Here is a 1,153,433-nt window from a genome sequence, read left to right on the forward strand (position 1 = left end):
AAGGAAAACGAGAGGCAGAGGTTGCTGAGACAGGTAGGGAGGATGACACTGTATCGATATTACAACAAAAGAAAGAAGTAACATCATTAAAGGAAAGGGGGGACATGGAAGAAGGATCAGATGAGGGAAGAGCAAGAAGTTTAAAGTAGAATGCAGGAGTAACTGTGAGGAACTCTGAGTCTGAATCACTTACTTTAAATAATAAGGATAAAGGTTATAGTTGAAATTAATACAATGTCTAAATGCTATCATAGATAATGTTTTCTGATCCCACCCATAGCTTATTCATCTTGGGCACACTCAGATCTATACTTTAATCCAATATGCATGTTATTTAGTGTACATATGTTCTGCAAGTAAAATATAGCAGAACTCTAAATTGCAGACAGTTGGCCTCTGGGGTTGATTGACTCCTTTATAATTGCTGTTCCCCTTTAGCACTGTGACCCAGGGAATATGGCAGAGTCCCCCAAAAAGCTAAGTACAGCTATCACATCTCCAAAGTGAGACATGAACACATTGACTACTAATCAGAGCATGCATTGATTTCAGAATCCTCTCCATTACTCATTGCTCTGTCTATAAGTCTGCCCCCTTCCATAATCCCTCTCTGGCACCCCACTCAGCCTCATCCCACTCAACCACCCTTCCTCACCTCACTATAGCTCACTGTCTCTCCAAACCCCACTGCACCTCTCCCCACACTATTGAACCCACTCAGCCATTCTACCTCACACACACACTATACCTCATTCTACTATTCCTCACCTCTCTAGTTCACACCAGTCTACCTAATAACACTCTACCTCCCCAATCTACCTCACCTCACCCCACTCATCCATTATATCCCCCAATATAATGCATTCCACTCTACATAACTGCACTCACCCACTCTGCCTCACCCCACTGACCCACCCACACATTAACTCCACTTCAACCCACTCTACCTCACTACACTCTGTTTTACTCCATCCCTACCTACCCACGCTACCTCCCTATACCTCACATCACTTACTCACTATACCTCACCCTACTGCACCTATCAGATTTCACCTCATTCCATTCTCCCTCATGCCACTTACCCACTCTATCTCACCCACTCTAACTCACCTCTGTCTATATGGGCCCTACTCTGACTCTCCTCACTCTAACTCTCTCTCGCCATCCACTCATCCACTCTACTTCACCCACTCTAATTCACCTCACTCTACCTGACCCCACTCTACCTCTCCCCACTCATCCACTCTAACACACTCAAGCCAAGACAGTATTAATTAATTTGATTAAACACGTCTTGTGTATGCTTTGCATGCTATGAAAATTGACAGCAATACGTCAATAAGACAAAGCAAGTGCCCTAATTGAAGGTATGGATGGAGACGATGGAAGACTTTGCAGATGCTATGTTCACAGACAAGACTACCATAACCCTTGAAAGTTTCAGTAGGATGGCATTCAGGAGGAGAGAACACTATTCATGCAAGCAAGCTTGTACCAAAGAATCCAATTTATTTCGAGTGCAAAATGGTTGCAGGGGATGTTGTGTAGGACAATGAACCCAAGCACTCCTCTGCACATGCCATACTCAAGAAATACTTTTCCCTGAAACTGTCGGTCTAAATCTGATTTAGTTTTTCTAGGTACAACTTAATGGGTAGCTCGAGCTTGTGCAAACTCCCACCAAGAATTAAAGCTGGTTGTCACCCCAGACCTGTGCAAAGATGATAAACTGCATTAAGAAGGTACTCCCTGTGGTTGTGGAGTGCAATAGGGCTGTGACCAATATGGAAATGCACTGTATGCAGCACTCTGAATGCTTGCACCATTAGGTTATATTACTCAGCTACTCATCTTTCATACTGCCTCCATGACCCAATAAATACAGTAAAATAAGCAAGTACACTTCTAGAACTGTGGTCAAAGGTTCAATTGCGGGAGTAACTAAACAAGTGCAGCACAGTATGATAAAGTGTTCCGTATTTTATTTTTAGTGCTCATAGCACAGTGGAGCGCTTTACAACAGGATTGTTCCAGAATTGGGCTTTATTTAATACAGTAACGCAGTACTGTTGGTGGAGGGACAGATGGGTTTTTATTAATGCGACAGGTATTGTTGAAAGAGCCACGTTTTAGTGTTTTTCAGAACTGGAGCATGGTAGGGGCATTTTGCGCCTGCACCGGGATTGTGTTCCAGATGGTCGAGGAGCGTCTCCTTGCAAGTCTTTGTGGCCTAGCTTTCACTTCAACTTTTTGATAGTTTTGCAACGTGAGGTGGTGCAAGAGCCTTCAGAGATGTGGAGTAAAAGCAAAGAGTAGCCTACTCAGTGCAATTAAAAGAGGAGAAGGGAAAGGAACATTCACAGTCATCAGGAGAGGAGGGATGATGGCTGTCGCTAGTGCCAGGGGGTAAGGGAAGAATCAGTGGGTGGGTAGGGGGCGGCAGACTGATGGATGCCAGTAAATTTATTCTTTTACTTTATTTTATTGTTTGATTCTTAAAGAGCCTTTACAAATAAAATAAAAAAATGAATTTTACAACTCATACAACTTTTACAACTTTTAGCTGCAGTTTAAACCAATCAAACTCATATTAAAATATGACAATACTATTTGTACTCTAAAATATACAGGGACATACAGTCGACTACTTTCCTATACATACTTAAAACCAATCACAAATTCATTATAACATCAGTTGCAATTCCATGGTAACATGATTTCTTTCTTTCATCCTTAAAACCATGGAGATCACAATCCTGTTAAAACCATTATCTGTGCACTATTGAATACACTATAATCATCCTTATGTAAAAGTTAAACGTAAATTACTTAAAATATATGACTATCAATTATTGCAATTAAAGAGGCATGCTAATGGTCGGTCCATTTGGCAATAACAATGGCTACACAGGCAATACTGGTATAAGATTTATTTCACTTATCAGATTATTTTAATTACAAGGTACACCTAATTGCTTTAAAGTTTACACAAACTGCAGCTAGACCCAATATAAGTCTATATGCAACTGTTCTGAGTCCCCTGTCAGGCAATATGATGAAAATGACTCACTCCTAATTGTATCATAGTCATGTACATGTTTATCCAGTAAGATCATGTAGGTTGGGCCCAAGGCTTTACATTCCGTTAGAACATGTCTTGGTATCTCAATTTTCCCAGTTAGCCCACAAACCTGGCATGTCCTTTGTTCCAGGGGAATGTTAGTATTTGCCCCTATAAAAACCATCACAGCAAGCTGGTTTGAGCGTAACCTAAATCTAAGACTGCACCCAGATGGATTGGGGCACTGTCATATTGCATGGGCAGTGCCTACAAGTGTTAATATTAATTCATGATGTTCATTGGATAATCAGGAAACCGGGAACAAACACTCTACTTTCCTGGAGATACAGGGGCAAGGCAGGTAGCACAGGGCATGTCAGGCATTAAATGGGAAAGGAGGATGGAAGTTTGTTGTGCCAAATGAGGCTGTGAAACTGGTATGGGTGAGAAGGTGGGGGTTAATGGGTGGGGGCAGGTGGGGAAAAGGTGAAACCCAAGTGTGTTGGCTGTTGAGAAGAAGATGGGGCACAGGCCACAGGTGAGTAGAAGGCAGGGGATAAAAGGGTGGTGGCAAGTAAGGAGAAGGCAGGGATTCAAGGGTGGTGTCAGATAACATGGGGGTAAAATGGTGGTAGTTAAGTAGCAGGCAGAGAAACAAAGGGTTTTCTGCTTGAGGAGAGGGCAGGGGTACTAGGGTGGTGGAAGGTGAGTGGCTGTCAGAGGGGTTAAAATTGTTGGGCGGTGAGGCGGTTTCAACATGACCCTCCTGGCTTTCCTTCATCACAATTTCTATTGTTGAGGGTGGGAAGAGACACCTTCAACATTAGCTCCACAAACATGCATGCATTGTGCATGCTATGAACAAGATGGTGCAAAAGTCTCCTGTGAATTTCTAGCTCAGAAAACATCTGCTGCATTCTGCTGCTGTATTTCAGGACCAAGGGTGGGAAGGTCTCTGCTTTGGTATACTCACCAGTTTGGGTATGTAGAATATCCAATTCCTCTTTTTCCACCACTTTTACAAATTACAGAGCTTCTTGGGGGGTTTAGATTATGGTAGAATATTTCGGCATATCAGCAGATACTTTATTAGAACACATTGCGAGAACAGAAGCATTAGCCATGTTCACTCTCTGAAAAAGGGCTCTCACATGTTTTTAAGGGTAATCCAGATGTGGACCCCTGCTCTCTGTACAAGGAAATCCACTCTCACCCACTTGACCCTAAAACGTGATCCAGACATGAAGAACACTAGCTATTCATCATGAGCCAAACACAGATAAGACGCCTGCAGAACTCCCTCAATACAAACACAGACACCAGACGGCACCAAAGGCCACCTCATGATGACCAGGAGCATTTTTTAATTGGAATGATGGCAGATTTCTGAATTCTCTTCCCCCACTTCTGTCACACTCATATCTTGACACCTCGTCAGAGTGCCTATAGTTATTTTGTGTAACTAGAATCTAGAATGTGATGGGTCAAGGCAGAGCCATCAGATAGGAATAGACCAGTGAAGTAAGAAAGAGGAAGTTGTGAAAATAAAGGAATTTAAGCGGTGCTAGATGCTGTCCATCTGTGTGCTGAACTGAGCACTTGGACATTGCAGCCAATGTCAGTACAGGGAGGAGGGGCTGTTACAGCAGGCAGTGGCTGTCACAGACCTGAATGAGGGAGAAGCAGCCAGTGTTATTGAAGACTTCCTGTGCAAGCTGAGTTTCCTTGCTGAATTAGGTGAGAATTTCCTGTCAAAGCAATTACAATGAACAAAGCAATTGATTACAATATTTCATTTTCAATATGTTTTCTCTTCCATGCAAAGTGGCAGATATAGCAGAAAAGGTAATGTCGGCTAAGTTTTCTGCTAAGGTTATAAATATTATCCTGCTAAAATTCTGAAGTGTAAGGAAAATTACTTAGCAAAAAATGTACTTTATCGCAGGGAGAGAGTTGGCTTTGAGGCATTTTTGCATTGCTATCTTGGTCTGAAACATAGAGAATGTGTTCACTCCAATGTGAAATGTGAGATTACAACTTGTGTTTTGTATTTTTGGTATATCACATCCAGTTTGTTACATTGCATTTAATATTTTCATCCTGAACATTGTGTATTAACATGAGATTTTCAAACTGCATATAAAAAATCCATGATAACACAAGTACGTGTGCTGGTCCATTGTTCATGTGGTGTAGTAGATCTACTCTGTCTGTTTATTAGGCAACCCAATATTCAACCTGTGGTCAAAATATTGTGCACCACCTGCACTAAGTCTAATATTTGTATGCAAAGAGGACCCGAATAAAAGAGCAAGATTGCAAGCTAATTCCCCACTTTTTTTTTACAGTTGTATCCCACAAGACTTGTCCAGCAGCAGCAGATAGGAGAATTCAAAGTATAATGTTAACAATATTTTAAATATAAACCAATAAATGATGAATAAATAACAATACATAAAAAGTACTTTATCATCCTGTAAAGGTGCACCTAAGAAAACACAATTTGTCAAAATAAGACTCAATGATGTAAGACTCAGATGCACATCAAACTCAGCTTTATTCAAACAATTAATCTTATCTGGGACAACATAAAAATCATGTCATTCTCATAGCGCTAACATTTTCAACGATTGCAAACAAGTTGTGAACCAAAATAACAGCAGTGATGATGACCCACTACACTATTGGTTTACAAAACCTATTTCTGGTTGGTTAGGGGCTCAAACTACATATCTGATACATAGGGATAATTTACTTCATTGGTCTATGGGCCTCATTCTGAGGTGGGCGCAAAGGGATACCGGGCACGGTTAAGGACATTGGTGCCGGTAATCCCTTTGCGCTCTATTCCGTGGTCCCTTAGCGGGTCCCGCAATGGATGCCTGGTTTTACCAGGTGCCCTTAGCGGGAGCCGCTAAGGGACCAGAGAGCTAATAACGGTACAGCAAATTGTGGTACCGTTATTAGCCACTTCCCCATTCCCATTGAGCCCTATGAGGGCTCAAATGGGAATGGCGAATTCATTTTTCAATGGGGACTTACCGGTCCCTCTAGGGTCGGAATGGACCGGTAAGTCCCCATTGAACTTGGTCAGACCCGGACCCGGTATGGGAGGTAGTCATGGCCCAAATAGCGCCATGACTACCTCCATACTCGAAATGAGGCCCTATGTCTCCGCCTAGACCCATCCCACTCTAGATACTAGTTACAATAAATCCTTATAGGGGTGGTTGATTGGTTGGCATTATCCATCATAGCCGGTGTGGCAAGGGAAATTTCCATTGTTTGGCACCTAGTTTACCAACCTTGGGCACTCTGACGAGGTGTCAAGATATGAGCGTGATATAAGTGGGGGAAGAAAATTCTGCAGTTTGCCATAATTCCAATAAAGAAATACTCCTGGTCATCATGAGGTGATGAGGCCTTCCCTTTCCTTTGCTTTGCACATGGGCGTCTGGTGCCTGTGTGTGTATTGAGGGGGTTCTGCAGGGGTTTTATCTGTGTTTGGCTCATGATGAATAGCTTGTGTTCTTCATGTCTGGGTCTCTTGTTAAGGTACCGTGGTTGAGAGTGGATTTCCTTTTACAGAGAGCAGGGGTTCACATCTAGATTGCCCTGGATAGAACCTTGGGGACTCAGCACAAGGCCCCCGGGAGGACGAAAAATATATAGCGTTCCAAAAAGAAAAGAAGTATCCAAGTGCAACCAACCTCCTGCCCAAGTTGATGGCAATCAAGAAAAAGTGAGAAAATGTCAATCGGGATAGATTCAAGAAGTTGGAAGGGGATAGTTTTCTGAAATCTGAGAACCGAAAGGAAATCCCAGCAGATGAATATTGTTGTCTATGGTTAATACTAATGTTGTTATTTCACTATAGTGTGTATCCTTAATTACTATGTTTTTATTAATCTTGATTATTACTCTTTATGAGAAGCACACATTTTATATGTTGTTACTCTTTTATTGTTCATGAATTACTATCATTTTGTATTTTTGATCAATATCAGTGTTTTATTTTTTACAATTGTATTGTTCATGAACTACTATTATTTTGTTACTGCGATTATTAGTATTTTTGATCAACATGTTTTGATTAATATTATTTCTGTAAAACGTCAATTTTATTTTTTGACACCTCCTTCCTTTTCAAACCCGCTAGAGCGCCTCGAGGCCATGAATATGGCAACAGTGCATGGCATAAATCACAATATAATAACATAACAATAACATAGTATGATATTTTTCGTTTAGCATTTCTCTTTTAAATCCATGGGTACAATGTGGAATGAGTGATTTTTAGTAAAAGGAATCACACTGGAGGATGGCAGAGGAAAATGACAAAAGATGATGCTATAGTTTCTGCAACAAAATAGGGAAATATGGAAAAATGTGGAGTTAAAAAATGGGTGTTAGCCAGCACATGAACACATGCAGCAGAAAAAATCTATGTAGGATGAGGTGGAGGTAGTATGGTTATGGTTGTAGGGATGCATTTTTCTTAACTATGATTGGGTATAGGTTTCCATTTTTGTTAAATTTAAAGTAGTCCACATTGGAAGTAGCCCACATGGAGGTAAATGGGAGTAAAAATTGGCAGATTCTCCAGAAGTCATCTGACATATTAAAGGTGGCATTGAATGCATGTGAAAATAGCACACTTTGATCTTTCAAGTGAGCCACTGAAATATATTAATCTTTTACTATCTTATTCCTTCTCGCCTTCAACCCTTGACAATCACAATCTCCCCGCTAATCACCCTTCAGCTCTTGAAGACACCCCTGTGCCCCATGATAACACTGGTAGACTCCTCCCCTACACTGCCTTTCTCTGCCCTAGACAGGCCATCACAAAACCATCCTACACACCATCTCTGTCCCACATTAAGGCTATGCAAATAAAAATAAAATGTCTATATTGACATCCTTAACAACATGCTTCTTAATAAACATGCAGACTATTTCCACAACTAGAGTGAATAGCTTGACATCTACATCTGTTCTCTCATGGAGGAGATGTTCTTTCAGAATCACCTTATCTTAATTGACAGCCTTCTTGCACCTAATTTGAAGATACAGGTTAGCAACAGGCTGAACAAGCACAGGTGAGGGTTGGCACTGATCTACCCATCAGTTATCTCCATCATCAGGGTCCACTACACCAACTCACATCCTTTCAAAGTATTGAATGCAAATCCCTTCTGAGAAAGCTTGTTTATAGACCGACGAGTGAAGAACAGCCTCACTGTATTGCGAAACTTCAAACAATCTCGAACTGAATTATATCTTTCGAAAATGTTAGCTTTTGGCCTGAGTCTCCTGCAAAACAATCAGATTTGCTGTTCTAAAATTCCTGTGTGTGCCTCTATGAAAAAAAAACACCACGCCATCCGGTGCCACCCATTTTGGAAGAAAGTCAAGATACCATCTTATCCTCTACTCAACTTTAATTTGCTTTGTCACAAGGAACTCCTCTTATGTGGTCAGATCACATTATTCATAACAAAATTAGCCAAATCAGAGAATCCTCAAAATCAACTCCATTCACCAAACCTGATGCCAGTTAAGCCCATGAAGTGGCTCACTCCTGAACCTTTTGAATATAACTTGCCCAACAGACAGACTTCCCTGAAACTGTGCTAACAATTTTCCTTGAAGAACTTACCAGAATGCTAGAGATCTCCCTTGCCACCAAGAAACCCAAACCTGATGTTAAAATGAACCACTAGTTTGACAATGAACTGGTACTTTTCAAGAGAATAAGCTATGTGTTAGAGAAATGCTGGTGTAAATCTATAGACCTGGATGACAACAAATCATGTCGTACACACCTGAAAGTGTACTATGCTACTACCACTAGTAAAAAGAAAATATTTTAGCATGAATGCAATGCACATGCCAACAACTATTCTGCTGAACTCTTTAGGATATACCATGAAACGAAATGCTCTACTGAGTGTTCTTCTTCCCCAGTTACATCCAATCTCTGACAGAATCCCTATCTTCATTCTTCTCCAAATTATATTTATTTATTTTATTTATTTACAGTGAGCATGGACAAAACCCAGAGGCATTATAGCGCAGACAGACAAATGACACAAAACGGAAACAGGGGAGGGGGAGGGCACTTAAATATCAGTCAGGGGCATCAGGTGAAAGATATCAGCTGCAGAGGGCACAATCTATGGTTCCACTAAAACTTCAGACACCCAACCTGTAACATGTGAGGCATGGGGTAGGCACTTGTCAAGCACAGCAATAGTGGTATTAACTGACAATTCATGGTAGCAGGTTCAACACCTTTTCTTCAGCACAGCTTTCCCGGAATGCACAAGTCGGCCTGCCTTCCTTAAAGGCACCCTATTTAAGGCACAAGCCTGTCTGTGCCTGTCCATGCCGCCGGGCCAAGGCACCATGGAACGCTGCCCACAATCCCTCATTCAACCATCAGCCGAACTCCCTCGACAGTTACAAACTTGTGCTACCTTTCGGTAAGAAAGTCCACTTCATGTAACATTATCACCTTCATATGACCGCCATATTTGTGTCATTTACATTCCATAAACTGTTCCATTGCATATGTGTTCTCCCCCACTTTATGACCTAATGATCCACAGATCAACAACTTTTAGAACCTGGATCTTCCCCTGTTTTGCATTTCACTAGTCGTACCCTATGGTTCAATATAATTATCATCGTTAACAACTTGACTGCACATGATCAGGAATGTCCTAACACCATTATTGTCTATGTTTTAGATGCCAATTGCTGCCTCGGTAAGCCCATCTCCTTGTTGTTACCTGCGATCGTACCTGTAGCGTTTAAAATGCATCGTCTCTAACCTGCTTATACTGACCGGATAGCAATACTGTTACATCGCCAGTCACATGGTATTGCATTGCCTAATCTAAACCAACCAGCCTACTATTTGGTCTGCATTGCCTCAAATCCTGCTTCCATAAGCCACTTGTACTAGAATGCTTCAGACTTTTATCTTACATTGTCCTACTTAGTCTACTGCTAAACCTGCCCTCTGGTTACTGCATTGTTGATCTATCTTGAGTATTAGACGGTACCACCAGGCCTTATTTCCGCCAACTCTAGAAGCACATGTATCATGCTTTTATGGTTAGTAATTGGTGCCAAAAATGGGATCAGCTGAGGTAGCCTTACTACTATATTAATGCAGTACATACATGTATGCCTCCTGTCACCAGACCTCTATTGTTAACCTAGTCTACCGATAAAGTAGGCCATGCCAATGCATTACTATTGATTCATCTTATGTATCAGACCGTACTGACAGGCCTTCATATTCCACTACGGTTGAGTCAGTACTTGTATCTTGATATATGCTATTTGACCTACTTCTGCATTGTGGACTAGCCTCTGTACTTAACTACCAGGCCACGCTATACTAGTTAGGACCAGTCTTGCCACCCATCACTGACTAGTACCCAAACTCACCAGTCCTAGTATCCCACTGACTATACTGGTTACCTGTCCACCTCATAGTACATTATGTACTGTGCATCTCAAACCTGTGGACCACTCCCAGTACTGTGCTTTACCACTATATACATATGCTGCATACTAGGCACAAAACTTGACTGTCCTTGCACCCCCTCTTGCCTACCCTCACTTGCAACAAACCCTGCCATCATGGATCCACAATTAATATGGCCGGAACTAATCAATACTTGAACAACCCAGCCTTATGGATCAAACACTTTACAATCAAACCAACACCAAACCAACCCTGCTCCATTAATTATAGGAACCTAGGATTAGGCTCTATACTCACCCCTAGACCATCACACATATCCTCGCCGTCCACTTTTAAAACTTGCCACTCTTCAAGTGGACTTCTTCCCACTGTCACTCATGAAAAAAACCTGCGACTCACAACAACACTTTGCACCAGGCAAAAGACATCTTGATCAAATACATCCTTGTCAATGCTAGATCTATCCCAGCTCACGCGCTAGACATCGCTGACTTTATTGAAACTGAAGACCTGGATTTCCTAGCCGTTACAGAAACGTGACTACATGCAGCATCTGGCCCAATGCTATCCTTAGCAGTACTGGAGAATTACGCCATCATTAGATGTGACAGAGACTCCCCCTTTCTAAAGGCGGAGGCGTAGCTTTATCTTCAAATGATCTCTCAATCTTAGACAAATCCCAAACATGCAAATTGACTCTGCTGAATTACTAACAGTCACACTGCAGTTATCACCTAATCAAACAGCTACAATGCACCTTATCTACAGGCCACCGGGCCCCATTACCAACTTGAGGATATATCAGCCCTCCTTACAGCCAATACCAAGCCTAACTCCCAAATCATTTTACTCAGTGACCTCAATCTAGCTTATCAAGATCCCAATGACCTGGCAGCTCTAGACTTAGCCAACTCACTAGTAGATTCCGGATGTACCCAACATATCCACGACCTTACACACAGCAAAGGAAGAATCTTGGGTTGGCTCATCGATCTGAACTGTTCCATTAATCTTGGATCTGTCACAAAATCCTGCACCCACTATCCACACCAGAAATAAGAAGGACATTTCCAAGGAGAAACTTCTCCCCTTAATCCTTCCCCTTCTTAAAAATGCCTCCTTGACCTACTCTGACCCTATAGTCTGTAGGATATGTTGTCTAGATTTGGGGTCTGGCAGTATTTTCTTACCGCCAAAGAAGAGTGGTAATTTGGTGATGACTTATCCTTACATTCAGATTGGGTTTGGCCTTATCTCCTTTCAGTGACCATGTCTTGTTACACTATATGGATTAATTTAGCAATATACACTAATGGTGGTAATTTATGGTGGTAACTTACTTAGTGGTAAATTACTTAGAGGTGAGCATAACTTTCCTGTTCTATTTATGCCCCATCATACACAAAACCTTCCTTATTCTTATAATATTCTTGTGATTTATAGAGAGCCTTGGACCTACATTCAGAAACACCACAATTTCACTTAGAGCGTCATCAATAGCATGTGGCGTTGTCACTGATTTATTTACATCAGTGAGCTATGCTTCCATAGGCCTCATTACTGATTCATTACTGGTTCATAGACCGCCAGTAATCTATATTTTGCATTAGATTTCACCCAGGCACCATGCACTGGGTGAACACACGCATACATCTATTTATCACCGCTAATTCTATTATTCCATCTGCATGGGAAACATGACAAATGTACTACCTAAAACAAAATCTTCTGCGTGTCATGAAATGTTATTCTAAAGACACCAAAAAAGAGAAAAACAAAAACTCTCTACACGTTCTGCTTTTATATTGTGTGTATTAGAAACAATTGCAATTCAAAATAACATCTTACCAATTACATTGTGTTGTTCTCTGTAATAAAAACAAGAAAAGAAACAATACAAAAACAGAGCAACATTCACTTTGCAACATTATCATATGACAAATTAAATGCATGGGATTTCTTTTGACCTCACTTCGAACTTGGCTGCTTACCAAAAGATCTGTGCTTTTCTCTGCCAGGCGATTTCCTTCAGAAGAGCGGCCCAGTCACCAGGGGTTGCCTTCGTAATCTCAGTGTCTAAAGTGTGTGTGGCGAGAACATAGGGTTCTCAAGCCAATGTTAAGACACCAAGATCATCCGTCTCTGGAGCCCAGCAAAAGCGATCTGAACTTTTTCTGTCAGACTTTCCCCAGCAGAACTCTGCACCGTCCCATTCTGCTTCCATGGCATAACTGCAGATACACTTCCTTTCAATCATATTAGCAGAAAATGTATTCTGTTAACACCCCCATGTCCCAAAAAATGGTAGTTTCAAATTATAATAACTGTATCTGTTTCGATTTCCTGCTGCCTTCCTGCCTTCTGCATTCAGCACAGCAAGAGAAAGGAAGAGAGAAAAATGCACGTTTAAAATCGAATTTCAAAACATGTATTTTCACCTCACTTTGAACATGGGACTACATTTTAGGGGGTAATTCATAGAATTCAGCGCACAAGTGGTGCACGCGGCTGGCGCACAGTGTGCGCGTGCGAATCCCTGCGCCAGCCGCGTGCGCCAAAACCCATTTCCGCGCACAGCGTATTCATGGATTCCAGCCACCAAAACCAGCCGTGGCACACAGTGGCGCAGCGACCTTGCAGCAGCGCCAGTTACGCCCCCAAGAACGCCTTCCGCGCAGGGAAAAGCCATCGAAATCCCCAATCCAGCGCAAAGGGCTGCGCTAACCCTGTACCAGCACGGCAAGCGGGCTACATGTATTTCAGGGGTTCACGTGAAGTTTCTCACGCGATCGGGCCTGGGGGAGCGGGCTACGTGTATTACAGGGGTTCGCGTGAAGTTTCTCACGCGATCGGGCCTGGGGGAGCGGGCTACGTGTATTTCAGGGGTTCGCGTGAAGTTTCTCACGCGATCGGGCCTGGGGGAGCGGGCTACGTGTATTTCAGGGGTTCGCGTGAAGTGTCTCACGCGATCGGGCCTGGGGGAGCGTGCTACGTGTATTTCAGGGGTTCGCGTGAACTTTTTCACGCGATCGGGCCTGGGGGAGCGTGCTACGTGTATTTCAGGGGTTCGCGTGAACTTTTTCACGCGATCGGGCCTGGGGGAGCGGGCTACGTGTATTTCAGGGGTTCGCGTGAAGTTTCTCACGCGATCGGGCCTGGGGGAGCGGGCTACCTGTATTTCAGGGGTTCGCGTGAAGTTTCTCACGCGATCGGGCCTGGGGGAGAGGGCTACGTGTATTTCAGGGGTTCGCGTGAACTTTTTCACGCGATCGGGCCTGGGGGAGCGTGGTACGTGTATTTCAGGGGTTCGCTTGAACTTTTTCACGCGATCGGGCCTGGGGGAGCGGGCTACGTGTATTTCAGGGGTTCGCGTGAAGTTTCTCACGCGATCGGGCCTGGGGGAGCGGGCTATGTGTATTTCAGGGGTGCGTGAGAAGTTCCACACGCGATTGGCCTGGGCGCGTGTATTTCAGGGGTGCGCGGGAAGTTCCACACGCGATTGGCCTGGGCACGTGTATTACAGGGGTGCGTGGGAAGTTCCACACGCGATTGGCCTGGGCGCGGGTATTACAGGGGTGCACGCACATTTTCACACGCGATTGGGCTGCGTGCGGGTATTAAAGGGGTGCACGCGAAGTTTTACACACGAATGGGCTGCGTGCGGGTATTACAGGGGTGCGCACGAAGTTTCACACGCGATTTCAGCATGGTACGTGTATTTCAGGGGTGCCGGGGAGTCCTACATGTGATTTGCCAGTGTGGGTCCTCACAGGTGTTCCCTGTACACCCTCCACAGCCCCTGCAGGCAGCCCACACCACAGGGGACTACCCTGCATCCCTGGTCATGTCCCGCAGGCAGCCCACCCAACATGGGCATGCCCCCCAGCAAAGGCTAATGTCTCCTTGCACCAATGATCAACAACTCATGTCCCCTTGCACCCCCACCCCCAGCATTGCGGGGCACCTGCCAGCAGGCCCCCACCCATGTCTCCCAGCACCCCCACCCCCCCCAGTCACCAGGGGCAGCCTCCACCAGGCCCCCACCCATGTCTCCCACCACCCCCACCCCCCCAGTCACCAGGGGCAGCCTCCACCAGGCCCCCACCCATGTCTCCCACCACCCCCATCCCCCCAGTCACCAGGGGCAGCCTCCACCAGGCCCCCACCCATGTCTCCCACCACCCCCACCACCCCAGTCACCAGGGGCAGCCTCCACCAGGCCCCCACCCATGTCTCCCACCACCCCCACCCCCCCAGTCACCAGGGGCAGCCTCCACCAGGCCCCCACCCATGTCTCCCACCACCCCCACCCCCCCAGTCACCAGGGGCAGCCTCCACCAGGCCCCCACCCATGTCTCCCACCACCCCCACCCCCCCAGTCACCAGGGGCAGCCTCCACCAGGCCCCCACCCATGTCTCCCACCACCCCCACCCCCCAGCAGTGCAGGGGAACCCACCACCAGGCCCCCACCCATGTCTCCCAGCACCCCCACCCCCCCAGTCACCAGGGGCAGCCTCCACCAGGCCCCCACCCATGTCTCCCACCACCCCCACCCCCCAGCAGTGCAGGGGCACCCACCACCAGGCCCCCACCCATGTCTCCCACCACCCCCACCCCCCCAGTCACCAGGGGCAGCCTCCACCAGGCCCCCACCCATGTCTCCCACCACCCCCACCCCCCAGCAGTGCAGGGGCACCCACCACCAGGCCCCCACCCATGTCTCCCACCACCCCCACCCCCCCAGTCACCAGGGGCAGCCTCCACCAGGTCCCCACCCATGTCTCCAACCACCCCCACCCCCCCAGTCACCAGGGGCAGCCTCCACCAGGCCCCCACCCATGTCTCCCACCACCCCCACCCCCCCAGTCACCAGGGGCAGCCTCCACCAGGCCCCCACCCATGTCTCCCACCACCCCCACCCCCCCAGTCACCAGGGGCAGCCTCCACCAGGCCCCTAACCCATGTCTCCCACCACCCCCACCCCCCAGCAGTGCAGGGGCACCCACCACCAGGCCCCCAACCATGTCTCCCAGCACCCCCACCCCCCCAGTCACCAGGGGCAGCCTCCACCAGGCCCCCACCCATGTCTCCCACCACCCCCACCCCCAGCAGTGCAGGGGCACCCACCACCAGGCCCCCACCCATGTCTCCCACCACCCCCACCCCCCCAGTCACCAGGGGCAGCCTCCACCAGGCCCCCACCCATGTCTCCCACCACCCCCACCCCCCAGCAGTGCAGGGGCACCCACCACCAGGCCCCCACCCATGTCTCCCACCACCCCCACCCCCCGTCACCAGGGGCAGCCTCCACCAGGCCCCCACCCATGTCTCCCACCACCCCCACCCCCCGAGGCACCAGGGGCAGCCTCCACCAGGCCCCCACCCATGTCTCCCAGCACCCCCACCCCCCAGCAGTGCAGGGGCACCCACCACCAGGCCCCCACCCATGTCTCCCACCACCCCCACCCCCCCAGTCACCAGGGGCAGCCTCCACCAGGCCCCCACCCATGTCTCCCACCACCCCCACCCCCCCAGTCACCAGGGGCAGCCTCCACCAGGCCCCCACCCATGTCTCCCACCACCCCCACCCCCCAGCAGTGCAGGGGCACCCACCACCAGGCCCCCACCCATGTCTCCCACCACCCCCACCCCCCAGCACTGTGGGGCACCTGCCAGCAGGCCCCCACTCATGTCCCACTCATGTCCCCTTGCACCCCCACCACCCAGCACTGTGGGGCACCTGCCAGCAGGCCCCCACTCATGTCCCACTCATGTCCCCTTGCACCCCCACCCCCCAGCACTGTGGGGCACCTGCCAGCAGGCCCCCAACCATGTCCCCCTGCCCCCAGGTCCTGACGATACACAATCATGGCAGTAATGGGCAGCATACCCAGCACAAACACCCAGCCAAGGATTGCATCCACCCACATAGCAAATGCAATTACATGATACAACCCCAATGGCAAGTATGTAAATGAACACATGTCCGTCACACACACATACACAATGGGTGCAAGTAAATGTCAAAACCCATATCATGACATGCATGAAACCAATGAGAAAATACCACAAAAGAAAGTTATAAAAACATGTATTCTCGAAGAAAATGAAGTAAACTAATCAAACATACAACAATGGGGATAACAAAATAAATTGTCCATGTCCGATAAGTAATGTAAAAATCCAAAAAACAAAGGAATCCAAAAACTAATGTTGTCCAAAGCAAAATCATGGTGAAACAAAATAAGGAAAAACCATTGCCTCATGGTGAACACAAAAATGAATCAAAAAAATGTATTTTAAAAAATCCAACTATACACAAGAATATTCCAGGGTCCATGAGCCCAACACTATAAATGAAACCTACTACTACCTAATAAAAAAATTATATACAGAAAAGTGGCCATTGTCCGAGCGGTCCAAAAAAATCTCAAAAAATAAAGGAAACCTAACACTAACTAACTAAAGAACTATATACAATGGCAGCGGGCAAGTCCTGCGGCTCACTCTGTGATGTTGCCGGCCAGGGCATCATCGAACTCCATGTCGATGTCCTGGAGGCGGGACTCTGTCCTGGCCCCGAGGTCTCGCAGGGATAACCCCATGTTCACCTCAAACTCCCTGCGAGCTTCCTCGAGGCACTCAGCCGGCCCCAACGCCCGACGCATGGAGAACTTCGCCCTGACCATGGTGAGCCGCTCCTCTTCCGCCCGCTGCCGCTCCGCACCTATCCGCTGGACCAACTGCTCCCACACGGAAGACACTACCATCCCAGGGTTCTCCTGCCCTCCGGCCGATGCCTGCCCCTCTGATCTTGATGGCCCCGAGCCATGATGCCTCCCACGTCGAGCCTGCTGCTGCCTCCGACGCCACTGCCTCTGCCAGCACGACGGCATCCAGGATGATGGAAACCACCGACGCCGTCGTGCACGTGCCCTGCCCGATGATGCCGTCACATCCTCCATCTGCTGGGGTCCAGTTGCTGTGTTGTCCACCCCTGCTGGACCTCTGACTCCCGACTGTGGCAGGGATGGGATCCCCACCGAGCTGGCTGCATTGGTCTGGGCCGGAAGACGGCAAGGAGAACGACTGGCGTATAGTCTCCACAGAGGAGGAGAGGGCCGCCAGATTGGCCGACACATGCAGGAAACCCCCGAACATGGCCGATCCCAATTGGGCCACGTCGGCACGGTGCTCTTCGTGATGACGTGCGTGCTCCTCCTGGGAAGCACGCACGGCATCACGAATCACAGCCGTGCGCATCGTGACCCCAATCAGGACCTTCTCCACACGGCCAGGGGTCCCCTCGTCCGCAGGTGGAGGGGAGTCAGATGACATGGACATCCCCTCTACCTGCGGACGGGCCTGGGATGGGGCATCCCTGCTGGTGCAAGGTGGTGCACCCACAGGTTCAGGGACAGCGACATGCACAGGCCCCTCCACGGTGACCTGTGCTGCCTCCTGCCCCTGCCCCTGGACTGCACCACTTCCACCAATGCCCCCACCAGGCCCCATGTGCGCCTCAGTGGCGGCCTCCTCCTCCTCTGTGGAAACCACCAACCTGGTTGGCTCCTCGCCGTCTACCGGCGTAACAGGCCCCTGTGGGGGCTCACCCACCCCTTCCGCTGCAGCCGTGGGGGCATCCCCGCCGCCTTGCTCCACAGCGCCGTCTCCGCCCTCTCCTTCACTAGCCGCTGCGTAGAGGGAGACATAGAACACAAGCATCAGGGTACTGTACAATGGTCCCCTAGACAGGAAGCAATAGCAGATGAGTGCCACTGTCAAAGTACACTTCCATCATGTCACACCACAACACATGTGTCAGTCCAGGCAAAACACACACAGTGACAGTCATGGTGCGTGCCATGGACATTTCAATGCATGTCCAATGGACTCTCGAATAATACAATGTAATGGGACTCACATGCATCATGGGTCATGCCTATCACATGCACACACTTCACCTCAGTCACATCCATCTGGCCCCGTACACCCCAATCACAGTGCATACAAGGATGACTAGGCTGCATCAGTGAATCTGTACATTGTCACAGACATGTGTCATGCATCCATGGCACTCACAAGTCACAGACACGCAGGTCAGGCACACAGACATGGATACCACATATGTATCTGGCATCAGCACCCATCCCTCGCCCCCACCCATGTCCAGGAACAGAGACTGCCATGCTCTCATGTGTGCAATCTGCACAGGGCTCCCCATGTTGCATTCAAACACATGCAACAACCGTGCGGTTCACACATTACAGGTCGCACATGCATTCCCATGATGTCCCTGCACACATACATGCGTACATGGCCTATGTCACACATACAGGCAAGTATCAGACAACCAGCACACTGCAACATGCCCTGTCTCACACAGCAATGCTTGGCCACTTACCGCTCAACTCCAGACGGGTCTCCCTCTCAAGGACCTGGGTGTGGAGCGCTGGGTGTGCGCGTTCCAGGACCCTCAACTGGATGGAACTCATGCGGCCCCGGCCCCCCTCCACGAGGCGCCGGGCCTTCATGAGGGTCCTGGACCTCAAGTCCTCCCAGCGCTTCTTGACCTTCTGGATGGTGTGGGTTGCCACCCCCTCCGCGTTGATGGCAACCACACAGTCCGCCCAGATCCTCTCCCGTCCTTCCCTGTTGGCGCGGGACGATCCGAAGAGGGCATCATACTGCCCCAGGACTTGCTCCACCAGGACACCAACTTCGGTGGCAGTGAAGCTGGTGCCCCTCTGCCCCTCTGGCCGGGGGTTGCCACTGGTGCCAGATGTTGATGTGCCCGACATGGCAACCCCAAGGGCAGGAGTGGGTGGGCAACTGGGTCCTGGGGCTGGGCTGTGGAGCGATGTTATCCGAGTCGGGAGTCTTCTGTTCCAGCAGGGGTGGACACAGCAACTGGACACCTGCAGATGGCTGATGTGCAGGCACCAAATGGCAGGGCATGGTGGCAGCAGGCAGGCAGGCAGGCAGGCAGGCAGCAGCAGATGGCACGTGGGAGGCTGCTCGGGGCACTGGGGGGCAGTAATTCGGCCTTCTGGGCAGGAGCGTGGTCTTCCGTGTGTTTTCGCGTGGCCAGCTTGATACGGAGTGATTTGGCACGTGAAAAATCTGCACGTCAGCGTGTATTTCGAGGAAAGGCCCTTAGCGCGTAAGCGCGTCTGCACGCATACGCATTTTCATTGGACAGTAGGCCCCTCAAGCGCAAGCGCCCCTGTGACGTGACGCGTACAGACGTGCATGCGCATTTCAGCGCGCGTGAAAATCTGCACGTCCGCGTGTAATACGAGGAAAGGGCCTATGCCGTAAGTGACCTGACGCGCGCAGGTGTTTCCCTCATTGCACGTGATAACAGAACACACGTGGATTTCCACCAATCGCGTGTGAAAGTTCCCGGCACCCCGGAACACACGTACCCAGGCTAATCGCGTGTGGAACTTCCCGGGCACCCCGAAACACACGTACCCAGGCCACTTGCGTGTACGCACACTCCCCTCCGATCACACGCGATGACACTCGGACCGTATCCGAACACGGGAAACACGCGCACGGCAAAAGACGTGCACAGGCGTCAACGCGTCTGCCACACGAAGGCAGGCGGAAGCGTCCCCGCGCACAGCATAAAAGTGCGCGCAAACAACAAACGCGTATATACAGCTACGATGAATGCCCCATTTGTCGCTGCACTGATCGTGGGACACCGCAGGAGGAGGAGAATAGCCAGGGCACGCATTTTCGCAACACGGACAAGCCTTTTTGGGATGCCTGACGACCAGGTCTATGGCAGGTATAGGTTTCCACCCCATATCATCCTAGACCTGGTCAGGGAGTGGGAAGATGACCTCACATCCCCCACCCTTTGCTCCCAAGCATTGAGCCCCTTGGAGAAGGTGCTCAATGTCCTGCATTTTTTGGCCACTGGGTCATTTCAGCGGACCACTGCCATAGTGGGGGGGGTCTCACAGGCCACGCAGTCACGCTGCCTACACCAGGTACTGGCAATCATGACAGCGCGCCCCTCAGTCCGCAGGCACATATACATGCCCAGAACACCCGCAGAAAGGCAGGCCGTTGTCCTGGATTTTTTCAGGGTGGCACACTTCCCCAAAGTGCTCGGTGCCATAGATTGCACCCATGTGGCCCTACGTCCACCTAGGGCCATTGAGCACATCTACCGAAACCGCAAGCACTGGCATTCCATCAATGTACAGGTGGTATGTGATGCAAAGGGAATCATCACCTCTGTCTATGCAAACTACCCTGGCTCCACCCATGACAGTTTCATATACAGAATGTCCGCCCTGAGCCGGGCCCTGGAAGCTGGGCAGAATGGCGACACATGGCTCCTAGGTCAGTACAAATGCCCTCGCACATGCATGCAAGTCACACACAGACAAATATCCAAACCCTAATTATCTCAACTATTATCATCTCCCCAGAGGACAGTGCCTACCCTCTGAGCAAACACATGATGACGCCAATCCGGAACCCCACCACACCACCCCAGGTAAGATACAACGCCGCCCATATTGCAATCAGGGGCATAGTGGAGCGCACATTCGGAGTGCTCAAGTCACGTTTCCGCTCCCTTGACCGCTCTGGTGGGCAACTACTCTATGCACCACCAGTAGTGTGCAGGATCATTGTGGCAGCATGTGTCCTGCACAATGTTGCAACACGGCAGGGCGTCCCGGTGGACATGGTGGTGCCCCCACATCCCCAACCACAGGCGCTGCCCATGGGAGGGGACAGGGCACGTGGCGAGGAAGCCCGGACCCAGCTTGTGGCCACATTTTTCACCTAAACTCCCACCCCTGCGGAGTGCACACAGGCCTGGCACATACCAGGTGACAATCGATGACAAAGAGACAGTCAACTGTCACAACCTAACCACCCTGAGATAGTTGCCATGGAAATGCCACATCGTCTGCATCCCTAGCTACTTAAACACAAGCTATCCTGTGTGACCAAAACGCACACATATGACATATGACATGATATGGGCCATACACAAGTATTCCAAGGCGCAATGAGGCAGGGAGGGGGGAACAAGGGAACACAGAGAACGGTACTACTAGGCCAGGTGTCATTGGGATCGTGCAAGTGCAGGGGTAGGGGGAATGGGAAAAGTGCAAGGGGAAGGGTGGGGGGGAGTCCAGTACAGGGGAAGTAGCCCAAAAAAATAATACATAGGTCGCCTGGTGGCAACTACAAAGGTGAGTGCAGACAAGTGCTGGGAAGGGAGGGCTGTAGGGATAGAGAGACAGTACAGCAGTGCAGGGGTTGCCAGGGAGGCAGTGCAAGTGGAGAGTGGCTGGGCCAGGGACCAAGGTCGGTGAGAGTGGCCCAGTTGCAGCTCCTGTGCAGTTCCAGTGGAGAATTCTGCAAGGGAGAGGCAGACAGTAAGCAGAAGCAAAGAGGAAGGACTTGAGGTGCTTCCAGAACTGGAGATGATTCCCCTCAAGTTCAAGTCAGGCCGGAAGTCTGTTCCAGAGGGAGGGCCCTGCTGCGGAGAGAAATCTATCCCCAGCTAGTTGCTCTGAGAAGCGGATGACACGGACATGCAAGGTGTGCATCACACACACCTGCAAACCAGGCCATGGCCATCACTGTCATGTCACACAAACCCTCCCAAACATCAACATGTCATGGCACGCAATACCCATACACCAATGCAGTAATGATAAGGTACACATTGCCATGTCCTAAATGCACAGTGGCATCGGACACTGCTGCCTGACCCGGAATCAGATGAAATGACAGACCAACAACCTCCCACCCAAAATAAGTCATTTCAAAATGCATTACAACAGTCGTAGACGTAACATCACAATGAATGCCTGTCTACATGCACATCATGCATTGCAAAATCAACACTGCAGCTCATGTGTGCAGTGTCCTACTCCTGCATCACACTGCTCAGCGCACAGCACAGTGAACAGCCATTGTGTGTGATGCACACCCTGAGCATCACATCTAAGTGACAGACCACATCAAACATCAAATCAGGCATGTACTGGATCCATGATCGGTCACAGAACATGTGCTGCCGGGGCACAGTGGGCACCAGAAGGCAAACAGTGTACACGTGTATATGCAAGGGTGGGAGTACATGTAGTGCATCAGGGTGCAAGTGTGTGGTTCTGCAAGGACATGCACTCCACATATGCATGTGCACTCAAGTGACCATCAGTGTTCCCTACACATCACATGTGAACATCCACCATGTGTACACCCCAGCATGTCAAACCACAACTATCCCCTCGCACCTGAAAGGAAAACACAACACATGAACAGGCATTGATCAGCAGAACACAACATGTACATGGGATACCACCATTCCTATGTCAGAGTTCCCATCACACTGCAAGGCAAGGCAACAATCAACAACAACCCCCCCCCTCCCTCACAAATGACCATGACCCACTGAACAACTGCACCTGGGTCATGGAGCCCCCAAACCTCAATTCCACCTGGCCACAGGATCACCTTTACCCTTCGTCACCATCTCCCACCTTGTGTGTAAAAAGATGCCTGAACCCTCAGAATACACACTCATTTCCGAAACACAAAATCCAAGGCATAAAAACGAACCCAAACACCCTCCAGTAGATGACTTGACGTAGCAGTACCTCACAAAGGCCAAGTACTACCACAATGATGCAACAACCAAGGTAGCACAGCAAAACAATGTCACGACAGGATGTGAGACATGTGTGGTACATGACATAGGATGATGCACCATGAATGGATGTGTACTGTCAGAGGTCCCCTGTACAGGCGCGGGAGTGCCACGAAACAACCACCCCCACCATGTCCCGGGTGCCTGCAAGGTCAAACTCACACAGGCCCCTGAGACCCTGGTGGGGAAGGAGGTTCAGGGATATGCAGTCGGGACAGGTGTTGACACACTGGATGACTGGAATGAGCGGCAGGAGAGGGGAGGTGGAATGACACATGAAACTAGGGAATGCACAAAAATGTACAACCTGCATGAACACATACACAATCCAAACAGACTTGGACATCATCGTCATGGCCTTCTGTAGTCCAGGCTCAGGAGTGGTACGAACCAACCACCCCCTCTAGGGTTTTGGCGCCTGCAAGTTCGGGGCTTACACAGGCATACGCAACCCCAGTGGGGAAAGAGGGTCAGGGAACGTTGCTTGGATAGGCACAGGAAGCAGGAACACCGGGTAGAGGGTACAGGTTTCAAAATTGCATAGGATCACGGGTGATTAGGGAGAAAATAACATACCAAATTGAACCACACATACATCCATGCATCAGTACACTCCCCAGCAAGCCTATGCAGAGCAGTTAGTAAGAAAAACAACAAGACACTTAGCTCTGGTTTTGAGTGCTGGTCTCCTGCCTGCGCACTCTCAGGTCCGGTTACAGGAGCACTGCAATGCTGCAAAGAGAGACACAGTCAACAACCTGTACGTGCCAATTGCACAAAAACACAACACCAAACATGCCCCATAGCAACAGAGTACTCTACAAACAGACAATCTGTGGTTGATGCTTCGTACCCATATATAACATCACCCCTGTGACGGGTCATACACAGTCAATGCAGTAAGGCAGCCGCTGCTGGGTGCGTGGCAAATGGAACACCAATGTGTCACAATTCACACAACATGCAATGTTCCCTGGGTAAGCAGACAGACCCGTATTGCAAGCCATGACTACAGAGCAAGTTGCGTACCACCATGACCGAAACAAAGTTGGCAGTGCATTTATCATGAAGTACGTGGAAAAGACATGCACTGCACCCGAGTATGTCCCTTGCTGCATGTCCCTGTGAGCTGCCCCTTTCCATGTCTCGGAAGGCTACATGGTTGATACAAGTGGCTCAATGGACCTTGGTGTACCGGAGGGTATGTGCCACTGCCCCTGCATGTGTCCCAGACAACCCTACTATCAGCAGCCATCAGTCCACAAACACATCTGAGCTGCATTGTGTGCTTCAACACCAATATTCGTCTAAGCTCACCCTCAGTGCTGTGACTAAGCCTGCATGTGCAACTCGCCTGGTGCAAGCTTTGCTGTGTCGTGGCCCCCCTGTGATGCTCACCTTGCCTGGAGTTCCTTGAAACATGTCAGCAGTTCTAGGATGTGGGTCTGCAATCACTGTGCCTCTGCTTCTGCACACATGTGCATGTGGGCACCAACAAACGGGTCCAGAATTCCGTCATCCAATGGGACATGTCTGCTGGCAAAGGTGCTCTGGAGGCTCATCCCCCTGCAGAAAGGGCATGGAACACATGATTAATGCTTCAAAGTCATCTGTGTGTGTCTCATCAGGCATCTCATTACTTGACCATGTCAGAGAGTCACATCACAAATCACACCATCAGTCCGTCTTTCACCTACAAAGTGTGGAACACTATCTACAGCATGAATTGCAACAAGCACATGTACAGGAAAGAAATGAAACATACTACACAATGCATAGCAATCAATGTCCACATTAATCATGATACACCCCATCTAGCAAAAGCTGAACAGTGGACAATGACACCTAAATCATCCCCACTAGGGGTGTCAACACAAGTCACACAGCACCAGAAATGCCAGAGATATGACAGTCCAATGCCCTTGTGTAAAATGCTGTAACACCGAACCATCCTTGCGAGCCCATGGATAAGGGAGGCAGGAGTGGCATATGTGAGTCAAGGAACCCAAGCAGCAAACACATACACAAGACAACCATGAAGGGCCCAGCTGGAACAGACAGTGGATGCCTTCAAAAGCCACAAAACACCGCACCGTCACATGAAAGCACAATAGACTAGCAATTTTAAACTAAATCAACTATTAACTAATTACACTAACTATGGAAAACCTACATTACCTATTTAAACTAACTATCAAACAGAAACTTAACTAACTAAACTAAAAGAAAAATCAAAAATGGCCACATACGACCCGGGGGGGAGGGGAGGCACCCAGGAGGGGGGAGGTACAGGGTGCTGCTCAACATCCACATGCGATGATGCTGAGCCAAAAAAAAAACCTCCATGGGCTCAACGCCTGCACAGCACGACCTATGTGGGAGATAGATGGTCGTCCGAGTCTGGCTCATCCTGGAAAGGAGGACGTGGCACAGTAGCCTGGCCACGCCTAGCCGCAGCTTGCCCCTCGTCGGCAGCAAGTCTGCCGGACGGGTGAGCCTGGTTCTGTGTGGCGATGTGACGTAGGTCTGCATGCAGAACCTCCCGTGATACACGTGCTTCCTCTTGCAAGGTAGCACGTGTAACACGGAGTTCCTCCTGCAAGGCCTGGCTGGACAACCGCTGCACCTCCCGGCAAGCCTGTAGCTCAGCCGAGATGGTACACTCAAGCTGTGCAAACCTCTCCTCTGCCCTCTGCCTCTGGGACATCATAAGGACACCCAGAGTGGATCTGAGGGAAGCATACTCCTCCCTCAAGGCATCCATGTGCGCCTCTGCGTGAGCAGCAATTGCTTGACGCAGAGACGACATTTCAGCCTGGCGTGCCCTGCCTGAGGCTGCCATGCCCAGCCTGAGCGAGCGGGCCATGGACCGTGCCGCCTGCTGCTGGAGAAGCACCTGCCTAGCAGTGGGGAGCACAGATCGGGCCACACGCTCCATGCTCTCCGCGATGTTCTCCATTGCTGCCCCCTGCCGTTCGGAATTGGCAGTCATGTCTTGCTCCCACTCAGTATACAGCGGTTGCGCGTGGCGACCGCGTTGCCGGGCTTGACCCCTGCGGGACCCAAGGACCGGGGGTCCTCGCTGTGTTGGCACCGCCTGCGGCTGCACGACTACATGCCCCCGTCGACGTGATGTCCCAGGCACATCAGTGACTGGTGTGGAGGGTGACCCTGCATCCCGATCCACCACGGGCGGAGGAACCAAGACTGTCTGATCCCTCAGTGCAGGTGTCGCAGACAGAGGAGTGTCCACATCAGAATCACTCACCCCTGACACATGGACTTGATGTTCATCCAACTCAACATGGACGTCAGAGTCGTCATCAAGGCTGGACTCATAGGCAGCCAGAGACAAGATGGACTGCAGCACTTGGGGGTTTTCGTGGCCTACCACCCCATGACCCACACTAGTGCCGGGTTGATGTGGCGTTACCAACCCTGTGTCTGGCATGACAACACCATCCTCTGCCTCCATTGCGTCATCACCTGAAAAATAGAGAGGAAAAGGTCAATACACATGTCAGAAGCACACGACACACACACACACCGACAGCAAAGGCATCAGGCAGACATGTGACACACAACATATGACCTGGCATGCATGCTGGGTCTACTTTGAATAGCTTCTGTGATCAGACCTTTTGAAAGGTGGCAGTTTCCATGGAAGTGGGTCTATGCAGTGCAGAAAATGTGTACGCCACTCACTACCTACATGTACAAGCACTACATGGTGTGTGCCAGGAAATGTGAAGGCAGTGCAATGTCAAAATCAGACATCACGTGCATTGTGCATTCAATGTGTACCATGTCCAGAAGCCAAGCACCCCTCCACCCCAGTACCAAAGCAGGGATGCCTATCATGGTATCAAAAGGCTGACCATACACCTGTGTATTGACAGGCAGTGTTGACTGGCATCAACAGCTTCATGTGATTCAAATTACAACACTGCAAATGATGCTGGGACAGTGGGCAGGACACATGATGGAAACTCCGGAGGCCGCCCACGTGTGAAGAAGACACAATAAGAGTTGGACAGAGTCATTGGCCATTGAACAGGCTGAGGCCTGTGAGCCACACAGATTGTCAGAGCCTAAACATGTGTGCAACGCAGGACTGAGGCACAGTTGACATGGGAAGGCTGATGAGATGGCAGGCAATGTATGTAACCAAGGACTGATATTACAGTGATCATCCAGTCAAGGACACATAGGGGCATGCGTGCAATGCACATGGAGCATGAATGGGCACTCATGTCCCTGCGGGACATCTGACCCATGCACAGTACAAGTGAGATACCCTGCATCGAGTACTAAGGCTGTACGACATGGCATATGTCTGGCAGATTCTACGCTGGAAGTTAGCATCTACACAGGACACATGGACAAGAAACTACACATTGGCAAGATTGGAGCAGACCAGTGCAAAGGTGGAACTGGGGTGCAGAGTGGCGGAGGAGGGGCAAGGGAGCATGCCTACATGGAGTCCCGCATGCAGGCAGACGAGACATGCATGACGGTAGCATTGCATTACTAACACATCAGAACCATGTACACGTCACATGTAGCAGCAATCATGCACAACACATCCCACAAGTGAAACACACGTCCTCAACAAACACGCATCAACACTCACTGGACTGGGCATCAAAGTCCAGCTTCTCTCCCACTCCTTCGACCAATTCAGGTGGTATGAACTCCGCAACGAGAGCCTCATGCGGAGTGAGTTCTTCCTCCTCTGGTGCAGGCCCACCGCCAGTCACCAGAGTCAAGTTGTAATTTGAGGCACGCTTGGCCTTAGTGCTGCGCTTGATGTCATTCCAACGCTTTTTGCACTCCTGTGCCGTGCGCACCTCATGGCCGAATGAACTGACATGTTCCGCAACATGCTTCCAGTGGGTGTCACGTTGGGCAGCCATGGTCTGACTATTGGCACCCACTAGCATGTCACGGCTGTGGCCCCGCACGTAGTCCACGAGGAAGTCCAGTTCCTGCTTACAGAAAGGCTTCTTCCTCGACGTGCAGGAGGTCGTGGCTGTGTGTGGGGTCCCAGCCTGTGCTGCAGGTGCAACCTTCCTCCTCTTGGACTGTGGCGCAGACCCTGGCTGGCTAATGCCGCCCTGACCAGCATGCCCAGTGGGTTCGGTGGTTTGAGCCAAGGGAGTGGCAGGTGGAGGGATGACCAGAGGCCTGACTTGTGTCAGTGGCAGCTGGGTGCCCACTAATGGACCCTGCGCAGCAACATCAGCTGTGGCAGGGTGGTTGGCCGCAACGGTCCTGGTTGGCAGACTCAAAACCGGGGTGCTGTTGGGTGCATCTGCCCCTGCACTTGCCAACACCCGGCTGTTCGGGGCAGCAGATGACATGACTGCCCCAGGGACACGTGTCTTGGTCTGAGCAGCCCGGCGTGCCCCTATGGTTTCCCCCCTGGCCTGTTGGAGATCTACCAAGGGCTCTTCAAGTGCCAACGCAGCCTGCGCTGGCAGACCCTGAGCCTGGGTGGCGGTGTCCACAGCTGCACCTGCAGCTACCACCACCCTTGGGCCCGTGGCAGTCGATGGAACTAACTGCCGGGTCATATGGGTGCCAGTGCCAGATGCAGGAGCTGCATCCCCCGGAACCACAGGGGGTGGTGGCATGGCTGCACCGACACATGGCACAACATTGTGCTCAAGTGGCGCACCCCTGCCTCTTCCCCCTCTGTGGCTGCCCTGGACACCCTGGAGTCCCCCTACTCCCTGTTCACCACGGCCACGTCCCCGACCACGCCCGCCATGAGGAGTACGCCCAGCTGAGGCGCCCCTCACCTTTGGTGGCCTCCCAACCATGGCACAGATGTAGTAGTGCTGGCACAGATGGAGTGGTGCCAATGGGAGGTGTACACCACAATTGACCTGGGCAATTGGGGTGAAGGGGGTGTGAAGCAAGATGTTAACAGCCACCCTGCACCTGCAAGGCTGTATGTGACCCCGGTGATGTGGTGACGGGTCACGCAACGCTCAGGCACCCCAAAACTGCAGTAAAACCGTGCACGCAACCCTGCAGCCTACGTGCGTGGATTGAACCTCCCGCAGTACGCGGTGGCACCCAGTAACACGAATAACGCGTACGCGTGGGACACGCAGGCTACTATGACATTGAAAATGGGTGCGATACACAGGGGCACCCGCAGTGGGAAAAAGAGCGTGTGTGACTCACCGTCTGACTAGCGCGATGCAGAAAAACACACGTAGCCAATACCCCCGCCAAAAGAAGAGATACGTCCTTGATAGCTGTGAAGTTGTGATGGAGCGCGAAACAACAGGAAGCAGCAACACACGTCGGTCTCCACGAAAGGCACGTACAGCGAACTGCTGGGCCCGCTCACCTTTAACCCGTGCTGAGGGAAACGCACGCGCGCGTCACGTCACTTACGCGCATAGGCCCTTTCCTCGTATTACACGCGGACGTGCAGTTTCCACGCGCGCTTACGCGCATGGCCCTTTCCTCGTATTACACACGGACGTGCAGTTTCCACGCGCGCTTACGCGCATGGCCCTTTCCTCGTATTACACGCGGACGTGCAGTTTCCACGCGCGCTTACGCGCATGGCCCTTTCCTCGTATTACACGCGGACGTGCAGTTTCCACGCGCGCTTACGCGCATGGCCCTTTCCTCGTATTACACGCTGACGTGCCGATTTTTCACGTGCCAAATCACTCCGTATCAAGCTGGCCACACGCTCCTGCCCAGAAGGCCGAACTACTGCCCCCCAGGGCCCCGAGCACGCTCCCACCTGCCATCTGCTGCTGCCTGACTGCCTGCTGCCCACGTGCACTGCCATTTGCTGCCTGCACATCAGCCAGGGGTGCTGTTGCTGTGACCACCCCTGCTGGAACCGAAGACTCCCGACTGGGATTCCATCACTCCACAGCCCAGCCCCAGGACCCAGTTGCCCACCCACTCCTGCCTCTGGGGTTGTCATGTCGGGGCAAACACCATCTGTGACCACTGACAACCCCCGGCCAGAGAGGCAGAGGGGCACCAGCTTCAATGCCACCGAAGTTGGTGTCCTGGTGGAGCAAGTCCTGGGGCAGTATGATGCCCTCTTCGGAAGTTCCCGGGCCGACAAGGAAGGACGGACTCGGATCTGGACTGACATCGTGACTGCCATCAACGCGGAGGGGGTGGCAGTCCGCGACTTACAACATGTCAGGAAGCGCTGGGAGGACTTCAGGTCCAGGACCCTGAACAAGGGCCGGCGCCTCTTGAAGGCAGCGGATGCCAAGGGGCGCCGGGGCCACTTGTCGGAAGAACAGATGAGGGTCCTGGAACGCATATCCCCAGCGCTCCACGTCCAGGTCCTAGAGAAGCAGACCCATCTGGAGTCGAGCTGTGAGTGTACATGCATCCTGATTGTGAGCAGTGCATGTGGTGATTATTCGGTAGTGTGCAGGTTGCACATCTGTTTGTATGGGGTCGAGTATGGGTGGGGGTGTAAAGGGCCGTGGGGCTGACACATGCGAGGGCTGTGATGTGTGAGACATGGATGGTGCTTGTGTGTGTAGGCTTGCATGCCAAATGCAGTTGTGTGGGCACACATGTTTGGATGAATGTGTATGTGAGTAGACATGTCCGTGATGTCACGCATGTATGTTGTTTTCGGCTGCATGTATCAGCACTGTGTACATGTGCATGTGTGTGTATTTGACAAGGGTGCAACAGTGATGCCACATGGATGCATGTGACAGCGGTATGTGGAAGCCTGATTGGCAGATGTGACATGGATGGCCGTCTGAACAGTGCGACACTTGGCAGGGGTGTACACATGCATGCAAGTGTGGTGGTGTGTGTACATGTGTGGTGCACTTCCTGTGTTGCATGTGATGTCTGGCTCACCTTTGGCTGCTCATGCTGTTGTATGTGTATGGATGGTGGTGGCAGTTGCGATATGGCTGTGGTATGGCTCATGTGTGCGAGTTGTAATGACATGTGTGTGTTGGGGATTGTGAGGACCTGGTGGAGGACCTGCCCATGGTGGCTGGGGGTGGGGGTGATAGGGGACATGAGTGGGGGCCTGGTGGGGGCTGGCCATGGTGGCTGGGGGGTGGGGGTGGTGGGAGACATGGGTGGGGGCCTGGTGGAGGCTGCCCCTGCACTGCTGGGGGGTGGGGGTGGTGGGTGACATGGGTGGGGGCCTGGTGGTGGGTGCCCCTGCACTGCTGGGGGGTGGGGGTGGTGTGAGGCAATGGTGTGGGCCTGGTGGATGCTGCCCCTGGTGGCTGGGGGGTGGGGGTGGTGGGAGACATGGGTGGGGCCTGCTGGCAGGTGCCCCACAGTGCTGGGGGGTGGTGGTGGTGGGGAACATGAGTTGGACATGGGTGGGGGCCTGCTGGCAGGTGCCCCACAGTGCTGGGGGGTGGGGAACATGAGTTGGACATGGGTGGGGGCCTGCTGGCAGGTGCCCCTGGTGACTGGGGGGTGGGGGTGGTGTGAGACATGGGTGGGGGCCTGGTGGAGGCTGCCCCTAGTGGCTGGGGGTGCAGGGGGACATGCGTTGGGGGGGAGTAGTGCAAGTTGACATGTGGGTTGGCTGGTGGGCATGGGCATGGTGGGTGGGGTGCCTGCATGACATGTGCTGGGTAGGCCCCTGTGGTGTGAGCCACCTGCAGGGGCCGTGGAGGGTGTAGAGGGAACACCTGGGAGGACCCACACGTGCAATTCAAGTGTGTTGCTCCCCGCGCACCCCTGTAATACACGTACCCTGTTGATATCGCGCACACCTGTAATACACGTACCCTGATGGAATTGCGTGTGTAACTTCCCGCGCACCCCCGAAATACACGTACCCCGCTCCCCCAGGCCCGATCGCGTGAGAAAGTTCACGCGAACCCCTGAAATACACGTAGCCTGCTCCCCCAGGCCCGATCGCGTGAAAAAGTTCACGCGAACCCCTGAAATACTCGTAGCCCGCTCTCCCAGGCCCGATCGCGTGAGAAAGTTCACGCGAACCCCTGAAATACACGTAGCCCGCTCCCCCAGGCCCGATCGCGTGAGTAAGTTCACGCGAACCCCCAAAATACACGTGCCCCGCTCGCACAATTGCTGTATGTTGCCACTTTTGTAATGCGCAGGGACGCTACCGCCTGCCTTGGTGTGGCGGACGTGTATCGGCTTGTGCGTGTCTTTCGCTGTGCGTGGCTTTGCCCTATTCGGTTCCATGAATACGTGTGGTTCGGGTGCGTGTGGGCGTTCCGTCTGCTTCCCTGCAGTACATCCCCAGTTACGCCCTTGTTTTCGCGAGTTGTTCCCCATTCCGCGCGTTACGCCCCGTGTTCCGCCCACTTTCTGGTGTATGCGCCGAGGTTGTGCGCTTTCACAGTGCGCGTCGCGCACGTCTTTTGGGATGTTGCAGTGACGTGTGCGCCATGCACGGGTTTGGCGCACATCCCGTGGTAAAAACGCGCAGGGACTTCCATGAATCGCATGCGTGCGCGTGCGCCTGTTTTTTTCCGCTTGCGCCTGCTTGCGCCTGCTTGCGCCTGCTTGCGCGTAGATTTTTGGCGCACGTTTGTTCCATGAATCGGCCCCATAATGTTAATGAGTTAGCTTTAGTGATTAGTACTTGTTAATTAAATCAGTCAGTTATATAAATAATATTCAATAATGTAGTCCTTTATGCATGAGGGAATCCATAGGGAAAAAAATGATGCACTTTTTCTTTCTGTAGAAGAAAAAAATGATGCACATTTACGCTCTGTAGTTTTATATTGGGCTTTGGCTGCATTATGAATTCCATACCTTGCATGCCCCCAGCCACATATTCACCTGTTATACTGGCAACATAGAACTGGCTATATGTGTGTGCCACATTATTGCTGGTAACAAAATGCCATCAGATTCAGTGAGTTGCTATAAACTTCAAGGTGCTATATATTATACTACATTATCCCTCCTTTTCTGATTTCTGACAATTTGGCAGTGGTCCAAGCCACAATTGGAGGAAACCCAACTTGCGCTCCTCATTTTTTAAAATGTATGTGTATTGGGATATCTTTCATTCCCTGTTGTTGCTAATATCATGAACAACATCTTCACCTTTATGGATAAAATGATTAACCATCTTGGCATCATCAGCACCACAACAGCTAAAGCCACCATAGTGTGTTCCACCCAGGTTCCCTCTAATGCACGGATGGTAGTGTGAGACACACTTGCCATGCCCAGTAGGTGCTCTATGATCACTTTCCCGGCCTGCAATGCACCATATATATGTAGGAAATGTTGTGTAGATTTGGGGTCTGGCGGTATTTTCTTACCGTCAAAGAAGAGTGGTAATTTGGTGATGACTTATCCTTACATTTAGATTGGGTTTGGCCTTACCTCCTTTCAGTGACCAATGTCTTGTTACACTATATGGAATAATTTAGTAATATACACTAATGGTGGTAATTTCTGGTGGTAACTTACTTAGTGGTAAATTACTTAGTGGTGAGAATAACTTTCCTGTTCTATATATGGCCCCATCATACACAAAACCTTCCTTATTCTTATAATATTCTTGTGATCTATAGAGAGCCTTGGACCTACATTCAGAAACACCACAATTTCACATAGAGCATCATCAATAACCTGTGGCGTTATCACAGATTTATCTGCATCAGTGAGTTATGCTTTCATAGGCCTCATTACTGATTCATTACTGGTTCATAGACCGCCAGTAATCTATATTTTGCATTAGATTTCACCCAGGCACCATGCACCGGGTGAACACACGCATACACCTATTTATCACCGCTAATTCTATTATTCCATCTGCATGGGAAACATGACAAATGTACTACCTAAAATAAATCTTCCCTGTGTCATAAAATGTTATTCTAAAGGCACCAAGAAAAGAGAAAATCAAAAACTCTCTACAAGTCTTAGTAGACACCTACAACCAAACCATACTGAAGGCATTAAATTATATAGCCCCACTCAAATTGAGGAAATCTAAACCTCACACTCACCTTAACTTTTGGTTTACCCCTCAACTAAGAGATTTACGCAAATCCAAGAGAAACGCAGAGGCACACTGGAAAGGCCACCCAACAGAGACTAACAAAAACACCTTAAATATGGCATAAACTGCATACAAAAATGCTCTATTCCTAGCTAAAAAAGATATATACCATAAACAGATCTCTCAGGCTGAATCCAACACCAAAGAGCTCTTCAAGATCCTCAAAGAGCTTGAATCTCCGATAGCTCCGATCGACAATTGCATTGCTTATACCACATGGTGTTCCAACATCTAAAAAGCGCTACTTGAGAAAATATCCACCTTGCAAACTAAAATCAACACCAAAAAATGCAGCCTTCCGCCAGACCACCCTTCTAAGCCCCTCACCTACAATCTCACCGCTCATGCACACATGATCAAACCTTTCAATTTCTCCCCAATTTCTACCTGGGAAATGGAAAATATAATCAGAAAGATTAAACCCTCCAACTGTCAAGGCAATGCGTGCCCGCCACCAATCATTAAAGAGGCCGCCCAAGAACTAGCATCCTTTATACCTCATTTATTAATGCCTCCTTCAAATCAAGGTCAGTCCCTGGCAACCTTAAGTATGCCTGGGTCCTCCCTCTAATTAAAAAACCTACCCTTGACCCCAAAAACCCTGCTAATTACAGACCCATCACCACTGCGCCCTTTGTATTGAAAATTCTGGACCACGCAGCATATCTTCAAATACAGGCCTACTTAGAAGCCAACAATCTCTTGGGTCTCCGCCAATCGGGCTTCTGACCTAGACACGGAACAGAAACTGACCTTATTGATTTAAAAACACAAATCAAGGATTTAATAGATAAGGGCAAACTGGCCCTTCTACTCTTGCTCGATTTATCAGCAGCTTTTGACTTGGTGGACCAACAAATCCTTTGCCACCACCTCAAAACTGCTGCCCATTTTTCAAAGGAAGCCACTTCCTGAATGAAATCCTTCCTGGCAAACAGAACCATGAGGGTTTTCTCACCCACTGCTTCGGAAGAACCATTACCAGTACTGTGTGGGGTTCCGCAAGGGTCTTGCATTTCCCCCACCCTCTACAACGTATTTACTAAGCCACTCTTTGATATACTTGACTATCTGGGTGTCACCTACACTAATTATGCGGATGACACCCAGATACTCATCCATATCACTGGTGACCATGTATCTGACTCAAACACGCTCAACAAGGTCTATGCGATTATCCAGGCTTGGATGGCCCACCATGGGCTTTGAACGATGAAAAAACCAAGCTACTTATTCTAGGCTCTTGCCTGAGACTGAACAAATTGGACCTTGCCTTTAAGGCATTCAGCATCAATGAGAATACCATTAACGTGTCCAATGACACTAAAACCCTTGCTATCTATCTTGAGTCTTCCTTATCTCTTAAAAGACAAACCATTGCTGTGGCCTCAGCAGTAGCTTACACATGTAAACTTATAACAGCGTGCAGACCTTTCCTCTCTATTACTAATTGTATCACTCTCGCCAGAACCCTCATAATGTCAAAAATAGACTAATGCAATGCTCTTTACCTTGGTACTAGCCTCAGGAATATCAATAAGCTATAGGTAGCTCAAAACAACGCCATTGGGCTGCCCTCAACATTCCCAGGAAATCACACATATCTGACACTATACAGAACCTTCTTTGGCTCCCTGTCGACCAAAGAATAGCTTTGAAAACACTCACTCTGACTCATAAGTGCCAAGCGAACTGCACACCCTAATACTTATCGAACCACTTCCTGGTTCACACATCTACCCAAGTCCATTCTCTGCGCATAGCAAGATTTAAGCTGTAAAAAGCAGGGGGGCAGCTTCTCAGTCCTGGCAGCCAAATTATGGAACACCCTCCCTACTACACTGAGAGTTGAGCCTTCCTTCCACGCTTTCAAGCATAAAGTCAAGAAATGGCTCTATGAGCAGGACTTAGCTGCCGCTCACCCATAATTTCCCCACTGTATGTCATATTTCATTAACACATGTATGCCACCACTGTAAACTATGCAACTGTACTACTGTATAACACTAATTGTATATTGCACTCCTGTAAATGGTAACAATATAACTGTATATAACTATGTGTAAATTGCAGTCCTTCTGTATGTTTGTACCACCAAGAACTGCTCATTTGTTTGTAATGTATGTAACCAATACAATTACATTATGCGCCAGATGCCTGTACACATAAACAAATACAAATACAAATACAAACATGGTGGAAGTACCTGGGTATCTAATATCAGTGCCTGGCAAATGCCTAATACTTATACACAAGCCACAACTGTTGGCTTTGACAATGCACGTTTTTAACAGGACTTCACTGAAAGACACCCACTTGTAAATCGAGTGGCTAAAGCCATATTTGGTAAGACATTTTTTATTAAACCAGTAGCGGGTTTACAACTCCAATTAAGTCATTAACTCTCAGAAAACTGCTTTGGAAAAACACTGGCAGGCACTTTGAGTGAACATTTTAATGATAAGGCTTGATTAAAGAGAACTGAAGAGTTACCATGAGGAAGTGTTTTTGGTGGGGAGGGACAGGAACCTTAAGGGAAAGGCAATTGGGATTAGCCTGGCCATGGGCAGTCGATGAGTGTGCAAATAACCAACAAACAACACCTACAGGCTGTGTCTCCCTCCTCATATGCCATTGCTCCCTATCTGTACTCTAATGGAATAGTTTTGGCCTATTGGTGTTGCAAGGGACATCTCATAGCCCAAACTAAAAACAATCCTTTCTCTGAGCAGGTCGCACCATGCCCAGCAACAACCTCTCTTGATATAGGAATATTTCCTATTTCCCACATAAAAACTCCCATCACTCTCATTCTCAATAAAATAATGGATTACCCTAACATTACATTTAACAAATAGCTCCTCTTGAAGGACCCCTTATTAGCAAACTTTATGGAAAAAGCAACTTGACAACTTTAGACTTACAGTGAATCCCACCTGCTCCTGCATGACCACCAGTTGGCTCGAAGCCAGCAAGAGGGATAGAAATGGATCTCCTCTGCATGAGGGATGAGCTCTTGAATTCGTCCGGCAAGCCATCCTCATCCTCCCGGAGCTCTCTGCCGGTTTTGATATGGTCAAGTGCCCCACCCTGCAAGATCCCCCCCACATCCCTTTTTGCTGTGAACACACAGCTTTTAAAAGTATTTCATCCTTTCTTAATGACAGTGATCTTTTGCTGAGGTCAGGCTCTCTCCTTGGCCCTTCCACTTTCCTCACCGGTGCAGTTCTGCAAGCTTTGCTTCTTCCGCCCGCGGCTGTTCAACATGTACCCCACACCTTTGGCAGATCTCATCACTCCCTTCTCTGCTATTGTTCAACCTTATGCATATAACATGCAAATCACCTGCAGTCTCAGCCGCCTCACCTTGGATCAGCATCATGTCCCCTCTTGCCTCCTGTGGGCACCTGACCATATGATTGGCAGCTGACTGTCTCAATGCTTCAAAAACAGAAAACATCCTTTCTTTGCTTTCCATTCCACCTCATTTTGCTTTCTTATGGCTTCCTTCCTTTGGAGTTCCACCTGGTTTGACCCACTCTGCAAATGATTTGGAAGTCATCTTTGATATCAGGCTGAACTTCTCTCCTCGGATCTGTCATGCCATGGGGTTGGGCCGGGGATACACGCGTGGCGCAGCACAAAACACATAGGGCCTCATTACACGGACGGCGGTAAGGGTTAACGGTCACCGTTAATGGCAACGGTGACCGTTAACCCTTACCGCCGTACTACGAGGTCCCTTAGCGGGTTGGTGCTCCAACGCCTGCTTCTTGCAGGCGTTAAAAACCAACCCGCTAAGGGACCTCGGAGCTAATTACGGCACCCCAAAATTGCGGTGCCGTAATTAGCGCCTTCCCCATTCCCATATAGCCCTATGGGGCAGAAATGGGAATGGGGAAGGGCAATGGCGGAAGGGGGATTTACCGCCCCACCGACCTTGGGATGGGGCGGTAAATCCCCTTACCGCCAAGACGGTGCCGGTAATTTACCGGCATGGTCCAGGGTGCTAATAGCACCCTGGATCACCGCCTTCCGTGTAATGAGGCCCATAGTCTTCTTTATTCCTCGTAACATGAACTCTGCCCCTCATCCCACCTCCCTCCACCCGTCACGTCCTGTTCCTGCGATGTCCTTCCCTTTTCCTGAACACCCGCCCCCGCATAGTCAACATGATAGGATCCAGGTCATTACCAGTAGATGGTCTCATGTCCAACCACATTTCCTTAATGTGTCTTCCCCTTCCGGAATCTTCACAAACAGTGCACGAGAAAACAGCCATGGTGTCATCGAGGCTGGTGGTGTGTGCGCTTGTTTGTTCCCGCAGGAGTGTGCTTTTTGCACTTGTGTGTAAATTCTTGCAAGTTGTTTACAGGCGTATGTGTTCTATGTGCCTTTGATTGTGCCATACAAGTCTAGGTGTGCAACTGCGTGCAGAAAGGAATATGAAGGTGTCTCTGTGTGTGTTTGGACCTGCTCTGGAGATGGGCCAATGCCTGCGGCCCTTTCTACTAATATTGCCTGAGAGAACATATTTGTTCACTGGGGCAATGTGAAACTTGGAGGTAGCCATGGCGCTATTGGCACCATGGCTGCCTCCAAAACTGTGTCCGGGTTCCCTGAATGGGGAAATACCGGGCCATTCCGACTATGGAGGGCCCGGTATTTCCCCATTCAGGGAACCCGAACCCAGACTTTCCCCATTCCCATTGAGCCCCCACAGTGCTCAATGGGAATGGGGAGGGAGCTAACAACGGGCCCATTACAAGAGGGCCTGTTGTTAGCTCCCTGGTTCCCTAGCGGGACCCGCTATGGACGTCTGGATAAACCAGATGTCCACATCGGGTCCCGCGATGGAACCTCGTAATAGTGCGGAATGCGTTTAACGGTGCCGGCATCATTACCGGCGCCGTTAAACGCATCCCGCACAACTCGTAATGAGGCATGTCTACTTTCTTAGGGCAAGTGGGGACATTAGTTTTACTGCAGGTAATTTAAAACAGCTGGCCTTTTAATCTGCTCATTACTATGGAAATGTACAGACTGCACTGTTAACATGTTTTCTTTTTCTTGTAATGTGGGCACTGGCTGTATGGCAACCCTTTGGACAGTATTGCAAGCTTTGCAGGAAGCATGATCCTGTAGGTGCTGTGGTCTGTGAGATATGTGTAACCTGTGCCAGCCCTAAATCATGTTTGAGCAGCAAGCCTAGCCTACTTCACACCATTGGCATAGTTTAGCAACGTCCTCTGCTCTGTGTTGTATTTGAGCAGCTCCTTTGTGTATTGGAGCAGTGTCATGGAACCGTGCAAAGTGTATTTTTGCAGTCCGGGCAAAGTCAGCGCATAGTCATTTTTGCAGTACAAAATGACTTTGCCCGGACTTTGCACGGCAAAAATAGACTTTGCACGGTTGCATGAATCCGGGTTTGTGTCGGCAGTGAAAAGTCACTTATAGCAGTGCAGATTAACTTTGAACCAGGCAAATACTCCATGAATCCGTCCCTTAATTGGGTAAAGGCCGTCTCTATAAACAGATGGCTGTCTTCATTTCAGCACCACGGACAGAGCAAACGCTTCCTTGAATTCATGACTAGTGTTTTACTACAAGTGCGAATTGCAGCCCACCTGCACTCATATGAAGTTCAAATTAACTAACCCATTGGCTAGCTTGATAGTTACTGCACAAATATTACAATGCATTCAAAGTGAACACATAACACCCGATTCATGTAGTGCATAAAAATAACTCGGGCGCAAATCACCACCTATTGTGTTTGCACAAACATCAATACCAGCCATTTAGGGCTGTGCAGTTGTGTACCAAAATGCTGTGTTAATTTTGTCAATAGGTTAAGATGTTGGTGCCACCAACTTCAAGTATTTCTGTTTAGTGTACTGTGTTAGGCAAGGATGGTTTTCTTATAGTAGGCCACCATCTCCCGCACTCACACAGCCTTCAAGAAGAGGAATGTCAGCTTTGGGATACCTCATAGATTTTAACGGAGCAATGTATATTTACTCAAAGAGACACTAGCAGTGCCGGCCATCAGGATACAGCATTCAACCAAAAATGCTTTATTCAAACATGTTATTGTCAAATTAAAATAAAATAAACTCTTTCCATCACCTGTACATTGAAACAGGCATTTTACGAACTGACTGTCTATACATCATCCACTTAACTGAACCATGACATGTCATTGGATATATCTCTGGCAGACACAGTGGTACATGTTTAGAAAGTTGTCAGTAACCCGGGTGATGGTGCTCATAGTATGGCAAACCGACCTGCATGAAGCATGTAAGCATGCATGATACCTGCGGTATCAGAATACTGCTCTTTTATGGCGGCCTGCGCCAAAATAAAGAGTGATTGATTGAGAATATTGCTCTCAGGAAATGGAGATACATCAAGACATGAGGCCTCATTACAAGTCCGGCGGGAACCCAGCCGGTGCTGCCAGCCAGTTGCCGCTGGACTTGCAATATTTTCCGGTGCCTGGCTTGCTGGAAACACAGAGTATTACGACCCTGGTGTTCTGGAAGTCAGGCGCTGGAAAATCGTTAATCACATTCCCATTTGTATCCCATAGGACCCAATGAGAATGGAGATGACGGAACGGTGCCGGTGCTTCTTTGAAAATCTGCGGGCGGCTGCCGTCCCGCCTGCCAGGTCAGACCTGGCGAGTGGGACAGCAGCTGCCCGCAGACTCGTAGTGTGCCAGTCCGGTAACAACGGTGCCGGTAGGCTTAACGGCACTGTTGTTACCAGACTGGCACGCACCTAATGAGGCCCATAGATTCAAAACCCTATACTGTGGCCTGGGAGGGATGGCGGCTTTGACACGTACCACCCTTTGCAATTGCTCTTCCAGAAAATCAAGACAAAAGTACAGTGCGAATTGAAAATAGACTAAATGAAAAATAAATCAGATTCTACAACTCACATGATGGTATCATGTCTGCTTTTCATAACTAAGCATCATGCATTGCAATTCGGAAACATCAGCAAGGTTATGTCACATTGGGCTTCATTACAAGAATGGAGGTAGCCATGCCGCTATTTGCGACATGGCTGCCCCCATTCCGGGTGCCAGGTCCAGGTTCCCTGAATGGGGAAATACCAGGCCATTCTGACCGGGTTCCCTGAATGGGGAAATACCAGGCCATTCTGACCTTGGAGGGCCCGGTATTTCCCCATTCAGGGAACCCGGACCCGGTACATCCCCATTCTCATTTAAGCCCCCATAGGGCTCAAAAAGAATGGGGAGCATGCTAACAATGGGCCCGTTAATGGCGGGCCCATTGTTAGCATGCTGGGCCGCTCGCGGGACCCGCTAAGAATGCCTGGTTTTACCAGGCATCATTATCAGGTCCCTCGAGCGGACCTCGAAATGAGGCGGTAGGGGTTTAACAGGGCCGGCAGCTCTACCGGCCCCGTTGAACCCCTACCGCCAGGGTCATAATGAGGCCCATTATGTGTTTGTACTTTCCGGGTTCAAATAATCTATTATTCAAATTGGGTACCATAATATAAAGACGGGTCCATGTGCCATTAACAAACATTAACCATTCAAGCCTCAACATCTAAGGAGGTGTGCAAGAGCTGACTGTGTGAACATCACCCACTTAAGAGAACCATGACATATCAACGTATATAACTCTGGGAGACATAGGGGTAGATATATAAAGCTTTGAAAGTGGTCATAACTTGCCTCTCTTCCAGAACCATGCACCTCAAAGCCACCAAAACGTTGTGCTATGTAAGAGCACTTTATTTTACATTTCATATGGTTTATGATTCTTTCATGCTCTGATTTTAGTCACAGTGCTCAATTAGATGAGTTGATGGAAATCAATACTTTTGTGGGAACAGTGTAATACAGAAAAACTGTTGTCTCAATAAGTTGGCCACAATTTAAAGAGATAGTGATCTTGATATCTCAAATGCCAAGTATGGCATCGAATGTCAGTCTCCAGTTCCCAAGTAGAGGAATTGTAGCAGTCATTACAGCCCACATACTACGAACTGATTCTCAGTATTTGACTAAACTCTATTCGATATCTGAGATAGGACACTGAAACCAAATGCAATTACTCAGACTAGAAAATATCTCAACGTTTTGTGTATGAAATGAAATGTTAATTCACCAGTGATATCAGTAAATTGCAAAGTTTGTTAAGAAAAACCCTTATGTGCAGTGGCTATTTGAGGAATGTGGTAATAAAGTGGATTGGGTTGAAATCTTTACTTATATATTTGGTATTTTCACTAGATGTATTGTACAATACTGTTCAATACAAACTGAGGGACAGCATTTCACTTTATTATAGGCTATGCAATGATTCATACAGGTTATTCAAATGTAACAATATAATTGATCACTTTCATAGATTCTAATCCTAAATGATTATCAATGTTCATTGTGTAATGCAACATAGCTTCCCAATTATCCATCTATCCTTGACCATAACAGGAAATAGCTAAAGTACACGGATATGATGGGTTATTATCTCACACTCCTGATTTTAGTGTCTCACAAATGCATATCAGTCTTCCCCTATTTTATGTCCATTTAGGGTTTCATATTTTGGTTAATGTTGTACCTTGATTCCATCTTCCAGTTTTCTGGTTCTGTTCCCAACTGTATGGGCGCTGGGGGGAATGATCAATAACACAGAGATCAGGGGAAATTATATACACAATATAAATCACCACCTGGCGGTTTGCCAACACGCTTGGACATAGGATTGTTTGATATATAATTCATGATCCCAAGTGCTGGTGAATACCAGTCCTAAGTCGACTGTTGTGCTGCCAATATGCCATAAATTCCCTGAGCATGCCAATGCATGCATCACAATCTTTCAATAACATGTTATATTGTGCCTGAGCTGAATTTGTTTTTTGTTTATTTTGTGGTTGGTCCCTTTCAGTACTATAGAGCATATACAGAGCAAAGCTGTTATTTTACGGTTTTAAAACAGCTAAAAAGAACACCATCCTTTGAAGGCAGTTTACAACATGGCCTGGGCACATTGAAGCGTATGTCTACTTGCATGTAATCATTGAGTTGAAATAAATTGCAAAGTTTGTTAAGAAAAACTCTTATGCACAGTGCATATTTGAGGAATGTGGTTAGAAAGTGGATTGGGTTGAAATCTTTATTTATATATTTGGTATTTTTTACTAGATGTATTTTACAATACTGTTCAATACAAACTGAGGGACAGTATTTCACTTTAGTATTGGCTATGCAATGATTCATACAGGTTATTCAAATTTAACAATATACTTGATCACTTTCATAGATTCCAATATACAAGACTACTGTGGAGAAATGTGTGAGTTAGAAAGGCCACAATCTGAGGGATCCATTTCCAGAGTTAGTACTGGTCTTATTTTGTAGATGGTGGTCTCAGGGGGACTTTCCCTATAACACACATCAACATTTAAATACACTATTTAATTATTGGGGATTTCGGTGAATTTGAATTTCACTCTTTTCTACTTAGTTCAACAATTAATTCATTAAATAAATCTATCCCTTCATCCCAATTAAGAACACACATTTAAATTATGTGGAACCATAACAGGGCATTTTCTGTGCAATGCTGGTCTGTATTTATAGCCATCATTCTTGATGCCATCAACCCAAAATAATGTTGCCATAGTGAGGAACAAAGCAATTGGCAATTGCAATGTCCATGTTTAGAAGATACATTTTGCAGTCAAATAAAAACATCATTTTTTAAAACAGTAGGTAACAATGTGCATCTGGGAGTTGCCTGATATTGTTTAAAGATGGTATCCAAAGTTAGTAGTTACCCGATAACTCTGTGTTTATGTTCAATACATGCGCACACATATTCCTTATCTACAGTATCCCACAAATACCTAGCATACCCTTGGAGAAGTTCTATTCTTAAGAGGAATTCAGGTGTTTCATGATTAAGCGATGGCAATTCAGCTACAAATGGAAGAGGACTTTGTAAATAAACAAATGTCTTCCTAAGAAACGCCCCATTGAAAACTACAATGGGTCTGTCTGCAGGTGAATTCATGCTGACTTTGGATAAGAAATAGATGTTGGCACTGTTAGAAAGCTCTTCTCCCCATGCTCTAGTAGACATACTATTAGCCGTGTTTCTTCTTTTTCATCACATAATACATTCATCTCACCATTCAGTTTGGACTGAAGGATTCCGATACTAAACTTTGATTAAATACTTGACAATTGATGTGTCCAATGACCACTATTTTCTAACATTAGTGCCAACTTGTTGAGACGGAATGCATACAATCAGTAGCAGTATAGCCCACATCAGATGTTTTGTAGACCTCATTTGTTGAGTTTCTCATAATACATCATACATGTAGTATTGGAGAGGATCACACATAGATCACTTTTACATGTTATACCACATTCCTGCATGTAGTAGTCTTACATCAACTTGTGAACTTTCAAATATGTGCTATTTTCTCGAGTGCATGAATAACATTCCAGTTACAAGTTCTACCAGTTTGTGCCCTTGCAGAATCGTGTGCATACTTCTTTCAGAGATGTAAGGTGCGCATGTCTCCTCTGCAATGTTTATTGATGTGGTTTGCTACATGGTATGTTTTAATTATCTAGAACAGCTGTATTTTGTGAAGAAAGTCTCTTGGTTTGGGCTGAGTTGTGGGGATGAGGTAATCATGGGGCTGGCTGCCATCACTCACTCTATGAGGGATATGTACAGAGGATTCCCCAGGCTCCCTGGTACCTCAACAACCTCGGTGCCAACTTCCACAGCATGAGTTCCAGATTCAGAAACTGAAATCCAGATAAAGTCCTCTCCTTCCCACATTACAATTATAAGGAGAAGGAGAGACACCAAAGAATGGACGGCATGGTTCCCTACAATTATGTGTCCTTTGAAAGCATCCCAGGCTCCCTGGGAGTGTAACTGGACAGACCAGAAATCCCCTATCATGTGTCAGCAACCACAACGTGATTTAAGGCTATCATTCCTTGTAGGGTCCCATAATAACAATTTAAAAAAAACAAGACAACAAGGAATAAACCACAGGTCCTCTTTGTTTCTGACTATACATGGTCAGAATTTCATCGGTCTTAGTAGTTCTGGAAAAGAGCAATATATAGATGTGATAATGTGAAACTCCTAAAGTAACACAAGAGACTAGCCACTGTACACAGACAAAGGGATACTCCTTCAAGAAAGTCTCTAGCAAAATGTAGAGAAATCAATGTGAAAAAGTCTTCCCTGAAAAAGAACATGTAGTTTGGGAACAATGTCATCATAGTCTGAACACAACAGCATCTGTGAGCGAGAACCTGCACATATTAGGAACTAGTTAGATCAGATCAGATATTTAGTATGTGTACACTACTCCCAGCCCTGGCAGTTTGAGGGCTGGAGCAGTAGGTGTTGCAGAGCTAACTCCCACACAGCCATTAGAGCTCAGCATTAGCAAAGTGAAGAGAGGGCCTGGGAGCAGTAGCACTGCACTGCAGCAGCAGTTAATTGAAGCAAATATGGTGGCAGGACATGGTTTGCTGCATTAACCCACACCTCAACATGGAACAAAATACAACACACCTGCCAAAAGCAAAATTCAAACATGGTAGACCCAGTTGGAATCTTTTGCTGCCCCAAAAACCCCTCTGCAGACAATAACACATTTGAGGAAAATGGAGGTTGGAACTGTTTCTTATAAACATAATCCATTGCTTTTGGCAGAGGTGAAAGTTAGGAGCTGGATTGTGCCAGACAGCAATAGTTTGTTACGGGGTACTGAGGAGGACAGAGGTATGAGGAAGGAATGGAGGAGCAATGCGTGTTGGAACGACAAGGAGGAAAAGAGGAGAGGAGGAGAAACAAGTAGAAACGAGGTACAGAAATGAAGTGTGGTGATAGGGAAAATATCTAGATGAAGGAAGGACTTGCAAATAGAAGGAGATGAGCAAATACCAGAAATGAAGAAAGGAAATTGTAAAGGGAGGAAAGGCACAGAAAGCGGGGAAACCAGATAAAGAACACTAGCAGAGAAAGAACACTGAAGATGAGGATGAAATAAATGTGGAGAAATAATGTGAAGTGCAGTAAAGGAAACAAGGAGAGAGCTTGGAGAACACTGAGGTGTCAGGAGATCATGTGCAAGGTAGGGAGCTTACACAATGAAACAATATGAGAAAGAGGAGTGATGAGTAAAACAACACCATAACAAGAGACCGGAGAGAGCGAAGAGATGGCAAAGACCACAAGAAAAGTAGTAAAGATACCCATAAGAAAAAGGAGTTGAAAATTGAAAAACAAGGATAGGTTAAATAGAAATCCATCACAGAGGGGGGAAATAGAAACAGAGAACACCTCTGTTGCACAAAGAACTAATGAGATGGAGAAAGAGAAGAAAAAGAAGAAGAAGAAGAAGAAGAAGAAGAAGAAGAAGAAGAAGAAGAAGAAGAAGAAGAAGAAGGAGAAGAAGAAGAAGAAGAAGAAGAAGAAGAAGAAGAAGAAGAAGAAGAAGAAGAAGGAGAAGAAGGAGAAGAGGAAGAAGAAGAAGAAGAAGAAGAAGAAGAAGAAAAAGAAGAAGAAGAAGAAGAAGAAGAGGAAGAAGAAGAAGAAGAAGAGGAAGAAGAAGCAATAACAATGTACAAAGCCAGTACAAAATAATCTCAAGCCACCGCACAGTGTTTAGAAGGCAAGAGAGCCTGTATTAAAGGAGGGAAAAGCACAGCAGAACTATGGCAACTGTGCCAGCAGACCTTCCTGGAGAGTATAGACCTGGAAGCCAGAGTAAGAGTGCCTGGTCGGTCCAAAGAGGGGGTGAAACAGACATCTCCCATCCACCAAGGTGGTAGGTATCAAGATGCCCACCAAACAGGATGAGTAGCATAGATTTAACATCCAGGAACATAATAAAACTTAAAGCATTCTGACTAGAGGAACACAACACCCAGTAAGGAAGTGTGGCACTTAAAACCTCAAGAACTGTAAGCGACAAGTTTGACCATCACAAAGGGAAGTTGAATAATGTGGGAGCAAGTGACTGAAGGACAGCAGTCAGATAAGGAATTTAAGGTATTTTCTATGTGGAACCAATCTCATGTTATCCAGCCTTCCATAGACTATGATTGAGATGAAATTAAGAACATCAGAACATACAAGACTCATATCCGATATGGTGAACACATTCATAGACTATGCATTTGCCACACATTAAAGAGCACTGATGAATGTTTATTAATGTTGCATGGACAAAGGTTAATGAAAAAGCACCTTGTTTGAATGATGCAACGGTTGTATTAAGGTAATGCCAAGTCTGAATATGATGTCATTTTGCAGTTGGTTATACATTTCAATGAATTATAGGTAATGAAAAACTCACATTATGTTGACATATGAGTTGTACCATGTGACTTTGTTCTTATGCCCTGATTATCCAGAGGAAGAATGAGGAGGGTGAAACCTGTCAATTGAGGCATCCTCCCCATGTCACAATAAAAAATTGTGAAGCTAGAATACTGATGTTTTCCAAAGGGGGTGCGATGTGCTGATGCCTTTAAATTAGCATCTTTATCTATAAGTAGGTATGCATGTATATATGTGTGTGTGTGTGTATTTACAACACAGATACATACATATTTCTCCCTATCTCAAGTTCCCCCCTCCCCCGCCCTACCATCCAAACCCTATGCTACCCTTACTTGAAACCCCCTGGGTGTACCCCCTATCTGCAGCCCTCTGTTTCTTCCAAACCAGGTTTGCCCTTCACAAATCCCATAGATAGATACAGACATAGATACCCATGTATAATTTATATATAATACATAGATATAGCTATAAATACGGATTACAATGAAAAGACCAAAAAGAATACCTAATGAGAAATTACTGAGTAGTTTTGGGTGAATTTGTTTTTAATAATGTGGGAGTTCCCCCTACCTTCACCTATACCCCTACTATTATAAAAATGTTAAAAAAAATACCAAACCAATTCGACCAAATACATTCGGTCATCTTTTATTAGGTTTTTATGGATTTCATTATTTCTGCAGATACCATAAATACAGGTATATATATATATACATATATATATATATATATATATGTATATATATATATATATATATATATATATATATATATATATATATATATATATATATATATATATATATATATATATATATATATATATATATATATATATATATACAGAGAGAGAGAGAGAGAGAGAGAGAGAGAGAGCTTGATATGGTAATAGATACAGATATGATGTATCCACATTCTTAGGCTTTCGGTAGTCAGACATGTATTTCTTGTTTATATTAAATAACTAACCATTACAGCCTGTAAATGAGATGCTGCCAATTAGAGTTGCAACACTTATACAGAATACTATAAAACATCATCATTGTGGGTTGTCAAGTGATATCACTGATGAATATTGGCTTTCCTTAATGCCTGATACTGCCATTGGTATTCATTTTAGATGTTTTTATATTCTCAAATGTTGGGAAATGGACTGTTTGCATCCAAGTTCTATATATTAACTGTTGCCTCATCAAGGCACACAGTGCAAGCGTGTGGTTTCCCAAACAGCATAAACCGGAGAATCAGGAATTGATTGTGTTATAACCAAAAGCGCGTAATGTTTGCGCTGAAGTTTGTATGTCTTCCTACACGGATTTGGCTGTGAAATGTGATCCCGGTCAATTACTTTGTTGCATGATTTGTTGCCTCAATTAGACACAAATCAAGTGAAAGGAAAGGGCACACAATCGTGTTAGTGGACGCTGCAGCCGGATGCTTCCCTTTTAATCTTCACTTTTAGCTTCTTGAGCTCACTATTGTGTTCATCAATGACCAGACCATAATTGGTGATTTTCCAGGCTTCTTCATAATGGCGCTGGTCAAAATTAGTGAGTGCTACCTGGTAGAAGATTTGAGCCATCCTCGTCCTCCCAGGTCGATGGGAGATGTCGGCTATAGCCACAGACTGTTGAAGTTGCAGAGCTTGGATGTACTGTTTCACTGACTCTTCCTCCTCTGAGAGGAGAAGGAGCACATAGCCTTTGGAGCAATAGTCTTCCACTTGAGTCTTGAGGTCATTGGAGCCATGCCTCTGAATAGTCCTGTCCAAATCCTTGAGAGCACCACTGTACTCCTTCAGGTGGGATAGGCACAAGGCCCTCAGCCGCAGGTACCGAGGATTGTTGTGGCTTGCGATGACTGCCAGGGAGCAGTGGTTCAAAGCTTGCTCATAAAGATTCTCCTTGATCAATGCTGTCCCCTCTTGAGCTGCCATCTGTAGAAAAGCAAGAAAACACCAGATGTTAGTGCATTATTTCTATGCATGGCTGCTGTGACACGGGGACATTCCAAAGATAATAGAGTATAACGGGTCAAATAGCAGGTGTTGTAGCAGGAAATATCCAAAGAAAGCTGTTACCTTGACCATGCTACCTACAATGGGAAGAGTCATTTTATGCAAGTTGGTAGGAAGCTAAGCAAAGTAAGACATACATTGAACTGGTCATTGCTCTTAATTCATAAGGTATACAAAGAAAATAATTCCCACATATACGGCTCGACTCTTCACAGCAGTTCATTCAAGGTATATGTAATAACCTACAGGGTCTGTCTCAGTATTGTATTTTAGAGATACATTGTAAATCTTTGTTCCGATTCATAAACAATTGTTATTGCATGAACTGCATGTTTAGTATCACACTTAAATCGCACTTCGTGAGTTTCACACACAGTGTTGTAGATTTCAATTGCCAACATGGGTTTTGCAGTCTCAATTTTATAAACACATACTTGCTTTAACAGCCACTGAAAACACGGCAAGAGACATAGAGTCATTATTATTGTCATTGGCACACTGGCCGCAGGTGAGAACATTTTTTACTGAATGGTACAGCACTACAGGGGTTATTTTTTCCCTGGTGAAACACTTATACATGAAACACGTGTTGCGGATCCAACTATACAACATTGTGGATGACATTCCTGAGAGACACTTTAAATGCATGATGCTGTATAACATGCAGCCTATGCAAGGAAAACTCTTTTATAAGTGCAAACCAAGGTGTACAACATAAACCTGGACACATTCTTAAAACATTTTTGGGCACTAGCGCATCACATCACTTATTTATTTATTGGATATTGTAGGGGAGGACTGGCCGCTAGGCCCTCCTCACCTGCAGCCTTCTCCCCAGGTGAGGACCATGACTCGGTGGGCGTCCCCTCATGCCACCCGGGCCCAGGTGGAGGAGGGTTCACCCGCCGACGACATTGCCCACACGTATCCGTTCCCTGCATATACCAAAATTCAGTTAGGCCTAGAAGCCATCTTGTCTAGCAAAGATGGCGTGAGTTCAGCGCACTGTAGCGCGGCCCCCACCTTTGGAGGGCCTTTCATGCATCTCTGCCGCCGCAGCACCATGGCAGCTCCGCTGCGAGCGCGTTCCCATGAGAAAGTTGGGTACGAGCTAACACCAGATATTAACACTGTAACAGTCTGTTATCCACAATGTAATACTGCACCCCGTGTGACCTGGTCCGCGAGGCCAGGGCGACGCAGAAATGAATTCAAGTAGTGATATTAGTGAACTACTCTTCTTAAACAGAATCTGCAAACTATGAATTAGCCATAAAAGTGAAATGTTTATATGACTTCACATTGTGACTGTACTAATGCTGCTAGATCACAGAGAAAGTGTCTTTAAGTCATATGTAGACACATGAACCCCTATATGTCTTCTTAAGTCACCCATAGTGGCAACCGTCAATCTCTGTGGTCCATAATATAGTTCTACCTCATGTGCCGTCGAATGTATATAAATACTTAAACACTGTAGTAGATATAATACCATGTAATGAAAAGGTACTCGGACCGAATGTATTAAAGAAATGTGTAACGAAATTGAAATATAGATGTGTGTTTAAATAAGATCAAAATAAGGCAAAACATTATAAAAGTTCTGCATTCAAAAGTCAGCAACGCACGAGGAAAAAACCTTTGTGAATATATGCAAGGCCATTCTCCCTCCCACCCTACGAAGCCTGCCAGATGAAGAAGCTAAGGCATGTGCCGCGCTCCCTCTCCTCCCCCAACCAAGCTGGAGCCGCTTCAGAGAGTCAGAGGCCCCGGTACCGCACCCAAGGCCACAGCCCGCCACCTGTGTTATTTACAGCACGGTAATAAACCCACGTTTGAATCCACAGATCTACCAGCACCCTCTCGTAAATCCCACAACCCCCCTAGACCACCCCAAGAATCATGACCCCGTGCAAAGACGACCCCCAACGCTGGGACAAGACACAGAGACCCATTTATATAATAACTTCTAACGCAGCAGACAGACATGTATCATTCGGCTCAGGCCCCAGAGCCCAGCCCCTCGACCTAAAATACCGGTCAATAGGACACAGGTAAATCTCACCCCAACCGACAACCACCAGACCTCTCACGAGGTGCATTCCTCATGTGTTGCATTTATTTTATAAGATAAACTGCTGAGCGATTTATTGATGAACTTAAATGTCGTTTCTTGAATAACTGCAGTGTGCATGGCCTAGGGCAAACGAGTCAGGAAAGGTATTCATCTTTGTCACAGGCTGCCCCAGCATACCAACACCGCTCGGATGACCTCAAGCTGGCCTGCCAGGCCCAACCCAACCCACGAGGCTGACCAAGTGACGTCCTCACGCCAAGACCAACCACGCTGCAGCAACACCTATAGTTAGTCGACGCCACCCAATCCCAATTAACTTGTGCCCCCTATAGTGTGTAGGTTCTGATGACGTTTTTTGTATTAGAAATACGCCTGTCTTTGCTATTGTCAGACAGAGCGCTCTCGGAGGTTGCAGAGTTCTTTGCATGCCCTATTCTTTGGATAAACTCCCACTTACGCTCACCCGCACTCTGTCTTGGCCTTATTCCCATTACGGGAGAGTCCCTTATTGTCTCTCATTGCGGGGAGGATCGTGCTGAAATTGGGGGCGTTTCCTTTCAGTGGTGACCCCGATAGCGTGATATCTCCAAATTATTTTTCCTAACTCCGTTTAACGACCCCCTTTTGGCACGAGAATCTCCGGTCAAAAAGGGAAACGCACGGTGAGCCGGCTCCGGGAAGCTACCCGCCAACGGCGACCGGTACGCTTAGAAGTGCGCACTCAAACTAGAGGGGGTACGGGAACCCGGTTGAAAAATCCCCTTTGAGTACCGCTCGCCGGAGCCGGGGCTGACTGTTGAGCAGAAAGGCCACACCGCCTGGACGGACCCAGTTTCGGAGACTATCGGTTCAAGACGGGCACGTGAGTACCGAGTGCGAGCGATCGTAAAGGGGAAGGGAGGGGAAATTGTGAACAGAAGAACGGGGACAGGTAGAGGAGAAGAATAACGGGGGTCTACTAAAGACGGGTCTTGAAAATTTCTTTATCTTTTTCTTTGCATATGGCCATTAGGAGTAAGAAGTAAATGAAGAAGTAGAAGTGACGGAAACCTAGCTCCGAGAGGGGGTGGAAGGCGGCGCCGCATAGTGCTATCTAAACTAGTACTGGGAATATATAAAGAAGTGAAAAATAAGTTATTAGTGTCTGGCAAGGGAAGACACAGAGTATATTTTAGTATTTGCTATTTCTTTCTATTCTTTTGCTCAGAGGGTAAGGGTCTGGACTAAAAGTGAGCCTGGGGTGAACTGATTAACATAAAATACCAAGACAGGGGGGAAAACAGCAGAAATAGGGATCAAAAATACTGGCACATGCAGACGGGTATCTAGTTACCCGAGTAGAACAACAGGGACAGCTGGACAGGAAGGAAAGGGAGGAAAAAAGCGAGGTGTGAGTGGGAAAGCATTGTGAGGGGTGCGCGCACCGTGTGAATAGTGAAGAAGAACGACTGACCGCGAGGGGGTGCCAGAGAGTGTGGACCATAACTAGCAGGTGGTTGATTGTGAATGAAAATTGCGCGGGATTGAACAGGGATGCGAAGACAATGAGGAATGGCGAGTAAGAAAGAATGTTAGTAGTGAATTTAACTTGCGTGATATCATTGAGAAGTCCGCTCTTGTCTGGGCCATAAAAATCTACTTAGACATATCTATACGTAATCAAAAGTAAAGGAGGTGAACACGGTCAGTGCTATTGATTTAGAATATGGGGGCAGAAACTCCCTTGTCACATATTTGTACGAGCTTACCGGGATACGCTGAACGAATCAAGAAATACCACGATCAATGGGTAACAGAATTAAAAGGGGAAGGATTGCCCCAGATTTGGCCTGAGGGGGGGTCTTTTGAAAAAAGCGTTCTAGATATGGTACGAACGTGCATTCACCTCAAGTATAAGGGCAAACAGTGGCAAAACAGGAAGGAGATATTAGATCTCTGGAGACTATTTGAGGAAATACCCCCACCCAAAGCTCCGGCACCAAATATTGATCTACCTTCCACCACAGATAACCCACTGATGATTCCAAGAGAGGAAAAGGAACAGCTAAATACAGAACAACCTGCGGAGGTGATTAGTTTGTACCCGATATTACATAAACCAGCCCCCGCAGCAGGGTATAGTGATCCTACTTATGTGCCTCCCCCTACAACTACTACACCCCTAAGACCAACAGCCCCCCCACCATACGAAAGCACTAGAGAGCGTGCCCAGACAAGCACGCAGAGAGGGGACATAGAAAAGCTAACGAGCGATTTAGAATCGAGGCTCTCGATAGCAAAGGATGAACTCTCAAGAATAAAAGACATATGTGAGCGTACAGCATGCACTCCCACTCGATCAGGACGTGTATCCAGAACATCAAGTGAAAGTAGACAAATTGAGGAAGGATGGAAAAAGGGTGAAATATTGTTCAGAATTGAGGAAGAACCGACAAGAATAATACAGGTGGAAACACCAGAGGGGAGCATCGGTGATGTATCACGGCAGACAGGGATCAGAGAGGACCTGCTATGTGATGTCCGAGGCGAAATAGATGAGAGTGATAGGTTGAGTATGGCAGTAGGAGGGGAAAGCGAGGAGCTGGACGGTGCATGCTCGCTAGGAACAATAGATGACGAGTGGATGGGACGACTAAGGAATAGAGTGGGGAGGATGGCGTCATTGGGGTCAGCGACGACCAAAGTGGGTGAGGGCGCAACGTTAAAAGGAAAATTACAACTCCCACTAATACACAGAGGGGGAGGAAGACCAAACTATATACCCTGGGCCCAGATGGATAAAGCTAATTTGATGAAGTTATTGCCCCCGTTGTCCGGAGGGGCGAGCAAGTGGATATATGCATTCGAGAAACATACTGCCGGCATACCGCTGGCAGTAGGCGATGTGAAAAGCCTACTAGTATCAGCAGTAGGAGATCAAGCAGACAGAGTATGGGTTAAGGCTGGTTTCCCGGCCGTGACATTAGATTGTGACCGTCATGATGGAGCGTCTTTTAATACAGTGCGGGCACGGGTTTGGGATGCGCTGCGGGAGACGTTCCCAGATACTCCAGATTTACAGTCAGTAATGCAGTGTACAATGAATGACGGGGAGGATGCTATGGATTACATTCTCCGGGTGCAGGAGATGTGGAGAGCGGAAACGGGCACACTCTGGCACCAATCCACATCTCTATTTTATTTTATCATTAAGAGAGGGCTCCCAAAAGAGGTGCAGAAGGCACTCGATAAAATAGCGGGCGTTGAGGCAAAGGGGTGGCCAGAGATCCAAAGTATAATAGTGCACCATTGCAAAAGGATAAAAGAGAGAGAGAGGGAAGTAGCACAGAAAAGGTTGGCAGACGAGGCAAAGTTGGTACAATCAAAACTGGTGAAGGTTGCAGCAGCGGTAGCAGGGCTCCCACTCATGAGGGAGGGAGACGAAGGAGAGGAGGGGCAAATAGCAATACAAGGAAGAATAGCAGCAAATTGGGCAGGACAAGGACAACGACAGTGGACTGAGCAGGAGCAGAACGGAGGTCCAATGTGGCAAGAGTGGGCCCCACGAGGGGGTAGAGGTGGGTACAGGGGCCGAAGAGGGGGACAAGGGTATGGTGGAGTGGGAGGAAATGGATGGCAGGGTCCCAGAGGTCCACAGGGGAGCTGCTGGAACTGTGGGAGGTGGGGACATTACTCGAGGGAGTGCAGAAGCAGACAAACAACGGGTTCCAGGAGGCAGAACAGTACGGTCACCCACACCCAGGGAGCCCATACGGCCTCCCCATGGGACAGCACCAACAACAAGGAAATGCAGGGCAAAGAGGTAACGCACAACTACACGGACATCAGTACAGAACACAAAATCACCCACAGAATAATGACACTATACAATACATGCCAGGTAACACTTTCGCTACAGTAGCGAATGGAGCCCCCGCACCCGCGCCCTACAGCGGAGTATCAGTAGTTTCTGGGAACATTTTTGATCAGGGAGGGGCAATGAGACACCCCGCATAGGACAGCCCACAGAGAACACTTGCGTGTCCAGTTCTATCTACGACCCACAATGCATCAGAGGAACCATTGATAGGGGCGCAGATAGGAGACAAGCAATTCATATTCATGGTGGATTCCGGAGCGGAGAAATCATGCATTAAAGAGGGCCGGTTCCCGCTATCTAGTAGGACGTTAGAGACGCAGGGGTTCTCTGGGGCTGTAATTGAAGTTCCTTACACAGAAGAATTGGATGTAACGGTGGGGGGGAAAACAGTGAAGGCACCCTTACTGTACTATGAACGCTCTCCAATTAATTTGCTGGGGAGGGATCTCTTGAGCAAACTAAACATGACCATATCATTTACAGAAAGTGGTATAGTATGTTCAACACCGGGCATATGTCCTCTACGCATAATGGCAGTAATGCAGGGCCACGCAATCATCACAGAAATTAGAGGATTACCAAAAAACGAGGAGGTGTTTATTGAGGGCATGCGAACATTGGCCCTCATAGTACCAGAACTAAAAAGAATGGATTGGAGGATCCCAGCTGAGTTCCTCTTTCGCCCCATAGTGTGCCCCGACACAGCCACTGGGGCAGTGCTATCATTGGATTTGCACGCAGTACACGTGTCAGCAAAAAGGATATGTGTAATAGGGATTGACATGGAAGGATGCGAATGGCGTACAGTACTGTGTACAAATGCAAATATCCCACTGCGAGAGCTGTCAGATGAAGAGCTCTTTTCAGACGCCGAGACAGACGGCGAAATAGTAATGGAACTAGCAATACCATGTGACATCGTGATTACGGCCAGAGAAACTCCAATTGAATTAATGGCAGTAGTTGGAGCACCACATACATTTTTTGATGATGACATGAGGTTAATACCAACTAACATATGGACGAACGGCCCCCATGATGTAGGGTTATTGCATGGAGTTCAACCTGTGGTGATAAAACTGAAAGAAGGGGCAATTTTACCCCGGGTGAGACAATATCCATTGTCTCGCGAGGCAGAAGAGGGAATAAAGGAGACAATAGAGGCACTGTTAGCACAAGGAATAATAGTGCCCTCAAATTCCCCATGCAACACATGCATTTACCCGATCAAAAAGGTGAAGGGAGGTTCCTGGAGGATGATACAAGATTTACGCCCACTCAATGATGTGATTCAGAAAGAGTTCCCTCTAGTGCCGAACCCGGCCACAATACTATGCAACATCCCAAAAACAGCATCTCATTTCACAGTTATTGACTTAAAAAATGCGTTCTTTTCGATCCCCTTAGCAGAAGAGAGCAGGTACTTAACAGCATTTACACTAGGGGGGAGGAGATTTGAACACTGCAGATTACCACAAGGATATTGCGAAAGCCCAAGCATATTCAACAGGATATTACATGAGGATCTAGGGAACCTATCTGTAGAAAGTACGGTGATTCAGTACGTTGACGATTTATTGGTTTGTGCACAGAGCGAGGAAGAGTGTAGAAAGGATTCAATAACACTCCTGACATTACTGGCCAACAAGGGGTACAAGGTGGATAAGGGTAAGTTACAATACTGCCTAACAGAGGTCCTATACTTGGGACAGCTAATATCAAAGGATGGAAAACGGATCATACCAGACAGAGCAGAGGCAATTAGAGCCGTTGGAGAGCCCAAAACAGTAAAAGAGATGCAAAAATTCCTGGGCATGTGCAACTACTGCCGAGCTTGGATATTAGACTACGCAGCATATACAAGGCCCTTGTTACAGGCACTTAAAGAAGCACAACAGGAAAACAGACACATAGAATGGACAGGAGAAATGAACACATCATTTAACTCACTGAAGGAGCTAATATCAAGCGCTCCAGTTCTGGCAAACCCAGATTATGGATGCGAATTCTTCTTATTTTCACACTGCAAGGGAACACTGATGACCGCAGTGCTGACACAAAAGACATCGTTGGGTCACAAGCCACTGGCTTACTATAGCGGCACTCTGGACGCAGTAATGCAAGGACATTTCGCGTGCGAGCAATCTCTCGCTGCTGCCGCGTTCGCCATTGAAAAAAGTGCCACAATAGTAATGGGCTGTCCAGTAACACTGTTTGTGGAACACTCACTATTTGCAATATTAGAGCGATCAAAAAGCACATTAACAACACAACGCGCCACAGCATATGAGATAATATTGTCCAGTGCAAACATCCATATAGTAAGATGTAAAACTGTAAACCCAGCCACATTCATCACGGAGGCGTGCACAATAGAAGACATGCAGAACCACAACTGTGCAACATACACCGGTGACGAGGGTCAGGATCAGGTGGTTTTTGAGAATGCCCTGAACGAGGGAGAGGTGTACTTCGTGGACGGGTCGGCCTCAATTGACATGGAGACAGGAGAGAAACATGTGGGTATGGCAGTGGTATGATTAGAGGAAGGTGAATATGAGACACTAGTGCAATACCGCCTCCCATCACACTATTCAGCCCAAGCAGCAGAACTAATAGCACTAATAGAAGCATTGCATGCAGCTAAGGGGTGCGCAGTAACAATATACACAGACTCAGCATACATGACAACCACAGTACACGGAGGGCTGGCACGGTGGGGGCGGAGAGGGTTTCGACGAGCAGATGGAACACCTGTCCAACACGCAGAATTGTTAAAAGAATTGATTGAGGCACTGCAAGACCCCACGGCAGTGGCAATTGTGAAATGCCAAGCCCATACTACAAACACAGATCTTGTATCTTTGGGAAACGCGGCAGCAGACGCCGCCGCCAAAGAAGCTTCATACTTTCAGAAAGGTGAGGTAGGGGAGTACATGTTGCACCACACAGTAAGCCAAGAGGTCCCCACAGGATATAACATGATGCTCACACAAGAAATACTAGAGCTGCAAGAGGGAGCTAGTGCAGAAGAAAAATTGCTATGGACTAAGAGAGGATGCAGCAAATCACCAACAGACTTATTGTGGCGACAAGAGAGTTCAGGAAAAGCAGTGATGCCAGTTACGTTGTTAGAAATAGCCTTTCAACAACTACACTTCCCTGCACATAATGCTGAGCAACACATAGTGGCAGAGATACAAGAGGATTGGTTTGCACCTTGCCTCCAGGAACACATCACTAGGCTGGCATTGGAATGCACGACATGTCAAATTTACAACTCAGGAATGACATTACGCACACTGAGAGGTACAATACCAAAACCCAATGGCCCATTTAGAGAGCTCCACATCGATTATGTAGATATGGGAGAAAGGTGCAATGGGGCTCGTTACATGATTGTGGTCGTATGTCCCTTCTCAAGGTGGGTGGAAGCGGGCCCCTGTGCACGTCCTGACGCGAAAAGCGCCGCAAAGTTCTTAGTGAGGGAAGTATTCCCGCGCTGGGGAATTTGCGACGTGATTCGCTCAGACAACGGCACTCATTTCGTTAATGAACTGTTCAAGGAAGTGACTACATTATTGGGAATAAAACACAAATTATGTTCAATTTATCATCCTCAAAGTAATGGCGTAGTGGAAAAGATGAACGGCCTGCTGAAAAGCAGGTTGTCAAAACTATGTTTTTCCCTAAAAAAGACCTGGATGTACTGCCTACCTCTGGCCCTGTTCGAATTGCGCAATCAGCCAAGCAAAGACCATCATTTATCCCCACACGAGATCGTCACGGGAAGGAGAATGCACACAACACATTCGCCTCTCCGTGAACGTTCTGACGCACACAGAAGCGCTGCGGTATTAGGTGAGGAGTTTACCGACTACTTGAAAAAATTAGCACAAGCAGCGCGCGTAATTGCAAAACAACTTGCCCCGCCCTTCACAAGAGAGGAAGGAAATGCAACAGAAGCAGTAACACAGCCGGACAAACAGTCACAGCTGATGCCAGGCGACTACATATATGTCAGAAGTTTTGTGAGAAGGTGGAATGCACCACGTTTCCATGGCCCTTATGAGGTAGTGTTTTGCACGCCCACGGCGGTAAAGGTGAAGGGCCTGAGATATTGGGTGCATTTGACAGATGTACGCAGGGCGTATAGCGCCGTGGAAGGTGAGGTACAGGACGAGGCACAGGCAACAGCGGACAATGGAGTTGTGCAGAATGAATGATGGGAATTTTGTGTGCATTAAGTGATGAACATTGAACGCGACTGGCGCATGGCAAGTGTACTAAAATAAATATATATATATATATATACTTTTTACAACTTTTGAAGGTTTTTGTGGGTTTTTTGGTTTTGGAGAAGTTTTTTTTCACTTTCCTTTTTATATATGAAATAATGTACGGATAGTAATGATTGTAAAATTACCTTGTCTGTGGACACACCCCCTCCCCCACCCACTCCCATACTTTGTCGAAACAACGTCACAACGTTAGAAATGTTTACATGCTTGTACTTAATGCACTTTTGTGTTTCAAACAGGATTTACCATGGCATCCAATGGGCAGCCTGCAACTAATAGATTTGTTAGATTTAGAGAAATGTTAGTAGATAGATTTACATATTCATACGAATGTGGTTTATCAATGTGTGTTATTGTGTTCTTCATATCGATATTTTGCCTGGTGACATATTGGTTCATAGCGTTCATCTCTATCGAGATGAACGAGGGGGGAGGGGGGAGTAACATCACCCTGGCCCCTGGGACGAATTCAACTACAAGTATGAATATTAAAGAAGGTGATTTTTTGGTCTGGGATGGATCACACTTTGTATGGGGTTACTATACTGCAACACCCACTGCTGCCCTGTCACAATCAAGAAATTTCCAAAAAGAAATGGAAAATGACACAATGTCCCTACCTGAAATATATAACAGCCCCACTACCCCTCCCGCCCCGATACAAAACAGTGATTTGTTGTTTATTGAGGAAAATGGAAAAGTAATTACGATGACAGAACACAAGTTCCTATATGAGGAACTGCAAAAGGGGGGTGGGAAGGAGGAAGGGGGGCCTATTTTTTCACCTATCAAAACTAAAAGGTATAGGAGGAGGGAGAAAAGTAGGCGAAGAAGAGAGACAAGTAGGAGGGGGTATGATGAGTATTATGGGTTAGGCTTAGACAAGATGGAAGACCCACGACACCCCCACCAAGCAAATAAATGGTATGCAGATATGAGTGCAACAGCTAAACAGACAACCAATGAAAGCTGTTATGTCTGTTCGCTCATCCCCCATGCATCAGGCACACCCAAAGTGTTGTTGCCAAGAGAATTGCCCATTGTGGATGCCCAATGTCTCCTTCATCTCACACTGTGTAGAATAAAGAACACCTTCCAAGCACACAATGTCTCTTTCAAAATGATACAGAACGACAAAACGTGCTATCCAAAAGCGTCTGGAGTGGTCTGTCTTAAAGAACCCTTTTTTGCAATACAAGGGACACTGTTTTCCGAAAACAGATGGAAAGATGAAGAAGTACTGTGCAAAGCGGAAGTACTGAGAGGTGTCCAACCAGACAAGCTGCGGTGGATGGAAAAAACGTGCACACCAATATGGAAAGAACACATCTCTAAACTAACATGGGTAACAGCGATGGAGAAACCCTTCAAGCTACAAAGTGAAATAAAAAACGAACTATGTTTCAAGGGAGAAGGAAAAGTGGCAATGGGAACGAATAAAAACTGTAACAAAACTCTCACCATCCCAGACATGAAAAAAGGAACAGCAGCGCTAATGGACACATACTGGGTATGCGGGAATCAGGCTTACTTGCACCTTCCCCAGGCATGGAGTGGCAGCTGCTCAATGGCCACTTTGCACTCGGCCCTAATGGTGATTCCAGAAAGTCACGTCGACGAAAATAAAAGGACGCAAGGAAACGTGAACCAAGGTGCAACTTCTCCCACTGCAAAAGCGCACCTCTATGTCCTGTCCTCCGGAGGGAAGGAAGAGGAGCTATCACGGAACAAGCGAGCATCGAACTACATATCACAAGCATCATCCGATTTATTGGCACAGATCCCAGACAGGTATCGCCTGTTCAGCTCCGTGGAAACATTTTTTGCCTCACTAGTTTCAAGTGTCCAAGCAAGAGCAAATGCAAAATGGCTCCAGATCACACGGTGGGAACTGATTCAGCTGGCCAATGACACTGAAGAAGGGTTCAACATAATAAAGGTGGAACTACGAGCTCTGCGACTGATGACCATGCAGAACAGGTATGTTCTGGACCTGTTAACAGCGATGGACGGAGGTGTTTGCCGAAAAATAGGAAGTGCCTGCTGCACGTTCGTACCTTCTGAAGACGCAGAAAATGGATCCCTGTCCCACGTCATTGAAGCAGTACATAACCTGGGAGAGAAGATGAAGATGGAAGGTGGGGCTAAAGACAGCTCATGGTTCGACAATATCTTCTCCTGGGTTCCCTCATGGCTTGGAATGGCAATGAAGTTCTTGATACCAGTTGTGGTGTTCCTCCTCGTGGTGTTCTGCCTGTGCCAGGTGGGCCTCCGATGTTGTGCTAACGCAGTCCCTAACGGTGCAATGATGATGGTGACAATGGGCAACTCTGGTGGTACAATTAGGGCGACACAAGAAGTACATGTACAGACAGGAACAGATAACACTCCCAGGTACCAGTTAGTGCCTATGTACCGTGATAAGTACATAGTAGACAAACTATGGCACACCACTATCAAAGAACCCCGAGATGTGGAACTGGAATGGTATGAGGAGGTCTGGGTAGACTTGGAAAAAACTGGTGACTGTATATATTTAACATGTACACCAGACGAGTATGCTAGAAGAGGTGAGAGCTTGAGGGGGGTATGTAGGGCATGGATGCCTAGAAAAGGAACACCTGCATGGGATGACGCAGTGATAGAGGAACAAGAATGTAGAAGATTGGAAGAGCTAAAGAATTCGTTACTTTAGTAACGAAAGGGGGGAAATGTAGGGGAGGACTGGCCACGAGGCCCTCCTCACCTGCAGCCTTCTCCCCAGGTGAGGACCATGACTCGGTGGGCGTCCCCTCATGCCACCCGGGCCCAGGTGGAGGAGGGTTCACCCGCCGACGACATTGCCCACACGTATCCGTTCCCTGCATATACCAAAATTCAGTTAGGCCTAGAAGCCATCTTGTCTAGCAAAGATGGCGTGAGTTCAGCGCACTGTAGCGCGGCCCCCACCTTTGGAGGGCCTTTCATGCATCTCTGCCGCCGCAGCACCATGGCAGCTCCGCTGCGAGCGCGTTCCCATGAGAAAGTTGGGTACGAGCTAACACCAGATATTAACACTGTAACAGTCTGTTATCCACAATGTAATACTGCACCCCGTGTGACCTGGTCCGCGAGGCCAGGGCGACGCAGAAATTAATTCAAGTAGTGATATTAGTGAACTACTCTTCTTAAACAGAATCTGCAAACTATGAATTAGCCATAAAAGTGAAATGTTTATATGACTTCACATTGTGACTGTACTAATGCTGCTAGATCACAGAGAAAGTGTCTTTAAGTCATATGTAGACACATGAACCCCTATATGTCTTCTTAAGTCACCCATAGTGGCAACCGTCAATCTCTGTGCTCCATAATATAGTTCTACCTCATGTGCCGTCGAATGTATATAAATACTTAAACACTGTAGTAGATATAATACCATGTAATGAAAAGGTACTCGGACCGAATGTATTAAAGAAATGTGTAACGAAATTGAAATATAGATGTGTGTTTAAATAAGATCAAAATAAGGCAAAACATTATAAAAGTTCTGCATTCAAAAGTCAGCAACGCACGAGGAAAAAACCTTTGTGAATATATGCAAGGCCATTCTCCCTCCCACCCTACGAAGCCTGCCAGATGAAGAAGCTAAGGCATGTGCCGCGCTCCCTCTCCTCCCCCAACCAAGCTGGAGCCGCTTCAGAGAGTCAGAGGCCCCGGTACCGCACCCAAGGCCACAGCCCGCCACCTGTGTTATTTACAGCACGGTAATAAACCCACGTTTGAATCCACAGATCTACCAGCACCCTCTCGTAAATCCCACAACCCCCCTAGACCACCCCAAGAATCATGACCCCGTGCAAAGACGACCCCCAACGCTGGGACAAGACACAGAGACCCATTTATATAATAACTTCTAACGCAGCAGACAGACATGTATCATTCGGCTCAGGCCCCAGAGCCCAGCCCCTCGACCTAAAATACCGGTCAATAGGACACAGGTAAATCTCACCCCAACCGACAACCACCAGACCTCTCACGAGGTGCATTCCTCATGTGTTGCATTTATTTTATAAGATAAACTGCTGAGCGATTTATTGATGAACTTAAATGTCATTTCTTGAATAACTGCAGTGTGCATGGCCTAGGGCAAACGAGTCAGGAAAGGTATTCATCTTTGTCACAGGCTGCCCCAGCATACCAACACCGCTCGGATGACCTCAAGCTGGCCTGCCAGGCCCAACCCAACCCACGAGGCTGACCAAGTGACGTCCTCACGCCAAGACCAACCACGCTGCAGCAACACCTATAGTTAGTCGACGCCACCCAATCCCAATTAACTTGTGCCCCCTATAGTGTGTAGGTTCTGATGACGTTTTTTGTATTAGAAATACGCCTGTCTTTGCTATTGTCAGACAGAGCGCTCTCGGAGGTTGCAGAGTTCTTTGCATGCCCTATTCTTTGGATAAACTCCCACTTACGCTCACCCGCACTCTGTCTTGGCCTTATTCCCATTACGGGAGAGTCCCTTATTGTCTCTCATTGCGGGGAGGATCGTGCTGAAATTGGGGGCGCTTCCTTTCAATATTTTTAAAGCACCTATACAACAAATGGTTTTTCAAGGTGCACAAGACATAAAAGGGGCGTGGGGACAAAGGATAAATATACAACATTGGTACTACTAGGCCTTGTGACATTTGGCTCATGCAAGTGTAGAGGGGGGGGGGGAGTGCTGGTCTACGCAAAAAACGTAGTGCTAAGGTGGGAAGGGCAAAGGTTGAAGAGGCAAGGAGCAAGTGCTAAGAGGAGGTGCCTGGAAAACCCTTTTTATGTATAGACGCCTTATACGTATTCAATAAACAAATAAACATAAAGAGCAGGGCAATGCAGGTAAGCGCAGGGTAAGGGGTTGGACTGGGAGGCTGGGCGGGCAGCACTGGAGTACTCAGACGGAGCAGGGCAGTCAGTCACTGAGGCAGAAGAAGGTGTTAGTAGGGGAGGGGGAGAGTGTAGGAGGAGGAGAAAGAGGGAGTGTCTTGAGGAGCTTGTGAAACTTAAGGTGATCTGGCTCAAGCATAAGAGGGGCAGGCAGTAGATTGGAGGAGAGAGATCTAAACCCCACTCTTTGCTTAGAGAAGCGTCTTACTTGCAGAGAGTTGAAGGTAGCAGCCCGAAGGAGTCTAGCAGGGAGGTATATGGGGAGAGAGAGTTGGCTGTAGCGGGTTCCCGGGCCCCAGCCTTCCTTGTGGATGATGCACAGGGTCTTGAATGTTATCCTAACAGCAACCAAGAGCCAGTGGAGATAGATTAGGGCTGGAGAGATGTGGTCCCTGGGCTTGAGGTCAAGGCTAAGTCTTGCAGTCCTATTCTGGATTAGTTGAAGGGGACACAGGGAGGATGAGGGAAGATTGAGGAAGAGGCTGTTACAGTAGTCATGCCTAGAGATGACCAAAGCTCTGGAGACATTGAGTTTCTGGAGGATGGTGAGGAAAGGGAGAATGCTTCCGAGGAGGTGCAGCTGATAGTGGGGCAACAAAAGGAGCAGCCAAATTGGCCAATTCACAAAGAGCATCTAAATGATTGCATGATTCCCCTTTCCCTCCCATTGCACATTTGCCTGAATAAAGGGGTGTTTTGGGTCATTTAAATACACATCCTGAATGCACAAGCAGGATGTCCTTTTAAATGACCAGGCAGAGGGGGAGTCACAAATCATGCCAGGGTAATTTCTGACCCGTTTATGATTTTTGTTAAGTGAGACACCGGGAGTTTAAACTATGACAGTCACATAGGATTACAATACTGTGTCTGGTAAATGTATCTCATCTCACTATTTACCACATTTTGGAGTTTGAAATTTACACTTCATCTTGGCCTTGCCTCAGGATTCTTTAAACAATATAGTCAATTTTTCAGTGTTTATAGTGTATTCTTCCACCCCTATAGGAACCAGGAATACTAGTATCTCGCTTTCTCCTTTTATCTCAAAAATAATCATGTTACTCTCTCTCTCGCTTTCTCTATAACCATGCAATGTCATCTTTGATGTCCTGGGTGTTAGTCTTAGCAGTGCACAGTGGTGGCGCAAGTTATGGTTGTGTACCGTACCATAACTTGCAAATTTCTGGGTTTTTTACGTTTTACCTGTAACCATAATGTCCCTGTAGCAATGTTTTTCCATTGAATTTCATAAGTTGTTTAGTAGTGAAACTTAACCATAACGTCCTTTAACAACTTTTTTTGTTAGTGAATTTCATAGGTTTTTATTAGGGCACTGTAAACATAACATTGATTTACCACAGTGTGTTTAGAAAATATGCCATGTTTGTAGTACCCCACCTTCACCATAACTTCCCTTTAGAAATATTTTTTATGATTGATTATCATATGCTGCTCCTTTCAGAGTCTCACAATGTAAGTGGCAGTGAAGGGAGGCAGTGCGATGCGTATCGTATACCATCTACACAATTGTATGCTAAATAGAAGGAACCATGGTAGTGTGGAAAACACTGCAGTGGAAAGAGGTATAAATTTGTGGCTCTTGAAAGAGATGGTTGTGCATGTTGCAGTGTGTTTTCAAGAGCGCAAGTGCGCCACAGCAAGCACAAACATTATTCTTATACTTCCAAAAAGGGCAGCAAGGCAATGTGTGTATAGCGTACATAATTTGGAAATGCAGTAATATCACCCGACAACACTATTTAGGGGGAAAACTGTTTGTGCTGTGAAACGATAGATTCCCATTTGTACAGTACAACTATGGCAGAAGTTGCAGACAGACACAAATACACTTCTTCACAATATACCGCGCTTTCTCCATTTCCGTACCAAATAAAAAAAACGTGCCTACAGGAGATCGGAAACCGAAGCATTACCTGGCCTACTGCCTCCTTTAGCACAAACGGCACTGAAAATCGTGTTACATGGTGTGCATATGACCCTCCAAAATCAACACCAATAATATCGTCATGATTGAGTGTCACCAAAGTCTCACACAGACACACCAAAACCAGTCACTTCATTGTAGGTGCTCCATACGTGTACAAACCCACATCATACACTCCACACATAATGCTGTAGCTCGTATAAGACACAGCCATAAGCTCACCCTCTACATTTAGGTGGACAAATATACTGTATAACACAGTCTGTGCGTGCACTGCACATCCAGAAATATTATTGTCCAATCCAGTGTTCTCCACAGTCCCAATTATAAGGTGGCCATGTCCAAAAGGGGAGTATGTCACACGTACAACCCTGCAAAAGTCGCAATGTCCACAGACTTTTCCAGGTGTGCACGTGCAGGAGAAGGGGAATAAATGTTAACCAGGGTAGGAGATGTCCTTTTTAGTGGTGGCTCTTAAAAAAGCTGTTTTTATTTTATTTTTTAAAACAACTTCCACAGTAACAGTTCTTTTATCGGGCTTTTATAATTGTTTTTATTTGTTGCACTGCAATGCACATTCTTACAATAGCGTCTTCACCGCAGCCTGTAGATTGGAAAACCAAATGTCATTGCCACTGGGCGACAATGACATGCTATTTCCATTGAGAAGGTGAATATATCGATAACCAATGTTGTCATTCTCACAGGAGAACATCGCAGCACCACGCACAAAGTTACAAATGCTTCTGTTGATAAGATGCCTTCCCACCTCTGGCTACCGACAACATTCATTGGAATAGTTATATACTGGACTTGGTGTTATACATGAGAAAAGCACCTTCAAAGTGGCAAAAATGCACTGTGCTTCTATCATCATCTTTTTCAGTTGACAGTACACAATTGCACAAGCTATGGAACCCAATAGCAATGCTCCATAGTGCACTACCACAACATCTACAGTAAAGTGGCCACTCTTCGACATTCTGCAAGCAAATGGTCGAAAGTACAGAATGCAACAATGCACCACAAAGCCTCCACTTCATCCAAATTCAAATTGCCATTAAGGCATCTTTCCAGGGCATACTTTAGCAGATCTAGCACAAAGCGATCAACCACTATGAAAAGTGTGCCTCTCATCATCTGTTCCAGCCTCACTACAGGAAGTAATGAAACAAAATGCGGCTGCCCTTTCCTGCGACGCACACTCTAACCACCAGATTGGACAATTGCAAGAGTCGCATTTCCATTGGCCAGCATGGTTAAAAGCGCAGAATGTAGCACATGTGCCTCACAAAATATTGCGAGGGCCGCACACCAGTAAATCATGACCAGTCCTTCTTCACTTTCCACTATCCTCTTCCGACCACGCCCTTATTAGGTTTTCCTAAGTACTAACACACATCCACCAATGCCCTTCAAAACTTCAGCATCTTACAATGTCAGTTCTCCACAAGACTTCATATGTACCATTACAAATTCAGCCTGCACGTGTGCTGTTACTGGAAAGCACGTCCAGTGGAAAGTTCACTGAAACATTGCAGGAGTTATACATGCACATTCATCCACAGAAGCACCCATCACCACAAAAGAAAGGTATTAACATTTTTCTGCCAGTATGTTCACAACTCTGTTATAAGTGCCTTTGCGCACAATATCTGCATCTAAGCATCCACTACGTGTTTAAAAATCATACTGCTGTTCCTTCCATCTCTTACCATAAAGTGGTAATTCTTTGGTATGTGCTTGCAACATTTTCATTTAGCCATATCATACACTATATTAGTGAAACAGGAATGTGTTCTTTCCTTCTGACAATGCTACCAAAATTGTTCCCCACTAACCCAACTACTACATAACTCGTAAAAAAGGCAATGAAGCCACCACTGAATGAATCTTACAAACCTTTAGTCACTTTCCAAAAGGTCAGTGTTTGTACAGTTGTGGTGCTTTGTAGGCTGCACTGTTGCCATAGGCTCTTTTTAAATATGCCAGCTTCCACTCTGCACCCTCACCAACTCATCCATAAGAGGAGTGCACACCTTGTCCTTGGCCTCAACAGTAAGTTTCGTATCTCTACTGGACTAAAATGTCTACAATACCTCGCAGTGGCTGTGACCAATAAAATAAAAGCCCTGTGCATTATGCAGAAGGCCTTATAGTCTATGGAACCTCAATACCCTGCACTCTCACTTCCTAAATATCTGCTTGCTCCAGCTCTTCCCTCATCTGCCTCCTACTCCCTCAATGTGAGTTGCTTCTACACTCAACCAGATGGTGGTAGATGTATTTATTCTGCTCGGGCCTCCCTGTGGAATACACTCTCTGTCTCCCTGGACCTTGAAGAGAAGCATCATAGTGCCTGAAAGCACCTGAAAACCTGTTCCATGTGCTTCTTCTTTTTTCCCTCCTCTCCCCTGATCACTTCCTGGCTAACAGGTATTGTACACTGGGTTCCTACCCACCTTATAATCTGTGCCCCAGACCACCCCCCTCCCTACAGTTCCACCTCTGCACTGCCTTTCTGCCAACCCCTGCACTTGGGGACTGTTTTCTATAACCCTAACAGTCCAGCCACCACTTGACTTGATGTGTACACTTATCCTTGCACTTGCCAGCACCAGTCATAATTGCATGTATTTCTATTTTTTATTGTTCCCATTTACTGCACTTTGCCCTCCCCCGTCCCATTCACTTGTGCACTCTCAATGTCAGCTGGCCTAGAGGAATTAATGTCTCTGTGTGGCGTCCATTCTGCTTCCCTTTCCTCAGAGCGCCTTCACACAATTGTATGTAGGTGCTATACACATGGCACAAAATACCATAGCACATCATATCATATGATGCACACACTGCATGCATAACAACATGATGCCTGCCACGTACTTTGTACATTTCACAATATAGTCTTCCCACTGTAATGCATGTACTACAAATGTTGGAAATGTTATCCCTCAAAAGCAGCTGGGAATGTATATTAGCAACGTTAAGCAAGTGCGTACAGTGCATGTATACAAATAGGATGCATGCCCCTTACCTAGCACACTTTCACCACAGCCTCCTACATTTATCTGTACAAACTGATGTTCTGTGACAGTGCATGTGTACACACCACAACCTGCAACCACATTGCCCAATGGCTGAGCCTCCACAGTGCCAATGCCATGTCTGCCATCCTAAAAAGAGCTGGATGTGCCATGTCTAATCCTCAAAGTACAGAAGAACCCACGGCATTACCATGCTCGGAAACAGAGGGGGAGGTGACTGAAGGGGTGTTGGGGGGGTGTAAATGTAAAACAGGGGTAGGGATGGTGTCTTTAGGATTGTTTCTAAAAACACATATATTTTTTTTCATTGTGTCATGTTTTTCTTATGTATGTGCATTCATACATTTTTTTCTTGTTTTTCTCTCTTCTGCTCTCTGTCTGTTTGCTTCTCCTCCTGAATATTTTTCTCAATTGAAGATCAACACTTAACTTACATTTCTACAGGATTCTATGCAATGCTTCGGGCAGAGTGGCAAACACAACAGCATTGCCAATGGGGGTCAACAAAAATGCCATTTCCTTGGAACCACTGGAAATCTGGCAGGATATGAATGCTTTCATAGTTGGTGCAGAACATCGCAGCACTGCACATAAAGTCACACATTCTCCTGTTTATCCAACATCTCCCGACCTCTGGCTGTGGACAAATTACACCACCATGCTCCCATTGTCCTCTGGGTGTCATCAATGAGAAAATCACCTTTGTAGTAGGAAATATCTGCATCACAGCAGTCATCAACTTCTTGCCCCAAATGTAGTCCTCCAAAATGCACAACCATCACATCTACAGTACCAACAGAGGCCCCACATTTGCAAAGGAGATCCATGCACCTGAAACCCCACTCATAAACGGTGCCCCAAAAAGCCTGCACTCCTTCCAGCTGAAAGTCAGTATCGAAGCCTCTTTCCATGGCATACCTGTGCAGATCGTGCACAAAGTTATCACTGACTATACGCACTCGCCGTCTGTCCATCTCTGCCAACCTCACTGCATCGAAGTTTGGGTAAATATGTCACCACCTGTACTGGTGAACCACAGCCAAGAATCCTCATTGCAGAATCCCCACAGTTCCATTTGCGAACGCTCCATGCTCAGAAGGCCATGATGTGGCACGTGCTCTTTCCCAGCTACAGCTAGTGCCACACCCCTGTAAAGCAGACACAATACTTCTTCCCTTTGCACTCGAATTTTCCAACACTCCCTTAGTGGGGCCTATTGGTGACTATGACATTTTCAAAAGCGCCTGTACCAATCACATACTGAACCTCGTCATTGCACACTATCATTTCTGTACACAACTCCATATTTCCCATTAAACACTCTGAGAGCACGTTCCCTTTGCTTCCAAAGCTCCTTCGCCAGAAACTTTTCCTACAGGATGCCCTAGTTCAGCATCCACAAAGATCCTGCGGCGCACCCAGCACTCCTTTCGCCATGCACACAACAGTCCACCCTTGCTCACACCCAGCATAACACTATGAATCTATGCATGCCACCATGTGGGCAGCTATGATTGTGCACAAACGTAACATACATAGCAGCACTTCAACCAAACTCCCTCACACCATAAAACACCCGTTCACAAAAACAGGTCGCAATTAGCAGCATCCACAAACATATTACAGCCTCCATCATCCCTACCCAATGACTGTCACGCTCACCTGATTCCCACGGAGGCGCAGGTCTGGCTTCGAGTGCTGATGCTTCTTCAGTGGTGAAGCGCAGGACTCTGAAGATGGACTGGAAGGGCCCCTCTACTGTGGTCTTTTCTGGCTGGCAGGAATATTCCCCTGTGCGTGAAAAGGGAGTATTACCTACTGATGGAATAATGCTCAAGCCTCCCACTCCCTTCCAGCCCTCCACAATACCCTTCCACGATTCCCCGTGAAGTCTCACCTTAGGGTCTGGAAGGATGAGTTCTCCATCCTGCTTCTGATGCAGAGGAGCGTTGAAACCCAGTTACTTCACTGGATTGAGGTTTGATGGGAGTTCAAAATAAGCTTGACTATTCAGGTGAGGCGCTGTAAGAGTTCTGTTGCAAGTTCAAAAGTTCAAGCTTAATAATAATGTTCATTGTCTTATTGCAGCAAGCGCTAATGCTTATGTCTTTTTTCCCCTTAGGGGCCGGGGTTCGGAATGCCAGAGATATGGCGCCGACCCGAAGTGAAACGTGCAGTTCCAGTAAATGACAGGTAAGTTCTGGATGAGCGTTCAGGTAATGTCTTTGCATTCGCTCATTCAGTGTCCTTGTCTTTTTTTCCCATAGGGGCCGGGGTCCGGAATGCCAGGAAGCGGCAGGACCCGAAATGAAATGGGAATAACCCAACAGGTAAGTCTTAGAAGGAAACTGACCCTTTCCTATTCCCGTCCTTCTCTCACCTTGTTTTCTTGTTTTTTTCTCTCTAGGTTCTGAGAAGTGGGTGCGGATCCGGATGATCGCTGCTGAAGATGGAGGCACCCAAGGAAGGGTGAGTGAAATGCAGCGATGCAGCGATTGAAGCGAAATGCTTTTAAAATGATGTCTTCCCTTTCAGGATCGTCGGTGTGATGTCTCTGTGATGCAGCTTTAGCTGGTAAGGTCTTCTTTCTCTCCAATTCTCTCTTATCTCCCTTTGCAGGCGACCCAGGATGCTGACAGGCGTGGCTGAAGTCCAGATGCAGGAGCTGACACGGTGAGCGTCCAGCTGCGAGGAGCAGAACAACGCGAAGCTTGAGTTGCTGATCGGGCGTGGATTAAATAGCTTTGGAAGAAGTTCCAGGTATGTATCCTTCCACCGATCAGGTATGTATCCTTCCCCAACCACACCCAGGTGGAAAGTAGTCCCACAGGTAAAGTAGTTCCATTCAGGCCTCAAGAGGGCATGGATGTAGCAGTATGGTCTGCATCAGGTAAGTGCACATTAAAACACGTGAACACATGTCTAGCTTTATGAGCCTGGCGCCCAAGGCGCCAGGACAGGGATCTAACATGAGCCTGGCGCCTAAGGCGCCAGGACTGTGTCCAAAGGGCCCCAGCTTGGGCCCGCTGGCACTTCCGTGGGGGAATGATGCTTGCCTCTGGGGTTGCTGGGTCGGACCTGGCTCCTTGGAGGTAGGCATCATGACAATGACATTCACAAAGTATTCTGTCACTACCAACCTAACCACAACATTTTCAGAACATTGGCCCTACTTTTACAAATCTGCACACAGCATAGTTAAAAACCCATACAAGCTGCACTTCAACCATACCCTCTGCCATACTGCAAGTACGCACACACTACACCCAGTGCCCACACTGCATGACTTTACATTGCACCATCTCCAATCACAAATCCAAAACTCTACCATGTTCTACCAGCGACCTCACCTGCCGAGCCAAACATACACACCTGCCAGCTCACTTCTGCTGATCTATGACATCTAAAATGTACTCCACAACCATTCTTTACAAGTCACCACACTCTACCAGATGCACAGTCAAAATTCCATTAGTGGCATGGGTTTCCTCAAGTCCTAAACTCTTCAATGCATGGCCTACGGTTTACGGCCTTCGGCCATGCACCCAATACGCTAGTACACAGGTACCGCAACATAATGGCACCATGCATGTGACCACATCACCAACTACCCCAATCCAGACACATGCCACTGCCACCAGCCCTGCTACCCAACGTGCACACACATCCACCAACCACATAATGAAAGTCTGCATTGCGCACATTCAAGAAAACAGGTCGCTATCAGCAGAATCCTCAAACACAGCAGAGCCTCCACCACCCCTACCCACACCCATTCACAAAGTATTGTGTCAATACCAAACTAGACAGACTCAAAGAATATGGCTAAATACTACTTTATTATCAGCTCAAATAATGTAGGGCAATCTGGCGATCAGCGATTCATAGTCCACACACTTGTGATAATAATTTGGTTATATAAAGGCTTCATACCTCAAAATGAGTCAGCTATGACATCATCCTATGTGGCAAACTTCAAAAACCTATTAACGGGAGGGATTGGATAAGGGAACATATGTACCTATATATTGTTTAGGTGTTAGTCACATTATTGGATGCCCCTTATCTGGTATGCATGCCTTGAAACAGATCTGAATAAGTATAATACAGATGATAGCAGAATAACAGCAACACATTGACTTCTGCAACAATGTATAACACACTGCTACATAGACCGTTATGATTGGTTGGCATTCTCTCCAAATCTTGGACTTTCGGCTCGTTCAGCAGCATGTAAGCAAAACGAAACTCAGGTGCAGAGAACAACATCAGACTACTACCCACCTGCCCAATTAGTCCATCATCTCTCATCGGTCAGGACTTCAGCCAAGACCTCTTCTTTGTAGATGACCTTGTGGATGGTTCTCTTCTCTGGGACTTTAATGGAGTGCAGGTACACCAATAACTTCATTTGCAGCATAATGAACAGGCCTTGTTCTTCAGTTTTGAATCATGTGTGAGGAGACCACGATCTTGTACATTTCAACCTTTTATTTAGTGCTATTTAATTTTATCAGGCTAGGTGTCATTTCTTCTATTGACCTCTCGAGACTTGGTTGCTCTACTTTCGGCTTTCTGCATCCTTGATTGTCCAACACTTGGCACATGCATATGTTTTCTTCTTTGCTTTATCTAACAGAAATATGTTTTATGTACATGGCTTATGCTCTCAACTGCCTTTCTGCCTTCCAATTATTCCTTGATATGGCAACCTTGAGCCCAGGCCAAGGGATATTCGTTGTTCTTGAGGAAGTTGGGGGGTGGGAGGCACTACTAGAGATTCGCAATATATATTCAATGGAAATTTGTGCTGGTAAAGCAAATATGTAGCTAGTTAGTCTAGAGAAGTAAAAAGAAAACTTCAGGTGCACCTGGGCAGATTTCGAGGCCACTCGGGATCCAAGATACAAGGAACAGAAAAACACACTCTGGACGTTGCCGACCAGAAACCCAGTGTTGCACTCCTAACAGGAAAAATCCCATGTAAAGTTTTACACCTCAGAGGGGTAGACCCTAGAACCATGACAAGTCAGTCATCCCTAGAGGTTGCGGCGATAATATTGTGGTTTAGTAGCGAGCACTCAACAAAGGCTCATGAGTAATTTATAACTCTGTATAATGTATAACTCTGTAACTATATATTAATATTTCTGTCCACCTACTGGAGTATAGAGAGGAAAAAACAACCACACTAACTCTCGACAGGTTGAACATGTAAAAACAAAAGTATTTATATAACAAAGTTATTTGAGATCACACTGTTAGCAGCACAGTGTGTTGTATAACACGTAGAAAATATCATAAAACAATGATTCAATACAACAGTGGTACAATTTTTGAGCTGAAAAGCTGCTCAGAAAAACACAAAAAGCATAATTTGTAGAGTTATATCACAAATACACCATTGTAAATAACTTTTAAAGTTTTAACATCAGTAAGCACTCCTAGGTCTTGTCTGGTGCCAATGCGTTTCGGATTAAACTAATCCATCTTCAGGGCTGGATGTGCTCATCTTTTATACTGTATTCAAGTACAGACTTTCTTGGTGAGTCCTAAATTGTCCAAAGCGTAGGACTCGTGAATGTGGACTGTCAAGCGGCCAGACCGCAGAGAAATGGTGGCGGGATTAGGTCTTCCTTGCAGGCATCTTAAATTTCTTTTTTGCGTGTAAGGAGCCGTGTCAACTTCAAACTTGCACAGTTGATCTTAGATTTCTTTTTCAACGTACTCTTATTAGTAGTTGGGGGTTTCAGGAGTAAACAGTGCATCCAGACCCAGCACAGCGCCAAAACTGCAAACAGCCGAACAGCAGAGTTCTGTGAATCGCCCTTCACACGCTCGGGCTTAATTGCCAGCGTTGTTTTACAACAACTAGCAATAGGTCTGGTAGTCTCACTGTGTCAGTAACTAGATTCTCTAGCGAAAAACAGCAGCCGCCCTTAACGCCACAGTTTTGGCGCTCTGCTGTTTACTCCTGAAACTAAGGTTAAAGAAACGTGAGGCCAATTTGGATTTTATATCTCCCCCTTCTTGGGCAGAGGTAACAATTGGTAGATTTTCTGCAGAAAGTCAACCTAAAATATTGTTGTCGGTATTAGCATTGAATGCCATTGGTGGTATTTGTTCAAACCCTGAATTGGGGGGATGGTACAATTGGCAGTATTTGTCAAACACTGCAGATCCTAATAATCTTATCTTCATGTATCCATCACTTTATTGCAGGAGTATATCACTCACTCTGGAAATACAGTCAACATGTTCCACTTGCCATCTACAGAATCAGATGAAAATTAGAGCATGGTTAATTTCTTTTTAAAGCACATTCGCATTGTGTGTCTTATTTCAAGGCACAGCAATTGTCTTATTTATGCTATAACATGTTCTGTTGATTGGCATTTGTAAATCACACATCTGTCATGGGTAGTGCATCCCACATTGGCACTGGCATACCAGAACATACCCCCCCCCCTCAAATTAATCACTGGCCACACCTGCAATGTGCCCTTCCATGCCTTAATACCTGTAACTAGTGCCAGACTGAGCAGCAGGAGTCTCTATGAATAATAACTAGCTTGACATGAGCTACAGAGGGAACTGAAGGATGACGAAAGGGATTCAGCAAATTAACAGGGCCAATGCGTTGTTTAACTACTGTTCTGTGATTGCCCACAATCAAAGCCATCCATAGGCAGACACTGAAGGGGCTTCAAATGAGAGGAATACAAGTAATCCATGCCTTACACCCTCCCCTTCAACTTTCTAGCGATGTAAGTGCTGGGTTGAATTTGCTGATTCCGTTTACACAGGGGCAGTTGAACTTTCAATTGACAGTGTTCCACTGAAATCAATGCACGGTTAAACTCTTACGTCTCAGGAGAAATCAATGTCTAAGAACCACAAAATCTACCTTTGAATCTTTTTATCCATTGTTTCCAAATGAGTTCTCCCATTGAGACGGTTGCAAGTTTATTAACGTCTCTGGGGTGGACGCATTTCTTTCACGAAGTAGAAAGAGGACTCAGCGAAGCTTAAAAGAGACTGGAGTGCTTATATTAAGAATTTCTTTCTCAGTCTTGGTCTCTCTCTACCCCTCCACCCTCTCTCTCTCTCTTTCTCTCTCTCTCTCTCTCTGTTCTCTGAATACTTCCTTCTCACCCCTTGTGCTTTGATGATATGGGCTAGTAGAAGATAATAACACGGTTCTATGTCCTTTCATTGTCAATCATTTCAAAGCCTGCAATTTAAACGTGTATGAAATTTTTGTTTTGTTTTTGGGGGGTCCCCCCCAGCCCCCTTCTCCTGCACGTATTTTTCACTATACCCGACCCCACCAACCTCTTATCTGCCCTTTCCCACCCACCCCAAAAAAAAATGATGAACTTTCACGTTATTTTGTACATGTTTAAATTGCAAGCTTTGAAATGCCTGGCAATGAAAGGACGTTGCACCAATAACACGCATCTCCCTATTTACTCCTGAACCTGTATGATGTCAATTTCTGTAGGATCTGAAGGTTACGCATCTGCGCACAATACAAGCCGTCCCATGCATTACTCATCCCTTACCCTTGCACATCTGTGCTGCTGGAAGCAGTTCACTGCCGGCTATATGCTACTACCACCTCTATGTGCCATTTAAGATGTCCATACATTTCACTAATCTCAGACAAGCTATGTGCATGTCCAGAGTTCGTTAAAACAAAGTATGCAACTGTGAGCAATAAAAAAAGATGGCAGTGCTTTCATGGCTGACAGAAGGTCGCCAGACTCTAAATAAGCTTTTTCCTGGCCTTCCCCCGCTCCCTCCCCTCCGACCGTCATTGGTCGGGCTGCACCAGAGCTCCTGCTCAAGTGACTACATTGCGTAATTTCTTGCCCTATAGTGTCGTGCACCCAAGGTGACCTCGGCCTGGCGCCCTCTTTAAAAGGGGGTCCTTTTAAGGGTATTTTCTTTCCCTGTTTGCTCCAGTTTGTGATTGTTGCACACTAATAGCTTACCCTTGAGCCTTAATACCCTATAATATTAATGTTTCTTTCTGTTTACATCTTTGTTCTTTGTTTTTGCCTGTCTTTACATCTACTGGGGTGGCTTTCTGATTCCTAAATCTTTTGTGCCTAGTTACACACCTTCCACCATCACTCCTCCTTTCGCGGTACACACCTCTATTTTCTTCACTACTGACTTTCTCAATTCCGGTGCATCTGACAGCCAGGACTCTGACTCTTTCTCCCTCCCTACCTTGTGCTTGTATTTTATCCAATCTCTCCTATGCCCCTCTTTCTCCAGCTACTCCCCCCCTGCTGATCTCTGTCGGGTTTTGTAACACCCGATCAGTCTGTAACAAATCTCATTCCATTCTTGACATGTTTTTCTCACCCAAACTTCAATTCCTCTATCTCATTGAGACTTGGATCACTTCATGCAATATTACTATCCCTGCTCTCCTCTCTATCCCTTTCTCCAACTTCTCACACATCCTCTGCTTCCCGCGTTGTACTCAGAAAGGAGGTGGAGTTGGCATGTTTTCCATTCTTCATGGTCTCTCTCCCCTCCCTCTAATAATTCTCCTGTTTTTTCTGCCTTTGAATACCACTTCTCTTCCTTTACCCCACCTTTCTGCCTAAAATTTCGCACTGTCTGTTGCCCTCCTGACCACTCCATTCCTTCTGTGAAGACCTTGACGCTTTCCTCTCAACTCCTCTCCCTCTCCCTCCCTGCTTGTATTTTATCCAATCTCTCTTATGCCCCTCTTTCTCCAGCTACTCCCCCCCTGCTGATCTCTGTCGGGTTTTTTAACACCCGATCAGTCTGTAACAAATCTCATTCCATTCTTGACATGTTTTTCTCACCCAAACTTCAATTCCTCTATCTCATTGAGACTTGGATCACTTCATGCAATATTACTATCCCTGCTCTCCTCTCTATCCCTTTCTCCAACTTCTCACACATCCTCCTCTTCCCGCGTTGTACTCAGAAAGGAGGTAGAGTTGGCATGTTTTCCATTCTTCATGGTCTCTCCCTCCCTCTCATAATTCTCCTCTTTTTCTGCCTTTGAATACCACTTCTCTTCCTTTACCCCACCTTTCTGCCTAACATTTCGCACTGTCTGTTGCCCTCCTGGACCACTCCATTCCTTCTGTGAAGACCTTGACTCTTTCCTCTCAACTCCTCTCCCTCTCAATGTTCCCTTTTTTCGTCTTGGTCACTTCATTCTTTATCTTCAATCTACTCACTTTCCTGTCCACTGTCTTTCTCTTCTTGACTCTTATGGTCTTTCTCAACTCTCCTCCATCACATGCATATAGTGCTTTTTTCTACTTTTGCTTCTGACATTACTGTTTCCGCTGCTCTCATATATTCGTGTGGTCACGTCCTCCCTTCTTTTCCTTTCTTTCTTCCACCCCATCCCACTACCCTAATCGTCTTCAGTCTGTCTGTGAAATTGTGAATGTTCCTTTGCCCCTTGTTCCTATGTTGGTTCTCTTCTTAAGTTACTTCCCACCTTTAACATCGTTTTCCTTCAGTTGGCTGACTAGCTGCTGCTACTTTTCACTCTGCTCATCTTTCCACACTTGATTGCATGTTTCATTCTCGTTTGTTTATTCCTCCTTAAACATCACCTCAATCCTAATTCTCCAAGTGGAAAGATGATAAAAGAAATCTCAAGAATCCTTAATCATGGCTTACTTTTCTCTCTTCACTCTTCTTGCAACTCTTCTTTGCCTCAACCAAAAAAACATTATTTCCCCTCTCCTCTATTCTCTTTTTTCTCTCCCTAAGCACCTTTTTCAGCATCGAACCACATTCTCTTCCTCCTGCTCCTGACCCCTCTATTTCCTCTACTTTCACCTCTTCATATTTTGCTGAATACTTCACTTTTAAAGTACTTTCCTTACGCTCCTCTCCTAAATTCATCTCATCTCTCACTTCCTCCTTTCATCCCATTCCCTCTGCTCTATCTCCTCGTTGTCTCTCCTCTCTAACTGTGATAATCTTTCATTATCAAAACGTGCACATCCTATAGTCTACCCATCTGACTCTATTACCTCCTTTCTCAGCTCTCAAGTACACTTATTACTTATTCCATATCTTACTGCTGTTTTCAATGTCTCTGTAGCCACTTCATCTGTTCCCGCTGTCCTTGGAGATCTCTATTCTTGTTGCTGTTTCACTTTACAGTCTGAGTTCTGACTCATTGTCAACCCCTGTTTCATTTCAGTTGCTTTTTCAGTCTTGCAGAGTTTTTAAGCCAGCCTGTCCTCAATGTAGCAGTAGGTGCAGCCCGTTATAGGACCAGAGGAGCCAGTCCGCAGTAACTAAGGGCTCTGTTGGCAGCACTCCGCCCCTGTGTTCACTCATGTACTGTTCTGAATTGAGTCACAGAAGCATGGACATAGATGGAAATTGACTGGTGCACCAGCGGCCTTGCGCACCTTTTATTGACACTGTGACACGTGTCCCATCTATCACTGTACACGTGACTTTCGCACGAGTCCCGCAGGACTTAAGTCACAGCAACACACAATACATTATACCTTTGCATGGCTGTGGACAACAACATTCGCTTTGGCTGCAGCCAATTTAAGCCCATTAGATGGGCGGGCCCACAGCTGTGGGATGTATTGACCCACTCTGCTATACTATGCAGCATCACTCTGCTATCTATGTTGCGAGAAACAGCCAAATGGTGGCAAAACCCTTGTGCGCACCCAAAACCTCCAAAACCGCATTTTTCAACACACAAAAAGATGGCTGACAACCTCCCACCCCTGGTGCATGTGTGCTGGAACAGAGCACACAATGCTGAAAAAGTGCCAGTGGGGTCCATGACAAGTAAACATAGATTGCAGAGGGAGCAGCATCGCTTTGTAAGTGAAACTCCAAAATGTGCCTGTAAATGACATTTACTTTGCTGCTGAAACTTCAAAAGACTGCTACATAACACTTTCCAACACTCAAAATCTTGCTTGGCGCTAAAATCCATTTAATCTAATGAAGCACTGTGAATTTACAAGGTCCTGAAATGTTAAGAGCAAGACACTTTCTCAGCAAAACCAGAATGCCGGTGAATGACAATTCCTGTCACAAATCTATGTGCAGCCACACTGGGCTACCTGTGAGTAACAGCCTCTGTCAAATGGGCTTTCCTGATTAAGCTTTAAAGTTGTTTAAAACTGAAGATCTTCCGGATTAGCAAATATAAAAGGACTGTTACTGAAAGGAACAGGGATCTCAGTTGTTTTGATGCCACAGGTTTAAATCTAAGAATGTAATTTGTCTATGTCATCTGATGCAACAAGTTTGTTTTATGCTGGATTTCAAGTCAAGAAATTAAGAATTAACTTAGGCTGGCTGGGCCTGCAAGAGGTTGAAAAACTGGTTTCCACCCAAGGGTAGGGCATTCCTCTCGGCAGATGCTCACTGACACATGATAATTGTGGGGTAGGCCAGACTTGTGTCTGTTACCAAGGACTGAACAATGGCAGATTCTCCAGGCCAGGAAATGGACGTGTGAAGGTCGTAAACTAGGTCTGCAGAAGGAAATCCCAAAGGTGGGGACTGCTCCTTGCCTCCAGAGACAGACAAAAGGCTGACCATTTGCTGCTAAGGAATTTGTAATGAACACTTTTTAGAGACTTATAACTCGTTATCAGAAGTAGTGAAAAATATAAAAAGAGCAGATATGTTAATCTAATTTTTGGCCCTACATTTCAAAGCATGGTGGAAATGTGTAGCATATTCTGAACAGGAATGGCAATGTATATGGTTTTATGGGAACTATATTTATGCTAGAATTGCTAAACTTTGCACACACATTCCTATGGTAAATACGCATATTTGCGTAAATTTGGATAACGTTTGGAAAATGTATTCATGGAGAAATGGACAAAATTCTGCAAAAAGGTGAAACAAGGTCTCACAGCTGTGGGAATTCGATGAACAGAATCTCCATAAAATATGTAATCCTTGTATCTGATTTTCGAAGAGGTTACAAATGTATAAATATGTATTTAAGACAAAATTTGATTGTGATACTAGTGGCTAGGGGAGTATTGTAAAAACCAAACCATAAACTTGACATCATCTGTCCTTGATCCAATCACTCGGATGCAAGGCGGAGATGAGGTTCTTATCCAATCAAAGTTCACTGGGGCAAGTTTAGTTAAGCCAGCCCATACACCCATTTTTGGGATGTCATTTTGACATGATAAATAGGGACATCTGACACACAGACACACTATCTCTTCTGATTCCAGTGAAGCTTTCTGATCCAGCATTCAACATCCAGCCTTTAACATCCTTCCAGATCCATATGCCAATCACAAGGCCAAGCAGTAGCTGAACCATTTTCAGCTAGGCCTCAATCAGCAATTAATCCTCAACTAATCCTTACAACCCAGTGAAGCGCTGTGGTGTGGGGAAGCATCCTGAAACTATCTGGCTTGCTACCATAATGCTTGCCTGATGAACTCGCCATCCTGCTGATATGAAATATCCAGAAACAAGAAGATAGATAGACCCGAACCATTGAGCAGAATCTTGATGTGCCAAAATCTTAAATCCCAGTGGATTGTGAGTATTAACAGGATGCGAGAGAGCTATTGTATACCTTGCATTATAATGTTCCGCCCTAATCTCTGAACTATCCCTACTTCATAACCAGTAACAGTGTCAAAATCTCTAGTGCTATCCTACTCTGTCTATTTGCTAAAGCGTCATTTTTATTGTCATTTTTATTTGTGTAATTCTTATGTTTAAATCCCAGTTTGAGTGTTTGGACTGGTTTTGCCGGGGAAGGCGCTGGGGATCTGTTGCTAAAGTCATGAATCAATCTCAGAGCTTACTTCGACCCAACCTGGTTTTCTAGTCTGCATGCTCTAGTCTTGAGTAAACGCATAACCCATATTTTCTGGTTTTGACCCGTTTTTATCAAAAATCGCATGGTAAAAGTTTGCCGCAAATTTACATTTTGCTAAAGTTTTACATGTGTGAATTGTCCTTAAATTATTTCCCACTTTGACTTTGAGATTCCAATTGTTTTATTTTGATTAAATCATTGCTTGTGATTGCTTGCATCTGTTCAGAGCAGCTCCCGTAGAGATTTATAATAATTTAAGCATTTTTTAACTCATTTAGTGTTTTTGCTCAGCCAGTTTCAAAGCCACCCTGACAGTTGAAAAGACAAATCCGTTTTTCTCTTTTGGTTAAAGGGGGAAGGTGGGAGTGATATTCTGTCTGTTCTGTATTATTCCTGAGTACCTGCTCTCTCCTCACATCTATTTAAAGTGCCTATTGGTGGGTTGAGGTGTGTTGTAGGGGGAACCTCTAACCATAGTGCTATCTGTTCCAAACCAACCCAAAAGTATTCTTTTTGTGTTCATTACATGATTCCCAGTGCATTAAAGATATTATTCATTGTCCTTGTCAACCCGTTCGTGATTGTTGTTACCTATTAAAAATATATTGTGATTTAAATTCTAAATACATAAACAAATATTTACTTTTACAAATTATCCTGATTCCTGGTTCAGTGTGACCGGGGGGTATTTTGAGAAGGGTGTGATATGAGTGGTATATCATTCAGAATATTAAACTTATAGATAAAAATAAATAAGGGTTTCATTTGCGCACTACATGCTAGGCAAGACTTGGGTGCGTGCCTGATTGTAATCCCTTACACAGCACCAAGGCCTACTGGGGGACATAGATTGGTATTGGCACTGAAATTCACTTTTACTGAGTCCATTTTGAACCTGCTAGACAGGGGTCGGGGGGTGGTGCTGCATCAAGACACATCCTTGTCCATTGGGGAATCGGGAGACACAGATGAAAGGATTACACTTTATTAGTCTTTGCACAAACAACTCATAGCCCACATGCAGGCAAAGCCGCACCTGTGTTACTGGGTGCCACATCTGCTCTGAGGACTTAGTCCTTGGACAGCGGTAGTTCCGGAAGACCCACAGTGGCAGCACGATGATGGGGCTGGCTGTTGGGGCTGGTGGTTGGCAGCACATGGGCCATGCCAGTATTGTGGCAGTAACCCACTCTTACCTCCATGCAGGTGACCAGACTTCTTTCAGGAACACATAGTGAGCAGAACCTGCTCCTGGCCCACGGGGCTGCAAAAATGGACATGGCCAAAGAAATTATATTAAAGATGCAGACCCGCTCCTGGCCCCTGCTGCTCAGTGGGGCCAAAACTATTGGCAGGTCTGTGGTGAGGAATGCTCCAGGATCTGCAACCGCATTGGCCCACCTTCAGGTAGGACCTCGTTGGCACGTTCAATGGTCGTCAGGCATGACCTGTCCGTTTCACAGCTTGGATGAGCATCTTGTAGCGGCTTTTCATACCACGCGCCGCTTCTCACCCAAGCAGGAGTTCACTACCCATTATTGTGATGGCGGTCCTTGCTGACCCTCCCTCCCCCAGGCAGGAGTGCAATGGAGCCGTGATGTGGCATTAGTGTTCCCTACGCCACTCCTCTCTCTCCCCCAGGCGGCAGCACGTTCATAATCTTTTTTTCTGAGCCAGGGACTCCGGCAGCGTGAGCGCGCTCCCGGTTGCAACTTTTTTAATCTTCCTCCTTTTAAGCACACACCGTGGACTCCGGGGCGAGTGCCTGTCCGAAGTGGGTCCTCCTCAGCAGGCCAGAGGATCGTTGGGCAGGGCTCAATCAGCCAATGCACACCAGGGGGCGGGTGCCTACAGCGGCGTGCTATGGCAGGCCGGTTCACATATCTTGTAGCCAGTTGATATAGGGCTGGGGGAGCCGGCCTGTAGTAATGAAATGCTCTGGTGGCAGCCCTTTGCCCCTGTGTTTGAATGGCATTGAGACACAGAAGCAGGGTCATAGATAGTAAATGACTGGTACACAGGCAGTCATGCACACCTATTATTATAATTTCCCACGTGTCACAGTACACGTGACTTTCGCACAAGCCCAGGGCTTAAGTCACAAAACACAGCCCTAGAAACAAGACTCAGTAGATCTAGTATTGCAGAACTTCATTTTGAAAATGAGAATGTATTAGGAACAACAATAAAAGCATGCGTTCAATTTGCGCTCCTTTCTCAAAATGGCCTCTTCGCTCATTTTGCATTCCTACCGCTCCACCCCCCATGTTGACGTTCGTCAGCATGGGGGGTGGAGTCCGTTTTCTGCAGGTACGCACACAATCCATGTGGGTTGCATCATCACGTGAAGGTCTTCTTTAACGTCACGTGTCAATCCTGAGATCATTGTAATTTATTTAGCAGTCTATACAGCATATACAAAAGCACGAGGTCCACATGCAATGCACACAGGACGACGCTCCATCCACACCACTCTTGTAGCAGGAGGGGCACTTCCAACAGCAGCCAGGAATGAACCTCCTTTGCTTCCTGTCACATGAACACTTTCCCTTCATGTCTAAAGCTTCTGAACTGATTGTTCTGTCAATCGTGACGCTAATAAATGGAAAGAGTTTCGTACTTCAAATGACTTTAATTCTTTGACAAATTAACCATTTCACGAGGAAGGTCATTCCCTGTACCAAGCTCTTTTTAGAGGTCGGTGTTTAGGTCTGGAAAGCACAGCCCACGTTTCTTGGACAAGTCATTTTATCAGGCTGTTCAGGCTCATTACCCCATGTTCTGTACATAGCAGTAAGAATAATATGCCCGAATCATGAAGCAGAAATAGGAACAACTCATTTCCTTTCTCTTAAAGTATGCATTAGTGAAGGGGATAGTTTATTCCCTGGCTCCCCTTTATTAGACTTTCTGAAAATGTTGTTTTGTAAACTCTAACTCCCTGGCTCCTTTTCAAGTACAAAGAGCTACAACTTCCTCTTATCCTTGGTTTTCCGCTTTGCCTAAACAACTTAAAGCTTCAATCTGTAAGAATGGAGCAAAGCAGCATCCATTGCGACCCTGGCTGCATATAAAAGTAATCTCGGAACCTATACAATAGCCATTTCTGAAGTTTAAAAAAAGTATTTCTTCGTACTGATATAAAGACAGCCAAGAACAAGCCAGAGGAATAAAATAGTGGTTCAATCCTTCAACTCAGTCTAGGGAACCTTGTGAAGCATTACATGTGTGTTTTACCACACAAATCACCTGATTCCAAGACTATGGGCCTGATTCATGGAAGTGTTTTATAATGGCGCACTGCCATAGGAAAACAATCTGTGAATCAGGCCCTCTCTACACATAAAAAGTGCTTGCCCCACCTAGTTGTTTGCACCACCCTCCATTCTCTTCAGGTTTTAGGTTCTATCCGGTCACCTCTATAAATGTCATTACCTTGTTCAAGGTTTTACACCATACCTGTTGACTGCAGGGTGCCTTACTTTGGCCACTGCTCTGAGTTCGGGGTTAGACCTACGGTTGACCCTATAAAAAATTCCTTTCAAGGAGGGGTGTCATTCCTAACATCCTTATGGAATCTCCTGTTCCACATTTCCTCAAGAAATCCATTCTTGATGCCACTGTTCTCAGCAATTAACGCATGGCTGTCTTACATCCTGGTGAAAGTTGCAGCCTCCCAATTCCAGCAGTTCATCGAAAAGTCTTGGACGTCTGCCAGCCACGTTTTTTATTCTAATCATGACACAGAGATAAACTTAAAGTCAATCTAAGTTCATTTCCTTTTGGAAGCTCCACTTCTTCCCCACCATTTGTTAAGGTTTACATCCATTCCTTTTTGTCTATTTTCTGTAAATCGGATTCAGTGCATTCATGGCTTAGCTCCTGGATCCTAAGAAAGGTAGATTACAAGATGCAGAATTTCCAGAGAACTTAGGTCAGGGCATCTTCTTCTCCTGGATATCCCAAATTAGAGATGCAAAGCCAGGGGGAACTGTAGATTCTCTTGCAACACATATCTGACATAATTCATCTATGACAAGTCACTTGATACAATCTTATCTTCCTTTTCTGCAGAACCTTCCAAATGAACCTGTTTTGCTGAACCTCACTTGCGTGTCTATTCCTATTCTTTTTTTCTCCCGGGCTCATATCCGTGCCCAGATGCAGTTTACTGTGCCCTTTTAGCGTGTAAATCCAACCAGAAAGCAAATTGAAGATTTCAGAATAAGGAAGTGAGTCTCACAGGGTGCATGTGAGAAGGTTGCACACCTGCCAGGGGTTTACTCTGGAACTGACACAGTTGCACTTTGTAAGAGAAGATATTGTTGGGGTTACCCTGTCATTGTCTGACTTTCATACCTCTACTCCGTAAGTAAACAGTCTGGCACATTTATCTCTGGTGCAATATTGCACATTTTAACTGCTGCTCCTTAATTTGTCCTCCGACTCTCGACAGGCAGACACTTTCACCTCAAAGCAGGGGTCAAGAAAAGATGCCAAAAGATATTCGATGTTTTGTTTCCTGTGTTTTATGTGTGGATCATCATGAAAGATTGACATCAGCTTTCTCACAAGCTGCACAATGCCGTGCGTGCCTCTACTTTCATGCTCCAGTGCCTTCTTGAACATTTTCTTTTCCAGCAAGTATATTAATGGATGTGACACAAAGCAATCGCTCACACAATTTGTGACATTCTGAAAAGGCTGTAGCACAGAGCCGAGAGTGTTTATGAGCTTCTGCTGTGTAAATAAGGCTCTGCCCATTGCTGTAATCTGACTGTAGCTACAGCCCACTGCTTTGCTCACAAAAGACGGCTAAGCATATGTACTATTGCATTCCAGTGTAATGGCACAGGCATTTTCAGCAGGTGGTGTGAGGAATTGTGTTGCAGCTGCAAAACTAGCCAAACATTTCTGGAGCGGAATGCCTTGTGGAAATGAGAGCAGATTGTGTGTGCCAGTGCAAGATTATGCCAGACAGGGGAGGAACTGCTAACAAATTGTGAGATCATAAGGTGTCAAACAAGTGTACATCATGACCCATGCATTGTGTTCCCCTGCTGCAGGTAAAAATGAATATTGGAGCCATAGTCCACTAGCACAAAGCCACTCTGCCACCACCTGTTTCACTTTATCCCAGATGTCTACGGCTGTGTGGTTTGTTGGTGTGCAACATGCTTCTGGTGTGATAACCCCTCTTACCCATCAGTCTCACCGGTAGAGAGAAAAGTAACCATATGGGCCTCATTATAAGTGTGCCGGTCCGGTAACAACGGTACCGGTAAGCTTGCCGGTACCGTTGTTAACGGACCGGCAAACTACGAGTTTTGCTCGCGGGTGCCTTCCCGCCCGCGAGTTCTGACCTGGCGGGGGTACCGGCACCCACGAGCAGAGCATGTCCGATGCACCGGCACCATTCTGAATGGTGCCGGTGCATCCGACCTCCCCATTCCCATTGAACCCTGCGGGGCTCAAATGGAAATGGGGAGCATTTTTTTCCGGTGCCCGCGAATGGGCAATTTACCGGGTCCGGCGGGGCAGCAATGACCCGGTAATTGCCCATTCTCGGGTGCCAGAATAAAAATGATACCGGTGGCAGCCATGCCATGCCGGTATGTACTGGCACGGCTACCACCAGGGTCATAATGACCCCCAATGTCCTGTAAGAGGATTCAATTCAACACTACAGCTAAGTCAATGCCTAGTCTGGGATACTGAATGGAAACCCTTATTGATATATCGTTATGTCCAGTTCATGAGTTCTGGATGACTACCCCTATACAACACCCCTCTCTTAGAATCCCCCTGACTGCACTGAGCCAAGAAGTAGTTCAGTTTTGCAAGTTTAAAAGGTTTATTTGAGAAATGAAACAAAATATAGATACCACGCTTTTATAATAAATTAATAATCGATATCGCCCTTATAAATATAATGTTAATCAACAATGGGTAATCTGACACTAGCACACTTCTTTATAATCAATGAGGAGTGGGTGTAGGATGGATAAAGTAGCAAAAATACTTTTATGATTTCAAGGGAAAAGCAATGGGGAATAAAATGCAGTACAGAAATACTTGATATGATTTTAGCAAAAGATAAGATAATCACTTTTTCTCTGGCAATTCACTCCCCTCCCCTATGCAATGTAAGAAATGGAAGGAGATGGAAAGAGGAGCACACAGTTCTCAGGAATGCAACCAAATACAATACGAAATTCAGTCCCCCCCCCCCAGCAAGCTTAGAGGAAACAGGTAGAAGTTTGAAACACAGGCCCAAAATGCTTTGAATGTGATGACAATGAAGTGAGAAATGTACTAAAAACGCTTTTAATTCCCTTTAGGAGGTTCAGGGTGAGTGAGAGATACTTGGGATGAGCTCAGGCTCACTTTAGCAATGATTCAGGGATGGTTATTAAGAGACAAACACATTTTTAGCAAAGGAAAGCAAAAAGCTGCTATCTTTTTACAGGTAAAGAAATCAGGCCAAATCGCAAATCGTGGCAAAATTCACGAGTGCATGATTCGCGATTACGGCAAAAGTATAAGGAGTAGCAAGTCGGTTATAGGTTCGTTGCAAAGCTTCGATTCTAAGCTTTCAGATGAAAGTTAAACTTCGTTCCCAGCCTAAACGGTTCCAGAGATACAGACGATTAAATAAAGGTAGATTTTCGGATTTAAAGTAAAACTCAAAATGACAGGAGACAGCTTGCAGCTGCAGAATTGACAGGTGACAGTTGTGCAGCTTTAAAAATGACAGATGATACGATTTCTAGGAGGCAGTTCTACTTAGGTTAAAATAGTTTGGAGATTGGTTCTGCACAGTTCTGCTAGGTACTCACAATATAAATTTGAAATAGGCCTCGCCACGGATCTGGTCAGGTTTTGGACTGGACTCTGGTTCTGGTCTCGGCACTTCACAGTGATCTGGGTCAGCTCACTGGTTCTGCTCACAGCGGTCTGGGTCACTCTGGATCTCTGGTCTGGTCTCTGGCAATTGTTCTTGGCAAAAGAATTCAAACAGCTCGCCCGGCTGTGGAATAGTTTTCAAATGATTTTAAGGTTGCTGAGGCCTGCTGAGAAGAGTTCTCAGTTTGTGGGTTTAGGCCCTTGCTTTAAGTTCTGAAGTAAAGTTCTGGTCTTTGGAGATTGATGGATTTGAAGTCTGGATCTCTGGATGTGAAGTCGTCGGTCAGCATGCTCCACAGCAAATGGAATTGAATGTCTCTACTTGTCCCAGCAGTCTCTTTTTATGTGTTTTGGAAAGTGGGTGTGTGCGTTGGTCATAACTAAACCTGCCCCTCTCACTTGTCATTGGCCCAATTCTCCCCTCTCCCATGATTGGGGGAAGGAAATGTGAGTCAGAGTGATGCTGTAGGTTTTATGGTCAGAGGAACCTCCCCTTGTCAGATTGCACACAAATCTATTTCTGACCCAAATACATATTTATGTATGCACCATTTTTCTAATATTATAGGTCCAGTTAACATATTTTCTGTAGCACCAAACCCTCCGATCCCTGTCTCTGTACGATGTCGTGTCCACTGATGACAGAATTCTCCCCTTTTCATCCAGATAACAACCTCTAAACCTTTCCAGATTTTACACACATGTGCACCAGGGATATGGGATACAGATGAAAAAGTGTCAGATTTTTAACATGCATACATTTGGAGTGAGACCCTATTTTCCACTAGCAACCCCCCAGAATACACCACAGGGTCCGAACGCCTCTTAAAATGTTCACAGAAAAATCACAAAAATAATGATATTACTTATATAATTCTGACAAGTCCGCACTATGAGTTATCTATCTTTTTAAAATTATGCTCTGGTCAAAAAAAGGGTGTGGCTTCCCACATCACAGGGTGGAATAACTGGTTTATCCACTTCCCCCAAGCTCAGCTGCTAGCAGAGGAACTGCCCCTCCCAGTTTCCCCTAAGAGGAAGCCAATTTTACGACGCCCCCAATATAACATTTGCCAGAGTCCAGGACAGGCCTTTGTTCAACTCCCTGCAGTCCCCAGCTGCTCCACCCCTAATCTAATCAGAGAGGTGACAACTCCTTTTGGCAAGGGGAAGAGTGGCTGAGCAGGTTTCAAATCCTGCCTGGGGTAGTTGTCAGGCAGAATCCGGTTTCATTAAGCCAGGTTTCAGCTAAATGTCACTTTTTGTTCCCAGTTTAAATCACTTACAATTTTTACATGTACATTAAATAATGATTTCCTTCAAGTCATTTCAGAATATAGTTTTACATTGTATCCACCTCTTAGCAAGTCTTTCCTTGGTCTGGTTTTGTTTCATTTGTTCAGTTTTACACAAAAGTCCGGTGGTTTTAAAACGCCGGCTTTCTGATAGTGGTGAGTACTGGTAATGCAACCATTTCTGGGATTAAGAAAATCAATTCCCCACAGTTCTGAGTTGCTTTTTTTGCGATCAGCATTCCATTCCCAATGGTTTCAGGCTACTGTGTGTGTAGCCCAATGGTGGTTTTAGGCAGTGCCCTCCTGTGCTCACAACATAGGCAAAAATGGGTGGCAGCCTATTCTTCATGTTTTCCCTGTGCACTCTCTGGGGAGTTCTGGCCATCATGATGTTTTCCATGCCAGTACTGCACAGTTTTATTGTAGGGCTTGGATGCATGGGTAAAAACATCCCACAGTCGTGTTACAGTCTTGTTGTGCCATCTGCAAGTGGGTCAGGGGTCTGGGCTTTCAGGGAAAGGGCTTTGCAGATCAGTCGATAGGCACTATCTTTGATGCCATACACCTTTCTACCTTGAAAGCCTATAAGCAGCATTGGGGAGATTTTCGTAAGTGGTGTGAGGCAGCAAATACTTCTCTTCTTAGTGGTGTTCCCTGTGTGCTCCAGTTCCTTCAGGAGGGATTTGACAGAGAGCTGGCTGTGCCCAAGCTTTGCACCTAGTGGGCAGCACTTAAGACGCTCAAAGGGACTAAGGAGGGGACAATGGAAAGTGAACATGTTGTGGGGACATTTCTAAAATGTCTTGCTTCCTCTCGATCCCTTCCTATAAGTGTTCACCTCCTTGGGGTTTGCCTTTTGTATTAACATTACTTGATGGTCCACGCGTTCAGCCATTGGTAACATTGATATAAAACACCTAACTTTCAAAACAGCATTTTTAGTAGCTATTACTTCAACCCATGGATTAAGGGAGTTCAGAGCAATGTTATGTCATCCTCCCTTTCTGCGAGTTCTCCCAGAGGCAGTAATCCTACACTGAGACCCAACATGTCTTCCTAATGTTTTGTCAAAGTTACCAACGTCTCAAGACCCGGTTCTTCCTGCTTTTTTCCAGGGCCTCAAACACCCGGTGTAGAAGCATGGCACTCTCTTGATGTCGGAAGAACCGTGCTAGAATAGCTGTCTAGAACAGAATATTTTAGACAAACTGTCAGTCTTTTGATGACTTTTCACCCTGAAGGGACAGGCAGGAAGGCCTATGTAGTGCCCATCAGCCCCTTGATCTGGAAAGTTATTTCCATATCCTATGTGGCGGCATCACTGCCCATTCCAGAACATGTGCACAGTTGTGTCCTAGAAGAATTGCGGCTTTGTGGGCTGATGCTCAAGGGGTACCCTTCTGGAGGTATATAGGGCAGCCACTTCTGCAGTTCAGAACTTGTTTATTCAACATTATAGAGTAAACATGGATAACGCCAGGGATGGTTTCTTTGTAGTTTGTGTTCTTTCTGATGCCAAGGGTTGACTGACTTGGCGTGGAAATCAAATGGTGATGGGATGCATCAGCAAGTGTGTTGTTTTAGTGTATTTCAAGGAGACCTTCCCACATACTTGTGCTTTTGTATGCCTCAAAGGTAAGTACTGGGACGAGGAAGAGGGACGTGGAGGTAATGACATGATTACTTACCAGTAATGTTTATTAGTTCGAGTCCAACCCTTCCTCATCACACTACCGACGACCCTCCTCTCCCTTCCTTGGTGTGGAAGTTCCTATGATCCGGCTTGGCAAATTGGTAACTAAGGGATTTTGGGTAAGTAGGAAGTATATAGCCTCGAAGAAAACAAGTGGGTTCCTGTAATGGGGGTGGGCCTAAAAGGTAAGTACTGTGACGAGGAAGAGGATGACTAGGGGTAATGGCGATTACCTGTAAGTAATCCGGGCATTCTTCAATGTACTTCAGAAAAAAAACTGACCATAAAGAATGGCCCAATTGCAGGTCAGGCTCGCATAATTGAACTGTACTTGTTTTGATACATCCTCACTAATTCAGTAATACAGCACACACATCTGCTTTCTTGAAGTTGAAATGGCGAAAGCAAACATGAAAGTTAGGTAGGCACAACATCAAGTTGTGCCCCAGCAGCACATTTACTTAACATTAGCGGTCTAAACAAATTCAATTTGTTTGCACATGGCAGCATAGTTTGCCTGCGGTCTAGCTTGTTTTTCTTGAAGAATGCCTAACTCAAAATGAAAAGCTCATTACTTGCCATTAGAGCTCAACCTAAGCTCTTTTATAGCTAGCAATGATTTTAACAGCCCACTTTTAAAGAGGGGCGGTATAATAATGGCAAGGTTAAGATAGGGCTGCGGTAGAAGAAGCTAGAGGGAAAAAAAGCAGCGAAGCTCGCGGCGCGGTGAGGGCTCGCTAGAAAAGGGCGGCCATTATCTGGGGACGGTAAATGGTGCTTATGCCTGCGAAGCTCCCGTTGCGGCCCAGGGAGCACGCCTCCCTCGAGGCAGAGAAGCGCGTGCCTTTTAACCAGCTCAATGAGGTCGACGCAGAGGCCTCCATTAGTGCCCTCGTTCTAATGGATGCCTCATCGCCTCTGTTCGTGATGAATAAGCAGGCCGTGGCTTTCAGCGGCTGCGCCTGGGACGAATGTTCAGTTTACAGACAAGGTCAGGTGTGCGGTGAAGTTACAGAAACGCTCAACGATGGAAGACCCCATTGCTTAGTTCGGGTAAGACACGCATTCTGTGAACACCTCATCGGGGGTTGTTTAAATATCTGTGGGGAGTACACATATTTTAATTTAGAAAAGCGGGCTAGTGAAGTAATTCGAAATTCTTCCGCAATGCTCCCAGAAAATGGGCATCGTGTTGACATAACATGCAGGAAAAGACAAGGGGGCATGTTTAATAAAACCTAGGGCCGGGAGGGAGGGCACCTCATGAAAAAAGTTCCTTCTGTGCAATTGTACTAATTTATACAACATATTGATGCTAAAAAAAGGTGTTAAAACAGGTTAAAATCGGTGTTGGAAAATGTGTAAATGCCTCCTACACTTTGCGATTGGAGGAGTCATTTACAGTGGTTTCCTATGGAAACAATATATTTTTACTGGGTGTAAAAGACAGGCACATTGTATAGGCAATCAATGGGTGGAATCCAGCATGCAAACATAGGCTGGTATTAAACAATGGGCCTCATTACGAGGTTGGAGGTAGCTTTGTAAAACCGGCAAAGGCCACCTCCAAACTCGCAACCGGGTCCAGCACCCGCAAACGGGCAATTACCGGAGTATTCCGGCCCCGCTGGACCCAGTAATTGCCCTTTCGCAGGTGCCGGTACATTCCCATTCCCATTGAGCCCAATAGCGCTCAATGAGAATGGAAACGTCGGACACACCGGCACCGTTGTAACGGTGCCGGTGCATCCGACTTGCTGTGCTTGCTGGTGAATTTTTGCCCGCCAAGGCAGACCTGGCAGGCTGATAGGCACCCGCGAGTACAGCTCGTAGTATGGCGTACGGAAGCAACGGTGCCGGAAGCGGTACTGGCGTCGTTGTTTACTTACCGCCATACTTATAATGAGGCCCAATTTATTATTTTGAGGTGGAGCTGAAATGCATGATGGAAATTATTTGTCTGTTCAGCATCCCCACTCTGCCTCAAAACAAAAAGAAAATACATTTGATCAAAATAAACTAAATCCTGTCTTTACACCACTTTTCCGAGTGGCAGTCTTGCAAAACAAAACCCTTTGTATTTTGTACACCATCACCTCCAGTCTGAGGTTCAGCACATTAATAGTCTCGAACAGTTACCTTTGAAATTAACCCAAGATTGTTAATTTGCTCACAGGTGTGACCATAGTTAACCTACTGAATAAATTTGCCAAAGTTTGATAAGCATTTGAACATCATTTTTCTGTGTGTGTTCCTGCCATGTCTCTCCACTCCAGTCGTGTGCACTGCTTGCTTGTGTATCCTTGTTAGGACAGTTTTTCAGAAGTCCAACTAAGGGCTTCACCAAAAGCATACAACTGAGACAGTACAAAACCTCACTCTTAGTATAAGGCTGTACCACCTGAGTATATGGTAGCTTAGACAGAGCAGCCATGCGTATCTGGTACGATGTCCTTTCATCGCCTGGCATTTTAACGTGCATACTGCAATGAATATGCTCATCGAAATTTTTAGAGGGAGTGGGAAAGGGCAGATAAGTGTTTGGCGGGTAGGCAATAGCCAAAAATAAGTGCGGGATAGGGATTGGGGGAACCCCCCCAAAAACAATGAGCATTTTCATCGGAATGTACATGTTAAAATGACAGGGGATGAAATGGCAGGCGATGAAATGACATGGAACCACATATCTTAGGTGGGAGAGAGGGCTCTAGGAAGGTGCAACAAACCTGTAGTATACAACATAAACACACCTAGAGGTATTATAAAAAAATAAAGGTTTATTATAAATACAAATAGGCTAAGGTAAATATTGGTAGGTAAGTACTTTGGCATAGAATCATAAACACATCATAAAAACACAACACAATGCTTAATGTACACAGTCTAAGGCATAGACCTTGTTCAGATTAACTAACAGCATTTCCAGGCAAGTCAAATCCAATCATATACATTTCGAATAGAGCACACCTGTTCAGGGAGAGTAAAATCACAAGTTACTTTTAGATTACTTTTAGAACCCGTTAGTCATGCGGTGATACTCAGTTAAGGAATCACTTAGTAAACCAACCCTTTTACCAGGATACTTTTCTGAATATTGGAACACAAATTCATGGAACAGAATAAACCTATAACTACATCCGGCATAACATCAGCTTGTGGGATGTTCTGACCCACTAGGCTCTGCCCTGCAACATCACAGTGTGCTGCTTTCATCAAAAGCAACAGAATGCCGCCGAAAAGCCCTATGCGCACTAAAAATCTCTGAGAAGTGTGCAGGGAAACCGGAAACATAGGCTGCCAAATCTACTTTGCCTGTGTCAGTGGTAGAACAGGAGAACACACTGCCAAAACCTGTCATTGGGCTGCCCACAGAGTGAAATGTATGCTCAAAATCTCCTTAGGCAACAAGAGCATAGTCCATAATTGTTGGGTCGCGCGAGACGTGACTGCTGCCTTTTACTTAGGCAGTGACATTCTCAATCGCTTTGCCATTAGTTTGGACCTAATAAACTTCAAAGCTTGGTCCAGATTAGCGGATAATCCCATGGGCTTTGATGACCCAGAGAAAGCATTTAGGTCAGCTCAATTGCTGCCTTATGCAGTTGAAATTCAGATTGGAGAGGAAGTCACCATCCCAGAAAGTACTCGACAATTCTCCCTGGAAGTGAAAGTTAAAAGAAGACAGAAATTGAAAAACCCTGATGCCTATATTCATCTAAATGCTTACTTCCAACAGCAAGGGTTTGGGGTAAACCCAACACCACTAGTCAATATAGAACATGACACCATTCCAATAGAGGTGAATAACAGCGACTTAAAGAGTACCACTCTAGCCGCAGGCACCATTATTGGAATGGCGGTTGATGACTGACATTTTTCCATAGAATTAGGCAATGAACTGTTAGGACCAATCCCCAAGGATTGGATAGCATTCACAACCCTAGTGCACGGCAATCGCACCGCGGCTTTACGAACTCTGAGAATGACATTTTCATTTTACTCAAAGTGACATCTTTTGAACACCCAACAAGACCAGCGTTGTTAGTGAACAGCCCGAACTTTACACATATATCTCCCAACCAGGAACGGGTTTGTGTAAGAGGAGCCCAGAACCCAGAGAACAGGATATTACCACCACCTGGCCACGAAGCGGGCCCCGAGTATGGAGTAGAGTGTGGAGTCTGCAGGAGTCCGTGGGAACAGCAGAGCTGCGGAGTGCAGACACCCCCAAGACACCCACAAAGGTAAGGAAACCTTCCTCGCTGGCTAAACTGTTAAACTGCTAAACCCCCTTTACCTCCACTTGGTCTTGGCATAAGACTAAAACTCCTGCAATTGACTGACATCTGGCGGAACAGGTGTAACTGACTAATATTTGATACCTAACCATCAGCAACCATTAGCAAATTGAAAATAGCAAACAGCCAGAGTGATACTCTAGTGTGGGAGGACTGTGGGACTAGTCCTTTGACCACCATGCAAAAACCGAAAATCGTATAACAAGAAAAGCAAACCAAACAGAAAAGCATAGCGTGGAGGGACTGCGGGACATGTCCTTTGACCCCCGCGCTGAATGTGAGACTCTTTCCACGGTTATACCGTAAGAGAATAAAACATCCATTTAATGCCGGATGTAAACATTGGGAAACAATAAATATTGTGACAACCCAATGCTTAATGATAGTGTGCGCCTCTTAACTAGTCAGACATATATAGAGAAATTAAAAACTTTTATCTGACTTCAGCCCCCTGCGCCCCCCTCCTTAACCCATACCCCGTGTTACCTGTGGGCATCTGGAGTCCGGGGCTGGTGCTTGGGGTTCCGCCGGAGAGTGAGCAGCCTCCTCGCAGAGGGCTAGCACCTGCCTGGACTCAGTGCGGACGCCGGTAAGGCAGTGTTTCGAGTCGGAAGAACCAGAGGCATGACCAGCTGCACTTTTGCTTTCGTTGCAAGACGCGTGGATGGAAGAAGAATCACACGAAGAAGAGTTGAATATGGAGGATCTGCCAGTACACCACACGAGGCTCAGGAAAAAAAAATGTCAGAGAAGCTGCCCAATGCCTCAAAGGAAAACAACAAGAGAGCAGCAGAACACAAACGCCTGGCCATGGGAAAAGAATCATAAGACTTCCCTCTTAAAGTGACAGTACCCATTTTTAACGTCCAAGGAAGCATCAATGAAATTAAACAACCACTGACACAGAATATAAGTGTAGCTGAAAGAAATGTTGAAAAAAACACCAAAACACAAAATCTTACAAGTGGTACCACAGCCAACAGATTACTGCAAGTTCAGAATAAAGAGGAAAATGCCAGAAATATCGAGGTAGGATCTGAAAAAATGCCACAAGTACAAGGGAGAAAAGACGTACAGAGCAAGAGTGAACACATTCAAACCAGTGATAGAGAACCAGAAGTAAAAAAAAACATAAAGGAAATGACCAGGCTGCCCACCCAGGGCAACGAGAATGGTGCAGCGGGTGGAGAACCACTCTCCCAGAAGGAGAAAGCAATTCAAGCAAAGGAAAAATGGAAACAATATTATCAGAGAGCAACAGAATCTGAACACCAGTGGAAAGAGACAACCCCACTAAGCCCTTGCCGCTTGGAACGACTCTCATTGGACCTATCAGAAATTGAAGCCCTAATGCAATTACAACAAACAAATAAAAAAAATAAAAGACTCGCCAATGATCTGGGACAGAGAACAGAAAACAGTGCTAGGGACTTTAGGAACCCACTTACCAGTGACCCCGTGGTCATAACAGCAAAAAAGAACTTAATGTCAAATGAAGGTATCCACGATAAGAGAAAGACAGTCAAGATGGAAGAGTACACCTGTTCCTGTACTATAAACCCAAGCCAACAGCGCGAATCAGTAGCCACCACAATGGTAGACCTGCAAAATATGTTAATTGCAGTAACCACACAAACAATGACACCATATGTAAGACTACAGGAAGTAAACATAGAAACAACAAAAGAACATGCAAAGATCCTAAACTCCATATACGATGGAAGAACTTATATACAAGATACAAGAAATGCTGAGTGTAGAAGCCGAAAACAGTTGCATCTGGCAACAACGCCTGGCAGAAATAGCAAGGCAAGACCGAATGGATAAAGCTGAACTCACAGAAGCCCTAATCACGATTACTAAGACTTCGCTAACATGTAATAACCACAGAGAACAGACCCAAAAGAAGAATGAATTATATCAGGAATTTATGAAAGGACAGAAAGCAAAAATAAGAGACTCTAATAACCAGGGCAAGGAAAACAAATTCCAACAAGAAGATACGAGCCCTGAAGCGAATATACTTTTGATTGATTTAACATCAGATACAATAAGAAATAAACCAAACGAAAAATATCCAAACCAGAAAGGAGAGTCAACAGAAACAAAGAGAGATCAGAACAAGAAACAAAGTAAAGGGGACCAGAACTATAGCATATTCGAACAACAAATACAGAATACTCCAGATAAAGTAAAAATGGAAAGCAAGAAAAAACAAATAAAAAAACAACAGAGAGGCTCGAGAGCTTTCCTCCGACACTTGGTACAAAGTGATAAGGACATTTCCAGAAAACTAAAATAGACAGAAATAAAGATGCCAATAAGATCGAAAGCTATTGGAAACATGACCGAAAAAAGTTGTTGAAGAATCTACACAAGGACAAGGAAAAAAGGCAGAAAAGGCGACAATTCAGAACTCAGAAACAGAAGAAATAGAACAGAGAAACATCAAATTGTTGATGAACATATATGTACTTACTCGACACAAGACATTGAAAATAATGAGAATGAAAACTCAATGAGAACGACGCTATCTGAACAACAAACAGACATGACTTCAATGATAATAGTAGACTGTTACGAAGAAACAAACACAAATATCCATAGAGTTATCCTGTGAGGAAATATCGGACGATGAACTGCCCTCTGGAAACAACAATCCCTTGTTAACAAGTAGAGAGAGAGCAGACCACGGAAACCAATCAACAGAGACCAGTTATATTAGCTGCGAGGAAATATCGGATGATGAACTGCCCTCTGGAAACTACAATCTCTCGTCAACAAGTAGAGGGATAGCAGACCACGAGAACCAATCAGCAGAGGCCAGTCCCATTAGCTCAGAAGGATCTGAGCGAAATGAGAAAAACAACGCCAAGGTGGAAAGCATGCAACTGGAACAACCGAAATTTATAGACCCCCAATGGAAACCTAAAACCATCCGTCTGAGACTAGAAGGGAAATCTGATAAAGAGTCCAAAATTATCATGAATAGAACAAACACACTACGCCTCCTACAAGCAATACCGAAACTGAGGAAACTGAACTCTAAAGATCTCAAATTAATTTAATTCACTGACGAGAAAAGACTGGACAAAATATGGATATATTGTTACACAACAGAGTTGATGAGACAAATAACAGCTTGCGCTAAAGAGATTAAGTCATTGGGGTTTACTATTACAGAGGAGGACTGCCAAGATAACAGAATCACTGATACCAACTATATACCATGGCAAAACAATAACAGAAAGCTTTCAAACATCAGCCACGGTACAGATATGACGTACACAGAGCATGAAGAAAGGATGACATATCGAGAAGAAAAGATAGAAACTGCCCAGTACATAAATACAAACTATCACCATCAGTCAGTGAAAGAAACAGCAGGATGGAACCAGGAGCCCTCACCCTTTTGGAGAGACATCAGCACTGAAACCGAACAGAGAGGACTATATAGACAGGAGATCCCATAACAACAAATACCAAACAAGAAAAAAAACAGTTATAATATGCTCATGGAACACAAGAGGCCATCAACAGTTATTTCAAAGGATCAACCAGAATTGAATGAAGCAACGATCAAATGCCTACAAGAGACATGGCTGATTGATCCCCCAATATGTGAAGGCTATCTCACTTACACAAATCCGGCTATTGCTAACAGAACGGGCCGACCATCAGCTGGACTCATCACGCTAATTAAACAAGATTTGAATGCAGAAGTCATTGAATACCATAACATAAGTGGCTGGGGCCAAAATATGATATTGAAAATTGAAACAATGAATCAGCTAATGTGTACCCCAATTCCACCGAGCACCACAGATATGTATCTAAGCATCACAAACGTCTATTGGAACCCCAGAAAAACTAAAGAGGAGACAGTGATAGATTCAATAATGTCACTGATAGCACGGCCCAGAAATATGAAGGCGTAGAATTTGTCATATGTGGTGACCTTAACCTCCATTTATTCGATGACGAAAGGGAAATAATGGAAGAACATGCTCTCGAACAACGAGCACGTAGATGGGCAACAGAACTACAAAATAGGAATTTTGAACGCTGGGATGCAGTTCATAAAGAAACAAACATACCAGATCCTACATGGTCGCGAGGGGAAACCAAATCAATTATTGACTACATCTTCACCACTAAAGGAATACCCCAATCTCGAACTAAAGCGGTGAATATATATAGTAAACATAGCGACCACTACTTCCTCAAGTGCATGTGGGAAATGAACACCACTGAGCGCCCAAGAATAAACATCCCCCAACTCACAGTGACGACTAGAATGAACAGACTAAAGATTCCAATGAATAAACTAACAACGCTCACCGAAAAGTTCGAGACCTCGTCGCTAGAAGAAGCCGATAGAGTCAATTATGGATGGATATTCAAACAATTTCAATTAACAGAGAAACAGAAAGACCAGCCTCAACTCACACCCAAATACACATACAATAAAGCTATAGCCGAAAAAAAACACGAAAAGAAAACTGCAATAAAGAGAGCCAAAACAGAATCTCCCTGTACGAAAAGGCGAATGATAAGCACAGCCAAACAGAGATTCAAAAATTGGCTAAAGAATGCAAAAATGATGCAAGATCAAGGAAATGTGGATCAAATGATGAAGACCCTCAAAAACAACAACACGAGACACCTATGGGAGCTACTAAAACCAAATAAAAACAGCAAAGATTTAATGATAGTAGACATCCCTGAAGCCTCTTGGGTAACATATTTTACTGAGTTCTACCAAGAAAGAACACCAGAAACCAACAAGAACTACTTACCATGCGAAAAGAGCTGGAAAGTTGACTATAATATTGAAGAAATCACCAACAGAATTAAGAAGCTAAATGCATCAAGAGCACCTGGACCCGATGGCCCGATTCCTGAAAAAAGAAAAACTTATCCAGGTTACCACATACAAATACTTAGGAATCTGGATCAACCAATCAATAACGGAAAGACCATGGACGCAACATCTGAAATCAAAAACCAAAACCTTAGCAAGACAGGGCCTCATGATACATAGGAAATATGGAAAATGTTCCCTTAGAACAGTACTGCCATTCTATAAACAAAAGGTGACAGCGATTTTAACCTATGGAGCAGAAACAATGATTAACCTGGACCAAACCATATGGACAAAACTAGAGGCGATATTCTGGCAGAAAACATTAGGGCTGCCGATAGCAACGCCAATGATTCGGATACGCTACGAATTGGGACTTCAATCTCTGCAATCGATAGTGGAATGGAAAACATTAGATTTGTTCAGGAAAGTAAACAGTGAAGAAAAGATTCCTGCCCTGGACATCATGAGAAGATCAAAATATGAAGTCAATGACCTAGTATTAAACATATGGAAAGAAGCAACCGGGAGGATATGCATGAAAATAGATATTACATTAGAGACATTGACACAAATGCCCCAGATCACAAAAAAAAGATAGCGCGTCTAGATTGGATTGAGACACAAGAGCTCAAAGATTGATACAAAATGAACTTAAAATGCGAAGGTGAATCAAGAGCGGTTAACCAACTCCCACACTACCTCAACCTGTACCCGGACAGAAGAATCCGAGATAAGTTTGTAAGACTGAGATTGAATCTCCTCCCTACAGTACTGGGAAACTGGAGCCAAAACAAAGCGGATAACAAAGATTGCAGATTTTGTCGAACTGCCGGGAAGAGCGAAACGATATATCACATCCTAATGGAATGTGAGGCGCTTAACGAAAAACGTCTGATATATGGTGGCAAATACCAAAGCGCCACAGTAGAACTGACCACAAAGGAAAGATGGAACCAAATCCTAATGGGAAACAATAGGAAAATGGTTGCTACCATCATCCATTTTTGGGAAGACATCACAACCGGGAAAGAAACCCAACAGGAATGATGGAAAAAAAGAAAAATTATGAACTACTTGACGAAACATAAATGTATTTTAGTAGAACGGAAATGTAAGGTTTAAGATACAAACCAAACACATTTTAATAAAAAAAATCCCCAAGGACTGTTTTGACAGTGATAGTAATGACAACACCACACCAGACAGGATCTTTACCCGGCATGGGGGCAACTTCCTGGTGTACACTTCCTGCCCTTATGGTATGGAAGATGTGACCTGTAACTTCAGGAGGGATGAGGTGATTTTCCAAGTCCGCGAGGACTGTCTTCCCCACCTGAATCCACCAGTCCAAATCAGCACTTTGACCAGGGACTTCTCCACCCAGCTGGAGGAGGCCGCTGAGATAGCAAAACCGGAAGTCTTTCCAGGCTTCATGCAGATGGTTGAAGAGGGAGTCAACCTAGCTGATGGCTATGAGACTCTGGAGCAAGAGCAAAAATTGAAACAAGTTTTCTTGGATTTTCAAGATCTCTTTGCGGTGGACTCATATGACTGTGGTCGCACCAACATCCACACAACAATTACCATGGACCCTGGCATGACTCCAGTGTTTGTGATGCAATATTGCTTGCTCTCGCACCATCCTTTCTGAAATAATTAAGAACCTTGAGTCCTGTGGGATAATCCCTCCAGTCCACAGCACCTTCATCAATCCAGTGCTGGGGATTTTGAAGCCAAACAGCCAGTGGAGACTCTGCGCGGACCTTAGGGACGTCAACAAATGGATCCATACTTCCCAATGGCCTCTTCCCTACATTGACCAACGGCTGGGCCAGATCCAGGGGTCATAGGTATTCACTGCAATAGACCTGACCAATGGGTACTGGACTGTACCTGTCAGTAGGGAGGACCAATACAAGCTGGCCTTCACCTTCGGGGGCAGCAGTACACATGGACCCAGGCTCCCTTCGGATACAATAACTCCGGCAATGAATTCAACATTTTTCTACATAAGGCCATGCTAGACCTTGGTGACAGGGAAAACCTGGCCTATGTAGATGATGTTCTCATCAAAAGCTCAACTGTGGAGGAACACATAGCAGAGATCCGTTTAGTTCTGACACAGAGGGCTGCCGGAGCAAAACTCTCCTTTAAAAAGGCACAGTTTTGTAGAAGCTGTGTCAATTTCTTGGGGCATGAGATTACTTCTCAGGGTCTCTATCCCCAGGAAAAGAAAGTGGAAGCACCCCAGAAATTGAAAGACTCCACAACTCTGCGGGAACTAAGGTGCCTCCGTGGACTAACTAATTATAGCAGAAAGTTCATTGAGGACTACGCAGAGATCACAAGACCCCTGATCCATCTTTTGAAGGGGCGGTCAAGTGGAAGTGGGGTCTAGAACATGCCGAGGCACTAAGACAACTCAAAAGAAGCCTCTCACAAGCGCCTTGCCTAGCTTACCCTGTCAAAAACAAGTTCTTCTTGGAGACAGGGTTCTCTAATACATGCTTGACTGCAGTATTATACCAAAAGCATGACAAGGTCAATAAAGTAATCTCGTATGCGAGTAAACCTTTATCCTCTGTGGAGGAAAAATTCAACGATTGTGAGAAGGCACTCCTGGCAACGGTGTGGGCATTGAAGAATTAACGCCCGTTCATCCAGGGGGAACACATCATAGTGGAGACTCCACACCAGCCTCTGCAATATCTCCAAAGTGACAGAATACAGGTCGGAAATGTAAGTAATTCCCAAATTACTTCCTGGATTCTGTCAATGCAAGGCTTTCCTGTGGAGGTCAGATATGGCCAAAACAAGTAGAGTCCCCTCGCGTAAGGTCTGGCTTACTTGCATGATTGTGCCAGAGAAAACTGTCTCGAGGACGAAAGTCTTAAAATCAAGGACAACATGGAGGCATACCTCAATTCCCCACACAAAGTCTTTGAAGAAGGCAAGTGTGAGGGAATGCCCACTGTCTATGTGGATGGTTGTTCCTACCATGTTGACAACAACAGGGAAAAAGAACTTGTGGCCGGCGTAGGGAATGCATGGGTGAATGAGACCCCAGAACCCTCAGCTGGGTACAAGATTGGTCCCCAAAGTAGTCAAGTGGCGGAGTTGATGGCTGTGCATCAAGCCATCCTCAATGCTGTCCAAGATCAACTCCAAAAACTGGTCATAATAACTGATTTGGATTATGTACGGAACGGGTTCGTGGAGCACCTGGTTAACTGGCAAACCAGAGACATGCTATGTGCTAATAATAAACCCTTGAAACATGGGAAATTAATTCAAAACATTGATGATCTGGTCACCTCAAATGGAATCACCATCTACTGGAAACAGATCAAGGGTCATTCCAAGGTAGAGGGACCAGACAAAACTGGAAATGACTGGAGCCATCCAAGGGGATCTACTTGAGAGTGAGTCCCTGTTGGGGGAAATCCAGGTCACTGCTATCACTAGGTCCCAGACAAATGCTCACAATGAACTCTCAACTGCACAATGGAGTAAGGAGACCCCAGATGCTGATTTGATTACGGCTCAAAAAGAGGATCCAATAATTGGTAGGTGTTATCAACACATTGAGGACCCTGAGAACTTTCCCCTGAAGGATAACGATTACATTGGGAAAGAGGACCTCAGAGTGTTGATGAAATGTCCAAAAATGTTCCGAATCCAAGACGGTTTATTGGTAAGGAGATCCTTAGCTGGCCATGATCAGTGGGTGGTTCCTACCTCATCCCGAAGCCGGATGTTAAGTCACGCCCATGATGCGGCCACAGCCGGTCATAGGGGGTTTCATACAACACTTGAAATCTTAACAGAGGTTGCATACTGGCCACACATGGGGCAGGACCTCGACCAATACTTGAAGGGGTGTCTTGTGTGTGCACAATTTCAGCCAACATCCCTCACACACCGTGAGCCTCTCCAAAAGAGGGGGGTGACACTGCCTTGGTCAGATTTACAAGTCGATTATATCGGGCCGTGATTCGCTCCTCAAGGGGAAATAAGTGCATGTTGACCGTGACATGCTTGTTTACTAAGTGGGTGGAATGTGTCCCGGCCCCAATTTGCAAGGCAGAAACAGCAGCTGCCCTGATGATCAACCACATCTTCTCACGTTTTGTACTACCCCAAAGGATCGAGTCAGACCGAGGTAGCCACTTTACTAGCAAACTAATGACAAAGATGTGGGAGATACTTGGGGTCAAAAGAAAATTACACATTGCCTACCGGCTAGCCTCTAGTGGTGCAACAGAGATACAACAAGACAATTGTGATCATATTAAAAAATGTTTGTAGCAGATTCTGGGCCAAGTTGGGATATTCGATTACCTCTTGTCCTGATGGCCTTCAGATCTACCCCTTCATCTGCAACTAAAATGTCACAGTTTGAGCTGATGACTGGACGGAGGATGGTTCTTCCCCAGCATCTGCTCGACAGAACCCAAGAGCAGACATTGATCAATGCCTCCACAACACATGAGTATGTAGAAAACACCTTCAACATGCTTTTGCCTACGTTCAGCGAAATTTAGAAAGATCTGCCGACAGCATGAAGACCCACTATGACTTATAGACTACCTGAAAAGAATACAATGTAGGAGACCGGGTCTACTTATACAATTTCCAAAACAACCTGGCCAAACAGCACACATTTTTGCATAGCTGGAAGGGACCTTTTGAAATTGTAGACAAAATCTCACCCATCGTCTACAAAATCTGCATCCGCAAAGGCAGTTTGGCAGAGGGGGAAGATAAGTGGGTCCATATTAACCAACTAAAGTGTTGCCATCCTAGGCACACTCTGCAGCAACTGGAGGAGTCTTCTGGAACCCCAGAGGGGGTCACTCCAGCTCACTAGAATTCCCACTATAAAATATTCCATATATAGTCAATAAATTGCCAATAGAAAAATGTGTCCTGATATGCCAAATGTATGTGTTCGCCCCACTATATAAATAGTGGTGCGGAAATGTCTACAAATATGCTTTTGCTTTGTCATCCTAGAATTGGAACCCATGAAGACTAAAACCAAGGAGGACCACCCAGGGACCGGAAGGAAAGATCCAAGGGGCTCGGGGTATCACTCCATACTCACATCAGGACTGGGCGAGGAGAACTGGTCGATCCACCCCTGATGGAGAAGCTGAAGAAGTTTTCCATTTGAACCAAAAGAAAAGATGAATTTTGCCATTTGAACCAAAAGAAAAGATGAAGAGGTTTGCCATTTGAACCAAAAGAAAAGAAACAGATCATCCCAATCTCGCAACTTCCCATTGACAGGATCAATGCCAAATCACGAAGGGGGGGCTTGTGGGATGTTCTGACCCACTAGGCTCTTCCCTGCAACATCACTGTGTTCTGCTTTCATCAAAAATAACAGAATGGCTGCCGAAAAGCCCTATGCGCACTAAAAATCTATGAGAAGTGCGCAGGGAAATTGGAAAAATAGGTTGCCAAATCTACTTTTCCTGTGTAAGTGGTAGAACAGTAGACCACACTGCCAAAACCTTTCATTGGGCTGCCCACAGAGTGAAATGGAACTACATGAAAAGGCAGTGCTGTATTGCCAGGAAAACCCAGAAGTGCTCTAAAATCCGTTTTTCCTTGGCTGTTGAAATTGCAAAATAATGGTTCCCAAACATCAGAAAAGATCCAACATCCTTGTTGGGTGTTAACCATCACTTTATTTAAAGAATCCCCAGAAGCACAATGTCAGAAGAAGCACAATTCATCACAAAAATGACCACATTCAAAAAGGTGCTTGCCTGGGAAAATATGTCAGAATATGGGCACAGTACCGCCGCTCGCCTGTGTCATAGTTGTCCTTTACTTATACTGTTAGTAAAACTTGTGTTCTTAGAATCAAATTGTGGAAGACACTTGCCATCAAAAGCAATATAGGTTTCTACTATTCAATCTCTGTGTTAAAAAGGCTGGAAAAAGAGATCTGTGTGTATATTTGTTGAACATGCAAAATTTATTTAGAAAAGACAATTTTAAACAAAGTGTTTTAAAGTGAACTGATGCCGGCCACAGGACTTCAAAAGCAAATTCCACAGTTTGCCCCAAACAAAGGTGCTCTCTGGCCAGGAACTATCATTTAGATGCTAATGAAAGAAGGAGGGGCTTTTGCTTTGCTTTTCTTGGGAGAGACAATAGGCTTCCTGGACTGAAAGGGAATGCAAATTTGAGTGTCAACAGAAACTAACTGCCAGCAGGAAGAGGCCAGGAGTGCTCTGGGCTCAGCCAAACCTTGGGGGCGGGACCAGACAGATTTGTGTATCTTAAACATCAAGTTTTATTCTATTTGAAAAAGACTCATAGAGAACTGTGAAAAATTTGTAAAAATGTGTAAATTATAGGTTAACAGGAAAATTCTGTCCCCAGTTTGAAACTACTCTGAACCCTGTGCTATGTTCAGAGACAGGACTACTGAAATGTTGACTTTGTAACAATTGTGATGATGCTAGAAATATGAAACTTCACAGGATTATGCCCAGATGTCATGTGCATATATGTAGAAACATGTGTACAGATCTGACACTGGGTACCCAACCAAAAACAACAAAAAACTGTCCAATTTGAACCAAAGCTCTCACTGAGCTGGGACTCGGACGGATACTTGCTCTACTAAATCTGTGATGTAAATATGTATTGTTAGCATGTTGGTTATATTGTAAATATGATTTATGTGAAAAATAGATTTACTGTACAGAAACAAAGGGAAGGTACTCCCTGGATTGTAAAACACTGCATCATCATGAAACCATGTGTTCCTTCTCAAATCAGGAGAGAGGAGAGACCCTAACCAATAGGATTCCTAGAGGGTGTGCTTAGTATAATTTAGCCTACCCACCTCTTAGGGAAATACATAAATAGAGACTGCTTAGAACCTAGAGACATACAGATTCGCCCATCAACTGATTTACTGGCAAAGCGCTCTGCAGGAGAAACCCAGATCCAAGACTCCAGAACCTTGAAAGCAAAGAGGCCCAATTCCAAAGCTGAACCCTTCTCAGCTGGCCTTTTAAAATCTTGAAACCTAATTTTAACCCCAGACTTCCAAAGGGCACACCAAAAATTGAACAGCCTGGCTGTGCTATTTCTGCTTCTTGCCAAGAACACTTGCTAGAACCCAGAGATCCAGACCAGTAGAGCAGAGCTGTAACCTGATAGCTGCAACCCAGAACAAACCCGTCAGATCCAGTCTAGAGGCCGTGCAGTGTCCAGAGTGCTGTGCTGAGTGCACAACCAAGTGCCTGAATCCTGTCCGGTGGGCTAGCAGAATTCCAGTCCAAAACCTTTGACCACATCTTTGACGGGCCTATTCCAAACCATAGTTGTGAGTATCTATAGCATAGAATTGTTCATAGCCAGTAGCTTATCCTTAAATAATTCTATCCAAACTGTTCTATCACAGACAGAACTGCATTGTAGAATCTCTTTTGTTTTTCCTGAATCTTTCCCTCACCCATATAGTCCTTTGATAATTATAGTGATAATATCATCTTTGCGCTAATATATTTGCTGCAGAAAGACAAGTGTCTCGGCGGGCAAAAGTCAGAACAGACGCGCCGCTGATCTGGTGGCTGTCCCGTTGGGTATCTTGTATCTTCATAGCCTCCTTAGTGTAAAGAAAATCCTTGTTTGTCATTCAAAAGCACATCCTTAATTTGAAAATCTTGACTCTTTCTAAGAAAAATCAACATCTACTAAAACCTTCATAACTTCCATACTGTGCATGCTATAAACGAAATTTAACTGTCAAATCGAACACTCACATCCTCAGCTTTCCATTCCACCTCCTTATAGTTTTCCTGCAATTGCGTTTCTCGCACGGAGAAAAGTTTGCCGCAAATCTTGCTTTTGGCAAAATTTCATCACGTGTAAAACAGCTATTCTTTGCATCCGACTTCAGAATTCAGTTTTCAATCTGCTAGTTATTCAATCATCATTGCTAGTGTTTATCTGGAACTATATAAAGCAGCTCCCACTAGTTTTGACTCTAATTTAGTAAATTAAATCAATTTTTCAGTGTTTTTCCCATTCATTCAAGCCACATTCAAAAGCATTTGACCTGTTTGTTTTGAAATCATTCCTGTTTCTCTCTATGCTTGCTGAGGGGAATTGGGATTGAAACTGTATTGGTTGAGTGTTTATTCCTGAAGCCTGTGTTTTCTCCTTCCATCTCTTTGTATTGCATATTGGGGGGTTTTGAGTAGTGTGCAGGGGGAAAAAGTGTCATTGCATTTGATTGAACCCATATCAAGTATTGTTCTATGCTGCATTTGTTTTCTTATCCATACTCCTTCTGATTAAAGAGATTGTTGATTGTTGTGACATCACCCCAAATGGTGATCATTGTATAAATATGAATAGTGTGATATATATATATTGTTAAAATTCATAAAATAAATCTTTTAACTTTGCAAAACAGCCTGCTTCCTGGTACAGTGAGACCGGGGGTTGGGGGATTCAAAGCAAGGGGCGTGATATAAAGGTACATCATTCAGAAATAGAAGAACTTATAGACACAAATATAAAATTAAGGGTTCCAGCTGTGCATCACACGCTAGGCATTGACTTAGGTGGAGTGCCGGGTTGAAATCACTTACAAGTTATACTAGGTGAGTAATTACATATGTTGTAATAAACTATTATAGTCGCTTTTCAGATCAGCGCAACACAAACTAAGCTAACTCTACCATATTTCAGGATGGCACAAGGAAGACCGAGGTTAGTAAAACCTGCAATACACTTATAATGAATTGCACATAGCTTTTCAAGATAAGTAAAACCAAAGGCAGGTTTATTTTATATAGGTTATACAGCAGGTCAGGGGACGCAGCACCCAGTTGGTAAACTTATGCACTTATATTCTGAAATAGTTAGGTGAAGCCAACAACATTACTTTTGGGAAGTGGGGGAACCAATTCAAAGATGAGTAAAATACCATTACATATACTTTTCAGAATGGCAAAACACATTCAAAGGATAGTAAGAACTTGTGTAACTGTTCATGTCAGAGGGAAAGTGACCAAACCAACTCTATTACAGGTAAGTACCTTTTAAACACTTGTTGCCTTTAATAGGCAAAGACCCAAACCTTATAGGTATTTCCCTATTCTTGGAACATGAGTATTCTCATTCATTGGCATGACGGGGGTCTGTAGGTCTCTTGTGGACAATAGACAGGTGAAGATAGGCACAGAGGTAGGAAAAGTCAGAGTTCCTGAGGCAAGATGTTCAAACAAGTAAGTATTTTTCTTTAGTGTGGGAAGAAGGTTTCAGGGACTTCAGAGAAGACACCCTAGAGGAATTCCAGCAATGGGCTTGGGCAAACTGGATGAGATGACTCCCAATCACATGAATCACCCCGAAAGCTTCACAGGAATCACAAAAGGCTTGAGGGAAGTAATACCCCAGCCAACACAGTACCTCAGCACAGAAGAAGAGTTTGCAGCAGGACAGCTTCAGGTTCTGCAGCCAAACACCTGGTTGATGAACTTTTTGTTGTGAAGACTGAAGACAGGGCACTGGAAGGGAATTTGCAGCAGGGATCAATGGGGAAGACTACAGGGAAGGGTTTGTTAATGGCTGGATGCAGTTTGATTTCTTTTGGTGCGCCTTTTAGGAGCCAGGAGAAAACAGAATATCGCGTGTTGCATTTTCATGGCTAATATGGTCCAGCACTCTGGTGAGGGGACTTCAAGGACTCAAATCATGTCGCTGGAGAGCCTGGAGGAGGCGACCAAAGCTTCGGATGAATTTGGACTTTGAACGACCATGCACTCCGCAATGGCTGAAGGTTTCAGGGTATTGGGGTATTGCAGCCCAGCAAGTTCGCAGTCTGCCATGGGATGGCTCAAACTGCAGGCCTTCTTGGGGCTAGAGGATCTCATCAGCCCCTAGGTAGGAGTTATCACATTCGGGACCCCGAGGTTGATTGGAAAGAAGTGTTACAGCATGCTCTGGTTACACAGCAGGCTCTCTGGTTGCTGGAAATTGCTGCAGTCGTCCTTTCTTCATCTTTCTTGTGAGTTTCAGCTCCAGTGGTCAGCAGTTTTCAGTTTCAGAGCATTTATCAGGAACTACAGCACACCTTCTGCATTCTCTCACTGCATTTTACAGCAAAGGGTGTTCTGGTTGTCCAATCAAGATGGCCAGCCCCATCTAGGAGTGGGCTCCTTTCAGGAAAGTTGAAAGACAAAGGGCTGCAGAGGTTTGGGCTCCTCCCCCGCTTCCTGCCTTCTCAGACACTCTGGAGCCTGGGCAGGAAATCCAAAGGATTCCTGGCAAAGACAAAACTTCCACTGAGATTTTTCCCAATTAGAATGACAGGAAAGACCCCAGAAACAGAACACATACAGGAAATGGCAATGTAAAGACTGGTGGGGGTTACCTGTACTTCTGCCCTCTATATGGCAGAGTAGAAGCACAGAGCACCCCAGCCAAGATTCTCTAAGCGGTAACAACGAACGAGTAATTAAGGCTTAAGCTCTCAGGAGGTGAGGCAGGCTAGTTCTTAAATACAGTGTAGTCCCCAAGCCCCCACAAAGGAATATACACACACTATGTTAGTGATAACACAGTTCTTTATATAAATACAGTTCAGATTATATACACATACAATAACACACTTAGTGCTCAGGCAATACTATAATGATAACTATGTCCTATATTTATGTGGTACCACAGTTAACTCTTGATTCCATTAAAATGCACCAACTGCTGACAGTTTCAAAGGCATACAAATCAAATATTAGCATGAATCAACAATAGACATAAGAGGGAAGCCAAGTTGGGCTAAACAATTGGCAGAATACTGGGTCCCTACCCAATACACACTTCTGTGTGAGGATCCCCCGATCTGGGGAACCTGTAAATAAGATTTTTACAAGACCAGTCCATATATTGTTTAGCAGAGTCTTATTCACTTCTGCAAATGTTCTACTACCCCAATGTGCCTGATTTAGCAGAGTTCGACGACGGGTCGTCGGCAGATCCTTCTTTAGTGAACTGCCTCTAAGGCAGGAGCCACGGATCGTCGAGATTCCTCAAAGAAAAGGGTCAACAATGTTGTTGAGGCAGCAGCTTCGGTCCTTGCGGTACACGATCGGTCGTGGACGTCCTGCGAAGATGAGGTGTGCGGTGCGCCTTGATGATGATAGTTCATTGTCACAAAGTGTCAAAGAAGAACGTAGGCCCAGCAAGGGCGTCAAGTCATCGGCAGTTGGTGTCGGCAATTGGGACTCAACCACAGCTGGGTTTCGGATCCTTGTCAGTGTCTTTGAGCGTCTTTGAGGACTTTGGATGGTGGGAACCACACTGGCGGATTCGCCTCAGTTCGGCAGCAACCGTGACTTTCTCCGGCAGGACAAAGCGGTCGACGGTGATGAGAAAGGGAGTCCTTGATTCAAATGTCTTATGCAATGGAGCATTGAGGCTCCAGTCGATGATGATGGTGGTCGGCCGCGATGGACTTTCATATCCGGGCGCTTCACTTCAGACTTCTCAGCGTCCCCGTCTCCGGTCAGCAGCCTTTCGATGACTGACTTCCAGGGATCTTTGGTGAAGGTTAGCTGGTGCACGTTCCCTCATAGCTCAGAAAGAGATCTCCTAGCCAGGTCCTCTCTTGCATCAGTTCTTGGAGACACAACAGCTTTCGGATTGCGTTGAAGGAAAGCAGCAGCTAAGCCTTCTTCTTCCAGCTGGGCTTCAAGGTAAGCATCAAGTTTCGCCTTCAGATTCTGAAAAATTCCAGTAAGTGAAAGGTCCCCAGTTATACTATTCTGTCTCTCATTCACATTGCTGAGCCAGGCTCAGGCAGCCAATCATTCAGAAGGGCATTCAGCATGCAGGCAACCAATCAGGGTCACAGTGCATTCAGGTCATTCTTCTCCATCCAGAAACTCGCAACAAGGAATGTGGATTCGGACAAGCACCCAGCCATTCTGCACTCCACACTGCATTCATACCAGTTTCGGGAAGGGCTGTCTCAGTCATTGTGTTACACACCAGAAACCAGACACCCATAACATGAAATGTATATTGGGTACACACTCCATTCACCCTGGTCTGACCCCAAGGGCGTAGCCACAACATACAGACACTGTGAAGGCTCCAGCCAGTATGGCCTGGGCTTCCCCACAATACCATATATGGAACTTCCACCCAACAGCTAGTCAGGGGAAGGGACAGAGTCAGCGATTCGCAGGGCTTTGGGAAAACAAGGTAACAGAAAATAGAAAGCAAGAGGGCACAGGGGCCATCGTGTTTTCTATCAGAAATCAACTGTTTGCAATGGCAGGACCTGGGTAGGCCAAAATGGAGGATACTCAGAGCACCTGTCAATTTCAGCTTGGAGCTGCCACCAGCCCATACCCTGCCCTGTGGGCCACACAGAGGTGCCCGAAAACATACACTAGGGGTACAGGGTTGTACCCCCACCCATTGGTGTCATAAGGGTATCCCAATGGTCTATTCACCAAGACCAAAAAGAGAATGAGCTGCACTGCCAGGAGTCCCACATGGACTCCAGGGCAGAAAATAACACAGAACACACATGATAAAAGAAGTACAGGACAAGGACATGGAGGCCCTCTCCCTCCGATCCATTTCTAGCATCACAGATGAAAAAAGAACGATCCCACCATTTTAGAAAAAAATGTGGACCTCCTGTGCATGAAAGAGGCTGAATAAACAGCCTGTGAGTAAAAATGACTAAAAGTCATAAAGGTAAAACCACTACCACCAGCCATTCAAGTAAATGTGCAATTGTAACAAAAATGTTATCCGGTAAGTAAGAAAGAGGATACAATGGGCCTCATTACGGGTTTTCAGGCAGCCATGGAGCTTTAAGCTCCATGGATGCCTCAAAACCGGGCTCCTTTACAGGTTCCTGCAATGAGGAATAACCGGGTCATTCCGACATAGGAGGACCCGGTAATTCCTCCTTGCTGGAACCATTCCCCATTCCCATTGGAACCCCCATAGGGCTTGATGGGAATGGGGATAGAGGTTATAACGGGCAGATTACATCTGGCCCGTTATTACCTCCCTCTTCCACTTGTGCGACCCGGAAAGGATGCCTGGTTTTACCAGGCATCTGATCTGGGTCCCGCAAAGGGAAGCTCGTAATTGGTGCTCCCGTAATGAAGGGGGCCGGTCCCGTACTGGCCCCCTTCATTACAGGAGCGCCACCCTTATAATGAGCCTCAATGTATCCCCCAAGCACTCCAAATAAGGTGGGGTGTGCTGGCTCACTTATATAAAAAGTAAAGCGGGCGAAAAGCTTTCTTTACTACTTGGGAACTTTAGTTCACCCAAGTGCATGAAAGAAAAATGAACAGGGGAGCCGAAAAGAGCAACCCAGCATAAACCCAAAAGTTATAAGAAACTATAACTCCAATCCTACACTATGGAGAGACATAAAATGGCCACCCATGTAAAGAGTAAAAGACTAGGTGAGAGGGGAAAAGGATTTCCACTCACCTACGGACAAGGTAAAATAGTTACCAAGTCCAGGCAAAATGTTCTGAGGTTGACACAGATCAGGAAGATTTATCACTAATATGAAAATGTTACCTAACACTCGTCCCTCCCAGACTAAGAAACAGGAGGATCTAATCCTCTCCTGGATGGGTCTCTTATTGCAGTTGGTTAAATCTACTGTGGAGTCCATCAGAATTTTATTTGTAACTCATTTTGAGATTAGGTGAATAGTCTTTCACCGTTAACAAACTATAGGACCTGCACTCATTGCTAGGCAATGCGCTATTTTTAACAAAAGGGGCCTGAGTTAACAGTCCCTCGGGGGTTGTTACAACTTCTGAACCTGCACTAGGCTTTTAATAGGGTTCTTATAAAAGAAATCCCATAGACCTAGAGGGGTCTCCATGATTCCTCACCACCTCTCCCTCTGGAGCAGTTTAGGTCTCTGGTATCGGAGTAGTTGTGGCATGCTTCCACGTTCTCTGAGATCTAGGTTTAGCTTTGTTAGAGGTCTATCCCCCAACACTAGGATTTAATATGGGATCTCCAGGAGAAGATTCAACAGTCTCAATGTGTTTAGCCTAAGACTTATGTTTTCTGGTTTTCCACCAGCTTTGAGAACTAGCAGTCCTCAAAAGACTAGAGAGGTTTCCAATTTCCCTTTCCACCTCTTCTTCATAAGCAGTGTGGGTCAAAGGTTTTAAATTTGGAACCGAAATGGTAGAGCATGGTTTAGGCTCCCATTTCCTTATGATTCTAGCTTTTGATTTGCCTTTGTTAGAGGTTGCCCTACTAATATGAGGCCTTACAGCGGGGTCCTCTTTAGAGGATCCCACAGATTTAGAGTTGTCTCTTGGAAGAGAGACTCTAGCCCTTTCAGAACACCTATCAACCTCTCCTGTATGAGAAGTTGAGTCAGAGGCTTTTTTTTATAGAAGACCTAGTAGGAAAGCTATGTTTAGGTTTCTTATAACTAGTTTTGGTTTTCCGTTTTTCAGGCTCAGAGGTTTCCTTCTGGGCACTCTGGACTAAAGGAGAACATGCAATTCTGACTTTGGGGTCAAGGATACTCCTTGCCCTCTTAGGTTTGTTAAAACACCTACATTCTCGACATCCATCTGGATCACCTCCACTGTATGTGGGTTTTCAGGAGAAACCAGATTTTGGACTTTATGAACCACCTCCACTGCATGTGGACTCTCAGGAGGTTGATCCACTACAGATTTAACTGAAGGTGCCTTTATTCTAACAGACACATACCCCACAGGGTGTGTGACAGAAACACTAAGGTTCTTGTTGCCCTAGGAATTGCTGTCACAGCATGTGGTAGAGGGTACAGGTTTAGATATTCAATGTCTACCTCCACTGTTTGTGAGGTTTCCGAGGGGCTTGCTATGATAGCCTCAGCTGAGGTTAGGGTCCCATCAGTGACTGGAACAGTGGCATTATACTATGTTACTGGTTTGATATCAACAAGTATGTTATATCAAGATCATGAACCATCTCCCTAGGATGTGGGTTTTCAAAGGGTTCCATCACCTTAGTGCTAACTAAAGGTGGGGCCAACTCAGTGACCTTAACCATGGTGTTGCACCAGGTCAGTTGTAGGACAGAAGCACTTAAGTTTCAGGCAACAAGTTGAACCACTGTGGTTTTTCAAGAAGTTCAGTCACCCTGGCAGCAGCTAAAGGTGGGGTCACAAATGTGGCTGAGGTGCTCGCAATCTATGGCAGTCCACGGCCGCTCCGCGGTCCATCTGGCCCTGAGATGCAAGCCTGTGAAACAGGCAGTGATGGGCACTGGCTGCGGAGCCAGCGTACCCGAAGCGAGGACAGCGGCCTGGAGCGGCAGAGCCCTCTGAAGCCGCTGAACCGTGTTAGAAAACTGCCCCCCTTGAAGGCGTCCTCAGCCCAGCAAATACTTAAATCATTCAAAGGCCAGGCGTTACTGGACTCCATCAAACACAAAGAAGACTATTCAAAAGCCTTATCCAGTTCGGAAAACGTTCATGCAGTCCCAGTGCCAGCGGAACTGCTTCCCTATGAGGAGGGGAGTGACCTACCTGCATCGACAGCGCTGGCGGGGGCAATCTCCAACCATGCCCCGCCGGTGGATAACAAGATCCTACCCCCCCGCTCTCCGGAAAACAGTCTATCGGGACTTACCAGCACTCAAGACCTGCTTGAGGAAGACCCTGCAGTTCACCCTGCCACCAGCGTTGTCGCTGAGAATAAAGCTGCTGAAGACGACCTTGTGGATGGGGCACACTGCTCCGTTCCCCGGGACCCACGAGCCATGTCTGACTGTGGTCCCCCTCCTCTCGAGCTGGACGCCCCTGCCGGCCGGGAGCTCGTCGCAAAGGCGACGAGCCTCGCTGCCGATGAGCCGCGAACAGTGCAGAGCGAGCTGTAAAACACGGGACGGATCGGCGACGCGGCACAGGCGTCCCCGCTGAACATGCAGCCCTTACTGCACTCGGACAAACAGAAGCTAGCAGAGGATCAGTCGGCCTCAATGCAAGGCCGTGAGGGTCTTTGGAGCTCGACTCCGTTAGGGAACCTAGAACCGGGTTTTCCTCCTGCAGAAAATCGGAGGACCTGAAAATAAAGGAGACATCTGAATTGGGGGTTCATCAATCAACCGTCACCCCCCTAAAAGCACAAAGCCTACCCAAGCCACTGGTAATCACCACCTCATCAGCTAAACTAGCTGACCCCCAGAATAAAGAAGTAACTAAAGTGGAAATCCACCAACCACTTAAACATGAGGACTGTCCTAGTCCAGTTAAAAACAGAGTGGCTGGCAAAAGTACTGAAGACTGCTCATACTCTACAATTGAGTACTCTGAAGACGACCAGTCTTTTGAGGACTGCTAGTCCTCAAAGCTGGTGGAAAACCATCAGGGGATGAAATCAAACCCACAACTATTCCCCAAAGACTCAATTTCTCTGATCCACATTCCACGGCGACAGAAGCAGCACTTTCAAGTAGCCCCAAGCCCATGGTTGCAAGCTACATTAAGCGCCAGTCTCAATTACGTACAACGACTTCTTCTAAGCTTACCACGCAGCAGTCGTGTAAAATGTGACTGACGAAAGATAAAACACCATCACGGCTTTCTAAGGCTCAAAAAACATCAGCGATGGGATCCATAGCCGACTTCTTTGCGACAAAAAGCAAACCTCAGCATGATGAAGACAGAGCTGAGATATCGGACGCTGAACTACTGGAAGGAACATACCAGGACCCAAATCATGAAAACGACGAGGACTCCCTGCCCAAACTTGCTTTCCTAAAAAGATGGCACCTAAAAGTGGAGAGACCCTGTCTTGTAACCACTTTGAACGTGTCGGAACCCAACTTGACACAAAAGACCATCTCAACTCTCACTGACCAACTGCAAAACACCCTCGACCCTGCCATAAGCAAGTCGGTCGAGGTCCTGGTGCCAAGAGGCCCTGCAACTCCTATGAAGAGCAAATGCCAGATGGAACTCCTGGGCAAAGACCTAACAAACTCAACTGAACAGGAAGCGAAGAAAAGAGCCCCACTTCCTGGCAGACCCACCCAAGTGAACCCTGCAAGTGAGAGTCTCGCCAACTCACAGCAACCATCACCGAAAAGACGAGCCTCAAACCCAACGCCCGATACTAGAGCTGTGTCGGGCTCTCCCTCTTCATCACCAAAAAGAAAAACAGACCTCTTGGCCCTCATGTCGTCCTTGACCATAGCTCTCGCACCCTTCACCAAGCTATATGAAGCGTTCAATGATTCTGTAAAAGACCAAGTAACTCTACTGGCCCATATGCAAATGCGACTTTCCTTCATTGAAGGATACATCACAGCAAAGGAACTTAACAATCCACCCATGGGAGAAGTTCTACCGCAATCTGGCCACCTCGTCATTTGCACAAAGTGCTCGAGGTCCACCCAAACTGATGAGCCAGTGATCAAAACCTTCCAATTTACAGGTAACTCGGCCAAAGAAGCCCTGACAGTCACCACCAACCAAGTAAAAAGTGTGCCACCTGGTCGGAACGCAGTAATAACAACAGAAGTCCTTCCAGCCAGATCGACCACACAGAAACCAAAAGAAAAAACAAAATCTTTAAGTACTAAGTCCTCGCGGTCACCCCCAATTAACTTGGGAAAAATCAACCTGAAAACTGTGACCAAACCTCAACTGAAGAAAGGATGTGCAACCTGGTCCCTTGACCAATCCATCCAACAAGACGATGTCACACTGAGAGGGCCCTTGAAGGCGAAGACTCGCAGACCTCCTACCAGACTTAAAATCAACGAGCATAGTCTGACTTCCTCATTAAACCAATCCTGCCTACCTTTTGAGTTTAAATCCAGTGACCCTACTCTTCCTTTTCAAACAAAGCCTTCACGCACTATCACCAAAGAAAAGAAGGACATCGACGATACAATCTGCTCGATCACGGAACGTGAGCTGATGGAGGCCGCTTTGAACACGACAGAAACCTGGGAGGATTGGGACGAGATCGACAAACAAAAACATTAAAAAAAAGTGCCCTCTCAGGAGCAAACAAGTCCAATCTTATTGACACTGGAAGAGAAGAAACGAAACCTCTTGGCTAAAAACAAAGACAGAAAATTGTTCCAGTAGCCACCGGCTAAGAAAACGGAAAAGCCCCTGGAGCAGGCCAAGTCATGGTCCCACCCTTCTAACAGGACACAACCAACGAGAGGTAATTCTCAAAAACCAAAACAGGAATGACCAACAGAAACTTCAACTCACTGGCGCTCTAGAGTTCACAGAAGTTGCCACAGGGAGGAGCGAGCAACTTCTAGAAACCGGAGCACAAAAAGGCATCAAAAATCAGATCAGACAACTAGACCCTCGTTCACATCAAGATACCAATGGATGTCAAACTCCAGAGGGCCCCGAAAGTCAAAGCACGCAACCACACCTAGTGACAAAAGCAAAGACCGCCAAGCTAAAAGAGAACTCATAAGACGCTCTGCCAGGTATACTAAGACCCGTACTTTCATTTTGAAAAGCATCTCGAAAGAAGACGCCTCTTTCATCCTCAACAGAAAAACCATCCTAAAAATCTAGCATCTGGTTCCAGCACTAAAAACTGTATCCACAGAAGATCTTACAATTGTGGAATTTCAGGACAAAAAGAGAGTTGACAGTGTTTATTTACACATACAGTCCGAAATCATAAAAAACGCCTTAACAAAGGCTAAAAACAAACTGAGAGCTCTAGGATACAATCTCACAGATTACATAAGCAATGAAGGCCGCAAACTCAAAGAACACTCATTAGATCGCTTGGAGAGACGCTCTCGAGCTAAAAAGAGGAAAGTCCATGGCACCAACGGTTCCACATACTTGAACGATCGGGCCTCGTCTTCCTCAAACAGGCGCTATCCAAGATCCACCTCGCGGAAACAGAATGAGGGCCACTGTCCAAGCTCCTTAGAATTGGAAAGAGTCCTGCCTGGCCCCAAGAAAAACTGGAACATCACCATCGAACAGGAAATCCCAACTAAAGGAAAAGAGAAGTCAACCGATGACCAGAAGCAACCTAGCTCCAAGGAAGACCCAAACCGTTGGGCCTGGTTGCCCAAAGCCCTGTCAATAAAACAAAGATCCTAGCAATCAAACATAAGGCAATTTAACAAGGATGCCTCTGGTCAGTCACCAAATACGGAACCGACTACCATCCTAACCTTGGGTTCCTGGAACACCCGAGGTTTTACCCACCTGACGTACTCTTCTAATGTAAACCTCGGATCATCCGACATCTGGTGTTTTCAAGAAACATTGATCCAAAACAAACCAACGATAGAGGGCTATGCAATCATTTCTTCCTCAGCCCTGAGAGGAGCCTCAGGCAGACCAAGGGCGGGACTACTGTTCACTCTGCGCATTGGATCCAACTTTCAGTTCCTCAAAGTAATAAAGGAGGAGCCGCACATCTTGGCAGCATTGATCCAACGAGGCTACAATCAACAAGACTCAAGTAAACAAAAGAAAACTACTTACTTACTAGTAAACCTGTACTAGAACCCCAAAGAATGTTCAACAGAGCACTTTCTATTGAAAATCGAAAATATTCTGAAGGACGCTCTATCAAACGACCAAATTGATAGCACAATCATTTGCAGTGATTTAAACGTCAAGATCATGGACAAGGAATCCGAAAACTCCTAATCAAAACCAAACATCTTACAAGTGCCAGAAAACTCCCTAGAAAGAGGAAAGAAATGGCTGAAGCTGATGGACTCCTTTGACCTTCATAACGCCCTCTTCTTGGGCAAAGTTCCTCACCCGGTCCTACCCACTTGGGAGTTAGCAGGAAGGCACGCTACCCTAGACAACGTCTATCTTTCTAGAAACCTCTTGCCACAGGTCACAGGTTTCAAGATCATTAGAACACACAACAGTGACCATAATCTCCTGAAAAAGACGTGGACAGCTCCCAGCCTCAACGTCCTTGAAAGTTCGAGCGCCCTGAGAACGACCAACATTGAGACCTACGCCAACTCCACACGTTTAAGGCTGAAAGTTTCACTCATTACAACACTAATTACAAATTACCGTCAAGAAAAAGCTCTGGACAACGCAAAAGAGGCAGGCAGCCGCACAGACTACTGCTTGCTACTACAACCATACCAGATTTGAAAAACGGGTAACCGAAATAAAGTGAAGACTCACCACCACAACAACTTGACACTTAGAGAAAAAAGGCTGGAGATGAGACAAGCCACAAGAAAGGCCAGACGTTTTCCTTCATCCACTAATAGAGAAACAGCTCGGACCGTCACAAACGCTTACAAAAACTGGCTAAAAGGCTTTAAACTCCAGCTATATCAAGATGACTCTGAGCAAATGCTGCGAGTACTGGCTGGCAAGCAAACAAAGGCTTTTTGGTCATTGATTAACACAAAAAATGCATCAAGTGAGGAAGCTTTATCATCCAGCGTTGCAGAAGAAGCCTGGATCGCTCACTTTTCCGCGCTCTTCGGCCCACCCGACAAGGGGATGGAACCTGGCAAACAACAAAGTACCCATTGGGACATGACTTTGATCCTGACCCAGCTTTCATCGAATCCAAAATCAAGAAATTAAAATCATCACAAGCACCCAGCCCTGATGGCCTGTCAAACATGGACTTAAAATCAAATCTGGCAAGCTGGTCTATCTTGATAGCTGAAATCTTTGAATCGTGCACGGCAACTAGATCCATTCCGATGTCGTGGTAGACAGCAAACATCGTGCCAATTTACAAGTCAGGTGACAGATGTGATCCGAACAACTATCGCCCGATGGCACTACTTCACTGCATTGGAAAACTTTTTGGATCCTTCCTACTCGACAGCTTCAAAACCTGGGTGTCATCTTCAGAAGGGTGGGACAATTTCCAAACTGGCTTCAGAAAATCCTCAGTACCATGGCAAACATATTCACCATCAACATCCTAAAGGCCAGAGTCCAGGAAGGGGCACCCCCCTGTGCCTGGCTTTTATCGACTTGTCCAAAGCATTCGATAAAGTAAACAGAGAGAAGCTATGGAAAAACTTACTAACTGGAACTGTCCCCCCTCCTTGCAGGATCCTATTCAAGAACTTTACTCTGAAACATCTATGAGAGTGCGACTTAATGGCACAGGGCTACTCTCCTTTTCAATTGGTACAGCCTGTGGAGTAAAGCAGGGATGCCCTCTGGCACCGGCACTTTACAATGCCTACACTGGTGACTACCAACACGCCGAAAGGAATGTAAAAGCTTTCCCCCCTTCTTTAGGGTCTGAAAAAGTCAGCAGGCTGCTTTATGCAGACAATATAATCTTAATCAACCAAACGAAGATAGGGCTCCAGCGAAAACTGGACAATTTGATGGAATACCTGCAAACCAACGCCCTGGAAAGCAACGCCTCGAAAACTAAAGTGATGCGACTGACAAAAACGGCCAAACGAAAAGCTCCAGAGGCATGGTTCTTCAATAACATCCGCCTCGAAGAGGTGGAATCTTTTAGATACCTGGGCACCATGTTTAGCAAATAATGAATGAGCAACCAATGCTAGACCTCTTGATCAACAAAAAACAAAACCTTGACAAATCAACTGATCATTATGGACAAAAAATGTGGTCGCTTTTCAGTTAAGGCGGCAACCAACTTTTACAGGATGAAAGCGGTTCCAGCGCTTACTTATGGCGTGGCGGCTATGTTTGGCATTTCAGATTCTATTTGTCCGAAATTGGAGGGTTCCCTTTGGAAAAAAGTCCTCCGACTACCAACCTCTACCCCAATAACTATGATAAAACGTGAACTCGGTCTCACCTCACTCGAAGGCACAGTATCCCTTAACAGCTTGATGTTCTACAGAGAAGTGAGATCATCTGTGGAGAAAATCTGCACTCTGATTCAAGAAGAAATCGAGAAAGGTTCAAACAAAATGCTCAAAATCTGGATAGATAAAAACCAAACTCTCCTAAAATCAATAGGTAGTTCAGAGAACAAGCTGCTGGGTAATCCGGTAAAAACGGATAAAGAATTGAAAGAAGCAGACTGGTGCGAGACCCAACAGAAAGCTCTGAATTACAAATCTGTGGCCCATCTTCCACCTTTTGCCCAAAAAATAAACGAGCCCATCAGCTATCTATTGAAATTTCCGAATAAGACCTTTCGTTAGACTTTCTTGAGTGCAAGACTGAACATCCTAAAAACTAATGAGGTCTTGAAAACCTGAGGCAAATCCGCGTCTGACTCCTGCTGTTTCTGCCTGAACCAAGAATCAAAGGAGAGCCTAAAACACCTGACTCTCCATTGCCCAGGAACCACTGGCAACAGAGAAACCCATCTAGGTCACCTCTATTCAAAATTCTCAAGACTGGATGATGACTACTGGTGGTCATACTTGATGAAAGGGCTAAGTCAAAGACCAGTAATCGCTGTGGTAAACTTTTTGCACAGTTTGAACTTGGACGTTATTTGTCAATGATCAGAAAGACCTGGAAAGGACTTAGCCCTTCGATAAGCAACTGGAAATCTAACTTGGAAAAAAAGGATTTTCTTCTTCTTTTTGTAAAAACTGTGTATTCAGTTAACACAATAAAAAAATGTTTTTAAAAAAAAATTGACATCTACCTTTGTGGGCCTATGGGTTTGGACCCTATTTGCAGTTACAGGTTTGACAACCAAGTGCACTTCAGAATGGCAGTAAATGCCTTATATCTCTGAGGAGGTGTCTCTTAAGGGTTTCATGTGTTAATAGCCCTGCAAAAATATCTTGCCATACAAGAATGTTTTTCGGCGATATGAACCCATGGAACCTGTGGGGGACGCCCCTGCAATCCCCATATTTTTTTAAAGGGAGCGGGGGACACCCCCGCAAACTGCTCCCATTTTCCCCATAAATTATCTCCACCAATTACATCACCTATGCTGTTTCCCGACGACCATATACATGGCGATATTATTGGTGGAAATAGTATTACCTGATACCCTCCTCAGACAACCTCTCTGGCTTCAGGTTTGAGAGCCTAAACCTTTTTACAAGATGGTTCAGAAGAGTCTAAGACACCAGCTTTTCTAACACACTCACAGGTAACAGGCCCTACAGGATACACAGAGATGGGACTTTCAGACCTATCTTTTTTCTCATGTTCCCTTAAGTGGTCTAGATGATGAAAAGGTTTCTTCTCCATGAGAGTTTGTCTCACCCTACAATAGTTACTCTTTCAGCCTCATTCATAACCAAAATCACATGATAGCCATTCTTGGGAAGCCTAAAAAGAACCCAGGGTATCTAATCACTCTCACACAAACCAAACTTTTTAAAAGTAAGGTCAAAGGTTTTCATCCATACAACAATGTCATCCTTCCTGTCATACAGATTCACCAACACTAACTCCAAACCCTGAAAAATAAGAACAGTCCACACAATTCTCCTCCAAAGAGGTATTAGATTATCTTTCTATTTTTCTGATCTTTAAGTTATAGTCCATCAGAATCCTTCTTTGGTTAAGCTCCATAAAGACATCATCAGTTATGGTATACAGTAAGGTAGAGACAGGAGAAGGAGAGGGAGGGGGGTGAACTAACATCCTTCTCATCAGATCCTTCATACTCAGTGGTGGCTGGTGACTTTGAAAGGTGGTGGGGCGTAAATTCAGCAGGGCGAATTTGCGAGCGTGCGCAGCGAGCTCTCCAGATCCACATCAAGTGGGTGCAGGGTTTCCCTTCCTGTGAACATTTTGAAAAATGGCTGCCAAAATGTGCAATTTCCTGTCCAATCCCACACAAACATTACCTAAAAAGCATCAGGTTTTAAGTACTATTGATGATACATTATTCTTACATGTGCAAGTCTGATGGTGTATGGTGTATCTTGTAGCAGCTTGTCTTGAGAACAGCTGGTACAGGTGGAAGGAAGAATAATAATAATAAAGTGAGTTGCAAGGGAGAGTGTTCACCCTGCATTCCTGTGGTGGCAAATGCCTTCACAAGAACCAAGTGAAGGTGACCATAAAACACTGAAGCCATAATTGTTTAGTTCTGAAGCCATGCCAATACGCATAAAGTGGTAATTTGTTCAAAGTTATGGCGACGGCATAAACATGATGTGTTGCAAAGCCATGTTACATATTTCAATACATTTTAGTGCATTCCATGAAACCGAAGGCTGGTCTTGCAGAATACATTTTAAAAAAAAATATAAATTCCTTGATTTTCAGGTTGCACACGTATACCACACCACACAAACCGGACAGACTGCTCAATTACTCCGTCTGTACAGCAACTTTCCATTTTAAATGGTGTCAAAATCCGGCAGGGTGATGCCCAGGATTAAGGGCAAGGTTAGCTGCTGTTTTAAAAAGAATTTGTGTACCCAGTGCCATCATGCAAACGTGTCAAGCTATTCTCAAACTTCAATTCAGAACTGAGATCCACAGAGCGGCTGCTACGTTTCTGTTAACAAGTAGATTTCTGGCACTGATAAATGAATCGGCCTGGCGCAGAACAATAATAAAATGGCGAAGCAAATCAGCTCCAGGGGGTGACAGCAACAATCAGTAATGTTATAACATACCTCTTTAGCGGGTTGAGCAGTTTTTACTTTAAGTGGACACCCGACCTCTGCATATCAAACACGGAGAAAGGGAAAAATGACCTGAAGTCAAATGGCAACAGCACTGAAGTGTTTAAAGTTGAGGCTATGTGTCAAACTGGAACCGCTATTGTTATCTGATAACAACATAGCTTCACACTCTGCAGAAAACAAAGCCAATGCCTGTGAGGAGCGGATGGAACACATCAGTGGCAACTGCACGACTAGTGGGATTTATCATATGAGACTTACGCAGAGTTATAAAAGTAGCAACAAGTATCGGTCGTGTTGTTGTTGAAAAAAATGCAATGGAAGCGTTCAACCAGAAGGATGGGGAGTAGTCAGTCAGTTCAGTTCATTCCTTGCTGACTGGATTGGACAAACTAAATCAGTCACAATACACACACACTACCGGCTGGACATGCTGCCTAGGCCACAGCACTTGAGAAAGCATCATCAATATCAATTTTTACTAATGGCACGGGTCCCTGCTGCTAGCTCATTAACAGCTCACAATTAAAACAGTGCGGGAGAGAGGGCCCTTATAACTGGTTTTAAAATCTCAGTTCAGAGTTGGATAAACCTATACTGCCAAATCTGTTTGTGTATGAACGCTGGCTGCCAAGTCACTTAGGTAGCAAATTTAGACAAAATGCACATTTGTTGACCTCTCTGCTGAGACTATGACACATACTAGTCCCGTAACATTCAACATATAGCAGCTTTTCTCAGACATGCCATTTCCACCCTGTGTCTGCTTTATCAAGGGAATGGAAGGCCGGACCGTGCTGCCTGGACTACTGGTGGTCCATGGTACACACGTCATGTCCACAGACATTATTGAGATGAACATATCACAACCTGTTATGCTCGTCCAAACACCCTGCTGTGTTCCGATCCAATATGTATATATTGCCTCCTATGCATTAGATGCCATGAGTAACCCATGTGTACATTCTCCAACGAGCAAGTTGTAACCAAAGAGGTCTAGCGTGTCCCCTATACCTCTAAACAAAACCCAACTTGGAGAGAGACTTTCAGACCATTAAAAACGTGTGGGAAAAAATGTAAAATCCAACTCAGCTGTCACCTTCATGACAGGCATGTCAAGACATGCTGCACGCATTATCTGTCCTCAGCCACCCACCCTCACAAGAACTTCAGAGGTTGCCCTGACTTTTAAAGAGGAGCATGTGTCAAGAGAAAATCCTGAAGACTGTAACACGAGCTTCCCCGCTCCCCGGCCTGCCAGCATGCAGCTGAAATGCTGTAGCAGCGACAGGCAGGGCTGAGGGAATGCCCTCGAGCACCCAGAATTCCAGCCAACCCTGGCCATTGCATCGAAGGGAGCGCTAGGGGCTTAGATGGCAGATTGCCCTGCAGACCACACTTCAGACCCGCATGAAAGCGCCCCCATCCGTCCCGCACTCACACACGCATCTTACCGTGATAGCCAAGAGTTTCTGTGCCTTTGACACTGGCATCAGGGAGAGAGCCAGCAGCAGCAAAAGGGACATCTTCGCCAGGGGAGACATCCTACTACTGAACCGGCGGTCACCTGTCCCACACAAAGTGAACCAGGAGCGTCCACGGGTTTAGCAGTGTCTCAGTGTCTTCCGGGGGTCCTTTCTCTGTACTCTGCCTTCCCAAATTCGAGACACAGTCCTGCGCTCAGGTTGTGAGTGCCTTGCACACCTCTTGGGTACAAATGGTTCACCTATTAAGTCAAGCTAAGCCTGCCGCATGTCCGGGCTCTTTTACCAGTTCACGTCCACTGAGTAATGCCAATAGCCTCAGGCCAGCGGTTCCCCATGGAGGATCCTCAGATGTTGTTTCTCTGCTCTGTGCACCGTTCTGAAAAGTCCCTGGCTTTGTGGCTGCAGCACTGCAATGGGACACCTCAGAGTCCTCTCAGATGGACACCCACATGCCTCTTGGAACAAGTTGGTGGAGCCGCACATTATATAACTATAAAGTAATCTTACTTACCGTTCAGATTTGGGGTCCACATTAGCAAGGCTGCACCGCTCACATGGCTGAGAATCTGCTCTACTGTGTGGAAAGAAGCTAGGCCTACCTTGCCCTGGCTGAGGGCTCTGCAACAAGTGAGAAAGTGGCGCATGTACGCCCATCACCCCACCCCCACTCATCACAACGGGATTGTCAATGGCTGGCAAACAGCCAATGATTAGTCCATAAATTGTGTTACTATGCGAGAAGATCATACACTATGCTGTTTGCGCACCAACTATACTGGCGGGACCACAGTTCTAGCACCCCGTGAGCCTGTGACAGTGCCCTGCATGTAATTGATTACGTAAAGTGTGCAGAGCCTACGAGCTCTGTCCATTAATGCTATGAAAAACTGCGTAAAATGGGATGTGCCCCTGTGTGTGTGTGATTAGGCCCAGCCGCGATGCAAGATGATTTATTTTTTCTTTTATTTTGTTAACATTGCTGCCACCCTGCGCATAAAAGGAATAATAAAATCATAAAAAGGGAACACTGTTTTCTCTGTACTCTCTGGGCCTAAATAAGTAGCCGCCACTGTTCATACTCATCTCCATAGGAGTTTAGACAGCTATCTGAACCCTTGTCAACCTCACTCTTATCAGTATTGTCAGGAGGGGACTTAGGTGAAGGGCTTAACATTTTATTGTCCCACACCCTTTGTAGTAAGTTAAATCTTACTTCCTTTATCATTGAGGTCACATATCTTACACAGTACAATATATTCTTGGAATGAGACCAGTAAGTAGCCCTCAGACCTAAAGCAGGCCATAGTGTTGTTTTTTTGTTTAATCTAGGTACACTCCCTTGGTTAAACCAAACTTATTGGATGCTGTTGGGAAGGAGAATCGATTGTCCCTGGCCCCCCAGCGCTTTCGCATGAAACAGAGGCCTGCCAATGTACAGAAGGGCTAGTGGAGGTTACAGGGCGAGGGGGATGTCACTAGAGGCCATAGTGTGGGGAGGGCGGTGCATGTTTCTGCCCTAGTACATGGAGAACCAAATGCCATCTTAGATAGTAGCAGCCATATTAGAATCGAGGCATAGTTTTGCACTGAAGCCAGGGCCGTAGGCCCTAGTCACACACACAGAAATAAAGTGTATGTAGGCAGTAATCTATTGTAGATTGGGCACCGATGAGCAAGGCCAGAGTCGCAGAGATCCATAGACCCTTCATTGTCTCATGTTTGCAACATGTCGTATCGCAGAAGGAATGTGCCCTGCAAGGCCACGAGGGAGTTGAGAGCTCGCTGTGAAGGAGTGTTCAAGCTTCCGACCCTTCCTCTCCCAGCTCCCAAAATAGCACCCGAAAGCCTGAGTCCCAAGACCTCCAGCAGTGCAAGGTACCCATCAGTCCCAGCCCACCAACCATAAACGTGTTACACCCCCAATCGATCAGCACATTTCTGAAAACAGGGATCAGCTGCCTTCACCCAAGGTCACGTGATTTATGCTGCGAGGTGCCGGGAGGGATAAAACATAGCTAAAATGAGGGTGGGAAACTTTGGTCAGGCGCCAACATATCTGGAATTAAGCTATAATTTGTTTGAAGTGATGGCCTCGAAGTATCCCATGTCTGCAGTATCAACTGCACATTGAATTAGAGATAGAGCCTGTATTGTTTTTCTTTACGCGAAAGGAGGAACCCACGAGGACGTGGATGGACAGAAGGGGCTGGGACCAATGGCCTGACATCCCTTATGGAGAAGGTATCTTCCGTACAGGGTCTCAACCAACAAACCACGCAGGTTTACACATTACATAATTTACGTCACTGATGACATGGTATGCCTTCATAAAGTGATGTTCGTACTGACTTCACCAGAACATTCCATGGCAGCAGACTTCTTTGCAGGTGCACTTCTATTTTTGTGGGAATATTTTTTTTTCTTCTTGCAAGAGGTTTTCTGGGCCTTTTTCCCTAGTGGGCTGTACTTTTTCTGATGTGAGCATTGACAGGTTTCTCAACATTTTTGGTGACCCCAACGTGATCCCAGTGACCCCCCATGAAGATGGAGGCTTCCAGGACGCATCTCCAGAGGGGCAGTGGCCACCTACAGGGACCAGTCCCAAGTGCACAACCCACAGTGGTGTACAGGATCTGTTTTTGCAGAATTCCTTGTCTACTTTTTGAAGCGGGGCACATCTCCTAGGAGAGTGCAGGCCATTGGTGAGATCTCTTGACAGAGGAGCTCGGGTGAACATGCAAATGTAAGTACACCTCTTGCGAACAACAACAAAAGGGGTAAGAGGGAGCAGGGAAGTGAAGTTTGTGTGTGGGTGTTGGGAAAATTGGAAAGGCCACATGGCAGGTTTTTTATTTTTGTATTATTATTATTAAGGAGATTATAAGGTGGAAAAAAGGAGTGTGGAATCCTCTCTGAGTAAGGGGAGAATTTGGTGCCATTTGTTATTGTGATAAGGGGGATAGAAGGGTAGGAGCTCCATATAATTGGAGGGCTTGGCTTCCTGTGCACAATATATTCTGGGTGGGGGAAAGAAGAAATGTAGTGGCTGTTGTTTTAGCTTATTATTTTAGTTTATTGTTTTAGTGTATTGCATTGTTATTGTGAACACGGCGGGGGCCAAGAGAGGGCCAGTGGAAACAGTGTGAGTGTGGTGTGCGAGAGGCGGGAGTGAGTGAAGGATGGGTAAGGGGGGCATGAACAGAGGGCGACTCGGAGGTGGGAACAGAGGACTGGTAGAGATGGTTACAATAATACTCTGTGTGACATATTACTAAAAGTTCTTTCTGAATATACCATTGTTAAAATGGGGAAAATGACTCAGCTGGAGTATATGTATAGTGCGTTGCCATTATTCAATAATAAAATAGAGAAGTACCATAAGCAGCAGCTGGTACAGACTCAGGAGGTAATGCCCCACCCCTGACCAGAGCAGGGTTCCAACAGTAGAGAGATATTAGTGCACATGAGCATGTTTTTAACAGTTAAATATAAGGATAAACAATTGCAAAAGTGGAAAGAGATTTTAGACCTGTGGAAAATGGTGGAGGATATAGAGGATACCACCAGGAGTATGCCCTGATGAGAAGGTAGTGCCCCTCCAAATGTAGTAAACACAATAGCTCCAGAGGGTGCACCACAGCTCCGGCCTAGAGAGGGGTTCTCTCCACTCACTGCCTGCCCTGCCACAGGATACACCAATCCAACACATGTGCCCCTGCCAGCAACCGCCCCACCCCCATATCGATCAACCTCAAATAACATTACACAGTGAGAGGCCATAACACACAAGGAGTTAGAGGAGGCATTAGAGACAACACAAGCAGAGTTGATCCAGTTGAGGGCAGTAAAAGAGGGGGAGAGTAAACAATGGTTTGGTTTGGATGAGTTGAGGGCTGGGGACATTTTACTTAGATTGGACAACACCGCCATTAAGGATGTGTTTGTTGAGAAGCACGGGAGTAAAGATCAAGGGGTGGAAAGTTCAAGTTATGGGACAGTGAGGTTGGACAGGGAGGTGCATGGGATGGGACAAGAAGGAGATTGGGACAGTGTAGAAGAGTTCAAGAATGAGGGAGGTGAGGCGCAAGGGGCTCCAGAAATTACACAGAGAGTGGAAAGTTTGTGGGGTGAGCAATTGAGGAGGAGGTTTGGGGGGTAGCAGTGGCAAGGGAAAAGGGAAGTGGCGAGTGGAGAGTGGGGCGAAGAAAAGGCAAGCAAATACTCCTAATATACAAGGGATCGGGGAGGGCAAATTATGTGCCATGGGTGCAAATGGATAAAAATAATTTGATCAAGGCCCTTCCGGCCCTTACTGCTGGGACTGGAAAGTGGATAAACACCTTTGAGAAACAGACAGCAGGGGTTCATTTGGCAGTAGGAGACCTGAAAAGCATACTTGTTGCAACAGTGGGCGATCAGGCTGGGGACATGGGAGTCAAAACAGGATACCCTGAAGTAAAACTAGATGATAATGTGCACGATGGGGCACCTTTTAATAATACAAGGGCACAAGGGTGGGACCACTGCGCTGGGTGTACCCTGACTCCTTTTGATTTACAGTTCATAAAGCAGTATACAATGGGAGATAATGAAGATGCTGCTCAATAAATTGTAAAAGTGCAGGGGATGTGGCGAGCGGATACAAGTGAACAGTGGGACTGATCAGTTCCTCTTTTCTATTTTCTTATTAAAAGGGGATTGCCAAAGGAAGTACAGAGGGTACTTGACAAGATAGTGGGCAAAGGGATGAAGGGGTGGGCCAAGATTCAGACTATAATAATCCACCACTGCAAAAGGATTAAAGATTAAGAAAAGGAAATGGCTCAGAGGTTGCAGGTGGAGAAAGCAAAACTGGTACAGAAAAAGGTTCCTAAAATAGCAGTGGAAGGGGCTGTGATGATAAACACTGAGACAAATTCAGCGGAGCAGGCTGCAGCTCACGCTAACACAGGATAACAGCATTTTGGTCAGGTGGAGGACAGGGGCAGTGGCGAGGCGGACCCCTGCATCAGTATTCTGATTGTCACCCAGGAGGTCAGCAGTGGGAAAGAGGAGGGTTGCAAGGGAACAAAGGGATGCAAGGGCGGGGTTCAGTGGGATGGCACATAGAGCTGGCATGGGGCCATCTCATTGTTGGAGCTGTGGGAATTGGGGACATTATGCAAGAGAATGTAAAAGTAGGGAGGGGGCGGGGTATAATGCATACAATCAACCTGCCTCAAGACTACCACACCCACCCAGGATCACCTCAATACCTTAAATATTACATCAAGCCTACACCTAGCTGCCTCAAACCCCCCATACATGCAGGCCCAAGCACCACCTAGTATGCACCCGCAAGTGACCCAGCAGAACACTGTGTATGGAGGTTGGATGCTCACACTCAATGCAGTGCCGAACAGAACAGAAGCACCTTACCAAGGGGTCAGTGTAATGCGAGGAAACACCTTCCCTTGCCTGGGTACCAACACATATCGTGATTAGGACAGCCCACTAAGAGCTCTTGCATGTCTCCTGTCCATGACTACCCACCCTGAGGAGGATTCCTAGCTGGATGCTGAGATAGGTAATACGCAATTCATCCTCATGGTTGATACAGGTGCCTCTAAATCATGCATCAGTGAAGGATACTTCATGCATCAGGTGAAACTCTCAACACACAAGGATTCTCTAGGGCTGTCACCATGATTCCATACACATAGGGATAGCTATCAAAATAGGAGGGAAAGTGGTGCAGGCACCCTTACTTTACTCAGAGGCCTCCCCATAGATCCATTGGGACAGGACTTTTTGAGCAAGCTGATCATGACCATTTCCTTTACGGACAGCAGGGTGGTATGCACATCCCCGGGTAAGTGTGCCTTGAGGGCAGTGGTCATCATTCAGGCCCAAGGGGAGAGGTGGTGGTCCGCGCCATCCGTGTAGCCCCCAACTTGATTGTTTATGGAATAACAGTATTACTTGATGCAGTGCCCCAGATTGGCAAGGCGTGTTGGCGGGCACCATCAGATTTAATTTTTGGCATGTGGTGACCCCAGACCTTGTGGCAGGCACAATATTGCCCCTAGATTTCCTGGGCCTGGTTGTGTCAGCCAAAAGGATCATTGTGGTTGGAACCGATACTCATGGATTCGAGTGGTGGGCAGTGCTATGCATTGACACAACTGTACCCTTCAAAGAGGCGACAGATGCAGAGTTGTTTGAGGACAGGGATGATGATGGAGAAATCATGCTGGCAATTGGTATCCCTTGTGACATTATGGTACAATACCTCTTGTCACCCCGCTGCCATTCACCAAGAGTGATTTAAAACAAGTACCAGAAAGGTTATGGACAACCAGCGCTCATGATGTAGGGCTCTTGCAGGGGGTCACACTGGTTACAATAACACTGAAGCCAGGTACAGTGTTGCCCGGAGTTAATCAGTACCCACTGCCCAAATAAGCAGAGGAGGGTATACGGGATACTATTGTGGTGCTCCTTAATCAGGGGGTAATAGTACAATCTACCTCCCCATGCAACACAGCAATCTACCCAATAAAAAAGCAAAAGGGAGGATTTGGAGGATGATCCAGGACCTTCATCCTCTAAACGACATTCTGCGGCAGAATTTCCTGTGGTCCCGAACCCTGCCATGATACTATGCAGCACCCCTAAGAAGGCAACCCACTTCACTGTGCTAGATCTTAAAAATTCCTTTTTCTCTATACCCCTGTTCCATGATTTGCAGTACCCCACCACATTTACACATGTGGGACTGCGTTTTGACCACACAAGATTGCCTCAGGGGTATTGAGAGTCCACCACCATCTTCAACATGATCCTACATGCTGACTTAGGGAATATCCAAGTGCCCAGTACCATCATACAGCATGTTGATGATTGACAGGTTTGTAGTGACAGTGAACAGCAGTTCAGGAAGGATTCCACCACCATCCTGCAACAATTGGAGTATAAGGGGTACAAGGTGATAAGGCAAACTTGCAATATTGTCTCCAAGAAGTGCTCTATTTGGGCCAGTTAATATCTGGACACAGGAAGAGAATCATACCTGATTGTGCCGCTTCAGTTCGAAATACTCCACAACCCAAAATTGTCAAAGAGATGCAAACATTTTTAAGGTTGTGTAATTACTGTAGGGTATGGATCTTAGAATATGCCGTGTACACCAGGCATCTGCTGCTGGGCCTTATTAATTGCCCATGGCCATGCCCCCAAGAATCTGTCCACTTGCCATAACCAACACAATAGAATTAAACCATATAACAAGTATGTACCAAAAAACACCTTCAATTAACAAAACTCACCCTGAACCCCCTGCAATCCAAATGATGTTTGCAGACACAAAAAGAGACCTGGGACTCTTCAATACCTGCATACCTTATTTCACCTGTAAATACAGTTTCATTTCAATTATATTCCACTCCACCACCCTTTCTGGGCCCTCTTTTGACCACCAAATAACCCCAAATGTGTTTTCCAGACTTTTCTCCCACTGCGCTATCCGCAGACACCGGCAACTGCCGCAGATCCAACATAGTGACGTTTAAAAAAATATGACGCACCTCATGCTTTTGAGCATCCAATCAGCGGGTGCATACGATGTCCATGGACATCACACTGCTCCCTGATTGACCCACATGTGTATGTGCACCCCAAATAGGGAAGTGAGTCCGCAGACTGAACCCAGATATCACACATTTTTATTTACCTACTTTTTGCCCAGTTGTAAAAAAAAAACTACTGGATGGATTTACACCAAATTTACAAAGGCATGCTTTTGGGACCAAGCCACTGTTCCTGGCACACATTTGGTGAATATCCATCCAGCGGTTTGGGCTGTAGCCGCAAGAAACATTTCTTTTCCATTGCGTCTATAAGGATTTTCACACATTTTGGGAGCCTCCGATCACTTTCCCCCCCTGGACAAAACCACACCAATCTTCACAGATTTGTTCCAAGTGGGCTATATACTTATTTTGGCAAAGTTTTGTGAGGATTTGTCCAGGGGGGGTGGGGTGGGAGTTATAAGCTGCCCAGAAACTGCTCTTTCTATGAGTTGAGCAACGTAACCATAACTACAGGGCCACTACCGCAGGCCCTGTTTTATATATATATATATATATATATATATATATATATATATATATATATATATATATATATATATATATATATATATATATATATATCAAAAACCCACAATCCCCTACACAGTTGTAACACTACAAAAAAAACACATATTAGGCAAGTACAAAAAGATTCCAGCACACAAAACCTTGCTACTTTAAAATAACATCTTTAATATAACGTATCACAGCACATCATTAAAAACAAAGGTGAAAGCATTCACCCCTGTGACAGCCATAAGGTTGCAGAAAAGTCACTCACCCCTAGGGTGGAAAAACGTCACGCGTTCCGCCTGAATGCTCAGGCTTCCTCAGACTGTTGAAATCCAATTGTGCTGGTAACACCATAGAGTTTAAAAGGGGTAAAGACAGTAAAATGTTTCAATTCCTGTTGCATCACATGTCTAACAGTCATGTGACCGCATCTATAGGAGTCTCTAACATACCCGTTACCAAGACCTCCATATTGGAATGGTTAGTTTCCTATTGATATAGTACTACAAACATTGGTGAGACTCAAAGAGAAAATCTCTAACTGCAACAGATAAGTATCTGTTGTTTATGTGCGGTGAAACAGGGATGTTGTCACGCTTACTACTGTCTTTGTTAAAAATTCATACATTTGAAAAAATCGGTGTCCATTTTGATGCACTAATGTGCTTGTTTGTTCTTATATGGCTGAAAGCAGCTTGAATGGCCGCAATCAGACATAAGCTCCCCCTAGGGGCAAGCACTTACAAGCCTTGGAGCACACAACAGGGATCATCAACGATCATATTTAAAGGGCTAGTGCCTAAAAAATTCACGAATAAAGCACATGCCTTTCGTATTGACACCTAAATAGGTAAAAATGTCTGATTTGTTGTCTTAACATCAATTATAGGTCAGCAGCCACAGTTATTGCTAAGTTTAAAGCCTTTTCCTAAGGGATGCAATCTAATGTTTCAATTTAAGCCAACAATTCAATTGTACAGTAAATGATTCAATCAGGTCCCATAGTAGAGACAGATAAAGTGCAAGTTGCAATTCCTATGGCATAAATACATTTCTCTTAACTAGCAGCATCACAAGTGTGCAAAATGGCAATACAGTATCCTAAATCAGTTGTGTCGTGCAAAAATCGCAAAGTGAGAATGAAAGGGATCTCATTCATCCATGTCCCAGAATAGGGACAGGTAATGTGCAAAATGCAATTCCCATGACTAAGGAAAAGTCCTCTAAACTGGCAACGCCAGAATGTGCAAAGTAACACATCTGTTATGTTAAAAAACATTTCTGCTTAAAGATGGTAAAATGAAGCATAACATATATGGCAATTTATTTGTGATCCACTCAACCTTATTCAATGGCGCTCCCATGTATCAATGTTAAAAAAATGTTAAAATATGGCAGATACAATAACTTTTCATCCATGGGCTAATATGCCTGCATAATATTCATGTTTGAAGGAACACATACATTTCAGCATCTATGTTAAGGCCTTTCAGTCTCAGAGTGTCAAATTTACAAATCATAGTTGCTTCTAGTTGACTCAATTTAAGTTGACGATTGCGTAGTCTCTTGTTGTGCGGTATGTGTGCCAGCCCCAAGAAGGATAAGTGTCTCACATCTCTATTATGTTTCTCTTGAAAATGGCTGGTAAGTGGATATGTTAAACCACCATTCTTAATGGCTCTATAATGCTGTAAAATTCATATTTTTAGAGGTCCTATGGTTGAGCCTATGTAGTGTAAACCACAAGTACACCTTATCACATATACTACAAATTTAGTGGTACAGGAAATTCTATGCTTGTATTTTCAGCTTAAACGATTCGCACTGATGAAAGAAGTTTTCGACATATGGTTGCACATTTTACAATTAGCACATTTGTAAAAGCCATTCTTGCTTAAATTGGTCATTTTTGTATTGTCAGCTGCTTTAGTTATTACCATACTAGGAGACAACATAGTTTTAAGGGTAGGAGCCTTACGATATGTAATATTGGGGACATCATCTAAAACTGATTTAAGATGTTGGTCGGTAAGCAGAACCATCCAATGTTTATGATCTTTTTGACTTCTTTTGACTGATGGTTAAACCCTGTGATGAGCCTAACTTTGTTGTCCTTGCTTTTCTTTTGCCTGGCAGAAAGAGATTCTCTAGTAGATGCCTCTGCTTTAATATAGCAATTAGAGATGGTGTTTTTTGAATAGCCACGTCTGACAAATCTCTGACTTATGTTTTTGGCTTCATTTTTGTAATCTAAGTCATTACTGCATGCTCTTTTGGCTCTTAAGAATTCCCCATAGGGAATAGAGTCTATTAGGGCTCTAGGGTGATGACTTCTGGCATGGAGAGTTGAATTGGCGCTCGTTGGTTTCCCAAATAATTTGGATGTCAATTTGTTAACTTCTATTTGAAATTGAACATCTAGGAATATTAAATTTTGTTTACTGATTACCGTAGTGAGTTCTAGGTTAAGTGTGTTATCATACAGTATATTCACATATTCTGTGAATTCCAATTCGGTCCCATCCCAAATTATAAACAAGTCATCTATGAATCGATACCATATTTTTATATGTTTGGTCCACTGCTCCAATTCTTCTGTCCATGCCTTCTGTATCTCCCACCATCCCATGTACAGGTAGGCCTAGGTTGGGGCCATACAAGACCCCATTGCCGTACCTCAAGTTTGTTTGTACAGTTGATTGTCATGGAGAAAATTATTATGTTCGAGGCAGAACTGCAATATTTGTAACAGCATCATATTATGTTGCCGATAGTTTATAGATCTGCCCTCGAGAAAGGACTGACATGCCTGTATACCTGCTGGATGCTGTATAGAGGTATACAGCAAGACTACATCCAAAGACACTAGGAAATATTCTGGTTCCCAATTGATGTTTTCTAATTTGGCCAAAAATCAGCAGTGTCTCATATATACAAGCTTAAACTAGAAACAAAAGGTTGGAAAAAATAATCTAAGTATTTGGATGTGTTTTCCAGCAGACTACCCATTGAGGATACAATGGGTCGACCTGGGGGAGCTATAAGATTCTTATGAATTTTAGGCTTAAATTAAATGAGAGGAGTATCAGGGTGCGGATTCTTGAGAATGAAATATTCATCACACTATTCTTTTAACTTCGTGTGATAAAGGATCTTTGTTTCCAACAATTTCTCTTTTTCTATAGGTATATCGTTAAGGATCTCACTCAGTTGTCTCTTGGCTTCTTTTTCGTATTTTTCACTGCCATGACAACAATACCTCCGCCTTTGTCAGACGGTCGCATGACTATAATGTGGTAATTTTTCAAAGTTTCTAATGCCTGAAATTGCGAATAGTTTACATTTCTGTGTGCTGGCACAATGTTGGTGGGTAACTGTCACGCCCCCATCCACATCCACAAGCCCTCCTGTTCCACCCCGCAATTCCATCAGTACACGGCAGAGACATTGATCACAGCAAGTCCCCACACGCACCATCGCACATCCTCACCCTCAGGTTTGCCGACAAGGGGTTGGCCGAACTCAGCGGCGCTGGTTTATGCCTCGCTCTCCATTTCTGCATTGGCGGTTGCCCTGGAGACGCGCCACGGGCATTCCGCGTCTCCGCTGCCGGCACTTGGACGCTCTTCCTCCACGCGTCCAATCGCGTGTGTGCCAATCGCATGTGTGAGCCACGTGATCGCGGGAGCATCCGATCACGATCACGTGCATGGGTCACATGGTCACTGGAGCGAGCGTTCAAAAGCGACGCGCAAACTCCCATCCGCGCTTCATAGCTGATCTTGGTTGGACTACTGACTACAGACGTGATGCTGCTTTTCTTGATCTCGGATTTTGCCCTTGGATTCCGACCCACTTTCCCTTTTGTACCTCGCCCGGACCTGCTTTTTTCTGGCTTTGACCTCGGCTCCTCCCACGGACTGCTTCTTGGATTTCCCTTGTTTGGTACCTTGTTTTGAACCGCACCCCCTGGACACGACCTCGGCTTTCCTCCTGGACTGCAAGTGGATTGCCCCTTGGTTTAGACTTTGCTCTCTGGATCACGTGCCATATTGTTTGGCTCACAGTACCAAGTTCCGTATCAGGTGGTGATTCCATCCTTCAAGTGCATTGCCAGGCTGCTACCTTGTCGTCAACCCTGCCGGCTCCCTCAGACAAACACCCCACATCAACACTGGTTTCCAAACAACCACTCAGGGTAAGCTCCCTTGTAGATAACATTGAGGATTGTGTACGGGGTATATTTTTGTTATCTAACCCGCGTGTTTGCCTTACAGTGGTCGGGGGGGACACCTTCCGGCATTCCTGGTTCCGGCTGACGACATTCACCACCTGTGGCCTCAAGGGCTGCTCAAGCAGTATATTGATTGTTTGCTTGAGTGGGACTTGGGGACGGAGGTATCATCTCCTACACGACCATCAAGTCTTGACAGACTGTGAAGCCTTTTCTGGTCGTTCAGGCGATGGAACCCGCTGCCGGGGATCCCGTGGCCGCTCTAATGCAAGCTGTTGCATCCCTTAGAACGGAAGTGGCGGGTGCCACAACCGCAATTCATCATCGCTTAGACAACATCCAGAGCACCCGCAACTCTTTACCGCCAGATGCCGAATTTGGGGATCCGGCACCACCAACCCCGGGCCCCTCTGCACCCCTCACGCCACCTCCTCCCGTGGTATTGCCCACCCAGTTTCCTTTGGCATCCCCTGAGAAGTTCCAGGGAGACCCCAGAAAATACTGCACCTTTATTAATCAGTATAAGCTTCATTTCCTTTGTCGGCTCTTAGTCTTTCATGATTCCACCACAAAGGCCGCTTTCCTGCTTTCCCATCTCTCCGGGGTTGCCGCTACTTGGGCTAATCCTTTCCTTGAAAACGATCACCCGGTTCTTTATGATTTCGATCTCCTGATGAGTGAGTTGGCCAAAATATTTGACACCAGGTATAACGCCCAGTCCCGGGACCTGGAGCTGCTAGAGCTATCCCAGGGCAGACAGTCCTTGATAGAATACATCACACACTTCAACCAGTTGTCGGCTGAAACCTCATGGCCAGAAAACAAGAAAGCCGTGGTGTTCCACAATGGTTTGTGTAACACTATGAAGGACACCCTTTCTGTTGTTCCTTCCCTTCCTGACACCTATTCTGATCTGGTAGACCTAGCCCTCCAGGTAGACGCTCGGAAGTCTGAACGCCGGAGGAGTCAAGCCTTTCCGTAAAACCCTTGCCCTCTTCCCCAGATGGTGCTGGTGAACCCATGCAAATAGGAGGTCTACGAAGCCCTATTACCCAAACCGAAAGAGAGCGTCGGAGAACCGACAATGCATGCTTCTATTGTGGCCTCAGTGGACATTTTGTCAAGGAGTGCCCTCGACGCCCGAAGAAGAAGGCTTCGGGTTTTCAGAAAGCTCGCCATTGAGTACAGGGGACAAGGTGAGCTCAGTTTATAACCCCAGGGTTCCTTCATTCGGCCCAGTGAGACCAGTAGTTGTTCAAGCGGTTCTTCACCCGGCCAGGGAGTGTTCACATGAAGTCCACATCGTCATTGATTCAGGAGCTACAGGTTGCTTCATCGACATATCATTGGCCAAGTCACTGAACCTTCCACTGGTGACCAAGATACATCCCGAACCAGTCCAGACAGTGGACGGGTCTTCCCTCGTATCCGGTCCGATCAAGCAACAGACCGCCCAGATGGACGTGACCATCCAGGGCAACCATAAGGAACAACTGTCCTTTGATCTAATATCAACACCCCAGTTCGGGATAATCCTGGGCCTTCCCTGGTTGAAAAGGCATAACCCTCTCATCGATTGGGGTACTGGTCAGGTCTCATTTCAATCGGAGGTCTGCCAGCATTTTTGCCTACTGGAAGAGGATGTCCTCATCAGTCCCGCAAGGGCACTCGAGGGGCTACGCATAGTGGACGAGAGTCCTCCTGAAGGGGCACATACAGTGGGAGCCACTGTGTCAGGGGTACCCCCGGAATACCACGATTTCCATTTGTTTTTGATAAGGCCTCTGCCGAAGTACTACCACCCCACAGACCGTATGATTGTCCCATTGATCTGATCGATGGGGCAACGCTTCCCAAAGGGCGCATATATTCGCTATCACCATCAGAAGAAATGGCCCTGAAGGAATACATACATCATGCCCTCCACTTAGGTCACATCAGGCCTTCTTCTTCCCCTGTGGCTAGTCCCATTTTCTTTGTTCCGAAGAAGGAGGGTCACCTCCGTCCCTGTGTAGATTACAGACGCCTGAATGCGGTCACCATAAAAAACCGCTACCCTCTCCCACTCATCTCGACTCTGATAGACAAGCTGACCAATGGTTCCGTATATACCAAGTTGGATCTCCGGGGAGCATACAATCTGCTCCGTATGCGCTCTGGTGACAAGTGGAAAACGGCCTTCTGCTCCCGTCAGGGGTTGTATGAATATATGGTGATGCCTTTTGGCCTTTGCAGTGCCCCAGCCACTTTCCAACGGTTCGTAAACGACATATTCAGTGATATTCTGGACATATATGTCGTAGTATATCTGGACGACATACTGGTCTTTTCTCAAACTATGGCCAAGCTTGTCCTTCATGTTAGAGAAGTACTCACAAGACTCAGAAAACATTTGTTATATGCCAAACCCGAGAAATGCCTGTTTCACACAGCCAAAGTCGAATTCCTGGGTTTTTGCATCTCTCCTGGGGGGCTGACTATGAACCAGTCCAAGGTCCAAGCCATCATAGATTCCCCGATCCCTGTCACTATGAAACAACTGCAATCTTTCTTGGGGTTCGCTAACTTTTATCGGAGATTCATCGCAAATTTCTCTTCCATTGTGGCACCCCTAACCGCATTGACCAGTCCCGCAGTGTTGTTTGACTGGACCGCTACACATCAAGTGGCCTTTGATATCCTCAAAACCTCGTTCACCACGGCTCCTGTCTTGCAACATCCGGACCCAGAACTCCCATATGTCGTGGAAGCAGATGCCTCTTCATTCGCTTTGGGGGCCATCCTGTCCCAACCGTGTCCCTCCACCGGAGCACTACACCCGGTGGCCTACCATTCCAGGAAATTCACACCGACCGAGACACACTATACGGTCACCGAAAAAGAGCTCCTAGCAATCAGAGATGCGTTTCTGGTCTGGAGACATCATCTCCTGGGGGCGAAACACCAGACCACAGTCTACACAGACCACAAAAACCTACAGGACCTAGCGTCATTGAAGTGTGTCAACAGTAGACAGGTTCGTTGGCATCTCTTCTTTTCTGCCTATGATTTCCTTGTCAAGCATAGACCTGGGGCGATCCATGGAAAAGCTGACGCCTTGTCCCGTTCACCAGGGGGGGTACCCCTTCCTTTGTATCCCGAAATGCTTCTAGGCGAAGGCCATGTAGTTTGTGCTTGCACTCCACCCCCACCTATGTTGACTGCTATTCGACAATGGGTTGCACAACATCCCCAGGTACTAGCTGACTGGGATCCCGTCATACAAGACGGCTTGCCTTTTGTTCAAGGGAAATTATTCCTACCCACCAGTGATACTCGTAACTAGGCTTTGGAATGGTCCCATAATGCTCTCATCAATGGCCACCCAGGTCAGCGACGAACCCTGGAATTATTGAAACGCTGGTGCTGGTGGCCATCGATGCGACGAGATGTGGAGACTTATGTCAACACATGCTCTACATGCGCACAGTGCAAAACACAGAGAGGCCGTCCATTGGGATTACTACAGCCCTTACCCATACCCCCGAGACCTTGGCATACGGTGTCCATGGATTTGATAACAGAATTACCATCTATTCAGGGCTATGACACGGTATGGGTAGTAGTGGACTCGTATACAAAAATGGCCCGCTTTGTACCGTGTAAAGGCATCCCCACCGCTCCTTCCTTGGCCCGGATGTTTTTCAGGTCTGTTTTCTGTCTGTTCGGTCTGCCATGTGTCATTGTGTCAGACCGTGGAACACAGTTCACGTCACGTTTCTGGGTGGCCCTTACCAAACTACTGGGTATTGACGCACGCTTCTCGTCGGCCTACCATCCCGAAAGCGATGGCCAGACCGAAAGAGTAAATCAGGCCTTGGAACAGTACCTGCGTTGTTTGGCCTTGCAATTCCAATACACCTGGCTTGATTCACTACATTACGCAGAATTTGCTTACAACAACAACCTGCATTCATCCACTGGGTTCTCCCCTTTCTACTCACTCTACGGCCAACATCCAGGTACTCTCCCTTTTTCCGATTCCGACTTTGCCAATACCCCCTCACTACGGATCAGGACTCCTGCAGCAAATGACTGTGCCCGGGATCTCGCATCCATACACGCCCAAACCCTTGTCCATCTCCGGGAGGCACCGGAGTTGATGCGGACAGCCGCTAACAAAAGGAGAAAGGTAGCCCCATCATACTCACCGGGCGATCGGGTGTGGTTGTCTACGCGTCACCTACGCATACCGGGTTCATGTAAACTACTACTCCGTTTCGTCGGCCCATATAGGGTCTCCAAAGTCCTGAACACGGTAGCTTACCGGCTCGCTGTCCCCGCTTCATGGAGACTGCACCCTGTTTTTCACACGTCCCTCCTCAAACCCTGCCTCAATGCCACTCGCATGACGCCCGCTCCCGGTCCTGTTCCGCTGGTCTCCCAGGAGGATTATGAGGTTAGCGCTGTTTTGGGGTCCCGGATTGTTAGAGGGCAGTTGCAGTACCTGGTAGACTGGTTGGGCTATGGTCCTGAGGAACGGTCCTGGGTCCCGTCTCCTGACGTCCATGCTCCGTTGTTGGTGGCTCGGTTCCACAGGGAGTGCCCTTCAAGCCCACGGTGTCGTAGGCCTTTGAGGGGGGGCTCTGTCACGCCCCCATCCACGTCCACAAGCCCTCCTGTTCCACCCCGTAATTCCATCAGTACACAGCAGAGACATAGAGCACAGCAATTCCCCACACGCACCATCGCATATCCTCACCCTCAGGTTTGCCGACAAGGGGTTGGCCGAACTCAGCGGCGCTGGTTTATGCCTCGCTCTCCATTTCTGCATTGGCGGTTGCCGTGGAGATGCGCCACGGGCATTCCGCCTCTCCGCTGCCGGCACTTGGACGCTCTTCCTCCATGCGCCCAATCGCGTGTGTGCCAATGGCGTGTGTGAGCCACGTGATCGCGGGAGCGTCCGATCACGATCACGTGCGTGGGTCACATGGTCACTGGAGCGAGCGTTCAAAAGCAAGGCGCGAACTCCTATCCACGCTTCACAGCTGATCTTGGTTGGACTACGGACGTGACGCTGCTTTTCTTGATCTCAGATTTTGCCCTTGGATTCCGACCCGCTTTCTCTTTTGTACCTCGCCCGGACCTGCTTTTTTCTGGCTTTGACCTCGGCTCCTCCCACGCTCTGCTTCTTGGATTTCCCTTGTTTGGTACCTTGTTTTGAACCGCTCCCCCTGGACACGACCTCGGCTTTCCTCCTGGACTGCAATTGGATTGCCCCTTGGTTTAGACTCTGCTCTCTGGATCACATGCCATATTGTTTGGCTCACAGTACCAAGTTCTGTATCAGGTGGTGATTCCATCCTTCAAGTGCATTGCCAGGCTGCTACCTTGTCGTCAACTCAGCTGGCTCCCTCAGACAAACACCCCACATCAACACTGGTTTCCAAACAACCACTCAGGGTAAGCTCCCTTGTAGATAACATTGAGGATTGTGTACGGGGTATATTTTTGTTATCTAACCCGCGTGTTTGCCTTACAGTGGTCGGGGGGGGACATCTTCCGGCATTCCTGGTTCCGGCTGACGACATTCACCACCTGTGGCCTCAAGGGTTGCTCGAGCAGTATATTGATTGTTTGCTCGAGTGGGACTTGGGGACGGAGGTATCATCGCCTACACGACCATCAAGTCTTGACAGTAACTTTTAAAGATCTCTCATCTCAAGCAAGGACAACAAAGTTAGGCTCATCACAGGGTTTAACCATCAGTCAAAAGAAGTCAAAAAGATCATAAATAAACATTTGAAGGTTCTACTTACCGACCCACATCTTAAATCAGTTTTAGATGATGTCCCCAATATTACATATCGTAAGGCTCCTACCCTTAAAACTATGTTGTCTCCTAGTATGGTAATAACTAAAGCAGCTGACAGTACGAAAATGACCAATTTAAGTAAGAATGGCTTTTACAAATGTGCTAATTGTAAAATGTGCATTCATATGTCGAAAACTCCTTTCATCAGTGCGAATGGTTTAAGATGGAAATATAAACATAGAATTTCCTGTACAACTAAATTTGTAGTATATGTAATAACGTGTACTTGTGGTTTACACTACATAGGCTCAACCATAGGACCTCTAAAAATGCGAAATTTACAGCATTATAGAGCCATTAAGAATGGCGATTTAACCTATCCACTTACCAGCCATTTTCAAGAGAAACATAATGGAGATGTGAGACACTTATCCTTCTTGGGGCTGGCACACATACCGCACAAAAAGAGACTAGGCAATCGTCAACTTAAATTGAGGCAACTAGAAGCAACTATGATTTGTAAATTTGACACTCTGAGACCGAAAGGCCTCAACATAGATGCTGAAATGTATGTGTTCCTTCAAACATGAATATTACGCAGGCATATTAGCCCCTGGATGAAAAGTTATTGTATCTGCCATTGTTTAACATTGATACATGGGAGCGCCATTGAATAAGGTTGAGTGGATCACAAAGTAATTGCCATATATGTTATGCTTCATTTTACCATCTTTAAGCAGAAATATTTTTTTAACATAATAGATGTGTTACTTTGCACATTCTGGCATTGCCGGTTTAGAGGACTTTTTCTTAGTCGTAGGAATTGCATTTTGCACATTACCTGTCCCTATTCTGGGACATGGATGAATGAGATCCCTCTCACTTTGTGATTTTTGCAAGACACAACTGATTTAGGATACTGTATTGTCATTTTGCTCACTTGTGCTGCTGCTAGTTAAGAGTACTGTATTTATGCCATAGGAATTGCAACTTGCACTTAATCTGTCTCTACTATTGGACCTGGTTGAATCATTTACTGTACAATTGAATTGTTGACTTAAATTGAAACCTTGGATTGCATCCCTTAGGAAAAGACTTTAAACTTAGCAATAACTGTGGCTGCTGACCAATAATTGATGTTTAGACAACTAATCAGAAATGTTTACCTATTTAGGTGTCAATGCGAAAGGCATGTGCTTTATTCGTGAATTTTAGGCACTAGCCCTCTTTATATGATGGTTGATGTTCGCTGTTGAATACTCCAAAGCTTGTAAGTGCTTGCCCCTAGGGGGAGCTTATGTCTGATTGTGGCCATTCAAGCTGCTTTCAGCCATATAAGAACAAACAAGCACATTAGTGCATCAAAATGGACACCAATTTTTTCAAATGTATGAATTTTTAACAAAGACAGTAGTAAGCGTGACAACATCCCTGTTTCACCGCACATAAACAACAGATACTTATCTGTTGCAGTTAGAGATTTTCTCTTTGAGTCTCAGCAATGTTTGTAGTACTATATCAATAGGAAACTAACCATTCCAATATGGAGGTCTTGGTAACGGGTATGTTAGAGACTCCTATAGATGCGGTCACATGACTGTTAGACACGTGATTTATCAGGAATTGAAACGTTTTACTGTCTTTACCCCTTTTAAACTCTATGGTGTTACCAGCACAATTGGATTTCAACAGTCTGAGGAAGCCTGAGCATTCAGGCGGAACGCGTGACGTTTTTCCACCCTAGGGGTGAGTGACTTTTCTGCAACCTTATGGCTGTCACAGGGGTGAATGCTTTCACCTTTGTTTTTAATGATGTGCTGTGATATGTTATATGAAAGATGTTATTTTGAAGTAGCAAGGTTTTGTGTGCTGGGATCTTTTTGTACTTGCCTAATATGTGGTTTTTTGTAGTGTTACAACCGCGTAGGGGCTTGTGTGTTTTTGATAATTAACGGATTTGGCTAAATTCGTTTTCCTAGCACCAGTCACTTTTAGAGGCAGACCACCATACTTTAGCTAAATTTGTGTTCTGATATATATATATATATATATATTTTACATTGCCACAGTAGTGGCCATGTAGTCATGGTTAAGTTGCTGTTTCCATAGGAAGAGCACTTCTTGGGCGGCTTATAACTTACTCCCCCTGGATGAATCCTCACCAAACTTTGCAAAAAAAGTATATTGCCCACTCCAATTTTTTTTGCAAAGTTTGGTGAGGTTTCGTCCAGGGGCGGAAAACTTATAGGGGGGGTCCCAAAATTTCTTTTTTTCCCATAGACTGAAAGGGAAATTTTTTTTGCTCGTGCCTACAGCCCAAACCGCTGGACGGATTTTCACAAAATTTGGACCAGGAGCAGCGGCTTGGTCCCGAAAGCGTGCTTTTGCAAATTTGGTGAAAATCCATCCAGTAGTTTTTTAAAAAATGACCAAAAAGTAGGTCAAAAAAATGTTGTGATATCTGTGTTCGCTTCGCAGACACACTTCCCTGTTCGCTCCGCGGACAGGACAGGGATTGGGCAAGCGGGTTGCGTCGTGTCTGCGGACATGTTACGTGCTTTCCCATTGGCTGCACTGCAGCGTGCAGTGCGTCGTATTTTCAAGACGCCCGCCATCTTTGTTTGTGGTTTGCTGTGAGAGCCCGGCTAGTAAGTGTCTTCATTCCGTTCCCCCCACCCCCGCTCATGCCCATGTCTTCCTCCCGTTCCCCCCACCCCCGCTCATGTCCGTGTCTCCTTCCTGTACCCCACCCCCGTGTCTCCCCTGTTCCTCCAGCCCCCGCTCACGCCATGGGCAAACGGTGGCCTGCGGAGGGCCGAGGAGCAGGATCTGCCGCCTGCACAGTTAGCTCAGGCCCCGTGTCTTCCTCCCGTTCCCCCCTCCCCCCGCTCATCCCCCGTGTCTCCTCTATTTCCCCCACCCTCTGCACATGCCCCCTGTGTCTCTCCCCTTTCCCCCCACCCCCCGCTCATGCCCCATGCGTCTCTCCCCTTCCCCCCACCCCCCGCTCATGCCCCGTGTGTCTCTCCCCTTCCCCCTCACCCCCGCTCATGCCCCGTGTGTCTCCCCTTCCCCCCACCCCCGCTCATGCCCCGTGTGCCTCTCCCCTACCCCCCTCACCCCAGCTCATGCCCTGTGTGTCTCTCCCCTTCCCCCCACCCCCTGCTCATGCCCTGTGTGTCTCCCCTTCCCTCCCACCCCCCGCTCATGTCCTGTGTGTCTCTCCCCTCCCCCCCACCCCCTGCTCATGACCTGTCTCCCCTGTTACCCCCCACCCCCCGCTCATGCCCTGTGTGTCTCTTCCCTTCCCCTCACTCCCCGCTCATGCCACGTGTCTGCCCTGTTCCCCCACCCCCTGCTCATGCCCCGTGTCTGCCCTGTTCCCCCACCCCTGCTCATGCCCCGTGTCTCCCCTGTTCCCCCCCACCCCTGCTCATGCCCCGTGTCTCCCCTGTTCCCCCCCACCCCCTGCTCATGCCCCGTGTGTCTCCCCTTCCCCCACCCCCTGCTCATGCCCTGTGTGTCTCCCCTTCCCTCCCACCCCCCGCTCATGCCCTGTCTGTCTCTCCCCTTCCCCCCAACCCCCACTCATGCCTCGTGTGTCTCTCCCCTCCCCCCACCCCCCGCTCATTCCCCGTGTCTCTCCCCTCCCCCCCACCCCCTGCTCATGCCCGTGTGTCTTTCCCCTTCACCCCTACCCCCGCTCATGCCCATGTCTCCCTACTGTTCCCACATCCCCCGCTCATGCCCCATCTGTCTCTCCCCTAACCCCCACCCCCCGCTCATGCCCTGATTGTCTCCCCTTCCCCCCACCCCCGCTCATGCCCTGTGTGTCTCCCCTTCCCTCCCACCCCCGCTCATGCCCCGTGTGTCTCTCCCCTTCCCCCCAACCCCAACCCCAGCTCTTGCCCGTGTCTCCCTCCTGTACCCCCCACCCCCTGCTCATGCCCCGTGTCTTCCTTCTTGCCCCCCGCTCAAGCACCGTGTCTCCCTTCTTCCCCCCACCCCCCGCTCATGCCCTGTGTCTCCCTTCTCCCCCCACCCGCCTCTCATGCCCGTGTCACCCTTCTTTCCACCCCCACCCCCTGCTCATGCCCCGTGTCTTCCTTCTCCCCCTCCACCACCCGCTCATGCCCTGTGTCTCCCTTCTTAACCCCACCCCCCCGCTCATGCCCCATGTCTCCCTTCTTTCCCCTCATCCCCCGCTCATGCCCCGTGTCTGCCCTGTTCCCCCACCCCTGCTCATGCCCCGTGTCTCCCCTGTTTCCCCCCCACCCCCCGCTCATGCCCCGTGTGTCTCCCCTTCCCCCCCACCCCCTGCTCATGCCCTGTGTGTCTCCTCTTCCCTCCCACCCCCGCTCATGCCCTGTGTGTCTCTCCCCTTCCCCCCAACCCCCACTCATGCCCCGTGTGTCTCTCCCCTCCCCCCACCCCCCGCTCATTCCCCGTGTGTCTCTCCCCTCCCCCCACCCCTGCTCATGCCCGTGTGTCTTTCCCCTTCCCCCCTACCCCCGCTCATGCCCGTGTCTCCCTACTGTTCCCCCCATCCCCCGCTCATGCCCCATCTGTCTCTCCCCTAACCCCTACCCCCGCTCATGATCTGTCTCCCCTTCCCCCCCACCCCTCGCTCATGCCCTGTGTGTCTCTCCTTCCCTCCCACCCCCCGCTCATGCCCCGTGTGTCTCTCCCCTTCCCCCCAACCCCAACCCCCGCTCATGCCCCGTGTGTCTCTCCCCTCCCCCAAACCCCCGCTCATGCCCTGTGTGTCTCTCCCCTCCCCCCACCCCCCACTAATAACCCTGTGTGTCTTTCCCCTTCCCCCCACCCCCCACTCATGCCCCATGGCTCCCTACTGTTCCCCCCACCCCCCGCTCATGCCCCGTCTGTCTCTCCCCTTCCCCCCAACCTCCGCTCATGCCCCGTGTGTCTCTCTCCTCCCCCCCACCCCCCGCTCATGCCCCGTGTGTCTCTCCCCTCCCCCCACCCCCGCTCAGGCCCTTGTGTCTCTCCCCTCCCCTGACCCCCTGTTCATGCCCAGTGTGTCTCTCCCCTTCCCCCCACCCCCGTTCATGCCCCATGTGTCTCTCTCCTCCCCCCCACCCCCCGCTCATGCCCCGTGTGTCTCTACCCTCCCCCACCCCCCGCTCATGCCCCGTGTGTCTCTCCCCTTCCCCTCTACCCCCAGCTCATGCCCCGTGTGTCTCTCCCCTCCTACCCACCCCCGCTCATGACCTGTCTCCTCTGTTACCCCTCACCCCCGCTCATTCCCTGTGTCTCTCCCCTTCCCCCCACCCTCCGCTCATGCCCCGTGTCTCTCTCCTCTCCCCCACCCCCCGCTCATGCCCCGTGTGTCTCTACCCTCCCCCACCCCCTGCTCATGCCCCGTTTGTCTCTCCCCCGCCCCCACCCCGCACTCATGCCCCGTGTGTCTCTCCCCTTCCCCCAACCCCCGCTCATGCCCTGTGTCTGCCCTGATCCCCCCACCCCTGCTCATGCCCCGTGTCTCCCTCCTGTAACCCCCCCACCCCCTGCTCTTGCCCCGTGTCTCCCTCCTGTACCCCCCACCCCCTGCTCATGCCCTGTGTCTCCCTTCCCCCCCACTCCCTCGCTCATGCCCCGGTCTTTCTTCTTGCCCCCCGCTCATGCACCGTGTCTCCCTTCTCCCCCCCACCCCCCGCTCATGCCCTGTGTCTCCCTTCTCCCCCCACCCGCCTCTCATGCCCCGTGTCTCCCTTCTTTCCACCCCCACCCCCTGCTCATGCCCTGTGTCTTCCTTCTCCCCCTCCACCCCCCGCTCATGCCCTGTGTCTCCCTTCTGTCCCCCACCCCCCCGCTCATGCCCCATGTCTCCCTTCTTTCCCCCACGCCCCGCTCATGCCCCGTGTCGCCCTTCTTTTCCCCCCACCCCCGCTCATGCCCCGTGTCTCCCTTCTTTCCCCCTCACCCCCCACTCATGCACCGTGTCTCCCTTCTCCCCCCAACCCCCGCTCATGCCACGTGTCTCCCTTTTCCCCCTCACCCCCCGCTCATGCCCTGTGTCTCCCTTCTTTCCACCCCCCAACCCCTGCACATGCCTGTGTCTTCCTTCTCCCCCCACCCCCCGCTCATGCCCTGTGTCTCCCTTCTTCCCCCCAACCCCCGCTCATGCCCTGTGTCTCCCTTCTTCTCCCCCTACCCCCTGCTCATGCCCCGTGTCTCCCTTCTTACCCCCACCCCCTGCTCATGCCCCGTGTCTCCCTTCTTCCTCCCCCATCCCCCGCTCATGCCCTGTGTCTGCCCTGTTCCCCCACCCTCCGCTCATGCCCCGTGTCTCCCTCCTGTACCCCCCACCCCCGCTCATGCCCCGTGTCTCCCTCCTGTACCCCCCAACCCCCGCTCATGCCCCGTGTCTCCCTTCTTCCCCCCACCGCGGCTCATGCCCTGTGTCTCCCTTCTTCCCCCCCACCCCCGCTCATGCCCCGTGTCTTCCTTCTTTCCCCCGCCCACCCCCCGCTCATGCCCCGTGTCTCTCTTCTTACCCCCCCACCCCCTGCTCATGCCCCGTGTCTCCCTTCTTTCCACCCCCACCCCCTGCTCATGCCCCGTGTCTTCCTTCTTCCCCCCACCCCCCGCTCATGCCCCGTGTCTCCCTTCTTCCCCCCACCCCCGCTCATGCCCCGTGTCTCCCTTCTCCCCCCCCACCCCCGCTCATGCCCCGTGTCTCCCTTCTTCCCCCCACCCCCGCTCATGCCCCGTGTCTTCCTTCTTTCCCACCACCCCCCGCTCATGCCCCGTGTCTCCCTTCTTACCCCCCCACCCCCCGCTCATGCCCCGTGTCTCCCTTCTCCCCCCACCCCCACTCATGCCCCGTGTCTCCCTTCTTTCCCCCCACCGCCCGCTCATGCCCCGTGTCTCCCTTCTTCCCACCCCGCTCATGCCCCGTGTCTCCCTTCTTCCCACCCCACCCCCCGCTCATGCCCTGTGTCTCCCTTCTTTCCCCCGCTCATGCCCCGTATCTCCCTTCTACTCCTCACCCCCGCTCATGCCCCGTGTCTCCCTTCCTTCCCCCCCACCCCTCGCTCATGCCCCGTGTCTCCCTTCTTTCCCCCCACCCCCCGCTCATGCCCCGTGTCTCCCTTCTTACCCCCACCCCTCGCTTATGCCCCGTGTCTCCCTTGTTCCCCCCACCCCCGCTCATGCCCCGTGTCTCCCTTCTTTCCCCCCATCCCTTGCTCATGCCCCGTGTCTCCCTTCTTTCCCCCCCAACCTCCCGCTCATGCCCCGTGTCTTCCTTTCCCTCCCCCACCCCCTGCTCATGCCCCGTTTCTCCCTTCTCCCCCCCACCCTCTCTCATGCCCCGTGTCTCCCTTCTCCCCCTCACTCCCTGCTCATGCCCTGTGTCTCCCTTCTTTCCACCCCCCAACCCCCGCTCATGCCCCATGTCTTCCTTCTCCCTCCCACCCCCCGCTCATGCCCTGTGTCTCCCTTCTTCCCCCCACCCCCACTCATGCCCTGTGTCTCCCTTCTTCTCCCCCCACCCCCCGCTCATTCCCCATGTCTCCCTTCTTCCCTCCCACCCCCCGCTCATGCCCGTGTCTCCCTTCTTCCTCCCCCATCCCCTGCTCATGCCCCGTGTCTGCCCTGTTCCCCCCACCCCCCGCTCATGCCCCGTGTCTCCCTCCTGTGCCCCCCACCCCCCCTCATGCCTGTGTCTTCCTCCTGTACCCCTCACCCCCGCTCATGCACCGTGTCTCCCTTCTCCCCCCCACCCCCTGCTCATGCCCTGTGTCTCCCTTCTCCCCCCACCCGCCTCTCATGCCCTGTGTCTCCCTTCTTTCCACCCCCACCCCCTGCTCATGCCCCGTGTCTTCCTTCTCCCCCTCCACCCCCCGCTCATGCCCTGTGTCTCCCTTCTCCCCCTCCACCCCCCCATGTCTCCCTTCTTTCCCCTCACCCCCCGCTCATGCCACGTGTCTGCCCTGTTCCCCCACCCCCTGCTCATGCCCCGTGTCTGCCCTGTTCCCTCACCCCTGCTCATGCCCCGTGTCTCCCCTGTTCCCCCCCACCCCGCTCATGCCCCGTGTCTCTCCCCTCCCCCCCACCCCCCACTCATGCCCCGTGTGTCTCTCCCCTCCCCCCACCCCCCACTAATGCCCCGTGTGTCTTTCCCCTTCCCCCCAACCCCCGCTCATGCCCCGTATGTCTCTCCCCTCCCCCCCACCCCCTGCTCATGCCCCGTATGTCTCTCCCCTCCCCCCACCCCCGCTCACGCCCCGTGTGTCTCTCCCCTCCCCCACCCCCTGTTCATGCCCAGTGTGTCTCTCCCCTTCCCCCCACCCCGTTCATGCCCCGTGTGTCTTTCTCCTCCGTCCCCACCCCCCGCTCATGCCCCATGTGTCTCTACCCTCCCCCCACCCCCCGCTCACGCCCCGTGTGTCTCTCCCCTTCCCCTCTACCCCCAGCTCATGCCCCGTGTGTCTCTCTCCCCTCCTACCCACCCCCGCTCATGACCTGTCTCCCCTGTTACCCCTCACCCCCACTCATTCCCCGTGTGTCTCTCCCCTCCCCCCCACCCCCCACTCATGCCCCGTGTGTCTCTCCCCTCCCCCCACCCCCCACTAATGCCCCGTGTGTCTTTCCCCTTCCCCCCAACCCCCGCTCATGCCCCGTATGTCTCTCCCCTCCCCCCCACCCCCTGCTCATGCCCCGTGTGTCTCTCCCCTCCCCCCACCCCCGCTCACGCCCCGTGTGTCTCTCCCCTCCCCCACCCCCTGTTCATGCCCAGTGTGTCTCTCCCCTTCCCCCCACCCCCGTTCATGCCCCGTGTGTCTTTCTCCTCCGCCCCCACCCCCCGCTCATGCCCCATGTGTCTCTACCCTCCCCCCACCCCCCGCTCACGCCCCGTGTGTCTCTCCCCTTCCCCTCTACCCCCAGCTCATGCCCCGTGTGTCTCTCCCCTCCTACCCACCCCCGCTCATGACCTGTCTCCCCTGTTACCCCTCACCCCCGCTCATTCCCCGTGTGTCTCTCCCCTTCCCCCCACCCCCCGCTCATGCCCCGTGTCTCTCTCCACTTCCCCCTCACCCCCCGCTCATGCCCCGTGTGTCTCTCTCCTCCCCCCCACCCCCCGCTCCTGCCCCATGTGTCTCTCCCCCCCACCACCCCCCACTCATGCCCCATTTGTCTCTCCCCGTCCCCCCACCCCCCACTCATGCCCCGTATGTCTCTCCCCTTCCCCCCCACCCCCGCTCATGCCCCGTGTCTGCCCTGATCCCCCCACCCCCGCTCATGCCCCGTGTCTCCCTCCTGTAACCCCCCCACACCCTGCGCTTGCCCCATGTCTCCCTCCTGTACCCCCCACCCCCTGCTCATGCCCCGTGTATCCCTTCCCCCCACTCCTTCGCTCATGCCCCGTGTTTTCCTTCTTGCCCCCCGCTCATGCACCGTGTCTCCCTTCTCCCCCCACCCCCCACTCATACCCTGTGTCTCCCTTCTCCCCCCACCCGCCTCTCATGCCCCGTGTCTCCCTTCTTTCCACCCCCACCCCCTGCTCATGCCCCGTGGCTTCCTTCTCCCCCTCCACCCCCCGCTCATGCCCTGTGTCTCCCTTCTCCCCCCCACCCCCCGCTCATGCCCCATGTCTCCCTTCTTTCCCCCCACACCCCGCTCATGCCCCGTGTCACCCTTCTTTTCCCCCCACCCCCGCTCATGTCCCGTGTCTCCCTTCTTTCCCCCCACCCCCCGCTCATGCACCGTGTCTCCCTTCTTCCTCCCCACCCCCCACTCATGCCACATGTCTCCCTTCTCCCCCTCACCCCCCGCTCATGCCCTGTGTCTCCCTTCTTTCCACCCCCCAACCCCCGCACATGCCCCGTGTCTTCCTTACTCCCCACCACCCCCCGATCATGCCCTGTGTCTCCCTTCTGCTCCCCCACCCCCGCTCATGCCCTGTGTCTCCCTTCTTCTCCCCCCACCCCCCGCTCATGCCCCGTGTCTCCCTTCTTCCCCCCACCCCCCGCTCATGCCCCGTGTCTCCCTTCTTCCTCCCCCATCCCCCGCTCATGCCCTGTGTCTGCCCTGTTCCCCCAACCCCCGCTCATGCCCCGTTTCTCCCTCCAGTACCCCCCACCCCCGCTCATGCCCCATGTCTCCCTCCTGTAACCCCCACCCCCCGCTCATGCCCCGTGTCTCCCTTCTTCCCCCCACCCCCGGCTCATGCCCCATGTCTCCCTTCTTCCCCCCCACCCCCGCTCATGCCCCGTGTCTTCCTTCTTTCCCCCGCCCACCCCCCGCTCATGCCCCATGTCTCTCTTCTTACCCCCACCCCCTGCTCATGCCCCGTGTCTTCCTTCTTGCCCCCGCTCATGCACCGTGTCTCCCTTCTCCCCTCACCCCCCGCTCATGCCCTGTGTCTCCCTTCTCCCCCCACCCGCCTCTCATGCCCCGTGTCTCCCTTCTTTCCACCCCCACCCCTTGCTCATGCCCCGTGTGTTCCTTCTCCCCCTCCACCCCCCGCTCATGCCCTGTGTCTCCCTTCTCCCCCCCACCCCCCCGCTCATGCCCCATGTCTCCCTTCTTTCCCCCCACGCCCTGCTCATGACCCGTGTCGCCCTTCTTCCCCCCTGCCCCTGCTCATGCCCTGTGTCTCCCTTCTTCTCCCCCCACCCCCCGCTCATGCCCCGTCTACCTTCTTCCCCCTACCCCCCGCTCATGCCCCGTGTCTCCTTCTTCCTCCCCCATTTCCGCTCATGCCCTGTGTCTGCCCTGTTCCCCCACCCCCCGCTCATGCCCCGTGTCTCCCTCCTGTACCCCCTACCCCCGCTCAATCCCCGTGTCTCCCTCCTGTACCCCCCACCCCCTGCTCATGCCCCATGTCTCCCTTCTTCGCCCCACCCCGGCTCATGCCCCGTGTCTCCCTTCGTCCCCCCACCCCCGCTCATGCCCCGTGTCTTCCTTCTTTCCCCCGCCCACCCCCCGCTCATGCCCCATGTCTCTCTTCTTACCCCCCACCCCCTGCTCATGCCCCGTGCCTTCCTTCTTCCCCCCCACCCCCCGCTCATGCCCCGTGTCTCCCTTCTTCCCCCCAACCCCCGCGTCTCCCTTCTTCCCCCTCACCCCCCGCTCATGCCCCGTGTCTCCCTTCTTCCCCCCCACTCCCGCTCATGCCCCGTGTCTCCCTTCTTCCCCCCCCACCCCCCGCTCATGCCCCATGTCTTCCTTCTTTCCCACCACCCCCTGCTCATGCCCCGTGTCTCCCTTCTTACCCTCCCCACCCCCCGCTCATGCCCCGTGTCTCCCTTATACCCCCCACCCCCGCTCATGCCCCGTGTCTCCTTTCTTTCCCCCACCCGCCGCTCATGCCCCGTGTCTCCCTTCTTCCCACCCCACTCCCCGCTCATGCCCCGTGTCTCCCTTCTTCCCACCCCACCCCCCGCTCATGCCCCGTGTCTCCCTTCTTTCCCCCCGCTCATGCCCCGTATCTCCCTTCTACCCCTCACCCCCGCTCATCCCCCGTGTCTCCCTTCTTTCCCCCCACCCCTCGCTCTTGCCCCGTGTCTCCCTTCTTTCCCCCACCCCCCGCTCGTGCCCCGTGTCTCCCTTCTTACCCCGCACCCCTCGCTTATGCCCCGTGTCTCCCTTGTCCCCCCACCCCCGCTCATGCCGCGTGTCTCCCTTCTTTCCCCCCACCCCTTGCTCATGCCCCGTGTCTCCCTTCTTTCCCCCCCACCTCCCGCTCATGCCCCGTGTCTTCCTTTCCCTCCCCCACCCCCTGCTCATGCCCCATGTCTCCCTTCTCCCCCCCACCCCCTGCTCATGCCCCGTGTCTGCCCTGTTCCCCCACCCCTGCTCATGCCCCGTGTCTCCCTGTTCCCCCCCACCCCCTGCTCATGCCCCGTGTGTCTCCCCTTCCCCCCACCCCCTGCTCATGCCCTGTGTGTCTCCCTTCCCTCCCATCCCCGCTCATGCCCTGTGTGTCTCTCCCCTTCCCCCCAACCCCCACTCATGCCTCGTGTGTCTCTCCCCTCCCTCCCAACCCCCGGTCATGCCCCGTGTGTCTCTCCCCTCCCCCCACCCCCCGCTCATTCCCCGTGTTTCTCTCTCCTCCCCCCAGCCCCTGCTCATGCCTGTGTGTCTTTCCCCTTCCCCCCTACCCCCGCTCATGCCCGTGTCTCCCTACTGTTCCCCCCATCCCCCGCTCATGCCCCATCTGTCTCTCCCCTAACCCCCACCCCCCGCTCATGACCTGTCTCCCCTGTTACCCCCCACCCCTGCTCATGCCCTGATTGTCTCCCCTTCCCCCCCACCCCCCGCTCATGCCCTGCATGTCTCCCCTTCTCTCCCACCCCTCGCTCATGCCCCGTGTGTCTCTCCCCTTCCCCCCAACCCCCAACCCCTGCTCATGCCCCGTGTGTCTCTCCCCTTCCCCCCAACCCCAACCCCTGCTCATGCCCCGTGTGTCTTTCCCCTTCCCCCAACCCCTGCTCATGCCCCGTGTGTCTCTCCCCTCCCCCCCACCCCCTGCTCACGCCCCGTGTGTCTCTCCCCTCCCCCCACCCCCTGTTAATGCCCAGTGTGTCTCTCCCCTTCCCCCCAACCCCGTTCATGCCCCGTGTGTCTCTCTCCTCCGCCCCACCCCCGCTCATGCCCCATGTGTCTCTACCCTCCCCCCACCCCCCGCTCATGCCCCGTGTGTCTCTCCCCTTCCCCTCTACCCCCAGCTCATGCCCCGTGTGTCTCTCCCCTCCTACCCACCCCCGCTCATGCCCCGTGTGTCTCTCCCCCACCACCCCCCACTCATGCCCCGTTTGTCTCTCCCTGTTCCCCCCACCCCCCACTCATGCCCCGTGTGTCTCTCCCCTTCCCCCCCACGCCCGCTCATGCCCCGTGTCTGCCCTGATCCCCCCACCCCCGCTCATGCCCTGTGTCTCCCTCCTGTAACCCCCCACCCCCTGCTCTTGCCCCGTGTCTCCCTCCTGTACCCCCCACCCCCTGCTCATGCCCTGTGTCTCCCTTCCCCCACTCCCTCGCTCATGCCACGTGTCTTCCTTCTTGCCCCCCGCTCATGCACCGTGTCTCCCTTCTCCCCCCCACCCCCCGCTCATGCCCTGTGTCTCCCTTCTCCCCCCACCCGCCTCTCATGCCCCGTGTCTCCCTTCTTTCCACCCCCACACCCTGCTCATGCCCCGTGTCTTCCTTCTCCCCCTCCACCCCCGCTCATGCCCTGTGTCTCCCTTCTAACCCTCCACCCCCCCGCTCATGCCCCATGTCTCCCTTCTTCCCCCCCCACCCCCCGCTCATGCCCTGTGTCTCCCTTCTTTCCACCCCCCAACCCCCGCACATGCCCCGTGTCTTCCTTCTCCCCTCACCCCCGCTCATGCCCTGTGTCTCCCTTCTTCCCCCCCGCCCCCGCTCATGCCCTGTGTCTCCCATCTTCTACCCCCACCCCCCGCTCATGCCCCGTGTCTCCCTTCTTCCCCCCACCCCCCGCTCATGCCCCGTGTCTCCCTTCTTCCTCCCCCATCCCCCGCTCATGCCCTGTGTCTGCCCTGTTCCCCCACCCCCCGCTCATGCCCCATGTCTCCCTCCAGTACCCCCCACCCCCGCTCATGCCCCGTGTCTCCCTCCTGTACCCCCCACCCCCAGCTCATGCCCCGTGTCTCCCTTCTTCCCCCCACCCCCGGCTCATGCCCCGTGTCTCCCTTCTTCCCCCAACCCCCGCTCATGCTCCGTGTCTTCCTTCCTTCCCCCGCCCACCCCCGCTCATGCCCCATGTCTCTCTTCTTAACCCCAATCCCCTGCTCATGCCCCGTGTCTTCCTTCTTGCCCCCGCTCATGCACCGTGTCTCCCTTCTCCCCCCCACCCCACGCTCATGCCTCGTGTCTCCCTTCTTTCCACCCCCACCCCCTGCTCATGCCCCGTGTGTTCCTTCTCCCCCTCCACCCCCCGTTCATGCCCTGCGTCTCCCTTCTCCCCCCAACCCCCGCTCATGCCCCATGTCTCCCTTCTTTCCCCACACGCCCCGCTCATGCCCCGTGTCGCCCTTCTTCCCCCCCACCCTCGCTCATGCCCTGTGCCTTCCTTCTTCTCCCCCCACCCCCCGCTCATGCCCCGTGTCTCCCTTCTTCCTCCCACCCCCCGCTCATGCCCGTGTCTCCTTCTTACTCCCCCATCCCCCGCTCATGCCCTGTGTCTGCCCTGTTCCCCCACCCCCCGCTCATGCCCCGTGTTTCCCTCCTGTACCCCCCACCCCTGCTCATGCCCCGTGTCTCCCTCCTGTACCCCCCACCCCCCACTCATGCCCCGTGTCTCCCTTCTTCCCCCCACCCCCACTCATGCCCCGTGTCTCCCTTCTTCCCCCCCACCCCCGCACATGCCCTGTGTCTCCCTTCTTCCCCCCACCCCCCGCTCATGCCCCGTGTCTTCCTTCTTTCCCACCACCCCCAGCTCATGCCCCGTGTCTCCCTTCTTACCCCCCACCCCCCGCTCATGCCCCGTGTCTCCCTTCTCCCCCCACCCCCGCTCATGCCCCGTGTCTCCCTTCTTTCCCCCAACCTCCGCTCATGCCCCGTGTCTCCCTTCTTCCCACCCCACTCCCCGCTCATGCCCCGTGTCTCCCTTCTTCCCACCCCACCCCCGCTCATGCCCCGTGTCTCCTTTCTTTCCCCCCGCTCATGCCCCGTATCTCCCTTCTCCCCCTCACCCCCGCTCATGCCCCGTGTCTCCCTTCTTCCCCCCCCACCCCTCGCTCATGCCCCGTGTCTCCCTTGTTCCCCCCACCCCGCTCATGCCCCGTGTCTCCCTTCTTTCTCCCCACCCCTTGCTCATGCCCCGTGTCTCCCTTCTTTCCCCCATCTCCCGCTCATGCCCCGTGTCTTCCTTTCCCTCCCCCACCCCCTGCTCATGCCCCGTGTCTCCCTTCTCCCCCCCCACCATCTCTCATGCCCCGTGTCTGCTCTGTTGGAACCTTGCCCTACCCTCGCTCATGCCCCGTGTCTCTCCTGTTCACCCCCACCCCCCGCTCATGCCACGTGTCTCCCTTCTCCCCCTCACTCCCCGCTCATGCCCTGTGTCTCCCTTCTTTCCACCCCCAAACCCCCACTCATGCCCCGTGTCTTCCTTCTCCCTCCCACCCGCCGCTCATGCCCTGTGTCTCCCTTCTTCCCCCCACCCCCGCTCATGCCCTGTGTCTCCCTTCTTCTCTCCCCACCCCCCGCTCATGCCCCATGTCTCTCTTCTTCCCTCCCACCCCCCGCTCATGCCCCGTGTCTCCCTTCTTCCTCTCCCATCCCCCGCTCATGCCCCGTGTCTCCCTCCTGTACCCCCCACCCCCACTCATGCCCTGTGTCTCCCTCCTGTACCCCTCACCCCCGCTCATGCCCCGTGTCTCCCTTATTCCCCCCCACCCCCACTCATGCCCCATGTCTTCCTTCTTTCCCCCGCCCACCCCCCGCTCATGCCCCGTGTCTCTCTTCTTACCCCCCACCCCTGCTCATGCCCTGTGTCTCCCTTCTTTCCACCCCCACCCCCTGCTCATGCCCCGTGTCTTCCTTCTTCACCCCCACCCCCACCCCCCGCTCATGCCCTGTGTCTCCATTCTTCCCCCCACCCCCGCTCATGCCCCGTGTCTCCCTTCTTCCCCCCCACCCCTGCTCATGCCCCGTGTCTCCCTTCTTCCCCCCCACCCCCGTTCATGCCCCGTGTCTCCCTTCTTCCCCCCACCCCCCGCTCATGCCCCGTGTCTCCCTTCTTATCCCCCCACCCCGCCGCTCATGCCCCGTGTCTCCCTTCACCCCCCACACCCCAGCTCATGCCCCGTGACTCCCTTCTTTCCCCCCACCCCCCGCTCATGCCCCGTGTCTCCCTTCTTCCCACCCCACTCCCTGCTCATGCCCCGTGTCTCCCTTCTTCCCACCCCACCCCCCGCTCATGCCCCTTGTCTCCCTTCTTTCCCCCCACTCATGCCCCGTATCTCCCTTCTCCCCTTCACCCCCGCTCATGCCCCGTGTCTCCCTTCTTTCCCCCACCCCTCGCTCATGCCCCGTGTCTCCCTTCTTTCCCCCCAACCCCCGCTCATGCCCCGTATCTCCCTTCTTACCCCCCCACCCCTCGCTTATGCCCCGTGTCTCCCTTGTTCCCCCCACCCCCCGCTCATGCCCGTGTCTCCCTTCTTTCCCCTCCACCCCTTGCTCATGCCCCATGTCTCCCTTCTTTCCCCCCCACCTCCAGCTCATGCCCCGTGTCTTCCTTTCCCTCCCCCACCCCCTGCCCATGCCCTGTGTCTCCCTTCACCCCCCCCACCCTCTCTCATGCCCCATGTCTGCCCTGTTGGAACAGGGAAGACACGGGGCATGAGCGGGGTGGGGGCCCACCTTGCCCTACCCTCGCTCATGCCCCGTGTCTCTCCTGTTCACCCCAACCCCCGCTCATGCTCCATGTCTGTCTCCCTCCTTTTCCCCCCGCTCATGGCCCGTGTCTCCCCTGTTCACCCCCGCTCATGCCCCGTGTCTCCATCCCCCCCACCCCCCGCTCATGCCCCGTGTCTCCCTTCTTTCCTGCTCATGCCCCCTGTCTCCCTTCTTTCCACCCCCCGTTCATGCCCTGTGTCTCCCTTCTTTCCCCCACCCCCTGCTCATGCCCTGTGTCTCCCTTCTTTCCACCCCCGCTCATGCCCCATGTCTCCCTTCTTCCACCCCACCCCCGCTCATGCCCGTGTCTCCCTTCTCCCCCCACCCCACGCTGATGCCCCGTGTCTCCCTTCTTCCCCCCCACCCCAGCTCATGCCCCATGTCTCCCTTCTTTCCACCCCCTGCTCATGCCCCGTGTCTCCCTTCTTTCCCCCCCACCCCCCGCTCATGCCCCGTATCTCCCTTCTACCCCTCACCCCCGCTCATGCCCCGTGTCTCCCTTCTTTCCCCCCACCCCTCGCTCTTGCCCCATGTCTCCCTTCTTTCCCCCCACTCCCCGCTCGTGCCCCGTGTCTCCCTTCTTACCCCGCACCCCTCGCTTATGCCCCGTGTCTCCCTTGTCCCCCCACCCCCGCTCATGCCGCGTGTCTCCCTTCTTTCCCCCCACCCCTTGCTCATGCCCCGTGTCTCCCTTCTTTCCCCCCCACCTCCCGCTCATGCCCCGTGTCTTCCTTTCCCTCCCCCACCCCCTGCTCATGCCCCGTGTCTCCCTTCTCCCCCCCACCCCCTGCTCATGCCCCGTGTCTGCCCTGTTCCCCCACCCCTGCTCATGCCCCGTGTCTCCCTGTTCCCCCCACCCCCTGCTCATGCCCCGTGTGTCTCCCCTTCCCCCCACCCCCTGCTCATGCCCTGTGTGTCTCCCCTTCCCTCCCACCCCCCGCTCATGCCCTGTGTGTCTCTCCCCTTCCCCCCAACCCCCACTCATGCCTCGTGTGTCTCTCCCCTCCCTCCCAACCCCCGGTCATGCCCCGTGTGTCTCTCCCCTCCCCCCACCCCCGCTCATTCCCCGTGTTTCTCTCCCCTCCCCCCAGCCCCTGCTCATGCCTGTATGTCTTTCCCCTTCCCCCCTACCCCCGCTCATGCCCGTGTCTCCCTACTGTTCCCCCCATCCCCCGCTCATGCCCCATCTGTCTCTCCCCTAACCCCCACCCCCCGCTCATGACCTGTCTCCCCTGTTACCCCCCACCCCCCGCTCATGCCCTGCATGTCTCCCCTTCTCTCCCACCCCCCGCTCATGCCCCGTGTGTCTCTCCCCTTCCCCCCAACCCCAACCCCTGCTCATGCCCCGTGTGTCTCTCCCCTTCCCCCCAACCCCAACCCCTGCTCATGCCCCGTGTGTCTTTCCCCTTCCCCCAACCCCTGCTCATGCCCCGTGTGTCTCTCCCCTCCCCCCCACCCCCTGCTCACGCCCCGTGTGTCTCTCCCCTCCCCCCACCCCCTGTTAATGCCCAGTGTGTCTCTCCCCTTCCCCCCAACCCCGTTCATGCCCCGTGTGTCTCTCTCCTCCGCCCCACCCCCGCTCATGCCCCATGTGTCTCTATCCTCCCCCCACCCCCTGCTCATGCCCCGTGTGTCTCTCCCCTTCCCCTCTACCCCCAGCTCATGCCCCGTGTGTCTCTCCCCTCCTACCCACCCCCGCTCATGCCCCGTGTGTCTCTCCCCCACCACCCCCCACTCATGCCCCGTTTGTCTCTCCCTGTTCCCCCCACCCCCCACTCATGCCCCGTGTGTCTCTCCCCTTCCCCCCCACGCCCGCTCATGCCCCGTGTCTGCCCTGATCCCCCCACCCCCGCTCATGCCCTGTGTCTCACTCCTGTAACCCCCCACCCCCTGCTCTTGCCCCGTGTCTCCCTCCTGTACCCCCCACCCCCTGCTCATGCCCTGTGTCTCCCTTCCCCCCACTCCCTCGCTCATGCCACGTGTCTTCCTTCTTGCCCCCCGCTCATGCACCGTGTCTCCCTTCTCCCCCCCACCCCCCGCTCATGCCCTGTGTCTCCCTTCTCCCCCCACCCGCCTCTCATGCCCCGTGTCTCCCTTCTTTCACCCCCACACCCTGCTCATGCCCCGTGTCTTCCTTCTCCCCCTCCACCCCCCGCTCATGCCCTGTGTCTCCCTTCTAACCCTCCACCCCCCCGCTCATGCCCCATGTCTCCCTTCTTCCCCCCCACCCCCCGCTCATGCCCTGTGTCTCCCTTCTTTCCACCCCCCAACCCCCGCACATGCCCCGTGTCTTCCTTCTCCCCTCACCCCCGCTCATGCCCTGTGTCTCCCTTCTTCCCCCCCGCCCCCGCTCATGCCCTGTGTCTCCCATCTTCTACCCCCACCCCCCGCTCATGCCCCGTGTCTCCCTTCTTCCCCCCACCCCCCGCTCATGCCCCGTGTCTCCCTTCTTCCTCCCCCATCCCCCGCTCATGCCCTGTGTCTGCCCTGTTCCCCCACCCCCCGCTCATGCCCCATGTCTCCCTCCAGTACCCCCCACCCCCGCTCATGCCCCGTGTCTCCCTCCTGTACCCCCCACCCCCAGCTCATGCCCCGTGTCTCCCTTCTTCCCCCCACCCCCGGCTCATGCCCCGTGTCTCCCTTCTTCCCCCAACCCCCGCTCATGCTCCGTGTCTTCCTTCCTTCCCCCGCCCACCCCCGCTCATGCCCCATGTCTCTCTTCTTAACCCCAATCCCCTGCTCATGCCCCGTGTCTTCCTTCTTGCCCCCCGCTCATGCACCGTGTCTCCCTTCTCCCCCCCACCCCCCGCTCATGCCTCGTGTCTCCCTTCTTTCCACCCCCACCCCCTGCTCATGCCCCGTGTGTTCCTTCTCCCCCTCCACCCCCCGTTCATGCCCTGTGTCTCCCTTCTCCCCCCAACCCCCGCTCATGCCCCATGTCTCCCTTCTTCCCCCCCACCCCCGCTCATGCCCTGTGCCTTCCTTCTTCTCCCCCCACCCCCCGCTCATGCCCCGTGTCTCCCTTCTTCCTCCCACCCCCGCTCATGCCCTGTGCCTTCCTTCTTCTCCCCCCACCCCCCGCTCATGCCCCGTGTCTCCCTTCTTCCTCCCACCCCCGCTCATGCCCGTGTCTCCTTCTTACTCCCCCATCCCCCGCTCATGCCCTGTGTCTGCCCTGTTCCCCCACCCCCCGCTCATGCCCCGTGTCTCCCTCCTGTACCCCCCACCCCTGCTCATGCCCCGTGTCTCCCTCCTGTACCCCCCACCCCCCACTCATGCCCCGTGTCTCCCTTCTTCCCCCCACCACCACTCATGCCCCGTGTCTCCCTTCTTCCCCCCCACCCCCGCACATGCCCTGTGTCTCCCTTCTTCCCCCCACCCCCCGCTCATGCCCCGTGTCTTCCTTCTTTCCCACCACCCCCTGCTCATGCCCCGTGTCTCCCTTCTTACCCCCCACCCCCCGCTCATGCCCCGTGTCTCCCTTCTCCCCCCACCCCCGCTCATGCCCCGTGTCTCCCTTCTTTCCCCCAACCTCCGCTCATGCCCCGTGTCTCCCTACTTCCCACCCCACTCCCCGCTCATGCCCCGTGTCTCCCTTCTTCCCACCCCACCCCCGCTCATGCCCCGTGTCTCCTTTCTTTCCCCCCGCTCATGCCCCGTATCTCCCTTCTCCCCCTCACCCCCGCTCATGCCCCGTGTCTCCCTTCTTCCCCCCCCACCCCTCGCTCATGCCCCGTGTCTCCCTTGTTCCCCCCACCCCGCTCATGCCCCGTGTCTCCCTTCTTTCTCCCCACCCCTTGCTCATGCCCCGTGTCTCCCTTCTTTCCCCCCATCTCCCGCTCATGCCCCGTGTCTTCCTTTCCCTCCCCCACCCCCTGCTCATGCCCCGTGTCTCCCTTCTCCCCCCCCCACCATCTCTCATGCCCCGTGTCTGCTCTGTTGGAACCTTGCCCTACCCTCGCTCATGCCCCGTGTCTCTCCTGTTCACCCCCACCCCCCGCTCATGCCACGTGTCTCCCTTCTCCCCCTCACTCCCCGCTCATGCCCTGTGTCTCCCTTCTTTCCACCCCCAAACCCCCACTCATGCCCCGTGTCTTCCTTCTCCCTCCCACCCGCCGCACATGCCCTGTGTCTCCCGTCTTCCCCCCACCCCCGCTCATGCCCTGTGTCTCCCTTCTTCTCTCCCCACCCCCCGCTCATGCCCCATGTCTCTCTTCTTCCCTCCCACCCCCCGCTCATGCCCCGTGTCTCCCTTCTTCCTCTCCCATCCCCCGCTCATGCCCCGTGTCTCCCTCCTGTACCCCCCACCCCCACTCATGCCCTGTGTCTCCCTCCTGTACCCCTCACCCCCGCTCATGCCCCGTGTCTCCCTTATTCCCCCCCACCCCCACTCATGCCCCATGTCTTCCTTCTTTCCCCCGCCCACCCCCCGCTCATGCCCCGTGTCTCTCTTCTTACCCCCCACCCCTGCTCATGCCCCGTGTCCCCCTTCTTTCCACCCCCACCCCCTGCTCATGCCCCGTGTCTTCCTTCTTCACCCCCACCCCCACCCCCCGCTCATGCCCTGTGTCTCCATTTTCCCCCCCACCCCCGCTCATGCCCCGTGTCTCCCTTCTTCCCCCCCACCCCCGCTCATGCCCCGTGTCTCCCTTCTTCCCCCCCACCCCCGTTCATGCCCCGTGTCTCCCTTCTTCCCCCCACCCCCCGCTCATGCCCGGTGTCTCCCTTCTTATCCCCCCACCCCGCCGCTCATGCCCCGTGCCGTGACTCCCTTCTTTCCCCCCACCCCCCGCTCATGCCCCGTGTCTCCCTTCTTCCCACCCCACTCCCTGCTCATGCCCCGTGTCTCCCTTCTTCCCACCCCACCCCCCGCTCATGCCCGTGTCTCCCTTCTTTCCCCCCACTCATGCCCCGTATCTCCCTTCTCCCCTTCACCCCCGCTCATGCCCCGTGTCTCCCTTCTTTCCCCCCACCCCTCGCTCATGCCCCGTGTCTCCCTTCTTTCCCCCCACCCCCCGCTCATGCCCCGTATCTCCCTTCTTACCCCCCCACCCCTCGCTTATGCCCCGTGTCTCCCTTGTTCCCCCCACCCCCCGCTCATGCCCGTGTCTCCCTTCTTTCCCCTCCACCCCTTGCTCATGCCCCATGTCTCCCTTCTTTCCCCCCCACCTCCAGCTCATGCCCCGTGTCTTCCTTTCCCTCCCCCACCCCCTGCCCATGCCCCGTGTCTCCCTTCACTCCCCCCACCCTCTCTCATGCCCCATGTCTGCCCTGTTGGAACAGGGCAGACACGGGGCATGAGCGGGGTGGGGGCCCACCTTGCCCTACCCTCGCTCATGCCCCGTGTCTCTCCTGTTCACCCCAACCCCCGCTCATGCTCCATGTCTGTCTCCCTCCTTTTCCCCCCGCTCATGGCCCGTGTCTCCCCTGTTCACCCCCGCTCATGCCCCGTGTCTCCATCCCCCCCACCCCCCGCTCATGCCCCGTGTCTCCCTTCTTTCCTGCTCATGCCCCCTGTCTCCCTTCTTTCCACCCCCCGTTCATGCCCTGTGTCTCCCTTCTTTCCCCCCACCCCCTGCTCATGCCCTGTGTCTCCCTTCTTTCCACCCCCGCTCATGCCCCATGTCTCCCTTCTTCCACCCCACCCCCGCTCATGCCCGTGTCTCCCTTCTCCCCCCCACCCCACGCTGATGCCCCGTGTCTCCCTTCTTCCCCCCCACCCCAGCTCATGCCCCATGTCTCCCTTCTTTCCACCCCCTGCTCATGCCCCGTGTCTCCCTTCTTTCCCCCCCACCCCCCGCTCATGCCCCGTGTCTTCCTTTTCCCCACCCCCGCTCATGCCCCGTGTATTCCTTCTTCCCCCCCACTCCCCGCTGATGCCCTGTGTCTCCTTCTTCCCCACACCTCCCGCTGATGCCCTGTGTCTCCTTCTTCCCCACACCCCCCGCTCATGCCCCGTGTCTCCCTTCTTTCCCCCCCACCCCTCGCTCATGCCCCGTGTCTCCCTTCTTTCCCCCCACCCCCCGCTCATGCCCCGTATCTCCCTTCTTACCCCCCCACCCCTCGCTTATGCCCCGTGTCTCCCTTGTTCCCCCCAACCCCCGCTCTTGCCCCGTGTCTCCCTTCTTTCCCCCCCACCCCTTGCTCATGCCCCATGTCTCCCTTCTTTCCCCCCACCTCCCGCTCCTCCTGCCCCGTGTCTTCCTTTCCCTCCCCCACCCCCTGCCCATGCCCCGTGTTTCCCTTCTCCCCCCCCTCTCTCATGCCCCATGTCTGCCCTGTTGGAACAGGGCAGACACGGGGCATGAGCAGGGGTGGGGGCCCACCTTGCCTACCCTCGCTCATGCCCCGTGTCTCTCCTGTTCACCCCCACCCCCGCTCATGCTCCATGTCTGTCTCCCTCTTTTTCCCCCCGCTCATGGCCCGTGTCTCCCCTGGTCTGTTCATCCCCGCTCATGCCCCGTGTCTCCATCCCCCCCACCCCCCGCTCATGCCCCGTGTCTCCCTTCTTTCCTGCTCATGCCCCGTGTCTCCCTTCTTTCCACCCCCCGCTCATGCCCTGTGTCTCCCTTCTTTCCCCCCACCCCCTGCTCATGCCCCGTGTCTCCCTTCTTTCCACCCCCGCTCATGCCCCGTGTCTCCCTTCTTCCACCCCACCCCCGCTCATGCCCGTGTCTCCCTTTTCCCCCCCACCCCACGCTGATGCCCCGTGTCTCCCTTCTTCCCCCCACCCCCGCTCATGCCCCGTGTCTCCCTTCTTTCCACCCCCTGCTCATGCCCCGTATCTCCCTTCTTTCCCCCCCACCCCCCGCTCATGCCCCGTGTCTTCCTTTTCCCCACCCCCGCTCATGCCCCGTGTATTCCTTCTTCCCCCCACCCCCGCTGATGCCCTGTGTCTCCTTCTTCCCCACACCCCCGCTGATGCCCTGTGTCTCCTTCTTCCCCACACCCCCCGCTCATGCCCTGTGTCTCCCTTCTTTCCATCCCCACCCCCGCTCATGCCCTGTGTCTCCCTCCTGTACGCCCCACCCCCGCTCATGCCCTGTGTCTCCCTTCTTTCCCCCCACCCCCTGCTCATGCCCAGTGGCTCCCTTCTTCCCCCCCCACCCCTCGCTCATGCCCCGTGTCTCCCTTGTTCCCCCCACCCCCGCTCATTCCCCGTGTCTCCCTTCTTCCTCCCCCACCCGCCGCTCATGCCCCGTGTCTGCCCTGTTCCCTCCACCCCCCACTCATGCCCCGTGTCTCCCTCCTGTACCCCCCACCCCCCACTCATGCCCCGTGTCTCCCTCCTGTACCCCCCACCGCCCGCTCATGCCCCGTGTCTCCCTTCTTCCCCCTCCACCCCCCGCTCATGCCCCGTGTCTCCCTTCTCCCCCCTGCTCATGCCCCATGTCTCCCTTCTCCCCCCCGCTCATGCCCCGTGTCTCTCTCGTGTTACCCCCCACTCATGCCCCCTGTCTCTCTCCTGGTCTTCCCGACCCCCCGCCGATTCCCTGTTGTGTTCTCTTTATATACGCCGCCTTCCCTTTCCCTGGTGTCCACCTTGGTAAAGGATTTTCCTTCCTACACCGGGACGCCTGCCTGTGGCGTTCCGGTTTGGGAAGAAAAATCTTTTTTTTACCACCCCGGGTTCCCACTTTGAGAACCTAGGATGCTAGTGGTCTTCCTCTATTGAAAAGGACGTTATGGTTACGTTGCACTAATAAAAAACTATGAAATTCAGTAAAAAAAATGTCTTAAAGTGACTATATGGTTAAGTTGCACTAATAAAAACCTATGAAATTCAGTAAAAAAACTTTGTTAAAGGGACGTTATGGTTAAGTTGCGCTACTAAAAACCTATGAAATTCAGTGAAAAAACTTTGTTAAAGGGACGTTATGGTTAAGTTGCGCTATTAAAAACCTATGAAATTCAGTGAAAAAACGTTGTTAAAGGGACGTTATGGTTAAATTGCGCTACTAAAAACCTATGAAATTCAGTGAAAAAACTTTGTTAAAGGGACGTTATGGTTAAGTTGCGCTACTAAAAACCTATGAAATCCAGTAAAAAAACTTTGTTAAAGGGACATTATGGTTAAGTTGCGCTACTAAAAACCTATGAAATTCAGTAAAAACACTTTGTTAAAGGGACATTATGGTTAAGTTGCGCTACTAAAAACCTATGAAATTCAGTGAAAAAACTTTGTTAAAGGGACGTTATGGTTCCAAGTAAAACCGAAAACCCTTGAAACTCGCCAGTTATGGTAAACTATGCAACCATAACTCGCGCCACCACCGTGCACTGCTAAGCCTAACACCCAGGACATCAAAGATGACATCACAAATGTCATTGATGACATCACTGATGACATCACATGTCTGACTCCCCCTTTTTTCCTTTCCTGACATATCTAGGCCACATGATTTTCTTCAGTAACAGTCAGGAACTAAAAATTGTAAATGTACTATATTCGTAGACTTATCCTTCAAGTATGTTCTTACAATAATTCCCTTAGGGTCCAGTCATATCATATATAACATATACATAGGGGAAGACAGAACCTTGAAAGACAGCAATCCTTTTTGTGCATTAAAATTATCAGTAGATTTATCAGCACTTTCTGATACTTTTGATGTTTTTTTATTACTGTACTTTCCCTGTATATGCTCATATTTTTATATCTCGTACTCACCCTATTTTCCTTAGGGTCCAGACACATCATGTGATATATATAGATAGGGTAAGTAACAGCTTTGAAACAGAGCAATCATTTCTCTGCATAAAGGTAATCAGTTAGGTTATGAACACTTTCTGCTACTATTGCTGTTTTTTTTTCTTACTTCAATTCCCTTGTATATATTCATATTTGTATGTGGTTTTGTCTCTTTGTGATTTGTCTATATTAATGCAATTATATAGTAAGTGGGTTTTATTACCTACTTATCACAAGTTTCACTGTACGCAAAACTCTAATATGAAAACAGTTATCATTTCACTATTCAACATGGCAAGCTTATGAATATTGCACCTCCATCATTTATGCTGCACACAATGCCTATGTTTCTACATGAGTACCATAGTATACTGGATTGAAGTTAATAATAGAATGCTATTTATATCAATGCATAGCTTAATGCACTGATTAGCACTTGACATTTAGTCCAATAATCTTTGACACTTTTTTTATTAACATTACACTAAGAATCCCTTGTACAGACTTTTCATGAAAGGTAAATGCACATGTGATGTCATCAGTGATGTCATCAATGACATTTGTGATGTCATCTTTGATGTCCTGGGTGTTCGATTTAGCAATGCACGGTGGTGGCGCGAGTTATGGTTGCTTAGCTTACCATAACTGGTGAATTTCAAGGGTTTTTCTGTTTTACTTGGAACCATAACGTCCCTTTAACAAAGTTTTTTCACTTAATTTCATAGGTTTATAGTAGCGCAACTTAACCATAACGTCCCTTTAGCAAAGTTGCAAAGTTTTTTTACTGAATATATATATATATATATATTACATTTATGTATTTTCCAATAAAAGTATGTCTATTTTTCTTAGTAAATGTGTATTTGTATGAATTGTTGCATCATTTTTTGAAGATAACAGCAAAGGAAACTATTTCGTTTCTCTACGTTTTGGTCACAAACATTAACAAGTATACAGATTGTTAAAATGAAACATATATTTGGGTGATATTTTAATTTTCAATTTGAAATGTTTATTTTCAATAGTCAAAAATGAGAAAAGCAACATCGGTGCCAAGGCCAGTACTGATAAATTTGCAGCATTAGAGTGACACAGGTGACAGAAGTGACTTTAAATTGTTATTTGTTTTTTCACAATGCATGTATACAGAACCCCACAAGATGCTTTTTCCTCCTTGAAATATACATACATATAAATAAAAATGTTAAACCACATAAACAAGGGAGAACTTACAATGTTTGGCCTGGGGGGCTAGTACAAAACTCTGGAAGATGGTACAGTGGTACAAGACGGAAAATGCAGCCTCCCCACCTGCATAACAACTAAACTCAATAACAAACTACACCACGCTCACATTATGAAGTATATATGATCAATATTATTCACATTACTTTCTTTTTATACAACTATTCTCTAATGAGTGTTCTTTTCTAGAGACCATGGCCACAGGGAACCTAGACCACCAAGAAAAAATAATACAAATATTTCAACAGGACATTACATTAGTTAAACATTTGAAAGCTGATACAGGGTGGTTTATCATGTCCCATTTTACTATTTCACAACTGGCTGCTGCTCTTCCCATCTATCTCGATATCATTACATCTTTGCTTATAGAGCAATGGGAAGAGTAGGAACTGCTAGATCATTGTTCGATAGAGACTAATCAGGTGGTTCTGGATTTGATCATAGAGTCAAACAGGTGCAGGAACATCTAAACATATGTTATACCTTCTTCCTGCCTCCAAAAAACACATGCCAACACCCATACCTTGCAACCTGGCAAGCTGCCAACACAACTCACCCAGAACATAAGAAACTCATTGGCCATCTTCTATCTCCGCTATCACGCATTGCTTAAATGTTTAATATTTATTTGGTCATCCACACTATAAGTTATAAACACATTGCCCTGGCTCAGATTCAAAAGGTAGACACACTTTCTTTTGATAGTGAGCATCAGCCAGGCACAAAAAGATGCATTTGCTTTGGTGTTACTAGTAATTGTGGGTCTGGGTCTGCACTTGAACAAAGCACAACAAAGAGGTTTAGCTTTTCTCAAGCAACAAAAAGCTCTCGATTGTAAAGGATGCTGCAGATTGCAGTTCATGGAAGCAGAGCTAACTTCGAGTGGAGTAGACAAAGGACCGGTTTAATCTAGAGGGATTAAACACAATCTACCATATATATTTATATTTTTAAGGAAGGTACAGAGTGTGTGCGCACGCGCGTGTGTGTGTGTGTGTGTGTGTGTGTGTGTGTGTGTGTATTTTAGTTTTGTCTGCCTGGGGATGTGTTTGAGTGTAATTGTAAATGGACAAAGTAGATGTGTCTGTTCATGGGATTATGTATTTTATTATTTTTCTTCATGATGATGAGAATATGTGTCTTTTCTTTGTCACATAAGACTGTTGTTCTGAATGAGACATTAAATAGAATGCTTGGATAGTTACTCAGAGTTTGGTGGTAATGTTGAAATGATTTGAATTTGGAAAATGCCTGAGTTTTTTCTGTTTGACAAATTTTGCGTTTGATCAGATACCACTGACTGCTCTACATGGAAATACTTTGGACTGCTCTACATGGAAATAGGCTGACCTTTTGCTTTGAATCCGGCGCTTATTTTTCACTACATCTAAGAAGAGGAGGAATACAAATCTAAATTGCCCAGAATTTGTTTTGCTGGAACGAAACATGAATGTATTAAAAGCAGTTTTCTCTGAACACCATAAAGTAACATGGATGGGTCATACTGACAATTATAGTAGATAAATTGTATTATTAAGACGTTTAAAACACTGAAAACATGAATGAAGCTATCTTAAAGAATGAAAAAGAGAACAAACTAAAAGATATATTGACTGCAACTCCATTGGTAGGTCAGAGTTGTTACAAAATCATGAGGATTGAAAGAGACCAATAGTATTTGTGACACAGTGATGCAATATCACCAAGAAGCATTCACACTGGGTGCAATAACAGTACATCTGGGGCATAGCCTTTTCTTCATCCTAATCAGTCAATTTGTGTGCCCATATGTGGTGGCCGACCAGGTAACCTGGCAAAGTTGCTGAATTGCTGAAATTGAGATGAGTCTATCACTCCACTAGCAAGGGATTGAAGCACTATAGAGCGATATTTCCTCCTCTCTTCTTCAGTACCTCTATAACAACATCTTCATTGTGTCTGTGTATAATAATTTCCCACTATATGTATCCATCTCTCTATATCAATCTATCTTTTCTGTCCATTTCTATATATCTCAATAATTCACTGTATCCATCTCTCTATGTCTGTACATGCTGACCTGTCTTTGCATCTCTCTATATGAATAGTTTCATCTAGCTACATCCTTCTCTCGGTCTCCATCTATAGCAATCTTTCTGTATGTATATGAATCTCTCCATCTACCTCTATCCATCTCTTGCTGTGCATCTCTATGTATCCATATGTCTCCCTCTATCAATCTCTATCTACATTCATCTCTGTATGTCAACAGGCATATTTATATTCATCTATCTTTTTGCTTCTCACTATATCTGTCCATCTACTTATCCATATGTCTATATCTCCCTATCCATATCTGTATATTTATGTCTATAAAGACCCATCTATGTGTTTATTTATCTATCTCTATCCAGATCTCTCTTTATATACTACTCCATGTATCTCTTTATCTATGTATATATTCTCTGTCTATGAATATAAGCTTTTAAATCTTAAAGTATTCCCCATGGCTCTCTAGCCATCTCTCCTTACAAATGTAACAGTATGCATCTATTTTTGTATATATCAATCTATTAATTCATTGCTCCCTGCATACATCTCTCAGTATCCCTCTATCCATTTCTCTGTATACATCTATCACTATGCATATGTCTCTATGCATCTGTCTATATTTCTATCCATCTCTCTATGGATATATGCAAATGTATTCAGAACTCTGTGTTACTCGATTTACCTCTCTCTCCCTAGACCTATCACCCCACCCTCTGTCTGGACGTCTGCCTTTCTCTCTGTATCTCAGAAGTATTGTGTCTGATTGTATCTTCTGAGTTTGTAAATCTGTACCTTGTACTCTCAAAAAGGCTGTTGTACAAACCGACTTCATAGCACAACTAGTGATATATGACTCTAGCATTTGTGCTCTGTATCAATCAGGTTCAGTTTATGAAGATACATAGTTGCCCAGTTAGTAACTTTACATTCCTTCCACGTCCCCTCCGCCACCATATATGTAACTCGACTCATCCAATCATTGTCTATGTCACAATGTAAGAGAGTACTTGGTGTTTGCAAATGTAGACCAAGATGGCTCTATTTTGTGAAATGTTACTATTTTAATCAAATAACAGTACACATTGTATTGAATTCTCATTGTTAGTAAAGGACACTGTTTTGCTTGGGTCAAAAACAAGTTATTCATGTTACCAAAATACATTTTACCAGGAAACCCTGTGCTAATCTGTTTGCAATGTAAAAGTGTCAGACAGAAATAACACAAGAACACTCTCCCAAGTGTGCATGTAGTCTTGTTTGCTTAATTAATAATAATGTAACATGGTTTTATTAAGAATGTGTATATTAATAGTAATGTTTGAACATAATGTTATGATGAAGAGAACAAATATTGTCTTATTTTTGATCTCAATGTCTAAATAGATATAGGAACATCATATTTTTTATTTGCACGGTAAAGGTGAAACCGAACACCAAAGGGGCCTTGGAATTTTGAACACTGAAAGAAGAGGCCCTGAATTCACCATAGTAAAATTTTGTATTATGCAGAAAAAAAGATAACATGATGTTGAAAGAAACACAACAGACGAAATTGAAGTTTCTATTCGGAGTAGCTCTCAAAATGGAATAACCTGCATTTTACATTGTGAGAATGGAAACACAGCAATTCATGTAGGTTATTCTTTTGGTGTTATTTTAATATTTATGTAAATGTGTGCTTGACACGAACAATGTTTTACATTTATCTTCAACTTGACGCTAAAACAGCACACTTTTTAAATGAAAATATAACATATACATAAAATGTTATGTGTTATTTAAATTGAGTGTGAGGAATCTGTAAATTTCGTCCCTTCTCTCCAGAGGGGAGCCACCCCCTTTGAGGCTAGCGAGGTGAGCCAGCTAAGCAAGACCCTTGGTAGGGGTCTGGGCAAGTGGGACCTCAATGGGAGTGGCTCCCCTTCTTGCAGACAAGGACTCCCATTCCAATCAGGAACGACCAGTCCAAAAGACAATTTCTGAATATATAGGTATTGGAAAGAACAAGAACCCTTATTTCACTGATTTGGCTTAAGGTAATGCTGAGCGTCATCTGAATACCATAATCAAAGAAAACTGACACATTTATGTTGTTTCCGATGACATAAAAGCCGAGCGGACTGTGAACCAGGGTAAGACTAACAGAGGGAGTAGGGAAATCCCTATGCAGCGGCAAGCTTCTGGAGGGACGTTGTCCTGGAGCGGTGGATCACATCAGGCCACAGAACCAGCACTGGTGTGGAGGAGGAAAGGACGCTAACTGGAGGCTGAAGGGTGGTCATCCTGACTGAGCAAGAGGGTCCGGTTGGGAGAACGAGGGAGATGGAACCAAAAAGATCTTAGCTGGTGGTGCAGCCATGGGACAGAAGTGGTGGGCCTGCTGCCCGATAACTGACGACAAGGCCAGCATGACAAAGGGAGCCTGGTCCCGAGCTCCACACGTCAGGAGCATTTGTTGACAAAACAAAACCGCACCAGGGAAGCAAACGATCCTGAAATGAAATCGCCACTGAGCGCTATGAACATTGTTTTTCAAGATCGGCATCCCTGACGAGGTCACAGAGACCAAAGAAACATGAACGGGGATAGGGAGAACCATGGCTGCAAAAGCCGACTAAAGTATGAGAGCGTGAGAGATTAGAACATACTTGTGCCCTATGCAAAACACACCAAAAGAGATACAAACGCTTTATACCAAGGCTGGAAAGCCAAGAAAAGTACAAGATCCTGAGAGAGTTGAATACTTTATATCAGGCTTAAATAGCCAACATAGATGTGACAGCTTGAGAGAATGGAACGGGTGGATGTGTAACAAATCATGTTTTCTCCCAAACGGAACGCCATTTGCTTTGAGGGACAAAAAGATTATGCAACTGAATTGAATTCTACTGTACTCCACGGAACATTCACTAGCACAATTCAAGTACTGGGATTAAAAACATTGAAGAATGAAATCTGACCGATTGCATGTAATTTAACTGTCAACCTAAACATGATGGCTGGGAGTAAACAATCTGTCCTTCCATTGATTATGTGCAACAAAGGTTGTAATGGCTCTATTGGATGTATTCAACTGTTTCTGTTGCATTAAGAAATATAACAACTTAGTAAATTCCTGATTGTGAGGAATTATTGAAAAGTGTAACTTATCTTCTTTTGGAAAATGGCAATGTGTGCTTATGGGCGGTGTGTTATGGTGTACTGCCATCTGGGCACATGAACTGAGGGCGATTGATCAATGGATAAGATTATCACAAGATGGCGGTTTCCGACCCATGCTGGTTTGCATGTCTAAACGTCAGAAAATCGAAGGTAACATGCATTACAAAAAAAAGGTGTGATTGATCAATATATGCTGAAAAATACATGACCTATCCACTGGTCCATAACATTCCTGAGCAAACTTCTACTTTATCCAATATTAGGTGCCAGAATTGCAATGTAAAGTTATATTAGAGCCATATATTTAAAAACAATGTGCCAATTATTGTGGGCAATTTCATGTTGCTGCTTAAAAATGTAAAGGTTAAACCTGCTACCCATTCCACAGGCAGGATGAGGGGAAGTAGAAAGTGGATAATCGCTTACTCAATTTGTTTTTTGTGTGCACCACCACTGCTAAACACATCACTCAGTGCGGCCAGTGATCCTGTGCAGTGGCCAGTTCCTTGGCATGTGGAAAAGAGGAGGGCATTTCTGAGACATTATACTGCTTCATATTGTTCATGGCCGGTCTTAATGAGAGTATACATTCCCAGTGGTGATCAAAGGGGGAACAGTACTGCTCAGGGACGTCACTACTCACAGGACATTATTGTGTGCCAATTAACTTGGAGGAAGAGGACGTTTTGAGGTCCATCAAATATGATGTTGTATCTAACCACAACTGGGGTTAAATACAGCTATTTTACCCAAATGTATCCACACCATATATATATATCTGCGTGTGTCTGTACCTGTCTTATAAATATTCAAGTTAGGGAAATACATATTGGAACCTCCCATTTTGTATTTTTATGTTCACTAATCGAGGGAATTACTCCTTAAGTAGGTGCTGTGGTCTGATGGAATATCTAGTTTGAAAAAGTCGTGCCAAGCCCTTCCACTTGAATGTCATTAATCAGAAACAGAGATCAGAAAATATCTTGTTTTCAAAGAGGTCCAGTATCCGCATGAAAAAAACATTGACATTACGTAGTATATAGGAGACCTAAACGTCGTTGAGTGTGGTAATGTCATTATTGCAAATAAACCACATTTTCTTAAAGAGTTTTAATTGCCCCCTTGCAGCTCCATACCACCTATCGTTATGGTGCACAGGGGAACAGTACACACAGGCTCGACAAGAGAAATCAGATAAACCCAATAGACTGTCCTATTTACACTATTTGCAGTTACTACACATACTTAACCATTGCATACTCAATCATTTCATGTGGCATAGCTTCCTATAATAAGACAAGTCGTAAAGTGCTAAGGATACAGTAAGCCTTTAGATAGAGAAGGTTGAGGGGTACACCACGATATATTAATTATTCACAGTCCAATTGATATCTATTGTTAAACCATTGCTCCTTATTGACAGTGCACATTTAATGAACCGATACACGGAAATTGTGTATATTTCTTTGGAAAACACGGATAGGGTAAAGCAAATACACACCTCTCAGAGCAGGTTGTGTGAGCTATCTTTTTGAGGTGCTACTGATGTAACCCCTGAGACAGTGGGGGTCATTCTGAGGTGGGCGGTAAGGGATTACCGGCACCGGTAAGGAGACCGGTGCCTGTAATCCCCGACTGCCCAATTCCGAGGTCCCTTAGTGGGAACTGTAAGGGACGTGTGGTCGGACCACACGTCCTTTACGGGTCCTGCTAAGGGACCAGGGCGCAGATAACGGGATTGCCATTCGCGAGCCCGTTATTTGCGCCCTCCCCATTCCCATTGAGCCCTATAGGGGCTCAATGGGAATGGGGATTGGTTTGTTCAATGGGGATTTACCGGTCCCTCCAAGGTCGGAATGGACCGGTAAGTCCCCATTGAACAACATCGGTGCCGGACCTGGTATTGAAGGCAGCCATGGTGCAAATAGCGCCATGGCTACCTCCAATCTCGTAATGACCCCCTGGGTATCCAAATGGGAAGCCACGGGCCTACTGTTGCCCTTTGCAAAACACAATTCATGTCCCTGACTCTTCCTCATGTATACCAGTGCACCCAGAAAGACCCAAAGCCCACATCTACTCTACCTCCCATTTCCGCATTCTCCTCCTTTAAATGCACAACAGTAAACCCCTCATTTTGAGAGCCTGATGATAAGATGTCTTTCGCTTCCCCTTTCCCAAAGAAAGGCTCGACATTGATTAAACAGTGACTTCTGCAATTACAGCCTCACTGCACATAGCAGGGAATGTTTTAAAATATGTCAACAAGGAATTATTTGGAATTAAGCATCTCTGACAATTAAACAATACAGTTCACATGTGTGCCTTGAATACCGGATCCGACATGATAGTTATCTGTTTGATTACTTCTGTGTTTTAAGCCTTGGACGGACCATCAACATGAAAGATTCCAGACAATTATGAATCCTGTGTGTAAAGAACAGAAATGGTTTGGGATGTTTATTTTGGCCCTTGTTTTCCAGAATGTAGTCCCCTTGTGGCTGTCATGCAGAGGAGATTAATGATAGATGATTAAAACTGTTACTGGAGCCTGGATGGAGCCCAGAGAGCATACACTTACACTTTTTTTTTAAACTGGAGCATGTGCTGAGTGGTTTCTTTTTTCGCCAATGCATTGGTGACCAGCGACCTGAATGCTGGTGGAGTAACTGAGAGTGATGTTTTTATCAGCCCAATTGCTACCTTACATACATATTCCAATACGATTTGGGTTCCATTTCTTTTTTTGTTTCACAGTGTACACAGAGAGCCTCTATAGCGGCTGTGTATATGTCATCAGGAGCTAGCCACTCACTGTAGCACTGGTGGCTGTGGGGTTAAAAGCCTACCTGTTTCACCCCAGCCACATTAGGGAAAAGGGGGTAAACCTGTTGAGAACCTCATCAACTGAGCACATGACTCATGAAATGGGTGACCGCTAAACCAATTGTGTCCCAATATTCGATCTGCTCCAACATTTGTATTGTTAATGGGTTCGGAAAATAATACATTTTACACATGAGGTATTGATTTAATATTTGCTTTGTTTTTATTTATACCTTGCTCTTATTTGTTTACTATTTTTTTTTAATTTAACCCGTTTAATTCCAGATGTCTTAGGTACATATTGCTATTAAAGTGCTCATTATTGAGTTATTGATTTAATGTTTGTTTTGTTTTCCTGTATCCCCTGCTTTTATCTGTTTATTGATTATTGTTTTAATCAACTCCTTTAACCCCTGATGTTTAGGTATATACTGCTATTAATGTGCTCATTATTGCATGATCTTTGAAGATGCTGTTCTGGTTCTACTAATGCAACGATATCTACATGTGCAAAGAATAGGTACAATGGGTGAGTAGCACAGAACAAGGCAGCTTCTTAGACGGGCACTGAATATTTACCGCAGGTTACGTAGAATGTAAGGTTCCACCACGTACACAAGGCAGGCACAACACAGGCCTTAGTATTTCTGAATTCCCTCACTCATGACCAGATGTTGTACAGAAGGGTTGCCAGTTGTGGTAGCTTCATTCTTACAGAGAACAGACTAGTTACAGTATGTTTAGGAGCGACAGTGAACACTTGACGTGCCGAGTGTAGCTGGGCGTGGACGGAGCATGATTCCAGCACATGGAGATAACAAGTATAGTTCAGCGAAGGGAAAGCAGAATGGCAGCAGCCCCACCAGAACCATGGATTTGGACACTAAACCGCAGACACCACAATGCACCGCTAAATGGAGAAGCGGGGTATTAAAGCAGTAGAATCAAACGCAACCACAGACCACAGAAACGTTCAGAGAACAATAATGGTTATATATATGTAAGTACTTAAACAGCCGAACACAGTATCTAAGCAACTTAAAATCCTAGGCACTTTGAACAATAATAAATAGATATTCGCATTCTGATTTATAAAAGAAGGGACAGAGCGTCCCCAAAGAATTATCGCTCCGTTGCTTTGATGGACTGCTTGAGTAAAATATTTGCTGCAGTGGTATTAAGAAACGTTAACAGATGGGCAAAAAAGCAGGAAGGCCAAATAAACATCAAACTGGTTTTAGGACGAATATGGAAACATTACTTAATGGACTCTGCTACCTTTATTTCAACAACAGGTATTCACGGGGGATTATGCATCTAGCTATATATATAAAAGTGAAAATGTGTGGATTTGTGGCTTTGCGGAAGTTCCCTATATAATTCTACATGTTACACCAATCTGCACCAGTGTTGCACATTCACCTGTTAGGACCCTCCGGACATTACTGGCTAAATGACCTCTGGAAACCCCGCCTCTTTCCCCAGATTGCAGCAAAATTTCAAATTTGGGTGTGGGTTTGTGGTTTTGCATATGTTCCCTATACAGTTCCACACCGTTTCACAAAACTGCATCACATTTTGCACAGTCACCTGTTAGGACACTCCAGGCATTACTGACTACATGACATCTGGACACACCACCCCTTTCTCTAGATTTCAGAAAAAGTCTCTGGGTTTGTGGGTTTTTGGCTTGGCAAAGCATTGTTCCCTATACAGTTCCACTCCATTCCACCAATCTACACCAAATTGTGCATAGTTATCTGTTAGGAACCACTGGATATTACTACCTATATGGCATTTGGACATCCTACCCATTTCCCCGGATTTCATCAAAAGTAAACACTCATTTGTGGGTTTGTGAGTTTGTGGCTTTGCAACACGTTGTTCCTTACACAATTCCACACACCGTTTCACCAATCTGCACCAAATTTTGCAGAGTTGCCTGAACCTATGAGGGAATGAAAGCCTGGGCAACGCCGGGTATATCAGCTAGTATTGAAATATGTTTTGCCTATATTGATTTGACAAGTGCGTTTGACTATGTCAAAAGACATTTGTTATGAAATAAATGATGGAATTGGGAAATACAACTGACGATCTTAACATTACTGAATGGGGTACTAATTTTGAGGTTAGGCTAAACCATGAAGGTCTGCTATCTGGAAGCATAGATTTTATTCTGGGCAAGTGCCAGGACTGGTTCCTGCCCCCGACTCTGTTTTACCTCTGCATAGCAGACTTAGGGCAGTACCTAACGTCCTCCCAAACCTTTGCACCAAAGATCAGAAATCTGCACACACATTACCCATCCTATTTGGATGACATGATTAGATTTGATGTTACCCCAATAGGGTTGCAAAGATTCTTGAATACACTATCAACTTATTTGGATAACCCTGATTTTGTAGTCAATACGCAAAAATCATGTATAATGTCTTTCACTTGAAACATAACTCATACATTTACATGGTATATGAACGGTGTCCACCTGGATACTTTGACACATATAGTGTACTTAAGGTATTCGATCGAAAAAAGACCCATTTTCACAGCAATAGAGGATCCATTAAGACAAAGAATTATGTTTATAGTTGCTCAACTGAGAGAGATAGACAATACATATTGTAGATTCACTATATAGGCAAATCCTTGTTCCAAGCTTTGTGTATGTCTGTTCATTCTCCAAACTACAGACTGCTCCTTCTTAACATAATGGGAGGCCTAATCTGAAGACATGTATTACATTTGCCACCTGGAGTTCCGACACCAATAATTTGTTATGAATTATGTCTAACTTCTTTGACAGCATTTTTCAAATGGCAAATGTTATTACTATATGCAAAAATAGTATGTCCTCAAAAAATATTTTATGAGACTTTATTAATTATATATCAAATCATAAATTGTCAAAAATGGTAATACATTTGTGAGTAACTGCAAAATTATACTAGAAAAATTAGAGGTGGAGGATACTCTTTTACTGGAGAATTTGGATAAAATAACAACTGTGTTATTTGTACTTGATTGGTTAAATACACGGAATTAAATAATAAAAAAATACACTGTATCGACAATCGCTAGGACCAAGAAAAAAGTGTGAGCTACCTAAATATTTGTTAACATTTCCAGAAAATAGGTATAGATCAACATTCCTGAAAATTAGATTCAACACTTGCCCAATGCTGGAAGGCATTTGTGTGAGAAATGGTTGGATCAAGAAAAAACTTGAATGCAGATAATGTCAAGATGTAAATAATGTAGAAACATTGGAACACTTATTATTATCATCTGCAGGCCTAATTGAGAAGCGACTGTACTATATTATACATTTTGTACACTTGCCAGCTGCAGTTACTATAGACTCTTTGTGGCACAGAATACTGGCTGTAAAAATCAAACTTATTTGGCATTAGCTGCGTTAAGGTTTGTTTACTAATTTTTTTCTAATTGACAGGGCAAATCATTTTAATAAGGGAAAACTCATATAGATATAAAACTTATGAATTTATCAATATGATTGAAAGTATAGGAAATGTGATTTAATTAGTCTTAAGAAATGATTGATGATTATGTATAGGTATGTCGTGTATGCATTTGTATGTAATGTATTGTAATGAATCACTGTATTATACATTAATAAATGTTAATATTTACCCAAAGCACAAATAAAATAAAAAATAAGAAATAGAACTATCATCCTAAACATGAAACTGCAGTATTAGTTCTGTGTGTGCAGTGAGTTGTCTATCATCACTTCATTGTTTGCCACAGACTATAAAATGATAAACATACAGCCACAGTTTAACTTCCCACCACCAGAACATCTGAAATGATTCCACAATGATGATATAGGAAGTTGCCATACTTTTTAACATCCAGTTATTTGGCAACTTTACAAATAATTTAGTCCAGCCCTCAGCGTGAAATGTGCATTGGACTGAGTTTGTTTTAAGCTAGTACAGTATCACTGACACTTTTGAAATTGTTAAAGCTAGTGTTTGGTCCGCACTGACGAAGGGAGTTTTATGTTATGCTAAAGGTTCTTATACTATGCACTGTCACCACCTGTATGGTCCCTTTGTGGTCTGGTGGATATGTAAAGCAAGAGAGTTTTAGTAGGACTGAGCACTAGAAAAGGGCAAGAGAGCTGTGATGTGCTGTTGGCAGCCTCAATTCGGTTTACACCGTTCGCTGAGAGTAGATGTGATTTTTGGTTGGTAGCCGTCATGTACTGTTTTACAAGTCTATATGTGGTTTGTTTCATTGTTGTGGTGTTGTGAAGGGTGTGCAGTTTGTTGTGCTGTAGAGGTATGGTTGTGTTTAGTTCGGAGTTTGAGAGGTGTATGCAGAAGGGTGAGTTTTATTTTTAGTAGGGTTGGTCAGTTGTGGTACCCTAGCTTACCCTCACTGTTTTGATTGACTGTGGCCCCTGTGCCCTCCCCTGTCATATATTCTGGTGTGCTGCACTTACCTTTCCTATGTTGTGTGCAGAAGAGTTGGTCCTCAATGGGCTATTCAGTGGTGGTACGTTTCTACCCACAATGTGCTGACCAAGTGCTGCCCTTATCCCTTCCCCCTTAGCACACCCTAGTGTGCAGCAGCCACCACCCCCACTGGCTTCTCTGGGCATGTGGGGGATGCACTCTCTGTGCCCCACGTCCATCAGTTCCGATATCGTGATGCCTCTCTCTCCCCATCTTCCCCTAAGGCACTCTGTCAGTGGTCCAATTAAGTCAGACCCATTTTTCTCGCCAATTTCTTGTTTTACCCTCTATAGAGAAGGATAAAACAAAGTCTCCATCCCATTCGAATAGCTCTCTTTCTCTCAGCACTCCACTCCGGTCTGGCTTACTCCCCAGCCCTTCTCATTGGGACCCTACAGCAAGCACACTAACACCTAGACCCGAATCACAGCAGTCCATGATAAAACGCTCAAACCTGGGGTACTTGGACAAATAGAGAAATGCCCAAATCTGGGATGCAACAGCAAATGCAGTGACACCCAGTCCCTAAACACAGCAGTCCAGGATAAAACACTCAAATTTGGGGTACGTGGATAAATGGAGAAACACCCACATTTGGGACTCAACAGCAAATGCAGTGACACCCAGGTTTGAAACACAGCAGTCAATGATAAAACATTCACATTTGCAGTACATGGATAACTGATAAACACCTAAATCTGGGACTCAAAAGTACATGCATTGACCCCTATATTTGAAAAAAGCAGTCCATGATAAAAACACTCACATTTGGGATACTCTTGATCATGTTGAAAGACTTGTGAGCCCTTTGAACCTCCCTGGTGTATTTGGGGAAGAAAGAGATTTTGGTGCAATTGTATGTTGTGGGCCCCTTCATTCGAGCCTTCTCTAGCAGGGCATCTCAATCCCAATAGTTAAGGACCCTGGCTATCACAGTGCAAGGAGTCGGTGCGCCCTTTTAGTGGAAAAGAACTTAGAGAGGGTCTTAGATTTCATGGAGTCCAGAAGACAAGATTCCAGGAAAAGTTCCATTCTGGGACCCTCAGATTTCTCAGGCAGGCCCACTATACAAAGATTGTTTCTGTGTGAGCGCCCCTCACAATCTTCAACTCTATCTTCAAGGGCCTTCACTTTTTGGGTGACCGTGGACAAACGGCACTCCATTTCACAAAGCATGTCCTCAGAGTCTGAAATCCGCCGTTCCACTCCACCTTTCTGGATGCAAGTTTATGTAAATCATGAGGAAGGAGCGAAATGTCCAAAATCAGCCTATCAATCTTTCCCTCCATGAAATTCCTGGAGTATGCAATGGCGCTCATGACATCTGCCAAAGAGGGGGTAGCAAGAGGAGGAAAAGCACCTTCGTCCAACAACCCGGCATCTGAGGGGGCGAATTTAGAGGCCACAGGGGCAGTCACTGTGTATTGGTCTATTTTGTTCTGTGTACCTTTGTTCCAGATCTTGTCTTTGACCAGGATGTATGCCCAAGATAGCAAGCGGTCCCCTAGACCAGCAAGGACCTGCACAGGTCAGAGGCTACCCCGGTGCATGTAACACCAGAAGCATATTGGAGGGTTAACCCTTGTAATGGACCGCAAGGTCAGCAAATAATGTGGGATCCAACACACACTGTTCAGGAGACCACCAGGCCCAATCGCTGGAGAAGTCTATTGTCTCAGATCAAAGGAGCAGGGCAGAGGGGAGCCACCCCCCACAAAGGGTATCTTAAGGGCACAACTGGTAATGTCCATGCAGGCTGTCGCAGGCAGGGAGGTCAGAAATGGCACAGCGAGTGCAACACCACCACCACAGTGACAAGCAGCCCTCACCAGGACTTATCCATGCTGGAGGACCAAGGGAGGAGGTAAACCCCTGAAGCACACCACGTTAGGCCAGACACAAACATGTAGTCAATCGCAGGCACCTCTACGCAGATACTGCTGATCAGCTGATCACCGCTGTCCAGTGTCTATATCTGAGTTGCTGGGCAGGATGCAGTGCCCTCTGCGCGGGCACAGTGAGGATAAAGCATGGAGGCTAGGATAGAGAGAGGAGGGGGTTACTTCCTGCGGGTCCGCCGCCACCAACAAGCAGGGCCCATGGGCACTCTGGGTGCACCCCCTGTAAAGGAGTATGGCAGCGCTCCCCTCTCCCCTACGGCCACCGCAGGGGTGCACAGTGCGCAATATGGGCCCATCGAGAATTCTCAAGAATGTGCTAATTTCCCTTACCTTTTGAGACCCCCAGCAACTTTGCTGGATTTCTAGGACTTTAATTTTTACCTGGAAAGAGTGTGAGCCTTTTTTCCCAATCTTTCATGTATTTTGATGTGTGTTTTACTTTTGTGTTCTGTGGACATGGAGTTTTTAGACAAACTCCATAGGCATCATATTTTTCTTGTGTGTCACACAGCACCTTCAGTGCAGTTGCACAGGAATGTCTTTCAGACTTCCCAAGGTTTAAATACCTTCTCTGGGACTGACTACCGTCTCCCAGTGCATGTAAAGTTAAATTGACTTTGCTAGTCTTTTTAAATTCATAGACCCCACACAAACTATCTTCCTATAGAGTGCTGGAGGGGTTGCCTAGCACCCACTATGTCTAAACACTCATGTAACAGTCAAATGTTACCCTTTCCTCTTGAAATGGCCAGTGGCAGTGGTTTTAGAACAAACCACCATGATTTTTCCTGACCGCGAACACCGTTAGCTAAAAATTGGGTCAGCCATGTTTTTCAATATGGCGCCTACGACCCCTCTGTAAAATAAAACTTTGGTCATCTTTTTTGCTGTTTCTTTTAGGAAAGGTACTTCTTGTGTTTAACTCTGTGTGCCAAACCAGGTTTGGTCCCTTTGTTCTATGCCCTTTGGCGGGCTTCTGGGATGAAGCCCTCCTCTGGCGCCTGAGTGTCTGGGGTGGACAGGATGTGAGGGAGGTGCCCGAAACTCCCTGTGCTTAGTCTCCTAGGAGACCTGAATGCACTCTGGCGTGATTGGCTGGCTGACTGTCTGGCAAGGACAGCCACCCCGCGGGTGAGTGACAGCTAGGCTGGAATGAATGGGAAAAAACTATCTCTGGGACTTGGAAGGCAGAGTCGACCACTGGAACGAAAGAACCGAAGACAAGCTGTAGGAAGACAACTGCTGCAACTCCTGGACCGTTGGTTTGCCTGGTGAAGCCCTCCTGCAGGTCCGAATTGCCTGAAACTCCCTCGACAGAGAAGCAACTTCAAGGATGACTTCTTCGCTTTAGCTGGTGGGAAGAACCAACTCACAAGCCACCTGGACACCGTCTCCATACTGGTCGAATGTTCTTCAGAGTGCTGTTAAAAAGGGGGTAGCCAGTGAGAAGGATACCAGTTTGGGGACTTTAAGACACTCATAGCTTAAAACCAATGCTTAGCCAAGCTTGTGGCTTCTTCCCTGGGCAGTGCAGGAACCTCCCGACGTCCTCCTTGTTCTCCCCATGACTGAAGCTCAGGAACAGCGATATCTGCAGGAACAACTGTCTCAGCTACAGCTTTTCTTCATCCATAAGGCACTGTGCAAACGCGGTGTGGAAATCTTTCTGCTGCAGTGAAAGTTTGTGAAACTTTCCCAACTCCTAAACCGACATATAATTCTTTTTCTGGCAAACTACTTCTAAGAACATTGGCAAAGACTTAACTGTTTACTACAAGAACTGTGCTATCTTATCTAAGACACTGAACCATTGACTTTGGCCCAGGCCTATTGAATGGAATTGCTTCTTGTAGTGAACTGCAACTATTTGCCCTGCCTCTGAAAGTAATTGTGTTTTGATTCTTATAACCTTTGTCTTTCTACCCCTTTTGAAATTTACTTAAGTTCCATTTTGCTACCACTTTAGGGGAGCCTAACTTGTTCAGAAACGTATTGGTTGTGTACTGTAGTGTATTATAGTGTGATATTGAGCTGCTCCTTCCAAGTGGAATGTTTTCTAACTAAATGTGTAAAAAATGTAGATTATTTTACCAAGAAACCTTGAGTAAGTGTTTGCTTGAACTACTGTGTTTGCACGACCTTTGTGTAACATCTTGTACTGCTCACATCCCTCTTGAGGTAAGTCTGGCTGCTCAGCCACTGCTACCACATAACTGTGTAGTACGGGCTTGTACCAAAGGTGAGATTGTGCTTACACCTGTAGTCTTAATTGTGTGTAGCAAAGGGTACTGCATGTAATTCTGCCTAACAGACCGCTACTGCCATGCGACCCCCATACCCAGTGGTCTGGTTGATACGTCTCGGGAGTGGGATCCACACAGCTCACCTCCTTAAATACAGCAAATCAGCCCACAGCAGTCATCGCCGGAAGTGTTCCCCCATGTAGTGACTACGGTACTCCAGGCATAGTGCCGTTTGGGCACCCCTCCGATGTCACGCCGGCCCCCCTCCAGGGACCAGGATGGCGGGTCTCGGTGCTGTCCAGCGCTGGGGCGGCAGCACGGAAACTAAAGTTATCCAGCACAAAATTCGGACTGAAATTGCAGTGGGGGTGTTCTCGAGTCGTCACATCCAACCCCCAAGTTAGCAGAGTGTTAGGATCTACTGGCCCAAGTGGATCTATATTGAAGGATTAGTTAGGCCATGATGGAACTCAGCAGCACACTTCTACATCGCACGCTGGCTCAACAGCCCCCCCACCCCTCCACCCTGTAGGACATTCTTGAGGGAAGCCCTTATTGTGCACACATTTAAGTTTTGGGTGCCCTAATCCTACAAAACCCACTAGATCTATTATTGGCCAAATATATGTATTATGGCCACTAAAACATAGATACATCTTATCTGATAAATTCATATAACCTATTATAAGACTTGAGTGTTTTGCCCAGCTGCAAATAGGGAGGCTTCTCATTGGCTTTTTCTCCAAAGATGCATTGTTGACATTTTATTTTGATCGGGTTTAAGTATTAACAAGGTTCTATGAGTGTGTGAATGGTGTTCAATGAAAAATAGTATTTGTTATGAAAGCAGGAGAAAAGGTTATACGTTTTATTGTGACTATGCTCTGTGCTAGGGCTTTGCATCCCTGGAAAACACACACACACACACACACAAACACGCACGCACGCAAACACACACACACACACACCGCCACACGCATTAACATTCAATTCCTATCCAGGCATTGCTCCTACAGACAACTTTCTGTTTCCTATCCTTATTGTAATCTGTGCAACTATTGTAAATACTCTGGCCACTGGACGTGAGAATGCCCAAAGCAGCCAACTCAACATGCTGCCCAGCCTTTCCCTGTACCTCGAACCCCAGTTTCCAAACGGATGGCCAGCGTACCAGCAGCATCATTGCTTGGCTACCTGTGCTTGATTTGTCTTCTCCTTATGTGCAGTGTTCTGACAGTGCTAAACATGTGCCATGTGTAATGGATATAGCAGCTTCTCATTTAACTTTAAAGGCTTCAGATTTTCTGCGTGTTCCATTTTCATACGAAGTGATACATGTTGTTTTGAAGATCAGCCTATACCTCACCCAGTTTCTTGAACTCTGACTCTTGTATTAAGTGCTACCTCTGCAAATAATCCTTCTACACATTTAAAGCTCCCGAGGTTTGATCTACCTTGTAAAGTGGGCTGCACTCGTTATTCCTTTCAAGGTGGTATTTGTTTGGAGGCACAAGTACAGGCACATATGGAATTGCAGTTTTGGGCTTTGTAGCAGGACCTATCTGCTCTGAGGGCGAACCATGGAACAGCCCTCTCTGTTTGCAAGAGGAACTGCTGGACCATGTTCTTCTAAAATTATTAGGACACATGCTGAATGTAGAGCCTGCGCACATTACTCCAAACCCAACCAAGCTCTTATCATTCACCCACCATATGCCACTTTGAATGAAGAAGGTATAACATCTGTTTTTCAATTTCTGCTTCAGCAAGGGATTATTGTACCACCCGAAGCCCTTGCAATACCAAGAGTCTGCCCAAAAAGGAACCTGTAAATAAGACTTATCATTTAGTGTAAGAACTCCATACTGTGAAAACAAGTGTTCTGCTCACATTTACTGTTTTCTAAAATCCTGCGATCAGTTTGTCTTGCATAACTGAACTGCAGAAGCAACCCATTTCAAAGTGGTAAATCTGTTCTCTGCATTTTTCTCCTCTGCACCTGTACAGCCCGATAGTCGATATTTGTTTGCCTTTACCTATACATCTTTACAGTACACATTCACACATCTTCCTTGAGGATTTGTAGGTCTTAAAAGGAGATCTAGACACTTTTGTGTTCAGATGATGGTGTATTTTGGTTCAGTTTCATCGATTTCAGGTACAAATTGATTCCATCATCTGAGTCCTGTGGTAAGCCAGAAAAAGAACCCAGACCAGAGGAAATAGGTTTCAATTCTGTTTTATTTAACTTAATGAAAATGTCTTGCTTACCCTATTGCTAGAGGGAGATTCCCTGCCTAACAAACTAAATTAAGGTGCTTGTCGTTAGTTCAAATGAAAAAGTCCTCTTTCTTAACCTATCGGCTAACTGGCCCTACCACTTATAAAAACACAACAAAAATAGTTGAAGTACCATGCAGTCTATGGCTGCTTGAAAAAGACTCTCTGGGTATTCCTGTGACCTTTCCCTGGATCATTTTCAAGTGTTCTAATCGTCAAACAGGTCTTGCTTAAAACACAGTTCTTGTCAATCACTCCATGGTTTCCAAAGTACACAACACAAAAAGTCTTACGCTGCAGAGAAAACAAAATGTCTGAGAGTTTTTAGGTGGTGGGATATTTCCCTGATCGCTCTTCTACATGTAACTGGGCTTTTTATCAAATTCAGAAACTGGGTGCCTCTATGTTTCCCATTTATCTACTTCTTATTTTCTTCCTGAGCATGTATCGGTTTGTTGGCTTTGTGATTTGAATATGCTTCCTTTTCTCCCCACTTGCTCTCTACACTTTCCATGTCTCTAGGGCCTGGGCAACCTGTGTAGCTTGTATCTTGATGGGTCTGCCACGGGTAATGTGGGATTCTTTAGAGATGTTCCCTACTGCTTTTTGCTCGCCTTCTATGGAGCAGCAATGAAGAAGTCGATTTGTTTGGTTCTGTGGTTCAGCACGGTATTCTCATTTGCTGCATGAGCGAAAGAGGCACTCCACTCTCTTCCCCTGGTCTCAGCTGCCCTTTATGGGCTCCATGCTCACCGCATTCATGTTGCGGTAGCACCTCCAGGTAGGTGTCGGTGTGATTTGCCATTCCTTCTCCAATATGGTCCCACTCTGGGTATGTTTGGAGGATTCAACCAATACTCATTTCCTTTTGCACCACAGCTGGCTCTGAAGTTCAGTGTGGCTCTGCCACTTGTTGGCATTGCTACATTGGAGCCATGCCTCTACGTGTGTTCTCTCCTCCTCCACTTCACTGTCACTAGCTCTTTATTCTCATAGCTGAAACAAGAGGCGGTGGATCGTTCATCATGGGATACTAAACACATGGAAAGTTCCACATTCAATGAAGTAAACGACGTAGTAGTTTCATCCACATCAGCTACTGCCATGTTAGCACACACTATCCTTTCTGTAGGGAGTGACGCATGGGAATGAGAGTCCTTGTGCCCTAGGGTGGGAGGTTTTTCCTTAGCGGCTCACCTCCCTAGCCTCAAAGGGGTGGGTCCCTCTAGAGAAGACGGGACGAAGTCTCCAGATTCGTCACAGTCCCCATACCTGTGACCAGCAAACAAGTGAGTGGGTTCCTGGTTATTTGGGAGAATGATACTCGCGTACACCCCTATTGTGAACCCCTTACAAGCACTTATCCTAGATTCAGCACCTGAACCTCTCATCTGGTCTGGGAATCAGAGAAAGCATTTGCTAAAATCAAACAAGAGTTCTCTAGAGCTGGCTCTTGATCTTCCCAATTACCACAAATCCTTTAAACTGTACTGTAATGAACTTGATGGTACTATGGTAAGCGTTCTGACCCAATTGCAAAGTGGCAAGTGCCACCAAATTGCCTACGAAAGCTCCATTCTGGATCCTGCGTGGTAGGACTGCGCCCCTGTCGCTGATCAATAGCCACTACTGCCTTGTTGGAAGAAAGGGCAGCTACCCTTGTCTTTAGGCACCCAGTGACATTTGCAAGAACTTATGCTGTTATAACTTTACTTCAGAAAGGAAAAACCAAACACGTTTCTAATTCCTGTTTGACTAATGTTGTTAACTTTCTGCTGCTAATGTGATTGTATATTTTGGTACTACTCAGAACTCAGCTTCTCTGCTCCCTAAACCCTCTGATGGTAAACCACGTGATTGCCTAGTGGCCACAGAACACATTCTGGCTCACAGACTTTCTCTGAAACAAAACCATGAGTGCATTCTTTATGCAAATGCTTCATATCTTAGTGGTGATCAGGGACAACTTACGCATGGATACACCATTTGTACACAGTATGAAGTGTTATACGCTCTTTGTTTGCCTAACATACTATACCGTCATTTGGAGGTTGCCTGGGGCAGTAGTTGCTACCCATGGCTCGCCCTGTGCTACCCCTACACCTGTCCTTGTGACCCCTGGGCCACTGGACAAGGAGATGACAGTGGACAGTGGTTATGCAGGCCATGACGTCCCACATCCACAGAATTGAAGGGTTTTATTGCGTTAAATCTGTGCAACATAACTACACCAACTAAGGTTTTGTCAGTGAAAATATATATATTGTCCTAGCTTTGTAGCTCGCTTTCTCTCACACTCTCATTCTTCTCTGATCATCTCTGTCTGAATCTCTTCTATTCTCTCCAGGTAATCTCCCACCTCCTTGATGCTCTCCTCCATCAACCCAAACTCTTTGGTGATCTATGAACTGCTGCCTCCTACTTCACCTTCAGCTGCCTATGCATCTCCACCTCCTCTTGCACCCTCAGCTCTCTTTGCCTTTCCACCTGCTCCATAGCCTCTCACTGCATCCCCAACTCCTCCTTACATTGAGCTTTCTTTGCACCTCCACCACCTCCTGCATCTCAATGTGTTCTGCACCTCCATCTCCTCCTGCACCGGAGGGTTTCTTTGCACCTTCACCTCCTCCTGCACCTTCTGCTCTCTCTGTACCTGACTCACCTACAAAAACGTTAACAGTCATAAACCTCCACCTGAATCTTAAGGTCTCTCTGCACCTCTGCTTAGTGATGCAGCTTCAACCCTCTCCACAATCCACCCTCTCCAATCCTCACTGCTCCATTACTCCAAACACCCTCCCCTTCCGTATCTTTGCCTGGGATTCTATAGGGCCATGTTCCTGCCTTCTTGTTTGGGCTCACCGCTCCATGGACCGAAGTTGGATTTTTCACTGCCAGGCATAGGCAGAGAAAACCCATACATCTGGCTATTAAAAACGGTCAATCCCTAACATTATTCTGTTACCTCACTTCTTTCTACTCCATCTCTTTTTTCTTAAACCCAAACAGCTCCACCAAACAAACAACCCTCCTGAGGAACCAATATTAAAGTGTTGGAGAAACACGTGTTGAAGGAATATGTGCATGAGAGAACTATGTACACCAAGCAGCTCATCATGAAATACTAACAAAGGCTTTCAAGGATCCACACATTAAATAAGGACTCCACTTGTAGAAATCACTGAACCTTTATATCAAGGATCTTTAGGATTAACAAGAAAGTACAATTCCTCACTGTGAAAATAACAGTAAGGCAAACCAATCACCAAGGAAATCATCATCCTAAAAAAGTGGCACAAATTCACCACAAGATTACAACAAGGATCTCAAGCACCTAAATAATGCCCACACTGTGCAAATAACATTAAGTGCAACCAAACCTTGAAACTTCACTGTGATCCTCTCCTAATTTCTCCCTTCTGTGAAATTCAACAGTAGGGATTATGATAAAATCTTACTTTCCATTATGATTAAATTTTATTTTCAACTGGAATTCTAATAAACACTGCAACTGACGAACTTTCATGCTTCTGTTTGTCATTTATACTCCTTTGATCAATCTAAGTCTGATGACGCAACTAAGGTAATATAATTCCTTTTCCTTTCCATACGTGGAGTTTGTAAAGGGGAGGAGATGGTATCCTCAACTGCTCTGTGCCCTTCTGGTGGGCTGCTGTGCGCATGGGATAGAGGACATGCTGGAGACTCAAGGTGGCAAAACGAGACTTGTAAGTATACGATTTCTGCATGTCCACAAAGACACAGGGTACAGCGATTTACTATACCTCCTGTATTAAATTATTTAATGGCACAGTAGCAGAAGTGGATTCAGTTAGAAGGTCCCTTCTGCAAGCCACCATTGGTGTGAGGGGAAGTGGGGAGTACATCCCATAAGGTTGAGTTCACACATCAACTAGCAGGTGGTTAGGCTCAACCCTTGTCACCTCCATACTCACCCAAAGGGACATATAGGGGACACTGTCAGTTGCCTACACCTATGATATATTATATGTTTTGAAAGTACTATGTAAAGAATTAAGCAATCTAGTTCTCAACTAAGCCGAGATAACTGAACTTCACAAGAGGAGAACTACAGATTCACGCATACTAAGTCAGGAACAGAATATACCTTACTAGGTAAGGTACATTCCAACCTAAATAGGTGGAACCAGAACTAAATACTTGCAACATTACCTTGGACGATGCAAACTAAATGAGAAACAGTTAAAATAAGTGTACCAGTCAATAACAATATAAAATGTTGGTATATACTTAAAAATTAAAAGTTCAGAATATAACACAAATCAATCAAGTGTGTGTGTGTGTGTGTGTGTGTGTGTGTGTGGAGAAGGGGGGGGTGGTGAAGCTGCTTACACTCATGCACCATGTACACGTTGCCAGGTGCCTACTGTAGGGAAGTAGCCAGGATTTCAGAGAACACAAGGACAGAGGCAAGAGTAAGAAGGGTAAGTAGTTTAGAGAAGGTGGATTTTACTGCTGAAGTGAGAGTTCCACAGGGAAGCTTTGCACCGAGGTTAACAGGTCGGGTTTCTTGCTCATGCTAAGATTAGTTAAGAGGGAAACCAGCAGCCAGGAAGAAGAGTCCAGTTGAGTGTAAAAGTGTGGTGATCAGGAGTGTTGCTAGGTATGGAAAAGATCTGGGGCTATGCTAATGTCAGGACTGTCAGGACCCGGGCCTAGCTCGCCTTTTGGTTGCATCCCCTGAGCTTCTAATCGGGGCTACAACCAAAAGACCCAGGTCTATAGCCCCCTATGTCCCCCCTAGCAACGCTTCTGGTGGTGATAAAAGTGGTACTCCATGGTTACCATCACCTTTTAGGCTCTGCGTGTGTTTGCTTCAATTGGCAGGCGGAGTTAGTGAGTGTAGAGGATTTAAAATATCTGACTCCTCTTCCAGCGTAGTTTTCTGGTGAAAAAACTATTGATTGCTATAAAATCAGACATTTTACACCTGGCAAAAGCAGGGGGATTCCAAACGAACCCGTAACTAACGCCTCCCACAATCGTTTCATTTTGGCAGTCATTTACACTTTTTTTTAATCACTTAGGGAATACGTAAGATGAAGAAGCAATTCCCCCTGTGTTTTACTAATTTCTTTTCTAGTACCTGCTGGAAAGGTTTTTTTAAATTCCACAGGGGGTGGGGGACCTTCTGCACTGAAGTGCAAATAGAGCGGGTCCTCTCCTTGCGAATTTGGGGAAAAAGGCTCCCAGTGGCATTCGACTTAGAAAGCGTCCACCTATGCAGCATTTAGACTTCAGTGGACAGAGAATAAGAGCTGGGCTTTTAAAAGTGTCTGTGGAGATACCGCCAGTATGTAGCTCGGACCAGTTCTCATTAAAGCAGTATTTTGCTGCACACCGTCGCTGATTTGCTCACAAACACGTGCTTGTTAAGAACACTTAAAAGCCATGTGTCTGTGAATTTGATCTCTGCCGTCACTCACCAGGATGGCCTGTCACATTGAACAACTTAAGAAAATAACTCGTCTTTTCTGTGCTGTTTCTTAATGCTTAATTTGTCCTCCGTGGTTTCCTGCACTTTGGTTACAGCTAATCTGTGACTTCCCGTACTAAAACCTGCCTTGACGACATGAACCTTCTGCACACCATGGGAACAAAAGAGCCCTTTATTGAATTCTGCACAGTCGGTTGACCATAGAGAATTACTTTACTTCACCCATATTACAGAGCGGCCACACCCTGCCCAAACCAGTCAAAATGAATTTGAGAGTTTTGAGCGCCCTGTAACCAGCCTCTAATCCTGAAAACTGCTTTCCTTATCACAGGCAAATATAATGTCCATATCGGTGCTGCCTTCAGTGTTTGATATGTGTACACTTTATATTCTTCTTACCCAGGCCTACTCCTCCTTTGAATGCCTAGTCTACAGGCTCTCTATCTCTCCTGGCCTCTCTCTGACTGTGGCCACCATCTACAGACTACCCTCTGGTCCGACACAATCTGCTGGACACACCTTGGATGTTCTCATTTCCTCAGACATCCCCCTCTCTAACCCTCTCACCACTCCTCTCTCTTGGACTGACCCCTTTCTGCTCTCCTCCCACCGGAAACTTCTTGTCCACCAGGCAAAGCCTACCCCAGCACTGCCACCTTGCTTCTCGGTCATCCAGCCCATGAAGCGAATGTCAGTGGATGTCTTTGCCTCTACTTTCTCTGCTCCTCCTACTGAGGTGACTGTCTCACACTCTGACACAGCGCTCTTTAACCTGCATCTTTCCATCTCCAACACTTTGGACATCCTTGCCACTGTCATGAGAATCCATCTGAACCACACCTCCAAGTGCAACTCTTGGTATGAGTCCCACTTCGCTGCCCTGAAACGCAAGTGCAGTGTGGCTCAAAGGAAGTGGAGGGCTTCGGGCGCATCCTCTGACAAACAGGTCGGCTACCTGCTCCAAAAGCAAGACAGACTCTCTGTCCTCTCCAAGAAGAGGGTCCATATTCAACCCAGCATCACTGCGGCCTCTAACAACTCGGCCAAACTATTTAAAATCTGCAAGGAGCTGGCCAATCCTACTACAGTCTCCATCACTCCTGTTCCCTCCCAGGCCCTCTGTACAGCTCTGGCTTCTCATTTCACCACTAAAACTCAGGTCATCTTGTCCCCGCTTTCTTCTTCCTCTCCCTCTACCTCTCTCAGGCCCCCTTTGGCTGCCTGTACCTCTCTTTTTCCTTTTTCCTCCTTTTCCCTGGCAACACCTGGCAATATTTCTAGGCAAGTCTGATCTATTAAAGTGTCATCCAAACAGGTGTTCCCCTGCTCTGCCAGTACCATCAAGAACAACATTGCCACCCTCGCTCCAGCATTGGCCGATTTCTGCCATTTCTGTAATAACTCTTTTGCCACTGGATCTTCCCCCCCCCCTCTCCTCAATCACTCCATTGTGCACCTCCTCCTAAAAAGCCTTGTGCTTATCCTACCTTTCTGGCAAACTATTGGAAAAGCTGGCCATCTCCCAGCTTACTCTCTACACTGAATCTGTTGGTTGCCTCCATGAACATCAGTCTGGTTTAAGAGCATCCAGATGCACAGAAACTGCTTTCCTCAACACTGTGAAGATCTGCTCACTAATCATGAATCAAGCCTTCCTTCTGTTCTCATCCTTCTTGGCATTTCCTCTGCTTTTGACACGATCAACCACACCATCCTGATCAACCGACTCTGTGAGAACCTGGGCATCACGGATCAGGCTGTGGAGTGTTTTACCTCCTTCCTCCTGGACCAACTCTCCCAGCTCCAACTTGGGTCCTTTCTCTCCACCACCTCTCGCTCTTCATGTGGTGTTGCCCAGGTCTCTAACCTCTCACCCTGGCTTTTCAATGTCTACTTGACCCCTCTGACCCACCTGAGCTCTACCTTCTCCACTAACCTTCAGTGTTATGCGGATGACACGCAGCTCTCTTTCAGGCTTCGCTCAGCCTCCTCTCCTCCCTCGCTCATTCCTGACTGTCTATCTGCGATTCAGGATTGGTGTGCCTCCAATGATCTCTGCCTTAATGCTAGTAAGACGGAGATCATTCTCATTGGGACCCCTACTCTACTTTCCCTTGCTCACTCTGGCCACCCTCCTTGTGCCCTCTACCTTCGCCTTCCTGTGAGGCCAAAAACCTTGGTGTCATCTTCGACTCCACTCTCTCCTTCTCTCCTCACAACACAGTCCTTGCCAAGAAGGCCCACTTACAACTTCACCTCCCCAGAGGTATTCTACCTTTTCTCACTTTCCCCCAGAAGCTCACTGTCTCCAGAGCCCTGGTTCTCTCCTGGAAGGACTACTGCTACGGCCTCTTTCTCAATCTGCCTGACTCTACTCTTCGCACTCTCTGAAAGTAATCCAGAATGGCACTGTGAGACTTATCTTTGGCCTCAAGCTCAGCAACTGTATATCTCCAGCCCTGAAATCTCTCCACTGGCTCCAGGTGGCTGCAAGGATCAAGTTTAAGACCCTCTGAGTTGTCCAAAAAAAGGTGTCTGGGGCTGGGGACCTCACTACATCCAACTCTCTCTGCTGAAATACCTTCCTTCTAGAGCCATTTTCTCAGCTACCTCCAACTCTCTGAGGGTGAGATGTTTATCCAAGCAGAGAGTGGGGGGTAGATCTGTTTCCTATGCATGTGCCTCCCTCTGGAACGTCCTCCCTACCCCTCTCAAACTTGAGCCGGACCACCTGAAGTTCCAGAAGCGGCTCAAGACCTTCCTTTGCTCCGCTGCCTTCTCTCTGTCGCTTCCTTGCTAACTTACCTGTCTGCTGCACCGACTGGTTGCTTAGTACACTCAGAGTCGCACCGGGTATCAGGCTCCGCCATGACCAGTCCTCTTTGCACTGCCTCCTGGCCTACTGCACACTTAGTGGCTGTAACTGTAACCCCACAGCCCCCTGCCTCCTTGCACCTACCCAGAGCCACACTGCCCTGTCTGCACTTACTCAGAGCCATGCTGCCCCAATCACACTTTCCCCTTTCGCTCTCCTTTTCAGTTCTCCCTCTCCCTACCCCCTGCACTTCTCATTGTCGCACTTGCATAATCCGAAGAACACAAGGCTTCGTAAGATTGTTTGCCTTGTCTTTCCTCTGTGTTCCCTCCCTTGTCTGGGTGCGCCTAGAAACACTTGTGTACAAGCGCATTATTAATGCCATATTATATCCTATCATATATATATTAAAAATGCCAGTACATGATAGCACAGCTTGATAGTCAAGTAGGAACCCCAGTTTTCCTGGATCTATGTGATCACTGCGTCACCCATAACTGCAACGGCCGAAATGCCAACGCCAGTTACGGTGCGGCGCAGTAATCATATAGATCACTGTGCCCGCTCCCTGGCCTGATTTTTCCCTTCCTTCCCCCCAACCCCCAACTTACCATTCACGGCGGCACACAAAGCAAACTTCTGTGTGTGCCGTCTGCACCCTGTTATCCCTGCGGCATCAGCTCCTCCCACTAACGTGGGTTAGAGCTGACGCCGCAGGGTACTTTTTCTTTTTTTTTCCTTTAGTGTCCCCGGCTTACCAAAATGGTAAGCGGGGGACACCCCCGCAATCCCCGACCCCCGTTACGGCACCCAAGCAGAGCGGGGGACACCCCTGCAACCCTCTAAATGTTGCCCTCATTTTGTGCGCCCCCAAAGTCGCAGTAACTGCGGTGGCGCACAAATGAGGGCGACATTTTTGTACGATTCCTTTTTCCTTTACTTATTACAGATGCAGCAATGTCCACGTCCTCAAAATTAAAAATGGCTGTCTGCCACACCTTATGGCAGTCGTCTCCAACAGGTAGCTACCAACCTAACAGTAGCTCACTTGCGGGGCATGGCTGCATTGTTCAGTTTTGCTCTTATGACTTTGGAGGAGCAAGTTAATAAGTGAATTTGGGAAACCAATGAAACCTTGCGTAGGTGTTGGGAATGTGTGCACCTGGGCACATGCACACAAACACACACACACACAGGGCAGTTTTTAGCCATCTTGTTGCCCAGTGCGAAACACTAGAATGTGCCCACCCGCGGACTTGCACACATCACTCCCAAACTCTGTTTCCCATGACAAAACTGCAACTCAGTATCAATAAATCATTGCTATATCAATGAAGCTGGTTTCATTACATTTTAATTCAAGTACATTACAGAAGAAATCTAATGTGAAAACTTAACTGTTGCTACGCACGTTAACCATTTTTCTGTCACCTGCTCTTAGGGAAGGCAGCCTGAATGCAGTTTCAAACTGTCTGTTCTGGCACATTGCGGTGTGATAAGCCTGTCGGTGTCTGAGGGCCCACTGACCACTGGCCCTGTGTTGCAGGCGTTCTTTTCATAACAACTCACTTGTATTTTGCAACGGGCAATACTAGACTAACCATAAAAATTATTTTCTGATATAAGTTTATCTTTCCAATTGTACAATCTGTGAGAAACCTGACTGTGTCTCATTTGGTAATCCCAGGGGATCTGTCGTCCAGGTGGCCAGGACATGGCCATTGCTATTGGATTCAGTTCCTGTGGTGGACTAGTGTGGGAGGATCACCTAGTTGATGGGTCTTGGGTAGTGGAAGTGGGACACTGATGGGTGAGACACGGTACCCCCTTTCTTACAACACCTTTTCCCCATCATACGTCATAGGATACTCAGAAGTTCTACCCCCTGCCCTTTTCCAACGCAAACCCTTTCCTACATCTAGACAGACAACAGACCAACGCTAGGGCCATTTACCTGACATGTCCCAACACAAGGGTCAGGCAGAGTCAGGGAATTAACAATAACTATTCACACCTGACACCCTTCCCCTTCCCCTAAGGATTAAAGGCAGAGCATGAAGCACACTTCGAGCAAGGCCGAATGCACAAGGAAGCAGTTATTCCACACTGGCAGTTCAAGCAGAGGAGAAAGGCATAGAGACCTGTAGGGACGATGAAGAATGAATTGCCCTTGCCTTGCCTTTTGCAACTCAGATCTGTGAAGCCTCCGAAAGGGAAAGCATAAGACCAGGAAGTCCAGCTGGCATGTGGTGTGACAGGTGTCAGCTGCACATGGGGCCTTTCAGCACAGATTTCCAAAGCATGTAGAAGTGCTTGCTGCTGTGTTGCCGTCCTTGACTCCCAAGACAAGAAACACCAACAATTCAGCACACCCAGTGAGACGCAGAAGACACATAGTAAAACCAAACTGTGCTGGGCCCAAGGTTGCAGGCAGCAACCATGTTGAACAATGAACTTGTGTAATTGAACTTTAAAAAAAACCTAGAAAAGGTTCAGAGGCAGAGTGGTCAGGTGTCGCAGGGTGCTCATTCGAAAGATTCTGACTGAAGCCCTTTTAGGTTACGTTGTGTTGGTGGAAACTGCAAAAACCAAGAGGCCTCAGGAGAGACTGGTGCGAAGTGTCAAAGTGGTCCTATGAGGGTCGAGCAAAACCCATCATAGACTCAAAAATCTTTGACAAATAGAGGAAAAGTGTATGAAGCCTGGTTGGAGGCTTTTAGAAAAGCCTCGCTGGGAGGCTTTAAGGAAATCCTGACTTGGGGCAAAGACCCGAACTTAGATAAAGGGAAGAACCTAAATGGTCTCGTAATCAGTGCTGAATGAAAGCAGGAGAAGGGAATCCCTGCTTTTTCTGTTGAAATGATTGAATCATGAACTGTGTTAGAATGGCTATATGAACCTGACGGACACATGCCAATGGAAAAGCTAAGAGAAGTAAATCCTGCATTGTGATAAAACTGTATGAAATGTGAAATTGGCAAATGTGAACCTGATGGAGTGGGACGCCTACAAATTAGGCATATGCAGTAATACACCCGTGAACATTGTGGTGACAAGTGTGAACCCGGCTGAGGGATGCCCGTGTGCAGGAGGGACCTCAGCTGGCCCATAGGACTGGGGTTTTCCCTAACAGCACTTTAAGATGGAACAGCAGCACCCGTGAGATGGATGGGGATGCAGATTCTTACTCAAGAATCAAATCAATAATGACAACTCAATGGTTTGGCAAAGGGGGTCAGTTTAATGACAAATACAAAAAAAGGGGAGTTATGAATATTAGCAGTGGTGCGATCTTCCTTCTCGCTTTAACTCCAATGAACTTTACAGAAACATCATCCTTTATACTAAAAACTCATCATCACTGACGTGAAAAACGCTGAAAATGTTTCATGCAATTCTATTGGTTATAAGAAAGGTAACTTTACTATAGATACTATATCTGTATACATAACGGGGAGAGGGGATTGGATAACTAGCATCAGGTGGGGCATCTAAGCCCTTCCTTCAGAATGACTACTGTAAACGTCACAAAAAGTATGACGTCTCATTGGTTCTCTGGGCTATAGGATCCTAGATTACTTGGTGCATTGTGAATGGGTTGATACCATGTCACCTTGTACTTTTCCACTTTGCTTAGCAGCATGCAGATTGGCCAGCCAGGTGCAGGGTGCCCGTCAGCTCCCATAGCCTCCCACCAACCAGTAACACCATCCATCATTGACCCACTAGCCATGTATGAATGAGATTCTAATTTGTAGGCCTCGATGCTACCTCTCAGTCTGGGAGAACTCAGATATCTGTGCATGGCTCAAGGCTGCGTGTAGGTGTGAAGGCCCCAACTTTTCTTGCTTGGCAGGTCACGTCTCTTAGGCCCCGTAAAATTGTCTCCGTCTCCATGTGATTCTTGTATTTGAGTTTTAGCTTTCTGTCCACCAAATGCCTTCTGCTGCTCATCTTGATTCCTTTGAACAGGATACTCCGCTCTTGTTGTCATGAATTGTATTAGCCTGTGTCAGCTTGAGATGACCTTGGTTTCTTTGCACGGGCCTCATGCCTCCGAGTTTTGTTTCTGTCCTTGGCTTTCGATTCCCGTGTTTGAGGGCTTTCACTCTTGGGGCCTCTGGTAACTTGCAGTTGGTTCTGCCCTTTTACAAAGTGGAGATGTATGTTATATAAAGTGCTCCTTTTGAGGTAGATATGTATATTTGGTGCTTGCCACATCTAATTTCCTACTAAGCATAGCAAGCCATACGATTTCCTCAGCCTTCATGCGTTTCCAAGCATATGTACACGTGTAAACTGTTTGCATATCTGCATCACTCTTATGGCATAAGCTTCTTATACTTGACATCTTCCTTTTACCTCAACTCAGGATGTCGCTTATCCATGGTGTTTCGTCTCTTTTGTTATTCGCAGGTCGTTGTTTTCTTTATCTGCGAGTCAGTCCGAGTTCTTGTGATGTCACCATTCGTCTTCTTTTAGGACTTTCTTGGCCTCTTCAGGGACTGTACTCGGACGATCTTCATTCCGTTTTATTTGTTGATATGGTTTTCTCAATGGGTACCTTACTGTCCATGTTTTCTTTGGTGTTGGTACTTCAAAGGGTGCTGTTATTCTGATAGGTACTGGACTAAGCCCTACTGCGGTTCTCTGCTGGTTTATTTACTCATCATATGTCACATATTTCAGCGTGAATGTTCCTGGTACTTCAAAATGGGCACTTTGAGTGTGGGTCATGCTTGGGACCTCCTCTACACCCACAATGAATAGTTGTTGGAAAAGACAGTGAGACTGAGTGCTATGTTTTGAGTGAAAGGCCATAGTGAACCTGATTGAGAGAGGCTAACGTGGCAAGAAGCATACGAGCCCGGATGCGGGGGATCCAATGGTCGTAGAACAATCACCCAGCATGAAAGATTACCAAAGGTATTTTTCTTTTGTTTAATGTTTATGGTTCAGCAGGCATTCTAAGCCAAGAGACTTTGGGGGTCATTACGAGGTAGGAGGTAGCCATGCGCAATTAGCGGCATGGCTACCCCCTTACCAGGTACCGGGTCCGAGTTCGTTGAATGAATTACCAGGCCATTCCGACCTTGGAAGGCCTGGTAATTCCTCATTCAAGGAACCCATCCCCATTCCCATTCGAGCCCCCATATGGCTCAATGGTAATGGGGAGGGTGCTAACAAAGGGACCCTGGTCTGCTCGTGGGACCCTTAGCGGGTTCCCGTGAGCAGACTCGTAATGAGGCCATAAGGGGTTGATGGCTCAAGGCACCTTTACCGGCGCCGTTAAACCCTTAGCGCCTCACTTGTAATGACCCCCTTTGAAGGAAAGAGATTGGCCCCAGAAGATCCTGGTATCGTTGAAAGGAACTGTAACCTCGGGCTGGCGAGGCCCAGGAGTGTGCTGTGCTCAAAGGTCCTGCCTTGTCCCATGCTAAAAATGTGGGGAAGGGACAACTCCTGCAATAACATCCTGACTTATCATTTGTGAACTCTTCTTTCTTTTCTTGTGAACATTATCCCACACTATTTTTGAAATTAGCATAAGCACTAGCAATAGGTGTTTTAGTGTAGGCCCTTTTATTTGACAAGACACCACTAGGACTGCCTTATTATTATTTGATGGTCATAGCTTGCTCCCATCTTAGATTTAGGTTTAGATTAGGCAGTTTTCCAACCTATTTAGACAATTTAATAAACACCCTTGAAATGTGATCACTTTTGTCTGTCTTTACGCTTGCCGCCATGAGTTCTTTACAACTCCTATTATAGAAGGTTATCTTTCCAATAGTACACTACTATTGTACTCTTTCAAAATACGCCCTGAGGTGGAAAGGGCTGAGGATTCAGAGCTGTTTAGCTGTGGCGAGTGAAAAGGAGTGAGAGCTGAGACTTTCCAACCATCTTTAGAAGACTTTCTTTTCAACTTTACAAAGCCCATAGCAGTGGGTAGAGGTGCGTGTGCCTTTAAATCATCCTGTCGGTCAGCTGACCACCCAGCTGACTACATAAGGCCGCCTCTGTGACCCTTGTGGCGTGAAGCCCTGAGGTGGAAAGGGCTGAGGATTCAGAGCTGTTTAGCTGTGGCGAGTGAAAAGGAGTGAGAGCTGAGACTTTCCAACCATCTTTAGAAGACTTTCTTTTCAACTTTACAAAGCCCATAGCAGTGGGTAGAGGTGCGTGTGCCTTTAAATCATCCTGTCGGTCAGCTGACCACCCAGCTGACTACATAAGGCCGCCTCTGTGACCCTTGTGGCGTGAAGCCCTGAGGTGGAAAGGGCTGAGGATTCAGAGCTGTTTAGCTGTGGCGAGTGAAAAGGAGTGAGAGCTGAGACTTTCCAACCATCTTTAGAAGACTTTCTTTTCAACTTTACAAAGCCCATAGCAGTGGGTAGAGGTGCGTGTGCCTTTAAATCATCCTGTCGGTCAGCTGACCACCCAGCTGACTACATAAGGCCGCCTCTGTGACCCTTGTGGCGTGAAGCCCTGAGGTGGAAAGGGCTGAGGATTCAGAGCTGTTTAGCTGTGGCGAGTGAAAAGGAGTGAGAGCTGAGACTTTCCAACCATCTTTAGAAGACTTTCTTTTCAACTTTACAAAGCCCATAGCAGTGGGTAGAGGTGCGTGTGCCTTTAAATCATCCTGTCGGTCAGCTGACCACCCAGCTGACTACATAAGGCCGCCTCTGTGACCCTTGTGGCGTGAAGCCCTGAGGTGGAAAGGGCTGAGGATTCAGAGCTGTTTAGCTGTGGCGAGTGAAAAGGAGTGAGAGCTGAGACTTTCCAACCATCTTTAGAAGACTTTCTTTTCAACTTTACAAAGCCCATAGCAGTGGGTAGAGGTGCGTGTGCCTTTAAATCATCCTGTCGGTCAGCTGACCACCCAGCTGACTACATAAGGCCGCCTCTGTGACCCTTGTGGCGTGAAGCCCTGAGGTGGAAAGGGCTGAGGATTCAGAGCTGTTTAGCTGTGGCGAGTGAAAAGGAGTGAGAGCTGAGACTTTCCAACCATCTTTAGAAGACTTTCTTTTCAACTTTACAAAGCCCATAGCAGTGGGTAGAGGTGCGTGTGCCTTTAAATCATCCTGTCGGTCAGCTGACCACCCAGCTGACTACATAAGGCCGCCTCTGTGACCCTTGTGGCGTGAAGCCCTGAGGTGGAAAGGGCTGAGGATTCAGAGCTGTTTAGCTGTTTGGCGAGTGGCGGGCAGTGGAAATGGCATCTGCCCTGTCTCCAGTAGCGAGGACACGGGCACAGAGGCGTCGGGATGGTGCGACCTTACCAGTTGATTCTAATGTGCTACGGCCAGTTTGCACCCAGAAAGTAAGTCGCTATCACACGTGTTCATCAGAGATAGCTGACGATAACGCCATTGTACTTCATGAACATGCTACTGAAACCCCTTGGGGGAATACCACACACACCCATACTCTCTGCGATACTGTATTTGAACCTATGAGCGATATGCATGAAGCCGTGTCTGTGCAAGAAGTGCATAATTATACTCACTCAATGGAGAGTGCCGCGGGAGGCGGCGCTGTGTCTGACGGCCGTGGTCCCTTGCGTTTGTTTGCTGTGGCCGCCGGGACCGGTGCCTCGCCGGAGTTGCAGTGTCCCTGCGCTGGGAGTGTTGGCGTTGACGGGGCCCCGCCGAGCAGAGGCGGAACTCATGTCTCGGCTGCGGACGCCGTTGAGAGACGTCCGCCCAGAGCTTCCGACGCGATCGACTCGGAGGGGGCGGGAGGAGGAGTGAGTCCGTGCCCGAATCGGCGCCGCCAGAGCGTCATTGAACGCGAGGCGGCCTCCGTTTGCCGGAAAGAGAGTGGAGCTCCCCCTGGTGGCGACCATTCTCTAGGACACGAACCGGCTTTGCCTAATGAGTCGAACTCTGTTGGGCTCATAAATGCAGCAGTATGCTTAAACAAGTGTTCTTTTTCAAGCCTCCCATGTGAGGATGCAGCACTCATGGGTAATGACTCAGATGCAGTGTTCTCTGCAAGCTCCCCAACGAGTGTGACAAGTAACTTGGAATTCATACCAATCTCGCATGACCTAAGTTTCCAACGAATTATTCTAAAGTCAGGCATGCAGGGGGATGACTGTTGCTTGAATAATGGCAACCCGAGTGAGTCGGAGTTGAATCCTAGTAACTCTAGCAATATCACAAGAAGAGATTCTTTGGGGATGGTGAACAAAGTGCTGCAAAATTTAGTGCTCTTGAATAAAGTGTGCGCATCTAAGATAGCCAAAGATCCGAGGTCGCCTTCTGACAAAAAAGCCAAATCAGCGGCAAAACGAAATAACAGTCAGTTGTCAGGGGCATCGTGTGACATATGGCCTGAAGTTTGCTATAAACGTCAAAAGTCTTTTGACTATCCGCCAAATGGGGTCTCGAGGCTCGAGATATCTGACATTCACCTGACCTCTCAAAAAAGACATGTCAATCTTATTAGGAAAGAGAATGGGGTCATTGAAGAGCCAGAGTGTAACGAGCATTCTTTTCATAACGCCTCTATGGATTCCTCATTAATGGAACGACCTTTTCCGAAAATACGTCGCGATAATGAGCCCCACTCCGACAATTTATTGGAGTTCCAGGATAAAACAACAATGGCAGATATACCAGTAGCGTCATCTTCGACTGATCTGCAAGCCCTTTTTATGGCTTCCTCGTCAATCTCATTGGCGCCTTTCATGAAACTTTATGAAAATATACATGAGGCCACGAAGGACCTAACCACCGTTGTGGCAATGATGAACTCCAAACTAATTCAAATAGAAAAAACCTGCGATCGCTCCTATGTAGAACAACGTGAGAGCCTAAAAAGACTGGATGCAGCCTTCAATCTATTGAGCGAGAGCAGAAAAAGCGACTCTTCAGACAAAAGGTTGTTTGCTGAAGTCGCCCGGGAGACACTTGCCCTATTTAAACATGATTCAATCAACACAACGCGACAAAGGTACGCTGAGCGTGCCCTCGCTGACGAAAAGCAATCGAGTGTTCAAGTTGAGCAAGAACTTGATAGGTCTAACAAACAGCGTCATCCTTTTTCTGAGGCTGCAACCATTCACGATTCTCAATGTACCCAGGCTTTAAAGCAAACGCAGATTACTCTACCCGTGAGGGAGCCAGTATTGGCGACCTCAAAGGAATCTGTAGCTCCCATCGATGCAGGAAACATAGCCGTTGAGCTTTCGTCAATGATTGGTCCTTGCTCTTCCGTAATTTCTTTTGTACCGAATGAGGGTGATTTGTCCTTCAACTCTGCATTTGAACAGGCAAGATGCGCTGCTAATAAAATTTGTAATGATCCTCAAACCGCTTCATCTTCAGGTATTGGCAATCAAATGGAATTGGCTTCAGAAGCTCAACCAACATCTGCCACTGTGGGGTTACCAAATGTTTTCCCTATTTTTACAGGCGGTTCCAACGTTACGGGGAAACCGGAGTCTTTACCACCAAAATTAAAACTTGCTGTATTCAGCAAGAAAACAAAGAATCAAAAGGCAAAAAAAAACAATAAAGTTGCAACTGGAGCACGGAAATTCCTGCGAAACATCAAAATGGGCCAGGCGTTCATTACTGACTTGGTAAAGTCTACAACTGCTCCAGTGTCAATTACAAATCAAGTAAATACTCAACAAAAAAGTGTTCAATCAAGTCCGGTCACCGAGCCACAATCAACGACTTCTACGTCATCTGCGGTTGACGTGGCAGAATTATTGGATCTATCTACTTATGACGATCCTGAATATGTAGAGCTGGAAGCTGAAATACCTACAAACGCTGACTTGCCTCATAAGGTAGGATCTCTACAAAATGTGCAATCCAGCCAATGTAAGGAGACACCTGCACAACAGAGGGCCACTGTTGATCCGGATAACTCTGCAAAAGCACTGCCAGATATCGGAGAAGTTGTTTGCAGAAATCCCACCAAAAAAAACGGGCCGCATGAAAGATCCTGCGAATTGATAGAGGTATGTGTTAACAATACCTTACCACCTCTGCTGTCATTAAGCCCACGGTTTTTGACAATGGACGAGAAGAGAAAATTATGCTTAGCTAAAACTCAAGTTGTTCAATCAGGGAGGCCATTGTCTATCGCAGGGCCACGCAATAACCTCACCAATGAACTCGATCCCCTTAGGCCGTCAAATGGAAATTCCATGGAAGAGGCACGGGAACGCAACCAAAGAAAGGAGAAAGAATGGGGGTCTGGCCGAAGTATTCAAACCGCAAAGGAAGGCGTTTCTAAGCCAATGCCGACCAATGGCCTAAATTACAAATTGACAATTGAGAGTCTAGAACCAACTGAAAACTTGATTCTGAATCGAGGAACTGTCCTCAGGTTACTTCACCTTGTTCCAAGCTTACGTGCGATATCTTCAAACGATATCAAAATTGTGGAGTTTCCGGTTGAAGGTACGAACGACAAGGTGGTGCTCCATCTATCCTCGAATTTCCTAATTACATCAATCTTGGAGGAAAACGTCGCTTTGTTTTCACTGGGTTTTGACGTCTACAAAACCATTGAGCTTGACGTGTCTCGATCAATCCCCAATGGAACCACTGGCTACTCAGAGGAAGCACCTACGATTGCACCTTTGACATCTATACCATTAAAAGAGACAGCGATTATGACCTTCCAAGGGCCGTCTCCTTTGACGCACCCCGATGATCAAAAACACATCCATTCACGGGGCCCGTTAAGGATAACTCATACGTCATCAAGTGATGCTAGAGCACAACCTGCTGATCATCAGGAGAAAATAAGAATCACAATTAAAAGAAAAGAGACCTCTGACGAGTTGATTCAAGTGACTCATCAACCTATAACATCTGAAACTGAAAACCACCAATGGCATTGGTTGGCAGGGGCCCTAAACACAAAAAATATCCAATAATGCCAGGATTCGGCAACCCCAATGGCCTGCTGCGTAGCATCCTGGAACACACGAGGGTTTACACATTTGTTCAATACAATTTGGAGTGACAATATACAAATCGTGTGTTTACAGGAAACATGGCTAAGTGAGTTGCCAGTTACTTCAGGCTTTGAGAGCGTAATAAATCCTGCCATCAAAGCTATGCATGGCCGCCCTATGTCAGGGCTATTAACGATGGTGAGAAGGGACTCAGGTTGGCGCATAAAAAACTCCATCAATCATTCCCCCTATATTCAGGAGACTATAATTGTGAGATCTGGTGAACAAGAGCGTTTGCAAGAGAGGATCACAATTTTGAACTTGTATTGGCATCATTCACGGTCAGGAAAAATGGACTTCATTGACCAGATAACTGATCTAATTGATTTCCTTATGGAATCATCAGATTCATCCAAGATCCTTATTTGTGGAGACTTAAATATTGACCTATTTAAAGAATTAAACTCAGTGCAAGGCCCTGTGGCTCAAGCGTGGCTGACCGAAATGGGTCTACGTAACTTTCAAATGTTGAACGGGAGCACCTGTGGGGATATACCAGCTCGCCCCACATGGCATCGTAGGGAGTCTTCATCTACCATAGATTACATGTTTGTGTCCGAAGCCTTGCATCCAAGGATTCAATCACTAAGGATCTGTGTCAAAGCAAACAGTGATCACGACATGTTAATTATGAAATTGGCATTAGACGGTCCTGCCCAAAGACCTAAATGGGCTCATAAACTCCGAGTCGAGTCAAATAGAGTTCGCCTACGACTGGAAGAGAGAGAAGTCAAGGGCGTGTTGACCCAGTACTGCCACCTAAGTCCAGATCTAGAATACGACCATTTATTGACACAATTTAAAAGTGTAAAGGTTGGCTTAAAAAATTCTAACATGGTGCGAGCCCATCACTTCGATCTCGAAATCTTAATTCAAAAACGAAGGATGCGTGCTGCCCTTAGGAGAGCTAAGTCTCTCAATATCGTCTCTCGTAAATTGGAAATCAAGACGGTGAAGCAAAAATACAAGAACTGGCTAAAAATGCACAAAAACATTCTAGTGCAAAACGACGCCGAGCAGATGCTTGCCATATTAAAGAACAAAAATTCGAGTGACTTTTGGAGACTTATTAATAACTTTCAAGCACCCCAAATGGCACTACAGGCATGTATGGTCTCGGAAGTAATGTGGATTGATCACTTTGAAACCCTCTATAAAGCTGAAGACCATGGTATCACTTCATTTGTGTCAACTGCGAAACCGTGGTCTTTAACGTTCGAAAGAGAAGAGATTGTGTCCATAATTCATAAGGCAAAAAACTCTCGTGCCCCTGGTCCGGATGGCCTTTCTAACTACACTATTAAACATCATCCCGAGCTTTGGGCTTCCATATGCGCAACTTTATTTGACAGAATATGCAAGAATCAAATGTCTCCTAAATCTTGGAAAACCGCTGTCATTGTCCCAATATTTAAGAAGGGGGACAGATCTTGCCCAAAAAATTATCGGCCAGTGGCTTTACTGGATACTTTGGGGAAAATTTATGCCACAATGTTGCAACAAAAACTTGTGGCTTGGGCGATTGCATCTAATCACGTTGACAAACGACAGGCTGGTTTTGTAAAGCATGTGGGCTGTTCACTGAACTTGTTACTTTTGAATCTGATGAAGATGGAGGCGATAAAATCGAAGTCAAAGGTCTATTTGGCATTTATCGACTTCTCATGTGCATTCGATACCATCGACAGGCCTCTCTTGTGGTTAAAACTACAAAGTTGGGGGTGTCCAGCTGACTTAATAGCAGCTATCCGAGAATTGCATTCCGATACCTCCATAAAAATCCGGTTGGATCAGTCTGGAAATCTAACAGCCCCAATCAAAACATATAAAGGGGTGAAACAAGGCTGTCCTCTAGCTGCTGCGATATTTAGCCTATTCATCTCTGATATAGGGATAGCAATTGATTCGGTAAGATCCTTTCCACCAAAGGTTGCTAAGTCCCACTTAAGCTGGCTACTATACGCCGACGATCTCGTTCTTATGGACCTAACTCCTGTTGGTCTCCAGAGGAAATTAAATGCGGTGGCCCACTATGTTGAATCTAATCACTTGGTGATAAACACAAAAAAATGTGAAATTCTGGTGTTACAAAACCTTAAGAATGAAAACCAAAAGAAATCAAGGAAACCAAGTTGGTACATAGGGCAGGAGGCCATTCAGACAGCCCAGAGCGTAAAATATTTAGGCATGTTAATAAACTCATCTATAAACGATGGACCATGGATTACTGAAAAGAAAAGAAAATGCAAACAACTGGCCAGTCAAGCTTCCATCATTCAGACAAAATTTGGGAAATTCTCCCTAAAACCAGTGTTAGCATTTTATCAGCAAAAGGTAGTCCCAGTTCTATTATATGGTGCTGAAAACGCTCTGGGTTGTAGTCACGACGTATGGTCTTCCCTGGAGCATTGTTTCTGGTCTAAGGTCCTGTCTCTCCCAAGGGGAATTTCGACATCCTGTGTGAGATATGAATTGTCTCTAATCTCGTTACACGCTAGGGTCTGTTGGGCTCTGGTGAGCTTGTATCGGAAATCTCGCCTACGCGAACATATACCACAATTTGACATCTTTCACGATACAACGCCAGCCAACAATAGTATGGTGTCATTATGGTCTTCAAGATGTGAAGAGATACTGAGTGATCATGGAATTAGTTTGGACTTGTTACATAATGACCCGAAGACTGCCAAATTGAAAATCTGGCGTGCGGATTGGGATCAAACTTGCTCACAACGCGTCACAGCGTCAATGATGAAGGATGTACCACTGGAAATATGGCCAGTTAACGCTCCCCAACGCTATACTGTGTTGTTTCCGGATCCACAGGCTCGAAGAGTGTTTATGATGTTGCGTCTTAACGCATTCAAAACTAAAGAGCGGTTGGCGTTATGGAAAGCTAATAATATTTCAAACTTAAGATGTAGGCTATGTATAAAAGCCAAGGAAACCCTCAAACATTTGGTGTTATTCTGCACGGCTCTGCGTTCTGAAAGGACAATTCATTTGGGGCCATGGGGCCTGAATTACCCCTCCCGTTGTGCTGACGATTGGTGGGCTCATATGTTCCAAGGATGGGACATGAAACTGATACTACCACTGATTCGCCTTCTAATGATAATTGAAACTCGCCTGAATGCATTGTCGACTGATGAGGATGGAGGACAGTGCTCTGCCTGATTGATAGTGATCTTGAGAGGGGTTTCTTGAAGGGAGGATGTCGGGATACTGTTTGGTTTATGTTTGTTTGTCTATTTTAAAGGTTTGTAATAAACCGAAAAAAAAAAAAAAAAAAAAAAAAAAAAAATACCTCTATGAGGGTGGGAAAGGGGACACATAGAACACATGAGGTTTCCTGTCTGCTTGGCATTAAATCTCAGAGCATTTCAGGAATGTAACAGTGATCAGAGATTTCTATATTAGATAACCAAGGCTGTGATAAAAGGATTGTATGTGTGAATCTCTGAATACATAACAGATGCATAGCTTGGTGCTCAAATCACAGTTCATAACAGTCACACTAACATTAAAATGTTTGAAACCATACATACTGAATCAGACAGCTTATGTTTTTGGATGCCAGTATAAAATGACCATAACATCAGCCACTTAAATGGGATATAAGGGCTATTTTGCTTCTTGTTTCTGGAGAATTTTAGATGAGGAGGGGCTGGGTCTCAGTGTGAGCATGCTCAACTACCAATACAGAAACATCTTTGGGCAATTATATCTATAGACAGGAAAGAGTACCCTACATGAGACACCTGATAAAAAATGCACACACAGTATACACAGAAAGGATTGTATGTCTTACAAACTTTAGCCTCACAGGTAATAAGCGGATGAAGTGTTTTAAACAAACCCATCTTCTAATGCATGGTAAAGGGTCCACAGTTTCTCAACCACTACCTCCTCATCATTATGCAGACCTCCGGAGCTATTTCTGCAAAAATGAGCAGGCCCATTCTTTATCTGACAGAGCTAGCGTTGAATCTCTTTTTAGTGCTCTCCTGCTGCAGCTAGTGCACATCGTGGTTTGGCAGTACATAAAGGGTGTTTCGCTAGTGGTTGTACAATTTGAGGCAACTTCTTTGAATAATGTATGTGTTTTCAGTGTGAGCACAGTATGGCATACTATTCAGAACCACATACACACAACGTTCCAGTGTGCTATTGGATGGACATGGGACCCATCAAACATAAACAAACATAAGTGCTGATAAATAGAGGAACAACACATAGATGCCATTAACAGTGTGGTGACTTGTGGAGTGCACACACCATCACTGCACACATATTACTGCATTGGTTTGCCATGGACTACTGTCTGCACGTTGGCACACAATAAACCCTGCTTTCCTAATCAAGGTACCAAGTCATATTGAAGTGCCAGCCAAGCATCGCATAAAAGCACCCCGCCGGCACAGCAGGCTCCTTAACCTTTCCTCTGGCAAGCTCGGAGACAGTTTTCTTGGTAGCCCCCTTCCTGCACCTCCCACCCCAAGCTATTTAGCTCTGCTTCCAAGGCAGTCACCTGCTTCACCCATTCGGAAACGGGTCTGCGCGCACACACACACGCACAAACACACATTTGCGCTGGGCGTCTCATGACATTGGCAGAACAAATTAAAAAAATGTAATGTAGACAAACAAGGAAAGCACATAATTTAGGAATTTAGACATGGGTGTATAGCGTCTTCTTTCTTTGCCTTTTCAAAGTGATGCATTACAATGCTAGTATAGTGCCCTCTCTTTATGTTCCCATTGGACAAACTCTGCCAAAGGGAAAAAGGGAGTGGAGAGTCGTTGCAGGGATCATGATTGTAAGATACAGAATCAAAGCACTCAATATCTGACACAAGAGTAGGGAAAAGGATAAGGTAAGACAAGGTTGAAAAAAAACCAGAGCTGGGGCAGGCTAGTATAAATGCCCTAGTTGCAATGTGACCGCATTATGTGTGCATTTAAAAATGAAAAAAATGACCAACTTAAAGGTATGGGGGAGAGCTTTAAAAAATGAAGACTAAGGAAGAAAGCATTATATTAACAAAATATATGATCATAGACAACATTGTAACATATGTTTTGTTTTCCTGAAAAACGTAGAACGCTGGCCTTTGATAACATATTATTATGAAACCTAGGAAGCATTTAATGTCAATTACTTTTTTTTTGTTTATAATAAAACATGTTTGAGACTGGAAAATTGAGGACGATTCCAAAGTTTTTTACATTTTTTTTCACTAAAGGTTAATAGGAAATATTTGTCCTAATTTCTTCTGAAAAAAGGTCACCTCCACATAAATCGTTTCAGGTTCTTAGATATGACAGATAAGCAGAGCCAGGGGTAATCAAGCAGCCATCTACGATCCCTACCAGGAAGTTAATACTAGAAGTAGCTCTCTTCTCAGAAAAGGTTGGAGGCCGATGTGTTAGGCCATCATGACATTTACACAAGGTGTATGAAATTAATTTAAAAACAAGGGGGGTCTTAGTAGTCCCTCTGCCGGACATTATTTCCGGTTATGAGAGCCTTACCCAGATTCTTTAACTCACTATCTTTCACAGAGGAAAAATATCCACAACATATAAGTCTTTGTCCTGCCCTGGGGCAGTCCAGCACCAAAATGCTATGCAATTCTCCTCTGAACAAGGGTACCAACAGCAACCCCAGACACGTGTTTCGGTCTGGTCGGACCTCATCAGTAGGGTCGAGCTCTGCCTCTCTAAGAATAGTGAGCAAGGGGTCCATGTCTGGATTCCCAAAAGCCCTTACCACATGGTCACATGTTCACCACAGCATCTAACTAAAAGAAGAAGCATTGTGTAGTTCTCTTCCTTTCTTTCCAAATTGAAGAAGTCATCTTGAGCTCAGTTGATATTTTTCCAGGATTATCACATGTTGTAACTACCACAAGTGGTAAACTTGGGAATCTGTATCATTGTAATAACACCACTCATAGAGCAATAAAAAGCAATAATGGATGGAGATTACGGAAATATTGCAAGTGGTGTTTTGGAAAATGTGCATATACTATTTGGAACTTCTTTTAAGTCTGCGTGCAACCCTGTTTTGAGGATGGAAATGCAATGGGAACTTTAATGGATGATAACACTACTGTACATAGTAAAATCAATATTGACCTATCTGTCCATTGCATTGCAAATAGTTGGCACAGCATACCTGAAGTTATCTTAGTTGTTATGTTATGTTATGCTATGCTACGTGGTATGCAGTGATTACATCGACTCCAAAACAACTCATTCTGAAAAAAAACTAAAAATGGGGTTGTGAGAGGGAATTGTGGTTTTGGCAGTGAGGGGTGAGGAAGTATTATTATTTTTTAAAAGAGTGGGCTTTAGAGGGAACCCTCCCAAAAACAACAAACACTGAGTTAGATATTTTGGAATTAGTTATTTTGTATTCGTAATTTTTTCATTCGTTATTTTTTCATTAGTTATAATTACATGTAACCATGTTACGTTGGTTGTTTGTATAGTGAACACACCACACTGGAACTGCTCTATATCCTTGTTTGTTATGTTAGCTTGAGGGGGCTACAGTGCTGTTATCCTCTGTGGATTAAAATTGCTTCAAGAGAGGGGGTGTGGCAGATGTCGCAGTAATGGACACACATTTTCAAACCGCAGGAGAAACTATCTATCGCTGCAGTAACTAAACAATGTAGATACCATCCCATTCCTATATTTAACAACATGTAATGTTCCTCCTGCTTTGAAAAACAAGCATTGGCAAAGCCAACAGTGTGGGCAATTGGGCCGGCATCTGATAGGTAATTGCCAGGCACATCAATAAGGATACTAGAAACCCATGAGGCTGCAACAGTTGGAAAATGGTGGGAGTCGATGAGCATAAGGTAGCAGTGCTTGACTGATGCCTATAATCAAGTTCAAAAGTCTGGCTTTGCCAATGCTTATTGTAAACAGGGCTTCCGATGATTGGTTTAACTAGGACTTCAGAGGCGGAGACACACATCCTGCTTATAAATCCCGAGATCAAAGGCACACCTGGTTGAGACATTTTGATTACACTAGAAGCGCATTTGAAACCATTAACTGACAGAAGACTGTTTTGAAGTAACTCTCACAACCGCTTCTACCTGAATGAACCATTTCACCTAAAAAAGTCATACATTCTTATAACCAGATAGAACACTGGTCTGATAGAACAGCTCTTTGACATCTGTGCAGAGCCTGCTGATGCAGGTTCGAATCCCGGCAGTGCCAAGCTCAGCCTTTCATCTTTCCGAGGTCGATAAATGAGCACCACACACTGTGGGTAATACTAAGCAGCGCTCAGATACCTGAGGGTTCGTAGCGCTATATAAATGATAAATTATTATTAACTCTTCACTGGAAGCCACACAGTTATGCACTATGGGTATACACATTTGCTGGAAAGATTGCTTTTTGTTTCATATGGGTAAATTGTGATTGTCCTATAGGACAATGCCTTTTTACACATAGTTTTGTCAACCCAAGACGCACAGCTTCAAGTTTACAACAACCATAACATAACACATGAAGGCCCTTCACCAAACAAAGTCCGATACTACTCCTTGATAAAGCTGGCTCAAAGGCCTCCCAGTGGTGCGTGTGTTGGATGGGGAGGGTGTCAGTGGTGGAAATGGAAAAATAAATGGTGGGGGATTCCACCAGGGTAGGGGCGCAGTTTGGGGCGGGGGGCGATGCCCGAGGATGCAGAGTCAAGGTGGCGGAGCTGGCAGTTGACCTCCGATCAAAGGAATTGTCTTAAATAATAGTTTAAAACTGCACTATTTCTTTCAAGTTGCTTCTTTTCCAAACTATATATCAATTCCACTTTAAACCACTACCATGGAACTGGTGATGAGATACTTCACTATGTGGATAATAGTTTTGACCAGTGTTGCTGAGTAAATATTCTTTAAAATGCACCATTTGCATTCCATTTTATTTTTAAAAAACGACCCCTTGGGTACTATTCAAACACAGTGATTTCTGTAAGCAAGGTTTTCCTTTACTTGAACCACACCCGGCACAGCTCCTGCAGCTCCCCTCTGAAAGCAGTTGGGTGGCTGCATTGCGTGTTTGTGGTAATAGGGGTATGTATTTATGCAATGTTTGTCGGAGACATGTATATTTATTTATGGAATGTTTGTCGGATACTGGTGTCCGACAAACATTGTATAAATAAATACATTATCAGGTTCCATGTATCCGACAAACATTGCATAAATAAATAAATAAACCAGATCATGGCCGAGGACCGGGTCGTGGCTGAGGACTGTAACTTCCTCTTGTGACCTCTTGCATGGGGTCACCAGAGGAATTTACAGTTTCTTGCAGGCATTTTTTTTTCTTCTTCTCCCCAGCGTGGAGGAGGGGTTTGGGCAGCTGACTCTGGCCAGATCCTGAGATCTGGCTACACATCTGCTGCCGGATCTCGGATTCGGCAAGAGCCGGCCCAATGACCAGCGCTGAAGGGTGTAGAAAAGGGTGGGCATGGCCATTATGACTAGCATGGCCAGCGAAGTTCATTGGATGGGTAAATAACCAAACAGAACCCACAGCGTGTCAGTCCATCCTAACATTGCATCGCTCTCTTATCCTCACTTCACATGGCAATAGTTTTCAGATTCTGTGCCACCATATCGCCAAAATAAAATAAAAAAAATAGAAAAAGTGTGGATTTCTACTCCCATTCAGCCGCTTGAGAATAGATATCACAGAGTCCAAAAAGTGAATTGGAAAAAACACACCAGATGCTTGCAAAAAAAGTCACTTCTGATACCAATAGAAGATAGCCATATAGGATCCCATTAAGGGATTGCACACTGCAAAGCCAAAGGCAAGCACCTGTAGAAAGACATGGATTAATGAGAATAATCAAATGAATGTGCTTTAAAACGCTGATATGGAGACACACGAAAGACAATGTGAAACAATGTACATTTTTTTGAAAAGAGACCTCAGGTCATACGACTAATAGAACATGAACGATATGTTTATTTAATTAAAAATGGACCCATTTGAAGCAGTAAAAAGACCACTTGGTTGAAAAACGTGGAAGATCTGAAGTTATCAAAAGTAGAAACGTGCTTCATGTTTCAGTGAACAATGAGTATCACACCGGATATAATTGTCTCGGGCGAATAGCTCAGGGGCAACGTGTTCGCCTAGAAAGCAAGACAGCACAGGAACCACACAGGTTCGAACCACGGGTCAGCTCTTAGAAACATCATTTGTGTATTTTATATTTTATGACATTATATAATCTATTAAAATAGTATTAATGTATGTAATTGTGTATTTTAAGTGTTTTAGCAACGTTACGATTTCACTGTGCATACTCGTTAGTGCTCTTAGTAACAGTGCAGCTTGTCTTTTAGGTTAGATGCTCTATCTGGCGAGAAGTCGCGTCCCCTGCGCACGGAATACACATTGGAGCAGACAAGTGCTCAATATTGGCTAATGTACTACAATTTCTGGGGGAATCTGCAAAAGCAATAATGAAAAAGAAGACACCTGTAGTTAAATACAAGTAGACCCAAAAGCTTCGATGGATTCATTCTTTGTGAGTACAAATGCCATGCACTTTTGTGAAATTGCTCTTCCTTGTCTTCTCAGAAATGGCTCCCTTCATTACAAGAAGCAGAAATCAGAGGTCAGAACATGTTAAGTGTAGAGATGTGGCCTTGGTAGATCATGTGGGGAGGAAAGACACGAGTTTGCCACATCATAGTATTTGCCAAAGAGGTTCGGCTGTCCAAGTTGGGACACAATGGCTGCCGGATTTTGAGGATACTTGCAACCCTCATGGAAGGCTTTCACCCTCCCTTATTGAAACAATCCGACTGCCTGATCTTTGGAAAGTAAGTGTGCCCGTCTGCTTTTCTGAATTTAAGTAGTCGACTGTTAGCGTCTTTTACCAATACACGGCATCTTCCCTTGATGCACCCTCACATTTTAAAGCAAATGATGTTCATAAACACTGTCTTCATGATTTAGAGGCCATGTGATGTCATCTCCAATAGCCCCATGATTCTGGGGAATTGATGCCAAAAGGAGGAGGGCAGCGACGTTGGTGCGGGCACCTATGTCCGAACCTGGCATCACACTTGGCTGACAAAGCACACCCTGATGCCACAGCGGTCTGCATCCTTCTATGTTGTGAGTAGCAGTTCTGATACTTGCGCTGTAGCAAGGCGCACTGAAACGGCGATAAATCGGCATGTTGGCACTGTTCATAGTCAAGTATATAATCAAGCACCCGCATGTGCTGAAGTGGGGCTTACAAGTACACACCTGATGAGATTACCTCTAGCCCTATATCCGACAGGTGACTTCACAATCATCTTTTAATATGCTGTGGATGTCACACGGTTTTAAAGCACACACATATCTCGGCCTTAAAACAGTTCGGTTCCCTGCTAATAATAACAGAGGGACGGAGGAGGGCTTTTATTTTCGAATCCCTGGGAATAAACTGGTGATAAAATAAATATCTGAACTCTGAAATAGCAGGGTCACCGCGGGACAAACTCCAGGACCCTGAACTTACTTCCAAGAGCCTCATAAATCTTTGAAACCGAGGAGCATTGGAGCTATTTTAAAATTCACAGTGGGGTGCCTCAGATGACATTCAGCTCCAGGCCCGGCGACAACTGCAGCATTTAACAAATGACTGCAAACCCAAAGGGAAGTCAGAACTCAGAGAGTCTGCAGTGAAAGGGAGCTATTGCAAAGCAATGAATGCATGGATCTGTGGCACCTGGCGCAGGGTGGCTTATCAACCCTAGAGCCACCAGTATGGAGCTGGCATTTGGGACTGGCAATCGGTAATGCTTGTTTCCCTTGATTTGTGCGTTGGCAAGCCAGGACACTAGCACGCTGCTGTTTGGAGTTCTGACCATTATTCGAATCCACGTATCTTGACACTGTTCAATTGGTGTATGGTGCCATTACATAATCGCCTGTGTCCAAAAGGCATGTTTTTAACATGTAGAAAGTAAACAATCATCAGTACTGCACCTTTCCCTTCCCCCTCCCCTGCACCTTTCCCTTCCCCCATCCCATGCACTTGCACGATCTGAATGACGCCTGGCCTAGTAGGGTCATTGTCCGTCTGCCCTCCCCCTTCCTTGCCTCGTCGCGCCTTGAAACACTTGTGTATAGGCGCGTTATAAATGCCATAGCATATCAAAATAGATGAAAAAGCGACCAGTAACTCCACCAGTCGTGATCTCTACCATAAAATCATAAAATACCAGTTGGATAAGTATTGGTGGAAACAGCCCTAACAAAAGAGAGAATTAGAGTGACCCTTAACACAGTCCAAACTGAATCCTCCCACACAACTAGAAACTCGACAATGCAAATTATATTCTTAAAACACACTCATAATGTCAACCACTAAGACATCTAGAAAATTAATACATAGGGCCTTATTACAAACTTTGCGGAATGGGTTAACGGATACCGCTAATGGAGACGGACCCGTTAAACCCATTCCGCAAGATTACAAGGTTCCCTTGCGGGGTCCGGTAAGGACGCCTGATAAAACCAGGCGTCCTTACCGGGTCCCGCGAGGGGACCAGGGAGCTAACAACGGGGCGGTCGTAATCGCCCCGTTGTTAGCTCCCTGCATCCATTCCCATTGAGCCCTATTGGGGCTCAAATGGGAATGGGGAAGGTCTGGGCCCGGGTTCCCTGAAGGAGGAATTACCGGGCCCTCCAAACTCGGAATGGCCCGGTAATTCCCCATTCAGGGAACCCGGACCCAGACCCGGTTTTGGTGGCAGCCATGGCCACATTACAACTTTGGCGGTAGCCATGCCCGAATTATTTTGAATATAAATCATGTGAATTATGTGTATATTGATTATGGCTTTGGTCCATGGGCCAGACTTAGTTTCACATAATGATTTCTTCTGAGAATTATTAAAAATAAAATGATCCATGAAACATACACATTGGGCCTCATTACGAGGTAGGAGGTAGCCATGGTGCTATTAGCACCATGGCTACCCCCTTACCGCATTCCGGGTCTGGGTTCTCGAAATAGGGACTTACCGGGTCATTCCAACCTTGGAGGACCCGGTAAGTCCCCATTCCGAGAACCATTCTCCATTCCCATTCGAGCCCCCATAGGGCTCAATGGGAATGGGGATGGGGCTAATAATGGGCCCGCAAATAGCAGGCCCGTAAATAGCAGGCCCGTTATTAGCTCCCTGGTCCCTTAGCGGGTCCCGCTAAGGGCGAATGGTAAAACAAGGCGCCCATAGCGGGACCCGCTTACAGACCCGGAATAGGGCGGTAAGGGTTTACGAGCACCGGTCTCCTTACCGGTGCCCGTTAACCCTTACCGCCCACCTCGTAATGAGGCCGTGAAAAATTGACTTGATTAGTCCAATACACATTCCCAATCGGAGTAAATAACGCCCTCTCAGAAACACACCTTTTAAGATGTCACATCCATATGGCTACCCAAAACATCCAGGTAAATGAAAATGGGGAAGAAGGTGGTCATGAAAAGATACCTGCTCTGAACATGGCCTTTCTTGTCCCTGTCACATGGCATATTCTTATCCCTTTGCTTTCCTGCCGCTGACAGCCTTGCCACAGAAAACAATCTTATACTTCTGATTAAAGCAACAGTTGCAAACTTGAGCGCAGGTGGCTTCGTTTTTATAAGTCCTGTCATTTGAAATGATAAATAATAGAGAGGGATCAGGGAAAACTGCCAAATGTGAGACCATTAAACCTGCCAAAGTCTTCTTGATGTTAGGATTAATTTAACTTTAAGTGGACTTTGGACACAGTGGGCCTCATTACGAGTATGGAGGTCGCCATGGTGCTATTAGCGCCATCGCCGCCTCCATAGCGGGCTCCAATACCGGGGTCTGTGAATGAAGAATTACCAGGTCATTCCGACCTTGGAGGACCAGGTTATTCCTCATGCACGGAACCATTCCCCATTCCCTTTTGAGCCTCCATAGGGCTCAATGGGAATGGGGATGGAGCTAATAAATGGGCCGTTAATAATGGGCCCGTTATTTGCTCCTTGGTCCCCTCGCGGAACCCGGAAAGGACGTCTGGTTTTACCAGACGTCTGTTTCGGGTCCCGCTAGGGGACCTCGTAATCAGGCAGCCTGTAATGAACGGCACCGGCACCGTTCATTACGGGACCGCCAGCCTCATAATGAGGCCTAGTGTCCATGAAGGAAGTAAGCCATTTTCAAGTGCTCGAACAGACCGATCTAATAAGAGCTGATTATTTAGAATTACATGTTGTACAAGTGGAAGATAAGCCAAGATTACGTGTGTGTGGCAGGTCCAATATTTGAGGAGATTACATCTTTTTTTAGCAATGAATGAGAAATTAAAGGTGGTGAGGGCTTAGTTGAACGGTGTACCACTGAGGATTTACAGCACTTGTTAGGTTTTGCAATGAGTCCATATCAGGTCATTAGTAATTCAGAGATCCACTCCCCTCACACAGGTTCTGGTCCTTCTCAGCCACTCATCTTTACACCCCATGCCTAGCCAGGTACTTAAAGATTGACCCAGAGGGTGTGCCTACCAACCAGGCCATGTAGTTGGGCTTCACGGAAGCTCTGCCATGAACCTAGTTGATCCTGTAGTTAGTGCAGATCCTGCAAAGATGAGTGATTATTCTAAGTGATAAAATGCAGCATAAGCATCTCTGCAACTGTAGGTGCTCCTAATGTGTTCAACACTCTTGGAATGTTCTGCAAAATCGAGCTGGTCTGCTTAACACAAAATGGCAGACATGAGCCCTGCAGGCCCTGGAGCTGTTGGTGAACTGCAGCAAACCTCAGCGGTCTACGATGGGATTGAAGCCTGTGAGGGCCCATGGGGGTACCGTGGGAGACCCCTGATTCCTTGGACCATTCCGAGCTGAGGGACTCGCTTGGGCTTGAGTTTTTGAATACCTGCTGGCAGCAGAAAATCTGCGTCAGTGCTCATCCACTGCTGGTGTAATGCTGTTAGTGAATCAATTAGCATTTTTAAAAAAATGTTTTAAAAAAACTCAGCACTGCGCCAAATTATTAGTTGCAGCAAATCAATCTGAAACAGGCATGCGAAGTGGAGCACGTGCTTGCTCAAAGGTTTTCTTTCCCCTTAGATTTTTGTCGCGTGAGGCGACTGGAGAGATATATGTTCTAATGCTGGGAAATGTTAAATGCAGAGTAACTCAACTGACCAATGGCTCCATTGAATCAGATTTATGCTGGGACCCATTTCTCCCGGACACCGACCAGTGCAGGCTAACATGAGTGCCTGTGCATGTCATGGTTAATGCTTAAGAGCATCAGTGGCTGTGGTGATTGGTAGATCCTGCACACCACCTGCTAGTGTAGCCAAGAAACAGGAAATCTGCCCTCAATACTAAGCAGTGGTGTTGCTAGGGGGCGGCCTGGGCCCCTCCCCCACCAGTGGAACCCTGTGCCCCCCCACCTAAGACGAGCAGTGACCATGTTCTCCCCATACTTTTGTCTGTGCCCTCCTACTTTTGTCTTTGGCCTCCTCTGTGCCCCTCCTAAATTTGATTCCTGGCGACACCACTGATAGTAAGCAATCCAGAACGAGAGCATACACTGAACCCGAAGAGTCCAGGAAGACTGTTGACTTCCCCCATCCCTGAGGCACCATTCCAGGAAATGGTGACATCAATAAAAGAAGCGTTTTAGGTCGTGGAAGAATGCATTGAAGAACTTAGCATTGATGTGTCGCTCATTCGGCATGATTGACAGAAGTTTGTGGAAAGAGTGACACATACTACATTTAATGTGGCAGTGCTGGAGGGAGCCGTCAAGCAGCTGTAATACAATGGGCCTCATTAGGACTCCGGCGCTACACCATGGTCCATGCCGGAGTCCGCCAAGGCGGAATGGGGAATTACCACCCCATTCCAAGGTTGGTGGGGCGGTAATTCCCCATGCCGCCATGGCCCTTCCCCATTCCCATTTTTGCCCCATAGGGCTCAATGGGAATGGGGAAGGCGCTATTTACGGCACCGTAAATTACGGTGCCGTAATTAACTCCTAGTTCCCTTTGCGGGTTGGTTGGCTAAAAGCAGGCGTTAAAGTGCAACCCGCAAAGGGACCTCGTAATCAGGCGTTAAGGGTTTAATGGCGCCGACCCCTTAACGCCTGCGTTGTAATGAGGCCCAATGTTCGATGTTGTCTGGAAGATCAAAAGAATTAGCGGGAAGTGCTGAAGATGGAATAAAGTGTCCCTGCAAGTGCAGCATCAGAGTGCTGGGCCCGCCTGGAGGTGAGGACTAATACGACGCTGTAGATTTTCTATTGAAACTCGTCTTGAAAGACGTGGTTCCCTCTAACCTGTACCTATTTCTTAGGTTGAGCGTGTACACATGGCTCAGGTGAGCCACTTTCACCCACTTGGAGCACCCCCATGAATGTTGACTGTCAATATTCTGAACTACATAGATAAAGAGATCATTTTACAGCACCCAGGCAACAATGCAGCTAGAAAATGCGCGTCCATCAATATTTCTGGATTACACAAAGACGGTCCGCGGAAAGGGACGCCACTTGAAGAGAATACAGAAGGTGAATTCAGACAATCGCTCAGCCACAGCCCCAGCACACTACAGGGACATGATAGACAGCACATGGCACCAGATTATAAAATGGACACAAAAATTGATGAGACACATCCTTTGGAAACAACAGCAGCTGGTATTGCTCCTGTTATACCGAACTGAACAGTACAGAAGAAGCTTTGACGGGGATCAAAAAACTTTGTATCTCGCCCTGTGCTTGCAAAGGGCGCCGCCTTCTCTTCCCTGCTACTGAGTGCATTATTTTTATCTTAAAGGTCCACAAGGGGATCTTTTATGCTTTTTTCTTGATAGGAGGCTGGTGAAGGTGGACCCATTAGGTATTGTAGAGGGGCATATAGGAGAGCCCTCAGATAATATATTAACTGAGATGTGGATGTATAGATGTAGTTGCATGGCTTCGTCAAAGGTCACATTATGAATTATAAATAATCTCCCCTTTAGAGTGGGCAAAACCCTCTTCACAGCCCCTAGTTGGGGTGCATAGGTATAAGAGGGTAATGTCATGCTGCAGTGAAATCCAAATCACGAATGTATTGTATTAATCCTAATTCTCTTGAAGGTTGACATTGGGAGCAGGTTTACATTTAGAAATTGGGTACTCTAAAAGATGTAGCTGAAGCATCATTGAGTGGATCTCTTAATAGGCCAAAATCAGCGGTGTAGGCAGCCTCTTGTTAGGTTCTTTGACCAGGGATTATGTGATCGATCAGGGTGGGTGGTATGCTGTGCAAACTGGCTACTTTACAGGTGCATGTACCTGCTTAAATTTATGGAGGACATGTTGTGTTCTGATACTCTCTGCCTTTATTCTGTGCCAAATCAAAACAGCCGTAGTTCCTTAATCATAGTAGAGCCTGTTCTCTGTTCATGATGTATTGTGCCACTGCCCTAGGAACACTATGCCTGTCTTCTGGAGGGAGCATGAATAAAAGGGAAGCATGCCAGAATGGATCGTGGAAGGAGAAGAGGGGTATTTGGGGCAATCAGTCAAAGGGAGTTGTTCTGCGTGAGGATGGATGTGTGTTAGTCTATCTGATATGAATTGCCCTACGGAAAAAGTTAGCATAAGAAGCAAAAGTAATTGGGTTCCAAGGCAGTTTCGGAGAACTCCAAATGAAAGATCGAGTAATGATGTGTGTGTGAATGGCCCGAGAAGGTGCTTGGGAAATCTAGGCAGAGGTTAAAATGGCAGAGGTGTGCAGTCTCGCAGCTTGTGCTCCACTTTCCTTGCTGGAACCAGTCTTTCTGCACTTTCCACAGTTTTTTGGGTGGATTACTCAAAAACTGAACTGGGCCGCAGAGTGGCAGCAGAGCTGCTGCAGAGGTGTGCAGTCTCGCAGTCTGGCTGCGATGGCTGCAATGGCTGCGACGGCGGAATGCCGCCCACCGGACAAAAAAGGAAAGCACCTCTGGAGCGGCAGATACATAGGAGAAGACTGCCCGGAACAATTTCAGCAAATAAATCCGAGAGTCAAACCCTCACTCCAGCAACTCATACAGCGAAACAGGTTGATGAGTACTCTGGCAACCGACCGCAAATCAAGAGGTAAGAGGGAGCCTCTTAAACTCAATCATTCTCCTCCTACTCCCTGCTGCAGTCACCAAACACGCCATTTACTGTAGATAGTGCCTGTTCCTCCTTCGCGCACCCGGTGACTCCCACCGCAAGTGGAGGGCAGGGGCCTGCGAAACTCAACCGGCAGTCACGCCGATGGGAGTTGAGAGCGAGGATGAGGCGGGGGGACGAGTGAGTGCGAATTTCATGGGCCAGCCTAAGAAGGAGGTTGGCCCGCAACAGTGGAGGCTGTCGTGTGGGGTCATGGAAAAGGGCCCTCCCCGCAACATTGCGGAAGGGGAAGGTGCAACATTAGTGGTAACAACAAAACGTCTTACACCAAGAGCCATCGACCAATAAAAACTCGAGAGAGATCAAATAACCTCTCTGCCCAAGGTGGAAGAAAATCTTGCTAATAGCCCAACGCAGTCAATTACAGACTCAAACAAACAGAAGCTGAGTCCGCTTCTCAGCATACAAATAGAGGTCCACCCGGTCACAGCAAGTGAAGACTTGCCAAGCCCCCAGTTTGATTCAGATGACTCGAATTACAACTACACAAACGACTCAACAAAGGGCAGCTCATTAGACATGGATTTGGATGCACACTGTAAGTGATTTCAATCCAGCACTCCAACTAAGTCAATGCCTAGTATTGGATGCCCAATGGAAACCCTTATTTATATATTTTTATGTCAAAAGTTCTTTTAATTCTGGATGATGTACCCTTATATAACGCCCCTCTCTTTGAATCCCCGCAGTCTCACTGAACCAAGAAATAGGTTTGTTTTGCAAATTAAAAGATTTATTTGAAGAAATGAACAATATATATATCACACCTTTATAAATATGGATAATATCTGAATATCACACTTATGGATATGAACAATGATCGGCAATGGGTAATATGACAATATCAACAATCTCTTTATTCAATTAGGAGTAGGAATAGGAAGAATAATGTAGCAGAGAATAACTTTGTGTGGTTCAAGGAAATGCAATGATAGGAAAGAATGCATCACAGAAAGAAACTTGATATGAATTCAACCAAATACAATATAATCACTCTTTCCCCCTGTTGTTACTCCCCCCCCAATTTGCAATATGAAGAGATGAATGAGGGCACACAGGTATCAGGAATAACAATCAACAATTGCAGTTTCAATCCCGATTCCCCCCAGCAAGCTTAGAGAGAACAGTAATGATTTTAAAACAGGTCAATTGCTTTTAGATGTGGTTTGAATTGGATAGGAACAATGCTAAAATGATTTTAATCCGCTAAATGAGATTCAGAACTAGTGAGAGTTGCTTTGGATTGGTTCAGGTCAGCACTAGCAATGATTGTAGAATGATTAGCAGATGGAAACGAAACGAAATTCAGAAGTTGGAAGCAAGAAAGAGCTGTTTTTATATGTAGTGAAATTGAGCCAAATGCCAATTCGCGGCAACATTTCTGCGTGTGAGAAACACAATTACTGAAAAACTATAAGAAGGAATATCATTTTGGGTTCCTTTGAAAGCTGAGGATGTTAGCTTCAAAATGACATTTAAATTTCGTTCCTAGCACACGGTTAAAAAGTTACAGAGGTTTTAGCAGAGGTCGATTTTTCTCACAAGGAGTCAAGATTTGTAACGAAATTGCACTTTGAATGGCAAACAGGTTGCACTTTGAATTGCAAACAGGTTGGCTTACACTAACAATCATCACAGGATTAGATGGATGAGAAAGGATTCAGAATGGACAAAAGAGATTCTACAATGCAGTCTGGATATGTGGAATGGGTTGGATGGATTACTTTAAACTAAGAGATGACTATGGACAGTTCTACGCTAAATACTCACAACTCTGGTTTAAAATGGACCCGTCAAAGATCTGGTCAAAGGTTTGGACTGGACTTCGCTCGCCACCGGACAGGTCTCAGGCTCTTGGTTCTGCTCTCAGCACTCTGGTCTCTGCGTGGCCTCTTGGACTGGATCTGATGGGTTCTGGGTTACAGCTCTGCTAGAGTGATCTGGATCTTGGGTTCTAGCATGGGTTTTGGCCAGAAGCAGCAATACAGCTCAGCCAGGCTGTTGAATGAGTTAGGTTAGGCCCCGTGGAAGTTTAGGGGTTAAATCAGGTTGCAAGATTTTAAAGGCCAGCTGAGAAGGGTTCAGCTTTTTGGATTGGCCTTCCTGCTTCAGAGTTCTGGAGTCTGGATCTTGGTTCTAGAGTCTGGATCTAGGTTCTGGATTCTGAATCTTCCTGCAGGGTGCTTCGCCAGTGGATCAGTTGATGAGTGAAAGTGTGTGTGTTGCCTGTCCTCAGCAGTCCCTATTTATCCATTTTCCAAAGTGGGTGGGGAGGCTGATTGTCTATGCCCAACCCTCTAAGGATCTGATAGGTCATAAAATTCCCTGTCCCCTGATTTGAGAAAGGAACAGTGTGTCATGATGTGTCATGATGTGTCAGAGTGATGCTGCCATTTACAACCTAGGGAAGAACCTCCCCTTTGCTTTTACCCAGAAAATCTATTTTTCCCAAAAAACATATTTTCAATATGCACAACTTGTTAATAATACATAATTACATGACAGATTGACTAAGTTAAGTTTCTGTCCAAATCTTCCTACGAGTTTTGGTTCATAAATGACAATTTTTCGCACTTTTGGTTGGTTACACATTTTCGGATCTGTACAATTTTTTATACATACATGCACATACCCTCTGGGCATATTCCTGTAATTTTTCATGTTCCTAGCATAATCACAATAGCTACAATATTAAAAATTGCGTGGTTCAGTCTCTGAATGTCGCACAGCTTCCAGATTCGTTTTAAACTGTGAGTGCATTTTTTCATTTTAATAATCTCCAAGTTTCATATTTTTTTCAGTTCGGCACAATATTTTATAAGTCTCTTCCCAAAACATACAATTACTTTAATTTCCAATCCACATTTTCAGTCTGGCCCGCCTCCAAGCTTGGCTGAGTCAGAGAGTCACATGGTCTTCTTCCTGCCAGGGCAGTTGATGTCAGTCACACCCGAATTAGCATTTTCTATTCAGTTCAAGGAACCTATTGTCTCTTTCCCAGATCAGCAGAGCAACAGGCTTAAGTGCCCCTCCTCCCCTTATTAGCATTCAAATGCAATTTCCTGTCCTTTTGGTGGGAAGCAAAAGGGTGGTATGTTCTCAGGGGAAGAAAGCCTCTTTGAACTTTTAGCTGAATCAGATTACCTTATGGTCAATTTGACATTGTCCCTTGTGAAAAATTACAGTTTCAAATTATGAATCAGCAAACATAACTTTAATTCCAGTCTTTTTCAACATGAAAATCAATTTGTGGCACCCTATATTGCATTTGATGGAAATCCCTTCTTTGGCATATTTTGTTTTCTAGACACAAGTTTCTCCTGTCAGATTTAGATATCGCCAGAGTCCGACAGAGGCGAGTAACGGTATTTCACCCATTTTTGACAGATTTCTTTCCAGCAAGCGATCTTCAATGTAGATTTTCTTCTGATAAGTGTACTTCTGTGGAAATTGTATTTATGTGGACCCTTGAAGTAGAATGATGTTTAACATCCAACAAGGAGGTTGGATCTTTTTGGGTGGTTTGTGAGCCATGATTTTTGCAAATTTGACAACCAAGAAAAATGGATTTTCACACAGCTCTGTGTTTCTTTTGCAATCTGCCTTGCTTTGTAGGCAGCCAAATAATGGGTTTTGGCAGTGTTCTCCTGTGTTAACACTGAGATAGGCAAATTTTTACTGCGCACTTTTGGGTGATTTTTAGCGAGCAGCATGCTTTCCAGCAGCCATTCTGATGTTCCTGATGCAAGCAATGCACAGTAATGTTGCAGGGCCTGGACTAGTGGGGGAAAACCTCGCACAACCCCACGTGCTGAACACCAGGGGGGTCACAGGGAGAACCCGCCAACTGCTCAGGATCTAGCAGACCAGGACATACAAAAGGCTCCCTCAGATAAACCTAGTGAAAACTTCACCATCTCACAAGACCAAACCAGTGCCACTACGAACATTGAGGATAAACAAGAAAAACATACTGATCAGAACTTGGAAGGTCAAAATGAGAAGGATACCTGCTCAACATTAGCACCATTAGCCCAAGACATACTAACAAAGAAAAAATTAAACAAAAAAATAACAGTGCCACTAAGGACAGTGAAAGTTCAGAAAAACCTTCTCTGCAAAGCACTTCAATAGCAACTCCATTGGAAAATTCTTTAACAAATTAGGAAAAGACTCATTCACTGAATCATGTGAGCTGTCCAATGCTGAAATTCTGGAAGGGATTGAATCTAAAACTCTTGCCATTTAGGAGAAATAGAAACTACCAGCAGAGCCACACCTCAACTCCAGTTAGATGGCATTTTGGCCTACCAAAGATGCCGGGAGCCCTTACTCCAAACAAAGCCTTGCTGCACATTCTCCTAGCGGGGTCGAAAATGTATCCGATACAGGCTACTCTGGGCAAGGTTCCCCAACCAATCCTCAACTACATCGAATTAAAGACCTCAATAGAAAATGAATCTGCAGAAATGCAACCACACAATTCTGCAAAGCAGAACAAAGATGCTGTTGGTTTTATAATATATACCTCAGAGGCAAACAAAACAAAGAGCAACCAAGGAAAACCAATTGAAAATCTGCCGGATCAAAAACGTCACCCAAAATCGAACTCTTCACAATCTGGAGTGGCCACAATTGCAAATGCTGCCACTAGCCCTCCACAACACCTTCAACCATGAACTCCACCACGAAATCAATGAAAAAGTGATATTCCACAGACGACAGAAAAAAATTCACCAAATGAAAAACTAGACATCTTTGCAATAATGTCAGCAGATACGATCGCCTTTGCTCCTTCTGGAAAACTTTATGAGTCCCTGAATGAGACTCTCGTAGATCACACATGACAGCCCTCATGCATACAAAATTGAAGCACTTAGAAGGAAAGATTATGGCGACAGAGGCCTGGAAGGCCAACACAAGACATCAGGGGACAATGGCACTCCATCTTTAGGACTTAACCATAACCATAGGAACTCAAACAAAAGACAACGAAAAAAGAAAAAAAGAAAAGAGGATGCTACATTGGAGAACGAAAGTCTAATACCAATAAACCCATGGGTGAAAGATCAACCTGGGATAACAATTTCACCCCACAAGATTAAAGATCAACTCACCTCAAAGCTATGCAGGCAAAAGTGGACATATGCCCGCGCAGCACATGGAAAGAACATTCAATCAACAGATGCGGCTAACACTGACCGACAAAACTTCTACAATCACGCAATGCTGAACAGCACAGCAGAGCATTCTAAGCTTCTGCAGGAAATACATAAAACATCACGACCATTAGACCTTAGAAAAGTGAAACTTCCAACTTCCAACCAACCAATGGAAAATACAACAAAAGAAAAAGCCAGTCGGTAATGAAAAATGGTTAGCATCGATATTTGACCAAAGGAGAATTGCCAAGGGGACAAGTAGGCTGCTCGTAGTCAAAGACTTACAACCCAATGTGAAGGCCCAATCAACATCAGAGCAGATGGAGGAACAGGATAACATAATGGACCTCATGGACATTAGCCAATACACCATTGAAAACTCGGAAACTGAATTACTGGCTCCACCGGATCGAAAAAGGAAAGTATCCGTTATTGATGGGTCACCCTAACCATCAGAATTAAGGCAAAAGTCAGCCTTAATGGAAGAAGACTCACCAACTTTCCTAACGTTGTAGGATAAACTTGAGATTACTGCAGGACCTGGAACACACTGAAAATTAGCGAGTCCACCGACACCCGAAAGCAAAAAGACACACTGGATAATATTTGAGGGATGACTCACAGAAACAAAATAAACCACGAGCATTCAGAACCCGACACAGATCAAAAGACAACCTAAACAGTGGCGAAACAGGCTATTCTGACCACTATTACAAAAAAAAAGAGAAAACACTGTGACAGCACCAGACAGTACAACTCACCGTTTTCAAAATCATCATCACAACCAACATTCCACCACACAAGAGATTCAGTATTGTTCACGCACAAAAGACGATCTACTCAGACTTTAAAACTGGAAAGAATATTGGACAAAGGTGACAGTTTAATTAAAACAGGAGAACAACAATGAGCCTATTCAAACATATTTTGAATGCAGGCCTGATCCTTACTGAATCAACAATGGGGGCTGTTCTGACGTATAACGTTTTCTGGGGACTACTGTTTGACTTGAGTAGGCCTAGGTCGTTTCTATTATGTCAAGATAGATACAGAAACACTTTGAATGTGAAAATGCATCAAAACAAGTTTCGGACACAAATAGATTTTAATCAATCAGCTTTTTAAAATTATTTTTGCTGCTGGATGCATTTAATAATCATGCATCCAGCAGCAAAAATAAATTTAAAAAGCTGATTGATTAAAATCTATTTGTGTCTGAAACTTGTTTTGATGCATTTTCACATTCAAAGTGTTTCTGTATCTATCTTGACATAATAGAAACGACCTAGGCCTACTCAAGTCAAACAGTAGTCCCCAGAAAATGTTATACGTCAGAACAGCCCCCATTGTTGATCTAGTATTTCCAGCCCAATGTTCTGCCGTAATCAGGCCATCCCTCCAGTTACCACTGATCCTTACTGAGGACATAAAAATCATCAAATTCGGCCAAAGAAGCTACACACACAGCATATTTTTTGCATATAGCTGCCCCAATGATCAAACGTACCATACTTAACATCACTGAGAAACTACAAAGGCTAGGATATGACGTACGAGAAACCACCACACCTGAGAGTGGAATGCAGCCTCGTAGGAGAAAAATCATCCATCAACCCATCAGAGTCAACACACCAGCAAATTAACTAGGGTAGTCTTAACCATGACAGCCCAAGATCCACACTCTAAGCATCAAAATCAATCATCAATACACCGACAAAGCAAAACCTTGGGAGAAGTAAACAGCTGTTCTCCAGGAGCAGACGAGAACACGAACCACCACAGTAAAAAGTAGCCCTTTAAAATTACATCAGTTGAAGTAGAGACCATGGAAGATGGTAGAGATTGTGACTGACTACCCAAATGCCCCTTACCGACACTCAAACTTAGGGTCAACCAGGAAAAGCCGAAAGAGGGTCACATTCCCAAAATCAGTGCACACCTGAAAAGCACAGCGGACAAGGAACTTAAAAGATGGGCGTGGATTCCGGCAGCATGAATGCGGCATTCCCGCAAATAGCAACCACTTAACACCTGTCATCATCACATATCAGAGGACTGACCCGGAAATGACTCAATGCAAAAATTAAGCTTGGGGTAATGGAACACAAGAGGCCATAGCCTCTTAACACTGGCTCGAGATATCAACCTCAGCTCTTTCGACTTACTATGCCTAGAAGAAACTTGGTTAATGACACCTCCAAGTTTAGACGGATACAAGATCAGTCTATCACCAGCAGCCAAGGGTCCTAAAGGCCGACCTACTTCATGTCTCCTAACAGAGGTATGCTCAGGCTGTTCCCTACGCATAGAACAAGGCCTGGTTTCGTCCATCTTTATCCAAGCGATCCTGGTATCTTAGAATCATCTTAAAACAACAGCATTGACTGGTGACGTCGAATTACTTCTGGTGATGAACATCTACTGGAACCCCACAGCTCAATCATCAAAGGCCTTTTTAAGTACTGTGGACTCAACCATCACAGAAGTTACTGCATCACATGCTATAAACCACATAATCATATGTGGGGATCTTAATGCTAGCTGCCCCGACACAGGACCAGACTTGGACAAGCCGCAAAGAGTACCAACCAACATTAGGAATCAGCATAACCTAGAATCACTCAAGAGGGCCACTGCTTCGTCTGAATTAATGGAATCACAGGAACTTCACAACTTGCACCTAACAACGAACAACAACAGATTGCCAGCACTGACCTGGGAAGGAGAAGTTCTGGGCAGCACCATAGACCACATATATGTCTCAAAAGAACTCTTCTCAATCATCAACTTATTTGAGGTGGTCAAAACACTACATAGTGATCATAACATCTTAATAGCTTCGTGGCCTGCTATAAAAGCAGAGTAGTGTGGGGCTGAGTGAGTGAGAGATTTAAAATGACTACTCAAGCCTGTACTCCTGCAGAGCAGTGGTCATTTTGTCACCTTTGATGGTTCAATTAGAAAGTTTGACAGCAAGGTGCGATAAGTGACTCCTGAAATATGGTTGATAAGATTAACTACATGGGCCAAAAAGGATATTACTTCCACTTGCCTTTTGGCTGAGCACACAACAGCACCCAGGTAGATGCACCTTGTCCCCACAGAGTATAGGAAGAGTTGTAGAAAATGAACGTTTGAGTCACAATAAAACATAAAATACTTCAACAGCCTGAAAAGGATCAATACATGTTTGGTAGCTCAATGGAATGGGGACACTGTAGAATAGCCTACAATTCCGTCCTGATACTTAACCCCCATGAACCTTACCTTGCACTGCATGTAACACTGCATGAAACACTTGTGTATACGTGCGTTATAAATGCCATATCATATCATATCATGTGACAACACAGGATATCAGTGAACTTAACAGTTGATACTTTGCTGGATGTTATGTTCAATGACATGCATTATTCCACTTTCACTGATTAATTAATGTCATTTGCATGGGATTGAATGATGCCCACAAAAGCGGTAGTTATAACATGTTCTGTTATATTCCTAACCTATGTGAAGAGGTAAGATGCTTTAATTGCATATCCCATATCTATGTACCACCTACTAGTATAATTCCATTATTTATCCTTTTGTTTTACACACTACAAATACATATTTATATGACAATATGGTTTGATTAAAATAAACATGAAAAGGATCAGCCCATTATAACAGCTGTACCTATAATAGCATTTGTAAATGCAATAGTTGGTCAAGAAAGGTCCTGCAAACCACAGCAAGAATTTCCCAGGATCACTGAATGAGTGACTTACAAGACCCAGGCAATGTCTAGGCATGATAGATTTAAGATAAATATGCATAGTACATAGACCTGGGCTATACCTCACTGATGAGTCCCAGTGGGGATGAAAGCTGTCTAAGTTTGCTTGTCGTTTCGATGGAACAGATGTGAACTAGGCGAGCAGGCTGGAATGCGCATTTAAGGCTGGGACTATGTCTACTTTGCACATGCTATTTTCTGTAATGCCAATAAAAACTGAAAAATAATGGTATGGAGGGTCATCTAGAGCTTTGCCAGTGGTGTTCGATTAATTAAAATACTCCCTGCCAGCGTTCTTCAATGTTGCATTAGTCACACCGAGTAGAAAGAATATTCCCAGACACAGCTCATGAACATGCCCTGCCTAGTGACACAATAAGTATCTCACTGATGAGACCGAAACATGTGTGAAAGGAGAACAGATTATTTTTAGTTATTAGGCCTTTTCTGTGCTCGGGTGCTTTTATTCTGCATTACATGCATTGTTATGCCCTTTTCATAGATTGCTGTTCCATGTTATGTTTTGTGACATGTGGCTTTAAGATTGACTGCACCTCTGACCAATCTTTCTTTTAAGACCTCCACTGACTGCTTTCCATAACAAAATGTACTCCACCCAACAGATATCAAACATCAGAGCAGTTCTCCTCTACAAGTAATGTACTTAATACAGCCCTGGCCATGATATCTTAGCACTGCAGGCAAACAATGCCCCCTCTGGTCCTAGATACCTCTGTGCTCTCCTCAAAGAACCCTTAGAAACTGACCCACGGACTGAGCTATCTGTTCTCCATGTATCAATGCAACAGCAAAGCTATCTTGCATTTTCCCTATATTCCTAAAACCCAACATTCCCCCCTCTCGTTCAGATCCACCAGGGCCGCTGAAGACCATGTAAATGGCAGCAGTATGTGGTATGAATCCTAGTAACACCTTATTTTCAGGAAAGAACTGTAACCATGTCAGATCCCATCCACATTCTAAATACTATCCCATTTCCCTCTCTCCAACCTCCACGTCTTGCTCAACACAATAGCGTCAAGATACCTTAGAGTGAGTGCTGTGCTTTACAAGTCAATAAAATATATAGTATATAAATAACAAATATAACTGCATCTCTGTTACACCCGTATTTCGGCATACCACTCTCTGGCATCGTTGGCGGCTACAGCCGCGGATGCGAGTTCATACCACCAACATGGAGCCTCAAGCACAGAGGAGCAGTCTAGTGGCTCCTGAGAAGGACGAGAGCGAGACTCCTCCCCCCACTCCGGAAGTACGATATGAACAAGAGTTGCCAGGAGTACTACGCGTTGCTACGATTCATTACAGCTCCGCTCCGTGAGTTATTGAAACTGCGATACGCGCCTCTCATTGATTTAAAATCAGTGTAGCCTTTCTTACTTTACTTTACTCTGCTTACATTTCCCTGCAGGACTTTCCACCTTTTCACCCCTGTTCTGTCCGACCCAGCAATTCCACTCTACTCAGCTTTATGGACGAAACCTTCGGCAGACTTATGTAAGCTGTCCCCTTTTTCCTCTGAATCAGGATCCTAGTTTTCTTTGTAGTCTAGTATTCACGAGTTCTTTCCCTTTTGGCAGCAGTTCACTTTGGTCGATCTCGTCTCGACAGTACACTCAATCTCCCACGATTCAACACGCCATCTCCGCATTCTGGCATATCCAACAGGTAGGGATCTAAGCATTCAGGCTTCTGTGACCTTTCACTTCTCTTTTAACAAAACGTTATTCAGAACACTTCCATTCTGTTTCCTTTAACCTATATCAGATCGGACAACATCCCCAGCCAACAGAGACTCTCCATAACACTCTTAGGGATCCTCCCACAGGTACTTCCCACTCATTCAACTTTGGGTAACCATAAGACAAAGGGTGCAACAGATAGATAATTCTATCCATTCTATTCCCACAGAAGAGTCTCACCGATTAAACCCCAAGTCAATTCAACGCGACTCCATCTTGTTAGACTTCCTACTCCAGTCGTGAGGGATCGACGAGAACCACCTACAGAACAACATCCACAACCAGGTTTTTTCCCTCTAAGAGGGTTTCCTGGAGAACCCCTTTTTGGCACCTGTGTTAGAAGGTGGGGGAAGAGGCCTCTGGTAAACTTTCACTCCCTCAGAGATACCGAAGACAAGGTAGGACTTTTCCATTGTTACCTGCAAAGTGCTTCTGTATTGTATTGGCAGTCGTTACAGATAGCAACGCCCAAAGAAAAAAGAGGTTACGTGTTCAAATTTACTTGAACAGGCATTTCAGCTGGTAACAATGGAACAACAGATACAGCAATTAGTCGCAGCAATGCAGAATATGTCTGCTGAGGTGCAACTATTGAAACAGGAGAACGCCACTCTTAAACAACAGGTAGGGCGTTCCGCTCAGAGTTCGGAGGTACCCCGGGGGCCTTTACCAGGAGGGCGCTTTGACGGCAATCCACATGCTGTGAAAGAGTTCTTGGAATCTTGTACGGTCCAATTTGCATTCAAGGCGGCATTCTTCCCCACCGATAGGGACAAGGTAGGGCACATGATTGCCCAAATGACAGGGGCCGCTCTGGCGTGGGCCACCTCATTAGTCACCAACAACAATCCAATCCTCGATTCATACCCTGCTTTTTGTAATAGTGTCCGAAGCATGTTTAGCCGACAGGAAGTAGTAGTGGCCTCTAAAGAGAAACTTTTAAATTTAAAACACGGTAGTCAGTATATACTTACTTATAAGGGCGTTCAAAAAAATGGCTGCAGACACCTCTTGGGTCGATGACGCCCTAATGACTCTGTTTAGATGTGGTCTGTCAGAAGACTTAAAGGACGAAGTGTCCCGCGTTCCCAGACCTACAAACCTCACAGAATACATTGCCTTGGTTATGCAATTGGATTATCGTCTTCAAGAGAGGAACAGAGAAAGACGAAAGGCAAAAGGGCTTCGGGCTCATGTAGAGGTATTTACCTCCCCTAAGTCAGGCCCTTCAGACAAACCCATGCAATTGGGTACAGCTAGAGGTCCATTAACCCCAGAAGAACGAGCCCGAAGAAGAACACTCGGCTTGTGCATGTACTGTGGGTCTAATAGCCACACTATTAGGGAATGTACTCTGATTCCTCCCAGGAAACCGGGGCAGGGAAACGCTAGTACCCGACCATAAAAGGGACGACGGCATCGGGTCCTTCCACTACACATAGTCCCTCTTCTAACGTATCCGGTGGGTTCTCCGCCCATTCGTCAGGTAGCATCATGATCAGTTTGAATATCTCTTTATCCTGGGACAGCACTTCCTTACTTAATGTTCCTTCCCTCATTGATAGTGGGGCCACAGGAAATTTCATAGACGATACCTGGGCACGCTCTCATAACATTCCTCGTACCTCCAAAGAGATGGCCATACCTGTGGAGAGCGTGGACGGGAGTCCTCTCACATCAGGACCCATTAAGGATCAAACCTTACCCTTGTTAATGGTGGTTGCTTCACATCAAGAGAATTTAGAGTTTGACATAATCAGGACAGCCCACTACCCAATCATTTTAGGGTTGCCCTGGTTAAGACACCATAATCCCTATATTAACTGGGCAGCAGGCACACTTTTTTTGGGGTCCGGGGTCCGAACGATGCGTACAACATCACCGAATGGTAAACTCCCCCAAGTTAGAGCAGATTCCAGATACCGGGATTTCTACTACTGTAGTCAACGGGATCTCTTCCTTGCCTCCAGAATACGAATGGTTTCGTCCCGTATTTTCTCACCCAGAATTTTCAGAACTCCCGCCTCACAGAAGGGATGATTGTGCCATAGACTTGGACCCAGACACACCCCTTCCTTTTGGCAGAATGTATATTCTGTCGGCAAGAGAGAAGGAAGTCTTGAAGGAGTACCTACACACCCACCTTAAGAATGGATTAATCACAGAATCCACATCCCTGGCAGCCGCCTCTCTTTTTTTCATTCCGAAAAAAGACACATCGGAACTTCGCCCTTGCATAGACTTCAGGGGGTTGAACAAGATAACCATCCCAGACAAATATCCGATGCCCCTTATCCCAGACATACTGGAAGCGGTGCAAGGGGCCAAATTCTACACCAAATTGGACCTAAGGGGGGCGTATCATCTGATTCGCATCAAAGCTGGCGACGAGTGGAAAACGGCGTTCCGAACACCATTCGGCCATTTCCAGTGTAAAGTCATGCCCTTTGGAATTATGAACGCCCCGGCGGTTTTCCAAAGGTTTATGGACCACCTCTTTTCAGATATTAGTCTTCATTATGTTATTGTTTATTTAGATGACATTTTAGTTTTTTCTTCCTCTTTGAAAGAACATCAGTCCCAAGTGAAGGAGGTCCTAAACAGGTTGCAAGAAAACCATCTGTATTGCAAACTGGAAAAATGTGCGTTCCATAAGACCACCATAGCATTTGTGGGATATATTCTCTCCCAAGAAGGGATAGCTATGGATCCTGCTAAAGTGTCCGCTATCACGGAATGGCCTCCTCCTCGTTCTATCAAGGAGATACAAAGATTCCTGGGTTTTGCCAATTTTTATAGGCATTTCATTCCACACTTCTCATCTTTTACCAAACCTATCACTCAATTGCTAAAAAAAGGCACCCCATACCTTTGGAACTCCGAGACGCAGGAAGCGTTTGACCACCTGAAGACTCTGTTTACCCAGGCTCTGATACTTAAAGTCCCAGATCAACAACGTCCTTTTATTGTAGAATCTGATGCCTCAAAATATGCCTTGGGAGCGGTCTTACTTCAACCGGACAGTTATAACATCGAAAGACCCGTAGCCTTCCTATCCAAAACCCTTTCGCCCGCAGAAATCGATGATACCGTCTTGGAAAAAGAACTTCTAGCCATCAAGCAGGCTTTTGAGGAATGGCGGCATCTCCTTTTGGGAGCACGATACCCTATTGAAGTTAGAACTGATCACCACAACCTTCGTTCTCTTCAGTATGTGCAAACCTGCAACAGCCGACAAGCACGATGGGCACATTTTTTCTCACCCTATTAAATCACATTCTCCTTCATCCCGGGAAATACAAATCTCCGAGCCAACGCTTTATCCCGAAAGGACCCTACGGGGAAGATCCCCTTCCAAGCAGAACCTATGTTTCCAAAGGCTGTTTTTGTTCCAGTAGTCCATCACTTTTTGCAGACACTGGAGGACAAGACTAAGGATCTGCTAAAGGCAGAACCAGAACATGGTCTCATTAGGGGATTGACAAGAAGTGGAGGACTCCTATTCAAAGGGGAACAAGTGTACGTCCCGAATATAACTCTCCAAAAAGAAGTATTGAGACTTTGTCACGATTCGCAAGCAGCTGGTCACCGAGGAATCGTCAACACTCTCGAATTGGTTCAAAGGCATTTTTGGTGGCCTTTGGTCCGTACTGATGTATGGGATTATATTGCATCATGCACGGTATGCCATCAGACTAAATCTCCCTGGATACCACCCTTGGGAGAATTGGTTGCGACTCCGATTCCGGAGAGACCATGGCAAATCATTTCAACAGATTTCATTGTGGATTTACCGAGATCAGAAGATTGTACCGCTATCATGGTGACTATTGATACATTGACTAAAATGGCTCATTTTATACCCTTGCCTGCAGTTCCTCCAGCGGCCCAGATGGCTCACATATTTTTGGAACGCATTTTTTCTCTACATGGCCTTCCGGATACTATCATTTTAGACAGGGTTCCACAGTATACTTCCAGATATTGGAAACAACTTTGCTCCCTTCTAGGGATATCCCGAGCTTTTAGCTCTGGGTTCCACCCGCAGACCAATGGTCAGACGGAGTGCCTCAACCAGACGCTGGAAGGATATCTTAGGTGTTATGTCTCCTCTGCACAGGACAATTGGAAGCGTCAACTGCCTTTGGCCGAATTTGCTTATAATAATGCAGCACATTCGGCCATCAAAGCAAGTCCTTTCTTCTGCACCTATGGCTTTCATCCTACGGTTTTTCTGGTTGCTATATCACCAGACGCACAATTCCCTGTTCTAGAAAGATTGGTAGACGCCATCCAACAAGGACATCGAACTGCTCACCTGGCTCTTCAAGAAGCCCAAACTCACAGTAAAACTCAAGCAGATAAACATCGCTCCCCAGCTCCTCAATTCCAGATTGGTGGACAGGTCTGGTTGGCGAGCAAATTTCTACCTAGAAGGCTTGTCCCATCCAAACTGTCTCCCAAATATTTTGAACCATTCTCCATAGTGGCTAAACGGGTCCTGTGACCTATACCTTGCAGTTGCCCAGATCCTAGAGCCGTATTCATCCGACTTTTCAAGTCTCCCAATTGAAGCCGGACATACAGAACCGCTTTCATAGAACAGCGGTATCCGCCCCTCCACCGGTGATGACTGATGCGGGTCCCGAATACGAGATCTCGGGTATCTGTGACTCTCGGTATCATCGTGGTGTCCTACAATACCTGGTGGACTGGAAGGGTTATTCTCCTTCTGAAAGGTCATAGGAGCCGGCTTCGGCCGTTCATGCTTCCCGATTGGTTCACTCCTTTCATCTTTTTCATCCTGGCAAACCTGGTTTCGCTTCTCTGGGGAGGGGGTATACTGTTACACCCGCATTTCGGCATACCACTCTCTGGCATCGTTGGCGGCTACAGCCGCGGATGCGAGTTCATACCACCAACATGGAGGCTCAAGCACAGAGGAGCGGTCTAGTGGCTCGTGAGAAGGAGAGCGAGACTCCTCCCCCCACTCCGGAAGTTTGATATGAACGAGAGTTGCCAGGAGTACTATGCGTTGCTACGATTCATTACAGCTCCGCTCCGTGAGTTATTGAAACTGCGATACGCACCTCTCATTGATTTAAAATCAGTGTAGCCTTTCTTACTTTACTTTACTCTGCTTACATTTCCCTCCAGGACTTTCCACCTTTTCACCCCTGTTCTGTCCGACCCGGCAATTCCACTCTACTCAGCTTTACGGACGAAACCTTCGGCAGACTTATGTAAGCTGTCTACTTTTTCCTCTGAATCAGGATCCTAGTTTTCTTTGTAGTCTAGTATTCACAAGTTCTTTCCCTTTTGGCAGCAGTTCACTTTGGTCGATCTCGTCTCAACAGTAGACTCAATCTCCCACGATTCAACACGCGATCTCCGCATTCTGGCATATCCAACAGGTAGGGATCTAAGCATTCAGGCTTCTGTTCCCTTTCACTTCTCTTTTAACAAAACCTTATTCAAAACACTTCCATTCTGTTTCCCTTAACCTATATCAGATCGGACAACATCCCCACCCAACAGAGACTCTCCATAACACTTTTTGGGATCCTCCCACAGGTACTTCCCACTCATTCAACTTTGGGTAACCATAAGACAAAGGGTGCAACAGATAGATAATTCTATCCATTCTATTCCCACAGAAGAGTCTCACCGATTAAACCCCAAGTCAATTCAACGCGACTCGACCTTGTTAGACTTCCTACTCCAGTCGTGAGGGTCGACAAGAACCACCTACAGAACAACATCCACAACCAGGTTTTTTCCCTCTAAGAGGTATTCCCAGAGAACCCCTTTTTGGCACCTGTGTTAAAAGGTGGGGGAAGGGGCCTCTGGTAAACATTCCCTCCCTCAGAGATACCGAAGACAAGGTAGGACTTCTCCATTGTTACCTGCAAAGTGCTTCTGTATTGTATTGGCAGTCGTTAAAATCTCTGGTTTGCTGAGCTGAGAGAAGAAGCAAATACATTTGATGAGTGTTTCTGAGATCTTGTCAAAACCCATATACACCAAATCCCTTTAGAACAGATAATCCTGCGAGTATGGTAAAAAAGACACAACTTTTTATGTTCTTGGAAAATTGACTTCTCTCCAGTATTAAAATATTGAAAGGATGGTGGCTAATTATTCCTGCTTATTCTTTAGAGTTTCTGAAAACTGACAGTAGTTGAAGCTTTTTTTTTTAATATTGCAATTATACAAATTACATGTAGACATACACATTGTTTTTACTGGCAACCATTTGTCTTAATAAAAACCCTGTTGGAATTCAATGTTTTATTGTATTTACTTGGTGGATAGGATGGGATGTTTGCAAGAAATGTTTTACATTGGATACAGAACAGATAGCGGAGGCAATCCCTTTGCTGGGTGCTTTTACAAGTGACAATGATAATGTGGTTCAGGTAAAGCTGTTTGGTGATGTGCTAAAACATAGGCACATAGGCATAGGAAATAAGGTACCGTACAGACAGAGGCGTTGCTAGGGGGGCTAAGGGGTCTATAGCCCCTGGTCTTTTGGTTGTAGCCCCGGATAGAATCTCAGGAGCTACAACCAAAAGGCTAGCTAGCCCCGAGTCCAAACAGTCCTGACATTAGCATAGGCCCGGGTCTTTTCCAGACCTAGCAACACACCTGCATACAGACATACATATTTTAGACATTCAGGCCATGGGCCAGCATATAGACGGGTGCAATTTTCATAAAATATATGTACATGTACAGCATTTCTGGGAAGGACAGTTTGGACCCCCATATAAGGACGAGACCAGTGGGGTGGAACACACACTCCTGCTAAGTTTTGTGGGCTTATCAGGGGTACACATAGGCACTGTTTGCAATAATGTAAGAATTAATTCCTTGAATGGTCTCCTAGTATGAGAAGTTCACAGCTGTTACAATTTAGTTGGATTGATACATTAAATCTATGTGCAAAACTGGGAACATTCAGTTGAAACCTCACAGGGATTTGCCTCAAGCTACCTTCTACATCTTTACGGATTCCACACTAGCCTGAACGTCCTTTTTCAAATGACTAATATGGTCATGAATCACTCTCTCTACATGTTCCTACTTCTTGTCTTCAAAGCTATAAACAATCTTTTTCCTCACTACATTGGAATACTGAATATTTCTTTAATTTCACTGTTTAGCTCAGTGATCTTCCTCTTCCAAAACCTTTTCTTCCCCCACTTGCTCTGTGCCACACCTACTTCCACTCTTCCATACCTGCTCCCACCTAGTAGGTTCTCTCCTCATGGCCAGCAAAGTCTCAACGCATGCCTCACTTCATAGCCAGTCAAGGGAAGTCTGCTCCTCCTGTGATCCCTCCCAAACTGATGCTCTGCCTGCCTCTCCCTTTGATATGACTCAGGAGTGTACATGTGTACATTGTTCTCATGTACATGTTGGCACTATGTGTTTTATGCATATATTATCCATATCTGTTCCCTAGTCACTCGCCCCGGTCCATGTCTAATTATACTTTCCATCCATCACATGCCAGTCCAATTGCATTGCACAGTCTAAAAGAATCCCCCCGGGGATTGCTTCTGGCATCTGTAAATGCATCATATGTACGTCTTATCTGTTCACCATACAATTGTTCAATAAATGCATTCAGAATATTTGAATTCAACTGCAGATCAGAGATGTTTCACCTTCAGGTTTGTGATGCAACCTACATTGGTAGAGTAACTATATGCTTTTAAAGGGACTATATGAATTTAATTCTATGGTATATATTGCATTTTTCACAGTGAATGTTGAATTAACCACCATGTCAACCTATATTCCCCAATTCCAAACCTTTATTATTAGAACACCTATTGGAATGCCCCAATCCACCAAACTTATTGGGAAGTAGGATTCCAAGCAAATGTCAGACTCTAATACCATGTAGTCCCCCTTCCTGTGTTCCTTGGCCAATCAGAACACTATTTGTTGCTGTGTCAGACATCTAGCCCTGTGGCACAATGCTCAGCTGGCTCACTCATGTTCCACTGAGCCCTATTCTGGTGTCTGCCTTCTTTATTCCCAGCTCACCTCCGTGTGCCCTGACGACTTCCCCTCTTTCCACCACAGTGCTCCTCCTAATTCTCCCCCCAGAGTCTGCAAGTCAGGCTAGCGTGCTGCCATACCACCCCCCTTTACCAGTAATACACTGTCTCACATTCCCTCTTCATCATTGTGCCAGCTCCAGGTATGGCTTTGCATCCCCATCCTGCGTTGTGCACGGTTCTGAAACTCCGTGATAATGCAGCACAAATCATCAATCCCTCCACACACAAATGCCTCAGCCTCGCCTTCGCATCATTGTAGATTTGGATTCACTCTCATTGGCTGCCCTAATCCCTACGTCATGGAGGATGAAGACCTTACAGACAATAACTGTGAATATAGCCATTGCTCCTGCTGTGATCTCAGATACTTCGTGGCCAAGCCTCTTCCTCCCCACACTTACTTCATCATTGGTGTGGTTTTGAGTTGCAGCCTCTGGCCACCTCTCCTCTCCAGCTACAATGCCCATTTTAGGGCGTACTCTCTGGTCCCTTGGAAAACATTGCATCCCGTTTCTGCTCTGTGCACGGTATCGATTCTCCATGACAATGCGACACCAAGCACCAATGCCTCAGCCGGACCTTCTCTCAGCTTCGAACTCTTGTAGGGTTCGATTCATGCTCATTAGGTGCCCTAAGCCTTACTTGATGGAGAATCAAGACTTTACAGACAATAATTGTCAATATGACCAATGTTCCTGCTGGCTACTAGGAATTCCTTCACCTTCTACGCCTTCGAAAAGGCAGACTGCAGTGGCATAGCTGAGGGCATCAGTGGCTCAGCGGCCATGCTGGAATGTTTTAACTTCTTTCTTATTTACCAAACAAGAGCTCAGCATAGCCCCCAGCCCAGTCGTTTGCTACTATTATGATCATTGCCTGTTCCTGCTGGGACAACACGGAAAGCTATGGGATCTGAGCCTTCCTTCTTCACTCTCAGCCAATAATGTGTGCTTCTGAGCAAATAACTGCCTGTATAGTCTGAAGGAATGGGAAGGAGGGTAGTACACTCAGATATGCCATGTTAAGAATTCTTGGTGTATTGTGTCATTTATGTGATTGGAAGCCACTATAACCTCACTGAATGAAGCAAACTCTTTTCACTCTTGACTGAATAACAGGAATTGAAGACAAGTGTGAGACTCTCTACCGTGAAGTGAAGTAGTTGTGACAGTCACTTCTTACAAAACTATACACCTCTGACTGTATCTTATTTATGTATTTATTTATATTCATAAAGCATTTTCACCAACATGATGTACAATAAGAGCAGTAAACGGTGACGAAATTACAAAATTAAACATGAAAACAAGAAGGCACATTTCATGAGGCTACATTTAACCTGAATGAATAGACAACTGGTGAGATTTCATTAACGAAATGTCAGTCTTTGAGGTATTGAAGCAAAGACAATGAACACCCAACCACCAGCGCTCTTACAAAATACAAGACAAAGCGTAATCATTTTATAAATATACAACAAAAACACTCGTAATATTACTGAATATTGAATATTACAATGAGCAAAATATCATGAAAAATGTATGTAGCTACAAACATCTAGTTAATATGTGGGGCTAAATACCAGCCTATCTTACTAGCGCTTAGACTAAAAAACGAAATATAAAAATAGGAAGCGGACTATGGAGGGAAATAGGAAGAACTTAATCAAGGATTCCTGGGACTTTCCAGCACATGCGCACAAGCATTCCAATGATTCCTGATGCTTCCATGTTCCTACTGTGCACCTACGTTTGAGCAGAAACATCCAAACCAATAACTAGATCCTCTCCGCTTACGAAGGCGCCATACCAGTCAAGTATTGCTCAGATCCTCAAGATGTCTTCATATCGAAAGTACTGCCTTGTCTTCAAACACCCAAATCATAATCAATTCTCGTATGTCCCACAAATGGCTCGTAGTTCACGTATTCAATCATGTATTCATATGGGGATGGCAGGGCATGAACAATGAACTCCATGTTCTAATGTAAGTAGATTTTAATACACAGAAGCTTCCTGGTTAGACCACACGGCAGGGAAAAACCACGGAGAGGGCTGATTCTTTACTAATGGGATGAAGCCATTAGCTTCTGAAATGATAAAGCAGTAGAGGAGGAGCCTAATGGGGCACATGTGAGTGACTCTAAAAAGGAACTCCAGAGTTATCTGCAAAATACAAACCTCATCACCGACATGGCCCTGTAGATTTGAAAAGAAGTTCTCCTGCAACAAACTCTCAGACTTACATTGGACACACAACGTATCTACCAATGACCCAACCTAGCAGCTTTCCTGAGACATATAGAGCTATGGATGACAAGAAACCACCTCCTTCTGAACCCTGGAAAAACAGAAATCATGGTGTTCGGCAACGTAGCTCTACTCCCGTAACCACCCCGTGGCCCCACTCCCTTTGCACTCCCCCGCCGATCTCCAACAAAGTAAAAAACCTTGGCTGCACAATGGATTCGGACCTAACCCTATCCCACCAGATCAATAATGTATCCCAATCCTTTCACTACCACCTCAGACACCTGAGACGCATCTTATCTCCTTAACCATGGAGGATATCCCTTATGTCTCATACCCCAAATTATTAGCTGCTATTATTTCCATTGTCATTTCCAGACTAGACTATGCAAGCTCCATTTATCTGGGTGCACCAGCCTACCAACTTAACAAACTCCAAAGAGCACAAAACGCTGCTGCCAGACTCCTTCTTGCACTTGGATAAAGGGAACACATCTCATCTGCTCTCTGCACCCTTCACTGGCTCCCTATTGGTCGAAGGACCACTTTCAAAACCCTACGCATCACCCTCCGAGCAGTACAGAAGACTGGTCCGGCATACCTACAAGAAAAGATTATGCCCAACCTCCCAAAACGCATCCTAAGATCCAGCACGGCCCTCCTACTAGTACCTCAAAATAACAATCTGCCGGACTCAGAAGCTGGACAATAATGACCACATTACGGAAATAGGATCAGTCATGACTCGAAAGTCAACCGTAGCGACCGACAGGCTCTAGGACATGCAGCTGCTGACTCTGAGCATCCTTGCCCGACTACATAGGCCACTATTATTCGTATACTTCGCCCTGACATGCTCATCTCATCCAGACCTGACATACCCAAGCTCTAAGACCATAAAATGATTGTCTGTATATATCATCCTGGGGGCCATACCTCCGCAGCACCATAACTAAGCCTAATCACTATCTTTGCATAAAGAAGCACAGCACCCGCACCCCCCCCAGGAGATAAAATCCTTCATCTTTCTGCAGTCTCCACATTGCCGCACTCCAAAGCTCAATCTGCACCCAAATCCGACGGGATCTGCTCTTACCAAATTTCCCACCGCTGATACTAATCCGCAAACCACCATCACATACCGGAAGCACACCCACAGAGCCTCTACTGAAGAACCTAAACCCTATGGTTCAAACATAGCCTTATCATGTCACCCTCACCTAGTATACAACCGCAGTACATGCTCAAGTCAGGCAAGCAATAAGGCTACGAACCACCCGCCTGAGGCTGAATACCAAATATGCAGTGCTGCCTCTGCCCAATCTGCTCTCTGGCACCCCTGCCTCGATGAGACCACATTGCTGCTATATGACTTCACATCTATATCCTGAATCATGCCAACAAGTCAACACAGCCACCCGCCATAAACCATGACAAGGGACCCAGAATATGGGCCCTCTGACACCTAAAACAGAGTTACAGATTTCAAGGACCCACCAACTGAGCGAAAATACCGCTCGAACCAGAGAATCTGACTCAAAGATCCTCCACCACAAATGTCCAGCACAGACACAGCGTGCCCATTGGGCTTCGAAAGTAATCAGGATCAGAGGCCTCCTATCAATAAGTATCACTCATCACTCATACCAATATGCTCAGTCTCCACTTTACACCAACAAACAATAGAACACAGCTAACACCTCAATCATTTTCGGCCTACCTGCACACATACCTACACTACTACTCCATGAACACCTCAACAGCCTGATAGAACGCAGCTGTACCCCACAAAAAAATCGGCCTATCTGCACAAATAAATCTCTTACAGATGCCATTAGCCGACAGAATGCAGGATGTATACGATCTGCCTGCAAAGGTTTTGTTCGCGGGCAGAGTGCCCGCAGTAAAACTGCTCGGGCCCCCGTTTTGACCGTCCATTAAAAACAGGGGGCTGAGAAATGTTTGTTCCCCACCTCCATGGTTAAGGGATGCGAGGGGCACCCCTGCAATCCCGGAGGCCGCAGATACTTGAGCATGAGGAGCGGGGGATACCCCCATAACCCTCAATCCTCATGTTCAAGCAACATGGTCAAAAATAAAATCGGTCAAAAGAAAGACCTATAATTAGACCATCTTCCTTGCTGCTCACATTCGACTGATGGCTCACAACCACTGAACCGTACCTTGTGTTAGAATGAGGGTACCGACGCGCCATCCACCCAGGCTGCACACATAAAGAGTGCACCCAAGCATTATAGACTACACCAACTCTCTCCACTGATCTGAACTACGGTCCCCAAGGGTGTTCAACCCACAAGCACTTTGAGATCATACAAATGGTACATAAGGCGCTATACAAATGCACAATAACAATATCAATATCAAGAAGTGTCCCTTGTATTCCATACAGGTTAATGATGGACTACTCGGGTGGGTGACTTCTTTAAGTTACTTCGGTGTAACAATCACAAAGGGCCTAAATTGGTCTGCAGGTGTTGCACACCAAGATACAAGAATGACTAGGCTGAATGGTGCCATTGTTAACTATGTGAGAACAATTGATGGAATTCCTGTGAATTGTGCAATTAGGATTTACAAGGCAAAATCAGTTGCAACTAGAACCTCTGGGGCACCTGTTTGGGGTCACTGTGACCCTGTTCTGTTACAAATTAAGGAAACTGAGTTGCTTCGCACAATAATGAGCTTACCCCAGAGCTTCCCGGCCTTACCACTTCACATAAAATGAATCCTTAGATATATTTCAGAATTGACAGCTCTTAGTCCACTCTTACACTCGGCCCGATTATAGGAGAGCAAGAATCTAAAATGGACTCAACAGTTTCTTCGAGACATGGTATCCTCAGACATCTGCTCAAGCTCTTTCTCGCTGGTCTACAACAAAAAGGAATTGTTCAAATTTGATTTCCCTTCACTTGATACATTTTTAGAGGCAGGTGTCAAAGTAAAACATGGAGAGACACGGTATCAATTTCTAACGGCCAGGGGCGGTGAGGAATGTTATCTTTCTTATTCAGGACACCTGCCACGTAATTAATATTTCGAAGGCCGGCTAAGCTAAATCATAGAGCACTTTTCATGAAATTAAAAACAAACACATTCCCTTTAGTCAAGTACAATAGGAGGTGGAACACCAGACCTGGGAGAAACTGTAAATGCTGCTGCAATGTTTCGAATGATGATTTTTTTTATTCTGTCCACTTTAGAAGGATGTATTTATTTCTGCTTGATAGAAACACAGGAATTAAACGGGTAGAGTTGGCCTTGAGTTTCATGTTAGCACCAGCAGACCCACACTCAGCAAATTAAATCTATCACTACATCTAACACATACTTTATTTAAGGGACAAACTCCTAACAACTGTCAGATGCTGCCCCAGAATAGGAGGGGTCACTATGCCCTGCATGTTGTATGCTGACGATCTTGTGTTACTCAATCATACATATAGTTGTGTGAAGCAGATGTTTGAGAACTGGGTGAAATATGCAGTCTTAAACAAACTGGTCATTAATATGGACAAAACAAAGGCCATGGCAATAACTCAAGAAATGTCAACCAGCCGATGTTCTCTTCAAGTCTGGGCAATTTGGCCTATGTGGACAAATATCCTTACCTAGGGCTTCTGATGAGTGCAAGGCAAGACTATGCACACACAATTGAAGCCAAACAAAATAAGGCATTCCGCCAAATACATCTAATAGCCAAATTTGCGAACCAGTTGGCTGGATGCACTATTGAGGGTATTCCCATGCTTTATACGCAAAGTTATTGCCCTGCTATGGCCTGGGCGCCATAGCTTGGAGAGACATATGCTGGCTAGACAAGTTGGAGGCACAATTTTGGTGAAAGGTTTTAAGGGGCTCTTCATCGACCCCTGTAGAATATTTTAGACTTGAGCTGGAGTTATTATCATTGAAAGCTCTGCTATGGAAACGACAGGGTGTCTTGCATTTAAAGGCAAACTCTAACCCAAAATGTACACTACTGAAGATTGGTGCTGGAGATGGGTGTCGAAACATTGATTATAGTAGTATGAGATTCCATCAGGAGTTAGACAAACTATAAAAACAACATAAATTAGCACCAGGATTTTGCGAGGGGCACACTCTTGGTCATCCTAAAATCCTTATCCATCAAAAAAACTGAACACTGGGATTGGGCCAATGATTACAATCGGTTATCAGAAATGAGAACATATGAATATATTGCAAAAGTGTCACATAGGTTTATGGATACTCAGGTTTATTTAAAACAGTGCCCCAACCCGGCCGTGCGCAGCCTAAGATTTAGGCTGCGGACAAACCAGATGGTCTTCAAGGGGGCATATACCAAAATCCCCCTGGAACAAAGCATATGCCGGGTTTGTGGGCTACCAGGGAAAATTGAGATGCCTAGACCTGTCCTAACGGAATGTAAATTATTGGGTCCAAACTACATGTCCCAGCTGCCATTTTGGATATACTGCCTGAACAGTGAATCTGAACAGCTGCATTTAGACTTCTATTGGGTCTGTTGTCAGTTTGTGAAAACCTTAAAGCGATTAGAAACCCCCTGTGATTAATATAATCAGATACATGACACCAACTATTCCAGCATTGCCTTGTAGCCTTTGTTAGTGACAAATAGATTCAACATCAGTATGCCTCCTTCACTTGTAATAATCGAGAGTCAATGTTTATGAGTTACGTATGCCAAAGATCAACTTTTAGATTGCAGTGTTTTAATGCGTTGATAATGATTTCAGTAGGGCTGTTTCTATGATCCAAAATACAGAATTTAAAACAAAAATGGTATATTGACACCTTGTAACTGTGATTGTTGTTATAAAGAAATTGTGATTGTTTTTAAATTTTTATAAGATAGTTGACTTTATTTCCCAGCATTTTAGGGTTTCTTGGAGTATTTATTGAATTGTTAGATTGTGCCTTATTGGTTCAAGCTGCAGCCTAAAGCTGTAAAAGTGGTGAAAGGTGGAAATTCTAACATTTTTATTTTAAAATTCATAAATCATAAATTTGTAAAATTGTAAATTTAAAATGTGTAAACACTGCAAAAAAAAATGTGTAAAGCGTCTTTAAGAATCAAACAATAAAATCAAATAAAATTAATTAAGGGACAACATATCAACCACTACCATTTTAAAAATACACAGTATGTACCTGCTTTTAGGCAGAAAATATAGTTTATTTTTAATTCATGCACATTCATGTATTAATTCTTGGAAACATTTTACTGTGCACGTGATGATTTTAATGTATGTATATTTGTGCTTTGTGCTTTTTATGGAATTCGATTCACTTTCTGAAATAAAGATACAGTAACAGTATATGGGCCTCATTACGACCCTGGCGCTAAGGGTTTAACGGCGCCGTAAAAGGCTGTGGCACCGTTAACCCCTTAGCGCCTAATTACGAGGTCCCTTTGCGGCTCCCGACCTTAACGGCTGGTCTGGACCAGCTGTTAAAGTAGGGACCCGCAAACGGACCTTGAAGGTAATTACGGCACTGCAATTTGCGGCACCATAATTACCGCCTTCCCATTCCCATTGAGCCCTATGGGGCAAAAAGGGGAATGGGGAAGGGCCAATGGTGCATGGGGAATTACTGCCCCGCCAACCTTGGTATGGGGTGGTAATTCCCCATTGCACCATGGTGGACTCGTTACAATACCGGCAGCAACCATGGTGCTAATAGAGCCATTGGTTACCCCCGGTGTTGTAATGAGGGCCGATGTATTTTTATGGGCAACTCCATTTTCCGCAATGGCATAGTTTCACTGCTCTTATTTTCTTTGCAAGCCGGGTGCGTTTGGCAGTGAGAGTGGTTATAATAATTTCTTTATGCTCCTTTGGAGCCCCTTGCTGAAACAACAAGCAGTTCAACAAGTTATTTATTACCTGAGACAAACTTTGCCGCTGCTTTGTGTCCAAAAGCTTCACTAGAAATTCAACCTCTTTCGGGTCTTTCCTGGTAAGGGCGCACAAGTCTTGAGCCGCGACAGCCACGTTGCGTCGTTTCATGTGAAGCACACCATAGCGGGCTGTCACTGCTTCACTGGTGACGCTGCGGTCTACGGACTGCTGCAGATGTGTGAGGGCTTCATCACACCTATCTACACAGAAAGGCAACAGCAATGAGTGGAATGTCACTACACAACAAGTTACTCACAACAGCAAAGATCAGAGCATCACTGTGAACATGGATTTTCTTCTAAAATCTAATGGGTTTCTTGCTATTATATGATCAAATATGTGTCTAAAAATGAACATACTCTTAACACGTTATCGTACTTATATATGATTAATTAACAGACAGCAAATAGGAAGTTCTGAAAACAATCCTTTGTTTGGCTGATGCATTATTTTTTAAAGATTTCAGTAGAACACGTCTCATTTGTTCTGGCAGTTCTAACACAACGGATGCAGAGTGTTCCTCTATAAGAACGTCATGTAAACAATGTGGCTACGTTGCATTTATCAAACTGTCAAAAAAGAACTATGGCCGTAACATGCAACGTTAATGTGCACTGGGTGAAAGGTCTTCCTTAGTGTTGGCTACTGGTTGGTGCTTTAGCACCACCTACAAGCTGAAACTGTTGTATTGGAGTACAGGAAGGAGGGAAAAGGGGGCTCGAGGAAGCTAACACAGCTGTAGTGTTGTTTAGTAATTTATCCAGCCATTGATTGCCCATGGCCATGCTAATCACTATTGGCATTCCTACCAACTCCCTGCCCCTTTCCTTATAACACACACAGTCCTGGAATCTCTTTGAACTAACTCTATCATGCCATAACTCACACTGTGTGCTGTAAAGAGCCTGTCAGTCTGATTTCTGAGACGGGTCCTGAGGGTAATGGCTGCATTGCAGCAGTAAATGACCTTCCAAACAGGTCTTAACCTGGTGTAACTTGAGCCACTTGATTCATAAGTAAAATGTGTGTCCATGCATATGTTCCTTGCATTGAAGTCCTGTTAAAAGCAAGCTTTAGCAAAACCAACTGTTTTGGCTTTTGCATATGTGCATAGGTATTAGACAGGGATTCGCCAAGCACTGTCATCATGTGCCTGGGGAACTCATACCATTTTCCGGCTATTGCTGTCTCATGAGGAAGAAGTACCATTCTGGCAAATGCCGATACCGTGCATCTACAAAGGGCAAAACTGTTGGCTTTGCCAATAACATTTTTTGTGGGGATTGCCTCAATGACAAGGAGAGAGAAATGCACATTGCTTAATATGCACTTATTTGTATTTATAACGAAATGGTGTTGTTTATTTTAAACAACTACCAAGAAAGGATAGCATACTTTTGTTCTGACAGGCAAGGGGAAAGTGATGTTTCACCATGTCATGTCAGTAAACCTGTTTATGAAGCACACATATCACCCTTAAATGGGTGTCTTGCCACTGGCTTGAAAGTGACAGAGACATAAGGTTTGTTTTGCTCACAAAGCACTACTGGACCCATTTAGTGATTTGGAGTGGTTAAACAACACAGGTGCAATTTCCAGAGAATTAGGGAGGCAAGTGACCTACCAGTGAGTGTCTGCCTCTTGAAGTGAGTGGACTAGACATGTGCCATCAGGTGACAATTGGGAAGAGAATGCCTGCAATCCATGGGGGTAGTTTGAAAGGGAGGCAAGCTTGCCTGACCATGCTGGAAGGGAGCAACAGAGATTCACAAAGGTGAGTGAACCACCAGTCAATGTCTGCAGCTTAAAGTGATTGGATAAGACAAATATCATTGCATGATACCTGGAGGAAGGAGCAGGACGATTTGGAAATCCTTACTTGCAGCTTGTGAGAGAGGCACACTCAACTGATTTTGCTCAGAGGGAGGAGTAGTGACTCAAGGAGGTGCGTAACACATCAGTCAACATCGGTCTCTTGAAGTCTGTGGACACGACAAATGCCTTTGGGTGACATCTGGTTGGAGGACCAAGAGGAGGCAGGAATTCCAAAGAACAGCTTTTGGGAGAAGATGGCTTACCTGATCTTGATTGGATAGAGCAGCAGATATTAGGGGAGGTTGGTGAGCCAGTGTCTGTCACTTGAAGTGAATGGATGAGACACGTGCAAGCAGGTGACATGTAGGAGGAGGACTAGAAGGAACATGGAGACCCAGAGGGCAGGTTTTGGGGGAGGCAGAGGTGTCTTCCTAATCTGAAAGAGAGCAGAAGGCATTCGGGGATGGGGTGCCACACACCAATTAGTGTCTGTCTCTTGAAGTGAGTGAACAAAACATGTGCCATTGGTTGACACCAGGGAGGAGAAGTAGGATGAGCTGAGAAACCTTGAAAGAAGCTAGTGCAGTGGGCAAACACATCTGATTTTGCTGGGAGGGAGCAGCAGATATTTGTGGAGGCAGGTAACCCACCACTAAGTGTCCTTCTCTTGACATGAGTGGATGAGACACTTGCAATGGGGTGACATCCCAGAGATGGCTCAAAGTTTGGAGACCCTCAGGTCAGCTTGCGGGAGAGGCATGCTCCCTCGGTTTTGCTAGGAGGGAGAAGCATATATTTGGGGACACCAGTCAATGTCCATCTCTTGAAGTGAATGGACAAGACATATGCCATCATTTGTCACATGAGAGGAGGACCATGAAGAGCCAGGAATACCAGAGGACAGCAAAGGGGTGAGGCACATTCAGCTGATTTTGCTCACAGAGATCTGCAGAGATTCATGGAGGCAGGCAACATCATTAAAACTTCTATAGAGGGTCATGAGATTACCTATAGTGAAATATGTGCTAACAAGAACCTCAGTCACAAATATAACCTCCTGAAGTAATGATGTAAGGCACAAGATAAAAAAAAAATAAAAAACATACCTGAATCCCCAGCGAGGGATGATGGCAGCCTCTCAGCTGTGTGAGGCTCGGAGCAGGGATAGCCCCGCCTCGAGCCTCCTCATTGGCTGAGGAGCTGCCATGCCCCCCGCTGGGAACAATGCCCTGGAATCCCGGCTGAGGGATTCCCGGCTGGGTAACGACCCAGCGAGAGCCATTCAGAATGTTTATTACATTCTGGTTGACTTTCGTCAGGTACTAATCCAACTTAACAACCTCTTTAGCACTGCCTATAATGTTATCATGGTTTTGCATATCGAATATGATAAAGAATTTTCCGCAGATGCAAACACCATGGCAGCACGCAATTCAGGAATTGCGTGCCGCCAATGATATCTGCCTTAATGCCAGTAAAACTGAGATCCTCCTCAATGGGACACCTGCTCCCTCTTTTCCTCTCTCTCTTTGCCCGCATACTCTTGGACCTGTTCCTGCTCCTTCCTGTGAGGCTAAGAACCTTGGTGTCATCTTCGACTCCATCCTCTCCTTCTCTCCTCACATCTCTGAGGTCTCTAAGAAGTCAAACTATCAGCTGCACCTCATCAGAAGTATTCTTCCTTTTCTCACTTTCCGCCTGAAGCTCACTGTCTCCAGAGCTCTGTTCCTCACTAGGCTGGACTATTGCAACATCCTCTTTCTAAATGTTCCTGCCTCTACTCTTCAACCTTTACAACATAGTCAGAACAGGACTCTGAGACTTGTCCTTGGCCTCAAGCCCAAGGATAGTATCTCACCAGCTCTGAAATCTCTTCACATGGCTGCAAGGATCAACCTCAAGACCCTCTGCATGTCCACAAGGCTTTCTGGGGCCTGGGACCACTCTACCTCCAACTTTTTCTTCCAAAAGATCTTCCTTCTCAAGCTCTCTGCTCATCCACCTCCAACTCTCTGAGGGTCAGACACTTCTCCAAGCAGAGTGTTGGGGGCAGATCTATCTCCTCGGCTGGGGCCTCCGTCTAGAACAGCCTCCCTGCCTTTCTCAAACTGCAGCAGAACCACCTCTGGTTCCGGAAGCAACTCAGGAACTTCCTTATTGCTTCCATGTTCTCTGCTGATGCACCTGAATACTCTGCACACTGGTCACCTTGTCACCCTCTGAACTCAGGCCCAGGCTTCTGCATGTCCAGTTGCCCTCACACTGCCTCTGTGCTCCCCAGCACTTAAGGGTCTGTATCTGCAACCCTACTGTCCCTTCTCTCTGCACTTATGAGCCACCCGCTGGCTGCACTGGTGAGTTAACTGCACTTCCCCCTTCCGCTTCCCCCGTTATTTTGTCCTCCCTTTGTTTCACCCTCCTTGTCGTGTCTAGAAACACTTATGTACAGGCATGCTATAAATTCCACAATATATCATATCAAATAGGGAGCTCAGATATTCAATTCGGATTTAAAAAGATCACCAGGGATCTTGTCGGGCCCTAGGGCTTTGTTCACTTTTTGAGCCTCTATTTCCTCGATTATCTCCTTGAGTGTGAATACCAGGGGATTGGAAGTTAATGATTCAAGAAACTGGGCATTAATATCCAGGGGTGGAAATACTCTTGTCTCATTCTAGAGCTCACTAAAGTAACTATGACAAATGTGTTCAGGAATATTCCCCTGGATGCTTCTATCTGCATCTTGGTTATGTGCCACCATCAATTTCCAAAATTTGATCAAACCTGTATTATGGAGGCCTTCAATTATATGATCCCAGATTAATTCAGCATATTCCCTTTTCTTCTCGATTAAAATATTTTTATATGTGAGCCTTACTTGGCTCAGTTAACTTTTTCCTATATTGTGCACATTTTCTGCCCAGCTTATCAGCAGTTTTTTGGCCTCCCTACATTCATTATTGAACCACAGGGTATTTATGGTTAAATCCCTAACCAGCATGAGGAGTTTGGTGACCAATGCTCTTATCTTATTACCAATCACCTGCAAATATTCCAAAATATGTAGTGACATGTGATTTTGGGCCATTTCTTACATAAAAGAAACATTATTGATGAAAAGAAAAAGCAAAGACATTTTCAAAATGGAATAATACTATCAAGGAATAACTAATACAAAATGTAGAATAAAAGCTATAAAATTGTGCAAATGTTGAGCAGTTTGTGCTTAGAGGTTACCATGGTCCCTGCGTACTGGAAGTACCATCCGGTTTACTGTTTCTTTAGCTCAGATATTCAATTTGGATTTAAAAAGATCACAAGGGATCTTGTCGGGCGCTTGGGCTTTGTTGAATTTTGGAGCTAGTTTAGCCTCCATGATCTCCTTGAGTGTGAATTCCAGGGGATTGGAAGTTAAAGATTGAAGACATCGGGCATTAATATCCGGGGCGTGAAAAACTCTTGTCTCATAGTAGAGCTCATTAAAGTAACTATGCCAAATGTTCTCAGAAAGATTACCCTGGATGGTTCTTTACGATGGATGGCTCCAAGCATATTATCCCAGATTTGTTCAGCATGCTCCCTTTTCTTCTTGTTTAAAACATTTTTATATGTGAGCCTTACTTGCCTCAGTTCACCTCTTCCTATTTTGTTCCCTTTATTCTGCACAGCTTATCAGCAGTTTTTTGGCCTGCCTACATTCATTATCTAACCAGATTTTATGGTTAAATCCACCAATGCTCTAATCGTATTACTAATCAACTGAAAAGATTCCACAATATTGGAATCCAGTGGATTTATATTGCCTAGTATGATCTGAAGGGGTTTCTTCAGCTCCCTATACTATTTCGGCAATATGATATCGACCTCTACGTTTTCCCATTTCAGGGATCCTCTTGCATGCCCCTCTATGATGATGCCAGTAATGGGTAAATTAGTATCAGGTGCGGACTGCAATAAAACCCCCATTTTTAATGTTGCTGAAAGAGGGCGAAGATCACTTTCCTCAAAATCCTTGAGGATGGTCCATGCTTGGAGATTAAACATGATATATTCAATATGACTAGATCTTTTACCTGCTACAAAGGTACCCTAATGTTTATAATGAGCCACAAGTGTGTAACAAGCATGTAACATCTAGGGCAGAACTATGCTGCCTTTTTGGGTATGATTCAAAATCTGGGTTATCCCACACAAGATCCTCATCCTCTGATAGTTAGGTGCAGGGGTTCAAATTGCAGGTTAAGGTCACCTGCAGCAATTATAGTAAGGCTGATACCATGGTTCATGATCCAGTTGTTAATATGTTTTTCTATAAGTAGGATGATTTTAATCGCCTCACCTTCGTCTGCCTATTATACACGTTAAATAATAGTAGTGGGGTTCCACCCTCCAGTTCAATATAGAACACTTGTAGATTATTGCTCCCACTATCTACCATTGTGGTTTTATCAAATATTGGGTCAATATTTCTGATCAGCAGTGGCTGTGTACACTGGGGATGCCAAAATTGTACATGGTCAATTGAAGACATCATGCAAATCATGATCCACATCCGAGTCAGAAGTCACTTTGGGGTACATGTGCCAGTGCAAAAGAAATGCACTTGTATCACACCACAACAATATACATACACCAAGATGGACAGGGTCAGAAGGGGAAGTGTCTATCTAGGATCAGGTAAGAACTTCAGATGGAGTACTGGAACATCAGCAAGCAATTAAACATTGCAGCTCTCTATCTACGGATGCCCAATCCAAAGATTGTCAAACAGTAATAATGATGATGTGATGGATGATAATAAAGACAAAGTTCATGTTTGATCAAATTCCACACAGGAGTGAACATTGTATTTGGAAAGCAGTGATGCTGAGGAGGAAGAGATGAATTACACCACAGATGCGGAGGCAGTCATATAAACAGATGCTCACCCCCCCCCCTCCTGCACAGTCCCTGTGTGAAACAGCATTCCTGTTGCAGGTCAGAAAGCACATCACATCATTATGTGGTATTGAGAACAGCACCACTGCCAACACCATCACACTGACCTGAACACAGCTTTGGTGCCAGGCCACTATGAAAGTCAAACTTTTGGCAATCCTTCAACTAGACAAAAACAGCAACCAAATCTGCCCCTGCTGGAAAATGGTGTGTGGAGGGATGCCATAGAAGACCTTGGGTACCAGATTGTGTACTATTCTGACACTGTCTCATGCTCCACTGTTTTTCTGGCATTACTTTGCATTGTCTGCATTCTTCTTCTAGGTTCCTGTTGCATTATGTGCCTTTATTGACATTGTGTTTGCTCTCTAAGGTTCTTGATATTGAGTTGCTATCCACGGTTTGTGGCATCATATTCCAATTGCCTGAATTTCTTCACTTCTAGTCGCCTGCTGACCGTATTGTTTTGCTTTTGGTGCTGTTCTTCATCTGCATTCTCTACTTCTATGTTCCCTGTTCTGCTATGTTCATTGCTGATGGTTCTGTACTGCATCTGATTAGTAGGTATTCTCGTTGTTTTTCGTGCCCACCTCCTTTTGTGTCCACTTCTGTATGTCCCTCCTGTCTACCCCCCCTGCATGACATCCCCCCTCCCCTGCCTGGGCTAGCCTATCACTACCACCCACTTTCCTCCCTGCACCCCTATGGTGCTCTCTGTCTCACCTATCTTTTCTAACTGCTTTACTATTGACTATCTTATCCCTCTCAATAAGTCTGGCAGGATGAAGCTCAAAAGGGACATTCTGGTCTCCAACCCCGGCCTCCCTATCGCTGAGCTTCCTCCAGACATACCCTTACCAACATACTCTTTGTCGTTCCCTCACCAGGCCTATGGATCCCTCATTTGGTCTCTGTTCTTCCTCCATTTACCTCTTCTCCCATTAATGGTGGCATCCAGTGGGAGGCCCTCCTGGCCCCCTTACACTCCTCTAAGACCATCATTAATGTCTACATAAATGACACCGTCTTGGTCCAGGACCCTCAGGGAAATCTCCTCCTCTTTGATAGATGCTTCCCACACCTTATCAACTTCATTTCCTCTCCTGCTATCCCTTCTTACCCCTCTCTAGCTCCTCTGCCACATCCTTCTTCAGCCACCTTTTCAGCACCCCTTGCTGCTTCTCTGGCCACCCTGTTGCATCCCTCCTTGGCCACCCCACTGGCACACTCTTCTCCCTGTCTGGCTACACTGCCTTCTCTTTCTTCCTCCTCTGCCCTTCCTGGGGCACCTCCAACAATTCTGCAGGGTGTACCTCTAGCCTGTACCTATCCATGGAAGTCCTTCAAATGTGGCAACCTGATCCACATCACTACTCTAAACTCTAGTTGAGCTGTCAAACACTCCTCTGACATCTGCTGTCTCCTGGAAGAGCTAGACGTGGAAGTACTCGTTCTCACCAAGACTTGGTTCATGGCCAGCTCTGTCACAAGTTGTGACACTCTCCTTCCTGATGGCTACAAGATCCTCTCTGAACCCAGAACCAACTGCCCCGGTGGGGGTGTAGCCTTGAATTTCCCTCAAAAGAATCCCTGCTTCTATCATTCCTGTGCAGGATGACTCCTCCTTTTAATGTGTGTTCTGCAGGCTCTCTGTCTCTACTGGCCTCTCTCTCACTGTGGCCACTATCTACAAGCCGACTGGCCAGATTGCCCTCTTCCTCTGAGAGTGGGCTGACCTCTCCTCCTCGCTCCTTGCCTCTACCTCTCAACTTCCCCTCCTCGGAGACTTGAACATCCACCTAGATGCTACCAGCCCTTCTTCAGGGTTGTTTCGATTCTCTCTCTCTCTCTCTCTCTCTCTCTCTCTCTCTCTCTCTCTCTCTCTCTCTCTCTCTCTCTCTCTCTCTCTCTCTCTCTCTCTCTCTCTCTCTCTCTCTCTCTCTCTCTCTCTCTCTCTCTCTCTTTCTCTCTCTCTCAATCTCTCTCTCTCTGTTCTTCCCTCTGGCCGGACTCACTCTGCAATGCATGCCCTGGATGTCTGATCTCCTCAGACCTCCCATTCTCTAACCTTCTCACCATTCCTCTCTTTTGGAGTGATCACTTTCTCCTTTCTTTCTCTATCTCTCTCTTTCTTCCCCGTAGGTCAAGCCAACTCCAGCACTGCTACATACCTTCTCGGTCATCCGAACCATGAAACGTGTGTCAGTAGAGGTTTCGCCGTTACTTTCTCTTCACTTCCTGCACCTTTGGCTGACTCACACCCTGACACAGCCCTCTCTAACCTTCATCCCTCTATCTCTAACACTCTGCATGTCCTTGCCCCGGTCATGAGGATCCGCTGGAAGCCCAAATCCAAGTGCAACTCTTGGTAACGATTCCAACCTCACTTCCCTTAAACGCAAGCGTAGGGCAGCGGCGAGGAGGTAGAGGGCATCAGGTGCACCCCCTGACAAAATGGCCTACCGCCTGCTCCAAAGGCAGTACAGACTCTCTGTCCTCTCTAAGAAGAAAGCCTACATATAAGCTTGCATCTCTGTGGTATCTAACAACTCAGCCAAACTTTTCAAAATCTGCAAGGAGCTGGCCAATCCTACTGCAATCTCTACCTCTCATGTTCCCTCCCAGGCCCTCTGCACAGCCTTGCCCTCTCATTTCACCACTAAAACTCAGGACATTCTGTCCACCCTCCTTTCCATTACCTCCTCTTCCTCCTCCTCTACCAGTCCTGGCCCGTCTGAGGCCATCTCTCCTCCTCCTTTCTCCTCCTTTCCCCTGTTCACACCTGATAAAGTTTCTAGACAAGTCCGATCTATAAAAGTCTCATCAAAGCAGGTTCACCCCAGCTCATCCAGAACCATTAAGGACCACATCAACACCCTTGCTCCAGCCTTGGCCGATTTCTGCAATCACTCATTTGGCACTGGAACTTTCACCTCCCCCTTCAGCACTCCCTTAGGCACCCCCTCCTAAAGAAGCCCTCAGCCGATCCTTCCTCTCCGGCTAACTATCAGTCGATCACCATGACTCCTTTCCTGGGCAAACTCTTGTAAAAGTTGCCTATCTCCCAGCTTAATATACACACTGAATCTGTTGGTTGCCTCCATGACCACCAGTCTGGCTTCGGAGCTGCCAGAAGCACAGTAACTGCTCTCCTGAACACCTGTGAAGACTTGCTCTTCAATCTTGACTCTAATCTCCCCTCTTTCCACATTCTCCTTGATCTATACTCTGCTTTTGACACAGTCAACCATGCCATCCTGCTCAATTGCCTCCGTGACAACCTCAGTATTACTGATCGGGCCTGGTTGACTTCCTTTCTCACCGATCGACCCTCTCAGATCCAACTGGGATATTTCCTCTCTTCTATTTCTCTCTCTACGTGTGGTGTTCCCAAAGGGTCTAACTTCTCTACCTGGCTCTTCAACCACTACCTGGCACCTCTTGCCCACTGCATTGCTATTTTCTGCTCCAATTTTCAATGTTATACGGATGACACTCAGCTCTCTTTCAGGATCCCCTTGGCCACCTATGGTTCTTCTCTCATACCAGACTGTCTAGTCACAATTCAGGAAAGGTGTGCCTCTATGATCTATACCTTCATGCCAGTAACACTGAGTTCCTCTTCATTGGGACACCCGCTACCTCCTTTCCTTTCTCTCTCTGGCTGCCAACACTGGGCGCTCTTCCTGCTCCTTCCTGTGAGCCAAAGAACCCTTTCATTCTGTCCTCACATCTCTGACATCTCTAAGAAGTCAAGCTATCAGCTCACTATCTCCAGAGCTCGGATCCTCTCTAGGATGGACTATTTCAACAGCCTCTACTGTTCGACCTTTACAACTTATCCAGAACAGGACTGCAAGACTTGTCCTTGGCCTCAAGCTCAGGGATCGTATCTCTCCACCTCTGAAATCTCTTCACTGGTTCCATGTGGCTGCAAGGAACAAGTTCAAGACCCTCTGCATCTTCCACAAGGCTTTCTGGGGCCTGGTGCCACTCTACCTCCAACTTTCTCTTCCAAGACATTTTCCTTCTTAAGCTCTTTGCTCATCCACCTTCAACTCTCTGAGGGTCAGACGCTTCTCCAAGAAGAGATGTGGGTGCAAATCTATCTCCTCGGCTGGGGCCTCCATCTGCAACAGCCTGCCTGCCTCTGTCAAACTTGAGCAGAACCACCTCCGGTTCCGGAAGCAACTCAAGACCTTCCTTTTCGTTTCTGCTTTCTCTCTTCCTCTCCCCTGCTGATGCACCTGACTGCTCTGTGCACTGGTCACCCTCTGAACCTGGGCCCAGGCTCCTGCATGTCCAGTTGCCCTCACACTGTCTCCGGGCTCCACTTAAGGGTCTGTTTCTGCAACCCAACAGTCCCTTTTCGCTGCACTTATGAGCCACCCGCTGACTGCACTTGTGAGTTAACTGCACTTCCCACTTCCCTACCCCTGGCACTTCTCCCACGTGTACGATCTGAATGACACAAGACCTAGTAAGATTGTTATTTTGTCCTCCCTTTGTTACCCTCTCCATGTCTTGTCACACCTCGAAACACTTTTACAGGTGTGTTATAAATGCCTCGTCATATCATATCATAAAGGCCAAAAAGCTGCAACAGCATCCACAGACATGGAAAGAAGTCAAAACTCCAAGATGAATTCCTCCCCATAAACCAGACAAGTAACATATTTCTGCCACTACACACAATTACACCTTAAAATATAGCTCTGTCAGTACATGGGAAGGTACCAGGTATTACTCCCTTTACTCCAGGGGGGTATAGCAGTGACCAACCATTGCACCAAGGTAGTGTTAAGGAAGCGCTTTAGCATGGGCAAAAAAAATCATGCGTCTTCTGACAGACAGTGCATGGGCCAGGCTCACCCAGTTTTAACCTTCCAAATATATTTCGCTGGCACCTTTGCCAAAAGTCAAACTTTTATTGTTCCCAAAGTGGTGTCAGAATTGTATAGTGAAGATATTGCTACTGAAGACTGAATGGAAGGTACTACAGAGGTGTGTGGGTCAAAATGTGCACTTCACAAAGACACGTGGACCCGTGGACAGAGCGTAGACTACATGGACAACAGAGCACAATGCATGTTCTCTTCTTCTGACAGCTAAGAGGGGACACAGTTTATGCAGAGAGAGCAGCAGGTATATGCTGATTAGCACTGGTCAACTTACTGGATGTACAGATTTCAGGCAGAAGCCACAGGGCAAATGCACAAGGTGAAGGCAAAGCTGCTAAAGCTTCATAGTTTGTATTTGTGCTATGTTGCATAAGACAATGGATCAATGCGATCAGAGAAGAGAGAGCTTTAAGACTGATGACTCTTCAGAACAGATACGTCCTGGATATGATTACAGCAATGGATGGAGGTGTTTGTGCAAAAATCAGAGAATCATGTTGCACATTTACACCTTCTCATGATGACGAGAATGGAACCTTGACAGAGGCCATAGACATGCTGAGGAAACTCCATGGCCAGATGATAGATGAAGTAGAAGACATTGCTGATGACAGCTGGTTTGGATCAATCTTCTCTTGGGTTCCACAATGGATGGCAGACATTTGCAAGTTCCTTGGAGCCCTGATAGTGATGATATTGCTTGGATTCTGTGTGATCAAGATAATAATCTCTCAATGCAAGAAGACAGCAAAGAAAGCCATAGGGATGAAGATTATGATCAATGTTGGAAGAGAGAGCTTTAAGACTGACGACTCTTCAGAACAGATACGTCCTGGATATGATTACAGCAATGGATGGAGGTGTTTGTGCAAAAATCAGAGAATCATGTTGCACATTTACACCTTCTCATGATGAGGAGAATGGAACCTTGACAGAGGCCATAGACATGCTGAGGAAACTCCATGGCCAGATGATAGATGAAGTAGAAGACATTGCTGATGACAGCTGGTTTGGATCAATCTTCTCTTGGGTTCCACAATGGATGGCAGACATTTGCAAGTTCCTTGGAGCCCTGATAGTGATGATATTGCTTGGATTCTGTGTGATCAAGATAATAATCTCTCAATGCAAGAAGACAGCAAAGAAAGCCATAGGGATGAAGATTATGATCGATGTTGAATCGGGATGGAAGCCCAAAGACTTGACCGATGAAGAAATCAGGAACTTTGTGAAGGCTAGCATACATTCACCTGAGGGGACGAAGTTCCTGCATCCAAAGAATCACAAGAAGTATGTGGGAAGATGGATCTTGTTAAGCGGCTTCACTTCAACACTACAGCTAAGTCAATGCCTAGTCTGGGATGCTGAGGGAAACCCTTATTGATATATTTTTAGGTCCAGTTCATGTACTCTGGATGACAACCCTTATATAACACCCCCCTCTTAGAATCCCCCTGACCCCACTGAGCCAAGAAGTAGGTCTGTTTTGCAAATTTAAAAGGTTTATTTGAGAAATATAACAAGATATATCTATCACAATTTTATAATAAATTAATATTGGATAGCACACTTAAAATATGACAGTGATCAACAATGGATAATGTTCTACTGGTAAACTGATTTGGTTACTTAGAAGTAGTATAGAGGATGAGGTAGCTGAAATGCTTTATGGTTTCAAGGAAATGCAAGGTGGAATAAATGCAGTACAGAAAATAAACTGATATGGTTTCACAAGAGATAATATGTTCACTTTTCCCCTGGTGGCAATTCACCCCCCCCATATGCAATGCCAGGATATGGAAGTAATACACACAGTCTTCAGGAATACAATCAAATACAATACGGAATTCAGTTCCCCCCCAGCAAGCTTAGACAACAGGTATGCTTTTTAAAACACGGGCAAGAGTGCTTTGTAATGTGGTGGCAAGGAAGTGAAAAATTCTAAAATTGCTTTTAATTCCCTATAGGAGGTTCAGGGTGAGTGGTAGACACTTTAAATCAGTTCAAGTCAGCCCTAAAAATGGTTCAGGGATGGTTATTAGGTTGCAAACGAATTTTAGCAGTTCAGGCAAAAGCGGCTATCTTTTTACAGATGACGAAATCAGGCCAAATCGCAAATCGCAAATCGCGGTAAATTTTGCGAGTATGTAAATCGCGATTGCGGTAACAGTATAAGGCTTGTTGGAAAGCTTAGATTCTAAGCTTTCAGAGGAAATTTAAATCTTGTTCCTAGGACACACGGTTCCAGAGATACGGACAATTTAATAAAGGTAGATTTTCGGATTTAAAGTAAATCTCAAATGACAGGTGACAGCTTGCAGCTTTAGAATGACAGTTGACAGTTCTCAGTTTTAAAGATGACAGAATTACACGATTCTATGAGGCTGTTCTAATTAGGTTAAAATAGTTTGGATTAGATTATTTTAACTAAGAGATTGGGTTCTGCACAGTTCTGGCGGATACTCACTCCTAATTTTGAAATGAATATGGGCCTCGTCACGGATCTGGACAACACGTCCAGCGGCGGTTCTCTCTGCTCGGTGGGTCAATCAGGCACCAGTTCTGCTCACAGCGATCTGGATCTCTGCTTCTGCTCACAGCGATCTGGGTCTGGTCTCCGGTTCCGGCAAAAGGTCTTGGCAAAGAATTCAAACAGCTCGCCCGGCTGTTGAATAGTTTGGTTAGGTTTGCTGGATTCTGAAGGCCTGCTGAGAATACTTTTGCTTGCAGTGGGCCTTCTAGGTTCAAAGTTCTGTAGTCTATGGGTCCCTGGTTCTGGTCTCTGTCTGGATGTTGATGGATTTGAAGTCTGGAGTCTCCTGGCAAAGCGTCCCGCAAGAAAGTGGAAAGTGAATCTCCCTACCTGTCCCAGCAGTCTCTTTTTATGTGTTTTGGAAGTGGGTGTGTGCGTGGCATAACTGAGCCTGCCCCTCTCTACTTGTCATTGGCCCAATTCTCCCCTCTCCCATGGTTGGGGGAACTGAGTTGTGGGTCAGAGTGATGAGGTAAGTTTATGGTCAGAGGATCCACCCTTGGTCAATTTGCCCACAAATCTATATTTGATTCAAATACATATTTCCCAGATACACAATTTGTTGAAATTACATGTACACATTATATATTCCTTATGGTGCATGCTTGTCCGCCTCTGATCTTCCTGGGGGCTTGTATTTAAAAATGACAACATTTTGCGCCTTTTGGTTGGTTTACCAATATCGGACATTTACCAAAAATTACACAAATGTGCGCAAGGAGTATGGAAATTAATTGATGAAGTGTCAGATTTTTAACATGCAGACATTTGGAGTAAGACCCTATTTTCCGCTAGCAACCCCCCAGAATACACCACAGGGTCCTAACACCTCTTAAAACGTGCACAGACAAATCACAAGAATAATGATATTACTTATATAATTTTGACAAGTCCGTACTATGAGTTATCTATCTTTTTAAAATTATGCCCTGGTCAAAAAGGGGTGTGGCTTCCCACATCACATGGTGGAATAACTGGTTTATCCACTTCCCCCAAGCTCAGCTTGCTAGCAGAGGCACTGCCCCTCCCAGTTTCCCCCTAGAGGAAGTCATTTTACAACTCCCAATATAACATTTGCCTGAGCCCAAGACAGGGCTTTGTTCAACCTCCTGCAGGTGCCCCTCCCCTAATTTAATCATAGAGGTGTCATCTTCTTTTGGTGGGGAAGCAGGAGGCAGCCAGGCCTGGGAATGCAGATTGATCAAGTTTCAACTCCTGTCGGGGTAGTTGTCAGGCAGAATTCAGCTAAATGTCACTTTAGTTCCCAGTTTAAATCAAACTTACAATTTTTACATATACATTAAATAATTACTTCCTTCAAGTCATTTCAGAATATAGTTTTACATTGTATCCACCTCTTAGCAAGTCTTTCATTGGCCTGGTTTCGGTTCATTTGTTCAGTTTTACACAAAAGTCTGGTGGTTTTAAAACGCCGGCTTTCGGATAGTGGTGAGCACCGGTACTGCATCCATTTTTGACATTAAGAAAATGAATTCCCCACAGTTCTGGGTTGCTTTTGGCAATCAGCATTGCCATTCCCAATGGTTTCAGGCTACTGTGTGTGTAGCCCAATGGTGGTTGTAGGCAGTGCCCTCCTGTGCTCACAACATAGGCAAAAATGGGTGGCAGCCTATTCTTCATGTTTTCCCTGTGCACTCTCTGGGGAGTTCAGGCCATCATGATGTTTTCCATGCCAGTATAGCACAGTTGTATGGTAGGGCTTTGATGCATGGGTAAAAACATCCCACAATCTACTGTAGACCAAGTGTACAATGTAGTCTTATGACATGTAACAAAGATGAACATGTGAAAACAGCAGGATGTCTGAAGGGAGTCATAAAGATATGGGTCCCAAAGAAGCTTTTCTTCAGGCAAAGTTGTCTGGATGAATCGCCCAGAGGGGGGGAGTCTAGAGGAGGAGCAAAGTACCCCCACCTCAACTGCCCCGCCCCTTTTACCTGTGTGCTGGAAACCAGAGTATGTGACATATACAGAACAGTTGAATCGACAAAGAGCAGAGTATGGAGTCCAGTACCAGTGAAAGGGCCAGTACCTAAGAGAATCTGGGAGCCAAGCTACCCAATGAGAAAACCATATCTGTATAAAAAGAAATATGATGGCCATTTGAATAAAATCCCTGAAGTAGCAGAGCCAATAAGCGGCAAGTATGAATGGTAGTGTCACTAACCATTACAAGTATATGTTACATGAAGCTGGAGATGACGTACATAAAACAGATGCAGTGACCAGAGAATGCAGATATTCTTTAAGGCATCAAGAAAGTAAAAAGGATAAGTGACATATTTGGCTCAAGGTGAAGAAGTTTATGCCATGGAACCAGATGAAGATTGCAAGTTATTTTACACATGTACAGATGCAAAAGAAATGCAAGCAGCAAAGTAATAGTGAAGCTAGCCTTAAGTTTATAGTGAATAGATTGTGGCAAGCGCCAACATGTGTGTATATATATATATATATATAAATATATATGAATAAGAGAACTATGGATGTTTCCACTAAACGTAGTATAGCAGGTTGGACAGTAGCAAAAAGTCCTAATTTCAGTATGTTGCAGTTAAAAAGCAAGTTGAATTACAAGTTTATTTCAGATGGCGAGGCTGGACGAGCAAAGAAACCAAGGTCTTATCAAGCTGGAGTGAACTAACATTGGCTACAAAGTCGTGCGAAAGAAAAAGACTCCTGTTCTGAAGGCATGAAGACATCAGAGGCTTATTAAAAAATAATATTAAATGCACAAAAAGGCTCGATTCGATGGTCTCCAGTCACATGGAAACATGAAGTTGGAGGAACAAGATGGTCACACATATACACAAAGGCAGACTGTGCTTCTAACTCCTTAATTCAGAGCTAAAAACACTCTCAAGGATGAGCTTTAAAAGTCTAATTGACAGTAGACCACTGAGGTGATGATAGATTGATATGCTAATTGGTGGGAAGCTAAAGTTAAGGCAACCTCACCAGCACCTGTATGGCCAGCCTGCAGGCTGCTAACGTAGATGGAAAAGTACTGAAGGAGGATAGAATGCCAACCAATTGTAGCAAACCTGCGTATGTAGGGGTCCTATAGTGTGTAAACCAATGGGACGTTGTGTATTTAGTGATTTTCATAATGGTCATTTTTAGGGGAGGGCTTAGTTGTCCCACCTGATGTTGAGTAACCAATCACCTAGGTACACTTTTTAGACTAGTATGGATCATATACTTAGATGTGCACTCAGAGCCAATCACCCATGTTTGTACGTTTTTGTAGTTTGCCACGGAAGGATGACGTTAGTACACACTTAGGTTAACGTCATTGATGACGAATATTGCCTATAGTGTTCAGTTCTTTCTTCAATGCATCAAGTAAGAGGATCGAGCGATTGTATGGATGTTCATTATGTTTTCTGTTTTAGAAAGTTGATAATAAAACAGACTTCCTTTTGTCAACTTCCTGAGTCGGCTCTATTATTGATGTATGAGTAAATTCTGCATCCCCGCCCATCTCCAGGGTAATTGCTACTCATCAAAGGGGCTGGACTATCCAGTTCAGGTACATATCATAGACTGAAAAGTGGAGCAAGGTTGTTTCATGATGCAGGTGGTTGAGAAACATATAGCTGTATCAGTGACTGAGAGACCCTGATGAGTTGCCTTTGTAAATATACTATTTGACTGTAGTGTGAGTAATGTTTTCAAATGCTTACATTGCTTCATGATTACACCACTTGTCAAAGTTCTCATGTTCTCCAGCAGTCTGCAGCCACCCACAACAGTTCTCAGGTTCTCGTGCAGCCATCCAGTAAGGTTCTCAGGCTCTTTCACAAGCCATAACAACCACTAAGGTTGTTGGGCTCTTTCATAATATGCAGCCACCCACTAAGGTTCTCAGGCTTTTTTGCAGGGCGTAGCTATCTGCAAAGATGCACAAGTTCCTTTACATGCCACAACCACTAATGCTCTCAGGTTCTCTCAGAAGGGACAACTACCCACTAAAGTTCTCAGACACTTTCATATGTGCAGCTACCCGATAATGCTCTTGGGATCTCTCACAGAGCACAACCACCAGCCAAAGTTATTAAGCACACCCAAGTATATTTTCCTAAAGTTCTTTTGCTCCCCTACAGACCGCTTCCACACTCATAACTGAGTCTACCAGCAATGCCAGTTCATCTCCTATTTCTGCCTCATCCCTTCCCTTCTGCACAACAACCTACAGGCAGGAAGGGTGCTTGAGCTCCACATACCTTCTCTGGTTGTATAGCTACTTGGTTAAGCTCCCTAAGCAATTGGACTGCCTGTAATAAAGGCAGTATCTCTCCATGCTTCGTTATGTAGTCAGTCAGTCAGTCATGTATGCTAGTGGGTCCTGCTCAAAGATGGATGCTGCCAGTGACACACAGTTTCAACCACTATTTTGTTCACTGCCAATAACAGGGGGCTGCCGCTGGCTCCTGTTGGCAGTGCCACTGGTAGTTATTGGCACATGGGAGGGTGCAGGGGTTTGGGTATGGTGTGTAGGTTGTTCCTGTTGTATTGCACCCTGGTCCTGCGACATGCTAGGATTCTCTCCCTCCTCAGAACAATGGTAGCATGCCTGCTAGCGGCATCTGTGTATATCGAGGACGTGTGTGCCTGGTATAACTTCCTATGCCACCAACATATGTGGTTCCTCATGGCTGTCCATGGGTACAGTCCTTGCCCCTTCCCTTCTGCCTCCTTTTGACCCTCTTCTCACAGTCCTCCACCATGCAGAAGACCTCAAACACCTCTTGCTTGATTGTCTTCCCTAATGGCGGGGGAAAAATAGTTCTACACCCAGGACCGTGTGGGCTGTGCAGGGGGGGGGTTCAAGGTGCCCACTCACTCGTTCTGCTCTTGCGCATGGCTTTCCCCCTTCACCATTGCAGGAACAGGAAGAGATTCCTCCTCCACCACCTCATCCTCTGACTGCTCTTCCTTCTTGGTAGGTTAATTTCCATCTGCAGCACTTCAAATGAATGGTCCAACCTGTGAGCTTCCACCTGATAGACCTCTCCTTCAACCTCAGCATTTCCCTTACTAATGGGTGGAGAGTACTTCATTGCCCACCAACCAGACAGTAGCCCTTCTAAACTTATCCTCCAGGGCACCTGTTGTCATTGCTCCCACATCACACATGAGGAACATGTCTTCTACTGCTCCAATGCCCCCATTGCATCTGTGTCGACGTGGGACCTTGCCTCCCTGGGCCTCTGTGGGAGTGTACACACAAGACCCTGCTTCCCCTGTCACTGTCAAGGTGTTTGATAGATGCCATGTCTCCCCTGCCCCTGTGAGGATGTTCAATTGAGGTCATGCCTCCCTCTCCCACTCTTAAGGCCTTCCGCAGGACCTGAGCCTCCCCATTCAATGTGGAGGGTTGTCAATACTATGTATCCCAGGCCATGAACAAGCAATGACCAAGTGCACAACTTTCTCCCCTACTCATCCATCATGGGTTGTTCTTCCCCTCCTGCAAGGAGAAATGCACATCTTCCTCTTCACCACCAGCCTTTATACCCTTGCCCTTCAAAACCATAACACATGTCATGAATGGCCACTTTGAGAGACAGGTGCATACAGTGAGTACCCAAAAGTATGAATGCAAAGAAGACTGAGAGAACCAGGGAACACTCCCAAGTAAACAATCCTACTACAAAAGTACTACTAAAACTAACACACTCCGAATTACTATACTAACGCAATACTACTGCAATACTCTATAATATGCAAACCATATTACCCAACGAAACCACAAGGGTAACCGGGAAAGTGTAAACTATTTCTGTGTTTTTCTTTTTTTTAGGTGATAGATTTAAGTGTCTGAAACATGTTTTAATTGCATAAGGAGACACAAAAGGAGAAAGGCATTACGGAAAAAAGATGCCTTTTTTGCCTATTTAATAAATCAAATGTTAGGAAAGATTTCTCTAAGTGCAATTTTCCCCTCCATATTATTGACACCCAAACATTTTGCTTTTGCTTGGCTGAGCCAACCAGACTTTTTCCAGTGGAACACAGCCTTCAGCTATGCTCCCTTGGGCATTTGCTCATTTGTTATGGGGAAACGGACACGTCCTTAAGACTGTCAGTAATGGGAAACTTTGTTTCCCTTCGTCTTTAACTTTGTTGCCATTTCTTGGTAACTTTTTATGTGTGCCAGGTACCTTACTGTATAGTGCACAGGGTTTTTTTGTTTTATTTGCCCTAGACACACCATAAGGAATTTTTGGTGGTGAGACAAGTGTGCCCAGGAAGAACTGGTGGCAGCAGTTTACTTTACTTGTATTTTTACTTCTTTTTATCATACCATACCACATTTATCGTGTTTGGTCCATGACGGTGGCCAGGGCCAAAAACAAAGTCTTTTTTTCTGTCCTTTTGCCATCTTGTCCCTTAACCCTCCTGCAGATTGGGCTGGCCCAGGACTTCCTTATCTGGGCATAGAGCCTCCCATGAAAACCGCATCTTTCGCGGGCTCCTGCATGCCATGTGTGCTACTATCGAGGAATAGGGTTGTGACTGTCTGGTCCCAAGCCACACTACTGGTGACAGGATGTCTGGTGTACCTGAATGACTGAGATCACTGTGTGCCATAGTTGGTTCACATTTGGCGTGCATGCAAGAGAGCAGATCTTCCATTGGCTGTCCAAATCCGAGCACGGCTTGAACTTTGGATAAGAGAAGGGGCTCTGCATCCATTCCAGGTCGATCTACCGTGGTTCACACAGAACTACGAAAGGAGCCAAGTATCCTGTAAGTTGAATCAGAGCGGAGGATCCGCCAGAGACGCGCTGGAAGGTTTGGCACCCTGACCCGACTGCTGTCCCGTTGGACCCCTGCTTTGTCATCAATCTTAGAAGGCCTGCAAGGGTGCTTGGACCGATTGGAGTAATGGGAACAGCTACTCTCGGCATCACCTGATTTCCTGCCACAAGAGCCTTCTCAGAAGTGTTCCTGGACTGTCCAGTGAACTGACCAGTTGTACCCCAGGATAACGTATAGGAGTGCCACTGTTCCGAGTTGCAACTCTAAACTTGGGCAATCACTAGCATGTGGTACTTGGTAATATCCTGTCAAATTTCAAAGGCCTAACTCCTCTGGATTGCAAATTAGGAGGGCACATCATGCTGCAAGACTGTGCAGTCCCTGTGTCACTACGCTGTGGTGACGATCACTGTGGGTGTCTTACCTGCCTGCTCCCCTGAGCCCCGAGTCCTGCTTCACCAGAATTATTTTTGTCCTCCCTTCATGAGCGGAGTAAAGACTACTGTCCCATCATGGACAGAAAGACGGGCAACAGCAGGATTTGAAACTACTAGCAACCTTGAAGGAACTGGGGAAGTTTGGTCTGGAGAGTGCCAAGCGGTGGTGAGTACTTGGTTAACTTACCGGTGGCCCCTGGCATCCATTGTACACACACAAGGATTCCTTTAAGATCCTCACTTTGGCTGGGATAGCCTGCACTCCCTAGCTATTCCTGAACCTAGAAAGTCACTCTGCCAGTAAGGGCAGACCCTCCTAGAATATTAGGACTTCATTCTTCATCACCTCAAGCCCCTTCCTGAACTGCTAAAGCCCCTTGAAGAGGTAATACATTTCGCCATTTACGCATGGCCGCGCGTTGTAAATGCACTCCTGTACTTTTCAGAACAAGACTCTCCACTTCATAGGGCTGGACATCTTAAGTTAGTGTTTTTGATCCTGAAGTCTTCCCAATGCAATAAATGTGTTAACCCCCCTTAAGTTACAGGCTGTGGACGTGTTTTCCCCCTTACCGCAGTAGGCTAAAAGTGATTGTACATATGTTAAATAGTGATACGCTTATGTGGTAACTTTTTCTCTATTACTGTGGTTATTTGTTTTTTATTATAAGGCTTATGATAAATGTATATGTATTTTTTATATACACCTATCTAAGAGTATTCTGTGGCTCATTACTGTGTGTGCTCATTGTGGGCTTCCGATCACTCTCACCCATCTTGCGTCCTAGTTCTTGATGGATCTGGCTTGTCCAGAAGGTTCCCCTATTACACTAAACTAGGGTGGGCTACGATACTTCTGCCCACCAGATCAGAGTTTAGAAATACATCTGAACAGCCAATTAACACATCACACTATCACACACTAAACACACACTTAGACAAAGAGGCACAATAATTGGTAACAGACACTCACTAATCACCAAGAACCTACACAAAACACCAACACCAAACAGATACAACTATGCAAAACACTGCACCATGCCTCCAAAATCCCTCCAAACGCCCTCAAAGTGTGAAACTATCCAGTGCGCTCATTCTCTCACATCCTAGCAAAATCCATACAGAAGCTGGAATTTTGTTGGCCCTTATCAAGGGGGTTGAAATACCTTATTCAGTTGGGATTGGTTGGATGAGCTAGATGAATAAACCCATAATTCTACCTGTGATACATAGCTTATGATTGGACATTGAATCCTGCTGCAAGTTCATTGGAGGTCCATCAGCACCAAAAACCTGTCCCAATCCAGCAAAAAGAAGAATGATATTCCCAAAAAGATGTGTGGGGCCTGCCAGGCCAGTTATTTGAAAGTTCGTTCAGGCCTAGGCAATACCGAACCCCAAGAAGTGCATAGATAACCACAGACATCCTTTTCAGGCTTTATATAAACACAGACTATGGTTCAGATCAAATCTTACCTCACATTGACTTTACAGTACTCCATCCTTTTTACCAAAAGAATCAAGTGTAGTGGCAGTTATTCACAGTACTTTTTCGCTACAATTCAGCAGGTGAGCCTAGTCAATGAATAGTCCATAGGATTCCCTGTGTTTTATCCCTGATTGTATCATGCCCTTGTTTAATTTTTGAATGTTCACAATGGTTTTAATAAAAGCAGCAACAGAAATAACCAACACCCCATTAAGCCCAACCCCACCCCTACATCATATTTTCCCTTTCCCAAAACGTACTATCTGTGCCTTTTTTAATTATGTATTGTAGGTGAATTTCTTGGCAATGAAAATTCTGCAGTGAAAAATGGGTGCAGTAAATATTGTAGGTAGGTCCAAAGGTAGGTGGAAGAACTTGTGGTTCAGTCTGCTTCTGCTAGTTTACACTGCACCTATGAACACAGTTCAAAGGGTAGCAGCATGTGGTATTGTTGAATGCCGGGCATTACAAACCCGCAGGTTTTCTTTGAGAATCATGGCGCTGCAATTCGACAGATGGGCTGGTATTTCTTGTAATGGCCTAAAACTTCACTTTGAAAACTCCCAGTCAATATTTCCTGAGAACTCCAGGACATGTTCTGGTGTTCTTATCACCATGGAGCAAACTGACGAACAAAGTCTTTCAACTATTATCTCACAGTCCAAGTGGCCAGAGGTGTCACCTCCAGAGTCTCTGAGTCATGTATAATGATGCCGCACATCACAAAGATGCATCAGATGCTGAAATATGCATTCATCATTGCAGAGATGATCTTGGATGTCCCAGAGATGTCATGGCCACAGGTCACAGATGCTGTTGGTTGTCATATCCCTCAAAGATCAGGATGTGCAAGGGGTGAAAGCCAGGTACAATGTGGAGAGTGTGGCAAAGGAGACTGGGATACCTAGCTTTTGCAGTCAAGTAAGTCTAAAACCCAAAGGCTGCAGGTGACAGTAGGTTGTGGGTATTTTGCCTAGTACACCACAAATACAAAGATATGTATATAGAAAAGTACAATCACACTGCGCACGAGGTCTGTGTGTTCAGTGCGTAATTGCATGTGATTTATTGAACTGACCGTCGGCCTAACATGTGTTTCGAGCTGTGCTCTTCCTCTGAGGCTTAGGGGCTCATCTGTACTGTTACTGCTCAATTGGCTATTTGACTCAGATCTATATGTTGTTGGCAATTCTATATATTTACTGCAGTTGCAACTCAATGAATATCTCCTAGCCTTTCGGCTTGCTTGCTGCTTTGTCAAGCCAGGTACCTCATGAAAGAGGTTTTGGAGAGCTTGTGAAGATACTCATCTGATGCTTGTTTAAATGCTGGAAGAATGCTTGTGCGGCACACTCTAGCGAAGATCTGCTCTAGAAAGGGTGTGAGTTCTGGAAGTTCCGAAATTAAGCAGAGACTCCTTACCATTGGTTTTGGATTGGATGCTTCTTCTTTTTAGGACTCATCCATAAGCAGAACCTTTGGGAGCTGAGCACCAATTTAGCTCCTAATCAATGTTTGGTATTAATTCAAACTACTGCTGTTCATTCAAACACTAAGTGCAAGCGAAGTCACCTTTCCTTGGCACTTTTCAATTGCACCATCCATAAGGGAATTGCAGCAAAGCATCCTGACATAATTTGGTCATCTGTCCCGATTTGGTCATGGGCCTGCAGCTCTCTCTCTCTTTTGAGGGAGCAGGTGCTGTTACTGAGACAAATTAACTTCCAAACAGATTGGAAACACAAGCAAATTATAAACCTCCTTGTTCAATTTTGGTAACGTGGACAGAATGGCAGGTTTATCTCTGCAAGGCTGTGGATCACTGGATATTTGCAACACAGCAAAAATACAATGATTACCTAATGATAAAAGGGACTGTCCAGTCAAGGTTGTTTAACAATATATAATGTATTAATACCGCAACAGACAATTCTAACACACTACAAAATACAACCTACCCTTTAAAGGAATGCAGGGGACAGACAGTTTCAAAAAGGAAAAGGGATGCACTCTGGATCCTGACAGGAGAGTAGTCAGTAAAGTAATTAATCGCAATAGTTCAAGAATACTTGGTTTCAAAACAAAGGGAGCAACAGGCAGTAAAATGTCACTAGGGGCCTTGGCAGAAGGACCACAGGGACAGAACCACAATGTGCCTTGTGCTTGCAGAAGTTCTCAGTGCTCAACAGTGTAGAGTTGGTTTCAGGGCACTTTGCAGCTTCTGCGACAGAGTTCAAGACTGGAGACAGCTGCGGATTTCAGGCAGCAGGCAGTTCGGCGAGCGAGGCTGGATGGATAGCGGAAGGCTGGCCTACATGGCGGCTTGGGGTCAGGAATCGCCTCATTGCTGGTTGGTGGGTCGGAAGCACTGGTCGAGGCATCTCAGACTATGTTAGCGACTGTGACATGACAACCATCAGCGGTGCAGTCGGTGCAGCTCGATGGGCTCCACTTGCTAGAAAACTTCCTTTAAGGCAGATGCTGGTTGATGCTTGTCGATGTACTCCTAGCTTCTTTACTGGGCTGGTGACGTCCTCTAAGGCAGACGACCCAAAGCAGAGGAGAGTGTTGCAGGCACCTGCCTTGTCCTGGGCTTGGTTCAGAGTCTCTCTGACAGTTCCACCCTAGGAAGCTCACTTGCAGAGCCTAGCAGGGCATGCTGTGTGGTGGATGGTTACCGGCTCTGGACCTGCTGGAGGGTCCTCTGGAATCAGTATCTCCTCTATTCCCTGGGGGATTTTTGGGAGGGATCTTGTTTCACTGTTTGGGAATCCTGGCCTTCCTTCACTGGCGGAAGCTGTAAAGCAAACTGTACATTCAGCCAGGGCCCAAACAAGTTTTTCTTGTTACTCCATGTAAAGTCTTCAGGTGATCTGCCCAAAAGAGGGGGTAGGCCCTCTTTCAAATCCAAATGGGTCACAGTGATTGATTAAGGCTAAGCCTATCTTAATGACCCAATCCTGGTTCTCCATTCCTGTATGACTGAGGTCATAACCAGAGTGCTTTGCAACAGAAAAGGTAAAGGGATCAAAACATGTAATACTAAGTTCCACCCATCTTCCTGTCTATTGTGGATCAAAGGGTCTCTCTAGTTATAGGAGCTCTCGGTGGTTCCTGATTAAAGATGCAGGTCTCCCTTGAAGCTGTGGCAGGACCAGACTTTCTGTCACATACTCCTACCTTCTGAATGGGGTTTCCCTGCTGAGATGACTACTGTAATCCATGCATTCCCAGACATAACATTTCACTGTCCATTGATGTTAAGGGCGGGAGCTGTTTTCAGGTTGACATAGTGCATATCAAAGTTTGTTGGGGTTTCCTGTCTCCTATGTTCACCTCTGCAGCTAGGCTTGGTCTGTTGAAGTATACTCCATTTGCATTTCAATTATTTTAATTGCTGCCACCATTCTGCAGTGCTTACACAAAAGGATAGGGTGGATCCATGGAGCCTTTGATAGTTAATTAGGCTGGCCATAGCAGGAGGAACGTTGTGCACTCCCCCTTCTGAGAGACAAGGTGTAATCCTGACTGTCATATCCCAACTAAATATGACAAGGAGGATGGTGCCTGTAGTCTTTGTCCACACAGAGTACAAAGGCCTATGTGTATTTCGTGCAGTGAGCATTGGAAACTATGTGCGGATTAGCCCCACACATTTTCCACAGGCTGATCTACCAAATAAGCAATTCAATGTAAAATTTCTAAAAAGCCAGGCGAGCGCACACCCACTCTGCGGATGGTCGAATTCCTCACAATGTCCATATATGGCAATATTCACATGCCACTCACCCTTACAGGTATATGTTCTGCCTTTTGAACTCACACTAGATTTTACAGAGGTTTTACCAGCATATATTTCCCACGGTTACAGCAGGCTGTACCCCTCTAGAATTGTATACGATAGTCTGCTCTAATACGTGGAGCCAGCACAACCCAACGTGAGAGGAGACTCACACGGGAGACAGAGTACCTTTGGGACACCCTTACTTTTAGAGGCCAACGGGAGCTCAGGCACACATACCCCTCAAACGTATACTGTGAGAAAAACACAGAAATTCAACTGTCGCTTTCATTTTCAGTAATTTAACAAGCAATATTTGATTTATTGGTGTTTTTGAAATTGTAGCTGCTATGTGATTGCTTATAAACAAAAGGGCCTTTGTGCACACTTGCCTTTGATGTTTCTGCCTCAGGTACAAGATTGTACTTAGTTTATTGACCCTCCTAAACAAACTTTTGTTAAATGCATGGTTCTATTTAAAAAATGTGCTTGTCACACCATTTTAGAAATAGAGGGTGTTTCATCTTTACTCCTCTCTATAATGGCTACAATGGAAACGTTCAGATTTGTATACCGCGTTTAACGTTGACATTCATTATGTTTCTAAACATTCCTAATTTTGGACTGACGACAGACCTGTAGAACAGAGAGAATATTATATCTGTCCCGGGTCACACATTGTATTCAATGGAACGAAGCTGTGATTCTAACTCTGCTCCCCAACTCTGACATTCAGCAACGTAACCACTAAACCACATCTCCTCTATTTTATTGTTACCATTGTGCCCAAAGGTTTGGGCACAGAAACAACATAGTGCCTAGATGGTGGCAATGGCATGTAATGTATGTATATATGCGTGTATAGGTAGGGATGTGGGTAAGCAGGCAGCGTCAACATTATCGAAGGAGTCTTTGTATTTTTTTTTGCTTGACTATCCATTTCTAGCACCGAACATACTCAAATGTATATCTGACGCTATAACCATCTCCCAGAAAAATGATTTCAGACCCGAAATGGGATGGAAGAGATTATTGAAATGAATAGAGTGATTTAACTGTCCTTAATTCCATGCCTAGGTCACATTCAGCGATGCCTGTCTCAGCTGTCTCCCGGTTGTACGCACTTCTTTTCAGATGTTTTAAGCGTGCAGATTTCGCGTTAAATTGTTCAATGTTTTCACGTCTTATTTTCAATTAAATAAAAAGCTGTTTGAGTTTTGAGCCAGCTACGCTAACAGTGTTGACTTGCACTACGATATTTTTGTAATCATCCAACTGGACATAGGGGGTAATTGGATGGCTATTGAAGTAATGCTACTTGCCAGGGATCAGAAGGTGGGAGAGGTTTACTGATTATGTTTTGCTCTGCAAAAGTATTTCACAAAGCGCGTAAGCAGCATTCGATGCCCAATTCAATAGTACATTCCCGCATCACTATTCTTGTCGAAAAGCACATGCCAAATGTATGTGTTGACCCATTTAGCGTAAGGATGCATGTTATATTTCTGATTCTACTGCTAATTCTCAAGCCCTGGGATCCCTTCATTGGCTCCCCGTGGATACAACGATTACATTTAAAACCATCTGCATTGTCCACAAGGCTTTCTGGGGCCTGGGTCCAAAATACCTTCAACTATCCCTCCATAAATACCTCCCCTCTCGAGCCCTTCGCTCCTCTACTTCTAACTCTCTCGGGGTCAGTCGTTTTGCAAAGAAACGAGCTGGAGGTAGATCTCTGTCTTCAGCTGGTGCCTCCCTTTGGAACAGCCTCCTGGCCACCCTGAAACTTGAGGAAAAACGTCTTTGGTTCCGGAAGCATCTCAAGACCTTCCTCTTTGCCTCTGCCTTTACCCCCTGTCTACCCTGCTGATTGGTTTCTTCTCTAGGCATCGTGCACCTGGCCACCTTCTGTCATTCGGGCCCAGGTATGTGCTCACCCTGCCACCTCCCTGCACTGCCTCCAGGCCACCATCTGCACTAGGGTTCTGATCTGTACCCATAGAGTCCCCCTCCCATGTTTCTTCTGCACTTATCAGATATACCTTTCTGACTAACCTTCACCTGCCACTTGCTGGCTGCACTACCATGGTTTATCGCCCTTATTTATTATTTATTTTATTTAATATTTATTTATGTTTTCTCTCCTCTGCTCCACACTTTCCACCCCCCCCCATCCATGCACTTTCACCCTGTTTCCCTTTTCCATGCACTTGCGCTTTCTTAAATGTTGCTGGGCCTATTAAGATCGCTGTTTTCTTTTTTTTGTTCTCCCTTGTTCCCCTCCCTTTTTGCCTGGTCGTGTTCTGAAACACTTGTGTACGAGCGCGATATAAATAAAATACCATTTCATTTCAATAAGCAATTTTTTTTATTTTTATTTAAGACACGTGGCCTATATTGTATAAGAGGGAGAGCACTGGTGGGCAGAGATTACCCAAATAGGGATCAGTATCTGTGTGCCAGTCTGGAGCGCTTAACTTTGTGCCATTATTCCCAAGGGCCCGTTGTAAAACAGAGGGACTGATTTACAAATGCGGTTTTCAGTAAATCAGGCCCTGGGATACGATTGCGTGCTAATATCCTATTCTGTGATGACAGTACGCTTTGTTTTTAAGACGTTGGGAGTCAAGGGGCTCACAAGGAAGAGTGCAGTTTTTTCACAGACCACAGCGTTGTGGGGCACCTCAGAATACCCTGCAAAGTCCAGAGTACTTTAAAAAGCGTCCGTACTGTTAAAACTGCCTGACATTCTGGCAGCCTATTCCACACATGCCAAAATCATCCATTCCATTCCGCAGACACTGGTGTAGAGCTGGTGTTAACTTCACATTCTGGGATTTGCAGTCCTGGGTTTATAATGGGAGACTCCAAGACTACAAGTTCCAGAATGCAAAGTTAAAACCAGGATTGGACTAGTGTCTCTTGAATGGAAACAGTTGGTATGAATGGCCCAGTCGGATATTGTCAAAGAGCATTTTATGTCTGCGTTTAGAAGAGTTCTGAACGCCCTGTGCAGATGGGTGCAGTCTCTGATTTCCCCCTCGTAGTTGTGGGTCCCAGAGGGTGCAGGCTAATCAACAGGACCCTCCTAAAAAGAAAAGCTGGGTTCTTCATATATGGGGGAGATCTTTCTCTGAGCCACAATATGTGAACACAATTGCCAATGTATCTAGAGAGTGAGAGAACGAGAGACAGGGAAAGAGAGAGAGAGTGAAGGATTGATGGAGGTAAAGTGAACCGTAAAATTGGCAGATGTCTGCAGAGGCCAGTGGGGAGGTGGTCATGTTAGGCCCTGTTATGCCTTTTCCTGCCTTGCTATTTTACTATGCCTTTTTTGTCCTGTCAAACCTCCCTATGCTATGTTATGCCTTGTTATAAAATGTTAGGACTTTTTAGTTTATATTGGTAAGCTAAGACGCTGGGCCTCATTACAAGCCAGGCGGTAAGGGGTTAACGGCGCCGGTAAAGGTGCCGGCGCCGTCAACCCCATACCGCCTGATTACGAGGTCCCCTCGCGGGACCCGGTCTGCCTGTCTGGTTTCACCGGACGTGCAGAGCGGGTCCCACGAGGGGAAGAAGAGCAAACAACGGGCCGCTCGTAATCGTCCCGTTGTTTGCTACCTCTCCCATTCCCATTCAACCCCATATGGGCTGAAATGGGAATGGGGAACGCCCGGGTCCGGGTTCCCAGAGGGAGGAATTACCAGGCCCCCCGAACTCGGAATGGCCCGGTAATTCCTCATTCTGGGAACTCAGACCTGATTTTGGCGGCAGCCATGCCGCCAATAGTGGCATGGCTACCGCCAAAATCGTAATGAGGCCCTCTGTCTTTTTATACCAAATCATACGATTCAAGGGAGCAAACTCAGGGCCAGCAAATTATAGTTGATTGGCCGTGGCCTCTCGTCTGACTGCGCACTGTCAACTCACAGATATTATAACTGCAAGATCACTCAGAACTTGTGGAGTAAGGACACAGAAGACAGAGTGAATGTAAGGTTTCAGACAGTTTTAACTTGAAAGCAGAGGCTTGATGCATTCATTTCTGCTAGGTTGCTGGAGGAATCATGTGAACAATGAAACAAACCAGCATAGTCTGTGGATCGGGCACCAATACAATCCTGCCACAAACACTGATTGGGAACACATTCAGGACAGACTGTGCGACTCACCCTACTATAGTCTTACACTCCTATTGTTCTCCTACCTTAGCAAGCATTTTGGGAGTTACAAATGTTGCAGTGAAGATGTTTCATTACAGAAACCCTTCTATTGATCTCCAATGGGTTTTCGACCATTGCTTCAAGTGGTGGAGATGCATAGGGGCACAGATGGAAGCAGGAAGCTGCAGCACATCTCCGACTGGGAGAGAAGGCAAGCTCTCACATGGCCCGGACCATTTTGGAATCAAAGATTTCAGCAGGCCTTGATATAACCGCAGGCCAGGACCCAAACCTCCTTCTTATACGTTAACCATAGCCCCGATTCAGTTTCTTTCTGCATACAGAGGAATGGCACCTGGTCAATGGGAGATTTTAAAGGTTGTGCCAACGTTGCAAATTTGACTGGGGAAGACAAACCTTTGTATGTAGGCGAACCTGTCTATTTTGTTTGCCGTAATGTAGCATTTCCATGGTTGCCCAGGGATTGGCAGGGAACTTGTTATCTAGGAATCCTGTTACCTGGGGTGTTTATAGCAAGTACTGTAGAGGTTTCGAAGGCTCGTCCACGGCGGGACGAGACTGGTGACACTCCAGCACAGGTTTTAGGAGATGTAGCGAAATCATTCCTTCCATTCTTTGGGCAGATAGCGAATTCCGAGGATATCAGGAAACTAGCGAGAGTACTGGAGAGAACCATCAACCGGACCACAGATATACTCTATAATATGACTTTAGAGCAGAAAGCGATCAGATTGGTAGCGCTTCAGAACCGGATGGCATTAGATGTCATTCTGGCTGAACGTGGTGGAGTATGTAAACTAGTGGGGTCCGCTTGCTGTGTTTTCGTACCGGATTCCTCCCCAACTATTTTTAAGGCAATACAGAATCTGCACATTCTTAGTTCAGAAGTGCATGTTCCCGAGGGAAATTGGGATCTTAGCGCTTGGTTCTGGGACTTCTTGCGGTCTTGGGGTAGAAAAGTGCTTTCAGTCTTGCTGATTATTTTGGGAATTCTGCTATTTGTTTGTTGTTGTATCCAATGTCTACCAAGTATATGTTCAATGCTAGCGGGATGTTGCGCTCAGGCGATGGGTACAATAGGACATAAAGTGTATGCCCCGGATAAAACCTCTAAGGAGTATGTACTGAAAGAGATCTTAGTAAAAGATCTAATGTTGATAGATATTTCTGACAGCTATTCAGGTATGGACGATGACACATGGAGTTATTTGCAGGGAGATCAGAAGTAGTTTAGCACTTGGCATAGGCCAAAAGGAGGGTTTGTCAAACTAGAAATTATATCGTGCCTCCTATTGCTAAGAATATATGTAAATTGGCCTACGCCAAGCTGCTAACAAGCTGCTTATAAACTACATGTGAATAAACTCGCATTGCAAGGTCCTGATCTTAGAAACCATGTAAACTGTCATTTTGGGTCAAGCCGCCATTTTAGGTTTTCTTGCTCTATAAAGTCACCACGTGAGCTAAAATGGTAGCCTATGTTATTCAGAACAGACCTTGATTGTCATGACCTCTGTACAGCCAATGTATAACTTGCCTGCAGGCCACTTGTTAGGGTCATGAGCTGAGACCTTGTCCTTCTGCTGACCTGTGTGCAATGGATTACCTGTATCACCGAAACTGATCTATAATTGAATGAGAACACCTGCTTAAAGACATTGTATAAACTAAGTCCTGCATTGTAATGGTAGGCCTAGAGCATACATTATTATCATTTCTTCTTGTTAATGTATAAACCTAAAATGAACTAGATTTGACCTGGCAAGGGACCCTAGAGCAGTAACTTATTTATGGAATTGTTAACCTGCAGAAAGGCTGAACAGCAGGCTTGAAATGTATAAAAGCCTGACTGTTTCAATGAATATTTGCACTCACTGAGCACAACGAACCACGCCGGAGTTCGCTGTGTTGTACTGAGGGTCGATAGCTATCTGAATTTTGTTCTGTTCTTTTGTAACTGGATTCAGTATAAAATAAAGTACTTTGTATGTTCCTTTGTAACCTGTGTTTGGTGTGTTTCCTTTTTGGTTACCCTGCCTCATATTATTTCCTTGTTTTCACAGTAGGAGGAGGATTTAGTCAACGTAAGCCTGAAGAGAAGGAGGGTGGGGACCAAGATACCCCACACTCCTCGTGAGTGTAAAGGTTCTGAGTACGACTGAGTTCAGGAGAGACACTAGAGGCGGGTGGAGGAATGAGTTGGTGCAGCTCTCCCGAAGCCATGGAGTGTGTGTTAGGCCTCCCAGGAGTGGCATATCCAGGAGACCAAGACACTATGGCAAACTCCTGGGAGAGTACACCAGGAATGGGAGAATGTTTCCCACTGATTGCACTGCCCAAAAAGGAAACCAGGTCCTCTTCCAACCCAGACAGCCAGGCTTGAGAAACCCAACAGTCTCAACCAGGGTGAGGGCACTGGAGGAAACACAGATATATTTATGGATGTCGGGAGTGCCAGCAAACGTAACTTTGAGTCCCCCTTAGTGTCTTACATGATAATACTTATGATGTCATTGCTGATCATATGTGTTATCTCATCTCTGTCCTCATGGGCTGCGCAACAGGAGTCCTCCAACACCAACTGAATTCCACAGACTTTGTTGTATTGATGTGGTTCACCTGAACTGTGTATGAACTAAAGTTTTTCACTAAATTACAAGGGTTTGGTTATGGTATATCGTGCCACACCTATATAAGTAAATAACCACTTTGGGTATTTCAGCCATGCCCAAAGCCATGTTACACTGTTGCCCACTGTCTACATTCTTTGATTGTAGCCATTGTCACTTTTAGTAGTCGATAACCCTCTTCCACTTGCCATGGCCTTTGGCCAGTGACCACAGTTTTTGGCTATGACGACTGACACTTTGCACCCATTAGGATAGAAGTCAAGTTCCTACTGGCCACACCTTTCAACTGTAGCCAGTTCCACATTCCACCCATGAGGCCACTTTGGCTGTGGCTGCTTGCACTTTTCCACCATTTATATTAAAAGACAGTGGCCTTTTAGGTAAGAGACTTGGCAGTGGTTTTTGTTGTTGTTTCTTTTGTTTTATCCCCATGAGATTTTGCAATGGGAATTTCCCACAGAATTATGCTCTTGTGGTCGAATACCATGGAAATGTTTCTCACAGGAATGCAAAGTGCTGTGATTTCGAAGTCAGAAGAAAATATGTTCAACATTAAACTTCATTTTAAGCCATGATGTAACTCTAAATATGCACCCTCTTTCGCCTTTGAGTCTCCCCACATCCCCACAGACACATATCTGCCTTGCCACTCTCCTAATATCATTTTCCTTAGTTTTGTCCCATTATAGCATCTTGCTCTTTACCCGCAGGAATTCTGCATGATTTCCATAGTAAGATGAAACAATATGAATGAAAAAAAGCCATTGTAGCCCTCCCCAAAGTGTCAAACTCAGCATTCAGTCTTCTTTTACCATCCAAACTGATGCTCTGATGTGAAACCTCCCCCTTTTCCTACTCCAATTTTGAGTGGTTTCCTTGTTTCTTTTTTTAAATTTTATTTACTTGTATATAATCATTTAGATTTTTACAAGGAAGTTTTCAATGAAGAAATATAACAAATTAAAGACAGCAATCAGTCTTCAGATCAACCGAGTTTTCAAGTGGGAATTATGTTGAAGGCAATGCTATGTTTGATTTTTTCCATTGCGATGTTCAAAAGCTTTGCTGTCGCTGTGGACCATCTGGTCTTGTCGCATGTGATGAGACGGTTCCACCATATTGCTTCATTGCTGTTAAAATAATTTACGAGCAAGGAACTGAAGAAAGCTTTCCGTTCTTGATGAAGAGCAGGGCAGATCATCAACAGGTGTCTGATTGATTCTGTATTTTCGGAGTTTTTGCAGAGTCTACATGCTTTTTCCTTATTTCCTGTTCTGATTGCTAGGATTTCCTGGGTGGGTAGTAAGTTGAGACTTGCTTTCAGTAGGGTTCTCATTAGTGGTTTACCTGCATATTTTTTACAGTACATCGTGGGTTCTTTCAGTTTGTTTGGAGTCATTGGAAGGTGGGCTAGTAGTTTGTTTGAGGCTGCTTTCAAGTTTGTGGTTATCCAATCTAGACATTCCATTTTTAATTTGATCCTTAATGGGTTGTTCGTTAATTATTCCTCTGTACAAACAATCTCCCATAGCTTGTGTTTTTGGGCCTTTACCCAGTCGTTCAGGAAACAGTTATTTCCTTTGGCAATTTCTTCTGCTATCATACGATAGATTTGGAGACTCTCAGAGTGTTGCATTTTCCTAAATAGCTGTATGGTACTGTGATCCACCACTGCTTTCAAAGAGAGTAGTCCAAGTTCGCGTCTTATCGCAGCTGGGGATGTTGAATTGGGAAGTCCTAGTACCGATCTCCAGATGAAACCTTCGAGTTTTTGCCACAGCGAAGGGGGGATTGTCAGTGTAGCATCCATCCCATAAATCAGTGACAGAATGATCTTAGCCTTGTAGAAATTGATGTCAGGTTGAAGTGAAAATTTGCCGTACATTCTATCGACTGCTCGTAATTGGGCGGCTAGGTTCTTAGCCTTTGTCCAGAGTATATGTTGCATATTCAAGGCTTTCTTGGTGCTATCCATTTGAACTCTGAGGTACTTGAATGTTGGGACAGTTTCGATTTTGGTCTCATATAGGTACCACTGTAGGGTCTCTTTCTTTTTGTTCCCTGGTTTTTGGAAGATCAATATTTTAGTTTTTGTTTTAGTTTTTGATTTGTTGATCTCGAGATTATTTTCTTTAGTATATTGTGTCAAGTTGTCAAGCTGTCGTTGAAGACCAATCTGGGTGAGGTCCAGTAGTATCAGGTCGTCAGCGTATAAGAGTCTTGACACTTCTTGTTTCCTATTTTGGGAGTAAATGACCTGATCTTGTTTTGACTGTCTTTGAAATCACTGAAGAAGGATACGAAAAGGTCCAGTGCCAGTGGGCAGCCTTGCTTCAGTCCGCGGTATGAAGGTATTGGATCGGAAAGTAGGCCTTGGTGATTTAGGAGGACAATAACATTGGTATTCGAGTGAAGGGCGATTATGGGGTCCAAATTTTCTTCTGGCCAATTCCAGGTCTTTAGTTAGGACCATAGTTTTTGTCTGTCCATGCTGTCGAATGCTTGGGACAAGTCGACAAACGCTAGAAAGACTCACAGGGCGCCTGACAGGACTCTTTCCTTGAGTATGTTCACGAGCATTATGTTTGCACTTGTGCTAGCGTTCTTCTGAAATCCTGTTTGCAGTGGATCAGCACTCGACAAAATGTGTGCCCATTTACGAAAATGGGTCAAAAGTATTGTAGCGAAGACTTTCCCGATAATATCGAGAAGGGCTATTGGCCGGTAGTTCTGGGGATCTTATGTTTCCTATCTTGGGAGTAAACAACCTGATCTTGTTTTGACTGTCTTTGAAATCACTGAGGAAGGATACAAAAAGATCCAGTGCCAGAGGGCAGTGTTGCTTCACTCCGCGGTACGAAGGTATTGGATCGGAAAGTAGGCCTTGGTGATTTAGGAGGACAATAACGTTGGTATTCGAGTGAAGGGCGATTATGGGGTCCAAAATTTCTTCTGGGCAATTCCAGGTCTTTAGTTTGGACCATAGTTTTTGTCTGTCCACGCTGTCGAATGCTTGGGACAAGTCGACAAACGCTAGAAAGACTCACGGGGCGCCTGACAGGACTCTTTCCTTGAGTATGTTCACGAGCATTATGTTTGCACTTGTGCTAGCATTCTTCTGAAATCCTGTTTTCAGTGGATCAGCACTCGATGAAATGTGTTCCCATTTACGAAAATGGGTCAAAAGTATTGTAGCGAAGACTTTCCCGATAATATCGAGAAGGGCTATTGGCCGGTAGTTCTGGGGATCTTCTCTAGAGCCCTTTTTGAAAATCGGGACAATCACAGCTTTGGTCCATGAGTCAGGGATTGTTTTTCTTTCTCTGCAGTCCTTGAAAATTGAACTGATTAGAATTGACCAGTCATCCGGATGTTGTTCAGGTCACAGTTAGCGTGGCCGTCAGGGCCTGGGGCTCTCGACGTCTTCAGTTTTAGGATGATTTTTTTAATCTCATCTTTGTCTGACAGTTCCACCCAGTCTACATCAGTTGGTCACTCAGTTACCTGATGTTTCTCTTTTGGAGGTTCGAACAGTTTCGAGAAGTGGTTGGTCTATTTTTCTGAGACTGGGTTAATCATATGGGTGTTTAAGTGGTTATTTGGTTTGTTGATGAGCAACCAAAACTCACAAGGTTTTTTGTTGATTAGTGCCTTCATCATAGCCTCGGCGTCAGACTGGTATAGGGCAGATCTGGTGTTTCTGAGCCACTGCTTATATTTTCTTGTTTCTGAATGGAGAGTTTCCCAAAGTGTGGTTAAATTCATGGTAGCTGTCTCTCTTTTTAGCTTCCTCAAGAGTCTTCGTTTGGTAACCAGAGTCGTGTTGTTGTACTCATGGTTGTGGTGAGGGGTGAGGTTATTATTGCTCTTCTTAGGCTTTTTGAAAGCGAGAAGCAGGGGGATATAGCTGTACCTGAAAGTGGCCTCTTGGAGTACGGTGTCAGTCATTATACTTTTGTATTGTTCAGAAAGCTTGCGGACATCTGAAGAGATCATGTGGAGACGAGTTTTTTGCGAATTGGTCTCAATAGACGCATCGTAAGTTTGTGAGTGATGAACGTTGGTACTGCAGATAAGATTCAGCAGGTTGTGGTCGCTGTCCTGAGTTCTGATTACTTTGAAGGACGTTATGCAGAGGTACACAGATTCTGACGCGAAAATGCAGTCAGGTGTGGCTGATGACCTGTCGCGCTCCCATGTTGGTATTAGGGTATATGCATTGCTAACAGTTGCTGTATTGCGAAGGTTCCTAGATTTCATAAGGGTTGTCCATGCAAGTCCCCTGATCGTTGTTGATGTATTGGTGAGATGTTTCGTCTTAGTGAGGTTGGAGTTGGTTCAATTCGCATTGAGGTCCCCGCAGATGAGGATGTTGGAAGATTGGTATTTGACTGCAATTTCATCAATGATGTTGGCCACTGTGTTGCAGAAATTCCCTGTTGATGTTTTTTGGGGGTTCCAGTACACGTTTATAATAGCTAAGAAATCAGAGGGAAAGGTCTTTTCAGCTTGCATTCAGTAGTCAGTACGGCCAAAAGTTCTTAGCTTTGGGCTATTGTCTTTATGATGGATATGCCGGAACCTGTGCAGGTGCTATCAATAGACCAGATGAAGGGCGTCCCAGCGGTCCTTTAGATGCCAGTGATATTTCTATGGAATAACCATCGAGAGCTGGTTTTTCCAGCAACCAGGATTCCTGGAGGCAAAGTACATCGTAGGCTCCTAAATCGTGGCTGCCAGGCTTAGTTAGGTGGAGGTGACCTCTGGTGTTCCAAGACGCTATACTCAGGGTTGCCTTTGAGTGTTGTTTGTAGTTTGGTCGGGGTGGCTGTGGAGGTAGAGCAGCACCCCTTGGTGGTTGCTATTTTTTTAAGCCTGGTGTTAGAGCGTCGCGGATCCATGTCCATTTGTCTTTCTTGAATGCTTTATCAGGACACGCTGTGGTCGATTCTGAGGTTTTAGTTGTGATTTGATCATTTTGCGGGGAGGCTCTATGGACTTGGTGCCGAGTGCCAGATGAAGTTGGGCAAGGTTGCTTTCTTTCGCGGTCATACTTTTTTCTAGCTTCTCCTCTTGGTTCTGCTCTTTCATTGTTGATTAAGGTGTGCCTCGATTGATTTGTTGTAGCCCGTCTTTCTAGTGTTGAACTGTTGTACCTCTGGCCAGTTTTGCTTGGCGGTAGTGGACTTCTTCCCCTTCTAATAGGTCTATATAGATCTTCTGTTTGCGATTTATATCTATAATTTTTACTGGGGGATTTTCTGTAATTATCTGTTGGTTTGTCAATCGTACTCATTTTTGGGATCTGATGAAGGGTGAAACCAAGTTGGGCAAGTTCCGTGTACACTTCTTCCAAGATTTCTTGAAGTGCTTGTTTTTTAATTTGGAGGTAGGCCTTAGCTTGTTTGTTTCTGTGATAAGGTTCAATCAGGGTAAAGTCATCTGACTTTAAAGTCTGAAGGATTTTCATTTTTTTAAATATTCTGAGAACTGTATTTCTGTTTAGGATCATGTAATGGTCGTTTGATATTTTTTGTTCTATTTTGAAGAGGCGGGTCGGTCGTGTTGACGAACTCCTTGGCTTTCTTTGATCTTCCTTTAAGCATCTCGGAGGACTATTCCTCTGGTTTGTTTCATTGGTAGAGGCCGGGCTGGTGGAGGAAATTAGCTTGTTTTTTTGGGTATGTTGGGAGCTTTCCAGAATGCCCAATGTCGGTTTAGTGCCTTTGTGATCTGCTTGGTTGGTTGGGGTCAGTAAACTACTTTCCCCAGCAGAAGAACAATTTAGCGTGCTCGTTTCTTGTGTGACCAATTTGTTTAAGATTTCAGGTTGTGGTTCCCGGGTCTCAGTTGTGTCCCAATATTGGGTTAGGTCCATCAGTGAACTTTGGGTCATAAATTCTTCTGCTACTCTTAGGAGAAGTGGAGATGTAAACCACTGAGTTGTTGAGGCTTTGTTTTCGTTGTAAAGGTGGAGACTTCTCTTTCGTTACTTCTTTAGGTGTTTTTCTTTAGGGCATCAGAGGGACGAAGGCCAACACTGTTTGTGGAATACAAGTGTCTGGTTGGGTGGTAGTTGCCACTTTCAACAAAGGTTGGTTTTTGGTACCCTTCAGTATTTTTTGCTGATTACCAACTACTCTCATATGTTTGACGGATGTTGTTGCCGGATGAAGATGCTTGTCCGCTTCCTTATAAATACAGGGGCCAATTCTAGTGGCGGAGATTGTAATTTTGTCTGGGTTTCCTTTTCATAGGTGTCCGGCATGGCGGGTTTCAGGGAGTTTAGTTTGTCTTCTAGATTGGTCAGCTTCGATTCCCATAGGTCTCTGTGCTCCTTATTTCTTTTATCTAGTGCTGTGATAAAGCCTTCCACAAAGATCAATTTGGTGTGCATCATCGCAGTGATAGTAGTGCGAGTCATTGATGGCTTCATACAACTTCCCGAATGGTGCTCAGGCTATTGTTTTTTCCGACATGATTGTTGTGAGGTCTGTTTTTTTGTAGGTGATTCCTTGTTTCCTGGGGAGGCTATTTCGCTTAATCTTCTGTTTTTAAGAGGAGATCGGGTTTGTGGCTTAGTTGGGAGCGGTGGTTGGGGCACACCAGAGTGTTCTTCTATTTGAGTCTGTCCATCATAAAGATTCAGCTGGAGTGGAGAGCAACCTAATACAAGTTGAGTCAATGGTCTGATACCTTGAGGTTCGGAATGAGACACGGGTATTGAAAGTGTTTGTTTATGCTGTATGGTCGCAGTTCCTTTAGAATTTGGCCAGGTTATTGAATACAGGGGGACTCCCACCAGTTTTCAATTTCGTTTGCGACTTGGTTGTGTTGGAGTCATCCAGATTGGTTACCACTTCTAGGGGCTCTAGACCAGCGTTGGGTGTGTCTTCAAGGGGCACCTTGGTGTTAAGTTCCGCTGAGGTGTTCCGGGTAACTGCAGCTCGAACAGGCAGTATAGATGCAGTGTTTGTTTCAGTTTGCAGATTTTGAATTGATGGTCGTGTCAGAGTCTGTTTCAAGGTTATAGGTGTTAGTTTTCTTGCTTTACTAGCTGGAGGAAGGTCCTGAATGGCTTCCAGGATTTCGGCATCAGAGAGTTCTTGTGGTTGGTCCAGCTTTCTTTTGTATTGCTTATTAAAAAAATCTTTGAGAGCGCTGGAGAGAATTGGTGCTGGAGTTATTTTCCCTACTTTTTTTTATCTGAGTTGTGAAGTTTGAGTTTTACGAGGAACAAGACTTTATGTAGGGGTCATTTGAACCCTTTTTCTTAGTACGTCTGTTTATTTGTTTTTAGTGTTGTTTTTTTTGTTTTGTTAGTTTTAGGCAGATCCTGGCTTTGTTGTTTAGTATGCTATTCCGCAATCAGCTGTTCAGGGGTTCTGCACTGGTAAGTTTCTGATTTACCAGTAGTGCACGTGCGTTGCTTTTGAGAGCATGAAGGGGGGCCATTGTCAATGGAGAGAAAGAATCTTTGGCGTTCATAACTTGAGGGTCCCTTGCAGTGTGAATTTGTGCCAACACCAGGACTGTCATTGGGGTTACGGCCATCGAAGTAACTTTGTGGTGCCCCCCATCTCCATAGACACCAAGTCAGTGTGCCGCGATGGGTGGGGGGTGGGGTCCAGCACCAGAACGGTGCAAGAGGCACGCATTGCTTCAGGAGTCAGAGGCGAAATGGATCGCTGTTCGATGTCCATTCCCGAATCATCACCGGGTTAGGAGGCGGCACACTCTGGGCCGTACTGGCCGTCGTGCTTCCACCCAGCACTGTCAGCACAGAGGTTGAGGTTGGCTGTCCTCCGACGCCCGAAACCAGGGCATCCCTTGCCACAACAGCGTGGGGGGGAGGCCGAACAGGCTGGATGAGAGACGGGCCGCAAGGCGAAGAAGAGCGGACCGCGGACGAGGAAGGCGCCCCGACAACAAAGACACCAGTGGCCGCACAAAGGCCTCCGAACCCTCTGAACCCTCGGTCCGCGGCACAGGCGAAACAGGTAAGGCGGGAAGTAGGGCCATCACGGTCTCCGTCCTAGCCAAACCGTTTTGTTGAATGTCTAAAGATAGATTGGGTGGAACGGTGGACAACAGCCGCTGGATCTCGATAGTGGGGCTTTCCAGATTGCACGACCCTTTTTTGACTTTTGGACTCAGAGAGGAGGCAATGTTAATGTTAGAGTCTGATCTTACCTCCTTCAGTTTTTTAAGAGTCAGTGCTGGTACCAATTTCTGTATTTTCGGTTCGAGTATTTTACAGGTGCTCCGTAGCCTACGGGCTCCTGATGAAGAAGATTCTGGAGGTGAGTTAGCAGACTGCGCTGGCTGAGCCACGGCGGTTGTGGCAGGCTACATGCCTTGCCCCTGCCGTGGACTGCTGTCGACTGCTCACCCTCTGCTCATGCTCCGCGGTGTATCCCGGTGTATGTAGGTCCGCACAGAAAGAAGCAGAGTAGAAAGACTGCAGACTGCTGTCGACTGTTCACACTCTGCTCACGCTCTGTTTACTTGTTTCTGTTTCTGCAGGATTACCATGGGAAAACAGTAACACAATGCACTATAGAAGATAACGTTCTGGACTAGGGTCACACCCTTTTCCATCAGACTTTTAGGAAACTATTGGACGGATTTACAACAAGCCACAAAAAGGAACATCTGAACCAATTGGGTCCAACTTGTTACTTATTTGGCACACATCCATTCATCTGATTTGGCTGTGCTCCTGTTCAAAGGAAGATGCATTTCTTGCTTAATAGCTTTTGATTTGTTTGATAAACTTGCCCCAAATGTTCCCGTTTGGGGGGTCCTTAGCAGGTGATTTATTAAAAAAATTATAGCTATATTGGTCTAGCGAGTCAAACGTTATGAGCAGCAGAATATTCGCAAAAGTCAATAGTTCATAGGTTTCATTATAGGGAGGTGACTGTTGCCTTATTCCACTCCCTTCATTACATCCCTCCCCTGCCAATAAACCACCATGACCCCACTTAAATAAGCCACCACACTGCTGTACAGTGCTGGAGGTTCCTACCGGAACCCTAGCCTCATATTTGGCTACAACACTTATATGCATACAAATCATGTCATCCAACCTAGAGTCATGACAGGGAGGGTGTTAGGTCTCTGACAACCCTGCCAGGAGCACTCCCTCACAAATCCATACTGGAAAATGATCAAGTTGGCCGTTAGGTTCCAGACTCCCTGCCAGAACTGTCTTGCTTCCTATCCTCATCTACACACCATGACTGGGCCACCACCATTGGAGTAATGTGTTGCACAAATCCTAAACGGCATAATATAACATGTTCTTTAAGTCGTGATCGTTTGGCCCTACACACATTTTTTTAATCACAATTAAATTCAATCGAAATCGTATCTGACCATGGTAGTGTCTATTAACAGAATAGGAATTAAGCCCACATGCAGGGAAAAGTTAACAGCAAGGAACTACCACTCCCCCTTAACGTTTTCTGAACATCCTATTTACTAGAAGGCTGGTCTGAGTAAACAAGAAAGTCACCTACCATTTGCAATTAGGAGATCTGTGTATAAGATGTGCCAACTCAACTTTTTATTATCGATTTTAATAAGTGACTCTGCAATCACCAAGAGGTCTTTGTATGCCTCTTCTTTCAGAGGATCCTTATTGGCTGTGAGAAGGTCAGACAGATCCATCCTGCAGTGCTCATGTAGCCACCGGGTCATCACCTCTTGAGTTTCCTGTTTCAGTGGACAGATTTCCTGAATCACCAATGTGGCATCCAGTTTGAAGGCTAGCAACAGGTCTTGCACTGCTTCCTAAATTAAAATAAATAGAAGCTTTGTTAGTATCATTGACAACATGTATATGTATAAGGTCCTGTAGAAATTAGGGAAAACTTGCACTCGAAACATGCATTACATTCATTCTCACAATCAATAGGGTCAAACTCTGCAACCAGAAATAAGTAAAACGGCGTGTGTGATGCTAATGTACACTATCACAGGGGTGACTGACTCAAAGTGCTCAGTCTAGGTTAGGCAAGCCAAAACCAGTCCAGGCAAGCACTTTAATAGCAACCCACAATGCACAAATCAAGCAAGTCTAACAAGCAAACATGCACCTCTCCAGAGGGTTGTGATTTTTTTCCCAGGATGCTATTTGTTTAAACATGTGGCAGTTTGGTGCATATTGAAGTACACATTAGATAATGAGTACTCAGGCAATGGGAATCAGTCAACGAAATGTGGGTGCTATCTGCTGATAATAGCCCATACTCAGAGACTTCAGATTGGCTCTGTGCCTCACGAGCCCCTGTCTTATGCTCCCCTGCCCTAGCACATCCAAGCAACTCTTCACCTGCCTACTCACCTTCTAGGTTCACTTATCTCTCTGGTGGTGTTCACGCTCATCTCACCCATACCTCTCCTCCCAATCGACCTCCATGCAAATAGAGATGGGGCTCAGTGTAAGTCCTTGCATCATTTCCATGGTAGGCATATTTTTGGTATTTTATTATAGTGCAGCGATAGCCGCCCTATTGTTAAGGTGAGTCATAGACACATAGGAACTCTCAAAGTTCAATTGTTAATAACTTTTGATTCAAGAAACGGATTTGACCAACATTTATTTAAAGTCTGCGGCCTCCACTAGACTGCAAAGTTTCATAAGGATTTGTTAAAAAAAGAAAGTTATTAAGTGTCCAAAAATGTTTTTGCCAAAAGTGTGGCAACTTCCCATTCATTTTCCGGTAGACAAAAAAGTTAAAATTATAGACAAAGCACACTGCCCAAACCACAGGATGAATTTGGACCAGGTCTGAAACAACTTGGGCACAATGGGTTAAAAAGAGTGCTTTGCTTGGTTTGGGGTTATTCTGTACAATAGGTATTTAAATATTTGACAGAGAAGAGGGTGCCCGCTTCCCCCCAAAAAATTGAGATATCTCCCATGGTGAATTGCAGGATCATAATTTTCAGAAATGAAACGACTGCCATCTTGAATTTCTGTCAATGCAAGATATATTTGTGGTTATAGCCAAGGTTATAGGAAAATGAAACCCAATAAAAAGCTATTTGTGGGTCAAAAAACATAAAAATGCCATCCGGGTAGGGATGGGGGGATGACTAGAGGGCACAGAAGGAAATTTGGGAGTTGGAGTGGTTCCAGGGACCGTGTTTGCAACACAAAGCTTTCCATAGCATTGACTTTTGCAGTGAATAGCCAACATCTGACTGCAAACTGCGTCACATTAACAGCGTGTGATCTGGGGGAAAGGGAGAGGTCAGAGGAGGTTAGGAGGCCATCTGGTGAATGGGGGAGCTGGCAAAAATGAGGGAGTCACTTGCTGAGGTGCTGTGGGTGCAGGAAAGCATATTTTTTTCATCCATTTTGCTGATATTCGCGTTTATATCCGAGCCTACAAAAGACTGCAGATAGCCGCCAGTACAAGTAGTTCTGTTCAAGCGGCTATATATTTTGGGTTGTCAGCGTTTAATTTCTTTTTTAAAGTTATTTATATAGGTATAGTGACATCGGGGATGAAGAATCACTGGCCATGGCCAAAGGCTATTCTCAGTTACATGGTAGGTATTTGGCACTCTTTTTTATTTTGGCTCTGTGTTTTCAGGCTTTTCAGGCTTTCTATATGTGAGACTTTGGAGAAAAACAGAAGAAATGAGTTTAACAAAATTAATATAAAAAGGATCAATCATATTCTATTTTTAGATGCCCTGTACCATACATCGTAGGGTGTGTGTTCTTACTTATGGTTTTATGTTGTGTGGCTCTGGAATGTTTGTTTACCCAGTTTACTGTTATGTATTATTTGCTGCTTGTTTTATTTTCAGCTTCTTTATATAAGTGCATGAGTAGTGTTGTACTGTATTGATATTTTTAGTTGAATTGTAGTATAAAGCCTAAAGTGAGGCCCTCTTTTTATCCAATTTATGTAACCACTGTTATGATGAAAGTCAAAGAAATGTAACCGCGGGTATAACAAAAACCTTGTTTTTGTCTATTTTGTTGTGTAGAGGAGGAGCCAAGTACTCCCACCTCAACCATTCTACCCCTTTTACCTGTTTGTTGGAAACCAGAGTACGTGACATACACATAATTGTTGAACCAACAAAGAGCAGAGTATGGACTCTGTGCGGTACCAGTGAAAATATCGACAGCAAAGAGACTCCTGGAGGCAAGGTTCCCATTGAGAAAACCATACCTGCATACAAGAAAATATGATGGCCATTTGAATGAAACCCCGAAAGATCCAGAGCCAATAAACGGCAAGGAAGAACGGTAACGTCACCAACCATCACCAGTATACATCACACAGAACTAAGAGGACGTACCTAGAAGATATGCAGAGACCAGAGAATGCAGATATTCTATAAGGCATCAAGAAAGTATCAAGGATAAGTGATATCTTGTGATCAAGGTGAAGAAGCCTATGCCACAGAAACAGATTAAGACATTGAGTCATTTTACACGTGTACAGATTCAAAAGAAATGCAAGCAGGCAAAGCAATCTTGGAAGCTAGCCATAAACTTATAGTGAATAGATTGCAGCAAGTGCCGACATATACATATATACCTATGGACAAGTAAAGAATGGCTGTTTCCACTATGCATTATAGCAGTGCTGGACATTAGCAAGAAGGCATAATTCCTCATGTGTTGCAGTTAAAAAGCAAATTGAATTACAAAGTGAATCTCATCAGACAAGGCTGGGTGAACCAAAGAAACCAAGGTCTTATCAAACTGGAGTGGACTAACATTGAATACAAATCATGTGAAAGAACAGAATTCCTGTTCAGAAGGCATGAACATAACAAGGAAGACGTCAGAGGTCTTTTAAAAGATAATATTAAATGCACCAAAAGGCTCGATTCCATGGTCTCTAGTCACATGGAAGCATGAAGTTGGACGAACAAAATGGTCACACCGGTTGTAGGTCATATGGTCGAAAACAAAAGGATCGAATGCCTTTTGATCCACACTAAAATGATCGAAAAAATTGGTCGATTTTGTTTTATTTTTTTTTATGGGGGGTTCCCCCCCAACCCCCCATTTTCTTTATACATTTTTTTTTCTACCAACCCGAAGTAAAATATATATATAAATAAATAAATAAAAAAATTCAACCTTTTTTTTTCGACCATTTGAATGTCGATCAAATGGTCATTCGATCCTTTATTTTCGACCATTTGACTGGACACCGGTCACACCTACGCACGAGTGCAGAACGTGCCCTAACTCCCTAAATTTCTCAGAGCTAAGAAGCAAACTCAAGGCCGAGCTTCAAAGCCTAATTGACAGTAGACCACTGAGGTGATGATGGATTGATATGCTAATTGGTTGGAAGCAATGGTTAAGGCGAGCTCACCAGCACCTGGATGGCCAGCCTGCATGCTGCTAGATGTAGATGGAAAAGTACTGAGGAGGTCAGAGTGCCAACCAATTGTAGAGCACTGTGTAATTAGCGGTCCCATAGTTTGTGTAACCAATGGGACGTTGTTATTTAGTGATGTTCATGTTGGTATTTTTTAGGGGAGGGCTTAGTTGCCCCACCTGATGTTAAGTAACCAATCACATATCCACACTTTTTTAGACTAGTATGGATGCTATACTTAGATGTTCACTCAGAGCCAATCACCCACGCTCATAGGTTTTTGTAATTTGCCACGTAGGATGACGCTGGTTTACACGTAGATAATGAGTTTTTACTAAGAATGTTTGAGTAAGAGGATCGAGCAAGTTCATTGATGTTCGTTATGCTCCCTGTTTTAGATAATTGATATGAAAACAGTCTTCCTTCTGCCAACTACCTCAGTTGTTTTGATTATTAATGTATGAATAGAAATCTGCATCACCATCCATCTCCAGGGTAATTGCTACTCATCTTAAAGGGCTGGGCTATCCAGTTCACTTGATAGCAGAGAGGATGGTTCAGAGCCATCGACATGAGGAAACTTTAGGGTCCCGGAAATATCAGACGACTTTGCCATTCGACTGATTAAGGTGTGAAGCTCCCCGTAGATAGTTGTTAGTGTAATTTGAAAACAGCTTGCAAGCTGGGTGTGACGGGTCCCCTGATCTCAGACAGAATCCCCTCCCACGTCTACGAGAAGTTGATCGGACAGAAGTTTGAAGAGGCAGTAAAAAAGGCATACATCCCGAGAGTCGGAAGACAAAAATGAGAGTGGTGAGTAAAACTGAGCGAGTTGGCAAAAATATGGGTGATGAGTGAAGAAACAAGCGAATAACGGAGGGTGGCGGTTTAAAACAGAACATAAGAATGCCAACTACCTGAACCGTTTTGATTATTGATGTATGAATACAAATCTGCATCCACATTCATCTCCAGGGTAATTGCTACTCATCTTAAAGGGCTGGGCTATCCAGTTCAATTGTATAGGTGTGTTTGTGTATTTACAATGCATTTTCTTAATCAGTTAGGTTTTCCAAATTATGTTTATAAAAATTGGCCATGTAGAACTGTGTTGCCATTTGCGGGTAAATGTGGTACCCTGGATTGGTCAGACCAAGGTTTGGTCAATATAGACTCTTGAAGAAAGACACATAATGAACTGTGCACAAGTCTAATTGTATCAACATTTGGCTTGCTTCAAAGGTTTGTTTTTATTATTGTTTCACTTTTCACTGTTGTTTTCAAAAATGCATTTCACGCATGTCTTCTATGACGCATTGACATTTTATGTTGTTTTACCTATTGTACCTTGTACGAAAAAATACCAAAATGATCAACTTTAGAGATGCACAGAAAAATAAATTAACCTATGAGAAAACAAGAAAAAGAAAAAAGAAATAAAATTGCTTGAGAAAGATCACATGACGGATCGCACAGTGTTGCGTACTTCCTTAAATTGAAACTTCTAAGGAAGGGCATTGGAATTGAAGTTCCATATAAATATGCAAAATTCAGAAACATGCACAAATTATGCATTTTTTTTCAAATCTAGTACAGGATGTTCTTCGTTACATTTTTATAGTGGTAACCTGTGCAGCCACGGCTATTTTAGGGCAAATTGAAAGTCATGTGTTTGTGAATGTGTGGTAGCCGCGATTATGCAACATTTTGGGCAGAGTATCATCATGGATGCATTCAGTGTTTTGAGGAAATGCGAGAGATCAAGGGAGTGGAGAAGGATCATGGGGAGTAGAGGGGGATGGTATGTGGGCTAGAGACACATGTTTGCAGTTTGTGGGAGTAGAAATACATTTTTTAATCAGTCATTTTTGTGAATCGCCACAGGTAGCTGTAATTGTCCATGCATGGGTCTATATAACAGCATGTAAAAAACGCATGTGTGTGGTCGCATCAACGCTTTTCATCTTTTCATTGGTTGTCTCTGTAGGCGTGGTTATATTTATAACTGCATATATAAATATGCATTTTCTGTGCAATAATCATATTGTTATGTGGATAATATAGCACAGAATGTTATCTGTGTGTGTGTGTTATAGTGTGTGTTTAGGTGTTATCTTGTTTTATTGAAAGTTTTGAAGGTTGGCTTACTCTGGTTTTTAGTTTGTAGAAAATGTATGTGTACCCGTGGCTAAAAGTAAGCTTTGTAGCCACGTTGAATATCCGCGGCTACTTTTGATGCAGGGCAGGGCTTTGTATGTGTTTTGGTGTTTCTAATTGGCTGCTGTTAATGTTTTAAATGTGTACTTCATTATGATAGGTTGCAGTGAATGTGTAGGTCATTTGATTCATTTTCTTACAATACAGTCCTCTTTTTCTGGTTTTGATTTTGGAAAGTATGAAACTCCCCATTTTGTCTACTTTTCTCATTTTGACGGCAGAACTCACATTGTGCAGTTCATGTTACCTGTGATAAAATATGATTGGCATTAATCAGTTGTTTGTCATTTGTATTTATTTTTGTTTTTACTGTGTTTGTTAACAACAAAGTGGCCCTGCTGTGTATACATAGAAATGGGTGGGAATAATTATTGGAAGTTGTTTATTAGGAAAGAAATTATATTTTAGTGAGGTGCATGATATAAAATCATGAAGTATACTTGTTGCATTCAAAATAAAAGAATGATCACAGAGCAGTAGAAATGTGATTTTATGTACAATACTTTTTTATTCACTTATGGTGTGTGTTATAGTGATTTTTGGGGTGATATAAAAATGTGTTTGTTTTAAAAATATATATATATGTGTGTTTGCTGGTGTGGTGTGATTTGAAAATGTGTGTTTTGAAAAAAGGATTTGGTTTGCTGAAGTGTGTTACTGTGTGGTTATGTATGACAGAATGTTTTTATTTGTTTGTTGTTTTGTGAAACCTAGTGTTAATTCCATGAACAATGTTTGAATGGTTTTATTTTCAAATATATACTCATAAAGAATATAAGAATGGTATTAGTTGTGCAAACTGCTATTATGTAAAACAGAAATGGAATGGATGTTTTGGTGCACATTGCCTGAATAAATGCAGGCACAATAGGTGTTCAACAATGCTATTTTAGAACATAAATTAAAGGTTGTAAAATGTTTGGATGGTTTATTGGAAGTTTAGATGTGTGACAGTTTAAAATAGGAAACACACTGATTTTTTTGTAATGTTCTTGTTATTGTACTGCTAATTGATATAAAATGCTGTTAGTTGTCAATGGCAGTTTACTTGGCAGACTGGTTCTTACATGGAGTAAAGGTGAATATTTAGCGTGCCCATACTTACAGGTTCTGACTAATGTGAGCACTTTAATAAAGACATTGGGGCGATTTCTGATGCAGGCAAACTCCTATTATGTAAAAAAGAAATGGAATATTTATTTGGTGTAAATTGCTCCAATAAATGCAGACAAAGTATGTGTTCAACAATGCTATTTAAGTACACAAACTAGAGGTTGTAAAATGTTGGGATGGTTTGTTCGAGGTTTACATGTCCAACAGTTTAAAATAGGAAACAGTGTTTTTGTTTTAATGTTCTTGTTGGTGTACTGTTATTTGATACAGAAGTATTGGCAGCTGACACTGGTTCGTCTATGGAGTGTAGGCAAATATTTAGCATGTCCATAGTTACAGGTCTGACCAATGTGAGGGCTTTAATAAAGCCCCTGAGGCACTAGCTGATGCAGGAATGCCCCCCTGTCTGTGGGAATATTGCTATTAGGATTATGTTCCTTGAGACTGAAGTAGTAATAGTGTCTTTATTTGCTTGGAAGACAGGCCAGAATTTTGCAATTGAGAACGATGTTTGCCATGGAATGGGATACAAAGTCTGTTCGCCCTTTTGATGGTTGCCCATTAATACAGGAGGATTATGTCTCAAATTAGCATGTAATGCCTTTTGAATGGTATGGCCCCTACTGGGCTGCAGCTTTTGTAGGCTTACATTTGGTTTTACCTGTTAATTGTAGGTGTGAGTGGTGGTTGTGTAGAATCAAATTCCACCCATTTAAGGTGCTACCAGCAACAGCCAGTGTGTTGAAACACCTGTAGAACTGGAACACTGCATTTAAATATTCATTCAAAATACTAGAGAGATTTAGAGAGGAGACTTCACTTTTTTGTGGCATTGTCTTTTTCGTGTTGTTATTTTTATTATTTTACATATTCCCTCTCGGTTGGACATTACAACATGTCTGTCCATGAGAGGAGCAGTAGTGTTAATCACGCTATAATTTGGGTTCTGAATCCATTGCCACTGATGAAGAAGGCAACTGGGGAGAAACAATTGCTAACAGTTGGTGCTTCTTCCAAGTCAAACAACGTTGTTGTAGAAAAGAGGCAGAGGATGCACTTTGTACAAGTGATAGGTCACCAACACTAAATGAACTGTCAATTTTGGCAGCTGAGCCAACTTCATATGTTATAGTGTTACCAGCTCTTAATGTGTAAGTTAGGAGAGTTATATGTGATCTATGCCACCAGAGTGAATTTGTTTTGTTATTTAGAGCTTGCTTTATTAAAAACAATTGTTTACCTTACCACAGATTTGTATTGCAGATTCACAGACATCTGTATTTTTTTTTTGTATTCATATACATTTTCATTAAAAAAAGAAAAATATGTAAAGAAATAAATGGGATGCCAAGTCTTTTCACCCTTTCAATGGTTGTTTTTAATACAGGAGGAGGTCATGTTCATACTTTTAGAACTTAGAGAATATTCTTAGTCTATATTTTTGATCTTATCCATGCTTTGGGAGAATTGTAACTAATTATGTATGAGGGATTGATGCTGTGAACTATGTGTTATAGTAGTATGTAAACTCTTCTGGATGGTGTGGCCCATACCTGGCTGTACATTCTGCAAGAAATCACTAATATGTGGTCCTTTAATTTTCCATCACAAATATTGGGAATATGCAACAGTTTAAAATAGGAAATACACTGATTTTTTTTGTAATGCTCTTGCAACTGTATTTCTACTTGATACAGAAATACTGTCAGGTCTTAATAGCAGTTTACTGGGCACACTGGTTGTTGCATGGAGTTAAGGTGAATACTTAGTGTGCCCATAGTTACAAGTCTGACTAACATGAGGGCTTGAATAAAAAAAACCTTGGGCACTATCTGATGCAGGAATGCCCCACTGGCAGTGGGTTTATTGCCATTAGTATTATGTTCCATTAGATTGAAGCATTAATATGATATGATATGATATGATAGAATATGGCATTTATAACGTGACTGTACACAAGTGTTTCAAGGCATGACGAGGCAAAGGAGGGGGAGCGAGGGAGGACAGAGATAACGGTCTTACTAGGCCAAGTGACATTGAGATTGCACAAGTTCAGGGGATAGTGGGTGGGAAAAGTGCAAAGGGAAAGGGGAAGTGCTGAACATGAGATCAATAGTAACAAGAAGTGCGGTCCACAGGTGTCAGGTGCAAGGGTAAGTACAGACAGCAGGCGTCCAAAGTGCAGGTAGGGTGACTGCAGGGATACAGATACAGACCCAAGTACAAGGGATGCTGGAAGGCAGTGTGGATGTGCAACTGGGCAGGTGTAGACATGGGCCTGAGATCAGAGGGTAGCCAGGTGACCAGTGCAGTAACAGACAGGAAATCTGCAGAGGAGAGGTAGAGAGAAGGCATAATCAAAGAGGAAGGTCTTGAGGTGCTTCCGGAACTGGAGATGGTTCGCCTCAAGTTTTAGAGAGGCAGGGAGGCTGGTCCAGAGGGAGGCCCCAGCCAAAAAAAGAGATCTACCCCCAACTTGTTGCTTGGAGAAGCGACTAACCCCGAGGGAGGTGGAGAAGCGAAGAACTCAAATAGGAAGGTATTTAGGAAGAGAGAGTTGGAGGTATTTAGACCCCAGGCCCCAGAAGGTTTTGTGGACAATGCAGAGGGTCTTGAACTTAATCCTCACAGCCACTGGGAGCCAATGCAGATATTGCAATGCTGCAGAGATACGATCCCTGGGCTTGAGGCCAAGGACAAGTCACGCAGTCCAGTTCTGGATGAGTTGCAGAGGGCGGAGAGTAGAAGCAGGCAGATTTAGAACAGCAGCTCTGGAGACAGTAAGCTTGTGGGGGAAGGAGAGGAAAGGAACAATACCTCTGAGGAGGTGTAGTTGGTAGTTTGACTTCTTAGAGGCATCAGAGATGTGAGGAGAAAAGGAGAGTGTGGAGTCGATGATGACCCTGAGGTTCTTAGCCTCGCAGGTGGGAGCAGGAAGAGGCCAGGGGAGGCCGGCCAGAGGGACAGGAAAGGAGGGTGCAGCTGTGCCGATGAGGAAAATCTCCATCTTACTGACATTCAGGCAGAGATTGTTGGTGGAACACCACCCCTGGATAGCACACAGACAGTCAGAGATGAGAGAAGGAAAAGAGGTGGCAGAGGGGATCCTGAAAATGAGCTGAGTGTCATCCGCATAGATGAAATGAGAAGCAATGGCAGTGTAGAGGACCTGGGAAGGGACAGGAGAGGTAGAGACTGCAGAGTTCGGCTGAGTTGTTAGATGCTGCAGAGACACGGGCTTGGGTGTGGGCTCTTTTCTTGTTGTGGACAGAGAGCCGGTATTGCCTTTGGAGCAGGCCGCATGCCAGTTTGTCAGAGGATGCACAAGAAGCTAGCTATTTTCTCTCAGCCACCCTGCACTTGCGATTAAGGCTGACGAGGTCAGAGTCGTACCAGGAGTTGCACTTGGCTTTGGGCTTCAATCGGATCCTCATGACAGGGGCAAGAACATCAAGAGTATCAGAAATAGAACAGTGGAGCATGGCAAAGGCTGTGAGTCAGCCAGAGCAGGAGGAGGGGGAGAGAAAGTGGTGTCACAAGCCTCAACTGAAACAGGCTTCATGGGTCGGATGACCAAGAAGGTAGGTGGCAGTGCTGGTGTTGGCTTGGTCGGAGGGGAAGAGAGGGGGAGATGGGAGGAAAGAAGAAATTGATCACTCAAGGAGAGAGAAGTGGTGATAGGGATAGAGAGGGTGAGTTCTGAGGAGATCAGAACATCCAGAGTGTGCCCTGAAGAGTTATTTGGGCCAGAGGGGAGAATAGGAAGAGAGAGAGAGTCACAGAGTTTGTAAAAATGTCCAGAGAATGGACAGGAAGCATCCTGGTGGATGCTAAAGTCTCCAAGAAGGAGCTAAGACAGACCAGAATTATTTTGCAACTGAGATAGATTTCTGCCATAGAATGGGATAGAAAGTCTGTTTACTCTTTCAATGGTTGCTATTTAATACACGAGATTTCTGTCTCAAACTAGCACTTAATGCCACTTAATGCCTGTTTGTTTATGATGTGAATGGTTGCTATGGAAACAGTGGGCATTTTTGTTTGCTTTTTTTTCTATTTGAGAAATGGTTGCTGTGCCATTTGTCAAAAAGTCTACATTTCAGAAAAAAACACTAATATGTGACCCTTCTAATGTTCAGTTTTAAAGCTTGGGAATATCAATCATGATAAATTATCTGGTGCAAGTTTCCTGGGATGATGTGAATGAAGCATATTGGAAATTGCAAGAGCACCACAAAATACAAATGTTTGGGGCTCATGTGTTATGTTTATGGAAATTGGCAGCGCGTCGAGTAGGTGATTCCACCAGTGCGAAGCCACCAATAGTTAATGAACCTTTGACCTTGATAGTAATATCAACTCCACATGTTCCAGTTTAAACGTGTGCCAATGTCTAAGTGTTCTGAACAATACAAATCAGCTCTTTCTAGAAACGGCTGCATGTTTGAAATATCTAACAAGAATACATGTGCCCTAAAAATAGCACAATCTCCTAAAACTACATCTCACTCTCATGTTAGAAATATGTACTATGTTGTAAAAGTCTTAATAGAATAATATAATATAATACAGTTTGTTGGCATATATAAATGTTACTAAAAAAAATAAATTCTGATAGGTTCAATAATTCAACAGCATCTGACTTACTTGACATGCTATTGGAAACTAACCATGACATTGACAATGACATTGACAATGAACAATGAATCAGAAAGTTAATATAAATATTCAATTATCTGTTCCCATGTACTGTTTTTCTATTTCTAATTTCAATATTTGAAGTGACAAGTGGTATATCTATTTACCACACTGAAGCAGAAAACAACATGCAATGGCTGGAGGACAATTATCCTACAGAAGAAATAAATACAAAAGAAGTTGTTGAACAAAAAGAAGCAAACTAAATACACCACATGCAGCATTTTGTAAGTCCATTCTTTATGAATATGTAAAATGAGACTAACAATATTCTTTATGTATATGTAAAATGAGACTAACAATAATATTTTTTAAGGAACAATTGTTAGTCACCAAACACATATACTTTGTCTGCCTACCAAACATTGTTTATATAACCAGCACAATTATAGTGTATTGTATGTTCCATTGTTTGCAAATATTTGTTAGTATGACAAAGATTCAAACAAGACGCCCAACAACACCTACTCACAACACGAATCCTGTATTAATTAAAATAATTAAAATTACTATTATTTAATGTTTGAAATGAAGTACAATCAATCAAAAAGGATTTTGAAAATTTAAATGAAATTATGGCCAGAAAAAATCACATTGTGTAAGAAAACACAAAAGTGTTTTTTTTTTTTTTATGTTCCGTCACAAAAATTACAAACATGAATTATCAGGTACAAGTCTCCTGAGATGATGTGGATGATGTGTATTGGAAACTGGACGAGATGATCTGGCCCATAGTGGGCTGCAGTTTTTTTTGGCTTCAGTGTGGTATTATATTTGTATTGTAGTTCTAAGCAGTGGCTGTGCATAATTGTGCTCACTGCTTAAAGGTGATGCTAGCAACAGCTAGAGTCTTGAAATAGTGGCAGCACTGGCCCACTTTGTTGAAAGAGTCATTGGAAATGCTAGAGAGGTTCAGAGAGGAGGCTTCATTTTTTGTGGCATTGTGTTTTTAGAGTTGTCATTTGTGATATTTTATATTTTCATCACAAGTTGGATATTTTAATATGTCTAACATTGCAACAAATATTTTAAAACACTAACAGGCTACCAACCATAGATTGTGGCCTTTACCAGTGGATACAGCTTTCAACTGGGTTCACTGTATATTATGTACAGTGATCAGGTACTAGCCATGGACTTTAGCGCAATACTGGCCAGTTGCCACAATCCTTGGTGGCTGTGCCCACTATATATGCTGACATATAAATGGGCAACTAGCATGGCCCTTGACCTTAAGCAGTTTGTAAATGTTTTTGCCTGATCCACTGATCGTTTTAACATGATAATAAAATGCTATAAGTGATGGCCTTCGACCATGTCCACTGTATAATATGTACACAAACAGCCACTAGCCCTGGTTTTGAACACAAAACAGTGTCTAGGGTCTTTGGCTCTGCTGACCGTATATTGTAACATATTAATGGGTCCTAGTTATGACATTTAGCTATGGACACTGACTACAGCTTTCAACATTGCCCATTGTATATTTTAAAACAGTAATGGCTACTAGGCATGGCTTCTAATAATGAACATTGGTATTTTTTAAAACAAACACAGCCTATAGCTATGGCATTTGGTGCTGGGCAGTGACCCCAGCCTTTGTCATGGCCAGGTCCATGGCCTACATTTTTATTAAGGTAATTCAAAATGTTTAGGACCTAACAATGAAGTTGTCTTGCTGTATATGTAGAAAATGGGTGGTAATAATTGTTGGAAGTCGTTTATTAGGAAAGAAACATTCTAGGAGTGAAGTGTGACATTGCAGATTTTTTGTTCATTTTTGTAAATGGTGTTGCCAAAAAAGATAAGAACATTTGGCAACAGCTTAAAGATATTGGAAATGTGAAAAACGTATTTGTGTTTCTATTGGAGAACAATTATTTATACAATGGCAGTGTGACTGTACCAGACTTTTGTATATGTTTGATGTTGAGTTAACAAACTAAGCTCTTTTTGTTGGTGGCTTCCATTCTGATGAACAGGGATACATGAGAGTGTCTGGGTTCATTTTCCTTCTGATAGTATCTTTTGTAATTGGTCCCAACACATGTGGTAGCAATGTACGTGCACTGTTTCTAGACTGACAAGCTAAGAGTTTGCTAGTAGGGCTTCAGAACTCTTGGCAAGCCTGATCTGCTGGGAGTTTAGGCTCCTACCGGCAGTGTGTTTACTAAAGCACCAGCACCGTTAGCTACAGTGCTGGTGTTTCAGTGAATCCATTCCCATGGAGTCTTATGGAATTCCACAGGAATGGGGATGTAGCATTTCCACCGCCTACCATAATATCTTGGTGGCACCAGGAAGTGAGGAGGTGGACATGGTGTTATGGGGTTATATCTTCAGTGTAGCTGTGAGTTGTGGTTGTGTACAATCAACCTCCACCTATTACAGGTGCTGCTAGCAACGGCTAGAGTCTTCAAACATCAGCAGCATAGGAACACCCTATTAGAAGAGTTATTAGAAATGCTAGAGAAGTTTAGAGAGTTGGCTACATTTTTTGTGTCATTCGGCCTCATTACAAGTCACCCGGTATGGAAATAATGGTGGCGGTAAACCCGCTCCCACCGTTGTTTCCATACTGGGTGATCTCGAGTCCTGCAGGCGGAGGTGTCATTCCCGCCAGTTCTGACCTGGCGGGTTTAACACCACCCGCCTGCAGGCGGACGTGTAAACACCGGCACCATCACGAGATGGTGCCGGTGTTTCCATGGTCCCCATTGAGTCCGAAAGGACTCAATGGGAATGGGGATTTACCGAATTCCACCTCTCTAATTCCCGAGTTACCAGGCGTTGTAATGCCCCGGTAATTCCAGGAGTCACGGAGGCGGAATGGTAATACGAGTACGGCGGTAACCAAGCCGGAAAAACCTGCAGTTTTACTGCTGGATTCGTAATGAGGCCCATTGTCTTTTTAAAGTTGTTATTTTGTTTATTTTGTATTTTCGTCACCAGTTGCACATTTGAATATGTCTAACATTGTGCAAGAAAACACTAAGATGTGTCCCTTTTAATGCTCCGTCAGAATGCTCGGGTACATCAAGTATGATTAATCATCGCCTGCAAGTCACCTGGGATGATGTGGATAATGCATATTGGAATTTGCGTGAGATGGTCTGGCCTATACTGGGCTGTAGCTTTTTTTGGCTGATATGTGGTCTTGAAGTGATTGCATTGCAAACTGTTCATCCTTTTGGGGCATTGGGCCTCATTATGGGTCTGGCAGTAACCATGGCACTAAAACCGGAAGGTTGCCGCAGGACCCGTAATGAATTACCGGTGCCTGACGTCCCGGTAACACTGGATATTCCGCCCCGGCGGCTGGGAAGTGAGGCACCAGTAATTTTGTAAGTCCCCATTCCCATGGAGTCCCATAGGACTCTATGGGAATGGGAACCATGGAAGCACTGGCTCCGTTAACAACGTTCCGCCCACCAGGTGACGGCACCCACCTGCAGAGTCGTACTGTGCCGTTCCGGAAACACTGGTGCCGGTAGACTTACATGTGGATTCCAGTACGTCTCAATGTATCCGGGCTCGCAGGCCAGTTTTACTGCAAAATTGCATCATTATTCCATCATCACTTGGGGCTTTCTCCAAAAACATAACGTTGTCATGGATTGGCTACTGAGAGTCCCAACTACCTATATGGCTACCTATAGAAGTTATTCTGCTGTTCCTCGCATTTCAGGTGGCTGGCCTTCCCATCACTGAGAGCTAACTATTACATTGTTGCAGAGTAGTGGGCTTACCATTGGTTCATGCCACTTGTCACCCACCCCTGGAATACTAAACTGTCATTGGTTAGAGCTGCTGCCCCCAAGCCTGGGACTCGGACGAGTTCTTAGCTCGCTGTGTACATTTTCAAGGTGATGTCAATGATTATGTGTCTGTATTGTAACTTGTGTACACCACCTTTGCCTATGAGAATGTGCTCTGTACTTTGCAACAAGTGTCGCAGCCTGTGTCTGCTTCTGCTGGGATCGGCTCCCCTTTCCCACCACAGAAGACTGTCCATTGTTTCATTCGGGTGTACCACTTGTTTAGAGACCAGACAACCCAGCTCTGCAGCCCCTAATTATGAGGATTTATTCAATTTCTCTGAAGCTGGTCCCTTTGTCGTCTGGGGATAGGAATGTGCCTTCAAATCTGTGACCTTGGCTGTGGGCCGGTCTCACACGTCTTGCTCCCTGTGAAGCCTGAAAACAGCTTTGTTCATCTTCTGCTCAGTGACTTGAGGCCTGCTGTGATTTCCCTAAACCTTATAATGTGTTTCTACATTGTCCATAGCATGTTATGTTCTCTATATGTTAGTCACACTTGGTTCTGTCAGGCTCCAAATATATTCCTGCAGTCCCATCGGGTTATTCGCGTTAAACATCTGCAAGGTTGCTCAGGATCTCTTGTGCTTTGTGGTTCTGCGTTTGGCTAATGGCAAAATAATAAAAGCCTTGACAGTATGTATATGTATCTGTCCTCTGGCTGTAGAACGCTGCTTTGTCGTGGTGTAACTGGTGACGTCAATACCGTGGCTTCTGGGTGCTCAGTCGAGGTTGTCTATATAGGCGTGGCTCTTCTCCCACAAATGGATAGATTTGTACCGCATTTGGTCTGTATGGCTGACTGAGAGGGTATGTCTCTGTTTACTTTTCAATCATTGGTGCATTTGGGATTCATCCGAAATAAGATGGGTAACTGCGAGCATTTCTGGCCTTTCGTCTTGTCATGAACTTGATGGGGCAGATGGCAATCTTTGGACCCCGACTCCCTCTTCAGGATGTATCTGGCCAAGGCCTTGATAGGAATTCTGTGTCTTTGCCTCGCACCACTCGCCAGTAGAGACACTTCTTGGAATACGGGTACAGGTCCTTCAGCTTCTATGCTGACCTTTAAAAGCAGATTTTACTCACAGTCATTCACCATCCAAACCATGATGCCTCAGGAAGTCCCATGAATAAAAACATTAAGAAAACATCTGGACAGCCTGTATGCAGTTAGTTCTAACACCTCTCTTTTTATCCTGTTCCCTTATACTTTTCTCTACTTTATGTGCAGTTTTTCTCACCACATGACTCTTATAACTGCCTCCATTGCTCTCCCATATGACCCTGTCTGCATTTTCCTCTTGTGCCTGTTCACCACTATTCTCTGGCAAATGCAACGTTAACCAACTTATCAGCTCTGTACATGGAAAGCCCACATGTATGTGCTTTAAACATCCTTCCCTAGACACATACTCCATTGTGTACTTCATCACCACTATGTCTCCTTCAAGTTTTAACCCTGCAGTGCACAGTGGAATGGAACATCTAAAAGCTAGTTACATGTCATTATAACAACATATTTTATAACAAATGCACATATAACAAAAATGTGGGCCCAAACACCTGTTTTCCACTCCTAAAACCCGACCCAACCGTTTCCCCCACATGATTTAACCCTTTACCCCACCCCCACATACATTTTCGTTATGTTTTGTCATTGTAACATTTTCGGTATGAGTGCATGTCTAGATAACTTTTTTGTTATAAATACTGGATACCGAAAAAGCCACTGAAGGGTCAACAGCAGGCATCAGCAAATAATGCACTTGATTTGACTTTGAGTGACCCATGGGTAGGGAGACCACCTTGTGAACGATCATCTGGGTTCGGGTTCTGAGCGGTGTGATCAGATGTACGCTTCCAGTAGCTCTCCGAAGCGGTGCGCTTTAGTGGTGTTGGCAATCATTAGTCTGTTGTATGCCGCCTGTTCCAGTCTACACATTTTGGTGAGGGCCTTAGACTAATCGGCGTATGTCGGTGGTTGTCTCGAGTTCCACATCAGTATCAGGAGTTTCCTTGCCGAGAACAGGATGAGAGAGATCATCCTGCTGGTCAGCGGGTCTTGGTGCCAGTCAGTGGCATCTTCTCCGAGTACTAGTGCCAATGGTGAGAAGGGGACCTTGGCTCCATTGATGTTGCTCACTGTCTGTTGTACCTGTCTCCAGTAAGCGCTTATGTCGGGCAGGACCAGAGTGTGTGGCCCAGAGTCCCGATTTCGTGGCAGTTTCTCCAGCATTCTTCCCATTTTGTGCATCTTGTCGGGTGTGTAGTATAGGCGTTGTATGATTCTAAATTGGACGTCTCTGTTTCTGAGATTGAGGGAGACCGATGGTATGGCTGCAAAGCTTCTTTGAATGTCAGGTGCCGCCACCTGCGTGCCCAGGTCTTACGTCCAGGCTGCTGCTAGGGCGTCCAGTCTGGGCACTCAAGGGCAACGAGAACCCCTCAAAAACTCTGAGACAGAAGCAACAATGGGGGAAAGGCTAAAAGGCAAAGGCCTCCACACCGGTGAACTCAAGAAACTAATCAATATACTAGATAACAGAAGCAACGGACCGAAATAAGGACTCCGGGGTGAATGGGACAGGGGGGGCACGAGGAGCAGACAAGGCGATCACACAAGGCCTAGAAATTAAATGGACTTAGATCATGGCCCGCTCCCATCAGGGGCGAATCTGAAACCAGGCGGCAAGAACTACATCGGCCAAGAAACAGGGGGATTGCTTGATTTGTTTGAGTTGAATTGTTTTAACGGTATTACCCAAATTGTTCGTTTACAATTGTTTGAATGAACAATTGACTGAATTTAAAGGGTCACAATTGACCTTTTCATAATTGACCGCATATATATTTATATATAAGGGGTTTTGGCGGGTTTGGGTTGGGTGGGGAGTTGCGGAGGGTTTCCCCCTGCATATATGTTACAATTGACCTTCAATATTAGGTCAATTGTGAAAAGGTTTTAACTACCTTAATTGTTTAAATTGTTTTGGTCGCTATGATATATGTAAACCACCATAACCTTGACGGCTCTGTACCTTTGCTAATACATATGTTTTGTACTGAAAAATGAATAAACAAAGTTTGACAAAAAAAAACACTTGATTTGTCTTCACCTTTGAGTGTCCTATAATTTACAAGCACTCAGAAGCACTTTAAGAATGAGCTGCATTGTTAGTATGTCCAATGTGATCTGTTCACATCCTAATTCTCATGCACAACCCCACTCACACATAACACAAATCGGATTATGGTTTTGGGTTTAGTGTTAAGGCACCTGCTGCTGAGAAACACATGTTAGCACTCTAACCAGTACCTGTCCAACACACCACAGCCGTATCACTGTATTTGGTAAATGGCCATTTTGCCCCATTCTTTTGCAGCATTTGAAGAGATTGAGGGTTAAGTGTATAGCTTTAAAATGTTTTTACGATAGTGGGGATTGGGGTAGGCATGATGGAAAAGGAGTGTGTGGGGGCATGCCTACATAACCATTGCAGCAAAGAAGTGTGGTGAAACAACCACCGCAGTGTGTTGTACCAGATCACTCTCACAATCATGCACAAACCCATTCATGCAAGATCCACTTTGGGTTATAGGTTTCTGTTCAGGGTTAAGTCACATGTGACAGAAAACTAATTTTTCATATGCATCATCACAACTTTATTTCGGCTACAAGCCATAAAAGTTTACACAACAACATCACATACACATTTCATAAACAATCCAATTTGCAGACAGTAGTAGAGAAGAACAACCTGAGGTGATGGCATCTTAACATCCAGTATCGGTACATGGCAATATAGGGGCTTCTCAAACTGAATCGGGAGTTGACAGGAGTCAGTGCCCATAACCAGGTGGGTGGCCGAGTGATCTTTCCCCTAGCAGGACAGCGTTCCCTCCAGACAAAACAGAGTCCTGCATCACTGGGTCATCGGGATAGCACGGAAAGTAATTTCTGCTTTCACCTGATGATTATATGTCATGTTAACGTTCAGTAAATCCCTAACCAGTCCAGGGTCGCAGAGTTTAAGCTCGACAATGTCATCATTGGATACAACATCCTTTGATTTAGTGATCCTGGCACAATCAACGATGTGTCCCGTGGTTACAAATTGAAAACCTCTCACATGATTCAACCATTGTAGGCACTTGTTGAGGAGTGCTCCCTTTGTTTCCAATCTTTTTGTGAGTGGTTTGGGAACTTGATGCATATAAATTGCCCGGGATACCAAAAACCTGTTAGAGGTGTGAGGGAGGTTTGAATGGCCATGAGATGGCCCTTTGCTATTTGTGTCGTCGGCAGTAGCAGGTCTTGTCTTATTGGGGCCCTGGTTGAGCTGTGGGAGATTAGGGCAAAGTTCTTGGGTGGGAAGTCCACCAAGTCTCAAGTTTGTATCTTCAGCAATGGCAGGTATTATCACATTTGGTGCCTGGTGGAGCTGTGGGAGGTTGGGGCAAAACTCTTGGGTGGAGGATCCACCCATCCTCAAATGATTTATCTTGGTGGAGCCCCTGTTGTCTCTCATGTAATTGGTTAGAGGTCTCCCCACTTCCTCTCTCTAACAACTTCAAGTAGGGAAGTTAGCATGTTTTTAATCAGCATGAGTTCCAGCAAGTCATTACCACAACAACAATGGCACTACCTTGGCCCCTGGCCACCCTCCCCTTTTTGTCCACAGGTGGCAGAGATTATTTCCCCAGCATCAATTGCTGGATTGGGTGGATTTGCCACTGGGGCAGTGACAGTTACCCTTATGTACATGCCAGATTCTCACTGGGCTCAGTTCCCTCCTTTGAATGGGCAGCGGGTTGGTTAATAGGCATATCGGTGGTGGTTGTGTTAATGGGCAGTTGTTTCCCCCCTCATTTATTCTCAGAGTATTAGATCTGGGAACATCACAATGGCCATCTAGCGAATCCGGCCTAGATTGGGGGGGAGGGGACTTCAAGGATTCTGGTTTGCATAAGATCATGAGGTCCTGGGACAAAAGTTGAGGGTGAAGCTGCAGGGGCGTGAGACACTTAAAGGCCCCTCCAGATGTTGATGTGGTGACTGGTGGTCTACCGGCGCTGGCCGGCTCCCCCCTCCCCCATCTCTCCTCTGATTCTTCAAACCCTGAACAGCTGCAGTAGGGAAGGGTAAAATGTTGAGCGTAGTAGTGTCAGTGTTAATGGGAGTGAAATTTGCCCCCTTTCCATGTATAGAATTAATAGCGGTAACGGGTGCCCCCAGAAACTGCTGGATCTCGCCAAGTAGAAGTGGACTTCACCAAAGGTGTTGACAGAGTTGACTGTGCTGCGGTGTGCTGAGTCATCAGCGCTTGTAGCGGCCTGTATGGCTGGGATCAGACTTAAGTTTGGTTTAGACCTTTTTGATGGTCAATATTTTCCGTTTTGATCCAGGTGCAGGCCTGAGACCCAAATTGAACCAAGTGTCATATAAAAGGGCTAACACAGGTGTCTCATATGTTTCCGGAGTGGATTCCTGGGTGAGTGTGACTGGCATAATTAATGGCCAAGTTCGAGCTAGGATTCACCCTTCTACTCAAGAGGTTTAGGCAGCACCCCAATAAATAAATAAATAAAATCGATGAAGTCAGTGAGCGGTACGAGGGGTTGCCCACTAGCCTCTCAACTTTAAAGTCATAAGAATAGAAATTAAATTCAGTCAGTTGGGGCAAACCATATGATGAAAGGGTCCAGTAGTTACAATTAGTTACCTGATTATTCTGGCTTACTTAGTCTTTGCTGATCCCATGATGGCAGCATGGCGAAGCAGTGCAGGACAAAAGAACAGGAGCCCAGGAGAAGCCGCCGTCCCTCATTTTCAGTACAGAAGGTAAACGTTGGGCGAGGCTAATAACCCCCCCCCCCACGGGCTCGCAAACCCCCCATGCGGGATGCCAACACTCTGCGCCCTTGACCTCCCTTGGGCTTCACTCTGGTGGGGAAGCCGGGGAGGATTTAAACTGGGTCCAGAAAGTAGGAGGGGCCGTCAGGACCGACACCAGAAGCGGTGAGCAGGGACTCCATCATTCGGCACCCTTGACCTCCCATGAGCTTCACACTCGTGGGGAAGCCTGGGAGGGTTTAAACTGTGTCCAGGAAGTAGGTGGGGCCAGCAGGGCCGACGGCAGCAGCGGTGAGCAGGTACGCCAGCACCCCACGCCCTTGACATCCCATGGGCTTCTTTTTCACTTGCTATTTTCCATCACAGCCTAGGGTTCTCACTATAGGGCCTCTCTCTACCCAGAACCTTTACTTGGTTCCCAGGCCACTATCACCCTTTAAGGTAATATGCTGTCTAAAATATATCAGATTTAGAACCTGCTTTGAAATGGAACCTTGCGACTTAAATCAGTACTTTATGCTCTGATACAGGAAGATGAAGCAGTTTCCCTGGAGCCCAAATATTGACACGTGTTTCCATTAATAAGATGTATTCTGCATAAAAAAAACATGAATGCAAAGTCTGCCACGGCAGGAATAGCCTCTGATAAAGTGTGCCCCAGAAGAGATGTTGTCTATTACACACCATGTGCCAGGAGACATTGGATCAGTTCTATATACTGTGGAAATATATCAAACGTTCAACACAAGTCATATTCCATGTAATATCCCCATCAGAATGCATGTCTGCAAGGAAATAACATTTCTGCAGAGGTGCAACGATAATAAACCAGAGTTCGTACATCAACGGGCAGGGTGTTGACCGAATATGCCGGATAGTTGGTCAACTATGCAACCAGATTGTTTGCTGCGTATTTGCTGTTGCTCAATTGTTACTGTGGTGTTGCTTAATTGTGCATATGGTGAAACTGTGCGATACAGCTGTTTTCTTTTTACTTCCATGGGACTGATCAACTTTGCTCCTAGTGCATCTCAATGAAATTCATGATGTACTCAATTAAGTCCTATGATGCAGTTGAACATCCCTGTCACGATTCAGTTACACAACTTGGTGCTGATCAAATGACATTGGTACAGCTTCATTGTTCCACGTGAGGTTGAAAAATGACATCTCGTGGTGTACATCAATCATGCTCTGCTTTGAAGGGCAAGTATGCCCCTGATGTTGTTCATTCCTGCCTTGTGATACTGGGCGGTTATTTATTTATTTTATTGTTTTTTATTTATAACGCGCTCAGTACCTCAGTTGTGTTTCTAAGGGCAGATCTGGGATTCGAACCTCTGTTGTTCTGCCTGGTCTTGTTTTCAAGACCAGTATGTTGCCCCTGTGCTATTCTCCGCTCACCATGGTTATGCCATGGGTGCTGCCCAATCATGTTGATGTGGCTGCTCCCATGTGTCCTCTGGTGCACCTCGCTTCAGCCCATGCTTAAATCATTGGGTAAACTCTGCCAATTCAATATTTAATTAGGCTCTGTGATCCCCATCATGTCTTCCCTTTGTACTGGTCAGCTCTGCTGCTGGTATAGGTCAGTGATGCCCCTGGGACAGCTGGATCATCATCTAGTGCTGCTGGATTATTACACAGGGTGTAAGCTAATTTGTGCTAATGACACAACTCAATTAGTTGTGTGGTGTAGGTCAGTTATGTCCTCATTTATGGACATGTCCATTCCATCAATTCCCATGTTTCAAGTCAATGTGGCCATGAATGGCATCTAGAACAGGGTGGAATGCTCTGAGTGATTCATCCACAAAAGGTTGCAGATGTAGCCCCCGGAGCCGGGCACAATACTCTGAGTGCTCCAGAAAAGGACATTCCAGTCTGTATGGTACTTCACACACTGGGCAAAAAACAAACCTCAGATGTGGCCTCCTGAATGAAGCAGCTAATTTGCATGAAGGGATTCATTAACAAAGTCTCACATGCCCAGACAACTGAGAGGTTAGACGTTTTCCAGCAGGGGGTTATACAATGAATAGTGAGGTACACATTTTTGGAAAGTCTAAAATAGGAGATTTCACTCCTTAAATCCATTGTGAGTGAGTTCTAAAGTCAGACAACCTAGTTGGAGAATAATATACCACCAATGTTTTTCCCATTCAATTAGCGAAGAGCAAGAGCTTTTGTCGGGTAATGTAATGTCTCACCAGAATGGTAAAGGTTAACTAGACCATATAGTGAATCTAGTGGAATCTAGCAAAGTGCCCATTGAAGGATGCACTGAACTCTTGATTTAGCGTGATGTGGATACATGCCTCTCCATTTTATTCCACAGACCACAGTTACTGCAGCATTATTTACTTATTGCAGAAGATCAAGACACTTTTTTGGAATACCTCCATGTATCAGTGAAAGGATGCACAACTCAAGATGTGGCCCCCAGAAGAGATTGGAAGACTAATAGTGGGGTCATTAGAAGTGGCAAAAGTGGACAAGGCGAGCTCAGAATCTCTAAGGAATGCCACACTATTTCTGGTGCTGCTGCATATTCAAGCACAATATTGCACATTTGCCGTCCAGAGTAGAGCTGGAGAAAGCCATGCATCTTATCTAATACATCTAATACATCCAATCTGGTCTCCAGGACTGGCCATGATACTGCAGCATGTGGTCTCAGTAACTGTGCACACTGCTCCAGTTCTAGCCCTCGCAATTGTGCACAGTTCTCGAGTTGAGGTCTCCGGAAATGAAAACAATACTTCAAAGTAGCCCCAACAACTGCCCACAAAACTGAGGATGAGCTGTGCACAACACTAAAGATGTGACCTTTACATGCGTGCACAATACTCCAGTGGAGTCCTAAAAACATAGAAGAAATACTCCAGAATTGCTGACTGTACAAATGATGTCAGACGAAGCCCTGTACCACCCCTCACCCTACTTCTTCTCTGCGATATGTGAACTCAGAGCCTGCCAGATCAACAATCAACCAACATGTGGCGAAAACAACTTGGACTGCATTGCAGGTTACATTCATGCCAACGCATAAACTACGAGACTAGAGGCCACGCTGATATGGCCTTTTTACAAGTAACCATCCCAGACTAGGACTGAAGCTGCTTGCCTATCCCTTAGTGGTCTTCAGTACATAAATAATTATATTGCACACCGGCATTAATAGATAGACATGGCAAAATGTAATTGAATAGTGTTTTCTGATCCAGGGTTGGTGCCCTCCAAGAAGTCTAGCACAATGAACCATCAGCGAGGGCTTAGAGGAATCTACCTCATAAACTCATTAAGACAAACCTAGGGAGCTAAAGTGCATGCCTCTTAGCAGGGGTCAAGTCCTAAAAATTAAAGTGGGGGACTCATCAACAAGCGCATGGGAATTTTGAATTTTTAAGTATTTATAGGGCGCACACAACAAACCAAATGGTATCCTGGCGCAGATGGTAACTTTGCATAATAAGGAGGCAAAATCATACAGAGAACAGCTGACACAGAAATTAGAACACAGCTAGATAGATAGTCATCAGACTTACTTAAATAGGTAAGTCTTTAGGCCTACTCTAAATTTCAGCAGGGAGGTTGCCTGTCTCTGGCTCAGAGGAAGGCTGTTCCATAATCGGGGTCCAGCCACTGAGAAACATCGGTCACCTCTTTATCTGTAATGTGTCCTCGGAATTACAAGACAGAATTGATCTTTAGATCTAAGGGCTCTGATTGGTTGGTATTGCTTCATTTTATTGATCAAATAGGCCGATACCAGCCTGTTCAAGCATTTATAAACCAAGCACCCTATTTTGAATTTGATCCGATCATCCTCCGCTAACCAATGCAGTGATCGGCGGAGACCAGAAGTGTGGGTGTTTTTGGTTGCACAGGATGTGACATTGCCAGAAATTAGCATATCAAGTGAAATATGCACTTTTCATTAAATAGGCTTTGCATAAACACCCAAATTGCACAGGATGAATGGTGTTTGCCTTTCATAAAATCAACACACACACACAAAACCAAGAGATGATATTTTCTTCTAATTGTGTTTTTCAAAACGTTAAACGGTCTGCATGTTCTTTTAACCAATACAAATGTTTTCCGTGGAACTTGCAGTACTGACAAATTTCACCTTTAGTTGTTTGATATTTTTCATCAGGCTATATAGTGCAATGGTGAAGTGTCCGGACTGCGGTTCGATCCCCGAGGCTGTCTTTAATTCATACATTTAAAGTAGACAATGTTTCTCATTTCAGCTGGGGGACTGGGTCCACCCTCTGAAAAAAGTGGGTGGTCTCCGTCCACCCCCTGCTTCAGCCCTGCCTCTTAGGCTGTGAAGGTTAAGATGGTAAAGATGTTTAAATAATACCATTATCTTTATAATGCTGAGGAAAGTTGGGTCACGATTATTAGTAAAAGCATATTTATGGGGCAAAGGATATTGAATGGTTGTTTGGGGGCAGGGTCACTGCTAAATTTACCATTCTGGCCATCAGATCCATGGATTTCCAGGTTGCTAGTAAACTTGGCCTCACTGAGATAGCGAGGGAGACAAGGACGCACAATTGACCCTGATTCCCTTACGTAGTTAATCATGTACATGCTCAAAACGAGCGTGCACGTGAAAGACATTGCGGAATTTCCCTGATGGGAAAGCTACATTTCTGCAGGAAGGGAGCATCTGCAGCGTGGACGCATATCTCATCAGATGCAGACACATACTGGAGATCATTCCTGAGTTCCAAAGCAATTCGCTCTGGGATGCACCTCGATGCGGTAAATAACCTGTGCCTCGTTTCCACTTGCGTAGGCCAGGCACGGGGAACGCGCTATGAATACTGGGCTCTGTTCAGATGCCTACATGCGTTGCTCTTCCCGGATGGAATCTCTCCAACAAAGCATTGGCAGTGATGTGCTTTTTAAGGTTTATCACTGCCAAAGTCAGTAACCTTCCGGCGAGCGGGCAGGAGCCCCCACCTCTGCACCCTCGGAGCGGGCAGGAGCCCCCACCTCTACACCATCGGAGCGGGCAGGAGCCCCCACCTCTGCACCTTTGGAGCGGGCAGGAGCCCCCACCTCTGCACCGTCGGAACGGGCAGGAGCCCCCGCCTCTGCACCGTCGGAGCGGGCAGGAGCCCCCACCTCTGCACCGTCGGAGCGGGCAGGAGCCCCTAGCACACACCGAGGCACAGCCAGGACTCCAGGTGTGCCATCCAGTGGAATCCCCTGCTCCCACCCCTCCTGGGCACTTCCTGCCACTACTGCAGTGCCTCACTTGCATGTTTACCCACCTTTTGGCCCACAACCCGCACGCGCCGACATTACAAAAAAACAAAATGTCGGGCGTGATGCGGGATGAAAGCGAGGCTCGACCTCGACTTCGTTGCTAGGCAACGCGTCTTTGCTTTACATAAACAGGAACTTCCACCGGCAGGCGGATAAGCCGGCGGCCACCCCAAGGCCACTATAAGGCCAAGCTGCCCTGTTTGCCCAAATCAGTAACCTTCCGGCGAGCGGGCAGGAGCCCCCACCTCTGCACCCTCGGAGCGGGCAGGAGCCCCCACCTCTGCACCGTCGGAGCGGGCAGGAGCCCCCACCTCTGCACCGTCGGAGCGGGCAGGAGCCCCTAGCACACACCGAGGCACAGCCAGGACTCCAGGTGTGCCATCCAGTGGAATCCCCTGCTCCCACCCCTCCTGGGCACTTCCTGCCACTACTGCAGTGCCTCACTTGCATGTTTACCCACCTTTTGGCCCACAACCCGCACGCGCCGACATTACAAAAAAACAAAATGTCGGGCGCGATGCGGGATGAAAGCGAGGCTCGACCTCGACTTCGTTGCTAGGCAACGCGTCTTTGCTTTACATAAACAGGAACTTCCACCGGCAGGCGGAATAGCCGGCGGCCACCCCAAGGCCACTATAAGGCCAAGCTGCCCTTTTTGCGCACATCAGTAACCTTCCGGCGAGCGGGCAGGAGCCCCCACCTCTGCACCCTCGGAGCGGGCAGGAGCCCCCACCTCTACACCTTCGGAGCGGGCAGGAGCCCCCACCTCTGCACCTTCGGAGCGGGCAGGAGCCCCCACCTCTGCACCGTCGGAGTGGGCAGGAGCCCCTAGCACACACCGAGGCACAGTCAGGACTCCAGGTGTGCCATCCAGTGGAATCCCCTGCTCGCACCCCTCCTGGGCACTTCCTGCCACTACTGCAGTGCCTCACTTGCATGTTTACCCACCTTTTGGCCCACAACCCGCACGCGCCGACATTACAAAAAAACAAAATGTCGGGCGCGATGCGGGATGAAAGCGAGGCTCGGCCTCGACTTCGTTGCTAGGCAACGCGTCTTTGCTTTACATAAACAGGAACTTCCGCCGGCAGGCGGAATAGTCGGCGGCCACCCCAAGGCCACTATAAGGCCAAGCTGCCCTGTTTGCCCCTGTTCGCCGCTGGCAGGCGCGAGGCGCTCGCCCCTATCGAACCTTGCTATTTGGACTTGTTTCCATCACAGGCATCCACCTGTCTCGGAACCACAAAGTGCCGAGTGCCAGGTCTCCTGCTCCTCCTGGAACCCACCTACAACATCCTGATTATGCATGCACCTATTCAGGGTAAGAAGCTCACCACCAGCATACTACCCAAACCGTTACTGTAACCTTGTTGCACTGTTTGTTCACACTGCTACTAGTAATTGACTTCAAGTCACTCAGAACATTGACACTGGAACCCTTGTACATTGCTGCTTGGTCTCACAACACCCGTACTACATCTTTGTCACATACACATACCTGTGTATGGCTGTGTGGCCTGAGTACACTCGCCACTTTCAACTGTGTTGTGCCTTATGGTCGCTTTCAGACCACTTTAAATTGTGTTGTGCCTTATGGTCGCTTTCAGACCACTTTAAATTGTGTTGTGCCTTATGGTCGCTTTCAGACCACTTTAAATTGTGTTGTGCCTTATGGTCGCCTCAGACCACTTTAAACTGTGTCATGCAATATGGTCGCTTTCAGACCACTTTAAACAGTGTCATGCATTATGGTCGCTTTCAGACCACTTTAAATTGTGTTGTGCCTTATGGTCGCCTCAGACCACTTTAAACGGTGTCATGCATTATGGTCGCTTTCAGACCACTTTAAACGGTGTCATGCATTATGGTCGCTCTCACTTTATACCGCTTTCAGACCACTTTATATTGTGTTGTGCCTTATGGTCGCTTTCAGACCACTTTAAATTGTGTTGTGCCTTATGGTCGCCCCAGACCACTTTAAATTGTGTTGTGCCTTATGGTCGCTTTCAGACCACTTCAAATTGTGTTGTGCCTTGTGGTCGCTTTCAGACCACTTCAAATTGTGTTGTACCTTATGGTCGCTTTCAGACCACTTCAAATTGTGCTGTACCTTATGCCTTGGTCAATCTCTAGGTGCCATGCCCCAGTATATATGCATTATTAGCCATGATTAGGACTCTCAATCCTAGGTGCCATGTTGTAATATGTTTGCATATGAGCCACGATTAGGACTACCCAAGTCTGAACCCTTGCTGTAGCATATCCACCTTACAGATACTAACAGGATCTTCCAACCTAGATTGATAGTACATCTGCACCCCAGTCCCTACCGGACTTGCCAAATACAGGCACTATCTTGCCACTCCCACAATATGTACGCTACTACCTGCTTCTCACACACACGCGGTACCATAGCCTGGACTCTTCTAACCATCACCATAACAATGGCCCTTACCAACTCTACACCCTGCAACTTGCAAGAGAGAAACCTGCGACTTAGAGCTAGGCTCCCACGACTTTATGACATCAAAAATAAAAGAACCAATCCACCAGTACCCACACGCACCTCCACTGCCATTAATCCTAACCTCCCAGACCCTGCAACGATAAATCGTCCTGAACCACTTGATTACCTATACTACAAAGAGAGGAGACCTAACCACCCTCCCAGACCCTGCGACGATAAATCGTCCTGAACCACTTGATTAACTATACTACAAACAGAGGAGACCAAACCACCCTAATCCCAGATCTGCCAAAGATAACACGATAAGTCCAACACTATCAGGAGCCCTTATTAATGCTAGGTCCCTTATAGCACACAATACCGAAATAGCTGATATACTGTCTATGGACAATTTAGATATCCTTGCTGTCACTGAAACCTGGCTCCATGATGCAGCTGGTCCTGCCCTCTCGACTACCATACCAGATAATTTCAATATCCTAAGAGTCGACCGACCTAACACCAGAGGAGACGGCCTGGCCATCATAACCAAAACACATCTAGCTGCCAGACTCGCCCCACACCCAGCTTTCACATCGTGTGAACTTCTCTCAGCTAAAATACCTATCTCAAATAACAGCACACTAACAATACTTCTTGTGTACAGACCACCAGGTCCACTAGGCAACTTTGAGGAAGACCTATCCAGCCTCCTCACTGACAGCATTAAAGACTCCACTCAGCTCCTTCTACTAGGCGACTTTAACCTAGGCTTTAATGACGCTGAAGACAAACAAGCCCAAGCAATCCAATCCATTCTAGTCAATCACGACATTACCCAAAATGTCCTAGTTCCTACACATACAAAAGGACGTACGCTAGACTGGATAGCCAACCACAACTGCAACATCACCATCTCTAGTATCCTACCTCAAATATGGACTGACCATTATCTTATATGCTTTACAGCCAACATCGAACCTCCCAAACCTAATAAGAATAAAATAGCACCCCCCATGCCAACAAGAAGTAAAAAAGAAATCACAGCTGAAAAACTACTTCCACTTCTCCTACCAACTCTCACAGCTAGTTCTAATGAATCCAACCTTAGTGAGTTAGTTGAATCATTTAACAACTCCATGACCAAAACTCTAGACTTGATTGCCCCTACCAAACTCCATAAAAGTAAACGTGAAACTCACCTTAACTCTTGGTTCACCCCCCATCTCAAAGAAATGTGTATCCAAAAACGCAAACTCCAAGCTATTTGGAGATATACTCCTTCTGCTGACAATAAAACCACACTTGCTAACTTTGCCAAAAAATACAAAAAGGAAATTATTCAAACGAAAAAAGATTCATTCAATGATAGAATCAGTAAAGCCAACTCTAACTCCAAAGAGCTCTTCACCATTCTCCGTGAATTGGAAAATCCTATTGCCCCTACAGACAATGTCCCCAAGGACAAATCCTGGTGCACTAGTATCCAAAATGCTCTAGCAAATAAAATCACAACCCTTCAATCTAAAAGTGCTAAGAAAAAAGCCTCTTTGAGCCCTTGTGGAACTCACACCACTCCATTGAAGGAGTTACCCAGCACACCCACCCAAAATAACGGTAAACCCTTCAGGTTTACCAATATCTCTATATTGGAAACTGAAAAGGTCATTCTGTCCCTTAAACCGTCGAATTGCCAAGGTGACAGTTGCCCTGCGCAAATCATCAAGGATGCAGCCAGAGATCTAGCACCCTTCATCTCGAAACTTATCAATGCCTCCTTCAACACGAGCACTGTACCCACCAACCTCAAAGAATCCTGGGTTCTCCCCCTTCTCAAAAAACAGACACTTGACCCAGCTATCCCCACTAACTACAGGCTTATTACTACAGTCCCATTTCTCCTTAAAATCATTGACAGAGTAGCCTACCTCCAAATCCAAAACTATTTGGAGACGCACCAACTATTAGGTTCACGGCAATCTGGCTTCAGACCACTGCACGGTACTGAAACGGCCCTCATTGACCTCAAGACACAAATCGACGAGCTGAAGGATAAAGGTAATACAGCTATGCTCCTCCTCCTTGACCTATCAGCGGCCTTTGACCTAGTGGATCATGCAGTATTATGCAACCATCTAGCGTCTGCCGCTCACTTCCCAAGTGAAGCAATAGCATGGGTACAATCCTTCCTAGCCAACCGTACGATGAGAGTGTTCTCCCCTGTAGCGGCAGCGGACCCAATCCAAATCACTTGTGGTGTCCCACAAGGCTCATGTGTCTCCCCGACAATATACAATATCTTTACTAAGCCTCTCTTCGACAAACTTGACAAATTAGGGGTAACCTATACGAATTATGCGGACGATACGCAGATTCTCATACCTCTATCAGGCAACTTTGTCGAAGACACAGCTCTAGTAAACAAAATCTACCTCCTCATTCAGGCATGGATGGCCTCCCACGGCCTCTGCCTAAATGACGACAAAACTGAGATATTAATACTGGGGTCCGACTCCAACCTAAAAAAACTGAGTCCCAACTATCGCAATTTCAACATAGATGGTAACACAATCAAGGTGGCCACCGAGGTAAAAACTCTAGGCTTTTACCTCGATTCCACTTTATCTCTTAAAAAACAAGTTAACACCCTGGCATCCTCTACAGCGTACACCTGTAAATTAATCAGGACCTGTAGACCTTACCTCTCTAAAACTAACTGCATCATGCTAGCCAATGCATTAGTTATGTCCAAACTGGACTATTGCAATGCCCTCTATGCAGGTGCCAACAAATCCATTATAAATAAAATGCAAATCCTCCAAAATAACGCTCTTAGAGCAGCCCTTGACATACCCCGTAAAGCACATATTTCAAACGTTAGGAAAGACCACCACTGGCTCAAAATTAGCGACAGAGTCCTGCTCAAGACACTATCGCTTACCCACAAAGGGCTCAACAACACTGCTCCCCCCTACATCTCGGCCAGATTGACTAGAAAATCATCCAGTCACCACACTAGGGCTACTAACCACTACCTGCTCGAAACCCCCAGATTCAGACGATCCAAAGCGGGCGGAGCAAGCTTCGCTGTCAGAGCTGCCCAGGCCTGGAACGCATTGCCCATTGCACTGAGAGCTAACCTACCTACTCTAATTTCAGATGCAAGGTAAAAAACTGGCTCTGGACTAACGACAATTCTCGTGGCACCCAACGACCACGGTACCCTTGTCTAAAATGATTCTGCTCTCACACCTTTACCTGTACACTCTCTCAAAACTGTAATATGTTAGTTTTTTCTTCCACACAGCGTGTATTGACATGTACTTACCGCATTATTATGTTTTTTTATACTCTGTATGTAACCTAAGCCTAAGTAACCTTGTACCTGCTGCGCCCGGCTACCCTTGGGTTTTGTGCGCATTATCAAATAAACAAATCAAATCAAATCAAATCAAATCAAATCAATGAGCGGCAAGCACAATAATAGGTGGAAGGCTGATACCAGCAGGTGCTTGGGGAAATTGTATATTGAGTTTCTGGTTGGTACCTGGAATTTACATATCTGTAGAGTGGGTGGGTCTGTACCCTGAATTCACATATGCATAGAGTGAGTAGGTACGCACCCTAAATGTACATATGCATAGAGGGGGTGGGTGCAGCAAGCCTATTACGAACTCAGTTTATCCATCTAACTAAACACAGGGGCCCTTCTTGTATCAGGGGCTTGGGTGCAAATAAGAATTAAAGGCCCATGTTGCTACTCGTACTCGCCACCTGTCACCTTTTGTGAATATATATATATGTGAAAGTGTGTTTGCATGTTCGGGGTTGGCTCGGCCCCATAACAGTTGGTTGGTTGAAACTTTGGCCCAAGGTCAGCCTACCAGACTGGGGTGTACTGGCGCTAGTGAAATGCTACCCCACCCATTTCTCTTGCACAGGGCCAGGTCCGGCCTTGTGCTGTCAGTATAGGCAATTTTGGACGATTGACGATTTTGCGATTGTTGGCTCCAGCTCCACAACAGTTGGTCAGCTGACATTTTGGCCCGAGGCTGGCATACCCGTCTGAGATGTACTGCTGATAGTGAAATCTGACCAGCCCCACTCATTTTCCCCACACAGCGCAGGGTTCAGCCCTTTGGAATCAGTATAGGCGATTTGGGGAGATTGATGATTGTGTGACTTTTCCAATGATAGGAAGTTAGGACACAAGGTCAGCATACCAGTCTGGGGTGTACTGGCGATAGTGACATTTTAACCAACCCCTCCCATTTGCACTGCACGGTGGTAGAATGCTGTCCGGCCCTGTGTTATCAGTATAGGTCAATTTCAGGAGATTAACGATTAGCGGTTTTCAACAATAGGCAGTTATAACACAATAAAACATACACAAGGCCATAGCAGACCCCCACGTGCATGTCAGCTACAGACCCGTGCAACGCCAGGTGGTAAAGCTAGTAGCCTATAGACCCAATGAAGGGTCATTCACCTTTGCCATAAATTGGCGAAGGGTTATTATCCCAGGCGACCAAATGACCTCTCCTGTGGTCTATTAAGCACATGATGGTAGTATCAAAACATGTTTTGGAGTTTATGTGGTGAAGTAAAAACATTATCTAAACAGTGAGTAAAATAAATGGATAAACTTAGTTACTAAATTAAATATTGTTTACGTTGTTGTATTTCAATAATGGTGTCTTAATAAGTTAAGCATTAAATGGAAATCTTGGTTATAGTAGAGCGGGTGTACCAGGAGCATACAGTAGGAGTCCTGTAAAAGTTTAAAATTTTAGTATGAGAAAGTGAAAGCATTTTCCAATGTTTTAGCGTTGTCTTTGCTTTGTTAAATAGGATGTTGCAACACAAAAGGCTGCTCACAGAAAGGTAAGTGTCTTGTTGATAAAACTGTTGCCTGCAAATTGCATTGGTGTTTCCCTGTTTGCTTTTGATGAAAGCATATTCTGAATGTAGTGAATACCAATAGTCATTGACTGCACTCTGATCATTCTGATTGGCCGAGAGGAGGTCAATAACCATCTCCATGGTTGTTATTGCTTTCAGAAAGACAGTGAGGAGGCAGAGACAAGACATGCTATAAATTCCAAGTTGAAGCAAATGTTGAAGATTCTGCTAACTTCATGGAGAGGAATGATTATTCCTAGCTTTGCATGAAAGATTGAATTTAGATAAGCACAGACATTTCTGAATTACTAAAGACTTGCAGTTTGAAGGAATTTACAAATTATCAGACATTTTATTTCGAAAGTATATTTCGAAAATGGGACCTATCTGGGATCTGAAGTAAACAAGGGCTTGAAGATCAGAGCAGTTTTCTGCTTACTGCACTTTCTAGGTAATACTGTGTCAACTTCAGGACTTGAGAAATGTATCTAATTAGTTTCCCCTAGGCGAATCTGCTCTACAAAAGAGGCTCCCGAAAAAAGCACAACTTTATTTTCTGATACAAAATGAGGATTTAAAGAAAGCTCCATTGTTTAATTATCTGCTGGTGAGTGAAGTCTGTATAAGCATGTTGAAAGTTTGATTCCTAGAAGTGCAATTAAATTGTCTGATGGTGCTTTTAAAAGTAAGTGTTAATATTCTCTAACTCAATGTTATTTATTTAATTTGCTTCAGAAGGCGAAACGGCTGTGTACTCAGCTTCAATATGAGCCTGTGCCTTTTCAGCCTGAATCGTTAAAGCAGGTGCATTGACCCACTGACCTATTTTATCAACAGTCAGTCGCAGGCAAAATATATTCAGCATGGGATGGACTGTTTGAGCAAAACTCTGGGGGTTCGACCCTGTCAAACATTGAAGGGTTTTCCCCCGGTCCGAGATATGAGGTTCAACCTTATGCCTACATAAAGATAGGTGAGTAGAAACTTGGGTCAGGCGCGACTCAGGCTTGCTACAGAAGGCATTTATAGGATATTTAGTTTACAATAGACTTAAATCAATAATGGGGCCTATGTGTAGGGAATTGGGTTCACATTCTTGAAGAGGTTGGGAATATCTGATTTGTGGATCAGGTGTAAACTGTGGGTGGATGGGCAGTACAACCCTAGTGCACAATATTTACCCTTGGACTACTCTCTTAGTCATCTCAATGAGAATATGGTGGTCCAGGAGCAAGTGCGTATCCATTGTATGAGCACAAGCTTGTCATTCAAGTAACATCAAATGACAAAGATCAGACAAAGCATGCGGTATGTGCCTGCAGCCCTCTTTGTTCTGTCTCAACTGTTCTGCCAACATGGCACCACATCCCAGATTCAACCACCAAAAACAGGAATCTTTGCTGATATTAATGACTAAGAGCCTCTGCTAGTTGTTGGTGTCCCTACGCTCCTCAATCCCATTATTTTGTTCAAAGCTTGCAGTGTTTGCACATTAAGGAGGTGCTCAATGCTCTATTACTTGGGTTATCTATGTGAGATATCCTTGGGCAGAGGTTGCATATTGCAGTGCCTCCCTCCACATGACAGTAACACTGGGCAGTCATGTCATGTGTGGGGAAGTATTCTGATCTTTCAGAAAAGCGTCCTCGTTACCTTGCAGGACAAGTATTCTGACACTTATTTATGAAAAGATCTCAGGCGTTTCTGCTTGTGGTTGTGAAACGCCTGAGATCCTTTCATAAATAAGTTTAAGGTTGTGGGGTAGCCCAGATCTTCAACTTCTCCCCCACCATTCCCTCCAAATAAAAGTACATGTTTCCTAAGGTATCAATGTGCAAAACACAAAAGTGCCTAATGTGCATAAGGCGTCTGTCAATCTGCAAAAGACAAAAAAGAGACAAAGACAAACAAAGGGATTCTCATGAGACTCACATGATGGCAAAGGATTCTGGAAACATACAAACAAGTAAGGTGACTGAGCAGAGCACTTGAAACACAAAAATCCTTCTCTACAAACACAGTGAGGAGACATGTTAGGGCACTTTTTTCATATGTATGAATGTTTTGGGTAGCACAAAGGGAACAGAGAAAAGTACAAGAAGAGTATGGTTGTTTTTTTAAAGGGTAAAAGGTAAAAAGGGAAGGTTAGAGAGGAAGCATAAACACACACAGGCACCAGGGGACAACACAGGTATCAGGAAACACCAAAAGCAACACACTCCTGCAAAACACTCAAAATGGTAAAATCTCCAAAACCACAAATCTGTGACCCTGTGCTGTCCACTCCTACTTCGACAGCAAAACAAAACACAATAAGGGAGAAGGAAATAAGCTGGGCTTTTTAAACATCCCAAACGTGTTTTAGAATAGCTCACAGCTTGATTGGCTAGTCAACATCGAGTGGTGCAATTGGACGGCTGGACTCGGACCCTGTCATGAGACTCTCAGCTGAGTTCTATCCTCAGCAAATTTCACTAGTTTAACGAGGGTCAGGCTGAACCCACCCAGGGTAGCGTTACTTTCCCCTCAGGCACATTTCTGAAAGCTCGAGCACTCTGAGAAGATATCAGTCATATGGACCAAGTGTATAGCGCTCATTGCACACTGTATTTCCTCTTGGTGCTTTATTTAAAGGCACAGTGGTACTCACTATATTTCCTTTAGAAAAATGAAAGGGTCAGTACAAATAGTGAGTGGCCCCCAACAGGATAGTTCCACAGAGACTGAACACAAATACTAGCAGTCCCCCTTAAAAACACAGTAAACCGTACCTGAAATTAAATATATAACTCAAGGTCTACATTTTTAAATAGCATGCAGCCATTTAGCTGACTGGCAGCTAGGAGGATGGCCATACTGTTTGTTTTCAGTTCATTCTAGCAGTTTATGGTTTTTTCGTTTCCCTTTCCATCACATTCTTGCTATATTGCTTGATCACTGTTTATAAGTCAAAGTTCCGACGAGTTTTCTCCCCATTACCTCTCCCTGTTGATTTTCCATTTTCACCCTAACTGAGCACTCGCCAAGGAAACGTGAGATGTGAACACATTAATCTCCATGTTCAGAGGGACATTTAATCAATCACAGGTAAAAAAAAAAGCACTGAGACAGAAAGTAGCAGCTGTTCTTTTACCATGGCTGATTGTACAAGACCTCACATCACATTAAATGCAATATTGGCAAAATCATCAGCAAAGGAGAAAGCAGAGGGAACATTATGGTAGAAATATCAGGGGAGAAACAGAAAAAAAGAGAGAAAGAGAACAGGACGGAGGTGCCTAATGAGTGTTAAGAGATAGAATGCCAAGAGAAAAGGGGCGTTTTCCTGGGCATAGAGAGTTAAAAAGCAGGAGAGAATGAAATGGGGAAGGCAGAAGTGGAATATAAAGAAAGATTGGAAAGGGGCTTGACAAAAGAAAGGGAAGCTGAAGCAAAGAGGGAAACAATGACCCATGCATGATGCATGGGTAAAGGAAAATGAAAATTAAGTGACTAGATTGGAAAAAAGGAAGTACAAAGCAAAAGAGGTTGAGAAAGAAGGAAGGAAGGAAGGAAGGAAGGAAGGAAGGAAGGAAGGAAGGAAGGAAGGAAGGAAGGAAGGAAGGAAGGAAGGAAGGAAGGAAGGAAGGAAGGAAGGAAGGAAGGAAGGAAGGAAGGAAGGGAGGGAGGGAGGGAGGGAGGGAGGGAGGGAGGGAGGGAGGGAGGGAGGGAGGGGAAGGAAGGAAGGAAGGTTAGGATTAACAAGGGAGAGGGATACCAGCTTGTGCGCTTTAATCTACAGCTACTGGAACTGAAGTGACTCCATCTTGTTTGCTTTTTTTCTGATGATCCCGTGTAGTGCAAGAGTCCCCCGACATCCACCCTCTTGTCCCCATGACTGAGGCTCAGGAACAGTGAGATCTGCAGGACCTGCCAGGAAACGTCTTCAGCTGCATTCTGTTCTTCATACTAAGGTACTGTGTCAACCCAATTAAGAGAACAACACTCTTGTGGTGAAAGTTTGTGAAACTTTCTCAACTTGTAGGCTTAATCAGTTTGTGACCAGACATATCATAATATTTCGCCTAAACTACTTCTAAGAACTTTCACAAAGACTTTACCCTTTGATACCAGAACTGCTCTTTCCTTTCCAGAACACTAGCCCATTGACTTTGGCCTGGCCAAATGACTTCAGTTTAACTCTTCTGGTTAACTGAAACTATTTGCACTGTCTAAGAAAGTATGTATGATCTATTTTATTTACCTCGTGCCTTTTGCTCCTTTCTAAGTAATTGAACTGCCATTTGGCTCCTATTTCAGGGGAGCTCAAACTGTCTCAAAACCTTAGCATTTTGTATTAAAGTGTATTGGTTAATAATATTAAGTTACCTCTTCTAGTGAAATGATTTCTAAACGATTGTGTAATACATTAGTAAGTGTTTTTACCAAGAAACCTTGAGTATAAGTGTTTACTTGAACCACTGTTATTGAAAGTCCTCTGTGTAACCACTTGTACTGCTCAGATTCACTCTTGAGATAAGCCTGGTTGCTCAGCTTGCTACCAAGAACTGTGTGATACAGACTGATACCAAAGGTTGGTTTGGCTAACACCTGTAGTCCTAATTGTGTGTAGTGGTCCCAGTGGGTACTGCCTGCAATTCTGCCTAACAACCATACATTCCACTTATACAGCCACACATTTTCTAATCACTGGTTAGTATGTTGATGGCTCACAACAGGAAATAGCCACAGTCAAGGGTGAAATCAGCCCCTTCCAGATAAATATCACTTAAGAGATATTATTTTCTGTTTACTCAGAAAGAAAGCACATATGTCCCTAAGAATAAGTGCTAGACCAATTAGTGTGTGTATTAACTGAACTGCCTCAATTGTGGGTAGTTGAGGGTTTAGCAAACTTTTTGAATTTGTCTAGAGTTTCACCATGGAAAACGTTTGCGATCGGCCAGGGTTAAACAATTCAGACCTTGAGAGGGAGGGGAAGCTGCTACCATAGCCCACTCGCCCAATAAGAGGCATCACTGCCCAACTGGTCCCAGTCTGAGATTTGCAAGTTAGTGACGCATGTTAACTTTTTCTATGTTCAGTGTTCGTGCCCAGGAATAGAAAAACATGGAAAATATTACTGGGGTGTTGGGAAGAGGGGGGCCGTGGGGAGCAATAGGAGGGTTGATGAGCGGCAATGGGATGCTTCTTCATCAATGCAGCTCGTTCGCATACCCAAACGTGACCTATTCATTTTTTTCAGGTCAGCAAACTCTTGGAAAACCGACCATATTTATTTATTTATTACTTTTTCATGTAAATAATGCGGGCAAGTCCTTAGGCATCAGGGAGCAGGAGAAACCAGTTACTTGAGGCCCGTAGTTGAAGACAGAAACATACATTTTTGTTAAATTCAGCACTTAGGATACATAATCAGGTGGGTAACACATTTTGAATTGAGTGAATTAGTCAAACAGCCGAGTTTTAAGGGCTCTGCGGACGGTGCAGTACAATTTCTCCGCTCTTAGTGCACGTAGGAGCGCATTCCATCGCTCGGCGGCAATGACTGGGAAGCTGGAGCCGCCTGCTTTTGCACGTTCGAATTTAGGGTAAACCAGTCTGCGGGTTTAGGGGGTTCTGGTTGGTCTGGTTGTGTGAGTCTTGGTAATCTCTGGTGACTCTTAAGGAGGATCGCCCCGATTTTACTCAGACCCCAGTCACATTGATTTTCTCCTCCCGCAGAAGAAATGCTGTTAGCCAGTCACTGTTGTTTTTTCTTCCCTCATGAAACATCAGGATCACGTGAGCCATTTGCAATAACAAGGGATTATTTCCAGCTCTCTTGGGCAAGCGTAAAATATATTTCAGCCTGTTGAAATGATGTGATAATTTGAGCTCGCTCATTATTGAAAATAAAACAGCACCGTACTCCAGTGCATAGAGAACTCCCGGAAGTTCCAAAAAGGTAATTAGATTGATCATCACTGGACCTACCTCAAGGACATCAAACTTCATAACAGCTAGTATTCATCTGTGGCAAATGAAGCATTTGCAAACTAAACACTATCTCATCCTTGATCAGCATTTCCTTGCAGAAGCATTTCAGATCTAGTTTAGGTTTGAACACGTTTGCGTAGTAGTAGAGAGCAGGAGGGAATATTTACGTTGTGGGATGAGAAGTGGCTTTGGCTCATCTGGCCTATCCCAGGGCCCGGGTGCACAGTGTGAAGATTCGTGTGGTGGTTTGGCTCCCACCATCTGACCCCTTGCATTAGCATGGCCCGATAAGCAGGAGTGTTTTCTAAATAGACCCCACACAGTCAGATGAGTATCTGGCAGCATCTCTTGCCAACTGGCAGAGGATGGGCTTTTTTTTTATATACTGGCTGGGATTCGGAGAAATGTGTAGGTCACAGTATCCACACACGTGGCCTGCACATTTCTCTGTGGCTGTGCACCAGCGCAAAAGCAATGTCCAGCCGTCTTCAGTGCATTGGCGTTAAGCATGCAACCATCAGGGCTGGACTGGGAACTAAAAAAGGCCCTGGAAATAAGTACTGGGGACCAAAAGAGGCCCTGGAAATAAAGTTCAAAGTGGCCCCATATGACACATTTTCAGCAAGCCCAATGCTTTTCCTATGAGAAAATTTGAAAATACCACAGAAATTATGCCCAGGGTGCAGAGGCCCACCGAGAAATCTCCAGAGTTCCCTATAGGCCAGTCCACCCCTGGCAACCATCACTGAAATATGGCAGGCTAGCAGCACCCAAGTGGGTGTGGGAGCACATTTTGCAGCGATGAGACCTTAAGATGCCTTTCACTGTCATTTCAAGGTAGAAATGCAAGTGGGACAGCAGCAATTCAGACAACTGCTTTCCTGCTTTGAGGACATGCAGAGAGGGGTCAAAATGTACCCATCATTCATTGTGCATTCCAGGCGCCTATTGATTTAATTTTTCAACCGCGGAGAATTGAGATGCCTTCAAAATACCAGAAGATCACTTCTTACCTCCAGTTTTGCCCAATTGCTCATTTAGAGCGGTCAAGCATCTGGAGGCAGCATCTGCCATGCACATCTCCAGTGGGGGACTGGCCACAGGGCACTCTGAAGATTTGCTGGTGGGGCTCTGCGCCACGGGCCTCTTTTGAGTGGGATGAAGTAAAGAATGTGTTACATAGCTTCCAGTATATGTTAATGTGGGGTCACTTTGAAAAACATTTCCAGGGTCACTTTTGTTTCCAGTCCAGCCATGCACATCGTTGGGCCCTAAGTGAATGCCATGTATTTACCACCTAAAGGGGATACTTTAGGTTTATGATTCGAGGCCAGGGATTATTTTTTTTTATCAAGAACTCAGAATCAAAACACGTAACCTGCACCTGTTTTTATGACCCTAAGAATTCAAAGTAGAAACAAAGGAAAGACAAGCATTGGCAATGACAACAGTTTGGGCTTTTGGGTAGGCATGAGAGAAGGGGATGGCCAGGCACTGCCGTAGGGGTATTAACTAGGCGTTGATGGCAGCAGGTGCAAAAAGGTGTGAGTACTAGGAGTCTGCTAGCATTGCCTGGCAAATGCCTAATATGTATACACAAGCCAACAACTGTTGGCTTTGCCAATGCTTGATTTAACAGGGCTTTAGTGAAGGGCAGGAACATTGGTTATAAATCGAGTGGCTGAAGGCAGACTTGGTTAAGACATATTTATTGACCCAGTATTGTGTTTACAGCTCCAATTAAGAAATTCACTTTTAGAAGACCGTTTTGAAAAAAAAACTTTCAGGCACTTTGAGTGCAACGTTTGATAGTACGGCTTGATCAAAGCAAGCTCAAAACGTTGACATGAGGAGTTGTTTTGGGTGGGGAGGGGTAGGGACTGGGTGGACATGGTCATAGGGATTAGCATGGCCATGCACAGTCAAAGGGTGGGCAAATACCAAACAACATCTACAAGCTGTGTGTTCTTCCTCGCATGCCATGTCTCCCTGTCTGTAGTGTAATGCAATTAAAAGATGCCTGTCTTAATATTGTTCAATAAGCGCAAGAGAGAAATGGCCTATCTGAGTTTTGCACCATGCAATTTAACTGCCTATACTTACAGGGATGTTATGTGTTACAACAGAGTATGTTCATTTTACAGGACAAATCCATCCCCTATAGCAGGATCTTAATGGGTTAAGTCTGCTGAGTCTTTTTTCATTAGGAAGTGTGAACAAAACAAAAACATGTATGCAGTATTGAGAATGAGTTTCCGTGGAGCGTTTCTTTACTCATATATCTAAATGTTGATATTTGCACACTTATTACTAAAATAAAAACTGAGCACAGGCTACTTAACCCATTGAGCTTCTACTTTCATTTCTTGAACACAAGAGCAAGGGTAAAAGAGCCATTTCTTATTATAGAAAAACTAGCAGCATAACCCCTGAACTTACACAAGAGGTTTAGCACAGGGAATGTAATTGCCTGTGCATGGGTATCATACAAAACAGGTATGGATTGCTTGAAATAATCAAAGTAAACAGCATAAAGCGGTACAGGATGGGTTCTTCCATAAAGAGCATGATGGGGAAACACCAACAAAACAGAAATCATTGGGCCTCAGTAGGAGGCTGGCGGTAGCCGTGCCTGTAGTACAGGCACGGCTGCCGCCAGTATTTTTTTCTTTCGGCGCCCAGGAATGGGCAATAACCGGGTCGTTACGGCCTTGCCGGACCCAGTATTTGCCCATTCCTGGGCACCGGGAAATATTCTTCCCCATTCCCATTTGAGCCCTATAGGTCTCAAAGGGAATGGGAAAGCCGGATGCACCGGCACCGCTATGAACGGTGCCGGTGCATCCGACATTCTGTGCTTGTGGGGGCCACTCTGCCCACCAGGTCAGACCTGTCAGGCAGAAAGGCACCCACAAGCACAACTCGTAGTTTGACTGTCCGGGAACGGTACCAGCAAGCTTACTGGTACCGTAATTCCCAGACCTGCAAATTTATAATGAGGCCGAAACTCTCTAGCTAAAATTGGAATTACCACTATATCTTTCCTTAATTAAACATGAAACCATTAACCTGTGCTTGTCTAAAAGAGAGTTTCAGGAAAATGCAAAATAATACAACAAAAGTGAGGTACAAGTGTTAATATTCTTTTGAATCCTCTTGTTAGTCTCCTTCTCTCAAGGCTTGCAATTAGCTCTTAAGTAGCCAAATGGTGGCATGATGGTGCTATACAAAACACAGAATATAAATACATTCATATTTACTTCCATTCCATCCCATTTGCAGCTGAAGTCCCATCTTTACTATCGGCCGGCCCAATGCACACCTTTAGAAACCGGTGGGGTTTTGCCCCCTTGGTTTAAAGCAAAAACCAGACTTGAAGTCCCACCGACATTTTTTGAAGCATCGCCCCTTGACACACCCATTTTATACATTCGAAAACGGTAGTACAATAGCAGATGGAGATAAAATAAAATCATGCTTGAAGTTGTTACTGTTTCTAAAGTACCTATATTCGTTTTTTGTTTAAAAGAAATCTGCATTATTAAAAAAATGATACATATATGTATATATATCACTATCACAAAAAACATTGTTAAAGGGACGTTATGCTTCAGTTGCCCTAAGAAAAACCTATCAAATTCACTTTAAAAACTTTTTTGAAGGGACATTACAGTTACTTCACACTAATAAGAACCTATCCATAATATAGTTACAAATAAAACCAAAAAAAACCCCAGAAATTTGCCAGTTATGGGAAGCATAAGCAACCATAACTCGCGCCACCACTGTGCACTGCGAGGACAAGCACACATGACTTCAAAGATGACATCACAAATGCCATTGATGACATCACATGTGCCTTGTTTTTGTTTTCTTGTGCTCACATTGTTACATTAAACTCTTCAACGCAGCCCGTAGATGGGCAGACAAAACAGCATTATCAATGGGCGACAACGAAATGCCATTTGCATGGAAAAACAGCATTTTCACAACTAATGAGGTCATGGTTGCAGAAGAACATTCCACCAGCGGACAAAACATTAGACATGCTTCTGTTGATGAGACAACTTCCAACCTCTGGCTGGGAACAACATACATTAGCATTGTCCCATACTCTTCTTGGTGTTAAGGATGAGAAAAGCACCTGGGCAGTGGGAAAAAGCCTCTTCACTACATTCAGCAACCTCTTCAGTCGACAGAACAAACCTAAACAAGCCATGTAACCCAAATGCATGCAGCTGTAGTGCACGACAATGACATCAACAGTACCAGAAGTGGCAAGGCCTCTGCATAGAGCATGCACATCAGCAAAACTGCGGTTATGGACAGCATACCACAATGCGTACACTCCTACACTCCTTCCTAACCAAAATTGCCATTAAAGTGTCTTTCCTGGGCATAGTTGTGCAGATCGATCACAAAGGCACCACCCAAAGTAAACACAATGTTTTTCTCCATGTCAGCCAGTCTTACTACGCAGAGTAATGTAAAACAATATGACCAGCCTTTGGTGTGAACCACACCCTCAGTAACTGATTGGATAATCCCCACAGTCCCATTTCCATTGGCCAGCATGGTGAGAAGTGCAGAATGTGGCACGTGCACTTCCCAAAGTACTGCGAGGGCCGCACCCCAGTATAAAGCAGGAGCAGTCCTTCTTCACTTTCCACTATTTTTTGTCCACCACTACCTCATTGGGTACTGTTAAATAGTCACACACGGATCCACCAATGCCATCCAAGACGTTAGCATCTAACACTATCAGTTATGTACAACACTTCATATATACCGTTACACATTCAGCCTGCAAGTATTGTGTGATTAGAAAGCACGTCCAGTAGAAAGTTCAGCAAAAGAATACAAGATTTGTGCATCCACATTCATCCACATGAGCACCCATCACCACAAAATAGAGGTCTGAATAGGTTTTCTGCAGTATGTTTACTAGTCTTTTGTAAGTGCCTCTGCACACTGTATCTGCCACTAAGCGTCAATTATGTTCTTAAAAAGCATACTGTTTTTTCTCCCATACCCTATCATCAAGTGACACTTCAATGGTATATGCGTGCAACATTTTCATTTACCCATAGCATCCATTGTAATATCGAAACAGGAACTATCTTTTTTCCTTCCGACAGTGCTACACATTTTTTTCCACACTAACCCATCTCCTACATAAATCGTACAAATGTGGCACCAATACAAGCACAGCATGTATCTTACCAACCTAAAGCAAGTTCCCAAAAGGTCACTGTCTCCACAGTTGTGGTTCTTTCTAGGTTAGACTATTGTAACAACCTCTTTTTAAATCTCCCTGCTTCTACTCTCCGCCCTCTGCAAATCATCCAGAAGAGGACTGTACGACTTGTCCTTGGCCTCAAGCCCAGGGATAGTATCTCTCCTGGATTGAAATGTCTGCACTACTACCTGTGGCTGTGAAGAATAAGGTATAACCTGCTCTGCATTATGCACAAGGCCTTCTGGGCCCTGGGACCTCCATACCTTCAACTCCCACTTCCTAAATATCTCCCTGCTCCAGCTCTTCCCTCATCTGCTTCCAACTCCCTCAGGGTCAGTCACTTCTGCAAGCAACCAGTTGGTGCTAGATCTCTTTTTTTGGCTGGGGTCTCCCTCTGTAACAGCCTCCTTGCCTCCCTGAAACTTGAGGAGAGCCATCGCCGGTTCTGGAAGCAACTGTCACGACCCTCACCCAAAACCCCCTCGCGCAAACACATTGGCCAGGTGGAGTCAGGACTCGGGTCTCTAGGGTCTGGCATCCTCTTCAAAAGTGCTCATGGGGCCAGTCCTGGCCTATGGCACCAGGCTCATACACCATGACAAACAATGTGCTTGGGAACTACTTTATTGTATTGTCAGCCAACATGGAGGCATCCACATAGCTTGGTTCGTAAGAACCAAGCTATGCGGTCTAGTGTTTTGGGTGTGGTAGCCTAGGGACTACTTTACCTGGACTATTTTGTTGGGGCTATTTAAACTACACCCCAGCAAGACAACATGCTTTGCGTTAGTTTGCAGCTTGCAACGTGACGCTCACCGTGTCCAGCTATTCCGTCGAACCTCGGAGAAGCAGAACCTGCAAGGAGACAAAAGGAACATCATTAGCAGCAGCATTTTACCTGCAGTCTTCATCTTTAAACACTCGCAGCTATGAGAACAGCTTCCTCGAATCTGCATGCCTCCCGGACAGAACGACCTGAGAGAGGAAGATAGAGGCAACATTAAAGAAAGCAGTAGAGACATTTACAAATTACGAACTGCTCAAAAGGCTTACCTGGCTGGTCGCCTCTCGGCGGGCACCAGTCCGGACATTCCACTCGCGAAGAAGAACACCGAGACCTACAAGGAAGGAAAACACAGGTTAGCAAAGGCAAGACTTCACAGCACTGCGCATATCGCTTACTTACCGCATCATAGCGCTCTTATCATTTACCAGTAGGGGCTTAACCAAGCCAGTTCGCCACGCTGAAGCTCTGCATACCTTAGGGAGAAAAAAGAGACATTTTAAACAAAGAAAGGCATGCAGGATAGCAACAAAACTAAAGAACAGCAATAAGACCTACCCTAACAATATCAAACGGGCCGGCGTCAGTGAAGTAACTGGATCGCACGCTTAATTCTACCACAATGTGAGGAGAGGGCACCAGAGGGACTGAAATCATACTGGGGTGGAGAGAGGATACTTACCCCAGTCGGTCAGTCTTGAACACAGTCCTCCTGTATTTTCAGGCAGAACCTTCCCCGCAGACCACATCAGGGCAAAGCTGAGAAGCATACCAGCGAGTAACCTGGCTGGGTGGCGTTCCTGTGGATACCAGGTGAGCGTAACAGAACATGAGCCTACCATAACAAATCCACCTGGACGCCATGGAGACATCAGAAATGGACCAATTGGCCAAATTACTAGGAGAGCTTCATGCTGAGGTTCATACTGCCCGACAAGAGACTAATGCCCTCCAGAGAGACCTAATAGTGACCAAAGAACAAACTGAAGATATTAGCATGCAATAATTGCAATCACAGGTAGGACAGACGCCTCTACCTGGAAGCAATCCAACGATGCAAAACCCTGCCATACCACCCACTTCGGTACAGATCACTTTACCTGGAACAGTGCCCCTGGCACCACCATAAAGGTTCTCATGCGACCCACGGAAGTATGCGGCATTCATCAATCAGTGCCGCCTTCATTTTCTTTGTAGGCCTGGAGCATTTCCAAACGACCAAGCACGGGTAGCTGAATGGTAGTGCAGCAGATTGCTCGGTGCTGTTGGTAACCCATGACGATCCTCTATAACATGACTTTGGGGGTTTCCAGAGAGACATGGAAAAACGTTTTGCTCGCCATATCCAGGAACAAGCAGTAGACAATGAACTCTTGTCCCTTCGACATGGGAATCAGGACTTGTTAACATACATTGCTACCTTCAACAGACTGGTTGCCGAAGCTAGGTGGCCAGAAAACAAAAGAACCACGTTATTCCATCGAGGCTTACGAGGTGAATTAAAGGACGTCTTAGCCCAGGTGGTTGATCCACCCAGAGACTGTTCAGAATTCGTAAATCTGGTCGCGCAGCTAGACCACCGGTTGCAGGACCGAAAGGCAGACCGGTCTAAGACGGACCCTCGGACCATGTATGTTCGACCAAGGGAAAACACACCCCGTGTACCTGAAAATGCTGTAGAACCCATGCAGATTGGAGGGATACACCCTCCATTAACAAGACAAGAGCGGGACAAAAGAAGACAACAACAGCTTTTTTTTTTATTGTGGGAAATTTCCTGAAGGACTGTCTAGTAAAACCCCCAAGAAGAACAGTCGGGGCCACAGAGAAGACTGAAGCTAAGTAATCGGAAAACTACCAAGCTCGACAAACGTAGAGGTCAGTTTGTCGAGTGAGAAGAAAGAGTTGCTGACCTCGCACTTTGCAATACCAGTGATCTTAATTAACCACCAACAGTCATCAAGAATGCATGCCGTTGAAGCATACATTGATAGCGGAGCAATTGGAAATTATATTGATCAAGAACTGGCAGCAGAGATGGGGCTTCCTTTGTGTTCTAAGCCAACTATGGACAAGGTAATCACTGTGGATGGGACAGAAATTGCTTCCGGACCAGTAATCCAGTGCACAGCCAGGGTAACCTTGCGGTGCCAGGACAGACATCTGGAGTCTATTTCATTCGATCTCATCAAGGCACCTCAGTTGAGGCTAATACTAGGGATGCCATGGTTGGCTGCTCACAACCCTTTGATAGACTGGCGGGCACGAAAATTAACCTTCCCCAGTGACTGCTCCCCTGCCTGCTATTACCAAGAGGAGAAACCCGACGTCTGTATCCCCATGACTCCCGTTGCGACAGTATCAACCCTGGGAGCAACTAACACCTTGCCAAGTGAATACCATGATTTCCAGGATGTTTTCCGAAAGGACCAAGCCAATACATTGCCGCCGCACAGGCCCTATGACTTTCAGATCGACCTTGTTCCTGTTGCACAAATCCCTTGCAGCAGCATCTACGCTCTCACAGAACCAGAAACCTTCATTTGAAATCCGATTTAGACCAGTGCCTTGCAAACCGATTTATCCATCCTTTGAAGTCCCCCGCAGCCAGTCCTTTGTTCTTCATACCGAAAAAGGAAGGAGACTTGAGAACCTTCATAGACTACCACGCATTGAACCAGATCACTGTGAAGAACTGCTACCCCTTGCCACTTATCCCTGAGATGGTAGACCAAGTTAAAGATGCCCAGATTTATACCAAATTGGACCTTCGAGGAGCGTACCACCTGGTCTGAGTCAGAAAAGGAGATGAATGGAAAACCGCATTCCGTACTAAGTACGGCTTGTTTGAATATCAAGTCATGCCTTTCGGGTTATGCAATGCTCCTGCGGCATTCCAATATTTCATGAATGACTTCTTAAGGGAATTAATTGATGTGTGCGCCTTGGTTTACATAGACGACATCCTAGTATACTCAGCCTCGGAACAAGATCATGTCAGGCACGTTCGTTCAGTCCTCACCAAGCTTCGTCAACATTGCTTGTTTGCAAAGCTTGAAAAATGCTTTTTTTGCGTCACCGAAGTAGAAGTTCTTGGTTTTATCCTTACTCCAGGAGGCATCAGAATGGACGTGCACAAGGTAGATGCCATTCTGAAATGGCCTTCACCGACGTCTCTGAAAGGGGTACAAAGCATGCTGGGCTTTGCGAACTTCTACCACCGGTTTATCCCAGACTTCTCTCAGGTTGTGCACCCAATCACAGTACTATTACGAAAAAACAATAAGAAGTTTGCTTGGACCGAAGAAGCAGAAGAAGCCTTTCAGGAACTTAAACAAAGGTTTAACTCTGCTCCAATCCTGCGACATCCTCGTCCAGACCTCCTTTATGTCATTGAAACTGATGCGTCCAGTCTCGCAATGGGGGCTGTCCTTTCAGAGAGAGACCTGGAAACCAGCCAGCTACATCCTGTGGCCTTCTGGTCGAAAAAAGTTCTCACCTCCAGAGATTAATTATGCCATCACAGACAAGAACCTCCTGGCTATCAAATCCGCCTTTAAATCCTGAAGGCACTAACTTCTGGGGGCCAGACACACCATTACAGTCATCACAGACCACCAAAACCTGCAATATATCAAAACAGCCAAGGCTCAGTCCTCACGCCAATTACGGTGGGCCCTTTTGTTCGCAGAATATGATTATGTAATCACATTTCGACCAGGAGTCAGAAACGGAAAGGCGGAAGCCTTATCTCGCATGGGCATAGATGAAATAGTATGTACAACTCCAGACCCAGTACCTATTATACCTGAAGACAAACTCTTGGGTATCACAACAGCCTCAACACAAGCATAACTACGAAAAGAAATCCAACGGACAATGAATCCTGAAGCCTACCTCGCATAGCAAACTCAAGGAGAACAATATACCATCAAGGACCATCTACCTTTTTTTAGGGATTGCCTATATGTACCCAAGAAGGAATTACAACAGCATATTATTTCAAACTATCACAATTCAATGATCGAAGGGCATCCTGGGATCGCCAAAACCCTAGCTAAGGTGAAAGAGAACTTTTGGTGGCCTACCTGGCGTAAGGACATCATTCAGTATATTCAGTCCTGCGGTGTCTGCGCACAAAATAAATCACAGAAACAAAAAACATCTGGTCTCCTACAACCATTGGACATTCCTCCAGTTCCATGGCACACTCTTTCCCTTGACTTCATCACTGATCTACCTCCAAGCCAAGGGTTCAACAACATCCTTGTAGTTGTGAACTTATTCTCAAAGATGGCCCATTTTATTCCTCTCAAAGGCCTCCCAGACGCAGCCACTTTAGCAAAAGTGTTCCTGTAGGGGGTGGTTAAGCTACATGGCTTCCCTTCGGTTCTGGTCTCTGATCGAGGCAGCCAGTTTGTTTCAAACTTCTGGAAAAAATGTTGTGCAATGGCGCAGATCGACATTCGGCTATCTACCAGTCACCATCCCCAAACGGACGGCCAAACTGAGAGAACCAATCAGACACTCGAGCAATATTTACAGTGCATGCTGCACCACGAACAAAGGAATTGGAAAGACCTACTATGGATAGCCGAACATGCATATACCAATTCTTTGCATTCAAGCACGGGACAAACGCCCTTCTATACCCTTTATGGCAGACATCCACGTACCTCTGAACTAGACCTTCCAGCTAGCTTTGAAATGCCAGCGGTAAAGACTCTACACACAACCATTACTCAGGCTTTCAAAAGGGCAAAGGAACACCTTATTCATGCCAAAGAAAAACAAAAGAGATTTGCCGACCAACACTGGAAAAAGGCCCCTGCTTATCAAGTAGGAGACAAAGTTTGGTTAGCCGCTAAATTCTTACCCATCAAGGGAACCCGGACCTTTCATCCCACATTCTTAGGACCCCATACCATTAAAGCAATTATCAACCCAGAAGCCGTGAAACTGGATTTACCACCTAATCTACACATCCACCCGGTATTCATTGTGTCCCTCCTGAAACCAATGCAACCCGGCACACGGATTGGGACACCACCTAAGCCCATACTTGTTGACGGAGAACCAGAATTCAAAGTCAAAGATATCTTGGATTCTAAATACCCTAGGACCAAGCTATATTATCTCGTCGATTGGAAAGGATTTGGACCACAAGATAGATCCTGGGAGCCCAGTGAGAATATCCATGCACCACGTCTAATCAGGAAATTCCATCAGAACTTCCCAACCAAACCTGGGCCAGACAGAAGGAACACCATGGGAGGGGCCTTAGGGGGGACTGCTGTCACGACCCTCGCCCAAAACCCTCTCTGGCAAACCTATTGGCCAGGTGGAGTCAGGACTCGGGCCTCTAGAGCCTGGCATCCTCTTCAAAAGCCCTCATGGGGCCAGTCCTAGCGCCTATGGCGCCAGGCTCATACACCATGAAAATCAATGTGCTTCGGAACTACTTTATTGTATTGTCAGCCAACATGGAGGCATCCACATAGCTTGGTCCTAAGAACCAAGCTATGAGGTGTAGTGTTTTGGGTGTGGTAGCCTAGGGACTCCTTTACCTGGACTATTTTGTTGGGGCTATTTAAACCACACCCGAGCAAGACAACACGCTTTGCGTTACTTTGCAGCTTGCAACATGATGCTCACTGTGTCCAGCTATTCCCTCGAACCTCGGAGAAGTAGAACCTGCAAGGAGACAAAAGGAACATCATTAGCAGCAGCATCTTACCTGCAGTCTTCATCTTTAAACACTCACAGCTACTGCGAACAGCTTCCTCGAATCTGCACGCCTCCAGGACAGAACGACCTGAGAGAGGAAGATCGAGGCAACATTAAAGAAAGCAGCAGAGACATTTACAAATTACGAACTGCTCAAAAGGCTTACCTGGCTGGTCGCCTCTTGGCTGGCACCACTCCAAACATTCCATTCATGCTGAAGAACACTGCAATCTACAAGGAAGGAAAACACAGGTTAGCAAAGGCAAGACTTTGCAGCGCTGCGCATAGCGCTTACTTACCACATCATAGCACTCTTAATGCGCCATCATTTACCAGCAGGGCTCAACCAAGCCAGTTCGCCGCGCTGAAGCTCTGCATACCTAAGGGAGAAAAAAAAGACATTTTAAACAAAGAAAGACATGCAGGATAACAACAAAACTAAAGAACAGCAATAAGACCTACTTGAACAATATCAAACGGGCCGGCGTCAGTGAAGTAACTGGACCACACTCGCCCATGAAAGACAACGCGCCCCTGCAAAGAATGCAGGACGCAGAGCATGGCTAATTCTACCACAAGGTGAGGAGAGGGTGCCAGAGGGACTGAAATCATACGGGGGTGGAGGGAGGACACTTACCCCAGTCGGTCAGTCTTGAACACAGTCCTCCTGTATTTCCAGGCAGAACCTTCCCTGAAGACCATATCAGGGCAAAGCTGAGAAGCATACCAGTGAGTAACCCGGCTGGGTGGCGTCCCTGTGGATACCAGGTGAGCGTAACAGCAACTCAACACCTTTCTCTTTGTTTCTGCTTTTTCTCCTCCTCTCCCCTGCTGACTTACTGGCTGAAACTGATTCTTCACTGGTTATCTGGCCACTCTTTGATGTCGGGTCCAGGCCACCTCGTCTGCCAGTCACACCGCTACACTGCCTTTCTGGCAAACCCTGCACTGGGGGACTGTTTTCTGTATCCCTAACAGTTCCACCGCCAACAGATGTCTGCACGTATCCTTGCACTTGCCACCATCGGCCTGTATTGTTACTTATTGTCATTTGTTCTTCTTCCCATGTACTGCACTTTCCCCTCCCCGGACCCATGCACTTGGGCAATCTGAGTGACACCTGGCCAAGTAGGTTTGTTGTCGTTGTCTCCCCTCTGCTCCCCCTCCCTTGCCTCGTCACGCCTTGAAGAACTTGTGTATAGGCGCATTATAAATGCCATATCATACAATTTCACATTGTATCATATCATACACACATTGCATTCATGACAACAAGATTCCTGCCACTTACCATGTACACTTCACTGATTGATTTTTCCCAGAGTACCTCACTTACTACGCATTTTTCAAAAATGGTCGCACAAAATCATCACTGAATGCATGTTAGCAACTTCAAACAAGTATATACAGTGCATGCATACAATCATGATGCCTGCCCCTTACCTTGCACACTTCCACCATAGCATTCTGCACTTCTCTGTACAAAGAGACCTTCTGCCACAGTTTTTGCATACACACCACAACCGGAAACCTTACTGAGCCTCCACAGTCCCACTTCCATGACTGCCATCCTGAAAATAGCCAGATGTGGAACCTGATATCCTGAAACTACTGCTGAATCTGCAGAGTTTTCATGCTAGGAAGGGGGCGGGGGAGTATGAAACAGGTAAGGGAATTGGATCTTTATGGCCCCTCTGAAAAGATTGTTTTTTTTCATGTTTTTTATATGCTTGCAAACAACCTTTTTTGTTTTTTTCTCTTTGAATGAGTTCTGTTTACTTCGCCTCCTTCAATTCTTACCAAATTATGGTCAATTCTTCTTGCACAGTGTAAAAGAAAATCGTATTGCCAATGGCGTTCAAAGAAATGCCAGTTGCATGGAAGCAGTGTATATTTTGCAACTTCATGCTCTCATAGTGGGTGGAGAACATCCCAGCAGTGCACATAAATGCAGACATGCTTCTGTTTATAAGACACATTCCAAGCTCTGGCTGGGGACAAATTACACCAGCACGGTCCCATACTCCTCTTGGTGGAATGGTTGAGAAAACGACCTTGCCGTGGGAAAAATCTGCATCACTGCATTCATTGACTTCTTCAGGTGACAGACCAAATGTCCACATGACATGTAACCCAAATGTAGACCTCCATAATGCACCACAACAACTTCAACAGTAGCCACAGAGGCCACATATCTGCAAAGGCATACGATCCTGATGAAAGTGCATGCATAGAGACTGGCCCACAAAGTGTCCACTCTTTCCAACCCGAAATTAGCAGCAACACCTCTTTGCATGGCATACCTGTGCAGATCTTGTACATAGGTGTCACCCACGATAAGCACTGTGTGTCTCTCCATCTCTACCAACCTCATTACACAGAGAGTGTTGGGAAAAAGTAGTAACGCCCCTTTCTGTGAACCCCACCCTTGACACCTGATTCCATAATCCCCACAGTTCCATTTGCATACCCACCATGCTCAGAATTGCGGCATGTGCACTTTCCTAGCTACAGCGATGGCTACACCCCAGTAAAGCAGGGACAGTCCTTCCCACCTCTCCACTGTTCTTTTTCCAGCACTCCCTCATTGAGTACTGTGAAATAATCACGCACACGTGCAGCAATCACATCCAAGACTTCTGCATCCAACACTATAATTTCTTTACAGCACTCTATATTTACCATTGAACACTCTGAGTACAAGTAGTGTGTGCTTCCAATGCACCTCCAGTACAAAGGTCTGGAAAAGAGTCCACGATTTCAGCATCCAAAATCATCAGAGCAGCACCCATCACACCTTTCACCATGCACACAACCGTCTACTGCTTTTCCACACCCAGCACAACATAATGGAGCCATGCATGTGTACATTTGGGCAGAAACCAAAATCCACAAACGTAACATAGCTGGAGGCACTTCCACCCAACCCCAGCACCATAACACAGCGATGCATGGAAACATATAGCAGATTCCACAAACATACCACTGCCTCCACCACCCCTTTCCACTTTCACAAATGGCATTACATTTTATAGTTGTGAGTTACCTCAGCGAGATGCATGTTCCTGACAACATTGTGCAGGGCACAGGTTTTATTCCCATTAGTGGAGCAAGTTTTACAGCTTGTTCCATCCAAGGTAGCTATGCACACCACATATCCTGCACGTCTCCCTCTCTCTCTCCCGGAGACCCAGAAAAAGTTTTGAAAACACTGAGTCTCTGGGAAAATCCAGGAGGATAGGCAGTCTGTTCTCAGTTTTCCCTATTTTAACAAGATGTGCATTAACCCACTTGCCTAACTTGCCAGATTAATAGATAATTTGATTATTTAATTTCTGAAAATCAAGTTAGTGAAAGGCAGCTGTATCTTAACATTCCTAAAAACTTTATTTTAAACTTTGAAAGCCAGTGAATCCTTGGAATAGTTTAGTTGGTAAAGAATATGCAGCAGACATCTAAGCTGTAGGTTTCAAATAAGTAATTGCAGAGGGTACATTAACCCACCAAGCCACATTTCAAAAGAAAGTCACAGGGGAAAAAAGTCAGAGCGATCTTTAAAGATTTTATAATGCACATACCAATGACAGAATGGCCTGTTTCAATTTTCAAGAAACGTTGCCAACATTGCCCAACCAATATAATTTTATAGGAGCAATACATTTTAAAAGCTAGTTTATGCACATCTGACATTAAGCTGGCTCATCCCAATCCCTACCAAACATTTAGCTGCATAGTGCAGTAATAAAATCCTGCCAGGTGATATTTTCCACCAGAACAATAAACATTTTATCAGATGTGATAAGAGGTAATAAGAGGCTGAGCTGGGCACAGTAGTGCACCACTGACATATCCCTGTTCCTCCTAGCTACTCATAGAAATGGGCCTTATTTTGTTCTTCTTTCACATTTACATTTCAACATAGTGACAACTTGAGGAATCTACTAGTTTACAAACAGGTTCCCAAAAATGGTTGAACAGTCTCAATGATGTAGGGGTGCTTTCCCTTACTTACAGAGTGTCATTGAAACAATGTCATTAAGGGTGATGTTGTGTTTTATCCTAGAACAGGTGACAAAATTGTTCTCAGAGTCGATGCTGCATGTACCACATGTTGTATTATTTATTCTATCAAATGTCCACACGGTATATACGTGAAACAATCAAAACAAGCAGCTAAGACTCGTTGGAATGAACACGGATCAAACATCAGCACTGACAATCCCAACAGGCAGTAGCAAAACATTTCTGCGAGCAACGTCTCCAAATCTAACAAATCCGGTTCCAGATACTTGAGGTATAAAGTAGGATACATTGAATTGCAGAGAAGCTTTTTGGATGAATCATCCAGATTCTGTGGCCCCAGGAAGGCATGAATGAAGACTGTAATCGTGCATGTTTCCCTTACCATCTGTGGTTTTGTACACTATTCTGAAACTACTTAGGTGGGACGCCTGACTCTGCTTTTGTATGTTGCTCGGCCTCTTTTTTATTTACTTGTCCGTATTGCCCTAAGTGCTGTCAGCATTTTCTTTCAGTTTCCTTTGATATGTCCTCCTAATTTGACACCTGCCTATTACATTCTTTTAGGGTCGTTCTGTTTACCTACCTGTCATTGTCATTACGTCATCGTTACCGTTTCTTCATTCACGTGATAATATCTTTTTGTATTTCTTTTATATTGCATGACATGTTTTTTTTCTGTAGTTTAATCCAAGGCTATCACTTTGGTTTTTGATGTTCAATTTATTTTCAGGTTTTTTGATTATTGACAGTGAGGTGGCCTGGCCAGGCCTTGTGACATCATCACACCCATATAGGATGATGTCACCTTGCCGTTCCTTTTTCACTGCCTTTCTATCTTTGCTCATTGTGGCATTCCTGTGCTTCTCACTGTATCGCCCGGTTCCTCTTTTGAGCATACTTTCCACTCTGTGTGAATTGGTTAGTTACTCCCCATATATAAGGAGAATTTATCTCATTAATCCATATTCTAGTCTCTTCATCTTTACTTTTTTCTTTTTTAGTACTGACTGCAGTTTATTTGTTATCACTCCGATTATGAGGTACTGTTGGTGTTTATTTATGTTTGCATTGTTGTGTGCATTTTTGGTGAACTCTTTTCTTTAGGACTGAGTATTGATGATATGTATCTTTTGCATTTAGACACTCACGATCCAAGCTTTTGCACAGTGACAGGTGCAACATTTCAGTTAGAACGAAGGTTACATATATTTCCGTGTTTGGTACCTATTTTTATTATCTATGGGATCACAATCTGTTATTTGTTTGCCTTTATTATAGATTTTCACTGATGAAGGCTTTGGCCGAAATACATTGGCTACTGTTATCTGGCTGCTTCAAATACAAGCACTCTTTCTGGACATTATCTAATTACTAAAGGATTTTTAGATTTGTATCTTAAAATCTGTGACTCTTTTATGATTTTTGGATTGCCTAATCATCATGGTTGTCATATAACCAATACTGAGAGCACACAACATCCAAGCAAGCTCCTCTTGTATTTCTGTGATTGATTCTAGCAATTGTGCCTTTTATGAATCTTATACCACAATTAGCCTTGTCTACCTGTTCTTACCATTGGGTGTGCCCTCTCCCCTAGTCCTTCACTGCTACTAAATGTTCCCATTTTATCTTTATTGTTACACTTGTAAAGCAATATGATAAATATCTTGCTCCCTTACACAAAAATGAAAGTTCATTTTCCCCAATGGAAATGCAGATCAATAAGTAGCAGGCTGTAAAGTTGATGTGGCCTGGAGGCCCTGAATTCCGAAGCTATCGCTTAAAATTGCCTAGCTAGGTATATCTAGAGACAGGGGACTACATGCCAACAAGGCTTTAAGTATTAAGAAGTGGTCCATTGCATCTGACACCACTCATCCAGCCCTTACTATTCATTCAACAGCGGGTTACATTGTGGGACTCTTAGTTTGTGTGTACCGAAAATCATATGCAAATTGACACTAGCTAAAGAGACAACACTGAACTTCTTTCCCGTCATTTACTTTATAAGGTATTTGTGAAGCAGGGATGTATATATCTCATCCGCTGTGTCGCTCAGGTGTGAGCAGTGCATCATGTGCTGAGTATTTCTTTGCATTATGTTATTCATAGTTTTGCATTTCATTCATAATTACAGAGCTGTAACAATTCAAAAAAGCAGGCAGTCCTGGATGCCCAATGCACAAGTGACACCACAACACTGAGGTGTCTGAAGTCTGGCCTGGGTTGTTTTTATTCTGAATAAACGTTATAGAAAACAGTCATGCAGAATATTGGTTTGCAAAGGTGTGAATAAAATGTGTATTTTTTGCTTTTAAACACAGACACAGTTTTGTACATTTCTATAATATAGAGTGTCCTTTTTTCACAAGTAAACCAGTTAGCTTGTGAGTCCTGTTGTCTGGGCTTGGCTTAAACCTGCATATGTTCCATCAAAATGAAAAGACCCAACATAGCACTTTGCATGAACAGTTGGAATTTTGCACATGAAAGGGTCACTTTAGGTGAACTTACCTCCATGTCCCATTTTCCATTAATTGCTGCATTTTGGACAGCCCTTATCTGACAATAGAGCTGTAAATCACAGCTACAAGGAACACTGCAGGAATCCCATTCAGCTCTGACTGACACACACCTTAAAGCCCCACAGGCCAATTGCCCCTGGCTTCTGAGTATTCAAACTCTGACTGCCAACCTAGGAGACAGATACTCGTATTTGTTGTTTGTCAAAATCCGGTCAGTCAGGACTTAATTCAAGGGGGTGGCAAACTCTAGAAGCTGGCCTCAGCAGAGCATGTGTTATGTGTGGAAAGCAAATGCAAATGTGGGTAGTTGGTGTGAGGTGTGTGTGTGGAACAATCGCTCCCTGAACTGTGATCGATGGCAGGGACATTTATTAGTATGGTGAAATATTGGCGAATTAGTATGGCGAATATATTAGTATGGTGACATGTAAGTCATTGTTAAGTGACATATAATAAAGTGCTTTTGGTGGCAACTACAATATTCTGTTTGGGTCCTAATGTCTTTAATTCAATGGGAGCAGGCACTTTTTATCTGAACCTTATGCGCACTATGCACAGGCTTCAAAATGACTATCTGTCTGGGGCAGAACACTCACGAATCAGAACGAACCCCAATCTCCTGTAGCATTAGGTGGAACTTTAGCTCCGTACTGTACCTAGCCTCAGTACCCTGAAAGATGGGCTGCATACGCATATCTCTTCAGAGGTAAGCAGCGGTCACTTTACACTTAATCTGCTTTGCAATATTCCACCCTTGCTAGGCATGAACAGACAAATCTATTTGGTCCAGGCACCAGAATAATGAAATTGGACTATTGCAACAGCTAAACAAAGAGGTGATGGCTGGAAGGTTTAGAATAAATCTTAACCTCTGTCATTGCTCTGAGCATCCCTCCAGACCATTGTTCTTCGCCTGCCAAGCCATTACAAAAGGGGAAAGACCATATGCAAATCAGGCTTGGTCCCAACCCAAAGGGCGTAGTCCAGCCCGAACTGCTAGGTCACATCCCTTCTGCACGAGACCACAAGCATCCCCAGACATGTTTCAATCCCAGAACCCCCTTGTTTTTGCATATTAAGTAGCTTTGGGTTTTCACCCGAAATTACTAGGGTAATCCAGACCTGGAACCCTTGCTCACTGTTCTTAGAAAGGCACAGCTCCACCTCACTGACGAGGCCCAACCAAGCCAAAACACGTGTCTGGGGTTGCTGTTGGTACTCTTGTTCAGAAGAGAATTGCCAGGCATTTCGGTTCTGGACTGCCCTTGGGCAGGACAAGGACTGATATGTAATGGAAATGTCTCTTCTGTGAAAGGATGGTGAGCCAAAGACTCTGGTTCAGACTCTAACCCGGGATATAGGCCGGTAGTAGAGAAACTCCCAGAACACCCCTTGTTTTTGCATATTAAGTAGCTTTGGGTTTTCACCCTAAGTTACTAGGGTAATCCAGACGTGGAACCCTTGATCACTGTTCTTAATAAGGCACAGTTCCACCTCACTGACGAGGCCCAACCAGGCCGAAAATGTGTCTGGGCTTATTGTTGGTACTCTTGTTCAGAAGAGAATTGTCAGGCATTTCAGTGCTGGACTGCCCTTGAGCAGGACAACGACTGATATGTAGTGAAAATGTCTCTTCTTTGAAAGGATGGTGAGCCAAAGACTCTGGTTCAGACTCTAACCCGGGATATAGGCCAGTAGTAGAGAAACTCCCAGAGCCCTCCTTGTTTTTGCTATTGCAACAGCTTCCTCATTGATCCCCCCAAGAAAGAGATTACTCATCCCATACCATACAAAATAGAGCAGCACACCTGGTTTTGGTTTCAGGAAACAGAAGCACGTCTCTGGATCTCTAAAAACCTACATTGGTAACCAATGAACTGGCTAGTGATGAAAAAATTCAAGTTGACTTTAAGATCCTCTGCCTCATCTGAAGAGCAGCTTATAACACCGGCCCAAATTACATTGCACGCGGTTTTACCAAGCAAATACACAGGCAAACGATGATAGCTAGCACTCTGAACAGACTTTCTCCTGTATTCTTTATCCTGTAATGATTTGGGTTACAAAATCTGTCAGTCTATGCACCCAATTCCCTACTCATCCCTCTCCCCATCTCTTCTCTCTTTGTCCTCCGAAGTATCCTGTAAACATGTATCACTTTATAAAGCACAGAATCAGTAGAATAAAAACACAATTGGGCCTCATTAGGAGTTTGGTCGTAATAAGGCAGTAAATCTGGCAAATTGCCAACAAATTCAATGACCATTACCGCCACTTGGTCTATGGGGTTACCCTGGGATTACAAGTGGGTTAATTACCCATTTTTCGAGTCCCTAGGATTCCATGGGGATTTTTTGGTGGATTTACTACTAACAGAATAATCACATGGTAAATCCACCAATTCTTGGTGGTAAAGGATGAAGGCAAATCTTTCACCAAATTCATAGTACAAAGTATGGTAATGTGTGGCAAAAGTGGTAGCAATTGAATTACCACCACTTTGCAGCTGTTTTGAACCGCACTGCCGTAAGTGTAATGGAGACCATTGGCTCAATACCAAAGTGAAGAGCACTGTTGAAAGATGGAAGTTTTGACTGGTGTCCTGAGGTATGGGAAATGAGGGCAAGCACACACAGAATATCTGTGACACATGTTCCCATGAAGTAGACACACCTTTGGTGTGTCATTCAGTATGCCATGATGGGCCTCAGTTTCATTGGCAATGGTATCAATCTGTGTGCTATGCTGGTTTTGGACCTGAGTTATGAGTTAATGGGATGACCATTATCTAGTATGGGGAAGGGGGCTAGGGAAACATGCACTGCAATGTGCTATTTGCTTTGTAGAAACAGCCACTGGCATGATCAACAGGCAAGATTGATACTGGGATACAGGAAAAAGCATGTGCCTTTGGTGCCAACTGTTGCTGAATCCTTGCCTCATGCCAATATAGTTGCACTTGGGGAAATCTTTTTTTTTTTTTTCGCCTCCTCCCTAACTCTGTTCAGTTTTTGCTGACTGGTTGCCTGGTTCACCTCCAGAGCCTACAGGCTGAAGGCTCCCCCGCCAGTCTTTTGCACTTGCCTGCGGGGCACTGCACTTTGTTCAACATTACTGCACTTTCAGTTAAGCTCCTTGAGCGGGGCAACCTCTCTGGACTTAACACAGGACTCGGCTGGACCAGACTCTTTGTGCCACCCCCCGTCTCTGCACCTCTGTCAGTACCTAGGCATGACCTAAATGTACAAGGACCAGTTAGTTTGTCTGCCCACCCCAAACTGTTTACCGCCTTCCCCCACCCCCGAGCTTGGTCTCAACTTTATGCACTTGCACTAGCAGAAATGTCATCAGGCCTAGTATGCTAGTTTTTTTTTTTTTAGATCATTTGGAATCTTGAAGGCCTAAGAATGATTACTGTATTCCCTTGTTACCTTCCCGCCTTGAAGTGCTTTGAAGCACTTCTCCTGTGTATAAGCGCTACATAAATAATCAATCAATCAAGGCAGAAAGAGTTTATGCACCATAACGAGGATCATGTTGTTGTGGATTACATGGAGAGTAAACTGATGTGGGGGACGGTGTAATGGTTTAAATTGGACTGAGCCTGGGCAAAACCGCCTTCTACACCATTGTTCTCTGAAACCAAAATAACAAGTAATTACATCATTGTTAAATTAGTCCTTAAACCTCAAAGACAAATGACTTCTATTTTCATCCACCTTTAACTGTGACTACCTTTGTGTGCGTATTATGATACCCCGGCTATCTCAAGAAGCAGACAAGCAGGCAATCAATGCACAATTATGAAAGTTTCCACTGGGGCCTCTCCAGCAGAATATTTGCATTTAATAGCTAATTAATAAAAACATTTTCCAAAGGCAGACTGTTTAATATTCATGAAGAGATTTTCTTTGCTGCTTCAGTCTGCCAGCTTCAAAGGAATCTGCTGGATGCGAGAAGGAAGTTGTTTATTTCTCAACTCGAATGCAGTTAAGGTGTTCTGATGTTTCCTTCGATTTGCTGTTACATGCAAAGCTTCTTAAATGTGCAATACGTATGATGATCTAGAAATATCAGCAAGGACATTGATGGAGTTCATAGGATTGTTTCCTAATTTCCTAGCAACGTGTGTCAGCCTTTTCAGAAAGGTGATTCTTGTGGTACCATGAAGATGGCAAAGAAACCTACGACCTTTCAGGTCTTGGAATTTGTATGTGGTCGGCCATCTTGAGAGCCAATTGGCAGGGCGAATTTTCGCAGTGAAAAGGATGATTACCTTCCGGCAGCGAGGCCTAAACAAATGAATAGGCCATCAAAGAGCTGTCAATTTTTCAAGTACTTTTAGTTCTTGTCAGTGCACACCTAATCTACAATGACAGCCAGGAAGGAGTCATAGATTTACGGATCATCAAACAACAAATACAGAATAAATACAGCAGCATAAGATCATCAGATGTCACTTGCATCAGCCACGCACACACACATGCACACACGCAGCTAATGTAAAAAAAAAAGCTACTCTACAACTTTGAATTCTGTAAGTAGAACACGGCCAGCACCCATTCTTCATTTCTCTCTAGAGGGGCAGAGGCTGACGAACAGGTATGAGTTACCTGTAGAGTTACAGGCCTGGGACAGGGTCAGACTGGGACATAAAATAGTTTCGGCACCAATGAAAAAGAGGCCCGCAGTTGCAAATGTCAATGAATTCCTTTTCCGACAGACTGTTTCCCAAGGGGTTCGTTTTTTGATAAAATGTAAGGCAAATTGTGCAATTTAAAGAATATTTATTTAGCCACAATTGTCAAAACTACCATCCGCACAGTGAAGTAACTCATCAAACTGGCCCACATTGGCCAAAAAAGTGTCCCACTTTGACCCCAAAAAAGTGGACTACACTAGCTTTTGGTTGTGTTGTTCGGGCATTGCCCTATTGGCCAGTCCGAGCCTGGTCATGCAATATTTCATTCTTCAGATCAGCCTTCACAATCATCACAGGTCATCAATAATCGCCATTTATTTTTAGCAAAAATCCATGCAACCTCGATTCAAAGGCAAAACACGCACACGTGCACATACACGTCGAATAATTATTTTAACAAGAAATTGGAAGTATTATTCATGTGCATTAAAAAAAGAGCCATTCAGTGGTTTCTTTGTTTGGTCCTGATTGCCTGTCTAAGTAAATGACATATTAGGGGTCATTACGAGTGAGGCGGTAAGGGGTTAACGGCACCAGTAAAGGTGCCAGAGCCGTCAACCCCTTACCTCCTCATTACGAGTCTTCTCGCGGGAACCCGCTAAGGACACCTGGTTTTACCAGGGTTGGACCCTGGACCCTGGATCCTCCTGGTCCGAATGGGGATGGGTTCCTTGAATGAGGAATTACCGGGCCCTCCAAGGTCAGAATGGCTACCCCCTACCTCGTAATGACCCCATTGTGTCAACCTAGCTGTGAAGCATTGGAACACTAGACGACACAGAAATACAGAAATAGGCTACAATAATATAGATACAATTGATAGGATAGAATATTAAGGGCACCCTCAGAAGAACATAGAGACAGGGGATACAGCGGTTACATGTAGGGGATACATAGTAGGCAGGGTAAGCCGGACACAGTCTTAATTCATTTGTATCCCCGCTGTGCTTTTGATGCAGCTATATTCTTGTGAGTTCACACAATGTGACCTACCTAACCGTACTGTTGAGTTCTTATATCTGTATCAGTAATTTCCTCCCTTGGCTGCTTCTGTTATGGGAGAGAAAACAAGCGTGCTCTTTTTTAACCCCAAATGCAGCAAGTCAATACTTAGCCTGTCACACAGTTTTCCCACCTTTTTCTTCTAGTCCCTACAGAAGAGCCCAAAGGTAGCAAGTCATAAGCAACTCATCCAACATTTTTCTGGTAAGTTCTTTCAATGATTACCATCTTTGAATGTAATGTGTCTGCATTTGTCTGCATGCCCTTATGACTGCTGTCACTTATTCCTATTTCCAATTCATTTTATTCAGATACAATCAAGTGAGACTATAGAACTAAGAAACAAGCAGTGGTAAAGCCAAAAGTACTACATTGCCTTTAGCGCGAAGGAGTAAGGAAGAAAGATTGCTCGGAGGGGGTTAAAGAATGACAGCATTAGGGAGATGGGATCTTTTCAATAGATGACTGCCAGGTTAGCAACAGTACAGATACAAAGGAGAGATAAGGCAAATGGGGGATGGGGAAGGAATGGTAGCCCAGGTTCGGAACTAAAAGCATTTTAAATGGATCGTATGCCATTTTCATGATGCCTGTTGCCCACTATAAATGCCCGCACTGCCACTTTAAAGTTCAAGGTAATGACAGATCTTTCTCGGGGGGGCGTGGCCAACAAGCACACGATGCAGACGTGATCCATCGGTGCTCCTGAGGCCGCCAGCAATATCCTGCCTAAATCCTGTAAAACGAACTACTAAATTGTTCAAAATAGCACACATGTGCAGCTGAACCTCCTCTGAACAATTCGCTGAAATGTGGAACTGAACCGGTATCCAGATACAGAGATCTATGCAGCAGAAGTGCAACATCCATAGAAGATGAGGACTGCCCAAGATGGACGACGCAACCACGAGGCGATGCGGAACGGCATGCAAGGTCAGAGACCGTGCTGAGACAATCGCCCAGTGACCTCACCTCTTGAAACAGCGCTGCTGGGGATGCTGTAAAGACGTACTGTGATGTGATGCGGGGGGGGCGACCCGCGGACAGAGTGAGCCTCCAAACACCAACTGACCCATATGCCCCGAGCACAGATACGCAGTGACCCAGCTGGCGAGACAGACCCCAGCAGAGGCAAACCTCGGCAGAGACGCTGGACAACGGGCAGCTGCGGAGCAATCTGCCGGAGCCGTTATGCCTGCGGTTAAGGACCCGGCAGAATAAGGATCCTACATGCACCCTCTGCGCCTGTTACAGCCTGCTCCCCCTAGACCACCGCCTGCCCCGGAACACACCAACACTATGGCCCGAAACGCTGCGTGGACCAGCAGTCACACGCGAGCGCCGCGTAGCAGAGATTTACTGGAGAAACTGGTGGCTCTCTTTCTCCGCTCCCCCCGCTGCCACCCGGAGAAGAAACGGGGGACGACAGAGAAAAAACGGACCACAGTCGCAACATCCAAGTGCCTCAGGAGAGAGAGGAGGGGGCCCAAGCAACATTAACGCTTGGCAGAGACGAGATCCGACGACAACACAGCTGACAAATAAGATGAACGTTTTCTAAATTAGCAGCAGCTTCAGTGGTATCATCTAGAAACACACAGAAGCTGTCACAGAGGAGACAAGGCCCCTCACACACCTAAAGCAACAAAGGTACACAACACTTACTACCCTTCTGACAGCACCGGCCCCGCTCACAGGCCTATACCGGAGCAAATAAAATACATGCCTCTCCCTCAAAATAAGTGACATTGAAACCAAAGTCTTGACCCTGCAAAATACCAAACCACCACTGAAATAGTGAAAAGAATGCATGCTAGATCTTTCAGAGGATACGGCCAGTGATAGACACCCTGCAGGCAATAACCACACGACGAACTAATGCACAGTGGCAAGTGCTGCCTACCTGGGCTCCCAATAAAGAGACACTAACAGAAATAAGCGGACACTGAGTGACACTGTGAAGACCTTCCAGCCTAGAAGTAAACGAAAGACACACGGGTACCCAAACATAGTCACATAATCAGAGCACTTGGCTGGATCGCCATTCAACTCGCTAAAGTGACACCACTGACACTGCTGTGCTGGGAGCAAAGACATGAACGCATAATATTTTGTGCATCACCTGCACCAAATACAAACCCTTGCTGAAGCATGGGAGAGGAGTGCTGACCCCGATTACTACAGCAGCCGGCTTCCACTGGGGATTGGCATATGGTGGATACGACGCTCGGGCACTGCTACGGTGCCCAACTGAATCCGGACACACACGGCTCCATAACAAGCAGAATGGCTGCTGAGTGAGTCACAGAAGCCGGTACTATACCAACCACTACTAAAAGGGAGAGGGGACACACGCCGCATTGAAGCTGAAGCGCCAATCACAGAATGCACTAGATGCAATATAGCGGCACAAACAACAACAAATAAAGCCAAGACAATATCCTGCGCAAACACCGATAGTCGATATGACACACGGCACTCCAGGTTGCCTACTCAACAAGGAAAACCCCATCGAACCCTAAAAAGGCCTTGCACAATGAAAGAGCATTACACTAAGGCAATATCAGCCACGTGACCATGGGAAAATAAAGGGCAAAGAAAACGAGCACACAGAGCAAAATGGAGCAGTACACAACCCCCGCCCAGACTTCCACACAGGAACAAAGCAACCCTGGCGAGGTAATGGGAAATGCTGAAAACCAACTGTCCCTAAAGGATGTCATGAAAGCCATAGCCAATTCAAGAACCTCGATGGAAAAAAAGATGGATGGCATAGGCACAGAGGTATCACTTCTGTGCCATGACCTACAGAAGCTTACAGCCCGCACGGTCGAAACTGAGGACCGCATATCTGAAACAGAAGACAGCCTGAGAACTGTGCGTCAGCAAATGAGAGGGGCACTAAATCATCTCAAAACATTGGAGGAACGAGTGGAAGAGGGATAGAGGAGAGCAAGGAGCAAGACAGAACAACATCCGAATTCTCGGACTACCTGAAAAGTGAGAGGGCCCGAGCATGGAGTTATTTCTTGAGCAATGGCTTGCTGATCTATTCGCTCCCAAGACCCTATCAAAATTTTTTTCAATAGAACGCGCCCACCACATCCCAGCGGGAGGAGAAGTCCCGGGAGCTCCCCCGCACACCGTGATAACAAACCTTCTCAATTTCAGGGATCGAGATGCTATACTCCAAATGGCCAGAACCAAGGGCACCGTGACATACAATGGATCCAAAATTGCCTTCTTCCCTGACTTCACCATGGAGGTGCACAAGGTGAGACAATCCTTCGATCCACTTAAGAGGAAGCTGCAGGCCCTTAATGTAAACTACAGGCTCTTGTTCCCAGCACACTTGAAAATTTACCACAATGGAACAACCGTACACTTTGCTGACCCCAGGGAAGCATGGGACTAGGCAGACAATCATCTAGAGGGTGATTGGAGGCCGAACTGACAGCAAGAGAATGGTAGAAACAGACTAAGGCCGGAGAGGGCATCTCCTGAGCACCCACAACGAGAACCAGAAGCAATCGCGAACAAAGATGATGACTGACACAACACAACGCAGGTGCGGCAATAGGAACAGCAATAAGATGTGACACAGAGACAAGACCACGTAACAACCAGTTAGTTAATGCTGATGAAGAACCTATCGCCAACAGCAGTGGCTTAAACCGCAAGGACCCCTGCTGCTAATGTTATGCAAAGAAATAAGCATTGAAGCGGACTGACCTCTGCATCATAACATCCGAATATTGAAGAGTTCGAACTGCACCTGACTTCAGAATAGCTGGCGGCCCCAGACCGCATGAACCCCCATTAGAAGTTACCTTGCCACTGAGATAGGTTACACTGTTTAATTGACTGTTGTATACCTGATTTGCAGGTTTGATGATGTTGAATGTATGGAGTTGATTGGTTGATTTATGTTTAACATGTTAGGGTGACAGATGCTTCAGTTTGGGATGGAGTATGGGGACGGGGGAATTAGGGACGTTTTTAGTAAAGCATGCAACTGTTCACACCAAACACAAAATGTATTGGGGTACCTCAGATCAAAAGAACGAAGAACACCTCCTACGAAGGCTGTGGCAGGCTAAATCCAGAGGTTCACAAAGCACACAATGATCCTAACTGGGCCTAACACCAAAAAGCTTTGCCTCTTAATGTGGAATGTGAACGGCCTGGGCAATAGTATAAAAAGAAGGTTGGTGGTACAGTTTCTAAACTGACATAATCCAGACATAGTACTCCTCACAGAGACCCAGGCACAGCATGCCAACTCTTCAATAGAACCAAATAACATACAGCAGTACATGCAGGATTCTCCATGGGTTCCAGAGGGGTATTGGTACTTATTAACAAAACGACTCCCATTGAGATCTCCAACATAATCCAAGACACAGGGGGAAGGTTTGTATTCATACATGGTACACTGTGGAATCAGACTTTTGCCATATTAGCGGTCTATTCACCCCCAGTGCTCATGTCTGCCTTATTGGAAGATATCACACCCATAATAGCTAACAATGTAGCAGACACCCTGATAATAGGGGGGACTTCAATGAAGTAATGAACGTCAAGGAAGATTTCACACACATAAGAGGAAGAAACCCAGCAATACCAACCAAACTGGCTACCTTCGCAGCAGCACTGGGGCTGAGAGACGTGTGGCGAGATTTACAGCTGACAGAACGTCAATACTCGTTCCATTCTGGTGCACATGCGTCACTATCCAGGCTGGACTATTTCTTTATCCCTGCTGAAAATGTACATAAGGTAACAGAGGCAACCCTGCTTCCCCGAGGGATATCAGACCATTCTCCATTAATGATACTACTTGAAACAGAAAAACCCCAGCCCCCACCAACCTGGCGACTAAACAGCTATTATCTGGGCTTCCCAGACTAAGTGAAGAAAATACAAAAGGCCACCTCCTCATACTTCGAGTTAAATCAGGCCTCAACAGATGACATTGTGATATTATGGGAGGCATATAAGGCAACTCTGAGGGGTGAAATCCTGGGCTGGACAGCAGCGCACAAAAAAGCGCATAGGAAAGATGTGGAGGATGCTGGAACCGAGGTGCAGAGAGCTGAGGCACACTATACATACACAGGAGCAGCTGAGGATAATAGAGCCCTAGTCCTAGTGCAAAAAAAAACTGCAAAATGTAACGCTGAATTGCGCAAAACAAGAGCACAGAACAATGCGAGCGAGGCTATATGAGACTGGGGACAAAGCCAGTAAGATGTTAGAATGGTTGGAAAAAAGGGATGAAGGGCATCACCAAGTTAGAAATATAACCATCGAAAATGCAGAGTGGGCTTCAACAGACCCGGACATTGCAGAGTGCTTTGCAACCTATTATGAGGCACTGTATGCGACCCCAACAGACCCGATAGATCCTGCCGTACTAGACGAAGTTATCCTTCCATCCCTAAAAGATGCAAAAAGAAGGAACCTAGAAGGAGAGATCAAAGAAAAAGAGCTGATAACAGCCCTATCCCAACTCCAAAATGGGAAAAGCCCAGGCCCTAATGGGTTCCCAGTGGAAACTTGGAAGACGATAGGGAGTAGTGAAGTGGCACCACACATGCTTAACATGTTTCGGCACTCCAAAGAAAAGGGAATTCTCCCCCCAGACCTCCGGAAGGCCAGCATAGTGGTGATACATAAGGAAGGCAAGCCACCAGACATATGCAGCTCCTACCGGCCGATCACGCTCATAAACACAGAGGCCAAAGTCCTAGCGAAGATCCTTGCTAATAGATTACAAAAGGTAATAACTTCTCTCATTCACTCCGATCAGTGTGGCTTTATGCTCCAGAGATTGACACGAATGAACATCCACAGGCTCCACATCGCCATTGAGAAGGCACCAGGACTACAGGAATCACTTGCACTCCTCACCATTGACTTTGAGAAGGCATTTGACTCTATTGGGAGGCCCTGTGGATGATTATGAGTAGAATGGGATTTGGCGACCAATGTATGGGCTGGGTTAAGCTCCTATATAACGCCCCGACAGCCGAGGTTTGAGTTAATGGATGGTCCTCACGCAGCATTAGATTGGGCAAGGGAACAAGACAAGGATGCCCCCTGTCTGAAATGCTATTCGCACTGATGATTGAACCCGTCGCAATACTACTGAGGGACACGTAATCGTGGAGGGGATTTCACTGGGCTCATGACTGGGAAGATAGAGTTTCCCTGTACTCTGACGATTTGCTGCTTTACCTAAGGAACCTGTCGGAATCCTGTCCCGTTGTCACACAAATATTGAAGCGGTATGGGTTATTTAGTGGGTTGAGAGTGGGTTGAGAGTGAATTGGAACAATCGATCCTATTCCCGATCAAAGGGATAAATAACATGACCCCCAATATCTGCCCGTATCGAGTAGAATCCAAACAATTTTGCTACCTCTGCGTAAAGGTCACGACCAACCTCATGGAATATATGCCCAGAAATCTATATCCAATCATTGATAGATTTGCGAATTATGTGAGACACTGAATGGCTCTCCCTCTTACTCTACTGGGGAGAGCATCAATGTTCAAGATGCTGGCCCTCCCGCAGTTCCTATACATTCTCCGGAATGCACCATTACATATACCCAACTCAGAGTTCCGCAAAATAGACAGGATACTCAGGAAATTGTTATGGGGAGGCAGACATCCGCGGATTGCCCTAAGCACCTTGCAAGGTTCCACCTGGGAAGGAGGTATTGGACTCCCCCACCTGCAAACATACTACTGGGCCTCCCAGATGGCAGTTGTAAACAATATCTTACACAACAATCATGAACTCCCACACATCTGGGTGGATACATAGGTAGGACACGGGTTCTCCCCACTGGAGAGTCTTTATCAGATCATAACATGTCCAACTCCTAGCAAAACAACTGCTCATAGAGCAGAGATATGGAGGGACGCACATAAACTCCTTATCTGGGAGGGGAAGATTACACCGGGCAAGCCCCTGTGGAGGAATATGCATCTACCAGAGCTCAACAAGCTTCCAGAGTGGGCAAGTTGGGAAGCAGCTGGGGTAACCAGGATCGGGGATTTGACAAAGGATGGTAAAATAGTGTCCTTTCAGACCCTAAGGAATAGATTTGGCCTACCTTTAACTGAGCACTTCCACTATAGGCAAATGCTGCATGCATTTACAACACACGTGACAGACCTATCCGATATGCATGAATGCACAGCAATTGAGAGAAATATTGCTCTAGACCGAATAGATGTTAAAATAACCTCCACAATGTACAACGCAATCTCCTCATTTGCAACACCAGAGCTCTGTAGCCTAAAAACCAAATGGGAAAAAGACATGGGACCATTGCAACCAGAGGACTGGACCACAGCCCTAATGAGAGAAACAGCCATCTCTGCTAGAATCAGACTGATTCAACTTAAAATACTGCACAGGATATGCTACCCAAGAGAGACGCTATATCAATGGGGGAAAGTAACAGACCCCAACTGTCTGAGATGTCGCTAAGAGAGGGGAACCTTCTTCCACATCCTATGGGATTGTCCACAAATTCAACTCTTTTGGCAGAAATGCTGCGACAGACTCTCAACGGTCATTGGCCGAGTGGTACCCACGGACCCCAAATTGTTGATACTGAGAGTGGATGTGGACATTGAGATGTCCCGCTTCGAAAAGCATTCATTCTCAGCGGCCACAGGACTTGCTAAAAGGAACTTGACACAACTGTGGGGCTCAAATTCCGCTCCACAATATGAGCAAAGGGTGGCAGATGTGGATGCATGTATTGCAATGGAGATCAGGGTACACACCACCAGAGGTTGCCCCGGAAAGGCGCAGAAGATTTGACAAAGATGGGAGTAAAATTAGAGACACTAATCTGTAACGCACAAGGCTTGATAAACATGTGAGACCACCTGAACTGTATGTATAACACAAGGCTACAGGCCGAAATACGTAGAAGTACCCATACAATGCTTAAACGTATGAACCGTGCATTAAGTATGTCTGTATGCTTAGAATGTATTGACTAAGTGTTGTTCTTTAAAGAAAAATTTATAAAATGTGTTCTTAAAAAAAAAGATGGATCTTTTTCACGTCATTAAATGCAAAGCATGTGCTTAGTGAGGAGAGGCGCAGAACTTAAGTGTGCGAGGAAAGGGGTGTGAACAGGTGGAGGCAGCGAAGGGGCTACGACTGTTCTCATGAAGGTTGTGCACATTTAAATGGATAATTAAAACAGGTATGGTGCTGGCTTGCCATAATGACAGCAGGGTTACATCTTTGCGCTAAAATGGGCGAGGGCCCTTTCAGTGTTTTAGAAGTCAAAATTCACATTTAGGATCTAGGAATTAACCCTTTGAATAGTCCGACCAAATGAATGTAAGCCTCGCACCTTGACTTGGAAAAATGTATTGCCATCAAGTTGGAGACGTATATGCTTAAGTTCTCCCACAGCAAAACCAGATTCCTAAAAAATGCCATAGAAACCCCCCATTTCGTTCTTACACGGTAATGACACAACAAACATTGTGTAGGGAGTCCACAAATGCAATTAGATGTCCGGTGGCCAATCGATGAGCTAGTCAGAAAAGTATGTACGCTGACCAAATTATATTTTTGGCTCTGTTAAAGACAAAAAAAAATATGTGAAAATTATAACGGGCCCACAGTCACTCGGAATGACACTGCTTTCAATACCCTACCATACAAAATAACAAAAGGTCTTTATGGTATGCATATTGTTTGTAGGAAATGAGACTAATCATGACGTTAGTTTCTAGAGAGTTGGAGGCAGCTTATATCAACAGTTTTGTAGGAGGCAAGTGGTTTGTCTAGTTGGGCCAACTTGCTCCTATATAGAGTTAATATCCGAGTGTATGACCAAGTTTGCTAGAGCAAAGCTGGGGACTCTGTTGCATACGTGGAAAGAGAATGATTCATGGCCCAGTTGCAGAGCAATTACAGTTTGTGTAATGAACAGGGGCAGGCCGAGTATGGCGAATCTAGCCTGCCGTCACTATGCCTATGGGATTAATAAATGTAGAGTAAAGTTGGAGACTACATAGAGTTAAAGGTTCAATTGGTTGTTACCAACAGAATGCACCTTAATGTAAGTGTTCAGCCTAGTTTGAAGCCCACAATACTCTTAATTGGTATCAATTCAACCACAGATTGCTACCTCACTCCTGGCAAGTTCTGAATGTTCAGAAATATGCACAAATGCCATTTTCAATGCCTCACTTCAATGCTATCCTCATGCACTCACCCGAATACTACTACCCTATGAAGATGGCCCTCCAGCAGCAAGAGGAACGAACATGGAGAAACCAATCATGGATTTCATCACATTGAGAACTCGCAGACTCATGGAGATTTGTCGGGACATCTGCCGGCTATTCCAAAGTCGCCGAATTGCAAATATATACACATTCAATGCAAGCAACAAGCTCTACCAAGCTGCCGCTGTTCACAAGAAAAGGTAATTGTGCGCCTCCCCTTGTGGCTTTTTACCGATGTGCATAGTTAATCTAACAAGGGTGATCTGCCACAGTGATTTCTCTCCGAGGAAGCTTGGGGTGTCTGTTTCTTTGCATGCTCCCCTGACTGCTCTATAGACGCGAGGGTCTAAACACCTGGAAGTCTGATTGTGCCGTGTGGTGGAGTCTTGCCCTATACAGATTGACATGGTAATGATCTTGCTGTAAAGGGCCTGCTGCGCAGGCAGTGATCAATGCATAGAGCGCAGGCTAGCAGCTAGCTGCCCACACTGAATGCAGATGTTGTACAGCCCGGTCTCCATTGTTTAAAAAAAGGTAATGAAGCACTGGCCTAAACATCATGTTGCGGCGCGCAGGTACATGCTAATGCCTTACCTGCAGAGGAGGATCGAAATACCTTCAAAGGACATGTCGCCAACACTTACCAGAAACAAAATTGCTTACCTGTCGCACAAACACACACTGCACATCCAATCACATAACTAGCTGCACAGCCAATTAGGTGCTTGTTACATCAAAAACGCTGACCAGTCCTCCACAAGTGACTATATGTACATTCCAAGCCAATGTACACCAAAAGGTAACTCTTACACTAGATTGCTTAATTTTAATGAAAAACACTGTAACATGTGTAACATAACTTAAAAGCTGCCGTAAAAATATTTTAACCCATCAATCAAATCAAGTAAAATAACTTTTAAATAACATTAACAGATGGTGACCGCCATTTTGAAAGTAACAATGGGTGAAAAATTCACCACATAGTAGAAATTCAGCCAAAGAGTGCAAAAAGAGATGTGGTTGGAGGCAAAATGTGTGGGAACGCGAGGAAAAACCTATAGATTTCACTTAACGATGGGTGTTAAATGGGTGCAACACATAGCCAAACTACATAAATCCATCCTGATATGTCAACCTGCATTGAACAGCATCACAAACCTACATTCAAATCCCCTATTTCAAGAACTCATGTTAAAGCTCCTATTTTAACTACAATAGTTGTGGCGTTATAGGTAGCGCTTTTAGCACCACCTAATAGACAAAACTAACAAGAATCGCTGCCTCCATTATGGGATCTACTACATAAATGAATAGTTCCTCAGTTGCAACGCTGCAATGGTAAGTGCAAACCTCACATCAGAGTTGTGTTTCTAATGTATTAAGTACAACTGCAAGCACAGGAATTAATGCCCACTCCAGATAGCTCTCATAAGTTGAGGGCATACGCCCTACATCAGGTCTGGCCACATCACCAACACAAGTCTCAAGGCTGTGTTGTAATCCAGAAAATATAGCAGAACACACTTTAAAACACACATGGAGATGCTGACTTCAGACAGGCCTCACTACATGAGGAAAGACTCCAAGGTTAACAGCATTCACAATAACATCAGCACCAGCATCTAGGATTTAAAAGTGGGATTGACTAACAGGCGAAGCACCGACACGACAGCAGCAGTGCATAGAGAAGGTTCACCCTTGAAAGATAATTGGAAGACAGCTTGTTAATCCCCACATACAGACTCAACACTCCCAGTCCTTGTAGGGAAAATGTCCTGCCTCGACACAAGAAAACGAATAGCCATAACTAAACTGGAAATGCTTTTGTATGAAGTAAATAGAGTGGAAGTTGCTTTAAAACAAAATGAGTTTGCTCCATAACTGACTACCAGGTCCATCCAAAGGCACATGGATGACAGATTACATGGACGAAAGTTATGTGTTGGTCACAGAAAAAAATGGCAAACATCATAACAAGTCAGAGGTACACCAAGACATCACAAGCATTATAAAACATTGCAAACATTGTATACCTTTGAAAACAGCCCATGACATGATACAATACATAATACTATCCTGTCTATCTCCCTCCCTTCCTCTTCTTTCCCCCCTCTTCCTCGCTCACTCAATCGGTTCACCCATCTCATGTAACCAACATAGTGAAAAGGGATTGTGGACTTACAAGTGAACGGTGGGTGGCTGCCTAAAAAGGGCCCTCATTTCTCCACATGCCTTGTTAGGAGTTCTGAGGACATGAGTTTTAGGATGAGTTTGACTTTAGGCTTACAAAAAGGCCGCTCAGAGATACTAAAACTACAAGCAATTGTTAGTTTGGGTTATTAGGTGCTTGCAACACCTATAATCCAAAAGTATTGCTTTAGAATACAGATAGGCAAAAATGGCATATGAGGAGGGAGACACAGCTTGTAAGTGTTGTTTGGTTATTTGCCCACCCATTGAGTGCCCATGCTAGTCCCTATGGCCATTCCCACCCAGTTCCTGCCAATGGACTCTTAGAAAATGGGGATTTACTCCACCTCTACCAATTAGAGTCTGTCGGTAATTCCGACGGACCAAGTAGCAGTAACGGAAATACAGTTTGCTGGTATCCTGGCAGAACCGCCAGCATACCAGCAAACTTGCAATCACTCAATTATTTAATTACAGTTGTAAACCTGCTACTGGTGTAAACAAAAAAATGTCATCCAGGTCTGCCTGCAGCCACTCGTTTTAAAAGGTCTAACCCTGTCCTTCACTAAAATCCAGCTAAAAACAAGTACTGGCAAAGCCAAACGTTTTCGCTTGGAATACATATTGGGCATTGGCTAGGCACTGCTTTTAGATGACCAAGTAATCATACCATTTTGCACCTGCTACCACCAATGGCCAGTTAAAACCACTACGGCTCTGCCTGGCATGTGCCTTTCCTTAGCCTACACGAAAGCTGAAACTGTCGGCGTTGCCAACGCTTGTTGGTTCCTTTTGCAGTGTGCAAAAGGCAGAAGAGACTAATCTGATGCCTCAAACTGCCTTGCAAATGTGCTGCCCAAGCACTACATGTGCTGGCATCAGAGCTGTCACCATGTACACGAGTGCTAATTGCGGGTAGCATGTGATCACATTGTTTACTTAGAGGAATTAGTTTCCACTCCATAGGTAAATTTATACCTACAATATAAACATTAGAATGTACAAGCAAATATGCTAAAACCTACGTAGGCCAAGTGCAAAACAAAGATATTCGTAGAATTGCTTGCGGCTCTCTAAGCACCTGAGATCAAGAGAGATGGCATACAACATACAAGAGCTGCACTCGAAAGTGACTGATCTACCAAAGAAGGATGTACTAACCTGAGTATTCTCTCCATAAGCTTATCTCCACCAACATGTTTAGGTACACATTATATGTTATTTAGGTAAGAAAACATGTTGGTCCAGGGAGTGAAGGGATCCACTACCTGTTCCCAGAACTCTCAGCCATAAAAGATGCAGTGGATTTGCAGGGGAGAAGCACATTGTGAAAAACAGTACATTAACATTTCGTTATTGTTGTCTCACAGGGACCGCAGGGGCATGAGCTTCTCCAGTCAAAGATGCTTTTAGATTCCTTAAATAGTGAAGGAAATATTGTTTTAGTAAATTACATGAGGTATTTTTTTAAAATATCCCATCATATACTTCTGAAATACAAACCTTTCACATACTTTACTCTCCTAGGGATGATACAACCATAATATCCAGAGACGGCTAAGAAAGCAGTATGCAGTAACAGTATTGCATATGGACATTCTGCAAGGGATCCTGCATTCCGCATAACTACTGCCTAGGTGAAAGCAAGGGTCTCCGAAGACTAAGAAAAATACCTGTCTAGCTCTTTGGTGAATCATCTCGTTTTGCAAGTAGAAGAAGCAATAGCACCCCACATCCTCAGTCTAAAGTAGTTGCTCAAATACTAAGATGATTTTCTCATTTCTAACATAACGTGTGCTGCTTTCCTTCAAAATCCTATTCAAGAAAGTACTTTTGTCTATAATTTAAATCAGCTTAATAGTGGAGCAGGTGCTTTCTCTGACAACTTCCTTCTCCTATCCTAACAATGACTGCTTTTCATATATGTTGCTACGTCACAGGGATTTATACTGCGCAACACTTTTAAGCTGACTGTGATGTAATGTCTTTAGGCACTCTGGTACATCTGAAAGAGAGGTGAGGTCATAGGTTAGTGGGAAGAGAGGGAAAATGCAAGATAGCTCTTTTCTCTCTGTCTAGGTTAGTGCAGTCCAGTACCAACACTCCCTCTATCATAAGGGCTGTTTTTCTCTTCTCCTAACCTATTTTCTCTTTTAGTCTCTCTCTCGCTCTCTCTCTCTCTCTCTGTCTCTTGTTCTCTCCACCTCTCTCTGTCTCCTTCTTTGTGTGTCCCTCTCACTGCGTCTCTATCTCTTCCTCTTTATGTGTCTTTCTCCCCCCTCTCTCTTTCCCACTGCCTCCCTCTTTCTCCCTATCTCCCCTGCTCTCTCCCTCTGAGTGTTTCTCAATTAAACATTGCCTTGGTGCTCTCATAAGAAACAAGTCATTGGTTTTCATCTGAGTGTGACCCTTTCCTAATAGGAAGACTAATTTCAGAGGTAAAATGTTGTACTTTCTTGGCAAGAAATATTGTAAACTGTCTTTAAAAAAATATATATATATATTACTAAAGGAATCAGAATCACTTCAAGTATAGATTTTATTCATAATACAGACATTTATTTTACTGAGCAAAGTACCAGATCAATAAGTAGAACACATATTAAACAGCATTTCTTATCATAATCTTCCAAATACCCATATGAGAATGAAAGGGGACATATAGCACATGGTTGACTTGGATAAAAGGAAATAGAATTTTGGGAACAAAAACATGACCTCAGATCTTCTTATCTGACAGAAAGGTGCACATTTGCACAGTGGTGGTGGTTGGGCTCAACCTTGTTGTAACGGTTTTATGACGCGGCACACTCCAGCCAGGGACTTCTTCCACTGACAATGAAGGTGGTGCACAATAAAAACACTTTTTTATTTTTATTTGAACCCTGGGTTCTTGGTTTAAGAAGGCCCCAACCCGTCTCACACCCACCTTGACAAATACCATGTGTCGCAATGAACCATGAAACAGGCTGCTGTGTAACAATGAAATATTTATTTATTTTTAGAATTCAATGAAAAATCTGAGCAAAATCAAATAATAGGGCAGCAGCCACCACTGTTGTGGCAATACAAAGACACACTCCTATAACACAGTTAATTCAACTTCCTAACATAATCTACATAAACCTTCGATGGAAAGCAGAAGCAAAATCATTCTTCAGAATGACAAATGACAATTAAGTTATGCACTCACCCAGCAACACTTCCCCCAACCACCTGCTAACAACATTCTTTGTGGATGGAAAGCAGTGGCAAGGAGTCAGAAAGAAAAGGGAAAAATCAGATTTTAAATTCAGCCCTCCACCCCAAGATGGAAGGCCAGAAACACAATTGAAAACCTTCAAACAGAGAAAAATGGCATACTCGGATTTTACTTGTATCTCAGTTTACAATTGCAGTGGAAGAGCTGTGACAGACATTCGTGTGGCTGCACTTAGAAGATAAGGAATCTTAAAGACTACTGAATAGGGCACCAAGGCAATGTGAACACAACTGAGAAAATCGATTTTGGGAAGAAAACAATGCAGAATAAAACACTTGCGGCAGAATTGCAATTGGTTTTTCACACAGGTTTTAAAATGACAAGCAACTAAGAAAAGGGGATTAGCTGTCAAAATTGGAAATCGGTTTTTAGGATCAGAAACACAGGTACATAACAGATAGAATTCTGAGGGAAAGGAATTAATCTTATTGGATTATGTTTTGGGCTTTTTATGGGTAGAATGCAACTCGGAATTGATAGAAAAGTGCAATACACAGGAATTTCGGTTTTATTAGCACAATGACTAGTTCTACCGAGACTATATTTTAAGGACTATAATTATTAAAGACAGGCACTTGACATGAGGTGGTTGATTTCGAATAGCAACCAGTTCACTGTGAATCTCTTTATAGGGGAATTAATTGATTTAATAGCAAAATGATACTAAGGATTTAACAGGCTATGGATAACTGAAGAAATTATAAAAGGAATATGCTAACAGACATAGGCTAAAACAGATTCTGCTAGGGAAAAGGTAAACAGATGGCACTGGCACTTTGGGAGTTTGGATGGGATTTTAATAGGATGCAAGCGTCAAAAGATTGGGATATGCAGTTTTGGGGACTGGGTGATGTGATACTTAAAAGGTAAGCTTGAGTTAGGTAGGTTGGACAGCCAGCGAGGTCTCTGGACAATGGGGCACAGGACTCTGGTCACTGGGACAGTGGGCCAAGCGATCTGGTTACTGGGACAGCTGGGCTCTCCTGAATGGTGTCAGCTGGGCAAGGTCTGGTCACTGGGCTCTCCTAGATGGGCTGAGCTGCCTTTACTCCTTTCTCCCTGGATTATTGGTTATGCCTGGATCTGGATGTGTGGTTCTGCCTGGATAGAGGGATGGTTCTGCTTTCCTGGATCTTGAATGGATTTCAGAGGCTTCTTGTAGATGAAATGGCAGTCTCTGGATCTGGTTTTGGGTCTGGGTTTCAGTGATTGTTCCTTGTGTCTTTCTGTCTCCCGCTTATATAGGCAAAGTGACATCCTAGAATTTTACAATCTGGGGGTAGTACTCTGGAGTTACCCCTCTGCTGGGATAGGGCAGTCTCCCTGGGTTCCCTCCTCCCCCTGGGCTGATTGGTTCAGGGGAAATGACATCATTTTATGTGGGTGCATTTATGACTTCCTTTGTCTCACAAAGCCTATTTCTTGACCAAAATGAGTTATGGAACAAAACCTCAAATCTGTACTAGTCACCATCATAAAAGGCAGATATGCAGATTCCATATGTGACAATGAATTGGACAGTCCTTTTGCCAACTCTGTGTGATGTTGCATCGCCCTTTGGCACAATTTCGTAATTTTCAAAAAAGTATAATATTTCAAATTCTGCAAATAGCTACACACATGCCCACTAGTATTTGGCATATTTTCACTGAGTTCCATGTCTGTGCCATTTATAATTCACACTGAAATGCATTTTTCCTGCCATTCCAGTTCACCAAGTGCCAGAAACATGCACTATGTCTCTTTATGACTGTCCAAAAATCCCATGAAATACTGGCATAATATCAAATGATTGCTTATTTAGGGTGCTGGGAAAAATGTCTTAATGTCCAAAAGTTTTTTAAATCAATGGGCTAGATGGGTCACTGTGCGGGTGGTCCTGCCAACCCCCACAGCTGAATTGTCTCTCCCAGGCTTGGTTTGCAACAAAGAGCTTCCTGGGAGAGGGGTGCTGAAGGAAATCAAACATCCGGGTCATCCCTGGCCTTCACTCTCTTCCTTTGTCCTTTTCCGCAGTCCTGACTGCTAGTCTAGCAGAACCCACAATTATTACACTGAGTGAGGCAGCTGAGTGAGAGTTTCTGCAGTTTGTGGCAGAAGTCTTTTTCCCACGTTCACTGCTAAGGAGGAGGAGCTACTTGTGTTCAAAGAGTCTTTAAAAACTCAGCATATCCACGGAGCGGGCTGCATAGTGAGGCAGCTGAGTGAGAGTTGCTGCAGTCTGTGGCAGTTCATGGTAGAGAGTGGCCTCGGCTCTCGACTATGCCTCGGGGCCACGTTGAAGGCATATGTTGAACGCTGAAACCAAAAGAAGGTAAGCGGATGTGATAAGCGTTTGTAAATAAAGAAAAGGTGAAAACTCCAAGTCCGGACCCCGCGTGTCGTATTTTGACCATTCTACCATATGACACTGGGATAATGGCTACTTTGTGAAACCTGCCCTGATTTTTGGGGGTCACTGTCATTTAACTCTAACTAAGGAAAACATGCTGTTTTCAGCTAGCGCTTGGGCGGGGTAAGAAATCCTACATCAGTCTCATTTGACTGTTAAACTCACCGGGCGGGTGGCCTCTGAGCCCTCGGCTGTGCTCAGAAAGTTTCGGAGAGCTTCGGCAGGCATCGTGGGGACTGCAGGCTTTACGCCTTTGACCTGCACTTACCCGTATGGCTTTTTCTCGGTTGGTTCACGGATTTAAAATCGTCTATTAACTTTAAAATCTCAAAGAAAGTGAAAGAAGAAGGTCACTAATGAACTGTATTTAAACAAAATAAAAATACCAAAATATCTGAACGTCATAAGAAAAGCCTATAACCTACGGAATACCTGTGAGAATGGACTTTGGAGGACCAGAAATGGAAGAACCTAATGGTTGAAATAAAAACCCGGCATGGGTAAATAAATTGATTTTTACAACGCCTCCTGGGGGGGCTTTTTTCGATAAACTAAGTATCTTCCCCAAAGATGATAAGCAACCCTGTGGTTCGCGTTTGGTTACAACCACTATCACTACGTATGGAGAGCTCGGTGAGCCCACTCTAAGGGTCTGTCTCAGAAGCACTGTTCCTCTATGAACCAAGACTATACTTTGATGTCGACTTCAATTAAGAACACAATTCTGAACTATTTTCCCTGAGAACTTAATTCAGTAAAGAACATTCAAACAGATTTAGACACACAGGCAATACAGATACCACCTATGTTGTGTCCACAGGGCCGTTTGGTGGAGGCTCCCATGATTGATCTGAGGGATGAAGACTTGGTAAATACGGATCATCCCTTAAATTTAGACTCTACCTTTGAACTCAATGTGATCTCCGCTCTAATGGAGGTCTCTAAAATAGCTAAAGATTTGTGTGAAAAATCAGACATGAACGACCTGTAAATCTTGGTAGGAGCGCAGAAGGGGGATAGTCCATCCCAGGAGCAACCGAAAACCTCATTGATGGCCGCACTTAATTTCGTTTTGAGTTCATTTGTTAAGGTATATGAGAACATTAAATCAGAAGTCCAACAACATTCAGGCTTCTTATTGGAAATTACTAAAGATCTAGAAATCAGTGACAGCTCTCTGGTGGCTCTAAAACCAGCAGTGAATGAGTCACTTAGGGAGACTATTACTGAATTCCGCCAACAGTTTACAGACCAATCACAAAAAATAGATCTTTTGGCGGCCAATTGGGAAGATGCAAAGGAGGTTTTATCTATGCTAAATGTAAGATGTCATCAAGACTTAGGCAAAAATCCACAAACTATGTGCCCAAGCTGCCTCCAACATCAACCTTTAACTAATTCAATCTACCACAAATTGATGATACTCCCTTGTCTACCTCAACACTAAATGAATTTATGAGGTTAGCTCAACTGGTGGACTCTGAGGAGGCTGCTCATATTTCAATGCAGGAGCAGGGGAATGAAATCAGCCCTTGCTTAAATGATTGGCTGAATCAATCTTTGCAAAAAATGAAAAAGAAGTCAAAGGGGAAGACAAAGAAAGAAAACGGAAAAGATTACAACAGCACCTAGAAGTGATTTCAGAGTCGGAAGAGACTCAGGAGCTTCAGGTTAAGGAAGTTCAAGGAGGAAAAAATCAGAAGAAAAATCAAACAAGTGCAACATCTCACTTTATCCATCAGCTAAAAGACCCCCAGTGGGAAATCCAAGGGAAAAGGCAAGCAAAAAAGAAAAACTTAAGGATGGAAGAAAGTAAGGATCAAAATAATTCATTAAGAAAGGCTCAGGGATCCTCACCTTGGATAGATGCCTCCACAATTGAAATAGAACCCCAGAAGTACACTGTGGGGAGTCAAACTGAGACAGTGAAACCTGCTTTGAAGATTGCTCCAATTTTTCTAAAGCCAGCCCAAGTTAAGCCGCCAATGAAGCTGGAACCAATTTTCTTAAAATTGAATGCAAAAATGGCAATTACTAAAGAAAAACTGTCTGAGATAAGGGAAGTCAGGAATGACTTATTACCAACGGAAGAAGGATTACCCAGCACTGACAGGTAGGGGGCCTCTCAAATTATTAAAAAGCGGCCCACTTTTCAGAAGCCGGGGCCTCTGGATACTCCATCAACAAAGGATATGACTAGAGGAAAGCGACATGATGGGCTTCTAAGTAACAATTCAAAGGGGGTTCAGGAGGATGTGAATATCAAGAAGGCACGGCAAGATAAGATGTTATTCTTGTCCCACATCAGTCCTAAACCCTTAGGGAATTTTCCACTGAAACGCTCGCCCATTTTTGCAGAGATCAAAGCCATTCCCGCTTACAACAACTGATATTAATCGCGATGGTGTTCCTTATCCCCCTAACACTAACATTATCACAGTGTCAGTCGCAGCACATGTCCTCGCAGCAGCAGTTCACTTGTAGCTGCGAATGTGGGTGGCAAGCCTTCCTGCCATACTGGTTTGACTGGAATTACTGGCCCTAGGCCAGGCTGATTTAAGTCTTTTGGGGGGAAAGAGCATAATATACATAGCTTTGCAGCCCCTCCACCCACATATACAATCAGGTTTCTGTGCATGCACAGGGTGTAATTTAATATTTAGTTTTCAAACAGCATTTTCCTGATCTGCACAAAAGCAGATCTGCACGTGTATTTATTTCCTTTTCATGCCAAGTTCACAAATACATTTTCTGCCGCACACAGTTCCTTATAATTAACCTCCTGATGGGCTTTTATAGATACGGTCAATTTCTGGACAAAGAGAGATGCTGCCAAGAATGTATTTGATCTTGACAAGGCAAAACAAAACTCCATGTCATTTCTTTTGCTTCATGCAATTGGAGCGCGATGGTTCACCGCAAAAGAAAACAAAAAGCTGGGTTGAATGTAAACACAGAATTCTTTGATCTTCAGGTATTTTATCAGTAACATAACGCTGCTCTGGAGATGTATTGCCTTACTTCTAGGCACTCAAATGAAATATATGAGGAGGGCTATGTTTCAATGGAGCGCATCATTTTGGAGTGTTTAAAATGAAAGAAATAGCTCATTGTAATGCCGTCTTGACTGCTGGGCGCAGCTTTTAGTCTTCACTTGGCAGAACAGCAATTGTAGCCATTCTGAATGCAGGTCAATTTTCTTATGGTTTAAATGAAATAAAACAAATGCAGCCATTCTTTGGGTGGCAGGGTTTGAATCTCATCAGACATGTGCCAAGCGGACAAAAAGCACAGCCGTTGTTGTGGCCTTGTTTGATACGGTTTTTGGTGAAGACAATTTCTGTTAGGCCTTAAAATGTACCCCACATTGTTTACACATGTTGAGCTGTTATGTGGTCATTGACCCTTGAATCTGTGAATGTATTGAGGGGGCTGGGGCATTGGGAGGATCAGGTTATTCCTGCCATCCAGGAATGGTGTGCCGCCAATGACCTCTGCCTTAATGCCAGTAAGACTGAGATTCTACTCATCGGCACACTCACTCCCTCCTTCCCTGCAGCTCTCTGGCCGGCCTCTCTTGGCTCTCCTCCCACTCCCACCTGCAAGGCTAAAAACCTTGGGGTCATCTTCGACTCTGCACTCTCCTTCCCTCACATCTCTGGCGTCGCTAAGAAGTCACACTACCAGCTGCACCTCCTTAGAGGTATTCTTCCTTTCCTCTCCTTCCCCCCAAAGCTCACTGTCTCCAGAGCCCTGGTCCTCTCCAAGCTGGACTACTGTAACAGCCTCTATCTAAATCTTCCTGCCTCCACTCTCCGCCCTCTGTAACTTATCCAGAACAGGACTGCGAGACTTGTCCTTGGCCTCAAGCCCAGGGATCGTATCTCTCCCGGACTGAAATCGCTGCACTGGCTCCCAGTGGATGCGAGGATTAAATTCAAAACCCTCTGCATTGTACACAAGGCCTTCTGGGGCATGGGGCCGCAATACCTGCAACTCTCTCTTCCTAAATATCTTCCTTCCCGAGCTCTTGGCTCATCTGCCTCCAACTCCCTCAGGATCAGTCGCTTCTCCAAGCAACGAGTTGGTGGCAGATCTCTCTCTTCGGCAGGGGCCTCTCTCTGGAACAGCCTTCCTGCCTCCCTGAAACTCGAGGAGAACCATCTCCGGTTCCGGAAACACCTCAAAACCTTCCTCTTTGCTTCTGCTTTCTCTCCTCCCCTCCCTTGCTGAATTCCTGACTTAAATTGCACTGGTTACCTGGCCACCCTTTTCTGATCTCTGGCACAGGCCCTGTTCACTGCCCGCCTGCACTGCCTCCCTGGCAACCCCTGCACTTGGGGACCGTTTTTTCTGTATCCCTTCAGTCCCCCTCCAGCACTTATGTCTGCACTTCCTTGCACTTGCCACCAGCTGGCTATTTTATGTGTTTTATTTATCTTATTTATTCCACTTCCCATGTACTGCACTTTCCCCTCTCCCTTACCCCGCGCACTATTCCTTTCCCCCCTTCCCATGCACTTGGGCAATCTGAATGACACCTGGCCTAGTAGGATCGTTGTCTGTCTTCCCTTTGTTCCCCTCCCTTGCCTCGTCGCGCCTGAAACACTTGTGTATAGGCGTGTTATAAATACCATATCATATCATATCATATCATATTGCTGCTAAGATGGCTCAATGGGTTAACCACTTATTACTGTGATCTGTGTTTGATCTGCACGTTCCAATCCTGGCCAGGCCAACTCAGTCTTTCATCCTTCGGAGGTCCATAAATTAGTACAAATTTTGATTGGGTAATAATAGTAATGTATGGAAATATGTCCTATGTAAAGCACTTTATATTAAAGAAGTATATACAAACAAATTATTATTTTTGCCACTTCTCGATTTGTGTAGAAGACTGTGAGCTGGGCTGCCTTGGTGTAAGGGATGATGGTGCAGCATTTTGGCCAAACCCATTGTGGCATAGCTGGCAGGCTGAAGGTGTTTCAGGTGGGTATTGGGTGTTGGCCATTCTCCCCACTAAAAACCGTGGGATATTGGCTCAGTGGTGCAGACCTTGTGTTGTTGCTGGGGTCTTGGGAGGCATGGGGTGTGGGGTTCAGGATTCTGGTAGTTGGAGGAACAGAGTGGGTTTGCAATGGCAGCTGGATCGTGTTTTGGAGGGAATGTGGTGGGCCCTGGCCATTGGCCTCCCCGTGGTCCGGGTATGGTGGCCTTCCAGCTGATATTTTCAGAGAATGGTGGCTCTATCGGAGAAATTATAATTTAACAATTGCCCCATTGTATTTTGTTACTTAGCACTGTATGAATTGTTTGCTCTAGTTAAATTTTATGATCTAGTTTAATTAAGCCCCACTGTAGTTTGTTTCTTGGCACCCTGCATGGTTTGCTGACAATATGAGTTGTGTACCCCAACACTAACACTCTCTTCTTTATGCTCAAATGCACTATACACAGAAGAAGCGATGCCACACACACCTATGTAAAAACCCTCCCTATACACATCAAACAACAGAAATCTACACTGCTAAACCAAACATAAATATCACTTGCTCAGCAACTGCAACCTAACCCCAGGGGCACATGCATCTCCCATATGGACACAAATGCCCCTACGCCCCCAGCACAGAACACATAGAAGCAACAACCAGTATGCGGGTACTTCCACAATAACATGCATCAATAAGTACATAATGCACATTCAGCTTGGTGATCAATTCATTTTTCACAACACTCATGCTAACATAAAAGCATTTATAACATTGAATCATGTAAACTCATTCAGACAGCCTGAAGATTTGGATGTGTGGGTAAAGTGGCTGAGACATCCTTTCCCAAGAGGATGTTTCCCCATCCCCCATGCTGAATTTTAGAAAAGGGTGGGCTGAGAAGGACAGACAGGCCTTTACAGACATCCTTAGATAATTGTGTGTTCATTAAATGGGTGATATTTTGCTAGGACAGTGGCTCAGAAAGGCTAAAACACTGTCTTGGCACTGTTGGCTTAAAACATGGGCCTTCCTGTTGAAAACTGTCAAAGATGATTTCTAGGTCAGTTGTCCATCACATTGAAGAACTGCTGATTACTGAAAGGAAACGTCATATGCTGATGCACTAACATACACAAAAACATTCATGAATGACAGATTTGGACAATAGATCTAAAACCAAATGATTACAAGTAGTTGATGCACAACTCCAAAAAGCCATTAAAAAAGACCACTTATCCTTCTACACCCAATTCTTCTTGGGAGGATAGCTCATGGACAACATGCTCTCCTTGGAAGCAAGATGACACAAAGCAACACAGGTTTGATTCCCCGGTCTGTGCTGAGAAACCTCTGGGTATTAAGCGTGTTATAAACAACCAATTCTATGACAAGACAGGAGGCTCATATGATGCATTACAATCTTTACTCTGAAACCACAGCAGCAAAGAAAAAAACGTTTACAAACAAAAATGTTTGAAAACAGAACTAAATATAGTTCAATGTCAATGCAGGGGGGGACTCCCCAATCCATCGTGGAGGACAGGTCATGCCCTGCAGGAGACCAATGAGCAGGGACCCTTCCTTATATAAGTCCATTACTCTAAACCCAACTCCTCTTTCTTTGCTGCTGACACCAAAGCTAAGTAACTCCTTTTAGTTGTGCTTTGCATGCTGGTGAATAATTATCAAACTGTTAATTTAATATGTTTATATGGTGTAGTTTATTGGTCTACATTATATAAACTTGCTGGGTTTCACTTTCTAAACATTAAGTTTATATTGTCTCTTTGATGTTTTACCCAACGCGCGCAGGCCTGTCAGGAGCTTTAGCTTCAGGCCGACGCGCGTGGGTCTCCGGCAAAGTAGCGAGGGTTTGGAGGGCGGCGCCGAGCGGCCCTCTTGCTCCATTCCCTCTGAGCGGCTTAGTGTTCCAGTCTGCGTGTGCGGCTGGGTTTTGTTTTATATTTGGGGCCAAGCAGCCCTTCTGCTCCAAGCCGCGCAGGTGGCTTTGTGTTGGCGGTTGGCCCGCCCTCTCTTTCCCCACGCTCCTGTCATGTAAATACAGAGTGTAATTACAGCACGCTCCCCATTTCATTTAATTTCATTTCTTTATTTTCTTTGATGTTTTACCAAATCAATGTCTGTGGCGCAGCCAATACGCATTGTGACTTGTACCTGAAAGGTTGGTGGTTTGAGCCAATCCTCATACATAAACATTTTGGGAAGTGTTATTAAATTAAATTATAATTTTAATGGAGGTGCACGGCCCTCTTTTTGTTGGTATGACTCTTTCAGTGAACATATTACAGCGTGCACCTGTAACCTTCTTTATGTTGAAAAGGCTCTATGTTTTTCTTTATTTATATATGTATATAGGTATATTGTTTCTGCTTTAACTTGGCCCTTAATTGTGGGCAAGTATAAGGAAGGCTTCTGTTTCTGCACAAAAGCAAGATGGCTAAAGGAGGCTGCAGGTTTACCATGCAGAGGGACCTGGGTTCGCTTCCTGCCATTGGCAGAGTGCACATATGGATGTGTATGCGGATACGTATCTTCTTCTTGTGAGCGACATCATTTTAACTGTTTAGTGATCAGTTCTTTCCCCCCTCTTTTTAACCAGTTGGTTTTGGTGGCCTGTAAGGAACGCTGGAATTGGCACATCTTCCAGTTGTTTTTTCTTGCAGTGGATTTGGCCATGCCTTATAAGACTGTTATTCGGGCAGCCTTGTCTTGGGCAATTCTCTTCTGATCAGCTGATTGATCTAATGAAAGTATTTAAAACATTTTCTTCTCCTATTATTTTATTGTATTGTCTCTATTGTATTGATCATGTTGTACTAATGAGATGCAAGGGCTTCGAACTTGCATAATATGAGCCTCCTGTCTTGTCATAGAATGGCTAATCCCCCACACTAACGTGAGATGGGGGTTTAGATTCTATTAAAGACAAGAAGGCGATTATTATCCCACCCTTGATATGTTATGATATGACAGTTATGACACGCATGTACACAGGTGTTTCAAGAAAGAACATTCTTTGGTTTGTTGTTCTACCCATCCACCCACCCTTCTTGCTTGTTGTTCTTACAGCTACGAGTTGAGGTTCTGATCAGGAGTGTGGCTCACAGTTACAAGTTGTGGAGTGCGTGGTACGAGAGCTTCGCTGGATTTGCCTTCATTGTTTATCATCTGATCTGTGCAGTGCACGCCTGGTTCAAGACAGCTACAGAAAGGGGAGTTGGGTTTAGAGTAATAGACTTATATAAGGAAGGGTCCCTGCTCATTGGTCTCCTGCAGGGCATGACCTGTCCTCCATGATGGATTGGGGAGTCCCCCCTTGCATTGACATTGAACTCTATTTAGTTCTGTTTTCAAACTTGTTTGTTTGTAAAAGTTTTTTTCTTTGCTGCTGTGGTTTCAGAGTAAAGATTGAAATGCATAATAATTGCCTGCTTGTCTTTAATAGAATCTAAAGTCCCATCTCACGTTAGTGTGGGGGATTAGCCATCATATTACAAAGAAAAAACAGATTAACCATATTGTGGATGTTTGAGGGTTCTCAAGTGTACCCTTACCTCTCCTTGTGTGTGAAGGCCACCCAGTCCCGATTTTTCATGGAATTCAGGGGAAAACATTCTCAGGCATTTAAAATAGTAGGCCACAGAATTCAAAGGCAAATGGGCAGGGCTGGCTGGCGTTCTCACGCATGGCATCGGGAAACTTGAGCGCACTGGGTTTTTTGGGGGAGGGGCAGTGGGTAGGGGGTAGGTGAACTACTAAAGTTCAATTTAAGAGTGCTGAAGTGGTCCTCACTGGGGGTCAGAACATCTATGCCTGCCCCAATGAGAACCCCAGATAGATAAACGAGCCGGATTGGAAGGAACACCCAGAGCGACTGAAGATCTGGCAGCCTCCTAGACACGTATCAGAGAACCTCTGCTTTCCAGATCAAAGCCCCAGATCCAGCGCACAGCTATTACTTCTGGCTTTGACAGATAATTTTGCAGTCTGAGAATGGCAGGCTTTTAGCCGATGCAAGGCCGACCCACCTAATTGGCTACTTCTCCATGTGCAGTGCATCCACCCTAATTGCACACAGACCTTGGAGGGGGAAACAAACAGGCAATCAAACCGAGGGAAGGCTGCGTCCAATCCAACAACTTTATATTAACGGTCCTTATCTCCAAACACACGCTGGATCGAGTCCCCGCTTTCATCCGCAGAGCATCAGATTATGAAACAAGCTACAATTATTTTCCCCTCTTGATATTTTTTCTGTAAATTGGTAAACACTTAGCGCTTGCCAAGGAAAACGAGACAGAGCAAAGGGAAGTCGCATTATCATTGCAGCACAATCATTTTTGCTTCATTAAGTAGAGCACTTTTCCTTCAGGCTTGATTTGTTTTTCTATTTTATTTTTTTTTCTTTGGGGTCATCTGACCTCCGATTCTTAAGTTATTTACCTACCGAATCGGGAAAAAGGGGTGTTGTTTACTTTTCTAGATATGTTCCTCCGTATGGCTGTGCACAGTGGGAAGTCAAACATGTCAACATGACACATTCCAATGCGCAGTTGGTAGGCCAGTCCAGATTTAGTTTTTCTTTACATTCCGGGACTTGTAGTCCTGGTTTTCTTTTGTGAAAAACAAGAACTACAAGTCCCACAACGTAAAGAAAAACATTTTCCAAATTGAATGGGGCATGTTCGCAGAGGTCATGAAGTCCCCAATGTCTCTGTTGTTCAAAATCACTGGTTAATGTGATGCACCTCAACTGGAGATGGGGGCACTCTGTCATCAGAAACTCAGCCCGTCAGCACTTTTCTTTCACACGTTTTTGGTGAACATGTTTTGTTTTTGTTTTCTTCTGAGATTGAATGGAAATCAAACTACAAGTCACTCTCCAGCCACAGGAACTCTTGGGCCTGATTTACAAACATGTTTTAACTTGGGAAAGTACCATTTAAAACATCATGATGAATAGGAAGTTCGTACAGCAGAAAGCAAACAAAAAATAAAAAAAATAAACATTTCGTAGAACATATAAAGTGTTTAGCTGCACTTCATTTTTTTCAAAGAATTTAGAGTAGAACAGTCACGACACATTATGGGACTTTCAGGTGATAGGTTAAAATACCAAACCGGAATCTGAAACAGGGTTCACATTCCACATGAAATAAGGAATGTGACATCATTGCCTACGCCACATCCACAACTTGTCCAACAAGTCCAACTCATTATGGAGCATATTATAGCCCAACAGTAACAAATAAGACAGAAGCAAGATAGCAATTACCAACAGCAAATATGCATTTGAGAAGACATCATTCCCAGAATCTAAGAAAAAGCCCGTAGAGATTTCGGAATGTACTGCACTCCCCAATTATTCTTCTTCCCTGTCATCTTTTCGAAGAGGGGTTTCGTTATAGGATGGGTGCTACCAGTGCAAACATGCATTATTTTCAATCTCATGTAAAATGGGTGCTAACAGCACCAGTACAAGCATGCATTCATTTAAAATCCCATGTAAGATGGGTGCTAACAGCACCAGCACAACCATGCATTCATTTTCAATCACATGTAAAATGGGTGCTAACAGCACCAGTACAAACATGCATTCATTTTCAATAAGATGCAAGATGGGTGCTACCAGCACCAGTAAAAACGCCCATTCATTTTCAATCACATGTAAGATGGGTGCTACCAGCACCAGTGCAAACATGCATTCATTTCCCATCCCATGTAAAATGGGTGCTACCAGCACCAGTAAAAACATGCATTCGTTTTCAATCCCATCTAAGATGGTGCTACCAGCACCAGTGCAAACATGCATTCATTTTCAATCACATGGAAGATGGATGCTACCATCACCATTACAAGCATGCATTCATGTTCAATCACATGGAAGATGAGTGCTACCAGCACCAGTAAAAACGCCCATTCATTTTCAATCACATGTAAGATGGGTGCTACCAGCACCAGTGCAAACATGCATTCATTTCCCATCCCATGTAAAATGGGTGCTACCAGCACCAGTAAAAACATGCATTCGTTTTCAATCCCATCTAAGATGGTGCTACCAGCACCAGTGCAAACATGCATTCATTTTCAATCACATGGAAGATGGATGCTACCATCACCATTACAAGCATGCATTCATGTTCAATCACATGGAAGATGAGTGCTACCAGCACCAGTACAAACATGCATTCATGTTCAATCACATGGAAGATGAGTGCTACCAGCACCAGTACAAACATGCATTCATTTTCAATCCCATGGAAGATGAGTGCTACCAGCACCAGTACAAACATGCATTCATTTTCAATCCCATGGAAGATGGGTGCTACCAGCACCAGTGCAAACATGCATTCATTTTCATTCCCATGTTTTTGCTATTACTTGGATTCATGGGTTGCAACCACATGCAGTGTTTAGGGTAAATGCAGTAGCAATGCTTTAGCGAAATCCCTCCTACATCCTTAGATCTGCACTCTCATAGAAACGGTACCGCTACCGCTACCATTATTATTGTCTCCAAACCATGGTGCTAGGTCCAGAAATATGTTTTAAGTCATGCACCATCAAACCACCTTTATATGAGTGGAAAATCGATGCACCCTGTGCACAAAAGGCTTCCGAATGTGTGTGCTTCAGAGATGCACACATTGCTGTGATGCCATATTTCCACCATTTTGCTCTCGGGAGGATAGCTCAAGAGCAACGCTCTCGCCTTGGAAACAAAATGACGTGGAGCAACAGAGGTTTGATCCCCGGGTCCGTGCTTGGAAACCTCTGGGTATTAAGTGCGGTATAAATAACCAATTTCAATTACAAGTGTGCAACTGGGCAAATCCAGGCATGGGAGGGTGCATGTCCAATCATTATTAATGTGCATCTTATATGTATATATATATATATATATATATATATATATATATATATATATATATATATATATATATATATATATATAACAATCTGTTTGAGCCAAGTATACATGCCACACCACCATCTAGTAACCATCACTGGAAGTTCACCGCCAGTTCAGAGTCACATCAGCAAGGCATTGTACATATCCAAATTAGGCCAACTGCCAGCCTTTTGCACCAGAAACATGACTATGTACTATTGGGCTTATTAGCAGCTTGTGGGTGGTTTATCACTTGAATCTCCATTTCCACTCTCCCAGCGGGGCTTTCACAGGACCGTTTTGAAATGGCTAAACGTTCTCCACTAATGTTCCGCAGGGGTCCACACTCTCGCCCCTGTTTCGCAACCTATGCGTTTCACCTCTGGCTGATCTGGTTCAGTCTTTTGGATTTCAAATGTATACCTATGACATGCAGGCCGTTGTACGCCTGTAGAACAGTAATAACTTAACAGCCCGCCTTTTTAACTCTTTGCTTCTGGCAATCGATCAATGCATGTGTCCTCACAACCTCAAACTAAATGGCAGCCAAACCCGACGCCTGTTAATCAATAGTTCTCTCAATCAATGACCTGGCGTTACTTTTGATCACTTTGCCTGGGTCCACGTTCTGACCCAGTGGGGGTTATGAATAATATTGGGATCCTCATTGATTTTTCTCGGCCTCTGTCAACACAAATCTCACTTGTGACACAGGCCTTTTGTATTCCGGTTAAGATTGCTGTGATGCATTTTCAAGTATTTCTCCAGCAATGCACAGATTATCATGGTCAATTGCTTGGCATCTTCCAGGCGTGACTATTGCACGTCAGTCTACTCGGTCTTCCTGATTATGCACTCTGCACAGCTAATCCTTTTTTAGTTATATGTGAGATGGCTGCTAATATTTCAATGAGTACTAATGAATGGAGCAGATTCAAGTTCAATAGTCGTTCAATCAATCTGTTTGCATCAGCCATCTAGTTGCAATCAACAAAGTGATGTTTATAATGTTGTATGCATAATCATGAGCAAACGTGAACTAGGGTCTACATATATTTCCATAGACACTGACCAAGTCAGGGGCATTGTGTTGAAAAGCACATTTCCGCAGAGAGAGCACTATTCCAAAGAATATTTTTAAAAAATGCACGAGCCTTACATGCTACGTGGTGGACGGCTTAAAAGCTCACACTGCATTTGAATCCCTCACAGATTTGCCCAGCATTTTTGAACAGAAAATGGGAAACAGCATGCTGTCTTTCGTACGTTGTTTACAAAACAAAAGACATCTCTACAAAAAATAGAGCACAGCATGCTGTCTTTCGTACGTTGTTTACAAAACAAAGCACAACTCTACAAAAATGGAACACGGCATGCTGTTTTTCGTAGATTTTTTACAAAACAAAGCACATCTCTACGAAAAATAGAGCACAGCATGCTGTCTTTCGTACGTTGTTTACAAAACAAAGCACATCTCTACAAAACATGGAACACAGCATGCTGTTTTTCATACATTGTTTACAAAACAAAGCACATCTCTACAAAAAATGGAACTCAGCATGCTCTCTTTCGTAGGTTGCTTTAAAAACAAAGCACATCCCTACAAAAAATGGTATACAGCATGGCGTCTTTCATACGTTGTTTACCAAACAAAGCACATCTCTACAAAAAATGCAAAACAGCATGCTGTCTTTCGTAAGTTGTTTACAAAATAAAGCACATCTCTTCTTTAAAGATGTAACATGGAGCCGAAATAACCAGGAAAACGCTGGAGGTGTTTCCTTCATATCAACACCAAAGCCAGAATTTGGCAGTGTGGTACAAATGTTGATGATCACAGTACCTCTCATTTTAACTTCACCACCAAATTCATAATGAGGCCCAAAAGCATAACATGGCTCGGAAGACCATGGGTCTAGAACCACGCATGCTTCAATTTTATTTGACCAAAGTGGCACTCAAAATAGTGATACTTTAGACAGGCAAGTGCATTAGGCCGGATTGGGTCATGAGTGAAAACAGAGTAAGGTGAAGAGGCCTTCAAAACAAAAAATAGGTGTTGCAGAGATGTTCTCAGAGAGGGAAAAGGCAGGGATAATAGGTTGTCCCCATGAACGGGTGAACCCAAATAGGTAGGGGAAAAAATGAGCTCCCAATGTGAGCAGAATAATGGACAAGACCCTTGTGTGATGTGACAGCAGGACCATGGACACTTGGAACAAGGCAAATACCCCTGAAGGGGTAAAAGAAGAGACAGCGAAAGGCAGCAATCAGTGGGGCGCGTCTGATGCTACGGATAGAGCAGAAGTGGAGCTGGGAGAGGGACGAAGAAGCAGAGAGCGAGCAGGACACATGAGCGTGAAGTCATGTTCTGTGGGAGCATGACACGCAGAATAGTGACCATTCTATCATGGCGTTGATCTTACTTATGACAATTCTTTGACACTGGAAGAGGGTGATCAATGTTTTGTATTCGGGACCGTAAACTATGCATTGGAAGTACTGATGAAACTCTCTGTTATACTCTCCTCTCCTTCTTTCCTTCTCTCTTTCTTTCTCTCTTTCTCTTCCCTCTCTCTTTTTCTTTCTTTCTTCCCTTTGTTGTTATGGTGAGCAATTCAAAAATGTGCAAAGTTATTGAAATATATGACTTTGTGGTTGTTTATAAACTGATTTTAAAAAGTGGAATGCTTTTTTTTTAAAATGAAAAGCATAGGAAGGACATAGGGAAGTTAGAAATACATGTTATGTTGGTCTAATGAAAGGATCATTGAAAGTTGTTGTTTGTTTGCTTTAGAAAAACTGCATTAAATAAATCTAGCAACTGCACTGAAAATATTGACATTTTGCATCTGCATTTCACCCACCTTCTCTTGATTAAAGACCAGGTACATGAAGGCCCGTCCGATAAGTGCTTGCACATTTCCGGGCTCCTCTTTCAGAATGGCATTAAAATCAAAAATAGCAGTTTTCTTCTGCCCAAGGTGCCCATAGCATCGGGCGCGGGCTAGCAGAGACTCCCCGGCCTGTCCACCTGTGGAGTAAGAAAGCGCTGCATTAGTCAAGGCCGGGTTTCTACGTGGCTTCTAAGGTACAGTGAGCATTGATTATTCTGGACAAGTTTGTTTGCAACGGGTTTAGTTTAGTGCAGACCTAGCTGAGAAGCAACAGAGCACAGCAATACACGGGAAACTAGTGACAGGGTGCAATCATGAAGATACTAGTAGAACCATGGAATATTAAGCCTGCACATGGAAGGATGTGGAGAGAGGGGATGCCACAGCTTAGAGGTGGGGGATAAAGGGGGCTTAGTAAGAGAAAGATGTGCCACTCCCGATGAAGGTGCTTGTGGATCTGCAGCTGTTCTCCTGTTGAAGCACTATTGCTGTGAGCTGTCCATAATCCGACCTTCCTAACTGCTCCGTAGAGTCTCTGGGCCTGATTCATGGAAGTTTTTGCATGGTGCAAATTGACTTTGCACTGCTGAAAAGTGACTTTGCACTGCCGACACAAAACCTGATTCATGGAACTGTGCAAAGTGTCTTTTTGATGAGTAAAGTCACTTTGCACGGAAAAAATACACTTTGCACAGCTCCAACCTGATTCATGGAGCAGTGCAAAGTGTATTTTTGGAGTTAAGAGTGACTTTGCACGGCAAAAAGACACTTTGCACTGTTCCATGAATCAGGGTGTTTGTTGGCAGTGCAAAGTCACTTTGCACCAGTGAAAAGCCAATTTGCACCGTGCAAAATAATCCATGAATTAGGCCCAGTGTCTGCATCAGTGAGTCCCTCCCTCACCTGCATCTGCTATGAAACAGAGAGCAAAGTGCCTGTCCCTGTAACATCATCAAAAGACACCCAATAAGTCCAAGTCAATAAATGACTCCTCAGGCATTGTTCAGGCCTTTTTGTTCACCCGCCACAATCACACCCTTGAATGACCACTATTTGTCTTTTGGGGGGTGATGAAACTCTCAGTGATGATTGGGTCTCCGTTCCTCTCATCTAATGATCTCCAAAGAGAGTCTCTATTAGTCTGTCTTGCAGCCCTTTCATACCACTCCTCGACTAACAATTTGTGTTCTTAGTCTTCCACATCATTTAAGGCAGAGCGTTTGGTATGTTTGGGACAATAACGCTAAGGTGTGATTCCAGCAAAGCCAATGGGATGCACAAAGTGAGTTTCATTTATTTTATTTTATATTAATATAGTTCCAACTGATGGTTGTGTATATATAACATCAAACAGTGTAACACAAATCACATTAAAAACAAATAACCAATATATCATTGGGTAATCAACAAAAAAGATAACATCTATTAAAGTTAGTTTTCAAACACCATAGATTCATTACACAAGTCAACCAGAATTGCTCTTAATTTTCTTTTATGGTCTTATTTACATGTTGCTTAATTTGTTTCAAATTTGGGAGAATATCAACTGTGGTGCATTTTAGTCCTTCATTCTGTGCAGATACATGAAGTGTCACGCTTTTGAAAATATGTTGTCTAGCACTGGGTGAGGTGCTCAATCTGCAGCCACAGTGGAAATGCAATTGTAAAACACCTCCCATTTTATGTGCAATGTATTCACAACACAATAATGGCACTGCAGCCCCTTTTAATAAGTGCCAATGACGAGTATACTCGTCCTTTTTGCATAGAGTTACATAATAGCCTGGAACTTAAGGGGTTAAGGCGAGTGGCCATGGTGTCGTTGACATCACACCCAAGGGCAGTAGCAGTTATTTTTTTTTTTGTAAAATAGCCAGTATCTTTATGACCACTCTGTGAAAATCGTCCAGAGGTCCCTATGCTTAGAAGCCATTTTATGTGAATAGGAGTGACTGGTACCTGATATGCTGGCGTGGTGAATGGCCCATCATTTAAGGATGAGAACTGCACTGATCCAACTTCAAAGCACTAACAGACATTCGAGGCTCGTATCAAAGCCATCCATATCAATGAACTAATCTTACACATTTCCTATGATGCATTATTTGTTAGCAATATGCATGTGTTCTATCTTCAAGCATGATACGGGTACATGAGCGTTTTTATTTAATGCATTCAGCACATTATGTAATGCACGACAGAGGGTGTGAGAGCAAGCAGGGAATCCCACATGTACACGCAAAGATGCATCTTTTGTTGTTAATTTCTGAACATAAATGTAACTCATTCTCCAGTTTCTACTTGCTGTGATATGCAGGGCGGACAATTGCTGCTTCTACTTGTTGTGATATGCAGTGAGGACATTGCGCTTCTACTTGCTGTGATATGCAGTGAGGACAATTGCCGTTCGTATTCAGAAGATATGGCCGTGCACCTCGATACATCACCAGAGTGCGCGATTTACCAACTGACCAAGTGCCAAGGAAGAGTGACCCCAGAACTTCTGGCAATATTTTAGTCTGGAAACAAACCTGTTGAGGTTGATAACTCCAATGCCAAGGGTCATTCCCTTTGGAAGTCTTTCAGCTCCACTTGCACCAATCCATTTTGAGTTTCAAGCGCATGGAAGGCTCATTTTTTCCACTCTACATTGATACACTAGTCCTGAGGCACCACCCTTCTAAACTCACACGCTTCGCTGACATCTCCTCCCTACCATCTCCCTAATCTGATCTGAACACAAAAGAAACATAATCAATGATATGGCACACACATACACGAGAAGTTGCCACTTGTTCTTTCAAAGTAGGTCTCATTTGTACCCATCTCAGCAATACTCGTATTAGCTCGCTTGAGTTGTGGACTGTGTCAACTGTGCGAAGTGCTATGTGTGACCTGCAAATTATACATCTCAGCATCTCAGCTTTATGAGCACAAGTCTTTGAGATATATGATTGGTGTCCAGCCAGGTTGACAACACAGGTCTGGGTATTGTATTGCAACCAGGAACTGTAAAAGAGGTAAGCTGGTGAACTGTCAGTAGGAAACCCACAAACGTACTGGGCCTCAATACGGGTTTGGTGGAGCAGAAAAGAAGTGTGGTCTTTGGAGGGTGGTCGCTAGATCGATTATGGAGTTATGGGTTGAGGCCCTTCTTCTGCAATCTAAGCTGGAGGGAATTTAGTTTGAAGTGGTGGAAGACCTGAAGATCTATGAACACGTTTGGGGTCATTCAATGAGCCATACAGCTGATCTGCTAACCGTACACTTTAGTTGGAGATGGTAGGAATGCACCACTGTGGTTAGCTTGACTGCGTCTTCTCCTGTGCAGTGTGAGTTCTGTCCTACTGTGTGATCTCGGTGTCTGTTCTTGTTCTTATGTGTTTCCTTATGCTTTTGAAAGTGGTGGGTGTTTTTCTTTGCAGTTTCGTGCCTCACTTGTGAAGTTTCCGTATGACCCTTGTACTGGGTGTGCTTTCTGTTTGTAGTTCGCCTTTCTTCAATAAATAGCTAAAGTGATGGTAAAGCGGCAGCAATGGATTAACTGCCACATTAGCGACACTTTCCCGCATGCCCAAATTCCAAGTTTTCCGGTAAAGTCAAAGACAACCTCAACTTTACCACCAAAAAGTAGAGTAGAGGGATTATTGCAGGCATAACTGCCATCCCCGATAATTCCTCAAAATCACTCAGGGAGTCTAATGGAGTCCAAAATTGTGGTATAGGGCCAAATCCACCAGAGCATGAGGAAGTACGCCTAAACATGTTTAGCAGCTTTTTCACCAGAAATACCACTAAACCCATCATAAGACCCATGCCTGGAAACAGTGTTATAGACTCACCATAGAAATGTTGGTTGATACTGGCATAATTTGGGGATAGCCAGTCCTTGATATGGCTATCCCTATAATGTTACTCGCAACCCACTGTGGATTGCTTTCACACATCATGTGGGCTAACGAATCTCACTGCGGCTTATGATCCCATTGGTCGGAAGTTGCGTACGCCCAGCCTTACCCTGTTTACTAGCATGCTGCAGCCATGACATTTCAGTATATATTGCTTACCCATCCAGTGGTCGATTATAAGCGTTCAAAGGTTTGAATTCTATCTTCATGATGCCAAAGAGCATTCAAGTGTAGAATTTGATTTGATTTTCTGATTTATAGCACGTAAGCCTTGGGGTCGTTCCCCTCTTTAGTGGCCCGCACTCGCATTTTATATGGGTGAACTAAGAAATCAAAGAGGCAGATTGCAACTGTTATGCATCCCACTCTACAAAGTGTTGAGAGCATATCTTCTAGGTGTTTCATAAGGAGATGCTTATTTCTATGTGCAAAAGGACTCATTAAAATTTCGGGGGAGTGCTAAAAAAAGTGGCAGCGATTTCATTACCTCCAATTTAGTTGTGGTTATGGGAATACTGTTATTTTTACTACACTTCCGGATTTGAATTTGACTGTAAAGTGAAAGATTTGGTTGTATACTAATTGACCTTTTCACAATTGACCTCAGGAGAATTGACCTAATTTAGAAGGTCAATAAGGACATATATGCAGGGGGAAACCCCCTGCAACCCCCACCCAATCCAAAAAAAAACTGCAACCCCCCCACCCAATCCCCTTATATCATTTATAATTCAAAACCAACCCAATACATATATAAAAGAACGAAAATAATATAAAGGTCAATTGTGCAGACGATCAATTAGGGCCACTATAATTAGGTCAATTAGGACAAAAGGTCAATTGTAAAAAATCAATGTGGGAAATACCAAAGATTTAACTCCAGCATCAGGATGGAGGTAAATCCTCCACATTAAGGCCAAACATTGGGAGAATTGCTGTGGAAGATTTATCGCTCTTGCTAATCCCACCAAAATCCTATGGAAAACATGGGGATTAACATCTTCTTGCCACCCATCGTAATTGTGTGGTAAATCCACAGGACCGAGTGGCGGTAACGATAATCAGTATTGACAGTGATTAAGCAGATGTACTGCCAAATTACCATCCAACTTGAAATGACGCCCTTTAAAGTGTTCTTATCCTACCTCTACCTAATGCTTTCATGCTTAAGAGGTACACATCACACCCATCACTGTACCTCTCAACTACATCTAAATGGTCCAATCTCTTCTCTAGCCATTGTAGAGGGGGTCTGATTTCTAACACCATTGACAAAAAAGTTCTCTAAACGCTGGGTGGCCCCTGGGGCCAGAGGACACAGGCTGCTCGCAGATTCCTCGCCAGGGGGCAGGAGTTCTCACAGGTAGGGTTGGGCACATGTTTGACATTTGTACATTCTGGCCAGGAGTCCACCTGCTTTCCCCAGTCCTGATGTGACAATCTAAGAAGGCATGTAAAGATAGGCCCTGTGTCATCCGACAGGCAGCCCTGAGGAGAAGCCTTTGCCATATCTGGCATCCTGAGATGAAGTTCCCCTCCCTGAGTGGTTGGCATGACAGGGCAGCAGCAGGGTTTGAGAGATAAGAATATTTATTTTTCAGGGAATGACCAGATGGTACATGAGGTGTATGATTGGGGAAAGTTAAATAATTCTAACTGTTATACAGAAGGCACACAGAAAATAGTATTTAAAACAAACTAGCAAAACAATGGAAACTGGAAAATGGCCAATTGGGGCCCATCAGGCTTCAATGGGAGAGTTGAGTGTCAGTAGGCTATGCCCAGAAGCACATGCCGGCCGGGCACTACATCCAGGCAGAGGTAAACACGCAGGAAAAAGTCTATTGACTACGCAAAGGAGCATGGAAAATACTCTGCATTTACAGTAAAACGTGCTGTGTTGTTGATGTTTACTTAGACACCCCCAACCCCAAAAGCCCGAACCTTTCACAGTAAATGTTGGAATGTGAGCATTTAATTATGTGTCACTAGCCACAAAGGGCCTAACAAAGAGGATTAAGTAAAAAGATTTCCCAATGCTGCATTCGCTACTTCTTGTTTTTTGTTGCATGTATTTCTCGATAAACACAGTTTTATTGCAGCCTCCATCAGAATTAAGCTCCCTCGTGCAGGTGGTTTAAAAAGAAACATCAATTTTGCAGCTGGTATAATTAAGCTCGTGGCAGGGGGGCAGCAGAGGAGGAGGTGATAAACCTCCCAAAGCCTCGTGAAGCATCACAGGTTTATTGTGAAGCGTTTGAGAGTTTGCAGTTTGCACAGACCAGCTGGGCGTCTCTTAATCTGAGCGGATACAACTTCGCATCTCAGTGGTGCTCAGATAAGTCACGACACAGCCATTTACATACACATTACACGGCTCCAATTGTGCATAATGCTCGGCAGGCAAATGGAAGGCCTACGAAGAAATCGTGAGGTGCTTTTTTTCCCGTACATTCAGAGACTTTTCCAAGTGCTCGGTGAGGAGGCTGTAATGGAGCGCTTTCGACTCGCTCGTAAATTGCTATATTCATGCTGGCCTATATTTTGTTATTTTGAGCTGGAAAAACATTTGAAGCGCTCTGCACATAGAGTGTTCCCCTCCTGCGGGAGCAGACTGAAGTACTGTGTCCACTCACACCTCCAGGTGTCAAGGAACACTGACATTCTCAAGTTGAATGAAAAGTGCAAAGAAAAAAAAAATATATATAATATATATATATAAAAATACATATATATATATATATATAATATATATATTAAAGAAAACAGAGGAGAGGGGACGGACCGCACTCTCCGTGGACCCAGTGAAATCCTACAATCCCAAAAGGGAAGAGAACCAAAATATACAGCTCACACGGTAGAATAGGAGGTTATTTTAATAATAAAAAACTGCACATAATGTGCAGAGCAAAAGGCTGGGGAAACAGCAAAACAAACAGGGGCAGGACGCCTAGGGCACGGCCCGCCTACAACGCGTTTCACGCTCGACTGGTAGTGGCCGTGTAGTTATGGTTAAGTTGCTGTTTCCATAGGAAGAGCACTTTTTAGGCGGCTTATAACTTGGCTCCCCCTGGACGAATTCTCACCAAACTTTGCAAAAAAAAGTATATGGCCCACTCTGAAATTTTTTGGAAAGTTTGGTGAGGTTTGCTCCAGGGGGGGCAAAGTTATAGGGGGCGTCCCAAATTTTTTTTTTTTCCCATAGACTGAATGGGGGAAAATTTTGCGCACGGCTACAGATCAAACTGCTGGATGCATGTTTACCAAATTTGCGGCAGGAGCAGCGGTTTGGTCCCGAAAGTGTGCTTTTGCAAATTTGGTGAAAATCCGTTCAGTTTTTTTTTTTTTTAAATGATCAAAAAGTAGGTCTAAAAAAATGAGTGATATCTATGTCCGCTCCGCGGTCACACTTCCCTGTTCGCTCCGCGGACAAGATAACGATTGGCTAATTGGGCGTGTCATGTCCGTTGATATGTGACGCATTCGTTCATTGGATGGTGAAGAGCGTGAAGTGCGTCAGATTGCTCCGATGCGCCCGCCATCTTTAATCCGTGTTTTGATGTGCACGGACATCGCCGCAAAAGCATATAAATAAATACAACATTGCACTTGTTAAACTTATTAAATACTGTCTTGGAAGGTGAGGGTTGATGAGGCTGGGATGGGATGTGGCAGCAAGAAGTAAAAAAGTAGTGTTTTTTTTGTCACAAAAGTTATACCGTACATTTGGAGGTGTTCCTCAATATAATGTGCGTAAAGTACAGGCGAAGAACTAATGTGTCTGTGTTACAATGTATTTAAAATGATATTGGAGTCAGACTGGCGCCCCCTAGAGTTTGGCATCTGAGGCAGCCACCTGCAGTGTTTGATGGAAACAGCGGCTCTGCACGTGTATGCGAGTACCAGTTCTCATGAATGCGTTGAGCCATGTTGTTGCAAAGTGAGAATGTATTTGGATTCTTAGTGAAGGTCACCAGCTTTGATTTATTGGTTGCGAGCTAAGGAAGCCCACGCATGGGACAGAAACTATAAGGGTCAATAGTTTTTTGACCTTGAGGGAAAGGGAATATTCAGTAAGAATGCAGTGTGAGGAGGTTTGGAATAAGGAACATTTTATAAGGTTATGCATTCCAAAGGTTTGTAAGGAACATGTAAAATCAATTCAGGAAGATTCTTTGGTGCAAGAGCATTGAGCATTGCAGTCTAAGTTACACGAAGAGAATAGAGAAGGTGAAGATCATGTAAGTTTGCTTTTGACGACTGTACACCGGAACAAGCTTTAATTTATTATTATCTGAACATTAATTTTGGCAATGTAACTGAAGTACTATCTTTCTGTGTGGTTGTCATTTTTTTGTGGTTATGGGGAGTGCAGAATCTAGATGTATGTAGAATATCAGTAGATTCACCCAGGTTCAACGCTAATATTTCTTTAAAATGTCATGTATGACCATATCGATTTGTGTATCAGTTTCCACATTCTTTTTGTCTTTTTTGAGATTGTTTGCTGTGCGTGCTAATCGTTAGTTTAAACTGTATGCTGAATTAAGAAATCAATAGATGTATTGTAATAAAGGATGGGTATTGATACATATTTTCTGTTATGTTTTCCAAATAGCTACATGCTGCCTTACTGCGATTGCCATGGATTACAGATGCCTACTGATGGATTCTTTATACGCCAGGTGCACATAGTCGTCAACGGCTGGATCACCGTGACTGTTTTGTGGGACGATCGCCCAGGGCCCATGTGCCCGTACGCTGCACTAGCGATTAGGAGTAACATAACATCTTTTATGGTGGTCTAGGCCCAAGTTCATGCCGACATCCTGGAATTCACTGTGCGACCCAAGCGGTTCCTTTATCGAAAACAAACACTTTGTGTATGGGAAAAGAACAACATGTCCCCTCACGATTAACATTTTCGATCACGACCGAAGAAACAAATTTGCAATTTGATTGAATATGGGAATAGTCGGATGTTCACAGAGAGTTTATTGTGAAATAAAAGTACTTTACAAATCGTACAGTGTTATTGTTTAATATTTCAAATTGTGCCATGCTAAGTTGTTAGTCGATGTGTGTTGATTTTCGGGCTCTGCGTCACGGCAGGGAGGTGATTATGGGCACTTTTGGCTATGCTGAAGAGGAACGTCACTGAGAAAGGTGTTGAATATCACTTGGGTTGGTTATGTGAGGGTCACGGGCGGAGCATATGATTTAGTGACGTCAGGGCAGTTCACCTTAGGCAGATGTAGCAATGGATAAGAATAGCACAAGATGGACACGCCCTGCTGTCAGATTTCGCATGTTTGTAAAATAGGAAAAGGTAAGGTGCATTGGAAATGTTTGCGACAGATGAACTTATGTACAAAAATACATGGTCGAACCCTCGGGACAATAATATTTTCTGAGCGTTGCACTTGTGAAACTTCTGAAATAATGTTTGGGGAGGTGAGGGGTAATGCCAATGGGTGGAATATTTCTGACGTGATTTCGAATGGTTTTACAAAGTTTGTTGGGATTTTGTGCACACCTTATATGACGAATCATTTGTGTATTTTTTTGACAGTTTTGAAAAAATAAAACGTGGGTGGATATCCAGCAAATTTGCGTAATGCTCATTGGCAATGATCGAAAACCATGGTTTTGCAAATGTGGCAGTGTTTTCTTATTTGACAATGTAGTTAACAAAAATAGCGGTATAGCTTTAGTGACTGAGGGGTAGGGTGTAGCCATGGGCAGTGGCCAGAATGTCGGGGTCATGGTATAAGGTCATAAGCTAAGCAACCATAACTCGCACCACCACCGTGCACTGCTAAGACTAACACCCAGGACATCAAAGATGACATCACAAATGTCATTGATGACATCACTGATGACATCGCATATCTGGGCCACTTGTTTTTGTTCCTTGACATATATAGGGCAGGTGGTTTTGTTCACTGGCAGTCAGAATAATAAAATGTAAAAAGGTGCTATATATCTAGATGTTAACCTTGTCATATGTTCTTTAAGTACTTTCCTTAGGGTTTGGTCTCAGCTCATGGTGCACATACATGGGGAAATGAGCAGGCCTCAAACACACAATTCATTTGTATACATGAAGATAAACTTTAATGTCATTAACATTTTCTGATGATGCAGTTTCTTTCTTCCTTACTTTAGTTTCCCTGTATGTGCCTCTGATTTGTATGCATTGTGGTGCTTCATATGTATTGTTTGTACCAGCACAAGTGCTGTAAGTCTTAAATTGTTAGCTAGTTATTACATGTTTAACATTACTCAAAACTCTGATAAGGGAGCATTCATTATTGTACTATCCAGAATAACAATATTATAAATAGTGTATTTCTATGGCGCAGGCTGCAGTCATTGCCTATGTTTATATATGATTAAATGTCTGTATTAACAACAACACTCCAATACAATGATATTAGATGAGTACATTCTTTAATAGATTAAGTAGTTCATGATAGGTCTCCCGCTCACTCCTGACATCTTTTTATCAACAATATAAACACAACTCCTTGTAGAGACTTTTCATCAAAATGTATTTCATGTGTGATGTCATCAGTGATGTCATCAATGACCTGGGTGTTAGTCTTAGCACTGCATGATGGTGGCATGAGTTATGGTTGCTTAGCTTACCATAACTGGCAAATTTCAGGGGGTTTTCGGTTTTACTTGGAACCATAACGTCCGTTTAACAAAGTTTTTTCTTTGAATATATATATATTATTATTTTTTTTTTGAGAAAGAAAACAATTCTACAATGGAGTTAAGGTTAAACCAAGAAAATCTTAAAGTCTACCAACATTAGAAATTCTAACGTTAAGATAACAACAAAAACATGTGATCAATTACTTAAAAAATATATTAAAATAAAATATCATGGTAACCTTAACTCACCCTTATTTTGGTTTGCAATGGTTTGCTTTTGCTAGTGAATTTTTATACTGAAATTATTGTAATACATTTTGATGTCATTTAATGTGCAAGGGTTATATGTACTTTGAAAATTGACGTTTTAATATAATGTATGATATTGAAATGTTTATGTATATTTTGTCATTGTAAATTAATGGGTAATTTACTTTTATTATTAAAACTTATTTTGTGTATTTCATTTTGCTAATTGCACTTTTTGAAAGAATCCTGCTTGTGTATTTTATAATTTCAGTTTTATATAGTATAGTAATCTTGTATTACAAAAACATTTGATACTTTAATGTGCTTAGAGACTAGTCCCCAGTGTTAAGCGCGTTATAAAAGTTTAATGAATAATTTAAATAATTATTATAGGTGACATTTAATTGACATTTTAATAGTTTTGCATTTCATACAATAACTTCTTTATAGGCATATCATTATTATTTGGATAATATTAAGTGTTTGTAAGTTTGTGGGTGAAGGTTATCAAGACATTTGATTTTTAATCTATTACATTTTTAATTACTTGATCAAGATTATTATGTTGTTACCTTAACATTATCATTTCCAAGGTTGGCAGAGTTTAAGTTTGTGTTGGTTTAACCTTAACACTTAAAAAAGAATCAAATTATTTCTACTTTTTTTTTGCATTTACACAATAGTTTTTAATTTGTAATGTTCATATTCCTCAAGTTAGTGTGCATTGTGTGTAAATGCTGTACATATATTGTGAGAGTGCGTAATGTACATATTGTGTGTGTGTATTTACATTTTGTATACAAGCTGTACATTTATTCTTTGTAATGTACATACTACAAATGGCTGTGCATATTTTGTATAGAAGCTTTACACACATTGCAAAAGTGTATAATATATATACTTTACATGTTTGTGTGCATTTTGTGTACAAGATGTGTGTGGTAAGAGGATTTCTTGTAGGAGCACATGTAGTTGGAAAGTGTGTCATAGGAGAACATGTCACAGGTGCATTTTTTGTAAAAGCGTGTGTGGTAGGAGAATGTGTTATAGTAGCATTTCTACTAAATTGTGCATTGTAGGAGGGCTTTTTGTAGGAGTGCTTGCTGTAGTAGTGTGTTGTAACAGTGTGTGTTGTAGGACCATGCGTTGTGGGAGCATGTGATTTATAAGCATATGTGATAGGAGCGTTTGTTGTAAAAGTGGGTTTCAAAGTGCTATGTGTCATCACCCCTGTGCCATAGGATTGTGTGGTAAGAGGGTGTCATAGGAGCACTTGTCGTAGGAACACTTGTAGGTGAACATGTCATAGGAGCATGTGCTGTAGGGCCATGTGTAGTAGGAGCATATGCCATAGAGGTGCATCTTGTAACATTGTGTGTTGTAAGACCATGTGTTGTAGAAGGGTGTGATGTAGTAATTTGTTGTAGGACAGAGTGTTGTAGGAGCATGTTATAGGAGTGCATGTCGTATGAGTGTTTGTCGTTAGTGCACATGTCATAGTTCCACTTGGTGTAGGAGCATCTATTTTAGAAGCGTGTGTTGTAGGAGTGCTTGTGATAGGAGCTCTTGTCATAGGAGCATTTTTTGTAGGAGCACCTGAAGGAGCGTGTCTCGTAGGAGTGTGTCTTGTAGGTGCGTTTGCGGTAGGAGTGCTTCTCCTAGGAGCGTGCATAGTAAGAGTGCTATTAGTGTAGATATTTAAAATGTTTATCTCACACACATAGATGGAGGGTTTTAATATTACTTTTACAGTTCATACTTTAATGTTTATGAACTGTACAGAGAGGTGTATGAATTGTACTGTGTGCATTACGCAATTTAAAACTCATGTACGTTTTCATGAGAACTGTAAAATTCGTATGCCTCTGTGCACAGTTCATGTAAATTAATTAAATCTCAAAACAACTAACATTAAAGCCAATCTTAACTTTGATGTCAGTTTCAGAAGATGCAAAAAACACGGGGGTCCTGGCAGTCCCTCTGCCGGACATTAGTCCCAGTTACGAGAGACTTACCCAGAGAATTTAGTTCAGTATCTTTCCCAGAGGAGAAATATCTAAAACAAATTAGTCTTTGTCCTTCCCTAGGGCAGTCTGGCACCAAAATGCTAAGCAATTCTCCTCTGAACAAGAGTACCAACAGCAACCCCAGACATGTATTTCGGTCTGGTTGGACCTCATCAGTAGGGTTGAGAAGGAAGAACAGAGAGGAAAAATCCAAGTGGAGAAAGGGAGAGAGGGAGGAAGCAGGGGGGGCTGTGCATCTACGTTGGCCGTTTCATTTTAGGCACATCCGTGCTCCATGAGTTTGTGTGGAGCGCACACGTTATATTAGTATGGTTATTCATTTTCTGAGTCGTTGAGGGCTGGTTTGCTTCATAGTTGTTACTTTTTCAGTCCATTCCATCCTGCTGTATCGGCTCTTGCTCTGGTGGCTGCAGGGCCAGCGGTTCGCTCTCTGACGGCATACAAGGGTTCCTATTTCTGTTTCTGGTGTTTCTCACTGCTCTCCAGACACCTTCAATATGTTTCTCAGCCCAGCTACACGCCTCCTTAGGATCAGTGAAGTGCACCATTGTTCCTGCATGATATATCTTAAATTTGGTCAGGAATATTAGGCCATACTTCACGTTTAGGGTCTGAAGCTGTTTTTTCAGTTGGTCAAACAATTGCCTGGCTTTTTGCACTTCCCTTGTGTAGTCTGGGAAGAACACAATTTTGGACCCATTATATGTCAGTGTGGCCTTGGCATGTGCCGTCTGGAGTAGCGCGTCTCTGTCCCTGCAATTTAACAGTTTTGCTATTATAGTGCGTGGGGGTGCTCCAGATATCGGTTTTCCAGTGGGCATCCAATGCGCACGTTCGCTCGAAAAGAATTTTGAGAATGTTTTGGGTTCGAACATATCAGTAAGCCATTGTTCAAGGAACAGTTCCATGGAGGGGCCTTTGGTTCTTTCTGGCAAGCCCAGGATACAAACGTTATTTCACCGTGATCTTCCGTCACTTTCCTCTACTCTCTACTCATTGTTTTCAGGCATGTTGTGAACCTGGCTAGCCTCAGTTCTAGATTGCGTAGTCCATCTTCAGTCCCAGAAATTTGCTGTTCCACTTCTCCTGTACAGAATGTCAATTTCTGTAGGTTGTGGCGGAGGAGTGAAACATCCATGCTGATGCCATCCATTTTCTGTTCCATGGAGGCCCTGGAGTCTGCAATTGCAGCCATGATATCTTTCAAGGATACAGTGTTTTCTATTCCTGCCATGCGTGTGGTTGATCGTGTTCCAGTTGGGAGCTTGACGTGGACGTGGTAAATTGGTCGATTTTGCTTTGATTGGTTAGCTTTTTCATCTTGTCCTTCCCCATCACAGATGCAGGTGTTGGCCAGTCGTGTTTGACAGGTTCTGTTACGATGGTTAGCGGGCAGCAAGCAGGAATTTGCACCAATTAGTCAGAGTTGGATTGTGGGGGGTGTTGTTAGTCCAGAACGTGTAACAACCACAATTATGGTGATTTCTGCTTCCCTGTACAGTTTCACTCCAAATCCTTGGATATGTTTTTATTGGTACACGAGTCTGTGTACCACACACTGTCTGGGGATGTATGGAGGGGAAAGCTGTTGACCTTTGTTATTACTCCTGTCACCCAGAGGCTTGTATTAGCTGTACTGGTTTTCAAGTAGGTCAGTGTTCACACTATCCCTCTGGTTCCGGTGTTTGGAGTAAGCTAATGTCAGGAGGTTGCTTTTATTTTGTTCTTTCCCCTTCTCCTGTGCGGCACTGGTCGGCAGTCGTGACAAATTGCCTTGTGTGGGGAGGTGTAGTGCGTGGCAGGTCTATTGTCTGTTTCCCTGCCATCCGCTATTGGTCCCCTAAGACAGGGGCCGATTTGGATCAACCTCCCTTCCACACAATCAATATCCGTTTAAGGGGCGGGGTCTGAATGCACTGGGGGCTCTATGTCACTCAAAGGGGATCCTCAATAACTCAGTGTAGTGCTCTTCAGAGGCGGGTAAGCCGCCTGGTGCTCTGCACAGTAAGGGACCTCGCTGGATTTGTGCAGGTTTTAGTGTGTTACTATTGCCCCCCACGCTGGTCTCTGGTCTCTTGGTAGTATATTATGGGGGGGCCCAAGGACAATGCAGGCGGCGTGCCTGTGTAGCTCTGCGTTTTGATCCCCCAGTGCTCCTTCTTCAGCACGATCTCTTGTGCCTTGCTCAACCCCTTGGGAATTTTCCCGCTGTTTTACAGCCTTGCGTGGTGTGCGTATTCTGTCTGGGTATTGGTTTCGGGTGTAGCCCCGGGGCTCAATGCACCTCTGCAGTGTGTTAACTGCTGGTTGGATTGGGGGCCGCGTGATTTGCTTGGTGGTGTGTACTCACGTTTTGGCCTTTGCTTGTCCCCCTCGTGCTTTTCTGTCCTCTCTACGCTGTCTCCGCTGCCTCTATCATGCATGGGGCTCCTCCTCTGGAATCTCCCAAGGATCCAGTGGCTGAATGTTGCGCCTCAGCTCGGGGCTCAGCGGACTCTGCAGGCGCGTCCCAGACACCGGTTGATGCGGTCTTGCCCAGGTTCCACCGGAGGCTGTTCTCAGCGGCGGGTCAGAGTGTTCTTCACATGGGGCGGCAGACAGTGCCCTGCGTGCCGGTGGGGGAGCCCCCCTTCTCGTCCCGCCAACACCTCCTGTCGGGCGGGCCGGTCGTCGGTCACGGCGCAGTAAGCTTGTGGATTCCCGGAGTGTCACGGCTGGTGTGCTGCGGCAGGCTTTGTGGCAGGGACGCTCACACGTATCTCCTCGGTTGCATTACGTAGCCGGTGGCCATCTTGGCTGTCTGTTCCGTGTACCGATTTTCGGACAGTCAGATTACTGTCTGTGGGTCGCTTCCAGCCCACATATTAGCAAAGTCTGTGCTCCAGCGTTTACGCCACCAGTGCTGCTGATTATAGCCTGTAACGGCACGGATGTCAGGCTCTTTTAACAGGATATTTGCAACAGCAGCAGGAGCCCCGGGGGACTCACGTCTGCATTGCTCTGTAGCTGGCCACGCCCTACATACATGGCATTTCTGATGAGATCAATAATTACTGTGCATATGACATTACTGATTATCTAAGAATATTTGTGTTGAACTCTTTTGAAACATTTTTTGTTTTGTTACACCTAACAATAGAAACAACATGACATTGAACAATACACGGATGCAGGAGTATGAATGATTACATGCAGAGCATTCATTTGTAGTACTTATCAACTTCTAACATTTTAAATAAAATTATGAAACTGGTTTGGATTTCATTTATTAGTTAGCAATTACAATGCTTCATTGCATGGAAAGTACCTGAATCAGGTAAATCTATTTCATGTATTTCAAACATAATATATGTATATGAAGTAGTAGAAAAATAAGAATATATAGAATAGAAACATGTTTAATAGTAAGTGGTGTGAAAATAGTCAATGTTCACATTTAAATTTACAATTCGCCTTACTGTAATAACAAACATGCCTACATTATTTTCTAAATGACAGGTTTTATAAACATCTAATCACATGTAAAATAAAGTATGTGCCCGTGTGCATTGTAATAGCATAGAATGTAAGAATTCAAAGATTGTTTGATATACAAAAATATTATTTTACTTATACTACATGAATGTGTACCATACTCTGCATTTCAAGAAACAAGAGCATGATACAGTGCACTGTGAAAGTATGAAATATGTCCATATATGATATGTAACAAAAAAGAATGTTCAAATTTTAAAATGTAATTAATGGAACCTGTGATGTCAGAGATGCCATGCACGTTATCAGTGATGTCATCAGTGATGTTATGTATGCTGTAATTAGTGATGCCACTAGTGATGTAATCATTGTGGTTAAATACTGCGCAACAGGGGCGCATAGTTCAAATGGACTTGTGGCAATGCAAGTGTTGAATTTCAGGGCTTTTGTTGCATTAAATCTGATCACCTTAGCTCTCTCTTAACCAAGGTTTTTCACTGATATATATATACACACACACACATACAGTACGAGGGTTGAGTATGTTCATGTTCATTACTGTTTCTAAAAACTTTAGGTGCCCTTTGGGACATTAAAACCCATCATGTTGTCTGGTGTCATTTATATAAGGTAAGGATAACATCAGAGCATATATAAATTGGAGGTACTCATTCTCCGGTTTGTGTGTAACATTGTTTTTTTCCCCCGGGTTGTCTAATTCCCCTTTCTTTTTACTGGACTGTGGACAAGGTGAGTATAGTGCCCCTCTGTCCTAGTGGTGATGTCCACGCCAGTAGACACATACCCAGAGTACAGGTTATTTGGCTGTGTTTGTTCTCGGTAGTGGGGCTCAAACACCTTTTTTTAAATCATGTAGTCAAACTAGAAGAAGAAACCTGTTTTCACAAATATAGGGCATTACTAATGTAGCTAATTTAGGAAAAAACTATACCTATGCCTTGGTCAGAGTCAATGATGAGGTGGCCGATGGAGAGTGCTGTCGTGTGCTGGCCATGTTAAATCAACCTTATATATGCTCTATATGAATCTAGGTGATTGGATCATGAGTCACTCCCAAACCTCACTGGTAGCCTAATTCACAGCCACCAAACAAAAGCAACAAAAAGCAGATTTGTATGTAATCCAATGCACAATTACCACAAACATTAACACTCCAGTCCCTCCGTAACTTTGAATAACCAGAGCATCTGCATTTAATAAACACTATTTAAATAAGAAAAATGTTATGGATGGAACATCACGCTTATTAGTATGCCCCTTGCCTATGTCTACTGTAGTCTGCTCTCCAACATCCCACAGCATTCATCGGGCATGTTAATAGATCATAATGACAAAACCACCAACAATAGTTAATAATTTATCTCAAGATAATAATTATTCACAACTACTTTATTAATCCTGAGCCAAGCATATTTCGGAAAAAGGAGACAACGTAATATATTTGTTTGCACCGTACAAAAATGGTTTATAGTGATATAATCGAAAACAAAAAGGTCGAAAGTCAAAATGTCGAAAAAAAAGTCGAATTTTTTTTATGACTTTTTTTTCGAAATGGGTGGGTTTCCCCCCCAGACCCCTCTTTTTTTAATTTTAATTTTGTTTTACCCATTTTTTTTATTCCTGGACCCCAAAATAAATATATAATTTAAAAAAGAGGAATTCGACTTTTTTTTTCCAACATTTATTTTCGTCATTTTTGTCTTTCAACCTTTTTTTCGATATTTTGACTGCACACCTACAAAAACATCTCCATTGCACATTTACACAAATGAGATAGTGAATGAAAAGGACTCCCTGGGAAATTTTGCACTGCACGATTGAATAGGTTGTTTTAGTGGATGGACTGTGTGAGGGTTTAGTTGTGCCCCCCTGTTTTTCCACACAGCGTCTGCTGTAAAAGGATTACAAGGAGGTGTTGCAGTGGGAACAGATTTCTGGGAAGCAATGTTTTTATGCTACATAGTTCAAAGGACTGAGTTAGGGATCGCCTTTTTGCATGTGTCTTCTACTGAAAACAGTTGTGATGTGCTTAATGTTTGCATGTGTGGGCAGCCAGCATATGTGTCACAGAGCAGGGTTTATGAAATCAGTTGCTTGCAGATGCAGTCGGGACTTTGTGAATGATGCATTTGGTGCAGGCATAGCATCCTGCCAAGGCTGTCTGCCATCTTGGGTAAGGTTTATTCTTTAATCTTATTTTTATTTCCATGTGTGCACAACGAACACTTGATTGAGACACCATGGTATGAGTGTGTGTGCCTGATCTTTCATTATAGTTTCTGCTTATTTCACGACCTATATATACATACTAAAATGTGATTAAATGTCAAATTGAAAGGGGATGTGGCTTGTTGCCATACGGGATGGTGGGCCAATTCTTAGCTCCTCACTCTGCACCCTTCAAAACATCCTTTAAACACTCAGAAGTCATCCAACTCACCTAAAATAAATGTGGAACACCTCTGTAAATCGAAATGATGTGTCGCAGTGCCTGAAACAGTTTGCCTTTTTTACAGCCCGAAGTGTGGAAGAAGCGGAGAGGCAAGGCCTATGAGACAGCGCGTCATAGTTAATGCAAAGCAGAATTTCCTGTCAGCTGGCCCGGCTGTCGTATAACGTGAATGCTGCTAAGTCTATGGAAGCTTGTTTCCACACAACACGGCTCCCTTAAAGGTAACGCGCTGCCGTGTATATAGACTTCAACGAACACAAGGGCTCCAGATACTCGTTCATGATATTATAGAACACAACATTCCTATCTTTTTAATCATATTTTTGTGATTATTAAGGAGCTAAAATGTTCTGTAAGAACGTTTTGAATTAATTACTATCACGTATTCAGACTAAGTTTCCAAGAGATAATTACACCAAGTTGCATGACAAGTGTATTTTCTCCAGAAGTCTGCTGAACTTTTTGTCAGTAAAAGTGCTCACTCGGGCCCATTGAACACATGATAACTCAATAACCTCTAGACCTCTCCACTATATATTTTGGCCACAATTGAGAAAAATCTTAGTAAAGACTCTACCACTTAAAATAGGCCAAAAAGTGATTTGCCAACCCCTGGAGAAGCTATGGACCCTACCATGCTCGCTATATTAAACAAAATCAGAAAGTTAAAATCATTTATGGAAGCAACCAACAATAAACTGCAAATCTTAGATGAAAAAAATGGTCGGCTTTTGACTCAAGGATATCTGAAGATGAGCATAGAGTCAGCGATGTTGAAGACATCACTAAGAAAATTGGAATCCTGGAAAACAGAGTTAAAGGTTTTCAGAAACACTGAACATTTGGAAAACCGGATCAGGAGAAACAACCTACGTATTGTTGGCCTTCTTGAAGGAATTGAAGGAGAAGACACCAGCCTATTCCTTGTCACCATGCTCACCAAGTTATTGGATCTATCCTCTTCACTACCAATCAGTATCCAGCCTGCACACAGATTTGGACCTCTTCGCTCTCAAGCCAGCACCAGAAACTCTCCTACAAATCTGATTTTTGCTCTCTTGGATTTCAAACACGTCCAGCGTATAATGCAAAAAGTGAAGCTCATCAAACACCTAACCTGCAATGGACACAACATCTTCATATCCCAAGACATTGCAAATGCAACGGCTACTAGGAGAAAATGACTTATACTGTTAAGGCCTGCATTAAAACAAATCAATGCCAGATAAGGAATGCAACCCTAAAGCTAACTTTTAATGGCTATACTACTTCTTTTTACAATACAGAAGAAGAACTGAAGCATTTTATTCAATCACAAAGGTCAGAAGTTATGGACACTGCAGGTCATTCCTCCTCTAACAATATGCCATAAAGGTTATTCTAAATACATTTCTTTGACTTCTCAAACACGATGTATGCGAGAGTGGAGCCCTGAGGCCTAGTCTCGTTTGGGCACCCTGCCCTCATAATTGTTTCCTTTTTTCAACATGAAATACAATGGCTGTATCCTGTTAGCCATTTTGTTTTGGCATATTAAATGTCATTGTCAATGTTCACTCTTTTTCATGTTGTTGTTTGTCACCCCTGTCTCTGTGGGTATCCCTTCCTCCCCTTGTTCTCTCCCCACGGGTAATGTATTGTACATAATAATTACAATGAGTATCATATTTGAATGGAAATGTATTCAGGCATACTCCCCAAAGTTTCAACTAATGTTTTATTTTAGGTCTATATTTTGCACCTCTACTTTAGTATGTCTATAAACATATAATCCTGAAACGTTAAAGGTCTCCGACAATCCTATGAAAAGGCAAAAGGTACTCACTTATCTAAATAGATTCAAACCCTCTAACGCATGTATACAAGAGTCCCATCTTTCATGTGAAGAAGTGGAAAAACTTAAGAAGCTTTTGGTAGCCAAAGTATTTGCCAGTGCAGCAATTGGCAAGAAAAATGGCATCATTATATTAGTGAATAAACAGTTTGAGTGTAAGATCATACATTCAGAATCTGATGATAACTCAGGCAGATGGATCCTCTTGAATATCTTCTTTAACTCCACATATTATTCAATTCCAAATGTATATGGATCTAATGCACCAGATCCTGACTTCTGCAAGACACCTAAAGAAAATCTTCTCTGCTCAAATATAAAAAAAATTGATTGTATGTGGAGACTGCAACAAAATAGTGGATTAATTTCTTGACAGAAAATCTAAGGTTCCTTTTAAAAATTTAAAATTCCACAACCAATTTCTAAACGTTATCTCCGAAATTCTGTCGACTACATCATCCATCAGACATGGAATACTCCTTTCATTCCTGTTCCATGATTCTTTCTCCACAATAGATTATATTTTCCTAGCAAAATCTATATCTGCTACACTAATTGTGTCTAATTGAGTCTAATATTGACTGTATATCCCTGTCAATTCAGAGATTCCAACCTTGCTTTTAAGTCAAACAAATGGAGATTTAATTTGACCCTACTAAAAGATGAAAAATTTCAAACAAAAATCCACAAAATCTATTTTGAGATCAACAAAGGAGAAGACTCATCTATCCCCAATATTTGGGACTGGTATGAAACAGTAATCAGAGGAGAAATGATCTCCTTTGTAGCAACAACAAAAAAAGATTTGAAGCACAAATCTCAAGAAATCTTAGGTAAACTAAAGAGGCTTGAAAAACAATATTTCACCAATCCCTCTTAGGAAATCCATTCTAGCATATTACGGTTAGGAATTATATACAATAAACTTACATCTGACTATTCTTGCGCTAAAATGCTCAAATACAATTCAAACATATATCAATTCTCTAATAAGATAAGCAAATCCCTATCGTCTATCTCAAAATTAAAAAAGAAAGAAGCAGAGCCACAGTGATAAAAGATTTGAATGGAACCAGAAAATGTATTGTCAAATAAATCATCAATATGTTCAGCAATTGTCTTCATCAACTATACTCTTCTGAATCTATCCTCAACAATCCAAATATTGCTGCATTCCTTCAAAACATTACACGTTCAAAGTATCCAACTATTAATGTTGATTCGCTCAATTCCCCTTAACACAAAATGAAATTATCAAAGGTATTCAGGAGCTTAATAAAGGTAAAGTACCATGGGCTGATGGATTTTCAATAGATTTTTATGCAGACTTCAAATCGAAACTTACTCCCAAATTATTAGAACTTTTTGCTCCTAGCTTTCTCAAAACCTAGTAAAGACCCAGAATTGCCACACAGTTATAGACCAATTTCCTGAATGAATACTGATTGAATACTGATTGTAAAAATGTTGCAGAAATTCTAGCAAACAGACTCCTTCCCTTTATGGCCAAACTAATTAAACAAGAACAGGTCGGATATGTTAAAGAAAGAGTATCAGTATCCAATATTAGAATTTTTTTTAATGCATTGTACATCACTGTCCACTCAACTGACCATTATGCAGCTGTCGCGTTAGATTGAAAAAGGCATTTGATAGGGTTGAGTGGGATTAACTATTTAACGCACTGCACTTGCAAGGGTTGAATGACACTTTTATATCCATGATTAAAATGATCTACTCCAACACCCAAACTTCTGTTTTTATTAATGTTCAGATGTCTTCCTTCTTTCCTTTGGGGTGAGGCACCTTCGCCCTTGAACCTTTTATAGAAACTATTAGAATGCATCCTGGTGTTCACGGAACAACATTTGGAGATCTAAATGTCAAATAAGATGCATATGTGGATGACATTCTTCTATTCCTTAAGAACCCTGAGATACGTTTGCAAAATGTACTCAATATTGTATCACGTTTTTCTTTAGCCTTAGGATACAAATTAAATACGGACAAATCTGAAATTCTACCCTTAAATATTTACTACAAAGAACATCTACTCCAAGAGTACTGTATGAGATGGTGCCCTTAAGAAATCGAATATTTAGGAGTAGAAATGTCTTCATCAATCAAAGATATCATTAAAGATAACAACAATAGTATCTTGCTCAAAATCAAAAGTCTTTTAAAGTCATGGTCCCCGTTATTACTTTCCTGGTGGCATCGTCTTCACTCCTTTAAAATGATGATCTCCCTGATTATGTTGTATGTTTTATTCATGCTCCAATTGCTATTCCCAGTAAATTCTTTAAAGATGTTGAGTCATGCCTTACTAATTTTCTATGGGGAAAGAAAAAGCATAGGATGCCTCAGTAAGTTAAAGATACATGTTACCTCTGGAGGAGTAGGGTTTCCAGATTATGCCAATTATCATTCCACCTTTATATTAAAACAAGCACAATGTTGGTTTTGGCAAAGTGAACAATTTTCAGTCCCTACATGAGTTAGTGCGGAAGGCAATATGGTTAGGCCTTTCTCTTTTACTGACTGTTATGCATTTGATTCAAACAACAGATTTACCAAATACTATAATGCGCAATCCACTGCCAAACAGATCAGAAGGTATTTTATCTCTCCAAATTCATCCAAGTTCATAGCACAATCTATATGGTTTATCAAGCTAATAAGAATTAATGGCAAAACCACCTTCTGAAAACATTGGGTTCAGGTTTTCAAGCAAGGTAGCTAACCTTTCATAAATTCAGAGCAGAATTCTTCATTCCTCAGTCATTTTATTGCCAATACGCATTATTAATTAATGGTATAACAGATAATTTACAGCTCATGTTACAACCCTCTGGACAAAGTTCTGACCTTAGATATAAGAATTTGTATAAACATCAGTTTTCTGCCTCCCACTTCCATAAAGAACTTATCAATGACAGCATTCAAAACCCTCAATGAAAAACACAGCATGAATGGCAACAAGATTGCTCGACCACTTTGGAAGGTCACAGCTAGCCGGCTCTTTGTAAAAAGACTTCTACCATAACTGTTGCTGCAAATTTGACCCAAACTCTCTTCTTTTTCTGTCATAGACTTTTTATTACTCCTGCTATACTTTTTAAGTGTAAGATAACCTTAGACAAGACATGTTGGAACTGTCAAGATGGTGAAGGATCTTTTAAAACACATGCTTTATGAATGTAAATTCATTAAAGCTTTTTTCGGAGATGGTGAAGGATCTTTTAAAAAACATGTTTGATGAATGTAAATTCATTAAAGCTTTTTGACAATGTATGGCGTATTGTTAAATGTATTTTTGAGGTAAATGAACACTTTCATTTTATGATTCTATTCTTGGTTAGCGTCCTCTTTCAACATTAAAATTCCCATTAATCTAATTTATTTGATCTCTTCCTTCTAATTGCAGTCAGGTAATCACTTCCCATTGGAAGAAATCTGAATTCATTAACCATACAATATGGTGGAACTCCATATGTAATATAATAGGATTCAAGGCTGCAATGCTTCAAACCCAAAACTGTATCGCAAATATTAATTGAAATGGAGAATTTGCATTGATTTTTTGCCTCAGATAGTCATACAGTTTTAAGATAATCTCAAGATAATTGATTAATCATTACCCTCCCCACATCCCTCCCTTGCCTCTTGTTATCCCCTTCTCCTTCACTTCTTGTCTATTTTTGTATGTTTTTATGTCTTCCCCCCTTCCTTCCCCTAATAATTAAATTGTATTCCCAGTATATGTATAGCATCAATACAATGCAATATTCTATTTCGTTTCAATAACTCAAATGATCCAATTCTGACTTACATACAAATTGTTACAATGTTATTTCATATCACACTATGTACTAGACATGCATTGTATGTGTATCCTTAACAAAACATTTTTTAACAACAAAGAAAATGTCAAACTGAAACTGGTCACGTTCAGGAGTTGCACACTGCAAGCATGTCATCCTGAGCCATCTGCCATCGTTAGTGAGCGTGGGAGATAACTATTAGCCCTGTTTGTTTATGAGCACAGAGGAGCTCACATTTAACAATCCTGGATTCACCCAAATGATATGATAATGATATGATATGGTAGGTTATTTATAACGCGCTTAATACCCAGAGGTTTCTAAGCGCGGACCCGGAGATCGAACCTGTGTTGCTCCGTGTCGTCTTGCTTCCAAGGCGAGCACGTTACTGCTGAGCTTTCCTCACGAGAAATACACCTTTAATCCCAAAGGGCCAAAACCGCATACAGACATTTGTATTTGATGCTGTTGAGGATCACAGATTATTAATCCCATAGTAGCCCATTCAGTAGGATCACATTATTCAGACAAGGGGCTGGGATCCATAGTGCACAGTTTTTTGGCAGTGGCCAAGGTCCCATAATGGATAGGATATCTGCATGGAGGATTAGCCTCCTTCTGTATGGTCTAAACTTGTGAGGAGATCCCTTTTAGGGATTATTTCACCAGAGAGGAGCAGGTGATTGGTACATCAACCTTTCTCTTTATCATGACATCAGTAACACACTTAGGCCTTTACAAACGTGTGGGACATCCCACAGCCATGCAATGTCACTCAATGCCTTTCTTAAACCATTGTTCTTCTTTCAAAAGGAGGTATGCATGTCAACACACCACATCAATTGTGTGTGGTGTTCCACAGAGGTCATCCTTGCCCCCTTTACTTTTCAATTTATATATGCATCCTTTGGCAGATCTCATTGCGTCCCCCGGAGTATGCTTTTATAAATACGCTGATGATATGCAATTAAGTTTTAAACTGAATGCCCCAGTATCTGATCCCTTTCTCAAATTAAAATCTTGTCTGGCCGATATTGGTCGATAGATGTCTCAAAATTGGCAAGAGGCTCAAAGGGGATGAAACAGAGATTATGGTTGCTGGTCACCCTAATATTCATATTTTTGGCATTCTGACTTCTGGTCTGATTTTATGGAGCCTTGTCCTGCCCCTAGTCCTTCTGTAAAAAGCTTCCGGGCCAAGCTCCTTCCCTCTGGGTCTAGAAAAGGTCAGATTGCTGCTGTGGGTAATACAGGTTTCTTCAAACTTAGACTCCCAATGTGCTTAATAAATGTATTTAGATTACATTACATTACACCCACTGACATCTTAATCTGGTGAACAACTGTCCAATTAAGATCACCATATCCATACCTGCTCTCAAATAGCAGTCTTCATTTTTCTATAGGGTTCTGGATGCAGGTCAAGTGTTTTATGATCCATGTGGTCTGCCTGTGAGGCACCTGACCCTTCAAGGACCTGTGATTAAATGAGACACATTTGCAGACTTTGTTTGTAAGTTTTTCTAACCCCAAGTCAGCCTCCTGTGATTCCTTTGCCATTAGGCAGAATGCACAGCCCCCACACAGTGCATTTACTGAATATAAGTCACCGCCCCAGAGTGTTGCCTGCCTGGTTACTGGGGTAGGTTTCTTCTTTGAGTTCACAAACTGGTGTTTGATATGTCTGGCCTCTATAAAGGTAAAACACGGTGTGAGCAATGGACTTCCCACTCATTAAAAAATACCAGTTGATTCAAATGAATTTCTTAATTTTGTTTCCAAGTGCTGCGTGAGAGGCAGCACAAGTCAGTATGTTACCTACACTTATTCTAGCACAGGTCTCGAAGGAAGTATCTCCTTGCATATTACTGGTATCAGTGCAAGGTTTCTTTAATGTAGGCCCTGGTTATGGATTTGAAAAATCGGATTGGATAGGTCAGTATCCTTAGGTAGATGTTGAACAGCAATCAAGGGGCAGAGCTGTGAGGACCCCTGTATGTCAGGATATAGGGGCAGTTAGGAAACCTATCTTGTTTGCGGTTGCTACTAAATGTTTGGTATCACACCAGGAGATTGTTCTTTACATGCAGAGTCGCAGGGCATAGAGGCACATGAGGTTGATTTTGACCTCATAGTACTGAATATTTTTTCTAGCCTCACACACAAGTTGAAGTCTAAATTATTGTTGGCCCCTCACATTGTGAGGGCCATTGCCAACAAATGTTTGCCTAAAAGGGAAAGGATATGGAGATTCCCACAAAGAATGTGATGGTATGAGTATCGCCATATTCTCGCTGCCTTGATATGCCCCTAAAGACTCTTCTGTGTAGTGTCTTCATGGGTGTGAACCACAACTGTCGCATGTGCATTTCCATCCACCAAACAGGGATGGAAATGCATTTTTACAATTGCATGAGGTACCTCAAAAATACTGCATTCACTATTTCCCAAAATACCACATGCTTTGGGTGACATTACCTCTTTACTGGTGATAGGATCATAATCCTGGTGGTCCAATCTGGTAAGGGTAATTACTGCAAGCAGCATTCTGAAGCGTATTACAGCCAAACTCTACAGAGGCAAGGATCAAGAAAGAGTCAAGGCTTTTCCAGATGAACGCATGGACTAGCAACAGATCAGGAGAACTGGTCTGTGGATCCAATTAGGCTGACAGTATTCACAGTGTAGGGTTGAAATCTACTACTAAGAAATGTAGAACTGAAGCCATAAAAGGCATGATGGACACAAGCAAGGTCCTTTAAATGTAATAATATATCTAAAGAGGATACAGAAATGTGGCCAGAATGGCTAGAGCATTTAACAAGCCATGCAGCCACTTTCTAAATCAATTAATGTTGGTTCAGTCAGTCAAGTGAGCAGGATTGTAGACCATTCCCATAATCAAGGAGGGACGATCTCAGGACAACAAACGTGCAAATGCAACACGAACAATGCGTATTGTGGAGAAATGATGCCTCAATTGTTTGTTTGTTTGTTTATTTATTTGTATAGCGCACCAGAACCGGGCGTATTCGGGCGCGAAAGCAAAAAGAGGGTTGTTCAACTTAGGTTCAACTTAATTGAAAAAAGAAAACCGGTGAGTGCCATCATTTGATAGTTTGGAGACAAATGATAGTCTAGTTTAAAACTAACATTATTGATTTTGGTCAAGGAAAAATGCAAGGCGCCCATTCACATAAGGGTCTCGCAGTTGGAGATGCTATTCTCTAGAGCCTGATCCATCTGGAGTAGCTGCTTTGTTTCATCTTCTCAGAACGAGAGGCAGAAGACAAAAGAGTGGTCTAGGGGAGAAAGAGGCTGTAGGTTAAACAAGATAACTAAGTCACCTAGGAATATACAGACTAGTGGCGAGGTTTTCTTTGAAAGGGTCAAGGAAACATTGTGGAAGCAAGCAAATAGAAACAAGCAATGTTGGGTCTATGATGAGATGCAGAGTCAGTCAGTCACCATGCACCCTCATAATTTATACTGTACAACTCTGGTGAATGCCATTTTTAGGCCCAATAGAATCAGTGCAGTAGAACTGCCAACATCAGCATCAAGGCAGTAATCATCAAGAGCCATCAATTGCATGGCAACATTCACTCTACTATAGGTGAAGGAAAGTCAGAAACCTCAATGGAATGTTATAATATCGCAGTGAGTACAAACTCAAGGGGTTTGACAAAAGCTAGAATGAGATTGGACGAAACGTTCTGCAGACCAATGATCAAGGGAGAGCTTCTTCAGTAAAAAGGGCCAACATTACATGTAGCATTGCTCTTAGACGACTGCTAGAAAGCAGGAAATTTGGCAGAAAGAAAAGAAATCCAATGGTGGATTGCTTGGGGCACCATGCTACTTGTCATGGATTTTCAACAATACTTTCGGGAGTCACAGTTTGCTTCCCTAAGTCAAACCATTTCAAAGTCATTACGACTGCCCCGGTCTGGAAAAAATTGTGTTAATTCTGGCACCAGCATTTTTTTTAAACCAGGTTAATACAAGTTTGCCAGAGGGGGCAGTGATCTACTGGCAGGCCTTACCTGCCACTAGTTCAGGCCCGTACCACCAAATAATTGCTGCAATCAACAGGACCGGTACTACCGGTAACGGTGATTCCGGAAACCCCATCCAATGGAGTCCTATGGGCCTCCATGAAATGGGAGCTTACTGCTGTCTTTTCCCCCCGTAATATCCCAGTCATACAGGATATCAGGCAGTAGAGGCAGTATGGACATTTTCCAGGTATCCCGCCGAAATTACTGAGGGCATGTAATAGTTTATTGAAGGAAATGTCAGGACTAAAAAAATTTACCTTCCAGTGGCATTGAGTGGTCTATTCGCCCGAAACATAAGACAATGGTACAGCATTTTCCCTCTTAGCAGTATTTTAAATTGGTTTATTATATCATTGGTTATGTACATGGCACTAAATGCAACAAGCCATCTAGGAGGGGAGAAGAAACTCGCATCAGACTCAGGCACGGAAATATCCTGATCAGTTAAGTCTGAGGGATGGTTTGGCAGAAATGCAAAAGCATGTGTTATAAGTGAGAGATCGCATTACGATGGTAAGCAATGGTCCTCAACGGAAACCAAACTCATGTGGAAGGAGAACTCATGAGTGGAGTATGAAAGCATACATGATAAGTGCAGGTATCATGACAACAGTCAGTGTAGGCCCTCAAAGTATCCAGACTCGCGCGGCAGGAGAGGTCCCCAGGAGAGGTCGAATATGAGTGAAACGACAGTGGGCTCGGCCGAGACAGCAAAAGAGCTAAAAGTTCACCAAAGACCACATACACCACATGAGGGCCACCAAAGATATTGGTATTCAGTGTAGTTTCACTATCGCTCTAGCAAAGTTGCAAAAAGCATTCCTGGAATGGGAACTGTGCTACTTCAATTCAACACTGCTATCTCTATAAGTAATAGAAAAAGGAGAGAAGAGAGCAGGTCACCCCTGCCTTCAACGCCCAGAGGGGGTGTTTAACACAAAAACCTACTACTGCTGTATATTTCTTAATTAAACTTTGTTGTATCTGTATGTCCCGCGACTGCAATTGGGATCTTATACAGCTAGCTCAAACAAGCACTAGCTTTTAGTAGGTTTTTATGTTAAACAGCCCCTCTGGGCGATGAAGGGAGGGATAGTCTGCTCTCTTCTCTCCTTTTTCATTTACATATTTGCCCTCTAGAGCCAGCCCCCCCTCAACAAAAAGAGGACTAGTGCCCCACTTAATATTTTTTCTATAAGTAATAGTCCATCAGCCCAGAATATAGGACTGCGTGCCAATTTGTTTTTCCATATTGCAGCTGCTTGCAAAGATGTGTCTGCTATTTCAGGAGTAAAACGCCTTTCCAATGTCTCCTTAATTGGGAGATAAAGATTATTAATAACGTGACCCGCCGCCAGGGAATGGAGAGCATCCTAAAATAGAAAGTCAATTATGCCCCTCCCCCCTCCCCTTGAGGTGCTGCTTCTGCAGGTGGGGAGCTGATCAACCAGTCATCTGCTTAGCCTGTGACACGCTGTTTTGCTTCCCATTCTAAACGCCTTTCCAATGTCTCCTTAATTGGGAGATAAAGATTATTAATAACGTGACCCGCCGCCAGGGAATGGAGAGCATCCTAAAATAGAAAGTCAATTATGCCCCTCCCGCCTCCCCTTGAGGTGCTGCTTCTGCAGGTGGGGAGCTGATCAACCAGTCATCTGCTTAGCCTGTGACACGCTGTTTTGCTTCCCACTCTTGCCTTTAGAGAACCGAGGTTGGCTTCTCCCCATGAGCCGCTGTCAAAACATTTGGTTTTACAAAGAGAAGCTGTGACGATCAAAGAATTTGAGATTCAAAGGAAACGCGAGAAAGCATTAGGTCACAGCCGGCGGTAAAGTGAACTCATGCTGCGGGCCAGGCCACGATACGTTGCGTTCTGGACCACCCCAGGAGCTTTAAGACCTCTATGGTGCTGATTAGGGCAGTACAAAAACCTATTACCATAACATAAAGAAATAAACAACATTAAAAAGTATAATGGTCGTGAATAGCACTTTTATGAACACTGTCCCCGAAAATATGTCAAGTTAGTAAAGGTTATATCCAAAGCATTCTAGTGATACCAAACAGCACATTCTTGAAATGTTATTTCACGTTTACCAATAACAGATCACAGTTAAGAAACACGCTTGCCAACTACCACAACCACAATCCCTCCTCCTCATCTGTAGAACGTTTCCCCACTAAATTGCTTGTCTTTTGTCTAAGCCCTATTTCCTATCATCGCCCCCACATTTGTGTTCAAAGGTCTGTCGACACACTGGCACGGTCACAATGCGGCACTTCGCGGACAGGGGCAGGTGCCGTAAGACCACCACGGTGGTGATGGGCACAGTATAAATATAAATGAACATGACATAACATATTTGATTTATACAAGAATTATCACAAAGGTAAATTGGTCCCTGTAACAAACCACACTTGGAGGTGTGGAATAAGAGGGTGACTAGAGAATAAATCTTCTGTAGCTGAGCTCCTACATCATCCTGTCCAGTGGTTTGGTGACAGACCAAGTCTTGGCTCACATGAGGTGTGCAGTCTGAACAAAAAGGCTTAAACACTGCCAGAAGTGCTGTGGTGTAAATAAAACCCATTTTTGGAGGCAAATTTCATATTTCAAGGACATGATTCAAACTAAGATTACCACCAAATTTGAATTAATCTATTAGCTACAAATTAATTTGTATACATTTGAACACAATGGATTAAAGTGTATGTAAACCAAGGGCATCACAATAATGCTTGAAGAGATGCAAAAGTCAAAAGTTGTTTCTCTCAGAACAGGAAATAATTTAAAACGCATAGGATTGGTCACAGAAGGTCTCAACTCACTATGCAACTGACAGACGGGGAATGAGCGTGCTCACATTCTCACATACTGAGTGGTTCAATGAGTCAGTTAATTTAGTAATGTTTTTTGTTTCCACCCACCTCTCAAACGTTTATGGAGATTCGTCCAGGAAAGTTCAAGATCCCCAAAGGTTAACATGTATGGACATGGTGCCATCCCCCAAAGAGCCCTGTGACATGACCCACTACAGTACTTGCTCTTTGCCGTCCCCTGCATGGCAGTAGGGAATGTGAACGTTTAAACATGTTTTTTTTTGTTTTTAAAGTGATGGATTAGCAGTGCTGGGGCACAGGACGAGCAGGAGGATGTGCGCGACGAAGTCCCCTGCCCAACTCTGGGACGTGAATGGAGCCATGGGAGCCTGGTGCCTATTCCCACTAAGCAATGTTAGGCCCAGGTAGGTGTAGTGGGGAATGCCCTGCCTCAACACACCCTAAACTGGTCATGTGACAGGAGCTTGGTACTTCGGTGTTAACTCATTGTGCTGTCCTTTTAGTAAGCTATGGTCTTGTTCACTTCTATGGTTCACCAGGAGCCTCTACCAAACTTCCTCTGTTATGATATGATATAATATTTTATTTGTATCGCGCTCGTACACAAGTGTTTCAGTGCGCAACCAGGCAAAGGGAGGGGAACAAGGGAGAAACCAAAAAACAACGATCTTACTAGGCACAGTGACGCGCAAGTTCATGGAAAAGGGAAATAGGGGGAAAGTGCCTGGAAGGGGTGGAGAAAAGGAAAGTGCGGAACAGAGGAGAGAACAGAATAAATAATAAGTAAAATAAATACATAAATAAAGGCGATGAACAGTGGAAGTGCAGCCTGCAAGTGGCAAGTGCTAGATTAGTCAGGGTATATCTGATAAGTGCAGAGAAAGAGTGTGATGGGGACTGTATGGGCACAGATACAGGCCCCAGTGCAAGGGTGGTCCAGAGGCAGAGGGGGGCCAGGTGCACAGTGCCAAGAGAGGAAACAGATCAGCAAGGGAGAAGAGGGGCAAAGGCAGAAGCAAAGAGGAAGGTCTTGAGGAGCTTCCGGAACCGGAGATGGTTCTCCTCAAGTTTCAAGGTGGTTGGGAGGCTGTTCCAAAGGGAGGACTTAACCGAAGACAGAGATCTACCCCAAGCTCATTTCATCGAAAAATGACGGACCCTGAGGGAGTTAGAGGTAGAGGAGCGAAGGGCTCGAGAGGGAATGTATTTACGTAGGGATAGTTGAAGGTATTTTGGCCCTAGCACCCAGAAAGCCTTGTGGACAATGCAGAAGGTTTTCCAATTAATCCTTGCAACCACTGGGAGCCAATGGAGGGATTTCACAGCTGGAGGCCAAGGACAAGTCTTGCAGTCCTGTTCTAGATTAATTGTAAAGGGCGGAGAATGGAGGCAGGTAGATTTAGAAAGAGGCTGTTACAGTAGCCCAACCTGGAGAGAACCAGAGCTTGGGAGACAGCGAGCTTCGGAGGGAAGGAGAGGAAAGGAGGATTACCTCTAAGAAGGTGCAGTAAGAGGTTTGACTTTTTAGAGACATCAGGGATGTGTGCAGAGAAAGAAAGTGTGGAGTCATAGATGACCCTGAGGTTCTTAGCTTCGCAGGTAGGGATAGGAGGAGGGCCAAGGGAGGCGGGCCAGAGCGTGAGGGGAAAGGATGGAGAAGGAGTACCAACAAGGAGGATCTAAGTCTTATTGGCATTTAGACAAAGATCATTGGCAGCACACCCATTTTGAAAAGTGGTTAGGCAATCACAGATGAGGGAAGGAGAGGAGGTGGCTGAAGGAAGCCAAAAAATGAGTTGGGTGTCAACAGCATAGCACTGGAAGGGTATCCCTACATATTATCCCCATCAAAAATATCACCATACATATGGTTGTTTGTCTCGCCATAGGCAATATTTTTTGGGGGGGATAATTTGTGGGAGCAGGGTTTGTGGGGGTGACCCCTGCACATTTAAAAATAATGCAGGGGTTGCGGGGGTGTCCCGCTCAGGGTCCATGGCTCAATATCACCGCAAAAATATGATGATATTTTTGTATCGCAATATTTTTGCGGGGATATTACCACACATAGAACCACTGGAAGTAAGAGCAGAAAATGGAAATGCAGTAGGCAAGAGTTGCCAGGTATTGTTTGAAAAGCCAGGGCGAGAGGTTAGACCCCTGGGGAACACCACAGGTGGAGAGGGAGGTAGAAGATAGGAAGGACCCAAGTTGTACCTGGCAGGGTCGATCAGACAGGTAACAATTCAGCCAGGCCAAAGCCTGATCGGTGATACCCAGGTTGTCACAGAGGCGATTGAGTAGGGTACTGTGGTTGACTGTGTCGAAGGCAGAGGAGAGGTCAAGTAGGATGAGGACAGAAGGAATATTAGAGTCAAGATTGGAGAGCAGGTCTTATGGATGTTCAGGAGAGCATTTACCATGTTTCTGGCAGCCCTGAAACCGGATTGGTGGTCATGGAGAGACCCAACAGAATCGGAATGAAGGTTGAGCTGAGAGATGGCCAGCTTTTACAGGAGCTTATCCAAGAAGGGAGTAATGGAAATTGGGCGATAGTTAGCCGGACAAGAGGGGTCAGCTGGGAATTTCTTGAGGAGAGGATGCACAAGGGAGTGCTTCAGAGGGGAGGGGAAATGTCCAGAGGGAAAGGAGAGGTTGCATAAATCGGTGAGGGCAGGAGCGAGGGTTTCAATGTGGTCCTTAATGGTTTTAGAGGAACAGGGATGGACCTGTTTTGATGAGGCTTTCATAGATCAGACTGTCTAGTGACCTCATCTGGGGAGAAAAGAGGAAAGGAAGAGAAAGAGGGGGGTTTCATTTGCTTCCGATATTTAAGTGTTCAAGAAGCATGTGACGCATTATTGTAATCATTTTAAATGATGCCATGATGAAATACTCCAATCCAAACCTCTAGTAGTACCCTATTTACATCCTGACAAATATCAAACCCCCACAGACTGTCTTGTCGTACCTGATGCAATGATGGCGAATGACAGGTATGCAATGGCCTCCTTGACGTAGGTATCCCCCTGCTTGTTCTGTAGGATGGCCATTGCCCTAGAGTGGCAGTGGCTTTGCATCAGCTTCCGATCTTCCGCCTTGAAGACGTCCATGATGGGCAGGAGACAGGAAGTGTCACCAATCTGAATGACTTTCTTAATGAGCTGAAAGAGCAAAAGAAAACATGATGAAATGCTGAGCAAGTGCTTCAGAGTCTTACTGGCATGAAGTGCACAGCCATAGGGTCAAAGTCAAATGGCACACCCTCATGAAGCACACCATTCCATCTTTCCAGCCACTTTCAAGTTCCAAAAGACCCCCGCACTTCCCAACCAACTCCCTTTCTCTGGTCACCCATCAATCACCGACCATGTTGATTTGATACTGTATCGTCTGAATGACAAAATAAGCGCAGGCCACCGTTAGTCAAACCCGTCATGACCTTGCCAAAAAGCGATAAAAGCATTATTGGGACACGATTATCGCAACTCACGTACAAGGACACTGGGTATAACAACAACGAGACATTTGCCACATTTCGACCATACGTAAATAACAATGAAAGACCTTGGGGAAAAAGAGGCCAACTTGCCCAAAAGGCCAAGTGAATTCATGTCCTAAGGGATCGCAAGCGAAGCACTAATGCAGCCTGTGTTTGACGTATGAAGCAATCTATTCAGACAGATATAGCAGCATGCTAAGTGCAGTCATGCTGTCATTTAGGTTTCTGATAGGGCCACATTTTGGAAATGTGTGTTACAGACACAGAAAGCATTACATTGAATGTTTCGGAAAGTTCATGCACCACAACCCATTCATGTCCACATCAACAGTGCATGCTCCTGCCACAAGTTTATAAAGAAGCACAAGTCATGTAAATGGGGAGGTGGGTTGGAGCACGTCTTCTCCAGCTAAGAGACAGTATGGAAGCTTCTGCTAGTTAGCAAAGTGTTTACCCCACAATAATGCATCTAGCACGCCCAGGGCTCTTTTGAACCTAGTTACCAGCTCGCTACCATCCCTCATGCTACAAACCAATCAGATACATGTTCTACCCATGTATTTGACAACCTGCCGCCCCATGGGAAAATACAAATGGACAAATTCTCAATACTATTTTGGTGCAAATTATGGGTTTATTATTATTATCATCATCATCATTATTATTATTATTATTATTGTTATTATCATCATCATCATCATTATTACTGTTATTATTATTGTTATTATTATGTTTGCTATTATCATTATGGTATTTATTGTGCACAGACCTAGCTTCAGGAAGCAATAGAGCACTTTACAATCACAAGAAAAAGAACATGGTGAAGGAAGCAAAAAAACGAGGGAATAGGGAACTAACAACAAGGGAGGGGGCAGCAAGAAATTTGCCAGGAATGGATCTGGAAGCAACCAGGGGAGGAAACTAGGGATCAGCTTATCTAGTCTCACGTAGGGTGGAGAGTGGAGAGTGTGTGGACCTGGTTGTTAGGTAGAAGCCATTCCTTGAAGAGGAGGGTCTTGAGCTCCTTCCTGAACTGAAATGGGATGAGTTAGCACACCTTATCATTTGCCCTAAAACAAAAATGCAGCCTGTTTTGAAAGAGCATGTGCAGGCACACTTTCAAATGGTCTTTTTTTTCCCCTCCATGTATGTGTTTTCACAAATCGGAGGAGATTTGGAATACATTGGAGGGTGTTACTGCACATTGCAAATCCAAAAAAGGGATACACCTTAAAATGTGCAAAGAACAAAGACATTCCCCTGTGCATGTCTGGTACACGTGCAAGGGGATATTCATTGCATGACAGTGTCAATCTTGACCCTCTGAAAAATGACTTTGGAAGTGGAAAGTGGTATGAACTATTGCAGTCTCACTCACACTTCTATCCATCCACCAGGGACATGAATGCATTTTTCTTTCTTACATGTGTCTGTTAAAGGGCCTGTCACTGTGAAATGTGCTCCCCGCGCCAACGTGGTTGCTGGGATCCTGAAATAAATTAGGTTCGAGTGTGCAAGGGGGCTGGCCAGCATCCCTGTCCAGCCCCCTGAAATATTCAGATCACCTTTATGAATAAGATAACCTGAGCATTTCTAAAATAAATACAAACTAAAAGAGTGCATCTTCCACACTTTCCTCATTTGCATTCCATTTTGAAGATCTGCCCCACTATCCCTAACCACTTATCACACTAAAGTTGTAGAAAGACATTGCATCTTGTTCCCGCAGCATCCCCTTGTGGAATGTAAATGCTTGATTTCCCACCTAACATTCCCCATCTCACCCCTTACCTACCTTCCTTCCTGAAGATGGAGGCTTGTGTTCTAAAATGAGATTGAGGTTCCAAAATGGTCCAGGAGGTCCTGCTCAGCTTGTTTCTCTAGTATCAATTATGGATTTTGCCCAAAAATAGGGGAGTGTAGTTGGATCAGTTCATGAAATACTACTCACAATTGTAAGGGTGCGATGTTCACTATATTTAATGTCGCATAGAGTGTGGTCCTGATGCACAAATAATACCGAAATTTAGCAGGGCATAGGCCGTGCATTTTTTTGACTTCCGTGATTCTCTAAAATGTGAAGGTCAGTCATTGTATGCACAAAGATACCCTGATGGCAGGCTCGGACTGGCCTAAAAGGCTTAAAGACAATGCCCGAACCAAAAACACAAACTGCTAGTGTGGGCCAGTTTTCTTGGTCAAAGTGGGACACCTTTTGGCCCATGTGGGTCAGTTTGATAAGTTACTTCATCATGCAGCTAGTAGTTCTGATCACTGTTACTGAATAAATATTCTTTAAAATGCACAATTTGCATCGCTTTTTATCAAAAAACCTCCCCCTTTGGTACTACTCAAACAATCTGTCACAAAAGGAAGTGTGCAACTGTGGGCCCGAGACATTTTTATGCCCCAGTACGACCCTGCCTTGTGGACCTCCTTGAATGGATTAGTGTTAAAAGTCCATGCACAACCCTAATGTGATATAGGCGTCCTGCAGCAGGGTGGATGCAAGGAGACCACTTAACTGTTACACGCCTTTAAGGGGCTCTATCACCCAAAATTGCAAAAAAAAGACACACGCATTTCTTTCCATGCTAGAGAGTTTGAAATGCAACTGAAACACCAACCATTGATGCTGCCGTTGGTCGCTTAAAAAAATAAGTCCAAACGTGTCCGAAATTACTAATGTGTGCATTGTTGCCCACTATGCACCTGTTCCAAACAGTTGCAAGAGAATGGTGAACATTTGATTGCATTTCAAAGCACATCCGGTGAGCTTGTGAAAGGCATGGGAATGTCTCTGCCCACCCAATAATCCTGCCAGCTGACTGCATCCATTTCAACAACAAAATATTGTAATGCATGCCTTTACATCGAAAACTCCTCTCACTGGGAGGCCATTGGAATGAAAAGGCACTCAATGAGTTGTATATAAAAGTCACCAAAAGTCACCAAGGGTTTGAAACAATTATAATATAAATGAAACATCTTCAAGATTAAAATAACATGTACATATTACTAATCAGTTAGAAGAAAAAAGGCAGAACAAGATAACAAGAGGAGAACAAGAAGGAAGAGAACAAACAATTATTGGAGATGGGTGAGGTAAGAAGGGGAATTATGTGAGCAAGATCAAAAAGACTGGAGGGTAAACACCTGACACTCAGAATGTATCGGATTTAAATACACATATGGTGCTCTATTATGGAATAGAGGAATCTATTTAAGAAAAATTCAAGGTGCAGGGGAGAAAAAATATCAACCCTGGCATATGGGTTGTACAATTACACAAAGACCAAAAAAGAACCCTAATAGGGAACTCCCGTCCCCTGCACTCTATTAATCGCTTAAACAAGCTGAATGAAGGTATATTCCCAAGAGGGGAATAGGAGTACATAGAGTAAATCAATTGAAAGTTAAATGTAACAACATAGTAATTCAAAATAAGATACAATTGAGCAACAAAGTAGTTCACAGTATCCGTTTAACGTCAAAGTCTATTAATCAGTTCAAAAGAGAGTTGGTTGTCCAATCAGGATTTATTTTTAAAGAGCAAATGCCCAACGCGTTTCGAGAAAAAATGTTCTCTTCATCAGGGGCTGTTGTTGTTCGTTGTGTCAATCACAGTAACTCTAGAGAAATATATACAAAATAATAATAATTTCAGTTTACATGATAATAACATAGACTAATTGTACAGAGACAGTAAATTATCCAATCATCATATGCATTTTTAAAGCAGGAAGTGGCTCACCCACTATAAGAGTCCACAATCTAGTTATAAAGCAACAAGGAGCTAGAGTTCGTATCATTTTAGCAGTGTCATCATTCTATCAGACAATTGTAATTTATAAAAAGAACAGTTACAAATACCCCTAGGTGTATCAAGTGTAAAAGGTGTAAAAGACATACCGTATGTTACATTAAAGGATGAACTGGGTCAAGTTGTTGCATAAGTGTGTCATCCCAACAAGGTGTAGCTGTCTGAATCCCCTATAGTGTAACAAAAAGAGGCAAAGATTGCTAATGGAGCATTGTGGTTTGGAGTGGGTAGGGGTAGGAGAAAAATCTGTGGACTTACTTAGTTAAACCGAAATCGCTAGCATCTGAAGCTCAGAAAGGTTCAGGTGTCATATTGATGTCAATGGAAGGCAGTAATATCAATCTGTGCGCGGTTCCTACAAAATGAAGACGCCACTCGTTACAAATAGAACGATTAAGTCAGTCAAAAGTTTCAGGAATATACGTCAGAGTTGAGTGAAAGTAGCGAAGCCCTGTTCTAGAGTAACTTACTGTGGTCATAGTAGGGCAGGTAAGCCAGGTAAGTGCAGCGGAAACCAGTAGTCGCAATAAACCACCGTTAAAAAATGGCGGCTAATATATACGTCATTGTTGTGACGTCATTACGCTGCAGCACACCGTAGAACGCATGACGTCGCCAATGTCAACACTTTATACACGTCTGTTAAATAGAGCGACTGATACAATTACATAAGTATATATCAGGGTTAAATTGAAGTAGTGAGGCCCTGTCCTAGAAAAACTTATTGTGATCTTAGTAAGGCAGGAAAAACAGGTAAGAGAAAACGAGCAGTCGCTTCAAACACCGTCAAAGATGGCGGCTAATATATGCGTCATTGTAGTGACGTCATTATGTACAAGTAAACACTGTATGCACGTCTGTTGAGAGTGACTGATTCGGTCAGGGAACACGGGAAAGCACGTTCGAGGGGGGTCTACCCAGAGATGTAATGCAAAAACTATTGTCATGGAACTTTCAAAGGAGAATGGCCCAAATATTTGTTTGAAATGATCAGAGAAGCTGTATGAATGGGAGTGTACTTAAAGAACTAGTGTCAATGAACCTTTCAAGATCCATAGCCCGAATATTTGTATGACATAATCATAGGAAGATGTAAATGCATTAGTAGTCAGGTATGTCATGTTATACATAGAAAACCTATACATTGAAAAATGTAAACACGGGGGAAAAAAAACATCCATAAAAATACAATGAATAAGTAATATCAATCTGATCAACAAGGCACGTTGTACTCTGCCTCATGTCTAATGAGTGCACAATCTGTTGAGAAATGGATATGATTAGCCCAGATGTGAACCCTAAGCTAACTAATAGTAACTATAGGGGGAAGTGATAACCTAAGTTTAAGCTCAAAAGCTAGCAGTACGTAAAGCTTAGAAGGAAGGAGATTCAAAGGAAGGGCCCTAGATAAAAATCTTCATTCAGACCCTTAGGGTTAACCGAGTCCAGTTTGTGGATCCAGTACAGTTCTCATTGTGCTAACTTCTTAGCAAAGTCTCCTCCTCTTGACAGGGAATGTACAGTTTCTAAAATAACCCATCTGAGTTGTGCGATGTTATGGCCATTCTCCTTGAAGTGTCTAAAGACTGGTGACTTGTCATTCTGTGTTCTGATATTAGACTTATGTTCTGTCCAGCGTTCTTTCGCTTTCCTGATGGTTTTGCCTACATAATATTTCCCACAGGGACATCTTAAGGCATAGATGATATTTTTGCTGTCACAAGTAGCATGATCTGATAGGAATATTTTTTTACCATTGCTGGGGTGTCGGATGTATTCACCTTTAATTATATTAGGGCAATGCTGGCAGTGTAGACATGGGTAAGTTCCAGGTTTTTGTTTTCTCAAAGTCGTAGCAAGATCAAAAAGAACAGGACAGTAAACCTGGATTCCACACTTCATTTTTACATCAAAGAAGGGACGAAAATTACAGAAAAACACACTTATAATGGCTTTACAATGGAATGAAAACTGTTTTAGTATAATCCGAATAGCAAAGAGGTTTTGTTCGAGTCTTCCACATTTGAAAAGCGGTGGAACACACTGCACCTCATTTTTGAGTCTGCCGTAATTTGGTGACAGGGACCCGTTACATGTGCACCTGCACGCACATGAGTCGCTGTCTCCAGGTTTTCGTCATTTGCAGATGGAGAGGAAAAGGGGAGGGCAAAAGGAGGCGTACAAGCATGCACAGCACCTTTTATCCTCCCCTTTGCACACCGCCACGCAATTGAGTGAACACTGAATGTCATGTACGCATGGATGCCTATGGAGACCACCTGTTTGCTCCGAACATACAGCAGACTCCAGAGGAATCCCCAGCATTTGTGCCAGAATGTACATCAATGCCGACGCAAATGGAGTATTTGGATGATGGAGATGAATTGAGCTGCTGAAACGTAATTTATGTGCAGCCCTCTTCCCCGCCATACTGTCAAGGGTTTTGACCCATGTTGAATCAATAGACTGGGTAGATGTGGGGATGAGCTGTGGCCGCCCATTATTCTATCCCAGAACAAACTAAATCAATAGACTGGGTGGATGTGGGGATGAGCTATCGCCGCCCACATTCACGCCAGAATCCAGGAGAACTGCGCAGTTGGCACAAGACCACTCCAAAGATACAACCTTCTTGTGGGGGTTCCACATCACCACTCTACTGTAAGGATGCAATCAAAACAATGTTAAGCAAGGGTCCTATACTATCAAGCAAAAGACCACTCTATTGAAATGCAGTAATTCAAGACAGATCCCAAAAATGGATGCAATACCGGTACTCACCACTATCAGAAAGCCAGCGTTTTAAAACCACCAGACTTTTGTGTAAAACTGAACAAATGAACCGAAACCAGGCCAAGGAAAGACTTGCTAAGAGGTGGATACAATGTAAAACTATATTCTGAAATGACTTGAAGGAAGTAATTATTAATGTATATATAAAAAATAGCTGCATGTAAGTTGGATTTGAATGTGGAAAACTGGGAACTAAAGTGACATTTAGCTGAATTCTGCCTGACAACTACCCCCGACAGGAGAAACCTGCTCAGTCACTCTTCCCAGGCCTGGCTGCATCCTGCTGCCCCCACCAAAAGGAGATGACACTTCTCTGATTAGATTACGGGAGGGGCACCTGCAGAGGGCAGAGACACAGAACAATGCACTGTCCTGGGCTCAGGCAAATGTTATATTGGGGGGGTCGTAAAATAGCTTCCTCTTGGGGGAAGTGGATAAACAAGTTATTCCACCATGTGATGTGGGAAGCCACACCCCTTTTTCACCAGTGCATAATTTTAAAAAGATAGATAACTCATAGTGCGGACTGGACAAAATTATATAAATAATATCATTATTCTTGGGATTTTTCCGTGCACATTTTAAAAGGTGTTAGGACCCTGTGGGATGTTCTTGGGGATAGTAGTGGAAAAAAGGTTGTTACTCCAAATGTATGCATGTTAAAAATCTGACACTTTATCATCTGAAACCCATATCCCTGGTTCACATTTGTGTAAAATCTGGAAAGGGTTAGAGCTCGTTATCTGGTTGAAAAGGTGAGAATTCTGTCATCAGTGGACACGACATCGTACAAAGACAGCGATCGGATGGTTTGTTGCTACAGAAACTATGTTAACTGGACCTATAATATGAGAAAAATGGTACATAGATAAATATGTATTTGGATCAGAAATAGATTTGTGTGCAATTTGACAAGGGGAGGTTCCTCTGACCATAAAACCTACAGCATCACTCTGACTCACATTACCTTCCCCCAATCATGGGAGAGGGGAGAATTGGGCCAATGACAAGTAGAGAGGGACAGGCTCAGTTATGCCACGCACACACCCACTTCCAAAACACATAAAAAGAGACTGCTGGGACAGGTAGAGGGATTCATTTTCCATTCCTGCGGAGCATTTTGACGGCCGACATCCCATCCAGACAGAGACCAGAACCAGGGACCCATAGACTACAGAGAACTTTGAACCTAGAAGGGCCACTGCAAGCAAAAGCATTCTCAGCAGGCCTTCAGAATCCAGCAAACCTAACCAAACTATTCAACAGCCGGGCGAGCTGTTTGAATTCTTTGCCAAGAACTTTCGCCGGAACCGCAGACCAGACCCAGACTGCTGTGAGCAGAACCAGAGATCCGGATCGCTGTGAGCAGAACCGGTGCCTGATTGACCCGCCGAGCAGAGAGAACCGCCGCTGGACGTGTTGACCAGATCCGTGACGAGGCCTATTTCAAATTTATATTGTGAGTACCTAACAGAACTGTGCAGAACCAATCTCTTAGATAAATAATCTAATTCAAGCTATTTTAACCTATTTAGAACGACCTCATAGGAATCGTGTGTGTCATTCTGTCCTTTTTAAAGCTGAAAACTGTCACCTGTCATTTTGAACTTTTAAATTTCACATCCGAAAAACTACCTTCACGAAATCGGCCGTATCTCCGGAACCGCTTGTGCTAGGAGCAAATTTTTTTTATCTTAAAGCTAAGATTATAGGCTTTCCAATGAACCTAGAACCAACTTCCTACTCCTTATAGTGCCTCCGTAATTGCGCTCAACGCACGTGACTAAATTTGCAGCGATTTGACATTTTGCACAATTTCAGCCACGTGTAAAAATCAGCAGCTCCTTGCTTTCCTTTGCTAAAATTAGTTTCAACCTGCTAGTTACTCATAGGGCATTGCTAAAGTGAGCCTGAACTAATATAAACTAGATCTCACCCACCCTGAACCTCTAGAGGGAATTAAAAGCATTTTTAGCACATTTCTCACTTCATTGTCATCACATTCAAAGCATTTTGGGCCGGTGTTTCAAACTTCTACCTGTTTTCCTCTAAGCCTGCTGGGGGGGGGAACTGAATTTCGTATTGTATTTGATTGCATTCCTGAGAACTGTGTGCTCCTCTTTCCATCTCCTTATATTGCAAAAAGGGGGGGGTAAATTGCCAGAGAAAAAGTGATTATCTTATCTTTTGCTAAAATCATATCAAGTTATTTCTGTACTGCATTTTATTCCTCATTGCTTTTCCCTTGAAACCATAAAAGTATTTTTGCTACCTTATCCATCCTATACTAACTCCTCATTGATTGTAAAGAAGTGTGCTAGTGCCAGATTACCCATTGTTGATCAACATTATATCCATAAGTGTGATATCAATTATTAATTTATTATAAAAGTGTGATATACATCTTGTTAATTTTTCAAATAAACCTTTTAATTTGCAAAACAAACCTACTTCTTGGCTCAGTGGGGTCAGGGGGATTCTAGGAGGGGGGTGTTATACAAGGGTTGTCATCCAGAGTACTGAACTGGACATAAAAATACATCAATAAGGGTTTTCCTCAGCATCCCAGACTAGGCATTGACTTAGCTGTAGTGTTGATTGAATATCGCTTACAATACACATCAAGGAAAATGAGCCATACCAGAAATAATATGCATGAGAACCCTTATGGAGGGCTCTTACACAAGGCTTTTACACATATAATTTCCAGTACAACAAGCTCAAAATGACCTCCTGTGTCCTTTATTAAGCAAACAGTATTTGTCAGACTCAAATGGGAATGCCTACTAAAAGCATGCAAGGAAGCGGACAGTGTTCTTTCTGGAACCAAGTCTCAGACAGAAGTGAATGGGCCTGAGGCCCTTCAATGTAACATCACATTCAAGTACCTGGAAGGATCACTTCTTAACCCTTTATGAGGACAAGCAGGCTGCAGTGCCTGCTAGAGCACTTAGGATTCCTTGTGGCTCCATGGGACAGTCCAGGAAGAGTGGTTTTAATATAGGACTGGAAGAAATATATAAAGCCTTAGTCATAAAAAAGGGAGAAGCTTCTGCCCTAATAGGGTACTCATTAGGAATGACCTTTTCATGTGTAACACTTTCCCTCAGATCCTAGCAAAACCCACAATTGAAAAGGAAGTAAGCTGGGCATTTTATAGAGCCTCAAGATTCCTTAAGGAGATTTGAGGGATCGGATTGGCTAAACAACCCAAGATAAAGCCAGAGATTCAACCCAAGAACTAAGGCTCCTCATTGGACCAGGAATCATCGTGGGAGACCCAGTCATATACTGTATGCTTGATCAGTGATTCAAGTCCTCCAAAAACCAGTGATGAACTTGCAGGAATCATTTAGTAACAATTAATTGTTACCTGAATTCCCCTGCCTTACGACTGGAACAGTTTACAGCCAAACCCACCCCCAATCAACCCTGCTCTGTGCCTCTCAGGAACACCAGACCAGGTTCCAACTCTACTTTGAAATCCACAAGCACCACAGGCACCAACTCACACAGCCTTAAGGACCCAGGCCTCACTAACACCTCTCCCATAGGCACCCCCAACAAAACATCGTTTAAAACCCCCATCTATATAGAGACCCTGATTAAAGGCGCCCTTGTCAATGCCAGGTCCATCCCTGCACATGCACTGGATATTGCTGATTTTATCACATTGCATGATCTAAACTTCATTGCTAACACAGAGACCTGTATACACGCAGCATCAGGTCCCTTACTTTCCCTTGCCTTACCCAGTGGTTATGCCATCGTTAGATGTGACCGCAACACCAACCAATCTAAAGGCGGTGGTGTTGCCATCATTCATAAAACCTCCCTCGATCTGAGAGTCATCCCTAATCAACAAATTGCCTCAGCTGATTTACTGACGGTTATGTTACCTATCTCACCTAACCAAACCACCACCTTGCATCTTATCTACAGGCCCCCAGGTCCTATCACTACCTTTGCAGATGATATTACATCAATCCTTGTAGATAACACCAAGACTAACTCGCAAATTATTTTACTAGGTGACTTTAATCTTGGTCTCCACGACCCCAACAACCTCAAAGCACTAGACATCGCCAATACCCTAACAGACATGGGCTTCTCCAATCACATCCTCAAACCTACCCACAACAAAGGGAGAACCCTTCATTGGGTGCTCGACATGAACTGCACCATTAGCTTAGTGGCTAACTCACTGTGCGTTTGGTCTGACCACCACATAATCTCCTTCAATATCAAAGCCAACGACCAATGTTTTAGTCAGGACATTGCACCCGCAATATGCACTAGAAATAAAAGGGACATAACGAGAGAGAAACTCCTCCCTCTCATCCGACCCATATTAAACAATGTTTCACTGTCATGTACAGATCCCACAGTCTTAATCGATACATACAACCACATCATCCTCAAAGCCATGAACTCTATTGCCCCAATCAAACTGAGAAAACCTAAACGGTGTGCACAACTCAATTTTTGGGTCACGCCACAACTGAGAGTGTTACGCAAAGAAAAGAGAAACATGGAAGCCCGCTGGAAAAGTCATCCTTCTGATGCCAACAAAGACAGTCTCCTTTTAGTCTCCCTTAACTATAAAGAGGCTATCTTTCAAGCCAAAAAAGAGAACTATAACAAGTGTATCATGCAAGCTGAATCCAATACGAAAGAGCTCTTTGAGATAATTAAGGAACTTGAATCACCATCCACCTCTCCAGACACCTGTAGCAAAGACAGTTTATGGTGCTCTAATATAAAAAAAACACTCCTTGACAAAATCGCTACACTTCAATCCAAAATTAACACAAAAAAACAGCCTACAGACTGACCTGCAGATTAAGTCCCCTCCCCCAACCCTGGAATACTGCCCTATATCTCACACCCTCAAACCATTCAGCATTTCACCCCTAACCATCTCTGAGGTTGAAAACATTATCAGCAAACTCAAACCCTCCAACTGCCTGGGTGATTCATGTCCTGCTCCCACAAACAAACTAGCCCCATGTATTACTGCCTTTATAAATTCCTCATTTATCTCAGGTATAATCCCTGATAACCTCAAGGACGCATGGGTCATCCCTCTACTCAAAAAGCCCTCCTTAGACCCTAGCATCCCCACCAATTATAGACCCATCACCACCGTCCCCTTTCTCCTAAAAATTCTGGACCGAGTTTCCTAGCTGCAGATCCAGTACTACTTAGAAACCAACAAACTACTCTGTCTCAGACAATTCGGCTTCTGTCCAAGGCACGGAACTGAAACCGCCCTCACTGATTAAAAACCCAAATTGAGGATTTAAAAGGCAAATGCAAACAGGCCCTCTTGCTATTACTTAATTTATCGACTGCATTTGACCAGGTCAACCACCAAATACTCTGATGACATCTAAAATTAGCAGCCCATTTCTCAGACAAAGCTACCATGTGGATTAGCTCCTTCTTGGCCAATAGATCCATGAGGGTCTTCTCCCCGGCTGCTTCAGCCGAACCCTCTCCAGTCCCTTGTGGGGTCCCTCAGGGATCCTGCATTTCACCCACACTCTACAATGTGTTCACAAAACCACTCTTCGATATTCTTGACTATCTGGGTATCACCTGCACTAACTTTGCAGATGACACCCAGATACTCATCCCTATCACAGGAATTCACATGCTGGACACTAAAGCCTTAAATGATGTACAACTGGTCATTCAGGCTTGGATGGCTCAACACGAGCTCTGTCTTAACAACAATAAGACAGAGCTCCTCATATTGGGTTCCCATCACCGACTTAGTAGACTTGATCCCATTTTCAAATCCTTCATCATCGATGGCAACACCATACAATGGTCCAACAATACTAAAACCTTAGGCATCTTTCTCGATTCTACCTTATCACTGTCCCGATAAACCAATGCTGTAATCTCACCATCCACCTCCACGTGCAAACTCATCACAGCCTCTCGTCCCTTACTCACCACACCGAACTTCATAACCCTTGCTAGAACCCTTATTATGTCAAAACTCGACTACTGTAATGTACTCTACTTAGGGACTAGCCAATAAAATCTTAGCAAGCTTCAGGTCACTCAAAATAACTCTATCAGAGCAGGACTGAACATTCCTAGGAATCAGCACATATGAGACACCAGACGTAGCCTACACTGGCTTTCAGTAGCCCAAAGAGTCTGCCTCAAATCACTTGCGCTTACTCATAAGTGTCTTGCCAACCAGGCTCCCAACTATCTGGTGGACCAGTTCACACCTCACACCTCTTGCCGATCTCAGAGAGCGGCCCAAGCTAATTGCCTATCCCTACCCAGATTCAAGCTTCAGAAAGCTGGTGGGACCAATTTCCCGGTCCTTACCTCCAAATTATGGAATTCACTTCCCAACCACCTTAGATCAGAATCTTCCTTCCACTCCTTCAGAAGCAAATCTAAATTATGGCTCATTGAACAAGACACGCAAACTACCGGTTTCATTGGCCATAATCCCACCACCTTATGACCTCCTAAGACGCCTCCAGCATCTTCCATGTATGTATTAATGTCAATTCACTGTAATCATCCTGTAAGTATTTTTGTATGTAACTAGCTTTAGTATTATGTATGCCTATTCTGTATTGATGTTTGACGTTTATTTTGGTGTATACTATGTCATTGTAACATTATGTAACCTAATTTGCGCCCAGACGCCTTTGAGAGGCCTCCATGTCACATAAAACAAAATCTGTCCAGGCTTATGCATAAGAGTGACTTGCGGAATTGTTCAGATTCACCTAATCTTTCTCCTTAAGAATGAGATCTTCTATGGTATGCCTCCTGTAAAGGGTGGTGCCTGCCACTAGTTATTTGGAGGCTGCTAAAATGAATGCTTAAAAATGGTGTCCAGAGTGATCATACAATGCATTGTAGGTGGGTCCACAAACCTCAGTTTATCATTTTCATTAAATACTCTCTTAATAATATCCCACATTTATATGCTCCATCATATATTCTGGAGAAATAAATATGCCCATGTGCAGCTACACGACTGTAGTATTCATGTGAAACAGCATAACATACATTCTGAGTGTAAAATGCAAAAGCCTACAAATCCTAACAATACCAACATATCACTGTCCAATGTCCTCACCTAACGTCACTAGAGAGAAGCAGTAGTGCAGAAACAGCTCGTATGAATTTCACACGTTGCATTATGTCGTCATGTATTCTTTAAGCGTGTCATTTTGCTTTCTTATACAATCCTTGTAGTTTGTTCTATTTTAAATATAGAGCACCAATGGTGAGAATATAATATCTAGGGAGCCTAAAAGCCAGGACTGGCTGATTATTTTACACCTGTTATGGGCAGCTTGAGATTACTGAAAATTGCCATGTGATTTAGTATAATTTTAAGAATAGACACAGCCCAGTGCAGTGTGTGGGATAAGGTCACCTGATTCTAGCCATTGTTTGACACAAGCTTGCATTGTGTTGCTATGCATGATGTGGACAGCATTTACAGTGATGCATGGAGTCCCCTGGCAGGGGATCAGTCATTACGGCTGATCTCTTGGAATACTAGAGGGGTTTCACACCTGCTTAATGATGGTGGGATCAACTTAAGTGATATTGAAATATTTGCACTTCAGGAAACCTGGCTGGTCCAGAAACCAATCTTGGATGGATTCCATGCCTCTTTCGTAATGCAGCCATCAAGAGAACGTTGGGTAGGCCTTTATAAAGTTTACTTGTGGGTATCAAAAATGGTATTGGTTTGGGAGGAGATGAGTGGGACTCTCCCATCCCCTGTATTCAAGTGTTAGAGCTAATCTGAAATTCAACAAAAATAGAATATAAATCTTGAGCAAAGCCTATTGATTAACATCTATTGGAACCCAGCAGGTATTAAACAAGATCGCCTATTGGATTGTATTGAGGAGATTCTGGAGACGTAGAGGGGTCTAGGTAAGGACAATGTCATGATTTGTGGAGATCTGAACATAACTGATGTTGCCCTTGAGTGTGAGCCAGTTCTCTTGAGTTTAAATGGTAAAACTTTTTATAGGCCATGCTTATGCACCTACGGAGGTACTATAAATTAAATGGCAATGTTGTGGGTGACATTCTTGGAATACCTGGAAAAGAGGAGATTCCAATTTTGTTTTGGACTATATCTTTGCATCATCACCAGATTGGTTCCACTCTTGTAAGCATCTCATTATAAAAGAAACCCCCAAATAGTGATCACTCTGTTTGATACTTTAGTGGTCTGTTAATAGACGGGTATTGTGAGTTTTTCTCAATGGTATTGTCTGTTAATCCTTCAAAGAATCGTCTGAATTGGAACCATAAAACTATAAATAGATTCAATGGAGCTTTAGAATCTGTACTAGGCTTTCAGGATTTACTTGATTTGTTTAACAAGCCCTGCAGTGTCTAGACTTAAAGGGTCCAGTGAAGACTTTCTATATGGAGTCCTGTGTTTGACAAGTGCGTTCAGACTAAAAAGATAGCCTTAAGAGCCCAGTACTGAGGTTTAAAAATGGGTCAATTGAAAAAAGCCCATGTGGAGACTACACAATTTAAACAGACTTATAGAAACTGACTATGTGGCTAGAGGAGTGTTTTGTTGCTGAGCGACTCTGAGAAGATGCTCACACCACTGGTGAATTAGAATGTGATGGAATTCTGGATAATGATTAACCATAACCCTGACTCGCAAATTGGATATTTATCCAAACCCTATCGAGGAAAGCATTTGGATAAATCATGTTCTGGCTCCTTGTTGAATGAATTGGATGGCGTGGGGAATTGAGCCGAACTCTGGAGGGTACCAGTTTGTCAGGAATTGAATCTTGAGTTTATTCTAAAGTGAAAAGACTTGCGAGCTCTGGGACCAGATGGGCTCTCTAATGCCACTATGAAGGGTAATCCTGTTTTATGGTCTTATATTCAAACTGCCCTCTTTAAACTGGTTCTGGCATCTCAAGTGATCCCCAGTTCTTGAAAATCTTCTGTGATTGTGCCAAACCACAGAAACGGGGACAGACAGAATCCTGATAATTTTAGGCCTGTTGCCTGCTCGATATGTCGAGCAAAATATTTGCCACTTGGTCATCATTTGCAGATTTTGGCAACTGCAGCAGGACTTTTTGACAGTTTTTAAACTCGGTTTGTGAAAGGAATAGGAACTATGGTGAATGGATTCCAGGTCAATGCTGAAAGCAAAATCTATTAGTTATCATATTCCGACTTACAACTGGAGCATTCCAGAATATATCGTCAGCATAATTAAAGACTTGCATTCAGATACAGAAATTCAAATCTTATTGAATAATGAGGGGTTATTGTCAGTGCCATTAAATACTGAGAGCAGCTTAAAAGCAGGCTGTGTGCTGACCCTGACTCTTTTCAACATATTTATTTCAGACTTGGGTGTGGCATTTGTTAATTTCTGGTATTTTCCTCTTCGTTTGGGTCTGATGACCCTTAATTTGTTAGTTTTTGCTGACGACTTAATTCTTTTTGGCCAGACCCCAATTGGCCTTGAAAGGCAATTCGAGACTTAGCTTCATTACACTAATAATAACTCTTTGACCTTGAATACTAAGAAAACCAACATTATGATTCCATGCCCTTTGATGAAGAAAAGCAGTGTGATGTCGAAATGGGGTTGTGAACATTGTGGAATTGGAGGTTGTTAAGTCTTCTATATATTTGGGTTTTAATTTAACGGGACTGTCAAATTCAGAAAACTTGGCAAATGTAATGAAGTATAAGCTAGCAAGGTTAGCAGGCCAGGCTAAGTACATTAATGATAAATACGACCAATTTTCGAGTGTCACCCCTTTGAGGTTTTATAGATCTAAGTTAATTCCAATAATCACCCATGGTGTGGATACCTTGCTGGAAATTGACTCTTCCCTGGTTTAGCCTTGAAGGGTCTTTTTGAAAAAGAGTGTTTTCTCTACCAACAGCGATCTTACGCTTCGAATTGGGACTTTTGTCTGTCAGGGCAACTGTAAAATGCAAACAGCTGGCCCTTTTTAGGATAATATGTGATGCTTGCAGTAATTCTCTGCTGGGCCTATTAGAATAAACATTGACGATTAGGAAAGAACCGGCCTTGAATAAATGGATGTCTTTTTATGAAACATCATTAGTCTCTCTGAATGCCCCCTTTGAAATGCTATTGCAAAATTCAAATTCTGTTTAAATAAAGCTGTGGAGGGAGGACAGGATCCATACTATAAGTGAGGCTAAAAGATCCAACATTATGTTGGATGGGATAACATATAACACTCTCCCTACTTGATGAAATTCCTGGATGTCCTATATTTTAAGGATCAGGTTAAAGCTCCTGCCAACAAATGAAATATTAGAAGCTGGAAAGACGGTGGATAAGCAGTTAAACTGTTGTTCTGTAAGATGCAGGAGATAATGGAAACTGTGTATCATTTGGTAACTGATTGCACAAAATTAACTGAACTGGGTCGTTTCATATGGTGCAAACTCTTAGATGGCTCTCCTGTCTAATGGCAATTAGCTTTAGTTAGATTTGTGAAAACGTTGTTCCCTTTTAAAGGTATGTAACTTACTGCCACAGGCATTTTAAGAGATTTTGGGGTGTGTCAATATGTTCTATGGCTTTACTTTGGTATTTGAATGCTTAGTGATGAAATATTGATGTTTACAAAGGCATGTCATGTTCTGACACAGGCACTTTAAGAGCGTGCAGGGTGTGGCAACTTGTTTGATGATTTTACTTTAGTATTGTAATAGTGATATGATGATTGTATTGCTCTGTTATCTTGTATTGTGAAAAGCTATAACACAAATAAAAACATTTAAAAAAAATGTTTTTTGGAATAATGACATTTGAAAATATAATAGTTTAATCTAAGCATTTTGTAGTTTGAAAAATAAATGTTTACTTTATAATTACGTTTACTTTGTAGGCAGTAGCCTCAAAACTCAACGTGGGGCTGTGAAACACACACAACACCATCACAGTGGTAACTGCCATTAATTAACACGAGCATTTGCAGCTGCGACTGGTCAGGTAATAGGGTCTCTCACGCCTTCATTCAACACTGATGGACATAGTTAGCTGCAATGGTCGAAGTGAGCGGTTGGGAGCGGTGTTCCTCTACTAATTCAGCTTTACTGTTCCTATTCTATTATTTTAAAAACAAACCGTTCCAGAATGGTTTCGTTTTCAAATGAAAGTGTAGGAAAAAGTTCAAATTAAACGTGCCCACAAACAACAGGTGCATGTGTTTGAGTGTTTGTATTGTGTGTGGGAGGGGGTGTGGTGATGAGGTTTGTGGGGAGTGGGTGTAGGCCATCAGGAAACATAGTTCCACTGCTTCTTTACGTACACTTGGACCACTGATTAGCTGTAGTTCCATATTTCAAAGGAACTGTATAGGACAGTCTGTGTGAAAGACACAGTAATTGTTTAAACTGTGATGCCTGCTGCTGGTGTGTGCTTGGGGGCAAGGCTAGTGTAACATACATTGGTCAACCTTCCGAGACTGCTTTAGCAGGGGCATAGACGTTTTGTTTTCCCAGCAGCAGGTGGAAGCAGGGGTTGGAGGTTTTGGGCCAAATAAACGAAAAGTCCCATTGTAATGTATGGGGACTTTCACGCAATTGGCCTTTCCGGGGGACCCAGGAGAACCCACATACTCAGCGCCCTAGGCCCCAGAGCACCCGCATACTCGACACCCCCAGCATAGCCTCAGCCCTCCCATTGCCATGCCCGTGGCAGGCACCCCCCCCCCCCCCGCATGCAGTGAACCACAGCAATGTGAGATCAATCTTGGTCTCTGTTGAAATTACTGAGCAAGATTATATCCTACTTCGGGAATAGGACACTGGGCGCCAATCAGAACCATGGGAGATTGTGAAATGTATCATTAAAATTCAGACCATGGAAAGAATGCAGCTTTCTCCGGGATAACATTTGCTAGCCAACGGGCCCTGCGAGACAACGTAACAATAAATAAGTTCTTGTTTTGCTCTGAAAGATTACTTTGTCTTCATAAACACTGCAGGAAGAGGCCCTGGAGATTCGGAGTTTGTGGGCTTCCAACATTGCGAAGCCAAACAGAGAGTAGTGCATCAGCCCTATACCACAACTGAGCGTTACCGCCTCCGTCCGTGCGAAGAAAGCTAGCAAGAAGCCAAAACAAGACCGGGCACACACGAATCAATTAGTAACCACAATGCCATCATTGATCACGGATAACAACATGGTCAGCAACTTGACCCCTTGCCTGGCATTCCGACAATTGTTTCAATCAAATTTTAGTGCACAAGCTAGCATGTTGGCACACAAGTGATGCTATTTTATGATTGCTGCTTGTGTAAGTAGTTGTGATGTCTCTTCAAAGTGCTGAGAGGGAACAAAAGACCGAGAAAGAGATACGGGAAATTGAAGGAGGAAGACACTGCATGAGGGAATGAGAGATGGGAAACAAGGAGAATGGAAAGGTAACCAGTCAATCAAAAATAATCAGTATTGCCTTGGCAGATAAGGTAGTAAACAGAGGCAAAATTGAATGGCAGCTAAGGACAGAGCACACTCCATGTCTTCTTATATCTGGCCCAGTTCTTGGCCTCTGGAATTTCCATGACGGGGCATCACCGATTCACAACAGCAACATACATGAAGGTTGATGGTCTGGTCGGCGTGCTCTATGGACCAGCATCAGTATGTCAGGTGCATCCCTGATACCCGGGTACACATTGGAATAATGGATCCATGTGGTGTGCAGGGCTAGGGACAGTCACCACATTTGCCATGGGGGATTTAAATTGCGTGTCACTGGAAATGCTAGTTCTCCAACAAGGGAGATTTGTTGTAATCCTGAACATAGAATACCTCGTTACATGAGTGGGATGCCGAAAAACACGTAATGCATATTATGTACAACAAGCCAAATTCAAAGCATATTTCATCCTTCATTTTTTTTATTATTAAAAAGTAGAATATCTCTTAAAAATAAGTCTGCTCTGCATCAGATGATATGATATGATATGATATGGCATTTGTAACGCGCCTATACACAAGTGTTTCAAGGCGCGACGAGGCAGGGAGGGGGGAACAAGGGGAAGACAGACAACGATCCTACTAGGCCAGGTGTCATTCAGACCGCGCAAGTGCAGGGGTAGGGGGAAGGGAAAAAGTGCAAGGGGAAGGGGGAGGGGGGGAGTGCAGTACAAATAAGTAGAATAGAAATAAAATAATAAATAAATAGGGCCAGCTGGTGGCAAGTGCAAGGTAAGTGCAGACAAGTGCTGGGGGGGGGGGGGCTGTTGGGATACAGAGACAGTCCCGCAGTGCAGGGGTTGCCAGGGAGGCAGTGCAAGTGAAGAGGGACTGGGCCCAGGACCGAGGTCGGTGAGAGTGGCCCAGTTGCAGAATCAGTGCAGTTTAGGTGAAGAATTTAGTAGGGGAGAGGGAGAGAGAAAGCAGAAGTGAAGAGGAAGGTTTTGAGGTGCTTCCGGAGCAGAAGTGAAGCTACAGGAAAAAAACAGAATAAAAAGGAATGGCCAGCATATGCATAGAAAATAACTAATGTATGCTTCATCCTGTTTAAGAATCAGTTCCATTTGTGAGCACATAATACACTGCACTGCCAGTTAGCACTCAATTGATGTTTTTCCGATCTACACAGCAAAATCCCTAAACACCAGTGGCTTATAGATTTTTTTCTGTAGAATCACAACTATTTTTGCCCTAATTTCAACACCACTCATCATCTTGTGACATAGTCTGAATTTTGTGACTGAAAGTCGAGTATATTTCAGATTGTTTGGAGATGTTCTTCTTCTTCCTTGCCTCCCAGCAGTACCTGTGTTATGAAAAGATCCCAGAATTCGAATTCAGCAGAAACATGGCAGAGCAGGATGGGTAAGAGGTGTGCACTTACTGCTTGCACAGAAATTACTGAACGGAAGAGTTGCAGGTATAGCAGATCATTCCACAGAGGAGGGTTTACAAAAGATAGGCCAAGAGATTGGAGGCAAGGCCTCTGGCTCTTTTCATGCTGATGAGCAGCAACAGGTGAGGACACGCTAATTTCTGGCCAATACAGATCAGAGAATTATCAGCAAATCTGTTGTTCTGCAATAAAGTTTTATTTTAAGTGCAGTTGGTGTAGTAATACATTGCTATTTTCAAAAACATAGGACATTCAACATTGAGGACGTACAGAGTGTAGTACCTGAGTTGGAACAATCAAGTAGTTAATATTTGAAACAATCTAATTCTTATGTTTGTTCATTCTCTATAGGTTCCTTGGGAAGGAAGCTAGAGAATGTAGTGGAATCATAAACAGGTAGGTAGCACATTGGGTGTGGGCACAATCAAGACTTGAACAACAACATATATAACATGTCAACACAACAGTGTTTCGGCCATTCTGAGTGGAGCTAGGTGAGCTCTAGTGGTGTAGGCCTTCATCAGGACTGGAGTGTCTTTAGGAGTGGAATATCATATGTAGTCTGTTGGAATGAAACAGACAAAGGACGTGTCAGGATGTAGATCAGCTCGACATTGACATTCTCATCTTCAAAGCATTCATCAAAGAACTTCTTTCTTGTCCACCCACATGATTATGCCAGCTGTCACTGTTTCACTGATAGCAATGATGTTAAAGCTGTCTGTACTACACAATGAGACGCTGCACATGCATCTCATACCTCAGGGTAGAAATGGGTGACCCAGCTCAGACACTTTCTCCTTTGAAGTTCCATATTTGCCTTAGTACCCTCTGATGATGTTGCCTTCAGTCAGTCTAGTCAGTCTTCTTCAAAACACGGTGTTAAGGTGAGAATCACGGGAATGTTGCGTACCTGAATTCCTGGTCGATCTCGACGGGGCAGCCAGGCTGACAAGAAGATTGGGTGACGCAAGCAACCAGCCCCTCCTCCACCCTGAATGGATACTGGGTAGAAGATGGACCGATTCCCAAAGCCACAAGCTGGATTCAGTGACGACGGAACTGTGCAAGCACAGGCAGGTGAAGTAGAAGGAGATAATCCTTGAAGAGGCGAAGCTCCAGAGTTCAAAGATGAGAGAGTTGTTCTCCAGAAACTAGCACGGGATGTCTTGAGAAGTTGAGAGTCCCAAGTAGTGGGAGCGTACTCCCGTAGCTGGCAATGGGTGTTGTGGTGACGAGAGTCCGAAGGTGTGGGAGCCTACTCCCGTAACAGTCACTGGAGGCTGAGGTAATGAGAGTCCAAAGGTGTGGAAGCTGTACTCCCGTAGCTGGTACTGGAGGCTGTGAAGATGAGAGACCAAAGGTGTGGATTCCGTACTTCCGTAGCTGGTACTGGGGACTGAGATGATGAGAGTCCAAAAAATGGGGAAAGTCCCAAGAGAAGCACTGGAGGGAACCACAGAGAAATGGCCTGGCCAGGAGGATAGGAGGGAGTAGGCAGGCAGGAAAACCAGGGCTGGCAAGGGAGAGGAACCAGGAAGAGAAGGGAAGCAGACTGGAACCAGGGGGGAGAGACCTGGGAACAACTTGCCCAAGGGGAGACCAAAAGGCAACAGGCAAAAGGAGAAGGGGAGCAGGTCAGGAAACTGGGGAAAAGGCTAAGCTGAGCTAAGCAAGGGTGAGCGAGGACACGATCCGGAACAGAACACGTTGAGACGCGATCTGCTCCCGACCGCGTCTCTCCCTTTATGGGCCTGCCGGCGCCTGCGAGGCCCGGAGCGCAAGCCTGATGGTTGCCAGGCGCCGGCGGACCCAGAATGAGGCTTGAGCAGCAAGCTGCTCCAATCCTGGGTGACCGCCCCACGGCGCATGCGCGGGACCGTGACCGTGGTCCCTGACGCACGCGCCGAGGAGCCGCAGCCCATGTCCCCGGAGCTCTCCCCCCGGCGCCTCCCCAAGCGCGAAAGCGCGAATAGAGGCGCCAGGGAGGAAGAGCGCGAGCAATGAACCCCGGTCTCCCGGTAAGCGTGACACTATACCCCCTCCCAGGAAGGCCCGGAGCCCAGGTTTCCAAGGAAACCGGTGATAGAACTCACGCACAAGACGCGGAGCGTGCACATGCCGAGAGGGTTCCCAAGTGCGATCACAGGCCGGGTACCCCTTCCAATCCACCAGGAAATGGAGCACCCCCCTGCGATAGCGGGCATCACAGATCTCCTGAACCTCGAATTCTGGAACTCCCTGTACCAGAACAGGGGCCGGACAAGCACCGGTACGACCATAGGGATCTACCACATAGGGCTTCAGGAGGGAAACATGGAAAACAGGATGAACATGCCACGAACGGGGCAGCTGGAGACAAAAAGCTACAGAGGACAGGCGTTTAACAATCCTAAATGGGCCAAAGTACCGAGGAGCCAATTTAACAGGTAGGTTGCGAAGAGGCAGATTCTTAGAGGACAGCCAAACCCTATCCCCAACCTGGAAATCAGGTTCCACCCGCCTCCTACGGTCAGCCTGAACCTTCATATGGTCACGAGCAGCCTTCAAAGAGTTACGTGAGAATTCATGCTGCCGTTGGATAGTTGAAACAAAGGCATCAGCGGAAGGAACCGTACTGGTCGGTGCAGGGTGGAAAGGAAACAACTTTGGATGTTGTCCCATAGAGCAATGAAAGGGGCTGGTCCCAATGGAAGAATGAAAAGAATTATTGTAGGACACCTCAGCTAAATCTAGATAGGTACTCCAATTGGTTTGCGTGGCATTTGCAAAACTACGGAGGTAGGTTTCCAGTGTCTGGTTCGTTCTCTCCGTGAGACCATTGGACTGCGGATGATAACTCGAGCTTAAGGCTCTATGGATACCAAGATGACCACAAACTTTACTCCAAAAGGAAGAGAGAAACTGAGCCCCTCGGTCAGAGATGATTTTCTCAGGAAGACCATGTAAACGATAGATTTCGTGTAGAAAAGCTGTGGCCATCTGGACCGCGGTAGGTATCTTCACGAAAGGGATGAAATGGGCATATTTCGTAAAACAGTCCACAACGACCATAATACAAGTGTGCCCTGCAGAGGGAGGAAGATCGACAATAAAGTCGGTAGCAATTGAATGCCAAGGGTATGGCAGTAATTCAGTAGGAGAAAGCAACCCCAAAGGATGTTGTCTGGGAACTTTGGATTGAGCACAGATCGGACAGGCCTGTACATATCTCCGAACCTCTCCAGCCCAGCCAAGCCACCAAAATTGTCGTGATAGTAATTCTTGTGTTGCACGAATCCCTCGATGACCTCCAATGGGGGAATCATGAACACTGTGCAAAATGCCATCACGTATCTCTCCTTCAGGGACGTACAGTCTTTTCCGAAAGAATAAGAGGCCATGATTTTCAGATATTGAGGGCCGTCGAAGCAAAACTGACCTCCAAGAATCAGACCGGGTGGCGTCCGTTATTGACTGTAAGAGTGTTGATAAGGTCGATAGAAAATGATGAGAAGAGATCAGTGGTTGAATCTGACTGGAGTTGACTCCAAGGACCGAGACAAGGCATCTGCTCTTAAATTCGAGGACCTGGGGATGTAAGTAATATGAAACACAAACGGAGAAAAGAAGAAGGCCCACCAAGCTTGCCTGGGTGTCCGACATTGCAAGGAGCGCAAATACTGCAGGTTTCGGTGATCAGTACGGACCTCAACCGAGAAGCGGGCTCCCAATAGGTGGTGTCTCCATTCCTCAAACGCTATCTTGATAGCCAACAGTTCCTTCTCAATAACTGCATAATTCCTTTCGCTAGGATTCTACTTGCGAGAAAAGTAAGCCACGGGATGTTCAACCGATGTAGCGGGATCCTTCTGTAGAAGTACTGCCCCAACAGCAAAGTCCGAAGCGTCTGCTTTAACAATGAAGGGCAAGTCATCCTGTGGGTGGCGTAGGATCGGAGCGGCCATAAAGGCTGACTTCAAGGCGTCAAAAGCTTGTGTGGCAGAAGAGTCCCACAGGAAAGCAATCTTGCTGCTCGTCAGTCTAGTGAGAGGTGCAGAGATCTCAGAGAAGCGTGGAATGAATTGCCTGTAAAAGTTGGCGAATCCCAAAAAGCGTTGCAAGGACCTTACATCATGAGGCTGTTGCCACTCTTGAATTGCTTGGACTTTCTTGAAATCCATCTCAATACCAGATTGACTTATTACGAAACCTAGGAATTCTATCCTGGATTGATGAAAGGAACACTTCTCCGCCTTAACAAACAGATGATTGTGGAAAAGTCGATTAAGGACCTCTCGTACATGACTTATGTGTTCCTCCTTTGATCTGGAAAAGATTAAAATGTCATCCAGATAAATCCAGACTGAGATTCCAATTATGTCTCCAAAGATGTGATCCATGAGCCGTTGGAAAACCGCAGGGGCATTGCACAGACCAAAAGGCATCACCCTGTATTCGAATTGCCCAAATGGTGTCTTAAATGCTGTCTTCCATTCATCTCCACTCTTGATGCGGACCAGATGATAGGCCCCTCGAAGATCAAGCTTAGTAAAAATCCGAGCCTGATGTAGGGTCTCAAGGATACTACGAATCAACGGTAGTGGGTACCGGTCTTTGATGGTAATATCATTTAATTGCCGGTAATCTACACAGGGTCTTAAAGTGCCTTCCTTTTTCTTTACAAAAAACAAAGGAAATCCAGCGGGAGATTTGGATGGTATGATGTACCCCTTACTCAAACAGTCCGATAAGTAATCCTGCAACACTCGTCTCTCCTCCCGAGACAAAGCGTACAGTTTGCCATGGGGAATCTCAACACCAGGAGACAGTTCTATGGCACAATCGAACGACCGATGAGGTGGCAGGGGTATGTTACTTGGTTCAGCAAAGACTTGTTCGAAGTCGGCATACTCAGGAGGAATCAGTAATGCAGAACAAAGGCTGGTCCCCTTGTCGCGAAGTTCCAAATTAGTTGAAGAAACCAGAGTCTGGACTGGCAAGCTGCATTTCGAGGTACAAGAGGTGGAGGAGAAGGTCAAGGTGTGCGTCCTCCAATCAATAACCGGATTGTGATGCTGGAGCCAAGGTAACCCTAAGACCAACTTATAGGTAGGTGACCTGATAACGTCCAAAGCAAGCCTCTCCACGTGATCGGCGATCCGAAGACTTAATCCTACAGTGTGCAGACGAACCGGTCCAGAAGACAAAGGAGTGCCGTCAATAACCTCCACAGGAAGGGCTGTGTGTCTGGGCAAAAGAGGAATCTTGTGGCTGCTAGCAAAATCCTCATCGATGTAATTGCCAGACGCTCCACTATCCAACAGCCCAAAAACTTCAAGCGTCCGACCGGGCAGTTGAATCTGAACCCTCAATGTTTGTAGAACAGCAGGTTGCATGGGAAGAAGAATCGAGCAAAAGGTGGAAAGGTCTGAAAAAGGGGTGAGACCTGTTGTTGCCTTTCCTCCACACGACAGGTCCTCTAGTTTCCCGACTTCTTCTTCTGTGGCCGTAAAGGACACATTCCCAAGTAGTGTCCGGCAGCACCACAGTACAGACATAGGCGTAAAGTTCTTCTTCGTCTTCTCTCCTCGTCCGATAACGGCCCTCTCACTGCTCCCAACTGCATAGGTTCTGGTCCAGATTCTGTTGAACCAAAAGCCCCAGCGGGAAGACTGGCTGTTCTGGGATCGACTTTCTCCAGCCGACGTCTCTCAGCCTTTCGTTCGGCTAGTCTCTGGTCAATGCGAAGCACCTGATTAATTAAGAGTTGGAGACTCTCAGGTTCGGGGATGTGAAGTAGTTCGTCCTTGTATTCCTCCCTCAACCCCCGGCGAAACAGGGTCTTTTGCGTGACTTCTGGCCATTGTGAATCTGTAGCCAGCAGGCGGAAGCGACTGATGTATGTTATTATGTCGGAACTGCCCTGCTTGATGTCCATTAGCTGATTCTGTGCAGCGGCAGCCAGATTGGGTGTCTGAAAAACCTCCAAGAATGCCTTCTCAAAAGCAGCAAAATCATTCAAAATGGGGCTATTAGTAGCCACAAAAGGTGTAGCCCAGGCTAGGGCATTCCCAGTTAAATTTCCCAAGATATATCCGATCTTGGCCTTATCATTATTGAAATAGGTAGACCTGAAAAGGAAGTGGATACGACAGTGGTTGCAGAATTCCGCCACTCGACGTGGGTCTCCATCGAACCTGATTGGGGCAGTATGGGCCAAAGAACTTTCAGCCTGCGGAGCACCTCCTGTCCCCTGAGTTACCATCTGACCTAAGACTTGATTTTCTTGGTGTAAGGCAGTCATTTCTGCTCTGAGGCTTGCAACTCGTTCCGCAGGTCCTGTGTGTCTTCCATTTCCAGATCGGAAGGTAGGCGTCTCAATCTGTTAAGGTGAGAATCACGGGAATGTTGCGTACCTGAATTCCTGGTCGATCTCGACGGGGCAGCCAGGCTGACAAGAAGATTGGGTGACGCAAGCAACCAGCCCCTCCTCCACCCTGAATGGATACTGGGTAGAAGATGGACCGATTCCCAACGCCACAAGCTGGATTCAGTGACGACGGAACTGTGCAAGCACAGGCAGGTGAAGTAGAAGGAGATAATCCTTGAAGAGGCGAAGCTCCGGAGTTCAAAGATGAGAGAGTTGTTCTCCAGAAACTAGCACGGGATGTCTTGAGAAGTTGAGAGTCCCAAGTAGTGGGAGCGTACTCCCGTAGCTGGCAATGGGTGTTGTGGTGACGAGAGTCCGAAGGTGTAGGAGCCTACTCCCGTAACAGTCACTGGAGGCTGAGGTAATGAGAGTCCAAAGGTGTGGAAGCTGTACTCCCGTAGCTGGTACTGGAGGCTGTGAAGATGAGAGACCAAACGTGTGGATTCCGTACTTCCGTAGCTGGTACTGGGGACTGAGATGATGAGAGTCCAAAAAATGGGGAAAGTCCCAAGAGAAGCACTGGAGGGAACCACATAGAAATGGCCTGGCCAGGAGGATAGGAGGGAGTAGGCAGGCAGGAAAACCAGGGCTGGCAAGGGAGAGGAACCAGGAAGAGAAGGGAAGCAGACTGGAACCAGGGGGGAGAGACCTGGGAACAACTTGCCCAAGGGGAGACCAAAAGGCAACAGGCAAAAGGAGAAGGGGAGCAGGTCAGGAAACTGGGGAAAAGGCTAAGCTGAGCTAAGCAAGGGTGAGCGAGGACACGATCCGGAACAGAACACGTTGAGACGCGATCTGCTCCCGACCGCGTCTCTCCCTTTATGGGCCGCCGGCGCCTGCGAGGCCCGGAGCGCAAGCCTGATGGTTGCCAGGCGCCGGCGGACCCAGAATGAGGCTTGAGCAGCAAGCTGCTCCAATCCTGGGTGACCGCCCCACGGCGCATGCGCGGGACCGTGACCGTGGTCCCTGACGCACGCGCCGAGGAGCCGCAGCCCATGTCCCCGGAGCTCTCCCCCCGGCACCTCCCCAAGCGCGAAAGCGCGAATAGAGGCGCCAGGGAGAAAGAGCGCGAGCAATGAACCCCGGTCTCCCGGTAAGCGTGACACACGGTATGCCAACCAAGAAACAGCCCAGAGTTGAACATTTTCCAGAAAGCCTTGTAGGTTCTCAACTCTCATGCAATTGAACTGTTCATGGTTTTATCATACCCTACTCAAAATCCAGCACTTCTTCTCCAGAGGACTTGATCATATTCCTTGACGTTTTCATCTGAGTGGAAAACAAGCCCAGCATACCCAATTCAGTAACAGTTAAGGAGATAATAGTAATATTTGAGGTCTTGCATCAACCAGTTATTTCAAAGCCAGTGGTTCCACTGGTTCCTATTATTATGGGAGTGGTGGATTCTGGTTTTCCGCTGCGCGTACGCTAATATCAGCAATGGCTACTCAACTTCGGCAAGAAGACTAAAACCCCAGAGAAATCAAACAGCAGAGATCAGTTATCATATACCATTCCCCAGTGGATTCTCCGATTGTGGTAGCTGCAAATAAAAGGTCCTCATCAGGTTCATCAGCTACACCATCTTCACATCATCCAAACAAAGACACCACAGAGATAGATGCTGTGGAAAAGACGTTCTGCCTAAACAAACATAACCCCCTGGAAAGCCTCCAGCAGCACCACCGTCTTGGGAAAATATAATAGAGCCCTCTGGGACTTAGTAGAGCAGCAGTAGATTCCAACGGATAAACAGTGAGATTTGTTAGCGGTCATCCAAGAGATGAAAGTGATCTTCAACCAGGTGACCAGAGCGTCAGTGGATCTAGCAGATCTTTCTTTGAGGGAATACTCTCACGGACTAAACCACAGATGTCACTCCTAAGAAGTTTTACTCTGAAAAGAGAAACACAATTGAAGATTCTGGATGAACCACAAAGCATTGCTTTGTTTGACGATACCTGCCTAGCACCAACGATGCCTCTGAATTCAAGCAGCTCTTGTGCCCAAACATAATGTCTCAGGCAAGAGAAAACAATCGGATTTGGGTTGTAAGACCGGAGCTGAAACACATTTTGAGGGAGAAAAGACCTAAAGTTATTTTTCTGAAAAAAGACTTCTCTCCCCTGAACATTTCAGACTTTGCCCTTCCCCTCACCATCCTACTTGCCATCTCCAATATCCCTCTGCAACGCTGATTCCCTTCACTTACGTGCATGGGAACCGGCGCTTTAGGGTCCTATTTCTTTTTTCCTTTTTTTTTAATACTTTATTAAGTCTTGGTTGCAGAGAACACCCTGCTACCCCTGCTCACATTACAGTGAAGAAGGGTGTGAGGCACACTCGCACAGTCCCCGCTGCTCTTCTTCACTGGAATGTTTCATATGGCATATTTGTTCGAATTTTTAGGTTATACAAGATTTTCATATAGCCAAAATTCAGACAAATATGCCATATTTTTTTTTCCCAGGTCTTTTTAGGTGATTCCAAACATTCCACTTGCAAAACATGCCATAGAACCAGTGCCTGTAAACCACAGTAATGTACTCAAGATTCTTCCTCATACAGCAGATGTAAATGCAGAAATACTCCAGACTCATATTGGGCCTCAGCTTAGCCAACGAGTGGGTGAAATAGGAATTAGTCAGTATACTGGCAATACACAATATAGTACCTCAGTTAAGAAAGAGAGACTTGCTACTTAAATATAATCGTCAGCAGAAACCACAAACAATTCCTGGGTTGCAGAGTGGAAAATAAGCTTTTTCAGCACAGTGTGTTGCCGTTTGGTCTAAATTAAGATCCTGGAGCCTTGCTTAAATGTATGGCAGTTGTGTTGGCATTTCTAGCGAGGAAACATATGTTTACCCCTATTTCGGCTGATCAAAACATGAACAGAAGCCTCTTTAAATTAATCCTGAAAGCACACAGGGCCTCATTACGACCCAGGCGGTAAGTTACCGCCTGGGTCGTACCTTTACCACCATGGCGTAAACTATGTTTACGCCATGGTGGTTGGCGGACTTACCGCCCCATTCCGAGGTTGGCGGGGCGGTAAGTCCCCAATCCCCATTTACCCTTCCCCATTCCCATTTTTGCCCCATAGGGCATAATGGGAGTGGGGAAGACGTTAATTACGCCACCGTAAATTACGGTGGCGTAATTAACAACAAGGTCCCTTAGCGCCATGGATTTTAACACCTGCTAAAAGCAGGTGTTAAATCCTCCATGGCGCTAAGGGACCTCGGAATCAGGCGGTAAGGGTCGGCGCTGTTTACGCCGCCGTAAACCCCTTACCGCCTGGGTCGTAATGAGGCCCACAGTCTAGTTGATGGGACAACTGTGACTTTGTGTAAATGAAAACACTTTAACATTGGCTCTGTTTTAATTTAGGAACAACAATATATCCAGAAGAAAGAAATGTTGTTTATTTATAGGAGAGGTTTGAATCCATTGAGAGGATGATTCTGTTTCTACAAAGGCCTCTGACACCAAAAGCAAGACAGCAGCTTCCATGGTGGGCAAGATGGCATCAGTTGTATAGCTAGCTCCTCATACGAGACGTCGCATGAGGGGATGCCTGGAGAATCAATGCAACAGATGACCAGTTGTTGGGGGACAGTATTACCATACCCCAGAAAGCCAACCAGTAACTTTCTTCATGGAAGAAAGCCTCCAATCAGATGGTTGGAACTCCATGGAGTGATGCTGTCACCAGTAGCTGATTAACTGCAAATGAACTCCAAATAAATACCCCTACCTAAACTAAAAGCAGAATAATTAGCTTACTCATTCTCAGTACTGGTCAAACCAAGATCAGTTCTGCCCACTTACCTAAGGAAATCCCCTGAACCAAAGGTTAGGGTGGCCTTTTTAAGATTTATATTGAATTTAATTTTGACACTTGAAATTCTGCATATTAGAGACATGAAAGCGTACCCATCTGATATTTGTCAAAAATGTGAGATGAATGAAAGACAGACATTCAAACACTTGTTGTATGCCTGTATGGGAATTAAGGAACTAAGAATACGTACCTTGCAAAGGTTTGTGCGAAATGTTGAATTTCTAGATTCTGGGGTTTTCTGGGTAAGATTGGCTTTAGGCAATGAAGTGTTTCTGACTGTTGAAATAGTGAGGATCTTAAAAATGTTAAATCTAGCTGATATTGGTAATCAATTAGGATGGTAAGGAGGGGTGTATGGTCTTATTTTTCTTTCTTCTTATAATACATATTGGCCCTCATTACAACCTTGGCGGAGAACCATGGTGCTATTTGCACCATGGTCCATGGCGCTAAGCTGCCAACTCCGCCATGGTGGTTGGCGGACTTACCGCCCCATTCCGAGCTTGGCGGGGCGGTAAGTCCCCAATCCCCATTTACCCTTCCCCATTCCCATTTTTGCCCCATAGGGTATAATGGGAGTGGGGAAGGCGTTAATTACGCCACCGTAAATTACGGTGGCGTAATTAACAACAAGGTCCCTTAGCGCCATGGATTTTAACGCCTGCTAAAAAAGCAGTAAAACATTTTTTTTAAAAAGAATGTCTAAACGATGGAATAATAAAGGAAGGTAAAGAACACATTGACCAACCAAATATATAGAAAATAAAGATTCACTTTATTATTGAATAGCTACATACTTTGAAGCAAAACCCAAATAGAATGTGTGTCTGCAGCCACCCCTTAAGAATTTTGCACCATCTCGAAAGGGAAAGAGCGTTTATTCTGAGCACAAGAAAATACACAAACGAGCCCCATAAAACATCACTGTTGCCTGGAACCTATGGATAAAAGGAGTCTACACCTGATTTGTGTTCAATATCCGAATCCGTGATGAATCTAGAATCATTATGAACCTTCCAGATCATGTTCTTTCACGAGTCTGGCACAGCATGGCAGGTGTATTATCATTTGTACCCTTATTTCAAAAATCCTATTCAAAAAGGTTACCTTGCAGGCAAAACTTACATTGTAAACATACATCAGAAAAGGTAGTTGAAGTTGCAGTCAGGGACGTCATTTCACCAAAATGCCAGGGGTAGTGGAAGTGACATCACATGACCCTTGACCTTGATGACCTCACAGGAAGTGAATTCATTTGACCCCCACCCCAAAGTGATATCACAGGAAGCGATGGAACACAACCTTTCACCTCTTGACAAAACAGAAAGTGGCATCACATAGCATTGTTTCTAAGTACACTATGAACAATATGATTACGATATCACTATCATGTGATATACGTTTCATACAAGAATGGATCACTATATGTATCATTAAGATGAGTGTGTATAGGCCCATATTACCAAATTACTCTAAATGCAAGCAGAAGTCCATGGCCAAATGATATTGATGTGTTATTATATAGCATTTACGCTTAAGCGCTTTATATAGAACAAATATGCATACAATATCACCCAACCTGTGTTGGTACTCATTTATCGACCTCAGAAGGGTGAAAGACTGAGTTGAGGTGTTTAAGAACAGAATAAATCAGTGACTCACCCCCTGAAGTTTGCCTGAAATAAACCTTAATCGGTCTAGTAATTATTGTATAGTATTCCAGAAAGACCAATTATTATTATTTGGTATTTCTATTCTTTTTTATTTAGGGTCACTGCTGAAAGTGTTAGACTTGTGGCACCACTCTTATTTTAATTTTTTTTTATTTTTTTAGAGGACTGAACAAAAAAGCCAACCACTCCAGAAGGAAAGAGCCACATGGCGCTGGCCACAGCCCAGGACATTGCATTCAAAATAAAAAATATAAATAAATATATATACATATATATATATATATATATATAATTTTTTTAGAGGTAGCATGCAGACCACAGGGGTAGCAATGGAGACCTCAGGGGTCGCAGTTATGACCCCTGACGGCCCCTAAATGACGTCCCTGACACACACACAGGCCCCCGGATTTCCTTAACATGATCAAATATGTTGAAAAGATGGCCAAAGCAAGCAGTTCAGCTCTCGTGTTATGCATTTTGTGTGACAAAAGGCAAAATAATTGTGTGTGATATCCTAGTTATTTTCGCTGGTTGCTGTAACCCATTTGTACTCTATGGTACTACTGCCATTATGGGCCTTCGCTCACCAGGGATGCTTGGACGGGACAGATTGGGGCTGTCTTAAATCGCCATATCCTTCATAGGATGCTTCCCGCCGACCACACAACACCCTCCGAGCAGGTCACGGAAGAGGATGTGATCATTGTGGTAAAGGCAGGCAGAAGGGGTGCCAGGTTTAATGTAGTATGTGTGCTGCTGAGGTGGCCTCTTCCCTAAAGTGTGGGGGATGAGGAGACGGTGCCACCCGATGCAGGACTGAGGTGAGTCCAGGGCGGCGCCCTTTGACGTGATGTGCGAGACGTCATGTAGTGGGGTCCCTGTACTACCACTACATGCTGCACATGCCTTCCACAAGGCCTACTTTCTAGCTAGCCAGCTTTTTAATGGCCTTCCTTTCATTTTAATTATGAAACCACCTGGGCTTTACCATGCTATTAAAGACATGCCTCTTGTCAACCTAAGAATGTTTCCACTCAACCAGTGTCATACCATACGTGCTCAATATCTGTGCCAAGTACCCTGGCTGTCAATCTGCTCTATAATCGGGCAATTCATATAACCTACTACTAGTGGCAAGCCAAGCGGTGTACAAAACTTAAGCCGGTTTTGAGTTTAAAACAAATGTGCTAGAGCTTGCTCCAGCAAGGTAATGCTGGCTGAAGGACATACCAAAGGGCAGAGACTTTCACCTTGGGGCAGCAGCAGTGGGCGACGAGGGAAGCCGGAGAGAAAACCTTTGCCAGAGAGGAAGGAAGAGGCCAACTCTGTTGTCCTGTCTGTGCCTAATCGCAGTTATTGTGTCAAGCATGGACTGCAGTGTTCAATAACAAAGTGAGCAACTGCAGCTGTGCATGCACACTTCTGCATGGAAAAACAGAGTTCCAAGCAACTCTAAAAAACCTGGGAAAGCAGCAGACAAAACAACTCAGGCAGGTCACATAAAAGTATCGGATAAGTGACAGGCTACCAACTGCAAGATTGTGCAGTCAAAGTCCCTGAAATAGTGTGGCTATAACAGAACATTGTCTCAGTCTTCCAAGTAAGTTGATTGTGTACTGACACTTGAGTGCTCATACATATGCACAAGCACAACAAATTCATAATCATATCCAAGCAGATACGTCTGGGCATTCCTTGCCTGCAATCCCTCCCTTGAGAGCCAATTCACCGCTACTGCCTGGCCCACAAGAAGACAACCAATATTCGTTACCCTGATGCCACACTGGCTAGTGTTAAAGGCTAAGCCATACACAGAGGCGGTTTACCTGGTATGAAACTCAGGGTTGTGTGTGTGCAGCGGGACTCAGATTGCAGAGAAATGCCAGGCTTATCGAGGCAGACATAGACCCGTCTATGGAAGGCGAAACAGCCTAACAAACTAAGATGCAGATATTTTAAACACTTTAATATGTTTTGATGGAATAATTACTACTGCCATTATCACCAGTCCAGTAGTAGTGACTGTATCACGCCCAGCTTCAGTGGTGATAAGGCACAAATGCATGTGTTTACTATGCATTCATTGGTTCTGTGGGATGCACAATTTTCTGAGGGTACAAGCATTTGCTGTGATTTAATGCTCCTGTGCACAGTGTTCACCTAGTCATTGTTTTAATCATGTGCATTTTTTATACAATTTCTCCTGAAATGTATGTTATAAAATGTTCCATTCTGATCTAATATTTAAAAAAATAAAGTCCCCATCTGAACCCTCCTGAGTGATTTCAGGGTGGCTCACTTCCCTTGCTCGCTTGCACTCATTGCTTGCTCTAGAAACCCACCTCGTAGTGCTTTGTGTTACTATGCTTTTCATTTTTATTGAATCAATGGCGGAGCCCCCGAGAGGCCCTTTAGAATCTGAACTGTCCCCCTTTCTGAGGGATTCACCCCTGGTTGAAGAGAATGGGCTCTGGCTTTGAACCTTTGGATACAGCAGATTTATCACATCTTACTTGTAAAGTAGCCTTTCTGGTGACAATTATCTCGGCTTGGTATTTTAGAGGGATAAGGTAGTCATCAGAATGCACTGTTCCTTCCCAAAGTGATTCCAGGTGTCCATGTAAATTATACTATATTCTCACCTTCTTTCTTTCCAGATTCTCCTCCTGCTGTGCAACCATTTGACACGTTGGACATTGAGAAAACATTGAAATTCTATCTGGATAGTAGGAGGGCACATCAATGCAGGAATCCCAGCGTCCAATTAACAGATGTCAGGGTGGATTGTTTGCTACATCATCTATTGCATGCAGAAGACAGGTAGGCCTCTTTCAGGTAGGCCTAATGGACACGCCATTAAAAGTAAAAGAATGAAAGTGACCTTCATGAGAAGTGTTACCATTGTGGGCCGAGAGGCTAGCTCAGGGGCGATGTGTTTGTGTTGGAAACTGAGCTGTTGCTAGCGGGGTGGGGCGGAGGGCTGAAGAGGCTGTAGCCCTGGAACCTTTTGGTGTAGCCCTGGATAAAATCTCAGGGGCTATAATCAAAAGGCTAGCTTGCCCGAGTCCCGACATTCCCGACATTAACGTAGCCCCATATCTTTTCAGACCTAGCAACACCCCTGGTCGGAAGCAAGACCAGTCAGAGCAACACAGGTTCTAATCCTGTATTCACGCTTGAAAACAATCTCGGGATTAAGTGCGTTATAAACAACCTGCAATTGCATGGTCCAAATGTACATGGCCTAATATTATCACCACACCCCTGCCTTGTTGCGCCTTGAGACACACGTGTATAGGTGCATAATAAATTACCAATAAAATAAAAATAAAATACATCCTGGTCCCATGCTTAAAGAACTGGTCCCTGGTACTATGCGTGTTATTAAAAGATCAATTAATTAATTAAGGAATTTGCGAGAGAGCTACGTGAAAGTCTCTTTACCCTTTTACCAAAAACTATACGGTCTTGACGATGTTGGGGCAGACACTCCTGTGGAACAGGCTTCAATGAGAAACTCCTTTGTTTAAATTAGTGATATTAGGACAGCGCTGCCTCAGATATATGTTCTTTTGGGTTGCAAGAGAACACCATTATCTATCACGCCACACTCCCTTGACGAGGCTGAAGCTTGCTACCTTAATCTACCTTTATTCTTGACAAGGAAGATTTCATGATGGAAATCGGGGAGTTACGCAATTGTGATTCTCCAGATTCTCATTTTTACTTTAGTTGCATGATTTTGCAGGTGTAACATATTATTTTTTTCAAAAAATGAAGTCAACCTTTCTCCCTTAAACAAAAAAAAGGACGGATGGAAGAAACAACACTTTCACTTTCTCTTATTGTATATTGGCTTAAGTGTATCCAGAGAGGCTGCTCATGCGCAGAGATATTCTGGGATCGACTTATGGAATTGGTTGAGAAGGATCCTGCGCGAGCCGTGGTGCAGAAAAAATATTGGGCGCCATGCGTATTCATGGATTTGAAGACGCATTACTGGCCGTCGCGCAAGAAAAAACAAGCTGTGCGAATAACGCCCACAACACGCTCTCAAGCACACCAAAAAGCAAGCAAAGGATAAACATGGTGCAAGCCAAGGCTGCACCCCAGCAAAATTGCATGTATCACCTCGCAAGCCCAGGCTGCACCCCAGCGAAATCACGCATCTCATCTCGCAAGCCCAGGCTGCACCCCAGCAAAAACGTGTGCCTCACCTCACAAGCCGAGCCCGCACCTCGCAAGCTGAGCCCGCACCCTATTTTTCACACCTGCGGTACAATTGAGCCTTGCTGGATCACATAACTACGTCTTCCATCACATGAACTGCTCCATCACTGAAATTGCCCAGGACAATTACTTGGTATGCCTTCCATTTTTCTGTTACACCTACAACAGGAGTGGAAAGGCCACAAAAGGGAAAGGGGCAGATGAGGGCAGGTTCAGGGATGTGTTTTGAAAGCAGTTCTTCCACAACAGGGGTTCCCGGACGTGCTGTGGAAGCAGTTGTCCCAGTCCGAAAGCTAAGGGATGTGCTGTGGAAGCAGCTGTCCCAGCCCAAAAGGGCAAGCAGTTGCTGTGGAAGAAGCTTTCCCAGGCCCAGGGGTTAATGCCATGCCCCAGCTCACTTGTGGTCTGGCATCTGGACCCCAGGGTTGTCCCAGCCATACAGGGGTGGCACCAACACCTCAAGGCAAGAAGGCAAAGCCTGTGCAGCAGGAACAGGCTCAACCCCATGACACAGCACAGGACACTGGCACGTTGAGGAAGAAGAACTTCCATGATGAAGAACTCAAGATGCTCATGGACTACATTACCATTCCCCACCATGAAATGCGCCAGCATCAGGGGAGCACACATACACCAGCTTAGCGTATGGTGCGTTGGAAGCATGTCACGGATGAGATCAACGCCTTAGGGTTTGAGTAACGCACTGCTGCACCGGTAGTGAAGCACTGGAATGATCTCACATGTATCACCAAGTCCAAGCTGGGTGCCAAACTCGCCTCTCCTCTGGCAACTTGGGGGGGGGGTGTTACCAGAGGAGGAGGAGCTGAGCGAGCATGAAGAGGCTATGAGCAAATTAATTCTACTGGAGCAGGGGCAAGGTGTGGGAGGCCTAGAAAATTACAAGGACATGCCCGGCCCAACATTGTACATCCTAAGTACATGAACTAAAGCATAACCAAATTGTATAATTGTGATGCAGATCTGGATGCATTGTAATAACTTCCCTGGGTGAAACATGTCATGTGGTGTACTGACTTCTGTCCAGTGTACACAAGAGTGGATACAAACCATGTGTTGTACATCAGTTGAACATGTCTGTGTGACAGTACTCATCCCCCATTAGTATACCCCCCAACATCTGCAACATGATATCAGACATGCACAGTTGTTTGCTGCATCCTTGATGTCAGTGACTCTGCTCTGCTAGACATGTGAATACATGTGAATGTGTCCGAAATAGGATTTACACTTCATGCCCTGCAGGGTATGGAATCTCTATTCAAACATGTACGTATGTGCTTCCATGCTACATAGAACATCCACGATGAAAACCAACGTGCCTTATTGTGTGCCCTGAGTGAGTGTGCATATGTCTAGACTGTGCCCATCCCTGCTGCCGCAATGGCAATGACTCCTGAGGCTAATTGTTGTGAGGCCTTCTCCCTGTTACCCTCCCACACTCAGCCCACACTCCATGGGTCCATGCCTATCTCCTTCTTGTGGGTCCCTGTACCTTGTTCCTATCTACAACTCCATTGACTTACTCTCTCCACTTCATGGACCGTGCCTAGGTGGTACTCTTGGACTGTTTCCTTTGTCACAGACTTACGGCATGTTCCCATTGTGTACAGTCCATGTACCAAGCCAACACTGGTGTGGCATGTGATGGATGCAGACTTGGATGTGGATATGTGCGTCTGCCTGTTGCCATAAGATGTGGCACCTCACAGAGCCACATGTCCATGCCCATTTCACTGGTATTAGCCAACAGTTTGTGGTGCCATGGGACATTATGTGCTTCTTAAAGACCCTGTTGGTTGGTAATGTGTCCACTGGCAGCATGGCCCTGAGCAGGGAATTCTGTTGCCAGTATGCATATACCATGCTCAGATAGCTTGTTGTCCATAGTGTGTGGATGCTGTATTTCTTATGGCGACAGGCGCTGCATTTAGTTGCATGACAGCAATGTGATATGCATGTTTACTGTAGACACGTTGCACATGATTCCACATGTCTTTTTCTGTGCATGTGCAGGTGAGGAGGCACCAGATGCAGAGAACGAAGAGGAGAATGCAGAAGATTCTGTGGTACTTCACACCACCAGTGGAGGACGTGCGGTGGCAGGCCGTGAAAACTCACTGGTGCTACAGACCACCCTGAGCCGTGCTGCAGACTCTTCTGACTCTTTGCACTCAACTGGCTCTGATACTGAACCAGATGTGCAGTCCTCAATACTGGCCGAGCTGAGTGCACCAATGGGTGGAGCAGTTGGGTGCTGTGCATCTGTAGGGGGTCAGGTGCCTTCACAAGGTCAGTCATTGGTGGCACACCTGTCTGTGGTGGTTACGGCTGTAAGGCCATACTCCCATGTATTGGTTTCTGGTCCTGGGACAGAAGTCCAAGGGAGTGTTGCAATCCTGCAGCCAGGGTCAGGGGCATCACAGCAAGGGTCATGCTCTCTTGGATCAGGCAGGCATGGGCCCTACACATGTGGGGGATGTGTGCAGGCTGTGCAGAAAGAGTGGGAGCAGCAGATGTTGCATTCCACATACCGACAGGGTGCTGCCTATGAGAGTTGGGCTGAGGGCATGGATGTAGTGACCACTTCCATGATACCCTCAGAAACACAGGTGGAGCAACAGCTGCAGGTCATGCGGTCCACATGCCTCTCCCACAGGCTGCGCATGGGGGGCAACATCAGGGGCAATGGGTAGATCTGCAGTGTCTGCAGGCATCCCTGTTTGCAGAGGGTCAGGCACACTGCGAAGCCCTGAGGCGTGAGTTGTTGGACCACAGAGCTGCAATCCATGAGGAAGAGGCAGCCAGCAGAAGACTGTTCCGCCAGGAGATGTTATCAATGAGGCAGACAATCTTGGAGGAACTCTGTGTAACCAGTGAGGTTGTGCATAGTGACCTCCAAGCCCACAGTCTGCTGGTGCATTCATAAGTGGCTCGCATGGCGGCTGCCACTGAGGACCAGGCCACGGCAATCCGTGGTGAGCCCCCAGCACCACTTCCACCTTCAGATTCAATGCAGGATGGGCTGCCAGCACAGACATGCCTCCCAGTCCACAGCCGTAGCCGTGCGGTCTGTGAGTTGCCCTCTCAAGGCCATGATGTTTGCAGTGGTGGACATGCAGGCATGCATAGTGAGGTCAACTTGCATTTTTGCATGATGGTGAGCAGGATGGCATGTGCAGGTAACTATTGCTTCAGTGTATCCTTGCACATGTGTGCTGTGTGAATGTTACTTCACTATGCCTGTTTTTAATGTCTTCTCCCATGTTGTTTCAGTAATCTGTGATGTGGCAGTGACTGCTGTCCCGGGGAGACACCCTGCACCCTTTGACATCCATGCTCCCCATACCCTCCACCAGGCACTGGCCCTCCTGTCACTCATTCAGAGACACAGTTCCTGGTGAAGGTGATGCAGGATTCACACCATGCCGGCACAGTAAGTGGGTAAGCATGAGCACTGTCTTGCATGTTGAGCATGCGTCATTGTTCCCCATGTTTACGTCATGTGTAACTTTACTTATATGTGCTTTGCATGCTACCATGCTAGGATGTTTTTTTTAAGTGGTACTCATGTCACTGTGTTACCTCCCTCGGTCAACTCATCTATGCCTGCACCTACTGTGATGTAGTGCATGTTATTGCCATCTACAATCCAGGAAGTGTACTCCTTGATGTGTGTTTAACTTGGCCTTCCCTCTCACTGTCCCTCTCCCCCCCTCTCTCTGTTGAGCTATGCTGCACTCATGGGCAGATCACACTATATGTCCTGTCACCCTCTTGCACCCTGTGGTGCTTCTGCAGTGGGTGCTCTCTGCATATTTTCCAGATCCATTCATGTGTTGTCATGGATGTGCATGTTCGTTCTGTTATTATTATGCATGTCATTGCATTTAGTGGATGCGTCTCCCGATGTGTTGCATTGTATGCAAGGAAGGTGGGTACCCTGTGCAGGTAAGTGAAGGGCATTTGCAGATGCTTGTGTGGTGTTTGGCTGGGAGTCTTGCACTGCGTGTGATCTCTTTGGATTAACTTGTCTTGTGGGGCAACAGTTCTACTTCACGAGTGCATATTTCACAGGGTGTGGTTCTGGTGATAGGTCTGGGCAGGTGTCCAGTCATAATGTCGAATCAATAATGTCGAATTACAAAAATGTCGAATCCAAAAAGTCGAAAACAAAAATGTCGAATTTTTATTTTTTTTATTTATATATTTTTTTTGGGCTCCGGGGGTAAAAAAAAAAGGGGTAAAACTAAAAAAAAATTAAAAAAGGGGGGTTGGGGAGGGGGGGACCCCCCCATTTCGAAAAAAAAGCAACCAAAAAAAAAAATTCGACATTTTTGTTTTCGACTTTTTGTTTTCCACTTTTTGACTTTCGACATTATTGGATTCGACTTTTTGACTATAAACCGTCTGGGCATGGTGTTTCTATGGATTAGTGTTTCTATGATTATTCAAAATTGAGGGATTTCCAACTGTGTGGGACTTTCTTGAGTGGATGGGAGTAGGTGACAGGGCCGGCTGTTTGTGGCCTGTGACAGGTGTTGATGGCTGTGCTGGTGTATGTCTCATTGCACTTTGACCATGTGTACTGAGTGACACTTCAGATCCCTTGCAATGTTTGTGGGGTAATGGTTCTACAGCACATTTGTCCTCTCTTCCTTATGGTTCCAATTATGGTGTGCAACCCCAGTTACGAGCCACAACCATGGAACTATTGATGCACACTTTGAGATGCTATGTTGTGAACCACCACATTACGTTGTGCTGTGTTGGTGATTTCACATGCATGTCCCATGCATGCTGCACCATGGTGTTTGCAGCTTCAAGTTGACAGCAGATGAGTGCATGGTACTGCTGCATTCATTTGAATGCACAATTGTACCAATTGTATGCTGTCACAAGGAAGTCTGCATTGACCTTGCACTTTTACTTTGCATACTGTGTTTAGCATATATTTATCCTTGCTTGCAATTGCTTTGGTGGACAGGCTTCCAGCCTGACATCGGCCTATGTGAATTGCTGCGTCAAGCATGATCCTGCCTGGAGTGCAAGAAGTGAGTATTTGTATACTTGCCTTCTTGTGCTTTGCATCATGGGCTCCCATGACTGTATTCACTGTCCCAATACTATGCAGGTGTTGGCATGTCTTGTCATGACATTGATTTTTTTGGCTTTTTGGGGGGCTGAATTATCTGCATATGTGATGTTTTCTCATTTTCATGCAGCATGTTGACTGATGCATGCATTGTGTATGTCCCATCGCCTAGTGAATGAGGATATGTGACATGCAAATTTGCTGCATGTCATTCAGGGGGACAGGCAGTGTGGGGGTTGTTGTTTGTCAGTATGTGTGTTTTGTGTGTTTGATTTGCATGCAGTATGCAGGTGTTGCTGCCTTTGTGCTGGGACACATGTTGACCGTTGTCTTGTGAGTTGTTGCTTGCATGTGTTGTATGTCACTGAGAAGGACCCGTGGGTATTGAGGTTTTGGGTTCATGGATGTGTTAGCTGCACTCTGTTTCATTGTGTTCATTGTCTGCAGATCCTTCCTTCAGGGAATGATAGTTATTTCATGGGATGAAATTTGACTGTTGACTGCATGCCAAGGGGAGAGGTAAGATGTCCATTTATCTTGATTGTTATGAAATGGCTAAATTAGTTGCTGCATGTCTGTATGTGGCCATTCATGTGTGTCGCCCTCTTTGTCACAATTGTCATTTACTGCTGGTTAATTGGTGTTTTTGGAATGGGGTTTATTGTGGTCATGTTGCCAGATTGTGTCACATGTGGATCGATACTGCACTGCTTTTATACACCCCACAATAGGGACATGTTTGAGCAAATCAAGCACATTCAAGGACATGTTTGCATCAATATGCCATTGTGCTTGTTTATTTTGTGTTCTTGTTAATTTTTGAAGCCATGTATGTCTTGCAGCTCAGGCATGTTTCAGGATGTATCGTTGCTTACACATTTGACAGGTATGTTAGTTAGTCATATGAGATGTTTTTGGTGCCAAATTGGTGATTTCATTGAATGGTTGGCATGGTGGTAGTGGTGTCCTCCCTCTTCAATGTGTTTCTTTGGGAAACACAAAATGAAATGTCTTTTTAGTTCTAAGTGATGCACACAAATTTGCACTTCCAAGGGCTCTTTCTCAGAGTGGTTTTGTGGCACATTGGATTTTCCCATTGTCATCATTGAATGGCACCTGGGATTTGGCGGGATCGTATGCACTCCACAGGGGAAGGATTTTAGGTGAAAAAAGATTGCACAAGCTGGGTACATGCAGCCTCTCCACGTGCCCTCTGTCCAGCCATACGCAAACAGTGTGCATGTGGATGGTGTGCACCACCATGTCCATCGGAACGCCATGCTGTGTTGCAACATTGTGCAGGACACATGCTGCCACAATGATCCTGCAGACTACTGTTGGTACATATATCAACACACCACCAAAGTGGCCAAGGGAGGGGAAACAAGACTTGAGCACTCCGAATGTGTGCTTCATTATGCCCTGAGTTGCAATATGGGCAGTGTTGTACCTTACCTCGGCAGGTCTGTTGGGGTTGCGTATGGGCATCATCGTGTATGTGCTCAGATGGTGGCACTGTCCCCGTAGAGGTGAGAATGGTTGTCATTGTCATTTGTTGACAGTGTCTATTGGTCTATGTGCAACATGCATGAATGTGAATGGCCATTCATACTCACCAAAGAGCCATGTGTTGCCATGCTTCCCAGCATCCAGTGCCCGGTGTAGCGGGGACATCCTGAAGAAGTAACTATCATGTGTGCTACCAGGATATTTAGCATAGACTCCAGTAATGATGCCCTTTGCATCATATACAACCTGAACATTGATGGAGTGCCAATGTTTTTGGTTGCAGTAGATGTGCACTGTTGCTCTAGGTGGACGTAGAGTGACATGGGTGCAATCAATGGCACCTAGCACTTTTGGGAAGTGCGCCACCCCATAAAAGTCCCGGACCACTGCTTGCCTTTCTGCTGGTGTTCTGGGCATATAGATATGCCGCCAGATAGAAGGAGATGCAGTTTTGATTGCCAACACCTGGTGTAAGCAGCGTGACTGCATGGCCTGGGAGATGCCACCTACTATGGTGGTTGTCCACTGGAATGAGCCAGTGGCCAAAAAATGAAGAGAAGTGAATACCTTTTGCGAGGGGCTCAGAGCTTGGGAGCACATGGTGGGTGATGTGAGGCCATCTTTCCACTCCGCGACCAGGTATAGGATGATATGGGGGGCCTATACCTGCCATATACCTGGTCATTAGGCATCCCAAAAAGGCAGGTCCTTGGGTGGAAGTTCTGGGCCCTGACCATCCTCCTCCTGCGGTGTCCCTGGATGATTGCTGCAACAAATTGTGCATTCATCATGACAGTACCTGTGTATTTGTTCAGCATGCATGCTGTTTATGCATTTGTTAGTGTGCACATTGATGTTTACACCTGCTATCGCGTGGAGTAGGTGTTTCTGGATTTGTGCTTGCTTTTTTGCAAGCCGGAATTCTCTGTTCGATTCCATGAATACGTTTATTTTGCGCGCATGTAGGCGGTGCGATTGATGGTGGAACGTCCCTCGTAACGGCCAGATTTTCGCTTGTTCTTTCTCATTCCACATGTTCCGCCCCTTTTTTAGGTGGCTGCGCAGGCCCGGCCGGCCCTTCTCTTGGAGCCTCGCTCAAGCCGTTCGTCGGGTCACCGAGACGTGGTGGACCGGCGAGGATTCCTCGCAAGTCCACGGAAAGCCCTGTGTATTGTGTTCCATGAACGACAAACGGGGACTTGCGCGTGATCACGCGCACGTACCCTATTTTCAGTGTAGATTATTCCATGAATCGGGCCCTCTATGTTTAAGATTTGAATTAAGATACCTATGATGGTGAACTAGGATTACAAGTAAGTAACCTTCCATTTCACATTTCCATCAATGTGCTGAGATGGAAAGCTGAAAAAAACAGAAACTCTCCTGCTAAGCTTGAGAGTAGAGTTTGTTGCCAGGAAAGGTTGCAAGGGGTCTGTGTACCCTTCTGCAAACATCACAGTGTTCCCTGTGACTCGCTTTAGGAAAGGGGGAACAGCTGTAGGGACTGACTCCTATCAATGGGCACCCTTTTTAAATACAAATGTGCATTGACGTGCAGTAGCACCTTCCTTCACTGGCACCCTTACTGCAATTTGCAGGTGGGTTGATTTACAAAAGTGAATCTGGCAATGCAAAGCTACCAGGGCACAGAATGCGTGGTCTTGGTTCCCTTGCTTGTGGAAGTGGCACAAACAAGGGAATCGGCGTCACTTCGAAATTGTCTTGGGAAACGGTCCTTTTCACATACAGCTTGCAGAATCGTCTCACTGTATTACTAACCTACTTTATGCTGGACCTAAAAGCTTATCTTGCTGAAAGGCTATGCCAGCTGTAAATACTTCAGTGCAATGTCCCTACTACAGATGGATGCGTTACCTCTCTCTTTCATTTGGCTGCAATCGACTAAATCGTGCAGCTAATTAGATCTGCGCTAAAGCAAAGAGAACACCTTTCAAAACAAATCAATATACAAACCACATAATAGAATGGGAATAGGTGGCGACAAAGGGCTATGACTTTGCAAGGTGTGAAAATAGCGTTAGAAATATTTATTTAGGAAAGGTATAATTCATTGATGCAGGCAATGAAAGTTAGCAGATGGATGTGTCATAAAGTCTGCGGTGTGGATAGGAAGGTTATCAATGGAGGCAAGAGCGGAGGGAGAGAGAATACAGCCAATAGACAAACATTCCAAATGTTTATCAAGATGATTTTTATTGTATTCTTTGAAGCGCAGACCTAGCTCGAGAGCAGCACATTGTTGTACAGAGTGTGGGTAGACAGCATTTGGGCTGGCATCTTTTAACACTAGCGCTATACTGTGAGGTCTGTGCATTGGTATGTGCGCCCATTGGGATTAGACCTTGGTCAGGAGTTGTTGAAAAAGCCATGTTTTGAGATCATGAATCACTGTATCTGGAATCTATGTCATCACTGCGCCGCCTGTAACTGGGCCAACAAAAATGTTGATCCAATTACGGCACGGCGCAGTGATCAGATAGATCACTTTTACCCCGCAATACTCCAACCCCCACCTCACGTATCTTTATAATGGCGAACGTCTGTGTGCGTCGCCGACTCCCTTGTACGCCGGCAGCGTGAGTTAATCCCTCTTACGTGGGGCGGTGCTTACGCCGTGGGGTCCTTTTAAAAAAATATATGTTTTTTCTTTTTCCTGTCCCTCGCTTAACGTAATAGTAAGCGGGGGACACCCCTGCAACCTCTGACTCCCAGTACTGCGACCAAGGAGAGCGGGAGACACCCCTGCAACCTCTGCTCCAATTGGTTACAGTAATGGGAGTAGGCATTCTCTAAAATGCCGACAGCACAGTAAAAGCACAGTCAGCATTTTAATGTTGCAGTTATATTACGATTCCCTGTATCTGTGTGCGGGAAATGAAGGTTGGGCAGGATGGCTAGCCATGCACATTTATTATGTACAAGGTGCATTCCTTTATTCTCCTGCACCAACTCAATACATACAATATGCATGGCAAAGAGAAGAGAAAGGATACGTGTCCATTGGAAAATAAAGTTGAATATAACTACAAATATCCACGACCTTTCATGTATGATCAGGTATAAGCAGATGCAAATAATTGTTGCAGGGGCAAAGGATTTGATTGTGTTGTAACATGAAGGTGTGGCTTAATGAATAAGAGGTTTTTGTTCCTTTTGGAAAGACATCAGAGAAGCTGCGAGAGGGAAGAATTATACAAATTTGATGACACCTTACCAAAAAGTATTGAAATACAGACTGTTGTTTACTGAAGTTCTGTGTTTCTAATCTAAGTTATTCCGTGCTTGTCCAGGGTCTGTAAGCTCACTGAGGTGATATACTTGTCTATGAGGCATTTCAGCTTATTGTGGTGATCCGTTTTATAAGTAACACGAGTGTTATGAAGATAGAGCGTGCTTCCAAGACCCAGTGTTATGTACTGGCCAGGAAAACACTGACAACAATTTTACTTTGAATATTGTAATTATTTGTGTAATCTCACAGTCAAACATGATGTCTAACTAGACTCTTTCTTCATCATCTGCCTTCTCCCTTTCCACAATATATCACTCTTACAGCCAATGACTGTGACAGTACATCACTAGAACATGAGAGGCTCTCAGAACTTACAGGAATCCAACCTTTTGAAATGTAAAGAATTACAGCTGAAAGCATTGCCTCTTTCCTCAGATGTGATCACCGATCATTTTACACCAGGCACAATTAAAGGTTGGGAGTCCAGGCAGAGGAGTAACGCAAGATGGTTCAGGGCTCACCAATCTACTCATGTTGTCAGGTGTCTGACACACTTTCAGTATATTGTCTATAAACAAAAAGGTGTGAGTCAATGGATTTCATTGTGAACTGGATCTTGCATAAGGTTGCTGTAGGGTGCCTTTGTGCGCCCTTTTAGGGGACGTTGGTGAGGGTGAGCAGCTTTATCCTTGGAGGTTCATGGACGTTAGCGTGTGGGTGTACTGTTAATTTGTAGCTTTCGATCATTTATATCTAGGTTGGTTGTATTTATTACGGCAAACGTCCTCCTTATCGACTCCTTTTGTTGAATGGCTGCTTTCTTATTGAGTCTAGAAGCCACCTATCTAACCGCGGAACTGCGTTGTATAAAACCAAAATGGTTACATGCATCATGATTCAAAACGGTGTTCTTAAGATCCAAGGTGCGACAGGCTACGTTTTTCCTCGTACATAAGCTGAAGTGGGGGGAGGCGCGACGGCTATGTCTGTTTGATTTACACCAATATGTAAAAACGTAGCTTGCGTGGTCGTAGGGTTCTCTAAAATGGGAGTCGTCGTACTACTCGAGGCCAGTTGCTAAAGCGGCTTCAGCACCCCGATGAGAGGAACGAGCCGCCAAGCATGCTTTCTAGTTCCAAGAAGAGAAGTGCGCCCCTTCTAAAGACCCTGATCACCATATACAGGCCAATGGACTATGGTGCGGGTGAGGCGCATATTGGCTACAATAGTCCACCCACTGACAATTATTAAATGTGTGTGTGTGTGTGTGTGTGTGTGCCTGAACACGAGACCCGGATTCTTCCCAAGTATTAACGCAGTTTTGGTTTGGCCGGGATTATTACATTTGGAGGTGGAGTGCTCACGTTTTGTATAAACTGTTTTGTGAGGAGGTTAAAGGCTGGCACTCGTGCCGGGCTCCCTCTAGGGTGTCCTGTGGATGCAGACGCCCCGGGACCAATATGGGCCCAGGCTCATGCGGGATGCAGCCATTTCCTGCTCGGTGCAGTGAAGCCTGCCGGGTAGACCACGGCCTGAAATGGCTGAAGAAGGGCAGGGAAAGATTTCCATTGCCGGCTGTGTAGAGTGGGCGATGTTACATTTTGGAAAGGGCACTAGACATTCGGTGGCTTATTATTTTTTTCTCCTGGGGAAACACTACTTATTGTTGCGACGGAATTTTCTGTTTCAGTTTAGGGTGGGGGGAGTAGGGCTAGGCGTTGAGCGGCGTAGAACTCTGCGTAGGCAGTGACGCCCCCCCTCTGTGATTTGGAGGCGGGGGTCCAGTGTTTGGTTTGAGCCTTTACGAAATGTATTTGGGGCGGATCATGGAGTCGCCTTTTGCCCTCGTATGTCCACACCGCTGACCCAGAAAGGGTAAACTGGTAACCAAGTTTGAAATATGGGCAAACGGGTACCCAAGTAACAATTAAAATTAAGCCTTGGTGGGTTGGTGGTGTATGTACCCCCAACCCCTTATACGGGCATCGGACGGATTTGAAATGTTCAAGGGATTTCATGGAGGGAGTGGCTCTCGTGCCCACAGACGTTTTATGATCTTGGATATGGTAGGACAGGCTAAATAGTTACTACCAAAGTAGTTGTGCTACAGGTTTTGGCAGAGGGGGCGGGGTTAAGCGTTCACTGGAGGGCTGTTTGGGGTGGAATATCAAATTGTAGGCTTCACTTTTTTAAATCTTTTTGGGGCGGAATATGTGGGTTTGTGTAATAGTTTAGTGGGGCCCTACGGACAGTAGTAGAAAGTGCATTTCGGGAATACAAAAAGTACCCATAAAAAACAGCAATTCATAACATAATTGCACAATAAAAGAATAAACAACATTCCACCCTCCTAAAACAATGCAATATTTTTTTAATTAACCAATTGAGACCCTTTCCACTAAGTTTCCTCAGCGCATTCTTTAAACCCCAACCCACACAGATTGAGCCCACCCATAATGGGTAGCAACAGTGCAGGTTGATTCTGAAGGAATCCCTGGCCATGCAAGAGTGGTTTTAAGCGTGTGACCGCGTAAGCGGAAAGCTGGACAAAATAGTAAAAAATTGGCCTAGTCTTCTTTGGGCGTGTGATTTTCATTGCCATTGGACCAGGCCACCACCACTGCTCTTGGATTCAACAACATGCTCAGGTGGGTTCTGTACCCATTGCAAATATTTCTGCAGACCTGGGTTTGATGTGATCGCATATTTCCTATAAGCGGGCCTATGGACCTCGGATGACTCCCTATTATCCATATTATGCTGGAACACCCTTACTTCTATAGCTCTCAAAACGTTCGCGGCACAACATCTCTCGTAAGGAAATGTTGAGCCATATCTTTCTGGCAACATTGCATTTACATACTTAAGCCAGGGGATCCTCAGGTAGGGGTCCCTAGGAACCAAGTGTTTGAAACTCCTGAGTTAAACCAGCCTTGCTGTCCCTGCAGCCTAACCCAATGATTTACGGGCTGAGCTTCGATGGGGTCACTTATGAACCTGTATCCCAATTCCTGTTGAACTGCAAAATTAGGGGCCAAGCGTGGAAGCCCCTATATTAGTTTTAAAAAAGTGTTCTCTACCACCTGTATGGGCTCAACATTGCTGCATTCCCACAGCTCCATGCCATACATGGGCACAGAAATAGCTTTCCCATTATAAACGTTTCGCACCAGCTCAACCGATTTAGACTTAAACATGCCCGTTTGAACCTTGCAGTCTGCTTGGTAAAATGGGATACAGCACTAAAGTTTGCTGGGAATCTAACTCCCCAGATAATCAAAACTAAAGACTCTGGGGATGAAGACCCCCTTACTGAATATGGTCTGACATTTTGGAGGATACTTCCCCTTAGTACAGAGGATGACTGCTGGTTTTTGGGCATTAACCTTCAGATCCAGGGAATACTTGAAAGAAGCATAATCATTCAAGTGCTGCAAGGGTCTGGGAGTGCGGCCCAGCAGAACCGTATCATCTGCATAACCCAATAATGGCACACGCTGGCTAACCAGCCTGGGGACATCCGAGTGGAATTAAGTAAATGGCCATAAATACCAATACTCACTACTGCACTCAGAGCTGAAACTTCTCTCTATGCCTTCCGGAAAAACCTTAGAAACTGCCCTCTTCAACTAACTGCTTATACTTTCCCACCCCTGCAGCTTCCCTATCCTCATGCTTTGCTAACTGCTTATACATATTGTACTTAGTGTGCTTGTCTGTAGTTGTATGTAACTAAGCTATGATCACCCACTGTAACAAGCGCCACGATGCCTGCAGGCTTTTGTTCGCTCAACAAATGTGAATAAATAAATACTGCCTTCGTGTCAAGTCACACCTCCAGGAACAAACCGAAGCCGCTTCTGACACGTAGAATAAGGCAACATTATATCTGCCAAGCGGAAGAGCTACATGCAAATCAACACGGACAAGGTATGCACTATAATCCTTTTTTTCATCCGTTATAGCCCAGCGCTGCTCCGACCACATGCTGCACTGACTTTCTTGCTCCAGCCAACTCCTTTTGCAGACTGCTCTTATCTTCGCTACCCTAATGTCCTGAAAATGACTGTTGCCAAATGCTGGGGGAGCTGTTGAAAAACACTGCACTGAGCACTGGTGGCAGTTTGTGGATTTTCCTAAAATGCCACCTTCTTGCCAGCTATGACTGCAGCAAAAGCCTCACCACCCAACACTTGAACACCAACACACCCACTACAGAGTGATCCACTCCACTTACTAGTTGACCCTGGCTAGTATAGTGGCTGGGTTCACTGCTTCTCAAACGCGTAGCACTGTCTCGGCAATTGCAGCGCCCCAGCCCCTGCACAATCAATAACCAATAACCGTGGCACCCATGAGTACAGAGGAATCCCCCAGGCAGACGGCAATGGGGCCCAAAGCCAAACTCGGCAGCTTGCTTGCTCTCCTTCCCTCGCTTCGCTGTCCAGGCTCAAGGAAGCTAGAGGAACAGACTCTAATGTGCTGTGCATGTCAAGCTGCACTGAGAACGCACTGAGAAAACGCCAGTACAATTGCTGAGCCGCTTGAGACACTGTCGCCATTGGTGTTCTTGGAGTTCAATGCTGTGAAGAAGAGAAGAAACTCCTACCGTTGTAGCATGCGGTGATCTGTTGGGAAGCAGGGAATGCATAATGCTATGGGGTGGTTGTAGATGGCCGGGTTTACTAACTTGTAAGGGTGCTCAGATAAAATCGGAGAGCACCCAACCGGGCCCAGAATAAATATTCTGCACCTACTGCATTTGCTGACCGACCCATTTATCGCCCTGCCCCAGTCCTGCATTTTGGGGTTACACACATCGATTCTGCCCTCCCATTTACCTAGGTTGCCTTGTTTACAACTCCCCTCCTACGCCTGAAGTCGTCTGAGCCGACTTGCCTAGGCTTGTATCTTGGGCTGACTCTGCTTGTTGTCCACTGCTTACAACTGTCGTTTTCAGACTTTCCCCCAACTCCTTCCCCTCATTATCAATGTCTGCAGTTTTAATTAGATGGTATTGCCACTGTCCAAGCCCGCAGAAGGCAAAGTTCCTGGGCTGGGGCTGGAAGTGTTTTTGTTTGGTATTGCCCTCCTGTATGATTTGACCAAACCATATCCATGCGCCAAAGGTGTGCTTAATGGCAAGTTGTGAACTGGCTTTTAATGTCTGAGGCATAATCCCCACTAGATGCTTGTAATTTCATGCTCCTCCCCCTGTGTTGTCTGCCTGTAGTGTGGGGTGACATGCCTGCATCTGCCTCTCAGGCTTCCTAGGTCTCATCCGTGGGGTGATGTTTCTCTCATATTGCCCAATCCTCCAGTCTAGACTCGCGTCCCCTTATTTTGTCCAGCCCATTGCCCAATCCTCCAGTCTGGTCCTACTCTTGTTCCTGCTTAAAACTTAGACCGGTAGTCTGGGCTCATTTTTTCGCCTTCCGTCCCTCCCATTTAGACCGGTAGTCTGGGCTCATTTTTTCGCCTTCCGTCCCTCCCATTTAGACCGGTAGTCTGGGCTCATTTTTTCGCCTTCCGTCCCTCCCATTTAGACCGGTAGTCTGGGCTCATTTTTTTGCCTTCCATCCCTCCCATTTAGACCGGTAGTCTGGGCTCATTTTTTCACCTTCCATCCCGCCCATTTAGACCGGTAGTCTGGGCTCGTTTTTTTGCCTTCTGTCCCTCCCATTTAGACCGGTAGTCTGGGCTCATTTTTTTGCCTTCCGTCCCTCCCATTGCACATGCATTTGGAAGAGGCTTGATGCTCTTCTACCCAGGTGTACACAATTCTGGTGCTGGCCTCTCTTCTTACCAGACTCGTGTCTGGCACATCTTGCTTGCATATCTTGCTTCCTAGACCGCCATCTAAACCAACTTTCACTACCTACTCTTTTGTCATATTGCCCATGCCTCCAGTCAGCAGTGACTTGCCCTTCCTCCCATAGAGTAGACCCACGAGCTCAGCTGACTCTGCCTCCCCATTGCCCAGGGATGTCTCTGAGCTGACTCATTATCCCTCTAATTGCTAGGTCTGTAGAATAGGTCTTAAGTCCCTGTACGATGGTTGAAATGGATGTAGTCTAGAGTTTCCCGCTCTTGGTCAGACCTGCACTGCGGTCCGGGCCGATTCTTCTTCAATCCACAGGCCTTGCAAATACTTACAATCCAACTCGACCAGACCTAAGTCATTTTACATTGCCTACCCAATTTAGGAGATATCTCATTGACCCGTGGTGATAGGTTATGACACTTTCCCAGTACGTTTTGTAAACTGGTGCATGTCACCATACATACGCCCACTTAATATTTGGCCCATTGTCATCCAGGGGCCATCTACACACAGTGAAACTCTTATTTGCCATTTACAGCAAACCAAATAAATGTGAAATAAGTTTCAAACATCCCACTTAATTCTCCACGACTATGCAAGTGTATTTTGCGAGCCCTACTACAGTTGCCTGGTCAGCACCCTGGGCTGACTCGTCTGCTCTCCTATTTGCCTATGCCTGCAGTCTGCTGAGCCCCACTCTTTTGCCTAGGGTCTAATATTGCAATTTAATTTTTAAGTATTTCTATGTGCTTCCAACAGAATGACCTGCATCCAAGCGCAGATATTACTAGTTTATTAGACACACTGGTATCACTAAAACTAATCAGCTAGAAGAGAACTGAAGGGCAGTGCGGTTAGGTATACAAATGCGTCTTTAATGCCTTCCTGAATATATCTAAATGGCGTGATGCTCCGAATATCCAAAGGCAGTAAGTTCCATAAAATGCGCCCATATATCGAAAAATGTTTGCCACCCCTATAGACGCATCTAGATGGTGGAATCACTTCAGTGCTTGTCAAGGGTTCGTAAATGGCGCTTAGGCTTATAATAAACCTTCCTGCAAGACATGTAGCTTGGAGCTAGGTTATTAAGGCATTTAAATACCTAGCATAGGATTTTGTGGACATCCTCTGCTTGACTGGAAGCCAGTAGAGTGATCTGCGCATTGCAGATTTAGTTGCATTTTTGATTGCTTTAAATATCAATCAAATGTTATCATGTTGCGTCCTATGAAGGCAATTAATTTATCAGGCATACCCGCACGTGTACTGTTCACGTAGTCAGCCTTACATTGACTAGCGATCTGACTGCAACCTCATGGTCTTTTTGGGGTATAAATGGGGGTTGTGTGTCTAGGGCGACCTAACTTACCCTCTCCCCAGAACCACAGTCCAGACTGCCTTCCCCAAGCCTGAGGAAAAACACTCCAGTTCCTGGACTGGGGATCAAATGGATGGTCTGGTGTTGGCATGCCATCTACGAGACCCTCTACCTGGGCTGACCTTCTAATGTACGTCCCTAAGGCATGCAGTTTAGTCTTCCATGACTTTTCTCCTGTTGCCAATGCCTATACTGGGTTGGTCACCTGCCATTTCCCAGTAATCAAGAAAATCCCAGAGCCGCTTGCAGTGGGGCTGGAAGGGAAAGTATTCTTGTGTTGGCTTCCTGCTTTTCTAGTTCTCCGTTCTGTTCTGATTTAACCGTGTATCTGGTGCCATTGGTGTGCTCAGTGATAGTTGGGAACTGACATTCATGCATGGGGCTGGGGCTAAGTGATATTGGCTTTGCTAGTAGATTGCAATTGGACATTTCACTCTGCATTTGTCTGTCTGGGATGGCTCTCCTTCTCGTTTCAACAGCATGTGCTCTATCACTCTACACCAGTCCTTTCCGCTACCTAGACCTGCAGTCTCCAGTTTGCCAAGGACCTCAGTCTTGGCTGTCTCATTCTTCTTCACATTTTCCAGGCCTGCAGAAAAGAGCTGAGGGACAGGGAATACAATGGAAATTCTGACAGTGGCAGTACTTTTAAAAGACCTTCTGCATGGGCTGACCTGTCACATGAACCATCACATGAGACTTGCAGTCAAGACTGACACCCTCCATGTATTTCTGCCGCCTTAAATCCTGAGAGAATTATTCACTTCCTTGCATGTTTCACCCTACCCCCTGTACAGTCCCGCCCTTTCCTTAGTTCTTGCTAGATTTACTGCGGTTGATTTGAGCATAATCATACTAATTTGTGAGACTACCAGGTCACAAAATGCAGCATGCAAATTCATCCTGGTGCCATTTGGAGAACGCTTTTCCCCGTCCTAATATTCCTTCATTCGCTCTATGAGGGACAGAGAATTGTCTTCAAGGCTGTGCGTCACCTTCACAGCTATCCAAGGGCTGAAATGCAATGCCTTGCAGGAACTCCTTTTACACCTTCTTCATAGCCATCTTAGGTACCCATCCCATTGTTCGCAGAACAACCAACTCCTAGTAAGAAAATAACAGATTAAGCCATCCCTCCAGAAAAGGTGCTTATTGGGCCTTTTACGCACAGAAGAACACGTTACTTAATAACTGTAACATTCTTTTGATTGGATGTTCCTCCCGCATATTCTTCATTTTAGATATCTTGTCTCCCAGCTTTGCTGCTTCCGAAAAAGTTTTTCACCAGAGGGAGCTGTATTCAAGACCGCGGAGTCGTAGTCCCTCGAGGGCTGCAGTCGAGCGTCAACGTCATCTGCTGTATAAAGGGCTCAAGCAGCGACCGTTACCTCAGTTCTGTTTTTACGGTGTTCACGGTCGCATCAGCTGATCAGGCTTTAAAGTCCTCAGGCTCTTAAGGAAGTTCGAGTGCAACTGGCGCAAACTGTATGGAGGGGTATGCTGGGAGGGTCGATGAGGAATACGTGGGAGGAACATTCAATCGAAAGAATGTTGCAGTTGGTAACTAACTTGTTCTTAGAATGGATTGTGTCCTCCCACATATTCCTTATCTTAGATAGGCTCCCAAAGCAGTAAGAATTTGGAGGAGGGAATACCAGAAAATTCAATTATGGACTGAATGAAGGACCGCTTTAGCAAAGAGTCCTCCTTGATATGAAGTAGAGTCCAAGCAGTAATGCTTCACAAAGGTGTGCATTGATGGCTGCAGCACAAATATCCTGCACCGGGACACCCCTCTGAAGAGCCGTGGAAGTTGCCATGCCCCTGGTTTAATGAGCCCTTAATCCATCTGGAGGCTCTTTTTCAGCCAATTTTATAGCACTCTGAAATTGCTAGAATTATCCATCTGGATAGGGTTTGTTTAGACACTCCAAGGCCCAATTTGTGTCCAGTATACCCAACAAATAGTTGGTCACATTGTCTAAGATTTGCCAATCTGGAAATGTAGAAACTGAGAGTCCTTTTTGGGTCCAGTCTATCTAACTTTTCCTCTTCTTTACTAGCGTGAGGAGGAGGATAAAAAGATGGTAAGGGTAATTTTCTGTCAAAGATGGAAATCAGAGATTATTTTAGGCAAGAAAGATGGTTTGACTTTTAGAATAACTTGTCTCTATGGAAAATGATGTGAGGAGGCTTACAAGAAAGTGCCTGCAACACACTTACCCTGCGTGCTGATGTTATAGCCACCAACACAATTGTTTTAAGAGTGAGTAGTCTTAATGGGCAAGAATGTAAAGGTTCAAAAGGGGCACACATGAGAAATTTTAACACTAAATTCAAATCCCAGATGGGCACCTGAAAAGGTGTCGGAGGGTACACATTTGTTAGCGCTTTCAAGAATTGAATGACTAAGGGCATTTTAAAATAGGACACCTCTTCCAAGGAACTCTTAAAGATAGATAGCGCTGCCAGATATCCTTTTATAGTGCCAACTTGGAGCCCCAAATTGGCCAAGTGTAAGAGGAAAAAGTACTGTTGGAGTATTACATAAAAATGAATCCACATTCTTATTCCTGCACCAGGTACTAAACTTGTTCCAAAAACACTGGTCCCAATCCTTATCTCAGCCTCTCAGAAACCATGCATGAACACTGAGTATCTTGACTCTGGATGGAGAACCCGACCTTTCTCTTGCAAGAGAAGATCCACTCTTTGTGTAAGATGTATTGGAGGGCAGATGGACATGTCCAGAAGTTCCGGGTACCACGTCCTCCTGGCCCAATCCAGGACAATTGGGATCATGGTTTTTCTAAACTTTCTCAACTTCCTGATTACCTGAGGAATCAGGGAGACTGGTGGAAACGCGTAGAGGATTGGAAATACCGAGTCCACCATGAACAGATCTCCTAGAGCTCCTCTTGGAGGAAATTCCCTTGAGCAGTATAGTTTGCACTTCCGGTTGGCACCAGTCACGAACAGATCCACTTGAGGGGTTCCCCAAAGGGTGAAGATCCCTTGAAGGACTTCTGAGTTAGCTCCCATTCATGGGAGACTGTGCTCTGCCTGCTCAGAGCGTCTGCCACTGTGTTCAGCTCTCCGGCTGGGTGAACTGCCGATAGAGAGATTCCTTCTTGCATTGCCCAGAACCAAAGCTGCATTGCCTCTCTGCACAGTGGGAGTGATCCTACGCCTCCTCTTTTGTTGAGGTAGTACATGGCCACTGTGTTGTCCGTCATTAGCATGACATTCTTTCCCTGTACAGAGGGAAGAAAGGCCTTCAGCGCTAGTCTGATTGCCCTCAGCACCAAAAGGTTGATGTGTAGTTTGGACTTCAATGGAAACAAACGACCGCTGATTGTCAGATCGTTGGTGTGTGCCCCCCAGCCTGAGGCATCTGTCACTATGGTTATCTCCGGCCATGGTTGCCAAAAAGGTTCCCCCTTGAGGATATTTTCTTTGCAAGTCCCCCAGAGATCTTGAGCCACTTTGGCCAGGATTTACAGACAATCTGACATCTCCCCGAAAATTAGGACCACTGAGTCCTGAGGGTCCATTGAAGGGATCTCATTCTCAATCTGGCCTCTGGCACCAGAAAAATGCAGGATGCCATGAGGCCTAGCAACTTTAGAAAGTGGAATGCCGGTAGATGTTGGGCATTTTGAAACTTTGTTACCATCTGAAGAATGTGATGAGCTCTCTCCTTGGCAGGTGAGGCTTTCCCTGAGGAAGTATCCAGGGCTGCTCTGATGAATTGGAGTCTTCGGCTTGGAATCATTTGTGACTTCTTGTATTTGAGGGAGAAGCCCAGTCTGTGTAAGAGCTGAATCACGATGGTATTCCCAACATCATTGAGTATGCCCTAATAGTGCCAGCGTGTTAAAGTTGAATCTAAAAAGTGCGCCCTAACAGCATCACTGTGTTAAAGTTGAACATAGAAAGTGCGCCCTAATAGCGACACTGTGTTAAAGCTGAACTTAGAAAGCATGCCCGAATAGCGTCACTGTATTAGAGTTAAATTAAGATGGTATTCCCAACATCATTGAATATGCCCTAATAGCGTCACTGTATTAGAGTTGAATTAAGATGGTATTCCCAACATCATTGATTGTACCTGATCGCATACACTTTACTGATTACCACAATATCACACTACTACGCTTACTCTCTCCTATTCACCACCATTCAACTAGAACACAGCAGTACTATGACACATTTGGTAAAGCTGTTCTCATACTAACATGACTCATCAACCTACCCATCATCCTAATAAAACACAGCTAGCCAGCACACACAGGCTATCTTAGGTGTCTCCTCAGGCCTCACAAAGCCAGAACTCAGTCTAGATGTCAACCCTCCAGACTGAACACATTCAACTGATCTCCTCAGCACCACACCTACCGCTAAGAAGCAGCTATCATGCAACAACCTCACCAGCTGCACACATACCTGGTGCGCCCACACACTTTATGACTCTCTCTCTCTCAACTGACTTGAACTGCGGTTCCCAAGGGCGTTCAACCTACCAGCGCTTTGAGATCATACCAATGATAAATAAGGCGCTATACAAATGCAAAATAACATAACATAACATATAATCGTGTCCAATTTTGCGAACCACGACTTCTGCCGCATATGCATTTATTCATTTATTTTGTTTATTTATAACGCGCACCGAGCCCTGCGGCATCTGGGTGCATTTCTGAAATGTGCATATGATACAAGATACATTAATTACAGTTACATGGACACATTACAGGTATAAATGATACAAGACACAATACTTACAGATACATATGATACATTTCATACAGTCAGATTAATACATACATTATTATAGGCATCTTGGTGGACACTATTGCACATTGATCCTCATGGGCCAAATGCACCAGTGTTTGTATCATGGGTCTTGGCATAGCAATCTTCTTTTATCGCAGAAGAATACTATTTTTATTCACCTGCACATATTCTTGTATGAGCTTCAGAGTTTTAGGATCTTGAGGATCAATTCCGCCAGTACATGTCCTATAGTCAGAAACAGGCTGCCATTGCTAGGACGTTAGAGTGGAACCCATTGAAAGCAGGTGGATTAGCTTTAGAGCTAGTTAGTGGCCTAGAAATCTGCCCTATGTAGCTGATTTACTATTCAGATATCAAAGGGCAAAGGTACTAACTTCCGTTTAGCTGATGCCTGGAAATGAAATGTGCCAGATTATGGCCTTGTACGGCTTATGAATGAATTCTAAAGCGACTGGACTGGAGTCAAACCCCTGCTCTGAATATGCCTCTACCTATCACTGCTCAGACTCTTGTGGACCACGATGAGAGTGTGATAACCTGTAACTTTGGTGAAATCTTTCCTATAAACAGATAAATGTGTGATGTTAACAGGCCCACATGGCAACAACAAGACTCTCCTTCTCCACTCGGGGACATGCTGTAACATCTGTAAATCTCCTGCTGGCAACACAATATTTGTTTGCATTATGTCAGCTCGGGAACTGTGTTGAGTCAGAATTACACCTACCCTGACAGTACTGGAATCCAGAGACATGTATGAGCACACATCTTGCGCACAATAGGACATGGAGTCAGCACTTGAAAGAATATGTTTTATGTCTATGGAAGCGTGTTGACATACAAATGTCCAAATTAACACTTGTTCTTGTGTTGCCAATTATCAGACTCGGCAACAATCTAAGCAAAGTCCTGAATAAAACACAGAGAGCTGCCATTACAAGAACGGTGTGCAACTCCAAAGATGCCCAGGAGCTGGTGCGGGGATGAGTGTATCTGCCTTTTCAAGATCTGCCAGCGTGCCATGTTTTAAAAAAAGTGGTAATAAAACTGAAGTGTGAGCTAAATGAATTCACATATTTAATGATGTCAGATCAAGTGGGGATTGCCTACAGCCATTCACATCTCCGCGTAAGATTCCTGTGTTATGCCAACGAGTAGTATGTCATTAATGTAGCATATATAGGTACTTCAAAATGTGACATCTGATACTATAGACCTCTTCCTAATTAACCTCTCCTTTATAGGAGAGCGCACAACAAAAAAGTGCAGATAAAACCAGATGCACAGCAAAAGTGGTGCTATATCTAGAGACTGGGTTGAGCTCCAGTTGATTGCAGCCTTTATTGAGTTCAATTCTGAAAATGCAGACGATGTATCATGTCATTTAATTCAGGAGCGACATGTCGTCTTCTCTGTTTAGCCTGATTAGGCTGCTGCCCAGCTTCGCATATGCACAATTTTTCACCAGCCATCTTTTAATTTTGCACGAGCACTATTAGTGAAACCCAAGGCGTGTAACCACTTGGGGTCTCAATGATGTGCTGAACTTGACTAGGGGCTCAAAAGAGGACTGGCACCTAAAGCTGGAGCGACAGTGTTATATAAGTGGGGTGAGGAAGAGAGTCCTACAGACACAATAGGACATGCATAAGTACAGAATCACAACCAGAAAAGAGTAGGGAATACAAGGGAGACAGACACACCTGGTGTCAACTGTACACAAAATGGTCTCAGAGTGTACCTGGATCTTAGGGACACTCTATCCTTCTGACCACCTCACTATAGCAGTGCCTCACTCCGATTGCTCATAAGAGCAGCAGGAGTGGACTTCTGTGACTGCTCCCTATGGCAGAAACTAGGAAACAATGCCCACCAGATGCAAACATGTATGCATCTGGCAGAACAGTGACTGCCTCCTGAAACGGGAAACAAGAAATAGCCCACAGTTATAAATGTAGCACAACAGATAACACACAGAGACGTTACAAATGGAAGAGGCAAAAGTGGATTGTAGGGCAACCCAGCATCTATTTATGTTTATGTATTTATTTACAAAGGTTATATAGCGCTTTTATTCAAAGCCCTGTACAACAAGACGATGCTAAAACACACAAATGAACATGGTTGACCGGTAACCAGGGAGGTATGTTCACAATGAGAACAGCGTAATTCTAAGAAGTTAAAGATTGGAGCAGATCAGTTTTTAAGCGTGTTTTAAAGAGGTGGAGAGTAGAGGATGAACACATGTCCACAGGGAGAGAATTCCAAAGTCTGGAAGCTAAAAGCTGGAATGAGCAAAACCTAGAGGGGGCACAAGGAGGACGAGGGACCGGCAGAAGGATTTGAGGGGCAGAACGAAGATCCCGAGATGGGTGATATAAAGAGATCAAGGAGCAAAGATGGGGAGGAGCCAGAGCATGAATGCCTTTGAAGACATGACAGAAGAACCTGAATTCACAGTGTCGTTTCATAATGAGCCATGGAAGATGTGACAGGAAGGGAGAAATGTTTGAGACGAGGGGAGGGCAGAAAAGAGTCATGACAGCAGAATGGAGAATTGAGCATAATGGTGGGAAAGTATAGCTCAGGAGGACAACGTAAAGAGAACAACAGTAGTTGAGGCATGTCAGTACAATGGTTTGTAAAAGTGTCCTTGCAGAGGTGGAGGTCAAAAGATGGAGAATGTTCCTGATGTTAAAGCGGTGGAAGTGACAGGATCAAACAGTGGTAGAAATGTGAAGCCGAAAAGCAGGAAAACATTTTTTCTTTTTTTTAGGGTTAAAACAGAGGAACCGAGAAGCCACCCATGATTTAATGGCAGAAAGACAAAAAGAAAGTTGCTGGTGAAGGAAGAACAGGAAACGAAAATCTGAGTGTCCTCTGCGTAAAGGTGAACCTGATAGCTAAGGGAGCCAAGGGGAATGTGTAAAGGGAAAATAAGAGAGGACCGAGAACAGAACCCTGGGGGATACAGAAATGCAGGTGATGAGGTTGAGAAGTAGACCCTTTCCACGAGGTATTGAAAAGATAAGAGGCGAACCATTGAAGGGCAGTGTCAGAGAATTGTGAAGAAGAAAGTGTGGAGAGGAGGGTAATGTGGCACACATTGTCAAAGGCAGCACTGAGGTCCAGTAAAACATGAATCAATTGCTGTTTGAATGATGAGTGTGAGGAATTTGACCATCCACATGGTTGGGGCGTGGGCTCACCTGGGCTTTTTTTAAATGTTTAAATAAATAGATGATGGAAGACCTACCTCAGGAAAATGTGTGTGCTTGATTGACACATTTTCCTACGCTAATACCACAACAAACGCATAGACCTGTGTACTCTGGCATGGACACAGCCTACAGGTACAGTCTGCTGCTATCATATTTAGTAGGAATGTGACAGCAGAGGAGGGCACAATGTCATTGCAAGGAGGAGAGGACAAGCTTCCCCCTGCCATTGTTAGCCTGATTAACTGACAAAGGTTCAATGGAACGGCCCTGTTGTTTTGTTAGGTCATGCAGCTGGTGGCAGCAATTAACATACCACAGGGGGGTACTTGGAACAGGCCCATATGGGACCTGGCTGCAGAGGATAAGAAAGGAGACAGGAAACCCAACAACCTTGAGGATTGCTATACCAGACCCTCTAAGGTCTGGTATACTGCACACCTCTCCGAACTTAAATTGGAACAACAGTATTTTTTAAAATCACCAGAACATGCCTTATCAGCAAAAACAGCATTGACTAATTATAAAAAGGCTATCTTCAGAGCTAAATCTAACTTCCTGGCAGAACAAATCACTGTTGCAGCAAATCATCCCCAAGAGCTATTTAAAAGAATTGCAAATTTTCTTAACCCTAAAATGAATACTCCAGTGAAGATTTCATCTGTAAACTATGTAAATGGGCTGAATACGTTCTTTAGAGAAAACATTTTGAACATTCTGAACAATACCAGGCTCCAAATAGAGCCAGATAACATAACCCCCTTGAATGCTGCTAATACAATTAAAGAAACGACTGGGTTAACGGAAAGTGTAACTACTGGGATTGCCCAGTTTAGCTTTAAGCAGGCATCAGAGGAGGACATTTTTAGCCATTTTTCACAAATAAAACCTACGAATGACTCACTTTTTTCCAATTCCTGCTTTAGTAGCCAAGCAAATATCATCAGAATTAACTCCATTTGTGACTGAGTTCGTAAATGCATCACTTACTCAGGGGGTGGTTCCAGACCCTTTGAAATTGTCAGTTGTCTCTCCACTGTTTAAAAAGGCTATTCTTCATCCTGAGGATTACAATAATTATCGTCCCATTGCAGGCCTCCCTTGGCCAGGGAAACCTTTGGAAAAAGTAGCCACAAGCCAGTTACAGAAATACATTGAAGGCAAGGGTCTTCGCCACCCTCTACAATCTGGTGTTCACCCCAAATTTGGGACGGAAACGGCATTGGAGGTGGTATGGGATGAGATGTTGCAGGCAGGGGATCTAGCTAAACTCTCCCTGTTTGTAATGCTCAACCTATCCGCTGCATTTGATACAGTGGACCACGGCATCTTGCTAGATCACATTAAGAATATAGTGAATGTAGATGCTTGTGCCTTGGATAAGTTCACCTCATTCCTTACAGGGCGTAAACAATGTGTACAGGTGGGAGGATTTATATCTGAAATCCTTTCTCAATGCTGCAGTGTGCCACAGGGGTCTGCACTTTCCCCTCTCTTAATTGATGTCTATCTTCGCCCACTAATGGATATTTTGGAGAAACACCATCTTAGATTCCACTCATATGCTGATGATACGCAGCTGTACATCAGACTTGATGATGTGGGAGACACTCTTGCTAAGGTAGGCAAATGCTTGGAGGAAATAGGGGTCTGGATTTATTTATTTATTTAAATGTTTATAAAGCGCCACATGCCCCCAGGCCTCAGAGCACACAGAAAAACAGTGACAAGACGCAGACACAGAAAGCAGGCGGGAGCTATGGATGAGCTGAGAGCTAAAGCCAGTTATTCTGGGCTAAGGTTGAAAAGGTGGGTTTGTATGGCCTTCTTAAAGAGAGAGTAGTTCTGTATTTGGCGTATGGCCGCTGTGAGCGCGTTCCATAGAGTAGGAGCCTGAGTGTCAAAGCTGGTGCCACCGAACCGGCCCATTTTGAATCTCGGCTGGATGAATACTGTGGCCGTGGTAGAGCGAAGATTCCTATTCTTAGGCCTGATCTTGATACGCTCTGATAGATAGGTGGGGCGGGTAAGAGACACACATTTATGAGCCAGAGTGAGCGCTTTGTGTGATATTCTTTTCCTTACAGGAAGCCAGTGTAGAGTTTTTCTGAAAGCGATAGTTTGAAAATGGTGTGCACAGCATTGTTCTGTGTGACTTGGAGTGCCTGTATGTTGGCAGCAGTAATGCCAGTCAGCAGACTATTGCAAAAGTCCAGTTTAGAATTTATCAACGTTGCGGACAACAAAGCACAGTTGTGATTTGTTATGAAAGGTCGGATGTATTGTATTAATTTGTTAATGAGTCCGCAGCTCGACTGGATATTGGATACATGAGACTTCATTGAGAGTTCGTCATCAAGAATAACGCCTAGCATTTTCACTTTTGTTGAGACTGTTATAACATGATCTGCGATCAAGAAGTTGGAATAGTCTGGTGTTAACTTGCTCCGAGTGCTCTTGGTGGCGAGGATCATGAGCTCCATTTTTTTGTTATTGAGATCTAAAGAATTACAGGCCATGCATTTCTGAATGGCACTGTAGATGTTATTGAGGGTTGCTGCAGCATTCTTGTAATGGCCACTGAGCTGAATGTCGTCTGCGTAATTTGTATATTGGACACCCAGGCTGTTCAGTAGATCAAAGAGTGGCCGAATATACAAGTTAAAAAGTAGTGGCGACAGGCAAGAGCCCTGTGGAACACCGCAGGTTTGAAGGATAGCAGAAGAGTGATTGTTGCCAACACAAACCCTCACTGCGTGTGGTCCTAAGAAGGAGGCGATCCATTTCAATGCCAAGGTTGTACAGCTTGCGACCTCTCCGAGCCTCATCACTAGAAGGGTGTGATCAACAAGATCAAAGGCTGCCAAGAGGTCTAATAGCAGCAGCAGGTACAAAATTGGCTACAACTCAACCCCAGAAAAACAGAGGTTATGTTGTTTGGACCTATACATCTATTGGAGGGGAAAAGTTGCCCACCTCCACACCTATTCCTGGGGTCCGGCCTTAAATATGTCACTAAGGTAAAAAATGTCAGATGTGCTTGGCAGAGTGATCTGGGCTGCAGTGGTCAAGTTTCAGCCAAAGTACAATCAGTCTTCTACAACATCTGTCTGCTACGTCAAGCACTTCCTTACGTACCTGGCACAAATTGTGCCTTGTTGTGGGTGTTTTAGTTAATTCCAAACTAGATTATTGCAATGGACTTTAAGGGAAAATCATAAATGGAAGATAAGTTAATTCTCAATGATACCAGTAAGAGCGTTATATGTACGGAAAGTTATACCTATATTAACATACAGAGGAGAAGCAGGTCTGAATCTATTGTGGAAGATGTGGGACAAACTCGAAAGCAGATTCTGGAAACCGGTCCTAAATCTGACTAGATGCCTTCCAATATCAGCTATAAGAGCTGAATTAGTCTTGCAATCTCTATACTCAGTCATATGCTGGAAATCAGTCAGTCTACTAAGAAAACCAATCCTAGATGAGCCAGTAATAGGATATAAAATCCTTGCAACTGAAGGAACTGGAAAAAGTGGAACTAAATCTGTGGAAAGAGAAATGGTGTAACTATCTTGCACGGATCAAGACAAATACAACAGAATAAATAGATAATCCTGAAAGAGTAAAAGGAAAACTGAAAAACCTTCATTGGTTGAACATGAGAGAAACCAAACTAGCATACCAATCAGTAAGGAACGTTGAAAGCGCCCATAGAAAAAGAGACACAATGCCTGATTATCTGATGTGATTCCCGAGTAAATTCCATAGAGACAAACTTCTACAGATAAGAATGAACTTATTTCTGACAAATGGTTTCCTATATACGAGAGGACGTCGAGGAGTTAACCAGGGGGATTGCAGATTCTGTAACTCAAAAGATACACTGGAAACAGTGAAACACTTACTGCTGGAATGTAAAGCAATAATTAATGAGAGAAATGATGTGCTGAGTAAATACTTAAGACAATTTACTCCCAAAACAGAGGAAGATTAGTGGAGTGAATTTCTTCATGGGAAAAACATAAGACTAACTTGTGCAGGAATAAACCTGATAGAAAAAATAATGACCAAGCTGGAATAAGGACAAAAGTGGAATCAGTAGAAACAAGGAGCTATAAACTGGACACTTATGAGTTTTAAAAATAGAGATAGACAACATGATTTGTGGAAAAGGTTTTATTGTATTAAACCAATTCACAATAATAAAAAAATAAATAAATAAAGACTCCAAGTTGGAGCTACGGCCAAACACATTTATAGCCTATAAAAAGCACAAAATGCAGGAGTAAGATTGGTATTTGGCATATCCAAAAAATAACTCAAGCTCAGGCCTCCACCGCTCCCTTCACTGGTTAGTGGTAGAGGACTGCATAAAAATGTAAGAGTGGGTGTTTAGTGTATAAATGTATCAATGGCCTGGCACCAAGCTACTTGATGAACAAACTCAATTTGTGCTATCGAGCTCGGGCTTTAAGGTTGGAAGACACATTTCTACTTACCACTCCTAGGACAAACTGTGTCTCAAGAGGAGACTGCAGATTCTCAGTTGCTGGCCAAGCCTGTGGAACAGTCTCCCATTGAATTTAAGGAGGGTTAATTACCTCTTGACCTTTAGAGCAGGTCTAAAGTCACATATTTTCAAATATGAGCTGTTTCTTTCCTACCCAGTGAATTTCAATGTTACTAATGTGTGTACAACTACATTTTTCTTTATTTAGTCTATCGTTCCATCTCTTCCAGAATTCTATTAAGTTTGCTGTGTGCACATTATAAATGATTCAAAATCAAAATCAAAATCACCTTTCATATGAAACTGTGTCCACCTGAATCCAGCTTCCACCCTCAGTATCAATGACGATGAATTGACATGTCTGGCCCTATCATGGCAGTAGGCCACCCCCACTAGTGGGACCCCATTCAAGGCAACAGGAAAAGTGCACATACATCAGGTCATGAATTTCACAGGCCTTGGAAGCATTCAGACCTGTTAAGTGCAAGGTAGAGTGTTGGGCGGGGGGAGCCCTATGATACCAGTACCAGTACCAATACATCCATAACAGTCAAAAGTGCATAACTATTAAGTGTAAGTACCACGTAAAACAGGTAGAGAGGAGACCATGATAGAGCACAGGGGGCAGGCAGCCTTATTCAAGCACAGGCTGTGTACCTCTGTGTCGCTAGCCTTTGATGAAGGCCTGTTCAGCATTGTGTTTGCAGTGTTTAGACCTGGCTCAACCGTCTGCAGGTTTGGGTTGTCTCCCTAAGTGGAACAAGCTGTGCAAAAACATCAATCTTCAGTGTTCCTGTGACCTACTGTTCCCAAGTGCATCTTTGCTGGACAGTGAACATCTAACATCTTTCAGTTGACGGCTTTGAAAGGGAGATCAAAGGACATGTACGAACTGATGGGAGCAAACATGGCGTGCATTCATGCACAGCCCACCCTATGCATATGGTCCCTAGTATAGGTATAGTGTTGCTTCATGTCATCTTGTTGTAATCTGGCTTTTCGTCCTGGACCCACCATTCAATCCACAGCCCAACTATTTTGCTATGGAAACTGCATCGGACAAGTCGGTCAAGCCATTGCTCTGCTCTAAAGAAATGTTATGTTAATAGTCTAATGAGCAGAATAGTAAAATAGGAAGAGCAACGATTGGGAATTATCAAAATATGGACACACTAGTACTAACTGTTATGGTATGTGTACTTCTGTGGAGAAGTATGGGATGTGGAGGATGTTGAACATGTAGGAACAACAATATAGGCATCTAAATGGTCTTGGTGAGTGTGGGAGTGATTTAAAATGCAGCCAGGAATGTATTTATTAAAGTATGAGTCATGGGGATTTAGGTAATGAAGATGGCATCACTGTGAAATGCACTGCATGCCTTTAACACTTACACTTTTAAACCGTTTTCTTTGCAACCAAAATCATACAAGAACAACATTGCACCAGAAGCCTCAGGACATGGGAGAAGATGTTTGAGTCTTGGTCTCTGTTTTTAGTATGTGAGTAGTATATCCACCCACCATTCCCTTGACAGAGCAGGTTTGCAGAAGTGAAGAGTACTGCAAGTACTCATCATTTCAGAGTTTGGGGAAGGTTGCAGCGCTAAAATGGCAATTCAGAAGTCCTCCATTCCTATGTGGAGAATTACAGATTTTCAATGTTGGCAATGAGGTTTTGTAAAATACTAAAAGTCTACAGACCATGTATGGGAAGATGAGTATATGGAATTTCAAAATTATACTTGTTTAAAACTGTGAGAGAGTGATAACAATAATGTGTAGAAATATGAACTTGAAATGTGTTGTTCCTCTTGATCAGTGGTCGAAGTGGGTGGGAGTGGTTGGGAGTGGAGCTCTTCTGCTTTTTAAAATTAAGTTTGACCATTCCTATACTTTTATTTTAAAAAGAAACCACTCCAGGATTGCTTAGTTTTAAAACAAGAGTGTAGGAAGAAGTTGAAATTTGCACTTCGGTGCACTGCACTGAACAGATGCATCTGTTTGGGGCTTGCACATGGGAGTGGTTCGACGATGGGGTTTGTGGGGAGATGGGGCAGGCCAGCAGGGAAATAGTTCCACTACATCTTTTCATACGTTTCTCCCACTGCTCTTGAGTTATGCAAACACTTAGAAGAGATTTAGGAATATGATCAGGTATCAGTATTTGCAAAGACACTAATCAAACCCATTTTAAACTTAGCTCTAGGTTTTGAAGTAAACAAATATCAGAGACGTCTGGCTGTTTTTTACAGAAATAATGTAGGCCATTAAACAACTGAAAACAGTACATCACAACACATCCTACTGAGATGTATTCCTGAAGATAACGTGTCAAATCAGTAAAGAACGCAAGAGGTAACTTCCCAAATCACTGAAGACTGCATTTCCTGTGCCATCGACCATAAGAATACATATTCTGTGCTGAAATATTCCCCCTCTCTCCTTCTGTCCTAGCTTTTCCCTATCCCTATAACCGCCTATGTGCCCATGTCCCACCAAAATGTGATTTTGCTCTGTAGTGAAGTTGAGCCACATAATGAGGGGATTTGATTTCATACACTTGCTGCTGTAATAGGTGCCTTGACACACTGATAATAATGCTGCATATGGTGATCCATTCCTTTGTGAAATGTATATCATATTACAGCGATATTGTAACAATATTTTTCATAGTGTACTGAAGGACAATGCTATGGGATGTCACTTCATCTGGGAAGAAAGATTGTGTGCCATCACTTTCCTGTGATGTCACTTGGGGGCGGTGTCAAAAGACATCACTTCCTGTGTCATCAGGACGGTCAATGGTCATGTAATGTCACTTCCGCTACACCTGGCATTTTGGTGAAATGACGTCCCTGCATAGAGCAACATCTTATCCCAAGAGAATCAATCCATGAAACAGTTTCCTGGAGGACACCTTGAAGATAGTATCTTTTTATAAGGGCTTGCAGACATCCCATCAACGTAACCAGGGTTTTCAAGCCCTATTTTTAAAATCTCTCGAGACTGCCACACCACTCAAAACCCAGTATATGCTTACTAAACGTATGTTTTGTGCATGACAAAATCATGGCACCGTCAGCAAAAACTAAGTTGTGGTGCTCACAGTCCCCATTCAAGGGGCATCGATCCCAACTCCTGCCGCCATCTGCCTATATCATTAATATAGAAGTTGGAGCGCACGGGCACCAAGAGGCATCACTGTCTTACACTCCATGCAATTGGGAAATCCTCAGCAGTCTCACTCTTTAGGGAAACCTAGCTCTGCCTGCAGGTTATTGTGCCGAACCTTGGAAAAAGACACAATTGGCTCTATGCCATCTTTGGTAGGGCATTTCTCCAGGAATTCCTAATTTGCAGATTCAAATGGGGCCTTAAGAAACAAAAACACCAAATAAAGGAGCCATTCATTAATTTGATATAAAACACCAAATAAAGGGAGCCATTCATTAATTTGATATATTATATTTTTAATTCAAAGGCATCAATCTTAGATCCTGCTCAGTCATCTGCACCCTTTGATGAAAACCTCCTCGGACATCAGAATTTACTGTGTCCAGCAGGGAGATTGGAGATCATTTGTGGGACTATATTAATCAGCTTTCTTAGTGATTGCGGCACATTCTGCAATCTTCCCACAATGAGAATGTTGTCTGTGGACATATTGGGACACCTTCTCAAAAAAGGAGCATCGTTTCATTGTAAAATTGCACAAAGATGCAAGTGCACAATTGCACATCTCATTGTGGGTGCCAAATTCTCCAAACAATGAAAACAAATGCAATTGACATCAGGGAGCCTAAAATGTAAGGACATAAACTGCAAAAAGTAAAAGTGCAAGTAATGCCCAATTGACTCAATATGGATGTTTGTGGCACATCGGGTCCAATACGCCATTATATGGCGAAAATAATGGCAGTCACGTCACATTGCATCCACAAATGTGTGCTTCACCTGAGATGTGGAAAAAACAGGCGCAAATATTAATAAAATCTGGAGCAAAGCCGGAAGTCCACATAAACACATTTTGGAGAAAATGTGAAGGCCTGTGTTGAAACCAGGCACATACAGATAAACAGCCCTTTTCTTATCAAAGCAGTGATCATACGTTCATGGGCACGTTTATCTTGGTGATATTTTAATAGTAGACAGTTTAAATCAATAGAAAAAAGCATGCAGGCAAGAAAACCGATAGAAAAGGCGTTGGATAAGGTTAGAATGGGCGAAGGATATTGGGGGCAGGGGGCAGGGTCCCCACTTAAAAAAAGAAGGGGGAAGAAAAATGGAGAAAAACAAGTTACAAAAGCAAGTAAAGAAGTGCTGAGAAAATCTGGACATCAATAACAAAATGGACTCTTTTCAGCACAACTGGAAGATCTAACCGCTTATACTCAATGAGAGATTATATAAACAACACTATTCTTGAGTTCCAAAGGGATATTAAAGACTTCACTACTAAGTTGGGGATTTGAACCTGTTTCATCAAGCGCCTGGAACTACACATATGGCAGGGAACATAGTGGGGGGGCAGGTGGGATGTGAAACCACTTCTGCCCCATCTCTAGTTCAATCCCACTACCATCTTTTCAGAGACGTCCTCCATACAGACGGCACACTTTGTCCTGGCAGTAACCCATTTTAAACTAGACCACCAAACATGATCTATTTGATGCCTATGAGGCCTTATAATTAATAGGTCACAGTTCCAATATAGAAGCCCGGTACCACACACTGAAAGCAATTTATCCCTGTTGTTAAAATAAACATCTGAGGAATGGGGAGAGCACATGATGAGGAAGGGATCATATGGGAAAGCGGAAGCAAGGGCTGACAACAACGGAGGATTTTCCACTGCTACACGAGGAGACAGCAGAGAGGAAGGGTTAAACCGCAGGGTTGGTGCACAGAGTTTTTGTGCAGAGGTGTTGGCTACGACTGGAGAGGACTGCAAGGTAATATTCAACTTTGTGCATGAGAGGCATATATTGAAGTTCCAGATTCACTTGAGAAATTCCATGAGAGTGCCTTAAACAACTTTGGGGTTATAGAGTCGATGAGAGATGGTGCTGCAGGGGTGTTGGGCTTTCTAAAGCCAGGCGAGGAGAGGGTGCAGGTTGTGGTGCAGGTTGTGGTGCAGGGCAGGGCACAACAGCAAAAAGTGGAGGAGACAGAGATGGTCTCTGAGCAGATGTCTCAAGAGGAGGAAAAGACTGAAGCATCTGCATGTATGCCTTCTTTGTAGAGTGGCAAGGCAGGCAGAGGTGTCCCATGTCAACTTGTCAACAGTCAGATGGGACAGGGGACATGCAAGACCCGTACAATGCCCAAATCATCAGGAGGCAGGACAGACTTTAGGTTGCTGCAGGAGAAGTCCATGAAGGGGAAGAAAAGCACTCTCATATGCAACACACCAATGAATCAGGATACACCAAAGAAGGGTTGCTCCTTGGAGACCACTGATATACACAGTCACCTGCAATGGATGTAGAGCCTGACAAGTCATGCACAAATGCCATCTTCAAGTGACCACACTTCCACCACACCATCCAGCAGGGGGCAGACAGAAGTGGGCACACACCTGCATATCACCTCTCAAAAACTCACCAGGGCAAGCAGCCCTCATTCCCACCCCTCCCCCACAGCTTTCTCAGTCTACACAAGCACTTCTGCTCTATCTGCATCATTCATCATTGCCACAATACACTATCAGGGCTTTTTTCCCACCAAAACCACGACTGCAGCTTGTTGATATTGATAGCCCTATGGGTGTGTTGCTTTTTGGAAGGGTCCAACTGGTGTGTCATTCTAGCATACAGTGCCTGTATTACCAAATGACCAACAGTCAAGGGGAGCTCAATGACACAGCAATGACAGATGCCATGGTATTACAAATTCTATGGCAACACCCCACCCTTTTGTCGGTGAATGACTAAGCACTGGGTAAGATGACAGGAACAGAGCAGGTGGAGTATATAGGGAAAACATGACATTCCTTTCATTCAGAAGGCGCTATTGTGTACTTTGCAGGAACCAAGTTGATACAAATATGCTCGGAAACATGGGGTGTTCAGAGAGAGAAATGCCACGATTCTAGATAGATCAGCTTGGGTGACATGAGATGCCAGGAGAGAAGGGGCAGGGTCAGTAAGATTGGCATGCCTAGGGTATAAATTTAGCTACAAGGGGGGTGGAGAGTCAGTCATCATTTTGGTGGAGAGAGGATATCAGAAGTGCAGCCATCATCTGAGCAGAGAGGGCAGCACCAGGCAGTCCAGGCCCTTAGATGAATCCGGGACTGTGAACTGACTTCGTGGGGAGAAAAGCTGTGCGGAATTTGCAACACTTCCATTTACTGATAATCCACTTCAAAGAGGGGGCTTTCCTGAGAATAACATAGAGTCTTCACAATTGAATGTGAGTATATTTGTGAATTGAGGGCATGTGTTCTGAGATAGATAGAGAAAAGTTATTTGTATTTATAGGAATTCAGTATATTTTAAATGCCACTTGGGGAAATTGTATTTCATGCTAAAAGTAGCTGTTGCCAAATGTCCATGAACCAAGGTCGAAGTGGGTGAAGCTTACACCTTGTTCTCATGTTTAGTATTTTCTCTTGCTGTTTTATTCTGGCTTGGTTGTATTCTCATGAATATTTTGTGTTGCTCTTCAATGTTGCTGTTTTTTTTTGTATCGGTTAGTTCAATGATAAATGCACATTTTAAAAGTTACTGTGCGTCTTGATACATTATTCCAAGGATCTGGGTTGTGTCATTTGTTTACTGTGACTTCATAGATAGACAGACTCTGTGTGTACAATGTCTCAGCTGTGCATGCTGACAGCTGAGTAGATCCATCAAAGACTGTAGTCTGGTTTTGTAAATAAGTGACTGGAAAACAGATAGTGCTGTTTTGTCCCTTTCAAGTGCGAAGCCTGATAGTCTGCACTTAAAGTCAACCCTAAACAGAATACAAATACTAGGAAAAGGGGAGTCTTGTCCCATCACATACGGCAGTACAATAAATACCAATATTTGACCACAGTACTAAAATACCACCCAAGTTATGTAATAGCCCTCTGACAAAACCCCTAACAAGTAAATGCCTCTTGAGAAGGATGAATAGTTCCTAGATATTACAGCAGTGGCTTTTCAAGTTTGCCAGAGGATCAGAATGCGATGCAGAATCCACGCAGCTGTACCTCTGTCTGCAGAGTTGACAACAGAATCAAAACATGGAGAATGGAAGTAACAGAGCCAGTGCAGACTGAAATTAAATTCATGGAGGAAATGTTGGGCCAGTTGCTTCTGCTATGACAACTTCAATTGCTGACACACTGCCATAAAATCTTTAGTTTACAGAAATCACATGAATTATGTTCCACAAGTTCTCACTATACATTTTGCTTTTTCTATCCACAACAGGCAACATCCTGTCAACTAGGAATAGGTTCCTTCTGTTATTCAATCTCCGTTCGTTGATGAAACAGAGGTCAGTGTGATTATGGCATGGTGAAGATGTAAGGGAAACACATCAATTCAATGTCAATATTACCTGATTAAAATAATGTAGAACACAACAATCTAAGATTTTAAGAGGATGTGAGGAGATAATACACAACAGACTAATCTGACGTGCCATTTTATGGGCACCCTACTTGGTTGGCTCTATGAATTTGACATCTTGTTCTCATTGATGACCTAGGGTAGGTAGTGTATTTTCTAAATTACCTGTTTAGATGTCTTCCATTTTGGTGAACCACAAGAAAGCAGTTAATTATCTTACTGTAACATCAAAATATTATGCTGTGGATGAATGCAAATTCATCCACAGCATATTATTGTGGTTAAACCTCATGTCATGAATTTCTGGTTGTTGTATTCTAATGGGTAGCAGGGAATGGAATAGTCAACACATTTTCATTTTTGCACAATGAGAACTGAAACAATTGCCAAAGATACTAATATGAGCCATGTTGGAACATAGCTCTCTATGTTTTACTGTGATTATGAAGATGCAGGAGCAGGAATCAAGATCATAATGGTACTCTTTAAAACAGATCGACATTTTCTGGGGTAACAGTACAGAGTATAAGTGATATAATGACTGACTACTGGTGGTGGCAGTGGGGAGGCAGTGTTGTTGTCACACACTGACAATGTGCACGTTTAGGTCTGACAGGCTGTATTTTAGAGAACATGTACAAAGGTGAAAGAGCAGCTTATCCCATCGTTCATGTCTTTCTAACTATCCGTTTATCCTCCTCCTTTTCCTCTTCTGTGTCAGTGCTATTCAAAAGCATGTCGCACCTTGAAACACTTGTGTATAGGCGTGTTATAAATGCCATATCATATCATATCATGCATTGTGGTGAGCCACCACTCAGAAAAGTCATCACCTTTTTCATGGTGATCACCAGAGTTATCAAGATTTGGGTGGTGGTATTGGAGAACAGGAAGATCCCACAACCTGACCCTTTGCACTTGTGCCTGACAACTCATTCTAGAAATGCATGTAACTCTATTCACACTCCTGCCACACAGACAGTGGGAAGTACCTCTGCCACACTCCTCCTCTTCCATTGCGGCATTTAGGTGCTATGACTATGTTGGCAATTGAAATGGCCACTTCTATATAGCTGCAAGAAGATGGCACTTTTGTTTCCAGACTACCAAGAATAAGAAAACATTTCATTTGGAACTATTAATATTAAAAACTAGTAGTTGGTCTTGCACCAAAAGACACCACATTCCATTACAGATACTAAATGCAGTGCCCTTCTACGTGCCAAGAATTATACAACTTTTTCACTGCAACTGTTCATCACTAGTATTTGGTCTCGCCATTAAAAGATGGGACAGTCATTTACAGCCACAGAATTTAATCTCCTCCTGCCTTCCAAAATGTTCCCAGAGGAAGGCTTTTAAAAGGCATTTGTCACCTAATTGTCTTTGTGTCCTGAATTCTACCCTCTTTACTTCCACACTACTCATGCTTTGGTCCATCTCCTCTATGATGCCATGCATATGTTAATTTTTCCTCCTGTTATTGGATTGACTGTCTGAGATTGGAGCCTTAACCTTAACCACTGCTGTGAGCCAAGGTTCACCGCCATGATCTTGTTAGCTATGACCTCACTAGTATCTTGACCCTCCTCTTGATTTTTATCCTGTTGTCTCCAACCATACCTCCTCCAGATAACTCCAAACAACCTCTTTCTGTCGCAAACCATCTTTCCTCTGATGACTTTCAACCAATCTCCTCTGTCCCAAACCAACATCCTCCTGAAGATTTATATCCCCCCTCAGCTCCAATCTGTTATGCTCTTCAATCTTCCTCATAACTTCCTCTCTTTTAACTGACACCAAACTCAACCCATGCTCTCCAACTTTCTTCAAACATATGTGGCCAGGAACTACTACAAAAACCCACCCACCATGTTTGACTGGGCCTCTGAGTTTATATAGTCCTATGATTCATCTGCTGGGGTTGGGCTTCCTGAGAGGGTCTGCACCTAAAGATGTGAATGAGTGAGCAACTGTGATTGGATGTGCTTAACTGATTCACCTGTGCGTGTTTTGGGACTTTTGGGCCGGACCAATCCATTAAACGGCTGATCTGCAATCTTGTTTTTTTACTACCCTCCCTTATGTAGCCCCAGCTCTTTTCATGTAACAAGGCTTGAGAGTGGATACATTAGTACTTGTGTGCTGGAGATAGTTGAAGGTGAGCAAAATAAAGCATGTTTATGTTTGGTGGATTTTCTCTCCTTGCCCTTTTTGACATTGTGATGCTTCAAAATTAATGTGGCATCAATTTGTAATGCATACTCATTGTAGAAGGGCCATAGGAACATGTGATGTGCCTCTGATGTACACGTGAGCTTGCTGTGTGAGCACCATATAAATGTGGTGTGCTTCTAATATCTGCACATCCTTGTTGAATGATCACCATGAGAAAATGTGATGTGTTTCTTATGTCTGAGCATATCCCCAGAATGAGTGCCATACAAGAAAGTATGCGCTTTTGATATCTGAGTAAACCTGCAGAGAAAGTTCCCTAGGAAAATGTAATGTGCCTCTGATGCCTGAACAGTTGTTTGCTACCAGTACAGAAGGAATTACATTCCATTGCTACATGGGTTCTGTTGCTTGCAATGTACAGTTCTCTCAAAGTAACAGTGTTTGCACTGTCCTCAGCTCCAGAAATAACTGAAAATATCTTGCTTTTTAAAATAGGAAGACATGTGCTGTATTGGTATCACACTGTGTCAGGTTCCCAGATGTAGGAGCTGACTCCATTAAAGGGACAGTGTTCTTACATTACCTCACAGGACAGTCCCCTGCCTTGGGAGGGGGGGGGGCTAAATGTGCGAGGGCAAGGCATCCTCCCCATACAGCCTCTGCGGCCCACATCCATTAGCTCAGGGAGGCTTCCAATCCCCTGGGGCACCCCACAAGATGCCCACAATGATATGACAAGTCATTTATAAGGGAAGACAGAGGGAGGACAGAGGGAGGGCAGAACAACCAATCTTACTAGGCCTTCTGCTATAAAGATAATTACCCCTTTTATCACTGCTCTAATTAATGCCTCCTTTGAATCTAGCTCTGTCCCTACCAACCTCAAGGACGTGTGGGTTCTCCCCCTACTGAAGAAATGTACATTACACCCCAACATACCTACAAACTACCTCCCCATAACAACAGTACCCTTGCTCCTCAACATATTGGACCAGGCAGCCTATCTAAAAATCAAAAAATCACCTGGAAACTAACAACCTTCCAGGCCTCCGGCAATCAGGCTTCCGATCAGGACATGGCACTGAGTCAGCCTTGCTAGATCTAAAAATACAAATGGATGGAATCAAAGATAATGGCAATCCAGCCCTCCTCATCCTGCTAGACCTCTCAGCAGCCTTTGATTTAGTCAACCATAACATACTATGCAAACACTGTGCCTCTGCTGCTCACTTCTCAACCACACCCCTACATTATACACAATCCTCTTTTCACCTATAGCAGCACACCACCAACCCCTATCACCTGTGGAGTTCCGCAAGGTTCTTGTGTCCACCCCACTCTCTACAATATTTTCACAAAGCCTCTATTTGACCTTCTTGATGACTTGGGCGTCACATACACCAACTACATGGATGACTCCCAAATCCTCATACCCATAACCGCCATTTATTACCACAACATTAAAGCATTAAATTAAATTTACCATATGATCCATGCTTGAATGGCTCAACATGGCCTCTGCCTGAACGCTGAAAAGACTGAACTTCTCTTCATCGGTTCACAACACTGCCTAAACAAACTTGATGATGCCTTCAAATCCAACACGATTGATGGCATCACCATCAATGTCTCTAAGGAAGTAAAAATCTTGGGCATTTACCTTGATTCTTCGCTAAATCTTACCAGACAAGTCAATGTGACAGCGGCAGCTTACATCTCCAAACTTATCAACACTTATAGACCATTCCTGTCCTCGGTCCGTTGCATCACCCTGGTCAGAGCCCTCATCTTATCCAGACTAGAGTACTGTAATGCCCTATATACTGGCACCAACAGATACAATATAAACAAACTACAGGTGATCCAAAATAATGCCCTGAGAGCAACACTCAACAGCCCAAAAATTAACCACATTAGTGCGGCAACAAGGGAAGCCCATTGGCTGCCGGTCCATGATCATATCCTTTTCAAAACCCACTCCCTGACACACACAAATGATTATCAAATTTAGCTCCTAAGTACTTGTCCAACAAATTTGCAATGAACAAATCCAACAGACCCACCCGTCTAGCCCACACACACTTGCTCTCTATCTCGAAATAAAATTATAGAAAGCAGGGCGAAACAGCTTTAAAGTGGTAGTCGCAAAACATTGGAACACACTACCAACCTCATTAAGAGCCAAATCTTCCTTCTGGGCCTTCTGAAAAAGTTTGAAAACATGGCTTTTCACACAAGACCAATCTAACTAAGTTCTACTCCACTTCTGCCAATCTGTATATCTATGCTGACCAATTCTACACATGTATTTGCCACTAGGGGGAGGGAAGGCAGATGTGCAATTAGGGCTGCAATGCTCTGAGTAAGTGCAGCCAGGGCAACACGGCTCTGGATAAGTGCAAAGAGGCAGGGGGCTGTAGGGTTCTAGATACAGTCACTACATGGGCCGTAAGCCTTGCGGCAGTGCCGGGGCTACTGGTCAAGGGGGGGGCCTGGTACCCATGAGACTATGAGGGTAGCAAGGCAGCCAGTCAGTGCAGCATACAGGTTGGTCAGCAGGAAAGAGAGAGGGACAGAGAGAGAGAGAGAGAGATAGAGAGAGAGAGAGAAAGAGATAGAGAGAGAGAGAGAGAGAGAGAGAGAGAGAGAGAGAGAGAGAGAGAGAGAGAGAGAGAAAGCAGAAGTGAAGAGGAAGGTCTTGAGCTGCTTCCAGATCTTCAGGTGGTCAGGCTCAAGTTTGAAAGGGGCAGGGAGGCCATTTCAGAGGGAGGCACCTGCAGAGGAGAGAGATCCACCCCCACTCACTGCCTGGAGAAGCGTCTGACTCTCAGAGTGTTGGAGGTGGCTGAGCAAAGGGCTCAAGAAGGAAGGTGTTTAGGAAGAAGGAGTTGGATGTGGTGCTTTCCAGCCCAGAAGGCCTTGTTGATGACACAGAGGGTCTTGAACTTGATCCCTGCAGCCACTGGGAGCCAGTGGAGAGATTTCAGGGCTAGAGAGATCGTTCCCTGGGCTTGAGGCCAAGGTCAAGTCTCACAGCCTGTTCTGGATTAGTTGCAGAGGCCGGAGAGTAGAGGAAGGCAGATTGAGAAAGAGGCTGTTGCAGAAGTCCAGCCTAGAGAGAAGCAGGGCTATGGAGACAGTGATCTTCTGCAGGAAAGTGAGGAAAGGAAGAATACTTCTGAGGAGGTGCAGCTGGTAGTGGGCCTTCTTGGCAAGGTCCATTATTTGGGTAGATAATGGAGTCGAAGAGGACACTAGAATTTTTAGCTTCACAGAAAGGCAGAGGAAGAGGGCCCAAGGAAGGCGGTCAGAGTGAGAGAGGAAAGGCAGGAGCAGGGGTTCCAATGAGAAAGATCTCAGTCTTATTGGCATTAAGGCAAAGATCATTGGATGCACACCACTCCTGAATCGCGGATAGATAGACAGGAAGGAGCGAGAGAGGAGAGGTGCCTGCGGGTAGCCTGAAGGAGAGCTGAGTTTCATCCACATAGCACTGAAAGTTAGAGGAGAATTTAGAGATAAGGTGGGTGAAAGGGGCCAAGTAGACATTGAAGAGCGAGTGTGAGAGGTTAGAACCCTGTGGAACACCACATGTGGAGCTAGAGGCAGAGGAGAGAAAGGACCCAAGTTGGACCTGGGAGGGTCGGTCCAGGAGGAAAGAGATCAACCAAGCCAGTGCCTGATCCGTGATGCCCAGATTTTCACAGAGACGATTGATCAGGATCAGGATGGCATGACTGCCCATGTCGAAAGCAGAGGAAAGATTAGTGAGCATATCTTCATGGGTGTTCAGGAGAGCAGTTTCCATACCTCTGGCTGCTCTGAAGACAGACTGATGGTCATGGAGACAACCAAGAGATGAGGGCCTCATCACGAGTTTGGTGGTAACCCTTAAATTCGGAGGTAGCGCTGTTACCGCCAGATTTAAGGGTCCACTAAATAAGGGCTTCGGTGGATTTCTCCGCAGCTCTGAGCTTGGGGGAAATCCACCGAAAATTCGCACTCATACCGCCGGCAGGAAATCCACCAGCGGTATGAGGGCGAAATTTCCCCATTGAGCCCAATGGCGAATGGGGCATTCCCGAATGGGCTCAATGGGGAATGGGGATTTCCAAATCCGCCAAACCCGTGATCCGGTGCTAATAGCGCCGGTGGGTTTGGCGGTAGGACACATAGTGCCAGCGCTGTTAGCACCGGCGTTACAGCCCAACTCGTGATGAGGCCCTCAGTGTGGAAAATAAGCTGGGAGGTGGCCAGATTTTCCACGAGCTTGCCCAGGAATGGAGCGATAGAAATCAGGTGGTAATTTGCTGGACAGTAAGGACCAGCAGAAGGCTTTTTTTCAGGAGGGGGTGCACAAGGGAGTGCTTGAGGGGAGAGGGGAAAGTTCCAGTAGCAAACAAGTGATTGCAGAAATCGGCCAAGGCTGGAGCAAGTGTGTCAATGTGATAATTGATGGTTCTGGAGGAACAGGGTAGCACCTGCCTGGATGACACTTTCATAGATCGGACCTGTCTAGAAACCTCATCAGGAGTTTTCAGGGAGAAAGAGGAGAAAGAAGGAGGAGAGGGAGAAGCGGCCAGAGGGGGGCCCAAGAAAGGTAGAGGGAGAGGAAGAGGAGAGAGAGGACAGGATGTTCTGAGTTTTAGTGGTGAAGTGATAAGCCAGAGACGTACAAAGAGCCTGGGAGGGAACAGGAGAGGTGGAGACTGCAGAAGGATTGACCAGCTCCTTGCAGATTTTAAAGAGTTTGGCCATGTTATCAGAGGCTGCAGAGACAATGTTACGTAGGAGACTTTTTTACAGAACTAAAAGACAGTGCGCTCAGTTAAAGACACTGAATATACTCTCCTCAGACCTAACAAAAAATAGAAGACCTTTTCTCTGTGAATAGTATTTGGTATGGCTACTAGAAACAACACACTTGATTACAGACACTGAATATATTATCCTTCTGCCTATAAAGAATGATACAAGGTTTTCTCTGTGATTAGTATTTGGGATGGCCACTCCAACAAAACACACCTAATCAGACACTGAAAAAATCTCCTCCTGCATAATTAGAAAGACAATACATTTTTCTGGAAATTGTATTTAGTATGGACGGTAAATTACAATACACTTAATTACAGTCACTAAATATAATATACTACCTTTCAAGGAATATACAATTTTACTTTACATTTAGTATTTGGTATGGCCACTAAAAAACCACCCAATCAGTTACAGACAACACTAAATATATTCTCCTCTTGTTTACAAAGAAATATACACTTTTCATCTGGAGTCAATACTTGGGACAGCTACTGAAAGAAAACACACGCAGTTACAGACAATGCATGCAATCCTCCTCGTTGAACAAAGAAATGTAAGGCCTTTTCTCTGCAAAACGTATTTGGTTTGACTACAAACAGACAAAACAATCAGTTACATGCAATGAATATATTATAATCCTTCCTACCAAGAATGATACAATATTTTCTCTAGGACTAGTTTTTGGTATGGCCACTGAAGGAAACCACACTCAGTTTCAGTCACTGACTATAATATCTGCTTAACTACCAAGGAATACAAGACTTTTTCCTCTCCAAATTGCATTTCGTAAGAACACTAAAAGAATAACACTGAATTACAACACAAGCTATAGTATTCAGTTACCTACCAAAAAATGTAAGACTTTGTTCTGTAACTCATTTTTGGTATAGCTACTAGAAGACAATGCACCCAATTAGAGATAATATTTACTCTCCTTCTGCCTACCAAGAAATATATGGTTGTACTCTTCAATCACTGTTTGGTATCAGGATTAAAAACATCAGGCTCGGTTACAGACACCAAATATAATCTCCTCCTGCCTAACAACAATGACGACATAGTTTACCTAAGACTAGAATTTGGTATGGCCACTGCAAGAAAACACAGTCAAAGACACTGAAAATAATCTTCTTCTGCCTACCAAGATATACAAAAATGTTTCTGCAAATTGTATTTGATATGGCTTCTAGATGACAATACACTCCATTACAGATACTGAATATAATACACTGCCTTTCAAGCAATATACAATTTTACTCTACATTTAGTATTTAGTATGGCCACTAAAAGACAGCAAGTTCAGTTACAGACAGTACTAAATATATTCTCCTCTTGTCTGTGAAGAAATATACAATTTATATCTGCAATTAATACTTGGTACAGCTACTGAAATAAAACACATTCAGTTACAGATACTGAATAAAATCTTCACCTTTGTACCAAGAAATGCAAGGCGTTTTCTCTGCAAAAAGTATATGTTTTGATCACAAAAAGACGAAACACTCAGTTAATGGAAGTGAATAAAATCTCATCCTTCCTACCAAGAATAATAAAGTAGTTTCTCTATGACTACTATTTGGTATGGCCACTGAAGCAAAACGCAATCAGTATCAGTCACTGACTTTAATATTTGCTCACCTACCAAGAAAAATAAGACTTGTCTCTCCAAATTGCATTTGGTTAGGCCACCAAAAGAATTGACACACTACAACACAAAATATAGTATTCTCTTGCCTACCAATAAATACAAGACTTTTATCTTTCACTATTTCGGTATAGCTACTAGAAGACAATGAACCCAGTTACAGACACAAAATATTTCTCACTGTTTGGTTTGACCATTAAAAACAACAGGCTCAGTTACAGACACCACATATAATCTCCTCCTGCCTACCAATAAATATAAGTCTTTTTCTCGGCAACAAGTATTTGATTTGGCTACAGCAAGACGACACACACACATTTTTCAGACACCACACCCCTCATGCCTGCAAGCATGTGTGGCATTTACTCAACAAAAAGCATTTGGCATAGCCACTAAAAGACAATACACTTAGCTATTGATCATTAATATCACATTTTCCTTCCTAACAATAATTATAAAACATTTACTCTGCAGCTCCCTACTAATATTTGGTATACTACAAAAATATTGAACAGTCTCTTAAAGCACTAGCTGAGGGTTAATGCCATGCCTGCCTACGAAACAACGTTTATGTCATGTAAGGTGGTCAGCGGGATGTATTAGAGTCAGTAGAAATGGCAATAATATGGCCTATCATGGTTCATTTTTCCCCTCAACTAAATGTTATTTCAATGTTTTTCTTCTCCCTCAACTAAGTCCTATTTACATTTTTTAATTGTCCCTCAAATTAAGCATATTCTAATGTTCTAGCTGTTCCTCGACTGAATAATTTTTACCTTTTCTAGATCTCCTTCATCTAAAACCTATGTACCTATCTTCTTGAACAACATCCTGCCTTATCATCTGTTTAACAGGACTGTTCCCACAATTGACCCTCATTACCTAAAGGGAGATATTTTACGGCTGGGACTTCCTATGAAGCATACCAGCTGCAAGTCAGCTATGTGTTCTTCTGATGGAAATATGCCACCAGCAGATCTCAGTTCTCTACTATGTGGGGGAATGCATGATGCCCATTTCCATGGAGTATTGCAGCTAGTTAAATGTGGTCCATTTTCTATCTATGCTGTAAAGAAAAATGATGATACAGAACCGACGGAGACAAGGGTGACACTGTCCAGATAATGTTGGATGTAGGTTGTGATGCAAGGTCTGAGTAAACATGGCTGCAGGTTGTGATATAATGTCAGTATCAGATACGAAAGCAGTATTCTAGAATTCAGTTTTACCAAAGAGATGAATTTGAACAGAGTCAAAAATGTCAAACCATATCGAGCCACAGCTACAAATGGTTTGACTATGTCAAGCCAAGTCAACGCCCCAGTGTTTAGATATGCTTGAATCTTTTTCAAAATGGTATACCCATCCCCAGAAGAATTGTTAACTTGGAGCAGGGGTCTTGGTTTTCTTAGGCTACTTTGAATTCATGTTTTGGGGTTCTCTGAGTGAACACACAGTTCTCAGTGCTGCCATTTGTGGCACTTGTCATTGTACACCTATGACCCTGCAAAGGGAAGTTAAACGAGGGTGGGCGAGGAGTATAAGTTGCATTTCCCTTCGATGGAGGGGAAGGATTCCCCTATGCTATATGGTGAGGGGGGAACTTTGCTGTTTCATACCACCAGGGGGCGCAGAAGCTCAGCTGCCTGATCCGTTGTCTCCTCACTTCAGGCTGATTCAAACCCTGTGATTCCAGTATCTACTACAATTTCTTAATCCAGCTTCTACGATCCTGACTCTAAATCCTGGAAGCACCTACGGTCCAGATTTCAACCTAAATCGGATTCTCCTACTACCTTATCTCTCATCCGTGGCCTCCTCCCCTCTCTCAGCCGTGAGCCTCTTACCACTCTCCTCTGCGAGCAGGAGTTCTGGAGCCCACAACCCCCAATGTTTCCTGCTTGTATCTGTGCTGGCTTGTCTATCCTACATCTCCCACCCTGCTCACAGTCTGCAACATCAGCTCCAGTCCGTTCGCTGACTAGACCCTGCACTGCGATCTCTTTGGGCCATGCTTTTGTGTCTGGTGCAGTGAAGAGTCTCCCGCGGCCAATCTGTGGACGTCCATCATGTAAGCACAGGTTTGTGAAGCGCTGCATCTACAGCTGTTGGACTGAGGCGGAACTGTGTGCCCTCGGTGAAGCCTCCCCTGCGGTACCACTTTCTAAGGTCTTAGCTCCTGCTTGCTGTCACAACACGATACAGCATTTGTCTAATGCGGCTGCTCTGAGGGCAGAGACTACACCCTTCATACTGCGGAGCCTCCCTCCGGTGCCCTGATTCTCCGACCTGCCGCACTGCCCAAGCTCCGTTGCAGGCTGGTGAGTGACCCGCTGCCACGGTTGCACCGAGGTAGGAACCTAACTCGCTGCCACAAACCCTGCACTTCCTGGTCCCTCACTCCCAGGTGGCTGCCCTAACTCCGACGCAGGCTGGTGAGTGTTCTACTACAGCAGCCGTACACAGGGCGGATCATAACCCCCCCACATAACGGAACTTCCATCTGTTCCCTCCTGCAATGCACTGTAGCACTGTCTGATCCTAAGCCCACTGAGACCGCCCCTGCCCGCCCAGCCTCCGGGCTTTCCCTCCATCTCCCTGCTCCACCTCACCAGGTCCTCTCTTGCCGGTGCTGCCTGTGCCACCACAGCCAGCTGTCTCCCTCCATTGCGCACTGCCTGCAGCAACCCACGTTATGCCATACTTGAGCCTTCTGTACTCACCCAACTTTCTGAGGTTCCCACTACTCCTCACCAAGGCCTCATCCCTCTCCCAAGGATTCTGCTGATCTCACCAAACTGCCCTTGGATGTTCTGCTGCTGCAACCTTTCACTCCCACTCGGACACTCACTCATCTGTCTGGGGCCCTCACTCCCCCTCTTCTGGGCCTCCTCCTCTCCTAAGGATCCTGCTGCTCTCACCTAACTGCCCTTGGACGCCCTGCTGCTGCCACTTTTTACTCACTGAACTGTCTGAGGTCCCCACTCCTCCTCACCAAGGCCTCATCCCTCCCTCAAGGATTGTACTGCTCTCACCTAATGGCCCTTGGACGCTCAGCTGCTGCTCTCCCAAGAATCCTGCTGCTCTCACCCAGCCGCCCTTGGACGCTCTGCTGCTGCAACCTTCCTCTCCCACTCAGACACTCACTCAACTGTCTAGGGCCCTCACTCTCCCTCTTCTGGGCCTCCTCTTCTCCAAAGTCTCCTGCTGATCTCACCTAACTGCCCTGGATGCCCTGCTACTCATCCACTCCTAAGGATCCTGCTGCGCTCACCAACTGCCCTTGGACGCTCTGCTGCTGCAACTTTTTACTCCTCCCACTCTGACACTTGGCCCCAGTACTCCTCTTTAGGGCCTCATCCTCACACCCTGAAACCTGTCCCACTCACTCACCGTCTGTGACGCTCTGCTGCCAAGGCTACCAAATCCTTCTCTTCAGGACCTCATCCCATTGCCTCATACTCTCCTCACCTCCGCACTACTTGCATTTTTTGACTGCCCGCGGAAGCTCTGCTACTGAGGCTACTCACCCTTCCTCTTTAGGGCCTCATCCTTCCCTGCCCTGTCAGCCACTCCCTTTCCTCTATAGAACCTGCTCCAGATCCTAATCTCTACTCTGTGGACACTCTACTGCAGAGGCCACCTGTCCTGTACTCAAATCCCCTTCTTGTCAAGCCCTCTATCTGTCTTTCCCCTCCTTGATCTCCCTCCTCTCCCCTCCCCCTCTTCCTCTCCCTCCTCCTCTTCCTCTTCCTCCCGCTCATCCTCATGTTCACCCCCATGACTTACTTCCCCTGCCCACCCTTTCCCCCTCACACTACCCCTCCTCATCCTAACCTTATTCAACTCCCCACTGTCAAACCCTCCAATATCATTAACATTGCCCTCTGGAATGGCCGATCCATATGCAACAAGGCTGCTGCGGCTCTTGACTTGTTCTTCCACCTCAACCTCCACTTCCTCTGCATCACTGAAACTTGGACCCCCCTTCAATTCCACTGTGCAATGTTCCCTCTAAGCTGTGCGCATGTGCGCTTGCCCAGCTTCCTTCTGGGTGCCGCTCAGAAGAATTTTAGCAGTGCACACAGACAATTCCCACAAATTAAAAAAGATTTAATAAGCCACAAGCCACAGCGGGTACCTAATATTTGCTTTCTCACAAAATAAAGCTACATTGTCCTAACTAGTCTTAATTTTCTGGTGTAGCCTATTTTCATTGCCCTACTATGCAAGCTTGACCTTAAAAACTTACAAATCCTATAAACAGAATACACCCACAAGAGGTTAAAAACGAATATGAAAAAGTGGCTCCACAAACAGAAGATATAGCTATAATATGCCTGCACACATTAACCAAACAAGCTACCCTCCCCATCCATGACTCCTCACCTATGCTTGACACTACCACACACCTTATGACTCTAACATCTGCCCCATGCCACATTCAGATATTACCAGACAACAGTGACTATGCCTACCTTGTCTCTGCAAAAGGTTACCAGAATTGTACCTACATCCACTACTTTTCTGTTTGTTATATTATGAAAGACGTTCAAGCACAAGAATTTCTGTTATTCATGGTGCCTTAGCAAAAGCGTCACCCAGACTATGTAACCCAACTGTCAGATAAAATATTGGGTACTGACTTTAAGTAAGCAGGCTACTTGGATGTGTAACCTCATCCCATGCTTCCTATTCTTTGTACATATGTCACACAAGCACGTGTGCCCCCTTGCAAGTTAATGCATTAAAAACTCAAATATTAATTTGCTCTCTAAAGATTTTGAGTAGGCAAACCTCATGTTCAGCGTCTAGTACTTTAGCATTGCTGACATTACCCTATAAGTGGAGAGCAACATTGCAACATCATTTACTTGGCCTGCAATAAATAATGGGTATGGGCTATGCCTGGCATTATTTGTATATAGTGTCAGGGTAACAGATATTCAAATAACTAGAATGTGTTTCACTCAATCTGCATCCTTTCAAAGTTTTCAGAGTTCCATGGGGCAAATACTGTGACATAATATATGTTAATTCGTTGCTATACAAAAATGCTTTCACTGAGTACTTATCCTACCCAACAATTTAAAGGTGGGGTATGTTGCAAACAATCTGGTATTTACTTTATAGTAATTGTGCACATGCTGATTCATGAAATGTTCTTAAACTGCACATAATGCCATGGTGAGTCTTAAAAAAGGTTTTGCTTGCAATGTATTGTGGGTATGCAAATATCCCAGTTAGTGTTTAGGATCTGTGTGATTACTGCAAATTCGAAATACCAAATTTGAAAATGCCAAATGTCTTCTTTCTTTTTGCGCAATTATATGCAGCCCCCTCATACTCTCCTCACATAAAGTAATACCCTAACCCACTTAATACCCTAAACCACCCCAACATATAATTGCTGCGAAATTCGCAGCAAAATCTTTGACATTTTCACATTCTGTTTTTTCGAATGCACAGTAATGTGGTGATACCGTGTTTTGTTACTACAATCCCTCACTTTTTACAGAGCCCCGTCAACTAGTATAGGAGGGTAGCAAAGGAGCCGGGGAGGGGTACAGGTGTAAGGGCACAGAGAATACTCCTTAGGGGTGAGACCAAATCGGCAACTTTCAATAAACAAATCAGATGTTTTGCCAGTACTGTACAGCGAAGGAAATGTGTTGTTTGTTTGCTAAAGGATAGGAAACTGTACCTTCTTTGTCTTTCAATTCTCAACTGCTGAGGGCTTTACAATATAATCATCAGTTTGTGTTTATTGCTTCTAGGATCCCCATGCATCTTGGTCAAATAATATCCATGAATTTCAGAAGAGGGGTCCTTAGTTAAAGAAGCACTCAATCTGTTGTACCAGAGAGAATTGCTGCTATTGCCTTAAAATGCAAATGTATGTGAATTTCTTCAATGGTGCTCCTGAAGAAACCTCAGTAAGGCTCTTGTTGAATTTTATCTAAGCTGTGGGCAGGAAGGGTGGGCAAAACTATAAATTGCATTAAATGCCCTGTTATTTCACCTTCTATGTTAGGCTATCTTAGGGGTACATGCAGGGCACTGATACAATTTCACTCCCTACTTGGAATCAAATGATTTTTACTGGAGTAAGAAAATAATTAGCTTTGACAGTAGGGATATTTCATGCTTTATTAAAATATGTTATTTTCCCTTAAAATTCCTTCCATGTGGGTAAAAGCAGAGGAAAGACCCTATATGTTCTTGGTTTCCTGTTTTTGTTCAGCAAATTTTCCAATTGTAAGAGAATAAAAATGGTTATATGCCTTTTAGCCAGAAGGTTTGTTTTGAGTAAATGTCACAACTCGCAGGACAACGTAATGTGAATAGTAAGTAGAAGCCCAGAAATTCTGATCATCACATTCTGTGGTGCAGTTATTCTGATGCAATTATCTTACTTACACAAATAGAGGCAGGTTCCCCTGGCCCTTGAATTACTTCATTAAAGTGTCACATGAACTCCTATGGGCATGCATCTCACACACTCCGTTTAATTGCCATTATCCCATTTTCAAAAATTGGACCATATCTGAATTTTTTGACAACCACATCAGTGATACGCAAGATTTATTTTTTGTAATAAACTGGTGTTTTATTTCAATGGCATTAAACACTTTCTGCATTGTCTCTGGGCGGTGTCGAGAAATGAATAGCCACAACTAAACCTATTGTTTATCCTGAGAATACAAAGCTTTTTGTGTGCACACACATTGGGCCTCATTACAACCCTGGCGTTGGACCATGGTGCTATTAGCACCATGGTACATGCCGGATTCCGCCATGGTGGATGGCGGATTTACCGCCCCATTCCAAGGTTGGCGGGCGGTAAATCCCCATTCACCATGGCCCCTTCCTCATTCCCATTTTTGGCCCATAGGGCTCAATGGAAATGGGGTAGGCGCTAAATACGGCACCGTAAATTACGGTGCCGTAATTAGCAACAAGGTCCCTTAGCGGGTTGGACTTTAACGCCTGCAAAAAGCCGGCGTTAAAGTGTGAATCAGGCACTAAGGGTTTAACGGCGCCGCAGCCTTTTACAGCGCCGTTAATCCCTTAACGCCAGGGTTGTAATGAGGCCCATTGTTTTCTCTGCACTGTTGTACTTTTGGTAGGTACTATGGCATATCCTGAAGTCTTGGGGATCATTATGAGTTCCCCGGTATCCCTCTGGTTATTCTGGCAGGATACCAGGGAATTACTGTACCGTCTCCACTGCTCGATATCCTGGTATTACCGGGATATTACAGGTGGCGGAGACACTGGTAACTTCCCATTCCATGGCATACAATAGGACAACATGGGATGTGGTCGCCCGAATCACCGGCACTGTTATTAACAGTGATGGTGATTCGGGCATTTATCTGCCGGTAGGGGCCTGATCTACCAGCAGATCAGGCCTGCCGGTGGCTCAGAGCCCCTACCAGCAGACTTGGAGTTGGCCGGTCTGGAAAGGTGCCGGCATACGTTGTTACCAGCACTTTATTTCTGGACCGGCCAACTCATAATGAGGCGGCTGGCCTCACATAAACTATATATGTCTGGAAAAATTGTTGTAAGATGCACCTTTTACACTGCTTTGTAAATAATTGCACTGGTTGGGAAGGGGAAATACCCTTCTGTACTCTTCAGCGGTGGAAGCTCACTAAGTATACATGTTCACAAAGTGTCTTAACTTGTTATTAATTTGCGCACATGGAAAGTAAAGTGTGCACAAAAGCTAACCATTCCCGCACTTGGCGAAGAATAATTAGAGGGAACATTGCTCACCACCCCCTCTTCTTCCGTCTCTCATGTCTCACGCCCCTCTGGTCGTGGAGGCGGCCTTAGTCTCATTTTCCACCATAAATGTCTTTCTTCAACCCCTACCCTAGCTCACCCTACCTTCCCTTCCTTCAAATTTCTCTTCAAATCCTTCACTTACCCTCATGAAATCTCCTTCTTAATTATCTACAGATCTCCTGGCCCCCTCTCTTCCTTCTATGAGGACCTGGACCACCTCCTCTCTCTCATCTCTCCCTCCCCTACTCCTCTCTCAGTTCTTGGTGATTTCAAACTCCCCTCTCCATCTCCTCTCAATCTTCCCCTCTTCTCCCCATTCTAGATTCCTATCTCCTTTCTCCCCTCCCTACTCCCCCTACCCACTCCTCTGGCTCCACTCTCGATCTCATCTTTCTCTCATCTTACTCCTCATCACCTGTTTCTTCTCTTCCCAACTATCTCTCTGGCCATGCCTTACTCTCCTTCTCCCTTACTCCCCCCTCCTCCTTGTCTTCCCCCTCGTCTATCCCCCCTCCTTCTCTCATCACGATCTCAGCAACTTCAACCCTTCTCTCTCCTTCGACTCCTGTTCTTCTTCCCTTCCCCCTCTCCCTGACTTCTCTTCTCTCTCGGTTGATGACCCCCTCTCCTCACTGTCCGCCTCTATATCCACCAGTCTCGACCAACTCTACCCTCTTACTTCCTTCTACCCTTCTCACAAACCTTCCCAACGCTGACTTTCCCCTCAACTTCTGTCCATGTGCCGTCTCCTCCGTCGCGTTGAACTATGTTGGCTCAAATCCCCTTCTCTGACTAATCAATCCTCCTATTTCTCATATCACTCTCGCTATGACTCTTGTCTCAAATCTGCCAAGCGCTCCTACTACTCTAACCTCCTCCACTCACAGGTTTCTCACTTCCACCACATTTTCCAGACCCTCTCTTGTCTTATTTCCCCTCCTACTACTGACCCCTCCACCAACTCTCCCCTCTCTTCCTCTGACTTTGCCAGCTTCATCTCATCCAAAATTCTCTCTCTATGCCAAAGCATCCTCATCTCCCCTTCCTACTCCCCTCCTCCCTCCTTCATCTCTCCCACCTCTGCTATGATGTCTAACTTCTCTCCTATCACCCCATCTTGTGTCTCCCTTCTTTTGTCCAAAACTCACCCTACTGCTGCCCCCTCTGACCCCTTCCCACCTCCCTTATCCCTAAAATCTACCCTCTCCTAATTCCCTACCTAACTAACTTCTTCACATTTGTCTCTCCTCTGCCACCATCATCCCTCTCCTGAAGAAACCTTCAGCTAACCCTCTTCTTGCTTCCAACTTCCGAACAATCTCGCTTCTCCCCTTCATCTCTAAGCTCCTCAAGCGCCTAGCCTACTCTCAACTATGAGGGGCTCAAATGGGAATGGGGGGTGGTTTTTGAATGAGGAATTACCGGGTCCTCCAAGTTTGCAATAACCCAGTAATTCCTCATTCAAGGGACCCGGACCCGAGTTTGGAGGCAGCCATGGCGCTAATAGCACCATGGCTGCCTCAAAACTCGTAATGAGGCCCATTGTCACACTGATTTGTTTCATGATTGCAAATATGCTTCTTTCATTATTGTACCTTGTTCTTATACTGTAAAGCGCTTTGGATTAAAGTGCTTTATAAACCTATTAAACATGAGCATAAACATAAACATATTGGCACCCATTAGCAGGAGTAGGCCACACATCATTGCCACTCCCCTGAGTCGGTGGGCAGGGCTGCAGCATTGAAGGTGTCCTCGAGATTGGGAGAGCAATCTGGGATATCGGAGGAGGCCCTGGCAAGACATAGGCTATCCTCAGAGAAGCAGAATAGTCAGGGACTCATGTGAACATCTTCATAGAGGCAGTGGAGGAAGGGGTTTAACTGGATGCTCTGACAAAGACAGGGGAGACAAGGGTTCATTTGGATACTTCTACAGAGGCAAACAATGCAGTGTAGTGGCAGGAGGGCATGCTACTTCTTTAGGAGGTGAGGGTTGCCAAAGTAAGCACCCTTGAGCTTCCGTTTGTTTGGAACAACTTCTGTCTGCGTGCAGGGGGCATAGAAGAGGAAGTGAACTGTAGTCAGAAGCATGAGGGTGCTGCTTAGGATGATGGGGAGGTCCATCTGGAGGAGGACCAGGAGTAGGACAAGCCTAAGGAAATGCTGCAGCAGCGAGTGGACCTGTAGGGGAGAAGGAAGGAGAAGCAGGAAGAGGAAGAGGTCTGATAGTTTATGAATAAGGAGGTGAGATGAAGGGGGCGAGTTTAATATTTAGATATAAGGTAGTCAAAGAGGAATTTAAGCAAGCCCAAGTATGGAAAAAACAAAATCATGACATGAAGCTTTGAACCAGAAACTATTTCCAGGTGGGAGACCTTGTGGAAGTATGCAAGAACAGTTTTGTAGTCAAAGGTATGGCTTTGTTTGGAGAAACAAGAGTATGAGTGCCAGAGTAGGACACACTTTAGTCAGTCAGATATTTTGAGTGGTGGTCCATGAACAGAGCAGCCAAATATAATGATTTGCAGCAGATTGCTGTTGAGCGGTGATGAAGTGGACTTTGTGATGAGAATCTGTCTGTTGTGTTGCAATGGCAGGTAATTCACATGCTATCAAGTCAGTGTTTCAGTAACAAGACTGATATACTGAACTCTTTCTATCACTTTGGAATAGGCCCTGCCAGAGTCTGCATCATTCATCACGCAAAACCTAATCCGACAGTAGAAGTTGCTAGTTACATGTGACAAGCAGAATCAGACTCTGTACTATGGTTGGGTGATGAAAAGCAGACCTTTGCAGAGCAGGATGTGTTGCAACAGATGTCTCATGAGTCATGTTGTCGAGGTTTCTTGCATAGCTGCAGGATTGCATTTTACAGTAAGTCTACAGTAAGTCTCAGGCCGTACAGGGCATTATGGTCCCTCCTACTTTGTGAAAGGCCCTCGCTTTGCTCGGCCCATTAACTCAGTCTTCAGGGCCCATAACGCCTGTTACGGCCCTCGCTGCAACTCTATAAAGCTATATTAATGGCCCTTGGCCCTTCCTTGTTAAAGGTCTACACTATTCTCGGTCTTGGCAGCTTGGACTGCAGGCTATTAATACTCCACACGGCCCACTACAGAAGGGATTTTAGTCTAATAAGTGACAGAAGCATTCATGCAGCGCAAACTGGAATGAAAATGGATAGATTTATATCCTACTAGTAAGCATGAACCTATTCTCATTTGACAGCCCCCTGCCTCCAAACTATCTGCAAGGAAAAAGGACTTTCTTCCAAAACGAATGGCAATCCAGTTATTCCACGGGATGAACTCAAAACAAGTGTGATTTCCGGTGGTCAGTCAAAATCTCGAAAAAATAATCTCGAATAACAATAAGGTCGAAAAAAAAGACCGAAAAAAAAGGTTGATTTTTTTTTTTTAATGATATATTTATTTTGGGGTCCGGGTTTAAAAAAAATGGTAAAAAACAAAAAAACAAAAATAAAAAAGGGGGGTTAGGGGGGAAACCCCCCATTTCGAATAAAAAACATCATTAAAAAAAATGCGACTTTTTTTTTTCGGCCTTTTATTTCGAGATTTATTTTTTCGAGATTTATTTATTCGAGATTTTGACCATAAACCGTGATTCCCACATCCCTGCTAAGGACCGCGCATCTAGTATTGGAAAAAGAAATGCACAAACGGAGGGTTTCCATTTCTTCCGCCCATTTGTTGCTGGTAACTGTGGGAATGGGAGCAAGGAATGTTGCAGGAACTAATTGAAATGTTACTCGTTTCCTCTTGTTATCCAACCTGCCTGGTTAGCAGGTGAATCATTATGAGTAATGACCAGGCATGGAGATTAGCTTCTGCTCAGGGAGGCCCGATTATCCGCAGAAGTGGACTTGTTTTAGGGAGATTTCCTGACATGACACTGAAGGAACCGCAGGGCTGCACTGATGTCAATATCATGTCGGACATAAATGGAGTCAGTGCATGTACCCCCACTTTACCACTTGACCTGCTTCCTCCATGATTCTAAAGCACTCCATTACTTCTCATAGCTAGGTCCGCACTCAATAAATACCCTAATAATAATGATACAATGATGATAATAATAATAATAATAATAATAATAATAATAATAATAATAATAATAATACTGCAACAGCATATGCCAGAGTTGGAGGTGAAGTTGAGGAAAAACCTTCAGTATATGGCTGGAAGTTTCTCCTTCACGTTACCCCCAGAAATAGAAAGATTTACTGCTGTAGGAATTACCACCACACAGTAAATTGTCTGAATTTCCAATGGAGTCCTATTAAATGGAACTTGCCAGTTTTACCACCCACACAAGTATTGGTAACAGTATCGGAATATAGTGGTATTCCCACTGGAAACACCACCAAAATTGTAATGAGGCCTGAAGTATTAAAATTATTTGATATAATGTGGGCCATTCTCTCTCTAATTCTCTGCAATAAAGAATATCACGAGAACTGGCAAATCAACAAACATGTTTTTTTTTCTTGAATAATACATTTTCTAACCTAAGTTTAAATGTCACATCATGTAATGTACTACTCAAAAAGTGCACATGGAACAGTTACCCTATACACATGAAAGCTTTCGAAAAATATGAGTTGGCAGTAAAGTTTGCAGAACAGCAGGTAAAGAGCTTTTAGTCAAGAGCAAGATGCTGTGTACTGCTGGCAGAGTGTTACATTAGCAATCTTTTTATCTTGAAATTTGCCAATTTGGATGATGAATGTCTTTGAAAATACATAACATGTTCATAGGATGTCGTTACAAGCAGTTTTGTGCGTAGTTTAATGGAAGCCTATTGGCAATGCCTGCACAGGAACAACTTTAAATGATGTCGTTTATACCAACTGCAGATTTTGCAAAGACTGAAATGCACTTAAAACTAACGAGTGCCCTCTGCTGGTACATTTTAAGAATGAGGTTTCTTGGAAAATAAGAACTCTGGCACTTCGGTCTCTTGACGACTGAATTCAAGCTCTACAACTTTTGTCGGCTTGGGTTATGCCCTTAGAAAAGAGCACCGTTTTGATGTCCCTGTTGATGAGCAACGCGTTGTACCATACAGTTCTGCCTTGAAGCACAGTCCCTCCTCAGAGAAGACCAGTCAGAAAAAATCTAATGAAATAGATAACGTCCTTATATTCAATACTAACGAACCCAGGGCTTTTTTTATTAACTCCCATGACCTTACAGAGTGCTTGCATATTTAATTGTTCCATTATAAACATGTCTCCAATGAAAAGCAATTGTATCCGCATTCCTTCAATTATATGTTTATCTTTATTCTAAATAAGCTTCCCAAACCGGCAACCTGTGCTAATCTGCAATACAGTGGGCCTCATTCCGAGTAGGGCGCAAAGGGATACCGGGCACCGTTAAGGGCATCGGTGCCAGTAATCCCTTTGCGCCCTACTATGAGGTCCCTTTGCGGCCCCGTCCTTAAGACCTGCTTTTACCAGGCGTTATGGACGGGATCCGCAAAGGGACTTCAGAGCTAATAGCACCAACCCCATTCCCATTGAGCCCTATAGGGGCTCAAATGGGAATGGGGATTGACATTTTCAATGGGAATTTACCGGTCCCGCAAAGGTCGGACTAGACCGGTAAGTCCCCATCGAAGCAGGGCGGACACGGTACCGGTATTGGTGCTAGTCATGGCGCTAATAGCGACATGACTAGCACCAACCTTGGAATGAGGCTCAGTTGATTTTGCCTGTTCTTGTTTGGCTGTTCTATTCTGAAACTTCTAGATAACCTGCAAACCAGGGTTTGTGATATCAGTTCATAGTGTCTAGTGCAACATTTTTTCATGTAAGAGCATCACCCTCAACTGCTTGGGAGATACCCAGAATGAAATGAATGGAGACTGGCTATCCATAAGCAGATCAAAAAGAAGAGGTGTGCTGCTTTGAAACTGTGGAGTCTACTAAAATCTTGTTTCCTTGTCTAGTGATAGTACAGCAGAGCTTGACTATGTCACTGGAGCACGCAAGTCCAGGTGCTTTGTTTAACAAGGAACTTAGGTACGTATTCCGAATTTGGCAGTCATTTAGTGGTAATTCCACTGAATTACTGCCAAAATTGGTTACCATATCTGCCACTTGGTCTCGCCCGTGCATTTAGCATGGGATTACAAGTGGTGGTAAAGTAGTGTTAATCCCCATTTTTGGAGTCCATTGTGATTAATTTGGTGGAATTACCACAAGAGGTAACTCCGCCGAGGTAATTCTGAAGATGGTTGGCTTCAAAGTGGAGGTAAATATGGAGGTAAATCCTCCATTTCAACACCAAACTCGAAATCTGGCAGAACGGTAACAATGGTGGTAATTCAGTTATTCCTACAAAAATGGTGGTAACATAATTACCATCAATGTTCTACCGCTCAGAATGATGCTGTTACATTTCTGCTGATCTTGACTAGACCTTGTCATTTGCCATATCTTTTGGTCACTGTTCCAATAACACAAGGATGGCTCGCAAATCCTAATAAAGCAGACACATAGATTGGAGAAATGTGGGCATCCAGGCTTGGATTACTAATAGGTTCATGCTCCTAAATGGGAACAGAACCAAAATACTGGTTGGTGGCCATTGCTGCCATCTATGGGGTCCACACCAACCTCAGCAACAGTAGCACTAAACCTGGACATTCCCTTTAATCCAGCCATGCTCTTTAAGTCTCAGACAATTTAATAAGCAAAGGTGTCATTTGCCAGCACCACAGGCCTCGCAGAATCCTTCCTCTACTGATTTCCATTACACAGTGGAGCCTGTATATGAGAAGCCCAAATGTATTTTAAAATACCTGCATCTTGTTCAGAAACTGGCGGCTAGAATGAGCCTAGGTCTCAAAAGCAGAGACTGTGCCGGCCCGGCCTAAGGAGACTTCATTGGTTAAAAATCAGCAACAGAGTGACCCTTGAGACCATACGCCAGGTGCACAGAGTGATCTGGAACACTCGCCCCTCCTATATGTCCTCAGAATTGAGCTGGTATAAACATTACAATTTCAAGGTACCATAGAAAAGTTAGTTGAATCAGTGTGATCGGCCCCAAGAAGGAGAAACACTTACAAATCAAGCTGATACTTCAAGAGAGGCACCACAAATAGTACAAATATAATCCTCTTGATGAAGGTCTCCCTTTCTAACATTGGACTATTTAGAGTCACGTTCTGATTGGCCTCATGCACCTAAGTCCTGCATTGCAACCAGAGATGTTGTCCGCCAAAAAATGGCACCTGCACACCTCAATCTCTCAACAGGCACTGAACTCCCCAAAGTACTTGTATCTCCAGGACATTCAGCTTTCATGCTCCATCGATTGTGGTGTTATGTACCCTCTTCAATGTCTATTTCCTTTCTCTACCTTTCCTTATGGCCCCCTAAATGGGTGTTATTCTACATGTACATGTTGTGTGTTACAAAACTCCAAAAATACACACACACATATGAACACACACACACACACGTCCCCTGAATCAGAGCTGCGTTCTTGCTCTCACTGAATTGCACTAATAGATTATGCTATTTGATTTTAATAAGCTTTTATAATGTGCAAGATGACCACTATAGTAGTTTCAGAGCTTGTAGTCTGTTTCATAGCGTGGCATACTGTGCTCCTCCCATTTGGGTATCCAGACTGTAGTGTGCTGGGGGAAGGTAAATGGGTGAGCAGATAAGACAATGGGGAAGCCGGAAGTAGCTGCTGCAAGCACAGGAAGGGAGCAATTCTGCAGGGGAAGAATGTTTTGTGATAGTGTGGGTGCATGTCATTCCCGTTTGGTGGACCATAGTTCTGTAAATGAGAGGAAGCACATATGTCCTAATGTATTGCAAAAATAAGGTTGTGTTTCTAAGGCACATTTGGAGAATTGTATGTTAGTACACAATGTAATATTTAGGTAGTTGCGAGTGTGCCTGGACAATCCTGCAAGTATGACGGCTTATTTGCGTGGGAATCTTTATAAGTTGTACTTCACGTCAAACTCCAGAATGTTAATTCTGTGACTGCCAAGCCTGAGCCAAGAGCGGTGGGTCCACTAATTGGCAGTGAATCTGAATACTGTTGGTAACAGAAGGTAAGGGAAAGGAGTGGTCAGACGAGTACAGTAGATTAAAAAGGACTGGAACCTTGATGTCAAAAGGGTTAATTTTAAGAGTTTGTTCCATGTCACATCATAGTAGTTTTTATTTTAATTGATGGGCAGGGTGATGTATTTGTGGATAGGCTATCAGAGTATAGTAATAGATTGTCATCTATAGAGAGAAAATACGTATGCACACGTAGACTGTGTGGCAGGAGTGGATGTGCAACAAACAGGGCAGATAGAAAGAGAAGGTCCAGATGTTTGCCCCTCTGTATGCAGTTACAGTCTGGAACCCTTCTGCTTTGACTGTTACCATAAGGATATGACATGCTTTGCTACATGAGGCAGGGAGGGAATCTTTCAGGTTGCAAGCCAACGCACTGGACAACACCCGCGTAACCAAAGTTGAGCACCGAGGGGCCCCTCCAGCCAGCCAGCCTGGAGAGAGTGGGTGTGAAAAAGAAGCAAATGAACTACTAATCTGACTCACAGGCAATACAGATATTCATCGGGGCAGCTTGTTAATGGGAAACCCGCTTAATAACAACATTTATTAGGAGTTGAATGTCAGAAATATTAATTGGACAGCTCCCTGAAAAATAATCACATTTCCATTTTTTACCCTTTCCTAATTTATGTTATGCTACAATATGTTCTACTGCACAAAACCTCCACCACCGTATTCCCAAGGCATCTAGGTTTCTCCTTTCTTGCAAACTGTTTAAGGACATGAGGATGAGCATTGTCTTCGACTCAGCAGTGGTCAGCCCTCCACAGTGCCAGTGTGTCATCATGAGCCATGCACAAGAAACCAAGAGGGAAAAGCCTTTCTCCTTACTTCTATAGGACCAGGCATGCAGGTTCTACAGACAGGAATGTTGGAAGAGGTTCTGGTCAAACTTAAATGAGAGTGGGTTTAGAACCGTGACCCCTTTTGCAGCAAACCTATGCAACAGGTTTCTTGGAAGTTCTTGGGCCATGCTGAGAATTTTATGGGTATGGTTATAGTGGTGTGTGATGCAGGACTCCTCTTAGGCTGAGGCATTGTAATCTTGGGAGTGAATCTGCATTATCCAGCCGTGTATGCCCTTCTTGGATTGGGCTGCAGTTACTTGGTTCTATTAGTAGAGGGCAGCATGCAAATCTTAGGTGAAAACATGGGGGTAACGTCTGTTCATATTGAATTTGCAGATCTACCTTGGGAGTTAAGACACTTTTCATGAAGTGTTTGCTGCTTATGTATTTTTATTGATTTATTTGGGTGGTTTGGGAAGTGCACACTGTCACATTCTAGCTGCTTCAAAGCGCTTTTACATTAGACATTAATGCAAAACAACATAACAAATATTTCAGTATATAACCTGACATAACATGACCTAATCAGCTAGTATACTGGGAGCCAGAATTATATCACAAATAAAATCAAAAGAAGGGGAGAATACATACATAAAAGTAAAAAAAAACGTGTGTATGTGTGTGCGTGTATGTGTGTGTGAGAGAGAGAGAGAGAGAGAGAGAGGGAAGAGAGAGAGAGAGAGAGAGAGAGAGAGAGAGAGAAAGAGAGAGAGAGAGAGAGAGAGAGAGAGAGAGAGATAGAGAGAGGGAAAGAGAGAGAGAGATCAGGAAAGTGCAAATACAAAGCAGAGATTTCATTTAACAGGCATTTATATTTGGGAATCAAACACATAGGTCTCAACAGACAAACATTGCAGCTTACACAATGAAACAACATAACAAAACAGAACACAGTGCAGCATATCAAACACAAGAAAGCATGACATTTATGAATGGGGTAGAGCATAGTGAAGGTTGCAAAGTGAAGACGCATAGCAAAATCGTCCCATCGCTTAGCATAGGAAACAAATAATAATGCTACACAGCAAAACAGCACTCGAAAGGTAGAAAGTCACAGAGAAGATAGTATTTATTGAAGATGAGTTAACACACATTCTGAAGCCAGTACAAAATCAAAATAATTCTGTGAGGTTGGCCTTTAAGGCTCAACCTCTGGGCCATATTCAGGTTGTTTGGAGGAATCTTCAAGGACTTCATTAAGACCCCTCTGAAGGTCGTCTTTGCTGTGCTTATGGTATCAACGACTGGGTTATCTTCATTCAGTTGCCACAAAATGTACAGCAGCCTTTGCACTCCAGGATAAAACTCCAACAGTCATTTGGGGGTGTGCTATAAAAAGGATAAGTTTATTGGAACCATATTTGAAAAAGTTCCCAGATCCACGGTGGAGAGATTGCTTCATGAGGTTTTGTTTTAATGTTCCTCAGACAAATTAGATAATGGGCCTCATTACGAGTTTGGCAGTCCGAAAATAAAGGTGCTGGTAGCAACGTACCGGCACCCTTTTCAGACCTCCAAATTAAGTGTTTGCAGCTAGGAGCACAGAACTCCCAGCAGGCCTGTCCTGCGGGAGTGCAGGCCCCTACTACCGGCAGTGTTTTCACTGAAGCACCGGCACTGTTAACAAAGGTGCTGGTGCTTCAGTAGCCCCATTCCCATGGAGTCCTATTGGACTCAACAGGAATGGTGATATACCATTTCTGCCGCCTGCCATAATATCACGTTGGCAGTGGGAAGTCAGGCGACGGAAACAGTGTTACGGATTGCAGGTAACCCGCCAACTACCGGCAGGTTTTACCGGCGACCCCATAATGAGGCCTATATGTATTAGGGGGGCTATTCCATTGAAACTTGCACATGGTAGATATTGTAATGATTTGTATACTTGCAATAATTTATATCATGTTTCAGTGGTTTGTCCTGCCCTTTTACATCTCCGGATTTTATACTTTGGGAAATCTGTTAGTGATTTGGCTATTGGGGAGACAGGAATCTTGTGGGACAAAATGTTAGAGGGGAAATAATTTGCAATACCTCTTGCTGTTGTTAGGTTTTAAAAAATGTGTCATTTGGTCGAACTGTTAGTATATGAAAAATTGAAATGTGAAGTTTTTAATATTGTTTTTAAGAGACTATGATATGAAGTTTTCAGGATGAATTGGATAGTTATGGAGCTGTTGTATTGCTTGTTAACTTTGGAATCTGTTTTTAAATTACAAAGGTTTGATTAAACTAAACGCAATTGTATAAATAATAACATGATAAAACTCCAACTGTTGGATCCAAAACATTACAAAAAGAAAGCATCCCGAGAGGCCCCAAAGCTGGAACGCTCCCCATCAACAAATGAAAACCACTGCAAGAATATAGCAAATATAGAAAAGCAGTAAAATGACATTTGTGGCTGAACATCTTGAATTCATTTCTTTAAATCTCAGTCCCTATAAACATGTAGTTTCCATCTTCCTGAGGGTAGCAGACTAACAGCTGTATGTTCCACTGCACATCTGTACTATTTTGGAATGACTTTTGTTTTTGTGTTGGAAGGCTACTCACAAAATGCATTGCAACTGACAGAAATACTTACAAAAAATGAAAGTTACAAGTTTGATTGAATAACCTTTTTGTAGGGAAATTCAACGTATGTTCAATTCTGAATATATGTGCGTACACAGTAACAGGGTAATTCATAGAATTTCGCTGAAAAGTGTCGCAAGCGGCTGGCGCAGAGTGTCCGCGCGCGATTGACTGCGCCAGGCACGTGCGCTAAAACCGATTTCCGCGCACAGCGTATTCATGGATTTCAGGCTTCCAAACCAGCCGTGGCGCAGAGAATCGCAGCGACCCTGCAGCAGCGCCAGTAACGCCCCCAAGAACGCCCTCGCGCAAGGAAAAGCCATCCAAATCGCTAAATCATCGCAAAGGGCTGCGCTAACCCTGGACCAGTTCACCGGGCTGGCAAACAGCAAACGCCAAGCGGGGAATGCGTATTGCAGGGGTGCGCGGGAAGTTCTACACGCGACTGGCCCCGTGCAAGCAGGGTACGTGAATTTCAGGGGTGCGCGGGAAGTTGCACCAGCGATTTCAGCAGGGTACGTGTATTTCAGGGGTGCGCGGCAAGTTCCACACGCGATTTCTGCAGGGTATGTGCATTTCAGGGGTGCGCGGGAAGTTCCACACGCGAATGGGCCAGTGCGAGCAGGGTATGTGTATTCCATGGGTGCGCGGGAAGTTCCACACGCGATTTCATCAGGGTACGTGTATTTCAGGGGTGCGCGGGAAGTTCCACACGCGATTGGCCCAGTGCGAGCAGGGTACGTGTATTTCAGGGTTGCGCGGGAAGTTCCACATGCGATAGTCCCAGTGCGAGCAGGGTACGTGTATTTCAGGGGTGCGCGGGAAGTTCCACACGCGATTGGCCCAGTGCGAGCAGGGTACGTGTATTTCAGGGGTGCGAGGGAAGTTCCACACGCGATAGTCCCAGTGCGAGCAGGGTACGTGTATTTCAGGGGTGCGCAGGAAATTCCACACGCGATTGGCCCAGTGCGAGCAGGGTACGTGTATTTCAGGGGTGCGCGGGAAGTTGCACACGCGATACCAGCAGGGAATGTGTATTTCAGGGGTTGTGGGGAGTACTACACGTGAATTGGCCGTGTGGGTCCAGCCAGGTGTACGCTCCACAACCTCCACGGCCCCTGCAGGCAGCCCACACCACGGGGGACTACCCTGCACCCCTGCTCATGTCCCGCAGGCAGCCCATCCACCATGGGCATGCCCCCCAGCCAACCCACATGTCACCTTGCACTACTGATCAACAATGCATGTCTACCACCACCCCCACCCCCCAGCAGTGCAGGGGCAGCCTCCACCAGGCCCCCACTCATGTCTCCCACCACCCCCACACCCCAGCAGTGCAGGGGCAGCCTCCAGCAGGCCCCCACTCATGTCCCCCTGCACCCCCACCCCCCTGCCACCATGGGCATCCTCCACCAGGCCCCCACTCATGTCCCCCTGCACCCCCACCCCCCTGCCACCATGGTCATCCTCCTCCAGGCCCCCACTCATGTCTCCCACCACCCCCACCCCCCTGCCACCATGGGAAGCCTCCACCAGGCCCCCACTCATGTCACCCACCACCCCCACCCCCCTGCCACCATGGGCAGCCTCCACCAGGCCCCCACTCATGTCTCCCACCACCCCCACCCCCCTGCCACCATGGGCAGCCTCCACCAGGCCCCCACTCATGTCTCCCACCACCCCCACCCCCCTGCCACCATGGGCAGCCTCCACCAGGCCCCCACTCATGTCACCCACCACCCCCACCCCCCTGCCACCAAGGAGCAGACTCCACCAGGCCCCCACTCATGTCTCCCACCACCCCCACCCCCCAGCATCCAGGGTCACCCTCCACCAGGCCCCCACCCATGTCTCCCACCACACCCACACCCCAGCAGTGCAGGGGCAGCCTCCAGCAGGCCCCCACTCATGTCACCCACCACCCCCACCCCCCTGCCACCATGAGCAGACTCCACCAGGCCCCCACTCATGTCTCCCACCACCCACACCCCCCAGCAGTGCAGGGGCACCCTCCAGCAGGCCCCCACTCATGTCCCCCTGCACCCCCACCCCCCTGCCACCATGGGCATCCTCCACCAGGCCCCCACTCATGTCCCCCTGCACCCCCACCCCCCTGCCACCATGGGCAGACTCCACCAGGCCCCCACTCATGTCTCCCACCACCCCCACCCCCCAGCAGTGCAGGGGCAGCCTCCAGCAGGCCCCCACTCATGTCACCCACCACCCCCACCCCCCTGCCACCAGGGGCAGCCCCCACCAGGCCCCCACCCATGTCTCCCACCACCCCCACCCCCCAGCAGTGCAGGGGCAGCCTCCAGCAGGCCCCCACTCATGTCACCCACCACCCCCACCCCCCTGCCACCATGGGCAGACTCCACCAGGCCCCCACTCATGTCTCCCACCACCCCCACCCCCCAGCAGTGCAGGGGCAGCCTCCAGCAGGCCCCCACACATGTCCCCCTGCACCCCCACCCCCCTGCCACCATGGGCATCCTCCACCAGGCCCCCACTCATGTCCCCCTGCACCCCCACCCCCCTGCCACCATGGGCAGCCTCCACCAGGCCCCCACTCATGTCTCCCACCACCCCCACCCCCCAGCAGTGCAGGGGCAGCCTCCAGCAGGCCCCCACTCATGTCACCCACCACCCCCACCCCCCTGCCACCAGGGGCAGCCCCCACCAGGCCCCCACCCATGTCTCCCACCACCCCCACCCCCCAGCAGTGCAGGGGCAGCCTCCAGCAGGCCCCCACTCATGTCACGCACCACCCCCACCGCCCTGCCACCATGGGCAGACTCCACCAGGCCCCCACTCATGTCACCCACCACCCCCACCCCCCTGCCACCAGGGGCAGCCCCCACCAGGCCCCCACCCATGTCTCCCACCACCCCCACCCCCCAGCAGTGCAGGGGCAGCCTCCAGCAGGCCCCCACTCATGTCACCCACCACCCCCACCCCCCCTGCCACCATGGGCAGACTCCACCAGGCCCCCACTCATGTCTCCCACCACCCCCACACCCCAGCAGTGCAGGGGCAGCCTCCACCAGGCCCCCACTCATGTCACCCACCACCCCCACCCCCCTGCCACCAGGGGCAGCCCCCACCAGGCCCCCACCCATGTCTCCCACCACCCCCACCCCCCAGCAGTGCAGGGGCAGCCTCCAGCAGGCCCCCACTCATGTCACCCACCACCCCCACCCCCCTGCCACCATGGGCAGACTCCACCAGGCCCCCACTCATGTCGCCCACCACCCCCACACCCCAGCAGTGGAGGGGCAGCCTCCAGCAGGCCCCCACTCATGTCACCCACAACCCCCACCCCCCTGCCACCATGGGCAGCCTCCACCAGGCCCCCACTCATGTCTCCCACCACCCCCACCCCCCTGCCACCATGGGCAGCCTCCACCAGGCCCCCACTCATGTCTCCCACCACCCCCACCCCCCTGCCACCATGGGCAGCCTCCACCAGGCCCCCACTCATGTCACCCACCACCCCCACCCCCCTGCCACCAAGGAGCAGACTCCACCAGGCCCCCACTCATGTCTCCCACCACCCCCACCCCCCAGCATCCAGGGTCACCCTCCACCAGGCCCCCACCCATGTCTCCCACCACACCCACACCCCAGCAGTGCAGGGGCAGCCTCCAGCAGGCCCCCACTCATGTCACCCACCACCCCCACCCCCCTGCCACCATGAGCAGACTCCACCAGGCCCCCACTCATGTCTCCCACCACCCACACCCCCCAGCAGTGCAGGGGCAGCCTCCAGCAGGCCCCCACTCATGTCCCCCTGCACCCCCACCCCCCTGCCACCATGGGCATCCTCCACCAGGCCCCCACTCATGTCCCCCTGCACCCCCACCCCCCTGCCACCATGGGCAGACTCCACCAGGCCCCCACTCATGTCTCCCACCACCCCCACCCCCCAGCAGTGCAGGGGCAGCCTCCAGCAGGCCCCCACTCATGTCACCCACCACCCCCACCCCCCTGCCACCAGGGGCAGCCCCCACCAGGCCCCCACCCATGTCTCCCACCACCCCCACCCCCCAGCAGTGCAGGGGCAGCCTCCAGCAGGCCCCCACTCATGTCACCCACCACCCCCACCCCCCTGCCACCATGGGCAGACTCCACCAGGCCCCCACTCATGTCTCCCACCACCCCCACCCCCCAGCAGTGCAGGGGCAGCCTCCAGCAGGCCCCCACTCATGTCCCCCTGCACCCCCACCCCCCTGCCACCATGGGCATCCTCCACCAGGCCCCCACTCATGTCCCCCTGCACCCCCACCCCCCTGCCACCATGGGCAGCCTCCACCAGGCCCCCACTCATGTCTCCCACCACCCCCACCCCCCAGCAGTGCAGGGGCAGCCTCCAGCAGGCCCCCACTCATGTCACCCACCACCCCCACCCCCCTGCCACCAGGGGCAGCCCCCACCAGGCCCCAACCCATGTCTCCCACCACCCCCACCCCCCAGCAGTGCAGGGGCAGCCTCCAGCAGGCCCCCACTCATGTCACGCACCACCCCCACCCCCCTGCCACCATGGGCAGACTCCACCAGGCCCCCACTCATGTCACCCACCACCCCCACCCCCCTGCCACCAGGGGCAGCCCCCACCAGGCCCCCACCCATGTCTCCCACCACCCCCACCCCCCAGCAGTGCAGGGGCAGCCTCCAGCAGGCCCCCACTCATGTCACCCACCACCCCCACCCCCCTGCCACCATGGGCAGACTCCACCAGGCCCCCACTCATGTCTCCCACCACCCCCACACCCCAGCAGTGCAGGGGCAGCCTCCACCAGGCCCCCACTCATGTCACCCACCACCCCCACCCCCCTGCCACCAGGGGCAGCCCCCACCAGGCCCCCACCCATGTCTCCCACCACCCCCACCCCCCAGCAGTGCAGGGGCAGCCTCCAGCAGGCCCCCACTCATGTCACCCACCACCCCCACCCCCCTGCCACCATGGGCAGACTCCACCAGGCCCCCACTCATGTCGCCCACCACCCCCACACCCCAGCAGTGGAGGGGCAGCCTCCAGCAGGCCCCCACTCATGTCACCCACCACCCCCACCCCCCTGCCACCATGGGCAGCCCCCACCAGGTCCTCACAATCCCCAATCATGTGCGTAATGGTCAGCCTCCACAGCCAAAAAGCCCTACCAAGTAACCCATTCACCCACATGGAAATGGAAATCACATGTTACACCCCCAATGTTCATTAAGCTAATGAACCCATGTCCGTCACACACAATGGTTGCAATTGAATGGAAAACACACAACATGACATGCATGAAACCAATGAGATGATACCACACAGTGAAGTATGCTAACAAAATTGTATTAAAATAAATAAAGAATGCTAAAGAAAGAAAACTAACTACAATGTGAATGTGAAAAAAAGAGCTGCATGTCCGTATAAAAACACAAAACTGCAAATCAGAATCCAAAAAAATTATGTCCAAAGTCAAATGTAAAAAAATCTCCATGCAAAAAATAACTATGTACAAAACTAACAAGGGTCCATGAGCCCAACTGAACAAAGGAAACCTACTAAAAAACCTACCTAAAAATCAACTATATACAAAAAGTGGAGCAGTGTCCGTCGACTCCAAATCATAATAAGAAAGAAAGGAAACCTAAAACTAAAGAACTATATACAAAGGCGGCGGGCAAGTCCAGCGGCTCACTCCGTGGTGTCCCGGGCCAGGGCATCATCGAACTCCTGTTCGATGTCCCGGAGGCGGTCCAGTTCCATGGCCCCGAGGGTCTGCAGGGACGACGCCGTGTCCTCCTCCAACCCCCTGCGGATTGCCTCGAGGCACTCGGCCCGCCTCAGGGCCCTCCGCATGGAGTTCTCCGCCCTGACCATTGCGAGTCGCACCTCTTCCGCCCGCCGCCGCTCCGCACCTATGGCGTGCCCCAACCGCTGCCACACGGAAGACACTCTCTGTCCTGGGTCCCCCTGCCCTCCGGCCGATGCCTGCCCCTCCAATGTCGAAAGCCCCGAGCCTTCATGTCTCCCACCATGTTTTTGCTGCTGCTGCTCTGCCTCTGCCCAAGCACTGCCTCCTGCTGCCTGCACATCCTCCGCCGGCTGGGGTGCACTTGTTGATATGGCCACCCCTGCTGGATCTCCGACTCCCGACTGTGGCAGGGATGCCTCCTCCACCAGCCTGGCCGCACCGTCAGAGGCAGCTCCACAGGGCACCCAGGTGACTGATGGGTGGGAAGATGGCACAGAGGACGACTGGTGCGTAGGGGGTCCAGTTGAGGAGGGGGTCGGAGCAAGCCCCATCAGACGGAGGAATCCGGCCTGGGTGACCTGTCCCAGCAGGCTGACGTGGTCAACGAGCCATTCGAGATGACGTGCAGTCTCTCCATGAAAAGACTGCAGGTCACCTCGCATGGCCCATTGACGCAACGCCACACCAGCCAGGACAGGCTCAACCCGGACCTGGATGGCCACGTCCGCAGGCAGAGGAAGGCCAGTTGACATCAGCTCATCCCCTGCCTGAAAACGGGTCTGGACGTAGGCATCCCTGCAGGTGCAAGATGATGCAGGGACAGGATCGGGGACAGGATTGCACACAGGCACCTCCGCGGCCACCTGTGCTGCCTCCTGTCCCTGGTCCTGGACTGCACCACTAGCACCAGTGGGATCCCCACCTCCAGACCCCGTCTCTGGTGCTTGCACGGCCCCCTCCTCCACCAAACCCCCCACCAACCTGGATGACTCCGTGCCATCTTCCCCTGTTGGGCCCTGTGGGGTCCCAGCTGCCCCTTCTGCTGCCGAGGAGTCCAACTGCAACCTCCGCCTCTTGGACCTCCTCCCGGCAGCTGCGGCATGGGACGCGGCACCGGACTCCTCACTCCCCGACGAGATGACAACACGGGAGGGGAGCCGGGCCTTGCGTCTCCGGCTGGCGGTCGGATCCCCGCCGCTGTGCTCCACAGCACCTTCTCCGCCCTCTTCATCAGTTGACGCTGCAGACAGGGAGAAACAAAACACAGGCATCAGGGCACCGTACAATGGACACATACACGCATGACATTTGCACATGAGTGGCATTGGCAAACCTCAGACATGTCATCACAATCCCCAACACACATGTCATTGCAACTCTCACACATGAGCCATACCACAGCCATATCGCAACTGCCACCACCATCCCTACACATACAACAGCATCAGCAGCCAAAGGGGAGCCAGACATCACATGCAACACAGGAAGTGCACCACACATGTACACACACCACCACACTTGCATGCATGTCTACACCTCTGCCAAGTGTCGCACTGTTCAGACGGGCATCCATGTCACATCTGCCAATCAGGCTTCCACATACCGCTGTCACATGCATCCATGTTGCATCACTGTTGCACCCTTGACAAATACACACACATGCACATGTACATAGTGCACATACTTGCAGCCGAAAACAACATACATGCCTGACATCACGGACATGTCTACTTACATACACATTCATCCAAACATGTGTGCACGCACAACTGCATTTGCCATGCAAGCCCACACACACAAGCACCATCCATGTCTCACACATTACAGCCCTCGCATGTGTCAGACCCACGGCCCTGTACACCCCCACCCATACTCGACCCCATACAAACAGATGTGCAACCGGCACAATGCCGAATAATCACCACACGCACTGCTCACAATCAGGATGCATGTACACTCACCGCTCGACTCCAGACGGGTCTGCTTCTCTAGGACCTGGACGTGGAGCGCTGGGGATATGGGTTCCAGGACCCCCATCTGTTCTTCCGACAAGTGGCCCCGGCGCCCCTTGGCATCCGCTGCCTTCAAGAGGCGCCGGGCCTTGTTCAGGGTCCTGGACCTGAAGTCCTCCCAGCGCTTCCTGACATGTTGTAAGTCCCGGACTGCCACCCCCTCCGCGTTGATGGCAGTCACGATGTCAGTCCAGATCCGAGTCCGTCCTTCCTTGTCGGCGCGGGAACTTCCGAAGAGGGCATCATACTGCCCCAGGACTTGCTCCACCAGGACACCAACTTCGGTGTCACTGAAGCTGGTGCCCCTCTGCCTCTCTGGCCGGGGGTTGCCAGTGGTCACAGATGGTGTTTGCCCCGACATGACAACCCCAGAGGCAGGAGTGGGTGGGCAACTGGGTCCTGGGGCTGGGCTGTGGAGCGATGGAATTCCAGTCGGGAGTCTTCGGTTCCAGCAGGGGTGGTCACAGCAACAGCACCCCTGGCTGATGTGCAGGCAGCAAATGGCAGTGCACGTGGGCAGCAGACAGTCAGGCAGCAGCAGATGGCAGGTGGGAGCGTGCTCGGGGCTCTGGGGGGCAGTAGTTCGGCCTTCTGGGCAGGAGCGTGGTCTTCCGTGTGCTTACGCGTGGCCAGCTTGGTACGGAGTGATTTGGCACGTGAAAATCCTGCACGTCAGCGTGAAAACCGAGGAAAGGCCCTTAGCGCGTAAGGGCGTCAGCACGCATACGCGATTCTATTGGACCAAAGGCCCTCAGCGCGTAAGCGAGTCTGTGACGTGACCCGCACGGGTGTTTCCCACACAGCACGTGATGACAGAGCACACGTGGAAAGACTGCACGTCAGAGTGTCATCGCGTGTAATTGGACAGCACGTCAGAGTCTCATCGCGTGTAATTGGACAGCACGTCAGAGTCTCATCGCGTGTAATTGGACAGCACGGCAGAGTCTCATCGCGTGTAATTGGACTGCACGTCAGGGTGTCATCGCGTGTAATTGGACAAAAGTGCGCGTACACGCGATTGGCCTATGTACGTGTATATCAGGTGTGCGCGGACACTTACACACGCAAGTACGTCAGCGCACCTGTATCCCGGTGTGCGCGGGAATTTCCACACGCTATTGGACTGGGTACTGGATTTCAGGGGTGCGCGGGTCACACGCTCGCCTACAACACGCGCAACGCATTAATTTGCGCGCCAAAAAAATAACAAGCTCAGACCCAGGATGAACATACCGTTCCTAGCAGCAGTGGGCGTGGCCTACCAAAGGAGGAGGAGGAGGATAGTCAGGGCCAGAATATTCACACCCAGAACCAGCCTTTTCGGGATGCCTGATGACCAGGTGCATGGGAGTTACAGGTTTCCACCACACATCATACTGGACCTGGTGAGTGAGTGGGAGGATGACCTCACATCACCCACCCTGTGCTCCCAAGCACTCAGCCCCCTGGAGAAGGTCCTCAATGTACTGCACTTCTTAGCCACTGGATCATTTCAGCGGACAAGTGCCATAGTGGGTGGTGTATCACAGGCCACCCAGTCACGCTGCCTACACCAGGTCTTGAACATCATCACTGCACGCCCATCAGTCCGCAGGCACATATACCTGCCCAGAACCCCTGCAGAAAGGCATGCTGCCGCCCTGGATTTCTACGCTGTGGCACGATTCCCCAAAGTGCTAGGGGCCATCGACTGCACCCATGTGGCTCTACGTCCCCCCAGGGCATCTGAGCACATCTATAGGAACCGCAAGCACTGGCATTCCATCAACGTGCAGGTAGTATGTAATGCCAAGGGAATCATCACCTCAGTATATGCCAACTATCCCGGGTCAACCCACGACAGCTTCATTTACCGAATGTCCACCCTAAGCCGGGACCTAGAAGCTGGGCGGCATGGCGATACATGGCTGCTTGGTGAGTATGAATGCCACTGCACATGCATGCATGTCAGATACTGAGCAAGGTCACAACCCCACCAATGATACCAATCACCACCTCCACAGGGGACAGAGCCTACCCTCTCAGCCCCCACATGATGACGCCAATTCGGAACCCCACCACTCCACCCCAGGTAAGATATAACGCAGCCCACATTACAACCCGGGGCATAGTGGAGCGCACATTCGGAGTGCTGAAGTCACGCTTTCGCTCCCTTGACCGTTCTGGCGGGCAGCTGTTGTACGCTCCCTCAGTAGTGTGCAGGATCATAGTGGCAGCATGTGTCCTGCACAACATTGCAACACGCCGGGGCCTGGCCGTGGACATGGTGGTGCCCCCCCATCGCCAACCACATGCACAGCCGCTGCGCATGGGAGGGGAAAGGGCACGGGGGGAGGCAGCCCGTACACAGCTAGTGGCTAATTACTTCACATAGAAATCACACCCTGTGGAGTGCACACTGCCCTGGCACATTCCATCTGACAATCAATGATGACTCAACCTGACACTGATCCTGAATGTCTGGAGAAAGAACCGTGAAAACCATATCAGCCTGAGATTGTTCACCTGGAAGTGTCACAATGTGTGCATCCCTACCCACACAGACACCACCAATGCAGTTCTGTGAAGTTACACATTCAAGCAGCTAAAATGAATACCCACTTGCAAAATGCAACAAGAGGACAGTGCCATGTCAGCCAACCCAACCCCAGCACCGCCACACCACACACCGTGCCATGTCATGCTATTTGCAGGTAAACAAAGTAATCCCCACAACATGACACTAGTGTCACAATGTACAGTGTCCCTATTAGAAACTTGCAACACCTGAAATGCTCACAGTAATGCCGGACCAACAACAAACTTGAGCATGTACTACCATTAACATGACATCACTAATGTTAAATATTAGTAGTCTCACCACCTGGAAATGCCTGCACTCCCACCACTACCAACTGTGCAGTGTTGGCGCCATGTAGAGTTGTAGGTGCACTGCTGCCAACAGGGACCACATATCCAGACTAGAGGTCCTTGTGTAGACTTGAGGAAGGGACCTGCAAATTGGGAGGTAGACACAGAAGATGAGTTACACATCAATGCAACATGCAGTGTACAACACAACAGCAATATGCACTAGGAATGTATACACAGTATTGACTACAGACTGCCCACACAGCTCATGGGAGTCCAACGTCACTGTGTAATTCACTGTCACTTGGGCACACCCTTTGCAAGCCCATGGAAACGGGAAGCAGGAGGGGTGTGTGTGACTCAAACCCAAGCATCGGAACCAAATACATTACAAGCCTGTATGTGCCCAGCCACAATGCAGCGTATGCCCACAGGAACCACGGAAGCCAACAAATCGTCCCAAAAAAATTGGGAATAAAATAAATAAAAATAAAAATAAAAAAAAATAAAAAATGGCCATTGAAGGGCCCGGGGCGGTTGGGGAGGCCACCCAGGAGGTCCGAGGACAGGATGCACACCAGAACCCACCTGCGTGGATCCTGGGAAAAAAAAACACCTCCATGGGCTCATGGCCCACACGGCTACCCTATTGTGGGAGTATCACTGCTGTCGCTATTATCACCCTGTGCAGCTGCATCCGGAGGTGGTTGCACTATGGGAGGCAGCCCACGCAAGGCCCTAGTCTGCTCCTCCATGGCTGCAAGCATGCGGGTGTGGTAGGTCTGGTTCTGGAGGATGAGTGTGCGAAGGTCCCCATGCAACAACTCACGGGATGCCCGGACCTCCGCCCTCGTTGCCTGCATCTCAGCTGAGAGCGTACGGGTGAGACGCTCCAGCTGCTGTTCTGTCCTTTGGTGTGTTGAAGCCTCAAGCTCAACAAGAGTCGTCCTGAGGTGAAGGAGCTCCTGCCTCAGGGCTTCCCTGTGGCCCTGGGACTCAATGGAGATGGCCTCCTGCAGAGTCGCCAGTGCCGCCCGCCTGTCCCTGTTGGACCCCAACATGTCCTCCCTGTGTGACTGGCAGATGGAGTCGGTTGCCTGCTCTAGTCGCTCCATCAGCCTTTCAGGGGGGACAATGGAAGTGGCCACCCTATCCATGGCCTGAGCCATCATCTCGGATGATGCTGCCTGTTGGGTTGCCATACCGTAAATGGATTGCTCCCATGCGGTATTGCCAGGTGGCGTACGGCCACCACGTCGGCGGGCACCACACCTGTCTGGGGCAAGGCGAACTGCGCCTTGCTGTGCCGGCACTGCCTGAGGCTGCAGGACTGCATTCCCCCTCTGATCTGCTGGCCCAGGAACAGGATCAGATGTCGCGGAGTGTGACCCTGCATCCGTAACCACCAAAGGCGTAGCTGCCAACACTGACATCCCCATTGAGGGTTCTGACCCTGGTGCAGGTGGGTGACACAGAACAGAATCCCTCCCTGGAACACTCACCTGCAACGGCACGTAGGTCTCATCCGAATCAACACCTGAGTACAGCTCGGGGGAGGTGCAGCCAGAGACACCCCTTGAGAGCAGGACCTGCAGCACTTGTGGGTTCTCACCCACCACCACACCACGTCCCTCACTGGTGGTTGGTCGGCCCTCGGACCCCTCCTGGGTCTGCACCATCTCCACAACCCCAGCAGTATCAGGTGCGTCTTCCCCTGCAAAGACATAAAAACAAAGAAATGGAAACAGGCATTAGCACCATGGCACACAATGAGGGCTGAGAAGCAAGAGAACCAGTACTTGTTTGACACATGCCCCACATGACTAAAACCCTCCCATGCATGCACCCTCACTGCGTATGAAGGGCAGGCAAATGGCACACACTGATGTCACCAAGATGGAAGATGAACACATTTTCTGCATGCTGCCTGGCAGTGGCATCACACATTGGCCTGTGATTGGCAGGTGTAACACACATGCCATCACACAGATGGCATGTACCATTGCTATTGAGTGAAGATGGAGAGGAGGGCAGCACCTATTCATTCATTCCAGTTCCCGCATGTAATAGCTTTTCTAATTCAAACAGGTCACATTCTTCACCTGGAGCTGCCAGTCCGAAATGGTGCAATTGCACAGGGACATGTTTGAACAAATGATATCCAGGTAACAAAGTCACTCCACTTTACCATAGCCATGTCAGACATGTGACTAGAGGACTGCGACATGCCTAGTAAAAGTGGTGGAATGCAAACAATCTGACTAAATGAACAGTGAAAAATCAAGCAACAATGTTGTGGCAAGGTGACACTTCAAGGGCAACTGGCGTGCAGTTGGGCTAGATGTCTACTGTTGGCAGAAGGGATACTGCTATGGCCAAATGCAGCTGCGCAGGACGTATTGCATGAAGCACATGGCTGACCCATACGACTCAGGCGCACACGCTCTCACCTGTCACACAAACAGAAGCCCTCACACACACCATGCACATGGATGACACACACATGCATGTGCACTCACCGGACAATGCCTCGTAATCAGCCAAATCTCCCACGCCTTGGATCTGTTCCTCCGTGACGTAGGTCCCAGCGACTGACTCATGTGGAGTGAGTTCCATGTCTACTACTGGAGACCCACCTCCAGTCACTAGAGTTGCGGCATGACTTGAGGCCAGCTTACTCTTTGCCCTGCGCTTTAGGTCATTCCAGCGCTTATAGCAATCATTGGCTGTGCGCCTCACGATTCCAAGGGCACTTACGATGTCCGCAACGGTCTGCCAGTGTGCCTGGTGTTGTGCAGGTGTGGTCTTGGATCCTGCAACAATGACCATCTCGTTGTCATGTGCGGACACATACTCGACAAGTGCATTCAGTTCGTCATCCGTGAAGCTGGGCTTCCTGGATGGGCCGGACTGTGTAGCCGTGTCTGGGGCATCAGCCTGTGCCGGACGAGCACTCTTCCTCTTCCGCTTGGAAGGTGGTGGTGATCCTGAGTGTCCTGTGCCGCTCTGGACACTAGGGGCAGGAGCCCTGGTGGACTCTGTATCAGGAGTGTGGGATTGCACACTCAGCATGGGAGTTGGTGCAGGCATTGGCTCTAGTGTGATGGTGTCAGGGGGAATGTCAGCAGCATGGACTAGGACCGACACTGTCCAGGCTGGGTGTGTGAGGGCTGGGGTGGATGGAGCCGCAGCTGCCCCTGCAGCCTCTCCGCCCTGCCTACTTGGTGCAGCAGATGACCTTGCTGCCTCAGATGCACGTGGCATGGTGACATCAACGTGCACCAGTGCACGTGTCATAGGCCTGCTGACCTGGAAGTCAGCCATGGAGTCAGCCAGGTCTGGTGCCACAATGGGCTGGTCCAACAAGGGCTGAGCATGGATGGTGTCAGCCACATCAGCCTCAACGGGAGGGGGGGGGAGATTATGGGTGCCCTTGACTGGTCCTCCACACATGGGGGGACAGGCTCACCCTGCAAGTAACGACCACGTCCCCTACCAGATCCACCACGGCCACACTTGTGGCTCTTCCACCTTTGCCACCCTTACGGAATCCTCGCCTCCCAGCCATGGCACTGATGTTAATGTGCGTATGGGAGTGGGTGTAAAATATTGTCCTGGGCAATTGGGGGTCAAAGGGGTTGGGTACCAGATGGTAATTGTACCCTAGTGCTCTTGCAAGGCTGATTGTAACCCCTGGGGAAAGATGACGGGTCATGCTACGCACAGGAGCCCCAAAAAAGGAAGATGACGTGCACGCAACCCCTCCTAGACCACGTGTGCAGAAAGAAAAACCTGCACTACGCTGTGGCACCCAGTAACACAAGAATGAACGTATGCGTGTCACACGCAGCCTAGAATGACCTCTGAAGGGGTAGGCTACACACGGGGCAAGCACAGATGTTAGATACCTGCGTGACTCACCGTCTGCCAGGTAAAAGAGCGTGAAAAAGGAGCGCGTTTGGTTGGCAACACCCCCGCCAAAAGAAGATTTGTACGCTGTCTGAGGAGACAGGACAACAGTAGTAGGGAACACTGTTTGAGGGAACAGGCCCAGGTAAACCAGTAAAAGTGAAAAAAGAGAAAAAGCTGTCAGAGGTAACAGGGAATACGAACTTGAAACGCCGTGAAGTAAATCGCGTGTGAAACGACAAGAAGTACAGAATTCACCCACTCGCTCTCCACGAAAAGCACGTACAAGGAAATGGTGTTCTACGCGTACCTTTTATACAGGCCCACACGTCCAGCGTCACTTACGCGGCGTGTACGCGCTAGGGCCATTTCCACCAATTACACGCTTTGTCACTTCTGCGTGTAGGGCCATTTCCACCAATCACACGCGATGAGACTCTGACGTGCTGTCCAATTACACGCGATGAGACTCTGACGTGCTGTCCAATTACACGCGATGACACTCTGACGTGCAGTCTTTCCACGTGTGCTCTGTCATCACTGCTGTGTGGGAAACACCCGTGCGGGTCACGTCACAGACGCGCTTACGCGCTGAGGGCCTTTGGTCCAATAGAATCGCGTATGCGTGCTGACGCGCTTACGTGCTAAGGGCCTTTCCTCGGTTTTCACGCTGACGTGCAGGATTTTCACGTGCCAAATCACTCCGTACCAAGCTGGCCACTCGTAAGCACACGGAAGACCACGCTCCTGCCCAGAAGGCCGAACTACTGCCCCCCAGAGCCCCGAGCACACTCCCACCTGCCATCTGCTGCTGCCTGACTGCCTGCTGCCCACGTGCACTGCCATTTGCTGTCTGCACATCAGCCAGGGGTGCTGTTGCTGTGACCACCCCTGCTGGAACCGAAGACTCCCGACTGGAATTCCATCGCTCCACAGCCCAGCCCCAGGACCCAGTTGCCCACCCACTCCTGCCTCTGGGGTTGTCATGTCGGGGCAAACACCATCTGTGACCACTGGCAACCCCCGGCCAGAGAGGCAGAGGGGCACCAGCTTCAGTGCCACCGAAGTTGGTGTCCTGGTGGAGCAAGTCCTGGGGCAGTATGATGCCCTCTTCGGAAGTTCCCGCGCCGACAAGGAAGGACGGACTCGGATCTGGACTGACATCGTGACTGCCATCAACGCGGAGGAGGTGGCAGTCCGGGACTTACAACATGTCAGGAAGCGCTGGGAGGACTTCAGGTCCAGGACCCTGAACAAGGCCCAGCGCCTCTTGAAGGCAGCGGATGCCAAGGGGCGCCGGGGCCACTTGTCGGAAGAACAGATGGGGGTCTTGGAACGCATATCCCCAGCGCTCCACGTCCAGGTCCTAGAGAAGCAGACCCGTCTGGAGTCGAGCGGTGAGTGTACATGCATCCTGATTGTGAGCAGTGCGTGTGGTGATTATTCGGCATTGTGCCGGTTGCACATCTGTTTGTATGGGGTCGAGTATGGGTGGGGGTGTACAGGGCCGTGGGTCTGACACATGCGAGGGCTGTAATGTGTGAGACATGGATGGTGCTTGTGTGTGTGGGCTTGCATGGCAAATGCAGTTGTGCGTGCACACATGTTTGGATGAATGTGCATGTAAGTAGACATGTCCGTGATGTCAGGCATGTATGTTGTTTTCGGCTGCATGTATGAGCACTGTGTACATGTGCATGTGTGTGTATTTGTCAAGGGTGCAATAGTGATGCAACATGGATGCATGTGACAGCGGTATGTGGAAGCCTGATTGGCAGATGTGACATGGATGCCCGTCTGAACAGTGCGACACTTGGCAGAGGTGTAGATATGCATGCAAGTGTGGTGGTGTGTGTACATGTGTGGTGCACTTCCTGTGTTGCATGTGATGTCTGGCTCCCCTTTGGCTGCTGATGCTGTTGTATGTGTAGGGATGGTGGTGGCAGTTGCGATATGGCTGTGGTATGGCTCATGTGTGCGAGTTGCAATGACATGTGTGTTGGGGATTGTGATGACATGTCTGAGGTTTGCCAATGCCACTCATGTGCAACTGTCATGTGTGTATGTGTCCATTGTACGGTGCCCTGATGCCTGTGTTTTGTTTCTCCCTGTCTGCAGCGTCAACTGATGAAGAGGGCGGAGAAGGTGCTGTGGAGCACAGCGGCGGGGATCCGACCGCCAGCCGGAGACGCAAGGCCCGGCTCCCCTCCCGTGTTGTCATCTCGTCGGGGAGTGAGGAGTCCGGTGCCGCGTCCCAGGCCGCAGCTGCCGGGGGGAGGTCCAAGAGGCGGAGGTTGCAGTTGGACTCCTCGGCAGCAGAAGGGGCAGCTGGGACCCCACAGGGCCCAACAGGGGAAGATGGCACGGAGTCATCCAGGTTGGTGGGGGGTTTGGTGGAGGAGGAGGCCGTGCAAGCACCAGAGACGGGGTCTGGAGGTGGGGATCCCACTGGTGCTAGTGGTGCAGTCCAGGATCAGGGACAGGAGGCAGCACAGGCGGCCGCGGAGGTGCCTGTGTGCAATCCTGTCCCCGATCCTGTCCCTGCATCATCTTGCACCAGCAGGGATGCCTACGTCCAGACCCGTTTTCAGGCAGGGGATGAGCTGACGTCAACTGGCCTTCCTCTGCCTGCGGACATGGCCATCCAGGTCCGGGTTGAGCCTGTCCTGGCTGGTGTGGCGTTGCGTCAACGGGCCATGCGAGGTGACCTGCAGTCTTTTCATGGAGAGACTGCACGTCATCTCAAATGGATCGTTGACCACGTCAGCCTGCTGGGACAGGTCACCCAGGCCGGATTCTGCTGTCTGATGGGGCTTGCTTCGACCCCCTCCTCAACTGGACCCCCTACGCGCCAGTCGTCCTCTGTGCCATCTTCCCACCCATCAGTCACCTGGGTGCCCTGTGGAGCTGCCTCTGACGGTGCGGCCAGGCTGGTGGAGGAGGCATCCCTGCCACAGTCGGGAGTCGGAGGTCCAGCAGGGGTGGTCACATCAACAAGTGCACCCCAGCCGGCGGAGGATGTGCAGGCAGCAGGAGGCAGTGCACGGGCAGAGGCAGAGCAGCAGCAGCAGCAACATGGTGGGAGACATGAAGGCTCGGGGCTTTCGACATCGGAGGGGCAGGCATCGGCCGGAGGGCAGGGGGACCCAGGACAGAGAGTGTCTTCCGTGTGGCAGCGGTTGGGCCACGCCATAGGTGCGGAGCGGCGGCGGGCGGAAGAGGCGCGGCTCACAATGGTCAGGGCGGAGAACTCCATGCGGAGGGCCCTGAGGCGGGCCGAGTGCCTCGAGGCAATCCGCAGGGGGTTGGAGGAGGACACGGCGTCGTCCCTGCGGACCCTCGGGGCCATGGAACTGGACCGCCTCCGGGACATCGAACAGGAGTTCGATGATGCCCTGGCCCGGGACACCACGAAGTGAGCCGCTGGACTTGCCCGCCGCCTTTGTATATAGTTTTTTAGTTTTAGGTTTCCTTTCTTTCTTATTATGATTTGGAGTCGACGGACACTGCTCCACTTTTTGTATATAGTTGATTTTTAGGTAGGTTTTTTAGTAGGTTTCCTTTGTTCAGTTGGGATCATGGACCCTTGTTAGTTTTGTACATAGTTATTTTTTGCATGGAGATTTTTTTACATTTGACTTTGGACATAATTTTTTTGGATTCTGATTTGCAGTTTTGTGTTTTTATACGGACATGCAGCTCTTTTTTTTCACATTCACATTGTAGTTAGTTTTCTTTCTTTAGCATTCTTTATTTATTTCAATACAATTTTGTTAGCATACTTAACTGTGTGGTATCATCTCATTGGTTTCATGCATGTCATGTTGTGTGTTTTCCCATTCAATTGCAACCATTGTGTGTGACGGACATGGGTTCATTAGCTTAATGAACATTGGGGGTGTAACATGTGATTTCCATTTCCATGTGGGTGAATGGGTTACTTGGTAGGGCTTTTTGGCTGTGGAGGCTGACCATTACGCACATGATTGGGGATTGTGAGGACCTGGTGGGGGCTGCCCATGGTGGCAGGGGGGTGGGGGTGGTGGGAGACATGAGTGGGGGCCTGGTGGAGGATGCCCATGGTGGCAGGGGTGTGGGGGTGCAGGGGGACATGAGTGGGGGCCTGCTGGAGGCTGCCCCTGCACTTCTGGGGTGTGGGGGTGGTGGGAGACATGAGTGGGGGCCTGGTGGAGTCTGCCCCTGGTGGCTGGGGGGTGGTGGTGGTGGGAGACATGAGTGGGGGCCTGCTGGAGGCTGCCCCTGCACTGCTGGGGGGTGGGGGTGGTGGGAGACATGAGTGGGGGCCTGGTGGAGTCTGCCCATGGTGGCAGGGGGGTGGGGGTGCAGGGGGACATGAGTGGGGGCCTGGTGGAGGATGCCCATGGTGGCAGGGGGTGGGGGTGCAGGGGGACATGAGTGGGGGCCTGCTGGAGGCTGCCCCTGCACTGCTGGGGGGTGGGGGTGGTGGGAGACATGAGTGGGGGCCTGGTGGAGTCTGCCCATGGTGGCAGGGGGGGGTGGGGGTGGTAGGTGACATGAGTGGGGGCCTGGTGGAGGCTGCCCATGGTGGCAGGGGGGTGGGGGTGGTGGGAGACATGGGTGGGGGCCTGGTGGAGGGTGACCCTGGATGCTGGGGGGTGGGGGTGGTGGGAGACATGAGTGGGGGCCTGGTGGAGGCTGCCCCTGCACTGCTGGGGGGTGGGGGTGGTGGGAGACATGAGTGGGGGCCTGGTGGAGGGTGACCCTGGATGCTGGGGGGTGGGGGTGGTGGGAGACATGGGTGGGGGCCTGGTGGGGGCTGCCCCTGGTGGCTGGGGGGTGGGGGTGGTGGGAGACTTGAGTGGGGGCCTGGTGGAGGATGACCATGGTGGCAGGGGGGTGGGGGTGCAGGGGGACATGAGTGGGGGCCTGCTGGAGGCTGCCCCTGCACTGCTGGGGTGTGGGGGTGGTGGGAGACATGAGTGGGGGCCTGGTGGAGTCTGCCCCTGGTGGCTGGGGGGTGGGGGTGGTGGGAGACATGAGTGGGGGCCTGGTGGAGGCTGCCCCTGCACTGCTGGGGGGTGGGGGTGGTGGGAGACATGAGTGGGGGCCTGGTGGAGTCTGCCCATGGTGGCAGGGGGGTGGGGGTGGTGGGTGACATGAGTGGGGGCCTGCTGGAGTCTGCCCATGGTGGCAGGGGGGTGGGGGTGCAGGGGGACATGAGTGGGGGCCTGCTGGAGGCTGCCCCTGCACTGCTGGGGGGTGGGGGTGGTGGGTGACATGGGTGGGGGCCTGGTGGAGGCTGCCCCTGCACTGCTGGGGAGTGGGGGTGGTGGGAGACATGAGTGGGGGCCTGGTGGAGTCTGCCCATGGTGGCAGGGAGGTGGGGGTGGTGGGAGACATGAGTGGGGGCCTGGTGGAGGCTGCCCATGGTGGCAGGGGGGTGGGGGTGGTGGGTGACATGAGTGGGGGCCTGGTGGAGTCTGCCCATGGTGGCATGGGGGTGGGGGTGGTGGGAGACATGAGTGGGGGCCTGGTGGAGGGTGACCCTGGATGCTGGGGGGTGGGGGTGGTGGGAGACATGAGTGGGGGCCTGGTGGAGGATGCCCATGGTGGCAGGGGGGTGGGGGTGCAGGGGGACATGAGTGGGGGCCTGCTGGAGGCTGCCCCTGCACTGCTGGGGTGTGGGGGTGGTGGGAGACATGGGTGGGGGCCTGGTGGAGGCTGCCCCTGCACTGCTGGGGGGTGGGGGTGGTGGGAGACATGGGTGGGGGCCTGGTGGGGGCTGCCCCTGGTGGCAGGGGGGTGGGGGCGGTGGGAGACATGAGTGGGGGCCTGGTGGAGGCTGCCCATGGTGGCAGGGGGTGGGGGTGGTGGGAGACATGCGTGGGGGCCTGGTGGAGGCTGCCCCTGCACTGCTGGGGGGTGGGGGTGGTGGGAGACATGAGTGGGGGCCTGGTGGAGTCTGCCCATGGTGGCAGGGGGGTGGGGGTGGTGGGTGACATGAGTGGGGGCCTGGTGGAGGCTGCCCATGGTGGCAGGGGGGTGGGGGTGGTGGGAGACATGAGTGGGGGCCTGGTGGAGGCTGCCCATGGTGGCAGGGGGTGGGGGTGGTGGGAGACATGAGTGGGGGCCTGGTGGACGATGACCATGGTGGCAGGGGGGTGGGGGTGCAGGGGGACATGAGTGGGGGCCTGCTGGAGGCTGCCCCTGCACTGCTGGGGTGTGGGGGTGGTGGGAGACATGAGTGGGGGCCTGGTGTAGTCTGCCCCTGGTGGCTGGTGGGTGGGGGTGGTGGGAGACATGGGTGGGGGCCTGGTGGAGGCTGCCCCTGGTGGCTGGGGGGTGGGGGTGGTGGGACACATGAGTGGGTGCCTGGTGGAGGATGCCCATGGTGGCAGGGGGGTGGGGGTGGTGGTAGACATGCATTGTTGATCAGTAGTGCAAGGTGACATGTGGGTTGGCTGGGGGGCATGCCCATGGTGGATGGGCTGCCTGCGGGACATGAGCATGGGTGCAGGGTAGTCCCCCGTGGTGTGGGCTGCCTGCAGGGTCCGTGGAGGTTGTGGAGCGTACACCTGGGAGGGCCCACACGGCCAATTCACGTTTGGTACTCCCCAGAACCCCTGAAATACACGTACCCTGCTGAAATCGCGTGTGGAACTTCCCGCGCACCCCTGAAATACACATACCTTGCTCGCACTGGGCCAATCGCGTGTGGAACTTCCCGCGCACCCCTGAAATACACGTACCCTGCTGTAATCGCGTGTGGAACTTCCCGCGCACCCCTGAAATACACGTACCCTGCTCGCACTGGGCCAATCGCGTGTGGAACTTCCCGCGCACCCCTGAAATACACATACCTTGCTGAAATCGCGTGTGGAACTTCCCGCGCACCCCTGAAATACACGTACCCTGCTCGCACTGGGCCAATCGCGTGTGGAACTTCCCGCGCACCCCTGAAATACACGTAACCTGCTGAAATCGCATGTGGAACTTCCCGCGCACCCCTGAAATACACGTAACCTGCTGAAATCGCGTGTGGAAATTCCCGCGCACCCCTGAAATACACGTACCCTGCTCGCACTGGGCCAATCGCGTGTGGAACTTCCCGCGCACCCCTGAAATACACATACCCTGCTCGCACTGGGCCAATCGCGTGTGGAACTTCCCGCACACCCCTGAAATACACGTGCCCTGCTGAAATCGCGTGTGGAACTTCCCGCGCACCCCTGAAATACACGTAACCTGCTGAAATCGCGGGTGGAACTTCCCGCGCACCCCTGAAATACACGTACCCTGCTCGCACTGGGCCAATCGCGTGTGGAACTTCCCGCGCACCCCTGAAATACACGTACCCTGCTGAAATTGCGTGTGGAACTTCCCGCGCACCACTGTAATACACGTACCCTGCTCGCACTGGGCCAATCGCGTGTGGAACTTCCCGCGCACCCCTGAAATACACGTACCCTGCTGAAATCGCATGTGGAAATTCCCGCGCACCCCTGAAATACACGTACCCTGCTGAAATTGCGTGTGGAACTTCCCGCGCACCGCTGAAATACACGTACCCTGCTGAAATCGCGTGTGGAACTTCCCGCGCACCCCTGAAATACACGTACCATGCTGAAATCGCATGTGGAAATTCCTGCGCACCCCCGTATACACGCACACGTATTTTTTGTCAGCGGGTGTCCGTGTTTGTGGGTACCCCTTTGCACGTCATTTGTCCTGGAGGGCCACAGTATAGGGCATTCATCATGGCAGTATATAGGTGCTATTTGTTGGCGCACCTTTTGGCGCACATTTCTTACAGCCGCAGAGACGCTACCGCCTGCTTTCTTGTCGCGTTCGTGTTTGTACCTGTGCGCTGGTTTGAGTGTGCGCTTTTTTGCCCTATTCTATTCCATGAATACGTGTTGTAGGCGAGCGTGTGGGCGTTCCGCGCACTTGTGCCCTGTACTTCCCCCGTGACGCCCACGTTTTGGCAAGTTGTTCCCCATTCCGAGTGTTACGCCCGTGTTCCGCCTACTTTTGTTGCGTGCGCCGCGCTATGTGCGAATTTCGCTGTGGCCTGTGCGATTTTCGCTGTGACCTGGCGCACGCTGTTAGATGGCCTGTGCGCGAACGTGCGCCGCGCTCTTTTTTATCGCACATCCGCTGGTTTTCTCGCGCACGGACTTCCAAGAATCGGTGTGCGCTGCTTTTCGTGCGATTTCCGCACTTGCACTGCGATTTTCGCTATTCCACTGCGATTCGCACGTTTTTGCCCACTTGCGCCGCGCTAATTATTCCATGAATCGGCCTGTAAAGGCCTCATCACGAGTTCAGCAGTAACCCTTAAATGCGGCAGTAGCGCTATTACAGCCGCATTTAAGGGTCTGCCAGATCATGGCTTTGGCGGATTTCCCCCCAGCTCTGAGCTGGGGGTAAATCTGCGGTAAATTTGTCAATTTTCGCCACATTTACCGCTGGCGGGAAATCTGCCGGCGGTAATAGCGCAAATTTTCCCCATTGGGCCCAATGGGGAATGAGGAATTCCCGAATGGGCCGAATGGGGAATGGGCAATAACCGTTCGCCAAACCCGTGATCCGGAGCTAATAGCGCCAGGGGGTTTGGACGTAGGGCTATTAGCGCCTGCGCTGATATCGCCGGCGTTACTGCCCATCTCGTGATGAGGCCCTAAATGTTGAAACACTGATCATGATTGGAACCAGACACAAACTTACTTCATTGATGATGCATGCATTTGGTTGGTTCCTACTTCCATTGCAGACAATCTCTGGATTATAAATTGCTGGGAACCCCTAGACGTTGGTTGCTGGAAAATTCTTTATTTTTGCCTATTTGTAACATCATGTTCCTTTTCACTTTATGAAATCCTATCTAAAAATAAAAAACTTTCATGTGATTTCCTCTGTAGATCTACCACCATGCCTACAAACATAGGTGCTCATTACATGTATGGCAGTGCTGGTAAAAATGGCGCTGATGTGTCAGTAATTCTGTTACCACTGCATTACCACTGCATTACCGCATCACCGTACTACAAGTTTGGTGGTAAGTTTGAAGGATTTACCTTCAGCAAAAACCTGGAGGTAAATCCTCCACCTTATGGCCAAAATTTGCAAAATTGGCAGAACTGTCACCAGCGTTAATTCCGCCAAAATCCCAATGGAGTCCTACAGACTCAATAAATGGGGATTAACACCACCCTAGCACCACTTGCAATCTTGTGATAAATCTCTGGGACCAAGTGGTGGTAACAGTAATTGAACTTGGTGGTAATTCAGTGGATGTACTGCCAAATTACCACAAAACTTGTAATGAGGCCCATAGTCACTTTCGGTGGAATATTTGTGTTTCTGCAGGACTGATATTATTTTCCATATCATTAGATTTCATGGATGAACAAAAAGCTCCTGTTCCTTAATCATAACATTCTTGATTAATTTGGTTGCATCAGTTTTCACATACAATTGTAGGTAATTCTCATTTAGGTTATTGTTGAGACTTTGGGCCTGATCCTTGGATATTTTCACTGGGATGGGTCAAGGAATGCCATTGTGCATCATGAATTATTCCTTGCTGCATTATATCCTGATTTTCTGGGCTAGATCTGAAGCGTTGGGATCTCTGGGAGGCTCTCGAGTAAATCTTTATGTAGAACATTTGAACATGAGCATCTATGGGATGCTCCAATAATCTCCCGATTTGCTCCGGTTTTGGGCTTTGGATATCAAGTATGTAGTAGTGATTGTAGATGTGGGATGCCTAAAGGCATTTCTTTATTTGCTTTGGTGTGGGATTTGAGGATCAGGCCGTGGATGTTTATCTGTGTTGATGTATGTTAAGTTTTCCAATCTCACATCTGACATGAGTGCACCTCTACACAGCTATCAAAATATTGACAGGAATCGTAGTCCTTTCAACAGACTACAAAGAGTCTAAACAGTGGTAGCAGATTACTCCTGCTGAAAACATTTTAACTCATCATCCCAGCACTTCACACATTGTACAGGCTCTCAATCAAAATGAGGGTTCACTTAAATAACGTATGCATCGTCCACCATCCCTACCATGGCAGTGGTCCTTAATCCATCATCATAAAATATACACTCTATACTGCATCAGGAACACAGTCGCATCCAGCAACAAAATGCTAGTAATGCTACCAAGCCTCACCAAGAAATTCAATGAAGGATCTTCTTCTCCTTCCAAGCAATGACAATCTGGAAAACTCTGCACAGAAGATTACCTGACCTTCAGAAAGCAGATAACATCCTGGATATGCAACTTACTCCACCACCAGAATCGCAACCAACTATACACCTACTCACATCAACTTCAAGGGGAGGCACCACCTAAATGTATAGGAAAGTAGCAGGAACCCACGTGCAACCCACCAACAAAGACTGTTAGAAAATGGATTACTTGGATTGGACCCCACAAAATAGAAAAAAACAGAATAAAAAGAATACTTCCAGAAAGATCTAACAGACCATCTTAATCATCTGCTCTGATGGTGCCAACTACCTAGCTCACCGATGCCTCCCAACCTTTCTATTTTTCACCCACTTTGTGCCCATTGCCTTCCATCTTACACTGGAAACACACAAATTCCCCACAGATGGCCACCACAGGCCTTTCAGTTACCACATCAAAACGAAACGAGCTATGGCTTAGCTCTCTACGACTAGCCCTATCACCCCCCCCCCATCGTGAGTGGCTAGCCAGACACAAAGCTTTTGGGCTCTCCCCTTTGGATAAAATATTCAAATGTCTCTATCAAACTCATAGAAGCAGAATGGGGCTGAGGAATTAGGTACCTCTGACCCGCACCCATCAACACCAGATGTTTGGCATCTCCCTCTGCTGCCATCCCACTAGCAACACCCTACTCTCCTCTTTTCTCAGAGAGTCATGTGAAGCTAGGGCAGAAGAGGCAAAAGGGCAAAAGACCGCTCTGCATTACATTGCATAAAATTGCACATCAATAACATAAAATGATATAGTGAAATAAAGAATAAGAATATGGCAAATAAATAATTAACACTGTTACAACTAATGATTTGACTAATAAGGAAGTAAACTATGAATTGGGACGGGAAGAGCATTCATTAGTTCAAGGCCACATGATCTGTGCTGGGAGCTACAAAAGAATGAGACAATTCACAGTGATGCAAAGAAAACTCCTCTGGCATTGCCTGCACACGTCTTACATGAAGGCATCTGCATCAGGATCACGTGAAAGCATAAGTAAGCAGCGTGGATAACTGGCCAGGCACATGAATTTAGATTTCCTGAAGCATCAATAAGAGAACAAATACCACTGTTAACTTTCAGTATTGGAAAATGTGTGTGCATGACCATTTTTTTTTTCAAACAATCCATTTAGAAAATAGTTCATGTAAGGAGCACAACTCACTGATCTGATTGATTTGTTAATATCAATTGGGAGGTCCCAATAGCAGTCTTTGCTTTTATCCCACACCCTTTTATCAATCTAAAGAAACCCAAAACCCTCCAGTTCTCTCCCCTCTTTACTCACTTCCAGACTTGCCATTTCCTGGGTTCAATCGATTAATTAGTTGCCCTTCCTGCCTCCTTTTGGCCCTACTCCATTTACCATGCCTGCCCACAACTCCATGCTACCCTCCTACACTCTCCCTTAATAATTATTTTTCCAGCTGACTGAACCTTCTCTCTTGTGACTTCATCAACACAAAGGTGGTGTGATCACATTTATGGATGCCAGGGGCTAATTAGCACACAGGGTGTTACATGTATGTTGTTGGGATCAAAGGGCCTGTTGGGGGAATACAACAATAGGGCATAGCCATGATCCAACTGGCATATAACAAGTCCCTACTGCGCTCCATGAAGTAAAGGTCCAATCCCGAGATACTCAGTTTGATGTTTCTCAAGAGTCGAAGCTGAGGAGTTCTCCTCCCACCATATAGGTCCATTTGCAGGTTTCAAAGTAGAATGAATGTGGGATTTTGTAATTGAAACCAGCGCTGGAGGAAACCTTCTACCAAAAGGGCCAATACATAATTCCAGATAGGGCATTTCTCGAGAAAGGGTTATGAAGCAGGAATTCCATTTTCTCAAAGGTGCATTGTTAGCAATGTTGTGATACTATGTCCTAGAAGGTATCTGGGCAGATGGATAGAAAACATGATGTCCTGATAATTTACAATAGTTTAAGATGTAGTAGGTTAACATCACTTAGTGGTGAAACAAGATTACCCAGGATTGAAACTTTGGCCTCCACAATGCATCCGCGCGCTGGAAGGGTGAAGATGAAGCTATAGATGTAAATGGGGTCTTGGCAAGCTTGTTCATGAGTTTGATGGCTGCATTAATGCGTAACTTGAGAAATGAAGATGTGGCCAGTTCAACGCTCGAATACTTTTTGCCTCTTTTATACAGCAAAGGGGTTGAGGAGTAAGCATTTGGCATCAGTGTCGTTCTTGAGCTGTTGTGTTCTTTCTTTCATTGTTAAGCACTTTGCAGAAGGATTGTGCAGATTGTTCTGCCTGTTGCCTCATCCGATTACTGAACCAACAATATTATTGATGTGTTGAAGGGTGCCTAGATCAGTCTCAGTTAAGGTAAAATAAGTGTAGTGTGAATAAATATCAAATATATCTGTGATGCAAATTGGGATAAGTATGTATAAATATTTTTAGGCAATAAATTGGTAAGGTAATGCCCTTGGGCAGTCAGAAGCCTGAGCGAAGCAAGGGCTTTAATGGAACCCCGGGGCATTAACCGACTGGTAATGGCCCCCCTACGAGGGCCATATTGCCATTGGCACGTCATACTGGGGTACTAATTGAAATTTTCTCGAGTCAAGAAATGGCACTGCGATTGTTTCTTGACCTGAGAAAAAAAAGCAAAAAAAATGTCCGCCAGTGATCAGGGAGAAGGGACTACAAATAGTCCCTTCTCCCTTTACATGGCGGACATTAACACCAATGTTAAAAGGTTAACAAAAAAATGCCTGCCATGGAAGGGGCGAAGGGACTACACATAGTCCCTTCTCCCTTTCCAATGCGGCCACTTGCGGAAAGAACTCAGTGACGCTGTGATGCACTGAGCCTTGTCGGGCGGGAAGGCCCTGGCGAGGGCCAACGAGCTTGCTTTTTAAAAGCTCATTAACCCTCGCTAGGTACTAATAGACCGAGATTAACCATATGGACAAGGTTCCTCCTTATTAGTAACCAATGGCTAACTGAGATCCAGCTTCAAAGAGAGGTACTACTACAATGTACCATACAACTGAGTCTCTGCCTGATCATGAAATATCCATTGGTCAGTGCTAGTACATGCAGAATTTACGAGATTGTGTTCTGTAGCGGATCATACCACTACGCTATTCTTATCAACAATGCAGAAAAGGTTCATTTGTAACCCTTCTTTGCATTGTTTTGTATAGAAAGTGAAAATCTGATCATCAGAGATCACCCCTTTCAACATCCTTGTGGAGATCCCACACCCTACTTCTTTTTTTTTTATTTTCGGGGATGCTCTTGAGCCCTCTTTCACATAAGGGAACAAAGTTTAAAAGCTGTTGGATGCCTTTTGCAATATTTACTTCAACCTCCTGGGTGGAAATACAAATTGGAGGAGTTATTATGAGGAATTTGACCTCATCAAGATGTGGTATTTACCGCACTTGTTATTCTTAAAAATACTGCAAGTGTTAAAATGAGGGGTATCGCAAATACTACCTTTTACACCGTTGTCATTAAACCTATATTGAAGGCCTACCTGCTCAAAAACTCCATCAAGAACAAGAAGCGGATCCACAGTCTACTAAAGATAGGAGATGCAGACCTACTTTAAACAAAGAAAAAGCGATAAAAGGGGAATAATGACAATGTTTAGGCTTCACCAGCTCTTCATGCTACACACTGAAGGGGCTTGGGTGAAGAGGTCAAGATAGAAGAGGCCTTACAGGTTCTGCATAATAAAGGTCGAACATATAAGGCAGCTGTCCTTAGAGTGACCTCCCAGGTAATGTTCTGTAGTTTCATGATATGGTAACTAAAGGTGGAGCTACACTGCCATTAATGAATGCCCCAAACGTTTTCATTGACTGAATGTTAACACATTAAAGAAAGATGGAACTTCAACCTTCCCAAAGATGTCCTTCCTCATGTGGCCAAATCATAAATAATACATTCATCTATATATTGTATTTAATGTACATATTTTACAGAATTTTTCATTTGAATGTGCAAACTTTGAATGTTTTTTAGAGCACACTGAAAAGAAACACAACATAAATAAAAAAGGGGAAATTTTTCAATTTTCTTTCACAGTATGATACTGGGATCCGAGCACATTAGAATGCTACTGGGCCTCATTACGACTCAGGCGGTAAGGGTTTTACGGCGGCGTAAACAGCGCCGACCCTTACCGCCTGAGTACGAGGTCCCTTAGCGCCATGGCGGATTTAACACCTGCTTTTAGCAGGTGTTAAAATCCATGGCGCTAAGGGACCATGGAGTTAATTACGCCACCGTAATTTACGGTGGCGTAATTAACGCCTTCCCCACTCCCATTATGCCCTATGGGGCAAAAATGGGAATGGGGAAGGGTAAATGGGGATTGGGGATTTACCGATCCGCCAACCTCGGAATGAGGCGGTAAGTCCGCCAACCACCATGGCGTAAACGTAGTTTACGCCATGGTGGTAAAGTCACGGCCCAGGCGGTAACTTACCGCCTGGGTCGTAATGAGGCCCACTGTGTGTACTTAATCAGTTCAAGGCCACTGAACTACCAATTGTACTAATTCTAATATGGTCACTAGAACACAAATGTACATTTGAGATTTTCGGAAAGGGTGATGTTAATGGGGTCTGGCATGACTGCGCCATTTCTGTGCAGTAATGAACACTCTGAGCACCTCCGGCAACAGAAGGGCGAGGCAGCAGTGGAGTTAGTGTCAGTCCTCAGCTCCCAGAGTAAGATTTCCCAAAATGTCCTGTCCGCTGCAGGTTCATTTCAGTGATTGGTACCTCTTGAGCATCTCCATGGTAGTTAATTGTCATCTCACACAGTCGGTGTGAAGGGAGGGGCTCCCACCATCACCACCATCTCAATGCTATGGGCCTCATTACAGGGACGGCGGTGGACCAAGGTGCTATTAGCACCTTGGTCGATGCCGGTAAAATACAGGCACCGCCTTGGAGGAAATGGGAATTACCGCCCTATTCCATGGTTGGTGGGGCGGAAATTCCCCCTTCCCCCATTGCCCTTCCCCATTCCCATTTTTGCCCCATAGGGCATAACGGGAATGGGGTAAGTGCTAATTACGGCACCGCAAATTGCGGTACCGTAATTAGCTCCATGGTCCTTTTGCGGGTTGGTTTTTAACGCCTGCTAAAAGCAGGCGTTAAAGTCTCCAACCCGCAAAGGGACCTCGTAGTAAGGCGGTAAGGGTTAACGGTCACCGGTACCATTAACGGTGACCGTTAACCTTTACCGCCGTCCGTGTAATGAGGCCCCATGTCCTCTTGTGCTATTCTACTGATTGAGGTGTTAGAGTTCCTACCTTGGCAGCATGCAAATGGATGGCTCCCACGTGCTCTGCAGGCTTCTAGTAAGCTGGGCTCGATATCCTAGGGTTTGAATGATGATCCCTAATTCTCTCCAGGTACTTGACCTAGCGCACAAGATCTTTGATTGCTCTGTGCCATCTGTCTACTTGCTACTGTCCAGGGAGGGGTGCCATGCTTTCTTCGGATCCATGTAATAATGTCGCTGTGAAAAAGTCGTCAGGTTCTGGCGACCATTTCCTAGCTACCAAAATTCTTTCCCCACATATTGTACGAGGGGTATAATTATATATTATTACCTCCAGTCCTAAAATATTTGGGGAAAGTGTTTGATAGCCTGGAGGGTGCATCATGAATGCATTTTTTTTAAAGTCACCAACCTGATGACTTTTTTGATGGCAACATTATTAATTACCTGATATCCTTTCTTCCTGATGTGTTGTTACACCATGTTCACCTCTGAAGACTTGTCTGCCTTTCTCCACGAAATAATGTTGGGCTGCGATCTTCCTGCTCGATCACAAGTATTCCCACACTGATGATGCCCCATTCCTGATCAGATTGCTTGTAATGCTTGCTGTGGATCTACTGTCACAAGCCGCAGTATGAGCGAGCTGTACGCCTCTCCCTACTGCACCTCCCATTGCTCTTGGGCCCTTTATAGGGTCCTCAAAAGTAATTTAAAAAGCAAACATAACTTACCCTGGCTTACAGGCAGCTCCCCAGCTGACCCACCTCTGCTGCACCATGATCATTGTGACAATGGAAAAAGGACTCTATCTCAGCCCCCTTCATTTTCTAGGAGTTCTTGTTTTACTTTATGAAAACACACTTTCCGTGAGGATTTATTTAATTAAGAAAAGAGATGTGATGGCTAGGATGCTGCTGACCCTGGTGACTCAATGCCATAATGTTCTCTGCAGTGGCTGCACCAAATGGCTACTGTGGCACATACCTTGAAAAGGACTATGCTTGATATGGCCTTTTTTCAGGCTCAGGGGCCATTAACATCCGTTACTGCACTCGGGGGCCATTAACATCCGTTACTGCACACCTCTGCAGGGTTTTTTGCTCATCTACTTGCCCATGCAGGACTGCACATGGTCACAAAGAGGTGTGAAAAGTGCTACAGTTGCCTTTACTTTTTCCAAACAACCCCTGCCAGTATGTATTAATCACAATACAAGCTCTATTTCCCCAAAATATCACTCTATTTAAAATAGGTTTACAGTAGACCAGGTGCTCACCTTGCAGCCAAATAAATCATGCAAGAATGATGAAGGCTACAAACACATCATGAACAAATACATACAGCCTCATTACAAGTTGGCCAGTCTGGAAATAAGGTACCGGCAGATAAATGCCTTAATCACCGGCAAGGTTAGTAACAGTGCCGGTGATGGGGAGTTACCGGCAACTCTGGGATATCGGGCGGCAGAGATGGTATGGCAATTCCCCAGTATTCCACTGCAATTACCGGTGGGATACCTGGGAACTCGTAATTAGCCCATACATAGAGAGAAAAAAGGGATATGTACTTAATTATTCTTTTGGAAGTAGAAGATCCATACAAAAAGAAGCATCATGCAATGCATTGGAGATATAGTTTGCCTTACAAGGAGTATTTCGAAGCAGGGGAGCAACTTACCTGATTCCCATCATATATGAATCCCTTTTTGAACTGCAGCAGAGCCAGCCTGGCCAGGACCGCTGATCGCTGAGGATTGCCGTTCAAAGCCAGCAGCAGCATCTTGTGGGCTTCCTCCACCCTGTCCAGCTGATACAAGGCATCGGTGCAGAGGATGCGCGAGACCTCCTCCCCAGGATCCAGCTCCATTAGGAGGGATGCAAGCAGATGAACTCCAGAAGCATCGCTGCAGTACATGAAGCAGATGGAAATAGGTTTAGTCTTTGGCCACGCATGGGAGTCTCTTTATCAACCCGTTCTGCAAATACACTTCTAAGTGGATAGACCTCTGTGCGCCCCATAGCATACATGATGATTCCCTGTGCTTTTTTTTTCTTCTTTGTTTAGAAATGTGTTGTGGGTAATGTTTACTGTACAACATATGCATAATTCTGTGTTCTGGACACATTCTGAAAATGTATTGAAATTAAACTAAATAGAGTATTTCTAAGAATGTCTTTGAAAGGAAAGGCCCCATACAATTCATCAATAATCACACACACCTCTTTACATTATGACATTTAACTGAAACACTGAAAATATAACTCCCTGCATTACAGTAATTCAATATCACCAGTGCTACACTGAATATTTTATAGCATGCCATGCTACAGGTTTGGTTAGGTTTGTTTTTTTATTTTTATTTGTATAGCGCACAAAGCTCAGGGGCTTCTAGGCGCTTAGCTTAAGAATATGATTACAGCAAGTGGGGTACAACAGATAGGTTCATACTTAGATTTGTGTACGGTTGTTCCCTGCACTGTGTGTGACTTGTAAATTGACAGATGACCAGCATAGAGCATGTGTGCGTACATTAAAGACAGAATTGGTCAATATTAAGTTTCTGCCCTACACCACGGAAAATCTCCCATCTTGAGCATTCAAGATGCTTACCAGGTCCTTGTCTATGCACACCAAGGTGGCACTGCCCTGCCAGAAGGACCCCTGACTGGCTCCCCAGCCCTTACTGAAAGTTGTGCATAGAAAGCTTAGCAGCGAAGGGCCATCAGTTCATAGGAAAGGCTCACTACTTTAGGTCTTGACAACTTCACATGAGCCTGAAATCATACACATATTGCCAAGGAACGTGTTCTGAAGATACTTGTTCATTTTCCAAAGTTGGTTTTGAAAACCATGTTAGAGCAGTTTCCTTTGTATTTTCTGATTCTTTTCCAATGGGGGAAAAAGAAACATACTATCTTGTTTTCATAATGTTTCTTGCTATGGTTGTCTACCTTTTTCGTGTACTGCTCTGAGGCCCTTTGATCGGATGTGAGGCGGAAAGGGAGTGCAGTCTGCAGATTCATTAGAGCAGCCAAGCGACAAAGTAAAAGCTTGCATTTTCTTTTACTTTTCACCATCAAGTTTAAATATCCAGTAATCTTGTACTAAACATTGCAGCAGTACCATAAGGAGCAGAGCTACTGTTAATAGTACTACTGCCAATGGTCAATACACTGCTACTAGCAGTAGCAGAACCATTACCTGTGGCAGTAATATTACATTACATGCCACCAGCAGTAGCACTAGCTTTAGTGCCAATAGTATAACTGCCAGTGGTAGACATATGTTAACAGTACTACCACTAGTACTACTACTGGAAATGCTATTTCTGGTGCCACAAATAGTACTGGTAACACTGCTGCTACTTCTACTAGTGGTCGTAATTAGGAACCTTATAGAAAGTTTAAAACAACTGTTACCAATTTAATACAATCAGCATTAGTAGTACTACTACCAGTAGATGTAGTACTAAAACATGTAATTCTACTAGTAGCAATTCCAAATATAAAGTTTCTAATACTACCTGTAGTAGTAGCTGAAGCAGCAGAAGTATTAATATATTGACAGCAACAGAGTTAGACTACTGCTACTAGTACTGTTATTACTAACAATATTAATACTGGTTACAACTGTAGTATTATTGCTGTGAACACTACCACTGCTACTGGTAATCATGATTCTAGTACTATAAGTTGTAGTACTAGTAGTACTAGTAGGCAGAGGAACACTATTTATTCTGCTACTAGTAGTTGCTCTATAAGTGCAAGTAGTAGTTTTACTAATTGTGGTCATGATCATACTGTAATTATTCTAAGTATTGATAGCGGTTTTAATTATAGTGCTAATGGTCGCAATGCTGCTGCTCTCACTACTGCAACTGGATAAAGTGATTGTACTACTACTGTTAGTAGTAAAAGTGTTACTACTACCGGTAGTAGTAAGGCAGCTGTTTCTAAAAGTACTTCTCCAGTTAGTAACTATACTGCTGCATGTAGATATAGTACAGCTAGTAATACTAATACTCCTATTAACAGTATCTCTAATACTTGTGATATCAGTATTGTTAATGGGACAGTATTCTTAGGTAGTTGGATCTGCACACTGTTCTTCCTCTATTCTTGTGATCTTACTTCCTGTGAGAGCAGCTCCCAAAATGTGCTGCAAATGTAGCAAGAACAATGCTACACAAATGCCGAAAATAATATGGGTGGAAATGATTTTTCAGTGGCAAATAAGCAGAAGGTAATACATGAAGAAAGAGTGATTATTAAAACATGTCATGGTAATTGTTTGATCTACTTTAGAAAGTTGAATGCAGTACCTCATCCCTACCCTATATTCATTCTGACTTGCAAATTATAGACAGATGTCTGCGATATACTTGCTAAATCATGGGAGCTATCTTATCGAATCCAATAAAGCAAGCTAAATAATGTATGGAGCGCACAACACACACTGAATTGTATTTTGCAGCTTTAAGTACCCAACCCATCTCAATTCTTCAACCACAGAAGGATGTCAAGAAGAGGAAAGAACACGACAACTGATTGACTGCACCCAAACTGTCTTTCCAGGTTACAGACCTGTCATGAAATCACTCTATCATATACATTATAATCTTTCATGAACCTCAGAAGGCTGAACAAATGAGTCGAAGATTTAGCCGGTGAGATACCCTTCCATAGCATGTTGAACTTTCAGTTGTACGAGGCAGCATTGAAGTGTGCCTGTTTCAGTATCATCCACTACTATGTTACTCATTGAATTGACCTCAGAAGAATTAAAGTTAGAGTCCTGTCTACCTGAATTCTAAACAGGTGATGTGCAGACTCCACAGATGTTTCTTTAGGAGTTTTTTTTGTATTTCTCTTTTTTTTAACCAAGGGAGTATTCTTCTTCTAATATTCAATGTACTGTCTTATCTGTGTCTCGTTAAAAAATAAAGGGGCACTCGCCTTCTTTCTCCTCAGGGCTGAATTCCCTTACACAATATTACCATCCCACTCTTCTTCCTTCCTGCAGCTATTTCCACCATTTTTGGTTCTGATTTACAATTTGTTTCACAATTTCACCCCAGTTATGAAATGTTGCCTGGTGATTTGGGGATCAATAACTTGTCTGAATCTCATCGACAATTGTTTTTGATAAATGACACTTGCAAATGATGTGAAGTTCAGGTATCTATTTGTAGGTCTCAATCCATCATTTTAGCAGAATATTTAACCCCCCTATGGCAAACCATAAAAAATGTGAATTCTGAATGTGTTCAGTTAGGCTATCTGAACAATGGCATTTGCAATATTTACAAATACAATTCCAAATATTTTGGTTGAAATATGTAATTTGAGAAATCAAACACGGTCCCATTGGATTTCTTTAACAAAACATGTATGCTTGAATTCATCAGTCAAAGCATTTTCAAAGAATTCCAAAGTTCCTTTTTGTTAGGGAGCTCTTTCAGTTTCTGTGCTAATTCCATTTAACCTCAGAGACCCCCAGCACGTTTGCTGGACTCTGGACTTTGTTGATTTTTATCTCCAAAATGAGTGGACCCTTTTACCACTCGCTCATTCTTTTTCTCTGACTGGGATTTTTGATTCTCTACTATTGCATGGAGTTGGTAACCTATGGGAATACAGACATCTGCTTTTCGCTTGGTGACACCAAACACTCTCTGTGCAGTTTCAATGAGGAGTTCCTGGGACTTCTCTTCATGTTTAAATACATTTTCCTATGAGAACTACAGTTCTCAAGAATACTAAGATAACATTTCTGTGTACACCTTTCTTTTGTGGGTCCAGCACACACCACTCTATGTGGGTTGCTGGGGGGTAATTGTAATTCCTTCTCCCACTCCTCGTGTAGCTTTTTGTTGCAAATTACTAATTTAAATGGCTGATGGCAGTGGTTTCTTGTTACAACCTTTTGTGCAGTACAGCACCCATGGGTGATCATTTTCTCAAAATGGCCCCTGTCTTCTTTTCTCACCAATTTACATTTTTGGTGTACTGGGCTTTTCTGAGTTTTGCCTTCAGCGATGAAGCCCACCCAGGCCCCACTGTGTCTAGGAAGGCAGCAAGTGATGAAGAGCCCAAAAGATCACTGTCCTTTGTCTGTAGGTGTGCCTGACTGAAACCAGTTCTAACCGGTTGGGCAGAAACCAGTTCTAACTGGGTGGCTAGCTGTCCTTGAAGGACAGCCTACCCAGAGGTGAGTGACAGATCCATTGGAGTGAATCTATGGGTTCCACACTATAAGGCAAGGATTGTTGGACTGCAGACAGAGTTGACTACTGGAACAAGGAATATGAAATGGAAGATGAGCAGAGACACCAGCAGCACATTCCAGGACCAGAGAAGCACCAGTAAAGCCCTGAAGCTGTGCTATTCCCGTATTCAAATTGATAGGGAAGACCATCCAAGGATGACTTCCTCCCTTAATCTGGTGAGACCAACTAGACTCAGGATCTTCTTCATTTTGGGCCATGCCACAACATCATGCGACTTTCCTTGGCCGCAGAAGACCAATACCCGGGGTATCTGGACCATTGTGGAATGCATCATCTTCTGAAGATTGAATCCAGCTGAAACTTTGTAGGCATCTGTTTAGACCTCCAGAGGCAGGAATTCTTTAAAAGAAGTCCTCGCACTAGGGTTCAGGACCGAGTAACCATAGAAAATCCAACCAGTGATATTCATTGCTTCCTGGCCCTGAGAAAAAGGCACCAAAACGACAAAGAGCCACTGAAGTGAGCTGAATTCATGGTTGTCGACCCCTTTTCGCAAGTGCTGCTACAGAATCCCACCAAAGGTCCCCCCCTTTCATCACCATGACCAAGAAGCAGGAATCAGGGTCTGCAACTTTGCACCTAGACTAAAAAAACCTAGCTACAATTTCTTCATCATCTTTAAGGTACTGTGGGGATTGCGGTGTAAATACCTTGTGCCATTTTTGGTGCTTTCTAGTTTAGGAAGTTCTGTTTGCTTCAAGTCCGAGTTGACCTCAACTCCTCTGTGCAGGCTTTGCAGCCTGTGTGTGAACAGTATGGCTCCCGTTGAACCCATGTGTTTTCTTCCGGAACTATTGACTGTTTAAGTAACTTTTCCTATGAAGACCTTAATCAGAACTGAAACTGTCCATTTGATTTTGACTGTACTGGTTCCCAAAAGGTGCATATTCTGATTCTACTGGTTTTGGTAATGCTGGGTCTTCCATAGGTTTTAATTGTGAAAACCTTTATTGCTAGGAACCAACCTGCCTACATCTCTCTGGGGGAGTGCACTTGTTATGAACAGGTGCTAGACTGTGTGCTGTATAACCTTTATTTCCCACATACTACATTTTTCAAAGGTGATACTTAGAAGTGCTTTACTGACTTTAACTGATGTCACTCTGTGTGCTGGATATGAAAAGTATAACCATAAGTCACTGACCTGCATTATTTTTAAGTGAGTAAGTGTTTTCTTGGGTCTATGTATGTACTGATTTCTCTCTACTGCTCTACAGCTCACATAACTCTGTCCTAAGATAAGCCTGATTGCTCAGCCACTCTACCGACTTGTGTAGTATAGGCCTATATTAAGAGTTAGGTCCCTAATACCAAGAGATACATCTTATGAAGTCCCACACCAGTTGGACTTTAGAAAGACGTACCTAACAACTTTGATAATGGCCCTTATGAAATGATTATGTGAAGAAAAGATGTGGCCTTTCTGTGGAGACCCGGGAAAGACAAGCTTCTGTATTCTGTTTAAATTTCCTATTAAGTGTCTTTTATGGCCCATGGGTTTCAGTCTATTAGGGCCTCATTATGAGTTTCTCAGTATCCTGCTTGTAATTCCGCTAGGATGCCGGGAATTTGCCCTTATTCTCTCCACTGCTCGATATCCCAGTATCAAGGGGATATTATAGGTGGCAGAGTGCTGGAAAGTTCCAAGCCCCTGTGATGGGATTGCCAATTACTGGCACTGTTGATACTGGTACCGGTAATTGCAGCATTTCTTTGCCAGTAGTTGCATGCAGTAGAGCCACGGCCACCACCAGCAAACTTGAGATGTGCCGGTCCAGAAAAAATACCAGAGCCGGAATTACTGGCAATTTTTCTGGTATTTTGTCTGGACGGGCACACTTGTAATGAAGCCCGTAAATCCCATATGTCTTCTAAAAAGAAATAAGAATGTTTGGTGGCCATAGCTGTATTTTTAACAAACAGGTGGCCCTCTGTGCTATCTCTATGGAAATGTGTGTGTCAATTTAGAAGTTGTGCTGTACATCTTCTTGCAGTAAAGTAATTTCTTATTTTTAAAATAGGATTTAAAAAGGTAACTTTTGTAAGCATCTGTACAATTTATAAAACCAACAATCAGAAAAGTTCCCATATAAAAAAGTGAGTGTTGGACAAGTTGCAGATCTACTAGAGATTCAAGGTGCATGTTAGTATCAGCAGGAACCGTCACTACTCAGGGCTCCACCCTGGAGTATACTCATCTGCACACAGTCAAGTTATAAACTCATGGGGCATCATTACAAGGTCGGCGATAAGGGGTTGACGGTAAGGGTGCCGTTGCCATTAACCCCCTACCGCGGCATTCCGAGGTCCCTTAGAGGCTCCCGCTATGGGCGCCTGGTTTTATCAGGCTCCCTTAGCGGGAGCTGCTAAGGGACCAGGGAGCTAATAACAGACCCGCTATTAGCGGGCCCGTTATTAGCTCCATCCCCATTCTCATTGAGCCCTATGGCAGCTCAATGGGAATGGGGAATGGTTCTCAGAATGGGGATTTACCAGGTCCTCCAAGGTTGGAATGACCCGGTAAGTCCCTATTCCAAGAACCCGGACCCGGAATGCGGTAATGAGGCACATGGTCAGGTGGATTCAGACTGAAGTGTCACATCAGTGATGGTCACACAAGGAGCTGAAAGGGCCACATAAACCATGTGTCCAATACACTGCAGACAATTTTGAACCAAACGGGCCTACTTTAAATGGTTGTTAAACATCATTGAAATAATTTACAGAGCTTGAAGTGGAGAGGAATTTTCTCAAAGTAGAGACACATCAAAAGAGCTTCCTTTAGCAAAAGCCCAACTGCAGAACCTATGTCGACTTGTATTTTCCCGTTCCCTTGAAGTGTTAAATACAGCTCTTTGAGGCCGTAGATTGTCAGTCTTGGGATTCAATGCGGACAGCTTAATTGAGATTAATAAATGTAGCATAAAAGGTTTTTAAAGGGAGAACATTCACAGGCACAACATGAAGACACTGATGAAATATTGAATGGAAACTCCACCAAACCACTGTTCAGTGACATTTTGGATCTCCTAATGGCCCCCTTTGCAGTGCAGTACAGGGAGAAACTGTCATCAAACAGAGCTTAGAGCAGGAGTTTTATATTGGAAATTCACTGCATGAATAGATGCTTCCTATCAGAGAACATGTTGACTGATAGGATGTCTGCCTTGTCTAACGTGATCCTTTGCACTATAAATAGGACTTAATCTTGAATAGAAATGGTTGAATCATTCCTATTTGACTGATACTTATGTCCCATTTGCTAGGATTCTGTACAGTGTTGGGCTGCCAAAACCCTGGTCCTGGGGTGCAAATCACCCTCTGATGATCATGGTGATCTGACCATGAGGAGTCTTCACTGCATGGAACTTGCTAGAGTCCACTATAATGAGTCCTATTGTTGGATGCCACCCTGGGTCCTCAGATCCTGAGAAGTAGGTGCACCTGCTCTGGAGAAGAAGTGTGGTGATATCAATGCCCCAGGAGGATGTGGTTCCCCACCACTTGCTACAGCCCAGTCCCTCCAGTCGATGGTATGCAAGCACTTCAATCCTAAAATGTTTAGGTTTTTGGTCCAGATAAGAAACATAATTGTAAAGCATTCCACTTAAATCACATTTTGTGGGTGCTCTTTAAAAAATGGCGAGGCTGCGAAATGCCCCTACAGGACAGTGATCACTATGAGGGTCATCTAGCCTTATTCCTTGCTTGGAACTGATTGTCTCTTTGTAGACAGCCTCTAACCCATTAGCTCACCCTGCAATGGCAAAATACAAAGTCGGCATCACTGTGGGAAATGAAATTGTAAGGAACAAGATCAACCAGAGTAAAATGATAGACATACAATGTGGTAGATTCTCCCTAAAACCTGTGGTTAGATACTATAAAGCAAAGCTTATCCCCAAACTTCTCTAAGGAATTGAGACTCATCCATTTCCCATTTTAGAACATCTTACGGAGTTAGAGGGAAGGAATTGGAAACTGTGATGCTGGAAATGCATCAGAGGGACAGGGCCTCTGAATCCTTGTCCTTTTCTGCCTTTTATCGTGTGTTCTGTTATGTTTTCTGCCCAGGAGTCCATTTGGGACTCCTGGCAGTGCAGCTCTCTCTTTTGGTTTGGTGAACAGACCCATGGGATACACTTATGGCACCCCTGGGTAGGGGTACAACCTTGTGCCCCTAGTGTATGTTTTTGGGCACCTGTGGGTGGCCCACAGAGCAGGGTATGGGCTGGTGGCAGCTCCATGCTGAATTGGACAGGTGCTCTGGGTCTCCTCCATTTTTGGGATACCCAGGCCCTGCCATTGGGATCAGTTGATTCCTGATGGAAAACAAGATGGCCCCTGTGGCCTCTTGCTTTCTATTGCCTGTTGTCTTGTTTTTCCCAAAGTCCTGGGAAGCCCTGACTCTGTCCCTTCCCCCTGACTGGCTGTTGGGTGGAAGTTCCATATATGGTGTTGTTGTGAAGGCCCAGCTAGACTGACTGGAGCCTTCCCTTTGACTGTATGTTGTGGGTACCTCCTGTGGGTGGGACCTGGGTGAATGGAGTGTGTGACCAATATACACTTCTTGTTGTGGTTGTCTGGTTTCTGGCATGTGAGACAAAGACTGAGACAGCCCTGCCCGAAACTGGCCTGAATGCAGTGTGTAGTGTTGAATGGCTGGGTACTTGTCCCAATCCACATTCCTTGTTGTGAGTGTCTGAAAGGGAGGAGTGTGGCCTGAATGCACTGTGTGCCTGATTGGCTGACTGACTGCATGAATGCCCTTCTGTGTGATTGGCTGCTGTGTGTGTGCCAGCAATGTGGATGAGAGACAGAATAGTATATCTGGGGACCTCTCACCACTGGAAATTGTTCAGAAGCATTCAGAAGCTGAGTCTCCACTCAAGAGTAACTGGATTTGCTGATCCTCGACGTCCAACTGGAAGAAGAAGACTTGCTGTGGCATTTGCTTCGACAGAAACTGAAGGTTGTCGAAATCGTCGAGGACTGACCCGAGAGAGGACCTGGCTAGGCGCCCTCTTCCCGTGCTCCGAGGGACCATCGAGCACCGCTGAATCTTCGCCGAAGCGCCCTGGAAGTCAGACCCTCGAAAGGCTGCCGACCCGAGACGGGACCGCCGAGGAGATCGAAGTGAAGCACCCGGACATCGACGCTGTCGAAGTCCATTGCCGTCGACCAGGGTTCGCAGGTCTGTGTAACCGCTGGAGGCCCGTCGAAGTTGTGTTGCCCAGCCGTGGGAACCACTTGACGCCGTGCCGCCAACGACCGGAGCCGTCCGCTCCTTGCCTAAGAACATTTGACTCGAAGGACTCCCTCGTCCGCACCGTCGACCGCTTTTGTCCTGCCGGAGAAAGTCGAGGACGACCAACGCGCTGAGGAGAATCCGCCGGTGGGTTTCCCGCCACCTCACGACCCCAAAGACTCGAGCGACTCGACGCCCTTGCTGGGCCACCGTCATCCACAATCTTTGCGGTCCAGAACTAGTGTCGCCGAGGTGCCCCGCACGCCTCTTCCTCGCAGGACGCCGACGTCTCGACGCCGACGAGCACCGCTCGGATCGAAGCCTGCCGCCTCATCGACGCCGTTCTACCTTGTTTGTTGTCGGACGTTCGACGCCCCGTGTCTCCCGCTTGAAAGGGAAGGCATTCAAGAAGGGCCGTCGATTCCCCGACACCGAACACCGAGTTCCTCGACGTTTCTCGACGCCTCTCGACGATCCGTGACTCCTGCTTTAAAGGGGGTCATTCAAGAAGGATCTGTCGACGCCTCTTCGAAGAACTCGACTCCACCAGGTACATTGGGGGGGTAAAAACATTGTAGGAGAGAATAAGACTATTGAACAATATATGGACTGGGCTTGTGTTATATCTCTTTATTTTACAGGTTGCCCAGGTGGGGGGATCTCCACACAGAACTGTGTCCAGTAGCAAGGGCCAGTCTTCTGCCTATTGTTTCAACCATCTGTTTTCTCTCCTCTCTCTATTGCTGGTTTCCTTCTTATTGATCTGTGTGCCATTTTTACAGTATTGTGAATGCACTTTAATGAGGTCTAATATTAGTGGTACCACTTTAGAATTGTAGATATTTACCATTATTGATTTTCCTGAGCACAAAGTGCGTTATTGTGATAAGTGTACATAACCCTTGAATATTAATTATATAAAGACTGTGTTTTCAGTAATACAGTGTGTGGACATTCCTTTGTGGGGGCTTGGGGATACACTGTACTTAAGAACCAGCCTGCATCACCTCCTGAGAAGCTAGGCCTTGATTGCTCGCCCATCGCTACCGTATTAGAGAATCTTGGCTGGGGTCCTCTGTGCCTCTCCTCTACCATATAGAGAGCAGAAGTACAGACCCCCCCCACCAGTCTTTACAAAGTCTGGTGGCCAGCGGTGGGATGCTTATGGTTTTAAGACTCAGTGTATAACCGTGCCACTTACAAAATATCCGCACTTTTATTAGATTAAGGTTCGGGTGTGTTCCAAATAACTGCATTACAAGCAATGGAGTCCATTGCAAATGGTAAATTGACTCGGATGAGCTTAGAGGCTCTCCAGAGTGCTTGTGAAGCCAGGGAGTTAGACTTTGTGGATAAGTCTAGGGCTGAGCTGATAGCTGCCCTGGCGGATTACCAGACTGATGGTGAAACTCTTGAGGAAGGGGGGGATGCAACCAGTGAGGACTCTGCCCCTGGGGTTGTCGCTGAATCTGTTTCTGGGAATGCCACCATTCCTGCTGCCTCTGTTCCAAACCCCAGCAATTCCATGGAACTTGAGTTATTAAGGATGAAGTTAGCCTTTGAATATCGCAAGTTGGAAATAGAAGCTGAGCTTAAGAAAGAGGAGCTGGCACAGCAAGTGGAACTCAAGAATAGGGATCTTGCGCTCAAAGAAAAGGACACTGAATGTCAGAGAATCCAGTTAGAGAAAGCTCGAGTGGAGACTTCAGCTAGACCAATTGAGAGTGGCAGGTCCCCAGCCACCAAGTTTATGAAAGATTTGGTTGGTGTGTTTGTGGAGGGTTCAGATATCCTCCAATGGATTGAAGCGTTTGAAATGGCTTGTGCAATTCATGATGTAGATAAAAGAGATTGGGCTAAGTGTTTGTTAAGCAGAGTGCCTCAAACTGGATATGACTGTATTCTGAAGCTGAGTGTGGAAGAAAGGGGTCAGTATGAGTGTATGAAGTCTGCTTTGATTGCCAAGTTTGGCAAGACACCTACCCAATACCTTAAAAGGTTCAGGGAATTTAAGAAAAGAGAGAATGTGTCTTGGGTTGACTGGGTGAGTACTGCGCACATGAACATGATGGGGTGGATTGATGGATACAAGGTGAAAACTTTTGTTGAGTTGTCCCACCTCTTGTTTTTTGAGCATTTTTCTGAAGCCTGTTCACCAGAGCTGCGTCAGTATGTGGCTGACCAGAACATTTTGGACCCCTTTAAGCTGGCTAGGTTGGCTGACAAGTGGGTCTCCCATCGGGTGTCCCCTAAGGACTCCAGTGGGAAGGACAAGGACAAAGAAAAGGGGGCCTCTCAGAAAGCTGAGGAGTCCCAAAAGCAGTCACAGTCGGGTAAACCAAAACCTTCCTCTCCTAAGACCCAAAAATCTAGTGGGGATAAGTTCTCTGTGGGTGGGAATAAGAGTAGTTGTCCACCTGCTGCAAAGCAGGTTCCCAGTGGTTCCAGTACCCCGCACTCCTGGCACTTGTTGGGATTGTGGGGCTCTGGGTCACAAAAGGGGTGACCCCAAGTGTAAAGGTAAGGCACTTGGAGTACAGGCTGTCAGCCTGACCTACCCTTACCCCGTGTCTGAGGTGGAGGCCACTGTCCTCCCCTCCTCTACCGGAATCACCTTTGGTGCTCCGGTAGAGATTTCCTTAGTGTCCCTTGGGGCCTGGGACCAGTACGCAGAAGTACTGGCGACTATCCCACAGAACACCCGTAGGTTTTTGAGAAGTGTCCTCTTGAATGGCCAGCCTTCTACTGGTTTGAGAGACACTGGGGCAAGCATGACAGTGGTGGACAGGACCCTGCTCAAGCCAGAGGACTATGAAGGTGCTCCTCTGCAAACCATCAGGTTAGCTGGTGGGCCTCCCAAATTATCACCTGTAGCCTTAGTCACACTCATGATTGGAGACAAGACAGCAAAGCTTCCTGTCCTGGTTCAGGACAATGTCCCTGCTAACATTCTGTTAGGTAATGATCTAGTGGAGTTGGGGTTGATCTCGGATGGTCTTCCCCTGACTGCTGCTGCGGTCACTAGGTCACAGGTGACACCGGGTCTGGCTGTGAGTCAGGTACCCGAGCCAAAGGCGAGGCCTAAGGCAAGAAGAAGGAAGACCAAGAAGGCCACCTCTGTGGAGGGAACACCTTCTCTTCCTGCTGTTCCGACAGCACCCATTGGGATCCATGCTCCGGACGGGCTGGGTCCAGTGGAAAACCCAAACTCAACTCCTGTGGGAGAAGAGGCAGAAGACTCTCCTGTGGGAGAGGTTCTTAACCCGGAGGAGCACCCCGACCTTCAATGCTTGTTAGCTGAAGGGGGACCCTCCCGGGCAGACTTCTGTAAAGGACAGAGAGAGTGCCACTCTCTCGAGGGTCTGAGGAAACAGGCCCTGTCCCAGGCACAAGGTGAAGTGCCTAGGACATTCAAGATTTATTGGGAGGGTGAGCTCCTTGTTAGTGAGCCCACTAAGCCTGAACCTGGTGCCCGCAAGAGGTTGGTGGTACCCCAGGTTTACAGGCCCTTCCTACTGCAGTTGGCGCATGAGGTGCCCTTGGCTGGTCATCTTGGGACTAAGAAGACTAAGCAGAGGCTCTCTGCCCATTTCTACTGGCCAAGGATGGGGGTAGAGGTGGAGTCCCACTGCAGGACCTGCCCCACTTGTCAGTTGTCTGGCAAGACTGGAGGCAGGATCATTGCCCCACTGCAGCCATTACCAGTGGTTGGCACACCATTTGAGAGGGTGGGCATCGACATCGTCGGTCCCCTTGACCCTCCCACTTCAGGTGGACATCGGTTCATCCTGGTCTTGGTAGATCATGCCACCAGGTACCCTGAGGAAATACCCCTTCGGACTGTTACTGCCAAGGTGGTTGCCAGGGCTCTCCTGGGCATTTTCACCCGTGTTGGATTCCCCAAGGAGGTTGTCTCTGACAGAGGATCCAACTTCATGTCTAGTTACATGAAAACCATGTGGAAAGAGTGCGGGGTAACCTACAAGTTCTCCACCTCTTACCACCCCCAGACCAATGGTCTGGTTGAGAGATTTAATAAAACTCTCAAGGGCATGCTAGGTGCTTTGGAAGAGCCCCTAAGGAGGAAATGGGATCTCCTCCTGCCATGCCTGCTGTTTGCTTACAGAGAGGTACCTCAAGAGGGTGTTGGTTTCAGCCCCTTTGAGTTACTCTTTGGACATCCCGTGAGGGGGCCCCTCGCCTTGATCCGAGAAGGCTTGGAAGCCACCCCTCCAGGTCCCGCCAAGCAAGTGGGGGACTATGTGTTAGGCCTCAGGCGGAGGATGACACAAATGATGGGTCAGGCAACAGCAAATCTCAAGGCCAGCCAGGAATTGAACAAGTACTGGCATGACCTTAAAGCTTCGCAAGTGGATTGGACTCCGGGACAGGAAATCCTTGTGATGGAGCCTACCAAGCCTAGAGCTTTGGCAGACAAGTGGACTGGACCCTTCAGGATCATCTCCAAGATGGGCGAAGTCAATTATCTGGTTGACATGGGAGCCTCTGGGGTAGCCCCCCAGGTATTCCATGTCAACAGGCTCAAGCCTTTCCACAGGCGAGCAGAGGTCTCATGTCTCTTGCTAGCTTCAGGGCAAGAAGAGGATGAGAGTGAGCCCCTTCCTGATTTGCTGCATAGCAACCCTCAGGATGGCTCAGTGGAGGGAGTACAACTCTCTCCCGATTTGACAACAGAGCAGCAGAGGGCCTGCAGGGCTTTGCTCCAGCAGTATGCCTCTCTGTTTTCACTGACACCGGGCCTTACACCGTGGTGTAAGCACGAAATTGACACTGGTGACAGTGTGCCTGTCAAGAGCAGGAGCTATCGTATGTCAGATACCGTCAAAAACCACATCCAGGCTGAGGTCGCCAAGATGTTGGATCTGGGTGTTATTGAACCCTCAACCAGTCCCTGGTCCAGTCCAGTGGTCCTTGTCCCCAAGGCAAGTTCCCAGGCGGGTACCAAGGATTGGAGATTCTGTGTGGACTACCGAGGAGTCAATGCCGTCACCAAAACTGACGCGCACCCATTGCCCAGGGCTGATGAGCTCGTGGACACCATAGGTGCTGCCAAATTTGTGAGCACCTTTGACCTTACCTCATGCTATTGGCAAATAGCTCTGACGGACCATGCCAAGGAAAAGACGGCGTTCTCCACACCTGAGGGACTCTACCAGTTTAGGGTCATGCCCTTTGGGTTGAAGAATGCCCCTGCCACCTTCCAGAGATTGGTCAACCATGCGCTCAGTGGGCTGGAAGCCTTTTGTGTGGCTTACTTAGACGACATTGCCGTCTACAGTTCCACCTGGGAAGAGCATTTGACACATCTGGATAAGGTGTTGCAGGCCTTGAAAAGGGCTAACCTCACTATCAAGGCCACCAAGTGCCAGATAGCTCAGGGGAAAGTTACCTATCTTGGTCATCAGTTAGGAGGGGGTCAAATCCAACCTCTCTCCAGTAAAGTACAGGACGTACAGAACTGGGAGACTCCCACTACTCAAACCCAGGTGAGAGCCTTTTTGGGCCTCACTGGGTACTATCGCAATTTCATGGCAGACTATGGAACCATAGCTGCACCCCTGACAGCTCTAACTTCGCCCAAACAGCCTAGGAAGGTTAATTGGACTGAAGACTGTCAGAGGGCCTTTGATGGCTTGAAAGAAAGTCTGTGTAGGGCACCTGTGTTGTGTGCGCCTGACTACAGCCGACCCTTTATCGTCCAGACGGATGCCTGCGACACCGGAATTGGAGCTGTCTTGTCCCAGTTAGATGACAAAGGGAGAGAACACCCTATCATATTCATCAGTAGACAACTCAAGGGTAGAGAACTTAGGTGGGCTACTGTTGAAAAGGAGTGTTTTAGCATAGTTTGGAGCCTTAGGCGTTTTAGGCCCTACCTTAGGGGGTCTACCTTCAAGGTCCAAACAGATCATAAGCCCCTGAAGTGGCTTATGCAGATGAAGGGTGAGAATCCGAAATTGCTCAGGTGGTCCATTAGCCTGCAAGGGCTAGACTTCACCATAGAGCACAGACCAGGGAAGAGTCACGATAATGCGGATGGCCTTTCCAGAAGGTATGTTGACCGTCTGGATGAGGGTGTCTATCCCGTGGGAGATTAGACACCCTCCACCTCAGTCTGGGGGGGCGACTGTGATGCTGGAAATGCATCAGAGGGACAGGGCCTCTGAATCCTTGTCCTTTTCTGCCTTTTATCGTGTGTTCTGTTATGTTTTCTGCCCAGGAGTCCATTTGGGACTCCTGGCAGTGCAGCTCTCTCTTTTGGTTTGGTGAACAGACCCATGGGATACCCTTATGGCACCCCTGGGTAGGGGTACAACCTTGTGCCCCTAGTGTATGTTTTTGGGCACCTGTGGGTGGCCCACAGAGCAGGGTATGGGCTGGTGGCAGCTCCATGCTGAATTGGACAGGTGCTCTGGGTGTCCTCCATTTTTGGGATACCCAGGCCCTGCCATTGGGATCAGTTGATTCCTGATGGAAAACAAGATGGCCCCTGTGGCCTCTTGCTTTCTATTGCCTGTTGTCTTGTTTTTCCCAAAGTCCTGGGAAGCCCTGACTCTGTCCCTTCCCCCTGACTGGCTGTTGGGTGGAAGTTCCATATATGGTGTTGTTGTGAAGGCCCAGCTAGACTGACTGGAGCCTTCCCTTTGACTGTATGTTGTGGGTACCTCCTGTGGGTGGGACCTGGGTGAATGGAGTGTGTGACCAATATACACTTCTTGTTGTGGTTGTCTGGTTTCTGGCATGTGAGACAAAGACTGAGACAGCCCTGCCCGAAACTGGCCTGAATGCAGTGTGTAGTGTTGAATGGCTGGGTACTTGTCCCAATCCACATTCCTTGTTGTGAGTGTCTGAAAGGGAGGAGTGTGGCCTGAATGCACTGTGTGCCTGATTGGCTGACTGACTGCATGAATGCCCTTCTGTGTGATTGGCTGCTGTGTGTGTGCCAGCAGTGTGGATGAGAGACAGAATAGTATATCTGGGGACCTCTCACCACTGGAAATTGTTCAGAAGCATTCAGAAGCTGAGTCTCCACTCAAGAGTAACTGGATTTGCTGATCCTCGACGTCCAACTGGAAGAAGAAGACTTGCTGTGGCATTTGCTTCGACAGAAACTGAAGGTTGTCGAAATCGTCGAGGACTGACCCGAGAGAGGACCTGGCTAGGCGCCCTCTTCCCGTGCTCCGAGGGACCATCGAGCACCGCTGAATCTTCGCCGAAGCGCCCTGGAAGTCAGACCCTCGAAAGGCTGCCGACCCGAGACGGGACCGCCGAGGAGATCGAAGTGAAGCACCCGGACATCGACGCTGTCGAAGTCCATTGCCGTCGACCAGGGTTCGCAGGTCTGTGTAACCGCTGGAGGCCCGTCGAAGTTGTGTTGCCCAGCCGTGGGAACCACTTGACGCCGTGCCGCCGAAGACCGGAGCCGTCCGCTCCTTGCCTAAGAACATTTGACTCGAAGGACTCCCTCGTCCGCACCGTCGACCGCTTTTGTCCTGCCGGAGAAAGTCGAGGACGACCAACGCGCCGAGGAGAATCCGCCGGTGGGTTTCCCGCCACCTCACGACCCCAAAGACTCGAGCGACTCGACGCCCTTGCTGGGCCACCGTCATCCACAATCTTTGCGGTCCAGAACTAGTGTCGCCGAGGTGCCCCGCACGCCTCTTCCTCGCAGGACGCCGACGTCTCGACGCCGACGAGCACCGCTCGGATCGAAGCCTGCCGCCTCATCGACGCCGTTCTACCTTGTTTGTTGTCGGACGTTCGACGCCCGTGTCTCCCGCTTGAAAGGGAAGGCATTCAAGAAGGGCCGTCGATTCCCCGACACCGAACACCGAGTTCCTCGACGTTTCTCGACGCCTCTCGACGATCCGTGACTCCTGCTTTAAAGGGGGTCATTCAAGAAGGATCTGTCGACGCCTCTTCGAAGAACTCGACTCCACCAGGTACATTGGGGGGGTAAAAACATTGTAGGAGAGAATAAGACTATTGAACAATATATGGACTGGGCTTGTGTTATATCTCTTTATTTTACAGGTTGCCCAGGTGGGGGGATCTCCACACAGAACTGTGTCCAGTAGCAAGGGCCAGTCTTCTGCCTATTGTTTCAACCATCTGTTTTCTCTCCTCTCTCTATTGCTGGTTTCCTTCTTATTGATCTGTGTGCCATTTTTACAGTATTGTGAATGCACTTTAATGAGGTCTAATATTAGTGGTACCACTTTAGAATTGTAGATATTTACCATTATTGATTTTCCTGAGCACAAAGTGCGTTATTGTGATAAGTGTACATAACCCTTGAATATTAATTATATAAAGACTGTGTTTTCAGTAATACAGTGTGTGGACATTCCTTTGTGGGGGCTTGGGGATACACTGTACTTAAGAACCAGCCTGCATCACCTCCTGAGAAGCTAGGCCTTGATTGCTCGCCCATCGCTACCGTATTAGAGAATCTTGGCTGGGGTCCTCTGTGCCTCTCCTCTACCATATAGAGAGCAGAAGTACAGACCCCCCCACCAGTCTTTACAGAAACGTATATTAAATCTACCCACAAACTTCCCAGTAGTGGCTATTAGTTATAAACTGGGCCTTGTTTCTCTTGTAGCACAGAAAATTCTGTCTCTCGTGAGGAAAATTGTAACCCCATTGGCGGGTAGTCTATATGTAGACTTTAAGACATTTTATGAGGCAAGGTCATGTCCTAGATTGGAGGCTTTGAAAGCCTTGAGCCTTTGTATTCTTGATACACTTGGCTGTTCCTCACAGGTTCTGGTAGAATATCCAGGTAGGATCAAATTGTTAATATATCAACACGAATAGATGTCGACAAACGATAAATTACACTAATACCAATCTTTGGTTCATCTGAGTAAGGAACATAAGAAAAGGGGCTCTCTGGCTCCTTTCCTTAGTGTGTACCCAGAAACGTTGACCCAAACTACTTGTATACGCTTTTGTTGGAATTTACTTTACTACAACGAAATCATGTTGAAATACAATAGGATTTCTGGAGTAGTGGTAGCTTGCAGGTTATGTGGGTCTTTAAACCATGTTGAAACTTCTAAGCATTGGGTGATGAATTGTTCTGCTCTAAACCATTTTTGTAAACTTTACCTGGGAAAAACGGCTAGCCGACTGTACGATTTGGATTTGGGTGAATTTTGGAATAGATGCCTGGCGGGTAGAACAGCGTCAATTGTAATTGGAATTAGGTCTTTTATCAACGTGCTGAATGTAGATGAGTTTTATTTTAACTGAATGAACTTTTAACAAATGTAATGAATGTTCCCTTCCTTTTTTCTTTTTAAACAGTATAATGACGTCTTTTTGATATGTTATTTTTATATGTACTGAAATGAATGTTGCTTGATTGTTTTATATTTGCTTATGTAACTAGCATTAAAGGTTGAGTTTTACTTAACCATAAAATAAAAATTTAATTTAAAAAAAAAACCGTGGGTCTACCCACCACAGAATTTGGACTCCAACTAGGATTCTTAGTGTTCAATCCTGCTGGAGAATAATCTGAGATGTATGATTCTGTCTGCAATTCATGGGTAGGACACTCAAACAGGATTGCTTGTGTGGAATGGGGGAGTGGGATGCTCATGCACTTGTATTTGAAGTCTATTTCACAGCTATTTAAATCCAGTGTTGTTTATCCTCCACACTTTTAGAACTTGGATCTCCAGGTTCCGCAGGCAGGCTACAGGAATCGAGGCCGCACATATTGAAGCTAGGTTGCAGATAGGCCTCTTTAAGTGGAGCACATGATTCCCAAGACTCATTGACTGGCGTAAATGGCTACTGGGTAAGAGGATGTTTCCTAGTATTTTGGGCTGGATTTCCCCTTTGAAATGGGACCAAGCCTGATTTGCATACAGTCTTTCCCCTTATGCAATGGCAGAGCAGGCAGAAAAAACAATGGCCTGGAAGGTTGCCCAGAACAATGCCAGATGTTGTGATTAATTCAAAACATTCCCGCCATCAACCCTCACGTTGGTAATGTCATCCTGAGCGAAACGGCAATGCCGAGACATGGGCCCTGGGGCTTATTTTCCCAGAGAGCCAAGCTACCCTTCACTGACGATGGCCAATGAGACTAAAACATGTTTGAGGTTACATTTGGTCCAGTTCAGAGGGCATGCGAACTAGCAGTTCAGGCTGAACCCGGAGCAAGCCTGATTTGCATATGGTTTGTTTCCTTCTGTAATGGCATGGCAGGCAGAACATCAATCCTCTGGAATCTTGGCAACAGCAATACCAGAGGTTATAATTCATTCAAAACCTTCCACCTTCAAACTTCAGTTTTGGTAACTTCACGAGGGATGCCTTGACCCATTCATGGGCTTTAATTCTCCAATCAATTACATTCTGTAACATATAGTAATAGATCACTTCAATGAGTAAAATTGATTAATGTTAAACAAAGTAAAAGCAAAGCCCAGGTCAGAGGCAAGGCAGCCTTGATGACATGGAGGTATCTGGTAACTTTACTTAAGTAGGGAACCTCTTTACCCATTAGCCACTATAGGAAATCAAGTCAGCTTTAGAGACTGTGTTAACCAATCCCACATCCTCAGGTTCGAGGTGGAGTGGTGGTTGAGAGATAAGGGTTTGCAGATCTAAAGAAACCTTAAGTATTTCATTTCCATTGAAACAAGTATAAGGAAACACATGTCTTGATGGTTGTCCATTAGCATGCAGTTCCCAAATTTACTTAGAGCACATTTCGACTGCTTTTGCAGACTTTAAATACACGTCATGAAATGTGCCAATGAACCACAACCTGTCCTGTTGATCCCGTAGATAACTTAAGCCATTGCTTTTTAAGGTGTGCGAACAGCAGGGTGAAATTGGCAGAATTCGCATTATACATCAATTGCTCATTTCTCAAGGAACAAACATGTTTCCGTGGGCCTAAGATGCCACTGTGAAACCCATAATATCTGCATGGTCAGGGGTTGCTTGTGAATAATGGGCGAGGGGGTGCTAACCCACCTGTAAAATCCCACATTATGCAGGAGTAAAGGTTAAACACTCAAAGGAAAACATGGTTTCCCTTTGATAGCTTATGCTCCCCAGCATGCATGTCCATTGGACCATGCAAGGCTGCGGGTGCTTTGCTTCTCCCTCCTAGCACGGCCCATTAAGGATGCCAGCTGGGAAACGGCATGTCTGAATGGCAATCCTGTGCAAACCTGCACATACAGACGGAACCCTGACAAAATGGTGCTCCTACTCTTGTGCGGAATCAGAAAGCACTCTCTGCTTTCTGGTTTATGTTCTTGTGTCCAGGACCCAGAAGACCATTGTCATGAGAGGCAGCGTCTTGGCAGGAGCAGCATCTGGACAAGGGCTGAAGGCAGGTGTAGAATTCTGTATGAATGTATGGTGTGTATGGTGTGAATGCCATTATGTGTTTATGTATGCATGTGTGAATGAGCAAGTGTATGATTTATGGGTGGTTTGGTGTGCATGTGAGTGTGTGTTGTATGGGTATGCGTGTGAATGAGTGAGTGAATGCTGTGCGATATTCTGTAAATGCTGTTTGAATGCTGAGTGAATTCTAAAATGTGTGAATGCGTGTTCGAATGAGTGAGTGAATGCAATGTGAATGTGTGTTTGACTGAGCGAGTGAATGAGCATGTGCTTGTGTTGGGTTTGTGCCAGCCTGGATGATGATTTGACCAGTGGGAGTTGGGGGGACAGGAGAAGGGGAGATATTATTTTATAGTGGGCATCTGTATTAAACTGGGCATTATAAGTGGTATTGTTTGGCTAGGATGGCATTTTTGTCCAGCCAGTCGAGCCATTTTGTGCTGTAGCATGATACCTTTTACTGGCCATATAACATAAAGCAAATTTGATAAGTGTTATTATGTGGCTAGACATCTGTCAGAAGCCTAGTAAAAAAAAGGTCATGGCACAGTAAGAAATGGATAGACTGCTAACACCAAGTCTAGCCATACAATAACACTTAATATGCTTGCGTTACCGCAGATGATCTGTGATACAGCAAGTGTGATACATGTTTTACAGGGCTAGACTAGCATTTTGGTGCAGCCAATCTAGCCATTTCTTACTGTGCAATGACATATTTATTGGTCAGTCATGAAAAAGGAAGCATGATAATTGTTATTGCATGGCTAGACTGGCATTATGGTCCAGCATTCTAGTCATTTCTTACTGTGGCATGGCATGGTTTACTGGCCATTTATAATAAAGCATACATGATAGTTATTATTACGTGTCAGACAGGTTTTCTTTTTGTGACAATTTGTTATGGCAAAGGCAATATTAGAATGATTTTATATGTGTGTGTACTCTCATATATTGGCAGAGCCAGTTTGGACATGTTTTCTTATAGTATAATTACTGACATTTTGTACAAAGCAAGCATGATAATGTTCTTATGTGCAATAGTGGCATATAAAGGTGCAGCTAGTGTGAAAATATATGGGCACAGTCAGCGTCAAAACGTTTTTATACTGGCATGCATTTTGGGGAAAGGCATCATGAAAATGTGTTGGGAAATGCTCCTGTGTACTGTTGGTGACGTGCATCTTTTTCGATTTTTCCATGAGCTACCCTGCACATTTCATTGAAACTGTCTGGCTTTTTACCCATTTTTTCACAGAAAGTGTGGTGTATAATGCACCCTTTTACCATTTTTTCTTAAAATGTACTTGGAGGTAGAATCATGAACACCTCCTCCTCGCCCCCCATGGAACCGCCTTGTGAGGTTTTGGCTCCCTCGTTATGCTCGATCGCTCCTACAAATAAAAAATCACCCATGGCACACTATCCCCGATTTGCCACAGTGCACAGGCGGGGATTACATTTTTACGATGAAAAAAGATGGAGATTTGAGCAAAAACACGGCGGACATGTGGGCAAAGAATATTAGCCATAAGCGCCTTCGGCATCTGCTTCCGCAGTGGTGTTATGCCAGCACTTTTGATAACGTGGAGTTGCTTTGCACCATTTGTTGGGGAATATTTTTCTAAGAAATGACACATCTTTAAAATACAGGAAAGTGTGAAATGTCGCGGTTAGTTTGGGTTATTAGCGGAATATCTGTTTTACTGTTTCTCGCACAGCACTAAATCTAAATGTATGTCATGTTGGACCACGAGACGGCTACGCTGCTGCAACTGGAAGATGCAATCCCGAATTGAAAACAGAAAATGGGGTTAGCGCCCTCGTGTGGTGAAATGCTGCATATTACGTCGCTGCAACATTTACAAGAATGCTTCTCACAAATCAAACTTGGAAATAAAAACAACCCCGAAGAGAGTCCAACGTTTACACCCGAAAATGGATGGGACTTCGGCAGCAGCCCCGAAACTATGTCCGACAGCTGCATAGCAAACTTGGACCACAGATATATAGCATATGGAAAGAGAGAAAACACATGGTCATTGGAGTAGCAATTGAAAGGGGTCCATGCAAGCAAATAAAACAGCCAACGCATAGTTATCAAACCTACTAACAAAGAAAGATATTACTGATATTTTTATCACACACACAAACCTGGCTAGTTAGCATTCTCAAGAAAAAACACTCAGCTTCTTACAGGATACCAGCGACTTTCACAATAATACTCAGAATATTGGGAAGGTCCCTCGCTGAAGAACATTCCAACCGACGAAGAAAGCAAAATCGTTTGCCTCATTGCTCCCTCCCCCCGCTCCCCTATAAGGATGGAGTGACATACTGTGGATAATTCATGGAGCAGAAAATAACACCCCTTTAGCCAGTTTATACAGCATGTATAACTCGACTAACCCGAATTTCGGGTGTCCGGAAATACCTGATTCATGGTTTTTTTTTTAGCACGGTGCAAAGTGACTTTACACTGGTACAAAGTGACTTTGCACTGCCAACGTACACCCTGATTCACAGACACTGCAAATGTATTCTTTGCACCACGCTAAATTGGCCTAATTCACAGTGCAGAGTACGTTTGCAATGCAAAGTGGCTTTGCACTGCAAAAATACACTTTGCACCGCTGTGTAAATCAGGGTGTTTGTTGGCAGTGCAAAGTCACTTTGCACCACGCTAATAATTCAATGAATCAGGCCCTAAATTGCTAAACTTCGAGTAGAAACGTTTGCGCAGGAGGAGAACCCTGTGTGACAGGGCAGGCTAGCATGCCCTGCAGGGAAGTGGGTCTTGTTTTCTAGCTCTTCTGCTGCAGAGACACAAAATTACTTTTCAACTTGTAGGGCAAGGTAAGCCTCACATGTAAAAGGGGAAACATATTTTTTCCATTTCTAGCACTAACTTAATATAGACCCAAAGGCCTGCACCGGATATAGAACAAAACTATTCTGTGCAGATGCTCTTCTGCTAGAAATAGTAGATACACTATTGGTTTCAATGTCTAGTGACCCCAGCCCAGGGTTTCGAGAGTATAAGGGTGAGTAGTGGCTAAATCACCTGCTCAGCTCCCACACTTCTACAAACCAACAGTGATCTCAAGCATAAAGGTAAAACAGGGACAACAAAGAGATACACCTCTTTTGCCTTTTGTGTGGCAATATGGGCCGATGGAAGGCTATACTCTCAGGAGGGGTGTAAATGCGTAACTGTGATCCAATAGAAACACAAACAGCCAAGTACAACAGTACAAAATACAATAAAAAAACATGCCCAATCAAGGTTCTATGAAAATATATATACTTTAATTCACACACACTGTACAAAAAATATAAAAACACTGTATAAATCCACACCTGTAAAGGAACAACAGAGAAATGCAAAATGTAATGATGCAGCACTCTGGATTTTCAGCAGGGGGAAAAGCAGGTAAGAAATGCAATAGTAATTCAAAAAGGATGTATGAAAATGTGTAAGTGGTACATAACCAGTTTCTAGGGCCCTAAAAGTTGGGCCCGGGGACAGGGACAGTTCAAAGGACCTTAATCCAAGCTTAGATGGTTCAATGGTGTTGAGCCAGACTTCGAGCTCTAGTACCGTCGGGTCGAATTGCGCTTGAAGACAGTGAGACGCGTTGATCCAGGGTGGCGAATCAGCACCAGGTCGCATTCAAGCAGGTCCTCTGTGCTATTCAAGGTGGTATTGAGTGAGGCAGGTTGAATGGACCACCAGGAGCGGTTCCAAGATTAAGCGTGGTCCATGACAATGTGTTCTGTTGGTTTGGGTCAACGAGTGAAAGGATGGCCCAGTGGTTTGAGTCGAGCTGCAATGTGATTTCTTGCTTTTTTGATTCTTGGTTTGCTGTGGCAGTTCACATTCATCTGCATGGGACGCTGGTGCTTGAACTAGACAGGTAACACAGTGCCATGCCAGTTCGATGAGGTGAGCACAGTAGTTCGAAGAGTGAGTGTGCGAGTGAGTGAAAGGCAGTTAGGGTGGATCCTTCTGGTTCTAAAAGCAGAGAACAAAGCTGGAATACAGCTGAATAGGTTGAAAGCAGTGAAAACAGGTATCCCTGCTAGTCTTGCCCCCACGATACTGTGAACTCCACTGCAGGGCTATGATAGGCGTAGTCTTTTAAGGTGCTGCTCTCCCGGCCTAGGACACATCAGGTCTAGGTCCTCAGCAAAAGTCACCCCAATGTGCACCGGGAGTGGGTAGGAAGGAGAACCTGTCTCTGCCTTGTAAAACTCCTTCTGCATCTCAATGGCTAAGGGATTTGAAAAGTCAACTCTCCCAAAAGATGTCCAAATGAATTCCTACTTAAGTATTGAAGTCCAAAAGTGAATCAAAGAAGGAGTGGGTGCCCCCCTCTTTTATAGGCACAAGTCCACAGCTGTTGGAGAAAAGAAAGCCTGTTTTATAAGGGGTCCAATCCCTGTGTTACGCTCACCTGGACCCTACAGGGGTATCGATCGGACCCGAACAGCTGCGGTCTCCTTCAACGTGATGCGTAGTGCAGAGATGACTGTCTGGACTGGCCCGCCTAGTCTTGTCTGCTGGACCCGAAGAAGTATTTTCCTGCAAGTGGAGACAGGGATTAACCACCTGTGGGTTTTAGTGATGGCCTCCCAACTGTTCTCGCTCTCCCCCACTAATCACCTCCGATATCCCCTTAGTAACCTCACCTTATGTTCGTAAAAGACGAGCTCTCCATCCTGCGTGTCTTGCAGGGGCGCGTAGATACCAGTTACTTCACTGGTTTGAAGGCGTTTGGAGAGTTCCGGTAAGTATTGACTCGGAAGTCCCTGGCGGGATTGGTAAGTATCAAGTTCAAAGAGTTCAATGTGCCCGATGTTCACTCTTGTGTCCTTCCTTCCTTAAGTTGCAACTGAGTTCGTGAGAAGAAGGTCTTGTAGCTGCTGCTGGCGTTCAGGTAAGTGTCTGTGTTACTCAACGCTGTCCGGTAACGATTGCATGCGTTAACGTGTTATTTTTCTCCCTCTTTACAGATGCGGCATATGAAAATGTGGAGAGTTATGGAATAATACCGCCAGTGGTAAATCAGGTAAGTCTATGGTGGTAAGAGGTTGTATTTGTTGATTCCCTTGGCTCACATTATTTTTTCTTGTGTCCCTTAGGTGCCGGATTACGGCGAAGAAATGATGGAGACAGTGCTGGATCGAAAGATGCTGTGAGAACTGGTGAGTATGGCGCCGTGCTGGAGCTGGCGAAGCGACGCGTGCAGGGCTGATGTAATTTCCAGGTCCGGAGATGAAATGGTTCCGGAATTAGGCGAGGAATTTGAAATAAGTTCGTTTTCTAACCTTGTCCTTTTCTTCTTCTTTATTCTAGGATCTCCGGATTTGAGGCGGGCGTGGCAGAAGACTGGATGCTGGCTGCAGGCACGCGGGCATGGCAGAAGACTGGATGCTGGCTGCAGGCACGGTGCGCGTCACGCTGCTGGATGCAGAATAACGCAAAGCATGTGCTGCTGTTCGGGTGTGGTTTAAATAGCCTCCAAAGTAGTTACAGGTAAGAAGTTCCCTAGAGCCACGCCCCAGTAAAAAATAGTCCCTGTAACAAAATAGTCCCATCCAGGCCTCATGTAGGCTTGCACTCTTTTGCAGCATGGTCTGCATCAGGTAAGTAAAGTCTATGAGCCTGGCGCCTATGGCGCCAGGACTGATTTATATGATGAGCCTGGCGCCTAAGGTGCCAGGACTGAACCCAGACAGCCCCTAGCCGGGGCTGCTGAGGTTTAAACAAATGTCTGGATGCCTGCTCCCGAAGCTGAGGGCCTTTGTCCTGATGCCCGGGGGTAGGCATCATGACACCCTGTTCTTGTGACAAGAGGGCTTTGTCTTCTTGCATCATAACCAATTTGTTCTAAAGGAAGTGGATGGGACTGGAGCAAGAGATAGGTTTAAAGAGAAAGAAGATGGTAGAACCCTCCTCCAACTATGCTGAGCTCCCTCTGACGGTATAGCGTCCTTTCATCGACACCCGCTTTTCCGACGGGTGTTTTGCCGTGGCATTTTTGCTGAATAAAACTTTTCGGATTTTATTGGGGGGGTTGGCAAGGGCATATAAAGGGTTGGGGGATTGGGAAATGAATAAAATAGGTAAATGACAGAGGGGTGGAACCCCCCAAAAATAATTTCAAAAACATTTTTGAAAAAAAAAGGTTTTTCTTCAAGGTTTCCACAGCAAAACACCTATTGTAAAAACAGATGAAATGACATAGAACCCCTCTGCCTACACTAACCCTGCCCCCTTCCCAGACCAAAATCAAAAAAGGTCCCTGTATCAATATCAATGCTTACTTTTTCCTGTATCAATATCATGGATGCACACATCCATCTTTCCTTGAGCGAGTGAGAACAGAACTGTGAACTAGCCTAGCACATGATGTCAGTCTCACAATTTCTGTTCGGTAAAGTCTGGAACATCTGGACAACCTCTAGAGACGGATCAGTGGACTTGGTGTTTAACAAGTCTGAGAGGGCATCTGACTACTCAGCCTCATCGTCAGTGACCAGAGCCGTCACTAAGTAATCCCACCTGTAATGAGGCTTTATCCGGTTGACATGGAAGACCATCCATCTGTCTCAGTGCCTTGGTATCAATAATCAATAGGATTGTTAAACCCACTGATTTTCTCTTGAACCATATAGTCCAAGTCCAGAAATCATGAGGGGTACTGGGCTTGACTGGTTCCATCATTGAAACCATTTGGCATGTATTCAGCCACAGCAGCCTTCTGATCATGCCAGTGCTTCATGAGTTCTTGACTGACCTTCAGATTCTGGGTACTCTGTTCCCTGTACTTGCCAATTCAGGATCTGAGGGAAAGTGTATTGTCCACTATGTTGTTCGAGGGAGATTGGGGATATCCCTCAAATCCTTTCTGTACCAGACTTATAAGACCCCTAAAAGGGGGGCCAAACAGGAGCTTTGTGGGACTAAACCCTACATCGTTGTTACGCTCACCTGGACCCCACAGGGGTGTCGATCGGACCCGGACAGCTGAGGTCTCCTTCAATGTGATGCGTAGTGCAGAGATGACTGTCTGGACTGGCCCGCCTAGTCTTGTCTGCTGGACCCGAAGAAGTATTTTCCTTATGTTCGTAAAAGATGAGCTCTCCATCCTGCGTGTCTTGCAGGGGCGCGTAGATACCAGTTACTTCACTGGTTTGAAGGCGTTGGGAGAGTTCCAGTAAGTATTGACTCTGAAGACCCTGGCGGGATTGGTAAGTATCAAGTTCAAAGAGTTCAATGTGCCCGATGTTCACTCTTGTCCCCTTCCTTCCTTAAATTGCAACTGAGTTTGTGAGAAGAAGGTCTCGTAGCTGCTGCTGGCGTTCAGGTAAGAGTCTGTGTTACCCAACTGTGTCCGGTAACTATTGCATGCGTTAACGTGTTGTTTTTCTCCCTCTTTACAGATGCGGCATATGAAAATGTGGGGAGTTATGGAATAATACCGCCGGTGGTAAGTCTATGGTGGTAAGAGGTTGTATTTGTTGATTCCCTTGGCTTACCTTGTTTTTTCTTGTGTCCCCTAGGTGCCGGATTACGGTGAATAAATGATGGAGACAGTGCTGGATCAAAAGATGCTGTGAGAACTGGTGAGTATGGCGCCGTGCTGGAGCTGGCGAAGCGACGAGTGCAGGACTAATGTACTTTCCAGGTCCGGAGATGAAATTAGGTGAGGAATTTGAAATAAGTTTGTTTTCTAACCTTGTCCTTTTCTTCTTCTTTATTCTAGGAGCTCCGGATTCGAGGTGGGCATGGCAGAAGACTGGATGCTGGCTGCAGGCACGCGGGCGTGGCAGAAGACTGGATGCTGGCCGCAGGCACGGTGAGCGTCACGCTGCTGGATGCAGAATAACGCGAAGCATGTGCTGCTTTTCGGGTGTGGTTTAAATAGCCTCCAAAGTAGTTCCAGGTAAGAAGTTCCCTAGAGCCACGCCCGAGTAAAAAATAGTCCCTGTAACAAAATGGTCCCATCCAGGCCACATGTAGGCTTGGACTCTTTTGCAGCATGGTCTGCATCAGGTAAGTAAAGTCTATGAGCCTGGTGCCTATGTCGCCAGGACTGATTTCTATGATGAGCCTGGCACCTAAGGCGCCAGGACTGAACCCAGACAGCTCCTAGCCGGGGCTGCTGAGGTTTAAACAAATGTCTGGATGCCTGCTCCCGGAGCTGAGGGCCTTGGTCCTGATGCCCGGGGGTAGGCATCATGACAGCACTCCACCCCCAAGGCCCCTCCTAAAGTTGTTCTTCCCCCTGGCCCCGGTTTGTCTGGGAAGTTCCGATCGAATCTTTTCACCAACCGAGGTGCATGAACGGACCCCAAAAGGTTCGCCGTGTTCATGAACCAATGCCGCGTGCACTTTTTATGCAGAACGGGAGCATTTCCAAATGACCAAGCCAAAGTAGCCTTGTATTGTCCCATGATCTTTCTTGTGGTCCGTAGCCCTTCCAATCGATCAAATAAAAAAGTTTTGATTTAATCATCTTGGAGTCGAGGATATTTTCTACCTCGAATTCAGGTTCTCCATCTATCAAGATGGGGTCAGGTGGTTTGGTTAATCTTGTCCCTGGTTGAACTGGTTTTAGAAGTGAAACATGAAAGACAGGATGAATTTGCATATCAGAGGGTAATTCCAATTTAACGGCCACAGGGTTGATAATGGCCTTAATGGTGTAAGGTCCCAAATATCTAGGATTAAAAGTCTGAGTTCCCTTCAGAGGTATATGTTTTGCAGCCAGCCAAACTTGATCCCCAATCTGGTATTGTGGAGTTTCACTTCTATGTTGATCAGCATTTTTCTTGTATTTCTCTTTTGCTTGTTTCAAATGTTCTGTGGCTTCCTTAAAGGCTTGTGTAATAGAAGAGTGCAAATGACTAACTGCAGGCATTTCTAAGTGCTGAGGCGAATCGCGTTCTGAGGTTCGAGGGTGATGTCCATATATGGTATAAAAAGGGCTTTGTCCGGTTCCTGAATGTACAGATTTATTGTATGCGTACTTGGAAATCCATGAAATATCTTTCCAATTGCTTTTGGTCTGGTTTAGCATGCAGCGTAGGTCCTGTTCAAGGGTCTGGTTGGTCCTTTCCGTCTGACCATCGATCTGAGGATGGTGACTTGTTGATAGCCTCACGTCGATTTGTGCCAATTTATAACATTTCTTCCAAAAATGCGAGATAAATTGACTACCTCGGTCAGAAACCAATATGGAAGGGAATCTGTGTAATCGAACAATGTTTTCGAGGAACTCCTTGGCCAGAATCGAAGCAGAAGGTAACCCCTTTAAAGCAATAAAGTGGGCCATCTTTGAAAAAAGATCCACAATAACTAGGATGGTGTTAAATTCATTACATGAAGGTAGATCTGTAATACAGTCTAAAGACAAGGTGTGCCATGGTGTAGGTGGAATATCCAAAGGTTGTAAAAGGCCAGCAGGTTTTTTCTTCTGGCTTTTGTTTTGGGCGCAAATGCCACAAGACATCACAAATGACTTTACATCTTTTTGCCAAGTGGGCCACCAGAACTGTCTCTTAATTTTCCCTTCAGTTTTTGCAATACCTGGGTGCCCTTCCATCAGGGTGTCATGGTAATTGGAGATGACTAGTTCTTGTATTTCCTTGTATTGTAGAAATAGTCGTCCTAGATAGTAAGGTAGGTCATTGACGAATGAGTAGTCCGGGCCTTACTTTACCCAGTCCTTCAGGGTTGCTGTTTCGCAGAGTTGTTGGATTTTTGAATTAATATCTTCTAGTGTCTGTAGAGTAGTTATGCCAAGAATTTTTTGCTCAGGAATTATTGGCACCGGTTCTGGGTTTGCATATGCTTCTCCCATCCCTATTCGGGATAAGGCATCTGCTTTGCCATTTTTGCAGCCTGGTCGATAAGTGATCACGAAATCGAATTCGACAAAGAACAATGCCCATTGAAATTGTCGCAATGATTGGGCTTTGGCTGTTTTTAAATACTGCAGGTTCCGGTGATCGGTAATTATGGCAATAGTATGCCTGGGACCAAGAAGATAGTGCCGCCAAGCCTTAAAGGCGGATTCGATGGCTAATAGCTCTTTATCGGTAACTGCATAGTTTAACTCAGGTGCTGAGAACTTTCTGGACCAAAACGCTACTGGGTGAAGTTGACCGGTTTCAGGATCCTTCTGGGACAGGACAGCTCCCATGGCTAAACTGGATGCATCAGTTTCTACTATGTATGGAAGCTCAGGGCGTGGGTGCTTTAAGGCAGGTGCTGATGTGAATTTCGCTTTCAGCTCTTGGAAGGCCTTTTCAGCCTCTTCAGTCCACAAGAAGCGTTTGTTTTTTCGCAAAAGTGCTGTGATGGGGTGTACAACATGGGAGTAGTCCGGAATGAATCTGCGGTAGAAATGAGCAAATCTGAGCATGCTTTGTACCCCTTTGACTGAACTGGGTGATGGCCACTTGAGAATTGCGTCCACCTTTCGAGAGTCCATTCGGACTCCTTTTGGAGTCAGGATAAATCCAAGAAATTCAAATTCCGTAGCATGAAAAACACATTTTTCCAATGTTGCATATAAACTGGCATAGTTTCTCAAGGACTGCACGCACATGCTTAACATGGTCTGATTCTGAGGAGAAGTACACTAGAATATCATCTATATATACGACGACACAGACTTCAATGAGTTCACAAAGGACATTGTTCATAAAATACTGGAAGGCTGCTGGTGCATTGCACAACCCGAAGGGCATCACCTGATATTTGAATAATCCGTACTTGGTGCGAAAGGCAGTTTTCCATTTGTTGCCTTTCTTGATATGTACCAGATGATATGCCCCTCGGAGATCTAACTTAGTGTAGATACAAGCATCCTTTACTTGGTCTAGTAATTCGGGGATCAGAGGCAATGGGTATCGGCTTTTCACCGTAATCTGATTTAATGCGCGGTAATCTCTGCACGTTCTAAGGTCACCTTCCTTTTTTGGCACGAAGAATAAAGTTGAGGATGCAGGAGACTTGGAAGGAAGAATAAAGCCATTAGCAAGGTATTGGTCCAAGTATTGCCGTAGGTGACGATTTTCGGGTTGCGTCAAGGCGTAAATTCTACTGCATGGGGGTTGTGCACCGGGTAACAGATCGATTTGACAATCGTATGATCTGTGAGGAGGTAATGTATTGGCCTGTTCTTTTGAAAAACATCCTGAAATTCTTGGTATTCCTGAGGTAACTGCACGATTGGGTTAACGACTGTAGCCAGGCCTTTGTTCAAAGTTTTCTCTGGGTAACAGGTATGTGCACAATCCGGGAATGTTATTCTCTTCTCTCGCCAATCTATACACGGATTATGTGTTTCCAACCATGGCATCCCCAGTATTATCTGGAACTGTGGGGCTTTGATTAAATCAAACACAATAGTCTCTCGATGCCCATCTTGACACAACAGTGTCATCTCTGTAGTGGAATGAGTTACAGGCCCCGAGGCAATCTCAGTTCCATCAACTGTGGTGATGACATCGGAAGTTGTCTTTTTGCAAAGAGGTAGATTCATCCTTGACACCAATTCGTGGTCCATATAGTTTCCTATCGCCCCGCTATTTATGTGTGCCCTTACTGCGTGCATACGTGATGGCTGCCTGTGATCAAGTAGGACCATTGGGATGATCAGATGTGAGGTCTGAGTGTCCTTCTTTAAGCTCGGCAAGCGGACCTCTACGCTTGTCGGGCATGGTCGTTTGTGGCTTTTATCAGCAACTCCTACCACCTTGTCATGCCGCCGGCGTCTAGTCGCCGGTGGGGGATATGGAACGCCTGGCGTTGGCGGCGCCATTAGGTCGTCCATTGTTTTCCTGTCCATTTCCGGGTTTCTCCCCGCTCTAGTCTTTCTCTGTCTCCCTGGTTTCACTACTTAAGTACCGCCCACTTCCGGGTTTGGCGCATTGCAACTTCGTTTCTTTTCCTTGTTGCTTGCTCCGTGTGCTTTTTTCCTCCGTGCTTACCTTGCTGACCCTTGGGTCTCCAGTCGGCATCTCTTCGCCATTCTTTCTCTCTTCTTTCTCGCCCGCGGCTCTCCTTCGCCGTTCTGGTTCTCCTGTCTTTCTTTCCTTTTCTGTCTATGCCGCTTACCCTCTCCGGCTGGCACCAAGGTTCGCTTCTGTTCCTTCATTGTTTCCCTCGTCCACCTCTCCTGGAAACTTCTAAGGAATTACTTTGCCTCCAGACCCCTGTCCAGGATCCTTGCATCAGACGTCCTCCTTCTGACGTCGGATCTGCAGGTTTTCATCCCTTCACTCTCCAGACCTGTTGGACTGTTATCTTGTTCACTGAGGGTTTTTTTAAGCATCCGCTTTTTTCCCTCGTCTATTCGGTCCCTGCGGGAAGGAAGCCTCTTGCTTCCCTGCTTGGCAGGGAATCAGGGTGGCTTCCCACCGTGAACGGCCCTACCTCTTCTCAAAGAAGAAGAAGATCGGAAAAAGGCTAACCGCCGCAAAACTTCTTCAGAGGATTCAGGTGAGGAGGAAGGGGAGGAGGTAGTGGATATAACTGATACGCCTTCTAAGGCTGCGGAGGTTGACAGTTTGCAACGCCAACAGTTAAGAACCATGGCCTCTCCCGAGCAGGTGCAAGAACTGTTAATAGCTGTCTATAATCTCACTCAAGAATCACAGGCAGTAAAAACGGAAAACACTACCCTCAGACAAAGGTTGGACTGCTTCGAGCAGTCCCGCAGTGACCTTCCTCCAATGCCTTTATCCTGCGGCAAATACGACGGATCACCCAACAAATTTAAGGAATTCATGGAGGCGTGCGTGATTTATTTCACATTTAGACCTCAGTCTTACGCTACAGACCAAGCCCGCATAGGGTTCCTCATCTCTAATTTGACCGGAAATGCCCTGTCATGGGCAGCCCCTTTGGTAACCAGTGCCAGTCCTCTCCTTCAGGATTATGCTGGGTTCACCGCCCAGTTCAAACTGGCGTTTGAACAACAAGAGACTACATTAGTAGCCAGTGAACAGTTACTAGATATCCGTCAGGGAAGCATGGACCTTCTGTCCTATATCTCCCGCTTTAAAAGGGTGACCGCTGATGCGGGTTGGCAAGAGAATGCTCAGTACACTATTTTTCGTCGAGGTCTGAGAGAAGACCTTAAGGATGAACTTGCTAGGGTTAACCGCCCTTCCACACTCTCAGAGCTCTGGGCTACTGTCCTCCAGCTCGATTTTCAGTTATCAGAAAGACGGTCTGAGCGGCGGAGACAACGTGGGTTCCCCATTTTTGCTAACACAGCTCCATCCTGCTCCGTTCCCCCGGGTTCAGCTAAAGACGAGCCCATGCAGATCGGAACCACCAGGGGACCTCTTACCCCCGTAGAACGGAAGCGGTGCAGAGACCTCAATCTATGCATGTATTGCGGTTCCAACACCCATGTCTTAAGGGACTGTCCAGACGTACCTCCCCGCAGGTCAGGAAACGCCATACCTCAGAATTAGTGGGGACCAGTTACCGAGGGGGCCATTCCGGTCCCTACCTCTCTCTGTCTATCACACCTACCATCAACCCCTCTGAAAATAATCGCCTCATGGTTATTGCAGTCCAGTTGAACCACTTACATCAGACATTCGAAGTCCTAGTGCTAATGGACTGCGGGGCAGCTGGATGCTTTATGGACGTCATCTGGGCTGACAAGACTGGCATCAGTCGTCTGGAGAAGGAGGAAGACCAAAAGGTTGAGGGCGTTGATGGTACACCCCTAAGCTCCGGTCTCATCACTCATGCTACCTCTCCCATGATTATGAAGGTTCTCCATCATACTGAGACCATCCAATTCGACTTGATCCGAGCAGCTCATTTTCTCGTCATCCTGGGGGTTTCCTGGCTCCGGAAGCATAACCCTACTATTGATTGGACCAAGAACCAACTGTCTTTTTCTTCTAGTTTTTGTAAGAAGTTCTGCTTGATACAACCCTTGGCTGCAACGATCCACACTCTTCCGGATCCTCCTACCCTGACGGATGTTCTATCCGTGAACAATCTTCCTAAGGAGTGTCTTCGTTATCAGGAAGTTTTTCATGGTGAAGGTCCTCAAGAACTACCTCCACATCGGCCTGAGGATTGCCATATCACCCTTGTGCCCAATGCGGTGGTACCGTTTGGCCGTATGTTTTCTCTTTCCCTCAAGGAGAAGAGAGTTCTCAAGGACTACCTGGACTCCAATTTACAACACGGTCTCATCCAACATTCCCACTCTCCCGCAGGGGCATCTCTGTTTTTTGTTCCGAATTAAGGTTCGGATGAATTAAGACCGTGCATCGACTACCGGGGCCTCAATCAAATGACAGTAAGAGACCGTTACCCCATGCCTCTCATAAAGGATATTCTAGAGGCGGTGCAGGGAGCACAGATCTTTTCAAAGATCGACCTTCGAAGAGCCTACCATCTTCTGCACATCCATCCTGGGGACGAATGGAAGACTGCGTTCCGGACTCCGTTAGGTCATTACGAGTACTGTGTAATGCCGTTCGGCTTGGTCAATGCGCCGTCTATCTTCCAGCGCTTTATGGACAGAAACTTCTCTGATCTTCTTTTTCATTGTGTCATAATCTACCTCCATGATATCCTGATATACTCGAAGACCGCACATATCCATAGTACTCATCTCATCCAAGTTCTTAAAAGGCTACAGGACCACCACCTCAAGGCCAATGTAGAGAAGTGTGTCTTTGGAGTTCCTCAGGTAACCTACCTTGGTTTTATCCTGTCCGCAGAAGGCATCCGCATGTACCCAGCTAAGACCGAAGCTATTTTGCATTGGCCTACTCCGGAATCAGTGAAGGATATCCAAAGGTGCCTTGGTCTTGCAAATTTTTATCGCAAATTCATTCAGGGATTCTCGGAGACGGTTCTCCCCATTACCAGGCTACTTAAGAAGACTTCCAATCCTTTTTCCTGGACTCAAGAAGCTGATCTAGCCTTCTTACTGTTAAAGGAGAAGTTTTGCTCTGCCCCCATCCTCCGGCAACCGGACCAAGGATTAAGATTCATTGTGGAGACCGATGCCTCGTCAGCTGCTTTGGGTGCAGTCCTCTTACAGGAGCATGCTGGACTCAAATACCCAATAGCCTATCTTTCCAAGACCTTGAATGTCAGTCAATCACATTACTCCGTCATTGAGAAGGAGCTACTGGCCATGAAGAATGGCGACATCTTCTGCAGGGGGGCATTCATCTATTCGATATAAGAACGGATCACAAAAACCTCGAGGTCCTGCAGAATATGGAGTGCGTCAATTCACGCCAGGCCCGGTGGGCACATTTTTTCTCTCAATATGACTTTCTCCTGACCTATCTACCGGGATCTAAGAATATCCTAGCAGATGCCCTTTCTCGAAGGCCATGTTCCGGTGGTACAACCAGAGAACTTCCCAGTTTGCTTCTCACGGACGTAAAATTCATATATACTGTAGATGCCTTCTTGGAGAGGGTATGTAAAGGCACACAGTCTGAGGGTCTTCCTCTTACCGTTCTCCACTCAGATGACATCACCATCCAGAATGGCCTGGGATTCAAGCAACAACGTCTCTAAGGCTGCAGAGGTTGACACACCTTCTTGGGTGGTTTTGTAGGGCAATCCCGTAGAAAATGTCCTGAGGTTCCACAGTACAGACACAACTGCATCTTTCGTCTTCTTTCTCTTTCCTTTTGAGTTAAGGGTCCTTTAACCCCCCCCGATCTGTATAGGTTCAGATGTTCCTTTGGGGGAAACGTTGGGTTTAACCAATACCCGGTTCTCGAATTTAGCTCGATCAGTCTTTCGGTTCTGAAGTCGGTGGTCTAGCTGGACCACTAAGTCTATAAATTCTGTGCAATCCTGAGGTGGGTTCACAACTTGAGCCAAGACATCTTTGAGTTCCCCCCGAAGTCCACGATGAAACAATGTAATTCATTTTTCCTCCAGCCACCCGGTTTCCACCACCAACCTATTGAAGGTTGCAATATAGGTTAGCAGATCCTGGTTACCTTGTCATAAGGATAAAAGATTGTTGTCCAGGGCTTGACCCTGTGAGTGTCTGGCGAATAGTTTTTCCATGCTCCTTTGAAAACCCTGAAAATCCCGGAGAAGAGGATCATCCTGGTTGACTAATGGAATGGACCAATCCGCTGCGCTGCCACTAAGATATGACAATACAAAGGCTACTTTGGCTTGGTCATTTGGAAATGCTCCCGTTCTGCATAAAAAGTGCACGCGGCATTGGTTCATGAACACGGCGAACCTTTTGGGGTCCCCAGCAAAGCGTTCGGATGGAGCTAACGGAATATTTCCTGGAAATACCACTTTCACTGGATTGCTAGATGAAATGGGGGTTGGGTTTCCCCCATATCCAGGTAGGGGCGTTTGCCCAGCTTGGTTTTGCAGTAGTTGCCTAGCCAGATCATCCGTGCGCTCCTTTGAGACAATCAGTTCTCTCCTGAGGGCAGTAGTCTCTTGGCGAGCGGCATGTACTTCTGCCCTAAGTTCCCTCAATAATCGGGCCAGTTGGTCGGTTTCCGAGGTTTCCATAACACCCGGGTGGGTATTTGTAGAGAGGCTTCGCGTTCTGTTACGCTCACCTGGACCCCAGGTTATGGAGTATGAGTTATGGAATAATACCGCCGGTGGTTACGCTCACCTGGACCCCACAGGAATGTCGATCGGACCCGGACAGCTGCGGTCTCCTTCAACGTGATGTGTAGTGCAGAGATGACTGCCTGGACTGGCCCGCCTAGCCTAGACTTGTCTGCTGGACCCGAAGAATTATTTTCCTTATGTTCGTAAAAGATGAGCTCTCCATCCTGCGTGTCTTCCAGGGGCGCATAGATACCAGTTACTTCACTGGTTTGAAGGCGTTGGGAGAGTTCCAGTAAGTATTGTCTCTGAAGTCCCTGGCGGGATTGGTAAGTATCAAGTTCAAAGAGTTCAATGTGCCCGATGTTCACTCTTGTCCCCTTCCTTCCTTAGGTTGCAACTGAGTTTGTGAGAAGAAGGTCTCGTAGCTGCTGCTGGCGTTCAGGTAAGAGTCTGTGTTACCCAACGCTGTCCGGTAACTATTGCATGCGTTAACGTGTTGTTTTTCTCCCTCTTCACAGATGCGGCATATGAAAATGTGGAGAGCTGTGGAATAATACCGCCGGTGGTAAGTCTATGGTGGTAAGAGGTTGTATTTGTTGATTCCCTTGGCTCACCTTGTTTTTTCTTGTGTCCCCTAGGTTCCGGATTACGGCGAAGAAATGATGGAGACAGTGCCGGATCGAAACATGCTGTGAGAACTGGTGAGTATGGCGCCGTGCTGGAGCTGGCGAAGCGACGCATGCAGGACTGATGTACTTTCCAGGTCCGGAGATTAAATGGTTCCAGAATTAGGTGAGGAATTTGAATAAGTTTGTTTTCTAACCTTGTCCTTTTCTTCTTCTTTATTCTAGGAGCTCTGGTTTCGAGGCGGGCGTGGCAGAAGACTGGATGCTGGCTGCAGGCACGCGGGCATAGCAGAAGACTGGATGCTGGCCGCAGGCACGGTGAGCGTCACGCTGCTGGATGCAGAATAACGCGAAGCATGTGCTGCTGTTTGGGTGTGGTTTAAATAGCCTCCAAAGTAGTTCCAGGTAAGAAGTTCCCTAGAGCCACGCCCGAGTAAAAAATAGTCTCTGTAACAAAATAGTCCCATCCAGGCCTCATGTAGGCTTGGACTCTTTTGCAGCATGGTCTGCATCAGGTAAGTGAAGTCTATGAGCCTGGCACTTATGGCGCCAGGACTGATTTCTATGATGAGCCTGGCGCCTAAGGCGCCATGACTGAACCCAGACAGCTCCTAGCCGGGGCTGCTGAGGTTTAAACAAATGTCTGGATGCCTGCTCCCGGAGCTGAGGGCCTTGGTCCTGATGCCCGGGGGTAGGCATCATGATAATCGTTCTGTGGCCCATCCCAATAGAAGAACAGCAGGAGTGGCAGGAAAATATAAAATGTTCTCCCTGGGGGCTCTTCCAAGCCACCTATAATTATTATTATGTTATTTATTGAGCTTGGACCTAGCTTTGAGAAGCAACCGAGCGCTTTACGGAGGTATACACTAATACAGATACATAACTGAGTGTTTTACATTGGTGTACATTACAGATGCATAACAGGGCGTTTTTCAGAGGTGAAAATAGAACAGATCTACAGTGGTGGGTAGGATACAGAGAGGCACAGAGGAGGGGTTCAGCTGCACCGGGCGGTGGGGAGGTGAAGGGCGCGCAGCGTCTAGCGAATCAGGTGGTGCAAGGGATGATGTGATGGCCTAGGTCCTGAGTTCTTTTCTGAATTGTAGGAGCGTGGGGGTGAGTCTGATGCTGACATGGATTTAGGGTCTTGTTGAACCACTTAAGAAGTCCATGTGTCTGTGGGTGAAAGGCTGTGGAGAATGTGTCAGTGACTCCTCACTTATTCCACATGGCCTTCATATATACAGATATGAAGGTGGATCCCCTGTCAGAAATAATGTCATCCCACAGGAGAGACTATCCCTTTGAGGGCCTTCAAAATGCAGGGGCTTCAATGTTCTCCAAAGGTGCAGCCTCTGGGTACTGGGTGGCATGGTCCACTACTACCAGGATGTACCGCATCCCTGAGGAGGTTTGTGTCTACAAATTATCCACAATGTCTGAACCTATTAACTCCTGAGTCCTCCCAAGCACTGGTGGTAGAATAAAGGGGGTCTTTGTGGCTCTGCTAGACTTCTCGTATAGTAGGAAAGTGAGACAGGACTGGACACACTCTTTATTTGTCCTCCCATTTGTGGCCAGTAAAATGGGCAGAAAGCCTGTTATCTGTCTTGGTCATTCCTAACTGACCCGCCAAAGGAATGTCATGAGTCAAGTCCTGTAGAGACCTTCTGTGGCATTGGTGCACAACCAACATCTGGTTTGCCCTTGCCTGAGAATTTGTAGGCTCAATGTACAGGAAACCATTCCCCCAGAACTACCTAAACACCCTGATGGCTTCCCCTTGAGCATGGTTCTCTGCCTGTTCCTGCTGATCTGCCAGAGTGGGGCAGCCACACTGTTTTTAGCAAATGTGAGCATCACTGGGGTCTCAAGCAGAGCAAGGTCTCTCAGTTCTGGTACGTCCCTGAAGTCTGAAACCACTCTGTCATCCATCCCAGATTGTGTTTCTATGCCTATAGGCAAACCTGAAATCCCTTAATCTGGTGCCACCACCTTGGTGACCATTAGGCCTTCCCCCGGCAAGAGCAGGCACCTTTTTGGACTCTGGATCTGGGGTTGGTAGTGCAGGAGGGGTTGTTTTTTTACCTTTTTCAGCTGGCAGCACCCTTGCACACAATGCTGGCATGGCGCCTTCCCTTGTTGCTTCCTAGTGATCACAGCAATGATTTCTTTATCGTGCATGCCATTACCTAATAGACAGTCTGCCAGAATGACGTCCTTGACAATGACACAGAGCTGAGAAGTTTCACCTCTCCAGCTTAACTCAAGGATAACCAGTGGGAATCAGGTAATGCCATTAAACCCCCTAACTAGTTTGTCAGGACAAGGTCTGATCTGTTCCTCTTGCACCCGCAGTTGTCAGACACCAGTGATAATTGAAGCACTATCACACAGTGCTGGTGCTCTGATGTCATTTGTGGATATATCATCCAAAACGATCTTAGTATTAGCAGGAACTGGGGCCTTTGTTGGAGATCCAGTACCTTTCCCACTCAAAGATGCTAGGGTGCATTCGGCCAGCTCATGCATCAGTGTAGAATTAGCATAAATGATGCCTACACTGACTGTCTCCTCTTCTGCCATTAGTGTAACACTAACTACAGCAGACATCATCTCCTTTCCTATGTCTCTGGTCACCATATACAAGGCAGCCCTTTGGGGCTGTTAATGTTGGTTCCTCAGTCCTTCCTGTTGGAGTGGATGATGTAGCTGACTGATATTTGCTCTCAAGATTTTTTGGACCTTTCTTAGCAGGTGGGTGTGAAACTGTGTCCTTTCCCTCTTTTGGTATACTTGTATCATTCCCCTTGTCATCTAGTTTAGATGTTGTTACTGGAGACTTTTTTGGGATGTGAGTATTAACATACATAGTGCTCAAGTTTGCAGGCTCCCTAGGGTCTTTGATAGTCTTGTCCACTAAAAATGCTGGTGTTACTCCATCTCACAGTTTTTGCAACCAAATTAAGCATGCCCTCTCTTACCTGTCCTTTATACACTCAGACATTTCAAGAATTGATATGCACATGCCTCAAAGGTTTGACTGCCCTTCTTGGTGAGTGCTCTAAAGTTCCTGAGGTACTTCTCTGCGGTTTGCAGAACCTCCTGAGAATGAAGGTCTTCATTTTGGTTTAGATGGGCCTTTATTCATGAGACAACTGAATTATCATATCAGTGCCAACCGTCAGTAGACAGCTCATAAGGGCTACGCCCCACAACTCCTCTTCCACCTACTGGAGACAAAAAGCTAATTTCAGATATTTTTTAACCAATGGAAAATATCTTTCCCCTCCTCCAAAGGTTGAATTAGGTCCTTAGGTAGGTGGTACCTCGGCCTTCCTTGGAAGCCATCATTGTAAATACTTCCCTCCCTGCAGGGAGTTTGTGTTTATGACTCCTTCTGCTCTTCTAGCTCAAGCTTGTTCAGCATTACAAAATCCCACTGTTTCTTTCTCACCTCCCTCTGTTTCTATTTTTCTAGGGCCACATGCCAGTCCTCTAAGAGGAACTTCCTCTCTGCCAAATATGCCATATAGAGACTGTCCTGGGACCTGCCTGAACTATGTGACCTATCAGAAACTAGAGATCTGACAGTACCTTGGGATCTGTGAGTGGGATCTGTGAGAGGATGCACTCCCCACCATCATGGGACTGTACTGAGATCTACTTTCTTGATCCCTGTCTTCTGCCAATTACACCCCTAGAGAAAGGGTTACTTGAGCTGGGAGCACCAGATTGCTACTGGAAGCTGGGACCCATCCATTCCCCTAACTTCATCAAACGCTTGGAACCTCTTGAACAGTTTGGCCTTCTTAACCTGAATGCCATGAGGGAGTCCCTTATCTTGGAAGAGTTCACACAAGACGTTTGCTTTCAATGTGTGCACAAGACTCATGTTCAATTCCATGGTAGCAAAAATACCTGTCCATATTTCTAACGTTAACTGCACAAACATATTTTGGATGACCAAGTTTATTTAATTTAATTTATTTATTTTATTGGACATTTGTAAAGTGGTTGTGCACCAGGGATATGTGTTTCAAAGGCCCCACTGGGAAAAGGGAAGGGAAACAAGGGAAGAGGTGGACAAAGGAATATGATCATAGTGATGAATAGAATACAAAAGCGATCTTAAAAGGCCTTCTGAACATTCGGAGCATGCAAGTGCGGAGAGATTGTAGGCACAGGCTGTCTCAAATCCCAGCCTCTGCCACCAGTGTGCCAGGAAGACGTCTGCTCTTCAGAAGATAAGAATGTGGCTAAACCACCTCCTTAGCCCCTTACTTTTACAAACCAACAATGATTCCAATCATAAAAGGAAAACAGGAGCAGTCAAGAGATATACCTCTGTTGCTTTTTGTTGTAACGTGGGCAAAGGAAAGGCTATACTCTCAGAATGGGTATGAATGTGATCCAGCAGCAACGTAAACAGCCAATTAAAACAGTCCAAAATATAAGAATGTCCAATCAAGATTCAATACTATATATATATTTACATCATAATAAATCTGATTCTATGTTTGTTGTCTATGTGCTGAATTGTCCATGTAATAAATGGTATGTGGGCAGCACTACCTGTAACCTTAAAATTTGGATTTTACAACATCTCAGAGCAATTCAAATGGTTGACCCCTCCTATCCTATGGTTAAACATTTTCAGGAACAACATGCTAGCAATGTTCAGCTTTTAACTTTCTTTGGAGTTGATCATGTGTCCTTACATCCTGGTGGGGGCAAAAGAACTTTGAAACTCTCACAATTAGAGACAAAAATTAATCCTGGACAACAAAGTTCCTCATGGTAGATGAGGAGCTTTACACCTTCATTGGTGTTTGATTATGAAGTGATATGGTTGTCAGATTTCTGGATGTACTGTTCATTTGTCTTTTCTGCTCATCTGTCAAGTTTTTATTTTTTTTTATTTTTCATTGTATTATTTTGGTTCTTGGCTTTTAATGAGTTGTATACATCACAATGACATTGATGTGATCAGCTGTGGTGTTTACTTTATGTGCAGGTAGCAATGTGTCATTACATTTTACAGATGAATTGAATGTTTTTAGAATGTATGACAGCAGATTTTCAATTTTTTTAACTTTGCACAGTAGGCCAGTCCTGCCCCCCTACCTCCCATATGTTGGAGACCTGAGATTGTGATGTTTGACACATGCAGTTAATACCGTAGCGTGTGCTCAAGAGAAGACACCCATTGAGACGACCCTACCAAATGGATCCCCGAAGTAATGACAACCTAGGGGAGGAACTCCCTGAAGGAATATTAGAAGGAGCAAAGAAAAGAAGCCAGTGGCATCACAAAATGTATGCACAACGTCTTGTGATACTGACTAAAGAGAATGTATGGAGCCTAAACAAACTTATGACGAAGTAAGGAATCGAGTGAACTCTCAAATATAAAGGAAGAAGATTACGTGTGCTCCAAGTGCTTCAGAAAATCAACCATTCAATAAATGTACAGATACTAAAAGGCCAGGTAGACTAAGTCATCATAGATGCTGGCTATATGTAGTGAATAGAATGCAGGTGAAGCTGCCATTGTATAGAAGCTGGACATCAGTATCATGAATTTAGTAAGACAGGACCCATGAAGAGGGAAGCAAAAGCTGTGTCGCAGCAAGAATAAGCCGAATTGTGCAGCTGCAAGAAGGGGTTGTCTGGCCTGGAGTCAAAACTGAAGGAGCCAAGGTCAGTTTTCTATTCTGGAAATGAGCTAACGTGCAAAGGATGAATCATCCCTTGTTAAGGTGCAAAGAAGGAACACCAAGAGTGCCAAGTTTAATTCATTTAAAGCATGTAAAAGCTGTAAAATGGACCAAATCGTTTTCTCCTGTCATGTGAGCCAAGGATCAAAATAGAGTTCAAACTTGAGTCCAAGAACAAGATAGCAAGTACTCTCACTCCCATGTATATTAAAAGACAAGAATACTTTGCAAGGCCACGTTCAAAGACAATCTTAATGGCAGAAGGCATGATCGATGAGAGATGCTAGGGTAATTGGGTGGGGAGGTAGTATCATGCCCTATCTCCTTGCACCTCGGTCTGGGCTTACATGCTGCTAAGTGTACCGAATGTTTCAGATCTGGCACAAGTGTGCCAACCAATTATAGTAGTCCATATAAGGAAGGGCCTTATAGTTTGAACACAAATGAGAAACTGTGTATCAAATGTTTCTGAAGATGATATGTTTTAGTGGTAGGTATATGTTGTCCACCTGATAGTGGGCAACCAATCATAACCCTAGTTCCTATAGAAACTATGCTTAGATGTTCCCCTTTAGCCAATCCCGACCCTTAGTAGGTTTTTCATTATTGCCATGTAGTATGACATCACCTCTGATGTATTTTTGATGTAATAGATATGTTTTGTGAGAAGATTGCTGAGAGAAATCGAGCGTACGTCCGTTGTTCATTGTAACTCTGCATTTTAGATAATTGTTAATAAATCAGTACTTTGCCATCTTCCTGAGTTGGTTCTATTATTTGGACTCAGAATGTATCTTTGTGATCCCATCCATTACATATGTATGTTCCTAAAGGGCCCTAAGATCATGTTTGACTACATTGTTCACCAGGTATTGGTGGGCAATGGAAGGGGGTCCAGTTGTTATAATTCAATCGCACTTTATGTCTTTCCATTTGATTGGGCTTTGGTGTTATGTAATTTTATTGTTTCACATGTATTGTTGTGGTATGCAGTTGCACTTTGTGACACACTGCTGATTAGTTTGTGTTAAACAGTGTTTGTTAGGAATTGTGGATCACTGAAGGGTGGTCCTGCTGAAACAATGCATTTGCACTTCATTTGTTTTGTATCATTCGGGTTTGGTGCTATCTGATTGGATTGTCTGATATTTATTGCTGCTATTTGCAAACATACTTTGTCCCACTGTTGATTAGGCCGTGGTTTACAGTGTCTGACTGAAATTGTTTATCACCGAATGGGCAAGGGCATAGGAGACCCATAATATCTGGGGGGACAGGGGACACCTTGGGGCCTTTTGTTTTTTTTATTTATGTGTTGTGTTTTAGTCAAAGAACTCAACTTTTTCACAAAATTAAAATAGCAGTACATATTAAATTACATATTTCATCACTGTATGAAACAAGAGATTAAGAAAAAGAAAAACAGATCAGAGTATAAAATCCTCCCAGCGATGGACCTTTAGAGAGATCTTTTATAATACTCTACGCTGCGCTTTAAGTGCAGATGCTTTTTAGATTTTCTCCAACCTATCCTATGCTATTCCACTTGAACCCTCAATGCTGGAACATGAGTGTGCCCCTTTACAACAGTGTATGGGCTCCAATCATACCTCGGTAGCATGGTATTCACTGGATTTACATGCATAGCGGAACAAGTGCTGTTTTGAATCTCAAAGCTCTGCTTTATTTTTTTCTGGGTCACACAGATGGCCCATGGTGAGTGGCCTCTATTAAAACGTGTCTACAACTCATTATTCAGCTGGTGGTGGGTCCCAAAAAAGCAGTTGCATCCCTATTTTAAAACAAGCGTTGGCAACGCCAACCATTTGGGCTTTAAAGTAGGCATGACAAAGGCACTTGCCAAGCACCGCCATAGTGGTATTAGGTACCCACTGATGGTAGCAGCTGCAAAATGGTGCAAGTACCTGGACATTTAATAGCAGTGCCTGGCAAATGCCCAATACGTATAGACAAGCAAACACTTGCCATTGCTGGTTTTTAGCAGGACTTCTGTGAAGGAACTGCATAGTGCTAATAGAGTGATTGATTGATTTTGATTGATTGATTGTTTATTTGTATAGCGCCTACACACAATGGGGCTCATCACGAGTTTGGCGGTAACCCTTAAATCCGGCGGTAGCGCTATAACCGCCGGATTTAAGGGTCCACCAAATCAGGGCTTCGGCGGAGCTCTGAGCTGGGGGAAAATCTGCCAAAAATTTGCGCTCATACCGCCGGCGGGAAATCCCAAATGGGCTCAGTGGGGAATGGGGACTTCCATTACCGCCAAACCCGTGATCCGGCGCTAATAGCGCCGGGGGGTTTTGTGGTAGGGCCCATAGCGCCAGTTACCGCCCAACTCGTGATGAGGCCCAATGTGTTTCAGAGCGCTTAAAGTGGGCGTGTGAGCATGGGAGAAATACAGTTACATTCTTACAGGTACTTGAAACAATTAAGAATGTGAAGAATAACTATCATAATCAGCCTGATGACATTTCAGATAGTGCAAGTGCAATGAACAATTAAGGACAAAAGGAGTGGATGAAGGCACCCCAGGATGAGACGTTTGTATTACACCAGTAGTATGTTCCCAGCTCCAATTAAGTTATTAACTACACAGGGCTTTGTAGTAAACATCCCTAAGTCAGTGGATTTATCTAAACCAGAACTGGCACTTAATGGAATAGGTTATGGCGTAAAATGAGTCTGCGGCCCGCGTGGCATCCATCCACCAAAAACACATGAAAGTTGCTAAGATAGCCCAAATAATATGATGCTGTGTCGCAAGGCTAGATGCCACGCACCCTGGCACAAGCTCCCACTACAGGACAGGTCAGAGGTGAATATATAACTAATTTAAGGTTAGTCCTGACTTCAGACCTAGGCTACAGGTAGGATTGAGTGAAAAGGGAGTTGATGCAGGAACAGCCTGCTGTGATTGTCGCTTTCTGGAGAGGAACCAAACAGGAGCGCAGATGACACTGGGGCCACTTTGTGTATTTTCAGGCCCAATCAATGCGCAGAGAGATATGGTGTAGTGTATATATCTGCAATTATTAAACGACTTCTAATCGTCCTGTGCAGGCCTCGTGAGCATGGATTAAGCGTTAGAAGAAGATGCATTCGTGACTGTACCCTTTATCTGGGAACATGAGGCGAGGCACCATTCTTCCTTGTACAGATCTCCCCTCTGTACCCTTCTCTACTCCACATTCTCGTCTGCTGTATACCCTTTTCTCACAAGTCCCTTCCCAGCACCCAACAGCAAGTCACTCTTCTGACACACTGCCCTCTGCACTTTCTCACTTCTCTGTACTTCTCTCTCATTTGCAAAACCCAAAGCACCTCCTATGCCACTTCTGCTCTACACCACTCTCCCTGTGTTCTGGTCTTTCCTGCACCCCTCTCTCCCCTGCGCACACTGGTCACCCTGTGCTGCAAACCATCCCTATCTTTCATCTGCACTCCGTTCTTGTTCCCATCTCTACCCTCCCTTGCTCCTCTCTTTTTCTGTCCTCTGCACCCTTTCTCCCCTTTTTCACTTTGCAGTCCCACACTCTACTGCACCCCAGTCCCTCGCTTCCCATTCCCCCATGGCCAGCACCCCACAACTCTCATCTACACTTACTCAGCACTTTCTCCTCAGTCTTCAGAGCATCCTCGATATCCTAGCTTACATTTTACAGGTTTTCTCTTGCACACCTTGCATGACCAATCACTCCTTATCATTTCTCAGAATAAGCTGGAACAGGCATGCCAGATCCATGACCTTAAAAGGGCCCATTGATACCTGCAAACATTAACTCTTAAGAAATAGTCAGGAGCATGGATATTTTGTAAGGGGGACAGACACAGGAGTCACTAAATCCACGTACTGCCTATGCTATGCTGAACCCCCAAAATCTGATCGCACTTTGACCACTCAAGTACGCTGACAGAAACAGCTAGACTGAATAAAAAAGGGTGAAGCTTAGCCAAGACCTACAGAAGATTAGCACCTGATTTATTTTAAGAGATGCGCAGGATGTGCACCAACAAATGGTTTATTTTGGGCAGGGACAGAGTTCAGGTCTGTGCTGGTAATAGTTTGTTTTATGGAATATAATACCACTTTGGTCATGGCGCTTCATGCTAGATGCCTTCAGCTTCTAGGCAATGTAATACAGGTAGTATTACCCTCATTTGAACAGTACTGAATTTATGAAAGGTTAAGTGGACCATGCTGCTGGGTTTGAACTAGCGAAATGCAGGTTGTCCTCATTTCACAGACCAAGCTTTAGGTGTTGTGCCATCCAAACTTCAAGCAGGTGTGATTTGGTGGGACAAGGTGGAGGGGTGTGCCTTAAGTGAGGCCTGCTGATATTAGAGTATACATCAAGTGATTTCCCTTGCCTACCTTAGACATTACTATGGAAGAGAGCACACATCCCACGTAGTGGCCCTTCTTGAGATTGGCTCATCCACATTTTACTTTATATGGTTTCATGAGGATTTCGTATACAATGTCAGGCTGATATCTCAGGCAGTGTCTGCACTTTGCAAGCCAGGCCTGGGGTACAGGGACATCTTGGAGAAAATCCAGTCTTCGCCAGATTGTGTGATCCTGGGGGAATCGTGTGACCCCCTCCACTGAGCATTATTTTCTTTATATGTTTACTTGGGATCACCTAGAAGTGACTCAGTTGTCAGTGTACACTATAACGAAATGCCTCAATCGTAAATGTTCTAACAAAGTTTCTTGTTGCTCCATGTATGCTAAGCATGTTGAGTGAGTGTGAAGAGGGACAAAGTGGCACAGCAATAGATGTCACTTCCAGCTGGGGGACCGGGTCTCATTTTGAGAAGCAGTTATAGATACATAAAATGTGTAATGTTTTTTTTGCAGAGAAACGTATCAGGTGCAATTAGCGTGATCCAACTCTAAGGAAATAAACTAGAAACAATCTCAAAGTAACCTGACGGTTTAGGGGCACTTGTATAGTTTAAGCAGGAAAAATAATTGTCACGCCCTTCTCCTTAAAAAAGGCAATAAATAATATATTAAACATTGTTGTGGAATTTGTATGGAAACTGCCTGTACATGTCAATATATACCGGCTCCCATTGTGCACCCTTGATCCTCTGATGTATAGGTGAATGTATAGGTGAATAGACTCCGTTTGTTTTTGTGCGGCCTTGCAAGGCTTTGTTGGCCAATGCTTGGAGCTTAAATATGAGCCCTGGCTGCCCATCAGTAAGGAACGAACAAAGAGCCATTCCGAATGTATACTTGCCAACCCTACAGATTTAGGCAGTAGGCTACTGCTTTTGAAGCAGCCCTACTGCCCACAGATTTCAGTGATAGATCGCTCCTTCTTTTTACAGTGGCAAGTAATTTATATGATTCTAAGGCAGGCTCCAGGACAGAGCATGCAACACATTAATTAGTCTGTCTATACAGTGGACTGGTAGGTGATTGCTTTGATTGCACTCAGACCAATCCACTGAACTGACAGCTGCATGACTCTGTCCTTCACTCTTGCTGGTACAACCCTTAGGTGAACCAGCAGTGAAAGCAAGTGACAGAGTGTAAGACCAATGAACCAAAGAATGGCTGACTACCTACTATCAAGAAAGGAGGATATCAAATCCCTCTTTATCCCCAGAGGTCCAACGGAACAACCAACAGTAACACCATCTGCACAAGTGGAAACACTGCGGTACAAATTTATCAGACTAGAAAGACTATGCATAAGGGAAATCAACAAGTTTTGGGAGAAATTCACCCTGGAAACATATCTTGAACAAGATAAAATACCCCGTGGACTGAGAATAATAATCTTTCGTGACTTCAGGAATCCAGAGGATGCTGATTTAGCAGGCCTATGGGAAGAGAATCTGATGAATGGCTCAAAAATCATGCTCGAGCTACTGATAGAGCACGCTGACAGAGAACACAAGAGGATCACCATAGACATTGACACACTAAAAGAAGAAATAGAGGCTGATAAAACACCAGTGCTCACCAAGGACAAAAACTTTAAAATCACGTATGATATTTTGAAAAACCATCAGGATGAAGTCAAGATTGGAAAATGCCGCAAATTTGAAAGAGATGACAAGGACTACAGAGAGAACAGCATTTTCACCTTTAAACCAAAATATGACTTACACTATAGACCATCCTCAAGGGAAAGTACTCCCAACAGCTCACCTCAGAGCTCTGACGTTGACAGTGAATCTGAAAGCACAGCACAGCCTCAAACAAGTAATCAGGACAACGCGACTGAGGAGGCACCTAACCAACAGGATGAACCTGGCGAATCTACAGAACCAGAAACCGTATCTGCAAGCGTCCAATGAGGATATGGTTTTTTAGACCAAATAAGGAAATACAGAAAGGGAAACAAACTCGCCAATACCAAACAGGTGAGGTTCAAGGACCCCTTAGAAACAAATACGGGAGTAGCAAGGCCAAATACAGAAGAAGCAGGGGCGGGATCAAAAAACCGCACCGCAGAGAGAGAAGGCATCCTAAGACTTATAAGATCCAAGACGCAATTAGGGCTAGAAGAAACTGCAGCACAAACAAAGAAGAGCGTGAATTACTCCGTGACAGATTCCTGCAAAGAGGATACAAGTTATCCAACATCTCACAGGCCATTGATCAAGTATCAACGATCCCCAGGAATGAGCTGTTACAGACAAAACAAAAGAGAGAACGCCACAGAACAGATGACATCCGATTTATAACAAAATACAACAGGGATAGCTCAAAGATTTAGAAGATACTCACTAGACATTGGCATATCCTAGGAGTAGATCAAGATATAAAGGATTGGATATCAGAGAAACCGAAAATGACCTATTGCAGAGTGCCAACACTGAAGAGCATGCTCATTCATGGAACCCCAGACAGGACCAGGTGAGAACTGGCTGACCCAACATACTGGGTCTGGATTCCATAAATGCGGAACCTGCACAATGTGTCCCCAAGCCACCACAACCGATAGAGTGCACTTTGATAATCTTTATGAAAAAGATTGAACAATCATCAACTGTTGTACTAAATTTGTTATTTATGTAATAATATGCATATGTGGACTGAAATTTATAGGCAGCACTATACGGGAACTAAGGACAAGGATAAGGGAACACCTACATTCCCTGAAAACCACTGAAGCAAGATATCCACTGGCCACCCAGTGGCAAGAGAAACATCAAATGGACAACCACAAAAATATCAGATTTGTTGGTCTCGAGACAATCAAGCCAAACTCCAGAGGAGGAAATCGAGCCCTGATACTGCGGCAAAATGAAGCTAGACTCATTTTCTTCTTGTAAAATGTAACTGTTACCTGATTTATGCTAACCCCACTGTACAACCATAGCAAAGGTAGTAATCCAAACATTGGTCCACCTTTCTGGGCACTATCTCCCAGGACCCCCATTACCTGACATTTTCATTGGACCCCTACATGGACAAACTAGTACAATCTTGGTGACCCAACTGACACCAAGACGCCAATATGGCACCATGAGAACAGCTTCACGCTCCTGGCAGGGCAGACATACCACAACCAACAGTGACATACAACAATGTGCAGCTTAGTACTGCAACCCTAGGAGACCCTGAATGAACCAGGAACACCTGCCCTTGGGTGCAGCCCATGACTTTGATTTGATTTTATCACAGGGGGCACTGTCCCCATACCGCAGCCCAGCACATAATCCATTGCGGTACCACCCACAAGGACTAAGACTAAACTGACCAATGCCACGCTTAATGCGCATCCATACATACTGAATGAACCATAAATACATGCCTGCATCAGATTACTGTAATTACAAATATATGTAATCACTGGCACAATGCTGCCAGGTCGCAAAGCACAGCTATATCATGATTGCCTTACAGGAACCGGCTCCTTCAGCCCAATTCTGCCCAATGCGCACCAGGACGCCACGGCCGCATTCAGCGCTGTTAGCAACCAATCGGAAGACACAGCCCAACAACCAATAGGGTTGCCGGCCACGGACCAATGAACACTAGTTTGACAAACCATATAATGCAAGTCATTACACTGCCCAGTTGTACCTGAACCCGGACGCCACAGCCGCATTCAGCGCTGTTAGCAACCAATCGGAAGACACAGCCCAACAACCAATAGGGTTGCCAGCCACGGACCAATGGACACTAGTTTGACAAACCATATAATGCAAGTCATTACACTCCCCAGTTGTACCTGAACCCGGAGGCAGAAAGATACAACACGAGAGGTAAAATGCTCCCCTAGCTCGCGCTCCGCGCCTTTTGCTTAATTTAGCTTCACTTTCATTTAAATGCAGGTGCACCACGCAACTCAGTCACCACCTATGTGTAACCCTGTTGTCACTTCTGACCCAGTGGGAGCCTTATCAAGCCACAGTGGCTAACTCTCAATTAGTTAAGAGACAGTGGGTGGGTATAGATCCAGACACCCAAAGCACCTCCCTCCACCAACCTGACAAAATACAAACACACACTGCTAAAAGCACTTGGGACCTTTCCTACACTTGCCATCTCCTGGGGTACCTTGTAGGAAAGGACACCAGGCACCAATGCCTTTACTAATTAATACTCAACTGAAACGTCGTCTGCACACCATGGCTAACCGGCAATTAATAGAACAGGCACTGTGTAAAAATGCATTATGCGTAATATCATATGTATTCACGCACCGGTGCTCCCATAGTCAGATCACACTCAAACAAAGCCCAACACGGCACAGATCTAGATCCCGGCCATCACAATATGGGTCGGCACTAAGTACACTATATGCATCCTCGGCACAATAAGCACCAAGACCCTTCCCACGGAAGCCGCTCCAGGCCAGTGAGGGAAGGGTCCCAGGGCACCAGTGCCCTAATTATGATAATCACCTTGAAAGCGGAAACCCAACTGGGCACTTCCCCACTGTCGGGACCGGACAATGCAAACAAGTGATACCACACATGAACTGAACCACGGAATCATGTCTCTTAACTATTCCTAGTAGCTCAGCACTTGGGCACTAAATATTCATACTAGTTTACCTTAATTCTTTATTCGTAGGTATTGACCTCTGCTAAACCAGGCACTGGGCGGACTGAGCCCTTGCTATTACCACTACCCAGTAATTAACTGACCTACCTGCAACAAGCAGGAACCAGGACACTCCCTCTATCTTACCTACCAGGTGAGACCCCTTGCAAATGAGTCAATCATTACCAATCATTACCAAACACTCTAAACCAATTAGGACCATTGCCAACCAAACTTACGGAAATCTCTTCTTTTCTCTCCCTTAACATGTACTCAATACTGTCTATTGATAATTGTTTTTGACTGCAAAATGTATGAACCAATCTGCAAATCACTATGAATCTGTATATATATCACGATCACTGGTAATTAAATCACCCACACATAATATGTCCAAACACAAATGTCACGTGATATACACCCAATCACGAATTGTGAATGCCCGATCTTGGGACCACCTTGGCACCAAATATGTATCGAATCCATTGTTATTAAAAATTATGAACCTTAGCCTAGAAAAAGACCTGTTAGGTCGAAACACGTGTCGGCACCACCTGTTATATTATCAATTGATGAATTCGAGACAATAAAAGATTGGAAAAAATGAAAATCACAGACCTTGTGGAACTACATTTTCCAAACGCAGCAAAAGACAAAGGGGTAAATCCCAGCATAAGAAATTGCACACGCGCCGAATGAGTGGAAACTATAACAATTCTCTCTGTAAGACCATCATACAACCATCACACAGCATCTGCCGACAATTTGGTGGTAGGATTCAGAATTATACATCTTTAACATTTCAACATCTTTCCATGTTGTGCTGTTTGTATGTTTTGTATTTTCCTGTGATGTCATTGTTATGGGAATTATTATTTTTCAAACTTGAAAAATCCTACATCTTTTTGGTCACAAAATGTTGGCAAGTATGCAAATCGGATGTTCCTCTTTGTCAGGGATTGGGGCGCACTTTCATGAATTGAAAAACCTGAGGGCGTCACTGGCAGGGCCTCAAGTTTTTCAATTCATGAAAGTGTGCCACTGCCAACGTCTCATACAGTTTATAAACATGTGCAGCACGTTGCAAACTGATCAGGGAATCCTGGCCTCTTAATGTTTCATGATGAAACATTAAGAGGCCAGGATTCCCTGATCAGTTTTTCAATGCGCCACAGAAGTTTAGAAATTATATCTGACATTGGCACAGTGGCACATTCCCTTCAATAAATCCTCCCCATGCCGGCCTGTACCTGGGAGAGGCGGGGGGGCACTTAAATGACTTACCTTATGGTAGCTGCTGCCTGCACAGCATGGTCTCACTCTGTCTCCCTCGAACCACACAAGCATTCACGAGCACAGAGTCACTGGAGCACTTGTCGCTGCCTGGCTTCTCCTTTGTTCTGAAATACTACGGCTGAGGCTGCGCAGCAGTGCACTGCGCAGGCAGGGCACATGCAGTTTGTTTGTTCCCCGGCCTGGGCACGTTCATTATGCGCAGGCGTGGGGCAGCAGCAGAAGGTGCAGACAGTCAGTCTCAGTGGTGTAACACAAAATGCGAGGGCCCCCTGTGAGCCATGCTGAGGGGTTCACCCAACTCAGCAACAAATAACGGGTCGCTCCACACTCTGGGCCTGCCTAGATTATCATGCTAGCGCAATACGCACCAATGTGCTGTTGAAGGGGTATGCCGCACCCTGCACTCGGCAAAAGATATAAATATGTGTTTTAATGCAATGTACAGCATACTTTGAGAAAAATTGGCTAAAAAGCCATAGGCCCTCATTACGACCCTGGCGGAAAGTGACTGACCTGACCGCCATAGCGTAAATAGCGTTTCCGCCATTGCACGACGGAGCAAAGTGCGGCTCATTCCGACCCATCGGGCACGAGCACCACGCCATGGCGGAAGTGCAAAGTCCGCGATGGTGGAAATGACCCCAAAACGGCCCACACCGCCGCCGTACGGCGCCCTAGGTGCAATTCCGCCACCCATCTTAGCGGTCACCGCAATGAGCGGCAATCGGAAAGTACGGTGACCGTAAATATACGAAAACGGAAGTAAAAACATGGTCCCGGAACGGGAAACAGCACGCCGTACACCTATAAAAACACAATTTCCACACAACCATTAAAAACACTACCCTGAGACTCATCCCAACCCGTCATCCACCCTAGTGAAACCAAGAAAAATGGGAAAAGTAGCGAAGAAAGCGTGCGACCGCAAGCGGCAGGTCCACTTCTCCCGTGAGGAACTCACCGTGCTCACAGAGACCCTCCAGGAGAATGCTGGCGTCGTCTTCTCCACGCAAATGACCAGGACGGCACTTGCAAACAAGAAGGCCATATGGGCCCTGGTGGCACAGCGGGTAAGTGCGGTGGGGACCGCACCCCGCAACCCACAGCAATGCAGAAAGCGATGGGACGACTTGCGGATACGCGTCCGGAGCATACTTTCTGCCAACCGAAACATTGCCACAGCTACCGGGGGAGGATCGGAATCACCCATCAAGTTGACCCCCTGGGAAGAAATCTGTGCCTCCACCATTGGAATGGAGAGTATAGAGGGAGTCGGAGGGATGGAGAAAGGAGTGCAGACATCCGAAGAATCAGGTAGGCGGGCCAAATAAAACAATGCCAAATCCACAATGTCCAATCATGTGAAGTACCATGTGTCCACATAGTGCAACAGTAACACATGTCCAGGAGAACGTCCACATACATAGGCCTGATAGCACACTTTAAAACTCACATTAAATACATAAATAATTAAAAATCCTAAAAACACCCTCTACACGTGCAGCAGGCACACCCTAACTGCAGGCTGCAAAACAACTGCATCCTCAATCCACACAAAAATGAAACCACCTCCAAGGCCCCGACCCAAATCACCCTCAGGTACCACCCCAATGCATGTGATACATTGCCATTCCAATTTCCACAGACCCATTTATAACGCTCGCCCTCCTTTACTCCACCACAGGGTCCGATTCAAACGACGAGCTCCAGGACACCCCTACCAGCACACCTGCAAAGAGGGCCAAGACCAACGGCCAAAGACCCTCCACCTCAGCTGCACGCATCAAGACACGGCAGCAGCACAAATCAAGTGGCAGCACACAGGAGGGAACTTCAACAGGCACCCCAGCAGCCAGCATGCCCACAACAGCACCACCACAGGTCCCCCCAATGGATGCCACAGAAGGCACTGCTTCTGGTGGCAGCAGCACCATAGGTGACACTGCATTAATGGCAGCATGCTCCGACACAGAAAACGGGGATGTCGAAGTAAGATCCGTCCATGACCTGTCTCAATCCCCCTGTCTGTTCCATCCCGTACACCATGAGGATACCACGCAGGGGCACCCACAAGACGACGACTGGCCATCCCCCACAAGCCCTGTGGCAAGGCAACATGAGGTGACCAGCCCCTCTGTGACACCACCGCAAATGGCCATGGCACAGCAGAGGCAACAGTCCCTCGACCAGGTGATCGTGCAACAGCAGCAACTGGCCACGCTCCTCAAGGACCATGCTGATGAATGTGGGGGCACTGAGGCAGCCATAGAAACATCAACTGAGACACTTAGGGCAGAAATGGAGAGAAGTACAGAGACACTAAGGGCACAAATGGAGAAAAGCACCGAGAGCCTGAGAGTAGAAATGGAGAGAAGCACCGAGAGCCAGAGAGTACAAATGGAGAGAAGCACCGAGAGCCTGAGGGGGGAACTGCATGCGACGTCCAAAGACGTATGTGCTGAACTTGCCGCTGTGCGCCGTGTGCTCACTGAGCTCTCACAAACCCTTAGGGACATGCATGGACGTGAGCAGGCAGAGAGATCATCCGTTGCAAGTTCCGTCCAGGGCAGCCCCCAACGTAGATCTGGGAGGAACCTGCACTCCACAGGCAGGGGTGCCCCTGATACCCGGAGAGGGGGCTTGCAATAGCGACTGCCCACTGACAATGAGCATCCTTGGACACTGGTGTTCGGGGGGGGGTAGGAGGGTGGAGGGGGTGTGTTGGGCTCACTTGGGTGGCGGGTCGATGGGGTGTGTAACATAATTTCACATATGCCATAAACAATGCACGATCATCCAATGAGATGTGTGGACATTGATCTTTGTGTACGAGGCCATTATAGGCGTACAGTCCATATTGTGCATGTTCCAGACACACACAGTGCCACAAGTCCCGTGTCCATGTATCAGCCACCAGGCGTGAGTGCTAGAAGCATGCATCTATGATATGCTGACGAATGTCACGGCCCTCCTGTGCCTCGCAGACTCCTTGAGGTGCTGCCACATCCCCACCCTCATCATGACCATCTTCAGGTGCTTGCAGTTCTGCGTCAGGGGGCATGGGCACATTTCTACGTACGCACATGTTGTGTAGCATGACACATGCCATGACCATCTTTGCAACCTTCTCATGGCGGTACAGGAGTGCCCCGCCAGACCTGCTGAGGCAGCGGAAACGAGTCTTCAGTAGGCCGAATGCCTGTTCTATGACTACACGGGTACGTGAGTGGGCATGGTTGTAGTCCTCGTCATGCTGGTCCTGTGGGTTCCGGAGTGGTGTAAGGAGCCATCTCTTCAGTGGATACCCGGCATCACCTGTATGTGGACAATGAAGGATGTTTGAGGAATGACATTGCTACGTACGCACCCCCCCCTTCCTGCCAGGTCATTGCCGCATCACATACCCCACATTTTCATGCATGAAATGAGACTCACCGAGTAGCCAGGATCTGTTCCCTGCGTGTCGCTCCATGTAGCGTGGTATTGTAGAGTTCCTCAAGACCATAGAATCATGGGTTGATCCAGGAAATCGGGCACAACAATGTGTAATGATCCTGTTGGAGTCACACACCATTTGTACGTTCAGAGAATGAAATTGTTTTCGGTTGCGGTACTGGGCCTCCATGGCATGTGGGACGACCAATTCCACATGGGTGCAGTCGATGGCACCAATGCAACCCGGTATGCCGCCAAGTGCATGGAATCCCACTTTTGCGTTCGTAATTTCCTGCTCCGAGCGTGGTAGAGAGATGTAGTCGTTTGCGTGCCTCAGGAGGGCATCGAGCACTTGCAATAGTGTCCGTGAGAACACTGGCTGTGAAATGCCATGCAACTGTCCGACTGTGTGCTGGTAGGTGCCTGTGGCCAGGAAGTGGAGTACAGACACCACCTTCAGTAGGGGTGGGATGGCGGTTGGGCTATCTATCATGCTGACAAGGTCAGCCTGTGTCATGTCCACAATGGCGGTTATGGTGTCCCGGTCCAAACGGTAGAGGGTGTGGATCTGCTCATCAGTGAGGTTGAACGGATGTGCTCGGAGGCGTGGGATTGCGGGCTGCCTGCGTGGTGGTACTGGCTGTGCTGGCGGCCCTTGCTGGCCCTGCCTTGCCCTCCTCCTCCTCCTGCGTCTCCTCCGTGCGGCCGGTAGTTGTAGTATTTGGGGTTCGTCTTCTTCTTGAAGTTGGAGTACTTGCAGTGCTATCAGGTCCCCCAGGGCCAACATCGCTAGTCCTGCCGGTAGCATTTCGGAGTGGGTGTGGTTGTGGGAGGGGGTTGGGTGTGCAATTTATGTGTTTTCAGGCTGTATAGCCTCCACCTGTGGTGATTCATTCCACCTGTGCAAGCTGCAATCCCCTTTGGGCGAGCACGTCACGCACACAACGCGGCAATTCGACGAATGGCATCTTGCTATTACAATCATGTATTTGTTCCCGATGGCAATGTAATATTGGTTCATATGTTCATTCTGCTATGGTCCCATTGTTTCACATACTATCTTTGCAGTCGCGAACAGACTTGTGAAGGGTCAGTGGAACGTAGTACTCGAGTAACGGTGGACCCTCATGCAACACTGTACCGAGGTTCACCGACGGGTGGGGCGTCCCATTTGTGAGTGAAGCCAGTTGCCATTTTCACACACAGCCGCACTAGATGGATTAATTAGTGATTTCAAGCGGTCACAGTTGCCTTTTCGACGTGATGTTGCAAATGAGGAATTCGAAGGACGGCGCTTTCGGTTTTCAGCTAGCGGCGAGGAGATGCCCACAGGTCTGACTGCAAATATAACGTTCTATTGTTCAATGTCCTTGGGACAGGGGCCATGGCGAGAATGCAATGATTGATATGAATAGTATGGGATGCGCAATAGCGTAGTGGACGATGAGGCCGGACGTTCCCAAATACATGTTACTTCACAACACTGGAATTACGGGCTGGAGCAGAGTGGATTTTGCAGACTGCATAACACACAGACTCAATGGAAATTTCACATGTTATGTGAGTATGAAATCAGGCGTTTTCATTACGGGATGAGGGAATGATGTATGGATGCATGGACAGATGATTTAATACAGAGTTTGCCATGTACAGGGCTTCTTGGAATCTATCCACCTCCCCTGCGCTATGTGATGCAGTGCTGCCATAGTGGGACCATCGTCTATCTGCCCTTGTTGAACCCTCCCTGTCTCGACGCGCCTTCAAACACTTGTGTCTATGCACGTTACTATTCCCATCTGATGGATTCTGTTTTAACAGACGCATGCACAAAAACACTCCTTTGTAATTGTGTTTTCACCTTGATATATATAGTTATGATTCGCAAGTGGTTTTTGGGTGGAAATAATCCTTTGGAGTGGGCTAGCATGCATATGGCTGTGGATTTAGTGTGATCATTGAAGTGAGTAATTCAAATGAAGTTCGGATGCCCATACTATTCTTTTTCATTTCATTTGGGTGACAGGTATCTCCTCCCCTTTTGCCACTGCCATCTGTATGCCACTCCTGCAGATGGATTTTACTCCCGACACCTGCTGCTTCGTGTTAATCAGTGGAGCACCATTTCGATCTTATGGGACGATCGCCAATGGGCCACATGCCCTTACGCAGTACTAGTGGCTAGGAGCAACATTTCGGCCTTTCAGCTGGACTAGTGCCTACCTAATGGGACGGCCCTGCGGTTCTAGGCACTTCCATGTTGCCTTTTTGAACGTGAATGTAGCCCCTGTGTACCATGAAGGAACAGGGCGTCACACAAGAAGAAGCTGGTCATTTATTGCGGATGCAGCCCACAATGATGAAATCTATTTTGGAGTTCATGACCTAATGGCTGTATGGGCTTGGTGATTTTGTTGTGCATTAAATTTCTATTCTGATATTAACCGTGTAGCGTTCTTCTTTGCAAGTGATGTAGCATATTCCTATTTGTGGAGCGATGTATTGTGAGGAGATCTGCATTGGGTTCCAGCTTCGGAGTATAGTTGCGTGGTACTGTGCTGGGCGCGTTTGCCTATGAAGCCCAGTGAGGTCAGGGATAGGGGCTGCCGATATGACTGTTTTAATGATGTCATGCTCAGGGGCGGGGGATTAGCATTTGTGTAACAGATGCCGGTCAGCCAGGTGGATTGGTGGAATGATGTGATTATCAGAATATGGCTGGTCACAGGTGCCTGTGTTTGCGTGCGTTTCTTGGAGGGAGACTGTGGTCATGTCCATTTTAATGGCTTCTGTATTCGTGCCATCTGTGCCCTGCAGCTCCCATTGGCCCCTCTTGAGATGAGCCTGGCTGCTCAGTCACTCTGCCCACTTGTGTGGTAGATGCTTATGCTGATGGTTGGTTTGTTTACTGGCAGGAGTACAGGGCTGGTGCAGTCTCACTCAGGATACTGCTTTGGATGTTGCCTTACACTGGTGTCAGTCGATGGGGGGGCCTGTTTTTGTTTGTGTCATTTTTCGGTTCATGTTGCTGGACTTGACCCTTCACATGCCTGTGCTGCATCAGTGCGGCAATGGTGCCATGGCAATTATGGATGGCCACTCACAAGGCACTTGGAGCCCCTAGATTCATTTGTTCGTTGGCAGGCATGGGTGACTTGTACATTTCACTGGTTGCATTGTGTGACTTCATTGCACCTACGAGGAGTTGTGCAATGTGGCCAGGGAGTGGTGTACAGGCACTCAGTATGGCCGTTTACGGTTGGTTCGCGATGCCGTACTTCTCACCATGGCGGAATGGTACTTTCCGCCGTGCTTGATGGCGTTAGGTACATGTCCGCTAGGGTCAGAATTCGCGTACCGTTGCGCCATGGTGGTAATTACGGTTTGGCATGGCGCGCGTGCGCGTACTTGGTGCAGTTAGCGTTGGCGTTCACTACGGTGTCGCTAATGGCATCGTACTTTACGGTGACGGGTCATGATCGCACCGAGCGCTATTCGATGGCGGTATTGCATTTCCGCCATCGTTTTTCGATTTCCGCAAGGGTCGTAATGAGGGCCATAGTGTTTGCAATGGTTTTGTAGGGTAACACCAATCCAATACATGTAAGTCACCAACAGTGCAGAGGAACATTAATGCTTTTCTATTAAAAATGCCATGCCACAATGAAAACATGCCCAACTGTCTGCACAATGTAGACCAATGTAGACACGTAATAACATTACAGTAAAGCATGCAGGGACATATTTAGACATACCTAGACTGGTTGCACCAAAATGCCAGTCGAAGCAATAACACTCATCAAGAAGAGAACACACATTCAAGCCTGCGTCTCTGTGGCCTCTAACAACACGGCCAAGCTCTTTAAAATCTGCAAGTAACTAGTCAATCCTGTTGCAGTCTTTACCTCTACTGTTCCCTCCCAGGCCCTCTGTATGGCTCCGTTCTCTCACTTCTCCGCTAAAACTCAGGACATCCTGTCCTCCATCTCCTCTTCCTCTCCCTCTTCCTCTCTTGGCCCCCCTTTGGCCATCTCTACTTCTCTTTCTCCTTTCTCCCCTTTCTTTCTGACAATACCTGATGAGGTTTCTAGAAAAGTGCGATCGATAAAAGTGTTGTCCAACCAGGTGCTCCCCTGCTCCTCTAGAAACATCAACGACCATATCGACACCCTCACTCTAGCCTTGGCAGATTTCTGTAATCACTCTTTCACCACTGGAACGTTCATCTCTTCCCTTAAGCTTTCCCTTGTGCACCCACTCCTCAAGAAGCTGTCTGCCTTTCCTGCCTGCTCGGCAAACTATCGCCCAATCTCCATCACGCCTTTCCTGGGCAAACTGTTGGAATAAACTAGCCATCTCCCAGCATACTCTCCACACTGAATCTGTTGGTTGTCTCCATGACCATCAGTTTGCCTTTAGAGCTGCCAGAGGCACGGAAATTGTTCTCCTGAACACCTGTGAAGATCAGCTCTCTAACCTTGATTACAGTGTTCCTTCTGTCCTCATCTTCCTTGATATTTCCTCCTCTTTCGACATGGTCAACCACGCCATCCTGATCAATCGACTCCATGAGAACCTGGGCATCATGGATCAGGCCCTTGAGTGGCGGACTTCCTTCCTCATGGACCCGCCCTTCCCAGATGCAACTTGGTCCCTTTCTCTCTGCCACATCTCTCTATACCTGTGGCGTTCTCCAGGGCTCCATCCTTGCACCGTGGTTTTTCAACCTCTCCTTGGCCCCTTTGGCCGACCTGATATCTACCTTTTCCTCTTATGTGGACGACACTTAGCTTTCCACTCATATTCCTCTCCGCTCTCTCTCATTCCTGACTGTCTATCCGCGATTCAGGATTGGTGCACCTCCAACAATCTCTCTCCCTTAATGCCAGTAAGATTGAGATCCTTCTCATTGGGACCCCTGTCCCTGCTTTCCCTCTCGCTCTCTGGTCGCCAGCCTTGGGCCCTCTTCCTTCATTTTCCTGCGAGGCATAAAACATTGTCACATCTTTGACTCCACTCTCTCTTTCTCTCCTCACATCTCAGAGGTCAGCAAGAAGTCTCACTACCAGCTGCTCCTCCTCAAAGGGACTTCTCCATGCCAGAAGTTCACTGTCTCCAGAGCCCTGGTTCTCTCTAGGCTGGACTACTGCAACAGCCTCTTTTTCAACCTGCCTTCCTCTACTCTCCGCCCTCTGCAACTAATCCAGAACAGGACTGCAAGACTTCTCCTTGGCCTCAAGCCCAGGGATTGTATCTCTCCAGCCCTGAAATCACTCCACTGGCTCCTGGTTGCTGCAAGGATCAAGTTCAATACCCTTTGCATTGTCCACAAAGCTTTCTGGGCCAGTGCCCACACTACATCCAATGCCCTCTTTCAAAATACCTTCCTTCTCAAGCCCTTCGCTCAGCTACCTCCAACTCTCTAAGGGTTAAACGCTTCTCCATGCATAGACTGGGGGGGATAGATATCCCTCCTCTGCAGATGCCTTCCTCTGGAAAGGCCTCCCCGCCCCTCTCAAACTTGAGCTGGACCACCTGAAGATATGGAAGCAGCTCAAAACCTTCCTCTTCTCCTTAGCTTTCTCTCTCCCCCTCCCCTGCTGGCCTACCCGAGCTACATGTCTGCTGTACCGACTGGTTGCTTGGCTACCCTCAGAGTGCCACTGAGACCAGACTCTTTCTTGATCAGTCACCCCTGCATTGCCTCTGGGTCTACCACAATTTAGGGGCTGTAACTGTAACCCTACAGTCCCTTGTTCTCCTTGCACTACCCAGAGCTGTGCTGCCCTGGCTTCACTTGCTCAGAGCATTGCTTCCCTGTGTAGCCCTCCACTCTACCTTGCACTTACCCCTTCCCTTTCCCCTTGCACTTCTCATTCTCGCACCTGTACGATCTGAATGACAAAAGGCATACTAAGATTGTTTGTCTTGTCCTCCCTCTATCTTCCCTCCCTTGTTTTGTCGCGCCTAGAAACACTTGTGTACAGGCGCGTTATAAATGACTTATATCATATAATTTCATCACAGATGCCCAGAAAAATATACAATGCCGAGAGTAAGAAATTACTAGTCTGGCAGCACCCAAATGCCAGTCTAGCCAGGTAATTACACTTAGCAGTTCTGCTTTATCAGAAATGCCCAGTTATAAAAAAAAGGCGACCAAATTGAGGAATGACTCGACTGACTGCATCAAAATGCCTCTCTAGCCACTAACACTGAATATCATGCTTGCTTAGCCAGGACATGGACAACCATTATGATTTGTCGCACAATCCCGCCCCTCGCCCCCCACACACATCCCCTCTCCCTCCCACCCCTACCCCAACCTCCAAAATCAGCTCCTTGGCCCAGAATTACCTCCATGTCCGTCTTCCTTGTCCCAGAGCTTACATATGAGATTCCTTCCCTCATAGGTAAGTAATGGGTTGAGGTAGAGTGGGACTAGTAGTAATGAAGATTACAGGTAGCTAAGTCAGGCATTACCTCCATGTACCTCTACCACATCCAGGTACTTGTGTATGAGGCAGAGTGCCTCATACACACGTACTGGGACAGGGAAGCATAGGGCTAGGAGTAAAGAAGATTGCCAAAAAGTAATCAAGGCATTAAACACAAGTAGTGGTGCAACGAGTTGACTGGGATTCAGCACTCTCCCCAACCCCCTGAAATATTGGGCTATGTTGACTCGACCTGGCTCACCTTCAGAGCAGTTGCCAGACAGAACAGGACACAGATTTTAAACGGCACCTGGGTTTCGCTGTTAACAAGAGTCCAACAATTACTAATATAAATCATTTCCCTGTTAGTACCTGCATTGAAATGCCACATTTCTTAGGCAATTGAAATCGTGATGTGGGTTTAGTACTTGCATGCCACGGGAGTGATTGGAAGGGTAGAGAGGGAACAGGAGACCACTAATTCTCGCAGCAGTCCATAAGTGGGCCCTTTCAACCTTAAAGGAGAGAGTTAACTGCTTGTAACATTGAAGCTGCACTAGAATAGTCTCATTAACATGCGTAAAGAAATGAGGTGCCCCCACACAAATAAGTTTGCCCCTCCCCCACCGCCCGTGAAGTTAGCATCTCTCCCAACATTTGAAGGGTTAGCCCCCCGAAATGTAGGTTTTGTTGCACCCCTGAACGCAAGCACACACACCATTCACCATATACACACATGCACACCCAGCCATCCATACATTTAAGTGAGCACTTTTTCACCATACAGGCACACCAATGCAGCCAGCCGTACATTTAAGTGTGCACCCTTTCACCATACAGGCACGCTCACCAAGGCACCCACCCATACATTTAAGTGTGCACACTTTTACCATACACTCACACACGTACACATCATGGTGTTGAGGGGAGCCCTATTACTTCAAAAAGTAAGTATTTCTTTTTGTAGTCACTCTGCCTTCATGAAGAAATTATTTCCGTTAAGGAGCAAACCATAACGGAAATAATTTCTTTATGAATGCAGAGTGACTTCAAACTGTTTCTCCAGCCTAGGGTCTTCCATAGCATGGGCTGGGGGATGCCACAGACTTCACAAAGAAAGTTTCTTTTTGTAGTCACTCTGCCTTCATAAAGACATTATTTCTGTTACAGAAAAAGATTTTTGTTGAGCGTTTTTATTTCTCATTTCTTTTTCTCCAAGTGTGCCCCCCTCCCAGAACATGTGCTGCGGGGCCCCCGTTATTCCAGTAGTCAGTCTACTGTAAGCTTGCAAAAGTAAAAGTAGACTGTACTTTAACTTCTGCAAGCTTACATGACAACTGCAGCTGTATTTTACAGCAGCAGAGACACAAATAATCTGGGGGGGATAAAAGCTATTATATCCCCCCACTTACAATTGTGGGGGGGATTTGTCCCCCCATCCCCACCATGTCCTACGCCCATGCAAATGGGGGTCTTGCTGCTACAAAGCATTTGCACTTCATGTAAAAAAAACGTTGGTGCTATTGAGTTGGAACTTTACGACTTGTACTGCTACTATATGCACTTGTACTTCATGGTATATTTTGTGTAGTAGTTGGGTGTGATTCAAGTTGGGACACATTGTTCACCTGTCCTGGTTGCTACGCTTGGTGGGCATTTTTGGGGTCACTGAGTCCCTAATGGCCTGACCTTTTGTACCTGAGCAGAGTGTGTGATGACCATTGTACAGAGATAATATAGCAATATTATAATGACTACATCATGAAGTCATAGACATTAGTATACTATTCAGTATCAAGGAGACGTGGTATGTACTTTTCTCCAATGTCACAAGCTTGTTATTGTTTAGATCATTTGATTAATTGGGTATAAATTGGGTATACCTTGCCATTGTACATACAGACCCAGTTATAATTGCATGTTGAAGCACTGTGCTCACTATGTATACATAGTTTGCGTCTCCGCATAATATTTTTTGTATACTCACGGTCTGTGGGTGAACCATTCCAAGATGTCTGCTTGCATGCCATGTAAATTATTACAGGGTTATGACTGCAAGGGTAATAGAGGACGGACCGCAGCTTATTTAGACCGTCCAAAGACAGAAATAATTTTGTGTGAACAGGCACTTAGTAGTGCGAAACGTGTTACCTTGGATTGTTTTTCTATTTTCCTGCATGAACTCTTTTTGAAAATAAAATGCCTTCGTTAATCCAACTTGACATTTGTCTATTTGTCTTAGCAACTCCATCCACAGAGTACTTTCCTTATGCTTTATTGCGGTTGTTTTTTTGCTGTTTATAAATATTTGTATATATATATTACAAAGCCACGGTAGAGGCTGTTTAGTTATGGTTAATTTGCTAATCCCATAGGAAGAGCACTGTTTGGGTGGCTTATAACTTCGCTCTCCCTGGACGAATCTTCACCAAACATTAGAGAAAATGAATATGGCCCACTCTGAAAAGTTTGGTGAGGTTTGGTCCAGGGGGGGAAAAGTTATAGGGGGGTCCCAAAATTTATTTTTTCCCATAGACTGAATGGGGAAAACAATTTGCTCACGCCTATACCCCACACCGCTGGATGGATTTTCACCAAATTTGTGGCAGGAGCAGCGGCTTGGTCCCGAAAGGGTGCTTTTGTAAATCTTGTAAAAATCTGTCCAGTAGCTTTTTTAAAAGGACCAAGAAGTAGGTCACAAAAATTGTGTGATATCTATGTCCGCTCCGCGGACACACTTCCCTATTCGCTCCGCGGACAGTACACCAATTGCTTAATTGGCTTGCGTCATGTCCGCGGACATGTGATGTGTTCGCTGATTGGCTGGGATGAAGCGTGAGATGCGTTGCATTGTTTCGATGCACCTGCTATATTGGATCCGTGTTTGGTGTCAGCGGACACTGCAGTAAAAACATATTAAAAAAACACAACATTGCACTTTTCAAACTTATCAAATAATCTCTGGGGAGGTGATGGGTGATGAGGATGGGATGGGATATGGCTGCAAGAAGCAACAAACTCATGTTTTTTTTGTCGTGAAAGTCACATGGTAGATTTGGAGGTGTTCCACAATATGTGCCTAAACTACAGGCCAAAGAGATTGCATTTCGGCATTCAAGGGATGGAGATGTATAATCATGGAATTGCATGCAATTTTGCTCCGAGTACACAAACATTGTCAGAAAATATTGCCAGCGTGCCCTGTCCACCTAAAACAGAGCTTGTGGAACAGTTCAAATCCAGGTACAAATGATTACCATCTTTTTTTTTATCAACAATGTTTTTAAGAAGTGTCCAAATAAAGCATTCAATTTATCTGTTAAAAAGCATCCTCTTTGAGGTGCCAACTTTAGAGACGATGGGGAGGGGCAAGCTTACTTGTGTGGGGGCATCTAACTTCTTATGAGCCTATTGTAGTGCAGCTTCCATGTTACAATCAGTTATATCTCTCTTTCACTTATAAAACCACTCAGAAACCGCACACTTAAGCTCTGCTGTGAAAATGAACAGCCTCCTGCCCCTACACTTACAATCACTCCCCTGACATGCAAGTATGAACACCCATCTGATTTCAATTGCCTAAAAATGTATGCATACGATTGCAGGTGCTAACAAAAAAATGTTTTACATTGCCAATTGCCGGTCATTTGTTAAATGTGTTGCTGCCACCACCATTTATTTTCTGTGGCTTGTCTTTCTGCGGCTCTGTTCGTCTTAACAAACATGATGAACGGAAGAGTATCACTGAAGCTGATCATGGGTATTTGCCTGGATTCACACAATGGTGGGTGCAGCTTTGTTTCTGTGTGTGTCCTGTGCAGTCTCTTAGCAAAACCAAGCAGCATGGGGAAATTGATGTGCTGATGCTACACCCAGAGCACGGCAAATAAAGGGCTATTCATGTCTGTGGTAAAATGTAATTAAAATATTAATGGAGTCAGACTGGCGCCCCCTAGGGCCTGGCACCTCAGGCAGCCACGTGCACTGCCTGATGCAAAGACCGGCCCTGCACATGCATCAGAATTACAGTTCTCATGGATGCGGTCAGGCAAATTGTTGCAAACTAAGAATGTATGTTGATTCTGAGTGAAGGTCACCAGCTTTTAATTTTTGCTTGGAAGCTATGGAAGCCCCCGCATTGAACACACAGTATTAGGTTCAATTGTGTTTTGACCTTGAGAGAAAGGGACCATTCCGAAAGGAATTGAATGAAGGAGGTTTGTAATAATGTTTGATATGATAAGGTTATGCATTCCAAAACTGGACTAAGGAACATGTAAATTCAGTTTATGAAAAATCGTTGGTGCGAACAGAGTCTGCGTTACGCTCTGAGTTACGCCAAGAGAATGGAAATGGTGAATATAATGTAAGTTTGATTTTCAATATTTTATACCCGAACGAGCTTCAACTTATTATTATCTGACCATTATTTCTGGGTTACATTCTACTTGTTTGTTCTGTGTGGCATATTGCAATGAAACGCAAGTACAACCTTTGTGTGTAGTGGTCTTGCTAACATGCACATGGGCAGTCCAGCATCGAGGTGCATATAAACCACCAGTAGGTTACCCCAGGTTCAATGTTCATATTTCATTAAAATGCCATCTATGAGCAACTCGAATTGTGTACCACTTTCCACGTTGTTTTCTCTCTGTTGATATTGTTTCATGTCTGTGCTAATCGTTAGTTTAAACTCTATGCCGAATTAATAAGTCAGTAGAAAAATTGTAATAAAGATTGGCTAGTGAGACACATTTCTGTTATGTTTTCGAAACAGGTACATCCTGCCATTCTGCGATTGTCATATATTCCAGATGCCAAATGATGGGTTTTTTAACCAGCACCTGCAGATACTTGTGAACAACTGGATGTATTTGACTGTTTTTTGGGACGATCGGCAAGTGCACATAAGCCCTTACGCAGTACTAGCGATTAGGAGCAACATAACATCCTTTACGGTGATCTAGCCCCAAGTTGATGCACAAGCCCTGGAATTCACTGTGCCACCCAAGCGCCTCTTTTACCCAAAAAGAACAACGCGTGACTCTCGATAAACATTTTGGATCATGAGCGAAGAAACAAATTTGCAATTTGATTGAATATGGCAATAGTCGGATGTTCTCGGAGCATTTATTGTGAAATAAAATTAGTTTACAAATTATACAGTCTTGTTGTTTCCTTTTAAAGTACGGTTTAATATTTTGAATTGTGACGTGCTGTGTTGTGAGTCGATGTGTGTTGATTTCTGGGTTCTGCTTCATGTCACGTAGGTGATTATGGGTGCGTTTGGCTACGCTGCCGAGGAACGTCACAGAGAAAGGTGGAGAATATCACTAGGTTTGGTGATGTGAGGCTCCGGGGCGGGGCATATGATTTAGTGACGTCAGAGCAGTTTACCTTAGGCCAATGCAGCAATGGATAAGATTAGCACAAGATGGCCACGCCTTTCTGCCAGATTTTGCATGTTTACAAAAGAGGAAAGCTAAGGTAAGATGCATTGGAAATGTTTGTGCGATCGATTAACGTATGTATACAAATACATGCCCGAACCCTCGGGACAATAATATTTTCTGAGCATTACACTTGTCAAACTTATCAAATAATCTCTGAGGAGGTGAGGGGTGATGAGGATGGGATGGGATATTTCTGACCTGATTTCGAATGAGTTTACAAAATTTGGTGGGATTCTGTAATGAGGCGGGAAAATTAGAGTGGGGGTCCCAAAATAATGTAATGGCTAATAAATGAGGTGCCATTTGACGAATCTACACGTAATTTGGCAAACTGATACTAGATGTAGATATACATGTTTTTGCGAAGTTTGGTGGGATTTTGTGCAGAGGGGGCAAAATTAGAGGGGGGGTGCCAAAATAATGTAAAGGCTTATAAATTTGGTGTCATTTGAGAAATCTACACAAAAGTTTGAAAAAATATTATAGATCTAGATATAAATGTTTTCGTAAAGTATGAATGGATTTTGTGAAGTGGGGGCTAGGTTATATGACGATTGTATGTGCATTCATTTGACACTTTTGAAAAAATAAAACATGGGTGGATTTCCAGAAAACTTGCGTAAGGCGCATTGGCAAGGATCTACAAGCATGATTTTGCAAATGTGCCAGTGTTTTATTATTTGACGAATGTCATAATGTAGTTACAAAAAATAGCGATATAGCTTTAGTATTTGAGGGGTAGCCTGTGATCATGGGCAGTGGCCAGATTGTCCGGTTCATGGAATAAGGTCATGATCCGGACAATCTGGCTACTGGCCATGACCAGAAGGGACAAAACATAGGATTAAAATGGCCATGACCATTAAAGTGGCTTTGTGCTGAAGTTATTCGAAATTAGGATAGATCTGAAAGGGAAAAAAATGTGTTTGTGGTAATATGGTCATAGGGTTCTCTTTTTGCCTTCTGCAGGCTGCCATGGAAAGCGAAGAGGGCCCTATATGGAACCCTCGCCATCTCTTTCCATGGTGGCCATGTTGAAAACGGATTTTCCTTCCTACACCGGGATGCCTGTGTCGTCCCGGTGTAGGAAGCAAAATCCTTTTTTTTAGCACCTCGGGTTCCCGCTTTTGGAACCTAGGTTGCTAATGGCCTTCATCCCCCATTTCAGGGGCTGGAATGGGGGGATAATGGTCCAGAGACCTCGTTATCCACCCTTGCTTCGCTTGGGCTGATAACTTGGGCTGCTGGCATGGTATCCACTGTTCCAGTCCCTGGAACGGAGGATGAACGCCACAATATTCCCATTAGCATAACACAAAACGCAAATGGACATTTTGGAAAATCCTAATGACTCTATGTACTTTACTGAGAAATATAAAGTAGATGGAGTCTATAAGTTTTTTTTTTTTAGTTCTCTTTTTAACTGGGAAAGGTGGTTCCTAAAGGAACATTTATTTTGTTTTTGGATGCATTTATTTTGGCAGGACAGATTAGACAAAAGGTGGGTAGGGAAATGAGGGAAGAGGCACCAAACACTAATATGGAGGGGTAGGTGGACAGGGGAAAATGGTGCGTGTGTGTTATTTCTAAGGTAGGGGGCAGTGTTTCTCATGCTCCTTGATTACAGCAGTGGTGGTGTCCCTTGGAGAGGAGGGATGGCATTAGCTGATTCTATTTTAAGATAAATAGCAGTTTTGCTAAAAGTATGTACTGTGTACTACATTATTAATGGATGAGTAGGAATAGGTGTTGGGGCTGTACACGGGAGATTTTGAAGTTGAAAGTTCCTAAATCAGTAGAAAATGCAGTTCCAAATTGTCCGTGAAGCACAGATCTTATCGTGAAGTGCGTACGGGTTCTCGGACACGTCATCATGCCGCGCGCCAGCATATGGTCATGTGGCACTCTCCAGAAGGTCTGCAATGAAGTCAGATGTTCATAGACGTTATGGTTAAGTTGCACTAATAAAAACCTATGAAATTCAGTGAAAAAACTTTGTTAAAGGGACGTTATGGTTCCAAGTAAAACTGAAATACCCCTGAAATTCGCAAGTTATGGTAAGCTAAGCAACCATAACTCGCATTCAGGAATTCAAAAAGGAAATTGTCTTGTAGGGAAAAATATGCAAAAGGGACTTAGCCAGTCTCTAGAGCCCCAAACAGGGGACAGGGGAAGTTTAAAGTACCTTAGTCTAAGCTTAGATGTTTATATGGTGTTGAGCAGGGTTTGAGCTCTTGTACCAGTGGGTCAAATTGGGTTCAAAGGCAGAAATTCATGTTGATCCCAGAGGCAAGTCTGTGTAAATTCAGGTTCGAGCAGGTCTTCCCTGCTGTTTGGTCAAGGTGGTGTTGAGTGAGTAAGCTCAAATGGTTCACCAGCAGTCCTTTGTCGATTGAGCATGAGTACCAAAGGCTCAAGTTGACGAATGATATGATGGTCCAGCAGTTTGATTCGAGCTGAAATGTGAAAATCCTATAGATATGATGATTGGTTCAATGCAGCAGTGCAAATTCGTCAGCATGGGACACTGGTGCTTGAGCAAGACAGGTGACTGTGCTCTGCTGGGTAATACAGCAATGAGCCAATTCGATGCGGGGAGCACTGTAGTTTGAATAGTGAGTGGCAATGGCAGTGCCAGTCGGATCTTTCTTGTTCAGCATGCAGCAAACAGAGCTTGAATGCAGCATGATTGGTTTGATGCTGTGAAAATAGATATCCTGGCATGTCTGACCTTTGGCATACTGGAAAACCCACTGCAAAAGGTCTCTAGGACAAGGGTACTCCTTTCAGGTTCTGGTCTCAAAACCATGGGAGGTTTTCACACATACTGCCAGGTCATGGTCCTCAGCAAAGATCACCCACAATATGCCCCGGCAGTGGATGGAGATCAGAGCTAGCCTCTGCCTTGAAACACTCCCAAAAGAGGTCCAAAATAATTATTCTTTAAGTTTTTAAGTCCAAAAGTGAATCAAAGAGAGTGGGAGACCCCTCTTTTGCAGGCAAAAGACCACAGATGATTGGACAAAAGCAATTCTGCTTTAGTGGGTCCAATCGCTGTTCCTGTGACAAGTGGGCTGTGCCTGCTTGCATCATACCCAATGTGAATTGTGCTAAAGGAAGTAGAGGGGACAGGAAGGAGAGATGTACAGAGAAACACAATGGTGGAACCCTCCACCAACTATGCTGATCTCCCTCTGCCTACACTAACCCAACCGCTTCTCAGACCAAATGCATCAAAGGCCCCTTTGGATGCAACAACCTGGTGTGAGACTAATCCTTTTGTATAGGGTGTGCTCTTTGATGCTGGCTTCCCAGGACAATCCCTGTTGAGGGCTTGTTTCCCTGAAGAGAGGTGTTAGCCAACCTCACACAAGATTAAAAGAGAGGCAGCTCCCACTGGTTCCTGTCCTGCTTGGTGTAGCAAGACAGCCACTCTAGTGAGGATACAGATATCCTGTTTTTTTGGCTTGGCTCACCGGGTTGATATTAGTATTATGTGGCTTTAATAATTATGTGGGATGCTAGCCACCATCACCTAAACTCATGTATGCCTAAGATTTAAAGTTTAGAACTGCCACAAGGATAGTCACTCTCAAATTTGTGTAGTTTGGGGCACAGAGGTGCATATTCTAAATGCAGCCCATGTGCCGAGGTGATTTGGCTGTGACTGCAGCTGACAATAGAGTACCTGTGACTCCTGAACCTGCTCTGTGCCCCTGCAGAGCAGACGCTGCAAATCATGATGTTGATTCAGGTGTCACATGTCTACAGTATGCTCATGGGCACATGTCTACAGCATGCTTTTGGTGAGGAGTGTGTTGAAAGGCAGCCTGGATAGAGGCCACCCTTTCTGAGACAGGTTCACCTGCATTATTTTTGTATGCATAAAAATCAAAAGAAATCCAGAACTTCCACATCATATGGCAATCCTTCACAGTGAATGAGGTTTGCCAGCCCTGAAACATGAATATTTTCTTATCACGTTATAAAGGTTTGAGCAGACCTGGGCATTTGGAGAAAAAAAGCAACTCTCACAATAGAGAGAGCTTATTTGAACAAGGGTGTGGGGCAACAGTATGTCATGCTATTTTTGAAGCACTGCTACAATGCCTACTAGCACATCAAATCTCTAATTTACCTTCGAGGAAATCAAAGGGTCCATTAACAAGCATGCTGTTTTCATATTTCCATCACTATTGCAGTGTTCTAAAAGTAACCATTTAATAGAAACCCTTTTCATTCTCAGGGCACTGCACGCAAGGGAGGATACTGCAAAGACCCTGTCTAATTTCCCCGTCCAAGGCCTGTGACAGGGTAGATGAGCCTTAACAGAGGGGTGCCAAGGAGGGTGCATCAGTCTGAAGTCAGTACTGGTGTTTTTATTCTGTTCCTGTACACCTGTTGTAACACTAGTAATGTATTTATTTGCTAAAGATTGCATGGTACAAATTCTCGTCAAACTACATAATAGTACCCCTCAATAAAACAGAGATCCAGTGGGATGAGAGGGTAAATACTAAAAGGGCAAAGAAAGCATCATAACTGTCCCCAATAATTGCAAATCGCATTCCAGAGCATGTAAATGCATTGACCACTGGTCGGTTGAAGCTGGCAAAGTGCGTAGGGCCAGACGCCCAGAGTTTGCCCTGGACAGGATGTAGTTAAAGAAGTGCCCCCTTATTCACTGGGCATTCTCCAACATTGGCATAATGAGTGCTACACGGATACATAGTGTGGGCTTATTGACAACTGCAGACCTTCCTCCATGATGGATTTTTTTGGGGGTCACCAAGAATAGGTTTTGCTGTGATGTGAAGAATCAAAGTTCCTTGATTGTTGGTATTTTATAATTCTGTTGGTTGGAGCCCTTTCACCAGTAAGCACAAAGCGCACATTGCAGTGAGAACAGCTGCAGTCATGCTCATTTGGTACACCTAATTCATGAAGTATTGTGTCTTTGAAATGTTCACAAAGTTGAAGCATGCAACAGGTAATACTGCTGATGGGAGACGGCTTCCTAATAACTATTCGAGGAACTGAGCATGCTACTTTACTGTTACTGAACAAGTGCTGCTGGCGTCACATGCCTTCTCTTAGCATTGTGCAAGCAGTGCTGCTGTGGTCACACTTTCTATACATCTGACATATGCACTAGTTACGGTGGTCGATCATTTTTTCGAGAAAAAAAAATGTCGAATGTCAATAATGTGAAAAAAATAATGTCGAAAAAAAAAGTCACATTTCTTTTTTTAAATTATATATTTATTTTGGGGTCCGGGAATAAAAAAAAAATGGGTAAAACCAAAAAAAAAAAAAAAAAAAGGGGGGGTTGGGGGGAACCCCCCCCATTTCGAATAAAAAACGTAATCAAAAATATTTTTTTTCGACATTATTTTTTCGAAAAAATGACTCGACATTTTTGTATTCGAAAAAATGACTATAAACCCACTAGTTACACTGTCACACTGTTCCTTGTCACAGTGTGCAGTTGGTTCGGACTGCTCCTGTTATTCTGTCCATGTGTAACGCGAGCAGGTAAGACTGGTGACGTCACACTCTGGCTCTCATTATTAGTATGGTGGCAATGGTAAAAACAAGCATTTGCAAATACAATGTTTTTACCAAAAGAAGAATTTGGGCCTACTGGAAATACTTCATATGGAATTCCATCGCAGTAGTACAAGCAGAAATGATTCACGAATAATGAGGTTAAATACTTCATTTTCTCCTCAAGTGTTTATACATTTTAAAACTGCCGTGAAATATTTGAAACTTTTCGGGAATGAAGGGGAGCACATTGAATTTTATTTAGTGTTATAAAAGGTATTTTTAGGGGGACAGCAGAGTCCACATGCATACATGGACTTCTATACCAACATTTGATGTCTGAACCATTATTAATGTAAAACTAAAACGGATTTGAAAAATTTGACTTCAAAATTAAATTTCTATTTTAAACATGATAAATGAATGCTAGATTGAATAATGACCATTTACTAGCGATTCACTTTTGAAAACATTCTTGCAAATGTAAAACACCTGTAAAATGCACAGATGCGTCATCTTTCTAGTGTTTTGCAAATAATGGAAAATCATAATATAAATCTTTACAAAGATAAGCACATTATTCTTGCACTCGATTGAGAGACACTGAATAAAGGGTGTATTTGTGAGTGGTTAAAATTGCTAACTATTGCCTACATCCTTAATGTCAGGAAAGAAGCTCCAAACTAATGTTATCCTCCCATTGGAAATAGACATTTGCAATCAGCCAAGCACACATGTACTTTACGTAAACCCTAAAATGTATTGCAAGGTGCTTTGCCACTGGGATAAGGAAGAACAATTACGTGTGTCCGTGTGGCAATGCCAGTTGCCTGCCGATCATGATTTCCTATGAGAATGAGCAGAAGGAGTAGCTCTCCATAGAAGATGTGGATAACAAGAAAAACAACCCAAGACATGAGCCCTCATTATGAGTCCGGCGGTAGCTGTCCCGGTAAAAATGCCGGAGTCATTTTTTTTACCGGCACCGAGCAATGGGGACTTACCGGGGCATTACAGCCCCGGTGGTACCGGTAATTCCTCATTGCCGGGTGCCGGTAAAAACTATTCCCCATTCCCATTCGAGTCCCATTGGACTCAATGGGAATGGGGAGGATGGATGCACCGGCTCCATTCATGAATGGTGCTTGTGCATCCGTCAAGGTCTGAGGGCGGGTGCCGTTCGCTTGCCAGTTCAGACTTGGCGGTCGGAACAGCATCCGTCGCGCACACCTCGTAGTTTGCCGGTCCAGTAGCAACGGTGCCGGTAGCTTACCCGCACCGTTGTTACCGGACTGGCAACCTTGTAAGGACCCCCATGGTCACTGAAAATGTTTAAAGAATCTATGGCCTCATTCTGACATCGGCAGAAGCTGTGCTGCCGCCTGTGTAATTTTTTTTCTGGCGCCCGTGAATGGGCAATTACCGGGTCATTAGAGCCCTGCCGGACCCGGTAATTGCCCATTTGAAGGTACTGGAAAAAAGATGCTCCCCATTCCCCATTCGGCCCCATAGAGCTGAATAGGAATGGGGAGGTCAGATGCACCGGCACCGTTTATAACGGTGCCGATGCATCCGACATGCTATGCTTGCGGGTGCCGCTCTGCCTACCAGGTCCGACCATTGTATTGAGAGTGGAACACTGCTTTGTACATGTATTTATGATACATTTCAAACAGAAGACATTATTGTTACAACAAAGCTTGTATTTTTTCCCAAAGAGTGGGGGCGAGACTGTGGTGCATGAAGCCATTAAGATGGGATTTCCTCCATACATAAAAAGAACCTAAATAATAGATGACAACATCGTTGTTGAGTGGGTCTTTTATTCTCCCCAGAATACAGTCTGCCCAAATGTAAAGTGTCTACAATTCAAAAGGGGTGAACATGTGGGTATCTGTGATGCTGACCTACTTGTCAACTTTTCATGTAATACAAGTGTCACAAGTGACTATTTTGTACATTTAAAGGCCTCATCACGACTTCGGCGGTAACGCTATTAAATCCGGCGGTAGCGCTATTACCGCCAGATTTAAGGGTCCGCCGAATCAGGGCTTTGGCGGATTTCACCTCAGCTCTGAGCTGCGGGGAAATCCGCCGAAAATGTGCGCTATTACCGCCGGCGGGAAATCCGCCGGCGGTATTAGCGTGAAGATTCCCCATTGAGCCCAATGGGGAATGGGGCATTCCCGAATGGGCTCAGTGGGGAATGGGGACTTACATTACCGCCAAACTATTAGCACCGGGGAGTTCGGCGGTAGGGCTAATACCGCCCGCGCTAATAGCGTTACCGTTACCACCCAAGTCGTGATGAGGCCCATGCGGTGGTAACGGTATTACCGCTGCATTTAAGGGCTGGCCCTATCATGAGTTAGGCGCTAAATTGGCTGTTTTACCTCCAGCTTTTTTCTGGAGGTGAAAATCCCTGTTTTTGGCGGTATTGCAGCTGGCTGTATTAGCCCGCAGTATTAGCACCGAAAATTCCCCATTGGATCCAATGGACCCAATCAGGGATGGGGATTTACCGTTAAGGCCCAACCCATGATCCGGTGGTAATACCACCGGACCGGTCGGAGCTAGGGCTGTTACAGTCGGCGGTATTACAGTCGAGAATACAGCTCAACTCGTGATGAGGCCCAATAGTATCTGTAGGAACTTTATACAATTCAAACCAACCTTGAAAAGGGCATTACAATAATACATACTGGTTTTCAGAATTATTGCATGCAGTATGTATGGAAATCTACATGTGTTGCTGTCAGCTTGATGGGTTTTTCATAATGGGCCGTTTTCTAGAAATACCACACACGTTTGTATGCCAGGTGTGTTATTTCCATTTTGGAGGTCCACAAAATGACATACAGCGAGGACTCGTGCTTATGCCAGCGTACATTGTGTTGCTGTTCTCACTCTGTCCATGTTCAACTTCTGAAGGTAGTATTGTGACAGTTTCATTATGTTTACACAATGTGTATGTAGTAATGTAGCTTTCACAATTTGTAAACCTACTGGAAGTTACTGCTTCTGCTGTCACGCTTTTGGTGTATGCCTCCTACGGGCAGTACTGTGTTTGGCCGAATGTTTCTTTAATCGCAAGTAGCACAGCTTCTGATAGCATTGTGCAAATTGTATGTGCAGTATTGCTGCTATCATTATGTCCTTGCACTCCAGGTCCACTTACTGTGGTTAGCGTTGCTCTATTTCTGTATGTTTATGGTAATTAGTAATGTTGGTGTCAAACTCTTGCACTGATTCCCCAAAGAATCCCCCTGCTTCTGAGACCCAATGATTTTTTACATTAAACAAATCAATAAACTTTTTTTTTTTAACTTAATATGCCTGGAGAAGACAAATATATCAAATAAACATTTTCAATAACATGAAAATAATTACGAGGTTGTTTAATTTTCTTGAAAATCTTTTTTTAAATTAGATATAATTATTTTGTACTTATTTTTTGTGTGAAAAGGCAGGCCGGACATGCCTTGCGGCCGTCCAACAAATCAGGCATGGGCAAAAGGAGCTTGCTGTGTGCGCTGAGGCCTTGAACCGCCACCTTTGTAATATTACTGGAGATTTCACAGTTTCTGACACTGTTTTTCATTATGCATTGTGCAGAGTACTGCTTCCCTCACAGCGTATCTGTAAACCTGGGTGGTGTAGTACTGCTGCTACAACACCGTTTCTGTACACGCTGTCCATGTAGTACTGTTGCAGTCGCAATGCTTTTAAACACTTGATCCAGGTAGCACTGCAATTGACCACCAGTGGAATGAAAGTGGGAGATGCCTATCGTACATTTGTTGAATAACTCTGTCCTCCTCTAATTTTGGTTCCAGACAACACTGTACCTTACTATGCTATTACTCAGTTGCCATTCTACAAACAGCGTTATATTGTATTGTGTCCTGGATATGGTATCCATGTCATGAAAAAGTCATCATATTAATTACAATATCAATCAATTTGCGTTAATATGTAATCACAATAAAACATTGGGAAAGCCTTACTATCAATTATGTCTGCATATATTACATATTATATTACTACCCTGTAGTAAAAGACAACACTGTTACAGGAGCCTAGTCACTTCTTAGAGTCAAATTATCCTCTCTCCCTCGTGCATGTATCTCTCTCATCCTCACTTTCTCTCTTGCTTTCTCAAATCTCTCTGCCATCTTCTCTCGCTCACCTGCTTGTTCTCTCCCTTGCTTTCGCTAAATCCTGATTTATCACCCAAAACAGCATCTCTCCCTCTGACACATTGCAAGGGTTTCTTGTGTCAGACACATAGCATTCATCAGAAGCATGATCCTTCAATTAACTTACATTCATTTATTGTGAAGGAATAGGTTTCAATTACCTTCTGATGGAAGAAATGATTGGTCAATCTGTTTCATTATGCTGCACCTTGAAAGCATCATAGGTTGAAGGAGAGCACTATTTAATTTCAATAGCGAGACTTTTTAAATCAAGCTGCAAATTGAATACAAAAGAAAACACATACCCTTCTTTGGTTGATACACCGTTCTGTTCAGCGATCTTTTTCCGCCGCATCCCACCGCTGCCAGTTGAGTAAATTGGTTTCTTTTGTAGTATCTTCTGACCTTCTTCCTGCAGAACCTTAAAGAGAAGCCCTCTTTGATTCCATGGAATGTAAGACTTTATTGTGAGGATGGTCTCCTCCGGTTTCAGCTTGCAGGCAGTGATGTAGTCCAAGGCGGTGAGGTATGGGCTGCCTCCCAGCATTCGGACAAGTCCACGACCACAAAGCGCTTTGACACAACTGCTAGGGTGTGGTGAGTCATGCTCCACAATCTGCTGAAAATCTTCTAGGGCTCCTTGGTGGTTGTTGGCATGGAGCTGGCAAAAGCCACGTAGGACTAAAAGTGTGTTAAAGTAGGTCTTGTGCTCTGACACCAGCAGGTGGTTGCAGATCTCCAAAGAACCTCGGAAATCTCCAGCGAGCAGCTGGCAGTCTGCGAGGCGTACACTCATTTCACGCATGGCAGTTGGAGAGATCTGGATTAGAAACTGGAGGGTCTGAATTATGGGGGACAGGAGTTCAGCATCAGTGTTGGATCGCAGATCAGGCCGCGCTCGCACAGCTTCCCGGTAATCTGTAAATTCTGATTCCATGGCCGTCTTTGCATACTCCTCAATCTTTTCAGAATCCTGGGTGGAAAACGTCTCTTCAAAATGCCTCTTGGCCTGGGTGGGGCTAATTTTGAAAGATTTAGCTAAATCCTGGAGCATCTCTTTTGTACGAGTTCCCAAGCAAAAATAAGCCATGGCTCTGTCAACTAGTAGAGACGACATGTGATCTGATTGAAGGCTGCCCTCTGTGGATAAGGTCTCTATGGCCTTGGAATAGACAACAACACACTCTTCATACTTGCACTTTTCAAGCAAGTATGCCGCCCGTGTCTTGCAAATGCGGATGTCATCTGGTGCCAGGGCAGAAAGAAAATCATGACAGTCACCAACTATGCTCTCTCGACAGCCATTGCTTGTGTCCTTCTCACGATCTGTGATATAACTGTGGAAGGCCTGTATGACTTGTGGCAGGTATGCCTTATGTTTGCTGCTGACAATCGCTATCGTGTCCTCTCTGTGCCGCAAAAAAGCTTGCACGTAATCCACGACCCCATTGCTTGAGTAGGTTTGAGACAAGACCCAGGAGAGGCCTCTGGTTAGTAGTAGCTGCAACGAATGCTGAGGGTGGGCATTGAGCAAGGAGTTGCACCGACTTACCACTTCTTCATATCGTCCGCTGTGCAATAAAGTGCTAATTTTGTACATGGAGGCAGCAAAGTTGTTCGGGCAGAGGGTGGAGAGAAAGACAGCCGCAATGCCGGTGTTAAGGGAAACAATGGCCATGCCATCACACTTGATCTTAGGTATTTCACTGTCATCTACACACCAGCTCTCTAGGGTGGCTATGACCTGCCTCCACTGGGCATCCTGAAGTGATCTTGTCTTCTGCAGAGCCACAGGGGCATTGCAACTGAATGCAGCCAGATAAAAAGCGGTAGCTGAAGGAGTCTCCCCTTTGGCAAAGTGCTGGTCACCCTCCCGGCACAATCGTGCCAAAAGTTCCTGGACAGACATTTCAATAGCATTCACCTTCACATTCGTGTGTCCAGATTGAACACATAGCTTAACTGGGATCCTGGAAAACAAATAGAACACATTGGCATTAAGCATAGGCAAGTTGGACAGAAACAACACATTGCATGTCAGAATGATATCCCTGCAAGCGCACATAAAAAGACAGCCATTTCGTGGTCGCATCTGGTTGTCTATGAAGACAAATGGAAATGTATGATTCACCTCCATAGGTCAATTCGTCATTCATTACATGCTTAATTCTGTTCACGAGTCATGACCTTCATACTCATGTGTTCATCAGTTATGACCTCCCTAATTCTGGTCATCATTCATTAATATCATACCTTTAATCAATGTCTAATATTGCAGTCTGTCTACAGTATCCTAACATGGAAGGGCGTGGAATGTGAGGGGGAAAATAATAGTGTCTCTTATATTTGTAGCCAGTAGTATCATCATATTGGATACCCACTCCGAACAAGACTGCTGACCCACACAAAGAAACAAGTCCAACCACCAGTGCCGGACACCTAGTGATACGCTGCAAAGTCAGGAGGAAAGCTAGTGGTGCCTGCTGTCTGCTTCTGCCCACTTTACAGCAAACCTGGGAAGATGAATGGAGTGGAGCTTGCACAGGGAGCCTGGTGAACTTGCTAAGATTTGCAGGGGAAGCTGGAAAATAATAGGTATACTAAGTAGAAAGTATCAGGCAGTCCATTTCTCTGACCTGACCCCTTCAGAAGCATTTTACTGTGGGGGAATAGGTCAGTGATGGTGATTGGTGAGCACCGGGGCATGGGGTAACAGAAGATAGACTTTTTCCCAAACTCTGAAAGTTCTCATTTCAAATTCTCCTCCATTTCACACCTTGTATTTGCACTTGTATTCATTAGGATTTATAAAGCGTGTTTGACAAGGCGTTGTACATTGAATATGGAGAAAATAAAGTACACAATCAGGCAATAATGTCTAAGAGAAAAAATCAAAAGGCGGGAGAGATCAGTTCGAGAGAGCAGAACGCAGAGGGGATTTAAGTCAGGAATAGAATATATCGAGTGAGGGTAATGAGGAAATAGACAATGGTAGCGAGCGCCAGTGCTTGGGGCCCAGAAGAGAGAAAGAACGGAAGAGGATGGGGAACCCAGTTTGAAAGCAGTGAGGGGAAATTAGGAGTGATTGTGAGGGAGAATATACAGAAATGAGAGAACAGAAATAGAGTGGGGCGAGACTGTGGATGCACCCGAAAACAACAGAAAAGAAGTGACAAAGTAGGTGGACGTCAAAAGGTAGAAAATAAATAGACAGCGGAGGAGGTAAGCGGAGATTGTGATGAAAGTGGGAAAACAAGTTGGATAGCAGAGTTGTAGATGGAGCAGTGGGGGTAAACTGGGAATCAGGAAGACCAACAAAGAGCGCAGAACAATAGTTGAAAGGAGAACACATTTGAGATATGATAAGAAGTTTGGTGGCCTGGAAATTTATCAGTGGGGGGCCATGACGAATATTAACAGGTAGAAGCAAATGACATGAGCAGTATTAGAAACATGTGAGCAGAATGATAGAGAAGAATCAAAAGTAACTCCATGGGTTTCGGCAGAATATAAGGGGGAAAACGTACAGTTGGGTGCACACATAGTGGAAGGTAGAGTATTAGGAGTTAAGAATAGCACTTCAGTTTTTGTAGGATGCATGTGAGAAACTGAGAAGCCATCCAATGTTGGCTGGCAGAGGGAGAGTTAGAGACAGAGCTGTGAAGAGTGTCAGTAAAGGATGAAAAGAAGAAGATTTGAGTATCATCAGTGAGGAAGTGACAAGTTAGATTGTAAGAGGAGACACAGGGAGATACAGGAATAGTATATAGAGAAAACAGATGGGAACCAAGCACAGAGACTTGAGGAACTCCATGACGAAGAGCACGAGAATAAGAGGTAATTCCATCCCAAGAAACAGGATAGGTCTGGCCAGATAGATAGGAATGAAAACATCGAAGGACTGGGCGAGATAGTGCAAGGGTAGTAAGTGAGGAAAAAGAAAAGAGTGATTGACAATATCAAAGACCGCAGACAGATCGAGGAGATCAATATAGATGATAATTTAGCATTAAGAGTTTAGAGAGAGGTGAAGGAGAAAGTGGAGATTCAGATACCTGTGAATAGACAGCATACTCTAGTAGCTTAACGATAAAGAGAAGAAGAAAAATGGGCCATACATTTCTGTGGACTGTAGGATCAAGGGTAGGTTTCTTGATTATGGTAATAAACACTGCATGTTTGAAAAAAAAAAAGGAAATCATGAAATGGTGAGAGATATTTAGAAAACAGGTGAGACAGGGTATGACTTGAGGGTGAATTGAGAGGATAAGAGAAGATGGAAGGGGGTCAAGAGGAGAAGCCATAGGGCAGGCTTGGGTTAAGAGAGTGGCAATTTCAGAGACAGTCAGTAAGGAAAAGGATGAGAGTGAAAAGGAAGATGAAGTGGAAGACGAAGAAGAATATGAGGAAAAGTAAAAGGAAGAGGAAGAGAGAGAGGAAAAAATGAAATATCAATAGAGGACAGTGTACAAGTGAAGAAAGACTGCAGAGATGAAACCATAGCAGTGAAGTATTTCCGCAAAAGTCATAGGAGGAGACATGGAAGGACAGAATGGGGTCGGGAAGACGGGGAGAGAGCATTTTCTTGAGAAGTAGGAAAAAGTGACAAGAGTGGTGTGAAAGAGAAATATCAGGGAAGAATGTTTCTTAGCAGCAAGTAGGGATCAAAAGTAAAAGGCGTGAAGAGAAGAAAGAACACTAAGATTGACAGGGATTCGGATTGCTTCCAGTGACATTCGGCTTTGCTTAGGCAGGTCCAAAGGGAGATGAGAAAAGATATTATTCTGGGTTTTGGTTTTTTGTGAGATAGTGTAAAAGTACAGGATGAAATAATATTTATTTTATTTATTTATTGGACGTTTGTATGGCACCTATACACAAGTGTTTCCAGAGGCCACAAGACAAAACAAATGGGGACTGGGACATTGGAAAAAGAAAAACAACAATGACGGTTATATTGGCCATTTAACAATCCTACCATGCAAGTGCACAAGACAAAGGTGATAAGTGCAGGAAAGGGGGGGTGCAGTGCAAGGGTAGTGAGCCCAAAGGTGGTGAGCAAGTTCTGGGGGGGGCAATGAAGGCAAGTGCCAGGGGAAAGAGAGGGGGGAGGGAAGATAAGTGCGACGTCAGGGTGGACAAGGTCAGGGCTAGTCAGGGCAAGGGTGCCCAAGGGAAAATGCTGAAAGGGATGCTGTGGGGGATTTGTAGGGGGTGGTCCTACGCCTGTATGACTAAAAATTGACGCAGCCCCAGTTGCATTAGCTGAGGGATGTTAGCACGAGAGGGGAGAGGGAAGAAAGAGGAGAAAAGGAAAGTCTTGAGAAGTTTCCAGAACTTAAGAAGATCCGGCTCAAGTCTTAGGGGTCAGGGTGTCCATTCCAGAGGGAGGAACCTGCTGAGTAAAGGGATGTACCTCCCATTCTCTGTTTGGAGAAACGTCTGACCTGCAGAGCGTTGGAGCTAGAAGACCGAAGAACTATAGTAGGGAGGTATTTAGAGAGAGAAAGTTGGTTGTAGAGAGGTCCCAGACCCCAGACAGCCTTGTGGATGATGCAAAGGGTTTTGAATTTGATCCTTGTGGGTGGTCACTGAGAGCTATTAGAGAGATCTAAGGGCTGGAGAGATGCAGTCACGGGGCTTGAGGCCAAGGATAATTCTTGCAGCCATATTCTTGGATTAGTTAAAGTGGCCAAAGAGAGGAAAGAGGCAGGTTGAGGAAGAGGATGTTCCAGTAGTCCAGCCTATAGAGATCCAGGGCTCTGGAGACGTTGAGCTTCTGGGTGAAGGTGAGAAAAGGGAGAATGTCTCTGAGGAGGTGGAGCTGAAAATTTGACTTCTTGGCAAGGTCTGTGATGTGTGGAGAGAAAGAGAGAGAGGATTCAAAACTGACCCCAAGGTTTTTTGCCTCACAGGTGGGTGAGGGGAGGGTGCCCAAGGAGGGTGACCAGAAGTAGGGGGGTTACAAGGAGCAGGCATTCCAATGAGAAGGATCTCTGTCTTACAGGATTTAAGGCAGAGATCACTGGCCAAGCACTGTGCCTGAATAGCAGTCAGGTATTAAAGAGGAAGGAGAGGCGGTAGAGGGTGGCAAGCTTAAAGCAGAGCTGTGTGTCATTTGCATAACACTGGAAGTAAGGGGAGAAGGTAAATATCAAGTGGGCCAGAGGGGTGAGGTAGATGTTGAGAAGCCATGGCGATAGGACAGAGCCCTGAATGGCGTCAGAGGCAGAGAGTGAGGTGGAGGAGAGGAAAGGTCCCATTTGCACTTGGGAGGGTCTGTTAGAAAGGAAAGAGGTCAGCCACGCCAGTGCCGGTCTGCGATGTCTAGCGTATCATGGAGACGATTTATGAGGATGGAGTGGTTGACTGTGCCAAAGGCAGAAGAAAGATTGAGGAGGATCGGAACAGAGGGAGTATTAGTGTCCAGGTTTGAGAGCAGGTCTTCACGGATGTTCGGCAGAGCAGTTTCCATGCCCCTGCATGCTCTGAAACCAAACTGATGGTCATGGAGGCAGCCAGCTATTTTACTGTGGACGGTCAGTTGGGGGATGACCAGCTTCTCCATGAGTTTGCCCAAAAAAGGGGTGATAGAGATAGGACGACAGTTAGCTGGGCAAGAAGGGTCAGCAGATGACTTTTTTAGGAGAGGGTGAACAAGAGAGTGCTTGAGTGGTCGTGGGAAGGAGCCAGTGGCAAAGGAATAGTTACAGAGGTCAACCAAGGCTGTGGCAAGAGAGGAGATGTTGTCCTTGATGGTTCTGGAAGAGCAGGGGAGCATCCATTTAGAGGAGACTTTCATAGAGCTCACTACTCTAGAGAACGAATCCGGTGCAATGTGAGAGGAGGAGATTATTGGGGAGTGGGGGGAGAGGGAGGCCAAGGGAGGCAAGAGAAGAGGGGGATGGGGGGAGCAGATGTCAGTGAAGACAGGATGTCCTGAGTTTTGGAGGAGAAGTGGGCAGCCAGTGTAGCGCAGAGAGCCTCGGAGGGAGGAGGCACAGAGAAGACTGCAGTAGGATTGGCACGTTCCTTGCAGATTTTAAAGAGTTTTTAAAGAGTTCAGCTGTATTATTGGTGGTCCCAGGGATGCATGCTTGGACATGAGTGCTCTTCTTGAAGCAGATGGTGAGACAATATTGTCTTTGGAGTAGGCAGCAGGCCAGTTTGTCAGAGGATGAACTAGAGGCCTGCCACTTCCAATCTGAAGTTTTGCACTTGTGCTCCAGAGCTGCAAAGTCGGAGTCATAACAAGAGTTGTATTTGGAGGCAGGCTTCATGCAGGTCCTCATCGTGGGGGCAAGGATGTCTAAGGTTTCTGAGATGGAGGTTAGCCAGAGCAGAGTCAGAAGGAGATTCAAAGGCAGGGGAAGGAGGAGGGATGAAGGTAGAGGCAAGAACAGTGACTGACACCCGCTTCATCAGTCAGATGATGGTGAAGGAGACTTGAAGTACGGGCAGAAGCATCTTCAGGGGACAGGGGAGCGCAAGGTGGGAGGAGAGGAGAGAGTAGTTGGATCAGGAGAGAGGGGTAGTTAGAGGGTTGGCATGAGGGATTTCTGTTGAGATGAGAGCATTCAAGGTGTGCCTGGCAGAGTGGGTAGGCCCAGAGGGAAGGATAGTGAGGGAAAGAGAATTGCATAGGTCGTGAAAGAGTACAGTAGCCAAATCCTGAGAGTCAAGATGTATGTTAAAGTCCCCAAGGAAGAGAAGTTTTGGGAAGGAGGCAAGACGAGAGAAGGAGAGGTCTGCCCATTCTGAGAGGAAGAGGGGATACGTCTGGGGGGCCTGTAGATGGTAGCAAGAGTATGGGAGAGGGTAGACGAGACAGACAGCCTACAGACAAGGCTTTAAAAGAATGAGTAGGATTGAGTGGGGCTGATGGTGGCAGGAATCCACTCAGGGAAGATCATTGCCACTCCGCCAACAGGCCGGCAGGGCCTGGGATTTTACATGATCTTGTAGCCCTCGATTAGAAGAGTGTCAAAAGCAGTGACAGAGGGCCCCTTGAATCATGTCTCAGTGATTGCAAGGATGTCACAGTCAAGGTCTTCAAGGAGGAGACAGATGTCAGAGGAGTGTTTGATAGCAGAGCGCGAATTGAGGGTAGATAGGTGTAGCTGGTTGCCCGTTTGAAATGTTTTCCGAGGGGGGCACAGGGGCAAAGTGCCACCACTGGGGGTGGAAAGGTGTGATGGGAGATGGGGGTGGCAGGAGGGAGGGAAGTTGAAGAGAGACAAAAGATGCCTGTCAAGAAGGAGGAGGTTGGGATGAGAGACCAGGGCCATGATAGTGCCATTGTGATAGACATTAATGATGCACTTTGAAGATGCTAAGTGAGCCAAGAGCACTTCCCTGGCCACCACTAATTGGCGAGGTAGAAAAAAGGGAGAGGACAGAGAGCACATGGGGAGTCCATAAGTCAGAAGAAATTACAGACAGCAAAGAGAATGTCAGTGTTAGTCTGTTTAGGGGAAGCATTGATGTAGGTGTCACTGAAAAGGCCCAATAAGGCTGAAACACGTGTATGGGTTAGCTGTTGGTACTCTTGTTCAGAAGGGAATTGCCATAGCATTTTGGTGTTCGTCTGCCCATGTGGGCGGGCCAAAGACTGATATGCAAATGGATATTTCCCATCTGTGAAAAGAACAGTGAGCAAAAAGTGTTGGCTGCAAACTCTCAAAGTGGGAAAAAACCACACAACAGGTTATCATGCCATGCTTTTTCTGGAGAGGCGCGCCTGCTAGCTTTTTTGAAAATTATTTGTACTTTTATCAATATTGGGATGGTTTCAGGAGGAGCCATCAGAAATTGAACTTACCTGATTAACTGGCTAACCCTTATATGGTCCTTATGTAGTTACATCCCTTAGCCAATCCCCATTCCCTGTAGGTTTTGTAAAATGGTGATGATGTATGACGTGAAAGATGATGTGCCAGAGGTACTTAAAGTGTTGTATTGTATGAATTCATTCAGTTAGATACTCAAGATTTTGATGATTGTATGTTGCCCCTGCTTTATTTGGACGATAACAAAGCAGAATTTTGCCTTGTACTTTGTCTACTTCGTCATGGAGTTTGACTTGGAGTAATTCCAGTACCTCTAGCAAACCAGGACCATATGGGCCCACTCAACAGCTTTGAGGACTTGGGCATTATAGAGTCATATCTATCTTTGGTATTTCATTTTTTTTCTGCTGATCGTAGTTTTTACTCCATTCTTGTTGGTTTTGTTAGCTTTCTTCAGTGCTCTGAGGTGACGTAAGAACCATCTCAACATGTGAATGTTTTTTTTGGTGCAAAATGATCTAATGGTTTTGTAATCCATTTTTAGATTGTCTCAGTTCTTTCTTCAAAGTCAGATGAATCCAAAACCGTAGTCAGTGGTTTCATGGATTCTCGTCTGGTTTTCATGTCCAGGGAATTAATGGATTTCCAGTTTTCTTTTCTGATTTGGACGAGTTTTTGAGAGGTTAGCTTGTTTCACATTGGCGTGTATTATAGGGTGATCACGCTAGAGAATCTGCAATGGGGTTGCAGTTGTAACCAGGTTTCTCTGGGTTTCTCTGGGTCACACCCTTCAACAATTTGCTGTAAATGCATTGTCGAGAGTTGATGTGTCAGTGTTTTAGGTGAGTTAGTTTTTTCTTCATCAAGCCAGATCAAATCTTCTAGTATGATCAGGAGGTCATATTGTATAGCGATGTTGGTAATGGCATCTACAAATGTGTCTGTAAAAGGAGTGTTGTATGTCGGAGGTCAGCAGACGAGTAGGTATGAGAGTTTGGTTGGCTGTCCAAGGATGACTGGATTTGCAGTTTGGGGTGTTTAGTGGTGGTGCTGTTGTCATCATTAGGTGGTCTTTGTGTGTAACAGTGAGGTCCCCTCCTCTTTTTCCTTCTCTGTTGGCAGGTCACAATTTTAAGTTATTAGGTAGTGATTTGCGTGAGACTTCCCTAACATTATTTGTTAGCCAGATCTTGCTGAGGTGTAGGATGTCTATTTCTCCATTACTGGGCAGTTGCTATTTATCTCTTTGGTGTGTACTGACATTGATTTGGCGTTGACTAGCTTGCAATGAATCCTTTTATTTTATGAGGTTTTGTTTGTTCTTTGAGGGTGGGGTTGGTAATTTGATTTCATAATGAATCGTGTTTATTTATATCAGTGGTGTGGTGGACTTTCAGTGCTTCCGTTTCATCGTAGAGTAGATCGAAAAGATTACATTTTGGGTTGGTATGTTCTTCTGAGTTTTACTGTCGGGTCATTTTGATGATTCTTAACTTCTAGTCATTTCTTTGTGATGAACCGTGTGTTGAATTCACTCACTTCCTGTGTGAATTTCATGTATATCTACTGTGTTTTCAGCATCCCTCCTTATGTGTGTGTGGTGTCTGTGGGTGGCTGGTTGCGTGTGAGTTGGTAGTATGTTAATAGATTTATAGTTCCTTCTAGTGTGTTAGTCTGTCCTGGTATGAGGCATTTTTTTTGGGGGGTGGAGGGTGTTTGTTGTTTGGTTGTGGACTTGTTGGTTGGGCACGGGTTTCTTGTTTGACTTTGGGTTTATTTTTCAAATTATGTTAGTGGGCCATTCTTTCCTGGTGTGTTAGGTTCTCCACGTTTTTTTATCACGTGATGTCCAGTCAAACAGGTTTTATGAGTGATATGTTATTTTCCTTGATTAATATTCCTTGTTGAGTGGCCTCTCAGCGGGCGACACTAGTTTGAGTCGTGTTTGTTTGTGCTAGTCCAAAAAAGGTGGAAGATCATAACATATAGGGGCAATGTTATGGGGTGCAGGGCAGAATATCGCAGGGGCAGAATATCACTGTGGCAAAATATTTCAGGGGAAATAAAAGCAGAGGCAACATGTCATGGCAGCAGACTATCGTCGGGGCATCCTATAGCGGGGGCAGACTGTTGCAGGGGCAAAATATTTCTGAGGCAAAATATACCAGAGTGCAGAGTATCCCAGGGAGTAGAGTATTGCAGGAGGCAGAGCATTGGAGGGGTTGGAGTTTCGCAGGGGGAAAAGGTTGCTCTTGCAGAGCGTTGCTCTGACAGACGCCTCGCTGTGGAAAGCTTATAATGGTGAGGTCTCACAATGGCAGATTCTCGCAATGGCAAGTCCTCACTGGGGTTGGGCATCATAAACAAAAAAAAACATAATGGTGGAACCTCACTGTGCGAATGCCTCACTGTGCAGTAGGTGCATGGAGGTGGAGTCCCATATGTCGAGTCTTCATGGTGGCAACAGGTTCACAGTGGTAAATGCCTCTCTGTGGTGTCACGCAGTTGCAAAGTCTTGTGGCGTGGGAGCCTCAAAATTCACAGTGGCTGAGTTCAAAACGGCAAACACTCACAAAGGTAAAATTTTGAGGTGGCAAAATTCACAGTGGTAAAAATCACAGTGCCAACATTCACATTGGCAATGCTCACGATGGGAAAACTCACAGTGGCAAATTTCAAAGTGGGAATTCAAAGGGGTAAGATGACAAAGGTTGCTAAATTCAAGGTGGTGGGAATCAAAAGTAGCAAGATTTAAAAGTGGCAAATTAGAATTGGCAAACCTCACAGTAGCAAAGTTAACAGTGACAAAGGTCAAGGAGCCAAAATTCAAAAGTGGCAAAATGTACGGTCACAACATTCAAAATGGCTAATTTCAAAGTGGTACAGTTCAAGGCGTCAATTTTCAAAAGTGGCAAAGTTGCTAACATAGCAAGAGTGAAAAGTGGCAAAACCTGGCAGTGGCAAAGTTCACAGCAGCAGGATTTAAAGAGGCAACATTTTAGGTGGCAAAAGTCAAAATGGCAATTTGCAAAGTGTCCAAATTCAACGCAGCAAAACCTCCCGGTGGTCAAATCTCTCAGTGGCAAACAAAGTTCACACTGGCAAAGATTAATGCTCCAATATTAAAAAGTGGCAACATTCAAAAGTGGCAAAATTCAAAATGGTAAAATTCAAAGTGGCAAATCCTCAGTTGCAACATTCTCAGCAGCAAAGCTCAAGGCACCAATATTCAAAACTGGGAACATTTAAGGTGGCAAAATTCAAATTGGCAAAATTCAAAGTGGCAAAGTTCAGGGAGGCACAACCTCACAGTGGCAAATCCACTCAGTGGCAAACCTCACAGTGACAAAATTCAACGTGGCAAAGATCAAGGCACCAATATTCAAAAGTGGGAACATTTAAGGTGGCAAAATTCAAAATGGGCAAAATTCAAAGTGGCATATTTCAAGGTGGCAAAATCCACAGTGGCAAAACCTCACAATGGCAAAATTCACAGTGACAAAGGCCAACACACTAATATTCAAAAGTGGCAATGTTCAAGGTGACAACACCTCACAGTTGCAAAAACTCACAGTGGCAAAGATTACATTGGCACACTTTTTCTCACTTTCCCCCAGACGCTCAATGTGACTCAAGCCCTGGTTCTCTCTAAACTTGACTACTTTAACAGCCTCCTCTTGAATCTTTCTTCTTCCCCTCTGCGACCCCTTCAGCTTATCCAGAATAGGGCAGCAAGATATATCCTTGGCCTTAAGCCCGGGGACCGCATGTCTCCTGTACTAAAAAGTCTTCACTGATTCCCGATTGCTGCACAGATTAAATTCAAATCCCTCTGCATCATCCACAACTCTCTCTGTGCCCGGGATCCACACTATCTTCAACTCTATCTCAGTAAATACTCTACATCTAGACCACTTTGCTCCTCTGGCACCAACTCTTTGTGTGTAAAGCGTTTTGCTAAACAGAGGGCAGGGGGTCACTCACTTTCCTCTGCGGGCTCCCTCCTTTAGAATAGCCTCCCCTTCCCCTTCGCCTTCGCCTGGAGCAGGATCTTCTTTCCGGAAGCTTCTTAAGACTTTCCTCTTTTCCTCCTACTTCCCTCCTTCTCTCCTCTGCTAATCCTACAGTTGCTGAATGGGTGTCCTTGGCCCTTATGCATCGTTGGGGCCTTGCCCTACCACAACATTCTACCCAACTCCTGTCTATCCACAGCACTTTGCATCTGCACACCCTCCACTCTGGAGACTCACACTTACACCTCCCGCAGCCCAGGTCGTGTAGCACCCAAAATTCCTAGCACTTTGTCTTTGGCTCACCCACGAGCTCAGACTCCCCAGCACTTACCCCCTCTTCCCTCTTCCTTTCTGCACTTGCATGTTCTGAATACTCTCAAGGCATACTAGGTTTGTCCCTCTTCCTCTTCCCCCTCTGCTCTTAATTATTGTCTTGTAATGTATTTCCACCCTCGCTCCCTCCCTGCCCTGTGGGCACTTTGAATCTGTATATTCTTTTTTATAAGTTCCTAACAAGAAAACAATAAATAAATAAAGTGGCAATATTCAAATGTAGCATTTAAGGTGGCAATGTTAAAAATGTCAAAATTTAAAGTTGCAAAATTCAAGGCAGCAACACCTCATAGTGGCAAAACCTTAAAGTGACAAGGTTCAAGGCAGCAATATTGAAAAGTGGCAAATGTGAATGTGGAAATGTTTAAAATGGCAAAAATCACGGTGCCAAAGTTCAAGGTGGCAAAGCCTCGCCATGGTGAAGTTCACAGAGGTAAGATTCAAGTAGCAAGATTTAAAAGAGGCAAAACCTTACAGTGGCAAGTTTCAGAGTGGCAAATTCACCATGGTGATATTCACAGTGACAACATTTTACATGTAAGCATTTGTTACAAAAATGATTTGATCCATCCAAAAACATGTGTCTAACAATAACAAGTACCATCTTTAAAAATATTGTTTTACAAAAGATTAATTCAATAGAAAAATCAATTTCTTACAGATAACACATTGCATCTTCATAAATCACAACCTTTTTGTTTAAAAAAACAGAATCATTTCTTTTAAAAAAAGAAACACTTCCCCATTCACTAATATAGATCTGATGGAAAACACTGCACACATCGCTTTGAGAAAAAAATGTTTCAGAAATGCAACCCGTTCACTATTTGCAAAACAAAAGTTTAAACATTGTTTTCCCAATCCCAACACATGAAGTAATCATTGTCTCATTCAAGCATACCGCTTGGTTTTGGTTGAAGGCATCGAAACATTAAAAGCAGGCCATACCACTGAAAAGTGCTTTTGTAAATGGCTTTCTATGCTATTGTAACCTCAACCAACTATTAGGAAGATGGGATGGATCCCACAAAACATTTGGATTGGAATTTCCTGGTCAAATGTTTGCACTCATATTAACTATGAATATGAACAGGGTAAAAACATGTATTTTTCTGGCAATTTATTGTCCAGTTAAATCTTTTGAGTCATGATACTTCTCCTCACTTGAGGAGTTGCCTAGACGTGGTTGGGTGCTGGATGAGTGACAACTGGCTCAAGCAGAATGGAGACAAAACTGAGGTGATGGTAGTAGGCCCCCCTTCTGTGGCTTCACTTTGGGCCTCTGTCTTGTGGCCTCTTGCATTGTCCCTTTTCCCACTCCTGTGCCTGTGGTTAAGGACCTGGGTGTGAAACTGTCTACTTCGTTATCACTTGCAGCTCAGATTAGTACAGTCTGGCCACTTTCAGTTTAAGATTCTGCGGAAAGTGCTCTGCTTTCTTCCATCTCACCTTTGCGCTATACCTGCCTACATTTGAAAATCAAAATTCCTGAGATTTATACCCCGCCCACAGCCACACAAGCCTCCGCCCATTTGCACGCAGCTCCGCCCCCACGCCCCGCCCACCTGTCAAAAAGGTAAACTCGGTTGTTGTAGCCTTCAGTTTGCTTACTATAGCATTGAAAATAATGTATTCAATGCTATAGTAAACTAAATGAAGGCGGCGGTGCAGCCGAAATAATAGTGCTCTCAATCCATGTCATTGGATTGAAGGCAGCGTTATTTCGGCTCCGGTGTCGCCTTCATTTTGGTTAATATAGCATTGAATGAATGATTTTCAGTGCTATGGTAAGCAAAATGAACGTGGCACCGCCGCTGTAATAATACTGCTTCTAATCCAAAGACATGGATTGAAAGCACTATTATTATAGTGGTGCAGGCAGTGGGCACGAACATTTCACGCCGTTTCCGGTCCCTGTCATATTTTCCACCTGATTGGCTACTGGCGGCAGCCAATGAGGTGGAGAATATGACGGGACCCGTAAAGAATCTCAAAATTCCTGAGATTCAAGGAACCTTTCCGGAGACACGGAGAAATGCTTGAAATTCCGGATTCTCCGGAAAAATTTCAGAGGTTAGGCAGGTATGCTTTGCACCCCTGTTGTTGCTGCCTTGGTACTTAGTACCATTGATTACTGCAACTCCTTGTATTTCGCTTAGCCAGCGTATTTGATTAATTGTCTTCAAATTTTGCAGAACTCAGCTGCACAAGTAGCTGCAGGTACTCTGTTTAGAACCCAACCACATGTCTCCTGTTCTTCGTTCTTTGCATTGGCTCCCTGTAGCCAAACGAATCCAATTCAAGTCCTTTGCATAGTACATAAAGCACTTTTTTGGCAGGGGCGTGGAATATTTGCAACTCAAAGTCCGCCCTTATGTTCCCCGGCAGGCACTCTTTACGTTTGCAAGATGCCCATCGTGTTCAGGACCCCCGTTTTAATTATTCTCGGGCTGGAGGACGTGCTTTCTCGGTTGCTGCAGTCAAACTTTGGATATGCTCTTCCAGGGCTCTTTGTGCAACTGAGGATCACCTATTTTTCCATCAATCATTACAAACTCTTCCTTATTAGGGTTTGTATTTGTCAGTATCTGGCGTTCTGCCTGCTATGACTTGGGCTCTGCGCTGCCTGCCGGGAGTTCTTCAGCGCAAGATGGCCTCCGCAGCACGTTGCACTGACGAAACATTAGCATAAAATAACTCTCAGATCCTACAAATTCCACTGGCTTTCAAGAGATAGCCTTATCTCATGGAGCAGGAACAGGCATGCAGGAGCCAAGACAAAGACAACAAACATCAAAACACATTCTTATCAGGAGTCAACCATCATTTTTCTGATGCATGCACGCACACTTGGCGGGATCCGTGTCTAGCAATCACATTTCCTCTACATCCTGCTGCGTAGGGCGGTATATTTTAGAGCAGTGATCCCCAACGTGTAGCTCGGGAGCAACATGTTGCTCGCGGCACCCTAAATTGTTGCTCACCAGTTGCTATGGGCCATGGTGTGGAGGCCTAGAAGGTGGTGCTGAAGGTATGAGACCTCAGTAGCAATATAGCCAGGACAGAGTTCTGGACTGTGCAAGCTGTGGTTCCAGCTGGATTTTTTTTTTTACATGCAAGATTTGTTGCCACCCTACAAATTATTTTTTGGTATATGTCCTTTCTTATTCTAGCAGTGTCATTGTTAAAACTGTGTCATCTTCAGATACTTTGCTCAGCTGACAAATATATTCATGAGCAAAATAATTGAACCAAGTTTGTATCCTGGAGAAAATTGCCATTTTCTGTTTTTTTTAAAGCTATAAGGGGCAAATAAGCATTATGCATACACAACTTCCCTTTATTAAATGATTTGCATGCCCTGCCTTTTGTACAAGTGAGGTGTGTGTTTGATGCCACCATGCGTTATATTTATTGGAAATATGAATTTTAGTGTCACCTATATTTTATTACGTAGTGTCCTAGTGGAAAAATCGTTTGATGCTCTGCGCATCTGGCATGTGCATAATGGTCAGATAAGGTAAATTCATGCCAGATTTTTCAGAATTAATTTGCTCTATATTCAAATCCAATTAAGTTAGTGTTAATAAGTTTAAATTAAGAAGCCAATTAAGTAATCCAAATACTTAGTTAACACCACATCAACCCTCTATGAAGTGGTCATCACATGCTCAAAGTTTTGACCAATGTGTGCCTCTAAGCCTGGTTTAAAATCCTTTTTGGGCAGAGAAACGAGGCTCCAAATCCTTCAGAAAAGTATTATGTTTATTCCTAACCACTTTTTCACCAATGCAACCTCCAAAGCCCCTCGTGAAGTGATCTTTGAAGCTGTTCAGAATGACTCAATCAATATTTATATAATCATATTTCTTCATTAAGTTAACAACATTTAAAAACATGTATATTTCATAAAATTCACATAGAACAAGCCTAAAAAAAAGCAGCTTTAACATATTCAAACAAGCTATATATAAAAACCGGTTCAATGCAATTCATTATATAAAACATAGCTCCCATGCATGTCCATGCTTACGCAAAACAGAGAAACAGCAACCAAGTAACACAAAATTTACAAAATCTTCATCGACTCCTTTTTTTCAGCCACACTTTTTGCTTCCACCAGCACACCTTCTTAATTTATTGAGGCGTGGGTATGTTTAAATGTACCATTAGCATCAGCCTCCTGTATTCTAGGGCTCTTATTTCACAGATTTCTCCTTGTAATCTTATATGTGTAAGTAAGTCTGCATATAAAGCTAAAGAGGGCAGCCTATGTATATATTGGACATCTGCCTCTCTCCCCATTGGACAAGCTCTAAGAGAGCTATTTTGAGTTGACTAAATTTGCCAAATTTAGTTATATCCCACCCCCTAACCAAATGGGCAGTGCCTTACAACCCCCAAAGTATTTTTTCTTTTCCAGGGGAGGCTACAATCGCACTTGCACTGAAATTCACTCTATGATTAGCAGAAAATCCCAGATGTGCTTTTAAAAAATAAATTACAAATCTTAACTGGCCTGACACCTTGAAACTGAACACCACAAATTTAGCTCATAAGGCGCTACCAGGTGTATCTGCAAGGAGTCCTGCTATTTGGCACAGGAATTTATTTTGCAACTCCTCCAGGGCATAACAGTTTGTACCACCCTAGATTTCGCAGCCAAAAAAATCATGCAACAGACCTTTGCCTTATACGCCTGCATGCACTTGTCCAATCAGAATGCCCCAAACTTGAAATACAATTTTGAAAAGCCCTGTAATCCTTAATGAAGCCTTTTCAGCTGTCTTCTTAAAATTACTGACCAAAACACGATTCTTTGAGATAAAAATTAGACTGCCCCCTCATCTGTATATTCATTTAAAAACTAGCTAGAAGGTTTCACCCTCAAACACCATTGTTTCTGTTTTATCATATTAAATTTCAAACTATAGTTCCCAAAATAGTCTTTTGTGTTTAGCAGGTCCTGCTGGAGACCTGCCAGGGCTAAGTCCAAAATAGCCACCTCTTCGGTATAAAGAAGCATGCTATAAAATGTGCCCATCAGAGAAGGTGGGTTAAGTTTCCCAATAGAAGTAATAAAATTAACGTCTGAAAGGAAAAAATGTACAATTCCCATCTTGTATAATGGACAGACGCTGAGATGTCTGTGTATCACAATGGGATGAGATTTAATAAATCATTAGGGAACCCAATCAAATGTAAATTATGCCCCACTATGTTTTTATCAAATCAAATGCTTTCTCCAAATCAGAAATATGATCTCCCTCACTTAACCTTACTGTGTGTCTCCATGATGGGGCGCAGAGTGAAGCAATGGTCCACTGTACTATGCCCTCCCCTGAACCACTGCTTGGGAGGGCTTCAAGATATTGTTACTTTGAGTCCACTCCTCCAGTTTGAGCAACAAACATTTGGAGAATATCTTACTGGCAATGTCTGTTAAGGAAAGTGATCTATAACCGTGGGGGGCTGATGGACCAATGACTACTTGTCCAAGGAGAGGGCAGAATGCCTGTCTCGACAACTGCATTGAGCATAAAACTATTAGTTTTAAGTGAATATCTTAATTTCATGTGAAATAGTAATTATTTCCAGTGCCTCCTTGTTGACCTTGAGCATCGCCAACGAGCCCCTCTGACTGTCGGAAATCTTTTTGGTGCCGACCCTGGCCATTTGAAAATTAACTCAAGAGGATAGTGTTCGCTCTTTGTTCAATCTGAAATGAAAAATGCATAACATTCCTGAAGAAAAACCAATCCACAATACAATAATCAATGACTGTGGAGCAGTATTTCTGATCTTGTATGCTTAGAAATGCACCATCTGCCACTAAAGATCCCAGAAATTACCCAGGTAAAATCCCAAAGTACACCTGAAAATCAGTGCTCCATTTGTGAGCAATTGTACTGTCCAAACATTTGCATGAAATTTCAAAAAAATATTTTGCTCGAGACCTAAAACCCCTGGTAATGTTTATTCACTCGTACTATATTTTTTAACAATTTAACTGGTCCTATGTGTCTAAAAACATCCTAACGGACACTCAATTTCCTAAACATTTCTTGTAAAAAAACACATAATGTCAAATGGAGTTGAAGGCCTTGCAAATTTCCTTTGCTAGAATTGCAGATGTTCTAGATAACTATTAAATACTGCAAATGAAAATGTTTTATAAGCAGTCTAAAGTTTTTACGTTTCTAAGTTGTGCTTCAATCATTTGTCAGCCCACTGAGCGCTGATGAGTTCTGTCAAAAAATTGATGTTGCTCACCATTTCATTTGATAAGCACATTTTGCTCATTGCGCCCAAAAGTTTGTGGACCCCTGTTTTAGAGGCTAGAATGATGACTTGTCTAGGTAGATTTATTTTTTATTTTTCAGCATCATATTGATAATAAAATCATTCTTTAACAAATGTTTTGATGCGAATAAAACAACGGTGTTGCATACACTTTCACAAAGCATGCCCTGGACATTTCATTTTGTTTTAAAATTAATTAAATAGTTTAACACGATAGTTTCAAAAAAGCTATCTATTTAAAATATGCCATCTCAGTTTTTTACCCTTACGTTCATCATCAACAAACAACAACATTAACTTTACATGTGAGTATGCTGGCCAGGAATGGATTGGGAACCAAAAGAGGCCCTGTTTCTTTTTTTAAGTGGCTCTATATTACACCATGGAAGCGAAAATAGCATCTCAATTGTGTGTGCTGCATAGAGCAATATAACTAATTCTGAGATCCCTGTGAAAAGAAGCAATCTCCAGACTTCCCTGAAGGCCAGTCCATCACTAATTCTGGTCATTCTGCTTGTTTGGAACACAGGCAGGCGCCACCAGCAATGGTGCAATTTCTATCCAGCTTGCATCCACCAGACGAGCACCCTGCTCATCCAGTCATCTCTGTCATCACCCCCTTCTCCAGTCCAGACGGCCTCTCACTAAACACCAACCCCCAATTCCCTGCCAGCATGCTGCAGGCTATGCCTCCCACTCAGCAATGGTCAGCCATGGAAATGGAGAAGGTACTCTGCTCCAGGCTTTGTTTGCCATTTCCATGGTGCCCATCTTCTTTTTTTTGTCAAAAAAATGATTTGTGTGCCCTACAAAAGCTGCTTCATAAACAAGAGCGTTATTAACCCAGGCTGTTTAGCAGTGTGCTAATGGTGAGCATCTGAGGTCCTACCCATGCATAATGGCCCTTAGCTGTTCATACGTGTACTGGTGGGCGTGTCCGGCCACTACAGTCCTTATACCCCTGGAATATCACCAGAGATAAGAGATCAGATAGAGCATAGGGACCTGTTGCCGCTTCGTTCACTTGACAGCTCTTCTCTGGAAAATTGATGTTATGTTATGAACATTTGCAGAGCAAAACTATCACCTTGAAATGCTTAGACCTAGGGATGGTGGTATCAGACTACCATACCATATATGCTGTAAAGAGAACGGTTTGCAATGCTCTTAAACAATCTAGGGCTCAGAGATGTGTTTGCAACTTGCGTGGAAGGGAGTTCCATATTCTAGATATGTTAAAAAAAAGAATGCCCCACACAGGTGGCCAAGCAACATCTGGATTCTGCACATTATGGTCATGCAGTGGCCTCAGAGATCTTCAAAGGGCATTGGGACCAAATGTATCCTGTAACCATTGTGGGCCAAGCAAAGTCCTTTGAATTGAATCACTATTGGACTGGCAGGTAATATATATGGGTATGCAGTCTTTATAACAAAAATGTTGTAAAGAATGAACATATATCAAATCTTTTATAACAAAACATTTGATGAAGAATGCCCTTAGGGGTGAGGTAAAGGGGTAAATCTTGTGGAGAAACAGTTGGGGTGGACTTTTAAGGGTGGGAAATAGGGCTTTGCCCCCCAAAAATAATTGTTCATATTTTTAATTATCAAGGTTTTGTTATAAGTGCATTCTTCATAAAAATGTTTCCATATAAAGACCTGTACCCAATGTATGGCGTATAGACCTGGGAAAATGTGGTCTCTGCATCCCACTCTTGACATGAGTTGGACAGCTGCACTGTGCATGGTTCACAGTGTCTGCCCTTTCATTGCTTAGACACCCAGCTAAATCCACTTGCAGAAGTCAAGGTGACTGGAAATGAAAGCATGTACAAGATGAACCATGTGAAAGAATAAAGGAAAGAATGGGGCAGAGGTCAGAGAAGGTTAATCCAGAGTCAACCTTTTCCGGATAGTGGTTACCACAGATGGACAGGCACAGAGGGCCAATGGCCAGAACCCAAACGTACGAGATTTGCAATCAGGCAACTATGACATTATTAAGCAACCACGAATTGGCTTTGGAATTGCCACGGAGAAGTACCTGCGTTTTTTAGAGTTGCATTTGAGATGATTCTGAATCATCTAAAAGCCCAGCGTTTCCTCGCAGGTACCAAAACGACTCGGTGTAATCCAGCCAAAGGATGGTCTGACAGTTGTTGGTGTATATTTAACCTGTGAAACCAAAGCGATCAGTTCAGCTAACGGCCTTCAAGAGATTGGGGCTGAGTGAAGATCCCTGAGGTACTCCCCATTAAGAGACACTGGGCCAGGTTCAAAAGGATAGATGGACATGTAACGTCTTCTAGATCAGACCAACAGTATGTGAGACATCAATAAAGTTAACTGCAAAAAGATCTGTTAGTCCCCCGTACTCTAAACGGGAGAGAACTCTTCAATTATTTCCAAATAAAACATTTTTACACGTAAATCAGCTGTTATCTTTGTGTTTTGAATGATTGACAAATATGTACGTACATGACATTCTAAACATCAATTTTCCTACTATGCATATCAACAACAGAATACATTCACAATACGGAATCCAAGAAAACAATATTTGTGTGAACAACTCCTAAACAATCATCAAAACGTATCTTTATAGATTAACCTATGTGTCACTTATGGGATTCGAAGACTTATGTATAATGTGTTTCGGATTGACTGATCCTTTCTCAAAGGCCAATCCTGTGTGCTTCCCTACAAGAATATATATATATATATATTTTTTTCTTTTTTATTAATTTGATTTAGTTGCAATCGCAACTTTACAATTTTTTTTTTATAAAACTGACAATACATAAGTTAAAATCTGAGACAACAACTATTGCACAACACTTATGCATAAATAACATATAACAATTTTGACATACTTTCACATGTGGAGATGATTTATCACCTCTTGAATTTATATGTTTTCAAACACATCAACTTGGACTGTTAAACTCCATATGGAGTAAGAATAAAAAAAAAAAAGAAAGAAAAACTTCTCAGTTACTAGGTAAATACCTTATTTGATTTTTTGTTATTATTTACAGGCTTTAACACATACGGAAAGGGCAAATCAAGCAATCGCATTGTTGCGATCCTAACTGAAATCCTTCTGGAGCTAAAAATCTCATACCATATTTCATCAAGCGTATGATAAGCAAGATTCCTGGCTAAGCATTCAGCTATTTTAAGTCGTTGAGGTTCAAAGGCTTCGCACTGCATGATAATGTGTGCCAAAGTTTCAGAAATAGTTCTATTAGTACAAAATCGACAATAGCTCAACTCTTTAGTTATGAGTCCTCGTCTTAACAAGATATCATTGACAGGCCATAAATTTAATCGAAATCGTAGTATTTTATGTCTGAAACTCAATGATGGGCATCTAACTAAATAGTCTGCCATTCTTCGGTATTCTTTATGACCAAATAGCATCCTGTTGAAGTCTTTTAATTTAGAACATTTGTCTTGGGTCATGATCCAGTCAGCTTGGAAAATTTTGGTTTTTGCCCGGTTCGGATTGATGAGTAATAGGTCAATAGAGTTATTTGCCTCCACAAGGGCATCCAATACGTGAGTTCTCCATTTTAATGGAAATGAGTGGGATGATGTTAAAAGATACTTTGCTAAAATAGCTAGACAATCTTGTTTAAATAGCCCCATAATACATTTTCTTAGAAGAACACACATTTTACAAGTGACCTGTGATTGGATTGATAACAGACCAAGTTCAAACCTAAGCAACAAACTAGGGGTGCTATTTGGTAGGTTAAGAATGGTTTTACAGAATTTAGCTTCCAATTTGATCAAATAATTAGAGGACCTGGGTAACAAGGATTCTGAACCATATGTAATTATAGGAAGTACTTTCTGCTGATAAAATCTCATTACCTCATTAGGTAAATTTTCCAAATCTGGCATGATTATATATATTATATATATATTTATTCTGAATATTTGCTTTAAACATCTATTTACTACAATGGTTTAGGACTGGCCTTCTGTGTGCTTGAAATGTCTGCGTACACATCGCCTCACTTGCGCCAAAAAAGTAACAGCTAATTCACAAAGGGTATCGGAATGAGCGCATCTTTGATGCACACATTTTGTTGCCCTGTTTGACCCCTTTGCTCATTTGCGCATAGAACGGGGCCTTTCAGGGCATTCAAAAGTGCATACCACATTAATAAACGTGATGCGCTTTTAAATGCTTGAAACAAGGTGCATTCCCCTGGACAGGCACAGGGGGGAGAGCAAATCATGATGGGGTCCTTTCTGACCCTGACATGATTTGTTTTTGAAGTGTGACAGCTGCGGATTAAACCGCAGCTATCACACACTAGCATTTCCATCGCCCAAAAGGGGATGGAACTGCTTCCCCTTAACGGACGGTGAAATGCGCCCCCCCCTCCTCCCCCCAACCACATAGTTGTTTGGAGCCTGCCGGACATTAGTGTTTGGAGCATGCAAGGGGTTGGACAGTGCATCTTTGCTCCACTGTCCAGGCACTCCTGAAATGTGCAGGTCTCCTTTGAGAATAAGGTGATCAGTGCATTTTTTACAGCAGCACAAATTAAACGAACGTGTGCTATTGTTTGTGAATCTGCTCTTTAGTGTTTGATTTAACAGACATGTCTTCAATTGCTTCCTAAACAATTCTACAGACTCAATAACTGGCGTTCCAAGGAGAGGTGTTTCAAAATAGCAGTGCTTGTGCAGCAAAGCACCGGCCGCGCCAAGTGGAGAGTTTAACCACGTGATAGACCCTACAGGGATGATTGCTGTTGTGGATCTCACTAACTGGACAATATGGATATATCTTCTCTTTTAGATATAAAGCACCCATTCCTAAGAGGCATGCCAACTGAAAACAAATGTAGTTCCTAACTGACAGCCAGTGCCAAGCCCACTTTGCCAGCAGTAAAGCCATCTTCTGTGCCACCTGTGGCTTGATAACTAACCATTTGGTAATCCAGTACAAAGGGCATTACCATAATAAAGACAGGCATTGATAGCTGCTACCATGAATCTGGCCCACCAACTGTGCAATCTTTGTTGGGCATAGGGCGAGAGTTCGAGTAATTAAGTGCAATGTCATAATCCTATAGAAATAATGATTTCGATATAAATAAATACTTGAGTATAAGAAAAAGTTTGAGTCATTTAGTGCAAGTCATGAATCCAATATAAATGATGACTTCATTGTAAACATATGACGCACTTAATACAATGTACTTACTTTTCTTTTTTATGTACATATTCTACTAAATGTTCATTTATTGTCCATGTTGTATTATTTTTGGTGATTATTTTAGAAATAACAATACATATGTTTTCTGCATTTGTGTTTGTTGTATTTCATAAAAGGTATCAGAGCACTGGTTAAGCAAAACAAGGAATTATTAGAATGATGAGTATTATAACAGGTATAATGCCTTTAGCATTCCAATAGCTGCATAGATAGTTGGCATACAATGGAATAACAAGAACGTGTCATTCTGGAACACCTGTGTTGTTTTTTTTTTTTAATGTATCCGCTTTACATTAAACACTCACATAATATTACTATTTACATTTTGTTAATCTCAGAAGGAAGGAAGGATGAGTATCCCTTGCTAGAATTCAAACCGCTGGACTGCAGATCTCACACAGAACCCACTAGTGAGTACGTAACCTGATGAGCTATCTTACGGCTATTTCTCCTTAAATATGCACATCACAGAATTGTATAATGCTTCAGCTCCGGGGGTTACATTTACTATTAATATAACACATATTATTACAGGGATTAGAAGCAGGAGGAACATGTTATGGCCCACGAGTAAATGTGATAAAAGTAGTGTTATATTTTGTTTTAAAATGGAACAGAGGGGACAGGAGAGGGTGGTGGCTAGATATCCTAATGCATGTTTATTTTTAACTGTACAGTTGATTAAACAACATACTGGCCCTCATTATGAGTAGCGCCGTAAAAACGGGGTCATTACCGGCATAGAGGTAAGAGCGGGTCCGTGCTCGTATGATGCCGCTAATAGCGGGTGATTATAAGTGCGCGAGCGCGCGTGAGCCCCCATGCCGGTAATGGCCATACCGGCATGCCGCAAAAGGCCCTTCAACCCCCAGACAGCGGCATCACAGGACCCGCCGATACCGGCACCGCCTAGGAGGAACCCCTAAATACCGACCCGATAATACCAACATGCTAATACCGGGCTCGTAAAACCGGACCCGCAAATAACGTCATTGCGTCGGAACGGGAAATTGGCCGGCGGCCATCTTTAAAAACACAATCCATTGCAAACCTCCAAAACCACCAATCTATTCGTGTTGTGCTGTGTTGAAAAACCCTGAGGATGTCCAAGGCCACCTGGAAGACGACCCCCACGGCAGCGGAAACAGCATTTCTCCGATGCAGAGCTAAATATGCTGGCGGACACTCTCGCTGCACATGCAGACATAATGAAAGCTAATGACATGAAGCGTGATGCCCAGATGAGGAAAAAATAAATCTGGCAGGAGGTTGCCCGGAAGGTGTCAGCCGTGGGGACCACCCCACTTACTGTGCGTGACTGCCGCAAGAGGTGGGACAACCTTCGCTTGAGGGTGAGAAACATCCTGTCAAGCAACAGGAGGGCGGCCATGGCGACAGGCGGGGGTCCCCACTCACCTGCAAAGCTGATGCCCTGGGAGGAGACTGCTAGCACATTCATCGATCCTGAGTCGATTGAGGGATGTGGAGAGATGGAGATGGGTGCAGCATCATCCCCGGAAGGAGGTGAGTGATCCTGCACATCCCTGTAGGGGAAATCATGACGTAGCAAAAGTGATGTGGAAGGGAGACTAGGCAAGGCAATGCATGTCCCTACACCCACATCAACATATCCAAGTCCAGATTGTGGCCCAAACCCTGCCACACAGAAATGCATGCTGAGTGCCAATCCCATAACCAACACACAGGCAACACACCAGGACCGTTCCCATGTAACCCATCACACAAACCCCATATCAATGGCATGCCACCTGCCATGCAGTGATTGCCAATATGCCCCCTCAGAACACCAAGTGCCACACACCTGTAAGACATGGATGCATGAAAGTATGAATATTGAACAGCACAATTGTATGCCGCTGGCATGTGACACCATCACTGATGACCTGTATCTCTTCTACCCCCAGGCACCAATGAGGAAGATGCCAGTCAGGAGAGGACAGCAAGGGCATCCACATCACACCATAAGACAATGGCCACCACCACCCCCCAGCCAGACAAACAGACCAGACCCACAGGCAGTGTGCCTGACCGGGTGGAAAGCCAACCAACAACACCTGCTGCCAATCTGCCGGACACACATCAGGACCAGCAGCACACACCCACAACAGTTGGAGGGTTGTCCCTTCCTGCGCCACCCACCACCGAGGACGTTTTGGATGCCAATGTGGACCCCGAGGGAGTCACAGTAGTGACGTCTACACCCACCCCAAGTCCCGTGCCCACCCCCCCACCCCATATGGAGCCCTACAGCAGTGATGATCCCTTCCTCCATGACTCTGACCTGAGGGATTCGGACCTGTGCCCCTTCGAGGAGGACAGCACCCAGGATGTAGGCCCCGTGCATGCACCATCCACCACTCCAGCTCCCACCACTCCAGCTCCCACCAACACCCTGGAGTCACGCCTGTCGAGGGTTGCGGCAGTATACTGCCGATGGTGAGGACACAAGGAGGGGTATTGCAACTGCCATTGCGGGAACCACAGCGGCCATAACAGCGAACACAGCCGCCGTGAATGCGTCAGCTGTCCTCATGAGGGACTGTCTGGGGGCAGTAACCCAAGTCCTCACTTCCATCCTGCTCCATATGTAGCGGCCACGCCTTGGAACAGGCGTGGAACCTGCCTCAGACACATCCACAGCCACCACACCAGCATCCTCAGTCCCCGCAAGCCCTGTGCGCCAGGCCTGGAGAAGTGCACGGCACTCAGAGAGGCCACCCCCGGACAACAAAAAGTCACGGAATTAGAGTGCCCAGACAATGGGAGTGGGACACATGGTTGTGGGTGAAGGGGACCATTTCATGGAGTACATTTGGGGACTTTTGGGGTTTGTTCGGTGGGTTTGGGAGTTCACTGGGGTTTTTTGGGGTTTGTTGGGTGGGTTTGGGAGTTCACTGGGGGTTGGGGGGAGAGTGGTCACATTTTTCTCTGTTAGAACAAATACACCCGTTGTGTGAAAAAAAATTCAATGGCTGGACATTGTTCTTTTTTTTTTTAAACTTCTTTTTATTGTTTCATTAACAAAGAAAAACAAATAAGGTTCAACAATGAAATAAACCCCCCCTCCGCCAACCCCCGTCACAGCCCCTGTTGTCCTTCCCTCCATCCATTTCCCAACCAATCTTTCAATTGAAGATGTCCAACAGTTTAAGTCTTTGGGGGCACCATTGTTCCCTGAATTCCCCTTTCAAGTATTCCAAGGTTTCCCTCCAATCCGCATCAAAGGTTTCCAGTGTGTTGTCGGCCGCATACGTTGCCCATTCCAATGAAACAATGTCCCACATTTTCCTCAGCCATTCCTGCTCTGTAGGGACCATAGGGCCTTTCCACTTCTGTGCGATGAGGGACATTGCAGCCAATGTAAATATTACTTTCGCCTTGGTACACCCCTGCCTTTCCACCTCGTTTTCCCGCCCGCTTATCCCCAATAAGATCTCCCGGGGATCTTGGTGAGCTCCCTCCCCCATAGCTTGAGCAAGCGCATGCATGATTACGCTCCAAAAGGGTCGTATAACGGGGCAATCCCACCATACGTGCGTAGCCGTGCCTATTTCCCCACAACCTCTCCAGCACTCCCCTGAGGTTGCAGAATACATAGCGTGGAGTCGGGCAGGAGTGTAATGCCATCCATACATATATTTGTACCAGCTTTCCCGCAGCTGGATCGCTTTTGCAACCTTAGGGATCTGTCGCCACAGTCTCTCCCAGTCCTTCTGCTCCATTCAAACCCCAGAGTACCGCTCCCAGTCCTGCATGTAGGCCCAACTGACACTCAGGCCGGTTCTCTCTAACTGTTTGTACAAATCTGAAATTAACCCCCTAGAACCCTCATGGGTTGTTACAAACCTTTCAAAGTGGGTTAAATCTCTAGTTGCGGCCTTCGTGACCTCCGCAGACATAACCCAGTGCCTAATTTGGAAATACTGGAGCCTCTCCCACTCTCCCAGACCGAACTTTCATTTGCATTCCTCAAATGTTTTCACCCCCTCCCCAATGAAAATGTCCCTCAAAGTTCTACACCCCCCCTTCTCCCATGCTAGGAATGCCCCCCTCTCCAGTCCCGGTGAGAAGTCCCCATTATTAAAAAGAGGAGTGAACGGCGAAGGGAAAGTTGTGATCCCCGCTTCTCTACCACCCGATCCCAACTGTCAACCACACTTTTAGTGATGGCATTCAAATAAAGGTGGGAAGGTCTCAGCCTACGTGGGAGCCACAGGACCTCCCCTAGATGGTGTCGGACAACTGCCCTATCCATCTTCACCCAATGCTTCAGATAATCCTTCGAGAACCACTCCTTGATTACCCTAAGCTGTGCCGCTTCATGGTGGCGGCGAAAGTCGGGGAAAGCCAAGCCCCCCCTCTCCCTAGATGCCGTAAGTAACTGCCTGGACAGACGCAATCTCTTCCTACCCCAAAGAAATTCCCTGTTCAGCCGGTCCAGCTCCTGAAGAAACTTTCGGGAACCCTCAAGGGGATAGCCTGAAAAAGATAAAGTACTCGAGGGAGGATCACCATTCTAAGGACTGCCCCCCTACCCAACCAGGAGATGGGCAGGGCTACCCACTTCCGTAAATCTTTTTTAATTGCTAGGAGAATCTGCTCGTAATTTGCTAAGTACCAGCCTGCCAGCGAGGTGGTTATCTTTACCCCCAAATACCACAACCCAGACGGGCTCCACTTGAACGGGGATATCTCCCTCGTCTCCCTCGCCTCTTGCACCTCCAGAGACAAATTCATCAATTCCAACTTTTGGAAGTTAACATGCAAGCCTGAGATTTCGCCGAAAGTGGTTAGTAGTGCCATGCATGCTTGAAGGGACTCCTTTGGGTTAGTTAGTGTGAGCAACATATCATCGGCGAAGGCCGCTACTTTATGTTGGTTCCCTCCGAAAGGAACACCCCTAATACCTTCTGCCTGATGGAGTGCCAGAAGGAGTGGCTCCAGATAGATAGTGTAGAGTATTCTTGCTGGAAATTGGACAGCTCCACTTGGAGCATGATACCACGGAGAAGGGTCCTCATGTGTAGGAAATTGACTGATCTCTTAGGAAGGTGACAACGTCAACATCAGCAGGCCTTCCCACCATTTCTGGATAGTCTGTGACTAGTCTGAGCATAACGTTGTGTGCAAGCTGCGTATCCACAAGAGACAGAGACATCTGTCTTTTTTTTTGCTGGGACCCGATCACAAGCCCTTCTTTTGACGTGAACACGTTTTACACCTTCCTGCTGCGTGGGTTGCAACCAAGTAATTTAATTTGTACCATTCTTGGTTGAGAAATTCATTGTTTCCTGGATCTCTGATAAAAGTTACTGTATCTGTGGTTCTCCCGGCAAGTCCTGGGCACTCCTCTATGATTCGGAAAAATATGGTATAGGTCAGTTCATCGATGATCCCTTGAGGTGGGAGCATTTGTGCCCTTTTCACTGTATTCAGGCAGCTCAGTGAAAGCTTTTGTGATGACAGTCAGCAGTTTCCAGATTACCTTCTTGTTATCTGGATCTTGAATGAATTCTGTGACACTTGTTTCTCTTCCTATGAGTGACAGATATGATAGCACCACCAATTGAAAGTACGTGAGCACATCCCACTTGAGGCTTCTGCTGGAGGGGTACCATTAGGTATGTAAAGAAAGTCTTGATACTGGTTTCTTCAGGATACTGTGTTCCGCTCTCAGAGAATATTTTATTGGCAGTCTATCAGAGTCTTGATTCCCTGTACTACTTGGGCGTGACGTGATTTAAAACGTTCATTTTACCACTGTTGTTGTGGCTTTGGATGTGCTTCTCTTTACCCTGCAGCTAGGGTGCACAGAGTGTCAGTTTTTTGTCCGTTATTTCTTTCTCTGGTTTTGAGGAAATGTTTTGTTTTAAAAGCCACAATTCACCCAGCGTTCTTTTGCCTTTATTTTGCTGCTCATGCGTCCTTCTTCCTCGTCATGGATCTTGTCTGCACGTGCTGAGGGTCTTCTCCTTTGTCTGTAGATTCTTCGGAGTTAGGTGCAGCAGGAGGGCTCTCTCCTACAAAAGGCTTAATGTCATTTAGGAAGATCCAGCCTCTCCTACTCTTGAGCTTGACAGCTGACGGGGTGCAGTCCTCTACGATAAAAGGGCCATTAAACCTTGGCTCGTCCCACCTTTTTCTGGTAAAGTTTCTTACGAGGACGCTGTCTCCATCGAAGATGAGGGGCGCACAAAGGCTGTGAGCTGCACCTGCATCAGCACTATCTGTTGTGGTTTGTGCTGTGCTGTCCCCTTTCCGCCGTCGCTGCAGCTGGCCTGAAATGACAAAGGTGCTGGATATCAAACAGTCCATATAGGCTTTCATCTCTTCTCCTAGAACCTTCCTAGTTGGCTGGGCATCACATCTAGCTCTGTCTCGGGGGGTAAGAGGGGTGCTCATCCTTCTACCAGTTACTATTTCGTGTGGCGTGAGATGATGGTCGGAGCCTGGCTGGTTCCGAAGAGCATACAATGCCAGTGGTAGACAGTGCAACCATCCCTTCCTTAATGTGAGCTTCAACTTGGCTATCCTTTCTTAAGCAAGCTGTTGATTTGGTCACATATCCCATTCCCCTCAGGATGATACGCCGACGAGAACTTGTGCTTTATGCCAAACAACAAGATGATCTGCTCGAAAACTGAATTTACAAAATGGGCCCCATTATCTGATCTCATTACCTCGCACACCCCCCATCTAGGGAACACTTCCCTCACCAGGAACTTTGCGGCACAGGTTGCATGGGGGTGTGTACAGGGACCTGCTTCTACCCATCTTGAAAAGGGACACACCACCACAATTAAATACCTGTACCCATTGCACACCTGGATCATATCGACATAATCAATATGCAGGTGCTGGAAAGGTCCATTTGGTCTCGGGATGATTCCTCTCACTACTTTTAATGTGTGCCCAGAGGTGAATTTCTGGCAGATAATGCAGTTTACTATAAAAAATGCAACATGCGCCACTAAATTTGGTATGAAATCAGTCTTCTGCGAGCGTTGCAGAAAGATTTTCCTTTGACATGTGTATGGGGTAGTGAAGCTGTTCTAACGCTACCTTTAGAAGGGTGACAGGCATTACTGTTTTACCAGTGCTGTCTTGCCTCCACAGTCCGTCAGAGGGGTTTAAAGAACACCCTCGACGCTTCCACAAATTCTTCTACTCCTGAGGTGCCTCCCCTTGGAGCTCCATTAGCTGAGTCTGCCCCATATTGCTATAGGCCTCTGGAGTGGCTCGTGCTACCATAATTCTTTCATGGGAACGTGCCACCTTCACGTCCATGATTGTTTCATTCTTGGATGCCATGCGTTTGGCTTCTGTGTCTGCTTTATGGTTTCCACGTGACACGAAATCTGTCCCCTTGGTATGAGCAGGGCATTTCACGACAGCTATTCCCACTGGCAGCTGTAGTGCTTTTATCAGCCTGTCCAATAAGGCTGCGTGTTTCACTGGCGTGCCGTCTGCTCGGAGGTAGCCCCTCCTTTTCCAGCACGCTAGTCCTGCGTGAACTGTAGACGTCACATAGGCGGAGTCACTGTACACCGTTACTTCCTGGTCAGCATGATTCTCAATGGTGAGTATCAATGCCAATAGTTCTGCGGCTTGTGCTGAATAGTGAGATGGTATTCGTGCACTAATGAGTACTTGAAACTCTCCATTCGCTATGTGTTTTACCACGGCCATGCCTGTATACCTTTGTCCGTCTTCTTGGTCAATTCTTGAAGACCCGTCAATAAAGATGATCTCTCCACTTGCCAGAGCATTTTCCTTTACCCTGGGGAGCTCATCATAGAATTCCTCATAGTTCGCACAGTCGTGCACAGGTTCTCCCTCAGTGACTGGCTCAGCTATGAACGTAGCAGGGTTCACAGTTTTACATCACACTATTTTGATCGATGGGTTGGAGATAATCACCTCATAGGCGGATGCTCTCTGTGACGTCAATGTGTCCTTTGGCTTCTCTAGTATGGCGAATAGTGAGTGCTCAACATACAATGTCATGGAGCACACCATCACAATGGATGACGCCTTCTCGATGGCGAACGCGGTAGCAGCTAGATTTTGTTCGCATGGGAAGTGGCCCTTCATGACCGGGTCCAGACTTCTGCTGTCATATGCTAGGGGCTTGTACCCCAGCGAGGATCGTTGTGCGAGCACTGCCGTCATAAATTTATCATCAGTATGAGAGAACAGATAGAATTCCTCTGCATAATTAGGAATCCCGAGAAATGGGGCCTTCCAAATTGCCCCCTTGAGTTCTGTAAACCCCTTCTCCATTGCTTCATTCCATTCAATTTCTTCTCTTGTTGAATGGGCCTTTTTAAGGGCCTGTAGCAAGGGCTTGGTAAACGAGCTGTAGTCAAAGACCCATGCTCGGACATAATTGCACAGGCCTAAGAAGCTTTGCATTTGTTTTATCGTGCGCGGCTTGGCCGTGTTCATGATGGCTTCAGCCCTTTCTGGGGTTACCTTCTTTCCCTCATGTGAGATCAGTTGCCCTATGTACAACACCTCCTGTATCAGTAGTGCAACTTTTCCTTGTCAACCTTGTATCCCTTCTCAGCCAGTATAGTCAATAGTTGGACAGAATCGCACCTGCATTGCTCTTCAGTGGTGCTGCAGATCAGGATGTCATCTACATATTGCAAAACAACACTGTCCACCGCAATATTGCTTAGGTCCATTTGCAGGACTCTATTGAAAATAGACAGGGACTCACAATACCCCTGTGGCAATCTTGTACTTTTCAGGCGCATTTGTCTGAAAGTAAATGTTGTCAAGTCTTGTGAGTCACGGTGCAACGGGATTGAGAAGAACGCATTTTTCAAATCGATTACTGTGAAATATTTTGTCTCAGTGAGTATGTTGCACAGAATTGTGGAGGGGTTCGGGACTAGAGGGAACTCGGCTTCAACAATATTGTTTAATGCTCGTAAATCTTGGTTTAAACGCCAAGACCCTCCCTTTGATTTTTTGACAGGGTAAATCACTGTGTTCCAAGGTGATTCTGACGTCACTAGGATGCCCTGCACCATCATGGCGGAGATTGTCTTTGCGATTCCTCCATCTGCCTCTTTGGACATAGGATATTGTCGTGCTCGTGGTAAAATTGCTCCTGGTTTCAATTTGATTTTCACTTCACCCGCCCCTTTCAGGAGACCTACATCATAGGGCCCTGTAGTCCATACTATGGCAGGCACTTGGGCCATGTCATTATCAAAGTATTCTGGACGTATTATTGCCAACATCATTCTCTGTGGTACCTCCCTTCTGATCATTTTGACCCAAAATATAAGACTCACTTACACTCTTGGCTCTTCTAGGTCAGGGTGTTCTTCGAACAGATCGTCATCGGTGACGTCAGTCACTCGATACCCTTCTTCAATGGCAATAATCGCAACCCATTGTCTGCCTTCATCGTCATATCCTTCAACCAATACCACTTTTCCTTGTACTGCGGCAGATTGTATTGTTAAGGGAAATACTTGTCCCTCCTCTTCGTGCATGGGTATTCTTGGTCTGAATAGAAACTCATCAGGGGTTCTCATAGTTTTGTCTGCGAGGCCTGGCAATCCCGCCATAAGCACTTGTACGCCATATGAGAAAACTTCTTGCTCCAGCAGTATAGCTCTCATGGCTGCACGTCCAGAGTATGCTCTGATCATGCTGCACACGTTTGAATAATGCATTCCTGGCGTGGAGCACACTATACCATCCTCATTAAACGAGATGGTCATATTCAACTTTGTCATCAAGTCCCGACCCATGATATTTACTGCAGACTGACGTGAATATAATTGAGGTACATTCATTTTGCACTCTCCTACAGAGACTGGGAGTGCATCAGTAAAGTGAACTCTACTATGAGCTCCAGTAAAACTCTGGGTATCTATAGCCTCGCCGGACAAGGAGAACTTGCCTTCTCGTATGTACGAGCGTGTTGCACCCGTGTCAACTAAGAAGGAATATACTTTCCCCCCTATGGTGACACTTACCCTAGGTTCCCTGTTAGGGTCTGGTGTCCCTGATAGGATAGAACACATCAGAGTCCCCTGTGAGCCGTCCTATTTCATATACAGGTTTGGTCCACTGTATACTTGTGGGTTTCCCCCATTTACAGGGTTAATTCCCCCACCGGAATTAGTGCCCTGAGCCATTTGCGACGGTGTCTGCTGGGGTTGTCCTTGTGGCAAATTCCCCATGTACGGTGGTTGAACCACTTGCTGTGCACCTGGCTGCAAGCCTGCCGCCTGCTGCTTCACGGTATAATTCTGTGCATTGCCCTGTTGCGGGATAGCAGGTTGATTCACCATGCCTGCCCCCATCCCTTGGCTGTTTTGCCATATGCTTTGGCTTCTGCACATGCGCGCCACATGTCCTGTCACTCCACACAGCCAACAAACTGGAGGTGGTCGGGCCATTTGTCCATTTAATGTAGCTGGACTGCCCATCTGTGCGTTCTGGACACCACCTTGAACATTCTGAAACCCTCCTTGGTTATTCCGAAACCCTCCCTGATTACTCTGCCATCCTCTTCCTCCAAATCCCCTTCCTCTTGGGTAAAATCCTGTGTTACCCTGATTATTCTGTGATGAGTTAGTCACGTTTTGTGCACTTAGCTCGGCTGGTGAGCATGGCTCCCTCGAGACATACTTAGAGAGCTTCCTTTGCACCAGCTTCGCCTCCTCTCCCTTATGCGTTGCCTCCTTCTTTCAATTCTTTTATTGCAACAATCTACAGAAATGTGCAATTGTCAACTGGATTTCGGCCTATGGTTTAGCTTCTATTCCTGAAAATAGAAAGATCAATAGGTGCACACCAAATTAAAGGACTAATATAAGATTATATAGAACAAAGACTTAAATGTTCTGGGTGCTGGGGAGGAATACAGGCCCTGACACGGGGCTTGAGACAAACGTAAAGCAGAAAAAAGTGTCTAAATCTAAAGACACTGCCGTCCCCTGCACACCATTGAAGCTGATACAAAATCAGTCAATTGTAATTAAAGTTTTTACTTCAAAAAAGTGAATACAGGTTCAACAAAGCAAACAATTTTCACAATATGATGACCAGAACCCTTCTGGTTAGAATTAGAATTTGTAGACATCCAAATACTCAAATGAGGCCATCATGGGAAAAACAATCTTAGAAGAAACAAAAGTAAAGTATTTTTATAATACAGAAAAATGACCAAAAACAATATTCTTGCAATGAGGAGCTCTATGCGTTTCGGGGAACACCCCCTTCTTCAGGAGCAAAATGATCTGGAATTGTATGCATTAAAAGAAATCATCAGTATAAGAAACTTAAAATCATATTTATAAATACAGAGAACTTGAGAAATCCAAGGCATAAAAAGTACAAAGTCAAATTATGAAACAAAAAAATGCAATGAACGTGGTAATCATTACAGTTTGTGTAATAGCAGTGGTTTAGTTAAGGTCAAAAGAAAACATTTTTAGACATCACCATCCAACAACCCATAGGTGTGACTCCAAGAAAGAACATAATAAAGCCTCAAACAGGCATAAGGTAACCGAAATATGGTAAAGAAAAAATACCTGTTTAGCAGAAAGACAAAGTAAAAAGGTACTAAATTCACATCTGCAATGATTCGATATCTCGGATAGGACGGAAGGTCCAACGGCAGCTAAGACACATATTAGCTAATTCCAAATGATATGGGAAATGTCCTATAAAAACAAAGAAAAAATATAGTAGTAAGTGGTGTGATATGATTGACCTGAGAGGCAAAAGGATTAAAGGGCACCTAAATGATATAGTTAACATGCTTACCAATAATTCGGACCTCAGTCACTAAATCAATTAATGCACGATGTGGGGTCCAACAGGGCCCAGCCAAAGTATGGTAAACCAATTTCCAAATAAGTCAACTTGAACTGTATATAGTACCCGCAAAGTACCAAAGGCAGAGCAGGACAGGACGAGTAAGACACTGTATGTAACGAAAAAAAGAGGGGAGGAAAAAGGATGAAGGGATCGTAAATTAAATCTATTCATGTAGCATAGCAATTTTAATGAAAGTCCAACGACCATAGAAAACAGTCTGAGTTCAGCCTGCATCAAAAGGGAACACGGATAAACTCCAATCAATTAAATCATCAGAGTAAGGAAACACAAAGATACAGCATCTATCCACTTACCGCAATGTTAAAGAAGAAATCCAACATGCGCAACGGTTCGTACTCGCTATGCGCGATACACCGAGTAATGCACTATTTATACTTGAAAAACGATCATGTGACCTAGACACGTGATCTGAAAGGCTAGGTACATAGCGTATTAGATAAAGGTTGTCGTCACCATATAGCCGATTTAATGGCCAAATGAAAATGTATACACAGAAAGTATATAAATACATGAATATGAGATGAAAGATTCATACTGTTTAAACTAGGTAAACGATCATGTGACCAAGACACGTGATCTGAAACGCTAAAAACGTAGCGTATTGGATAGACGTTGTCGTAATCATGTAGCTGGTTTAATGGCCAACTAAAACGAATATACAGAAAAGTATATAGATTCATGCATATAAGATAAAAGGTAAAAGGTAAAGTGCCATGCCAGCGCTAAAGGGCATACGCTGAGGAACTACTGAAAAAATATGAAAAAAGAAAAATAAAAAACAAAAAACACGTAATACAAAATGAAGTCAACGTAAGTAAAAAGAGGTAAAGTACCATGCCAGTGCTAAAGGGCATGCGCCAAGGAACAAAATAAAAAAGATATGGAAATGAAAAATAGAAAACACGTGATGAGAAATGAAATGAACACAAATAATAACCAAAGCTAATAAATATTGACATAGGGAATACTAAAGGTAACCAACTAGAAAAAATGAGAGCAAAGTAAAACGGGTAGGTAAAGTGAAAGATATCCCTCCATGGTAAAGAATACCGTAAGCAAAACTAAAAGAAATTCCCAACATATAACGAAACATGTGCAGTGAACAGAAGGCTGCAAACAATCACAAATAGTGGGATCTAATGTACCTAAACATAGATTGAACTAGAAAACCGAACTGAGGCAAAGGACCGCCCATAGGCCGAAAAATATACAAAGATCAAATAAACTTCACAGAAGAATTTGTTAAAGGAGTCAAACCACAAGGGTGAAAATGACCAGCCCAGGAAAAGTTAAAACCAAAAATTTCAAAATGCCAGAGCAGGATCAAATCTAAACAAAGCAGTTAAGAGAGAATTCTTCGTTGAGTCCTTTTGGTGAAATAGTATCAAGGCTATGTATCTAAAACATTTCCCTTTGAGCAAGGGTCCTCATGTAGTCACCACCCCTGGTTGGGCGTTTGACAACCTCCAAAATGGTAAATCTAATCTGGGCTATAGTATGACGTGCTGCTACAAAATGTCTCGCCACTGGGGATTTACTGTTGTTGCATCGGATATTTGATTTATGCTCTGTCCACCTCTCTCGGGCAGACCTTGCAGTCTGTCCGATATACATTAGACCACACGGGCACTTAATACTATAAATGACCCCAATCGATTGACAAGTCGCAACATTTCTTAATTTGATTTTTTTCCCTGTATGAGGATGCGTGATGTAATCACCCTTAGCCACATTATTGCAGTGGCTACAAGAAAGACAGGGGAACGTACCTTTTTTCTTTGTAGCCAAAGTTGATTGAGTTTCCTTAGGTACACGTTCTGCTTTCACAACCTTGTCTCGGATGTTAATACCTCTTCTATACACCATCATTGGTGGATCAGGGAACAACTCAGGTAAAGTGGGGTCATAGTGTAGGATTGGACCAATGTTTTTGAATGATTCATTTAATGTGAAATGATTGTCTGGAAAATTTAGAAATATGGAGAATAGATGCATTCTCTTTTTTGGATGCGGGAGTCAATAGTTGTTCTCTCGTGATGGGGAGTGATCTAGCATGGGCCTCTTTAACTGTTTCCATTGGATACCCTCTCGAGGTAAACTTCTTAGACAAATTGATGTACTCTTCTTGTAGGACATCACTATCTGTAATTATCCTCTTCAAACGTAACATTTGACTATATGGTAAACTAGCCAGCATTGACTTAGGGTGAAAACTTGCATAATGTAGTAAACTGTTCACATCTGTAGCCTTGTGGTATAGAGACGTTCTAATCTTAGCTTCTATTCCTACCAATTTCTTGAGCTGGTAACCCTTGGCACAATATATGGTAGAACACAGGGATGGATTTCATCCAAGATTCATGCGTTTTGAGCACCCATGTGTCTTAAAAATTCTGGATATAAAGCAACGGATCCTCTGACTCTTTCATTTTTTGAGTCATTATAGCTCCCATATCACACGTTTCTGGATATAGCGTACGCAGCGCTTCCCGCACTGCTGCTCTACAGTTATTAAATGGCGTTCTGTCATGGGAGGTGTCAGTTATGGTTACTCTAGGGTATCCTGCCCTTTTCCACACGTCGTCTGCTCTTTCACCAAGTATAGCAATTAGGAGCCCCTTAATGTCCCCTATGGCTAGGGTGACACCCCCCGTCATTTTCTCTAACTCGTTTATCCACTTCCCAGCTCCCGATGTCAGCATTGGAAGCTTATTTTTCAGGTTTTCTCGGTCCATATGCAGCCAAGGGATATATTGTGGTCTTACTCCCCCCTTTACTAGCAGTGGGAATTGGAATGTGCAATCCTCCTTCTCCTTCCCCGTACCTCTCCGGTCTTTCGCTGGGGTGGCGTCCCTGCCTTGCCGTCTACCTGGCAATGCCCTCAGACTGTCCGCATAGGCAGGTGCTGACGTCCCCCTCTGACCGTGGGGTGCTTCTTTATGTCGGCTGGACTGTCCAGCAGACTTCGGTGTCCTACTTGTGGACCCACTGCATCTGACCATCGTACCTCTCGGTCCCTTGGGAGCCATTTTTTGCACCGTCTCCCTTCGTCATGTGCCACTTCCTCTGTTTCCCCACCGGAGTCACACTCTGAATACTCCCAGTTTAGACAACTTCTTGCATCATCTTCGTTCTGCCCAATTTCTAGCCTATCTAGGGACAGTCCCCTGCTCCCGCTTCTTCGGGTGACATCCTCGGTGTCATATAGCTGAGTGCTCTCTAAGCGCTCATTCTCCCTTCCCCCTTGGGAAATTAGTTCCAGCCACATGTCGTCATAGATTATATCAATCGTTTCCCCGATGCTTCTGGTGTCGAAGTCATCGTCAATATATGTCCAGCTTGTACCTGGTACCGCATCGCTTTCAGGAAAGAACTCTTCTATGTCTTCCCAGTCTACAACAGGATTGTGTTTAATGACTTCCCGCTCCAAATACTCAAGATCTCGTGCCCTCTGTCTACGCTTGCGTTCTGTTTCCTCATTTATTTCTTTTTGCTTCTTTGCTTCTTCTTTAGCCATATCTACTTCTCTCATTTGTTCGTTTCTACGTTCCTTTGCCCTTCTAATCTCCTCATCTTCTTGCTTCTTCACTTTCTTTTCGTGCACTCTCCTTTCTTCCTCCAACTTTAGCATGTTCTGCCTGTACTTTTCATAGGCAGCGTATTGTGTACGACTGAGCGGTATTCCCTGCTCTTCGTGATATAGTTGTTCTCGCCTCAACCTATCTTTCTTTCTTACCCTCTCGTCTCTCATGTCCTGTTCTTTCTCCTTTTCCGTTCTTTGTACCTCATCAAACCGTTCACTCTGTCTTACGTCATCACTTCCTTTTCCATTTAATTTCAATAATATCTGTCCTTTCATCCATTCGTCTTTTGCGAATGCTAACTCATCACTTCCTTTCTGCTTTTTTCCCTCTCTCTCTCTATCGAGAGGTGCACTAGTCTGTGCCTGATCCTTTCTTCCATCGCCGTGCCTCTCCTTGTCCCTCGTGACTGTGGAGGCCAAATCAATTTCCTGTTCCTTCTCTTTCGTCTCATCACTACTGCATGTAGGTGACTCATATGCGGGGTTGCTTTACCCTGTGGCTGCTTTGAGCTCTCTCAACGGGTAAAGGCCCTCTGACTTGCCTCCCTCAATGACTGGTTCCGGCGGGGCTGGTGGAGCGGTAGGCGTTTCACCCCCCTCTGTACATACATTTAATATCCAATATGCGGGTGGTTCTTCTTCCTTTGCTTGCTCGAACATTTTCCAAAGTTCGAGAACAGCAAGACGTTCTCAAGCTTCTTGCCGGTATATGTGGCGTGTAGAAATGTTGTCATGTGCTGTAAAACAGCCTTAGACAGTGACCTGTTCTGGGGCCAAGGCGGCACCCTTAACCCACTCCTGGCTGTATTTTTTCAATTATACTGCATGCTTGGGCAGCTGCTTACATAAATGCGCAAGTGGGGTAACTTCCTCCATTCATAATTTTGTCACCAACAATATCCACACAGTTCTTTAAGCTTTCCACTAGTATGAGCAAGTACCACATACGCAAGCTCCAATCCAACCTTTTCCCGACAAATTTTGTATCAGCAATTTACTCAAAACTCATCAATTCAAAGGCGATTCCCTCTTAGTTACGAAATTGTGTAAAGCAAAATACATTGCAATCAATCAACAGTACAGTAATTTCACATTTGACATACACAGGACATATACGACAGACTAGACTGACTAGACGGACGCCAGCTGGTCATACATATACCTGCCTTCTAATCACTACCCCACCATGGGATTTGAATGAACCCCCTTAATTACGTCTTTAAACGTTATCGTAGCCTAAATGTTCCCCCTTTGTGGGCTCTGGGTTCACGTTCCTTCTGACCACTCTTTAAAGCGCAGGAACAAGGCGAATCTTTACATTTTTGCTCACGTTCCCCCCTGGTATTCCTTATGTTTTTACTTCAGGTGCCCACCTGATTTCTTTACGTTTTTACTGCAGGTGCCCCTCTATCATTGTCCACGGGAAGCTTCTCAGTCTACTCAGCCGGAATGGCGAAAGGACTCGTGATCCTACCGAAGGCCCAGAGTTACTTCGTGCCTTGGGTCTAAGGGTGTCTTACACTATATCAATTCGATAATCTATAATCGATGGCCGTAACCATCTTCACGCTACCAAGTGTCCAAGAGGGGAGGAAATCACTGATGGGCCCATAGGTCAGCACTCTCCCTCTAGAACTTGTAAGACAAGATAGCTTCACCATGTGAGTACAGGGGGTGCAGGATTCACTTATTCCGACACAACTCAATAATGAGGACTCAGTAGTTTGGCAAAGGGAAGTCCGTTTAATGATACATACATCAAACAGGGAAACAAATGAGAATCAGCTGTAGTGCGATCACCGGTCTCGCTCCGACTTCCACGAACTTTGGTAGAACAGCAATTCTTATAGGTAAAAATCGTCATCACTGACATCTAATTTCTATAAAAAATCATCATGCAATATAATTGGTTAGGAAAGGTAACTTAAGTATAGGTGCTATATCTGTATATAGAAATAAAGCATGTGGATTGGATAACTCTTATCGGGTGGGCGTCTACGCCCATCCCTCTACATCACACGTGATTGACGTCACTACAAGTACGACGTCTCATTGGTTACAGTGTCTATAGGACCCTAGATTACATGGTCCATTGTGATTGGGTAAGTTACACCCCTAAACATAAATCTCCACTTTAATTAGCAGCATGTAGAATAGACACCTAGGTGCCTAGTGCCCCAAGATTCACCCTTCCTCCTTTCCATCAATCAGTGTTTTAGGGCTATGTGTCAATTAGTTGGCTGGGAATGGCCTCGGAACTGTAGCCTCTTATCAGGAAAAGTTATGGCATCCTCGGGTTCTGGATGACATCAGGAGGTGGTACCTCTTTGCGCCTTGCTGGTCACGTGTTGGTTCACCGTGAATCTGCTTCAGTTTCTAGCCTTTTGTGCATTTAATTCTGTGTCAGCCTAGCCACCTGCATGGGCCTCTCTTATCTTGACCTTCACGGACGGGCTGGTATGCTCTGTAGTTGGAGTCTTGTGAGCTCATGCTCTCCTCCCCTTCTCTGGTTGACCTCGATTTCCTAAGCATGAGTTGCTCTTTGCTGAGTTTCGATTCTGCTCCTTCTCCTGCCTTTGGCTGGGTTTCGAAACTTGGCCTGTCAGGCCTCTGGCGGCCTGGGTACCTTTCTGCTTTTACAAAATGGAGTCGTACTTGTATAATGTGCCTTATTGAGGTAGATATATGATTGGCGCTTGCCGCTCTATCTTCTACTGAGCATTGCAAGCACTATCGATTTCTTAGCATCTTGCGTTTCAAGCCTATTTACACATGTTTAACAGGACGGTTGCTTCCATCTTGTCTTGTATCACCATTTCCTTACGTTTTAAAATTGTCTCTTCTCTTCGTACATTACATTTATTTTCGTAGCTACTTGCACTGGCATGCTTGTCTTCAATAACCACTTTTGCTCATTCATGAGTCTGTTCAGGCCCTTTTGTCATTTCCACTGGCCTTCCATTACGGCTTTTGGGGTCTCTTTGTGGACCGTGTGTAGGTATTCTTCATTACGTATCAGCGGCTGGTATGGCTGTCTGATAGTGTACGGTGCTGCCCATGGTTGTCGAGTTATGGTTGCTTAAACCGGTACGGATCTTCTTATGTACACAGGGTAGAGTCCCAGTGCGGATTTCTGTCGGTTCGTTTGCTCCTCATACATCACATACCTTGGTGAGTACCCTCTTGGTAGCTCCAAATGAGGGGCAGGGGTGCAGGTCATGTCTGGGGCCTCCTTTACACTTGTCCTTTGTTCAGAGACTCTGTGGCACTTCCCACCTAGGAAGCTTGCTGGCAGAACCTAGCAGGGCATGCAGTGTGCTGGATGGTGGATGGTTCCTCTGATTCTGGTATCTCCCTCTGTTCCCTGGGAGATGTTTAGGGGAGGGATCTTGGTTCCCTCTTGGAAATCCTAGCCTTCCTTCACTGGCGGAAGATGTAAGGCAGACTGTACCTTCAGCCAGGGTTCAAATGAGTCCTTATTATTTCTTTCAAAGTCGTTGGATGATCTGCCAAGTGAGGTGTTTAGCCCTCTTTTAAAGCCACATGGGTCCCAGTGATTGGTAAAGGCTAAGCCTACCTTATTGATCCAATCCTGGGTCCCCACTAAGAATCTTCTGTTATACGTGAGGTCAGGATCAGAGTGCTTTGCAACAGGAAAGGTGAGAGGTGACAACATATACTCCTAAACCCCATCCATCTTCCTTTCTGTTGTAGATTACAGTGTCTATCTAGTTAACTGAGCTCTCTGTTGCGCCTGTACAAAGCACAGGTCTCCCTTGAAGTTTGTGATGAGAGCAAAGTTCCTGTCTCCCTCAAATCACATACATTTCCCCTCTGAAAGGGGTCTGCTCTGCAGGGATTGTCTATGATAAATAATGGACCCAGACAGGCCATTCACTGTCCTTCAAACAGAGGTGTGGGAACTAGCTTCAAGTTGGCACATTGCATATCAAAGAGGTGGTAGCCCTACCTTCCTGGTGTCTGTTCTGCGACCAAGCCTCATCAAAGGCTTGCCTTAATTATTTCTCATTAGTATGTACTGCCACCAGCTGAACTAGACATAGAGAGGCAGATCCATGGAGCCTTTGATATTTTAATTAGGCTGCCCATGGCCGGAGGAAGGTGTACCTTCCACCTTCTTGAGATGCTGTGATGTACCTGTAGCTGTCACATTCCAGCTGAACATGACAGGGGACTACAGCACCTGTAGGCGGTGTCCTCCCAGAGCAGATGTGACTATGCATTTCTTTCGGTGAGTAGAGAAAATGTGTGCGCAATGGCCACACACATTTTCGTAGGTTCATCTCTGATCATTCATTTTTATTTTTATTTTAAATCAGAAAGGCCAGGCGAGCGCACACTCCCCGTGCAGATGGTTGAATTCCTCACATGCCCCCCAGCCTTAACATGTGAACCACCACCCTACTCAGGGTCTGGTTCATCATCAATGCAAAAGTACTGACTGAGGCCCTCTGCATTTCCATGCTGGGAGCCTGGCTTGTGCTGGATGGCCATATGTAATCCCTGTAGGGATATGGCCCAACTCAGAAGCTTAGGGTTCTCCCTTTGCATGGCCATTAACCATCATAGAGGCTGGTGGTCTACTGGATCATAAAGTGAGACCCAAAGATGTAGGGTTTAACCTTCTTTATGGCTCAAATGACCGTGTATGCCTCTTTTTCCACGACAACCCAGTTCCTTTCCCTTTTTGTCAACCACCTGCTAATGTAGGCGACAGGTTGCTCTGCCCCTTCAAAGTTCAGCTGCGCTAAAACTGCTCCAATCCCAAAATCACAGGTGTCTGTCTGGATAATGAATTCCTGACCATGGTCTGTCACTTTTAGAACTGGGGCCCTGCACAATCCATTCTTAAAATCCTGAAAGGAGGTTTTACAGGCAGTGGTCCAAGTTACCTTTTTCGGCATCTTCTTGGAAGTTTCATCATTCAGGGCCATGGCAATGGTGCTGTACCCTCTGATGAATGACCGGTAGTACTGGGCGGGACCTAGAAAGGCTCTCACCAGCTTCTATATAGTTGCACTTTGTGGCCTTGATAGTTAAATCTACATTCTGCAGCACCTGAAGCACTTGTTTCAGGTGTGACAAGTGATCTTCCCAGGTGTAGCTGAGTACAGAAATATTGTCTAAATAGGTGACACTGAAGTTTTCCAGACCAGACAAAACCTGGTTAACCAGCCGCCGAAAAGTGGCAGGGGCATTCTTCAATTCGAAGGGCATCACATTGAACTGATTATGTCCTTCTTGGGTTGAGAATGCTAACCTCTCTCTCACTCCATCTGTCAAGCCGACCTACCAGTACCCCTCTGTGAGGTCAAAGGTACTCATGTACATGGCAGTGCCAAGCTTGTCAATGAGCTCATCTGCCTGAGGAATGGGGCAAGCATCTGTCTTCATGACAGAATTGAGCCCCCTGTAGTCCACACAAAAGCAAACTTCAGTCTTCCCACCACTGGTCTTTTTAGGGACCAGTACCACTGGACTAGCCCAGGGGCTGTCAGATGGCTCCATCACTCCTAGGGACAGCATCTTGAAACTGTCCTCCTTGATGGTGTACCTGACCTTATCGCAAATCCGGTGAATCCTACTCTTCGCCGGCTTACTGTCTCCAGTGCTCACATCATGGCTGCACCAATCTGCGTGACCTGGAGTCAGTGAAAACAGACTGGAAAACCGTCTCAGTAAACGGTGACAGTCTGTCAGTTGCTGTTCTGACAGGTCTGTTGCAAGGTTGACACCTTCAACTGACCCATCTGTGGCTTCAGTGTGCAAGACGTCTGGGTGGGCTTCAGTCTCCTCCTCAGTCTCTCTGTCTGTCACTAATGCCATGACCAAATCATCCCGGCTATAATGGGGTTTTAGCCGGTTGATGTGAAAGACCCTGCACATCTGTTTAGGTCCTGTCACGTCTTTGAGATAATTCACCTCACTGATTTTTTACAGCACACAGCAAGGCCCAGTCCATTTTTCCTTAAGGGCACTGGTTTTGACAGGCTCCATAATCCACGCCCACTGCCCTGGAGAATAGACCGTCAGTGTGGCCTTCTGGTCATACCAGTGCTTCATCAGCTCCTGACTGGCCTTGAGGTTCTTTGATGACTGTTCCATGTACTTGGCCATTCTAGACAGAGGCTGAGTACATAGCCCACCACATCTCATGTAGAGGATGAGAGTTTTCTTTCCCATCCCTCTTTCACTAGACTTAGGGGACCTTATACAGGGTGCCTGAACAGAAGCTCAAAGGGGCTAAACCCTACTGTGTTCTGTGGCACCACTCTGTAGGCGAACAGTAGGCATAGCAGGAGAGTGTCCCATTTTCTCTGCAGGTGCTCTTCCAAGCCACATATCATGCCTTTCAGGGTATTGTTGAACTGCTCAACAAGCCAATTTTTTTGTTGGTGGAAGGATGTAGAGAACCTATAGGGGACTCCACACTCGTCCCACATGGCCTTCATATATGCTGATATGAAGTTTGGTCCCCTGTCAGAAACGTCGTCCTTGGGGAATCAAATATGGGAGAATATCCCAATCACAGCCTTCACAACCATAGGGGTGTTGATGCTCCTCACAGGGACAGCCTCAGGGTATCTTGTGGCATGGTCTACCATCACCAAGATTTCCCTGAGCTTTTTTGAGGATCCAAAGGACCCACAATATCCATGCCATTCTCTCGAAAGGCTGCCCAACCACGGGTAGTGGAATTAAGGATCCTTTGTGGCACCACCTGACTTGCCAGAAGCTTGACAAGTCGGGCAGGACCGGACACATTCCTTAACCTTTACACTGAACTGTGGCCAGTACAAGTGCGCAGACAACCAGTCTGATGTCTTAGCCAATCCCAAGTGACCTGCTAAAGGAATTTGATTAGACAAATCCAAGAGTAACTTTCTATGGCATTGAAGAATCACCAATCTTCTGGTGCCCTCACCCTCAGAATCTTTTGGCTCACTGCACATGAGTGCACTCCAAGAACACTTTGAACAGTCCAGGGGCCTCACCCTTAGCCTGCTCCTCTGCCTGCTTCCACAGACCCGCCAGAGTGGAACACTATTTTTGGGCTGTGAAGAAGTCAGCCTGACCTGGGCCCCTAGCTGATGCAAACTCATCCAGCTTGTGCAGGCCCTTCAGATCTGTGCCTACCTGGTCCTCCACCTGAGGCTCCTGTGCTGCGCCAGGCAACTCTGAAGTCACTGATTCCCCTTCTACCAAGGTAAGGTCCTCAGTGGCTTCTAGCCCCGATCCTGCAGGAGTAGGTGACTCAGTAGTCTGTAGTACTGGGCTAGAGTCTACAGGCCAGGCAAGTCCTTCCAACAAGCCCTCTGGAAGCACTCCAGGTCGTAAGGCTCAGAGAGTGTTCAGTCTAGCGATCTCTTGGGCACTCGATCGTGTAGCCACTGCAACTATTTTGGAATCAGGAAGATCATTACCCAACAGACAGGGGACATGGATGGAGTCTTTCACTGCTACACAGCGCTGGGTCATTTCACCTTGCCAGCTGAACTCTACTATCCCCAAGGGGCACTTACTCTTTCCATCAGACTCACTTATGCTACAATCAGGCCCATCAATATTCTGCCCTGGCTATACCCGCTGCCGGGAAACAACATTGATGCTAGCTGCAATGTCTCGGATGGCAGGAGTTTTTTGTCCATTGATATACACATCTTCCAGATAGAGTTGTGTATTATTTGGAACAGGGATCTCTTCTGGATACCTGGTACCGTTCCCACTCAGTGTAAACAATCCACATTCAGCCACTCGGTGGCCAAGTGGGAAGTCCTCCTCTAAGAGGCCCACACTAATGATGGCCTCTTCCATGAGTCCAACATTCACTATGAAATTCTTGAGTAAGCCCTTGCAATCAGGATCCCCTTTCCTATGTATGCTAACAGGTGTCTCAACCCAATGCGAAAATAATTGAAAAGGGAATTATACTAAGGAATGGAGTTATTGGGAGATAGAGATAAGGAAGTGGGCACGCTGGGTCATTGAAGGCCGGTATTTGAGAAAACCTAGAGACCCTTCTCTACTTGTATTTGAATTACTCATCGGTATAGCACACCTTGGTTAATCTGCTGTGCCAACTGCTTAACGACTATATCAAAGGGTGGATAAATGTAATCCTCACAGTTCCTCTCTGTATCCATTTATTATAGATTAGAAGAAAACGTGGAGTGATATTCCCCATGAAAATGAAATCTTCCACACTATCACCATCCATTGGTACACTACAGTTTGTGGAAATCTTCCACACATTCGGCTTGTGCTTACTGTAATTGGCCCTACTTTTAGCCCTGATTGCTAAAAATCGAATCTAGATGTCCCCCTGCTTGTGCTTCTAAACCTTCCAGCCATCACCTCTTTTGTTTTGCTATTGTCACCCCGATTGGGACGGGTATGCCCATACGTGGGTCCCGTGCCTGCTGGGCCTACAGACCCAAGCTACTCCTCACTGATGATGCCCAACAAGGCTGAAACATGTCTGGGGATGCTTGTGGTCTCGTGCAGAAGGGATGTGACCTAGCAGTTTGGGCTGGACCACCCCTTTGGGGGTGGGACCAAGCCTGATTTTCATATGGTCGTTCCCCTTTTGTAATGGCTTGGCAGGCGAAGAACGATGGTCTGGAGGGTTGCCTAGAGCGACGCCAGAGGTTAAGATTCATTCTAAACCTTCCAGCCATCACCTCTTTTGTTTTGCTATTGTCAACCCGAGAGGGACGTGTATGCCCAGACGTGGGTCCTGTGCCTGCTGGGCCTAGAGACCAAAGTTACTCCTCACTGATGATGCCCAACAAGGCTGAAACATGTCTGGGGATGCTTGTGGTCTTGTGCAGAAGGGATGTGACCTAGCAGTTCGGGCTGGACTAACCCTTTGGGGGGGTGGGACCAAGCCTGATTTGCATATGACCTTTCCCCTTTTGTAATGGCTTGGCAGGCGAAGAAAGATGGTCTGGAGGGTTGCCTAGAGCGATGCCAGAGGTTAAGATTCATTCTAAACCTTCCACCCATCACCTCTTTTGTTTTGCTATTGTCACCCGAGTGGGAGTGGTATGCCCAGAGGTGGGTCCCGTGCCTGCTGGGCCTAGAGACCCAAGCTACTCCTCACTGATGACACCCAACAAGGCTGAAACATGTCTGAGGATGCTTGTGGTCTCCTGCAGAAGGGATGTGACCTAGCAGTTCGGGCTGGACTACCCCTTTGGGGGGGTGGGACCAAGCCTGATTTGCATATGGTCTTTCCCCTTTTGTAATCGCTTGGCAGGCGAAGAACGATGGTCTGGAGGGTTGCCTAGAGCGATGCCAGAGGTTAAGATTCATTCTAAACCTTCCAGCCATCACCTCTTTTGTTTTGCTATTGTCACCCCGAGTGGGATGGGTATGCCGAGACGTAGGTCCCGTGCCTGCTGGGCCTAGAGACCCAAGCTACTCCTCACTGATGATGCTTGTCAGGTGTCTTGACCCACGTTTGAATTATTATGCTACAACATTTGGTGCTGTGGGCTTAGAAAATCCAAGATGGCCGAAAAGCCCACATTTGCGCCCGAATCCAGGAAAACCGCGCAGTTTTGCACACACCAAAATGGTCGCCTGACCTGCCACCCACCGGTTCGAGCTTGATGGGCCCGAAGCGCCATGAGTGAAATGTGGTGCCAAAGGAAAAACAGCAGTGCCTGTTAGCTCAAAAAGCGCTTTGAAATCACATTTGTTTCTCTGAAGTGCAAGCTCAAAATGCCTATTTCAAACATTGAAAGATATTCAAAAATCTTACTGAACACCAACAGACGTCTGGTAGAATGAAGTTTTGTGTGCATACCAAATCTGGAATGATGAAGAGCCTAAAATAATGTTCATAACAAAACTGGCTGAGCTGTGGATGCCAGCAGCTTAAGTGAAATTGTACTTAAAACCACTAAAATCGAAATGTTTAAAATAAATGAGTGACCTACTTTTGAGTGTCACATAGGTTGCAACTGTTTAACTGTCATAGTTTTGAACTTAGAATCAGCGTTCTAGCTGCATGTGTAAAAATTGTAAGTTTGATTTGAATGAAGAAAACTGGAACAAAAGTGACATTTAGCTGAAGCCTGGCTTGAAGAGATTGAATTCTGCCCGGCAACTACCCCCGACAGGAGTTGAAACTTGCCCAGCAACTGCATTCCCAGGCCTGGCTTGTCGTCTCCTGCCCCCACCAAAAGGAGATTACACCTCTCTGATTGAATTAGGGGAGGGGTACCTGGGGCTGCACGAAAACAGAACAATGAACTTTCCTTGGCTCAGGCAAATGCTAAATCAGGGGTCGTAAATGGCTTCCTCTTGGAAGGAAATGGGAGGGGTACTGCCTCTGGGAGCCACCTGAGCTGGAGGCGGGGTCAGACAGAAATTCCCCCATCTGCTTTGGAACCTAAACCACACCCATCTGGGCCAGAGCATAATTTTAAAAAGATGGATAATTCATAGTATGGAAGTGTCAAAATTATGTAAATAATATCATTATTCCTGTGATTTTGTTGTGCACATTTTAAGAGGTGTTAGGACTTTGTGGTATGTTCTGGGGAGCAGTAGCGGAAAATAGGGTGTTACTCCAAGTGTCTGTATGTTAAAAATCTGACACATCATCATCTGATGCCCATATTCCTTGCGCACATTTGTGTAAATTCTGGAAAAGTTTAGAGGTTGTGTTCTGGATGAAAAGGGCAGAATTCTGTCAGAAGTGGACACAACATCTTACAAAGACTGGCATCGGATGGTTTGGTGCTACAGAAAATATGTTAACTGGACATATAATATTAGAAAAATTGTACATAGATAAATATGCATTTGGATCAAAAATAGATTTGTGTGCAAAGTGACAAGGGGAGTGTTCTTTCTGTATGCCATAAAAATGACACCGGATGACTCACAACTCTGTTCTCCAGTGAGAGCACAGAAAATCTGCTAACCTATCAGGATCTTCAGAGGGTTGGGCATAGAAAGTCAGCCTTCCCACCCACTTTCAAAAGACATAAAAAGGACCACTGAAACCCAGGTAGGGACATTCACTTCTCACTTCAAACTGATTTCTTGCAAAGCGCTTTGCAGGGAGACTCCAGACTTCAAATCCAGACAGATCCAGAGACCAGAACTTAGAATTCAGACTCCAGAACTTGAAGCAGAGGGGCCAATCCACAAGCTGAATCCTTTTAGCAGGCCTCAAAATCTTTTGCAAACTATTCAACAGCCAGGCGAGCTGTTTGATTCTGGCTCGAACCATCTCCGGACCCAGAAAGCAGAGCTGTATCCAGAACCGCAGTTCCAGAAGACCCAGACCAGACCGCCATGCAGTGCCGAGTGCCAGACCCAGACCAGATAGCTGTGACTTCAGAACCACCCGCCAGGAGTCCAGTCCAAACCTGACCAGACCTTGACAGCCTATTTCAAATTTATTGTGTGAGTACTCAGCCAGAACTCTGCAAAACCAATCTCTTAGTTTAAAATAATCTAATTCAAACTATTTCCACCTATTTAGAACTGCATCATAGAAATCGTGTGTTCATTCTGTGATTTCAAAGCTGTGAAATTGTCATTTGTCATTCTGCTAGGAACGAGATTTAGCGTTCATTTTAAAGCGAAGATAAAACGACTTTCTACTCCTTATAGATTTTCTGTAATCGCGCTTGACGCACTCGGAAAAAGTGCTGCGAATTGCAATTTGAATCAAATTTCTCCACCTGTCAAAATCGCTGTCTTTTGCTGCCAACTGCTGAAATCCGTTTTCAACCAGATAATCCTGCATGAATCACTGCTAGTTTTGACCTGAACTAATTAAAAATAGCTGTCACCTACCCTGAATCTCCTATAGGGAATTAAAATAATTTTTAGCGTATTTTCACTTCTTTGCAAATCACATTTAAAGTACTTTTGCCTGTGTTTTAAAATCATCCCTGTTGCTCTAAGCTTGCTAGGGGGGAATTGAATTGGTATTGCATTTGTTTGTATTCCTGAAAATTGTGTGCTCTCCTTCCATCTCTTTATATTGCATAGGGGGGGAGTGAATTGCCAAAAGAAAAAGTAATCATATTATCTCTTGTGGAAACCATCTTAGTTATTTCTGTGCTGCATTCTTTTCCATCATTGCATTTCCTTGAAACCGTAAAAGCATTCTCAGCTACCTTATCCTCTCTAAACCAACTCTTAAGTAATTAAAAAAGTGTGCTAGTATAATACTATCCATTGTTGATCACTGTCATATTCATAAGTGTGCTATCCAATATTAATTTATTCATAAAAAAGTGTGATATATATATATATTGTTAAATTTTTCAAATAAATCTTTTCATTTGCAAAACAAACCTACTTCTTGGCTCAGTGAGGTCAGGGGGATTCAAAGAGAGGGGCGTTGTACAAGGGTTTATCATCCACATTCATGAACTTGTCAAAAACATATATAATTAAGGGCTTCCCTTGGGCATCCCAGACTAGGCACTGACTTAGTTGGAGTACTGAATTGAAGTCACTTAACAGAGTGGAGGCTCGAGCCGGGATGTCTGGATTAGTCTACCACTTGCGCAGCTTAATACAGTGTGCTAACTGACAGGATACATAAATCCTGTTGGATCACCACGCTGTGTTACACTGTAAAATCAACCCTCAAAAGAAGGACGCTCTAAGGAGACGGTCTGTTTTGCAAAATAAAATACTAACTTCTGTAAGTCAGGAAGGAAATCAATTTCCAGAATGACGACCTTGGTAGATATCAAAATAGCCAGAGTGCACCCTCTATTACATAAGCTATTTGTGAGAGGCGAATGGACGGAACAGGACCAGAATGTGTGGTTGCAGGCAATCGCGCAACAGGTCACTGTAACTGGGTCAGATACATGGAGAGATCAGGGTCCCTTACATGTGGCCCTGAGTGAACTATATATGGCCCCTAAGGCCAAGGATGAGCACAACAAGATTGCCAGGGTAGCAGCATATTTATATTTATATATGGGAGCCATACAGGACAAATGTGTTGAAGGCCAAGATCTGGCAAATAGGCAACTGATGGCATTAGAGAAGGCCCAATCTGACCTGGTCTCTTCCGAGCAGAGGCTGCAGAGGAGCCAGGAGTCAGAAAATGATAGTAGGCAGTATACCGTTAAAATAAAAGAGGATATGGGGATCCTACAACAGGAAAAGTCTGACCAGGATACCAGATTTCTGGCCTTGCAGAAGGAGTACCAAGAAGGTTTGGACTCCCTACTGCAAAGCCAGAAAAATCTGGAACAACAACTAGACTTCAACAGGGCATGCAGAGAGCAGGTAGCCACCCTGCAAAGTCATCTAGATAGAGTGAAGGCAGAGAGCAACAAACTGATTCTGAAAGACCTGGATACCCAGACAGAATTTGAGGAAGAACGCCATAAAGCTGGTTCCTTTCAAAGGCAGAGGGAAGACCTGGCGGCACAGATGCAAGCTCTTAGTCAGGAAAGGGACACCTTAGGCCAGGAAGTCTTCCGATTAAAAGAAATGATTGAAGAAAATCACTTGGCCCTCCAGGGACTGAGTGACCTCCAAAAAGAGCATCAGAACTTGTTAGAGCACACCAGGAGGGTGGAAGATGCTCTGGCAAGAAAGGAGCAGGCCAGTAGGGAGGCCAGTAGGGAGGCCAGTAACCATCCTGCAGCAAAGGCTGGCCCAGTACTCCAGGACGAACCAGGAGGCACAGAGAGAAGATGAGGCTCTCTGTCAGCACAATGATAGGCTCCAGCAACAGGTAGCCATGCAGGAGAGACTGATAGAGTCTAGTAAGGCCTTAACTGAGGAACTGAAAGCACAGGCTCTTGAATGGCAACAGGGAGCAGGGGCTGATAGAGTTGAGGTTCGCTGGGAAAGGGAAACACCTGAGCATAACCTCAGGAGCTCTAGTACCAGAGGCCTTCATCTCTCCCAGTCCTTGGACTCTTCCACCCCCATGTCCCATGGCACACATGAGCCCAGGGCCACGGGGATGGCAGATTACTATCCAGCCAAAAGTATGGGGCTCATAGGCCAGTACCTCCCAGGAATGGATGGGCGGGCATCCGGGTATGGGCACCTAAGTACAGAGCAATTTAGTGGGGAACCCCAGGAGAGAAGGCCCACTAAGGGCATCCTGAAAACCTCTGTCCAGTTAGGTCAGTGGGGGGGGTACTCATCAAATCCTGGCAGCAAGGAGGAATCTGAAGACTCCTCTGAGCGTCACAGGACACAGGAGACCAGGTCCCCACATTCTGCCAGCCATTCCCAGGCTCGCAGAATCTGGGAAAACCTGGAAGATCAGACGGGCACCTCTGGGAGCAGTGCTTCTGAGTCAGAGGATGAATGGACCAGGGTTACCCGAACCAAAAGGGCCAATAAGGCCAAAAGGGCCTTGCTTAAGGACCCCTTAAAACAGATTAAGGCAATAAGGAGTGTCATCACCCCTTATCACAAGAATGCCAAGTATTCTGTTTGGGAACACTTGGAGCTTTAAGAGCAAATGATGGAGACTTTCCATTTGAAGGACAGCAGTAGCTGCATCCAGTATGTAAAATGGACATTCTCCCCGGAATACTCCAGTTTCTTTGCAGGGCTGGAGGACCAAAACCATTCAAGATGGTCCACATATAGGGTGGCCATATTGAAACATTTTTCTGTTCACCGGAATCCCCAAGAGGCTTGCAAGGCAGCCTACAATTTGTAATGTGGGGAGGATCAGGCCCCACAAGAATTTGTGCAGGAATTGAAGCGTGCCTTTGCGCAGACTACCAGAAGGGTGCGCACAGACAGCAAAGAGTTGTAAATACGTTTTTCCATGCCTTACCCAAATACATAATGACACAGCTAGTGAGAGATTTTCACGAGAAAAGGTCACTAGACTGGGTCATTGAACAGGCTACCCAGATCTATGAGGTGCAGAAGCCCATAGAAAATAAAAACCACGCCCAGAAAAGTCCCAAACCGACCAGCACCCCTGCTGCTGCCAAGGTGGCAGAGGTAAAGGTTGCCCCGGTTTTAGATTTGGAGATGGGGGGGCCTAAAAACCTGCCTGCACCGAATAATTCTCAGCCCAGAAGGCCCTTGGGCCAGTCACAGACAGGGAGTCAAGGAGGTAGTCCCACAAATGGGATCCCTCGCTCCCACTATGTAAGTCCCCGCTACAAGGGAAACCAACCCATCCTGGGGTATGTGTGGACTCCTCCAGCCCAAGGGGGGAGATCCAACCAGGCACCCAACCCAGGGAACTTCCCTCCTAACTCCCCACAGGAGGGCAGAAATTCACCAAACCCTGGGCAGAACTTTTTCCCCAGGTATCCACTCAACTTCCAGCCCCAAAATCATCCATCCTTCTTTCCCCAATTCCCTGAGCCCAGACAACCTAATCCGGGAGAGGGGAGGCCAAGGGTGGAGGGGTACCCAAATCTTCCCAACCCGGGGTACTACCAGAGAAGGGATAGTTACCCTTCCCGGGATCAGCCCATGGGAGAAAACAGAACCCTGTATCGGCCTGAGCGGGTTTCACAGTTAGAGCGCCAGGTCCAAAATATGGCACGGGATCTGAGTCACATGTTGAGGGCTCAACAGAACCCTCAGATGAGCATGCCGGCGAAGAATGCCCCAAACTCTGGGCCTGGTGCTCCAGAACAATGACGGGGGCAGCACCCCGATAACCCACCGGTTCCCAGGGAGGAGGCACAAGGGGAAGGGGCGTGTAAAGCCTTGGAGGAAGCTTCCTTCCTCACTTGTAAACAGCCTATGGAAACCCAGGAACCGGAAACAAAATCTCCTACCCCAGAAAGTCTGCCACCGAAGGAGCAGAGAGGAGGTAGGAGAAACAAAGGACCCAAACAGACCCGTGTTTGTGGAGGAGGTACAGATCTTCCAATTTGAGGGAGAGGGATCCTCAGAGGATCCTGGGAAAAAGGATCTTCTCCTTCAGAGATGGGGGAACTCATCCCAAAGAAAAATGGGTCCCAAGGGATTCAAATCTAGACTTGGTAGATGTGGGGATTGAGCTAGTGCCGCCCATCATCTCATCACAGAACCAAAAGCATCATAATCCCCTGGTTCAAACCCATTCTGGTGACTGCCTCCAAAAAGGGGGGACGGCCCAGGACCGGAACCAGGGGAACTCGAATATCCTATTTCAAGTTGTCAACTTTTTCTTGCAGATTCCCATGACTCTCCACAGAATTTTGTCCAAATCTATTCTCTCGCAATGTCCAAAACAAAAGAATTAGCCCACCAGTTGTCCAAAAATGTGCATTATCTGTGCCCCCTTGAGGAGAAGGAGGGAAGATACTATGCCCCGGTATAAGTACAGGGTCAGGGTACAATTTTGGCACTGGTGGACACTAGCTACCCTTTTGTCCAAAAGGGCCTTTGATGAACTAAATGCAGGAAGGGGGGAGAATTACCGAATTCCTCTCACCTCTCTTCCTGGACAACTTCAGAACTTTGACGGGAAGGAAATTCCCATCGAGGGGACTGCAGATTTGGACATCAAAATTGGGCGACACAAGGTGAAACACCCGGTCATATTAGTGACTCCAGAGGGCACCCCTTGTTTACTAAGGAATGACCTCCTGAGAAGGTTGTCACCCCTAATAGATTGCGTAAACAAGGTCCTCTGGATCCAGACTAGCCGACCAATAAAATTAAAACAGAGTGTCAATCATGTTAGTTTAAACGGCACCTGCCATATGGTTGAACAAAAATCTGACCAAGTAGAATTTCACTTCCAGAACCACCAAATTCCAAACGTGACAGTAATAGCAGTAGGACAACAGACTGGTGACGGGGGTCCACTCTATTTCTGAAAATCAACCTTCCTTCGAGCTTAAGGTGGTATTCCACACTGGAAGGAAACACTCTGAAATCCTTTACTAATCCACAATCAGACATTCCCACTACAATAATCCAGAAAGATGTGAAATCAGCTCAGAGCCTGGCTGATATTCAGCAAATTAGAGAGCAGTTGTTCATCCCTTTTCAGTTAAATGATGGGAAGGACTCTGTTCTCGCCCGAGTGTGTGTGAACAACGGTAAGAGCTTCATCAGCGAAGCCATGTTCCGCCAACTCCCAAAAGATCCAGCCATTCCCACATTCAAACTGATAGACAAATGGGAAATGGATCTGGAAACTCCCAATTCCAAACATCTCCTGCCAAGCAGGTGTATACTCAAAATCTCCATTGGCAACAAGAGCATAGTCCATAATTGTTGGGTCGTGCGAGACGTCACTGCCACCTTTTACTTAGGCAGTGACATTCTCAATCGCTTTGCCATTAGTTTGGACCTAATAAACTTCAAAGTTTGGTCCCGATTAGTGGATAATCCCATGGGCTTTGATCATCCAGAAAAAGCATTTAGGTCAGCTCAATTGCTACCTTATGCAGTTGGAATTCAGATTAAAGAGGAAGTCACCATCCCAGAAAGGACCCAACAATTCTCCCTGGAAGTGAAAGTTAAAAGAGGACAACAATTGAAAAACCCTGATGCTTATATTCATCTAAATGCTTCTCTCCAACATTAAGGGTTGGGGGTAAACCCAACCCCATTAGTCAACATAGAACATGACACCATTCCAATAGAGGTGGATAACAGCGGCTTAAAGAGTATTACTCTAGCCGCAGGCACCATTATTGGAATGGCGGTTGATGACCGACATTTTTCCATTGATTTAGGAAATGAACTGTTAGGTCCAATCCCCATGGACTGTTTTGACAGTGACAGTGATAACAATACAAAACCAGACAGGATCTTTACCCGGCATGGGGGGAACTTCCTGGTGTACACTTCCTGCCCTTATGGTAAGGAAGATGTGACTTGTGACTTCAGAAGGGGTGAGGTGATTTTCCAGGTCCATGAGGGCTGCCTTTCCCACCTGAAGCCTCCAGTCCAAATCAGCACTCTGGCCAGGGACTTCTCCACCCAGCTGGAGGAGGCCGCTGAGATAGCAAAACCAGAAGTCTTTCCAGGCTTCAGGCAGATGGTGGAAGAGAGAGTCAACCTAGCTGCTGCCTCTGTGACTCTGGAACAGAAGCAAAAGTTGAAACAAGTTTTCTTGGATTTTCAAGATCTCTTTGCGGTAGACTCATATGACTGTGGTCGCACCGACATCCACACAACACCAATTCCCATGGACCCGGCATGACTCCAGTGTTTGTGAAGCAATATCGCTTGCCTCTCGCATCCATGGAGTCCCTTACTGAAATCATTAAGAACCTTGAGTCCCGGGGAATAATCCGTCCAGTACACAGCACCTTCAATAATCCGGTGCTGGGAATATTGAAGCAAAACGGCCAGTGGAGACTCTGCGCCGACCTTAGGGCGCTCAACAAACGAGTCCATACTTCCCGATGGCCTCTTCCCTACATTGACCAAGGGCTGGCCCAGATCCAGGGGTCACAGGTATTCACTGCAATAGACCTGTCTGTCAGTAGGGAGGACCAATACAAACTGGCTTTTACCTTTGGGGGCCAGCAGTACACATGGACCCGGACTCCCTTCGGATACCTCAACTCCGGCAATGAATTCAACATTTTCCTACATAAGGCCATGCCCGACCTGGGTGCAAGGGGTAACCTGGCTTATGTAGATGATGTCCTCATCAAAAGTTCATCTATGGAGGAACACATAGCGGAGATCCGTTATGTTCTGACACAGTTGAGGGCCGCCGGAGCAAAAATTTCCTTTCAGAAAGCACAGTGGTGTAGAACCCGTGTTAATTTCTTGGGGCATGAGATTACTCCTCAGGGTCTCTGTCCCCAGGAAAAGAAAGTGGAAGCACTTCAGAAACTGAAAGACCCCACAACTCTGCGGGAACTAAGGAGCCTCCTTGGACTGACTAATTACAGCAGAAATTTCATTGAGGGCTACGCAGAGATCACCAGACCCCTGATTCATCTCTTGAAGGGGGGGTCAAGTGGGAATGGGGTCCAGAACAATCTGAGGCAGTAAGACAGCTCAAAAGAAGCCTCTAACAAGCGCCTTGCTTAGCTTACCCTGTCAGAAACAAGGAGTTTTTCTTGGAGACAGGGTTCTCTAATACATGCTTGACTGCAGTATTATATCAAAAGCATGACAAGGTCAATAAAGTAATCTCCTTTGCGAGCAAAACTTTATCCTCTGTGGAGGAAAAATTCAACGATTGTGAGAAGAAACTCCTGGAAACGGTGTGGGCATTGAAGAATTACCGGCCGTTTATCCAGGGGGAACACATCATAGTGGAGACTCCACACCAGCCTCTGCAATATCTCCAAAGTGACAGAATCCGGGCCGGAAATGTGAGTAATTCCCGAATTACTTCCTGGATTCTGTCAATGCAAGGCTTTCTGGTGGAGGTCAGACATGGCCAAAACAAGAAGAGTCCCCTCGCGCAAGTTCTGGCTGACTTGCATGATTGTGCCAGAGAAAACTGTCTCGAGGACGAAAGCCTAAAGATCAAGGACAACATGGAGGCATACCTTAATTCCCCACACAAAGTCTTTCAAGAAGATAAGTGTAAGGGAATGCCCACTGTCTATGTGGATGGATGCTCTTACCATGTTGACAACAACGGGGAAAAAGAACTTGTGGCCGGCGTAGGGAATGCATGGGTGAATGAGTCCCCAGAACCCTCTGCTGGGTACAAAATTGGTCCCAGAAGTAGTCAGGTGGCAGAGTTGATGGCTGTCCATCAGGCCATCCTCACTGCTGTCCAACATCAACTCCACAAACTGGTCATAATCACAGATTCAGATTATGTACGGAATGGGTTTATGGCGCACCTGGTTAATTGGAAAACCAGAGGCATGTTATGTGCTAATAACAAACCCTTGAAACATGAGAAGTTCATTCAAAACATTGATGATCTGGTCACCGTGAATGGGATGGCCATTTACTGGAAGAAGATCAAGGGTCATTCCAAAGTAGAGGGACCAGTCATAACTGGAAATGACTTAGCTGATCAGCTGGCCAAAACCGGGGCCATCCAAGGGGATCTAATAGAGATTGAGTCCCTGTTGGGGGAAATCCAGGTCACTGCTATCACTAGGTGCCAGACAAAGGCTCACAATGATCTTTCAACTGCACCATGGAGTAAGGAGACCCCAGATACTGATTTGATTATGGCTCAGAAGGGGGATCCAATAATTGGTAAGTTTTACCAACACATTGAGGACCCTGAGAACATTCCCCTGACGGATACCGATTACATTTGGAAAGAGGACCTTAGAGTGTTGATGAAATGTCCAAAAATGTTCCGAATCCAAGACGGTTTGTTGGTAAGGAAATCCCAAGCTGGCCATGATCAGTGGATGGTCCCTACCTCATTCCGAAGCCTGATGTTAAGTCACGCCCATGATGCGGCCACCGCCGGTCATAGGGGGTTGTATACAACACTTGAGATCTTAAGAGAGGTTGCATACTGGCCACACATGGGGCAGGACCTCGACCAATACTTGAAGGGGTGCCTTGTGTGTGCACAATTTCAGCCAACATCCCTCACACACCGTGCGCCTCTCTAAAAGAGGGGGATGACACTGCCATGCTCAGATTTGCAATTCGACTTCATAGGCCACGTGATTCGCTCCTCTAGGGGAAATAAGTACATGTTGACGGTGACATGCTTATTTACTAAATGGGTGGAATGTCTCCCAGCCCCAAACTGCAAGGCAGAAACAGCAGCTGCCCTGATGATCAGCCACATCTTTTCCCGTTTTGGTCTACCCCAAAGGATTGAGTCAGACAGAGGTAGCCATTTCACTAGCAAAGTAATGACAAAGATGTAGGAGATACTGGGGGTCAAAAGGAAGCTACACATTGCTTACCGACCAGCTTCTTCTTGGGCAGTAGAACATTACAACCAAACCATTGTGAGCATCTTAAAAAAGTTTGTGGCAGATTCTGGGCCAAGTTGGGATATCTGATTACCTCTGGTCCTAATGGCCATCAGATCTACCTCTTCATCTGCAACTAAAATGTCACCATTTGAGCTGATGACTAGACGCAGGATGGTTTTTTCCAAGCATTTGCTCTACAGGACCCAAGAGCAAACCTTGATCAATGCCTCCACAATGCATGAGTATGTGGAAAACTTAAGGAAACACCTCCAACATGCTTTTGCCTATGCTCAGCGAAACCTAGAAAGATCAGCCGATAGCATGAAGACTCACTATGATTTGAAGACTACTAGGAAAGAATACAATGTAGGAGACCGGGTTTATCTATACAATTTCCAAAGGAACCAGGCCAAACAGCAGAAATTTCTGCCTACATGGAAGGGACCTTTTGAAATTGTAGACAAGATCTCCCCAGTCGCCTACAAGATCCGCATCCCCAAAGGTAGTTCGGCGGAAGGGGAAGACAAGTGGGTCCATATTAATCAGCTAAAGTGTTGCCATCCCAGGCACACTCTGCAGCAACTGGAGGAGTCCTCTGCAATCCCAGAGGGGGTCGATCCAGAGTAATACAAGTCCAACCCTAAAATATTCCACATATAGCCTATAAAATTCTATGATTCTTGAATGCAAATGTCTCCTGATGTATAAAATGTATATGTTCGCCCCACCCTTAATAGTGGTGGGAAATGTCTACGAATATGTTAATGCCGCTTTGCTTTGTCATCCTAGGTGAGATAAACCATGGAGACTGACCAAGGAGGACGACCCGGGGACCGGGAGCAAAGATCTGAGGGGCCCGAGGTACCGCCCGAAACTCCCATCAGGACCGGCGAGGAGAACCAATAGATCCACCGTGATGGAGGAAAAGATGCTGAACTGTGCCATCTACGGAATCGGAATAAGATGATGCGGACATCCCAGTGTGTGGATCAAAACATCCTTTGCACCCGACTCCCCCTCGACTCGAAATCAAAGTGCAGTCGGACGGGGGGACTTGTCAGGTGTCTTGACCCACGTTTGAATTATTATGCTACAACATTTGGTGCTGTGGGCTTAGAAAATCCAAGATGGCCGAAAAGCCCACATTTGTGCCAGAATCCAGGAAAACCGCACAGTTTTGCGCACACCAAAATGGTCGCCTGACCTGCCACCCACCTGTGCGAGCGTGATGGGCCAGAAGCGCCATGAGTGAAACTTGGTGCCAAAGGAAAAACAGCAGTGCCTGTTAGCTCAAAAAGCGTTTTGAAATCACATTTGTTTCTCTGAAATGCAAGCTCAAAATGCCTATTTCAAACATGGCAAGATATCCAAAAATCTTACTGAACACCAGCAGACGTCTGGTAGAATGAAGTCTTGTGTGCATACCAAATCTGGAAAGATGAAAAGCCTAAAATAATGTTCATAACAAAACTGGCTGAGCTGTGGATGCCAGTAGCTTAAGTGAAATTGAACTTAAAACCACTAAAATCGAAATGTTTAAAATAAATGACTGACCAACTTTTGAGTGTCACATAGGTTGCAACTGTTTAAATGTCATAGTTTTGAACTTAGAATCAGCTTTCTAGCTGCATGTGTACAAATCATAAGTTTGATTTGAATGAAGAAAACTGGAACAAAAGTGACATTTAGCAGAAGCCTGGCTTGAAGAGATTGAATTCTGCCCGGCAACTACCCCCGAGAGGAGTTGAAACTTGCCAAGCAACTGCATTCCCAGGCCTGGCCTGTATTCTCCTGCCCCCGCCAAAAGGAGATTACACCTCTCTGATTGAATTAGGGGAGGGGTACCTGGGGCTGCAGGAAAACAGAACAATGAACTTTCCATGGTTCAGACAAATGCTAAATCAGGGGTCATAAAAGGCTTCCTCTTGGAAGGAAATGGGAGGGGCACTGCCTCTGGGAGCCACCTGAGCTGGAGCTGGGACAGACAGAAATTCCCCCATGTGCTTTGGAACCTAAACCACACCCATTTGGGCCAGAGCATAATTTTAAAAAGATGGATAATTCATAGTTCGGAAGTGTCAAAATTATGTAAATAATATCATTATTCCTGTGATTTTTCTGTGCACATTTTAAGAGGTGTTAGGACTCTGTGGTATGTTCTGGGGAGTAGTAGCGGAAAATAGGGTGTTACTCCAAGTGTCCGTATATTAAAAATCTGACACTTCATCATCGGATGCCCCTATTCCTTGCGACATTTGTGTAAATTCTGGAAAAGTTTAGAGGTTGTGTTCTAGATGAAAAGGTTAGAATTCTGTCAGAAGTGGACACAACATCTTACAAAGACTGGAATCGGATGGTTTGGTGCTCCAGAAAATATGTTAACTGGACATATAATATTAGAAAAATTGTACATAGATAAATACGCATTTGGATCAAAAATAGATTTGTTTGCAAAGTGACAAGGGGAGTGTTCTTTCTGTATGCTATAAAAATGACACCGGATGACTCACAACTCTGTTCTCCAGTGAGAGCACAGAAAATCCGCTAACCTATCAGGATCTTCAGAGGTTTGGGCATAGAAAGTCAGCCTTCCCATCCACTTTCAAAAGACATAAAAAGTACCACTGAAACCCAGGTAGGGACATTCACTTCTCAATTCAAACTGATTTCTTGCGAAGCGCTTTGCAGGGAGACTCCAGACTTCAAATCCAGACAGATCCAGAGACCAGAACTTAGAATTCAGACTCCAGAACTGGAAGCAGAGGGGCCAATCCACAAGCTGAATCCTTTTCTGCAGGCCTCAAAATCTTTTGCAAACTATTCAACAGCTGGGCGAGCTGTTTGATTCTGGCTCGAACCATGTGCCAGAACCATCTCCGGACCCAGAAAGCAGAGCTGTATCCAGAACCGCAGTTCCAGAAGACCCAGACCAGACCGCTGTGCAGTGTCGAGTGCCAGACCCAGACCAGATAGCTGTGACTTCAGAACCACCCACCAGGAGTCCAGTCCAAACCTGACCAGACCTTGACGGCCTATTTCAAATTTATAGTGTGAGTACCCAGCCAGAACTGTGCAAAACCAATCTCTTAGTTTAAAATAATCTAATTGAAACCATTTCCACCTATTTAGAACTGCATCATAGAAATTGTGTGTTCATTCTGTGATTTCAAAGCTGTGAAATTGTCATTCGTCATTCTGAGCTTTACTATAATTTTGAGAATCTACCTCCACTAAATTGTCTGTATCTTTTGAACCGCACGTGCTTTCTACGCCTTATAGTTTTTCTGTAATCACGCTCGATGCACTCGGAAAAAGTGCCACGAATTGCAATTTGAATCAAATTTCTCCACCTGTCAAAATCGCTGTCTTTTGCTGCCAACTGCTGAAATCCGTTTTCAACCTGATAATCCCGCATGAATCACTGCTAGTGTTGACCTGAACTAATTCAAAGTAGCTGTCACCTACCCTGAATCTCCTATAGGGAATTAAAATCATTTTTAGCGTATTTTCACTTCTTTGCAAATCACATTTAAAGTACTTTTGCCTGTGTTTTAAAATCATCCCTGTTGCTCTAAGCTTGCTAGGGGGGAAATGAATTGGTATTGCATTTGTTTGTATTCCTGAAAATTGTGTGCTCCCCTTCCATCTCCTTATATTGCATAGGAGGGGGAGTGAATTGCCAAAAGAAAAAGTGATCATATTATCACTTGTGGAAACCATCTTAGTTATTTATGTGCTGCATTCTTTTCCATCATTGCATTTCCTTGAAACCATAAAAGAATTCTCAGCTACCTTATCCTCTCTATACCAACCCTTAAGTAATTAAAAATGTGTGCTAGTATAATACTATCCATTGTTAATCACTGTCATATTCATAAGTGTGCTATCCAATATTAATTTATTCATTAAAAAGTGATATATATATATATATTGTTAAATTTTTCAAATAAATCTTTTCATTTGCAAAACAAACCTACTTCTTGGCTCAGTGAGGTCAGGGGGATTCAAAGAGAGGGGCGTTATACAAGGGTTTGTCATCCAGATTCATGAACTTGTCGTCATAAAAATATATAATTAAGGGCTTCCCTTGGGCATCCCAGACTAGGCACTGATTTAGTTGGAGTACTGAATTGAAGTCACTTAACAATGCCCAACAAGGCTGAAACATGTCTGGGGATGCTTGTGGTCTCGTGCAGAAGGGATGTGACCTAGCAGTTCGGGCTGGACTACCCCTTTGGGGGTGGGACCAAGCCTGATTTGCATATGGTCTTTCCCCTTTTGTAATGGCTTCACAGGTGAAGAACAATGGACTGGAGGGTTGCCTAGAGCAATGCCAGAGGTTAAGATTCATTCTAAACCTTCCAGCCATCAACTTTTTTGTTTTGCTATTGTCACCCTGAGTGGGACAGGTATGCCCAGACGTGGGTCCCGTGCCTGCTTTGCCTAGAGACCCAAGCTACTCCTCACTGATGACGCCCAACAAGGCTGAAACATGTCTGGGGATGCTTGTGGTCTCGTGCAGAAGGGATGTGACCTAGCAGTTCGGGCTGGACTACCCCTTTGGGGGTGGGACCAAGCCTGATTTGCATATGGTCTTTCCCCTTTTGTAATGGCTTGGAAGGCGAAGAACGATGGTCTGGAGGGTTGCCTAGAGCGATGCCAGAGGTTAAGATTCATTCTAAACCTTCCAGCCATCACCTCTTTTGTTTTGCTATTGTCACCCCGAGTGGGACGGGTATGCCCAGACGTGGGTCCCGTGCCTGCTGGGCCTAGAAACCCAAGCTACTCCTCACTGATGACACCCAAAAAGGCTGAAACATGTCTGGGAATGCTTGTGGTCTCATGCAGAAGGGATGTGATCTAGCAGTTCGGGCTGGACTACCCCTTTGGGGGTGGGACCAAGCCTGATTTGCATATGGTCTTTCCCCTTTTGTAATGGCTTCGCAGGTGAAGAACGATGGTCTGGAGGGTTGCCTAGAGCGATGCCAGAGGTTAAGATTCATTCTAAACCTTCCAGCCATCAACTCTTTTGTTTTGCTATTGTCACCCTGAGTGGGACGGGTATGCCCAGACGTGGGTCCGGTGCCTGCTGGGCCTAGAGACCCAAGCTACTCCTCACTGATGACGCCCAACAAGGTTGAAACATGTCTGGGGATGCTTGTGGTCTCGTTCAGAAGGGATGTGACCTAGCAGTTCGGGCTGGACTACCCCTTTGGGGGTGGGACCAAGCCTGATTTGCATATGGTCTTCCCCTTTTGTAATTGCTTGGAAGGCAAAGAACGATGGTCTGGAGGGTTGCCTAGAGCGATGCCAGAGGTTAAGATTCATTCTAAACCTTCCAGCCATCACCTCTTTTGTTTTGCTATTGTCACCCCGAGTGGGACGGGTATGCCCAGACTTGGGTCCCGTGCCTGCTGGTCCTAGAAACCCAAGCTACTCCTCACTGATGACACCCAACAAGGCTGAAACATGTCTGGGGATGCTTGTGGTCTCGTGCAGAAGGGATGTGACCTAGCAGTTCGGGCTGGACTACCCCTTTGAGGGTGGGACCAAGCCTGATTTGCATATGGTCTTTCCCCTTTTGTAATGGCTTCACAGGTGAAGAACAATGGACTGGAGGGTTGCCTAGAGCAATGGCAGAAGTTAAGATTCATTCTAAACCTTCCAGCCATCAACTTTTTTGTTTTGCTATTGTCACCCTGAGTGGGACAGGTATGCCCAGACGTGGGTCCCGTGCCTGCTTTGCCTAGAGACCCAAGCTACTCCTCACTGATGACACCCAACAAGGCTGAAACATATCTGGGGATTCTTGTGGTCTCGTGCAGAAGGGATGTGACCTAGCAGTTCGGGCTGGACTACCCCTTTGGGGGTGGGACCAAGCCTGATTTGCATATGTTCTTTCCCCTTTTGTAATGGCTTGGCAGGCAAAGAACAATGGTCTGGAGGGTTGCCTAGAGCGATGCCAGAGGTTAAGATTCATTCTAAACCTTCCAGCCATCACCTCTTTTGTTTTGCTATTGTCACCCCGAGTGGAACGGGTATGCCCAGACGTGGGTCCGGTGCCTGCTGGGCCTAGAGACCCAAGCTACTCCTCACTGATGACACCCAAAAAGGCTGAAACATGTCTGGGAATGCTTGTGGTCTCGTGCAGAAGGGATGTGACCTAGCAGTTCGGGCTGGACTACCCCTTTGGGGGTGGGACCAAGCCTGATTTGCATATGGTCTTTCCCCTTTTGTAATGGCTTCACAGGTGAAGAACAATGGACTGGAGGGTTGCCTAGAGCAATTCCAGAGGTTAAGATTCATTCTAAACCTTCCAGCCATCAACTTTTTTGTTTTGCTATTGTCACCCTGAGTGGGACAGGTATGCCCAGACGTGGGTCCCGTGCCTGCTTTGCCTAGAGACCCAAGCTACTCCTCACTGATGACGCCCAACAAGGCTGAAACATGTCTGGGGATGCTTGTGGTCTCGTGCAGAAGGGATGTGACCTAGCAGTTCGGGCTGGAATACCCCTTTGGGGGTGGGACCAAGACTGATTTGCATATGGTCTTTCCCCTTTTGTAATGGCTTGGAAGGCGAAGAACGATGGTCTGGAGGGTTGCCTAGAGCGATGCCAGAGGTTAAGATTCATTCTAAACCTTCCAGCCATCACCTCTTTTGTTTTGCTATTGTCACCCCGAGTGGGACGGGTATGCCCAGACGTGGGTCCCGTGCCTGCTGGGCCTAGAAACCCAAGCTACTCCTCACTGATGACACCCAAAAAGGCTGAAACATGTCTGGGAATGCTTGTGGTCTCATGCAGAAGGGATGTGATCTAGCAGTTCGGGCTGCACTACCCCTTTGGGGGTGGGACCAAGCCTGATTTGCATATGGTCTTTCCCCTTTTGTAATGGCTTCGCAGGTGAAGAACGATGGTCTGGAGGGTTGCCTAGAGCGATGCCAGAGGTTAAGATTCATTCTAAACCTTCCAGCCATCAACTCTTTTGTTTTGCTATTGTCACCCTGAGTGGGACGGGTATGCCCAGACGTGGGTCCGGTGCCTGCTGGGCCTAGAGACCCAAGCTACTCCTCACTGATGACGCCCAACAAGGTTGAAACATGTCTGGGGATGCTTGTGGTCTCGTTCAGAAGGGATGTGACCTAGCAGTTCGGGCTGGACTACCCCTTTGGGGGTGGGACCAAGCCTGATTTGCATATGGTCTTCCCCTTTTGTAATTGCTTGGAAGGCAAAGAACGATGGTCTGGAGGGTTGCCTAGAGCGATGCCAGAGGTTAAGATTCATTCTAAACCTTCCAGCCATCACCTCTTTTGTTTTGCTATTGTCACCCCGAGTGGGACGGGTATGCCCAGACTTGGGTCCCGTGCCTGCTGGTCCTAGAAACCCAAGCTACTCCTCACTGATGACACCCAACAAGGCTGAAACATGTCTGGGGATGCTTGTGGTCTCATGCAGAAGGGATGTGATCTAGCAGTTCGGGATGGACTACCCCTTTGGGGGTGGGACCAAGCCTGATTTGCATATGGTCTTTCCCCTTTTGTAATGGCTAAGCAGGTGAAGAACGATGGTCTGGAGGTTTGCCTAGAGCGATGCCAGAGGTTAAGATTCATTCTAAACCTTCCAGCCATCAACTCTTTTGTTTTGCTATTGTCACCCTGAGTGGGACGGGTATGCCCAGACGTGGGCCCCGTGCCTGCTTTGCCTAGAGACCCAAGCTACTCCTCACTGATGACACCCAACAACGCTGAAATATGTCTGGGGATTCTTGTGGTCTCGTGCAGAAGGGATGTGACCTAGCAGTTCGTGCTGGACTACCCCTTTGGGGGTGGGGCCAAGCCCGATTTGCATATGGTCTTTCCCCTTTTGTAATGGCTTGGCAGGCAAAGAACGATGGTCTGGAGGGTTGCCTAGAGTGATGCCAGAGGTTAAGATTTATTCTAAACCTTCCAGCCATCACCTCTTTTGTTTTGCTATTATCACCCCGAGTGGGACGGGTATGCCCAGACGTGGGTCCCGTGCCTGCTGGGCCTTGAGACCCAAGCTACTCCTCACTGATGACACCCAACAAGGCTGAAACATGTCTGGGGATGCTTGTGGTCTCATGCAGAAGGGATGTGACCTAGCAGTTCGGGCTGGACTACCCCTTTGTGGGTAGGACCAAGCCTGATTTGCATATGGTCTTTCCCCTTTTGTAATGGCTTGGCAGGCAAAGAACGATGGTCTGGAGGGTTGCCTAGAGCGATGCCAGAGGTTAAGATTTATTCTAAACCTTCCAGCCATCACCTCTTTTGTTTTGCTATTGTCAACCCGAGTGGGACGGGTATGCCCAGACGTGGGTCCGGTGCCTGCTGGGCCTAGAGACCCAAGCTACTCCTCACTGATGGCGCCCAACAAGGCTGAAATATGTCTGGGGATGCTTGTGGTCTCGTGCAGAAGGGATGTGACCTAGCAGTTCGGGCTGGACTACCCCTTTGGGGGTGGGACCAAGCCTGATTTGCATATGGTCTTTCCCCGTTTGTAATGGCTTGGCAGGCGAAGAACGATGGTCTGGAGGGTTGCCTAGAGTGATGCAAGAGGTTAAGATTCATTCTTAACCTTCCAGCCATCACCTCTTTTGTTTTGCTATTGTCACCCCGAGTGGGACGGGTATGCCCAGACGTGGGTCCCGAGCCTGCTGGTCCTAGAGATCCAAGCTACTCCTCACTGATCATGCCCAACAAGCTGAAACATGTCTGGGGATGCTTGTGGTCTCGTGCAGAAGGGATGTGACCTAGTAGGTCGGGCTGGACAACCCCTTTGGGGGTGGGACAAAGTCTGATTTGCATATGGTCTTTCCCCTTTTTTAATGGCTTCGCAGGTGAAGAACGATGGTCTGGAGGGTTGCCTAGAGCGATGCCAGAGGTTAAGATTCATTCTAAACCTTCCAGCCATCACCTCTTTTGTTTTGCTATTGTCACCCGAGTGGGACGGGTATGCCCAGACGTGGGTCTCGTGCCTGCTGGGCCTAGAGACCCAAGCTACTCCTCACTGATGACACCCAACAAGGCTGAAAAATGTCTGGGGATGCTTGTGGTCTCGTGCAGAAGGGATGTGACCTAGCAGTTCGGGCTGGACTACCCCTTTGGGGGTGGGATCAAGTCTGATTTGCATATGGTCTTTCCCCTTTTTTAATGGCTTCGCAGGTGAAGAACGATGGTCTGGAGGGTTGCCTAGAGCGATGCCAGAGGTTAAGATTCATTCTAAACCTTCCAGCCATCAACTCTTTTGTTTTGCTATTGTCACCCTGAGTGGGACGGGCATGCCCAAACGGGGGTCCCGTGCCTGCTTTGCCTAGAGACCCAAGCTACTCCTCACTGAGGACACCCAACAAGGCTGAAACATGTCTGGGGATGCTTGTGGTCTCAAGCAGAAGGGATGTGATCTAGCAGTTCGGGCTGGACTACCCCTTTGTGGGTGGGACCAAGCCTGATTTGCATATGGTCTTTCCCCTTTTGTAATGGCTTGGCAGGCAAAGAACGATGGTCTGGAGGGTTGCCTAGAGCGATGCCAGAGGTTAAGATTCATTCTAAACCTTCCAGCCATCACCTCTTTTGTTTTGCTATTGTCACCCTGAGTGGGACGGATATGCCCAGACTTGGTCCCGTGCCTGCTGGGCCTAGAGACCCAAGCTACTCCTCACTGATGGCGACCAACAAGGCTGAAACATGTCTGGGGGTGCTTGTGGTCTCGTGCAGAAAGGATGTGACCTAGCAGTTCGGGCCGGACTACCCCTTTGGGGGTGGGACCAAGCCTGATTTGCATTTGGTCTTTCCCCTTTTGTAATGGCTTGGCAGGTGAAAAACGATGGTCTGGAGGGTTGCCTAGAGTGATGCCAGAGGTTAAGATTCATTCTTAACCTTCCAGCCATCACCTCTTTTGTTTTGCTATTGTCAGCCCGAGTGGGACGAGTATGCCCAGATGTGGATCCCCTGCCTGCTGGGCCTAGAGACCCAAGCTACTCCTCACTGATGACGTCCAACGAGGCTGAAACATGTCTGGGGATGCTTGTGGTCTCCGCCAGAAGGGATGTGACCTACCAGTTCAGGCTGGACTACCCCTTTGGGGGTGGGACCAAGCCTGATTTGCATATGGTCTTTCCCCTTTTGTAATGGCTTGGCAGGTGAAGAACGATGGTCTGGAGGGTTGCCTAGAGCGATGCCAGAGGTTAAGATTTATTCTAAACCTTCCAGCAATCACCTCTTTTGTTTTGCTATTGTCACCCCGAGTGGGACGGGTATGCCCAGACATGGGTTGCATGCCTGCTGGGCCTAGAGACCCAAGCTACTACTCACTGATGACGCCCAACAGGCTGAAACATGTCTGGGGATGCTTGTGGTCTCGAGCAGAAGGGATGTGACCTACCAGTTCGGGCTGGACTACCCCTTTGGGGGTGGGACCAAGCCTGATTTGCATATGGTCTTTCCCCTTTTGTAATGGCTTCGCAGGTGAAGAACGATGGTCTGGAGGGTTGCCTAGAGCGATGCCAGAGGTTAAGATTCATTCTAAACCTTCCAGCCATCAACTCTTTTGTTTTGCTATTGTCACCCTGAGTGGGACGGGTATGCCCAGACGTGGGTCCCGTGCCTGCTTTGCCTAGAGACCCAAGCTACTCCTCACTGATGACACCCAACAACGCTGAAATATGTCTGGGGATTCTTGTGGTCTCGTGCAGAAGGGATGTGACCTAGCAGTTCGTGCTAGACTACCCCTTTGGGGGTGGGGCCAAGCCCGATTTGCATATGGTCTTTCCCCTTTTGTAATGGCTTGGCAGGCAAAGAACGATGGTCTGGAGGGTTGCCTAGAGCGATGCCAGAGGTTAAGATTTATTCTAAACCTTCCAGCCATCACCTCTTTTGTTTTGCTATTGTCAACCCGAGTGGGACGGGTATGCCCAGACGTGGGTCCGGTGCCTGCTGGGCCTTGAGACCCAAGCTACTCCTCACTGATGACACCCAACAAGGCTGAAACATGTCTGGGGATGCTTGTGGTCTCATGCAGAAGGGATGTGACCTAGCAGTTCGGGCTGGACTACCCCTTTGTGGGTAGGACCAAGCCTGATTTGCATATGGTCTTTCCCCTTTTGTAATTGCTTGGCAGGCAAAGTACGATGGTCTGGAGGGTTGCCTACAGCGATGCCAGAGGTTAAGATTTATTCTAAACCTTCCAGCCATCACCTCTTTTGTTTTGCTATTGTCAACCCGAGTGGGACGGGTATGCCCAGACGTGGGTCCGGTGCCTGCTGGGCCTAGAGACCCAAGCTACTCCTCACTGATGGCGCCCAACAAGGCTGAAACATGTCTGGGGATGCTTGTGGTCTCGTGCAGAAGGGATGTGATCTAGCAGTTCGGCTGGACTATCCCTTTGGGGGAGGGACCAAGCCTGATTTACATATGGTCTTTCCCCTTTTGTAATGGCTTGGAAGGCAAAGAACGATGGTCTGGAGGGTTGCCTAGAGCGATGCCAGAGGTTAAGATTAATTCTAAACCTTCCAGCCATCACCTCTTTTGTTTTGCTATTGTCACCCCGAGTGGGACGGGTATGCCCAGAGGGGGTCCCGTGCCTGCTGGGCCTAGAGTCCCAAGCTACTCCTCACTGATGATACCCAACATGGCTGAAACATGTCTGGGGATGCTTGTGGTCTCGTGCAGAAGGGATGTGACCTAGCAGTTCGGGCTGGACTACCCCTTTGGGGGTGGGACCAAGCCTGATTTGCATATGGTCTTTCCCCTTTTGTAATGGCTTGGCAGGCGAAAATCGATGGTCTGGAGGGTTGCCTAGAGTGATGCAAGAGGTTAAGATTCATTCTTAACCTTCCAGCCATCACCCCTTTTGTTTTGCTATTGTCAGCCCGAGTGGGACGGGTATGCCCAGATGTGGGTCCCCTGCCTGCTGGGCCTAGAGACCCAAGCTACTCCTCACTGATGACGCCCAACAAGGCTGAAAAATGTCTGGGGATGCTTGTGGTCTCGTGCAGAAGGAATGTGACCTACCAGTTTGGGCTGGACTACCCCTTTAGGGGTGGGACCAAGCCTGATTTGCATATGGTCTTTCCCCTTTTGGAATGGCTTGGCAGGCGAAGAACAATGGTCTGGAGGGTTGCCTAGAGCGATGCCAGAGGTTAAGATTCATTCTAAACCTTCCAGCCATCACCTCTTTTGTTTTGCTATTGTCATCCCGAGTGGGACGTGTATGCCCAGACGTGGGTCCCGTGCTTGCTGGACCGAGAGACCCAAGCTACTCCTCACTGATGACGCCCAACATGGCTGAAACATGTCTGTGGATGCTTGTGGTTTCGTGCAGAAGGGATTTGACCTAGCAGTTTGGGCTGGACTACCCCTTTGGGGGTGGGACCAACCCTGATATGCATATGGTTTTTCCCCTTTTGTAATGTCTTGGCAGGCAAAGAACAATGGTCTGGAGGGTTGCCTAGAGCGATGCCAGAGGTTAAGATTCATTCTAAACCTTCCAGCCATCACCTCTTTTGTTTTGCTATTGTCACCCCGAGTGGGACGGGTATGCCCAGACGTGGGTTGCATGCCTGCTGGGCCTAGAGACCCAAGCTACTACTCACTGATGACGCCCAACAGGCTGAACATGTCTGGGGATGCTTGTGGTCTCGAGCAGAAGGGATGTGACCTAGCAGTTCGGGCTGGACTACCCCTCTCGGGGTGGGACCAAGCCTGATTTGCATATGGTATTTCCCCTTTTGTAATGGCTTGGCAGGCGAAGAACGATCATCTGGAGGGTTGCCTAGAGCGATGCCAGAGGTTAAGATTCATTCTAAACCTTCCAGCCATCACCTCTTTTGTTTTGCCTACTGTAATTGGCCCTACTTTTAGCCCTGATTGCTAAAAATCGAATCTAGATGTTCCACTGTTTGTGCATACACATCTCTTGAAACCACTCATGCCTAGTACCCAAGCTTAGACATAGTAGCATACTATGTGCTTACTTTGATCACCAGCTTTGTACTTGTCCCCTCCATACACCTTGAAGCATTCCCTAGTTTTTTGCCACACTTGCATACCAGAATACTTTGCGTATAGCCCACCTGATGCAGTACTCTATTAGCTACTGCTGCAGTGCACTAAGTGCCTTTGTGGCCAAATATATCAGATACCCTAAATTTAATTTGCCTTAGATGTTACTAGCCTTAGACTGCTTCTACACTTGTGCGATACTCGCACAGCTTCCACTGATTAGCAGTTGGTTTCTACATTTGCACTGTGTTACTCCTATGTTATTAGGCACAGATATTTTCTATACTTTGCTTGATCCCTTACCAGTTCTATGCATATAATGTATTTCCCAATGCATTACACTGTCCTACTAAGAATTATTCTATATATTACTCGCCTACATGACTACACGACTACACCATGCTCCTTAATCCACTCCCACCAGCGCAGAATGCCCTCATACAGGCTGCCATGATTACCATACCAGGCACTGCTGCACAGAGGAACCTTAAATTACGTGGCAGACTACCAAGGCTCTATGACCCTCCAACCAAACGAGTGCACAGTAATGCCACCCGCAGCTTGCGCAACTCAAGCCATCACTGGCACCTACTCCAACTATCCGGATGAATTGCAAACCTAAAAAACAACTAGCAATCCTAACACCAGCTCAGTCTGGGATGAGAGCCGCTCTCATAAATGCACACTCTATGGTAGCCCAGGCTACTGACATAGCTGACTTACTACTCAAGGAGAACTTAGACTTCCTAGCTGTTACTGAATCCTGGCTCCACCCAGCAGCCGGCCCGGCAATTGTGCTAGCTGTGCCAGATGACTACACCCTCCTTAGACTCGACCGTACCACCTCTCGAGGTGGTGGCCTTGCTTTTATAGCTAAAACTAACCTATCAGTGATTCTCTCACCACCACACAACATAAGTTCTTGTGAATCCCTAACGGCTCAGATAACTCTATCTAATACGCAGACTCTATCCATTCACCTCATATACAGGCCTCCTGGTCCACTAGGTTCATTTGAAGATGACCTAACAAATATCATAACGCATAATCTCAAGAACTCTTCCCAAAGCATCATATTAGGAGATTTAAACCTTGGTCTTAAAGACCCGTCAGACACTAATGCCACCATAATCAACAACACCTTAGAAGAATTAGGCTTCACCCAGAAAATCACAGATCCTACCCATACCAAAGGTAGAACCTTGGATTGGCTAGCTGTGCATAACTGCCCACTTACAGTCTCATCTATAACTCCACAGCCGTAGTCTGATCATCACTGTATCACATTCGCCCTAGAGCCCACCAATGCTGCAACCTAACAGCATAGCCCCTGCCGTCCCAACTAGAAATAAGAGAAATATCACTCCTGAAAACCTTATTCCTATGATCATACCCACTCTTATTCCCGACCATATGGATCCCTCAACCATGGTAGACCTGTACAATAAAGTAATTCTATCCTCCCTTGATGCCATAGCACCTCTCAAAGTTAGAAAGAGTAAACCTTGCAAACATGTGAACAACTGGTTCTCTCCTCACCTTAAAGCTATCAGAAAGGAGAAACAATGCTATGAAAAAAATTTGGAGATCAGATCCATCTGAAATTAATAAGATAAATTTAAGGAATTTAGCTTCCCAGTATAAAAAAGAAATCATCCTTGCAAAATAAACTACTTATAACATTCGAATCTCTCAAGCGAAATCTAACACTAAAGAGCTCTTCTCAATCCTGAAAGAAATAGAAACTCCCATCCAGCCACCTGACTCATGCATCAAGGACAAAAACTGGTGCACAAATATTCAAAAAGCTCTTGTAAAATCACTTCTCTGCAAACTAAAATCAGTAAAAAAAAGACTCCCTTCTCTCCATCTTTAAATTGAGCAACACAAGTTCTACTCCTCAACCCACCTGGACGTCACCTCTTGTGCCCACCACTCCCCTCTTCAATTTCAGTAAAGTCTCTACTAAAGAGGTTGAAAAAGTTATTCTTGCACTCAAACCTTCAAACTGCCATGGGGACCTATGCCCTGCACAACTGATAAAAGATGCAGCTCGAAAACTCTCACCATTTATCACTAAACTAATAAATGTTTCCTTTACAGCCGGCTCCATACCCAACAACCTGAAACAATCCTGGGTCCTCCCTCTCCTTAAAAAACGAATCTAGATCCAGCCATCCATACCAACTACCTTCCTATCACTACAGTGCCGTTTCTTCTCAAAATCCTTGATAAACTAGCATACCAACAAATCCAACAATACCTTGAACTTAACCACCTCCTAGGAGTCCAACAATCAGGCTTCAGACCTCAGCACGGGACTGAGACTGCACTCATAGATCTTAAGGCACAGATAGATGAGCTGAGAGATGAGGGTAAGACAGCACTTCTGCTACTGCTCGAGCTCTCAGCTGCATTTGATCTGGTCAACCACGAGATCCTCTGCACCCACTTACAGTCGGCAGCTCATTTCTCCCATGAGGCATCTGAATGGATCTAGTCCTTCCTCAATAATCGCACTATGCAAGTTTTTTCCCCTTCAGCAGCTGCTGACCCGATGCCCATTACCTGTGGTGTGCCACAAGGTTCTTGTGTCTCCCCTACCCTGTGCAACATTTTTACAAAGCCCCGTTTCGATGATCTAGATGGCCTGGGTATCACCTACACGAACTATGCTGATGATACCCAGATCCTCATTCCGTTGACGGGGGATTACAACAAGGATTTGCCTTTGTAAATCGTGTGTACCTCTTCATCCAGGCATGGATGGCCTCTCATGGTCTATGCCTGAATGATGACAAGACAGAACTCCTCATCTTAGGCACCACACCCAACCTCAATAAATTAGGTAAAAACTACTCCTCTTTTGTCATTGACAATAATATCATCACCGTAGCTAAGGAGGTTAAAACCCTAGGATTCTATTTAGATTCAACGCTCACCTTCAAAATACAAGTCAACGCCATGGCCTCCGCCACATCCTATACATACAAACTCATTAGGGCATCCAAACCATTCCTCTCACCTAACAACTATTTCACTCTAGCTAGAGCATTGATCCTATCCAAGCTGGATTATTGCAACGCGCTCTACGTAGGCAGTAACAAATACATTACAAATAAAATTCATATCCTGCAAAATAATGCCTTAAGAGCAGCCCTAAGTATCCCGAGGTAAGCACATATTTCAGAGACTAGAAGATCGCTCAACTGGCTTTCTACTATAGATAACATTTTCCTTAAATCGGTATCTCTGACCCACAAATGCTTACACCAAGCGACCCCTCAATATTTGATAACAAGGTTCACCAGACCGACTTCCTGCCGCCCCTCTAGAAAGGCCAACTCAAACCTCCTCCTTGTCCCAAGATTCAAACGTACTATGTCTGGAGGGAATAGCTTTCCTGTCAAAGCAGCACAATTTGGGAATTCCTTACCACCATTCCTTAGGGAAGACGTTCCCTACCTACAATTCAGATACAATCCAATACCATCCGCTGGATCAAGGAACGTGACACCTAAGGCTAGGATATCCAATTACTTCTACTGCCACGCCGCAATTGTGTATAAACTGTATATCCTGTATAAATTTATATTGTATAAATTGTATTCCCTCTCACCTCCATGTCTAGATATATTCTCACCTTGCAAATTACATATATTCACTTATAATTTGTACTTTGATGTATTGGTTCAAATGTTTGATACTTCCAACACTGCAACCTAGTTGGATTCATTCACTCCGTGCTCTGTAACTTAAGTTGTACACTCCTCTTGTTGCTTGCACCCTACTACCCACGGTTAGGTTCACCTTACAAATAATAAAACAAACAAACAAACAAGGGTTCCCATTTTTGAACACACTTGGCAGAGAGGGGATGATAGGAAAGAAGACTCTATCACCACTAATGACACAAGCAACTGTATACCCCTGATGAATGTCCTACATTTATCTGTGTTCTAGGGACAGAAACTTGTGTAAGTTGGGTTTAAAAAAACAATAACAACACTCTCAAAAGGAAGGAAACAACTTCAATGTGAAATATCACATGGTGTTGATCTAGTTATTGGAAGAATGAACCCACATTGTTTGTACTTCTTGTGTGCTGTGAAATATATGTTTTATATGTTTTTATGGAGTTTTATGTAATGTGTTATTTTTATGAGTATCAGTATCTATATGTTCAATGAAAAAAAAGTTTTAACGTTCATGTGTGAATTCTGGGTATTAGATGTACCAGCTGTCATTGGATTTTTTTGGGTTGAGACACCTGTTAGCATACCTTCTTTTTGTATAATATATATCTTATCCATGGGGTAAGAAGTGTATGATCCCCTAAACATGGCATATGCCTTTCGGGAATAGCGTCCCCTTTCCTATGGCCCAGCTCCCTACACAGGAGACAACCTTTGGGTTGTGAGAATACAGGGGTCCCAGTCTTAGGGGTGCTTGCGCTCTTTGTTTCGGTGTGCACGGATGAACTAGAGTTTTGGGATTTCCCTTCATTCTTTTGGGGACCTGACTTCGAATAGGATTGGGTTGGACCTTTGTCCTTCCCATCCTTGTTTACTTTTTTGTCCGCTGATTTCTCTTCCAGTTTGGGGTTGCTCACATGAGCCTTTTTCTGGACTCGAGTACTCACAAACCTGTCGGCAGCCTTTGCAAGCTCCCTACGGTCTGTGACAGTCTTGCCCACAAAATGCTGGTGTAGGTCAACCTCACAATTTTTCAATACATGCTCACACGCAATAAAATTGTATGTCCCTTTAAAAGTGTCAACTTTGTTACCAGTCACCCACCCACTGAGATATTTCAACAAGTGTGAACACTTCAAATGCCTTCCCACTTTTCTTTCTGAGCACTGTGAAGATCTTGAGATACTGTTCTGTGGTTTTAGAGAATTTCCCGAGGACGGCTGTCTTCATGCTCTCATAAACAGGCCTTTCCTCAGGAGTTAACTGAAGAATTGCATGAGTCCCTGATGTCAGTAAGCGACTCATCAAGGCTGCACCCCACGGTACCTCATCCACCTCCTGTATCTGGAAAGCCAGCTTGAGTGCTTCAAACCAGTCAAAAAGATCCTTCCCCAATTAATAAGGCTGCAATACGTCTTTGGGGATGTGCAGTCGGGGCTTATCCCAGGCACTCTGGTTTGAGCTTCTACTGCTATTTTCGCTAGAGGTGGATCTGTTGGCCTCCTTCTTCTCTTCAAGCGTCAGCTTGCGCAACTCTATGGCTGTCCTGTCCCGCTCTATGGTGACCTTGTCCAGCTATTTCTGTTCCTTTAGTGCTAGTCTCTGCTCCTTGAGCAGGAGCTTCCTAGCCGCTACCTCATTAACAGCCAGAAACAATTACTGGGCCACTTAGATACTGCACTGAGGCCTCGACCTGCAGGATGCCGCACTAGCCCCTGCCCTCTCTGACACTCTTGAGTTTTGAGAAACCATGCTTGCCACCCGGTGGGATGATTGGTGAGAAACAATGCTCATGCGGTCGTCCTCGTCATTTTGCCCCTCCGGAAGGTCTTGTCCGTTTGGGTACACGAGACCTAACACATCCCCTGCGGTCTTCTCCCCAACCGCCCTCACTTCTACCCAAGCTTGGAGGCTGGTCAGCAACTAAGCTTTATTAACCATACTGCTGTGGAAAAATCCCCTCTCTTGACATAAGACGTGCAGGACATCCTTGTTCATGCCTTTCATAGTCACCATGTTAAGCTCCATGACTGTTACTAATACCTAGAATTGACTAAACGTTGCCTGCAACAGTACCTTTATTGTTGGGTTACTAAGCTGTGCGTAAGGCTCCAACTGAACCGACCACTTGCCACCAATTGCCACCAATGTGACAAATCAACTTCTGGGGCATCAGTGGTCCAGGGATGAATATCAGTTTCTAAACCATCAATCAGCCCACATGTCTAGTACACCAGAATTGATCCGAACAGTTTGGAACAAAAGTCAATTATAAACCTTCTTGTCCAATTTTGGCAAGATGGACAAAATGACAGGCTTATCTCCGCAAGGTCATGGATTGTTGGTTAGTTGCAACTCAGCGAAAATACAATTATTACCCAATGATAAAAGGGAGTGTCCAGTCAAGGATGTATAAAAATATCTACTTTGTTATTACTACAACAGACAGTTTTAGCACACTACAAAATAAAACCCACCCTGTAAAGGAACACAAAGGACAGACAGTTTCACGAAGGAATACTGACAGGAGGGAAGTCGGTAAAGCAATCAGTCTTAACTGTTCAAGGTTATTTGGTTGCAGCACCAAGGGAGCAAGGGGTCGTAAATGTCACTAGGGGCCTTCAGAGAAGGACCAGGGGGACAGAACCGCAATGTACCTGGTGCTTTAGATGTTCTTGATGCTCGACAATGTTGTGTTGGTTCCAGGTGCTTTGCAGCTCCTCTGACAGAGTTCAAGATGGGAGACAGCTGCGGGTATCAAGCGGCAGGCAGTTCGGCAAGCGAGGCAGGGCGGACGGCTGCAGGCTGGCCTACATGGTGGCTCAGGGTCAAGAATGGCTGTCTCTGTGCTGGTTACCAGATCTGGAATGCTGGTCAAGGCATCTCAGATAGCTTGAGTGATTTCAGCATGACAACAGTCAATGGTGCAGCCTGTTGCGTTTCAAGGGCTGGACTGCCTCAAAATAGTCCTTAAAAGATGAACGCTGGTTGATGCTTGTGTGGCACTCCTCCTAGCTTCTTCACAGGGCTTGTGGCATCCTTTCAAGGTGGACGGCCCAAAGCTGAGGAGAGTGTTTGCAGGCAACAGCCTTGTCCTTTGTTCAGAGACTCTCTGGCGCTTCCCACATAGGAAGATTGCTGACAGAACCTAGCAGGGCACACTGTGCGCTGGCTTGGTACTGGTTATGGAGCTGCTGGACATGTCATATGAGTCCTGTGTCTCCCTCTGTTCCCTGGGAGATGTTTCAGGGAGGGATTGTGCTTCCCTCTTGGAAATCCTGGCCTTCCTTCACTGGTGGAAGATGTATGGCAGACTGTACCTTCAGCCAGGGTTGAAATGAGTCCTTCTTCTTACTCCTTTCAAAGTCGTCAGATTATCTGCTAAGTGAGGGTTTCAGTCCTCTTTTAAAGGCAAATGGACCCCAGTGATTGGTGCAGGCTAGGTCTACCTTAATGAACCAATTCTGGGTCTCCACCAACAACCTTCTGTTATGCGTGAGGTCAGGACCAGAGTACTTTGCAACAGGAAAGGTGAGAGGTGACAACATGTACTCCTAAGTCCCGCCCATCTTCCTCTCTGTTGTAGATCAAAGTGTCTCTCAGGTTAACTGAGTGCCTCTGTGGGTCTTGATCAAAGCACAGGTCTTGCTAGAGGGGTTGCCTACGGTAAATAATGGAACCAGACAGGTTATTCACTGTCCTTCATACCGAGGGGTGGGAACTAGCTTCATGTTGACACATTGTATATCAAGCAGGTGTTAGCCCCACCTTACTGTTGTCTGTTCTGCGACCAAGCCCCTTCAAAGGCTTGCCTTAATTATTTCTCATTAGTATGCACTGCCACCAGCCGAACTAGACAATAGAGAGGCAGATCCATGGAGCCTTTGATATTTTAATTAGGCTGCTCATGGCCCGGAGGAAAGTGTGCCTCCCCCCTTCATGAGATGCTTTGATGTACCCGTGGATGTCACATTTCAGCTGAACATAACAGGGTAGTACGGCACCTGTAGGCTGTGTCCTCCTGGAGTGCATGTGACTAAGCAATGTGTGTGGTGAGCAGGGAAAATGTGTGCGGAATGTTCTCCAATCATTCATTTAAAAATATATATATATAATAGAAAGCCCAGGTGAGCGCACAATCACTGTGCGGATGGTTGAATTACTCACAACTAGCTCCCCATATTTTACACAACCAGGACACATGGCCTACTGTAAAGTGGTAAAAACATGGCTTTTCCCAAATCTTTGAAATGGTCTGTCTAAGGCCATTAACCCCCCCCCCCAATGTCCAAAGTCCTGTGAGAATCAGCACTAACGAGACACACAAAAGAAGAGCCACAGAAGACGAATGATCAATTAATTAATCACCTCATCCCGGTAAAGCAAGAACAACCAGAGCACGGAAGTCAGCCTATAGACTAGAGGACTTCTGGCCTTGGCTGCTACAGACTGCATGCACCTAGCTCAATCACCAAAGCATAGCTTGTGTTATATGATCAATAGAGGCGACCCCTGCCTACCTAGGAATAAGAACCTGGAAGCCTGCACCAGAGGCACAGAAGCAACGATGCTCGGCTAAGCTCTCCGGAGAATCATGCAATAACCATGAAACACCCAGCAACCCAGCATAAAATTGTTCCAGGGACCCTGAAAAAGGGCCCTCCGAGTCCCACTACAGAGCATCTGGAAAAGGACCGCCCAACCGAGATAACACAACATACCATCACCAGCCAGTATACCTCTCTCTGAAATCCACTACCACGAACCACCAGGACAGACACGGCCAGCAAACTGACCTCCGAAAGCATCCACAGTAAGAAGGACACCCACTGATATCCACAGACACTCATTCCTACCAATATTCTTACTCTCCACTTTGCATCAACAAACAATAAAATGCAGCTACACCCCTAAATTTGGCCTAGCTGCACACATACCTAAATCGCTCATAGAACACCTCAACGGCGTGATAGAACGCAGCTATAACCCACAAAATAATTGGCCTAGTGGACCACCCTCCCTTCTTTTCACATTACACTGATCACTCACATCCACGGCACCACACTTAGCATTAGAATGCAACCACCTCTGGATGCTCAGATACCAAGTTAGAGACCCAAGCTACTCCAAAAAGGCTGAAACATGTCTGGGGATGCTTGTGGGCTCATGCAGAAGGGATGTGGTGACATAGCAGTTTGGGCTGGACTACCCCTTTGGGGGTGGGACCAAGCCTGATTTGCATATGGTATTTTCCCTTTTGTAATGTCTTGGCAGGCAAAGAACGATGGTCTGGAGGGTTGTCCAGAACAATGCCAGAGGTTACGATTCATTCTAAACCTTCCAGCCATCACCTCTTTCGTTTTGCTATTGTCACCCCGAGTGGGACGGGTATGCCAGGAAGTGGGTCCTGTGTCTGCTGGGCCTAGAGACCCAAGCTACTCCTCACTGATGACACCCACCCAGGCTGAAACATGTCTAGGGATGCTTGGGGTCTCATGCAGAAGGGATTTGGCCTAGTAGTTTTGGCTGGACTACCCCTTTGGGGTGGGATGAAGCTTGATTTGCAAATGGTCTTTTCCCTTTTGTAATGGCTTGGCAGGCAACAAACAATGGTGTGGAGGGTTGCCCATAGCAATGCTAGAAATTAAGATGTATTCTAAACCTTCCAGCCATCACCTTTTTTGTTTTGCTATTGTCACCCTGAGTGGGACGGGTATGGCCAGACATGGGTCCCGTGCCTGCTGGGCCAAGAGACCCAAGCTACTCCTCACTGATGATGCCCAACAAGGCTGAAACATGTTTGGGGATGCTTGGGGTCTCATGCAGAAGGGATGTGACCTAGACGTTCGGGCTGGACTACCCCTTTGGGGGGTGGGACCAAGCCTAATTATGCATATGGTCTTTTCCTTTTTGTAATGGCTTGGGAGGCAACAAACGATGGTCTGGAGGGTTGCCCAGAGCAATGCCAGAGGTTAAGATTTATTCTAAACTTTCCAGCCATCACCTCTTTTGTTTTGGTATTGTTACCCCGGGTGTGACGGGTATGCCCAGACATGGGTCCCGTGCCTTCTGAGCCTAAAGACCCAAGCTACTCCTCACTGATGATGCCCAACAAGGCTGAAACATATTTGGGGATGCTTGTGGTCTTGTGCAGAAGGGATGTGACCTAACAGTTAAGGCTTTCCCTTTTATAATGGCTTGGCAGGCAACACATGATGGTCTGGAGGGTTGCCAGAGCAATGCCAGAGGTTAAGATTTATTCTAAACCTTTCAGCCATCACCTCTTTTGTTTTGCTATTGTCGCCCCGAGTGAGACGGGTACGCCCAGACTTAGGTCCTGTGCCTGCTGGTCCTAGGGACCCAAGCTACTCCTCACTGATGCAACCCACAAGGCTGAAAAATGTCTGGGGATGCTTGTGGTCTAGTGCAGAAGGGATGTGAGCTAGCAGTTCAGACTGGACTACCCCTTTGGGGGTGGAACCAAGCCTGATTTGCATATGTCTTTTCCCTTTTGTAATGGCTTGGCAGGCAAATAATGCTGGTCTGGAGGGTTGCCCAAACAATGCCAGAGGTTAAGATTTATTCTAAACCTTCCAGCCATCAGCTCTTTTGTTTTGCTATTGTCACCCCGAGTGGGAGGGGTATGCACCCAGACGTAGGTCCCGTCCCTGCTGAGTCTAGAAACACAAGCTACTCCTGACTGATGATGCCCAACAAGGCTGAAACATGTCTGGAGATGCGTGTGGTCACGTGCAGAAGGGATGTGACCTAGCCGTTCAGGCTGGACTACCCCTTTGGGGGTGGGACCAAGCCTGATTTGCATATGGTCTTTTCCCTTTTGTAATGGCTTGGCCGGCAAAGTACGATGGTATGGAAGGTTGCTCAGAGCAATGCCAGAGGTTAAGATGTATTCTAAACCTTCCAACCATCACCTCTTTTGTTTTGCCAAGCACTATATGCTACACTACTCTCTCAACTGATACAGACCACGGTTCCAGGGGGCATTTAACCCACAGCGATGTGTGATCATACCAGTGTACATAAGGTGCTATACAAATCAACTATAACATAACATGAGTTTGACCTCCTAGACTCAAAGGATATCTCGAACACCAACTACACTGATGATACACAGATCCTCTTGCCCTTATCAGGCAATTATCACACTGACTCCAATTTATTGAATGCTGTCTATCAGAACATCCAAGCTTGGATGGCCATTAATTCCTTATGTCTGAACGAGGAAAAAACAGAGCTGTTGCTCATCGGATCCCAAAAGCTTCTAAACAAACTTGACAGTGCCTACTCATCTTTCACCATTGACGGCAACTCCATAACAGTCTTTAAAGAAGTCAAAACAATGGGAATCTATCTAGACTCTACCCTCACGCTAACTAGACAGGTCAATGCCATAGTCTCATCCACGGGCTACACAACTATGCTCATCAATGCAGGCAGACCCCTTCATCTCCACTAAAAGCTGCAAGCTGCTTCACCCTAGCCAGGGCCCTCATTGTCTCTAGATTAGACTATTGCAATTCCCTCTTCGCTGGAACCACTACAGGCAATATAAAGAAAAAATACAAGTTTTTAAAAATAATGCCCTTGGAGCAGCACTGCACATTCCAAAAAGGGATCCTATTTCCGCTGCTAGGAAAAATACCACTGGCTCCCCATCCGGGACCAAATTCAATTCAAAACTCTCCCCCTAACACATAAATGTCTGGCTCACACTGCGCTGAAATACCTGTCCAATAAAACCATCAAATCTCAATCCATCAGACCAACCAGAGCCTCCCACTCACACTGTCTATCCATGCCTAGATTCAAACTCCAAACATTTGGAGGCCGCAGTTTCCCGGTGGTGGCGGCCAAATATTGGAACGCCCTACCATCTCACCTAAGAGCTGAAACCTCACTCTGGTCCTTCCGTAAAGGCCTCAAAACCTGGCTCTTCTCTCAGGACGCATAATCTCCTGCCACCCTCTATTCAGCCCAGTCAATCTAGTGGACTTAGTGAACGTATTTTAAGTAATGATAAATGTAACTGTAGTAACAATGCTTTTATTTATTCAAAATACAATCAACTGTGCCTCTGTAACCAGCGCCTAGTTGCCTTTGTGTTCATGTAATTTGTACTAATATCAATTGTTCCCCAATTTAACTCAACTGCAATTTCTGTAACCAGAGTCCAGTTGCCCCCGGTTTTTTTTGCGCTCCACAAATGACAACATAAATAAATAAATAAAGTAACATAACATTTAGGTGGTGGTGGTCCACTTTCCTGTCATCAAAAATCTGTATATCACAGAGTTGTGGGTGGGAAGACAAAAGTGGTAATCAAACTCATGGGCAAATAAAACTCTGGAAACCCACTCCATACACATCATGAAAACATCTTCAAATGTTGGAATATAAGGTCCAACCTTTTAGTGCAAATACGTGGAAACAAATACAAAACACAGTACTTTGCACGCAGCAGTTGATTGACAGAGGCCATTGACATTGTGACAGCGGGGTTCTTTTTTAAAGCAAATGTGAGGAACAAGAAGAAGAGGATACAGGAAAATATAACATTTCTCTTACTAGTGGCGAACAAGGATGTGCAACGTGGTCCGCGGATCTGCGTCTGGGGCCTCCGGGGGTAGTGTGTCGCCTACTCACTCTTCCTCCGGGATGGTGGGTGGATTCACTTCGTGGGGAGGATTGTTTTTTCTTTGCTTGCCAACCAAAAGGCCCCCGGGCCGTTCTCGCAGGGAGGTGGTTGCTTCCGCTGCAGGAGTCTCCCTCCTATGTCCCTTTTTTCAGGGAGATGCTGTTGGTCAGTGCCCGGCCATTCTGCAGGGAGTTTCCATCTGTAGGTGTCAGTCTATTCTGCAAGCAGTTTCTGTAGGTCAGTGACCCTCCAATTTTGCAGAGAGATACTGCAGGTCATCGCCACTCGCTCGTGAACGGAGTTAATGCCGACCCCTACCAGTTGCATCGGCAGGGAATTGTTGTCGGTGAGTCTCAGTCACTCCTGCGCTGAAACGCTGTGTGGGCCAGCGTTGGTTTCACCCGTAAGAGGAGCAGCCAGTGTCACCGAACACTACACGAGTGAAGGGTGACTGCTATGAATTCCCTGCATGAACGGTGGTATTTTCTACACCGCATTTGCACGTGCAGGAAGTCATCTATATTAGCCCATCTATCGAGTTATGTTCAGCTTAGTCGTCCACAGGGAGTTGAGACCATCATTATTTGGCGCGCGAATAAAGAAAGGTGGCTGTGTGTCACCGTCTTCTGCGGGAGTTGTAACGGGTGTGCTCTCTTCTGAAAGGCGAATAGTCCCTTTTTATTCTCTGTTGTGAATAGAGTTGTGGGTCCGTTTCACTCTCTGCGGTGGCGCGTTGGGTCAGGTTGAAGTCTCAACAACCTGGGAGGGAATTAACATAGACATGATGTAGTCTCTGTTGCCGGACGGTGTGGCAATTTCATCCGCGTCTACGCAGAGAGAGGGCGTCCGTCTTTACAGTTGTAACCGCGCGTCCATTGTAATTTATTCTGCAGTGAGTTGGGCCACAGCGAGTCCCAGCAAAGTGACGTGGGTAGGGTCGAATTAACCTTCCGCATGGAGAAGTCTGGTTAAGTCATCGTGGAAGGTTCCTATTGCTACCGGAGATGATGTGGGTTGAAGTCTGATTTTAGCTGCTCCTGCGGGTGGAAAGGTTAGTTCGCCCCTAAAGCCAGCGATGCATTTTGAAACGCTCCTGCCAGAAGTCCCAGGTGCCGAGCTGCAGGCAGTGTCAGCTGAGATGCTGCGACAGGAGCCATGTGCTCTGTTGCCATAGTGATCGTCAACACTGACGCAAGCGCCAGGCAGGGGGAAGGGGGCTCGCAACCTTTCCCTGCTGCGGGCTCTGTTTGATGTACATTATATCGGCCACAAAGAGTTTTACTAGTTAACAGTGGTCCCTCTGAAAAGCTGGTGGTCACTGTCCATTCTCCTTAAACCCTTCCTTCCGCTTTCTACTAGACTCAAAAGCTGCCGCTCCAATTACATACAACCGGTGCAAGGACAACCATTGATAGTTTGAGAACAATGGCATTCGCTTAATGCTGCTTTTAAGCAAATACATTATTGATTTTACCTACCGAACTAGTTCTACACATATTATTTTGCTTTACGTCAGGGAGGGCGGGGTTTAAGAACATATTTCCAGGAAGATGTCAAAGAACGGCAACAATTCAACGCATAACAAGTTCTGTTTTCCAATTCCTTTAGCAGGTATTCGGGGCAAATGTTTCAGATACGTCTATGTTTTCTAGGGGTGTGTTTTGTAGATTTACCCATTTTAAGGATGTCTAGATGAAATAATAGACGTGCAGATGTCTCTAAGTATCCTGGGAAAATCTCCAAAGTGTCGGGAGACCTGGGGGTGTTTATACTTGTTACAGAAAAATACAACCCTAACTGAGCACAGGACTTGCTTTATTTCCACTGTGTTGTATGTTAAATTAAAACAAAGCACGACTACGTGCAATATGTAATTCTGCTTTGCTTTAGCTGTGGCACCAGAAAAGAAAAACCGCAGATACCAGAATGCAACGGAACAAGAGGCGGAGATTAGCCACAGCCACTCAACAATAACGGTAAGTAACTTGAGATCTCTTGGCTGCAATGGATGGCCACACACAGACTGCAGGATGTGCTCAGTGCAAGGGCAAACAGTACACATTCCAGGAATGCCTTCAACACAATGGGCGCATGCTTCAGAAACTCAGGACTGTAGCACTGTTTGTTCACAGGGGGTCCAGTCACTGCGCAAAATGTATTTGTTCTCGCATGTCCACAACCAAAGCCTGCCTGTTTAATCTGCGTCCCAGTGGCGTCAGAGAAAAGGGCTGGCAGCCATTCAGCATCATCTGTCATTCCAACTCCTCCCTCGCGGGGTCATTGCAATCCGCGAAGTGTGACTTGAAGGAGTGACGATGGAGAAAGATGTGTGAGATAAGAGGGCACAAGCAGGAGGCTAGGGGGTGCACTGAGCACCAGGGGCGGAAGGATGGGTGGGGCAGACGCCCCCTGGCTCCGCCACTGTGCCCGACCCCCTTGTTATGTTGCCAGGGCCTCGTCCTAGTGAGGCCTGTCGTCATGTAAATAACGGACACCAGGCAGTTATGCTTGCTCAGGGTTCCCGTGAGTACTCTGCCGTCATGACATGGGCGGCCCCCTTTTATTCTCCACATCTCGTGACATACCTCATGGTGTGCTTAAAGGAGTACACACCACACTCCTCCTTTTTCATAATTAAAGCAAAACAGGTGTAGCACGTTCACACAACCACAACAGGTGGAAATAAACAATGACTAGCATAATTGTTAATGATCATCAACAACCATTTAACCGCTGTGTGTTCGGGTCAGGGGAAGCCGGCTTCAAAATCGTGTAGGTAGGTTGGCTGTCTACGGCATTCCCGCACGGGATAGCGTCTTTCTTCCCCAAGGTCATCTTCCTCTCCTGTTGCACCTCCTCCTTGATCTTTCGGTCCATCTTCATCATCGCTGCTGAGCAAAGGCTCCTCTTGAACGGATTCCTCCTCATGCATTACTGGACATAGCAAAGAGTTTTCCACCGTTCTCCTGCTCTCGCTGCCAAAGTCTGGCGACCTTCCGATCTTCCGGAAGATGCTGGAGTGTGTTACAGTTGCTCGACCATCCGAGGCAGTAATCATTGGCCCTTTTGTGCCTACTACTCTGAGCAGAGTGGGCTCATGGGGTAGAGATATCTTCCCTCGTGGGTGTCTGGAGAGGATCAACACTCTTTCCCCTACTTCCAGACGCTGTTCTCACAACTTCCTCCTGACGCTTATTCTTTCATTATTTCTTCTCTGTCTTTCAAATACCATGTCATCAAGGATCACCCCGTCTGCGAGGTAAGTGGTCTGGTAATAGCCCGCTTGGGCATCGCTGGAAGAGAGCCTCTGCCCGTGGTACGCCGGTAGAGCAGTGGGGAGTTGTGCAATACTCTAACAGGAATTAATATAATGCCCTTTGTTTGCACTCGCCCTGCCCATGTGCAATCCGAAATTTAATGAGGGTATGCATCAGCCTTTCTGCTTCGCCATTTACCCTGTTCAACACTGGCATTGCTTTCCGGTGTCTTACTCCAATGTTCTGCAGGTAATCAGAGAAACCCCAGCTTTGAAAAGGCAGTCCATTGTCAGTGCATTATCCAGCAAGAATACCATGAGTGGCAAATATTTTGTCTAAGATAGGCATCACATCTTCCAGCGAGGTCGAAGCTATGCATTCCACTTCTGAATACCGTGACCATTGGTCTACGAGGATCACAAAGTGTGTATTACGGCAGGTGGATCCAAATTCCATGTGAACCATCACCCAGGCTAGGTTGCTTCAGCCCATTGATTCGATGTAGGATTCCTTCTGGTGAGGCAATGCCGCCTGGCACCACACACATGTGCAGACATATTCTTCCACCTTGTCTTCAAGGCCTGGAAACCAGACTTTCATTCAGAGTCATGCTTAGGTCTTTGCCACCCCGTGGTGACCTCTGTGCGGGAGTTCCAATATTCGTGCAACTAAACTGGTGGGGGTGACCATCTTTGACCCTCTGAGGACCAGCCGATTGTTCATGATGGTTCAGTGAGCTCAGTTCGTACACACCACATTTGTTTGAGTGCCTGCTTTGCGTCATGTGTGCACCAATCAAGTTTTTCAAGGACGCTTTTCCATTCTCCCTGGGTTCAGGCAGATGGTAAGATCTGAAAACAGTTGTCATTCGTTTGGCTGTCCTTATTTCTCCTATAGGCATGGAGACAGGTGTTGCTGCCATTGGCAGAATATTTAGAAACTCTTCAGTTTCCCCTTCTTCCTTCCCCACTTTTTGCTGTCCAGTTCTATGTGGTGACGAGATAGGCAGTGTGCCGCGTTTGCGTTTCCTGGGTGGTATATCAGTTCAAGCTGCTCCTCAATGATGAGATCCAACAAGGCTGAAACATGTTTGGGAAAATGCTTGTGGTCTCGTGCCAAAGAAATGTGACCAAGCAGTTCGGGCTGGACTGTCCCTTTTGGGGTGGCACCAAGCCTGATTTGCATATAGTCTTTCCCCTTTTGTAATGGCTTTGGCAGGCGAAGAACGATGGTCTGGAGGGATGCCCAGAGCAAGCCAGAGGTTAGGATTAATTCCAAACCTTCCAGCCATCACCTCTTACGTTTTGCGGAATATCAGTTCTAGCTCTTGAACTTGCAGGGCAAGCATCCACCTCTCAATGCGAGTTGGAAGTTTGGAGGACGAACCCGCCATTGTCAGTATCAGGGGCTTGTGGTTTGTGATCACTGTCACTGACTTTCCATATACATTGAGGTGGAAGTGTTTGCAGCCCCAGAGTATGGCTGAGGCTTCTCGCTCTATTTGTGAGTATTTTTGTTCAGTTGCAGATAGGGATCTGCTTGCGAAAGTCACTGGGTGACCATTCCCCCCGTCATCTGGTTGCATCATTACTGCCCCAAGAACACATGGACTAGCATCCACAATGATTTCCACCTTCCTACCTGGATCGAAGAAGGCCGTGGTGTCATCGAAGGTAAGCACACTATTAATGTCTTCGAAAGTGCTCCATTCCAGGACGGTCCACCTCCATGTACAGTTCTTATTTGTGAGATTATGGAGTGGTTCGGATAGAGTGGCCAAGTTCTGTATAAATCTTCTGCAGTACGTGAACATTCCAAGGTAGCTGTGTACTTCTGAAGCATTCATTGGGACACCTCTATTTTGGATATCTTTCACTTTCTCAAGGTCTGGAGAAATGCCCCGCTCTTGGAACACGAACCCGAAGAATTTGATCTTCTTTTGCAGGAAGTCACACTTGCCCTTGTGTATCTTAAATCCTAGCTGTTGGATGTGCTGCAGAACGTTCCCCAGCCTTTCCCAATATTCCTGTTCAGACTTAGCGTATACCAGTATGTCGTCGCTTATGTTGATGGCCCCTTTTTAGTCCAGGGAGGGCTCCATGGATTATATTTTGAAATACCTCTGTGGCTGAGTATATGCCACATTTCAGGTGTTTGTATCTATATAGCCCTCGGTGTGTTGTGAATGTTGTAATATATTGGGAGGCCGGGTTAAATACAAGCTGGTGGCATATTCGGATCTCAAGTCAAGTTTTGAGAAATACTTTGCTCCTTGTAAGTCTGCTAGGATGTCATCAAGCGTTGGTGTGATGTGTCTTTCTCACCCTATTGCTCTGTTTGGGAGACGCATGTCTACACAGATGCAGATAGAGTCTGGTGGTTTGGGCTTCCTAGCAATCAAGATGTGGGACGCCCACAGAATTCCACCTCCTAAATTATGTTCATCTTCAAGTGGTTGTCTAGTTCTTTTTCAACCATCTTTCCCAAGTGGAAAGGTGCTCGCTTGTGCTTCAGCGCAGCCGGTTGGACCATGGGAACAATGTGAAGGCAGATCGGATCCCCTGTGAGTTTCCCAATGCCAGTGAACACATTGCCATTTCGGGCCAACAGGGACTGAATGTCCTCCAAGTAGGCAATGAAAGTGAAGTTCACTATGTGAAGTGCTTCCGCTGCAGCACTTTCCAGCAGTGTCACCTTGCTCACCTTGGTGACAGAGAATGTTGCCCTGATGGTGGTGTCATGTCAAACGGAGGCTACAAAAACATCTTCTAGAGGCAGTGGGCGTTTTCCCCCAAATGTGTAAATCCATACCTGCATATCTTTTAGAGGTGGGGCATCTGACAGTTTTTGGTTGTTTTAATCCACCATGATGCATACCAGTGCTCCAGTGTCGATCAGCACAGGGATTTGGGAGTCGCAGATGTGGACCACACACTTCAGATGGTGCCTTTTTGAGGTTTGAAGTTCCTACATGCTTTATACAAAAAACACGTCTTCTTTGTCTTCCTCATCATCGATGGGTTGATCACCATATGGGGGGGCTGTTCGACTTGAGTCACCTTCCAAGTCGGTCTTTGAAACAACTGTCTGGGAGAGGTTTACCCTCTCGAGTGTGGTGACGGCACTGGCACTTGGCAGACTCAAGCTACATGGTTTGCTATGCCACATCTCCCAACTACATGGCCTTTTGCCTGTCAATCTTTGGAGTGAAGGATATTATAGCCGCAGTTGGGTCATGGGGTTGAGTCACTGCCTCACCCATCTTTCTTGTTCCTCAATGGGAGTTTGCCTATATGTGCAGAATTGCTGTCTTCACAGAGTGCATGTCTCTTCTAGCATGGGTGTTTTCATGGCAGCACACATTATGTTTGCCCTGACCTCTGCCAGTTCGTGGGAGAATCCTAGCTCTAGGATGCCTGATTCACTTTTTCGCCTCAATTTGATGGATAGTCAGCCTTGTATTAGCTGTTGCCGCATCTCGTGTTTCTCATCCGGCCATGCACATGTTGTAGATATTTGCTGCAGTCTGCTGTGGAATGCATCCAGGGATTCATCCTCTTTTTGCGTGGTCTTATATATATATATATATATATATATATATATATTTCTTTTTTAAATTTCCTTTCCCGGCCTGTATCTCTCCGGATATGTGTGCTGGAGAGTCAATGAGGAGCACGAGGAGCAGAAGGTTCCTCTTACCTCTCCGGTAGACCGGGAAGTCAGAGGAAAGGTACGGGCCTGTTAAGCCCGCTGGAGAATGATTGTACTATGTGGCGTCACTTCTGAGACGGCCCGGGTGCGCGTGGAGCCGACCAGCTGGTAAATGGTTTACGGTTAAAGCGAACTGCGTCTCCAGCCGATCAGCAGGATCACAACCACACAGATCTTACTCTGTCGTGGCAACTGCCCTCGTCGCCAGTGATATGGTGGCAGGGCCTCACCCTAGTGAGGCATGCCGACATGTAAATAACAGACACCAGGCAGTTATGCTTGCTCAGGGTCCCCTTGCACACTCTGTCCTCGTGACATGGGCATCCCCCTTTTATTCTCCACACTTTGTGACATACCACGTCACGTTGTGAATACACACCACACCCCTGAAAGTGTCATAGGTGGGACAATATTCTGCAGCTAGTGACACTTGATCGGTGACAGCAGCATCCAACTGCAAAGTCAGTGTTGAGATCACAGCCACAATATTCCAGCCCTCAGCAAAGCAAACTGGGCAAAGCAGTGTGGGCAGAAAGTAACACTCCCATTCTGTGTTTGACAGGAATCCACTTTAAGGGGTAATGCTTTTGTTAGAGTAACGCATATTTCCAAATGAGAGAGGTTAGGAAAAAAAAGTAGCTACATTTCTCGATCAAGTACTCATTCTGTGACCCTTCAAAATTGATCAATGCAAATACCACCTAACTAGGGCTCTATTAGCTAACAGCTATCATCGTCAAAAAACATATGTTCCAGCTTTACAAATTCATAAAGACAAGAGCATGCTTTTAGAACAGTAGATTTGTAAATAAAATGTATATAGAGTTAGATATCCTAACTGAGGCCAATTGGAATGTTCATTGCATTTTAGGTCTTGCTAAAGAGAGATTTAAATCTTTGATAGCCAAGCATTCTGAACAACAGGAAATACAACCCCCATCCATATAGAGCTCAGAATAGTCACAAGTGAGCCTGGGTGAAACTATCTGCACAGAGACCAAAAAGACAGTATATTGTGCATTTTATTTTTACAAATGGAGTTGTTCAGAACATCGTCAGTCGTTGGGGCAAAAAGATTGCCTTGGCTCACGATCAAATGGCATTAATAGGGCATGGCTGGTCGCCCGAGCGTTCCTGATGTCTGGCGGACTCAGGTTTTCCCGCGAGCGGCTGTACCCGAGCAGGACGGCTCCTTCTAGAATGAGAATGTGAGAGCTGTGGTGGTTTTTTCGACTCCCAAAAGACCATTGTGCTAATGAACAGAACCATTGGAGGACTGACAACTTCCTCCAAAATTCTCTCTATTCTGCCCTGAAACAGTCACTGTAGGATTGGACAATTACCATAATTTGCTGACAGCCATGCAGCCCAGATTTTTCGGGACACCGCATATTGGTGCAGCAGTTTTTCCTGTTATTTATATCAGGAACTTCCAGCTGTTTTTCTTCGCTTTGAAGAGTGTAAGTGCTTATCTCCTGATGAATACGTATCTCAATTAAAGTTAAATACGTCGAAACCGGTTGAGAAACCAGAGATGAGGTCGATTCTGGACACCGACGTGACCCATACCAACCCATGACCACCTGGGCAATTTGTTGTGGTCTCTTATATATTGATTATATATTTCTTTTCTTTTTAATGAAGACAATAAGTAATCAATTGTTATTACTTTTTTAGGATAAAGTTTTAGCTTATATTTGTCATTGTTGTCTATGTATGAATGGCTGATGGACGCATGTATATGAATGATATGAATTGTATGTAAAATTATGTGTTCTTAAATTCTTTCCTGCAATGTAAAATTGTTATGAGTGCTATGATTAAATCATGATTAAAATTCTGATATTTAAATAATGGATCAGGTCTAATACAATTCCTTGATTCCTTTATTTCAAAATTGTATCCTCTGGATCCTTTTTTCCGAGATTAGTGGTTACACTCTGGGATCACATTTTTTAGGCGTGAGGATGGTTGTTAGAGAAGTTGAAGGAACAGGCTTTTGTTGAGGGAGAGGTACCATAGAACATTAATTGGATTGGGTTGTGGTACAAGTAGGAATAACAAAAATATGCTTCAGTTAACGAACAGGTTCTGAACTATAATGTGATTTATTTAAGGGACAGGAAGACAGGATAGGTCATATTTTGTCTCTACTACTGGTGCCACAATCGCTACAGTGTCAACCTTTAATGAACTATCTTAGCAGTGCATGGGGAAGAACACCACAGACTTTTATTTTTAATCCACCATGAGATTAGATTAAATTCATTGTCTGTTAGCCATTGCATCATCTTTTAGAGGCCAGACCACATTCTATTTGCCAGGGACATGTTTTTTAATTCATTGTTAGGTAATAAGAGTTATATTAGGGTCTGGAAGGGAATCTGTTGTATTTTAGTGGTCATAAGAAATACTTGCCGCAGGAAAAAAGTCTTATATTCATTAGAAAGGCAGGAGGTGATTGTAATGGGTGGCTGTAATTGACTGTGCCATCCTTAGTGGCCACATCAAATACTAGTTGCAGAGAAAATAAATGTCTTATAATTCTTGGTGAGACAGGTAGAGATTTTATTTAATGGTTGTTCATATACGAGTTGCAGAAAGTCTTATATTTCTTGATAGACAGGGGTAGATTATATTTAGTGGCATGAGTCATTATACCATACCGTAGTAACTATATCAGATGCTATCTACAGATAAAACATATTACATTTCTTGATAGGCAGTATAATACTATATTTTATTTAATATATGAATTGACTGCAAAGTGACCCTGCTATCATTTAGTATTCATAATACATAATAACTACTTTCAAATTGGAAAATAACATGGCTCAGAATTCTTTTGAGGTAGGGAGTGCATTAATTATCTGTAATCTAGCATTGTTCATATTTAAATGGCCATTTCAAATACTAGTTTTTTTTTTTTTATTTGTAGGGCACACCGAACCCTTAGGTAACTGGGCGCAACAGAATACAAAGTATACTTATAGCTTAGTTACATAGTAGATTACAGGTAGGGTAGGGTACATGCATACATTGTGTAAGCCGGTAGTCAAGTGGGGTTCATATATACATAATTACAAGTCAGAGTAAAATACCATAAGGAGCTAGGTGCAGAGGTACAAGCGGACACAAATTCCAGGCTAGTGCAGGTCTGTTACTCATAGTGGTCGTTAGATCATAGCCAGTTAAGGGTGTTGCGTCTGAAGCTATAGTAGGACTGATCTATTCTGATGTCAAGTGGGAGTGCATGCCAGTGCTGGGCAGCTTTTACCGGAAAGCTGTTTCCACCTGTTTCTTTTTAACCTGAATCTGGGTATTTGTAGGCAGTGTGAGTTGGCAGCTCTGGAGGGGGCGGGTTGATGTTCTTCTGACTATTATTTCCATGAGATAGGGTGGGTCTGCGTTATTCAGACATTTGAAAGTTAACGAGACGGTTTTAAGCAGTATACTATCACTGATTTTAAGCCAGTGATGATCTCTTCTCGTGTCGGATACATTTTCTCTGGTTGGTAGGTTCAATGCCATTCTAAGGGCATTGTTTTGTAGTGTCTGAATTTTGTTACAGATGTATTTATTGGCTTCTAGATATAGAGCATTGCAATAATCAAGTTTGGATAATATTAGGGCATTAGCTAGGATAATACAACTAGCTTGTGTTAGGAATGGCCTGCATGATCTAATAAGTTTACAGGTGTAGGTGGTAGATGAAGCCAGAGAGTTTGCCTGTTTTCTCAATGTTAAGGTAGAGTCAAGATACAAGCCTAGCATCTTCACTTCTTTGGCTACTGTAATTGTGTTACCATCAATGTTTAAGGCAGAGTAGCTTTTTGTCAAGTTTTTTTAGATTGGTGGTGGAGCCAAGAATCAGGATCTCTGTTTTGTCGTCATTCAGGCAGAGGCAATGAGTTGCCATCCATGCCTGAATGAGGATGTATACTTCATTTACCAAGGCCGTATCAGAAACGAAATTGCCCGAAAGGGGAATGAGGATCTGAGTGTCATCTGCGTAGTTTGTGTGGGTGACACCCAGTCTGCCCAATTTGTCAAATAGGGCCTTGGTAAATATATTACACATAGTTGGCGAGACACAAGATTCCTGTGGCACGTCACATGTTGTCAGAATTGGGTCTGCCGATGCCGAGGTGGAGAAGACTCGCATAGTTCTGTTGTCCAGGAATGACTGGAACCAGGTGATAGCTTCGCTTGAGAAGTTGGCAGCCGTTGCTAAGTGTTTGCATGAAACTGCATCGTCCACCAAGTCAAAGGCTGCCGAGAATTCAAGGAGGAGCAGCATGGCGGGGTATCCTTTGTTGTTGAGCTCATCAATTTGTGCCTTGAGGTCAATTAAGGCCGTCTCCATACCATTTTGTGGTCTGAATCCGGATTGACGGGAGCCCAAGAGCTGGATAGTCTCAAGTTAATTCTGTATTTGAAGATAGGCTACTCTATTATCTTGAGGAGGAAGGGGACCGTAGTAATGGGCCTATAGTTGGTAGGGATAGAGGGGTCTAGCGTTTGTTTATTAAGAAGAGGTAAAACCCAGGCCTCTTTTAAGTTGCTAGGGACAGTATTAGATGAAAAGGAGGCATTCATTTGTTTATAGATGAAGGGGGCTAAATCTCTTGCAGCATCTTTAATTATTTGGGCTGGGAAACTGTCGCCTTTGCAGTTAGAAGGCTTAAGGGATGCAATTGTTTTGTCCGTTTCCTGAATGGATACTTTGGTGAATTTAAACGGTGCTGGCCCAGGCGTGTCATTAGTAGGGCTGGTAGTTGGCATCTCAGTAGAAAGCAAGGAGGCTTTTTTCTTGGCAATTTTAATTTGTAGTGTTGTTATTTTGTTAGCTAAGGCGTTTTGGATGCTGGTGCACCATTGTTTGTCTTTAGGTGTGTTGTCACGTAGCGGTATAGGTGATTCTAGTTCCTAAAGGACCGCAAACAGTTCCTTAGTATTGGAACTGGCATTTCAAATTCTTTCATTGAAGAGATCTTTTTTTGTGCAGATAATTTCTTTTTTGTAGTTATTTGCCAAGAGTTTTAGTTGCAGTTTGTTTTCATCTGTAGGGGAGTGTCGCCATAGAGTTTCAAATGTTCTCTTTTGCATTCTTAGTCCTTTACGGTGAGGGGTAAACCAAGAGTTAAGGTGTGCCATCTGTTTACTCTTGCATATCTTAAGAGGCACAATGGTGTCAAGAGCCTTGGTCATAGTATTGTTGTAGAGATCCACTAGGACATCAGGATCTCAGTTGCTTGAGAGAGCATTAATAGCAGGAAGGAGGAGTGGTAGAAGTTTGTCAGGTGTCATATTTTTTTTGGATCTAGTGGGGAGAGGCAGTGCCATCATTTTATCTTTGGCTATTTGTTTGTCTAAGGTTAGGGAGAAGTCGATTGAGTGGTGGTCAGTCCATAGTTGAGGGGGTATTTTTAGTAATGGCAGTGGGATAGTTCAAGGTGGCTACCCAGTTCAAGGTCCTTCCTTTATCATAAGTTGGAGAGAGGACTTTTTGGGTTAGGCCATGTTCAGCGAGCATTGTTGCTATTGCTTGAGCTTGCTTGTCCTCTGGATCATTGAATCCTAGGTTAAAGTCACCCAGAATAAGTATTTGAGAGGAATCTTTGGTATTATTTGCTAGGAGGCTAGATAAGTCCTCTTCGAATGTGCCGATGGGTCCTGGTGGCCTATATATTAGGTAGATAGTTAAGGTGCGGCAGTGGGATATGGGCAATTTGGCGGTGAATATTTCACATGATTTTAGTGGGAATAGAGTTGAAAGTCTTAGGGCGAGGTTAGCTTTAGCTATAATGGCTAAGCCACCTCCTCTGGCATTGAGTCTGTCCATTCTGATTCATAGTCATCAGGTATAGCTAATGTGATGGCTGGGCCCGCTGCCTCATGCAGCCAGGTTTCTGTGACAGCTAGGAAATCTAGGTCATCAGAAGTTAGGATGTCAGCTATTTCTGTGGCATGTGCCGCTACAGATCTCACATTAATCAACGCTCCAGGTACTGTGGTTGTATGAGGTGGACTCTGTGGTTTCATAGAAGCTAGTGTATGTTGTTTAAGTTTAGCACACAGTGTCATTGGTATGGGCACTTGCTCAGGATACGGGGAATTTTGTTTATAGCTAGAGCAGGAGTTTAGGTACTTGTTACTGTTAGTTCTAGGCTCATAAAGGTAGGAGAGTCTAGCTCAAAGCCTAGAGTTTCTGTCAGGTGTGCGGCAGGGTACATGCTTAGTTTGAGACATAGTTAAGTACATTGTTGGTAGGGTGAACAGCAGCAGAAAGGGCACCAAGGTCTTTCTAACGGGCATCGTTTTTAAGTAGGAGTAGAGTAGGGTAGTTTAGGTGCGGCAGTAAGGTACAGTCTTGGGGGCTAGTTGCTCAGTGATTAGCAGGGTATGCTAATCTGACCTAGGTAGGGCAGTAGTAAATCGAAGTAGGCTAGTTCGACATGGACATGGCAGATGCAATTTAAGTAGGCTAGTCTGACATATGTAAAATAGTTCAGAATCTAAGTAGCCAGGTCTATCATAGGCATGGCAAGTACAGTTCTAAATAGGCTAGTCTGAAATAAGTAGGGTAGTTGTACATCAAAATAGTCAGGTCTAACATAAACAGTGCAGATGCAGTGGTATCATTAGTATCATAAATAGGCTAGTCTGACATAGGTAGGGCAGTTGTAGATCAAAGTAGTCAGGTCTAACATAAACAGGGCAGATGCAGTGGTATCATTGTGTCATTAGTATCATAAATAGGCTAGTCTGACATAAGTAGGGCAGTTGTACATCAAAATAGTCAAGTCTAACATGAACAGGGCAAATCCAATTTTGAATCGGCTAGTCTGATATGGGTATGGCCGTTATACATCCGAGATAGCTGAATGCAGAGCTAATTCTAGTATAGAATGGTAAGCATATGTATGTGTACATTCATATTGTGCTAGTTTGAAGTAGGTTAGTCCAACACAGGTGCACTTTGGTCAAAACAGCTAGGTGTAGGCTATGCAGCAGTGTAATTTCTTGGCCTTGGAGAGCATATGTAGGTTAATCAGACAGTGTACATTTGGCTGTAATAGAGGAACATACATATGAGCACTTAGACAGAGTAGGTTAATCTACCAGTGATAACATGGTACTGGGAAAGTTCATACAGTTAGCTGGTCCCTCGTAAAAAGTTCCTGCTGCACGTTTAATGCAGCCAAGGTAAGCTATACAGCTAGTGTAGCGGGTACACCATGGTCAAGTTAGGGAGTGTTTTAGTCATTTGGATCTGGTGCAGCAGGTACATGTTGTTAGTTGCAACGTGCCGTGTTGGGGAGGGGCTGCTAATCTTAGCAATGGTACTCATATGCATATAGCATTAACAAACAATGAGTATGACGTTAAATACTAACGAGTGATTGTACTCACGCACATGCTTTGCTCAGGATGATTTCCGTGGAGTTCAAGAAGAGTTTTTGGAAATGGTGGGGAGTTTCTTAGAATGGATCAGGAGAGGGGAGAGTGCTCCGGTAGCGAACAGGGACAAACAGGGCCCTAAATGGCCTTTGGTAAGGCCGGCTCTTCCGCCTACCGGCGGATGGGGCGGATTTAAACAAACGGTTGCTTAGCACCCTATAAGACGCCCAGCCTCATTGTGGTGCTGCATCGCTCGCAACATTTTGTTTTGGATTCGATGTCGGCACTGATGCTAGTTGCACAGAAAAATGTATATTTCTTGATAGCATGAGAATATTGTATGCCGTGTCTGTAAATGGCCAAACCTAATGCTAGTTGCAGGTGAAATGTCTTATATGTATTTTTTAGGCAGGAGGGATTATATTCAGTGGATGTAATTGTCCCTATCTACTTTAAGTGGGGACAGCAAATACGTGTTGTAAATGCTTATTATGAGACAAGACACTGCATTCAGTGATTTTATCTGAGTTTGCAATGTGTCATTTTCACGTGGCTAAAGAAAAGTGACAATTCTGAGTGCTGGTCACCAGAGCGGAAGGGACAAATACAGAGGCGGTGCAGCCCACTTTCTCTGGTGTTGAAGGGGAGTGGAAATATAGATTATATATGTCGACGAGCCTAGAGAAACGAGAGTGGTGCTGAAGGAAGTGGGGCGTTCCTGGTCTCATCCACCCCACAAACACCCATCGATGATGAGTCTGCAGATAATGAGAAGGACAACAGGCAAGATATAGTTTGTTCAATTGTACTGAGGACAAAAAGGAGGAGGATGACCACATTAAAAGAGATCACAGGGAACGAGAAAGCTACGCACCAACCTTAATGGCGGGCCTTTAAAAGACATCCAGTTGGAACAGAAAGTGCACTACATCAGCTTCCAGTCGCAACGGCACCAAGTGCAACACTTCCATCAGCACCTTTGCATCCAGAATTATTGCGTAGAAGAGCAGGTCCTCTTTTACCAGCAGGGAAGCCCAACGTGATACATCGCTTCAAACTACAGGACAGAGAATGGCAGCATTTTACTACCTGCACTATGTGCCATTAAGACATGTGCCACAGAAAGGCGGGGACCAATTTGTGTACCATATCTTTATGGTGACATGTGATGCAACACCATGCACAGGGCTCGGATGTACTCAGAAGACAAAACATTCAGCCCTTCCAACAATAGGAGAAAGCCACCAAGCCGCCCCTCACCCATTTCCACATCATCCTAGAGAATGTTGCTGCTGTTCTGCCATAGCTCTAATGAATGACTACAGTGAGGATGAATGACTAGGTATAGATGCTGTCAGCGATTATGCTACACGCCTTAAGGTGTTTAGTCTAGTTCCCCTATTTTGCAAACACAATTATTCACAGAGAACCATCTTCTAACAGGACATAACATATCACCCATTTCTTTTCAATTCTTCCAGTGCAAGAAGTGCAAAAGAATAGAATGTTCTGCAGGCTCCATTCCCTGCAGATCAACTGGAAACATGTAGTGTGAGTTTCAAATGCAATAATTTACTGTGGCGCTGGTGCATTATTATGTGATATACATAGCATTAACCACTTTCCCAAGTTCTACCAAAATTGTAAACATGCAAGTTGTTGCTTTGGAAAAACACGATACCATCCCCAGGTATTCAATGGCAAAAAGATGGCATTAAAACAATATTAGCAGCCTGTCTAACTAGTCTGTTATATGATGTTACCTAACACCCTCTTAAAATTCTTATATTTGTGGTTTTTACTTTATCAGGTAATATTGACATTCAATTCAGTGGTGGCTTGACAATGTTCCATTTGTATCCCCTATTTCATGATAGAAGATTCAATAAAGCAAAGGGTCAATCACTAACGGGAAACATTTCTCATGTTGCCTATGAAAAATGTACATACGTACTGGAAGGACAGGCGGATTCCTGATTTCTGCCATGTAATGTAAATGTAATGTTATTGTTTTTTTGTACAGCGCTTATACACAAATGAAGTGCTTCACTGCGCTTCAAGACGGGAAGGGAGCAAGGGAATACAGTAGTCGTTCTTAGGCCTTGAAGTTTCCGAATAATATAACAAAAAACTAACTAGCGTACTAGGCCTGCCGGCATTTCTCTTAGTGCAAGTGCATGAAGTGTGACAGGCGCAACCAGATTAGGGAGGGGAGACAAGAGGGGACAAGGCAGAGGTAACTAGGCCTAGTAAGTTCAGTTTATGTAAGTGTACAGTTTATGCAAGTGTACAGATGGAAGTGCAAGGTAAGGGCGAGGGAGAAGGGCGAGGGGGAAAAAGTGCGCCCAGTACAGCAGGGCCCTGGGTTAAGTGCAGAGAGGTTTCCTCTCTCATGGAACGTATGCTGAAAGTGCAGCAGAGGTTACTCCTTGCATGGATGAAAGCTGAAAGTGCAGAGATGCTGAGCATAGTACAGAGGCCTGGAGGCAAGTGCAAGACTGGCGGGGGAGTCTGGGACCTTTGAGGCTCTGCAGGTAAACCAGGCGACCAGTAAGTAAGGCTGAAAAGAGTTAGCGGAGAGATGGAGGAGTGAAACTGGAGAGAAGGAGTGAGGGGCTAAAAAGGGAGAGACATAGAGAAGAACAAAGAGACAAGTAAGGTCTTGAGGAGTTTCCAAAATTTAAGGAGCTCTGGCCCAAGGCGGAGAGAGGCAGGGAGGCTGTTCCAGAGGCAGGCACCTGCAGAGGATAGTGATCTCCCCCGAAATCTCTGCTTGTAAAAACAGCTCACACGCAAAGAGTTGGAGGAGGCAGAGCAGAGGGCTCTAGAAGGAGAGTATTTAGGAAGAGAGTGTTGTAGATAGTGCGGACCCCGGCCCCAGAAAGCCTTGTGGACTATGCATAGAGTCTTGAACTTCATCCTAGCAGCCACGTGGAGCCAGTGGAGGGATTTCAGCGCCCGATGGATGCAGTCCCTAGGCTTGAGGCCAAGGCTAAGTCTTGCAGTTCTGCATTGGATGAGTTGTAGCGGACAGAGAGTAGAAATTGAAAGATTGAGAAAGAGGCCGCTGCAGTAGTCCAGCCTAAAGAGAACCAGGGTTCTGGAGATGGTGAGCCTTTGTGGGACTGTAAGGGTGTCCCTAATTACGCTCACACCAGAATAAATACAACCCTCTAGGTAAATAAGGCAAAAAGCTGATCTTGTAATTTTAATTTACAAAAATGAGGATGGTGGCAAAGGACTTTGCTGCCTGCCCAGTCTTCTCCTGTCCCTCTGCCATTCCTTCCTGCCAAAGTGGTGTCAGGCAGGGGTTTATATAGCCCTGTCTTGCTGTAGTGGCGTCACTGGATATGGACCATGGCTTCATCCCAATCCGTCCTCCTTCCATAATTGGAATGCTCCAAAGCCTTCTTTTCTTCAGTGCCAGCAATTTTGTCAGAGCATGCTGTTCTACATTTTGCTAGCTCATTCAAAAACACCCTGCAGCCCTCCAGACTTTTACAACCCTGGAGGCCTAGCCCAAGGGAAAAAACAAAACATTTTTATAAATAATTTGTATTCATTTTGTCCATATTTCACTCCTCCTACTAATGTTACCTGGGCCCTGTAATCTCATTCACACCTTATTTTTATAATCTGTCCCATTCTGCATTTTGTCGCACAGTAGATGCAAATCCCATTTTTAGCCTGCATGGACCCTTGACAGACAGAAGAGAGCTGGCAAGTCAGATTGTGTGCTGCCACTGCTTGGCCTTAGTGATGAATACCGCGTTACTGCCTGCGGTCCATTTTTAGAAACTCACAGGGAAGGAGCTTGAATGCCCGATAGCACTTTAGCTGTTACAATGCCTAAGAACTGACATGCTGTTGGCACTCTTGTTCAAAGGAGGTTTGCCAGGCATTTCGGTGCTGGACTGCCCTTGTGGGCGGGACAAAGACTGATATGCTAATGGGTATTCCTACTTTGTAAAAAGTACAGTGAGCAAAAAGCGATGGCTGCGGATTCTCAAAGTGGGTAAAAACCCCAGTACAGGTTATCATGCCATGTTCCTTCTAGAGGGGGGCACCTGGTACCTATTTTGTATTTTTGCAAGGAACTTGCCGTTGGTCTCCCTAAGTTGCCTGGGCGAACCCAGACATGGACCCCTTGCTCACTATGCTCAGAGAGCCACAGCTCCACCTCACTGATGAGGCCCGACTATGCTGAAACACGTGTCTGTGGTTGCTGTTGGCACTCTTGTTCAAAGGAGGTTTGCCAGGCTTTTCAGTGCTGGACTGCCCTTGTGGGCGGGACAAAAACTGATATGCTAATGGTTATTCCTCCTTTGAGAAAAGTACAGTGAGCAGAAAGCGATGGCTGCAGACTATCAAATTGGGTAAAAACCACAGAATAGGTTATCAAGCCATGCTCTTTCTAGAGAGGGGCGCCTGCTACCATGTTTATAAATAAATATATATATATATATATATATATATATATATATATATATATATATATATATATATATATATATATATTTATAAACATGGTAGCAGGTGTCCCTCTCTAGAAAGAGCATGGCTCTTATATATATATATATATGTATGCTCTGCAGGTTCTGCCGGATATTGCCCCGTTCCGTCACTTTTAACAGTGGCAGAAGAAGCAGCCACATTGATATTACATACTATTAAGCCTGGAGATGTGGGACCTAGTGAAACATTGAGGGTCAATAAGAGAATGGATAGTGATCACAATTTGTTAGAACCTACCCTACACACCTTCTTACCATCCAGGGTGCAAGTAGCGGCTGCCCAGAATATTCTGGTATCAAATAACAGACGTTGTTTGAAATGGAATGATCCTTCGATCCTCAATAGTGGGGCCAAGTGTGACCAATCAACTTCCAGAGTACCAGTGATCCAGGGGTGAATATCGGTTTCTAAAACATCAATCAGCCTCACACCTCTAATAGACCAGAAGGGATCCAAAAAGATTGGAATAACAAGCAAATTATAAACCTCCTTCTCCAATTTTAGTAACGTCGATGGAACAGCAGGCTTATCTTCGAAAGGTCGTGGATCGTTGGCTAGTTGCAACACAGTGAAATTACAATTATTACCGAATGTTAAAAGGGACTGACCCATCAAGTTTGGATCAAATAGATCTACTTTATTTATATTTCCAAAAGACAGTCTAACAACACTACCAAATCCAACCCACCCTGTAAGGGAATGCAGAGGACAGACTGTTTCAAAGCAGGAAAAGGGATGCACTCTAGATAATGACAGGAAGTTAGTCGGTATGGTTAATAACCACAACAGTTTAAGGTTTCTTGGCTTCAGCACAAAGAGCCGGGGGGATAGCTGAGGGGCAACATTTGTATCTTGAACCAACAAAATGCATAGCAACCCAGGTTTGAATTCTGGGCTCGCGCTTAGAAAATGCTCTCCGGTATTCAGCACATTATAAAAGCACAATTATAAAAAAGGAAACAACGGGTCTTAATTTATCTCTAGGGGCTTTCTGGGAAGGATCAGGGGGACAGACCCAAAATGTACCTTGTGCTGTAGGTGTTTTTATTTCTCAACAGGATCGAGTCAGCTTCAGGGTGCTTTTTAGGCTTGTGTGACAGAGTTTGAGATGGGAGTCATCTGCAGGTAATAGGTGGCAAAACGATTCAGCAAACAAAGCTGGATGAATGGCTGCAGGCCGGCCGACACAGTGGCTCAGAGTCAGGAATCATTGTCTCAGTAGTGATCGGCTGTTCTGAAGCACTGGTTGAGACATCTCAGATGTCTTTAAGTGACAGTGACTAGACAACAGTCAGTGTTGGTGTCGGTTGTGGATCAAGGAACTCGACTGGCTCAAAAATGTCCTTTACGGTGGACATCGGTAGACGCTCGTCAAGGTACTGCTCCCAGCTTCCTCAATGGGCTTGTGTCATCCTTTAAGTTGTTTCAAGCAGCTGTTTTATACTTGGTTGTAGGTTCAGAGACCTACTGCCACTCCCTAAACAGGAAGCAGGTTGCAGAGCCAAGCAGGGCAGGCTGTGTGCTGTCTGAGTACTGGTTCTGGAGTGGCTGGAGGGTCCTCTGAGTCTGTTTCTCTCTCAGCTCCCTGTGAGAAGTTTAGGGGAGGCATCTTGCTTCCCTCTTTGAATATCCTGGCCTTCCTTTGCTGCTGGAAGATGTAAGGCAGACTTTACCTTCAGCCAGGGCCCAAGGTTGAGTCCTTCTTTCTTACTTCTTGTGAAGTCTTCAGATTATCTGCTGAAAGAGGGGCTCCAGCCCTCTTTCATAGCCAAGTGGGCCACAGTGATTGCTGTAGGCAAGGCCTACCACCAATCCTGGGGTCCCTAACAACAATTTTCTATATGTCTGTGGTCATAACCAGAGTGTGCTGAACGGCAAACATAAAGGGGTGGAGCAGGAACCCGGAGTGTCCTAGACCCAAGATGGCGGTAACCTCCTCTCAATAGAAAGAGTTCTGGTCTCAATCCCATGTGCTACTAAGACCCACCCATTTGCCTGTCTGCTGTGATCCAAAAGTCTCTCTGGTTAATGGGTCTCCCTGTGTTTCTTGATTAAAGTGGTAGGTCTCCCTTAAAGATGCTGAGAGATCAGACTCTGGCTTCCGCAAACCACATTCTAGTATCTCATGAATGAGGTCCCCCTAGCATGGTTGGCCTACTGCAACAAAAGACGCAGACATGTCAGTTCACTTGTCATTGATACTGAGGGAGGGAGCTGGCTTCAGTTTGACACAGTTAATTATGAACGGTTGTTGGGTTTACTGTCTCCTTTTGCTATCCTCTGCAGTCAGGTCCCCTGGGGGCCTGTTTGAACTACCCTATGTTGCTATGTTAATCGCTGCCATCTGCTACAGGGCCTAACAATAGATCTTGGCATTTCGATGGAACCTTTGCCAGTTAAACATGCTATGCATGGCAAGGGGAATTTTGGCCTCCCACTTCCTGGATTGACTAACTGCCCTCTGGGACTGTCACATTCCAACTAACTATGACAGGAGCGGACTGTGCCTGTAGGCAGTGTCCAGCCCAGAGTACATGGGTCTATGCTTTTGTTGTGGTGTGAGCATAGGGAAATGTGTGTGGATTGCCCTATTCCCTCCCGCATTTTCCTGAGGTCAGTCTACCATCATTACATTTATTTAAAAATTAAAAAAAGCCCATGCGAGCACACACCCACCATGCGGATGGTCGATTTCCTCACACTTAGGCTTACCAACAGCAAGCAATAGAATTTGATACTGCAGTGATTAAGTAGCTGGAACATGGTATTGCAATTGTTGAGGCTAACACTAGAATTCTGACTCTCTTTGGCAAATGGTTACAAAACCAGTAAAGGAGGCAAAAGAAATTGAGTCACTGAAATAGGGGTGGTATGATAAGGACTGCAAGGCTTTAAATCAAGGTCATTGTGTGCATTAAAGATCAGAATGCCTCGGGATGGTAATAAAATCAAAACATTGTGAAAAGATGGTAAGACAATATTGGGCGGAAAAACCATATTATTCTAATCTTTGGGATTCCCGAAAAAAGTCCTTGGCCAGCAATGATTGAAGACATTTTGGAGGATTGTACCACGGGGCGATAGTGACCAGCAAAACCCCTTACAGGCCGCAACACCAGAAAGGATCTGGTTTGACTATTTTTACAGGTTATAGAAAGAAAATAGATGACATTTTGACAGGTTGCCCATTTTACTAAATGTTGTCAGTTGAAGGGCTTGGAGGTGAAGGTCACCAAAACAAAATACATGAAGTGTGGCAAAGGCCGAGGGCACTGGACTAATTTGGTGCTGAAAATAAACGGGTTACAAATAGAAGAAGTCAATAGTTTTGTCTATCTTGGGGTCAGAACTTCAAAGGATGTAAAATGGAATGATCATGTAGTGAACGCTGATGCAAATTTAGGTAGGAAATGCAAAGGCATCTTAGCATTCGCGGTTAGAGCAAAGTGCAACTCGGTGGTCCCAGCTGTTTAAATTTACAGAGTTCAGGTTTCGGGGTCACCATATATGGAGCTAAACTATGGGGCCCTTCCAGCACTAGTACTTTGGCTGTGGCTGAGAATAATTTCCGCAAGAGGTTATTGGGTGTCCCGGCTTTTTCTCCAAATATCCCACTAAATAGGGAATTTGGCTTCCTGTGCATTTAGGATATGATTGCTATCAAGCCGATCCTATTCTGGGTTTGGATATTTGGTCTGGGGAGTATCACACGGAATTTCATGAAGCTCTAAAAGAGATGTTGGCCCATTAGGACATTAATGTGATGGGTGGTTTTGGCATATAAAGGAATGATTGTTTAGGTTGAATCTGGGCTAGCTATGAGCCCGCTCTGAAACCATTAAAACCATGAATGTCTCCCATAAAACGACTGTCCTGGATACTTTCAGTCAGTTTAAGTGGAAATGTATCGATGGGGTATGAGTATTTATTGTGCAGGTATTCTTTCAAAATGGAGGAGTACTTACGGTTGGAGGACAATCCCCTAATGCACTCCCTAATAATGAGGATGCATTTTGGAAATCTTCCAATAGTAACTGTAGAAGCAAAATGGAAAGACAATGGTGCACCCATGTGCCCCTTTTGCCCCTCCAGGAGGGAAACTCTGCAGCACTGTCTTTTCATTTGCCCTCAGCATTTGTCTCAATAAAGAGGAATGTAAGACCCCTGTATGCTTAACAGAGGTGTGTCATCGCTGAATATTGAAGAACATCTTTGAGTGTAAAGTCTCTGGATTTCATTTTTGCAGTTTCAACATTTATGGGTAGTGCATGGAAGAAAAGAGGGCATTTTTGACTTCGTGCTTAAGTTTTGTAACCTTTATTGAATCAATTTCCAAATAAAGTTGAATTGAAATGAAAATGAAATGCTGATTTCGCAGAACGGGTGAAAGCGTATTCCCGTGAGAATTCTGTGCTTTTTTCACTTCGCCTGTAGAAAATGTGCTCACCCCTACACACAATCAATCATATCTAATGCACTGGCAAGACGAATGATCACTAAACTAAAAGGGCCATGAGGGTAGCTCAGGGGCAGTGTGCTTGTCTGGGAAGCAAGGGAGCGCAGAGGAACCCAAGTTGTCCCATGCTTAGAAACTTATCTCTGGTATTGAAGTGTGTTATAAAATATTCATTAATTAAACTAATCAATATCTACCAAAATTCCTCTAAAACACAATTTGTCAGCTTGTCCTATAAACTCTTGCTCTTACAGCCTAACAAAACCCACAAACCGAAAGTAAGCATGGTCCAGGACATTTCTTGTGGCTCTCAAACCTGTCAGAGCAAACTGAAACCTTCTTGGTGATTCAGTGACCCTGATTGGCCCAACAAACAGAACAACATCTGCCTAAACCCATGTGGTGGGTTCGGGCCCCATTATCAGCCACTGACTCTAAGCTGATTAGCCCATGGTTCAAGTATTGGAATTCTTGGCGGTGAGGCATAGTGGCAGGGCACTGAGAGCTGTGAAGCTGATTCCTTCAGCAGGAATTTACAACCTTCCGCCCTCCCCGGGTGGATTTTGGGATGTGTAGTCATGTTGGGGGTTACCTCCACTGAATGAGGTAGAGTGCACTCTTGGGCATCTTCTCCTGTGGATGCTACTGCATGGAGTGGAGTAGTGTGCCTTTTAGAGCACATACATGGAGCTTCGGCATTAATGAAGGCACAATGAGAAAAGTACCTATCTGAGGCATCGGTGTATTGTGGGGTAGCCTGCATTTTGAGACACGTAGTCCAACGCGGGTCTCTGCAGGGAGAAAGGCAATGTGCATTTGGCGTAATGTAGCACAATGGGACTTCGGTATAGTGTGCATTCTGGGTCACAACCAGCTCTCTGGGGTCTTGATGCTGCAGAAGGCAATGTGATCTCTGGTTATGCAGTACTGAAACACATGGTCGTGTGTGGGTCGTGTGTGGGTGTTACTCAGTACAGAATACACCCTGAACAGAGTAATGGAGAGAAATATGGTGGCTCGTGTACTGTGGTGTACACATCTATGCCAAGAGACGCAGTATGCATTCTATGCTATATTCACTCAGTGAAGTCATCTGTACTGGGCGAGGTAAAGTGAGTTATGGGATATATTACTCTGTGGCCACTGTAATAAGGGAGTCATAGCACATTCTGGGTCAAGTACTGTGTGTGTTCTAGTTCAGTGTTACTCAGATTATTCTGGGGAAACTTCATATTATTGTGGCGACTTTGTACTGAATGAAAGCACATCTTGGACAGGTAATGGCAGTGGCCCTGTCTGTGCTGAGTGTCACAGGATGCATTTTGGCTAAAGTGCTCATGTGAATGTATTTTTCCTGAATGAGACAGAGTGTATTCTGGTGCATGCAGTTATGCCGTGTCATCGTATATGGGTGAGGTAATTGCCTTTTGGGGGATATGAATCATTGACGTTTTATGCAATGAGGCAGGAGAAAAATATTCTGGGACATGTAGGCAGAGGTGTAGGCGTGTGGTGCAGCCAGTTTAACAAATGTAGGGAACTGCAACCTGCTCTACCGGCAGCTCCACCTCTATCAATATAAATACTGTTGCTGTAGGTACTTCTTTCGGATCAGGCTCGGACGGGCCAAAAGGGCAATGCCCGAACCCAAAACGCAAAATGGTAGTGTGGGACAGTTTTTTGGGTCAAAATGGTTCACTTTTTGCCCCATGTGGGCCAGTTTGAGCTACTTCACCATATGGCTAGTAGTTTTGACCAGTGTTACTGAACACATTTTCTTCAAAATGCACAATTAAAATGCACAATTAACATCACATTTTACGAAAAACCTCCCCCTTGGATACTATTTAAACAGTCGGTCACAAAAGGAATGAATTGCCATTTGCAACTGTGGGCCACTTTTTCATTGGTGCCCGCGACAATGTTATGCCCCAGTCCAACGCCGCTTCGGATGTAGACTCCTTCCAGTGCAGGATATTTTGTAGAAGATGGACACAATGGGACTGCCACCTCCTCCAACACTTGCAATCATTCCCTGGATGACCTTAATCATACTCCAACCCCACCTTTAAACAGGGACTTCATTTCAACAAAATGCCAGGGGTAGCGGACATGACATCACATGACCCTTGACCCCTGTTGACATCACAGGAAGTGGTGTCATTTGACTCCACCCCCCAAGTGACAACACAGGCAGTAATGGCAAACTACTCCGATTTTCCGGATGCGCCTAGCACCCCTGTTTCCATGTGCTCTAATTTCAGCCTGATATAAGAACTGAGGCACAGAGGGAGGCATGATTTGTCCAGGATCACACATTTGGGGAATGCCATTTACCAGATTTGACATGGGGTCTATATGTAAAATAGGGTAAGTGAAATCTCTAATGCAGGCTACGGCTAGTGTATGAAACATCAATAGATCAATGGACACAGAAGTATGCATTATCTGTGGCATTGCTGTGTGAAACAAGCCAAAAAAGCACTGACCAGTGTGAGCTGTTTTTTACCCAGGAGAAAAATGCTGCATTAGCAAAAAGTTTAAAATGAAATAATTGACTAGGATTTAGTATCAACAGAATTCCCTGGCTATAAATGTATCTATGAGTCAGCTGCCACTGTGAGAGAAGAAACCTATTAGACTGGTCTGAGTGCAGACAGGAGAGTGCACCTGATAATGTTATCTTTGCTGGAGTATAATACCTGGGAAAGGTTCTTTCGGTATACCCAAGACTCCCCATAGTTTATATTATCTAAGCATAATACTGGGTGCCAGAGGACATAAAAAGAAACACCATTTAATGTAATATTATTGCTGCACACATAAATCCATGGCACCACACAGTTATTTTAAATTGAAAACACCCACAATCTGCTTCTCACTAGGGGACTCACTGGCAGAATTCAAGGTGTGCACTGCACACTACCCCTTTGTCACACCCAGTCGTGCCCAATTGCGCAGCACATCATTTGGTGGCTCCACTGCGAGCCACGCTGTGGAGGCCCCCCAAGCTCCATAACAAAGCACAAGGCACGCCACACCCCTGGCCGGTCCAAACCACCATGCGTGCGCAATGTCCACAATGATTATGCCACTGCAGGGGCATGCACTACTGCAAGTGAAAGAAGTAAATATATTGTTCAATTAAAGCTTAAATGTTTAACATAACATAGAAAGAAGGGGGTGGTGCCTGGTCCATACATATACCAGCCACCAGTGGGGGCTGGTGATATGATTTTTTGGAGGGTGTAAATATTTGCCACATATATGTGATTGCGACTGAGTGTACTGAGGGAATCCAAACTAACGCAAATGGGTTTGGAGGGATGATTCTTCTCCCTCTCCTGAGAACATGTTTTAAATAATAGTGCATTATCCAGCTCACTTTCTGGGAAAATGTGGGTAAAAGGCCAGCAATTTGGGTAGAAGGCCAGCAATCGGTTTTGTAGGGTGCAGGGTAAATCCTTAAAATAAGGTACAATAGATGCACGTTACCAAAAGTGCACAGGGCATTTCCTAATGCATTATCATGCCGGTCCTTGCAATATATGCCATTATAAAAAGTATGTTTATACTGGCTGTGCCCATACATTTCCATGCTGGCTTCACCAACCTATGCTAGTATTCCCATATAAAACCATACTCATGTTCGCTTTAAGATGTTTTTTTATAGTATCATTACTGGCATTGGGCACAAAACTGGCTCTGCCAACATATGCCAATACTCCTATGTAAGAACATACTCCCATTGTTTTGGTCATTAAAAGTGACATGTCACAATATGAAAACCTGTCCAAACTGGTTCCAATGTCTAGACCATTAAGAACACTTATCATGCTTCATTCATCATAGATGCTCTGTTAATAAAGTCATGCTACAGTAAAAACTATACAGGCTGCTACACCAAAACATCAGTCTAGCGAGGTAACACTACTTATTATACTAGCTTTTTTAAAGATGCAGAGTAATAAATGTCATGCCACAGTAAGCCATGGCTAGACTGACTGCACCAAAATGCCAGTCTAGCCAGATAATGACACACATGAACTTGGCTCTGCCTGAAAATACCAGTAAAACATGCAAAGTCAATAAAGTATGTGGCAAAAATGCTCCAGTGATCCCAGTCTCCCAGGGCCTTACACACAAATGGATACCCTTACATCCACCCAGTCACACAGGTATCAGGTATTAATATCACCACATATATGGTCGCCATAAATAATATCGCCGGGAAAATGTCGTGGCAATATTATTTGGGTGACCATATATGTGGGGATAGGGGCAAAAAAAACAAAAAAAAAAACAAACAAACAAAAAAAAAACGACCATTTTTCAGCGACATTTTTGTATGGCTATATTTTTGTGGCGACATTATTACATGGAACCGTCACACACCCATACATCCACTCTCACATTCATTGAGACTGGACTCGCCACACAGGAAGACACCAAACCCCACACAGAATATTCAAACACACACTTCCACATGTATGCCCATTCACCCACCAGTCACTCACTTACACCTTCTCTTACATCCACCCATTGCATTTTCTACACAGCAACAAAAACACATCCACTCATTGCATTCTCTCCACAGGCACACACCCACCCACCCAGAACATTCAAAAACACACATCACGTGATTGGCCACCAGGGGGCACACAATTGACCTGCTCCTCCATGTGAGGTGCTCAATGAGGTCCGGCAAAGTGGATTGAGCCCCACCACGGGACTCCCCCCTCAGTAAGAAACTGTTAGGAGCATATGGCGCAAGGTCCCTCAAACACTTGGGGAAAAATCTGACACAAATCGGATACGTTTTCACAGAGATATGGAGGAAAGAATCCCCGCTGGATGACTGCACACCAAGCCTGTTAAGAGAAGGTCCCATGCTGCGTTGTGGCCGAACCATTCCAAGGACCGCACTGCCAGAACCTGCCCAACCAAGGCGTGCCTGTCTGCCAAGCAAACCTGTCGGCAGCGACACCCCCACCACGACCACCCACCATCACCAGAGTGCGCAGGGACTTGCTCCCCTGACCCTCAACGTGGACACAATGAGCCCGATCTAGGCTGGGGTGCAGAGACAGATGGGCACGATGGAGGTTACCCAATGGATTCCGAACCGCCAGGCACACTTGTGGGTCGCTTCTATACCCACCCTCGGCAATGGTGACACTATATGATTTCACGAGGATCAATAAACTAGGGATGGTGCGCCTTGAGAGACCCCCCAGATACGCGGTGCCAACAGCTCTTGCGGCACCCCCCTCCGCTGGGAAATGAGGGTAAGCAATTGCAGGGGACCTCCCGCTAATGGAAGGAATGATCGCCCATCTGCTGCTTCCACGCGCTTGAGTCGCCCCTCACCACGGGTCTCAAGCCCTACTATGCACCACCACCCCCCTAGAGCACGGCCTGTTCCGTACGGCCTGTTCAGTGCAGCGGCCTGCCTCGGAACACCAACATCACATCTCATTTGCTGGCTCCTAGTAAAACGACATCACTAAACTACCCCAGAGCACAGTGGGAATAACCGAATGCTACGTTGCAGATCTTACAGTGCAACAACCCTTCCCAGCCAAATTTGTGCTTCGACAAATTTACTACAGGACCAGAGGCTCACACTCATTGTCCCCAGTGCCTACATGAGAACAACGCTGCTCCGGTGACCTGTAACACTGCGCCCCTGCCACGACCTGGCATGCAGAGGGAAACCCCGGACCCCATAGATCAAAACATTTGTGAACTCACTCCATACTGTGCGTGTATAGCACTCTGGCAATGCATATGATCTCTGGGGGAGCCGTATGAAATCGAGAGATACTGCAACACTCCCTTTGTAACATGAAGCGCTGACAGACCCAGAGATGGTCTGGGACCAGCCCAACTCCAGAAGCTGCCTCATTCTCATCCTGTGAAATCTGCTCAGCCCACAATCCTGGAATCATCCTGACCTCACCAATCTCCTGGTGGTGCTCTGCAGCTGTGATTGAACGGCCCAGAAACACTTCTGAAACCAAGCATTAAGGTAGGAGACACCCAATAGAAGATAATTCCAGCCTATACGTAATGCCAACACAGGTGAACATTGGGAACAGACCCCCTTGGCACCTCAACTTTGTGTCGCCCCTATCAACGGCAGGAGACCATAAGAAAAAGCTATAAGGGTGGAATACCCTTCTCTATGAAGTGTGGGCAGACCCACGGTATTGCAGGAGGTCAGCAAGAGACATACCGCTGCTGAACGATATCCACTAAGCATCCAAAGAAATCAGATACAACCCGGTATTAAGAACAAACCTGGCTGGTCCCCCTCGGGACCACTGATCGAAGGCTTGGGGTCCTGCTAAGTGAGACGTGTGCCCTCCGCGAGACTACATCACTCCTCCATCACGGACACTCCCCGCAGATCGCAGAAACTCACACCCAACATGCAGTTGACGAAAAATTGTTGCTGAAAAGACGGGGTAAATGGGGCGTTTGTTCCCTCGTTGCATGTAAAGGTCGTACGAAGACTGGACCACTTATAGGCAACTAATGACCCGCACCCATATAGGTACTTAGGGACCCGGAGTGTGCATTCTCCGCCGGCATGGAGGTCCCTTTGGAGTTGCTGCCTCCACACATGGGCTCCATAGACCCCCCCAGAGAACACACAAAGCCAGCACTTTGCCAAAACGTTCTCACTCCAATATTTTGGCCACATCGAGGTCTCATAGTGATCACGCTCACCACTCACAGGCAATGAGAATGAGACCCCTTCCCTCTTGAAGGATTGGGCCCCAGAAACGGGACGTGTGCCCTCATCCCACCGATAGGCTGTGTTACAAACCCCTTGGCCATCCTTGTTGGACTCAGGATCCCCTTCCAAGACCCTTGCCCCGAGAACACTCAGTAGACTAATTATCAACCCCGCTAGGTTACGCTGCCGGACTCTGATCACCTCCTCAGGAGATTCTTAGCTGATTGCCCCGACTCGTTCAGATAAGATTGAAGAGAGACTTGATGGGGTTGAGAACAATCAAGCCTCCATAGACACCCTTGAAACCCGAATAGTGGAAATAGAACACAGGGAAGAAGAATTTCGTCTCAAGGTCGACGATTTGGAAAATCGCGAGAGGCGAAATAATCTGCGGTTTTTTGGCATCCCGGAACATGAAGGTGAAACAGAGGGAGATCTAAAGAAGTCGATCCACGACATAATACAACTATTGGCAGCTGACGAGGAGATTGATGAGCCAAAGACAGAGAGGATACATAGGGCGGGCGGTCCAACAGGTGGACCGAGATCGGTCCAGGGTCGCTTTCACAGATATTAGGACAATGCCAGGATCTTGGAAAAGGCCAAGGCAGGTGGATTAAATAACCTTTGTGGAGCGCAAATCACCATTTTTCAAGACCTATCTTCCTTGACCCTGGCCCTGAGGCGAATATGTGGGCCCCTTACAAGATGGCTTAAGGAAATGGGGATCCAACATAGATGGGGTTACCCCTGGTCCCTTTCTTTCGAACATGAAGGCAAGAAAGTCCGGCTAAGAACCGAAAAAGAGATCCGCACTTGTATATCAGAACTTTTGAAGTAACATGAAGATGGGGGAAACCAGGAAGAAGCGGAACAGAACACAAGACAATGGCAGCTCCAGGGGACCAAGGAGGAGACGGATCAAGGCATCAAGGAAATTCTGGAGAGGCAAAATTCCGCCCGTGGGAGAAGGTTGAGTCTGATGGTCGCTTAAGTGGTTTTAAGAGGTTTGCAGCAGCCGTTGGGTTCTTCAAGGCCCGGACTTTACCTAGGGCGGACGTGATGAGGAGTTTACTCGCCCGAACACTTCTTGTTTGGGCAATATGTGAACCCTACTGCAGGCAAACTTATGTGAGAAACAAGTTTTCAATTTCTAGTAAGAGTTATTGTTGTGACCTGTGATGTGAGGGGGAAACATGAAACCGGGGCTTAAATGTTATTGAAGATGTTTTAGGAGATGGGACTGTGAGGTAACAGTCTCCACTGGTGGTCCGACAATGAACCAGCATTTCCTACTGGTCCTGGTCGGACACCATCAATTGGGAATGGGAAATGGGGTTGGGCAGGGGAGAGGGGAAGGGTTGAGCTGGAGGAGAGTGGGTACGGAACTTAATCTTCAATAAGACACAAATTGGTACACATATGGTGGAATAATAGCTGGTTGGGTCACCGACTTTGCTTGAAAAATCGCCCGACATCTGTGATTATAAATGGCAGTTAATACGGACCCACAGATGAAAGGCCTCCTCAGGGTGGGAACATTGAATGTCAAAGGTCTTAACTCCCCAACCAAAACATCCTGGGTATGCCGGGAATTTCGTAGGGCACACCATGATGTCCTCCTCCTACAAGAAACAAAATATGCCAAGGGGGAAGAACGAAAACTCCTAGGGGTATGAATGGGGTCAGAGTTTTAGGGTTCAGGGCCTCTAAGAAAAAGAGGGGTTGGCATACTAATTAGAAAAGGATTGGGTTTCACGGCCACCAAAATATGGGCAGACGTAGAGGGGCATACTTTGATGGTAGCAGGCTCCATATGGAGGGTGAATGTTACTTTTGCCATGGTATATGTTCCCAACTCAGGGCCATCCCGGTTTCTGGTCAAGACGGTCCCCAAAATCATGCTGGAGGTCACGGGACATATTCTCCTTGGAGGGGACTTTAACTCATGGACCGCCCCCCATCTGGACAGGAAAGCCGGCAATCCCGCCTCGAGAGAACCGGCTGATGGAGGCAGCGCAGAGGTTGCAAATATGTTTAGTATACATAGATTGCTAGATACATGGCAGGAGCTCCACCCTGATGAGCAGGGCTACACATTCTACTCTGCCCCCCACAATACATTTACTAGGATTGATTACATATATCTATCGGAGGAGTTATATAAAGCAGCAAAGAGATTGAAGATCGTTCGGATCACCTGGTCTGACCATGTCATGATCATGGCAGATATAAACTGGGATAATTTGCCTACCAAGGGGGGTAGATGGCGATGCAATGAAACTCTCTGGGAAGATCCAGTATTTAATTCCAAGATGGAAAAGGAAATTAATAAATACTTAAGACAAACAATACAGGGGAAATCTCTAAACTAACAGCCTGGAAGGCAGGGAAGGCAACTTGGCAGGGGATTCTGATGAGGGAAGGCTTGAGTAAGAAGAGAGAAAGAAACCTGGTTGAAAATAAACTCAGGGGAGAGATTTGTTTATTGGATGAAGCGTCGAGGAGGGATGAAAGTGGGGGAACAGCCAGGATCTTGGAGGTGAAAAAGAAAAGGGAAGAACTCTGTCTTCTAGAACACAGACACAGACAGTCCGTAAATTATGGCTCCTGAGACAGAAGTTCTATGAAAAGGGGGATACGCCAATGCACTGTTGGCAGCCAGGTTGCGGAATCAATGAGCGGAGTGGAAGGTTGCGGAAATAGAGTGCCGGGACAAATCCCAGAACGCAACAAATGCGGAAATCCCTGACGCCTTCACCACATTCTATTAGGCTTTATATAGATCATTACTACAGCCTGATATGTTGGGAACAAATCACTACTTGTCCTCTATTAATATGCCAGGACTCTCCTGTGAAGAATCTCTTCTCTTAGAAGGCCCAATAACTGAAGAAGAGGTTAAGAATGCGGTTAAGAGGCTGTCGCTAGGCAAAGCCCCGGGAGAGGACGGTTATACCGCCGGATTTCACAAATCCTTCCTTTCCTCCCTCCTTCCATTTATGGTAGAACTTTTCAACAAAATTCTTGATACAGGGAGAGCCCCGGACTCATTTGTTCGGGCCCTTGTCTCTGTGATTCCTAAAGAGGGAAGGGACTCCAAGCAATGTGGTTCCTACCGCCCCATTTCTTTGTTGAATATGAATGCCAAAATCTACACCAGAATCCTTGCCACCCGAATAGAGATATTCATGCCACGCCTAACACATGCTGATCAGGTGGGTTTTATATTAGGCACGCAAGGAGCAGTCACCATGGGAAAGACCCTACACCTGATCAATGCATCTCAAACTACGACTAATGGCCCAGCCCTTCTGTCGGTAGATGCTGAGAAGGCCTTTGACAGGGTCGAATGGAGCTTTCTCATGGCGGTCCTCGATAAGATAGGAATAGGACCAAAATTTAGAAGTGGGATCCAGCCGGTGTACACATCCCCCAAGGCTAGCGTCTTTGTTAATGGAGAATATTCCTGCTGGTTTGAACTCGGCAGAGGAATGCGACAAGGATGGCCTCTCTCAGCAATACTTTTCGCCCTCTCACTGGAACCCCTGGCTCAGAAATTAAGGGACGACCATCAGGTGGAGGGACTTCAAATAGGGGGAACTGAATACAAAGTGGCTCTGTATGCAGATGACCTGCTCCTGCACGTCTCGGACCCCATATCCTCTATACCGAGAGCGATCCGCCTATTTAAAGAATATGGGGTACTCTCGGGTTTTAAAATCATTGAGGCCAAATCAATCCTGTTTCCCCTGCATGAACGCACACAAGCAGCCATGGATAGATTCTCCCCCCTTGGCCTTATGGTAGAGAGTTACAAGCTGAAATATTTGGGCATACACATAACAAGGGACATAGATAAACTTTACAAAGCTAATTTCCCCCCAATCCTCTCAAGATTTCATGCTGATCTCGCCAAATGGGAAAAATTGACGATATCTTGGTTAGGTAGACGTAATGCCATTAAGAAGGTCTGCCTCCCTCGTTTTCTCTACCCTTTCCAAAAGATCCCTATTAAAATGACAAAATCATTCTTTGACGAACTTAAGGGCCATTGTGCGATTGCTCTGGCAAGGTAAGAGAGCGAGGATTGTCTATGACACTCTAGCACAACCCAAAGACAAAGGTGGAGTGGGACTACCAGACCTATGGAAATACTATCAACCTGCCCAATTGCGAATTTTGATTCCCCACTTACGGAACCACAAAGAACCACAATGGGTAGCATTAGATAATTACTACCTGGCTCCGGCCACTGTCTCCAAATGGTTTTGGGTGCCCAGAAACAAACTGCTGTGGAGACTGAGGGATCATCCGATATTGGAAACTATCTGGGAAATATGGAGGGAGAAGGTGACATGCAAAGGTTACCACATGGCCGTCCCCTCTGAGTCATCTATGGTCTCCTGGCATTAGAGAAGACATTCCCAATTTGGAAAGATTCGGAATTGATTTGAGGCTGGGCTGGAGAGGGCGGGACTGAATATATAAGAAGGGCTCTTTTCTTACAATTTCAGAACTGGGGGAGGCCTTGGGTTTGGGACCCCTGCCTGTCTTCCAATACTTGCAGATTAAGGGCATCCTGATGAGAGAGAAGTGGAATGAGAACATGAGTAGAAAGCTCACCCCCTTTGAAAAACTGTTGAATTCCATGACGGAAATGAAAGGGTTAATATCTGCTATGTGAAGTGGGAGAATGGAACAAAAGGCTCCCACCAATCCCCTCACACCCCTGGCCTAGAGGATCGCGGCCCAGACACCCGCCACGAGAGGAGTTTGCCCATCTACCAGATGACCAGATACCCTGGTACAGGAACATACGGATGTGCCCACCAGCCTGCCCACCAGCCTGCCCTGCCCAGGCCGACACCTGTGGCATGGATGAACTCGACTGAACCATTCAACAGTAAACAAACACATCGTTAGAGATGCCATGACGACCTAGCCAACGGTCAGCACACCCTGGACACTCTCACACCAATCCACACGAAGAACATATTCAGTGCTATGACGTAGGTGACGGACACACCCACTGACGCGCATCTTTATTATTTTTCACATAGGTTCTTCAAAATGCAGAAACGCAAGACGCACAATGAACTCATCTAAAATGCATGTTCACGCTTCTCCTAAACCCATGCATTGCAATGAGAAATATAACGAAGACATGATACTGGGGATAAAGCAATATGATACCATAAACTAAAGCGCCGTGCATCAAATGTTTCCACCTATGCACCAGGCCCAAGTAGGCCGCAAGCAAGAGCTTCCATGAACATTGAATGAGCAAGAGTACAGTTGCTGACCCTGCAGAATGAGCCCGGCAAGAGCAGACAGTCAAGGGCACAATGTTGCAAACTCGCATGCCGCAAGCCGACGCCAAGGTCACACCTGCAAATTAAGTCAGGCACACAGTGGAAAATGCAATATTAAATGTGCAGAATTCTGCCGCAACCACGGTCTCACCTCACGTGACCAAGCCGAACCTGACAGGGTGCCAGGCCCAGGAGGAGGGAGGCGCCTGGATCCCACGTTTCAAGACACAGGCAGATACAATTAAGCGACTCAATGGACATCTGCGGCGGTGGGAGTAGTCTGCCTTCCAGCATATGAATAAATCCTCACATTGTCTGCACATACCCATAGTGATACATTGTTGCAAATGACAGGTGCACCGCGAGCTGGGAACAGCGATGGTCCCAGACTGGGGGGCTCGCAAGTGGACCAATCAGAACATGGGGCTCTTATCACTGACGCCATTAACATTAGCCAATCCTCAGGGGTCTTCATGTAACAATTTTCATGTATCAAATTGAAGGGACAGCCCAAGTATACCACCTGACTGACCCTCAACCACTAACAACGCTCTCTATACGTATGCTATACTAACCCTACCACTCGAGGAACCAATCCAGAGTGGCGAAAGGTTTTTTGCTAACTTTTCCCAGGTGACGCAATTAGCGCGTCAGACTAAGGTAAAAAGGGCCTGCGAGCCCCACGAAAAGAAAGAGAGTGTCAGGACGGACGCGTACGATCCTTGACCCATCCCTGCCGTTTTGGTTAATAAACAGCAGAACCACCTTGCTTCTTGCGTGTGTCTCATACTCATTTTTTGGTATATATGGGAGGAGTTGGGGCCTCCCTGCCCGGAGGTCCGCAGACGGCCCAGCCGACCCCGGGAGAATTTCCCACCGACATATGTATGGAGCACTGATTGAGACTGGGAGAGGCTCCACCTTACCCCTGAAGAGGAGATGGGAGAAAGACCTAGGTGTAGAGGTTGATCTGGACATGTGGAGGAAGATGTGCAGGGCCGTTCCTCAGGTTTCCATATCTAGTTCAAATAAACTTCATGATGACTGCACTGTCATCATCATGTGCGTGAGCCTTACCCGCCCATGCTGCTCCATCTGCTTCTGAAGTCCAGGTGGTGAAGGCAGGTGAAGTTAAGAACTGCTGCTTGGCCACTCCCCCCTGAGCCACCTACCAGCCCTGCCGTACTTAACATCACATGCTGAGCGAAGTTGGATGAAGTTGGGACACTGCTGTCTTACGCTGTCCATTGATGGATGCTATCTATCCTGTGCTCTGATATTCTCACATCTTGCTTTTATCTAGGCATGGTCTTGTTTCCTGTCTAGTTCAGAAACCTATGTTTCTTCCAACCTCCTCATTCATGGCACCTCCATATTTTCCACTTGCTGGTTTCCTATTGCTTAACATCTCAGTGCCTGCTACAGTATTGCTCCTTCAATTCTTCAGTTCTTTTTTAAATTTCTGCAATTGATATGACTTTCACTATTCCTTCGCTGTATTCCTTTGGTGGTTCTACACCCCATTTTTCTACATGTTATATATCTTTTTTGCCCTTCCTGTGTCCCTCATTCACCTCCAGTTAATCTTGTTCTTTGGAATGCGCATTCTCTTTGCAACACATCTCATTGTGTTCTGGATCTTTTTCTTCATCTAATCTTCATTTCTTTCTATTACTGAGACTTGGTTTTATCCCTCTAATACTGCCACTCCCGCTTACATTTCTACCTCAACTACATCTTTTGTCCATTCCCCCATCCCTTTGGCCGTGGGTGTGCTAATTATTATCATCCTTTGTTTCTCCTTGCACCTTTTCCTTTGTCTTTCCCTTCATTTACTACATTTGAGTATTCTCCACTATTTTTACAAAACCTTATTCCTTAATATTTTGGCTTGTTTATCGTCCCCCTGATCCTATTGGCACCTTCTGTGAAGACCTTGATGTTCTCCTCTCTGGTATCTTACCGTTCTCTGCTACTTTCATTCTCCTGGGTGATTTTAATCTTCATTTGTCTTCTATTCATTCCTATATTCCCTTTCTTCTGATTCTTGATTCGTATAATCTTTTACCTATTTCTACTCCTCCTTTTCACGTCTCTGGTTCTACCCTCGACCTTATTTTGTGTTCACTGCTAGCTATTTCTCTCTGCCTTCTCTGTCTATTCCTCGGATCATCACCTTTTATTCTTTCCTATTATTCCATATCCTCCTCTGCTTACTATACCTTGTACTTCTTTGGCTCCAACATTTTCTCAACGTGATCCTCGCGCCTTTGATACAACTTTGTTTGTTTCAACTTGTATCTCTGGCCTTCCTTCTCACCTATCATTTGCTGCTCTCTCTGTTGACAATGCGATTGCTATCATTTCTCCTTCTCTCTATTCATTGCTTAACTTTCTCTGCCCTGTTTCTTCTTGTACATGCTCTCGCAAACCTCCAGAGCCATGGCTTTCCATGCAACGTGCTCTTTGCCACCTTCAATGTCACTAGGGCAAATCTCACTGTGACTCAGATTGTTTCTCCTTTTCCCTGTATTGTGCTCTCTGTGATGAGGCTCTTCTCTCTGCTAAATGCTCTTTTTATTCTGATCTTCTTCATTCCCATTCATCGCATCCTAGGTGTCTTTTTCCGACTCTTTCTCGTCTACTTTCCCCCCAAATCCTGATTATTCGCTCCACTCTTTCTGAGTCTGCTTCTTATTTTTCATCTAAAGTGACCACTTTTTTCGGGCTGCTATTGTTCCTTCTACTTCTCCCCCTCCCTCTTTTTCTTCCTTGCTCTCAGTTCATTCATCTTTTTCTACAATTTCTGTTTCTGATACCTTGTCTCTATTAGCTCATGCTCATCCTACGGCTGCCCCTTCCGATCTTATCCCCTCATCCCCTCATCGCTCATACCAAAGGTGTATCCTTCCTTAGTTTCGTATCTTGCTATTCTTTTTAACAATTCTCTTTTTTAGTTCGACATTTCCTGCTACTTTTAAACACACCTCAATTCTTCCTATTCTAAAAATAACGTCTCTGGATCCAGCTCTTCCTTGAAATTTAAGACATATCTCTCTAATTCCTTATCTTTCTAAGTTTCTTCAGCGTCTTGTTTATTCTTATGTTTCTTCCTTAGTGTCCAGTGACTCCTTATCTGCAGGCATCTATTTTAACCTTATTGGATCTATCAGCTGCTTTCAACACTGTGGACCATGCTGTACTTAAGGCTGCTCCCGCTTCTTTTGGTCTCTCTGGTTCTGTTCCTGAATGGTTTTGTTCTTATCTGTCTAACTCCATCTATTCAGCAATTGGGCTTGCTTATTTTCTGATACATTGCGTCTTTTACATGTTGTTCCTCAAGGTTCTGTTTCTGGGCCTTTTCTTTTTTCTCTTTACACCTCCCCTCTTACTTGTAATATTTCTTCATTTGAGATATCTCATCAGTTCTATGCTGATGATACCCAGCTTTTTCTTTCTTTCTCTTTGTATGCCCTCTATCCAGGATAATCTGTATTCTTGTCTCTTAGCTATTAAATCCTGGATGACAGATATTATTTTGGTAAATAGAAATTTAAGGCAAGTCCTACGCGCCAATCCTGAGTAATATCGTTGTGCTTGCATCCAAATAACAAGGCGAAGAAATGAATCTTGAAAAATGAATCTTGTAGCAAGAATAGTCTTTATGTTTGTATCAAATATTGCATGGAATCAGCCAACACGTGTTTCGACCCTCACAATCATTGTCAAGGCGTATGTCTGTGTTCATTCATAAGAATTGAAGGATTGGATTGCTGGTTATGACCAATAAGGGGCCACTCTAAGTGCTAAATAGCAGAAGTTAAGTGGAATGAAGCAAAAGTAGTTGGTAACTGTTAGTCAGATTCCTGTGTGGTGTATAAGGGGTCCAATCCCCTAGCAGCATAAGGACCTTCTTTGCCTTGTTATTTGGACGCAAGCACAATGATATTACTCAGGATTAGCGCGCTGGACTTATCTTCAATTTCTATTTACCAGTTCATGTTTCCTGGTACCTTCTAGGGGGTCCAGTGGAAGCCTACTGACGCTGCAGATCCTAATTGTAACAATTATGACCCCTAGTCTTTCTTTCACAGATTTTTTTTGGTCTTGAAATCTACTAAAACAGAAGGCCTCTTTTTTCCACCAGCTATTACCATCACTCCCCTCTCCTCCTGCTTCCATCGCCTTTCCTCTGTCTTTACTCCCTATCTCTATTATTGCTCATAACCTTGGTCTTTATTTTTATTCTGATCTCTCCTTTTTCTATAACATTTCTTTGATTGTGTGTTCTTGTGGTTTTGATCTTTTTAATATCCGCAAATCAAGGCCCTTTCTTACATTTCCACAACTAAACTCTGGATCTCTTCTCTTATTTATTTGATCTGTTTTATTGCTCTTCTACTAATTTGTTAATCTCACTATAATGTCTGGCTCCTCTTAAATCTATTTCCAACTCTTCTGTTTGTTTGTTATGCTTGCTTTTTCCTTCGGACTCTATTTCTTATTCATTGCTTTCACTTGTCTGGTTATCCTTTCATTCTTGTGTTAAATTCAATGTTCTCTGTATGGTTTTTAAATCCCTTTATGGGGCCATATTACAGAAACTTTGCACCAGTGAAATTGCAGAATTGCACAGTATTAGCACTAGGGCAAATATTGCCCTATTTTTTAAAACACTGGCACACCGTGTTTTAAACCATTGCACTGTGACAAGTGCAGTTTGCCATATTACAGGCAAAAGGACACAACTTTCCCAAATACAAATAAGATTACTTTTTAATGAAATTTTGCACCTAGTGCTAATACCATTCTGTATTAGCACTAGGACAAACTTTGCCCTGATGCAAAACTGCAGTGAAAATGCATCTTTTTTGCACTAGGGCAATAGATTCCCATGTTATTTTAATATTACCAACTGCACATGTTGCAGTGCAATAGTTTCCTAATGCTTCCCACGGTTTTAAAAAATAGGGCAAACTTTGCCCTAGTGCTAATACCGTGACACTTTGCACTTGCACCGGTGCAACATTTTTGTAATCTGGCCCATGGTCTTTCTCCTTCGTATCTCACATCTCTAGTCTCCTTTTATCTTCCATTGCACTCCTTGAGCTCTCAATCTCTTTTTTTCTTGTCTGTTCCTTACCCCTTGTGCTGAGTCTCGTTTTCGTTTCTTTTCTCTGTTGGCTCCTTTGCCTTGCTCCTTCCTCTTTTTCTCTAATCGGTTAATGAGAGAGCGCTTTTTTTCAGGTATGGTTTTCAATATCTGATCAGCCAAGGACTTAAACTCTGGACTGACAACGACCAAGCAGAAAAGAAGAGCAAGTACCCTTCTTTGAACAGAGACGCTCAAGACAGAACCAAAAGGTGTGTGTGCACCAGGCAGAGCAGGTTCCGGTGGCTGGAGAACAAACTAGTCCTACAAAGAAGACTACAGTGCAGACGACCTGGGATGGTCCTGGAGAGCAGATGAGGTGGGGTGATGGAGTCTCAACATTATTTCAGGCAATGACCACTACTAGCATTGAACGGGGGCAACCACAGTAGTAAATCAAGAAGCTGATAGTAAAATGGCCTTGATACGGTCCCAGCATGGAAGGCCTGGTAGAGCACACAAGAGCAGCTAGGAGTAAGGTGAAGTGGGGCCCAGGAAGGGCACCTCGAAACCAAGAATCACGACCAAGGCACACTATCCAGACAGTAAAGCCAAAAAGGGTTCTAGAATGTAGCTACAGCAGGAGGATGGCAGAGAATCCTCCAGCCGGTGTGTAAACCTGCTTCTTCCAAAAATTCCAGCAGCATTCAGTGTAGGGACAAAGTCCCCCCTAATTATACCCTCTCCTACAGGGGCTGGCTAAGCAAGCCCACCAAACGCTTGATGGTTCCAAACAAAAGGTTAGGTTGCCAGCAAATCTGGTTGTCCCCTAAATCCACCTCCCACCCCAGTATGTGATATGGCCTGCCAAGGAACTGGTCTTCACAAGTTCAAACCACTATAGAAGGTGTCTGGCTGGACTCAACTGACGTTTTAGACCTGCCTCATTATTTCCTTGCACAAACCTGGTGTTTCTCCAGGTAGGTGAGCGTCCAACCCGTCCGTCTTGCCACTCCCTTTAATCCTCTTCCCTGCCGCCATCATCCACTTAGTTACCCTTTATCCCCTACCCTTCACTTTATTCTGTTTCCCCTGCCTCCAACTGTATTCATTTATTTATTTCCCTGTTGCCCTCATTTTCAGATATATTCAGACTTAATTTATTTATTTATTCCTCTGCTGCAATCATTTTCGGATATATTCTGACTTAATTTTTTTTTTATTTATCTGATGCCCTTGCTTTTTTTTAAAATCTATTGTGCACCTTGCACATTACTTTCTTCATGGTCTCCCTGCTCCCTATTTACTTTTGTACTTCCCTCCTGCCCCTGTATGTCCTTTCTTTCCCTAACCCCTCCCCTGCCCTCTTGCCACCAAACTCCCGCCCACCTGGACGGGGCATTGGTCACTTCTCAGGAACTAGCCTTCTTAAGGGAGCCTTTCCTGGGCAGCCATCAGTTAAGGGCCAGAGGCAAAGGGCAGCTCCTTACTGAGCTGCTCCACTCCGTGTTTGCATGTGTTTTCCTGGAACGCCTGATACCGTCTACCTACAGCAACTGATAAGGTAAATGCACTATGGGCGGGGAGTAAATCCATTACAAACCCCACCACTCTGATTACGTAGTATCGCTTAGCCTAATTGTGTATGGTAGCCACATTCTAAGTGTGTTAGATAGCTATACTTTGGATTGAGCATAAATTAAGTAAGGTAGACATACCTCACATCTGAATTGTTGGTAGAGGCTAGTTATATTCATCTGCGGGGCTCTGAGACAGAACTGTGCTACGCTCTATAATTAACCATTGTGTTCCGCCCCATATTTAAGTTGTGTTGCACTGTACCTCGCCATAAAATTAGCCATAGTAAGGTGGTACAGGCTGATACCCGTCCACTCTTACACTGCTACTATTGTGAACGGTGCTGCTCTCCACAGTTACCATTGTGCTACGCTCCACAGTTAGCCATTGTACTGAATTGTTGAAGGAAATGTGCTGCACCTAGGTATACATTGGGGGAAGGAAAGGTGTCCCATTCCTGCTCCCCTCCAACAGGCCACTCAAATACTATTCATGCCCACTGGGCTAGCCAAACTACACACAAACACACACCTAGCATAAGTAACACTTGCATACAACGAACAACTCCAGACACTGGACCTTACCCCATACAGATATAACAATCCAGTGCACACAACCACAACCTTAAATGGCAGCCAATCTACACATAAAACACACAGATACACACCCAAAATAAAAATAAAAACATTCACATTAGAACAAATAACCCAAGCATTGGGCCTCACCCTTATGTATATAACAAGCCTGTGCACGCAATCAACCATCTGCAAACCAACACACACAAGCACCAGTTTCTCCTGGTTCTGGATCTATACTATCACTCTACCATCACTAACCAACCCTGTCCACCTTCTTGAAGAGCTACGTGAGCGCCTCGAGTTGGCATCTTGGTGGTAGCAGAGCGTGGTATAGGTCAACATAACATGCTAAAGAATTCCTCAAGTTTTCCACAAGGTTTGACAAATTATGTGTCAATATGCACTTGAGAATCTCCCAAGATTTGATTTCTGCTGGTGAACACATGTTTGGGAATGGTGCCAGGAAACCAGTTCAAATATGGGTGCTACAGATTTTGTGTGTGTATACAAGGTGTATATGCTGTACTTAATATGGCAGCAATATATTTACTAATACAGTGTTGCTGTGTCTACTCTTCCCATGACTTGGTTGGATTTACTTGCTGGAGTAATTCATTTTCAACAAGTAAATCCTAATAATGCATATCATCTCCCATACATACCATAGAATATTTACATATTTATTTTCATTGTGTTCAGTTTTCAGAACCTCACTGACATTGACTTCCATAAAAATATTATCTAAAGAATATACACATATAAAATATGTATTCATTAGTGTCACATTTGTGGACTCTATTGGCCTGATTTACAGAGTGTTTTCCAATGGATTTGCGCCAGTATGAAATGCTTCCATGAATCAGCCCCTATATATTTGTTATCCCTGATCAATATATTGCAATTCTAAAATGTTTATTGACTCTCATGTTTTAAGATTCATTTGCTAGCTCATGGAGAGTATAAAGGCCATCGAAACATACCTTTGAGTATCATTATATTTGCTTTGACAGATACTCGAAGTACATTTACTGTAAGAGTTCTTGAGTTTAACCATGGTGAGCATCCAAAGACAATATTAAATGGACTTGTGTGTTTTGAGGAGGATCACAAATTCAAAAAGAAGCCCAAACCATTTGGATAGTAAGTCAATGTAAAATAAATAAATACACACTATCATTTGCCACTTGTAAGCATTTGCCATATGCACAAATGGTATGCCCTGATAAACGCAAGCCAGTGAATATATATAGTATCGTTCCAATCAAATCGATTTGTGTGGCTTGTTGTAATATCATGCAGCATAAAAGAGATGCTTTTGAGCACCAAGTATGAAAGGGGGGATACAAGGATGGGCAAGAGGAGACAGGTTGGCAGAGAGTAGAGAAAGGCCTGGGACAGTGTAGCACTGGCTCGAAGAAACCTCGGGAGACACAGTGACCAATGTTGGAAGTCATTTTAGAATAACATCACATTCATCTTTGCCTAAATGTCTTTATTAGAGACTAGTACAGCATATGTCAGGCAATGAATAACCAGCATTTGTAGAAGTAACAGTATTATTAAAGAAAAAGCCACCCCAATACCATAGGTAAAGTACACCCTCAAATTACTTTTAGCTAGTTACCCGAATCGACTTCAGGTGGAGTCCATTATGAAACATTTCTAAACTCTAACTCTAAACTCTAAGGCACTCTAGACGTTCCTCTATTCTTATCTCGATTGATCTCTCAGCTGCTTTTGATACAGTGGAACATTGTACACTTCTATCCACTCTACATTCTTTAGGCTTCTCATATACTGTTCTTTCCGGCTTCAGATCTTATCTGTCTGATCAGTCTTTGTCTGTTGCATAGGGTGACTGAAAGTCCCCCTCCTTTCCTCTTTCTCCTGGACTCCCCAAGGCTCAGTCCCGGGAACCCTTCTTTTCTCATTGTACACTTCTCTTTTGTCCTCTATTATTTCCTCCTTTGGGATTGTATTGTATTTCTATGTGGACGTTTCTCAACTCTATCTCTTACTCTGACTTTTCTGATACTCTTCACACTACTAATTCTGTTTTCTTTCAATTCAAACTTGGATGCACTCATTTACACCTCAATACCTCTAAGAGAGGCATTCTATTATCCCCTGCCTCTACTGTTGGTCCTCTGATTCCACCTCCTGCTATTAACTTCCCTATTGTCTTTTTTCCCTTAACATGCTCCGCCCATAACTTCGGTGTTCTTTTTGATTTATCACTTTCGTTTCCTTACATATTTCTAATAGCACTCGCTCCTATTCGTAAAGCTTGACGCTTCCTCACATTCAATAACACCAAGCTTTTATCACTGCATTAGTCTTCACTCATATTGATTACTGATTCTTTCATCTTGTTGGTCTTCGTGTTTCCCATCTTGCTGCTCTGTGTTGCATCTTTATCTCAGCAATTCACACTCTTTATGGAACCTCCCTCTTCTATTTCTTACACTCTACACTCTCTTAGCATGTTATCTTTTCAATCTCGTCTGCAGTTGTACGTTTTTTGCATTACCATCAAATGTCTCCACGGACTGCCCCCTCCTTACCTCCGTTCACTTGCTTCTGTGTATGCCCCCTCTTGTCCCCTTCGTTCCAAGCCTCAGTTTTTTTTCTAACTGTTCCAGGCCACCCAGTGGCCAAACTCGCTTTCACTCTTTCTGTATTCTGGCCCCAAAGCTTTGGAATGCTTTTCCACTGGACATCAGATCCATTCTCTCCTACTCTCTTTTTCACACAAATCTTCAAAATCCTCTGCTAACCATCAAGCTTTAACCTTTCTCCTGCTGGTTTATTCCACCTGTTGGTTTATTCGTTATATTTTGATACATTTTGTAATTTATTTTCTATTACTTAAAAGTGCCTTATAAATAAATAAAATACAAAAACAAACTACAAGCACCAGGTGTCTCACAACACACTGTTCATGTTTTACAATCTGTACAATAACCCCGGGTGAAATGCCAACAGACGGGAACAACAGCCTAGACCTCTGCATATGCCTGTCTAGCCGGACATCCTGTCTGAGCATGTCCAGTGTTTCAGTCTCCATTCTTCTTCATCACAAGACATAACTGTACCATGTGTGGTGAAATCCACTGCCTAATCCCGGGGATAGAAGGTGTAATGCTCAAAATGGTCAGGTGTCACTCCAAAATAGTGGATGCTGAACCAGGAGGAGGTGTACATCTCCAGGCTACCCACCTGCATCCCCACACTCAGGCAGGGGACAGACATAGGGAACTTGTGTGTCTTTGATTACACCTATTGGTGGGCATGAATCCCAAGCCTACACCCACAACCACCTCTTAGCCACATAACAGGTCTGGGACCCCAAGGGGACAGACACTGGGACATGCACCTCCACCCTGCCTCTACTGATATGCAAGAACCTAAAATGGGTCATTTCAAGTGCAAGGAACTACAAATCACTGTCCCTGCCTTTAATGCTACCAATAATAGAGAGGAGACTGCCCTAGAGCCCTGAAGGAAATCCTTCCAGACCTGGAACTCATGCGTAATAAGGGAATCTTCTCCCATGGAAGAAAAGTGTTACAGCCCTTGATAAACCTTAACAAGTGATAATGTAGATTTATTTCTATAATGCAGGTGCCTAGAGGATTCAGCTCTCATTTGAATCCCTGTTCAGGTGATCTGTGGAAAACCCATAGTTTCAAAGTCAAGCTGGAAAAATGGTAGGCCAATTCCGACAGAAGGTGCAAATGCTAAGGTAAACACTTGGCCAGATTCTTCCCCAGATTGTTTTGGTGCAAGTGAGAAGATGCGCAAGCACATCTCTTCACTTGCTGGAAGCCTTTCATAAATGTGTGTTGGGAGCATGCTGCAAGGCAGATAGATAGTGCAGTTGTTGCGCTATTGTCCAGCCTCTCTTGAAATGTTCACGTCACCTTTGAGAATAAGGTGGGCTGAGTATTTCAGTAATGATCACAAATGAAATGAACATATTCTCTGCCCTCCTTTCATTTGCACTCATTTATGAGATTCTGGCTCACATCCTTTTCTCAATGTCATGTAGGCTACACACTTGCTAGCCCCCCATGACGAAGTGGAATGGAACCAACAGCATCTCTGGCTTATTATGAGATTTTCTTACTCTGCAATCACACAACAGCGGAGGATGGAGACCCAAAGTAAAGACAGGCACTGAGGCCAGTGCTACCTCGGGAAGGGAGAGAAACTCCAACCTTATCAAAAGCCTTCTGAAATCTTAGAGGCCAGAAGGTACTCGTGTAAACTTAGGCCAGCTCATTATCAAACCACATGGCCTTCAACATAGGGCCCAATCACAATCAAGCCCAGCCCTCAATACACAGATGTACTCAGTGCCAGTAAGCACAAGCCTACTACATAATATAGCCCATTAAATAATCCAGAGTGAGATGTTCAAGTAAGAGCTGTAGTAAGGAGTTTGTTGGAGAGTGGCAAACGAGTGGCGGCTAGAAGGAGGAGAGAACTGGGAGCTGGTGGGAGAGTTTAGAGGCGTTTTGAGGGAGCAGGTGCCATAAGGAGGAATTATGTTTCTAAGTGGAAGAGATTTGAAAAGAAGAGAGGAGCTACCAGAAGGAGAAATGTTTTTGGGAGTGCAGGACGGCACAGCAAAGGAAAGATATCATCAAGGGAAGTATAATTGTTGTGGAAGGAGAGGATTGGAGGAGGAAATAGCCACTGGAATGGGGAAGGTTCAGAAGGTAAACTATCACAGAAGAAGAGAGAGTGAGGAGGAGGTTTTAGGAGATATAGCCAGAAGGTTTTATCTGGAGCACTGTATCAAGGAGAAGGGGGGCTTGCCCTCAGATGAGGAAAAGTGGTGAGGAGGAGGTTGGACAAGAACTGACCCTCTTGAGAGAAACAGTGGTAAAGGCATAGGAGAATTGACACCTTATACCAGCTGACTATCTCAGACCAAAGAACCAGAGCAGGCAGCTGACACTATGACTGGGTTCTCTATGTGTCCTTCTTTGACACCCAACAGTCTGAACTGGAACATAAGATTCTGCCTCCTGGAAGAGTTCCTCCAGCTGAGATATGGTGTCCATGGAGACTGTAAGCAACATACTCTCTCAACAGTAGTTCAGGAATCCTGAAAAACCCACAACCTAAAGACAAATACAGGGTCACCTACTGGATGTTCACTCAACACCATGACAAAGACACCCCTGTAACATTGTGAGAGACTCTATTCTGCATTTTTAATTAATATAAAATATCATGAGAACTATCACACCAGGAAGTTTTCTTTGGGTGACTAACACATATTACCCTCCATTCCTGAATAAGACTCAGTAAGAGGTCCCTTTTGCCTCAAGATGTTTAAGTTATTTGGTATTTAGGTCATATCCTGGCACCTATCCAGCACCTAGTTATTTCACTACACTGCTCTCCCTGCACTATATTACTTCCTTTAAAAGCACTGAGCGCTGTGTGTGGCAGTGTGTTAGGTGTTACTGGTGAACAGTGCTATTCCTGGGAGCATTGCAGAAAGGACTCTGCAAGGACTCTGTGTATTTCTTCCACCTTCATTGTTATTCAAAGGAGGAGCCTAACACATATAATCACCGTGACCGCGCGGAGCGCAGTGCGGTGTGTGGCAGTGTGTTATGTGTTACTGGTGAACAGTATATTCCTGGGAGCAGTGCAGAAAAGGCTCTGCAAGGACACTTTGTCTTTCTTCCACCTTCATTGTTATTCAGAGGAGGAGCCTAACACATATAATCACTGTGACCGCGCGGACCGTAGTGCGGTGTGTGGCAGTGTGTTAGGTTATCGGTGAGCCGAGGACAACTCTATGCTGTCGGATGGTAAGACTTTAATTGCTAATAAGCATTGTGGCAAAGAAGTTCCTGCTGGTTAGTGCCCATTACAATAAGAATTATTGACTCGAGGCCCCTAACTTTGTGCTCTGGGACTAGCTGTGCTTTCTCTGCCAGCTGACGTTCATGCAAATTTGCTGGACTTGATTGGAAGTGTGAAGCGGAACGTGTGCGTAAAGCCTCGGATGTGACTCACCGGTAACGGCTGAATTATATTCTAAACTGTAGGCGGCGCCTATTTGGGGCGTTTGTGGAGCTTCGCTCTGTGAGCTGCTGAAGCACAACTACTATTACCTGCTACTGCCTGCCACCTTCCTTTCTCCTTGCGTCCATGAGCGGTGACTGCGGAGCTTAGCTCTTTGAGCCGCTGATTCTGAACTACTGCTACTTGCTACTCCCTGACAGTTTTCCTTCTTTGCGCCTGTGAGCGGTGACTGTGGAGATCTACTCTTTGAGCCGCTGGCGCTGAACCCTTACTACTTGTAATTAGTGTATGTGTCATCTCTTTAGTCGCTACCTGTATAAGTAAAAGAGGTGATTACCACTGTTATATCCACATTTCTGCCATTATAACAGTGCTCTACTGTGTTAATAATCATGAAGCTATGCAGTAAACTTAAAGCTGGAAAGAGAAATGGCAATAATGGTGCTTCAAGAAATACTGGTGATGTAAGTACACAGACTGCTGCACCAAAGAAAAATAAGATCACAGATTTTTTCCAAGGCCAAGCTACGGTGGTAGACATCCACGAGGAACCTTCATCTGTGGCGGGGGCATTAGCAGAAGCGCTTTCAATTTTTGCCGATTTTGACAATAATAACTCACTGCTGAAACTGTGTTACAGTCTTGAGGGTCAGATTGCAAATTTGGACGCAATAAACTTATGACCGATGCACAGGCGGATGTAGAGGGTGGTTTGGGGGAAACTGATGACCCTGATGCAATTGTTGAACATGCTCCTCCTCCCACCCACCTTCCATCCCTTCCTTCTCTACCCCCCTTCCTTCTAATCCTGATAGACTCTCCTGTACCCCTCGACTAAGTGCTCTGACGGACAGGTCTCTAGAGGCTAGTACTGGTACTAAAGAACAGCCTGTGCTGTTGGTTGATGGAACCTCAGCAAATTGCAGCTTTAAGCAAAAAGGTTAAGGCTATTGAAGCACATAATATTACCACTAGCTTTGCGCTTAAAATTCTACTGAAATTGTGCCACAATATATTATGTATAGCGGAAAAGAATACGAATATCCTAAACCGTGTGGTGATGGGTAAAGGTGGCATTGTCAGTCTAGATAACCATCTGCCCCCATCAGCCATGAGGATGTCGGATATACAAGGTGGTGCAATCCCAGTGAAGCTTAATCTGGAATCAACGCTGGTTGTGATAGTGGAGGGCGATGAATCTGATGAAAATGGAATCTGCCAACTATCCAAAAGAGAAATACACAGGAAAAAAAGAGAATATGGCTCTTAATAGTAAATCTTTGGCGCCTGAGGTGGTTGAGTTAACACAAGCCCCCCCCCCACCCACTCTAAAGCCCCCTAAGCATAATCTGACCAAAATAGCGACAAAGAGGTTGGCCAGGAAAGCGAAAAAATGAACACCTAAATCTGGAAACCTCACTTCCTGCCTGGCTGGTGCAACAAACCTTAATGGTAAGAAACTCGAGAAGACCAGCTCGGAATCTAGCCTAAGTGATTTGGAATCGGAAGAGATGGATTCCACCAATGATATTAGCATAGTCTCCTTAGAAGCTTCTAATCCTGAATCTGTGAATGCTAGAAGCAGTCCTCCTGGACGCCCTCCATTAATTGAAAAGCTAGGAGGAGATAAACCTAATGGAACAAATGTGCAACTGCCCAAAAACCTTTCACCATCTCTGCAGGATGGAAAAGATTAAAGAAGCTCATAAACCAAAGTCTACTACTTGAGATCCTCTACTCTCAACTTTCACCGAGATTAGTGAAAAGTAGTGATTTCAAGTTTGTGGAGCCTCTTTCAATGACTTCGACCAAAGTGCACTGCAACTCTGAGGCAGTGCTCTCCCTCATTAGGATTGCGAAATCTGACCTAAAGAAATTATGGCTATCAAGTTGATGCTGCCCCTGCCTTTAAGAAGCAGATTCAATTTCAAGAATATCATAATGTGGAATCAGGGCAGGCTCCCAAGGTGAAAAATGCTGTTAATATGGATGCAGTTACCAAATCACATTGGGAATGGCTGTGCTCCTTCTTGTCAACCTTAACTAACCAAGGATGAACTAAATTAGTAATATCCTCTTGGAACACTCGTGGTTATAGCCATCTTCTTAGTAGTAATGGATCTTACCATCTATTGAGGGATTCTGAAATAATGTTTCTACAAGAGACATGGTTTTTATTCAAGCCAGTCTTTGATGGCTATACCACGTATTTCAGGAAGGCAAGAAAGGGCACTTCGGCCGGGCCATTTGGTGGCTTGGCAATACTGGTGTGCAATAGTATATCCTCCTTCGGACCTAGCTGTCCCTATATATTAATGGTTGAGATTCAAATAGATGGGGGGAGAAAAATAACTTTGATAAATATATATGATCCCCCTGGGGACAACCATACATTGGATATACAACTCAACATTTTCCTGTGCCTTGCCGAAAACCATGATGATGATGATGAGACTAATGTTATATTAGGCGGGGACCTGAATGCCAACAATGTATATGATTGCTTTAATGTGGATGAACATGAGAAAGTCAGAGATCCCAACCTTATATCTGAGAGGTGGCAGACTTGTATTGCTGATGTTGATCTGTATATGGCAAATGGTGGTAATAGTGGAAAGCTTGGATAGAAACAACATGGTCTAATGGACAACAAAATTCTACCAATGATTATATTCTTCTTAATGCCTCACTCTTTGAACAAATGTCACATTTTACAGTTTAACCGACCTCTTTTAGTGATAATTCTATACTATCTTGTATGCTGATGGTGAAGTCCTCTGCAACGAATCTGGTTGACAAGGTTGGGGAAGTAGAGGTACTGGGCAATGGAAATAGATTGGGTTGGTCTGACCGGAACCTTAAAAAAGCTAACAGTTGGTGTATATGCTTGCTGCTTAAGGATGTGACTAAGATGACAGCAGATGAGGTTGTTGATTGGATTGCAACCTGTATGCATGCTATGATGCCTATGGGATGTAAACAGCTCCCTCATCCTTGCAAAACCTCTTATGCTGCCCCCTATGATAAAATGATTAATGCAGGAAAAGAAAAAGATGCGTAAAGTGATCAAAGCTATTGGGTATGCTAATTCCCAGCCGGCATGCTATGCCCTTGAAAAACAGAAAATAAGGAATAAATACAGAAACTGGCTATCCAGATATAGAGTCTCCACTGATAACATTTGCTGGCAAGCTATGGTTAACATTCTCTTGACAGGTGACACGAAACAACTTTGGACACACTTTAGAACACTTTCTGGGAAAAATAACCAAGATTTAGCCTGCTGTATAGACAGCAAAACCTGGGTTCAACATCATGAGGAGAAATTTAAGGGCGATTCTTCCGGGCTGGAAAAAAAACCTATTAACATTTTTCTGCTGAAACTCGATGATGTTATTGACATAATCAAGAAATTAAAAACATCTCAAGCCCTTGGACCGCATGGTCTATGCAATATTATCATCAAGCAGAATCCTGACATCTGGGCTGATACTTTGCTTATTATCTTTCGTAAATTACTTGATACTGGTGTCCTACCTAAATCCTGGAATACATCTATTACAATCCCTATCTTTAAGAGTGGAAACCGTAATATGCCTGCAAACTATCGATTACTTGCACTTACGGATGTGCCCAGTACCATATTTTATACATTAGTTCTTTGTGAAATAAATCTATGGATAGCAAATAGTAACATCAATGATAAGGCCCAAACTGGGTTCTGCAAGGGCTATTCTACGGTTGACAATATTTTACTGGTAAATACATTAGTGGAGCAGGCTCATATTAAATCCGAATTACCTCTTTATATAGTATATGTTGATTCCACCTCAGCCTTTGATATGGTTATAAGAAGCTGACTATGGGAGAAACTGGGGGGTATGCTGGCTCACTTATTATACATATTTTATGTTATGTTATGTTATTTTGCACTTGTATAGCGCCTTATATACCATTGGTATGGTCTGAAGGCACTGGTAGGTTGAACTCCCTTGGGAACCGAAGTTCAGGTCAGCATAGAGAGTTGGGAGAGTCAAAGGCGTGTGTGCGCACCGGGTATGTGTGCAACTGGTGCGGTTTTGGTTAAATAGCTGCTTCTTAGTGGTAGGTGTGGTGGTTGAGATCAGCGGTATGTGTACGTTCTGGCAAGATTTATCCAGACCGACTGTGGTTGCGTTAGGCCTGAGGAGAACGCCTGGCTGGGGGGTATGTAACCAGCAGTGTTTACTTAGAGTGATGAGGAGTGAGCGGGAGGTGTTGGTATGAGAACGGTTATACCGAATGGTGTCATAGTATCTCTGTGTTCTATTTGAGTGGTGGTGTAAAGAAGAGGGTAAGCGTGGGGTGTGATATGATGGGTTACATGCTCATTCATACGTTCTCTGCATTCCAGACTGTACTATGTACGTTGCGCAGTTCTATGCGCTCCAGTCCATTCTCTGGACTTTAATTCATTCCATGCGTCCCCGTCAGTGCTACATATTCCGGTCTGCTCGACGCATTCATGCATTCCAGTTTGCCCCGCACGCTCCTGACTGCCCCACGCATGCACTCATGTCTGCCCTTCGCATACACCCTGTCTGCGCCTGTACTTCGCATTCACCCACCGTGCGCAGTCACCCGCTCCCCGCATTCATCCACTCCTGGCACTCACCAGCTCCCTGCACTCACCAGCTTTGCAGATTAATGTATGAGAATAATACCACGAGAGTAAGATTGAACAATATGGGACTAATGTCTGATTTAATATCTATTAAGCGGGTTGTTCCACAAGGCTGTGCATTGGTACCAATATTCTTCAATCTATTCATGGCAGACCTCTGCAAGATTTTCATTGAAAAAATGAAGGCTTTTCCAAGGATTGCAAACACCAAATTGGGCTGGATCTGCTATGCAGACGACATTGTTATTTTTGATAAGACATATATTGGGATCTGCAATAGTGCCAGGGCTGTCTGCTGCTACGTGGATCAGAATGGTCACAAAATTAATATTACTAAAACCCAGTTTATGGCCATTGGGGCTGGGTGAAGTAATAGGATGCCTATTCCCTGTAATATTGGGCTCATCAAAAGAGTTAATGCTTATAAATATCTGGGCGATGAGGTAGTGTCTGAAAAGAGTGGGGTGAATGTCAATGTACAGGAGAACAAGCGGGCTAAGGTTCTCTCTACTCTAGGAGCAGTACTTGCATTCTCCAACAAAACTGCGGGATATAGTCTGTGTGGAATTCGAACCATCTATAGACAGAAATTAGTGTCTGCTTTTCTTTATGGTCTTGAGGCTTCATACTGTGACTGGTCTAAGTGGGCGGACAAAATTGAAGGGCTGGTATGGTGCAAAATAATGGGGCTAAGCAGCTACACTCCTATTGAGGCAATGAGGCTAATGATGGGTCTTATTTCCCTCTCTACCCTGATTAACCTGAATACAGCAAAGCTCTACTTTAACATTATGTTCTCTCCACCAGACTCCTTTCTTACCATTCTTCGTTCACCATTGGAGACTAGCACCAATACGGCAATGACCAAATTTAAAACAATGAATGAGGTTTTCTTCAGGAAGTTATCTTGGACACCGAGGTGGGAATATGGTGAAGGTACAATGTTGAAATCCTTGAAAAATGCGGCTGAGAAGCTAGACTGGGTAAATAGCCACGAAAAAGTTGCTAGTATGACATTTTTAAGCCACTTTTCCAGGGTGCATTTAAACTGCAAAGAGCCACATGAATATCTAAAGCTCCTTCCATCCTTGATAACGTAGAGGATGTTTATGAACATCCGTTTAAACCTTCTTGATGTCTTAGGAGTCAAAGGGGCATGGACTGGAATACCAGCTCATGAAAGATCTTGCAGACTTTGCTGTAATAAGCTAGAAACAGATACAGCAAGACATGTACTTACAAATTGCCCAATGATGAAACCCATCTATGCTCATTACTATAAAATGTTTAAAAGATCTGGATGATATAACCCATGAATATTTCTGGTTAAACTGCTTGTCTGGAAATAGCTGTAGTAGGATCATTGCTATAACACATGTATGGAAATGTGTAAATAAGCAACTACGTAAATTTGAAAGTGACGTGAGACTACTGGAGGAACTAAGTAAAAACCTATGTTCCTAAATTGTGAGTATATCTCATATGCTATGCACTGAACATTGAATTCAGGATTCGACAGAAGTCTAATGAAATGTTTTTTTTTAATTATCATTACAAATGGACTACTGCCAGATGAATTGATGAATTGATCTGTATTGGTATTTTACTAAGGATATGTAAATGTGTTCTATTTTGTTGCTGGATATCATTTTTATATAATTTTGGTATTTTTAAACATGTGGAAGTAATTTTTCTATTCTTAGAAAATGTGTATTCTCTGCTGTAAAAAAAATGTGTTTTGCAGTATAAGAATTAAGTATGTGAAAACCTTATTTTCTTTCCAAACTACTTTCACTTAAGAATGTGTTAACGTTTGTTTATTAACCTATATAAACAATAAAAAAAATGTTAAAAAAATAAAAGCACTGAGCCAATTTATTTTCACAGCCAAACTTGTCATGTCTTGTGACCCACTTGCCACACTCTATGATACATATTACAACTTTGGGGCCCTTTGGGTCAGTCCATGATATCCTATGCAGTGTTTGGATAGTATTAATGCCAAATCAATTAACATAATCTCTATCTTTCAGCTTATCATCTAGTGTATAATACCAGGAAACATAAGTCTAGCTCCAGTCATATATTCTTACCACTGTTTTTTGATACTGTTAGGCATGCCAGACCAGTAGTTTTTCATCAATGAAAAGAAAGGGCTCTATATATTACTCTGCAGTAAATTGTGATGTATCCGTTGGAACCAGGTATTCATAGAGATATTTTAGACATAAATGTGTGTCCTAACCAATCGATCAGCTTCCAATGGTATCCCAAGTTCCATGTCACATGTCCTGCAGATTTTGATTCATCACATGTGGGTGGGCGGGGTCCAGTAACACTTTGTACAGGATAGCTATTGGTTTACTGCACTCACACAGGTTACCAAAGTGCCACCATAGCGTGCCAAGTGGAGTCTGAATGTACAGGCTGCTCTATATGAGGAAAGTACCCTTGGGATTTCTATTCATTTGTGGAGCTGTAGGCATAGCGCCAGTCAGTCATCCTCGAACAAGTCCTCACATATTTGCCCACAACATGTAATTGGTCTCAAAGAGGCCATGCGTGCCAACCCACACCTCCCACCCCCCACCACTGGGCCTAAACATATGGGTATAATCTAGTAGTTTGGATTTGTTAGTCCCACTTTGACCTGTAGTCTGTGTCATGTGTCAAGTGTGCATGCAATTAAAACTGGCCACTTCTCAGTTGGTGGCCCCTTCCTGAGAAGGTCTTGAACTTTGGGCCATTGCCCATATGTGACCATATCATTTCAGTATACTGCCATCTGCAAGGCATTTGGGCACCTCATGAGCCTGAGCTGCCAGATAATATAATTCATAAGCAGGGAGTTGCAGTCCTCTCGTATTCCTTCCTTTGCCAACCAAGAGCTTATCCTGACCACCTCATCCAGTGTTTAACAAACAGCAGTAGTATTTTATATTGTATGGCCATGAAAGCATAACATATGCTAGGGAATATCACCATATTTATAGTGTTTTACGTCCCACCATTGACAAATGTAGTGTAGACAAGTAACATGCTGAACTACTAGTGTTTGAACTACTCAATGGACTGTAACATATTTTTGGAACGAGTCTAGCTCAAGTCATGTTGTAAGTCAATGCCAAGATATGTGTACCTTTCCACATATCAGATTAATGAGTTTGGTGAGACTTGCAACCAGTAGAAGAGTAAGAAAGCAGAAATAAACAGGATAATTGTCTATTAACACAGAGCCGGAAAAGCACTTTGTATTTCTCAGATATCTATGGCCCATGATACAAATTAGAAGCCAGGTCCCTACAGTACACAAAATGATCTCTGCATATAAAGAAACAACAACCTATCTTACATTTCTAACTTCCTTGCTAACTTTCTGAAAATCATCTCACAGCTCTCCTGTCAGGGGTTCGCAAGCCAGCACACAAAAGATGCTCCTGACTGTTTGATATTGCATTTCCTAGTTTCACTCTGGCATAGCAGCTGTATTCTTCACAGCCGCTCTTCCCCCACCGCATATGTGCTTAAAGTAGCCAACATCCAGTCATGATTGATTGTGCTGAATGCCTTTTCAGCATTCAAGGAGGTTAATGCATACAGCCTAGGGACATTTGTGAGGGCATATTCATATGGGGTATAACACCTGTCTGGTAAGGTGTGGATCAATACACTGTGTGACTCTTGAAACATAGTTGCCACAATGTTACCCAGTGTTAGGGATATTTACTTGGGTAAGTGGTCACATGGATTGTAGGAGCATGCCTGCCTCCTTTGAGTGTTCAAATGTGCAAAGAATGTACCATGAGAGTTCATCAGCATATGCGTAACAGAACTTTCTGGGTAGGGCATCGATTTCACAGTTTTCTACCTGTGTCAAACAAGCATATGGTGATTCTAATTTTGGCTTCAGTTATCTGGGCTTCAAACTCTTCCCTTTGTTAGTGAACTAGCTTAGCTAAATCGATAAGACCCAAACAGCCCCAAATCTGGGAGCTAGTATGTGGTGGAACCCATGTGTACCGTTGATTGTTATCTCTGAGAAAAGCCCATGTATGGTCACCTTTGTGTCAACGCAGAGTCCCCTGATCTATTATATCTGCATTACCATTTGGTATGTATTGTCTTGGCATATAAGCCACACTAACAATGTCCAAGCGTTGTATCCATCTACATGTATGTTTGCATTGGAAAATGAGCAGCCATGTTTCCTAATGTGGACGAGTCATCCGAGCATTCATCCCTAACAATAGGCAGCACCATGTTTCATTCAGATGCACTCAGCTGTTCCTTTCCAGTAATTTGTTCTTATTTTCTTTTTCCCCTTTTCTCTGTGCATACATGTCCTAACCTTACAGGACTTCGAAATAGATAATGCTTGTATTAGTAATTTAAATGCCTCCCACATTACACAATGCTCCAGCAGTGATCATTCATTGCCTACAAAGCAAGATTGAATGGAATTGCTGAACATTGCGGTTTGTGACATCCCAAATTGACTCCACTTGGAGTTGCCATGTTGAGACTCTATACCTCAAGTGGCTCCTGCAAAACTCACTAATAAAGGGCACAGAATCTCAGAGTATTCTGCCCAAATAATGACTGATGTGAAAAGCGTGTTTGTTCTCTGTGCTCAGGGCGTCTTTGTGGCTGAGATTATGCGGGTGGAAATAATGTGCATCGACCCTCTGTGCCTGGTGTTGCAGGTGTCATACATGCACCAGCTAGAACTGTCTCAACACAGCTACCAATGATAGGGATGCTGCTGAGCATTGTTTGGTGAGGGCGTGAATCTGACATGGATTGAGCTGTGACACAGCTAAAGTCCCTGCCCTACATTCAGGTTCACTGTTCTCTATGTTACACAGACCAACATCATGAGTGGGACAACACCCTTGTTGTCTGTCTTAATTTCATGCAGGTTAAAGAGGCATGCATCACACCACAAACCTGCCCACATTGTCATGATACACCATACTTAGTTTAAAAGTTGTTCCTTGTGTAATCCATATCGATATTGCATTGGAATGTATAGAGTACAGAGATCAAAAAATCTGTCCCACTTAACTAATATTTCTTGGAGGAGTGAGCTGGGCAGGTTGGTTCCCTGGAGAAACAATATATCAATTTTATGTTTACAGGAATATACTTTAAACCTACACCTTTTAGTAAAAAGCGTTCAACTGCTAAGCCATGTCATATTGAAACGTTATTATATGTTCAGACATGTACTGACAGAGTGTGATAATTTCAAGGGTCTCCAATTTCACCACACGCTGACCAAGCCTAACCATTGGGTTCCCCATCTGTGTACCACCACAAATCTGTGTATCTAGATCTTGCACATTGTTTAGCGTTATCAGCGTCAACTGAGCATCTGCTTAAAAAGGCCCCATCAATCAATCACCGTCCCCTACAATGTTGTGGACTGAACACTTCCCGTTAGCAGAAGTGGGCACTGGCCAATGAGGATGCTCAGAACGCGGGCTGTAAAGTATGGTACAAATACGCATTCCAAGCAACCTGGTTGCTGCTGGCCAATGCCCCTTCCATTTCCCGCTCCTTCCTTTCCCCACCCTAGCCCTCCCCTCTTAGCATCCATGCAGTTAACTTCGCGGGTGATAAGAGTGTGATTTTCTTTTTAAAAATGTACCTTTCCTGCACAGCCCAGAGACATGCTGTGGTTCCCGGAGTCTGTTTTCAATGTTGATGACGTCACAGTCATCAACATCGAAATTGGACTCTGTGAACGATGTGGTACCAGGACTCACAGAAATGATACGTTGCTTTAAAATGAAAGGAAAAGCAATACACCATTTGCACCCGCTAATGGTGATAACGCCTGAGGCGGCACCTCTGGCCCCTAACTTGGGTGGTGGACCGTTACTGACAGGGTTGGCCCGCCGCCTTGGTAATTTCGCCCCAATGTTATCCGGTCATTTAGGAGAATATGAATAAAGATAACTAACTGTAACCATGTACATGGCAGCCAGAGCAAGAGCCCCATCACAGCCATGGCTTCTCCATGTCATAGCCCACACAACACCTCTCTTATGAAAGATCTACTGTGTGATAGCAATCCCCTCCATTTATGGGCCCAACAGATGTCTTTAGGGTTTCATAGGTCAGTCCATACCATCTAGAGCAGAATCCTGCATCAAATTTAAAAACATCAGTATACACTCAGAAACATTTACCACTGTTAAAGCACTCTGGTGTTTGTGTCTGCAAATCATGATTGCAGATTCCTCTTTTGGCGATTGAAAAAGTCCCATGCCATGAAACTAGAAGTAATCAGGCCCTCTTTTTCTATGTACCGGAGTACTGGAATACCACCAATCCACACCACACCAACTCTCGTGCAGTTCAGGAATGAACATGAGAACTTATTCTTCAGTCAATTCCTAAATGCCACATGGGCTCCTTGCATTCGCACATCACATCCCACACCCGTGTTCGGAACATCCCATGTCACATCTTGTAAACCCTCCCTTCTTCCTTCATATGTTGCGCTCAACGACATGTACAGGGATCTGCTGCTTCCAAGCTAGGTTTACATTGTATAAAACTCTAATCCGAATACAGATGTTATAAACCACCATCAGAGCTCCAGCTTAGCAAGCAGGATGTGCTTCCTCTTTGGTCTGCTGTTCACACCCTGCTTTTTGCACCTCCTTATGGGCTCAAACTCTATGTGGTGGGTCAGTGTGCAGACATTCAAGCCAGTCCATTTTATGAGTAGGTGTCTTGAAGAGGTATGTTAGATGTGTTACACCATACAGTCTGACTTTGAGTTAGTCAGCAAACAGCACAATATATTTGGTCTGCACCTCCTGGACTGAATTTCTACTCTATTTAACAAGTTAAGTGTAATCTGTCAAGGTTATTAGAGGGCTGGAGGTAGAATGGTTTAAGCCAAACTGTCTGGAGTACTGCAAGATGGTATCTGCTATGTTTATGCAGATGAGTAAGCTGGTGATCAGTGACAAAGAGAAGTGCATACGAAGGAGGAGGAAGCACCGGAGCTCTGACCACCCCGCCTACTCTAAAAATAGCAGGGTATAGGGAGCCTTTAATTTCTTCAGGAAAGTTCTTTCCAAGCAATGTGTCACATGATATGATATGGCATTTATAACGTGCCTATACACAAGTGTGTCAAGGCGCGATGAGGCAGGGAGGGGGGGAAGACAGACAGCGATCTTACTAGGCCAGGTGTCATTCAGATCACGCAAGTGCATGGGAAGAGGTGAAGGGAAAGTGCAAGGGGAAAGGGAGAGGGGTAAAGTGCAGTACAGGGGTAGTAGAATAACAAGATAAATAATAGGGGCCAGCTGGTGGCAAGTGCAAGGTAAGTGCAGACAAGTGCTGGGAGGGGGGCTGGAGGGATACAGAGACAGTCCCGCAGTGCAGGGGTTGCCAAGGAGGCAGAGCAGGGGGCAAGTGGCTGGGCCAGCAGGGACCGAGAACAGTGAGAGTGGCCCAGTGCAGATTCAATGCAGTTTCAATCAGGAATTTAGCAGGGGAGATGGGGAGAGAAAGCAGAAGCAAAGGTTTTGAGGTGGTTCCGGATTCGGAGATGGTTCTCCTCAAGTTTCAGGGAGGCAGGAAGGCTGTTCCAGAGGGAGGTCCCGGCCGAGGAGAGAGATCTACCCCCAACTCCTTGCTTGGAGAAGTGGCTGACTCTGAGGGAGTTGGAGGCGGATGAGCGAAGAGCTCGAAAAGGAAGATATTTAGGAAGAGAGAGTTGAAGGTATTTCGGCCCCAGGCCCCAGAAGGCCTTGTGGACAATGCAGAGGGTTTTGAACTTAATCCTCGCAGCCACTGGGAGCCAGTGCAGAGATTTCAGTCCCAGAGAGATACGGTCCCTGGGCTTCAGGCCAAGGACAAGTCTCGCAGTCCTATTCTGGATGAGTTGCAGAGGGCGGAGAGTTGAGGCAGGCAGATTCTCTCTGCTGACACTGGCAGGCCCACCACACAAATGTTGTTGCATCAAGAACATCCTTTGACATTTTCCACCCTAGTCAGGTCCTGTCCTCTTTGCTATGCATGGTCGCAATCTTGGAGTCCCTTGAGTGGCCTTTTCATGAGAGGAAAGTTATTTTCCATCAATGTGAGTGTTCCAAGATATTTGGCAGGTTATGTCTAATTAAGAGGACCTCAACACTACTTCATTAATGCTATGCTCCAGTGTTTCACTCAATTCCTGGATCACCTGCTGGATGCCTCTGTTAGGCACATGAGGCACTTCTCCAGAGGTTTGGGCCAGAGCCTGAAACTCAGTGTACCCTTCTCTGTCCAATTGTGGCTGGATGTTGATATCCATCTCAGAACGATGGTTGCTGTAGAGTTTCTTTCCCCAACCTCAATGCAATAAAGGATGTTTTGCCGATGAAAAACACATGGCTAGATGGCACATCAGTGAAGAGACAGACCCCAGGAGGACATTCAAGCAAGTGCCTGTAATGCTTAATTTGCAGGAGGCATGATGCTACCTGTACTTGCAAATAAGCACTTCTAATAATTATATGATATGATATGATATTTTATTTGTATCGCACACTTACACAAGTGTTTCAGAGCATGACGAGGTAAGAGAGGGGAACAAGGGAGGACAAAAAAACGATCTTACTAGGCCCAGTGACATTGAGAACATGCAAGTGCAAGGGATAGGTAAGGGGGAAGTGAGGGCAGAGGAGTGGAAAGTGCTGAGCATGGGATAAAACAACACACCTAGTAGTGCAGCCAGCAAGTTGGCAAGTGCAAGGTAAAGCACAGACATGGGGTGTGTGGTAAGTGCAGGTAAGGGGACTGTAGGGTGACAGATTCAGACCCAAGTGAACCCAAGCAACTGACTCTGGGGGAGTTGGAGGTGGAGGAGTGAAGCGCTCAGGTAGGAAGGTATTTACGGAGGGAGGGTTGACGGTATTGTGGACCCAGGCCCCAGAAAGCCTTGTGGACAATGCAAAGGCTCCTGAATTTAATCCTTGCAGTCACTGGGAGCCAATTAATTGATTTCAGGGCTGGAGAGATGAAATCCCACGGCTTGAGGCCAAGGACATGTCTTGCAGTCCTGTTCTGGATGAGTTACATAGGGCGGAGAGTAGAAGCAGACATATTTAAAAAGAGGCTGTTGCAGGCCTGATCAGTGACACCCAGGTTATCACAGAGATGGTTCAGCAGGATGGCATGGTTGACTGTGTCAAAGGCAGAGGAGAAATCGAAGTAGGATGAGGACAGAAGGGATATTAGAGGCAAGGTTGGTGAGCAGGTCTTCACAGATGTTCAGGAGAGCAGTGTCTGTGCTTCTGGCAGCTCTGACTGATGGTCAGGGAGACAACCAACAGAATCAGTGTTGGGCTTAAGCTGGGAGAGGGCCAGCTTTTCCAGGAGTTTGCCCAGGAAAGAAGTGATGGAGATAGCACCTTTCCAGCAGCATTACACCTTACCTTGAGCAGTGCTGGTGAAGGAAGCAGAATCAGCAGAGGCTCATCCACCGGTGGGGGTTAATTTACAAGAAATTGTGTACTTGCCCCTTTGCAAAATTCCTGTTAATGAATGTATCATGCATTACCACTGAGGACAGTTTCCACTCCTTGTTAAACTCTTTAGGTTGTGTGATAAGGCTCTCAAGTAGTTACAGACAGGCCTATTTCTCTAACACCATGGACAATGCACCACGGTTCAGTGAAGAATCATCAGCGGGTTAAGGAAAATGGTTAGCAACCACACCTTACCCAGTGATGGCACCTACAACTCAGGTCCTGGGATCTCATTGCTTGGCTTGCATACTGTACCTATTGTGCTGACACCTCTTGGATTTCACACAGAGCTTCATCAGTGCTATACCACTCACAAAATGTTCTCAACCCATTGTGGTGCCTGTACGACAGATGCTGCATTAGGCAACAGAGGATGTTCCTTTCTGAGTGGCTCAGCACCATCACAGATGGCTACCTTTCTCCAGACACTAGCACATCTCACCATGCATCAGCCCTCAGCTCCAACACCCTGGAGCACTATTGTACTGTAGGAGGGAAGACAGCACCACTTTCAATTAAGGGAGGTTCTCACAGATCACCGCTGCACTGAGTACCCATTAGCCAGTGTGGTCAGAGCTTTTAACTTTGCAACAGTGCATCAATGATCCTCACAGCCAGCTCCTGGTCTTCCATGTGTCCCTGACTTCCCTGGGTCTCCGGGTCCTCTCTAGTGGCTCTTACCCAAGTGATGTTTGGGTGACTTCCACACATGAGGCAGAAAAACTGTAGCCTTTTAGATTAGCCAGCATCATCACCACCTTTCAAATAATTTCAAGACATCTCTTAAGGTTGTCATGAAAGGGCAAGTGGGATGCACAGATGACAGGATTCCAATAGTATAATTTACATTATGTTATTCATTTCAGTACAACAACCTTTAAAAACATACGTTCAAGTAAAGAAGTCTTTCAAATATCAAAACAAAGTCTCTCACACTCTGATCCTGGGTTGGTTGCCAGTTCATCACTACCTCTATGCAGGCTTTCCTGGTGCCTGAACCTTTAGCAATCGCACAATAAATATTCTCCACATGTCCAATACTGACTTGACTTTTTGGAATCGTTCGGGATATACCTTTTTTTTGCCTCCACCAGATTTTGGTTCTATCTTCTGTAGGTTTTTGAGTTGGAGGCATGTGTCCCTGCCCTGTCCCTGCCAGCATTCTCTATTCTCCGGGCCCATTCTCCACCTTCAGACCTGCACCCCTTGTCATCTCTTCTTCTACATCCCACACTACTCTGAGCTCCTTGCCTGGATCTCATATCTCCTTTCTAGTCAGCACCTTAATTGGGCCACCCTGGCCCACTGGTACATTTATATTCTTGTTGGTTTTGACAGCATAATCTTTCAGTTGTTTTCACCTATTCTTTATGGTCACACATTCCTCCGGTTAGCCTCGCCTCTTTCTGCTTCTCACCATCTCCTTCCAATTCTTTGCAAGCAGCTTCCTCCTCAAACTTTTCACCGCCTCCTCCTGGATTTACCATCTTCTTCCTTTTATTACTATTACCTCCAGATATAACCACTTCCTCCTGATGATACCACCTTCTGCAAATTCGTGTCACTACCTCCTGGTAGCACCTTCTTCAACACTTTACCACCTCCTTCTGGCTCATCCTCCCCGCTCACCGCAAGAAACATCAACTGCTCTGTGATCCTTTTACCACACCCTAAACTTCTCCAACCACCAGCCACAACCTCTACCAACAACACACCCGCAGCAACTGTGGCTGGTTGCATTTATAATATGTCCTTATCTTTCCCAGGGTGTGCTTTTGACTGTGATTCTGCACATGTGAGGTCTATTGAGTGAGGACTGTTATCCGCGTGCTTCTCTGGTTGACCATGGTCTGCTTTGGACTTAGTGTGTGGGACCAAGTCTATAAGTGTTCTGGCCACCATCTCGGAGGCCAGTACGCCATCTGTTTTACTTCACCGTGTTGCTTGTAGTGTGGAGCGAGCTTCTATTTTCCCAGCATGTGAAGTTTTGGGAAACAAACGGCCTAGGCATTCTACATTCTTCAGTTGTCTGTGTGTTCAGAAAACATGATACATTGCATTCCCAGCAGAAAAGCTCTCTGCTGAGTGAAGATTGTGACTTCAATACCGTTTTGATCCCACATTTGCCCCAGCATGAGATGGAATGACCCTGAGATGCAAATAATAATTATAACACAGGTGTATACATGCCTGCTTTTCGAAACTGGTCTTTTATATCATTTGCTTTTTTCCTCTCACTTTCTCTTTTTTTTATGGGAGGGGATTGGTCCTTACTCATACTCCTATTCGTCTCACCAATCATTGAACTCTATCTCATGTCACCCCTCTAGGCTTTGCGTGGCTATTGGAATGGGATTGCGTTGTTGTTATTGAGTTGTTGCTCTTTTTTTTAATTTTATTTTTGTAAATCCTTTGCAACCCCCGCAGATGCTACCTTCTGGATAGGTGGTACGACTGTCCTGCTATTGATTTAGCTTTGTATTTTGTCCTCTATTACAGCCATCAAAGGTGATAGGGAATGGTGAATTGATTTCTTATGATTACCCGCTGTGATGGTGTGAACCCCGGACGCTTTTGCTCCTGTTGTTCCTCGTTCTCCTCTGTGCCACCCTCAGATGCTAGCCTCCATCAAGTCATATGATGACTCACTGTGGTTGCTGGTGCAGTTCACTGATGCCTGACATGTTGGTATGTTGCTTTCTACCATGCAGATGATAAGATGCAATATACTTGGGCCATATTTGCTTTCACCTAGCAGTGAATAACACCATCTTTTGAGTAGAGGCTTGCCATGGATTTTCCGGGCAGAACAAATTCATAATTATGATGTCTTTGCCAAATCCAATGTACTATTTAACACAAGTGTTTAAAAAAAAAATGAAGTATGCTGGAAATATTGCATCGGGTGAGCAGTCATAATCAAGGTAGAGGCTAAAACAGGTGGTATTTTTAATGACCCACTAAGTATATTGAATGCATATCAAAACAATGTATGCATACATATACAGAAAATCACAAACAAATAAATAGAAGGATAGATAAAACATAACAAATGAGGAAAATCCTACAGCACAAAAAGACGTGTGGTCAACCAATGGACATTTGAAAAACAATTATTGAGAGGGCAATCACAGTAATTAAGTTTACACATCAAGATGGTTGTCCGTAGTTTGTCAAACTTTGCAAACAACCTCTTTTTCAAACTAAAATTTCCCAGAAGCTGCTAGAATACCAATGTGAGCCAGTACATCTTCTAAATTAAACCTTTGCTTACTCTTGTGGCCCAGAATTTTGGCTAACAGAAGTGCTCTAAGTAGGTCTTTCCCTTTCTCCAAAAGACAGAAAATGTAAGCATTTATCCAAGCCTAGTGAGACAGCAGGCTTTAGCTCGCCACCATTCACAAAATGCTTTTCTAAGGCCCAGGGTCTCACTGTCTGGCAATCGTCTTCTACATTACACTGCAGTTGATGCTGTCAGCAACACCTCTTCTACTTTACTGATGCTGCTGTCTCCAGAGTCCTCAACAAATTACCTGGGGTAATAACATCTCATTAGGTACTCTGGTGCAGCCACCTGTATTTTGTGCAAAAAATAAAAATGAAAAATGGAAATATTATTTATCACTAACTGACTAGCCAACTAGGGATCCTGGTGAACTCCAGTGCCCCCGTTATGCTCTGTTGCAGCATGACAAGTTTTTTCATCAAGAAAGCCCATCTGGGCTCCTTGCAAGTCGGCAGCCACGTGTGCACTCCAAGAGGTCTGCCGCCATTTATTCAGGCCAGATTGCCTTTGTCGGTGCTCAGCGTCCCACCTCACTCCTCCAGATAGGCTGAAGTTTTCTTCTTATTGCCAATCCAGGGGGCCGGCAGGTTTTAGCCGGCCCCCCTTCTCAATGCCATTTTCTGAAAGCCCAGTGTCTCCCTATCTGGCACTCTCTGGAGCTGCAGAGAGACCCTCTCCATGCCTCTCTCCATTAACTTGTCCCCAGGCCATGCTCCCCAAAGAACAAACTGGCAGTGGCCCGAGCATTCGATGACCATGAAAACAAGTTCTACTTTTGCATCACACTGGTAAGCACTCCAGATCTAAATTTCCTGGACTTCATCCCTCCCCTAGACCCTCTCTGCCTTTGGTTGCATGGTTGAATCATGCCTCCCTTCCCGCTGAACTTCAAACCGTAATTTCTGCGCCATGTAAAATATGTATCCTGTTGTGCTTTGAACTCGCACATTGATCACTTTTTTCTGCTTTTTAGTGCCTTTCTTACAATTCAAATTTAGGTGTGTTTTTTAAATCTGTTCATTCTCCATTGTGTGCTGCATTTTAATGCTTTATTGAAAATTCAAATTTCTTGATCAGTGCTAGCCCTCTCTCATAAACTTCTTCCCTTCTCCTGCCACTTCTCCTTCTTCCTCTCCTCTCACCTATCCACCACCATCGGCGGGAGTACCACAACTCTGTATCCTCCTCGGAAAACCTTCAAAGGTGGTAACCATCTTCACTTAGCTCCTCTGAATGCTCGCTCTGCTGTCAAACATTTCTCTGATATCTGTCTCCTTCTCAAAGACTTTGACCTTGACATCCTCACTCTTACTGAGATGTGGTTTAATGCTAGCTCTGTCCCTGCTCTTGACACTCTCCTTCATGAGGGCTAAAAATTCCTCTCCAAACTCAGACCCAACAGGCCGGGAGGTGGAGTGGCCCTGATATCCCCTGAGTGGGTCCCTGCTTCCATCATACCTTCTCAATCCTACTCTTCTTTTGAATGCCTTTCCTTTAGGCTTGAGGTCTCGCCTACTCTCTCTCACCCTGCCCACCATCTACATGCCCACTGGCCCCATTTCTCTTGCCCTCTCTGAATGGGCCGACCTTGCCTTCTGCCTCTCAACCTCTTCTTCCAAAACGCCTCCTCCTTGGTGACTTCACTATCCACCACAACACCCTTGAATCATCCACCTCACAGTTCTGTACCCTCTGTGACACCCTCTCTCTCACTATTCCACTCAGCGGGACAGACTCTGGATGCCCTTATTTCTGGTCACCACCACCCCTCTCCTGGTCTGACCACTCTCTCCTCTCCTCCCACCTGGGACTCCTTGACCCTCTCTCCGACCCACCCCCAGCATTGCCAGACACCTTTGCCATCATCCGACCGATAAAGCGAGTGTCAGTCGCTTCTTTTCTTTCAACCTTCATAGCCCCTCCCACCCCCGCCTCTGATTCTCCCTCTGACTCTATCCTTCATACCCTGCACCTCTACATCTCGAACACCCTTGACATCCTTGCCCCTGTCGTGAGGATCTGCCTAAAACCTGCCTCCAAGAACAACTGCTGGTATGACTGTGATCTAGCATCTCTGAAACTCAGGTGCAGAGTTGCTAAACGGAAGTGGCAGACCTTGGACTTACCATCTGACAAACTGGCCTGCACCTGCTCCAAAGGCAATTTCATTTCTATATCTGCTCCAAGAAGCGGGCCCACATCCAAACCTGCATCTCAGGAGCCACTAACAATGCAGCCGAGCTTTTCAAAATCTGCTAGGAACTCACCAATCTAGTTGCAGTCTCCACCTCTCTCCTTCCTTCCCAGTCTCTCTGCACCGCTTTGGCCTCACATTTTGATCAAAAACTCAGGATATCCTGTACTGTAATCCACCCCCATCGCCAATCCTGCACCAGCTCCCCTGCCTCCCTTGGCTTCCCATCCTCTACCCCATGCACTTTCGTCCCTCCTGGCCATAGCACTGGATGAGATCTCTAAAGTTGTGTGCTCTATGAAGGTCTCCTCCAAACAGGTGCTCCCCTGCTCTTTTAGAACCATTAAGGACATCTCCTCTCTCGCCTTATACCCCTCAAGCACTCCCTTGTGCACCCTCTCTTAAAAAAGTCATTTGTTTACCCATTCTACCTGGCTAACTATTGCCCTATCTCCACTACCCCCTTCCTGGGTAAACTCATGGAGAAGCTGGTCCTCCCCCAACTGACCTCCACACTGGAATTGTTGGTTGCTTCCATGACCATCAATCTGGATTCAGGGCATCCAGAGGCACGGAATCTGCTCTCCTGAACACCTGTGAAGTTATACTCACAAATCTTGACCCTAACTCTCCCACTGCTCTCATTCTCCTTGACCTTTTATCTGCCTTTGACATGGTCAACCATTCTATCCTTATAAAACGAATCTGTGATACCCTCAGCATCACTGACCGGCCACTGGATTGGCTGACCTCTTTCCTCACTAAACGCCCTTTGCAGTTGCAACTGGTCCCTTTCTCCTCCACCACCACACTTTCTACCTGTGGTGAACCCAGGGCTCTATCCTATTGCTGTGGCTCTTCGATATCTATCTTGCCCCTCTGGGTTACCTGATATCCTCCTACCATTCTCTTTTCCAGTGCTCTGCTAACGACACACATCTTTCCTTCAAACTTCCCTCTACTACCTGCTCATCCTCCTCTCTCATCCCTGAGTGTCTGTTTGCCATTCAGGCATGGCGTACAGCTAACGATCTCTGCCTTAATGCCAGTATGACAGAGATCCTCTGATTGGGACACCTGCACTCTCCTTTACTCCTACCCTCTGGCCACGCTTTCTGGGCCCTCTACCCCCACCACCCTGTGAGGCCAAAAACCTCAGGGTCATCTTCAACTCTGCTCTCTCCTTCACCTCTCACATAATGGACGCTACCAAGAAAGCCCACTTACAGCTCCACCTCCTCAGAGGCAGTCTCCCTTTCCTCTACTTCCCCCAGAAGCTCAATCTCTCCAGAGCTCTGATCCTCTCTAGGCTGGACTACTGAAAACACCTCTTTCTCAATCTCCCCCTTTCCTCCCTATGCCCTCTCCAGCTAATCCAGAATAGGTCTGCAAGACTTATCCTTGGCTTCAATCCCAGGGACCGCTCCAACCCTAAAATCCCTCCACTAGCTCCCAGTGGCTGCAAGGTTCAAATTCAAGACCCTCTCCATCATCCTCATGGCTTTCTGGGGCCTCGGACCATGCCATCTTCAACTTGCCCTCCCTAAATACTCCCCTGCTAGAGTCCTCCACTCCTCTAACTCCAACTCTTTAATTGTAAAATGCTTCTCCAAGCAAAGAGTGGAGGGCAGGTCTCGCTCCTCGACTGGTGCCTCCCTTTGGAATAGCCTTCCCGCTCAAAACTCCGCTTTTCTCTACCACTTCCCTCTTTCCCGTACCTGCTAATCAACCCACTGCCTCTGAGACTGGTGGCCTGGTTCTCATGAATCACACAGGATACCAGGCACTTCTACCCAGTTGTTACCAGCACCGCCCTCCCCACCAGCTTGGTGACTCTTTATCCCACCCTTGGGAGTCGTCAGCACTAGCAATTAGTCTGAGGCTTCCTCCTTGGCTCCCCTTGGCACTTCCCTCCTGGGTCCCCAACCAGCACGTGCCCATTCTCTGTCTGCCTAACCGAGCCTTTCTCCTGCATTTCTTTCACTGCACTTGCACGTCCAAATATCACAAGGTCTAGTAGGACCACAACTGTGTATTCACTGTTTTGTCAATGTTTTTACTCTCCTCTTGTTCTCTTCCCATTTAGCCATGTGGTGCTATGAAACACAATTCTGATGTTTGAACACCTAACAAATGCTCAATAAAATAAATAAGTAAAAATGATCAGACTTGTATTAAATATCACTATATAATCTGATTTTAAGCAGCACTCCCAAATCTGGCACAAAGGGGGATCAAGCAAACGCTGTCTATGACTTCTATATCTTCTATGTGAAGCCATTTGCAACTATTCCTTTTCTGAATGTCACATCTAACTATTGTGATGTTGTGGCAGAGGAATATGGAATCCATACTCAACTGCTGTGACCTCACAGGAGGTGGATACCACATTACCACTGCACAATACTTTAATTTTCAGCTATTAGGTGGCTTTAAAGTGCTGCCTAATAGCTGAAACTCTAGCATTGGAAAACAGGTAGGAGTGAGATCACATGTGAGGAGGGAGACAATGCTTGTGGATGTTGTTTGGTGATTTACTGAAACATTGACTGATCGACTGCCCATGCCCATGCTAATCCCTATGCCAATGTAGTAAAATGGAGAAAAGAAAACCAAAGAGTAAAAAGCATGAAAGTTGAAGAGAAAAAAAAGAACTAGCTTGTGTTAGACCTTCTGTTAGAAACACTTCACAAGAAATTCACAGACAGAGAAAGCTTATAGAAAAACCCAGAGATACCGTGAAAGAGAGCAGATGACAAAGAGATGCAGAGTCTGATCGAGCATCCTAGAAATAAATTGCATGAAGACATCCAAAGGACACACTTCCAGAAACAAAGAGTACACAAGAGAGTATGAAAAGGAATGTGTTGAAGCGAGGGGTAAAAGACAAAAAGAACTGTGATAAATCAGAGCGCCATAAAGGGCGAGAAAATGTGAGCGAGAGTTGTAGTTAGAGAAATGAAGAGAGGAGATGTAACGAGGCGATGGAGATTATCAATTTCTGTGTTTGGCATTTTTTGCCCACTATGGGCAACATTACAAGCTATACAATGAGATATTGACCCATTGCGCTACACCCTAGATTGTAAGGAGCTTTGATAATCCCTTGACAATGCACAGGGTTCTAAATCAAAGGGTGCTGTGGTGAAGGCATGACCACATTGGGGGCGGCAGAGACATCTGAGATTTGGTGTCATAAGTTTGAGCACTGGTTTTACCAGTGCTGTTTGCTTATATAAAGATGTGCATCTCTCATGAAAAGTAACCTATGTTTCTGTAAATATTTTGTTCTCCCTTTCCCCTTAACTATTCTTGGTTACCTTATGTGGCTCACATTGTATTTCCATATGGCTATATCCCTTAATATGGATTTCGATTCGAAAATTGATGGTTATGTATACAATGGAATTCTAATGTTATTTTAAAAAGAAATGTTTGTATGTATTATATTGTATGTATAGTTTTGTAACAATTGGGTTCATATGATGATAAAAAAGCCCTGAAGAAGACCTGAGTGCTAAGGTCGAAACACGTATTGGCAATTGAGTAAAGAAGATTGGCAATCAAAAGTGACGCATATTGTTTGAATTAGAACAATGTGCTTTGTCAAGGGATCATCAAAGCTGCTTACAATCTACGGTGTAGCGCAATTGGTCATCATCTCATTATATTGATATTGTTTGTGACCATGGCCTAGCGTCATTTGTTGGGACCCCTGCATGCTAATCACCCTTTACCATAGCCAATAGTTGTAACTAATATACGCGGCTGAACACTTGTTATGTAGCTCAATTATATTTATAATGTTTCATTTTCTAACGCACTTAATACCGAAGATTCAAACCGTTTTGCTCTGTGTCGTCTTGTTTCCAAAATGAGCGCGTTGACACTGAGCTATACTACCAACGAAGCATTAGCCTACCTTTTTTATTATTTTTATTCTACAAAGTTTCATCTAGTGTTGCAATGTTTGCACTGTGACCTACGGAAGACAAGTGCATGCTTTGTGCAAATCTCCCATCGTTGAATACCTGCACCTCTTTTTTAAATTTTAAGCACGGATTTTTTCAATTTTAAGCACGGAATTATGGACATGGAGAAAAGGAGACGGCAGAGGGTGAATGAGAAATAACACTTTAAGTTTCGAGATCCTATACTAGGGCAGCAGTGATAGTTTAGGGTAAGCAGTAAGAGATTCATATGTAATCTAGCTCGTGTTTCTGGAGTTCGACAACGTACAGAGAGACTCCAGTATTGCCTGAGTAGAGTCTCAAACCCCTCATGCATCCAACATCACACTGAATACTAACTTAAAATTCTTCCAATCTGCCTTGGGAACATAACCAAATAATTAAAATGCATTGATATGTATCCGACTCATCCGTTTTGAAGAACTTTGGTCCTATACACAGGACTGGCACGCACCCATCACACAATATGTTTTCTCTGCTGCATTACTCCCTCCCTATTTTCGTAGCATCTATGTATCTCTTCCCCTACTCTTAACTTCCCCTCACTCATTTTCTTTCCTCCTACAGTCTACGATCGAGATACGTTTCATGGGAGCACAGGATGCAACTTAATGGACAGATATAGGTGCCCTGAAACGACTGCAGTTGTGTTTTCACACGATATCAAAGCATATTAACATGACAATTCAGAAATAGTTTGAGCACTTTAAAGTATTCAGGGAGATTTGGGGTATAAGTCTGGGTATAACCTGCAGAGTATTGAGGGGCAATACTCATCATCATGTCTAGTAAGGGCACACTGGGGAAGTATATTGGGGCACTGGGTGTACATGACAATGAACTAAGGTCCTCCTTGCCTCTCCTATTTCTTTCCTCTTTCCTACCGTCTCTTTCATTTTGTATATTCCACTCTTCGCTCAGATATTTCCTTTTCCTTCTTTTCCTTTCCCTATAGCTTAACATATTTTATGTTTGTATTTATTTCCTCTCTACCACATATCTATGATATATGTCCCTTCCACAAAGCCACAGTACGTGTTCTTGTACATGTATTTCGCCCACTGTCCATTATATGCTGTGTTGCTTCACTATTCCTTCTTCTTTAATGTCATACATTGGATTATCTTTGCATTGCTCGCTAACATCACACTTGTCTTCCCCTTCTCTGTCTCGGCCACACACAGTATTCTTCTTCCATTCCCATCTCTCCCATTGAACATGTGCATTCATTCCAATTCCTTCTCATAGCATATAATGCATTGTTTTTGCTTCTAATTATTTTACTTGTTAAATATGCTCTGTCTCTATTAGGTTGTTTTCATGCCTCTCTTGCATTGTACATTTGCTGTCAGTTCTGCCCAATTTCAATTGCATTCCATTGAGTCTCTCATTATCCTACATTAATTCCTCTTTCTCGTCATCTGAGCCCATCAAAGTAATGCTCTTACTTCTATTCATTCCTTTCGCCTTAGACACATTTAGTTTACTTCCTGTTTGTCCCCCGACCAAATATTGTATGTGTTTCATATTGTTTTCTCTCTCCTCTTATACTTTATATTTTCCATATATTCCTTTCAAACTCTCATCATAGATTGTTTTGCATGTCTACTCCTTCCTGTGGCCCATCTTACATTGGCTTTCATTTCTCCCTCTCCTCGCATACATGTTCCATGACTTTCATGCCTCCTTAACGTGCGTCATGTAGTCATCTCACATCGGTTATATGTGATTTTACCAACCACAATTGAAGAGTGGTAAATTTAATTGTGGAAATAATACAGAACAATACAGATTTTACATGTTTTATTTATTTGGGGGATGCACCGTTTTGTAACCCTTAAAACGTCACCCCAACCCCATCCTAACCTATTTTAACATCTTTTGCCCATTACCCTTTATTTATTTAATGGTTGCTGTGTTTTTCAGTGTTTTTGTCCACTCTGAAATGTACAACTCTGTTATTTTTCAGATATTTTGACTGGATACCCTGATATCCCTTCTGGTATCTGCCAGACCATGTGCATTGCCTTTTATTGCTTCACATGCCATTTTCAACCCGCACTCCCCGCTCCATATATGTTTATTTTTGCGTTAAGCTATCTGCAATTCTGAAAGCAATATCGCCATGCTACAGTGCGCGTTGTCTCTTCTTCACATGCAAACAGGCTTCCCCTGCAGCTGTAACCAGATCCCCACACACCCTTAATTAGAGGTGTGATCAGATAGCGCTCTTGATTCAAAGCTGTTTCCGAAAACAGATACAATTTAAAGGTTTCGCAAACTTGTGCAGATATGTTTTGAAAAACTGCATCTACGCCCTTTCTCTCAATCCCACCCCCCCCCCCCCCAAACGGTATCTAAGGCATTAGAGGTGATGGAGTAGAGTCCGTCACTTACCTGCCTTTCAGAGGCACCGACTTTCCTCGAAACCTCCCAGTGTGGCTATATTTGCTTCAGCGCACTTGTAACGGTTTGAAAATAAATCCAAAGGGTGTCTGCTTACAGGTGTTTCAATGCATTTTTCCCCAAACCAAAACAGCATAGGGATGTGCCCACCAGCCTGCCCACCAGCCTGCCGACACCTGTGGCATGGATGAACTTGACTGAACCATTCAACAGTAAACGAACACATCGTTAGAGATGCCATGAAGACCTAGCCAACGGTCAGCACACCCTGGACACTCTCACACCAATCCACACGAAGAACATATTCAGTGCTACGACGTAGGTGACGGACACACCCACTGACGCGCATCTTTATTATTTTTCACATAGGTTCTTCAAAATGCAGAAACGCAAGACGCACAATGAACTCATCTAAAATGCATGTTCACGCTTCTCCTAAACCCATGCATTGCAATGAGAAATATAACGAAGACATGATACTGGGGATAAAGCAATATGATACCATAAACTAAAGCGCCGTGCATCAAATGTTTCCACCAATGCACCAGGCCCAAGTAGGCCGCAAGCAAGAGCTTCCATGAACATTGAATGAGCAAGAGTACAGTTGCTGACCCTGCAGAATGAGCCCGGCGAGAGCAGACAGTCAAGGGCACAATGTTGAAAACTCGCATGCCGCAAGCCGACGCCAAGGTCACACCTGCAAATTAAGCCAGGCACACAGTGGAAAATGCAATATTAAATGTGCAGAATTCTGCCGCAACCACGGTCTCACCTCACGTGACCAAGCCGAACCTGACAGGGTGCCAGGCCCAGGAGGAGGGAGGCGCCTGAATCCCACGTTTCAAGACACAGGCAGATACAATTAAGCGACTCAATGGACATCTGCGGCGGTGGGAGTAGTCTGCCTTCCAGCATATGAATAAATCCTCACATTGTCTGCACATACCCATAGTGATACATTGTAGCAAATGACAGCTGCACCGCGAGCTGGGAACAGCGATGGTCCCAGACTGGGGGGCTAGCAAGCGGACCAATCAGAACATGGGGCTCTTATCACTGACGCCATTAACATTAGCCAATCCTCAGGGGTCTTCATGTAACAATTTTCATGTATCAAATTGAAGGGACAGCCCAAGTATACCACCTGACTGACCCTCAACCACTAACAATGCTCTCTATACGTATGCTATACTAACCCTACCACTCGAGGAACCAATCCAGAGTGGCGAAAGGTTTTTTGCTAACTTTTCCCAGGTGACGCAATTAGCGCGTCAGACTAAGGTAAAAAGGGCCTGCGAGCCCCACGAAAAGAGAGAGAGTATCAGGACGGACGCGTACGATCCTTGACCCATCCCTGCCGTTTTGTTTAATAAACAGCAGAACCACCTTGCTTCTTGCGTGTGTCTCATACTCATTTTTTGGGATATACGGGAGGAGTTGGGGCCTCCCTGCCCGGAGGTCCGCGGACGGCCCAGCCGACCCCGGGAGAATTTCCCCCCGACATATGTATGGAGCACTGATTGAGACTGGGAGAGGCTCCACCTTACCCCTGAAGAGGAGATGGGAGAAAGACCTAGTTGCAGAGGTTGATCTGGACATGTGGGGGAAGATGTGCAGGGCCGTTCCTCAGGTTTCCATATCTAGTCCAAATAAACTTCATGCGATCAAATTATTACACAGGTGGCAATATGACCCCCATAGACTCTCCAGGAAGTTCCAGTCCTTTAGCCCATTGTGCTGGCATAAATGTGGTGAAGCAGCTGACTACTGGCATATGTGGTGGGGCTGCCCCCAGGTCAGAGTCTACTGGGATGAGGTCTTAGGGTGGATCAAAGATCTGGACGGTAGTCAGAGGACCGCAGATCCTTTCCTTATTCTTTTTGGATTCAAACAATGTGATGACAAATGGAGTAGGATCAGGGGTCTAACAGCCCACCTTTTACTAGCAGCACGTGTTACTTTGGTGAGGATGTGGAAATCTGATAGCTCACCGAGTAAGAGTGAATGGATTAATGTAGCACTAAATATTTGCGTCATGGAAAAAATAACTGCCACCTTACATGCAAAATCTGCGCAATGTGACATGCTTTGGGAAGACTTTGTGCGCATACATATGCCTGAGACTAATCTGCAGAACACAGAAAGAGACTAGATAATTCTGCTAGATAATTCTGCTCTCCCTTCCGGTGAGAACATATTGAACGATTAGTTGGAAGAGATCGACACTACTGGAAGAGATCGACACTACTGGAAGAGATCGACACTACGGCCCAGAGGGAGCCATATAAAATTAACTAACCCTATTGCTATTGTTGTAGGAATTGCAGTGTGCACCAGCTGTGTCTTACAGAAATATGTACAACAGGATTTGAGTGAGGAAAGAATGTTCTGGGAAGGGTTGGGATGGGGGCGAGAACATTGTTTTTTTGGTTATATTGTACTTGCATAGTTGAAGGAAATGTTTTGACCATTTTTATACCACTTTGTCGGAGTACAAACAATGTCTTTTGTAATATATTCTTCCTCTGTTTTGAAATACTTAATAAATCCAAATAAAAAAAATTAAAAAACCCACATCACATTACCTCTCATTCATCCACCATTCACATACATAGATCTGACACACACTTCACACATGCAAAATGCACATCATATTTAAAAAATAAATAAAAACCTTCTTACCTTTTTCTTGCAGCTTCGGTCTGTCCTTCCAGGCCACCCTTAGCTCCTCCATGCTGCTCACAAACAGCAACCAGAAAGCTGTGAGAGCTTCCTGGTTCCTGTATGATATGATATTATATGATATGATAGTTTATTTATATAGCGCCTATACACAACGGGCCTCATTACGAGTTTGGAGGCAGCCATGCCGTTTTTAGCGGCATGGCTACCCCCAAACCGGGTACCGGGTTCCAGAAATAGGGAATTACCGGGCCATGCTGACTTTGGCGGGCCCTGTAATGCCCATTCTCGGGACCCAGACCTGGTACATCCCCATTTCCATTTGAGTCCCCATGGGGCTGAAATGGGAATGGGGAGGATGCTAACAACGGGCCTGTTAATGACGGCCCCGTTGTTAGCATCCTGGTCTGCTAGCGGGTCCTGCTAAGGTACGTCTGGTCTGACCAGATGTCCTTAGCGGCACCCGCGAGCAGACCACGTAATGAGGCGGTAGAGTGATAACGGCGCCGGCAGCTCTACCGGCGCCGTTATCACTCTAGCACACTCCTTGTAATAAGGCCCAATGTGTTTCAAAGCGCTTCAAGGCAAGGGAGGGAACAAGGGAAAATACAATATCATTCTTACAGGCCCTGAAAAGTAAGGATGTGAAATTAACTATCGTACTCGGCCTGCTGACATTTCAGATAGTGCAAGAGCTAATACATAGATAAGGAAAGGATGGAGAGAGTGGGAAGGAAATGGAAACAGACAGGTGACTACCGTACTAGGCCTGATGACATTTCTGGTAGAGCCGGATAAAACAAAAGGTGAGGGAGAGGGGTGCAGAAAGGGAGGGGAGGATCAAAACAAGTGACTATCGTACTAGGCCTGATGACATTTCAGATAGTTCTGGCCCTCAGGGGTCGCAGCTGTGACCCCAGATGACCCCCAAATGACGTCCCTGCCTTTAAACCATGAATCAATATCTTCCCGGCCCTGCAGTACTTAACATCACATCCTGGGTGAAGCCCACTGCGAAGTTGGACAAAGCTTGGACGCTGTTGTCTGCAGCTGGCCTCTCTGCTGTGACTGCACTGTCATCATCATGTGCGTGAGCCTTACCCGCCCATGCTGCTCCATCTGCTTCTGAAGTCCAGGTGGTGAAGGCAGGTGAAGTTAAGAACTGCTGCTTGGCCACTCCCCCCTGAGCCACCTACCAGCCCTGCAGTACTTAACATCACATGCTGAGCGAAGTTGGATAAAGTTGGGACACTGCTGTCTTACGCTGTCCATTGATGGATGCTATCTATCCTGTGCTCTGATATTCTCACATCTTGCTTTTATCTATGCATGGTCTTGTTTCCTGTCTAGTTCAGAAACCTTTGTTTCTTCTAACCTCCTCATTCATGGCAACTCCATATTTTCCACTTGCTGGTTTCCTATTGCTTAACATCTCAGTGCCTGCTACAGTATTGCTCCTTCAATTCTTCAGTTCTTTTTTAAATTTCTGCAATTGATATGACTTTCACTATTCCTTCGCTGTATTCCTTTGGTGGTTCTACACCCCATTTTTCTACATGTTATAAATCTTTTTTGCCCTTCCTGTGTCCCTCATTCACCTCCAGTTAATCTTGTTCTTTGGAATGCGCATTCTCTTTGCAACACATCTCATTGTGTCCTGGATCTTTTTCTTCATCTAATCTTCATTTCTTTCTATTACTGAGACTTGGTTTTATCCCTCTAATACTGCCACTCCCGCTTACATTTCTACCTCAACTACATCTTTTGTCCATTCCCCCATCCCTTTGGCCTTGGGTGTGGTAATTATTATCATCCTTTGTTTCTCCTTGCACCTTTTCCTTTGTCTTCCCTTCATTTACTACATTTGAGTATTCTCCACTATTTTTACAAAACCTTATTCCTTAATATTTTGGCTTGTTTATCGTCCCCCTGATCCTATTGGCACCTTCTGTGAAGACCTTGATGTTCTCCTCTCTGGTATCTTACCGTTCTCTGCTACTTTCATTCTCCTGGGTGATTTTAATCTTCATTTGTCTTCTATTCATTCCTATATTCCCTTTCTTCTGATTCTTGATTCGTATAATCTTTTACCTATTTCTACTCCTCCTTTTCACGTCTCTGGTTCTACCCTCGACCTTATTTTTTGTTCACTGCTAGCAATTTCTCTCTGCCTTCTCTGTCTATTCCTCGGATCATCACCTTTTATTCTTTCCTATTATTCCATATCCTCCTCTGCTTACTATACCTTGTACTTCTTTGGCTCCAACATTTTCCCAACGTGATCCTCGCGCCTTTGATACAACTTTGTTTGTTTCAACTTGTATCTCTGTCCTTCCTTCTCACCTATCATTTGCTGCTCTCTCTGTTGACAATGCGATTGCTATCATTTCTTCTTCTCTCTATTCATTGCTTAACTTTCTCTGCCCTGTTTCTTCTTGTACATGCTCTCGCAAACCTCCAGAGCCATGGCTTTCCATGCAACGTGCTCTTTGCCACCTTCAATGTCACTAGGGCAAATCTCACTGTGACTCAGATTGTTTCTCCTTTTCCCTGTATTGTGCTCTCTGTGATGAGGCTCTTCTCTCTGCTAAATGCTCTTTTTATTCTGATCTTCTTCATTCCCATTCATCGCATCCTAGGTGTCTTTTTCCGACTCTTTCTCGTCTACTTTCCCCCCAAATCCTGATTATTATTCGCTCCACTCTTTCTGAGTCTGCTTCTTATTTTTCATCTAAAGTGACCACTTTTTTCGGGCTGCTATTGTTCCTTCTACTTCTCCCCCTCCCTCTTTTTCTTCCTTGCTCTCAGTTCATTCATCTTTTTCTACAATTTCTGTTTCTGATACCTTGTCTCTATTAGCTCATGCTCATCCTACGGCTGCCCCTTCCGATCTTATCCCCTCATCGCTCATACCAAAGGTGTATCCTTCCTTAGTTTCTTATCCTGCTATTCTTTTTAACAATTCTCTTTTTTAGTTCGACATTTCCTGCTACTTTTAAACACACCTCAATTCTTCCTATTCTAAAAATAACGTCTCTGGATCCAGCTCTTCCTTGAAATTTAAGACGTATCTCTCTAATTCCTTATCTTTCTAAGTTTCTTCAGCGTCTTGTTTATTCTTATGTTTCTTCCTTAGGGTCCAGTGACTCCTTATCTGCCGGCTACTCATTCATCTCTTTTAACCTTATTGGATCTATCAGCTGCTTTCAACACTGTGGACCATGCTGTACTTAAGGCTGCTCCCTCTTCTTTTGGTCTCTCTGGTTCTGTTCCTGAATGGTTTTGTTCTTATCTGTCTAACTCCATCTATTCAGCAATTGGGCTTGCTTATTTTCTGATACATTGCGTCTTTTACATGGTGTTCCTCAAGGTTCTGTTTCTGGGCCTTTTCTTTTTTCTCATTACACCTCCCCTCTTACTTGTAATATTTCTTCATTTGGGATATCTCATCAGTTCTATGCTGATGATACCCAGCTTTTTCTTTCTTTCTCTTTGTATGCCCTCTATCCAGGATAATCTGTATTCTTGTCTCTTAGCTATTAAATCCTGGATGACAGATATTATTTTGGTAAATAGAAACCGAAGGCAAGTCCAACGCGCCAATCCTGAGTAATATCGTTGTGCTTGCATCCAAATAACAAGGCGAAGAAATGAATCTTGAAAGATGAATCTTGTAGCAAGAATAGTCTTTATGTTTGTATCAAATATTGCATGGAATCAGCCGACACGTGTTTCGACCCTCACAATCATTGTCAAGGCGTATGTCTGTGTTCATTCATAAGAATTGAAGGATTGGATTGCTGGTTATGACCAATAAGGGGTCACTCTAAGTGCTAAATAGCAGAAGTTAAGTGGAATGAAGCAAAAGTAGTTGGTAACTGTTAGTCAGATTCCTGTGTGGTGTATAAGGGGTCCAATCCCCTAGCAGCATAAGGACCTTCTTCGCCTTGTTATTTGGACGCAAGCACAATGATATTACTCAGGATTAGCGCATTGGACTTATCTTCAATTTCTATTTACCAGTTCATGTTTCCTGGTACCTTCTAGGGGGTCCAGTGGAAGCCTACTGACGCTGCAGATCCTAATTGTAACAATTTTTCTTACTAACAATTACTGGCGGTATTAAAGTAGCACACTGTCTTTTTATGACCCCTAGTCTTTCTTTCACAGATTTTTTTTGGTCTTGAATTCTACTAAAACAGAAGGCCTCTTTTTTCCACCAGCTATTACCATCACTCCCCTCTCCTCCTGCTTCCATCGCCTTTCCTCTGTCTTTACTCCCTATCTCTATTATTGCTCATAACCTTGGTCTTTATTTTTATTCTGATCTCTCCTTTTTCTATAACATTTCTTTGATTGTGTGTTCTTGTGGTTTTGATCTTTTTAATATCCGCAAATCAAGGCCCTTTCTTACATTTCCACAACTAAACTCTGGATCTCTTCTCTTATTTATTTGATCTGTTTTATTGCTCTTCTACTAATTTGTTAATCTCACTATAATGTCTGGCTCCTCTTAAATCTATTTCCAACTCTTCTGTTTGTTTGTTATGCTTGCTTTTTCCTTCGGACTCTATTTCTTATTCATTGCTTTCACTTGTCTGGTTATCCTTTCATTCTTGTGTTAAATTCAATGTTCTCTGTATGGTTTTTAAATCCCTTTATGGGGCCATATTACAGAAACTTTGCACCAGTGAAATTGCAGAATTGCACAGTATTAGCACTAGGGCAAATATTGCCCTATTTTTTAAAACACTGGCACACCGTGTTTTAAACCATTGCACTGTGACAAGTGCAGTTTGCCATATTAAAGGCAAAAGGACACAACTTTCCCAAATACAAATAAGATTACTTTTTAATGAAATTTTGCACCTAGTGCTAATACCATTCTGTATTAGCACTAGGACAAACTTTGCCCTGGTGCAAAACTGCAGTGAAAATGCATCTTTTTTGCACTAGGGCAATAGATTCCCAATATTTTAATATTACCAACTGCACATGTTGCAGTGCAATAGTTTCCTAATGCTTCCCACGGTTTTAAAAAATAGGGCAAACTTTGCCCTAGTGCTAATACCGTGACACTTTGCACTTGCACCGGTGCAACATTTTTGTAATCTGGCCCATGGTCTTTCTCCTTCGTATCTCACATCTCTAGTCTCCTTTTATCTTCCATTGCACTCCTTGAGCTCTCAATCTCTTTTTTTCTTGTCTGTTCCTTACCCCTTGTGCTGAGTCTCGTTTTCGTTTCTTTTCTCTGTTGGCTCCTTTGCCTTGCTCCTTCCTCTTTTTCTCTAATCGGTTAATGAGTGAGCGCTTTTTTTCAGGTATGGTTTGCAATATCTGATCAGCCAAGGACTTAAACTCTGGACTGACAACGACCAAGCAGAAAAGAAGAGCAAGTACCCTTCTTTGAACAGAGACGCTCAAGACAGAACCAAAAGGTGTGTGTGCACCAGGCAGAGCAGGTTCCGGTGGCTGGAGAACAAATTAGTCCTACAAAGAAGACTACAGTGCAGACGACCTGGGATGGTCCTGGAGAGCAGATGAGGTGGGGTGATGGAGTCTCAACATTATTTCAGGCAATGACCACGACTAGCATTGAACGGGGGCAACCACAGTAGTAAATCAAGAAGCTGGTAGTAAAATGGCCTTGATACGGTCCCAGCATGGAAGGCCTGGTAGAGCACACAAGAGCAGCTAGGAGTAAGGTGAAGTGGGCCCAGGAAGGGCACCTCGAAACCAAGAATCACGACCAAGGCACAATATCCAGACAGTAAAGCCAAAAAGGGTTCTAGAATGTAGCTACAGCAGGAGGATGGCAGAGAATCCTCCAGCCGGTGTGTAAACCTGCTTCTTCCAAAAATTCCAGCAGCATTCCGTGTAGGGACAAAGTCCCCCCTAATTATACCCTCTCCTACAGGGGCTGCCTAAGCAAGCCCACCAAACGCTTGATGGTTCCAAACAAAAGGTTAGGTTGCCAGCAAATCTGGTTGTCCCCTAAATCCACCTCCCACCCCAGTATGTGATATGGCCTGCCCAGGAACTGGTCTTCACAAGTTCAAACCACTATAGAAGGTGTCTGGCTGGACTCAACTGACGTTTTAGGCCTGCCTCATTATTTCCTTGCACAAACCTGGTGTTTCTCCAGGTAGGTGAGCGTCCAACCCGTCCGTCTTGCCACTCCCTTTAATCCTCTTCCCTGCCGCCATCATCCACTTAGTTACCCTTTATCCCCTACCCTTCACTTTATTCTGTTTCCCCTGCCTCCAACTTTATTCATTTATTTATTTCCCTGCTGCCCTCATTTTCAGATATATTCAGACTTAATTTATTTATTTATTCCTCTGCTGCAATCATTTTCGGATATATTCTGACTTAATTTTTTTTTTATTTATCTGATGCCCTTGCTTTTTTTAAAATATATCGTGCACCTTGCACATTACTTTCTTTATGGTCTCCCTGCTCCCTATTTACTTTTGTACTTCCCTCCTGCCCCTGTATGTCCTTTCTTTCCCTAACCCCTCCCCTGCCCTCTTGCCACCAAACTCCCGCCCACCTGGACGGGGCATTGGTCACTTCTCAGGAACTAGCCTTCTTAAGGGAGCCTTTCCTGGGCAGCCATCAGTTAAGGGCCAGAGGCAAAGGGCAGCTCCTTACTGAGCTGCTCCACTCCGTGTTTGCATGTGTTTGCCTGGAACGCCTGATACCGTCTACCTACAGCAACTGATAAGGTAAATGCGCTATGGGCGGGGAGTAAATCCATTACAAACCCCACCACTCTTATTACGTAGTATCGCTTAGCCTAATTGTGTATGGTAGCCACATTCTAAGTGTGTTAGATAGCTATACTTTGGATTGAGCATAAATTAAGTAAGGTAGCCATACCTCACATCTGAATTGTTGGTAGAGGCTAGTTATATTCATCTGCGGGGCTCTGAGACAGAACTGTGCTACGCTCTATAATTAACCATTGTGTTCCGCCCCATATTTAAGTTGTGTTGCACTGTACCTCGCCATAAAATTAGCCATAGTAAGGTGGTACAGGCTGATACCCGTCCACTCTTACACTGCTACTATTGTGAACGGTGCTGCCCTCCACAGTTACCATTGTGCTACGCTCCACAGTTAGCCATTGTACTGAATTGTTGAAGGAAATGTGCTGCACCTAGGTATACATTGGGGGAAGGAAAGGTGTCCCATTCCTGCTCCCCTCCAACAGGCCACCCAAATACTATTCATGCCCACTGGGCTAGCCAAACTACACACAAACACACACCTAGCATAAGTAACACTTGCATACAACGAACAACTCCAGACACTGGACCTTACCCCATACAGATATAACAATCCAGTGCACACAACCACAACCTTAAATGGCAGCCAATCTACACATAAAACACACAGACACACACCCAAAATAAAAATAAAAACATTCACATTAGAACAAACAACCCAAGCATTGGGCCTCACCCTTATGGATATAACAAGCCTGTGCACGCAATCAACCATCTGCAAACCAACACACACAAGCACCAGTTGCTCCTGGTTCTGGATCTATACTATCACTCTACCATCACTAACCAACCCTGTCCACCTTCTTGAAGAGCTACGTGAGCGCCTCGAGTTGGCATCTTGGTGGTAGCAGAGCGTGGTATAGGTCAACATAACATGCTAAAGAATTCCTCAAGTTTTCCACAAGGTTTGACAAATTATGTGTCAATATGCACTTGAGAATCTCCCAAGATTTGATTTCTGCTGGTGAACACATGTTTGGGAATGGTGCCAGGAAACCAGTTCAAATATGGGTGCTACAGATTTTGAGTGTGTATACAAGGTGTATATACTGTACTTAATATGGCAGCAATATATTTACTAATACAGTTTTGCTGTGTCTACTCTTCCCATGACTTGGTTGGATTTACTTGCTGGAGTAATTCATTTTCAACAAGTAAATCCTAATAATGCATATCATCTCCCATACATACCATAGAATATTTACATATTTATTTTCATTGTGTTCAGTTTTCAGAACCTCACTGACATTGACTTCCATAAAAATATTATCTAAAGAATATACACATATAAAATATGTATTCATTAGTGTCACATTTGTGGACTCTATTGGCCTGATTTACAGAGTGTTTTCCAATGGATTTGCGCCAGTATGAAATGCTTCCATGAATCAGCCCCTATATATTTGTTATCCCTGATCAATATATTGCAATTCTAAAATGTTTATTGACTCTCATGTTTTAAGATTCATTTGCTAGCTCATGGAGAGTATAAAGGCCATCGAAACATACCTTTGAGTATCATTATATTTGCTTTGACAGATACTCGAAGTACATTTACTGTAAGAGTTCTTGAGTTTAACCATGGTGAGCATCCAAAGACAATATTAAATGGACTTGTGTGTTTTGAGGAGGATCACAAATTCAAAAAGAAGCCCAAACCATTTGGATAGTAAGTCAATGTAAAATAAATAAATACACACTATCATTTGCCACTTGTAAGCATTTGCCATATGCACAAATGGTATGCCCTGATAAACGCAAGCCAGTGAATATATATAGTATCGTTCCAATCAAATCGATTTGTGTGGCTTGTTGTAATATCATGCAGCATAAAAGAGATGCTTTTGAGCACCAAGTATGAAAGGGGGGATCAAGGATGGGCAAGAGGAGACAGGTTGGCAGAGAGTAGAGAAAGGCCTGGGACAGTGTAGCACTGGCTCGAAGAAACCTCGGGAGACACAGTGACCAATGTTGGAAGTCATTTTAGAATAACATCACATTCATCTTTGCCTAAATGTCTTTATTAGAGACTAGTACAGCATATGTCAGGCAATGAATAACCAGCATTTGTAGAAGTAACAGTATTATTAAAGAAAAAGCCACCCCAATACCATAGGTAAAGTACACCCTCCAATTACTTTTAGCTAGTTACCCGAATCGACTTCAGGTGGAGTCCATTATGAAACATTTCTAAACTCTAACTCTAAACTCTAAGGCACTCTTGACGTTCCTCTATTCTTATCTCGATTGATCTCTCAGCTGCTTTTGATACAGTGGAACATTGTACACTTCTATCCACTCTACATTCTTTAGGCTTCTCATATACTGTTCTTTCCGGCTTCAGATCTTATCTGTCTGATCAGTCTTTGTCTGTTGCATAGGGTGACTGAAAGTCCCCCTCCTTTGCTCTTTCTCCTGGACTCCCCAAGGCTCTGTCCTGGGAACCCTTCTTTTCTCATTGTACACTTCTCTTTTGTCCTCTATTATTTCCTCCTTTGGGATTGTATTGTATTTCTATGCTGACGTTTCTCAACTCTATCTCTTACTCTGACTTTTCTGATACTCTTCACACTACTAATTCTGTTTTCTTTCAATTCAAACTTGGATGCACTCATTTACACCTCAATACCTCTAAGAGAGGCATTCTATTATCCCCTGCCTCTACTGTTGGTCCTCTGATTCCACCTCCTGCTATTAACTTCCCTATTGTCTTTTTTCCCTTCACATGCTCCGCCCATAACTTCGGTGTTCTTTTTGATTCATCACTTTCGTTTCCTTACATATTTCTAATAGCACTCGCTCCTATTCGTAAAGCTTGACGCTTCCTCACATTCAATAACACCAAGCTTTTATCACTGCATTAGTCTTCTCTCATATTGATTAGTGATCCTTTCATCTTGTTGGTCTTCGTGTTTCCCATCTTGCTGCTCTGTGTTGCATCTTTATCTCAGCAATTCACACTCTTTATGGAACCTCCCTCTTCTATTTCTTACACTCTACACTCTCTTAGCATGTTATCTTTTCAATCTCGTCTGCAGTTGTACGTTTTTTGCATTGCCATCAAATGTCTCCACGGACTGCCCCCTCCTTACCTCCGTTCACTTGCTTCTGTGTATGCCCCCTCTTGTCCCCTTCGTTCCAAGCCTCAGTTTTTTTTCTAACTGTTCCAGGCCACCCAGTGGCCAAACTCGCTTTCACTCTTTCTGTATTCTGGCCCCAAAGCTTTGAAATGCTTTTCCACTGGACATCAGATCCATTCTCTCCTACTCTCTTTTTCACACAAATCTTCAAAATCCTCTGCTAACCATCAAGCTTTAACCTTTCTCCGGCTGGTTTATTCCACCTGTTGGTTTATTCGTTATATTTTGATACATTTTGTAATTTATTTTCTATTACTTAAAAGTGCCTTATAAATAAATCAAATACAAAAACAAACTACAAGCACCAGGTGTCTCACAACACACTGTTCATGTTTTACAATCTGTACAATAACCCAGGGTGAAATGCCAACAGACGGGAACAACAGCCTAGACCTCTGCATATGCCAGTCTAGCCGGACATCCTGTCTGAGCATGTCCAGTGTTTCAGTCTCCATTCTTCTTCATCACAAGACATAACTGTACCATGTGTGGTGAAATGCACTGCCTAATCCCGGGGATAGGAGGTGTAATGCTCAAAATGGTCAGGTGTCACTCCAAAATAGTGGATGCTGAACCAGGAGGAGGTGTACAGGGGATCTCTAGGCTACCCACCTGCATCCCCACACTCAGGCAGGGGACAGACATAGGGAACTTGTGTGTCTTTGATTCCATCTATTGGTGGGCAGGAATCCCAAGCCTACACCCACAACCACCTCTTAGCCACAAAACAGGTCTGGGACCCCAAGGGGACATGCACCTCCACCCTGCCTCTACTGATATGCAAGAACCTAAAAGGGGTCATTTCAAGTGCAAGGAACTACAATCACTGTCCCTGCCTTTAATGCTACCAATAATAGAGAGGAGACTGCCCTAGAGCCCTGAAGGAAATCCTTCCAGACCTGGAACTCATGCGTAATAAGGGAATCTTCTCCCATGGAAGAAAAGTGTTACAGCCCTTGATAAACCTTAACAAGTGAGGATGTAGATTTATTTCTATAATGCAGGTGCCTAGAGGATTCAGCTCTCATTTGAATCCCTGTTCAGGTGATCTGTGGAAAACCCATAGTTTCAAAGTCAAGCTGGAAAAATGGTAGGCCAATTCCGACAGAAGGTGCAAATGCTTAGGTAAACACTTGGCCAGATTCTTCCCCAGATTGTTTTGGTGCAAGTGAGAAGATGTGCAAGCACATCTCTTCACTTGCATGAAAAAAGGTAGCTGCCCAATTAGCAAACAGCATCTGAATGAAGGCATTTTAGATGAGCTCATTCATATGGCCTTCCCCATCCATTGCACATTTGCGCAAATAACGAGGTGATTCTGCACCATTAAAACTTTAAAAGAGCATCCTGAATTCACAAACAGTATGTGCTTTTAAATGCACAGAAATTAGGGTCTTCCCACTGTGCCTGTTGGGAACAGGCGCAGCGGGATGTGCAAATAATGCCAGGGTCATTTCTGAACATTATTGGTTTTTGAAGTGTGACAGCCGCAGTTTAAACCACAGCTGTCATGTTTGCATTTCCACCCTCCAACCAGTGATGGAAATGCCTTTGTATTTTCTTGGACATTTCACTGCGATGGGCCCTTTAATGGTCCATCTCAGTGAAATGTGCTCCCAGCAACCACATGGTTGCTGGAAGCCTTTCATAAATGTGTGTTGGGAGCATGCTGCAAGGCAGATAGATAGTGCAGTTGTTGCGCTATTGTCCAGCCTCTCTTGAAATGTTCACGTCACCTTTGAGAATAAGGTGGGCTGAGTATTTCAGTAATGATCACAAATGAAATGAACATATTCTCTGCCCTCCTTTCATTTGCACTCATTTATGAGAATCTGGCTCACATCCTTTTCTCAATGTCATGTAGGCTACACACTTGCTAGCCCCCCATGACGAAGTGGAATGGAACCAACAGCATCTCTGGCTTATTATGAGATTTTCTTACTCTGCAATCACACAACATCGGAGGATGGAGACCCAAAGTAAAGACAGGCACTGAGGCCAGTGCTACCTCGGGAAGGGAGAGAAACTCCAACCTTATCAAAAGCCTTCTGAAATCTTAGAGGCCAGAAGGTACTCGTGTAAACTTAGGCCAGCTCATTATCAAACCACATGGCCTTCAACATAGGGCCCAATCACAATCAAGCCCAGCCCTCAATACACAGATGTACTCAGTGCCAGTAAGCACAAGCCTACTACATAATATAGCCCATTAAATAATCCAGAGTGAGATGTTCAAGTAAGAGCTGTAGTAAGGAGTTTGTTGGAGAGTGGCAAACGAGTGGCGGCTAGAAGGAGGAGAGAACTGGGAGCTGGTGGGAGAGTTTAGAGGCGTTTTGAGGGAGCAGGTGCCATAAGGAGGAATTATTTTTCTAAGTGGAAGAGATTTGAACAGAAGAGAGGAGCTACCAGAAGGAGAAATGTTGTTGGGAGTGCAGGACGGCACAGCAAAGGAAAGATATCATCAAGGGAAGTATAATTGTTGTGGAAGGAGAGGATTGGAGGAGGAAATAGCCACTGGAATGGGGAAGGTAAACTATCACAGAAGAAGAGAGAGTGAGGAGGAGGTTTTAGGAGATATAGCCAGAAGGTTTTATCTGGAGCACTGCATCAAGGAGAAGGGGGGCTTGCCCTCAGATGAGGAAAAGTGGTGAGGAGGAGGTTGGACAAGAACTGGCCCTCTTGAGAGAAACAGTGGGAAAGGCATAGGAGAATTGACACCTTATACCAGCTGACTATCTCAGACCAAAGAACCAGAGCAGGCAGCTGACACTATGACTGGGTTCTCTATGTGTCCTTCTTTGACACCCAACAGTCTGAACTGGAACATAAGAGTGCACATTGATTCTGCCTCCTGGAAGAGTTCTTCAGGTGTTCCTCCAGCTGAGATATGGTGTCCATGGAGACTGTAAGCAACATACTCTCTCAACAGTAGTTCAGGAATCCTGAAAAACCCACAACCTAAAGACAAATACAGGGTCACCTACTGGATGTTCACTCAACACCATGACAAAGACACCCCTGTAACATTGTGAGAGACTCTATTCTGCATTTTTAATTAATTTAAAATATCATGAGAACTATCACACCAGGAAGTTTTCTTTGGGTGACTAACACATATTACCCTCCATTCCTGAATAAGACTCAGTAAGAGGTCCCTTTTGCCTCAAGCTGTTTAAGTTATTTGGTATTTAGGTCATATCCTGGCACCTATCCTGCACCTAGTTATTTCACTACACTGCTCTCCCTGCACTATATTACTTCCTTTAAAAGCACTGAGTGCGGTGTGTGGCAGTGTGTTAGGTGTTACTGGTGAACAGTGCTATTCCTGGGAGCATTGCAGAAAGGACTCTGCAAGGACTCTGTGTATTTCTTCCAACTTCATTGTTATTCAAAGGAGGAGCCTAACACATATAATCACCGTGACCGCGCGGAGCGCAGCGCGGTGTGTGGCAGTGTGTTAGGTGTTACTGGTGAACAGTATATTCCTGGGAGCAGTGCAGAAAGGACTCTGCAAGGACACCGTGTCTTTCTTCCACCTTCATTGTTATTCAGAGGAGGAGCCTAACACATATAATCACTGTGACCGCGCGGAGCGTAGTGCGGTGTGTGGCAGTGTGTTAGGTTATCGGTGAGCCAAGAGCTGAGGACAACTCTATGCTGTCGGATTGTAAGACTTTAATTGCTAATAAGCATTGTGGCAAAGAAGTTCCTGCTGGTTAGTGCCCATTACAATAAGAATTATTGACTCGAGGCCCCTAACTTTGTGCTCTGGGACTAGCTGTGCTTTCTCTGCCAGCTGACGGTAATGCAAATTTGCTGAACTTGATTGGAAGTGTGAAGCGGAACGTGTGCGTAAAGCCTCGGATGTGACTCACCGGTAACGGCTGAATTATATTCTAAACTGTAGGCGGCGCCTATTTGGGGCGTTTGTGGAGCTTCGCTCTGTGAGCTGCTGAAGCACAACTACTATTACCTGCTACTGCCTGCCACCTTCCTTTCTCCTTGCGTCCATGAGCGGTGACTGCGGAGCTTAGCTCTTTGAGCCGCTGATTCTGAACTACTGCTACTTGCTACTCCCTCACAGTTTTCCTTCTTTGCTCCTGTGAGCGGTGACTGTGGAGATCTACTCTTTGAGCCGCTGGCGCTGAACCCTTACTACTTGTAATTAGTGTATGTGTCATCTCTTTAGTCGCTACCTGTATAAGTAAAAGAGGTGATTACCACTGTTATATCCACATTTCTGCCATTATAACAGTGCTCTACTTTGTTAATAATCATGAAGCTATGCAGTAAACTTAAAGCTGGAAAGAGAAATGGCAATAATGGTGCTTCAAGAAATACTGGTGATGTTAGTACACAGACTGCTGCACCAAAGAAAAATAAGATCACAGTTTTTTTCCAAGGCCAAGCTACAGTGGTAGACATCCACGAGGAACCTTCATCTGTGGCGGGGGCATTAGCAGAAGCGCTTTCAATTTTTGCCGATTTTGACAATAATAACTCACTGCTTAAACTGTGTTACAGTCTTGAGGGTCAGATTGCAAATTTGGACGCAATAAACTTATGACCGATGCACAGGCGGATGTAGAGGGTGGTTTGGGGGAAACTGATGACCCTGATGCAATTGTTGAACATGCTACTCCTCCCACCCACCTTCCATCCCTTCCTTCTCTACCCCCCCTTCCTTCTAATCCTGATAGACTCTCCTGTACCCCTCGACTAAGTGCTCTGACGGACAGGTCTCTAGAGGCTAGTACTGGTACTAAAGAACAGCCTGTGCTGTTGGTTGATGGAACCTCAGCAAATTGCAGCTTTAAGCAAAAAGGTTCAGGCTATTGAAGCACATAATATTACCACTAGCTTTGCGCTTAAAATTCTACTGAAATTGTGCCACAATATATTATGTATAGCCGAAAAGAATACGAATATCCTAAACTGTGTGGTGATGGGTAAAGGTGGCATTGTCAGTCTAGATAACCATCTGCCCCCATCAGCCATGAGGATGTCGAATATACAAGGTGGTGCAATCCCAGTGAAGCTTAATCTGGAATCAACGCTGGTTGTGATAGTGGAGGGCGATGAATCTGATGAAAATGGAATCTGCCAACTATCCAAAAGAGAAATACACAGGAAAAAAAAGAGAATATGGCTCTTAATAGTACATCTTTGGCGCCTGAGGTGGTTGAGGTAACACAAGCCCCCCCCCCACTGTAAAGCCCCCTAAGCATAATCTGACCAAAATAGCGACAAAGAGGTTGGCCAGGAAAGCTAAAAAATGAACACCTAAATCTGGAAACCTCACTTCCTGCCTGGCTGGTGCAACAAACCTTAATGGTAAGAAACTCGAGAAGACCAGCTCGGAATCTAGCCTAAGTGATTTGGAATCGGAAGAGATGGATTCCACCAATGATATTAGCATAGTCTCCTTAGAAGCTTCTAATCCTGAATCTGTGAATGCTAGAAGCAGTCCTCCTGGACGCCCTCCATTAATTGAAAAGCTAGGAGGAGATAAACCTAATGGAACAAATGTGCAACTGCCCAAAAACCTTTCACCATCTCTGCAGGATGGAAAAGATTAAAGAAGCTCATAAACCAAAGTCTACTACTTGAGATCCTCTACTCTCAACTTTCACCGAGATTAGTGAAAAGTAGTGATTTCAAGTTTGTGGAGCCTCTTTCAATGACTTCGACCAAAGTGCACTGCAACTCTGAGGCAGTGCTCTCCCTCATTAGGATTGCGAAATCTGACCTAAAGAAATTATGGCTATCAAGTTGATGCTGCCCCTGCCTTTAAGAAGCAGATTCAATTTCAAGAATATCATAATGTGGAATCAGGGCAGGCTCCCAAGGTGAAAAATGCTGTTAATATGGATGCAGTTACCAAATCACATTGGGAATGGCTGTGCTCCTTCTTGTCAACCTTAACTAACCAAGGATGAACTAAATTAGTAATATCCTCTTGGGACACTGGTGGTTATAGCCATCTTCTTAGTAGTAATGGATCTTACCATCTATTGAGGGATTCTGAAATAATGTTTCTACAAGAGACATGGTTTTTATTCAAGCCAGTCTTTGATGGCTATACCACGTATTTCAGGAAGGCAAGAAAGGGCACTTCGGCCCGGCCATTTGGAGGCTTGGCAATACTGGTGTGCAATAGTATATCCTCCTTGGAACCTAGGTGTCCCTATATATTAATGGTTGAGATTCAAATAGATGGGGGGAGAAAAATAACTTTGATAAATATATATGATCCCCCTGGGGACAACCATACATTGGATATACAACTCAACATTTTCCTGTGCCTTGCCGAAAACCATGATGATGATGATGAGAGTAATGTTATATTAGGCGGGGACCTGAATGCCAACAATGTATATGATTGCTTTAATGTGGATGAAAATGAGAAAGTCAGAGATCCCAACCTTATATCTGAGAGGTGGCAGACTTGTATTGCTGATGTTGATCTGTATATGGCAAATGGTGGTAATAGTGGAAAGCTTGGATAGAAACAACATGGTCTAATGGACAACAAAATTCTACCAATGATTATATTCTTCTTAATGCCTCACTCTTTGAACAAATGTCACATTTTACAGTTCAACCGACCTCTTTTAGTGATAATTCTATACTATCTTGTATGCTGATGATGAAGTCCTCTGCAACAAATCTGGTTAAGGTTGGGGAAGTAGAGGTACTGGGCAATGGAAATAGATTGGGTTGGTCTGACCGGAACCTTAAAAATGCTAACAGTTGGTGTATATGCTTGCTGCTTAAGGATGTGACTAAGATGACAGCAGATGAGGTTGTTGATTGGATTGCAACCTGTATGCATGCTATGATGCCTATGGGATGTAAACAGCTCCCTCATCCTTGCAAAACCTCTTATGCTGCCCCCTATGATAAAATGATTAATGCAGGAAAAGAAAAAGATGCGTAAAGTGATCAAAGCTATTGGGTATGCTAATTCCCAGCCGGCATGCTATGCCCTTGAAAAACAGAAAATAAGGAATAAATACAGAAACTGGCTATCCAGATATAGAGTCTCCACTGATAACATTTGCTGGCAAGCTATGGTTAAAATTCTCTTGACAGGTGACACGAAACAACTTTGGACACACTTTAGAACACTTTCTGGGAAAAATAACCAAGATTTAGCCTGCTGTATAGACAGCAAAACCTGGGTTCAACATCATGAGGAGAAATTTAAGGGCGATTCTTCCGGGCTGGAAAAAAAACCTATTAACATTTTTCTGCTGAAACTCGATGATGTTATTGACATAATCAAGAAATTAAAAACATCTCAAGCCCTTGGACCGCATGGTCTATGCAATATTATCATCAAGCAGAATCCTGACATCTGGGCTGATACTTTGCTTATTATCTTTCGTAAATTACTTGATACTGGTGTCCTACCTAAATCCTGGAATACATCTATTACAATCCCTATCTTTAAGAGTGGAAACCGTAATATGCCTGCAAACTATCGATTACTTGCACCTACGGATGTGCCCAGTACCATATTTTGCACATTAGTTCTTTGTGAAATAAATCCATGGATAGCAAATAGTAACATCAATGATAAGGCCCAAACTGGGTTCTGCAAGGGCTATTCTACGGTTGACAATATTTTACTGGTAAATACAATAGTGGAGCAGGCTCATATTAAAACCGAATTACCTCTTTATATAGTATATGTTGATTCCACCTCAGCCTTTGATATGGTTATAAGAAGCTGACTATGGGAGAAACTGGGGGGTATGCTGGCTCACTTATTATACATATTTTATGTTATGTTATGTTATTTTGCACTTGTATAGCGCCTTATATACCATTGGTATGGTCTGAAGGCACTGGTAGGTTGAACTCCCTTGGGAACCGAAGTTCAGGTCAGCATAGAGAGTAGGGAGAGTCAAAGGCGCGTGTGCGCACCGGGTATGTGTGCAACTGGTGCGGTTTTGGTTAAATAGCTGCTTCTTAGTGGTAGGTGTGGTGGTTGAGATCAGCGGTATGTGTTCGTTCTGGCAGGATTTATCCAGACCGACTGTGGCTGCGTTAGGCCTGAGGAGAACGCCTGGCTGGGGGGTGTGTAACCAGCAGTGTTTACTTAGAGTGATGAGGAGCGAGCGGGAGGTGTTGGTATGAGAACAGTTACACCGAATGGTGTCATAGTATCTCTGTGTTCTATTTGAGTGGTGGTGTAAAGAAGAGGGTAAGCGTGGGGTTTGATATGATGGGTTACATGCTCATTCATACGTTCTCTGCATTCCAGACTGTACTATGTACGTTGCGCAGTTCTATGCGCTCCAGTCCATTCTCTGGACTTTTATTCATTCCATGCGTCCCCGTCAGTGCTACATATTCCGGTCTGCTCGACGCACTCATGCATTCCAGTTTGCCCCGCACGCTCCTGACTGCCCCACGCATGCACTCATGTCTGCCCTTCGCATACACCCTGTCTGCGCCTGTACTTCGCATTCACCCACCGTGCGCAGTCACCCACTCCCTGCATTCATCCACTCCTGGCACTCACCAGCTCCCTGCACTCACCAGCTTTGCAGATTAATGTATGAGAATAATACCACCAGAGGAAGATTGAACAATATGGGACTAATGTCTGATTTAATATCTATTAAGCGGGTTGTTCCACAAGGCTGTGCATTGGTACCAATATTCTTCAATCTATTCATGGCAGACCTCTGCAAGATTTTCATTGAAAAAATGAAGGCTTTTCCAAGTATTGCAAACACCAAATTGGGCTGGATCTGCTATGCAGACGACATTGTTATTTTTGATAAGACATATATTGGGATCTGCAATAGTGCCAGGGCTGTCTGCTGCTACGTGGATCAGAATGGTCACAAAATTAATATTACTAAAACCCAGTTTATGGCCATTGGGGCTGGGTGAAGTAATAGGATGCCTATTCCCTGTAATATTGGGCTCATCAAAAGAGTTAATGCTTATAAATATCTGGGCGATGAGGTAGTGTCTGGAAAGAGTGGGATGAATGTCAATGTACAGGAGAACAAGCGGGCTAAGGTTCTCTCTACTCTAGGAGCAGTACTTGCATTCTCCAACAAAACTGCGGGATATAGTCTGTGTGGAATTCGAACCATCTATAGACAGAAATTAGTGTCTGCTTTTCTTTATGGTCTTGAGGCTTCATACTGTGACTGGTCTAAGTGGGCGGACAAAATTGAAGGGCTGGTATGGTGCAAAATAATGGGGCTAAGCAGCTACACTCCTATTGAGGCAATGAGGCTAACGATGGGTCTTATTTCCCTCTCTACCCTGATTAACCTGAATAGAGCAAAGCTCTACTTTAACATTATGTTCTCTTCACCAGACTCCTTTCTTACGATTCTTCGTTCACCATTGGAGACTAGCACCAATACGGCAATGACAAAATTTAAAACAATGAATGAGGTTTTCTTCAGGAAGTTATCTTGGACACCGAGGTGGGAATATGGTGAAGGTACAATGTTGAAATCCTTGAAAAATGCGGCTGAGAAGCTAGACTGGGTAAATAGCCACGAAAAAGTTGCTAGTATGACATTTTTAAGCCACTTTTCCAGGATGCATTTAAACTGCAAAGAGCCACATGAATATCTAAAGCTCCTTCCATCCTTGATAACGTAGAGGATGTTTATGAACATCCGTTTAAACCTTCTTGATGTCTTAGGAGTCAAAGGGGCATGGACTGGAATACCAGCTCATGAAAGATCTTGCAGACTTTGCTGTAATAAGCTAGAAACAGATACAGCAAGACATGTACTTACAAATTGCCCAATGATGAAACCCATCTTTGCTCATTACTATAAAATGTGTAAAAGATCTGGATGATATAACCCATGAATATTTCTGGTTAAACTGCTTGTCTGGAAATAGCTGTAGTAGGATCATTGCTATAACACATGTATGGAAATGTGTAAATAAGCAACTATGTAAATTTGAAAGTGACGTGAGACTACTGGAGGAACTAAGTAAAAACCTATGTTCCTAAATTGTGAGTATATCTCATATGCTATGCACTGAACATTGAATTCAGGATTCGACAGAAGTCTAATGAAATGTTTTTTTTTTATTATCATTACAAATGGACTACTGCCAGATGAATTGATGAATTGATCTGTATTGGTATTTTACTAAGGATATGTAAATGTGTTCTATTTTGTTGCTGGATATCATTTTTATATAATTTTGGTATTTTTAAACATGTGGAAGTAATTTTTCTATTCTTAGAAAATGTGTATTCTCTGCTGTAAAAAAAATGTGTTTTGCAGTATAAGAATTAAGTATGTGAAAACCTTATTTTCTTTCCAAACTGCTTTCACTTAAGAATGTGTTAACGTTTGTTTATTAACCTATATAAACAATAAAAAAAATGTTAAAAAAATAAAAGCACTGAGCCAATTTATTTTCACAGCCAAACTTGTCATGTCTTGTGACCCACTTGCCACACTCTATGATACATATTACAATTTTGGGGCCCTTTGGGTCAGTCCATGATATCCCTATGCAGTGTTTGGATAGTATTAATGCCAAATCAATTAACATAATCTCTATCTTTCAGCTTATCATCTAGTGCATAATACCAGGAAACATAAGTCTCGCTCCGGTCATATATTCTTACCACTGTTTTTTGATACTGTTAGGCATGCCAGACCAGTAGTTTTTCATCAATGAAAAGAAAGGGCTCTATATATTACTCTGCAGTAAATTGTGATGTATCCGCTGGAACCAGGTATTCATAGAGATATTTTAGACATAAATGTGTGTCCTAACCAATCGATCAGCTTCCAATGGTATCCCAAGTTCCATGTCACATGTCCTGCAGATTTTGATTCATCACATGTGGGTGGGCGGGGTCCAGTAACACTTTGTACAGGATAGCTATTGGTTTACGGCACTCACACAGGTTACCAAAGTGCCACCATAGCGTGCCAAGTGGAGTCTTAATGTACAGGCTGCTCTATATGAGGAAAGTACCCTTGGGATTTCGATTCATTTGTGGAGCTGTAGGCATAGCGCCAGTCAGTCATCCTCGAACAAGTCCTCACATATTTGCTCACAACATGTAATTGGTCTCAAAGAGGCCATGCGTGCCAACCCACACCCCCCACCCCCCACCCCCCAGCACTGGGCCTAAACATATGGGTATAATCTAGTAGTTTGGATTTGTTAGTCCCACTTTGACCTGTAGTCTGTGTCATGTGTCAAGTGTGCATGCAATTAAAACTGGCCACTTCTCAGTTGGTGGCCCCTTCCTGAGAAGGTCTTGAACTTTGGGCCATTGCCCATATGTGACCATATCGTTTCAGTATACTGCCATCTGCAAGGCATTTGGGCACCTCATGAGCCTGAGCTGCCAGATAATATAATTCATAAGCAGGGAGTTGCAGTCCTCTCGTATTCCTTCCTTTGCCAACCAAGAGCTTATCCTGACCACCTCATCCAGTGTTTAACAAACAGCAGTAGTATTTTATATTGTATGGCCATGAAAGCATAACATATGCTAGGGAATATCACCATATTTATAGTGTTTTACGTCCCACCATTGACAAATGTAGTGTAGACAAGTAACATGCGGAACTACTAGTGTTTGAACTACTCAATGGACTGTAACATATTTTTGGAACGAGTCTAGCTCAAGTCATATTGTAAGTCAATGCCAAGATATGTGTACAATTCCACATATCAGATTAATGAGTCTGGTGAGACTTGCAACCAGTAGAAGAGTAAGAAAGCAGAAATAAACAGGATAATTGTCTATTAACACAGAGCCGGAAAAGCACTTTGTATTTCTCAGATATCTATGGCCCATGATACAAATTAGAAGCCAGGTCCCTACAGTACACAAAATGATCTCTGCATATAAAGAAACAACAACCTATCTTACATTTCTAACTTCCTTGCTAACTTTCTGAAAATCATCTCACAGCTCTCCTGTCAGGGGTTCGCAAGCCAGCACACAAAAGATGCTCCTGACTGTTTGATATTGCATTTCCTAGTTTCACTCTGGCATAGCAGCTGTATTCTTCACAGCCGCTCTTCCCCCACCGCATATGTGCTTAAAGTAGCCAACATCCAGTCATGATTGATTGTGCTGAATGCCTTTTCAGAATTCAAGGAGGTTAATGCATACAGCCTAGGGACATTTGTGAGGGCATATTCATATGGGGTATAACACCTGTCTGGTAAGGTGTGGATCAATACACTGTGTGACTCTTGAAACATAGTTGCCACAATGTTACCCAGTGTTAGGGATATTTACTTGGGTAAGTGGTCACATGGATTGTAGGAGCATGCCTGCCTCCTTTGAGTGTTCAAATGTGCAAAGAATGTACCATGAGAGTTCATCAGCATATGCGTAACAGAACTTTCTGGGTAGGCCATCGATTTCACAGTTTTCTACCTGTGTCAAACAAGCATATGGTGATTCTAATTTTGGCTTCAGTTATCTGGGCTTCAAACTCTTCCCTTTGTACGTGAACTAGCTTAGCTAAATCGATAAGACCCAAACAGCCCCAAATCTGGGAGCTAGTATGTGGTGGAACCCATGTGTACCGTTGATTGTTATCTCTGAGAAAAGCCCATGTATGGTCACCTTTGTGTCAACGCAGAGTCCCCTGATCTATTATATCTGCATTACCATTTGGTATGTATTGTCTTGGCATATAAGCCACACTAACAATGTCCAAGTGTTGTATCCATCTACATGTATGTTTGCATTGGAAAATGAGCAGCCATGTTTCCTAATGTGGACGAGTCATCCGAGCATTCATCCCTAACAATAGGCAGCACCATGTTTCATTCAGATGCACTCAGCTGTTCCTTTCCAGTAATTTGTTCTTATTTTCTTTTTCCCCTTTTCTCTGTGCATACATGTCCTAACCTTACAGGACTTCGAAATAGATAATGCTTGTATTAGTAATTTAAATGCCTCCCACATTACACAATGCTCCAGCAGTGATCATTCATTGCCTACAAAGCAAGATTGAATGGAATTGCTGAACATTGCGGTTTGTGACATCCCAAATTGACTCCACTTGGAGTTGCCATGTTGAGACTCTATACCTCAAGTGGCTCCTGCAAAACTCACTAATAAAGGGCACAGAATCTCAGAGTATTCTGCCCAAATAATGACTGATGTGAAAAGCGTGTTTGTTCTCTGTGCTCAGGGCGTCTTTGTGGCTGAGATTATGCGGGTGGAAATAATGTGCATCGACCCTCTGTGCCTGGTGTTGCACGTGTCATACATGCACCAGCTAGAACTGTCTCAACACAGCTACCAATGATAGGGATGCTGCTGAGCATTGTTTGGTGAGGGCGTGAATCTGACATGGATTGAGCTGTGACACAGCTAAAGTCCCTGCCCTACATTCAGGTTCACTGTTCTCTATGTTACACAGACCAACATCATGAGTGGGACAACACCCTTGTTGTCTGTCTTAATTTCATGCAGGTTAAAGAGGCATGCATCACACCACAAACCTGCCCACATTGTCATGATACACCATACTTAGTTTAAAAGTTGTTCCTTGTGTAATCCATATCGATATTGCATTGGAATGAATAGAGTACAGAGATCAAAAAATCTGTCCCACTTAACTAATATTTCTTGGAGGAGTGAGCTGGGCAGGTCGGTTCCCTGGAGAAACAATATATCAATTTTATGTTTACAGGAATATACTTTAAACCTACACCTTTTAGTAAAAAGCGTTCAACTGCTAAGCCATGTCATATTGAAACGTTATTATATGTTCAGACATGTACTGACAGAGTGTGATAATTTCAAGGGTCTCCAATTTCACCACACGCTGACCAAGCCTAACCATTGTGTTCCCCATCTGTGTACCACCACAAATCTGTGTATCTAGATCTTGCACATTGTTTAGCGTTATCAGCGTCAACTGAGCATCTGCTTAAAAAGGCCCCATCAATCAATCACCGTCCCCTACAATGTTGTGGACTGAACACTTCCTGTTAGCAGAAGGGGGCACTGGCCAATGAGGATGCTCAGAACGCGGGCTGTAAAGTATGGTACAAATACGCATTCCAAGCAACCTGGGTGCTGCTGGCCAATGCCCCTTCCATTTCCCGCTCCTTCCTTTCCCCACCCTAGCCCTCCCCTCTTAGCATCCATGCAGTTAACTTCGCGGGTGATAAGAGTGTGATTTTCTTTTAAAAAATTTACCTTTCCTGCACAGCCCAGAGACATGCTGTGGTTCCCGGAGTCTGTTTTCAATGTTGATGACGTCACAGTCATCAACATCGAAATTGGACTCTGTGAACGATGTGGTACCAGGACTCACAGAAATGATACGTTGCTTTAAAATGAAAGGAAAAGCAATACACCATTTGCACCCGCTAATGGTGATAACGCCTGAGGCGGCACCTCTGGCCCTTAACTTGGGTGGTGGACCGTTACTGACAGGGTTGGCCCGCCGCCTTGGTAATTTCGCCCCAATGTTATCCGGTCATTTAGGAGAATATGAATAAAGATAACTAACTGTAACCATGTACATGGCAGCCAGAGCAAGAGCCCCATCACAGCCATGGCTTATCCATGTCATAGCCCACACAACACCTCTCTTATGAAAGATCTACTGTGTGATAGCAATCACCTCCATTTATGGGCCCAACAGATGTCTTTAGGGTTTCATAGGTCAGTCCATACCATCAAGAGCAGAATCCTGCATCAAATTTAAAAACATCAGTATACCATCAGAAACATTTACCACTGTTAAAGCACTCTGGTGTTTGTGTCTGCAAATCATGATTGCAGATTCCTCTTTTGGCGATTGAAAAAGTCCCATGCCATGAAACTAGAAGTAATCAGGTCCTCTTTTTCTATGTACCGGAGTACTGGAATACCACCAATCCACACCACACCAACTCTCGTGCAGTTCAGGAATGAACATGAGAACTTATTCTTCAGTCAATTCCTAAATGCCACATGGGCTCCTTGCGTTCACACATCACATCCCACACCCGTGTTCGGAACATCCCATGTCACATCTTGTAAACCCTCCCTTCTTCCTTCATATGTTGCGCTCAACGACATGTACAGGGAACTGCTGCTTCCAAGCTAGGTTTACATTGTATAAAACTCTAATCCGAATACAGATGTTATAAACCACCATCAGAGCTCCAGTTTAGCAAGCAGGATGTGCTTCCTCTTTGTCTGCTGTTCACACCCTGCTTTTTGCACCTCCTTATGGGCTCAAACTCTATGTGGTGGGTCAGTGTGCAGACATTCAAGCCAGTCCATTTTATGAGTATTTGTCTTGAAGAGGTATGTTAGATGTGTTACACCATACAGTCTTACTTTGAGTTAGTCAGGAAACAGCACAATATATTTGGTCTGCACCTCCTGGACTGAATTTCTACTCTAATTAACAAGTTAAGTGTAATCTGTCAAGGTTATTAGAGGGCTGGAGGTAGAATGGTTTAAGCCAAACTGTCTGGAGTACTGCAAGATGGTATCTGCTATGTTTATGCAGATGAGTAAGCTGGTGATCAGTGACAAAGAGAAGTGCATACGAAGGAGGAGGAAGCACCGGAGCTCTGACCACCCCGCCCACTCTAAAAATAGCAGGGTATAGGGAGCCTTAAGTTTCTTCAGGAAAGTTCTTTCCAAGCAATGTGTCACATGATATGATATGGCATTTATAACGTGCCTATACACAAGTGTGTCAAGGCGCGATGAGGCAGGGAGGGGGGAAGACAGACACCGATCTTACTAGGCCAGGTGTCATTCAGATCACGCAAGTGCATGGGAAGAGGTGAAGGGAAAGTGCAAGGGGAAAGGGAGAGGGGAAAGTGCAGTACAGGGGTAGTAGAATACCAAGATAAATAATAAGGGCCAGCTGGTGGCAAGTGCAAGGTAAGTGCAGACAAGTGCTGGGAGGGGGGCTGGAGGGATACAGAGACAGTCCCGCAGTGCAGGGGTTGCCAAGGAGGCAGAGCAGGGGGCAAGTGGCTGGGCCAGCAGGGACCGAGAACAGTGAGAGTGGCCCAGTGCAGATTCAATGCAGTTTCAATCAGGAATTTAGCAGGGGAGATGGGGAGAGAAAGCAGAAACAAAGGTTTTGAGGTGGTTCCGGATTCGGAGATGGTTCTCCTCAAGTTTCAGGGAGGCAGGAAGGCTGTTCCAGAGGGAGGTCTCGGCCGAGGAGAGAGATCTACCCCCAACTCCTTGCTTGGAGAAGTGGCTGACTCTGAGGGAGTTGGAGGCGGATGAGCGAAGAGCTCGAAAAGGAAGATATTTAGGAAGAGAGAGTTGAAGGTATTTCGGCCCCAGGCCCCAGAAGGCCTTGTGGACAATGCAGAGGGTTTTGAACTTAATCCTCGCAGTCACTGGGAGCCAGTGCAGAGATTTCAGTCCCGGAGAGATACGGTCCCTGGGCTTGAGGCCAAGGACAAGTCTCGCAGTCCTATTCTGGATGAGTTGCAGAGGGCGGAGAGTAGAGGCAGGCAGATTCTCTCTGCTGACACTGGCAGGCCCACCACACAAATGTTGTTGCATCAAGAACATCCTTTGACATGTTCCACCCTAGCCAGGTCCTGTCCTCTTTGCTATGCATGGTCGCAATCTTGGAGTCCCTTGAGTGGCCTTTTCATGAGAGGAAAGTTATTTTCCATCAATGTGAGTGTTCCAAGATATTTTGCAGGTTATGTCTAATTAAGAGGACCTCAACACTACTTCATTAATGCTATGCTCCAGTGTTTCACTCAATTCCTGGATCACCTGCTGGATGCCTCTGTTAGGCACATGAGGCACTTCTCCAGAGGTTTGGGCCAGAGCCTGAAACTCAGTGTACCCTTCTCTGTCCAATTGTGGCTGGATGTTGATATCCATCTCAGAACGATGGTTGCTGTAGAGTTTCTTTCCCCAACCTCAATGCAATAAAGGATGTTTTGCCGATGAAAAACACATGGCTAGATGGCACATCAGTGAAGAGACAGACCTCAGGCGGACATTCAAGCAAGTGCCTGTAATGCTTAATTTGCAGGAGGCATGATGCTACCTGTACTTGCAAATAAGCACTTCTAATAATGATATGATATGATATGATATTTTATTTGTATCGCACACTTACACAAGTGTTTCAGAGCATGATGAGGTAAGAGAGGGGAACAAGGGAGGACAAAAAAACGATCTTACTAGGCCCAGTGACATTGAGAACACGCAAGTCCAAGGGATAGGTAAGGGGGAAGTGAGGGCGGAGGAGTGGAAATTGCTGAGCATGGGATAAAACAACACACCTAGTAGTGCAGCCAGCAAGTTGGCAAGTGCAAGGTAAAGCACAGACATGGGGTGTGTGGTAAGTGCAGGTAAGGGGACTGTAGGATGACAGATTCAGACCCAAGTGAACCCAAGCAACTGACTCTGGGGGAGTTGGAGGTGGAGGAGTGAAGCGCTCAGGTAGGAAGGTATTTACGGAGGGAGGGTTGACGGTATTGTGGACCCAGGCCCCAGAAAGCCTTGTGGACAATGCAAAGGCTCCTGAATTTAATCCTTGCAGCCTCTGGGAGCCAATGAATTGATTTCAGGGCTGTAGAGATGCAATCCCACGGCTTGAGGCCAAGGACACGTCTTGCAGTCCTGTTCTGGATGAGTTACATAGGGCGGAGAGTAGAAGCAGACATATTTAAAAAGAGGCTGTTGCAGGCCTGATCAGTGACACCCAGGTTATCACAGAGATGGTTGAGCAGGATGGCATGGTTGACTGTGTCAAAGGCAGAGGAGAAATCGAAGTAGGATGAGGACAGAAGGGATATTAGAGGCAAGGTTGGTGAGCAGGTCTTCACAGATGTTCAGGAGAGCAGTTTCTGTGCTTCTGGCAGCTCTGACTGATGGTCAGGGAGACAACCAACAGAATCAGTGTTGGGCTTAAGCTGGGAGAGGGCCAGCTTTTCCAGGAGTTTGCCCAGGAAAGAAGTGATGGAGATAGCACCTTTCCAGCAGCATTACACCTTACCTTGAGCAGTGCTGGTGAAGGAAGCAGAATCAGCAGCGGCTCATCCACCGGTGGGGGTTAATTTACAAGAAATAGTGTACTTGCCCCTTTGCAAAATTCCTGTTAATGAATGTATCATGCATTACCACTGAGGACAGTTTCCACTCCTTGTTAAACTCTTTAGGTTGTGTGATAAGGCTCTCAAGTAGTTACAGACAGGGCTAATTCTCTAACACCATGGACAATGCACCACGGTTCAGTGAAGAATCATCAGCGGGTTAAGGAAAATGGTTAGCAACCACACCTTACCCAGTGATGGCACCTACAACTCAGGTCCTGGGATCTCATTGCTTGGCTTGCATACTGTACCTATTGTGCTGACACCTCTTGGATTTCACACAGAGCTTCATCAGTGCTATACCACTCACAAAATGTTCTCAACCCATTGTGGTGCCTGTGCGACAGATGCTGCATTAGGCAACAGAGGATGTTCCTTTCTGAGTGGCTCAGCACCATCACAGATGGCTACCTTTCTCCAGACACTAGCACATCTCACCATGCATCAGCCCTCAGCTCCAACACCCTGGAGCACTATTGTACTGTAGGAGGGAAGACAGCACCACTTTCAATTAAGGGAGGTTCTCACAGATCACCGCTGCACTGAGTACCCATTAGCCAGTGTGGTCAGAGCTTTTAACTTTGCAACAGTGCATCAATGATCCTCACAGCCAGCTCCTGGTCTTCCCTGTGTCCCTGACTTCCCTGGGTCTCCGGGTCCTCTCTAGTGGCTCTTACCCAAGTGATGTTTGGGTGACTCCCACACATGAGGCAGAAAAACTGTAGCCTTTTAGATTAGCCAGCATCATCACCACCTTTAAAATAATTTCAAGACATCTCTTAAGGTTGTCATGAAAGGGCAAGTGGGATGCACAGATGACAGGATTCCAATAGTATAGTTTACATTATGTTATTCATTTCAGTACAACAACCTTTAAAAACATAAGTTCAAGTAAAGAAGTCTTTCAAATATCAAAACAAAGTCTCTCACACTCTGATCCTGGGTTGGTTGCCAGTTCATCAACTACCTCTATGCAGGCTTTCCTGGTGCCTGAACCTTTAGCAATCGCACAATAAATATTCTCCACATGTCCAATACTGACTTGACTTTTTGGAATCGTTCGGGATATACCTTTTTTTTGCCTCCACCAGATTTTGGTTCTATCTTCTGTAGGTTTTTGAGTTGGAGGCATCTGTCCCTGCCCTGTCCCTGCCAGCATTCTCTATTCTCCGGGCCCATTCTCCACCTTCAGACCTGCACCCCTTGTCATCTCTTCTTCTACATCCCAAACTACTCTGAGCTCCTTGCCTGGATCTCATATCTCCTTCCTAGTCAGCACCTGAATTGGGCCACCCTGGCCTACTGGTACATTTATATTCTTGTTGATTTTGACAGCATCATCTTTCAGTTGTTTTCACCTATTCCTTATGGTCACACATTCCTCCGGTTAGCCTCGCCTCTTTCTGCCTCTCACCATCTCCTTCCAATTCTTTACAAGCAGCTTCCTCCTCAAACTTTTCACCGCCTCCTCCTGGATTTACCATCTTCTTCCTGCTATTACTATTACCTCCAGATATAACCACTTCCTCCTGATGATACCACCTTCTGCAAATTCGTGTCACTACCTCCTGGTAGCACCTCCTTCAACACTTTACCACCTCCTTCTGGCTCATCCTCCCCTCTCACCGCAAGAAACATCAACTGCTCTGTGATCCTTTTACCACACCCTAAACTTCTCCAACCACCAGCCACAACCTCTACCAACAACACACCCGCAGCAACTGTGGCTGGTTGCATTTATAATATGTCCTTATCTTTCCCAGGGTGTGCTTTTGACTGTGATTCTGCACATGTGAGGTCTATTGAGTGAGGACTGTTATCCGCGTGCTTCTCTGGTTGACCATGGTCTGCTTTGGACTTAGTGTGTGGGACCAAGTCTATAAGTGTTCTGGCCACCATCTTGGAGGCCAGTACGCCATCTGTTTTACTTCACCGTGTTGCTTGTAGTGTGGAGCGAGCTTCTATTTTCCCAGCATGTGAATTTTTGGGAAACAAACGGCCTAGGCATTCTACATTCTTCAGTTGTCTGTGTGTTCAGAAAACATGATACATTGCATTCCCAGCAGAAAAGCTCTCTGCTGAGTGAAGATTGTGACTTCAATACCGTTTTGATCCCACATTTGCCTCAGCATGAGATGGAATGACCCTGAGATGCAAATAATAATTATAACACAGGTGTATACATGCCTGCTTTTCGAAACTGGTCTTTTATATCATTTGCTTTTTTCCTCTCACTTTCTCTTTTTTTTTATGGGAGGGGATTGGTCCTTACTCATACTCCCATTTGTCTCACCAATCATTGAACTCTATCTCATGTCACCCCTCTATGCTTTGCGTGGCTATTGGAATGGGATTGCGTTGTTGTTATTGAGTTGTTGCTCTTTTTTTTAATTTTATTTTTGTAAATCCTTTGCAACCCCCGCAGATGCTACCTTCTAGATAGGTGGTACGACTGTCCTGCTATTGATTTAGCTTTGTATTTTGTCCTCTATTACAGCCATCAAAGGTGATAGGGAATGGTGAATTGATTTCTTATGATTACCCGCTGTGATGGTGTGAACCCCGGACGCTTTTGCTCCTGTTGTTCCTCGTTCTCCTCTGTGCCACCCTCAGATGCTAGCCTCCATCAAGTCATATGATGACTCACTGTGGTTGCTGGTGCAGTTCACTGATGCCTGACATGTTGGTCTGTTGCTTTCTACCATGCAGATAATAAGATGCGATATACTTGGGCCTTATTTGCTTTCACCTAGCAGTGAATAACACCATCTTTTGAGTAGAGGCTTGCCATGGATTTTCCGGCCAGAACAAATTCATAATTATGATGTCTTTGCCAAATCCAATGTAGTATTTAACACAAGTGTTTAAAAAAAAAATGAAGTATGCTGGAAATATTGCATCGGGTGAGCAGTCATAATCAATGTAGAGGCTAAAACAGGTGGTATTTTTAATGACCCACTAAGTATATTGAATGCATATCAAAACAATGTATGCATACATATACAGAAAACCACAAACAAATAAATAGAAGGATAGATAAAACATAACAAATGAGGAAAATCCTACAGCACACAAAGACCTGTGGTCAACCAATGGACATTTGAAAAACAATTATTGAGAGGGCAATCACAGTAATTAAGTTTACACATCAAGATGGTTGTCCGTAGTTTGTCAAACTTTGCAAACAACCTCTTTTTCAAACTAAAATTTCCCAGAAGCTGCTAGAATACCAATGTGAGCCAGTACATCTTCTAAATTAAACCTTTGCTTACTCTTGTGGCCCAGAATTTTGGCTAACAGAAGTGCTCTAAGTAGGTCTTTCCCTTTCTCCAAAAGACAGAAAATGTAAGCATTTATCCAAGCCTAGTGAGACAGCAGGCTTTAGCTGGCCACCATTCACAAAATGCTTTTCTAAGGCCCAGGGTCTCACTGTCTGGCAATCGTCTTCTACATTACACTGCAGTTGATGCTGTCAGCAACACCTCTTCTACTTTACTGATGCTGCTGTCTCCAGAGTCCTCAACAAATTACCTGGGGTAATAACATCTCATTAGGTACTCTGGTGCAGCCACCTGTATTTTGTGCAAAAAATAAAAATGAAAAATGGAAATATTATTTATCACTACCTGACTAGCCAACTAGGGATCCTGGTGAACTCCAGTGCCCCCGTTATGCTCTGTTGCAGCATGACAAGTTTTTTCATCAAGAAAGCCCATCTGGGCTCCTTGCAAGTCGGCAGCCACGTGTGCACTCCAAGAGGTCTGCCGCCATTTATTCAGGCCAGATTGCCTTCGTCGGTGCTCAGCGTCCCACCTCACTCCTCCAGATAGGCTGAAGTTTTCTTCTTATTGCCAATCCAGGGGGCCGGCAGGTTTTAGCCGGCACCCCTTCTCAATGCCATTTTCTGAAAGCCCAGTGTCTCCCTATCTGGCACTCTCTGGAGCTGCAGAGAGACCCTCTCCATGCCTCTCTCCATTAACTTGTCCCCAGGCCATGCTCCCCAAAGAACAAACTGGCAGTGGCCCGAGCATTCGATGACCATGAAAACAAGTTCTACTTTTGCATCACACTGGTAAGCACTCCAGATCTAAATTTCCTGGACTTCATCCCTCCCCTAGACCCTCTCTGCCTTTGGTTGCATGGTTGAATCATGCCTCCCTTCCCGCTGAACTTCAAACCGTAATTTCTGCGCCATGTAAAATATGTATCCTGTTGTGCTTTGAACTCGCACATTGATCACTTTTTTCTGCTTTTTAGTGCCTTTCTTACAATTCAAATTTAGGTGTGTTTTTTAAATCTGTTCATTCTCCATTGTGTGCTGCATTTTAATGCTTTATTGAAAATTCAAATTTCTTGATCAGTGCTAGCCCTCTCTCATAAACTTCTTCCCTTCTCCTGCCACTTCTCCTTCTTCCTCTCCTCTCACCTATCCACCACCATCGGCGGGAGTACCACAACTCTGTATCCTCCTCGGAAAACCTTCAAAGGTGGTAACCATCTTCACTTAGCTCCTCTGAATGCTCGCTCTGCTGTCAAACATTTCTCTGATATCTGTCTCCTTCTCAAAGACTTTGACCTTGACATCCTCACTCTTACTGAGATGTGGTTTAATGCTAGCCCTGTCCCTGCTCTTGACACTCTCCTTCATGAGGGCTAAAAATTCCTCTCCAAACTCAGACCCAACAGGCCGGGAGGTGGAGTGGCCCTGATATCCCCTGAGTGGGTCCCTGCTTCCATCATACCTTCTCAATCCTACTCTTCTTTTGAATGCCTTTCCTTTAGGCTTGGGGTCTCGCCTACTCTCTCTCACCCTGCCCACCATCTACATGCCCACTGGCCCCATTTCTCTTGCCCTCTCTGAATGGGCCGACCTTGCCTTCTCCCTCTCAACCTCTTCTTCCAAAACGCCTCCTCCTTGGTGACTTCACTATCCACCACAACACCCTTGAATCATCCACCTCACAGTTCTGTACCCTCTGTGACACCCTCTCTCTCACTATTCCACTCAGCGGGACAGACTCTGGATGCCCTTATTTCTGGTCACCACCACCCCTCTCCTGGTCTGACCACTCTCTCCTCTCCTCCCACCTGGGACTCCTTGACCCTCCCTCCGACCCACCCCCAGCACTGCCAGACACCTTTGCCATCATCCGACCGATAAAGCGAGTGTCAGTCGCTTCTTTTCTTTCAACCTTCATTGCCCCTCCCACACCCGCCTCTGATTCTCCCTCTGACTCTATCCTTCATACCCTGCACCTCTACATCTCGAACACCCTTGACATCCTTGCCCCTGTCGTGAGGATCTGCCTAAAACCTGCCTCCAAGAACAACTGCTGGTATGACTGTGATCTAGCATCTCTGAAACTCAGGTGCAGAGTTGCTAAACGGAAGTGGCAGACCTTGGACTTACCATCTGACAAACTGGCCTGCACCTGCTCCAAAGGCAATTTCATTTCTATATCTGCTCCAAGAAGCGGGCCCACATCCAAACCTGCATCTCAGGAGCCACTAACAATGCAGCCGAGCTTTTCAAAATCTGCTAGGAACTCACCAATCTAGTTGCAGTCTCCACCTCTCTCCTTCCTTCCCAGTCTCTCTGCACCGCTTTGGCCTCACATTTTGATCAAAAACTCAGGATATCCTGTACTGTAATCCACCCCATCGCCAATCCTGCACCTGCTCCCCTGCCTCCCTTGGCTTCCCATACTCTACCCCATGCACTTTCCTCCCTCCTGGCCATAGCACTGGATGAGATCTCTAAAGTTGTGTGCTCTATGAAGGTCTCCTCCAAACAGGTGCTCCCCTGCTCTTTTAGAACCATTAAGGACATCTCCTCTCTCGCCTTATACCCCTCAAGCACTCCCTTGTGCACCCTCTCTTAAAAAAGTCATTTGTTTACCCATTCTACCTGGCTAACTATTGCCCTATCTCCACTACCCCCTTCCTGGGTAAACTCATGGAGAAGCTGGTCCTCCCCCAACTGACCTCCACACTGGAATTGTTGGTTGCTTCCATGACCATCAATCTGGATTCAGGGCATCCAGAGGCACGGAAACTGCTCTCCTGAACACCTGTGAAGTTATACTCACAAATCTTGACCCTAACTCTCCCACTGCTCTCATTCTCCTTGACCTTTTATCTGCCTTTGACATGGTCAACCATTCTATCCTTATAAAACGAATCTGTGATACCCTCAGCATCACTGACCGGCCACTGGATTGGCTGACCTCTTTCCTCACTAAACGCCCTTTGCAGTTGCAACTGGTCCCTTTCTCCTCCACCACCACACTTTCTACCTGTGGTGAACCCAGGGCTCTATCCTATTGCTGTGGCTCTTCGATATCTATCTTGCCCCTCTGGGTTACCTGATATCCTCTTACCATTCTCTTTTCCAGTGCTCTGCTAACGACACACATCTTTCCTTCAAACTTCCCTCTACTACCTGCTCATCCTCCTCTCTCATCCCTGAGTGTCTGTTTGCCATTCAGGCATGGCGTACAGCTGACGATCTCTGCCTTAATGCCAGTATGACAGAGATCCTCTGATTGGGACACCTGCACTCTCCTTTACTCCTACCCTCTGGCCACGCTTTCTGGGCCCTCTACCCCCACCACCCTGTGAGGCCAAAAACCTCAGGGTCATCTTCAACTCTGCTCTCTCCTTCACCTCTCACATAATGGACGCTACCAAGAAAGCCCACTTACAGCTCCACCTCCTCAGAGGCAGTCTCCCTTTCCTCTACTTCCCCCAGAAGCTCAATCTCTCCAGAGCTCTGATCCTCTCTAGGCTGGACTACTGAAAACACCTCTTTCTCAATCTCCCCCTTTCCTCCCTATGCCCTCTCCAGCTAATCCAGAATAGGTCTGCAAGACTTATCCTTGGCTTCAATCCCAGGGACCGCTCCAACCCTAAAATCCCTCCACTAGCTCCCAGTGGCTGCAAGGTTCAAATTCAAGACCCTCTCCATCATCCTCATGGCTTTCTGGGGCCTCGGACCATGCCATCTTCAACTTGCCCTCCCTAAATACTCCCCTGCCAGAGTCCTCCACTCCTCTAACTCCAACTCTTTAATTGTAAAATGCTTCTCCAAGCAAAGAGTGGAGGGCAGGTCTCGCTCCTCGACTGGTGCCTCCCTTTGGAATAGCCTTCCCGCTCAAAACTCCGCTTTTCTCTACCACTTCCCTCTTTCCCGTACCTGCTAATCAACCCACTGCCTCTGAGACTGGTGGCCTGGTTCTCATGAATCACACAGGATACCAGGCACTTCTACCCAGTTGTTACCAGCACCGCCCTCCCCACCAGCTTGGTGACTCTTTATCCCACCCTTGGGAGTCGTCAGCACTAGCAATTAGTCTGAGGCTTCCTCCTTGGCTCCCCTTGGCACTTCCCTCCTGGGTCCCCAACCAGCACGTGCCCATTCTCTGTCTGCCTAACCGTGCCTTTCTCCTGCATTTCTTTCACTGCACTTGCACGTCCAAATATCACAAGGTCTAGTAGGACCACAACTGTGTATTCACTGTTTTGTCAATGTTTTTACTCTCCTCTTGTTCTCTTCCCATTTAGCCATGTGGTGCTATGAAACACAATTCTGATGTTTGAACACCTAACTAATGCTCAATAAAATAAATAAGTAAAAATGATCAGACTTGTATTAAATATCACTATATAATCTGTTTTTAAGCAGCCCTCCCAAATCTGGCACACAGGGGGATCAAGCAAATGCTGTCTATGACTTCTATATCTTCTATGTGAAGCCATTTGCAACTATTCCTTTTCTGAATGTCACATCTAACTATTGTGATGTTGTGGCAGAGGAATATGGAATCCATACTCAACTGCTGTGACCTCACAGGAGGTGGATACCACATTACCACTGCACAATACTTTAATTTTCAGCTATTAGGTGGCTTTAAAGTGCTGCCTAATAGCTGAAACTCTAGCATTGGAAAACAGGTAGGAGTGAGATCACATGTGAGGAGGGAGACAATGCTTGTGGATGTTGTTTGGTGATTTACTGAAACATTGACTGATCGACTGCCCATGCCCATGCTAATCCCTATGCCAATGTAGTAAAATGGAGAAAAGAAAACCAAAGAGTAAAAAGCATGAAAGTTGAAGAGAAAAAAAAGAACTAGCTTGTGTTAGACCTTCTGTTAGAAACACTTCACAAGAAATTCACAGACAGAGAAAGCTTATAGAAAAACCCAGAGATACCGTGAAAGAGAGCAGATGACAAAGAGATGCAGAGTCTGATCGAGCATCCTAGAAATAAATTGCATGAAGACATCCAAAGGACACACTTCCAGAAACAAAGAGTACACAAGAGAGTATGAAAAGGAATGTGTTGAAGCGAGGGGTAAAAGACAAAAAGAACTGTGATAAATCAGAGCGCCATAAAGGGCGAGAAAATGTGAGCGAGAGTTGTAGTTAGAGAAATGAAGAGAGGAGATGTAACGAGGCAATGGAGATTATCAATTTCTGTGTTTGGCATTTTTTGCCCACTATGGGCAACATTACAAGCTATACAATGAGATATTGACCCATTGCGCTACACCCTAGATTGTAAGGAGCTTTGATAATCCCTTGACAATGCACAGGGTTCTAAATCAAAGGGTGCTGTGGTGAAGGCATGACCACATTGGGGGCGGCAGAGACATCTGAGATTTGGTGTCATAAGTTTGAGCACTGGTTTTACCAGTGCTGTTTGCTTATATAAAGATGTGCATCTCTCATGAAAAGTAACCTATGTTTCTGTAAATATTTTGTTCTCCCTTTCATCTTAACTATTCTTGGTTACCTTATGTGGCTCACATTGTATTTCCATATGGCTATATCCCTTAATATGGATTTCGATTCGAAAATTGATGGTTATGTATACAATGGAATTTTAATGTTATTTTAAAAAGAAATGTTTGTATGTATTATATTGTATGTATAGTTTTGTAACAATTGGGTTCATATGATGATAAAAAATCCCTGAAGAAGACCTGAGTGCTAAGGTCGAAACACGCATTGGCAATTGAGTAAAGAAGATTGGCAAACAAAAGTGACCCATATTGTTTGAATTAGAACAATGTGCTTTGTCAAGGCATCATCAAAGCTGCTTACAATCTACGGTGTAGCGCAATTGGTCATCATCTCATTATATTGATATTGTTTGTGACCATGGCCTAGCGTCATTTGTTGGGACCCCTGCATGCTAATCACCCTTTACCATAGCCAATAGTTGTAACTAATATACGCGGCTGAACACTTGTTATGTAGCTCAATTATATTTATAATGTTTCATTTTCTCACGCACTTAATACCGAAGATTCAAACCGTTTTGCTCTGTGTCGTCTTGTTTCCAAAATGAGCGCGTTGACACTGAGCTATACTACCAACAAAGCATTAGCCTACCTTTTTTATTATTTTTATTCTACAAAGTTTCATCTAGTGTTGCAATGTTTGCACTGTGACCTACGGAAGACAAGTGCATGCTTTGTGCAAATCTCCCATCGTTGAATGCCTGCACCTCTTTTTTAAATTTTAAGCACGGATTTTTTCATTTTTAAGCACGGAATTGTGGACATGGAGAAAAGGAGACGGCAGAGGGTGAATGAGAAATAACACTTTAAGTTTCGAGATCCTATACTAGGGCAGCAGTGATAGTTTAGGGTAAGCAGAATAAGAGATTCATATGTAATCTAGCTCGTGCTTCTGGAGTTCGACAACGTACAGAGAGACTCCAGTATTGCCTGAGTAGAGTCTCAAACCCCTCATGCATCCAACATCACACTGAATACTAACTTAAAATTCTTCCAATCTGCCTTGGGAACATAACCAAATAATTAAAATGCATTGATATGTATCCGACTCATCCGTTTTGAAGAACTTTGGTCCTATACACAGGACTGGCACGCACCCATCACACAATATGTTTTCTCTGCTGCATTACTCCCTCCCTATTTTCGTAGCATCTATGTATCTCTTCCCCTACTCTTAACTTCCCCTCACTCATTTTCTTTCCTCCTACAGTCTACGATCGAGATACGTTTCATGGGAGCACAGGATGCAACTTAATGGACAGATATAGGTGCCCTGAAACGACTGCAGTTGTGTTTTCACACGATATCAAAGCATATTAACATAACAATTCAGAAATAGTTTGAGCACTTTAAAGTATTCAGGGAGATTTGGGGTATAAGTCTGGGTATAACCTGCAGAGTATTGAGGGGCAATACTCATCATCATGTCTAGTAAGGGCACACTGGGGAAGTATATTGGGGCACTGGGTGTACATGACAATGAACTAAGGTCCTCCTTGCCTCTCCTATTTCTTTCCTCTTTCCTACCGTCTCTTTCATTTTGTATATTCTACTCTTCGCTCAGATATTTCCTTTTCCTTCTTTTCCTTTCCCTTTAGCTTAACATATTTTATGTTTGTATTTATTTCCTCTCTACCACATATCTATGATATATGTCCCTTCCACAAAGCCACAGTACGTGTTCTTGTACATGTATTTCGCCCACTGTCCATTATATGCTGTGTTGCTTCACTATTCCTTCTTCTTTAATGTCATACATTGGATTATCTTTGCATTGCTCGCTAACATCACACTTGTCTTCCCCTTCTCTGTCTCGGCCACACACAGTATTCTTCTTCCATTCCCATCTCTCCCATTGAACATGTGCATTCATTCCAATTCCTTCTCATAGCATATAATGCATTGTTTTTGCTTCTAATTATTTTACTTGTTAAATATGCTCTGTCTCTATTAGGTTGTTTTCATGCCTCTCTTGCATTGTACATTTTCTGTCAGTTCTGCCCAATTTCAATTGCATTCCATTGAGTCTCTCATTATCCTACATTAATTCCTCTTTCTCGTCATCTGAGCCCATCAAAGTAATGCTCTTACTTCTATTCATTCCTTTCGCCTTAGACACATTTAGTTTACTTCCTGTTTGTCCCCCGACCAAATATTGTATGTGTTCCATATTGTTTTCTCTCTCCTCTTATACTTTATATTTTCCATATATTCCTTTCAAACTCTCATCATAGATTGTTTTGCATGTCTACTCCTTCCTGTGGCCCATCTTACATTGGCTTTCATTTCTCCCTCTCCTCGCATACATGTTCCATGACTTTCATGCCTCCTTAACGTGCGTCATGTAGTCATCTCACATTGGTTATATGTGATTTTACCAACCACAATTGAAGAGTGGTAAATTTAATTGTGGAAATAATACAGAACAATACAGATTTTACATGTTTTATTTATTTGGGGAATGCACCGTTTTGTAACCCTTAAAACGTCACCCCAACCCCATCCTAACCTATTTTAACATCTTTTGCCCATTACCCTTTATTTATTTAATGGTTGCTGTGTTTTTCAGTGTTTTTGTCCACTCTGAAATGTACCACTCTGTTATGTTTCAGATATTTTGACTGGATACCCTGATATCCCTTCTGGTATCTGCCAGACCATGTGCATTGCCTTTTATTGCTTCACATGCCATTTTCAACCCGCACTCCCCGCTCCATATATGTTTATTTTTGCATTAAGCTATCTGCAATTCTGAAAGCAATATCGCCATGCTACAGTGCGCGTTGTCTCTTCTTCACATGCAAACAGGCTTCCCCTGCAGCTGTAACCAGATCCCCACACACCCTTAATTAGAGGTGTGATCAGATAGCGCTCTTGATTCAAAGCTGTTTCCGAAAACAGATACAATTTAAAGGTTTCGCAAAGTTGTGCAGATATGTTTTGAAAAACTGCATCTACGCCCTTTCTCTCAATCCCTCTCCCCTCCACCCCCAAACGGTATCTAAGGCATTAGAGGTGATGGAGTAGAGTCCGTCACTTACCTGCCTTTCAGAGGCACCGACTTTCCTCGAAACCTCCCAGTGTGGCTATATTTGCTTCAGCGCACTTGTAACGGTTTGAAAATAAATCCAAAAGGTGTCTGCTTACAGGTGTTTCAATGCGTTTTTCCCCAAACCAAAACAGCAACATCCAGGCACAGTAAAGTGAATAATTGATAAGATAGTAATGCGTCTTTTGTAATCCACAAAGGCTTCCTGCAGAAGCCGCTGAAACGACATCTGATGACTCACCATGCCCTGGTGACGCAGTAGAAATGTGGGCTCAGGGCATTCTGAATGGTTATCATATGCCCACGGCTGCAGCTCCTTCATAAAACTGAAAAGCCATAATATAATAACTAAGGACCAAGGCCCCACTTTGGGCATCATTGCGAGTTTGCCGGTAGTTTGGTGGTAAATCTGCCGAACTACCGCCAAATTCAGTTACAATTACCACCACTTGGTCCGTTGGATTTACCGTCGGATCGGATTACGAGCAGTGGTATGGCAGTATAGTCCGCCTTCAGGGAGTCCATAAATTCAAAAATATTTTACCAATTTCACAGTTTTTGGGTGGTAAGGCAGCAGAATTACCTCCAGCATATTGCTGGAGCTTTTTCCTCTGCCTCACCACCAAAGTTGTACTACAGCAGTGCAGCAGTGCAGTGAAAATGCAGTGGTAACAGAGTCACTGCTGCATTAGTGCCGTTTTTTTTCCAGCATCGCTGTACGCATAATGAGGCCCTTCATTATGCGCTGCCACAGCTACAGCAGCTACACACTCACAATCGGATATGACGTCTACCGCATGAGTGATGCGGTATTTCGTGGAAAACAGGGTTTCCTGTTTTGTCACAGCAGATTTTGCCTTTGTGGAACATGCGCTACGCTTGTCCGTAGCCTAAGGGCAGAGAATGTACGAAATACCTCTGCGCCTCTCCAGGGTGGCTGGGCTTAATCAATGCACCCACCTTAACCATGCAAGGAGTGGGTGCCATTTTGTTCTGTCACAGAACAGCGTGCAAAGGCCTCCATTATGCACATATCCCTTGAATGCAAGTCCCAAAGACTTTTACAGGGATGTGTGCAGTTTAGGATTGAACACTTTTAGGGAGCAGTGAAGTAAGCTGCCACTCATCAAGACTTAACGGGTGTTGTGCTTTGCAGTTTCTGAATTAAGCACGTGGCCTGCCCAGAACGCTACACTTGTTTGGATTGGGGGCAAGGCCCTGGTCGGTGCTATTAGTACTGTGAGGCCGTTTTCATAGAACGGGCCACAGTGTTCAAATGGCCAAAGCCGCAGACCAGCACACAATCATTTGAACTGTCCTCAGTTACAGATGCCATTTTAAGGAGTGGTAAAGTCATACAAAATGATGAGGTCTCAAGCTGTCCCCACCTGCTGTACCCATCTGACCACTTTATTTTCTGTTGCTGGCCCCCCCACCACCTAGTGGGATTATTAAAGGTACTAAGCCAGAGGCAAAGATTCATTTAATGTGCCAACGAGTCGATATTGACTGACCCTGCAAGACTTCACAGTACTTTAACATGTTACCTGAGAGCGGTTCTAGTAAGAGGTCTCAGGGACCGTCTCTAGTGGAAGTACGATCTATTTGAATGGGAGTTCCAACTCTACAAAAAGATATTCATGGCATATCAGTGAAGCTTTGACCAGTGAGTTATGATATGATGATATGGCATTTATAACACACCTATACACAAGTGTTTCAATCATGGATGCCCCAGGTTATTTCTCTGCATCACATAGTTTGGATCAAACTGGGGCATTCCAATTAAAAGCTTTGCTGGCTGTTTACATTTATGAAATGTGTGAACAACACAATTAGTTAAACCCTCTAATCAGAATCATAGCACATCTTCTTCTATACAAATACCTGTTATGGGCCAACAATAACAAGTGGCAGATTGACTTTGGCACAGCATTTTGCAAGTACCTCATGCATTGCTGGGTCAATCCCATCTTTGTACCTCTATGCTTTTGTATTTTATTGAATATTGTTACCCAGTGGAAGGGGGGCTCCCAGCCAATGAGGAGGCTTAGAACAGGGGCTTTACCACATGGAGCAGTAGGACACCATCTTACCCGCCGGTACTTAGGTAAGTGCACCCCTGCATGTCCCCTTCCCTTCTTTCCCACACCCCCAACCCCAATTTCCACATCCCAACCTGCCCCACCCCCTCCTCACTTACTTTGCTCTCCTTCGTCCCTCGCTGAACACTCTGTGTTCCCGGTGCAGCTCTGTGGCGGCAATGTACATCATGGAAAGGGAGAAGGGACTATGTGGTGGTCATCTTGTTTAGTAGTTTTTTTTTAAGTTGAGAAATGGCAAAAACGCCATTTGTCAACTTGATTTTTTTTTTAATTAGTATCCCAGTACAACATGCTGGGATACTAATAGCAATAAACCCCTCGCCGGGTAAGGGGGCATTACCGGTTAGGAAATGTTGCAGAATACACAGATATGGTTACACAAGTAGCATAAAGATGGACGTAGGGAGGGATGGGTTACAGAATACATGGGCAGGCAATAATGTATGATAGCGACATGAAGAATGTTAACATGGTGGAGAGTGAACCAGAGTAGCACCATTTTGCAGAAAGACTGTTTAAGTGCCTTTGTTCTTAAAATTCTGAATCCTGACATCAAAGCTGCTTTGCGCACAATCCCAGGCCCCACTATGTTCAGACAGATGCTCAGACATCAAGGTCGATAAGGGGGGGGCACAGTAAATCAAAACCACACTAGATCGAATTCTCCTGAAGAATCCAGCATGCAACCATAAAGTTAATTAGTTTCTATTGGTAGCGGTGAGAAAGTACAGATAGGCTTGATCTACAGGTGCAAATAGCCACCATGCCAAATGTACTCTTAATGAATAAACGCACAGCACATACACATGGGTTACGATAACAGAAAAACTTAATTAATAGATGAAAATGTTCTCTGAACAGTAGTTCTCTACTGAGTGATTGGAATAGTGATCATTGATTCCAGGCCTAACTAGATAGCACATCTGCTGCTCCCTTATCACATCAATACACAGACAACATGCCAAATCCATGAACACATTAGCAGATAAGGCCTCAAGCATGGGAACAGGAACGGAGTAACTCCTTCAAACTGAATCATAATGGTCTGTTAATTTCCCCTTCCTCACCATGCACCCTGACGATGTCCCCAAGGTCGGATGAGCAAACTATTTACCAATTAGAATTGTGTCTACTATTTTGGCTAATGTAGTATAATGCCAACCAATAATGGACTGCAATGAACATTTTTAGTAGGACAAACCTAGGAGGAGCCATTAGTTAAAGTATATCCAATAGTAGTAGCTCTCATGTATAGAATGCATAGATAGGTGTTATATCTAATACAATATAGGACAAGTGAATACAAGTTTTGGTACAATGTCCTTTCATCGGCAGGCGTTTCAAAGCCTGCATTTTAAAAGTGTAAAGAATAATGAAAAAGTTCATCACATGTTTTTTGCGGTGGTGGGAAAGGACAGATAAGGGGTTGGGGGGTCCAGAATATTTACAAATAGGTGGGGGAGGAGGGTTTGGGGCGGGGACCCGCCCCAAAAAAAAAGAATTACATGAACTTTTTTTTATTTTATGCACATTTGAAATGCAGGCTATGAAATGTCTGGCAATGAAAGGACATAAACCAAAGTGTTTTTCCTATCACTAACCATGACTTCATGTATGACATCTATTTGAAATAAAAGCTTGATTTCTGTATTTTATTACTGAGACAATGCTCTGTTGCATGCGCTTCTGGCCATTTATTTATGAATAAAGCTGGATTTTCTCTTGCACTTGGTGTTACTCAATTCATTTTGTTATTGATCACCTATTATCGATTATCAATCACTGGGACCACCTTAACAGGAGTAAAAAGAGGGTCTTAGCACACTATGTTTTCTTGGGCACGGTTTCAACATGCCTTGGCTCACCGTGACACTGTGGAAGGTTCAGAAGCCTGAGCATAGCTAAGCCATAGACAGACTTGCCGTTCTTAAGCACTTTGCACTCAAATCTAGGATTTTGGTAATCATGATATAAATAAATGAGGAAACCAAAAAAGTGGACCTTTCTTTTGGCTCACCTTTCAGGGAGATGTTGCAAAAATTATTACATTTGGATTTCTGTCATACAATTCCTGCCAAATGTTGTTGGTGGTCTAGGGAAGTAAATAGAAAGGCTTTGCCTCCTCTGTTTTCTTGGGCATGGCTTTAACTTGCCCCAGTTCACCATGCAGTGAATCGGTTCCAGAGATCCCTGGAGCAGCAAACACTTCTTCTCCAGCTATCTCTCCTTTTGCGCTGTATCCCAAAGTGTACAGTTGAGACCCATGACAAATTTGGTCCAATTGTACACGTAACCACATTTTCCTTCTCATGCCTTCCTGAGCACCTTATCTATCCCTCATCCTCATCCCAACTGTCTACCTAACTTTGCTCCTTCCTACCACTATTGAATGTTCTATCATAACCCTCTTTGGCCTCTCTGACATGCAAAGTGGTTCAATGCCATGAACTATGGCATAGGCGCTATACAAATGCAAGATAACATAACAAAGTGCCCCTGAGCCCATGTTACCCATATCACAGATCTCCCCCCTCACACATTATTGCAACATATGCCCTAGTCTCGCATTGTCCATGTGAATTCATGCTCCAGGTCCTTCTCACAGTACTGAGCCATGTGAGGAAGTACAGGTGGCATGACATTGTCGATGGAACAGCTACAGGCAGATGCTGTCCAGACCACCCCTGATAATACCGTAATGTGAGGGCAAGCACAATTGCTGTGCAGGAGCTGTCTGCACTGTGGAGAACATAGAGTGGAACACATCGGAGAGGTGTTGCCACCTTGAGGGCAAGTCAACGAACAGCCATGGGACATGTCAGGGCTCCCACTACTCTATACTCTCTACAGTCACTTCAGGAGAAAGCTGCATGTCTCAGAAGCTGCAGAACAGTGCAGAGAGGCTGTTCATAGTGGATCGTCCTTTCATTATCTGGGCTGTGGCTGTTCGCCTCACTTCTCCAGCCACACATGATTGTAGCTCCTGATCTGGTTATCAGTGCATGGGTCTGTGTAGTTGGATCAGTGGCAGTTGCTTCATTGGCCATCCATAACGGTTGAGTAGGGCTGGTGGGCATCTGTGACTTGGACAGACTGCAGTGGTCTCCAGTTTTGTTTTGAGAAACGTATCTTTGTCATCTGTTCCTATATGATGTCATGAAACATGTTTGTCATCTCTATGGGGAAGAGGAATGTGGTGATACTTCACAGCACAGCTTGTGTGTTTGTGTGTGGGCTGGTGTGTAGGTTTTAATCTGCAGAGAGGATCTTGTGGTGTTGGGTGGATATCGTTTTCTAAGTTGCTTCTGCTAAGAGTAAAACGTTTTGCACAGTACTTGTCAGACATTTTTAATCTTGCTCAGCACATGGTGAGTACTTTGCTAAAATATGACTGGCTGCATCTCGGATTGCAGCAGACTGACGTTCTTATCACTTTCCATGCTGTTCTGCCAAAACCAGGAGAAAGAATAACTTTCGGAGCACTGGCAGGCTTGCCGCTATGGGGATTTCAGTCACTTTTTTGTTTTTATTAAATCCATTCATTCATTCCCTGCCTCTGAGTGTCTGAACTCAGTTTGCATCACATATTGTTGTTTAACATGAATGATTGAACACAGAAATGCAGCAGCGTGACTCAGAAATGAATCAAGCCAATGTTTTCTTTTTTGACTCGTAAGTGGCGGGCACAGGGATGGCTTCTATTTTGCCGAGTGGCAGAGCATATTTGCATATTTGCATTTCAATGCCTGGTCAAAGTTGCCATGTGAATGAGTGTTTCCCATCACTAGATTGACTGTCAAGAAGATAATTCCCACCAAGAAAAAAGAGCAATGTGCCAAAAGGTCCTCTCAAGTGCAGTATCTATCTTTCTGAGTGGGCCTTAACACCCAACTGTTGTCAAGATACCCAAGCCATGACATGACTGTGGGACTTGTTTTGAGTAGGCAGTGAACCATACGTGTGCACCTATTTGCGTGTTGGGACTACTATAGCCTTTCTGGTTGTAGAAAGCAAATAACCTCCTGATGATATGTTTATTTTTATTTTCATGGGACATCAATGGCACTGTTGAAAATATCATATAAGGGTTCCTTAGCAGCACAGGCATCCTCTATAGTGTGCCAAAAGTTAAAACAAAATATTGTACCACATTTAGCTTAATTGCCTCTGTAACTTCCCATATTACTTTGCTGCCTGTGGTTTTGGATATGCCCATGACGTCTCCTGTGATGTATTGCAATAAACCTGCTGCATATGAGAGTGGCAGTGAATGTGGGGTTCTCAAGTTCGGGGTCATGTCCACTATAATTAGAAGGAGGATTCGTACAAGGTCCTTACTAAGGCAGTTTCTCTCAGTGACAGGTTTAGGGCAAAGCAGTGAATGGGCAAGATTGACAGAGGACCCCTGTGGGGCAGGTCATGGAGACAGAGTTATGGTAGGAGGAATTAATGGCTGTCACAAATGTGACAGTAATAGACTTTAGGGGCACATTTTCCATATTATGTTTGTTGTCTTTTTGTTTTACTATTGGATTTGTGTGTTAATGGGGTCTGACTATGGCTTGAACAGCCTAGTCACCTCAGAAGATTATTCTGACATACCGTTCTTTTCACAGGATTATACAATTTGTTAAAGTGAGACATCAACTCCCTCCTTCCATCGGGTTATCTCTTCCAAAATCAAATGCTTTCCTACTCCATCTAAAAAGTTCTTCTTTACTTGTCCTCTTCCATCTACTCCCCCTTCTGCTTCCCTAATTACCCCACCCCTCCCACCTTCAATAAGCCACCCTCTTTTGCTTCTATAAGCCCCATCACACCTCTCATCTTAATCCTTCTATTCTCTTCATTTTCCCTCAGCCCGCATCCCTACCACTTTCCATCCATTAGTCTGTTTACCTTCTATCCATTCCCCCTTTCCCCTTAAGGAAAATTACCTTTGCCACAGCATGAAAAATAAAAAGTGTGCATCTCATCCCCCTGAACAAGAGTCGCTTAAAGGTGAATCCTAATTAATCATGCCCTAAAATAAAAAAGGTATGTACCTTTTATGCAACATATATGCATTCATTTAACTATAAAAACAGTGCAAACCCAGAACAAAAGAGAGGTAAGAAAAGTACAGTGGAAACATTAATCTACCAATCTTCCCTTCCCGTCTATTTTTTTCCTTTCTCTTCCTACACCCTCTCTTCACCTTTCACCCCAAGTCACTTTCCACCAGCTCCCCACTACAACCATTGTCATGTACTACTTCTCCCACACGGTTTCCACATTTGCCTCTTCTCCGATATGAGGGCTGAGCAGTGAGGCCTTCAGCCACTCTTCCATCTTAGCTTCTGCACGCTGCAACAATGCATCCCTGAATACCCTTTGCACTCTCAGTAGCCCGCACAGGTAGAGCCCAGAATCTTGTTGTGAAAGGTAGACCACAGTTAATACTGCATCAGGGATTGTGACATTTTGTCGCTTACAACAGGACATTTTGCAGCAAAAGGTATGTTTTGCAGCATTTATTTAGCACTTTTATTAAATGAGCGAGAGGCGTAATGGAGTGCAAGGATGCATGTGAGAGATCTAGGGTGCAACAGCAATTGGGAATGCAACCAAGATCATTGGGGTTAACAGACACATTTGGACACAACACCTTCTTTGTATGGTCAGAATGAATGGTCACTCTTTGAGGCTAAAATGGTCTAGAAAAGCAAGGGTGAGGCTTGGTTTTAAAATAGCCAATACTGTGAACTGAATCACTAACGGCTTCTAATTTTGGCAGACAAAAAGAGCCACAGACAATAATCACTACCTGTTCCTACCGTTAATCGTAACTCTCAACCAATTCCTAGATAATGAGACTATGCCAATGGGACTAAAACTATCAATTTTTCCCAATTATGAGGAAGAAAAGGACTCAGAATTAGAAAAAACCTTGGTATGAAAATCTCACACAATCATCATTAAAAATGCTTACATTATTTAGTACTTATGCAGAAAAATATCAGGCATAAGCAGAGGAACACACTATATAACTGCATGAAAAACTTCAAATATATGATTGAGTTGAAACTGTCAAAAATGTGAATACATTAGAGCAAATATTAATAGGCTTTTAAAACGAAATCAAATTAAATAAAGCTCACACATATTTTAGAGATTAAAAGGGCTAGCACCTTGACAGAATACATATACATAAAATATGTTTAGAGAAGTGAATCTAGGGAAAAACACCTCTAACCATGCCTGTATACTATGACGCAGGAATCATAGAAAGTGGAGAGGAAAGTACAAGTGGAACAAGCCCAGAAAGGAACTACTTAGCTGAAATCAAACGATAAAGCAAAGGGAATGGACCAAAAAAGAATATAGTATTTAAAAACATACTTTCTTGATTAGAGGATTCAAAAAGGACAACACAATCTGTGTCGGTAGACAGCAAGGAACCAGCGGAAAAGGGAAAGGATCACAGAGAATTTGCAAAAGGAGTAACAAGATTGAGAATGAAACAAACAAAGAACTCTTAACATCAGACAATACAGTGATTAATCTATCTACAAAAAAAGTAATACTTAGGAAGTATGTATCTTGAAGAAAGGGCTTTCTTTTGCCGTGTGCTCGTATTTAAAACTAGTGATATTTGTATAGAGCTATATCAATGTCACAAACTTAAATGACATTTTTTTGCAGACAAAACATATGAAGTATTAGAGCCATCAATACTAGCTATAAGCACATTGGCAGACTTGGAGCATCTTAAATTGCCTGTATCAAGAAAACATGACAGATCTTTTTTTCAGCTTGGTAAGCAAGGAGATCAGGAAATTAGAGAAGCGGCACATGGAAAACAGGTTTTTATTCAAATGAAGATGAATAAAGAGGTACATCTAATTCTAAAAAAAAACTCCAACAATTCTTAAACAAACTCAAACAAGAAACACATATCATTATTAAACAGGTTGACACAAAGGAGTGAACATATTCATTCAGAATTGAAATTACTATATAAAAATGGGAATGCCAAGTTGAACATTGACATAATGAAGGGTTAATAAGTAGGAAAGACTTCAGAGAACGTATAGTCAAATAATCAAAACTGTTGTCCATATATTTGTTATCACAAACACAAAAAAATATGAAAGTATCCCACATGGTAGATCTATTGTAAATGGGATAGGCTCAATACTGGAACCAATTTCAGAATTGATTGATAGTTTCTTTAACCCTATGCTGATAATGTTAGGTTCGTATACTAGAGACAGTATGCACGTTTTACAACAAACATCGATACATTGCAAAAAAAGAATAATGTATACTGGCTAGTCACACTTGACATAGTGGCACTATACACATCAATAGCACACACTACTGCTTGTGAAGCCATAGAATACAATTACAACAAAAAATCAACTACATTTCTTCTGCAGAAGTCAAAGATATTAGATTTGTGAGTGTTGATTTTGCATAATAATTATTATACATTCAATAATATTACATTTCAACAACTAAAAGAAGTGTCTATGGGGTCAAACAGTTCTTCCTCAGTGGCTATGCCGTTTATGGGTTATCTGGAAGAGATATATATCAACACGCATGATGCACACACATGATGCACCCAATAAAAGAAAAACCTAATAAAGAAAATGGATGAAATTTGGGAAGGAACTGAATTGGAACCAACAGATTGTGCAGTAAAGAGTAAATAGTAACAGCAACAACATCAAATTTACTGAATGACATGACAAAAGTAGAATCTTGTAAATGGATCTGCACATTTTTCTAATTAACAACAACATTGTAACAAAAACATCCTGCAAAGACACGGATGCAAATACAACATTACTCACATCCAGTTGTCACAAGAAAACTGCAAAAAAAATATATCATTAGGTGAATTTCTGAGAGCATAACAAAATGGTAGCGAGCAAACCTTTTTTTCAAGAACAATTTGAAATACTCATAAAAAGATTTAAAGAAAGAGGATAAAGTTAGCAGGATATATGTGATGCAAAACATAGAGTTATTTCCTGTAGCAGAAAGGATTTACTGTTCCCAAACAGAATAAAAAGTATTCAGAAGAAAATTGCTTGTCTCTAACAGAATATAGAGCACAGAATAATATAGTATCTAAACTGCTAATCAAGCATTGGGATACATTATTAATAGATATAGATGTGCTTCCATATGTAGAAGAGAAGCTGTGAAAAGTATTCAGGAAAGCAGAAGCTTTCAAGAATATATTTGCACCATGTTTGTTAAGCACAAAGACAGATGGATCAGATGCAAATAAATGGCTGAGCAAACTTGTAGGTTTTTCTCAAATATGGGAATATATATGCAAATATACCGTGAACAAGACACAAACATTCATAGGCAATCATAACAAAAGTGGAAATAATACACAATTCCTAAACTGAAAACATGCTTTTGCGGTGTTGTATGACATATAATGTATGTCATAGAGTCTACATAGGAAGTACAATCAGAGAACTGAAAACGAGAACTTATGGATATTTTATAACACTAGGAATCCAAGAAGTTAAATAAACTTTACCTTGGACAACTGAACATACAAAAGAAAAAACTGAAGATATTCGATTTTGTGGAATTAAACAAATCACATGCAATAAAAGAGGAGGAGTTCAAGAAAACATGCTCCGACAACAAGAAGCAAGACTGATCTTTGATTTCTGCAGCACTTCACAAGGTCTAAACACCAACAACAAACAGATACAACAAACCAATCTCATTTCTAGAGTAAATGCATTTTATAGGTTTGGTATCACATGAAGCCATCTCCCATAAGCACAATAGAGATATATCAGTACATCTCGGGATAAGAGTTGTATATTACAGAAACACGTATAAGTGAAAAATGTATTACGATCAATATTATATACTTTATACATATGTCAATCTAATATGAAAATTACCAACTCTGATAGTGAAATAGTATTAATAAATGGTGAACCACATACAAATGAATAGTAAATCAAAATGTATTGAAAGTGAAATGGAGCAGTTGAGTTTGAATTTAATTACTTGAATTCAATATACGTTTAAGTCATTGTAGTCATGGGAAATACTAAAATAGAGTTGAGTAAATGTTCACTGTTCTAAACACATGATAAATATTAAAACTGTTAATATCACAAGCAAGCCATGAAAGTAACAACAACAGATAACGTTGAGCAGACACAAATCCACATAAAGAGAAATGGTTCTCACCTTATAAGAAACCTACTAAAGATGGCAGCACTTTTTCCAATGAGCTTAAACCAAAATGAGTCCTCTTTTTGTTGCCATACCCCGAGAGTTAAATGCAAGTTTCAAATACATGATACATATTATGTGGTGTGCATTTAAGGCCCTAATCAGAAATCTCTTTCATTTCAAAACCCGCATTGAAACCACACCACCACAAAAACGGCTGTGCTTTGCTTTCCTGTTACATGAATGGCAAGCAGTTGAACCCTGCAATCCAAAAACGGCCCTGAAATTCTTTTGTTTCACTTGAATGACATGAAGTCATGTACTGCATCGAAAACAGCCTCATTGTACTGTTCATTCACATGAGTGGTGAGCAGTTGAACCTTGCAATCCAAAAATGGCCCTGCATTGATTTGGTTTCACTTGAATGACATGAAGTTATGCACTGCATCAAAAAACTGCCTTATTGTACTGTTTATTCACAAGAGGGCAAGAATTGCAATCCTACAACCAGACACAGCTTTTGCTTTCCATTCCACTTGAACATCTGCCCTTCAATACATTGCAAATGAAAAATGGCTTGGCTTTTTCTTTATTCAATGTCAAATCAAAGAACCCTGTGGAAGGGGGCCTACCCCTCATTGTCAATGGACCAACAGCAAATGTCAACTCACTTAAAAAAGGACACATTAATGAATCTTGTGACATACAAGATAGGAGCTCAAACATCAGACACAGAAATGGTTTGCACATGTGTAAAAAAAAAATATATACTTTCTGTGAAAGGATAGCTTTACTCGCACAGAAATGTCTGTGAAAAATGCTGTGGGGCGGGGGTTGACTAAGCAATGTATATTATGTTCCCACCCGCAAGACTCCAATCACCTTGGAAGAGTCTCGCTGTTATGGCCATTTTCACGGAACCACAGACCCCGCACCATCAAGGGACGAGAGCAAGGGGTAACACAACCTTTTATTGTCCCTGGGGGGATATACAGTATAGATGGCCCAGCTGGACCCATTCCAGGCACCTTTGGCACCAGGCTCATGAATAAGTGTGCACTGGCACACTTTTATTTGGTTCAAAGTACTTGTTTTCCCTGCAGAGGCCTCCATGTGCATTTGTTCGGGTGTGGTTTATAGAGAGAGTTTGATTGCATGTGCAGCATTCTTTAGGAGTGGCAGGGTGGGGCTGGTGAGCCAAGACTAATGGGCGTGGCCAGAGCCAGACTATATAAACCTGCCCCGCCTGCATGCAAGCACTTTGCATTATTCTGCTGATGGCAGCGTAGCGCTCACCGCAGCCTAAGCGCATCTTACCTTGTTTACAGCTACCAGCCTGAGCGCACCTTACCTTGTTTCCAGCTAGCAGCCTAAGCGCATCTTACCTTGTTTCCAGCCACCAGCCTGAGCGCACCTTACCTTGTTTCCAGCTACCAGCCGCAACACTTACCTTGGAATCTGTTTTCAGCAAGCATCATCGTAGACTCTGGCATTCTTCATCCATCTCCATGACCTCTGGAAAGCAGCGCTCCAGGCCAACATCATGACACTACGAGCAATCCATCTGAAGACGGAACCTGCAAGAGAAAAATATAAAGACAAGGTTAGAATTTGCTAAAGACATTACGTTTAAGGTCGCGCTTTGACAAATCTTCGCACTTAACCTTAAACCAACACTCACCTTCTGTCGGAGCATCATGGACTCCATCCACTTCCCATTTGGCCTCGCTTCATGCACCGCAACTACCGCTTGGCCGCATTTCATCTGTTGTGAGAAAGCGGAGGAAAGACATCATTAAAATATACAGACAATAATCAGGAATCAACATCACCATATTTTGAAGCAATAAGATATTTACCTTTGTGAGTTGTTAAGCCACAGCTGATCTGGGTTGCCACGCACAATGGCCAGTGAAGGAACTCGGTCCATCAAGAGGAGCCCCTGCGGTGAGAAGCAGGACGGAGAGCTCTTCATCATTAATGAACAGGTGAGAGTATATGGGTCGGCACATGCTCACCACATTTTGGGAAGAAGGATTTGAGAGAGACAGCAGTCACATAGCAGCATGCTCACAATCTGGCATATCCATGCAGGAGCAGTGTCAACAATTGTCGCAGACCAAAGCATATGAGCAGGGGAAGAAGCCTAACAAGGGGGATCCACTTCCAGGCAGGGCTGCAACCGTGCCCCTACGTCCCCGCCGAGACCAGGTGAGTGTAACACTCACAATACTGGAAAAAAAAGTTTTTGGGCTCAGGCAGGAAACTTCTTAATTGAAAGCCCAGCTATCCACTGAATATCGCACCTACTAGTGAATCAGCCTGCAATGACATGTGATGTACTGGGGCCGTTATAATTCCCTGCTCTGCCAGACTTGAAGGCAGGGGCTCAGGGACTTCAAGGAAAGAAAGTGTGGCTAAAAACGTGACTGGGAGGTATGAGTTCCTCCTGCACCAACTACCAGGGTCAAACTGGCAACTTCAAGGGAGGTAATCAAAATCTCTTGTCACCGGCTGTGGGGGATAAAGTGCTCCTCCCACAGAGGGGGACAGATCTTCCAAATTGACATTAAAGGTCAGAGTCCATTTAAGGCATTTTTGTAACAATTAGAATGACAACTTATTCCATTTTATGCTTTTATGTAATTTCCAGGTGGTTTTTAAAAGCTTTAGTGCATTTTCTTAGGACTTTGGGGACTGAAATGGCCATTTAAGACTAGTTTCTGGCTGCTCGGAAGATCTGCCAAGTATGAGATTTAATAGAAAGATGGAAGGTGAAATTAGGAATATACTTGATCAGTTGCAAAGTCATAACTATTATATATTTTAGGAAAATGACAAAAATTTGCAAAAAGGACATGCTACCTCATACAGAGTTGCTGATCAGCTTTCCTAATTCCCTATGTCCCTCTCAAACTGCATATCTATTGCAAATGTCAGGGGCTAGTAGAAATATGAAGTTATGAGACATAACTGGGTTTTTGTCAAAAAGTGTCCAAGAGAACAAAGAAGACTAATAAAATGCCAATAGACAGATGGTGCTCTCTTACCTTGGACCAATCATGCCAGGGTTGGAGAGAGGAATGGTAACCTGTCCTATCCGAGGGGTAGGGGTAATTATAGAGTTCTCCCCCTAGATTGTAAATTGAGTGATGTCATTGGGCTATATAAAGGAGACTGTACTAAGTCAGAGGGACACACACAGGAATTACGGGAAAACAGGAGAAGAAGGACGGAGAGGAGGCAGCTGGACCATGTCAAGGAGAGTGCAGTGACCAGACCCCTTGCCTAGCTGTCCAGAGTGTCCTGAGATCCAGCTGAACCATACCAAGGAGAGTGCAGTGACCAGACTTCTTGCCTAGCTGTCCAGAGTGTCCTGAGATCCAGCTGGCTGTCCAGAATCCCAAACCAAGGAGAGTGGAGTGACCAGACCCCTTGCCTAGCTATTCAGAGTGTCCTGATATCCAGCTGGCTTTCCAGAATCCCAAGCCAAGGCTTACCTAGTAAGTAGCAAATAACCTCAGCCCTAAATTGCATAAGCCCTTCTTTTTTTAGCATTGCACCCATTGAAAACCCAGTGAAAACCCCATTGAAAACCCCATCGACAACCCCACATTGCTAGTATAATTCAGTCACCTTCCCCTAGAGGAATCTGTGTTTAGACTGTGTATGTTAGCATATTCCCTTTGGTAAACCTGTCAGTGTTTGTGTAAATTCTAAGCATATTCTTAAGTAAATCAATTAATTCCCTATTGAAATTCACGGTACAAGTTGTTAAAAATTCAAAATTAACCCCCTTGTCCCTAGTGTCTTTCTTTAATAATTATAGTGATTAAAGCATTGCCTCAAAAGAATTCGTCTCCTTGTAACTGAAAAACGAATTTGCACGTGCATTGTGTGCCTTACCCCACAAATTCCTATTTATATCTGTCCAATATAAAACCCCAAACCATAGTCCCATTGAGAGCAATCCCTTTTGCCTACAGGTCTAGCTCTCATGTGTCTCTGTCCGTGTCAATGAAAACCGATTAGCCTATTTTGAGCTATACACCTTCACCGAGCTGCCTCTCATTGTAAATCCAGTGTAAAACAAATTTCCATTTGCTTTTTGTATTTTTCCTTTTGAGTTTGGTCTCTCCCCAAAATCGATTTTTCTACTTTATTTCCACGTTGCCCTAGTGTGCTGATTAGTAGTCTCTAAGCTTACCTATCTCCTCAAGTGTAGCAACATGAATTTCCTTTTATTCTGTTCCATAGCAGATGTGAGTAGCCATGTGCATAATAATCCAAATCTGATTCTGCTGTTTTGCACCACAAATGGGTTTTCACTTCCTTAGCGGGCCTCCCATTCTGGGGTGGTGGCCTTTACTCAAAATCCGATTTTCTCTCTCTATCCCTATTCCTTGCCACTGCCTTCCATTCAAAGGAATCAAGGTAGCTAATGTTTGGGGGTGAGTGTTGCAGGGGGGAGTGCTAAACCATTGGGGTTATCTCTCTCTAAAAATCGATCTTTTTCTGTGATGCCATTAAAGATTATGAGAATTGTAACAGTACATCTTCACTGAATTGTTTTGTAGAGATTAGTGCAATTGTGTACTACAACAGTAGTGGCTGTAAAATGTTTTGATTTTCCTTTTCCATTAAATAATAAATTGATAAATATCTTATTGATGCACACTGGCCTGATTCCTGGTCCATTGTGACATGGGGGGTTTGTGGAGGTTGGGTGCGAGATTGGTTGGAGGCCTACTCAAATAAACAAACCTGTGGTTTATTAAAAATAAAAATCGCTTTATTGTACGCCACATTAATTGTCCGGGAAGGAGTCCCTGACTGGAGTGTGCCATGTAATAAAACCGTGACAATTAGTAAAACTGTTTTAATTACAAAGAAGGTATGAAAGCAACAAAAACACAGGACGTTAAGTCCAAGCAAACTCACACAAACAGAAATGAATATACACTTCTTTATTATAGCAGCCTATTCCAAGATGGTTACACCTTTTACTATGGATGTAAACAAAAATTAGTCTTCTTTTTGTTGCTACAACCACTGCAGTTATTTTTAAAAATGGTGCACAACTCACGAGAAGACATCGGAAACACGTGCTTATCATGCTCCGATTACATGCTAGTTAAAACAACGTTTGGTAAGTAAGAAGTCAGGATGATTGGGTTACTGAACCACATCAGACAGAGAAAGGATTTCTGTAGCAGTAGATACTGAATTTTGCAAAGATTCAGAGGCAATATCTGTGAGAATATCTCTGATGTGAAAGCTATACCTGGGTCGAGGGTAGCAAGCGTTCAGGGAAGAGGTAGGATCTATCCTTTCAGGAAGCCACCTCAAACCCTGGTGTAACAGGAAAAAGATGAAGGCTTTCCCAAGGAATGATCCCACAGAGAGGGAAATTCCAAAAGGGAAAAAAACATCAGCAGATGAGGTAAGTAGTAGAACGAAGGAGAAGCAGCGTTCAGGGAGGTAAGGGGAGGAAAGAAGCGTCCAAGAGAAGCAAGAAGGAAAGAGGAAGATAACCAGCATCAATACAACTTGGCAAAGTTGCGACTTACAGGCTCACCGGCCCAGTCGACTGTTTTCCCGGTGAAGCCGTTCTGACTGAGAGGGAAGGATGTCACGTTACCAGCACAGGAAAATCACAGCGCCAATCTTGGTGTTGTTGCCACAGCACACATATAGCACCATCTTTGTTGGGGCATGTGTCACCATCGCGTCCATGCAGACTGAAAGGTTTGCCTTCTGACAATATCTTACTATGCTATTATTAATGAGAACATTAGCCAGAAATAAGTAATGAGTAACATACTCGAATACGTTATATTGAGAAATTAAATTAAACAAGATGACACACAGCTTTATTTGGAATTAATATTTAATTTTCAAATGTAAACACATAAAAACAGAAACAATAAGGAATTTACAACTAATCAATAAAAGCAAAGACATGAAGGAAAACTGAAATAGGCATGTAGACTCTCAACGCATATGGTGACTCTATAGATGTTTTTATACATATAAATGAATTCATTTCTATAAATAATGTTTTTATCGTGTTACAGCAGGAATAACAACTCCAAGTTAGAAACAAACATGACAATTTCAATGTACCATGATATACAAGTACAAGACAACAGTCAGGTACAATAATCTATATTTATATTCAGTGATAAGTATTACGGGTAAAGATACCCATGCTTAGATTCCCCTTCTCCTCTTCCTTCTCTCGCCCACTACTCTGCTAACCTATCTCTCCACTCTATCCCTCTCTACCTCCTTTTCCGCGCAGCCTATTGACTGGCCACCTGGTGTACCTCAGAGTCTCACAGGTCCCTGGCACCCTTGCCAGTCCTCTTGCACTTGCCTCTTGGACTTGCACTTGCCTCATCATTACTGCACTTGGTTAATGAACCATGAGAGTGGCATCTCTCAGCACTGACCCCAGATTCTGCCTGATTGGGCACACTTGATCCCCCCAACCCACTGCACTTGCCCCCCTATCCCCTGCCCTCTACTGCACCTGTCTGTGCACTTGCATGAACTGCAGAATCGTCGTCAGACATATTTGATGTTATCTACAATGTTAAGTGTATTATGTGCACTTGTTCCATGCACCCACTCTGCCTGTGCAGACTTGTATCCATCAGAAATAATTCAAGGGCTTTGAATGACTGTTGGTTTTCCCCTGGTTGCCTTCCGCCTTGAGCGCTTTGAAACACTTGCATTTTGTATAGGTGCTTTGCAAATCAACATTACTATACCATATCATACTATAATAGGAATATTTGCAGTATTAATAGGGAATTTTCCTAAATGAATAACCTTTTTCCAATAGATGTGCGATAGAAGAGGAACAAAATATCAATGAGAATTAAGTTATTTATTAACAATGAAGTCAACTCCAATAGTTGGCATACATTGAAAGAAAAAGTAGTAGTAAGGACTATTGCTTGGACGTTTAGAGTTTTGATCAGTGATATTTGTTTGGATTATTAGTAATGAATGTGTTTATGTTTTTTTGTTCCTCTTCTTTTCTGTTGATTTGTTAATTTTGAACACCTCGATGTTATACAGGAGGAATGACCATAAAACAATGTTTGTGGATGAATATTAATTTGAAAAATCAATCTAAATAATTATTGAATCTCGATTGGTTAGGATAAGCCCTGAAGAAGCTCACTAAATATCAATGAAGCGTTAATTGGATCTATAATGTGAAACACAAGTTGGCAAATCAGTGTTTGTTTTAGACAAATTAAATGCTGCTATATTCTTGGCAAACCAGTGTTTCTGGCAAATTAGTGTTTGTTTAAGATCAATGAACTCTATGTTGTGTTGTTGGCAAATTAATGTTTCGACAATTCAAACAAAATCAAAGTTGTGTTGTTGATGCCTCATCTCTTAAGAGGGGATACCCTGTAATATTCAAAATAAGGACATGCTATTTTCTTGAAACCAATGCTGATTCAAATTAATAGACGTGCAAGGTGAATTATTACACAAATAGAGTTTCTTTCATTTATAGACACATGATGGTGTGGTGTCATAACTAACTCACATGCAGCTGAGTACAATTCCCAATTAAGCATTAATTATTATTGATGCAACATAGATTAATATGGTATCTATTTCTTTATTTTATATGCAAAACTATAATTAAGACATCACTGGGATGATGTATGCAACCTTGGCTGCTTCGAGGTGAAAAAGATAGAGCATGAGGGCCCTGTCAGCATTTTCTTATTGGCTATCTATCAAATCTGCCTCTTCTGTGTGCATTTGTGGCTGGTGTAGTGGGTCAATGTCCTTTGCTTTTAAAATGTTCTGCCCGTGTGTGCCCTCCCCCTGGTGTAACAATGTCCATGAGTAGTTAAACAAGCTAGGGCACAAGCTAATCTCTTCCAGCTTGTGACGCAGCTGACATTTTTGTATAGGGAGCATGGTGACATGTACTGTGCATTGATTGGGGTGGTGCGGTATAGACTGTATTAATACAGCTTTTGATGGGTGGGGAATGATTTATGGGACAGCTCTTTCATGCAGGTGTTTCTTTGTGATGTGCATACGATGATGGGATTCCTGATGCTGTCAGGGTACTGATGTATTGTATTGTATTGTTTATTTATTTATACTGGCTTTCAAATGTGGGTGTGAGTAAATGGTCAAGTGCAACATAACTCTTTCATGACACTGTTGCATCTCAGTTCATATTTATGCTTTGATGTTTGATTCTGTGCTAATCCGAGTTGCCCGTTGCTTTCTCTGTGTTATTGTATTTCATTGTATTACTGCATTGGCGCTGTCAACTATTTCCTTTGCAATAAAGCAGGTGTACTATTATTTTTGTGTGTTTTTTGTTGATTGGGTGAGTTTTTTTTACATGTTTTGTGTCCTTGTCTTTGGGCTTTTATTTGGTAATCATGAATGCGAGTTGGATCTTGGATTTGTTCTTAATGCATGAAGCGACATTCACAGTTTGCATTTTCATAGCCAGATGCATTTGCTCAATTCTCGTAGTATCTATGGGCTGTGGGTGTGTTATGTTGAGGAGTTGGTATTTGCAATATTTGGCTGTTGTAGATCCTTTGCAATTACTGCCTACTTGCATACACATTTCTTTTTCCCTTAACTCATTGATCGTTAAGGGGTGCTGCATTTAGTCTCCAGCGCGCGCGCACACACACACTCTCTTTCTCTCTCTCTCTCTCTCTCTCTCTCTCTCTCTCTCTCTCTTTCTCTCTCTCTTTCTCTCTCTTTTATTTAATCATAAAAACGAACAACCAACAATGCACAATAGCAATTTGGGGCAGGTATGAATCAAAAACCACCCCATGGCATGTAGGTCAAACAACACTCACCACCCAGGGTGGAAAATCGCCATGCATTCTGCCTGGATTTACCAAGCTTCCTCAGGCTGATGAAACTCCACATTTATGAAACACTGTTACATTTAAAACAAAAGGAAAGCGGCTTGAGCGACCAACTCCTCCCCCTTCATTCATTATTTCTGATCACGTAATACTGCATTTACTAACGAATTAAGCGGGCCGCCATGTTGGAAAGACTTAATAGTCAATGTAGTCACTGAGAACACTATCCACTAACCATAAAATACAGGCCAGCGTAGTATGCAAGATATTTGGAAATGAGTTTATCGCTCAATGCTGTCTTCCTTTACTTAAAACATTCATATACCAAATTAATAATCATGTGTTTATTTGCGCTAGTGCGCCTCTTTATAACATGGTTTGACTTCATCTACTTGATGAAAATCCAACCATTACGTCCCAAGGTTTGGAGTGTTGATTTAAAAGCCAGACATGGTGCAGCTGCAAACCCTCTTTAAAAGAGTTCTCCATTCTTAATAAGAGGCATAATGCCCTCTTGCGGAGAACCAACTTCAAATAGGAGAATCACTGTATGTTGATATTAACACGGCTAAATGCCGTCCAATTGCCCATTGTCATATGTATATGCAATATGAAATATAACAGGGTGCAGAAGCATACTCAGAACAGTTTCCCCATATCTACTTCAATAAAGCAGCAATCACCTTTAAAGTGCAAATGCAATCAAAATCTCATGACAAAATGCAACTATTAGTAATGACAGTCATGACAGCATATTCTGGAATGTTCATGCAAGAGATAATAAAATGTCCGTACATTCTTCATATTCCATAGATCCACAATTATTCATCAACCTGACTACATAGTGAATCATGTCTGTCTCATGGGAGATGTGCAAAGGAAGCATCAAGCAGCATAACATGTAAGATGATTAGTAAAGTGCAAGTGCAACATACCCTAAAATTCCAACATAATGTTGGAAAATAAAGTGCAAATGCAACTAACCCTGAGTTGTAGAACTATATACAGCTAGTGTACTTAATCACTGTATATTAATAATGCATACATATAATCTTCAATGTCTTTAGAGATCATACACAGAATACTAGAAAAAAGAAGAAACAAGTATAATATCACCTCCCCTACCTATAAAGGGGGATATAACAACAGGATCCAAAATATCTCATAAAGTCTAGTCAGATAGATTAAATTAATTGTTGAAACACAAACATTTCTGGATCAATATTGAGGCGCTGTGATCTCAATGTGTCAAATTTACAGATTAAAGATGCCTCTAACTGTCTTAATTTAAGTTCTCTGTTCCCCAATCTTTTATGTTGTGGAACATGAGCAAGACCCAGAAATGACATTTCCTTCACATTGCCACCATCTTTCTCTATGAAATGTCCCGTCAAAGGATTGGTGACATCTCCATTCTTAATGGCTCTATAATGCTGAATAATTCTTAATTTAAGCACTCCTATAGTCAAGCCAATGTAGTGAAGGCCACAGGTACAGGTGATGACGTACACTTCAAATTTTGTCATACATGTAATTTTGTGTTTATATCTCCATCTCAAACCATTGGAACTCACAAAAGGCGTTTTGGATACAAAGTTGCACATTTTACAATTTGCGCATTTCCGAAAACCTACCAGGTCTTGTTCCATAAAATGACCTGACGATTTGGCTTCCGTGGCTACCATACTTGGTGATAGTATTGTTTTCAAAGTAGGAGCCTTGCGATATGTCACATTAGGAACTTCATCTAGCACCTTTTTAAGATCAGGATCTGTCAAAGCACATTCCAATATTTTTTCATAATGAGTTTAATATTTCTGGCTTGATGGTTATACCCTGTAATAAATATAATCTTCTTTTTCTTAATTGTGTGTGCCCTAAACAGTTCCGATCTTTTGTTGACTTCTGCTTTATTAAAACAGTCTGTGACAACCCTCTTATTGTAACCTTGTGTGACAAATCTCTTGCCAATCTGCTTGGCTTCTACCTTGTAATCTGAATCTTTGCTGCATGCTCTTTTGGCTCTCAAAAACTCTTCATAGCATAGGGGGTCGAATTTGTTTAATGATCTGGGGTGATGGCTCATGGCATGCAGAGTTGAATTGGAACTAGGTTTTTTTTTCCTAAATAATTTTGATGTTAAACTGTTGTTCTCAACAATGAACAGAACATCCAGAAACACCAATTCTTTTCTACTATGAACATATGTTAGTTCCAAGTTTAAATTGTTGACATTAAGAGTATGAACATAGTTGTATAACTGTGTCTCCGTACCGTCCCATATGATGAATAAATCATCTATGAAACAGAACCTGACAACTATGTTATTAGTAAACTCTTCCATCTCATCTGTCCATGCCACCTGTGTCTCCCACCACTCCATATAAAGATTGGCATAAGTTGGGGCCATGCATGACCCCATAGCCATTCCGTGGGTTTGTTTATAAGTGGAGGTTTTATGTAGAAAGTAGTTGTGCTCTAGACAAAACTGAAGCATCTCCAGCAACATCTTATTGTGCTGTGAATGACTAATAGATATAGATTCTCAACAGAATTTGCACGCTTTAATCCCCACTCTGTGTATGATAGAAGTATATAACGAGACTACATCAAGGGAGACCAGAATATACTGTGGTTCCCATTTGACATTGTCAACTTTTGTGAGCATGTCAGATGTTTTTCGAATATAAGAGCAAAGGCTGATGACAAACGGTTGTAGAAAATGATCTAAACATTTAGAAGTGTTTTCAAGAAGACTCCCTATAAAAGAGACTATTGGACGACCTAGAGGGTCAGTGAGGCTTGTGAATCTTGGGGTTAAAGTAAATAAGAGGTGAAGAGGGAAACTGGGATGATCCCTTCCCCCGAATCTCGTCCAGACCATGGCCTATTATGTCACGACCTTAACACCCACCGCAGGATGAGTTTGACCCACTCACTGCCACCACAGACATCAAGATTCACCGTGGCCACAACTCGCACACCCAGGCAAGCTGCGCATTATCCAAACTACGTGCTGGGACCTCGGGTGGAGCTGACACCGACCATATGACCAACTCGATTAGGCATCACCCACAAATATCGCCATTGTTAGAGATGACATGACGACATAGTGAGCGGACAAGAGCACACATGTCACCAAGCACCTGGATCAGACACACACCAACCCACACGAAGAACATGCTCAGTGCTATTACGTAGAGGACCACTCAAACTCCCATATGCATCGTTGTTATTTTTCACATAGGCTAACTACAGCACCACAGAAACGCAAGACGCCAGAAGAGCTTGTGTATATGGTTGCAGATGCTTCTTTGCTAATAAAACCATGAATATGGAGCCCTTATATGGACTAATACATAAGAACCCATGTCGCCCCTCACGACCCCGGTACTATGGACTGTATGCCGCCATCCATAGATTAGGCCAGGGTAGGGCGCAAACCAGAGTCCCCAGGCCGGAGCAGCTCAGACGGAGCTGCAAGATGCTGGTCATGCAGACCAAACCCTGACGAGAGACCCACAGCCAAGGCCACGAAGTTGCAATCTACACGCCGTGCTCCCCGCACCAAGGTTACACCTGTTACTGGTAAACACTCCTGTTTTGTATTTACTTTTGATGTTTTAGATCTGCAGTGCATAATGATGTCTTCCCGCTCTGGTGGGGCTTTTAATGACCTACGTATTGTCTCTTGGAATGTGAATGGGATCAATAATTTGCTTAAGAAAAAGAAAGTGTTTCAAATGTTACAGGATATGCATGCCGACATCTGTTTCTTACAGGAGACTCACATATTGGAGGATGAGATCTCTGGGCTGGAAAAGGAGTGGGTTGGTTCTGCTTTTGGCTCTTCATTTTCATCAAGATCAAGGGGGGTGGTCATTTTGTTTCGGAAGAAATTACCTATGAAAGTTTTATGCATGAGTGCAGATAAGGATGGTCGGATGATTGCCTTATTGGTTGAGATTCAGGGGGAATTGCTCACTCTCTGCAATGTATATGCTCCTACAGTGGATGACGGATCCTTTTTCAGAATGGTTGCACAGACTCTTTTAGATTTGAATAATTCTAATGTTCTGCTTGGGGGTGACTTTAATACTGTTGTTGATCCTATATTGGATAGAAGTCGGATCGCCGGGTCCTGCGTTGTGATTATCATCATCAGGCGCTTGGATCACTCTTGGAGGAACACAATTTGAAAGACATGTGGCACCTGGAGAACCTGGACAAGCGTCAATACAGTTTCTTTTCTAGTGCGCATGGTGTTTTCTCTACACTAGATATGATTTTTACTGGTGGAAATGTGTCGGAAAGTATTGTCTCTAGTGGTATTGGTAATATTCTGTTGAGTGATCATGCCCCTGTTGAAATGCATTTGAGACTTAAATTTCAGTGTAAAAGAAGTTTCTCATGGAAGATGAACACCTCTATTTTATTGGATGATGATATTTTGGACCGCATTGTTTCTGAGGCTAACTATTTTGTAATGGAGAATCGCTCAGAGGAAATCAGTGTGGCGAATACCTGGGAAGCCTTTAAATGTTGTATGTGTGGTGTTTGTTTAGGGCTGTCCAGTGGTAAACGGAAGAAAGATGAGAGTAAGAGGCCTAATCTGGATATGCGTATTGGTAATGTTTCTCGGGATCTGATGCTTGACCCAACAGACTCGATGAAATTGGCTGCTTTGAAAAAGCTCAGAAAAGAAATGGAGGACTTTTTGTCACTGACGGCCGAGCGTGGTTTGTTCTATTCTAAGTGTGCTTATTTCGAAAATGGAGAGCGTTGTGACAGATGGCTGGCATACCGGTTGAAGAAAAGGATTTCAGAGTCGGCAATTGCTTCTATGATTGACATGGAGTGTAGAATTACAATTTATCCCATCAAAATTAACTCAATTTTTTGTGACTTCTATGAGAATTTGTATAGCAATGAGGCTGGTATTACTGGTAGGGGTGACGAGCGTGATCTTCTTGGTGATATGATAACGATTGATGAGATCAAAAGCGTGATTTCGGGGCTGAATGTGGGTAAATCACCGGGACCAGATGGCCTCCCTTGTGAGTTTTACAGGATCCTCCCGACTCGGCCTTGAAGCTCTTGAGAGACATGTTTGTTTCTAGCAGATTGGTAGGGTCGTTACCTAAGAGTACTAACCATGCTTCTATTTCGGTCTTTTTGAAAAAAGGTAAGGATTGCAACCAACCAGCTAGTTATCGTCCTATAAGCCTTATCAATACCAATAATAAGATTTTGGCCAAGGTGCTTGCTATGCGCCTAGTGCAGTTCATGCCGACTTTGATTGGTGGAGAGCAATCTGGATTCATGAAGAATCGGCGTATGTCCAGTAATATCAGGAAGCTGTTGCTTACTATGGAAATGGCGGATGGATTGGACTGTGATGCCGCTGTCCTTTCTCTTGATGCAGAGAAAGCTTTCCACAGGGTCAGTTGGGATTACTTGTATTCGGTACTGAGGAAGATGAATCTGGGTGAGAATTTTATTTCTTGGGTGGCACTTTTATATACCGGTCCGACGGCTGACGTTAAGACTAATGGGGTGGTATCAGAACCTTTTTGTTTGAGGCGGGGCACAAGACAGGGTTGTCCTTTTTCTCCTTTGTTATTCATTTTAGCGATTGAGCCTCTTGCAGTTTGCATCAAAAATGAACCGAATTTACGTGGTGTTAATTGTTGGGGTGTGGTGCAAAAAGCTTGGCTTTATGCTAATGAACTCTTGTTGGTGCTGCAGACTTTGGAAGAGTCCCTGCCATGTCTGATGGAGATTTTGTCGAATTTTCATGATTGTTCAGGCTACAAAATTAACCGCTTGAAGTCAGAAGTGTTGCCTCAGTCCAACATGTGTGATAAGACTTTGGTCGAGGGACTGGGGTTCACTTGGTGTGATGGGCGCTTGCGCTACTTGGGAGTATGGCTGACGTTTCCTGTCTCCCGTATGGTTGATGAGAACATGAGTGTGGTTTTACGGGATTGTAAATTGGATTTAGAAAGGTGGTCGTTGCTTCATCTTTCACTGTGGGGTAAAGTCAATGCCCTGAAAATGAATTTGACTCCCAGGATTAACTTTGTATCTAGCATGCTTCCTTTGAAAATTAAGAGTAGTTATTGGAAAGATCTAGACTGTCTTGTTCAGGAATTTTTATGGGACAGAAAAGCGCCTAGACTTAGTCTGTGGAAATTACAGCTTCTGATTTATTTAGGTGGTTTAGGGGTTCCATATTTTAGGGCCTACCATTTGGCCTTTTCTGCTCATTCTTTTGTTCCGTTTTTGAATGGTGAATTGGACAGTTGGGCGGTGGCAGAGTCGAATGCCTATGGGCCGCTGGGCCTGGAAGCCATGTTGACCACTAATACTAAGATTCCGGGAGGTAGTATGTTGGCTACGTCCTTTTTGCGTACCTCTTGGATTGAAGTCTTGTCATTGCTAGGTAGGGACGCGTTTAAGTGTAAGAATGTCTCTATCTGGCTGAATCCTAGGATTAGGGATATTCCAAGACGTTTTTTTGGCCTGAATGGTTCCTAATGGATATTAAACGGGTCTCTGATTTGGGGAATGATGATCAGTGGTGACAGCAGCTGAGCTGAGAGAGAGATGGGGTTTTGATGATTTGTCAGACTCGGCTTATAGACGCCTCAAGAGGTCCGTGGGTGAGGTGGACTGGTCTGACTCTTTGGACATGAATATTTTTCTGACAGGTTCTAATGGACAGGAAGGTGGTTTAGCCAGTAGGTTATACAAGCTTTTTGTGTCACATTTTCAGAGTAATGATAATCTAAGGGGAGTGTGGCGTGAGAGAATTGGGTCTGATATTGATCTTGAGACCTGGCAGAATATGTGTGGAAACGTCTCCTTGTGTTCGCTGAATCTGAGTAAAGATCTCGACAAATTAAGATTCTGAATCGTGTGTATTGGTGTCCGGAAACTTTGCATAAAAGGGACATGACTGACAATGCTGATTGTTGGGGTTGTGTTCAGGAAGTTGGGTCATTGGAACACATGCTATGGAGCTGTGTGTGGGTCAGGAACTTTTGGATTGAAATTTGTGATGTGTGTGATAGGATTTTGGGTGAAGGGTCTGTCCTGGACTTTAAGACAATAATCTTGGGTGATGATTCTGGGCTGGCTGATGTCAGCTCTGCCCTTAAAAAATGTTTTTTTAGAGCTACCATTGTGGCGAAAAGGTTAATTCTTCGTGGATGGAAAGGTCAGATCCCTCCTTCATTTGAGGAATGGGTCCAGGAAATGCACTGTCTGTCAAGAACAGAAAAATTGATCTACAAATTGAAATGTAAGTTATCTTCATATGAGAAGATCTGGAATGTGTTCAATGATTTCTTTTGATGTTGGTGTTTTTACATTTCCTTCTGTACTATATTACTGTTTTGGTATATACTTGTAAAAAAAAAAAATCAAATACCCGTAATTCTGCTCCAGCCACAGTCTCAGAACACATGACCAGGTCGACCTAATACGGTGCCAAGCCCCACAGACCAGAGAAGCTCTGGGGTCTCACGTCTGGGACTCAGACTGCAACAACGAATTGACAAGTTGGACACCGACAGCGATGGGAAAGGGACACCCAACAGCCAGTAGTCAGACCTGTCCATTGTCCGCCACGGACACATAGTCATACATTGTTACCAGCAACAGGTATACCACGAGCTGGGAACAGCGATAGTCCCAGGCTTGGGGGCTCATGGGCGAACCAATCAGAATACGAGGGGCCAACCACTGACGCCACTATAGTTTAGCCAATCACTAACTTTCCCATTGTAACAATTCTTATGTAGCAAATCTTAGGGACGGCCCAAGCGTACCACCTGACCCCTTCTCTACCAAAAATCTTTCCTTCTATATGGCTCTATACTGACCCTACCACTCGGAGAGTCAACCTGAGATAGCGTTAGGTTTAGGGGCTAGTTTTCCCAGGTGACACTTGTAGTTGCGTCATCTGGCTAGAAAAAGGGCCTGCTAGCCCACCATGTATGAGATGTTCCTTGGGTACCTGTGCTCCAAAAACCTGTCCCTGTCTGTTTTGTACAATAAACAACAGTAACTCTTTTGTTGGAGGCACTGCTGAGATGATGGGATAGACCAGAGCGAGGCCACTTGCGTCATGGTGGCCCAGCAACACAGCCCCTGCTGCTGTTGCCTCCTTTGGAGGACTGCAGGACCATCGTGGAACTGCAAGACGACCGGACAGCGCAATCCGGAGATTGGCCATCGGGAGCCACTTCAGAAATGTACCGCCCGCGGTTTGCAAATGTTCAGACGTGGTCCAGACGAGGGGAGGCGGCGAGGTGATTGGGAGGGGTTTCCGCAGTCGAGCTGCACAAGCAGGCAAGAGCCCGATGTGAGTATGGCACACGCAACCAGCAATGTAATGTTGAGCGGGTGGCGGGAGGAATTGTGAACGGGGTGGCGGGTGGTTTTTCCAGTGTGTTAAAAGATTTTGCCCATTGAGCGGCGATCGACGTGTAAGGTGTAGTGGGGATCGGAACGAAGGCCGTCCCCTCCAGTGTTACAGAGCAAGCTGGGTGGAGCTTTGAGCCCCAACATGTGACTGGCGGGTCACGCTGATTGGTATAGATCGCGGACCCCTATATAAGGGGGTGTGGCATTCCTATGAGTTGGCATTGTAGATCTTTAAGTAGATGAGGATCCCTACTAATTGAGTGTTTTAGCTTGGTGGATAGATGACGTATTCCCGCAAGAGGTAGCTAGATTGTTTCTCAGTGTGGAAGATAGTTGGCTTGTTAAGCTCCCCTGGAGAGGGGGCATATCACACGCGAGGCGACGCAGCGGGTGCAGCTCAATTATAATAACAAAGTGATTAATAAATATTCCACTCCAGGCATGGTGGGAAGACAGCTGTGGGGATTGTGGGGAATAACATTGTCAAAAGAGGCACGCATTCTTTGTTGTAACTGTAACGGTAATACATTGTAGTAGATGGTGACATCACCCATAGGACTTGTATAGGACCCAGCGGTCTTCTTCAGCGTAATTGAGGCAATGACGTATGGTTAAGGTGGGGTGAAGGAGGAAGGGGGGCCATGCACGGAGAATTCCGGCACGTCCTCGGCTGAAGGGGTCACACTGAGCAGTGGTGCGACCGGTGGGAAGGGGAAGAGGAGGACATACACTGTGCAGGCAGTCGGTGCAGAGAGAAAGGAGGAGGGGTTAGAAGAATACCACAGGTGTGCCGAGAAGCGGCTGCGCTGAGAAGGCGGCAGCTCAAAAGCACGCAGCGCAGGGTGCGAGGACGCAGGGGGCCTCGTGTGCCACAGGTCAAAGGGGGCCCTAGTTATGAAAGGAGGGGGTTCAAGGGGGGCGATATATGACATGATGTATGATATGATATGATATGGCATTTATAACACACCTATACACAAGTGTTTCAAGGCTCGACAAGGCAAAGGGGGGCAAAGGGAGGACAGACAACGATCCTACTAGGCCTGGTGTCATTCAGATCGCGCAAGTGCATGGGAAGCGGGAGAAAGGAAAGTGCGCAGGGGGAGGGGAGAGGGGGAAAGTGCAGTGCATGGGTGGTGGAATAAATAAGACACATAAAACAGCCAGCTAGTGGTAAGTGCAAAGGAAGTGCAGACGTAAGTGCTGGTAGGGGGACTGAAGGGATACAGAGAATCGGTCCCCAAGTCCAGGGGTTGCCAGTGAGGCAGTGCAGGTGTCTAATTGACAGGGCCTGGGCCAGAGATCAGAAAGGGTGGCCAGGTAACCAGTGCAATTTCAGTCAGGAGTTCAGCAAGTGAGGGGAGAAGAGAAAGCAGAGGCAAAGAGGAAGGTTTTGAGGTGTTTCCGGAACCGGAGATGGTTCTCCTCGAGTTTCAGGGAGGAAGGAAGGCTGTTCCAGAGAGAGGCCCCGGCCGAAGAGAGTGATCTGCCACCAACTCGTTGCTTGGAGAAGCGACTGACCCTAAGGGAGTTGGAGGCAGATGAGCAAAGAGCTCGAGAAGGAAGGTATTTAGGAAGAGAGAGTTGAAGGTATTGCGGCCCCAGAAGGCCTTGTGTACAATGCAGAGGGTTTTGAACTTAATCCTCGCAGCCACTGAGAGCCTGTGCAAAGATTTCAGTCCTGGAGGGATACGATCCCTGGGCTTGAGGCCAAGGACAAGTCTCGCAGTCCTGTTCTGGATAAGTTGCAGAGGGCGGAGAGTGGAAGCAGGCAGGTTTAGATTGAGGCTGTTACAGTAGTCCACCTTGGAGAGGACCAGGGCTCTGGAGACAGTGAGCTTCTGGGGGAAGGAGAGGAAAAGAACAATACTTCTAAGGAGGTGCAGCTGGTAGTGTGACTTCTTAGAGACGTCAGATATGTGAGGGGAGAAGGAGAGTGCAGAATCAAAGATGACCCTGAGGTTTTTAGCCTTGCACGTGGGAGCGGGAGGAGGGCCAAGAGAGGCCGGCCAGAGTGCTGCAGGGAAGGAGGGAGTGGGTGTGTTGATGAGTAGAATCTCAGTCTTAGTGGCATTAAGGCAGAGGTCATTGGCGGCACACCATTCCTGGATGGCAGACAGACAGTCAGAGATGAGGGAAGGAGATGAGGAGACCGAGGTTAGCCTGAAAATGAGCTGGGTATCATCTGCATAGCACTGAAAGTTGGGACAGAGAGCAGCGATGCGGTGGGCAAGGAGTGCCAGGTATTGGTTGAACAGCCAGGGAGAGAGGTTAGATCCCTGGGGGACACCACAGGTAGAGAAAAAGATGTAGGAGAGGAAGGACCCAAGTTGAACCTGGGAGGGTCGGTTGGAGACGAAAGAAGTCAGCCACGCCAGAGCCTGACCAGTGATACCCAGGTTATCAAAGAGATGGTTGAGCAGGATGGCATGGTTGACAGTGTCAAAGGCAGAAGAGAGATCAAGCAAGATAAGAACGCAGGTGGGTGTTAGAGTCGAGGTTAGTGAGTAGGTCTTCGTGGATGTTCAGGAGAGCAGTTTCCGTGCTTCTGGCAGCTCTGAAGCCAGACTGATGGTCATGAAGACAACCAACAGATTCAGTGTGGAGATTGAGCTGGGAGATGGCCAGTTTCTCCGGGAGCTTGCCCAGGAAGGGAGTGATGTAGATTAGGCGATAGTTAGCCGGGCAGGAGGGATCAGCAGAGGGTTTCTTAAGAAGAGGGTGCACAAGGGAGTGCTTCAGGGGGGAGGGGAAGACTCCAGTGGCGAAGGAGTGATTGCAGAAATCCGCCAGGGCAGGGGCCAGGGAGTCGATGTGATCCTTGATAGTTTTGGAGGAACAGGTGTGAACCTGTTTCGATGAGACTTTCATAGATCGGACTTGTCTAGAAACCTCATCTGGAGAGAAAAGGGGAAAGGCCAAGAAGGAGGGAGGAGGGGTGACTGCAGAAGGGCAAGAGGAAGGGCAGAGCATAGCGGGAGGGGGTGAGAGGAGGAGAGTGAGGACAGGATGTACTGAGTTTTTGAAATGACGTGAGAAGCCAGTGCCGTGCAGAGGGTCTGGGAAGGGACAGGAGAGGTAGAGACTGCGGCAGGATTGGCCAGTTCCTTGCAGATTTTAAAGTGTTTGGCCGAGTTGTTAGATGCCGCAGAGACACAGGCTTGGATATGAGCTCTCTTCTTGGTGAGGACGGAGAGCCGGCATTGCTTTTGCAGCAGGCGGAAGGCCAGTTTGTCAGAGGATGAACTTGAAGCACGCCATTTCCTCTCGGCAACCCTACACTTGCGTTTTAGGGTGACGAGGTCTGAGTCATACCAGGAGTTACACTTGGTATTGGGCTTCAGGTGGATTCTCATGACAGTGGAAAGGATATCAAGAGTATCATATATAGAAGAGTGGAGCATGGAGAGGGCTGTGTCAGGGTGAGAGTCAGCCAGGGGGAGAGGAGGGGGTGAGAAGGTGGCGGCGAAAGCCTCAGATGACACGCGCTTCATGGGTCGGGTGACCGAGAAGGTGGGTGGCAGTGACGGAGGTGGCTTGGCCTGCTGGGTGGGGAGGGTGAGGTGGGAGGATAGGAGAAAGTGGTCACTCCAGGAGAGAGGAGTGGAGAGAGGGATAGAGAGGGGAAGGTCTGAAGAGATCAGAACATCGAGAGTGTGCCCTGCAGAATGAGTCGGGCCAGAGCGGAGCATCGTGAGTGAGAGAGAGTCGCAGAGGTCTCAAAAGAGTTCAGAGGGGGGACAGGAGGCATCCAGGTGGATGTTGAAGTCTCCAAGAAGGAGGAGTTGAGTGGTTGAGGCCAGGAGTGAGGAGGAGAGGTCCACCCACTCAGAGAGGAAGGAAGAAATCCGACCAGGTGGCCGATAGATAGTAGCCACAGTAAGGGAATGGCTAGGAGAGAGAGAGAGCCTGCAGATGAGGCATTCAAAGAAGGAGTAGGCCTGCGTAGGAATGACAGAGGCAGGAATCCACTCAGGGAAGAAAAGGGCTACGCCGCCACCAGAGCCTGGGCCTGGGTCTGGGCCTGGGCGCAGAGAGGATCTTGTAGTCATCAGGTAGGAGTGTGTCAAAGCTGTTGACAGAGCTGGCCATAAACCATGTCTCAGTGAGACCGAGGACATCTAGGTCAAGTTCTTCAAGAAGGCGGCAGATATCAGAGGAGTGTTTGACAGCGGAGCGGGAGTTAAGAGTGGCAATGTGGAGAAGGTTGCCCTCCTTGAAGGACTTCCACGGAGGGGTACAGATCAGAGGTACGCCCTGCGGAAGTGTAGAGAGCACCCGAGAGGGGGCAGAGAGGGAGGTGGAAGGCAAGGTAGCCAAGGAAAGGGGGAGGGGACAGCAGGAGAAGAAAGGAAGTTGATGAGGCGCGGAAAGCGTCTATCAAAGAGATGAGGGTTGGTCTGAGGGCCTTGGACCAAGACGGTCACATTAGAGTGGACATTAATGATGACCTTAGAGTATAGGAAGGAGGCCAGGAGGGCGTCCCAACAGGTGCCACCATTAATGTGAGAAGAGGAGAAAGGAGAGAGAACAGAGACCATATGAGGGGTCCATAGATCTGTTGAAGGAACGACAAAGAGGATGTCAGTAAGAGTTTCCTTGGAGGAGGCACTGGTGTAGGTGTTGGTGATAGGGAGGCCTGGGTTGGAGACCAGGATGTCCTTTTTAAACTTTTTCCTACCAGATTTAGTGAGGAGAGCAGGATAGTCAATAGAGAAACAGTTTGAAAAGATAGGGGAGACAGAGAGCACCATAGAGTAGGAGGGAGAGGAAGGAGTAAAAGGGGTAGACAGACAAGACAGAGAGAGGCAGGTGCACAGGAGAGTGGGACAAGACGACGGCACTTAGGGGGCGAGCATAAGAAAGGCACTGAGCATTCTAATACAGGAAGGATGACAAACCTAAATTTGAGAATCCTAAAGAGGGAGAAAAGGCCTAGGTTTCACAATGCAGTTATAGTGGTGGTACTGTTACAAGCAATTTAACGCCACCCAAATGTGAAAATCCTAAAGAGGGAGAAAAGGCCTAGGTTTCACAACACAGTTATAGTGGTGGTACTGTTACAAGCAATTTAACGCCACCCAAATGTGAAAATCCTAAAGAGGGAGAAAAGGCCTAGGTTTCACAACACAGTTATAGTGGTGGTACTGTTACAAGCAATTTAACGCCATCCAAATTTGAAAATCCTAAAGAGGGAGAAAAGGCCTAGGTTTCACAACGCAGTTATAGTGGTGGTACTGTTACAAGCAATTTAACGCCACCCAAATTTGAAAATCCTAAAGAGGGAGAAAAGGCCTAGGTTTACAATGCAGTTATAGTGGTGGTACTGTTACAAGCAATTTTTTTCATCTATCGCAGCTCACAGCACTTTAGGCGCTACATAGTGTCTAACCTGACGGCATAAACTTGACTACCTTAACTATACCCTAATGAATTTCCCCACACTTGGTTTATACTCTTTTTTGTTTGCTGGAAAGAAACATGTTGGATGATTTTGTGTTGAGAAGGGTGTGCATGTAGCATTTGGAGTGAGAGAATGTAAAGGTGTTTGAAAAAACCTTGTTTGTTTGGTTAAACAGCTCCGTATTTGCACAAGTACATGACACTTTTTGCGAATATCTCAGACCCTAGAGGGCTGTCACTTTATCTAGCCCCTTACACCTACAAGACTCACTGTCTGTTCTATGTTTTGCACTGCTGTTTGTTTAATGTTGGAGCTGAAGAACAGGAGGGACAGATTCGAGTGGAAGTAAACCACACTGATCCTTTCTCCAGAATGATTTTCTGTATGTACAATATTAATAGTGTACTGTGTTCTTTGTTTTTATATGTGATTGATTTTTGTACATTAATAAAAACTATATATTGTTTTAGTCTGTTGACACTGCCTGATAATTTAATGAAATAAGGGGCAGACCATCATACAATAGCACTGTTTGGTCCTGTGGTTACCTGTGTGAAATGGAATCGAGATGCCCGATTGACCCTAAAGTTGTTTACTAAAGGTTGTTGACCTTTCTGAGGGTTGGTTGAATACGGGTTTCCTTTCCCTTCTACCTCCTTTTTGTGTTGTTAGTAACAAGCAATTTAACGCCATCCAAATTTGAAAATCCTAAAGAGGGGGAAAAGGCCTAGGTTTCACAATGCGATAATAAAGGCAGGCAGACCATTGTAAAGAGTAAAAGAGCAGTGGTGACCAGCACGATAGTATTGTGATAACAGCATTGCTTTTCCTTGCAGCGGAAAGTCGGAAGTCCTCAAATTACAGGGCCAGGTAATGACGGTTATAAAAATCTGCACATTTCAAAATGTCTGTGTATTATGGGATAGTTGCAGGATATAGGGCCAGCACATTAACAACACCACTCCTGCACATCTGTGCAACACTGCACAGAGATAAAATAGTAAAGTACAGTATTGAATGGACTCAAGGGACAGATGAAAAGATTAGGATACCATGGCCGCCAAACGGCAGCTTTGATATGATCACTCAACACTCATTGCTAATATACTTACATAGCACCTATAAGGGCAAGAAGTTAGCAAGCCATCTAGAAGTTTTGAATCTCTGGAGAATGTTTCAGGGGTATTCACCAGAGATGATGAGCATGCAGGAGGTAAAGAAGGAGGAGGAAGGCGAGGGGAATGGGTGTAGCGCACCCCAAGCTCCCCCTTGCGCTGAGGAGAGTGAGGAAGATACAAAAGGATCATACCCCACTGCAGAGGTAAAGAAGGGGAGAGAGGGAGAGACACCCCCAATTAAGGAGGCAAAGGAGGAGCCAGAAGGGTGGTATCCAATAAGGGAATTGAAAGAAGCAACACGACCACAGATAACAGCTGCTGAAGGGTACTCAAACCCTGCATACAGCCCACTGCCATATGCACCAGCAGATGACTACCAAATGGGGCTGGGTTCGGGGAGTGCAGTAGACAACAAACCGGCAAAGGTAAAGGTAAGCTCTGGGAGCATAAAAAAGGCACAAATAGATTTGGCAAGTATAGGGTAAGAAGAATGGATAGCAGCGCAAGTGTTGTTGAAGCTTCGGGGGATGTTAACAGGAGAAAAGGAAGGAGCGTTGGAAAGGGTAGGTAAGGAGGAGGTAGGACACAGCCAGAGAGGGTGCGAGGTAAGTACAAGAGAAGAGGAAAGCATGGCAAGGGAAGAAGAGGCGTTGTTGCAGATGAAATTAGCAGAGCTGAGGGAGGTGCAGAGCGTGTTTATTAGACATCTCGAGCAGGAAGAGCGGGAGAGAAAGGTGAAGAGGAAAGAAGGTAAGGCGGTGTGAGCGGGATTAAACCAGCAAGAGGAAGAGAGAAAGAAATGGGAAGAGGACCACAAAAGGGGGATTGCAGAAAGAGTAGCACGCATGGAGCAGCGGGAAATCAGGAGGAAAGAAGAGGAACAAGAAGTGAACGACAAGGCGATGACACTATGGAAGAGGAAGATTATATCAGAAAGCGCACGGAAGTACGAGGCAGGGAGGATAATAGAGAGTATATTGGCAAAGGAGGGTCGGATGTGGAACGACAAGGATAGAACACAAGGGTACTAGAAAAGGTAAGTGACGCGAAAATGAACAAACTTTGCAGGGCAAGAATGGTGCCAGAGGATGAACGAGACAAACAAAGTAATCCAGGGCTAAGAGGAACAAACCAAACACATGGGGGTAAGACACATGCATGTGACAATGAGTACCGCAAACATACAAGAGGCTAAACGGGCAACGGGAAGGTGTAGATCTTTCCCAGTTAAGGCGGCTAAATATTGGAACGGGTTACCAGTGAACCTAAGACAAGAAGAAAACTACCTTAGATTCAGGAAGGCTTTGAAAACTTTCATATTCCAATAGCCTCGAAATACCTCATTGCTCAACCCAGAGTAGAGTAGACACTGTTAACCATTGTGAGATTTCAACTGTATATGGTACCTCCCTGCGCTCCCCGCGCCCTGATGCCTGCGGGTTTACGGTGCGTTATAAGCACAAAGACATAGACATAGACATAAACTGTGTAAACACATGAATGCTCTCTTCTCTTTTTGTCTCGCACATGCAGGTATTGCGTATTGTTATTGTATGTGTAAAACACCTGACACAGGATATACACTACTGCCCAGGGGCAAATGCTGCCTACAGACGATATCCCAGAAGCTCTGTCACACCAATTTGTATATATTATAAAAAGGCCAAAATACTTAAGACCACAGAGAATACGCATCTATTATGATGTGTTTCTCATGCTAATAGTGCACTCATTTCCACACCTCCACGCATCATTACCTGCCTCAAGAGATAGGACAGTAAGGAAAGCGTGGGAAGAGCTTTTTTCCTGGGCATTGAACGACCACTTGATACGCAGGGCTTGATTAACACGTACTAATAGTAATAACGCACATTTTTAGAGATTTCCAGGTGGGCATCTATATCATCTAAAGTAAAGTAGCTGCAAGACCGCAGCAAAGGTAAGAGGAAAATTCCAGTGGTAATAGCAACTGTAATAAAGATGTTAGGGATATTTTTCACCACTGGTCTGATTACTGCCACTGTCTGGCAGGCCTACTATGCTTTTTATGTGACAGCGTCTCCCACTACTAACATTTCTGCTACCATGGCTGCAAGGAGCATGGTGTCAGGTGGTACCAGTGCCCGGGTCCCAATGTAAAGAGGGATAAACATAGTGTTTCTATTGAGGTACATAGGGTGGACACATACCTTACAGAATCCGCACACATCTCCAACAACATGTGGTACAAGCACATGTTCAAAATTGGTAAAGATATGACAAAGGACAACTGCTATGTGTGCTTGTTGATCCCATACGCCATGAGTGCCTCTAGAACATTTGTGTCAACTGAAGTACCTGCAACAACTGCAGAATGCCTGTTATATTTAGCATTATTTCAAACACGAGGGCGATTTCAAGGTAAACAGGCAGCACTGAGGTGGAAGTCAAGATCAACCTACCTCTACGAAGACAACTTCATCAAGACACTACCGATGTATGACAATTCCTGGCAGCTGACTGAAGGACTTCAATACATAACTGACGGACCTGACAAGGGAGAAACAAAAGAAGTGACATTGAACTACTTGCCATGCAAATGGAATGCAAGAGAGGCTGGAGGTGAACCAGGGTGCTGGGAGAGACCACTACTGCTAGTATATGGAAAGGTATACACGAAGATCGGATGGGTGGACGGAGTTGTGGGAAGTAAACCTTTGATGTTGGCGAAATCATCAGTGATGACAGTGCAAGAAGAAAACGACAAATGCTACAAGGAGCGGACAAAGGGTTCAGCATTGGTAATATGGTTAGATAAAGAGGAAGAATCCATAACAATAATTCCCCTTACAGCGCCCACACTATGTTACCAGCATGATGGAGGAATAGATGTTGGAATGAATGAAGGATGCAAAAGAACGATCAAGCTTCCTGAGGGGGGTGCGGGAACAACAGTATTGATGGACTACTATTGGGCCTGCGGAGCAAAAGCATACTACAGCCTGCCACAGTTATGGAATGGAGTGTGCACTATGATACACATCAACATGCCATCACTAGTAGTACCACAAAAGCACATCAATATGGAGGACTTCCCCAAGATGGACAAAGGGAACAAAAAGAGAAGAAGATCCCTGGGACAGTAGACAGCAAATCACAGAGTGCCACTACACAAGAGAGCCGACTCCCAAGAATAAAAAGACAAGGGGAACCACTGACAGGAAATTACCTGTGGGGACGGTCAGAAACAGCACTGAGTGACATTCCACCTGCGCACAGATTATTCAGCAGAGGTGTGACTGGAAAAGGATTTTTAAAAAAACAGTATTCTTCATCATTGATCAGTTCTGCGTCACACCATTTTCGTAGCATAGAATAGTATAATATATTGGTTTCCATTAGTACACTGTTCTCTATCAATATATAGTTGCTAATGACACTCAATTGTCTACATGCTTCCATGTTATACTTCTCACTGTCTAAGATCACTATCCCACCTCCCTTATCAGAAGGACGTATGACTATGGTGTGATCGTCCCTTAGATGCTCTAATGCCTTATATTGCAGGTAGTTTAGATTTCTGGATGACAGAGGTATTTTAGTAGGCAATTTCTTAAAATCTTTCATGACCAAACTTTCAAAGGTGTCAATGGGACCACAGATGATGTTAAAACAGAAAATCGATTTAGGGTTTAAATTGCTAGGGCAGGCACTGTCTGTTGGTTTACCAAATTCTTTTTCTAATGTTGCATTGTCCAATGTAGATTCCATCTCCCATTCAGATTCAGTTTGTGATTCCATATTAGCAAGACACATAAGGCTCATCATGTCTTTATCTGTGAGAGGAGATATTTCTTTACTGGGCTTGTCTTTGTTTCTTGTTCCTTCAGTAACCTTTGTTGCATAAAATTTAGTTAATTTCAACTTTTTAGGGAACTTAAAAAGATCCTCCCTCGTTGATGTGTAATCATAGAGATACGTGGGGCTAAAGGATAGACCCAGAGATAGTACCAAAGTTTCTTCTCTTGTAAGTGTTCTGGAAGATATATTGAAAATCTTTAATTGCAAGTCTTCCTGCCTCTCGGTCTCTCCCTTGGATTGTTGCCAGATCGTGTGATCATGTTTGGCAGGTTGTTTGTGTTGGCGCCCCGCCTCATCGTCTATTTCCTGCTTTTCCTACTGCACCTCTTCCTTGTCCGGCATATTGGCCCTTTTATATATATATATATTTATTTATGTATTCCTTTTTTTTTTCTTTGTGCCATCATTGTCCTGTCATGGATTTTTATGGAAAAAGAGCAAAACAAAAGAGGTCATGGCTGGAAGGTTTAAAATTAATCTTAAACTCTGGCATTGCTCTGGTCAACCCTCCAGAACATCGTTCTTCACTTGCCAAGCCATTACAAAAGGAGAAAGAACATATGCAAATCAGGCTTGGTCCCACCTCTAAGGGGCAGTCCAGCCTGAGCTGCTCGGTCACATCCTTTCTGCATGACACCACAAACATCCCCAGGAAGGTTTAGGCTTCATTGGCCCTCATCAGGAGAAGTAGCTTGGGTCTCTGGGCCCAGCAGGCATAGGACCCACGTTTGAGCATACCTGTCCCACTCGGGGTGACTACAGCAAAACAAAAGAGGTGATGGCTGGAAGGTTTAGAATGAATTCCTTGTCAATGATATTTACAATTGTAGATGAGTAACTATCAACACTGGGATAAATATCCACTGAGGGTTTGTGAGTGACATGTGATATTGAAAGTGATGCTCTTTTTGTGTATGCTGTCACTCAGAACTCTAAGACGAAAAACTGTAAAACCCATTGTTGATAGATGCATAGCTACAATTGTATTTTGTGTATTCCCTCTCTGCATCCCTTTCTCACTTAGGGGGGTTTCCATGGATCAGCAATTAGTGGTGTGGAAAAGAAAGGCCTGAGAGACACACGAACAACCTGGAACTTACCACACCACAGCACCTTCATCCACTGTCGCCCTCTTTCACCCCTCATGCAACCAGAGATCCAGGAGTCCAGAAGGTCAATAGGTACAGAACATGTTGCATTTTACTGCTGCATGGTAACTCCAGTGGAATGGAATGATATTCCAGTAAGCTAATGTCATCATTGGATCCTAAAACATTTAGGACCTCATTAGGAGTTCGGTGGCATTACATCTGTTAATACAGTCACATGGTGTTACTGTTACTGCAGACGGTAAGCATGAATTGCCCTGAAGGATCCACATGATTCAGAGTATAGGACACCCTTCAGTTATTCCACATGTTGGAATCCTGTAGGACTCCATTGGGCACATGTGATATCACCACATGTATTAATAATGTACGTGGTAATATCCCAAGTGTAAGGTTAGTGTGAAGGCCAATCATACTTCACTGAGTTGAATGTTCTTTTTTAGAATCTAATATTGAAGTGTCATTACAGTTTTCCAGTGCTCCAAAAATATGGAGTGTCATGACTAAGCCAAGATGTGTTTCGACCATAAGGTCTATATCAAGGCTAATTCATATTTTGTTAAAGCATGAGTTATGTTTGAGAATCACTGTACACGGCCAGATGTACCACACAGGGAATTCTGATTTTTCTTTGAAGGGCTACTAAAGACTTGCTACAATCACGTTATTCTGCAACATCCTTACTTAGCATTAAACACGTTGTGCTGCCAACTAACATTCAAACTGAGCTAATTTAGGACAGCTCGAACATGTCCAACACTTTAACAAGATATCAATTAGCCTTGAAAAATACCTTATGGTTGTAACACGTGTTGGCTTAGTCATGACACTCCATGTTTTGAGGAGCACTGCAAAACAGTAACAACACTTGAATATTACATTCTAAAAAAGAACCTTGTGCTCAGCACAGTATGATTGGTGTTCACACTAATTTTACACTATTTATTTAAGAGGTTTGGGGATTTCCTATTGAACACCACAATATGCAGTGGACAACTCTAGTAATTCTCTATCCCTCCTACACGTGCTGCCCTAAAAATTGTATATACCTAATATCCCAAGTGTTAATGGTTTTGTGTGGGGTAAATTCGCTCCACACAAATCCCAGCAGATTTCAGTGAGTTTCGGTAATGAAACTATAAGCTCAGCATTGCAAATAAAGTGGCAGTAATGCCTTCTGAAGGAGGCTGTTAGAAATCTATTGATGTGCTATTGGCATATCAGCTATACCCAATAAGTCATAAGTGTATTGTAGAAGACACTCAAAGTCTTTAAGGTAGATTGTGTTTTTATATATGTCAACTTGACTTGACCCCTTTCCATTTTGGAGATTTTTGTCGAGTCCAGCTTTTTTTCTGTGCATTCTTGGACCTGTAGTTTTGGATGTATAATTGGGAAATCCAGGACTAATAGCCCCACAATGCAGAGACAAAAAAAAACAGGACTAACAGTTCCTGAATGGAATGGTGCATAATGCATGTTTGACATATGTGCAAAGTGTTTAATCGTAACTTGTATGACTTATTTTCGTCTAACCTCCATTTTTCGAATGATATGTCAGATGTTACTCATAGCGCTGAAAGTGCCTTTACTCAATGGCTCTGGAGAGTTATTTTTCTTATTCACTTAGAATTACTTTCACTTACTTGTTTTATGTTTTGTATTTGAAGGTTTCTGCCAAAAGCACACATTATTGGGCAGATTGAGATTGAGTTATATGTCATCCAGTAGGGGTTTCCCTAGAAAGACGGCACAAAAGAATAGTATACATGCACACCTACTGTAGTCAGTGCGTAGGGGTCATGGGCGTGGACGGTACAGCATTGTTTCGTGGGAGGAGGTGGCGCTGCTGCTTGAACATTGGTTGGTAGAATTGGTTGAAAAGAGAATCCATTGTCTTTCCTTGCTGAAAAATGACCATATGGGTAAGGCCCCAGGTTTTATTTTGGTAGAGAGTTCCAGAATTGTACAGTGAAGTAGTATTTCCTTCAAAGCAGGCTCTTTTAATCTTTGCAGGATAGCAGGGTCAAAGGTGACCTGACATTCTAGCTTTCATATCTACTGACTTTCTAAATCCTGCAAAGAACTGAAAGCTCATTATGGTACCTATGGCCTACGTCCCTGCTGAGGATTCCATTTTCAAGGTTTCCCTAGCTTTTTGGATCAGCAAGATGCCTTCACATCCCAGAACAATTAGACCATGACAAAAAGTGGTCTCCTAAATGCCAGCCTTTTTGTTGAGTTCTGTAATAAGCTGAAAAAAGCAACCTCCCCCAAAAAATCAATCAATGCTAATGTTGAATGTGTGTAACAACTCAAAATGGCATTCCAGTGGAATGTGTAGAACTTCCCAATTCATCATTGCCTGGATAGTGCTTTGCCCCACAAATTGCGCAAATGGCCGGGGTCCTCCTTTTTTAGTCTGTTTGGCAAGTTATGTGGCCTAATTTCTTAGCTTGTGATTGAAGGTTAGCTCTGAGGAATTGTGTGTGTGTGGTCACGAGTTAGCTACGGTACGAAAAAAGAGGGCTGTGAAGGGCCATAACTTTAGAGTACGGTGTTTGTCAAACAGTATTTCTGTATTCTTGCCATGTCCAATGGTTAATATTGTTTTTCCACCGGCCACATTTTTTAAATGTCCTGTAATGGAATGTCATCACATGTTATTCTTTATTTTTAGATACATTCTGTAATCGATTTTATGTTTTTGCATGCGACATTCCCCTAGGAAAACGTTCTGTGAATCAGGCACTTAATAATAATGATAATAATAATTTAGCATTTATATAGTGGTAAGAACTCTCAGGTATCTGAGCACTGCTTATTATTACCCATCGTGTGTGGTGCTCATTTATTGACTTCGGAAGGATGAAAGTCTGAGTGCGGTCCTGCTGGGATTTGAACTTGCCTCAGTAGTCTCTGCACAGATGTCAAAGCAAGCGCTCTGCTTGCTGTACTATCGGACCAGCTTAAACTTCATGTGTGTGCTCATTTATCCCAATAGTAGAGAGAGAGAGAAAAAGAGAGAGCGAGAGCGCGCGCGCGCGCGTGCGTGCGTGTGTGTGTGTGTGTGTGTACACACAATATGTTACAACTCTGACCAGTGTATCTGAGTTTTGGATTTTCCTAACCACAGAGCTGTAAATAACTTATGTTACTTTCACCCAACTTCACAGTATTGTACTGCCGCAGAAGTGTGTGAGAGGCTGAGTAAATCACCTGGGTGTGATCCAACGACCTGCTTGTGCACACCCATCTTTAGTGCATTCTATAACTGGTCTCCTACAAAACTCCTAGGTCTCTTGTTTATACAACACAGACCGTATGGTTTCGCAGAGATAACTTTTTTTAATACGATCCTTTTTCCACCATCACTACCACAAGAATGCATTCACAAAACAGTAGTAGAAAACATATCCCTGCCACATGATACAGATCTAAGCCCCTCTGACACCCACACCCACCACACACACAGTCAGTTTCAAACTCCGTTTTACTGGAGGGGTGGCGATCTAACGAGCTGACCTAAGGGCAGCAGTCTGTTACATTAAATCATTTTTGACAACGGGGACGTACAGAAATGTTTACAAAAATAATATGTGGTTCCTGTCACTCTTGTATCTTCTACCAATGTTCCAGTGTATTGACCTGTCCCAGCCTATTTTGCTTTCATCATTTTGTAGCTTGTTATTGTTCACTTCCCTTTTGTGAGCTGTTTTGAAGCCTTGAAAGTGAAAGTGGCATCTGAGGGGAGTAGGAAGTGACTCGTGGAGGCATTACAGGAGCCAAGCAGAAGGTAAATGTTGCTTGTCTTTACCTTTACAGAAACATATATACTTACCTACTCATTCTACCACATCAATGTTACTAGTAGCAGAAGTAGAAATGCTATTATTAGTATTAATTAGTATTAGTATTGTTAATTACCAACAGCAGAACCGGTGCTACCAGAAATAATATCACTACAGTCATCGGCAGTAATATTACTGCTGCTACAAAGAATAGTATTTTCAGCAACAAAAGAAATACTAGCAGGACTACTACTACTAGAAGTAGGAATAACACTACGTGTACTACTGTTTGTAGTAGCACTACTGCTGATGCTGGTTGTAGTACTGATGCTGGTTTTAGTACTAATACTTGCTCTGATGCTGCATCTACTAGTGACTAGCATTATTGTTTCTACCAGTAGTGGTAGCCCTACTACCAATAGATTTGGAGCCCGATTCATGGAATTATTTGCACTGTAAATAGGGAATTTGCACATCAAACTGCGTGCAAAATCCTGTTTGTCGATTCTTGGAATCGACTGCGCTGCACTTTTTTGTACTTTGCAGGGAATCCGTGAAGGCTCCCTGTGAGCGGCCGTGTGCCTTGCGGGAGACACCACACAGAGCGTGGGTGTGGCTTGCACAGAGAGCAGGGAGGCGGGCAGAACTTGTAAAATGAGAACGAACAAGGGAAGATGTGGCCGTTACGAGGGACCAGCCACAGGCAGTCCATCGCATGCCCACTATTGCGCAGAACGATACATATTCATGGACAGGCCGTGCAACCTCTCAGCAGGGAAACGACCATGCAAAGCCCTCATTCTATCCACCCCCCGAAGGCAGGCGTACAGCTATTAGAGCATAAGATTCACTGTGCAGAGGTAAGATCGGGTATAAGATTTAGGGGTGCGTGTATGTAGCCAGGTTTCGATCTAACTTAGGGGTGCACTTACTCAGTGTAGCAGGGTGCACAAGTGGTTTATGGGAGCGCATACAAAGATTTTCGCTGTTTTACCCGAATTACGATAAATTGTATGCATGTTGTTTGGGTGCCGGTAACAGTTACAGGGACCCCACGCAGGGACCCCGAGATGCAGGCCTTCTTGGTTTTAAGGGTGCATTTATACGTGCCCCGTGAGTGCGCAAAGGTAGCTGTTTCTGGCTGTTTTTGCTTTGCTTGGGGGCTTGTTGGCGGCATTTCCGACCGCGACTTGTGTTTACGGTTACTTTGTACAAACAGTTTAATTAATACACGGAAAGTGTGGAAAAACATCTGCATGCAGGCTCGTGCAGAGTTGTTCTCGGCACGTGACCTTTGCAGGATCTCTGGCCACTATTCCATGAATCGGAACCTTGGTAATTTTATCAACAGTACTATTACTAGTACTATCAATAGTAGTAGTAGGGTTTCTACTCCTACCAGCAGTAGTCCTATTACCAGTATTAGTACCAGCAGCAGAATTTATACCACAACCACCTATATCCAGTAGCACTATTACAAACATTATTACTGCTAGTACTACTCATAGCCTTAGTCCTATGACTACTGCTAGCAGTTGTTAAAGTAGTAGTACCTCTTGTGTAGTACTGATAGCGTAACGTCTGTTGGTTGTAGTGCTACTAATTCTGGGAGTAGTAGTAATAGCACTGTCAGTAGTTTTAGTACTGATAGTAGTAATAGTAATAGTGGAAATAGTGATAGTGCTAGTTCTGGTAATAGTGTTGTTACTCTTGATGCTACTTCTACTTCTTAACATTGCCTTGCTGATAGCATACCTATTGCTATTAAAAGTACTACTACTGATAGAACCAGCGGCACCCATTTTGTTAGTATTACAATTACTGCTTCTAACAGTAGCACTACTACTTCTGACACCAATACTTTTGGTGGAGCAGGATTGGTAGCTTAATAAACGTGATATAAAGGTAAACCGAATTCAACCTGTTATGTCACTTTCTCATTAAGGACTTGAAAGCAGAGGGAAACCGTAGCAAGATAAAAGCTCACACAATTTTTGAAAATAAGATAGATGAGAATATTTTGTTTTTGGCTGGGAAGTAGGTACATGATAAAGCATTAACCCTTATGAACAACTATGTGTATGTTCACCACTGAATGTGTATGTCTCCTTGTGCCACATATTTCTATAAGATGAATTTCGAAAGTATTTTTTTACTTGCAATTATACTTTCCTGACATTTGGGAGGGAGCCTTTACAGCTAATGTAGGAGCTTGACAGCTTATTAACCGATCACCCTTTGCCGGGCCTTGATTACTTTAATTTTAATTACCCTAATTAGCCATCAGGAATATAATTTAGTGTTGCTGTCAAGGGCGCCCAAAGTAATATGTTTGATAAAGACCAGAGGGCATGGAAATGACTGGGCCTGCTTTGCAAATGACATTAGACGGCATTGGGCTGCCTAGTTAATCACGTGTCAGTTGATTTTTAGAATTTTTTACATGCAGCTGTGGATCAAGTCCAACTTTGTGTTGGCGGGATACAGAATGAAAGCAGGGTTCCATTGGGACCACTGGCAGTTGCAAAGGAATCCGTTTTACATAACTTGGCAGAAGCACAGCTGGGCTGAGGCGAGAGGTAAACAGGTGGAGGAGGGACTTCAAATGACTTCACTAGCACTGAGCGTCGATGACGGGAAATTGAATTCGAAAGCGGGGCAGCTTACAAAGATAGGGGATGTTTCCAAAGAGGAACAGTTAAATACAGAAAAATAGCTTTACAAAAAATAGAAAGTCGTGCAAAGGAAATTGTAATTGTGTTATCAAATAATATTTTTTTTAAAAACTATCCACTAAAACATCACTTTTTTATTTAGACTTATGTCCATTGTCTCCTTTTGTTGTTCTGACCTGACTCATCTTTTTCCATTGTGTCATTTCATGAACACAATCTGTGCCTCAAGTAATCTGATTCATGAACATGCTGTTTTGCCCAATGACTCCACTGTTCAGCAGTCAAACCGGAATCTATTTTTTAAGCATTTTTAAATCTGGAAAAATACATATATCTTCTACTAAAAAAAACTGGATCCAGGAAATCAAAGACTTCCAAAGATTGAAAACAGTGATGAAAATATGACTTGCAGTTGTGGAGCTGAAGGAATTCTTAAACATGTCAACAACATTCTTATTTTGGTTGGATGTGTCCTTCCAATGCCTGGTGGCAGAGTGGGGCAGTTACACAGCCAATTTCTACTTCATCAATGGTTTTGTTCGCTTACTTTAAAAGCAAATGGCAGGAGAACTCGACCTGCTTCTGTTTACCTTACTGTTCACTACCAATCCGTTTGTCATGGAAGCTGCTTATCACCGATATTTTAAGCATGAATGTATTTATATTTCCAAACATATGGAGTGATTTCCCCGTTCTTGGGCATGGAATTCTGTAACTGAAGCAGTGTAGGACTCCCCTCAACAACTCGTTCAGAAAACATGAAAACTCGGAGTTTGGTTCGGCCCAAGCCCATCCTTTTAACCCCACGTTAACCTGGCAAATGTTGATCCCGAGTTAAGTCTCTTCACAGGTACACTTCAGCGTCAGGCTGTTCTCCATAAAATTGCAGTGGTCCTTGTAGTTGCAACATCTCACCTCAAATGTGGCCTTTTAATTACAGTGTTCTCACCACTGGTCTCTCATCTAAGGCTATTAGCGAGCTTATTTGGCTTTGGGCCTGGTTTACATAGCGTTTTCCAATGGGATTGTGCCATTATACAATGCTTCTGTGAATCAGGCTCTCTAACGTGGGTGCCCATAAACTCTTTGATCACAGCCTTTTCTGGGAGTGGGCAACAAGTAGAAGCCTGACCTGAACATATCAGCACCCACCTCCTTTCAGCCATAGGCCAAGATAAATAAGCAGGGTGTTAAGTAGTAGTTAACAATTGAAACAATGCATCACATTTGTTATAGGAAAGTCTGAGACATTGATCTTACTCAATGAAACCTCTAAACCAGGTGGCATGAATTATCAGCCACCGTCCTGCCAAAGGGTGGGAGCTGAGTGGCAGCACAAGAGCGATATGGGGAGTGGACATGCAGAGTGAAAGAGAAATCATGAACCTACGGAAGACAAGGAAGAGAATTGGTGGGGGAGAAGCAGAATGAGTCTAGTGATGGAAAGAGGGCAATGGTGGGTGAAGGAAAAGTGAAGGGACAGTTGGAGATCGAAAGAAAATGACAAATGAAAAGTGAACCTAAGTGGAACTGAGAATATGGAAAAAAAGTGGGCTCAACAGCGAGGTTGCGTAGAAGACACTTTCCGGTAATGCTCAAGAGAGAGTGATTTTTCTGTGGTGACGATGGCCCCTGCCAGCCAGAGTATCTGGTCACCGAGTCACACACTTGTGGTGGAATTGGACCCTCCCAGAGACGCGAGGAAAAGCCAATAAAGGACGATCGGGAGATGCATTGTGAAAGAGTTAGGACTCCATCAGAACTTGCAGCAGGGGCAATATTGTAGTTTTTGCATTTATTGTATTTTATTGATCAGGAAAGACAAGCACTTCGATCTGGAACTCTGCACACGAGGACAAAAGCAATGAGCAGAGCAATTTATTGCCAGGGTGATTTAAATCAATGATGTAAGTGATGAGAAGGATTTGAATCTACTGCCAGCGGGATAACATACAAGTGGGATCATGGACTGAACACAGACCGACACTATAATTGTATACATCATTCGCATTAATATTGATGTATACATTGTTTACAGTTACTCATGTGTGTCTGCTATGCAAAACACAATTGGCAAGGAGTTGACTCCACTGTTAGTCTCTGGTGTCCCTACCCTGGATAGAAGAAACATTTTGACAAAGGTCCGGAAGGCCATAAAACACAGGGCCCGATTCATGCAATTATGCACAGAAATCGTGCAAGGGCCATGTGCCATGTGAGAAGGACACTGTTCGAGCCTGCACACAGAAGAAAAAATGTGCACCCCGGAATTCATGGAATTGTTTGCACAAAGTAACCGTATTTGCAATTCGCAGCTGGGACGCTCCCGACACGCGCACACTGCCAGATAAGCTACCTTTTTGCACTCCCCGGGGCACGAATAAATGCACACTTCAAACAGTTGTTGGGGTGTCCCGCAAGCAGACCTGCATCTTGGGGACCCTGCGCAGGGTCCCCTGTAACTGCTCCCAGCACTCCAACAATCTGCGCATGAAAAATCATCAATTGGTCTGAACTCGGAAAATCTGTGTATCAACCCCTGCAGCCGTTCTTGCACCCTGCTACACTGCTAACGTGCACCACTAAGTTACATCGGAGCCCCGGTTGAGTACATGCACCCTGAAATCCAAAATGCAACCCCACCGCCGTGCTGCAAGTCCTACACGCAAGTGTACATACTCCTGCCTTCGGGTGATGGATGGTCTGGAGGACTTGCATGGCCATTTCCCCACCGAGAGGTTGCATGATCGAATTAATGAATACGACTCGGGCAGCACAATAGTGGGCGTGCGAGGGACTGCCTGCAGGACTTCCCTCAAGAAGCGCCCTCTTTTTCGCAAGTTCTTCCCCACTTTTGGTGTTCTGCCCCGTTCCCGGCCCTCTGTGCGTGCCACGGCTACGCTCTGCTCGGAGTCTCGCGCAAGGCTCTCGATGGCTCACACAGACGTGCCGAGCCAGTACGAACTCCACACAAGTCCAGGAAAAGTACCACACATTCAATTACATGAATCGACAAAGGTGGATTTGCGCGCAGTTGTGCACACATATACCTTACTTTCTGTGCATATAATTACATGAATCGGGCCCACAGTGTTTTTGATTGCAGCGAGTAGGGAGTTTCATTTGATGTTAACAAGAAGAGTGGAGAGGCACATGGAGGAGGCAGAGCGAGGGCGTGGGTGGTGGGGTCTGTTACATTGAAGGCTTGGAGTCACAGGATACAAGTTAGCGGGCGACTAGAGAAAAAGTGGTCCCAGTGGGGAAGAGGAGAGGCCTGTCTATAAATGGGTCTAAATACAAGAAGTAGAGTTATTTGAAGGGTTACTGTTACATATAGTGGGATGCCGAAGAGCAGTCAAGTTGCCCAGGTAAGGATTGTATTTTTATACAGAGAAAAGAGTAGAGAGGAAGACAAAAGAGGATGTTAAAAAAGTAGGCCAGACTGCAGAAGACAAGACTGGAAATCAAGATTTTAATAGAGTGATAGATGAAAATGAATCTTAACATTTTAAATAAGTTTATCCTGGCTCCTGTGGCAGGAGAGATGATTAATTGTCAGAGATTTAGTTTGTGTATCCAGTGAAATCGCTGGTGAAAACAACGAGGGTGACTCGATATTTTTTTAAAGACACTATCCAACACTTTCCCCAAATATTCTAGGACTGGAGTTTGTTTACATAATTGCACCAGTCCTAAAAGAGAAACCCAAGATTACAACCCTTTGGGAGGTGGTGAATCAATCAGAAGAAAATTATAGCGTTGAGGAAAGATGAAGCGTGGCGATGAAAGCTTGGAGGTTGATGGAATCAGTTTTGGAAGAGTTGAGCTTTAGGTACATAAGTTCATAAGTGGCATCCCATGACAGATGGCATTTATATAAGCAGCAAGAGGACAGTCCAGGAGCTAAGGAAGAGAAGAAGACGATTGGAGTGTCATCTGAAAATAGGCAGTAGGAGAAACTGTAGGGAGAAATTAACTTACAGAGATAGGAGGTAAGGAGATGCAGATAACAGGAATGAACTGATCACTGTAAAACACCAAATAAGAGAAAGTAAGTCAGAGTGAAGGTGCTAATGTTTCATGAAATGGTGACCACTGGTCTTATCTGTAGAAAGCAATCAAGCCAAGGGCAGAAAGACAGATGTCAATGTTAGAGAGAGTAAACATAAGACAGTGTTGATGGACAGTGTCCCAGGCTGGAGGGTGATCAAGGAAGAAGAGAATTGAGAAGAGTTTGCAGTGGGCAATTTTGCAGAAGTTGGTCATTTATGTGAGTGCCACCTCCATGGAACATCTGCTGCAGATCCCAGACCAGAAAGGGTCAAAGAGCCTGTTAGTCTCCAGGTAAACCCCACTACATGTTTGAGGGATTTGGAATAGTGTGGAGTAGTGTCAGAGGAGAATGAAAGTCCAATACATAGCTGGGCCATCAGGGTCAGTAGACTATATTTCGAGGGTGTGTAAAACATATGTCATTTTTAAGCAAGCAGAGAAGACCACAGATGCAACAGTAAGGTAAAAGATGGGTGAAGTGGTAGCAGGTTAAGTGTGGTAGTTTCATGGTGGTCTGTGGGACAAAGTTTCACAGGAGAACTTGTAGTGCAACTGTATACAGGCAGTTTGAGAGAAATATATAAAGGGGGAGCAGATGCAAGTGGTGGTGTTGACAAGGAGTGGGTGGCAAGCATAGGAGAGCTCCTTGATGGTCTAATTTCGGAGGGTTTTGGCAGTCAATAGTTGAGAGAGAGGAGAAGATGGAACAGGGAAGAAGGGGAAGAAAATGTTCAGGAGAATGGAGGAGAGTTGGAGGGGATGGAATTGGAGAGAGGAAATTAAGTTAGTATTGTAAGACGATTTTGAGACCAGTGGAGTCGAGATACCAAGAAGGCATCTATATAGTATAGAAGCAGAGCAGGAGAGTCGGACCTCTGTGTGTCTCACAAAAGGAGTAGAATGATCTTTCTAGTGGTCAGGAGAGGGTATGTAACCTTGAGCTCTGTATGCGGTCGTTGTGGATGAAAGAGCAAGGACGAACCAGGATAGGGGTGCTCAAAGGGAGATGCAAGTGCCAAGCTGAAGAAGTCCAGAAAGCCTTGATAAATAGATCTGAGGTGTGGTACACAGAGCTAGTAGACAGGATCTGACTTTAGCCAGGTAGGGAGAACAGTTTGAAAATTGCATTAAGTAATCTGCCTAAATGATGAAAAGACTGAGATCCTCCTGATAGGCTCCCCATCAGTGCTGAAGAATCTCAATGCACAATATGCATAATTCAATATTGATGGCAACACCATCTCTGCCTTTTCCACAGTAAAGACCTTGGGAGTTTACCTGTTTGCCTCACTGTCCTTAACCTGTCATGATGCCTACCCCCGGGGACCCAGACCAAGTCCAGCTACCCCGGAAGCAGGCATGAAGTTATCCTAAGCAAGCCCAACAACCCCTACTAGGGGCTATTTGCGTCCAGTCCTGGTGCCTATGGCGCCAGGCTCATATGGAGAGTCAGTCCTGGCGCCATAGGCGCCAGGCTCATAGATTAAAACTTACCTGATGCAGACCATGCTGCAAACTTACCTGATGCAGACCATGCTGCAAGAGCTCCAAGCCAAAGGAGGCTTGGAAGGGACTACTTTACTTAGGTACTATATTTTTACTCGGGCGGGGCTGGGGAGGAATACTTATCTGGGACTACTTTGGAGGCTATTTAAACCACGCCCGAAGAGCAGCACACGCTTCGCCTTATTCTGCATCCAGCAGCGTAACGCTCACCGTGCCTGCAAGTCTGCATCCAGCCTTCTGCCACGCCCGCCACGAATCCAGAGCTCCTAGAAAAAGGGAGAAAGAAGGAGAAAAGGTTAGAACAAGAGCAATACCTTTGATCCTTACCTGAATTCCCGATCCATCGTGCCTTCGAGATGGAAGAAAGAAGTTATTTTATGCGCGTCGCCTCGCCTGCTGCAGTGCTGCGCTGAACCCACCGGCCTTCACTGCATCTTCACATTCCACCGCATCCTCCTGCATGTTCCTGCCGCACTCCGGCACCTAAGGAGAAGACAAGAACAGCAAGGTGAGCCAAGGGAATACACAGAGGAATATTAGTGCCACCCCATAGACTTACCTGATTTTACCACCGGGGGTACTATTCCTCTTCACGGGTCGGCACAGCTTCCACTGCATCTTCGCCGAACCCCGGCCCCTAAGGGGAAACAAAAGGACAGCAAGGTGAAACAAAGGGACTAACAAGGGGAACCCTCCTCACCACAATAGACTTACCTGATTTTACCACCAGAGGTATTATTCCCCGAAACTTCATACTTTCTCTCAGCGTCTGAATAAGGGAGAAAGCAACAGGTTACATATTGACATTATTTTATCGAACTGTGATGGAAAATACAAATCCTTACCAGAATACTACTGGTTGCCACGAGGAACTCTTCATTAGGGTCAAGCTGCAACCTGCAAGGAATCGGACAAGAGTGAAAGTCAGGCATTTGAACTCTTACAAACTTTATACTTACGGCGTCTTGCCGGCAATCTCGGAGTCAATATTGTTCTGGAACTCACCAATTCCTTCGAGCCAGTGAAGCAACTGGTTATCAACGCGCCCCTGCGCTCAAAGCAGGCTGGAGAGCTCATCTTTTCAAACCATCAGGTGAGACTATAAGAGGGGACATCAAAGGTGATCTGTGGGAAGAACAGCGGGGGTGGGGGATTTACGCTCAACTCCGCGGGTGGTTAATTCCTTTTCTCCATTTGCAGAAGAATATTCCTACGGGCCAAGCAAACAAAGCTAGGTGGGCCAGTCCAGTCTGTCATCTCGGACCTACGCATCACATTGGTGGAGACCGCAGCTGTCCCTTCCGATCGATGCCTCTGTGGGAGCCAGGTGAGCATAACAGAACGCGAAGCCTACCCACAAATTCCCACCGGGCATTATGGATACCTCAGAGACTGACCAATTGCCCCAATTGCTAGGGGAACTGAGGGCTGAAGTGCTGCCAGAAGCACAGAAACTGTTCTCCTGAACATCCATGAGGACCTGCTCTCGGACCTTGACTCTAACATTCCATGTGTTCTCATTTTGCTTGATCTCTCTTCTGCCTTTGATACTGTCAACCATGCCATCCTGCTCAACCGTCTCCGTGATAACCTGGGTATCACTAATCAGGCTCTGGCGTGGCTGACCTCTTTCCTCTCAAATCGACCCTCCCAGGTCCAACTGGGGTCTTTCCTCTCTGACATCTTTTTCTCTACCTGTGGTGTCCCCCAGGGTTCTAACTTCTCTCCCTGGCTGTTCAACCAGTATCTGGCATTTCTCGCCCACCGCATCGCCGCTCTCTGCCCCAACTTTCAGTGTTATGCGGATGATACCCAGCTCATTTTCAGGCTACCCTCAGCCTCCTCTTCTCCTTCCATCATCTCTGACTGTCTTTCTGCTATCCAGGAATGGTGTGCCGCCAACAACCTCTGCCTTAACGCCAGTAAGACTGAGATTCTACTCATCGGCACACCCACTCCCTCCTTCCCTGCAGCTCTCTGGCTTGCGTCTCTTGGCCCTCTTCCTGCTCCTGCCTACAAGCAAAAAACTTCGGGGTCATCTTCGACTCTACACTATCCTTCTCTCCTCACATATCCGACATCTCTAAGAAGTCACACTACCAACTACACCTCCTCAGAGGTATACTTCCTTTCCTTTCCTTCCCCCAGAAGCTCACTGTCTCTAGAGCCCTGGTTCTCTAGAAGCTGGACTACTGTAACAGCCTCTACCTAAATCTGCCCGCCTCTACTCTCCGCCCTTTGCAACTCATCCAGAACAGGACTGCAAGACTTGTCCTTGGCCTCAAGCCCAGGGACCGTATCTCTCCAGGACTGAAATCTCTGCACCGGCTCCCAGTGGCAGCGAGGATTAAGTTCAAAACCCTCTGCATTGTCCACAAGGCTGTCTGGGGCCTTGGGCCAAAATACCTTCAACTCTCTCTTCCTAAATATCTTCCCTCTCGTGCTCTTCGCTCATCCGCCTCCAACTCCCTCAGGGTCAGCCGCTTCTCCAAACAATGAGTTGGGGGCAGATCTCTCTCTGCTGCAGGGGCCTCCCTCTGGAACAGCCTTCCTGCCTCCCTGAAACTTGAGGAGAACCATCTCCGGTTCCGGAAGCACCTCAAAACCTTCCTCTTTGCCTCCGCTTTCTCTCCCCCTCTCCCCTGCTAAAATTACTGAAACTGCACTGAATCTGCAACTGGGCCACTCACCGTTCTCGGTCCTTGGCCAGCCACTCTCCCCTGTACTGCCTCCCTGGCAACCCCTGCACTGCGGGACTGTGTCTGTATCCCTACAGCCCCTCTTCCCAGCACTTGTCTGCACTTACCTCGCACTTGCCACCAGCTGGCCCTTGTTATTTATCCTGTATGCTATAACCCTGTACTGCACTTTTCCCTTTACCTTCCCCCCCTGCACTTTTCCCTTCCGCTCTACCCTTGCACTTGCGCGATCTGAATGACACCTGGCCTAGTAGGATCGTTGTCTGTCTACCCTTGTTCCCCCTTCCCCGCCTCGTCGCGCCTTGCAACACTTGTGTATAGGCACGTTACAAATGCCATATCATATCATATCATTTCATTCCGCTCGTCAAGAAACCAATGCCCTTAGGAGAGAACTGAGTTTGTCAAAGGAGCGAACTGATGACCTTGTTAGGCAACTATTGCAAAGCCAGGCTGGACAAGCACCCCTACCTGGTTCCGGGGGAAATCCAGCTCCTGTGTCATCAAATAACCCGGTGCAAATAAACCTACCAGGAAACATTCCATTAGCTCCACCCGAACGCTTTGCCGGAGATCCCAAAAGGTTCGCCGTGTTTATGAACCAATGCCGCTTGCACTTTTTATGCAGACATGGTGCCTTCCCAAACGATCAAACCAAGGTAGCCTTTGTATTGTCATATCTCAGCGGCAGTGCAGCTGATTGGTCAATTCCACTAGTTACTCAGGATGACCCAATTCTTTGGGATATTCAGGGCTTTCAAATGAGCATGGAAAGACTATTTGCCCGGCACTCCCAAGGACAGGCCCTGGATAACGAACTTTTGTCCCTACGACAGGGTAACCAAGACCTTCTATCGTACATCGCAACCTTTAATAGGTTGATAATGGAAACTGGATGGCCTGAGGTAAAACAAATCATGTTATTTCATCGAGGGCTTCGAGGAGAACTCAAGGATGTCTTCGCTCAAGTCGTGAACCCAATTCAAGACTGCGCTAAATATATATACTTAGTGGTCCAGTTAGATCACAGACTTCAGAACAGAAAGGCTGATCGAGCCAAGTTTGAGAATCGGGTGTTGGTCAAAACCCACGCTAACCCCAAAGGAGCAGATGCTTCAGAACCCATGCAAATCGGAGTGGTTAAAGGATCCTTAACCCAGAAGGAAAGAGAAAGGAGACGGCAAATACAATTGTGTCTATATTGTGGAACTTCTGGTCATTTTCTATGGGAATGCCCCGTAAAACCACCCAAGAAGGTGGTAGGAGCTGCTGATAAAAGCCATATGGAGTCAGACTCAGGAAACGACCACGCCCGACAAGCGTAGAGGTCCGCTTGCTGAGCTTAAAGAAGGATATTCAGACCTTGCATTTCATCATACCAATGGTCCTCATAGATCCAGGGCAGTCATCGCGTATGCACTCAGTAAGGGCATACATTGATAGCGGACCATAGGAAACTATGTGGACTATGAATTAGCTTCCAGGATGAATCTACCTCTCTGCCGAAAAAACCACCTCAGATGTCATCACCACAGTCGATGGAACTGAAATTGCCTCTGGGCCTGTAACTCATTCCACCGTACAGATGACACTATTGGGTCAAGATGGGCATCGAGAGACTATTGTGTTTGATCTAATCAAAGCCCCACGGTTCCAAGCAATACTGGGGATACCTTGGTTGGAAACACATAATCCTTGTATTGATTGGCGAGAGAAGAGAATAACCTTCCCGGATCGTGCACAAACCTGTTACCCAAAGAAAAGTCAGAATGCAGGCCTGGCCACAGTAACCACAGCAGTCATGCAACTACCTCCAGAATACCAAGAATTCCAGGATGTCTTCCAAAAAGAACAGGCAAACACCTTACCTCCTCACAGATCATACGATTGTCAAATCGATCTCATACCCAGTGCACAACCCAACCCCCTTGTAGCAGGATCTATGCCCTTACTGAACCTGAGAACCTTCACCTATGACAATACTTAGACCAGTACCTTGCCAATGGCTTTATTCGCCCATCCAAGTCCCCTGCATCTTCAGCTTTGTTCTTCGTGCCCAAAAAGGAAGGTGACCTCAGAACCTGCATAGACTACCGCACATTGAACCGATAACTGTTAAGAACTGATACCCATTGCCTCTGATCCCTGAACTACTAGACAAAGTGAAGGACGCTTGTATATACACTAAATTAGATCACCGGGGGCATACCATCTGGTACGTGTAAAATAAGGCGACGAATGGAAGACTGCTTTCTGCACTAAGTATGGGTTATTCGAATACCAGGTGATGCCTTTCGGGTTGTGCAATGCACCAGCAGCCTTCCAATACTTCATGAACGATGTCCTTCGTGAACTCATTGATGTTTGTGTTGTCGTATATATCGATGATATTCTAGTATACTCCTCTTCAGAATCTGACCATGTGAAGCACGTCCGAGCAGTCCTTGAGAAATTGCGCCTGCACAAACAATATGCAAAACTGGAAAAATGCGTTTTTCATGCAAGAGAAGTTTAATTTCTTGGGTTTATCCTGACCCCAAAGGGACTCACGAAAGGTGGACGCAATCCTTAAGTGGCCATTACCAAGTTCAGTTAAAGGAGTACAATGCATGCTCGGCTTTGCCAATTTCTACCGCAGATTCATCCCGGATTTTTCACATGTTGTACATCCCATCACAGCACTCTTGCGAAAAAATAAACGCTTTATGTGGACTGAAGAAGCTGAAAATGCCTTCCAAGAGCTGAAAGCGAAATTCACGTCTGCACCTGTATTAAAGTACCCGCGCCCTGAACTTCCATACATAGTGGAAACTGATGCATCCAGTCTAGCCATGGGAGCTGTCCTGTCTCAAAAGGACCCTGAAACTGGCCAGCTTCATCCAGTAGCATTTTGGTCCAGAAAGTTCTCGGCACCCAAGTTAAACTATGCGGTTACCGACAAGGAGTTATTAGCCATTAAATCCGCCTTCAAGGCTTGGCGGCACTATCTTCTCGGTGCCAGGCATACCATTACTGTGATCACCGATCACCGGAACTTACAGTATTTAAAGACAGCCAAGGCCCAATCATCACGTCAACTCTGATGGGCATTGTTCTTTGCCGAGTTCGATTTCGTAATAACCTATCGACCAGGATGTAAGAATGGTAAAGCAGACACCTTATCCCGAATAGGGATGGGAGAGGCAGAAGTGAAGCCAGAACCAGTACCTGTAATTTCCGAAAAAAGAATTCTTGGCATGACTACTGTCCAGACAATAGAGGATATTCAGGTAAAGATCCAGCAACTCTTTGATCCTACAGCCCTGCAGGACTGGGTTAAAAAAGGCCCGGACTACTCTGTCACCAATGATCTGCCTTATTACCAAGGGTGGCTATTTCTGCCACACAAGGAACTACAAGAGCTAGTCATTTCCCGTTATCATGATACCCTAATGGAGGGGCACCCAGGTATTGCAAAAACTGAAGCTAAAATTAAAAGACAATTCTGGTGGCCCACCTGGCGTAAGGATATTAAATCATTTGTGATGTCTTGTGGCATTTGCGCCCAAAACAAAAGTCAAAAGAAAAAAACAGCTGGACTCTTACAACCTTTAGACATTCCGCCTACACCATGGCACACCTTATCGTTAGACTTTATTACTGATCTACCCCCATGCAATGGATTTAACACCATTCTAGTTATTGTGGATCTTTTTTCCAAGATGGCCCACTTTATTCCTTTAAAGGGATTACCTTCAGCTGCAATCCTAGCCAAGGAGTTCCTCGAGAACATTGTTCGCATACACAGATTTCCGTCCATATTGGTCTCTGACCGGGGCAGTCAATTCATTTCACATTTTTGGAAAAAATGCTGTCAATTGGCGCAAATCGATGTGAGGTTATCGACCAGTCACCACCCCCAGACCGATGGTCAAACGGAGAGGACCAACCAGACTCTCGAACCATACCTGCGTTGTATGTTACATCAGACTGAGAGTAATTGGAAAGACAATCTTTGGATCACCGAATATGCATACAATAATTCAGTACACTGTGGAACTGGACAAAGCCCCTTTTATACCCTATATGGGCACCATCCTCGAACCTCAGGCCTTGACTCACCCCAACACTTAGAAATGCCCACAGTGGACCATCTGCACACTACGATTACACAAGCCTTTAAGGAAGCAACTACACATTTAAAACAGGCGAAAGAAAAATACAAGAAAGATGCTGATCAGCATAGAAGTGATACTCCACAATACCAGATAGGGGACCAAGTATGGTTAGCCACAAAACATATACCTCTAAAGGGAACACAGACCTTTAACCCCAGATATTTGGGACCTTACTCTATTAAGGCCATTATCAACCCAGTGGCTGTCAAGTTGGACTTACCTGCTAATATGCAAATTCACCCCGTCTTTCATGTGTCACTTTTGAAGCCAGTGCAACCAGGGACAAGACTAACCAAGCCACCAGACCCTATCTTTGTAGACGGAGAACCCGAATTTGAAGTTAAGAACATCCTGGACTCCAAGCTGATAAAGTCAAAACTCTTTTATTTAATCGACTGGAAAGGTTACGGACCACAGGAAAGGTCATGGGAACCTAGTGACCATGTTCATGCACCCCGATTGGTGAAAAAATTCCACCGAAATTTCCCAGACGAACCAAAACCACAGGGAAGAACAACTTTAGGAGGGGCCTTGGGGGGGAGTGCTGTCATGATGCCTACCCCCGGGGACCCAGACCAAGTCCAGCAACCCCGGAAGCAGGCATCAAGTTATCCTAAGCAAGCCCAACAACCCCTGCTAGGGGCTATTTGGGTATAGTGCTGGCGCCTATGGCGCCAGGCTCATATGGAGAGTCAGTCCTGGCGCCATAGGTGCCAGGCTCATAGATTAAAACTTACCCGATGCAGACCATGCTGCAAACTTACCTGATGCAGACCATGCTGCAAGAGCTCCAAGCCAAAGGAGGCTTGGAAGGGACTACTTTACTTAGGGCTTATTTTTTTACTCGGGCGGGGCTGGGGAGGAATACTTACCTGGGACCACTTTGGAGGCTATTTAAACCAAGCCCGAAGAGCAACACACGCTTCGCGTTATTCTGCATCCAGCAGCGTAACGCTCACCGTGCCTGCAAGTCTGCATCCAGCCTTCTGCCACGCCCGCCTCGAATCCAGAGCTCCTAGAAAAAGGGAAAAAGAAGGAGAAAAGGTTAGAACAAGAGCAATACCTTTGATCCTTACCTGAATTCCCGATCCATCGCGCCTTCGAGCTGGAAGAAAGAAGTTATTTTATGCGCGTCGCCTCGTCTGCTGCAGCGCCGCGCTGAACCCACCAGCCTTCGCAGCATCTTCACATTCCACCGCATCCTCGTGCATGTTCCCGCTGCACTCCGGCACCTAAGAAGAAGACAAGAACAGCAAGGTGAGCCAAGGGAATACACAGAGGAATATTAGTTACCACCCCATAGACTTACCTGATTTTATCACCGGGGGTACTATTCCTCTTCACGGGTCGACGCAGCTTCCACTGCATCTTCGCCGAACCCCGGCCCCTAAGGGGAAACAAAAGGACAGCAAGGTGAAACAAAGGGACTAACAAGGGGAACCCTCCTCACCACAATAGACTTACCTGATTTTACCGCCGGAGGTATTATTCCCTGAGACTTCATACTTTCTCTCAGCGCCTGAATAAGGGAGAAAGCAACAGGTTACATATTGACATTATTTTATCGAACTGTGTTGGAAAATACAAATCCTTACCAGAATACTACTGGTTGCCACGAGGAACTCTTCTTTAGGGTCAAGCTGCAACCTGCAAGGAATCGGACAAAAGTGAAAGTCAGGCATTTGAACTCTTACGACCTTTATACTTACATCGTCTTAACGGGAATCTCGGGGTCAATATTGTTCTGGAACTCACCAATTCCTTCAAGCCAGTGAAGCAACTGGTTATCAACGCGCCCCTGCGCTCAAAGCAGGATGGAGAGCTCATCTTTTCAAACCAACAGGTGAGACTATAAGAGGGATCATCAAAGGTGATCTCTGGGGAGAACAGCTGGGGTGGGGGGATTTACGCTCAACTCCACGGGTGGTTAATTCCCTTTCTCCATTTGCAGAAGAATATTCCTACGGGCCGAGCAAACAAAGCTAGGTGGGCCAGTCCAGTCTGTCATCTCGGCCCTACGCGTCACCTTGGTGGAGACCGCAGCTGTCCAGTTCCGATCGACGCCTCTGTGGGAACCAGGTGAGCGTAACATAACCTGCAAAGTGAACGCTGTTGCCACTTCTGCCACAAAATGTATCAATCTGTCCAGACCTTTCCTCTCAAAGGATACCTGTCTGATAATTGCCCTTGCAATTGTAGGATTCAGACTGGACTATTTCAACAAACTCTTTGCTGGCACCTCCTCCTCCAATAACCCAAAAATGCAGGTGATCCAAAATAACGCACTTCGAGCAGTGCTCAACATTTTGAGAAAAAAAAAAAAAAATCTCTGCCATAAGAAAAATGGTTCACTGGCTCCAGTGTGTGAACGGATACTATTACAAAGCTTGTCAATTACGTAGGGATGCCTCGCCAAAACTGCTCCCCCATTTCTATCAGGAAAAATCCAAAAAGTACAATCCTCCAGACCTACCAGTTTGGCCTATACTCACAGACTTATCCTGCCGACCTTCAAACGGACAAAGGCGGGAGGCTCAGGTTTCCCTACAATGACAACTAAACACTGCAATGCCTTGCCTTCTGCCCTGCGAGCCAGACAATCCTACTGGGACTTCACAAAAGCTTTAAAAACTTGTCTCTTTGTGTAACATCTGAACAGTATCACTATCTGCATTTGAATTGACTTTTCTCTTCCCTTAACTTATGTAACATGTTGTAACAGTGTCTTGATGTCCTTGGGTTTAGTGTGCTTTATAAATGTGAAAATAAATACATAAATAAATAAATAAATAAATAAATAAATAAATAAATAAATAAATAAATAAGAGTGCTATGTGGTAGGGTAAGTGGTGATGGAACAGAAATAAAAATGTGAAGGAAGGAAAGGCCAAAGAGAGCAGGGTTCATGCAGGGGAGTAAAGCAGTCGGCTGAAGTGATGAAGAATAGGTAAGACGAATTGCACACATTGTGTTTGAGTTGGTTGTGAAGGGTAACCAGGGAATTGTCGGAGAGTTTGGAATCAAACTCGAAATAATGAGCAACAAGGGCCCCTGTGGGAAAGGAATCTATGTTGAGCAAAGTCAAGGAATTAAAGACTTTGGACACCTAAGGGGTTGATAGTGGAGTAAAATAGTAAGAGTGGTTGTTGCAAGGATATGAATAGCAATGTGTTCAAAGGAAGAGGGGGCAGGGCCAATGATGGGAAATGGTGCAGAAGGCAGGCCCTATTGGTCACAAGGCCTACCCTGCCACCTTTTCTCTCCACTGGAGGTAAGAGAAAGTCAGTTTGTAGTGCAAGAAATCAGGCAGAGTTTTGTCATTGACCCTAGTCTCATTGATTGCCACAGTCAAAGAAAACAGTGAGGAAACCGGTTTTATTATAGAGTGATTGGGCATTCCACAGCTGAATTTTGAGATTAGTATAGTGGGTGTTAGGAAGTGGGACTATGGAGAGCCTCAAGTGCAAGACATTCGGGTAGGTCCTGCTGGAGAGGGCATATTAGCCAGCGTGTCTTTTTGAGTGAAAGGGGGATAGAACAAGGATGGGAGGATATAGCCAGAAAACATGTGGGTCCTGTCCGACCTATGTGAATGTTAGGGAGAGTGTGGTGAGTAGGAGAGTGAGGAAATGGGACCTCAGTGATTGGACTTCTAGGAGCTGAATGGAAGCTGACGGGCAAGACAAACAAATTTGCCAATAACATCCAAAGGATTTTAGAACACTAGCCGGTAATGAGCAACAATTTTAATCACAAGATGATTAATACCAGACAATTAATATGCAGATTGTGTATGACCAATTAAAAAGTAGGTAGCCAGTTATGACCAATTTATTATTATTATTATTATTATTATTATTATTATTATTATTATTATTATTATTATTATTATTATTATTATCATTATTAAGTGTGGACTGTTAGGGATTTTGTCAGAGGACTATACCTAATCTTGTGGTATTATTATAGTACTGCCCTATATGGTGTGACAAGACTCCCCTCTTTTGCCTGTATTCTATTTAGGGTCAACTTTAAACATAGATGATCAGGCTTAGTACACTTGGAAACTTGACAGCACTACCTGTCACCCCAGCAACTTATCTACGAGGCTGGACTACTGCCTTTATAGCAGATCTATTCAGCTGTCAACATGCACAGCCAAAATATTGCACACTCACACACTCTGTCTAACTACTGCCCACAAAGCATAATTTTCATGAGATCCTTTCCCCTTTTGCCATTATAATCAGATTAAACACAGTGACTCAAATGTCACAAAAATGTTTCAGACACAAAATGTCATTTTTCAAAGTGAGTTGGTAGATAACTTCCCACTGCTTTGCAGCAATCATTACATAACAATATTCGATAGTGCGAATGTGAAAGAACAGTTCCAAAAATTTTTTCCGAAATAAACACCATTCAATGATAATGAACTGTAACCAGTTTCCCCGACCTTGGACCGTGGGACCTGGGATAAGCCACACTAATAACAAACTTTTGTGCCTTTTATAAATATATTTGCATGAAACATTGAGCAAATGCACAGTGAATCTTCTGGCTGACTAAGGAAAAATCCATTCATTCATTCATTCATGCACTCACGTTTGTTTTTACTGGCATGCTCACCTTGCACACAGAAGATACTCTCACTATGTCAGCTTGGCAGCAAATGCAGTCGGCCTCCAGCCCATAGGGATAATCTGGAATCTATGCCAGAATAACCACTCCTCTGTCTATCATCTGCCCTCTGCTCAGCTGCTGTTTGCCTGCCTCGAAACCTCTGTCAGTCTGCTGCTTGGAAAGAACCTTTGCCCCTCTCCACTGCTTGTCTGCCAGGATGTCTGTTGTTCTTCTCTGCACAACATCTGCCTCCACCCTCACTCCCAGCCATATTTAAAGCATCTTGCTGCCATTCAAACAGAATCCTTCCCCTTTCTAAATCATACCACGGAATCACACGTGGTATTACTCTTGGACAACACAATTACACTTTTCCTTCCTTTTGGCCTTGGCTTAACAGTACTGCCTCTCAGCAAAGCACATTCCTTTTTCGCAATCTGTGCCATACCGCAAGAAATGGCACAGCCAGAGAATACTTGCATGTTTTAAATTGCAGAAAAAGCACTTCAATTCCGACCTGTCAACTGTGCCTGCTTTGCACTGCTTTGTTATCGACATGTTATGAATTATAGGGTGAAGGTATTAATGGATTAGGTTAGATTAGTATGTATGCAGTACAAACCGGACAGATGACCTGTTTTTCTTGAACTCTTGGTATCTTAAACACCCAAGAATGTGCATTTCCATTTGCAATGTGCACTAGCCATTTGATGTCTGTATTCTGCACATGAATCCCTTTTCCACTATTTACTGTATCCTCTGGATGTAATGCCATGGCTCTCTTACTGCCCCCTTATACAGTATCCCTACAGGACCTAGCTTCAGGAAGCAACAGAGCCTTGTACACACATACATTAAAGTACAGGGTGAGGGAGAAGATTCAGATAGGAACAATACAAGGGAGTGGGGATGTAACAATGGGTGAGGGAGGTGGTGGGCAATTTGCCAGAAAGGGATCTACAAGCAACCCGGCGAGGAAACCGAGGGGAGTAGTATGCCCAGTCTCAGGTTAGGCGAGGAGTGGAGGGTTTGTGGACCTAAACTTAGGTTAAGTGAGGAGTGTAGGGTTTGTGGACCTAGTAGTTAGGCACAGACAGGTTGTGGTCAAAGAGTTAAAACACAGGCTTTTTACAAGAAGAAGACATGCACGGGTCAGTTACATCACATATTTAATATACTGGCCAGTTACACCTGAATAATAAATACACAGGCCAGCTACGATAAAAAAAATGAATGGAGGAGGCGGTTAACATAAAATAATAAAAACACAGGCTGGATATAACCAAAGAAATTAATGCATAGACCAGTTGTAATCAAATAATAAATTAACAGTCTGTTCATACCACATTATTAACATTAGGACAATTATGACCACAAATTATTCATTCATAGGCTGTTACCACCAAGTAATGAATACACGGGATGGTGTTGACCAAAGAAATGAATGCTCAGACTAAATAATTAATGCACAGGCAGGGTAGAATACAATAATTGAAACACATTCTGTTTTCAGCCAAATCCGTAATACCAAAGGTAATTAAGACAAAATAATGAATATATAGGTTGGTTTCCACCACGTCATTATCATATAGACCACTTGCAATCAATGTCTTAATCCGTAGCTGCACAATTGGGTACGGTGAGATAGAATAATTAATTGGACAGCAGTGTCAGAGTTCACAACATGTTATGTTATGTTAATTAATTGGTATTGCGCTCCCTGTACCCACAGGCTTAAGGGTGCAGGAACTGTGAGGCAGCTCATAGTAGATGTTACATGCACAGAATAGAGAGGTCCTAGGTGGAGAGAATTCTGAGGAGCTAGAAAAATAAGAGGGTTTTTATTTTTTTCTTCAACACCTCAGTTGATTCAATAACTCTCAGATCAGCAGTCAGGAGATTCCAGGCCAAAAGGGCAGCTATATTGAAGACTCCATTGCATGCTTTGTTTGTTTTGCAGTGAGTGGTTTTTAGCAGATTGGAGTTATCAGATCTTAAGGATCTGGGACTATGGGCCTCATTACGAGTTTGGAGGTAGCCATGCCCTTAATAAGGGCATGGCTACCCCCAAACCCGGGTCCGGGTTCCCTGAATGGGGAAATACCGGGCCGTTCTGACCTTGGTGGGCCCGGTATTTCCCCATTCAGGGAACCCAGACCCGGTCCATCCCCATTTCCATTTGAGCCCCATAGTGCTCAATCGGAATGGGGAGCATGGTAACAACGGCCCGTTAATGACGGGCCCATTGTTAGCATGCAGGTCCGTTCGCGGGACATGCTAAGGACGTCTGGTAAAACCAGGCATCCTGAGCGGGTCCCGCGAGTGGACCTCGTAATGGTACGGTAAGGGGTTAACGGCTCTGGCACCTTTACCGGCACCGTTACCCCCTTACTGCCCTCCTCTTAATGAGGCCCTATGTCTTTTTTCTATGGCTTCCATAAGATAGTAGGTATATGGCCCAACAGGCATTTCTGAGTAAATAACGCATGCTAAAATGTTCTCTAGCTTGTACATATACTTTAGGTGATGCTATAATGGCAGAGGATGCAAAATACCTGAACAGTGGTGGCCAGCTTTGATCAAAAGGCCAACCAGGGAACAGGCAAAACGTTGAGATCCTTAGTCAGCTACCGTTCATCTCACAGCCCAACGTACTCCACGCCCCGTATGACTAAGTTTCAGGATAACATGTGTTCCATTTTACATGGCAGACCAGTGCCTATTCAGGAAAGTCATGAGGTTCCTGTAGGGAGATGGTGTGCCACTAATTTAAGCGCATATGGTGTTTCAACAGATGTTAACATTGCAGCACATGCTGTTTGTGATTTAGTGTGTTAGTATTAATATGTAGCATTGGGGGTTATCCGAGGGGGCTAGATGTGTGGGCTGCAGGCCTTAGCATATTCACATTATAGAATGTGCACAGACAAAACAGATTTGCTTGTGAGCGTTAGATTCAGAAAATAAAAGCAGAAATTAAAGGGTGAACAGCCTGTTTTGCAAGGTGAAATGTGCAAGGTAACAAGATGACAGGCCTTGGAAAATAAACATGGCCATTGTTCAGTCAGGAGCGCACAAAGAGAGAATTGGAAGTTTAATTTTTCTTCCAAGTGTACAAAGAAATGGTGGGAGGGGTGCAGCTTGCCAAAAACCATAGCGGGTTGATGGGTGCACGAAGAGTTGGAATATTCTCAAAGGCTCTGTCACGTGTTAAAGTTGGGATTGACACAAGAAAGGGAATGGAGTGAGGAAAGTGACATTGACAGATAGTTGGTTACAAATGCTCAGAATATATATGTGCTGGGCTGGATTTTGGGAAAGGTATATAATGGGCTGTGAGTTGGAAGGCTGGGCTTTTTGCATTGGGCATTTTGCATGGGGCTTTTTGTCTGGGGTGTTTTGCCTGGGGTTTTGCTGTACGACGGAGGTCGTGGTTGAGATTTAACAAGCTCTGGACTTCAAGCAATGAGCTGGGACTGTTGATTTCTAAATTTAGAAAAAGATCTGGAGCTTACCAGAATGCGATTGTGAGTTTCTGTGAGTTTCTCTCGAGTGAGAAAACGGGACTGTCTCGCTGGTAACTATGCTCTTTGAGCATAAGGCATCTTACGAAATCTCGCTCAGGCCTTGAAAGCTGCTATGAGTGAAGATGGTATCTGTGTGGCTGGCAGAGTGACAGAAAGCAACACAAGCTAGAATCTGAGCTGGACAGTAGGGTAGCTGCCGAGTCAAACTCAACTGTAGACAGGCCAGACGGGCAGGGTCTACAAGAGTATCAAGTGAGTATTAATAGGGACCAAAGTAACTGGAATCTCTTGCAGGGGTGATTTGGCCATCTCAGATTGACACAAAAGGCATCACTCTCCCTATCCCTAAGACACCCAGGAATGAAGGTAGTTGACTGGATCAGAAATTGGTTATTGGAATGAGAGTCCACTATCTCTAATCTAATACTAACCCAGCCTTATTTAAAGAGCGAGGGGTAAATGGGATGGAAGCTGTATCTAAAATGAATTTGCCTTTATAAAAAATCAACTAAAGTACTTGCTAGGGTGTCTCCAAATTTCATCCTCAATCTATTGTTAGTAAACTGGGGGAAGCAACTAAGAGTGTTGTGCCCTGCTACACACATTATCAATGAATGTGAGTTATTTTTCTTTTCAGAACCCAAAGAAAATTGTCAGTATAGAATTGTATGTTTTTTTCTCTCAAACATCATGCACTGATCTAATTATATTTTGCTTGTTCATACATATCACCAATGCAAAGGTTTAAATGTGTGTCTCTTCATGCTATGAAGTTGAAATCTTTTCAGATAAAAATATAGTATTGTGAGTCTTTAAGCTGTTACGAAGCTTTCTGGTGTCTAGCCTAGCCTGGGGTAAAGTGTGGAAAAAAAGGGAAGTGGCAGGGAATATAGCTTACATTCTAGGGATCTTTGGTGGTGTTGAGGCCAGCAAGCCGGGAAATACGGGTCCATTTTCTGTGTACCCTAGTTATCAGCAGCTTTGGGTCTGGGCCCTAGTTAGGTTGCAAGTTGCAAACTCCAAGATGACTAGGTTCTGCAGAGAAGTTCTGGGGCACTTTGGCAGTATTGTGGCCAGTAGGCAGGGGTCTCAGGATAAGTGATCAGAATGTTGTAGTTAGCAGCTCTATAATCCATTCACAAAATGATGGGGTTCCCAGAAGATATGAGGACACATTGACTGGGTTGCTGTCAACCAGTGACACCCACCGGCAGAACATGCAGATGGTGAGCATTGTGAATTGTGGACATATGAGAACATTTCTTCCTCTTAAGCGTTGGAGAGTGACATGTTCCAAACATGGGTATGGCATCTGTGGTGTGCATGTACCATGAGGTAGTTCTGGGTGGATTTCAGGGCTGTCACAGGGAAGACTGAGAAAAGTAAGCAACCTATGATGGTTGGAAGGGACAATGTCTGCAGGGTGTCTTTAATCCTCAACTGGCAAATGCCTCCCAGAAAAGGTCTTTAAGAGGCGGGCCAAGTGATGGTTTGACTTCTCCCAGAAGCATGTATGAAAGATTCCAGGTGTAATGCAGTGGGCGTAAATGTGCACCCATTTCTGTTCCATGTGGACTGAAAGCTCTGAATGGCAGATCACCTTCTGATCAACCAAGTTATATGACCTTCAGGGATACAAGAATCTCTTCTACTATTGACTACTTTGTAACGAAAGGGTCATATTGGCAATTGGTGAGAGATAAGCTGGTCACAGAAAGATGCAATAACTTCCATCTGCTTCTTCATCATGGAGAAAGATGAGAGGTCAAATAATGGGATGAATTGTAGATGAGCCTATATGATTCCCTAATAGAATCCTCAGAGAATGGTTTAGGTTATCGGAATTGGATCTGTATGTGTTCCTTATAACAAATAGTCCTCTAATGGACATTGCAGAAGCTTTCTGCAGACCCACCGCTAAAATGATGCCCCTCTTGTCCATTGTTAGGAAACCTACTATCCACATAAAGATAAAGAAATGCACAGGTTGTTTTGGTCACGGGTGTAAAGCATCAAGGAAGGCTGTTGTCCATGTCCATAAAGATCTTGACAAAAGTTATGAATGCATTGCTCCCAGTAGGAGCATGTATAAAGATGCATGTTCTAAAACCACCACAAATGGGCTACTAAAATGTGGTCAGACATAGAAGATGCCCTGAAATCAGACAAGCCACATGACTTTTCAGAAGCTTCTGACCCAGGGCCAAAGGCCTTACATTAATGAAAGGAAAGAAAGACATGCACTTCCCTCAAAACAAATTAATTATTTCTCAGTCGAGTTCCTGAATCACAGGATGATGAATCCACATCATTCCAAATTGAGATCTTCCTGGGTCTCAAATTCTTAATGGAAGAGCCACAGAATTACCTACTGACTTAAGAAGCAAACAAAAGTCCAGGTCTGAAGGACATGTTTAAAAATGAACGAGATAAATAGGTCCCGCTTCTGACAAACTTGTTGAGTGCAATTGGGTGCACAGGAGTAATTTCACTTTCATGGCCAGAGTGGAAGACTGTGAATACCACAACTTGATGCTACATTAAGGTTGTTTAGTAGAATTATCAATGGTAGATTGGATGCTTAGGTCACTTCTCCCAATATTCTTGGACAACATAAGAGAGCTTTATTATAGGAGCGGGTACATATGAACTAGTACTTAACTGATTTGTGCTCATAGCAAAGTACTTTAATGCTAAAAAACACAGACTCATTACGACCCTCGGGGTAGGGGGTTAACGGCACCGGTAGAGCTGCCGGGGCCGTTAACCCCCTACCTCCTCATTACGAGGTCGCTCGCGGGACCCGCTAACGACGCCTGTTTTTACCAGACGTCCTTAGAGGGTCCCACAAGTGGTCCAGCATGCTAACGGGCCCATTGTTAGCATGCTCCCCATTCCCATTGATCCTTATGGGGGCTCAAATGGGAATGGGGATGGACCAGGTCTGGGTTCCTTGAATGGGGAATACCGGGCCCTCCAAGGTCGGAATGGCCCGGTATTTCCCCATTCCGGGAACCTGGACCCGGGTTTGGGGGTAGCCATGCCCTTTTTAAGGGCATGGCTACCAACTCGTACTGAGGCCAGTGGGCCTCATTACAACCCAGGCAAAATGGGTTTAACGGTAAAGGTGCCAGCGAGGTTAAACCCATTCTGCCCTATTTCGAGGTCCCCTTGCGGGACCCGCTCTGGACGTCTGAGCAGACCAGACGTCCTTTGCGGGTCCCGCAAAGGGACCAGGGAGCTAACAACGGGCCCGTTATTAACGGACCCATTGTTAGTTCCCTCCCCATTTTCATTGAGCCGTATGGGGGCTCAAATGGGAATTGGGATGGGTACATTGAATGAGGAATTGACGGGTCCTCCAAGGTTGGAATGGCCCAGTAATTCCTCATTCAAGGAACCCGGACCCGGACCCGAGTTTGTTAAGGGCATGGCTGCCTCCAAACTCGTAAAGGCCCACTGAGCTCTGCAAGGCCTAATTGGCAATTGCAGTCAGTGGGCCTCATTATAACCCAGGCGGGATGGGGTTAACGGCGGCGGTAAAGGTGCCGGTGCTGTCAACCCTGTCCCGCCTGATTACGAGGTCCCCTCGCGGGACCCGGTCTGCACGTCTGGTGAAACCAGATGACCAGACCTGCAGAGTGGGTCCCGCGAGGGGAGGAGGGAGCAAACAACGGGCCGCTCGTAATCAGCCCGTTGTTTGCTCCCTCGCCCATTCCCATTTCAGCCCTATGGGGGCTGAAATGGGAATGGGGAAGGTCCGGGTTCCTAGAAGGAGGAATTACCGGGCCCTCTGAACTCGGAATGGCCTGGTAATTCCTCATTCTGGGAATCAGAATCCGGACGCGGCGGCAGCCATGCCGCCAATAGCGGCATGGCTACCGCCGAGGTCGTAATGAAGCCCAGTGTGTGTGATGGGAAGCTTCCAATCAACCATGGTAAAACCAAAGCCTTACTTGTGAACAATGAACATTTGCACAGGCCTTCTTTCAAAATAACGAGCCCCCCCCAAAATGGTGAAGAAGCATTTTTATATTCAGAAACTCCGTTTTCCGAAAACCTGAGAGTTTTTGATAACACGAAAAAGCAACTCTCAACTAGGTTCCGTCAATTTTACCATTCTCCAGCTGACAAGCTATTTTGCAAGCAGCCATTAACATAATTTCTGCCAATCTGTAAGGCTGAAAAGAAAGCCATCACAATGCATGGTGAAGAGCCTGGGGACTTTATGATTCATGTCCCTTACAGAAAGCAAATGGCAACTTTTTCAAAAAGAATATTGCTTCTCCCTCTGCCTGTACTAACTCATTTGGTATTGAACCAGATAGACATCCTCATTTTTAACCCCATATTGATATGGTATTCATGTGGGGGCAATCTTAGAACTGAGCTAACAAAGAAAATACTAATACATCAGCACACAAGTCAATGTGTAACAAAGATTCATTGGTTAAAATATAATAAAATCATACGTTCTGTCATTAACCACTTAGAATGCCAGATGACACCTCAAAAGCACACAATGAACTTTGCACAGCAATTCTAATGGCAATATTTCAGACAGAAAGAGAGAAATTGAATTATAAAAACATTTAACAGCAGGCACTTAGTGGTGTGCACTCATGGTCATTTTGAGTAGTGTTTGACGTGGGAACCAGAACATTCAACCTTCTGGAAGTCAATCTTTTTTTTTTAATCTCCGAATTCATGAAACGTCCTGAAATGCAGCAGCAGGAATTGGACCAGGGTTTGAGCATGGTTGAGCATCATTAGCTGGCAAACTCCTCAACATGTGTGTGCCCCCCGAGTCCCAGGATTCAATACATCCCAATAATGTTGCTTTTAATGTTTTCATTAATCAGCTGTTGTGTTATTGAGTATGTATTTATGATTTTCATGATTAATTTACCACCCTGTTTTATTCATGTGTTTCTATATCTTCTAAGTTTTGTGTGCTTGAAATAAACACCAGAAATAAGCACTGACAAATGTGTGCAATGGCCATTTATTTTTAGTGCATGCTAAATGCATGGGACATACTACCTACACACAATCAGAGACAATTTATAGTGCAGTACCCTTCTCGATAAACCCCCCACTCCGGGACCAAACTAAAAAAGAAATGTTCAGCTCAGATGCCTTCACATTGCTCACCTTCCCTCCCCAGCTATTGACACCCCTCAGCAGCAACATATCCCATTTGAAAAGTTATCAAGCACTCAAACACTCTGCAAGAGGTTAACATCCTCATGTGACAGGGTTGTCCTCACTCTCATCCTACAGCCATCACATTGTCCATCAACTGTACTTTAACCCCAAAAGTCAATTCTACTGTAAGAACGTTATGGAATGAAAACAGGCTGTCCAAACTGTAGCGCATATTCCAATAAACAGGTCACAGCATAGAGACAGCATTGAGGTTATAATTACTATCATAAATCTTAGCATTCTGATTATTATGGAAAAAGGAAAATGCTGAAAGGATTAGGAGGAGGTGATGATTGTACGCAGCTCATAGCTACCAGAGGCACATGCTCTTGATGCTTCAGAAGTAGCGTCATGACAATTACGCTTTGGAAGCATAAATGAGCTTCAATCCATCCCTACATGTAGCAGTGTTCTCAGTTACAAAATGACAATCACATTCCAGTACTCCATCTTATCATACAATGGGCATCATTACAAGTTTGGCGGTAGCTTTGCTGATAAAACCGGCAGGCTGCCACCAAAGTTGCAAATTTTTCCGGCGTCCAGGAATGGGCAATTACCTGGTCATTACGGCCTTGCCGGATCGGGTAATCGGCTTTTCTCGGGCGCTGGAAAATATTATTTCCCATTCCCATTGAGCCCAATAGGGGTAAAAAACAGAGGTTTGAGGGGGAACCCGCCCAATAGGGCTCAATGGGAATGGGGAAGCCAGATGCACCGGCACCTTTCGTGAAGGGTGCCGGTGCATCCGACTTGCTGTGCTCTCAGGTGCCGGTCCGCCTGCCAGGTCAGACCTGACGGGCACACAGGCACCCGCGAGCAGAACTCGTAGTTTGCCGGTCCGGTAGTAACCTCGCCTGCAAGCTTACCGGTGCAGTTACTACTGGACCAGCAAACTTGTAATGAGGCCCAATGTTCTTTACATCCTAATGGTCAAGACGCTCAGTTCAATTCTAGTGTAGTTTCACTTAATTACAACCTGGATGAGGTGCCAGCACACACTTTTTGTCCCATGTCTGTTGTTATGCTACTCCTACCAGTAGCCCCTGGCACCTAGGCATCCCATATTAGCATTCTCTTGCCTTTCACCTCTGACTGCCCTTGCAGCAAAAACAGGTAATTCAACTTTAAGCAGCTCCCCTGCCATTGACTCAGGCAATTGCTCTTTACCTGGACCATAGTCTCTGGATAATTGCTTGCCAGGCCCCACAGATTTTGCTGCCACCTTTGTGTTCCGTTGATATAGACCAGCACCTTCATGTAGGTGTCTCATGAAATCGATGGTTAACATTGCTCCACCATTGACTGAAAAGACATTACAGTTGCTGTGATTGCCAATGTACTCCCCAATGCATGCTTGATGCCTGTTCTATGACATTGGGCCTCATTAGGACCCAGGCGTTAAGGGGTTAACGGCGCCGTGAAAGGTGTCAGTGCCGTAAAAGGTGTTGGCGCCGTTAAACCCTTAACGCCTTACTACGAGGTCCCTTTGCGGGACCCGAACTTAACGGATGGTCTAGACCAGCCGTTAAAGTAGGGGCCTGCAAAGGGACTCTAGAGGTAAGCAGGGTACCGCAATTTGCGATATCGTACTTACCGCCTTCCCCATTCCCATTATGCCCTATGGGGTAAAAGTGGGAATGGGGAAGGGCCATGGTGGCATGAGGAATAACCGCCCCGCCAACCTTGGAATGGGATGGTAATTCCCCATTCCGCCATGGCGGACTCCGGCATCGACCATGGTGCTAATAGCACCATGGTTTTCCGCTGGAGTCCTAATGAGTGCCATTGCCTGGGGTCATGGATAGAGTTGAAGGGTAGAAGGCACCCACGACATTTCCATGTACTGCACATTTAATACAACATTAAACATTGAACAACTATAAGCCAGAGCATGTTTTTATGGTATCTGGTCATTGCATCTAATGCCATTCCATCTAATGCCATTGCATCAAATGTCTTCCATCTGAAAATTGTGCATCAAATGCATGTTGTTGAGGGGTAAATGGTTATTTTTCATTCAGGAGGATTTTAAAGGGTAAAAAACAGGGGTTTGATGGGGACCCCACCCAAAAATAAAATAATGCATCAGATGTGCATTTTTTAGATGCAAGGAATTTGATGCAATTACCATAAACCTGTTTTTATAGCAGTCTTTGTTTGAATGTAGAGTTCAAACAATGCAACATCAAAAATTGAAAACCAAACAGCCAGCAATTTTAGCCAGTTGAGCCTTGGAGAAGATAGCAGCCGTTGAATTGAAAGACAAGATCAGCATGGTGGTGAAGAGTATCTGGAATTAACAAAAATGCACCCTACCAATAGGATGGAGTGTTCTTGTAACTGCACTAACAACTGACCCATAACATTTGTGTAATGGGGCAGATGAAAATGCAGGTAACACCTACATCTCCATCTCAGATGAGTATACAAGTACTGCTTCCTTTCACTGCTCCCCGCCAGTACGTCCAGTGAGAAATGATACCAGATGAGACAGCCCTACCGCCCCATGAGTCTAGGCATGGGAGACGAGGCAAACTAAGACAAATCTCTAAAATCGATGGAGGGATCATAGTTAAATAAGAAAAGCAGAAGTAGTGTGCTGTATATAACACAGGAGGGACGAGGCTTCTGGAATACCAAGAGAGGGACTCACTACACTGATAGGGCAGATACAAGTATAGGCAGATTAAGATGCAGAATATACGGGCAGGGAAGACAAATGTATGGCAGACACATACAATTTATATAAATATTAACATATGCAAATATAGGTCACCAACATGGAGGGGGCAGGGGTGCAGGACTACCACCATATTCTTAGCTTAAAATCAGCAGCAGGCCTAGAAGTGAGCAAGGTCTCAGATGAGATGTAGAATGTATCAAATACATTCATTTCAGAAGACCTGGAGCTGCCCAGGTAGCAGTTTGCAACATGCACCAAGGTCAGACAGGCAGGAAGTAGTTGGCGTGCAGAATGCAGAGACAAGATATCAATTCCCAGGAGATGAAGCAGTGGCCTTCCAAGTGAATTTAATTAATAGGATCACAGACAGTCATTGTAGTCCAGATGCACATGAATGGTGTGCCAAAAGACTCCATAGAGAATAGGTGAAGAGTGTCCCCAGTGGTCACAAGAAACACACAATGTACGTTAGAATTAGCTAAATACTCAATAAATAATAAGAAAATAATTTTCCAACACAGCCCCCTAACACATGATGAAGACATGAAGAACACTAGCGATTCATTAAGAGCCAAATACAGAACAGACACCTGCAGGACTCCCAAGCATGCACACAGACATGAGATGATACACAAGGTCAAAATATAAAAGAAGCAGATAGTGAACCTGGCTTGGGTATGATGAGAATGCATTTAATTGGAATTACTGAAGATCATGGACATCGCACCTCTCACCGTATGTCTCCATTATATCTCGATGCCTTGTCAAAGTATCAAAGGTTGGTGAGTAAATGGCCAACCATTAGAATCCCCTCTTATCACACAGCCCATGATGAATGGTGCCAGCCAATTAGTGGTCAATGTAATGATGTATTGTCTCGGGAGGATAGCTCAGGGGCAACATGCTCGCCTTGGAAACAAGACGACATGGAGCACCAAATGTTTGATCTGCAGGTCCGCGCTTAGACACCTCTGGGTATTAAGCACGTTATAAATAATCTATCATATTATCTGTAAGGGTCTGGGCTCAGGTGGAGCCATCAGATATGCCTAAACCAATCATAGAAATAAAACCTACATATTCTTTATGTAGCTTAGAATATTAACCAATCATAACCACTCATAACTTCTGTAATCAATATTGTAGTGTAATGTCATTGATGGCATATCTTTTATATAAAAGCCGCTCACACTCATTGTAATATGAGAGCTATTTGTATTCTGTTGAGGCCATTTATTCTGTGTTTTGAATAAAGCTGGGTTTTTCCGTGCAATTCGAATACTCCATTATAGGGTATTGTTTTTATGTTGACGTGGTAAATGGGGCCCTCCTCTACATTTTGCGCCATAGATATTTTTCACTTGAGTTCCCATCATCCCCACCAAGCATGTCTAATGTTGAGAAGTAATGGAATTTGTAGTGTAAAACTTTTGGGCAGACACAAGTTGCAAACCCCAATTTCTATTGATCCATTTTGGGATTCCTACCCTGGAAACGCAAAATACAAATGTATGTCCAGACTATTTTTGTATTTATCATGGGAAAGTGCATAGCCACGTATGCTGCCTCTTGTAATTTAAATAGAGCTTCAGAACTGTTTAATGACTTAGTTAAGTGTGGACATTATTTACAGGTGTCTCAAAGCCTAAAGTAGTCAAATCCATGGCTGTGTTTTGGTTGTGTTTTATCTTAAAACATGTAACCCCAATGGCTGTAAATAAGAAACATTACTGAAGGTGGATAGTGCATGCCAGCTGCACACTCACAATTCGTCCACTCCTTAATCAGGCAAGAAGGCCACATCCAATGCAATGCAATGGGTCCACTCTCTTGCATTAAATGGAACAGCTACTGTAAGGGCAGATAACCAATGTCTGCACTTGACTAGGCAAAACAAAAAACAAGATACTAGTTATCTAGGTATGACTGATAATGATAGTTGTTGGGGTTGTGGGAAGGAGAAGGGTACGTTAATCCATATGTTATGGAGCTGTGAGAGGAGAGAGTCAAGAACTTTTGGTGTGATGTGGTTGATAGGAGGTTGCCAGACATTTGGTCGAAAAAAATTGGTCGACCAGACAAATGGTCAAACCAATTTGGTCGAAAACCAAATGGTCGAATTTTTTTTTTTTTTTTCACTCTTTTTTTTTTTTTTTTTTGGGGGGGTCCCCCCCCCAACCCCCTTTTTTTTCTAAAAAAACCCTTTTTTTTAAAACGAAAACCCGAAAAATAAATATATAATAAAAAAAAAAAATTCGACCATTTGGTTTTCGACCAAATTGCGTCGACCAAATGTCATTCGACCAGTTTTTCCTCGACCAAATGACTGGACACCGTTGATAGGATTGATCGGGTCTGGGACATTACTTATCCAAGGAACTCATCCGCAATTATTTTGCAATTATTGACCGCGGGTTATGAAATTGATTGGGTAACATTGAGTTGGATCGCCAAGGTCTTGTTGGTGGCTACAAAACAGATATTGAAAGTCTGGAAGACGAGGAAGAAACCTTTAGTAGAGGACTGGATTTTTGATGTGCAAGTTCTTTCTGCCTACGAAAAGACTATGTTCTGTAAATTGAAGAAATATGTTATGATGAACAATGGGGGAATTTGAATGATCTTTATGGATGAAGGTTGTTTGGTTTGATGGGTCTATAGGTGTTGTATCTAGTCTCAAGAATTATATTGTGGGGGTGGGTGTTTGTGTTTTGTTCTGTGTGGTTTTCATGGTTGTGAATGTGGGGTTGTTATTTGTGAATAGGCTTTAACGGATATGTGATAGTTTCTTTGATCGAAGCTTTTAATGAAATGTATTTGACAGTGTATTACCGATCCATCTGTGTTTATACATATGTAATATTTTCTTTATTGTCGAAAATGGAAATAAAGTTAAAAAAAAATAAAAAAAACAAAAAAGAAAAAACAAGATGGGGACTGCACAAGCAAAGGCATTCGACACAATTCACTCCATACGTTGTACCTCAATTTGAACTTTAACCACCTGTGTGGGAACCATAGTTAGCATACAAACGTACATGCCACCTGGACAAAGGCCATAATGTGTTTAAAATTCCATGCAGTGTTACAATGTAGCAGCGTTGCTCTCAGTACAGTATTGAGCTACACCCCAACCATAAAGTAAATAACTTCTTGAAGACAGACGATTTTCCACGCAAACTACACTTTGATCAGCCAAAGCTTGGCATGCAGCTCCTTCCCAAGTGCACAAATAATCCCCACTCCAAATCTGCCAAGATGGCATGTCAGAACAATATGCCCAGTATTCAACATGGTCATTACTAAAAATGGTACATAATATTCTGTGGGATGTATGTTCTATTACTGTACGGTATCTTACTTGGGTAAATTAGGTTAGTATTGCACATATTTCTGTCTGTCTGTTTCTCTCTTTCGCTCTCTCTCTCCTTCTTTCTCTCTCTCTCTCTCTCTCTCTCTCTATATATATATATATATATATATATTCAATGAAAAAAACTTTGTTAAAGGGACGTTATGGTTAAGTTGCGCTGCTAAAAACTTTCAAATTCAGTGAAAAAACTTTGTTAAAGAGAAGTTATGGTTAAGTTGTGCTGCTAAAAACCTATGAAATTCAGTGAAAAAACTTTGTCAAAAGGACGTTTTGGTTCCAAGTAAAACCGAAAAACCCTTGAAATTCGCCAGTTATGGTAAGCCAAGCAACCATAACTCGCGCCACCACCGTGCACTGCTAAGACTAACACCCAGGACATCAAAGATGACATTACAAATGTCATTGATGACATCACTGATGTGGCATATTGTTTTCTACCGCGCACTATCACCGCCGAATTGATCCCCTGTCCTTTAGAGGGCTCTGAAAAAGGCAGACAACACAGGGTGGGTTAATAGAAATAATTTAACCGGTCTGTAGCCGGTCAAGTGCTCTACTCGCTGTGCCACTTCACTGTAGCTGGTCAAGTGGCACAGCGGGTAGAGTGCTGACATTAACATCCGTGCACAGCTTGTTAACGCAGGTTCGAATCCCGGCACAGCCAAACTCAGCCTTTCATCCTTCCGTGATCGATAAATGAGCACCACACACCGTGGGTAATAATAAGCAGCGCTGAGATACCTGAAGGTTCTTAGTGCTATATAAGTGCAAAAATATTATTATTTTATTATTAACATACTCCGTTGCACTATCTTCGCTAGCAAATAGTTTCACGCCCTAATAAATAAAATGAATATTTTTAATAAAAATCGGATGGTGAGACTAATTTATGTTTTTTAAAACAGGTATGTTGCCCCATTTTGCCAATGTCATGATTTTCAGACTGCAGCGGATGGATTTTTCAACTGCCAGGTGCTCCATGTAAGCAACTTCATGACCCTCACCATTTTATGGGACAATCGCCAAGGACCAATATGCCCTTACGCAGTACTAACGGCTAGAAGCAACATACCAACCATTATGGTGGTCTAATGCCTCGTTGTTGGAGCAACCTTCCGATTATCAGCGCGACCATTTACTGCTTTTATCATAAACCAACAGCCTATCTACCGCAAAAGAACAGCGCGTGGCTCAAAATAAACTCTTTCTGATTGACAGCAGAGACAATTGCAAATCGCTGAATATTCACTAAACATTTCATGTGAAATAAATGTACTTTACCAAATGTACAATCCTGCTGTTTACTTTTAAACCACAGTTTCATATTCCGAATTGTGGCGCACTGTGTTCTAAGCTGATCTAACACCCTCTGTACCGCAAAGGAACATCGCGTGGCTCAACATGAACTTTTGCGGATCGACAACAAAGACAAATGCAAATCGCTGAATATTCTCTAAACATTTGATGCCAAATAAATGTACTTTACAAAATTTACAATCTTGCTGTTTGCTTTTAAATCAGAGTTTCATATTCTGATTTGTGGCACGCTCTGTTGTGACATAATGTGTGTTGTCTTCCAGGTTCTGTGTAAAGTCACGTAGGACTGGAGACGACTGGGCGCGTTTGATGACGCACCCTGTAACGTCACGGAGAGAGGCGGGGAATATGAATGCTTTCATAATGTCCGGCTTAGGGGCGGGAGATATGATTTAGTGTTGCAAAAGCAAGTCAGCCAGGTCAATAGCGCCAGTCATAGGATTATCACATAATGTCGGCGCACACCAGCCTGATTTATTGTTTCTTTAATGGACAAAAAGTCGGGTGAGGCCCATAGGAAATTGTACTATCAGCGGACAAAAGGAGGGTTCGTAGAACACTTTCAACCTGACAGCGAACAATACAAACAACGTTCTCAGAACACCCCCATTTTGTGTAATTGCAACCATTTCGGGACACCGCGAGTGTTCTTAGAACACATTCAACTTGACAGATTACAATACGGACAGCGTCCTCAGGACACCCCCAGTTTGTGTATTTACGAACATTTAAATACACCAAAAGTGTTTTTAGCTCAATTTTACCTTCCTTGCGAACAAAAAGGACACATACTCCATCCTCTGAACACCCCACCATTTAGTTTATTTACAAAATGTCAGAACAGCCGTGTTCTCCGCAGACAAAAAGAACACAACAAAAGCGTATAGCACATAAAAAAACAAAACATTGAACCTATCTCATACTCCCCCACCATCCCCAAACACTCTTACACACCAACACACTCCACTAAATACAATATTTAATCCAAGTTTCACCGCGCTGTACGCGGTCGATGGCGAATACAAGATGGCGGGTGCCACAGAAAATCTGACGCGCTCCACACCCCACGCCGTCCAATCAGCAAACACGTCGCATGTCCGCGGACATGACACAAGCCCAAGGGCCAATCGGGGTGCTGTCTGCGGAGCGAACAGGGAAGTCCATCTGCGAAGCGAACACAGATATCACTAATTTTGTTGCCTTACATTTTGGTCATTTTTAAAAAAAACTACTGGACGGATTTACACCAAATTTGCAAAAGCACGCTTTCAGGACCAAGCCGCCACACCTGCCGCAAATTTGGTGTAAATCCGTTCAGCGGTTCGGGCTGTAGCCGTGCACAAAGTTTTTTTCCATTATGTCTATAGGAAAAAACAAAAGTTTTGGGACCCCCCTATAACTTTTCCCCCTCTTGACCAAACCTCTCCAAACTTTGCAAAGAAATTCAGAGTGGGCCATATACTTTTTTTTGGAAAGTTTGGTGAGGATTCGTCCAGATCGAGCGAAGTTATAAGCCACCCAAAAAGTGCTCTTCCTATGGAAACACCAACTTAACCATAACTACATGGATGCTACAGCGTCCATGTAATATATATATATATATGTATATATATATATATTCAATGAAAAAACTTCAGTTGCAGGGACGTTGTGGTGCTAGAGTGAAAAGTGAGCTAAAACATGGTGCTGGCAAGCAACCATTTTGGAAATTTGCTTCCGACCGCAGTGAAAGTCTGCATTTTGCGATGAACCCTTTTAGAAGGTAAACATGATTTAGCAGCACCAGCAACATTCTAGTGCAAAGCGCATGAGTTCATCGCGTAGGATAGTTTTGAATTGCTCATTTAATGATGAGTTACGAGAAGAGGCTGGGACGAGCAGGTGCACTGATAAGTGTGCTGCCAAGGGAGCGCATGATGGGTTTTTCCACTGTCTGGATTTTTCCACTTTAAGAGTACCTTCAATGCTTGCTCCCTGTCACTCCACCTGGGGACATTCAGTTACCTCTGGAAGGCGGAGACTCTGAACAAAATAAGAGGAGTGGGGTAATCTGATGAGGTAGAAGGAGGATGCTCCGTTGCAAACCTGTTAGCTGAGGTGCTCTCTCTGCCTACCTGCTTAGGGGCATTGAAGTGTTGTGCCAGGCGAGATCAAGGTTTTCTCCACAGATGCGCTAACAGTGATGTATTAGCTTTTTTCCTTTGTCATTGTATTTTCTTATGTGTGATACATAAACTTTATTCTTTTGTATGTTGGTTGTTAATAACTGTTGAATAAAGGGCCTGTAAACAGCCAATTATATTCTAACTATTGGACTAAGTTTGTGTTATTGCCTCCCTGTGTCCAAGAACTTCAATTCTGTGTACTGGTGTATGTATTCTGAAGTCCCTACATGATTTGGTAAACAAAACAGACATTAAGGTGAGAACTTAATGCAATAAAACCTCTGAAATTCAGCTAACGCCACTTTAACACTGTGCCCCCTGTTGTGCATCCTATGACCACAATGATGACACTACAACAGAAACTGGCATTAAGCATGGACTCCAGGCATGGTCAGTGTGCATGGCCAAATATATTTTGAACACATGAATGGGTACTAGTCATGGCCTTTAGTTATGGACAGTGGTCACAACCTTCACCCATATGCACTGAATATTGTAAAACACTAAGAGGCTACCGACCATAGATTTTGCCCTTTACCACTGGATACAGCTTTCAACCGTTTCCACTATATATTATATACACTAGTCAGGCACTAGCAACGGGCATTAGCACAATACTCTCTAGTGGGCACAATGTTTGGCTGTGCCCACTATATATTCTAACATATAAATGGGCAACTAGACATGGCCTTTGACCTTCAACAGGTTGTACATCTTTTGGCCATGTCCACTGTATATTTTAAAATATTAAAATGCAACAAGCGATGGCCTTCGGCTGTGCTCACTGTGTATTATACAAAACTAACCAGCCACTAGCCATACTTTGCCGTGCCAACTGTATATTATATACACTAACCAGCCACTAGCCATGGTCTTCAACACAGTACTAGCCAGTGGCCACGTCCTATGGCACTGCCAACTGTATATTCTAACAAATTAATGGGCACTAGCTATGGCCTTTAGCTATGGCCACTGACTACAGCCTTCAACGTTGCCCACCGTATATTTTAAAACAGTGATGTTATACATTAGTATTTTTTAACACTGACCAACCACTTGCTATGGCCTCTGGTGCGGGGCAGTAACCCCAGCCTTTGTGACGACCAAGTCCACGGCCTAAATTGTTAAGGTAATCAAAGGTTTCATGAGTTTACTTAAAAATTATGTTATGTCTGATTCCATTATTGATGTAATCAGCTATATACAATTTAATTAGTGTTGTCACCAGTGATGTCATCTGTGATGTTATTATTGTGGTCATAGGATGTGCAGCAGGGGGTGCAAAGTTAATGTGCCTTTAGCTGAATTTCAGAGTTTTTGTGCCGTTGATTTCTCACCTTAACGTCCCTGCAACTAAAGTCTTTTCCTTGAATTTCAGAGGTATTGTTCTGTTAATTTCTCACCTTAATTTCCCTGCAGCTAAAGTATTTTCCTTGAATATGTATATGCGAGTTGTGTATTTTTTTAAATATTATTATTTGTAGTCGCAGCTACAGCATCAGTCAAGGAATTGCATATTTTGCGTATGCGGTTAAAACGAAAAAAAACTGGAGTGCTTTTATTGGCAGCTAAACCACTGCCCCTGTTAACAGTGTAACCACAGCTACAAACAAACAATTGGGAGATTTTGATTAATGAAACTGCATAAAATAAATAGATATTGCAATATATTGTTGCAGTCTGTGTTCAATGTTATCTATTTTTGTATCTTAAAATGTGGCCCTTAAAAGGGCCGTTTTGGGGGACAGAAAGAGGGGGATGGAATACGGCAGGAGACACATATAAGGATGAAACATACAGCAAAGGGAATTAAAATAAAATGCAACATATATTTTATTTTTATTTCTTTTGTGTTTATCTTTTTTTAAAGAAAAGGGGGGCGAATTGTAACTTAAAAAAAGAAAAACAAAGAATGACAGGTAATCTTGTATTCAGTGAATAAATTCTGCCATTCATCAAATGTGGCACCTCCCTTAACTACCCATTCAAGACATCGGGGGTCATCATGACCCGGGCGCAAAGGGATACCGGACACCGGTAATGACACCAGTGCCGGTAATCACTTTGCGCCCTATTCCGAGGTCCCTTTGCGGGTCCTTCCCTTAATGCCTGGTTTTAGCAGGCGTTAAGGATGGGACCCGCAAAGGGATACCGGGGTCAATAACGGTATCGCAATTTGCAGTACCGTTATTTCCGCCTTCCCATTGAGCCCTGTGGGGGCTCAAATGGGAATGGGGAATTTAATTTCAAATGGGGACTTACCGGTCCCGCAAAGGGCGTAATGGACCGGTAAGTCCCCATACCACGACGTCGGTGGTGGTACCGCTATTGGTGCTAGTCATGGTGCAGATAGTGCCATGACTAGCACCAACCTCGGAATGAGGGCCATCGTCTACACATGACTTGCATCATGCAAAGATCGGGAGACGGTAAAACAGCAGTCTGTGCCGTTGTCACCACTGCTGAAGTTGAGGCTTCATTTGCCATTTGTAACGTTGTTTCACTGGTGAATGGAAGTGCTGCAAGTGGTGCTGATGTCCTTCTATGCAAAGAATGGGACCGATGCATTTCTTTTATTATGTTTGCGTGCTTTCTGATAGTCATTATCAACGTTATCCCAGTGGACTAACACTAGATGATTAATCATAATAGATGTTGGTTTGAGATGGAACATTGGAAGGCCCACAGCGTAGAGTTTTATGGCAGAATGTGCAACGTACCTACTCTGCCTCTTTTCTAGAACAGTGTTCTTTAACTTTAAGGAAGCGCTGTAAGGAACTCATGGTGGCAACAGTAAAGTCAGACACAAGTGATCACAGTTCAAGGGTGTTTATTAAAATGTATAAAAGGGTGAGAAAAACGCCTATTTTAAACCTAAATCTAAGATGGGATCAAGCTACGACCATCAAATAATAACAAGGCAGTCCTAGTGGCGTCTTGTAAAAAAAAAGGGCCTATACTAAAAACAAACTATTGCCAATCCTTACCGCTAAGTTACAAAAATAGTGTGTTATAATATTCACAAGAAAAGAAAGGAGTGTTCACAAAAAAATAAGTCAGGATGTGCCTCGTGTTTTTAGCATGGGACAAGGTTTGACTCTCGAGCACAGCACACTACTGGGCTTCTTGGAGTTTTGGGCAGGTTTGGGTTGGGTGGGGAGTTGCGGGGGGTTTCCCCCCGCATATATGTTACAATTGACCTTCACAATTAGGTCAATTGTGAAAAGGTCAATTGTCATTCGAACAGTTGTAATACGAACAATTCGTATACAACCGAGGTTACAGTTCCTTTCAGCGATATCAGGAACTTCAGTGGTCCAGTTTCTTTTCTACAAAATCTCTTGCCGCCGAGGGCCTGATGGGTCAAAAATAAAAAAAGCAAATGTTCCTTTCCATAATCTTTTATGGTGGTTGATGACTCTTCACCCCTTGATCCCCCTAAACCATGCTCCGATTCTCATAAATGTTAGCCTCCCTCCGTCGGGTTCACTATGGTCTTTCACTCAAAATATCTTCACCTGTAGTAGTTACGAGTCTCAATGACATTTTAAACAACCTTTCACTGTGAACGGCACTCCGTAGGGTTCACTCTTGTCAACAGAATGTTCACAGGGTTATTGTGCTTCACCCTGCCTTGCAGGCATACCTCAGCCGAGCTCATGTTTGCCAAACAACACAGTACACTTGGGGTTTATCACAATACAGGATTCCCTTCCCTTAACTTTCCCTTGGCTTTATCACAGTACAGTAGTCCCCTTCCTTAGCTTTCTTCTTGGCATCCCTCAGTCGAGTTCACATTGACATTTTAACATAGTTCAAAAGAAAATCATTCCAGACCCCTTAGGTTCTTCCCTTACCAGGTGTGGGTCTCATCCCCCAGTCAGGCTTTCCCTTAAATCCCCAGTCAGGCTTTCTCTTAAGCCCACAGTCAGGCTTTTCCTTAAGCCCCCAGTCAGGCTTCTGTAAGGAACTCAATGTGGCAACAGTAAAGACAGACACACGTTATCATAGTTCAAGGGTGTTTATTGAACAATGAATGCAGGGCGAAAACACGTCTAACCTAAACCTAAATCTTAGATGGGAGCAAGCATTGACCATCAAATGAAAGATAAGGCAGTCCTAGTGGCGTTGTGTCAAATAAAAGGACCTATACTAAGAAAAACCTTTTGCCAACTAATCATAAAAAGAATGTGGGATAGGGTTTCAAAAAAGAAAGAAGTGTTCTCAAATCATAAGTCAGGATGTGATTTCCAGGGTTCTCTCTGCCCCACGTTTTTAGCACGGGACAAGGTAGGACTCCCGAGCACAGCTCTCGCGCGAGCTTTCCCAGCACGAGCTGAAAGTTCTGCACCAGTTATCAGGTTCTTCGATGGTCAAGTCTCTTTCACACAAAAATCTGTTGCCTTCAAGGTCCTGAGATCTTCAACAAACAAACAAACAAACAACATTTTGCTCCATGTACACTTTAGGTGATGTCTTCACCCCTGGGTCCCTCTCTTATGGGCGCAGACCTCTCAAAAAGTCAAATTCAACTAATCACTAAACAGTTCCTTTCTCAATGAATTTTAGATGATTACTTTTCCACCCTTGGCTCTCCCTCGGCCAGGATAGGACCCTTAATGACAAGGTGAACAATGTACTTCTCCTTGTTTTGCAACATTTCTTGCTTTCACAAATCGTAATGTCTTTTTAAACAGTTCCTCAGGGTTCACCCCCCTGTTGGTCGAAGTTCACTCTGGCCGCCTTTATAACACAGTTCACTTTGGGACTTTAGACTTCGCTCCTTCTAGTTTGTATCCTTCCGCCAGGTTCACTCTTGCCAACCTTTAACTTTCATGACTTTCGTAATCATCTGTCGGTCAAAGTCTTTCAAATGTACAGAGGATTATGCAAGACCGCAGTATGACAACTTTAACTGCCCCTTTACAGCCTTCTGAAGGCCTTCTATTATTTGCAGTTTCACTAAAACAATCTCTAGAGTGTGCACCCTCGTGCTGCCGAATCCCCCTGCAACTGGTCTCCCCTTTATTCTTTACAGTTCTTTGAACTTCTCACAACTTGCTACTTTGCGGCTTTCACTCAACACATTTCGGTTTTCATCAGCTTTCCCCTCGACACACTGGCTGTGATGAACCGCTTGGCTATTCAGAGTATCTGGAGTCAAGGTCGGCACCATGTAGACCAGTGTCTTTCCCCGGCTTTGTTATCAGTGTAGGAGGGTCTCATGTACCGATGACATCTGCTGCAGCACATGCTGCCTATTGTTCACAGTCTTACGATTCCTTCTGCGGAGGGTTCACAGGCCTTGGTAAAAAAAAGGCAGGGTTGATTCTCTCCTTGTCACCCCCTCAGTGTGCGCCGTCTTTCTCCTCCTCTTGAACTGCCATGCTGAGTTAGCTCTCAAATTGTGCGGTCTGCCTTTTTCGTCTTGTGCTCTCGTGCTCCACCTTATCCCTGTGGGGAAGGGATTGGCCCGTCAGAATTCTGTGTGATTCTGATCTGGTGTTAGTCTGTTGTCTTTAGTGTTGTGCAAAAGTATTTGTGTGGGAAAAGGGAGGGGGCATTTTTTGGGAATATCTTACATGTTAGGATGGGAAAAAAGTGTTGAACGAAGGAGTATATAGCGTCTCACCTGTCGGTGTCCCCCTACCCATTCCCCAAGGACCCCCCCTCCAGGTGATCCTCCCTCACTGGTCCACCCTCAGGAACTAGATCCAATAGCAATGGCTGTGTCCTGGTCACCTGGGTGAGAGATCTCCGGGGACAAGCTAGGAAGACACCTTCAGGTTTCTCAAATTTCACACAGTTCTATTATAACATAAGGTTCCCCTCTGTTGGGCTCAAATCTTTCTCAGTGGCTCTTACGCCTTGGCTTCCCTCTGTTGGGCTCGAGCGCATTGCCTGTTTGTGATAGCCTCCCTCAATCGGGTTCAGACCATCAACCCTCTGGGTTCCAGGGCAAAGACCTTCAGGTGCACAGGGGGTTTCACTCGACCCGTGTATCACCCTTTGGCCTCCTACATCGGGCTCTCCTAGGGCCTCCTGGTATCTGTAGTTTTAACAAAAGGTGGACCAATCAGAGTCTTTCTAATAAGTGCCCATGTGGCACCAGATGACTCTGCAGTTGGTCTTTCCTTGGGTTTTTAAAGTTCAATAACAGATACGTTCTTTGTTCAAATCATGTTGCCCGTTGCAAACTTTGCTTAACACAACTTGGTCTATTATCGGTTCTCCCTCTGACTCACCAGCTGTACTGAGCTCCTTGTCATTTCTTGTCTCTGGAGTCAAGGATGGTACAACTTTAGCAAGCGCCTCCCTCCGCCTTGGTTATCAGTGTGGGAGGGCGCCGATACACTGTTGACATCTGTTACATCACATGTTAGCTGTAGTTCCCGGTCTTATAATTCCTCCTTTGGAGGCTTTGCGGACATGGGTCGAAACGGGAAAGGGCACTTCCCTTCTTGTCGTCCTTTCAGTCTCGCTGCCTTTCTCCTCCTCTTGAACTGCCTTCCTGGAACAGCCGCCTCCTTGTGTGTGTTTGCCTTGCTCCAAATGTGCTCTCGTGCTATGCCTTTTATCCCTATGGGAAAAACGAAGGGCAGTCAGGTGTGTGTAGTCACCATCAATTGCCTGACTCTGCCTGTCCCTTGTGTTGGGACATGTTAGGTAAATGGCTGTGGTGTTATACAGAATTATAGCCCTTATACTAGGGGGGTTGGAAAACTCGGAAGAGTGAGATTTCTAGGGTCTGTAGAACAAATGGGAAAGATGTGTAAAATAATAGTTTGAAGATCTATTGAGGGAATCACTGGGGGTTATTGTTGTGAAATGAACTGGGAGATTGTGGGAATGGTAGCGTTTTGTCCAAGAAAATTAGGAATTTGGGAAATAATAACCAGATGGACCTGGACAAGAATGACTGGGAGTACTCGGGTAGGCAACCGGAAAACAGGGATTCTGGGAGGTGTAGTTTCCTACTGTAACAGGGTCTGGGCTCTTAATAGGTTTACCAGATGTGTAGGGTTGTTGGATTTGGGTAAGGGAGATTCATTGGGTTGGAGGGAGTTTGAGCTGGCACAGCTAATATAAGCCTCAAGGACTTTGATCTCCTCCTCTTCTTACCCGATATAATACTGCATCTCGCCTGGAGGATTCCCCCGAGCATAACCCCAGTCTCCCCTACCCATGTGATCCTCCCTCGCTCATCCACCCCCAGGGTTAGGATCTGAGAGCGCCAGCCCTTCCCTGGCCACCTCAATAAGGGATTCTTGAGATCTACTCAGGAGAATACCCTTAGGTTTCTCACAGCACCAAGGGGCCGATTCATGGAACAAACGTGCGCCGAAAATCTACGCGCAAGCAGGCGCAAGCAGAAAAAAACAGGCTCACGCGCACGCGTGCGATTCATGGAAGTCCCTGTGCGTGTCTTCCTCGGGATGTGCGCCAAACCCGTGCATGGCGCACACGTCACTGCAACATCCCGAAAGACGCAGCGCGACGCGCACAGTGAAAGCGCACAACCTCGGCGCATACACTACAAAGTTGGCGGAACACGGGGTGTAACGCGCGGAATGGGGAACAACTCGCGAAAATAAGGGCGTAACTGGGGATGTACTGCAGGGAAGCAGACGGAACGCCCACACGCACCCGAACCTCACATATTCATGGAATCGAATAGGGCAAAGCCACGCACAGCGAAAGACACGCACAAGCCGAAACACGTCCACCACACGAAGGCAGGCGGTAGCGTCCCTGCGCATTACAAAAGTGGCAACATACAGCAATAGTGCCTATGCGAGTGGGGCACGTATATTTCGGGGTTGCGCGGGAAGTTACACACGCGATTGAGCGGGGTACTTGTATTCTGGGGGTGCGCGTGAACTTTCACACGCGATCAGGCCTGGGGGAGCGGGCTACATGTATTTCAGGGGTTCGCGTGAACATTCTCACGCGATCGGGCCTGGGGGAGCGGGCTATGTGCATCTCAGGGGTTCGCGTGAACTTTTTCACACGATCAGGCCTGGGGGAGCGGGCTACGTGTATCTCAGGGGTTCGCGTGAACTTTTTCACGCAATCGGGCCTGGGGGAGCGGGCTACGTGTATCTCAGGGGTTCGCGTGAACTCTTTCACGCGATCGGGCCTGGGGGAGCCGGCTACGTGTATTCCAGGGGTTCGCGTGAAGTCACACACGCGATTCCATCAGGGTACGTGTATTTCAGGGTGCGCGTGAAGTTCCACACGCGATATCAGCAGGGTACGTGTATTTCAGGGTGCAGGGAAAGTTACACACGCGATTTCCGCAGGGTACGTGTATTGCGGGGTGCGCATGAAGTTCCACACGTGATATCAGCAGGGTACGTGTATTTCAGGGGTGCGCGTGAAGTTCCACACGCGATATCAGCAGGGTATGTGTATTTCAGGGTGCAGGGGAAGTTACACACGCGATTCCATCAGGGTACGTGTATTTCGGGGTGCGGGGGAAGTTCCACAAGCGATTTCAGCAGGGTACGTGTATTTCAGGGGTGCGCGTGAAGTTTCACACGTGATATCAGCAGGGTACGTGTATTTCAGGGTGCAGGGGAAGTTACACACGTGATTCCATCAGGGTACGTGTATTACAGGGGTGCGGGGGAAGTTCGACACGTGATTCCATCAGGGTACGTGTATTACAGGGGTGCGGGGGAAGTTCGACACCTGATTCCATCAGGGTACGTGTATTACAGGGGTGCGTGGGGAGCACCACATGTGAATTGCACGTGTGGGCCCTCCCAGGTGTTCCCTCTACACCCTCCACGGCCCCTGCAGGTGGCTCACACCACAGGGGCCTACCCTGCACATGTCCTGCAGGCACCCCATCCACCATGGCCATGCCCCCCAGCCAACCCACATGTCAACTTGCACTACTGCCCACCAACGCATGTCCCCCTGCACCCCCAGCCACCAGGGGCACCCTCCACAGGCCCCCACCCATGCCTCCCACCACCCCCAACCCCCAGCCACCAGGGGCAGCCTCCACCAGGCCCCCACCCATGTCTCCCAGCACCCCCACCCCCCAGCACTGTGGGGCACCTGCCAGCAGGCCCCCACCCATGTCCAACTCATGTTCCCCACCACCCCCACCCCCCAGCACTGTGGGGCACCTGCCAGCAGGCCCCCACCCATGTCCAACTCATGTACCCCTGCACCCCTGCACCCCCAGCACTGTGGGGCACCTGCCAGCAGGCCCCCACTCATGTCCAACTCATGTACCCCTGCACCCCCACCCCCCAGCACTGTGGGGCACCTGCCAGCAGGCCCCCACCCATATCCAACTCATGTTCCCCACCACCCCCACCCCCCAGCACTGTGGGGCACCTGCCAGCAGGCCCCCACTCATGTCCAACTCATGTACCCCTGCACCCCCACCCCCCAGCACTGTGGGGCACCCCCCACCAGGCCCCCACTCATGTCTCCAACCACCCCCACCCCCCCAGCAGTGTGGGGCAGCCCCCACCAGGCCCCCACTCATGTCTCCAAGCACCCCCACCCCCCAGCCACCAGGTGCAGCCTCCACCAGGCCCCCACCCATGTCTCCCACCACCCCCACCCCCCAGCACTGTGGGGCACCTGCCAGCAGGCCCCCACCCATGTCCAACTCATGTTCCCCACCACCCCCACCCCCCAGCACTGTGGGGCACCTGCCAGCAGGACCCCACCCATGTCCAACTCATGTTCCCCACCACCCCCACCCCCCAGCACTGTGGGGCACCTGCCAGCAGGCCCCCACCCATGTCCAACTCATGTTCCCCACCACCCCCACCCCCCAGCACTGTGGGGCACCTGCCAGCAGGCCCTCACCCATGTCCAACTCATGTTCCCCACCACCCCCACCCCCCAGCACTGTGGGGCACCTGCCAGCAGGCATCCCACCCATGTCCAACACATGGTCCCCACCAAGCCCACCCCCCAGCACTGTGGGGCGCCTGCCAGCAGGCCCCCACTCATGTCCAACTCATGCACCCCTGCACCCCCACCCCCCAGCACTGTGGGGCACCCTCCACCATGCCCCCACTCATGTCCCCTATCACCCCCACCCCCAGCAGTGCAGGGGCAGCCTCCACCAGGCCCCCACCCATGTCTCCCACCACCCCCACCCCCCAGCCACCAGGGGCAGCCTCCACCAGGCCCCCACCCATGTCTCCCACCACCCCCACCCCCCCAGTCACCAGGGGCAGCCTCCACCAGGCCCCCACCCATGTTTCCCACCACCCCCACCTGCCAGCCACCAGGGGCAGCCTCCACCAGGCCCCCACCCATGTCTCCCACCACCCCCAACCCCCAGCCACCAGGGGCAGCCTCCACCAGGCCCCCACCCATGTCTCCCAGCACCCCCACGCCCCAGTCACCAGGGGCAGCCTCCACCAGGCCCCCACCCATGTCTGTCACCACCCCCCCACCCCCCAGCAGTGCAGGGGCAGCCTCCACCAGGCCCCCACCCATGTCTCCCACCACCCCCACCCCCCAGCCACCAGGGGCAGCACCCACCTGGCCCCCACCCATGTCTCCCACCACCCCCACCCCCCAGCAGTGCAGGGGCAGCCTCCACCAGGCCCCCACCCATGTCTCACACCACCCCCACCCCCCAGCCACCAGGGGCAGCCTCCACCAGGCCCCCACCCATGTCTCCCACCACCTCCACCCCCCCAGTCACCAGGGGCAGCCTCCACCAGGCCCCCACCCATGTCTCCCACAACCCCCTCCCCCCCAGTCACCAGGGGCAGCCTCCACCAGGCCCCCACCCATGTCTCCCACCACCCCCACCCCCCAGCCACCAGGGGCAGCCTCCACCAGGCCCCCACCCATGTCTCCCACCACCCCCACCCCCCACTCCCCAGGGGTAGCCTCCACCAGGCCCCCACCCATGTCTCCCACCACCCCCACCCCCACCCCCCAGCAGTGCAGGGGCAGCCTCCACCAGGCCCCCACCCATGTCTCCCACCACCCCCACCCCCCCAGTCACCAGGGGCAGCCTCCACCAGGCCCCCACCCATGTCTCCCACCACCCCCACCCCCCAGCACTGTGGGGCACCTGCCAGCAGGCCCCCACCCATGTGCAACTCATGTACCCCTGCACCCCCACCCCCCAGCACTGTGGGGCACCTGCCAGCAGGCCCCCACCCATGTCCAACTCATGTTCCCCACCACCCCCACCCCCCAGCACTGTGGGGCACCTGCCAGCAGGCCCCCACCCATGTCCAACTCATGTTCCCCACCACCCCCACCCCCCAGCACTGTGGGGCACCTGCCAGCAGGCCCCCACCCATATCCAACTCATGTACCCCTGCACCCCCACCCCCCAGCACTGTGGGGCACCTGCCAGCAGGCCCCCACTCATGTCCAACTCATGTACCCCTGCACCCCCGCCCCCCAGCACTGTGGGGCACCTGCCAGCAGGCCCCCACCCATGTCCAACTCATGTTCCCCACCACCCCCAGCCCCCAGCACTGTGGGGCACCTGCCAGCAGGCCCCCACTCATGTCCAACTCATGTACCCCTGCACCCCCATCCCCCAGCACTGTGGGGCACCCTCCACCAGGCCCCCACTCATGTCCCCTATCACCCCCACCCCCAGCAGTGCAGGGGCAGCCCCCACCAGGCCCCCACTCATGTCTCCCACCACCCCCACCCCCCCAGCAGTGTGGGGCAGCCCCCACCAGGCCTCCACTCATGTCTCCTAGCACCCCCACCCCCCAGTCACCAGGGGCAGCCTCCACCAGGCCCCCACCCATGTCTCCCAGCACCCCCACCCCCCAGCACTGTGGGGCACCTGCCAGCAGGCCCCCACCCATGTCCAACTCATGTTCCCCACCACCCCCACCCCCCAGCACTGTGGGGCACCTGCCAGCAGGCCCCCACCCATATCCAACTCATGTTCCCCACCACCCCCACCCGCCAGCACTGTGGGGCACCTGCCAGCAGGCCCCCACCCATGTCCAACTCATGTTCCCCACCACCCCCACCCCCCAGCACTGTGGGGCACCTGCCAGCAGGCCCCCACCCATGTCCAACTCTTGTTCCCCACCACCCCCACCCCCCAGCACTGTGGGGCACCTGCCAGCAGGCCCCCACTCATGTCCAACTCATGTACCCCTGCACCCCCACCCCCCAGCACTGTGGGGCACCCTCCACCATGCCCCCACTCATGTCCTCTATCACCCCCACCCCCAGCAGTGCAGGGACAGCCTCCACCAGGCCCCCACCCATGTCTCCCACCACCCCCACCCCCCAGCCACCAGGGGCAGCCTCCACCAGGCCCCCACCCATGTCTCCCACCCCCCCCACCCCCCCCAGTCACCAGGGGCAGCCTCCACCAGGCCCCCACCCATGTCTCCCACCACCCCCACCCCCCAGCCACCAGGGGCAGCCTCCACCAGGCCCCCACCCATGTCTCCCACCACCCCCACCCCCCAGCCACCAGGGGCAGCCTCCACCAGGCCCCCACCCATGTCTCCCAGCACCCCCACCCCCCAGTCACCAGGGGCAGCCTCCACCAGGCCCCCACCCATGTCTCCCACCCCCCACCCCCCAGCAGTGCAGGGGCAGCCTCCACCAGGCCCCCACCCATGTCTCCCACCACCCCCACCCCCCAGTCACCAGGGGCAGCCCTCACCAGGCCCCCACCCATGTCTGCCACCACCCCCACCCCCCCAGTCACCAGGGGCAGCCTCCACCAGGCCCCCACCCATGTCTCCCACCACCCCCACCCCCCAGCCACCAGGGGCAGCCTCCACCAGGCCCCCACCCATGTCTCCCACCACCCCCACCCCCCCAGTCACCAGGGGCAGCCTCCACCAGGCCCCCACCCATGTCTCCCACCACCCCCAGCCACCAGGGGCAGCCTCCACCAGGCCCCCACCCATGTCTCCCACCACCCCCACCCCCCAGCACTGTGGGGCACCTGCCAGCAGGCCCCCACCCATGTCCAACTCATGTTCCCCACCACCCCCACCCCCCAGCACTGTGGGGCACCTGCCAGCAGGCCCCCACCCATGTCCAAATCATTGCTCCCCACCACCCCCACGCCCCAGCACTGTGGGGCACCTGCCAGCAGGCCCCCACCCACGTCCAACTCATGTTCCCCACCACCCCCACCCCCCAGCACTGTGGGGCACCTGCCAGCAGGCCCCCACCCATGTCCAACTCATGTTCCCCACCACCCCCACCCCCCAGCACTGTGGGGCACCTGCCAGCAGGCCCCCACCCATGTCCAACTAATGTTCCCCACCACCCCCATCCCCCAGCACTGTGGGGCACCTGCCAGCAGGCCCCCACCCATGTGCAACTCATGTTCCCCAGCCAACATGTCATCACAATCTAGATCCCTGGTCCCTATGTTCAGCCTCCAAATGTAAAACACCCACCCGAGTATTGCATCCACCCACTCATTATTTGCAAATACATCACAGAACACCAATTGCAAGTTCCGAAACAAACACATTTCCCTCACATACACCCAATGGGTGTCAGTGAATCTCAAAACACATATCATGAAATGCATGAAACCAATGAGATACCACACATTGAAGTTCACCAAAAATAATATGTATTAAACGAAACATAAATAGAATAAAAAATGAAGAAACAGAAACGTGAATGTACAAAAATGAAAAGAAGCATGTCCGGGAAAAAAATCAAAACCAAAAATAAAATTCCAAAGTAATGTCCAAAGTCAATGTCCACAAAACAAAATCCAATGGGAAATGAAAAAGAAAGCCATTGCTCCATGGTCAAAAATAGAAAAAAAATACAATCCAACTGTCAACTATGTACATGGAAACAATCCAGGGTCCATTATCCCAACAAAATAAAGGAAACCTATCTAACTACACTAACTAATAAAAAAAACTATATACAAAAATGTGGCCAATGTCCGAAAGGTCCAAATAAAATAAAAACAAAAATGAAACCTAACACTACCTAGAAACTATGTACAAGGGCAGCGGGCTAGTTTCACGGCTCACTTGTGGATGTTCCGGGCCAGGGCATCATCGAACTCCTCCTCAATGTCCCGGAGGCGGTCCTCCTCCATGGCCCCGAGGGTCCGCAGGGCCGCCGACGTCTCCACCTCCAAACCCCTGCGGATTGCCTCGAGGCACTCGGCCCGCCTCAGGGCCCTCCGCATGGAGTTCTCCGCCCTGACCATTGTGAGCTGTGCCTCTTCCGCCCGCTGCCGCTCCGCATCTATGGCGTGGCCCAACCGCTGCCACACGGAAGACACTCTCTGTCCTGGGTCCTCCTGCCCTCCGGCCGATGCATGCCCCTCCGATGTCGAAGGCCCCGAGCCTTCATGGCTCCCACCACGTTGCTGCTGCTGCTGTGCCTCTGCCCGTGCACTGCCTGCTGCTGCCTGCACATCCTCTGCCGGCTGGGGTGCAGTCGTAGATGTGGCCACCCCTGCTGGACGTCCGACTCCCGACTGTGGCAGGGATGCCTCCTCCACCACCCTGGCCGCACCGTCAGAGGCAGCTCCACAGGTCACCCAGGTGACTGATGGGTGGGAAGATGGCACAGAGGACGACTGGCGCGTAGGGGGTCCAGTTGAGGAGGGGGTCGGAGCAAGCCCCATCAGACGGAGGAATCCGGCCTGGGTGACCTGTCCCAGCAGGCTGACGTGGTCAACGAGCCATTCGAGATGACGTGCAGTCTCTCCATGAAAAGACTGCAGGTCACCTCGCATGGCCCGTTGACGCAACGCCACACCAGCCAGGACAGGCTCAACCCGGACCTGGATAGCCACGTCCGCAGGCAGAGGAAGGCCAGTTGACGTGAGCTCATCCCCTGTCTGAAAACGTGTCTGGACGTAGGCATCCCTGCTGGTGCAAGATGATGCAGGGACAGGATCGGGGACAGGATTGCACACAGGCACCTCCGCGGCGGCCTGTGCTGCCTCCTGTCCCTGGTCCTGCACTGCACCACTATCACCAGTGGGATCCCCACCTCCAGACCCCGTCTCTGGTGCTTGCACGGCCTCCTCCTCCACCAAACCCCCCACCAACCTGGATGACTCCGTGCCATCTTCCCCTGTTGGGCCCTGTGGGGTCCCAGCTGCCCCTTCTGCTGCCGAGGAGTCCAACTCCAACCTCAGACTCTTGGACCTCCCCCCGGCAGCTGCGGCCTGGGACGCGGCACCGGACTCCTCACTCCCCGACGAGATGACAACCTGGGAGGGGAGCCGGGCCTTGCGTCTCCGGCTGGCGGTGGGATCCCCGCCGCTGTGCTCCACAGCACCTTCTCCGCCCTCTTCATCAGTTGACGCTGCAGACAGGGAGAAACAAAACACAGGCATCAGGGCACTGTACAATGGACACATACACACATGACAGTTGTACATGAGTGGCATTGGCAAACCTCAGACATGTCATCACAATCCCCAACACACATGTCATTACAACTCGCACACATGAGCCATACCACAGCCATATCGCAACTGCCACCACCATCCATACACATACAACAGCATGAGCAGCCAAAGGTGAGCCAGACATCACATGCAACACAGGAAGTGCACCACACATGTACACACACCACCACACTTGCATGCATGTGTACACCTCTGCCAAGTGTCGCACTGTTCTGACGGGCATCCATGTCACATCTGCCAATCAGGCTTCCACATACCGCTGTCACATGCATCCGTGTTGCATCACTGTTGCACCCTTGTCAAATACACACACATGCACATGTACACAGTGCTGATACATGCAGCCGAAAACAACATACATGCGTGACATCACGGACATGTCTACTTACATACACATTCATCCAAACATGTGTGCCCACACAACTGCATTAGGCATGCAAGCCTACACACACAAGCACCATCCATGTCTCACACATTACAGCCCTCGCATGTGTCAGCCCCACGGCCCTGTACACCCCCACCCATACTCTACCCCATACAAACAGATGTGCAACCTACACACTACTGAATAATCACCACACGCACTGCTCACAATCAGGATGCATGTACACTCACCGCTCGACTCCAGACGGGTCTGCTTCTCTAGGACCTGGACGTGGAGCGCTGGGGATATGCGTTCCAGGGCCCTCATCTGTTCTTCCGACAAGTGGCCCCGGCGCCCCTTGGCATCCGCTGCCTTCAATAGGTGCCGGGCCTTGTTCAGGGTCTTGGACCTGAAGTCCTCCCAGCGCTTCCTGACATGTTGTAAGTCGCGGACTGCCACCCCCTCCGCGTTGATGGCAGTCACGATATCAGTCCAGATCCGAGTCCGTCCTTCCTTGTCGGCGCGGCAACTTCCGAAGAGGGCATCATACTGCCCCAGGACTTGCTCCACCAGGACACCAACTTCGGTGGCACTGAAGCTGGTGCCCCTCTGCCTCTCTGGCCGGGGGTTGTCAGTGGTCACAGATGGTGTTTGCCCCGACATGACAACCCCAGAGGCAGGAGTGGGTGGGCAAATGGGTCCTGGGGCTGGGCTGTGGAGCGATGGAATTCCAGTCGGGAGTCTTCGGTTCCAGCAGGGGTGGTCACAACAACAGCACCCCTGGCTGATGTGCAGGCAGCAAATGGCAGGGCACGTGGGCAGCAGGCCGTCAGGCAGCAGCAGATGGCAGGTGGGAGCGTGCTCGGGGCTCTGGGGGGCAGTAGTTCGGCCTTCTGGGCAGGAGCGTGGTCTTCCGTGTGCTTACGCGTGGCCAGCTTGATACGGAGTGATTTGGCACGTGAAAAATCTGCACGTCAGCGTGTAATTCGAGGAAAGGCCCTTAGCGCGTAAGCGCGTCTGCACGCATACGCATTTTCATTGGACAGAAGGCCCCTCAAGCGCAAGCGCCCCTGTGACGTGACGCGTACAGACGTGCATGGGCATATCAGCGCGCGTGAAAAACTGCACGTCCGCGTGTAATAGGAGGAAAGGGCCCATGCGCGTAAGCGCGCGTGGAAAACTGCACGTCCGCGTGTAATACGAGGAAAGGCCCTTAGCGCGATTTCATTGGACCAAAGCCCCTTAGTGCGTGAGCGCGTCTGTGACGTGACGCGCGCAGGTGTTTCACTCATTGCACGTGATGACAGAACACACGTGGATTCCCACCAATCGCGTGTGAAAGTTCCCGGCACCCCGGAACACACGTACCCAGGATAATCGCGTGTGGAACTTCCCGCGCTCCCCGAAACACTTGTACCCAGGCCTACCGCGTGTACGCTCACTCCCCTCCGATCACACGCGATGACACCTGAATACGGGAAACCCGCGCACGGCAAAAGACGTGCACAGGCGTCAACGCGTCTGCCACAAGAAGGCAGGCGGAAGCGTCCCCGCGCACAGCATAAAAGTGCGCGCAAACAACAAACGCGTATATACAGCTACGATGAATGCCCCATTTGTCGCTGCCCTGATCGTGGGACACCGCAGGAGGAGGAGAATAGCCAGGGCACACATTTTCGCACCACGGACAAGCCTTTTTGGGATGCCTGACGACCAGGTCTATGGCAGGTATAGGTTTCCACCCCATATCATCCTAGACCTGGTCAGGGAGTGGGAAGATGACCTCACATCCCCCACCCTTTGCTCCCAAGCATTGAGCCCCTTGGAGAAGCTGCTCAATGTCCTGCATTTTTTGGCCACTGGGTCATTTCAGCGGACCACTGCCATAGTCGGGGGGGTCTCACAGGCCACGCAGTCACGCTGCCTACACCAGGTACTGGCAATCATGACAGCGCGCCCCTGAGTCCGCAGGCACATATACATGCCCAGAACACCCGCAGAAAGGCAGGCCATTGTCCTGGATTTTTACAGGGTGGCACACTTCCCCAAAGTGCTCGGTGCCATAGATTGCACCCATGTGGCCCTACGTCCACCTAGGGCCATTGAGCACATCTACCGAAACCGCAAGCACTGACATTCCATCAATGTACAGGTGGTATGTGATGCAAAGGGAATCATCACCTCTGTCTATGCAAACTACCCTGGCTCCACCCATGACAGTTTCATATACAGAATGTCCGCCCTGAGCCGGGCCCTGGAAGCTGGGCAGCATGGCAACACATGGCTCCTAGGTCAGTACAAATGCCCTTGCACATGCATGCAAGTCACACACAGACAAATATCCAAACCCTAATAATCTCAACTATTATCACCTCCCCAGGGGACAGTGCCTACCCTCTGAGCAACCACATGATGACGCCAATCCGGAACCCCACCACACCACCCCAGGTAAGATACAATGCCGCCCATATTGCAACCAGGGGCATAGTGGAGCGCACATTCGGAGTGCTGAAGTCACGTTTCCGCTCCCTTGACCGCTCTGGTGGGCAACTACTCTATGCACCACCAGTAGTGTGCAGGATCATTGTGGCAGCATGTGTCCTGCACAATGTTGCAACACGGCAGGGCGTCCCGGTGGACATGGTGGTGCCCCCACATCCCCAACCACAGGCACAGGTGCTGCCCATGGGAGGGGACAGGGCACGTGGCGAGGAAGCCCGGACCCAGCTTGTGGCCACATTTTTCACCTAAACTCCCACCCCTGCGGAGTGCACACAGGCCTGGCACATACCAGGTGACAATCGATGATGACAAAGAGACAGTTAACTGTCACAACCCTACCACCCTGAGAAAGTTGCCATGGAAGTGCCACATTGTCTGCATCCCTAGCTACTTAAACACAAGCTATCCTGTGTGACCAAAAGGCACACATATGACATATGACATGATATGGGCCATACACAAGTATTCCAAGGCGCAATGAGGCAGGGAGGGGGGAACAAGGGAACACAGACAACGGTACTACTAGGCCAGGTGTCATTGAGATTGTGCAAGTGCAGGGGTAGGGGGAATGGGAAAAGTGCAAGGGGAAGGGTGGGGGGGAGTCCAGTCCAGGGGAAGTAGGCCAAAAAAATAATACATAGGTCGCCTGGTGGCAACTACAAAGGTAAGTGCAGACAAGTGCTGGGAAGGGAGGGCTGTAGGGATAGAGAGACAGTACTGCAGTGCAGGGGTTGCCAGGGAGGCAGTGCAAGTGGAGAGTGGCTGGGCCAGGGACCGAGGTCGGTGAGAGTGGCCCAGTTGCAGCTCCTGTGCAGTTCCAGTGGAGAATTCTGCAAGGGAGAGGCAGACAGTAAGCAGAAGCAAAGAGGAAGGTCTTGAGGTGCTTCCAGAACTGGAGATGATCCCCCTCAAGTTCAAGTCAGGCCGGAAGTCTGTTCCAGGGGGAGGGCCCTGCTGCGGAGAGAAATCTACCCCCAGCTAGTTGCTCTGAGAAGCGGATGACCCGGACATGCAAGGTGTACATCACACACCTGCAAAACAGGCCATGGCCATCACTGTCATGTCACTCAAACCCTCCCAAACATCAACATGACATGGCAAGCAATACCCATGCACCAATGCAGTAACGATAAGGTACACATTGCCATGTCCTAAATGCACAGTGGCATGGGACACTGCTGCCTGACCCGGAATCAGATGAAATGACAGACCAACAACCTCCCACCCAGAATAAGTCATTTCCAAATGCATTACAACAGTCGTAGACGTAACATCACAATGAATGCCTGTCTACATGCACATTATACATTGCAAAATCAACACTGCAGCTCATGTGTGCAGTGTCCCACTCCTGCATCACACTGCTCAGCGCACAGCACAGTGAACAGCCATTGTGTGTGATGCACACCCTGAGCATCACATCTAAGTGACAGACCATGTCAAACATCAAATTAGGCATGTACTGGATCCATGACCGGTCACAGAACATGTGCAGCCGGGACACAGTGGGCACCAGAAGGCAAACAGTGTACAGGTGGATATGCAAGGGTGGGAGTACATGTAGTGCATCAGAGTGCAAGTGTGTGGTTCTGCAAGGACATGCACTCCACATATGCATGTGCACTCAAGTGACCATCAGTGTTCCCTACACATCACATGTGAACATCCACCATGTGTACACCCCAGCATGTCAAACCACAACTATCCCCTCGCACCTGAAAGGAAAACACAACACATGAACAGGCATTGATCAGCAGAACACAACATGTACATAGGATACCACCATTACTATGTCAGAGTTCCCATCACACTGCAGGGCAAGGCAACTATCAACAACAACAACCCCCCTCCCTCACAAATGACCATGACCCACTGAACAACTGCACCTGGGTCATGGAGCCTCCAAACCTCAATTCCACCTGGCCACAGGATCACCTTTACCCTTCGTCACCATCTCCCACCTTGTGTGTAAAAAGATGCCTGAACCCTCAGAATCCACACTCATTTCCAAAATCACAAAATCCAAGGCATAAAAAAGAACCCAAACACCCTCCAGTAGATGACTTGACGTAGCAGTACCTCACAAAGGCCAAGTACTACCACAATGATGCAACAACCAGGGTAGCACAGCAAAACAATGTCACGACAGGATGTGAGACATGTGTGGTACATGACATAGGATGATGCACCATGGATGGATGTGTACTGTCACAGGTCCCCTGTACAGGCGCGGGAGTGTCACAAAACAACCACCCCCACCATGTCCCGGGTGCCTGCAAGGTCAAACTCACACAGGCCCCTGAGACCCTGGTGGGGAATGAGGTTCAGGGATATGCAGTCGGGACAGGTGTTGACACACTGGATGACTGGAATGAGTGGCAGGAGAGGGGAGGAGGAATGACACATGAAACTAGGGAATGCACGTAAATGTACAACCTGCATGAACACATACACAATCCAAACAAACTTGGACATCATTGTCATGGCCTTCTGTAGTCCAGGCTCAGGAGTGGTACGAACCAACCACCCCCTCTAGGGTTTTGGCGCCTGCAAGTTCGGGGCTTACAGAGGCATCCGCAACCCCAGTGGGGAAAGAGGGTCAGGGAACGTTGCTTGGATAGGCACGGGAAGCAGGAACACAGGGTAGAGGGTACAGGTTCCAAAATTGCATAGGATCACGGGTGATTAGGGAGGAAAAACATGCCAAATTGAACCACACATACATCCATGCATCAGTACACTCCCCAGCAAGCCTATGCAGAGCAGTTTGTAAGAAAAACAACAAGACACTTAGCTCTGGTTTTGAGTGCTGGCCTCCTGCCTGCGCACTCTCAGGTCCGGTTACAGGAGCACTGCAATGCTGCAAAGAGAGCCACAGTCAACAACCTGTACGTGCCAATTACACAAAAACACAACACAAACATGCCCCATAGCAACAAACTACTGCACAAACAGACAATCTGTGGTTGATGGTTCGTACCCATATATAACATCACCCCTGTGATGGGTCATACACAGTCAATGCAGTAAGGCAGCCGCTGGTGGGTGCGTGGCAAATGGAACACCAATGTGTCACAATTCACACAACATGCAATGTTCCCTGGGTAAGCAGACAGACCCATATAGCAAGCCATGACTACAGAGCAAGTTGCGTACCACCATGACCAAAACAAAGTTGGCAGTGCATTTATCATGAAGTACGTGGAAAAGACATGCACTGCACCCGAGTATGTCCCTTACTGTATGTCCCTGTGAGCTGCCCCTTTCCATGTCTTGGAAGGCTACATGGTTGATACAAGTGGCTCAATGGACCTTGGTGTACCGGACGGTATGTGCCACTGCCCCTGCATGTGTCCCAGGCAACCCTACTATCAACAGCCATCAGCCCACAAACACATCTGAGCTGCATTGTGTGCTTCAACACCAATATTCGTCTAAGCTCACCCTCAGTGCTGTGACTAAGCCTGCATGTGCAACTCGCCTGGTGCAAGCTTTGCTGTGTCGTGGCCCCCCTGTGATGCTCACCTTGCCTGGAGTTCCTTGGAACATGTCAGCAGTTCTAGGATGTGGGTCTGCAATCACTGTGCCTCTGCTTGTGCACACATGTGCATGTGGGCACCAACAAACGTGTCCAGAATTCCGTCGTCCAATGGGCCATGTCTGCTGGAAAAGGTGCTCTGGAGGCTCATCCCCCTGCAGAAAGGGCATGAAACACATGATTAATGCTTCAAAGTCATCTGTGTGTGTCTCTTCAGGCATCTCATTACTTGACCATGTCAGAGAGTCACATCATAAATCCCACCATCAGTCCGTCTTTCACATCCAAAGTGTGGAACACTGTCTACAGCATGAATTGCAACAAGCACGTGTACAGTAAATATAAGAAACATACTACACAATGCATAGCAATCAATGTCCACATTAATCATGACACACCCCATCTAGCAAAAGCTGAACAGTGGACAATGACACCTAAATCATCCCCACTAGGGGTGTCAACACAAGTCACACAGCGCCAGACATGCCACAGATATGACAGTCCAAAGCCCTTGTGTAGAATGCTGTAACACCGAACCATCCTTGCGAGCCCATGGATAAGGGAGGCAGGAGTGGCATATGTGAGTCAAGGAACCCAAGCAGCAAACACATACACAAGACAACCATGAAGGGCCCAGCTGGAACTGTCACACCGCGGCCGTGGAAACTCTGGGCAAGATGGAGGCGGTATTAAGCCTCTCTACAGGTCCGCTTGACGCTCTAGTCGTTTTGGGCCGGCAGGTATATTAGGAGGCCACGCCCCCTGCGACTCGCGTTGCAACTCACATTCGTCAGTCTTTGGACTTTCGCTTTGCTGCAGTGCCCCACTTCCGAGTTTTCCCTCGTAACTTACCTCCTCTTAGCCCTGTTTCTTCCCTGGTCTTCCCCTCTCGTGCAGGTCCCTTTTTTCTCCTGTCCAGCTTCTTTTACGGGCTTATCTTACCTTCGGTCAGCCTCTCCGCGGCCGTTTGTTTCCCGACTAAACTACACTTTCGATTGTGCTTTCCGGTGTCGGTTTCTTGATATTCTACCATGGGGTCTAGTGGGCTCTAATACCCTTCCGCTGTGTTATCGGAGCGGTCACATTCTTTTCTGTGTTTCACCCACTTTCCTCTCTCTCTCTCTCTCTCTCTCTCTCTCTCTCTCTCTCTCTCTCTCTCTCTCTCTCTCTATCTCTCTCGCTCTCTTTCTCTCTGGCTTTCTCTGGTACTCTCTCGTGCTTGTTATCTTTATCTTATCGTTTCCTCCAGATTTCTCTGTGTGGCTATCCCTACTTATTTAGCCTCCTGCAATCTTACCTGTTTGCCTTCTGTTTGGGATAGTTCCTTATTTTCAAGTGTGCAGCCGATTCCCCATTCTCATACAGAGCATTGCTTGGAGCGAACCCTTATCCAGGAGGATCAGTCCTTTATTTGACTTTTCTGTGGTTCTTGATACAAGACTATACCAGCCTCTCCAATCTTCACATCGGATCGGCCAATACCATCTGCCAATACACAGGGTTTTTTCTGCCATATCTGGCTTTTTCCCTATTTGAAGGAACGGACTCCCCTGGGTTCACCTGACTGCCAGATCCATAGGCGGGCAAGGTGGCCTCGGGGGGAGACCGTCCCTATCTCTTCGAACGCAAGAAGGGAAGAAGGACTATCAAGTCAAGTGACGAAGGAGAGAATCCCACGAAGGAAAGAAGAAGGAGACCGAGGACATCAAACCCCACTGAAGACCCAGGTGAGGAGTCTCAGGGGGAAGGAACTTCCGCATACTCTGACAGGAACAGACAGTGGATGCCTTCAAAAGCCACAAAGCACCGCACCGTCACATGAAAGCACAATAGACTAGCAATTTTAAACTAAATCAACTATTAACTAAATACACTAACTATGGAAAACCTACATTACCTATTTAAACTAACTATCAAACAGAAACTTAACTAACTAAACTAAAAGAAAAATCAAAAATGGCCACATACGACCCAGGGGGGAGAGGAGGCACCCAGGAGGGGGGAGGTACAGGGTGCTGCTCAACATCCACATGCGATGATGCTGAGCCAAAAAAAAAATCCTCCATGGGCTCAACGCCTGCACAGCACGACCTATGTGGGAGATAGATGGTCGTCCGAGTCTGGCTCATCCTGGAAAGGAGGACGTGGCACAGTAGCCTGGCCACGCCTAGCCGCAGCTTGCCCCTCGTCGGCAGCAAGTCTGCCGGACGGGTGAGCCTGGTTCTGTGTGGCGATGTGACGTAGGTCTGCATGCAGAACCTCCCGTGATACACGTGTTTCCTCTTGCAAGGTAGTACGTGTAACATGGAGTTCCTCCTGCAAGGCCTGGCTGGACAACCGCTGCACCTCCCGGCAAGCCTATAGCTCAGCCGAGATGGTACGCTCAAGCTGTGCAAACCTCTCCTCTGCCCGCTGCCTCTGGGACATCATAAGGACACCCAGAGTGGATCTGAGGGAAGCATACTCCTCCCTCAGGGCATCCATGTGCGCCTCTGCGTGAGCAGCAATTGCTTGACGCAGAGACGACATTTCAGCCTGGCGTGCCCTGTCTGAGGCCGCCATACCCAGCCTGAGCGAGCGGGCCGTGGACCGTGCCGCCTGCTGCTGGAGAAGCACCTGCCTAGCAGTGGGGAGCACAGATTGGGCCACACGCTCCATGCTCTCAGCGATGTTCTCCATTGCTGCCCCCTGCCGTTCGGAATTGGCAGTCATGTCTTGCTCCCACTCAGTATACAGCGGTTGCGCGCGGCGACCGCGTTGCCGGGCTTGACCCCTGCGGGACCCAAGGACTGGGGGTCCTCGCTGTGTTGGCACCACCTGCGGCTGCACGACTACATGCCCCCATCGACGTGATGTCCCAGGCACATCAGTGACTGGTGTGGAGGGTGACCCTGCGTCCCGATCCACCACGGGCGGAGGAACCAAGACTGTCTGATCCCTCAGTGCAGGGGTCGCAGACAGAGAAGTGTCCACATCAGAATCACTCACCCCTGACACATGGACTTGATGGTCATCCAACTCAACATGGATGTCAGAGTCGTCATCAAGGCTGGACTCATAGGCAGCCAGAGACAAGATGGACTGCAGCACTTGGGGGTTTTCGTGGCCTACCACCCCACGACCCCCACTAGTGCCGGGTTGATGTGGTGTTACCAACCCTGTGTCTGGCGTGACAACACCATCCTCTGCCTCCATTGCGTCATCACCTGAAAAATAGAGAGAAAAAGGTCAATACACATGTCAGAAGCACACGACACACACACACACACCGACAGCAAAGGCATCCGGCAGACATGTGACACACAACATTTGACATGGCATGCATGCTGGGTCTACTTTGAATAGCTTCTGTGATCAGACCTGTTGAAAGGTGGCAGTTTCCATGGAAGTGGGTCTATGCAGTGCAGCAAATGTGTACGCCACTCACTGCCTACATGTACAAGCACTCCATGGTGTGTGCCAGGAAATGTGAAGGCAGTGCAATGTCAAATTCAGACATCACTTGCATTGTGCATTCAATGTGTACCATGTCTAGAAGCCAAGCACCCCTCCACCCCAGTACCAAAGCAGGGATGCCTAGCATGGTATCAAAAGGCTGACCATACACCTGTGTATTGACAGGCAGTGTTGACTGGCATCAACAGCTTAATGTGATTCAAATTACAACACTGCAAATGATGCTGGGACAGTGGGCAGGACACATGATGGAAACTCCGGAGGCCGCCCACGTGTGAAGAAGACACAACAAGAGTTGGACAGAGTCATTGGCCATTGAACAGGCTGAGGCCTGTGAGCCACACAGATTGTCAGAGCCTAAACATGTGTGCAACGCAGGACTGAGCCACAGTTCACATGGGAAGGCTGATGAGATGGCAGGCAATGTATGTAACCGAGGACTTATATTACAGTGATCATCCAGTAAAGGACAGATAGGGGCATGCGGGCAATGCACATGGAGCATGAATGGGCACTCATGTCCCTGCGGGACATCTGACCCATGCACAGTACAAGTGAGATACCCTGCATCGAGTAGTAAGGCTGTACCACACGGCATATGTCTGGCAGATTCTACGCTGGAAGTTAGCATCTACACAGGACACATGAACAAGAAAGTACACATTGGCAAGATTGAAGCAGACCAGTGCAAAGGTGGAACTGGGGTGCAGAGTGGCGGAGGAGGGGCAAGGGAGCATTCCTACATGGAGTCCCACATGCAGGCAGAGGAGACATGCATGACGGTAGCATTGCATTACTTACACATCAGAACCATGTACACGTCACATGTAGCAGCAATCATGCACAACACATCCCACAAGTGAAACACACACGTCCTCAACAAACACGCATCAACACTCACTGGACTGGGTATCAAAGTCCAGCTTCTCTCCCACTCCTTCGACCAATTCAGGTGGTATGAACTCCGCAACGAGAGCCTCATGCAGAGTGAGTTCTTCCTCCTCTGGTGCAGGCCCACCGCCAGTCACCAGAGTCAAGTTGTAATTTGAGGCACGCTTGGCCTTAGTGCTGCGCTTGATGTCATTCCAACGCTTTTTGCACTCCTGCGCCGTGCGCACCTCATGGCCGAATGAACTGACATGTTCCGCAACATGCTTCCAGTGGGTGTCACGTTGGGCAGCCGTAGTCTGACTATTGGCACCCACTAGCATGTCACGGCTGTGGCCCCGCACGTAGTCCACGAGGAAGTCCAGTTCCTGCTTACAGAAAGGCTTCTTCCTCGACGTGCAGGAGGTCGTGGCTGTGTGTGGGGTCCCAGCCTGTGCTGCAGGTGCAACCTTCCTCCTCTTGGACGGTGGCGTAGACCCTGGCTGGCTAATGCCGCCCTGACCAGTATGGCCAGTGGGTTCGGTGGATTGAGCCAAGGGAGTGGCAGGTGGAGGGATGATCAAAGGCCTGACTTGTGTCAGTGGCAGCTGGGTGCCCACTAATGGACCCTGCACAGCAACATCAGCTGTGGCAGGGTCATTGACCGCAACGGTCCTGGTTGGCAGACTCACAACCAGGGTGCTGTTGGGTGCATCTGCCCCTGCACTTGCCAACACCCGGCTGTTCGGGGCAGCAGATGACATGACTGCCCCAGGGACACGTGTCTTGGTCTGAGCAGCCCGGCCTGCCCCTATGGTTTCCCCCCTGGCCTGTTGGAGATCTACCAAGGGCTCTTCAAGTGCCAACGCAGCCTGCGCTGGCAGACCCTGAGCCTGGGTGGCGGTGTCCACAGCTGCACCTGCAGCTACCACTACCCTTGGGCCCGTGGCAGTCGATGGAACGGGCTGCCGGGTCATATGGGTGCCAGTGCCAGATGCAGGAACTGCATCCCCCGGAACCACAGGGGGTGGTGGCATGGCTGCACTGACACATGGCACAACATTGTGCTCAAGTGGCGCACCCCTGCCTCTTCCCCCCTCTGTGGCTGCCCTGGACACCCTGGAGTCCCCCTACTCCCTGGTCACCACAGCCACGTCCCCGACCACGCCCGCCACGAGGAGTACGCCCAGCTGAGGCGCCCCTCACCTTTGGTGGCCTCCCAACCATGGCACAGATGTAGTAGTGCTGGCAAAGATGGAGTGGTGCCAATGGGAGGTGTACACCACAATTGACCTGGGCAATTGGGGTGAAGGGGGTGGGAAGCAAGATGTTAACAGCCCCCCTGCACCTGCAAGGCTGTATGTGACCCCGGTGATGTGGTGACAGGTCACGCAACGCTCAGGCACCCCAAAACTGCAGTAAAACCGTGCACGCAACCCTGCAGCCTACGTGCGTGGATTCAACCTCCTGCAGTACGCGGTGGCACCCAGTAACACGAATAACGCGTACGCGTGGGACATGCAGGCTACTATGACATCGAAAATGGGTGCGATACACAGGGGCACCCGCATTGGGAAAAAGAGCGTGTGCAACTCACCGTCTGACTAGCGCGATGCAGAAAAACACGCGTAGCCAATACCCCCGCCAAAAGAAGAGATACGTCCTTGATAGCTGTGAAGTTGTGATGGCGCGCGAAACAACAGGAAGCAGCAACACACGTCGGTCTCCACGAAAGGCACGCACAGCGAACTGCTAGGCCCGCTCACCTTTAACCCGTTCTGAGTGGAACGCACGCGCGCGTCACGTCACTTACGCAGTTTTTCACGCGCGCTTACGCGCATGGCCCTTTCCTCGTATTACACGCAGACGTGCAGTTTTTCACGCGCGCTTATGCGCATGGCCCTTTCCTCGTATTATATGCGAACGTGCAGTTTTTCACGCGCGCTTACGTGCATGGTCCCTTTCCTCGTATTACACGCGGACGTGCAGTTTTTCACGCGCACTGAAATGCCCACGCACGTCACGTCACAGGGGCTCTTGCGCTTGAGGGGCCTTCTGTCCAATGAAAATGCGTATGCGTGCAGACGCGCTTACGCGCTAAGGGCCTTTCCTCGAATTACACGCTGACGTGCAGATTTTTCACGTGCCAAATCACTCCGTATCAAGCTGGCCACGCGTAAGCACACGGAAGACCACGCTCCTGCACAGAAGGCGAACTACTGCCCCCCAGAGCCCCGAGCACGCTCCCACCTGCAATCTGCTGCTGCCTGACTGCCTGCTGTCCACGTGCCCTGCCATTTGCTGCCTGCACATCAGCCAGGGGTGCTATTGCTGTGACCACCCCTGCTGGAACCGAATACTCCCGACTGGGATTCCATCGCTCCACAGCCCAGCCCCAGGACCCAGTTGCCCACCCACTCCAGCCTCTGGGGTTGTCATGTTGGGCCAAACACCATCTGTGACCACTGACAACCCCCGGCCAGAGAGGCAGAGGGGCACCAGCTTCAGTGCCACCGAAGTTGGTGTCCTGGTGGAGCAAGTCCTGGGGCAGCATGATGCCCTCTTCGGAAGGTGCCGCGCCGACAAGGAAGGACGGACTCGGATCTGGACTGACATTGTGACTGCCATCAACGCGGAGGGGGTGGCAATCCGCGACTTACAACATGTAAGGAAGCGCTGGGAGGACTTCAGGTCCAGGATCCTGAACAAGGCCCGGCGCCTCTTGAAGGCAGCGGATGCCAAGGGGCGCCGGGGCCACTTGTCGGAAGAACGGATGAGGGTCCTGGAACGCATATCCCCAGCGCTCCATGTCCAGGTCCTAGAGAAGCAGACCCGTCTGGAGTCGAGCGGTGAGTGTACATGCATCCTGATTGTGAGCAGTGCGTGTGGTGATTATTCAGTAGTGTGCAGGTTGCACATCTGTTTGTATGGGCTCGAGTAAGGGTGGGGGTGTACAGGGCCGTGGGGTTGACACATGCGAGGGCTGTGATGTGTGAGACATGGATGGTGCTTGTGTGTGTAGGCTTGCATGCCAAATGCAGTTGTGTGGGCACACATGTTTGGATGAATGTGTATGTAAGTAGACATGTCCGTGATGTCACGCATGTATGTTGTTTTCGGCTGCATGTATCAGCACTGTGTACATGTGCATGTGTGTATATTTGACAAGGGTGCAACAGTGATGCAACATGGATGCATGTGACAGCGGTATGTGGAAGCCTGATTGGCAGATGTGACATGGATGCCCGTCTGAACAGTGCGACACTTGGCAGAGGTGTACACATGCATGCAAGTGTGGTGGTGTGTGTACATGTGTGGTGCACTTCCTGTGTTGCATGTGATGTCTGGCTCACCTTTGGCTGCTCATGCTGTTGTATGTGTGTGGATGGTGGTGGCAGTTGCGATATGGCTGTGGTATGGCTCATGTGTGCGAGTTGTAATGACATGTGTGTTGGGGATTGTGATGACATGTCTGAGGTTTGCCAATGCCACTCATGTACAACTGTCATGTGTGTATGTGTCCATTGTACAGTGCCCTGATGCCTGTGTTTTGTTTCTCCCTGTCTGCAGCGTCAACTGATGAAGAGGGCAGAGAAGGTGCTGTGGAGCACAGCGGCGGGGATCCCACCGCCAGCCGGAGACGCAAGGCCCGGCTCCCCTCCCAGGTTGTCATCTCGTCGGGGAGTGAGGAGTCCGGTGCCGCGTCCCAGGCCACAGCTGCCGGGGGGAGGTCCAAGAGGCGGAGGTTGGAGTTGGACTCCTCGGCAGCAGAAGGGGCAGCTGGGACCCCACAGGGCCCAACAGGTGAAGATGGCAAGGAGTCATCCAGGTTGGTGGGGGGTTTGGTGGAGGAGGAGGCCGTGCAAGCACCAGAGACAGGGTATGGAGGTGGGGATCCCACTGGTGCTAGTGGTGCAGTGCAGGACCAGGGACAGGAGGCAGCACAGGCCGCCGCGGAGGTGCCTGTGTGCAATCCTGCCCCCGATCCTGTCCCTGCATCATCTTGCACCAGCAGGGATGCCTACGTCCAGACCCGTTTTCAGGCAGGGGATGAGCTCACGTCAACTGGCCTTCCTCTGCCTGCGGACGTGGCTATCCAGGTCGGGTTGAGCCTGTCCTGGCTGGTGTGGCGTTGCGTCAACGGGCCATGCGAGGTGACCAGCAGTCTTTTCATGGAGAGACTGCACGTGATTTCGAATGGCTCGTTGACCACGTCAGCCTGCTGGGACAGGTCACCCAGGCCGGATTCCTCCGTCTGATGGGGCTTGCTCCGACCCCCTCCTCAACTGGACCCCCTACGCGCCAGTCGTCCTCTGTGCCATCTTCCCACCCATCAGTCACCTGGGTGCCCTGAGGAGCTGCCTCTGACGGTGCGGCCAGGCTGGTGGAGGAGGCATCCCTGCCACAGTCGGGAGTCGGGCGTCCAGCAGGGGTGGCCACATCAACAACTGCACCCCAGCCGGCGGAGGATGTGCAGGCAGCAGGAGGCAGTGCACGGGCAGAGGCACAGCAGCAGCGGCAACGTGGTGGGAGCCATGAAGGCTCGGGGCCTTCAACATCGGAGGGGCAAGCATCGGCCGGAGGGCAGGTTGACCCAGGACGGGGTGTGTCTTCTGTGTGGCAGCGGTTGGGCCAGCAGATAGGTGCGAAGCTTCGGCGGGCGGAAGAGGCGCGGCTCACAATGGTCAGGGCGGAGAACTCCATGCGGAGGGCCCTGAGGCGGGCCGAGTGCCTCGAGGCAATCGGCAGGGGGTTGGAGGAGGATACGGCCTCGTCCCTGCGGACCTTCGGGGCCATGGAACAGGACCGCCTCCGGGACATCGAACAGGAGTTCGATGATGCCCTGGCCCGGAACACCACGGAGTGAGCCGCTGGACTTGCCCGCCGCCTTTGTATATAGTTCTTTAGTTTTAGGTTTCCTTTCTTTCTTATTATGATTTGGAGTCGACGGACACTGCTCCACTTTTTGTATATAGTTGCATTTTAGTTAGGGTTTTTTGTAGGTTTCCTTTGTTCAGTTGGGCTCATGGACCCTTGGATGTTTTGTACATAGTTCATCATTGGATTGATTTTATTTTTGATGTGACTTTTGACAACATTTTTTGGGATTTGGATTTGTAGTATTTTTTTTTTTAGACGGACATGCAGCTTCTCTTTTTTTCATTGAGATTGTAGTTTGTTTCATTTCATTTGCTTATTTTGTTTTTAATACAATTTTGTTTTCATACTTCACTGTGTGGTATCATCTCATTGGTTTCATGCATGTCATGTTGGGTGTTTTCCCTTTCAATTGCAACCATTGTGTGTGACGGACATGGGTTCATTTGCTTTATGGACATTGGGGGTGTAACATGTAATTTCAATTTCCATGTGGGTGAATGGGTTACTTGGTAGGGCTTTTTGGCTGTGGAGGCTGACCATAACGCACATGATTGGGGATTGTGAGGACCTGGTGGAGGCTGCCCATGGTGGCTGGGGGGTGGGGGTGATAGGGGACATGAGTGGGGGCCTGGTGGGGGCTGGCCATGGTGGCTGGGGGGTGGGGGTGGTGGGAGACATGAGTGGGGGCCTGGTGGGGGCTGCCCCACACTGCTGGGGGGGTGGGGGTGGTAGGAGACATGAGTGGGGGCCTGGTGGAGGCTGCCCATGGTGGCTGGTGGGTGGGGGTGGTGGGAGACATGAGTGGGGGCCTGGTGGGGGCTGCCCCTGCACTGCTGGGGGTGGGGGTGATAGGGGACATGAGTGGGGGCCTGGTGGAGGGGGCCCCACAGTGCTGGGGGGTGGGGGTGGTGGGAGACATGGGTGGGGGCCTGGTGGAGGCTGCCCCTGGTGGCTGGGGGGTGGGGGTGCTGGGAGACATGGGTGGGGGCCTGGTGGAGGCTGACTATGGTGGCTGGTGGGTGGGGGTGGTGTGAGACATGAGTGGGGGCCTGGTGGGGGCTGCCCCACACTGCTGGGGGGGTGGGGGTGGTGGGAGACATGAGTGGGGGCCTGGTGGAGGCTGCCCATGGTGGCTGGTGGATGGGGGTGGTGGGAGACATGTGTGGGGGCCTGTTGGGGGCAGCCCCTGCACTGCTGGGGGGGTGGGGGTGGTTGGAGACATAAGTGGGGGCCTGGTGGGGGCTGCCCCTGCACTGCTGGGGGTGGGGGTGATAGGGGACATGAGTGGGGGCCTGGTGGAGGGTGCCCCACAGTGCTGGGGGGTGGGGGTGGTGGGAGACATGGGTGGGGGCCTGGTGGAGGCTGCCCCTGGTGGCTGGGGGGTGGGGGTGCTGGGAGACATGGGTGGGGGCCTGGTGGAGGCTGACCATGGTGGCTGGTAGGTGGGGGTGGTGGGAGACATGAGTGGGGGCCTGTGGGGGCTGCCCCACACTGATGGGGGGTGGGGGTGGTGGGAGACATGAGTGGGGGCCTGGTGGAGGCTGCCCATGGTGGCTGGTGGGTGGGGGTGGTGGGAGACATGAGTGGGGGCCTGGTGGGGGCTGTCCCTGCACTGCTGGGGGGGTGGGGGTGGTGGGAGACATGAGTGGGGGCCTGGTGGGGGCTGCCCCTGCACTGCTGGGGGTGGGGGTGATAGGGGACATGAGTGGGGGCCTGGTGGAGGGTGCCCCACAGTGCTGGGGGGTGGGGGTGGTGGGAGACATGGTCGGGGGCCTGGTGGAGGCTGCCCCTGGTGGCTGAGGGGTGGGGGTGCTGGGAGACATGGGTGGGGGCCTGGTGGAGGCTGACCATGGTGGCTGGTGGGTGGGGGTGGTGGGAGACATGAGTGGGGGCCTGGTGGGGGCTGCCCCACACTGCTGGGGGGTGGGGGTGGTGGGAGACATGAGTGGGGGCCTGGTGGAGGCTGCCCATGGTGGCTGGTGGGTGGGGGTGGTGGGAGACATGAGTGGGGGCCTGGTGGGGGCTGCCCCTGCACTGCTGGGGGGATGGGGGTGGTGGGAGACATGAGTGGGGGCCTGGTGGGGGCTGCCCCTGCACTGCTGGGGGTGGGGGTGATAGGGGACATGAGTGGGGGCCTGGTGGAGGGTGCCCCACAGTGCTGGGGGTGGTGGGAGACATGGGTGGGGGCCTGGTGGAGGCTGCCCTGGTGGCTGGGGGGTGGGGGTGCTGGGAGACATGAGTGGGGGCCTGGTGGAGGCTGACCATGGTGGCTGGTGGGTGGGGGTGGTGGGAGACATGAGTGGGGGCCTGGTGGGGGCTGCCCCACACTGCTGGGGGGGTGGGGGTGGTGGGAGACATGAGTGGGGGCCTGGTGGAGGCTTCCCATGGTGGCTGGGGGTGGTGGGAGACATGAGTGGGGGCCTGGTGGGGGCTGCCCCTGCACTGCTGGGGGGGTGGGGATGGTGGGAGACATGAGTGGGGGCCTGGTGGGGGCTGCCCCTGCACTGCTGGGGGTGGGGGTGATAGGGGACATGAGTGGGGGCCTGGTGGAGGGTGCCCCACAGTGCAGGGTGGTGGAGGTGGTGGGAGACATGGGTGGGGGCCTGGTGGAGGCTGCCCCTGGTGGCTGGGGGGTGGGGGTGCTGGGAGACATGGGTGGGGGCCTGGTGGAGGCTGACCATGGTGGCTGGTGGGTGGGGGTGGTGGGAGACATGAGTGGGGGCCTGGTGGGGGCTGCCCCACACTGCTGGGGGGGTGGGGGTGGTGGGAGACATGAGTGGGGGCCTGGTGGAGGCTGCCCATGGTGGCTGGTGGGTGGGGGTGGTGGGAGTCCTGGGGCAGTATGATGCCCTCTTCGGAAGTTGCCGCGCCGACAAGGAAGGACGGACTCGGATCTGGACTGACATCGTGACTTCCATCAACGCGGAGGGGGTGGCAGTCCGCGACTTACAACATGTCAGGAAGCGCTGGGAGGACTTCAGGTCCAGGACCCTGAACAAGGCCCGGCGCCTCTTGAAGGCAGCGGATGCCAAAGGGCGCCGGGGCCACTTGTCGGAAGAACAGATGAGGGTCCTGGAACGCATATCCCCAGCGCTCCATGTCCAGGTCCTAGAGAAGCAGACCCGTCTGGAGTCGAGCGGTGAGTGTAAATGCATCCTGATTGTGAGCAGTGTGTGTGGTGATTATTCAGTAGTGTGCAGGTTGCACATCTGTTTGTATGGGCTCGAGTATGGGTGGGGGTGTACAGGGCCGTGGGGCTGACACATGCGAGGGCTGTGATGTGTGAGACATGGATGGTGCTTGTGTGTGTAGGCTTGCATGCCAAATGCAGTTGTGTGGGCACACATGTTTGGATGAATGTGTATGTAAGTAGACATGTCCGTGATGTCACGCATGTATGTTGTTTTCGGCTGCATGTATCAGCACTGTGTACATGTGCATGTGTGTGTATTTGACAAGGGTGCAACAGTGATGCAACATGGATGCATGTGACAGCGGTATGTGGAAGCCTGATTGGCAGATGTGACATGGATGCCCGTCTGAACAGTGCGACACCTGGCAGAGGTGTAGACATGCATGCAAGTGTGGTGGTGTGTGTACATGTGTGGTGCACTTCCTGTGTTGCATGTGATGTCTGGCTCACCTTTGGCTGCTCATGCTGTTATATGTGTGTGGATGGTGGTGGCAGTTGCGATATGGCTGTGGTATGGCTCATGTGTGCGAGTTGTAATGACATGTGTGTTGGGGATTGTGATGACATGTCTGAGGTTTGCCAATGCCACTCATGTACAACTGTCATGTGTGTATGTGTCCATTGTACAGTGCCCTGATGCCTGTGTTTTGTTTCTCCCTGTCTGCAGCGTCAACTGATGAAGAGGGCGGAGAAGGTGCTGTGGAGCACAGCGGCGGGGATCCCACCGCCAGCCGGAGACGCAAGGCCCGGCTCCCCTCCCAGGTTGTCATCTCGTCGGGGAGTGAGGAGTCCGGTGCCGCGTCCCAGGCCGCAGCTGCCGGGGGGAGGTCCAAGAGGCAGAGGTTGGAGTTGGACTCCTCGGCAGCAGAAGGGGCAGCGGGGACCCCACAGGGCCCAACAGGGGAAGATGGCACGGAGTCATCCAGGTTGGTGGGGGGTTTGGTGGAGGAGGAGGCCGTGCAAGCACCAGAGACGGGGTCTGGAGGTGGGGATCCCACTGGTGCTAGTGGTGCAGTGCAGGACCAGGGACAGGAGGCAGCACAGGCCGCCGCGGAGGTGCCTGTGTGCAATCCTGTCCCCGATCCTGTCCCTGCATCATCTTGCACCAGCAGGGATGCCTACGTCCAGACCCGTTTTCAGGCAGGGGATGAGCTCACGTCAACTGGCCTTCCTCTGCCTGCGGACATGGCTATCCAGGTCCGGGTTGAGCCTGTCCTGGCTGGTGTGGCGTTGCGTCAACGGGCCATGCGAGGTGACCTGCAGTCTTTTCATGGAGAGACTGCACGTCATCTCGAATGGCTCATTGACCACGTCAGCCTGCTGGGACAGGTCACCCAGGCCGGATTCCTCCGTCTGATGGGGCTTGCTCCGACCCCCTCCTCAACTGGACCCCCTACGCGCCAGTCGTCCTCTGTGCCATCTTCCCACCCATCAGTCACCTGGGTGCCCTGTGGAGCTGCCACTGACGGTGCGGCCAGGCTGGTGGAGGAGGCATCCCTGCCACAGTCGGGAGTCGGACGTCCGGCAGGGGTGGCCACATCAACAACTGCACCCCAGCCGGCGGAGGATGTGCAGGCAGCAGGAGGCAGTGCACGGGCAGAGGCACAGCAGCAGCGGCAACGTGGTGGGAGCCATGAAGGCTCGGGGCCTTCAACATCGGAGGGGCAGGCATCGGCCGGAGGGCAGGTTGACCCAGGACGGGGTGTGTCTTCTGTGTGGCAGCGGTTGGGCCAGCAGATAGGTGCGGAGCGGCGGCGGGCGGAAGAGGCGCGGCTCACAATGGTCAGGGCGGAGAACTCCATGCGGAGGGCCCTGAGGCGGGCCGAGTGCCTCGAGGCAATCGGCAGGGGGTTGGAGGAGGATACGGCCTCGTCCCTGCGGACCCTCGGGGCCATGGAACAGGACCGCCTCCGGGACATTGAACAGGAGTTCGATGATGCCCTGGCCCGGAACACCACGGAGTGAGCCGCTGGACTTGCCCGCCGCCTTTGTATATAGTTCTTTAGTTTTAGGTTTCCTTTCTTTCTTATTATGATTTGGAGTCGACGGACACTGCTCCACTTTCTGTATATAGTTGCATTTTAGTTAGGGTTTTTTGTAGGTTTCCTTTGTTCAGTTGGGCTCATGGACCCTTGGATGTTTTGTACATAGTTCTTCATTGGATTGATTTTATTTTTGATGTGACTTTTGACAACATTTTTTTGGATTTGGATTTGTAGTATTTTTTTTTTTTAGACGGACATGCAGCTTCTCTTTTTTCATTGAGATTGTAGTTTGTTTCATTTCATTTGCTTTTTTTGTTTTTAATACAATTTTGTTTTCATACTTCACTGTGTGGTATCATCTCATTGGTTTCATGCATGTCATGTTGGGTGTTTTCCCATTCAATTGCAACCATTGTGTGTGACGGACATGGGTTCATTTGCTTTATGGACATTGGGGTGTAACATGTAATTTCAATTTCCATGTGGGTGAATGGGTTACTTGGTAGGGCTTTTTGGCTGTGGAGGCTGACCATAACGCACATGATTGGGGATTGTGAGGACCTGGTGGAGGCTGCCCATGGTGGCTGGGGGGTGGGGGTGATAGGGGACATGAGTGGGGGCCTGGTGGGGGCTGGCCATGGTGGCTGGGGGGTGGGGGTGGTGGGAGACATGAGTGGGGGCCTGGTGGGGCTGCCCCACACTGCTGGGGGGTGGGGGTGGTGGGAGACATGAGTGGGGGCCTGGTGGAGGCTGCCCATGGTGGCTGGTGGGTGGGGGTGGTGGGAGACATGAGTGGGGGCCTGGTGGGGGCTGCCCCTGCACTGCTGGGGGTGGGGGTGATAGGGGACATGAGTGGGGGCCTGGTGGAGGGTGCCCCACAGTGCTGGGGGGTGGGGATGGTGGGAGACATGGGTGGGGGCCTGGTGGAGGCTGCCCCTGGTGGCTGGGGGTGGGGGTGCTGAGAGACATGGGTGGGGGCCTGGTGGAGGCTGACCATGGTGGCTGGTGGGTGGGGTTGGTGGGAGACATGAGTGGGGGCCAGGTGGGGGCTGCCCCACACTGCTGGGGGGGTGGGGCTGGTGGGAGACATGAGTGGGGGCCTGGTGGAGGCTGCCCATGGTGGCTGGTGGGTGGGGGTGGTGGGAGACATGAGTGGGGGCCTGGTGGGGGCTGCCCCTGCACTGCTGGGGGGTGGAGGTGGTGGGAGACATGAGTGGGGGCCTGGTGGGGGCTGCCCCTGCACTGCTGGGGGTGGGGGTGATAGGGGACATGAGTGGGGCCTGGTGGAGGGTGCCCCACAGTGCTGGGGGGTGAGGGTGGTGGGAGACATGGGTGGGGGCCTGGTGGAGGCTGCCCCTGGTGGCTGGGGGGTGGGGGTGCTGGGAGACATGGGTGGGGGCCTGGTGGAGGCTGACCATGGTGGCTGGTGGGTGGGGGTGGTGGGAGACATGAGTGGGGGCCTGGTGGGGGCTGCCCCACACTGCTGGGGGGGTTGGGGGGTGGGAGACATGAGTGGGGGCCTGGTGGAGGCTGCCCATGGTGGCTGGTGGGTGGGGGTGGTGGGAGACATGAGTGGGGGCCTGGTGGGGGCTGCCCCTGCACTGCTGGGGGGGTGGGGGTGGTGGGAGACATGAGTGGGGGCCTGGTGGGGGCTGCCCCTGCACTGTTGGGGGTGGGGGTGATAAGGGACATGAGTGGGGGCCTGGTGGGGGGTGCCCCACAGTGCTGGGGGGTGGGGGTGGTGGGAGACATGGGTGGGGGCCTGGTGGAGGCTGCCCCTGGTGGCTGGGGGGTGGGGGTGCTGGGAGACATGGGTGGGGGCCTGGTGGAGGCTGACCATGGTGGCTGGTGGGTGGGGGTGGTGGGAGACATGAGTGGGGGCCTGGTGGGGGCTGCCCCTGGTGACTGGGGGGGTGGGGGTGGTGGGAGACATGGGTGGGGGCCTGGTGGAGGCTGCCCCTGGTGACTGGGGGGGTGGGGGTGGTGGGAGACATGGGTGGAGGCCTGGTGGAGGCTGCCCCTGGGGAGTGGGGGGTGGGGGTGGTGGGAGACATGGGTGGGGGCCTGGTGGAGGCTGCCCCTGGTGGCTGGGGGGTGGGGGTGCTGGGAGACATGGGTGGGGGCCTGGTGGAGGCTGCCCATGGTGGCTGGTGGGTGGGGGTGGTGGGAGACATGAGTGGGGGCCTGGTGGGGGCTGCCCCTGCACTGCTTGGGGGGGTGGGGGTGGTGGGAGACATGAGTGGGGGCCTGGTGGGGGCTGCCCCTGCACTGCTGGGGGTGGGGGTGATAGGGTACATGTGTGGGGGCCTGGTGGAGGGTGCCCCACAGTGCTGGGGGGTGGGGGTGCAGGGGTACACAGGTGCCCCACAGTGCTGGGGGTGGGGGTGGTGGGGAACATGAGTTGGACATGGGTGGGGGCCTGCTGGCAGGTGCCCCACAGTGCTGGGGGGTGGGGGTGGTGGGGAACATGAGTTGGACATGGGTGGGGGCCTGCTGGCAGGTGCCCCACAGTGCTGGGGGGTGGGGGTGGTGGGGAACATGAATTGGACATGGGTGGGGGCCTGCTGGCAGGTGCCCCACAGTGCTGGGGGGTGGGGGTGGTGGGGAGCATGAGTTGGACATGGGTGGGGGCCTGCTGGCAGGTGCCCCACAGTGCTGGGGGGTGGGGGTGGTGGGGAACATGAGTTGGACATGGGTGGGGGCCTGCTGGCCGGTGCCCCACAGTGCTGGGGGGTGGGGGTGGTGGGGAACATGAGTTGGACATGGGTGGGAGCCTGCTGGCAGGTGCCCCACAGTGCTGGGGGGTGGGGGTGGTGGGGAACATGAGTTGGACATGGGTGGGGGCCTGCTGGCAGGTGCCCCACAGTGCTGGGGGGTGGGGGTGGTGGGGAACATGAGTTGGACATGGGTGGGGGCCTGCTGGCAGGTGCCCCACAGTGCTCGGCGGTGGGGGTGGTGGGGAACATGAGTTGGACATGGGTGGGGGCCTGCTGGCAGGTGCCCCACAGTGCTGGGGGTGGGGGTGCTGGGGAACATGAGTTGGACATGGGTGGGGGCCTGCTGGCAGGTGCCCCACAGTGCTGGGGGGTGGGGGTGGTGGGGAACATGAGTTGGACATGGGTGGGGGCCTGCTGGCAGGTGCCCCACAGTACTGGGGGGTGGGGGTGCTGGGAGACATGGGTGGGGGCCTGGTGGAGGCTGCCCCTGGTGACTGGGGGGGTGGGGGTGGTGGGAGGCATGGGTGGGGGCCTGGTGGAGGCTGCCCCTGGTGACTGGGGGGGTGGGGGTGGTGGGAGACATGGGTGGGGGCCTGGTGGAGGCTGCCCCTGGTGACTGGGGGGGTGGGGGTGGTGGGAGACATGGGTGGGTCCTGGTGGAGGCTGCCCCTGGGGAGTGGGGGGTGGGGGTGGTGGGAGACATGGGTGGGGGCCTGGTGGAGGCTGCCCCTGGTGGCTGGGGGGTGGGGGTGCTGGGAGACATGGGTGGGGGCCTGGTGGAGGCTGCCCCTGCACTGCTGGGGGGTGGGTGGGGTGGGAGACATGGGTGGGGGCCTGGTGGAGGCTGCCCCTGGTGGCTGGGGGGTGGGGGTGCTGGGAGACATGGGTGGGGGCCTGGTGGAGGCTGCCCCTGGTGACTGGGGGGGTGGGGGTGGTGGGAGACATGGGTGGGGGCCTGGTGGAGGCTGCCCCTGGTGACTGGGGGGGTGGGGGTGCTGGGAGACATGGGTGGGGGCCTGGTGGAGGCTGCCCCTGCACTGCTGGGGGGTGGGTGGGGTGGGAGACATGGGTGGGGGCCTGGTGGAGGCTGCCCCTGGTGGCTGGGGGGTGGGGGTGCTGGAAGACATGGGTGGGGGCCTGGTGGAGGCTGCCCCTGGTGACTGGGGGGGTGGGGGTGGTGGGAGACATGGGTGGGGGCCTGGTGGAGGCTGCCCCTGGTGACTGGGGGGGTGGGGGTGGTGGGAGACATGGGTGGAGGCCTGGTGGAGGCTGCCCCTGGGGAGTGGGGGGTGGGGGTGGTGGGAGACATGGGTGGGGGCCTGGTGGAGGCTGCCCCTGGTGGCTGGGGGGTGGGGGTGCTGGGAGACATGGGTGGGGGCCTGGTGGAGGCTGCCCATGGTGGCTGGTGGGTGGGGGTGGTGGGAGACATGAGTGGGGGCCTGGTGGGGGCTGCTTCTGCACTGCTTGGGGGGGTGGGGGTGGTGGGAGACATGAGTGGGGGCCTGGTGGGGGCTGCCCCTGCACTGTTGGGGGTGGGGGTGATAGGGGACATGAGTGGGGGCCTGGTGGGGGGTGCCCCACAGTGCTGGGGGGTGGGGGTGGTGGGAGACATGGGTGGGGGCCTGGTGGAGGCTGCCCCTGGTGGCTGGGGGGTGGGGGTGCTGGGAGACATGGGTGGGGGCCTGGTGGAGGCTGACCATGGTGGCTGGTGGGTGGGGGTGGTGGGAGACATGAGTGGGGGCCTGGTGGGGGCTGCCCCTGGTGACTGGGGGGGTGGGGGTGGTGGGAGACATGGGTGGGGGCCTGGTGGAGGCTGCCCCTGGTGACTGGGGGGGTGTGGGTGGTGGGAGACATGGGTGGAGGCCTGGTGGAGGCTGCCCCTGGGCAGTGGGGGGTGGGGGTGGTGGGAGACATGGGTGGGGGCCTGGTGGAGGCTGCCCCTGGTGGCTGGGGGGTGGGGGTGCTGGGAGACATGGGTGGGGGCCTGGTGGAGGCTGCCCATGGTGGCTGGTGGGTGGGGGTGGTGGGAGACATGAGTGGGGGCCTGGTGGGGGCTGCTTCTGCACTGCTTGGGGGGGTGGGGGTGGTGGGAGACATGAGTGGGGGCCTGGTGGGGGCTGCCCCTGCACTGCTGGGGGTGGGGGTGATAGGGGACATGTGTGGGGGCCTGGTGGAGGGTGCCCCACAGTGCTGGGGGGTGGGGGTGCAGGGGTACACAGGTGCCCCACAGTGCTGGGGGTGGGGGTGGTGGGGAACATGAGTTGGACATGGGTGGGGGCCTGCTGGCAGGTGCCCCACAGTGCTGGGGGGTGGGGGTGGTGGGGAACATGAGTTGGACATGGGTGGGGGCCTGCTGGCAGGTGCCCCACAGTGCTGGGGGTGGGGGTGGTGGGGAACATGAATTGGACATGGGTGGGGGCCTGCTGGCAGGTGCCCCACAGTGCTGGGGGGTGGGGGTGGTGGGGAGCATGAGTTGGACATGGGTGGGGGCCTGCTGGCAGGTGCCCCACAGTGCTGGGGGGTGGGGGTGGTGGGGAACATGAGTTGGACATGGGTGGGGGCCTGCTGGCCGGTGCCCCACAGTGCTGGGGGGTGGGGGTGGTGGGGAACATGAGTTGGACATGGGTGGGAGCCTGCTGGCAGGTGCCCCACAGTGCTGGGGGGTGGGGGTGGTGGGGAACATGAGTTGGACATGGGTGGGGGCCTGCTGGCAGGTGCCCCACAGTGCTGGGGGGTGGGGGTGGTGGGGAACATGAGTTGGACATGGGTGGGGGCCTGCTGGCAGGTGCCCCACAGTGCTCGGCGGTGGGGGTGGTGGGGAACATGAGTTGGACATGGGTGGGGGCCTGCTGGCAGGTGCCCCAAAGTGCTGGGGGTGGGGGTGCTGGGGAACATGAGTTGGACATGGGTGGGGGCCTGCTGGCAGGTGCCCCACAGTGCTGGGGGGTGGGGGTGGTGGGGAACATGAGTTGGACATGGGTGGGGGCCTGCTGGCAGGTGCCCCACAGTACTGGGGGGTGGGGGTGCTGGGAGACATGGGTGGGGGCCTGGTGGAGGCTGCCCCTGGTGACTGGGGGGGTGGGGGTGGTGGGAGGCATGGGTGGGGGCCTGGTGGAGGCTGCCCCTGGTGACTGGGGGGGTGGGGGTGGTGGGAGACATGGGTGGGTCCTGGTGGAGGCTGCCCCTGGGGAGTGGGGGGTGGGGGTGGTGGGAGACATGGGTGGGGGCCTGGTGGAGGCTGCCCCTGGTGGCTGGGGGGTGGGGGTGCTGGGAGACATGGGTGGGGGCCTGGTGGAGGCTGCCCCTGCACTGCTGGGGGGTGGGTGGGGTGGGAGACATGGGTGGGGGCCTGGTGGAGGCTGCCCCTGGTGGCTGGGGGGTGGGGGTGCTGGGAGACATGGGTGGGGGCCTGGTGGAGGCTGCCCCTGGTGACTGGGGGGTGGGGGTGGTGGGAGACATGGGTGGGGGCCTGGTGGAGGCTGCCCCTGGTGACTGGGGGGGTGGGGGTGCTGGGAGACATGGGTGGGGGCCTGGTGGAGGCTGCCCCTGCACTGCTGGGGGGTGGGTGGGGTGGGAGACATGGGTGGGGGCCTGGTGGAGGCTGCCCCTGGTGGCTGGGGGGTGGGGGTGCTGGGAGACATGGGTGGGGGCCTGGTGGAGGCTGCCCCTGGTGACTGGGGGGGTGGGGGTGGTGGGAGACATGGGTGGGGGCCTGGTGGAGGCTGCCCCTGGTGACTGGGGGGGTGGGGGTGGTGGGAGACATGGGTGGGGGCCTGGTGGAGGCTGCCCCTGGTGGCTGGGGGGTGGGGGTGCTGGGAGACATGGGTGGGGGCCTGGTGGAGGCTGCCCCTGGTGACTGGGGGGGTGGGGGTGGTCGGAGACATGGGTGGGGGCCTGGTGGAGGCTGCCCCTGCACTGCTGGGGGTCGGGGTGATAGGGGACATGAGTGGGGGCCTGGTGGAGGGTGCCCCACAGTGCTGGGGGGTGGGGGTGCAGGGGTACATGAGTTGGACATGAGTGGGGGCCTGCTGGCAGGTGCCCCACAGTGCTGGGGGTGTGGGGGTGGTGGGGAACATGAGTTGGACATGGGTGGGGGCCTGCTGGCAGGTGCCCCACAGTGCTGGGGGGTGGGGGTGGTGGGGAACATGAGTTGGACATGGGTGGGGGCCTGCTGGCAGGTGCCCCACAGTGCTGGGGGGTGGGGGTGGTGGGGAACATGAGTTGGACATGGGTGGGGGCCTGCTGGCAGGTGCCCCACAGTGCTGGGGGGTGGGGGTGGTGGGGAGCATGAGTTGGACATGGGTGGGGGCCTGCTGGCAGGTGCCCCACAGTGCTGGGGGGTGGGGGTGGTGGGGAGCATGAGTTGGACATGGGTGGGGGCCTGCTGGCAGGTGCCCCACAGTGCTGGGGGGTGGGGGTGGTGGGGAGCATGAGTTGGACATGGGTGGGGGCCTGCTGGCAGGTGCCCCACAGTGCTGGGGGTTGGGGGTGGTGGGGAACATGAGTTGGACATGGGTGGGGGCCTTCTGGCAGGTGCCCCACAGTGCTGGGGGGTGGGGGTGGTGGGGAACATGAGTTGGACATGGGTGGGGGCCTGCTGGCAGGTGCCCCACAGTGCTGGGGGGTGGGGGTGGTGGGGAACATGAGTTGGACATGGGTGGGGGCCTGCTGGCAGGTGCCCCACAGTGCTGGGGGGTGGGGGTGGTGGGGAACATGAGTTGGACATGGGTGTGGGCCTGCTGGCAGGTGCCCCACAGTGCTGGGGGTGGGGGTGGTGGGGAACATGAGTTGGACATGGGTGTGGGCCTGCTGGCAGGTGCCCCACAGTGCTGGGGGGTGGGGGTGGTGGGGAACATGAGTTGGACATGGGTGGGGGCCTGCTGGCAGGTGCCCCACAGGGCTGGGGGGTGGGGGTGGTGGGGAACATGAGTTGGACATGGGTGGGGGCCTGCTGGCAGGTGCCCCACAGTGCTGGGGGGTGAGGGTGCTGGGAGTTGGACATGGGTGGGGGCCTGCTGCTGGCAGGTGCCCCACAGTGCTGGGGGGTGGGGGTGGTGGGGAACATGAGTTGGACATGGGTGGGGGCCTGCTGGCAGGTGCCCCACAGTGCTGGGGGTGGGGGTGCTGGGAGACATGGGTGGGGGCCTGGTGGAGGCTGCCCCTGGTGACTGGGGGGGGTAGGGGTGGTGGGAGGCATGGGTGGGGGCCTGGTGGAGGCTGCCCCTGGTGACTGGGGGGGTGGGGGTGGTTGGAGACATGGGTGGGGGCTTGGTGGAGGCTGCCCCTGGTGACTGGGGGGGTGGGGGTGGTGGGAGACATGGGTGGGGGCCTGGTGGAGGCTGCCCCTGGGGAGTGGGGGGTGGGGGTGGTGGGAGACATGGGTGGGGGCCTGGTGGAGGCTGCCCCTGGTGGCTGGGGGGTGGGGGTGCTGGGAGACATGGGTGGGGGCCTGGTGGAGGCTGCCCCTGCACTGCTGGGGGGCGGGGGGGTGGGAGACATGGGTGGGGGCCTGGTGGAGGCTGCCCCTGGTGGCTGGGGGGTGGGGGTGCTGGGAGACATGGGTGGGGGCCTGGTGGAGGCTGCCCCTGGTGACTGGGGGGTGGGGGTGGTGGGAGACATGGGTGGGGGCCTGGTGGAGGCTGCCCCTGGTGACTGGGGGGGTGGGGTGGTGGGAGACATGGGTGGGGGCCTGGTGGAGGGTGCCCCACACTGCTGGGGGGGTGGGGGTGGTGGGAGACATGGGTGGGGGCCTGGTGGAGGCTGCCCCTGGTGGCTGGGGGTGGGGGTGCTGGGAGACATGGGTGGGGGCCTGGTGGAGGCTGCCCCTGCACTGCTGGGGGGTGGGAGACATGGGTGGGGGCCTGGTGGAGGCTGCCCCTGGTGGCTGGGGGGTGGGGGTGCTGGGAGACATGGGTGGGGGCCTGGTGGAGGCTGCCCCTGGTGACTGGGGGGGTGGGGGTGGTGGGAGACATGGGTGGGGGCCTGGTGGAGGCTGCCCCTGGTGACTGGGGGGTGGGGGGGTGGGAGACATGGGTGGGGGCCTGGTGGAGGCTGCCCCTGGTGACTGGGGGGGTGGGGGTGATGGGAGACATGGGTGGGGGCCTGGTGGAGGGTGCCCCTGGTGGCTGGGGGTGCAGGGGGACATGCGTTGGTGGGCAGTAGTGCAAGTTGACATGTGGGTTGGCTGGGGGGCATGGCCATGGTGGATGGGGTGCCTGCAGGACATGTGCAGGGTAGGCCCCTGTGGTGTGAGCCACCTGCAGGGGCCGTGGAGGGTGTAGAGGGAACACCTGGGAGGGCCCACACGTGCAATTCACGTGTTGTGCTCCCCGCGCACCCCTGTAATACACGTACCCTGATGGAATCACGTGTCGGATTTCCCCCGCACCCCGAAATACACGTACCCTGATGGAATCGCGTGTGGAACTTCCCGCGCACCCCTGGAATACACGTACCCTGCTGATTTTGCGTGTGTAACTTCCCCTGCACCCTGAAATACACGTACCCTGATGGAATCGCGTGTGGAACTTCCCGCGCACCCCTGAGATACGCGTACCCTGCTCGCACGGGCCCAATCGCGTGTGGAAATTCCCGCGCACCCCTGAAATACACGTACCCTGCCGGAATCGCGTGTGTAACTTCCCCCGCACCCCGAAATACACGTACCCTGCTGATATCGCGTGTGGAACTTCACGCGCACCCCTGAAATACACGTACCCTGATGGAATTGCGTGTGGAAATTCCCGCGCACCCCTGAAATACACGTAGCCTGCTGTAATCGCATGTGGAAATTCCCGCGCACCCCTGAGATACGCGTACCCTGCTCGCACGGGCCCAATCGCGTGTGGAAATTCCCGCGCACCCCTGAAATACACGTACCCTGCTGGAATCGCGTGTGTAACTTCCCCTGCACCCTGAAATACACGTACCCTGCTGATATCGCGTGTGGAACTTCACGCGCACCCCTGAAATACACGTACCCTGCGGAAATCGCGTGTGTAACTTCCCCTGCACCCTGAAATACACGTAACCTGCTGATATCGCGTGTGGAACTTCACGCACACCCCGAAATACACGCACCCTGATGGAATCGCGTGTGGAACTTCCCGCGCACCCCTGAGATCTGCGTACCCTGCTCGCACGGGCCCAATCGCGTGTGGAAATTCCCGCGCACCCCTGAAATACACGTACCCTGCCGGAATCGCGTGTGTAACTTCCCCCGCACCCAGAAATACACGTACCCTGCTGATATTGCGTGTGGAACTTCACGCGCACCCCTGAAATACACGTACCCTGATGGAATTGCGTGTGGAAATTCCCGCGCACCCCTGAAATACACGTACCCTGCTGTAATCGCATGTGGAAATTCCCGCGCACCCCTGAGATACGCGTACCCTGCTCGCACGGGCCCAATCGCGTGTGGAAATTCCCGCGCACCCCTGAAATACACGTACCCTGCTGGAATCGCGTGTGTAACTTCCCCTGCACCCTGAAATACACGTACCCTGCTGATATCGCGTGTGGAACTTCACGCGCACCCCTGAAATACACGTACCCTGCGGAAATCGCGTGTGTAACTTCCCCTGCACCCTGAAATACACGTAACCTGCTGATATCGCGTGTGGAACTTCACGCACACCCCGAAATACACGCACCCTGATGGAATCGCGTGTGGAACTTCCCGCGCACCCCTGAGATCTGCGTACCCTGCTCGCACGGGCCCAATCGCGTGTGGAAATTCCCGCGCACCCCTGAAATACACGTACCATGATGAAATCGCGTGTGGAACTTCCCGCGCACCCCTGAAATACGCGTACCCTGCTCGCGTACCCTGCTCGCACGGGGCCAATCGCGTGAGGTACTTCCCGCGCACCCCAGTGATACACGTAGCCCGCTTGCTGTGCTGGTACAGGGTTAGCGCAGCCCTTTGCGCTGGATTGGGTATATTGATGGCTTTCTTGGGGGCGTAACTGGCGCTGCTGCAGGGTCGCTGCGCCACTGTGCGCCACAGCTGGTTTTGGTGGCTGGAATCCATGAATACGCTGTGCGCCGAAATGGATTTTAGCGCACGCGGCTGGCGCTGGGATTCGCACGCGCACACTGTGCGCCAGCCGCATGCGCCACTTGTGCGCTGGATTCTATGAATTACCCCCTAAATGTCAGCAGCGGTTTTCATCCCAGTTGCCTTCTTCCTCGGTGGTGATGGATTTGGAGCACAAAAGATAATGTCATCACTGCTGGTACTCTAGTGGTCGTTCATGTTGGAATGTCCAACCAGGAAGGAATATGTAAAACAATACAAATGACAACACGAAAAAGACTTTGCCTAAAAAGTTAAACAAAAAATAGACAAACTGAACAAATCACAAGACAAAGGAAAATCAGATTAGAGGAAAGGTGGGTAAAAAGAATAAAGACCTTAGGGCCAGGGTCGTAATGAGGCCCAGTGTCTACAAACATAAAATGCCTCATTTGTGTTAAATTGTGTTTCTACAAACATATACATATAAAGTTTTAATGTTTCAATAGCCGCCATTGAAAGGGAATCAAGACTACATGTAGACCCTTCTCCCATTCCATGGTGGCCATCTTATTTATTTAGTTTTTTTTTAACAGTTTTACATGGCTGTCATCGAAAGGCTGAATGCATTTCATATCCCTTTCTATGGTGGATGTCTTTTTTTTTTTCTTCCCTTTTTTCAGTTGCCAAATGCCGGACTCTGGCTTTTGCTAGCAACACCTTTAATGGGTGGAGGATGATTCTGCACAACCATCACTCTCAGCTACAAAGATAAGCCGTAAAAAAAACTGCACCCCTGTATGTTCCAGACCATCTCATGCAATTTCCAATACACATCATCCACATCATCCCAGGAGACGCAAACCAAATGATTGATCATAATTGATGTTCCCAAGATTCATATTCCACATCATTTTGTTTTTTCTTTTTTTTGTTGTGAAATGCTGAAGTGTCTTCGACCGAATAAAGACACTATTAGTACCCTGGGATGAAGTGGATGAAGGCTTCAGGCAGATGCATTGGATCGGATAGAAACAATACTATGAAGGCCTCTCGCTCATCCAAGCTCATTCCGATGACACGCTATTACTTGGACTCTCAATAAATCCTAACCTAGCCATGCTAACGCTACATTCTACTCTCCTTCCGTTTGACCATCCTACTATCCCTGCACATTGACATCTCTAATGTATTGTCGACTGCTATTTTTCTGTATAACTGTATCCTCCTGTATATTATGTATACTATGTACCATGTACCCGTTACCTTCACAAGCACCCAAATACCTTTGGGTCAGGTGCGCTATATAAATAAAATAAACAAACAAACAAACAAGTGGTACTGGTGAAGATAGGAGCAACACATCTGTAGACACTTTATTAAAAGCTTCTTTTCTGAATGTGTCAACCATTTCTAATAACTCTTCACATAGAGTGTTCCAGTGCTACCTGTGTTTGAAGACTCTGACCGTTGCTAGCAGCACCTTTAATGGGTGGAGGTTGATTCTCCACAACCACCACTCACAGCTGCAATGAAGATATAAGACCACATATAAACCAAATAAGACTTACAGCCCAGCATTGACAAAACCATCTCATGCAATTTCCAGTACACATCATCCAAATCATCCAGAAGAGACTTGCACCAAATAATTTATCATAATTGATGTTCCCAAGCTTCATATCCCACAACCTTTTTTTTTCTTTTTTCAGATGCTAATTGCTGGAGTGTCTTCAACCAAATAAAGATACTCTTATTACCTCAGGATGATGTGGATGAAAACCTCAGACAGATGCATTGCATCAGAAAGAAAAGATCCCGGGATGGCCTCTTGCTCATCCACGTAGTACTACTGGAGGTAGGAACACCACATCTGTAAACACTTAATGAAAGGCCTACTCTCTGAACCTCTCTAGCATTTCTAATACCTCTTCAAATAGAGTGTTCCAGTGCTGCCAGTGTTTGAAGACTCTGGCTATTGTTGCCAGCACTTTTAGTTGGGGAGGTTGATTCTGCACAACCACGGCTCACTGATACGGTAAAGATATAACACTACATAAAAGTGAAAAAAGGCTGCAGTCCAGTATTAAATATTTCAAACATGCAGCCACTTCTAGAACCAGAGGATTTTTATTTTGCAGTACACTTAGACATTAGCAGACGGTAAAATAGGAAAATGTGTAGTTGACACTAGTGTCAAAGTTGAGGGCTCATTAACTATAGGTGGCATCACACTGGTGGAATCAGCTACTCGATATGCTGCCAATTTCAATACACATAACACATGAGCCCCAAGCATTTTTATTGTGTGGTGCTCATGCAATTTCCAAATAACCATCATCCCCATCATCCCAGGGAACTTGCACCAGATAAATTATCATAATTGATGTTCCCAAGCTTTGAAACTGAACATTAGAAGGGCCACATTTTAGCGGTTTCTTCAAAAATGTACACTGTACATCCTCCGCCTCCATTTTAAAGCACTATTTGTTCACCTTAAATATTTCCAACTGTCTGCACACATTTTTATTCTCATGACTTTCTTCCTGGTGTAGATGGTTTGGGGACCCAGAAGGTATTATCATCGCTGCTGATGCTAATCTCATGAATAGACATGTTAACAAATGGCACAGTGACCATTTCTCAACTCGAAAAAGCAAAGCAAACACAAATGGCCACTGGGAATCAGGAGAACGGACTACACATAGTATTTTCTCCCTTTCCATAGCAATCATTCAAATCAATGTAAAAAAATAAACAAACAGGCATTACGTGCTAGTTAGAGACATAATCCTCCTGTATTAAATAGCAACCATTGAAAGAGTGAACAGACTTTCTATCCCATTCCATGGCAGAAATCTTTCTCAGTTGCAAAATTCCGGTCTGTCTTCCCAGCAAATAAATACACTATTACTACTCCAGTCTCAAGGAACACAATCCTAAGAGCAATAAACCCACAGCCAGGGGGGCATTCCTGCATCAGATAGTGCCCCAGGGTCTTTATTAAATCCCTCATGTTAGTCAGACCTGTAACTATGGGAAGTCTAAATATTCACCTTAACTCCATGCAAGAACCAGTGTGCCCAGTAAACTGCCATTAAGGACTGACACTATTTCTGAATCAAGTATCAGTAAAGTTTCAAGAACATAATAACAAAATCAGTGTGTTTTTTAAACTATTGCATATTCCCAATATTTGTGATGGAACATTAGAAGATCCACGCCTTAGTGTTTTCTGGCACAATCGCAACCACATATAGGCCACACCACCCAGAATACATTAGATGCTACTATGACACAGAGTTCATAGCATCTATCCCTCATACAGAATTACTTAAAATCCTCCCAAGACATGAACAAAATCAGAAATATTGCCTAAAATATTTGGAGTTCTCAAACTATGCACATAACCGCCTCCTCTATTAAATAGCAACCATGGAAAGGGTGAACAGACTTTGTATCCCATGAGATGGCAGAAATCGTTTTCAATTGCAAAATGCCAGTTTGTCTTCGAAGCAAATAAAAACACTATTACTACTCCAGTCTAATGGCCACAGTCCTAGTAGCAATAACACAAGGCCAAGGGGTCATTCCTGCATCAGATAATGCCCAAGGCTCTTTATTAAAGCCCTCACATTGGTCAGACCTGTAACTATGGACATTCAAAAATGTGCCTAAACTCCACAGAAGAACCAGTTTTCCCAGTAAACTGCCATTGGCAGCTGCCAGTACGTCTGCATACAATGACAGTACAGTAACAAGAACATTAAAAAAACTGTGGGCCTCATTACGAGTTTGGAGGTAGCCATGCCCTTAAATAGGGCATGGCTACCTCCAAACTCGGGTCCGGCTTCGGGTCCCGCAAAAGGGGACTTACTGGGCCATTCTGACCCTGGAGGGCCCGGTAATTCTCTTTCGCGGGACCCAGAGCCGGTATGTCCCTATTCCCATTTGAGCCCCCATGGGCTCAATGGGAATGGGGAGCATGGTAGCAGCGGTACCGTTCATAATGGTACTGTTGCTAGCATCCTGGTCTGCTCGCAGGTGCCGCTCTGCACGCTTGGCCTGACTAGGCGTCCGAGCGGCACCCGCTAGCAAACTCGTAATATTGGCAGCATGGCAACAGTTGTAATGAGGCCCAGTGTTTCCTATTTTAAACTGTTGCACATGTAAACTTCAAATAAACCATCCCAACATTTTACAACCACTAATTTGTGTACTAAAATAGCATTCCTTAACAAAAACTGCAACTGCATTTATTGGGGCAATTTGCACCGAAAAAAAACATTACATTTATTTTTTACAAAATAAGAGTTTGCATAGCAATAAGCCCAAAGCCAGGGGTGCATTCCTGCATTAGATAATGCCCCAAGGTCTTTATTATAGCCCTAACATTATTCAGAACCTGTAAATATAGGCACTCTAAATATTAGCCTTAACTCCATGCAAGAACCAGTATGCCTAGGAAACTGCCATTGACAAGTAACAGCATGTTTGTATCATTTAGCAGTACTGTAACAAGAACATAAAAAAAGAAAATCAGTGGGCCTCATTATGACTCTGGCGGTAGCCGTGCCAGAAAACACTAGGTATTCATGAATGGTGCTGGTGCATCCGTCAAGGTCTGCATGCGGGTGCCTTTCCGCCCGCCAGGACAGACCTTGTTGGCGGAAGGGCACCCGCTCATAGAAACTCATAGTTTGTCGGTCCGGAAACATTGTGTTTCCGGTCCAACAAGCTTATAATGACCCCCAGTGTGTTTCCTGTTTTAAACTGTCACACATGTAAACTTCCAATAAACTATCCCAAAATGTTACAACCTTTAATTTGTGTACTAAAATAGCATTGCTGAACACATACTGCGCCTGCATTTATTGGGGCAATCTGCACCGAAAAATCAATTCCATTTCTTTTTTACATAATAGCAGTTTGCACAACTAATATCATTCTTTTATTCTTTATGAATATATATATAAACCAAACAAACATATTTCTAATGAAATTAAACACCAGGTTTCACAAAACAACAAACAAATAAACACAATATATTTTCTCGTAAACCACACAGTAACACACTTCAGCAAATAAAATCTTTTTTAAAATACACATTTTCAAATCTCCCCACACCGACAAAAGTAAATCTTTTCAAAACAAACACATTTTCATATCATCCCAAAAATCACTATAACACAAACCATAAGTGATTAAAACATTTTTTTAGATACAATCCCATTTCTACTGCTCTGTGATCATTCTTTTATTTTGAATGCAAAAAGTATATTTCATGATTCTATATCATGCACTTCACTGAAATTCAATTTCTTTCCTAATAAACAACTTTCAATAATGATATCCACCCATTTTCTACATATACAGCAGGACCACTTAATTGTTAACAAATACAGTAAAAAACAAAAAAATAAATTCTAGGCAATGCTCCTCTGAACAAGAGTACCAACAGCAACCCCATACACGTGCCTTGTTGGGCATCATCAATGAGGTGAAGCTGTGCTGGTAAAGAGATTCCCAGAAACCCCACGGTTTTGCATAAACTAACTTTGGGTCTCAACCTAAGTTACCAGGGTGATCCAGACGTGGACCCCTTGCTCACTGTTCTTAGAGAGGCACAGCTTCACCTCACTGATGATGCCCAACAAGGCTAAAACAAGTATATAGGGTTGTTGTTTGTACTCTTGTTCAGAGGAGAATTGCCTAGTATTTTGGTGCTGGACTGCTCCTGGGCAGGACAAAGGCTGATATGCAGGGAAAGTTCTTCTCTGGGAAAGGGACAGTGAGCTAAAGACTTGGTAAAGTCTCTCCCAGTGCTGGTAAAGAGATTCCCAGACCCTCCCTTGTTTTGCATAAATTAACTTTGGGTCTCACCCTAAGGTACCAGGGCAATCCAGACGTGGACCCCTTGCTCACTGTTCTTAGAGAGGCACAGCTTCACCTCACTGATGATGCCCAACAAGGTTGAAACATGTGTATGGGGTTGCTGTTGGTACTCTTGTTCAGAGGAGAATTGCCTAGTATTTTGGCGCTGGACTGCTCCTGGGCAGGAAAAATACTGATATGCAGGGAAAGTTCTTCTCTGTGAAAGGGACAGTGAGCTAAAGACTTGGTAAAGTCTCTCCCAGTGCTAGTGAAGAAATTCCCAGACCCTCCCTTAATTTGCATAAATTAACTTTGAGTCTCACCCTAAGTTACCATGGCGATCCAGACGTGGACCCCTTGCGACCTGTTCTTAGAGAGACACAGCTTCACCTCACTGATGATGCCCAACAAGGCTGAAACACGTGTATGGGTTGCTCTTGGTAGTCTTGTTCAGAGGAGAATTGCCTGGTATTTCGGTGCTGGACAGCCCCTGGGCAGGACAAAGACTGATATGCAGGGGAATTTCTTGTTCGAGGAGAATTGCCTAGTATTTTGGTGCTGGACTGCTCCTGGTCAGGACAATACTGATATGCAGGGAAATTTCTTCTCTGTGAAAGGGACAGTGAGCTAAAGACTTGGTAAAGTCTCTCCCAGTGCTAGTAAAGTGATTCCCTGACCCTCCCTTAATTTGCATAAATTAACTTTGGGTCTCACCCTAAGTTACCAGGGCAATCTAGACGTGGACCCCTTGCACACTGTTCTTAGAGAGACACAACTTCACCTCACCGATGATGCCCAACAAGGCTGAAACACGTGTATGGAGTTGCTCTTGCTAGTCTTGTTCAGAGGAGAATTGCCTGGTATTCGGTGCTGGACAGCCTCTGGGCAGGACAAAGACTGATATGCAGGGGAATTTCTTCTCTGTGAAAGGGACAGTGAGCTAAAGACTTGGTAGAGTCTCTCCCAGGGGTTATTCACCCAAGAACAGGTCATTGGGCTGTGTTCGTTCTGGTAAAGAGATTCCCAGACCCCCCCTTGTTTTGCATAAATTAGCTTTGGGTCTCACCCTAAGTTACCAGGGTGATCCAGACGTGGACCCCTTTCTCACTGTTCTTAGAGAGGCACAGCTTCACCTCACTGATGATGACCAAAAAGGTTGAAACATGTGTATGGGGTTGCTGTTGGTACTCTTGTTCAGAGGAGAATTGCCTAGTATTTTGGCGCTGGACTGCTCCTGGGCAGGACAAATACTGATATGCAGGGAAAGTTCTTCTCTGTGAAAGGGACAGTGAGCTAAAAACTTGGTAAAGTCTCTCCCAGTGCTAGTGAAGAAATTCCCAGACCCTCCCTTAATTTGCACAAATTAACTTTGAGTCTCACCCTAAGTTACCAGGGCGATCCAGACGTGGACCCCTTGCGCACTGTTCTTAGAGAGCCACAGCTTCACCTCACTGATGATGCCCAACAAGCTGAAACACGTGTATGTGGTTGCTCTTGGTAGTCTTGTCCAGAGGAGAATTGCCTGGTATTTCGGTGCTGGACAGCCCCTAGGCAGGACAAAGACTGATATGTAGGGGAATTTCTTGTTCGAGGAGAATTGCCTAGTATTTTGGTACTGGACTGCTCCTGGTCAGGACAAATACTTATATGTAGGGAAATTTCTTCTCTGTGAAAGGGACAGTGAGCTAAAGACTTGGTAGAGTCTCTCCCAGGGGTTATTCACCCAAGAACAGGTCATTGGGCTGTGTTCGTTCTGGTAAAGAGATTCCCAGACCCCCCCTTATTTTGCATAAATTAGCTTTGGGTTTCACCCTAAGTTACCAGGGTGATCCAGACGTGGACCCCTTGCTCACTGGTCTTAGAGAGGCACAGCTTCACCTCACTGATGATGCCCAACAAGGCTGAAACACATGTATGGGGTTACTGTTTGTACTCTTGTTCAGAGGAGAATTGCCTAGTATTTCGGTGCTGGACTGCCCCTGGGCAGGACAAACACTGATATGCAGGGACTTCTTTTCTCTGTGAAAGGGGCAGTCAGCTAAAGACTTGGTAGAGTCTCTCCCAGGAGTTATTCACCCAAGAACACATGTCATTGGGCTGTGTTCGTGCTGGTAAAGAGATACCCAGAACACCCCCTTGTTTGTCAAATGAGAAAAGTAGACAAAACTGAGAGTTTCCAAAATCAAAACCAGAAAAAGCAGACTAAATTGTAAGAAAACTAATAAATGGTCAACATATTCACTGCAACCTATCACAATGAAGTACACATTTACAACAAGAACACCAGCCATTTATAAACACTGAAATGCATAGAAAACCCTACCAGCATTCCTACTAGCCGCGGATAATCGACACAGCTACAAACCTTACTTGTAGCCACGGCTGCACGTACATTTTCTACAAACTAAAAACCAAACTAAGCCAACCTTCAAAACGTTAAATAAGACAACACCTAAACACACAAAAAACACACACAGATACAATTCTGTGCTATATTATCCACATAATATGATTATTGCACAGAAAATGTATATTATATACGCGGCTACAAATATAACCGTACCTCCAGCGACAACCAATGAAAAGACAAAAAGCGTTGGTGCACCTACTATGAGAAACCTGAAGGTGTCTCACTGACTAGTCCCAGGGGATCTGTCATCCAGGTGGCCAGGACATGGCCATCGCTATTGGATCCAGTTCCTGGGGATGGACTAGTGAGGGAGGATCACCTGGAGGAGGGGTCCTCAGGGAGTGGAAGTGGGACACTAAAGGGTGAGACACGGTATCCCCTTCCTTATGACACCATTTCCCCATCCTGTCCAGTAGGATACTCAGAAACTCTACCCCCTCCCCTTTCTAACACAAACACTTTCCCACAGCATGAACAACAAAGGACCAATACCTGAGCCGTTTACCTGACATATCCCAACACAAGGGTCAGACAGAGTCCGGCATTTCCCGACAATTAAACACACCTGACCACCCTTTCTGTTCCTCATAGGGATAAAAGGCGCAACAGACAAGAACACTCAGAGCAAGGCCGAATATATGAGGAAGCAGCCATTCCAGGACAGCAGTTCAAACAAAGGAGAAAGCCAGTGAGACTTGAAAGGACATCTTGGAGGAAAGTGCCCTTGCTCTTTTCAACCCAGATTGGCAAAGCCTCTATGAAAGATACGTAAGACTGGGAATCTCATCCGGCAGGTGATGCAACGGATGTCAGTTGTACAAGGCACCCTCCTGCACTGATAGCCATGGTGGGGAGACGTGGTGGCCATCAAGGTACCGTCCTTGACTCCAGCAGAAAAAGAAACAGAGCAAGTTGAACACAGCCAGTGAGTTGGAAGCACCTGATAATAGACCGGCTTGTGTTAGGCTCAAGGTGGTAGTAGCTGCCGTAAGAAAATAAAATAGACAAAGGTTGTTTGTGAACAAACTGGGTAGAAGAGTCAGAGTGGTCCAGTGTTACGTAGGCTCTCAGTCGAAAGGTCTCTTGCTGGTACCCAACACCTGAACAAAGAGACTGTGTCTACAATTACAGATAAAGGAGAAAAACAAGTGCTAAGAGGCCCTAGGGAAAGCCGTGCTATAAGGTGTGAAGGTGGTTATATGAAGGTTAAGTCAAATCCTTTGTACAATCGAAAGTCCTTGACACACTGCAGACATTTTTGTTGTTCCAAATTGGCGTTTGTGCCCAGCTGAGGGGAGCGCTGTGCGAACTGTGATGGTAAAAAGCCTGCACTTGCCGTCGGCTAACAGAGTGATCCAGCAAGATGAGATCACTCATCAGAAGTCTCTATTTGACCTGTCAAGTGCTCAGGTTGGCCTGAGCCCGGACGAGTGGGACCTAATCAAACCATGTGCTCCTGTTTAAAAAGACATTAAGACTTGCAAATATTGTAGGGGGCAAGAAAAGTTAAACACAGGAAACTGTGTTACTGGGACAAATGTGAACCCAACCGAGGGATGCCTGCAAAAGCATAGAAATGATAGAACTATGTGAAGCCTGACTGGGGGCTCAGAGAAAGCCTGGCTCGGGGCTTGAATGAAAGGGTGACTGGGGGCTGGAAAACCAAGGGAAGTGAATCCGGCATCCTGTTAAAACACCTATGAACATTGTGATGACAAGTGTGAACCCGACAAGGGATGTCCACAGTGAGTGGTTGGTCCGAACCCAACTGAGGGAGGCTGACGGTTAAGAGTAGGATCGGAACCCAGCTGAGGGGGAGCCAAGCATGACAGGTATTCACCCCATGTAAAGATAACCCAAAGGAACTTATTATTTTTGTTGTGTTGGCCTATCAGGCCCTCTGAAACAAGAGACTTTGCATGAGAAGAGACATAAGCACAGAAAGTCCTGATACTAGAAAATGAACTGTAACCTCGTGCTGGGGAAGCCCAGGAACGTGCTGTGCTCTGGAGTCCCGTGCTAGAAAACGTCGGGAAGGCAGACCCCGGCTATAATTCCTGACTTATCATTTTTGTGAACACTTCTTTCTTTTCCTATGAACATTATGCCGCAATATTTTCCAATATAGGCATAAGGATTGGCGATAGGTTTCTTAGTATAGTTGTTTTTTATTTGACTAGACTCCACTTGGAGAGTATTATTAGGTTTATAGTCATAATGTCGACAACAAAAATGTCGACAGTCAAAAAGTTGAAAAAAAAATGTCGAAAAAAAAATGTCGACTTTTTTTTTCAATGCATTTTTTTTCGAAATGGGGGGGTTCCCCCCCAACCCCCCTTTTTTTATTTTTTTTTTATTTTTCCCTTTTTTTTTACTCCCGAACCCCTAAATTAAATATATAATTAAAAAAACGAAAGTCGACATTTTTTTTTTCGACATTATTTTGTCGACATTTTTGTCTGTCGACATTTTTTTTTCGACATTATGACTCCCCACCGTATTATTATTATTATTTGATGGTCGTAGCTTACTCCTATCTTAGAATTAGGTTTAGATTAGGCATTCATCTCAAAAAATATTTAGCTGTGGGAAAAGAACTACTCGTACCTGTGGTTATCTGTAGTCCTTTGTAGCCTTTGATATAGACACGAATATCTGCAAAATGGCCAGAATAAAATGCTTTCCTGCACCCACAGCACATCACCAAGCACCCCTCTCTTCTATGCCACCTTCCCCCACACACCAGATGACCTCATCACCTCCCCGGCACTCTCCCTTTCCGCTGTCCCTATACCCACTCCAACTACAAAATGTCACTTGCTGCCCCCTCTGCGCCTCTAGCCTGATGACATTTCTATGTTTTTTGACCTGCAAATAGCTTTTGTCCTGCATTTAATTTTCCCAAAACCTCAGCTATAGCTGCCAATATCGCTCGCATCAAGAGAAAAACAAGCTGGCGGTCGTTTCACTTCTAAAAACACCCAGTTTTGGGTAAATCACCTAAATATTACTATCTATTTTTGGGAAAGAGCCTCCCTTTCTTCGTCCAATATTTTTAAAAACTAGTGCACAGAATTGCTCCAAACCATGGTTGGATCGCAAGTCAACACTTCGTGGACAAGTTGTTTCAGACCTGGTCGAAATCCGTCCAGTGGTTTGGGCTGTGCACTTTGGCAAAAATTGACCTAGTTTGGCTATGGTAAAATTAATGGGAAGTAGGCCGTACTTTTGATGTTTTGCTTTTTTTTACGCTTAATCACTTTTGTATTATTTAATGTATCTTAACTAAACTTTGCAGTCTCGGGCTGCCCGTGGGTCTTTAATCACTTTCGTAATTTCAGCCAAAACTGTTACTCGAATCAAAATGTATTAACAATAGAATTTTGAGGGGTTCCTATGTGTCTCTGACTCACCTTAACTATATGGTGGCAACTGCCTCACTATAATATATATAAATATATAGTTAAGTGAGACAGGCTTCCATAAGAACCCCTTTAAATTCTACTGTCAATAACTTTTGATTCGAGTAGCGGATTTGACCGAAATTTCAAAAGTGGTTAAGGACCCTCAGCACCCCCCACCCTCCCAGACTGCAGAGTTTCATAACGATCCATTAAAAAATATAAATGTTATTAAGAAGAGAATCCTTTTGTTTTTCCAAAGTTGCTGGAGGACACCACATGAAATATGGAAGTTATAGGAGGTCCATGGACTGGGTTTGCAACAAGAGATTGCTGTAGCCACAGCAATAGCCTTGGATAGCCGACATCTCAAAGCAAACTGCATCACAGAAACAGTGTGTGTTGTGGGGGGGAAACAGAGATGACAGGGGAGGCGAGGAGGATATCTGGGGATTGGGTGGAGTTGGCACAGATGAGTTGGGCACTTGGTGAAGGAAAGCATTTTCGTTTTTTGTCTGTTTTTCCGATATTCGCAGCTGCATTCGAGGCTAAAAAGCAGTACAAATGGCTGAGGGTATCATTAGTTACATGCCTGCGGGTCTAGATTTTGGGGTGTTTGTGTTTTATTTTTTTTTAAAGTTATTTTTATAGTTATAGTGATTTTGGGGTTGAAAAACCACTGGGCATAGCCAAAGCACATGGTCGGTCAGTGATACAGTAGGTATTTGGGGGTCTTATTTATTTTTGCTATGTGTTTCCAGACTTTCTTACATGTGAGACTGTAGAGAGAAAAAGAAGAGAAAGCTGTAAAATAAAACTCAATACAAAAAAGAGTGTGGTTCTTCAAATGGAAATTGTTAGAAGAAAAACATAACATGGTTTGGTTTGAGGATGGCGATGTGGGAAGATTAAGATTGGTTTCGGGTAAATCCCCTAAATATCATAATCTATTTTTGGGAATGGGGCCCCCACATTCTCATGCACGGAATTACCCCAAACCATGCTTGGATCGCGAGCCAACCCTTCAGGCCCAGTTGTTTCAGACCTGGTCCAAATCTGTCCTGCGGTTTGGGCTTTGCGGTTTGGAAAAAATTGATGCAGTTTGTCTATGGAAAAATGAATGGGAAGTAGGCTGCACCTTTGTTTTTTTTTCCTTTTTTTTGGCGCCTAATAACTTTTGTATTTTTGAATGAATCTTAACTATACTTTGCAGTCTCGAGGGTCCCGTGGGTCTTTAATTACTTCCGTCATTTTGGCCAACACCGTTATTCGAATCAAAATGTATTAACGATAGAATTTTGTGGGGTTCCTATGACACACCTTAACTATAGGGCAGCTACCACCACCCTATAATACATATAAAAAAATATATATATATATATTTTAGGGTAGCAATAGCCGCCCTCTAGTTAAGGTGAGATGGACTTCCATAGAAACCCCTATACATTCTTTTGTCATTAACTTGTGATTCGAGTAATGGATTTGACCGAAATTTCAAAAGTGATTAGGGACTGTTGTCACCCCTCCACCCCCAGACTGCAGAATTTCATAACAATCCATTAAACAATTCAAATGTTAGAAAGAAGAGAAACCTTTTCTTTTTCTAAAGTTGCACCCTACTTCCCATTAATTTTCCCATAGACAAGCAAATTCAATGTTTGCCAAAGCACACACCTCGGTATGGATTTGGACCAGGTCCGAAAAAATGTGGCCATGAATCATTGACCCACGATCCATACGTGGTTTGTGGTTATTCATGCAGTATTTATTGCAATACTTGATGAAGAAGGGGGTACCCCCTTCTCAAAAATAGATAGCTATTTCTCGGGTAATTGATCTAAATTGTTTTTTTTAAAGAATTTAAATGACCACCATCTTGTTTGTCTCTCGATGAGAGAGATAACTGCAGTTATAGCCGAGGATGACAGCAAAATAGAAGTAGTTAAAAACCGGTTTTCAGGTTAAAATAATTCCAAATTACATTAGTCTGGAGGTGGGGAGGTTGCTGGAGGACACCAAGGAAAATTTGGAAGTTATAGGAGGTCCATGGACTGAATTTGGAACAAGATGTTTCTGTAGCTGTGGCAATAGCCTGGAATAGCCGACATCTTAAAGCAAACTGCATCACGAAACAGCGTGTGTTGTGGGGGCGGGGAAACAGAGATGACAGGGGAGGAGGCCGTCTGGGGAGTGGGAACAATTGTTGGAAGTTTTTTATTAGGAAAAAAATGTATTTTAGTGAGTGGTGCATGATATAGAATCACTATTTATACTCCCTGCACTCAAAATAAAAGAAGGATCACAGAGCAGTAGAAATTAGATTTTATTTACAATGCTTTCATAATCACTTATGGTGTTTATGAAAGTGCTATTTCAGTGATCTGAAAATGTGTCTGCTATAAAAAGATTTTTTTTTGCTGGAGTGTCTTACTGTGTGGTTATCTATGAGATCAAATATATTGTCTTCATTTGTTGTTTGTTGTTTTGTGAAATCTGTTGTTTAATTAAATGAAACATATGTTTGATTGGTTGAATTATTAAAGATAAAATCATAAAGAATATAGGAATGGTATTAGTTGTGCAAACTCCTATTATGTAAAAAATAAATAGAAAGGGTGTTCGGGTGCAAATTGCCCGAATATATACAAGCGCACTGGGCTTCAGCAGTGCAATTTCAGTCCACAGATAATATTTGAAGTAAGGGTTTGTTGTGCCTACTCTTTCCATGATTTATTTTCTGTTTTAATTTTTTAAAAAATAAGGGGATAAATATATTGCCACTGAAAACAATGTATATATATTTGTAGTGGTAGCAATTGCTTTGGTGTTAAAAAATAGCTGTTTTGTAACCATGTAGGGCACATTACTTTTCAGTCGTACAGATTGGGCATAGGTAGGATGGGAGGAGGTTGGGTGGAGGTGGCTGGAACAGAGGAATCAATAAAAGTGGAAGAGACTGACACAGACATGCTTTTCTACAGCAGATACTGGGTTTGTACATTTTGATGGAAATTAGCCATCCTATAGGGTTCCTCCACATTGTCGTAATGGAACCAAATGAGGTGCTGAATCAAATTAGAGGTTGCAAAAGTTCTGAATGGTTTATTGGAAGCTTCCATCTGCAACAGCTCACAATAGGAAACACACTGACCTTCTTTAATGTTGTTCCTACTCCATTGCTACTTGACACAGAAATATTGCTAGCTGTCACTGACAGTTTTCTGTGTGCACTGGCTCTTCCATGCAGTTAAGGCAAATATTTAAAATACCCATACACATCTTCATAACTGTCTTTCATTGCTTTTTCTTCTCTGTGCTGAGCAGGTTTCCTGTAAGGTCTGGGCAAGTGATTCTCCAATTCCCCAAGAAAGTGACAATGGCCAATGCAAGCTGTTTTGGGAGATACTTTGCCAGGATCTGGCCAACTTTGGTAGTTTTTAAAATATATAGTGGGTACTTCTGAAGACTATAGCCCATGGTGCCATCACTAATACTGGACAGAAGAAAATGCAGCGTATCCAAAGTGAAATGTGGAAAATTGGAACTGAAGTAAAAGGCACGCTGCATGCTGTTCTCTTGGTTTCAGCTGTTTCCTGTGAAGGACCTTTGATTGCCTCAGTGGCTGGCTGAGCAGCTTCTGCCTCTGACAGTCCTGGCAAAAACCTGAGGGGCGAATACTATTTTCAGTGAAGAGTGAGTCTTATGTAGGGCGGTGAAGGTATTCAGAAACTTAGACATTTCCATGGTGTTTATTTTATTCATATGTTGAAATATGTCAGCAGGATATGTAATAGAAACTTTTCAAGCTTGTGATTTATATAGAAAGCAAACAAATAGAACATGTAACAAATGTTTATTTTTCACCAAACTGGTGTATCTTAAACAGGGGACTGGCAATGTCTGAAAAATTGAATAGGGATTTCCCCGATGAACGAGTCACCAAATAATTTGCTCTTGGCTGCTGCTCAGTTTTGGATCCATTTTCACTATGATTGACCTTCTCCTTTCTATTGTGATTGTACTGTTGGCATTATGAAGTAGGCATATAGCTTTCGGGGTCCATCTCGTTAGAACCACGGGATCTGTGCTCCCTCTTTATCTTTCGCTTTATCAGTTAGGTGGAGTATCTTTGTAATTGGTCCCAACACATCCAGTTATTTATCTTGGCATGATTTCCAAAATCCATCAAGTAATGTATTGATGTGTTTAGTATATTTTCCCATGCAGGTGAGCATTATGTTGTCTAGTTCAGGTGTTTCATTAATTCATTGTGGCAGATGTGGTCTGGGACAATCAGTCCATAGTTTGTTTTTGGCTTCTTTGGCCAGTGCGGTTCTCAGCCTCCTCATCAGCTATGCTGCTCCTTCCAGTTGTTGTTTGCCTCAACTGAGCTGGGTGAGGATATTTTCTTCCACCTGCTTCCTTTCATCTTTGAACTTGGTGCTTTTCTCTTGCCACCTTTCTCCTTCCATGGTGTACCTGGAGGTGTGTGGCCATAATGTGCCCTCCGGGCTTTCTTTCTTCCATCCCCCTTTTTCTCTTCAAGGCTCGTCTGTACCTCTGATCTCGCCCATGGCTTGGGAGAACTTTAAACAATTCTACATGAGGGATAAATGCTGAAAACTGTGTCTCAAACTAGCACCTAACGCCTTTTGGATGGTCTGCCCCATACTCGGCTTCAGCCTTTTTTGGCTTACATGTGGTCTTCCCTCTTCACTGGAGTTGTGAGCGATGGTTGTGCAGAATCAACTTACACCCACTAAAGGTGCTGTCAGTAACAGTCAGAGTCCCGAAATACTTTCAGCTCTGGAGTACTCCATTCGAAGAGTCATCAGAAATTGTACAGACATTCAAAGAATAGGCTTTTGATAAGGTTTCTACACTTGGATGATCGAGGGGCCTTCCCAGGATCTTTTCTTTCTGCATCCAATGCATCTGCCAGAAGTCTTCATCCACTTCAACCAAATTGTGTGTACCTAAGTTAGTTTTGAATTACATTACAGAATTCATTTAGCAGATTTTCGTAAAAAAGTGTAGGCATCATTTCCCTCCAATTGTATGCCCGACGAAGCATTCGACCTATTGAGAACCAACACATTTCTGTGTGTAGTAAAAGCTTTTTAAACCTCACCCACATTTTTTAACAAATATGAGCAAATAATTGTGATTAAAGAGGTCTACTTTTAATGTAATTGACCATTTGAACCACATTTTTTCCAAATGTTTTCTTAATTGATTTCCAATGGTTTGTGTGGTTTTTTTCCATTTTGTGGGTAATTCAAATGCAATTTAATGAATACATCTATGCAAATGTATCTTTCAAATTGAATGCCAGTGTTTCACGGCGATGGTGTAGTTTGTGTTGCCTAAGAGACACACTTCTCCTTGTGCCTACCGAATTTCAGCCAAAATCTATGTATTGGAACAAATACATTTGTGAATTCTCACTTGAAGACAAATGTTCACTTTCTATGATTATCTATCTCTCCGTGTTTGCAAGAGATAGGCAATCATAGAAAGCGGAGGACAGGCAGCAGCAGCCAATGAGCTATTTCCTCATTGCTTAATGCAGCATGCCCAAAAGAACCATGCTTGTGTGGTCTGGGCATGGCTGGCAATGATAGCTGTGAGTGGAGCAAGTAACCCCGACTTTCCCAAGCCAGCCATGCCCAGACCAAACCATGAGAAGAGCAGGACCTCACCTGCACACCAAAGTAGGCATTGTAATGTGGCACGTTGCAGGATTGCAAAGTAACGCGGAGCGTGTTATCCAAGTCGGGTGTGGTTTAAATAGCTTCAAGAAAGTAGTCCAGGTAAAGTAGTTCCAAGGCTACCACACCCAAAACACTATACCGCATATCTTGGTTCCAAGGAGCCAAGCTATGTGGATGCCTCCATGTTGGCTGGCACTTGAAATAAAGTAGTTCCTTAAACACAAGTCTTTATTAAGTATGAGTCTGGTGCAAAAGGCACCAGGACCGGCCCCAAGAGGGCCTTAGGCAAAGGATGCCTAAGTTTGTTGGAGACCCGAGCCAAGACCCCTCCTGGCCCATGAGCTTGCCAGGGGGGTTTCTGGATGTGGGTCGTGACAGCACTCCCCCCCCAAAGCCCCTCTCAAGGTGTTCCTTCTGTCCGGTCCAGGTTTAGTTGGAAAGTTTCAATGATATTTTTTGATCAGACGTGGTGCATGAATGTTTTCACAGGGTTCCCAGGATCTATCTTGGGGTCCAAATCCTTTCCAATCAACGAGATAGTATAGCTTGCCCCTTGAATACTTGGAATCCTGGATGCCTCTGACTTCGAATTCTGGTTCTCCGTCAATAAGTATGGGTTTTGGTGGTGTCCCAATCCGTGTACCGTGCTGCATTGGTTTTAAAGGGACACATGAAATACCGGATGGATTTGTAGGTTAGGTGGCAAATCTAGTTTGACAACCGCTGGATTAATAATTGCCTTGATGGTGTAAGGCCCTAAGCACCTGGGTTGAAAGGTCTGGGTTCCCTTGATGGGTACAAATCTGGTGGCCAGCCAAACCTTGTCTCCTACTTGATAGTCAGGGGCTTTTTTCCGGTGTTGGTCGGAAAATTGTTTTTTCTTTTCTTTGGCGAGAATAAGATGTTCATTAGCCTTTTTGAAAGCTTGAGTGATGTTGGTGTGAAGGGTTTTTACTGCTGGCATTTCCAAAATGGTTGGGAGATCCAGTTCTGAGGTACGTGGGTGTCTACCATAAAGGGTATAAAAGGGTGTTTGTCCGGTACTGGAATGCAAGGAATTATTATATGCGTACTCGGCTATCCATAGTAAGTCTTTCCAGTCTCTTAGTTCATGGTGCAACATGCACTGTAGGTATTGCTCGAGGGTCTGATTGGTCCTCTCGGTCTTACCGTCCATTTGGGGATGATGGCTAGTGGATAGTCGGATGTCAATTTGCGCCATTGCACAACACTTTCTCCAGAAGTTGGAGACAAACTGGCTACCTCGATCGGAGATCAGGACTGATGGGAAGCCATGTAGTTTAACAATACCATCCAGGAACACTTTGGCTAAAGTGGATGCGTCAGGGAGGTCTTTGAGTGTGCCATCTTTGAGAATAAGTCCACTACTACAAGAATGGTGTTAAACCCTTGACTGGGAGGTAGGTCAGTGATGAAGTCGAGGGAAAGAGTGTGCCATGGAGTGGGAGGAATGTCTAAAGGTTGCAGAAGACCGGATGGTTTTTGTTTTTGCAACTTATTTTGTGCGCAGACTCCGCAGGACTGAATATATTGGATGACATCTTTATGCCAGGCAGGCCACCAGAAGTTCTGTTTTACCTTGTCTAGAGTCTTGGTGATTCCAGGGTGCCCTTCGATCAGAGAATCGTGATAACCTGAAATGATTTGTTGTTGTAAGTCCTTGGTGGGTACGTACAGATGATGCTTAAAAAAGGGAAAGTGATCTTTGATGGAATATTGTTCCCCCTGCGCTTACCATGCAAGGAAAGTATCTGGATTCATGGTTCATTGAATCTCGTTTCTCAGTTCTACTTGGGTTAAGGCCGTAGTGAGGCCCAAGAGTTTGTCTTCCGGTATGATGGGGACTGGGTCTGGGGTCGTATATACTATGTCATCAGTGCCTGTACGAGAGAGTGCGTCAGCTTTTCCATTCTTGACCCCTGGGCGAAATGTGATGACATAATCATATTCGGCGAAGAAAAGGGCCCACCACAATTGGCGTGAAGACTGGCTTTAGCTATTTTAAGATATTGCAGGTTTTGGTGATCCGTGATAACTGTAATGGTGTGTCTGGCTCCCAGAAGGTAGTGCCGCCAGGCTTTAAAGGCGGATTTTATCGCCAAGAGTTCTTTGTCCATGATGGCGTAATTAATCTCCGGAGGTGAGAATTTTTTCGACTAGAAGGCCACTGGATGTAGCTGGCCGGTTTCTGGATCTCTTTGTGAGAGGACAGCTCCCATTGCTATACTGGAAGCGTCCGTTTCCACGATATAAGGAAGATCTGGGCGAGGATGTCGCAGGATTGGCGCGGAAGTGAACCTTTTCTTCAGTTCCTGAAAAAAGAATTCTGGTTCTTCGGTCCAGGCAAATTTTTTGTTGTTTTTTCGTAGCAATACGGTGATCGGATGTATGACCTGAGAGAAGTCTAGTATGAAGCGGCGATAGAAGTTCACAAAGCCCAACATGCTTTGTACCCCTTTTACTGACGTTGGTGATGGCCATTTCAAAACAGCGTCTACTTTATGCAGGTCCATTCTGATGCCTCCTGGAGTAAGAATAAAACCCAGAAACTCAACTTCGGTGACGTGAAAAAAACACTTTTCAAGTTTTGCATATAAACAATGTTCACGGAGCTTGGTGAGGACTGAACGGACGTGCTTGATATGATCCTGTTTTGAGGTTGAGTACACTAGGATATCATCTATGTACACTAGGGCGCAGACATCAATTAACTCTCTCAAGACGTCATTCATGAAATATTGAAATGCTGCAGGAGCGTTGCTTAACCCAAAGGGCATGACTTGATATTCGTACAAACCGTATTTGGTACGGAAACCAGTTTTCCATTTGTCTCCGCATCTGAACCGGACCAGGTGGTACGCTCCTCAAAGGTCCAATTTGGCATAAATCTGGGCATCCTTGACATGGTCCAGCATTTCAGGGATAAGTGGCAAGGGGTAACGGTTCTTTACAGTGATCTGGTTCAATGCGTGGTACTCAATACAGGTTCTTAAGTCCCCTTCTTTTTTTGGTACGAAGAACAAAGGACTGGCTGCAGGGGACTTTGATGGACGGATGAATCTGTTTGCAAGGTACTGGTCTAAATAAGACTTCAGATGAAGGTTTTCAGGTTCCGTAAGAGCATAGATTCTACCGCAAGGGACTTGAGAACCTGGAACAAGGTCGATCTGACAGTCATAGGGCCTGTGCGGAGGCAGCGTGTTTGCTTGGTCCTTCTGGAATACATCCCGGAAATCATGGTATTCCTCAGGCAAGGTATTAGTTACTCCCATGGTTGATGATGTTGCTCTGGGAGTCGTAGAGATACTGAAAGCAGGTTTCTGTTCTTGATAATAACAGGCTGGGGAGCAGTCACTGGGGAAGGTTAATTTCCTTGCCCGCCAGTCAATCAAAGGGTTGTGAGCGACTAACCATGGCATTCCTAGTATGAGCCGGAATTGAGGTGCCTTGATGATATCGAACGAAACAAGTTCCTGATGTCCGTTCTGGCACAGCAAGGTTATCCCGCATGTGCATTGGGTTACGGGTCCGGAAGCAATTTCTGTCCCATCCACCGTAGTCACCTTATCTGTAGTCGGCTTGGAACATAGGGGAAGCCCCATCTCTGCAGCCAGGTCTTGATCTATATAATTCCCAACAGCTCCACTGTCGATGTATGCTTCAACGGCATGCATTCTTGATGACCGTTGGTTATTAATTAAGATCACCGGTATTGCAAAGTGTGAGGTCGGTGGCTCTTTTCTCTCACTCGACAGGCTGACCTCTACGTTTGCCGAGCTGGGTAGTTTTCCGACTTAGATTGCTTCTCTTCATCTTTTTCCGTGGCCCTGATGATTTTCCTTGGAGGTTTCACTGGGCAGTCCTTCAGGAAATGACCTGGTTTTCCGCAATACAGACATAGTTGTTGTTGTCTCCTTTTATCTCGCTCTTGTTTTGTTAGTGGAGGTCGTACCCCTCCGATTTGCATGGGCTCCACAGTATTTTCTTACACTCGAGTTACTTTGTCTCTAGATCGAACGTACACAGCCCGAGGGTCCATTTTGGAACGGTCTGCTTTTCGGTCTTGCAACCGGTGGTCTAGTTGTATGACCAAATCTATGAATTCAGAACAGTCTCTAGGAGGATCAACCACTTCAGCTAAACATCTTTTAATTCGCCTCGTAAGCCCCAATGAAACAACGTGGTTGTTTTGTTTTCAGGCCACCTAGCTTCAGCAACCAATCTGTTGAAAGTAGCAATGTACGTTAACAAGTCCTGATTCCCCTGTCGGAGGGAAAGGAGTTCATTGTCCACTGCTTGTTCTCGGGTATGGTGAGCAAATAATTTTTCCATTTCCCTCTGAAATCCCCCAAAGTCATGTAATAAAGGATCGTCATGGGTCACCAATGGTACCGACCAATCTGCTGCGCTACCACTCAGGTATGATAAAACAAAGTCTACCCGAGCTTGGTCATTTGGGAATGCTCCAGGTCTGCAAAGAAAGTGATGGTGACACTGATTCATAAAAGCTGCGTATTTCCGTGGATCACCTGCAAATCTCTCCGGTGGAGCCAAAGGAACTGTTCCCGGTAACATGATTTGTACGATGGCATGGTAGGATTTTGCTACGTTGGGTTGTTTCCATGTAGAGGCGTCTGTCCTGCTTGTGATTGCAAGTATTGCCTGATAATTTCTTCAGTGCGCTCTTTAGTCACTAGTAAGTCTCTCTGGAGAGCGTTAGTCTCTTGTCGGGTAGAATGAACCTCGGCACAAAGTTCTCCTAACAATTGGGCCAATTGGTGTACTTCTGATGTCTCCATGGCACCCAGGTGAATTGGTTTGGCAGGCTTCACATTCTTTTACGCTCACCTGGTATCCACGGGGATGCCACCAAGCCGTAGGGACTCTGGTATCCTTTTCTGCGGTTCCCAGGTGTGAACAGCGGGGAAGTTCTGCCTGGAATACAGGTGGGCAATGTTCAAGACTATGCAACTGGGGTAAGCAACCCCCCACCACCCCGTATGCCCACAGCCACTCTGGACCTCTCCTCACCTTATTGTTAATTCAGGTGTGCTCTCCGTCCTGCCTTCTTGGCAGGGGAACGTTGTCTTTTGTGGGCGAATGCGATCTAGTTACTTCACTGATGCCGGCCCGTTTTGAGTCTTTCAGGTAGGTCTTATTGCTGTTGTATATTGCTGTTATTCTTGCATGCCTTTCTTGATTTAAATAATGTATTTTTCTCTTCCTTAGGTGCGCGGAAGTCCAATGTGATGTATTGGCTGAATTGGGTCTCGCTGGTAAATGATGGCGTATTAAGAGCACTTGATGCGGTAAGTAGGCGCTATGCGCAGCGCTATGATGCCTTGCCTTTGCTAACCTGTTGTCTTTTCTTTCCCATAGATCGCGGTGCTCACCCGTTGTATGAAATCCCGAGGCGATGCTGGTCGGGGGGCGACTTGCGAGGTAAGCTTTTCGGCACAATTCGTTATGTTCTGAAAGTGTCTAATGTCTTTTTTTTTCCTTTTTTGCAAATCCGCCGGTCTGGGAGACGCGCTGATCCTAGGATGCTGTTCGCAGGAGCTGTGGGCAGCTAACGATGAAATTCAGGTAAGCTGCTGCTGTTAACAATGTCCTTTTGTCTCTTTACAGATGCTGTTCTTCCGAGGTTCGCGGGTACAGCTGAACACGATGAGCGTCACGTTGCAGGATTGTAAAGTAACGCGAAGAGTGTTATCCAAGTCGGGTGTGTTTTAAATAGCTTCAAGAAAGCAGTCCAGGTAAAGTAGTTCCTTGTCTACCACACCCAAAACACTACACCGCATAGCTTGTTTCCAAGGAGCCAAGCTATGTGGATGCCTCCATGTTGGCTGGCACTTGAAATAAAGTAGTTCCTTAAACACACGTCTTTATTAAGTATGAGCCTGGTGCCAAAGGCACCAGGACTGGCCCCAAGAGGGCCTAGGCAAAGGATGCCTAAGTTTGTTGTAGACCCGAGCCAAGACCCCTCCTGGCCCATGGGCTTGCCAGGGGGGTTTCTGGATGTGGGTCGTGACAATCATTCATGATAAATCATCCGGTGTGACTCCACTAGGATGATGTGGATGATGGGTATCGGAAATTACATTAGCACCAGAAAATGAAAATGCATGGGCCGAAAATGAGCACCACCTCTAGCACCTCCATCCACCAGTGCCACACCACCAACAGTCAATTAAACCAGAACTTCTAAGGCAGTGTCAATTAAACCTGTTGCTATATTAACAGCTCCCAATGTTGCAAATATGTCACTGTGAACTTTCTGCCTACTTCCATTGTTTGTTCCTCTGCTTGGGGAGTCTATCAGATGAGTAATATGCAGGGGAAAGGCATTCCACTGAAGTAGAAATTACTTGCTGTAATGTTCTTTCTATGGATAATTCTCCTGCAGATTCCTCATCTGATAGATATCTTCATCCAGCTCTGCTGCTCAGATTCTCAAACATTGGCAACATTTTTAAACTCATCTCTATCTTGTCGAATGGTCGGCCCAGCTGACGGCTTACCTCTTTCCGATGAAGAAGTCAGAATCTCGTTGGTGCCGGTGGTGCCTTTTCTTCTTATGAGACAATGACAAAAAAGAGTGGCTCCTCGAGTGAGACCACTTCTTCATCTTTGACAATGTTTCTCTTTTTTGTTTTTGGGGGTAGGTCACTCAGTCTGCCCAATAGGTGTTTGGCTGCCCGCTCATGCACCGATATCGGGTTTATCTTTGCATACGACATGCAGCCCTTGGTGTCGTGACCTGTGCAGAGGCACCAGTGGCATATGTTGTGGAGGTCGGTCACCCACATCTTAGAGTGACAGACGGTACATAATTTAAAACCCAAAATCCAAGCTGTGGACATCTTGCGGTCGAGAAAAATAAAATCTGATGAAAATACATCAACAGAGAGTCAAAGACTTGATAACACTGTGCTCCTCAGACAGTGTGTCGAGTGCATGGAAAAAAGCAACTGAGGTACAGGGCGTTGTTACATGGTATATACACAACGCCTGACATCATGTCTGAAACTGAGGATTGAGCACAGAGGAAGATGGATCGACGATCAATTCTATGCCGCTACGTTATCCTATTGTCCATTTTTCACATGCACATTTTGTTATACAGGGTGGGCGAAGCTGTGTTAAGACATCATAGTGTGTGTTTGGTCCATTTTTCGATGCAGTTACGAGTCATGTGTAGGCGCATAACTACAGCGCATGATCCAATATGCTGATGCAACAGCGCAAAGACACTTAGCTGTGTCAATGAAACTCCCAGTGTGTTTTGTTGACGCGGTTATTGCCATGTGCAGACATGTCATCTCATTGAGCAATGTTATTAGTCACGTGCATGGGAAATGCAATCAATTTCTTTTTGTTTAACTGCGGTTATACCCCACACCCAAGCAGTTCTATCTTGTTTTTTGTCTTTGGTTTATGTAGCTTGCTGGGTCAAAATGATTGTGGGCCTTCAGGAATTGTTAAAGAAAAGTATCTTCATTTATCCATTCCTTGTTTACTTTTCTTGTTCCTATACCTTTGTTCTTTGTCGTGTCCTTTTTGTGTTGTGTTTTTATACAGTTTTCATTTTTTCTCCACACTCTCACATTTCAATATGTCTCGACCCAGCAGTGATGATGAGGTGGTGCAGGTGGCTTCTGCTTTACCACCACGCAAAAAGCAATGCGCGCAGAAAACAATTGCAAACAGTTTGCAGTATTTTCGAGTCAAGAACCAACACAGCAAGATGGAGATTGAGGAAACCATGTGCAATTTCTGTGATAAGGTTTTGCGGAGGGGACCTTCACACAAGCCATCACAAAGTTTGGGAAAATCAGCGCTAATTCAACATCTTGTCCGCGTACATAGGGATGAAGTGGACGAATCATATAGGAAGTCTCATGTGAAACATAAGGTCAAAGCACATGGAGCAAGATGTGCCACAGAGTGCCAATACAATCACTAGTTATTTTCCACCAACTAACACCCAACCTCAGTCCATCCTTTCTGCACCCGAACTTTCAAACTTTGCAGTGATGTGCAAAACCTGTCACAGCTTGATCGAGGTGGGAGGTGGCACCCTAGATGCATTAGGCAAGGCTCTTTCAGAACATACGGCCAATTGCCAATACTAGGAATATTTTTAAGTGGCAAGTTCTTTTACCTAATTCTTTAGAAAGAAAAATACAAAAAATATTCTTCTTTGTGTTTATCTTTTGTTATATTTATGAATCCTAGTGTTTTTCCCTTCCCAGTTCCTACCTCTTTTTTCCTTATCCCCCAAAACAGTCCTTTTCAGGCCCAACTTTTCAGTGTTAAAAATAGACATTAAAAACTCATACTCTATATATGGATCAAAGACCTTTAATTGATCCTTTCAATAAGTTTTTTGTGGAAAGGTTTTGCAGAGGGGACCTTCAAATAACTTTAGTTAGACTTTAAATTGAGCAATAAATTAAAAAAAAGAAAAATGTTATTCAAGTAAAAAAACTTTAGATTTTGGCCAGAAGCAGTAGTTACATTAGCACATACACTTTGGCATGGCCCACTATATATTCTAACATATAAATGAGCCACCAACCATGACCTTTGACCATGAGGAGTTTGTACAGCTTTTGGCCATGTGTACTGTATATGTTAAAATACTAACAAGCTACTAGCTATGGCCTTTGGTTGTGCCCATTGCATATCACATATACTAACTAGCCACTAGCCATGGTGTTCAACACAATACTATCCACCGGTCAATGCCTTTGGCTGTTTCGACTGTATATTTTAACATATTAATGGGCACTAGCTATGGCTTTTAGCCATGGTCACTGACTACAGTTTTCAATGTTGCACACAATATATTTTAGGGGGAAAGGACGCAGGAGTCTATCACGGGAACCCAGGTACTAGCAGGAAGTGCCATAGAGGCCCCGCTCCCGAGCCTTCAACTTCCCCAGCCTCCCCCAACAGGCTGAGGCCCGTTGGGGAAAGGGGGTGTGAGTTTAGCATCCCACAGGGAGTTCAGCGGGCCCAGGAGGAGGCCACTCTACTGGCCTGGAGCTGAACAATGGAAACAGAGTTGGGAGAAGTGGACTGCCAGGTGAGAAGTATGGGGATGCTTATTTCCCGATTAAAGAAATCAGCCTATTCCTGGGTATGAACCATAAGACCCTGTGTGCCAAACTATGGACACAACCAATTTAGCGCCTGTCCCTATTTCAGACCTTGCCATAGAGCTGGAGACTCTGGACCAGAATTGCACCACTATTTATATCCCAAATGTTTTTCTTGGGAAGGCGGATTTCCCCAAGAAAACCTGGATGAATGACCCAAAAGATCAAATGACCACAAAGGATAAAGACATTATGATTCCATCCATATCTCACTCTACAAGGGGGCTTAGCTCAACTATGAATCTGCTGTACCTGTTGCATCTGGACCCGCAGCTTACCTAGGCAAAACGGAACAGGTTTCTTGTCCCTGAAGCTGCGTAGTTTAAACAGCGCCACAGCGACGATATAGTCTCCACAATCAGTGCCCCCCCTCAAGTAATGGCGAATGCAGGAACCATCCTGAGAACATTTTGCCACAGGGCCTTATCCACCCATTTACCCCAACAACTTCCGATCCATCCACCCAGCCCACTGTTGTCTCAGTCGATGAAGGATCAGGCAAACCCTACAGCTGTGGCTGCCGAGCTGTTCTGTCCGAACTTTGGGGAGTAAAAAGGCTACTCCGGTCCTTATCTAGCGCACAGGAGAAGGTGGGAGCCTTGGGAGGGGAGGCTCTAATGGGAAAGGAGGGCGGTATGGGGGCTGAGCATCGAATGGGGGTGTCAACCTTCCTGAACCCAGACATTTCCAAAAGTGCAATGAACCTGTGCAGTACGTGGATGAGAACTGCTCGTCCATGTGAAGAACATATCGGGACTGATGTGGCTCGCCCATCCGGTTACTTCTGGTGCCATAAAAGGCTGAGTGCCCTGTGTTGACCTTACCAGCACCAAGCAATGAGGCACACATGTCTGAAAAGCCCATATTCAGGGGAATAACCCAGGCACTTGGATCCAAAACATTGACTAGCAAGTCACTGGCCAGGGTTGGTCTTGCGGCACAAAGCAATCCCATAAATGTGACCCACTCCAGGGCACGTAGATTACACTTTAAGCAGGGACCAAGCAGAGGCACACTGTGTCTGCATCAAGTCCCCAAACTGTACAGTGATCAACAAGAACCCAGGGAGGCACTGATAAATAAAAGCCTGCATTGACTCTGGGCTGCACACAGCGGCTTTTTGTATCTCAGGAGGGCATTTCAAATTGTACCAGACTTCATTATCAGTGGAAGAAGGCACATGAGTTCACCTGGGTAGGGTTTTGGGGCCAAAGTGCAGCCTATGGGATCCTGGGCACTAATACGAAAAATGCCCTACTAACCAACAGTTCAATTCGAATTAGCCCATACCCGATCTTAAAACAGACTATTTGGTTGCAGCTAGGCCCCGTAATCCTGGGTTATCCAGAGAAAATGTGCTGCCATTGGAGAGACGGCTCTTGAGGAGTTGCAACAGAATAGGAGCATAAGAAAAGAAACAGACTGGCGGAAGTTGGTCACTCCTGAGACTGCATAGGGGAATGGGTACTCTGGGTTAAAACACAGCTGTGATGCCTCTTTGGGGGGGGGGGGGTAGCATTGATGCAGTCTATCCTGCAACCCATTTATTCAATTTTTGAATGTTTTTGTTTATGCCATAATTTGTTTTCATGTACTTTTATTGCAATACTGCTGAATAAAGTTGTTGAACTGAACTGAACGGATATTTTAAAACAGTGATTGGCTACTAGGCAGGGCTTTTACCAAAGCACATTGATATTTTGGAACACTAACTGACCACCAGCTATGACCTGTGGTGATTGCCAGTGACTACAGACTTTGTCATGGCCAATTCCATTGCCTAAATTGTTATTGAGATAATCACAGTTTTTATGGGCTCATTTATTAATTATGTTATGTCATTCTAATGCCAATAGTATTGTCACAAGTGATGTCATCAGTGTGGTCACAGGCTGCGCAACAGAGAGTGTGAAGTTAAGGTGGCTTTAGCTGAATTTACAGGGTTTTGTTGCTGTACGTTCTCACCTTAATGTCCCTGCAACTAAATTATTTTCCTTGAATTTCACAGGTTTTGTTATTCCATACATATTTGTAATTAATAATACATCCAATCGAGCTAATAAAAACGATGTATCATGTGTAGAAAGTAAAATAAAAAAGAAATTGTGCAAACACATTCCCCCCAAATAAACCTGTTCTTAAAACAACTTTGTTTGCATATTTACATAACAAGATAGTATCCAAATTTATATACATTGACCTGTGTGTATGTCATAGATGATGTCACCAGTGATGTCATCAGTGATTTCATCATTGTAGTCATAGGCTGTGCAAAAGTTAAGGTAGATTTGGAATAATTTCTTTCAGGGTTTTTGTTGCATTAAGTTCTCACCTTAACATCCCTGCAACAGAGGTTTTTCCTTGAATTTCAAAGGTTTTTTTGTTCAATAGATGTTTGTCCACACATGGCCAGTGGCCACATCCTATGGCTGTGCCCACTGTATAGTTTACAATACTACCAAACCACTAGCCATGGCCTTCAGTCATGTCCAGTGGGCACGGCCACTCTATATTTTAAAACACTTGCAACCCATCACTCAAAGCTGTTCATCAATCACAAACAGATTTTGACCTGCAATGACAGTGGTATTGTTATGTGTAAAATATTGCAGACTTTGAGAACTCATAATGATTTTAGGCAATGTGTAGTGAGTTGAAATCATTTCCTGAGGATCTCTCAGTTTGGTTAAGCAGCGTGCTAGAAACCCCTTGTTTTATGACCATCACTTGGTGACTGATGTGATACATCTCACAACCCCAACTAACCGCATTTAAGCAGCACAGAAAAGGGGAGAAATGGCTGACTGCAAGTATAACATATGCCCAGGTACTTTTGCCCCATAGTGAAAATCAATAGCTGGCACCCATGAATATACGCACGGTAAGTGAACATATATCTTAAAGTGAAATAGACAAATGGAGTTCAATTGACCTACCCCTTACAGGGAAGTGCACAAGACAAAATAGCATTAGACTTTTTAAAAAAAGGTAATGAACACCAGAAAAATTACTTGAGAGAGGAAATGTTCCAATAAATATACTGTATAAAGGGTGCTTACCTTTTAAACCCAGCAATCTGTCATGGAATATTACCTGGAAATCAAAATCCCAATACAAAACCAGTGCTTGTGGCCTTGTGAGAAAGTGTCTGCACTGGGAACATGACAACCTGAGTAAAATCCCAGAAAATGCTTGAGCAAGCTTGCAATCATCAAAAAAATGCAAGGTGCTGCATCCACCCTCTGAAAAAAAGATACGCTGTCCACGCACATGTGTCCTGTATTTGTGCCCTGAAAAGCAGCCACAATCAGGGGAAAATAACTGCACCATTGTCCAGAATTGTGAAATCTCTTGCCACCTCGTGGGAACATACTCATGAATTACTTGCCCTCTTATCATTTCCCCTCCTCACCCCCATGTCTGGCTTTCAACAATACTCTGCTTTATAAAGATATCATGAAACGTAAGCATACAATAGTCACACTTAAATATATAAATCATTATAGAAGGATGCTAGGTAAAAAGTGTACAATTGTGGTATTATTCCCCCCATCTTGACTGGGAGACTACAGATACCAGAATGCAATTCAGCAAAAGGAAAAAACAAATCTCTGAGTGCAAAACTTTAAAGGACTGACATTAGCACGGTTTAAAATAAAATAATGTGGAAGACGTGTGTTATGAGATATTTAAAACTATGAAAACTCACAGCATTCAGGACTGTGGACTGTCTCCCATCCATGCACAAACTGGGACAACCCTGCTTAGCTTCAAAGCAAGGAAGGAGCCGGCCCCCTCAGTCCATGTTGCTCTGTGTTGTCTTGTAAGGTACACTTGTTTATTGGACAACATGCCTTGAGGGCGCCTGCCCCCTTCCTCGCCTTGAAGCTAAGCAAGGTCAGTCTAAGTTACTACATGGATGGGAATCCCACTGTAGCTGTAAAAATATCTATGTTTTTATTATGTATAAAAGATTGCAAGCATTGAGAACCAACAATGTTTTAGGCAATTCACAGTGAGAATACATTATTTTCAGAGGATCACACACTTTGGTAAAGCAGCATGCTACAAGCCCCTTGTTTTATAGCTGATCTCTTGGTGACTGTTGTGATATATCGCAAAACTGCAAATAACTGCATTTAAGAAGCACTGAAAAGGTAGAAAAAAATGACTGGGTGAAAGAATAACATATGCCGAGGTACTATTGCCCCAAGAGTGAAAATCAAAAGCTAGCACCCATAAATATGCGCACAGTAAGTGAACATGTATCTTAAAGTGAAATATATAAATGTACTTTATTAGACCTTCTCCTTAGAAGAAAGTACGCAAGACAAAATAGCATTAGTCTTTGAGAAAAGTAATGAACAACAGAAAAATTACCTGTGAGATGAAATGTTCCAATAAATATGCTGGCTAAGTATAAAAGGTGCTTACCTTTTAAACCCAGCAATCTGTCATGAAATATTCCCTGGAAAACAAAATCCCAATACAAAAACAGTGCTTGTAGTCCTGTGAGTAAGCATCTGTAATTGGAACATCACAACCTGAGTCAACCTCATTTCCCCTCCTCACCCGCATGTCTGGCTATCAACAATACTCTGCTTTATAAAGGTATCTTGAAAAGTACTATACAATAGTCTCACTCAAATATGTAAATCATTATAAATGTATGTTAGTCAAAAGAATTACAATTAGTGCACTGTTCCCTCCACCTTGACTGAAAGACTACAAATACCAGAATGCAATAAATCAAAAGGCAAACAACATTTCTCTGGGTGAAAAGATTTCAAGGATAGACAGTAGCATTGTTAAAAAAATATATAATAATGGGGATACTCATTTGGTCTCCCATCCATGCAGTAACCAGGACTGACCCTGCTTAGTTTCATAACAAGGAAAGGGCCAGCTGTCTCAAGTCATTTGGTCTTGTAACTTTTGAACTTGTATTAGGCAGCATGGCCTGAGGAGGTTGGCCCCTTCTTCAATTTGAAACTAAGCAGGGTCTGCCCTGGTTGCTGCATAGATGGGAGATCAGGATGGCTTTCAAGTCACTGGCCATCACCCCCGACAAATTATACACCTACTAGCCAATGCTGAAGAAAGCTTTGTGCTGCAAACTCTGTCCCTAGACTCCCTCCAACTCCCAAATTTCACTTGGTGCCCTCTAGCCACCCCTCTACCTCTAGACTGAAGGCTTGTGTATCTTTTCTGACCAGCAAATGGCTTTTTTTCTATGTTTCATTTCTCCATAACCTCCGCTATAACCTCGGCTATCTCTCAAATCGAGAGAAAAAAAAGATGATGGCTGTTTCATTTCTAAAAACACCCAGTTTTGGATGAATCCATGAGCTACAGCTATCTAATTCTTAGAATGGGCACTGCCTTCTCTGTCAAATAACCTGAAACCACAAACAGCATGCTTTTGAACGCTTCGTGCCAAAGTAGTTTCAGACCTGGTCTAAATCGTCCAGCAGTTTGGGCTGTGCGCTTTGGCAACCATTGGCCTTGTTTGTCTATGGGAAAATGAGTCGGAAGTAGGCCTCAACTTTGGACATTTTTTATTTGTTATCTTCTTAATAACCTTTTTATTTTTTAATAAATCGTTATGAAACTTTGCAGTCTGGGGGGGCCAGGAATCCCTAATAACTTTTGTAATTTTGGCCAAATCTGTTACTCGAATCAAACGTTATTAACAATAGAATTTTAAAGGGTTCCTATTGGAGTCTGACTCACCTTAACTATAGGGCGACTATCGCTGGCTGAAAATATATATTACACAGCCACGGTAGTTATGGTTAAGTTGCTAATCCCATAGGAATAGCACTTTTTGGGTGGCTTATAACTTCTATCCCCCTGGACGAATCCTCACCAAACTTTGCAAAACAAGTATATGGCCCACTCTTTGCAAAGTTTGGTGAGGTTTGGTCCCGGGGGGGCAAATTGTAGGGGGGGTCGTAAAATTTATTTTTTTTCCCATAGAGTGAATAGGAAAAAAACTTTGCGCACGCCTACAGCCCAAATCTCTGGATGGATTTTCAACAAATTTGCAGCAGGAGCAGCGGCTTGGTCCCGAAAGTAGTTTTTAAATGATCAAAAAGTAGGTGTAAAAAAAATTATTGATATCTATGTCCGCTCCGCGGACACACTTTCCTGTTCGCTCCGCGGGCAGGACACCTGAAGTTATAAGCACTGAAGTTATAAGCCACCATGGGTGTGATATGGTGCAGTGGTTGTGGGTGTGATATGGTGTGGTGGTTGTGGCCAGGGTCTAGAGTCTTGGGTGCATGGCTGAAGGCCATTCACCCAAGACTGAAGTTATATGCTCTGAAGTTATAAGCCAACATGGATGGCTTATAACTTTGCTTTCCCTAGATGAATTCTCACCAAACTTTACAGAAAGTGTGATATGGTTGGGCCCATATAGACAGTTAAAATTTTTGATTCTATGTGTGTGATGTATGGGTTGATATGCTGAGGTGGTTGTGGCCAGGGCCTAGGTGCAAGGCCGCGGGCTGTCGTAATCTGGATCAGTGTTAGTTCCCTGGAAGATGAAGGGATTTACCCCTACCAAGCTGGCCCCTTGGTAATGCGGGCATTGTTATAAGGCACTTGAGGCACCTGAGGAGCCTGTGGTGGCGCTGGATGTATCGCATAAGCTGGTGTACCATTAGGTGCCATTAGGTGCTGGGTGGGGATGCTGGAGGGGCCATACGTGGTGGTGCACCATAAGGGACCTTCAGGGCAGCTGCAACATTTGCTTGTGGGTAGCGGGACTGTGTGCCTGGTGCCTACAAGGCCATTTGCAGGTTATATGGGGCCACTTGTCTGCTCCTACACTCCTATGAGAAGTGGCCTATCCTCCCAAAGTCCAACATTGTCCCATCCACCCACCCCTGGGTCCCATTCCTCCAAGTCCTCCTCTGCCCCCCCAAATCCTGAAAATCCTACCCTCCCTGACACACTCCCTGATACTGTCCCTGATACCCAGCATTCCAATCATATCCCACTCCACACATGGGTGCTACTTGTGCCACTCCTGGTATTGCCCTCCGTTATGTCTGCCCTCCTTGCGGTACATTTACTTCTGCCCTCACTACCATCAACTTCACCAGCTTCTTTTGTACAAGTTTCACTTTCTCCTTTTCTTTTGCTTCTGCCGTTTCCTTTGCCTTCTCTCTGAGCCTTTTACAATGATCTAGAATGATGGACTGTATCACCGGCCACCCTTTACCTTCAATCCCTAGCACCTTATCTAGCACATTCTGCACTTCCTTGGGGTGCCCTTCATTACTGCATAATAGAAAAATAGTATGCACCTGTCCAATGGTTCCCCAGTCTCTGCCCTTCATGTTTCTTGTGTCTGCAATATATACTGTGCTTGGTCCTCATCATCTCACATAGTTTGCGCCATTTTAGGTTGCAAATCTGATGTGTCAGGATATGTACACCGCAGCGCTGCCCATAAACGGGCCCTGCAGTGATTAAAGTGGGCCCCTTCATGGCTACCATCTCCTATTCACACCTCAGGATACCATGCCTTGACCCAAATATCATCTTCCGGTCACCCAATACAGAGGCGAACAAGCTCGTCATGTCACTCACAACTAAATTAATACTTGCTGTCTGCTTTCTGAATGCATGCATCCATATGCCCGCTTCCACAGTAAGAGATAGTAGCACATTGATCCAATTTTTCCTGTCCATATGTGGCAAAGGGATAAATTATGTTTTTCCCGGGCCCTTGTGTAATAAATGGAACTGTGCCCCCATTTGATTGCCCACCTTCTTCATCCATCCAACCCACACCGAAAACATGGGTGGAGTATCATCCTCCCCCTGATCCTCTCCTGTATCCTACCCTTCTCTGCTACTGCAGCCATATCCGCATCGGACTGGACCGATCTTTAATATAGACTGATTGCCCACGGCCTTCCTATACAATATATATACAAATACGACAGTCTCAAGCGTTATATGCACGAAATGGGTAGTCCACCTAAAAGGGAAGGAAGACAGGCAGTGCGAAATAATGCTTAGACCCAGTTCGCCTTCAGAGGCACCTAATTAGATGGAAGTCCGAGCCCTGCGAAGAGTGGAGCCTTGTGCTCAAAAGTACCTCCACGCGCTGGTGCCAACGGGCAAAAGGAGAAGCTCTTCGAGGGAAATCAGGCAGTTCAGTTTAGTGCACAAAAGAAGAAGAACAAGTTCCGCGACTCAAGCGCAGCCTCCACAGTGGGCAGAAGCAGAGCGCGAGTACGGACAAGGGTGCTGTTTTGACACAGCGGGGAAAAGCAATGGGCTCCTGCAGGAGGGCGGCCAGATCCTAGCTATGCTACTCACCGGTCCCCGATGCAAGCAGACCCAGGCTTCTCCGCGTCAGTTTCAGCAGCTGGCAGGTTCAGAAGAGCAGGGAACGCCTCGTCGTCGTGTTGAGTAAAAAGACGTCCCAATCGAAGAAACCCGCACAGTTTGTTACCACAGCAGGGCAACGGAGCGGCCGTGTGTATCTGAGCCAAATGCAATGGCCAGCTTCTTAGGATCTATCTCCTTCGAATCGGCCAAATGCTGCTTAAGCTCCGGGGAAGAAGATGCAAAAATGTGTTCCAGCATGACAAGATTTATCATGCCTTCGAAGGTAGGAACCTTATAACCTTCGACCCAGCCAGTTAAGTTTTTCAAGGATTCAGTGACATAAGATACTCAAGTACCACCTTCCTTTTTCTTATACTCTCTGAAACGTTTCAAATATTGGGCCGGAGTCTTCCCAAACTTTAAAATGAGAGTTTGCTTTAACATTGCGAAATCCGCTCGCTCAGCCTTCGACATTTCCATAATGGCACTACAGCCAGAATGGGGCAGTCTGCTGAGTAATCAGGCAATCTTATCAGCATTGTCAACTTGTTGAACTTCGCATGCATACTCAAACGCATTCAGCCAGTCCATAATGTCATTCCTTTCTTCATACACACTGAGCAGATCTTTCGGAAACCGTGGATGAGAGGAGGCCCCAGACCCATGTCCAGGACCCTTGGACCCATTTGCAACCTGAAGCTTGGCCAGTTCCAACTGGTGATCCCTGTCTTTTTGTTTTTCTGCCTGTTCGATTTTTAGTTTGGCTATGCTGAATTCAAGCTCCTGCTGCCTAAACCGCAGCTCTTGCTTCTTGAATTCAAGCATAGCCTCCCCATCAGCACTGGCAGAGGAAACATTAGACATCTCGTCCTCCCTGTCCTCGTGGTCGCGATGGATCAGTGCAGCGGCAGAACCGTCGGTTCTACCAGTGAGAGCAGCCCCACCACCTTCCGCACTGTCCTCAGAAGTTATAGCGTCAAGCTGCGCTTCTTGCCACGCCACGATTCTTTGGATCATTTCCAATTTCGTGCCTTGAGAGGAAACCCCTCTCTCCGCACACATCTTTTTCAATGTTTCTGATTTGAAAGCATTTAAAGTTAACAAGGTATTTGTTTCCATACTGTTAGATAGGACTATGGCCTTTTTAAAGTTATACTACAACAAATCACTACGTGTCCTGGTTGGAATAATCTGAAATGCCTTAGTTCGTGCACAACACTGGATACCTTCAGTCGTATCCCACCGCTGTACACCAATTTGTTAAGATGGATTTCTGAACTCTGTCCTGGTGGCGCAGAAGTTCAGAGGCCAACCTAATTACTTGGAACAAGGTAACCTCTGGACGAGCCAGACCAATCAAGATAGCGATTGCGGCGGTCAAGACTAGGTCTCAAGAGGGGTGAGGGTGACTGAAAGCCCGCAATGAGCACACAAAGCAAGAACACTTACAAACTACTCCAAACAGTTGTTATATTAAAAATATATACACATTTATTTCAAGGCCTTTAAAACAATGACCATAGCGAGAAAATCACAATATAACGATAGTAAACCAAAACATACCATATCAACACAATATATATACAAATACGACAGTCTCAAGCGTTATATGCACGAAATGGGTAGTCCACCTAAAAGGGAAGGAAGACAGGCAGTGCGAAATAATGCTTAGACCCAGTTCGCCTTCAGAGGCACCTAACTAGATGGAAGTCCGAGCCCTGCAAAGAGTGGAGCCTTGTGCTCAAAAGTACCTCCACGCGCTGGTGCCAACGGGCAAAAGGAGAAGCTCTTCGAGGGAAATCAGGCAGTTCAGTTTAGTGCACAAAAGAAGAACAAGTTCCGCGACTCAAGCGCAGCCTCCACAGTGGGCAGAAGCAGAGCGCGAGTACGGACAAGGGTGCTGTTTTGACACAGCGGGGAAAAGCAATGGGCTCCTGCAGGAGGGCGGCCAGATCCTAGCTATGCTACTCACCGGTCCCCGATGCAAGCAGACCCAGGCTTCTCCGCGTCAGTTTCAGCAGCTGGCAGGTTCAGAAGAGCAGGGAACGCCTCGTCGTCGTGTTGAGTAAAAAGACGTCCCAATCGAAGAAACCCGCACAGTTTGTTACCACAGCAGGGCAACGGAGCGGCCGTGTGTATCTGAGCCAAATGTACACTACTCACTTCAGACCTGGGAACGCCAAGTGTACGAAGCGTGTGAGAGTGACAAGGACTCGAAATACTACACAACCTGGCGGCGGTTACAGAGCAAGACTCCCGTGTAAGCTGGTCAGTCAGCTGGATGGCCCAGAGACGCTTCCGAAGGCTTACTGGCAGGAGATGGTGAAGATGCCGAGAATAGCTGTTCCCGCTATTCCAAGGGTCGAAGTACCAGTACAGGCCTTCTGGTTCGATCAAAGGTGAAAATGGTTTCACAAGGCGACAGCAGTGCAGAGGAGAAGTCCTTCAGCGGGTCACCAGCGATTCCTCGGTCCAGCCTCTTGGTTGCAGGATACTTGGCTCCTGTATTCCTTCGTTCGTGAGAACTCAGGAGATCGACATGGTAGTGGTGTTTCCAGCCCCCTCTTATCCACGGTTCCCTTCGCTCCAAAACGGAGGGGACCCAATGGGAGATCCGCTCATCAACACTCACACCATTCGTGGACCAATCACGGACCACGGTGGTCCCAGGCCTTCACACCACCCTAGACTCTCTGGCACCCAGGATGTGTATTGGGACCAGACATCCCAGCCCACATCCTGGAGGCACACACAAGACATGTAGAAGCCCGCGAAAGCATCTGTGTTTCGCGGGAAAGTACATGCCCAAATAAGGAAGGCCCCGGGTCGGCTCGACCTGGGGAAGGTGAAGGGAGCAAGACGGTCAGCAGACAGGACAAAGGAGCCTCGTGGTCTGGCCATTTTGGGAGCCAGGCCACCATTTTGGGATATTAGAAGCATTGAGATATCACATCTCATGCTATCGGAAGGGTCTCAGGATTGGAATGGGAAGGAGTTGGATATCACATCTCATGCTAAAGGAAGGGTCTCAGGCTTGGAAGGGGAAGGATTAGGATATTGCATCTCATGTTATAGGACGGGTCTCAGGTTTAGAATTAGAAGCATTGAGATATCACATCTCATGATATAGGAAGGGTCTCAGGATTGGAATGGGAAGGAGTTTGATATCACATCTCATGCCATAGGAAGGGTCTCAGGTTTGGTAGAAGCATTTAGATATCACATCTCATGCTATCGGAAGGGTCTCAGGATTGGATTGGGAAGGAGTTGGATATCCCATCTCATGCTATAGGAAGGGTCTCAGGTTTGGTATTAGAAGCATTGAGATGTCACATCTCATGCTATAGGAAGGGTCTCAGGATTGGAATGGGAAGGAGTTGGATATCACATCTCATGCTATAGGAAGAGTCTCATGTTTTGTATTAGAAGCATTGAGATATCAAGTCTCATGGTATAGGAAGGGTCTCAGAATTGGAATGGGAAGGAGTTGGATATCACATCTCAAGCTATAGGAAAGGTCTCAGGATTGATATATATTATATATCACGGCCTTCCTCTATACTGCCCCTCAGAATACTTTCTGCTACCTTCGGCTTCCACATGCACATCCCTTATCGCTTTACTATTAATTCTGAAGAAGATGTCCCCTGCTCTCCACTCATCCATCCCAACTGGGGCTCTTTGCCCGTCCCCCCCTGTCCAGCTTTATTCTTGCTCTTCTTCTGTCTTCTTTAACGCTTCTTCTAACTCTTTCTGTGGAAGTTGTGATTCCTAGTGCCCTTGAGCTCGAGCGGCTGCGGATGCTATGGGGTTCAGGATATTATCATATTTACCCATGGTCAAAGGAGGAGGAGGGGCTGTAGGGGGAAGTGGGACATATTTAGGGATTGTGTAACCTTTTGCTGCATGTGTGGGGTTACACCCTTCTGGGGGGGCTGTACTATGGGTACTGTGTTTGGTGGGCTGGTGCACCTCTCGGTATTCAGTACAATTGGTGCAGATGGGGCCGGGACACACTTTACCGGTTGTCCGCTGACTGTTTTTGTAGTTTCTGTGGCGGCATCCTCCAAATCTTCCACCATCCACTATTATTCTAGGACCCCTCCATTCTGTTCTTCAGTTTCTTCCCCTTGTATTTGGCTGCCAAGAATGTATACATGCGGCCTAAAACCTCCTTGTTATTTCTTCCCTGGTCTCGCCATGGCTTATACATTCTGACTCTCGTCTGGGCTACCCACCCTCAAAACTTTATAATTGTCTCCCGATACAAAAGGGGGGGGGCATGCACATACACGCCAACTGAGTGGAAGGCTCCATTTGTATGGCCCTGCCTGCCTAAAACGCCTTCATTCAACCCAGTCCCCGATCCTGTGGTGCCTAAATAACCCTGCCTCACGCCTTTCCTGGTTCCATTCCCCTTCTCATCCTGCTCATCACCCCTCACCCCCACACCCTCCAATATACTCCCACTTCTACAATCCAAACTCTCATACCACTTGCCCACACCTTAATTTCACTCCACAATAATACTATAGAATACCTTGGTCCACACTATCACAATAAAACACCAGTGACCCAAGTAACAAACTACTGTACATCCTCACGCCCTCTTATATTGGGCAGAGGGATCCCAGACCCTCTCAATATATGGGGCTTCTACCCTTATTCTCCATTTTCTTCTTAATTGCTGTCCCCCCAATTAGAGAGGATCCTGTTCCACTCTTTACCTTTACCACATTCAATAAAAAACATATAATACTATGTGATCTCCCCACTCCATGTCATCATTAACATACACGCACACAAACCCTGCTCCCCTGTTGTTTTCTCCCACAAAAGATGCACTTACATCTATATGCTCTCCCGAGTTCCTCCATCACATGGTTCCGTCAACAGTTGGGAAGGCAGTCAGGAATTCAGGCAACAGAGCTCCTGTAAACCTCTCCAGTTTGTGCATAGGGGACTGATCACTGCAAGTGGGCACTGTGCAGCCAGGAATACACTGTCACCATCAAGGGTCTGGGATCACATTGGGGTCACCACATTTGTAAGGCAGTACCTCCAGACAACCAGACAATGAACAACAATCCTGTGAGGAAAATAGCTTGGTGTACCTCTTTGCAAGAAAAATAAGGTTTATTTTGTATACAAAAAGAAATAAGTTGACAGGAAGACCCATAGAACAAAAACTGCAACAAAGCTCTCTGTTAGTTCAAAGCAACCACAAGGTTTTAAGGGAAGGCAGCGTCACTCGTGACATACACAATTTCCAGTGTTAACCCCCACCCTCATTGGCTACCACCTATATACATACTATCAGTTCCCAATGGTCCCTTGATCTTTTGTCCACAACCTATTTTACCCCTGCCCTCTAACACATTGTCCCCCTATTCTGTCATCTGGGTTTTCCGCTACCTGTTTGGCGAGGTACCTGGAATTTTACCCTCCACATTGGCTTGGTAATGTGGTGTGCACCTGGTCCATACCATAAGCTCAGTGGATAACTCTAAGGTCAAATTGGCTCCTCAGAATAATGGTACTCTTCTCAGTTTTGCTATAGTCATCCTAAGTGGGATGGGTATGCCCAGACGTGAGTCCTGTGCCTGCTAGGCCTAGAGACCCAAGCTTCTCCAAAGTGATGAGGCCCAACGAGGTCAAAAGATGTTTGGGAATGCTTGTGGACTCGTGCAGAGGGGGTATAACTAAGCAGTTTGGGCTTGACTGTCCCTTTTGGATTGGGACCAAGCCTGATTTGCAAATGATATGACCTTTCCCCTTTTGTAATGGCTCAGCAGGTGAAGAATGATGGTCTGGAGGGTTGCTCAGAGCAATGCCAGAGGTTAAGATTAATTCTAAAACTTCCAGCTAACATCCCTTTTGCTTTGCTCTGCTCACCCATCTGGGATAGGTATTCCCAAATGTGGGTCCTGTGCCTGCAGGGCTCAGAGACCTAAGCTACTCCTCATGGATGAGGCCCAACAAGGCCGAAACATGTTTGGGCATGCTGGAGTTCTCATGCAGAAGGAATGAGACCAAGAAGTTCAGGCTGTGCGGTCCCTTTTGGGGTGGGACCAAGCTTGATTTGCATATAGTCTTTTCCCTTTTGTAATGGCTTGACAGATGAAGAACTATGGACTGGAGGGAACGATGGTCTGGAGGGTTGCCCAGAGCAATGCCAGAGGTTAAGATTAATTCTAAACCTTCAAGCCATCACCCTTTTTGTTTTGCTATATCCACCCTGAGTGAGACGGGTATTCCCAGACATGGGTCCTGTGCATGCTGGGCCTAAAGACCCAAGTTACTCCTCAATGATGAGGACCAATGAGGCCAAAACATGTTTTGGGATGCTTGTGGTCCCATGCAGAAGTGATTTGTCCAAGCAGTTCAGGCTGTGCGGCCCCTTTTGTGATGGGCCCACACCTGATTTGCATGTGGTCTTTCCCCTTTTGTAATGGCTTAGAAGGCGTCAAACGATGGTCTGGAGGGTTGCCCAGAGCAATACCAGAGGTTAAGATTTATTGTACACCTTCCAGCCATCACCCCCTTTGTTTCTCTATAATCACCCTGAGTGCAACAGGTTTGCCCAGTCGTGGGCCTGCGGGCCCTAGAGACCGAAGGAGATGCTTGTGGTCTCATTCAAAAGGGACTGCCGGTGTTGGGGATTGGACCAGGCCTGATTTGCCTATGGTCTTTCCCCTTTTGTAATGGCTTGGCAGATGAAGAACGATGGTCTGCGGGGTTGCCCAGAGCAATGCCAATTAAGATGAATTCTAAACCTTCCAGCCATTACCCCTTTTGTTTTGCTATAGCCATGCTTCTCTTCATGCCAGACCTGTGGGCACCCCCACCATGCCTCTCCGTCGATGAACTAAATGTTTTGCATCACCTCCTGCTCCTCGTATCACAAATCACAGTGTCTCACTCATGGCTCCCCCTTATCAGTTGCCCCTCCCTTGTGCTTCTCCTGGACCTTGTGAGGACCACACTAATCAGCCAAATTCTTATGGAAATAGGCACTCTGTGTTATGGGCATCTGGCAGTTCAAATGAGATGGCATGCTCCTGGTGGGAGTTGTGCCTTAAATCTAGACTGGACATTTTGGTAACTCAAGACCTCTACCATGGCTCCCTTGAGTTGGTCCTTCCGGGCAGGTGCAGCTATGCCCATGCTTGGCTATTCACATTCCTTTCTGGTCTCATAGGCCTACAGCACGATGCAATAAAAACGGTTTCACTGCTGAGGCTTGGGAAGGGAAGATGATTCAAACTCTCTATCTGTCATGGTCATGAGGTCAGGGGCACAGGCATGCAGGGGTCGCATGCACAGGAGACCAGGGTGGAAACTGTCCTGGCGCTTTGGTGCAAGGCTCATGAACAAAAGTAAACAAGAACATCCATTTAACACCAAACAGCTTTTATTATGGACATAGCACTTCAGATACATTAACCTTGAACATTCCATCCATTAAGCAGGATGCATTAACCTTGAACATTCCATCCATTAAGCAACCCAAAGTGTATTCTTGGGTGTGGCTGCTAATGGATTGCCTTTGCACAAGCTCACTATCTAGGAGTGGCAGGGTGTGGTTGGTAAAACGGCCCTAATGGGCGTGCCCACGATCTCAGCTATATAAGCTGTCCCGATTCTCAAGACAGACGCTTTGCGTTATTCTGCACTTGCAAGCAACTTAACGCTAATCGTCACCTGAGGTCAGACTTACCTTTGAAGATCCTGCTTCCTGGACATCCTGCTTCCTGCCAGCATACTTATCAACTGGGGGAAGCTGTTCCTACCTGTACATCTCTTCAGTGAACCAAGTATTAATCTTTACCCTTTCCGGAATGCCAAATTCTTCATCTTGGCACCGCAGCACGACACACTCCATCGTCGAAAGCAGCGCCTGCAAGGAAAAATAGAAGACAAGGTTAGACATCGAAAAAACAGTCCGTTTAAGGTTGCGCTTTGCAATACTTCGCGCTTTTCCTTAAACCATCACTTACCTGCTGTCAAACATTGCGGTAGCATCCATCTTCTATCTGGCCGTGTCTTGCGTCTCACAGCTGAATTGAGTCTGCATTTCCATCTAGGGGAAGAAAACAGAAGAGAGACATTATTGCGGGCATAAATAGGAGCAACATATAAAGACATTAAACAGAACAAACAGCATCACAAGAGCTCAAGAAAGACTTACCAATCATAGGGAGAAGCATAGTCGCAGCTGGACTGGACTAATCCTTATCAGGGATCAGTGAAGGAACTAGATCCCATTCGACGCGCCCCTGCCAGAAGTAGCAGGACGGAGAGCTTATCTTCCATAATTCACAGGTGATCTTTATGGGCCGGCATATGTTCACAGAAACCATACTTTGGGGTGAAGGGTTTGAGAGGTACAACAAACGCAGATTGGTGCACTCACACACTCTTATCTCCATGCAGGAGCAGTATCACCATGTACCACCCCTCACAGCTTTTCTACTGAGGGAGAGGCCTGAAGGGGGTGTTTCAAGTTCAGGGAGGGCTGCAACCGTGCCCCAACGCCTCCGCAGAGACCAGGTTAGCGTAACACTATCTCGCTGTGCGGCCACACTCCCAAAAGCGATTGCAAAATACTAGGCCTCACTTCGAATATGGCCGTGCTTCAGTATTTCTCATGCTTGGGACCAGGATCTTTGTCATCATTGCCATATGCTGTATTTTGACTGTAAAACTACAGTCTTACCCTTGCCCAATACCTGGGCATATCTACACGTCCTTAAGTATTGCAAAACAACTGCATCTATTATTCCCACTTTGCGAGTTCCACCCCACCTACAGCCATGCACGATCACTTTCATGTGTGCTAATAGATGTTGCTGAGCATGAATAGGTTGGGTAGGCATGGAGCTGAACAAGCATCCCAACAATGGCCAAAGACCATGGCCAGTGACTCAGTAGTGTTTAAATGTAAAGAGTGGTGACTGACAAGTGAGTGTGATATACAGTGGCCACTGACCATCGCCGATGTAATGGCCGGTGGGCTGCAAGTGTTTAAAAATATGCAATGTGCATGGCCAAAGACTGTGGTCACTAGCCATGGCGGAAACGACAGTGGGTTGCTAGTATTTTTTTTAAATATAAAAAGGCCTGCTAGTGTTTTAAAAAATTACAAAGTCCATAGCTAGTGGTCTGCTAGTGTTCTAATTTTACAGTTAGGCCCTGGAAGGGATGAGATAGGGTGGGTGAGCAGGGTGAGCTAGAATGGATGAGTTGGTTGATTTAGTGTTGTTGAGTGGGATGAGGTAGATTGGGGTGAGCTGGTGGTGAGATAGAGAGGGTTTAGGTGCAGTGGAGCAAGTTGGGCGATGTAGAATGCATGAATGGTTTCAGATAAAGTGGATGAGTGGTGTTAGGTGGAGTGGGATTAGCAGGGTAAAATAGAGTCTGTGAGTGGGGAGGTGTAAGGTGGCAGGAGTGGCCGGAAATACAAGTGTGGTGAGAAGGGTGGGGAAGAGTGAGTGAACAGGATGAGGTAGAGTTGGTGAATGGGTTGGGGTAGTGTAGGTGAGTGGGCCAAAGCAAAGTGGGGGTGAAGTAGAGCAGGTGAACAGAGTGAAGAATATTGGGTTGGCACAGTGAGGCAATGTGGGTCAGTGGGTTGAGATAGAGTGGGTGAGAAGGTTGAGATGGAAAGGGGATAGTGGGAAGAGGTTTAGTAGGTAATGGGGTGTGGTAGGGTGGGGTGAGCCCAGTGAGTTATAGTGGTGTGAACACATCAAGACTAGGTGGGGCGAGGTGGGTGAATATGGTGAGGCAGAGTGAGTAAGAAGAGTGATGGAAAACAAATATCTTGCATGAAGTAGTGGTGCTGAGCTGGGTGAGGTATAGTGTATGATTTGGCAAGGGGCAATTTAGAACAACCCTAGAGTTCAAAACAATTTGAACCTAATGTATGGGCTAGCTTGGCATTCCAATATGCAACAATCAAAAGCTTTGTGACGTTCTGTATAAACTTTTTTCCAGTGCTAGAAATAGACTTTGCAATGCTGAAACCCACCCCCAGCGATGGCAGTGGACCATGCTGGGGTAACAACACCTCCCAGACATTTGTGACTGCCACATTGCCCAACTCTTCTGAGTCACAGCATGACTCCTCCACCATCTAGGGGTTGTAAACAGAAACAGGAGATCTGGGCAGATTGTTGGATACCACACTTATCAGTACTTGCAAACAGTCTACTCTAAGCACTGCCCGGTCGCCACCATCAAACAGTTAAGTCGAATGTGAAGCTCCATTGAAGTGCAGGTACTTGTGTCACAGTACAGAGCAGGGCTCAAGTCGAGGGTACACGTAGGTGAACTGAGTCCCTCACTTTTTTCAGGAGTACCCTCACTTTTTTCAGAAGGCACCTTGATATGCTAATTCCTGGTGACGCCACATTCAATTGGTATGTTAATGAGTCCCCCCACTATTTTTTAAATAGGGCTTGATCCCTGGACAGAGATATTCAAAGTGCCTGCACAATGCACAGATGTTTGCAGGCTTACTACACAAGCTCGTCTTGTTTTAATTCATGACATTTTTAGAGTAATTCATGGAATTAACGTGCGCTGAAAAGGGGAGCGCAGGCGTGAAAATCGCAGTGCACGCATGCTAAAGCCATGCACACAGCGGTTCGTCGATTCATGGAATGCGCTGAGCGTGTAAACCCTGGGATGTGCACCAAATTTTGTGGTTGCGCACACGGGCACACACGTCACTAAACGCTGTGCGCGACGCGCATAGCGAAAGCGCACAACGTGTAGCGCACACAACAAAAGGGGGTGAAACACAAGGCGGAACACGCGGAATGGGGAACAACGCATGAAAATGTGGGCGTTACAGGGGAAGTACCGCAGCTAAATGCCCGCAAGGCCCACACACGTGCTAACAACACGTATTCATGGAATCGAACAGGGCAAACCTGTGCGACAAAAAAGACCCGCTAATCCGTAAACATGTACGCCAGCAGGAAGCAGGCATAAGCGGCCCTGCGCATCATAAAAGTGCTCGCAAACAACAAACAAGCTCACACTCTACGATGAATATACCATTCCTTGCAGCAGTAGTCGTGGGACACCGCAGGAGGAGGAGGATAGACAGGCCCCGCATTTTTTTACCCAGGACTAGCCTTTTTGGGATGCCTGATGACCAGGTCTATGAGAGGTATAGGTTTCCACCCCACATCATCCTAGAACTGGTTGCTGAGTGGGAGGATGGCCTCACATCACCCACCCTGTGCTCCCAAGCACTGAGCCCCTTGGAAAAGGTGCTCAATGACTGCATTTCTTGGCTACTGGGTCATTTCAGTGGACAAGTGCCATAGTTGGGGGTGTCTGACAGGCCGCAGTCACAATGCCTACACCAGGTGTTGGCGATCATGACTGCATGCCCCTCAGTCCGTAGGCACATATACATGTCCAGAACACCTGCAGAAAGGCAGGCTGTCGTCCAGGACTTTTATGGGGTGGCACACTTCCTAAAGCGCTGGGTGCCATTGATTGCACCCATGTGGCTCTATGTCCTCCCAGAGCCACTGAGCACATCTATCGAAACCGCAAGCACTGGCATTCCATCAACGTGCAGGTTGTATGTGATGCCAAGGGAATCATCACCTCAGTATATGCCAACTATCGGGGGTCCAGCCATGATAGTTTCATATTCCGAATGTCACCCCTAAATCGAAACCTGGAAGCTGGGAGGCATGACGACACATGGCTCATTAGTGAGTACAAATGCCTCTGCACATGCATGCATGTCAGACACTGAGAGATGGGAAAACCCAACTAATGACAACCATTATCACCTCCCCAGGCGACAGTGCCTACACTCTGAGCACCTACATGATGACGCCAATACGGAACCCCACCACACCACCCAAGGTAAGATACAACACAGCCCATATTGCAACCCGGGGCATAGTGGAGCGCACATTCGGAGTGCTCAAGTCATGTTTTCGCTCCCTTGACTGCTCGGGTGGGCAGCTGCTATGTGCGCACCCAGTAGTGTGCAGGATCATAGTGGCAGCATGTGTCCTGCACAACGTTGCAACTCGGCGGGGCGTGCCGGTGGACATGGTGGTACCCCCACATCCCCAACTACATGCACGGCTACTGCACATGGGAGGTGAAAGGGCACGTGGTGAGGCAGCCCGTACCCAGCTTGTGGCAAATTTCTTCACCTAAAATCCCACCCCTGCAGAGTTCACACATGCCTGGCACATACCACCTGACCATTGATGATGATGACAAAAGGGACAGTCAACTGTCACAACCATACCACCCTTAGATTGTTTACCTGGAAGTGCTACATTGTGTGCATCCCTAGCTACTTAAACACACCCAATGCTGTGCCAGTAAAAGGTACACATTCATGCAGCATTAAGGACTACCCCCTTCCAAAATAGTACACCCATATAGTGCCATGTCATCCAACCACTCCCTAACCCCATCTCAGCTACCCAACACACCATGGCATGGCATGCAATATGAAAGCAACCAAATGAATGCACAACACATGACACAAGTGTCACAAAGTGCACCTTCCCAAATGGAAACAGCCCAGAGACCCTATCACTAATGAAAAAGAAACAGCACACATAAACAAATACTTACCAGCAAGACAAAACTTTAGTACAGGACCCAGCAGTGGCAACGTATGACAGTAAAAAAAGAAAGTAGTGCAATTGTCATAACCTGACAAAGGCAGCACATCGACCCGTTCCATCTCCAGTGTGTTGTTGGCAGGTAAATTTGGCAGTGTACTGAATACAACATTAACTGCATCTGCAATGGAGACCGGCTCGTTAAGACATGAAGAAGCTACATGCAAATATGCCAAATGTCCTGTATGGAAGACAATATACAAATCAACCATGCAGTGGAGAACTCATCACCAATACCCACTAGGGATGTATACACAGTTTGGACTACAGACTGCCCACACAACCTATGGGAGCCCAATGCCTCTGTGTAAATTACTGTCACTTGGTCACCACCTTGCAAGCCCATGGAATGTGGAAGCAGGAGTGGCATATGTGTCAGGAACCCAAGTTTCAAACCCAAAAACAGGACATGCCTGCATGTGCCCAGTTGTAACATAACATGAATGTACAATCTGAAAGAAAATAGATATCAACAGAAAAGTAAATGTAACTGAAAATATTTAAATAAAAAATAATTAAAAAAATAGAAAATGAAAATTAAACAAAATTAATCAAATGGAAATAGAAATATGAAAATCGTAAATAAATAAAAAAATAACAAAGAAAATAAAATCAAAACAAAATCAAAAAAGAAAATTAAACATGAAATGAAAATGAAAATAATAAACTATTTTTTTTTTAAATGAAATAATAATGAAAAAGTTTCAAATCAGAATCAAATATGAACTACAAAAAAGAAAAAGAAAAATCTACAAAAAATTCTATTTTGTCAAAAAGAAAAATGAAAAAGAAACATCAAAAATGGCCATGTGTCGACCGGGGGGGGCACCCAGGAGGGAGGAGGTACAGGGTGAACCCCAACACCCACATGCCTGGAAGTTGAGAAAATAAAAAAATCCCTCCATGGGCTCACAGTCTGCACGGCTACCCTATAGTGGGAGAACTGCCGTCGCTGTCATCACCCTCTGGTGGTACATTAGAAGGTGCACGTGGTATGGGAGGCAGACCACGCAAAGCCCTGGCATGCTCCTCCAGGGCAGCAAGCATGCAGGTCTGAAAGGTTTGGTTCTGCAGGATGATGGTACGGAGATCCCCATGCAGCACCTCACAGGTAGCACGGATTTCTGCCTGCAAACGCTTGCGTGATGCCCGGATCTCCTCACATGTTGCCTGGAGCTCAGCTGAGATTGTATGTGTTAGCTGATCCAGCTGCTGTTCTGACCGTGTAATCTGAAACACCTCAAGTGCACCCAGAGTATCTCTGACGGACCTGTGTTCTACCGTCAGGGCATCCCTGTGGCCTGTGACTCTGGAGATATGGCTGTGCGCAGAGTCTCCAGTACAGCCCGTCGGTCCCTGTTGGATGCCAACATGTCCTCCCTGTGTGAGCGGCACATGGACTCTGTTGCCTGCTGCTAGAGCTCCACCTGCCTTTCAGGGGGGAGAAAGGAAGTGGCCACCCTATCCACGACCTGAGCCATCATCTCAGACGATGCCCCCTGTTGTGCTGCAATAGTATACATGGAGTTCTCCCACATAGTATTGCCTGGTGGCGCACGGCCACAGCATTGGCGGGCACCACATCTGTTTGGGGCAAGGTGATGTGCACCTTGCTGTGCTGGCACTGCCTGGGGCTGCAGGACTGCATTCCTCCTTTGATCTGCTGGCCCAGGAACAGGAGCAAATATAGTGGAGTGGGACACTGCATCTGTAACCGCCACAGACGGACATTCCAACACTGAATGCCCCATAGGGGGGTCTACCCCCAGTGCAGGTGGGTTGGACAGAACAGAAACCCTGCCAGATACACTCAACTGCGATGGGACATTTGTCTCAATGTCAGATACAGCACCTGAGCCATAGAGGTCTTCGGAGGTGTACCCAGAGACACCCGTGGACAGGATGGTGTGTAGGAGTAATGGATTTTCACCCACCCCACATCCTCCACTGGTGCCTGGTTGGGGCTGCGAGTACTCCTGGTCCATCTCCTCCTCCTCAACAGCATCTAGTGCCTCATCACCTGCAAAAACATGAAAGAAAAGTAACGAAGACAGGCATGAGCAGAATAGCCCACACACATAGGCATCACAATGTACACATCGAATACATAAATGACACATATCACACATGACACTAACTCTGGCATGCCTGCACTGGCAATGAAGTGGAAGGGGAGCCTAAAAGCAGACACTGCGGACTCCAAGATGGAAAAGCAACACATGTGCTGCATGCTGCATAGCACCTGCATCACACATTAGCCTGTGAGTGGCATGGACAATCCACATACATGACACATGCCAACACACAGATGGCACGTAGCATAGCCATGGCAGATTTGGCAAGGACACCCAGATGGTAGCAAATCAGTACTGTCCCCCAATAATGTGAGATGGACATGGTGAAATAGAACATGCAAAAGAGTGTGACAAATCTCGCATGTGCCACACGCTGCAATAAAGCCAATGTTTACTAATACAGTGACGGTAGGCACATAGATATATCAATGGTTGGTCACTTGGACATGAGAGAAGTCAATTGTCATGTTGAACATTCACTCAGGGCTCCCGAAGTGATCGTGTGTAGGGCATGTGTAGGTGCACAATAGTAAATCAGCCTGAATGATGAAATCATTCCCATAATGAGTAAACAAATTTGGGACATTGTGGGGTGAAATATATGTCTGTAGTATGGTGGTGTTGGGGCAGAACTGCACAAAAATGTGTGTTAATCATGCAAATGATTCCATCAATCAGGCAGAATGAACAGGAAAATAGTATCAACAATGTTGTGGCATCATGGCAGTTGAAGGGCAAGTGCAGTAATCAGGTGCAAATTGTTAACTGCGGTCAGAAGGGATACTGAAAAGCCCAAACCCAAGGCTGGTGGATGGTTTGGAGGCACCACATGGGTGGCCCGTAGCAGTCATGACTACACAGCCTCACCTGGCACTCAATCAGAACACATCACCCAAGCAACATACACATGGTTGCACACACATGTATGGCCACTCACCGGACATTGCCTCAAGATCTGGTAGGTCCACCACGCCTTGGATCTGATCCTCTGTGATGAAGCCTCCAGCGATTGACTCATGTTCTGTCAGTACTTCCTCCTCTGGTGGAGACCCACTGCCAGTCACCAGAGTAGAAGCATGATTGGAAGCATGTTTGTTTTTTGCTCTACGTTTGAGGTCATTCCACCGCTTAGAGCAATCATCAGCTGTGCGCCTCACAAGTCCAAGGGAACTAATCTGGTCTGCGATGCACTGCCAGTGGGCCCTACGTTCAGCAGTCGTAGTCTTGCACCTTGCAGTCACCAGCATTTCCACATCATTGAAACTCCGCTTCCTTGACATGCCGGAAGGGGGAGCCGTGTCTGGGGTCCCAGCCTGTACCGCAAGAGCACCCTTCTTCCTCCTGAGAGGTGGTGCGGACCCTGAGTGGCTTACACCGCTCTGGTCAGTAGGGGCTGAAGCGCAGGTGGACTGGGCACTGGAAGGAGCCAAAGGAATGATGACCAAAGGTCTCACTGCAGGCATTGGCTGCTGGGTGATGTTAGCAGGACCAACCTTGGTGTGATGGTCTTGGACGAACACTGTCCCGGCTGGGTGACTCAGAGCTGGGGTGGATTGAGCTGCAGCTGCCCCTGCAGCCTCCTCACCCTGGCTACTTGTCGCATCAGATGACATTGCTGCCCCAGATCCACGTGGCCTGATGACAGCAACTTTCACCGCCACACGTGGCTTTGACTTGGTGATACAGACGTTGGCCTGTGAGTCATCCCGTGCCAGTTTGGTGAACAATATGGGCCGGGTTAACAGGGCCTGAGCTGGGATGGTGTCAGCTGCAACTCCCGACCCATCGGGGGCGGGGGCATAGGTGTCCCTGATTGGTCCTCCACACGCTGGCCTCTTGGGCCACCCTGCACACCCTGGCCACATCCCCTACCGCAGACACCTCTTGGAGGTCAGCCACCTTTGCCTCCCTTAACACTTGGTTGTCTCCCAACCATGGCACTGATGTTCTTGTGCGAATGGGAGGTGCAGTAAACAATTGTCCTGGGCAATTGGGGTGAAGGGGGCAGGGTACTAGATGAGATACGTACCCTAGTGCTCTAGCAAGGCTGCCTGTGACCCTGGGGGAAGATGACGGGTCACGCAATGCTCAGGCACCCCGAAAACAAAATTTAACGTGCATGCGACACCTGGTAGCCCACGTGCGTGGAATAAAGGAACCACACTACGCTGTGGCACCCAGAAACACAAAAATAAGCGTACACATGGTACACACAGGCTACAATGACATCTGAATGGGTACGCGACACATGGGGGCAACCGCAGTTGAAAAATACGTGCGTGAGTCATCGTCTGCCTGGAAAAAGAACGTGAAAAAGATGCGCGTGTGTGCATTGACAACACCCTCCCCAATAGAAGAATTGAACGCTGTCTGAGTATACACAGCGTACGAACTGGAACCATTGTGAAGTAATCACGAATGAACCGACAAGAAGTACAAGAATCACCTGCTCGCTCTCCACAAAAAGCACGTACAAGAAAATGGCTTCCTATGCATACCTTTTAACCCTGCCCACACATGCCATATCACTTATGTGCTTACGCATTAAGGGCCTTTCCTCCAATTACATGCAGTGACACCCGGATGTGCAGTTTTTGCACGTGTAGAATCACTATATACCCGTGTGGAGGGAAACACCTGTGTACTTTAAATCACAGACGCACTTACGTGCTAAGAGCCTTTCCTCGAAGTACACGCTGACGTGCAGTTTTTTCACATGCCAAATCACTCCGTATCAAGCTGGCCACGCGACAACACACAGAAGACCACGCTCCTGCCCAGAAGGTCATTTTCCTGCCCCCCAGTGCCCCGAGCCCGCTCCCACCTGCCATCTGCTGCTGCCTGCCTGCCTGCTGGCTGCGTGCCCTGCTATTTGGTGCCTGCACGTCAGCCATCTGCAGGGGTCCAGTTGCTGTGACCACCCCTGATGGAACAGTAGACTCCTGACTGAAGTTCCATCACTCCACAGGTCAGCACCAGGACCCAGTTGCCCACCCACACCTACCTCAGGGGTTGCCATGTTGGGGGAAACACCATCAGAGACCACTGGCATCCCCCAGCAGAGAGGCAGAGGGCAACCAGCTTCAGTGCCGCAGAATTTGGTATCCTGGTGGAGCAAGTCCTGGTGCATTATGATGCCCTCTTCGGAAGACCACGCACCGACAATGAAGGACGGAAGAGGATCTGGAAGGACATTGTGGCTGACATCAACGTGGAGGGGATGGCAGCCCGTGACATACAACACGTCCGGAAGTGCTTGGAGGACTTCAGGTCCAGGACCCCCTTACCAACAACCAGATGAGGGTCCAGGAACATATACGCCCAGCGCTCCACCTCCAGGTCCTTCGGAGGCAGACCCGTCTAGAGTCGAGCGGTAAGTGTCCATGCATACTGATTGGACGCAGTGCATGTTGAGGTGTGCCAGGAGTGTGCAGCATGGACATATGTCTTGAAAGGCCCATGTATGGATGTGTATGTACAGGGACATGAGCCTTCCGCATGTGAGTCCAGTCACGTGTGGGGCAAATCAAGGGTGTATGTGTTCAAATGCATGATGCCCAAATGCATGTGGGGATGCACACATGTTTACATTTCTGTGTATGTACTATGGCATGGTTGGGGTGTGACCCATGGATGCTGATTCCATGGTGTACATGTGCGTGTGTGTGTATTTGACATGTGTTGGACTGTGATACACCATGGATGCATGTGACACGGACATGTAGGAGGCTGATTGGCAGATGTGATATAGTTGCAGATGATTTCAATGCGACAGGTGGTGGAGATGTACAGATGCATGTATGTCTGGTGGCATGTGTGCATGTGTCCGGCACTCCCGTGTTTCATGTGACGTCAGGCTAACCTTCGGATGCTCATGCTGTAGTATGTGTATGGATGGTGCTTCCTGCTGCAACATTCCTGTTAATTTGCGCATGTGTGTGGGTTCAAACGATGTGTGTGTTGGGGAGTGTGATGCCATCTGTGAAGTTTGACACTGCCACTCATGTACAACTGTCATGCGTGTATCAGACCATTGTACAGTGCCCTGATGCCTGTGTTCTGTCTCTCCCTATCTGCAGCATCAACTGATGAAGAGGGCGGAGACGGTGCTGTGGATCCCACCGCCAGCCGGAGATGCAAGGCCCACCTCCCCTCCCAGGTTGTCATGTCTTCGGGGAGTGAGGAGTTTGGTGCCACATCCACGGCCACAGCTGCCGAGGGTAGGTCCAAGAGGCAGAGGTCGGAGGTGGACTCCTCATCAGCAGAAGAGACAGCTGAGACCCCACAGGGGCCTATGGAGGAAGATGGCACTGAGTCATCCATGTTGGTGGGAGGTTTGGTTGAGGAGGAGGCCGTGGAAGGGCCACACACGGGGCCTGGAGGGGGCATTCCACTGGTGCTGGTGGTGCAGTCCAGGGGCAGGGACATGAGGCAGCACAGGCCACCGTGGAGGTGCCTGTGTGTAATCCTGTCCCCGAATCTGTGACTGCATCATCCCGCACCAGCAGGTATGCCTTCATCCAGACCTGTTTTCAGGGAGGGGATGCGCGAAGAACAACTGGCCTTCCTCTCCCTGCGGACGTGGCTATCCGGGACCGAGTTGAGCCTGTCCTGGCTGGGGTGGCATTGCATCAACGTGGCATTCAGGATGACGTGCAGGGTTCTCGTGTGGACAATGCATGTCATTTTGAATGCCTCATTGATCGCGTCAACCTACTAGGATGGGTCAGCAGTGCTGGGTTCCTCTGTGTTCTGGAACTTCTATCGACCCCCTCCTCATTGAACCGCCTATGCGCCAGTCGTCCTCCGTGCCATCTTCCTGCCCACGCATCACCTGGGCACCCTGTGGAGCTGGCCCTGAATCAGCAGCCAGGCTGGTGGAGGACACATCCCTGCCACAGTCGGGAGTCGGAGGTCCAGCAGGGATGGCCACCCCAACAACTGGACCCCAGCAGGAGGAGGACGTGCAGGCATCAAGAGGCAGGGCACATGTACGGCAGCAGCAGGCTCAAAGTGGGAGCGATGATGGCTCGTGGCCATCAACATAGCAGGGGCAGGCACCGGCCAGAGGGCAGGAGGACCCTGGATTGGGAGTGTCTTCCGTGTGGCAGCAGTTGGGCCGGCAAATAGATGCAGAGCGGCAGCAGGCGGAGAAGGCACAGGTCACTATGGTCAGGGCAGAGTGCCTCTAGGTAACTCGCAGGGAGTTGGAGGCCACCATGACTGCTTCCCTGCAGAACTCGAGGCCAGGGAAGAGGCCCACCTCCAGGATGGTGAAAGAGTTTGATGATGCCCTGGCCTGGAACATCAAAGAGTAAGCCGTAGAACATGCCCGCCGCCTTTGTACATAGTTCTTTAGTGTTAGGTTTCCGTTTTTTTTTTTTTTTTTGGAGTTCATGGACTTTGCTCCACTTTATGTACATGGCTATTTTGTAGGATTTTGGGTAGGTTTCCTTTGGTTTGGGCATCATGGACCCTTTGGACTTGCAGTGTATATAGTTCCCGACTTGTACATACTTTAGTTATTTTAACATACCATGGTGCAATGGTTTTTTTGGTATTTTTTCATTTACTTTATTTGGACATTGGAAATGGACCACTTCCCTTCTTTCCTCTTGTGGATTTTTGTTTAACATTGGACTTTTCTTTTTTTCTGATTTCATTATCTCTTAATTTACAAGTTTGATTTTTCAATATGTTTTTTCATTATGTTTTTTAATACATATCATATATCTTCATTATTGGTGTGGTCTACTCTCATTGGTTTTGTGCATGTGTCTATGAGCTTTGCCTCAGTCATGTGTTGCCACTGGGTGGCTCTGTTGTACATTTATGCATGGCCATGTTGGTTCTTTTGAGACTCTCATGGAATGGGTAATTTGGGAGTGGGTGCAGTGGATGGTTGCGTGTTTGTACTGGGGGGCAAGGGGCAATAGGATTGGCACTAGGGATATGGGTCTGTTTTGTTAGGACATGTCGTTTGGTGGGCCATGTGTCAGGGCCTGCTGGCAGGTGCCCGTCAATGGTGGGGTTGGGGGACATGAGTCGGGGCCTGCAGGCAGTTGCCCGTCAATGTTTGGGTGGGGGCCATGTGTCGAGGCCTTCTGTCAGGCGCCTGTCAATGGTGGGTGGGTGGATGGGTGGAGGACATGAGTCGGGGCCTGCTGGCAGGTGCCCGTAAATGGTGGGTGGGCGCCATGCATCGGGGCCTGCTGGCAGGTGCCTGTCAATGGTGGGTGGGTGTGTTTGTTGGAGGACATGAGTCGGGGCCTGCTGGCAGGTGCCCGTCAATGGATTGGGTGGGACGGGGACATGAGTTGGGGCCTGCTGGTAGGTGCCCATCAATGGTGGGTGGGTGGGGGACATGAGGTGGGGCCTGCTGGCAGGTGCCTGTCAATGGTGGGTGGGTGGGGGACATGAGGCGGGGCCTGCTGGCAGGTGCCCGTCAATGGTGGGTGGGTGGGGGATATGAGTCGGGGCTCACAAGTGCATGGTGCCATGTGGGCTGCCTGCAAGGCATGGTCAGGGGTGTAGGGTAGTCCCCTGTGGTGTGAGCTGCCTGCAGGGCATGGTAAGGGGTGTAGGGTAGTTCCCTGTGATGTGGGCTGCCTGAAGGGCATGGGGATGGGGGAAAGGGCACACCCGGGATGGGCCACAATCCCAAATCACGTTTAAAACTCCCTGCGCACCTCTGAAGTACACGTACCCTGCTCTCGCCAGGCCTGTGCACCCCCGAAATACACGTACCCCGCTCGCGCCAGGCCTATCACATGTGATACTCCCTGCGCACCCCCGAAATACACGTACCCCACTCGCGCCAGGCCTATCGCGTGTGATACTCCCTGCGCACCCCAGAAATACACATACCCCACTCGCGCCTGGCCTATCGCATGTGAAACTTCCCACGCACCACCGAAATACACGTACCCCACTCGCGCCAGGCCTATTGCATGTGAAACTTCCCGCGCACCCCCGAAATACATGTACCCTACTCGCGCCAGGGTTAACGCGTGTGAAACTTCCCGCACACCCCCGAAATACATGTACCCCGCTCGCACCAGGTCTATCGCGTGTGAAACTTCCCATGCACCCCCGAAATACACATAGCCCACTCGCACCAGGCCTATCGCGTGTGAAACTTCCCACACAACCCCGAAATACATGTCCTCCGCTCATGCCAGGCCTATCGCGTGTGAAACTTCCCGTGCAATCCCCGAAATACACATACCCCGCTCGCGCCAGGCCTATCGCGTGTGAAACTTCCCACGCACCCTGGAAATACACGTGCCCCGCTCCCACCAGGCCTATCGTGTGTGAAACTTCCCGCGCACCCCCGAAGTAAACGTACCCCGCTCATGCCAGGCCTATTGCATGTGAAATTTCCCGCGCACCCCCGAAGTACAGGTACTCCGCTTGCGCCAGGCCTATCGTGTTTGAAAGTTCCCGCGCACCCCCGAAATACACGTACCCCACTCGCGCCAGGCCTATCGCGTGTGAAACTTCCCGCGCACCCCCGAAATACAGGTACCCCGCTCATGCCAGGCCTATCGCGTGTGAAACTTCCCGCGCACCCCAGAAAGACACATACCCCGCTCGCGCCAGGCCTATCACGTGTGAAACTTCCCGCGCACCCCCGAAATACACGTACCCTGCTCGTGCCAGGCCTATCGCGTGTGAAACTTCCCGCGCACCCCCGAAGTACACGTACCCCGCTCGTGCCAGGCCTATTGTGTGTGAAACTTCCCGCGCACCCCCAAAATACACGTACCCCGCTCGCGCCAGGCCTATCGCGTGTGAAAATTCCCGCCCACCCCCGAAATACACGTACCCCGCTCATGCCAGGCCTATCGCATGTGAAACTTCATGCGCACCCCGGAAATATATGTACCCCGCTCGCACCAGGCCTATTGCGTGTCAAACTTCCCACGCACCCCCGAAGTACATGTATCCTGCTCACACCAGGCCTATCACGTGTGAAACTTCCCTCGCACCCCCGAAGAACACGTACCCCACTGGCGCCAGGCCTATCGCGTGTTAAACTTCCCACACACCCCCAAAATACACGTACCCCGCTCGCGCCAGGCCTGTCGTGTGTGAAACTTCCCTCGCACCCCCGAAATACACATACCCTGCTCGCGCCAACCCTATCGCGTGTGAAACTTCGCACGCACCCCTGAAATACACGTACCCCGCTCGCACCAGGCCTATCGCGTGTTAAACTTCCCGCGCACCTCCGAAATACACTACACAGCTCGCGCCAGGCCTATCATGTGTCAAACTTCCCGCGCACCCCGAAATACACGTACCCCGCTCGCGCCAGGCCTATCGCATTTGTAAATCCCTGCGTACTCCCAGAAAACACGCAGGCACCCCATCCACCCTGGGCATGCCCCACAAGCAGCCCATTCACCCTCCCCATGCCCCGCAGGCAGCCCATCCACCCTGGGCATGCCCCACAGGCAGCCCACACCACAGGGGGTACTTTTTCAACACAATTTACCTGGCGCGAGTGCGGTATGCGTATTCCGAGGAGTGCGCAAGTACATTTTCACACCTTTTGGCTGCCATGAGTGGGGTACGCGTAGTATTTTCACGCGATTGCAGTGTTGCGGTCCTGTAAACTGGTCCAGAATTAGCGCGGCCCTTTGCGCCGTATTGGGGATTTCAATGGCTTTTCCTTGTGCAAGGGGCGTTCTTGGGGGCGTAACTGGCGCTGCAGGATGTTCACTGCGCCAGGGCTCAAAATGGCTTGGAAAATACATGAATACGCGGTACGCCAGAATGCTGTTTAGCACACAAGGCTGGCGCACGCTCCCTCTCTGCGCTGCTGATGTGCGCTGCCTCTGCGCTGAAATCTATGAATTACCCCCTTAATGTGCGATGTTGTGCATGCAGTTACAGGCGACCCTTTGCTGGCTGCTGTCACCTTAAGTCAAGTTTTTAAAGACGTGTTTTGCAGTGCACATGGCACAGTCTATCTTTGCTGGTGCCCAGCACCAACCAACATTCTTCTCCCCTTGTTCCCATTTACTCCAGGTTCATCTGCATTAGCACCTTGCTGACAAACAGCAGTTACTAGTGATTCAAATCCAAGCTGGCTTCCCCATACTAGTCTGCAGCGATTAACATCCTCGCTGCATTCCTTGGTATCTAATATTATTTAAGCACCCCAAGGGTCCCTCCGACTGTTCTCCAGAAATGAAGGCGAAGGGGCCCCCAAACTTCATATTGAAATGGGCCCCCTCGAGCCATAATAAATCTAATTATGCACTCTTGTAGTTCTCGTCTTTTTTGATAATTTGCATTTTGAACCAATATATCAGTACTGAGACAATCACAACGCACTCGAAAAACATGTGACTCATCGCATTTCACTAGTCTGTGAAGCACACCCCTCTTTCTGGTAGGATTCCTTCGTGATGGGTGGAGGTGATGGCCAATGAGTCTGCTGCAGATATCAGGGTAAGCTGATTGTTTACATGATTGAATCCTGAATGTGGCAACTTTGCATGTAATCCTTTAGAGGATGATAAAACAAGGCCTCTAGGCAACTCAGTTTAATAGGGTTTTTTTGTTTAGTATCCTTTCAGTGAAAGTAAGCACTGCATGAAGTGTAATTAAATGCGCCCCTCTCCCAGCAATAGCGATATATGAGGGGAGGGGGTTGTATGTTCTGCATGAACGATCCTCAGATAAGCTGGTAAGAGAGCTCAGTGATTTGAGCATTCTTCACACGTCTGTTTCATCTGCAGGTCACAGGCACCAGTCCCTTTAAGATGACTCCTTGGTGGTATCTGTCTTCTGATGGGTTTCCTGGCTGCCAGCGTGATCTTTCAAGCCTTGCGAAATAGCTCTGCGTGTAATGCGCCTGTTGCAGAGAAATACTTGCTACCAAGAGATTATAGTTTGGTATCCCAGCAGGAGCCACGTCAATCTTTCATCCTTTTAAACTCAACGAAATGGATAGCAATTAATTGAGCTGATATCATCGCCGTTACTGCAGACGTTGGATAACCCACAATGGGCTTTTATCTCGCATTTTCAAACTGAGATACACAGTGCGCCTGCGTGTGTTTACCTGCTTGCTGGTATGCTCTTCCTTGTACAAAAGAAGATACAATCTAAAGGAAACCTCCCACTGCTAAACACCCTCTCCGCCCACAAACACACATGCAGAGTACTACAAGAACGATTGGTATTCTCTAAATCACGTTCCCCTCCATGAACCACCCCCGGCCCCCTAATTACAACAAAGAAAATATGTTTGCAATCCTCTAATTACCGGTGTATACAAACAAATGCTGTATACACAAAGATTTCTTTCCAGGAGGACTTTGGCCGTTGTTAAGGTACTAATCATGTATCTATCACTCTCGGCTATCTCAGCGTCCTCCTGCTGTGCTGCAGGCTTGCCTGAAAGCAGAGGTCAAATGATGGTGGCGGGGCGTCTCATGAGAGTCACGTACGGATCCTCACTTGTCCTGACTTCTGTTTTGTCACAGTCATTAAACTTTTATAAAAAATCTGCCCTGCCCCACTGACTGCCACGAATGTGTCATATCACAGCTTGACTTTCAACCTCTCTCGGGATATTAAAGTGAGGTTAATCGATTACCACAAACCTGTATAGGATCTACACCCTTTTCAGTTGTGTGCAGCTTCCTGCACTCTTTAGCATTCCCTATCGCTGCCCACAGTGTAACACCATTACCTGCCTCTCTGCCACCTTCACTGTTTAGAAGTGAGGCCAGCGTGATGCATATGCAGGCTCATTATCCTGATAATATTACGTAGGTTTTGCACAGGGCTTTAAGTGGGCCAGGGCTAGCCAGGGCAGAGCTTTCGAAAAAAAGGCCTTTTCTCCATAATGGTGGCACTGGCCCTGCAAGGCATCTTTAACCAAGAGATGTCATGGGTTGGTGCCACCATTATGGAAGAAACGGTGAGGCTGCCAGAAGGCGAGGCCTTTTTTCTAAAGCCTGAAGCTCCCACTCATTCGCGGGAGCTTCAGGCTTTAGGAAAAAAGGCCTTGGCATCCAGCAGCCTCACTCTTTTAGCTTTAATGGTGCTGCTGCCCCTTGCCAGGCCTCCCTTTAACTAAGAGAAGCTGAGATCACCCACGGGTGATTGCTCCATCTCCTAGCTAAAGGAATACCTGGCAAGGGGCAGCACCACCATTAAGGCTGAAAACATATATCGCTGTCCCCGTCAGGCATCCTTTAGTTAATCAATCCAGAGATCAGCACCCTCTTCCGAAGGGGGAGAGGGTGCTGATTTCTGCCAAGAGCTGCCTCGCACGGGTGCCTGTAGCCCATTAAGCTGGGGCTCGTCAGGGGGGCATGGTCTAATGATCCGGCAGGCGACCCTCCCACTGTAGGCCACACCCCCTTGATGAGCACTGGCACGTTTTCCCTTGCCACTTAAGGCACTGGTTGTGCAATACATGTAGTGCCTCTACTGCTCTTACACCATGCATGTTCCATCTGTCTTGAACTGTGTTGGCCAATGTTCTTGTTGGTGTCCCACACTAGCACAGGATCGATGGCATTATGACAGAACTCATCACTTCCTTCAGGCTGAACTGGTTCCTGGTAACTACTCTCCTCCATGAATGGTTCGTCTTCATGACAGGATAGTTCAAGTTCACAGTGCTTCTATGAGATCTATTAAATTAATAACTTCTGCCCATGTCGGTAATCTCAGTCCTGACATTTTATTATTTTAATGTCTTTCCCTCGATTATATTTTACGATCATGTTGCTTTAAAAGGGCTCCTTTGAAGTCATTTGCAGAAATTCCTAGGAGTTCTTAGTAATGATGAAGAAGCATCAGGAGAGAGGGCAGACTTGCCTACAGAGCATTACGTAGTCTAAAATTCACACAAACACATACCACTGTTTCATTGTGTGTTTGAAATTAGTAGGATCAGATTTTTCTTTAAAGTTTTAGCTGGAAAAAAATCAACGGTTCACCACCAAATTAATCTGAGGAGCTACAGACGTCTGGTTATGAAATATAGACCCCGGGTGGTTTAAATAGGCGCTAAGAGGTAGTACAGGCCCTGAATTTATTTCTGTGGTGATGGGCAAAATGGGATTGGTCTAACATCAGCTAGGCTGAAGTGTTGGCTTTTTAATGAGAAGTTAAGTATCGCTGTATTGAGACTGGGAGACACCACAGTCGGAAACAAAGCCAAAAACGCTTTGGCAATGCCAATAGTTTTGTTGTTTACTGATGTTATTCACATTTTGAATTTATAGGTACCAGGGTGCCAAGGAGGATGTGATAAGGGGTGTGTGTGTGCAAGAGAATAAGAAGGAAAGAGAATAGAGCAATAGCCCAACATGAAATAACTGTGGCTTGGAAATAAAAAGCCAGGGCCTGACTTGCTTCTTACAAAGCTGCTGATTGGAGCAAATGTCCGCCTTCAGTGGTGTCTTCTTACACGCATTGACCGTAATTGCACTGTTTTTTATTTATTGGGAATATCGTTTCACAGCAGTGCTTAGCAGGCCCTGGGAGACCCGGTGCAGACCTGTGGGTCTATGCCTGCTGACTGGCAGCACAATCATCCCCCCAAGCACGTTACCTGCAGCTGACGTCCTCCCCGCCCACACTCGGGTCACGGGTGTAATGGGGAGGACATGAATAACAGGCATTAAGACATTAAGAGGCACGCTTATAGGGAGGGCCTCGTTTCCAGGGGTTCTGACATTGTGTTGGGTTCATCCTTCGCGCAGTTCTGAATTATAAAATATTGTAATTGTTGGCTCGGTGATTGATGGTTACATTGACAGAGTTTTAGCTGGACTTTGTGTTTTTGGGGCCCATGAGTGTGGCGTTCTAGTGAGGCCATGTCTCCTGTTGGTTAGCTGTGCACAGGATAGCCCAGTAATGACACCCCAAGTACGGTTATGTATTTGTATGTGGCACAGTATTCTTGAATGCAAGAAATATTGAAGGAGGGTGTAAACATCCTGGGCAATCTTTCGTGCTGAGCACTTTGTCAAGGCTTAACAATGAGTAATGGCTGTTTTGGTATTCCTAGTCTTGATAGTCCAAAAGTCTTCGACACTTTTGATGGTTTTGAATCAAGTTTTTTTTAGACTTGTGTGTTGCTGACCCCTGCTTAGGTTATCCCAAAAACAGCTGCTTGTTTACTTTTCAAACTGGATTTGCATAAATTGGGTTTCCTTTAGCTTATTTAGCTTATTTACTCTGTTGCGTGGACCTGGTCTACAATGCCCATTGTTACAGCTTAATACCTGTTAATTAAATTGAAATACCCATCTTCTGGATTTGTGAACACCAATTATTCGTTCACTCATGATGTGTAATTATTTACTGTTAGACCGTCCATCGCCATAAAAACGTGCATGGCAGGAGTGTGCAACCTTGTGGCTCCTTGGATGTTTTGGACTAAGTTTCCCATGATTCCTTAGTATTGTCTATGCTGGCAAGGGCTGATGGGAGTTGTATTCCAAAACACCTGTAGTTCCAAATGTTTCAGACCATGTCCTATGGCCATTCCAACCAAATACCTGTCCCTCCCCACGCAACACACACCCTTCTGGGATCTCTTTGAGCTAGCTCTCTCGAGCAATAACATCAAATTGTTGTATAGGGCCTGCCAGTCATACACCTAAGTAGTCTTGGTGAGAGTTAATGGCTCAATTACAGCTATAAATGTGCTACTGGTGTAATATACATGTTTTAACAAAGTGTGCCATAAGCCACATGATTTGTAAGGTGTATGTGTGCCTCTGCACCAGCTTCTTGCACTAAAGTGCTGTTAAAAACAAGCATTGGCAAATGTAATCGTTTTTACTTATGTAAAGGTATTAGATAGACATTTGACAGGCACTGCCATCATATGCCCGGCTACTCACACAATGGGCCTCATTATGAGTTTGGCAGTAGCCGTGCCGGTAAATCATGAATTTACCGGCACCCGGCAATGGGGACTTACCGGTGCATTCCAGCCCTGGCGGACCTGGTAAATCCCCATTGCCGGGTGCCGGTAATTATTACTCCCCATTCCCATTGAGTCCCATTGGACTCAATGGGAATGGGGAGGCCGGATGCACCGGCACCATCCATGAATGGTGCCGGTGCATCCGTCGAGGTCTGCTCGCGGTGTGCCGGTCCGCCGCCAGGTTAGACCTGGCGGGCGGAAGGGCACCCGCGAGCAGAACCTGTTGTTTGCCAGTCTGGTATGGACCAGCAGAGTTGTAAAGAGGCCCATTGTTTTAGCTGTTGCCATTTTATGGAGAGGTAATGCCATTATGCAGTGCCTGGCACATTCTTATCCCATATGTACATAAAAGCCAAACTTGTTGGATTTACCAATGCATGTTCAAACGTGGGAGCTTGACCTGGAGTCAATGTTCATCATGAATCCATGAGTTTCAAAATACTGCCCTCCCTATGTGACCACGTTGTGTGGCACTGGGTACATTACTTGTACATGGACTTTTGCCCTCATCTGTGCTCGAAAGGGATAGCCCGTGTGTCACTTGAATAAAAGGTTCCCACAATCACCCGCATGAGCAGCTTGGTGCCCCTGACAGTTGATAGGTCTATGGAATTACCAAACTCACTGGTGCTCATTGTTGTCGACCTCTCACGATGAAGGGTTGATTGAACTTGCTATTTCATACCTGTGACCACAAGGACCAACCCAAAACCATGTAGTGGTTGCCTTACGCCACTGAGCAGGGTCTGGTTGCACCCTAGAACCTGCCGATGCCCGGCTCCTTCACTAAGCGCTATACAAATAACTATGGTTTTCCTGTTTAGCAGCTGTTCTGTACTTACAGCAAGCTATTCATTAAACAGTACAAGAAGTAAATGTGGCTGGTAATGCTAACGCCCAACATTTCGATAGGATGGCGGTTTTATGAAGATTATGGAAAGAGTTGACTTCTGTGTGACTCCATCCTTTTAAGGCAATATGGTTTGCGCTACACCGTATATCTGGCACAGTAGACAGTTTTGTGTCAAAGTTACTGAATATGCTCGTTTTCCATCATAATAATATGACGCTTTATTCGGCGCTTCCTTCCACGTCTAAGCACTCTAATAACTGGGGCTATTCTATTCTTACTAATGCATTAATTTCAGAATACCGAATGGTATAGTCAGTGGTCAAAAATCAAAGCTGTGAATCCAGGCTAAACACAGATTTAAGAAGCAAGATCCTAAACCGTGGAGCTATCTTGCTGGTTCGCACATTTTTATGCATGACCCTGGGGACTGCCCTGCGTCACTGCAGGCCATGGCCTTAGAGACCTGGGCATCCCAATCTGGCATCATTGTGTGACCTCCGAAGGAAAGAACAGGTGAGAGACAAGTAATGCCCACCTTGTACTCCTCCTTGTGACTCTGGGGATGCGAACCCCGCTGATTTACGAATCATGCTAGAGTTTTGAAGACAAATGTACAATTACATTTTTGTAATATGAACGAGTGATTGTTTTTAGGAAGATGGGATACAAGGGCACGCGTTGTTATTATTGGCAATCAAGTGGTATGTGGTTGCAAAGTTTGTTATCATGCTCTCACTGGCGCTCGCTGCTGCAGTTCACTCTCAGCTGCCACCTAGATAGATTTAGAAGCCTGCAGGAAGGGTGCTACCCCCTCACAGATGTGTATTCCGGCAGTGCCCTTTTGCAGATTACAGCGAGGGATTAGGGCGAGATTTCTCAGGCCGTATGGAGGGAAAAAAACACAATGGGAATTAAGACCTGATTCTTTCTGGGATGACATTGGAAACCCAACAAAAACATTGAGTTCCTTCTTCCAATTTTTCCCCACAGGTGCATTAGCTTGGGAGCTATTTTTAAGTTATGCAAATGCACATTTCTTCGCAGGCCATAAAACCTATGTGAATATGGGCGAGTGTCTCAGTAGTTCTTGCAGTTCATTGATTAAACAGAAAATGCTTATTTATTTAAAAACTGATGTATTCCTTGCACAGTCGACACCTGAAAATATGCTTACTGCAGCACAGTGTCCCCACACATGAATGGGGCTGCTGCAGCAGCTGGTTGTCTTCCACGCTGGTGTGCCCCTCTCTACTTCCTCGCCTGTGTTTCTTCCTTCGCCATATGCAGCTCTGCTTCAGCTGCTGACCGGAACCTGCAGCTGGGTGTATGCACTCATGTAGCTCCCTCAGAGACCTGTGTGTGATTTCAAGAACCCCCTCATTAAACAGGTTGCTTAGATTTCACTGAACAATTTCCAGCGGAAACCAGCAATTTCACCTTACAGTAATGCCTGACTGCAAACCAGGAGGTGAAAGAAAACGACTGCCTTGTTTAAAAAAGCAAATAATATAGAGCCAATTTCATCATACTGACATCACTCTAACATACTGCCAACCAATCAGGTACTGCTTAAATTTCAACACACTAGACCAACACCCACAAATAAGTACAAGGGCATTTTTAGAGCCATTTTACAACAAAAAGTATTCATTCCAAAAAGTTGTTTATTTTTGATACAAAATAAATATAAATATATTACATATATTAAAATCTCTAGTACATATTTGTTTAAAGCTTCAAAAAGTCAAATAACCATATAATAACATTAACACACGGCGGCCTCAATTTTGAAAGTAAAAATGGCTGACACATTCAGCACACAATACAAATGCAGGCACAGAGTACATTAAGGGGTGTGGTTTGGGGTGAGATGGGATAGGAATGGGAGGAAAATCATGTGGATTTCACTTAGAGATTGGTGTTAAACGGGTGGGAGACATAGCCAGACAACACAAATCCATCCTCATATGTCATCTGTATTGAACAACATTACAGACCCTCACTCAAACCCCCTATTTGAAGCTCTTATGTTAAAGCTCTTATTTTAATGTCAATACTTTCAGCTTAAAGGTAGCACTTTCAGCACCACCTAATAGCCAAAACAAACAAAAAACGAGATGAGTAATGCAGTGTGTTGCAAGAGGTGCCAACATGGAACTGGATCAGCAGGTAAATTGGTTGGTTACATTTGTTAATCAGCCTTTTTCTGTCAGAGACTTCTTCCCCTTTAAGCACAAAATGCAGGGATTTGGTTTCCAAAGGGAAAGAGGCAGCATCTGTTAGATTAGGACACTCGGCAGTCACGTCCAGGATTTAAGAATCTTCTATTAGAAATGTAGAGGACCAGGTAGATACATATATCCTAGCTCCCACCCCCTCACTGCTGTCATACTGTGTTGTCCCTATACCGCATCAAGTGTATGAGAGACGCTATGCACTCAGACAACCATACCAAATGTATCTTCACATCGAGAGAGTGGATGGATGACATCATGGAGCACTAAGTGACATCTGACGAAGGCAGAGTGTCGTCTAAAAGAAGATATATCAGGATATACTGAAACAATATGAAAATACTTAAGAGAGATGATGTAATTGAAGTGATAAGAGAAACATGTACAAAATGATAAAGTAATCATGTAGCAAAAAGATAAAGTAACTTGTGGATCAATAAGATTAAACACAAGGTAGATGAGACACATAGAAGTTTGCAATAGAGGAATATATAACGTGGCTAGGACAGCCATAATTGGAAAAATGGGGGCCCACTCAGGCAATGATTCATTTCCTAGAGATTTTGGGGAAACTATTTTAGGAGTAAGGAAAAGAAATCACCTACCTGGCGACTATTTCCAGGCAACATTATCACATGGGACCTCTTTTAGGGAGTGTTCTGTGCATCACTGGCACTAATCCAGTGTGTTTTTCTTTTCTTTTCTTTTCTTTCTAACATTCATTGTCAAGTTGTGATATTTGGTAAATGTATTTGTTGTCATAAAAGTGCTGTCACATTCCTCAGTTTCCTTCTGTTAGAGATGTGTGAAAAGTGTATTACTATAATGGTTCTGAAGCTATCCTGCATGTGTGTTCCTTATGTGCACAGTAATAGCACTTCTCAGAACATTATAGATCACTAGACAAACCTTGATTTATTATTTATTATTAAAGTTGTATTTTAGTTCATAGAACTTTAACAACCGTATCAGCAAATACATTATTCACATAATTACATAATACACAGTGATCATCCATTCATCACAAATAATTCCTTATAAGAATACATTATTATAAATTTGACTACATTTTGTTAAATTCTTATATATACATTTCATGAAACATACATAGTACATTAGATAGGAGGAAAAAACATCACAATATTTGTTAGGACATATTAATCTTAATTAACTCATTCAAAACTATAGAATTCATTAATTCAGTAACAATAACTCCGTCAGGTCATGTTAAAATAATAGATACTATTCTCATACTCCCATGTTTAGATAATCAAAGTCAGATATTTACTTTATGGTTTTCCAATTCAATTCAGCCACAAAACAAATCATATGAAGTGCAATGTGTAAGGAATTCATTTGAGAGTTTAGGCAGAATTGCCGAAAATGAATAGAAGCTATAGTGGAATAACGGTATACATATTTGTCATACAAGTTATGATACAAATTCTCAAGCTTAGGACATTTTGTAAGGATGTGTTACATGGTTTCAAGAGATTCCAAATCATCACGCAACCTACAAAATTGTTGATTAGCATCAAGTTTCCACTGAGAACCATATGTAGCTCTAACGGGTAATTGATTGGTTTGCATCAAGAGTCTAAAGTGGCGCACTGTGGGACTAGGGAATCTATTTAGATATATTTGTGGCTTTAGGTATGTATAAACAATGCCTTCAAGATATTGACTATTGCATAGGCCATTCATATATTCAAAATTATTTCATGCATCTATATAATCCAGCTGTGCATCTACTAAACTATGAGTCACCCATAGCACTAACATTGGGGTTCATGTGGCTTGACACCAAGCTGTCTTTTAGTGACATGGATTTCCGAAAAGTGATGTTAATCTTTTCAGCCAAGGTACATCCCAAATGTTCATCAAGTTTTAGCACATGCCAATGTTTGATCATAATTTGGTGAATGTGATTCGACCATGCTACATAAGTAAGAATCAAACATTTGTCTTTGTCTTCTTGAGCCATATTCTGGATTGGGTTAGATGTTAAGAGTGAATTCCGGTCTCTCTCAGGGGCTTTGATATATGCCCTTGCAAGTATTTTTTTTGGATACCGACGAATCTGAAATCTTTGTGCATTTTGGAACATTCTTTGGTGAAAGTTTCAATTTTGGAGCAGTTTCTTCAGATTCTAATAAACTCCCCATACGGCATACTCAATTTGAGTGCTGATGGATGGTTGTTTGTTGCATGAAGAGGTGTATTAAAGCTTGTAGGTTTTCTATGAAGTTCTGTTATCAGTTCACCTTGTTCCACTTTGACAAGAATATCCAAAAAGATGATAGCAATCTTGCTGTGGCTTTTTGTGAACTTCAAATTCAGCCTGTTCACATTTAGAATTTTCACGAAAGTCAGACCTTCTTCTGCAGTGTCTTCCCATATGATGAATAAATCATCTATGTATCGTAGCCAGAGTTCTATCTTGTCTGTGTGTCTGTTATTATCTGGCTGCCACACCAAAAACCTATGCCACCACCCCATGGTGAGGTTGGCATATGGGGAGCATATGTTGTGCCCATGGCGGTCCCTTGGAGTTGGATGTAATAATCCTTGTCAAACAAAATGTTTTTATTGGTAAGGTAAAGGTGGATCATCTCTAAGACCATTTTGCAATGTTTTAAATAATTAATGGATCGTGTATTAAGATAAAACTCACAAGCTCGAAATCCATCGGCATGTTTAATGGAAGTATAGAGGGACACCACATCTAACATGGCCAATAGAAAAGAGGATTCCCACGGAATGCCATTAATTTTGTTCAGAAAGTCCTTAGTATCCCTCAAGTACGAGGGTATGGAAGTCACGAAAGAGACCAACGTTTCATCCACAAATTTTGAAATGTTTTCTAACAAGGCTCTGCTAAGAGTCACAATGGGTCTACCAGGGGGTTTCCTTATGCTTTTATGCAATTTAGGCAAAAAATAAATGGTTGGCATGATGGGGATTCCAGGTTGAAGGAATATGCATTATATATATTATAGCCACCCTATAGTTAAGGTGAGTCGGAGACACATAGGAACCCTTCAACGTTCTATTGTTAATAACATTTGATTTGAGTAATAGATTTGGCCTGAATTTCGAAAGTTATTAAATGTCTGCAGACCCCCTGTGTCTGCAAGGTTTCGTAAAGATTTGTTAAAAAAGGAAAAAGTTATTAAGCGTCAAATCTTTTTTTTTTGCCAAAAGTGTGGCCTACTCCCCATTCATTTTCCCATAGACAAAAAAGATCAATTTATGCCGAAGCGCACAGCCTATACCACTGGACGGATTTGGACCAGGTCCAAAACAACTTACCATGAACTGTTGACTCGCAATCGTATGGTGGTTTGGGGTTATTCCGTGCAATGGTTATTTTAAAATTTGACAGAGAAGGGGGTGCCCCCGTCCCCACAAACATTATAGTTATATCTCCCGTGGTGCATTGCAGAATCATGGTTTTTAGAAATGAAACAACTGCCATCTTGTTTTTCTCTCAATGCAAGAGATATTCGCGGCTATAGCCGAGGTTATGGGAAAATGAACCGCAATAAAAAGCTAGTTGTAGGTCAAAAAACATATAAATGTTGTCATGTAGAGGTTGGAGATGGCCAGAGGGCACTGAGTGACATTTAGGAGTTGGAGGGGGCGTAGGGACCAAGTTTGCAGTGCAAAGCTTTCCATAGCCTCAGCTATAGCCACGATTAGCCGACATCTCGATGCAAACTGTGTCACAGAAGCTGCGTGTTTTCTGGGGTGCAAGGGAGACGGCAGAGGAAGTGAGGAGGCTGTCTGGGAGTGGGGGGAGCTGGCACAGATGAAGGGGCTATTGGTGAGGGCCTCGGGGCAGGCAAGTATTTTCTTTCTGCCGTTTTGATGTTATTCAAAGCTATATTCGAGACTACAAAGAACTACAGATAGCAGTGGGTATGTGTAGTTCGGTATGCGCAGCTATATAGTTTGGGGTGTCAGTGTTTTATATTTTTTTTAAAGTTCTTTTTTTAGGTACAGTTTCGTTTGGGGTGAAAAATCCCTGGCAACGGTCAGAGACTTGGCAGGTATTAGAGAGACTTTTTTATTTTGGATTTTTTTTTTCAGACTTTTGAGCATGTGAGACTTTGGAAAGAAATAGAAGAAAATAGTTTAACAAAATTAATATGAAAAGGAGGAATTGTAGTGTAGTTTTATATGTACAACAGAAAGTATTTTAGGGTGTGTATTTTCAATTATGGTTTTATATTGTGTGGCTGTGGAATGTTAGCCTAGCTAGTTTATTGTTACATATTTTTATTATTTTTTAGTTATTTCATATTTTCACATGAGCATTGGTGTTCTGTACTGATTATTCAAGTTGCATAGTAGTATAAAGACAAGGAATGGTGTAACAGTGTACAGAAATCCATGATGGACAAGCTGAAAGCCATGATGAACAAGCTGAACTCACTTCAGAATAAAATCACCGATCACCAGATAGCGTTATGGAAACGTATCTCCATCTCCCAGTGCAAATCACCTAACGAAGCTCCTCTCTTCTCCTTTAAGGAAATGAGTGATCTAGAAGTGTCAGCACTCCTCAAATCCATTAAACCTTCTAATTGTAAAGGAGACACCTGCGCAGCCCAGCTGATTAAAGAGAGCACAACCATCCTAACACCTTTCATACGGCTTTCGTCAATGCCTCGTTTCAATTGCCCAAGTCCCAGCATCCCTTAAAGAAGCTGGGGTACGACCGCTTTTAAAAAAAACAACACTTGACCCTACCAACTACCGGACTATCACCACAGTCCCCTTCTTACTTAAAATCCTGGACAAAGCAGCTTACCTGCAGGTTCACCCTTTTCTAGAGTCCAACAACTTACTGGACTTAAAAAAACAGATTGATGACCTCGACCTATCAGCAGCATTTGACCTGATGAAACATGAAACCCTGTGCAACCACCTCTCCTCTGCTGCCAATTTCTCTCCCAAATCCGCAGCCTGGGTCACATCATTTCTCCAGGAAAGAGTGATGAAGGTCTTCTCAGACCAAGCCTGTGCGGATCGTATCTTCATTAAGTGTGGGGTCCCTCAAAGGTCATGTATCTCACCCACCTTATATATCCTACTCATGAGACTTGAGTTTAACTTCCTGGACGCGCGTGGTATCACATATACTAACTATGCTGATCACACGCAGATCCTCATCCCCCTTACGGGTGACTACGAAGCTTACAGTAATACTCTTAACTCCATCTACTTAAAGATTCAAACTTGGGTGGTGGAAAATTGGTTGTGCCTCAACGGCACTAAAGCTGAGATCCTACTCATAGGCTCGCCAGGTACTCTTAAGAAACTTGACCTAAAGTACAACTCATTCTTAATTGATAACACTCCCACCACGGTCTCTCATGCAGTGAAAACCCTGGGGGTCTATCTAGACTCAAACCTCTCAATGGATAGACAGGTCAACGCCATCTCTTCTGCCGCGGTCTACCATTCCAAACTGATCACAGCAGCCAGGCCATTCCTAACAAAACAGAATTTGTCTTACCATAGCCAGAGCAATAATCAGGTCAAGCTAGAGTATTTGAATGCCCTCCTGGCTGGCACCTCAGCCAAGAATATTAGAAAGCTTCAGACAGTCCAAAACAATGCTCTGAGAGCAGCCGCCGACATCTCCAAACGTGACCACATGGCTGCCCATCAGGGAACGCATAATGATCAAAACCCAAGTGCTTGCACGACACCGCTCCGCTCTACCTCTCTCAAAGAATTGCCAAGCCTTCCTCAGACAGATCAACCAGAACGGCCTACTTAAACAGGATCCCCATCCCCAAGACCCTCAGAGCTCGGGCAGTAGGAGACAGCTTCCCTATCATTGCAGCCACCAACTGGAACTCGCTCCCTCCGCACGTAACACATATTGGCCCTCATTACAAGTTATGCTGGTAGCCATGCCGCAATTTGCGGCATGGCTGCCAGCAAAACCGCATCTGTGTCCGTGTCCTCGGAATGAGGACTTACCGGACCATTCCGAGTCCGGATGGCCCGGTAATTCCTCACTCGAGGACACGGACACGGTTCATCCCCATTCCCATTTCAGCCCCCATAGAGCTGAATGGGAATGGGAGAGGGAGTAAACAACAGGCCATTACGAGATGGCCCGTTGTTTGCTCCCTCTTCCCCTCGCGGGACCCGGTATGCACGCCTGGTTTTCCCAGGCATGCTTAACGTGTCCCGCGAGGGGAACTTGTAATGTGGCGGAACGGGTTGAACGGCGCCGCAACATTTTACGGCGCCGTTTAACCCGTTCCGCCAGGGTCGACACCATTCAGGAAAGCTGTCAAAACTGTATTGTTTGTTCAACTATAAAACTGAAAGGTTTCTGTCACAAACGTCCTGTATATGCATTATTGTACAGTACCAAACTAGGCTTCTGCTCACTCACGAGCTAAGCCTTAATTCTGTAACTAAGACATATGCAAATCTAGGCCTCCGCACACTGTAACCACGAGCCATGCCTACGTTCTGTAACTGAGATGTATGCCTGCAACAGCGCCTCCATGCCCTTGGGCTGTAGCGTGCTTTACAAATTCAAAAAATAAATAAATAATAATAAAAGTTAAACTCAGTGCCCTTCTCAACTACCTTTGTGTAACCACGGCTATAATAAAAGTCAATGAACTGTAGCCAAGGGTATAATAAAAAAAATGTTTGTTATAATTTTTTGTATCTATGTATTTATGTATGATATGTAGTCCTTGGGGGAACACTGAGTCTAGAACTTCAGCACATCAAGAGTACTGTTTTGATATTATCAAGGAACACTGCATTTCCTTCATCGGTTAGGTGTACTCCGTCATGCCTATAGAAATTGGCCATGTAGAACTGTATGTTGTTGTTCGAAATCCATAATTGGTTGTGGTCTGTCATGAATGCTGAAACTGCTTTATTAACATTTCTCCGGGATTTCTCAATTTAGCCATTAAATCTGGTGGTCCATCTCCATTTTTGCCTCTGAATTAGATTGGAAAAGATGAAGATGGTGTGAGAAAATTGTTCCATTAGTTTTTCCATGTTTTGTTTCATCATTAAAGTAAGGTACACCGCTCATACATTCCCCATATCGTTGTCTCCACAATGAACGAGTATGACGTCTGGGTGCCCTGTACTTCTCAGACTTAACAAGTTTAAAAGAATTTGAAACGACGGCATTCCTCCCATTCCAAACCATTTATTTGTGAAATTTGTCAAACCTAGGTTTATGATAATCTTTAGTTTCTGGCAAGAAGCCAGCTACCAAAACAGCCAACTGTCTCCAATTAGCCACACAATTTTCATTGCAGCCATGATATCTGCAGTGTTTCTCTATTTCCAGGAAAATGATTCCTACTTTGAATTTCAAGTAGTTTGTATGAGTGGGGTATGTATGATGTGTGTGTGTGTGTTGTAGTTTCTAATTGGTTGATGACGCTGTTAATATTATTTGCTGCATTGCTATTTGCTGGTAGACATCCATAGCACCCCTCTGTAGCCGTGGCTATATTTTGACAATTGACATCTCGTGTGTTTGTGGATGTGCAGCAGCCGCAGCTATATTAGTGGCCCTGTCTATAAACATACATTTTGTGTGCAATAATCATATGTTCCTGTTATTATACAGTACAGATTTCTCTTTACTTAGTTGTTCACGTAATTCATTTGAAGGTTTGAAGGCCCATTTCTTTTGATTTTGGGTTTGCAGAAAAATGTTCGTCTGGCTGTGGGTACAAACCAAGATCTTTAGCCACGTCAAATATCTGCGGCTATGAAAGAGGGTAGGTGCAGTTTTAAATGAATATTTTTGACTGGGACTGTAGAACGTTTAGTTTCTACAATGCATATGATAAATATGATGCATTTAAAAGAGTATGGTCCTCATTACAAGTTTGCTGGTCCGGCAACAACGGTGCCGGTAAGCTTACTGGCACCATTGTTTCTGGACTGGCAAACTATGAGTCTGCATGCCGGAGCCACTGTGTCTGACAGGGCAGAGCCTGCCGGACACAGCGACCACGGTAGGCAAACCATCACAGAAGCACCAGCACCATTATTAACAGTGCCAGTGCTTATGTAGTCCCCTTTCCCATGGAGTCCTATGGGACTTCATAGGAATGGGGACTTCCAATTTACTGGCGCCTGACTTTCCAGAACACCAGGGTTGAAATATCCCAGTGTTTGCAGCATGTTCAGCGCTGGTAAAACATTACGGTTCTTGCAGCAACCTGCCGGTAGTACCGTCACGGTTAGCGCCAGACTCGTAATGAGCCCTGATGTGTACGTAGAGGAAACACTCACAGGAAGTGGAAATGATGATGCTATGCTTTCAAAGGATCCGATCGATTTTTCAACAATACAAAAGAAATATTGTAATGTTTTAGTTCTCAGTCTCACGTCGACCAACCCCAAGTTCCTTGCAAAACAGTTTCCAAAAAGTTAGCAGGAGCCCCTCTCCAGAAAGAACATGGTGCTGGACTGCCCATGTGGGCGGGACAAAGACTGATATACAAATGGATATTTCCCATCTGTGAAAGGTACAGTGAGCAAAAAGCGATGGCTGCAAACTCTCAAAGTGGTTAAAAAAAACACAGAACAGGTTATCATGCCATGTTCTTTCTGGAGAGGGGCGCATTCTACTTTTTTTGGAAAATATTTGCAAGGAACTTTGGGTTGGTCATTGTGAGTTACCTGGGGGAACCCAGACGTGGACTCCCTGCTCACTGTGCTCAGAGAGGCAGAGCTCCACCTCACTGATGAGGCCCAACAAGGCTGAAACACGTGCATGGGGTTGCTGTTGGTACTCTTGTTCCGAAGGGAAGTGCCATAGCATTTCGTTGCTGGACTGCCCATCTGGGCGGGACAAAGACTGATATGCAAATGATTATATGCCATCTGCGAAAGGTAGAGTGAGCAAAAAGCGATGGCTGCCAACTTTCAAAGTGGGGAAAAAAACACAGAACAGGTTATCATGACATATTCTTTCTGGAGAGGGGCGCCTGGTACCTTTTTTGAAAAATGCTTTCAATGAGTTGTATGTCAGCTCCTCTCTCTCCTGTGGCGGGCTCCAATTATCTACCAAGTGATTGTGCTCTCTCCACCAGCCACTGGCTTAAGTATGATTGGCTAAAATGCCAACTAGTAGCATATTTGAGATCTAGTCCCACATGTACATATGCAAACATGTATGCATACTTTAAAATCGTACTAATTGACATGTGCATATGTATGCATAGTTTAACATCAAATTAATTGACTCCCGAGGAGCATGCCAGTCACACTATTGCCCCCTTAGTGCACGTTGTGCCAACTTTGAGAATTGCAGTGGCAGCAGGAACTCCCAACAAGACACACAAGATGCGTTTCAGCATCCCTGAGCACACCAAGGAACATGAGTCTCTTCTTGTACACTGATATGCTATTTAGTGGCATATCTGTGACCCAGTTACACATGTGTAGATGCATGCATACTTTAACATTGAACCACTTGACTCCATAGGAGCAGACCAGCCACATTGTTGGCTCCCCAGTGCATTCTGGGCCGACTTTAAAGGCTGCAGTGGCAGCAGGAATCCTCAAACACAGCATGCATGGTTGTCCTGCATACAAGTAATTCTAGAGATCCATCCAAATTTGATGAAGATGCTGCCTAGTTTACTAGGTATTTCCCATCTCAATAAATTGCTTTCCTTGATTAAGGTGTGGTGTTGGAATTGTAGTATTTCGTGGGAGCACTGGCTCACTGAGGGCTTGGTTGATGATGGCCCTAGAGTGCGTGGTGGACCACTTGTAAGCCACTGTGGTCCCCCTGTATGATTTTACTGCGGTATTCTTTGTCACTCACTTGCTTGAATGAATAGCCTTGTTCGATGGCTGATGCAGGCTTAAGTTGTTGGTTGATCACACATGATTTTATATAGGTATATTTTTGTTGTAGAATATCCTGTGTCCCCTGATGAAGATGTGGTGAAACTGCATCTACACGTCGAAACCGGTCGGTCTTGTTCAGCCTAGGAAATGTGATCATGTCTCATTTAATAACCACTAAGATCCATTCCAAGATATAAAAAAACACATGTTTTTGAATATTGTAATGTATTGATGTTGGCATGCAGTGTTTTGTATTCATGTGAATGGTGGGTTGCCAATGTATGATTGAATCAGGATAGATTACTTGATTGATGGGTGTGAGGGAGCTTTTTGTCGCGTTTTCTGTATTTTATAACTGTGAATTGTACCTGCATTTAATTGTTATTCCTTTGTTGATTTACTCATGATTTATCTCATAAATAATTTTATATCATCTTAAATAAACAATTTTTGATACTTTCTTAAAATAAATCTTCTGTCCTCTGGATTCTCCTTTCAGCATAAACAAGTTCCATGGCCTAACATATATTTTTTTTCACTTTTGTAATCTTGTATTCGGCTATTAAGCCATAATTGAACAACCTCACATTGCACCATTACATATCAATAAATTGGTAACAAATTCATATTTCAAGAAAATCTTTTAAAAACAGCAGTGGCATTCAATTCATCCAAATTCTAAAACATATCAATTATAAAATATAGGAAACCAATGTCTTAGGGGAGGGAGAGTGAGCACTTACAGATCTTACAGTTTAAAGCTTGCAGCCCCACAAAAGAACAAATAGAAGTCATCAATAGTCCTAAAAATAACATCTCATAGTTTAGACCTTATAAAATTCATAGCTTCATTCAATATTTCATTGAACCACAACATTTTATTTACAAAACCTAACAAAACGTGTACTCCAGAATGGGAGAGTAGCCAATAATGGATCATAAAATAGAAAATTTGCAGCCTCCCTAAAATCATATACAGAGTAATCATTTATCATGAAAGAAGCATCTCACATTTTAGGTCTCAACAACCAGGCCCTATATATACATTTTGACACTTTATAAACCCTTCCTGGGTTATCAGTTGTCTTACATAGCTCCAAGGCTTCGATGATTGTGTGTAGACCGACTAGTCTCATTAAGGGTTTTAAATGTAACTTTCTCAATCCGTGAGTAGCAGAGCAAAAAAACATGAAATGTATAACAGTTTCCTTGCTTGAATTACACAGGGGCACTCACTCGTGTTTCCTGGCCTCCAGGAGGCAGTGAATTTTGCCACAATTCAATGAACCCAATCTGAAATTAATAAAACATGCACGGGAAAGCGGATGGTTGATCCAGTCCATTTATTTTTCAAACCTAAAATCTGACTTGACTGATACATAGTCGGTGCAGATTTTAGATTCCTGCTTGCTGTAACCATACATCCTCTATGGAATTCCTCACATATCTTTACTTGTCTACATTTGGACTTTAGTTTATTAATCAACAGTGGTTGGGTCCATACTTCCTGCTCATTTAAATCATAGAGGCTTTTTCTGACATGCGCCAGTCTTGGCAATTTCATTGCTCCTTCGAGACTCTTCAGATGGATCATATCCGCCTTACAAGACTCAAGTTCGGGCGTCTCCCAAAGCCGGAGCCAAAAGAGAATTGGTATGGCTGCAGAAATGACATCAATTGGGCATAAATCAAGTTCAAGATGCAGCAGCGCATTAGAGATAGATAAAGGGAGACACAATAGTCTCTTGAGAAACTTGTTTTCCATGGTTCTCGGTTGTTTCTGGTCTGCAAACCCCCATAGTTCTGCCCTGAAATGTTGTTGAAGAAAGCACAGGTGCCAACATATACTTTTCTAATGTGACAGTAGCTCTGGCAGTTTGACTTAACCAGTTGCCATTATCAATCAAGTGTGTGCCGAAGTAATCATAAATGCTTTACTTGTTCTAGAGGCATCCCCCTGCACTGATACCAAGGTTCACAATTTTACCAAAGCTGGGCCTAAAGACCATTGTTTTTGTTTTCTCTGATTCAAAGACAGTTTTAACTTCTCACATTTTTTCCAAGAAAGATAAAAGTGACTGTTTTAATCCCATGGGGGGGGCGTGATCGATGGAATCGAAGCATCATCTGCAAAGAACAGACTAGTATATATCAAATTGCCCAGCTTTGGCGGGTCCTTGTCTTCAGCTAGCAACTGTTTACCACTTCCTCTATATGCTCTATATAAATACAGAACAGGAGAGGAGCCAGGGGACAGCCCTGCCTTACTCCTTCGGTGACATCAAATTCATCAGTGACCTCGCCCACAGGCTCACTCTGACTGCGGCCATGTTCTCTTTGTAAAGGGATTTAATTCCCCTTAATAATCCCATTGGCATTAATTTTTTCCTTAAGACTTTGCATAGCAGATTCCGTGGGACGAAGTCAAAGGCCGTCTGGAGATCCACGAACGTGGCATAAAGTCTCATCTTCCTAAGGACGGTGTATTTTTGAATAATGTTATAGAGGCGGTAGCTCTGATCTACTGTACACTTCCCCCTCTGGAAATCTGCCTGAAGCGTGCCTATAATCTGATTTTCTGAGGATCATGCCTGTACTTGCCCTAATAGTACCTTGGGGAAAATTTTAACCACACTAGCTAACAATGAAATTGGGCGATAGTTTGCAGGACACTCCTTCCCCCCTTTTTATAAATGGGCACACTTTCTGCCATCTGCTATGATTTGGAGACAGAATCAGTAATGACACATGCTTCAAAGAGCTTCCAGAGGTTATTGGCCCAGATAGCTGGTTCTCCTTTATAAAGGTCTATCTGCATTTAGAATTGTATACATAAAGACCAGTGCAGACCTAGTCATTTAAAAAGAGATATTGCAATGAAAGGGAGACTAGCTGAACCACTTCCATTCAATAGCAAAAGATGCAATTTTAAATGAACATCCAAACCTCGCTCATGTCATATCCAGAAAGGGGAGGAACCTGTACTGATACATTCAATCTGCAAAGTATAGTGGGAGGGGTACTTATTATACCATCAGACAATCACAAAACCATGTTCCTAGGCTGTGTAGATAAATCAATATTATGAGCATTCTAAATTGATTGCATAGCTTCCATTAAACCTAAGCCTGTAGATTTTGATGCCATCCTCCAGTGCTTGTATTTCATTAACATGCTGATGCTAAAATCCAACCACAACACATTGCGTGTGGGAACCCGCTGCTTTTTGGAAATACTTAGCAAATGCAAGAAATGTGTGATGTAATGTTCTGTGTAATGTTTCTCTGATAACAATACTTGTTGATATTGAAGAAAATAAATGCAAAGTGATTTATGCTGTTCATGTGTGGCAAAAGCATAACCTATATTAGGTGGCAAGCAGCACATAAGATTATGTAAATTGCTTTGTTCTATTAAGTACAGTTAGTAAACTTGTCTACACCTCAGTTTTACCAGTACTACTGAAGGCTGCTGAGACTTTTTTAATTTTGTGTGGTCAGTTCATTGCTTTAAACTTTAGACATTTTGTCCTACATTTATTTTTTATTTATGTGGTATACCATTTGACTTTTTTGTTGTATCATCTTGATAAATTTTCCAGCCAAATGCTGCCCTGACAATGAACATTGCATGGTCCGAAATGCATTGGCCAATTTTTGCCTGCCTTTATAAATGGTTGATAACTTGCCAACAAATAACAGTACATTGGATTATAGTCTTGAATACAAGGTGACACCCTCCCTCTCTCTTCTCATTCTTTCCTATATTACCAATCATAATCATTCTGTTTCTTAGGTGGGTCACTCATCATCTTCCTAAACAGTACATTTCATTGTCCTTCAGGGTTTTGGAGTTATTTCCCTTGTTTCTCTCTATACTATTCCTCGTTCAGCTATTATTTCCTCTTTTAATTTCTCTTACCGTATTTCTGAAGATGACTCACACATTTTTTCTCTTTTTCATCTTTCTCTGAGTCTCGGAAGTCTAATTGTTTGACTTGTCTTTTTCAACATTGGACGGCATCTAACTTTCTTCATTTAAGTTATACCAAGAATGAAATTCCATGTTCCTATTCCACCTTCTTTAATTTATTTCCTGGTTGTTTCTATCTCTTTGAACACAGCTCATAATATCAGAGTTATATTTGATTCTTATCATTCTTTCACCTCTCACATTTCATCCATTGTTCGAGTCTGCTGCTTCCATCTATTTAATATCTGTAAGGTTCACTCATTTATGACTTTTAGCACTACTACACATTTGTTTTTCTAGTGTTATTATTTTCTGTATTGATTGTTGTACTTCTCTACTTCTTGATTTTCCAGTTTATCAGCTTGCCCCTCTGTGCTCTATCTTTAACTCTTCTAGTCGTCTTATATGTCATCTATCTCCACATGATTCTGTTGCTTAGGCGCTTGTTTCTCTCCAATGGTTATCTTTTGAACATGGTCTTCAATATCATTTCCCTTTGTATCATATTGAAATGTTTGTATGGAATGGCTCCACTGCATCTTTTTGCACTTACATCTTGATATCCACAGTCATGTTATCTTTGCTCTGAAACACTATTCCCCTTATCGGTGTCCTCCCTGTGTCCAATCAGTCTTCCGTTCATTCTCTCTCTTGGCTAATAAATTTGGGATTTATCTCCCTATATCCATCCAATCTCTCACTTCTTTTTCTTATGTGAGTGCTCTCTCGAAACTGCATCTTCTTTCTTCTTCCAAAATTTTAGCACAGGTGATTTTTAACCCTCTTTTTATATATTGTTCAGTGCTTTAGCGATATGTGTTATATAAGCACAAATAAATGCAAATACAAATACAGTAAAAATGATGAGATTTACATAAAGTGTCTTTTAAGCTTCAATGCACAGAAGGTGGAGGGCCATTGTGGTGGCATCTGGAGCAGTGGCAGCCAGGAATGTCATTTAGGGGTCACCATGGGTCGCAACTGAGACCCCTGAGGTCTCCCTTGCTACCCCTGTGGTCTCCCTTGCTACTCCTAAAAATAAATGTAAAAATAAAAGTGTCTTTTTTTAAATGCAAGCTCTTAGGCTGTGGCCAGCACCATGTGGCTCTTTGCTTCTGGAGTGGCTAGCTTTCCTGTTCAGGCCTCTTAAAATAAAATGAATAGGGGTTCCACAAGTCTAACACATTCAGCAGTGACCCTAAATAAGAAACAATAGGAATACCAAATAATGTGTCTTTTTGGAATTCTATACAATAATTGATAGACTCATTAAAAGTTAATTTCAGGCACACTTCAGGGGGTGATGCACTGAATTAGTCTGTTCTTAAACACCTCCAGTCAGCCTTTCATCCTTCTGCGGTTGATAAATGAGTAGCAACACAGGGTGGGTGATATTGTATGTATATGTGTTCTATATAAAGCGCTTAAGCATAAATGCTATATAATAACACATCATTATCATTTGGCCATAGACGTCCACTTGCATTCACTGTAATTTGGTAATATGGCCTATACACGCTCATCTTAATGATACATATGGCGATCCATTCTTGTATGAAATGTATATCACATTATGGTGATATCGTAACCACATTTTTCGTAGTGTACTTAGGAACAATGCTATGTGATGCCACTGCCTGTTTTGTCAAGGGGTGAAAGGTCACATTCCATCGCTTCCTGCAATATCACTTCAGGGTGGAGTCAAATGGCACCACTTCCTGTGATGTCATCAGAGTCAAGGGTCGTGTGATGTCACTTCCGCTACCCCTTGCATTTTGGTGAAATTACGTCCCTGGTGGCAGCTGCTGAATGTTTAATTGAAGTGGCATAAATGCTTGTCACACATACGTAGGGGAGACAGTGCATAGCAAGGAATACTGAACCAACCAGCAGGGATTGAGGAGTCTTCCCCTGAGAACATTTTTAAAATAATGGGTTCAAATGCAGCATTTTACAGTATACTTTCTGTGAAAAAATTGCCAAAAAGCCACAGTTTGCAATCCGTTTTGTAACATAATACTTGAACAAATCCAAGAAGTGTAAACCACCTCTTGATACAAATGATACTAAAACAATTTTAGCGAAGAGGATTCAGTATGCTCATAATAAAAATTTTTAAAAAAGATTGCCCTCTTAGTGAAAATAAAAATGGGGCACCCATGCTCAAGTGAACACGTATTGACAAATAAAAGAGTGCTCCTTTTATTTGACAGTGGTCCCCATTGTACACCCCTTCACCTTCATTCCTGTTTAAATCACATTATTTATTCTACCGGGATTATGCAAAGGGGCGTACCTCTCCACTCCATGTTTTTGGCAGGTGTCACCCACCATGGAATTAGTTCACTCACCCACCAATCCACTTCATTCGGCTTTCGCCCGCCACTAACGAAATAGCCTCTTTTCACCCACCCTGGGCACTTCAAAGGTGGAGAGCTATAGCACTGGAGATCGGCAATTGTTTTGGCCGAAAGTGGGTGAAATAAAACTAAAACCCAAAGTAGCTCTATGACAGTGGAGGTCAAAAGGAAAAGGAAAGATGTCTCTTCTATTTGTCTGTCGAGTATATTTTTGAAGGTCGTCTGCGCTGCTGCATCATACGCGAATCTTGTGCCCACTCCCCGCCATTACAGCCCTGTTGCTGTGCCTTGGACGGTACCTTAGTCAGACACGTACGTGCTACCTCGTCGTCATATCCACGCAGGCTTCGCTGCGTTTCCTCAGAACTTCATCTGTTGCGAATCTCGCGCGACCTCGCTTATCCTGTCCCCAGACCATCATCCGGACATCTTCCCTGCCGTCGGGATTATCTGCGGTTATGAGGCGGCAGTCGCAGCTCCTTACCCGAGAGTGGCAGGTCGCCCGGATACACGCATTCAATAATGCATGGCGAGTGATTGAATGCACGTGGCCTTCAAGGCAACCGCTCTATTGATGCCGCAAACGGCATCGGGTTACCGCCCTGGCATCCTCTTTCTTAATGCTGCTCGTTCTCGTAATTATACAGCAGGCATTGGTCAAAGGTGAGAGGTCAATTTAAAAGGAGAAGGCGTCTTCTTTTTGGCGGGTAAATGACATCCGTGGCAACTGGCCTATGGGGCAATCATGATCTAGTTGGACAGGCCGGTGTGACTGGAGGGTTTGTAGGGGTGGTGCATAGTCAGGCAAAGGTCCTAACAGGCGATGGACTCTACTATAGCCCAATTCCTTTCATATACTGGTCTCAGTGGTGGAAATGGAAAAAATGTGGTGGGGATCCCACAAGTGCCGGGGAGTGGGGAGGGTTTGGGGGGGTCAGAGGGGGCGGGGTCTAGAGGGGGCGAGGTTGGTAGTGGCCATCCGATCAGATAAATACTTTAAAAAAGAAAGAAAAAAAAGCGCACACATCAGCAACATTGCCTTTTACCGCCAGCCAGGGCTTTAAGTGGGACGGGGCCTGCCGGGGTTCATTCCCGGCAGGCTCCGAAATTTCGATTTGAAGCGGGGCCCTCTGGGGCCCACTAATCTCCCCTGCCAGCACCGGCCACTACACGAAAAGGATTTTTTTCTGAAGCCTGAAGCTCTCGCTCGTGTGCGAAAGCTTCAGGCTCCAGAAAAAATTGCCTTTCAGCCATAATGGTGGCGTCGCACCTGCGAGGCATCCCTTTAAGCAGGAGATGCCCGTGGTCCGGCGCCACCATTATGGAGAAAACGTGAGGCCGCTGGAAGCTGAGGCAGTTTTCCTGAAGACTGAAACTCGCAAGTCTTCAGGAAAACGGCCTCAGCTTCCAGCGGCCTCACACTATCAGCCTTAATGGTGACGCTGCCCCTACCAAGCTGGCAAGGGGCAGCGCCACCATTAAGGCTGGAATAGGCGAGGCCCTGTCCCCTGCCAGGCAAGCCTGTAGAAAATAAATGCAGAGATCAACACCCTCTCCCCCATGGGGTGCCAGTAGCCCATTGAGCTGGGGCTCTTGGGGGGAGTGGCCTAACGGGCCAGCAGGACCCCTGCAGTTAGGTCACGCCCCCTTGATGAGTCCTGGCTCATTTTGTTGTGCCAAAAAAAAGAAAAAGAAAAAAAAAACGCCTGCGAGGGCAGCATTACCTTTTACCGCTGGCGTTGGCACTGGTGAGTAAAGCACAACGTAGCGATCATTGTGCATTACACATCAGTGCCAAAGCCGTGGCAAACGGCAATGCTGCCGTCGCGGACGCTTTTTTTTTTCTTTTTCTATTTTACAGCGCAGTTCATGGGCTTGGACGGCTGACTCTGGCCGGATCCCGAGATCCGGCTACACATCTGGTGCCGGATCTCGGATCCGCCAAGAACCGGCCCAATGTCCAACACTGACTGGTCTACGTGAAAACTGACAGACATCTTAACAAGCTAAGATGTCTGTCGATTTTCACGTAAGCCAGTGTGCGTCCAAATACCGCTTGACCGATTTCCCTCACCCTAACATGCCCTCCCTGCTCGAAAGCAGAGTTTTCAGATAACCTTAGTGGCACCCCTGCCTGGTTCACAAGGTCACGTTCACTCTCTAACTTGCCCCCACCCCCCACGCGTCTTCCGTAGTCCTTTTATTCAATAGCCGTCAACAAGATCTCGTCTGACTCTCACGTGATTTACATCAGCAGTGCTGGCCCTCCACGGTTAGCTCGGCTGCACCTGTTTTGTCTTTCCTGCCACTTACAGAGGATATATACCATGACATGCAATTTTGTCATCCTTCGGGCGACGTGGATCATTTCCATCTGTAATGCAAAACAGAGACAACCTGTGTTCCCTTTATTATTACGGCTTAAAAATAAAAAATAAAAAAGGGTTCGGAAGGTCAGCTCAGAGTGGTATTGTCACATCTCGGGTCATAGGTTCAAATCCTGGCCAGAAAGTATAATTGAAAGGTAGAATATACTGGCAGATAAGTTTCCCTCCATAAACTGTACCCCCTGCCTGAAACCACGTGCGTGCCCGCTCTCAATAAGATACTACATGTATGCTCAATATTGCATCCTTGTAATTGTATCCAGGGATGGTAACTTTCTATTTTCACTAAAGCTGCAGAAATTCCACCTCCCTGTTCCTGAAAACAAACAGGCAACTAGGAGACGCAGGGGATCTTGACCCTTTCCCGGGTCTAAACGGTAACAGGTTACAGCGCATTTTTGAGGAGGAATTGGAAAAAGAAATTTTGTGGATTTACAGGCAACTCTAAACATATCAAATGTAAGCAACAGTCGCTCAACCTGCTGAGCAACCTCAGCGTTCTGCTTAGCCATTCAATTTTCAAAGGATGCAACATCAGAGGAGGATCCCTGGCACTGCTCAAAATCACTGATTTAACAGCAGTGCAGTGTATGTAGAGCTGTGTGAAACCGGTGAGACCTGGGCCGGCCCGGGTGTAAAATGGGTCTCTGCTGGGACCTCTTTTTGGGTCAGTGCCTCCCCGAAGCACAGGCCAGCCATGAGCTCCACCTGCTACCTGCAACAGGTGGGAACATTGAAGTTTTTTAAAAAAAGCTCTTCCCTGGCAGGAAGAAACGTACAGGATCTTTTCTGCATGACTTCCTGCCCGGCCCCTCATCCACTCATAGAATGGTTGGGGAGCGACAGAGAGCCTCTGCATCTCCTGCGAGCAGTGCAGCAAATTTGTAGTAGGTAAGCACCTCTTGCTTTCCACTCCCCCCACCCTGGCCCCACCAGCGCTGCCATCACCCATTCTATCCCCATTCCTCCCCCTCCTCCCCCTTACCCATGTGCCTCCATCAACAATTCACCCCCACCTCGAGCCGAGTGCAGCCAGTCCCCCTTTCACTGTGCCATCATCCACAAAATACTGGCGCAAGCCCATACCCCCAAGTACCACTACCTCCTTTTCTCAACTCTCATCCATTTTGTTGCCCTCACCCCTTTTCTTGCCCCCAGGCCCTTATATCCCCTTTCCATGCTCCCCCAGGCCCCTAAAGCCTTTTTTCTTTCTCCCTTTCATCCTGTTTTGTTACCCCCATCCACTTTAGCCCCTTCTGCTGTCCCAAGCCCCCTTTAGGCTTGTTTCTTGCCCCCATACCCCATTAGCCCCCTTTTATACCCCAGCACATTTTAGCCCCTTTGCTTGCCCACTTTAGCTCCTTTTGTTTCCCCTCAGTCATGTTTAGCCCCCCCCCTTTTTTTAAATCCCCAACCCCTTCAGCCCCTTATGTTGTCCCTTTAAACACTCTTCTTGCCAAAGCCCCTTTTCTTGCCCCAACCCCTAACACAGGTCCTTTCCCATTTTTGCACAGTCATTTCCCTGGCTTGTCTAATTTGTGTCCCCAGTAGCAAAGCCAGAACCCCAGGCTCGGCCCTGGCTCGGCCTACCCATTAATTCCCTCACCCTCCCAGGTCTAACTTCATGCATATGACTCAAAGCTAATCCTGCTTTACCTTCAGCATCATTGAAACTGTGCACACTCTCATTTAGGTTGTACAGTGAGAAACTGAAATTGTAAACATAGCTATGTGAGCAAAGTGATGTTCTGGCCCCCATTGCTAAAGAACTCACGGGGCAGATGAGTTGACCCCTTTGTTCGAGTCTTCAGCACCTATCGCCGTATCCTTACTATTCTACCCTAGTACAGTGTCCTATTGTTGTACACAGAGCCTTTGCTTCACAGAGACCCAACTGGTGCTGGAAATGGAAACAATTTACTCTGGCATTCCACCTCCTGTGAATTTGGAAGTGAGTTCTGGGTGCCGGTGGGGGGTGCTCGCGGATAACGCGGCAGGGCTGCAGGCTCAAATAAGGCAATGGATACGATGACCTAAGTGGATTTGCCTCCCTGTGCCCATATTGGAACATAACCTCAGCTATTTTCTTTCTGCAGTATATGCATAGGACAATTGTTTTCCCTGTGGTGCCCTCAGTGGTCATATTTTGCCTCCCTGAGTGCCCAGTACCCCTGGATGAGACTTAGCTTCTGCTTCTTTCCCCCACAACGCATTCTATGAGTAGAAGTGTAGTCTTTACTCCACCACCAAATACAAATGGTGCTTCTGACTATTTGCAACGTGTAGGTTATTGAGCACCATAAATGTGACTAGCCCGAAACCAACTCTCCACTCTGCCTTTTACTATATATTATTTAAAGTGCTGCTTTACCAGCCCCCTACCTTTCTCTAAACACATTCCCACAAAAACACTGACCAGATTACAAACAATATCATATCAAACTTTTGTGGCACAGCAACTGGCGTTTGACCTGACCCCAAAATGCCTCCCAATTCCTTCCCACAAAAGAGCAAGGAGGAGCACATTTTCGATTCTTCACGTTTGATGTGCATAGGCCCCCACTGCCTAATGTTCGTCATTTGCACGGCGGAATGCAAAGATGCAGGGCAAATGTTGACTTACATGTGTGTATGCCCCTTTTGCCCTGCATGTTCACACTCCGCTGGGCAAATGGCTTAATGGCTTAATTGCAGCTGTCAATGGCTACTAGTGTAATAAAAAATAACATAACCAAATGTTCCTTCAGACACTTGATTTATATCTATTCCATGCACTGAAATCCTGTTAAAAACACGCCATGACAAACCAACAGTTTTGACCCGAGGTATTAGATGAGCATTTGCCAGGTACTCACATCATATGCCGAGGTAATCGCTGCTTTTTATTTTTGGATATTAGGTGTCACTTGCGACACCTAATAGCCCAAACTATTGCATTAAAATACTGATTCATGTGCACACAGGGAGAAGAGCTTGTGACAAGGGGCACACATGAATGACCTTTGAGGAGGCATAGGTGTTATTTGGTTATTAATGCCTCTCATTCCCTGTCCCTAGCCATGCTGATCCCTATGGGTAATTCCACCCATTGCTGCCCATCACGGGAACTCTTTGCGCTCTGAGCTCTTCCATGGCCGCGGCCATCTTCGATGATTGTCTTTAAGGAAGCCTCATGGAAGCAAGCCGAAACTAGTGGCCATCTTGAAAGTCAGGGTTGTTTAATTATCATCTTAAAGTATAAATGAAATGGGAAAGTAGCGAAAATAAAAACATGAATTTCACTAGTGAAATAAGAGTGTCTAAAAAAGAAGAATTCTGCTGTGTTAAATAAATGTGTCCTAAACGGTAGCAAAACATTGTATTATTTGTATTAATTTACTATGTGAAGATGAAGTTGAAATAATCTTGTTGAAGCCCTGTTTTGTGGCAGTTCATGGCATTAATATAGTGCGCTATGGCCGGTGGTGGACTGGGAACCAAAAGAGGCCCTGGAACTAATTTTCAAAGTGGCCCCATATTGTATATTTTCAGCAAGACCAACTCTTTTCCGATGGGAACATTTTCAAATACCTCACAAAAGAGGCCTAGGGTTCAGAGGCCTACCAGGAAATCTACAGAGTTCCCTATAGACCAGTCCACCCTTGGCTATGGCCCTATTATGCAGCAGCTGTATGAGCCGAGCAGAGCATTAGGTGGAAGCACTTGCCCGTGCCGTGTTAGCTGGGAGAACACTAGGTGTCCCTCCATCCCCAGACACAGACACTGCTTCTCCCAGAACCGCCTATAAACTCCAGGCTTGTGTTCATAGTTTTTAATTTCTCATTCTAGGAAAAAGACCAATTTTCATAAAACAGTTGTACCCTACAATGTGTGTAAAAGTAAAAGACACTTTATGAGAAATTGAATCAATTTATGTTACAACCGAATCGATTCCAGGTAATAAGGAAATGACACTTTTTACACCACTTTTTACACCTGAATTCTCATTTAATTGTCTTTCCCAACAATTCCTCCAGCCTATTTCTCAATGGGCCAGCTTGACGTCTTTTACGTACAGAGCACTGTCCTGATTAAATGGATTGTATTTTTCCAGCTCGAAAAAGTTAGAGAGGTGGACAAATTCATGCCTCGTGAGCCTATTGGCCATTGCACGTTGCTCGCCCTGTCTATAGCCCGACCGACCTGTGAAATAAATGCAATATTACACTGCTTGTCAGTGCGTCTGTTCTTCATACCCAGCCATTTCAGTGTAGAGTGTGGCATGGAGCAAGGCAGGAAACGTTTGCGGGCAAGGCTGGACTGGCCCACCGGGACACCAGGACTTCCCCCGGTAGGCCTCGGGTCATATGGCCTCTTTTCTTGCTTCGGCCCTTGGGCGGAAGGATACATAAATCATTACGTGAGAACCAACACCCAGGCCAGCCTTGGTGGGGACTCTATCACCCTGGCTGCTGCATTTCTCTTTTCTCCCTGGGGCCGACTGCCTGGTTGCGCCTGCGCATTTGTGAGGGGCACAGGCCGGAGAACCGCACGTGCCCTGTAGTTCAGCGCATCCCAGGCAACCTGAATGCTGCTCCAGTGTGCTCCGAGGACGAGGCATGCAGGGCAGTGTGCTCAGGCCGCTGAAACCTTAGCTACTGCGGTGACGTGTCTTCTGGATGGATTCCCAGGGAGTAAATGCCGGCTCACAGAGGACCGTTATGACCGTGCCACTCTCGCTGATGCTTTGTGGTAAGTTTGACTTTTTCTCTGACGATTATTCGACGATGTGTCCGTACATTTGTAATCAAGGACTCATGGCCCAGAGCAGTCCAATGTGAAAGCACCTGTTTCGGATAGTGGGCGACCCTTGTAACCAGTGGTCGAAGTGGGTGGGTGCTGTGCTCCTCTACTTCTTTTAATTAAGTTTTACCGTTCCTATACTTTTATTTTAAAAAGAAACCATTCCGGAACGGTTTTGTTCTGAAATAAAAGTGTAGGGTGAAGTTGAAACTTGCACTTTCAGTGCACTGCACTGAACGCTCGCGTAATAGCAGGCGCATGTGATTTAGGGCTTGTATTGTCCATGGGAGGGAGCATTGTGATGGGGTTTGCAGGGAGCCGGGCAGACCAGCAGGGAACATAGTTCCACTACTTCTCTTCGTACACTTCCACCACTGCTTATAACCCGAACTGCACAGAAAGAGTTGAAACCTGTGTTCCAGCTTATACATCCGAAACAATGCCCTTTTGAAATGAGGCGGCCTTATAATGTGGCGAAAGGTCCCAATGTTCCTTCGATTCCTGGAAAGGTTGTTTAAACAGTTCTTCACCCGTCCCACAACATTTAAAGTACAAGAGTTTCATGTTGTATTTCAAGTGTGTCTAAGAGAAAGTACAACTCGTGTATTCTCCACTTATCATCCACTGTATCATCCTCTTTAAAAATGTGCCTCACTGCAGCCCTGGCTTGGATTTTGCGGAGAGATACCTTAGGAAATGTTAGGCGCTATAAAGAAAAATACTGGTTTCAGAAAAATGCTCAAAACGAAACCGTTTAATTAAGTACCCCGCATTTTTATCAGTGCTTAAGTTGAACTAAAACACTGCTCTACTGCAACCTTTATAATTAACCTGTAACATGCCCTCACGTCTGCATCACTCTGTAAGCAGACTGCCTCTTCTGTATGTAACTAATCTTTGTAATCAACAGGCATTCTGTAACAAGCGCTACAATGCCCTAGGGGCGCTCGGCGCTATACAAAACCAAATAAATAAAAATAAATAAATAGGTTTAAATAGGGGGAATTAGAACCAGTCTCTTTAAAATGTCTTGCCACATATCATAGACAGTAAAATTCACCACAAGATTATCACCAGTATAAATATTGCTCCAAAATTGATCAGTATGTATAAAACATATATCATATGATAAACAGCCATATCCCTTCATATGGATGTCTACAAGCATCTTGCAATTCGTCAATAAGTGATGTGAGGTCTCAACACCCAAACCACATAATCTACATAACCGTTCCTGAGCTGGTATGTCGAACCAAGCACCCTGGTTTGACATAATTGGAAGCTGGTTAAGTCAATGGCGCAATTTGAATCGCCTGACCTTTGGATTTTGTACATTTTTAATATATGTACATGGAAACCCTATGAAAAATGTTAGCATTGTGTAGATTGAGTAAGTTGACACTCCATACACCTTGGAGAATATAAGACTGCAGTCCCAAATGGCCACCTTTTTTTATTTCCATTTCCGTTAAAGATAGATTGCCCAAATCACTAAAAGAGGCTCCTATGTAATTTAGAAATTTAGAGATCTCATCGATTCATGGTTTTAAAACTTGATGAAGAGCTGTAAAGTCTTTTGGTTTTGCAAAGTAGGAGTGAACAGAATTAAAAGGATATCTTTCATGATAGAAGTATAATAAGCAGTTAGAAATAATTTCTGAGTTAGTAATGTCATTAATCTTAATTCATTGCACATAGCCTCTCCAGGCTCACAATTGAATAGGGCTAGAGCCTTTCTCCAAAGTTTTGCCTCCAGTTTTTTCAACCATTTCACTTCCTCTGCTGTATACACTTCCAGACAATGTTATATACATGGAACAATGCAAGTCCACATTCCACATTCCGGAAAAAAAATGTCTTGCTCCGTGGCTCTGGCGGCAGGACAGCTGTGTCAGGCAGAAATGTAAGATGCCCCTGCCACCAGCCTTACTCTATCCTTCCTGCGGACAAAAGGCCCTTGGCTGCCACCCTGCCCACAAACACCCCTCTTTTGTTTTCTCTCGCAGTCTTGTAGTTTGTTTTCACTGGCATTTCTGCCCCCCAACACCATTTTCACGGGCTACCTGCCCGATTTTGCGGGCTTCTGCCCCCGAACCCCTAAAGGAGGATGGAGGGGGCCAAGACATGGTTAACCTTGGGCCTCCTTGAAGGGAGAAGAGACCCCCTTGTCGTCACCGCCACAACGATTGTAGTGGTATGACATCAACCTAAAACAACATCCTTTCAAAGGATAGGAGAGGATGCACATGTTGGGGTCATCCCACAAATCTGTCAACACCAGGAACATCCAAACAAGCTCTTATAGAGTGTCATTGCCCAAAACCTGCTCTGCAAACTAAAAATCAACAGCAATTCAAACGAAACAATTAGCCTCACACCCACCAGAAACACCTACATTACCAACATTGACTGTCTTTGAAAATCACCCCATAATCCACCTCCCCTCACCACCCTACACAGATATGGAGGCATTTTTTAATTTGGAATATTAGGCGGCTCTTTAGCCTAAATGTAGGCACCACATATAAACTGAAACTATTGAATTGAGTTGAGATAGGAGGGAGATGACATGTGAGGGGGAGCTCACAGCTTGTGGGTGTTGTTTGTTTATTTACCCAACCATTGACTGCCCACGATCATGCTAATCCTATGGCCATTCCCACCCACTACTTGCCTGTGCCTGACCAAAACACATCCACCTGGGATCGCTTTTAGCTCACTCTGTCAAGAAGTTACATGAAACGTTAGCCTGCAAGTGTTATTCCTAATCAGTCTGCTGAGAGTTAATGGCCCTCATTAGGACTCCAGCGTAAAACCATGGTGCTATTAGCACCATGGTCGATGACGGAGGCCGCCGTGGCGGAATGGGGAATTACCACCCCATTCCAAGGTTGGCGGGGTGGTAATTACCCATGCCACCATGGCCCTTCCCCATTCCCATTTTTGCCCCATAGGGCATAATGGGAATGGGGAAGGCAGTAAGTACGGTACCGCAAATTGCGGTACCATACTTACCTCGAGAGTCCCTTTGCGGGTCCCTACTTTAATGGCTGGTCTAGACCAGCCGGTAAGGTCGGGTCCCGCAAAGGGACCTATTAGTAAGGCGTTAAGGGTTTAACGGCACCGACACCTTTTACGGCGCTGTTAACCCCTTAATGCCAGGGTCCTAATGAGGGCCAATGTCTTAATTGCAGCTTTGAAAGGCTACGGGTATATTAAAAATGTATAACCATATGTTCCTTCAGCCACTTGATTTATATTTCTTACATGCACTGAAGTCCTGTTAAGAGCAAGAAAAGACAAAGGCAGCAGTCTTGTCTTGAGGTATTAGATAGGCATTTTCGAAGTATTGCCCGGGTAATCACTCCATTTTGCGGATGTTGTGATCTTCTGGCAAGGTAGTATCATATGTCAGTGCCTGTAAAATGCCTATTGCATACCTGCACACAAGCCCACACTGTTGGCTTTCCAATGCATGTTTATCTTTCTTTGTGATGTCATAGGGTACACAACTGAAGAGTTCAAAAGGGTATGGGATAACATTTACCTTAATAAGATAACTTTGCCCCTCAGGGTAACATTATACATTTCCCATCCCAAGCAGTGAATCGCAACTATTGAATTTCAGATTCCTTGACAAAACCTTACCTGTATTCATCACAATTTCCACTCTGATAGCTTTAACCCATTGGGAAAGCATTTAGTCTTGTGCCTATCAAAAAGTCCAAAGGGACCACATGACAGTTGGATGAGATGGGTGTTGCTTCTCTCTTTTTTAGGTTAAACTATCATCCACATCCTGCTGGAATTGCTAATTATGTTTAGAACCAGGGCGAGAGAAGTCTCTGGATCTCTGATCAGAAAAAGGCTACTGTCTGTATAGGCTTTCAATCACCACGCCAAAGATTATTTTTGGACACTGTATAAGCCCCTCTAATTGTCTGCAACATAGGCTACAAAGCTGTATTGAACAATAAATTAAGCAATGGACACCCTGTGTCAGCCCTCTGCCTGGTTAAGACTTCCTGATAGATCTCATAGTTCGAGAGGAACTGGGCTTTCAATCCCATGTAGAATATACCTATAATGAGTGTAGGGCCCTTTAGGAATGTGCATGCAATGGATTGGATCTTACAGAATAATTCTGAGTCCAAATGACAGATCCAACTCATGAAGATGGCAAAGTACTGTTTTATTAAGCATTATCTAAAACAGGGAGTTTACAATGAACATCAACGGACATACGCTCAGTCTCTCTCAGCGATCTTTACACAAAATATAGTTTTTATACCAAATATATGTAGAGCTGATGTCATACTATGTGCCAATACTGAAAAACCTACAAAGGGTCGGGACTGGCTAAGGGGAACATCTAAGCATGCTTTTCTATAGGAGCCAAGATTGTGATTGGCTGTTCACTATCAGGTGGACAACATATGCCTACCTCTAAAATATGTCTTCTTCATAAACATTAGATACACAGTTTCTCATTGGCCTTGAAACTATAAGGTCCTTCGTTATATGGACTACTATAATTGGTTGGCATGCTTGTGCCAGGTATGGAACATTTGGTTCACTTAGCAGCAAAGAATCCTTGTCTTTGAGAATGCACTGGAGTATGGGCACTCACTATTGTTTCTGGGACTCCAAATATGAACTATATTTTCATCCATGGCTTTTGCAGGTCTAAATGCTGTAAATGAATTAAGCTTGGCACTCTTGGTGTTCTTGCACCGTAACAAGGGATGGTTCATCCTCCACATGTATGCTTATTTCCAGAATAGATAGCTGACCTTGGCTGTTTCAGTCTTGACACCAGGCCAGACAACCTCACCATGCAGCTCCACAATTCTGCTTATTCTTGCTGCAACACAGTTCTCCATTTCCGCTTCATGGATCCTGGCTCTTTAAATTCATGATACCAATGTCCAGCTTCTATATAATGGTGGCTTCGCCTGTTTTCTATTCACTATGTATAGCCAGCTTCTATGATGACTTATTCTACATTTCAGCATCTGTACATTTATTGAATGTTTTATTTTCTGCAGCACTTTGTGCGCGCATAATCTTCTTCTTCATGTTTAAAAGCTCACTTGATTCTTTACTTCATCATTAGTTTCTTTAGGATCTATACATCCTCTTCAGCTGGTATCCCGGGACTTTGTGCATACTTTTTACTATGTCACTAGCTTCTTTTATTTGCTCCTTCTCATATTCCTTCAATGAGTTCCTCCCGTAGGTGGTCATCACTTCTGGGATACATTCAGTAGGGTTGTCTCAACGGGTATCTTCTTTTGAACACACGCTGCAGTATTGGCACACCGGCTGGTGTCAAGCACAGCACAGTCTCATATCTCCAACATATAGGAGGAAGTGGGGTGGGGTCTCCGGTGTACAGTCACTCCTCTACAATGAGGTGGATAAACAAGGTAGAGAAACCAAATTAGCATAGAAACTGTGAAGAATTGCCATCTGGCAAAGGTATACAAGCCTTCAATTATATATTGTTATTAATGATAAAAAGATGTGGGTAATTCGATCTCAGAAAGGGTGGTCTGCTAACCAGACCCCCTTTCATCAAACTCTATGCCAAAAGCACAGTGTAAATCTGTGCCTGGCTGCATCAGTATCCTTATCTACATCCCCAGCTCTCCAGTGGCACAGGGCAGGTTTCGAGGTCACATGTGCCCTCTTGACAGCTGGCGTGACAGCAAAAGTCACTTTAGTACAGACTCTGCATTTAAAGTCTGCACTTGGTCTCTCTCTGTAGGACCACAGCTATGGGGGATGCCGCACATTTGAACCTTTGTGAGGTCAGGTAACATCTCTCTCCAATGCGACAGGAGTTTCCCTGGGAAACAGGAATCAAAGGGCATACCCTACACAAAATGACCAGGCTCACACCAGGGTGTGGCTTGCTAAAGAGCCCTTGATGTTATGGGCCTGGGAGGGCGGTTAGTGTAGTCAGAGGGAGTCAGCACAGTGGGGAAGGATTCCATGATCTTTTTCTTGCGGTACCTTTTCTTCCTTCCCATCCCTTACCCTTCATTTGACACAAACACTTTATGTATGATGCAACTAGGCATATACCACTTGTTTTAAGGACAGGGATTGAACTCCTTAAAGCAGGATTGCTTTCATCCAATCCCATGGGACTTTTTGCCTATACCCGATGGGTTCACTTTTGAACCATTCAGGGCTCAAGGACTCAAGAACAAATTCATTTGGACCTCTCTTTGAGAGTTCATCTTTCCAAAGCCCTCAGCCACTGAGGTGAAGAATGGGTGTTTCAAGCCAGAAGCAAGCTGTGCTCCCTTCCCAGTCTCAGGGCATGTTGGAGGCCACTCTTGCTGCGGACCAGGACTTGCCACTCTGCTTGTTCCATATGCAGCGACAGCATAACCTGAAATGACTCACCCTTTCGTGGAGCCCCTGCTATGGTTCTCACAGCATTCTGAGTGCCAGAACAGCCTGGTTGAACCAGAAGGATAAGCGGCTGCTGCATTTGGCACTCATTCGATCTATGAACCACTGTGCTCATATCATAAAACTGGCCAATGCTGCATCACCGCAGCAGACCCTGTCACTTGTCCAGGTTGAGCACAAACACCTGTGCAAATGACTTCGAACCGCCAAATCACCAAGCATCAAACCACCAGGATTTCGCATAACAGCTCGACTCGAACCGCTGGACCATTGCATCACTCATTGACCCAAACCACCGGTACCCATTGGCTCAAACCATGCTTGATCATTGAACAGCTCCTGGTGATCCATCTAACCCACATTGCTTGATGCCACCATGAATCGGAAAGAGCACCCACTAGAATTTGACTCAATGCCCACTCACCACTTGGGATCAATGCAACTCGCCACATACAAACTCAGCTCAACCTGCAGGCACAGCAGCTCGAAGCCTGGCTCAACACAGTTGGACTCCCTAAACTCAAAAAAGGGTACTTTGAACTGACCTTGTGCCCAAGTTACAGCTTTTAGGGTCCTAGAGACTGTGTACATCCTGTGTGCACCTTTTTCCACTAAGAACATATTCTTTTTGATTTCCTTGTTGCCTTTTCTGCCCGTATTTCCTCCCTGCTAAGCACCCAAGGTGCTGCATCATTACATTTATGCATTTCCCTGTCTTTCCTTTACAAGGTTGGGTTTTTATGGTCTTTTTGATAATTGAGTGTAAAATTGATTTGAGTAATTTAAAGTACTTCTAAAAGCGGTTCTCAGTGTTGTCTCTCATTCCCTGAAAGATACTTTAATTGCTCCTGAAGTGGAGGCTAATTGTGAGAAATACCTACAGCATTGCTTTTAGGGTTGCAATATTTAGTTGATAAAATAATAATAGGTTAGAAAGAGAAAAAAAGGTGCCATATAAAACATTCTGCATCACTCTCACTGGTACAAGGTGCTGCTGAGCCTATCATGGAAGCTAAATCTGGTTATTTCAGATTCTTTTGGCAGTCAATAAACCTAAAACACTGTTTACGGTTATTAAAAACTTGGCCTCTTCTAAATGTCTAACTCAACCTCCTAAGCCTTCTTTGCAGCTGGCTAATAATTTTCATGAATTATTTTATTGCCAAAGTTACAACCATTCAAGACAATTAAAAAAAAGAACCGGCTTCATCAGGTCCTGTGTTCAATACTCAGGCGACTCCGCCTGACTTTATTTTGGAATTTCATAAGGTGTCAGAGGAGGACGTCCTCCCACTGTCACAGGCAGTTAAACCTACCCAACTTTGCCTGGATTTCTTTCTGGTATTTCATCTCACCATTTTGACTCAAGCCTTATCACCTTTGTCTCTAAGCTGGCTAATCTCTCCTTTGGGCAATGGATCATGCCGGGTACTCTCAAATCGGTGGTTATCACCCCACTTCTGAACAAAATCTCATACAGTTACCATCCAGCTGCTAGAATTTATCAAATGAAATGGCAATTTAGATGTATGTCAATCTGGCTTCCGTCCTAGACATGGTACTGAGTCAGCATTGCTCGCAGTTTGGGATGACATCTTGGCTACTGTAGATTCTGGTCAATTTTTCCTATTGGTCACGTTGGAACTACGAGCAGGTTTTGATTTGGTGAACCACAAGATACTGCTATCTCATCTACAATTCTAACTGGAATTGTGGATTATAACATAGCTTCATTCATGTGTTTATTCACAGAGACTTAAACTAGTGAAACAGGGCTCATGTGTTTCCGTACAAGCTCGCAGTTAAGTGTAATGTTCCATAGAGCTCCCCCTGTCTCCTCTGTTGTTAAATATTCATCTGTGCCTGCTTATGACAATTTTTCTGATATTTTAGCTACACTTTAATTTGCACACTGACGATACCCAGATTTATGATAAAGGTACCTCCCCTCCGGAGAATTTTTCTCTGTTAAAGAAATGCCTAGGTGCCGTTCAGCATTTGATGACCAATTATGGTCTTCAACTTAATCCTTCAAAAATGTATGTTCTGTTGCTTGGTCTTTCATTTCTGCTTTATGATCCATTTGTGTCCCTCAACCTCCCATTCTTTTTCATGTTCCCACTTCTTATGCCAGTAAAGTAATGAATTTGGGGATCATTTAGAATGTGGTCCTGTCCCATACTGCTTAGGTCAACAAACCTTCAAGACTCTCTTTTTTCAGACTTTGGCTTCTTAGAAATTCCCTTCAGTTCATCCTGAAATAGTCCCACTCCTTGATGGTGGATGCACTGATTAATTCCCACGTGGTTTATGCAAACATACTTTATGTTGGTATCTCCAATAATCTTTTACACTAACTCCAAATGATCCAAAATGATGCAGTACCTCTAGTCTTTATTATTCTATATTCTCTTCTGTGTTTTTTTTTCAGAGACAATTACATTCGTTACCAATTCAACAGAGCATTCTTTTTAAAGTCCTCTGCCTTACCTGTAAGCGTATTAATGAGCTAGCCACGCCTCATTTATGCAAAAAGATCTCTCCTTTTTTCCCCATTTGGTCTTTACATTCTGAGGACAAGAACCTACTGATGGCTGCATGCTCTCACTGCTGTCATTACGGAGACAGACATTTTTCAGTAATGGGTCCGAAATTGTGGAATCAGCTCACACAGGACTTAGAAATATTGACACTTGGTGCCTGTTTAAAAAAAAATTAAAAATCCATCTATTTCAATAATGATGTAATAGTTTTGCACTTAATGTTTGCAGCTGCAGGGTTTCTGTGTAGTAACCCACTCCATAGGGATATGTTGATTACAAGTTGAGTAAAAATAGCGTTTACAAAAATGAAAATATATTGTTTTATAGAACCTTCTCTGGACATTCTTTTATTTTCGAACTGTTCTTCTTGGCTGTTTGGATTTGAACTTGCTCACATTCACCCTCCTTCTCAGACTATAGCCTTCCCTGTGCCCACGTTACCACAAAAGGTGAATGGGGTTTATCTCTTGGTTGTGCTGGTTTAACCCTTTTGATTGGGATCACTGTTGGTTGGTATAAGTGTAGGGACTGTGTATGCAGCTTTGCCACTACTCATCCTTGTTCTCCTGAAGAGCTGAAGTCATTTCATCACAGTCATTCTCCCAGAAACGTCCAGCTCACCATTTCAAAATCCATTTCCCCAACCCAGCTAAAGGCGAGGAGGTGGAAATCAGACTGCGTGTTTCTCTCAGTTACATTTGGATGCCCTGAGGTTTGCTGAGACATTCTGCTCCTTAATGGAGCCACTCTTGTCATGTGCATCAAATTAGGTAAAGTATTGTAGAGGAGCAACTGTGTACGTCTGCAGGTGATCCCACCCCCCTACCTACCATGCATTGGAGACATGAAATTGTGCCGTGCCTAACATCAGCCATAATACCAATAACGCAGCAATTGTTTGAAAGAAGATACCCATTGAGACAACCCTATCAAATGAACCCTCGACATGATGATAACTTACAGGAGGAAACCCATGAAGGAGTATAAGGAGAAGCTGGACGGGTGACCTGATGATGTCATAAAAAGTATCCACAACGTCTTGAGACACAGGTTGAAGATGATATACAAATCCTAGAAGGATAATGGTGAAGTAAAGGATCAAGTAAACTCTCCAGTACAAAAGAAAAAGATTACACATGCACAAAGTGCTGCAGAAACAACCGGTCAATACATGTACAGACAATGAAACGCAAGATAGAGAAGCCGGCATTGTATAGAAACTGGACATTGGTATCAATTTAGTAGTCCAGAACTCATGGGGTTGGAATAGAAAACTGTGTTGCAGCAAGAATAATAGGCTTATTAAGCTGCATGCCAAGGCTCCCTGGCCTGGAGTCAAGATTCAAGAAGCAAGGTCAGCTATCTATTCTGAAGAAGAATGAGTATGCAGAGGATGAACCTTCTCGCATTAAGGTACAATATAAAACACAACAGATGCCAAACATTAATTCATTTTGAGCATTTAAAAGCTTCAAAATGGACCAAATCATGGTCTCCTGTCACGTGAGTCAAGGATGGAAATAGAGCTTTAGCTTGAAGTCCTAGAGACAATAGCGAGTGCCCTCACTCCTGTGCATTCTCAAAAACAAGGATACTCTGCAAGGACAAGTACAAAGACAATTTCATGGGTGATGAGAGATGCTGGGCTAATTAGGTGGTGAGGTAGTTACATGTCCTATCTCCCTGCACCTGGGTCTGGGCTTTCGTGCTACTAGATGAAATGAATGTTCCAGACATGGCACAAGCGTGCCAACCAATTATATCAGTCCATGTAACGAAGGACATTACAGTACGAAAACCAATGAGAAGCTGTCTATCTAATGTTTCTGAAATTACATGTTTTTGGAGGTAGGCATACACTGTCCACCTGATAACCGGCAGCCAATAACAATCCCAGCTCCTATAGAAATGTATACTTAGCTGTTTTCCTTAACCAATCCCGACCCTTGATAGGTTTTTCACTATTTCCATGCAGTATGACGTCATTCTGATGCATTATCTAGTATAAGGTCTGTATTTTGTGTGAAGATCCTTCAGAGACTGAGCGTACGTCCGTTGATGTTCATTGTAACTTCCCTGTTTTAGATAAAACAGTACTTTGCCATCTTCCTGAGTTGTTTCCGTTATTTGGACTCAGAATTACTCCGGTATGATCCCATCCATTCCATATGCACGTTCCTAAAGGGCCATAAACTCAGTATCACCCACTTTGTTCCCAAGGGCCTTTGACAAATTCTTTAAAAATAAAATAGGCCTGTAATTTCCACAGTTACACTGGTCCATGCCTGGATTACGAATTACCATGATGAAAGCATCATGTAGACCTCAATTTACACCCATTTATGAGAAACCCAAAGAATACACTGCACCCCTTTTCCACAACACTGCCATTTGCTGTGTAGTAAAACTAAGTAGAGAACGTTTCGAAAAGGGTAGTCCTCCCTTTTTAAACCGATTGATAGCAGTGCAAAGATTCTCCTCAGCAATGTGTTTTGAAAGTTCTTCTACTTCTTCGCCAATCAATGCAAATAGTTTACTGTTCTCTAAAAAGCCCTGCACACCCTCTAAGGGATCTGAACAAACATCAGTGTATAGGTTGTTTTCATAGAAATCCGGCAATATTCTGTTCATTGCTCCACTGCTGTATCTGATTGAAACAATGGTCATGGACACCTCTGTATTATTAACAAATTATATTATTAAGACAACCAATTAGTTTTGACATCTTGCCTTATTCATTCATGGCCAGATCTTAACAAGGGCACACATTTACAACATATCTGCATAAAATACACAAAACGACAAAATGGCAATATGTGCCACCACATTGGAAAGGCCTTAAAGTCTAATGGAGCAATCACTAAATGGGACCAAGCCACACATAAACAAATGCAGACGTCAGAGAGCATGCAAGTAGTTAAAGACTGAAATCATAAAAGACTACCCATTCAACCTGCTCGTTAGAACATTATAAGACTTCAAATTAAACATCCATATTTGTTTCCTATGTGCGAGATTGGTTTCTGTGTAACCACCTCGGTGATCTTTCAAAACATTTTCCCAAACCCTACAGATTGTCATCCAGAGTATTTTCACAATTCACAAAACATCGCATCAACACTAGGGTCCAACATTGTGTGTGGAATATGGATTGAGTTTCTGTCATTTGCATGTTCACTGGGGTGGTGGTGTTACCCACATACGCTTTTTCACAGAGGCACATGATTCCGTAAGAAACATTTTTGTACACACGCGGAGTATGGCACTTACATTCTCATGATTTGTTGGCATAATGGAAATCATTAACTTTGCAAGGGTGCTTGCACTCATGGCATCTATTACAAGTGTAAAGCTGTTGGGTCAGAGCTGGAGTGCATACTTTTGAAAGGGATTTGGGACGTTCAGAAATTGTAAGTCTTAATGATCTAACTAATGACTGCTTCAGATACACCCATTTCCTAAGAATGCCCAGTTTTTTTTTTAAACATATCTTTATTGAATGGTTCACATCGTTACATCATCAACCCACATTGGCACCACACAACATTACATTGAAGTATTGTCGATTGCATTGTAAGGTACTTGCAACATCGGTTGGAGCACGTATACCACCCCCCGGCCCAGGTGCCCCCTTCCCCACACTGGATAAGGTTCTCAACATGATAGTCTTTACCCATCTCGTTCACTTCCCATCTCAGGTTGAAGCATCATCTTGTGCCACTAGGTAAGCCGTGAAAGGGTCCCACATGATTTTTGGCCTGTTCTGCAGCCCACAGAGGGTTGCGTAATCCCTGTCGATGACCATGTCTGTTAGTATTTTATCACTTTTGCCACACACCGGACACGTTGGTTGTCATTTATGATGTGCAACATACACCATAGGCATTTTGGTCAATACTGCTCGGAGAAGAAGAGGGGGAGAAAAAATGAGAGGAAGGACAAAGGAGTAGAAACAAGAAGTAAACAACTAAGAATCTCAACACAATAATGAGACTGATACCCTTCACATATTTGATGCCCTCTACAGCATCATGGACAAAGGACACACAACATTACTTTTACTCCTTGACCTCTCTGAAGCCTTTGACACCATCGGCCACACCATTCTACTAGACATCCTAGCCCACGGGATGAATCTCTCTGGCACTGTTCTCGACTGGTTGACCTCCTTTCTCACTGACAGGACACACATTGTCTCCATGCCCCCTTATTGATCAGATCCCACCCCTGTCAAGTATGGGTCCTACAAGCCTCCTTCCTATCTCTACTCCTCTTCAACCTATTTGTTGAATTCCTTGGACAGAAGCTTAGCAAACACAAGTTTCATTTCCACCAATATGCAGATGACACATATGGTTCCAAATGTCATCCCCTTCACAACTCCACACACTCAAAACCTATCTCTCCACCATCAACAACTGGATGGCCACTCAATTCCCCAAACTCAACCCTTTCAAAATAGAATACCTTCTCATCTGACCCCCAAGGCACAAACCCGACTTCACCCACTGGATCCAAGAACTCACCATGGTAAACCAACACATATCCCTCTCCACAACTGTCAAATCCATTGGCTTCAACATTGACCCCTACCTTTCCTTCGCACACCCCATAGCCCTTGCAACTAAAACATGCACTCTACAACTACACCTCCTGTGCAAAATCAGACATATCCTTCCTTCTGAGGACTTCGCACTGCAGTCCAAGCACTGGTTCTCACTATGCTGGACTACGGAAAGGCTCTCCTCACTGGACTAACAAACAACACCCTTTCCCCAGCACGCCATACAAAATGCAGCAGCCAGGCTCATCCTGCAATTACCCAAACATCCACACATCACCCTCGCCCTAGCCCAGCTCCACTGGCTTCTCTTACCACAGATAATCTCCTTCAAAGGACACTGCATTGTATTCTGAGCCATCCACCTCAATGCTCCATCTTACCTTCATGACAAACTCAAACCCATCACCCAAACAAACACAAGACAAGCCAGCCAACACCTTCTACACATTCCATTCTGCACACTTACATGCACACAACAACAGCTGAACCTGTATAATATTCTGACCTCAGAGCTAAGACAGGGAATAGAGGCACAGCGAGTCAATGCTAGTACTACTGAGATTTGTGTTTGCAGTTAAGATCCTAGGATAGAATCCCCATATAACTACTCTGGATTTTACCCTTTTAAAAAGAAAACATGTTTAGATCAGTGCATGAAGAGAAATAGGTGTATATCTTTGCTCTGGGCAAATCTTCAGGATCATTATTACAGTTGTAGCTAGGCAACACATCAGCTTTTGACCTGCATAAATGGTGCTTGTTTATATTGTTGTATTTGGGTTTAAGTGAAGTGAATGGAGGAGCATTTAGCGAGGCACATTAGCCTTAAGAGGCGACAGTGTGTTGGTTCTGTGGATAAGAAAGAAACAGGCTGGCCAGTGTTTGGGTAGGAAATTATGATATTGGAAGGGTGGGATGTGGCATGATCTGATTGGTGGAGAAGAGTAAGCATGTTATTGCGGCTGTCAGCGTATGTGGAGAGGAAGGAGGTGAGATGGACCTAGAGCAGCTGACAGAGATGTTGCCAGATTTGGAGAGAATAAGTGACTTCTTCTAAGAGTCTGATTGGAAGCGCACATCCATTCTCAGTGGGAACTTGTAGGTGGAGAACCAAGGAGATTCAGATGAACTTCACCTGACCAGATCATAATAGATGATGCCAGTGAGCCTCTGGTGAATGCTAGTCATGAGATTAAAATACATTATTTTGACTGTTCTGGAAGGAATTCGGAGACTACTGGTGTGCAGCTTGAGGGTAGTAGATGTGATACCCAGGTAAAGCAAGGGTGTGTTAATAGAGAAAGAGAGTGGAGTGGGGTAGAACTAGATACGAGCAGAACAGGAACTGCAAAGCACAGCTCTCAATATACCCTTCTGTGGGGGGAGAGCTGAATTGTATAGCTAAGTGATGCAACCCTTCACATTATTTCTCTAGCCCAATGCATTTAGTGTACATTTAAGATGGGCCTGCATTTCAATCTCAGATGCCCCTAGTAACGTTGAGAGCTATGGAAAGTGGCCTGCCTTCCTGCCACTGCAGGGGAAAGTACTCTGCCTTCTGGAATTGCAGGGCAGATGATGCCTATCTCAGGAGAAGCAGTTGGAAATGGCCTTTAAGAAAGTTGTGCAGTATTGTGCAATAAAAGCATATTGGCCCCAAGGTGGCATAAATGCCAGCTATACATAGGTTGATCCATGGATGATCTAGTGTGGCCCTCTCACTGGGTGTCTAGAGTAAACCATGGACCCTGCACCCTCTTCAGTGTACTCAGAGCTAAATGGGCAAATCAGATCAAAGCAGTAAGAGAGGAGAAGGTGACAGGTTACTTAATCTGTGGCATGCAAGAGGACTATGCGGAGCCCATTGTGTGCCTGTGATGACATATAAGGTATAGGTTTGTGATGGTTTTTTCTATGGAAACTTGGCTAATAGTGCCAAGACAAACATTTCTGTATTGTGGTGGTCGGTGTGGGGATTGAAGTGTTGGAACTAATCCCAGTAGGCTACACATTCTAGTACAGAGCAGACCACACAGTGTAATTCAGATCAATCTAAACCTCAAGTCTAGCTCAATACAACATATTATTCACTTTTGTGTTGATCACCTGCAACTATTGTGGCCACGACTCTAGTGTCTGTGGGCTAACCTATTTTCCTGCAAAACCTAGAGTGAAGTCACAGATCTATACACTGTTCACCGAGGGGGAAGGTGAACTCAAGACACTACACACGCACATTAGTTATTCTACTAGACAAGAACAGACTGGGACACAGACTGGCCAAACTCACAAGTTTAGTGGATTGTGCTCTGTTCTTGCTTACATGGGAAACAGAACACTTAGAAAAGCAAAGTGCCTTTTAATCTGGGCTTGAATGCATGAGCTAATGGGATTCATATGGCTACCCAGTTCTCTCTACCGCACTGTTTCAGTAGAGGACCGCCTATGAAACTCACCCGTTGATAAGACTTCGAGCATCAAGGAACGTTCTCTTTCCTCTGTTGCATGTTCTGCTATGGCTCACTAGAGGCAAAGTAAGTCATATCGTGTTTCCCTCTGCTACATGGCATGCCATTTATCGGTTCAAATGAACCCACCTTAGCAATGGGTCACCATGCATTAATCACCCAGAACAATAACACAGTGAAGCGGGATTTTGAAAATGTCATTGATGTAATTATCTTTTTGCCTATTACACTAAATGCTTCCATTTATAACTGTAACGTTTAAGTATGCAAACAGTAATTAACTTGGTAATGAACCGTGGACCCCTGGGCCTTCCCTCCCTGTTCTCATTTGCATGCTAATTATCATCAGGGTCCTTACAACAAGTTAGAAACAGGCAGAATTAGCAGCTTAATCATGTGTATGAGAACATGTGGCATAGTTTGAAACACGAGCAAGAGTTGTGTTAGCTGCTAACTTGCCTGAGGTTCTTATTCTGGGTGCGGGACAGGGCTCGGTGCAGAGCTTATGATTCTGAGCTAGAGTCGAGATTTAAAACTCTCAAAAAATGGCGTGTCAGTCAAAATATCGAAACCTGCAGATCTAAGGAAGTAGCAATAAACAGGGCTCAAGTCGAGAGTACACACGGGTGGATGGAGTCCCCTCACCTTTTTTCAGAGGGCACCTTGATATGCTAATTTCTGGTGATACCACATTCATTTGGTATGTTAATGAGCCCCCCCACCACTTTTTTAAGGACTTGACCCCTGGCAATCTCCTCCATGAGGTCTAAAAATCAGAAAGATTGCATATCGAAAACAGTTGCGGGTGACTGTGGCTAGTGGTCTCGTCCATGTTGCGGACCATTTCACTATTAAAAATGGCGGCAAATGACATACACGTAGGCAGCGCCATGCCAATAAATGTTGTGAGTGCAAAGGTGCAGGGCTATGTAGACCACCGTTTGCTCTGCACATGTGCACTCCGCCGTGCAAATGACCAGAATCTGGTGGCGTGGAGCCACTTACATTTAAGGCTAGTCGCAAGGACTCCCCGACGCCAAATTAAAAGCTCATTGAAAATTAGCTCCTAAGAAGAGGCAACTGTACATACACCTGTTTTATTGGATCAGTGATAAACAAAGGATGTCTCTGGACATGGTTAGTCCAGAATATTTATTATGTATTTCCTTTAGCGATAATCATGGAAATGTTTTTCTTTTTTTGTATTTGATTGTTTATCATCTTTGAGGCATGTCTGTCTTTGGCTGACAAAAATTGCATTTTAAGTGATTCTGTTGCATATCCAAAGGGCATTAAAAAAAAGTGATGGATTGCTCTGGTATTTCAATATGAGCTTGTATTTGTATCTGAGTTGGGTCTAAACTTGTGCCTTTTGAGTACATGTCTGTGCACTGTGCATTTCGGGTAATCAAACGCTGAGAAAAACTATTGTGCAGAGGGTTCCCTGACGTGAGCTGGATTTTATTCCACTGTTCATAGATGTGACCCCTCCATGCTGAGAATATTCACGCATAGATTCTGCTGGGTGACTTTGTCAGTTGGGAGGATGAGGTCAATGGTAGTTAGGTGAACAATCGTTTGGAAACACGGGACCCATGTAATTCAACAAATTTGTCCATTCCCCAATGCACCAACATGACCAAACATTTGATCTAATCCTGATCTGGGGGTTCTTGTGGGAGAGGTTATTTTCTCACCACCGTTGTGGACACATCATAATGTAATCCAGATGGAGATCAGAGGCCCTATGCCCCGAAGTGGTGCAGAACACCTAAGGATTTTTGCAACCAGGCCTGCCACTCAGTTGCTCCGCACACCTCCAGTTTGCACACCTTCCAAGCCTCTGCTTAAGGACTCTAGACCAGCTTCAGGCAGACAGGACTGAGTAGACTTCTTTTCACGTGACCAGGCCCTGACACTCAGTTGCTATGCCCCCCACCTGTTTCTTGCGCCTTCTAAACCTCTACTTAAGAACTCTAGGCTAGCTCCAAGCAACAGCATTGAGTAGGCTGCTAGTCACATGACCAGGCAGTGCCACTCCGTTGCTCTGCCCACCATCTATTTAATCATTCCTCCTAAGTGTTAGGGAGAATTTACATGCTAGTGCTCAATTCCACTTTTTGGATTATGTGTTTCCTTTGTTTTTGGAGTCTGACAAACTCCATAGGCATCTCCATAACACCTTCAAGTTGAAAGCGAAATCATGGCTCCTTGCTCAGAACTGAGACATTCTGCTATTGCTCCATGCACCACAGTTCACAGTCGCCTGCTTCTGCCTCTGACTCCTTGTTAATTTTATGGCATATTCTACTAGCCAAACTTGTCAAGACTCTGACCGTTGTCTATTCTCTCTGTTATATTCTGATCCTATTGCAATGACCCCTGCTCGCTTTACTTGTTTGCCTTTACATCTTATCACTTCAACTATTGCTGTAAATACTTGTATGTAACTATGTATTTAAATAATTGCAAATTTCAAGTTTTGCGCCCTGGCCGGATGGTGCGTGTTTCAAATAAATAAAATACAAATACAAATCTACTTTCCGTATGGTGACACACATCACCTTCAGTGCAGTGTCACAGAAAAATCCTTTTAGGTTTCTCATAAGGTTTAAAGACCTTTTCTTTTGTAAACTACTGTTCCCAAGAATAGTAAAGTGAAATTGACTTTACTCACCTTTTCTCTTTGTAGGTCAGAATAAAGAACAGTTCTGAACTTTTCAGTCATTCCCAAGTTTGAAGGGCAGTGAACATTGCAGCACTTACAAAATAATTTTAGTTACGAAAAGGGAACAATGTGCCAGTAGCAAAGCAACAACATATATACATATATCACTTCATGTTGCCTATAACTGTAACATTGCGTACATTTCTCCGTGCTCTTTTCACATATATTCTCCAGTCTTACCCAGACAAAACATTGATGCTGTTACATGTTTTGGGATCATAAAAATGCCCCTATTATTTTAAGAGTTGGCATTGCAATTATCTTGCAATATTTGCTATAAAAAGGGGAAGAACTGGATGAAGGGGCCATAAATACACATTGAAAGAAAAAAGAGAAAAGAATGTTTCAGAGTACAAGAAATACCATGCCAGGGAGAAGACCAATACGTTAATTTGGATTGATGCTTATATTGTCATTCTGTACAATGATTTGCCTTTCTTGCTCATTAGTAAAGCTGTTTGACAGTTGATTCTTAATCATACAGATGAAATATTAAGTGATAATACTTCTATGGTTATCCGTAGTAAAGAAATTGACAATGTTTTTCCTAATGTTTCTGAACAAATAGTTCGAGCAAAGAGAGATGCTGAAGAAGATAATGAGGATGTAAACTCATATCTTGATATTTCTGCCCATTTAAAGAGAAAAGATTTTGGTATCAACACATGAAGGAGGTGGGGAGGAGAACATCAGAGGAACGCTTCTACGTGTGTTCTCTCATCCCTTATGCCACGAGCACATCCAGAACATTCTTTGCTAGAGAAATACCTTTACATGATGCAAAGTATCTCAGCCATCTAGCAGCTTGCACAACAAGAGGACAATTCGAAGGAAAATGGGAAACCCTAAGGTGAAGGTCAAGAAAGACATTCCATTATGAAGATGATTACGTAAAAATGTAGAAGATGGAAAAAGATCCAGGGTGGATGAGCAGAATGCTGTTTCACGCATACAGTGGCATGTCTGGAGACCAGATTAGAATAACTGAAAAGAAACAATTGAATTGTGCAGACATTTGGGAAACTCTAGGATTACCAGGATGTTGTTAAATACCTCAGATGTTGGTATATGGACAAGTGGCAACCAGCACAGGATGGGAAGATGGAATGCTGGCTTGCAATTCACACCTACTGATGACAGCACCGGTGCAGATTTTGCAAATAGTGAATGACAAATGCCTGAAGTCATGGGCCAAGTATGCAAAATTATTGACATGGGTCAAGGATGAAGTAGGGCCTGAATCCATATTGCCACTGAAGAATGCTACAATATGCTTCCAAAGTAGCGGACTGACTAAAGTTGGAGAAAATAAAGAATGTAAGCAGATAACTGATGTTTCAAGAATGAATGGAGTAACTGCTGTGCTGGTGGACCACTATTGGGCCTTTGGATCCAAACCTTAAATGCAGCTCCCTAAGAAATGGGGAGGAATATGTTCTATTTAATTATACATGTTCCTGCATTGGTGATTCCCGAAAGTGATCTACAAATTGAAGGCTTTCCGAAAATGTATGTGCATCAGATAAAGAAGAGGTTGTTCAACCTCCTTCAGCAGAAGAGTGAGAACTATTTGTCAGGCCAGGAATCCAGGCTACAGTGAATGCCAAGTGGTTACAGATCACTTGATGGGAGCTGCTACAAACAATCAGCACAACTATAAAAGCATTCAACGTTATTCGAGAAGAATTACCGGCCATTCCATTGATGACAAATCATAACAGGAATGGCTTGGACTTGATTACAGCAATTGAAGCAGGCATTTTTACCAAGATGGGGCCTTCTTGTTGTACTTACAAACCAGCCCGTGCTGTAGAAAAAGGACCTCCGACAGAAACAATAACGACTTTGTCGAATTTACACATGAAAATGGAAGAAGAGACTGAAGGAGATGAGTGGTTCTTGTCTTTGTTTTCCTGGATTCTGACTTGTATGGTGAATGCTTTCAAGCTATGGGAGAAGTACTAATGTTGGTAATGCTGGGTTTATGTATTGTGAGAATCATCATTGCACAGTGTCAGAAGACAGCAAAAAAAGCAATTGTGATGAAGGTAATGATCAACATGAATGCTGAAACTGGTGAAAATATGGAAAATGAAAACACCACCTGTGAACATATATAGGAAAGCTCCCTGGCACCCCCAGAAACTAAGTTCTATTACCCTAAGGATCGTAAGAAATATATAGGTTGTTGGTTATTCTGTCAACCTTCTGGGGAGTGCTTCTATTTGACTTGGAGTATGGATGAGCACATAAACAATGCAGGTCACCTGAGGGGGTTGACCAATATTTGAATTCCAAAGAAACCACAGTGTGAAGAGAAGCTGGATAAAATGGACGAGGTGGCCGAGGACTCATCAGTGGGGGAATGTAGAGAAGCAGCTGATGTCATCTCTAGTTCCCACCTCCTCTACTCTGTCATACTGGAAGAATAGCAAGAAGACCCTGTGCATGACATCAAGCATTATCCTTGGCACCTCACGGCCACTGCATTGCGGTTCTCTGCTTCACCTTTCAGTGCTATGAGGATGACACTCAGCTCGTTTTAAGGCTCCCCTCTGCCACCTCTTCTCCTTCTCTCATCTCTGACTGTCTGTCTGCTATCCAGGAGTGGTGTGCCGCCAACGATCTCTGCCTTAATGCCAGTAAAACAGAGATTCTCATCATCGCACACCTGCACCCTCCTTTCCTGTCACTTTCTGGCCGGCCTCCCTTGGCCCTCTTCCTGCTCCCACCTGTGAGGCTACGAACCTCAGGGTCATCTTCAACTCGACACTCTCCTTTTCCCCTCACATCTCTGGCATATCTACGAAGTCCAACTACCAACTGTACCTCCTCAGAGGTATTCTTCCTTTCCTTTCCTTCCCCCAGAAGTTCACTGTCTCTAGAGCTCTGGTTCTCTCTAGGCTGGACTACTGCAACAGCCTCCTTCTAAATCTGCATGCTTCTACTCTCTGCCCTCTGCAACTCATCCAGAACAGGACTTCAAGACTTGCCCTTGGCTTCAAGCCCAGGAATGCTATCTCTCCAGTACTGAAATCTCTGCATTGGCTTCAAATGGCTGCATGGATTAAGTTGAAGACCCTCTGCATTGTCCACAAAGCCTTCTGGGGCCTGGGTCCTTCATACCTCCAACTCACTCTTCGTAAATACCTTCCTACTCAAGCTCTTTGCGCCTCCACCTCCATCTCCCCCAGGGCCAGGCGCTTCTCCAAGCAACAAATTGGTGGTAGATCTCTTTCTTCGGCTGGGGCATCCTTCTGGAATAGCCTCCCTGCCTCTCTGAAACTTGAGACGAACCATCTCCGGTTCCGGAAGTACCTCAAGACCTTCCTCTTTGCTTCTGCCTTCTCTCTTCCTCTCCCCTGCTGATTTCCTGTCTGATACTGCATTGATCACCTGACTACTCTCTCATTTCAGGCCCAGGTCCCTGCCCACCCAGTTGCACACCTGCACTGCCTCCCGGCAACCATTGCACTTGACTCTGTATCTGTAACCATACAGTCCCCATATTTGCACTTTTGGACACTTGCTGTCTGCATTTACCCTTGAACCTGTGTATATGGGCATTACAAATGCCATATCATATCATATCCTAATTACTGCATCAAAGATATGAGAGACGTTATGCACTCAGACAACCCTATTGAATGTACCCTCACACACTGAGGTGGTGGAAGTATATCGGCATACACCACAGACATAGAAGAGCTGTAAATTAAATCAGACCAGAGCCAAGTGAATTCATAAAGAGAAGATAATAGGACACAATGAAGCATTAGAAAAATACTTAAAGTATGATAAAGTAATACGAGAAACATGTATCCAGAGATTAATAAATCATATTTACAAAGAAGAATAGCAACCAGACGAGTAGTGAATGTATATACACACATGCCGATACGCAAGCTAGATAGAAACTTGCTGAAGTACAAACTGTAATGTGACGAAAGCGGCCATGAAAGAAAGATGGACGTTGGATTGTGTCAAATCTACCTCAGTTACAAACCAAGACTGTGAGACTGAAAGACACTGAGGAAACAGTTTTCATGCAATGAACAAAGAATATCTGTTTTTGTTGAGAACGGGGATAAGACATCAAGAAATAATTGGAAGGTAAAAAGGGAGTTAACATGGATAAGCAATGAACAAAGGACATATTTCTCTCAGTTTTAGCAGAAGGGAAAACATTTGCAAACATTTGCAAATATGTGCAAGTGCCGGGTATTGAACAATTAAGGAGACAGAAAGCACATGTAAGATGGAATGACCAAGTCTCTAGAAGCCAAGAGAAATAATGACACCCAGAATAATTGAATCAAATAGTGGTAAATAAAAGGTCAAAATGGATGAATTTGTGGTCTTCTGACACGTGGTGCAAAGCTCGACAACAAGGCCTATTCATTAATATTCAACTGAAGATAGCAATGTACCTACACTTCCTCAAAAGTCACAGAGAAAAGAACAGCCAACAAGGTCAACTACAAAGGAGAATCCTTAGCTCATTGCCTAACTGACGAGCAATGGTAGGCTAATTGATCAAAGTAGGCAGTGGTCTGATGTTGTTCCCTGCACCTGGGCTTCATTTTACTTGCATGCTGCTGAATGTCCAAGGTTGAGGGAATATGCCAACCAATCATAAGGGGCTTTGTAGCGGCATGCTATAAAATGTTGCACAGACAAATAAACAGTTACTGTTTCTCTACAATATTTATTATAGGAATTTAGAGGTAGTTTGAGGTGTGTCTAACAGATAAGGGACAACCAATTATGTTATTATCACTTATGCCTACTTTAGATGTATATGTTCTCTTAACCAATCACTCCTCTCAATAGGTTTTATTATTTGCCACGTAGGATGACGTCATCGGTGACATACATTGAGGTATGAAGTCTTTATATAATGGAAAAGTGACTAAGAATGAGTAAGCTGCTGATTTCCCTACTTTATTCGAGCTGACAATAAAGTAGTACTTTGCTATATTCTTTGAGTCTGTCTGGTTATTTGGGTCCAAGGTCATTTACTATGGTAATTCAATTCTGGCATAAGATACGCTCCAAGTTGCTACTGCAAACAAGTCAATAGTGAGGCATGAGATAACCTCAATGCTTATTCATCTGATGGAGACTGCATGTAATACTCCAAGGTATGAAAGACAATAGAGATTTAGTACAAGTATAATGTCGGAGAGCCCTCCTCTCCCTAATCTGAATCTAAAGAAGACCATGGTAACAGCGAAGCGCCAAGCAAAGTAGTCTTCAGTGCATTGTTTAAGGACTCGTCAGCGTGAGATGCGTGAGATGCTGGGGAACACATCACCCAGAGATACCCAGAGATACACTGGTTCCACATCCAGCCAATGTAATGTTCAAAAGCCAACTCTCCACGCAGACATCTTTAGGCACCCACCACCAGGATCAGATCTTTCACAGCAGAGCCCATTGAGCAACATTCTACAATACCCTTCCACAAATCCATTCTATTTTATGTTGACCCATATGCTGTGACTGCATGCACAGTGGTTTTGCCCATGGAAATCAAATAAGGTGTGTTGCAGTTTTCTGCCAAGATGGTCTTTACAAGCTGACACCCGAAAATTGGACCAGTCCAATTTAAGAGGGCTGAAAGCACTGAGCACAAATATCAAAGCAGACTAAACCGCACAAATGGTGAAATAAGTGTTCAATTTTAACCCGGTTGTAGATCCATCCTTACCTACAAAACATGACTTAAGGCTGTACACTGTTGCCCTTTGGCTTGCCTCACAAAACTGCAGATAAAGTGGCCCGTTGCCTTAGACCCCACTTAAGTCTTTAGTAGCCAACTTGTATTCCACAACTAGAAGCCAGTGCAGATTGCCAGTTCAGAGTAAAGAGCCTGAAGTGAGACACATTTTCCAACATTAGACACTCCAGGTGTTTTGAGTGTAGTGTATTCCCAGAGTGAACGCATGTCAACATACAATTATGGATTACCGACGATAGACATGTAGATGACAACAGGATGTGCAGACATTTCACCTAGCTTTTACCACTGTGTAAACCCTGTGAATGCATAACAAGGCTGTGGTCAAACAGGAGAGAGGCAAATGTTGGAAGGCACCACCAATGCCCCAAATGTAAGAGGAATTACAAATTAAGAAAATGCCTATAGAGTGGACTGGGGGCCTGTTAAATTGTCAATGGCCCCAGTGGTGTACACTTCCTGCTTTGTGTAAGCAGCCAGGGCGAGAGATACATTTCCAAGAGCACTCCTTGTAGAAATGTAGGGTATCAACATATAGCAGAAACGCACATTGAGAGTATATTCAAGTGGACATAAGGCAAATAATGAGCAGTAGTGCTTTGGGTTTGACACACATGTGCAAGCAGAGAAAGATGCAAAGGGCACCACAAGAAGTGGAAAAGCTTTTGTTTTGTAATGTTACAGGTAGTAGCTTCAAAGCACAATACAAGGGACTGACAAGGGCAGTCAGCAGTACCAGCACGCTGTGCTGGAGATCGAGTATTTTTTCCAGTTTCATCATTGGAGGCGTGTGCTCAGAGGCGTGTCCCGAGCCCTCCACTCTACATACCCTCAGTCTTCCGCGAAGCGGACCGCGAAGGGACTGACAAGGGCAGTCAGCAGTACCAGCACGCTGTGCTGGAGATCGAGTATTTTTTCCAGTTTCATCATTGGAGGCGTGTGCTCAGAGGCGTGTCCCGAGCCCTCCACTCTACATACCCTCAGTCTTCCGCAAAGCGGACCGCGAAGGGACTGACAAGGGCAGTCAGCAGTACCAGCACGCTGTGCTGGAGATTGAGTATTTTTTCCAGTTTCATCATTGGAGGCGTGTGCTCAGAGGCGTGTCCCGAGCCCTCCACTCTACATACCCTCAGTCTTCCGCAAAGCGGACCGCGAAGGGACTGACAAGGGCAGTCAGCAGTACCAGCACGCTGTGCTGGAGATTGAGTATTTTTTCCAGTTTCATCATTGGAGGCGTGTGCTCAGAGGCGTGTCCCGAGCCCTCCACTCTACATACCCTCAGTCTTCCGCGAAGCGGACCGCAAAGGGACTGACAAGGGCAGTCAGCAGTACCAGCACGCTGTGCTGGAGATCGAGTATTTTTTCCAGTTTCATCATTGGAGGCGTGTGCTCAGAGGCGTGTCCCGAGCCCTCCACTCTACATACCCTCAGTCTTCCGCGAAGCGGACCGCGAAGGGACTGACAAGGGCAGTCAGCAGTCCGCAGGCCCGCGTGACCGCGTGTTGATCCAACTCTGAGACATTTTTCACAAAGATCCAATGTTCCTCAGGCCCGGCGGATGGCAGCCTTGGACGAATCCGTAAAGCGGAAATCTGGGTTGGAAGACCTGGACAAGCGCTTGCTAAGAAACGGTAAACCTCGCCAGCCGCCAACCCATAACAAGGACCATGTAACCTCGCCGGAAAGCGTGGAGCAGTTGGCTACTCAGAGGCTTCAACGGATTTCCCGCATTAAACACGCGAGCAAAATGATTCAGGCAAATACAAATCGCCCAGCGGAGCTTAACGAAGTAAGTGACTTCATGTTTCCCCCGATTGAATCCCTGGGCTTGGAGGGCACACCGTCTCTGACAGTGCCGACTGCAGAACACGATCAAACTATCCCTCAAGAGGCCATCTTAATAACGACGTGCCCCGCGTCTACCCACATACTTCCCTCCCCTCTACCCAATACGGAGGTCCAAGGTCCAGAAACAGGGAGGGGAAGTCCGACAAACCCGGAGTTGTTCCCACTGTTTGGCGAGGGAGCGCAAGAGGCCACGCCCGAGCAGCCCACGACCCCCACACGGGACGTGGAGGGGGGGGGGAGCCAGACATCATCCTGCATTTTGGACTCCCCCGTGGAGCAAGAAACGCGCACGGGCAACAGGAAAATACCCCGGACAGACCCAATCCCGCTCTCACTCCCGGGGGAGTCAGTAGTGATCATGATACACAACACAGAGGGAGTGGCGGCAGTGGAGGATTTAAGAACACCTCCGGGACTAGTCGTCCCACTTTCCTCTCCCCAATCGCTGTTCGAACATGCTGGTGAGGAGGGAAGGGACGAACATCGGGGGCTGGAGATTGTGGGGATTGCCCTGGAAGAGGGGGGTACCCAACCCTCTGCTCCCCGTTCTCAGTCGGGAATTCCGAAGCCCAGCTCCTGCCCAGCGAAAAAACATCAATTTTTACCCAGTATACCCCCCCCACCCTTACTCGGTGTGGTTGATGCAACAGCAAATGCCAACGAGATTCTGAGCAACTTGCCGAAACTTTCGGGAGGCTCTCAAAAGATGTCCTCTCGTAGAACGGTGAGGGCCAAACCCCCGTACAAAAGAGGACAGGGGAGGGGTAAAAAACATCTTATCCCTCACTGTATGTCAACTCTGAAAGAGTTTTTTGGGAAAAAAATACGAACGGAGGGCGAAGGATACCAAGACGTATCAGATGCAGAGCTTTTGGCCATAGTTGAATATAGAGCCATATTCCCCTCAACCCTGAACTTCCCTGTTAAGATGACCGCATCCTTAGAGAAAGCGGTTAATAGTGCTTCACACTCAACCGCTCAAGCGAGTCGGAGCCTAAATTCAATAAACACGGGATCAGAAGCTGTAACAGGGACAATACAACCGGTTAATGGTGCTGGAACTTGTGACCTGTTGGACAAGACGACTGTTTCAACTCAGCTGCATACCGAGTTAACAGACGCTGGAAGGGGGACCTTGGGAAGTGCCACCTTGATTACTGGCACCCCGCGCTCCATTAATAAACAAGTAGAGGGAATGGGGCTGTCAGGAACCCCAGTGGGAGAGCCACACCCGCCCCTGGCTCCGGTTAATGGCCCCCCTGCGCTGCCCAAAGTGACCGTCCCCTTTTATCCTCGACCTCTGGAGTGCAGCTTGGAACCGCACATTAGAGGGGTGGGCCCTCCGTATGAGGAAAATCCGAGCCACCCCAAAGAACGGGGCTCTTCGATGCCCCTCAGTTGTCAAGGCGAATCTCCTCCTGGCCAAGTGACTGAAACTCCCTCGCAAAAAGAGGATCTTATGTCTATTCTAGCTACAGTCACTATCGCGCTGGCACCATTCGGGAAATTATATGAAGCCATCAGCGATACTTTAAAAGATCAAACCACTCTGATCGCACATATGCACACCAAACTGAATTTCCTAGAGGGGTTCATTACTGCTTTTCAACAGCACAAAGGCGATGTCATGGAAGGTTTGAGTGTGGGGAGCAAATCCCTGTCAGTGGACCAGTTACCAACCGACCACTCGAGCTCTGGAAACAGGCCAGAAAACGCTCTGGGGACACAACCGACCGAACGGCCTTGCTCGAGAGAATCCCCAGAGATGAACCAAGGTCTCGAGTCTGGCCGGGAGATAGAGGTGGGCACTTGGCCCACTGATAGACCACTACCTTTGGCGAAAAGTGCAACACAGACGGAACTCCGCTCAAAGGGGGGCCTGTCTTCGAATGAATCGACTGGTAAACCAGGAAGGAAAAATGGATCAGTGGCATTTGCCCTCCCAGAAAGTGCAGCGATCCAATCAGTCGCGAAACCAATAGACTTCTCCAAAATGAAAATCCCGTCTACCTTTGAAATATTCCAACACAAAGGCCAAAGTGAACCGGTCTGTAAGGGCAAAAAGGCTTCGAAACATAAGCCCCCTCAACAGCCCGCACAAAAAGATAAAACAGAGAGCAGAGGTCAAAGTAACCAAGAGAAACCTACCCCACCAATACAAAATCGTCAAGTTTTCAAATTAAAACCCTCGGATAAGACGCGGAAGGCCCTACGGAGTCTAGAGAGGTCGCGAGAGGATTCTTGGAACTCACTTGACCTAATGAACATGAGTACATACACGGTCGAGGATTCAGAATCAGAAATTCCGCAAGCGCTGAATCAAAAAAGAAAAAAACCGGAAAGTCGCGATAACAGAGAAGCAGATGAACCGAAATCAAAGGCTCTGCTCCTTGATTCTCCCTCGCCGCGAGCTTTGGAAAAAACTACTTTGCCACAAAAAAGAGCAAGTAGGAACTTGGGACAATTGAGGGGTAAGGGGCATCAGGGGAGAAATCAAGGTGAAGTCCACCCCCGAGACCCTCAGCAAAGATCGCGCTCTCCAGGGGAGAAGAACCCTTGGGTTCAACATGACAGAAAAAAGGATAGGAGCCCAGCAATGGACAAACCTAAATGCCACTACAGAACCAGGGCTCATGCTCCGTCGGGATCATCAGGCCGGCGGGTTGATGGAGCCACCCGTTCTAACAGCTCTCCTCCGCCTAGACAAAGGAATACGACAACAAGAACTTTTAATTTGCAAAGAATACATGATAGACAGGACAGTTGGACACTGAACCGTAAAGTTCTACTCAAACTGTTTCAGGAGAGTCGGTTGTCTCATATCGATGTCACAAAAGACATAAAAATCTTGGAACCGAGTCCTAACGGAAGAAAAGACAGTTCGTTCCTACACATAGGATCGAATTATATTCAAGAACAAATCTGGAAAGCAAGAGACAAATTGCACAATCTTGGCTTCGATCTGTCAAATGCGGGGGAGGGCAAAACATCGTCTGTGCCCCCGCAGGAGCGATCTTACTATTGATCTAGACAGCAGGAACCTGATCGAGGCTCTCTGCCGCACAAGACTCCCATCGGGGCACAAGCTCCCAGTAAATATGTTGAAAACCGGATCCGGCGCAAATCTAACATTCTGAACACTCGACGGGATGTGAATAGGAGAGTGAGTTCGGAGAGGGATCTCTCACCGGCATCACACCCGACACGTAATGTAACTCACAGAATCTTTCAACGCATTGATCAAACAGATGAGACAATGAAGCACTGTAGAAGCTTATCGGGAAAAATTGACCGGGTTGCGGAGGGAACAATTTACAGCAGGCACTCCTCGAAATCCCAAGTTAGAAGGCAGTAGCCACCAGAGGGTCCTTCCGGCGATTCCTTCAGGAAGGCATGGGCTTCTATGGAACCCCCAGAAGTATCGTTGAAACTAGGATCGTGGAATACTGTCACATCAGACGTCAACTTTGGGAGCTTCGACGCCTTATGTCTGCAGGAAACATGGCTAATCGAGCCACCCACTTTGGACGGTTTCCAAATGGCACATTCACCGGCTCAAAGAAGCGAGAGGGGCAGACCAAGATCTGGCCTTATTACTGCCATAAGAGTGGGCTCCGGCTTATCACTGTCAAAGACACTTTTGGCCTCGGAATTCATTCTGGCGACGCTCTTGGAGTGGGAAAAGATGGAAGGTTCTCCGGAGCCTAATAAAAGTGCTGAGATTCTTTTGATCAACGCCTACTGGAACCCAAAGCGAGTGACCAACAACTACTTTCTCGCTCAAATTGAGACTCTAATAGATGACTTTCTGATAACATCTAGCTCCAGCGACGTGATTATCGCCGGAGACCTGAATACTGATCTAACCCTCCACTCCAAAGTGCTCCAAAGTAGAAACAATATGTGGCACAACCTTCTAAACGCAAGAGAGATGTACATCCTCAAGCAAAAGGATGTGAAGAAGCTCAAAGCCATCCCAACTTGGGAGAGAGAGGATCAAGCAGCAATAATAGACTACATACAGGATTCGAGAAGCCTATTGCCATTGCTCACATCCTTTACAATTACCAGGACGCAACATAGCGACCATAACTTGCTCACCTTCTCGTGGCATTCACGGAGAAGAGAGGCGGTTTATGACGCTCAGAACCTGGAAGTAAATCAGAGCGGGATAAGGCTGAGACTGTCAGAAGTAGCCATTGCCAATATAACCACCCAATATAAGGCACGATCGCGGGTTGACCATTTATGCCCGGAAGGACGGATCGAATACTCGCCCCTTCTGACAGTGTACCATCGGAAAAAAGGAGCGTTGAAGCAAGAAAACAAGGTCCCACTCCACACTTACAATGAACAGCTAGTTGCCCGAAGAAAGGGGGTCAGAAAATTGCAACGGGAGGCTGCAAAAACAACGTCCTTAAATAAGAAGGATGAAGCTATTAAGGCAGCAAAAACCTATAAAGCCTGGCTGAAGTCAACAAAAGCAAATAGGTCCCAAGCTGACGCGGAGAATATGCTGCGCGCCATCAGTGGCCATAAGGCACGCGACTTCTGGTCACTGATTAAGGGTAATTCTAAAGTAGTGAACCAGGCACTGCAAAATTCAATTGGTGAAAAAACATGGCTATCCCACTTCGAAAAACTTTACGGAGTCTTAGATAAAGAAAAAGAGAGCAAGGCCCCCAGCTCTGGGGACCGGTGGGAAATCCCTCTGGACCTGAACACAATCAAAGGGAAAATAATACATCTCAATGGATCCAGAGCGGCAGGCCCCGACGGAATAACCAATTTTGATATAAAAAACAAATTGGAATTCTGGGCACTCTTCATCAAGGAGGTTTTCTCAAACTGCGTCAGACTCTCGACCATTCCATCATCATGGAAAAAAGCGATTCTGGTCCCCATTTTCAAAAAGGGAGCTAAAGATAACCCTTCACACTACCGCCCTATCGCTCTACTTGATTCCATAGGAAAGCTCTTTGGCGCCCTAATCCTGGATAATTTTAGTAATTGGATCTCCGTGACCGGCCTGTCGGATCCTTTCCAGGCGGGTTTCGTGAAAAACGTCGGAACTACGGTTAACATCTTGGCGGTGAGCACACTCAAAGCTAAAGTGTTCGAGGGCAGCCCGAAGATCTACATGGCATTCATCGACCTGGTGCAGGCCTTTGATCGGGTAGACAGGCAACGTCTCTGGGTAAAATTACAACTTCACGCCTGTCCCCCAAGGATACTGGAGCCCATAAAAGCCTTGTACACGGAAACCACAATATGTGTTCGGCAAAACAACCAAGGCCTTTTATCTTCCTGGATGAAGACGGAAAGAGGGGTAAAGCAGGGATGTCCCTTAGCCCCCGCCCTGTACAACGCATACACGGCCGATTTCAAAGAGCATGAAACAAGAGTCCGGATGTTCCCTCCAACACTGGGATCCAGCAAAATCTCATGCCTATTATATGCGGACGATATAATACTCTTTGATGTTACTCCGATCGGCCTCCAGAGGCAGATAAACAACCTTGACTCCTATCTGAAGGAAAACAACCTCTTGATGAATTTGGAAAAGACTAAGATCATGACTTTGGGCGGAAACGAAAGGAAGTTGGAGAAATTTACATGGGCGGTAAATAACACCAAACTTGAACTGGTGGACAGCTTCAAATACCTGGGCGTTATTATCAACAAGAACAGTAAGGAAACAATGATGCAGGAGAGCATCATGTCCAAAGCGAGACTGCTCATTTCACAATCCCGGGCAGTACTGAAAAAATATGGAAAATTCACCATGGCGCCAGTGGTGACTTTCTACAAGTCTAAAGTGATCCCAACGCTCACCTACGGGGCAGAAGCTCTACCAAACCTTCCAACATCCTTTTGGTCAAAACTGGAAGGATTCTATTGGAGAAAGGTCCTTAACCTCCCTGACTCGCTACCAATGGTGTTAATAAGAAGGGAACTCTCTCTACAATCGCTGACCTCCATTGTGACCCGTAACGAAGCCATGCTATTCCGAAAGTCTTTACTTCCAAGCCCTCCTCTGATTATGCAAAAAATCCATCAAGAAATTCAGTCGGGATCATGCAAAATGCTAACAAAATGGGCGGCAAAGATCGACGCAATTCTGGAGGGTGTTGGAAGCTCTAAAGACGAATTAATTTACAACCCTTCTAAGGTCAAACTGCGTCTACTACACCAAGATTGGATTGATACATAGGAAAAAGCAGCCGCATCGAATTTGTTCACAGATCTGCCTCCACATCTGACTAAAGTGAACGAACTTAAGCCTTACTTGGTAAAAGTGCCGGATTCGAATCTTAGGGTGAACTTCTTAAGAATCCGCCTGAACATTCTTCACACAAGAGAAGTTCTATTCCGAAGAAAATTGGTTTCGGATGAAACCTGTAGATTCTGTAGAAAGTTAGAGATGGCAGAAACCATAAAACACCTACTGCTAAACTGCTTAGGAGTCATGGGCCCCCGCCAGAGACATCTGGGACACTTGTTTAAAAATCTATATATCTATGATGAAGAGGAATGGTGGTGTCGGCTTCTAAGTGGGGAAAAGACTACTTGGGTGATTGCGGTGGTGGGCTTCTTCCGAGAGATAAAACTGCTTACCTGATGGCAGTTAAGAGTGGGCTGGATCGCCAGCTGGGCATCCCTATCTCATCTTCTCCTGGGGGGAAGCCGATTCTGACCCTGATTCTGAATCTGAACTCGAACCGAAAAAGAATTGATCTGACGGAGCCTCCCGGGTGAGATGTTTGGGGCTCAGGACAAAGAATGACTGTGGGGAATATGAAACAGTTAACATGGAGATTTCTCTTTTCTTTTTTTGTATACCTCTTCAACTTTGTAAAAATTGTTCTATACAATTAAATCAAATAAAAAAAAATTAAAAAAAATACATATCTGTTATACAACAACTTAATTGCATTAGAATTTTAAGTGCAAATACAGAGATATGGGCCCCATAATAGATGGAACTTCCTGGGCCACTCATAAGTTATTAGGCCACAGAAGCTCATAGATTTTCTTCACAGTAAAATACACTAAATTCATGTCCATCCTAGACGGTGCAGGAACAATGCAGGAACCCTCGGAGACAGAAGTGAAAAGCGGCACATGGATTGTTCAGAAGCACAGGGCGAAGCAGGATCCCAGGTTCTACGCAAGACAAAAAATAACAAATACTGTTCTTACACAGTAACTAAACCTTGCAAGGTGAAGGCCATAGTTTGGTGATAATAAGGTAGTGCACTGAATAATGGTCAAAAAGAGCAATGAAACACACTTGCCCTTGTTGGAAAATGGCCACTTAGATTGAAGCTACAAGTACTAAGCAACAAGGGTACTTTGTCAATTGAGGCAAAAAGATACGTCTCATGGAAGGGTGGGGGAAATGAGTGACATTAATGTCCCACAACCAATTATACTCATAAAACCTAAATAATCCATACGCACCCACCCACAAGTAGATGTGCATTCAAGATTTGCACATTGTCCTGGTATATCACTCAATGAATATGTCACACAAGGCCATGTAGTCCCAAGATGTGAAAGGAAGGAAATGTTCTGAAAGGTGAAACATGTTTCCGGAGAGAAGTCAGAATATTAGCTGTCATTTGTACAGTCACGAGACTGAGAACGATCAGAAGGTGCTAACATTCTTTGCCACACTGTCTGCACCACACAAATGTAATGGTTAATGAAGAGGGAAGAAACCAACCATGTAACACTCGAGGTGGGATAGCCAAGGGGGAACTGATTAGCATGTTACAAAAGTAAGAATTTACAACAACCAATAAAAATTTCAAATCTGGATAACCTGATTATTAGGTCATTGCTAAGAAGAGGGAATTCAAGATTTGCACATTGCCCTGGAGTAGCACTCAAGGAATATGTCACACGAGACCATGTAGTCCCAAGATGCGAAAGGAAGGAAATGTTCTGAAAGGTGAAACATGTTTCTGGATAGAAGTCGGAATATTAGCTGTCATTTGTACAGTCATACGTCTTAGAACGATTAGAAGGTGCCAACATTCTTTGCCACACTGCCTGCACCTCACAAAATTAATGGTTAATGAAGGGCGGAGAAACCCACCATGGAATATTTGAAGTGGGATAGCCAATGTGGAACGGATTTGCATGTTACAAAAGTAAGAATTTGAAACAACCAATAAAAATTGAGAAGCTGGATAACCTGATTATTAAGTCATTGCTTAGAAGAGGTCATTTGATTGGTCATGAAGGGTAGGTTAGGCTAACAGAGCTAGGTAATCCATAGAATTCTGTAGGGGATAGTAACCAATGTCCAATCACTGAATAAGAATTTACATGTATCTTGAAACATTGTCAAAACCATGATGTCACACACACCATTTAATGATGACACATTGAATGATGCTTGTATTATTCCCAGCCGAGAATGCATGTAATCAACTTTTTTTTTTGTTTTTGCTAATTGTGAACTTGTATTGCTCATTGGATTGATTTTTTGGCTAATCTTTTTTTTGGGCCTACCTTTCATTTGGTGACCCGCGACAGGATTCAAGGACTGTCCGGGGAGCTCCCCTGCTGCATTTCCTTAGGCAAGCAGTGCCTACCTGCAGAGAGCAGAATCTGCGCACACAACGAGAAGGCTTGCAGATGCTGGGATTATCTGAAGGCTTGCTTGATCGCTGTAGATTTGGTGCTGCCCACAGGTGTGCAGGCCCTTTGATGGTGATACACTACATCAAATGTCCTCTGAAGGACATACAGAATGTTATTGCATCTGTCGCAGGAACAACAAACGGGAGTGTGAGTATTTGGAGTGAATGAGGAGTGTGTGAAAGAGTGGACCACCTTGGGTATATTCTTTTTTCCTTTAAAAAAACAAATAAGAATAAAGAAGAGGGCTCCCAAAGAGGGGAGAGAGAGGTGACGTCACAACATTAGCATTAGTGACGTGACATTGAAGTGAAGAGACCCTTGAGAGAGGAGGGAGGGCAGCGCTGCTTAGAGAAAAGAAGTGAAGTCATGTAGTGGAGAGGACTGACTTCCTCTGTCCCAAGGTAAGGGGTGAGAAGAGGAAAAATAAACCATTGAGTACATACGTTTTGATTTTGGCTTTGTTGTATAAATTGTAGATAAGAAGTATGTTTTGATTTAAGGCAATAATAGCTTGGTGTACTTGTGAAGAGTGGGAAGAGACTTTCTGGTGAGGGGGCTCATTGGAGGTTGTGTGGAGACCCACAGTGATTTTGTGTTTTTCTTTGTGTTTTGTGGTGAATTGGGGTGCACCGCAGGAGGGCAGCCCTTGGATATCTTTTTTGGAAAAGTTTTTGTTGTTGTGACGATTTGTTGTTGGCCATTCCGTTGTTGTTATTTTTTGTAGAAGAATGTGCAAACCGGTTGTGCATATGTGTATCAGTGCTCCCAACATTTAAGCAGAACAACATTCTCAAATATCTTAATGAATGGGTGACAGGAACGGAGGGGAATGTGTTTACTGCTTGGCCTGCAGAAGGTACGCACAATAGGGATATCATCGTGCATATGTGCACACATTTGTTCTCAACGTACAAAGGCAAACAATTAAAGAGGATACAGAGTTTATATGAAAAAATAGAAGGGGATACCAAGAGTAGAAATAGAAAAAGGTATGATGCACCTGTGTTGTCCACAGCTCTGCCCCTTTCAGGAGAGAGCAACAATTTGGCACAGGCTCTAATGCTTGCACAGCACAGCCGACAATACCGCCCTAACCCAGAACCTATCCTGTACAGCCCGCCGCAGGATATATAAATCCCTGTTACAAACCGCAAGTAGATTCAGTACCTAGACGGTCATGGGCTGATGTAGAAAATGACAAAACAGGAGACCCGATTATAATACAAATAAAGCACATAGGGATCTAGAACCAGCAATTCAGAAAACAGAGGCAGATGGGTGTTGATTGAAAAGGGAGTGGAGAGGACTGTGCCCAATGAAAAATGCTGACAGGGAAATCATGTTAAAAATGTAGTGTTGCGAAGAAAAAATGGTACCAGAGTATTGATTATGATTAAAGTTCTCAGAAAATGAGGGGGATCAGGAGGAGAATGGGGAAGATTGGGAGAAAGAGGAAAGGCCGAGGGAAAGAATGACATGGGGGGAGAAGATTAGACCACGTCCCATATGAATGGCACTAGCAAAGGGAAAGCAAGGAGGGAAAGCATTTAAAATGGGGAAGAACGGGACACAGTTCTCCTTGGAACAGAAGGGAATAGGGAGGCCACACCATGTGCCCTGAACACACATGGAAACAAATAATCTAATGAAGGTCTTGCATACATTTGCATTAGTAGCAGGAAAGTAGATTTATTCCCTAGAAAAGCAGACAGCAGGAGTCATGTTAGCAATAGGAGACATAAAGAGATTGTTTGCTGCCAAATTAGGAGAGCAAACTAACACAATTTGGGAAAAAATGGGTTAATGTTGGGTTTGACTAGAGAGCAACATGCACGATGGGGCTCCATTAAATAACTGCCAAGTCCATGTATGGGATGCCCTGAGAAGAGCATACCCGGAAAAACATGATAAAGGATGAATTATGGCCCTCAGTATGAAGCAAGATGAGGACCCTGCATTTTACATTCACTCGATTCTGGAGATGTGGCGAGAAGAGACAGGAGATGCATGGGATAAAAGCATACCAGTATTGTATCATATGTTACTTAGAGGTCTCCCCACAGAGGCACAGGTACATTTTGACAAAATAGTAGGCATTGAAGATAAAGGATGGGGTGAGGTACAGGCACACATAGTACATTTTTGTAAGCAAAAGCATAAGAAGGAAAGGGAAAAAGAAGAACACGTGCAGCGAGTAGAGGCAACACCAATAGAGAAAATGTTAGCAAAAGTAAGTATGGAAGTTTGCAGTGGTTATCAACACTCCAGAAGGGCGATATGAACACGAATTGCAACAAGGATGGACAGGAGGACCGGGTTTGGTAGAAGGAACATAGGTGGTATTCAAGGGGGAAGAAACAACTTCCAAAGAGGATGGGGAGGGCGGTTTGGAGGATTAGGACCATGATTCATATGAATATGTTGGTCATGTGGGTAAATGGGACATATGTCATGAAATTTCTGAAGCAAACCCCCCATACAGTATCATCCAGGTGCACCCCCAAACCAATATTCTGCTTATACCCCACTATACAAGATGCCAGCATATGCCCCCAGGCCTCCATATGCCCCAGGCACTTTAGCAGCCCCTGGCACCATGTACACCCTTGGACCTACGCAGCCACAGAATCCAGACCTGATGCAAGGAACAGACCCCACACAGGTTCAGCCCATACAACACCCAACTCCAAATGTTATGCAGAATATCACACAGCAAGTGTCAGCCCAATCTACCACATCTCCATTGTTGGGTGTCCTGACCCACGTTTAAGCTATCATGCCACAACATTTGGTGCTGTGGGCTTAGAAAATTCAAGATGGCGGAAAACCCACATGTGCGCCGAAATCCAGGAAAGCTGCGCAGTTTGTGCACACACCGAAATGGTTGCCTCACTTGCCACCCACCAGTGCGATAATGAAAGGCCGGGTTGCCATGAGGGAAATGGGTTGCCAAAGGAAAAACAGTAGCGCCGGTTAGCTTCAAAGCGCTTTAAAACCACCATTGGACTACCCGCACAGTAGTCTGAAACCATTGGGAATGGCAATGCTGATTGCCAAATGCAACCTAGAATGGTGCGGAATTCATTTCTTAAATCTCAAAAATGGGTGCAGTACCAGTACTCACCACTATCCAAAAGCCGGCATTTTAAAACCACACCAGATTTTACTTTTTTGTGTAAAACTGAATGAACCCAAAGCAGGCTAAACAAAGACTTACTGAGAGGTGGATACAATGTAAAGTGATATTCTGAAGTGACTTGAAGGTTTATAACAAGACTGGCTGAGCTGTGGATTGCAGCAGTTTAAGTTGCACTGGATTTAAAGACACTAAAATCGAAAATGTTTAGATTAAATGAGTGACCTATGTTTGGTGTCACATGCCTTTGTAACTGTTGAAATGTCATAGTTTTGCACTTAGAATCAGCATTCTAGCTGCATGTGTAAATTTGCAAGTTAATTTAAAAAGCAACAAAAAAAAAACATGACAGTTAGCTGAAAGTCTGGTTTAAGGAACTTGATTTTGCTTGACAGCTACCCCCATCAGGAGTGAAACTTGAGTCACAACTGTGTTCCCAGGCTATCTGCCTTTTGCTGGCAACACTAAGGATATGCCATCTATCTGATAATTGAATTACCTGTGCTCTACAGGAGCTCTGAACAAAGCCTGTTCTGACTCAGGCAAAGGTTTTATTACAGCAGTCGTAAAATGTAGCTTCCTCTTGGCAGAAGCTGGGAGGGGCACTGCCTGTGAGAGCAAGCTGGCTTGGCAGAACTGGATAAACCAGTATTTCTACCTTGTGCTGAGAGGAAACCACACCCCTTTGGAGCCAGAACATAACTTTAAAAAGATGGATCATTCATAGAGCGGACATGTGAAAATTTTATAAATGATACCATAATTCTTGTGATTTTTCTGCCCACAGTTTAAGAGGTTTTTAGAACCGGTGGTATGTTCAGGGGGGTTTTAGCGGAAAAGAGGATATTACTCTAAATGTATGCATGTTAAAAATCTGAAACTTTATCAGTTAATGTCCATACTCCCTGCGCACATGTATGTAAAGTTGGGTCAATGTCAGAAATTGAAAAATCAGTTAAAAAGTCAATTATGTGCCATTTCTGAATGCAAGCTCTTAGAAACAGCAGATTTGGACAGAGACATGGCTAAATTCAGCCACACCATGTATATGTAATTTCAAGCAACTGTGTAACTGTGAAATATGTCTTTTATTATCAAATATAGAATGTGTGCAATCTGACAGAGGAGTGTCCTATCTGCAAGCCATAAAATGACATCCCTCTGACTCACAGTTCATTCCCCAATCAAGTGGGGAATGGAAATTTGACCAATGACAAGTGAGAGGGGCGAGTTTAGTTATGACCAAACACACACACCCACTTGCAGAACATATAAATGGACCACTGAAACTTAGGTAGAGACTTTCAATTCCATTTGCTGCAACGCACTCTGCCGGACCATACAACATCCAGAGATCCAGACTTCAAATTCATCAACCTCCAGAAAGCCAAACTAGAGACCAGACCAGAGAGAGAAAGCAGTGCTGTACCCAGAGAGAAAGCAGTGCTGTGCCCAGAGAGAGACCAGAGCCCAGTCTAAAACCCTGACCAGATCCGTGACGAGGCCCATTTAATTCAAGAATATAGTGTGAGTACCCAGCAGAACTGTGTAGAACCAATCTCTTAGTTTAAATTCATCTAATTCAATCTATTTAACCTAAGTAGAACTGTAGCTTAGAAATTGTGTTATCCTGCCATCATTTTAAAACTGAAAAAGTGCTGCGTTTAAAATTTGCAAAACCAAAAACGACCTCTATTAAATCGGTCATAACTCTGTAACCGTTTGGGCTAGAGACTTGCAGTAACTTTCATTTGGAAGCTGAGATCCTAGGCTTTCCTAGGACCCCAAAACGATTGTGATATTCCTTGCGGTTCCCCTGTAATAGCGCTCGGCGCATCCGCGAATTTTGCCGCGATTTGCAAATTTCTTCACGTGTAAAAATTGCTGCTGCTTGCCTTCCATTTGCCAGAAATTCGTTTAACCTGCTAATCATTCCTGAATCATTGCTAGTGTGAGCCTGGACTAATATTAACTAGATACCACTCACCCTGAACCTCTGAAAGGGAATTAAAAGTATTTTAGCATATTTTTCAATTCATTGCCAGCACATATCAAAGCAATTTGGGCCTGTGTTTTCAAACTTATGTAGTCTAAGCTTGCTGGATTGAACTGAATTACAGTTGATTGCATTTCTGAGAACTGTGTGCTTCCTTCCATTTCCTTGCCTTGCATCAAGGGGGGAAGGGGATTGCCAGAGAAAAGTGATTACATTGTTTTGCTGAAATCATATCAAGTTGTTTTCTATACTGCATTTCATTCATTCAACCTTGCATTTCCTTGAACCTTATAAAGCATTCTCTACCACAGTATACTTCTGTACCTATTTACCAGTGTGCTACCTTATCCATTTCATGTCAACTCCTTATTGATTATAGAGAAGCGTGTTAGTGCCAGATTCTCCGTTGTTAATCTTTATCATATCAGATTAAGTGTGCTAGTCAATTATTAATTTATTATAAAGTGTGATATATATATATATATATTTTAATTTATCAAATAAACCTTTTAAACTTGCAAAACAGAACTACTTCTTGGCTCAGTGGGGTCAGGGGGATTCCAAGAGAGGGGTGTTATATAGGGGTAGTCATCCAGAACGCATGAACTGGACCTAAAGATATATCAATAAGGGTTTTCATTCAGTATTATAGACTAGGCGTTGACTTAGCTGTAGTGTTGAATTGAATCCTCTTACAAATTGGGGGCTCGAGCCGAGACGTTGGGTTAGATTTACCACTTGTGCAGCTTAATACAGTGTGCTAACTGACGGGCTACATACATCCGGTCGGATCACCACGCTGCATTACGCTGTGAAGCATTCCTCAAAAGGGACACTCCAAGAAAAGTTCTGTTCTGCAAAAATAAAATACTAACTTCTGTAAGTCAGGACAGAGACCAATCTCTAGAATGACGACCTTGGTAGATATGAAAATAGCCAGAGAGCACTTCTTACATAAATTATTTGTGAGAGGTGAATGGGCTGAGCAGGGCCAGGATGCCTGGTTGCAGGCCATCACGCGACAGGTCACTGAAACAGGGTCAGATTTATGGAGAGATCAGGGTCCATTACATGTGGCCCTGAGTGAACTATATATGGCTCCTAAGGCCAAAGATGAACACGACAAGATCGTTAGGATAGCGGCATATTTATATTTATATATGGGAGCCATACAGAATAAATGTGCTGAAGGCCATGATCTGGCAAAAAGGCAACAGATGGCGTTAGAGAAGGCCCAATCTGATCTGGACTCTTCGGAGCAAAGGCTGCACAGAAGCCAGGAGTCAGAAAATGAGACCAGACAGTACATCACTAAAATAAAGGAGTATATGGATGTGCTGCAAAAGGAAAAGTCAGAACAGGATACCAGATTTCTGGCCTTGCAGAAGGAACACCAAGAAGGTTTGGACTCCCTACTGCAAAGCCAGAAAAAGCTGGAGCAACAGCTAGACTTCAATAGGGCATGTGCTGAGCAGGTAGTCACCCTGCAAAGCCACCTAGATAGAGAGAAGGCAGAGAGCAATAAAGTGATTTTGAAAGACCTGGATACCCAGACAGAGTTTGACCAGGAGCGCCAGAAAGCTGGTACCTTCCAAAGGCAGAGGGACGACCTGGCGGCACAAATGCAGGCTCTTAGTCAGGAAAGAGACGCCATAGGCCAGGAAGTCTGCCATCTAAAAAGAAAAATGGAAGAAAATCACCTGGCCCACCAGGGACTGGGTGACCTCCAAAAAGAACACCAGAACTTGTTAGAGCACACCAGGAGGGTGGAGGATGCTCTAGCAAGAAAGGAGCAGGCCAATAGGGACACAGCTCAGGAGGTAACCCTCCTGCAGCAAAGACTGGCCCAGTGCTCCAGGACCAATCAGGAAACACAGATAGAGAATGAAGCTCTCTGCCAGCACAATGATAGGCTCCAACAGCAGGTAGCGATGCAGGAGAGACTGATAGAGTCGAGTAAGGCCTTAACTGAGGAACTGAAGGCACAAATGCAGGCTCTTGCATTGCAACAGGGAGCAGGGGCGGATAGAGATGAGGTTCGCTGGGAAATGGAAACTCCGGAGCATAACCTCAGGAGCCCTAGTACCAGAGGCCCTCATACCTCTCAGTCCCTGGACTCTGCCACCCCCGTGTCCCCTGGCGCACATGAGCACAGGGCCACAGGGATGGCAGATTACTATCCAGCCAGAAGCATGGGGCTCATAGGCCAGTACCATCCAGGAATGGAGGGGCGGGCATCCGGGTATGGGCACCCAAGCATGGTGCAATTCAGTGGGGAACCCCGGGAGAATAGGCCCATTAAGGGCATCCTGAAAACCTCTGCCCAGTTAGGTCAGTGGGGGGGGTACCCAGCAAATCCTGGCAGCAAGGAGGAATCTGAAGACTCCTCTGAACTGCGCAGGACACAGGAGACCAGGTCCCCACATTCTGCCAGCCATTCCCAGGCTCGCAGAATCCGGGAAAACCTGGAAGAACAGACGGGAACCTCTGGGAGCAGTGCCTCTGAGTCCGAGGATGAATGGACAAGGGTTACCCGAACCAAAAAGGCCAATAAGGCAAAAAGGGCCTTGCTTAAGGACCCCTTAAAGCAGATTAAGGCGATCAGGAGCGTCATCACGCCTTACCATAAGAACGCTAAGTATTCTGTTTGGGAGCACTTAGAGTTGTTTGAACAAATGATGGAGACTTTCCATTTGAAGGACAGCCAAAGCTGTATTCAATATGTAAAGTGGACCTTCTCCCCGGAATACTCCAGTTTCTTTGCGGGGCTGGAGGACCAAAATCATTCAAGATGGTCCACCTATAAGGCGGCCATCTTGAAACATTTTTCTGTTCACAGAAATCCTCAAGAGGCTCGCAAGGCAGCCTACAATTTGCAATGTGGGGAGGATCAGGCCCCACAAGAATTTGTGCAAGAACTGAAACGTGCTTTTGCGCAAACCACCAGAAGGGTGCGCACAGATAGTAGAGAGTTTATTAATACGTTTTTCCATGCCTTGCCCAAATATATCATGACCCAGCTCGTGAGGGATTTTCACGAGAAAAGATCTTTAGACTGGGTCATTGAACAGGCTACCCGGATCTATGAGGTGCAGAAACCGGTAGATAGCAAAAGTAATGCCCAGAAAAACCCCAAAGCCAACAGCACCCCTGCTGCTGCCAGGGTGGCAGAGGTAAAGGTCACCCCTGTTTTGGATTTGGAGATAGGGGGGCCTAAAAACCTACCTGCACCTAATAATGCTAGGCCCAGAAGGTCCTCGGGCCAGTCACAGGCAGGGAGTGAAAGAGGTAGTCCCCCCAATGGGGTCCCTCGCTCTCCTGACTATGTAAGTCCTCGCTACAAAGGTAACAGTCCAATCCTGGGTTATGTGTGGACTCCCCCAGCCCAAGGGGGGGGGATCCAACCGAGCACCGAACCCAGGGAACTTCCCTCCAAACTTCCCACAGGAGGGCAGAAATTCTCCAAATCCTGGGCAGAACTTTTTCCCCAGATATCCACCCGACTTTCAACCCCAAAATCATCCATCCTTCTTTCCCCAATTCCCTGAGCCCAGACCACTGAATCCGGGAGAGGGGAGGCCAAGGGTGGAGGGGTACCCAAATCTTCCCAACCAGGGGTACTACCAAAGAAGGGATAGCTACCCTTCCCGGGATCAGCCCAGGGGAGAAAACAGGGCCCCGTATCAGCCTGAGCGGGTTTCCCAAATAGAGCGCCAGGTTCAAAACATGGCGCGGGATCTGGGTCACATACTGAGGGCTCAGCAGAACCCTCAGATGGGCGTGCCGGCGCAGAACGCACCCAATTCTGGACCTGGTGCTCCAGAACAATGACGGGGGCAGCACCCCGATAACTCACCGGTTCCCAGGGAGGAGGCACAAGGGGAAGGGGGGTGTAAAGCCTTGGAGGAAGCTTCCTTCCTCACTTGTAAACAGCCCCTGGAAACCCAGGAACCGGAAACAAAATCTCTTGCCCCTGAAAGTCTGTCTCCTAAGGAGCAGAGGGGGGGTAAGAGAAACAAAAGACCCAAACAGACTCAGTTTGAGGAGGAGGTACAGGTCTTCCAATTTGAGGGAGAGGGATCCTCAGAGGATCCTGGGAAAAGGATCTTCTCCTTCAGAGAGGGGGGAACTCCTCCCAAAGAAAAATGGGTCCCTAGGAATGCAAATCCAGACTGGGGAGATGTGGAGACTGAGCTACCGCCGCCCCCCATCTCATCCCAGAACCAACAGCAAGAAAATCCCCTGGTTCAAACCCATCCTGGTGACTGCCTCCAAAAAGGGGGGGGCGGCCCAGAACCGGAGCCAGGGGAACCCACCATGGCTCTGATCTCCAGTTGCCAAATTTTAATTTCAGATTCCCAAGGCTCTCCACAGAATTCTGCCCAAATCTCTTCGCTAGCGATGTCCAAAACCAGAAAATTAGCCCACCAGTTGTCCAAAAATGTACATTATCTGTGCCCCCTTGAGGAGAAGGAGGGAAGATATTATTCCCCGGTACAAGTACAGGGGCAGGGTACAATCTCGGCACTGGTGGACACTGGATCTCAAGCTACCCTTCTGTCCAGAAGGGCCTTTGATGAACTGAATGCAGGAAGGGGAGAGAATTACCAAATTCCTCTCACCTCTCTTCCTGGACAACTGCAGAACTTTGACGGGAAGGAAATTCCCGTCGAGGGGACGGCAGATTTGGACATTAAAATTGGGCGACACAAGCTGAAACGCCCGGTCATAGTTGTGACCCCAGAGGGCACCCCTTGTTTACTAGGGAATGACCTCCTGAGAAGGTTATCACCCCTAATAGATTGCGTAAACAAGGTCCTCTGGACCCAGACTAGCCGACCAATAAAATTAAAACAGAGTGTCAACCATGTTAGTTTAAACGGCACCTGCCACATGGTTGAACAAAAATCTGACCAAGTAGAATTTCACTTCCAGAACAACCAGATTCCAGACGTGACAGTAATAGCAGTAGGACAACAGACTGGTGATGGGGGGTCCTCTCTGTTTCTGAAAATCAACCTTCCTTCCAGTTTAAGGTGGTATTCCACGCTGGAAGGAAACACTCTGAAATTCTATACTAATCCACAATCAGAAACTCCCACTCCTATAGTCCAGAAAGATGTGAAATCAGCTCAGAGCCTGGCTGAGATTCAGCAAATTGGAGAGCAGTTGTTCATCCCTGTTCAGTTAAATGAGGGGAAGGACTCTGTTCTCGCTCGAGTGTGTGTGAACAACGGTAAGAGCTTCATCAGCGAAGCCATGTTTCGCCAACTCCCAAAAGATCCAGCCATTCCCACCTTCAAACTGATAGACAAGTGGGAAATGGACCTGGAAGCACCAAATTCAAAACATCTCCTGCCAAGCAGGTGTATGCTCAAAATCTCCATTGGCAACAAGAGCATAGTCCATAATTGTTGGGTCGTGCGAGACGTCACTGCCGCCTTTTACTTAGGCAGTGACATTCTCAATCGCTTTGCCATTAGTTTGGACCTAATAAACTTCAAAGCTTGGTCCCGATTAGCGGATAATCCCATGGGCTTTGATGATCCAGAAAAAGCATTTAGGTCAGCTCAATTGCTACCGTATGCAGTTGAAATTCAGGTTAAAGAGGAAGTCACCATCCCAGAAAGGACCCGACAATTCTCCCTGGAAGTGAAAGTTAAAAGGGGACAAGAGTTGAAAAACCCTGATGCTTACATACATCTAAATGCTTCTCTCCAACAGCAAGGGTTGGGGGTAAACCCAACTCCATTAGTCAACATAGAACATGACACCATTCTAATAGAGGTGGATAACAGCGACTTAAAGAGTATTACTCTAGCCGCAGGCACCATTATTGGAATGGCGGTTGATGACCGACATTTCTCCATTGATCTTGTAAATGAACTGTTAGGGCCAATCCCCAAGGACTGCGTTGACAGTGACAGTGATGACAATACAACACCAGACAGGATTTTTACCCGGCATGGGGGGAACTTCCTGGTGTACACTTCTTGCCCTTATGGTAAGGAAGATGTGACTTGTGACTTCAGGAGGGATGAGGTGATTTTCCAGGTCCATGAGGGCTGCCTTTCCCGCCTGAAGCCTCCGGTCCAAATCAGCACTCTGACCAGGGACTTCTCCACCCAGCTGGAGGAGTCCGCGGAGATAGCCAAACCAGAAGTCTTTCCAGGCTTCAGGCAGATGGTGGAAGAGAGAGTCAACCTAGCTGATGCCTGTGTGACTCTGGAACAAAAGCAAAAGTTGAAACAAGTTTTCTTGGATTTCCAAGATCTCTTTGCGGTAGACTCATATGACTGTGGTCGCACTGACATCCACACAACAACAATCCCCACGGACCCTGGCATGACTCCTGTGTTTGTGAAGCAATATCGCTTGCCTCTCGCATCCATGGAGTCCCTTACTGAAATAATTAAGAACCTTGAGTCCCGGGGAATAATCCGTCCAGTCCACAGCACCTTCAATAATCCGGTGCTGGGAATATTGAAGCCAAACGGCCAGTGGAGACTCTGCGCCGACCTTAGGGAGCTCAACAAACGGGTCCATACTTCCCGATGGCCTCTGCCCTACATTGACCAAGGGCTGGCCCAGATCCAGGGGTCACAGGTATTCACTGCAATAGACCTGACCAATGGATACTGGACCGTGCCTGTCAGCAGGGAGGACCAATACAAACTGGCTTTTACCTTTGGGGGCCAGCAGTACACATGGACCCGGACTCCCTTCGGATACCTCAACTCCGGCAATGAATTCAACATTTTCCTACATAAGGCCATGCCCGACCTGGGTGCGAGGGGTAACCTGGCTTATGTAGATGATGTCCTCATCAAAAGTTCATCTGTGGAGGAACACTTAGCGGAGATCCGTTATGTTCTGACGCAGTTGAGGGCCGCCGGAGCAAAACTTTCCTTTCAGAAAGCACAGTGGTGTAGAACCCGTGTTAATTTCTTGGGGCATGAGATTACTCCTCAGGGTCTCTGTCCCCAGGAAAAGAAAGTGGAAGCACTTCAGAAACTGAAAGACCCCACAACTCTGCGAGAACTAAGGAGCCTCCTTGGACTGACTAATTACAGCAGAAAGTTCATTGAGGGCTACGCAGAGATTACCAGACCCCTGATTCATCTCCTGAAGGGGGGGGTCAAGTGGGAATGGGGTCCAGAACAATCCGAGGCAGTAAGACGACTCAAAAGAAGCCTCTCACAAGCGCCTTGCCTAGCTTACCCTGTCAGAAACAAGGAGTTCTTCCTGGAGACGGGGTTCTCTAATACTTGCTTGACGGCAGTATTATACCAAAAGCATGACAAGGTCAATAAAGTAATCTCCTATGCGAGCAAAACTTTATCCTCTGTGGAGGAAAAATTCAACGATTGTGAGAAGGCACTCCTGGCAACGGTGTGGGCATTGAAGAATTACCGCCCGTTTATCCAAGGGGAACACATCATAGTGGAGACTCCACACCAGCCTCTGCAATATCTCCAAAGTGACAGAATCCGGGCCGGAAATGTGAGTAATTCCCGAATTACTTCCTGGATTCTGTCAATGCAAGGCTTTCCTGTGGAGGTCCGATATGGCCAAAACAAGAAGAGTCCCCTCGCGCAAGGTCTGGCTGACTTGCATGATTGTGCCAGAGAAAACTGTCTCGAGGACGAAAGTCTAAAAATAAAGGACAACATGGAGGCATACCTTAATTCCCCCCACAAAGTCTTTGAAGAGGACAAGTGTGAGGGAATGCCCACTGTCTATGTGGATGGATGCTCTTACCATGTTGACAACGATGGGGAGAAAGAACTGGTGGCCGGCGTAGGGAATGCATGGGTGAATGAGTCCCCAGAACCCTCCGCTGGATACAAAATTGGTCCCCGAAGTAGTCAGGTGGCAGAATTGATGGCTGTGCATCAGGCCATCCTCACTGCTGTCCAGCATCAACTCCACGAACTGGTCATAATCACAGATTCGGATTATGTACGGAACGGGTTCGTGGAGCACCTGGTTAATTGGAAAACCAGAGGCATGTTATGTGCTAACAACAAACCCTTGAAACATGGGAAGTTGATCCAAAACATTGATGATCTGGTCACATCGAATGAGATGACCATCTATTGGAAAAAGATCAAGGGTCATTCCAAAGTAGAGGGACCAGACAAAACTGGAAATGACTTAGCTGATCAGCTGGCCAAAACCGGGGCCATCCAAGGGGGTCTAATTGAGATTGAGTCCCTGTTGGGGGAAATCCAGGTCACTGCCATCACTAGGTCCCAGACAAATGCTCACAACGACCTTTCAATTGCACAATGGAGTAAGGAGACCCCTGATGCTGATTTGATTACTGCTCAGAAGGGGGATCCAATTATTGGTAAATTTTACCAGCACCTTGAGGACCCTGAGAACTTTCCCCTGACGGATACCGATTACATTGGGAAAGAGGACCTAAGAGTGTTGATGAAATGTCCAAAAATGTTCCGAATCCAAGACGGGTTGTTGGTAAGGAAATCCAAAGCTGGCCACGATCAGTGGGTGGTTCCTACCTCATTCCGAAGCCTGATGTTAAGTCACGCCCATGATGCGGCCACTGCCGGTCATAGGGGGTTTCACACAACACTGGAAATCTTAAGAGAGGTTGCATACTGGCCACACATGGGCCAGGACCTCAACCAATATTTGAAGGGTTGTCTTGTGTGTGCACAATTTCAGCCGACATCCCTCACACACCGGGCGCCTTTACAAAAGCGGGGGATGACACTGCCATGGTCAGATTTACAAATCGACTTTGTAGGCCCTGTGATTCGCTCGGCTAGGGGGAATAAGTACATGTTGACTGTGACATGCTTGTTTACCAAGTGGGTGGAATGTCTCCCAGCCCCAAATTGCAAGGCAGAAACTGCAGCTGCTTTGATGATTAACCACATCTTTTCCCGTTTTGGTCTACCTCAAAGGATTGAGTCAGACAGAGGTAGCCACTTCACCAGTGAAGTAATGACAAAGATGTGGGAGATATTGGGGGTCAAGAGAAAGCTGCATATTGCTTATAGACCAGCTTCTTCTGGGGCAGTAGAGAGATATAACCGGACAATTGTGAGCATATTAAAGAAGTTTGTGGCAGATTCTGGGCCAAGTTGGGATATCCGATTACCTCTGGTCCTAATGGCCATCAGATCTACCCCTTCATCTGCAACCAAAATGTCACCATTTGAGTTGATGACTGGGCGCAAGATGGTGCTTCCTCAGCATTTGCTCTACAGGACCCAAGAGCAGACACTGATAAATGCCTCCACTACTCATGAGTATGTAGAGAATTTAAGGAAACACCTCCAACATGCTTTTGCTTATGCTCAGCGGAATCTAGAAAGATCAGCTGATAGCATGAAGACCCACTATGACCTGAAAACTTCCAGGAAGGAATATCAGGTGGGGGACCGGGTCTATCTATACAACTTCCAAAGGAACCAGGCCAAGCAGCGCAAATTTTTGCCTACATGGAAGGGACCATTCGAGATCATAGACAAAATCTCCCCTGTGGCCTACAAAATCCACATCCCCAAAGGTCCTTTGGCAGAGGGAGAAGACAAGTGGGTCCACATAAACCAGTTGAAATGTTGCCATCCCAGGCACACTCTGCAACAACTGGAGGAATCCTCTGGAATCCTAGCGGGTACTGTCTCAGACTAATTCAGTTCCAATCATAAAACATACCACATCTAGTCTCTAAAAATACTGTGATTTGCATGAAACTGTCTCTTAGTTACACTGTTGTTTTTTCAAAATAAGAATGTAATGTTTCATTATGATGAAATGCATATGCTGCCCCACTATCTCAACAGTGGTGGAAAAACGTCTATGAGTAGGTATTGCCGCTCTTCCTTTGTCGTCCTAGGAGAAAGAAGACCTTGAGAATGACCAAGAAGGACGATCCGGAGACCGGGAACGAAGATCCAATGGGCCCAGTGGACCGCCCAATATTCCCATCAGGACCGGCGAGGAGAACCGATCGATCAGTACCGGATGGAGAAGAAGATGCTGAACTGTGCCATCTACAGAAGAGGAAGAAGATTATGCGGACAGACCGGTGCGTGGGTCAAAACCCTTGTGCACGCGACTCCCCATCGACTTAAATTCAAAGTGCAGTCGCGTGGGGGGGCTTGTTGGGTGTCCTGACCCACGTTTAAGCTATCATGCCACAACATTTGGTGCTGTGGGCTTAGAAAATTCAAGATGGCGGAAAACCCACATGTGCGCCGAAATCCAGGAAAGCTGCGCAGTTTGTGCACACACCGAAATGGTTGCCTCACTTGCCACCCACCAGTGCGAGAATGAAAGGCCGGGTTGCCATGAGGGAAATGGGTTGCCAAAGGAAAAACAGTAGCGCCGGTTAGCTTCAAAGCGCTTTAAAACCACCATTGGACTACCCACACAGTAGTCTGAAACCATTGGGAATGGCAATGCTGATTGCCAAATGCAACCTAGAATGGTGGGGAATTCATTTCTTAAATCTCAAAAATGGGTGCAGTACCAGTACTCACCACTATCCAAAAGCCGGCATTTTAAAACCACACCAGATTTTACTTTTTTGTGTAAAACTGAATGAACCCAAAGCAGGCTAAAGAAAGACTTACTGAGAGGTGGATACAATGTAAAGTGATATTCTGAAGTGACTTGAAGGTTTATAACAAGACTGGCTGAGCTGTGGATTGCAGCAGTTTAAGTTGCACTGGATTTAAAGACACTAAAATCGAAAATGTTTAGATTAAATGAGTGACCTATGTTTGGTGTCACATGCCTTTGTAACTGTTGAAATGTCATAGTTTTGCACTTAGAATCAGCATTCTAGCTGCATGTGTAAAATTGCAAGTTAATTTAAAAAACAACAAAAAAAAAACATGACAGTTAGCTGAAAGTCTGGTTTAAGGAACTTGATTTTGCTTGACAGCTACCCCCATCAGGAGTGAAACTTGAGTCAGAACTGTGTTCCCAGGCTATATGCCTTTTGCTGGCAACACTAAGGATATGCCATCTATCTGATAATTGAATTACCTGTGCTCTACAGGAGCTCTGAACAAAGCCTGTTCTGACTCAGGCAAAGGTTTTATTACAGCAGTCGTAAAATGTAGCTTCCTCTTGGCAGAAGCTGGGAGGGGCACTGCCTGTGAGAGCAAGCTGGCTTGGCAGAACTGGATAAACCAGTATTTCTACCTTGTGCTGAGAGGAAACCAGACCCCTTTGGAGCCAGGACATAACTTTAAAAAGATGGATCATTCATAGAGCGGACATGTGAAAATTTTATAAATGATACCATAATTCTTGTGATTTTTCTGCCCACAGTTTAAGAGGTTTTTAGAACCGGTGGTATGTTCAGGGGGGTTTTAGCGGAAAAGAGGATATTACTCTAAATGTATGCATGTTAAAAATCTGAAACTTCATCAGTTAATGTCCATACTCCCTGCGCACATGTATGTAAAGTTGGGTCAATGTCAGAAATTGAAAAATCAGTTAAAAAGTCAATTATGTGCCATTTCTGAATGCAAGCTCTTAGAAACAGCAGATTTGGACAGAGACATGGCTAAATTCAGCCACACCATGTATATGTAATTTCAAGCAACTGTGTAACTGTGAAATATGTCTTTTATTATCAAATATAGAATGTGTGCAATCTGACAGAGGAGTGTCCTATCTGCAAGCCATAAAATGACATCCCTCTGACTCACAGTTCATTCCCCAATCAAGTGGGGAATGGAAATTTGACCAATGACAAGTGAGAGGTGCGAGTTTAGTTATGACCAAACACACACACCCACTTGCAGAACATATAAATGGACCACTGAAACTTAGGTAGAGACTTTCAATTCCATTTGCTGCAACGCACTCTGCCGGACCATACAACATCCAGAGATCCAGACTTCAAATTTATCAACCTCCAGAAAGCCAAACTAGAGACCAGACCAGAGAGAGAAAGCAGTGCTGTACCCAGAGAGAAAGCAGTGCTGTGCCCAGAGAGAGACCAGAGCCCAGTCTAAAACCCTGACCAGATCCGTGACGAGGCCCATTTAATTCAAGAATATAGTGTGAGTACCCAGCAGAACTGTGTAGAACCAATCTCTTAGTTTAAATTCATCTAATTCAATCTATTTAACCTAAGTAGAACTGTAGCTTAGAAATTGTGTTATCCTGCCATCATTTTAAAACTGACAAAGTGCTGCGTTTAAAATTTGCAAAACCAAAAACGACCTCTATTAAATCGGTCATAACTCTGTAACCGTTTGGGCTAGAGACTTTCAGTAACTTTCATTTGGAAGCTGAGATCCTAGGCTTTCCTAGGACCCCAAAACGATTGTGATAGTCCTTGCGGTTCCCCTGTAATAGCGCTCGGCGCATCCGCGAATTTTGCCGCGATTTGCAAATTTCTTCACGTGTAAAAATTGCTGCTGCTTGCCTTCCATTTGCCAGAAATTCGTTTAACCTGCTAATCATTCCTGAATCATTGCTAGTGTGAGCCTGGACTAATATTAACTAGATACCACTCACCCTGAACCTCTGAAAGGGAATTAAAAGTATTTTAGCATATTTTTCAATTCATTGCCAGCACATATCAAAGCAATTTGGGCCTGTGTTTTCAAACTTATGTAGTCTAAGCTTGCTGGATTGAACTGAATTACAGTTGATTGCATTTCTGAGAACTGTGTGCTTCCTTCCATTTCCTTGCCTTGCATCAAGGGGGGAAGGGGATTGCCAGAGAAAAGTGATTACATTGTTTTGCTGAAATCATATCAAGTTGTTTTCTATACTGCATTTCATTCATTCAACCTTGCATTTCCTTGAACCTTATAAAGCATTCTCTACCACAGTATACTTCTGTACCTATTTACCAGTGTGCTACCTTATCCATTTCATGTCAACTCCTTATTGATTATAGAGAAGCGTGTTAGTGCCAGATTCTCCGTTGTTAATCTTTATCATATCAGATTAAGTGTGCTAGTCAATTATTAATTTATTATAAAGTGTGATATATATATATATTTTAATTTATCAAATAAACCTTTTAAACTTGCAAAACAGAACTACTTCTTGGCTCAGTGGGGTCAGGGGGATTCCAAGAGAGGGGTGTTATATAGGGGTAGTCATCCAGAACGCATGAACTGGACCTAAAGATATATCAATAAGGGTTTTCATTCAGTATTATAGACTAGGCGTTGACTTAGCTGTAGTGTTGAATTGAATCCTCTTACACCATGGGAACAGAATGTGCTACCTCAAGGGACAGTAACACTACACAGGAGCAAGTGTCCTGGGAGGTAACCCTTTCCTACTCCCAGTGATGAACATGTCTCCACAATAGGACAGTCAACAGCGTGCTCTAATGTGTCCATTCCTATCTGTCACCTTGGACCCAGAAAGGGAAACTAAGGTGGGAGTGAAGATAGGTGACAGGATGTTTACCTTAATGGTGGACACGAGGGCTGCCATGTCCTGTATACAGGAAGGAAGGTTTCCTTTAACCAACAAAAGCATGGACATGCAGGGATTCTTTGGGGATATTGTCATGGTTCCATTCACAGAAGATCTACTCAACACTGTAAGAGCACAGGAAGGGTTGGAACCCTTATTGTACAGCACAGAGACACCAGCACCTTTATTGGAGAGCCACTTCTTAAGCAAATTGAACATGACGGTTTCCTTCACAGATAAAGAAATAGTGTGCTCCACACCAGGGATGCATTAAAATAGAGTAGCAGCAGTGGTCCAAGCACTATGTAGCACGAGTGCAGTTAGAGCAGTACCCCTTTATGAACACATGTTTATGTACACAGTGACGATCTTAATACAGAACATGATATCCAGTGTACCCAAAGAATTTTCATTTAGGCCAGCTCTCCCACAAGAAAGAGCACCAGGAACAATGTTCCTGGTGCACATTGAAGCAGGGATTAGTAGAAAAGATTCAGTTATTCTAACAGGCACCAATGATGAGGGGGTAGAATGGCACACAGTATTATGGAACCCCACACTACAATTGAGGGAAGTGACTGATGACCGGTTGTTGACAGACACAGGAGAGGAATGGGAGACAGTGTTCAAAATATGTATATCTTTTCATATGGTACTACAACACAGAGAGATACCAAATACAGTACTAATTGCTACAGCATCACCATCACGGCAATACGAGGACATGCCCAGACGCTTATGGATCAATAATCCTCATGACGTAGGATTACTGAACAGCATAGGAGAAGTAAGAATTCAACTCAAACCAGGTGCAATACTCCCAAGAGTAAAACAGTACCCATTATCCAGAGAGGTGGAAGAAGGAATATATGACACCATTACTGCACTGATTGAGCAAGGCATTATAGTACCATCCCCATCTACATGTAACATAGCTATTTACTCTGTCAAAAAAGCAAAAGGTTCATCGTGGAGGTCCATACAAGATCTCTGCCCTTTGAACAATATATTGGAGTTAGAATGTCCATTAGTTCCCAACCCAGCCTTGATACTATGCAATATTCCTGCAGAGGCAACACATTTTACTGTGATCAACCTCAACAATACTTTTTTCTCAGTGCCCTTAGACCCAGATTCCCAGCATCTTACCACATTTTCTTACTGAGGGCAGCACTACCAACAACACATCAGTTTACCCCAGGGGTACTGTGAATCCGCAAGTGTACTTCGAATGGACTTAGGAAACATACTCTCAGAACTCACTGGGGAAATTGCCTGATCTATGCCCAGACAGACCGCCTCATCTTCCTCCTCACCTGTATTAAGGTCCTCCGAAGAATCTTCTGAAGACATGGTCCTCCTTTCTCTCCAAGCAGTATCCGGCTTTTTTGGGATGGCCTAAGGGCGAGCTCTACTGGAGGCCACCTTGCCAGAAAGCTGAAAGCTTGGCAGTGGGACCCCCAGGGAGCAAGCCCCAATACCAGGGAAAAGCCACGCTAAAATACCCTGGTAAAGCGCTGGATTACTGCCTCTGGTTATTTTGTTGACTCGTGGAGTGTATGGGCGCTTCAGGTATCCAGAAGCTGACATGAAGCTTTAGTGCAAAGGAAACTGACGGCTCCGCGAAAGCAGATACCCGTCTGATATGCGTAGCAGGAGAGGCCGTCAGAGGAATAAGGCTGACAAGACCCAAGATGGTAAGGAGAACAGGAAGCAGGGAAAGCACAGGGCAAGCTGGATGAAGTGGAGAAAAGCAGGGTCACTCGCAAGGCAGCGTGTAGCGCACAATGCAGGACAAGCAAAGGAGAAGAAAACACAGTTGGACAGGAAGCGGGGACGAGGGAGGATAGCCATAGCCACCGAAAGACGGGAACAGGAACACAGCATGTAAACCCTACGCGGACAAGGGTTGCAATGCACCGTCGCATCACAGTGGGCATGACTTGTACTGCTGGGCACGTCAAGGAAAAAAGACACGAGACCGCTGCTTCTGCTTCCCGCGGCGGTCGTTAGCCCCTCTTCCATGTCATCCATAGCCTCCATGGCGCACGCGCCATGACACATACAATCACCAAGAACAGTAATACAGTGTGTAGACGACCTGTTAGTGTGCTGCACATCATAAGAAGAATGCAGGAAAGAGTCAATACAGCTCCTGAAACTCCTTGTAGACAAAGATTAGAAAGTAGATAAGAAAAAAGTACAGTATTGCCAGAAAGAGGTAGTGTACCTACTGTAAATCCTATCTTCAACAGGGAGAAGAGTGGCTTCAGACAGAGCAACAGCAGTACGCAGCACACCCCAGCACAATACAGTTAATGAGATGCAGCAGTTCCTAGGGTTGTGTAACTATTGCAGGACATGGATCTTTGACTACCCCACATATGTCTGGCCCTTTTGGCAAGCATTAAAATACATCCAAAAGAGAAATGGACCCCTTGAATGGACAGATTATATGACAGAGTGTTTCAAAGATCTTAAAATAGCAATCAGTAATGCTCCAGTGCTAGCACACGAGATTACAACAAACCATTCTATTTGTTTTTACACTGCAATGGACAGGTAATGACAACAGTTATTACACAACAAAGATCTCTGACACATAAGCCCTTAGCCTATTACAGTGTACTCCTAGATGCAGTGATGCAGGGCCATTTCCCATGTGAGCAGGCTGTGGCAGCCACAGAAATTGCAATTTCAAAGTCAGACAAACCTATGATAGGGTGCCCAGTAGCATTGTATTTTGAACACAGTTTTCACAATTCTGGAAAGAAACATGTCATCCCTCACAACACAGGCATCCTTTGGTATGAGGTAATATTGTCAAACCCAGCAACACTTGTAGCGAAGCCAGTGAAACCATAAGACAAGGTAGACAATTGTACAGTATCTGAGTACCCCGGAGGAGAACAGCAGAGTGAGTGAGGATGCACTTGATACAGGAGAAGTATTGTACATTGATGGGCCATCGATCATAGATTAGGAGAATGGACAGTGGCACACAGGGTTAGCAGTGGTGAGATATGTGAAAGAACAGGAAGAAGAATATCAGGTAATGATACAAAAAAGATTGCCCTCACACTTTTCGGCTCAAGCAGCAGAGCTCGTAGCTCTCACAGAAGCACTACAAGCGTCATTGGATGATGACATCACCATTGTCAAGGATTCTGCATACGTAACATCAACAGTGCATTCCAGATGGTGTATGAAGGGGTACAATAAATCAGATGGGTCCCTAGTTCAACATGCAGCATTATTGTCCAAATTAATAGATGCCCTGAAATGGCCCCTTCATGTAGCAATTGTGAAGTGTGCAGCTCACACTAAAGGAACAGACCCAATGTTGTGTGGAAATGTGGCTGTGGATGCAGCCACAAAGCAGGTTGCTTGTACAACCTTTCCACCTTTCATAGCCTTACAACAAGAGCAGTTATCAGAATCGCATAATTCACTGCCTATGGCACACATTGAAGAATTGTAGGAGAAAGCGCCACCACAAGAGAAGGCATTATTGGTAAAGAGAGGATGAACACTATCACCCAGGGACCTGGTATGGATAAAAAATATTACATGTAAAGTAGTAATGCCTTTGGAATTATTGACCCTCTGTAAAATAAAAACTGAGGGCCTTCTCACTCCTGGACCCCTTGGATCCTCTGTGCAGGTGGCCAGGGAAAGGCCATCACCCTTGGATCCAGACCCTGGGGGCAGAGAAGCGAGGGAGAATCACCTGAGTGGAGGGTCCTTTGGGACTGGGAGTGGGGATCCCTTCTGCAAGACATGGGGCCTCATTGCGACCCTGCCGGAATGGGATAACGGTACAGCAAAATGATGCGGACCCGTTAAACCCGTTCCGCCACATTACGAGGTCCCCTCGCAGCACACAGTAAGCATGCCTGGTAAAACCAGACGTGCTTACCGGGTCCCGCGAGGGGAAGAGGGAGCAAACAACGGGCCAACTCGTAATCGGGCCGTTGTTTGCTCCCTCTCCCATTCCCATTCAGCCCTATGGTGGCTTAAAAGGGAATGGGGAAGGTCCGGGTCTGGGTCCTTGGAGGGAGGAATTACCGGGCCCTCTGAACTTGGACCGGCCCGGTAATTCCTCATTCTGGGAACCCAGATCCGGAGGCGATTTTGGCGGCAGCCATGCCGCCAATAGCGGTATGGCTACCGCCGAGGTCGCAATGAGGCCCATGGTATCCCCCTTTCCCTACTGACGACCAACCCAACGCTTCCTGCTAAGAGCTATGAGGATCAGGCATGTCCCATTGATTGTGGTCAGGCAGGGCTAATTGAACTTCTACACCTGCAGCCTGTCAAGTGGTAAAATGAGACCAGCCCAGCAGCACAGAGATCCATTGGAGTATCCATGAGAGCCTCTGGGAGAGCAACAGTGGGAATGGGAGAAGCAGCAGGAAGGCCAGGGTAAGCAACAGGGAACTTTATTTGAAAAGCACAGCAAGACGCTGAGGTCTGCAGAGAGAGGCGGTCTATAGCAGCATGTTACAACCTGTGACCCAAAACCCCACTGCCATGGTAGCATGCCAGGTAGGGTTAGGAATCAGGGTTCACTTGGGTCCCCAAAGGCCTTGCATTATCATCATGGACTCTCCTGGAGTCAGTCCTGGCACCTTTGGCGCCAGGCTCATGTTCAGATTGGGACATTGTCTTGAAGGGACTACTTTTTCTGTGAAGTCCTGCAGCCAACATAGAGGCACCTACACAGTCTAGTTCCTAAGAACCACACTGTGCGGTGCAGTGTTTTAGGGTGTGGTAGCCTGGACTACTTTACCTGGACTACTTTACAGAGGGCTATATAAACTACACCCAAGCTACAGAACGTGCTTCGTGTTATTCTACAGCCAGCAGCATCACGCTCATCGTGTTCAGAGACCAGCACCAGGCGATCCTTGAACAGCGGACCTGCAGAGGAGACAAAAGAACATCATTAGCAGTCCCTGCTTACCTACAACTTTCCATCCGTCGATTCCTGCTGCCCGCGGTCTTCCATCCAGTCGGCAGCATCATCAGGACACCGCGCATGCACCAGAATGAAGCACCTGGAGGGAGAGAAAAAGAAGGACAACGTTAAAACAGGTTACTCACGGCATTCACGACAGTAATCACGACATCCTCACCTGGCTGGGCATTTCTTGGCCGGTTCCGCTCCAGAAATCTTCACATGCCCAGAAAGACCATCGCGACCGGAAAAGGAATAAAGAATACAGGTTAGCAAGAAAAGACATTACCACACCGCACTTCGCGCTTAACCTACCATCCATCATACGCTCCTGCGTCCGTCATCATGGCAGGAGCCTGATCCAAGTAGCACACCTACCGAACCTCTGTGCACCTAAGGGGAAACAAACAAAGAAAAGACATTAATAGCAAGAAAGGAAAGCAAGGACATTTTAAAACTGCTAAAACCAGACTTACCTCCTTAAAGACACTTGAATGGGTTAGCACCAGTGAAGTTACTTGGTCGCTCCAACCCGCAGAAAACTACGCGCCCCTGCACAGAAGGCAGGACGGAGAGCACGCCAGACATCACAACAAGGTGAGGAGTGGGCCATCAGGTCGAGTCCAGGGGGCTGGTGGGAGGAAACAAAATCTGTTCCTAAGTCCAGTCCTCCTGTGTTTTCAGGCCCGACCGCCATAGAAGGCATTGTCCAGAATTGGGAAGGGCCAGGGTGAATCCGGCAACTAGGGCATAAGGGCGTCCCCGTGGATACCAGGTAAGCGTAACAGAACGTGAAGCCTCATAACATTATACACCTGGGCACCATGGAGACTTCAGAAATGGACCAACTGGCTCAGTTATTAGGACAATTATGCACTGAAGTGCATTCGGCTAGGCAAGAGTCTAATACCCTGCAAAGGGATCTTGTCGTCACCAAGGATCGCACCGAAGAAATCAGCAGGCAATTACTGCAATCACAGGCCGGACAAGCTCCATTACCCGGGACTAATCCACCGGCACAGTCAACCACGTCGTCTGCCGCTCCAGTACAAATCACCTTACCCGGAACAATACCGTTAGCACTGCCAGAAAGGTTTGCAGGTGACCCAAGGAAGTATGCTGCATTTATGAATCAATGTCATCTTCACTTCCTCTGCAGACCGGGCGCATTCCCTAACGATCAGGCACGAGTAGCATTTATTTTGTCATATCTGAGCGGTAGTGCAGCAGACTGGTCAGTGCCGCTTGTGAGCTATGATGATTAGTTACTACGTGACTTTGGGGGCTTCCAAAGAGAAATGGAAAAGCTCTTTGTGCGACACACCCATGAACAAGCTGTAGACAACAAACTCTTATCACTCTGGCAGGGGAATCAAGACTTACGAACATACATAGCAACCTTCAATATGTTAGTGGCCGAAATCAGGAGGCCTGAAGACAAGAGAACCACATTGTTTCAATGAGGCCTTCGAGGAGAATTAAAGGACGTCTTGGCTCAGGTGGTTGATCCACCTGGAGACTGTAGTGAATTTATCAACCTGGTGTTGCAACTAGATCATCGACCACAAGATCGGAAAGCAGATCGGTCCAGATCAGATACACAGGGCGTGTATCTACGAACCAAGGATGCTACTCCGCGCATGTCAGAGAATACCACAGAGGCAATGTAAATCGGAGGCATACGACCACCATTAACAAAAGCTGAAAGTGACAAGAGAAGGCAACAGCAGTTATGTTTGTACTGCGGGCAATCGGGGCACTTCCTAAAAGACTGTCCGATAAAACCCCCCAAGCGAATAGTGGGAGCTACAGAAAAGGATGAAAGTAAGGATTCGGAAAACTGCCTAGCTCAGACAAAGTAGAGGTCAGTTTGTCGAGTGAGAAGAATGAGCCACCAACCTCACATTTTGCAATACCAGTGATCCTAATCAATCACCAACAACCTTCAAGGATGCATTCTGTTGAAGCTGACATAGACAGCGGAGCAGTTGGGAATTATATTGATCGAGATCTGGCCGCACAGATAGGGCTTCCTTTAAGTTTTAAGCCAAACACAGAAAAGGTAACCACAGTGGATGGAACTGAAATTGCTTCCGGACCAGTAACCCAACGCACAGCAGGAACAACCCTGCTGTGCCAGGATGGACACCGGGAATCAATTTCCTTTGATCTCATCAAGGCACCTCAGTTTCAGCTAATATTAGCGATGCCATAGTTAGTTGCTCATAACCCTGGGATAGATTGGCGTGCAAGAAAATTGACTTTTCCTCGTGATTGTGCTTTGACCTGTTATTTCCAAGAAAACAAATCCAGTTTCAAGGTTCCTACAAGTCCTAGAATCAGCATATCTACACTTAGCGCAACTAGTTAACTCCCTGAAGAATATCAAGATTTCCACGATGTGTTCCAGAAGGAACACGCTAATACACTACCGCCACATAGGTCCTATGACTGTCAGATTTACCTCATACCTGGTGCACAGATCCCTTGTGGCAGAATTTATGCGCTCACAGAACCAGAAAACCAGCATCTAAAATCCTATCTGGACCAGTACTTGGCAAATGGGTTCATTCACCCATCCAAATCACCGGCAGCCAGTCCCCTATTCTTCGTATCAAAGAAGGAAGGGGACTTGAGAACCCGTATTGACTATTGCTCCTTGAACCAAATCACCATGAAAAACCGTTACCCTCTGCCACTTATTCCCTAGATGCTGGATCAAGTCAAAGATTCCCAGATTTATACTAAGTTAGACCTCATAGGAGCGTACCACCTGGTCCAGGTTAAAAAAGGAGATGAATGGAAAACAGCCTTCCCTACCAAATATGGGTTGTTTAAGTACCAGGTAATGCCTTTCGGGCTTTGCAATGTCCGGGTGGCATTCCAATACTTTATGAGCGATGACCTAAGGGAATTCATTGATGTTTGTGCCCTGGTCTACATAGACGATATCCGAGTGTATTCAACCTCAAAACAAGACCATGTCAAGCATGTCCGCGCTGTCCTTGCCAAACTGTGCCAACATCGACTATACGCAAAACTTGAAAAATGCTTTTTCCACATAACTGAAGTAGAATTTCTTGGTTTCGTTCTTACTCCGAAAGGCATTCGAATGGATGTACACAAGGTGGATGCCATTCTAAAATGGCCCTCTCCAACCTCATTAAAAGGGGTCCAGAGCATGCTGGGCTTTGCAAACTTCTACCGTTGGTTCATTCCAGACTTCTCTCATATTGTGCATCCAATCATGTTACTTCTACGAAAAAACAATAAAAAATTCATGTGGACAGAAGACGCTGAAAAGGCCTTCCAAGAACTTAAGGAAAGGTTCACCTCAGCCCCGATTTTACGACACCCTCGTCCGGATCTTCCTTACATCATAGAAACTGATGCTTCCAGCATGGCTATGGGGGCGGTTCTTTCTCAGAAAGACCCTGAAACTGGCCAATTGCACCCCGTGGCCTTCTGGTTGCGAAAATGTACACCCCCTGAACTCAATTATGCCATCACTGATAAGGAACTGCTTGCTATAAAATCCGCCTTCAAGGCATGGCGATATTACCTCTTGGGGGCCAGGCGTAAAGTCACTGTAATCACAGATCATCGGAACTTCCAATATTTAAAAACAGCAAAAGCTCAATCCTCGCGCCAATTATGATGGGTGCTTTTCTTTGCCGAATATGACTACGTAATCCCTTATCAACCAGGCATAAGAAAAGGGAAAGCTGACGCACTAACTTGCATGGGCATCGATGAAAAAGTATATGCAACCCCAGATCCAGTGGCCATTATACCTGAGGACAAGCTTTTAGGCCTCACCACAGCTCTAACACAAACCGAGCTTAGAAATGTGAGCCAATGTGAAATAACCCCAAGCAAATTACTGGAATGGCATACCAAAGGAAAACAATACACCATTAAAAATCAACTGCCATATTTTCATGAACGCATCTACGTGCCTAAAACCGAGCTACAACAACAAATAATTTCGGACTATCACGATCCTTTGATGGAAGGTCATCCCGGAATTGCCAAAACCCTAGCCAAAGTGAAATGCAATTATTGGTGGCCCACTTGGTGTCGAGACGTCATCCAATACGTTCAGTCATGTGGGGGGTGTGCACAAAACAAGTAATTGAAGCAAAGACCAGCTGGCCTCCTGCAACCATTCGAAATACTGCACCATGGCACACACTTTCTTTCGACTTCATTACCGATTTACCTCCCAGCCAGGGGTTCAATACCATTTTAGTAGTAGTAGACCTATTTTCTAAAATGGCACACTTTATCCCTTTCAAAGGCCTCCCGGATGCATCCCATCTAGCAAAGGTGTTTTTGGAAAACATTATCAAACTGCATGGATTCCCTTCAGTCCTGGTCTGTGATCGAGGCAGCCAATTCGTATCTAACTTCTGGAAAAAGAGCTGCGCTATGGCTCACATCGACATCCGGCTATCCACCAGCCATCACCCCCAAACGGATGGTCAAACAGAGAGGACCAACCAGACTCTCGAACAATACCTACGGTGCATGCTGCACCAAGTCAAAGGAACCTGGAGAGATCTACTATGGATAGCCGAATATGCTTACAACAATTCATTGCATTCCAGTACTGGTCAAACACCTTTCTACACCCTCTATGGCAGACATCCATGTACTTCCGAATTAGACAGCCCTCCCAGTCTAGAAATGCCGGCTGTAAAGACTCTACATGCAAACATCAGTCAGGTCTTTAAAAAGGCAACAGAACAGTTAATCCAAGCCAAGAACAAGAAAAAAAGGTTTGCTGATCAACATCGGAAAAAGCCCCCTGACTATCAGGTAGGAGACAGAGTTTGGCTAGCTGCAAAATACATACCGCTAAAAGGAACCCAGACTTTTCGCCCTCGCTATTTGGGACCTTATCCTGTTCAAGCGATCATCAACCCAGCAGCACTTAAACTAGCATTACCAGCCAACATGCGAATTCACCCAGTATTCAACTTCTCACTGCTAAAACCAGTACAACCCGGTACACGAGTAAAAACCACCACCTGAACCCATAATGATCGATGTAGAACCCGAATTTGAAGTGAAATAAATCCTGGATTCCAAATATACCAGATCCAAACTATACTATCTAGTCGATTGGAAGGGTTACGGCCCTCAAGACAGATCTTGGGAACCTAGTGAGAACATTCATGCACCACGTTTAATTAGAACGTTTCATCAAAACTTTCCAGACAAGCCTGGACCAGGCAGGAGAATCACCTTAGGAGGGGCCTTGGGGGGGGAGTGCTGTCACAACCTGTGACCCAAAACCCCACTGGCATGGTCACATGCCAGGTAGGGTTAGGACTCAGGATTCACTTGGAGCCCCAAGGGCCTTGCATTATCATCATGGACTCTCCTGGAGTCAGTCCTGGTGCCTTTGGCGCCAGGCTCATGTTCAGATTGGGACATTGTCTTGAAGGGACTACTTTTTCTGTGAAGGCCTGCAGCCAACATAGAGGCACCCACACAGTCTAGTTCCTAAGAACCACACTGTGCGGTGCAGTGTTTTAGGGTGTGGTAGCCTGGACTACTTTACCTGGACTACTTTACAGAGGGCTATGTAAACTACACTCAAGCTACAGAACGTGCTTTGTGTTATTCTACAGCCAGCAGCATGACGCTCATCGTGTTCAGAGACCAGCACCCGGCGATCCTTGAACAGCGGACCTGCAGAGGAGACAAAAGAACATCATTAGCAGTCCCTGCTTACCTACAACTTTCCATCCGTCGATTCCTGATGCGCGGTCTTCCATCCAGTCGGCAGCATCATCAGGACACCACGCATGCACCAGAATGAAGCACCTGGAGGGAGAGAGAAAGAAGGACAACGTTAAAACAGGTTACTCACGGCATTCACGACAGTAATCACGAAATCCTCACCTGGCTGGGCATTTCTTGGCCGGTTCCGCTCCAGAAATCTTCACATGTCCAGAAAGACCATCGTGACCGGAAAAGGAATAAAGAATGCAGGTTAGCAAGAAAAGACATTACCGCACCGCACTTCGCGCTTAACCTACCATCCATCATACGCTCCTGAGTCCATCATCATAGCAGGAGCCTGATCCAAGCAGCGCACCCACCGAACCCCCGTGCACCTAAGGGGAAACAAACAAAGAAAAGACATTAATAGCAAGAAAGGAAAGCAAGGACATTTTAAAACTGCTAAAACCAGACTTACCTCCTTAAAGACACTTGAATGGGTTAGTACCAGTGAAGTTACTTGGTCGCTCCAACCCGCAGAAAACTACGTGCCCCTGCACAGAAGGCAGGACGGAGAGCACGCCAGACATCACAACAAGGTGAGGAGTGGGCCATCAGGTCGAGTCCAGGGGGCTGGTGGGAGAAAACAAAATCTGTTCCTAAGTCCAGTCCTCCTGTGTTTTCAGGCCCGACCGCCATAGAAGGCATTGTCCAGAATTGGGAAGGGCCAGGGTGAATCCGGCAACCAGGGCATAAGGGCGTCCCCGGGGATACCAGGTAAGCATAACAGAACGTGAAGCCTCATAACATTATCCACCTGGGCGCCATGGAGACTTCAGAAATGGACCAACTGGCTCAGTTGTTAGGACAATTATGCACTGAAGTGCATTCGGCTAGGCAAGAGTCTAATACCCTGCAAAGGGATCTTGTCGTCACCAAGGATCGCACCGAAGAAATCAGCAGGCAATTACTGTAATCACAGGCCGGACAAGCTCCATTACCCGGGACTAATCCACCGGCACAGTCAACCACGCCGTCTGCCGCTCCAGTACAAATCACCTTACCCGGAACAATACCGTTAGCACCGCCAGAAAGGTTTGCAGGTGACCCAAGGAAGTATGCTGCATTTATGAATCAATGTCATCTTCACTTCCTCTGCAGACGGGCGCATTCCCTAACGATCAGGCATGAGTAGCATTTATTTTGTCATATCTGAGTGGTAGTGCAACAGACTGGTCAGTGCCGCTTTTGAGCTATGATGATTAGTTACTACATGACTTTGGGGGCTTCCAAAGAGAAATGGAAAAACTCTTTGTGCGACACACCCATGAACAAGCTGTAGACAACAAACTCTTATCACTCTGGCAGGGGAATCAAGACTTACGAACATACATAGCAACCTTCAATAGGTTAGTGGCCGAAACCAGGAGGCCTGAAGACAAGAGAACCACATTGTTTCACTGAGGCCTTCGAGGAGAATTAAAGGACGTCTTGGCTCAGGTGGTTGATCCACCTAGAGAATTTAGTGAATTTATCAACCTGGTGTTGCAACTAGATCATCGACTACAAGATCGGAAAGCAGATCGGTCCAGATCAGAAACACGGGGCGTGTATATATGAACCAAGGATGCTACTCCGCGCACGTCAGAGAATACCACAGAGCCAATGCAAATCGGATGCATACGACCACCATTAACAAAAGCTGAAAGTGACAAGAGAAGGCAACAGCAGTTATGTTTGTACTGCGGACAATTGGGACACTTCCTAAAAGACTGTCCGATAAAACCCCCCAAGCGAATTGTGGGAGCTACAGAAAAGGATGAGAGTAAGGATTCGGAAAACTGCCTAGCTCAACAAAAGTAAAGGTCAGTTTGTCGAGTGAGAAGAATGAGCCACCAACCTCACATTTTGCAATACCAGTGATCCTAATCAATCACCAACAACCTTCAAGGATGCATTCTGTTGAAGCTGACATAGACAGCGGAGCAGTTGGGAATTATATTGATCGAGATCTGGCCGCACAGATAGGGCTTCCTTTAAGTTTTAAGCCAAACACAGAAAAGGTAACCACGGTGGATGGGACTGAAATTGCTTCCGGACCAGTAACCCAATGCACAGCAGGAACAACCTTGCTGTGCCAGGATGGACACCAGGAATCAATTTCCTTTGATCTCATCAAGGCACCTCCTTTTCAGCTAATGTTAGGGATGCCATGGTTAGTTGCTCATAACCCTGGGATAGATTGGCGTGCAAGAAAATTTACTTTTCCTCGTGATTGTGCTTTGACCTGTTATTTCCAAGAAAACAAATCCAGTTTCAAGGTTCCTACAAGTCCTAGAATCAGCATATCTACACTTAGCACAACTAAGTAACTCCCTGAAGAATATCAAGATTTCCAGGATGTGTTCCAGAAGGAACAAGCTAATACACTACTGCTGCATAGGTCCTATGACTGTCAGATTTACCTCATACCTGGTGCACAGATCCCTTGTGGCAGAATTTATGCGCTCACAGAACCAGAAAACCAGCATCTAAAATCCTATCTGGACCAGTACTTGGCAAATGGGTTCATTCACCCATCCAAATCATCGGCAGCCAGTCCCCTATTCTTCGTATCAAAGAAGGAAGGGGACTTGAGAACCCATATTGACTATTGCTCCTTGAACCAAATCACCATGAAAAACCGTTACACTCTGCCACTTATTCCCGAGATGCTGGATCAAGTCAAAGATGCACAGATTTATACTAAGTTAGACCTCATAGGAGCGTACCGCCTGGTCCAGGTTAAAAAAGGAGATGAATGGAAAACAGCCTTCCGTACCAAATATATGTTGTTTGAGTACCAGGTAATGCCTTTCGGGCTTTGCAATGTCCGGGCGGCATTCCAATACTTTATGAACGATGACCTAAGGGAATTGATTGATGTTTGCGCCCTGGTCTACATAGACGACATCCGAGTGTATTCAACCTCAAAACAAGACCATGTCAAGCATGTCCGCGCTGTCCTTGCCAAACTGTGCCAACATCGACTATACGCAAAACTTGAAAAATGCTTTTTCCACATAACTGAAGTAGAGTTTCTTGGTTTCGTTCTTACTCCGAAAGGCATTCGAATGGATGTACACAAGGTGGATGCCATTCTTAAATGGCCCTCTCCGACCTCGTTAAAAGGGGTCCACAGCATGCTGGGCTTTGCAAACTTCTACCGTTGGTTCATTCCAGACTTCTCTCAGATTGTGCATCGGATCATGTTACTTCTACGAAAAAACAATAAAAAAATTCATGTGGACAGAAAACGTTGAAAAGGCCTTCCAAGAACTTAAGGAAAGGTTCACCTCAGCCCCGATTTTACGACACCCTCGTCCGGATCTTTCTTACATCATGGAAACTGATGCTTCCAGCATGGCTATGGGGGCGGTTATTTCTCAGAAAGACCCTGAAACTGGCCAATTGCACCCTGTGGCCTTCTGGTCCTGAAAATGTACACCCCCTGAACTCAATTATGCCATCACCGATAAGGAACTGCTTGCTATAAAATCCGCCTTCAAGGCATGACGACATTACCTCTTTGGGGCCAGGTGTAAAGTCACTGTAATCACAGATCATCGGAACTTCCAATATTTAAAAAAAGCAAAAGCTCAATCCTCGCACCAATTATGATGGGTGCTTTTCTTTGCCGAATATGACTACGTAATCCCTTATCAACCAGGCATAAGAAACGGGAAAGCTGACGCACTAACTTGCATGGGCATCGATGAAAAAGTATATGCAACCCCAGATCCAGTGGCCATTATACATGAGGACAAGCTTTTAGGCCTCACCACAGCTCTAACACAAACTGAGCTTAGAAATGTGATCCAACGTGAAATAACCCCAAGCAAATTACTGGAATGGCATACCAAAGGAAAACAATACACCATTAAAAATCAACTGCCATATTTTCATGAACGCATGTACGTGCCTAAAACAGAGCTACAACAACAAATAATTTCGGACTATCACGATCCTTTGATGGAAGGTCATCCCGGAATTGCCAAAACCCTAGCCAAAGTGAAATGCAATTATTGGTGGCCCACTTGGTGTCGAGACGTCATCCAATACGTTCAGTCATGTGGGGTGTGTGCACAAAACAACTAATTGAAGCAAAGACCAGCTGGCCTCCTGCAACCATTAGAAATACTGCACCATTGCACACACTTTCTCTCGACTTCATTACCGATTTACCTCCCAGCCAGGGGTTCAATACCATTTTAGTAGTAGTAGACCTATTTTCTAAAATGGCACACTTTATCCCTTTCAAAGGCCTCCCGGATGCATCCCATCTAGCAAAGGTGTTTTTGGAAAACATTATCAAACTGCATGGATTCCCTTCAGTCCTGGTCTGTGATCGAGGCAGCCAATTCGTATCTAACTTCTGGAAAAAGAGCTGCGCTATGGCTCACATCGACATCCGGCTATCCACCAGCCATCACCCCCAAACGGATGGTCAAACAGAGAGGACCAACCAGACTCTCGAACAATACCTACGGTGCATGCTGCACCAAGTCAAAGGAACCTGGAGAGATCTATTATGGATAGCCGAATATGCTTACAACAATTCATTGCATTCCAGTACTGATCAAACACCTTTCTACACCCTCTACGGCAGACATCCACGTACTTCCGAATTAGACAGCCCTCCCAGTCTAGAAATGCCGGCTGTAAAGACTCTTCATGCAAACATCAGTCAGGCCTTTAAAAAGGCAACAGAACAGTTAATCCAAGCCAAGAACAAGAAAAAAAGGTTTGCTGATCAACATCGGAAAAAGACCCCTGACTATCAGGTAGGAGACAGAGTTTGGCTAGCTGCAAAATACATACCGCTAAAAGGAACCCAGACTTTTCGCCCTCGCTATTTGAGACCTTATCCTGTTCAAGCGATCATCAACCCAGCAGCAGTTAAACTAGCATTACCAGCCAACATGCGAATTCACCCAGTATTCAACGTCTCACTGCTAAAACCAGTACAATCCGGTACACGAGTAAAAACCACCACCTGAACCCATAATGATCGATGTAGAACCCGAATTTGAAGTGAAATAAATCCTGGATTCCAAATATACCAGATCCAAACTATACTATCTAGTCGATTGGAAGGGTTACGGCCCTCAAGACAGATCTTGGGAACCTAGTGAGAACATTCATGCACCACGTTTAATTAGAACGTTTCATCAAAACTTTCCAGACAAGCCTGGACCAGGCAGGAGAATCACCTTAGGAGGGGCCTTGGGGGGGAGTGCTGTCACAACCTGTGACCCAAAACCCCACTGGCATGGTCACATGCCAGGTAGGGTTAGGACTCAGGATTCATTTGGAGCCCCAAGGGCCTTGCATTATCATCATGGACTCTCCTGGAGTCAGTCCTGGTGCCTTTGGTTCCAGGCTCATGTTCAGATTGGGACATTGTCTTGAAGGGACTACTTTTTCTGTGAAGGCCTGCAGCCAACATAGAGGCACCCACACAGTCTAGTTCCTAAGAACCACACTGTGCGGTGCAGTGTTTTAGGGTGTGGTAGCCTGGACTACTTTACCTGGACTACTTTACAGAGGGCTATGTAAACTACACCCAAGCTACAGAACGTGCTTTGTGTTATTCTACAGCCAGCAGCATGACGCTCATCGTGTTCAGAGACCAGCACCCGGCGATCCTTGAACAGCGGACCTGCAGAGGAGACAAAAGAACATCATTAGCAGTCCCTGCTTACCTACAACTTTCCATCTGTCGATTCCTGATGCACGGTCTTCCATCCAGTCGGCAGCATCATCAGGACACCACGCATGCACCAGAATGAAGCACCTGGAGGGAGAGAGAAAGAAGGACAACGTTAAAACAGGTTACTCACGGCATTCACGACAGTAGTCACGAAATCCTCACCTGGCTGGGCATTTCTTGGCCGGTTCCGCTCCAGAAATCTTCACATGCCCAGAAAGACCATCGTGACCGGAAAAGGAATAAAGAATGCAGGTTAGCAAGAAAAGACATTACCGCGCACTTCGCGCTTAACCTACCATCCATCATACGCTCCTGACTCCATCATCATGGCAGGAGCCTGATCCAAGCAGTGCACCCACCGAACCCCCGTGCACCTAAGGGGAAGCAAACAAAGAAAAGACATTAATAGCAAGAAAGAAAAGCAAGGACATTTTAAAACTGCTAAAACCAGACTTACCTCCTTAAAGACACTTGAATGGGTTAGTACCAGTGAAGTTACTTGGTCGCTCCAACCCGCAGAAAACTACGTGCCCCTGCACAGAAGGCAGGACGGAGAGCACGCCAGACATCACAACAAGGTGAGGAGTGGGCCATCAGGTCGAGTCCAGGGGGCTGGTGGGAGGAAACAAAATCTGTTCCTAAATCCAGTCCTCCTGTGTTTTCAGGCCCGACCGCCATAGAAGGCATTGTCCAGAATTGGGAAGGGCCAGGGTGAATCCGGCAACCAGGGCATAAGGGCGACCCCGGGGATACCAGGTAAGCGTAACAGAACGTGAAGCCTCATAACATTATCCACCTGGGCGCCATGGAGACTTCAGAAATGGACCAACTGGCTCAGTTGTTAGGACAATTATGCACTGAAGTGCATTCGGCTAGGCAAGAGTCTAATACCCTGCAAAGGGATCTTGTCGTCACCAAGGATCGCACCGAAGAAATCAGCAGGCAATTACTGTAATCACAGGCCGGACAAGCTCCATTACCCGGGACTAATCCACCGGCACAGTCAACCACGCCGTCTGCCGCTCCAGTACAAATCACCTTACCCGGAACAATACCGTTAGCACCGCCAGAAAGGTTTGCAGGTGACCCAAGGAAGTATGCTGCATTTATGAATCAATGTCATCTTCACTTCCTCTGCAGACCGGGCGCATTCCCTAATGATCAGGCATGAGTAGCATTTATTTTGTCATATCTGAGTGGTAGTGCAACAGACTGGTCAGTGCCGCTTTTGAGCTATGATGATTAGTTACTACATGACTTTGGGGGCTTCCAAAGAGAAATGGAAAAACTCTTTGTGCGACACACCCATGAACAAGTGTAGACAACAAACTCTTATCACTCTGGCAGGGGAATCAAGACTTACGAACATACATAGCAACCTTCAATAGGTTAGTGGCCGAAACCAGGAGGCCTGAAGACAAGAGAACCACATTGTTTCACTGAGGCCTTCGAGGAGAATTAAAGGACGTCTTGGCTCAGGTGGTTGATCCACCTAGAGAATTTAGTGAATTTATCAACCTGGTGTTGCAACTAGATCATCGACTACAAGATCGGAAAGCAGATCGGTCCAGATCAGAAACACGGGGCGTGTATATATGAACCAAGGATGCTACTCCGCGCACGTCAGAGAATACCACAGAGCCAATGCAAATCGGATGCATACGACCACCATTAACAAAAGCTGAAAGTGACAAGAGAAGGCAACAGCAGTTATGTTTGTACTGCGGACAATTGGGACACTTCCTAAAAGACTGTCCGATAAAACCCCCCAAGCGAATTGTGGGAGCTACAGAAAAGGATGAGAGTAAGGATTCGGAAAACTGCCTAGCTCAACAAAAGTAAAGGTCAGTTTGTCGAGTGAGAAGAATGAGCCACCAACCTCACATTTTGCAATACCAGTGATCCTAATCAATCACCAACAACCTTCAAGGATGCATTCTGTTGAAGCTGACATAGACAGCGGAGCAGTTGGGAATTATATTGATCGAGATCTGGCCGCACAGATAGGGCTTCCTTTAAGTTTTAAGCCAAACACAGAAAAGGTAACCACGGTGGATGGGACTGAAATTGCTTCCGGACCAGTAACCCAATGCACAGCAGGAACAACCTTGCTGTGCCAGGATGGACACCAGGAATCAATTTCCTTTGATCTCATCAAGGCACCTCCGTTTCAGCTAATATTAGGGATGCCATGGTTAGTTGCTCATAACCCTGGGATAGATTGGCGTGCAAGAAAATTTTCTTTTCCTCGTGATTGTGCTTTGACCTGTTATTTCCAAGAAAACAAATCCAGTTTCAAGGTTCCTACAAGTCCTAGAATCAGCATATCTACACTTAGCACAACTAAGTAACTCCCTGAAGAATATCAAGATTTCCAGGATGTGTTCCAGAAGGAACAAGCTAATACACTACTGCTGCATAGGTCCTATGACTGTCAGATTTACCTCATACCTGGTGCACAGATCCCTTGTGGCAGAATTTATGCGCTCACAGAACCAGAAAACCAGCATCTAAAATCCTATCTGGACCAGTACTTGGCAAATGGGTTCATTCACCCATCCAAATCACCGGCAGCCAGTCCCCTATTCTTCGTATCAAAGAAGGAAGGGGACTTGAGAACCCGTATTGACTATTGCTCCTTGAACCAAATCACCATGAAAAACCGTTACCCTCTGCCACTTATTCCCTAGATGCTGGATCAAGTCAAAGATTCCCAGATTTATACTAAGTTAGACCTCATAGGAGCGTACCACCTGGTCCAGGTTAGAAAAGGAGATGAATGGAAAACAGCCTTCCGTACCAAATATGGGTTGTTTGAGTACCAGGTAATGCCTTTCGGGCTTTGCAATGTCCGGGTGGCATTCCAATACTTTATGAGCGATGACCTAAGGGAATTGATTGATGTTTGTGCCCTGGTCTACATAGACGATATCCGAGTGTATTCAACCTCAAAACAAGACCATGTCAAGCATGTCCGCGCTGTCCTTGCCAAACTGTGCCAACATCGACTATACGCAAAACTATGCTTTTTCCACATAACTGAAGTAGAATTTCTTGGTTTCGTTCTTACTCCGAAAGGCATTCGAATGGATGTACACAAGGTGGATGCCATTCTAAAATGGCCCTCTCCGACCTCGTTAAAAGGGGTCCAGAGCATGCTGGGCTTTGCAAACTTCTACCGTTGGTTCATTCCAGACTTCTCTCAGATTGTGCATCCGATCATGTTACTTCTACGAAAAAACAATAAAAAATTCATGTGGACAGAAGACGCTGAAAAGGCCTTCCAAGAACTTAAGGAAAGGTTCACCTCAGCCCCGATTTTACGACACCCTCGTCCGGATCTTCCTTACATCATAGAAACTGATGCTTCCAGCATGGCTATCGGGGCGGTTCTTTCTCAGAAAGACCCTGAAACTGGCCAATTGCACCCCGTGGCCTTCTGGTTGCGAAAATGTACACCCCCTGAACTCAATTATGCCATCACTGATAAGGAACTGCTTGCTATAAAATCCGCCTTCAAGGCATGGCGATATTACCTCTTGGGGGCCAGGCGTAAAGTCACTGTAATCACAGATCATCGGAACTTCCAATATTTAAAAACAGCAAAAGCTCAATCCTCGCGCCAATTATGATGGGTGCTTTTCTTTGCCGAATATGACTACGTAATCCCTTATCAACCAGGCATAAGAAAAGGGAAAGCTGACGCACTAACTTGCATGGGCATCGATGAAAAAGTATATGCAACCCCAGATCCAGTGGCCATTATACCTGAGGACAAGCTTTTAGGCCTCACCACAGCTCTAACACAAACCGAGCTTAGAAATGTGATCCAACGTGAAATAACCCCAAGCAAATTACTGGAATGGCATACCAAAGGAAAACAATACACCATTAAAAATCAACTGCCATATTTTCATGAACGCATGTACGTGCCTAAAACCGAGCTACAACAACAAATAATTTCGGACTATCACGATCCTTTGATGGAAGGTCATCCCGGAATTGCCAAAACCCTAGCCAAAGTGAAATGCAATTATTGGTGGCCCACTTGGTGTCGAGACGTCATCCAATACGTTCAGTCATGTGGGGTGTGTGCACAAAACAAGTAATTGAAGCAAAGACCAGCTGGCCTCCTGCAACCATTCGAAATACTGCACCATGGCACACACTTTCTTTCAACTTCATTAACGATTTACCTCCCAGCGAGGGGTTCAATACCATTTTAGTAGTAGTAGACCTATTTTCTAAAATGGCACACTTTATCCCTTTCAAAGGCCTCCCGGATGCATCCCATCTAGCAAAGGTGTTTTTGGAAAACATTATCAAACTGCATGGATTCCCTTCAGTCCTGGTCTGTGATCGAGGCAGCCAATTCGTATCTAACTTCTGGAAAAAGAGCTGCGCTATGGCTCACATCGACATCCGGCTATCCACCAGCCATCACCCCCAAACGGATGGTCAAACAGAGAGGACCAACCAGACTCTCGAACAATACATACGGTGCATGCTGCACCAAGTCAAAGGAACCTGGAGAGATCTACTATGGATAGCCGAATATGCTTACAACAATTCATTGCATTCCAGTACTGGTCAAACACCTTTCTACACCCTCTATGGCAGACATCCATGTACTTCCGAATTAGACAGCCCTCCCAGTCTAGAAATGCCGGCTGTAAAGACTCTTCATGCAAACATCAGTCAGGTCTTTAAAAAGGCAACAGAACAGTTAATCCAAGCCAAGAACAAGCAAAAAAGGTTTCCTGATCAACATCGGAAAAAGGCCCCTGACTATCAGGTAGGAGACAGAGTTTGGCTAGCTGCAAAATACATACCGCTAAAAGGAACCCAGACTTTTCGCCCTCGCTATTTGGGACCTTATCCTGTTCAAGCGATCATCAACCCAGCAGCAGTTAAACTAGCATTACCAGCCAACATGCGAATTCACCCAGTATTCAACGTCTCACTGCTAAAACCAGTACAACCCGGTACACGAGTAAAAACCACCACCTGAACCCATAATGATCGATGTAGAACCCGAATTTGAAGTGAAATAAATCCTGGATTCCAAATATACCAGATCCAAACTATACTATCTAGTCGATTGGAAGGGTTACGGCCCTCAAGACAGATCTTGGGAACCTAGTGAGAACATTCATGCACCACGTTTAATTAGAACGTTTCATCAAAACTTTCCAGACAAGCCTGGACAAGGCAGGAGAATCACCTTAGGAGGGGCCTTGGGGGGGGAGTGCTGTCACAACCTGTGACCCAAAACCCCACTGGCATGGTCACATGCCAGGTAGGGTTAGGACTCAGGATTCACTTGGGGCCCCAAGGGCCTTGCATTATCATCATGGACTCTCCTGGAGTCAGTCCTGGTGCCTTTGGCGCCAGGCTCATGTTCAGATTGGGACATTGTCTTGAAGGGACTACTTTTTCTGTGAAGGCCTGCAGCCAACATAGAGGCACCCACACAGTCTAGTTCCTAAGAACCACACTGTGCGGTGCAGTGTTTTAGGGTGTGGTAGCCTGGACTACTTTACCTGGACTACTTTACAGAGGGCTATGTAAACTACACCCAAGCTACAGAACGTGCTTTGTGTTATTCTACAGCCAGCAGCATGACGCTCATCGTGTTCAGAGACCAGCACCCGGCGATCCTTGAACAGCGGACCTGCAGAGGAGACAAAAGAACATCATTAGCAGTCCCTGCTTACCTACAACTTTCCATCCGTCGATTCCTGATGCGCGGTCTTCCATCCAGTCGGCAGCATCATCAGGACACCACGCATGCACCAGAATGAAGCACCTGGAGGGAGAGAGAAAGAAGGACAACGTTAAAACAGGTTACTCACGGCATTCACGACAGTAATCACGAAATCCTCACCTGGCTGGGCATTTCTTGGCCGGTTCCGCTCCAGAAATCTTCACATGCCCAGAAAGACCATCGTGACCGGAAAAGGAATAAAGAATGCAGGTTAGCAAGAAAAGACATTACCGCACCGCACTTCGCGCTTAACCTACCATCCTTCATACGCTCCTGAGTCCATCATCATAGCAGGAGCCTGATCCAAGCAGCGCACCCACCGAACCCCCGTGCACCTAAGGGGAAACAAACAAAGAAAAGACATTAATAGCAAGAAAGGAAAGCAAGGACATTTTAAAACTGCTAAAACCAGACTTACCTCCTTAAAGACACTTGAATGGGTTAGTACCAGTGAAGTTACTTGGTCGCTCCAACCCGCAGAAAACTACGTGCCCCTGCACAGAAGGCAGGACGGAGAGCACGCCAGACATCACAACAAGGTGAGGAGTGGGCCATCAGGTCGAGTCCAGGGGGCTGGTGGGAGGAAACAAAATCTGTTCCTAAGTCCAGTCCTCCTGTGTTTTCAGGCCCGACCGCCATAGAAGGCATTGTCCAGAATTGGGAAGGGCCAGGGTGAATCCGGCAACCAGGGCATAAGGGCGTCCCCGGGGATACCAGGTAAGCATAACAGAACGTGAAGCCTCATAACATTATCCACCTGGGCGCCATGGAGACTTCAGAAATGGACCAACTGGCTCAGTTGTTAGGACAATTATGCACTGAAGTGCATTCGGCTAGGCAAGAGTCTAATACCCTGCAAAGGGATCTTGTCGTCACCAAGGATCGCACCGAAGAAATCAGCAGGCAATTACTGTAATCACAGGCCGGACAAGCTCCATTACCCGGGACTAATCCACCGGCACAGTCAACCACGCCTACTGCCGCTCCAGTACAAATCACCTTACCCGGAACAATACCGTTAGCACCGCCAGAAAGGTTTGCAGGTGACCCAAGGAAGTATGCTGCATTTATGAATCAATGTCATCTTCACTTCCTCTGCAGACCGGGCGCATTCCCTAACGATCAGGCATGAGTAGCATTTATTTTGTCATATCTGAGTGGTAGTGCAACAGACTGGTCAGTGCCGCTTTTGAGCTATGATGATTAGTTACTACATGACTTTGGGGGCTTCCAAAGAGAAATGGAAAAACTCTGTGTGTGACACACCCATGAACAAGCTGTAGACAACAAACTCTTATCACTCTGGCAGGGGAATCAAGACTTACGAACATACATAGCAACCTTCAATAGGTTAGTGGCCGAAAACAGGAGGCCTGAAGACAAGAGAACCACATTGTTTTACTGAGGCCTTCGAGGAGAATTAAAGGACGTCTTGGCTCAGGTGGTTGATCCACCTAGAGACTTTAGTGAATTTATCAACCTGGTGTTGCAACTAGATCATCGACTACAAGATCGGAAAGCAGATCGGTCCAGATCAGAAACACGGGGCGTGTATATATGAACCAAGGATGCTACTCCGCGCACGTCAGAGAATACCACAGAGCCAATGCAAATCGGATGCATACGACCACCATTAACAAAAGCTGAAAGTGACAAGAGAAGGCAACAGCAGTTATGTTTGTACTGCGGACAATCGGGACACTTCCTAAAAGACTGTCCGATAAAACCCCCCAAGCGAATTGTGGGAGCTACAGAAAAGGATGAGAGTAAGGATTCGGAAAACTGCCTAGCTCAACAAAAGTAAAGGTCAGTTTGTCGAGTGAGAAGAATGAGCCACCAACCTCACATTTTGCAATACCAGTGATCCTAATCAATCACCAACAACCTTCAAGGATGCATTCTGTTGAAGCTGACATAGACAGCGGAGCAGTTGGGAATTATATTGATAGAGATCTGGCCGCACAGATAGGGCTTCCTTTAAGTTTTAAGCCAAACACAGAAAAGGTAACCACAGTGGATGGGACTGAAATTGCTTCCGGACCAGTAACCCAATGCACAGCAGGAACAACCTTGCTGTGCCAGGATGGAAACCAGGAATCAATTTCCTTTGATCTCATCAAGGCACCTCAGTTTCAGCTAATATTAGGGATGCCATGGTTAGTTGCTCATAACCCTGGGATAGATTGGCGTGCAAGAAAATTTACTTTTCCTCGTGATTGTGCTTTGACCTGTTATTTCCAAGAAAACAAATCCAGTTTCAAGGTTCCTACAAGTCCTAGAATCAGCATATCTACACTTAGCACAACTAAGTAACTCCCTGAAGAATATCAAGATTTCCAGGATGTGTTCCAGAAGGAACAAGCTAATACACTACTGCTGCATAGGTCCTATGACTGTCAGATTTACCTCATACCTGGTGCACAGATCCCTTGTGGCAGAATTTATGTGCTCACAGAACCAGAAAACCAGCATCTAAAATCCTATCTGGACCAGTACTTGGCAAATGGGTTCATTCACCCATCCAAATCACCGGCAGCCAGTCCCCTATTCTTCGTATCAAAGAAGGAAGGGGACTTGAGAACCCGTATTGACTATTGCTCCTTGAACCAAATCACCATGAAAATCCGTTACCCTCTGCCACTTATTCCCTAGATGCTGGATCAAGTCAAAGATTCCCAGATTTATACTAAGTTAGACCTCATAGGAGCGTACCACCTGGTCCAGGGTAAAAAAGGAGATGAATGGAAAACAGCCTTCCGTACCAAATATGGGTTGTTTGAGTACCAGGTAATGCCTTTCGGGCTTTGCAATGTCCGGGTGGCATGCCAATACTTTATGAACGACGACCTAAGGGAATTGATTGATGTTTGTGCCCTGGTTTACATAGACGACATCCGAGTGTATTCAACCTCAAAACAAGACCATGTCAAGCATGTCCGCGCTGTCCTTGCCAAACTGTGCCAACATCGACTATACGCAAAACTTGAAAAATGCTTTTTCCACATAACTGAAGTAGAATTTCTTGGTTTCGTTCTTACTCCGAAAGGCATTCGAATGGATGTACACAAGGTGGATGCCATTTTAAAATGGCCCTCTCCGACCTCGTTAAAAGGGGTCCAGAGCATGCTGGGCTTTGCAAACTTCTACCGTTGGTTCATTCCAGACTTTTCTCAGATTGTGCATCCGATCATGTTACTTCTACGAAAAAACAATAAAAAATTCATGTGGACAGAAGACGCTGAAAAGGCCTTCCAAGAACTTAAGGAAAGGTTCACCTCAGCCCCGATTTTACGACACCCTCGTCCGGATCTTCCTTACATCATGGAAACTGATGCTTCCAGCATGGCTATGGGGGCGGTTCTTTCTCAGAAAGACCCTGAAACTGGCCAATTGCACCCCGTGGCCTTCTGGTTGCGAAAATGTACACCCTGAACTCAATTATGCCATCACTGATAAGGAACTGCTTGCTATAAAATCCGCCTTCAAGGCATGGCGATATTACCTCTTGGGGGCCAGGCGTAAAGTCACTGTAATCACAGATCATCGGAACTTCCAATATTTAAAAACAGCAAAAGCTCAATCCTCGCGCCAATTATGATGGGTGCTTTTCTTTGCCGAATATGACTACGTAATCCCTTATCAACCAGGCATAAGAAACGGGAAAGCTGACGCACTAACTTGCATGGGCATTGATGAAAAAGTATATGCAACCCCAGATCCAGTGGCCATTATACCTGAGGACAAGCTTTTAGGCCTCACCACAGCTCTAACACAAACTGAGCTTAGAAATGTGATCCAACGTGAAATAACCCCAAGCAAATTACTGGAATGGCATACCAAAGGAAAACAATACACCATTAAAAATCAACTGCCATAATTTGATGAACCCATGTACGTGCCTAAAACCGAGCTACAACAACAAATCATTTCGGACTATCACGATCCTTTGATGGAAGGTCATCCCGGAATTGCCAAAACACTAGCCAAAGCGAAATGCAATTATTGGTGGCCCACTTGGTGTCGAGACGTCATCCAATACGTTCAGTCATGTGGGGTGTGGGCACAAAACAAGTAATTGAAGCAAAGACCAGCTGGCCTCCTGCAACCATTAGAAATACTGCACCATGGCACACACTTTCTCTCGACTTCATTACCGATTTACCTCCCAGCCAAGGGTTCAATACCATTTTAGTAGTAGTAGACCTATTTTCTAAAATGGCACACTTTATCCCTTTCAAAGGCCTCCCGGATGAATCCCATCCAGCAAAGGTGTTTTGGAAAACATTATCAAACTGCATGGATTCCCTTTAGTCCTGGTCTGTGATCGAGGCAGCCAATTCGTATCTAACTTCTGGAAAAAGAGCTGCGCTATGGCTCACATCGACATCCGGCTATCCACCAGCCATCGCCCCCAAACGGATGGTCAAACAGAGAGAACCAACCAGACTCTCGAACAATACCTACGGTCCATGCTGCATCAAGTCAAAGTAACCTGGAGAGATCTATTATGGGTAGCCGAATATGCTTACAACAATTCATTGCATTCCAGTACTGGTCAAACACCTTTCTACACCCTCTACGGCAGACATCCACGTACTTCCGAATTAGACAGCCCTCCCAGTCTAGAAATGCCGGCTGTAAAGACTCTTCATGCAAACTTCAGTCAGGCCTTTAAAAAGGCAACAGAACAGTTAATCCAAGCCAAGAACAAGCAAAAAAGGTTTGCTGATCAACATCGGAAAAAAGCCCCTGATTATCAGGTAGGAGACAGAGTTTGGCTAGCTGCAAAATACATACCGCTAAAAGGAACCCAGACTTTTCGCCCTCGCTGTTTGGCACCTTATCCTGTTCAAGCGATCATCAACCCAGCAGCAGTTAAACTAGCATTACCAGCCAACATGCCAATTCACCCAGTATTCAACGTCTCACTGCTAAAATCAGTACAACCCGGTACAGGAGTAAAAACCACCACCTGAACCCATAATGATCGATGTAGAACCCGAATTTGAAGTGAAATAAATCCTGGATTCCAAATATACCAGATCCAAACTATACTATCTAGTCGATTGGAAGGGTTACGGCCCTCAAGACAGATCTTGGGAACATAGTGAGAAAATTCATGCACCACGTTTAATTAGAACGTTTCATCGAAACTTTCCAGACAAGCCTGGACCAGGCAGGAGAATCATCTTAGGAGGGGCCTTGGGGGGGAGTGCTGTCACGACCTGTGACCCAAAACCCCACTGGCATGGTCACATGCCAGGTAGGGTTAGGACTCAGGATTCACTTGGGGCCCCAAGGGCCTTGCATTATCATCATGGAGTCAGTCCTGGCGCCTTTGGCGCCAGGCTCATGTTCAGATTGGGACATTGTCTTGAAGGGACTACTTTTTCTGTGAAGGCCTGCAGCCAACATAGAGGCACCCACACAGTCTAGTTCCTAAGAACCACACTGTGCGGTGCAGTATTTTAGGGTGTGGTAGCCTGGACTACTTTACCTGGACTACTTTACAGAGGGCTATATAAACTACATCCAAGCTACAGAACGTGCTTCGTGTTATTCTACAGCCAGCAGCATGACGCTCATCGTGTTCAGAGACCAGCACCCGGCGATCCTTGAACAGCGGACCTGCAGAGGAGACAAAAGAACATCATTAGCAGTCCCTGCTTACCTACAACTTTCCATCCGTCGATTCCTGCTGCCCGCGGTCTTCCATCCAGTCGGCAGCATCATCAGGACACCACGCATGCACCAGAATGAAGCACCTGGAGGGAGAGAGAAAGAAGGACAACGTTAAAACAGGTTACTCACGGCATTCACGACAGTAATCACGAAATCCTCACCTGGCTGGGCATTTCTTGGCCGTTCCGCTCCAGAAATCTTCACATGCCCAGAAAGACCATTGCGACCGGAAAAGGAATAAAGAATACAGGTTAGCAAGAAAAGACATTACCGCACCGCACTTCGCGCTTAACCTACCATCCATAATACGCTCCTGCGTCTATCATCCTGGCAGGAGCCTGATCCAAGTAGCGCACCCACCGAACCTCCATGCACCTAAGGGGAAACAAACAAAGACAAGACATTAATAGCAAGAAAGGAAAGCAAGGACATTTTAAGACTGCTATAACCAGACTTACCTCCTTAAAGACACTTGAATGGGTTAGCACCAGTGAAGTTAACTCTGTTGCTCCAACCCGCAGAAAACTATGCGCCCCTGCACAGTGCACAGAAGGCAGGACGGAGAGCATGCCAGACATCAGAACAAGGTGAGGAGTGGGCCATCAGGTCGAGTCGAGGGGGCTGGTGGGAGGAAACAAAATCTGTTCCTAAGTCCAGTCCGCCTGTGTTTTCAGGCCCGACCGCCATAGAAGGCATCGTCCAGAATCTGGAAGGTCCAGGGTGAATCTGGCAACTAGGGCATAAGGGCGTCCCTGTGGATACCAGGTGAGCGTAACACAGCATGGCATAGGAGCGGGGGCTCCATGGAACAGATCGAACATTGTGAAGGGGGCTGTGTGGAGAGGCTGTGCCTTTTCCTTGTGGTCAAGATTCTTGTTCCCCTTGGTGAGGAAGCTGCCAAATGAGTGCCTGAGGGGGAGGAGTTGAAACCTTGGCATAAAGAACCAAAGGCTGTATGATCCACACTGCTGGGAAGCCTGTGAACGAAACCAGTAAGTTTCTAGCAATTGAGAAACACGTTGTGTGGGTGTTTCAACTTTGTTATTCAAAAAATACTTTGTATCATAGTGGTCGCGTGTTTGAACAAGCACGCTATCGAAGGTCTCTGATTCAATCCAATGTCAGCTATTGAAACACTAGGAATACTTTGTATCGGATAGTCACGTGTGAGACAAAACATGTTCTTGAAAGTCTCTGAATACTGGCCATTCCATTAGAAGTGAACTAAAGACATATTACACAGCAGGTTGAGTGGAAAGTGTGCTGTGAGCAGAACTCATGCCTAGAGAATTCCAAACTGAGCGAAAACTTAACAAATACAACTAATGTCTATTGAATACTGAACTTAGTGAAAACTTTACAAAAGAGCAGAACTCTTATATATTAAGTTCGGAAGTAAAATTGAACTTTCAATCCAAGTGAAACCAGTGTATGCTGCATTCTAAAATGAATGAAACTTTAAATTCAAGAAAAACCTGTGCAAGCTGAATGTTAAAGTAAATGGAACTTTAACAGACACAAAAAAGATATATTGGATATCAAATCATAGAACAGAAAATTGCATTGACAATGAACTTTAAAAGACAAAGGATATTTTGGTGCTGGTGAAATGTAGTCTTGGGGAAGGGAACCCAAAACATGAAACCTTTATTTGACTTGAGACTGGAGTCTCAGGGTTCTTTTGTGCTTGGAACTAAGTTACATGGAACTCAGGGAAGGGCACCCGGAGTAATGGTTAAAACTGTATGCTCCTGTACTCAAGAGAGGTCATTATAAGACTTTTTGCTGGAACTGTTTAATACTTGGGGAAGGGAGCTGAAAGGAAGCTGTGAGCTGGAAGAAGCTTGGAACGTTATTTTAGAAACTGTTTTTTCTGGCAGCTGTCATCCCTACACATTGTATAGATTAGTTGTGAGGGCAAGTATAGTTTTTTGGAAACAGACAGACTCTTAAATTGGACTTCTTGACTCAGACCTTCATTAGTTTCATTTAGGTAGGGAAATCCCACAGTAGCATAGGGCAAGTTAGGACTTTTTCCATCCTGACCAACCTCATAAGTTAATACATATCTTTTGTTTGAAATTGAAAAAAGACTGGTGTCTGTGTCGTACTTCATGATGTCTTCACACATGGTGTAAGGAGTGGGATGTGGCTCAATCGATACAAGTTGGGGAACCCTAAAATATGAAAAAATAAGTGACAGAGCATCACACCCTTCAGTAGCCGGTATAGGCTCTATCGGGTTTGATATCTGTAGTAGTAGGAATGAGACAATTCCTCAAAGTGAATGAAGACTAATACCCACCCAGTTGAAATCGATTCCACCCCTGATACATATATCAGACTAGCACCTAAGTCAGGGTTAGCTCTGAGATTTGGGATTGATGTATTGGCATGGGTGATAGACCCAGATGTCCGAGGGGATGTTAAGAACGTGTTACAAAACCACGGAAATTAGCCATTCCAGATTCACCAATGGGATAAGGTTGCTCAAGGGGTGCTTGAAAAGGTTGTGTTCTCTGGACTTAAGGAGGAATCTGGGGAGGAAAGCACAACAGGGGGACTCAAGGTTTTGGGAGGCTGATGAGACAACTGATTTCCCTCCCAAAACTGAACCTAGAAACCCAACAGAGGTCCGAGACACACCCTAATGTGGCTTTTGCTCCAAGAAATGACCATTTGTCAGCTGAGACATTCTTGCAGGTACTATAGGAACCCGAGGGTCATAAGAAAGGGGGACTCGTCTTATTTTTTAAATATGGACTTCTTTATAGAAGGGATACCACTTAGGAAACTCCAGAGTGGTCCCTGAGATTCGTAAATGGGTGGTATTCGAGATAGCGACAGAAAAGACCAAAGCTGGATAGTGTTCGGTGTGGGCTGCACACCCTAATTACCACTCCAGTCATTTTCTTCAGTAGTGGTATATTTACTGATTTTTGTTGAAGCTCAACATTGGTTATGTATTGATATCCGGTGAATCACACCCAAATAACTTATTTCTTACAACTTTCATAAACAAGTAAAAGGTCATTTATTTTCAGATGCAAGCCATATGCCTCTGCATTTTGGACTATTGGAAGTCCTTCTTCAGGGTTTGTTTGTTTGTTTGTTTGTTTATTTTATTTAGTATAGTGCTCCAGACCCAGGGGTAAATGGGCGCTTAAGGACAGGTTACATGGTTACAGTATTACAGTATATATAGAAAATGATTGCAATTATACAATTGTGGCGGAAATATGCCATAAGCAGTATGTACAAGCAGGTAGTTAGATTTCACGGTTAAACATTTCAGGGTATGTACAATATATACAGTTAGTAATAGGCTTAGTCTATCTGAGGGTTTCCTTCTCCAGAAGCCAACTAATGACTAATTTTCTGAACAATTGGAAGGTTTTGGACAATTTATTATTCAGCGGCAAGGTGTTCCAAAGTTGAGGGGCAAGGCCAGTGAAACTCGAGCCCCCAGCTTTTTTGGTGGTGAATCTGGGCACCGTGAGGCAGAGAGTATTAGAGGATCTAGTGATTCTTGTGTTCGTTTTTAAGGTGAGTTTGTTGTTGAGGTACGGGGGGCTAGGTGGTTTAGGGCTTTATAGGTAAGGCAGAGGGTTTTTAAGTCGATTTTTTTGTTAAATGGATAGCCATTTGCAGGATATTCTTATGTGGGAGATGTGCTCTCTCCTGGGAATATTTAATGCTGCTCTCAGCGCATTATTTTGGAGGATCTGAAGTTTCCTGATTATAGCTTGGCTGGCACCAAGGTATAGGCTATTGCAATAGTCAAGCTTCGATTGTATGAGGGCCCTGGCCATAATGAGGCAGCTGTTCGTGGATAGAAAAGGTCTGCAGGCCCTTATTAGTTTTCCAGTGTAGGCGGTGGCTGAGGCGGTCATATTAACTTGTTTGGAGAGGATGGTATTGGTGTCGAGGTAGAAGCCTAGGGTTTTCACATTTTTCACGGCTGGGATGATGTTGCCATCTATGGTAAAGTTGGAGTAATCGGGACTAAGTTTCAGTAAGTTATTAGGGGATCCGACTAGGAGGAGCTTGGTCTTCTCATCATTCAGGCAGAGGCCATGTGTGGCCATCCATGCCTGAATGATGGTGAAGATTTTGTTAATCCGGGTGGCGTCTGTATTGTAGTTGCGAGTGATGGTGAGGGGTATCTGGGTGTCATCTGCGTAGTTGGTGTAGGTGACACCCAGATGGTCCAGCTTATCCAAGAGAGGTATGTTATAGAGGGTGGGGGAGACGCAGGACCCTTGTGGAACACCGCAGGTGATGGGGATGGGGTCTGCTGCAGCCACATATGAGAAGACTCTCCTGGTTCTGTTGGCTAGGAAGGATTGTATCCACATGACAGCAGAGGGGGAGAAGTGGGCATATCAATTCCACAAGGTATAAATAGTCCTCCAGTTCATCAATCATAAATGTCAACAACGAACCGTACCGAAAACCATTTGTGATACGAGCAATTAACCAACACGATCCACCAGAAATTGGTATTGAGGTAATAAATGCATGCAGGCCACATGAAAAGGACAAACATAGTACATCTAGAAATGGTAAAACATAAATGACAAGAGAAAAAACAGAAGCATTCTGTAAGCAATCAGTGACTTCGGCTGTTTTAACAACAAAATCAACCATTTTATGTTCATGCTTGCTTTTTGTGTCTTTTGACACATGAATCCACATGTTGTTTACCTTTAGTCTTTAAACTCATTTGTGTCTACCGCGTGTTTCCAGGATTGTATAATATGCAGTGGTGAAAAAATGATGGTCATCTACCATGAGTGCCCCACAAGATGGTGTTTCACATGCCTATCCTGTGCGTGGTGCTACTGGTGATCCTAATGCCTACTCCCTCAGTGATTCATGTGATATATGACAAATGCACTGTACCTCTTATATCAAACCAGCCTTTCTGCTGATGGTCCGTGTGTCTCCTTTGTCTTAGAATCTGAAACGGCACATCGCACTAGTGAGATTACGTTGTCAATATCCTTAACGTATCTCAAAATATAATTACTCATTCTGCAATGTTCCGCTAATGCCCGGCTTACCTTCTGGTTCAGATTGTCTAAGAAATGAATAATGAGATTGCTAGGACAGCCATTCGACTGAGCGCAGCATGCAGGCAGCAGTACTCACAGTCCCTCGTGTTAGCTATCGTGTATCTCACTACTACGTTGATGATACTAGACATCGAAGATGTCCAGTGGGATACTATGGGTCTCATTATGAGAAAGGCGGTAGCCATGCCTGTATTGCAGGCATGGCTACCGGCATGCTTGCTACCTGCACCGCCTCTCACGAATGAGCACTTACTGGCCCATTACGAGTTGAATGGGCCAGTAATGGCCCATTCGCAGGAGGCAGTAATGCCGGGCTCCTGATCCCCATTCTGCCCCATAGGGCACAATGGGGGTCAGGAGCATGGTTGCACCTGCACCATTGATAACAGTGCCTGTGCAATCATGAGTTTCCCTGGCGGGTGAGGCACAGCCCGCCAGGGAATACCTGGCAGGCTGTCAGGGACCCATGAGGGAAACTCGGAATAAGGCGGTACGGTATGGACGGTGCCAAAGCCATACCGGCACCATCCATACCATACCGCCAGGGTCGTAATGAGGCCCTATGTCTGCTAATGTGGCGGCCATGTTGTAATACTGTCCGTTCCTATCACTGAGTCTCATCATGTACTACTCTATCTGTAAAAGGTGAAAATTAAATAGCGTCCATCCATGCTAAAGGAGCTAACTCTGTCTGTCGATTAAGGCATGCTGCTCAAGAAATTTCTGGTCATTCAATAGTTCGGTCCATATTCTTCTGCTCAAGTGATTTCTACTTATATACCTGTGTTGTGGGCATTCAGTAAATGGGCATTCAATGCATCCAAAGACTCTTGTTGGAGATACTGCTTATGTCGATGTTAGAAATGGTATGCTGCTCAAGGGAATAAGCATCTACAATTACCCATGTGTGTCATTGTTGTCTAGCCAGGGGGTGCTGCCCAGTCCCTGATGTTTCATTTAGAATTGTAGATAAAAACTAAAAACTGCTTAACTAGATTGCTTCAACAAATAAAAAAATGAAAATAAAGCGAACTTCAGGAATAATAATGTGTCACCTGGGCATAGGAGAACCCATAGATGTTGCATTTGTATATGCTATTACCAGTAATCTCTAATGCTGGTATACTTCATGCAGTAATTTTCACTGAAGTGGTATTCACTATTGTAAAAAGAAACCTTACTAACATACCAAGGACCCATTATATGTGCAGCTCACTCAGATGAGGCAGCTGGATGATCGAAAATGACTGCTTAAAAACTATTGGTGCTTATGAGATCTTATCCGCTTCAATGGTTATGTATACAGGTCTTTTTTTTTATTGTATTTTATATAGTGCCTTAAACCAAATTGCTGCACATTTAAAAACAGGGTATGGTACAAAATAATTATAGGTAAACATCAAACATCAAAACATCAATCCATCAGATATACAGTAAAACATAATCTGTTTCATACATAGGTGGTACACATTTGTAAGAACACTGTGAAATGCATAATGCAACAACAATTCGATCAGCACAATTGAATGTCTCTGTTTGCTTCTTGTTTTAAAGAAAGCAATTTAGATCCCATTCTTCATTGATGTTGTTGGGATTTAGGGCATCTAGATGGTCTATCCAGAATGCTTCCCTCTGTAATCTGAGACATTTATATTCTTTCCTGTGACCTTTCGTAGTGATGGTTCCCTGAACCTGAAACTTCAATTGGGAGATGCTTTGTCCTTTTTCATTAAAGTGTCTTGCAACTGTTGAGGTGGCATTCTAATTCTATATACACAATTTGTGTTCATTTATCCTTACACAAATCTTTCTTCCTGACTCGCCCATGCAGTATCCACCACAGAGGCAACGGATGCACTTTTTCTGTCAAGCAGGTTGCCTAAGACTTCAGAGGAATTTTCTCTCCAGTGCATGGATGAAATACTGTTGGGCCTTTGATAACATTGTTACAATTTCCACAATTTAAACATGGACATGTGCCCTTGTTCTTTGTTGTAGATCATTGGGTGGTACTTGTATTGGCGTTGGCAAAAATATCCTTTAGATTGTTGCTCATCTGATAGGCAAAAGTAGGAGGATTGCTGAACAGGTCTTCTGTTTTCTCATCACTGGTGAGGATGTCCCAGTGTTTAGTAATGCATTTTTTATTTGATTACTCTGTGTGGAGACTTTTGAGACAAACACCACAGCTGGCATTGTCTTTCTCGTTTTCTTAGTCAGTAAGTCTTCACAGGCTTTGGTTCTTGTTTCAGTCATTGCCGCTGCTAAGTCTTTTTCGGGGTACCACCTTTCCTTCAATTTGGTGCAAAGGTTGACCAGTTGTGTTTCACATTCTGATTGGTCAATTAAATTCACTTTCTTCTTAACATCTGACCATAAGGTAAATTCTTGAGAGTCTATTGC

The 1,153,433-nt window shown here is 45.9% G+C and overlaps 1 protein-coding gene across 1 annotated transcript; it reads right to left on the minus strand.

Moving 5' to 3' along the window:
• Positions 1–48,536: 48,536 nt before the first annotated feature.
• Positions 48,537–729,425, minus strand: TTC34 (tetratricopeptide repeat domain 34). The gene is made up of 8 exons (XM_069610218.1): positions 728,194–729,425; positions 642,214–643,878; positions 562,272–562,497; positions 428,165–428,357; positions 393,810–393,976; positions 297,746–298,019; positions 254,710–254,924; positions 48,537–49,619 (listed from the first exon to the last, which is right to left on the minus strand). The coding sequence occupies exons 2-8, from the start codon at positions 643,815–643,817 to the stop codon at positions 49,098–49,100; spliced, it is 3,201 nt and encodes a 1,066-aa protein (XP_069466319.1). The 5' UTR covers positions 643,818–643,878; positions 728,194–729,425; the 3' UTR covers positions 48,537–49,097.
• Positions 729,426–1,153,433: the final 424,008 nt, after the last annotated feature.

Source organism: Ambystoma mexicanum, chromosome 8 (genome assembly GCF_040938575.1).
Source record: "Ambystoma mexicanum isolate Mex_15411 chromosome 8, UKY_AmexF1_1, whole genome shotgun sequence".
Taxonomy (NCBI): Eukaryota; Metazoa; Chordata; class Amphibia; order Caudata; family Ambystomatidae; genus Ambystoma; species Ambystoma mexicanum.

Coding starts and splice junctions, on each gene's coding strand:
- TTC34 (XM_069610218.1), bottom strand. CDS start 643,817: ATGTCTGTCCAGGAACTTTTGGCACGATTGTGCCGGGAGGGTGACCAG. Junction 393,977..428,164: donor ATTCGCCATCATTGCATCAG/GTACGACAAGAC, acceptor CTTACTCCACAG/GTGGACAGGCCGGGGAGTCT. Junction 49,620..254,709: donor AGCGGCAAAGTTTGTCTCAG/GTAATAAATAAC, acceptor GCTTTTCTACAG/ATGGCAGCTCAAGAGGGGAC.